The sequence below is a fragment of the Aptenodytes patagonicus genome, chromosome 1 (genome assembly GCF_965638725.1).
Source record: "Aptenodytes patagonicus chromosome 1, bAptPat1.pri.cur, whole genome shotgun sequence".
Taxonomy (NCBI): domain Eukaryota; kingdom Metazoa; phylum Chordata; class Aves; order Sphenisciformes; family Spheniscidae; genus Aptenodytes; species Aptenodytes patagonicus.
Genome location: NC_134949.1, coordinates 81523448 through 82667486, shown reverse-complemented (window position 1 = coordinate 82667486; position 1144039 = coordinate 81523448). Strand labels below are relative to the sequence as shown.

Here is a 1144039-nt window from a genome sequence, read left to right as displayed (position 1 = left end):
CAATTTATGAACAGTGCTCTTACTTCAAGTGGTATTTTCCTACAGTATTTTAGTTTCCCTTATTTAATGTTAAAATAAATAAATATTTGAGTTCATAGAAATTCTAGAGAAAACAATATTGCACAAAGAAATCACCTAGTTAATCACGGAAAACTGCACAAGTGCTGGGAGTTTGGTTAAGCTGTGAGGGAAATGTCCAAGTAGTCCTTTTTAAAGCCATTACAAGCATACTTGCAGCACTTTAAATCAGTCAAACCTCGTCAACAAGAACTAGGGCTGTATTCTTCAGCTGGTAGCTAATGTACACACATTTTGTGGGGATTTGAAAGAGTGGACAAACAAGGTCCATAAATTCTCTCAACACAATGTTCAAGAACTCTGAACTTTACCCAAAACAAATAGTTTCTGAGGACAAAAGCATTGCCATTTGAAAATAATTCTATTTTTCCACTTGGCTTTCTTAGAACTTCAGTATTGAAGACTTCTATGGATCATTCTGAAACATAATTTTATTTCTAACGTAATCAGTACCTTCTCCCCAGTGTTGCCGAAGTACATAAAGTTAAGCATATGTTGGGGGTTAACGCCAGTAGGAGATAAAATTTTCCTAAAACTTTTGGTCCTCTTCCTAAGTTTTTGCTGTGTTGTTGTTTTTCTGTGTTTATTTTAATTTTTAATAAATATATAAAAAGAAAAGGACAGGCTTTGCAGCACTACTGGATTTATCAAATCAACATGGTTTTGTGGAGACTACCTCAAGGAATGAGAGAGCAGTTAAATCATGCCACTTCACTTACTTTTAGTACTTCTACTCAGAGTACCAATATTGGAAAGGTAGAGCTTTATCATAATGATTTTGTTTGTTTACTTATATTTTGCTAAAATTACTGAGAAAATTTATAATAATAAGTTTGCTGTATTAAAAGCAATGACTTGATACAGGCATTAAGTAATCTAGTAAGTCATGCAGTCAGTCCTGAACTTCCGTTAAGCAGGAACTGACACAGTTCTCTCTAAGCTATGGAAATCCAGAGCTGACAGTGTAAACAAATGTGTCCTATGAGGCATCTTGGAAACTTAGTTTCACTTGCAGTTTTACCATAGGTTTAAATTCTGGCCTTAGGACTGAAGAACATGAAAAAATACAGCCTTCAGAATCATTCACATAACATGGTGCAGATATTGCTTTACAATATCAAGCGCTTTCTTAAATGATGTGCGGTAACGTGTGTATCTAGCCTATAATCACTATTGACCTTGGACTCTTTGGCAAGATTTGATATCTCACTGCCCCCTAGCCCAAACTATAGGAACGGTTTGCAAAATTTTAATCGATAGAATCTCAGAAATCTCAGGTGGATGGTCAAGCAACTAAAAGCTAGGTGCAGAATTTTTCACAGAACTTGAGCGAGCAACTGTCCCAATTACTGAGTCAGGGGCTGGGCTGGAAGGCTACAAGTGAGCAAAGACAGGATTCTGTAAACAAGGTCATCATCTGAGCACCAAAGAAGGACAAATACTGTTGTTTTGGAATTGCGTGTCCTATAGTGCAAAGCATGACTCTAGTACAGTAGTTGAACCAGATGCAGTACCACATTAGTCAGTCCTGGAACCTCTCTCACCAGACTTGCTGGAACCAGGTACCACATCAGATTGGTCAGCATATCAGCATATCATTCCTTATGAGTAATTTAATATCCACTCTTAAAAATAGCTTGCAGTAGGACCTAATTGTATTGCAGATGAACTCCAAAAGTTATTCCAAGAAAGTTCCTTACTATCTCACATTAAAAGCTTCAGACCAGCCTCTTCACAATCCTGGAGTTATTTATAATTGACTATGACTCTCTTATGTTTGAGACAGATGTAGGCAAACAGCCAGAAATGTTCTGGAACAAAAGTTCCTCAACTAGTTCTCTTTGTAAAAAGCGTGCATCCTTCTCTGAGTCCTGGACTTTGTCAGCAATGGTGGCTGCACCCGTTATTGTTGGACAGCTATTACATAGGGAATGGCATTCTTTCCACTGGCAGTCAGAGGGGACTGACCATTCCTTTCTTCAGCAGTAATCCAACAGTGTCAGACAATTGCACCAAATGGGAGCCCTGAAGGAATTTCAGTCTGGTTTTATGTATCCATGCCTAGATACAGATATAGTCAAAGACCGAGTTTGAAATTACAATACTAAAAGGAACACAGATTTCTGTTCCACTCCTGTTTCCTGAATTAAGACATATTTTTTCCATCTCTTCACACTAAAGTTGAGGGAGAATGACCTGTCTCTGGAATTAGAAGCAATCAATCATTTTTGCTGGTTGACCACTTGCAAAGTAGGGATTCGTTCATATTAGAGTTCAGAATAATTTATTTAAAAATGCAGAAAGCTGAAACGTAGCAATGGACAATTACATTTCTCTTTCAGTCCTAGGTAAATTAATCTCTATTTGATTAATTAAAGCAGCTTTAATGCTGCTAATTGAAGTGGTTTAGCCAAGAACTTCTGTAACCCATGTAGTTGTATTTCATTATGGAAGGAAGAAAAACTGTGGAATGAACACCTGAAATAATGATTATTTATTATGTTACTGTCTGATACAGAAAAAACATGACATGCACATAGCAAACTTTTTGCATAAATTGCATCTCCTCATTGTGCAACCATGTGATAAGCCCTTACTTGGGATAGCATTGTAGTAATAATCATCAAGCAAATAGGTGATTACTATTCAAATCCTCATTATTTATCCATCTACTGGAGCTTGTTTTTTCATCAGAAGCACTCCCAAGTAATCCAGCTGCTACGCAAAAATTTAATTAAAACCATAAAATGATAGCTTGACTAGATATTTTTATTGAAAATAGGTAAAGCATCAAATGTTTGCTAATGTGAAAATGTAGCAAAGAAACTGCCTGACAAGCAAAGGGATACAAGTAGCACTGAAGACTTCTGACATTCATAAAATACATTATCACCTTGGGGAAATTATTACAAGGAGACATCCCTTATTTTTCTTTAAAAAAAAAAAGTTCATTGAACAAACCTGGAAAGTTGATGAGCAGGTTATAAGTGCTCCCAACTCTTACTGCTTTCAGTGGAACAGCTGGCTGTTAAACACATTAAGACCTGGTATTATCCTGTGTTTAATTTTCTTATATTGATTTGCCCTTTTTTCCTGAAATCATAGAATCATAGAATAGAATCATAGAATGGTTTGGGTTGGAATGGACCTTAAAGACCAACTAGTTCCAACCCCCCTGCCATGGGCAGGGACACCTTCCACTAGACCAGGTTGCTCAAAGTCCCATCCAACCTGGCCTTGAACACTTCCAGGGATGGGGCATTCACAACTTGTCTGCACAACCTGTTCCAGTGCCTCGCCACCCTCATAGTGAGGAATTTCTTTTTTGTATCTAATCTAAATCTACCCTCTTTCAGTCTAAAACCATTACCCCCTGTCCTATTACTACACTCCCTGATAAAGAGTCCCTCTCCAGCTTTTCTGTAGGCCCCCTTCATGTACTGATAGGCTGCTATAAGGTCTCCCCAGAGCCTTCTCTTCTCCAGGCTGAACAACCCCAACTGTCTCAGCCTGTCCTCATAGGGGAGATGCTCCATCCCCCTGATCATCTTCATCGCCCTCCCCTGGACCCGCTCGAGCAGGTCCATGTCTTTCTTATGCTGGGGGCCCCAGAGCTGAATGCAGTACTTCAGGTGGAGCCTCACCAGAGCTGGGTAGAGGGAGAGAATCACCTCCCTCGACTGGCCACGCTTCTTTTGATGCAGCTATCAAGCTGTTGCCACTCCAGAAAAACCCCTGTTGACCATTTAGCAAGTATTTTAATTACAAAGACAAGATAAAATTTTTGTTACACTGTAAACTAAGACTGCTTGCATCTTATCCTCAAAAAATGCCAATATAACATTAGAAATAAACCTCTACTTGTAATCTGCCAATGGTACTTTAAATGGTTGGCAATTATTTTTACCAAAACAAGCAATTAAAAAAATGGACTGTTGGCTTTCGGGTGAGATGTTTCAGTTGGTAAAATTTGATGGCCACTACTGTTGGTGGTTTTCATTAACCAACATTTTCATTTCATTAATAAGCAAAGGAACATTCACACTGCAAATACATCCACAGCACCAGAAAGTTATGACCCAATATTTTGTATTATCATACCCATTAAAATGCCGATATTGGTTGCATAGAATTACTTTGGGCAATCAAGGAACTTACGAGAAAGTACTGAACACCTGGTATGGCCTGAAATGTTACAGACTCTGAGAGATGTTTGTGAAACAACGTATGCATATATACAAAATTTGCATTTCCTGGTTGCACAAACTATTATTAAACCTTTCAAGTAGTGGAAACATCTCTCTCTTGAAAATATGTATTAAGAAATTTGTCCGTATGTTGAAAAAATTAAATGAAGATTCTCAAAATTACTCAGGAGAATTTTGACCTTAATCCATCAATCCACATTTTAGTATGCTATATACATTAAAAGTAACATTTTAGCATATTATAATGCAATATCACAACAGTATATTATTTGCATGAGTGAAGAAAGTGAACATAATTCCAAAACTGAAGATTTTCTGATTTATTGTGAATTACTATGTATGAGGGAGAGTAATTGGTTTTTACACAGATAGCTAGAATAGAAAGTCCTCAACTATGGTCTGGTGATAATTGGCATCATCCAATGCTAAATCAAATCAACCTAATTGTTTTAAAATCAATGAAATCCTTTCCGTGTACTTCAGTGCCCCTGGAATTAACCTTAAACTGGAATAATTTAGATGGAAGATCTTGGAAAGCATTTTTAAATTATATGATAGCCTGTATAGTAGATATATTAAAGGAAGTTGTCATGTACGTTAGGTACAAAAATTGTCCCTTTGCTTGTTTCTGACAAGCTCTCTACAACTACCTAAAAGGAGTGTGCAGCGAGGTGGGTGTCGGTCTCTTCTCCCAAGTAACAAGCAATAGGACAAGAGGAAACGGCCTCAAGCCGCGCCAGAGGGTTTAGATTGGATATTAGGAAAAATTTCTTCACAGAAGGGGTTGTCAAGCCCTGGAACAGGCTGCCCAGGGAAGTGGTTGAGTCACCGTCCCTGGAGGTATTGAAAAGACATGTAGACATGGTGCTTAGGGACGTGGTCTAGTGGTGGACCTGGCAGTGTTCGGTTTATGGTTGGACTTGATGATCTTAAGGATCTTTTCCAACCTAAATGGTTCTATGATTCTATTCTATGACATGGTTTTCAAAGATTAAATAATAAATTGAGGTGAAAAGAGTTTTCTAACTACTTCTTGGCCCAAAAGTAGCAGATTACTATTGGACTGACACCTTTTATGAACAGCTGGAACAAGCACAAAGTATCTAGTAAAATTCTATGTAATCTCTCTCTTGCTGTGTTGAGGAAATTGTTTGGCCAAGACAGCTTCCTATAATGTGGTAGGTACACACTCAAGCTAGCAGTACAAAATTTTTTTAAATGTTTGAGTAATACAATGAATATGTTAACATTTTAGGAGGATGAGTCTCATGTGTTGTCAAAACCTAATTACTGGAAGTATTTTATGAATTTAACATTATAAAATATTTCAAGCAATTATCACATTTTATATTTATCTCAGTAGGGAAACCAAAATAACGTGTGAGTAAGACCAATAAGACAAAAATAAAAGTTTACTCTAATTTCAGTTTAACTGAAATCCAAAGCAATCTAAGTAGTGGCAAGTAATTTAATTCTAAAACATTTTCAGTTTTGATCAATTCAAAGTCCCTGTAGTACAAATAAGGAAGGTTTTTTTGAGACATTATTTTGAGACATATCTTGATAGTGTAATCTTCATTTAATGAGCAAAGACAGACCAACAGTTTCCATAACTGGAAAACCAGACCATTTTATGCATCTGTGGTCCAGTCAAGAGACATTCTTGTCACTGCACAACTTTGTTTGTAGCGAGGCTTATTGTCATCAATATCATAGTCCCACTGGTGTCAATTACATAATTTTACATCTGGCCTCTGTGGTACTATGGGGGGAAAGCTAACTTACAGAGACTTCAGGAATTTTTCCTCAGTTATTATCAGAATAATTGAGGTTGGAGAGGACCTCAGGAGATCACCTAGTCCAACCTCCTGCTCAGGTCAGGATTAACATCAATTTCAGAGCAGGTAGGTCAGAGCTTTATCAAATCTGATCTTGAAAACCTCCAAGGACAGAAATTCCACGACATGTTCCAAGGAGCAGGGAGTTGGACTTGATGATCCTTATGGGTCCCTTCCAACTCGAGATACTCTATGATTCTATGATTCTCTACGCTTATCTGTCCTCTCATTTTCTACTGTTCTGCTATAAAGCATTGGAAAAGTCTTTTATTCTCATCTGTCAGCTTTATAGTCTTGAAAAACAGAAAACCTATTGGAGCAGACAGGCTTTTAAAAAAGATGCACCAGAGAAGATAAAATTTATAAAGCAACCGAGGTAGAGCATTGCTGCGGACATTAGAACATAATGAACTGAGCTGCATTCAGTTTTCTCCTGCTAGTGCAGTCTAAGATCAGTACAAGCCACTCATTACCAAGGAGAACAGAGAGAGTCCAATCTGATATATCCTATGCCAAATCACAGCCTTCTTACAGTAATGCCACATCACCAAAGACTTTTTTCCTCCTGTGAGTACTGTAGAGTGTTCTTCCTACCCAAGAACAGACAGGCAAGAGTAAGGGGAAGTAGCAGGAGGGGAGGCAGGAGTCTGCTGCACAAGAAACAGAGAGGAAGGCAAGTGGAACATTAGGCAGGGATGTCACTCATTTACTGAAACAGCAAAGTTGATTGACCACAAAATTCAAGCAGTCGTCTTCACGCTACACAACAGCATTAATCTGAGGACAAATTTGCTTGCTGTGCATTTTCGCTGCTACATCTCATATATAGGTGCAACAGCCACTCTTCAAATTTCCATTTCCTTTGGGTTTTATATTTCTCTTAGATTCTTTTATTGTTCTCTCAGGATCCTTGCTCTTTTCTATTGTTTGATATTACTGTTATTTAAAATTTTTGATCTCCATAACCAGATATTTCCATAGGAGTGTGCTTCAGTATTGGCAGATTACCTATACATATAAAAAATGTAAGTGTATGAGGCACAGGTAATGGTGACATAGTGACATCCTCAAGACTTCTAGAATGCTGGGGTGGAAGGGCAGGCTAAGAACCTCAGAAGGACTCTCCCAGTATCACCTACGTATTGGTTAAACAGCTGCTGTATCTCATACAAAACCATGTCTAAGACTGCCTGATATTAGTCAGATTGCTTCAAGGGAATCCGTGCTGCTTACTGTAGTGCTAGTTTGTGCAATACGGACTTCCAGAACACTAATGACCCTTCTGTTGACATTGGTTCTGACAACATTTGCAGATTATACATTAAGTGACTGGAAAAAGGGAAACATTGCACCCATTTTTAAAAAGGGTAGAAAGGAGAACCCTGGGAACCAGTGACCTGTCAGCCTCACCTCTGTGCCTGGGAAGATCATGGAACAGATCCTCCTAGAAGCTACCTTATGGCACATGAAGGACAGGGAGGTGATTCGAGGCAGCCAGCATGGCTTCACCAAGGGCAAGTCCTGCCTGACCAGCCTAGTGGCCTTCTATGATGGAGTGACTACATCAGTGGGCAAGGGAAGAGCTACAGATGTTGTCTCTCTGGACCTCTGTAAGGCCTTTGACACGGTCCCCCACAACATCCATCTCTCTACATTGGAGAGATACGGATGTGATGGGTGGACTGTTTGGGGGATAAGGAATTGGTTGGATGGTCACATCAGAGGTCAACAGCTTAATGTCTGGATGGAGATCAATGATGAGTGGTGTCCCTCAAGGGTCTGTATTGGGACCAGTACTGTTTAATATCTTCATCAATGACAGTGGGATCAAGTGCAAATTTGAAGATGACACCAAGCTGAGTGGTGCAGTTGACATACCTGAGGGACAGGATGCCATTCAGAGGGACCTGGACAAGCTGGAGAAGTGGGCCTGTGTGAACCTCATGAGGCTCAACAAGGCCAAGTGCAAGGTCCTGCACCTGGGTTGGGGCAACCCCCACTATCATAGAATCATAGAATCATAGAATCATTGAGGTTGGAAAAGACCTCTAAGATCATCGAGTCTAACCGTCGACCCAACACCACCATGCCCACTAAACCATGTCCCTAAGTGCCTCATCTACACGTCTTTTAAATACCTCCAGGGATGGGGACTCCACCACTTCCCTGGGCAGCCTCTTCCAATGTTTCACCACTCTTTCAGTAAAGAAATTTTTCCTCACATCCAATCTAAACCTCCCCTGGCACAACTTGAGGCCATTTCCTCTCGTCCTATCACTTGTTACTTGGGAGAAGAGACCGACACCCACCTCGCTACAACCTCCTTTCAGGTAGTTGTAGAGAGCGATGAGGTCTCCCCTCAGCCTCCTTTTCTCCAGGCTAAACAACCCCAGTTCCCTCAGCCGCTCCTCATCAGACTTGTTCTCCAGACCCCTCACCAGCCTCGTTGCCCTTCTCTGGACACGCTCCAGCACCTCAACGTCCTTCTTGTAGTGAGGGGCCCAAAACTGAACACAGTATTCGAGGTGCGGCCTCACCAGTGCCGAGTACAGGGGCACGATCACTTCCCTAGTCCTGCTGGCCACACTATTTCTGATACAGGCCAGGATGCCATTGGCCTTCTTGGCCGCCTGGGCACACTGCCGACTCATGTTCAGCTGGCTGTCAACCAGCACCCCCAGGTCCTTTTCCGCCAGGCAGCTTTCCAGCCACTCTTCCCCAAGCCTGTACCGCTGCATGGGGTTGTTGTGGCCGAAGTGCAGGACCCGGCACTTGGCCTTGTTGAACCTCATACAGTTGGCCTTGGCCCATCGATCCAGCCTGTCCAGGTCCCTCTGCAGAGCCTTCCTACCCTCAAGCAGATCAACACTACCGCCTAACTTGGTGTCGTCTGCAAACTTAGAGAGGGTGCACTCGATCCCCTCATCCAGATCATTGATAAAGATATTGAACAAGACCGGCCCCAATACTGAGCCCTGGGGAACACCGCTCGTGACCGGCCGCCAACTGGATGTAACTCCATTCACCACAACTCTCTGGGCATGGCCGTCCAGCCAGTTTTTGACCCAGCGCAGAGTACACCTGTCTAAGCCGTGAGCCGCCAGCTTCTCTAGGAGAATGCTGTGGGAGACAGTGTCAAAGGCCTTGCTGAAGTCCAGGTAGACCACATCCACAGCCTTTCCCTCATCCACTAGGCGGGTCACCTGGTCATAGAAGGAGATCAGGTTGGTCAAGCAGGACCTGCCTCTCATGAATCCGTGCTCGCTAGGCCGGATCCCCTGGTTGTCCCGCTCATGCCTTGTGAGCGCCCTCAAGATGAACCGCTCCATAATCTTCCCCGGCACCAAGGTCAGGCTGACAGGCCTGTAGTTCCCCGGATCCTCCTTCCGGCCCTTCTTGTAGATGGGCGTCACATTGGCAAGCCTCCAGTCATCCGGGACCTCCCCCGTTAACCAGGACTGCTGATAGATGATGGAGAGTGGCTTGGCGAGCTCCTCCGCCAGCTCCCTCAGCACTCTCGGGTGGATCCCATCCGGATACAATACAGGCTGGGGGATGAAGGGACTGAGAGCAGCCCTGCCGAGAAGGACTTGGGGATACTGGTGAATGAAAAACCGGACATGACCCGGCAATGCACGCTCGCAGCCCAGAAAACCAACTGTATCCTGGGCTGCATCAAAAGAAGTGTGGCCAGCAGGTCGAAGGAAGCAATTCTGCTCCTCTACTCCACTCTGGTGAGACCCCACCTGGAGTACTGCATCCAGCTCTGGAGTCCTCAGTACAAGAAAGACACGGACCTGTTGGAGTGGGTCCAGAGAAGGGCCATGAAAATGATCAGAGGGATGGAACACCTCTCCTGTGAAGAAAGGCTGAGAGAGTTGGGGTTGTTTAGCCTGGAGAAGGTAAGGCTCCAGGGAGACCTTATTGCAGCCTTTCAGGACTTAAAGGGGGCTTATAAAAAAGGTGGGGACAGACTTTTTAGTAGGGCCTGTTGTGACAGGACAAGGGGGAATGGCTTTAAACTAAAAGGGGGTAGATTTAGACTAGATAGAAGGAAGAAATTTTTTACACTGAGGGTGGTGAAACACTGGAGCAGGTTGCCCAGAGAGGTGGTGGCTGCCCCATCCCTGGAAACATTCCAGGTCAGGTTGGACGGGGCTCTGAGCAACCATCTAGTTGAAGATGTCCCTGCTTATTGCAGGGAGGTTGGACTAGATGACGTTTAGAGGTCCCTTCCAATCCAAACCATTCTATGCTTTTAAGTACTGATGCTGTTGATATCTTGTGCAAAAGACCATCAGTCATGGTACTTTGAACAACATTAGCGTCACCAGATTCTTATTTAGACCAGCAAGATCCAGAATCTTTTTCTTGCCACTTCTCTGACTTGAATGGAATTTTAGAGTTGTATCATTGCAGAGATAGGTCCTTTGCTAGGGACAAAAATCATTGGGGTCTTCCATACCAACCTCTGAGATCTTATTCATGTTTTTCAGGCCTTACTGAGTCTCATGTAATGTATTTCAAGTTACAGGGTTTGCTTCCAGCACCTGGTCAAGATCACAGAATTTCCATTCCCTCAAGGTTCTGAGAAGGATCCTATAGGTGTGTCCATGTTAGCATTTTAGTTGAGATCAGGAGTGTGATTTTGAAGTGAATCTCTCAATTGTCCCTACTTACAGCACTTCAGGTCACATCGTGGAATAGTCTTGGAACACATGAGCTGAATTCTTTTTGAATGAAACTAAACTGGAAGCTGCCTGTCAGGTAGTGCAGCTAATATCCCCAGCTGTTAATAATTGTTTGGTGTATAAGACCAGATAGAGCTAGTCATAGAATCATAGAATGTCCCTAAGTGCCATGTCTACACTGATACCTCCAGGGACGGTGACTCAACCACTTCCCTGGGCATCCTGTTCCAGGGCTTGACAACCCTTTCGGTGAAGAAATTTTTCCTAATATCCAATCTAAACCCCTCCTGGCGCAGCTTGAGGCCATTTCAGGTAGTTGTAGAGAGCAATAAGGTCTCCCCGAGCCTCCTTTTCTCCAGACTAAACAACCCCAGTTCCCTCAGCTGCTCCTCATAAGACTTTCTCTCTAGACCCTTCACCAGCTTTGTTGCTTTTCTTTGGATGCTTTCCAACACAAAGTAAACACCCTGGTAGTAGTTGTCTGAAAAAAAATCATGGTTTTGCACCTCTTGCCTCTACTCTTAAACAAGAGTCTTACAGAAGCAGTTGTGAGAAAAGGACCTAGGAGTCCTGGTGCACAACAAATTGAACATAAGCCAACAGTAGGCTCTTGTGGGGAAAAAGGCCAACTGCCTACTGGGCTGATTTGCAAGAGTGTTGCCAGTAGATTGAGGAGCACTTTTGCACAAATCTGATTTTATGAATTTGTATTAATGGAATCACTGAGAAGTTTCCTGTAATAGTGAACTCAGACCATGAAAAGACTATGCTATCTGCCACTACTGACATTCAGTAGGTACTTTTCTGTTATGTAGATTATGAGCTATGTATTAGGCCAGCCCTGAAGTTTTCTTCATTGTGACAAAATGGCTCCACTGATTTCATTGCAGCTGTGGATGGAAGATTTCTTCTTCCAATGCCCCTGAGCAAGTAATACAGCATAGTGGTTTTGTGGCCTATAGCTGAGATGAAAACGGGACTTGAGTCTTAAGAACAACAGAATCAGATCTTGTAACACATAATCACCTCAAATATTTAGTTACTATCAAATGTCTGTGTATTGCTAAAGGAAGGGGATTTCTGCTCATTTGTTAGAGAATGAATGAATGACTCTATTGTTAATTAGAATCAGATTGCAAAAAGTGTTTGCATTTGTACGAAGAAACTTCAAATTGAAGTCACTGTTCAGTCTTGCCCACAGTTGTGTGCACATACTTTCTAAAATCAGCAAGTGTTGGCTAGCATTGTAGCAGATAAATGACACATACACGTGTCTAGGGGCAAGATTGACCCCACAGGTTGTAAGACTTGCCACCACCTAACTTTTCACATTCCATAGACATGGTATGGATAAACCTAATTCACACTAATAAGCATGCCTGTACGTTTTAAAATTCTGGTAACATTATTATAAATGTTCTTCTACATAGTTTAAACACCTATTTGTAAAGCAAACTGTGACTTCCATTTCTATGTACGTTTTCTATTCACTCAGGTTTACTCTGGGAGGGTTTTTTATTTAATAATGGTATTCTAACTAGAATTATAGAAAATTAGTTTTCAGGCACATGTCAAGGAAATTAACAAAGGTATGCAAGGTAGGAACTTTCATCAGATAGTTTTTTAAATACCTGTTTTCTATAGTATGATACCTATTCTTTTGTACTTTACCCTTCTAATATGTCTATATTTTTGTGTGTTTCTCAGAGATATGAAAGATCTGCAAAGGTGCAGCCTCTGGAGTTGTGTACAGACTGCCCCGATAGCTTATGTTTAGACTCATCCTAGGCTCTAACAGTTAGAGAATTTTCACAGTAGGAGCTTGGACTTGCCAGTTATTCCATATGTGCTGCACCTTTCATGACAGACCCTCCATCTGTGCTCACCACTGCAAACATCTACATTATGCCTGTGTAGTCAGCCAGATTTGATCTACAAGACTTTCAGTAATGGTCTGCAACTGAAGCATGTATAAGATACACATCTGTGGCAAGGGGATTTCCAAAATCAACCTTCTGGCTGGCAGGTTAGGGGCCGATGCCCTATGGCCTCACACCTTGAATGCATCATGGAGGCTGTGGCCTAACTTGCCTATTTCACTTGCAGTCATGCAAATGAATCACAGGTGCTCAAGAATTACGTCATGTAGATTACATCCAGTCTGCTCATCATGGAACAGGCAAGTGTGTCCCTGCAGGGCTAGTTGAGGTTCCGTATGTACAAGTATAAATTCTTTGGTTTTTAATCTTGTAGTTGTATTCTCGTGTTGCATCCAGACTGGAGTCATATTCCCTTTGTGGCCTTCTTTGTATGCTGGTTAGAGATTTGTTAGAAGAAAACTTTTTCATCCTTTAACTATTTCCAGAAATTTAATTTTTCTCCTAGGCCCATATAGTTCCCTTCTATATTGTTATTTACTAACCCGTTTCATGTAATTATATAAAGGCTCCCCCAAGAAGCAAAAGTCTGTTTCATGCCTAACAGATTTTTAGTAGAACACTGAGATTATGTTGCTATTCAGTCATGGTGGAAGGACAGGGCAAGCCGATACACTTTTGGAGGACTGGAGCCAGGACAACTTAATTCAGCCATGCCCATTACCTTCTGTAACAATAGAGCTGAAGCATAAATCAGATCTCAATCCTTTGTTCTTGTTCCTTCTCCAGCATAGTTTTTCTGCCAGTGAGTAAGCTGGCATATGCTAAAGTTGAGTCTGAACATGCATTAACATGTAGATAATAAAGGTGTTACAGGAGCTAAATTTTAAGCTTGAGATTGTGCAAACATGACAGTGCACATGTATCCCAAGGAACCAGGAAAGTTTATGCTCCAGAACAGAGGCTACTGACAGAAAACATCCTTTATTTAGATGACTCTCATTCTGAAGTCCACCGACACATTTCAGGTCTATTGCTTTGTTACAGCAGGTATTGTAAGAAGCCATGAGAGTAATTATGTGGTACTGATAGAATCTATCCAGCTTCAGGAACACAGGACCAAACCTGTTCTTAGTTTTGGGAAGGGATTCATTTTCAGGGATTCCATTTTGTTTAGGGTGGGTTGGTTTTGGCTTGTCTCCAATAAATATCCTGGGGTTTGACTGAAGTTTCTCTTCAGTCAAAATTTACATTGTAAAAAAAAAAAGCATTCATTAAGCACATTCTTTTGAAACAAATTATGAGACTACATCAACACTGCCAGTTATGATTCTTTGGTGAACCAACAGATGAAATGAGAGAAGAAAACCCTCATGAATCATGTGTAAACGTAGACAGTGTCTGGTTGTGAAAGATTGTCAGTGGCAATCATGGCTTCTCATCAGGGCTTTGAAAGGAGGGGAATTACCAAGTTATGATAGTCATACCATGGACATTCCCAGATAACTGTCGAAGGCATAAGGCAGGTTTTTTTAGTGAAAAATTGCATACGATTTCCAGAAATGTGTAATAATCTTCCTCTACTGAAACTGAAGATTCTTCAAATTACTCATCTTCTGTATTGTTTGCACTACTTATCTACAATTTAACTTTTTTTTTTTTTTAAATATTACAGCACTGGGTAGTTGAAAGAGGCCTTTCCCTTTACAGGAAAGCAAATACCCTGCCCACAATCCTTTAAAAGATGCTCTTCTTCTATGGAAGACTTATAAATAGGATAAGACATTTGTAAGATGGAGAAGTGGTAACTAATGATACTAGAACTGCTGTTTTTCTATAATTAGTTTGTCTTAACAGCATGGAACCCAGATAACATTAATTATGATTAATTAGTGACCAGCTGATTATACTGCCCTGATCGACCTGAACTATCAATGGTTTAACAGCAAATAACATAGTGCTGTAATAATGATTATATCTACCTACACTTTAAAACGTTTATTTACTGTTAGATATGTTTCCTTTACAAATTACTTTAAGGAGTGCTATTCTCGTAGAGAGCTAGAAAAGCAAACATTTGAGGTGTGGGTGTGGGTGTGCCATAATAAAGATATTTTATATTATTAGACCATTCTCTAGCTAAACTCTAGGGTTTTTGAACTTAATTAAAATAGATAATAAAATATGATGCTGCAACACTAGCAAAATAACTTCATTTTTTTCAAAGGGAAGGGAAAGGCTATTATACTAAAGAGGTATACTGTTATTCATAATGCATTTAACATTCATTTGTATGTAATTACTTTCCTTGATTGCTTCTACAAGTCTTTCATGGAACAGTAAAAGAGAAAAACACTATCCAAACATGATTATGAATCATTATATTTAACTACTAGGATTTCAAGTTAATTTTAGAAGCACACTGAATTTCATTGGGTTTTGCATATGGCACATTTAGCTTTTTGTTTCCCCTGGAAAACAAAATAATCAGGCAGTTTATGAAATGCTTTAAGACAAATCTGAATTGCAGTTTCCTTTTCTGAACCTGCTTTATATTTTCAGTGGGTGTGTTATCAAGTTACATTTCATTTTGGATGCATGAAAACAATTTTAGCAACTACTTTCTACCAAAATAAACAGCAGTAGAGCTAATTTGCCATAGAATTATCTACTTAGCCCACCCTGTTATCTGTGTAGAAGATGTGTCTGAATGGCTTCCGTAGAGCTTGAGAATGCAGCATTTGTCTGCAAATAATTTTAGTTGAGGTTTTAATTGAATGTAAACATGAACTGCATGAACTTTGGCACTTGAAGGACTCCTGAGAAAAAGCTATCACTAGTAATATAGGACTGTAAGTACTCATATATTGTAAGGATATTGCATCAAAGCTGTCACTTGGTAAGCATATCAGCCTTTCACTTCTGTCTTAGAAACCAACAGGATGCTATCTAAGTGTGTTTAGCCAGCTGAAAGCTATCAGAGAGTTCCTCCAAACAAACATTGTTTGAATTAATACGTTATTTCCAAATGAGTTACATTGGCAAGGTATAAGGTAGCATGTGGTTTAGAAAAATAAACCTAAAAAAAATGAAAACAGAAGAAGCAGAACCTCTGTTTGAGTCTTGTATGAACTCTATGTGGATTTTATCTCATACGGTAAACGACTGAAAATTAGAAGTAATATTCTAAGGAGAAAAGGTCAAGACACAAAGGAAAAATTTGAATATAGTGGAAGCACCCATTAGGTCTTAGTTAAGTGTGGAAGTGAACATTTGGTAACATGTCAGTGAAATTACTATACCTTATTATTTAGGCATTATTCAGTTCTGGTAGTACTACTGGCATCTGTTTAAACAAATTTCCTTTACATGTGAGACCTGATCCAAAGGTCAACAGTGTCAATGGGCTAGTTATCGATTCTGTGATTTCTAAACGGACACAGGTGAAGATTTGGAGAAGTTGAGAGTTTTCGCTCATGATCAAGAATGACTGACTGAAGAGCTCATGGAAGAAAGCAAGCCAAGCGTTGCTGCAGCCTAGTCACCTGCAGATTCTCCAGTCCTGCCTTTTCCAGTTTTATTTGATACATGGTATTCTCTGATAAAGCACTTGTTGATCGGAGACTACTCATGCTGGTAGTTTTGTGATATGAATAAAATGGGACTGTGATAATAACAGGAAATTGCTTAGGTGCAGATTACAGATTATTTTTTTTTAGAAAGCTCATCACCACGGGATCTGATCATGTTCAAGATCTATTCTCAGAACATTCTGTAAGTTAAGAAAACGCTGCCTGTATTTTTCAAATGAAGGGATAAGGCTCATGAAAAAAGGTGAGGATGCTGATAGGTGAGGTTTAGGCATAACTGGGGAATGAATCTACAAGTCCACATTTCCTTCAAGGTATTTATTCCATGCAAGTACAGCTCATTTAGAAAGACCTTGAGCTCTGATCTTTTGAGCTGCAACTTGCAGAATCAAATCAGTAAGTAGTGCAAGAAGCATGGGAGGTGAAAAATATGGCATATCTCCCTTTCTTATATAAAAGAACATTAATGTGGAAGAGGTTAATGGAATGAGAAGTTTCACTGGACTTAACTGATTTTCTGTTTGCTTGTAAACTCACATTGAAACTAAACATTAATTCATAAAACTTATACAAATACTTAAATTTTAAAAGATTCACTGAAAATCATTTAGGTTCTCTGAAAGTTACTACTCATTTCTTTTTAAGAAAATCATATTATTTTAGTATTTTTCATTTGGTGGAACCTATTGGTCAATGGCTAGACATCTTTAGCATTCAATATACACTCAGCACTCAGTTGCTGGTAAATACATAAAAGCATGTTTGTCAAGAGCAAGACACAGCATGGTCTTCAGGACCTTTTTGGATTTTAATTATATCTAGTAAACCACAAAGTTTTCCTCTTCTCCATTTCTTTATGAATTACATTTTTTATGGCCATGAAAGTAGACAATACAGATACATCATCAAAATGATCTGTAAGGAACCATCTGTTAAAAAAAAATTGTATTTGGTTTTCTTAATTCACAGGCCCATACAGACCAAATGGATATTTGTCCTTTTTTAAAACACCTTTGATCTTCTCCATATAGCATCTCCTACCACAAATAGATGAAACTTAGATACAAAGCTGTTTCCAGAAGTGATTAGGATCCCCGTATAAGAAATTGTGTTCTAACATTCTTAAACTATTAAAATCTATTGTAATCTGTCTAATCTGTTGATGAAAAATTGCTTCTTTCCTCTATCTAGAAATCAAATCAGGGAAAGTATGTTTTATTTTGTTTTGGTTTGCTTTTTAAATAATATTCTTCCTTGTTTAATAATACCACAAACTGGTAAAGGATTAGTCAAAAAAGTTTGAGAGAGCAAGTTAAAATAAACAAAGAAGAAAGAGGTGTAAAGTTGTATAACCCAATTTCCTTAAAGTTGTTTATACACAGTTATGCCTCTGTAGGCCTATTTGAAGTTATACAACAGGTACTAGAGAGGACTGACCCCTCAACTTCTGATTTACACTACCCGTTAATCTAAACTAAAGTCTAGAGGGAGCCCAAGTTTTGTTTAGACATTCCCTTGATTGACCTTACCTGTATTTATCTAAAGAATATCTCATTGTCCAAGTTATAGGCATGCCACTTCCTTTCCCTGCAACATTTTTCCCCCATGAATTCCTAGGAGCTCAAATTCACTGAATAGAACTGTATGCTCACTAAATTTTCAGCAAAACTGTCCCCGGGAACAATCTTAGTATAAATTACTATCAGAGGAATAAGAGAACATGTTTCCACTGTCCCCTTATCCTGCCAGATAGTATTTCCATTATTTTTTATACTTTCAGTCTTAAAATATCTCTCTTGTGTACAGGCTAGATAGCCATGATCCAGCTACTGAAGAAGCCAATTAAATACTTCACAAGCTGAGAAAACCCTATAGTTTCAGGTAATGACAAAGTTGTTCTATGCCAATGCTGTAATTATTTATCCAACCTATATAGACATGATTGTATGTCCATGCAGATTTTACATACCACTATTTTTCATATCATCTGTAATTTAAGAATTCTCTGGTAACTAATTGTAAACAATTTATCAAGCATGGCATGTTTATAAAATCTGCTTCCATTCTGGCTTGTATTTAGTATTCATTCACTTTCATCAGCTGTTAAAAACTAAATTTTGGAGAGATCTAGGTCAACCAGATAAATGCTATTAAAATTTCCAGCATCTTCTCACTCTAGATCATCTCAGTTTAATACTGTTGCACATTATAATCTTCCTTCAGTTACTGTGGAAGGGGAAGCGCATAGGTAATTCCATGGCATCTAGTACATGTACTGTGGTAACAATGGGCATCTAATATTGAAGAAATAAAATTATTAGTCCTTTCCTGCATATGCATGACTCCCCTGAAGATCTCTGGGAACTGGATGTATGTAAGGCAAATTTTGATGTTAAATGCTTATCTCCACATTTAAAGAGGTAAAAATGGCCTCGGAATAAACGACTGGAGTCATTAGAACTGTACTTAGCAACTAAAATTGTAGCCAATCTTTATTTTGCAGTGAAAAATTGTGAAAGCTTCAGTTTGAACGTGATATTTGACTGCTGCAAGTCTTACTCTTCAGAACACTGGTTTGAGTCGTGTCTTTCTTTTTTAGACAAGTTAAAACTTATTGCATATTGGAATCCACATATTTAAGCATATTGCTGCCATCATATGGTTATATACTTATTTGTCAGAATGGTATAATGAAAGCAGTTCTCCATTTTAAAAGAAACATTGTTATGTAAGGAAGTATAAAGTTGCACAGTGAAGTAGTAATGAGTGTAATAAAGTTTCTAATCCTTTTTCATGTTTAGGCTGTAACAGCGCTCCCTGTCTCTGAATATAAAACACACTGTCTCCTGAAGCTAAATGACTAAGATGATGTTCTGTGTGATCCATACAAGACGACATAAAGATAAAGTACTTAAATATTAGTCAGAAAGATACCATGGGAGAGAAGTTAGTGGGAGTTTTGCATGAGTAAGGAGTGAATAAAAACTAGGAAAAGCTGTCAAAATGTATCCCAGGTGGTTACAAAAGTAACCATGTCAGCGTGTTACAGTATGTTAAATCAAATTCAGTCTTACTCCTTTTGTCTCTGGTCATCTATTTTTTGGAGCTCCTCATGCAACCTTCATCAATTAATATGCTGGCTGTCCTTGGCTGATTTTTAAAAAATGACATAAATGCCTTTTCAGTCTCAGGCCTATATTTGTGCTGGCAGGCACAAGTCATGTTGAAGCAAACGCTCTTTCCTTTCTGCTTATTTGTCCCATAGAGATCATAAGCCTAGCCAATCTGACAAACCCACAGTAACAATGTGGATAGTAAGAAAAAAAAATGAAAGGATGGGCTAGGAAAGGAAGAATATACCCATATGAATATACTATTTAAAATCTTTACTTGGATAGAGAAAACTAGTGCTAAAATTAATGCAGTTTTTGAACATTTTTGGAAATAGTAACAATCAGTATGATGAAAACTGTCAGTATTTGAAGACAAAATTGCTTTTTTTCTTTTAACTTTCAGTAGTATAAAATCTCGCATGATCAGACCTGTTCAATTTACCTCAGATCATCCAGCCTGCATTAATTTCTACAACATATTATTTACTTTGAAATAATTCTACATGAAGTGACAAATGTGTACTTACATATTTGTACAAGGTTAACTTAGGGTTAAAATAGCTGATTCATAGTGTTGTAGGAAATATAGCTAAGACAGCTTACTCAGCCACCATAAAATAGATTCTGACCCTATAATCATGATAGAGGAAAACAGCAGAAGAAAAAGGGATAGAAAGGACGATAATTAAATATTCTGGTCAATGAATGTAATGAACTTTATTAAGTTCTAAAAGAAGCGTATCTTCCTCAGCTATAAAACAAGGACATATCATTTCCAGGTGAGCTTCATTGTACTGGTCCAAAATTTCAGAGCAGATCAGCAAAATGGTATATTCAATAGAGATTTTAATCCTAAGTAAAACTGCCAGACTGCACTAGACAACAAAGATAAACCTGGTTCTCATATATATTGGAAACAGATGTTGAAAGTATGTAACAGTTTTATAAACATGAGTTTGGAATTACTACATTGCTCATAAGTGATGAAATAACAAGTGCAGGTTCTCATAACTATGCAGGGGTTTATTGATCCAAAGAAAGAAATGACAGAAGAAAAAAAATCTCTACAGTGGTGTTCTCTCCCTGCAGAAGGATTTCTTTCACCTTTTTTTTAATCCATGGGGTTGCAATATGAAACTGTTTTTGCACCTTTCATTGCCTGAGGATGATCATGTAGTGGCACAGGCCAGAAGTCTTCTGTTTCACAAGTATCTTTAACATTTGTGTTTAATAAGACTTATAGAAAAGCAGAAGAGGAAAACTCTAAAGTCTCTGGCTATCCCTGCCATATATTACACAAATAAAAGTGAAGTCCCAAATCTCCCTCGAAATTCCACTGCTGTGGCAGCCAGCTGCATACTACTTCTAGCATACAATGGAGGTCAGTAGAAAATAGGTCATTTCAAAGCTGAAGCATGCTAACAGAGGATACTCTGTGGCTAGCCTTCTGTCTTTCAAGTCAAGAAGGATTTAGTTAGAGTATTTCCACTGAGGAAACCTTTGGTGACTTGGCACAAAGAGACAATGTGTTTAGTCAGGCCACAAGAACCCAGGCACTCAGGACTCACTACCAATATCTTAGAGCCGAAAGCAATTTCTTGTATTCCAATTAGGAACCATTCCACAGCAAGGAACACCAGGGGCATATATTGCTGCTAACAACAGCAGCTTTTCTTTTGGTATTCTGTGTTTTGTAGGATTTTGGATTGCACCCCGTATAGTTCACTTTGAAATAATCAGTCCTGAAGTATGAAAACAAGGATCCTAACAGCAAATTTCACAGTCAGAGGTAATGTTTCAAGCACAGACAACATAGCATTTTTGGTAACTTCTGCTACATGATCAGAGAGCAGCTGGTATCCAACATTACTGCAGATTTGCAAACATAAGTAAGAAATAGTGAAACAATGAAGGATTTAGTGGTTTTACAATTCAGTTACTATGCCCAACCATGCCATCAGTTTAATCCCAGTTGCACTGGATGAATCAGCAAGATTTCATCCTTCTGCAGTTTCCCCAGACATTTGGCAAGACACTACTGCACTGATTGTTAGAGGAGTGATAAAATTGTGATAACATCCTAGAAACAATACTTAGATCCTATTACTCCCACTCACCCAGCAGTCTCAAATACACATTGAACAGGAAAGATGACAAGGCAGATCTCCAGTGTAGTCCCCCATCACAGCCTTAAGGGGAAGGAAGTGAATTTCACACAAGACATTCTGGGAAAAGCAAATTAGGAGAGAAAACAGTAATTCAAAAGCAGTGTTCATGACTGTTGTGTAATATGAAAGTCAGTGAAACTTGAAAGAGAAGTCTAGCAGTATTACCATAGACATACAGTCATAATTCATTCTCAGGTTGATGGAACCAGTGCAATTTCTGTCCCATACCCATGCAAATAAAGAGACTGAGAAGGATCAAGGAGCTAGCTCTGAGATAAGTAGATCTTTGGGAATTTTCTTTGCCACAGGCTCTGCTGTGATTTTAGTGAAAAATAGAATGCAAATAATAGGTTGATAGTTGATCAAGTCACTCAGCATTAAGTGTCCATTGTTCTTTGTTACAAAACCAGTTATTACATATATCTCACACACATAAAATTGAGTTAAAAGGCTTAAAAGATCATGTAGGATTGCAAAATCATGAAGTACTCAAACGAAGGGACTGTCAGAATTTTGGGTCGCCTTTTGTATATATTGGGTTTTTATTTTCTCCAGGGGAATCTCTGTCTCATTGAGTATGCAGGGTGGACAGTCTTCAATTAATGAACAGGCATGGAGCATCTATAATAGGAGTTTTTTTCAGTATGTGATTTCATGCCCTGTTTATTACAAACTGTTGGATCCATGATGTAAAAACAGAATTGCTCATTTCTGTCTGGCTTTTTGTTTAATATTCATGTCTACAGTTTATGAATGCTTCACAAATATTTGTGGTATTATTTTCACAAGACAATCTCAGGGAACACATTATTATAGGTAGAGAACAGAAGCACAAAGATCTCAAGGTCAAAAGTTTTCACTGATTTTGTGGGTCAGATCTTGCGTGCCTAGGAGTAGATCTTTTCAGAACGTAAAGAATTATCTACTGCTTAATGTGCTCAAAGCACAGGTCCTATACATATCAAATATGATCCTTTAGGCATTTCTATAAACCAGGCCTAAGGCAGACACCTAGAAAATGGTGAATATGCTTACTGATCATCTGGGAAAGACAGATTTAAGTCAGCTGTCTGTTATTACACAGGAAGTAGTAGAATCTGGAAGAGAATCCTCCAGGTCAGTATCTGATAGCCATGAAGACGTTCTTTCTCTTACACTGTGTTCTCTGCCTTATGACTCCCTTTGCCTTGGACTTCTGCTATAGCTAAAGTTTCCTTCATTATACTGAAAAAAAATGGGATCTTGTGTATAAATAACTCCTTGACTATGTAATTAAAGATGATATTATGACTATGTATGTAGTGGCCAAATTAAGGTTGCATAAATAATTCTAGTTTGGGCTTTTCATAAATGTTAACATTTGACTTTATGACCATAATGCATAATTCTCATGTAATGTTTTATTTCTTCATAACTTTTTAAGAAATGAACTGGAAAAAAGTACTGTATTCTGGCAGCATGTGAAATGTCAGCAGGGTTGGAATCTAGATCCACTGTACTGCTTTGTCCTACATAAACTGACAGAGTAATTGATTGCAGGATGACTAACCATTGTCTAGGTGAATCAGCACAACCAGAAATAATACATTTTTCTACCAAAGTAACAACACGATGCCTGGTAATTCCTGGTTCCACTCAGGACTGCATTCTGCAGTTTCCTCTTTCCAGTCCCAGTCTCTTTGCCTTCCCCTGGGATTTTTTTATCCCAGACTTAGTTTCCTTGTATGGCTACTGAAAGACCCAGCTGATATTCACTGGACAGTTGTCCACCTCTTCGTTCTCCCCTCACTCTTGCTTGTCTACATGCAGCAGACTGGGAATGTCTAAGCCCAACTTTCCTGCTAAGCACTTGAGTTGTAGCTTCAGGCAGTTCCAGTTCCAAGTTGATGAGAATGGCTGCTTACCAATTTCTTCTTCTCCTATGCCCAGACCTCACCAATATCTCCAAGCATCTTTCCTTCCTGTCAAAGGACAGTTTAATTCCACTCCCTCCTCCAGGCTCTCACAACTTAACCCCTGTTCTTCTCCTCCCCACGTATTCAAACATCCTCTTTCCCTCTCCCTGCCCTTCCTTGCTAAAGGGACAAAATATTTTCAAGTGTCTCTCCAGATGCCTGAACCTGACCTGTATGACTAGCACAAAATCCTGGCAAATGAAAGAATCTGGCCACTGGTTTTCTTTCCAGTGCATCTCTGTTTCCCACAAGATCTGTAAATAGATAATGTTAGGGTTTCTTTTTTTTTCTCTATGCATTTTGATAAGCTGCTTTCTTGTGTTGCTACAGTTCAGCGCTATTTTGGTTTATCTGTTTTCAGACGTACAGAACACTTACTATGCTGTGAAGTGGATTATATAAGGAATAAAAATGCATTCTCAATTAGATATAATCAAAGTTTGATTTCTGCCTCATGCTGTAAGTTTGAGCAGGGCTGGTTCTATCAATCCTTCTAGTCCCCACCCTGTATCACTTTACTGCAAAGAGAATAAGATTTTACATGTTGAATAATAGTGTGTTAAGTTAGAGGCAATGGAATGTTTTACCATTACAGGATTATGTTTATATAGAGGTGCAAAGAACTCCCACACACAAAACCTGGTGATTAATTGGGTATTGTGGGTGCTTGATGTTTTTAATTTGGGCTTTTAGAGATTAGTAAGCCCTGCCGCCCTGTGGTAAATAAGCTTTCTTCATCACAAAATAGTAAGTATTCCTAGCTTTTGAGCTTATATACTGCTTAATTATGGTTTCGTTTGAGAATTAAAACAAAAGAAATGTTGGACTCTGTAATTGGGAGCATTATCCATTGCATTTAGACCAATTGTCAACACAATTGAACTGGATAACTCTCCTTACATGATTTTTTAAAATTATTTTTAAGTGAATGTAGTGTTATTCATCTGTTTTAAAATGCTGTATGTTGTTAAATGGCTACATTTCAGTGGGCTTGCTTTATGAACTCAGTTTCTTTCCAACAACAAAAGTCTATGAACAGCTGGTTCTCAGCAACAGGAAGGCCTTTTGGAGAAAGCTGGGGCCAGAGAATGGAAAGCGGTGTCAAAGGTACTCAACAGTTTCCTCTCCTCCAGGGAACCAGCCAACTCATCCTAGAAATTGCGCAGCAGAGTGAGAAAGTGTACTGATTCACTGTACATCCTGGGCAGTCTTGGCCAGAGCGGGTTCTGTGGGACCCCACCCCTTTCTTTATTCATGGTTGAATTTCATTCGTTTTTGATTGTCTTTCCACATTAAGCAGATGTTTTTATTAAGCTCTCCAAGGTGATACACAGGTCATTTTCTTGGGTGGTTACTGTTAATTCAAAATCCAACAATGTGTATTAGTAATATCCTTCCAACACACCTTATTTTGAATTTTCCATCATGAACTTCCTCTGCCATTGTGCTGCCTAATTGCCTAGGTTTGTCTTGACTAACTTAAATAACTGCTCAGTTAAATAATTGTTACTTGTTAAAAAAATAGTTCCATGGCAGATCTTGCCACCATGCTGATTAAGCCCTTTTCCAGAACATTAATGAATATAGTGAAGTTCTGTTAGTCTCACAGTGTTCTGCTGCTAACTGCTGCCATATTGAAAACTGACCATTTTATTCTATATTGTTTCCTTTGAGCCATTTTGTGATCAAAAGACAACTGCACCTCCCACCTTACAACTTCTTAGTTTCCTTACTAGCCTCTTGTGAGGTATACTGTCAAAAGCACTTTAAAAATCCAAATAAATTATGTCAGCGAAACAACTCTTGTTCCTCGTCCAACTGAATTCTCTCAAATGTTCTCTGAAAACTCTCAAAATGTACTAATCTAATTCAGAAAAAGAGTCAGGAATGCTAGTAAATTGTGGTTGAGTTATTTGTTTTTAGTAGTTGGCAATAACTGTATTGATGCTGTGTCTGGCCCTGAGCCATTTATATTCATGTCAGAAAAATTAGTAGCGTTAATTGTTGCTCTGGGATTCCACTGAACCCCAAACAGTTTCCGGTACCAAAGGGAGGCAAAAAGCTCTCATTGCACACCTGGTCTGTCTGGGAACTGTGTGTTCAAAAGTTCTGGGCAGTAGTAGCAATGGAGATGCTGGGCTGGAGGTCAAAGAGCACTTTTAGAAACTGGATGAGGTCAAAACTCTGTGTGAAGTGAGTCCCATCACATCCCACAGTGTCTGCCTTCCTGCTGCCAGAAAGCTTTAATTGATTCCATGGAAATCCTCTCATAGCTGACCTAACCTCTTCACTGCCAGTTTTATATGTCTGGGGGACAGGAAATATTTTTGGCAGGGGGAAGACAGAGAACACGCTGAAGGTAGTAGAGAGAAAACACAATCACAAAGGGCTGAAATTATTTTACTGGAGTTTGTAAATTGACAGGGGGGGAAGGGAAGTAACCTGATTCTGCAAAAGATAAGATGCTAGATAAGGATGGTGGTATGGTCTTTATTGCTAAAAGATATAGTAATCTTCATGGAAAATGCCTCTTACTGTCTACAGGATTAAGTTCCATTCAGCCTTTCAGCTTCCTGTATTGAACTGACATTGCACATCATACCTCAAGAATCTGGCCTGGAATACCAGCATTGTATCAAAGTGATCTGAAGAAACAGTCACAGTTCTTTCTTTTAAAATTTCATCGTCACTCATCAGTATGCACATTTGCTCAATAAACTTTCTTAGCAGCACCAAATACATATATTCTAGGCAAACCTCAAAAGGGAGTAACTTAATGTCATGGAAATAATTACCAGCAAGTCATGTTATGCTTCCTGCCAGTTCACAAGAACCCTTTTTTTCCAAAATGTGAATGTTATATTGCTGCTTAATACAGTCTAAACTTCAAAAGAAATGGTGAAAATCTCTCTTTTATCTTGGCAGAGAAGAACAGCAGCACTGCCATACTCCCGAGCTACAATCTAGAAATGCTTTAAACGGAAGCGTATGATCCAAACACTGTTAAAAACTGTAAGGTGAAAATTGGCTAGACTGGGAACCTCTTTTCATACACCTGTAGTTTTGGTGATGTCAGGAAACACCTGCTCTCACATTTCATATGTTTGCAGTTCATATTAAATAAATCTCCCTGCAGATGGAGAATTATCTTTTATTTAATGTAAATTTGGATAATACACTAGTCAAGTTTCATCTCTTTTGGTTTCATCTATCACATCACTGAATGGCTCATGGAAGCAGTTTAAAACGTGAGTTAAAGCCTGGCCTCTCTTATGCTAAGGGGAGTTGCACCATCAATTTCTTTTGAAACAGTATTTTTCAGGGGACCAGACTTTGAGTGATTCTTCTGCAGTGATGTCAGGCAGGAGCAATGCCACTGAAGTTCTTAACATAATGCCAAAGCAAAATAAATGAAAATGACTGCAAAGCACAGCTGTTGACTCAGTGGCATTTCTTTTTTTGACTAAGGCATCTGTAGCTTTGTCAATAAGAAGCAGGATAAATTAGCGTTTGTTGAAATATTTGTTGCCCTATGTTACACATTGCTGGCACAGAAACTGAAGTGCCACTAGTTCTTACAGTTAGGCAGTTTAAAACCAGCTTGGGAACGTCTTATGTCATGCTGCAAGCAATGGCTACAATGGATTGTCGAATGTCCTTTATCTCTTTTATTCTTGTTTTAACACAGACTTATTTCATACAACGCATGGCCCACAGATGGCACCTGAAAGTACAGCATCTGTTCCAAAAGAAATTCCAGGCTCATTTTTTTTCCTCATCTTCTTCCAAGAGAAAAAAGCACACATACTTTTTGTGTGTTATGGCCTTATGTAGGACACCACCCACAACCTCACCCTTTTTTCCCCTTCCATGGATAATCTTTTCACAGGGTGGAGAGGGGATGGGATGGGATGGGATGGGATGGGATGGGATGGGATGGGATGGGAAAAAAAGAGTTGCTTTCATGTTTTCTAGCAATGATTTTGTCTACAACTATTTCCTTCTTGACTTCTTACTCACTGTTTATGAAATTTCCCCGTACTTTAACAATAGTATTGTTGCCACAGCTGCACTGATTATATTTCCCTAACTTCTCTCATTTTGGGGCTTGGAATCAGTGTGGTTTGTTTTCATACATGGTAACTTGGAACAGCCTATAATAACATTACAGAAAGCCTTGATAATATAATTGTAATGTGCACACACACTACTTTCTCTGCTTTTTTGTCTCCATGATCAAATACCTAATTTGTTGGGTTTTTTTTTAATACTCTGTCTACAACAAAAAGTAAAGTGCTGATTCCAGATAGGAACATTACAAAATGTAGATCTTTAATAAGCATATTAATAAAGGGTCAGTGAATGTTTTAGGTATTTGATTGCACAGGCATGTATCCCCATGTGCTTTTTTTTTTTTAATTTGCTATATCCATTCTCTTTAAAATAAAACAAAAAAACCCAAAAAAACAATTCAAAATGTGTAACATATTTTGATTAGTTTTAGTTTAGGCTATCAAAAATCTTGTGCCTTTCTCAGCTGATACTCAAAATAAAGATTTGGTTCCTATTTATGCTAAACCCTGTACGAGCACTTCTGCAAGGCAAAGGATCCTGACAGTGCAAGGTTCGTCGCCACTCTGCTGAAGTTCACCCTTTAAACTTCAGGGCAAGTCCCCCTTTGCTGGAACACCACTTGATATTCTTGGTGTCCTTAAGGATATATATAAGGATGTATATTAAATATGTCAGTTTAAAAAGTCCTTCATGTGCTGGATTATCTCCTGGAGACATATAGGTGTATGTAATGAACAGCTACTGCAATCAGCAGTTCCCCAGCATAAAAATATGGGTTATGGGACATTCATTTAGACGTATTAGGTAATGCAATAGGACTGTCTCACATTTAGATTGCATCAGATACCTGTGCAAGTCTTAACACACTGTATACTTTCCATTGTTTCCAGGGCTGATTAGTGCTGACAAAAGATGGCTCACTGACAATCAGGGACACAAAAATTCCCTTCAACTGCAAAACCCAGACAGGATGAAATGTGGAAGTCAGGACATCACTGCCCTGTCCTGCTTTGCTGCACAGATGCTCTCAGAGAGTTTTAAGGTGTTGGGGCAGAGCATGAGCGATAGCGCACGTGTTCTGGGTTGCCCTGTTGCAAGCCAGCTGCTGAGAGAGGCACTCTGTAACAAAAATCTTGAGTAAGCTGGTCAGGCCCCTTGTTGACTACAAGCAAGACAGAAGAAGATATCTTCTGGTGTTGTCCTCCATTAAAAAGTTCTCTCTACAAAGACCTGTGCACTAATGTCACATAGAAAAGTAAAAGGAATTGGACACTAATGGTATTCCATTGTTACCACCAAATCAACCAGTCTCAAACAAATAACTTAGAAGCAAAGCAGACTGTTTTTTTTTTAATTATTCCATTAATTATTCAATTCCTCATGTTCTACATAATCCATACCAATTACAGTATTTTTCCTAGCATGTGGGATGTAAATAAGGTAGTTATTAAATCCAGAGTCGATGAACAGCCTTGGCTGTTTGCTTGGCAGCATTTGCTTTTATAGATGTTCCTTATATGACGACTTCTAATGAACTAGAATTGCAGCATTCACGGTTTCTTTTTCTGGTATCACTGCATATATTTAACTGATAAGAAGCAGGAGACAGCATGCTCGGATTCCTAATACATTAAAGAAGAAAGTGAATTTAAAATCCAGAAGGCGAGTTTTTTTGCAGCTCCCTAGTAATTGCTTTTTGGCAAATTATGTTTGAAAGGAGAGCCAAAAACCTTTTAGAACCAAGTCTGGGAACCAGATTGTATGTTTCAAGGTTAATCAATGCTCTCATCATCAAATGCTCTCATGCATTGTCTAGCAGATGCAGAAAAACCTTAACACAATTAAAAAGCAGGATTGTCTGCACAGGCCACAATAGATTTTTCTCTCAAATAAGTAGATGGTTAAAAAAAATAAGTGTCTGATGTTGAAAGAAAGTGTTTGCACCAAACAAATTAGAGAGGTCATCAGTCAAGACTGTTTAATACTAGTCAAAATAGCACCCTTGCAATAAACTGGCAATTTGAACATCAGTTTAAGTTATCTTTTGTTGTAAGTATACAAGTTATATATGCCTAAGGGAGTCTGTTGTAACTTGCGTATACTTAAGTCAGTTTCAGATGATGTTTTCATTTTAATTTATGAACAGAGTTTTCTATTTCTCTTCACAGATTATCTTGCCACTTACCTTATCGAACATGTTTGTAAGCTACCAGATGCATGTCTGAAAAGAAAGCCATGCTGGTGACTGCAAGCTAAGACCAAATGATAAACTGCTTACAAAATTGGTGCAATTTTAAGGTATACCTTAAACAAAGTTGCTCAATTTTTATTGAAGTCAAAAGCTTTCTCTTAATATGGCATAAAAATTTACAACTGTCCTTTGAATGCACTACTATTTTTACTCCGGTGGAAAAAATCCCGAGAGCCACACGTTACACTTGTCATTTGAGTATCGACCAATTATCATGAGGTTTGAGCATAGCCTCAGTTCTCCTATGAGCTCTGAGCAAGTAACTTCCATATTTCTCTTATTGATCCCTATTTTCGCAAGCATCTGTGCTTCCTGGTTTCATCTAATATTAGAAGCAGAAATACTGAAACATCTCAGAGGAAATCATACAGATTTGTCTGGAAATACTACTCTCTATATATATATATTTATTTTTTTCCCTAAAATTTCAAAACTGCATGCCCAAGAAATTTGGGAAATGTGTACTTACTTAAGTACTTTCCTGAACCTAAACTACCAAACTCTCTGATACTTACCAGTTGGAATAATATAAGAGAATTCATCCAGTAGCGATGTTCTTGCAGAGGTTAATATTTAGCTCAAGGGGCAGGAAGATCTCATTCCTGTTTCTTCCTCTTCTGATGTGCTGAAGAGAAAGCCATGTGACCTCTCTAGGCTATGTTCTATAACCCTGATGTTGAGAAGTCAGGGGAACTATTGCAAAATAAGGTATGGCTCAGTGTGAATAAAAGGGCATCAGGAAGTTTCTCTTTACCACTACATTTTTAAAGGCATTCCAGCTCTTTGATTCAGTGGAAGTTAGGTACCTTGGTCCCAGTGTGTGTCTCTGAATTTTTGGGTAATTACACCACTTAAAATACTGATATCTTAGACTTTGGGGCTGTAAATATTTCTGCCTATATTCAGCTTTAAGCACATGCATTGATTCATTTATGTTACCTGATCCCAGATCTAGCAACTCAGAGGTTTATGTAAAGATATAAATATTTGCAGGTCAGGATTCTTATTTTCCCAACATCAAATAATATTTAAGGGATTGGGGGGGGGGGGGGGGGGAGTTATGGATTCATTTGAAGCCTTCTTAAAGTGTGATGTGATCCTCACACACAGAAGCAATACCGTTTGGTGTAGCTCTTAGGAACAGGGTTCAAATTTTAATTCAAAGGTTCTACATAAAAAGGTAACAACTCCTGCTATTCTGTGCTGCTGCTTAATGTTAAGCAATTAGTTGTATTAGTTTATATCTGTAACAGGTCACTTCATGAGGAATACCCTGCTTGCTAGTCAGCCTAAAAGGAATATTCTCCATATTTGTCTCTTTTGATAATTGAATGTATTAAAATAGTTACCAGATGATAACAGGATTGCCGGTTTTAGAATGAAAATGGCTGCTACATGGCAAGGAAGAAATGTCTTTTTTAATCCATATTAGTGCTGAGTCAGTCTAACCTATGGCACAAAATGGCTTTTATGTTCATATAAATTATTTGGCTAGGGAAACATCCTCCCCCTCACATTACAAATGTCTATCAACAAGAAAAAAAAAAGGTTACTTAATATGTCATTCGAAGATCAAGTCAAGATGTTCCAAGTATATTGTTTTTTTCCACTGAAAATGGATTCTGAGTTACTAGATCATTATCTCTTCCTACGTTGTTTTGGCACTCTATCCAATATTAAATGTACATTTTGTTTTCTCCAGAAAATACATTAATAAATTTAAAATCTTTTTTCTTTATAGCTGTAAAAATTGCACAACAATTTGGCTTTGCAAAACAGTGAACCAGTGTTTTGCATCTTTTAGTGCTTTACCTCTGTACCTGGAGATATACTTAGGAAAAACAATTGTGCAGTCTACATTCCTGCAGTTACTGTATATTATATTTAATTGGAAAGAAGCAATCTACTGCTTATTTAAAATAGACATAACACACTTTGTCAGATTATTTTGAAGAACAGACACAGAGAAGTTGTAATTTTTTTTGTAAATCGTAAAGAGAGAGAATGGCATTTTTGTTAAAAGACAGGTTTAGATTTCCCAGGAGGACTGTGAAATGTGGAAATTGCTAGCAAAAACTTTAGCCTTAAGAAATAGTCACAATGAGTAACTTATGCCTTTTGCTTTGCAGGTGGGGAAGCAGGTGATGTTCACACAACCTAGCAAAGAGGAATTAAAATGGAACATCCCTCTATGAGAGAGGATAATTGCATTTTAGAGAAGCTTGTGCAGAGAAAAGAAAGAGCTGAACTGACTTCATTGTATGCTTTTGGGAGGATACTATAGCTACTGCTGGCAGCCTATGGGAAGCCTGACAGTCACCTTAATCAACGTTCCTCTGTATTTCACTATTCAGGCATCCAGGCTTCATCAGGAGAATGTTATGACTCCTTTGCTCCATCGTTACCGTTTACCTTTGCCAGACTTTCCTCTATCAAACTATCTGTCTTGTATTTTACACTGAAGGAAGACAAAAGCCAGGGATGAGTCTAGTCACTAGAAATCTATCTTACTAATCTCTAGCTTGTTTGAACAGGAATCTGCTTTCCAATAATGTTACCACTGGGTCTGTTTTTTTCATGTCACTTATCTTGCCTGTAGCAAAGAATATACTAGAATTTAGACATACCACAGGGGTAGGTCTCTCAGAGCAGCTTGCAATACACTAAGTCACAAAATAATCTTGAGTGATTACTTTAGAGCACGCTTCTTTTTGGAGAAAAGCATCATTCATCCGTACTGTCATTATCAAGTTAAGGACTGTAGAGCTCACTGGTATTTTGATAGCTATATTTTTTTCCTTCTTTGTCCAAAACAACATGGTTAAAAGTTCCACCTTTCTCCCATCTTTCCTTCACGGATGATAAAAGAACACTGGGGGATCTAGGGTGGTCAGGCAGGGTAGTGATTATATTTTCATATGCCATCAATAAGCATTAGTTCTTTTTCTGGAAAAAGGAAGATGGTGAAAATTGGAGATGTTAAGAAAACTTAAATATTTTTGTAGTACTGAAAGTCTCAGACATACCCCACATTGGATCTAAAAAACATACAGAGAGAGGGCATTACTCAGCCCGGACATCGCCAGATTATCTGCTGCCTTGCAGAAGGCTAGCTCACCATCAATAAGTCAGGGCTTAGCTTTCTTCTGAAGTTATCAGTTGCCATTACACATGGACATGAATGTAACTTAGTAAATGGGCTTAACTATCTTTTTACCTACCTGAAGAAATACATATTAAGAAGAATAAGTCTCTCTGAGAATTTATGGCACCTTCCCCAAATGGGTCTGACAAGAACCATTGAGAGACCAAAAGTCTTCCACATGCACATCCTTTCTACTCCATATCTGGTAGAGATCTCCCCTTGGCCACATCAGGCAGATATAAGATGAAAGAAGACACAAGACTGTATCTCCTTCACTAATTATTTGTGTTCTAGTCTTACTGGCTGCCCCAATGAAAGGATGACTTGCAGAGGAGCCATGAACATAGGCCTTCTCCAGGTCCTGGCTGTTTTCCAGACACATGGCTACCTCACAGACAGCTGATGTCGGTTGGCAAATTAATGTATTTGTGCATTTGGACATGGGATATAGAGAGGGATCCCACATGCTCTAGAGCACTTGCTTTGGACATACCTAAGGCTGTGATTTCAGGTGGAAACTACCAAATAGGTGATTTTAGTTTGAGGAAGGAGATTGATCTTAATAAGCAATGCAAGCAATGCAGTGCAGTGATTTCAGGGGTTTTTATTTTTAACTCCAGGTCTAGTTCAGATATGTTTATAATAGTGATGGAGTAGGATGATATCTGGGTAAGACTCATCTTTGTTTCCACATCTCCTGGCATGGATCAGGATTTCAAGAGTTCCTGTTCCAGCACTGTCAACATTGGCCTCATCTTCAAGTTTTTTAGTCCTTGTTTTCCCTTCATGATGATCATGGAATATACTACTCCCTCTATCTCAGCTCTGTGGGAAGAAGAGTGAAATCAGAACAATAAAGACTGAAGGAATATAGTAACAGAGAGGTAATGCTAGGATAGAGTCAGGAGAAAAAGTAGAGCAAATGTTGGATGCAAGAAACCTTCACAGTAGAGTGGAAAGGTCTGTGGAATCACAAGAAAGGACTTAAAAAATAGGCAAGTTTGGAATATTCAAAGACATAACAAATTATATTTTAATAATTAGCCTAAGGAAAACAAGCCAAAATGGGGGAAAAAACCCCAACACCAAAACCACCTCCCCCCCCCCCAAAAAAGCAAGGACCAATAACACAGTGAGAGTAGGTTCTTTATAGCTGTCATGTCATGTAAGTCATGCTGCATACCTTAATTTGCATTTAATATTTAAGAAATAGTGCTAGTTTCTAACCCACAACAATTTTCTCCTTTGCTTGGAAGGGGTGGGTGTTGTATGGCCACTCATCACCTAAGATCTGAATACTTTCTGAACAGAATCAAAAGCAATAGTGAAATTCAGAGATTTTCTGACATTTGCTTAGAGTCCTAAGGTGACCTAAAACACCTTTTTGGGTACAAATTTTACTTTTCCCACACAACTTCTAAATTTAAGTGAGGAGAATCAACATTCCTTATAAGACCTTACCTCCTTTTTTGGCTGCAGATATTATTATTATTCATTAGTTATTCTATTACAGCAGCTCTCTGATGGTCCTTTCCATGAGATACTTCACGAACACAGAGCCCTTGTCCTAAACAGCTTCCAATCATTGGATATTTGGACTAACCCCCAGTAACAAGGAAATAAAACCACCACTTAGTACACTGACGAAATTCAGCGTGGGAGCAGTGGTATAGAGTCATTATCAGATTTTGCCCCTAAGCCTGCACACATATCCACAGTTACATTTAAATACTTTTAAATGAGATAAACTTCCATAAAATAAAATCAGACAGAAGCTTTTTTTTCAAATGGAATTAGGAACCATCCAATACTGAGACGTCTAGCATGCCTGTATCTTGGCAAGTCTTCTTTCTTGATTGGTGTACAAAAAAAGAACTTTCATGTTACTCAGAGCATCTTAAACAAGAGGGACATCAGAAAATGAGAGTAGACTTGTTCATATTAGGACAGAATATATAAACCACAGTATCTCTGTGAGGGAATAGGCTTCCTGTCTGCTGTTTTTTGTGTCTAATCAAGTAAAGATTTTTTGGCTACTAAAACATTTTTCCAGAGCTACCAAGAAATAAAACCTAAACAAGTCAAATAAAGCCATGAATGGATAAATACTGTAGTACTCTTTCACGGTAAACCTGGAGACCTCCACATGCAGGTAAGCCCAGCTCTTCTAACACGGCTGTTTTTCAGCCATGCTATTTCTAACAAGCTCTTACTTAGCTGTCCTGGAAAGACTATCTCTAAACAAGTGTTGTTTTCACTTTCACGTGCTAAAGAAAATCGCTGTAAATCACCTTCTGATCTTGCAAATGGCTCCATTTAAAAATAAATGTTGGTACCAAGCAGACGATCATGTAAGTGTTTCCCAAGCCACCTAGCTGCTAAAAAAGGCAGAAGGGATAGAAAGGGGCAGAGAGAATGAATGGAGCAGAGAATTGGGTTCCACAGCACTGAAGATTGAGGTTCTGCCCCCACTTTGTGAATTCCTAGCCAGGGCTCCATGGCAGCGACTACACTCAAGTTTGCTCTCTTTAATTGACTGACATCACATGGTAGGCTGTACTCTATGACTCCTACAAAGAGCTGTGAGGGGCGCAGTGTTGCCTGGTAGATCCACACAAGTTCCTGTGCACTTTTGACAGCAGGACTTTCACTGCACACCACATTCCTGCAGCACTTCTGCACATATATTTTGATCCATAAGTAAGGAGGATCACATAACTTACAGCAGAATTTTCTGCAAGTCTCTTCCTGGGGCTTTGCCTGTGGCCCTCTAGGCACATCTGACTTACAGATGAAGCTGGGGGGTATATGCAGGATTTTCAGTGAAGAGGAAATGGCAATGTTTCTTCATGGAGATGTGGGAAGCAGTGGGGTTTCCAAGAGGGCATGCTATATACTAATAGCTGACATAAATCAAAGGAAACAATTTACACACATTTTAATGGTACTATAAAACTTGGGAACTCTGCTACCAATCCTGACCACCATCTACTGGCAACTTATCTATTCCATTTGTATAGATGTAGGGTACTCATGCAACACACAGGGACTCCCTTTTCTGGCTAGCAAGTAACCACCTTAATTCCCTTCAAAATGTTTGAAATGATTTTTGTACTGTTTTCCTTGCCCTCTCACCATGCAACAAGGACACCGTAAGGTAAGAAAACCTCAGTGAATAGGTCTCCAGAAGCTGATTACCACCACTGGCTGATGGGAGCATTTCTTATGGAAAGAAATGAAGCAGCAAACTGGCTCAGAAAACATCTGAACTGCCCAGTACCTTTTCCAGGAACTCACACAGAACCCAAAGCAAAAAGGCTTAAAATGTTGGAAATGGCAGTAGAAAGCCCAATCTTGGGAGGTTCTCACCAAAGTTTCTGAAAGGAAGAGGCTTACCAATGAGGTTGGGCTTGGTTTTGCAGAGGGATGTGTGAAGCGAAACATACAGAACCTCAGACAGGAGACAGATTTCTTTAATCCAAATGATATAATGACTATTTTGAGAGTTTATGCAAACTGGCAGGTCAGGGAGATACTTAGTGCTTATGTTAAGAAGTCAAAGGATGCTGTCATAAAGAAGGAAATGGTAGCAAGGTCCTTTTCTTGCTAGTTAACCATCTCGCAATGTTCTGGGACATCCTTGCAGACCTTGCTACAGCAGCATAGGCTTTTATCCTGTCACACAGTTTCACAAGGGTCAGTTACTAATGTTGCTCCTTAATAAAATGTAATAAGTAGCTGCTTCTTAACTCTTCCATTTCCAAATCCAATTTCTTTAGAATATGATGTGCTTTAGGATGAGGCAATTTACAGGACTTTCACAACTGGCTAGAGAATAAGTTCTTAGATGAAAGTTTGCCTTGCTTGCTCTATTGATGGACTGAGAACTTCATCACATCTCTAGCTCTCAGTTTTTACAAACGGGAAAACTGTAAAAAAATACTTTATCCTGAAATTTGGAATTTATCTATTCTGCATCCAGAGGACATCAACAGGAGAGTAGTCATAACAGTCAAGCTACTAATTTCATTTTCAGATAGGAGTAAGTTGAGAAGTTGGATACAAAAACATGAGATTTTGAATGTGTGGTTAGTGCAAGAGTGAAATAAGATGAAAGATTCATCTTATTCATCTTAATAAACGCAGGGAAAACCACAAATAGTATTCTCATATTCTTTTATTTTTGAGCCACAGGCCTAAAGGGTCTTTTTAATGCAGAGGAACTAAATCATGCGTGTCCAATGTATTTTCCATCAGCTTGAACTTATATATCACTGTGCACATTTACATGTATTGAATCTTTCTGTAATATCTTTATGGCTGATAGCCGGTGGGATTAGTGGAATGTGTGAAATACCAGAGAAATTGTGTAGGTTGAATCCCTAAAACAAAAGTTAGAAAGCAGGGTGGTCATCTGAGTTCAGTTTTCACTTAATCTACTGAGTCATTTGGTGACCTTGGACAAGCAATCTGACCTTCTGGCACTTTGGTGAGGCCAACTATAAAGCAGCGTAAAACCAAATGTGGAAGATTAATTGCTGCAAAAAGAACTGAGTCATTTTGGTAGGATAGTACCCTCTAAGCACCCCCCCCACACACACTCATCAGAAAAATCCTAGATAAGGCAACACACTAATGTGTGTTTGCTTGTGTCTGTAGTGATCAAACGTGGAAGAATAGTTATTCTTTGAAGATATTTGCCAAGCCTTATTGAGCTACTTCCTCTCTCTGCAGTGTTTCTTTTGTAGACTTCTCCATTGCCAGATTGAGTTATAGGCTCAATGAAAAAAAAATATATCTGCCACCAGGCCTTTTGATGATTCCAATTTTTCTAAGCTTGAGAATCAGAAAAGCTATTTCAGAGGAAGCTAGTTACTAGGTTCTGAGCCTATTCTGAAAGCAAAATTTTGAGGTTTGAAGGGTCCCTCTGGTTTTACTTTTTTCTGTTTTTGTTTTTTAATGTCTGAGTTGAGCCCAAGGCCAGACTGAGGATTGCATCAGGAAAATGGAAAGATGAAGAGAAGAGAGAAAGAATGGCCTCAGCCCTAAAATAGCACTGCAAAGGGCGTTTTACTTGGAACTTTCTTTCAGCTGACATCAGTCAGGGTAAGAAAAAGATTTTAGTTCAAAAGTGTAAAACTAAAACAGAGCATTTAAGGCCGGATGTAACACTCAGATCTATTTGGTGTCTTGAAAAAGAAATGAGGTTCCACCTGGACCAGAAGTTTAATGTTTTTTTCAACTTCAGAAACATTTGATTTGTTTTGATGTCTTTGACCCTGGATAAGACAAAGGCAGCACACAACTCAACAGACGCTCAGAAAAATAAAAGGAACTGAAGTGCAACAGCAGCTACTGGGTTCTTTTATTCCTGGTCAGTTGGAAATTTCAAGAAAAGCCAGTTTAGAACAGTGGGGTTTTAAGCCAGACTTCTGATAATCTCTGATGTCCAAAGCCAACATCACTGGGAATTTTCTAGCAAAGCCAACAACACTGAAATTTTTTAGTATAATGTATAGGAAAGGCACCATTCCCTTTTTGTCCAAAAGCTACAGTTTCATCAGTGGAGCTCCTTCAGCCATGGCTTGTAAACCAAAATAGGTTTTTAGGTGTATTTTCACTAAGCAAGACAACATAGCAAGCCTGAGAGCCACATAACTATGGCTGTGCTCTTCAGTAGGGAATAGGTTTGTCTGAATCAATACTTGCAATGTTGCATCTTAGTTCTACCCCGTGCTCAGAAAATTCAGTGAAACTACCATGTTACCCAGACCAAGTAATCCCCTTCTTCCAGCAAACTGTTTGTCACGGATCCAGACTGTAGTGCATAAAATTGACAGCAAGCAACCTGCAGATGAAATTTCACCTAAACTTCAACAGTCAACATCCTTCCTCCAAATGCAGAAACGGGTGGGGAAAACAATGCCAGCATCAAGTACATAATGGGAAGAATATAAGTAGGATCTTGGGCCAAGTGATGAGACCACTCAGTGATGAGGAATAAGAGGATTTTTTACTTACGCATTCCAGTTCTTTGTGTTTCTCATATGCTTTTATGCAATTAGAGATGTTTTTCAACCCTAAATAATTCTCCATAGACTAACCCCAGCAGTAAAAGGATGCTGAAACAAGTGTTCTCAAAACAATATCAGACATGTACCACAGTTCCTTATTATGAAAATTAATGCTATCTCCAAGAGATTGGCTTCTTTAATTAAAATGACTTGTGTGGATGAAGTGGTCCACTGGCAAGTGAACAGATTGATGATCTGCTAATCACTTTCCCCAATTCATAATTCTAACCACTATGCTACTTAAACTGTGTTTCATCTTTGTACTAACGTTAAATGGAAAAGAAGGGGTGAGGGAAAAGGAAAAACAAGACTTTTCATCAGGCAGGTTTGTACATGCTTAGCCAGCTCTTCTGTTCTGGTTTTAAGGCAGAAGAAAAAAAACACTGAAACATAAAGCAGTGTGGATTGTATGGAAAATTTGACTCAGATCAAGTGCCTGGCCAACACCACAAAATGGACTGGAGACAAATCTGATAATTAGAAAAAGCAGTGAATAACAAAATATTTTTGACTCATGCCATATCAGGCAGACTCTGAAAATTCTCAGAGGCAACAAAACAGGATTTCATTCCCCACAGCTTACTACATTTTTTATGCTAGAGCAATGCCACTGGTTTCGGAGGCATTATACTGGTGTAATACTGAAGTCAGGAATTAAGCCCCAGCTCACCTTATTCTTCTATGACAGTTCATTTTCACAGCTATTTACTTAAATTGCACAAACAACCAGGTAAACCAGGAGTGACCACACTTACGTCAATTTTGCACAACTGACATAAACAAGATTAGAAACACTCCTATTGTATTAATCTGATTTACAGTGCCTGGGGTTTGTTTTTGTTTTCTTTTTAGACCAACTGGCCAGGGTAAACACATATGCTGACCAGTCCACAGCAAGGGTGGGATAAACATCATGACCATCACGTAAAAGATACCATATAGGGGTAAGTATGTCTGATGCCTGTTTTTCATCTGCTGCTGCCACTGCCACTGCCAAGCCAAGCAGGTAGTGGAGGCTGGAAGGCACAGTGATAAGGGCTGGAAAAGAGAAAAGATTTGCCAGAAAGTAATCAAATAAGAGCAAGAGAAGAATAATGCCTGTGAAGGATCCAGAGCACAAAAAAAGGACAATACCAGGTAAAAGAACCCAGGAAATTGCTGGACCAAGCCGTAAAATGCAGAGATGAGGAAAGCCTCCAGAAGAAGCCAGAGCTGAGAAGAGATGAAGCAGGAGGAGGTATGAACGGGGAATACAAGTACCTGAACAAGAATCTGAAACGGGGTAAGAGGATGCACAACAACCTCTTGTCACAGCTGTTGCACAATATATTTAACTCCATTCAGAGAAGCAAGATGACGGTAGTCATAACAAACATAGGTACCTTCAGTATTTTTACCTGGATGCTTTAAATGGCTACAGAAGATTAAGGTCAGTCTTTAGAAAGCAGTTCTGTCTGTTACACCCTTTTTACACATAGCAGGATTGCTGTTTCTGCTTAAAGAGAGTCTGAGGAGTTATCAGAGACATCCAGTGTGGTCTCACGTGGCTCCATTTTTTTTTTTTTGAGGTATATGAGGAAAGTCAGGTGAGCAGAGAGTCAGTTCGTGCTGTCCCTCTCCCCAGAATGTTTGATTCTCGTGGGATTTTCAACTATATTTTCTCACTTTCCTGAATATTAATGAACAGCAAACAGAAGTTTCATGTAACAATTCTGGCTGGAAGTTTCCTGGGCTGTGACAATGTCTAATGACCACCCTCCCAAAGGTCTCTGTTGGCTTATGCCTTCCTGCCTCTCTCCTTCTGGTACTTCACTTGTACAGCAACACATGAGTGATCCAGAGGAATGGGGAAGTGCATTGTGAGGGCAACTTTTAACCACTGGCTTGGAAGGAAGCTTCCCAAGTGTGACTTGCAAGTAGGAAAAACTGGGGCTGAGTGAAGAGCTCCACCTTTTCTAAGCTACAGTGAGCTTTCCTTGCCTTTGTAATTGCATTGGGTTTACATGGCAAGGTTTTGGCAGCAGGGGAGTTGCAGGGGTGGTCTCTGTGGGAAGAGACCAGGTGCTGACCACCACAGGACACAGCTAAGCCCATCAGCCAAGCTGGTGGCACCTCTGGGAAAATATATTTTTAAAAGGCCAAAATTCACTCACGGCAGTGTGAGGAGTGAGGAAAATAAGTGTGAGAAACAACTTATTGAGTTGTTTCTTATTGAGTATTGAGAAACAACCTGTGAATATCAAGGTCAGAGAAGAAGGAGAAGGAGGAGGTGCTCTAGGCACCGATCAGAGATTCCCCTGCGGCCTGTGGAAGAGACCACAGTGGAGCAGATATTCCCCTACAGCCAATGGAGAGGACCATGTCGGAGCAGATATCCACACTGCATCCTATGGAGGACGCCATACTGGTGCAGGTTTATCCTGAAGAACAACAGCATGTGGAGAGGACCCACAGGGGAAAAATGTGAGGAAGAAGGAGCAGCAGAAAGGAACTGTTATGGATTCGCCCCATAACCCCCACTTCCCATCCCCTTGCACTGCCCTGGAAGGTGAGGGGGAGGATGTAGAGGTGTTTGGATTGAAGGAGGGAAGTTGAGCCTTGGAAAAAAAAGGAGAGGGGAGGTGTTTTAATTTTTGTTTTTGTTTCTCACCATCCAACTTGATTTTTATTTGCAATAAATTAAATTAATTTTCTCCAAGTCAAGTCTGGTTTGCCTATTGACAATAACTGGGAAGTGCCCTCCCTGTATTTATCTTGAACCATGAGCTTTTTAATCTTATTTACTCCCCCTGTCTGTTGAGAATGGGTAGTGAGAGAGTGGCTGGATGGGCATCTGGCAGCCAGCCAAGATCAACTCACCACAGAGAAACACATTTTTATTTTGCCACTGCCTTCTTCATCTCATTTCCTTTAACTTCCTCCCTTTCAAGGAATACTGAAGCCTAATAAATAAAGAAAGGTACCTCATGATGTCACCCATGATGACTCTGGACTAAGCAGCAGGTTAGTTGAACCAAGTAGCCCAGTATGTAAAAGGTAATGGAGATTTTGAAGAGGAGGAAGATATCAGAAATAAAACATAAAGCAGAAAAATGACAAACACCAAATAAAACTTTCCCCCTTTGTGATTTGTGTGCTTCAGTTGTTGGATAAAAGGGAAAGCCTTGTTTCCAAATGAGGCATAACTAAACAGTTACCTGCAGAGAGCTAAGTACTTACTACTTGTGTATGCTCATTTGTGTAGCAAATTAAGCAGATGTAGCAATGCTCTCAACTTCCATGTGCTATTCTGCCATCTGCATCACACATAGAAGAAGCAGTGCCAAATTTGAATAGAGTTTTGGCTCAGAATTAAAAAAAAAAACCACCAGAAAACCTTTTATGGAATTCAGCAGCATGAAGTTGGATCCTTTTGAAGCTCCACCTTAGCTGCCAATGCTGAAGTCTTTCTATGACCAGTCTTCTCTTGAAAGCATCAGTAGTGCTGAGAAAGTACCCACAGGAATCACAAAAATCACTCGTTTTAAACCCTTTGGTTGCTGGATTTCTCCATGGCACTTGAAGCTGTTGTCAGAAGCCCAGTCCACTGAAGACATTTAGAGGTTGACTCTAGTATCAACCCTGTGGCAGCTTCATTTGTCCTACATATTCTGATTCTGATCCATGACTCTTTCAAGGTTTCAGTTCAGAGCATGCTATGCCTACAGCCATGTTAGGTTTCTTCTACCTGGACTAACATGAAGTAGGTATTTCTATCAAGTTAACTAATGACTGAATGGCTACCTTTAATAAAATCAACATTTTCCATCAGCTGCCATAAAAGGATATCAGAAATGTATTTTTATTCCTAATTCCTATTATTCTTCATTGAACGACAATGCTGTTGTAAGTATTTTCTAGTGTAGGATCTCTGCTAATATTTTCATAGAATCAAAGAATCATAGAATCATTGAGGTTGGAAAAGACCTCTAAGATCATCGAGTCCAACCGTCAACCCAACACCACCATGCCCACTAAACCATGTCCCTAAGCACCTCATCTACACGTCTTTTAAATACCTCCAGGGATGGGGACTCCACCACTTCCCTGGGCAGCCTCTTCCAATGTTTCACCACTCTTTCAGTAAAGAAATTTTTCCTTACATCCAATCTAAACCTCCCCTGGCACAACTTGAGGCCATTTCCTCTCGTCCTATCACTAGTTACTTGGGAGAAGAGACTGACACCCACCTCGCTACAACCTCCTTTCAGGTAGTTGTAGGGAGCGATGAGGTCTCCCCTCAGCCTCCTTTTCTCCAGGCTAAACAACCCCAGTTCCCTCAGCCGCTCCTCATCAGACTTGTTCTCCAGACCCCTCACCAGCCTCGTTGCCCTTCTCTGGACACGCTCCAGCACCTCGACGTCCTTCTTGTAGTGAGGGGCCCAAAACTGAACACAGTATTCGAGGTGCGGCCTCACCAGGGCCGAGTACAGGGGCACAATCACTTCCCTAGTCCTGCTGGCCACACTATTTCTGATACAGGCCAGGATGCCATTGGCCTTCTTGGCCACCTGAGCACACTGCCAGCTCATGTTCAGCCGGCTGTTGACCAACACCCCCAGGTCCTTCTCTGCTGGGCAGCTTTCCAGCCACTCTTCCCCAAGCCTGTACCGCTGCATGGGGTTGTTATGACGCAAGTGCAGGGCCCGGCACTTGGCCTTGTTGAACCTCATACAGTTGGCCTCAGCCCATCGATCCAGCCTGTCCAGGTCCCTCTGCAGAGCCTTCCTACCCTCGAGCAGATCAACACTCCCACCCAACTTGGTGTCGTCTGCAAACTTACTGAGGGTGCACTCGATCCCCTCATCCAGATCATCAATAAAGATATTGAACAAGACCGGCCCCAATACTGAGCCCTGGGGAACACCGCTCACGACCGGCCGCCAACTGGATGTAACTCCATTCACCACAACTCTCTGGGCATGGCCGTCCAGCCAGTTTTTGACCCAGCGCAGAGTCCACCTGTCTAAGCCGTGAGCCGCCAGCTTCTCTAGGAGAATGCTGTGGGAGACGGTGTCAAAGGCCTTGCTGAAGTCCAGGTAGACCACATCCACAGCCTTTCCCTCATCCACTAGGCGGGTCACCTGGCCATAGAAGGAGATCAGGTTGGTCAAGCAGGACCTGCCTTTCATGAATCTGTGCTGGCTAGGCCGGATCCCCTGGTTGTCCCGCTCATGCCTTGTGAGCGCCCTCAAGATGAACCGCTCCATAATCTTCCCCGGCACTGAGGTCAGGCTGACAGGCCTGTAGTTCCCCGGATCCTCCTTCCGGCCCTTCTTGTGGATGGGCATCACATTGGCAAGCCTCCAGTCGTCCGGGACCTCCCCCGTTAACCAAGACTGCTGATAAATGATGGAGAGTGGCTTGGCGAGCTCCTCCGCCAGCTCCCTCAGCACTCTCGGGTGGATCCCATCCGGCCCCATAGACTTGGAGCGTCCAGGTGGCGTAGCAGGTCATTGACTGCTTCCTCTTGGATTTTAGGTAATGACTGCAGAATACTGAATCATAAATTGAGAGAATTAAAACCATTCAGACCTCCATTTGTGAAGATCATTCCCATTTCTCAGTGATACTATTATCTACTAACTTGCTTATATTGCACAAAGAATTATGGCTGAAAAACTGATTACCAGAATACACCTATGGTTCCTTATTCCTAGAAGGATCTCCTCAAATGTAGTAAACATTTTCTGAAATCTTCAAATTCACTGTCCAGAAGTTGTTCTAATACAGGCACATTCTAAAATAACATTTTTTTCATGCCAGTCTGTGTTAATAGATGGTTCACTTAGAAATGTTTAACAAGCTAGAAGAATCTGCATCTGTAAAAGAGACACGTTTGTTAGAATACCTTTTACAATTAAAACAATTTGAAAACTGTTTAGCAAACAGCTATTCTATTTAACTAAAATCAGTTAACCCCAAAATTAATCTGGAGTTTTCTTCCTCATTTAGGCTACCATGAAATAGTGGAATTCTCGACTCTTGGTGAAGTAAGGAGGGGGGCCAGCAAAACCGCAACCATGGACTTCTGGAGGGCGGACTTTGGCCTGTTCAGGACGCTGGTTGAGAGAGTCCCTTGGGAGACAGTCCTGAAGGGCAAAGGGGTCCAGGAAGGCTGGACGATCTTCAAGAAGGAAGTCTTAAAGGTGCAGGAGCAGGCTGTCCCTGTACGCCGTAAGAAGAATGGGCGGGGAAGACGACCGGCCTGGCTGAACGGGGAGCTCTTGCTGGGACTCAGGAAAAAAAGGAGAGTTTACCGCTTGTGGAAGAAGGGGCAGGCGACTCAAGGAGAGTACAGGGATCTCGTTAGGTCATGCAGAGAGGAAATGAGAAAGGCAAAAGCCCAGCTAGAACGCAATCTGGCCGCTGTCGTTAGAGACAACAAAAAATGTTTTTACAAATGTATTAATGACAAGAAGAGAGCCAAGGAGAATCTCCATCCTTTATTGGATGTGGGGGGCAACATTGTCACCGAGGATGAGGAAAAGGCTGAGGTACTCAATGCCTTCTTTGCCTCAGTCTTTAACAGGCAGAGCAGTTATCCTCAGGGTACTCAGCCCCCCGAGCTGGAAGACAGGGACGGCGAGCAGGATGAATCCCCCATAATCCAAGAGGAAGCAGTCAACGACCTGCTGCGCCACCTGGATGCTCACAAGTCTATGGGGCCAGATGGGATCCACCCGAGAGCGCTGAGGGAGCTCGCGGAGGAGCTCGCCAAGCCACTCTCCATCATCAATCAGCAGTCCTGGTTAACGGGGGAGGACCCGGACGACTGGAGGCTTGCCAATGTGACGCCCATCCACAAGAAGGGCCGGAAGGAGGATCCGGGGAACTACAGGCCTGTCAGCCTGACCTCGGTGCCGGGGAAGATTATGGAGCAGGAGCGGTTCATCTTGAGGGCGCTCACAAGGCATGAGCGGGACAACCAGGGGATCCGGCCCAGCCAGCACGGGTTCATGAGAGGCAGGTCCTGCTTGACCAACCTGATCTCCTTCTATGACCAGGTGACCTGCCTAGTGGATGAGGGAAAGGCTGTGGATGTGGTCTACCTGGACTTCAGCAAGGCCTTTGACACCGTCTCCCACAGCATTCTCCTAGAGAAGCTGGCGGCTCATGGCTCAGACAGGTGGACTCTTCGCTGGCTCAAAAACTGGCTGGACGGCCATGCCCAGAGAGTTGTGGTGAATGGAGTTACATCCAGTTGGCGGCCGGTCGTGAGCGGTGTTCCCCAGGGCTCAGTATTGGGGCCAGTCTTGTTCAATATCTTTATTGATGATCTGGATGAGGGGATTGAGTGCACCCTCAGTAAGTTTGCAGACGACACCAAGTTGGGTGGGAGTGTTGATCTGCTCGAGGGTAGGAAGGCTCTGCAGAGGGACCTGGACAGGCTGGATCGATGGGCTGAGGCCAACTGTATGAGGTTCAACAAGGCCAAGTGCCGGGCCCTGCACTTCGGCCACAACAACCCCATGCAGCGGTACAGGCTTGGGGAAGAGTGGCTGGAAAGCTGCCCAGCAGAGAAGGACCTGGGGGTGCTGGTTGACAGCCGGCTGAACATGAGCCGGCAGTGTGCCCAGGCGGCCAAGAAGGCCAATGGCATCCTGGCCTGTATCAGAAATAGTGTGGCCAGCAGGACTAGGGAAGTGATCGTGCCCCTGTACTCGGCACTGGTGAGGCTGCACCTCGAACACTGTGTTCAGTTTTGGGCCCCTCACTACAAGAAGGACATTGAGGTGCTGGAGCGTGTCCAGAGAAGGGCAACGAGGCTGGTGAGGGGTCTGGAGAACAAGTCTTATGAGGAGCGGCTGAGGGAACCGGGGTTGTTTAGCCTGGAGAAAAGGAGGCTGAGGGGAGACCTCATCGCTCTCTACAACTACCTGAAAGGAGGTTGTAGCGAGGTGGGTGTCGGTCTCTTCTCCCAAGTAACTAGTGATAGGACGAGAGGAAATGGCCTCAAGTTGCGCCAGGGGAGATTTAGATTGGACATGAGGAAAAATTTCTTTACTGAAAGAGTGGTGAAACATTGGAAGAGGCTGCCCAGGGAAGTGGTTGAGTCCCCATCCCTGGAGGTATTTAAAAGACGTGTAGATGAGGTGCTTAGGGACATGGTTTAGTGGGCATGGTGGTGTTGGGTCGATGGTTGGACTTGATGATCTTAGAGGTCTTTTCCAACCTCAATGATTCTATGATTCTATGATTCTATGATTCTGCCCTTTTTTGAATCTCTATTAACTCTTCTGTAATAGATTATAAAAATAAGCAAATTTAAATTAACATTAATGAGTTGAATGATCATGTGCTTGTGTTCTCTATATTTCTGATGTAGTCATTTATATATATATACAAATATTTCCATAGAAGAATTATATATACATAGTATTAAAAAATCTGACTTTCAGCTGTGAGTGAAATGCAATGTCTTACACAAAATAGGGAAACTATGGAGTCATAATTTTAATCTCTCCAGTGCCTGAATTTTGGACTACATTGGTTTCTTGATGTGTATTAGTTCTACACACCAGACATTGACAAATATTATCAGCATCATGAAATTATCAAAGCTGTTTAACTTTATTCTGATTTGGATCAGAAACTAAACATGTGAAAATTCTACATGAAACAGAAACAACTTCAAAAATGATTATTGGAAAGAAGCAGTTTGAAATCTAAAAATGCTCTCTGAATGAAAACTGTCCAGTTTTATGTGATGAACGTTACTCATCTAACATCCAAAACTTGCTGAAGTCACTGAAATGGTGGAAGTTTTTTCACTTATGTCACTAAAATTTGGATGACACCCATAACACTCTATTAGCGTCTATAAAATGCTTTAAAAATAGATGATGTAAGGAAAATGGTCAGTTATGGGGCTTTTCTTCTCATTCTCTGTGTCAGAAACAAAGAACATATTTCTATGTCAAGAAATGTTTTATTAACATATGCGAGGGCTAGACGCAAGCAAAGGTTTTAAAATGCAAAGAGATTGTACTATTCTGGAATCAGGGATCGCAGCACAGAAAGTGGTTTCTTTGTGACTGGATGGGCAAGTTGTACTAAACAGTATAAATATGGTCCAATTCACTGTGAAGAACAGTAGCAAAATTAGGCAACTACCATTTGTGATTTGGCACTATGGTACATTTCAGGACCATAGGAGCTTCTGAAAGAGGAAGCATTTTGCAAATATTACCATACTATTCAGGTTCTTGAAATATTACAGCCTTTTACATGTTAGGTTGTATATTCCCAATGCAAGAATCTACAGCTACTGGTAGGTCAAAGGTAAACCAGAAGGTAGAAAAAGATGGCCTTTGTAGACCTCTTATCTTCAGAAATCCACAGCTTTCTGGTATGCATCTAAATGCTGAAAGGGCAGTCATACCTGCAAAAGAGTTTCTTTGGATTTAAAGGCAGCAAAGAGGCTAGCAGAAATACTGAAGACCTTTCCTTGTCCTATCTTGGCTCCTGATTTCCTCATCTGTCAGCTTTCATCCTCAATACAGCTGCAAATGTCTGTCAGCCAGTGAAGTACTTAATGCAGTCTGTGAGCTGCTTATATCAGCTAATGGCTAGATATACGACAATGGCAGCCCATGTTCTGGGGTAGATAATACTTAATCCTGGTCATATGGTCACCGAAACTGAAAGACAGTGTTTATAATAACCTCTACAGTAACTGCTTTAAATAAACTAAGAAAAAAAAAAAAATCAGTAATCCTGCCCTGAATCTATATTCTACTTAAGTAGAGACAAGACTTTCCAGAAACATTATTCTTGGGGTAGTTTTATGCCATGCAGATTTTCAGTGCTTTTTAGAGATCAGATTTAATCAGGTCAAGAATATTTTGGCTTTTTAAGGTATGTCTAGTATATAAAGAAGCTGCTGAATTCTGATCTGTGACACTTCTGCTATTCTAATCTTTAATCCTCACATGGCTTTGCTAGAGCATCATAATTTTAACGAACAGATACATGAGCTGCCATTGAAGAGTCAGATACCACCCATGGATTCTCAGATGGCTCTTTCTTACATTATAAAGCAAAACCATGCACAAACCATATACATATGCCATTCATGTTACTACTGCTTTTTTCCACACTTTGTTTTTGCTGCTTGCTGCCATTTGGGTTATGACTCAGTGAACTACTTTAAGTGGATGGTTCCATGTGGCCAGCTGTGGCTCAACTAATCTCAGCAGAGCTTTGTGTTGCCATGAAGACCTGTTCATCCAGATCATCTTAGATGACATGGGACTGAGAAGTATGTAATCACTTTGCATGAAGATGTATCTTTTCCTAGAAGTTTGTAAAACACATAGCAAGTTGACATCCTGGTTCTACAGGGCTTCTCTGGAAGCTGCAAAACCCAAGAGTTATGGAAATAGAACCATATATCTGTCCGAATAGTTAAAATTATTGGACATGATTTTTTTTTTTTTAATACTAGTTTGGAAGACAACTTCCTGACACAGCTGGTAAGTGAGCCTACCAGGGGAGGTGCCTCGCTCGACCTGCTGTTTACAAACAGAGAAGGACTGGTGGGAGATGTGGTGGTCAGAGCCCATCTTGGGCTTAGCGACCATGAAATGGCAGAATTCTCCATTCTTGGTGAAGTAAGGAGGGGGGGCAGCAAAACCGCAACCATGGACTTCCGGAGGGCGGACTTTGGCCTGTTCAGGACGCTGGTTGAGAGAGTCCCTTGGGAGACAGTCCTGAAGGGCAAAGGGGTCCAGGAAGGCTGGACGATCTTCAAGAAGGAAGTCTTAAAGGTGCAGGAGCAGGCTGTCCCTGTACGCCGTAAGAAGAATGGGCGGGGAAGACGACCGGCCTGGCTGAACGGGGAGCTCTTGCTGGGACTCAGGAAAAAAAGGAGAGTTTACCGCTTGTGGAAGAAGGGGCAGGCGACTCAAGGAGAGTACAGGGATCTCGTTAGGTCATGCAGAGAGGAAATGAGAAAGGCAAAAGCCCAGCTAGAACGCAATCTGGCCGCTGTCGTTAGAGACAACAAAAAATGTTTTTACAAATGTATTAATGACAAGAAGAGAGCCAAGGAGAATCTCCATCCTTTATTGGATGTGGGGGGCAACATTGTCACCGAGGATGAGGAAAAGGCTGAGGTACTCAATGCCTTCTTTGCCTCAGTCTTTAACAGGCAGAGCAGTTATCCTCAGGGTACTCAGCCCCCCGAGCTGGAAGACGGGGACGGCGAGCAGGATGAATCCCCCATAATCCAAGAGGAAGCAGTCAACGACCTGCTACGCCACCTGGATGCTCACAAGTCTATGGGGCCAGATGGGATCCACCCGAGAGCGCTGAGGGAGCTCGCGGAGGAGCTCGCCAAGCCACTCTCCATCATCAATCAGCAGTCCTGGTTAACGGGGGAGGACCCAGACAACTGGAGGCTTGCCAATGTGATGCCCATCCACAAGAAGGGCCGGAAGGAGGATCCGGGGAACTACAGGCCTGTCAGCCTGACCTCGGTGCCGGGGAAGATTATGGAGCAGGAGCGGTTCATCTTGAGGGCGCTCACAAGGCATGAGCGGGACAACCAGGGGATCCGGCCCAGCCAGCACGGGTTCATGAGAGGCAGGTCCTGCTTGACCAACCTGATCTCCTTCTATGACCAGGTGACCCGCCTAGTGGATGAGGGAAAGGCTGTGGATGTGGTCTACCTGGACTTCAGCAAGGCCTTTGACACTGTCTCCCACAGCATTCTCCTAGAGAAGCTGGTGGCTCACGGCTTAGACAGGTGGACTCTTCGCTGGCTCAAAAACTGGCTGGACGGCCATGCCCAGAGAGTTGTGGTGAATGGAGTTACATCCAGTTGGCGGCCGGTCGTGAGCGGTGTTCCCCAGGGCTCAGTTTTGGGGCCGGTCTTGTTCAATATCTTTATCAATGATCTGGATGAGGGGATTGAGTGCACCCTCAGTAAGTTTGCAGACGACACCAAGCGGGGCGGGAGTGTTGATCTGCTCGAGGGTAGGAAGGCTCTGCAGAGGGACCTGGACAGGCTGGATCAATGGGCCCAGACCAATTGTATGAGGTTCAGCAAGGCCAAGTGCCGGGCCCTGCACTTGGGTCACAACAACCCCATGCAGCGGTACAGGCTTGGGGAAGAGTGGCTGGAAAGCTGCCCAGCAGAGAAGGACCTGGGGGTGCTGGTTGACAGCCGGCTGAACATGAGCCGGCAGTGTGCCCAGGTGGCCAAGAAGGCCAATGGCATCCTGGCCTGTATCAGAAATAGTGTGGCCAGCAGGAGTAGGGAAGTGATGGTCCCCCTCTACTCGGCACTGGTGAGGCCGCACCTCGAACACTGTGTTCAGTTTTGGGCCCCTCACTACAAGAAAGACATTGAGGTGCTGGAGCGTGTCCAGAGAAGGGCAACGAGGCTGGTGAGGGGTCTGGAGAACAAGTCTTATGAGGAGCGGCTGAGGGAACCGGGGTTGTTTAGCCTGGAGAAAAGGAGGCTGAGGGGAGACCTCATCGCTCCCTACAACTACCTGAAAGGAGGTTGTAGTGAGGTGGGTGTCGGTCTCTTCTCCCAAGTAACAAGCGATAGGACGAGAGGAAATGGCCTCAAGTTGCGCCAGGGGAGGTTTAGATTGGATGTAAGGAAAAATTTCTTTACTGAAAGAGTGGTGAAACATTGGAAGAGGCTGCCCAGGGAAGTGGTGGAGTCCCCATCCCTGGAGGTATTTAAAAGACGTGTAGATGAGGTGCTTAGGGACATGGTTTAGTGGGCATGGTGGTGTTGGGTTGACGGTTGGACTTGATGATCTTTAAGGTCTCTTCCAACCTTAATGATTCTATGATTCTATGATTCTATGATTTCAGAAAGTCAAAACAAAACACTTTTCTAAAAAAATTCACAATTGTCAACTTTCAAAAAATTGCCAGAAGGTGGAGAGGTGGAAAAAGTCTCTGAGGTCTGTGTCACCTGAGACAGGGAGATTTATGAGAGTAAGCTAATAGAGTCAAGATGTTCCAAGTTCACCTTCCTCACTCCTTTAGCTACCATTCTATTTCACAAATGCCCAGCATTAACTGAATATGTTAGAAATGTTATCTCATTACATGATACAAAATCTTAACATCGTTTATATTGCATTGTTTACAAATGGTAACTTGACTGGAAAGGACAGTTATGATGATGTATAAAACTAAAGCTAGTAAAGTGAGAAGTGAAAAGCTGAACATTTTTGATACATATTTGCACAACCTCTCTTCCTACCAGTTGTTTCCAAGTTCTGGTTAAAGCACCTATTTTTATTTCAGCTTAAGACTGGCCTTTTTTCTGTACAGAGATTGCCAAATGTGACAAACCATAAACTGTTTGTCAGCAATTTAGAGCACAGTGAACACAGTGCTCCATGCTGAGTTTATGGATGAGTTATGCTGACTGCTCTATTAAAGAAGTCTGTACTCAATCATTTAATCAATTCAAAAGAGAAACACTTTCAATTTCCATGTGATCAAGCCCACAGTTATGTCAGACTGACAGCGATATTTGGCAAGCAACTCTTCTTTCTCTTTGGAGAACTGTAAAGGAAAAATGAAGTAAGTTAAAGAGAAAGGCTTTTTTCATTGTCAGCGAACAATGGAAAAACAAGGGTGAATTCACGTCTGAGATACAAGAATGACCACAAGGGAGCTCTAGCTGAAGATACTCTGCTTGCCTCAGCTGAGATTGTAAATGAATTCTTAAATAATAGATTAAAAACCTATTTCTGGCATAGGGTGTAGAGAGGTCACAGAAGATGCCATCCATAAAGGATCACCCTGAACTTTTATAATGACACTGATAGCACAGGTCTCTAGATGCAGTTTGTGACCACTCGGCACAGACGCTGTCAGTAGCATTTAGACCTCAAACCTTCGTGTGCTGGTTTAAGAAAACTCTCACAACTGGTACCCTGCAAACAGTTTCAGTTCATTTACTGATACAATACTGTAGGCTGCTAAATTGCATAAGTACAGCTGGTTTACTGTAAAGCAAAAAAAAGTCTGGAAAAGTCTTGGAATAAAACACCCTGGAGCTGAAAACTTTTCATTGGTTAGCAGTCATATTTTATACTGGTATTTTTAAAGTATTTTTGTTTACCTATCCTGTTCTTCACATTACTCCAGAATATCCTTACAATTGACTTTCATTTTATGTTTCCAGTTTTACTTTGAGGTCAGAGTCTGATTTATTAGCTTGTCCTAAATATAAATTGAAAACGTTTGGCGGCTGGAGCCTTTCGTATTTATGCTTCACGATTATGGAATCAGCTTCTTATTTATATTCAGAAATCAGAATCTGATTTGGTTTTTGAATCAAAACTGAAGAGGCGTGTGTTTGATGCTGGTTTTAATCAGGTCAGTTCTGTGAAGTTTACTGGGACTTCTTCTGAACGATATTGTAAAAAAACTGTTATGAAAGATCATTACCTTCTTTTAATGATTAGTGCATTGTCAGACCTTTGAAAACATAAAGCAATCCAGAAATCTCAAGCATTTATTTGTATAAAGCTTATTTTATGCAGGAGGATGTAGTGAAATGAGATACAAAAACTCTAATACATAAAAATTGCATGAAATATAGCCCCTTAGTACATAGATGGAACAGTCTCTGTAATTCTGGGTCATTCTGACACAAAATTAGCCTGCCTTTACAAATAAAACCAATATATCAAACCTTAGCAAAACCTTGCCCTAGATTCTTATCTTCTTCTACCTCCACCCCTACTGACTTCTCTCCTCAGAAGATTTCCTGGCCTCTTGTTTTTCTCCTCAACTTTCCTGTTTTTCTGTTGGTACAGAAATTGAGTATAATTTCTCTTGGTACAGAATTGAATAGTATTGAACAGCTAGAAAGTCTTGCGTATGAACCTAATCTGCTCAAGTACCGACTTGCAATTTCAGCATAAAATTTTTATCTTAGAATTTAGTACACATGTCATTACGGTTAACTTTTTATTTTGGAGAATTATTCCATCCTTACTGGCTGATGATCCTCTGTGTGGGAGTCGGTGGGCTTTCAGAGGAACAGAAAAGAGAGAAAGAACAGTGGCACTCATTTGACCCCAATGCTACTTCATGCCATTGGAGAGAAACTGAGTTGTAAAACAGATGTTCAAAGTCTAATTAAAAAGGATCAGGTAATGGTAGTGAATAATTGCTCTTTCTGCTGTGGAAGGGAATCCCCACCCAACTTTGCAACTGCTGCCAGGGACTTGCCTCAAGCTTTCTGCCTTCTTGTAAGAGGGGAAGTGGAGAGGCTAATGACTGATTCCAATAAGGTATTTACCTCCATTTCTGCTACCCCATTTCCAGGCATTAAAGCCAAAACAAAATTTGCTTTCAGGGCAATATACTTATCTCTAGCTCTTTTTCAATGCAGGGTGGTTGGTTTTTTTTAGCCTGGAGAATAAATTCTTTAGCCCCTTTCAGAAAGCAGCCCCCCAAAAGAAAAGAGTGATTAGACCTGACAGAGAGCAATGTTAAATAGAAATGTAACTTATAAAAAACAAATGATGAAAGAAACAGCTGTCACTGGGCTAGACTAACTAAGCCCTTGCAAAACGGCCCCAGGCAGGCCTTACTGGGAGTATATGAGGGTATAAACTGAGCTCACTGAATTCTCTGAATTGCCCTTTCCTTCTCCATGAGAAGCTGTAATTGTCCATTGCAATCATCATCTGATGGCAGCTGGCGGTAGCAGAGGGGAAGAGGCAGAATGGGGAAGGAGCTCCTTCAGAGGGTGCATGATGTACTTGTGCTAAGATCAAGACTTCAGCTTTTCACCCCAGTGCTTTTTTCCAGCTGAAGAGATCAAGCCTCATTGTTCCCAGGCTCTTATTTAGGTTTGGTGTAACTCAAAGACTGAAGTTTGTGTTTTCAAAAGGATATTCGAAATGTATTCTGTAGTCTGTGAAATAAAATAGGACTCTTGAACACTAATGTCCACTCCTTATGCAGAAGACAACTGCTACATACGCAACAGAAGTCTAGCCAGGACTGAAAACGGGGAAGAAGAAAAAAGAAATCTCTTACATCCTACTACAAATTTCCGAGACATCCATTCACCCACCAAAAGTGTGTTTATTTTCACCCTCCTGTCTCAACAAGACCTACAGGAAAAAGCTGAATGAGACCATAGGAATGCTGAAAACGTTTACTCATGGAAGAACATTGTCAGTAACAATTCACAAAGAGAAAAAAAAGAAAAGAGCCCATGGGAAATGCTCTAGAATGAACCATGTTTAATTTTTGCTAAGCTCTACATGCAGCTAGACCCAGCTGATAAGGTCAGAGAACTAAATGGTGTGCAGTGTTGTTCCAAGACGCCAGGAGCAATGGCAAAAGTACATTTTCCTCCTAAGAAGCCATGATAGACGGGTGTTTATGAAAGATTTTTGGGTGCAACGTGCACGCCCTGTTTCTTAATAGCTTAGTGCTGCCAGTTGCTCAAGAACAGCAAAGAGGTCAGTGAAAGGGCAACAATGTCATTTCAGAAAAGTCTACTGAGCTTTGTCTTCCCTGCTATCATTTTGTGACATAAGCTTTTGGGAAGGGAAGAGGCAGCTTTCACCAGCAGCTTACTTGCAACAATGGCAATTCATTCCCTTGCAGTCATATGGTGATGTTCCTTATAACACTGACATATGCAAACAATGTTGAAACCATGGAAGTTAGTATGTATGTATTGTTTATATAAGAGAGTGTGTGTGTATAAATATGTAAGTGTATGTAATACTTATTTAAGTAAATATATATGAAACTACTGACACTGAACTTTTGGACTGGAGTGAGCTGTGGCAAAAAACAGAGATCCGAAAAGCAGGAGGCAGGTCTTTGATTTGGCCTCTTGAGGAAGGAGACAACAGAGTACTTAATCCCTTTGCCCCTTCTTGCCCTGAGCTCACTGCAGTCAGAAGGGTGTGCAGACTCAGGCATGTTATGATTCATTCTGTATGTGTCATTTGGTAGAACTTAGCTGTAAATGCAGCAGTCCAAATTACCACATAGTTTATAACATGGCCTAAAGTGCTGATCTATACTATTCTTGCTCCCTTCTTTTCCCCCTTACGGCATGTTACAGAAGGTCTCAGGAGTCTGAGGAAGACAGACAATCATTAAGCCTACTGGAAGTAGGTAAGCAACTTAAGGTACAGGTATCCCACTCGTGACTACCTGACAAAGGCTCAGTTTGTTTCCCATCGAGGACAACTAGGTTATAAAACCAGATCAAAGATTTCTCAAAGGAACAAATGAATGCCCAGCCCTAATTCATCACAGGAAAATTACCACGTCTAATGCTTACTTCCTTTCATTCAGTTTCTCAAGATCTTTGGAAAACAGCAGTAGTCAGTCTGCCAAAGTAGAGGATGTACCTGTAGGACAAGAAAGAAAATGATTCCTCCTAGATCAGTGCGATATCTTATGATTCTGCTTTTCTTTTACAAAAACTAGCATACATCATGACCTAGAATTCATGATCACCCAACAAACTGAGCTCCTAAAGGCCTCGTGAATCTGATCCAAAGTCCACAGAAAGGAACAAAATCCTTTCCATGACTTGTTGGATGGGGTGTACTGAACTGGTATTCACATTCTCTTCAATATCTGTTTCTTACTGGAGAAACAGAATAGCAAAATACTTGAAGAGCATACAGCACGAAAGCACAGTGCAACTGCCTAGCCATTGACCCAGCCTCTCAAATTCTGCAGTTTCCCTTAAATGCTGGATTAAGCTATGTCCTTAAGCTAGGAGCCTGCTCTACTGTGGCTTGCTTTCAGGTATCTGAGTTTGGCCTCAGTTCTCACGAGCTGGGGTTTGTTAGCCAGGATCAAAGAACTGCTCTTTTCATCTAGAGCTTTGGTAACCACAGCCTAACCACAGGTAACCTTTGGAGCAGCCCACATTGTTCCCTAGCTAGCTGGTGCTTCAAGCCTTCATCTGTAGCTTTTGGCTCTTCCTGTACTTTCAGACTTTGCCTTTTGACACCAGACTTACTTAGGTGCTTTCTGCTTCCTGCTTCATTTGTTCCATTTCCTATTTCTGCCTTGACTCTGACCCTAGATGTTACAAATTAAAGGGTTCTTCTTCCTTTCATGACTTATTTCTGCTGTCTTCCTTTCAGGTAACACCTGTATGCAAGGGTTTTACTATTTCAAATCAGTTCTTCAGTGCTTGCCAGGAGCCTTGGAAAAGCATTCCATTTGCAGTGGTAGAAGTCTTTTCATTAACAATGGGCTGAAGCACTCTGGCACAGCAGTGGCAACAGGCTCGGACTATGTTTTTATTGAGAGATAGATACCCCTTGAACAGAGAAACAGTGGGACTGTGCCTTAGAGTGCCTTAGGGAGAATCTTTCAGCAATACTATCCGCTTTAGGGAACAGAGATTGGCAATTGTACTGATATTTCCATGGTTTTCTCTAAAGAAAAATGAAGCTGATTCCTAGTGAAAGAAGACAATCTGAGAAGTCCCAATAGTGAATATATCTATTTATTCACAGGAGCTGTGTGATACGGGAGCAGAAGCATACACTCCCTCACTATTATTTTGACAACGCACCTGAAATTTGCCGTGACAGACCACATCCAAAGAGTAAAAGGGTCATTTATTCCCCTTGCTCATTAAATCGTTGTTTTCTCTGAGGCTGCCTGTGGAGAAACTAGCTGATTTCAGCATGGATAATTTTATTTATGGTACAGACAACCTTGTACTAGAACTTGAATAACTTCTTGCAGGCTCCCAGATAGTTGTGAAGCAGTGCTTGATACGAGAAAGGAAGTATCAAAACAGAGGTGAAAGGTCTCTGGTCTTTTGATAGACATAATGATCCATCATTTTCTAATAGATGCCTTTAAATGCTGTTTTAGATTCCTTTCCTCCTTGAATTCCTCATCCCACTGCTGGTTTCTGAATTAGATTGACATTCTAAATCGGATTGTCCAAGTCTGAAATACTTCAGATCTCTTCTTTAAGTGTAAAGTACTCAGTGTCTTTGCAATGGTTTCATGAGCTTCTAGAAAACTGATTCGAATCAGATGCCTGCCTGTATTTACCTGCTTTAGGAAAGAAAAGTCAAGTTGTTTACAATGAGTAAGTTACAGACAAGCACTAGTGTAACTGGTCTGCAACTAGTTAGAAGTCAAGATCTGTCTGCACTTGGATGTGACATGAACTTGAGCATTGCCATTTACAAGGTACAGTTCAGAGTTCATAAAAATGCTGGTTCAAAAGGGTAACATTGGAAAATCCTCCTTGCTTTATCTTGAAATGTGATCTTCTAGTCACATGGACTCAGAGAGAAGTGAGGCACACTCATTCCTGAAAAACTGTTGCTTATGTTCATTCCAACAGGGGGAAGTCAGGGCTGACATATATCTCCAGAAGCTGTGGTAAAAGCTTTCAACTGGTAGGACTTTGTAAACAGAAGGTGTTCTTTCCTCTCTCATAAATAACTGATATTCTTCCATTCCCTCTCAAACTGTAGTATATAGCAAACCTAGTATTTCTGGTTGTACACATAAATTTGCCTTTCCCTATTAAATATTTCTATTGACTCTCTTTAGAGATTTTTGTGGCAGTATTTATTATGGATTCTGTATAAAAATAAAATGTATTTTTTTAGTATTCTTAGCTTTAACCTCAAATCATTCTTTAATGATATTATGGGTTAACATGAATAAGCAAGTCTACTTATAATTGTTTCTCCTGTTGACAATAATGTGTAGTTTATACATCCTGAAATAAAATGGTATATATTGCTTCAAGGACTCATGCCAAGCACAAAAGTAAATTGTGTCACCCCTTTAGCAACGGTGGTTCCAAGAAAGCACTTTTATGGATTTAAGTTATGTGTCTAATTACCAGAAAAGAGCCCTGAAGGTCTGTGTGTTTAATAAACCTCAACCATTCTGTTTCAAAACTGAGTACCGTAAAAATGGAACAACATCCCATACCTAGCATAGATTGTACTTAAAAAATGATTTTATTTACACTTATTTCATATTAGTAATCTACCTCATGCAAAATAATTTTTAAAAAAACCACTGATATTTCTTTCAAAATAAAAGTCCTTAAAGGTCTATCCAGCTTCACATACGTTAAAGGTTTATGGATAGGTCCTACTCCTGAAAATCTCTGCCCATGGGTGTTACTACTCAACCACAGAGCTTCAGTGAGGTAAAAGAGTTTAGCCAAGCAGATCCAGCAACAAGTTAAATCATCAACTTCCACATTATAAACACATACATAATTCCTTGAAATTCCCGCAAATGATGACACAGTGAAAGGAAGTGGGGACAATAACAGCAAAAGCTGTTTAGAGGACTCCACTAGGTGCTGCCTTACCAGCCTGGGAGGGGGATTCCTTCCCAAGTTTCCAGGCACACATGGGAATTACAAATGCACTGCTCTGACTGTTCTTTGTGTGCAGCTTGTTTGTCAAACTATAATGGGATTAGCTCCACAAACTGACTCAAAAGATAAGCCCGATCAGAGCCACCTCTCGTCTGACCCTCTCTGGCTTTCCCCCAAGGATATTAACTCCTCACAAAGCAGTCTTGCATTGATTACATCCTTTACAGCAACCTCCTTCCTTCCCCCAAAACAGCAAAGCACAACATGGTCCACGTGACTACTGATTTGAAGGAATTATTTTATGAAAGATCAAAAAAACTACATAGAGTGTAGGACTGGATAAAGTGTTAATGTAGTAACAGTCTATGAATAGTTAGAAATTTTTGAATAAAGAAGTCATACATATAGCTCCCATTTCTAGGATCTGAACAGTGCATGGAATACCTGACTTCTAATCTCTTGAGTCATATTTTCCCTCTCCAAATGTGAGGTTGTTTTAATGGTGAGAGAGGTGAGAGAGGAAGATTCCAAATTTGGGAGCTGTGAAGATAAAGAAGAGGAGGTGAGGAAATTCCCAAAGAACTATGCGGCAGTAACCGAGGGCCAGCTCCAAAGAGTCATAGGACAGTTGAGGTTGGAAGGAAGCTCTGGAAGCCTCTAGACTAACTTGCTGCTCAAAGCAGCGCCTGTTTTGAAGATAGATCTAGTTGCTCAGTGCCTTGTTTGACTGAGTTTTGAAAATTTAGGGAGAGCCAACAGCCTCCCCGGGTACCTTTTCCAGTGTTGTGCCTCTATCAGGTGAATACATTTTCCTTTTGTCTAACCAGAACACCCTTTGCTGCAATCCTTTGCATTTCACTTTGCAAATTTAAGAAGAGTCTAGTTCCGTTTTCTCTCTAATCCTCCTTTGCGTAATTGAAGACAAGAAGAAGATTCCCTCCCATCCTCCACTTAGCCTTTTCTTCTCCAAGGTGAACAAATCCAGCTCTCAGAGCCCCTCTCATACGTCATGTGCTCCCTGGACTCACTGCAGTATGCCAACGTCTTTCTTGCACGTGAAGCCCAGAACAGGACATGGTACTGCAGGAGCAGCCACACAAGGGCTAGGCAGAAGGGAGAAATTGCTTGTGTTGGACCACTGGCAACGCTCTTACTAATACAGCCCTGGATGTGTTTGGCCTTCATCATCAGAAGGACACGCTGCTGACTCAGGTTCAACTATCTCACCACCAGGACATCCCAGACCTTTTCTGCAGAGCAGCTTTCCAGCCATCGAATCCCAGCCTGTACTGACACATGGAGTTATCCCGTCTCACGTGCAAGTCTCTGCATTTGCCTTTGTTGGGCTTCATTGTGTTTCTGTCTGCCATTTTGTCCAGCCTGTTGACATGGTGCTGAGTGGCAGCCCTCCCCTCCAGCACGTTACCCACTCCTCCAGTTTGGTGCCATCTATGGACTTTCTGTGGGCACGCTCCATCCTGTCAGCCTGGTTGTTGATGAAGATGTGAAACAGTATCAGCCCCAGTTACCAGCCACCAGTTGATCTTCAAACCTCTCACCACTGCCCTTCGAGCATAACAGTCCAGGCAGATTTTCACCCACCTTGTAGTCTATATACCCAGTCCCTTCTGCTGCAGTTTACTAACAAGCCTGCTATGGGACGCTGTATGGAAAGCCTCACTGAATTCAAGGTTTCACCTTTTGTTGTTTCATCTCAGTGTTTTCGAGTTCCTTGTGTGAACTCAGCCACAGCGATACCACCCCAAATTTGGTATGGGGGTGGGAGGGAGTGGTTAGACACCTAATAAGAGGTAAACATTTGAGCTATTCTATTGCTTAGAAAATTGGAGACATGAAGACTAACTAACAGCGGGCATTGTTACGGACCTGCCAGCATACCTTTTTCTTGTATGGCAGAAATACCAATTTCTCCAATCAAGCCAAACTGTACAGCAATGAAGACAGATGCCTTCTCTGAACTGGAGACACACAGGCATGTCTTTCTTCTGAGACAGATCTATTTAAGACAAAGGTTCCTCTCCAGTCTCAGGAGGTAACAGTTAAATTCATTAATTCCCTGCATGAGTTCCCTTTCCCCCATCCAGCTGCATATGAATTATTTGTGCCGAGTCTGGTTATTCCATCCAAGTGTAAACCTTAAATTAGAATAACTGAAACTCAGGAAGGATGATTATCTCAGGCCACAAAAATAAACATTTCCAGCTTTTTTGTTTTCAAACTTACTCTAAGCTTTTTAAACACAAACACAATAGCCCTGAGAGGCCATATCTGACCTATAAACTGAAGGCTGTAGTGAATTAAGTGTATTTGCTTTGTTCTGCAGATGTTAGAAGAATTGCCCACAAAATATGACAGATTCAGTTAATTTTATCTTATACAAATGTAATGAGCATCTGTTTTGATTTTTCTCAGTCATTGATACGATTTCCTTTTAAACTTGATACCAGCTGGTTTATACAAGTGTGCAAAAGTTGTAAACAGCCAAAGATTAAGCTATTCCAATGCTGAGGAACATTTATTCATTCCACTGTTATCTTTATACTAATAATACCAAAAAAGTCAGGAGTATTTCAAAACACAGCAGGATATTTATGTATAAACAGGGCCCTATTTACAGAAGTATTTTATGTGTCTATATAAATATTACATACAGCATATGTATAAATATATGGATGGTGTTATCCTCACGGTAAGCTTAGAATCATAAGATAAACTGCAGAACCATGCATTAAATAATATTTATTACATGGCTTCACAATTTATTATGTGCTTCTGAACACCTCATCTGGCCTTTCCCTACTAACCTGCCTCTTCTGGGACTATTTCTACCATTCTGTACTTCTCAGCACCTCCAAACAGCTGTTCTTTTCACTCTGGGCAATGAACCCCAGCAAAAAGGTTTTTCCTCGGAAGATACATCTGTGAAATTCTCATTCTTGCCTCTCAGCTTATTGAGGTGAGATAGGCAGGCAGCACCACTAACCTCTTAAGAGGTTTCTGAGCCCAAGTGCCAGCATAGCCTACTTCCCTCATCACTCTTCCACTCACACACTAAGATGGAAACTCAGTGTCATCTCTACTGCTGAATACTTGTCAGCACTCCGCAGTGCATACGCACAGAAGGAAATGGAGGGGCCGTTTTTCATGTAGCCACAGAGTCTGGACTCTGCTAAGACGGGGATGTGAAACACCACAATAGGGCATGCTTAGTGCTACTGAATGTAGCACAGAAGGGTTTTGACATGTTTCCAATCCCCCCCTAAAAAAACCCCAAACCTCCTATACTATTCAAACTGTGGGCTGAAAAATGCCTGTTCCACAATTATAAATCAACCAAATGTAAACTGACATTTTTGGAACCCACAAAAGGCACCTCCCTAAGTCCAGATTTATCCTTCCAGGAAATTTTCAATCATACTCTGAATGATAGAAATATTAGGATAATAAAAAAAGGATGAGTTTATGTGTGCTTGCATGCATGAAGATGCAACAGTAAATACCACTCTTCTAACAACAAATACAGTGAAAAAAAGCCCTAAATAGCTTCCCAATGACTTGTGATGCAACACCAGCGCTGGCATTAGATACTGCATTTGTTTGCCTAGCATTTCAAAAGCTCCTGGCTAGAAATCCTGACCACATGGCCGTTTTCAAGTTTCTTTGTTCCATATCTTTGGGGTAAGGAAGGCTCATTCAGCTTGCTTGAATGCACTCAGCTGTTGTGAAGAGGTACCATTTTTTTCCCATTTAAATTCCAGTGGATCTTGAGTATAGCTTAGAGGTAAAATAAAAGATAAAGAAAAGACAGGGAGATAGACAAGTAGTCGGAAGATGGACAGAATAGAGAGCTCAAGAGAGCTAAATTTGTAATTTGGCAATGTTGCCTACTAAACTCCTGTATTTTGTAGAAAATATAGATGCCAAAATACTCCTGCTTAACACTAGTGGAAATACATAATAAAGCCACTGGTCTTCAGGGAATGTATCTATCTACACCGATAAAGGTCTTATCATTCTTACTGTGATAAAGCCAAAGAGGACCCTCAATGGATGAAAAACCACTATGCTTGATTTCTACTTATAAAACAATAGAAATAGAGCCAAACTGCATTGCAAACAAAAATTTTCTGATACACTAACAGATGTCTTAAAAGGCCACTCTAAATTGTTTCTTTGTATTTAGTTGTACACTAAACCTCTTTTGTAAAGGTGCTGCTTGCTTTCCTTGCTAAAATGACAACAAGATAACGTAAGGTGTTTTTAAAATTGCCTAGTAATTTGCTTTCTCCTTTGATGCTAATAGGCATAATTGAGACATTATTGATTTAGTGAAAGAGCTTTCAGCATACTCTCAGCTTCCTTCAGTTGAGGTAGGTTTTCTTCCACATATTTATTACATATGGCATGGATTTTGTTTATTTGGGACAAGTACAGTCTCGCATAGGGAGGCAATCTGAATCGGAACTGGGTCAAAGGGAAAAGATTGTGTAGTATTTATTTGTGTGTTTCTTAGGTTGAATTACTTTGGCATTACTTTTCATCTGTATGTTTTTTTCTTTATATTAAACTCAGTGTGTAATAACTGCCATCAATACCAGCCACAATTCAGTCCAGTAATTATGCTTATTGTTATGGAACAAGAAATATATGGATTGAAAGATCAACGGATTGACTGGCACAGATTAACTACCTGAAAAGGCTGTGGTTCTTTCTTCTGCTTTAAGCACATATGGGACAACAGAAATATATAATAGAATCCTATATAATATACAATAGATAATCCTTTCCATATGGTACAACACAAACAGTAACAGTCACAACACTTGATTTTATGTGTCAGCATAACCAATTTAGATTCTCAAGAGGAAAACTAGTATTTGTTTGCGATTATGTTCCAGATGATAATTCCTCAGAAGTTTTAAAGGAATGGTAAAAATATTTCTTTCCTCCCTGCCTACAAAGCTTTTTTTTCTTTAACTGAGGAAGTCTTGTAACTGGTCTGAAGTGATTACAGGCTGATATACCTATTAACTGGTTTTATACTTGACAGGAATTTGAAAACTCTGGAATGTGAAATAATGAACATTCATTTCAGTAAAAATGTAAATGCAAGTAGCTGAACAAAGATCCCAGTCCTGCAATCAGATCTATGCAGGTGGTCAAGTGCTCTTGATATGCCTCCACAGGGAAAAAAAAAAAGTGACTTTGCCATTCAAGTTAACAGGACTCTCCAGACAAAGAAAACTACAATTATGTGATCAGATCTTCTTCTAAGAAGCAAAACAATTTTTCAGTGTGTTTCATGTCACATCTCACTAGTCTGTGGATAAGATATGGACCACCAGAATGTAGCTCGATTCTGCTTGGACCGTTCTTAAGATTAATAAATGTTACTCTGATGGAAAAGCCTATCATGTGTCATCTAGGGGCATAATCCTTCACTGTTACAGAATGCAAGCCTGTTGAAATAGTTCTGACTAATCAAAATTTTCAAGTTACCAATCAGATTAGTGAAAATGATGGCATCAAAAAAGTCTCTGGTTTAATCACTAGCAAATGTTACCTGTAAACATTGTAAAACCTAACAGCTGTTAGAGCAGACCAATGCTACTAGGGCTTTTTATGATTTATAACTGTAACAGTCCCATTCCCAGAAGAGGCAACTTGTTTTAATGAAATGTACCCTTCAGTTTCATACTGTAAAGCAATCAGCCTCTTCTATAAATTATACATTTTTCTGGAGTAGAGACTTAAATTTCCTACAGGGGGTGTACTGAAGGAAACATATCTGGAAAAGGCATTCTCTTCCCATTAGTGGCACTGCTTATGTGAATTTAATAAGAATGTAAGTCTTCAGACAAGTTTAGCAAGCAGATTCCACTTCTTTGTATTGAACTTCAGAGGCTGACAAGAACAAAGATGCTATAATATTGGTATTTCAAATCGCCATGTGAAATGAGGAATGAGAGAGCAATATCCACCTCTCTCTCTCTTTGTAAGGACTTTTGACTGATTGTTATCTGATGATTTACACAATTCCATCCACGGAAATCTTTGATACACTGTTTCCAAAATTCACACTCAATTTCCAGACTGTATTCATATTCAGCTTCATCACATTAAAATGTTATCTTCAGGAGCATGTTCTCTTTATTAGTAAATTTCTTCTCTCCATGTAGGTGCGTATAAGCTGTTAACATGTCTTTCCATATCATTCTCTTTGTTAAACTGAGCAACATGAGACCCTTTCTATTTACTGTTAATCATTCTCCTGGCTCCCCTCTGAACCATCTGATTTATCAGCATAGTTTTCGATTTCTGGCCCAGACATAGCGGCTGTGTCTGGCCTCCTCTGCTGGAATTGCCTTAGTGAATTGTCCTGGTTTTGGCTGGGACAGAGTTAATTTTCTTCATAGTAGCTAGTATGGGGCTATGTTTTGGATTTGTGCTGAAAACAGTGTTGATAACACAGGGATGTTTTCGTTACTGCTGAGCAGTGCTGACACAGAGTCAAGGCCTTTTCTGCTTCTCACACCACCCCACCAGCGAGTAGGCTGGGGGTGCACAAGAAGTTGGGAGGGGACACAGCTGGGACAGCTGACCCCAAGTGACCAAAGGGATATTCCATGCCATATGATGCCATGCTCAGCATATAAAGCTGGGGGAAGAAGGAGGAAGGGAGGGACGTTCAGAGTGATGGAACAAAATGGGAGACCTGGTTACCTGGGATACAGAGAAGGCGGAGGTACTCAATGACTTTTTTGCCTCGGTCTTCACCAGCAAGTGCTCAAGCCTCACCACCCAGACTGCAGAAGGCAAAGGCAGGGACTGGGAGAATGAAGAGCCACCCACTGTGGGAGGACGTCACATTCGAGACCATCTAAGGCACCTGAAGGTGCACAAGTCCATGGGACCCAATGAGATCCATCCGCAGGTCCTGAAGGAACTGGCGGATGAAGTTGCTAAGCCACTATCCATCATATTTGAGAAGTTGCGGCAGTCCGGTGAAGTTCCCACTGACTGGAAAAAGGGAAACATTGCATCCATTTTTAAAAAGGGAAAAAAGGAGGACCTGGGGAACTACAGGCCAGTCAGTCTCACCTCTGTGCCTGGGAAGATCATGGAACAGATCCTCCTGGAAGCTATGCTAAGGCACAGGGAGGACAGGGAGGTGATTCGAGACAGCCAGCATGGCTTCACCAAGGGCAAGTCCTGCCTGACCAGCCTAGTGGCCTTCTATGATGAAGTGACTACATCAGTGGACACGGGAAGGGCTACAGATGTTGTCTATCTGCACCTCTGTAAGGCCTTTGACACGGTCCCCCACAACATCCTTCTCTCTAAACTGGCGAGGTGTGGATTTGATGGGTGGACTGTCCGGTGGGTGAGGAATTGGTTAGATGGTCACATCCAGAGGGTAGTGGTCAACGGCTCAATGTCCCGATGGAGATTGGTGACAAGTGATGTCCCGCAGGGGTCCGTATTGGGACCAGTACTGTTTAATATCTTCATCAATGACATAGACAGTGGGATCGAGTGCACCCTCAGCAAGTTTGCAGGTGACACCAAGCTGAGTGGTGCAGTCGACACGCCAGAGGGACGAGATGCCATCCAGAGGGACCTGGACAAGTTTGAGAAGTGGGCCTGTGTGAACCTCATGAGGTTTAACAAGGCCAAGTGCAAGGTCCTGCAGCTGGGTCGGGGCAACCCCCACTATCAATACAGGCTGGGGGATGAAGGGACCGAGAGCAGCCCTGCCGAGAAGGACTTGGGGATACTGGTGAATGAAAAACTGGACATGACCCGGCAATGCGCGCTCGCAGCCCAGAAAACCAACTGTATCCTCGGCTGCATCAAAAGAATGCTCTGGTGAGACCCCACCTGGAGTACTGCATCCAGCTCTGGAGTCCTCAGTACAAGAAAGACACGGACCTGTTGGAGTGGGTCCAGAGAAGGGCCATGAAAATGATCAGCGGATGGAACACCTCTCCTGTGAAGAAAGGCTGAGAGAGTTGGGGTTGTTTAGCCTGGAGAAGGTAAGGCTCCAGGGAGACCTTATTGCAGCCTTTCAGGACTTAAAGGGGGCTTATAAAAAAGGTGGTGGCAAACTTTTTAGCAGGGTCTGTTGTGACAGGACAAGGGGGAATGGCTTTAAACTAAATTTTTTACGCTGAGGGTGGTGAAACACTGGAGCAGGTTGCCCAGAGAGGTGGTGGCTGCCCCATCCCTGGAAACATTCCAGGTCAGGTTGGACGGGGCTCTGAGCAACCTGATCTAGTTAAAGGTGTCCCTGCCCATGGCAGGGGGGGGTTGGACTAGATGACGTTTAGAGGTCCCGTCCAACGCAAACTATTCTATGATTCTGTGATTATGCGTGATGGAGTCCTGCTTTCCTGGAGATGGCTGAACACCTGCCTGACAATGGGAAGTAGTGAATGAATTCCTTGTTTTGCTCTGCTTGTGCATGCGGCTTTTGCTTTACCTATTAAACTGTCTTTATCTCAACCCACGAGTTTTCTCACTTTTACCCTTCTGATTCTCTCCCCCATCCCACAAGGGGGGGAGTGTGCGAGTGGCTGTGTGGGCTTAGTTGCTGGCTGGGATTAAACCATGACATGAATGTTTCCAACCTGCCTCTGGTGGCCTCTGTACCCCGGCGAGCCTCAGGCATGACAACACCGCACCAAAGCCGAGTTGCCCTTTGGAGTACCTACTGTCCTGTAAGTCCTTGCAATACACTGAACACAGACCTTCTGGCACTCATACCTGGTAGTCTACTTTGTCTTCAGCTGCTGGATCTACTGCATAACCCTTTATAAGAAGTCCCATTCAGTGCTGTCCTTCAGCATTCACAGTGCACTTGTTACCTCAGTATACTGCAACAGGACACTGGCACTGAGAAAGCACACCAAAGAAGTTAGAGGCTTCACAGAAGGTCAAACAGGGGTACAAGCATCTCAAATACTGTGCTGCCCTGGCCTTTTCCAAGGCCACTCTCTCATATGTCAAAAGCGCAACCAGGTTGTTCAAGGTGCTACCACCAAACTGACATTCACTGTGTCCAAGTGGTTGTGGTTAAATATCTAGCATATGTATATAACCCCACAGGCATGTTCATACAGATGAGAGGTATGGCAGCTGGGCATTGCCAGTCCATTTTTCTGTAATCATTATGGAGGCCTTGGTGGTCACATGCTGGCAGGTCTGCCCATGAGTGGCTGCTCTTCAAGAGAGCATCTTGCCATTCAGCACACTCAGCTCTGCAGCAGCCTTAAACAATTCCTATTTGGTGCATGTCAGAAGGGTCCCCAAATTATTCTAACTATTCTAACGATGCCATCTTACTTCAGAGTCAGAGTTTATGCATCTCAACAGTGTATGCTTCTCAGCCACAGCAGGTTGGTTCACCTTTTATATGGCATTTTCCCCCCCAAATCCATATCTATTTTACAAGAAAATCCAGCCCCCACTGTCAGTATCATGTTTTAAATCCTGTGGTTAGAGGTACCTGTATGTCTGCCAGTCCCCTGCTGCTCTTTGTGGGCTTACTGTGACAACCCTGACACCAATATGTAGTGCAGCTTGGTCCTCAACTTCTGTCTATTGACCTCTGAGTACACCTGTGGAATCTTCAAGGATAGCTTCCTACTTAATCAGCTGGACACCAGCATGGAGAGCACTGGTAGGATCACAGTGACCTGTTTATCTTCTCTTTATAATCCGCATGAGGATGCAGCAAACCTTTCCAATTTGAGCAAATACTGAAAGTCTGAGTGCTTTGGAGACCCTCTATTCTACTGGCAGAGCCCCTGGGTATGTTGTCCTCAGTAGATGTAGCTCTGCTCAAGAAAGGGTATTGCAATATGTCCTGTATGTGCTGGTGGGCTTGCCTCCGCCCTTCTGTCATGGCCCCGTAACTTGGCTCTGCCTCACCTCTAGAATCTTTTCTCTCCTCCTTCTCCCTCCCTCCAGCAAATTTCCCTAAGCTTCTCCATACTCCCTCCTCCATTGCTAGGAAGTTGGGAAGCAGGTTAGTTGCACTGCTCATGCCAGAGTTTCATGCTTCCTCCATCAAAATTCTTCCTGGTTTAAAAATGTTTGCCACCTCCTGGACTCTTTATTACTTGAATAAAACTGGAGAAAAAGATTTGCTTCTCATTGCCATCCCCAGCTTAGAGAACGTGCTTGACAACATATCACATTGACACCCACAACATTTGGCTATACCATCAGTGTAATACTTTCAGACATACCTTCCTGCAAGTCCTAACCATGGATAAGGGAAGGAAGAGCTATGGTTTTGCTTTGTGTTCAACATTCCACAAGGTAGGTAGCATCTTACATATCTACCAGATAATAAATCATCCCAGAGGATGCCGTCTTCCTGCTTCGCAGTCACATAGAACTTGAATATTAATTAACTTTACTTCTTATTTGAAAGCAAAGTGGTAAACATGAATATTTTTAATGTATTTTCTATTGTGCAGTTAGACCTACATTTGTGTTTATTGGTTTTTTAAATGAAAACTGGGTTTCCTCAAAATCAACTTATTTCTCCTGAGAGAGAGTGGACAGTCTCCAGTGGCATTCCCTGCCTGGCAGGTCCTTGATTTCACAGGGAACAGCCATGAGTGGCAGGCACACCTACCTCTGCCAGTCCTTAAGCGAGTTTCAAAAGAGCTGGAGGCCGCTCCTGCACCCCTGAGATCCCAGTTTTCATGTGCCTCTCAAATTCAAACCGCAAAGGTGCTCCCCCTTTTCTCAGCTCTACTATCGTGGGCTGGGGGAGAGACTGCATCAGACTTCATACTTACCAATGTGGATGCCCACAGCTTAAATGATATGGGTGAAGAAAGTTTCCTAAGACTTCCAGAATATTTTAATTCTCAGTAGAGGTAGTGTATAGGATTTAGTGAAAAGGACTGCTGTGAACTCAGCAATCCATGTTACCATTCCTTAGTAAGGACATCTCACTGGAGTTCATAAGAAAGCCCACGATATCTCTGTAAATTTAGTTAAGATACATTTAAACAACATTCCCTACATAACACCTGCAGCCTCAGGGATTCACAGGTTTATCTCACTCAGCAGTTGTTAAATACTTTAACAAGTTGCAGTAAGTAATTCCACAAATCAGTGGAACTTCTATATATGGTCTGATGAAACCACCAGCAAGGCAAGGTCACGTGCTCCATAAAAGTCCCTCCTATGAAAACTACTTTTCTAGCTGCTACTAATTGCTTGAAAAGTGGAACAGATGAATTTGCTCCTAGGCCAACCTCATACTGTGTTTCATATATATGAAGTCTTGCTCTCACTTCATATTGCAAGTCACCACCCAATATGGAGGTGTCAAGGGCTCTTTTTATTTACACAGCCATTGTAGACAGCAGCTAAGGAGTTCAGGTTCAGGAATTTCCACTCTGAAGATCTGCTTCATTTATGTGAAACATCCTGTGTGCTTATAGATGAAATTTATATTATTTTACCTTTTTTTTTTTTTAAATTTGAAACAAGGTGTGGTGAAAGTGGCTACATTAAATGTCTTTTGCTACTGTACAATTAAATTTACAAACAATGTGTATATTGTTTTATAATGCATACGATTATGCTCAGTTTTATACACTGATGCTGCACAATAAAGTACTGTTAAGTCTAAGAAATTCTAACAGCTGTGGGACAGATCTTTGTTACAAACCCCTTTCTGGATGACAATATAAACATTTCCAAAGAAAAACACATTTTGTAAGAGTCAATACTATTCAGTTGCCATTAAGCAACACAATAATTATTATAATAAAGAGTGTCTTACACCAAGTGATCTTGTGGTTCTTAGATGTCTCAGTCTTGCTTTAGTAGTTAGGGCCAAATTCTGCTTCCACTCAAATCAATGGGGAATTCTGCAGACTTCAATGAGAAAGAGACTAGATGCTTCATCAGCTGCAAAAGCTACTTCTTTGTGTATGGTAACTCTTCAAGTGCAATCCCTTTCAATTATACAATTGCAAACCTGTAGCTTTCCTAACATTAGTCAAGCAGGAAACACTACCTCAGAGGACTTAAAGATGTCTAGTAATTATCTTCACTGAATTTTTACTCCTGAAGCAAATTTGAACCTCTCCATGGCTCATAATGCAGTTTTGAGACCTTTTATTGTGGGTCAGTGAAAAGCAGCAACATCTAACTTTTGGCTCTTATGTGCTGCACTTTGCCGATTACATTTCTAGCATTCAGTTATTCATTGAAAGAGTTAAACTTTTATAGTCTACCTGATGTAAAACAGAGGAGACTTAATGTCTGGAGAGATGGCCCAAATTCAACTATCTCAATAGCAGCTCCTCTCTGCTGCCCTCCCTAAGGAATGGTGATGAAACGCACTTCTGCTTGTCAGTGTTGAGTTACACAACAGAAGCCCGATAAACCTTTCTACATTCTATGATTTTCATACATTAATGAAGGGGTGATGATAAGGTATTACAACATACGTGTGCAAGACTGGGCACTGTTTGTTACGACAGAAGGACTAACTAGATTCAGTAGAAACAATCTAACCTCTCCCTGTGAGAAGAGCGAGTGCTTAATTAGCACGATGTACCCAAGTATCAGTCACCACCTTGTAGATTTATAGAGCCTGATGCTTGTACAGGTACAGCAGTAATTAAAGAGCCAGGCTTGCAAGTTGGGGGATGTAACAAAGCGATACCACCAGTGTATTGGCCAAAAAAGGAAATATGTAGTACAAAATTACCAGAATTACTTAGAGATCCATTGTTTTCATCATCTGGCAGTGGAGTTTGTCAGTTGATATGCTTGCCTCTTGTCAACCAGAGACAAAAAATGAACAGGAATGTATTTCAGCTTGAATAAGATGTGTGGACAGGCTAGGGAACTTTGTTGTTTCTTACTCTTCACAAGATTCAACAGGGGGTTGGTAGCATCAGACCAACTGTACTGCTGTCCTCAGAGCTGGCTTTTCAAAAACCACTATTTACCAGCAGGTGCTACTTTGGAGGTATATTAGACCTATGATGGTAGTTTGCTCTGTTTTCTCACTATGATTAGCTTTGCCAAACATCTGACTCCTTAATGCCAATCAGCATATTCTACCATTTTCAGAGAGCTGATTAACCCTTTTATGGACATGAAACATGCTTCAAAAGCAGCTGTAGTCATCTGGTAGTCTAGGCAGAGCACTAGTACTTAGCACACTGGAATCTTATAAGGTACCCCAAAGGCTCTTTCTTCTCTGGTAGAGGTGCTGCCATTGGGCCACACGGTCACCTCAGAAAAATTTACGTCTGCTCCTTCTGCAGGTGCATTGGTGGTGTTCATTACGTACAAGCAAAAAGAAATGGAAGCTCTCTCGAGAATAAAAAAATCTTGTGAGGACGAGGGACTAGACTTGTTGCTGAGCCAAGAAGCTTTTGTGTGAAAGAGGAAGCAGGGAGCAATGGAGGGGAGGGGCATCAGATCCAGACATTACCTCAGGCACTAATGCCCTAAGGGCTAGCTAGAGATATGTTAGTATGTTTATAGAGACAGATTAAAATTGGATTTCACACGTAGATATCTAGCACACCAAGGGTTATGAAAATCCTCCTTGACTGGTGAAAGCACAATAGCATAGTCATCAGTTGCCCAGCAAACCTGAGGAAGCTTGGCTCTGGTTCATGCCAACAGACAATAAAGAAACCACACAATGAACAATTGCTTTCGCACCAAACTCAGATCTTTTCCCTCTGAGGAAATCTTCTCAAGTGAAGGAGGACAAGATCTGAAGGGTAAGCTTGTAGTTACACAAATCCACCCTATCTTTTAGGTACACCTCAGTAAACTATTACTCAGACTGTAAAACCATGCGTTCACCTTCTGTGACTTTTCACAGCAAGTGTTAGATACAGTCAGCCACTTCTTTAAGCCTTTGAGCAATCTTTTTTTTTTTTCCTGTGCCCTAGCCTAACATGGTGGGAATGCCGACATGACATTTAGGATGCAGACAAGAGCCAGGATTGCATGTGCCTTGACCAACTGCCAGCCCAGCCTCCTTGCTCTCTGAGCTGCCCAGACCAGAAGCAGTCAGTGACCAGAATGTGGTCAGTGCTGAGCTGGAGCTAACGTTGCTGTGCCAAAGCTAATAACGCTTGTCTCCCAGCTGAGCTAATGGAAGCTTCATGGTGGCTCACAGAGTGGCCCAAGCAGACTCTCGTCAGCCTGGAAAATACCACGTAGATAAACCCAGTGTAGCTTTCAAAGAAGGCAAGAAATGTATGTGCTTATAGGCAGAAGAACAGGGCCTTTACTGCCACCTGTATCTCCAAAGAATTTAGCAAGTGAGATGCAAACCAAGTCACTCTCTGAACACTGTCTTGTTCCAGCAGTTATGCATTTCCTATTATTGACTGCATTTAGCACACTCTAGCATGCAGATCTGGGCACTCAGTGAACCAGTGAATCAGTAACTTTTTTGCAGTCTGGATCTCAGCTATGCAATCTATCTATGCTTGTAACTTCTGATCTGAAAATAATATGGGACTCTGTTAAGACAGAGGAGGACAGGAGGACATTGTCACATTAAAAAATTAGGAAAGAAAGAGGGTTTATTATCTCTCCTTGCTCCCATAGTACAAAAGTTGGAGCTATACACCCTTATTTTTCAATCCTAGAAACCTATTAGCCAAAACTAGCCATTTCAATGCTGTCTCCCAAAGGAACACTTCTAGATGTTTTCCATTAAATAAAATGAAAAGGTAATATTTCTCCTTTATGTCATTCCAGATCAAAGAAGCTCATAGTCATGAGTCTCACTGGGGCCAAAAAGCATGTATGACAATGTCTCAAACTGTAGGGATGATATTCATGTCCCATAGGCAAGAAAAAAGAGCATGTTACTACCAAATCACTGAGTGTTAACAAAACCATGCATGCATGGAGATGTATTTACAGACAGTTGTATCACGAAGCTTAACTCAGCTGAAGCTTAGGGGAGCATCAGCGAAGTCAATGGAACCACTTATGTATGGTTAGATGCACAGGAACACTGTATTATAGCTATAAACTCTCTGACTATACTTTAGCCAAAGTTTTAATATTAAGACAGCATCTTAGCTGACCTTCCCTCCTGTTTTTGTGCTCTGAATAAGTACATTTATTAAACCTGTTCTGTACTGTCTTCAAGTACACTGAATCTTCTGTAAAGAAAATGCAATAGGTCTGTGCATGGAAATTTGCGTAGCTCTGGCATATTAAAAATAGGTCATAAATGAGTGACTCCCTTCCCATAGGCCCCTTTCACTACCTGGGACCAACTCACTATAGAGCACTTCATAGAAAAATTGTCAGGGGATTGCACATCAGAACGTTAGTAAAATCATACAAAAATAATCCTGGAAGAAGCCTCAGGGAGTTATATAGTCTATCCTGCTGCCCAAGACAAGACCAACCAACTTGTCCTTGACTGAGATTTCTCTAATCTCTTCTCATAGACTGTAACCTCTACAAGCAGCCTCTTCGTAATATTAGAAAGATTTTTCCCAGTGTCCAGATTAAACACTCCTCCCTCCAGTTTGGCCTTTTACTTTTAGTCCTATCCATCATAGACATAAGAAAATTATTTCCTTTGTCTTTGCAGCAGCCTTTTTATATATCTAGATGAGCTGCCTCATTTTTTTTTTCCTGTAGACTATTCATCTACAATTCATTCAATTTTTCTTTACATAACATTTTTTCTAAACCTCCAATCATTTTTACTGCTGTCCTGTTGACTTTCTCTGCTTATGCAGAGCCAAAGGGTGCAGGAGATGTAACACACTGGTTCACACAACCTAGTAGGACTTTTGTCTTTTTTGCAATTAGGTTATAATTGTCTTATTTTCAGTCTGTAACCTATTATCTGTAGCTCCTCTATGATCCTTTCAAATGCCAACTTTATTTCATTCTTCAGAAAACATTCTGAAGAATTTTCTCCTCTATTTTGAAAGGTGTTGCAATAGATATACTAATTTAATTTCAGCCACATAATTTGCCCCCAACACACTAATCCATCTTCCTTAATATAGGAGACAGAAACCACAAAAAATTCTGATATTCTTGCAGGAGGCTCAGCTTGGGCAAGGTTATGTCGCAGGCTTTTGTACCTACATATACTTATATATACACATATAAACATTTAATTATCTTAAAGTTTGATAAATTAAAGCCCTCCAGGGTTAGATACGGAAACTTTATATCTTTTGGAAGAGGGAATTTCCCAGCATCCCAGTGAAACACACAACTGTTGCTTCTAGCTATGTAAGGGCCCAAAATAAAACTAATTATAGACTAAAAACAATGTAAGTAAAATTCCTCTAAAAATAATCAAAAATAGCCTAGCCTGAAAGTGCTGTGTTAGTTTATTCTGCTCTTGAGTTTCACGTGTATTTGCAATAGCTAGGGTATTATATGCTCATAATAGAAGAAAAAATATATATTTCAAAGGTTTTTTTAAATTCATTTTCATAATTTGTGCACAAATTTACAAATTTTTGTAATTACTCAGCTGAGATTATCTACACACTTACTGTTGCTTATTCCCCTGATCCAACCTTAGATTTACCCATGTACGTGATCATAGCATATATACAAATACTTTACATAGATATTCATACATACGGTTGATTTACAGGAAACTGATGTGCTATGGGTGAAATTTTCTGAAGTGCTGCAACATGAAACTTTGAGTATTTTGAAAATATAATCCAATAAGTTTCAACATGTGCAAACTCAAGTAGCATCCCTCTGGGGACTGATCCTTCTGGAAACACTACAACTAAGTATATATGCATTTTAATCTGCCTCTTGCCAGACTAGGTATAAAATGTTTCCCCTTTCTTTGGTATGCCATCTTCACAACTGCCATTTGCAAGCCTGTAGTTTAGTATGGTCTGTGTCACTTTTGCATGAGTGCTTCTTATTCATCCAGATAGGAAAATAATTAACAATTGTATTCCAACTTAGTACTGATCTGATCTTTTCCTCAGTGACATTTTATGTCTTTACTTTCTACCTCTCTTTCCTTCCCTGGTAATTTTAGCAATTTATACAGTAGAACTAAGGATTTCCAGCTGCATTGTATTAGTATCAGTTATTAAATTATACTAAAGAACAGAGTTCTTTAAACATCAAAAGTTTTTTTAGAACAGTGCGTCTCCAGCTTTTGGAAGGACAGATTATATGAAAGTATCCAGGTACTGTAATTTCACTTTGCAACTAGTTAGTGCCCACAGATTTCAATATGCAAATGAGCATATTTCACAATCCTGTAAGAAATATTCATAGACTATAACTCATCTTAGGCAACTGGTTAGTTTTTTTTTTCTTTTTACATATGTGTCATAAAGGATGTGAGGGGAAAGCAGAAGAAGTGAGAGTAAAATCAGACCTTCAGCACTAATTGCTTGTAACTTTTGGTAACAAGACAAAGATAAAATAAAACAAAGAGCGGGAGTTTAGCAGATATTCTCTAAGCCCTGATATCTCCACTTTCTCTGTCTGAGGAGCACTGCCAAAGTTATTAGTCTTTCTGTTCAGTACATCCTTTCAGAGATTGGAAAACCTGGCTCTTTTGTTTTGAGATTACTTTCAGAGAAATGTGAAAATAGAAAACAAACCCCAAGCATTAGGACAACCTTGGCAAATACCAGTGATGCAAATCAGCTCTTTTGTCTTTGAAAGTGTTTTAGTACAGTGCTGCTGAGTGAGTTCCATAATGGTTTGCTCTTTTCAGTACAAAGGACATTTAGGGTCAATAAGAGAAAGAGTTAATTATAGTAGATCAAGGTTAGCAAACAGTTGCTCAAAGGCATCTCCAGAAACCTTTCAGATGGAAAGGAAGCGCACAACAGAAATGTACTACCTTACTTTTGTCTATCCTGACATACATTGTGTTTGAGGCGTAGCTTCACTCACTCCTAGAAAAGAGACCTGATCTCAGAAGATGATTTGGAAGGTGAAAGAAGTGGGATTCAAGAAGGTTTACTTCGACAGAGACCTGTCACACTTTATGTCTCCAAGCTTACACCCTTACTGAGACATACTTGAACAGAAAGCAAGTAGGGTAGGAAACATCTAATCAGTCCCGCATATCAATCCATCCTCCTTCTTCCTTCCTTCCTTCATCTCTCCCTTGCTTCCTTTCTTGTCCCAGGTTTCAATACGATAGAGCTGGGACCTTCTCCAATATGTTTTGAAAACAAACTCCTTTGCTCACTGGTAATGAATTTCACACGGAGACTGCAAGATCCAGGAGCAGATCCCTGCTTTGCCTGCTTCAGATCAAGCTCTTGAGCCTGGATTATCTGGCTCTGGTAGGAGCCTCATGATCCAAGGAGTCTCATCCTTCCAATCCCTTTTTCTTTTCCTCTTTCAATTTCTGAGAATTTTTTCCTGATTCAGATTTCCTCACAACTGATGTAGTTTCATGGAAAGATTAACTTCAGCAGGTCAATATTTTCCATAAGCAACAAAAAAAGTAGTGTCAGATAATTCTCCACTAGCTCTGTATGTGTTTCTCCTGAAATCTCTTCTTGGATAAAAGATATTCTCCATTTGACTCCTTGGAGAGAAGCTTTGTGTTTAGTTTGTACAGTTAGTTGGAGTATAGAAGCAGAATTTGGCCCTAGCAGCTGAGTGGAAAGGAAGTCTGCAGCAAAGTACCAGCTTCTCTTGAATAATATGGCTACAGCTCAGAATTAACATAATCTTTATTAACCAACAGGCCAGGCCCTAAAATTTGTCCTTTCTCCTCAGATTTAAACACTACCACAAGGAAACATCCCTTCTTCTGTTCTGCCTGCAAATGACATGCAGAAAGGTGAGGTAGCAAAAAATGGTGAATGTACAGGTGAAGAGAGGTGAAGAGAGATTTTTTTTTTTTTTGATGGACAGGCTGACAAGAGGCAGTGGCAGTGTCTAAGGAGGAAGAAGAGCAGGAAATCTGGGAAGCACACCAAATCCTTGGGAGTGTAATTCATCCAATTCCAAGCAGGACTTACCTAATAGTACAGAAATGTATTATCTAGAAATCCCATTTATTACACAACAAAGTGAAGTTGCATCAGTTATGAAATTTCCCATACCGCTATCCTGTGCTCATTCAGAATAGCAATGACTTCAGCCATGTCTTATGAAATAGCCACCGTCATGTTTAAAAACCAGCAAGGGATTTTTGAAGCCTGCTTTCACAGTGGCAAATTTAAAGGGGAACTGGATTACTTCAAAACATGCTAACCCTTCAATCTGTATTACAGTACAGCCACCTGAGCACTGAGAAAGCTGGAGAACAAAAACAGTTTTCAAGCCTTTATTTTAAAGGGTGCTCTAATGCCTGGCCACAGCATTAGTTATGTTCTCCCACTTATCGATCCCTAGGAAATACCCGTACACATTTTTACTCAGTTCTGTATCTCAGTTACTTAGCTTGCTAAACCATTTACTACAGAAAAAAAAAGGTGCTCTAAGTTTCAGTTCCTACAGCTGGTTTCTTCCTTGATACCACACAGAGATATGCTTAATGAAGCATAGTGTGAAGCATAGATAAACATCATTTTATTCATTCAAGGAAACGGGCAACTCCGTCTGCTCTGACTGAGGTTAAGTGAAACAGTGACAGCAAACCCATATTGCTAGCCGATTTTTTACATGGTGGGAAATGGAAAATGTAAAATACAAAAAGGATAACAAACTTGCAATAAATCAGGACAGTTCTGAACTCTGCCTAATGAAAGTATCCATTAAGCCTTTTTTTTTTCCCTTCCAGTCTTTTAATTTCACCATGTACCAGATTGATGAAGTCTAAGCACTTATTATTACTTTATCAACACATTCTCATAGGGGAAAAATAAAAAGATAGATGGCATGAAACAAAAATAAGTTTTCTACTTTGTTTATTTATACCACACTGTACAGTTAGGATACTTCTTTTATTTTAAGGAATTAAAAGGTTAAGCAACATATTTAATGCATAAGGAAATAACTTACTTGATTGAGCACCCTTGAAATATGATAGATGGCAATTAGATGTATTCTACCCTACAGGATGATATGTTTTATTCATTCTCTACCAAACGAACTCAGGAGTTGAAAAGATATGAAATACATTTCACAAAGCTAGCACAATCCTATGTGAAGCTAATCTTTCCTAACAATGTTATCCAAATTGCCTAAGGTAAAGAATGAATATAAAAGGAGAATGCACATTATGTTTCACTAAAGAGAATAAATGTTAATTTAATTAAATAAAAAGGCTTCATAGTGCTTTCAAAGTAACTACAAATGTAAACACATTTAAACCCTGGGAAAGTGTCTATCATAGTAGATGGTACATCTCAGCTAGTGAGACTGCAATGGAAACATGACCGCAGCCTTCACATGGAAGCAATACTGACTCAAATCCCGTTTTGCAAAATAAGACTTGTTTTGACCCCAGCTTCTGGAGCTTAAAATGACCACACTCATGTCTCTGCCATGACCACAGCGCACTGCCATTGTAATGCTTGACAGGAGCAAAGTCTCCTCTCAGTTATATAAAGCAACACCCATACTTTTAAAAGTTATTTTGAATTAGCCCTTACGTATCTGAAAGCCAAATATGACTGTATATCTGTAACACAGTAATGATAATTTTTTATGTCACAGAGCCAAAATAATACCCACTGGTTCTAGAAATCTGGTAAATGTCCTTCAAATTGTATTCCAGTTTAGCAAAAATGATCCAACAAAACTTGGGTGAAATGCATGCCTGTGCAATGGGCCAACATATTGCATTTACGTTCCATTAAATATTCAAATCCACTATGAACAGAAATGATACCTTTACTTAATGTGCCCTCTATGTAGGGATTTAAACAAGAATTGCTAAGGCAAACCACTGGAGGAAACATAAACTTGACTTGGACAGTCAGCCACAGTTTTTGCTTAAGTGTTCCCTTTCCCTTCTTTTTCCAAAACATTTTTAGTGTGATTAGCAAGGACCAGATTTCATTATCTTTATTACTACTATCTTTAGTTTGGTGGGTCCTACCAATTCTTTCAAATGTAGAAAATAAATATTTCACAAGGTGCTCTGTACACCCCTAGAGTCACAAATGTAACACTATGGCTGTCTACACCCTTGCAGAAAGCCTTCAAAGAAGAGGGTGAAAGTGCACGTGGACTTGTCTATGCACACATGTGTGAACATATAGATGAGTGAACAATGCTTGTTCCCATTGTCATAGCAGGCTATAAGACAAAGAGTTATTTTTCCATCACTTCTTTAAGTTAAATCAGTGAAGTCACATGTGTCTATGGCATCTTAAGAAGAAATACATGGTGTATGAAGAAAAAATATTAAAAAAATATTAATTTTAAATGTTTGAGAATTAAACCAATAAAACTGGTCAACTGACAACAAACAAAGCTCTTTAAGAATGGAAAAAAAATCCATTGAGTTAATTATAATTAATAGTAACAATCATATTGAAATTTCTAGGGTCTTCTGAAATGCAAACAATGAAAGACAGCTGTAAATGACCTTCAGCACTTTCCCTCACACACAGACATGCACATATTTTACTAATGTCCCTTGACTATTATTAAAAGTAAAAAGTTTTCAAAATGAATGCAAACCTTATCTGGTGGACAGCAAAATGTCATTACTAATTTCTGCATTGTATAGCTTACAATAGGCATCTTATGCAGAAGGACACTAAAGGGTAGTGGACAGCCCCCCTTAGCACCCTCAATAAATCTGCTCCTGGTTATACAACAGTGCATGAGGCTATCAAATATACATCCTTTCTAATGCCTTTACTTTCTAATAGAATAGAATCATTTAGGTTGGAAAAGACCCTTAAGATCATCGAGTCTAACCGTTAACCTAACACTACCAAGTCCACCACTAAACCACGTCCCTAAGCGCCACGTCTACACATCTTTTAAATACCTCCAGGGATGGTGACTCAACCACTTCCCTGGGCAGCCTGTTCCAATGTTTGACAACCCTTTCAGTGAAGAATTTTTTCCTAATATCCAATCTAAACCTCCCCTGGCACAACTTGAGGCCATTTCCTCTCGTCCTGTCGCTTATCATTTGGGAGAAGAGACCGACACCCACTTTGCTACAACCTCCTTTCAGGTAGTTGTAGAGGGTGAGAAGGTCTCCCCTCAGCCTCCTTTTCTCCATGCTGAACAACTCCAGTTCCCTGAGCTGCTCCTCATAAGACTTGTTCTCCAGACCCTTCACCAGCTTCGTTGCTCTTCTTTGGATGCTTTCCAGCACCTCAATGTCCTTCTTGTAGTGAGGGGCCCAAAACTGAACACAGTATTTGAGGTGCGGCCTCACCAGTGCCGAGTACAGGGGGACCATCACTTCCCTACTCCTGCTGGCCACACTATTTCTGATACAGGCCAGGATGCCGTTGGCCTTCTTGGCCGCCTGGGCACACTGCCGGCTCATGTTCAGCCGGCTGTCAACCAACACCCCCAGGTCCTTTTCCACCGCGCAGCTTTCCAGCCACTCTTCCCCAAGCCTGTAGCGCTGCATGGGGTTGTTGTGGCCGAAGTGCAGGACCCGGCACTTGGCCTTGTTGAACCTCATACAATTGGCCTGGGCCCATCGATCCAGCCTGTCCAGGTCCCTCTGCAGAGCCTTCCTACCCTCGAGCAGATCAACACTCCCACCCAACTTGGTGTCATCTGCAAACTTAGTGAGGGTCCACTTGATCCCCTCATCCAGATCATTGATAAAGATATTGAACTGGCCCAAACACTGAGCCCTGGGGAACACCGCTCGTGACCGGCCGCCAACTGGATGTAACTCCATTCACCACAACTCTCTGGGCATGGCCGTCCAGCCAGTTTTTGACCCAGCGCAGAGTACACCTGTCTAAGCCGTGAGCCGCCAGCTTCTCTAGGAGAATGCTGTGGGAGACAGTGTCAAAGGCCTTGCTGAAGTCCAGGTAGACCACATCCACAGCCTTTCCCTCATCCACTAGGCGGATCACCTTGTCATATGAGGAGATCAGGTTGGTCAAGCAGGACCTGCCTTTCAGAAACCCATGCTGACTGGGCCTGATCACCTGGTTGTCCTGTAATGGCATGCAAGATTATCTGTTCCATAATGTGGTGTTTTGGACTCTCTCATTGTCATAAGTTGGGTCACATGTACTTATGTACTTTTTCAGCACTACAGATGAACAGCAGTGAAAGTCTTTGCTTAGAAAATTTCTCACTTTATCTTCTAGGCTCAAAATAGGCAAAACCTTTTCACAGAAGATACCTGCTAGTTCTTTTTTATGCCTCTCAGTACTGCTCCATGCTCACTGAAAAGGATGAAGCTCAGCAGTGGCAGACCTTTTCTAGGAACCAAGAAAACTGAGCAGGACACTTTTCTAGCATCCTGAATTTTGCATTTGATCATGCTCTGAACTAAATGAAACACAACTGCTCCATCCTTCCCCTGAAACAGGAAGTTAAATGCTTCCTTTTGTCAAGTTTGCTAATATGTCCATATAAATCAGAGTGGGTGCCATCACCTTGAGAGAAGTATTCACTGCCCACTTCCTTTGAATTCTGACATTTTGCGCTCTGCAGTAAACTCAGTAAAGCATTATTAGCAGAGGGGGGAACTGGGCACATTTTCCTGAGGACTTGAGAGTCCTGAACTGGTCTGAAATCATGCTAAACTTCAAAAAAATGTGAAAAGGAAAAGAAAAAAGGGGATGAAAAAAGGAAAATAATAAATGATAAAAAGAAGAGAAAGTGGAGAAAAGGGAGAGTAAGGTGGGGAAAGGAATGAAGGGTGAAAAAAGGAATGAAAAGGAAAGGAGGAAAGGGAGAGGGGGGAAGCAAGAAAAAGGGAAAAGGAAGAAAAGTGGAAGCGGAAAAGGAAGAAAAGTGGAAGTGGAAAAGAAAGGGAGAGGAGGGAAAAGGGAAGGAGGGAGAAAGACTGGAGAAGCAAATGCATGACTACAGTTCCAGTCAAGATGAGATGTAAATATGTACAGTTTCAGGTCTCACATCTTTTAATGTTTATGTTTATGTATACCTATTTGTAGATCCTGACTGGTCTTTTCTCTAGCACACCAGTATCTTATCCTTTTAAAATCAGTACACATACTAAGGCATTGCACTGTCTGGGATTCAAAATGAAACATAAAGCCCTTATCAGTCACCAAGGAAAGGGGATTCTTCCTGCTGTAAAAAACAAGATACCATTTTGATAGCAGAGCTTCTCCCTAGAATACAAATAGCATGTAGGCACCTTCTTCATTTTTCCTCAGTCAATTAAGTATCACGTATGGTTTTACCGGTGAAGGCCGGTCATGGGGAGGAGTCCTCATTTAGCCTTCCATGGTGTTGTAGAAGAAATCGTTTCTTTCATCACATCTTTCTACATAGTGTTGGCTTAGAATATAACCTGCCAGAAAATTTAGAATGAGTTCTGATTAGCCCAGTACAACTAATTGCAAGCAAGGAAATATCTCTTTATTTGTATGATATATTTATATTGTTAAATCTCACTTAAATTCTACCTTAAGCCTATTTTTGAGACTCAGGTGTTGCATGAGCCTCATTCTGACTTTCAGCGCAAGTATTAATTCCTTTCTCAGTGTTAGCAGTTCAATTCACTGCGTTTTAAATATATTATTTATAAAATGGTTTCCTTCATATATTTATCTTCATATACACATGCAAATGCACACACATTTATAACTTTAGCAAATGCCAAACATTAAAGGAAATATGCATTGATTAATTCTTAAGTGTGGCCACAAAGCAAAGTTTCAAGAGCAATTAGTTGATGCAAAGATTAAGGCTTGAGAAGACAAAAGCAGAATTCAGAAGAGGTGTGGTGAAAAGGAATAAATAAAATAATTTTCCCAGACTTTCATGTGGGTGGACCATGGCCAGAGGCACCCCATTTCCCCCCCCCCTCCAAAAAAAAATCTCTTCTGAAAGCAAATAAATACCTTAACAGAAATCAAGACTCAGCATGTATCCCTTGACCTAGCCATGAAAACTTTAGCAATAGCATGGTTTAACAAGACATCACATACTGTTTTTCCTTTCCTATTAATAAATTGTGTGAATGTTAAAAGAATTTGTAATTGACATTTCAAGAGGATTCTTCACAAATTAACCATATAAAGAAATGGCAGGATGGGAAGGAGGCAGGGAAGTGAGAACTGTACAACTAAGACCTAGGATTTACTATCTCCTGCTACTAATTTTATTTTGTTCAAAGTGTGGGGAACCATGATCATACCAAAAATAAATGAAGCTAGCAACTGGCATGTACTTCTGTGCTGAAATGGTCATGGCAGCATTCACTGGAATCCTGTAATTCCCCATTGTATTGAGAAGGCATAAAATAATAATGCAGACATGGCATAATTACAACAATTGTGTTTCTTCAGTCAAGTATTAATTCTGAGGCTTTTCATAAGGCTTTTTTTTTTTTTTTTTTGCTTTTGAACAGTGAGTAATGCCCCAGACCATACAAATCCTCTGTCTCCATCACCTCTTTAGATCAAGATTTCTGTTAGGACACAGTTTATATTTAGCAATAACAACGTATATAGTCACAGGTATCCATGAATGAACATGGACAGGCAAAGTTTTCCCCTACAATCATGCTTGCCTGGGCAAAGAACCTGGATGTAATAGAGCTACATAAAATTCTTGTGCTACGTGTTGCTTGAAAGGTAGTTTTTTTCAGCATAGAGAAGATGGCATGCATAGATAGGTATTTTCAAACATACCCTCATTAAGACACCAAGTGTTAGTTGGAAATGGTTTCCCTCCCCTTACTCATCATCTGTTATCACAGCATTTCCATAACCTAAAACTCAGCAGACTGAGGAGTACTGCTGGAAAATTCCCCTCCCCTTGAAGGTGTAGATTTCACTCCTTGCCAAATAAAATTTAAAAAAAAAAAAAAATCAGCTTCGGACCTCACCCTGTGCATCTGGATTGAGGATATTGGCAGATACTCCATAGGGATGCAGAGCACTAGTGGCCTACTATTACATTCACAACTGCTGGAATTGCAGACCCTAATTTGGAGTAATAATGTAACACCATAAAGGCAAATGCTTATTTGGGTTTGGTTACAGCACTTCAGCTTTCACAACAGCTGACTCCACCCACACAGAGACAGTTTCATCTTACAAAAATGAGGATAAGCCCTATTACCTGTATAATTGTGTCTTTAGACATCTGCATGGCTTACATTTCCAGATTATGAGAACAGGAAGCCCTGTCTCCTTCAAGGCTTAACTGTAACTTCAGCACCTTGCTTGTCAGCTCTCTTCTTAGACAGTCCACCTTCTTCTCAGACCAGCTCATTTCCTTAGTATCACTCCTTCTCTGTGGACCCAAGCCCCTTTCAATATTTTGCATTGCTACCCTCCCCGATGGCCTCCATCCCTCCTCTATTAACTCATTCCACAGTAACAGCAGACAGCACGGTCCTCCAGCATGGGGATCATGTTTAATATGGCAGAGCGAACCCTTCTGATCTCACCATCACTTTCCTAACAAGGGGCCCTTTAGCACTTGAAAAACACCCTAACATTAAAAGCAAACAAACAAATATCTTCCTTGAAATTTTAATAGCTCACTTAGTGGTGGTGACAGATGTCAGACTGACACCACTGGAGAAGAGAGTTTTCAGTGATGCACACACAGGTTCTGGTTAGGCACTGATACTACTTTTTGCCTCCTATGCCACCCCTCAGACCTCCCCTCATGAATAAAACATAGTGCTGAAGCCATCACCTGGAGAGACCACCTTGAAGAACAGTGTAATCCCCATGCTAAATTAATGCTTAGGTTCCTAGCTGACACTGCCAAGAGAGGTGCCAGTCTTGATGGTCTTTGTAATGTAGATACCTGCCACCCACTGAGAGCCAGACTGAGAGGCCATCAATTCATAAATTTATTCTATTTATTTTATGACATCACATCAATTAAACTTCTATTCTGAAACCTCGGGTTGTAGCTGAAAATACCTCCAGGCAATACCTTCACATTTAAATTAAAAAAATATCTCACTTCATCTGGCTTCTTCTGTTCCTCCTTCCCCCTCATTGTAGCTCGGAAATGACATACAACAGATGAAGGAATATGGAAACAAACTTAAAATCACCATTTTAGACATTATCCCAGCAGGTGTGCATGTTTTACTTGGAATTAATGAGAAGTAGTAAATATTGCTAAATCAGCTCTGCCCATCTTGCCACAAACTCTTTCTGGGCAACTTATATGCAGCATCCCATGGCCACTGGTGGCAGTGGACGTGGTTGTCAGAACCCACTACGGTAGACTCTAAAGAGATAACACTTTCTAGTATTGCCTCCCAGTAATGCTTTAAAGTTGTCATAAATGCTTATATATTTTATCTGTTTGAATGTTTATTAGCAATCAGCAGAGGAAATCTCTCAGTAAATAGTTTGAGCCCCTTTCTGTTCAGATGCAAATCACTTGGCCTAAATAAGCAGCCTGTCACTGCTGAATTTCATTACTCATTTCCTGTCATTAAATTAGATGAGATTAATAAACAGAAACTGAAAGACAGTCAGCTAAACTCAGCTCTCCAGTGAAACTCGTCCCCAAATGAAACTGTGAAGAAAGCCTGGTCATTCACTATATGTACTGTGGGGTCTTTTTTGTTCATTGTAGTCAAGTATAGTGGGATTGCTTTTCCTAACCTCTTTTCTTAACCCCATTCATCCCAGGCAGGTGTCCCAGTCTTTTACCTGATAGGAAGTACTCTGAGACACCAGGCAGGTTTTGAAATAAATGAGAAGAGAATCCAGTCACACAGCAAAAGCAAGACAAATAAATGACATTTCAATGAAACATGATAGTCACCCTCTCCTAATGAGGCCAGAGAGGAGAAAACATTCACAAAGAAGCACCAAGCAGCCTACACAGCCTTCAAATGTGTTTTCTCTGCAAGGGTATCCTGTTCCACATGCCCCACTGGTACCCATTCTTCTGAGGTGCTGACCTGGAACTGTCCCCCACATCCCTTTCTCCCCACTTTCCTCCCCAAGATTAGATCCCTTGGTTAAGCGAAGTGAGCACATGAGAAAAGCTGAAAGAGAAATAAAAATCAGATTGCAATTGACACTTTGCCCTGAATCTGATCCTATAGTGCCTGGGCATGGTGAGACAGAGGAGACTGTTATTGTAGTGGGAGCTGGCACCAGCCCCTGTATGTAAGTTGCCTAATGCTTTCCATTATAAGATAATTGCAATCAATTTTTGAATAACGTTAACACCTCTGTTGTTTGTCTTTCAAATCTGGCAGAAGTGGGGATTGCCTTAGGGCCAGTGTCATGCCTTGTGCTGGTACTGTTAATAAATTCAGATTTGGACAAGTAATAGAGGTGTTGAAAATCACCATTTTTTTACTGTATTTTCCAGAGCCCAGAGTTATTTTGGCAACTAGTTAAAACCCCCAGAGATTTGATGTGTCTGCCTCCATGCTGCACCTACAGCATCTCCATGAATGGCTATGTCTTAGGCTGGTACAGACAAAATGGCTCTGCCAGTCCACCAAGGGGACTCAGTGTAATAGGCAGAGGTTACAAAGGCTGGTGCGGGGATATGGTATGGCGGCAGCTACATCAGGAAACAAGGAAGGAAGCACAAGTCACTGGGATGAGAGATCTGGTGTGTGGGAGCAGCTGACAAAGAAAAGAGCTACCGAGATGAAAGGAAGAAGGAGGCTCATGGACAAAGATGTGATGAAGCCATCACTTCAAAGGAAAATTAACTCAAAGAAATAGAACTTGCTGTACATCTCCCTCAAATCTCCAGTTCACACAGGGAATGGCCTTTTTTTTAATGAACTGAACAAACTACTTCTGTTTGATGATGCTCAATTGGAAATTGCTTGTGTTGTTATGCCTGGAGGTCAAATTTTATCAATGGAGAATGATAAATTAGTGTTAGAGTAGAGCTTTTTCTGTTGTGCTTATTAATTAAAAGCCCGTAACTAATGTGAAATTACATACACAATGATAGAAGGCCCTTATTTTAGTTGCCATCTGAACACTTCCAAAGGTAGAGAAATGACAAATTTACAATTGCCTTGTGTAAACCCATGTATTACAGAACTTAATGACAGGAAAGCATTTATATTTTCTCAATCTGTAAAACAAGTTAGCTCCTAGTCACCCTGAGGAGATGGCAAGTTGAACCTAATACACCAAATGAACTTGGACATAATACACCAAATGCTAACGAAAAAGAACCCAAACTAAAAAAAAAAAGAAAAGAAAAGAAAAGAAAAGAAAAGAAAAGAAAAGAAAAGAAAAGAAAAGAAAAGAAAAAGAAAAGAAAAGAAAAGAAAAGAAAAGAAAAGAAAAGAAAAGAAAAGAAAAGAAAAGAAAAGAAAAGAAAAGAAAAGAAAAGAAAAGAAAAGAAAAGAAAAGAAAAGAAAAGAAAAGAAAAGAAAAGAAAAGAAAAGAAAAGAAAAGAAAAGAAAAGAAAAGAAAAGAAAAGAAAAGAAAAGAAAAGAAAAAAGAAAAGAAAATGGGTTAAGGAAATACAGAAAATACAGCAAATCTCCTTAGGTCACGTATGTGGTCATAGTTCCCTTCATTGGTTTACATTTTTGTGCTTAAAGGTAGACCCCAGAGCAGCAACAGAGAGTGATGGTGAGGGATGGGGGAGCACAAGGTTACTGGAAAGCAGTGAACTGTGAGGCAGTCACATCGCTGATGGAAGGTGGAGGCAAAGGCAAACCCTCAAGGCATCGTGAACTAGGCATAACGCCTACACTTAAGAAAATGGGAAGCAGGGTTGAAATCTGGTCTGGTCTGAACTAGGCAAAACTGCTGCTTTTAGCTCAATTAGCCATGTAGCTGAGCATCCTAGCACAGCCCTGGGGACTCACATCCACCTTCAACCTACATGCAGTTTTCTAGCCTTTGTCTTCCCAACATCCAAACAAGCACTGCGGTTGTGCTTAGAGTGCTCCCAGACCCAGCACTCTGGCACATACTGCTTGTCTGCTACTGTCTTCAAAATTCAGGAGCTCCAGGACTTCAACTGTATGTTTCCAACTGTGGACTCAGTTATGGAGTTGTTATAACAGAAGTTATAGTAATTGAGTGCTACATCTGGCTTAGCTAAGATTTCTAGATATGATGATAGCCTGCAGTAAGATTTTGCAGTTGTTCAGCAGGGGTTGAACACAAAGCATTCCAACAAGGCAGGAGTAACAGTGACCTGCTTTGGCAGGGAGGGGGAAAACTCTATTCCTATAGTTTCCATGTCATCTCTAGACCCATTTTTATAAAAATCTCAAACTCAGCATGCTGTATTAGCACAGATTCAAACAAATCTTGCAGGGCCTTCTGAACTTCCTCCGTCTATCTAACAAAAGGGAAGAATTCTGCAAATAGAGTGCGGAAACTAACAATTCCCATTCCAGCTGAGACTATTAGGATTACCTCTGGGACTACTGTTTACTCATTTCCCAGCAATGCTTACATATTAATTATTTCAAGGCAATGTTCCAAACTTTTTTCCCAAGGGGCCGTGTTAATATAACCTTCCCAAACTACTCTTTACGTCAGTATATGCCAAACAAAGGCTGCACAAAGATTTGACAATGTAGAGGTAAGTTCTTTTGCTATATGAAATTCCACACCATTTGTAAGTAGACTGAGAGAAGATAATGTTCATGTCCCACTCAAACTTCTCTTAAGGTATTGTGTTCTAATTGCACTGCAGCTTTTGCTGGGTGTTACATATACAAATAAAAAATATTTATCTATAATATATATATTAAAAATATGTATTTTATATATATTCTTTTTCTGTGTGTATTTTCTTGAAATATTGCCAAGTACTGCCATGCAGTGTTGAAATGCTTTTCTATTCCACCCTATTTTAACAATGAGTAAAGTTATAGTACCTGAGATAGAGCCATCAAAGCTAATGGAAGTCATTCCTTGGGCTTTAAATCAAACTTGTGTTAAGATTTGCAAGTTATATTTTAAGTCTGCACAGTCTTTTGAAATTTTCTGGAAGAAAGGTGTTCTGGAAAGAGGAAAAATCATTGTAAGGTGTAGCTGTTCCTACAGGATAAATTACTCTTCAAGAATAAAATATATGTTGTAATTCTTATAGAATTGTATACAACAAAATAAAAGAAACCCCAAACCCACCAAATCCAAACCCAAAAGAAACAATTTGTTAAAATACACATTAATCATAGTTTCACAACATAACAAATCAGTCGTTTTTATAATTTTAAATTAATTCTTTCCATTTAGCCATCAGAGCATAGCAGGAGAACTGAATCAATTATGACATGGAAATAATGCTCAAACAAATGTATTTAACTTTAGGGAAAAGGCTTGTTCATCTCTGCATTAAATGTAGAATGATTAATACTTCAGCTATTGTTTTAATACCTAAAGGGCGACGACTACTGTTTTCCCATTAAACGTTAGTACTGACTCAGTGTGCGGTTATATGAGGTGTTCCTCTTTGGATGTGTCAACTGAAAAGGGAGCCTACTGCAATTGCAGCACAACTCTGAAGTCAGAGTAAATGGAAAGAGGCACGTAGTCAGAACCTGATGATGGTGGTAATTTTTTTTTTCCTGTCAGTCTACCTACCCATTAAATGGCAGTTTTGTTTTAAGATTTTATTATTTAATCATACATTATAATCACATCTGTTAATCTTCTCGCTCACCAGTACTATATACTGCTAGGTGTGTGGTATACTGGGAGAAACCAGGAAAACCTCATAACAGATGCTTTCTAGGTGCAGACATGCAGTTCACAGAAGTACAGTTCAGCATTTTGGATAGTAAAAGCTAAAGTTCATTTAAAGTGGATTTACTGAGAGAAAGGAGGGAAGGGGAAAGGACTCTCAGCTCCCTCCAGTACACATTGGTTGGTGTGGTAAATGTTTCCCTACCACAAGATGCAGTCCCAGACATGAGGTTTCATAATCCCTTGCCAACCCTTTCTCACTAACCAGATCAGTCCCGAGTCCTCTCCTTCTATACACATTTTTAATCTTGGACTTTCAGTTGCTTAAACTTTCCCAAACCAGTTCACTTTGGGATGAAACACCCTGTGCCCACTTTCTACCAGCAAGCGATTTCTTCTTTAGCTTAATTTTAGTCTGAGCAGATCTTACTTATGTATATCTGCACTCTCAACTCACATGCTTCCCATATGTTCAAAGTAAAGTCTTGCACTCACATAGCTAAAAATCACAACCAAAGCTGTAACTTTTGCATGTGGATACATGTAAAAGTTCCTGCATCTCCTAGTGACGTGAATAATGCTACCAAATAATGCTACAAATTTCATGGGACTACTCAAGTAAATGTTGTAACTGATATCCACCCTAACAAGCCAGAAGCTAGGAATAAAAGAATACCCTAAATTAGGAAAAAAAAATAGCTAAAAAGAGACAGGAGAGAGAATGAATGTAGTCCAGGACTGTAAGGCACTCAGCACCAAACCACAACTCTGTTGAGCAATATGTGAATTTATCTCAGGTTCTCAAAAGTGGAGTTTTGCATGAACATAAATACTATACCTCAGTTGTTTACCTCAAAGAGGGTCTCCCTAGACAGAAAAGCTTCCTGTTACTCCCCAGACTTACTGCTCTTTGCAGATAGATAGGTCTACATAAACATACATATATAATGTATATATCAAGTATAGGCATATGTACACATATTCATATGTATACTATATACATGTAAAATACATATTAAACATATTTTTCCATTACATATAAAGCACAACCTATCCAGACACATGTATAGGTATATATGAATAATCACATTTTCTTTTTTTACATATTGGTCCCATAAATTCAGAGGATTAGGCCTGAGCAACCTGAAGTATAGCACTTCATTCCATGCCCAGATCTCTCTGTGATAAGTGGACTCCTCAAGAAAGTTGAGCTTTTCCCCAGCAAGAGACAGCTTAAAATGCTGAACATGGCTTTTTTTCTCCAGCCAGACCACAAAACCCTTTCTCAAGAAAGAATGACCTCATATCTTATTATCCCAAGCACAAAGTGAATGAGCTCACACACACACCAGCATACACACACGCACACTCACACACACGTACTAGCACAACATATACACGTGCAACCGAACAGCCAAGCAAAAGCTAAGAGACAGACTTTTAGGAACAGAACTTCCAAGGAAAGGTAACTAAATATGGATTTTGGATTCTAAGTTCTTTTCTAAAGCTAATGCCTGATGATGGCTCTTCAAGAGCTTTGAAAATTACATAAAGAATCTGCAGACTTATTTTATACTTTCTCTTTTTTCTCCTTCTCTTATTTGAATCTAACAGACCAATAAATAAAAAGTCAATATTTGTCATCTCTTTGGGTTGCTTAGAGGGGAAAAGCAGTTTGATATTTTCTTTATAAATACTCCAGTATTTATAAAGATGGCAGAAACCATTCAGGACAAGAAACACTAAAGCTACATATGTAACTGGCCATTACTGTGGAAATTAAATACTATAAATGTATGAGGGAAAAGCAACCTGAGTTCTGCATATTCTTACGTGGTGTGTTTGCACACTTTTGAATAATTTCATAATTCTGATAGTCCTTTGTTGATAATGATACAGTAGAAGTGGAAAAGATACAGAGCATAACTATTCTGAGAAAGACAACTTGAATTAAGGAAAGGCTTGCAGAGGAAAAGAAATGAAATGGACTACAACTTCCCTGCTGGAAAAAGAGATGACAGAGGAGAAATATAATAGGGTCTACAAAATTATGAATGGCAAAGAGAAGATGAGCAGAAAATGACTATTCCCTATTTCTCATAACATAAAGAATTAGGGAGAATTCAGTTCCCTCCGCATTAAAAACAAACAAAAGGAAGTACTTTTTCGCACAACATAATAATTAAACTGTGGAAGTCTGCCACAGGATGTTGTGGAGGCCAGCACTGTAACCGAGGTCAGAAAAGGTTTTAGTAAAACTCGGGAAGAGTAAGTCTATTGGTGGCTATTCAAAATGATGATACAAATGCCTGCTCCAGTCACCCTCTAAATCAGTGATTATTGAGAGATGGGAGAATTTAACTGGAGATGATTCATTTGATATTAGCCTGTGTGTCTGCTGCTGGCCTCTGCCACAAGCAATCCAATGGGCTAGCTGCACCTTGATTCTGACCTAATATGGTTGTTCTTATCCTCTCTGAAACTTTTAGATATCAAGGTCTGTATAAATGTAGGTCCTATGAAATAATACACATAAGCAGAAACTATGACATTTTCCTTTCATTTTCATTGCAATGTAATATCCTCAAATTGATGCAGAGATGAAGCTACCATACATGTTAACATGAATCAGCAAAAGACTTCCCAACGTATGACATGAGGTAATTTTTCCCCTTAATCTTACATAGTTTCACAGTTTCCTTACTTTTGATATTTGTGCATGTTTTAACGTGTGAATGCTGATTTAAAAAGGACTGCTTGCAGGCTTAATGCCAGGCATACGCTTAGGCCAGTTTGTATCACTGATTTCATAGCTAACATCATCAAAGACTTGCCTTTTTCATAAAATAATGAATATATGGTATAGACTGATGCAGGGCATTGCGTGACGTTAATGTCTGTTAAAGAGGCTAATGCTGTCTGAGGCCAGGCATGCACTAGAAGTTTTCCATGTAGTCCCACAATGCGTCTCAATCATGACATAGGTTCCAGCCCTCTTTTAGTATTTTAGCCCCTGTTGTGCTTGGTTCTGAACCAGAAAAGCTCAGCAGCCTTTCCTTGACTTAAGCACTTTGGTAGTCTCCGTGAAGTCAGTTTGGCTATTTGTACTTCCTACGTGCTTTGTTTTCTCATAGGTCTAGTGCACAAATCTGGCTTTCAGCACACTTTCTGTTCCACTTCTCTGGACTACTTCAAAGTACGGATTTTGTAGCAGCTGTATCTTTATTATTCATTAGGTATCAAGATGAAGAAACCAAACTCATGTCAGCTTATTCAGGATGTTAGCCCAACTCTCATGAGATGAAAAGTCAGTCAGGGCATAACTAAAAGGGCACTGTCCCAAATTCATAATTTATTCCTAACAAATCCTACTGCAGTTTTCTTAGGATTGCCATAAATTTTCAAGGATCAACATTACTCCTGGAGTGCAGACTACCTAAGCAAGGATCTTATATGAAAACTGGGAGGGATAAGTGGTAATTTTTAAATTGGTTTCCTTTGAACTTCTGGAAGCACATTATTCTGTTTACGTTCTTCCCATTTGCATTGTTATGTGAAAAGTTAGTAAGTTTTCTGCCAGTCTGTAATCCATAGTAGCTGCTCGTATTTAAACCATGTCACACTCCTGACATGTTGGGAAGTATCACAGCCCAGTATAATATTTGGCTTTCAAATTTTTGTTTTGCAACAAGAGGACCAACAGTCTAGATCGGCAAAAGCAACTCTGGTTATTAGAGTTCGGACATGAACTTGGCTTGCTAACACCAGAGAAATACAAGAACCTCCTTTCATGCTCTTAATGAAATCATTAATTATGTCAGCAGCTCAAACGATACATCTCCAAACACTTTACATTACTTTGCAAACGGGTAGTCACATAGAAGTCTTAGAAAAAATATTCTTAAATTCTAAATTCATAAATTCTAATCATAAATGGATTTCTGGTTGCAGGGATTTGTACAGTCATTTTCTCTCATCCTCTTATTCTGCCGTACTGTGACTAAAGATTCTGTTATTGCTTGTTGAAAAAAAGTAAACTGAACAATATATATATATATTGTCGCCTTGTTGCAACCTAAATGAACTTCCTGAGCCTGAAAATTTGCCATGCTTCTGATTAGCAAGGAAACCATCTCAATAGACTTCTTTCTTTTTAGCTAAGCATTTACTGTACATGTGACCCTTGCTGTATTTCTTATAATTACTAAATAGCTTTGGATTAAATAATCAACCTGTTGTTAATACTATAAATAATAATTAAATTATTTATCTTTCTTGATTTAAGTATGCATAGCTTCATCTTTTAAAACAGCCTCCGTTACAGAAATGAGCTTTTATATATGATAAATAAAACCAGATTTCAACTGTTAAAATCAAAAGTAGTCTTGGGGAAAACTGTTTCTAATCACAGAGCTAGAATAATGCTGTCTGTGCTTTATGCTGTACTACACTTAGGGAGACAGAGAACTTGTGAAGTAAAGCAAGGACCGACATTCAGATTGTTTTTGTTAATCTTTCACATAAAATATATGATCTAATTCTTTATTCCAAGAAAGCCAACCCCACTGTTACTGTTTGTTTCAGTAAACAGCCAGTCATTGCCTTTCCCACATCACTGAAAGATGGAGTTTATCTGTTCTGTGATGGCATAAAAAGAATAAAAAACATAGTAGCATGATGAATAAAGCAAAATAAACAACATGATATAAATAAATCAAAATTAATACATTTTGTTACAAAGTCTGTCATTGTGTTTATGGCCAAGCACTGTATTCACACGCTTTGTCACAACATAATGAAACTTACAATGAAATTTCTGCAGAAGAGACTGGAAAAAAAACCCCAGTATTTCTTCACACAGCAGTGTTTTCATGGAACTGTGTACGTGGAATCTTTGGACTTAAAGGTGTGATTACATAATTTATAAAGTGCTTCCAACAAGACCCTGGAAATGATGACAGAAGTGCAGAAAAGCTTCAGATATGTCCCATGGCCAATATTCTCAGGGAACCTTCCAGTACAGAGGATAGATTAAGCAATCAGCTGTAACTGGGATTTGGGAGAATGGTTTCAGGTCAGTGAACTGGCTGGCTTGGTTTGGTTCTTCGGAGCAACTTGAAAGACTCAGTATCTTCCATATGAATTACTTAAGGAGGTAATGTAAAACTTAAGATGTTTCCAAAATAGCTATGATAGCAGAAGGGTATAATCAAACCATACACAAAAATAAATAAGCCAGGATAGAGAAGCTTGGGGATCAGGGTATAAACCAACTGTCAGAGGCAAACTCATCACAAAAGCGAGACATCCACAAAGAAAAATGATGGACCCGAGGCATTAAAAAAAAGAGAGAGAAGACATCCTTTTCATACTAAGGTAAAAGTTCAGGAACAGGAAGACTGAAATACGCTATGTTGTAACACAACTGAAGTTGATTGAAGTTCCTTAAAAGAATTACAGTATACAAGCAAAATTACATACCTGTGAACTTTGCACTTGGCAAAATATTCCTGTCCTACACTAATGGGACAAAAGAAGACAGAGAAAGCCACAGCATTGTTTTAAACATGCTGTAGTTCTTCCTGTCTTTAAACAACCCATGCTTGACAACATTCCCATTTTCTTTCTCCCCTCAAATGAGAAAGCATGCCTTTTGCAACACCAAAAAAACCCCCTAGAATCCTTCTCACTAATACTATTCACAGCTGTCTTTAGTTTGACTTTGAGCCTCTTCTTTTGACTAATGCAGCTCTCAGATAAGTTTCCAACCTCTTTCACTTGGCGAAGTCCCAAATCTCCTCCTCTATCCACATCCTCATAAACTGTTCAGTTCTTCTGTTCAGCAACACCCTGTTTAAATTCCACATTGCACTGGGCATTGTGCTTCATTACATTTCTTTACTTGGCCAAATAGAACCTTATCCAGATGATCTTTCCTCTTTTTCCCCCTTCCCTTTCTTTGGGCTTTACACTGTGCTTGTCGTTGAACCCTTCCTTTATGATTATTGTGTGTTTGCATTACCATAACAGCTAAGAGCTGAACTGTGGACCAAGACCCACAGTATGAGGCCTCCCTAAACACAGAACCTTTATTCACTCTCAGACTATCTTCAAGATGATGACACATGAAATTGCCTCCATCCAATTCCATCCTTTATTCCATCTCTCACTTGTATAGGCTTGAGCTTAAGCTAAACACGGTTAAGATCTCAGCTGAGCTCTTCTCCAAACCCATGCTCTTTTTTTACTATTTCTCCCTGTTGATAAGTCTCATCAAAAATGCAGTCCCTTGGGCCCATGGTTATGGATTTTGATTGTGGGGGGGGTTTTGAGGCATTTTGATGCTTCCAACACTTGGCTTATACTCAAGTATTTTCCTCTTTCAACATCTCCAGAATGTATCCTGAATACAAAAGCTTTCACCTGGGTGCTTCACCCCCTGTATTTTAACCCTCAGCCATTGCAAGCTGTTTACCACCTGGTCTGCTCAAAGAATTGCCCAAACCATCCTCTTTGCTAGTTATTTCAGTTCTACAATTTATACCATTCATGGCCTTCTGCTACATACCCCCTTCTAAAATGACAAAAAAACCCTCTACCTTTTATCCCTCCCTTTAAATCCTTCACAACTGAACTGCACCTTACCTGGCTGTTCAGTTCTTGCCACATCATCATCTTCACTCTACTAGCACTACCAGCTTTCCCTGCCTGTTCATCCACATCTACCTCACACCCCTCTGTGCTTTGTCTCCTCGTGTCCCTTACACCATTAAGCCACTTCCTTACACACCTTTAAATTCCACCTGAAGCTTTACTGCTGCTTTGATGTCTAGCAGTTACTGCTTTATAGACAGTGGGCTGGACTGATGCAAAGCTAACTGAAATGGATTTGGGTTTATTGTTACCCCATTTGCCCTCTCACTACTTGCTGTTTTCATTTCCCTGTTGCAACTTGTGTTTAAACTAGATTGTTAAGCAGAAGCTGTTTTGATACCACAGGACAGCACAGCACCAAACGCAGCAGAGCGTCCTTATGCTCGTTTGCAGCCTGTAGATGCTATCTATTGTGCAAAAGCTCTGTAGAACACACATGGGATCGCGGAGGCCCCAACACTTGGCAAAACTTAACAAGACTGTCTTAGTTCCGCTTTCGTGTGTTTATGGAAAAAGGCCCTAAAATTTAACAAAGACACTGTTTTGTGCATTCTTACATGCATGTTTTTTTCTTTTTTTTCAGTAAATGCATTTTGAGACATAACAAGTAAACAGCTTACACAAGCCTGGGCCTGAAGCTGAGCACCTGCAACTTAAATAAGATCATCATTGTTTGAGTAGGGTTTAAATAATTTAGTACAAATTGGCTTTCCTATAGGTGTTGACAAGCACATCATCGCTGCTTACTAATGAGTACAGGATTCCAGAGGACTGCACAGATATCACACTCCTCCTCAGACTGCGCATGTGTCCCTCGAAACAAAGTATTTCATAAACAAGCACCTGGAGAACTTGATTAGAAACACCTGCTCTGACTCCGTTGGGAGGACAGATTGCACAGCGTGCAGATGGCCTTCACAGCACGGGTTGCTGAAACTTCTGATATCCGTAGTCACTGAAATAAAATTTGTTTCCCTTCCTCCCCCACACCGACCCAACCCTTGATGCTGGCTGCGCAGCGGTTGGTTTCATGAAAGGAGTTTATGAGTGTGCCCTCAAAGAGGTGGTTGAGGGAGAGTCTGCCACGGTCTGACAGTGACTGCAACCATAGAAATTATGAGTCTAACAAACCCTGCCTTTGTGACAGGACAGGCTGTTGTTGTCACTGATTACCTTTTGGCCTGCTATTGCAAAAATAGTGATATTTGGTGAAAAGAGGATAAAGGCATCTCAGGGGTAATTAGTGATAAGCAACCATCTGATAAGCCTCACCACCTGTTGCACAATTTTTCCCTATTCATGCCTGTGACTCCATGGATTGTTAACAGAAAACCATACAGATTTAATCAGGTCTGACATTCCCCCCTGAGTCCTGCAAGCTTTTTATCTCCACACAAATGGGATCCCTCGATTTTAACGTTAGTTTTTCTGTTCTGCTGGTCCTGGCGCAAGGTTCTTGTAGGAGTTTCAGTGCTGTGCTTTCAAAGATGGAAAATAATAAAGTGAGGAAGAGATCTGTCAGGTCTGGGCACAAGTGAGGAATTTCTGCAATGACTAGGGTCTGAGAGGGTCTCTGAAAAGGACTGGAATAGCCACATGCCCTGAATGACTTAACTCTTTGTGGGAAGCCCGGGAACCTTTTCTGTCTGTGTGTACGCATAATTTCAAAACTGATACATCACTCAGGGCTGGAAGTGAGAAGCTTGTCACATTTCCTTGCTCAGCTACTGACCCTTTCCAGAAAGCAACATCAAGCAGGCACCTTTTGGTTACTTTAGGCATGCTTGTCATACTGCAGGGGCAAGGCTTATTCAAGAGGGCACAGTTAGCCGGACAGCAAGTGCAATACCCTGACAGGACAAAAATGGGAAAACTACTTAAAGATTTTGTTTCTAACCTGGTAGACTCCAAAGCAATTGAGAAAGTGAAATATTTCCAATAAAATAGAAGCCAATCCCTTGCTGCTATTCTGATCTACAGGTTGAAATGATGACTACAGCCTCCTTTTGTCAGGGCTGTGTATTACAACCTTGGATCTCAGTCCTGCCAGCATATCAACATACAGACCCTTCCTAGAGCTGTCCTCAGTCTGCACTAAGTATAGCTTGCTTTGCTTTCACATGTGATATGACTACAGAGGCCACCCTTGAGTCATATGGGCTGCTCTCAAAAACTCGCCCGTGTGTCATTCCCTCATTTGCCAGCTCAAGAACCTGTATAAGACTCAAGCCATCTCAAGGGCTCGGAAGATGGAGTGATTTCAATAAGGGCAGGAGAATCCAGGAACTCTGACTGTCAACGTCCAGTCCTGCTCAGAGCCAAAACTCTAACTACTTTTTGATTTTTAGCAGAAAATTAGACCTTGTCACCTTGGCTTGCTAAAGCCAAATATTGCTTTACCAACTTTTTTACACCTTTACACTTCCATCTCCCACAGCCACTGAAATTGCTTCAAGCATTTGGCAGAAATAAAGTAGTCAGTATTCCTAAGAAACAAAAAACAGCTTTTAGACCAATTAAGAGAGTGCCATTGATAGGTCAGACCAAACACATGGTCTGTAATGGTTCTGTTTTTAAGAGATGAAATCTGAAGATGAAGGAGCAATTAACTTAATCTCAGTGTAAGACAAGGTGTTAGAATGATATAAGAAACAGTTTAATCATCTTGGGATAAACAAATAACAGCTAATATATAACTTTTATAGTTGATCCTTATTTATTTCTTCAGGTTAATTGAATTTCACATTTGATAAGCTAGTAAATTTAGAACCCTAACCTGCAAGGTTTAATTGAAGCTCCTCTAAATATGTGCTTGCTCACATCTCGTGCTCTCCAGGCTGATTATGCAGCGTGTCATGGGCAACTCTACGGGCTACATTTCACTATGCATGCCCTGTTTAAAGCAAGTCAGGTGGTCATTCCACTTTGCTTATTACAGCTTAGGCTTCACACCCTATGGGACATCATGTCTGAAAAAGTAATCACACTGCGAGATCAAAGAACATTCAAAATTTGGTGAAGGGATGGCCATGTAAGATGCTGACCATCATCCAAATGAAGTGAATGAAGAGAATCAGTTTGGCTTCGGTGAGAGCTGGACCAGATCCCATGACTTCTGGGAAAAGTTTAAAGATGCAGTTTGTTCCACTGGGAATTAGGGATATGAAAATGAATGTTTAATGTGGTATGAAAGGAGAGAACACGGGATCATTTTACTTGTATAGGAGCAAAGGAAGGAGCAAAGCATATCTGAGCCAAAGCAGAGGATGCACATAACAGTTCCAGTCATCTCTATGTTTTAAAACAAACGGCAAGAAGCAGCAAAGTCCCTGGAAGGCAGACTGCAGATTACAAAAAATAATTTGATTAATAAAAAACAAAATGCATAAAACAAAGATATGTATTTAAGAAATGCTAGCAAATAAAGGCTATGCTCATGGTAGAGCATGTTACAGTACCTTGCTGTCCAGATTCACAGGCATGACTTCAAGCTTCACACAAACAAGTTATTTCCATCAGCCCAGGTGTGGAAAGGCAGGCTGTCTTCTGAGCTGGGAAGTCAAATGAGGCTAGATATGATCCTAGGTGCAACTTTCTCTTGTGTTCCATTTGCTAAAGAAATAGAAAAAAAATCAAACAAAACTATTTCTAAGGAAAGCATACCTTAACCATACTAGCCCCATGTGCCAATGGGGAAGGACAGAGTCCTCCTTTTTTCAAAATAATCTGCAAACCTAAAGCTAAAGAAAGTATGCCTTAACCATGCTAGCCCTGTGCGCCATTGGAGAAGGAGACTCCTTCCTTTTTCCTAGGACACCACTTCTTTGCACAACTTGCAATTCCCTTCCATTGTTATATGATGGCAGTTTGGACTTCTTGTTTAACCAAAAATCCCAGGCTGCTCAGCATAACTGTTAGATGGGAATTTTTCCTTAACTAAACATTCATTTTTCACTCATTGGAAAATATCCATTCATCACAAATGTCACTGGAAAGGTTTTTAGGTCTGGGATGGAACTGAGAGAAACCAACAGTCCAGGGATTAGGGCTCTGAATCAGAGAAGGGAAGGACTTGAACTCTGGTGTGCCACATCCCAGATGAGTACATTAACCACTAAGCTATTCCAAGGCAGGAGGTGAGTCTGTCTCCTCTCAGAAAAATGTCTAAAGGGCTGGATTTTGTTCCAGCATAGAGCAAAAACAAATTGCAAAGCTTCTCCCCCCCACCCTCCTTCTTTAAATTGAATTCTTGTTCTCCCGCCAGCCCAGCTTGGTAATAGTTTTGTGTAAGTTAAATAGACCAGACACGTTTGTTCCTGTTGGTATTTAATAGATATTCAGTCACAAAAATGGAACAAATAAAACAGCCCAATCTATGTTAAGAGATATTTAAAGCCGAAGTCAAGATCAGTCAGACCTAGAGAGGGGCATCTTAACAGCTTAAGGTTTCAGAGCACTAAATGGAAATACAAGCATCGTTGAAAGCATGGTTACTATTAGCATTTCAAGTGCCATGAACACTCGGAGCGGGTATGTTTGCAAGTCTCCCTTCAACAGGGGTCTAAAACAGCTGCCGGTTTCTTTCAGGTTGCTTACCTACAGATTAGGATTCAAGTGGAGGCTTTATGAGTAGAAACGGTGCAGATCGGCTAGATGGCCGTACCCGCCACCCCCTTAGGAGAGGGCAGGGTCAGGGAGCCGGTAAGACGGGACGTGCCGGCCTGAGCCCCCACTCCTCACCCGGCCGGGGCCGAGGCCGGGGCCGGGGCCGGGGCGGGCGGCGGGGGGCGCCCGGGGGCGGGTGGCCGGCGGCGGGCGGGCGGAGCGGGCGGAGCGGGCGGAGCGGGCGGAGCGGGAAGCCGGGGCCCGGCACCACCATGGACAGCTCACTGGGGCTCGGCGGCCCCGCCGCCGCCCGCTGGAGCCCGCCCGCGCTCCGCCGCCTGCGCCGCCGGCGGCTGCCAGCCGCCTGCACCGCCGGGCTGTAGGTAGTAGGGACAGGCTTTATGAACTAATAACTGACTCCTCGCCCTCAAATTTGAAAATTGTTCCTTTCGGTGTCTACTGGATTCTAGGAACCAGACAGAAGATTTGGCAAAACCCTCTTCAGTTCCACACAGCTGCTTTCCGTCCCGTCCCCCTCCCCGTCCCCCCCCCCCTCCCTCCCCTCCCCCCCCTTTCTGGAGCGCATTAAATTAAATGCATACTATCTAAATAAACGGCGCATTGTGTCAAGAGCGGAACTTGGGGAGCTCCGGCCGCCTCTCGGGTGGGAGAGGCAGCTCTGCTCAGCTACTCTATCATTGTTTAATAAAGGAGATTAGCGTGCGCAGATGGAGTGCCACGAAACGTCTGGGTCTTGCTGATGGGGAGGAAAAAACCGGTTTTCTCTTTCTCCCCAAGCAATCTTTTCACCCAGTTAGAAGATTGCACCACGTCAGACGTGGACTAAGGAGTTTCTCATCCCTGACAGCCACAGGCGAGTCAGAGGGGAGGAAGGCAACCTTTATGGGAGTTGGGGCAGCAGAGCGCAACAGGGCTAGGTTGCGGGCAAGAATGAGTATGTGCCAGAAAGTCTGCCTCAATCTGCAAGCAATTGCGTTTGCTACTAGCTGCATAACAGCCTTGCCCTCAAGACCACCCTGGGAGCTTTGAAAAAAGCACTGCTACTTCGCACCTCGCCTGCAGAGCTGCGCTCGCTGGCTTTGAACCTTGCTAGATCACAGGGGTTGTGCAAGTCCCAGGAGATTTCTGGTCCTCGCAGGACGAGCCCAGCAATCGCTGTTCTGCCGCTCCCTTCCCTTCCCCGCCAGACTCTCAAGCAGTCAGCACGCCTGTGTTTTTTTGCTGAACACCGTTTTTTCCACCCTGGGAAGACTGGGGAGGTTAAACTCCCCGTCTGAACCGAAGCCCTGGACGAGTGCAACTGAGGTTATAGAAATCCGGGAGGGGAAATGACGAAAACGCTTTATTGTGAATAAAACAAGAGGGAGGAGGGAGAGGCGGAACTTCACAAAGGTGAAGGATGGGAAGTTTGCAGAGCTGAGGATTTAGCCTGTCCCTGAGCACCGGGCGGGGGGTTAGTCATTATTTCCTTCTGTCTCTCTGAGGCTGCAGTGGCACCTCCTCCCCAATCAGCTGAACCTGTCCCACTTGTCGGCTTTTGGTTCAGGGGAAGGTTTCGCTCCTGAGCGGCTTTTGGGGGGGGAGCCCGGTCACCCACCCGCCCGCAGCCCCTGGCCCTATTCCCCGCTCGGGATTTACGTGCCAAACCTGGAACAGGGACTTATCTTCCTAGCCAAGCTCCCAGGTCAACTTCCTCGTAGGAAAGCTGATTTATGCCTGTTTATACGTATGGAAAAAGAAGGCAGAAGCCAAGCGCGGCATCCCTCCAAAATCTCATTGTCTTTGAGGCGGGAAGGGGAAAGAAAGGGGAGGCAGAAAACCTAAAATGATAAGGTTTGCCTTGTCGCGGCAGGGAGGACTTGACCAGAAAGGCAAGCACAGGGTTTTGCCTCACCTCCCCGCGGCTGAAGCCTTTTCCAGGTCCGACAAAAAGACCGGTCCCTCCGTGCGCCCCGGCTGGGAAAACAACCAGCCGCCGCAAGAGCCTCGCCTTGGCGGGGAGCCCTGCCGTAACCGAGGCCCCGGCAGGTGAAACCCGAACAAAATCGTGCCTTTTCCCCGCTCCTAGACACGGGACCAGCCGTGCCCGGGGGTACCCCGTGCGCGGAGCGATGCTTTGGCACAGGTGTGGGGACGGGAATCGCGCCGGACGGCGCGATTCCCGTCCCCACACCTGTGCCAAAGCATCCCTCCGCCGGTCCTTCTTCTCGTCCAGCCTCATCCTCTCTCTCACACACACACACACACACCCCGAGGCCAGGGGACACCCGGAGCTGGCAGGGAGGAGCGGCCGGAGCCGGCGGGGCGAGATGCTGCAGGTAGCGGCGGGTCCCTCCCGGGAGCCGCTTCCCCGGCTGCGCATCCCCCGCTCCGCGCAGCCGGCCGGGCTCTATCCGGCGGGGAGGGTTTAAACCCTAGTAGATGGGATTTTTCGCCCCGTCCTGCCACGGAGGAGAGCTCAGGCTTGCGGTGAGGCTAGGTACCAGGAGGAGTTTGCTCACGGGTTAAACATTTGTGTAGGTGGCAGGAGAAAAAGCGCCGCGCCGGTTGTTGCAGAAGGCAAACAGGCTTCAGCGGGGGGGGCGGGGGAAAAGGGCATGGTATCGTGGTATGATACTAAGCCTCCTAAACGGGTTTGGCACTGCTCAGTTCCTGACATATTAGCAAAGCCATAGTTGGGTTGTATTTTTTTTTTCCTCTTCCCCTCCCCCCCCCCCCCAAGCCCACTGAGGCAGAGATGAGGCAAACTCAGCCATAGGAAGGTGGTTAGTGATGTCACAAGTTTAGTCTTTTCAATAAAAGCAATAGAGAAGGGTCTCCCTCACTATATATATTAGGAGAAGCTTCTGTTCTTCATAATAAAAAGAGCAGCAAGGGAGAGAAGCACCTGCTTTTAACACCCTTTATTTAGCACTCATCTGTTGCAGGCAGAATAAAAACTCTGTAGGGCTGGATTTCTTTTGAAAAGTATTACTTTTTTGATTTATTTCACTTCTTTTTTTTTTCTTTTTCTTAAGGATAGAACATAGTTTTGGAAGCGATTGCTGAGAAGATCAACCACTGTTGGCCAGGGTGATCTCTGAGAGGCACAGAGGGCTGTAACTCAAGGAAAAGGTGAAGTAATAAATTGTGAAGAAACTTCAGTATTCCAAGTTTATAAAGGCTATTTATTTTTCCTGAGTCTGTAAGGGCTGGTTGGTTTTTTTTTTTTTATTTCTGGGGGAGAGGAAATTCTGAAAATATTTGATGGACGTTTTACCTTTAACATGAGCAATAGATCTATGAGTGCGTGGGGGCTGTTTTCAGGGGATGACACAGTTATTTTTAATTAGTCGAAAGGGCAGTGTAAATCAAAGAAGCGTATTAGCTATGCATTTTAATTTATAGCCTACCAGGTGTTCAGGGAATTTATTTACAGCATAAACGATTTAATGTTTTCAGCATGATTTCTATTTCAGCTCTCATGTTTTCGGTTTTATTTGCCTATGTGGTACGAAATTTGGCTAAGGAGCTGGGCTTTTAAATTGTGGCGGCAAGTGTCGTTTAACGCAAAGTAACCTGCAGGTAGAAAAATGGTTTGCTTTGCACCTGAACTTTCCGCAGAAAGCGTTCCTTAATACGGGGAGAGGATGAGAAGGAGCAGCCAGCCGGCGCACCTCAGTGTTCTGTTGCGGCTTGTGAGGGTGTTGGGAAAGCATTTGCTGTAAATCAGGCTGTCAGTGGCAGAAACCAGCGACCCCTCCGTACCTGGGGGCAGCGGGCAGGTCGCTCCGGGGAGGTTTCGGCGGGGCGCGGAGCGGAGCCCCGCGGTGGGTGCGCGGCCGCGGAGGGGTGAGGGGTCCCGGGATGCTACCGGGACGGAGCCGGCGTCCCCAGGTGTTCGTCGCCGCCCGCCTGGGCAGGGCCACAGCGTGCGGGAGAGCCCATCCTCTGCCGCCAAAGAGGAGATCGGCTTGCGGAGTACTTCCCTCTCGAAGAGCCGCCGGGGGGTAGAGGCAAGGGGCGCACCAAACCCCCCCAGGCTTTCTCCCTGTACCTCACTTCGTAATAGCCGGGGGCCGTTTCTTGCGCAAGCAGGCTGCATAAAGGGGCGGATTGTGTTACCTTTGGGTTTTACATAAGTGTTTTCCTGTGATGGAAAAATTTGGTCCCCCCGTCGGGGGGGGGGGGGGGCGGGGGGGCGGGGTGTGCGGGGCTGCCGGCGGGGCGCGGGGGCGGCGGTCGGTCCCCGGCGGGGCGCAGGGGGCCGGCCGCGCTCCGGGCGCTGCCGCCGGTGCCGCCGCCGCTGCCCGCCTCGCACGGCAGCGCAACCTGACACAGATATTTGCAGCTCCCTGGCTAGATTGACGGAGGGCGAAGTGGAAGGCGAAAGAGGGAGAGGAGGAGAAAACTTTCCACTAATTTACTTTTTTGGCCAGGAGCGCCTGTGCTCATAGACTGCGAGTCCTTCCCCCAACCCTCCCCCTTAGCCCCCCCTCCCCTTTACTGGCGTACAATTAACATCATTAGGAATCAACCCTCCAGCTAATAGGGGAACTGCGACTAACAACGGTAGGTGTGTGAAAGGAAAGGTGGCAACGATCCCAGGCTGGGCTTTTGGGCTTGATCTAAAAAGTACCCCCACTGATGGGGGGGGTCGCCCTTTCCACTGTGCTACGGCAGGGGAGGCGCTGACCTGGGGGTAAACGCAAAAAGGGAGAGGTGGGGGCAGAGAGGGAGAGGAGCCCGGCTGCAGAAGATGCGAAGAGCTTGGCCGGAGTCCTTAGGGTCTGCTGAGTGCATGTGCTGTCGGGTGTTTCCCTTTCTTCGCTCCTTTTTGATTCCGGTCCCGGGAAGCGCTGATTTCTAGTCTCCTCTTTGGCTGTGGGTATCCCGCCCGGGCTCTGGCTCTCTCCGCACATGTTCCTAGGGCGCCATCTCTTTGCAAAACCCTCCGTCCTCCCGCAGGTCTCCCAGAGGCTGCTTCGGAGCGTGTGAACATCGCAGGCTCCAGCCCAATCCAACCTGGGGAGCCAAGCATGCTTCCCAGCCCCTGAGCCTCCCCGGGCTACCGCTCCTCTTAGACCTCTCGGGCTCTCCAGCTAGGCAGCGCTCTTTGCTTGAGTTCCCTTTCCTTGTCACAGTTGTGGACCCAACTTTCCGGAAGCAGAGGACGTGAACCTGACTTTTTTTTCCAGAGGTATACTTAAAGACAGATATATAGATGCATTCCCCCCCGCCCCCCGCCCCCCCCCCCCCCCCCCGCCCCCGAATCTCTGTCTGTGTGTGTGTCCGCGCGTGTGTTTACAGAGAAGAGGGTAGCTGAGCTGACTTTTGGGAATCTTTCCTTATCTGCAAAGAGGGCTTCTCCTGTAACGTAAAGCCCTGAGACAGCGCCTTAGCGGACTAGAATTGAACAGGGCTCAGGGAGACAAATGGACGCGCTCTCTAACCCGATTCAAATATGAGCTAGATGATTTTTTTTTAACTAATATTGAGAGAGATCTTGCCTCCGGGCAGCGAGAGACAGAGAGAGAGGGAGGGAGGGAAGGAGGGAGGGAGGGAAGGAGGGAGAGGCAGACAGCAAGGAAGGGAGAGAGACGGAGCAAAGTTTGGAAGAAGTGAGCCGCTGCCGAGAGCTCAGAAAGTTTGTTTTTCCTTCACAACCTCGGAGCTGGTAGAGCCGAAAGCAGGGACTGCTTGAGGACGGCGCTGGCGCATGTGTCCCTTGGGACTGATCTCCCTTTCCTTGCAGGTTTTAAGACCCGGAGGATACAATGTTCACTAAACTCTTCCAGCAGTGGAGTTTCGCAGTGTTTCTGCTGAGTTATTCCGTGCCCTCTTACGGGAGATCAGTAGAGGGGATCAGCCGCAGACTGTGAGTTTCTCTTTTTTTTTTTTTTTCCCCCCTCGTTTCGGTCACGGTGCGGGTGGGGAGGGAGGTGGCCGCCCCCGCCCCCCCCCCCCCCCCCCTCCCCAGGCCGGCAGCGCCGGTGCCGGCGGCGGGAGCAGCCCGGGGGGGGTTGCAGCCTCCAGCAGCGCTCCCGGCGCGGCTCTGCAGCGAAGCGGCTCCGGGTTACCTGCCCCAGGTGCTCACTGGTGGTGTCTAAGCGATAGGCAGAGGGCGTTAGGGGCAGGGTAAGGGCGCTTTTCGGCTGTCTGAACTTATAAAACTTTTGGGAAGGAGATGTTAAAGCTGTCTCTTCTTCCGAGGGGAGCAGCAGTGCAGCCGTGTGCTTGTCCAGCATGCGGCTACTGCCCGTGCGCCTTCCCGCGTCCTGGGAGGGTCCTAGTAGGGAGCATCCCGTTTTATCAAACTGCTGTGTGTTACACTAAGTACCGCATACTTCGGCACTGGCGTGGAGCCAGTGTTGATAAGGGTAGGGGAAACACACAGTAGTGAGGGCCATCATGAAGCTGAAGTACTGAACAATTTCTTTGGATTTCTGCCGCTTCAGCAAAAAAAGAATTTCCAAAGGGAGTCCAGTATCTGACTTGCAGGCAGAAGCATATTTTTTTGATAAATGACAATGTAATTTAAGAGAGTCTGTTCAGGAAATGACCTTTTTGCTCCTTCCAAAATAATCCGCATGGTTTATACTAATATCCCCTACGCAAAGTGCAGAAGAGAAGCCACTGGGCTGATGTAGGAGCAGCTGTCTCACACATCTAACTCACTGGCTTTCACTGGACTTGCATCAGATTCTCTAAGGAAGAAACACTTCAGTCATACTGTGGAGGGCTGTATTGTTACTAAGTTCAAAAGGAAGTCAGGTTGGAGAAAGAGGGTTGGAAAATCCAGTCACAACTTACAGGGAAACATGACACAGCAAACAATTTCACATGGGTTTCCTTGTAACTGTTTTATCACATACATAAGGACAAGATCTCCAAATAGCGCTTCCTCTGCCATTTAAGCAACAAAAAAAATCCCCCAGGTGAAGTGACTTCAGACACACCTAAACTTTGGCACCAGGCAGACAGCTATTACAAATCTCCTACAGCAAATTGTGTAGAACATGTTATTGCTGATAATGCTACAGTGTATTCTTCCCAGTCCATTACTGCTTAGCTGTTTCCTACTCCTGCAAACTATCATTGAGCTATTTCTTTCATTTGAGACCATTTTCTTCTCCTGGGATATAGCGGAACGAAACTTCAGTTTCAGAAATTAAAAAATGAAAATAATTGAAGTACATTCAAATGCTGTATTTCCTTGGCTAAGAAACTCTGACCTGGATCTAAGCCAAATTTGTTTTTTTTTTTTAAAAAGTTAGATTTGCTAAGAAATACTCTTTCACTTTTTGAAACTAGGGTTGTTCTAACACTTGTTTTTAAAGGTCAGAATTAGAGGTCTTCCCAACATCCCCATTCCATCCTGACAGGGGGGGAAAAAAGTGGAAGCTAAACAGTCAAAATGCATTTCTCAGCTCCCTCTTTGCTATGGCATGTAAAACACACACAAGAAACCAGTTAGCTGTCAGTCAGTGGCATTCACGTAGTTTTGTTTGTGGGTACAGCACAAACACAGACACCACACTCAAACATGTGTCCTGTTTTAATATCACCACAAACCATTCCTAGAGTTAATGGTTAATAACTCACTTAAGCCTAGAGATATTTTTTTTTAGTCAAAGGCTTAAACCAGTAACGGATGAAAATACTGAAGCACATTATTATAGCCATGCAAAAATAATCAAAATGCCATAGGCCTGGTTCTACAGACCTTACTGAGGCAAATCTCCCATGGAAAGCAATAGCAAATTGTCCCAAGAAAAGATTGCCAGACATATTATTTGTTATAGAAATGCTTTAGCTGCTAAAGAATCTCTGAGAAACCCAGTAATACCTCAAAGTGAAATTAGATATTTTTATCAGCGTGCCCAGACACTGCAGCATCATGTCCCCAGATCTGTTCAAAATATTTTTCCTAACCCTGAGATAGGTCGAGCAGCTTTCACTCGCTTTGGAGCCAGGGGCAAGGGCACTCGGTCTTGCAAAATCCAGGCAGAGAGCTGACTGAATTCTTTCCAGTTATTTTGCTGAACTTACGATCAGACCCAACATGAGTAGTCAAGGATAATAACGGTTAAATAAGAGCAACTCTGAGACAGAAAGTTGTCAGTTGAAGAATGTTGCCTCTCAGTGACGCTAGATAGCCAGTGAAAAAAATGAAGATAGAATGTGCCTGAAAAGAACAGCTTATCTAGAAGTACATGAAGTCAGAATAGTCACAAGTCATGGATTTCTCGTGTTTTCTCTGTAATGAGACATTAAGTCTCATATGTGCGTAGTATACTTGGATACAGTAATTAGTTTGGACACTCCGGTCAAATACAAACCATCAACATCCTTCTCTCAAAAGTGCCTACCACATGTAAGCTTAGCATTTACTGCACTTGGTTTGGGGTCAGACTCTTTTTCCTTGAATGAGAGGTGCATTTTATAGAAGGATGGAAGGGACCTCTAGTGGGTCATCTTAACCCTAACAGCCTAATATTTTTTTACACACCGTACCCAATATATGAATGCAATCATTCCAGTTTCCATTGCCTTCCTGCTCTGTGTGTGTGGGTGAGATATTGTTGATATCTCCATTATGAAGCACTTCTTACATCAGCCTTCCTAGGCAAGTATTTTTCCCTGATTTACAAACACAGGAGTTGTTTGAATAACTGAGCCAGAAGGAGGCAGAAGGTCAAAGAGATATGTATCTACCACATCTTCTTTGTTTTAAGAAGATTTTTGATCTAGAGCATACAAAGGAAATTGGTAGGCAAAATGTAATCCTTAAGTCTGGCTGAGTAATAAAAGTCATGTGAAATGTAACACTACGTAATGTTATACAATCATCTGGAATAGCAGAATGTTATTTGGGGCCAGACTTAATGCTAAATATCATACAGACATTTAAACAGAAACCCACCCTCTTTGGCACACTAACCCCTCACACGTCAATCCCTGCATTATTTTGGAAATGTATGCTCACACAAGATGTAGATCTTGTGATGTTCTTTGACTGCCTTGTGTGTACTGGAACCAAATCTTTAGGTTTCAGCTCTGTAAAATGGAATAGCTTTTCAATCAAGAGGACTTTAATAACAGGCTTTAGAGATTCAAGATTTTGTCACAGTGGGTAAATTGGCCAAATACACATTACAGGATTAAGGCAGCTTTAGGTTGTCTGTGATAAAAGGAATTATCCTTGGTAGTTTACAAGAGGCAGTAGGAAAGCTTTGCTCATCACATGAGACATACTGTTTTAAACTCAGTAAAGCACTAAGATTTTGTATGCTTTTTATAAACTAGAAGAGTGAAAGGAGAACTGCATTTCCCATGCAAATATCCTGGGAAAATAGATTACTGAAGCTAGGAACGTAACGTGAGCCACAATGGACAGCTTGACAAGCAGCACAGAAGTATGCCACTCAGAGGAGTCCAAGGTGCTAGTTTTATTAGCATACTCACAAATCAGACTGGCCTTAACGAGAAGGTTGTTAGAGATGGCTATTGGAGAGCTTCAGGGAGTGCACTGGTCAAAAAAATTCTCCTGGGGGAGATCTTGAGCTTGCGTTAATGGTCACAGCTGCACTGAAGAGAATGAAACAATATGGGTTCAGCTCAGTATTATCACACTGCATTTTTGCTTAGGGACATTGAGTTGAAGGGCATAAAATACTTGCCCTAAAGCCTGAAATCATCCAGAACTGATTTTGGGACACTTAAAACATAGGCAATGTTTGGTCAAATGTGTGGTCACAAACCTGGGTATAACTAGGCCTGATTTTGAGCAAGTATCCCTACTGTATCACTTCATGCAAAAACAACAGTCATCTTTCAGTCTCATTGTGGAATGGGGGAAAGCTGCTGTTTGAATTTTGCACTGAGCAATAGAGATGTAATATCACTTGAACCCATCACTTGAACCCAATACTCAAAAAGTGCAGCTCTACAGAGACAAAAAGTGAAGGGGATGCTCTTGAACCAATGCTACTTGAAGTTGCCAATTTCAAGTAGCTCTATTGTTGATCAAATCACAAATCTAAAGAGTTTGGCTGAAGGGACTGAGAAAGATAAATTGCAGAACACTCCCAATCATTTAGCATACTATCTTTGTCCACCACATTTTGAAACCTGGTAACGTAGCAGAATAATTAGGGATGGGACGGACGGAAGGAAGGAATATTCACTCACAGTTATGTATCTTCTCCCATTTCACCCACATGCAGAAACAACCTCTTATCCAGCTAACTGACCAAATGATTATACGACAGGCAAGGAAGTGAATTCATTTTCTTTGGCCGGTAAGAATCCAGTCACATGCAGTACCCTGATGCAAGATGAGAGGATACATAGCCAATCTCAGCACACTGAAGTAGGGCAATTGGAAGGATAAACTGTATTATAGCATTCATGGGAACATAGCTAAAATCCCAGCTTGCGCTCTTTCTGTGGTTCACAGCGCAGCTGTGCGTCTATCCCACACCAAGGAAAAAGCATGTATTTTCTCACGGTTATTTATTATCCAGGTGCCACTTGTATCTTCTTTCCTCGGACGTTTCATACCTTCTTTGCCAGTACAACATCTCTAAAAGACAGATAGCTAACCATCTCCCAGTTCCTCGAAAACAAGACAGAGGTTAGTGAACCAAAAGGTCATGAACTCTGGAAAAGTACCAGAGACCCACTCAAACAAACCAGGATGCTCTTGAAGAAGATCCAGTGAAGAAGGCTAGCATAAAACTCAGAGAGCACAGCGGACAAGAAATTTGGCCCCAAAAGTTCACATTTACAGGAATAATAGAAAGGCATCTAAAACCATAGACAGACACAAGTGGCTAAGCAGTAAAATCAACAGGAGCGGCTGAGGCTCATCTCTGCTGATGCTCAGAATGCTGCCTCTCTGGATAGCTCATTATGGACTGAAGTGCCTACATTTTAGGCACCCAAATTCGAACATTTTTCCATTACGCTCCTGCAATTGCATTTATTTAAATTTAGAAATGAAATGCACTTTTATGCATTTATTTATGTTTTTGAAGTGCATGACTGAGCAGAAGAAAATTTTTAGAATGATGCTGTATAAACACTGCTTCCGGCTTCAGTACAAGTACTTGTTATTCTCTCTCTTGCTTGACTGCAGTGCTCCATTATCTGACCCTTTAGTTTTCCTATCTCTGACAACTGCCTTCCTGCTTTTACTGCCTGAAGTGTGATATATTAAGAGTTATAGTGCTTTCCTAGAACAGAGCAGTGACTAATCCAACTCCAGGTCCAGTGGTGTGTGATCGGTCAGCTGAGAATTATTACCCGCTTAGGTCTTTCCCTCCTCTGTAGGGAGCAGCTACTCTGAGAAGCAGGACTTGCTCCAGCAGTCTGATTTAACTGGATGTCTCCAAGCCTGAGAGCTGGTACACAGTCACTGTGGCCACCACTGCCAGAGGAGAGAGGAGCTCTGCCGAGTACTGGGCAGTAACCAAATCCTAAATGTTTTTTTCCCCCTCCTCTCTTCCCTTTCTTTAGCAAACGGGCTGTATCAGAGCACCAGCTATTGCATGACAAGGGCAAGTCAATCCAAGACTTACGAAGAAGAATATTCCTTCAAAATTTAATTGAAGGTGTCAACACTGCAGAAATCCGTGCAACTTCGGAGGTTTCACCTAACCCTAAGCCTGCTACCAATACGAAGAACTACCCTGTCCGATTTGGTAGTGAAGATGAGGGCAGATACCTAACTCAGGAGACAAACAAATCACAGACCTACAAAGAGCAGCCCCTGAAGGTATCGGGGAAGAAAAAGAAAGCAAAGCCTGGAAAACGTAAGGAACAAGAGAAGAAAAAGAGGCGAGCCCGCTCGGCTTGGCTAAATTCTGGCGTGTATGGAAGCAGAGTGACCGAGAGCCCACTCTTGGAAAACTCTGTTACAACACATAATCACACTTTAAGGTAATTCTGCTATATCCTTTTGTGGGGCATACCATATATTTACTGAAATTGTTATCCTTCAGTGTGAGAGGCCCAGGCCTCACTCAAACCTGGAGTAATAGCACACCTTTATGCTCATAACTGGGCAGTGGCTTTTCAAGCAGTGCACAGTCTCAGGGTGCTTTCTGGAGGTAAGTAAGTACCCTTTCCACTTTGCACTAGTGACAAAGTCTTTCCTTCCTATGACAAACAATTCAAGCAAACCACTTATTGCCAAAATGAGCTTCCTGAAGCTGCGTGAGTAGTAAGTAAAGTTATTTCTGCAAAAAGAAAGCACATCATAGGCATTAAAATTTCCTTTCCTGTTTTAACTGTAGTGTCTCTCACGTCAGATCTTGGTCCCACACTTGGGCCTCAGCAGATTGAAAGCTTTGAGTTTTATTTAAGGCTCTGCATCTATAAAATGGCGAAGTTTTCTTTCCTCCCTCTCAACGCCTCCCCTTTTTGGCAACTTTCCTACCCTTACTTTACAGTTTTTCATTTTACTGTTTAACCTTAGGGGAGAACCCGGAAAATTTCTCTCTTAGTAATATCTGCAAACAACGCAGACCAGCCTTTTGCCATAAAATTTTCCCTGCCATTAGGACTTTTTAATTCAGCTCCATCTTTTTGCCAGCTCGTGAAACAATTACGTTGCTGCTGAAAAATGTTGAACATTGCTTTTGGAGAGAGACGTGCTTCCCTCATGTATGACAATGAAGGGTTTTCAGGGCAGTGGCGGGCTGAAGACTTCAGCCTAGGTGCCCCAAGCAACTCATCTGCTTGCAGTGATCTCAGCTTGAGAAGAAGTCTGCAGACTTGCAGACAAAGCCAAGGAGTCCACTCCTCAGTTCTCCTCAAATGTTTGCATTTTCAACAGCAAAAACCCCTCCCTTTTCTCTCCTCTTCCCCTTCACTTTGGCAGAATAGAGACATAAGAGAAGTGCCACTTGCTCACAGTAAATCCCTTAGAAAGACATGCCAGCTGTGGGATTTTCTAAAATCCAGTCTTGGGTTAAGCTTTACAGGCCCCAGTTTGCAATGTGCTCCATCACCTCAACTTCTGCTGGCATCTACAGGAGTTACCGGCATTCAGGGCTAGGCATTCGGTGTCCCGGACCATAAACCAGTTAGCATGGCTGTAGCACTTAGTAGCAAAGCATGAGAGGCTGGTTTGTCTCAGCGCCTTAGGAAAGGCACGCCCCGGGACTCTGGTCAAGAGTCGCCTGATGTTTCAACGGGTGTTAAGGAACTGTGGTGGCCAATAAATAGCACCTGTCTTTGGCACATAGAAATCTTGAACGTAGGGAAAAAACATCGTAGGGCATTTTGAGTGTTGTTTCTTTTTCTTGCTACTCTGTCTTTGGTTGTATATCCAATGGGATATGTAAAAGAATGACAGGTACAACCCTGCTGATTTTCCTAGTTCAGCCTTTCTGTTTCAAGTATGGTTGGATGGCTGAAGGCAGTCAGCTTTACTGTGGAGGCCAGACTGCTGAAGGCAGTCCAGCTTTACCTTCCCAATATTATCGCCCAAGATGCAGTATCTCTCCAGGGCGAGAAACAGAGTCCTAAAGAGGACCTATATTTTAGATACTTAATTGAGGATGATTAAACAAAGAGAAGCCATAAAACAGGAGAATGAAATTCCTTCTTCACAAGTACAGAGCATAATGTGCTGGTTCAGCTTCTAAGAAACTGCTCGTATATGAGCAGTTATCCCCGTAGGCTGGCAAAAGATATAATTTCTAAACTTTAAATGAAAGCAAGTCCCAACTCCCTGACATGTACTTTAGATAAGGGGAGTCAGGTTCAATGCAGTTGTCTGTGCAGTTGTTGGCACAAGGTAGGCAAGCGCATTTTAGATGGAGGGATGACCACATCTGAGTGAGGTTGACTCCTCAGCTGTACTGAGCTGAATCAGGAACTTCTATTCTATCTGCTGGTGGGGGACAAGGAAGGTGTGTGCAGGCAGGATTTCCATATGCTACACCAGTAGAAGCTGCTTTTGTAGCACCCCTAAGGCTAGCTGCAGCTTAGGAGAAGCATCATTACTTTACAGTGAAGAAGTAGATATGAATAATGCAGCAGGGCAAATGTCAAGGAAGTGCAAAGATAAACTTTAAGCATGCTTTTCACTGTATCTCTGTGCTTGTTTTCTGCTCAACACACTGAACTAAAATCCCCGTGCCAATTCCCTCCGTCCAATCTCGATCCCAAAATTTTGGGTTTAGGTCAGAAAAAAGACCAAAAATAATGTGCTTTCTAGATCTTTTGACTTACTATAGGAAATATCTCATAAAAGAAGCCAATCTTTCAAAATCTGGGACTAAATCACAGAAAGCAGCTTGCAAGTAGTCATTAGTAAAGAGCCCATTGTCAAGATGTGGCTTAGCTCAAACTCTAAAACAAAGCCTAAAATCTAAGCCAAATTGAAATGTCACCCTCTTAAAAATAGGCCTGTGTACTGCAGACACACGTATACAGTCATGCTGTATGAATTGTGTGCCATTATTATATATATTGTAGCATAGCCTGAATACACCCTAATATTACTAGTTAATTATTAAGGAGCTTCATGCTAGCATTTCCATGCCAGACACTTACTTAAAAAATTCTTTCTTGTGGACATTCCAGCTATATTCCCATTCCAATTCAATTAAGCTGTTATTACCTAATTTCCTAAGAAACCTTTCAAATGAGTAGACTTCCTAATGTTAAATGTAGTCTCACTTTCAATGTGCACATAAAAAAACCCCCTCCTAAACTCTCAAGGATTTGCTTTTTTTTGTGTCTCACACCCACACACGTCTGCCATGTGGAACGCTACCCGCAGCTTCGGCGATCAGTCCAGCAACAGAGCAAATCCTGCTCCATCCTATAGCTTCACATTCCATCCTATAGCTGTTTCCCAGGGAACCAACGCGCATTACAGAAATGTGCTGTTCACAGGGACAGAAGGGAAAAAGCCCAACCCTTCAGCATTTTCTGCAGCACTGCTAAGAAGTAACTTAAAATAGTATTGCAGTATAAGTAATATACTGACAGGATAGGAGCAGGCTCTGCTTTTGTTCTCATGCCTTCACAAGGAAGGGAGGAGTACAGAAGACACACCAGGCTGCCAGCATCCCTCAGAAAACTCCCAAATCTTAGGACTGTATACAGCTGACTGTTTCAGCCTTGATTGAACGCAACAGGAGTCAGAGCTTAACACGGTGTGATGCTCGTTTTCTTTCAGGACCAAGCTCTTTGGCTCACAGAGGGAAAATTTCAGGATTATAGTCTTTTCATTCATTCAAGCACTTAAAGAGACATGCTATCAAGGATCTGTTCACTTCAAGACCTGAGCAGCCTTTACTGCATAAGAACTGCATGTACTCGTGTACACAACAGCATAGAAACATGTATCTCTAAGATAAACAGACCCTTGTCTAACAGGTGGTCTATCAGTGGGAAAGATAGACCAAATAAGCCCCGTGGGACTGTTTTAATCAGAAGCCTGGCATCATACCCAAGCAGTTAACACAGCAGGGGCATGATTGCCACAGTGTTCTATAAGGACTTCCTTTTTCTTATCTTCAAAACAAATTTCTCATTTCTCCAACGCTATTTTTTTCTTTTAAGCACTTGGCATATTTATTATAGGTTGATACAATTTTTCTACCTGTAGCACTCAGGAATCTTCTTGCATAAGGCTCTAAAGAAAACTAAAGCCCCTTCCTATTTCTCTGAGTGTACAATATAGTGGAATAGATGGCCTCAGTGTCGTGACAAACTGCAGGTCTTCTTACCGCTAGCTGAGTTGCATTGAAGGAAATATAGTTGAGGTCTTGAAAAGATGTCTAAAACTGTAGCATTTTTAAACTGGTCCTATTATTGCAAATGTTTACTAGCAAGGCACACCCATTATAGTCCGTGGCACTCGCCATTAATTTTGTGTCTATGTATTTGAAGTGAAAATTAATTTTTCTATTTTTTCTGTCCTTTTTTTCTTTGCAGGAGGCGCTGACATTTTCAGCAAGAGATTTTTGGAAGACATATTGCAGTATTCTGTAATAGTGAACATATGGGAAGTATTAAAATATTTATTAACTGTAAATATTGTAAATGCTCAGAATAAAACCTTTTTTCCCCCATTGCTCTCTGAAACTGCACATTTGGTTATTGTGAATTTTCCTTTTTTTTTTTTTTTTTTTTTTTGCTAAGGCTGAGACAATTATTATTGTCACATTTACCATAATTTATTTTGTTGACTGGTGTATTTATTTTGTGAACGTATCTTGGTGCTGCTGACATTCTATATTTTTTGTAACATAATGCACTTTAGATATACATATCGAGTACATTGATAACTGACATAAAATGTTCCTGTTTTGTGGTTGACTTCAATGAATGCCTACATACAATTGTTCAAACTGATTTTCCTTTGTGCATGTATAATAGCAGTATTTTAAAATTTGTAAAGAATGTCTAATAAAATATAATCTAATTAAATCATGACTCAGAAGGAAAAATGTGTCCTTTAGGAATTTCAAGAGCAGGAACATGTTTTTTTTTCTTTACTACATTTGAAAATCGTTTTAAATTTAATGTGTTTACATTGGTTCAAACTCCCACATTTTCACATTAGCTTTTACTTAAAAATCACTCAGAACGTATTTTGTTCCAGTGCTCTATTTCAAGCCAGCTAAGTTGCTGAACAACCTGGGGGTACTGTCATATAGTTCAGACCCCGCTGCAGGGAAAGCATGGTTCCCTTTCCAGTCCCCAGCCCTGCAAAGGCTGAAACATTACATTCTCCAAATGAGAGGATGTGAAAAGCAGCCCCATGGGATGCATCACTTACTACACTCTTGGAAGGTGCTCACATGTCACACCCTGTAGTCTTGTTAAAAAATAGACAGATGCTCAGTGTCCTCGGCTCCCACCAACTTTACTCAAAGATGAAAATGTCTACCACATAAGTAGAGTCTCAGCTCTTTGTACTTTGGGACCACCTTATGTTAATATGAGGGGGGAAAAAAAGATTGTTTCTTGGGTGAATATATAAAGGAAAGAAAAAATGGAAACAACAGTAGGAGCAGCCCTGCTGAGAAGGATTTGGGGGTACTGGTGGATGAAAAGCTGGACATGAGCCAGCAATGTGCGCTCGCAGCCCAGAAAGCCAACCGTATCTTGGGCTGCATCAAAAGAAGCGTGGCCAGCAGGTCGCGGGAGGTGATTCTGCCCCTCCACTCTGCTCTGGTGAGACCCCACCTGGAGTACTGTGTCCAGCTCTGGAGCCCTCAGCATAAGAAAGACACGGACCTGTTGGAGCGGGTCCAGAGAAGGGCCATGAAAATGATCAGGGGGATGGAACACCTCTCCTGTGAAGAAAGGCTGAGAGCGTTGGGGTTGTTCAGCCTGGAGAAGAGAAGGCTTTGGGGACACCTTATTGCAGCCTATCAGTACTTAAAGGGGGCTTACAAAAAAGATGGCGGCAAACTTCTTAGCAGGGCCTGTTGTGACAGGACAAGGGGGAATGGCTTTAGACTAAAGGGGGTAGATTTAGACTAGATAGAAGGGAGAAATTTTTTATGCTGAGGGTGGTGAGGCACTGGAACAGGTTGCCCAGAGAAGTTGTGGATGCCCCATCCCTGGAAGTGTTCAAGGCCAAGTTGGACAGGGCTCTGACCAACCTGATGTAGCTGAAGATGTCCCTGCCCACGGCAGGGGGGTTGGACTAGATGACCGTTAGAAGTCCCTTCCAACCCAAACTATTCTATGATTCTATGACACGTCACTAGGTACTGTTGCATTGCTTGAATAACTTTTCCCCCCTCCCACCACAAAGATGCCTCACATGGCTCTGTTTCCAAAAAACATCTGCATTAATTTTACTTCTGCCTTATACCCATAGATAATTGCAGTGAAAGGGGAGACCACCTTCATTACTTCATGGCCACTGGCTGAAGAAATCTACAGAAAAAAGCCATGGTCTATCGCTTTTTTTAAAGTGAACTTATGAGTCCTGCTTCCTATCCCTTTTGCTACCACCCACACATTAATCACAGCAGCTGCTATGGGGGCAACCTGAATAAAGGAGATTGTTTCACGGAGATATCTGTACTTTGTAAAATCCTACTGAATTTCCTCTGTCTCACTCCTTTAGCATCAGCAACATCAGAAAAATGCAAGCGTGGAAAAATAAATTACAAATCCTGGGAATTTTAAGATAGTTCTTATAATTGTTGCTCCATTCTGTAGTTGCCAAGCTTTTCTTTTTTATTCTTCTTTCCTTTTTTTTAAGTGCCATCTTTTTCCATTGCCAAAGTACAGCCATCATATAATATAAAACAGATGTATTTCTGCTCTCTACCCAATCTTGCAGAAAACTACCTCCAAGAAAGCACTAAAAGCAAGAAAACTTGAGAAAAACTTACCTATCCTCCCCCGTCAACTTCTCTGAAGTGTGAAATTCAGTGCTTCATTATGTCCAGTTAATTACTACAGCCACAAAGCACACGCATATTATTTCATATTATACGTGATGAAATGTAGCACAACTTCAGGGTTGCATTAAAGAAAAAAGGCATGGTTCCTGCACATTTTAAACTTGGCCTCCTTGCACATCCTGCCTATTTATAGTATCCAGCTAATGCTTGGATTTATACAACCAAAGTTAACTGCAATATATTCAGAAGACGATTTTGTATCTCATGATTACTGGCATATCCCAGTGGAACTAAAACCTAAAGCTACGGTGGGCAGAGGCAATTTATCTTTGTCAGAAAGGATGATCCTGGGCAGACAGGGGGCCCAAAGAGCATAAAACAAAACCATACACCCAAATGCTAAACCTTGGCTCCATAGAACTGGCCACTTCATAAGAGGAGGCCTGATTTTGAAGTGCTTCTGGTCTCCCCCATATCTTTACACTGTCCATTAAGGACTTACAATTTTTTCCTAGTTTCTATATGTAAAATTTGCGATTGTAGCAAATTTAAGCAAAAGTCCTGTTTTTCTTAAAGACCTTTACACAGGCCTTATAAAAGCTGTCTATGGATCCTGTGGTTCACAGACTATGGTTTGAAGTCACTGCTGCAGACCATTGGATTTAACTCTGCAAAGCTGAATGCAAGTTTTTTTGAGCTCTTGGTTTTGCAGGAAAATAAATCCTGAAGACCCCTATTTCTGAGACAAGCTACAGCAGCTTTGCCTTCTTAGCTGTGGGGGGCTAAAATCTTCCAGAGATTTCAGTTTCTCAGATGGTTCAACCTCAATGATTCAACTTGCCTCAGAGACCCTGCAGTAATCAGGACTTACCCTGATATCTTCTGATCTACAAATGTAAGGTCTGATTATTTCAGAGGAGGAAAAAAATTGTGATAGAACTTCAACCTTTGCATTGTATGACCTCTTGGAAGACTGCACTTTTACATTCATGTATGTCTGCCCACTTGATGTTCTACGTGGCACATGTGCACACCTAAAGACACCTAAAATGGACAGCATTATGGGTACAGAGGCACTCCAAGAGTTTGGAAGTACCAGAGGGAAGGTTGCTCACACAACTTTCATTTGGCCTCTTTGCTCCCACATTACAGCCAGGGCTAGGATTACACGATCAGATGTTACAGTTCTTACTTCTGCCACCTATTTTCTCTTCCCTCGCTCTCCCCCTACCTCTGCTTCCCCATCGGTGCCTCATTCCTTTTCCTCTGCTAAAGCCAAAACCCAGCTCCTGTCTTTTCATCTGGCGCCAGCTGCCCTGTGCTCTCCTTGGCTCACTGTTTCTGCTCCCACCATTCCTGTCACCGTCCTTCTCCTCACTCCTCCTTCCCTCTCCACACCCCACGTCCTTTCAGCTCTGTTTCTCCTGGTCCCCACCATCCCCAGCCACACTGCATCTTCCATCCTCTTTGGACAGCTAATCTCAGACCTCACCTCACCCACGTCAGCTTCCTTCACCAGTCTCCTGGCTCAGCAAGTCCCTCTTCTGCTCACAGTCACCGATCTTGTGTTTCTCCAAGTTCTTCGTCCCAGCTTTTCTCCTGGTGGGTTATGCTCTCCCCTCAGCAGCCACATCAACTTCCTCCTGCTCTCAACTCACCTGCCAGCAGGAAAACCAACCAGAGCAGAGTGGGGAGGCTTCCTCCTCACTGTTGCTTTACATCACCCTATCCCAGTGCATTTCCCAATCTCCTGGCTAAGCAGGTGTTGTAGGGATAGTCTGCCTTTGCGCTCATAGCCTCTGAGCATGAGCCTGCTCAGACGGCAGGGTCTGCGCTCCTGGTGGAACATGGGAGCTGGAGGGTGACAGGGTACCTTTGGTTGTCCAGGAAGGGATGTGCACTCAAAGTCTAGTCATGCACAGGAGTTGGACCATGCTCAGTGATGAAGGCTTTTGCTGGTAAAGGAGCCTTTATTCAATGAGTGTGATTTTTCAGAGGGTTACCACATAGCCAGGTGTTCTTTAAGGTGATGAAAGAGTATTCCTAATGCAGAGGAGGCACTTCCAAATTTCCATTTTTTCCCCTGAGCCACAAAGGTGCTAGGGCTTCTCAGAAGAAATTCCAGAATATTTTTAACATGGATAATACAATGAGTTTTCCTTGTGCTGCATTTAAAAATGGTATGACTATTTTGGCTGAAATTTTCTAAAAGACCTTTTACAAGTTTTCAGCTTGAGAGGTCAAAGATGAGTCAGAATTACAAAGAAATGAAGCCAGGGTGTCATACTAGGAGATGGTGGACTACCTCAGAAGTGCACTGAACAGCTGTCCCGCCCCTCAGATCCAGCTAACACATTCAGAAATGTTGTTATTGCCCAAGATCTCCAAAGGGAACCTACATTTGGCACCCCACTGCTGCTCTGGTTTTAAAGTAGTCACCATGTTTACTACAGAACTTAAAAGCTGTTAAGAGACATCAAATGATGACAGTTCTTCACAGCAGCTACCCTGTGCTGGACCTCAAAAACAGACCTTTTTAGGCTCTGTGCACTTGGCAGTGGTAGCTCACCAACAGTGGAGTTCCACTCACAGAGTTTGTTTCGTGGTCCTTCGTAAATACAGACATTCATTTGGCTTTCAAGACACATGAAAAAAAAGCCAATGTAGTTTACGCCTATACTATGCAATGACTCTATGCTCTCAAGGAAGGGATTTCAGGCACAGGAACTATTTGGCTTACTTTTAGGCATTCACCATCTCAACATGCGGACAGCGCTATTCCCAATACAATGCACCTACAGTGTAGTAAGCATGCATGTTCACTTATGAGTAAGTGCCCTCGATCTCCTGAGCCACCACAGAGAATTTGGCTCTCTTGCAGTAATTCAGAAAGTAGGGGAATGCTGGCTGTATTTAGTTACGGTCTTTGAGAGTTTAAAACATTTTGTTATTTGATCATAATTTACTGCAGAGAAAAGGTGCTGGAATAGTTTCTCTGAAGTCTGAAGGTCTTTATTTAATTAAAAAATAGATACAAGTAGAGGAAGCACAAACTACCTTTTAAGCACCACACCATGATACCTCCCATAATAAAATGGAAACCATCAGCATGAGGAGTCAGGTCATGTAAGCAACAAACTCATTAAAAAGTATACATTTTTGTGCTCTACTCAGACCACCACCAGTTTCTCTAAGGGCTTCAAGAGCAAAGCAGGGAAAGAGGCACTTTCATTCGCCCCCGATTTTAACAACAGGAGCACTGGAACTCCTTGGAGAAGTCATTTTACTTCTTTATGCCAGTTATTATTCAAAATGGGGTCAGGCTTGCCCACTTTTCCAAAATGTTCTGAGCTTTAATGAAAGCTTGGTGCAGAAGGGCAAAACATTATTGTATAGCCTGCCCTCCCCCCCACCCCTGGTTTTTGTTGTGTTGGGTTTTTTTTTTCATGGTTGGTTATCCCAGTTCTTTCACTCAGGCTATGAATACAGTCATCAGATAGTAAGTCATAGGTTTCAGTATTCACACAGATAAAGGTGACCACGCTTAAAGACAGTTTCTCACCACCAGTCCACCACAATGCCCCTCTAGACATTGACTTCAGTGGAAGTTATGCACACAACTTCCCACACAATTCCTTGAATATATACCCCCTAGAGTCCTCTCTTTTAATTGGTTTCCTGGACTCTTCTCCTTACAAATATTTTTTTCCTATAGTTAATGTTAACTAATTTACTGTGGAAAATATCTATGATTTAACACTCTCTATGCCTCTCCTTCCGAATGAGTTAGTGATCCGAGTGGTTTGCAATGCATATGCCATGGACTGTCCTTTTCCAACAGCTGGATCCTGTTCTCTGACAACGCAGGTGAGCATCCTCTGCACCTTACTGGGTGCACTGCTACACTAAAGTACATGTTTGTACTTTAGAGAGCATGTTTAAGACCACTCTATGTATTGTGGACAAGCTTCCCTTAAGGAAAATTTCAGAAAATTTGAAGAGTTTTTTTTTCCCAGTGGAACTACAGGGTAAGCTCTACATATGCACTAATGAAAATCCTTCATTAGCAGCAAGACATTGGAACGGCCTTTCTTGCCATGACTGTGCATGTACAAGCATGTTAGAGGTGGGAGGGATTTGTGTGGATTAATGCCATTAGAACTACATTTTATAAGATCTGGATCACTCAAACAGAAAATTAGGGCATGACAAAAGGAAAAAGTATCCCACCTTGTAACCTGAGTTTTCCAGTATGTATCCAAATTTTCCATTTTGTCGCTACACTGGAGGAGTGAAGAAGACCTACTCTGATACATTTCAAGTTTTCACACTGTTAGTCGATCTACCTATGTTCAGAAACTTATTCTTGCTCTCTTTCACCCTCTAGTAGGACATGGAAACACACAAACATGTCAAGGTAAATCACTGAGTGCAGCTAAACTCTAGTCCAAATAAGACCAATCCTTTTCCCAATAAGAAGAAAAAGTGGTTGTATACCACTTTGTCAATCATAGAATCATAGAATCATAGAATCATTGAGGTTGGAAAAGACCTCTAAGATCATCGAGTCCAACCATCGACCCAACACCACCATGCCCACTAAACCATGTCCCTAAGCACCTCATCTACACGTCTTTTAAATACCTCCAGGGATGGTGACTCCACCACTTCCCTGGGCAGCCTCTTCCAATGTTTCACCACTCTTTCAGTAGAGAAATTTTTCCTTACATCCAATCTAAACCTCCCCTGCCACAACTTGAGGCCATTTCCTCTCGTCCTATCACTTGTTACTTCGGAGAAAAGACCAACACCCACCTCGCTACAACCTCCTTTCAGGTAGTTGTAGAGAGCAATGAGGTCTCCCCTCAGCCTCCTTTTCTCCAAGCTGAACAACTCCAGTTCCCTCAGCCGCTCCTCATAAGACTTGTGCTCTAGACCCCTCACCAGCCTCGTTGCCCTTCTCTGGACACGCTCCAGCACCTCAACGTCCTTCTTGTAGTGAGGGGCCCAAAACTGAACACAGTATTCGAGGTGCGGCCTCACCAGTGCCGAGTACAGGGGCACGATCGCTTCCCTACTCCTGCTGGCCACACTAGTTCTGATACAGGCCAGGATGCCATTGGCCTTCTTGGCCACCTGGGCACACTGCCGGCTCATGTTCAGCCGGCTGTCAGCCAGCACCCCCAGGTCCTTCTCTGCTGGGCAGCTTTCCAGCCACTCTTCCCCAAGCCTGTAGCGCTGCATGGGGTTGTTGTGGCCAAAGTGCAGGACCCGGCACTTGGCCTTGTTGAACCTCATACAGTTGGCCTGGGCCCATCGATCCAGCCTGTCCAGGTCCCTCTGCAGAGCCTTCCTACCCTCGAGCAGATCAACACTCCCACCCAACTTGGTGTCATCTGCAAACTTACTGAGGGTGCACTCAATCCCCTCATCCAGATCATCAATAAAGATATTAAACAAGACCGGCCCCAGTACTGAGCCCTGGGGAACACCGCTCGTGACCGGCCGCCAACTGGATGTAACTCCATTCACCACAACTCTCTGGGCATGGCCGTCCAGCCAGTTTTTGACCCAGCGCAGAGTACACCTGTCTAAGCCGTGAGCCGCCAGCTTCTCTAGGAGAATGCTGTGGGAGACAGTGTCAAAGGCCTTGCTGAAGTCCAGGTAGACCACATCCACAGCCTTTCCCTCATCCACTAGGCGGGTCACCTGGTCATAGAAGGAGATCAGGTTGGTCAAGCAGGACCTGCCTCTCATGAACCCGTGCTGGCTAGGCCGGATCCCCTGGTTGTCCCGCTCATGCCTTGTGAGCGCCCTCAAGATGAACCGCTCCATCATCTTCCCTGGCACCGAGGTCAGGCTGACAGGCCTGTAGTTCCCTGGATCCTCCTTCCGGCCCTTCTTGTAGATGGGCGTCACATTGGCAAGCCTCCAGTCGTCCGGGACCTCCCCCGTTAACCAGGACTGCTGATAAATGATGGAGAGTGGCTTGGCGAGCACCTCTGCCAGCTCCCTCAGCACTCTCGGGTGGATCCCATCTGACCCCATAGACTTGTGAGTGTCCAGGTGGCATAGCAGGTCATTGACTGCTTCCTCTTGGATTATGGGGGGTTCATCCTGCTCGCCGTCCCCGTCTTCCAGCTCGGGGGGCCGAGTACCCTGAGGATAACTGCTCTGCCTGTTAAAGACTGAGGCAAAGAAGGCATTGAGTACCTCAGCCTTTTCCTCATCCTCAGTGACAATGTTTCCCCCCTGCATCCAATAAAGGATGGAGATTCTCCTTGGCTCTCTTCTTGTCATTAATACATTTGTAAAAACTTTTTTTGTTGTCTTTAATGACAGCGGCCAGATTGCGTTCTAGCTGGGCTTTTGCCTTTCTCATTTCTTCTCTGCACGACCTAACGAGATCCCTGTACTCTCCTTGAGTCGCCTGCCCCTTCTTCCACAAGCGGTAAACTCTCCTTTTTTTCCTGAGTCCCAGCAAGAGCTCCCCGTTCAGCCAGGCCAGTCGTCTCCCCCGCCCATTCTTCTTACGGCGTACAGGGACAGCCTGCTCCTGCGCCTTTAAGACTTCCTTCTTGAAGATCGACCAGCCTTCCTGGACCCCTTTGCCCTTCAGGACTGTCTCCCAAGGGACTCTCTCAACCAATGTCCTGAACAGACCAAAGTCTGCCCTCCGGAAGTCCATGGTTGTGGTTTTGCTGCCCCCCCTCCTTACTTCACCAAGAATTGAGAATTCTACCGTTTCATGGTCGCTAAGCCCAAGACGGCCTCCGACCACCACATCTCCCACCAGTCCTTCTCTGTTTGTAAACAGCAGGTCGAGCGAGGCACCTCCCCTGGTAGGCTCACTTACCAGCTGTGTCAGGAAGTTGTCTTCCACACACTCCAGGAACCTCCTAGACTGCTTCCTCTCTGCCGTGTTGTATTTCCAGCAGATGTCCGGGAAGTTGAAGTCCCCCACGAGAACAAGGGCTAGCGATTGAGAGACTTCTGCCAGCCGCTTATAGAACACTTCATCTGCCTCTTCTTCCTGGTTGGGTGGCCTATAACAGACTCCCAGCAAGATATCTGCCTCATTGGCCTTCCCCCTCATCCTTACCCATAGACACTCAACCGTACCATCATCACAATCGTTGAGCTCTATACAATCAAAACACTCCCTAACATACAGGGCCACCCCACCGCCTCTCCTTCCTCGCCTGTCCCTTCTGAAGAGTCTATAGCCATCCATTGCAGCACTCCAGTCATGAGAGTCACCCCACCATGTTTCTGTGATGGCGACTAAGTCATACCTCTCCCGCTGCACAATGGCTTCCAGCTCCTCCTGCTTGCCGCCCATGCTGCGTGCATTGGTGTAGATGCACTTGAGCTGGGCTATCGATTTCGCCCCCGGCATCAGCACGCCACCCCTCGGCTCATCTCTAGCGAGCCTGGTTTTATCCCCTTCCCCCTTCGAACCTAGTTTAAAGCTCTCTCAATGAGCCCTGCCAATTCATGAGCCATGATCCTTTTTCCCTTGTGAGACAGCTGGACTCCGGTTCAGTCCTGCAACCAGATCAACCCTCGGTGTGAAATGTGAGCTGCCCCAAGGCTCTTCTCATCCAGGCTGGGGCTCATAGGGGTGGTGACCCATCAACATGAGAACTAGGGGTATTAGTAACCAATTCCTCAGTCAGGCTTTTAGGCCAGTCTGCTTTTGCAATTCTGAGACAAAACAGGGAAGATTTAGTGCTTTGCTGTACCCACTTAAAATGTCTACAGTTTTCAATGCCAGCAGGCAAGAAGTGTCTGTAAATAGATTCTTTTCCTTTCTACCTTTTGCATCGCTCCAGTTCCCATTCCAATAATAACCAAGAGAAATTTACCAGGAAAGCGCATAGACCTAATACATTTTTCATAAGACAAAATGGGCTTATCATGCTTTTGGGGATAACGATGAGTCTTCTCATTGTGTAGTGATGACATTCCACTCACACATATGAAATCACAAGAGATGAAGGACAAATCTCCTTGTAACTCACTAACTATACTGAGAAGTTAGCTTAAATGTACCGTGGGTTGACAGGCTTGCTTTACAGCCTCAAGCAGTTTGGGTCTCATACACCAATATGAGCCCCACATGATTGCTCACCATCAGTCAGTAAGCAAGGATTGCATGGTCTCCTTGACCACAGAGGGGTTGTTCACATACATGAGTGCTTGCAAGCACGGATCACAGAGAAGAAGCCCTACATGTTTGCTGGATATAGAATCTATCAGTTGCACACAGCAAAAGCATGACAACGCACAGACTCTACAAAGCCGAGGTACTCCTCGGAAGAACAGGGGCAGAACCACCAGCAGCAGCTGGGAAGATCTGAAAGTTCACCACTCAGTACAACTGGGCAGCACAGGACAGCATTACTGACAATCCCTTGGGTGACAGTCAGTGAGGAATTGGCACCAGTATAAAAACTTGACAAAACTTTGGGTTTTTTTAAGTGTGAAAGATACAGAGAGGCTGTTCTTTAGAAGGCCTCTTCTCAAATAGCCTAGCTGTTGTGCAATGGCTACAGGAAGTTCCTTACAGGAAACACCAGATCATGAAATAAGATACAGAAAATGCTATCTACGTTAATGAAATGCAGCTGACATCCACTGATTTTTTTATTTCTTTTTTACATTGTACTTACTCTCACGTCAGGACTCCATAGGGCTAAGCAGATCCAGAGCTCTCAGCTTTGCTCAGTTTCAGAGGCTCAATATTGGCAGGAGAATGAAAACTTTAAATAAATATGTCACAATCACTATGACTGTATTCGAGTTATTCAGATAATGATAAGATGACATGGGGCAAATACTTGGAGTTAAGAGCAGCTCTAAGGACAGATGATCCGTCATTTATATTTAATCCATTTAAGAGACGTTTTTATCAGACAAAGATCAACCCACTGGGACCATTAATAGTTACACTTATAAAAAAAGCCAGCAGCCAGAGACCAACAGAGACAGACATAACAAGAGTTAGTCTCACAGTCCAAAGTCACCAGTAAATTTAGAACACACTTACATGAACAATTTGCTGTGCATGTTATTATTTAAACAGCATTGTAGTAAGAACGTATGCATGCATAATGAAAAACAACTACAAGGATCTAATTAAAATTGTCTGAAAAAAAGACCTCAGGAAAATGTGTGGCTCATCCTAGGTGATTTTAACACATTAAGAGGAAAGAGAGCACACTGGCAAGTCGCCTGAAGCTGGGAAAGAGCGATCGGTGATGTGGTCTTATTTGTCAGAGCCTAGGTAGGATTATATGGAACAAGCTACAGTGGTATATACAATGTCTGTTAGGTATTGTGAAAGGAATGCTTGCCTGGGTGCACTATAAACACCCCGCAGAGCTTTTGTTGATGTTAGCAGGAGCTATCCCTGGGACCAGTGCACACACATCAGACATTGTGCTGCAGGCTGCGCTCACCCACTCATCATCTGCCTCATGTGCACAGGCGGACTCAGCTTGTCCGAGGGCAGGCTTTTCATCCAACTGGAAGAAAAATATCAGTAACTAGCACATAATCCAGAGGTTGATCTCACACTGGATTCTTGGGAGTCATCCTGCACTTCCCTTCTGCCGCTAGGCAGGGCTAGCAAGAATGAGGAAGATGTCACAGCAGATGAGATGCATAGCTATCTCAGAACAAAAGTGAACATCGCAGGCACTTCCAAGCAATGAAATGTATGTGTAAATTTTTCCTGATACTGTCTTCAGTAACAGACTAGGAATTCATTCATGGTCATTTTCTTTAACACCCAGACTTCTGGGTTTTTTTGTTGGGCTTGGGCAGGCGGGTGGAGGGATGCTCTAGGGATATATTCAACTGCCCTTAAGCAGGCAAACCTTCCATTGAGTTCACTGGTAGTTTTGCCTGCATAAAAAAATATTCCCAAAGGCCCCTCAGAGTTTGACAGTATTTGCCTGGTTTTCAACACAATTCCTCTTCTAGTCTATAATCATCTGTCTCTTCTTTGCATACAGAGGTGTCTCAGTCCTAGCCTCTGATGTCCTTCCCTTTCATTCCTGTCCCCCAGGACTGTACCATCGGCCCTCTTTAGAGTACAGATTTATATGCTGTACATATAAGGTGAGCAGGCTTATAGCTTTAGAGCCTCTGGCACAAGGTACAAAGTAATAGCAACAAAAACACTGACATATGCAGCTGTTTCTTTAAATAAGGGAAGGCCAAGCAAGGTGACCGCTGCCAGCCAAGTCTGAATGTATAAAGAGAACCACTTCCAGAAAAAGGGCTCACAAAGTTCTTGAAAGTGGGACCACCTCAGAGATGAAGTTAGTCCTTTCCCCTCCCCCAATCTTCCCTGACCTGCTTCAAACTTGAGCAAATCAGTTTTTCCAAGCCTCTCACCCCCTCCTTCCCCTTGAGCAGTCTGATTTTTCTATGTGGCAGAGCTCAGAACAGTTTTACCTATTCATATAATAGTCACAAATAATGATTCTGTTTCACCAGCTAATTATTTCACCAGTCTTACAGATACATGCCTTTCCTGCACATTCGTCAATGAGGGATCCAGTGCCCACATGAGCAACAACAATAATCTGATTAAAAACTGATGCGTTCTCGTTTCTTCCCTTCAACAGGTTTTGCTCTGTGGATGTTTAAAAGAAAAAAAAAAAAGGAAAGAAATAGCCCAGTTTCTTTAGAAGGACACAGCATGCAGGACATAAATGAAGAGAACCACTGGAGGTCACTGTGACAGAAAAGGAGAATGAGTCAGATGAAAGCAGGACCTCCAATGCACCAGCCACCCGTTTGAGGTGGTGGTGGTGGCAGCTGGGGCTGAAAGGGCGAGAGAAGAGACTGCATCTCCAGTCTGACTTTACTGGAACTTGGAGGCACTGGCTGCAGAAGCAAGGCAGGAGACGAGGCTTGTGTCCACATCAAAAGCTTGAATTCTGACCAGGTTTCCCTCCAAAGAATCTCAAACTTTTATCTCCTGTATGTGTTTACCGTCTTCAATCTGACTGTGAAGTGCCCTGCCCTGCTCAGAGCCTCCCAGCTCCACACCGTGCTGAATAGGAGCTTTTGTAAAAAACAAAGTTACGTTATATCTTACATATATAATACCATTTTGCTTTCAGAAATACTGTTTTTCCCAGCACCGAGGGAACTTTAACCAAAGGCTGCAAATGCTTCGCCTCTGCCCCGGCTGGCAGTGAGGCTTTTGCGCCCCAGCCCTGTACACAGCACATGGGACTCATTCCTAAAAGGAGAATCACACATCAGTTACAGCGCCGCTGGCTCTCCAACCTACTTCCAAGAAATGCATAGCTTGAAATCCTTATTCACTTTATTAATGCATGTGTAGGAGGGAGGGAAGGAAGCACGGTGGGAGCAAGGGGGACAAGGCAAGAAACATCACGCCTTTCAAATGTAGGGGGTCATTTTCTGCTTTTTCCACCCTTCCCCCCACCAGCTGTTAAATCCCACATTTCTCCAGCGATGCCTACTGCCTCTGCGACGGAGGTATGCGCAGCAATCATCACTTGCAATGGCTGAAATCACTTGGCTGGACCCACAGGAGAAGAGGTTTGCAAGTTCATTTGGAATAAGAATCCAAAAAGCTATACAAGCTTTTTTTTTTGCCCTTCAGAGGCCCCCTCTTTAGCCTGCAGCTTCCTTTCCAGCCCATAGTCTCTCTCTCAGACCAATTTCTGTTGTGCCCTTAATCCACCCTGTTGCCCTCCACAAGTTTCTGGTAACTTCATATTCAGCACAGAATACCTTATAAAAGCAGGAGAAAAGTGAGATATCTGCTATCAAATAAAAGAATGAAAATGAAGCTGTAAATGCTACGTATTGCGAATGCTGCTCCCTTCAAGAGCAGCTTTCCTTTCTGCCTCGTTTTTTGTGTATGTCTGCATGTATTTTTGACTAATAACTATGCATACATGCACATGCACGTACGAGTGTGTGTGGGAGTGAGAGCCAGAGAGCATATAAAGGGTATTTGGGGATTCTTTGGTTTTGGACCCTCACACACAGTTGGGGGAGGCAAGTTATAAACATATAGGTAGATCCAAGAATGAATACTTTAATATTTGCAGATCTTGATGGCTGCCAAATGCTAGCATTTCAGGGATGCATATTCACATGCAGCTGGCGACACACATTGGAAGACACTCAATGTTTTGCCAGTTAGGTTCCAGACTTGAAATATCTCAGCAGACCCATATGTGTATCTTAACACCAAGTAGGGAACGTTTCCCCTTATTCTCCATACTCATTAACTAATAAGCAAGCAAAATGGTTTGCTGAGAATAGGAGAATGGAAATAAATTCTTTACTAGAAATCCTGGCCTTTTAGAAAGAACAAGTCAACCTGTTAGCTCCCTAACCTGGAGAAAGACACCAAAGCTTATTAGGCTGAATAAAAGTCAACCTGCGGTCATCCCCCTTTGGGATGCCTCACCTTCATGATACTTTCTAGGCATTTGTGCTAAATGGTTCATTGCAGCTGGACTTTTTATTTAATTTCATTTTCTTAAGGCTATCACACAGCTCCAGCATTCCCCAGCTTATTTACTGCTAGTCTCACCAGTAAGCCGGGTGCCAGCTTTATTTAATTTGTTTTTCCAGTGGCAGCAACAATCTGTGTGGAAAGCATAAACAGAGGGAAAGAATCTGGAATCAGCAAATGGTGTGCACAGCTGCACACCATAATTTCTGCTAGTGAAAGTTTTAATTCAGTTCATCAGAAGAAGAGCAGAAGAGTTGGAGGCAAAGAAGAGGTGGAGTAGTGGAAGAAATATAGCAAGAGGAAATAGTAAAATCCAAGGCAGCTGGAGAATCTTGGAGTCATTATAATTAAGGCCCAACAGGTTACGATTTCTCCAAAAAAGAAGTCAAAACCAGAAACTAGCCAACAGGTCTTTAGGAAGGATTGCTCAAAGATGTGATTCTAAAATACATTGTAATGGAAATAGGAAAATTGCATTCTGCCTTCCTTTCTCTTGCAGATAAGAACACTTCACCAAGACACAAAATGAGGGGGAAAAAAGTCTTAAGAGGAAGAAGACAACAGCAATCCAAAAAAGGCAGTAAATAAATTTAAAAAACAGAAGTTAAGAAACTTTACTATTGGAGGTGAAATGTCCAAAATGACATTTCAAACCCCTCTTTAATAAAAATATGACAAGTAAATGGTAAAGTTGGAAATCATGGCAAAAAGCAAGTGTAAATGTAAAAATGACAAGAAAACATACCCATCACCTGTTCCTTGAAGGCATCACACAGCAGCCATTATTGGTTGTAGAAGCAAGTTAGCTAATGAACAGACTGAATTACTAATATCTATACTTTGAAGTAATTAGGAGAAGTAATGGAAAAAAGTATAAAATCAATAGTGCCATTTAAACAGAGAGGAAGGAAGGAAGAATGTCACCAATTAACAGTCAGGAAATACAACTTCAGCCTGTAATTAGAACAAAACTGCAAATGCTCAGAAAGGCATCCTCAGCATTAAGAGGCTGGTAGGTGAGTCAGGAGTAAGAAGTATGGCTCCTAGTTTGTTTCTGGCTAAGTATCTTCTGATGTCAAGTCTTTCCCTTTAAAAGGAAAGCAGTTTTCATACTTTCTAGACCATCACATTTTAATCTATCCATTCATCCACACGGGTTCTGTCACTTGCCTTGATGAATGCTTGTTGTAGACCATGTTCATGCCTCCACGGTCATAACTGCCTTTTATGCCTCTACTCGTGAGATACTATTAACTGGCCCATGTTCAGAGGCAGGGGATGATCATGACTATTGTTATTATTGTTAAGACTGAGCTCAATGGAGTAATTTAATCCTCCATGAGCTTGGATGATTCCTACCCCCCCCCCCCCAAGCAGATGTATTTCACAGGAGCATGTAGGCTTTCATTTGACCACCCATCTTGTAATTTTTTTAATGTATGTGTTTGTGTGAGCTTAGGGAGGCTTCTACAATGCTTTGGGCTGCATTTGAATGCCCAGTACATCTAACCATTGTTTCTGGGTAAGATCTAGTCGTGTCACTGCTTCCACATGAGGAGTGCAAAACAAAAGCTGTTAGACCAAGCTGGAGATGACACAGGTGGAAAGATTCGGAGTTACCACCAGGAGCCATGTTTCATCCTTCCTTTGCGAGAGACACCACTTTGGTTCGAGGAGCCGACAGCGGCAGCAGTCCTGCTCTTCTCCTGCTGGGTCCTGAATTAGCACCGGTGTCTGGACAGGCTTCCTCTTCCTCACAGTCCTTCCTTTCCTGTGGCTGATAAACCTGCCAAGAAGTCGCCACTCCTTTCTCTTCCCTGGTGAGCATTTATTAACAGTTAGCAGAAGTCAGGGAGAAGAGAAGAGAAGAGAGAAGGCGATGGCCCACAGCTATAACCTCCCAGTACAGCATGTACTAGGAGGCCTTCACTTTCTGCCCTCATCCCCTTTCCAGATAGCAGCTGCAACTGGCCTTGTCAGGCTCAGATTATTGTCCAAATAATGCTCCATGTCAGCCATTTAAATGCTTAATTCACTGCAGATATGAGCAAATTGCTTGTTTTGGTGATGGCATTTGTGCAGAAGCGCAGTATGCTTGCGCTGCATGTACTCCACAGCTACTTGCTGTCTGGGGGGGCAACTGGAGACTTCAGCTTAACCTCGGCTTAGGGCAGGTACTATAAGGCTGGTTCCCATTCATATTTTAAAGTCTGCCTCCTCCCCTGTATAACCTTCCTCAGCTGAAACAGAAACAACCCAGATAGATAAACCGTTCAGTACATAATACTTGATGGAAGAGCCAAGGACCAGGGCCATGGTCACATGCCCACTTCAGTTAGACACTGGTTTGTGCTGCGTCGGATGAACAGTCCTGCCCACACTCATCCTTGTTCCACTGCCAGAGTTTATGCAGCCATGTGGCAGAAAGGTCAGGCTGAAGAATAGTGCTAGTGCCAGCACAGGAGAGGCAGAAAAAAGCGGTAGCCAAGGGTGCGATGGAGGGGAGGACGGCAGAGGTACCCCTTTTGGCTACATAGGTTTATGCCAAATTAAAGTGACCATTCAATAACTGGGTGAGATCTAAAAACTTGTGATTGTTGAATTTGTTCATGAACTGACATATTCTCAAGCTTTTCGCAAATGTTGACAGCCCTTGCAATTTTCTTTTAATCCACCATCACACGATTGATCAAAGACTTCTCCTTTTTAGCAATGGCTGACATTCATATTAATGTATTTAAAAGAAAGAGTGTTAAAATATATACATATAAATGGCTATAGTACAAGATGTGCAAAAAGAACTTTTAAAAACACAAATAAATACAATAAATACAGAAATAAAGTTTTTTCAGGCAAACAATATATTTTTCTTTTTATTCTGTACTTTAAAAGAGCTACAGATGAAGTGAACACAGTGAAAATTACATCTGAGTTTTAGCAAAGATTTCAAGGTATTGCTATTGAACTTTGCTCATTTATTTGAAAATTGTCTTGAATGTCTATACTCTCAGACTAGAAACTGGCTGAAAGACCATAAACAAAAGGGCAATAAGAAAGACTGCATTTTTGTCACAGCTGTCATGTGAGTCATGGATTTTCATGTGCTTTCAAAGTATCCATGACTTTTGATATTTAGGGATTTTGCATGTGGGCTGGTAAACGTGATGGTTAAAGAGCTGAACCAATTTCTCTGAAAACCTTGAGTTCTGCCAAGTTAAACCCTAGACTGCACAGGAGGCTAATAGAGAGCAGGAGCTCAGCAACAACACTGTGGTTACACAAAGGATCAGACCAGTGAATTCTCAGTGAGAGCTTTAATTCCTCCAGGGATAGAGAGACTTCTCTTTCCCCACAACACTTGCAGTTAGGCTGAATTTGCAAAGGCCAGCTCTGGCAAAGCAATGACTGAAGCTAAATGGCTTCTTACAGCAAAACATAGCATATTAATTACTTGGGGAAAAAAACAACCCAAACCAAAAACAAAAGAAAGAAAAGGAAAAAAAAAGATGTTACCCATAACAAAAAAAGCACTTCTTCACCTGCATCCCTGCGTCTGTCACATCTCTCTCATGAAACTTCTGTAAAATTGTAACAGTACTAAGTCATACCAAAGATCCGTCTGGCTCAGTACCCTGTCTCCAACGCTGGCCAAAAAGCAGATGCCCAGGGAAAATTATAAGCAAAAGATACAGTGATACTTCCTTGGAACACTCTTCCAACTTCCAACAATTTGCAGTTTAAGGACTTTCTGGTTTTGTATTTAATAGTCTTGGTAGATTTTTCTGCCATGAATTTGCCCACACACTTATTGAAGCTGTGTAATTTTTTCTTGAAGTTACTGTCACTGAAGATTAATCAGAGAATTCAGTACTAAACAATGATACTAAATAAATATTCAGAAAGCACAGGCAAACTTGCCAAAGGAGTTGCCCTTGGTCCTGTGGTGAACATTCCTTAAAAAAAAAGGAATGGGGAGAAAGAAATCTTTCTATTGCTCCATCAGTTGCTTGGTCACATAACCAGTACGAAAAAGTGGTTGAGTATCTCAGGATACACTAGAGCTAATTATACACCAGAACTTCTATATATACAAAATATACGAACAAGAAATAAAGATGGAAAAATAGCGTTTACAGTAAGAGATGCTGTTAATAGCTATTACAGCATGGAAAGAGATTTCAGACAGACAGATGATGGTTTCCTTAAAAAGCAATGATCAGTCTATTAAATCTTTTCCAACTGCACTTGTTCAAATAGAAGATGAGTTTTGCAAAGGGACACTGAGTCTTCTTCCCTGCATTTTTTTTTTTTTTTTTTTAAATTCAGCCGGGGCACCCAATGCTTAATTGATCCAGCCAAAAATCTTAGGACCTGTTGCTCTTCCTTTACCTTCCGTGTTATAAACAAAATAGCAGGAGCTGGAGTACACTTCATCAACCGTACACTTTTGAAAACTCCAACTCTGAAAGGCCTTACCACAATAATTCATTAATTTGTCATAAGACTGATAAAAAAGGCCCTGTATCTTCCTCGTAAAGCTCCCCCATTTTGTCAGAAGTGGAATCCTGTGCATATGCATCTGTACATAAAAGTGTCATGTTGTCTGCTCTGACAGGCCAAGTTCCTTGCGGTAGAGATTATGTTTTCCACTAGCAAACATATCAACTCTGATGTCAAACCATTTAGAAACAAAATAAGATTACTTTTTTTTAAGGTGACATTTTATTTTCATAAACACAGGTAAGGAAAATATCATGGCAATCAAAAAATCAAGCTGCAGAGAAGATTCTTATGGATATTGCAGGAAATCTGTTGTATAAGTTTTTAAAACCAGATTGATTACACTGAGCAAATTAAAATTCTGCATTGAAACTTAGTTTTTGAAAATGCCGGGGCAATTACTTGTCCTTGATTTGCATGGACAATTATAGCATTCATGCATACAAAGGAGGGGAATTATTGCAATGACATATCAAAATAAGGCACGGTAGGGCATTGGGTATTATGAAAAAGCCAGCCTTACACAGCTTCCTTGTTCCCCGTATCTACTAGTCACTGTGGATACAATAAAACTCAGAAATAATCATGTGCATTGAGCCAGACCTGTGGTGTGGAAGATGTCAATTGAAATTCTTGCAATTCAATAAATTCAAAGTCCACTAAAAGTGGGGTCTTACACCAACAGGTAGTGCTGCCAGCTCTGTCTCAGCTATCTAAATTGTACTTTTCATACTAGACTTTGGAAAGCCCTATTGTCTTGCAGATGGTGTTTCCTTGGGCTCCAGAACCCCACAGGCCCGAGACTGCAGCGTTGTGGCCCAGTTGGAAACCCATCATGGAGTAGTTTTGCCCAGCTTTGCCTGCCTCTGCCATTCAAAAATCATTAGTCAAAATAAAGAAAGGATCTTCTTTTTTTTATGCTGCTTTCTGAATCCATTATTTATCTTATCTGAATTACAATACATTAGTTTTCTGTTCCATATACAAATTGCTGAGACCCATATAGTGTCTTTAGTGCCTATATGATAGACAAACAAAACCTGCTTTCCATTCAGTTTCTGCTTTTAAGGCTACTTCCCTTTAAATGTTTTCTGGGGTTGAGGAAGGGGGATAAAGTACACATTTTCTAGCTTATTTTCTATCAATTCTTATTAGGTTAATTTTTACTTCTAATGTCCTTGATCACATCCCTTGAAGAGGAAAAGAAAGATTTTTCAATTACTCCTGCTTCAGTCTCATAAACCATAGTGGCCCATGGGAATTCCACAGTGCCATCTACTGCAAGGGACTAGAATAACTGATAATGCAGCACATTTTTTTCCAGTTGATCATACCTTCCTGACTTGTTCCAAGGTCTCTTTTCCTTCTGTGCAGATCCCAGCACATTTTGTTACCATGCCAGTTTCTCTGGCTCTCTTTTGTGCTCTGCTTGTGGTCATAGTATTGCACTACTTATTTCCAACTCTAATTTTACCTTTTCTTTTTTTTTTTTTTTTTTGTGGGTAGGTGTGGTAGAGCCATGTTGGTTTCTGAGGCATGACTATCCCCCTTTGCCAGATCACTGGCATCATCTTTCCTTCAAGAAGACGTTGAGAAAATTCCTTTCAGAGTCTGCCCATGATGATTGTTCATTGGCTAGAGGGTGAGGTGAAAGATTCAAACCAAACAAAGCACTAACATCCTTCCGGAGGGACCCAAATGTGCTGCCTCTGCAGCTTCTGCTGGCCTTGGAAGCAAGAGATCAGGAGAGAGAAATATACTGCTGCTCAGTTTGAGAGCAATAGAGCAGAGCCTGTGTTGACTGACAATTCAAGCGTGGCCTGGCACAGCTCATTGCTTAGCAAGGATCAAAGCAACTAAGGTTCACAAGACTGATGCTTTTTCCTTTGACACTGTGAGTTGTTCCATAAAGGTTAGATTTGGAAGCCCAATGCTTAAGTGGGATATAAGTGGGCTGTAGAGGCCTTGGGTTAACACTCTGCAATGGTCTGATTTTCAGGCTTTGTTTTTGTTTTAGGGTAACTTTAGGGTGCAGTGAGACACAGTAAGAAATGTTTATCAGTTAACATGATCACCAGCTGACAATGTAAACCCATATTTGGAATAAAAGTTTCTTCAGTATCTCAACAGCTTATTAGCTTTAATATGTGTTAGAATAAAAACAATATTAAAAAAAAGAATATTTTATATCAAGAGACTCCACTACACTCAGGCAATTATTCTATCCTGCATAGTTCTGCTGATGGGTAGATCAAGGGAGATTAATCTTTCACCATGGAGTACGTAGCCAGAGAGGCATTTACCTAGCACTTGCCTACAATCTGGCTAGATCGTATTAAACTGAATGCTCTTCACTGCAGCTGCCAGTGACTGTAGTCTAAAAATCCCTGTAGAATAACAAAAAGGAAAAGGAATGGAACAGAATGGGGAAAATATTAGGCTGCAAATCACAATATCCCTCCAAGCCAAAGTAAGGCATGTTTATTCCCCAGACCAGTTCTCACCTCAGATTTGATTGATTACCGTCACATTCTGACCGGATTTGAAAGATAATAATGAATTACGCATATTATGCAAACACAGAAAAGAGAATGAAGTATGGTTATCAATTTATGTGTTTCTTTAAATTATAGGCTTTTATGTACACTGGTCATATACAAATGTTTGAACATTAGTGTATGTTCGACAACTCCAGGCAGGAAGATTTCCTTCATTACTATAAATAGATCTGTAGCCTGTTAAGCACTAGCAGAGTCATTAACAAGTTATGTTTATTCTCTGATCAGAAAATAGATCTACCTAGCCATGCCAAAGAGACATCGATATTTCTAAAATTAGGCAGGGGAGGTCAGTAATCTTTTAATGGCACTGTTAAAAATTGGCATCCTAATTAAGTAACAAATTACAAAAGGCTTTTCAAGCTGGAGCTACTTGCTCAAGGACCAAATAGATATATAAGGAGAAGTTCCTCATCGAGTCTCAATTCCTTTCTATATAAGTAATGCCCAGGAATCTTGAGTAAGGATTGATCCCAGCTACGTAAGTGTCTTGAGAGCTGGTTAGCTGGTTAATAGGTGATCTAAGGAAAGGGTAATTGTAAGTGGTTTTATTTTATTTCTCTGTATCTGTTTTGTTGATCTTGGAGTAAGAAGAAATTCATTCTTTACTTTCGCTTGGGGTTTTTTTGTTTGTTCCATGGAAAGGGCAGTTGGCAAACCACTGAGGAATTTCAGCAGAATTAGAGTATTCCTCAACAGGGGGACAGGACCATGGCTGTAATGACCAACATTTCCAAGGAATAGCCGAGGTTACTGAGGAGGTAGCAAGGTGGTTCCTTGCTAAGCAGTATGGAGACAAGTCTGGCAGTGCCGTTATTAGGAATTGCCGTGGAAGTGGGGGCCTTACCAAGATGTCCACACGGTCGGACAGTGGCTTCAGCACCTGAGAGTTGACGGTCACTCACAGTTTTCTAGCATGCACAGAGGAAACTGGATGGTGTGACCCTGTTTACCACAGTCCTAAAATGTTTTTTTAGAATATTAAATTACAGCTCTCCCACCCCAAAACAAATTATCCCCTTGGAGTGCTGATGGTCCACCCCTGCAATTCACTCTAAATGACCAGAAAGGCCACTCAACCTCCCCCCTCTGCAGAGGAGTGCAACTTTTCATTGGGTTGGGGGCTATTTTCCCATGCAGGAACGACCCCCTGGGCATTATAACATATGCTCAGTTCATATTTACCTGATCTATTAGAGGCAAAAGCAGTTCTGACAAGAACAGTAATTACAAGAATGTAATGTTCATTTCTACAGAAGGCACGGTGTCTGCATGCCTGGGAAGGGCCCAAGATGCTTACAGCATTTCTGTTTTCCATGCTGTGGTGAATTTGGAACCTTTACACAGCTTAAGACAGAATAAATTTCACTCCAGCACAAATCTCTTGATCATTTCTCCTTCAAATGTGGGAAAACAACACTGAGAATGTGGAAAGTGTAGAGCACATCATAAATCCATGGACACAGGAACTCAGAAAGCTGCATAAGGCACATAAGGTCTGCTATAAAAGAAGCACTGTGCTTTCATATTATTTTCTGTTTAAAATCTACATGTGTGGTTTGGGACAAAGGTCTTTTAGTGTGGAAGAAAGAAGGTTCAGTGTTTTTCTTCTTTTTTTTTTTTTTTTTTTTTTTTTTTCCTAAAGAGAGGTATGTCTCTGGAGAGACAGTGGAGAGATGTGCTCCAGTCTCTAGCACACACTACTGCAGGAAAGGTGAAATTTTTGAAACCACAGAAATAATACTGAGGAGAACTCAGCACCCAGGATGTAGTTCATGTCTGACTAACCAACAGGTGTTTAAGCAAAGACAAAGGTTTGCATGCTGGTTGTCATTTGGTGAGTTTCATTACGGATTTCTGATCCTAAAATTGTCTTGAGGCAGTCTTCCTCCCCCACCTGATCCTATCAGAAAGCATACATGTTCTTTCCCTCTCTCTTCTCAGGAAGGCAGAGTGATCCCAACAGACTCACTCTGTAGCTGCTTCTGTCTCAGTAACAGTGATAGAAAAGCCACCTGCATATTCCTACTGCTGCTTTAGAAAACAGATCCCTGACACCAAAGAAGAGTTTCTATATCTGTGTTGCCTGGTTTCTTAGGGCATCTGACTGTGTTTCACAGAGCCTGGGAAACCTTCAGGTTTCCTTTTTGCATCTTCATATGCTCAACATGCCTGCCCTTTTCCTTGTCACAGATGATATGCAGAATTAAAATCCCCAAAGGACTTTAAGTACACATAATCTGGACAATCTAAAAACAAATTGTAGATGAGTCATCTATTTAATGGAAGAAGTCAAATCATCAACATCAGCTGTCACAATAAATGCTATCAACTCTATTTTTGCTAGCATATGCTCTATATTAGGGAGAGACATAGAAGCTTAATTTTGCAATTCACATTCACTGTGCCTATCAATGGCAGCAGAGTTTAGGTGGGGCTCTACACAGTAGATTTCATTCTATAGCCAAATGAGTCACTCCGAGATCCCTTGATAAATAGTGAAGAGAAAGTGGCACTTTTAGGGACCCATTTTAGTTGTCTAGCTTCAGATGGGATAGATTATGCTCTAGGCATCACTAATTATACTGATTGGATCCTGACTGTAAATGGAGCCCAGTGTGACCAGTTCAGATATGGTCTTCGATACTGTAGCCGGGTACACCTGAATGAGCTCACCCTTTCGTACTTGAAGCAAGGGAGATGTAGTTCTCACAGCGCTGCTGGCTGCAGACTCACACAACTTCTGCTAACTTTGTTGTAAAGTTAAATGAGAGATAACTGGAGTTTCACGCATGATGAAGCCCAAGTTTTGCCCTCATTCACACCGATCAAACCTCAGAGATGGTTCCCAACGCAACCATGGAACAACCACCAATGGAAAAAAAATGGTCATGCAGTGGAAATGCAGTGGGACAACATTATGCTAATAGGTTTCTAGCACCTTTCCTGAAAACATACCTCAGGATATATTCTCACCTACCCTGTGAAACTGCCAAAGGAGTATCAGTAGGACAGTTATAACCACAGTGTGGGGTGACTGAGCTGGAACATCTGAGACCCCACGGACCTCCACAAGGACAAAACAGCCTGAAGCTCATGGTGTTTTAGGAGGAATATGGCCTGACTTCTTTGAAAGAAATCATAAGCTTCATATTATCTGTGGCGTCTTAAAACGTTTTTTTCCTAATTCAGCCTAACTTTCATGATATTACATTTTCCTCCTTTCCTTGTATAAATGCACTTTTTGCTCATTCAAAAAAGTATTTTAAAAACTACGTGCCAAAAAAGCAAGATTTCTAATCCAAATAAATCTGTATAGTATACAGTATACATACTTGTTTGTAAGTCTTTGTTAAATTGTGTGGTGCAAAGGAAAAGTAAGATAATATTTTCCTCAAGGGAGGCTTGTTTAGGCACAATGAGTTTCAAAAGTTATTATTATTGCTTTAGGAAAAAATGATTTTTGCTTGTGGCACAAACATGCAGAAATGCCAGTGTGCAACTAAAACTAAAGTGACGTGAAAGATTAATCAAATTCATGGAAATCACAAAGACTGTTTCACTGTTCTTTATGTGGATATTCTACAGCACTGCGAATTGCAGAGCAGTGAGGTAGCTTGTATTTGGCTACCGCTGCTCCCGTGGGCTGTCGTGGGAGAACAATTGCTCTTCTCTGCTCCATAAATGTGGGTTTTGACAAACTGTAGAAAATCAAGGTTCCCTATTCAAAGAGATTTGTCTGTGTTGTCTTTCATGCCTGACCATTTATGATTCAGAGTTACAGCCACCCCAACTGCATCTCCCATTGCGAGAAGCAAAGTCCTCAGTAGGCTCCACAGAGGATAGATGAGAAGCCCTCACATACATGGGATTTTGATACCAGTAGCAGCTATTGTACTACCTGATCCCAGGCACCCAGTTCCCCTGGGGTCCTTCTACAGGTGCTGCTGGAGGTAGTTAATGTCCCCCTTGCATCAACCTCAGGAGAATCCCGTCACCCTTGTCTATACAAGGCATCCAGGGACACAGCTAACTTAGACAGCTCAGCTCAGTTCCTAAAACTGGATGCTAAAACTGGACTCTCCTAAATAATTTCATTTGACTTCTCAGCAAGGAGAGGGATAAAACCTGTTGCACAGCTGTGAGGCACCAATTTTCTGGCTATCTACAAGGATCTGGCTGTCCACCATAGTGCCATTTCATCTCTGTTTCAAGAGGTTTGTAGCAGAGAGTGATCCAGGAAGGCAAGATCTCACCCCAAATTTCTACATGTCTCTGGATTCTGAAAAAAAGTGCAGTGGTAGTGCAGATACCAGGATTAAAAGGATTTATTCATCCTTGCTGATATTGGATTGGAAAGCACTTGTAGAAACCTTAAGATTCACCATTAAGATGATGATGATGATGTTCAATTACAGGTAAAAAGCTATAGCCACAGAGCAGATAATGAAAGCAGTAAGAGTACTAGGGATATCAATCTCTTTATAATACCCATGCCTACACATAGACATTTGCCTACACATGTACAGTACCTTCTGTGGCAAAGTATCTTTAATTCTGCAGAAAGTCAACACGGGAGTCTGTGTCAAACAAATGTCATGGTCTCTCACACATGCAGAATTTTCTAAATGCTAATGCAAGCTTTTATTGCAGTGTGTGTAAAGAGGGAAACAAACAGATAGCGTATTTAAAATCCTGACTTAAAATCCAGGCAGATTCCAGTGGGCACCACAAACCTGTGTTAGCACTGCAAGCTGCAGGAGACAGGGGGTTGTATTGAAAAATTTTGTTCTACCATACCATGTAATAAACAGCTCTTAAAAAAACCTCTTCTGGTTACTGGCAGTGTAGGTAGGAGAGCTAACCTCCCACCTACTGGAACTCTCTCAAATCCATGGAAAGAATATCAGTGATTTTACTTTGGAACTGGCTTTAAAAGCGTGCATATCTTACATAAAATCAAGGAAGTTGCTTTTCTATGAAACAAGAGTATATATATTGTCAAACTTTTCCAAATAGAGCTGGCTTATTTGTCATTGAAATCATGCCGATCAAATATCTGAAGACATTTGTTCCTGTGATGAACTTCGTTATCCCTAGAATCCACAGTTAACCCCTACTGAGAATTGCTATATTTCATATAAATTCTCAAAAGGTAATATATTTTTTCCTAAAACTGTTACCAGGTTATCATAGTTGACTGTCCTCTGCAGTTTTCCAAGGAATCTTTGGGATCCTGTATGGAAAAGTACGGTGTGTTACATATGGAAACATGTTTGCAGTACGTACTGGGCTTGGAAACTTCCATGGCTTGGAAACTTCGTGACACTGACGGATTTATTCTATCATCAATAGAAATATTAGATCCTTCTGAGAATCTTTCATGGATGTAGGCTCTTTAGATCTATAAAGAGGGTGGATTTTCAGCTTAAACAAGTGCCCAGCATTAAAATCTCCATCTTGAAAGGACAGAGTGAGTTTTAATAGGCATTTCAGTGCCAAGACATGTCAGTCAAATTATTATTGGCTTTAGCTGCACTCTCACAAACTGTTACATTCTTTACCTGCAGCAGAGTGGCACTCAAAAAGGTGCAAAATTCTTCTTTGCTTTTGAAAACACCAATGAAAGTTAAAAAAAAAAAACCCAAAACAAACCAACAACCCAAACCCTCCAATCTAATTCACACAACTGAAAACCTCTGATCTAAGTACAAGAAGGGTAGACCTACAAACTTCAATAGGAACTGTCCTTTGAGAGATAGAAGTAAGTCCACAAAGCCAAAATATTTAATAATTAATGTGAAATCCATAAAAATATCTGATTCCTGACATAAACTGAAATGGGCATGAATTCTAGCCTTATTACTCTCCTGTTACCAAACATGCATGCGTGTGCATGTACGTACAGTATTACATCAAGTTGCACAAGTCACAATAGTCTCAGGCTTGCTCTTATCCCCATTCCCAGTTTTTTAAATCATAACTGTGTCTTGCAAATAAAATCAATCTCACTGAAGCGTTACATGGTTCATATATTCCCAGGATGGGAATTTTCTTTAGAAAAAATTAATTACATTGAGAAGAAGGGGAAGGGGGAGAGAAAGAGAGGGAAGGAGAAATCAGAATTGTTATTTTTAGATCACAATGTTTTGAAATGTGATCTGCCCTCTAGTCTAAGATTTCCCAGCTGCCCTGTCTTCTTTTTTTTTTCTCCACTCCTTTTTCTCTTTTGTGAGGGGAGGGTTGAGACGGGAGGGAAAATCATATCTGCACAAAATAGCTTTGTCTAGAAACTCTAAAAGTGTGTTTGGCCTTGCAGAAAAGAAGTCCTATATGAATTTGGGGAGTGGATGCTAGGGGGTGTTTTGTGGGGAATCACACTGCTATGTAATTACAGATCTTGTATACGTATAAACAAACTCCACCTTAAGATCAGCAGAGAAAAGACTTGCTTACTTGTCTGATGGCCAAGAAAAATTAAACTAGAGCAGGCTATAAATAGAATGAAGAAGAAAACTGAGAAAAAAAGCCCTGATGGCTGAGAGAAAATGTTCTTCTTTGCAAAAGGGTTAGAGTTCTGCTCACAAACTTTGCTAGATCTGGTATAAGCCTCTTTTTTTTCAGGCTTCGTAAGAGCTATTATGACACAGATCTTTTCTGTAGAGCTTTTAGACCATCCCTTGGGCATGCCTCCAAATGAATGTCAAAATGTTTCATTTCAAGACAAGGCTCAAAGTGCATTTCAGATAAATGGGAGGACAACAGCAAGAAATTCCACAAACAAAAACCTGCAACCATTCCTTGCCTGTGTCCTTTTTTTCCAGGTAAGAAAAGTACAGCCTGTTATAGTTCCCAGTCTTCCACAGCTTTGGACTCGGCTCACTGTGCTGATCCATGCTTGCTGTGACAGTCTCCAAGGGGTGATCTGCCACCTGAGAACTTCCAGACACAACTACATCATCTGCTCACAGCTCTCCTGCGTCCCGACATAAGAGCTGGAGCTGGAGCCAGGCGGCAGGAAGCACCTGTAAGTATTTTACATCCACCAGGGACAACACCTCCCAACTTGCAGACTTCTCATCTGGCCGAATACAGTCAGGGACCTACCCCCTCCTCCTCAGGTAGCCAGAACCCTGGCCAGGGCGCTCATAAGCGGCCACAGCTCATGGGATGAAGGCATTTCCTCTCTGCCATAAAATGCATCATTTACTATCACAGCCTTTTTCTCCATCGGGAACGGCTGGCAATGGATATTTGCTCCTCTCACCCTTCCTCCTCTTCTCCCTCCCTTTTTCCACCACCCCCGCACATGTTAAGCCCCAGGAGGTTTCACAGGAAGGAAGAAGGAGGTTGTATGTTGTCTGAGAAGGGTTTATAAGCTGCCCTTCTGGCACAGAGCTAGAATCAGGACATTGTTTAGCTACATGTCTGAACTAGAGGAATAGGCACAATGAAGCTGGATGCCATAGGGTGGTTCACAACGAGTAAATTAGTCTACAGTACATTAACCAGCACATCACCACAGCTGCAATTCTCTCTCCCTTCCTCTCTGACTTTGACTATGCCAGGTAATATCCTCACAGCTACATTGCAATGCCAATTGTACTTTGGATTATTCCATGTTTACTGCATAACTCAACAGTCTCTGGAGACAGAGCTGGAGACAAGGCTACCTACACGGTCTGGGGTCCATCCGGGAAGTCAAGTCATCTAGTCAAGATAGGATGAGACAGAACCAGAGACAAGGCTACCAACGTTGTAGCTCAGACCCAGAGACAAGATCAGAAACAGGGCTACAACACAGGCCTGGTGTCCATCCTGGAAATCCAGTGGAAATCCACTCAGGACAGCAAAGAGACAGGCACATCCACAACATCACTCAGGCACTCTGGGGGCCCAGGACTGAGCTTAATGGAGCTCGTGGACCAATGGGCAGGGGCTGCATGGATGGAGGCCCTGGGTAAGGCTGGTCAGGGCAACTAAGGGCTTTTGGTGGACTCAAGGCCCTGACCGCTGGAACTTGGCAACAGAGCTTGTAACACGAGGGAATTACTGTCCTTTAGTAATCTAGTAGTGGTCTGCCCCATTGCTCAACTCACTTCAGCACACAGAGTCTTAAAGGGATGGTCCCTCAAGGGATTGGTAAGGTCAGTAGATCCATATATTAAATTTCCAGATAGTAGTTGTCAGGCAGATAGCTAGTGCTTGTCCAGCTACCTCCACCCAAGAATCCAGTAGTGCACATGAAAGAACTTAGCTTCCCTACATAGACACCCAGATCAATAGGAGAGATACAGCATATTTCATGGCATCTACAACACTTTACCCTCTTTAAGAATAAAGCTGTGAATGGAGCACAGAAATTTGCAGAAGTCTGGAAATAAAAGAAGCATTTAAATTGGGTTCCCCAATCCTATCCTGGTCTTTGAGATCAGCGTATCTAACACCTTGACTGGCTCCTTAAAGCCAACTGGAGGAAAAGCATCACTTGCTTTTGTTTGGGTTCAGCTAGACCTCTTAGTAACACTCGTGGTTACATTAATCATTCAAAGCAGTCAGAATGTTCTCCTTTTTTAAAAACTCTGTGAGATAAGACCATCAGATGCTCCTGCAAGCCTATCTGAAGACACCGTATCTCTGCCTGAAAAGAGCCACTCTTAACCCTGTTTTCTAATGTAACATCTTTACCAACAGTACTGTCTCTCTGCTCTCCTGCAGTCTAAACATAGTTTTGCAGTCTAAATCCAAAGTTCCACTTTGGTACGACCAGGAATTTAAAGTTTTAATCTTAATCTTCAAGTCTGAGAACAAAAACCCTCATCTAACTGGTGCCATTTCCAGTCAGAACCACCCTTGCTGTGAAGTGTTCCATTTTATAAACCCCAGTCCTTGAGGGCAAACAGCTAATTGTTTAAATGGTGTTGTGCAAATATTCTAGAGGTGAACAATCCCCCAAACACCTGCTGCTGTAGTTAATGCCTGTGCATTTACTTCTAGCCATAACACGCATATGTATAATCTCTGTCTGTGAAGAGACATTGCGGAAAAAGTTTTTAAAAGGCAGGAATGTTCAAGCCACCTTCTTCTAGCTTTTCTTTACCAAAAAGAGAGAAAGAGAATGTGCAGTTAAGTGTGATCTCAGACCAAATGGTGAAAGGATTTAATTCCTTTTAATATATTCATGTGTCAGAAGACACACATACATAATGGAGGGCTTCTATTTTGTATGGAAAAGAGGCCATGCAGTGACTGGAAGATAAATCACTTCCCAGCCTTGACAATTTTCTGTGAACAAGATTTAATATAAGGCAGCCCACTGGCTGCGCTGCTTGCCTCCCACATGGGCTGTGGAATCCCTCAGAAGCGGGGGGATCAAAACCAGCGCGGCAGCCCCTGCTCCACAGAAGGGCTATTGACCATTCCGGTGTGCTGTCCTCCCCTCCGGCACCAACTTACTCGGGTGCCCCACACCCTGTGAAAGCATCCCACAAACGGCTCAGAACAATAAGCGAGAGCAGAAACGAGTTCTTTCACAAGCTGAGATGGCAGTTTATGCCCAGAAGCAAAAGAACTGATAAACCTCATAATACTTTAACCTCACAAGTTAACTGCAGGTATTATTCCTATTCAAGTGCTTAATCCTACCCTGACTCTCAAACTCTTTGCCTCCATGTCCCACAGCAACAAATTCCACAGGTTGATTAGACGCCACTTTAAAGTTTACTGCCTTTCAAGTGCTTTAAACACGTAGTCTTCATTTTACCATGTTGATCCAGCATGAAGAGATAAATGGAAGTGTCCAGTTAATTACAACCTAGTCAGCTCTCATCCTAGTAGAATGAGAGCTGGCCAGGTAACCAAGAGCTCCTAATGGCAAGGATGTTCTTAAACTAAGCAGGTAAGGGTTGAGGTTCCAGCCATCTTGGATGGATGTGAGAAATGACAAGGAATGTGAGGCTGGGTTTTCTGAAGTGGCCTACCCTTGTTCCCAGAGAAATTTTGTAACTTAGTTTAGTGGGAGCACAGTGATATATTGGAAGAATCCTCACTTTAACTAACACCTGAAATCCAGAAGTTTATTCCCTCTGTCAAAAACAAGTTAGGATACTATCATAAATGTATTTTTCTTTCAGAGGCAAATCAGCACCCACAGTAATCAATATAGCTGGACCTATTTGGCTAAGGAGGAGCATTGCAATGGTGATTTAAAAACTCAGCATCGGTATGTCAAGTTCTTCAGCACAACAACTCCTGCTCCTTCTTTGCTCAGGTCAGGGTGTTCACCTTGTGAGTCTGCAGAAAAACACAAACATCCATTAGTATTCTTTTTTACCATACATTTTAATGTCAAAAATACCAGTTCCATAAAACCAGAACCCTTAATGGTTAATTTAGAATAACCTTGTATCACGAAACTGCTTCTAAATTTTGAATGGAATTTTCTGTAAAGTTTAGTTTCAGTAATTTGACACTCATCTGGAATATAGGTAAAAACGTTATTTCACTGAAAAAATACTTATTTATTTAAATAAGTGGGCTGCTCTGAGATGACAGAAAGACTAAGTTACAGATCTTCCAATAGACCCACAGCCAGCAATCATCCAAAATAAACTGTAAGTATCTAAGTCTCAATAAAGCAGAAAAAAGAAGTTCAGTGGAGTGTTAGGCCTAGCCAGCCACTGTATAGTCAGGACCTGGGGGGAGCCTAAAACAGATTAGAATTACTCTGTTTTAAAGTTTGGTAGAACTTCTTTTTTCTTTGTGCAAAAAAATTAACATGGAAATCTTCTTACCGTGTGTCAGAGATTAGACTGCCTGGGAAGGAGGAAAACCAAGGACCACATTGATATGAGACAGAAGAGACACACACAAGAGGCTAACCAAATAACTTCAGTGCAGATGATAGCTTACTGATTGGGGCTGTCAGCTGGGATATTTAAAAAATTGAATTTAAACTTCTGCTAAGTCATTCTCTGCCAACCCACACAAGTGCCCTAAGTAGACAGCTCTTAGCTGTCCCAATGTGTCTTTGCACATGTGTGTGAAAATATTTTACAAGGTCTTTTAGTTTTCCTTGGCCTCACCAGTCTACAAGTAAAGAACCTTTCTTGAACCTCAAACACTTTCATGGGAAGAAGCACTCATCTTTCTGCTGTTGAAAGCTGTGCGCTTTTAAAGCTCAACCTCCTGAAAATTTTGACACAAGGAACTGGCTGTGTTAGTTCTGTAGAGGATTCTGCTATGCAAATGGGCACTGAAGTAATAAAATCATCAAAGCAATGCTAGCGATTCAACAATGAGCTGCCATTTGTTGCCAGAGAAACACTGTGTTGAATGAAATGCATTTAGAGAAACATTACTACAAAGGGAAAATATGAGTAATCAACCTAAAGCAATGAGCCATGGAAGCTTGTTTTATGAAATGTCTTCCGGACTGTCTCAAAACATCAGACATGCTGACAGAGATATCAGAGAGTTTTTCTGTTATTTCTTATAGAAGTGGTTTCAATTTTAGATTCATCACCCCAAACCTATATCATCTTGGTCTACCTGTCATGTTAAGTTTTTGAATGGAGGAGACTGAAAGTCTGAATGTCATGAGAGAACCTGAAGGAACTTAATTCCAACCAATGTGCTCATGGTTATGCCTTTTTTTTGTCTTTTTTGTGTGTGGGTGTGAATGTCCTTCTCTAGTTCTTCCATATGACTTCCTCCCCCTTCCTTGAAGACAGAGAATCAAATCCTACTCCTTGCACCATATAATACAGGCAAAGAAATTCTCATATGAGTAGAGAAGGAAAACTACATTTCAGGAACTTAAGCTGAGCTCTCCAGAAGGATTGCCAACCTTGAAGACTCTTGTTTTTTTAAATCCATAGACTTGAAATATAACATAGCCTAACTGACTTATGATGAGCCAAAAATTCAGTTTGCACATAAGCTGCTTTCTTTACGGCATGCCATATTCTGCACAAAGGGTTGCAAAGTAATCTGCTGATAGTGTGGGCTAGTACAAAAATAATACTTTCTCTACCAGGAGCAAGAAGACAGCACAAAAGAACTGTGCCTCTTTAAAACACGCTTTTTTTTTCCCTCAGGTGCTCCTGCAGTTACACAACTTTGGTTTTGCTTAGGTTGAGAAAATATACTAGGAATCACATAGAAACACACTGTAGGCCTCATTAGCCTGCTGGGTGATTTTAATAACCTGCAAATATTTGATTAGGAAAAAATTATCTCCTTACAAATGAAATTAAGGAGGTATTCAAGCAAGTCTGGTCATATCAGCATTCCATATATCGGCACACAGATGTGATTTTGGTCATCTGCATGGAATAAATAAGTGTATTGGCATATTCTCTATCCTGTACAGATAAGCAATGTCTACAATATCAACACCAAGAGGCCAAGAGACAGGGAAGCTTGAATCCATTGCATTTGCCTTTTTTGTTTCAAGGATATAGGATGACTTGAGAGTTTAACAAAGTACATTTTCAAGTAAAACATGGAGGCAAAGAGAAATCACCAGTGGGTATGTACTCCCACCTGGGCCTGGAGCCTTCTTGATTAGCCAGTCAACAGACCGGGAAAGTAGAATAAAACAAACAAGACCTAATCCTCTTACCCTTTGTATCTTAATTGGCTGTGAAAACACAGACTGTAAAACACTCATCAAATAATAAAAACACTGACTCATAGCAAATCTTTTTCTTTCCTTTTCATTTTAATTTTTTTCCATCTTGTTTCAAGCCTTCTTAGCTAATTTAGGTGTCAACCTACCTTGTAGAAATGCTGTCAACTTTATGACATTGTTTCCATTAGAGTGTGCACTTTTCCATTTTGGCGACTCTCCTTAATAAGAAGTGCCATCAGAATTAAAACACCTGAGGGTAGGATTATGTCTAAGTATATCCATTACTTTTGCTCGAGGAAAATAAACTGCTGTTGTCACTTGATAGGTACTTAATCTGTTACAACAGGACCTTTTTTTTTTCTGTAATTCTGCTTTTACTGACTGATGCATATTCTCCTATGACACTTTCCTGGAGAATTTTTCCTCTGGCCATGGTGTATTGGTCATCAGCAAAGAAAATAACATTCCAGGCATGCAGGTGGTACTAACACATTACAGGCACAACATCTGAGCCCTTACCATGCCATCATGTCTGTTCTGTAGTGCCATCATACCTCAAGGACCTGCTCTACCTCCTCTGAAGTAACCCAGATGCTAATCCAGATAGCTCTGAGGACAGATGAGTAGCCTATCAAAACAAAGTGAAACAGACATGTTCATCTGACCAGATCTTATTGTCTAAATACTCTTGGTAGAGAGCACACAAAAAGTCAAGCAATTCTAGATGTGATCTTTCTCCTACACTTGGAGCGCATCTGAAAAAAAGGCTTTAGTATGACCTTGCCATTACTACCCACCTAGTTGAATGCTACAGCCCAGGGAAATGTTGTTGATAATATAGACATATTTGACAATGCCCAGAAGGGGGATGATAGAATCACGAACCAAAGGACAGCAGCAGGGCTAGATGGAGATCCACTATTCAGATCTCTCATTGCTTTTACCTCACTCTCCAAAACCCTTCGTCAGTGTTACCTTTGTGCTTACCAATGACGTGGGAAGTTTGCTTATATCCCAACAGTCCACTGAAAGCACTCCACTTCTTGTTCCTGTATCAAGTGGAGCCCAGCCCAAAATTCAGTTATGCCAGATGAAGTATTGTCTCCCAAGCATCTCTTAATAGATTTAGGCAGTTGAGGGAGAGGGATTATTCCAATATTCTCATTACACTCATGCATATTCAGTGTCACATGGTCAGCCTCAGGCATCCAAGAACTATGAGTAAGCACTCTGCTGCCACACAAAATGATGAGATTTAGTTTCTTTGAAAACAGAAAACAATAACAGCGGGTTTTGTCCATGTTCAGTTTTTAACTCCCACTAGCTCGCTTGTGACATTTAGTTTTGTCAACTCCTGCAAATTTGTATAAAGTGATCTTTGGCCCCAGGATCCCCACATGAATTAATTATGCACTCCTTCAGCCCTATGACAATTCCTTAGTGCCCAAAGAAATCTGCCCTTTGTGTCCACTACACATCTGCTGCTTCTGCATCTGCAACAGAACTTCATCTTCTGACCAAACCTGGGAATGGTAGTTTCCAGAAGATTTCTCTACACCTCACTCAATGCCAAGGCAGAAGTAATTACTTGAGAGGTATTTTGTCCCATTTATTTCCTGAAATGGAAATTAAAGGAGGATGGTGAGGAGGGAAGAGAGAACCAGAGTGTAAACTGACTCTTTTTCTTTGTATAGTGATGGAGCCAGCTCAACTGTCCTAAAATGACGGGTAGTTTCTGTTCCACTCCCATCCCAGGAAAATAACATCAGATGCTGTCTCTCCTTTAGATTCTCTGGTAGCCTGAGCAAAATGAATAGAGGAAGGGATGGTTTAGCCTCCTGCAGAAACCCTCACTGACTGCTCTTCCCCACAAGGCAGCCAGTCAGAAGCGTCCTGTGAAAAAGCCAGCTGTAGACTGCAGCTTGGCACAGCTACCTGACTGCTAGCAGCAGGGGTCAAAGACATATGATTAAGGTGAGAGGTTCACCAGCTGGCGCTGCTGCTAGAATGAGCTCAGAGATCAGGGTGGCTCCAGATTGAAGTAGTTGCTGATGCTATTAATAAATCCTGTGCTTTCTGTCCAAACCTCCAGCTCCATTCTACTCTCCAAATATCCAACTAGACTAAAAGGTAGATTCAGGCTTCTTTGCACAACTCCAGCGACAGAAAGCGAGAGGAGCCAACCCTGCAGAGTATTCTTGGCCTAAGGAACTTTCCTGAATGGCCAAGGGAGGGCATAATGACCCAAGGCTCTCCCAGCCTTGGCATGACAGGCATGGCTGAGGATTAGGCAAGTGCCTTGGGCTGAGGCAAATTAGTTTAGCCTTGTGGCTGTTCCAGTTCACCATGAGCCAAGCGGGGGTCTGGCCTAACTTGGGAGTATCAGCGTGTGGCATAAAGCCAGCTGTGCCATCCCCTTCCGTAGGGCTCCAAAGTTGGAATTCAGATTTTATTTAGCTGGGTTGCTGTGCTCCAGCATTGCTAGGCCGGACATCTTTTTTAGATATTACATTTTACATGTATGTTTTAAATAAATAGCCTGTATTTTAGGAGCACTTAGCCATAAGTATATAAACTGCTCTGAGGTTTACCCCATTGGAATTAGAATGAACCTAATTCATAATTCAGACATCAGGCTAGAAACAGCTCAGCTTCGCTCCACGGACCTATAGCTTGATGTCTGAACTGCCCACGAGACGCCCTCTAATCCCAATAGCTGTAACCTAACCTCAGAGTGGTTTCTAAACTTACTAAATAAATATACTTTTTAAAGAGGAATGCACCGTATTTATTAGGGTTTTTGCTCCGTTCAGGCAGACTATCATTTTAGAGCTGTTCCTGTGAGAGAGGTTGTGGAGAGACACAACTATATTCAAGAAAAATTTCAGAGCATACTACTTTTTTTTTTTAGAAAGGAAAAATCTAGCCTACTGTATTTAACTGAATACAGAAAGTATCTGAAGATACAAAGTCTTAAGCTATAGAGGGCTACCTCCCATAAGCACTTACCCATGCAAAAACTCTTCTTGCATGGGTAGTCATACTGAATTCACTATGACTGCCCACTTCGGAAGGTTACCAAAGCATGGGCCTAAGCTGCCTACTCTTGTGTTCATTTTTCAATCAATATCTTTTTTTGCATGCTCACATGCGGTACTCAGGTAAATAAAAAATTACCTTCCCAGTTAAACTGGAGTGACTGCATTTGGTTTTTCATTGAAGTGTGCATTCAACCTTCACTCCCACTTTGTATCAAAATCTTGTTCATTACCAAGAATTATTTTATAAGCATCAATGTATGAAAACAGAAAAGCTGAATTTTCAAAATAGCATTTTTGTAAGAGGAAGGAATACATTAATAGCATGAAAGTCTGGCTGCCTGATCAGATCATGGCTTTCAGATTTGATCTTCATTGATAATTTTTCAACTTCACTCAACACTTCATATACTGGAAAAGGGCTGTGCAGCAGGGACTTTTCTGAATGCCTTAATACCACAAACTGTATCTGGTCAGTCTGTCTGCTCTCCATGTGTGCCTGGCTTCACAGCAAATAAATGCCAGAAATAGCATTCCTACAGGATTTCCAGTTCAAAAGCCACAAGAATGCTCTTTCTCATGGTATGGCACCGTGCAATAAAATGGTGTCATCTGGAAAATTACAGTCTTGGAAACAAATGTTTTTCCCTCTTCACTGATTTAAATCATCTAAAAATAGATGGGTTGTCACATAACTTTTATATTTGTCGGGGGAGCCCCTCATTTCATCTTGTGACAGTACAAGAAACGTATCCCGTAACAAGACAGACATATCTTCCTAGGGAATCCCCTAGGAATATCTTTTTTCTTTAATTGTGCAAACTCCTCAGAAATAAACCCTGAAAGCAATTCATCAAAGGTTGAGAACCCATTCGAGGTCACTCCGAGCAATGATTTCAGGGAGTATTTATATAGTATAAATTTAGGGGGAGAAGGAAGGAAATGTCACGGACTAAACTTCTCTTCAGTTCTTCTTTCTGTTTTCTTAAGTAAGACTTCTTAAAATTGACTCCATATAAAAACAGACTGTCACATTTGTTGGTTGAGAGAAACATAATCTTAATCCATCTCCCTGATCAGCACAGCTGAGCCACTCTTGAATGGTGCTTATCTCTTGAATTCAAAAAACAGGAAAACCTCACAGGTGAGAAGTCATGGAAGAATTTAATATAAGAAACCAAGACTTGTCAATGTTCAACTGATCAAGGAAGAATCCCTTTGGTTTTTAACTAGGATAACAGCTCAAAATTATTAGGACGGATTATTTATTGTTTAAGAAAGGTCACCAAACTATCAAATCCACTGGTATGTTCTTCCCTATCCATTATTTCTGACTTCCCTCCTCAAACTTCCCATAAAAACAGCTTCTCAACACTTTTGTCACCATTTGAAGCCAGTGTAATCACAAATGTTTTGAAGTGGTTTCAAAACATCACCTGCTCTCCCTAAAATCAAGCAGTCATGGACCAGCAATAGTTCCAATCTCCATGTACTTGCTGACGTTTGCAGAAGCTCAAAGAAAAAGCATGATCCCCATTTTGAGAGTGTCTTATTCCTATCTTTTTTTGACCATTTTTGCATGATCAGCAAAAATCTTGAAATATAAACTACCTCATTACAAGTCTAGCTCTTTATTCCCTCTGACAGGATTCATGCTTTCACTATTAAGAGTTCAAGGGTTCAGGCCACACTGAATAATAATTAGTAATAGTATACACTACAAATTGCCCTATAAACTCTAGAACCGAAAGACATATTAAAAATTGATTTTTCAAAGTGGGAAAACCCGCCATTACTCAGAGCAAAAGTCCTTTGCTGAAAGTACTTCCTTGCCCAGCCCCAATAATTAACATCTCCTGGACTGAAAAGAAAACACCTCTATTTGGCACACATAGAAGAGAGATTTGCATGCAAGCTTTCTTCCACATACTTTTGCTCAACAGCTGTATACAAGATCAGCCAGGACAGGCACATGACATGCTTTCACATGAAATACACATGTGAGCCATAAGCCTGCTAGAAATTCCCAGAATCACAACATTTCACTTGTCATATTACTTGGCTTCATTCCTACACCAATGGAGTATCAGCTGCAGAGCGTCACTAGGAAAAAACAGGCATCTTACATTTTGGTTTCAGGCATTTGGTCACCCAAAATAACAGCAATATTGTAGCCATGTTTTAACCATATATCATTACATCTTTACTTATGCTTTCTGAAAGATTATCTGGCAGTTATGAACAGCAGACATATCCTTCTCTTGCAGGTGACAGCAAAACAATGGCCGGTGACAGTTCCAACACAGGAAAAATTGCCCCTAAATCTGTATGGAAAGAAAGCTCTGATGACCAGATTTTAAAAAGTAATTAAGCACCTGAATAAGCAGGCAGTCACCTATCAGGATTTTTAAATGACTAGATTTTTAATCATCTAAAAGCTTTTAAAAATCTGGTCCCTTTTAAGAAATGGAGGATATAATTAAATAAGCCTAAGAGCTTGGTTACTTTTTGTGAATATTCTTTCTGTTTGACTGTGTTCCTTCTCTGCAGATCATCTCTAATTGTGTCTTGGGGCATGTCCACTCATCTGGGAAAGATTGAGGGCAATGAAGGAATGAGCAAAAACTGTGTTGCTAAAAGCTTGTGAAGGTCAAAGCACTGTCACCACAGCTTCCCACCCTCCCAAGCCAAAACTCGAGAGTATTCATGCAGGAGGACACCACTCTTTGCAAAAGCAGTAGGCTCAACTTCTCTGCCTCTCAGAGCACCATAGGTTTGGAGTAGAGGGCTATGAATGACAAGGAGAAAAAGAAGAGACATTGAGCCATTCCCTGCTCCTTGACCTACAGCACAGAGACCAGCCACAGCTTACAAACTTGAAACCATCCATAGAGTTTCATTGCCAGATCCCACCTCATTCCTGAGTTCCTGCAAGGTCACCTCTTTCCTTTCTGCCTTTCAGTCACTGTGACACAAGGGCTCACCATCTGCACGAGGCTGAAGTAGCAGCAGGACTGGTAACTAACTGATGGATGGATGAACCTCCAAGCTGACAGACAACATCAGCATCTCCTAGAGGGCAAAAAGGAAGAAATTGTGAGAAAGAAAAGAAGCTTTCTGCCGCTCTGAGCTATTTTCATCACCAGAAGGAAATATCCGCAGTGGAGTAACCATATCAGGTTGCATAAATCAGCACCGAAGAAGCTGTGTGTCAGGTGGACCTCAAAGTGGATGGAGTACCTTTGTGAGGGGCCCTTCCATGAAGATCAAGAGTTGGATTCAGCTGGGATTTTTCTGGTCAGAGCATGGAAATATCTCAAATGTAGATGTTACATAGTGCCAGTCACAGAACGATATTGTGCTAGCTGGAATTTGTGAGCATTTCTGAGAGTAGCCACACACACGGCATTTCTCCCAGTTGCAAACAGCTCCCTGCTAACAAACATTAGCCTGAGGGCTTCCTGCAGGGAAAAAAGGAACATAAGGTTTGTATCAGCATCAGGAAGGGAGTTGCTATTGTCCATATAAGTGTCTAAGCATTAAATGGTTAGACTGAGCTTGTATCTTTATTTTTATTCCAGGTCCACCATAATCAGCACAAGTCTCACAGCACTGAATTGCCACTTCATTTCCTAATACAGGTTACTTTAACCATCATGACATGCTGTGATAGCACTGAGCATGCTCAAGCAGTTACTATTACTTGGAAAAAAATACATCAAATATGTATTTTAATTATGGGGTTTTTGCATCTGCTTCACAAGAGAGGCTGTAGTCTGAGTTGTACATTCTGTACAAACTAAGTGTTCATAACAGAAGTATTGCTACTTCAGAAAATGCTGTACCCTATTTATTTGAAAGCAGGCCCCAGTCTACTCAAGAAAGTCAGTAACTACCTTATCATAAGTCCCTACTGGGCTGACATAATTTTGTCTTCATGCAGGCATTGTTGTTCAATAACTTAGTGCTTGTTACTGAATTTAAGATTAAATATATATTCAGCTCATGACCACACACATCCTGCCAATGTGAAAAACCGTGTACTCTAGAAAAAAGCAGAAGGAAAGAGCATTAAGCAGCAGGAAGAATCCTGTACCAAAATAAATGTTTTGCTCATTAGATTGTATTTTTGTCCATGTTACTGAAAAATGGAAACAGCAAAATGCAGCTTGTTACAACACTTTCAAGATTTCTGCATAATTAAATCTCCTCGAAGAGAGGTATGCTATTGAAGAGATGGCTGACATTTTCAGAGCATTTTCAGAAATCTAGAAATATGTTTAACCAGTGGTGGAGTTGTCTGTCTAAAGAATCTGAATTTATCAGAAATGTCAATCAATAGCTTATGGTTTTGTAAATTTTAACTAATAATAACTGTTGCTATGGACAGACCAGAGTCCACTTCAGCTTTCAGTGATGACAGTGAAGGATTTGCTATCATTTAGTGAGAACATGACTAGGCCCTGAGGACCACATTCAGATGGTCTATAACCTTCTTAAGTCCCTATGCTTACTCAGTGGAGAAAGCCAAGCACCTCTGAAGGCCTCTGAAGTATGGTTCAGAGGACTGAAGTAAGCTAAGGATGGAGACATTGAAAAACAGCCAATAGAAAAAAGTGGGCACACGCACTCATGGGATTTAGGCTGCTTGATTACGGCCTTAATGTGTAGGCATCTTGCCATTTAGTTTGCATGCATGTTTCTTCAGACTGTCAGTGCTTGACAGCAGTCTTCTTTTAATTGTCTTCTTTTAAGTGTGCAGGGACCTCTGTTTCAGAGCTGCAGTACCAGAGTTGTAGCCCTGCTCTTCCAAGTGCCTGGGTTGTCAGTTGCTTACTTACAGTTACAGAAAAGTTAATAATTTTCATAACTTAAAAATAAGAGAAGTGCGCACTCCCACATTCAGTGCAATAACACTGATCACTTGAATGTTGTCTGAATATTTGCAATAGGCACTTTTAAAATTAAGAGTTCTTATAATTGCTTTTAATACATATTTGGATCCCTTCTGTATATCTAATAAAGATCTTTTGGACTAAAAAGTTGGGAACAAAGACAGACAAGGAAGGATTTTAAAAGTAGAAAGCATAAAATGTAAACAAAATTTACATCACTGGAAAAGAGACAATTCTCTTAAGAACTGCAATGGAGACATTCATTGTTGGTCTCAGAACTGAATTGGCTAACCTTCAAGAAGCAAAAGAGACTCCAAATCTGGTAAAGCGACTCCTCATCCTGCATTCCCCCAACAAAATGCCCCCCTGAATTCAGAGGAATTTTCCAAAGGAAGGAGCAGAGGAAGAGAAAGTTTGCCAGAGGTTACGTAGGGAATTTGCAGCAGAGCCAGGAATGGAGTTAGCTGCTTGCTAAGGAGTTAGATGCAGGTCCTATCCATTAGACCATAGCAATCTCCATATTTAGTTAGACCAAGAGTAAAAGCAGTCAAATAGCATCCATCTCCTTGTTTCCTAAAGGTGCTGAGATTTCCAGATGAAAAGTATGACGTGCTCAAAACATCACTTGCCATCATTTTCAGAGATGAAACTGTGCAGGTTTCTGCCCCAGCTAAGGATTAAAAACACAGTGCGCCATTGTTTCGGCTGCATTGTATTTTACTGAGTTTTATGCATACCTTTTCGCTGTGTTAGGTAGACCTCCTGTCTTCTCCTTGCACTGCCACAGATCTGTAATGGAAACCAGAAGACATAATCCGACAGCCTAAGGCCCGCCTTAGCCTAATGATCCCCACTGGCTTGTGCCACTAAATATTTAGAGCCAGCCAATAGTAAATGCTAGGGAGAGGGATTTAGGTGGAATTTAAGGCTATGTGAACATGGTCTCAAGCGATGATCTGAAAGAAAAAGTTAAAAAGTATGTCTCCTGCTGTGGTGAAGATAGCTATTGAGTCCTGAACCCATGCCATCACTTTGAAACAAAACTAAGTCAATGACAGCAATAAAAAAGGGGTTAAAAAGAGCTAAGCTCTTCCAAACCTGTATGTAACTTTAAACCAAATATTAACAGAAAAAAAACATGGCATTTAAGTTGGCGCTTAAGTCTAGTTAATGAGGAGTTCAGATTTCCATTCTAACCCTCTTTTTCTGTTGCTTGTAATTTTCTCAAATAAACTCCATTTTGGGCTGAAATTTTCCATGCTCGAGATTTTTTTTGGAAAGTTTATACAAAATCAGTTAAACAGTTTATTTATGTTAGCACTGAAAACAAAAAAAGCCACACAAAAAATTTCCATGTATGTTCTGATCAGACATTTTCTACTCAAAGAACTCAAAATCAGCCATAGTAAGGAATTTCCAAATTTTGCTTGTATGTATCATTGATCTCAAGAAGTTTAGGAAAAAAACCAACAACAAACAAACACAAAAACCTCAAGCCAAATCTGGACATTAACAAACTTAGTGTCATAAGTCTTTTAAATTTAATTTTCAGGATGTAACTTAAGTACTTTCTATCTTTCAAGATGTAGTTTGAAAATTTATAAATACTTAGAGTGGAATCATCACCATTAGCCTAACGATGCTCATTGGATACGTTCACACAGCTCTGAAAGGCAGTTTTAAAAGTGTCTATTAGCCTTCTATCTTCTATCCTGCCTCTGTGGCTATATCATGGACTGCATATTTGTTTTTAACCAATTGAGTTAAACTTACCTGAGAGTGTGCCAACCAGCCTTGTGGACCTAGGCAAACTGAATTCCATTGGTAGGGGCTGTGCTTTGGCTGCACCAGTCTGCGAGCTGTCTTATAAGTCCATAAATCTAGTTTTAATTATCTTAAAGCCACTGATTTCAATGGGAAAAGATAAGGTCCAGTAGTGTAAGTTCTCTGAAGTCCTACTCTCAGAGCAGCAAGTATTCCCATGTGTCATCCTTGAAGATTGTATACAAAGTCAGTGTATACACACTTCAGTGTGGCCCTTTTTGGAGAAGCAAGTAAGTTTTTTGGTCTAATTCATCAAAATATCTAAACACATGCATAACTATATATATATATTTATATGTATGTATACATATTTATAAAGTATATAAGTTAATTGGCTAAACATACTTCATTGAAAGTAGTTGTTTCTTTGCTGACGTGAGGTCAAGAAAAAGATGCCAAAAGGTAGTCTAGCAGAGATTTTGGTATGGCAAAACACAAGACACTAGCTATGCAAAACACTTTGAATATGTGTGACATTTCTTAATGCAGACAACCAAGGAAAGCAAGATAAATCAATTTCCCTACTGGCAATATATAATATCCTTTGTTTTATTCACGACTAAAAATTTTGTTATTAATGGCTGGGTATGTTCAGCATGCTTGTGAAGAATGTATTTCAATCCCCCTGATGAACGATCTATACATAGACTAAATAGCTTATTTCCACTGAGAAATCTTGCTAGTTGGTAACAACAAAAAAAAGAAGAAAAGAGGGGGAAAAAAAATGAAGAGGTCATTACTTGCAACCTCCAGCTGTCAGGAAGAGTTCACTTCCTTTGTATTGTACTTTCTTACCTCAGGCATTTCATTCCTGGGAGAAAAAAATCACAAACATTATTCTCATGAATGAAAATTCTGTAATTCATTGTAGACTAGTCTGTATGAAGCTTCTCTCCTTCTCTCATATGCACCGTGATTAAAGCCTCATTTTACCAGTAGGAATATTGAATGGAAATATCACACCAGACACAATTCACAAATGAAGTTACTGGGTCACAGGTACACAGAGCACATCAGTGGCAGTATTTTTGCTGTATAAACTCACAACCTTGACACTAGTTCAGCTAAATACTTAAGCATACATGCGGCATAAACACAGGCATTTTTGCTCAACTTTTCTACTCATGCTGATACTCTGTTGTTTTTAACTAGGAGTCTTAGTACGGCATGTCTCTGAGCAGTTTGGAAGAAGAGAAAATCATAGAATCACAGAATGGTTTGGGTTGGAAGGGACCTTAAAGATCATCTAGTTCCACCCCCCCTGCCATGGGCAGGGACACCTTCCACTAGATCAGGTTGCTCAAAGCTCCATCCAACCTGGCCTTGAACACTTCCAGGGATGGGGCATCCACAACTTCTCTGGGCAACCTGTTCCAGTGCCTCACCACCCTCAAAGTGAAGAATTTCTTCCTTCTATCTGATCTAAATCTACCCTCTTTCAGTTTAAAGCCATTACCCCGTGTCCTATCACTACATGCCCTTGTAAAAAGTCCCTCTCCAGTTTTCCTGTAGGCCCCCTTCAGGTACTGATAGGCTGCTATAAGGTCTCCCTGGAGCCTCCTGTTCTCCAGGCTGAACAACCCCAACTCTCTCAGCCTGTCTTCATAGGAGAGGTGCTCCAGCCCTCTGATCATCTTTGTGGCCCTCCCCTGGACTTGCTCCAACAGGTCCATGTCCTTCTTATGTTGGGGGCCCCAGAGCTGAATGCAGTACTCCAGGTGAGGTCTTATGAGAGCCGAGTAGAGGGGGAGAATCACCTGCCTCAACCTGATGGTCATGCTTCCTTTGATGCAGCCCAGGATACGGTTGGCTTTGTGGGCTGCAAGCCCACATTACTGGGTCACGTTGAGCTTCTCATCAACCAACACCCCCAAGCCCTTCTCCTCAGCTGCTCTCAATCCATTCTCTGCCCAGCCTGTATTTGTGCTTGGGATTGCCCTGACCCATGTGCAGGACCTTGTACTTGTCCTTGTTGAACTTCATGAGGTTCACATGGGCCCACCTCTCAAGCCTGTCAAGGTCTCTCTGAATGGCATCCCTTCTCTCCAGCGTGTCAACCACACCACACAGCTTGGTGTCATTGGCAAACTTACTGAGGGTGCACTCAATCCCACTGTCCCTGTTGCTGACAAAGATGTTAAACAGTGCCAGTCCCAATACTGACCCCTGAGGAACACCACTCATCACTGGTCTCCGCTTGGACATCGAGCCGTTGACCGCAACTCTTTGAGTGTGACCATCCAGCCAATTCCTTATCCACTGAGTGATCCATTCATCAAATCCATGTCTCTCCAATTTAGAGACAAGGATGTCATATGGGAGAGTGTCAAATGCTTTGCACAAGTCCAGGTAAAACAACGGGGAATGGTGCTGCCTTTGGGTAACCTGCTTTCACAGTAATAGTAAGCAAATGATGTCTGGCAAGATCTGATGTGAGGGAAATGTATTAACTCAACACAAAAAGCTCCTGTAAAAAAATCCATATCAACATATTTTGCTGCCTTCAGAATAAAAAAAGAAAAAAACAGGCAGACTGTCTGAACCACAGACTCCCCTCAGTCTCTGAAGCCCAGACACACACTTTGTACAAATATATGATCTTACATACAGACACACAGATACTCTCCCCCTTCCCCTACTGCATTGCTGCCATACTTACTCACAAAAGCGGTATGTAGGCTGTACATAGTAAATACAGACACTATAACGTATCTTGGCACACACAATATTGAGTGTTGGCACAGACACACATGAGGATGTGCACATTATTCCTGAAGCCAAGAAGTGAATAACACATTAACAGGAAGCAAAAAACCACCATGTTCTCTTTACATTAATACTACTTGACACTTCCAATGGGACCTCGAATCCAAGAAACTAAAGCTTTCTCCAAACACAACGAAGACTACAAGTCACTCATGTTTTCTTGATAAGCACCACTAGCTCCATTGTACAGACAGGAAAGCTGAGGAGCATGGAAGTCAGAGTAACTGGTTTCCCTCTCAGTGCAAGCAAGTCAATGGCAGGGCTGGAAATAGAAGATTAGACTCCTAATTCTTCATTAAATCTCATCCCTACAAGGCAGTCTCACATCACTAGCTGATTGCAGATCTGAAGCGGTGTAATGCACAATGGTTACCTTCTTGCAGTCACAGGGCATACCCAAACAGGTGGCAAACACACCATGGGCAGCGGCCTGAGTAGTGAGTAGGAGGCCATAGGAATTTTGCCAATGAATTGGCCAGTCCCGGATCCACAAAGCTTCCTTTATTCTGCAGTTCCTCCCACTCTGTATCTGCCTCTACCATGGTCTGAATTAGAAGAGGAAACACCTCTTAAAGGGTTGGGAGAAGCTCAAAGGATCAGGGAGGGGGATGGGGAAGGAATGCACCCTACATGCAAAGACCATTTTGCTCAACTCCGCCCATCTAAACTGCACAGCTGGGGACCTTGCTGACAGTTCACAATCAACTGTACTCTGCTCTCTCCCCTCACACTGCACTGGAAGCACCAGCTTCTGTTCATCCACTTTTCTTCTCACATGTCCTTACGTAAATCTTACATGGTAGAAGATGTGGCATTTTTGGTACCTAGGAGAAATACATATGACTATGAAAAGATCAGGTATTAGCAACAGCACCAAGACTTCTAATAAATAGCATTTTCCAGCAACAAAATAGGAACAATTTTCTTTCTCTCGATCAGTTTTATTCTGTATCACAATTTATGGGTTGTAAAATATAGTAATATATCTAAATAGGTGTTTAAAATTCTTTATTGACCTACTCCAGTTGATATCAGCAACTTCCTTCTTTACTTCACCTCCTTTCCTGCCAAAGATTCTCCGCACTGCAGCCTGAATCAGGGACAGGAGAGGTAAAACTGCCAGCTCAGCATTTACTGCAATGGCAGAAACAGTGTGCTGGTAACAAAGGTGATATTAGAAAATCAGGAGTTCAGGTGGAAGAGGGTTAATATTCTTCATGGTGGATAATTGCCTTGAGTTTCTCTGCACAATATTGAAAAGTAATAAATTTCAGTAGATAGTACTTATTTACAAGTCATTCTGCTTTCAGAAGAGGAAAACTTTTTTCCATCCCATCCTTTTTAGGGATATATTTCTATGCACATACCAGCAAGATGGCTGTACATCTAGTGGTGGCGGTGGTGGGGTGTTATCAAAATGGGGTGCCTGTACACCTAGTGATATGTAAATTACTTCATTCTGGAGGTGAGGAATGGCTGCTTAACTCTAAGCATGTGAATGGTCCAGCATGGAACAGGTGCTGCTGGTGGGCCACCATGCTACAACACCATGCTACAACACAATCCCCTTTGTACTGTGGTGGTTCCACAGAAACTAAGATTTCTCCCCACCCCTGGTATAATATCTAGTCTACTTGAAAGGATTACATGTCTGTTTGGGTGTGAGACAAACCATAAATTGGGTACTGAAGCACCAGTTCTCTTAACCAAAAAGAAATCTGCTGCTGAAGTCACTTTATATTGGTGGGTTTCTACAGTACTTAAAAACTAAAACTGAGTAAGCCAGATATCATCTAAAGCTCCAAACATGATAAACAAACAGTATATGGATGCCAAACTTTATGAGTGGTTAGTTTATTAAAGTTAACATGCTTGTTCACAAGACGTGAAGTCAAGCACATGCCTAGGTCTCTGCAGGACCAGGACTAAGCTGCTGCATTTCGATCAAAGCTGAGGGGTCAGCATGGGCCACAGTAGAGTTACTGAGATCCAAGAACAATAAAGAGATCTCCTGTTACTTGGGGATCCTTGCTGAGGTCAGCACTCTGATGCCGTCAGATGCAGATTTAGCCCAGAAGAACACTGCCACTGGGATAAGACTATGACTACTCAGACCCACACAGAAGAATGCCTATTAAGTTGATGTTGTTTTTAATTTTTTCAGGGATGGAAATCTACAGTGTCACAGAGAGCCCTGATGTCCCTTGGTGGAACAGGCGGTTAATTCCACATTACAAGAGGTCTGCTTGGAAACTTGAGGTCAAAAGGGCTCCTAAAAGGATTTTGAAATTTTCTCATAAATGCTGAATGTTTAAGTTATGATTAAGTCATGTTTACCCGTTAATTGTGCAGTAAATAAAGCTGTGGCTTTAACCTTCCAGTCATAGCATGGCAGCGTGTTAATTAGGACTGAGAGACTGGCAGCCTGCCAAAGTTACGCTGTATGGGAGGTTGAGAGGTACAATTTGGTTATCAGTTATGTTGACATGTGCTGAGCGTTATGTGGTCACACTGCATACCCAACAGATCTAGCGCTAGCCCTCCTGGTTATGAAAGGGCTGCTGTTTGAAATATTTGGCTCTCAGTCAAAGTCTCTGAGTCTGAAGATCAAGAGTTGGTTGGGTTTTTTTTTTCCTCTCGTTTCTATTAGTTTTTATAGATCCACTTTCCCACTTAGAGGGGGGTTGCAGAGGGAGAAACAGACTGACTCATATAACAACAGTGCATGAGGCAAGGTTGTGGGGAGAGGGAAAAGAAAGGGTGTAAAGATTTGACTTGCAGCTCTGCATCTATTTATTCTTTCCCCACTATTTCTAACCTCAGCCATTTAACAATACTTGGAGCTTGGTCTTAAGATGGGACTTGAAACTTTCCCACGGGTTGAACCTCCCTGGGTTCAGAAATCTGCACATGAGCCATTGCTAAACCAAAGCTGTCTACTTTCAAGCTCCCAAGATGTTTCTAGGGCATTATGCAGAGATACAGGATGAAGAGATGGAAGGGACAGATAATCAGGAAGTGTGAGGAGGAGAAAGGTGAGAAAAATAAAGATGGTTGTTCATAGAAACACTCTTGCAAAAACGCTTCCTAGATAGAAAACAGAAATCTAAAGCTTCTCATGTGAACTCTGCCATTTGCATCTGCATTTCAAATTTCTGCCACTCATGTAAGTACCTCTTCTTTGCACCTCTATTCCTTCTCCACAGCACATTGCTTATGAACTTGTCAGAATACTAACACATAAAAATCCTATGATCTGTTACAGCAGTAAGTCAGTTCTTCAGTCCTGATTCACCAACGCAACTCACAAACAAACTGCACAATCAAAATCCAAGGAAATTCTGAAAGAAAAAGGAAGAGATGTCAGTGGCTGAGAAATTATTATCTGGTGGGGAAAAGTGGCTGGATCTTGAAACAATTCAATATTTCAGTTTTGATTTTTTTTCTGATACTGTAGAATTTTTTTTAAACTAAAAATAGTACCTGTGATATTACAGTCCTGCAAACACAGTTCTAGACTAGGACCCAGGAAATATAGATTTTGTTGTCTCCTCTGATCCATTACATCACTTTCTGCCTGTTGTCCCCCATTTTTTTCTCTCAGCAATATTTGTTACAATAACAATCAATATTTTATTATAAGCCCATTCAAGAACAGATTATCTCTTGCTATTTTATTTGCAGAATAGGCACAATGAAAACATTAAATCCTAGTATAGCAGACTGATTTTTCCACGACCACATGGTCTCTGTCAGAAAACACAGCTCATCTAATGTTTATTCTCTACTTACATGAAAATAATAGATTTGCTTTCTCATTCCTCCAATGACAGATTATCATTATATGCCCACTGTTTGCAGAGTAATGAATGGGATTCCATCCAGATGATCCTCAAGCAACAAAAAATGTGGATGTAACTTGTTCCATTATGAAAGTCATCATGTTACTTATAAGGAGTTTCTACCCGAGCTGATTCTCCAAAAACCTACAAAATTCACTCAAAAATGCTCACTGTGCCATTCAGATGAGAACATCCACATTAGGTATGTGGTAATATCAGCAACCCCAGAACAACACAGACATATTTCCAACTCATTCAAAGTGGAAATCAACCAAAGGGAGGTTAAGCACCTTGCCTAGTCAAACAGCAGGTTATTGGCATAGATTAAATTAGAATAGAAAATTCTCCATTCCTCATATTTGTCCTTAATCCATTCGGTTCTGTTGGCCCAGAAAGTGCAAACTGGATGCAAAGCAATTACTTTTATGTTTCTCACTTTTTAATCAGCCATAATAGGGGCATTTTGGTCTCTTTCAAGATAAAGCTTGAACTCAAGGACAATCTCTCTTGCTACTGTTTGTCTGTCAAGGATATAATTTTTGGAAGACAAATTCCATGGACCATCTTGACAGTGCAAATTACTGTAGGATCTATGCAAAGAACAAAAATCAATTTCTCATTCCCCAAGGGTGTCTCCACACATGGGCATATTAAATTAAAAGGCTTGAAGCAAAAGTTCCCTTTTACATCATCTTCGTACAACTCTTATTACTTGAAAGAGATATTTTGAAATACCTCACGCTTACATGCAGTTATGCATGAGGGTTGCAGACACAACTTTAATTGGTCCCCAGGACCTTGCTTTGAAGTGATGACTCACAAAGAGTATTTTGTCAAGCCAACTGTGCCGTAAAAATATTAAGTGTGGCTTAAAACAGTAAAGGTTTTATTATCCTGTTCACTTCCTGTCATGAAGCATTGCATTAAATTTTACTTTTAAGGGATTAATGACCTATTTGCTTCATTCCATGCTGCATTTGTGGTTATTAAAGCTATTAAAAGCCATGTTATCAACACCAGTGTTAATGAAGATATTGGAAAATCAGTCAAGCACAAATACATTTTAATCCATAGCATTAATCCAATTGCCTCTCCCTAGGAGATTTTTTAGTGTTCCCTGGTAACCTTGCAGCATTGTCGCCATTTTGTGGGCACAGTCAAGAAGGTTAAACACTTGAGAAAGAGAAAACAGGGAAGCAAAACCTGAACCTATGTTATATAAGTCTAAAGACCTCTCACTTAGGAAGGACCGTACAGAAGCGTAGAAAATGTCCACATCAACTCAGAAAACAAATAGCATGACATGTCATTACCACAGCTGAAAACAAATTCAAAACTATGAGAAACATTCAGGATTTTTGGCTTTGTTATTTTGAACAGACACACTACAAGATTGAAAATTAATCCAATTTATTCAGTAAGAGACAGATCTGCAAAATAAGCTTTGTAAAACAATGATGAATTCTTAAAGTTTTTGTTTATAAATACAACCGAGTAGATTGATTTCTTTGCTTTTTGGCAAATAGCTTATTCACAGAACTACGTAGTTCTGGGAAGGCTGAAACCATTCATGAAGTTTGCTGAATTTCACAAATACTTTTGACTAAAAAAGATTAAAATATAGGAAAGCTGAAATGTTTTGCACTGACACAATTGAAACATTTCAAGGTTTTATTTCAAAACAATCTTTTTCACTTTAAAAAAGCCAGAATTTTATAAAAAGAAGTTAAAAGTAAAACATTTCAGGCAGTCCTAAAACTGGATCACATTTGCAGAATCACAGCAAACCAAAAAATAAACATTATTTGTATAGCTTAACACACACATACCTTTTTTTTTTTTAGCTATCAAAATGTCAACCATAACAAAACAGCAACAGAATGCTTCATACTGGTATACTGATTGTCATCTCAGTGGATCTCACACCAAGGAACCACCACCCACAGTAACAAGGACACTAGGAAATTAGTACAGTACACTTATAAACCAGTACACTGATGACACACCATTGAAAAACACTCGTGCGTTCAACGTCAGCAGAAACTGCATAGCAGAGGAAAGGAGAGTCGGGGGGGGGGGGGGGGGGGAGAGAAAAGTAGAAACCAAAAAAAACCCCAAAATTTTCTTGTACAGTGATACAGGAGGATAGGTCACTCAGTCATTGACACCCTCCGTATGTGGTGACTTTTACCTCTACACCCTCAAGTGCTTTACTGGGAGAGAGGCTGTCACAAATGGGGGCTCCAAGGCTCTGCAACTTTCTTAACCCCACACAGCCACTCAGAGAGAGAACCTACAAGAGAACCCAGCTCAGCCAATTCCAAGTCTGGTCCCTCATCAATGGACCTATTATCTACACAATGCAGTTTTTAACATCTTATATGAAAGACCCATACATATTAAGACGCATGGCACTCAATTTATTTACCTCAGAAAGGTGAAGAGATTCAAAAATTCTGACTAGTGAGTAATTTGTGCCAAAGTAAGGAAATAAATGTGAGCTTTTCTTCCTTCTAGGTTATCTTGTTATTTTTACTGACAGCATGCACAGTTACTGACGGAAGAAAATTTGAATGTGACTCTGCAAAATATTCAAAACCATTTGGAGACACTGCTCTCACAAGCTGAATTGTAAAAGGGGCCATCTGTAACACAAAGTGTATATTTAGTAGATCATTGCTTATGCATTGTAAATTAAGTGAATTCTTTCTTTACTTCACCGTTTCATCGTAAAAGCACTGGAGTTGCAGAGAAACTCATGACAAGCTTTCCTTCGCGTCTGTGTTGAGAAAGCAAGCGGGTGCTATGCTCACCTGACTCTCTCTTGTGAATGAGTAGGGCATGTGTGCGTGAGCACCCACGGGGGGGAATCCTCTCCCCTTTGGGACACCGAAAGCTCAGAGAAACAGGGGTTTCTCTGTCCCCATTTTGGCTGCGATCATCCTCGCACACAACCCAGCTATCCCAACGTGGGTAAAAGCGGACCTAGAAGACGCAGCGGGCAATGAAAGCCTCTGCTCCTCTGCTATGATTTCTTCTATTCTTCACTCTTTCCTTTTGGGAGGTTTCCATAAGATCTATTATCTTTCAGCATAAGTGACACTCCTCTCTCACAAGAGAAGAACACCATGTAAACGCAGGTCACCCCAACAATCCTGTTATTTTATCAGAGTGGCTCCATCAGACATAAGATCTAGTAGCCAAATTCATTGCAGTGAACCAGGAAAGGCTTGCAAACTCTTGGCTCTGTGTAGGTGTTTGACTGGTTTTACTCTACAAGTATTGGGCATAGGCTACTTAAGAATGCCTGCACAGGCTCAAAACTTTGTTTAATATTCCATTAGCACCAAAAAAAAAAAGTGAGGAGCATTTTTGAAACTATTTCCAAGGTTAACATTTCCAAGGTGGTGCAATTTGCTATCAGCTGCGTGTGGCTTAAGAACGGGTTGATAACTGAATGGTATTAGAAGCATAAGTACGCAAACTGAACTGTTTACTAGCTTTTTGTACTTCCCTTTTATTTCTCTGATTCTTCCTCTCTTTTTTCCTCCTTTTTTATTCCTTCCTCCCTCCCTCCCTCCCTCCCTCCCTCTCTCCTTCCTCTGATTACCTTGGTAATCAAAGACCACTGCTCATCTGTTTCTCCCTCCTTTCTGGACAGTCATTGTGCCCTCTTACTGCACATTTCAGAACACAGAAGAAATCTATAGTTTACTTGGACCAAGAAGTTTGGGGTATGCAGGTTGTCCATCATGCAATCATATCCTTAGGAAGCACTGACTGCCAAAGAGGAGCAGCCTTCAGTAGACAGCACGGTTAACAGCACATTGAACACACAGACGCCATACACATTTCCAAAGCTTGGATGTAGACCATCCATCAAGCGATACCAAATGTTATTGATGCAAATGTTGATACAGGTTGACAGTAATTTGCCAGAAGTTTTGGCTCTGTATAATTTGAGTTGACTGTACACAACTCTGAAAACTATTGGAAACAGAAATCTATATATACATTACAGGTTTTAAAAAAAGCCACCAGTTTATGAGGGAATGCTCCGCATTAAGGAGTTTTCAGAGACGTTAAAGAAAGGCTTTTGTCTCAAATTTCTAAGGAGAAGCTAGGGGGATTTTTTTATAAGTTGTTTTCTATAAATTCTGTATGCTATATCCCTAAAAATCCCAAATGACCATGAACTTCTAAAGCTTTCAATCAAGACAGAGGTGGGGAGAGAGACAAAAAATACATGCCATGCACACACTTTGGGAAATGCATATAGAGCATAAGCACTAAAAAATCCATACCAGATCAGCTCATCTAGTGTCAATGAAACTAAAGCACATCAAGATTTATTATTTGATTAAAAGCACTCGGGGAGCAAATGCTTGTATCTAATATTACATTTCTCAATTACTCTGATATATTTGATATTTATAAAAATGAAATAATTCCACATACAGGGAGAATAGAGGTAAATATAGGCTGAGATAATACTGGCTGTTGATTCTGATTGACAGCTGTGAAGTAAGGCCACATATGGTGGTTGAAGTTTAAAAGGATTTTAAAATTAGAAGTAGAGTTTCTGAGCCTAGCGCTGAAAAACCCTGACATTTGCAGTGCTGGGAGCAGGCTGTGAGAGGGATTTCTATCCTGGTTTCCCACCCAGAAGAATATATTTACTGTTCAAACATTTTGAGGCAGGCACCCATGGAAATCAACGGGAACTCTGCCATTGGTTTTAATGGGAGCAGAATCTGTCCCTATGTGTAAATATGCAGCAATATTTTTTTTCCTCTGACTGTTAAAAACCACCATCACAACTGGATGGAACCTGGTTTTAAACACTCAGACATGGGGCCTCTTTACCGCAGGAGTCTCCAACGATGTCCATCCTTAACACCACACCAGCTGCCAGCTGAAGGCTCTGAAATGCTGATTTTAATCAAAATCTTTCCTTTCAAATCTAGCTTACAGTTTACTCATAGCGCAAAAGTGCTTCTCAGCACTGGAATTTTCAGGATGCGATGCTGAGCCAAATACTGCAGGCACAGCTTGCTCATAAGACAGCAATCTTGTGGCCCACCTTGGAGGCTGTAATAGGGCTACTGTACTCAGCCTCCCACCCTTGGTGAAGCCCACTAATAACATCTGTTTTATAGCATTCACTCCTGCAACCTGCTAGTTCCTTGGCTCTACTGCTGTCATAGAGAGGATGTGCTTTACTATGCTGCAGGTCTGGTGGAAAGTTGTCAGACTTCAAGCCAAATGTAAAAGCAGCCAGTGCTGAATAAATGACTTGAAGTGCTTTCTCCAGGGACCCCTTCCAGGTCCCAGATAGGCAGATTTGGCCAGTGTTTGTAGACAGTCTTGCTCAGAGGCAAATTAAAAATCAAAATACAGACACCGTTTGAAAAACATCGAAAGCTAGACTCAAACATCCACCATGTATTAAGACATTCTTATATAAAAATAACCACAAGGTTGCAAATTCATACTTTCCTACTTGGTGAGACCAACTGCAACCAGGAATAAACCTGGAAATGTGTGGGGCAGACTGCGGCACTGCCTTCAGAGAAAGCATAAAACTGGAGGCGGAAAGCTGAAGCGAGAAAAACAAGACACTCTGAACCGGGCAATTGAATCAAGCAGTGGGTGGCACAAGGGGTAGGACCCTCACCTGTACCAGCGCTGCCTGTGGGAGCTGCCCCACTCAAGTCAATGGAAGCAAAGCAGGACACTCACCAACTAAACACCCAAGCTTTACCTGAGTAAGTCCGTGGTATACTCAATGCCTGACTCACAAACACTAACGAAGCACGCTCCTCACCTATTGCACTGGCTCTGCTGTGACTGAAGCCCCAACTGCAGTTTAGGAATCTGGATACGGGCCCTCGGTACCATGACAGCAGCAAGCCACCCTGCTTCTGCTGTGCAGGGGTGAGAAATGGGAGGGGAAGGTTTGCCAGCAGACTGGCAGGATCCTGAGACTCTGGTCAGGAGCAGACACAAGGTAGGTCTTCTCCGCACAGTCCAAAATGATAGGAAAAAGATCTCCAATTGTCATGTGTTTGACAGGAGAGACCAATGTCTTTTGTTCCAATGGGGAGCCATTAACAAATGTCAACTCTCTCATTTCATTATTGTTTTTTTGTACATCCAGAGCATTAAGAAAGCCTCCGCTCCAGCTGGCAGGCTTGGCTGCATAAATGGCTATGCTGACACAACCGAGGGGACAGGGCACCACAGAACGAGTACGGAAGAGTTGTAAGGTGGGAAAAGTGGAGAGGTGAAAAACTTCAAGCCAGTTTTTCTGCCAAACTTTATCTCAGAGAGCTACAACCTCAGACAAAACTAGCTAGCCATCTTTCAAATCATCAAACCCTTCACATGCCCCTTTTTCTTTGCAGTTTCTTTTTAAGATTCTCTGACCGGGTTTATAGCGTGGCTATGCAAGTGATTTATTGGCACTACCAAGTGGGTAGTGTGCTGTGGCACAGAGGCAGGAACGTGTGGTGAGGGCTGTAAGCCACGACTGCCACCAAAATCTTGATACTGTCAGACCACAGGCTGTGGTTGCATGCATACGATTTTGGCAGCAACCCTGGCTTCTGCAGACCACACTCTCGAGCACCCAGTCATGCCCCAGCATCACACCCTTTCCCGTGCTGGCAGCCTGGCACTTTCCAGATCTGAACTGTCTCATGATGACATGAGAATGGTGGCAGTCAGGGATGACTTCGAAGCAACCATGCAATCCTCACAGCAGAAGCATATATATAGCTATCACTTTCCACAACACAGAAAGAGTAAGCTCAGCATATATCTCCATGAACCTCCTTTTACATCCTTCTGTTCTCCCTCACCAGTCATCCTGCCCTATAGCAGGATCATATATCACAAGTCCTCTCCCTTCTCACAAACCCTGTTATCATTGCAAATCTTTAGATAGCCAGGAATTGATAGTTCTGCATTTTCATGTTACTCCTCTTGCTATATGTGACTCCTCTTGCTATCTGGGACAGCCAGAATCATTCTGAAACCTTACAGAGCTCCCAAAAGTGCCACTTATGACAGTACCACTGTCTTGATGCTGACTGTGGTTTGGGCATAGCTTGGTCATCAGCTTATCATTGTGAATCCATGCCACAATTGAAACAGAACATCCTGCCAGTCAGCGCTCTATCAGCAACACCTCCCGATTCTTCTTACGCAGCTTATTCTCTATTTGATCCCAGTCATGGTGATTACTGTCAGCTACATCTGGCTAGTTCTTTTCCTGCACAAAAGTCCCGTGATGTCCCTGCTGAGTTACAGAAACACCCAAAGAGCCTCTCTAATGAAGCTGCTGCTACCTTGTCAGTGTGCTGGCTTCCACTGTATATCCTAGGGCTACGTATCTACTTGAGACTCTACTATCATGATGACGCTTGGGATACCTTTCATTTTGTCTGCACTGTTCTTCAATGTTTTCATCTGTTCATCAATCTTTTTTTGTATGTGTTACTGTCCCAATGATACAGAAGCAGCAAAACAAAGAGAAGTCTATACTTCCATTAAAATAAAGTCCATCCTTACTTCCATATCTTAACAGAATCTCTAAAACACTTTATACTTCAAGGTTAAAATCTTAAATAGGTTATTGCAGGATGTACCGTTTGTACAGTTATCATAAATGTTCTCATATTATCTGGATTTGGGAATAATTTGAAATGTGTTAAAAATGCCAGTGAGGAAAAAAAGATCCCCTAAGCAATAAGGAGATCAGAATTTGGGGCATGTTTCCAAATTGATATTTAACATAATCTTCAGCCAACTCACACTCCCCTGTGAGACAATATTTGCCTGCTTTAAAATGTTTGCTTATGCACCAAAAGTTAAATTCTGCCAAACAACATCACAGCTTCACTACAATGTAGTGGTGGCAGGAGATGTTGTTCGCAGCAACATATTTTAATTATCGTCTTCACAAGAAAATTGTGAAAACATGAGTTAGGAGGCAAAAGGAATAGCCTGGAATTAACCACATTCTCCAGCTGTTTAAGCACCACAGGGTTTTCTAGGGTAGGCAAGTTCTTTTAGCTGTTTAAGAGCCCAAATTTCTACTTTAAAAAATAATATCAGTCCTGTTTCATTTATATTCGTCAGGCATTGATAGTGCTCTTCAAACTGTATCTGAGTGTTTTTGTCAGTGGGTAACTTAACAGTAAATTTCTGTAACCATTGGACAGGGAGATGGAAAGAAATAATCTCTTTCAAAATTGAAGCAAGAAAGTGAAGATACTTTTCCTGTGCTGCCCTGGTTACTAGACATCAAATAATTAGTCAAAGTGGTGGTATTTTTATCTTTCTTGAAAGTTTTTCTAAATTTGAAAAAAATAAAGCAAAGCTTCTCAATCCCTTTAATGCATAAAAGAGTCTGAGAGCCCTGGAAGATGCAAGGAGTTTCTTAATGTGCTCACTCATGGACAAATTGCTTTAAAAGGTTATACAGGAAAGTCCTTTCTTCAAGAAACTGATAGGATCTCGTGTCAGTTCTGGGGTACCTTTATTATTGAAAAGAGCTGCCAATGTTTATTATTTCACATCCAATTTGTTCCCATAAACAGTTCAAAATAACGTGATTAACTTCACATTAAAGAGACTCCACCAGCGAGGCAGTAAGGGAACACAGAGCACCAGGGATGCCAGAGCCCGGGGCTTTGCTCTTGGCCCGTTGGGAATGCTTTCAAATCATACAGCATCAGACAGAAGAAATGCTGGAGGCAAAAGCAGAATAAACTTAAAAGTTAAACAGAGTGTGACCACATGTATGTGTGTTATTATTGTGTCTTACTGGAGCATTGTTATCACAAGCCTATAATGACATCATGATAAAGCCGCAGGCAAACGCATCGTATTTTTGTAAGTGATCTCTAGTTTCTGGGATATTTTGACTAGAGGGGAAAGCAAAGTCGATCTCCCATCTTCCACAGCTAACAAGAACTGACCTTCTCTGAATTTCCTTTGAAGACTGTACAGTCCAGCAATAAACATGTTTCATGCGATATGTGTATCTAGTTGAGGAAAATCAAAGTCCTACCTTTAAATATAAGAGGTGAAATGGAAGCGTAGGACAGGAAGAACAGACATACAGTTAAACCCAGGATACAGTCACAACAGTGCTAACACAAGTGCCAAAAGTGCCAATAACATATTGCCCTGGGAACATGGGACTTGAGAGGCCAGGTCATACTCTGTTCAGCAAATCCGCGCCTTCCAACCCTGCTGGTGTGTTTTAGTGCAGTTTGGCTCTCTCCTTAAACAGGGAATTATTACTGTTACTGAAAAACCTAAGAAAAGAGATTTCCATCATGATCAAGAGCTGCATAAACATACAATTAAAATAAGCCTCCACTCATTGAAGCTTTTTATTTCATACAAATAATCTTTTAACAGAGTCAAAACCATGTATTTATTCTAGATAACAGATGCACCACAATTGCAAAAGCAGGTTGTGCACTTGGTATAGCACTTAGTATAGCAACACCTAGCAACATCTTCTTCTCCCCCCAACCATGGGGAAGTCTACATCTGTGTTGGAATAGGTTACATAGCTACTTAAATATTTACTAAAGGAAATGTATTATATGATAAATGTTTATAGAATGCATGGTATGCTTCTCAAAAGCAGTACTCTCAAACTGTGGAATAAATGTGTCAAGTTTATCCTAGGTGTATAAGATTTACTTTTTGAAATGCTCTTAAACAATGCAAAGTATGACATTTTTATAACATTTGACAAATAGGAGTTTGTATCAAAAACACATTTGGAATTGTAAGTTTGTGTGGGGCAGAGTACATGCATCATTAAGAAGTCATTAAATCCATCTTACCTGGGGTGTAGATCCATATAAAATTTGAGAATTTAAAAGTTTTTATATTTCAAATGATAAGCTTATTTTAGCTTCTCTGTATTTTTATGTGCTGGAAGTGTTAAGTTTGTAATTAGGCATTCAAAATCAGCTCGAGTGAGAGCGACTATGTGGAAACAGATCACTTTTAGATTAAACTTCCCATAAAGTTGAAGGAAAAGCTTTGCAGAGATAACAGTGTAAGAAAGATTTTTGGAGCAAGGGCCTGGATGAACGTGTACACAGACTCATTTATACACATACACAGAGACAAAATGCAATAAACCCACAACATTCCTACAGGCTCTCACCCGCTGGACAGCTGAAGGTATCAGAGACTCTGACACAAAAGGTACCCTGGTGCCATGGCCAAGCAGACCTGGTTGAAACGCATGCAGAAAAGGGAGCTTTCACTCCTAACTTCACTGGGCTGCTTCCACCAAGGCAGATTAATTCCTATCTGAGCTTGCTGAGTAACATTTCTTCATACCAAAAAACCCTGAACGCTATGCAACCCATTTGACCCAGCACAGATTAAACTGTCAACTATCTGGAACAAGTTTGCTGTAAAACACTTACAGGGTTATAAGAAAGGAAATACATCTTTGCCTTCCTCATCCAGCCACCACTTACTGCTTTAAAAAAAATTCTGTGGTGCAAATCAATATGGTTCAGCCTGAGACTTCTGCTGTGGGTACTCTGTACTGGCTCGTTATTCATATAGCTCATCTGCAAACCATGGAGACCTGTGATGGCAAAGCCTGGGAAATGGCTTTTCTGAGGTCACCAAAAAAAAAATACTCTTCAATATTCTACAAGCCTGCCGGGTCTTGGTAGCAAACTATCAGCTAAATAATTTTTACCACTGTTGGCAATTCTGGGATTCCATCAGCGTCATAAGACATGACATCAAAACTGATATTTGTTCTGCAGATTTGAGTCACAAATTAATAGATTATTCCTTCCAACGGAATGGCAGTTTTAAGTGAACAATGCTAAAAAGTGCAGTAAAGCACTTTGGGTCCTAAATATTCCCTAGTGGCTACTGCTGTCAGAAAATAATGGAGAGAGAGAAGTGCAAGGCTGCCCCCTCTTCCCAAAATCATTTATAACATGCAAGGAATTTCCCTGCCACAAAAAACACAGGAGATGGGAGAGGAAAATGAAGGGTGAAAAAAGACAAGACATCTCTCAGAATTTGATAAAACAAACTCTGGCTTAAAGGAAGTTCAAAAATGGGTGGACAGGTAGACAGACACCTGCACAAAAGCAGCGTGCATCCAAAACCAAAAGTCCGTTTATCACTTTGTTGTACAGATATAGACCCTTTATTTCCAGGTACTTTTGTTTCTCTGTCTGTCTCTTCCTTTGAGTACCCACTCCCTCCCTGTTGCTTAGCTTAATGCTTAACTAAATCCACGCTGAGTGGTTTTCCTGCGTCATGCTATTCTTGTTTACTGATCACTGTTCAATAGCTCTTAATGGACAGTACAAATATAATAGATTTTGCAATCTCTTATCTAGAATACAAAAGCTGTGGAGATGTGAACGGGAAGAACTGCACTTCCACACTGGAAGTGACGCAAGTGCCTCACTATTTCTGTCCAGATAACATGGCTTGAGGGAAGCCTACCCAATTTAATTTGTTCCATTGAGCAAACAGTGCTTTCAAAGTTGCAAGTGCTTGCAGAGTTGCAAAGCATTCAGAAGAGGAAGATACAGACAGCTGCTTAGTAAAATTTACAGGAACGGCTCAGAGCGATTGACTGTATCTTCTAGATGCCTATTTAGAAACACTTTCAGAAAAGCATTTAAACGCTGAACATCAGAGTCCATGCTGAAGTGCCTGAAATTTAATGCCCCAATGCTTAAGGCACTGTAGGCCATGCTGAAAAACCTTTGCCTCTTTTTTCTAAGTCTATGTCTGTGTCAACTGAGCTGCCATTGCTGTACATACCTGTAAACACTGCAATTACCAGTGTACTCTGTACCCCAATTCACATTTTCATCGCACCAGAACATTTTCTTGACCTTTGCCTTCATTTACTTCTAAAGCACAGGTGCACTTTAATTCTGATAAAAAGACAGGTAGATTTTAGTATTACTACGCACGGTCCATGCTTGCTACAGAGGGTGGAACTCAAATCCCAAACTTGCTGCCTCTGAAGAAAATCTGGAACTTCTGTTAAGACCTCCCACAGAAATCAGGAAAGAATTAATGGGCTGCTGAGTTCCTAATACGTCCCACCCTATGGCACCTGAAGGAAGTAGGTGTTAGACTGGCAGGGAAGAGCTTGACAGGGTGAGTATCCAGCTATTAATGGTGACTGAGAGGCCTGAAGCCAGGGGAGACTGTTCCCAATTAAAACCTCCCTTTGGTGAAGAAGGCCTGGCAGAAAATGAGTGATTTTTCTGGCTGCCAGTGACTTAGGGGTCCCTGATCCCAGGTGGGATGGAAGTGTTTGCTTTTTTTTTTTTTTTTTGACTTCTATTGACCATTGGAGGGGTGAGGAGTCCGCTGAGTGCTGGGCCCAGAAGGGGTGAAAGAGTTTATGTTCCTGTATGTTTATTTTGGACTTCAGGGGCCATATAAAGAGTGGAACTTTTTATGCAACACAGCTGGCAGAAGAAGATCACTCTGATTTGAAGGTGTTGGAGGGTAGATGGATCAACCAAAAATCCAGAAGGAAACAATGTCAGAGTTACTATTACATTATGCTACTTGGAAAGGGGATTTTCTAGGGGCATCACGGCCACACTGGTCAACAACAGTCACTCCTCAAAATTGCAGACAGTCTTTACAACTAATCTGGAACAGCAGGTTCAAGACACTCTGACCAACTGCCCTAATGAAACCAGAGTGCCAGTAAAGCCCACGCCCAATTCCCCATAGATAGGTACAATTATACCAGGTTGATGGACAGAGAGACACTCTTGTTTCATGAGCTGCTTTGCAAATACTCAGAGGACACAGCATTAACAGGATTCATTTGAATACTCTAGGAGCTGAAACGGATTTAGAAAAAAACAAGGGAATTAATACATAGGTAATGCAAGCTTGAACATCCTAATTTGGGGGTGTTATATGTAGATAGCTTTGGGTATGTATTTTATTTTCTGAAAAAAACCCACAGTTTAATTATCCCGAATAAAGCCTGCAAAAAATTTTGGCTTAGGCAAATAACAAAAAACAGTTACATATACCAACTGAAGAGAGAAGGAACTATGTTTACCTGGAAATTTGCCAAGACATAAGAGATTTGGGTTCAAGTCCATCCTCTTCTTCAAGGATTTCAACTCACTACTTGGGACACACCCTTATCCTTCCTATAAAGGTGTAGCCTTGAGGTGGTTTGCTCTCAAACAGTTCCTGGAGCTGTTTCACCTTGATGGAATATCAGCGAAAGTTCCAATCCTTGTGCAAATAAATCTTTTGTATCTGTATATATTGACAATGTAAAACAGGAATGATGCCTGTCTGTTCCACATGACCATACTCCGCAGTTTTTGGGGTATGGCGTTATTATAGCATGTGAGAGAAGGATCCAAATGCCTATATATTTTTTTTTTTTTTTGAGGGGACATTGTGTAAAGAAAGAAAGAAACAAACAAAATCTCATAGCACCATGATCTAAAATAAAACATGTCAATCCCCCATACCACATTTCTTGGTACAAGAAAACGTAGACCAGGACACACAACAGTGCTTTGCTGTTCAGAGTCATGGAGCATCAGCGATGTTTTCTCAGTGACTCCCCAACAGTATAATTGCAGAGATGTTCACCTTTCCCCAGATATTCTTAGGAAAACAACATTCTCCTGACTACTTTAAAGCCACTATATTTGAAAGACTTGTGCTAACAGAGATGGCCAACTTCACATTGAAATTCAACACAAAAAACACAGGTGGGACATATCAGAGATCACACTGTAACAAGGTTCTCCACGTCTTCAGTCTATGCCTCTTCTTTCATCAGCCAATTGTACAGTTAACATCTCTTCAGATTCTTTCAGAATTAACTAATTCACTGAAATATGTGCCTAATTTCAAAGCTAGTTCTTTTTATTAATATCAAAAGGCTTTGGATCAGGCCCTATTAAAAAAAAGTCTCTCTACAAGCCTATTGTGCATTTGCTATTAGGTACACAATAGGACTTCTGTGATTCCTCTCTCCCTGCCTCACCTATCATTATACATAAGTTAGCAGATAACATGTCATTAAAGAGTCATAAGTGTCAGTCAGAGAGTCATCCAGAAAAGCTGAAGGAAGGTTTCTTGGTCTGCCAAGTAGCAGTTCTGATAAGGGATCACCTGCCCAAGCAGTGCGTTCCTACCTCACTGCTAACATTTTGTTCCAAATGCACAGATGCCTTGCCACAAATTATTGTGGTTGAAAGGGTTTGAGTTGCAGGGGGAGAGATGGGAATAGGGAGAAAGGAGTTGTTATTTTAAAACCATTTAAAACTTCTTCTGCCCGCTTCTGCATTTAAAAGTTGTTTATGCCTGGAGGTTAGAGAATGGCTGTTCCTAAGCATCTGTTTTCTGACTTTATCTCTACCTCTACCACCCAAAATCATGTTTTTATGGGCTTCAGAGCAGTTATCATCAATCGATAATTTACAACTGCAAAATACACATTCTCAAATGACACAGCTCTGCTCTTCACAGTAAATCAAGGCCCTACCTGTAAAAGGGCAAAATTTCCCTTACAACCAACTAAAAAGGCAATACAATGTGATATCAGACATAGACAATATCCTTAGTAGAAAAAGAAAATTGTAATAACAATATTCAAAGGTGAAAACAGAGCCCTTCTAACATCACCTCCCAAAACACTGTTCAGTTACAAGTTTTTTAACCTCAGTGAATAGTGTAAATCTTGAAATTAGTCTAAGTTCCAAAGGAGACTAAGCAATGCCACTTTTTACATTTCAAGACTTGCATAGCTGAAGTTGCATCCTTGAAGATCTACAGATAAGATTTCCCTACCCTTAGACTGCGTAAATCCCTTATATTGTGAATACTCGCTAAGTACAAGAAAGTACTCAAAATTCTACAGAATAATTTTTCAAAGCATGACCAATAAAAGAAAACCAGGAAATTTATAGGCTAAGTCATTTTGAAGATGCGAGAACTTAATATTAGGAAGATTCTTGGAAAAAGGATTTTAGGTTTTTCTAATTATAGAAGGTGGATGGAGAAAAAAGATTTCTTTAATTGGAAAACATTATCAGAGGGAAAAACAGCACACAGAAGACATGGATGGACCTATGTATCCTTGGATAAGTTGATGGGGTATTACAAAGGGGAGGAATGGGAAGATCAAAACCTACATAGCAGTTAATTTTCATTTTGAAGGGTAATATTGCCAGGAATTCCCTACAGTAGGGGTCTTTATCACTTGACTTGTACTTGTTTACAGGAATCTTGAACAAGAAGGGTTGGGTATAACTCCAAAAGAGACAGGCAGCTTCCAGCATACACGAGGTTGACAGCTGCATCAGAAATCTGATTTCTGCAGTGATTTGTGGACTGACAGCATCTCATAAGTCAAAGTTGAGTTACTGTACAGCAGAAGCAGTGCGTTAAAGGATTTTTCTGGGAAAGGAATTTGGGACTTGCAGTACAACACAAGCTATTATACGATCAGTTTAGCCTCATCCAAGAGTGCTACCAGTTCGGGGTGCTCATAGAGGATAATATAGTGATCAGGGCAAATATGGGGCAACATTAGAGCAGCATGCTGGCAGAAAAATGATAGCGCTGTGGCTGGGTAAAATCTTTATAGGCAAAAGACGGTGAGTCAGAGTAAACTACTTTAATTTCTGAAGACTATTTATAAAGGGTGTCTTATCACAAGGCACACCCTTAAAAACATCTGGAAAATATCAGAGTGGAAAATCAACAACAGATCACATAATCATAAATTTCAACTGAAAAACGGAGTGAGGGAAGGAGGATTCAGAGTTTGCATTCACTGCTGAATCTTAAATGATGGTACGAGTACTAACAAACAGGAAATATCTTTGCTTAGGTGCTGAACATCTTTCTCTCCTGCTGAAGCATATATGAGTTGAAGATATGCAGCACATCATATAACTGGACACTCTAAAACCAGACACTGTCTAATCTGCCTTCGACTAGAAAAATACAGTAATTGCAGTGACCAATTTTCTTTTATAAGAGACAGTTTGTATTTCAGAAATGAAACGTTTCACTCTTCTAATTACAATAAAGAAACTGAAACTTACTTTAGAAAATACTGATATTCATAGGACATAACAACATATGTTTACTGATAATGTCAATGCTTTTAGAAAAAATCCACATACCGTATATAATTGGGATAGCAATTTTAAAGCTGTGAATGCATGATCCCTATCAGTTCACAAAATCCAGACTCCTTTTCCAAACACCACTCTCCTTTCTGGGAAAAAAAAGACAGAGATTGCACTGAAATAGGCTCTAAGTTGATTAGATAGAAAACATACTCCAAGAATGGCAGTGTTAAGATTGTAGAGAAAGACGGTTAAACTTTCTGTATCTTACAGCGTTGTTCTGGTTCCTAAGACTTACTGTGGGGATGGGGAGCCACCCTTTGGTCATTACTGTAAATGCAAAATCAATATAACGTACCGTGGATGCTGATGGTTTCTGCCCTCTGAGGAGGACTCCAAGTAACCACTTATAAATTCATTGGTAATACTGACAGATACTCCAAGGATTGTCTCTCCTTTACACCATTTACAGTATATATCTTACCTTTCAGGGACGAGAGGGATGAGTAATCTCTGCTTGTGTAGGGCTTTGAGCATGTTACGTGCTAAATGTCATCACACTCTGTGCCTTCCGTTCTCTATCACATTACTGACGCAGATCAATTTCCACAAACTGAATGTCTATAGCATCATTTCTCACTAAAATGAGGATTAAATGAAACAAAACATTTGTAGCTTCGTTGACTTCTCTTCCAAGAGCCCAAAATTGAATAAATGAAAAGGTTCAACCTGAATTACAAATTACTTTACTTTTTCATCATGGTGATTGACAGACACAGATCTGTGTGAAAAGCAGACTAACAAATAGAAAAGACCAACAGACTGCTACCATATAATTTCAGCAAAACAGGCTGGACACTAATGTGGAAAGGCAAAATCCTCAAAGAATGGAAAACACAGATATTAAGCCCAAGAAAGGTCAGCCGACAGGGCAGAAAGGGAAACCTATGGAAACTGGCTAGGGAGATTAAACTTAAGCCCCACACAACTCTTATTTCACATTGAAAACCACAAACCATTCCCAGAAAGGAAGAAACTATTATGCTCTCTCTTAGCCTTGATGTGAGCAACCTTCTTAAACACTTCTCTATTTTATGAGAAGAGACTAAAGTTCCCAGAGTTTTCCATTTACTCCTCCCTCAGGACTTTGGAGGCTGTTGTTCTCTCTGTTCTTTCTTTCAACTTGGGATCATCCTCTACCATGGTCAGCTTTTGCTGGTCAGTATCAAGCGGAACTGGTCCACAAGACAGAGAAGATGAATAGTGGATATGTAAGCACTGGATAACCCAGACACAGCAGGAAAGCAGCAGTTTTGAATTTGGATACAGACTTAAGAACACCAAGACTAAGAAACTTAGAAGAACTACAGGCTATTAGGTACTGAAAAAAAAAGAAACAAAGAAACAGACTGGAAATAGCCATCAGTTCAAAATAAAGGTAATTAGCAGAGACCAAAATTAGATTACTGGCTGCCTTCTACCCTGCCACTTGCCATGAAGCAGTTTTAATAACCAAGTAAATAGTTACAACAATGAGAATATACATACTTCTTGACATGATCAAGATGTCTTACAAACACTACACTACTACACCAGACAAACCATTTGTGTTCCCACACAATGAACATTTCTACTCATGTGTTACATTTGGGGATGCAAGAAGGTGGAGTGATCTCTGCAAGCCCACACAGTAAGTTAGAAGCAGTATCAGGATAACACCAGAATTTCCAGTTGATCAGACTGCAAGGCCCCTTGGTCTACGTTTGTATCGTTGTGATTCAAAAGAAGCTTATTTGTCCTTAAGTTAAGGATCTTTTTCCTCCCACCACCAAAGAAAAGAGAGCAGATGGAATCACTGAACATTTCCATTGGCTAAAAAGCAGCTTTTTAATTATTCTGTTAGTGACTCTCAACCAGTTTTCCTTGCCCCAAAGGGCAGAAGCTGCCCAACAGTGCCTTATGCGAAATATTAGTTGTAGAAAAAAAATGAAAGGGCGTGGGACAGTCATTACAGTGTTTGGGTTTTTTCCTGAGGTATGAGGGCCACCCATATAGCATACTTTTCTGTAATGAATTTTGTCTGAGAAAATTGTATTTATTTCAGCCTGTAGTAATACAGTCCATTTAGATTATTACAGTCTGGTGCTCCCACTAAATTCAACACCAGTTTTGATTTGTGATTCTAGTACTGTTAGATGTCAGTATATAAGGAATTTGCACTGTGGATTGACAAAAGGGTCTGATTATTTACAGTCTGAGCTGTCTTTCTTTTTTACATTTGAGCAGGTTCTCCAGATTTTCCACTTGATCACTGGAAGCTGAAACCAAAACATAGATAAACCCAGTATGGAAAGGCCTCATGTGAAAAAGAGTGATCACACCTAAAAGATGATGTCATAGCTTTTGGAACGATGACTGCACTAAGAAATGAATGGGTTTGAAAGGACTCGATTAGATATACCACACTTGCAAATCTGGGAGTGATGGGTTTTCAGAGCTGATTTGCTAGGCAAGAGAATGCCGCAACTCAGATGTGCCTCCCTCCACCAGTATTGATCTGAGTTGACTTATGGATGACTGTAGGGTACTGAATCTGGAACTAAAAAGAAATTAAGGACAGCAGGTAAAATAATGTGACTGAGATGATTTATCACCAGACACTGACACACTGCGTATATTTATTCTAAAACACTTCTGAAAGTAGAATCTTATGAAAGTCACCTTGTTTCTTCATTGCAGAAGAGCCATTGTTTGGTCTGATACTGCTGTCAGAAGAGAACAGCTGCCTAGCATATTGTGTTTTCAAAGGAATAATCACAGGATTAACTCATGAAATTCATGTGTACAGCTGAATGGTAGACACTAGTTTGGGCCTAAGCATAACATACTTTGCCAGGCTGCAAAAATTCCACCCAAAAGGTAAATCTTGGATATCCAAAATACCTGTATCCTAAAAGTGTTCAAACCCAAATGCCCTCATTCTGGACCAAAGAGTTTCCTGGAATTTTCTGTTTGGGTTGCTATGCATGATCAGAAGCACCAAAATTATGCACCTAAGCACTGAATGTGTGGGAGGTAATTGGCAAGGCACTTCAAGTCTGATAGCTCAGTCAGCACTGATTTCACGCAAATCCATGGAGAAGCAGGGAGTTAAAAGAACCTTGAGGGAAACATTGCTGCCTCCTCCTTTGCTGTACAGCGGGCACGTATCTTCAAAAGAAGATTCAGATTCCTGAATTCCAAGTTAAAAAAAAGAAGACAACTCCACATACTAGGAAACTGTTCAGGTGAATTAAATCTCTTGTCTTCTCATGTGGAGAAACAGCTGGTGCAGAACCAGAATCCCTGCAATGTGTTCAGCACATGTCTAATTTGGTTACCTCTTCCCTAAAGGCAGCCACAGTGAAACCTTCCCATGGTGACCAAGATCACCTCCTTTTCCTGTCGCGAGGACACACATTCCACACCTGGGCAGGTGCCTTCAGAAGACGCTTCTTTTTGTAGCTAAGTTCTTAAAAGGGGGCAATCATTATTATAATTCTCTCAGGCAATAGGCAGGAACTGGGAGAAGCTCCCAGAGTATCTATTCCTGAATCCCCACAAAGGAGTATTCATGGTGACCATCTTACCATGCTCTTTGTAGAAACTAACAACTTTGGGTGGCAAACTTGAGGTAATCTCTGTCAAGCTCCTGGTAACACAAGAAAGAGCCAACATTCATGTGCACCTGCTTTGGGTGGTGTTGGCAGGAAGTCATTTACACGAATCAACCCTTCCATACCAAGTGATGGATGTCCTGGGTGGCTGTTACCAAGCAGGATGTGCCTGGTGCAGAATCACCCTCGCATGTGCTCATGCACATTTTCCTAACATGCACCTTGTTGCCAACTATAATTTGATCTTTAACACTCAGTACTACGGAATACAAGGTAACTAAAGCTTACAACCTTTCTGAAGATGAGCAAACTTCCCCATTTGAATTTACGGTCTTTTTACCTCTATCTTAATGGGTAGCAATAAATGCTGCCAACTTCCATTAACGGAGCATCTAGTATCCAACCAGCAACCATTAGCGTTTAGGCAATTACTCCCAGTCCCTGGCAAAGCATTTAATTACAAATAATTCAGAGGAAGATTTATTTCTTTATGGTACCCCGATTGCTGGCACCTTTGAGAATCTCACTTGTTACCATAAAAGAGATAAAAATGTGATAGTATAAACAACTTTAAACATTGTACATTTGACAGGACACAGTTTGAGTAAAAACTGCATTTTAAAAGAAATCATTCTCTCTGTGATTTTCCTTCGACTTATTATTTACTTTATTGAATTATTTCCATTTTTATCATGTATACTCCTGGTATCCAATACCTGTCAAAATTTAAATCCAAAGCAATAAAATTTTTAAACTGAAATCCTAAAACTGTTTCTGGAAGCATTTCTCTTAATATTGGATTTTGCAACTTTTTTAAAGAACAGAATCAGTATTTTATGCCTACATTATGCAACCACATTACATTCTGAAACTGGAATTATTTAGAGGGAGAAATATTTCTTCAAAGAATGATTAATGAGCTGAAAAGAAAAACCTGATGCTGTCACACTTCTCGCGCATCAGGCAAATACATAGAACAGATCAGCATGTTTTGCCCAAAGGCTGGAAAGCGTCTTAGTGACTCCCAACTGTCCGTAAATATATTATACTTAAGAAAAACACGGTGCTCCAAGCTTGTAGATAAAGTAATATCCCTACTCAATATATAGACTCCATCATTGTGGAGAGTGCAAGTCAAGTTAAGACCCGATTTTGATGTGTTCTCTTTGAGGTAGAGCCATTCTTTGGTAGCAATGTTGTAAGACTGCACAGTTAACACGTCCTCACTTTGGCTGGATTTTTGGTTTGGTCCAAGTTCATGAATACAACCCCCTACCAGATATATAGTTTCTTCAACAGAGAGCATCTGTTGTTTGCGAACATGGACATCACAAAGTTCAAAGTTGGTCCAGGAATCAGAAGTGGGACAGTACTGCAAAATGTTCATATTCCTGTCTGAAACAGAGGAGAGATATTTACAAATAAATAAATATATTAGAAGGTACTCATGGAGGAGGATTATTCCTCCCTACAAACTGTATCCGCCATTATTACAGATTGCTAATGTATTACAGTGCAAAAGCATAGTAGACCAGGGAAGAAATATTGATTATTGAGAACTGCAAGTCTTTGCCCTTGACAATAAAATTTGAGCATTCTGTTCCTTTGCAGAGGGAAAAATTAAGCTGCTTCTGGCACATTACATGATGCAAATGGTCTGGGGATGCAGATTTTAGTAGAGTAATCCCCACCTTTTAACTTACGCCTTTAATTTTGTCTCTGATTGTTATGCAAGAATTTTTTATGAAAAGGGAAATGGAGCAATATTCTGCTCTCCAACAGTGGTCACAGATGAATCAAATTATCATGAACACAGTATGCTTCATTAATGGATGTCAAGTGATGATTTATCATCCAAGCTTAACTTTGATACTCTGCATTTCATTCCATAAATCAAAGTTTTATGGAATAAAATTCATAAAGCTAGCTACATTTCAGCAAGTGGCATGGATGACCTAAGGGCACATGTTCAGTACCTCATAAAGAGAGAAATACACATTGTCAAAATCATTTAAGAACCAGGAACTCCATGCTCCGGCATCAGACAGAGGCACAGAAAAAAGCTGAAGCCCTGGCTACACTTCAGTTACAATTCAGTGGATGCATGTGTTTGCAGTACTGTTATTCTACAAAATTGTTACAATACCACCCTGATTTATGGTGCAGTGGAGAGCCTGGCTGTGTCCAAGGCTTCACTAAATTAGCACAGAATGCACAGGACTCGTTAGCTAGTAAATTCAGTTTCAATCTCTGGAGACCTGAGCTTAAATCCAAACTCAAGTGACAAGCAGCAACCGGTTTGCAGACTCCAGCCTGGTCTTTTAATAAAATCTGCTCCATATTACAAGTCTATCCTGCATGACGATCTCCAGATGAGCTCCCAAGTGGAACAGCGGACAGTGACATACTGACAAGTTATGTAAGGGCACAGGTATAAATAGCCATAAATATGAATGAAGTGCATTAGTAGCATGATTAGGGAGGTGCTGCTATAGCATTTGCTTGCACTCTGATGACTTTCAGTCATTGCTTATTACTGTACATTGCCTTCCTGAACACCTAATCCATGTGAAATAAAGGAAAAAAGAGGAAAAATATCATGGCAGTGCTTCATGAAATTGCTGATCAAAGCTCTACATATAGATGATCTTTGTCTACAATGTATCTTTCTCTGACTCATTGGGGGGGGGGCGAAATCCCAGCATCTCTAGTAATTTTCTATGCCTATCTACAGCAGTAATCTTCCCAGGTAAAAAGTGCTATGGTTTAAGAGGGTGCATATGAAATGGAAGTCTATTGCGATATGGCCCTCATTTGCTCAGTCCAGAGCCTGGGTCTTTTATATCCACTGAAACAAAAAAAACCACAATAAAAACATGAACATTACAGTACCTAACATGGAGTTTCTATTAGGATCTAGGTTCACAAGTGAGAGCTGAGAACTGGAAGGAGGCTTTTTATTCAAGAAGTGTCATTATAATTTACAGTGGGAAATTCCAGATCCTACTATCTTTTGGAAAGTGTAGTCTCAGGAGAAGGCTCTACACAGATCAAAAAAATAATCCACAAAACCTACCAAAACTAAACTACAGTCTTACTGAGGTATATGCAGAAATACTAAAAAAAAATTACATATTAATTGCTGCATGTGTTTTATTTAGTGAATGTAGTGAAAGAGCAAATGAACCTCAGCACCTCTCAGACAGTTATGCCTTAACACCCTCCAACAACTGCATAACTTGGAAGGTAAATCACCAGTGTGATTGCAGCAATTCTGGTTTCTAAGTCCGATAGCTGTCCTAAGCCAAGGTGTCACAGAAAAACTGATTCTAGACCCTCATTGAGGAAAGGATCTTTATTTACAACAAGCACAGGCATTTGTTGTCCTGAAAGGTCTTGGATTTAAACATGAGCCTAAATGTGCTACTTATCCACTGCTTACAACTTTATACTGTTTTACTAGCCCGTTTCCAGTAAAAACGGCCTTTAGGAAAAGACCTAAGAAAAGATCTAGGAAAAGACAGAGGCCTGAAGGTCAGTGGCAATCCCCTGAGGTGTGGAATAAGCAAGAGGTAACTCACTGACTATCCTTCTGCAACTGAAACCACAGGTAATAAGTACTGAATAAGGAGCTTGACACAGGGCAGCAATCCTGACTACTTAAGCTTTGTTAATGAATTTTAAGGGAACAGGACCTGCATCAGCAACATGCTGATCTTCCTATCCATGACACCAGGAGTAGGCAGCCTGAAGAAAGAACAGCACAAGCACCAGAAAAGGAACTTGCAAAGTGCAGGGGATGTAGGAGAAAAGCTGCCACTCCCGTAATCTAGTAGCACTATTAACCAAACCAGAGCTTTTTCTTCTTACCACTTCTTTCTCTTTCTCTAGATAAAAACGACAAAAACTCTAACTCCGATCTCCAGAGACAAGTTTTCCCACTACTCTCTGTTTCAGCCCCTTCTCTTTGTTCTCTTGTCTCAAAGGATGTTTCCCCTTGGGTCTGACTTTTCAGCACAGCAAGTGTTGTGTGCCAGACATCCTTCAGCCCTAGTGCTGGACATCAGGGAGCACAATGCACCCCAACAGATCCTTTAGTGGGGATGACCAGAGGACTGGGACTGCAGAGCACACCACAGCATGGCCCCCCATATGGACACAAGCACTCCGGTATCTTTTGTTTTGCTCAGTGAAGCCACCAGGTTCTGGGTCAGAATGGACTGACGAAATGCTTTGGAAAAAAGTTTAAAACTACTGTGGTCAAATGAAGTGGACAAAGGCCTAGTAATAGGAATTTAAATTTAGGAAATCCTGGTAAATACTAAACATTTGACATGAAAAAAAATTGACTTCTAGAACTCTGAGAAAATGGTATTCCGTAAGACTGAATATCTTACCTATAGCTTGAATTTGCCTGTGAAACACTGAAATGTGAAAGGATCGTGACATCTATTAATACATGAGAAATACTAATGCAGGCAGATATTTTCTTCATATTTTTCCTTCTGACAGTCTAAACCAGGTATTTAAAAATTAAACAAAGTGTATCTGTTGAGACCTCTCTTTCTACTGTATGATCAAAATCTAAAAAAAGGAGGGCTAAGCTGGGTGCTGAAGTACCCATCAGTCTGTTCCCTCAGAATAGCAGAGCCCCAAGTCCATGTAAGCCCTGAAAAAAAAAAAAATCTGATTCCTGTATGACAGGGCTATTTTTTTTTTTTCATTTGACAATTATTTTCTGCCAGTGATTTATTTCTACATGTTTTAATGAGTATTATGCAGCTTTCTATATCAGTTCAAAAGGTTTCCTGAAAAAGAGAAGAAAATGGTCTGGGCCTTAGAAGCAATCAGGTTGGGGGGGGCGGGGGGGGAAGTAAAAGCAAGCTTTCTACCTCGTGTAGTGTATCCTCCGATAACATAGATCTTGCCCTTGCACTCGCAAGCTGAGAATTCTGCAAGAGGGTTTGGCATGGATGCTACGAAATTCCACCAGTCATTTTCTGGGTTATAGCACTCCACGTTGGAAAGGGATTGACCACCGATGGCATAGAGCTTTCCACTTACAGCCAAAAGCTTAAAATTGGACCTGAAAGAAAAGATTGCAGCATTGAAATAGGTTAAATAGATGTACAGAAAAATATAGCAGAGAAAGTTCTTCCTATCCAGGCTACAACATACTCATCATCACTTACAACTTGCACCATCACTTCATATATTACAGCATCTAAACCCTCTGTGCAAGGCCAAAATTCTGTAATTACACTGTAATTACTTAGGACAGTAACCAGTGACATTCTGGATGTTAATGATATTGATGCTGAGGCTGATGAATATTTTATTTTGGATCTCAATCTGTCACAGTTTGAGCTCTAAATGTTTAGTTAACTAATGTGTTCAGTAGATGTCTCATTTTTACTAGGCTTTTAGTAAAGTACCTTTAGTAGAGAAAAACGTATTATATATACACACAGTCAAGGATATTATTTTAGTTAAAATCGCAGAAATTTCAAACAGGATTTGATGAATGCCTAAGAATGTGTACTCATCTTAGTCTGTAATATAGAATCTCTTTAATAACCCTAATAAATAGAAATTTAAAGCGGTACACATTGAATCATGTTCTGCAAAAGAAGGAAGAGAAAAACCCGTGTACCTTATTCAGCATTAAACTACTAAATACATCGTCCGTCCCACTGAAGCAAGATATATCTGTAAATTAATGTTCCACTCATGGTTGAACAAAATGCATTGCACTCCACAGGTAATGCCCTGTTCTTTTATTTCTTATTCTGTTCCATTGTGCTGTTATATTTCACGCATGGCAAAGGGCAACTTTCTAATTATTGAAGCGCAAGAAGCCTTACAGCTTACACTTTTAAGATAATATAGGCAGAAACAAATGGTCTATGGATGTTAAAGGCGCAAGTCTGTAGGAGGAAATTGGAGGGCTTGAAGTCGGAGGGCTTGCATGCTCAGCTATGCCTTCCAGCTATAGAAGCTGGTCTAATAAGAGATGAGCTCTTCCTCTCTTCAGAAACAGTCTCATTGCCTAGAAAGACTGTTCCTTCTCTACTGCTGAGCCAAATCGAGATCTTTCCATGCAGTATCCCAATTAACTAAATGTGTGAAAGTCATTGGAGTGCACCAGCTCAGCATAAAGCCAAATGGGGAACTGTGTTATGTCTGTAAAACTGAAGTGGTGCTTTAGACTTGCATTGGCCTGCTGAGCAGTAAAGCGAGTTTCGCTCTGCATGAATCCAAGGTTCAAAACTTACCGCTAAGTAGTTTTGCAGGATTTTGTCTGGACAAAATGAACCCTGCCTAGCAGCAGACTGCCCTGCAATTTATTTTTATTAAATATATTTGGAAAAAGAATTTGTTTCCAGATGGAATCATTTTGTTCTTGTCATCCTGATATAGCTTTGGAAACTAAAATGCTCCTTTGAAGGAATTAATTGCTTTTTATTCATTTTTTTTTTGCTGACATTTACGATTAGGTCACTCTGTTCATCTCCTCTCTACAGCAATTATGTTTTCCATCTTAGGGAATCCAGAATAACATGGCAATCAATAGTGGGTATGAAATGAGGATAATTACTTACAAAACATTATGATTTTCAAAGCAATGTACCTGTTCTAAAAGTTACAGTGGGGAAAAAAAAATCCACAAATTAACAGAGGGACAAAACCACAAAATATAAATGCATTTTCCAAGCAATTCTTTAAAATCTAAAGTATGTTAGAAAGCCTGTAACTCTGTGACTATGATGGAGATGGCGCAGGGTTTTTTGCTTATAAAATGAGTTCACATGCACACAGATAGCTTTTCCCTAATCTAAGATCTTCTGGCCACTTTATAAACATGCTAAAAGTTCTGCCACAGAGGACATGAATTAACTAAACAAGTGTGTAGTGTCTGAACATTAAAGAATTCAGGTTTCCTAAGTCACACGTGCTTCTCTAGTTACCTTCTAATTGTAGCCTTTTACTATTTTATCTGAATGGAGGTAATTTATACAGTTCTTGCTTGATGGCCTTCGTATCACTGAACTGCTTCTTGCAGCACAGGGAAAACTATCCGGTGAAAGATGTACGGCAAAACTTTCAACTTCAATTCTTCTAGAAGGAGGCCACGTACATTTGTGTCAGTCATTTAACCACTTCCAACACTTGTTAAAATGGATGACGTGCAGTGGAAGTACCTCAGATTTATGGAACACGTTAACTATAAGGTTCATTTTACTCAAAAGTAGCCCCTAAGTACCCATCAGCACACTTCATATGAAAGTTTGGACAATGGCTCAATATGTTATGAAAAACTTCTGCCATTCACCTTTCCATGCCAATAAGAGCAGGTGTTTTTATGGAGAGTGAACACTAGGAAATATTTAGTGTATTTTTATACTCTTTTAATGTGTTGGAGCAGCTGGAAACAAGGAAAGCAAACACTGAGCAACCAGCCAGCTCTCCACAACTGACAACTGTTCCATGGACTACAGCTTGGAAACAACAGAGCTGAACAGTCCATCAGATTCAACTGCAATACAACTCCACTCACATCAGTGAGTTATCTAAACTTGGGGGATCAAAAGTGCTTTCCAAATGCCAGGCCTAGTGCATACCCTTCTTGTTGGGACAAGACCGGGTATGATCTGTCTTCTGATGTCCCTCGTTTCCTCTGAAAGGAACCCCCGGAACACAAGCAAGAGTAAGCTGTGGGGTTTTATCATAGTTCAGAATACAACATTTTTCATTCAATAAAGACAAGTGCAAAGCACTATATGCAGGAAGGAAGAAAAATTAATGCACAAATGCATAGGATCTGGGGGTCAGAGCGCATAGCTTTCCGAATACAAGACAACATTCAACAACTTGCAGAAAAAACCTACATTGTTCTGGATTGCATTAACAGCCATAGATGTATCTGTAGGAGACCACTATGAAAGTGGCTATAAAGAGGACAGCAAGCATTCTTCTCGTTCACTGACAAGTATCGTTCATTTAGTATACAACAAGAAAAAGTTAGCATAGATATTAGAGAGGACTTCCTGATCAGAGGGGTAGGTAAACATGGGAAAAAAGTTACCTGGGAGGAAGGAGAGCAAATCTACATTGCTGGAGGATTTCAAGAACAAGTTAGACACATATTTGCAAGGTAAGCTCGGTCCTGCTGTAGAGCAGGAGGGTTGGACTAACGAACCTGTGGTTCCCTCCTGCCAAATGATCAACTTTAACCGTAACATTTCTCACAAATCACATGACTTCTTTATTCTAGAGTTAAAGCATTTACAACAGATACGAAGAATCATGAAAGCACCGTTACGAAGGCAATTCCAAAGCTTTTTACACTTTTTGCATGAACCACTTTTTTTTTTTTTTACATTCCTTATATGAGTCTGCAGAGCACACTGCATCCAACCTTTAGCTTTGGAAGCGTGTGATACATTTGTGATAAATGTGACGTGAATATTTCTAACTTAAAAATTTTTGAAAAGTATATTTTCCCCCAACACAGAGGAATTTTGAGTGGGGGAAAAAAAAAAAATTAAAAAATGTAGAAAGAGAAGGTCTCATAAACCACTACCGTTCCCCAGGAGCTTCCTCTCCTATATTCCTGCAAGAGTGCTCAGAGTGGCAGCAGTTCAGGCACAGATTGCTCACAAAAACTATGTTCCACGTGCATGTGTGTAATCCCAGCCAGGGGCTTATAAGGGTCTTCCAAGCCTGGATGATTTACCTGCCATGAGTGTTCTGAAGGAAAATAAAAGTGGAATATACAGCTGTAACTGGCACATGCAGTAGAAATCCTATGAGTATATTATTTTTAAATAGCAAATTTCAACTGACAGCATCAATTTAAAGAAAAGGATGGAAATGTATTGAAGGGCATTACTTGAACAGTCCCCAATGCGCCTTGTTACCTTCCTGTCCCCAAAGACCACAAGTGGCCTTGGGCAACATTTACATTAAGTTTCTTCCACAAAAAAAGCCCAGGTAGTTCTCTGAAGACACTATTCCAAGTACAGCAATATCTCTAGAATTAAAAGATCTAGAAACTGTGATCTTTTATGGACTATTTGTGACCAGCACCGGATTTAGCCCGCAGATGATGAGAAATTCCAGACTCAGTCACAGGCTTCCTATATGAGCCTGAGGAAATTATTTTATCTCCCTTGTGTATGTATAAATAGGGAATAACACTTTCTCAAGCTTATGTGGGCATCACAAGAATAATATACAGGAGTTACCTATTGTGAAGAAATGTGAAACTACAGTAATAAGACCTCTACATCTAGAAAGAAAGCTAACAGCTATAACCTAAACCGGAATACTGCTAAGTATTCAGTATACATCTGATGGCTTTTGTCTTCTACTTAGAAGTAAGTTGGGACTATTTCATCTACGCATGTGTAGAGAATCCCAGCATCCTGGGATTCTATATTATAGTAATGGAAATAATTAAAGATAAAAATATCATAGCATTTACAAGGTTTGTTGAGGACAGAGAGCTTCTTATATTAACAGCAAATCAGCGCAATTATTTCCATAACTCCTCAGAATTCTCTTGAGGCCAACATATGCATCCATTCATACAGGCCAGATCCAGATACTCTTAAAATGTTGTCTGAAGTCAAACCAACTTCAGTGGGAACTAGAACCCTCCCTCAAGGTTTGCAAAAAATTCATCCATGGGTTGTAATTATATCAGCTGACATAAATTCATTTGGCAGACAGTCACATGACTGTAATTCCTAAGCAGCACGTTGGGCAACTGCTCTGCTTCTTTTACTACAGCATAACAAACTAAAAATACAATGCCGAGCAAAGTGCAGATCTAATTGCAGCACATCTGTGCGGCAGACAGGCATCAGTGCCGTTCCTGTTGAATGCAAACTCCCTGATCCTAAAAATCTCCCTGCTCTTGGCTCCTATGGCACAGGCCATCCCTTCCCGTGTTCTGGCCACTAAATGTCAAACTGGTCATCAAAGAGCTGAAATGTTATGTCAGATAGAAAAAAAATAATAATTAATAACTTCAGAGTCGAGACTCCATGAAGATGTTAAAGTCAAAAGCATCTTTTATGAAGGGGTCAGCAGAGCTTCCATGAAAAAAAACTTCCCCTGTTTACGATTCAGAGAGCAACATACTCACTTGCAACCTTGCAATCTAGAGACATTTTTGACCTGAAATAACTACCATGAAATGTAAGAATAGAGACTATTCCAAAAATAACCATTCACATACTACTTTTCTGCTATAAATGGCCAATGTGAAATTCTGTGCTAAGGGATACCTTGCTGTCACCTGTGATGGGCTTCAAGATTAAGTTGGTATGGCAGTGCAGTTGAAAATAGCAGTATAAGGAGAAAATATCCACGTGTTTATTTCAGATATGATGATTGTATATCCTAGAATAAAGGGAAAGTGTGGAGGGAAAAAGGCTGATCTAGAGTTTGAACAGTCAGGTCATAAGGTGAAAAAAGGGCCTCGAGAAAGCATTTTTTAAAAAGCCCTCATTCGCCATGCTGCAGAATCATTGCACATAATAACATCTCTTTTGCTATACACATCACACAAACCAATGCCAAAACCTCGTAACTTGATCAATGTGGGACTTCTATGTTTAAGTTAATTTCCATAGGAGACGCTGTGTGGGCTGACCCCATCATCCTTTCCTACCGAGGCCAATGTGCTCTCAATCATGCTCACGTAGGCAAGACTGCCCAAGCAAGGCCTCCTAAAACTTCTCAGTTCCCACAGGCACCTTGGTGAAGACTGCTTATAGGCTCAGACTCTAAGAAATATGTCTGCAAGAAAAGGAGTTTGCAGTGTTTAAAAGCTAAACACTCATTTTACAGATGAAATTTTTCGCCACACCGTTTCAAGAAGCCAGAAATAATGAAAAAAATTGTTTCCAATCAATTCTGATGACTGATTATAGAGGCAATCATTTAAGTGAAATTCTCACAATGCCACAAGAAGTGGAAAAAAAGAAAAAAAGAGTGAAATGGGAAAGAACTAATTTTAGGTCAAACCCCTGTTTTGAGGTGTTTTAGCTGGCAACAGCTAAACAGAGACTGGAACAGAGACTGCAGTTTTATTACCCAGATACAAAGCATTTATGCCAATGGTTGGGTCTCTGGGTGCTCCTTGAATTTACTGGATGGAGAGGAGAATTTCCATTCTACAGTGAATTTCTGCCTCCTTGCTTCTTACAGAGAAGATAAAAATTTAAACACTTTTTCTAAAATGGAAACAATGAGGAAGTTCACTTTGGATAACAGAAACATTTTGTTTCAGTGAAGTGAAAGGCTTTGTTTTGATAACCCTGCAGTGTGATTAAGGTAGAGCAGCCACAACCTTGACCAGGGATATGGCCTCTCGGGTCTCCCTGAAGGCTAGCTCCCTATTATTCTTTCAAACATAAATTATACAAGTGTTTCTGAATGCTAACTTAAACATAAATGTCAAACAAACAATTCAAAAGGATAGAGGGAAAAGCAAAATTGTCAAAATGATGACCGTTTCCCAGATCAAAACATTCTCACAAAGTGAGAAAGTTCTCACAATCTTCCTGATGTTTTTCTGGTTAATATTTCCCTGAGATGCAGGCCTACAAAACATTCAGATTTTTATGAAAGTACAAACCAATGAAAAACTGCTCCAACTGAAATTTTTCAGCCACCTCTAGCTCTGATAGACTGTACACCTCCATTAAGAGCAGAAAAATTCTTGTCACGTACAGTACTGGAGTTAAAATACACCACAAAGAAAGTAAGAGAAGATTTTTTTTTTTTTTTTTTTTTTTAGTCTTTGTTATTTTAGGGAGAATTTCTACTACCAGCAAGACAGCTGTTTGGAGAGACTGGCTCCTTGTATACTGCAATTTAAATGAAAAGCGGGAGCCCACCACCGTTTCACACCAAGGTGAATGATCACACATGGCAGAGAGCTGTAGCACAGTCCTCCTCTGCTGACGCCTAGCTCATGTTCTCCCACAGCTGAGGCCTTAACCACCAGCATTTAGGCAACAAAGTCCCGTCCTCCTCACCCTCCCCTTGCCACAGCAGCTCCCCGCGCCATGCAGAGGGGGCCCCTAAGCAGGAGAGAGGCAGCAGCGTTGTGCTGCGGTGGGATGACTGTTGCCGGTAAAGACAAGGTTTGCCAGGCCTATCCGGTGGCATGCTGCCAAGCCATCGCCAAATGCTGCGGTCCTTCCCACCACATGATGCAAGAGCCATGGGTGATTCACGGCACAGAGACAGGTCTGAATCACTTCTCGTAACGTTGAGTCCAGCCAACACCACGTGACTCAACAGGGTCTATTTTGACAATATACATGGACACACGTGTATTTCAGGGAGCAGGGGTTACCTCTTCTGGTTCATTGAAGCCAGCTGACTCCATTCGTTTAGGCAAGGGTTGTAACAATGAGCAGCCGAAATCTCCTGGCTGGTGATCCTGTAGCCCCCGACGATGAACAGGTAGTTGTCCAGCATCGCCGACCCGTAGCCTCGGACGTTCACCAGATCAGGGGGCAGGTTGTTGGCCAGGGGCAGCCACCTCTGTGCTTCCTCATCATACCTCAGCATAGACCAGGGGGCTTCCACCTGAGGGTGACAGCCCGGAGGCAGGCCCAGGGAGGAGGCACCCATGAAGTCCCCGATGGCCACGAGGGTGGCGGTGCCCCGCATCCGCCTCTCCTTCAAGTGCTGCTGGAGAGCATGGGGCAGGAGGAGATGTGGCCGGGCATCGGGCCTCCGCAGCACCTGATGGTAATGGGTGGCCATGAAGTCTAGACAGGCATCGTGCAAGTCCTGGAGACCGTAGACCTGAGCCAGGCGGTGCAGCTCGAAGCAGTTGCCCAGCCTCACCTGGGACAGGAGCAGGCGGAGCAAGGGGGTGACCTGCAGGTAGGAAGCGGCCTCCACCAGCTCCTCCAGCAAAGGGGGCTCCTCATCGCCCCCCTCCTCCTGCTCCAGCCTGGCCAGGCAGGAGGTGTTGATGAAGTCCAGCACCAGCTCCAGCCCCAGAGCGCTCAGGCCCCCGCGCAGCAGCTGCTCCTCCTGGCCCTGCCCCGCCTCCCGCATGCCCGAGCGGTAGAGGGCTCGGAAATAGTCACTCTGCTCGATCAGCTTCCTCTTGCACACCGGGTAGCACTTGTCCCCCAGCCGGATCTGCACCACCTCCTCCCCCGCACCGGCCCCATCCCCTTCTTCCCCTTCCTCCTCCTCTTCCTCCTGCCGCCGCCGCTCCGCCAGGGACATCGCTCACCCCCTCCCCTGGCTGCACTTCAGCCCGGCCGCTGCCGGCTGCGGGCAGGCTCCTCCTCCGCCCCGGCGGCCGCTGCCGCGCTGGGAGGAGCGGAGCGGCGCCGGGCCGCGCCGCGCCGGTCCGGGCCCCGCCGGGGGAGGCGGGCCGGGAGGGAGGCAGGGAGGGATGAGGGGAGGCGCTGCCGCGGCCCCGCCGGCCCCCGCCGCCGCTCCGTCCCTGCAAGGAGAGGAGAAGGGGAAGGGAAAAAAAAACCTCGGAGAGGAAAGGAAAAAAAAGCCCTAAAAAGGCAATGTTGAGCGCTCAGGCGACGGCCGGGCCCCTCCGCGCTGCCCGGCTGCCCCGTCAGCGCCAAACGGCGCGGCGGGGCACCCACCCCCCCAGCCCGCCCGGCCCCTGTGCCGTGGGGGGGATTTTCGAGCTCATGTGCGCGTCAGGGACGCGGTCGGAAAGGCCAAGCGCTCGGCTCCAGGGCGCGGTAACAGCCCAAACGTGCGGCGAGTCCCCCGCCACCCCCTCTGGCGCTGCCGGAACTGGGCCGGGACCGCAGCTCCGGCCGGCAGCGCTAAACCTCTTGCCATAAATGTACTGCTGCATCCCTGGAGCGGGGGGAATATTCTCGAACCACACGGGCAGGAAAAAAAATACGGTACGTGTACATGTATTGGTGCGCAGGCAGAGAGGATGCGGGAGCGCTGCGGTCAGTCAGCGTGGTGCCACGGCACCCTGACACTGTGGCGTCCGCCGACAGAGGCAGCAAAAAGGATCATCTTGCGCGTCTGGTGCAGCTGTGGGATTTAGGAACGGCAAGCACGATACGTAATTCTGCTATGACCTCCCTGATTCCTCCTGCACGAGTCACTCAGCGTCTCAGCTCCTGGTTTGGCGTATAGAGATACTATCTAACCTGTTCTGCTACTCGTATCTTTTCTATTTAAACTAGGTTCCTGGAATAGGGCATCTACGTTACTCATGAGAGTGATCTACATACCAGGGCCCTGAGTTTGTTTGACATGAACAAGGGAAGAGCAAATTAACAACTGAGCATCTTGGGCATGGATAAAGTGACTGTTCTGCTGTCTGCCTTGTCACGTTCTTGAAACATAATGACAGTCCTTTTTTTTTTTTTTTTTAAACTGCTGAAACAGATGAGGAAGTCTGCCATCCTGTGTATTCTTAATATGCTTAATAGAAAGACTTTAGAAATATATTTTATACTTTTTATCTTTATAAGGATATTTCTTTCACCCCGTGTATTGCAGACCATAGAAAATCTTTCCCTTTACCAGTAATGTGACTCATCTCCAGTTACTGCAGATTGCTTAGTTTTAAGACAACTCCCTGTTTTGACTACTCAGAAGGGATCATTAAACTATTAAAACTCTTCAGAGTGGTATTAGGCTGTTTCTTGTCTTTCTTTTTTTTCTTTTTTTTTTTTTTTCCCAAGGAAGACCGGGTTGTTTGCTTTTTAGCATTTCCTCTATGAAATGATCCTCACTCACTGTTTTGTTGAGCTTCAGCTTCTTAACTCTAGCCCATACAGATGATATGAATGTCAATCTCAAAGTTACAGGTGTTCTTTTCTGCTGACTTTTATAAAAGCATTTGTTGAGGTGGGGTAGGTTTCTATGCATTTTTGTTTTCCACTCACTTCAAAACATTTTCATCATCTTGTTTTTGAAGGGCCCATTTCATGTTCTGAAATCCTTTTATATAGGATTCCAAACCAGTTCCAAAGAGCTCTCTTCAGCAGCCTCAGTCCCTAGCTAGGTCACTATCACCTCTTGTTTTCTCTTTCCTACTAATGAGTTTCACTGCTTGCTTGTTCTGCATTCCTCTCTCATTCTCCCTCAGTATTTAATCAGTTTTCAAATTCCACTTTCCTGTCTTCTGTTCTTGATGAAGCTCTGCATCATTTGGCGTTTTGACTTTCTTACACCTAGCTGAAGCTTGAGTCTGAGCACTGGCTGTTTTTTTCTCTGCCTCAGGTTCAGCCTTGAAAAGATCATCACACACGACAAGTGTCTTACCACTTCAGTAGGAGTCCAACCCATATTTCCTTCTTGTACTTTAATTCCCATAGGCAGACGTTTCAAGCAATTGTAATCATTCATACTTCAGAGGTAAACAGAGAACTCTTGTTTGTCATGGCCATTAAGCTCCCCTGTTGGAATACAGTGTGATTGCCAACACAGTGGTATGATTGCCATCTTTAGACATCTGTTTTGGAGTCTCGTATGCTTGATGGGTTGGTAAGTTAGCTCCTAACTGGTGAGTGATTTTTTCCATGTAGTCAGTTATGATAAATTCTGTTTCCTCAAAGTGTTAACACCGCAGACTGGATAGATGGAATATTTCTTCTGTGGCCTATGTGCCTGCACCTGCCACTCTGCCAAGGATTTCAAGTCCATCTCCCTTGCAGTCCATGAGGTTTTTAATAAACTAGATCAGTTCTGTCAGGTACTAGCAAGTATTTTCTTCCTGCCAGCAAACTATTGAGAGCACTGCCTCCTATAGCTTTCATCAGGAGCTGTCATACGCACAAGGGGTCAGCAGTACTCTTTGTTGAATGGCCACTTTTGCAAAAAGCCTAAATCTGTTTCCTTAACCAATTATTTTTACTAGGCTGATTGTCAGCTATCTGTGCTTTATCCAGGCTTAGCACTGGGCAATTGCGTTAAGTCAGAGCATGCTGACAGGGCAGTTCCCTTGTTTTTTTACTACGCTAATTAGTCAGTCTGTATGGTGTGCTTATATAGTACTTACACTGCAAATGCACCAAGGCAAGGACTACCTTTTTGTTCCGTATTTGTACAGATAATTTCATCTGTCTCCCAGTCTACAGCTGCACTGTTTTATGCTAAGCTCAATAATACATATTATTATACTGGAATCAAAGAAAAGGTCTTGCTCTTTCACCAGCAATCATCTTGGTTGATCTTAAGAGAATAAGAAATGTATTTTCCAGAGTTAAAAACGGAACTTTAGTGCTAGGGCTACAAAGTCAAAATCTGTAGTTAAGAGCCAAAAAAGACTTGCATGATCTTTGAAACAAATATGAAAGACCATCTATCACTCTTTAAGAACATGCTGAAGCATGAAACAACATGAAAACAAGTTTGCATCGTGGTAGATACTAAATGAGTGCATGATAAAAGAACGTACCCTGAAGAAAAAGACACTTAGAGAGGAAGACAAGGGTCACTATGCTCAGCTTTTCAATACCTAGCTTTTAGAGTTTGGCTTCTGGAGCGAAATCTTCAAGCCCGTTTTAGATACTTCAGGTCTCTCTCTACAGTCTCTGAGAGACAAATTTATCTCAAGGAAAAGGATTCTCAAGTGCCAGCAAATGGAGCAGGAAGGCACCAGAGAGTGTCAATAAGGGCTCTCTAGAGTTGAGATGGCCATTTCTGCTTGGGATTCACAGTCTAGACACTTTTTCCTGTGCTTGGTGCCTGAACTATTTTCTTGTAGTTAATGACTGAATTATTTCCAAGGCTGAAGAGAAGTCACTCTTTTCTTTTAGAAAGACTTGGAAATGGGAGAAGCTCTTTTATACAGCAGCTACATTGTAATAGACCATTCAACCATGATACGGAAAACCTAAGCTTCTGACCCTTTCTCTGCCTGGGCATACATGTCTATAGCCCTCTGACTTCTCTAGCTTAGCAAAAGCAAGGAAACACAGAGAGTCAGGAGGAGCTACTGCTACAAAGATAGGAAAAGCAAAGCCAGAGATAACTAGAGAGAAGTAGCACTCTCTCTGTTTTGCGTGGAGCTTGGCTCACGCTTCCTGACTGGCAAGGCACGTGCATAGGGCTGGTGCAAGCCTGCTCTGTGCGCTAGGACTGAAGCCTGCTTACATTTTAGATTCACTTCAAGTATTTAACGCTGCTTAGATTTACTTAGAAAACCATGGCCACTTGGTTTTCCTCTGTGAACCACTCAATGGCTTTGTGTGGTAAGCTGGATGGGTCTCCAGTCTGGTAAGGTCACAAGACACAGCAAAGGGGGGGTAACAGAAGTACCAGTGACTGGGAATCAGAATGACAAATGCTTTTCTTGGCAGGAAACCTGGTTTACATATACATAAAATACAGCCTGAATTCCTTTGTGGGTCTAACCCAAGATCACACAAAAAATCTGCAGCAGAGGAGAACCAAACCCTTAAGCACCAGTACAGTGCCTAAAGGAAGACTACAGTGGTTTTGTGTTTGTTTTAGACAAACCTTCTCTTCATTCAATGCAGAGACACTGGATAATACATGAGAACCAGAAAGTAACACCAACCTGATTGCTCTAAGGAGAGGACCACATAGAGGGCAAAAAACAAGGGAAAAATTGAATTCCTTTCAGCCTTATTAGTCTAAAATGTGAACTGGAACTGAATCAGGGGATATTTAAAATACACATGCTATCTAATATAAAATATAAAGTGCCACATTCTTCCCTCTGAGACGCCAGGGAATTGTACTGTACTGCCAGGGAACTGTGTATTGAGTAATAGTGGAATTACTCAAGAGATGAATTAGTCTTTTGGAAATGATTCACCAACTGCTGCCATTGTTTAGTATTTTCCTTGTCACAGGATACAAAGTAAGCATCTGTGGAACATAGGAAATATCCTGCAGTATTTCAGCATTAAAAATATCAGTGCTCTAAAGGATCTTGGCATTTCTGAGAGGAACTGACAGGAGCATAATTTTATTTCAACTGAACTCTCTATCATTTGTGAAGGATGAGCTGCTAAATAAAGGTAATTTCTTTTTTCAGATTCACAGCCAAACAAAGCACTTCTTACCCAATGCCATTAGCGATGCTATTCCAAAAAAAGCACTCCTATTTCTAATAGCACTTGTTTAGACTTTATTCCCTATTATTTTCTGTTTAATTTTTCTGCTTTTGATATACTATTTAATATTTACTCCTGGCAACAAATGTATGTTGTAACACTACTGAAAAAATACTTGGAGTGTATTTTTTTTGAATACTGATTATTTATTATCAAGTACTTAACTTCCTCCTGCTTTAGTAAAATCTAACGAGTGATTAATACTAAAGTGTGTGCTACTGGGCTCTCTCTGGGCAGCAAAAAGGCTGTTCCAATAGTCTGTGTGCTAGTGGGCATTCTCTGTGGATCATGAGAAAGTTCAGTCACCAGACAGCGGAATGGAGGCATGAGCGTGTAAATTGTTACAATGGCGTTCAATCTGTTCTGTTTTTTACACCAAAGACCCAGTAGGGAATTTCCTTGAAACTCTCTCAGGTGAAATAAGTGTTCCCTGACAAAACCTGAATGAGGGTCAGGCTGCTGGAGTGCTCTGCCTGCTGCTGAATCTCCTGTTAGGGATGTTTGTTCTGCACAAATGCATTGTGCATCCCCAGCCAGAAGTTTCTTGTATAGATCTGTCTAGATGAGAGTAAACCCGGTGCTTTTATAACAGTGTATATTTTTAAATCCTGGTGCAGACAGGCAGAGCTGAATTTTAGTACATAATAACTAGGTAAGATGAATGGTAACCCACATGGAAGACTTTCACTAAGCATCCAGCTGTATAAAATTCATCACAATACTGAAACTCCATCCCCTTTGCCTAGTTTCAAGTTCTGTCATAAATCAGCATTCATTCATTAGAGTGTTTGCTAAACATTGTGCCTTTTGTCATAAACCTTGGCTCAAGTTTATATGTATGCCAGTAGATTTATATTTGTATAAATCTAATCTGGCTAAGACTTCTGATGCTCTTTGTTTGAACACACAGATTCCAGCCTTCGTGCAGCGGTTTTACCAGAATTAGTTTGAAGCCAAGCTCCGAGAGAATCTCGGGGCCTGGCAGCCCCTTTGAAACGAGGGTTTAAAAAATGGTTTGCACAAAGTCCCAGGAACAGAAACTGTAATATTTCACCTCTTTTTACCATGTTGCTGGGATGAGGCTGAAACCAGAATCTTGGACCCAACTGTCCCAAACCTTGGAGAAGGTCAGATTCATTAAAAACTTGATATATTGCTCCAAACCAAAATCTGACCACTAATAGCTGTTTTTGACAAAACAGTTCTCTCAAAAAATGCTGTTTTGTTGGACTTAGGACATTTTGCAAGAATGTTTTGATTTCAAGGAAATTTTAAAGGAGAAAGTGAGCACAGTATTTCAGTAATGTCAAAAAGATTTGCTTTGATTTTTTTCCAAAGTACTTACATTTCATTATTTCATGATTCATTACATTAGTATTTCATAACTTTTATACTATAATAGACTTACAGTGACATATTCTAGCATTATCAGAATACTTAGCTTAGGTAAAATTTTGACCTTAACACTGCTGTAATAAAGGGAAAATACATGTACATATCTAAGAAAAACGAGATAAAGACAATTTCAACACAGGCCTGCAATTCAATTTATTCACATGGAGTGCAACACAGGCACAGAGCTCCACTGGCTTCAGCAGAGATTATTAGGGCTGACATCGCATGGGATTATGCCGTACATTTGATTAAGTAAGCTTACTGATGTTCAAATGAGGACATAGGCAGGTTCATAACTCACACGGGAAACTGCAGGCTGCTGCTTCTCAGCCGGTAGTTGTCATCTTTCAACTGCTCTGTCAGAGACAATCTAAAACACAGATGATTTAAGCTAACGTGTTCGACTAAATGTAGCAGAGAAGTGCTTTACACAGTTGGCACTGGTCTCTTCCCGCACCTGAGACAGGCTGGGTCTGTGCTAGCAGCAGTCGTTCGCTGCGTACTTCTGCATCACCATGGCAGCACCAAGGAGCGTTGCTTGGCCACATCTGGGCCTCGGGGAGCATCTCTCCCTTCTCTCCTATAGTCTACTTGGGAAAGGGAATATGCAGACAGGGGTCCCAACCGTCCCCTCTTGCCTAGTCTGCATTTACACGAGGGACGTGTCCCTCTCTGATCATACTGGCTTAACCACCACTGACAGAGCAGAAGAAACTATCAAAGGCAGGCACTAGCCTTGGCTGGGACATAGCAACTAACACCGCTGTCTCCCATAGCTGTTCAAACAGCATAAATGCCTAAACTTCAGCTTGACCCAGGACATTGACTGCCCTCCCCACTCAGGGCTGACAGGGGACTTCAGGACATTCAGCAGAGAAGCACGGGACGATAACAGTGTGGACAACAGATGACCCATGAACAAAGCCAATGTGCAGTGTAGTTTTAGGCAGGCTGATCCGACTACAGAATCAAAGCCTTGGCATTTTTAGTCCTCTTCGGGAATGCTTTCCTGTACTATATAGATATTTCTGGTCTTTACATATTCCGAGTACTAGAACCATATATTCCATATAAGCTAAATATAGTTCCAAATATCAATATATATCTGTTACTTTATACGGAAAAGGTGTCTGCTTTTGTTTATATTTGGCAAAAAAAGAGTTAATGCCCGATGATGAATCCTTTGTGCTAGGAAGCTCTTGGATTGCGCCATTATCACTGCCAGCCCAGGTGGAAAACTTCAGGTACTGTTTCTGTTCATAACAAGAATCATTAAAAAGATCATTCTCTTCCTTTGTGGCAGGTACGTTTATATCTCTTTTACCAAAAGGTCTGCAAAGACATCCATGTTCTCACAGAAAACAGGCAACTGCCTTTTTGTTTTCCAGGAAGACCGATGAAAAGAATTACTAAACAACATGAAGTGCTGGTCTGGTACTGGCCAGAGACTCCTTACTAACAGTAAAAGGCTCTTGATCCCTCCTTGCAGAGCACATGGAACAGTCGGTCACTGGCTTGCAGGTAAGATTCGGGTATTCCCTTCTTGCAAAACGTTTGTGATTTAAAACTTCAGCATTAAATTATATATATGCATTTCCCATAGAAAAGGCAAAGTGAAATTATGGGGAAGCTGGCAGAAGACTCTGAAATTTAAGAGAGAGAACTTTTCGGTTTTTAAAGGAAATTGCGTAAAGCAGCCATTTATTTATTTATTTCAATCTCTTTATATTTCATTAAATAAAAAGTTTCCCTGCAGCTATTCCTGCTTTTGTAATTTACTCAGAAACAGAGAAGGGGGAAAGAATGACAAGTAATGAAAAGGAAAAAAGGTTGCTTGGTTGAAGCACACAGCAGAAGAACAGAATAAAAACATGAACGTGCTAAGAAAGACTAGCAACATGTCTATTAACAAACAGTGGCAAACAGGAAAAGAGATTTAAAATATACATTGAAAACATATAGATCTGTACAAAACATGACTGGTTACCCAAGCCCAATTTTGCAAATACATAATTAAACATTATGCACAGTGAGCACTCACTGTGTTTGGTGACTGCCTCAATGGAAGTAACGTACTTAAGAATTTGTTACTTTATTCAAAACAGAGAAAGACTTATTGAATGGTCTGAAAGATGCTTAGATGCTCAGGTGTGTTCACATCCAGTCTCGCACTTTATCTTAATGTCTGGACAGAGCCCCACTGAAATTGAAAAACAGGTATGGTATTTCAGGTCCGTCTAACGGAAGTAGGTCACAGGCCTAGTCCTTTATTTTTTTTTCCCTGGAAGGGAAGAAGTAAACGTATTTGTAATTTACACATACATTTTGCAAGGCATCAAACGTATAAAAACAGAGGAGCTGAGACAGTGTAATCTTTATGTAACTACAAATACATATACTATTAAAGCCACCTATTATATCTAATTTTTTGTTCATGCAAATAATCCTATTTATTTCAATAGACTAAAGACATATTCAGCTTTATCCAATATAAATACTTGTTTTGTATCAGTTTAATCTTCTTGTTCCATGCTTCCCCGAGTTATTCAGAATCTTCTAGATTTTTCTTCTTGGAGATATGGGAAGAGTAGGAGTGAGGAAAGCAATCAGGAATCAACATTTTTGCATGCAAGTCTTACAGAACAAAATAGATCCAAAATTCATACTAAATGCTGGAAGTAATGCCAAAATACAGGCATATCTTTCAAAATTCTGAGTGTGTCCCATATCAAGTGATGCCTTGGAATATTTGGAAAGCTGAAACAAAAAAATTAGAAAAATAGACTGTCAATAGTGCTTGTGGCAATGGTAGATAACTGCCTAAAAACATCCCTGTGCAGTCCACTGAATGCAAACTAACAGGTGTATTGAAACATACTTAAGGTTTTAAGTAGTGATTTTCACACAGAGATGAAAATAAAGCGCATCAAACAACCAAAACTAAATAAAAGAACACAAGTACCAAGAGCTGGTTTTCAGGACAGAGGCTTAAAGAATTACCCACTTACGCTCTTTCTTACAATTTAATTCATGTATTCCCCACAACAGACATGCAATCTGTGTAAAAACAGACATTTATTTGGAATCTTCCTAATTATAGCCAGTAGTTCCACGGAATAAATAAATGCCTTGGTCTTGCTATTGGATCAACAGGAGTCAACCCGCTCTGAGCTCTACTTCCTTCTAAGGAGCTCTGTAAGGAACAAAATTGTATACATGTCGGCTCATTTCCAAACTGGGGGCCTCGTTTTGCAAAACAAACACCAGCTATAATGAGTAAAGAATTAAAACGAGTTTGAGGCTTCCTGCCCTGCACCGTCACTGATCTATACTTCATGTAGGACTGGGAAAATTCCTTGATTCTAATCTTGAGGGAAAAAAATGCCTTCTCAAATATTTTTGTACATTCAACACAATTTTTATTGCAGACAACCGTGTTTCTACCTAATTCTCTCAACCTCACTGTATAGTCCGTTGAGTTTAAATGAACTCATGTATTGTAATATTTTAGAGCCTTTCTGTATGAAAGGCATATAGAAGTGGGAATCAGGGATCAGACTGGGTCCTTTTAAGAAACAAAACACTTGGGAGTTTCAGGTTTCAGACCAGGTGCTTGAAAAATTGCCTCCCTATATGCCAACTATATTTTCTTTCTTGCACTCTCACAGGCCTTTTCCAAGCTTAAACATAAGCAGAAGAACCCATACAGACTGTTCAATATTCCTAAAACGATGGAAGATTAGGGGCAGGACTTTTGATTACCCACCTAGTCCGGAGATGAATGTAGGTCACAGCCTTCTCCAGTAATACTCATCTATTCCGAGATCTTTGCAAATGAAATCGTATTATTCTTGCAACCAAAACAGAGTAAGGAAGAGGAACAAATTTCCACCTCTGGCTGGCAGACAGAATTAGATAGTTCAGTTCGTTAGTAAAGAAGGAAACTATATTTGCAGCCACCAGATAATTCAAAAAGCGTTACGAAACTAAACTGACCTCTTTCTCCTGTGTTGAGTGTAATAGTGTGCCTGAACAAAGTGACAGACCTACCTGCTCTCAAGTGACTGTACCGCATACTTTCAGGGCTGAGGTGAAACAATATGCTGAGCTTACCATTATTCATCACGTATTAAGGCTGTCTGCCTAGTTTGGTCTTAGAAGGACAAGAAACACAAACTTGGGACCACGGAAACAAGTTCACTGAATGACTAAAAGCAACCTGTGCCTGTTGTCTCCCAAAAACTGTCTCCAAAAAATTAAGTTAGAGAACAACAATAGTAACTATTATAATCATATGTAGCTCATAAAATGGCTGCTTCCTTCCAGCAGCTGCCCAAACAGCATCATGGGAATTGTTTGGAAAAAATAATCCCCTGGCTCATGTCCCTGGCAGAATTGGCAGTATCCTCACCACCCAAGAAATTGTCTCTTAAAATGCTGGTCCAAACTTTAGTGCATCCGTGGAGGAGAAAGCGCACTGACTAAGCCCATTACATTGAAGAGATGGTTCTGCTGGTGGCAATAGCAGAAGTGCTGTTGGTCCTGGGTTTGGCTGTGGAGTCAGACTCTCTCTGCTTACCCACTACGTTTTACAAAAACTGCTGGATCCGACGTTTCCCGGGTCTTCTGATTGACCTGCAGGAATCGCAGAAGAGGGGAGCCCAGGTGCTGAAGATTTATGCAGAAGTCTCACCCCAACAGTGCAGCAGAACCTGCTGCCTTCTGAGGAATGGTGAGTGTTTATTATCAAGATTGTGGCATACATTAAAATTTGCATCATGATGTATGAGGAAAAACATTTTGGGTAATTTTTATATAAACATTCCTTTATATGAAGAAGAAATAATGCAAAAAAATGGGATATATCTATTTTTTGAGGCAGGAAAGCAGAGGCACATTGTAACTGTTCCCCCATCTTCAGTCCTATAGAAAGGAACTTGATAATATGAATTTTTTAGAAGACCACGCTGGAAACACATGAAAATCTTAGGGTCTGCTTTGAAATTTTAGATCTCTGTTACAAAGCTTGTGGGCAATGCTAACACTGAAACAATAACTCCTCAGTATCCATCACCATCTACTCCTGCAGAGAAAAATCAGTGACACTGATTTCAACAGGACCCTTCTTCATGGAGTATAGTACTAGACTAGGACATGGTGAAGGGGAAAGGGGAGCGAAGGACAATATGTCCTTCTCTGAAATACAAGAATATTAATTTTCTTGGAGAGAGCACTCTCTTGTTCGGTGTTTACACCATGTTTCTGGTGCAACCCAGGTATAACGTTAATATGAACAATAAAGTTATAGCAATAAATAATAGCAGTTATTCAGACAGCAGCCCCTTTTCCCTAGCCTTGTAAACTCAGACTCAGAATAAAAATAAGAAAAATCATTGCTTTTCCTAAGCCCAAGACTATACTTTCTCTGTATCACACTGCACTGGTACACTATAGGAGTATATTTCAGGAGTGTACGTGAAGTGCGTGTCCGTGGTGCCTAAATTTGACTGCAAAACTCACAAGATTTGAAAGGTTTTTGGATATAGAGGATGAAAGTGAGGTGCCAGTTACTAAAAACAGTCAATATAAATTTTGATGAAATTTTGAATTATGAGCAAAAATATGACCTTGACAACCTGAGACTGATGTAACTAATGTAACTGCCAGCAGCATTCCCAGGAAGAGTCAACTTCTGTCTTAAATATTGTGAGGAAAGAACAGTTATATACATTTCAATGTATATATAGCAATGTTTTTCCTATTTGGACAACAAACTTTTTCTCACAGAACATGGGACTGGATACCTTACAGAGATAAGTAATGGTAACTTGGAATCTCATTTTTATAATGTTACATAGTCAAGCACAAATTTATTACAATCTTAACTAAAATAGCGACATTAGATGGCATTTCGAAGATACGCTTTAAATCAGCTTGTGGTTTCCTTATAATCCCGAAGAGACAGATGTAGTCACTACCACAAATACTATTGCCAATAAATGTCCTAATTAAGATTTCAAGAAATGTTGATAAGAAGGTTGGTAAGAGAAATTTCTTTGCTGGATTCTCAGTAGTAGCACAGTTACTGAAAGCTAATCTTACAAGATAAAAAGAAATTTTGAAATAATTTAAAAACAGGCAATAAAATATTTGTTTATATCTCCTCAAACCAATGCAAAATACCTTATAGCATGCTTTTAAAGTATTCTTCCTGACCAAAGAACTATCCTTCCTTACAAAAAAACAGGTTTGTGACTTATTTTTCTTACCCGATGTTATGCAATAAAATCCATCACGGATCCCAAAGAGAATATATCCACAGAAGCCAAGTTCTTCAGATGAGATACTTTTTTCTACTACTTAATGATATTTTCATAAAGCTTGCAAAGTAATCATTAGAATGAAAAACATTTATAATTATGTTGTGCTAAACCCCAGAGTTTCTAATGACAACAGAAATCTGCACAAACTTGGAAGATTTCACTCCTCCCTTCAAAAAAACACATGTATTTTCAGGTGTCATATATTCTTAAATAAGATAGTCTCTATACCAGAAACTTGCATAGTACTCATGTATCACACTGAAAAACAAACATAAAGTATACTATTAGCACAAAGCATCCATTCTTTGACAAAATCCAGAACATTGTATACCTGGGTCTAAAGGCAAGGGTACATACTGCTACATGTGATGCAAGTGAATAACAGTTTCCTGTTGAAAGAAAAATTACCAATTTGAACAAACATCTGAAAATTGTGATTTTTCAAACAATGACTTCAATAATACCACATTGTTAGTGTTTGCAGAGTGTTTAAGAATCCTTGAACAAAAGATATCCCAGAAAAGCAAGTACTACATAGATATTTCACAGCAATATTTGAAGGGCTTTGTCTTTTAAACTGTTAACTTATGCTAAAAATGATGCAAAATGTTTACTGATGCCTAGAACTATTTCTATATTCAGAATTATTTTCTTAAAAATAGTCACTGGATTTTAAATTCCTTTGTCTGTAGAAGCCAATGTTTTTTATATGTCACCTGTAGAAATGCCTGTAGTCCTCAGGAAATACATCAAAATAGTTACATACTGGCTAAATGTAGTGATAGGACAAGGGGTAACAGATTTAAACTGAAAGAGGGTAGGTTTAGATTGGACATAAGGAAGAAATTTTTTACCATGAGGGTGGTGAGGCACTGGAACAGGTTGCCCAGAGAAGTTGTGGATGCCCCATCCCTGGAAGTGTTCAAGGCCAGGTTGGACGGGGCTCTGAGCAACCTGATCTAGTGGAAGGTGTCCCTGCCCACGGCAGGGGGGTTGGAGCTAGATGATGTTTAAGGTCCCTTCCAACCCAAACCATTCTGTGATTCTATGAGTCTATGAAATGTTTATAATCTTTCAAAGAAAAATGTAAACCAATTGGTAAATAATAAAGCCAGAGCTTTGTATAATCCCTGTAAGATTATAATTTTGTCTCCCACAAACTATGTTCTTCTATTGTTTTGATAATCATAAGCATCTTTGTACCAGTCTTACTTTCATAAATATCTACTCTAAGCTCGAGTTCCTATGACAAATAACTCAAAACTGATAAAGCCTAACTAGAGGTAGATATAGGACATGAAAATTATATCAGTGAAAGAAAACTTGGTGATTATCACCTTTGATTTAGCTTTACCTTGCTATCATTACTGTTTAGGATCTCAGTTTTACTTGCAAATATTGCTGTTTTCGTTTCAGCTAGGCAGACAACCTTGATCTTTGTATGTAAGTAGCTAAAAAACACAAGACAATTCTGTAACAGAACTTCTGCCATGATTTTTTCTTCCATAGAGCTGCTGAATTTGTATTGTTCAGACAGACAGAGTGCATTTTCATTGCACATTTTTATTTAATTAATTGTATACATTTTTTGAAAATAATGTTACTCTCTTAGGGCAGGTAAGTTCATTATGACGGAAAAAACTATTTTCAAGGTGCATGTTTACTGTGTTAATATATGATGCAGTACTGAGGCTACTGACTGAAAATATACAAGTAATACAGAAAAGACAGTAAGCATGGGTTTAGTGTATTTTCTTCCTTTTCTCATTTGTAGATAGGTTAGGGATTTTATTGGTTTTTTAACTACATATAAGGTAGGAAGAGTTGCACAATTTTTTTCTGTTGTTCATTGCAGAAGTATTACAAATGATTTTCATTACTTGCAAATATGAGGAAAATGTTTGGAATAAATACCTAAGTAAATAGAATACCTTTATAAAGCTAGGTAGTTTCCTAACAATTTATGTAAAATAAAGCTTTTTCGTAAGGGTGTTATACGAATATACTGTAACTAAAATGCTTTTCCAATATTTAAAAAAAAAAAAATCACAGAATTATTTTAGAATTGTTTGCCTGAAGCAACTCTTCAGCCCTATTAATTCACATGTTCTAGACAGTTACATTAACAAATACAGATCTTATCTTAAAAGCTTATTTCATACACAAACTGTCCAATTTAGAGTCAGAAGGTATGCTACAACTTTCTGAAGTGCAAAGCTTGAGAGTCAGAATCAGTATCAGAAAAGTTCTCCTTAGCTGTTTTAATAATTTACAGTATTTTCTGCTATTGAATGTGTCCCCTGCCCTGCCAATACTTTTTTTAATTGCAGATAGCTGTATTAGCTCAGGTATGGAGATTACATTCAAGACAGGTAAAATAGAATAAATAAAACCTCCAAAACTTCGTACCACTAAAACAAAACCTAACATTGAACCTGCTCCAAGCACATTGATATAAAATAAAATTAACTTTTGACTTGATATTTTGACTTGCGATTTTGATGTCCTGTAAAACTCTGAAAGAAGAATCTTTCTTGCTTTTTATATAGTGTCACTCTAAGCATAAGTAATCATCATATATTTTCTATCTAAATCTTAAACCATTAGGATTCAGGCTTCTATATACTTTTGAAAATTGGGTTTCAGTGACAAGTTGTTCAGGCATTTTTTCATTATTACTTTCGCCCTGATTTCTGATGTGAGAAGATAGAACTGAACCTCCAAACATAAATAAAGAACTGTCTAAACTACTGTATTCACAGAAATACAATAGCCCAAAGGCAAACAAGGAAAACGCTTGAGAACTGGCAGCGGGGCAGGATGTCACTTACTTCTTGTAGTTCAGGATGATTTTTTTTTAATAGTCTGGGTGGAATGAATGGTTGCAGTCCAGTTTCAAGTAGACAGGTATATTACAATAGAGCAAACATCTCAAAGTTGTCTTCCTTGATAACTTTACTTTTAGAAATGGTCCACTCACTGAAGCTGAGACGTGAAGGAAGGCAACTGGTAGGAGGACTACAAGCTAAAGCATATGATTTCATTTTATCAGAGACACGTTTAGAATTCAGATGGCTATTCTGTTCCTTCTTCTTAAAATAAGAATATAGTTGTAAGTAGTTCTACTTTACTGACTACGTGCTTAATTAGTTTGCACGATAATGAGAGAACCACAGATTTAAAGTTCTATGGAGCTGCCCAGTATTAATGATCTTCTGATGTTAAATAATGTAATAACATGCAAAATGCAATGTTCATTATGCTGATAAGCTCAACTTTATTCTTTTTGTATTACAGTTTCCTGCAATCTGGCAGTGTTCTACCACGGAGCTATTCATGAGAATACGAATTGCCTGCACGTGTCTTGCCCAGCATTGGAAAGTTGCATACTAAAGGCTAGAATCAATGTCATTTTGTACAACATCACATCAGGTAAATCGGCATTTCATTTATAAAGGCTGAAAACATAGCAACTATAGGAAATGCTAAAATTATACTAGGTCATTTGCTATGGTAAAAAATCTTCTGAAGTAACATGCAATGCTAAAAAAGCATAAGACACACTTCCTTTTTCATTAATGCACCTACTTCTAAGAATACTTCCCCCCTTTCTTCCATTCAATATTTGAGAAAGGACCTTGAAGATACACCCTGCTTTCAAGATTCATGCTCTGAGTACCTAATCAATACTATGTTTGGGGAAAATACCATACCAGATCTGAGAGACTGAGAGGTGAGGCTGCCCACTGCTCCATGTCCCCAGATCCAACCAGTAGCAAGGCTGAAAATGCATTCCCACTAGGCACGTGCACAAAGAGCACACGTACATACCACAAGTATACATATATACACAGCCAGCCACACAGGTTACACAGACATATGCATAAAGGAGACACGTGAACACAGGCAGCACCAAGAGCCGCATCCTGCTTTCTCTGGCTGCACAGGATGGAGACCTGCTAGTGAAGATACATATATACACATATGTGCAATGCGGATCCCCCCAGCAGCTGGGCTCAGATGCTCATTCTGCCCAGTAGCTGCCCCTGGACCCCAGTCTCCCCGTTGCTGGCACCCAGACGTACGAACCCCCAAGGGTGCAGCCCCCCTCCAGTTGCTGGTGCAGACTGTCACACATGCACACAGAGCTGGCCGGGACTCCCCTACTCTCCAGTAGCCTAGATCCCTCCCTTTCCTCACCTTTGGTTCCTTCCCTAAGCATCCCATAGTAAGTCCTGTGCAATCCAAAAATGCACTTCCCTTGCATCCCATAAGGTGTCCCATAACCCTAGGCAGTGACACCCCCAGTCCAGAAGGTGTTGATGGGTATTATTTGGGCTCCCTGACCTGCCATTGTCTCCGTGTACTCCTTTTGTGGGTGTGCAGATGAGCTTTTATCACATAAACTAACATTGTTTATGATTTAATAGGCATTGATCCAGATCTTCTTATTTTTGAAAAACTGACATCCAAAGAGCCAAATACTCACTCCTCACTGAATAAGTATGGAAGGCAAAACAGCACAAAGGCCACTGAGTGGGAAAGGTGCCAGCATCATAATGCCACGTCAAGTTCTCTTCTGCTCCAAGCTCCATCTTCTACCACTAGCCACGGCTTAACAGCAAACACTTATACCTCCAGTACAAGCCTGATGGTCAAAAAACCTGAAGTTACCCCTTATTCCAGGGCAGAAACTTTTCCACTGGATGATCATTTTGCTAAGAGGACAAGCATAACTTCAGTAAACACTAAGTCAATCACCAGCTCGGACAAAAAGACCGTACCCTCACCTTCGATATCCAAGTCTGCCGAGGTATTATCCCACATGCCCACTCCTCCTCGTCTGAACAGCAGTAAACAACACTTAAATGAAACCAAAGGCTACAGTGGTAAGAATTATACTTCGGATAATGAGGCACCTGCTTGGGAAGCTGCAGCTTTGGGTGTCTGGTTGATTCCTGTTGTTCTTTGCTCTTCTCTCATCTTCCTTTGCTGTTGTACTGTTGCTTTCACAGCAGGGCGTTGCAGAAATAGGAGAGGTCAGTATAAGCCCATAAGGAGAAGAAGAATAATGTCGAGACAATTCATAAAATACACTACTGTCAAAGGTAATTTGTAAAATACTGTCATCATCTTTATTTTGGAACAACCAGCTTTTAAAAACTGAACCATATATACCAGCTTATTTCTCTTAAAGAATCAAAGATAATTTTTTCACTGATGGTTTCAGAATCTTGCGATTGTAATTTAATTCTTGACAGATGAAACACAATTCCCCCACCTCTTTAGGTAAGAAGTACACACTTATAGCTCCCACTATATGCTTAGAGGTGTTAGAGCACATTTGGTTCATAATCTGACCCAGACTAATGCCTAACAAACAGTATACCCTAACTTAAGAGAGCAGATTCACTGCAGCTGTACGTATTCCTTCCACTGACTTTGAACTAACCTGAGAAAATTAAGTGTAGAGTGCAATCAGTAAAACTGACTGAAGCTTTATAGTATCATAAAATCATTTAACTCTAATCATCCTTTAATTGCCTCAGATCTAGTTTTTTCTATAAAAACTGTCCATTTTTCTGCAACTAAGTTCTAGATTCACCTTTTTTCCCCATTTATCCCTAATATTGAGACAAAACAATTCAGCCAGCACTCTTTACTTCTTCGAAGAAAAACACCAAAAACAACCCAAGTCCCCAAAACTACTGAATTCCATTAACTCATACCCAAACATCTGATCATTCAATCTTTATGCTTTACTTCCTCCCCACTTCTCACTTCACTCTTCTGGTAACAATGACTTCAAATGTTTTTCAAGCCCCTCCAGAAGACTTCAACTGCCTTTGTAAACTTACTTGCTCTGCAGTGCATTGACAAATCCATTCTGTTACTGGCGCAGGAAAACACAAAGGTGGCTAACATTTGTTCATGCCTTGCAACCAGCATCAATCTGTGTTGTCCACCTTGACTTGCTTTTTCTTGCCTACTCATATTTATCCTTTATGTCATTAGCTTTTTAAAATAGGAATAGTCACTTAATGTATGTTGCACGGGAATAGACAAAATGTTTTGAAAGCTCTAGAAGTCAGCTTTATAATAAAAAATCCTTTTTTTGTTTCCTCGTCCTGTATACTCTATTCATAAAAGTGCTCCTCCTGAACATAAATCAAGTGACTAGATCAACAACGTAGCAAGGTATTTCCTTGCCTTACCTTACTCAGGAAGTTTGCTTAGCAAAGCAAACATTTTCAACAGTAACCAGGATTGTTCTTCTTCTTGTTGACGTCTCAGAGTTTCTCACTTTCTTCACTTGCTGTAAGAAGTTTCTATTTCCCAGACAAATGTAAATGTTAAAAAAGGAAACAATAAAAATAAAACTTATTGTCACATGTCTATGTGGCAGAAAATTATTTTAAAACTGGTAAGATTCATGCAATGTTCAAAGACTACAGTGATGAGGTTCTAAGGCCACATGAATACCTAATTACAGTTGAGCAGGTTGGTTTCAGAGGAAAAGACCTCTCAAATTATATTTTAACCCACACTGATCAGCACCGTAGCTTAAAAAACTGAAATGTAAAAAACCTCTCGTTTATAGTATTTGATGGGCCTTGTATGCTAATTTATACGTAACGGAAGAGAGACTGACACAGGATAAGAACATTTTAAAGGAGTGGGGTTATTTAATCAGTTGAAATAACACAGAAGAAATTCCTTCTATTTTAGCTAGAAAAATTAGAATTAGGTATGATTTGTTTTTAAGGGCAGTTCTATGCTTATATGTAAAGTGATACAAACTCTAGAGATGTACCTACTGCATGATGTACTTTAAATTTCAACAAGCTTTTATCATCAAATTGCACTTTTCTAATTCATCACATGGCTGAATCTAGCACATAGTTTAACTATCACTAAAAATTTCAGCTAAGAATGATGAGACCCCAAGGGGTCTTCTGAGTTAGAGGAAGTTGACATGTATTCTTTTCCAGGTTTTTAACACCAAAAGGGAAGGAACTAGGAGAAAGGAACCAAGATACCCTATATTGTATCAAGGGATGAATGCGGTGATACTGTAAATAAAGAACATATTTCTCATGTGCTCATCGTCTTAGGGTAATCTTCATGGATCTGACCCCAAAATGGAAAAGTCTCAGGTCTGATTCATTTCATTAGGAAACAAAGGCACATGTATGTCAGAGGAGGAACTCGGTTTCTCAACCTGTAGATTACTGGGATGTGCTTTATATCCTTTCGCCACATCTTGCACTGGAAATGGTGATGTGCGCTGAGACCGGCAGTATGACCTTTTTTAGGCTAGGAGCTGCAGACCCAGTGGTTCAGGTTCCTCTTTGTACAGTGCTCTACCAACCAAATTCTGAAGGAAATGTTCATGGCTCAGTGAAGTACCTTTCTGTTAAAGACACAAGCAGGTGTAACTGATTTCCATCTACAAAGTCTTAATCAGAAAATGAAAATTTGCAACGTTCACATTTTGATCTCTACCACAGATAACATTCAGATACTTCACACATCATGACAACCTGATCAAATATATTAAGTAAACAAACTGATTAACGACATGCTCCAAGTCAAGTTGTGGTACTTTTCATCTCGCTCAGTACTGATGACAAGCACATTTTGTCATAGGATTCTCCCACAAAACACTTCAGCCAGCATTGTCACATCAATTTGCAATGAAAGTGCTTTTTAAATTATTTTTTTCTCCCCATAATTTTTAAAATCACGTAACCAGGGAAAACACATTTTAAAACCAACTTACATCTAAAATGTAAAGATATATCAAAAACAGATCTAAAATCCGGCTAGTTACCTTTCTGCTTGTCTGTTAGCTACCACATGAATAAACATCCAATGTAATGCAGCAATACATAAATGTCGTATGAAATTGTCTCTTTGTTTGAAATGGTCAAAACAATCAAAACGGTGAAGCGTATGTTTGCTGCCAAAGAAGGGCTCAGCAAAAACCGCACTTTGAAGAACTTCGCATTTTCCTATGAGTAAGAGTTAAAAAGCCTAAACCTAGACTCAGAAAAATACTTTGTAAGAGAACTAGATCTGCACTCTGTGATGCCTTTCTTCAGGCTGAATGGAGCCATTAAAATTCTGCTCATGTTCACATTATAGTCTCAATAGCTCCCAGACAAAGAGAAGATGTTACTTGAGAAATTAAGGCACTTCAAACTGCACAAACTTTGTTTTCAAGACCTTGCAACACTGAATTCCAAATATAATTTATCCTGGAAATCAGGGAACATACTAAAATTATTATTACTACATAATTGTATGTAATTTTTAGGATACAGAATTCACATGCAGGCAGCTTAGTCCAATTCAGGCAGAAAAATTACATTCTGTTTACCTAAAAATTCCCCCATAGTTTCAGCTGGATAACATGTTTCATTTTTCTTAGCCTAGAGTTTTGCCAAGTGTTGCTGCGTATTAGTTATCTTCAGTTACAGAGACATATGCATTTTGTGTTAGTTATTTCATACTTTGGATTTTTTTAAAATTTGAATATAAATATTTTATTTTTTCCATTTTCCACGTTTTAAGGAAAAGAGAGTGCACAACACCTCTTTCTCCATGCCTCACATAATAAGATTTGCAGAACTGTTTAACAGTTTGAGGCAGCAGTATTATAACACAGTGCCCTTTACCCATTAATTTATCGTACTGAGAAGAACGTGTTTCTGATTCAACTCACTATTTAATCATGCATATAAAACAAGGGAAGATGCTTAAATCCATAACATATATTTATAATATATTGCTGAACTGGAAGCCACATAAGCAGGATCATTGCATGTCTAAGGCAACATAGTTCTTGCAGTATTGGTATCTTGCAGTACCCGTATGATAATGGGCAACATTCAAGACAGAAAACATCAGAAGCAGAAGTGAACATGGGACATCCCCTCTCTCTTCTTCCTGTACAATTAAGGTATTGCTGATTTCAGATAAATATTATGCAATTTAATTGAAAACTGAGACAGGTTCTAACATATTGCAATACCTTTATTATATGAGACTTGCACTATTTTCATCCCCCAAATCCTTAATATCTATTCTTATCCTGACTCTTCCTATTCAGGCTGGGCTGCTACCTAAATGCCCCATGAAACATCTGCTAACAGTCTGGAGTGCTGCAAAGTCAATAGTGCTAGGCTTCTTCCAGCCTGTTTAACTCTTCCTTTGCTATAAATGATCCTCTATAGCAGGTTGAATCAAGAAAAAAGGAGAAAAGCTAGTCGTAAGGGATGGATACTACCAGCAGAATAGATTTTTTTAAAAAGGAAATAAACTACTGAAAAAGTGAGAACTTGTTATTCTTACATCAGGGATGTTGTATACCTGCAAATGAAAAGACTAGCAAAGAAATCCTTTCACTGGACATGATACACTCCAACATGCCAGAAACACAAATCTCCGCAAGAAGACAGTATTATTTATTTTAAAACAGGTGTTTTTTCACCTCCTTTTCCTCTCAGAAAAGTAACTTCTATCTGATCTATCAGCTGTGTGATCTGCAGCAAGTCACAGTCATCTTTGGTGTCCATGGTTTCTTTTCATCTTCAGATTAGTGACTGTACAATACACTTAATAGCACCTTGATGCTCCTGTGATACTCACCCTTAAGTTGTGTAAAATCATGTAATGAAACTAAGACCCCAATACTCACCAGAAAAAGCAAATGAGAGAGAAGTGGAAATTTGTATGTCCCAATGCACAAACACTTCTGGGGCAGGATGGAACGACTAGAATATATAAGGTCATGTTCTGCAGAGTATTCTTGATTTTTTGGCATATAGAGAAAAAAATAGGCAGGAAAAAGGTTATGTAAAGCACAGTAGCAGAACTATTTTATTACAGACTAGGAGAGTCACAAGAAAATAAATACATACATTTTAAGTATGAGGGAAAACAAGAAATGGGTAGAAAGATGGTTTGTCCAGACATCCCTTTTTAGGCAACTGTCCCTTTATCCCTTACTTGTGCTTGTAGCAATGCTATGCATAAAAACAGGGCAAAAAGCATCAACTCCAGTCAGGGGTATAAATTAGTTCCCTGAAGACCATGAGATAATTGTAGGGGTTTACCAACTCCTCACGCACAGCCAGTCACATTCAGGTCTTAGGGCTTGGTGAAGCTACAAGTAGTTGTAACATCTACTCTCCTTGCCAAAGACTGAATTATGTCTCTGTACAGGCCTTCTTGTCTAATCTGAGCAAGAGATTACGCTTAGTGTCCAACAGCCCTTCTTTAAAGGGCAAAAGTGCAATAGAACACAGACAAACAACCTCAAGAAACTATCTAGCAACACTTTGAACATTTCACTTCACAACTCTTAGCACACTGTTTACTAAAGACATCTTATGCCAGTGATTACAGTAGTTTCTAGATGCAAAAAATTAGCCAGAATACTGACAAAGCAAGTTATTTTCCAGTTTGACCAAGCACTAGATCTCAACCTTTCTTTGGAATGTTTATATGGGAGATAAAAGAAAGGTTAGTCTCCTCAACAGCACCAGCGAAACTATGCATCACAACTATTCCAGATGGCCAAGAACTTAATTCGTGTGAATTTTTTTTCCATTGGAGACAGCTAATTTTTCCTTGCCATAAGGAAGTTACTTTTCCATTTTGCGGGGGCAAGTGTTTGGATTTGAAATGAGACATCTGCTGCTTGGAGGTTAGAACAGTGACCGCAAAGAAGCACATATAGTAGCCTTCCTGCTCAAGTTTCAATCTATAATGGACAGGGTTGCCTGAGGTCAGGGCTGTCATAAACTAGCTCCATGTTCCTCTTGGCCAGTAAATACCAGTAAAAGAATTACCTATGGAGACAGCCAATACCTCTAGATATTGTGTGTGGTTTTTTGCTCCTCATTCCTTCCTTCCTTCCGAATTTATGCACTGGGGGGCCTAGCCTGCTTCTTGATTTAAGTGTTATCTATCTACATTTCTATTTCAAAGTAACACGAGCACTTCCATGTAACAGAAGAATGTACATACATACAGATATGTATAGAGGGATACACACCTTAGAGTCATGCATTTACATTATAATGTACATGATACATTAATAAGTGACCATTGCTAAGGATGTACTTATTACTGTGCTGTAGAGTTGCTTAACCTGTAAGTCTATTACTCTTTAACTCTTCACAGTTTTTAAACTTCAGTGCAGGTTTCCAATGAGATGGTCTGCAAGAGTATTATATAGGAAAATAAAGATGTGTAGTTTAGTTCACAAAAACATGCGCTACATTACACATCATCAAGGTTGGGAAGACTCCCACTGGAGTTAAGATCGCAGTGTTCTAGGTATTGTAGATAATCACAGAGAAATACTGCCACCCTCAAACACAAACTGTTTGGAGGGAGAAGCAGAAAAATAGAAAAAGAAACATCCAAGGTGACAAAGAGCTCAAAATATAATCCAGGCTACCTTTGATCCAGTCCACTGCATTACACAAGTTCTGTACTGTAACATATAAAATATTAGTAAAAATCACAACTGTAACTCTGAATTTTATATCGCCTTTGATTCTAGCAGCTTGATTGGGCACTTACAGGATTATAAAGGTGTTTAATTTTTCTCCTGTGTTTCTTAGCAAGGAGAGGAAGTGAAGTCAACATTGAAAAACAAGGTTGGAGGTCAATCTTGCAGATTTCTAAGGCCAGCTGGCCAAGTGTTATATAGCCATAGGGTCATTAAGCCAGATATTACTGGAAAACTGTTATCTTTGACAATTAATTTCTGATGGAAGCGTTGGATGTGGTTAGGGACCACAGTGAATTTAGTCCCAACATTGTTCTTGGCCAGTAGGTATAATCTATTGTTGGTAGAGACATTTGATTGTCCTGGTACTCAGGAGACAGCCACCTTTTATCCTGCCTGTATTTCTTGAAACATTTATAGAACGTATATAAGCTAGGCTTGAACACTTCAGAGGGAACTCTGGAAGCCTGTGCATTTTAGGTTTTTCCATGAATTAGCTGTGAAGCTAATGAAATGCTAATGTAATAAAATGAAAAAATCAATTTCCCTTGCCGTGCTGTTCTTTCTACCAGCCATTATTATTAGTAAAGCCAAACTGTTATTTTAACAACTTTCATACAGAGTTCTGCTTAGGTCCATTTAAAGTCTGTGAAGAGCAAAGGAAAACTGAATTGTCCTCTGTTGCAGGGACGATTTTATCAGGTGCTCATATGTCCCGAGTACGCAAAGACAACTTTATGGAGAAAAGCAAGCTTATGGGGTTTTAGGTTTTTTAAAACATTTAAGGGCATTACTCAGAACAGTCTGCTACAAGACACGCCACTGCAAAACAGAAGTTAGTTACATATCCTTGCTAGTACGCCAGTCCTTATGCAAGCACCGACAAAGCTAATTAAGGAAACAAATTTCTCTTGTGTATATACTAGAACCAAACCACCTTTGGAATAAAGCCAGGCACGACTCCACCATCCATACCATTGTCTGAGTCAAACTGCAGTTACTTCCTCAGTAATTTTGGTTTCATGGCTGTTCAAAAAAGATTAGGAATTACACAGATGTACTATTTCAAATGAGAATTTTAAACATTACCCCCATTGTTCCTTTATTCAGGGATAACCTGATAACAGCCAAAACTTTCCCCATATTAAGCTTCTGCTAAAACTTCACATTAATACAAATCTAAGAGGAAGGACCACTAAATAACCAAGCTGGTAAGTGCAAAATTTGGATTACAGGACAAGCATTTTCAATCTTAGCTGCAGCTCTGGCAAATTCTCACAGGGAGTAAAAAGCTGCATTAAACTCAGTCTCTTGCCATATGAAAACAATCGCTACCTAAGAAGAATCCTTCCAAAACTGACAATGGTTTGGAAATGGGAATACATACACTCTTTAGCTGCATGTAAACACAAAACAAACAATGAGAAATCCTAGCAGTGAGTGAGCTGAGCCACATACAACACTCTGCAGAAATCAATTCCTCTTCAGTTTTCAATGTCCTTATTCTTATGCTGTTTCCTCTCAATGAGTTGCTGGCAGGGCCACATGCTAGGTTCTTTTATAGGTATGCAGAATCCTTAAGTCTGATGAATAAAAACTCCCTCTGCCCCTTCCAGAAAATGAGGACATTCGCTCTAAGATGAAATCTTAGTAAGCCAGGAAGGTACAATAAAAGCAAGAATAGTTATTTATGTCCTTTCCAGCTGATATTTTTAAGTGTTTTTTTTCTTTCTTAACCATGAGAAGGCAATAAAAGTTGCCTGTGATTCCAGTGTTTCAAATCAATTCCTTTCAAATACAAATTACCAAATATAAGATAAACATCCATATAATTTCTTTCTCTGTGCTTCACAGCAGTAAGCTGGATGCTAGAAACTTTTTTTTTCCTTGAAGAGCCTGGGTACATTCAAGAGACAACTCCGCAGGCCTCAGTGTACCAAGACTCAGTCCATTCCTATTTAAGCTATATACTCGCCTCACTACTCACCAGCTCTCACTTTCAGCAACTCTCATCATTCTTCTTTCCCATGTACTTTGGCATCCTGTAAATAACTCCTAGTTCACCTTCCCACGACCATCCCGTTTTCTACCTTATTTTATTCCATCATTTTAGAGACAGGTATTTTTACTTAGGGTATTTGTTAGCCCTCATGATGACGACTGAGAACCTCACACTGCTTAGTGTGCTTCAACACCTCTCTGAAAGTTAAACTACTTAGGCAACATTATCTTTGTTTTACAGATAGGGAGTACAGACAGAGAAAAGTCTGAGTGACATTTGAAAAGCATTTAGAAAGTTTAGAGCTCTTAACTTTCAGACTCTGAATTAATGGAACTGGGACCCTAGGTAATTTCATTGTTTTTGACATTGTTGCTCTAAGTTATATGCCAAAAGAAGTTGTGTGAGAAGTCAGAATGTGATTAAGCAGAGAACTGAACCAGGATCTCCCAAGCTAAGAAAGCACAGAATAGAACCAATATGACTCAAAACATACTTTATTCAAAGAGTAAGATTCATGGACAGGAAAATTATGTTTACAAGAAAATCCAGCAGTAAAGAAAAATCTGATTACTATTAACTCATCATCAAGCTTCATATTTTTGGTTAAGGTTCTGAATAATTATATATCCATCTCATATAGAAGTATTCACATAGTATTTTAATATTTCCATAATAATCAGATGTACCTGCAGAGTCTGCTCTCACGGTAGTGCTTGTATATTCAATAGTTTCTTCACTGATTCCTTATACTGAGACATGTTACCTTCTGTTTCACCTTCATTTTTAAGTGCAATTACAGAGTTTCTGTAATTCTTAACCACTTCAGATGCAAGAAGCTCTTCCTTAGTTACATTACTGACATTCTCCGAGGCTTTTATTCGAAGTAGTGTATCCAAGGCATTTTTCTGAGAGCAGCTATTTTCCCAGATATACTCTTCCATGTCTTCCTCAGTCTTCTCACTCTCCCACATCTCAGTTTTCTGAAAGAAAATATACACCATTTAAAAACTACTCAAGACTGAAACAAAGCTACAATAATTTGAAGAAACTTCTCCCCCATACCAATTCGCTTTAAAAATTTTATTGTGAAAGATATTTCCCCTCCTCTAAAGTCCAAGGCTTCTAACTCAAGCCTCAAACAGAGTTCAAAAGGTGCCTGTATGCCATACATTCTGTGCAGAATGAGTTTCTTTCCTCCCACTTATCAAGTTCTTTATGTATCTGGCAGATATAACTAGACGAGTCAGAATGAGAAGAAAAGCTTATGGACTCTACAAAATGAATAACAAAAAACCTTGCAAAAGTAATAATTTTAAATAACCCTAAATGCTCAAGCTTTGGAAGTAGTCACCTAGCTATTATGTCCCTAGCATATGATTTTGGTATGTTTACATTGGCTATAAGACACGAAGTGAGACAGCTCATACCCAGTAACCTATGATGAGAGACAGCAATCCTTCACCATTTGGGAAATGTTTTAATTGTGACTCATAAGGAAAAGCACCACCAATTAATCCATTTCCTCTTCCTGCAAAAGAAATTGCTCCTCAAAAGAATCTCTATCTACAAGGTGCTAATTTTTACCCAATTGGTGTTGCAAGATTAGACAGGATCAAAAGTTGAACACAGACAGAAGACATCATCCCAGTGCCTGTAAATACTTGGCTTGTGCAGTTGTTCTTTGTAAATTTTGTACTTTAGTTTTTCTCTGATTCAGCAGGCCTTCCTCTAGCTTCACAGACTATTTAAGGGATATTTCAAATGTTATAACCTGCTATTTTTGTATATTTAATTTTATTGTACTTTTGTAAATATATATGTTTTGTAGATATATTTGTATTTTTATATATTGTAGATTGTATATTTATTTGTATATTTACAATTATTTAGTACTTTACTGATGTAAGTAATACATAGCATCCTTATATTATTTCAACTATATAAGAATCACAATTTCAATTATTTTTGGTTTCTTTTTGGTGGTCATGTTTTTCTTGCAATTGTAGAAATCATGTCTAAATAAAACTTATATTTCTCTGGGAGTAAAAGTTCAAAGAAACATTCCAGTAAAGCATTTACATCATATGGATTTTTTTTTTTTTTTTTAAATTTTAAATCCCTTGCCAGAAAGGGGTCTTCAGTAAATTTTTAGCTATGCTATGCAGAATCCAAATAAACCTAGCAATCACAGGAGGGTTGGGGTTTTTTTTGTTTGGTTTGGCTTTTTTTTTTTTGGGTGTTGTTGGTTTTTAATTTTATTATTTTACAGTATTCTGTCCACTAGTCCACAAGGTTGCTGCAGTCAAACGATAATATTTAATAACCTTTAATTAAGACCCAAAATTTTTTTTCCCCCCTACAATCCTGTGTGCTTGGGTCTGTCTATCTGAATTTAAAAATACTTTAACAAATGCTGCATCCTGCACCTGGTAAATGGAATCTCTTGTCTTTTAAATCTCCGAGTCCAAATGTTTAGTCAGAAACAGTGATTAACACTGCTAAAAGGCTCCTATGACTGACATTAAAACCTGGACACAATACAACACAGAAGTAAAAGAACCTCATTCAATTTCTAGAGGGGAAAAAAAAAAGGACGTACTGTAGACTGTACTGCTAGAACAGTAGCGGAACGAGTGAGTATAGTAGAGTATTCCTTGGATGTCTGAAAATATTGCAATTCAATGTGGAGATTTACATAGTTTTAAATTAACGACATCATCCTGTTTTAAATATCCCTTGTTTATCTGCATAATGGCTATCCAAGACATTTTTTTCCTAAACTCCAAGAGAATTTCAAAGCAAAAGCTTCTCTCACAGGGATAAGGTTTCTCAAGAGTAAGGGAATATGGGTATCGCCCCGGTCATTCCCTGGCCAAACCCATGTTTGAAGTTCAAACAAAAGATCACTGTGAGGCTTTTGAACACCTTTAAGTTATAGCAGAGACAACAAGAACTAATTACAGTTATTACATTTATCTCTTCAGGAAAATCATTCTCTGCACACATTAACTTACAGGATTTTGGAGATGCACGCTGATAAACAGATTAAGATTCCCCTATCTCTTTCGAGCTATACAGGGTAAGGAGATTTTAAAGGAGGCCAAAGAAGCTGTTAAGTATTTCTTTCTTGCAATCCTTCCCAGCTGAATGGTGTGTCAAAATGGATTTTAAAATAAAATCTGACTTCTGTGGGGGAGGGAGGCAGGAAAGGATTTGACAGTAGGGGGAGATTTCAAAATCCATTCCTCAGCCCTGCTACAAGAAGCCAGTATCCATCGCTGCAATGTTGGTGGCCGTGCCTCAAAATGAAAAGTTATCCTACTGTACACAGGTCCAGACATACATCATAAACAGGAAACTAAACAGAAACCAGATTTTTGCAAACTGACTGTATTGAGTGAAACTTAAAATACCTTTCCAGCCAGATTTATTGCAAGAGAAAAAGTGAATCTGGAATTATATTTTCATTTTAAAAAGCACCCTAGGTAAACAAGCACCCATGGCCTCTGAATAGTGGAAATGTTACAAGTACTGTAGCCTCAATTCAAAGTGTTATGAAGAAAACTAATGAGACAATGAAAGAAACTTCAAAAGTCAGGTCTTCATCACTCAGAGTTTTGTTAGTTTATTATTTTTGTCCCCTGCAAATTTAAAATGTTAGTAAACACTGCAGGAAGAGTCTTACAAATGAGAATAAGACTGTGAAAACCGGAATACAAGTGTGGCATTGTGTAACATTTTTCTAGAATCCCCACTTAGTGAATGAGGTTAAAAATCAAGAATGTATGTTTCTTCAATGAATTCACTAAAAATGATTGCTTCATTCTATCACACATAAGACAGAATCTCAGTAAGTATTAACCAGCCTGGCTGAAGATGCACTCAGTTGATAGTTTCAACTGTTTCTCTTACCAAAACTTCCAATAAGAACCATGAAAAAAATTTAAAATAAAATAAAAAAAAAAATCACTAGAAAACAACTTTTCATATAAAGTCAAAGGACATAAACCTATTACTAAAGAAGAGGCACAAAAGCGTGATTTTTTTTTTTTTACACCTCCTAATGCAAATATATAGAATTATTTTTTTTATGCTATAAACAGAGTAAGGATTTGTTTCTAAGCAAATCTTTTATGTGACAGTTTAAGTCAGTATTTTGGGAGGTTTACAAGCCTTTACAGTGCTTAATCTGAAGTGCTGACACAGTATAAATACTAAAATAGTACTCTGGCCAGTGAAATTGCTTTTTACATAAAAGTCATTAACAAAAAGCTTCAATATATATTGTACCCCTAAGTACAGAAAAAAGGAAAGCATTTCACCATCATTTTTCTTGGTTTTTTTGCCAGTTTAACTTTCATAATTTCGTTGTCACAGCCAGGATTAGAATTGTCAGTTCTCCGATGTTTCTTTTGGGGAAGACATTTTAACTAAAATTTGTAAGTGGCACACAGAAATCTTCGAGGCAACTAAAAACACAACTCATGTTAGTAAATTTTCTTGTCAATGGTTTGAACAGTTAAAAATTTATTGCTGTTTAGCAAAGACCAAATATTTTAGTGGGATTTTTTTTGGTTTTTTTGAGTGGAAGGAAAGTTCTTTTAGTTGCAAATCAATTTTCAAACTCTATAGCCTGGAATAAATAGACCTATTTCTTAGTACTGCATTGAAATAAGAGATACTCTATGTGGTACAATAATCACAGATTTTCAGGTAATAAATGACAGCTATGCTAGCATTTTTCCAAATTACTGGGTATCCTCAAGCCAAAGAGGAGTTGCCAAAACAATTACGTACTTATCTCTTTGGATATACTACGCATTTGAACTCTATTATTTAGGTAGCAACTTAAAAAGAAATATCAACATAAATTTGTAAATAGGCAAAGCTGTATGTGATGAGATTGGATACAAAAAAATTTTAATTGCTTGGTGATGCAGCATAGGTTAAAATACATTCTTCTGAATGAGCAGAACATTATTTTCTAGGACACAGCAATGGCACAGGGCAGATAAGACCTCTAGAGCGTCAAGGAAAATCAGGAGAAAGACTGTGAGGACTAAGCATTCCAGCAAGGTACAAATGTAAAACAGAAAAGAACAAGCAGAGAAGAAAGAACAGAACTTTGCCTCAAAAAATAATATTGAATGTAAGAGATGCTTCTCATACTTAATGATACTCACAGGTTTAATTTCTGGTTCTGTCACTAACTTAAGAGTCCTCAGCAGTCACCATCATCTAGATAGCCTCTTTCAAAAATGAGGACAACACCTAATTTCTCTGGGCTGAAGTGGCTGCATGTATTTTCTGGAAAATCCAAGCTTCTGAAAGGGTCATTTGAAAGGTATTTATCTAACTCAGTTTGTTTTCTAAATGCTGATCAGATAAGATTCTGATCTCATCAAGAAAGATCAGTGATATTAAGGGTCCAAATCTTTGATGATTTTCTGTTCATATCTATGCCCCATAACACTTCACTCCAACATTTAGACTGAAAATCGAACAGCTGTAAAAATTATATTTATGCTTTAAAAAGGAGCCTTGTTTCTCCAGGAACTAGAAACATCAGGCTTAAACACAAGGTAATTGCAAAAAGCCTCCTCAGTCTGAAACAGTACAAAAACAGTTTTTAATTCAGCCTTTTGCCTGAATGTTCATCCTTTGTGGTTCCAAGCAAGAGGTACAAAAAAAGTTTAACCTTCTTTCACTGCAATACACATTTCCTGTCAGCAAACCTCTTTCCTTTGATTTTAAATGTTTGAATTCAGATCTTCAGAGAAAGTTTATTAAATTTAACATCTACTATGCCACTTAGCTTGCTCTTTTCTGATTCACATTAATGATGAAGACTCTTTCAAGTGGTTAGATTTTGAGCACTGGTGAGTGCACAATGAAATGTAATACGTACTTCAAAACAAAGTATATATTACAACATTTAGAGACCACCAACTCAGCCTCAGTTTGAGTTACTTAAACCATATATAATGACATACTGAGAAAGAACACTGTTGTAGGAAGGGCACAATTATATGATACTTCATTATTCTAAGATCTCAAAGTCAGGAGATTTACACTAAGCAGTCTTCAGTTATACTAAATGGTGCCCAGAGGTCTAAATCTGTCTCTCCCAGGTGCATGCTCTAATCACTAGGCTATGGCCCTCCTTTCAGTTCGTTCAATCTTGAATTTTCTTCTGCCCAGGGAGAGTTTCAGCAAGACTTAAGTGTGTCTCCCTCCACCTCCCATTTTAATCCTACAACCCATGTGTCATAACATCCTGAGTGTTCAGAACATGAAGTTAAAGTATACTTTTGAAACCTAACTAGCCAGAGACCTTCTTAAGTTTCAAAAGTGGACTCATATCCTTTCACATATTTTAGGCTGAATTAGAAGGTAAACTCCTACTATGAAAACTGCAAAATCCTACTGTTACTAAATTCTACTGGCACAACCTGAAGTGATAAAAATTACGCTTAACTTGTAATGGCTTAAAATGACTGCAGATGAAAAAAAAGACAACACAATTTAAGTGCTAACTGAAGTCTACAGAAAAGCTATACAATGCATTTTAGGATTATCACCAATGGTTATGTAAAAATATCCATTCGGCTGCATGCATACGCAGACTCCCCACCCCACCAGTGCCTTGCAGCTGAATGCTCTGCTTAAAAAGGAATGCAAAAGCAATGTGGGACACTTTCCTCAAATTCATTCGAACTACACAGCTTTGAGGTTCATAGATAAATTTTAGTTAAGCCTCTAGTGTCACTCTGTCCGTTCTTCAGTTCTTTTCCTTCCCTCACCTTTCTGCTTCAACTTCTGTCCTTTCATTTCAAGTACTATTAACATTTACAATGCAAGCACAATGCAGAGAGATGCACCCAGAAGACCCTTTGACTATTACTGTACACATTCAGTAGCCACTTTCCACTTATCCCTACTTCTATATTCCTTCTTCCTTACTGTTCAAGTCTTGAATCTTTTTTATCAGACTCCCGTAACTATACTACTAGAAGAAGCAAGACAGAGTTCAGAAGTATGTACAGCATTACTCTACTGTTATTCTTAGTATGCCAGATTTGACCTTTAAGAAATACACTGGAGAATAGAAAATGCAAGGGCAACTTTACACTAATCTTTCGAGATCTCAGCTGTGTAATGCAGAATGATATCCTCCACTCTCCATCATCTTGTATTTGTGTATGTTGAAAATCATGTGGAACTGAAACAAGGAAAATTGCTGCACCTTTTTGTAGTCTTGACTGGTCTAAAACAACTCTAAGTTATTTCCCCCTCACCCTATCTTTTTCAGATTCCTCCCCTTTGTAATGACTATGAATGTTTTTCCTTACTGGAAAATTAACTTCCTGCTCCACTTGTTTCTCCTTCCTGCTTTCAACTCATAACAGAACTTTACTTTTTAGTGAGAAACTATTAATCTGAGCTGAATGTGAAGAAGTAAGTTTATGATCTTTTTAACCACTTGAGGGCAGCAAACACTTATTCTTTAAAAACCACTTAGTACCATAAAAATACATTCAGGTTTAGAGAGATGTTATAGCATTCAAGAAGTACCATCGTCTAAAGGTAGCAGAAATACAACTGACTGAGCTGCTGTTTAACAATCTACCTAATATATCTCACCCTTTCATTGATCAATTCAATCCAGGCACAATCCTGGGGGATAATTTGAAAGGAATCACAGAAAAAGTCCAAAGAAGGTAAGTTCAATTCTTACCAGATGGTGCAAGTCAGATATCTACTGAATACATTCTAAAAGCTAAAAAGACACAAATATTTGATTAATAACCTGAGAACTATTAAACAGGAAGCAAAAGATCTCCAAATATTTTAAAATAAGAAAATAAATGAACATTCTTATCTTTAAAACATTCTGATTTTAAAACTTAACTGAACTCATGGGCCTGATACCTATCTGCATTTATCAAAAATAAGGTGCCAAATGCATCAGCCTGGGATCTTAAGGTACACTTCTTGCTTCTTATGCATCTCTAAGTAACAAATACTAAAACTAAATTGAGCTCTCCATTAGATTTAGGCAGCCTCATTAGCCAACCTGTAATTCAAATAGGTTGAACCAAGAACACAATATGTAGACCCCTAATTAATACCACTCCCACTGTTCAGATCCATCTCAAGAAACAGCATGCTGTCTTACCAAGCAAGTACTACCCACCAATATGCTGCCAATATTCTGAACAGCTTCCCATAGTTGTTCTGCTTTACAGTGTATTTCATTTGAACCTGTGATAACAGAGGATGGATCAAGAACCAGAGGATGAATTAATGTTTTTCCTCCTCTCTTCCTTCACTTCCTCTATTAAAATAAACAAGCAAGATTTTTTTTTCCTGCCACAAAATAACAAGCACTATAGATTCCCTTTGCCAAAAGCAAGGGTAGCATTATCCAGTACAGGAATGCATTCTAGAGAATGAAAGAAAACCGTCGCATTTCTTTCTTCAAAATAAAGGGGGTTTATTTGTTTAAATACAGATCAAATACCAACTGGTAACACTGCACTGTGTTTTGCTAAATTCTAACACAACCCTGAAAGGTCCTGAGCGCCCTCAGCTTTTGCAGGATTTTGCATGGTCAAGTCTCCATTGATGGCATTTCTGAGTGAACATGAGAAGACAGGAAAGACAGTACAGTTTCAAATGCAATACTACTTTTAACTACCAATTTGCAGTGGTTATGTAGCCCAAAAGGCTATCCAGTAGTATCCCTTCTACAAATAATCAAATAGCTTCCCCTACACTCTCCATTCCCAAGTCATGAATGTAGCTTTTTGAACTCCTGCCACCTTTGTCAGCTTCTTCATCTTAACTCTTTACTCTGACCATCTATCAACAGTCTGACAATTCTTTTCCCCTGTCCCCCCCTCCCACAGTGTAGAAACTATGCTTCCTCTAACACTCACAAAACCAAAACAAAACAGACATTCATTTATTCCTTCTACAAAAAAAAAAAAAAAATTAGAAAAGTAAAGTTGTTCCTTCCTTTCAATTCCTTCCTTTTTCTTATTTCCCCATGCATTCAAAAAAGGGAGCTCTTACACACATGGTTATAAAAAACACCTGAACTTCTCTGAAAGCTTCTCTATACCAGGTTCAATCCTCCAACATATCTTCAAAGCCTTTCACAATTTGGCTAGTGTGCCTTCCTGCATCATCCATTGATTGCTAGCAGGTTAGAGACAAAAATGCTAGTCAGTGCATTAACCTATCAACATGCTTCCTTCGCTTTGGCTGTGGTACCTCTCAGAAACCAGTTTGCCAAATTTGATTTGGATAAACTTTTATTCATTTATTTAAATGCAAACAAACCCTCTTCCCCACATCGCAATCCAAGAAAGAAATCCATTCTTAACAACATATTCAGAGCCTTGAGGTAGAGCAATACCTGTATCAACTGTTGGTAATCCTCCCTCTTTCCTTTCTATTTTGTCTGCACACACTTGTTGCACATTTCAACTGTAACTCCATTACAACAAGGATTCTTGCAAACTAATTCCACCTGAGCCGTCTAATTGCAATAGAATTAGTGAGCAGTGGATGCCCTGGGTTTTTATTGAAGCCAAGACTGGAAAAGTATACAAGAAAATTTGTAATACAGAGGCTACTGTTGACACAGTGGTAAATTTTGTCTTCTAAGCATGCATAGACAGACGAACCAGAATTAAACTCTTCATACCCATTACTTTAAGAATAACCTTCTGCTGGAAATGCATCTCTTCACAACAGAGCTTCATAGCACATAGTTCACTACATACCCAACAAAACCACAAAGAACAGTCATTCTTTTAAAAAGGTTTCAGATTCCTAAACTACTTGGATGCTCTAATTCGTAACTGTAATAAAAGAATTATGCATCACTGGCAATTAAAATATAATTACGTTTGAAATTACATTTCCCGGTGTATATCTGCACACAATTTTTCCTTTTATATATATTCACATGCTTGCTGGTTCACAAAATTCAGTAATCCAGTTATTAACATAAATTATAGAGTTATGCCATGTTTAGAGAGATAGTAGGCAAAGTTTTCAGGATTGAGGGCAAAATTTACATGCAGCCAGCTTTCCCTTCACTTAGCAAGAATGGAACACTGCCCTCATCTTTTTATTGAATTCCATCACGCACATGCATGAAAACACAGTGTGGCACTACTCTGCTGGGAAAGTCATCAAATCTTGCAATTAGTTCTGTAAACAGGATTGATGTTACTGTCTACATGGAAGGCCAGTTCCCGTCCATCCCCCTCCAATATTAAAGTTAGTACAAATTAAAATAAACCACACATTGTTTGCTTATGGTTTACAAAATGTGTCCAAAATATCTTTCAGCAAGTTATTAAAAGGCATTACCACTGATCATGGGAAACAAAACACAAAACAAAACATGTCACACAAAATAAAAAAACATGTCTCAGGAGACCATTAATTTTTCATGGAAATCAAAGACAATTACAACTTATTGACAAACTCATCAAATATTAACATGGAAGTTGAAAGGTAGTAAAAGGGCAAGAGACTTGTGCATATTCAATACACACTGAACACTCACATAGCAGTATTGTATAGCCCTGTCTTCCATCACTAAGTAATGCTAGAGCAAAGGACAGATGTAGTGTTCGTCTGGAATTAATGGAGTAGTGTCTAGCTCTCGTCATTGCTTAATACTGGAAACTGACCTGTCATTAATTTAAGATTTGTAATGCAATGTAATGCTGTTGGGGACAAAAATATCCATGTGTACAAAGCACTTGAAATCTAAAGTAAATGTATCTTTTAAGATATTAGTATAAGATGAATTTAATTTGATGCACTCTACAATCACAAAACATATCCTTCAAGGCAACTTCCAGTGAAAGGGAAATATAGCTCATCCTCCTTATTATGTTTTTTATGTCATCTCTGCAACGATCAAAATCAAGAACACTGAAATTCATAAAAGTGCTAAATATAGAGATTTAATGTAAATACTATAGAACAATTGAAAACAATAAACGTGAATTTTGGTAGCTACTCATCTACAACTTATTTAAAAGAGTACATCTGTGGAAATATACTGATGATGAAGGCTTTCACTGTCTGTCTCAAGCAATGTGACTAATAACATATTACATTTAAACAAAGTTAAGTTATCCAAAACATAACTATGGGTTTTCAACAATAATTTCATTTCAGACTGCTAACTTGTTTTCTGTAAAAAATGGCTGTAAAATTGTTGAAGGCGATACTTATAACCAACACGATTAACCACAAAAATAGGGGAGACAAGTCTGAAGAATTCACTGTCAAAGAAAGATCTGAGGTCTAAAGAGATCTTCTTATATTTAGAGGACTATTTAAGAATTGTAGTCAATTATCAATAAATTGGAATAGTATCTTTAATACATTTACACTGGGTATTTCACATGTATAACCATTTAACAAAACAAACTACTGGGAAAAATTCCAAATACGCCATATCCTGAATGATTATAGAAAAGTTTACATTACACTTGCTTTGGTAGAAATATTTATCTAAAGAGTTACAATAATTTTATATATTTTTCAGGACACTAACTCTGATGCAATGAAATCCTAAAACTAACAGAAGGTGGGGAGGATGTCCCTTTTCTGAGCAAAAGGGAGCTCAGAAAAGCAGCCTAAGTCCTCACTCCTTCCAGCTTGAGGAAAGATTTGTGAGAGAGCATTTAAGAAGCAGAGTACTTCCAAATTACAGCCATGGTTTACCGCAGCCCAGGAAGAGCCCAAGAAAAGACAATTTCTAAGTAACAGGTAAGAGTTTGGAATCAGGCAAAATGTAGATACTGTGTTGTATGTTAGTTTTCATAGCTTTAAAGCCAGTAACACGCCCCTCTGCTTTTTTGGAATAGACTTGTTTTCATCTTTAAACATGGTCACTGTTAAAAATGCATCAATAATAGGTGATAATCACAGAGTACACCATTTCTCTGGATGCTCTCAGTTCATATTTGAATACTGTGCCTAGGCAGCCCAGCATGCCAGCATGCTACCAAACTAAAGGTACGTTTAGGAATCCTGAGAATTAAGGTGTTTTCTGCTAGGCTCAGGGTCAGTTTTAGGCTCATTGTTGTGAGAAAAAGTATTGGGAAAGAATCTCTTATTAAGGTCAAAAACTAGAGAACTTCTGAAAAGGGGCAAACTATGTATACAAACAACAGAATAGCACTTGTGAAGTTAAAGAAATGCACTCTTAAGTTGACTGGGGAATAAGACTCAAACATAAGCAACTTATCTTGGCTGAATTTGAAGAAAAGTGAGGTGGAAGAGGAAAAGATTCCAAGATAATTTACTTTAAGCTGCACACAGTCATGGAACTTCTTGTAAGTTACAAGAGAGTGTGAGTTATTCACAATTGCTTACCCAAGATTCATGGTACAAAACTGTGAGGAGGTGTATGCCATAATCGTAGTTCTGTCTTCTTAGTGGACACCTGAAAATTCATAAACAAAGCTAGTCTTTTTGAAATCAAGCCACTGTAATATCCTTTTGAATAAAATGTTAAGCTTACCATCGATGTAATGGTAACTTACCATTACTTGTAATGTAGGGAATCTTAGGGAAATGTGTGTTTGATTCACATGCGTTTCTGAATTACACACAATCAAGAACAACATCATGAAAGCATAAGTATTAAGGACATGGAAGAACGGGCATCTGCAGGTCAGCAGGAAAATGTACATAATGCAAGAATTTACAGAACTTCAGGAAACATTAAAAACTTCTTTGTCCTCTGTGCCAAAGTGGAATCAAACATACTTTAGTCTGAACTCCCTTAAAATCTTAATTTTTGGTTTTTTCCTCCAGACCTGAAGGGAGGAGGATGACTGGTGAAAACGGCCATGAAATACAGTTCAGAACAGAAGATCTAGCCAACAATTCAACACGAAAAGTTTAAGTCAATGTAGCTGTAAGTCCAAACAGGATCACCAGTAAAATTTGTTGTGATAAGACACAGTCCTGCAAATTAATCTCTTCCTCATGCTGATCACCCATAACCTCCTGTCTCTTTCTCACACTCACCTCTTCCTGCAGGCTCCTTCACCCCCCGCTTTTTGATGCGGAACAAATTGAATCGTGCGAGACTGCATCTGAGGCACTCTAAAAACACTCATCTGAATGACTACGGACTATGACTATTCTAGCAAATAAATTTAAAAAGGACTCAAGCTTTTGACTCTTACTTCTTTCCTAGTGAAACAGCCTGGAAAATCCTGTATTAAAGAAATGGATACCGCTCAGAGCTTAGGCCTTAGAATTTACTAAAAATAAAGTGAAATATCAGCAGGCACATTAAGAGTTTCTTCTGGAACACAGCATGAGACCATTCACAGATGCCTTAGAGGGTAAGCTCCTTTCAGCTATACTGATGTTTTAGCCACAGAATAAGTCTTGCCAGGGAAATGAAAACTGTTGGTAGCACAAGTGGTCCCAGTAAACTACCCAGATTTCCAAGTCTTGTCGAAAAAGATATGCACAATTTTATCCAATTTGTACTTACTTTATGTAGAAATAAAACAGTATTTCCTACCAAAGGACAGGAAATTTAAGAGGGGAAAATGAATTCTAATAAAAACATGCAAACAGAAAAGACTACCAATAATGTTTTTCCTACCACTGAAAGCAGCTGTGAATTAAAGTGTATTGTGAATTTAGGAATACATATGTATTCTCTTACAGTCTTCAGAATTGAACACAGAGAACACATTTCTCCCATGCAGCCTTCTGAACATAACTGTAAATAACTAGTGATTTGTTTATATCTAGAACACCAAAACATTGAGAAATGTCTGGTCACCGATATCCCCATTTTTCTTGCCTGAAACTCTTCAGACCATTGTTAAAACTAACAGAACCCATTTGGGAAACATGACAACTACTTTAAAATAACAAATGAGACTTCTAAATACAGAGCTTCAATAACTAGCAATATTTAACATATATTAGGTTTGACCTTATGTGATTTGTCCATTACAATTTTAACAGTTAATAACAGGAGTATCTTATCTATTTTTCTCAAGTCATATTTTAGCCTTAAAAATATAATAATTTACTAAGACAATAATTGATATTACTGGAAGACACCCAGCCCTTTCTATACTGTGACCATTGCTACAGGCATTTTTTTCCTTCTTGTAACCGTACCTGTCCATTGTAATTGTGAGCATATCTGTATCCTTACAGTACCGTTCTCCTACAAGTTTAATGAGCTTCTTCTTTGCATGGTCATCCAAATTCAGGTGAGAAAGTTTAACCTTCAAGTACAAGAGAAAACACCTTTAATTACTTGGATAAATCAAATCTCTGCACCCTGAAAATATTTTGAGATAGTTAGGCACATCTTTTATCAAGAATTAAAAGGATAGCTATTAAGTATGCATTTGCAGAATTTCTTCTGATTGTATCACGTCAGAAGTCTTAACACAAGGCAAGTATAATCTGAATATTCAAACAATAAATTTCTTTATCCAAATACCAGAGGGGCTGGGGGAGAATATTTCTACTCAAACTTTTTTTCAGAGGAAAAAAGAGCTGTCAGTTTAGTTTGTAGCTGTATTTCATATTCACGTGTACTTCATACGGAAAAATAAATCTTTAAGATTTTTTTTTTTTCAAATACAGATCAGTAAGTTTAATACCAAGATATATCAAAGATATTTATGACAAGCATCCAAAAGAGGAGGAAAGATGTCAGTTCAAGAGACATCAAATCAGTATTCTTAAAGTCATTACTGGGAGATTAATAGAAGTATGCAAAGATGCGCACAGATAACAATATAATGGACCAGAACTGTCCGATCTCACATAATTCATCAAACAATAGTGTGAATGGCTTGTCTTCTGTTTCAATACCAGAAAACCCACAAACATAAGATATACAACAAATAACTAGTACTTATTTAAAAAAAACCTCTACAAAGTTAGTCTGAAGCTAGTTTCTATATGCAATAAAGAAGTATGAAAAGTAAAGCAAGCTGGTTTTAGCTATCTGTTTACACAATAGCAAATAAGGCGGCTGTGAACCTTAACAGTCTAAAGATATATGGTGTTGGAAACATAAGTTTCTATTAAGTGGGAGTTGCTGAGGAATATTAAAAAGATGAAGACATAATAGCAGTCTCTTACTCGTTTGCCCACTGTTTGTTTTTCCTCTGTGTTCTTTCTACTGTGTCATTGCTGTACTAAAGAACTGTTCAAAAATCAAGAAACCTGCATCAGAAAAACTAACAAAAGTTGAAAGACTAAAAGAAATTAGAAGCTCAAATAAATATCAGGGAAAAAAGTACTACCTGAAAAGAAAAAACCCTACTACTAAAAATAGAAAACTGAAGAACTAAACCTAAATGTGACAAGGGAGGAGACAACAGTGTTTCAATACTGGAACTTCTAATCTTGAAAAAAACCCCTAATATTCACTACTCCACAGATTATATGAAAAATGTCTCCTTTTTAAGGAATTACATGCTCATTACTATGCATGCCTGTAATATTGGTAAGCAGGAGCTCACCTAGCTTTGCTCCCTAGCTCACATTTTGTCAAGTCTAATTCTAGCAGACCTATTAGGTGCATCCAGTCTTTAAGGCAATGGTCAAGCTGAAAAAAAAAAGCTCCCTACGCACACAGCAACCCCTTCTAAGGGTCAAGGCTTCCTTACATACAGTGCCCTTCCATACAGTGCAGCCACATAGCCTTCAATCAGTGGTGACAAAAAAAAACGAGCTATGAGAAGATGGGCCTGCCCCAGCTTTACTGAGAAGCTGCATCTAAGCTGAGGCACTCAGCCTTGGTCTCTGCCTGAGCCACAACGCAGCTATGTCTGTGCCTAGCCATGGCCCACACTGACCCAACCCCGACATACATCCTTGACTTCCCGGCTTGACCTCACCTACTGCATCGCTATGGACTGGCTTGACAATCACCAGACCATTGACTGATCCTAGTTACTGTCACCAGACCTGATCCTGATCCACTGACTTCTCTTCCCGCTTTGACCTCAAACTCGCCTTATCATTATGAACTTTTCAGGTGATTACTGGGCTGTTGGATGGACAAGGTTACCGTTACCAGGCCTGTCCTGCTCACCTTGCTCAGGTAGTAGCTGCACCCTTTTTGGGGAGGTCACTGCCCCTGCCTGCCTTACTGCCCCCGGATCACCTTCCCTTACAGAACGGCCTACCCTCACTGCTGCCTGGCAATGCTCACCCAAATTGATGAGAAACACCTTTTTGTAAAACACATTTTCTTAACACTGTCCTTCTCTAACACTCACAGAAAGAAAGAATGCTCCAAACTCTAAAGGGTTTTGGACACAACTCTCTGGCAAGCATACAACTGCTAGTGCATGTAAGCACTTTATAACCATGACTGTCTGAACTTAATGGGATACTCCAGCCCAGGTGTCCAGCATTAGCTTGCTTTAACCAACAATGCAAAACAATTTCATTGTACTTTTTGCACTGTCTTAAAAGGATGGCATTATCATAGTTGTATCATGCTGCCTTCATACAGTGTGGTCATTCAAAATTTACTGTTAGAGAGCTATGATTTTATTCCACATGACTTGCTTTTCCTATAGAAACTAAAAAGCTATCTGGTCTGTTTCCTATATTACAGGATCACAATAAAGATGTTCTTATTAATCCAAAGTCACTTTAAAGTGACAAATATTTAATGGCTACTTGCTTCAAAATGGGATAGCAATTGGACAGCTTATAATTGTTAGCTGGAATGCTGCAGACTATTTTATGTTGAATTTTAGAAAAGTTAGAGCTCCACAAAGAACAGCAGTTGATTTAAAAAAAGAAAAATCTCATTTTACATCCTGTGGTACTATGTTGTCTGGCACAATGTGGACAATTCCACTTGGGAATAGACTAGGATAAATTTAGTGACAAGAAACACTGGCATTAGGCTACAAGAGATGAAAAATTAGCATCTCCAGTATGATACCTGGTAGAAGAAAGGCATAATTTTTTAATTAAGATTAGAAAGGTTTAACTTTTAAGCAATATTTAAAAAAGGAAATCTTATCATGAAGATCCACCAGAGAGTTTATCATCGTCTGTAACACAACGCACAGTAAATGCTCTCTCACTGATACAAACTTAACCGCTATCTGACCCAGTGCCATCTGTTTTCACCTTTAAATCTTCTCTTCCCCCTCCCTAGGCAGATTTTGTTGTCAGAGGATTAATCAGAGAAAGCATTTATTAATGAAGTCTGGGATCAGAACACCAGTAACTGAAAAAGCATGTGGATAATTGTTCTATTTTTGTACCATTTTGAATTATCCTCTCCACTGCAGCATAGCTGACCCCTAGTCTAACAGCTTGTATCTCAACAGCCACATCTAAGAGAAGACATTTATATCTCAATGTTTTACATGATTTAGAAAGCAGGAAATTTACATACACTCACCACCTGCTGTTTTTACTGGGAGGAGACTCAAGGCTGTTTGAGCAGCTGTGCTCTTCCCCCTACCCGTGACACCATGCTCAGTACTGACCTGCAAATGTCAGTATTACTCCATCCGAGACAAGTGAATATGGGAGCAAGGGGGGTCCAATGTGTGCCTCCTCCTGCACACAGTCGCAACCCAGCATGAAGTCAGAGGCTTCTATTCTCATAGATACCCTCTATATCCTTTTATTTCTAATGCATACAAATTTGTGAAAACTTGCTCTTGACCACGTATCTGAATTAGGAGACAAAAGGCTAAACTCTAGTATGTAATGACTACAAGGGGATGGTGAAGTTACTGCTAACAGTGGTGTGAAATGCATATTTACATCAATGACAGACTGTCTACCCCAGCCAAAACCGGCACACAGACCAAATTAAATTTCAACCCAAAAGGTTTTACAACATAAAGGGAAAGTGGAGACTCCTACAGACAAAATGAACTACTACTGTTCAAAGTTGCCATGATTAGATATTGTATAGGTGTTATGAGCATGTGGTACCATGCAGTATTTTAACTTCTATACTGACAGAGTAAGAACACAACTATCACTGACCCCATCACTGCTGCTGCTCTTCAGATAGGCTCAAATCTCATCTCAAAAGGCATGTTCAAAAGCCACAGCACAATCTTAACTTCACTACCATGAAGACAGGCAAGCAGGAACGGGTTGACCATAGAGGTTGTGCTATCTCCAGCCCTGAAGGTTTTCAAGACCCAACTGGATAAAGTTCCAAGTAACCTCGTCTGATCTCATACCTACCTTACTTTGAGCAGAAGGTCAGACTGGAAAACTCCTGAGCTCCCTTTCAACCTCAAGTAACGCATGACCCTATGATCAGAAGGCTGCTGCCCCTACTGCATACACACTGATACCTGGAGGTCTGCCAACTCAATACTTACTAATAGTGCCGCATTCATATGACCTAGCTTTCAACACTTGTGCACTTCTAGGGTCTATAAATTAGCAATGAGAGAGTCTAAGCAAGACACTGAGTACAAAGGCACTTACTGCCTTTTCTATAAGTAGATTCTTCAGAAGGTACACTATTTTGTTTATATCGGAGCTTAGTCTTCATTTATAACTACATATCCATAACCTCACAACCTCAGTTCTAACATGCTGCAATATACTTAAGGAAATCCACTGCTTTTTATTCAGACATTCAGTAAACCACTTCTCTCATTTCCTTACAACATATCATACCTGCACATGTTTTTAAAAGAAAGCCAAACATTTGAATTTTTGAAACAAAGGCTGTTTACCAAAAATACTACTTACTCTTAAAGTCACCACTCTTGCTTTGGGATTACGAATAGATGTCCCTGCAGAAACATAATCTACTGTTTCAATTTCAATAGGAAAATGCCGTTCACATTTCTCATCACTGTCCAAAGCACTTGGCCATTCAGTGCAGAAATCTGTATAATAAAGAGAAAACAATCCAAGTAATACCTGTTGGTTGGGTTTTTTTTCCAAATTTATTGCAATATACCTTTTTAAAAGTACTATTTATAGAAACCATACTCATTTAGATAACGGCAGGGTCTCTGTTAGACTTGCTCCAGTATTTCAATATCTTTCTTTGTACTGAGTTCCCCAAAACAGGATACAATACTCCAGATGTAGTCTCACAACTGCCAAATAGAGTCATAGAATGGTTTGGGTTGGAAGCGACCTTCAAAGATCACCTCGTCCAACCACCCTGCCACGGGCAGGGACATCTTTCACTAGATTGGGCTGCTCAAAGGCCCATCCAACCTGACCCTGAATACTTCCAATGATGGGGCATCCACAGCTCCTCTGGGCAAGCTCTTACAGTGTCTCACCACCCTCATCATAAAAAAATGTTTTCCTTATGTCCAATCTAATTATCTAGCCTCCTCCAGTTTAAAACCGTTGCCCCTTGTCCTGTCACTACAGGCCCTGGTGAAAAGTCTCTCCTCATCTTTCATATAAGCCCCCTTTATATATTGAAAGGTGAATAAGGTCCCCTAAGAGCCTTCTCTTCTCCAGGCTGAACAATCCCAACTTTCTCAGCCCTTCTTCACAGGAGAGGTATTCCAGCCCTCTGGTCACTTGTGTGGCCCTCCTCTAACAGGTCCACGTCCTTCTTGTACTGGGGACCCCAGAACTGGATGCAACACTCAATAAAGGGGCAAGAATTAATTTCCTGAACGTGGTGGCTACACTCTCATCAATACAACCCAGTATGCGGTTAGCCTTCCTTGCCACAAGGGCACACTGATGACTCATGTTCAACTTTCAAATAACCACCAGTCTCCAAATGGCCTTTTCTGCATAGCTTCTTTCTAGCTGTTTGCCACCCCCCCATCCCACCCACCTGTACTGCTGCATGGGTTATTCCATCCCAGATGCAGGACTTTGCAGTTGCCTTTGTTTAACTTCATGAGGGTCCTTGCAGAGGATTTTTTCATGTGCGTTGACATCCCTCTGAATGACAGCTCTGCTCTCCAGTGTACCACTTGTTCCCCCCCAATTCATTACTATCTGAAGACCTGCTGAGGTTGTGCTCCCTACCATTATCCAGGTTGTTATAAAGCATGTTTTCACATGCTTGGAAATGGCTTCCAGGAAGGTTTGCCTCAATCTTCCAGGGAATGTGGTGAGGCTGGCTGACCTGCAGTTCCCTGCATCTTCTTTCTTGCCATTCTTGAAGATGGTCAGGCAAAAATCTCCTGTTCCTCCCGGTAGTCTTTACCTGCTTCCACTTTCTGTGTACTTCCTTTTGCATTTCAGGTCACTCAAGAGTTCCATGCATACCCATGCTGTCCTTCTGCCATACTTGCTCAAATTTCTGTACACTGGAATGGACCATTCTTGCTCTTTTAAGGAGGCTGAACTTAAACATCCACCAGCTCTCGTGGACCACTTTGCTCCCCAGGAGAGTACCCTGTGAGATCTGCCAAGCAGATTCCCAAATAAACCAAAATCACTCTCCTGAAGTCCAGGCTCTAGTTCCCCTGTCTGTCTTGCTCACTTCTCTCAGGATTTTAACCACCACAGTTTCATGGACACTGTTAGCAAGGATGCCCCTAACCGTCACATACTTGACGAGTTCTTCCTCGTTTCTGAACAACAAATCTAAGAGAGCATGCCTCCTAGTCAACTCATCGATCGTCTGCAGCGAGAAATTGCCTTCAATACACTACTTGCATTCCTCACTTCTCTCAAGATCTTAAACTCCACAATCTTCTTTTCACAACCAAGGCTGCCAGCAACCTTGACATCTCCAACCAGTTCTTGCATACTTGCAAGTAGCACATGCAACACAGCACCTTCCCATAGACAGTTTGTCCAGCATCTGATGTCTTCATCACGAAATTATCTGCAACGCACTCCAGAAATCTCCTAAACTGCTTCCATCCCATCCTGTCACCTGTCAAGCAGATGTTGATGACTGCAGTTCCCCATGAAAACCAAAGCTTGCAGTTGTGAGGCTTTTTTCAGCTGTTCATCCACTTCCTCTTCTTCACCAGGTAGTCTGTGGCAGATGTCCACCAACACAACCTTCTCAGCTTCTCCTCTGATCCCTACTCTTAAACTCTCAACCAGCTTGCTACACATCTCATAGCAAAGCTCTGCATCTGAGCTGTTCTTTTGGGTACAGGTCAGCTCCTCCTCTGCATCATCCCTGCCTGCACCTCAGTCATGTAAGCTTTCTCTCTGCATTTCTGTGACTCCTCAGACTTCTAATTCCTCCTGTTTCCTATGCTGCATGCATTTGTATACAGGCAACTCAAGACAGGCCTCTTACCTCTTATCATACAGACTGAGGGGAGACTTTATCGCTCTCTACAACTACCTGAAAGGAGGTTGTAATGAAGTGGGTGTCGATCTCTGTTCCCGAGTAACAAGCGACAGGACGAGAGGAAATGGCTTCAAGTTGCACCAGGGAAGGTTCAGATTGGATATTAGGAAAAATTTCTTCACCGAAAGGGTTGTCAAGCATTGGAACAGGCTGCCCAGGGAAGCGGCTGAGTCACCATCCCTGGAGGTATTTAAAAGACACGTAGACGTGGTGCTTAGGGACATGGTTTAGTGGTGGACTTGGCAGTGTTCGGTTAACATTTGGACTCGATGATCTTAAGAGTCTTTTCCAACCTAAATGATTCTATGATTCTATCTCCTCACTGTCCCCTTGTGCCTCCACTTCTTTTTGGGCTAACCTCCTCATTAGGTTCTCTTTATTGGCTTGCTGGCTGGCAGAGACGCTCTTGGTCTTCATTAGATCCTTTATCTCCCCAGCAGACTTTGCTCTTACAGAGGGTTTCATTTATTAATAGCAGTTTTTTAAAATGCATGCCAGAACGGCTGCTGATTAAACCCTCGTTTAATCACAGATAATCTTCTGAGAACTGAATCACATTCATCACTCATCTTCCTTAAGACACTAAACTATAAATTTACAAGCAGGGCCTAATGGAAAGGTAAAATTAAAGTCTTACTGGTGTGCTGAAAACCTCTTAAGACATATCTGCCTACTACCTGTACGACTCAATGCAGCAACAAGAAAGCATACAATACTAGCCAAACCCTGACAAATAACCAGCTTCAGAGGTGGACCATGTCTCACCTACTTCAAACACAGTTACATTTTGCATCGTCTTAAAACTCCGAGAGATGTTTTTTAAAAACAGAAAAAAGAAAAAAAAAAAAACAACAAAACAAAAAAACCCCTCACCTTTAAGAGCTGCACAGTGTTTCTTAATTGCAGGAGGAGTAAGATGTAAAAAATTGGGAATCTGAAACAGACATATTAAGAGTTACTAAAATAATAGCTTTTTGTTTGTTCATAAATAAAGGGGCATTACTGAAATCCGATTACACTTTTAACATTTGTTAAGGTAGTACAATATGCTTAATAAAATATTCAGATAAGAAGACTCTTCTCAAGTCTGATTTAGTGCAAGACTTAAGTTAAGCCCCATTAGAAAAGTCACAGGCATGATAATCCTAAAAATGTCTCCTGATTTGGTTCATTTGTATTTGTTACCATTTAATTTAGAAATGAAATAGAATATTATCCTATTTAATAACAGAAAACAGTATCCAATACAAATATTGCAATCAAAGCAGTGCAGTCTTAGTGAATAATGATTTCAAAAGTTATCACACACTAATGGAATGCATCTTACCTTTATAAGTTCTAAGTTGCCTTCTTTTGGCGGAGGTACTCCTCTCTTCACTGGGTAACCCATTCGAATTGGGAGAGGCACAGAGGCAGGTTTAAATGCAGCTGCTGTTGGATAAACACTGCTCCAGTCCTGATCAACAGTCATCCTCTCAGTTCTGGGAGGTGCATGCTAATAAATTGAAAATTATAAAAGTTTGATGGAAGATACACTGTTTTGTGAAACAAAGCAGGAGCAACACACACAACAAGTTATTTCAGGAATAAATTCCCACAGCTAGAAATTTCAAGACAGCTTTACATCAAAAGTTAGTACTCATTTGTATAGGAATTTTTAAAAGATAGCCCCTCAAAGCTTGGGTAGCAGGCCTTTCCCAATCTTCAACTGCATTTTATTTCAAAAATGTTTAGAAAGAAGAACTTACTATCTTCTTGCATTGTGATAAATCAGCAGGGGGAGGAAGGGGAATGAAATCAGTATTTAATTGCAAACTCTATTTCCTAAAGTGCCTAAGCATTTGGTGGGGGGCAAGAAAATGAGTTTTAAAATTCTGGAATTCTGAAAGTCTGAACAAGTTCATATTAAAAAAAATAGGTATTAATAACTCTGAAATTACTTGCTATAGAAATTCCAGTATAGGAGCTATGTATTACTATATTGCAGAAATAGCTTATATCCTCCAATAACTGACCAAGGTTTCAGACAAATGGTCTTAAAAAAAAAAATCAAGTCACTGTTTCTTTCCCCAAAACCTTAATTTTTAATTTAGAAGGGTAAAAGACAAATGGACATATGCAGTCAGCTGATCTGACTGCTTTGGTGTATCATTAAATCTGCTCTTGGAAGTTAAACAAAAATTTAATACATGCCAGGTCCACCTTTACTATTTGCCTTTAAAAATCATAACACATAACATACTACTTTTGAAATTTATGTGTGAAATAAGTAAGAAAATTCTCAGTGATTAGGTGTTCAGATATCAGTTTTAATTCTACTGTGCAAGAACAATTTCTCTTATGCACAGTATCAGATTTTTTAATTACGCCAGAAAGCAACCACTACGAATCCTGTAAACTCTTAATGAAAACAACATTAAAATGTCTGCTTTTATTTTAAATGCAACTTTTAAGACCTGCAGCACATGGTGTCAATACAAGCTAACTGTTAGCTTGTTGTTGTTAAAGTTTTTGCCTTTATGACAACACAGACTGAAAATAGCTGGGAGATTAAAGAAGCTAGGTGCAGGTTCTGGAATAGTCACAGTGGATTGTTTCACCAGGTTTTGAACGCAGAAGGGGTTCCTGTTAAGACATATAGCTTTGAAAACTTTTTCAAACACCTCGGAGTTAACTGCAAACAGTTTCAGTACTTACTGATCTTATAAAAGGCGGTGTCCTGCCTCTTCTCCTTGTTGAAACTGAAAGAAAAAGAAACATTTTTCAATACAAACTATTATATGGTTTTGTGGGGGAAAAAAAAAAAAGCAGCATAATCCTGTATGCCTTTTTTCCCTTTACAAAGACAATACACACTTGTATTTCCCAGTCTTTACATGGAAGAAGGGGAAGATCACATACTCATGCTGCAGATTGCTCCTTTAGTTTTTGAAACTTAAGATAAAAAAAAAGCTTGGAAGCCATTTCATCTGGGTCTATCCTAGAAACATGTTAACAATAATTTAGTGTTTACATGCCTAAACGCATTTTTGCTAGCACCATTTATTCCAGCTTGATGCAGGAGGAAAGAAAAATTAGATGAGTGAAAGTACACTTTTGCCTTCATAACTGTGCTTCCTTTTCTCTTTCCCTCACAACTGTTAAGTCACAAATCACTCTCCACCAGCAGTACAAGACAGCTAAACCTAACAGTTCACTACTACTAAAAGGAGCATCCCATGGCTCCATCCCTTCCTTCTGACAGCACATCACACCCCGTTCTGTGCTACTCTCAAGCTCATCTAACCTCTGTATAAACAGTTAGCACATCGAACTGTTTTTCTTCCTGAGCTGGGGATGAGAAACAAACTGATGGGTTTGTTTTCTGCCATTTTACCATGCTGATCTGGCTTATTGATAAGTCCCAGAGAAGATGCAACAGAAAGAGTTTACTCCCTTTTAGCAGTCCTGAGCCACCATTTGGCTCAACTTTTTAGCCAACTGACTTCAGGGCTAAAGTCCTGGGATGCATGAAGATACCAAATACCACTAGATTTTCAATCTAAACAGAGATCTTCACTTTCTTGTCTTCATTTCCTCTCCCTCCTCAAACTCTAATTTAATTACTTTCAACTCTCCCCCCCCCCCGAAAAAAAAACCAACACCAAACCAACGTGGCCTTTATAACAGTCAGACAAATGAAGGTGAACCTGATGACATTTATTTTTCAAGTGTCCTGTTTGAGCTTGGGGTTTGTTTGTTTTTTAATTGTTGCCACATTACGATACAGTGTACATTTAGCAAAAAAACACTGAATGGGACTTAGAAGTGGATGTTTGGGTTCTGTTTGCCTCATTCATCTTACAACCTTACCCCACATAAGCCTCGGGAAAACTTGTGAATTTCACAGTTCTTTTGTCTTATCTACATATTTTATGGACCTAATTCTGTTCTTTCTCTTCTTGCTATATAAAAATTTAAACTGAAGAATACATATGGGGCTCTGCAACAGCTAATATACAGCATTCTTTTATCCCCTGATCTGCCATTTTTGCGGTGCTTTCACAGACAGACACGCTTCATTCATACCAATCTTATTATTTCTGTTACAAACATCTACAATTTCGGGTCAGGACACCTTTTACTCCTGCCATGGGCTGCAATATCAGACATCACTTGAAGGCCCTTTCAGCAACCTAGCCTGCTCCTGAATCTGTAGATGACAAATGCCCACCCAGCCTTGTTGGCACAACCCTGACCAAGTGTTCCATTTGCACTCGGAACAGCCTGAACAGCTCAGCTTGAGGCCAGGCAGGACATCAAATGTTTAACATGAGCACACATCCCTTAGGAAACAGTGATTCTCATTTGGAATACCTAAAACCAGGCAATGCACTGCAAGTCCACTGTACCACTATAATCCTGAGCTGAAAATCTGTCTAGCAAGCACCAATTTGCTCACTTCTTTCTTCAGACTCTTCACAGTATTTACACTGCTAAAATCTGTATCCTACGCCGTAAAGTTTTTTTTATTATTATTATTTTTACCAAAAGCTCTCCAGCAAACAGTTGCAAAACAAAGTCTCTTTTTCAGAGCCACTTGGAGCCGGGAAGGGAGGAGGGACACGGGCCTGAGCCCCCCGCCCGCTCGCAGGCCACCCCAGCCCGGAGCCGGGCGCAGCCCGAGTCCCCCGCCCCCGGACGGCTGCACGCCTGCCCCCGCCACCACCTCAGAGCGGGCCGGACCGCTCTCACCTTGCCTCTGCTGGCCTTCCCTGCTGTCCACCGCAGGCACGGAGGAGTAAGCCGCGCCCCCGAAGAGACGCGCCACCACGACCCTCCCGCAGCACCGGGAAAGCACGGCCCAGTGACCCGCACCGGCCACCACCGCCACACTGACGGGCGCCATCTTCGAGACCTACCGCGCGCAGTCCCCCCCCTAACCTCCCGGCAGGACGGAAGCCGCGCGGGCCAAGCCAGTTGGAAAGGCGAATAGTCGCGGTTCCCCGCCCACAAGCGGGGAGCGGGGAGCGCCAGGGCCGTCGAGGGGAGGTGCGGAGCCGACTGAGGCGCCCGGGGCGGGAGAAAGCGCCGGCAGTGATCTTACTGCCCTTGGGAGGGGGCCGGAGGGCGAGGGAGGAGTGGGGAGTGGCGAGGGATAGTGCTCAGAAAGTGCCCTGCTCCTGCGTCGTGCCTCCGCCATCTTAGCGTCTGTAACTCCGAGGCGGGCCTTTGGAGCGCAGCCGGCCTCCGGGCCTGGCCGGGGCTGTGGCCGTGGGATAGGGATTTCTGCCGGTGGCTTTTTCCCGAAGTCAGTTTCTTCCTCTCACATGTAAAAATGTAACTTCTCAGTCCCCGCGTGCTCTTTGTATCCCCAAAACAGGGACAGGCTCTTTCAGCGACCCCTGTAAGCGAAGCTCTGTGGATTTCTTCAGCAAAACGCAAATGGGTTCCTGTCATACCGAAACAAAATGTTAGTGCTGTCATGCGTGTAAATCTAGACTAGATAGTGCTGCTTTTCTTACAATTTCGGCTTCTTACCGCTGCTCGGAACCTGTTAGGTGCAGATCTGGTAGGGGGGTTTGTAGTAAGATACTTGTATCCCGGGCCATAGTCAGAGTTCCTGGCTTTCATCTATTTGTCTCAAATTCCAACGTACTCGAAATGCAGTTTACCTTTTCATTATCAATATAGCATCTCACAATGACTTAATCCATTTCAACACAATTGTTGGTCAGAATGCGCTCTTACAAATGATGGATAGTGCTTAATTGCTAATGCTAATTACAATATATACCTTTCACTTACAGACTTCCCATAAGATTTTTGTTAATTTTACAAATTTTGAATTGTGGAATATGCATCCCATTCTTAACACCGGGTGGAAAAAAGGTCAAAACAAGATGTGCTGAAATTCTTCATAGCAGTGTCTGATACTTGCTCCAAACTAAGATTAATTAGTTGAATTCTATAAATCTTCAAAGTCTCAATAAGTTAATTCTGAAGCTAAAATGTCCAGAGATCAAAGAGAGCTAGGCATCCAAGTGAGGATTTGGGCTTGAGTGCCCGGAGAGGTTGAATCTATCCTGAAATACAAAATTGAATGTTACTAGTAGTAAGATGCCTGGACACACCTATGGAGACAGCAAGTATATATTCTTCATGCTATATACATGGGATATACAAAATTGCTCTGAATATCATGTTCAGAAATATCCCTTATAAATAATAACTGCTTTTCCATTTAAAAAAAAACCTGCATCTTCATTTTCAGAATATGTCAGACACACCCTGTTGCCTTCACAGTGATGTGTCATTGTCAAGATTGAGAGAAACGCTCTATGTTTATGCACGCCTATGCTCCTATCTATATCCTCATGACAGAAATCTTGCAAGTCAGTTCATGCACATGAACACGAAATGGAGAACGGTGTTAATAAGTAAAGTTTAATAAATCTTAATGCTTAATATATTTAGTGAATTTTACAAATACTAAACGATGACTCAGGCAGCCTTACTGACTTTCTGAAGTCCTGATGTATATTCTCACTAGAACGTTCTTACTTGGAAGACACTCTGAATTTTATCTTATTTTCCACATTAGGTTAACTGTAGTGGTTTAACCCCAGCCAACAACTGAGCCCCACACAGCCGCTCACTCACTCCCCCCTGGTGGGATGGGGGACAGAATCGGAAGAGTAAAAGTGAGAAAACTCGTGGGTTGAGATAAAGACAGTTCAATAAGTAAAGCAAAAGCTGTGCACACAAGTGAAGGAAAATAAGGAATTAATTCACTGCTTCCCATCGGCAGGCAGGTGTTCAGCCATCTCCAGGACAGCAGGGCTCCATCACGCATAACGGTTACTTGGGAAGACAAACGCCATCACTCCGAACGTCCCCCCCATTCCTCCTTCTTCCCCCAGCTTTATATGCTGAGCATGACATCGTATGGCATGGAATACCCCTTTGGTCAGTTGGGGTCAGCTGCCCCAGCTGTGTCCCCTCCCAGCTTCTTGTGCACCCCCAGCCTACTCGCTGGTGGGGTGGTGTGAGAAGCAGAAAAGGCCTTGACTCTGTGTCAGCACTGCTCAGCAGCGACGAAAACATCCCTGTGTTATCAACACTGTTTTCAGCACAAATCCAAAACATAGCCCCATACTAGCTACTATGAAGAAAATTAACTCTATCCCAGCCAAAACCAGCACATTCTCCACCCCTTATTCCATACCATTTCCGTCATGCTCAGGTCCCACACTATCCAATGCATCCTCATTAACCACCACCACCCTTCCCTCCTTTGATATAATACACAGATATCATTCCCCTAGTCTGCGGGCCACTCCTGTAAAATGTCCACAAATGTCTGCAAAATGTCCACTGAGTTCATTCAGTCCATGACTTTGAGCTCCATCTGTTATGGTGGTCACTCAGGACAGGAGAGGTGGTGTGTTGCCTGCAGTTACTGGGCACGAAAGGCAGCTCAGGTCGGGTCACTGCTGCACTTGCACTGCTTCTTGTAAGGCTTGTCCTCCACTGGTTCAGGTGGTTCCTGCTATAGTAATTCCTACAACATGCAACTCATACTAGCTACTATGAAGAAAATGAACTCTATCCCAGCCAAAACCAGCACAGTAACATAAGAAGAGATGTCTTGTTGAAAGCATGTAGTGTCGGTAACAGAACAAAATCCAGCTGCAGGTGTTATATGTTAGCTAGGAGTTCCTGTTTCATGACTTCAGCGTGGGCCACTTGCACATGTTGGGTTGCAGTATGAAAAGTGACCAATTTATTTTAAAATCCTCTTCAAATTTTTCATGCTTCTCCTACAAAGAATCCAGTTAGTCACAATTACTGTTTAAATTTCAGCTTTCAGTAGAATGGTCCATGTTCAACACACTGCTGCTCGTGTTAGATTTTACTTGAGAAAGTGAACATGCAGTTGTCTACTTCAGAAGGGTTTTTTTTAAGAAACATTTATGGGATGTTCTAGTTGCTAGAGAAAACAGCTCTCAAGAATCGCAACCTCCTTCAGAATACTTACTGTCGAGGCAGCCTCTTTTCTACAGCTACTTTTAAATTGATCAAATTGTGTCTTATCACAGATTTCTTTGCTTAGATTTCTTTGACTCAACCAAGCTAAACACAGTCCCAGATTTCCAAAAGGTGGACAAAACTGGACTGAAGTGCCTCAGATCCAGAGTGTCTTTGCTGAACTCATCATATTCAGCTGATTCATCACCATGTGTTATCACTTGTTTGTAAACCACTGATGCTACAGGAATAGAGAATAATATGAATGGGCTAGGAAATGCACTAGAATGAGAAGGATCTCTGCAGCCACCAAGGTTTGCTCAAAATCTTCCATCAGGACTCTTTCTCCATTCCATCTTGTCTGGCTTCTCCAACAGATGTATACCTAAAAAAATCCAGTCCACATAGTCAGAGCTGAGTTCTTACAAAAGAAAAGCAGAGAAAAACCTGCCAGCACTATTATTAGTAGGTGCAAAGGAAACTGTTTAAAATAACATATTTCTTATTCTTTCCTGGGTTTGAATTATATGGTGTTTGCATGACATATTTTAGTTCTTCAGTATTTCCTCTATTCTTTTTGCTTATTTCTCTGTGAGGACATAAGTCCATTTTTCTCGTTATTAGCTCCATAATACTTGAGAAAATAATGTTATTTTGAAAATTGAAAAGTGAAAGAAAAAAAGGAGAAATAGATGCAGATAATAAAGATCCAGTTTTCCTACAAGTGACCATGAGGCAAACCCAAGAATGCAATACAAATACAGTATTTTTCAGTTTTTTATGCACCATCACTAGTTACTAAAATTGCTACACAGATAAAATATTTTGTTTCTTTTTATTATAGATGTCACTTACAACTATTTTTGGCAGTGTTACTGTTCAATTAATACATGTCTGTGGTCTTTTTTTATTTAATCATTTTTCATCCCAGCAAGCTTTTCCAGAAATCTAAAAAAAAAAATAAAAATAGTGTAATCTGTCTTTTTATAATTAAACACTTCATCTGAATGGCTTTTTCAGCAGCACTAGCTTAATTCTATCACAGAGAAACTAGTTCAGATTAAACATATTCATAACACTACTGCTATGGCGATCCACTTACAAGTATATTCACTTTAAATCAACAGACCTATAGAATGGCCTTACAAATTTACCTCAGGACACATTCTTTGTATACTTGTGTAGCATACAAGTGTTATTCCTTTATTTTGAGATGTGCACATATTTTGAAAAGCATTTCCAGTTACAGTACAACTGAAGCCACTTCATTTTTATTCAAAACTACGATTTTGCATAAAAATGGTATATGGGGAAGAAGAACAGACATGTTATTTAGCAACTCAGATAAGCAGAAAGGTATTGGAGAAGTTAGATAAATGCATGTTCACTGTATATAGTTAAATCATAGATTATGTTACTACTGTTTTCCTTCCTCTTTCCATTTTTGTGATTTCTTTTCCCGTCCTTTTAGTGAAGAAGCCAACATTTACAAGGGCTTTGTCTTCTTTGTCAATTGTAGCTAAAAGATTATGGTTCCTCTGTAATTTTCCCAGTCAGATTCAATTTCACATTGATCTTTCAATAAGCAAAAATTTATTGGTGAAAGAGCGAATTTGCTTCTATGACCGAATGCCACCCCTGGTTAACATTCTGAGTGCACAGAGCAGTGGCACGGTAATTACCACGTAGCTATATACCTTTCTGCCTGTACTAAAGCTAAGTCAGCCTGGGTGAATTTAATTGCTTGGAAGACAGTGGGAAGGCACTTGGCCAGTCTCTCGGTGATTGTGCTCTTTAAATCTATGCAGAATAGATTGTGAATACCGAAGCCTGACTTTCTGGTCATGTTGCACATGTGCACTGCATGTTACATACTCTAGAAGCAGTAAAGAATTTAGAACTACCAGAGAGAGTAATAGTTGTCTTAAAAAATTACAGGAGGTGGAAGTAAGAAATAGGAGATTTCTCGATGAGGATATTCTCCGTTTTGGGAATGAGGTGTATCATTTCAGAAGAATTACTGCCTCAGACTCCAGATTAGTACAGAAAGAGAAGGTAACGTGGACCCGTTACATTAAGAATTTCAAGTTTAGTTTACTTCTCTTTAATATCAGCTTGATAATCAATTATATGTTGTATAAAAGAGCCTACAACCTACAGAAAAAAGCTTTATGGTAATCTTTAACTAAAATTAACAGAATGTCTTAATTGACTTTTTAAACTCATACATGTAGATGTAAAAATGTACAACTGCACTTATCCTTAAAGGATCATTGTCATCTTTCCAAACTCTTTCTTCAGTTATAACACACAGCTCCTGTGTAAAAAGTCTCTCCTGAAGCAATACTTATATTTTGGTCAATCTTTTCAAATATACTTGTAATAAGCATCCACTTCTAATGGTATTCTGTTACAACCTCAGTACCAATAGCAGTATCTTTCTCCTCCAATGCATCACTAATGATTTAAACAAACCCAATAAAACAATGCTAGGACACTTAATATAATTGAAGATAGGAATCAAGTAACAGTTGAGGTTCACTGTACAAGAACTTACATTGTCTCTTATTATTTGAAGGCTCTCCATGACTGCTATCTGATACCTCTTCATCAATTAGAATAGGTACGATATTTCAAGCAGTAATTTTGCCTTCCTTTTATGCAACATAAGCATATCAACAGATACTTTGCCCTATGTGGTAGCAGTTTATTTTAGTTCGTACAATTTATTTAGTGTTTTTATTCTTATTTATCCAGGTATTAAAAATACTATGGGTTTCTATGAATGTATACTATGATTATAATTAGTTTAAGAATTCTGCTGACCTAGTAAAGAGCACTAAACTTAAAAGACCAAGCACACCTTAAACCGCACACCAAGCTGTTCTCCAGTGTCGAGGTAGAATAACATGAGATCAGCAGAATTTGGCTTCAGCATTGTAAAAAATAACTCTCATGGAAAGCATTATAATTATTGCTTGATTTACAATAGCGCCTAAAATGGCAAACAGGATCAGGACCCTATGACGCTGGCTTTCAATAAACAAAATTTTCTTAATCGGCATATAATGCCACGTTAGACGTTAGAAAATGCACTCTCATTATATAAACTTCTCCTTATTCTCAATATTTCAATTCAACAATTCCTTTCTTTCCAAAAGCCTGCTGAAATGACGGTATAATTAGCAAGGTTGCATACTTTGTCACATTTGTTTCATCACAGTGCATGGTTATTGCTGTGCCCAATGAGGTCAAGAACAATGATGCCTGAAGCCATGACATCCCAGAGTTACTTCCTTTCTGCTATGGATCTCTCGAACTCCTGAATATCAGATCTTGTTTTGCTGGGCCCAACGTTGTCTTTACTAAACAACTATTAACCAAACAGATCACTGCTCTGTGCAAATAAGAGTGAGGTACGCTTCCGTAGCACGTACAGCCCACAATGGCATTGACACAGCATCTGTCTAATAGAAATTAGTGCACTTGAAACTTGGCTGAACTATGGTGCAGAAGTCATGGAACTGAATACTTTTCATAGTTCCTTCCTACAGAGGAAAACATACTCCTTTGTCAACTCTTTCCCCTGATTCTCCAGCTTTTATCGCCCTGCTCCTTGTAGCGGGAGACAACATAAAGTAGCCACAAGATACCAAGCTAAGAGACTGAGGCACAGAATATGTATTCTTCATGGAAAAGTGAAATTTATCCTGAAAGACTGTGGAACGATAGTTAAGCCACGCAAGTAATTTGCTTATGTGAGATTTTTCCACACAAAAACCAAAAAAAAGATAAGCTGAACACATGACATCCTTGCTGAAAGTGAAGTAGAAAAAAATGAAAATGTGTGCTTTTATTAAGAGATGAGCATTGGACTGCTGTTGACCCAGCAGAACTCATAAAAATGAGAGAAAGACTCAGAAATAAAGATTCTGAAAATTCTGATGTTTTGCGTGAGAACAGATGGACAGCTAGATTCATTCCTACCACAGCATTCCTCCTTTCAGGTATGAGGAATATGAAATCTTGCCTAGAAATAATATGCTCGTCTAAGGGTAATTAATATCTAAGGTCTTTAAGGTAATTAATAAATAAGGTCTTTTGTGAAATAAGGACAGTGTTGACTTAGAAACAGATGTTTTACTTAACTGGTGACATACAAGAGAAATTGCACAAAAGCAAAGGGTTAACAATGAATAAAAATAATTATTTCTGTTGCTCATCTCTGCTCATCCTGAACCATACAGCAATTACAAATTTAGCAAGATAAAGAGGTAAAATGTATAATCTTAGGAGGCATTCACTCTTCTCATATCTTCATAATGTAAGGATTTATCTGCTGTTTATAACCAATGACCTCTAAAGTTTTTAAGTCTGCTTTGGAAATGTTCCCTTAAAAGACAAGTTGTTCATAATACTAGTCCAAAGGGAGACAGGCGACATTTTGTTCCTGCGTTTCATCTCGGTGGGTGGAAAGCTTAACTGTTTGTATCTGTTCTCCCTGGACAGAGAGCTTGTAAGGCATCGTGCACTGCTATTGTAGGTGCCCCAGCTGGCCTTTGAATGGATTTATTGTTACTAAATTTGGTTGAAAGCTAAGTGGAACAGGGAGTTGCCTGTTGTGGCCGATTGTGGAGGGCAGGTAGCAGACTGTCTGATACTGCTTGAAGAGATGGGGGGGTCTCCCCTGATCGGAATGGCTCATGTCCATCTTCTGCCTGACCTCTCTGACAAAGTGATGATTTCACACATAGCCCTGAATGACCACCAGATAGCACCAATTTAAAGAACAAGTTTTTGGAATTTCCATTTCAGTTTTTAGTATTCATAAATGGTGCCATCTTTTGAAATAATGAATTGCACAAAACATTTAAGCATTTTACAGGGTCAACATTTGGGAGCACTGTTCTCCTTTACTCACAGTGCTGCTACCTGTACCGTCCCGTGCTGTCTTGGTACGCACTTCACACGCGCATTTCTTTGCGTCAGAGATGCTTCCCATAGCGACATTCAACATCCCACAGATGCACTCACCTCGTATAAAGACATGCTAGCCCATAGCTCTTTAATGATGTAAATCACTGATTTGAGAGTAAATAGAAATAAGGACAGGAGCTCACAAGTGTTAGTCCAGATGCTGGCCCGGTTTTCCCACCAACCTAGTCTGAAGAACCGTTTTGAAAACAAGAGTTCCCTTCTTTTACCAGGACTAACTGAAGAAAACCTCATACATGCACCTTGCTCGCTTGTGGGGGGCGTGATCTGGGAGCTTTTCTGCACATCAAATGCTTTGTACATTTCTGTGGGAGTTTAACACGATTAAGGTTCCCTCGTAGTTAACTGCTGGTGGTTATACGTAATTTTCAGGGCGTGCCGGGCTGGGAGGCGAGGTGGGGGCTCGCTGGGCGGGGTCTCTGTGCACTCTCCAGGGTGCTGAATCCAGTGCTTGCCATTGAACGCGCTCTGGAAGGGGATAAATCGAAGTGTGCTTTCAATATACAAGCCGTTGCACTTTCCCCCTCTTGTCATTCCTATAAGCTGAGGACAGCCACAGGAACCGCAGCTGTGGGCAATACCATTGGGTGTATACAGTGCTTTTATTATTTCCAGGCTGAAAACCGCATCCTTCAAACGAAGGCACTCTTTTCATCAACAGATACTTTACATCGATATCCTTCTCACCCTTCCCTTTGGGTTGCATCTTTGCCATGTTGCCCAGTGCTTTAGCATGGAACATTTAATAGCATTATTGTATCTGCCACTGCAACCAGCACTTCTTCCCTTTTCATTGCATGGAACAGCAGAGTTTGCCTGGATACAGTGGATGGTTGGGGTGACAGAAGAGATTAATGAAACGGAATAAGCAAAAGGTGAAATAACATATAGTTGGTTTCAGTTTGGGATTGCTATATGTCTGTTGCCAGTGTTTTTTATTTTAAAAGAGCTAGCTATTTTTTCCTGTCTTTATGGTCGAAGGTTGCTGAACAGCTTTTTAACCAGTCAAAAGCAGAATTAGACAGAGACTTCCAAAAGAAAATTTCAGTCTGTATGCTTGCAATTTTGATGAAATTTCAAAGAATTAAAAGGATGGGTTTGGTGGGTACAGACAAACCGATCTGGAAGTTGCTACTAGTTCCCTCTATAATGATAATGTAAATTAATTCATTACTATTTCCACCAGGTGGATAGAATTTGTTTAATTAGAGTCAGCATAACAACCATGTCTTGAAGTATAAAATCTAGCTTAGTTTATAGGAGACTGACATTTTATTCACATCACAGCTGTTACTAAGTTCAGGCATTTCTTGGAAGAAATTGCATTTTCTGTCCAGTAACACATTTTATTTTCAGTTTGAACACAGAGGAAAAATCTGCATAACTGAAGGAATTAATCTTAATTTTCTACAGCAGTTCCATCATGGAATTGAGAGATTTACAGAATTGTTAGGTGCTACCTTGGGTAAAGCAGTCAACCTTGTAGACTATCTATATTAATACTAAAATAATGGATCAGTGCCTACATGCATAAAAGGCAATTAGCACTTCAGCTCATTCCCCATGTGATAAAATGCTACAATGTATTTTACATGTCAAGCTTTTGGGAGTGAGTGGAAGCCCAGTGTCACACTCTGCTAACCAATATCATAGTCCAGAAGTCCTGATAATCTTAATTTATCTTCAGCATGTCCTTGCGAGGAAGAATAATGGTATTCACAGTGCACTTTACATGGATTGCAAAGTGCGCTACAGTCAACTGAACTATAACATATTTGCTAGAAAGGACATCTTCAGTCAGCAGCTCAAAAATAAAAAGTGCAGAGAGTACTGTTAGTGTGAACTTGGGGCTCAAGCCTATACCCTGTTCCAAGATCCCTGATTACCCACAGTAAGCTTTGGTTTACAGTCCATTGTAAGACCATTGGCTCACCACACTGGGAAGGTCAAGCAAAAAGCAGGGATTGGCATTTTCCCCTTACAGGCAGCCTCGGCACAACCAGTTCAAGCCACACAGCATGGTGAATTTGTGCCCCAGCATGATTATTGCTAAAAAAAGACTCAGTAGCTAAGCCAGAATGGTACATGGCACTCAGCAAGGTCTAATTTTTAGGGACCCGGTTCTGGAAGTGGAATTCACAAACCCAAAGTGGATGTTTCAGAGCACTGCATGCAGAAAGCTTAGGTCCTGAGAATGGAATTTGAAATGAACAGAGGAGTGCAGGAATGTTTCTCAAGTCTCATCTGTTATTTACCATCCAAAATCTTTTCTAGCGTGTGGGTTCCATATTATTCCTTTATGTTTCTTGCATGACTGATTAATGCCTTTCTTCTAAAATACAACCCCTGGAGGAGTCAGTGATGGTGCTATCAATGGAAAATGGGTTTAGTCCTGTTTTTAGGGTAGCCTCCTGAGAAGTGTCTCCTTGTCAAAAAGGGTTCAAATCTCCATCTCAAACCCAGACATTTCCCTGTGCCTCCCCATCCTGGCCTTTCGGTTATAAATTATCCTGTTTGCTGTGCCTAGTGCTAAATACAGCGCTGTCAGTGTGGGGTAGACATGCTCTGAGCATGTGGGCTGCATCAGGCACTCCAGGATTAAACATGAGATGAGAAGTGAGCCCAGTCATAAAAGCCATACTTTTGTATATATGCAGTTGCAGGGCATTATATGCATATGTAATTTTACCAGTGAAAACTTCAGCAGTTAGACATTCCTGAAATCATGCATTTCCATTTCACATAAGTCATAAATTAGTTAGGTGACTAATTGCCTTTTGAGGGTTAGGCCCCAAGATGTGATATACTATGTTTGGGGGTGTGTGAAGGACATGTTTTCCACAGTTCAGTCTAATAAAATCTTAACATTAAATTATTGTGTTTTCCCTGATCAAGAAATAGGAGTCAGATGCTATGAGTTCTATTTCTGCAGTGGCTTCAGACCTGCTGCTATTATGTTGCATTTCTATGTTTGCAATAAAGCTGGGTGCTACTTTTCCCTCAAAGTAAGCAGATTTTAAACCTTAAAATATCCAAGATAATTATAGTTAAATTTTTTTGGAAATGCTTTTTTCCTACATACTTTGGCTAGTTATTTAGAGCTTGAACAATTATATTCAGGAGAGGTCAGATGGGAGAACAGTCAACAATTTTTGCATTTAGAAAATTACTGCCTGGAAAAGTTAATACAGCGGAGAAGGTATTAATTGATGCAGAAGGCATTTCAAGGAAGAAGCATGAACAAAATCCTGGAGAAGGAGTTCTGTGGCTCCAACCAGGTATTATTCCTTCTCAACGGTTCACCTACAGCACTGTCTGGGATACTGTATTCAATTCTGTGTACAGTGTAAACAGAGAGCCACACAGCATCCAAGGACAACGTTCTGGCGGAGCTGATTTTTAGAGAATTAAAAATGTACGACTGATCAGAGTATATTTATCAGAAAAATAAAGGAACTAAGAATGCTTTTTTTCAGTGGTATGGAAATATAACTGGGAAACTAAGAAAGTAACTTTCTGCGATAATCTTTCCAAGGAATGAGAGGACTCAGCCCCATGAACAATTATGATAAAAGTTGAAGACCATGTAAAATGGCAACATCCCCCCACTGCCAGAAAATGGTTACCTCTGTTTCATTCTCGGCCACATGACTGTGGAAAAGTGGGAAACAGTTCATGTTCGTAATGCTGGCATTTCAGACAATAGTCTATTTTCTGTTACAAAAGGGAAAAAAAGAGAGAAATAGCAGTAGTCACTTTCTCCTTCCTGATTAGAAAGTTCAACAATAAAATGAGGAATTTGATGCCGGAATGGTTATGTTTGGGATTCTCTTTCTCCCAAATTAGTTAAAAAAAAAAAAAAAAGAGCAGTAGTTCAGAAAGGCAACAACAATAGAGAACTCTGATTTTCCATTACTTAATGTAACATAATGAAGTGCTGCTTTTGGTTTTGCCAAAACTTCAATGGAAAAAAAACAAACAACTGAAGCTGCCTGTTTAGACTTACTCAATATGAAAGGCTGCTGCAGAGCCTCCAGCTAGCTACAAGCAACACCTAATTCACATTTTTAAAAGATGTGAAGTAAGGAAATGCCACTCTTAACCCATTGCAATTAAGTGTATGCAGATAAGAAAAGGACTGGGAGGGAAAGGAGGATGATCCTCAGCAAAATTAAGCTGTTGCTTGTGATTGCTAGTTTTGACAACAGGAAGAAGCACAAGTAACTCCTCTCTGAAATCGTCAAAACTGCTCCCCAGTTCTTTCTCTGCCTTTTGCAAGGGCAGCCATATAAGGCAGATAAAAGGGAGGGACCCTGCCTTGCTCAGGGTGGGACTTGATAAGCTGGGGGCAGAGTCAGGCAGCAGCTCCTTCCCCTGCACCTATCCAGGGAGTCTGCTGTGTGGAGCTGAGGGAGCAGCAACGAGAAGGAGTAGAAGGACATGTGATGAGAGAAGGTAGGTACTGTTTGCCAGCTGGTTTCAGGTTTTTCTGTGCTTTGTGTCTGGCTGTGTGGGATCTCCTGTTTTGATTAAGCAGGCTAGCAAGTGTGTTTCAGGTGGCTCTCTTTGCAACTGCTGGGTAGCCAGCCTTTGCTACAAGCACTTGTCTAGGTAGCCTCAGCCCCCTAAAATGAATGATACGGAGGGAGTGTACTTCTGATAGGTGTTTCTTATGTTCTTGTAGATTGGCTGGGATGAAAGTCTTTGTGTTTTAACTTTATTGTTTGGTCCCTACAGCTTTTCAGTGTTAAGAGAACTGATGAGGGAAAGGAAGTATTTCTCTATCTGCTATAGGACTAATGTAGAAATGCATCAGTCTGCCTTACCATGAACAGTGTTAAGCAATGAGCATGTTGTAACAAGTCCAGTACTGCGTGTAAATATTTTGTGGAATAACTTAGAGGGCTCTGTTCAGGTGTACTACAATGGTAGTTCATCCACTACACATGAGGATCTTTAAGCAACACCAAAAAATAAGCTTTATTTAGAAAGAGGGGGTAAAGGCTGAAATTCTCTCTCTAAATTACTCTATTCTGCTGAGGCTAAAGTAACTCAAAATGTGGGTGTGAGCCTCTTCTGACAGCGGAGCAGTCAGCTGCAACTCCTAGGTGTGTGGGATTTATATTGCGAATAACAGTACATTACAATATGACATTACAGACATAATTTTGACATTAACATTAGCAGTGCTTTGAAGTTAAAGTCACCTCTTATGATACTTTTAATATTCTCATATTTTCATCATATTTTCATTTTTTCATTTTAGCTAAGCATTTTAAATAAGGAAGCTCTTCATGGTAGCATGTAAGAAATGAGGCAGCACAAAAAATGACACTTCAGAAAGCTGCTCTCAGTCTCACAAAATGATTAATATTGCTGCTAAGTATCTATGTATTAGCAGCAATTTAAGTCTGCCCCATGAAATATATATTGATCTATAAGAGTCTTATTTTTAATTCTGTTTTCTCTAGGTACTTGCTTGAGAGTAGCAAAGTTATCAGCAAACATTAAATGGCTTGAAGAAAATCAAGAATCAGGCCAGGAGTCTTTGATCTTCTCCCTTCTAACAATATTAACCTCCTAGTGACAGTTATCATTAATGACATCCTCATTTTTAGACTTGAGAAAAATTGTTCCTGAGTACTGTGGACTGCAAGATCAGATCCCATGAGGTGACTGAAATAATTTATTCAAGTCTTAAAATCTTTCTGTAGCACTGACAGCCTAGATAAGATCTCTTGAGGTGTAGATGTTGAAGTTCAAAACCTCAATCTAGTGTGTTTCAGGCAACAGCAAGTTTATAACTTCCAGGAAATTTTCACAGTTCCCCTTCTAATCGGGACACTTCAAGAACTGCTCAGCTTAAAATAATATCATAGGATCATCTCTCAAGACAACTCTGCTGCTGTTGCACGATTTAAATAGTTTTAGGCTTCCTTCTTAACAAATGTAACTTTGAATTGTAATTTTCTTCCTTCCTACAGAAGTCTTAACATCTTTCCTTTCCCGGCCTCCTGTTACTTCTGGTGCCTAGCATGTGTCATTGTCCAATACATTTTTTTCTGATTTAATTTCAGAGGCTGTGGGTGACAGCAGGTGACAGGCTGACAGCTCACACTTGTGTCACAGAGAAGCTCCGTGATAACCGCAGAAAGTCATCTTATCAGCTGCTGGAGAACACCCTGGGCAGGCAGGACATACTGTACCTTCTTCATGATTTTAAATATTGATCAGGGTTAGTAATACTTGTGCGTTGTTACAGAATGTCCTGTGATAGCGGAGAAACTGTTGGGCACCAGATGTATAACCACTGTGGACAGGTTCAAGGCTCCTCTTCCCAGCTTAGCAGTCTGAATGGAAATAGGAAATCTGCAGCGTTGCTGGAAGTCAGGGGGAACCTAAGCAATATGCAGTATTCTTCTGTGGCGCTGGATCCAGAAACCCTGGTGAATAATGGATCCGGGATTCCCCGTAACCCTGAGGAAGGCACAAAGGCTGCAGCCTTGACAGAAAGTGAAGTCCGCAGGGCCTGTACAACAAAGTGTTTCCATAGCCATTATTTAACTAAAACTAGTACGCAGAGAGATGTCTACAACTTCCTGGAGAGGCCCAGTGGATGGAAGTGTTTTATCTATCATTTTACTGTGTAAGTACCTACATTTTCACATAATCTTTGGTGTAAGAAAAATCTGAAACTGTCCACTTAATCAGCCAGAAATCATAGTACTTGAGCTCCTGGGCTGAAAACCTGTTGCATGAGTAATCCCATTGAAAGCAATGGAGAAGCCAGTTTCTCAAAGGATCAGCCGCTATATCCATTAACACTTCCAGAGGAGGGCTTTTTATTCTTCACTTGATATTTGTCTTTGAAGATGCACACTGTATATTTGATATTTCTGAGGGGAAGTCCTATATGCTCATGGCAGTTTTTATTGCTGCCTTAGCTGCTTTACATTGCTCCAGCTTCAGACACTGCAGTTTTTAGCATGAGATGTGGAAGGTTCAGCTGTGATCAGATATGTCACATTTTTATAAGTCCATTTTGCACATGCTGAAGTGCCAAAACAAGTAATTTGTTGGACAAACATATAGTCATAACATTACTAATTTGAATTAATTTACAGTTGTGAACACATGAGTACAAAGTCTCTCATTATGCCATGTGTGTAGTACATGCAAGGAGGAAATTAAGGCTTCCATTTACCCTTGTAAAACAGTGGTTAATATATTAATACAGCTGCTACTGTTTTCTTTTAGCTGCTTATGGTATCTGTCAGGTTTAGCAGGACCTCAATTACTATTTTGAATGCTGCTTAAAAGAATGATGATTTGTCATCTTAGCTGTAGAAAAGGCCCAATTGTGCTCTCACAGAGGCAAGAGGAAGTTTTACTGGCTATAGTGAATGTAAACTGAGCCAAAAGTCCTTGCTTTTATTATAGAATTAGCATATATCCTGAAGAAATGCAGAGTTTTGCAATTATTCTGTTTGTCTCAGATGAACTTTTCTATGGCCTGACTGCATTTTGGAAAAACTATTATCAGTTACTGCAGTCAGGAACTGCCCAGAGAAAGATATGGTAATTATAAGAATGAATCATAATGCTTCTATCTGACATAAAATAGATGGTCTTATTACTATTTGCTTCCTTTCACCCCTCAAAATCATATATGGATTTTTTAAAAGGTTTTTTTCATTCATGAAATTTTACCAAGTAAAAGGATAGGGCCTCTTTCAAGGACTATGCTTATAGTATATAATAATTCCTAAGGCTTAAACAGATGTAATTTGTGTAGATTTAAATATGTGAATAGTCATGATTTAAGCCTATTTCAGGTTAGGACTTACTAATTTTGCTAAAATGCATTTGTTTCATCATCTGTGTTGCTTTTACCTCAGACTAAGTTTGACCTTTAATGTGTACTTACATTCAGCAGTGGGCATTTAAATAAAAAAAAAAAAAAATTAAAAATCTATATATATACACACACACCTGCCATACTAGAAAATTGGACTAAATATTGGTATTACTAACAGAAAACTCTTCTTTTTTTTTTAACAGTACAAGTGTTCCTAACTTAAATGAAAGAATATGTGAATTGACCTCTTTTTAAAAGCTTTTCCTTTGAGATTGCCTGAAAGCAAAACTTTTAAACGTAGTTTTTGGCCAGCATTTTGTCCTAAGTATATTTGTACTAATAATTATCACAATAACTACATGGTGTGTTCACTTATGTAACAAGTTTCTGGTTTGGAAAGAACATACTATACAACATTAAGTATCATTAAAGTTAAACATTGTTAAAGCAATAAAGTTCTAATCTAAAATATAATTAATTTTATAATGAGAATAAGCTGTAATTTATTTTAAAAAAAGTTTCTCATGTTAGATCTGTGGGTTTGGGGTAACTTATGTAGAGTTGATCAGATGATGATGACTATTTTCATAACAAATCCAATCTTCCAAGTATGTAGCTGATATCTGTGTAGCCTGGGGGACCTGGATATGCAGCGTCCCTTCATTGTCCTTCATATGCCGCAAAGACCACATAACTCATGTACAAACTTGTGGGAAGTTTCTATCCAAGAGGGACTGGAGTCTGTTCTGATCTGGAGCCAGTTCTGCTAGAAAGAACATAACTTTCCAGAAAACAGGCAAAATGAGGGAACAGTAAGTGTTCCAGGAGGTAACCTTCCTCCTGCATTCTGAAATTACCAAGATAATCTCATCTTGTGTAACATCTGTAGTGTGCCTGATACTTCAAGTTTCTTTTAAGGGAGTAAACTTAAGGAACTTTATAATGTGTGTTAGGCAAAAATAATTCCCTTTTCTAATTAAATCTGGAATTAGTGTTATTTTAGTGGAGTTATTTGAAGCTAAAATCGTGGTTTCAAAATAAAATGTTTGAAGGTGTGAGTGGGTTTGCTTGAGAATTCCCCCTCCCAGTCCTGAAAACCTTCTCGCTTAGGTAATTTTCAGCTTCACTGGAAGTCCCATGAAATACTTAACTCCTGAAATCCCCAAGAACAGGGTAGAGGACAAGTTAGAGGTGAGGGATTGAGAAACAGCTGTGACACGCAATACCAATACATTGATCCCAACCAACCAGTTATTGTGGCTATGTAAGAGCCTCAGGGTACTGGGTATCAATATATGTTAGGGTCCAGCTGTTTGCCATATGGTCCTCAGTCCAGAAAAAGAAGTGCGTGCCTGTCTTGAATTTGATTTCTAAGCTCAACTATGCCCTTGTTTAAATCACACCCACATGTCAAGATATTAGGGTATAATCCTCATATTTTATCTTTTGAATGAGTACTACAATATGTATTGGTGATGAGTTATGTATGGTAATGAAGTTACTTGGCAAATCCACACATTTAAATCATTTAGTTGTGAGTGGAGCCTTATTCATGTGATGAGTTTACATTTCTGAAACATATATATTTAATTACAACTGGAATGGCTCAATTATAGTCTAGACTATTGTGTTCATTTAGATAAAATATTGTGTTCACATACATGTGAACTGAGCGGGGAGGGGTGAAGCCAGACAGTTTTCCTGATAAGATTATTGACCCCCATTTAGTCACTAGGTAGCAATGATAACAAACCAAAAACAGGATCCAATGTCTGTGCTCGAAGTGCTAAAATGTAATTTTGGTGGGGAATGTTCCACTGCCAAGTCTTTGCAGGCCACCTTTGCCATAGGCAAAGGGTGGAGGTGGTTGGGCTTTTCTGCCATGTTTGTAGAGGCACAAAACCAGAAGTAGGAAGGTGCAACTCAAGCCTATTGAAAGAAAAGGATCACTATATGTGCACCCATACACACAAGTGGTGACTGATAACAGGAGAGCAGTATGGTTTCACCTGTTTTCAGGGAGAAGAGGTAACTGCTTGCTGTTGGATGTTCATTTGTTCTGAGTGTGAGTGATAGAGGCCACCTTGTGTCAGCCTAAGGCTGTGTCTACGTCAGTTGAGCCCTGTGCTGCACAGCTGCACCAGCTCAGGTCCCAGCAAAAAAACAACTGAGTTTTTGCTGAGGCTAACTGGCCATATACCTCAGCAAGCAAGGTGGATCCATCGTACCTTTTACCCTTGGATACACCCTGTTGTTTTTACTCACTGTAGTCCAACCTCCTTGTCCTATCTTTTCCATTTCTCTGGAGCATCCAGTGACTTCTAATTTTCGTCTCTTCAGCTGCTGTTGGCTGGGTAGCTGATTTATTTTTAGTTAAAAGCCAGAAGCTTAGAGGGAACCTAGGTGGGTAGCACTTGGACTAAGAAGTGAGGAAGCAGAACAAATGGCTACGCTGAGTCTGGTGAAACAGGGCCAGAGGAAAACCTGGGACCAAGAGACAGAAAGCTAGATTGGATTGTTGTAGAAACTGAGACTGCTGAAACTGGAGGAAAAGCAATACAAGAGCAGGCTAGCTTGAGACAAAGAGAAGCAGACTTAAGCAGGAAGGACAAAGAAACAAGGACTAGCAGCTTTTGGAGATCAGAAGGCTGGATAGGCACAAGGAGCTGGAACTGCGGGACAGCTGAAAATGGTCAAGAAGCTCAGAGAGAGCCACTGGGAGGAAAAAAGGGTAGGAGATGACAGCTGGAAGCTAGGGGGAAGAGGGAGCGTGGAATTCATGACAGGAGAAGGAACCTTTCACCCGTAGGCAACTGGTTTGAATCTTGTCCAAGTCAATAGTGAAGAAGTAATGACTGTGGGGAGATACAAAAGGAGCTGTTGGTCTCAGTCCAGTTCTTAGCAAACGGATGTCAGCATCACTGCTGGAGTTAGCACAGCTGGAAGGCTCGCTGGCAGTCAGTAGAGAAACCACAGGCTGGTTGAAAAGGGAGGCAAGTCTAAGGCGAGAGGGAGGCCCATGAGAGGGACTGTTAGATTGTGTTCTCAGGCCTGCCACTTTCTTGTCGTGTAACACTGTGAAAGTTTAAGTGAGAACTTGCAGCTGTTCCAGGTTACTTTGTGCTGGTTTGGCCACTTGTTAAATGAGTGTTGGACCTTGTTCTCATTTAAAAGTTAGACCAATCTTTATATCCCATAACTTCCCATGGGATGGGGTGAGCCGATCTAACAGCCCATTGCTAACAGACCACCTCCAGTTCTGCTCCCCTTATCTGCCCCATCCATTCAGTTTGCTCCTGCCAGCTCCTTGGATATCCTTGGATCACTGAGCCAGTTCAACTTATTAATCCAGCAGAAACGTAGCCCAGCAGGAATAAGTGGATGGTCTTCTGTCAAGTTAGTAATACACATTCAGCGTCTTGAAGTACTGTCCACTATTGTTCTCTTAGTGCTCCTAGTGGATTATAATCACCTGTTAAATTTCATATAAAATTGTATGAAATAATTGCAAAGTAACACTGCAAATTATCTGGCAAGTACTGCAGACCACCTGGTTTGACTGCGAAACATTTCACAAATGCAGAGTTTGCCTAGCAACAAAGTCTGCTCTCCAGGCTCCCTTATGATTTATGGGGAAATAACTCCTCCAAACGGTGACTCAGAGAGAATAATGGCTATTTCTTTGAATCATTCCTAGGGGATGCTGTCTGTCTTTCTCTTGACTGCATGGGAAAGATAGGAGAACATCCTCCCTAGAGTATGGTTTCACAAGAGCTGACATAATGGTTTACCAATACCAAAAGGGTAAGGTTCACTCTCTCACCTTCCCTTCTTCTCTCCTGGCCACACATTTCTCCTGCATAATGCGTGCTGCTTCTGGCACTCACTGTAGCCCTCCTAAGCTAAGTCAACTCACTGTAATGGCAGAAATCTAGCCCAGCAAGAAAGTGAGTAGCTTTTGATACCTTAAGGGGTTACAGCATGTCAACAAATGGTCTGATGGTGCTGGAACCAGTATTAACCAGTTGGCCAAGACTGGAATGGGATGAGGGAGAGCTTTCCTTTTTGCTACCAGGGAACTGTGGTGTTGGCTCAGTTGCATACGAAAACATGCCCTAATTTTGCTTTGTTACACCTCTTCTCCTTCATACTGACTCCCACAGCTTCTTTGTAGAGGCACACATGCACACACACATACTTGTTCCTGGCAGCTTGTTGAAAAGAACTCATCTAAGGAATTACTGTTGAGTAATTTAAAAGTGTGTGCTCCTTACAAAAATATGGCAATATCAATAAAGTTGCTAACTTATAACTTTGGGAGGAAAGTACAGAAGATCAAGAACATGTTTGTAAAATGGTGGCTGGCCAGCTAAAATTTTTTTTCCTTTAGAAAATATTCTATGTACCAAAGGCTGTGTCACCATAAGTAATACAAAAAGAGAGTTCAGATTATTGGAACAGATTAAAAATTGCAATTTTCTTTTATTATTGTTGCTCTTCAAACTTTTACTTCCCTCAGCTTCATGTAAGAAATGCTGTAATCATGCTCTGTTAATGCAACTGAAGAAGTTAAGAGCCACCATTCTGGCTGATACTCCATTTTTGTTTGGCATACAACTGCTGCTGATGTAAAGAACATTAAAAGGCAAAAATATAAGGGTCTAGTGGTTCCTTTTAATGACTGTGGGGCACGTGCCTGCATATCTTTTGGTTCTTCAGGTGTAGCAGCTCTCAGTTAGTGAAACTAAATATACATAGCAAGTAAGTTAGCATAGTATTCTCCTGTGTCTGTTTTTATCTGTAAATGGAGCCTATAGCCCATTATTTATAACTCCCCCTCAAAGGGACCATCAAATTCCCATTTCTGTCCTTCCCACAATTATCTCTAGAATGCAAGAAGATATTTTGCTTTTTCCAATGATGTGATTGTAATATGACCAACATGAGCAACAACTAAAGTTCAGAGTAATTATAAGCATATGACTACTTTTGAGATTCTGGCTTTGACCTTGATGTCAAAGCTTAGGTCTGGACATGATGTACTTGCATAAGGGTAAGTTAGGGCTTTTTATTATTATTATTGGGTTCAGGGTGTTTCTTGCCAGCATAATAGTTACTTATTTGGACATTTTATACAGAAATTGAACTGACAAGTTTTCCAATTTAGAACTGCAGTAGCTACTTTTTGTCTATATACTAGCTACACAGAGGTACTAAGCTGATGTCTCGTCTATGATGATGAACTTCAGGTACCAGAAGATGAGCAATATTAAAGGGAAGAAACTCAAGAACTATGAATTTTACTGAAGTGGAACGTTCTTCTTACTGCTTAGGGTTGCATGTTCAACTGGATGATATGGTGGAATGGCTTAAGTTGCTAATGGAAGTGCACTAATATTAAACAGAATTATCTTTAGGATTCGGTAAAGTCCCAAGATTGGGCTGTTCTAAAAATACATGGGGACAGTTATAAATTTTTTTAGCCTCTTTTCCTAAGGAAATGAGGTTTATGCAACCACGCTGTCTGAGTGCATCTGTCTGAAAGTGCCTTACCGAAAACTTTTGAGCCAGTTGGCAAGTTTCAACTAATATTGACAGAGGATGAGACATGTCAGAGATATTAAGTTTCTTCACGTTTTGTTAAAATAAGCATTTGGGTAGAGGAGAAATAAATTAATAACCCCAAAAATGAAAACACTTCACTTCGAGCTCAATTAGATTGTTTGGCACCAAAGAGTCTTTTCAGGAGAGAGATGTTACAAAAGTTCCTAAGGAAGAACTTTGATCTGAGTGTACTTTGCTTTAGGCACAGAATAACCTAACCACAGGGCACAAAGCCACAGGCTACGTAAATTTTATTTTCATTTTTTGAAGTTATTGATGACTTTTTCCATCATTTATGTAAGAAATTCAATCTGTCTTATTCTAGAAGCTCAATTTTGTAATAGACTGTGCAATGAATATGCATTAATGTCCCCACAGGCTAATGTTGTTTCTATAGTGAAACCATTTGTTTCTATAGTGAAAACAAATACTGTAGTGTGGTGTTGATATGGTGCTATTGATGGAATTTGGTTACGCCTTTGTGGAAAAATGCTCTGTTCTTACAGAAACCAGCAAAATAAAAAGATATTCCTTGATGTCAACATTACAATTGCTCACTAACTTGTGGGCTCCACATGGTATCAAATTCAAGAAGAAAAGCGTTTCAGATGTCTTCATGATAATCAAGCTGGCATTAACTTAATTATTGGATGTATCTGCGCAGCATCATTATATACATTTATTCTTTCCTTTTTTTTTTTGATACTGAACCTAAGAAACATTAATTAATGTGAGTACTTCAAAGAGGTTGGTGTTACTTTGTAAATGGTGGTAGCAATTTCCTGTCCCTGTGGAGATGTGTCATAGTTCACATGCCGAAACCTACTGATTTTTTTGTCTCACAGTCAAGGTCGATGGTAAATGTATCGGAACCATGAACACTGATCATGAAGTCATGATAATGAACTGTTTCTGTCAATGTTTAAAGAACTGATTAGGTCTCTTCTAGAAAGTCTTAGTGATACAGAATCAAAATGGAAGCTTGATTCCTGTGCCCAGGGAAGGAGAGGACATCCAGACATTCTGGTAACAAGACGTATGGAGGTAAGAGCAAAAAAGACAAACATAGCAGCACAGATGTTAGTGGAAGATACATGCACTCAACTGAATCAGGGAGCTTAAATCCTAGGAATGGCAGGGCTCTGAAAAAAGGTTTCTGTAAGATCAGTGCGTCTGGCAATTGTAATGGATGTATGAATGTAATTTGTAAGTTCTGGACTAGCACCAGCTAAACTCAGAGAAAAAGCAAAATCCAAATCTTAGTGCTCTTTAAAGAGCAGCAAATATGTCAGGTTGTTAAATACTTTGAAAATGTGAAGTGCTCATATAGGAGCTCAATAGGAGCTGTGGATGTTTTAAAAATAACATATGTTTGGGCAGTTGATTCAGAAAGCTGGTTTGAAGTGGGAGATCTTGTATGATGCGTGGCTCGTGCTGTGATTTGAACAGCATTGGTATTAGCTATTGATTCAAACTGGTTTGTGATAATTTAGACATATGCAGGTGAAAGGTCTCAAGAAAAATACAGAATAGTAGTGTGTGTATTTGTAAATTACTTTTTAAATTTTCTAGGTGTTGTAGAAATACTAGCTAGTTACTTCTGATTGGAGCCAGCTGGACAGCTTCATGTTACATGCAATTGGGCTATCGGGCATTTCTGGATGCAACCTAGAATGAGCTGAAAAAACACCTGAAAACAGATATCTTGAGTTATACCCATGCTATAGGTGGAATTTTCCTTTGGTTGAAGGCTTCAAATCCCTGAAAATATTTTATTCGGAGGCAAAGCAGAAAGTCAGATATGCCCAAACTCCCTGCCAGGCAGGCTGCCTGTGAGTCCAAAGCTAGGCAAGCTTCCATTAAAACCTGTCTGATCTTTACCAGTTCTGCTGAAACCAACACATTCCCAGACTACCTTCTAATTTTAACGTATTGGTATTTTCAACAGAAAAAATTGTTCCTTTACCAAAATTTCCAACCAACTCCAATTTGTGTATGAACACATGTGTACAAGCACAAGACCTTTTGAGAAAACATCAAGCCTCAGGAGCCTGGAAATAGATCTATGAGAGAACTGAGGGTCATCAAACTTGCCTACAAAGGCACCTGGACAACCTTCTCTTTGACTTGGTCAGAAACTTCTTTGGATAATAAAAATATGTAAGCACCAGGAATGAGATTTTATTCAGACCAGCAGGAATGTTTTATAGAAGCACATGGCTATTCAACATAAGACAGTACAATCCCATTTAGAAGAAAGTGAAGTGTTTCATGCACTTAGGAATGAGAATCCCTTGTACTTTTATAGCATGAAAAAATGGAAATGCTCTCCTTAATTTTCCTGCCACAAAATAACCACTTAAAATAAAGAGCAGCCCATGCCTCTGGAGCCCCTCAGAGAACTTTCTGTTGGCTAAACTCATTTATTCTCCCTAACAACAGGCTGTCTTAAAGCTACCGGTCTCCGCTGGACAACTTTATCATCAAGAAAAAAGCTGAAGCTCCATTGGGTGTAGTTGTGCACTGATTGACTTGGACATATTGCCCTCAATGCAATCTCTCTTTCTTGTAATTTAACTCCAGCTGAAGCAACTGGATTTCTTCTGTCCTAGTGTGTTAGTAGAACAGAACAGTTTGGCTTCACATCTTGTTGGAGCAAACAGTAGATAGGATAAAAAAATTATCTAAGAAATAAAAAAGAAAAGGTTTTGGGTATAATTTAAACTGGAGACCTATATAAGCCATTTGCAATTATCTAGCTGAAGGGTTTTCATATAGTGAAGTCAGTCACAGCAGCTCAGTTTTGAGGAAGGAGCACAGCAGGGGAAAGACATGTCTGGTTGTGTTAAACACATCAGTGACCCATGATCAAGCCATCTAAATACTACAGAGCATAGGATTCAATAGCTTTTCTATATTTTTGTTGATTTTCTTTCACTATAGAGCTCGCATTTTTCTAAAAATGTTTTCACAACTTTGCAGAGTCAATTAAGTTTGGCAAGACCAAAAGGCCACAAAGCTACTACATTGTATTTGGTTGCCAAGGAGTATATCTCTGTCTACCAGTTTATAAGTTTTTCCCCTCCTCACCCATCCCTTTTTGTTGTTCAAGAGATAACATTCCCACAAGCATCTCATGTATCAACACTTCAAGTACACTTATCTGCAGTACTGTCCTGGTTTCGGCTGGGATAGAGTTAATTTTCTTCCTAGTAGCTGGTGCAGTGCTGTGTTTCGGATTTAGTACGAGAGTAATGTTGATAACACACCAATGTTTTAGTAGTTGCTAAGTAGTGCTTGCACTAAGTCAAGGACTTTTCAGCTTCCCATGCTCTGCCGACTGAGAGGGCTGGAGGTGCACAAGAAGCTGGGAGGGGGCACAGCCAGGACAGCTGACCCAAACTGGCCAAAGGGACATTCCATACCGTGTGACATCATGCTCAGTATATAAACTAGGGGAAAGCTGGCCAGGGGGGGCTGCTGCTCAGGGACTGGCTGGGCATCGGTCAGTTAGCGGTGAGCAATTGTTTTTCATTTGCATCACTTGTCTTTCTTGGGTTTTATTTCTCTCTCTTTTTGTTATTTTCCTTTTCATCACAATTTATTATTACTATTATATTTTGTTTCAATTATTAAACTGTTTTTATCTCAACCCATAAGTGTTCTCACTTTTACTCTTCTGATTCTCTCCCCCATCCCACCGGGGGTGTAGTGAAAGCGGCTGTGTGGTGCTTAGTTGCCAGCTGGGGTTAAACCACAACAAGGAAATAAACACAAAAAACCACATGAACAGATAGTCTTTGCTAGAAATGGCATTATTTGATGCAAAACTTAAAAGGAGGAATGATTAATACTTCTCCTTTAAGAGCTTTCATTAAGTTTGTCTTCCATGGAAAATGAGATTGTTATAGCACGACCTTGAAAGAGTTCACCCTTGATAAAGTACTTGACATCATTTTGCTCTCAGTGTTGTAGTTAACCTACTAGTGTCAAGTGTTTGTAGGCTTCAGTAGAGCATGCTCATGGCCAATTAATCTGTTAAACAGAGTTTGTCCCTGACTACAATAACAACAGAAACATGTTTACAGTTGCACTAGCTACTCTCCAAAATGAAGCAATGTTTAGGAAGATCAGGGCACAGAGAGGCACTCATTTGTAACCTTTAACCCCAGTTGATCAACTGCCCAATGCACCAGTACTGCCTATTTAAATTTGTTAATGCATGAAACAGATTTAAGGATGATGGTTTAAAAACATTGATGAAAAAGCAGTTGTATTTTTTTGTATGCATGAGGCTTAAGGAATTTAGGAGAAATCAAGAAATACTAAAATTTAGTGTATGTTAGCAAGACCTCTCTTGGGAAAGCATGGCACCTCCATCTTCTGTTGATGTGAACTGCGTTAAGTGAGAATCCAAAACCAAATGAGAAATTCTCAGATAATCCTCTTTCCTCTGATAAGTAAAACCTTTTTTTTCTTTTTTCTTTTTAAAGAGAGAGTGAGGAAAAGTCTGCAAATAGATGATTGGGGGTAAGTTTCTGTCTTCAAAACAGTAAAAAATTGAAGGAAAAGAAAGCCAGGTGTTTTGAGAGGAAATACTCTGTTTTTAGCAGCTATATGGTAGAAAAGGAAAACAGTATTTGTTGAAGTAATAGCTCAAACCATGGCTTGACATCCTTGGGAATCACAGGAAAACTCAGAGAGGACTACAAAATACCAGAAAGCAGCTCCTCAGTTCTTTTCGTATAGGAAAGAGTAGACCAACTCTACTAGTCGGTAATTTTTTATGTCTCCTCCTTATCACCTCCTTCCCTTTAGGAACTGAACAGCCGCCAACAAATGAGACTGTTCTCTGTTGATGTAAATAGCTACTTGGAAGCAAGTAAACAATCACAACCTGTTTTCACCCCCTTGCAGCACAGAGAACTGCCCTTTGCAGGAGAGAATATGGATAACAGAGAACATGCGAAAGCCAAACTGGCAGCTGGTGGGGAAAGGGAAATTGTCATATGACAAGCTTTAAATACTTTCACCCCAAGCCAACAACATAAAACTCACACCCATCCACTTACCCTACCTATAAGTATCCCAGAAATCTAATCAGAAATATTTAGGGAGACCCAGGATCTGGTTGTCACTTGTTGACAAGTTAACACTGGTAGACTTTGCTATTGCATTTTGAGGAACAGCTTGTTTCTCAAACCAAAACGTGAAGTGAGACCTAAAGACAAACCAGTGGTATTTAGTGGTGAGTCTTGCTAAAGGTTTGTATGTAGTACCACATATTCAACTATTGTTCTGCTCTTTATAGGGAGTTTGGCACTCACCCAAGGTTTTTTCCTCCAGTATGTTTAAAAAGGTCATTGGTTAGAGCTGTATCTACCATCCCAGAGGCTGTTAGGAGCAATCCACAGGGAGGTTTCCTGATTGCCCAAGAGGCAACAGAGCTGTAGCTTGTTGGATTCTGCAGATCAGTTGGCAATTAATTAAGCCATTTATGTTTAAGGTTAGACTTGTCAAAACTAACCTGCATTCTGGTGCATGGCTCAATGACAGAGATAGTAACCTTAAAAAAATACAAAGGCAGTATGCGCTCAGTGCTGGTTTAAAGATATCAGAGGGAGAAGGAAATGCTGTTCCACTGCATTAGAGAAAAAAGTGCAAAAAGATTGTTTGTTTCTATGAGAGTGGATTTACCTGGGGTGCAGGGAGGACTTGAGCTTTGTTTCCCCTACTTGTCTCCAGCACTTTTGTCATAACACAGATACCACTTACTCACCCAGCTCAACCCCATGGCTTCTTTCCAACAGCTTGTGGTGTGCACTGAGAGTATGAACAGCTCCACTGCTATGGCAGGGGCATCGCCAGCAATGGCTAAAACCTGTCTCTGGGGCTGCTATGTAAACCATGGGTCCTGAGTGGCACCTCAAGGGTCTCAGCTCCAGCCCTTTCCTGCTTCCCCCTGCAGGACACACATACCCAGTGAGAAGGGAGAGCAGTCACAACTTCTTCACACTGAGGTTGTGTCCACCCATGAACTGCTACCTGTGCTAAGTGAAAGGGAAATTATGTAGTGCAAGATCACTCTCTGGAACAGTACCATTTTGTTTTTTGCATATGTTTTTATATCTACCTTAAAATGCTCCTGTTATTTTTGCCATCTTCAGTCTATCTGACTCTGGCTGATAGTACCAGAAACTATCCCTTATCTGTTTCAAGTTCAATTTCTAAACACTTCAAGTAAAGAATGGGAAGATCTACTTTCATGTTGGTTGTGAGGAGTAGTAATTAGGTACTTGCCATTCCCACTCACTTCAGCAGGCTTTTCCGTCCTCACGGAGTGGCGGTGTGCCCCCCCCTGCCCTGCGTAAGCAATGACCCCCCGTGGGGGTTGTTGTGGCTGCACCCAGGTTACCTGGACTTTGGGGACGGATGGCAACACAGTAGCCAAGGGCTGCCTGGAGCAGTGAGTCAAACGACTGGCTGATATGCAAATATGACTATAAGTCAATCACCTTACTCTATAAATAGTGGACAGCCCAGGGCCCCTCGAGCTCTCCTGCAGGGCAGCGGGCTGCACAGGGGGATCTCCTCTTGAGTAGGGACGACTCTCAAGGTTACTCCTCGAGGTTGAGAGATTCCTTGCCGCAACAGATCCTCGGTAAGTGACTAATAGCATGCTAAACTTTGAAATCTTAGCTAAGTGATATAAAGGATTGATTGCGCATATATAATCCTTTAGACATAAACCATTGACCAAGTCTGGGACTAGGATTGGATCCAGCCGCACCTAGACCCCTCTCTGAGAAGGAGTTTAGAAAGCAGGGGGGTCCTTTCTGAACCTCATGACTCAACGGGAGGGTCTCCCTGACAGTTTTGTCTGACCCTGTCCTCTATGCAGTAAATAATCAAGTGTACCTTGCCATTGAATCTTGTTAAACCACTGTTGCATTTACCATTGAACTTTAACTCACTGGTTTCTATCAAGGAAGTGTATTGTTGCTTTTCTCTTACGAGTGAAGTGCAGTCTTGCTCCATCCGCAACACACAAGAGATGGCAGACTGCAGCAGCCCACAGGCTGTACAGGAAGATTATTAGAGCGTCTCAGGTCTAGGTCCTCTGTTTGGGATTACTTGGAAAAAGGAAGAACAGATGTGTTTGAAATGTAAAGTATCGCTACTGGGGGAGGTTTCCAGCATCTTGGGGAGTTGTGATCAAAAAGGAGCTCTTGGTATTGGGAAGGCCTTGGTTCGAGGCACCTCTTGCACTCAGAGGAACCTGTCTTCTGACAGGTTCTGACTCAAAACTGGATGGTATAAAACTGTCACAGAGCCTGGAGGAAGCCAACAGAAAATTACCACGTTAAGTGTATGCCTGAGCAGTAGAACTGAGTCTTGTTTGTTCACCACTTTCAGCTGATAGATAGTACTGGAAAGAGCTTTTTATTGAGATTATGCACACTAGAAAAAATACTTGTTTCTGTATTCTAGATCTTCTGTGTAATAAGAAATGCTGTATATGCCTGCTGAACAATTTTTTTCCCTTTATGTTATTCATGGAAAGAATGAAATGTAGATAATTTTGTACAGTATTTTCCCAGTGATACCTGAAATGTAATGGACCATAAAATACAGTTTTTGTCAATGCATAGTGGTTTGTTCCACATAAAAAGGACTGTAGAACACTGCTGCAAAAATGGCACTGTTGCTGAAGCTGTTCATATCCATAGTTAGGGATTATTTTTCAGGCTTGTATCCTGCTTTTCTCCTTTTCTCAAGCTACTATCACTGAGCTCATGTAAGTCATCCTGCTGTTGTCTGAGTGCTGGCTGAGAATCTCACTTTGCTCTGCACAGAGCAAGGAGAAAGCTTGTACTCCCGCATCAGTCCATGGTCTTGTGGGCTCCCTTAGCCTTCACTGTTGCTCTGTTCTGCCAGCTTTCCCTGCAACCTGGCGTGTAGCTCTGGCTCCTCTATATGGTTCTGTGGGACAGCACAGGGAATATAGAGTGCAAGAAACGTGCTGGTCAGTTGGTGGTAGGGAAGGGTGGTATTATTTTTAAGGTTATGTCTTCAAGCGGGAGGTTACGGAGCAGAGCTGAAGTCAGGAGCAAATTCTGCTGTCAAGGAATCAGCAGGTTTTACAACTTCTGAAATAGTCATTGCAACACACAGGCAAAAGACATTTTAATTTTTAATTCTTTTTTTAACACATCAGGAATTACAACAGGTAATTCTCGCTTTTCTCTTTTATGGTATGTAAAAATACAGAGCATTTAATTTGAGTATGAGCTCTCATGAGCACGAAAATTGACCTTTGGATACAGAAAGCAATAAACGCCATCTGCTTCTCAAGATGCCTTTGCCTTTGCTAGTAGGAAGCTTAACTTTATTTTGATATATTTGAGTGTGTTTGTGTTCATCATCCACATTGTTTACAATTAATACCGCTTTCAATGGTTCTATTTTGGGATTTTTACCTTTATTTTATCTCGATATTCAAGATAAAAATCTGAATCTGTTTTACGTCTTTCTTAGTTGTACTGATTCCTAGAATCAATATGATATTAACAGTACAGCTGTTTAAATTTGATTATATATATTTTTAGCTTTCACTGTTTTAACTCTAAAAACTAAAAAATAAGAAGATAAAGAACCCTCCAAGTGTTGTTAATGTTTATGATATTTTAGTCTCAATAAAAAATTAAATATATCAAAATATGTTACTATTTGCAATATTAAATGTAATAATTTATCCTATAATCTTAATTTTTAGAAGTGATGACCATTTATGGTTATAACAGAAATTAAAGTGAGCTGCAGGTATTACCTGCAAAACGGGTTACTGTTGTCTCCTGTTTGGCATCTAAAATGGTGTCCAGAATTCACTGTCTCTGTAGAGAATAGCCGTTTTAGCTGCAAAAACTGTGGAAGGAAATGAGATGAGAAAAACACACCATGAACAGAAAAGAATCTTTATCATCAAAACAAGATGACAGAAGCACAAGAAATTATCAAGTGAGCAAAATCCCAATTGACAGCTTGAGGCACTTCAGTCAGAGATTTTATTTTGCCACGGCCATTTTACACATTAGCTTCCCCCTGTAATCCTCCATCATAGCCCTTTGCCAGGAATTACTCTCCCTTCATATAGAGGAAAATACAGTGCTCCAATCCTTTGACCAAGTGCGTATTACATGCTTAGAAAGCTGTAAAAAGCATCAAATAATAGTTCTGAATGGAAATTCATCATGGTGGGAACCCTTTTCTTGTATATAAGCAGACCATCTTAAGCAGGTTACAAAAACTAAAACTGGCATATCTCTTCTTTTCCTTTTTGCCCTTTTTCCCTTCATAATGAACTGAGATCTGAACAGTCCCAAGCTGCTTTCTTCAGTCTGAGCCCCACTCTTAATTTCTTAAGAATCTTCTTAAGTCAGGCTTGATTTATAACATATTTGTCTGTCTCATACTCCCCAAAATATTCTCATTTTGAATGAATAATCACGTTAGCAGTCATGCAGTATTGGCAAAACTGCGTCAGATCATGGGATTTGTGCTTTCTCTCACTAATACATCAGGAAGCAAAATGGTATTCAGCAGTCTAGGTGATATGCTGGTAATATGTTCCGTAATTCAGCTCAAGAGGTAGATGCGCTGCAGTCACTCAGGTTTTGTGTGTGAAGGAAAACACATTCCTGCTGTGGGCTACAACCTATTTTAGAAATGCCTTAATCCAGCGGTAGCTAAAGAAGCAGTATTTTTATAAAGGCTTCCATAAGATTGCTATGTAAGGCTTTTCTCTCCTGTGTGTGCATGGTAGTTTCTATTTTTTTTTATTAGAAAGGGTTGCATGTACTCTTCAGATGTTTTTTTAAAATACTAAATCCTTAGGTACCAGTACAGTTGGTGTAGTCAACAATTAAAACAGCTGTTCAGCAAGAAAAACCTTAGACTAACCTACATTATGGTAAAATCACAGCTGTGAAAAGTGATTTCTAGGTTCTGGTATCTAATAGTACCGATTCTGCCAGGCAACCTAGGAAAAGGCTCCTCATTAATCCATGAGATATTTTGGAACTAGGAGGACACGATCAACCCCAGATCACGCCTTCACTTCCGTAGCATTTTGTTGTTACTCACTTCGGAAAACTCAGTTCACCTTTGGTGTAATAAATAGCAGCTGCAGCCTAAAACAGCAGGTGAGCATTCAGTAAGCACAGTTTCATAGCTCACCGAAAGGCTTCAGTATAGGACAGTGGATTTAAAAACAATTCTACAAAAGTACCTGTTTCAGTGCAATTTGAAAGCTTCACATGGAAGCAGTAACAGAGTGTTACAGTGCAGAAAGGGGATCAGTAGGAGCAGTTAGTCCTCTCCTGCCTGGCGAGGAATGGGTGGATGCTGTCAGGGCTCTGCGGGGGCCGGAGGCTTCCCCAGGGCTTGGGAAGCATCAGGCGCTCCCCAGGGCCAGCAGGGCAGGACCTTGCAGCCAGAACCCATCACACAACACCAGCCAGGGAGCAGGGCAGGACAGGGGGACAGCCAGGGCAGTCCCAGCCCCAGGCATTGGGCCTCTCCTCGGGGACTGGGACAGGCTGAGATCAGTGCCCTGACATGGGCCTCACATGGCCTTGACAATTGTCTGGGTAATTATTAGCAGTTTTAATGTCTATTAACACTTTTTTTCTCCCCACATAAATTGCCTAACTGGAAAGTAAGTATGGTCTTCCCATCACATAAAATGGAAAAATCACTGAGATTGGTTTAGGATTTACAACTGAGGACACTTGACGGCTGTATCTTTCAGCCAAGGTGGGTTCAATAAGAAGAGAACAGCTTTCTCCGGTGACAAACTACTTGCAAGGATGCTGCCACTGCAGTTTGCTGCTGAGCAGTGCAACAGACCGATACCTGCAGCACGTGTCTCTAATTCCAGACAAATTATTGTAGTCTTCTTTTCTAAACCTTCTGTGCCAGAGCTTTGCTGTGATTAGAGATTGCTGGAACAACATCCTTACTGTCAGTTCATGGCTTGCTGGTTGACTAGGTGAACTGCCTTTGAACTGAGCTTACTTGCTTTTTGTTTGTTTGTTTGTTTTTTTTTGTTGCTGTTCTTGCTGTTGGTAATTGTGAGGAACCTGCTGCCCTTACTCAGTCGTTAGTCTGCAGTTATCTTTGACTTTGTCCTCACTGCAACTTAATCTGTACTCGCCTCGTGTGAGCTGCCCTCATGCTTATGGTTCAGTTGCTTTTGCCACTGCTTAGCATGGCTTTTTATCACTTGGACAAAGAAACCACTCATTTCCCCATCATGATGTTAGTTGCTAAAGTCTCCTTGTGCTTTCTGGCATTCAAGCTGAATATCAGGCTTTCTGACATTACCTAACATTTCTATGCCAGGCTTGTTATTCTTCCAGGTTCCAGTAAACAGGCTGTAATAATTTATCATTTTTTGGAATCAAGGTCAAGTCTCGAGCCCATCCATCCCTACTTTGAGCTGTCTTGGAATAACACAGTATGGTAGTCTAGTACTGCTTAGAGCTGATACCATCCTTGCCTGCCTTGCTCTGAATGCCAGTCTCAAGCGTGTCTTCACCGATAGCTTTAACTTTCATACGCTTTGTAGGTATCATTTTGTTGTGTCATGCAGTTGACAGAAGTGACAAACACGGTCACTAGATGTGGGCACTTCAGTGCTTGAAGTTGTTAATAGTGTAGTGTACAAAGAAAAAAACTTGCTGCTTGACATTACCAGGAGGGTTTTACATTACGATTTGAATTTGGGAAAGGAGATTATTGAGACGGGAATATATCCAGGTGCTCTGAAGCTAACCCTCCCCCTCTTGCAAAAAGCAAGTCTTGATCTTTTATGACCAAAAGTGATCAGCAGTGATTCTACCTTTCAAATAAATGCATTTTATGTGAGGACATGATACTTTATCCGTAGAATGTCTAGCCTATCCTGTGCTAGCAAAATGATGCCTTTGTTATTCACTGGGAAGGAGTGACACTCACTGGCAAGAACATATAGTGCTATAAATTAAGTGAATTTAATGTGTGTTTTGGAAATGGAAAAAGAGAGAGAGAGAGTGAGTCTCAACACATAAATACAAGAGGGATGCAACAATTAGCTGGAAGTTACAAAACTTGCAGGCTGTATTAGCAGCCTTTGGACAGTTCTGGATCCCTTAGTAAATAAATGGCACCGATTGTCCTCCCTTATACATCCTTATGCACATACATCTTGGCACTTTGCATCACCTTTTTCTCAGCTTTTTTGTAAACCTCTTTTTGTAAACCTCTTGTTTGAGGTTTACAAATTTGGTTACTTTTTCAGAGGCCTAACAGGAGATGTGGTTGAAGATGTAGTGATAATATCTGCAGGTTATGTAAGAATATCCAGTTCTTTTCTCTGTTTAACTTAGAGTGGAAAAGGAGAAAAGGTGTGAAGTGCACTGTCATCCTCAGTATCTTGATAGGCAATATTTAGAATGTGAATTACCCCTGGCTTTTTATTTATTACTAGTGAGGGCAGTAAAAGAAGACAAAGAGATTTTGAAAGGAGGTAACTGGCAGGGATCTGGAAGAAATTAAGGGGCTGTACTCAGAGGAAGCTTTCCATACCTTTATACATGCATTTTGCCTAGCAATAAGATCTGTAATAGCGGTAGGAGTGGAACACCAGTCTCATAAAAAAGATGAGAATCAACAGACAGACTAGTTTCAAGAAGTGCTTGGTAAATTTATGCTTGAGTTGTTTGATGTGGTTATTTCAGGGACCAGCAAAGTTCCTGTGTGCCCATGACTATTGACTGGAGGATGGTCTGAGCTTCAAGAGATCCAAGTTCTGTATGCTTTTGACACTGTCCTGATCTCACTGCAGTACTGGGATTGCTAATTGGAAGTAAAAGCTGTCTGGATAAACTGCCTGATGGAGCACAGCATCCAACCGAGTGGGGCATTCAGTGCCTGTGAGGGCTTCTGTGTACTAATATACTCCTCTCATATTAAACGTAAGAAGAAAAGGGGAATCTTACAACCCTGGTTACCTTACTTTTATATCTGCATTTTCTTTACATGGAAAGCAGTGCTACTGCGTTAAGGAAGGGCTAAAGATTTGCATATTCCCATGCCTATACTCTTCTAGTGTTGGACGCTGGCAATACACTTACGCTGTAAACTCCTTATCAACTTGCTCTTTTCCATTTGACAAAGGCTGGCTTGTGTTTCAGTGTCTCAACGCTTTGCTCTGGTTTTCTTTTTTTTGGAGTATCACTCTCCAGTAATACTGCTTATGGGAAGAAAGTGGGACTTTTGCCCCCTCTGCTGGCTGGCTTATCTTTGGTCAGCGTAGCGGCTCATTAAAGCAATAGATCAGTTTTATTATGACTTGGACAGATCTCTCTCTTGAACAGGTATGTACCCCTTATACATACCACCATTTTCAAAGAGATAAACATTTGGGGCTGGAAGTAAAACTGCTGAATAATATGCTCGGCCACTTGTGTATGTTGAAGTGAAAGAATTAGCAGGATTGGGTGACAGGCTGTGTAACTGAGTAAATAATAAGAACGTGGCTAAGATCTGTCCTGTGCTAAAAGCGCTGCTAGCCTTGACTAGGATGTGTTATCTGGATCTCTTTTCCCTTTCAGCCTTATTTTTTCTAAAGCCATTTCAGCCCCGGGTATTTGCCATTAATGAAGAACTAGAAATCATTAAGATGCCCACCACAAACCTATTTTTCTTCGTTAACACCATCAAAAGTGGTGAAACAGCTTCCCGAATACGAGAGATTCACAGAAATCAGAATTTATTTTTCAGTAAGCATGATAAACGTGTTTCCCCATTGGCTCCTTCTTGCCTTTACTCCTGGCAGCACACGTTTGGCTTGTTCTTTTACAGTGCTGCTGAATCTTAGGCCTTTACCAGCTGGCTCTCAGTTAAGACAAGGCCAATGCAGGGCATACTCAGGAACAGAGTTCAAGAGAACCACATAGTGGCTGGGTGTCAGGAGAGGTTTACTGAAGGCATCCGGAAGATTGAGGGGTTAGGTAGCAATCTCAAAAAGCTTGCTTCTGTAGGTGACTTAGTCTCCTTTGAGCAGTTTTCAGAAAAAAACCTGAACTGTTTTGGAAACAGTTGGAACCTTTGGAAATCAATGCAGTATAATTTTTATTTATTTATTAATTCTACCAGTAGATCAAGATGTCAGACCCTTGGGATAGAACCAACAGCCTTGAACTGTATGCCTAGGTAAGAAGAGGTTTTACAGTCTGAAGCCACCTTCTTACAACTAGGTGCCTAAAATCATTCCCCTATGTTTGGCCCAGTCTTTCTACTTGATGCTAATGACTAGCTCCTGCTGCTTCTGCTTCGGAGCTAAAGCATGTGCTTGGGCTTAACACCCTTCTGAGGCTGAGGAGATTCATACCCACATCTTCCACCTCCCAGGACAACACCCCAACAATCTGGCTAGGAGCCTGAAGTCACAGGCAGAACAGTCTTGAGCCAGGGAATTCTGAGGAATTTGTTGCCAAACAACACAAACTTCTCATCACCGATTCAGTTATTGAAAAAAGAGACCACCACAATCAATCAAACACATTAAACCCCCATCCTCCCCCATCTCTGGTTTCAACTTTTTGTATATTCAGCACAGGTTACACTCAATCCATCAAAATTCTTCCATAAAGATGATGGGCATTGTGGGGGGTTGGGGTGGTATGTGATGACCGTTTCTTCCTGTGACTCTGCATAACAATCTCTTTCTGCTGCTCTTTCCTATGGGTTTGTCAGGGTGCAGCAAGGTCAGGGCTACTCCATGAGAGGGAGTGAACCAGGAGCAGAGACTGACCCCACCATAAGCAGGGACAGTGTCCTCACCAACAGGGTGCCTGTTTTAATCCACAGCACCCAAATAGAGTGGGCAGAGCAGGGTGCTGATAACAGGGTCCATTGGCAGCTCCAGATAAGTTGGACTGGGAATTGACCACGTATTTACTGTGATTTGTAGTAGCAACTGAGCACTGGAAAAAAAGCTACCTGCAAGAAGAGCTCACAAACATTGCAATTTATGAGACTGGTTTTCTTAATCATTCTTCTATTATCATAGAATCATAGAATCATAGAATCATAGAATCATAGAATCATTAAGGTTGGAAAAGACCTCTAAGATCATCAAGTCCAACCGTCAACCCAACACCACCAGGCCCACTAAACCATGTCCCTAAGCACCTCATCTACACGTCTTTTAAATACCTCCAGGGATGGGGACTCAACCACTTCCCTGGGCAGCCTGTTCCAATGTTTAACCACTCTTTCAGTAAAGAAATTTTTCCTCATGTCCAATCTAAATCTCCCCTGGCGCAACTTGAGGCTGTTTCCTCTCGTCCTATTGCTAGTTACTTGGGAGAAGAGACTGACACCCACCTCACTACAACCTCCTTTCAGGCAGTTAGAGAGAGCGATGAGGTCTCCCCTCAGCCTCCTTTTCTGCAGGCTAAACAACCCCAGTTCCCTCAGCCGCTCCTCATCAGACTTGTTCTCCAGACCCCTCACCAGCTTCATTGCCCTTCTCTGGACACGCTCCAGCACCCTGACGTCCTTCTTGTAGTGAGGGGCCCAAAACTGAACACAGTGTTCGAGGTGCGGCCTCACCAGTGCCAAGTACAGGGGGACGATCACTTCCCTACTCCTGCTGGCCACAGTATTTCTGATACAGGCCAGGGTGCCATTGGCCTTCTTGGCCACCTGGGCACACTGCCGGCTCATGTTCAGCCGGCTGTCAACCAGCACCCCCAGGTCCGTTTCCGCCAGGCAGCTTTCCAGCCACTCTTCCCCAAGCCTGTAGCGCTGCATGGGGTTGTTGTGGCCGAAGTGCAGGGCCCGGCACTTGGCCTTGTTGAACCTCATACAATTGGCCTCGGCCCATCAATCCAGCCTGTCCAGGTCCCTCTGCAGAGCCTTCCTACCCTCGAGCAGATCAACACTCCCACCCAACTTGGTGTCGTCTGCAAACTTAGTGAGGGTGCACTCGATCCCCTCATCCAGATCATCGATAAAGATATTGAACAAGACCGGCCCCAATACTGAGCCCTGGGGAACACCGCTCATGACCGGCTGCCAACTGGATTTAACTCCATTCACCACAACTCTCTGGGCCCGGCCGTCCAGCCAGTTTTTCACCCAGCGAAGAGTCCACCTGTCTAAGCCGTGAGCTTAGAATCCAGACCAGCTTCTCTAGGAGAATGCTGTGGGAGACAGTGTCAAAGGCCTTGCTGAAGTCCAGGTAGACCACATCCACAGCCTTTCCCTCATCCACTAGGTGGGTCACCTGGTCATAGAAGGAGACCTATAGAAGCAGGACCGGCCTGTCATGAACCCGTGCTGGCTGAGCCTGATCCCCTGGTTGTCCTGCTCATGCCTTGTGAGTGCCCTCAAGATGAACCGCTCCATCATCTTCCCCGGCACCGAGGTCAGGCTGACAGGCCTGTAGTTCCCCGGATCCTCCTTCCGGCCCTTCTTGTAGATGGGCGTCACATTGGCAAGCCTCCAGTCGTCCGGGACCTCCCCCGTTAACCAGGACTGCTGATAAATGATGGAGAGCGGCTTGGCGAGCTCCTCCGCCAGCTCCCTCAGCACTCTCGGGTGGATCCCATCTGGCCCTATAGACCTGTGAGCGTCCAGGTGGCGTAGCAGGTCGTTGACTGCTTCCTCTTGGATTATGGGGGGTTCATCCTGCTCGCCGTCCCTGTCTTCCAGCTCGGGGGGCCGAGTACCCTGAGGATAACTGGTCTGCCTGTTAAAGACTGAGGCAAAGAAGGCATTGAGTACCTCAGCCTTTTCCTCATCCTCAGTGACAGTGTTCCCCCCCACATCCAATAAAGGATGGAGATTCTCCTTGGCTCTCTTCTTGTCATTAATATATTTGTAAAAACATTTTTTGTTGTCTTTAATGACAGCAGCCAGATTGCGTTCTAGCTGGGCTTTTGCCTTTCTCATTTCCTCTGCATGACCTAACGAGATCCCTGTACTCTTCTTGAGTTGCCTGCCCCTTCTTCCACAAGTGGTGAACTCTCCTTTTTTTCCTGAGTCCCAGCAAAAGCTCCCCGTTCAGCCAGGCCGGTCGTCTTCCCTGCCCATTCTTCTTATGGCGTATGGGGACAGCCTGCTCCTGCGCCTTTAAGACTTCCTTCTTGAAGATCGTCCAGCCTTCCTGGACCCCTTTGCCCTTCAGGACTGTCTCCCAAGGGACTCTCTCAACCAGCGTCCTGAACAGGCCAAAGTCCGCCCTCCGGAAGTCCATGGTTGCAGTTTTGCTGGCCCCCCTCCTTACTTCACCAAGAATGGAGAATTCTACCATTTCATGGTCGCTAAGCCCAAGACGGCCTCCGACCACCACATCTCCCACCAGTCCTTCTCTGTTTGTAAACAGCAGGTCGAGCGAGGCACCTCCCCTGGTAGGCTCACTTACCAGCTGTGTCAGGAAGTTGTCTTCCACACACTCCAGGAACCTCCTAGACCGTTTCCTCTCTGCCGTGTTGTATTTCCAGCAGACGTCCGGGAAGTTGAAGTCCCCCACGAGAACAAGGGCTAGCGATTGTGAGACTTCTGCCAGCCGCTTGTAGAATGCTTCATCCGCCCGTTCATCCTGGTTGGGTGGTCTATAACAGACTCCCAGCAGGATATCTGCCTTGTTGGCCTTCCCCCTCATCCTTACCCATAAACACTCAATCGTATCATCATCACAATCATTGAGCTCTAGACAATCGAAACACTCCCTAACATACAGGGCCACCCCACCGCCTCTCCTTCCTCGCCTGTCCCTTCTGAAGAGTTTATAGCCATCTATTGCAGCACTCCAATCGTGAGAGTCACCCCACCATGTTTCTGTGGTGGCGACTAAGTCATACCTCTCCCGCTGCACAATGGCTTCCAGCTCCTCCTGCTTGCCGCCCATGCTGCGTGCATTGGTGTAGATGCACTTGAGCTGGGCTATTGATTTTGCCACCCATTATATGGCATGGTAAGTCATCCTTCACATGGACTTTACTTAATTATTACTTAATTATTATTATTACTTAATTTATACAGTTCCTTTTCTATTATATTCCCATTATATTTTTAAAAGAAAAAAAGGAAGACCATTTTCTGTTTTGTGTTAGATAGGAGTAATGTTTTAAATCCTAAATTTTGATTTGTACTGAAATAAATTGGCTAGATAGAGATAATGAAAACAATTTAAAATGTTTATTAAGGTGATGAAAACAAAAAAGTACTATAGAGAATTACCTTTAAGCATTATAATAAACATCAGCTTTCTGTCTAATTCCTTGTGAGTTATCATTTACAAAGCTGGAAAGAATGGCATTTATTATTGCTTCCTGTTTCCTGTAGCATGCATAGTGGAATTGCATGTCTGATTTTCAAGGGTTCTGTTTCTGAATCCCTAAGTTTTGCCAATCAAATAATTTAGACTGGTTAGACTTTTACTTCTGTAGAAACCTCAAACTTATATGATAAGCATTAGTGCTATTTTCTTTTTAGTTATCATCTTACAATATTAAGGTACCACACTTACCTGAAAGCATCTGAAAACCTACTTTACAGTAATACCTGAAGCAAAATACGTAGCGGTGGATAGCTGTTCTTATCCCAGCAGAGCTCACAGTTCAGAGTAAACAGAGAGGAGCCATTATCTTTGCAAGCTCATCCCCCAAAAAATTTTAAAAATACATCTATCTAGATGATCTTTTTCCCTTCCATTTCACAGTACTGATTTACAAAAAGCCCACAGCTTTAATTGTTTCTGTAGTAACTAAACTTACACATGAAGTGCCTGGGCTGCCGCTGTAAACTCTCTCACCAAGGTAGCTACTGTTTCAGCGTATTAGAGATGTACCATTTGCTACCCATCACTTAAACAAGGTCTGAAGGGAGACTAAGAGTTCAACTAAATAACTTCCATACCTGTAGCTGACAGAAATAGTTAAAAATAACCTAAGAACAGAATGTAATCACACAAATTCCTGAGATGAGCATAACACAGAATTGCCCTGTGCAGATTTGGTTTTCTGCTTTATAGAAAACAACAACTATAAAGTATGTGTACTTTGACTAACTCCAGTAACTACGCAGTAATTATACTGTAACCGTAAGTAATTGGTAGAGAACTTTTAAAAGTGCTAATAGGTGTCAGAAACCTATGCAGGGGGAGGATGCTAAAGAAATGGAGTTGTCATTAAGTGATGGAGAGAAATGGAGAAATTAGCTAGAGGTGGTGGTGAAGGAAAGTCAGGTGAGATGATCATGGTTTCCAGTGAATGTCCAAGGCCTGTGCTAGGTGCATTGTCCTCCCTGAATGACCCCTAAAGGGATGCAAGAGGAGTAGGAGCAATAGCTGTCATCCAGGTGATATCCCTGTCCCAGTTCTGGCAGTGGACAAGAGCCATCGGAGAGCCTTTGCCACTGCTGCACAGTATGCTCAGCCTTGCAAGTAGATACTGACTGAGCCATGGTGGGCTTGCTGAGGGAGCTGTGCCCAGGCTGGTGCGGAGGAGAGGTGATGGCCGTCTTGCAGGGTCATCTGTTGCTTCCTCTTCTTGGGGGGACCTCAGCCATGGTGACATGTCGTGACAGTGGCTACCCCTCCAGCTCATCCAAAACCAGCAGCTTGTCTTGGGGTGAGTTGTCTTAGATGGGCTGCAGGGCTGCTGCTGTTTGGAGGAGGGAAGCTCGTTTGTCCCTTGTGGTTTTCCCCACCTTGCTCCTCCTCCTCTGTGTGTCCTTTCTCCTCTCCCACAGTCACCCCATCTGACTCATAGCTGCCAGAAACCCTTGCTGAGCAGGAAGGGACACCAAGATCCCTGTGGCGGTCTCCCACCACCACTGGAGGCCTTTCTTGTAACAGTCTGGAAATGGCTTCAGTTAGACCACTGGTGACATCAGGAGACCATTACAATTTCATGCATGGCTTGGTCCCCACCCCGAGGGGCGGGACATAGCTGGTTCTACCGCAAGCGAGGTTGTGGAGTGGAGGTTGCCCCACTATGGAAGGGCAGGGGGCTGATGGGCTGAGGGCTGCTTTCCTGGGGACTGTTCCTGTGGGCCATATTCCTTGCCAGAGAGAAAGGCTGCTCCTGTGTCACGGGAAGTGCTGTTGGCCTTCCCATGCAGGTCATCTGCTCCAGGCCTGGCCTCATCCTGGGGACCCTCTAACAGAGTCACTCCTTGCTGTTGCTGCCTGTAGACACTGGGGAGCCCAAACTGGGGCCCAGCCCTCCCAGCACAGTCTCACTAGTGCTGAGCAGAGGAGAGGGCTTACTTCCCTCAACCTGCTGGCCATGCTTGAATGCCTTGGCAAGCATTGAAATATTAACTATAAACATGCTAACTTAGCTGCTTGATATTGTTGAAGTAAAGACTCCTATTCTTTTGTCTGCAAAAGTGTATAGATTTTTGCGTTATGTAATGTTTGATTATCCAGTTTTATTAAAAAGGGTCATATGCTGAATTTGGACTCTATGTTGTTTTCAAGAAACAACCACAAAAAAAGGTGGGGATTTTATCCTTTTTTTTAAAAAAAAACCCTAACCTTTCTGGTAAGAAGTTTGTTTGCTTCAGTTTCTCTTGCATCATGCTTTCCCTTTGACTTCAGATATTAAGCAGGATTTTTTTGTATCTTCAAATCCAATTTTAGGCTTGAACAAAGTCAGCTGTTGTCTGTGTGGCAGCTGAGAAACAACTGTCTCTCTTTGCCTGTGTTAGCATGTACATGCAGTTGACTTGCAGTATGTGAATGACTGGACCAAGCATATCAGTTATGTGAATGAGAATTGTTTTCAGTGTTCATTATCCTCTGTTCAGTGTTCCTGGGGATCCTGAGGCAGTCTAAAAATCTGAAGCATTCCTACGAGAGGAAAAGGAAAGCTGAAGGACCCTTGTGTGTCCATTGATATTAGCATTCTCCAGTTTTCCCTGGTTCTAGTTGTGGTTTGAATGTGCTGCATAAAGAATATTGGCTCAGTCTACCTTCCATCTGAGACAAACAGGTATTCTGGGTATTTCCATACACAAGTAGTTCTTTGCAAGTGCTAAACCTGAATCTGTGTTGTAGGTAGCTTTGTCTCCAGTCTTGTACCAGTCCCTGTCTCTTGGACAGACCTTGGACCTATGTTACAGTCATGTCCCTTGCTGTTCTTGCCTGGGCTTCTTGAATGGATGCTGGACCTGCCTCCCTATCTCACCTTGTGTGACAAATCACTGAAGGGCTGATGGAGTTGGTTGCTCTTGCCACCTCAGCCCTCCTTAGGTATTGCAAATCTGCATCCTGGTGAGTTAGGGGATGGCCTTGCCTGTGCTGTTGTTACCCTTGCTGCCTGACGTTAATGGAGCAGTGTCACTCTCACTGCTCCCTGACAGCCAATTACTTTGTTAGGAAGCATAAAATATCAGTTACCTTAATGACTCTGGTAACTTTCAGCTTTTTATTAGTAAAAGGTGAATCCCATTTGGAATTCAAAACTGGCACCATTTTATTTAGGCTACTAAAAATTTAGTGTTAATGGATATTGTATGTAAATAATTAATCAGTATGATTATACTGACTTCTAAGTAGTGAATTTGGCCCGAAGAGCATGCTTCATTTCTTATATCTGCTGTACCTGATCTAGACTTACTGTTCTGGCCTTTGGGGCTTGGATGTGAGGAACTAATTCATGTCCTATTTCTATTCACAGAAGTTTTAGTCACTAGTGTTTATTGTTGTGATGGTTTGTAGAGTGAATGCCGCAAAGCTCCTCAACACGAGTCACTATGTTATCAGGAACTTTGGGGATAAATCTGTCTTTCTCTCTCTTTCTACTTATTGGAGCAGAAAATGTTCACAGAGGAGTTGATCCAGTGGTAATTAAACTGAATCCCATAATCAAGAGAATTGGAGCATTATTCAGCTTTGCTGGAGGAGAAAAACATACTTTCTTGCCTTTTGGAAAACCCAAAGTAATATTCTAGGACGGGCAAAATCAAAGTTCATCCTTCCTATACCATCAACACTGCAAGCTGTTTGCAAGATTTGCATTGCATCATTGTGATTGGGTTTCATTTGTAACGGATGTTGAAGGACATTGTGGCATACATAAAGTATGATGTCCTGTGTCATGAGACCCGGCCCCATTCGGTTAGGGGTTCCCATTTTCACAGTCAGCATTGCCCAAGCCACGCAGCGCCGTGCCGAGCCCAGCAACTGCCCCAATTACATGGGGTGGCCACGGCCATCCTGGCTGTCTGGGGCTGGACACGGGGGTCTCTTGGTGCAGCTCACAGGACAGGTCTCTGCTTTCCACACAGAGGGGGCTGCGCAGGGGGCAGTCCTTAGGCATCCTCCAACTTGTTCCTGTCCCCCCAGTGTGCTGGTGCCCCCCACCCTTGTGGAATTCCCCCAGACCATACATGTTTGTGCTTGTTCAGCTACCTTGTAAAGCGGGGGGCGCTGAACCTGCCTTTTACTTGTGTTAATGAACTTTCTATTCACATTTAAATATTAATTATTCATTTCATTAGCTCTTAGCATGTTTTATACACTGTATGCCTATGCTTTTTCTGATATATGTTATATATAATTTATTTATCTACATGTGTGTATATATGCTATATAAACAGATATAAATATATATACTCTATAGTGTGTGTATATATATAAAGTGCATCTATGAGTAAGTAAGTAACATATTACGCCTATTTGTATCTTCCCTTATATCTATATTTATATGTATATTTATATTTAGTTTCTATGTTCTATATTCCATATTTTATAGTGTTGTATCGGGTTTTGGTGTCCAGGTGCTGGCAGGGGTGACTGCAGGGGTGGTCTCTGTGGGGAGAGGCTGGGGCTGCCCCATGCCAGACACAGCTGGTTCCAGCCAGCTCCAATGGACCGGCTGCAGGGCACAACTGAGCCCCTCAGCCACGGGTGGGGTGCCTCTGGGAAAACACATTTAGGAAAGGCTGAAAACACATTTAGGAAAGGCCAAAAGCACAGCATAGGCTGTGAGGCAAGAGGGGGAAAAAAGTGTGAGAAACAAGCCCTGCAAGCACCAAGGTGAGAGGAGCAGGAAGAGGGGGACGAGGTGCTCCAAGTTCCAGAGCAGAAATTCCCCTGCAGCCTCTGGAGAGATCACGCTGGAGCAGGTTTATTCTGAAGGACTGCAGCCTGTGGAAGGACCCACACTGGAGCAGGGGAACAGTGTGAGGAGGAGGAAGGCGGGGCAGAGACAAAGTGTTGTGGACTGATGACAACCCCCCCATTCCCCATCCCCCTGCACTGCTCGGGGCACGTGTGAGGGAGGAAGGTAGAGGAGCTGGGAATGAAGGAGAGGAGTTGAGCCTGGGAAAGGAAGGGGGGGGGGAGGTGTTTTAGTTTTCTTTTTTCCTCACTATCCAAATCTATTTTAACTGCCAATAATTTAAGTTAATTTTCCCCAAGTATATCATAGGCAGGAGCGTCCTGCTTTGGTGCCTTTCTGATGTAGACAGGAAGGGGCAAGTGGTCCTATCAGCCAGTCACAGGGCAGTCTGTGAAAAAGCGGTGTACGGTGTTTTACAAAACAGCAACCCCTGGGGGCAGAAATAGGTGAAGGGAACAGACGAGGTGACTGGAAGATGTACAGGATTTTGGGGCAAGTGGAACACATGGTGGGCAGTAGGGGCAGGGCTTCCCCCGCCATTAGGGCAGTGGCATCTGTCCCAGCTCATGCTGGGTCAGGGTTGTCCTCATGCTGCTTTTGCCCTCTGCCAAGCTCCCTCCGGTCTGTCACCTCTGTGCTGTGCCCTGGGGACCCATCTGTGTGCACCACCCCAGGTGTAGTCTGGCAAAAGGAAACCATCACTGCCCTTCACATGCTGTCAGGGCTACAGGGGAGGCAGCCCAAGATACGGGCAGTCTTCATCCGATGTGGGTTTGGGCCTGCCCCACACTATGTGCAGGACTTGACATTTGTTCATGTTGTGTTTTGTGAGATTCCTGCAGGCTTGTTCCTTAGCCTGTCCAGGCACCTCTAACCAGTGGCTCTGCCCTCAGGTTTATTGACTGAACCCCTGGTTTGGTGTCATGTGTGGACTCGATGAGGTACATTTCATTTCCTCTTCTGGAACACTGATAAAAATGTTGACCAGGGCAAGTCCCTGAACAGAATCCTAAGGAATTCATCTTGTCACTGGTCTCTAGGTTGAACATGAATTTTTCCCCTTCCTGATAAGCTCTTCCTCCTATATTTTTCATGTAAAAGCTACCAAAAGCACACTAGGTGTAGTTAGTTTGTTTATTTCTGTTTGCTGAAATCTCACAATTTTAATAGTACAGCCACCAGGGCTGTTAGTCTGTCATTTGCTTTGAAGTTCTTGAACTAGCCTTGTCAGTAGTGTTTATCTTCTTCAGAAGGGTTTCTCATTGGAAAAATGTCTCGTCATATGCAGGACTGTTAAGGTTTTAATTGATGGTTTGGGAGCTCAGGAGTTTAGATACAGCCTCTTGGCATGGAATCAGAGGAAAGGACAGCTGGAAGAGCTGGTACACAAGAGGGAATGTTTCTGGCTGTTAGTGGAAGAAATTTCAGTTTTCTTACTTTTCTCTTGTTTTCTGCATGACCTTAAGAGGTGGTGAAAACTGTAGTGCAAACATATCAGAAGTCTGTCTTTCTGGTCTGTCCATCAGAGTTCTTCATACATCATTTATTTTCACCAGTTGTTTAAATGTTTAACATGTTACCAGTGGTGGAAAGATGGCCGAGACATTGTACACGTCAAAGTAATGGGTATTCTGCCAGCATTTAAGCATTTAATCAACTAGGATTCAACTGTACATTTTGTTTTCCAATTCTTATGACTTTTCAATTTTGCTTTTTTAAACTATTTTTTGGGGCAGGAGTATATATTTTGAGACTTCCGAATTTTTTTCTTGATCTGAATGGTGATACTAGAAATACTGTGGTAGTAGCCATTTCTTCTGTATTTATGTATGCTTTGAATTTATGGAATGCATTTAATGGAACATTTTTCATTAAAGTTACTGTTCCTCACTCCAGTCGTATGTCTAATTCTGCTTTAATTAATGCATTATCAATTATGATACCTTTCTACTGCAGCACATAAGCTATATAGCAATCAGTGGAACATGAAACATTCACTATGACAAGCTTCTGTGGGAAATTATGCTTGATAATGTGAGTTTTACCTATTGATTTAACTGTGTTCAGCCTTCCTGTCATTTTTATTCCATGTTTCTTAAAAGTTACTGAATGCAGAATGATGATATTCACTTGACTAGGAAGAATTAACTGATTAAACACAACGTACTGGTGATGCAAAAAGTTCTGTGAATGAGAGAGCTAAAACTAGATTTAGATTTACAGTTCAACTTGATGAGTCACTAAACACTGTTTTCTTTTTACAGATTTCTCTTGGTGCTGATTTGTTTAATATTCAGTGTACTATCTACTATAGAACATTATTCTGAATTTGCCACTGGAACCCTTTTCTGGATGGTAAGTGAACTTTTTTGGGAAAGACTCTAATCAGTTTGACTAAATTGCTTTAGGTGAACAGGGAAGATAACTGTTAAAAATCCTCATGCGAAGCATGCTACCAGGTTATTTAAAATAGTACCTGCTTTCATTAAAGGAAGGTCATAGTTCAATGGGGATGATTATTTTCTAGATCTGTAAACTATGAGGGTACTTGATAGATTAACAGTTTTTATAAATTTGCTTTTCATAAGATATGAAACTGTACCCTGTAGCTCTTATAGTGGACAACTGGTGTTCATCAGTCTTATGCAGTGTGGAACAGGATATTCTACAGGCAGGAATGCATTTTTAAAACAAATCTCTTCTAAGTCTTATAGTAAAAAATTGGCCAAGAACCATGCTCTTCAGAAGTATCTGAATCTTGGGGGTAGGTGATTTCTGTCAGACTAGTCTGCCAGTATATAGAACAGGAAGGAAGAGCTTCTATCACACTTCTATGCATCAATGATTTGGCTTTGAAGTTGGTGCTTTTTAACTGTTGCGGCTGTTAGCAATCCACTAGGGTGTCAGGTTCTTGAGCATACATTAAGTTTCGTACTTGGTGTTTTGCAAAAGCATAAAGACATTGTGTTGCTTATCTAATATCCTTTTCTTGGTATTAGGATCTTCAGTCGTAATTTAAACAACAGGTGCTGTGATAGAAAAATCTGCTCACTTGGAGGTGTACAGAGGTTGCTTATTGTTTTCACAGCAGCCAGGAAACAATTTTTTAATCGCTGGACTGAGTGGCTAATTTACAGATGAAATGTACCTGAACTGTGTTACCAGTCCTGAGCTATTAAGTCTCTTAAAAATGTGAAATCACATCCAGCAACCATGTATAAACTGTTGCAACATACATACAATATTTTTAAGTGTTAATTTGAAGTAGGTGGGAAATAAAAATACAAATAATTTGCATGAGGACTCCAGACAATGCTCCTCCTCTGTTCCCCCCTGCCCCTCTTCACCTGTAGAAAGTTAAGAATGGAGATGAAACATTCTTGATACAAATGGAGTAAATCACTTTTAAACAGCTGCTCACAATATCTGTATTTTAGCCACTCAAATCCTTTGATGTCAATGTGTGATAATCTCAGTATTCTTATTGTAAATTTTTTTTTTGCTAAGTGGTGACTTTTAATGTGATGGATTTTGGTTTTCCATCTGGTTTGAAAATAAAAATCAGTTACTTGTTTTCCTATGGGTTAGACTACATTAGTGTATGCAGCCTTTGCATGCAATTGACTAAGCCATCATTAGGATCCCTGAGTTATTTTGGGATTTTGATTAATGTTAATCCTGTAACAAATGTTGCTTGGCCTTTAAGCCATATTGAGTGTCAAACAAAGTGCAGCATTCTGCCAATCATATGTAGCCTTCTCATACTCACTGAAAGATGTAGAGTGATTATAGGTCAGTGTAACTACCCAAAACAGTAATACTGGCAAGGATTCAATGCTTAGCTGATTGTTTTTGTGTAGATGGTATGTGCATGTGCAGACACATATTGTTGAACAAAAAATGACTAGATGAAGACAGATGTGTGGTTCACATAGTGCCCACATAGCATTGCTAGCTATTTTTAAGTGATGTTATCATCTAACAAATGAATCGTGCATAGTCAGTGGCAGGGCTGGAACAAGTTCTTGGCCACCTTGTGTTACAACCGTACCCCGGAGGATACCTCTTTGAGTTTATTTTCCTCCCTGCTGTTTCCTCAGCCTGCTTCCTAGAAATGGCCAGCACAGAGGTTAGCTGTTCTGCTGGCTACTGTAGATTCACTTGCCTAGAAAGCATTTGTCTTAAAACTGTGAGTCTTAGAGTTTGCTCTGAAATAAATTCACTTTAATTACAACACTTGAAAGATTGCTTTTGGAGCTAATTAAATTAGTTCTTTTTCATAGAGTTGTGAGGTTTCTTGTTTCTAGTAGCTAAATGGTTAGACGCCTGCTTGGAGTACTTCTCCCCACCTTTACCTGAAGGAATTTCAAACTGCATCTCCCATTTTACCCAGGAGAGTGCTAACCCCACAGAAGCCTGGAGATCATTGCTCTCTACTCTGTTGTAGGTCATTACTCTGATCTACTTCATATCATAGGTGACTGTTCGTGTAACCAGAGAGAGTTTCTCTCACCAAAATATGAAAACACATGCCTATGTATTCTGCCTTCCGTGCTGCTCTGCTCTCTTGTGAAGGTGTTTGAGAACAGTGGAGACTGCCAGTATGATGAGAAACAAAATTGGACCAAAGCATCTATTGGATCAAGTTCAAAATGAAATTGATTTGTTTCTCTCCCGATCAAAGGAACCTGTAGTTCTTTGTATAGCCCTGTTAGTCAGTAGCAAATAAGTACTAATATGTGATGCTTGTGGTATTTTCCCAATTGTGGAAAAACTGCTTTTCATTATATTGAGGTAGATTAACAGTTGGGAAGGATCAGCTTCAAAATGGTAATGTTGAAAGTTGGTAAGGCCTGACAAGAAGGATAGCATCTGATACTTGTAGACACTTAAATGTTTTTGTATTTTCTTAGAGAGGGTGAGATGATGTGCCAAATACAATTTTAGATAATATGTGTCACTGGGGTAGATATGGCACATTAGTAACAGATGTAACTGCAGATGTGTCCTAAGCCACTAAAGTCTTGTGTTTTAAAGACTTAATTTTGTAACGTTTTTAATACATCTGGGTGGTGTAAGATAATTTCTTGTCAAGTGTGAAACCTATCATCATTCAGACAAGCTATGTGAATATACCAAGGAGGGAATACCATATCAAGAAGGCCCTCCAAAGCAGTGTTTGTAGTTTGAATGGAAAAAGGGGGCTGAAGAAGCAGTTGCTGGAACTTAAAGTAGAAAAAGCCCCAAACCATTACTCTCCTCCCTCCGCCCCACAAGCATATGTTTTCAAGTCTCTGAAAATTCAGGTGAATTCTGGAGGAAGGAAATATGACTCTTTGGCCCTGCATTTGAATGTTAAGACCAATCTGTCATCTTTGAGACTATTGAAGATGTTGCATAGCTACAGCTTCCGATACAGGCTGACGCTATGCCTCCCCAAATGCTGTAAATTGCTGTATTTGATGGCCTTGCTTGGGCGTAAAAGGAAACTTCTGTTCTTTGCATTTATGAAGAAAAGACAATATGTAAATCTCCATCTGATCATCATTGTGGTAAAATTGGTTTACTTCCGTGGTAGTAGGACTGGTGAAATTGCTTGTATTGAACTTGGCAAATGCTGTCATTTGAAGGAGGTTTTTGTTCTCGTACTACCAAATATTTTGTGTATTCACTGCCACTCTTGGGAGGGTTTTTGCCAGCTCTGTCTGAGATAATCTAATTTAATTTTTCCATATGCATACATTGTATGATCTTTGTTAATTCCTGGTTGTTTTTTTTTTCTCCTCTGACTATTTAGCAAGCCAGCAAATGAGGGCAGTGACAGTGGCATTGGTACAATGAATCATGCTGATAAACACCAACAGAATAGATAGTGAAGAACATAATTCCTCCTGAATTTTTTTTATACTTGCAGAGAGAAGCTTAGAGTTTCAAATAGTGTTTAAAATGGATCACAAGACTCCTAGATAGAACAACAATGTATATGTTATTTCAGAATCCACAAAGCTTACATGCACTTGCAGGTTTTTTTATTCAGATTGCTACATGTAGTGTGGTATGAAAAGGAATCTCTAGTTTCCCCTGCTTTCCTTGGTCCTGGATCTGTACTGTTGGGAGCTTTTTCACTTGTCTATTCATCAGTATTTAGGATCTGTTGCATGAGGAAGTTCTTGTACAATGTCTGGGGAAACAAGCACAATGGAACAGGCCACAGTTGTGAATAAAGTGTTTGCAACACTTAAGGCCATACTACATTACTATCTGCCTTCTAAACGTGCACTGCCTGCCCCTCTCTTCAGCTCCTGCAGACGTTGGAATTTTCCAAGCAGGAAGGGCAAATAGGGTTTTCCAAAATAATTGAGGCCACTCTAGTTACAGATCGCGTAATGGGAGGGAATAGCATCTCCACTTGTCATAGTATGCAAATGCTGGATCACACAGAACTCTGGAACCATGTGCCTTGGTGGTTTCTTTATTTCATACAGTCAGAGAATAATTCATGTTGGAGGGGACCTCAGGAGGTCTCTAGTGCAACCTCCTGCTCAAAACAGGGTCAGGGATGAGATCAGACCAGGTTGCTCAGGGCATTACCCCATCGGGTCTTGAAAACCTCCCAGGATGGAGACTGTGTAGCTTTTCAGGGCAGCCTGTTCCAATGCCTGACCATCCCTCATGGTGAAGAAGGTTTTCCTTATACCCAGTATGAACCTCCCTTGTTTCAATTCTAGTTTGTTGTCTTTCATCCTTCTGCCGTGGTCTGTTTTCTTTCATCTTCCTGCCATGCACTGCTGTTAAGAACATGGCTCCATCTTCTCAATAACTTCCTTGTATGTATTGAGAGGCAGCTCAGAGGTCCCCCATGCATTCATTTCTCCAGGCTGAACAAGTCCAGTTCCCTCAGCCTCTCCTCATAGGGCATGTGGTCCAACACCCTGACAACCTTGATGGCCCTACGCGGAACTTGCTCTGGTTTATCAAAGTCTTTCTTGTAGTGGTAGAATAAAACAGGTGCAGTATTCTAGGTGCAATCTAATGAGTGCTAAGTAAAGGGCGATAATCACTTCCCTTGTTCTCCTGTTGTTAGCTTTCATCACTTCCTGGCATGTGGAGGAGGTTGTCTTTAAAGACCTGCTAGCTATCCTGAGCTTGTTGACCCTTCAGAGCTGTCTCCCATGGGATCCCACCTATCAGTTCCCTGAATAACTGGAAGTTTGCTCTCCTGAAGTGTAGGGTCTGTACTGCATTCAGGAGCTTGAATTACATTATTTCTTGGATGCTACATCCAAGGCATTGTCATTGATTATTATATCCCCAACTAATTTTTCCTTGTATATCTGAACAGCAGATCCAGCTGTGTTTCATTCCCAATTGCCAACTCAATACCTGTATCTAAAAGTTACTCCTGAAACACTCCAGAAATTTCTCAGATTGCTTGCATCTTACTGTGTTGCTCTTCGAACAGGTGCTAGCTGAATTAAAGTCCTCTAAGAACCAGGGCATGATCTAGTAACTTTCTTGAGTTGTTTAAAGAAGACTTTGTCTGCCTTCTTATCCTGATCACGTGGTCTGTGACAAACTTTCACCATGATGTCACCTTTAGTGGCCTGTTGTCAGATCTGATTTGGTGCACTAAGTGCTTAACATCTGATTTCTGGGAGAAGTCTGTCATGCCTCTTTTAAGTCCCCTGTCTGATGTCCCTGTGCATTTCTTCCAGTATCTCATGCCCTAAATATTGGAGCAGGTACACTCTTAAGAAATCCTCCATTTCAATCATCAGAACAAATGGGTAAAACTGAGCAGCATACTTAGCCAGAAGAGCAGTGTGAGGGATGACTATGGGCAGTTCTGTAGCTGGGACTGCTGAAAAGAGAGAACTTACTCTATTGTATTCTAAAAACAGGTTTCTGAAATAATCCTGCCCAGGATGGTGTTTATGAACTTGAGATACAGCCTCACAAATTATCATGCCATGCCTGAGTACCAGCAGGTGGGTAACCAGGGTGTATGATATGTTCTAAGAGTAACAATTTGAGGGTAGGGGAGAGAATGTGGCTTTCTTGCCTTTTTGTGGACTACATGGTAAAGCCTGTTCCCAACAGGCATATGAGCATCAGAATTTTGGAACTAGTTTAAAATTCCTTTTAAAAAATAGATTAATAGTTTCAGTAAAAACAGGGAAGAAAAAACCTATTAAATAGCTGTCTCTTTTCCCCCCCCCTACTTAATTACTCTCTAGACACTTTTGGCGCTCATGGAGATACTTGTCAGGGTTCACTTGCCTTTTTAATAGCTTCTTCCAAATACAAGTCAAGAACAGTGATTATGGGATTTCCTGCAGTCAATACTTAATCTTGAGTCAACACTGTTCACTTTCTGTCTTTGATAGAATTGACTCCTAATTATCACTTGTGTTTATCTGCTACCTTCCCAATGGTTTTCATAAGTGCTTCTTAAATACCGTGTGACTGAGTGTAGAATGAGTTTGTGATTCCTGCCTAATCTGCAGAGCTGCATCCGCATGCACTTTTCTGACACAAACCTGGCTTTTGAAGTGTTCATCCTGAAGAAGGCAAAAACTGACAGCTGTCGTCTTGTTCCATCATTCTTACCTGTTGCTTGTTATTCTTTTTTTAACATAAAATTCTTTCAAAATGCATATTCTGAGAAATTAAGAGAACAGGCATAGTATTGTTTCTTTTTAATTGGAAACCCTACCTGCTTGAAGTAATTTCACACTTCAGATCTTCACTGATATATTTACAGATGGTTAAATAATTAATAAATAATTAAAAGAAGAAAAAGTTAGTCTTTAAATACTAGAGTTGGTTTTAACCTACTTGTTCTTAAAATAAATATATGCACTTTTATCATTACCTTGGATTGCTGTCACAGGTCAACTCTATTTCCATTGACCATATTTCTCAGAGTTCTAACCACTTTACTTCTTTTTGCTTGCACTTGTTGAAATTTTCCCTGTGAGTTTCACAGATCAATCAAATCGGTGCTGATTGCTTATGATGTCTTTCATTACAAAAATTCTGCTTGCTTAACTGTTCTTTTTGACTTTCAATATTTGTAAATTGTATGTAAGTCTTCCTTTTATACTCCTTGTTCTAAGAATGATCCTCTAAAATCTTATTTACTGTAGTGTTTAAAGTTATGCTTCTTCTTCAGCCACTTTCTTCTCTGGGAGGTCATCAAACTTACATGGACATGTCTGCTTCCTGATGTATAAAGCTTTCTTTCAGGTGTGTGCATGTTATACAACAAATTTATATATTTTCACTAGTTAGTATTGTTGGGTGGTTGTTAAAAGCAAAGAATGTCTTGAGCTATTCTCAAAGAGTTGCTGATGTGTTAGCACGGACTTTTTGCATGACCATAGGCAAACCTTGAAGTTGTCTGAGTCCAAGATCACAGTAGCTAAGTGACTGAGATTAAAAATAAAAAAGTGTTTAGGAGTATTTTTACTTAAAGTTCCCATGGAAAATATTGGTTTTATTTAAAATTATGCCAGAAAGGCATAAAACCCTTCACATGCTTATGTCCATCTGTTTTTTCAGGCTTCATTCATTCTGTCACTTTTAGGTAACTTTTTATCTTTCCACTTTGTCTCAAATTTTAATTCCCTAATCTATACAGTTATAATTTTATCTTACTCTAAGATTATTCTATTGAAAAATTATTTTTAAAAAGTTGCCGAAGCCTTTGATATAGGCTTTTGCCTATACAGCAGGAGGCTGTAATGTTTTCTTAATGATCTAGTAGTTTGTGTGTCAGTTTTGATTTGTAAATGGCATCTAGATCTTTAAGAATATGGCATTAAAAAACAAACTATAAAATGGGCCAGGTGTAATTCTTCCTTTGAGGATTAATCTGATTGTTTTCATGGTTAGAGGTCATATATTTTTCTACCAGGAGAGGTCACCATGGTAGTTTACAAAAGACAGATTTTTATTTTTTTATTGTAAAAGACCTTGCAAAAAGAAAGTTTCTTAGGTCATGGGAGTAATTTCACTAATTGTGCTGTTCTAAAAACAAGAACAAAATATTACTTTTCTCATACACATGAGGTTTTTACACACTATGAGTAACAGAACACAATAAATCATCAATTTTTATAATGACAGTGTTGTAGGTGAAGGGGAAGTTTTTCACTGTTTCAATATCTTGATGTTAATTACTTTTTTAATTTAAGAATACCAAGAGTACCAAGAGTGTTCTTGACTTTGAGAAAATAGAATGTTTTTTCTATAAAGCATATTGATTCAACTTTGTTAATTTAATTTCTACTTGTATGCCATGATGTATTTAATGTCGTGGTCATTGCAATTGGAATGAAGGAGGGATAGGAAATACTGTTTATCTTAATGTGCTTTCCAGTTCAGACCACATAATCCAAATGTGAAATCACTGCAACATTTTCAGGCTACGTGGTAACGGCAAAACTGCATAGGAATTGATATACTGGATTGGACCAAAAGCTTAGTTATTTCAGCATTGTGTCTCTGATAGTGGTCTGTTTTCAATGCAAAAAAAGAAGACTTTGTTACAAAACTATTATATATTAAAATAGGTAAAGCGCTTCTGAGTCTTTTCTTTTGCTTTCACCAGGGGTCACTAGATTCTAGTCATATTCTCCTGATGGGTGGTTTCCTACTGTAGTTTTCTCAGGCTTATGGGATAAGACTTTAAAGAGCATGTGCTGTTCCAGAAGCTTTCTGCAGCAGAGCCACAAACAAGGTGGATAGTCTTAGTGTTTCAGCTGGGATCACCTTCCCTGTTTCAGCAGGGCTGGATCCTGGATTTCAGTGGTTTTTCTAGATGAGCTCAGCTCCCGTGGTACCTCTTCCTTTGGGAGACAGACTTTACGCATTCGCTTTCCTCTGACGTGTTTCTTTGCTGGAAAAAGCAACAGCATATCTTCCAAACACATTAACACCTGTAGTTCATAGTGGTACAGTACTAGAGGGTACACAATACCCTTAAAGACTCTGTTTTCAGGGTTCTCACTTGTTGTCTCTATTGTAGGCCTTCACTGCCCTCTCACATTGCTTGGGTTGCTAGCAATCCTCATGTAGTGACTACATTTAGCATGTAGCTTTTATTAACATCCCTCTGTTTGCAAATTCTGTTGGCAAAAAGGCTGAGATGTAAGATTAGGAGCTCCCACATCAGCTGCTGCTTAAGCTTTTCGGGAGAGAGGCTCATGCTCTGGCTGTATTTAGGAATCGGGGCTTAAGGGGAGGATCTCATGAAAGAGTTCCAGGCTGCAGATGGGTCATATTGTTCTGTGTCTTTCCTGAAGTCACTGCTCAGTTTTGGCTTTATGTAATGATTTCTTCTGCATCATATGACATGAACACATCCTCCTGCTGTATATATAAGCTAGGCTTCTCGGAGTGAGCAAACTTCAGAGTACCAAGTTATACTTGGCTTACTTAAGCCAGCTAAGGCATGTGTGTATTTAACTGCTCTGTTTCTGAACTGGACCTCAGGATGGCTTTTCTTTTTTGAAAGTAGTGAGTTGATGACACCATTTTCAAAGTGTGTGTTTTTAAAAGAGGACACACTCTTCCTGTCTACATTGGAGGAACTCTCCCATTCCTTTATTTTTGTCTCTGCTTTTGTCCCTTCTCCCATTTAAGCTGTGTAGTCATGTCATAAAATTCTGTGTCATCTTTAATCTGTTAGCAGAGTAGAAGCAAGGCTGCATGGAATATAAGCTTAATTTAGTCTTCTCTATAATTTATGGTGAAGTGTATGTATTTTAATAAGTTTGAGGGCATTTTCTCCATCCCATCAAAGCAATCAGCATTAGAAAGTAAAAATGTTGGCATTTTTATCCATTTCCTGTTTTTGTGCCAATTTATAACTCTAAATCTGTGCTTCGCCGCATGGCATTAGCACTTAGGGCCTTCTCCAGGTCTGTTTAATAAAGTGATATGTTGATAGTCTAATACATGAAGTTCACAGGTACTCCTCCTGCTGGCCTCACCAGATCATTTCTTACAGATGATAATGGATTTCTTACAGATTATGGCATGCAGAGTAGGTCCCATAATATTTAGTGGCATTTTGTGATATTTGTGTAGTGTATATTGCCTGTGTAACAGTAGTTGTTAATGAGGTGTCCAATCCCTTAAAGGCACTGACAGGTAAACTGCTTCAGTAGAAAAATACACTATGTTTTTTATACTATGAAAGAGTCAGACTATGTTAGTGTAGAATACATCTGAATAAAAATAACCACATGACTCAAAAGCTTTGCTCTGTTCTTCTATTCCTTGTAAACCTGTAAGAAAGAAAACAAGAGGGAGAATCCCTGTTTCTTTCTGAGCTTCTTGTTGGTCTGTGGGAAGATGAAAAAATAGATCAGGAATATTATATTATTACAATATAAAACATTATTAAAATAGATATGGAATATTGTTTCATACGTTAAACATATTAGGAAAAAATTGAGTCCACTAGTCTTTCAACACATTCCATAGGCTTAAGTTGTCTGCTAAGTGATCTTGCTGAGTTGCCATAGTCTTTCTGGAATCAAATGTAACTGTCAAGCTTCTCGATGTGAATTATAATACAATTATTCTTGTGGGTTATATTACCTTGTGGGTTGCCCTAATGCAGTACAGAACATGTTCTGTTGGATGATTGCTGTGTGCTTTTCAACTGTCTAAAATAGACATCATTGTGCAGTAAGTATGGCTGAGATGAATTAACAAAGGGCCAACTCATAATGCCCTTAGTTGAATTTTACTCACTTCTTACTCTAGCTCGATAGAGTTTTCTGTGCAAAGTGATTTCAGAATGTGGCCCAAGAGACTAGAGAAACATTTCTTACTTGGGAGTGAGAGGAAGGTGGAGAGGTACATGCAGGATTTTTCCAATTCCTCTCCTTGAAATTTGGAGACCCTCCCAAATCAAAAGGTTAAGAAACATGGATATGATTATTTACAATTCCGAAGTGGATATTCACATTGGATAGATTCCACTCCAGTAGCAAAGCTAAATCCTTCCCCTCCTACCAGAGGTGGTCCCTTCAGGTCACACTTCAAGACATGCTGTTGGGGAACTGGTAGGCTCCTGTGGGGTACTGGCGGATCTATAGAGAAATGAAGAACTTCAGGCACTAACTTCTTGAATCTTCTTGATTCATTATTTGATTGTGTTTGCCTTAGCGGTATCTTTCTGAATTAAGCAATTCTAGAAAAAAGTCCTGCTCAAAAATAATAGGGACTGTAGTTAATTTTCTTTGTAGAAAAATTGTTGCCTGCCTAAATAGAATTAAAAAGTAAATCTTCCTCTCCGACTCACCCAACTCACTTGAATGGTAGTTGTCACAGGTAATGTGACTAGAGCACCATGTGCTCCCGTCATTAGCATGCAACTTCATTCTGTACAGGAAATAGCAATTGTCGATAAACTGAAAGATAAAGATATTCCTGGTGTGAAGTCAGCAAATTCAGCATATTTATCAGGCGTGCATGGAAACACTTTTTAAACAAATCTATTTGTATCCAAACTACAGACTTTTAAACATTAAGTGCATTGGTTTCATCTAAGAGATGTAAGTCTGAATAAGCTAATGACACCATAGGGCACTTAGCAGCGTTTGGCATCTTTTCTTCTGTATATCGGATATTATACTTTCACATATGATGTCTGTCATCTTTATAAGAGCAAGCATGATGGTAGGAAGTAAGTATTTTCAGTATCAGTAGGTTTTCATAGCATTTGAGTAACTATTAAGCTAAACAAGTTACTAAATTGACATTTTCAACTCTAAGGACTGGAAAACCTTGAAGACAGGTTATCAGATTAAATTTTGGACATAAGTACACGTGTGCAAACATTTGGACTATTAAACCTCTATGCCTGCTTCTGAGGCTTCATTGTTCTGAGCTGCCATTCCTTGATTGAATCTTCGTGAGCACACACTATTCATTTAGCCATCCCACTTCCTCCTTTTACCCGAGCACCTAAATATTCCAATAAAAAAAGTGAAGAGAGCCTTGTGTGTGCTCTCCACCTAAAACACAGCTGCAGCTGAGAAAATACTCGTCTTTTTCATGTGTGCACTTTAATCACTCCAGCCGACCTCCTTCCCTTCTCCTGCTTCCCCCGCACCGTTATCCATAACGGTACTGGAACATATTGTAAATTCCAGGCTGTATATTTCATTTACACACGCTCCTGTATAAAATGTTGATTTTCTGTGCTAATGTGAGCATTTTTTTATTTGGTCATCAGTGACATTCTTGGGTAAAAGTTGATGGCTTTTCCACAAGAGTTTCTTATTTGGCTGATTTGAATTAGATACGGATGGAAGTTATTTGCGTGCATATACTTTGCATTCACTTTAAGCTTGTTTTTTTAATATTCTTCATAAAATTAATAAAATGGAGTTACACTAAGAATAGCATAAACATGATTATGTATTATTTTATAATTTATTTTTTTGGGGGAAAAGACTGACTTATGCAGTGGCTGGACTTAAGAAAAAGAAAAAAATACAAAGATGAAATTAGTTTAAGGGCTTCCACCTGACTGGGCAAAGAACATTATAGGTGTGTGTTTTGTTTTTTTTTCCTCAGACAACAGGGACAAGCACAGAATAATGGAACGCTGCTACTGACTTTAGCAGAGATATTAGATAGTACAAGCCCAGTTTAAAATCTGTAGTTATATTATATGTCAGTTCTTTACAGTGGATAGGCAGTTACTGCATGTTAAATGCTTTCCCTAGTATTACTGTGGCAATTCAAATTGCCAAGAGTATCCTTTACCACTAACAAAACAGGAGGAGGCTAACATGTGAGTGTGAAGAATCTGGTCTGTGCTGTTGTTTCCTTACTCTCTGCTCTAATTCCTGGGAGATAATTTGAGTTGCAGCGCTGCCTGAAGACCCTCTCCACTGGTACATTTGTCAATACAGTGTGCCTCTGGCTGTGCCTCGGGAGCAGGTTCAGTGCCCCAGACAAAGGGCGGTGCTCTGTGTTTTTCCACACCTGTCTCGTGATCCTTCAATGGGTCGTGGCAAATGTCCTGGCAGTTTATGGCAGCTGTTCTGTTCAAAGGATATGCAGCTTTGCTTTCCCTTTCTTTCCTCATAGGAGTTCAGAGAAGGGTTGCTGAAAAAAATGGAAGGCTGACTCAAAGCTGATTGCTAGATAGAGTAGCCAAGGGTATTTATTAGCTCTATTTTGATCAAGCCTGGTGTGGCTTTTATTTTTTGAGGTAATGGTTTGTTCCTACTTGTTATTTTTGGTTTTGATTTCATTAGAGGAGTTCATCCCTGGCTTTCTGTTGATGCCAAATGGCTTTCCAGGTTTATGAAATCTGCTGAGAATCCTCCATCATGTATTTCATCCTTCACTACTTGCAGGAGAAGGGGAAAAAATACTGCTGGGAGCCTAAATAAAAATGTGTTGTGGGATCCTTGTGAGCATAATCCCATTTTGAAAGCAAGGGTTCTGGAGAATTTCAGAAAGCTGGAGAAAGATCTCAAACTGATATACAGATGGAGGTCAATCATCAGGAGCATATTTGGCATACTATTTAATTTGCAGACTTTTTTTGCAGATTTTTTCCAGTTCATGTTTTGCCCACAACAACTCCTCACCATCTTTTGTTGCCATTTCGGTGAGAAAAGCATTTTTTCTGACTTTTCAGAAAATTGCTGAGTTTTTTTTTCTTTACCAGAAGGTAAATATGAGGCAATAAATTTAAGGTTCTGAAAAGTGTTTATGTGTATAGGAGGAAAAGCAGGCAGGTTAGGGCTTTTTTGAAGGTGAATTTAGTGGGGTGAAGCTTGATCAGCCTTGACAGCCCTGGAAATGGATGTCTTCTATCTTTCATTAGAAGTATACAAAACAACAGTGTAAGTTTCATAATCTTCCTCCTTCTTTTTTTTTTTTTTTTTTTTTTTTTTTCCTGGAGGGACCACCTATAGAGCTGTGATATTTGTCCAGTTTCCATGCTCTTTTGGTCTTTGGCCTGTCTGAGTCTGCCAACAAATGTGTTAATTGCTGTGGTTTTGGTAATGTGGACACCTGTCCAGGACAAAATGAACTGAGATCAGTAATTAATTTCAAATTTATTAAATATGTAGGTTCCTCCTTCTTCCTCCTTCCTGTCAACAATTTATTTTTCCTTTCCATAGACTGTGCAACCTTGTTGACTTCAGCAGCGTTTCCTGGACTTAACCAAGATGGCTTCTTGTTGGTAGCTGAAATAAAATCATAGGTTCTGGAATTTGCCTTGAGAATAAAATACCCTTAGGCCAGATATAGTTTTAATTTCAGCTTTTAAAAGTATCCTCAGAGGATCATCAAGGAGTAACCTAAATCTAAGAAATTTTTGCTTCCTCAGCACCTATCTGCTTGTCTCCTTTCTACGCATTTTTTTACCTAACTGACCCAGTGATTCTAATATGCAGTTTCTGTAGAAATGATTCTTCCACTGCCATCAGTGTTGTCTGTTAGGACTGACATTGAATAAACTGCTACTGAGTGGCAGAAGCATGCCTTTGATGCAGTGGGATGGCACGTTTGGTTTCAATTGAATTGCTATGGATATCTTCCCTTGTCAAAGGGCAAGTTACCAACATTGTCGACAAAATCATATAAGCTATGCTTTCCAATTGTGTTTCTTCCTCTAAGACTGCGAACACATGTATTTCTGAGGTGGATCTGAGCCATTTTAGTCTGCAGATAAGGATGTGGAAGTGTTTGCTTTAGAAATGCTCCTTCAGCTCAAGCTTTGGTACTAGCTTTCTGCCTAATTACAGAAAGAAGTGTTCATGACTTCATGGTCTACTGCAAAGCTTCAGTGCTATTCCTCCAGCAGGTCTATTAGGTCCATATAGACAGTGTTCTGCTTCCTTTGGTGGAAATAAGAGATCTTTAATAAGAGACTTGAAAACAAATGGTACTGAGTGATGATACCAGGAACCTGCTAAAAATATAGACAATTTAATAAGTGAGAGAGCATTTTGCGAGATTCCTGAAATGCAAGAATTGTTTTCCTTTGAAGATTGTTCTTGAATTTTGTTTTGACTATTATGTTTGAATAAATGTTTGCATTTAGATTTCCGACAGAGCACAAACTTAGAAGCATTACTTGTAGAAGCTCTAGATAATACGTTAATTAAAAAAATCAAACTTGTGGAGCTAATTTGCTGTGTATTTTCTTGTGCTTCTTCCTTGAAACTGTGCTGTAGACTTCCTTAGCTTTCTACTAATCCTTGGTTTTAGTCAGGCTGAAGGTGCCATGAAAACAGAGGAAGACTGTACATATTTTCTTGGTTCTCATTCCAGGCAAAACAAGGAGGTAGAAGTGAATACAGAAATGTTAACCTAACTTTGTTAAAAATCAAAATTAATGTGAAGTTTTGCATATTAGTGTAGAGTTTTTCTTATCTGTTTTTCAGCTTTGAAATATTTTGTTCTCTTTTCAACCATTCGAATGTCAGTTTTAAAGACATGTTGGTATTGTTATTCAGTGAAAATTGTGATTTAAGTGTGTTCACTATTTGGGTGCTTTAGAATTCCCCAGGTGCAGATTGCAAGCATGTTTAAGTTAAAATACAAATATTTTCCAAAGCTGTAATTTATGTAGTAGGTGTTTGGTGACTGAGTTACTGGATACAGTTTGGGTTGGAACAAAGCCTAGAAGCTGTATTTTGGTTGTGCTAGCATATTGCAATGGCGGAGGAAAACAAGGAAGGAAGGAACAAAGATCTCAACAAATCTGTCCATGTTATGATCTTTACTAATCTGCTTTCTTTAGAAGTATCTCAAAGTATACTGATCCTTGGTTATGCACGAGTGCTTTACAATATAGTGCTATAGAGGGAAGCAATATTAAAATATAGATCATTCATTTATTTTATATACTGTATATATACTGCTTGCGTCAGTCGCCGAGGCAAGCAGCTCCGGTACTGGCACAATCTGCAGCAGAGCGCTCTAGCGTGGTGCACAGCAGGGGTCCTGAACCAGGGGAACCTCAGGGGGAGCCAAGAGACCTGCCAGGAGCCCGCAGCTCGTGTGACAGTGGCTGATGGGACCTGGGCAGCGCTGAGCCGTGTCTGTCGTGTCATTCCCCCCCCCCCGCCCCGAAAGAAACCCCTAGGGAGCACTAGCGACCAGGGCGGGCAAACAGGGCATGGCGCGGCAGTTTGCATGCAGGAAGGGTGCTGTAGCTCTGCTGGCTCAACTGGGGAGCAATGGTACCCACCTGGCAGAAGACTGTGTCCTCTCTAAACTCTGCACCTGCCACGACTGATGCAGCTTCCCACACAGAGCTCCGATGGGAACATGCTGCCACCCAAGTGTCAGGCTGCAGGGTGTGCCCAATATGCAGACCGGACCCACTTCTTAGGGAAGTCTGCTGCCTCCCTGGAGCCTGGGTTAAAGATGTGAAGAGAAAGCTTCCTTCCCTGGTACAGCCCTCAGATTATTATCCATTATTGATTTTTCATGTAGGCAACGATGAAGTTGCAACGAGAAGTCCAAGGGCTATCAAGAGACACTTCAGGGCCCTGGGACGACTGGTTAAGAGATCAGGAGCACAAGTATTGTTCTCCTCTATCCTTCCAGTTGCAGGGAATGATGAAGGAAGAAACAGGAAGAGCCACCAGATCGATACCTGGCTTTGAGTCTGGTGTCACTGGCAAAATTTTGGGTTTTTTGATCATGGGTCTGTCTACACAACACCAGGCTTGCTGGCAATAGATGGCGTACACCTGTCTCAAAGGGGGAAAACGATCTTTACACAGGAGTTAGCAGGGCTCATCGAAAGAGCTTTAAGCTAGATTTGAAGGGGGAAAGGGATAAAACCAGGCTTGGTAGAGATAAGCCTGGGGGTGGCACGCCAATGTTTGAGGGACGGTGTGCTAGCGAGGTCCTTCAGTCTGCTCCACAATGTGCTGAGTACACTGGAACACATTTGAAAGGTGTGCATACTAATGTGCGCAGCATGAGGAATAAACAGGAGGACCTAGAAGCTTTGGCCCAGTCCCAGAGCTACAACATCATTGGCATAAGCGAAACGTGGTGGGATGAGTTGTGTGACTGGGGTGTCATCATGGACGGTTATAGGATCTTCAGGAGGGATAGGCAGGGCAGGCGAGGTGCGGGGTGGTGATGTATGTAAGGGAGGGGTTGGATTGTATGCCGCTTGCAGTTGGTGATGACACAGTTGAGAGCCTCTGGGTAAGGATGAAGGGGAAAGCAAATAAAGCGGGTGTTGCTGTGGAAGTCTACTATTGACCACCCAGCCAGGATGATGACATCAATGAATTATTCTACAAGAAATTAAGGGATATCTGTAGATCAGCTGCCCTTGTGATTTTAACTTCCCAGACATCGACTGGGAATATCATACAGTGGACACAAACAGGTCAAGGAAATTTCTGAAGCATGTTGAAGATAAGATAAATTCTTGGTGCAGGTAGCTGACTAGGAAATGTGCCCTCCTAGCTTTGTTTTTTGTAAACGGAGAGGGACTTGTGGGCGAAGTGGTGATCGGTGGCTGTCTTGGTCACAGTGAACACAAAGTAGTTGAGTTTCAAAAGTTAGTGATAGGAGAAAAACTGCCAGCAAAACTTCGATCCTAGATATGGGGAGAACAGACTTCGGGCTGCTGAAGGAGCTGGTTAGTAAGGTCCCCTGGGAATCTGCTTTTGAAGGTATTGGGATCCATGAATGCTGGTCACTTTTGAAGAGCCATCTCTTAAGAGCACAGGAGCAGGCAATTCCAAAGTGTCGGAAGTTAAGCAAGTGGGACAGAAGGCTGGCTTGGCTGAGCAGGGATCTTCTAGAACTTAGGTGGAAAAGGAAAGTGTATGGACATTGGAAGCAAGGACAGGCGACACGGGAGGACTACAGAGATGCTGTTTGCCACAGTAGGGAGAAAATTCTTGTGGCCAGAGCTCCATTAGAATTCAAGCTGGCCAACACTGTGAAGGACAACAAAAGAGCTTTTTTAAATATGTTAATAGCAAAAGGAGAATCAGAGATAGCATTGGGCTGTTGCTTGATGAGGTCGGTCACCTCACAAATAGGGATGTAGACAAAGTGGAGACATTTAATGTGGCCTTCACCTCTGTCTTCAACACCGATGATGGGCCCTGGGAACCCCTGAGCCCTGTGTTGGAAGATCGTGACTGGGGGGATGAAAAACTCCCAGCCAACCCTGAACTTGTTCAAGACTTGCTGCTTCAGCTGAATGCGCATAAATCTATGAGGCCTGATGGGATTCATCCCAGAGTACTGAAAGAGCTGGCCGATGTCATCGCAGGACCTCTCTCCATTATTTTTCAATGGTCTTGGGCGTCTGAAGAGGTCTCAGTCGACTGGAAGCCAGCAAATGTTGTTGCAATTTTCAAGAAAGGTAAGAAGGAAGACCCTGGTAACTACAGGCCTGTCAGTCTCACTTCAGTGCCTGGTAAAATTATGGAGAAGGTTATTCTGGGAGTTACCGAAAAACACTTGAGAGACAACGCAGTCATTGGTCATAGCTAGCATGGGTTCACGAGGGGAAAGTCCTGCTTAACCAACTTAATTTCCTTTTATGACAAGGTCACCCATAGTTGACCAAGGGAAGTCAGTAGTTGTGGTGGTTCTGGATTTTAGCAAAGCTTTTGATACTGTCTCTCATAGTATCCTTCTGGATAAGCTGTCCAGCACACAGCTAGACAAGTTCATAATAGGTTGGGTGAGCAATTGGCTGATGGGTCAGGCTCAAAGGGTTATAGTAAATGGGGGTTACATCAGGCTGGCGGCCAGTCACCAGTGGGAGTTCCCCAGGGCTCAGTTTTAGGGCCAGTGCTCTTTAATGTTTTTATAAATGATCTGGACGCAGGAATCGAATGTACATTAAGTAAGTTTGCCAATGATACTAAACTAGGAGGAGCTGTGGACTCCTTTGAGGGGAGAGGGTCCTTACAGAGAGATCTGGATAGACTAGAGAGCTGGGCGATCACCAACTGTATGAAATTTAACAAGAGCTAGTGCTGGATTCTCCACCTGGGACAGGGCAATCCTGGTTATACATACAAATTGGGGTACAAGAGGCTGGAGAGCAGCCCCGCAGAAAGAGATCTGGGGGTTTGGGTTGATGGCAAGTTGAATATGAGTCAACAGTGTGCCCTGGCAGCCAAAAGGGCCAACTGTGTCCTGGGGTATATCAACCATCAGCATAGCTAGCCAGTTGAGGGAGGTGATTGTCCCACTCTACACTGCACTGGTGCGGCCCCACCTCGAGCAGTTTAGGTTGCCTCAATATAAGAAGGACATCAGACTATTACAATGTGTCCAGAGGAGGGTGACCAAGATGGTGAAAGGCCTCGAGGGCAAGACTTACGAGGAGCGGCTGAGGTAATTTGGTTTCTTCAGCTTGGAGAAGAGAAGGCTGAGGGGTGACCTCATTGCAGTCTACAGTATCCTCAAGAGGGGCAGTGGAACAGGAGGTGCTGATCTCTCTCTGGTGAGCAGCGATAGGACACGAGGAAATGGAACGAAGCTGCATCAGGGGAAGTTGAGATTGGACATGAGGAAAAGGTTCTTCACTGAGAGGGTGGTCGGTCACTGGAACGGGCTCCCCAGGGAGCACCAAGCCTGACAGACTTCAAGGAGCATCTGGACAATGCTCTTAGTCATATGGTTTAGTTTTAGGTAGTCCTGTGAGGAGCAGGGAGTTGGACTTGATGATCCTTATGTGTCCCTTCCAACTTGAGATGTTCTATGATTCTGTGATTCTATTTTGAACATACAAAAGTTGACATTACACTTTCTGGTTTTATATTTATAAATTCTGTTTCATGATCTAGAAATGTTTCATATACTTGTTAGTTTTAGGAATGATATGCTTGTAGCCTCCCTCCATTCCTTATTCTTAAAAATTTTAAGAAAAGAAGAATATTGTGTTTTTCCTTAAGATATACTGATGGAATGGAGCTTAAATCATCCTTTTATTCATGCAGATCACATTCATGAACAGATTATATCTCCCTTTTACGTACTGGCTGGCATATGCATAAAAAGTGAACAGATTGGCACAATCCTTTTTATTGCATCTTTCATCTCAACAAGCTTATTTGTATTAGTCATAGGAATAAATTAGATGTGCAAACTGTAGTTTGTCTTTTAATGAAAAAAACTGATATTTTGTCCTTTTAATTCTGATAGGAAATAATTCTGGTTGTGTTTTTTGGTGCTGAATATGTGGTCCGATTGTGGTCTGCAGGCTGCAGGAGTAAGTATGTTGGTTTCCAGGGAAGAATACGGTTTGCCAGAAAGCCAATATCAGTTATCGGTAAGATTTAAACTTTTTTTCCTTAACTTTGCTATTATCATCCGTTTTAAAGTAAAGATGTCAACTACTGCAGAGACCATAATGCATATTGCTCAAATATGAGCTATGTCTATTACTCAAGCATTTATCTGCTTTGTGAACCTGTGCAATTATTTCTTCTTTTGGATTGCTAGAACTGAACATTTAAAATATGGCTGTGAGACACAGGCAGACATCAGCTTAAAGGCAAAATTGTAAAGTGAAGAAATCTTTACTAAATCTACTTAGGTAATTGGAGAAAATTGACAAGATTTTGAACACAAAATCCTTCTTTAGGTCTGCTGTAGAAAGCAAACACAAAGGTGAGTATAAATTGGAAAACATGGAAATATGCAAAGTATAACTCAGGAAATATTCCCCTGGGTAGTACTAAAGCAGTTTTAGATGTTTGAAGGACTATTGTGGGTAGCATCTCTGGAGTAGGAGAGAGTTTAGGGGGAGAGGTGACTAACAGAACCTGTGGAACAGTGAGGGATTAATAAAAGGTGACGTTCGGACAAAATTATAGTAGACCATAAAATCAGTGTTTCTGTTTTAAGCCTGTGATTTTTATATAGACTCCAGTAGAGCTGTGAATTTTACGTTACTCGAACATCAACTCATTGAGTTTTAAATAGAGCAAAGTGGGAGAGGTGAAAAGGGGAGAGAATGAGCTGATAGTTCCTTAACCATCTGTGACTTTATGAAACTTAGTACAAAAACTCAGGAAACAACATATTCTATTATACGTCTAGATGCGGGTAGTGAATAATGTGACGAGATACTGTACACTGATCTAGTTTCATGATCTAACCATGAAGCCTATAGGTAACTTTTTTCCTCCTAATCATGTTCTTGACTTCTCTTTCAATTAATAAATGCTTCTTAGGTAGGTATATTAGACAGGTATATTAGAGTACACAGGTGCAGGATAAAATGTGGCAGTCCCATTAAACTGTGATTTCAACTTGATAGTGGTATTGTGCATCTACCACAGTAAAAATTGTTTGTATAGCCCTTGGAGAAGATACAGTGGTTTTTGTTAAGAAAAGTTAAGAATAACTACAGCTGGTTGTGCATTCAAAGGTATCAGTACTGTTTTTACATTTAAAATTCCCTTAATAATACAATACATTTAAAGTCAAGATTTGTTTTTACATATCAAATGCAGATGGAACTGTGTCTATACTAATGTAAATAGCTAAACTTGGGAAATACATTTGCTGTGAATGATCTCATTCATGTCAATGACTCATCATTTTCAAATCAACAAGAATAAAATACAAACATTAGAAAAATTAAAGGATTAGAACAGAATGTAAAAAATATGGTATTCATTTTACTTTTGCATTAATATGAAAGTCTTTATTTTAAAATCAGAAAATATCATTGAAATGTCTTTGATATCGGAGAGATTTCTTCTATGGATTTTTCTCCACACTAAAATTTGGATTAATTCTTAGAAGTTCAACTTGGGTAGCAATTTTGAACTTCTTTAATTTCTCCCATTCTCTTTCCTTTTTTTTTCCTCTCTAATTGTAAATAAAAATTATTTTGGTGCTTATTACCAGAAAGAGATTTAGTAGTCAAGCCTAGTTGTTACTTTCTTTTATAAACTTGTTTAATACTATTGCATTCTGTGCTGCATAGAATAGTATGTTAACATGCAACTTCTATAAGTGGGGAAGGAAAATGTTAAGCTAGGACACACTATTTCTTGAATGGTCTTTTAAAATTTTATCTAAAATGGAAAATGATGCAATTTCTCTACCTTGTAAATCAGAACTTTTTATTTCTTAGGTAGATTTTCTAAAGTTAGCCTAATTTTTCTCTTCTTTGCAGACGCATTATAGGTGATTACATGTAAGTGAGAAAAGAAATTCTATAATTAAAGAACCTGTCAGGAGACATAGATTGAATTCATTCCCAGCATAGCAAGAATCCCTAGAAAAATCACTTTGTCTCTCCATGCTTCTTCATTCCCTAGTTCACAAAATGAGCATGTTTAAAGAGTGTGCAGTGTTCATGTACTATGGCAGCAGCAGTAATAGTGATACCTTTCCTAAATATTGATTTAACACTTCCATTACTTACTGTTTCAGTAGGGTTAGTTTAGGAGCTAAATGCTTCTGAAAATCCCAGCCTAATTAGGGTTTTATGAAAGGCAGGTACCAAGCACAGGCAAAAGCAAGAGAATGTCCTTTCACAACCTCTTTTATCCTTTTGTTGTTGTTGCAGAAAATGTCACAAAGAACCAATTTATGAATTAACTTTTGTTTCTCCTGGTTTTGACAGTATGCAGTTTGAAAGACATAAGGGGGACATAAGTTATTGGTGTAAAGACCTGAGTCCGCATATGTGTGTCCATCTCATATTGTCCTTAAGTAAAGGACAATAGAACTTTATTTATGAGCACCTTTAATTGGTTATGTATACAGCTCTGAAAAAGCATCAGCACCTGGTATGTAAAGCTCCAGTTACCTTGTATAAACCTAATTTATGAAGTGCCGATAGAACACAAAAGTTCAGCAAAAAAGCATGTGATGTAAATCAAATTCAAATATGTGCATATAATCTGTTTAATTTAAGTCCTTATGGATGTCATGTTCTCTCCAGACTACTAAGAACACACCTGCAAGCTGAGGGCTATTTACATTCTGTAAAATACTATGGCAACTAAAAATTAAAATACAAATGCAAATATTTTTAAATTTAAAACAGTAAAAAGGATTAATTGCTCTTAGTCAAAAAGCTGAGAATTGCATACTAGAAAGTGAACTTGTGAGAACATTAGAAACAAGTCAGCAATTTGCTCAAAAAAAGCAGTACTCAGGTAAGCTGCATTATAGGTGTTGCTATGTGCTGTGCTGAAGTTTATGCATAACTAATATTTCACTGACAAGCTGAATTTTTAGATAAAAATGGCAGCTGTTTGGAATTTCTCAAGGATTCAGAACATAAGAGTAAGCCACGGGAACAGTGGACTAGCAGTGGACGAGGTTTTTCAAAGCTGTGTACTACACATGCTAAATTGCAGGGAATATGACTTCCATAGGTCTGTCGTCTACATATGTAGTGCACGTATTATATAGAAGATGCTATGTCATTTTTGTCTCTGTATACCTCATGTGTATGTACAGACATGTTTGCAAACGTGTAAGTCGGTAGAATGTTTGAGAAGGATATCCACATATTGCTGTTTATAAATTACTGGAATTCAATTTTTAAAATTACCGAGGCTTCCTGACACTTTCTTTTTTAAAAACTAACATAAATACTAATGTAATGCTAATCTAAATACTAATGCTTGTTAGAGTTGAAAAAGTTATTTAAACAAATGTTGGCTCTTTATCCTGATATTTTCCATGCCAAGTGTCTGCTTCAGTTTGAGTCTTGTGGAGACATTTCATGCAAAACATTTAAGCTGTTCCTGAAAAAGGCAATTCTGGCGATTTCTTGTGGAGAAGCACTAGCGCATCCACACTTTAAAGCAGATACTTGAAGCTTAATGAGAAAATAGCTTTTTGATTGTCACTGAAAATCAACTCGAAGCTGACTAACAAGCCTCTGAAAAATTGGTAGCTTGCTTATGCTTAAAACGCCCTGCTAGAGAATGCTCTTATATTCTTCAAAGATTCAGTCTGCACTGAGCTTCACAGTTCAAATTTCAGGTTTCTCTGAGCAGCAGTGCTGGGGCTTGAAGTGGAAAATCTGTTGGTTTTGTTCTTATAGTGGTGCTCTTCCTGAAACTGCCCAGGGCACATGGAAAGGGAAAATACCAGGCTTGAATGCTGAGTTGAAGTGACGTGGTAGGAGGAATGGACTGGGACATACAGGCTCAGTGAAATGACAGAATGATGGATGCTGATGTAAGAAGGCTGAATTAAAAGACTGACAAGCAAGCAGGAGGTTGAAGGGAAAAACGTAGGGACTGAAAATACGTGGGATTGAAAGGTGGCAGTGTAAGGGCAGAAGGATATGCTGAAGACCTAGAGTGTGAAATAGGACTGTTTGAACCAGTAAACTAGGATTAGTATGAGAAGCCTGAAGATTGGAAACTGTCATGAAAACTAGGAGCAGGGAAGAAGCAGAGATAGAAGAACAGGTTTTTTGGGGAAAAAATGAAATAGCTCTACCATGTAGAACACACTTTCAGAAAACTGGAAGGTACAAATGAAAAATCTATGTTGCTGTCACTACCCGATTGTAACTAATTTCGTGTTAGTCTTTTCCTCCTTCAGTGCTGGTCATCGGATGGATATGTATATGTCTGATAACTTAGTAAGGACATCGGGTACATCATTTGCTTAATGGCAAAGATCTTTATTATGATGTGATGGGAAGAAAACTCTCCCTAAATTCTGAGTGTTTACAAATGTATGTTCACGCACATACATGATAAAGGAACAACATAAAAAATGTGGAAGGTCAGGTACTCAAAAGTTAAGATTATCCCAAAGTGGAAGCTCTTTCTGTAGCCTTAACTTATCCCTCTCTATATTTATTTTCAATTTCATAAATGTACAATTATTGTAGTACAGTCGTTAAACTGATTGAGTGCTATCCCTTGGGGAGGAATCCTGCTTTTACAGCAAAAATCAGACTGATACTGGATATTAATCCAAGTCAGAGAGTGAAGGATACTGTTGGTTGTAGAACTGCTGCAGTATTTGTTGCAGCAACTACATGGTTGTGAATGAGGCAGCAGTATGTTTAAAGGAGAGGGGAAAAAAGTTACCCTTGTTGAAGGCAACTGTTGTTGCCTCTGAAGTTGGATTCTATCCTGCATCTTGCCTAGGCATCGCACGGAAACTCTGTGGCAGTCATTTAAATCAGTTTTCACAAGTGTGCCTCATTTTCTGGATGTCCAAATGAAGACTTTGAAGTCAGGTTACAGAGGTTCTGAGCTCTCACAGCTGCAAGTGAAGTCAGCAGGCACTGGTTTTTTTTAAGTGCTATATAACGTTAAGTGCTCTGAAGAATAAAGTACTGCCTGTTTAAAACTGGCAAGGAAAATTAGCAAAACTTTTCCTCATTCTGTCTACATTTGCTACCCATTTATAATACTATCCTTTATTTTCTGGTTAGAATTTGAAAGTGAAGCATTTAGATGCTCTAACAAGGATTACCACAGAAATGCCCATGAGGAAATTAGAAAAACGTCTTCTCAGAATGATGTTAGATATTCTAATGTTAGATATAATGTTCAATAATTAAAAGCAATAGACCTGTTCACTGAACTAGGATAAGAGAAAATAAGGGATGCTGGCACTGTGAACACAATCCATCATTTGCATTGTATAATGCTGGAACTGTGTAAACTGTGGAGTTGTGGAAAAAAAATGGAACTCTGGAAACAATTATTTTTTCATACAATTAAAGACTGTATCACAAAGTAAACCAACAACTCTGATTCTTTTTAGGCAACCTTTGTTCTGACAGTTCCCTAAACGTTGAAAGCTTGGCTTTACAGCTTTGATACAATTTTTAAACTAAGTATATGTATGTGTATATGTGTATGATACTTGACTTTATGCATTTCATTATTGATCGAAGCAAACGCTTACTTTTCCTCTTAAATCAAGAGCCTTGAGCCAAAATGTGGATTCATTTCTAGGGTGTACACATGCCTTTGCCTTTGTTGTTTTTGTGGCAAGCTGCCTGATCTGTCAGAATCTTTAAAATTTCCATTATTAAATTCATCATGGAAGAAACTGTATACTGAAACAAGTCATTGTTTTTCTCATGTGAAACAATTACATTAACTTACTGCCCACCAAATTTCTGCTAACTTAATTTCTTTTTTTAAAGTGCTTTCCTCAGTCTGTATTTGTTCTGTGTTTCAGTGCTGAGAGCTAACATTCAATACATTCTTTCTTTTTTTTTTAACAGATCTAATTGTGGTAGTAGCCTCAATTATTGTTCTGAGCATAGGATCGAATGGACAGGTGTTTGCCACCTCTGCAATAAGGTATGTTCTTCTAGTGACTGTAGCTCTTCACAACCGCAGAGCTATATTAGATGTATATCTAATTTCCCAATTTCCAAATTAGATGTATATGTAATTTTCCTAATATAGGAAAAGTTATTATATTGAAATACTGGACAGTGGAGGACTGTGTGTTACTGTGCTTGGTCACTGGTTGGGAAATGAGTGCAGAAACAAGGCATATGAAGAATGGTGGGAATGCTGAAGCCAAGAGGAGAAAACTAAAGAAACGTTATGTCCTATAAAAGACATCAAACAGCTCTCTTTCTGAGACAAGAGAGTATTACAGAACATCAGTTTGTTGAAGAAGTAATCCCGTCAGCACTTAACTTGGTACTTTTTGAGTACGAGTAATTACTTTGTTTAAAGAGTAATTATGCTTTGGTGGATTTGTTTGGCACAAGTAACTCATACCATACATGAATCAGAAACATTTGATGTCTACAGTGTTTGTTCAGCTTGCATCAAGTACTGCAAGCTTGTTTTGGGAAGTAAAGTCGGTAAATAGAAGAAAGGAATGATATCAGAGTAGGTGTACTTCCCACTCCTTCTAACTTAACTTGCAAGATGTGCTGCATGTTCTGTTACAAGCAGCTGATTTCCAGTGCAGTGTAACCACTGGGAAGTGAGAATGTACAGCACTGTCTAAACTGTCTAGCTGTGTAGACAAACACTGGAGGGAACTAGATGTATAAAGTATTTTTAAGGTAACTATTACCATAGAACATTAATCCTTACATGATGATAAAGACTCACACAGGCAGCATGAATGTGATTTATCAGCGCATATAGGAGAAGAGGAGGGTGAATGTGAAAATTCCAAAGATTTTGTTTAATTTAACTAGAAGTGTAGGAAGGACTGTAATGAAAAGGCTTGCTGTGTGTTTATATGTGGACCCAGGTGGCTTTGGGCTCAGTGCAGCCTTTCCCAGATGTTAAATTATACAGTCACTGTCCTACAACTCAGAATGCTTTCTGCCAGAGAAGCTTAACCCACGTTTCTGCAGTGTTGTTATTGCCCCATTGAAAAACCATCTGGGTTAGGCAAGTCTTAGTCCCATCAGGTTTCCTCAGAAGTGTGATGTGAGTGGCTGTTTTTGAATTAAGAACGAATGAATCTCATATCCTTGCCTTTGCTTTTGTTGCTTTTAAGGTATACTCTTATGGTCCTCTTTGGACTTCCCTAAAATCCCAGGAATCCCAGAAAGCATGGGTGCATGCATGTTAGGTTGTTTTCTTGTAGAGTGAAGTTGCAAGCTCCAGACACACCAGGTATGACAGGTTGACGTTTTGATCCCTGCAGCAACCAGTGAGACTGAAACCTAGTAGCACTGCAGAGTTCACAGCAGAGCCCTATAGCCTTCTGTCCTTACTGATTTAAGTTCACCAAATTGATAAAAATGTTCTTCTTTCCAACCAATTTCTTTTCTCTTTTCAGAGGAAATGGGTTGTACATGTTCAGAGGCTGTGTATCTGGAGTTTCTTGTTCACTATCTTGTTTTTTAAATCTTTATTTGTAAAATTGCCAGCTTATAACATGCATGTCAGCACTTGGCAGTAACGTAGCCGTAACCATCTCAGATACAGCAGAGACAGGAAAATCAAGAACTGCCATTAGGTCAAGGCATCAAGAGGTGTGTCTAATAATTGTACAGGGGAGCTACATGTAGATCTCTCCCCTCCTGACATGAGCAACCAATGAGCTATTACATTACGTAAGTCTATTGGTGCTCACCTATTTGGTAGTCTTGTAATTCTTCTTGGACTCATGTTTTAATTAACAGGTTTCAAGTGCATATTTTAAAGTTTCCAGCTAATTAAAATTATTATTCCAATGGCATATCAAAGAACTAACAAATCATGGTGTTCATATAGGCAGTCACTGATATGTGATTTGATATTATTGGATTATTGCGTGCTTTCCAAAAAAATGACAAGCATTTGATCATTTGACTGTCAACTGTGAAAGCTCAGAAAACCTGCTTTCTGAATAAAGGAAAAGTTGGGTCTTTCAGAAGACAGTATGCCTTTCCAGTCTGAGTAACTCCAGTGACTGAAGGATGGCACCATGCTGAGTTTCCTGCCTGTTGGTGTAACCCAGAAAAATGCAGCCACAGTGGAATTGAAGTAAGAAGATTGAATTAAAAAACAAAAACAACAATAACAAAATTTTAAGGATAGCTAGAAAGAGCTAAAAATACTTTTAGTGAAAAATTTTCGGATAGATGAATTCAACATTCATCCTTTCCTGCTCTTCACTGTTTTGTTTCAGTGATAAGACAGTAAGATGAGTGTAGGCAAAGTTCATTGTCGAAAGGGTGACTAGAATGAAATATTTCCATTGAATAAAATTCTGCTGCAGAACCATATGGATAATTATTTTTCTTTAGTTGAAAATATTTATGATTTCGTTATTGTTCTAAAATCACATAGGACTCTATCTATTTCCAATCAGATGATTTCTATAACTTACACAAAAAGGACTTCAGTAATACCACGTTTGATTCACATTCTACTTTTGGCAAATAGAGAAAACAGTTTGCTCTTGCTATTTATGTTGGCAAAGCTTGAAGCACTGGTTTTGCTTGGAAAGGAAGCATTTGAGAATCATAATCAGGTAAAATATGCAAGTTTGCTCTGAGTTTGAAAGCATCTATTTTAGACTTTTTTCATTGTTTTTCTTTTAACTAGTTGTTGTCCTAGTCAGTATTTCTGAATATATTTGAATATAATGAAATGTGATCTAAACATACTGTCTACTGAGATGCCTCAAGTCTAAGATGCAACCCTAGCCAGGAGCAATGGTATCACAGTTCTCTAATATGGCAGTATGTTAGTGAACATAGTCAACTATGTATAGATAGAGCAGTATTGTTCTCAATCATTAGTTTTATTTACTGTCCTATTTTTCTTACAGGGGGATCCGATTTCTCCAGATACTTCGCATGCTTCATGTAGATCGACAGGGTGGCACCTGGAGACTATTAGGATCAGTTGTTTTCATACATCGTCAGGTACTAGCTCTTTAAAGATGCCCATCATTTTGTTTTCTTTAGTATATTCTTTTCATGGACTTCAAATCGTAGTCTTGTTTAAATGAACAGTTACTGTTGCAAGAGAAAAAATACTTTGAAAGTCCATCATGTGTTTCTTTCTACTTTTAAAATGGGAACACTATTCTTTACTTCAGGTCAGTGGCTAACAGGGTATCAGCATCAGTATTTTTTTGGAAATTAACTGTTGTACTCTTTGATGTTATCCTTCAATATAATTTATTAAATGCAGTTACGTGGGCTGCCTTTCATATTGCAAATACTGTCCACTGTCTTCACAGAAGATGTGTTCCTAGCTTTTTTTTCCTTTTCCTAGGAAAAACAAATCGTAGTGGAAAAGCCTTGATAGAACAAGTCAATTATTTAAATCATCCTATTTTCTCTGCCTGAATAAGGAGTTTTCTAATCCATTCTATAAATAAAAACACTATGTTATGATAATATGCAAGAAAAGTTACTTTTTCAAGGGTGTAGTCAGAGGTGAACATGGCTGTAAATAGTTATATGTCTGTTAAAGCTTTGAAACAGTTATTCTGTATAAAAGTTCATTAAGCAGGAAAAGCTTAAATGTTTTAGTGGAGGCTTTTAAAAATTTCTAGCTGAAGGCTTCTTTCTGGGGCTTCATGGAATCTCTTGATGAAAAGCTGACTTAGCTTTATGAACATAATAATAAACTTTTATCATTAGCCTTTAAATCTTGCATATAATACCATACTGTGGAGGGCTAATACTGTGCTATGAATCTTTACATCAGACTTGTAAGGGTGGTTCTTTAACCTGCTCTTTATGAGTGTAGATTTGTTCTCCAGATATTGACAAATAGTTATAGATTTCCACACAGACATTGTTTCATTTGCTATTTAGAAAACTTGTTCTGGGACAGAGAATGGGAGGTACTTAATTCAAAAGATTAATTTAATATTAAAAGTTACTTTTCTTCTCGTTATTTTTTCTTTTTCCCCCAGTACTGTAGGAAATTTTATGTAACGATGGCTGTGCAGCATCGATGCACACCAAAGTGCTCTAGTATAAAGCCTATTTTCATCCTGTACAACAGGATGACTTTTAATGCTTCAAGTCTGTGTGGTCTTCATTTATTATGGTCACATTGCCTGGATATCTAGCTAGGGAGGAGCTGATATCCAAATACACTTTCTCAACATTTGCTAACCTTACTGACAGAGGTGTTTGAGAGAATTTTTTCCTGTGGGTGTTCAGAGTTTTAGTCAAGAATCTGGAAATACTGTCTCCAAAATATAACACTTAAGTCTTAAATGTCACAAACATAAATAAGTTCAATGATTTAAAATGAAAAAAAATACCCTTGGAGAAGTGAATTTATGAATAAACGCACCTGAAGTTCTGCTAATCCAAAGAAGTGATTATGATGATATATAAAACTCCACAGATCTGTAGTACTTGTCAAAGCAGATCACCCACTAACACATTAATAAAAAAAAAAATCAAACACACATTTCTGTATTGACATTGGACAAGTGTAGCTGAAACCCTAGCATGGTACCCAACGGAAGGGAAAATGGAACCTTTATTCCTGTCCAGTCTCTTAAAGAAATTTTTGTTTAAAAAAAACAAACAAACAAAACAAAAACACCTCAGCTGCTTTTTCTTTACAGGCAGAGTACAAGGTCCTCATTTATTTGTTGAGTTTGGTACTCTTTCAGAAAAAATGGGACCCTAAACCCTTAAACAATGTGAGAAAATAAATTCACATCTTTGTGACCTGTGAAAATAACAAGCACTTGGACCTCTGTGGGCCCAGAAGAGCTTACTAAAGTTGTCACCAATGATTTCCATGTGTTTTGGAATTTTACATATAGCTGTATTAGGTCACTCAGGCCCGATTTGGCTAGGATGCTCTTCTATTTTCAGCAGGTTGAGCTTATACAAGCATTTCTTGCCAAAAGCAACAAAACATGAGTCAGTATCACACGTGGTGATGGAAAGACATGGAAAAATCATGCAGCTTACTGAAAAACTGAGTTAGCCAATCCAGCTCCAGCTTGTAAGCCTCTCAATTAGTTGTACTTATTCCTCACCTTGCTTTGTGAGGTCTTCTACTGCTTTGAGGAGGGAGTTACTGATGAGTTGCGGATTTGGGCTTTTCTTGTATTTTTCCTAAGTGTTGAATTTTATATTAGAATAATAGAATGGTTTGGATTGGAAGGGACCTCTAAAGGTCATCTAGTCCAACCCCCCTGCCATGGGCAGGGACATCTTTCACTAGGTCAGGTTGCTCAGAGCCCCGTCCAACCTGACCTTCAATGTTTCCAGGGATGGGGCATCTACCACCTCTCTGGGCAACCTGTTCCAGTGCTTCACCACCCTCAGCGTAAAAAATTTCTTTCTTATATCTAGTCTAAATCTACCCTCTTTCAGTTTAAAACCATTCCCCCTTGTCCTGTCACAACAGGCCCTGCTAAGAAGTTTGCCGCCATCTTTTTTATAAGCCCCCTTTAAGTACTGATAGGCTGCAATAAGGTCTCCCCAAAGCCTTCTCCTCTCCAGGCTGAACAACCCCAACTCTCTCAGCCTTTCTTCACAGGAGAGGTGTTCCATCCCCCTGATCGTTTTCGTGGTCCTTCTCTGGACCCGCTCCAACAGGTCCGTGTCTTTCTTATGCTGAGGGCTCCAGAGCTGGACGCAGTACTCCAGGTGGGGTCTCACCAGAGCAGAGTGGAGGGGCAGAATCACCTCCCGCGACCTGCTGGCCACGCTGCTTTTGATGCAGCCCAGGATACGATTGGCCTTCTGGGCTGCGAGCACACATTGCTGGCTCATGTCCAGCTTTTCATCCGCCAGTACCCCCAAGTCCTTCTCGGCAGGGCTGCTCTCAATCCCTTCATCCCCCAGCCTGTATTGATGCTGGGGGTTGCCCCAACCCAGGTGCAGGACCTTGCACTTGGCCTTGTTAAACCTCATGAGGTTCACACAGGCCCACTTCTCCAGCTTGTCCAGGTCCCTCTGGATGGCATCTCGTCCCTCAGGTGTGTCAAGCGCACCACTCAGCTTGTGTGGTCCTTATTGTAACTGAAAATATAAATCTGTCTAAGTTAAAAAAATGTGTTGACTCAAGTCTTTCAATATTCAAATTTACCTTTGTGCATATTTGTTTTTTGTTCTTGCTGTTTCCTTTGCATATATGTATCTGAAAGTCCTCGCTGAAAACAGTCATTTGTATTAGGCAGCACTCTTCATTCTTAAGCTCTTATCTATTTAAAAAAATCATGTAAATGTGAAGCTTTAAGGCCTGATTTCTGCAAAATGCTCTTTGCTTTGAGATCATGTATGAATTCATACTATATGACATTGGTAGACACCAATCCATATTTCTTGAAGCATGTATTATTATAAAATCTTGTGCGTTCTCTTGTGCGCTTCCTCTTAAATGCAGTATGTATTAGATTGCTGCCATTGTTCTTAATAATTAAATATAGGCACGTAGTATTTTGTCTCTCTATACATATGTAACATGGAGTGACATTTAGAATAAGTCTAAGGCAATTACATTTTCATCCAGGTTTTACTTAAAAATTTGAGTTCAGTCTTTAAATGAACAGGACTGGAGCTGAGAGGTGCCAATGGTGAAATAAGCTGTGTAGTTCTGTTGATATTTCAGCCACTTTGAAAGGATCTCATAAGACTACGCATAGCACTTCTGAAAAGCATATTTTTCTGTCCGCTTCTCGAAAGGCCAACACTTAACACAGAAGTATTCCGATTATCATCCACTCTCTAACTCTGTCCTCCGAGACAAAATTAAAAGAAAGCAGTGATGGCTATTCCTCGATAACATGTAAAATCTATTAATATCTGAGATGTAAGCAGCATGCCAAGTGTAACTAAAAGATTTCTGTTGATGTGGAAGGAAGTCACAAATCTACTAGAGAAGAAAGCGGAGTGTTTTCTTTGTAAGCAACAAGAATTAGTTTTCATTTCTGTTGTAGTTTTCTATGGATCACTGAACTTACTTACAGTCTCAGGTGTTAAACAGTTTTGTCTTGCATTGAAAAAATATTGTGTAGGCAAACCAAAAAGTTGTGAAAAATTAGAGAAATGCAAATAGTAAAGTAGAAATGTAAACACAAGGAACTTTTCAGAGCAATGAAGTCATATCTACAATACATAGTGTGCCATTATCATTAGAGAAAAAGATGAGAAAAGAATGGTGACCAGCACAGAAATCTGAACTACTGAAAACCCAAGTTTTATTTCCTCTTTCAGCTGCTTTGTTTAGCAAAGAGGCCTGCAAGAAGTTAATGCTTAGATTAAAAGACTTGCCCATGGCCAAAACTGAATACTATCAAAATTCATTATTTAGGTCATTATTAAATGATTAGAGAAAAAACACCTACTTCACTTTGTGCCAAGATTGCTTAAAAACTTGCTGAACCTAGATTTTAATTAGTGCTATAGCAGAAGGAAGAGTATATCTAGTTCTTGCTGCTGAATGCAGTTACTAGCTACCAGGGCTACATGTTCCCAGAAAGCTCTTATAAGGAAATGAAAAGAAAGAAATAAAAAAAATCTGAAGGAAGTTTGATGATAAAACCTGAACCTTCCCTCAAAATGGTTTAAGAAATGTGGGTAGAGTGTTACAGATGATCTGTGAAAACCTGACATAGTTTATAAGTAGAGGCAATCCTTCTCAGACAGGTATTAATTTTAAATTTATCTTATGGGAATATTTTAATTCCCATATTGGTTTGGATCCAAGGAAAGAAAAATAACTCTGTCAAGAATTTAAGGAAGATGCCAATGAAGATGTAGTACTACAATGTTTCATAATAAAGATGGCTAAATATGTGCAAAGAAAATAAAGGAATAATATATGTTAACTATTGAAGCATTGTAAACTTTGAGTACTTAAAATAAGCTGTTTTCCCTCATAACTAGGTATTGGATTTTCCTGAGGGGTAGGTGAATATCTGATTTGATTATGATGTAGCACTGCTTTTATAAGCTTTACACATTTTTGCATCTGTGACATCACACTTTTTGGCTTGTTTAAATGCACAAGCACGTTTTTCCTGAAGACTGTAACAATCCTGTATGTAAAACATACGAGTTCTGATAAAACCTTCCTATCCAAAAATCTATAGAGAAACTGGTACATTCACAAGCACTGTATCATGCCCTAGCAAAAGTCCCTTCTAATAAACTGGCCTAGCCTCAAACAGTCTTTGTTTTTCAGGGCTGAAGTAGAGGTTACACCTACCTAACGTATTTTATCTTAAGATTTTATTTTATCGTAACATGAAACTGTTAAGGCATCAATATTCAGTCTTAAGCAATCTAAATATCAGATACACAAGTTCATTGCTTAGATATGGTCATAATCACAAGACATGGTTGTTATTTCTTAACTGTTATTTTAGCGTACTGTTCATAAAGTGCATTTCTAAAGCTGTTTTACTATTTTTAAAATGTATTCACACTTGGTATTTTGAGTGGACATTTAAACGGAATGATTCCTATTCACAAGACATAAAACAGGAGAGATGTCTCACCCTATATTTAGCTGTCCAAATGATCTTGTATAAATGATGGCTTCTTGAATTCTTTAGTCTGATAAGAATAGAAAACAAGTCACTGAACTACCTGTTTTACTGGAAGCAAATTTCATACCTGAATGTAACATTAATTTTTCTACTGTGATGCAAAAAAACCCCAAATACTTACAGTGTTTTACAATGACAGAATATATATGATGTAAACTTTATGCGCTTCTTTGCTTTCTCTTTTAATAGGAACTCATAACCACGTTATACATTGGATTCTTGGGATTAATTTTTTCATCCTATTTTGTTTATCTTGCTGAGAAGGATGCAGTTAATGAGGATGGAAAGACAGGTTTCTCCAGCTATGCTGATGCCCTTTGGTGGGGTGTGGTAAGTCTTTACCAACAAAACGCGTGTGCAAACCTAGTGCGCAAGATTTTCTGTTGAAGTTGTGATCTTTTTAAAAAATCTGGCATTTCTTTCTTTGCAGAACGTATCTCTGTAGGGAAGCTCAACAACCTTCTGAAAAGGATACAAGAAAAAATATAATAAATACAATTAAATTATTTTAGTAATACACTTTATTGTGAAAGCATGATAGCAAGTCCTTAGCAAAGGACATGGAATGTTTACAGATACAAGAAGTCCACATTGAAATCCGCATTTCAAAAAGAGTATAAATACCCTCCACAACCTATACCACTTCTTTTAAACTCTACTTAGTTATCTGCAAAAGGTGTATAACTTTAAAAGTATATTCTATTTTTGAAAGTTGGGTTAATGACTCTATTTTTTCGGATCTTTTTGTCTAAAGCTCACCCTCTCAATAATAATGCAGACCTTGATGCAGGTTACAAGTTCCTGGGTTTTTTTAATAATTCCATGATGCAGTGTAAAGGTAAATAGCTCCATCAAAAGCAACTGGCAAAGCTTCACAGATTCATCAATTACTTCAGATATCAATCATCAGTCAGGGTCAGTGCAAATCTTTGGTGAAATAAAGAAAAAAATATCATTAAGGGGGAACTGGCATTTTGAGAGCATTGTGGTAATTATTGTGTGCATGCCCAGAATCAGTTGAAAAGAAATAGATAGCTATGAACAGAATAAGAGACCAGATTGTTTCTACACTCCCTTCATATATATGGCTCTTCTCATTATGTTTCTCACTGTTTTCCTTCCTTATTAGCTGTTGCATGATCCATCTCTTTTCTTGTGGTCCCTTTTCCCCACTAGAGATCCTCATATATTTTATGAGTTGGCTGTCTCGTTATAACAAACCCAAGGATCCATCGCATCAGTGTTAGTGACAGAGAAAAATGAGAGGACTAGAACAGATGCAGAGCCACCAACTTCCAGAGAGAGAAGGATATATTTCAAGAGTGATTTGAAAAACAATAAACTGGATTTGTTGTTAGATGATAGACTTGAAAAATGCCACTATAGTTATTGGGCCATAAACCAATTGTTTACCTGCATCCAAATAAACTGGTGAGAAAGTCTGGGAAGACAGACAAAAAGTTCCTAATAGATATATGTTTCTAATCCTTAACATGGATGCTGTGTAAGCCTCTACCTCAAGAAATACAGATTATATTACATGTAGCCCGAGTTGCTACTTTTTAAATGGTTCAGTATAAAAATCTTTTAGACATTAAATTCCTGACATTAGGTTGTCAGGTATTCCTTTCATTTGCAGAGTATCACCTATGGCTGTGCAAAACAGTACAAACCAAGAAGAATCTAGTGAAAAAGAAAAATCCACTAAATTCCCAGGTGGACCTGATTATCTAATGTGCTGGGAAGAAACGAAACCATGAACTAGCCCATACAACAATCACTTGTTAAAGTCCTCAATAGACATATGATAAAATTTTCAGAACATAAAACCTCATGGTTATAGACATGAGAGAACCTCTAGCTAGTGGAGGAAAAGAATAGATGTCCCAGAAGCACAGATTGTGCTGTATTTTAAAAGCAAAAGTAAAACAATTAGGGTGTAATTGACATTATGAAAGCTACCCCATGTCTACTTTAAGAAAACAAACCAGTACACAGTCTCACTTATTCTGCTGTTATTTGAGCAGTTCAGCTCAAGTACCTGTGTTCAAATGACTGAATGCAGCGGAACGCAGCTACTGTTTCTGTTTTTACTAATGGTCTAGCTGAATAGTCTGTGAAGTACATCTAATTAAAAGTGGGGCTGCTTGTGGGAAGTTCAGCAGCATCAGGGGCTCCTGTAAAAGTTTGTGCTAGTTCAGCTAAATTTATGAGAAATATCTCAAATTTTTCTAGCATAGTGAAGTTCCAAAGAGGTTTGCAGCACCATGTGAATTAGAATGACACCAGTGAAAGAAATGGAAAGCATATAGTTTATTAATAAGGAGGTCTTAAATTAATATGTAATCATTGAAGGATGGTGATTCATGTGTGCTCTGCACAATGTCTTTGGTGTTTCATAAAATAATTCCTAGGCCTGTAACTACAAAAGGCCAGAAATGTCCAAGTTCAGACCTGAATGGGAGGGAAGAAGAACGACTTATCAAACTAAGGGGAGCAAGGTACAGTGGAAAACAAAAAGGGATTTTCAGCAATCAGTTTGGGAACTAGCTATGGTTTTTAGCATCCAGTTCTGCCCATGTATATTCATGCATGGGTATTCCTGCATGTAATAAAACTTCCATGTGAAGCCAGTGTACTTTTTCTACCTTTCCTTCTTTTTATGTTTTTAGTTCTAGTTATCCAGAGCTTGCTTTATGAGTTGCATTGAATGTTTAGATATGGATTACAAAATATTTTTAAATGCTAGAAGCTACAGCCTTGATTTGAGTAAAGAGTAAAAAATCAAGGTCAAAAAAGTCAGGATGTGTTTATACAAGCATATTTTGTTAATATTTTGAACTTAAGGAATTTAAAAGGAGTTCAGTTATGAAGACCAACAGATAAGTTTAAAATGTGCATTACTTTACCTTGTTGAGATAGATGACTTGGAATCTGCATTTCAAAGTGTATGTATATGCTTTGCAAAGTGTTCAATGGGTTTTGTTGTTGTTTCCCAAAACTTGACTTGTTTTGTGTAATAGCAAGATAAAATCAGCTTTGTCTTTCTCTAGCTGTGTGAGGCACATGAAGAACACTGTTTAAATTGTTGTTTAAGCTTTTCAGACGTCTAGGCCTCCTCAGCATTAGTGAGTCACGGTGCAGGTGCAGTTCACAGCTGGGAACAGTGACAAAGGACAAAGTGAATCAGTTTCTTTTTCTTTTCAAATCTTCTGTAACATAGAAACACAGATGTGGAGTTACTAGGGAGTGAATTTGATTTCACTTTTGCCTTTCAAAACTGAACCATAGGAAAAAAAATCTTGGTAGCAAGTATTTGAAAGTCTTATGTGTCTGACAAAAACCACAGAGTGTATTATGGGTAACATTTTGCTTTGAGTAGAAAGTGCAAGCTTGCTGAACTTGATACAAATGACCTGAAAGGTTTAAATATGAAGAAAAGGGAAAATAAAGAATGAATGAGAGTTGGAGTTAAATGCTAAGTACATTCACCCGCTCCAGTTAAATGCAAGGTTGTTTCACCTAGATTTGGCAGGCACACAGATTAAACTGCAAAGACATATCGAAGGCTTGTGTTATTTTATATGAAGCCACTTTCAGAAGTTAGAGCATGTTAGAACACATGCAAAAGCATTTCCAACAGCACTGTCAGTCTGCTAAAATTGTAACCCATGTCACAGCAGTTTTTCTGTCCTTTCTGGGTATTTTTTCTTGAGGAAAGAAGAAGGGCATGTAGGAGGCTTCTCTTCTGTTGGCTATTCCATGCTCGTCTCTTGCTGTTGGTAATGCTTATTGTTTTTGCTGCAAAATGGACTGTTCTATACCATTGATCTTGAGTTAAATAATCGCTCCAGTACATTGGTGTTAACTGGCAGATCAATTAACTTGGGATCAACTGCTCAGAACTTCCAGTAGTAAATTTCCATGCCAGAGGTAGCAGTTTGAACCCCTTTATATTTAATATGTTTTTTGAGGTGTGCAGTTCTGACTCCTCAAACTTCAGGACACCTGCCTATCTTAAAGCATGTGAGAAGCTCTGTTGACTTCTACTAAATTAGAGTTCCTCCTTTTTTGAAGTGTACGTACATGTTTTCAGAGCCTGTGTTAGAGCATGTGCATACCAGCTGGAATGTGCCACAGTAAATCTGTGTTACGAAGGAGGTGTCATTTTCCAAAGCCTAGTTATTAAACATTCTCTGAGCAGATAACTAATAACTTTTGGATATATAAGCAGAAAAAGATTCTGGTTGTGATTAAGAAAGCCAGAGAATTACATTATTTATAATCCTTTCCACATACTTCAATGCACTAATTAGATTACCAAGAAGGAACCCTCTTAAGGTAGCCAAAAAGAAATTTTCTGAGACACATTCAGGCACCTGCAGGAATCTGCCAGCCAAATGCCTGCTGTAGAAATGGAAAATCATCTTTTCTGTGGTTACAGCTTTCATGCTGTCTTCCATAGTAACGCTAAGGCAGCTCAACATTACTGCAGTTTGTTTTTAAGTCCTGAGTGCTGGAGAACTCAAAAAAAAAAAAAAAAAAAAAAAAAAACCAACAAACCACACACACAAAAAAACAAGAAGCCTTTCATAAGAAAAAAGAGAGGAAAAGGAAGGAAAAATCCCAGACTTTAAGGGTTCATCTGGGTGCACTGAGGAGCTGAAGTGCCATTGAAGAAACACTGCTTTAACTTCCTCCACTCCCCACTAACACATACTGCATTTCAAAGTTGAATTTTGGGGAGTCTTGTTTAATTTTGGGGGCTGGCAAACTCATCTGTTTGTACTGCTGGTAGTACACAGCACCTGAGTCACTTCACAGGCAAGCCATATTAAATCTGGACAAACACCTGGCAAGACAGAGCTCCAGCTAAGAGCAGTTTGCAGTTCAAAATAACAATATTCATTAGAGGATATAGATACTACAAAGTTGACTTCATCAACTGAGAAATTAATGATGAATAAACACAAGCCTAATTTTTTTTGAACTTGGAAAAACTCAGTTTGATAGTAGTTCATAATTTTTCCCTGCAAATCTTCCTTCTAGCTCTCCGTAGAACTGCTCTGAGAAGAGGATGAAATATTTTCTTCCCATGCCTTTATTGCTGATAGTTTCTTCTGAGAAGCCTATTTTTGCATAATATCTAAGTATTTGTCAGCAACTTTTCCCATAAAAGGCACTATTTCCACATCTTCTTTGGTAGTCAGTATAAATTTACATATTCTTTTAAGTCTGTTTTGGCTGTATTTCTGCTACCATTCAAGGCAAAGTGAAGGGAGTGGGACTGGGTTTAGGGCTGGTGCTCCCAAATAGAAGTACATTTTTTCTATTTAAAGCTCTCCCCAGCAGTTGGTATTGGCAACAGAATTCTTCATTTCTTCACCAGAAGCTTTCCACTTCTCAGGGGTGCAAGTCATCTTTCTCATACCATTTTATGGCAGTTTCAGGGCTTTCAATATGCTAAAAAGCCTTAATGGCTCTGACCAGCCACACCTGGGGCCACTCCAACACTCACGGCCCAGGGCCTCTAGGCTCAGCCTTGGGTACTTATTTCCTGCCTGAGGTGTGCTGGAGGAGAGCTGGTCTCCAACTCAGCCATGGTCTGGTGATCCGGAGCTCAACCTATGGGCTACCTTCCATGCTCGACCTCAGACTTACCTCATCACCTTGATACTGCTGTACGATTTAGACTCTTTGTTGGACATGGCCACTGTCTGTGAGTCTATCCTGCTGTGGGGCTGGGCCCAGGGTGGTGAGGCTCCTGTCTGGCCAGCTGTGGGATTCCCTTGGCTTGCCTTGAGATCCCTCCTTGGGATCACCTTCTGTTGGGGACCAGCTGGCCCTTGTTACATTACAAACCCTTCTGATGGACTGGCCTTCATCTGGACTCTGATTCCCCCACAGCAGCAACCATTTACTGACCACTGGGCTCCTAATGAATTCTCTTTCAGCCTGCTGGGGCTCATCAGGAACAGCCCAAAACCTCTGTCCCACTCAGGCCCTCCTTGCATCTGTGGCTTTTCAGGGGTGGCCTGACACCCCCACAGTGATTTAGTCCCTCTACAGTAAATCCCTACTGATCCTAGACCTGTGTGAGGACATGCCTTGCTGAGGGGGGAGGCTGTTGTCATGGCCTTGAGGGCACTAATTGGCCTAATGACCCTGACCAGCATCATCTGTGGCCTCTATCCACACCCAGGGGCTCTATTTAAGTTCAGCACTCTGCTGGAGGAGAGGTGGTCTCTAGCTCAATTGCAGCTGTGTCTGGTTATGGAGTTGCTTGATCCTGACTGCAGCCTGTGGGCTGATATCTTGGTTTTGCCTCATCTCTGTAGGCTCACATGTTGACCACTGGCCCTGATCCTAACCCTGACCTGTTAGTGGACTTCCTGGCTTGATGTTGAACCTGCCTCATTGCTGTGATATTGCCTTATAACCTGGACTCTTGGTTGGACCTGGCTGTTCTTTCTGCACGTGCTTTGTTTGGGTGCTGCAGGACTGGGTCCTGACTGGGGAGGCACTGCCTTGCTGGTTATGTTATCTTTCTTGACTCTGGGCTTCCCGTCCCTTAGGGAGTACTTGGCCCTTGCTGCACCCTGATAAGCAATGAGCAGATCCAGGTACAGTAATATGATGTATCCTGTGGCTTAAACACAATTTTGAGCAGCAAAGAACTGTATTTGTGGGGGGAGGAAAAGAAGCTGAGCATGGGGCTCAGCTGTATGTAGCTCTTGGTCTACTGGCATAGATACTCACTTTGGGAGATAACATGTCTTAGAATGGTTGTGTGTTCCTCCTCTTGCTATAAAGATTCAGCTGCGATGGTGTTAGTTTTGTCCCTTTTCCTTCCTGCCAGCACAGGGCATAGCTTACCCTGCTGCAGCTACTGTCTCTGCCTGACTACAGAGTTTGGCAGATGTATGTGCATTGGTTGTGTGCAAGTCAGCACTTTCAAGGCTTTCTTCTCAACCCTGTGGAACTACATTTTAAAAGCAGAAAAACTGCAAGCCTATAGTTTCAAGCCCACAGGGCCAACAATCCTTGCAGCTTTTGGAAGGTGGAAGCAGCCAGCTACAAACTGTGAGAACAGCCATCCTGGGTCCAGGCTACTGTTGCATCCAAACCAGTGGCCAGCTGTGAGTGTCTGCTGAAGAATGTAAAAGCAGGATAAATCTGCAGTGATGTTTAGCGTACTCCTGTGGTTTCCTTATGCACAAATCCAAACACTGTTGATCCATATATATCTCCTGATACTTCCCTACTTTTTTTCTTTCTCTTTTCCTGCTTTTGGGGGAAAAAGGTACTGCATTGCAGTGAATCAAGTGTTTGTTTCTGGCCTAGGTAACGGTCACAACAATTGGTTATGGAGACAAAGTTCCCCAGACATGGATTGGGAAGACAGTAGCTTCCTGTTTTTCAGTATTTGCTATATCTTTCTTTGCTCTGCCAGCGGTAAGTAGAACTTGGACCACTTTATTAAAGTGTCTGTCTGACTTGGGCTCACAATTAGGTAGTTTTAAATTGGTGCCTTTGATAGGAAATAACGGGGTTGGGTGTTGCTTCAGAATGTGCACGTACACATCCTCAAGTGTATGTTTGTGTGTTTGCACACATGCACAAATGCATGAAACTGCTGTATCTTTACTGCAGTCATTTTAGAGAGATGCGGCCTAGAAAGGAGGTAAGAATAATTTTCACTACTCGGAGAACTGAAGTTATTCTGTGAAGTAAAGAGAAAGAGAGGATTTTTTAATCAGCATGTCAGTGCCAGAGGTGAAACTTCCTTCTTTTCTGCTGTTTTGTGATTACATAAGAACAATTTGGGGTCCTGCGAGGAGAGGAACACTGCCATGAAGCAGAGGTCTAGGAAACTGCATCTGCTTTCCTACATGGTACTATAAAGCATCTTTGGGCTTTTTGGATCTTCAAATAAGTGAATGGGGGGAAAATAAAGACGACAACATCAAATCAATTAGAAAAGACAAGGTATTTCTTCAGTAACTATCAGTTTTAACAGAAATGCTGAAATTATAAAGCATATCTTTGGCTTCTTTTCTCAATTTGCCTGGAAAATTCAAACTGGGTTCTGGCTTTAGTTGTGGGTTTTTTTGTGGCAAGGAATTAAAAACATGTGCAAAGAATAGCTGTAGATCAGTCATATGACATTGGCATTTGCTTCTCCCACTGTTGTGTAGGGTTGGCTTTGGAACCTGACCACCTCTGTGAATGCCTCTGACTAATGTTACCTGTAGATCACAGCAATAAACACATGCTGTTTATTGAAGTTACATGATGCCAATATCAATGTGCTCAATTTCAGATTTATTTGTTGGAATAAATTGAATTCTGTCACTGTGGACATTTGAAAATTCAGAATTTTTCTAGGAAAGTCTTTTATAAAATGTTTATTTCATATGCTAAGTATTTGGTTTAGGCATGTGAAGCCATATTGGAGTCTAACTAGTAGTTTTGATTATATTTAGGGGATTCTGGGGTCTGGTTTTGCCCTGAAAGTACAGCAGAAGCAACGGCAGAAGCATTTCAACAGACAAATCCCAGCTGCAGCTTCTCTAATTCAGGTAAGACCCCTAACAGTAAAATGCTTAGGAGAGTATTGGAGAAGGGAGTGTGGCCTGGTAGTTAAAGTACTGAGAATCACAGTTACTAGACTTTATAAATCTATAACTTGTGTTTAACCACTTTGTCTTTTTGATCCATTTCAGTCACTAGGGAGAATTAGCTAATTGCCTGTCCCCCCTCCTCTGAGTGAGCACAGGAGGCTCGTATCACCTGATACTCACAGGCATAATGACACTAACTGGATGCAACAAGTCTATTTGGTGAAATAGTAAAAAAATCTTTGTTATCATCTTTAATTCTAACTTCCTTTTTATATTCCCTTAGGTCCTGTGCATCTGCCAAATCCTGAGGTGATGAATGTGTATATGTGTACATGTATACACACACCTCAGTTAGAAAAAAGTCCCAGCATAACATTCTATATGATAATATAAAGAATGCAATAGCATGGTGTACAAATACTAAAATGTGGCACACTGCAGAAAAAGGGAGACAGCAGTATTCTGTGATGGGGGAATTCACTTTTATGAGGATTGTTTGTTTTTTACTGTGGGCAGGATTAGACCCCAGCTCCTAGGGAGAACGCTACAAAGAACATACTTAAGATCACTGTGTGCTGAGTGTATATTTCCTGGTGCAAATTACACTCGCCACAGTTATATACAGGGAAAAGTGTATTTTATTAGGCATGGTGGTGTGTGGTATAGCATAGTGATTGCAGTCAAAACCCTTTGCAATATGTCTACATTGATTGAAGATTTTGCTGTCAGTTTGGTTTGCAGCAAAATCTGACTTACCTGTTCTGCAGGACAACGGTGACTACTTATTCACTGAGACTATTGGTTTTGGGTTTTATTATAGACTCTGTGGCGGTGCTATGCAGCAGAGAAATCCTGCAGTTCTACCGCAACGTGGAAGATCTACGTTACATCAGCGGTGCAAAATCCCAAAAAACCACCAGCGCCATCTAGCCCTAGTCTGAGAAAGCAGGTAATGGAGAGTTGGCACAGCTCTATTCTGTTTTTGCTTTTAATTTCATTGGGATAACTTGCCAAAACCCTTAGGAAGTAACCAAAAAATTTGAAGAGCTGAAAGGCATTTGTAACGGGATATCTGATTGTTTTCCTCATGCCACAGCACAATTAGTTTAGTTTTCCTTAAAATATTCCTAAGGGACAAATGTATTCTAATTTTAAATTTGCCCTGGTGGTCAGACAGGTGCCAGTTCTCTTTTTTTTTTTTTAATGCCCTTTGAAGTTTCCTCTACCTTCTCAAAGGGTAGTGTAAGCCAATGATGACACTTTCCTATTTTGCATTCATTTTGCATAGTAGTTCATACAGGAAGAAAGGAGAAAACTAGTTTAAAAATTTATGTTCACATTCAACATGTGGCTGACAGTATCTACGCTTTTCTTGCTCAAGTACTTCTCTCTACGGTACTTTTATTTGGGGCTGTGTGTAGAAATTTGGGCAAATTCCTGAAGTGTGGCTGCAGTAAAGTGGAATAGTGTTTGTCTACACAGGTGGGATTGCCTAAACATAGTTATGTAGTTTCATTGGCAAGTTTGCCTAGCCTTCAGCACCCCTTCTGGAAAGGCCCAGGTCTGTGGCAGGTCTAGCTCAGATACCCAGGGTTTCTAAAGTGATGTTAGAGGCCTGGTTTTAGGCAGTGAAACCCCACTGATGCCTGTTGCCCAGCGGAGAATTGCAGTACGATTTCCCCACAGCATGTGTAGAAAGCTGTATCAGCATGATCTGTGTGCATGTATATGTTTTGGTGATACAGCAGTGTGATCTACTCAGTGTTGAGCAGTGTAACTTTGCCATGAGACTAGCCTCTTCGTAATTAGAGGCAGAAAAACCAGGAGGAAAGGGGTAAAGCTGAAGTAAGGCTGGGTAGTATGTGTTGCTGAACAGCAAGCAATCCATGGTGGGAGAGGTGGAAAAAATAGACAGTTTTTAATGCCCTTAGTGTTTTCTCTAGTGAGAGGGATTTCCCTAATATATTATTAAACCTGAACTTCCCTGTGAAAAGCTAACCCTAATTCAAGAACATAGTAATGGTTCTTTCATCTCTTACCAATGGATAATCTTCTCTTGTCAAAGGAGACTAGTTCTTTCTTTCTCTACCTAGCCTCTTATTTTAAAGACTTAAATGTATACTGATCATCTTGTGCATGTTGTAGCATTTTGCTCTCCAGAGAATTCCTGGTTTCTTTTCCTGCTATGAGAGCCCATAATCTTTGCCTTTAGAAGCATTTTGATGCATGGTAGTGCATCCACTGTATACAGTAAATGCCCATTTCTACCATTTTTTCATGCCCAGTTTGATTAATTTCAAGTATGCTTTTGTTTAATTGCTGCAGAGCTGAACAGAAGAATGAATTCCAAAAGGCTGAATGCAGACCGTAATAAAATAAGAATTGGTTTACTTAGAGCAAGTAGCATAGTTGCATTTGTGAATATATCGAACCTGCAGCTGTTTGTGTTGGTATGTGCGAATACTAGTTCTCCCTGATGTTTATCTCTGCTAACTGCTTAGTGGTCACATCAGAGGCCAGAGTATTTTGCAGAATTGAGTGCAGTGGCCCTAGATCTCAGCTCCTTGTCAGAAGGTTACTGGAGCATCAGGCAAATTAAGCATGCCTCTTACCTCTGGTTTGAGGTGTGTGAGTAGTAGAACCAGGTGTGACTAGAGCCAAAGGGTAGATAGTCACGAGGCCTGGAAATGAATGCTATGTTGTGAGAAGTAGTATTTATATAGCTAGGTGGTGGCAGCATCCAGGAGCTAGACAGCACAGGTCATGTAGTCAGTATATGAGTGGCTGTTATGTTGGTCACTTCTAGTCACAAAGGCAGGTGGAGACCAGCCTTGCTTGGAACCAGTTAAATCCAAACCTTCATTTTTCGCTCTTATGTACCAGTTGTAGGGTGTTTATTAGGTTGCCTCTTAGGCTTCTAAAATTAGGAGAACTTCAATGTTGGAGGCAGGAGGAAGGATTTATCTTCTGATGTGCCTGATTCAGCCTTTTTGGTAAAAGGTGAAATTTTCTTTAGTTGAAAAGTCTGCACAGTGCCTAGCTCATAATTCAAAGTCTATGGTTATGTTTAATTAGAGCGTTAGAAAGATGTTACAGCCAAGCTGTTATATACTCAAGTGATTAATATTTTGGGTGCCTTGAGTTTTGGACCCAATTTGAGAAATTTTACTTGAGACCTGACTTTCAGAATGTGCTAGGCATCTTCTGAGAATCACATTCTCACTAGATTTAAGTTGATAATACAGAATCGGCCACTTTGAAAACATTAACCAAGGTTGTAACACTTTCACTGAATTTCAGTTGTGTTCTTTAAAAAAATAAATAAATTGCAACCTCAAATGAATTTACTGTATAGCGAAGCTCACATGTTTACTTTTCTGTTTTTGATATTATCTTCTGATATCATTCCATTTCTACTACCACAGGCTAGAAGATACAAAAGAAAAGGGAAACTAGGCTGTGGTAATGGTTCTGCACCTGTAATAAACCCAGGAGAGAATGCCTTGTCTATTCCACAGATCACTTATGATCACATTGATGAACAAGAAGACAAAAAAGATGTGTCTTTCTACATTGATGAACCAGGAGGTAATTTACTTTCACTTATGTTCAGGTTACCGTTTTTTAAGAGACAATGTTAAAGTGAATTGAACTGATGAAGGGAAAATTTCCGTGAAAAAATAATCAGTAAAGCAAGATGCCTCAAACCAAAGACGGTTGCATAACAAAAACAGCGGGACACAAATTAAAGGAAGTCTTTAGGTTCATGTGGTATGAACATCAAAAGAGCTTTCTTTGTTTACCAAAGTTAATTCAATTAAGATGTTGGATATATTGTTAATTCTACTTTTTTGAACTATCTCAGAGGTGGATGGAAAGCTTCCTCAGATCTACCCTGCCTTTAAACTTTACCTCACATAGACCCTGAAGAAAGGAAAATGAAACAGGAAAAATATCTCTACTTTTTTACAGTACCCTCTTAAACATTGTGCAAATAAATTGTGATAGGAACAGCTAAATATTTTTATGCCTACGTCAGTCAAGAGGTTTTGATAAGTGGGATTTTTTTCTTGCTTCACTTAAAATATTGTGTGTTGCTATAAGTGGCTGTTGTATCTCAACCTGGAAACTGGCTGAATTTCATTGGTGAGCTAAGATACTGCTTTGTTCGTAAAATCCTTTTTTTAATTGTTTGTAATGGAAATGTGGGTATGAAATAGTATTGTTTACTATAAAGTGAGGGTTTTTTGGAAAGCTAATTTTTCCATCTTTGTATTGATTTCCTTTGTCTGATGGGGTTGGGGAAACTTGTGCTAGTTCTGGATCTGCTGAATCTTTAGCTCAAGCGGGGAGAGTGTTTCCTCATAGTCTGAGGAGTTATGTTCCATGCCTAGAGGGGCATGCAAAGCCTTGCCAAGTTAACTGAGGTGTCCAGAGATGCTGGCCCTAGTCAAAGGTGTGTTATCATGTGGTGCTTTTACTTAAGTTTTCATCTGTCTTTTATAGAGAGTTGATGTTCACGTTTATCAAATTGCTACTTTTATGTGACATTGAAGTTGACACACAATTTCAGCCTGGAGAGAGTATGGCTGTAGTCTTGACATGATTTTTTTTTAATAAAAAGTACTTTACTTTAAATATTTTTGCCCCCAGAGGGAATACGTAGTGTCTTCTGTATTGAACGCAATCAAAGGGTAGGAGTTTCACTGGGTTGCTCTGACTTTACAGAGTTGCTAGATTGTATTGTCAATGCAACCTATGTCATCCATACTACAGCAGTCAGTCAGATGTGGAATAGCAGGGATCTGAGAGCTGTGGCATACTGAGGCACATCTGTAAGGGGTAGGAGCATCTGGCTCCCACAGGGATTAAGAAAGACCTTCAAGCCCCTGCTTCATGCAACTGATAGCCATGAACTGCCATTGTGGGAGGAATGATGGAGGTTTTCATTACCCCTCATGTTCTTCCTTCTGCTTTATAATCTTATATAAATCTTGCATCTGTCACTTTGAGGTCAGAATGCTTTTCAGCAATGGTGGTATTTTAATTGTTGTTTGGCATTTCCAGTGCTTTCATAGGATTCTGGGAAAGGGGATGAAGGGTGTGATTTTATAAATAAAGTTGCTGCTTTAACTATGTGTCTCTTAACAGAATACTATGTTCATTCTCAGCATGTTTATTAGAGCTGTGCAGCTTCCCTTGCTGACCATGTAATAGTAGATTTTGCCAAGTGTGTTTTGATCGTGTGGTATCAGTCGTTGATGGACAGAAGCAGCAAAGTGTTGTGTAACTTGTAACAGTATTGAAGGCAGTTAAGATGTTGAGGACTATGTTGTCTGTATTCATGACTCTGCCAGTGCACACTTACTCATTTAAGATATGTTCCTTAAATGTTCATAGTTGGTCTGAGCAAACCTCTGTGCATCAGAGGAAAGATTGAAAAGACAAGCCTGTATCTTTTTCTGCCTGACAGCTTGGTAACAGAGGAAAATGAAAGAATTTTTTCCACTCTTTCTGAAAACGTTTTCTTGTACTTTTATTATAGCTGGTCTAATTTAGTCTTGTTCTGTGAGACAGCCATGCATATTGTTCCCTTACCAATTAAGTTTTATCTATTTTTCATTTTCTTTCACATTTGCTTTAGCCAGTGTCAGGAGTAAATCACACTTCATTTGATTTTTCTGATTCATTCCTTCTGTTGCAAAGCTTCCAGGAATGTAGTTGGCTAACTCGATTGCTCAATTGACTGAACATTCTTGACACCTCTCAGAAGTTTAAACCTGATTTCTCTCAGTGAAGTTCTTGCCAGAATTAATAGGCTTCTATTCTTAGGAAGTGGAAGTACTAAGCTTTAGCCTGTAAATGGGGGTATTTTTTCCTCTCTTAAAAAGCTGAAAGTAGGAAAGGCAGAGAAAATGTTAATTAAAAAAGGCAATTGAAAAGGGCCATGCCAGCTTCTATTTCAGTGTTGCTGTAGTGGAATATTTTATTAATTGGTTGTGGGGGCTGGATGTTTTACAGATTATGGCAAACTTCAAGGTTGACTTAGATCACTTTTATAGGCCTGACCTAGGAGGAGCAGAGCTGTTGCTTTAAAACAGCTCTTCTAGCCTGCTGCTCTGGTCAGATGTGAGAGAGACTGTAGGGAGACCTGAAACAAATGCCTGGCAAGGGCAGGCAACAGAATAACAGTCCCACTAAGAAAATTCCTTGTTCTGGGCAGAAATAGACTGAAATTAAGTTAAAATTTCCTTGATAAAGGGGAGATTTACCTTAATTCAGGAACTGCATTGTGTGAGCGTACCTTTTTTCATGAAAATAAGGTTTTTCTTAGCATACACTGTTCATATATCCATGTCTACCCAGCATCCTCTTGACTTCCTCAAAACTTGGTTAGGAGGCATATCTTTCAAAGCTAGGCAAAAATGATTTCCTCTTCTATATGAAGAAGTTTTGAGAAAAGGGAAGCCTTATAAAGCCTATTGATATGATCAACATTAAGGTTTGAGATACTTGTGTATGTAATAAAAAACATGTATTGGATAGTACATAATGTAGAAACTAAACCTTTACATACCATAAATGATAGAATCTTGAAACAAACACTTGATAACCTAAAAGGAAAACAGTTCCTGACTTAGTTCTCAACCATGCATGGGGTTTCAGGTGTGACTAAAGTAGAGTGCTCTGTAACCCTAAGCACTTGACCATCCTTGCAGGAATGGAAAGGCCAAAAGTCTTCCACAATAATAGTTTCCTTGTTTGAAGTCAAACCTCTCAAAATGAGGAAGCTATTTGGAAAGAAATTAAAAAGGAACAGCTAAAACAAACATTAATTTAAGAAAAACAATTCTGGAAAATAACTGTGATGCCAAAGATACTCTAGTGCAGTATATTCTTTTCACAGGTATCTATTGCTTCTACTGAGGAACTCTTTCATACCAGGGTGTATTGTTTAATTTTTTTCATGTAGTGATTTAAAACCTTCAGTGACTTCATCCTCACCTGAGATCATAGCCATAATTGTTCTCTATAGTCTTGAAATTGATCTTTACCTGTACTTCTGTCAACCATTGTGTACATATTCCCCTGCAGCAGGGTGTTACCAGGTTGACAAGACATGTATGAACTCTCTGGCATCTTTAATGTTCCTGTAAGATTTAAAGAAGGCACTTAAGTAACTACCATCTTGATACTTGTGATAGTAAGAGTGAGTGGCAGTTCATAGAGACTGATCCAAATAGAAGAAAAACAAATAACATTTGAGTGTAACTGAAATCTCTTACATGCACTTGAGTTTCATCTTCAAATAACAGCTATTCACTGCAATGTATGCTTCTCAAAATGAACTGAATAGCTGTTTCATAATGCTTTTTATTAGGGAAGAAAAAAAATACTATAAAAATGTGAAAGTTTTTGGACCTTGAAGGTCAGCCTCCTGGGACATCTCCAGCAGATGGAATGTATTATTCTCTGTCAGTTGTTGTAGGTTGTATACACAACTCATTATTGTAAAATTTGTCAAAGTCACAAGACTCTCACAGTGATAAATCTCCGCTGGGGTAAAAACAAAATTCCCTATTTATCACTGTGCTTTTCTGTTTGCTTTTTGGAGTTTCTTGCATGCTGACATATTCCACCCCCACCCCCCCGCCCTCATATTTAAAGGAAAACTGCACAAGAGTAACTTTTCACCAGGAGGGGGGAGAGAACTGTAACTTTCAATGATCCCCAGAATACCTTTGTAAGCCCTCTTATATAAAGTGTGTAATAGTGTTAATGTTGATTTATTCTGTCTGTAATGCTAGTTTAGATGCTGACATTCCAGAATTCACCTATCTAGTAATGGGTTGGTTTTTCCTGGAAACTGGTTGCATTTCCATTGGGAAAAAGGGCTACTTTCCCTCAGTGGTGTAGATGGATTACAATCTGCAGTACATATAAAGAAGCAAACATTTTAAATGAAGTGGATTCATAGATTCCAGTGCTGACAAGCTGAGTGAAAGGTGAGAAAAAACATGTGGCTAAAATTAATAGAATAAAGCACACCCCAAAGCTTTTGAGGGTCTGCATAACTGTCAGTAAATCAGAAAAGCATAAAATGCTCCAAATTAGCAAGAGAGTATCTAGATACCATGCTTCTGAAAAAGTCATGCTCTTAAGAAGGTGAGTTTAGCAGATGCTGGTGGTTTTGCAGTGAGAATCTATATTCACATAGGGCTGTTCAACATCTAAATTTGTCAGTCAGTTCAGGACTTGTAGGTACTAATGGTACTTGTCTGTGAGTAGGAATTGTGGAAACATACCTGTATGCTTCTACCAGAAAGTTTTCAGTCTTTACTGTTTCAGCCCTGACCATTGTGAGTGAGAACTTTCAGTGTATTCTGTGGTTTATCTTGCATGACCAAAGTGGATGGTAGAACTGGGGGTGGTGGGTGGTGTAAGGGGAGATGGAGGCTGAGAGGAAGAGAACAGTTGCCTCTGCCAAACTCACTCTTACTTCTGATTAAATCTGGCAGCTTTTGAGGTTTTAAAATTTATTTTTGTTCTGCATTTATTCAACTCCCTGTTCAGCCTGATTTAGGACCAGAGTTTAGATCACTGGTCACACTGGACTTGAGCAGGGCCTTTGTACCAGATGGTCCCAGAGACCACGGGAGTGCAAAGTGAGAGAAGGTATTTGCAGCTCCTTCAAACTTTTTCTGATTAGTAATATCAGCAAAACTGAGTTTAGACTTTTTTATCCAGAAAACATTTTTGCTTCATCAAAGACAGTACATTTAGATGAAACTTCATTTAGCTGAATATGTTCCAACTAATTTCAGTTGTGATGTAAGACTGAATTTAGCTGTTCAGTAGCAAAAGAAAACTTTACTGCATAGTAGGGAGGCTTTATGATGACGTTGGCTTAGGATAAGCACATAGTGAATGACAAGTTTGTGTTATAGAGTTAAATACAAATGAACAATAGAAGTCCTGTCCACCATGGACTAGTGGCAGTGGTGTTTCTGGTAGAGTTGACTATTAGAACTGGAAAAAAAAGACACTATCAGCACAGCAGTGGGAAAAAAATAATTGAGTTGCAGAGGAGGGCATACCCCAGAATAGGATGTTTTGCCAAAAATTAGTATTTCAGATAACTGTTAAAACCTTAAATGTAGAAAACTAGAGAAGCAAATAAATGAGTCAACATGTTGCCTAATAATAAAACAAAGACAGCTTTTTAAAGTGAGATTAAATTGACCTAATAAATTGTATAGTTTTTGGTAAGCTGTTTCATGGTAGTGATGTGGCCCTGATAATTTTTGCTCTTGGATCCAGAATATACACTGTGATAGTCTTGCTGTGTAAGTTTCTGGGCAAAAGAAGGAAGGAAGAAAATCCAAGACCCTGTCATAGGGGTGTCAAGGGAGAATTAAACTGTTGACCATAAAGACAGGAAATCAGTTTTTCTTTTGTTATGTTTGAGCAACCAGAAGAATCTTCTCACAGTACAGGACCTTGTGGGGTTTTCCTGACACCTGTGTCTGAAGGAATGTATTGGAAAAAACTATTATTCAGCTAGGCCTTCAGTAGCCTTGGTACAGAAGGTGGAGAGTGGAAGTAGAGACTGTTCTACCTTTGAGTGATACTGCTAGATATTTGATTAAAAATATGAAGGGTGTGTTGGAGAGTAGCCATAAAATGATAGACTTAGCCAGCCTTGGGAAGAAGAGAGAAGTGAAATAGTTATTGGACTTCAAGAATTGAAACTCAGAGTTAATAGATAAGGTATGGTAGGAAGCAAGACTAAGAATTATTATGCTCAAAGCTGTCTTTATAAGCAAGAGGAAGCACACTTTATAAAAGTAAAACTAGAATTTAGTGCTAGTATAACTGAAATCTTGAGATCTAATCACTGTTAGTCCAAATCTAATTGTTACAAAAAAGAATCAAATGCAATATGTTTTTTGCATATTTAAAAAGTTGCAATAATAGTAAAAATACAATTAAAACTGTAACATACTTCTTAATTTCTACTTATTTTCCTAGCATTTATGCTTCTCTGGGTCCTAAGGTTTCATTTGCTGCAGGGGGAGAAGGGGAAGTGGTACAATGAGTTGCTGAAATCTGGTGTCCTTCACAGAGAGGAATATGATGTTTGTGGTGATAGTTTCTTCCTCTCCCGGGATCCAGTTGGGGTCACTTATAAATGTTTCCTAACACGCTTTTATGTATTTCTTCAGCTCCAGGTTTCATCTGAATTTAGTGTATATGTTTCCCTTTATGTATGTGAGATAGTATTTCTTTGTTCTCTGTTACCCTTAAAACCAGTTTTGTCCTGCTCCAGGACTGCATTTTTCTTTAACTGACCATTAGTGAATTGTTTATAGCTGTGGGGTCTCCAGTGCCAAGCCTGTGCCCCATCGCTTATCTTGTGCCTGTACTCCTATACACTGCATCCTGTGTTTCCACTTCTCAAGGCCTCTGATACACTACCCAGCCTGTATTTCTATAAACCATGTCATTATTTAGTTGTAAATATCTCATTCTACTAGAATAACTGCTGTTACTACTGTAGATACAAAACTATGGTTGTACAACAAAGATAAACAAAAGTAAAACAAGTTAGATACAGACACCTGGTCAATTAGAAAAATTGCTGGCACAGCTAAATTACTTAAAGTCAGGCCAGGAAAAGTTTGGACAGAGCAGGCCTGAGAAGCCTCATTCCTTAGGTCTTGAAAACTCAGTACAAAAGCTTAGGCCCTGTTACTAGAAGTGCTAATACAGGACAACACAGAAGAATTCGGGAGACATAGGAGCTTCTTGATGAATTCATATGAATATCCCAAGCTGTCACTTCTCCAAAACGTAGGAAAGATAGGGACAATCTGGGTAAATTGTGAGCTTTTTTTAATGACCTAAACTTGAGATGAAAATCTATGCAGAATGGAAGTTTGGCCCAATTATTAAACATAAAGCATAAAGACATTAAAGATGTCAGGAAATAGTTAATGCTTTTTTCTTTTCACTGAAAATTAACACTGAATTTGCTAAAATTGATGCTACAAATTGTGTCACTTGCTATTCTTTGGCTAATGATTCAGTGAGGAGCAAGTCAAGTCAGAACAGAAAATAAAGGATTGGGAAAGATACACTGAAGTCGGGTTGCTTTTAGTTATCTGGGCTTGCAAAGTAAATAGCTGAGGAGTAAGGGAGTGATCAGAAACAACCCAAGAGCCACAAACAGGACTGATAGGAGGCTGGTGAGATGCATGGGTCTATAAAAGGGCACACAATGCACGCTTTGAAAGGGAGGGAAGGAGGAATTTCCGTTTCTAGCAAAGTCCATTTCCTAGAAGAATGCTGGAGTGGCCAAACTATTTGTGTTTAAAAAAAAAAAAAAACAACAACCAAACAACAAAACAAAAAACCCCAAAAGCCAAACCACCAGACAGTAGGAAGGAAGGAAGTAACAGTGAACACGAATTGGTCAAAAGCAATCATGTCAGATCATGTGGGGTATTTTTCTGTGATGTGGCAATGTGTGTTGTAGATAGGAGAGAGGCAGAAGACAGTTTACATACTGATTTTAGTCACTCTTTCCTGTCTCATCCTTATATGTGCATAGACACAGGATCTGGATTATGGCCTAGAAAATTAGCTTAGGCTACTGTAAGAGGGATGAAAACTTGAAAACTTGGAATATGATACTTAAAATACTTACCAGTGGTTCACTCTTCAGCTAAGAAATGTGGTTAGAGAGGTTTCTGAACCTGGTGCTATCAAATAAGCCCATCAGTGGGTCAGATCATGGACTAGAGTGGAATTTTTATCCAATACGCAGTTGGTATCAACTCAGACGTGGCTGAGAGTACTTTGGAAGACAGCCTGTGAGCCTCCCACAGAGGCAGCAGTGCTCATGCAATTGGCTCCTGTCTCTTGTTCCCTGCTAATCCTGTATCTCACTAATTCACTGCAGTGATCTGTCTCCACACTTCTGATATCAAGTACAAAGGCAGCTGCTTGACCTGATCTCTGGTCTATTAACCAGCTGTTTATGGTACATGATGCCACAGTGTGGAAAAGATAACCCCTTTACTGCATAGCAGTGGGGGATGCCTTGTGCTCAAATGAGCCCTTGTAGGCAGTGCCTTTTCCAGTCCAGCGCTGCAGCACCTGCCCTTCTTGAGGTCATATGATGCAAATTATTTTGGGGAAGTGAGGGCAACCTTTGGAGGGGAGGGGGTGGGGAGAAGGCAATTTGGGATTAAAGGTTTCCCATTTTATGGAGGACTTGAACTCTAGTTAAGACCATGATTTTCTAATTCCGTTCTAATTAGTCAAGTAACTTAATATTAAAAATTATAATGCAGGGTGTGCATGAGGGAATGGGAAACATATATAAATGGAGGTTGCCTGGGGAAACAGTCTATGAAACTTACCTTTAAAAACACAGATAAGTATGTGGTACACAACTTGGATTTTTCTCTCCACTACTGCTTTAGAATCTCATCTTTTGTTAAATGTTTCAGGGAGGTAGCAACAGTCTCACTCCAGTGCAGCCCAGAAAACAGAATATATGGTCTAACATGCCAAAGACCAAACTTCAAACAACAGTAATTTAATTTCAAAATGCAAGGTACAACTCTGTGCAATCCAATGGATGAGAAAAGGGAAAGGGGGGGGAAAACCCAACCAGCATTTAGGGCAGTAGTGACATACAGAGCAGTTGCAGTACTGTAGACTGTGAGGTTTTCCATTGCAGTTCACTAGTGACTGTATGGAAGTGAAGGCCTTTTTGAGCCACCTCAGAGCCTTCTCACTGAAGGTGAGAAGCAGGTACTTCACCTTATAAATGAGAATAAGGGCAACTTCTTGCATTTCCTGCATTTTTTTTTTTCTGTGTGTGTACTGGTTTTGTAAAAAGCCAAGGATTATCAGCTTTTTCCTCAAACTCTTTTCCACAAAAGAAGCAGAGGCAGCTAGAGACTGTTAAAATGAGAATGGAAGACAATGACAAAACTCCAGCATGTAGTAGTGGGCTGTTAGACTGCAATGGAGTGTTGAGGCTGTATGTATAAAGGCTTGTCTCCTGTTGAGGAGGGAGCGCTGCATGAGTCAGTGTTCCTGGATTCTGTTCCTAGCTCTGTTACTGATTTGCTATGTGACCTTGGGCAGACAATTAACTCACTGTGCTTCAGTTGCGTCATCTGTTAAATGAATATAAGTCTTGTCTCTGTCACAGAGATATTGTGAGTCTTAATTGTTTATGAAGTGTTTTTAGACTGACACAGCATTACAGAAGTGAAGAATGCTATTAGTCAATGCAGGATTAAACATAGGCCTACGCGATTATTTATTGTTAGCATAAACAAGGAGGAGTGGTAATCAGGAATGTCAGCTTTTGCAAGAAGAGAAGCTGATTTTTGCAGAAAATGTAGAGCATGCTCTGTGGGCAAAATAAGATGTGATTTAATCCAGAATGTAAAGCTACTTTTTAACCACAAAAATTTGTTCTTTCTGATGGGAATGACAAAACATTGTGGGAGATTGGGGCATCATGTTAAAAAAAACAAAACAAAAACCAAACACACCAAAACCTAAACCCCCCCAAAAAACAAAACAAAAAAACCAATGGCTTTTTTAACTGGTTCTACTTAAATGGCTGAGCAGTAAATATACTTTTACTACTCTTTTAAATATACTTTTCGTCTTGAATATGTGAGTTAATATGGCTTGAAAAGCATGTATTTTACATATTTTACCTTGTATGTCAGCTGGGAAAGCTGAAAAGATTCCAGAATTAGAAGTAAAAAAACCTCTGGTTCTTTGGGGGGGTGGTGTTTATGTGTGTATATACATATGCAACACTGACCATTACTTAAAAAATGGAGAAGAAGGAATTCTAAGTGTGGGTTTTTTTTGTTTTGCTCCCTGTTTAGATACCCAGTTGTTAGCCACTTCCTAAACAATTTCAGTTTGCTTGATATGTCTCTTTACATAGCATGCTGTATGCAGTCTCACAGACGATGGTTGGAAGATAACTTTGATATACAGGGATGCATGGTGTTCTTTCCAAATTCTCCCAACCACAAATCCATGGGAATCTTTGCTTTTACTTCTGTGCTTTGGAAATGCTTCCATGCACCACCCAGAATAAGTGCTGTGATGGAAAATCTGACCTGTCAACTTGCCTAAAGATACATGCACAAGGGACTCTTACCTTTCTGTCAGTTTAATCCTATCAGGTGTTAAAAAAACTCTGTATGTCTGAGTATAAATAGAAGGAGAGAAGTCTAAGAAATAAAGCTATGTTTCAACCTCCGTAGATGGTAAAAACTGACACATCCCAGTCAATGATCTTTGTTTTTTGCAACTAAAGGTTCAAGAACTCTTCAGAGGGCTAGCTAGACATAGCTAGGCAATTCCCACATTTAAAGTGGTCTTGTTTGCTATTACATTGTGAATCTTCACACTTGAAAAATTTTGAATTTATACCTGCTGCATCTGTTGCTGGCTAAGATTTTTTTTTTTCTGCTGTTCTCATGAGTGTTATGCCTGAGAACCTGAAACCAATGCACTTTGCTGTCCTGTTTGAAATGGAGTGATGGGTCATTAGGGTGATGCCAGTATTGCACTGAGCCATGGATCTGGCCTAGTGATACTTTAACATTTTCCTGTTTTATTTCTACTTACTCCAGTAGAAAGTAGTATATGCAATGACAGAGGCTGTCTTAGGGATGTACATACTTGAGGCATTCCAAAGAGAGATGGGTTTCTTTATATTTTTGAGCTTCTTCCTGTTAATTCTGATCTGCATAAGATCTGACAGACTGGAGGTGCAAAGAACTAGTTGCTCTGAAGACTGTCCACAGTCTCTGTTAATCATGAAAACCTAAGAAAATAGGTGCTGCACCATGTGTCTGCCAGTTAGAAGTAGTCAGAACTCTAAAAGTATTTTTCATGACTATTGCAAAAAAGAAAAGCAGCTGCTTGTCATTTACTTAACCTTGCTTGGGCTGAATTTAATCAGTGGAAAACATCTGGAACTGATTCCCCTTCAATTTGGAGTGTCCTGTAATCTGCTGTGTACATACAACTGGTGCACCTTTAGCATTAGAATACTTGGCTAAACAATCTTTTGCAATATTGTTATCTTTTGGAAAGAAAAGAGGAAGCAACAGTAATTTCCTAATGAGCAAACATTTGCAATGTTCTGTATAGGTTGCGTTGTTCATTGATTTTGTGCAGCTGTTGTATGAAATCTGTTGATCAGAGTTAATAAATTTCTAAGTGAGTAAGACTGTTTATTTGTATTGATTAAAATTGGGCCAAATTCTGAACTTTTTAGCATTGCTTGACTACAACTGTGAAACAATTTGACCTTGTTACTTTTTTGATAGAATATGATGCTGAATTTTGAGCAAGCTTTGAGGATGTAAAAAGCTTCTGCCTATGATCTATGAGTGGTTTTGCTTAAAATTCTTAGTCTTTCTTGCAGAGTTAGGGTGTTGGACTCTTATAGTAAGCTATTGATATCTGTTTTTCAGCTGACTTTTCTGTTAAATAATACTAAAGGAATCACTGAATTGGATAGTAATACTGGATAAAATGCTAACTATTGTTAAAAAGCCACTCAGTGGGAGATACATGGAAAAATAAAACTAAAGGAATAGCTGAATTGGATACTAATACTAACCATTGTTAAAAAGCTACTCAGTGGGAGATACATGGAAAAATAACCGATGCATTTAAGCAATGTTTTGTGTGGACAATACATTCCTTCTTTACAAGGGAAGTTGGCAAAACTGGAATATATACTCTTTTTCAATATAAATCCTGTTCACTTGCAGGAGAACATTTATGTTTAAATGAACCTCTTCGGAAACCATAAGTGAGTAAATGTATCTCTGGGAAAAGCTCTTCCTTCTTAGTGTTCTCCTGCAGAGAAATTTGCAGTGAATATCCCAGCTGACTTGGCAATAATTTCTATGGGAATTCCTCTGGGGTAAGGCCCACAGAGGTGGGGGGAAAGGGTGATGAATTACTTTGGACATCCCTTCCTCTCTGCTTTCTGCCCTCTATTAGGGAGTTCTCTTTTCCTTCCATGCTAATGTGGGTAAGACTCCTATATGCACCCTCCTGTTTTGTATTATGAAAAAATACAGATGTGATCAGTGCTACCCAATGCAGCAGAAAAGTACCCAGCTTGGAAATATAAAGCAACACTGATGGCTTTTTAAATTATGTATTATTTTGATAATGCATTATTTTTGTATTAAGCATCTTCCAGCAGTGGCAATCCACCACCAAGGAAAACATCTCCTGGGTTTCCTCTTTTTCATTCTTGCTATGGTCTGTAGCATGTGGTCTCACCAACAAGAGAATTGTGGCATGGACTTCAAAACTCCTCTGTAAAAGGAGAAGAATATTTTTTTTCATCTTTGAATAAGGTGAATTATGGGGAGAGCATCTGTAAGGCAATTCTGATAACTAATTCCAGGAATTCTGGCTTGCATACAACCTGGTCCTGAATCTGCCTCATGGGTACGTAAACTGCGACCGTGTTCTGACCCTTTGGATCCATTTGTGTTCCTTTAAGTATTACATTATGCTGAGTTCTCAGAACTTGATTCCAGTTTTCAAAAAAAATCTTAAGCAGCATAATGCCAGTATTTGTTGCTAGTGGCTTTTTATTCTGTTTTTAATGGGGTGAATCAGACCATGGCAATGGGATACTGTAGACCTGGTTGTACTAACTCAATTAAGATCCATTTCAGGTCAGGTTGACCTGAATCTATCCTAGATTAGTTTGTGCTGAGTGAGCCATCATGAAGCAAGTGTGTGCCAGCAGTCCTAGATAGAAGTCTACAAGTTTATTTTGCTGTTTATTTGAAGGGCTCAGATTGGCTGCTGTTTCTGTAACCTTGTAAAAGAGAGAGAGCGTGCATTAGACTTTGGTGTACACGGGGGCCCAGCAGCTTAAGGTTTACAGGGATGAACTTAGCCTGATGAGCAGAAAGTATATGCAAAAGTACACACAAACTTGCCTTAGCATAATAAAATATCAGTGTTAAATAGGATTTTTTCCTTTTCTTGCTGGAGGAATGGTATCTCTGGAAGTTCTGTGGTTGCACTGTTTCTAATAAGGTAAAATCACATTCATAAAACAGTAGGCCTATTTATGTCATATGAATGTCATCAATTTTAGCTGATAGAGATCTACTTGGGTAAGATAGTGACGGTTTTTATGGGGAATTACTTTGCTTGGTAAAGATCCTCAATTTACATTTACAGACTCCTTAAGACTCCTTAAAGGGGTAAAGATGTTCTTTGCTAGATAAATAAATGCATTAGCATATGCCAAACTCAGACATGGACTGTCTGGAGTGGAAACAGTCTGAGGGGAAAATACTTCTTGAACCTCTCTTACAAATGGAGAGCAAGGCAGTTTAGGTTGGGGTCCATAAAGTCTGCGTCAGTAGCAATTTCTAAAAACAGGTTAATTTGAACAAGGTTGTTTACTATTTTAAAGCATTTACTTAAGAATAAGGCTTATTAAGGAGACCCCTGATGCTCTCCTCTTGTACCTCCTTCATCTCTATATCTCCCCTCCCCAGCATTGCATGTACCTTAGTGTGTTCCCACTTCATAGGATACAATCCCATATTGACAGTCTTCTATCTCCCTCCCTTCATTTAGATGCTGCTGCAACTGGGTCATGCGATTCTTATCTACATGAAATAGAATTGTCCGAGAGATTTTTTCCAATGTTTATCTTGTTAGCTTCTCTGCCAACCGTCTGAAGAAACTATGCTGCAGGGCAATAAGACTTCTTAGCTTTGCACATCCTCCCTTGTGCAGTGTAGACGTGTCCCATCTCAAATGCTGAAATGTGACTTTTTTTTCCTATGTGACTATCTCCAAAGGAATTGAGGTCTTAGCCATGAAAAAATGAAGGAATTATTGTAGAAAGGCTCTCTTTGATTTCAGTAATCTTATCTAAGCAGTTGCTTTTGCAACTGAACAACTACTTCAGGGTAAATAATACTGCTGAATTGTCTCTGTGCTACCAGCTTTCATTTAACCTGTTGAACTGCAAGTAACTGAGTATGTTGTGCTGACTGCCAATCTATAACGACCTTGGAGTGGAACAGGAGAGAGCTAAGGTTTCAGTTGTGAATCCCTTGTAATATCAGATGAGACTGATGGTTAGATCTGGGCATAAGAGAAGCAGGTCCTTGTCAAGGAGATGCTTCTATGCCATGCTAGCATACATCATTGTTATAATAACCTTTGCAAAGCTGGAAATGGCCAGTACTTTGAACCAAGCAGCAAGATCTTCCTTTCACTTGTGACTTCAACCTAATTCAAATTTGTTCTCAGATAGAAAAAGGACCATATCCAAATTGGATAAGAGAACACTAAAGCATTTATAGCTTGAAAGTCAATTAGTAAGGCATGGGTTTGGGGGGGGTTTCCCCAATAGAAAAACATAGTCAATGCTCAGAATGAGGAAGTAACCGCACAAGAGCATCGAGGGGGGGCGGCGGCAAGGGAAGATGAGGAACAAGGAGTTAATTCCTCCCTACTGGTCTGAAAGCAAATCTCCAAAAGCCTTGTGTATAATAGTCAGTAGCCTTTATGATGCCAAGAGTCCAAATGGCAGTGAAAATCTTGGGTCTTAATGCTTTAGAATTGTAATAAGAGTTTTCACATTATCCTCTCGAAAGAAGTAATTTGCCTCTTGGGCTACGCCTTTGTTATTTCCAGAGCCTGTAATACCTTCCTCTGAAGATTTATTGGAATAAAATTTATTTTACTTATATCCTACCTTTTCTAGGGCTTTGACATGGTGCTTCACTAGTGTTGCATTTTTTTCCCCATAGCAATATTAACAGTGTTTGAGGCCGCTGCATGAATTTTCCATTCACTGGGGAAGAGGCCGCTGCATGAATTTTCCATTCACTGGGGAAGTGCACATTCAGATCTGTACTAAAATCAGTGTAAACAAATTTTGATGTATTCTTAACTCCATGTGAATTAATTTACTGAATAAGAAAACCCATCAAGAATTCTTGGATACCACCTCAGACTTTGAAAGTCCCACAGCTGCAGACCTCAGGAAGTTCTCCGTGAAGCTAGCACTGTCTGTTTGTCCTGTCCTTCTGCATCTGTTCTTCACCTCTGTCAGAGACAAGGCAGTGCATAATACAGTTCTTTGTCCTGATCTGTTGTTATCTGATATTAGGATTATCTGATATTAGGAAAATCCAGCTGTTTTGTCTGTTTCAGCAGTTACTTAAAAGTGCAGACCATTCCAGGATGGTATGTATATGTTTGCATTTGAATGACCATGGAATCCTGCTACCCCTCCACTTACACTTACTGAAAATATATATAGTGAATCATCCATTTTGTCCACATTTAATGGATGAAGCAAAATGGCTATCACTTCAAACCATTGCTGAATGAACACTTGAAGGCTTAAATATTCTTGATGTAGCCTGTATATCTGGTGTTTGCCTAAGGCAAAGGTAGAGGCAGGATTACCTGTTCTATTCTAACCTAGTGTTCGAATGCAATAGAAATGGTTTTGGAACAAAATGCCTTTAATTGTCTTCAAAACCCAGCCTCCCTATGGCAATGAGCTAGTAGCCATGCTCAGAATACAGGCTCAAGTCAGGTGTGCTCTTGGTTCTATCCACTGGACACAGGCATAGTAATACAGTGCTTTCCTCAAAGGTCCTTCTTAGCACTTAGGCAACAGCAAAGGCTTGTGAAATCTACTGTGAGGAAAATCAAGCTGAAGTGATTCAGGCAGAGCCCTTCAAGGTAGTGATGAAACTGTCAAGTATTTGACAGTCTTTCAAAAGGAAACAGTATTCCTTAGCTGTCTAAAATGTCTTACAAAACAGGGTTTGTGATGAAAATGTTTGCCAGGGCTGAATTTTTTTTTTTCCACAAGAGAAGTTCAGTTTTGAGCAATCTCTTCTTATTTCAGCTAAGAATGTATTTGCCAATTTACTTAAAAAAATCAAATTAACAATTTTCTGTGAGGTTTCTACTAGCTGAAAAAATTTACCTAAGGGCTCTAACAAAGTTATTCTAGAGACACTTTTATTCCAGTTATCATAAGATCCTAGCATGTATTCTAAGACACAGGATGGAAGTTGGGAATCACTGTTTGGATTCTTCAACTGAGTTAAGACACTGAGTGGTATCTGAATCTTTCGTGCCACAGAAAACTGAAGCGAATATTCACAAGGGTAGTCTGTGGTTTGCCTGCCAACAAATAGCAGAACTTCTTTAGTCAGTCAGTGGCACAAAGAAGGTTGTCCTACTCACATTTGCAGTTGTTGTCCTCTTGACAACGTGTCTGAAACCATCAGTGACGTTTAGAAAACAAATTGCACTTGCATTTTTTTTTTTTAGTTTAAAAAAAATATATATTTGGTTGCAAAGACAGTAGCATGGAAGTTTTTTCCCTTGCTGCCTCTGTTAGGGTTCAACATCTGTAGCTCTGTGTATACATAAAAATGTTGACTCTGACAAATCATGAGATTAATGGCAGTAAGACTGATAGAGCCATGTCACTTTCACACATGGCAAAGATGAATTTGTGTCTCAGTCCTCAGTAACATGGCAAAGATCAACAGCTTAAAGAAGCACAGATGGAACCAAAGCCTTGTGATGGGACTGATAGGGTAAGAAAATAAATATATGTTGTGATTTGTATAATATCTACTTTCTCTGACGATGCTGATCACAGTCAAGTCACTCCTCAAATTCAGCATTCATCCAGATTTCTCTTTGGGATTGGCAGAATCTACAGTCTGTTCATAATGTACTGACTTATATTCATCAATCTCGGCACTAGCAGTGATCTCTGTTCTCTGCTTTTCAGGGCTTCGTTGCACATCTCTTAAAGTGGAACACTCTTTGTTCCATGGAGATGTGTTTCATGGGGACAGTGGGTCAGTCAAACTGAGGAGTACAAGGTGTGCTTAAGAGTGAGCTTTTTCACCCTCTTACATGCAGGTCCTTTGGTGGAGGGAAGGGCGAGACATACGGTAGAGCTGTATGTCTCATTACGTTTGTCAGTGGCTCTCACTGTCACCGTGATTTTTTCCAAGCAAAATCACGGCCTGCTGCCAGAGGAGAATCAAGGTCACCTTAAGCCTCAAGAGCTACAGGACACATTCAAATGTTGTTTCTACAATGTCATCAGTAAAGAAAGACTTTGGCCTTTGACTGAGGGCATGTGTCAGCTTAGAGTTGTATCTCCATTATAAACATCATTGTTCCCTTGTCATGTACAATTTTTGGTTGCTATTGGGAGTGTAGAATACTAACTATGCTGGGTCATCTAAAGCTAATAATTTGAGTCTCAAAAAATTGGATTAAAGTCATGTTTTAGTTGTAGCAGCAAAAGCTCAGCAGCTTCTTTGTAATTAAAATGCATTTAAGAGGAACTTAGGAAATAGAATATTTCGAAATGGAAATTCTGAAGAAGCAATATGAGAAAGTGGGAATGTAGCATTAGTAGTGAATGCACATACTGATTGAGCTGTGAAGTACATGAAGACCCCATGAATTAAATTTTAAATAAAACATGATCGGTTGGTTTGCAGCATTTTTAAGAAGATAACTTGGGGTGGGGCTTGTGCTTATAAGAAGTTACAGTTCATAATGTATTCTGTTGTCAGAATACAGTCTCACCTCTGTGCCTGGGAAGATCATGGAACAGATCCTCCTGGAAGCTATGCTAAGGCACGTGGAAGACAGGGAGGTGATTCGAGACAGCCAGCATGGCTTCACCAAGGGCAAGTCCTGCCTGACCAGCCTAGTGGCCTTCTGTGATGGAGTGACTACATCAGTGGACACGGGAGGGGCTATAGATGTTGTCTCTCTGGACCTCTGTAAGGCCTTTGACACGGTCCCCCACAACATCCTTCTCTCTAAACTGGAGAGGTATGGATTTGATGGGTGGACTGTCCGGTGGGTGAGGAATTGGTTAGATGGTCACATGCAGAGGGTAGTGGTCAACGGCTCAACATCCAGATGGAGATTGGTGACGAGTGGTGTCCCGCAGGGGTCTGTATTGGGACCGGTACTGTTTAATATCTTCATCATTGACATAGACAGTGGGATCGAGTGCACTCACAGCAATTTTGCAGGTGACACCAAGCTGAGTGGTGCAGTCGACACGCCAGGGGGACGGGATGCCATCCAGAGGGACCTGGACAAGTTTGAGAAGTGGGCCTGTGTGAACCTCATGAGGTTTAACAAGGCCAAGTGCAAGGTCCTGCAGCTGGGTCGGGGCAACCCCCAGTATCAATACAGGCTGGGGGATGAAGGCATTGAGAGCAGCCCTGCTGAGAAGGACTTGGGGGTACTGGTGGATGAAAAGCTGGACATGACCCAGCAATGTGTGCTCGCAGCCCAGAAAGCCAATCATATCCTGGGCTGCATCAAAAGCAGCGTGGCCAGCAGGTCACGGGAGGTGATTCTGCCCCTCTACTCTGCTCTGGTGAGACCCCACCTGGAGTACTGCGTCCAGCTCTGGAGCCCTCAGCACAAGAAAGACATGGACCTGTTGGAGTGGGTCCAGAGAAGGGCCATGAAAACGATCAGGGGGATGGAACACCTCTCCTGTGAAGAAAGGCTGAGAGCGTTGGGGTTGTTCAGCCTGGAGAAGAGAAGGCTTTGGGGAGACCTTATTGCAGCCTATCAGTACTTAAAGGGGGCTTATAAAAAAGACAGCGGCAAACTTTTTAGCAGGGCCTGTTGTGACAGGACAAGGGGGAATGGCTTTAAACTAAAGGGGGGTTGATTTAGACTAGATAATAAGGAAGAAATTTTTTACACTGAGGGTGGTGAAACACTGGCACAGGTTGCCCAGAGAGGTGGTAGATGCCCCATCCCTGGAAACCTTCAAGGTCAGGTTGGACGGGGCTCTGAGCAACCTGATTTAGTTGAAGATGTCCCTGCCCATGGCAGGGGGGTTGGACTAGATGACCTTTAGAGGTCCCTTCCAACCCAAACTATTCTATGATTCTATGAAATTCTATGATCTGAAGATCTGTCATTCAAAATTTGTGTAGTATTGGGTACACATAACAATGGCTATTTTGAATTCCTTTTTTAATAGTTGTAACTTAGACTTTTACTCAAATTACTGCCCTGCCTAAAAATATTCATATTCAACGTTTAGCAAATAAGTATTCAGAGCAAATGTACTTGAAATAGGAAGGGAATACTCCCATAAATTTTTGTTTCTTTTCGCCTGGAATGTACAAGATAATAACAGCTGGAGCTTTAGGTGGGAATAGTTTTGATTTAGTGCAGTCAATAGCTACAGATAATTTTGCTGAACTTGCTTTGTGTTTTAGGACAAATATGGCAATTATTTCCTCTAGTATTAAGATTTACTTTAATTTAGAGCATTTTTCCAGTCAGTACAGAATAAGTGGATTGGTAACAATGTTTTATGTCTTGAATTCACGATTAACTGCTAGTCAGTGGGAAATTGTTCTACAGAGGTTCAGTTGTGTGATGCAAAGAACTGCGTTAGACCAGCAAATAACTGTGGCGTATTTCACTGTAGTTACAATAATTGGGTTTTGTGTCCTTGTGAGTCAAAACATTGACAACAATTCGGAAGATGTTTCTAATTTTACTGTCATTGCAATTTGTATGCTTTGACCATTAACAGTCATGAAAAATAAAAACGTTTTCAGACTGGTTTATTTTCTTTAATAGCCACACTAAAACTGTACTTCCTTTTTAAAATAAACATTTTTACTATAATGGCAGTTCTGAATCCCATAATGGAAAGTAACTCTATATATTTATATTACACGATACATTCCCTATGTGTAATTCTAAGAGTTTGTATGTGTTAAGAGCTCTCCCTGCAGAGCTAACAAGCTGCCAAATTACATTTCACTGACTATTAATTGTTTCATTTTAAGGTCAAGTTCTTCTTGTCCTTTAAGAAAACCAAAAAAACAAGCAGTGGAGAAGGATCACTTTCGAAGCTATTTTTGTCTTATTTTTCTTGACTGTTCTTAACTGTATGTTTTGTTCTTCAGAATAGCTGAACTAACAGTCAAGTATTGCTAGCCTTAAAAAGTCAAATGCATTAGTATTGGTAACTTGAATTTAGTCATGGAGAGCTGATCTCTGAACATATTCACAAGCTGTAGATGGTATCTCCAACTCTGAAAACATGTTCAAAATATCCGTGGGCACAAGGATTATCTCAGATAAGCAAAAGAAACAGAATGAGGCTTCAGTTAAGAGAAAAAGAGATACTTTTCAAAGTTGAAATGAGTCAAAATATTTTGCTGTAAAATATTGAGAAACACTGTTTTCTTGACATCATTTGAATACAGCTTGTCTTGTTAGATGCTTTCCCAAAGGTGTCCACTTCCTATTCCTCTTGGACTAGTTGTGGCAGCATTTGGGCCTAATGTATGCAGGAAAAGTAGCTTACTGCTGACAGTATACATCAGCAACTTATTCTGTGCTGTTTCAGCTGAGTGTTAATGGCAAACGTAAACTACTGCAGCAGAATGGGAGCTACTCTGCAGAAAGCTGTGACTGCAGATTTGCCCAGTTATTGAAATGTTTAATGCAAGACTATGTAGTATTAAGCTAGTAAACCTGCAAAGAAAGAGAAACAAGAGAGGAAGGAGATATAGGGATTTCTTGTTGATCATGAAGTTGAGTTGGCAACATAAACATGTTAAAATATGTCCCAAGACAGATTTTTTTGCTAGGAGATGTTTGAGGAGATGAGGTACCTGCTCTCCTCACTTGAAGAGGGATAACCTCAAGGGCTGGGAAGTGTTTAGGTAAAATAGGTAGGTAGATACTTTGCTTTGGTCAAATGTTCTTTTTCCTATTGATGTCACTTACTGTATTTTTCCTGCTGTCACAATCCTCCTGCTGCTGCCATGTGGCACAACTTAATAGCTGAACTGTATCTTCTGTGCAATTCACTCTGTGGGTTTCTCTGAATGCTCCTCTTCCCCAACCAACCACGAAAATCTGTTTTCCAGCCTCTTTGCCAGACCTTACCCCTTATTACTGTCCATGTCAACCACATACATTTGACTGAGTTTGAAAGCCTGCTTTTTTTTTGTGTGTTTAGTAGAAATAGCTTTCATAAGAAAAAAGGCGTTACTTTTTTTTCTGGAACAGAGCCCAAGAGAGAAGAAATGTTAAAACAAAGACGTCAGTGTTCTTTTCTATATCCATATAGAAACCTGGGAAGGGCTAGCTACCTGACATACACACGTATAGACCCTGTATCTTAAGAGATGAGAGATTTCTATGGACGATTCAGGTTGAGAATGAGAAACCCCTCTAGGGTTCAGTTATAGGCCTTCTGTTTCTCTGGCTTCCTTGTCTTTGGGGTCTTCTAGTCTGTTTGGCTCAGTAAGATGGAGGATGAAAGTCCATAAAGGTAAATTTTGTTGTAATAAGTAGAGGCTCTAAGGGCATGTTATGCATGTCCATGGAAAAAGTTATCTGGCTGACAGTTGTATGTACTCCTGAAATGCTGTTTCCTTTCTCCTGTGAAAGGCAGGAAGCCAGAGTGAAGCGTCCAGGCCATTGGACCACTTACCTAGCCATGTATAAATATTCATGTTATTGTCTAACGTGGTATGACTATAGTCCACTCACAACTAGCTGCATTTAGCACTGTTTAAAAAAAAAAAAAAATCATATCTGTCATTTTTTTGGAACAAATTTTAGCTTGCTATTCTGACAAGGAACTGAAAACAGCTTCCTCTAGCTTTCTATTGTGGGTCATTCCCATGAGGAAAACTGAAAAACAATCCTGGGCATAATGCAACCAGAAATGTAAGTGTTAAAATAGCTAGATTAGTAGCTGCTCTTTGTCACTTAGTTCCATGTTTTTAGTTAATCATTAATGCTTTTATCACGGCTCAATCAATAGACATTTAAAAAATAATTAATCTTCTCAGATTAAATTGGCCAAGGAAAATCCCTTCTTAACTTAATGCTTTTGAAAAAGGACTGAACTGAGCGCAATGGAAATCATAGCTTGCTATCTGAGCAGATAGTGAGTGGCACCAACACTGCATGCTTCTCTACTATGCTACATTAATCTCCAGTTCTCTTCTGACAGGTCATATCTGTGTATGAGGAGGTACTTACAACTCTTTGTGCAATTGGTCCCTGACCACTTTTCTGAATCTATCAACAAACCTGCTTGTCAGTTAATGCCAAACATTACACAGGTTCAGTGGTATGGACGTTTGCTTACTCTGCAAGTTATTTCACACAAAATACTCAGCTAAATATTCTAAGCCAATACGTTTAATTTAAAGAAAAGAAGTTGATTTTGTGCTGAATATACTTTTTCTTAAGTAGACCTATATTTATGATGCTGTAGAAAATTTTTGGTGGGTTGTTTTTTTGTCAATATGTTGCATCCTTCTTGTTGCTAGGTCTTACAAGGATGTTCAGGCATTCTGGTAGGTAACAGCATCTTCATGTGCATTCAAAAGTATGTTTCACTGTTTTCTCTCTGCATGTTTTCCAGTACTACATGCCTTTGTGATTTTGAATTATGTGTTAGTATTCATCTACATCTCTGTGCTGTCCTATTAGACATGTAATGAATGATTATGGTTCCATAGGGTGTAAGTCTATGTAATTTGGCCTGCAGGCTTATCTAAACAAAAGAATGTACAACAAATAAAGTCAGCATTAGTGCATTTTGAGTGCTGATTGTTTCAAATCAGATACACAGGAAACCAGATGTTGAAGTTTATCTAAAACACTTGCAGCCAAACATGTAACTTAAGTACAGCAGCAATAGTGCATGGCGCTTTTTGCATATACTTAGCAATACGTTTGCAGCGAATACAAATTTATTCTTATTCCTGAATTCACTTTTTCAGATGCTTTTTTATTTCTGTTCTGCTAGCAAACTACTGTTTAATTCATTGTGGTCTGATTCTGCAGGTCTTCTGGGAGCAAAATCAAATTTGGGGAGAACGTACAAGAATTGCAGTATCAGCCATGTCTCTAATGATAATAAATTTAGATGCCTAAAATTAGGTACATAAAGTGGCTTGGCTTTAACTGTACTGAGCACTTGTAGCTCTTAGAGTTGTGTGTGGGACAATCTGAGTATTTGGCATTTGCAGATGGCTTACATTTGAGTACCTAGTAAGGATTTAAAATCCCAGCTTCAGATGCTCAGATTTTTAACATTTTTACAGAAAACTAAAATAAAAATAGCTCTTCCTTATTTAGACTAGTACTGAGTACACTCCTGAAACTTTAGTTCCACAATAGTAATGAAGAAAAGCTCTCATAATATAACTTTAATAAAGAAGTTATTCAGTCTATGCTAGTGATATGTTTTGACGTATTCCTCCAACATGACTGCTCAGATAAACTTGAATACCATTTGGCTGCTGAGATGAATAATAATAGCAAATTTGAAGAGGTTTTTAAAGGCAGGCTGGTCATCAGGTGTCAGACACTTATAGGCGCCTTGGCTTTCATAAGCCATTAAGTTTCCTTTTTTCCTGAGGAAAGTAAGGATTTGGAAATGTCTCAGTCTAGGCCCCAAACCAGTTTGCCTCTCTGTACAGCTTTAAAAATCCTGCGTTTCAGGCAGTGAGGTGATACGAGTTCCTGCCACAAGAAAGAAGACAAGAAATCATGCTGTGGTCTTACAGGTACTTCCTCCCTGTGGATAAAGGAAGCATAGTCATCCCACCATCTGTCAAGGTGCAGCCTTACGTATAAAGTTAAACAAATCATATGTTTACTTCATGGACATTTGTTACATTGAGTAGTGGAGCCTGGTGTTATGAAAGAGTGTGTTTTAACAACTTCTGATCTAAAGGTCGGTAACCAGTCAACTGATAGTGTCAACTTCTAGGCTGGATTGATCCCACCTACCTTGCACATGGAATCAAGATATGTACGTTATAAGTATAATGCTGTTGTCTGAGGTTGGACTGACAGTCACTCTTCAGAGATGTCTACTTTTCCCTTTTTCCATTGACTGTAAAGAAAGCAGAGGTTTTTGGCTTAGACGCGTCGCAGAGTGGGAATGAACAAAAAATTAAGAGGTTTTCCTTTTTTCCTAGTGCTATGTCACTTGTAGTGCATATTGTGCACATACAGTCTTTTAAAGTGATAATTGCTATGGAAATAGTTTAACCAAACAATGAAATGTTCTGTCAATGAAGTGTGCAGAGCAGATTTTTTTTTTTTTTCCCCAAATGCATATGGAATTTAGGAAATTTTACTGAATGTCTCTCGTACTGGAAAATTGTGTTTAGGCACCTTTAAAAAAAAATCTAGTCAATTGGTCTTGCTGTAAATAAGCTGATAAACTTGCTTTGTTTCCCATTGTTAAACATGTTAAATTTACAGATTAAATTGGTTCTTTATTTTAATATTTAGTGTGATTTTTCTTAACAAAGAAAAGCTTTAGTGTAACTTAAAGTGAGCTAGGTGTCCATAATATTGATGATGTGCCCATTCCAAATGAATTCAGTAAAAAAAACAAAAATTGGGAGTATATTTCCATTTTAACTGTGTTTATTATCAAGAAGCCAGTTACGGATTTACTGTTACTGTTGTCAGCTTACTGTTCATACTAAGTTCTTGCTTTGCATATAATAGTGATAAAAACACATCTCGCAAAATGCTATCTTGTTACTTTCCTCTCACGGATTATTTCATTTAAGAGTTATTCTATATAGGATAACTTCTCTAGCACTAATAAGTTGTTTTCCTAAGAAAGAAAAAGAATAATTTAAATGGATGAAAGTGGTTAAAAGACAGTGGCACTGAAGGAACAGGTTGGAATTTACTTTTGGTCTCTTAAGCCTGTTTTTTATAATGTTCTGTTTTCAAAACAGCCAACCAAACAAGCAAAACCCCCAGACAAACAGAAAAGCCCCCACCCTTACTTTCATCTGGTAGAGGAGACCTTATCCTCATCAGTGTTCTCTACATGTTAATCTTTCTACTGCTTTGGTTGGAGGCTGGTTTAGTTTACCCTTTATGTCCCATTTGGCCCTCCTCCAGCCTGCATTTTTACGTGCCAGCTCTACAGCTTTCCTGGTCGTCTTTCTCCATCTGCTCTGTGAGCTCTCCCCTGTCACCAGGTACTTGGCATTGTCTTCATACAATCTATTACTTGGCAATTGGAGGAATAAATACTCATACGACAGGAGCTGTTTTATGTTAAACTGTCTCAAATTTGCTGTCCGTTTCTATCCACGTGCCTGTGATTTCCCAGTTTTATTTGCCAAATACCTCCTTTCATTCAAGTTCTTTGGTGTTTGTATTCCTAGGAGCAGCAACTGCAGGTACCTTTCTATATAATGTAAGCAGCCACTGCAATTCTCTGCAGACTTTTATAAAGTAGACTGTGTGGGAATGGTATGAATTATCTTTAAACTTGTGTTTGAGGGTTTTTTGGTGAATATGAAAAAACCTCCTAATAAAAACAGTAAGTTGGAATTACTTGCAATAGAAGAGACCTGCTTTTTCTTTTTTTCACCTTCTTTATGTGAGAAGAGAATAGTGCAAAATCTTCCTCGTTATTTCATCCTGGTATTGGTAGGCATTGCCTATTTGAGGATGACCATGGTAATGGGAATCATGTGCAATCATATTTTCTACTGCAGTTGTAAATTGGAAGTTCACTTTTCCCCCATACTGCAAAGACAGAAGTTAGTGTAATACAGATAAAGAATCTAAGGTTAGACAAAGCTAAGCAGCATTACAAAAATATCTCTGAGTTACGTTTGGGTGTGTTTATTATATGTTCTCACCGTTTTAGAAACTCACACTGAAGGGATAAAATAGAGGTATATGAAACTTAGCTTTCCTTTTGCTGTTTCATTTAATGAGTTGATCTGTTTCATGGATTTCTAGGTCTATGGCATTCACTGGTATTTGTTGTACTGTGGTAGATACTATTCTGTATTTTCAACTTGCTGCTTCCAACTGTTCATGCTCAGAAAATACTACATATTTTATAACCAAATAGGTACAGCTTCTTCATGTTGTGAGTAGTAGCACATGGAAAGGAAGGATGGCTTCTTTCCTTTTCGTATTTCTTTGCCTCCCCTCCTTGCTACTCTGCAACAACAAAAATTAGGCATTCGTTCCCATAAAGTTGGTTTGGAAAAGGAAAGCTTATTAGAACAAATAGAGAGAGGGAAGATACAGTTGTTCTGGCTTGAGCTGCAGCTGTTACAAACTTACCATATGTAGTAGCTGGACCTTACAACTTTATTTCTGGAAAGCATCACTGCCATGTGTTGAATGTATTTTAATGCTCCACATTTCCTCAAAATGAAAGCATTATCATGAATGATTATTATGAATTACTTCATTGCTCAGAAGCTTATGGGTTCTTGACATTCAAAAAATATTTTTGTTCCTTTTTGTGTGATTTTGGGAATTTTGATTTATGACTGAACATTGCTCTCTAAATGAGTTTTTGGAAGTTCACTCAGGGAAAGTGACAGTTAACTTCAGAAACTGAGTTGGTTCCAGAAAGAGTGTTTCAAATAAGAAGACAACTGCTCACGACTCTGACAGTCACCTTAAGGACAGAAAATATTTAGAACATAGGACATGTTACTTGCATTTACCATTGACATTAATGTTCGGATGTGTGGACCAGAAAACATTATTAACGGGTTAATGTTTTACAGTAGGACACACGGAATTAATGAGTGATAAAAGCATAAAGGGATTTAGTATTAAATAGCTTTTATTATTAGGGTTACAAGGATAAAACAGGTATTCTCTTGTGGTGGCTTAATACTTCACAAAACACGAACCTGAACTGACTCTAAATTGAGTCAAGTGGCTCTGAGAGTAGTAGGGAATCTGATAATATCACGACCCAAATATTACGAGCCTCAGAGCTGTGATTTCTGCTTTAACTTGATGCTTAAGAGCAGCACTTCTAGGAGCAGCTCTTCTTTCTCTTAATGCTTGTGTATGCTAGAGGCAGGTTTTTGAGATAAATCTGGTCTGTAACCAAACTGGCAAAAATTGTTCTGTCCACAGATCTGACCATGTGGGAAGCATGGGAGGGGAGAGGGGAAGCAGGGAGGCAATCTTTGAGACATGGCCCAAATACTTAGTTTTATGGAGCAAAGTGCACATCTTCAATTCAACTAATAAAGTGAACTATGGAGTATATGTTACAGAACTCCTGTTTGTATAAAGGACATAATCACATCACTGTCTTTTTCAAAATGCTTGTAGGAATGAAATGTATGCGTACTACTTGTGGGATAAGACTGTCACAGATAATCATAGCAAAGTCTTCACCAAACAGGAAACTCGCATGCTTTTACGCTACATAAAGAGGGAGCAGAAGCTTGCCATGCTTATGTAGGTAACCAAGCACCAGTTGAGGCCATTAAGCCCAGGATTATATTCTACATGTCTTGGCAGAAGGTCCGTGGTCAGAGAAGCAGGAGTTCTAGACACATCCTGGAGTAACAGCAGAGCTCCTCTGCAGCGCTCAGCACAGCACCCACAAATGGGAATAATGAGAAAGTGAAGGTTTCACAACTGGCATGGTACTGTTGTCTCTCTTTTCTCATAACTAGCATGTTATAACAGAGCAAAGAGCCATTGTAGTAGTGAACACTTCTCAGAAAAGGAATTAGCAAGCAAATGTAAACAGTTAGGTGGTTTTTTTTTTTAAAAAACCCATGGATGCAGATTGCAAACAGCAGTGTGATGAGACAGAGAGAAGTTTGATAAGGCAATATGGACCAAACCTTTAAAATGACAGAAATAAAATGTAATCCTACTTCTTATCATTACAAATGCATTGTAGTAATTTTAATATCTATCTTGTGCTATAAAGGAGGCAAACCCCCATTTCAGCAGTCCATTGTGTAGTAGGAATTGCTAGCAATACAATGTTTTCCTTTTAATTTGATTATGCCTTACATGGGCACAGTGACTTAACTTGGCCTTTGGCCGACTCTATGTTCAGTTATGCCATTTTATAATTATATTCCATCAACTTCATTTTCACTCCTTGCCATTTACGCTATGGCTCTTCCAATAGTAAGTTCTGATGTTGTATGCTTTTTAGTATTTAGCTTGAATGTAGTCCACCCAAAGTGGTGCTGTAGAATTAGCTTGAGACTTCAACAATTTAGGGTTTTAGGAGGCAAGCTTTCTTTTTGTCTTGTGGGTTGTTTTTTTCTTCCTACCTGTCACAGCATATGCAAGTGACACTACTTAGTCTTTTACTTGTTTTGTTTGACACTTAATTTTAGTGATTCCCAGCCCCCTGCAAACATTTATCTTTTTTTCTCCCTTGAATTTATATGTGTCATCCTATCCATTTTCCAAGTTAGACTCTGCCAGCTCAAAACTATGTGCCAAGCTTTCAAGAATGATCAGAACTAAAATAGATAGGGAACTTCCTTAGAAACTGTTAGGATCACTAGTAGTCATGAAAAAAATTGCTATTTCAGATCACAGCAAGTTAAGCTAGATGTACTTCATAGCTTTTGAACAAAACAAATAGGGGAAAAGATATTGAAAAGACCTTAAAGCAGAAATTGCTTATGAATAATTGATGCAACTGAACATGGAAAGGCAGGTACATGTATGCTTCACATTTACAGTGGAAGAAGTCAGCCCTACACATGATGGAAAGGAGTATTAGGGCTAGAGCTTTTTAAAGCACAATCAATCTGTTTTCATCAGTTACAGGGCTAGCTGCACTTCCGTTTTTTGCAGTCTGTGACTGAACTCCTTCATTCATTGGCCATCATACGTCTTCCCAATCTGTAATGAAATTTGTAGCTTTCTTATGCTTGGAACATAAGCTGAGCTACAGTACGGCTTTGTATCCATCATGGTTACCCTGCTGAGCTGACTGCATTCAAACACCTGAGGCTCTTCCCTGGTCCGTGGGAGAATTTTTGAACACTGGTGAATATAGTGACCAAATAGAATACTTGAAACAAAAGTGCTGTTTATATGATAATAGCAATAAAATTTTAAAGAAGGGTTTTAAAGAAATTAAAGTGTACATATCAAATAGCATTAACTGAGGAAATGAAAGTCAAATTGTGGATATGGTGAATTTCTGCTTACGGGGCGACTGTTCTCAGGAAGACAAACCTTTCTTCTAAGAGGTTCCTGTGTATTTGAACTATGTATATGCACATATATATTTTTGTATGGCGTATGTTATAATCATCAACTTCACTGATTCTGACAAAAAAGGAAGCCATGTCTCATATTAGAACCATTTCTTTATTCTACTGCACAATATCTTAAGTAAGGGAAAGAGCTTGTATATGTTGTCTCCCTAATGTATTATGATTTCTTTGAATTATTTGTGCAGTGAAAAGACATTTAGAAGGGAATACCGAAGAAATGTCACGGGCCAACAGCTTCACTGATGATATTGACCTTATTTCAGAAGAGTTGCCGCTGCCAGCTGTATCTGACATGGCACAGTAAGTGGAACAACAGCTTTTTAATTGATAATATAAATGCTCGTTAATGGTGAGGGAGACTTGTCACTGAATAAAAGTATTATTCTTTGGCTGGCTGCACTTGAAGTGATTATGAGTTTGATCTTATTTAACCATTTGTGAACGTTTCTACAAAATGCAGGTTGAGCTTTAAGTTTAATGGAAGTAGTCAGACACTTGGGAAGAGAAGCATTGCTCTGTGACGGGTGGCTTGCAGTCTCGGTGTCTTTGTTTTACTTTTTAAGGCAGCTGACACAGCTCCTGAGATTTAGTTTTACAGGTAGGTTTATGCTTTGTAGAATTCTGAATCAGTTTGAGCTCTAAAGCACTGCTAATATGAATACTGTATGAATTGATTGGAAACATGACTGAAATAGTCATTTATAGATACAGCCTGAAAATAGAAGGGCTACATTATGTGTAATATTTTGATAAAGTAGGCACACTTGTAAGGAAGTGATGGTCCAAAAGTATGAAAGCAAAATTATTAGATGCTAAAGGTGCCTGGATTGACCAGGACAGAAAGTCTCCGTTATCAGTGAGTTCACTGCAATTGTTGAATGATCTCTCACGTTGCTTGTATTTGGTTTAGCAAATGCCTATTTCTTGAAATAAGCATAGTAGTATCTTCATGCAGGACACCTCCATTTTGTGTTTTGACAGGATCTTTGAGTAACCTTCATGCTTTTGTCCTATAATGCATAATTCCAGGGGGATGGGGAATCTGGAGTAAATTTCAAGTGTGAAGTAGAGCATTAAAGCATACAGCAAGGCCTGGATGGGCCAGAGCATCCAGGTATCCATACTAAGGCTTTATGTTACATTCAGAAACTGATACAAACAACGCTGGTGAATAGAACTCTTGAGTTAGCAGTGATATATGACCTAAAGGTATGGTACAGCTGGCACAAGCTCATGAAGGTCTAACTAGTCATTTGGATGTTACGTTAATGTTGGTGAAAAACTCGCCTGAGTTCACGCTTGCAAGAGAAAATATGGAATTGTCATTGGAAAAACCCTTTGGTAAATATCTGAGATTGAAAAGAACAACAAAAATTGTTGCTTGCCTTCAGATAGGGAAAAATATAGACAGTGGTGTTCAGGATGAATTTGAAAGCAATGTGATTCCAATCTATAGTGTGATTGCTTTTTGGATGTTTTATTTCACATCATATGGTTACTTTCTGTCCAGGTAACTCATACAGATGATATGTCTGCTAAATCTACAATAACTATACTATGCTTTTATACAGAATACCCTGGTGCTTGTATTTTCCCAACATGCTATATTTTTGACCTTGTTTCAAATCAGAGAATTATAAATTGTTCCATTCAAAATCAGCACAGTGCAAGCACAGGATTTTGCATTTGGAAAGGAACAGTTCTAATCTTATTTGTACTATTTAGTGCATGAAAAATGGTATTGTATGTTATTCTGTATAGTGCACCTTGCAAAAACTGTACCTGAGTTTGCAGCTCATATCAGAGTTTAAATGCATTCCTCTCTTGTGTGGAAAGTAAGAAAAGGAATAGTAGAAAGCTAACCAAATACACAAATGAAAAAAATTTAAAATATGGAGAGTATTGGAAGTAATATGCTACAGGGTTTAAAGTAATATACTATCAATTCATTAAGTCCTCTTGATGTGGATGTCAGGTGCATATAAACAGAATGATCTTGCAACTTAATATTGCTAAATTAGTGATTATTAAATTCTAAGACCCACTATATATAATGTCTGTATAAATTTTAGCTTCTGAATATTTGTAATGAACTTCAAATGTACAGAAAACATAAGGTCAAAAGTTATAAATGTAATATAAAGATATAAAGGTACTGTGAAAAACAAAGCCAAAACACCATTTCATGTAGTTTTATGCTTCTAAAGACAAGCATGCCAGTTTTCACCTTTATCACTGGTAATCTCAGTTTATATGTGTGTAATTCTACATAGCAGGATGCATTCATTTAAGAGTTGTCCTGATTCTTGAGTAGAAATGTAGTATCTCATTATTCAAATTGTGAACTTTGTTGGACAAGCACAGAACGTGATGTATTTATGTATCTTGGTTTTAAACTGCCATTTCTAATGCAAACAATAAGATATTAACACTGTATTTGCCTGATATGCATATGCTTTCTACATGAATATTAGATATACTTAGCGTGATTATTTGTCTTGTCTTTTAGCAGAAGTATAAGCAGGTAAGTCTTCATGTGTGCTGTACTTGCTTTGGTGTATGAGCTTTCCAAAACAGCATGGCTTTTGCTTTGCACTTAGTAATGTACCCCCTACACTAGTGTGCCTTGGAATTTGTGATGGGGAAATATATTTTTTTTTTTCCTGTTAAAAGTTCCACTTTTATTCTGCTTGTTTACCTGGTTAGAATAAAGACTTATTCTGTTCGTTCATGTAGATGTTGTTTCATGCTGTGGAATTACGTACCAGTTAGATTCCGCCCCCACCCTTTGGAGTGAACTGCATAATGGAAAGTGGTTTTACCTCATTTGGGAATAACATGCGTTTGATAACCAGTGCGACAAACCTTCATCCTAGAGTCACAATGCAGTCAATGAATTAGACAAAAATTCTTCCAAGAGTAAAATTCAGCCAAAGGTGTGTGTATATGTATGCAATGAACCTTCTCAGTTTGCAAAGTAAGTGAAAACGTGGCTTTCATGTAACAGTTAATGATAGTATGCTACGATGATGACAGTTTCACGTGGAGCACTTCTTTGTGAAGTCAAGCTTGACTTTGTCAAGCTGCCAAAAGGCAAAGTTTTCCTTGCCTTCAACAAGTGTTATGAGTTACAAAATCAATCTCACAGTATACCTTTATTCCAAAGCCAGTAACTGGTCATTTTTTAAACTTTGTAAGCTGCTATGTTGATTATTAAACATGAAATGTCAGGTCTACAACTGTAATGTTTTGGGGTTTTTTTTTTCTGTAATGTGAACAGTAGATTCTCCTGAAATCCTCTCTGCTAGACGGATGATAGGAGGGATGTTCTCTGATGACAGTAACCTTTACTTTTGGCCATACTGTCTTCAAGACTCCATTGTGTGGGAAGGCAGATACTGTCCCAGGAGAATCGAGTTCCTACCCTTGAGCCATGCTACCTTGGACAAACATCTGTTGCACAGTCTGCACATGTGCATTAGTCTCACAGTAACTAAAGCGGTTGCTTGGCAAAACCTCATCAGGTTGGTTGGAAACTGGCAATACTACTATTTAAGAATGCGTCTTGAGTGAAAGCAAACCAGTTCAGTGGGTTGCAGCGCTGCCCAGGTTTCAGTGGTTAATACATCCAGTATTGGATTTCAGATGTTAGTGATCCATGCAAGCTTAGAGAAGGTATGCTCTCCTGGTAGAAGGTGGAAGGTGTCAATAAAACCAAAACCAAATAGCAAGCTTGCAAATTGAGCTTAAGATACCTTTCTGTAGAAATACAGCTTCTTTGGGTCCTTTAGATAGTTGGGATGATGCTTGTTTCCAGTGATCTGGGCAAAAATGTGGAAAAATGCAACCTCCTGAGCTAGGGAACAAAAGCATCATATTCAAGATATAATTCTGTGGTTGTCTGAAGTTCTTGCTGAATATCTCTGGCCCAGGCTCTCAGGAGTAAAAATTTCATGTGGTTGCTGACATGAGTGGAGCTATGTTGTTTCATACTGGCTATTTCTGAGGTGTCCAAAGTTGAGTAAGAATGATGATGTTAGAGATTAATCAAATCTGACAGATGAAATAAATATGTTAATTTCAATGGGTTGATGGGTAGTTCTGTTTTTAACAATAAATGTTTAGACTACCTTATTGCCTGATGTACCACCCAATTTTTCAGATTCTCTGCTGAGCAGTCGGAAGATGACTCCACCAGTGCATAGAGAGACTGCAAAATGATGTTTTGTCTGTGCTTTGAAACCTAGAAAAACAGTGATTACATTTGACTTATTACAGCATATTTGCTTGGTCCTTAGGGTTACTCTTCTACGTATATTGGTAACAGTATCTAAATTAAGCTATACATTAGGGAAGGTCTAAATCTTGAGAATGTTACTTCTAGAGCTGGAAAGTTCATTTTCATCACTTTGCTCTTTCTTGCTAACCACTCAGCACTTTCTTTATATCACCTGATTTTTTAGTGGAAGATGTAAAAATCAAACAATTGAAGATGGATCCTTCACCCAACTTGTGCCACTTCTTTCTCCATGATGTTATGCCTTGAAGCCCCTCTTTCTTCCTAGTTTCCTACTGTATGCACACACAGATGTTGTGACAGAAGGACAGAGGACCTGGTATAGAATTAGGCCTGCTTGTAAAAATAATACATGTCAAATTCCTGTATCTCTGTAACAGATTGTTTACTAATGAAAGAGGCAAGAGATTACTCCAAATGGCACTGATTAATCAAGTGGCAGGCTGTGATTTCTGCTTTCGTTTGTTAAGTCTTGTCTCCTATCCATTGTTGGCAGGACTGTTTTATCTGTCTGATGCAGCCTATCGTGTGAATCTCAAGGTCTTTGAGGAACGAGCTGATGCTATTTAGGTCTGTAAAATGAGTAAGCTGTAAGCTTGCTAATTCTTGATCTGTGTCCATAAGCAATAAAAATGCAAATAAAACCTCTCAAAGTCTGTATGAATTTGGTAAGTGACAAAAGGAAGAAAGGAGGAGAAATACACATTGTAATGAGAGCAGGGACAAACCTTAGCAGATTTTTGATCCTTCTTCCTAGTCTGAACATGTAAGGCCAGCCACTCCCAACAGTTGGTTCAAACCGGAAATTATAATTGAGATGTGCTTTACCTGTGTTAAGTGACACAGCCTTTGGGGATGGGTATGTGGCTTGATTGACAAGAAAGATAGTCAACTACAAGTCCTGTAGACCTGCACTAACATACTCTTGCAGTATCAAAAACCCACTCTTGTGGAAGAAGAAATAATAGCAGTTAAAATGATGGGCACAAGTGAGCAGCTTGCTTGAGGTCCCGTGTAAATTGAAACAAACATTTGTATGAACTGAATACAGTGTAGCATGGAGGATCTTGGAAGGGAGAGAGCTGCCTACAGGGAATGGTTACAGGACTAGGGAAGCCCTGTAAGTTACCTCTGATTAAGAAACATGCAGCTGTAAGGCTGCAGCCTGTGGCAATTGAGAGTTCATTTGGCGGGGAAGGAACCCTCCCCAGCATGTAGGGAGACTTGTGATGTGAGGTTTTGGAGTTGGTGTGGAAGTTGCTGACGCATCCTATTTCAGATGGCCTCGAGTCGTCTACTTGTTCCTTTGCTTGCTCCTTTTCATTTTTTTTGGTATGCTCCTGTCTTCACATAAGAGTCATATCTGTTGGCCCTTGATTTCGTGTTTTGAACCACAACAACCTGGAGGAGGCAGGGGGTATTAACTTGTACACCCTGCCACTAACTGTAGTTGTCACATGCATTAAATCCAGTGTCTGTTGATCATCCAAGGGGGAAAAGAGATTCTGGAAAGGAAGGAGCAAAGGTTCTGCTACCTTCAGAGACTTGGTATGCTTTACTAAGGAGCAGTGAGCATCTTCTGTGAGGGGGGAGATTATCTACTATATGTGATTTGCTTTTTTGCTATCATTGTTCCCATGTTGAATTGTGCAAATGGTGTTTGTCTCTTTCTGGATTCTTCCTGGCTGCCCTGGAGCTTTGCAAGAGTAAAGGAGACCACTGAACATAACATTAAGCCTTAATTTTTTTAATCTCCAGCTGGTCCTATTGTTATGCAGATTGTGATGACAACAACCCTTGGCCATGAAAATATTTTCTGTCATACACACCAGAGTTAACCTTAGAGCAGGAAAGAGAGAATTTGGCCAATAGATTGTATTGAAAGATTACACCAACCTGGTCCCAGATAGCACAGTCTCAGGAAAAATATACACAGCACCAGCTTTAGAAGCAGACATCCTGTTTTTGTTTTTCAGAGTTCTGTGGTTTAAAGCTGTGGTGTTTAAAGCTCTTTACACTGTGAGGAAAAGCAAAAGTTAGAAATTCTATATGTCAGCATGGTTAAGCAACTGTGGTTGAGAATGCATTTTGTAGCTCACTAGGGTCATGTAAAGGTAAATGTCAGTTGGTCTCTTAGCAGAAAGCAGTGTAATGCTGCAGTTCAGCAGTCATCACGTCAGCTCTCTTGGGAGGAAACCTTTAGAAGGTGAGATCCACATACAATGACCATCGTCAGTGGTAATTGCCGTCAGCTGAACAGCTGTAGTAATAACTCTTCAGCTGGAACAGACTGCCAGGGAAGTGATAGCTACACCTGTTCCCCACAGGAAAGTGGGGTCTTAATTACTTTTCATGGGTTGAGAGCGAGACCAGCAGTTGCTCTTCTTTCTGAGGCCCTGTCCACAACAGAGTCAAATCATGTTAAGGAACTGTGTGTTTAATACAATTCTGGCTAAAACAATTCTATGCAAAAGTTCAGAAAGCATTTATGTACTTCTGCTACCTTCCTATGTATTTGTGTGTAACGTGGCTGTGAAAATGGCTGACTACTTCACTTTGAGATCTTAAAATAGTGCAATAGAAGCATGGAAATCTGAATGTGGAAGCAACCAGATATCCACCATTCCCACATCCTTTTTTTTTCTTTCAAGCTCGTAGTATGAAAAACAGCTCTTAGACTGTAGGAGGGAGATCTTATCTGCAAAATTATTAGCAGAACAACCCAACATTAGTATGTGGTTATTGCACAATGAAAGGAAGTGGGAATATCTGCTTTAAAAAAAAAAAAAAAAAGGAAATGGCTGATTGCCATAAGCTATATAAGAACCCTGAGGAGGGGTGAAAAGATAGATCTGAGGTAAGGCAATGGCTGCAAAACCTCAAGGCCTACAACGTAGCACTTCCTTCTAACAGGGGAAACTGAGACTCCGAGGGTGAGAATGACTGAATGCCTTGCTCTGTGTCATCATTGGTGAATCCTGATACAAAAGGAGTATCATAAATTAATCTTCAATGAGGAACAGAACCTTCTGTGAGGATTGAGGCTTAATAAGGCAAAGAAGTTATTCTTGTTTGTTGGTGTTTGTGCTCACTCCAGGCTGCCTGGAAGAACAGACCACCAAAGCTGCTCCCCACTTCGCCAGAACCGGGGACTACAGAGACTGGGGGGGACACACTTAGCACTGCTGTTCACTGGAGTGGAAAATCCCACCGTTGTTAGTAATCCATGCAACTATAGTCAAAGGAAGATGCTTCATTATTAGTCTCGGCATCTAGCTTTTCTCCTTAAAAACAAGTTTAGAAACAGTGTTGGGTTTTTTCCTAGTGGAAGTATTTTATCATAGGATTGGCAGGCAAGAAATATGACTAGTTTCCTCTATTGCCCACTAACACAGAAATTTTATACAAAGTGAATGGAACAAACTGTAAAAGTTATGCTAGGTCTTAAAGCTTACATTAGATGTACTCAAATAAAATGGTGCTGTATGCCCCTTTTTAAGTTATTGGTCAGCACTTGAAGAAAGCGATGTTAAATCCATCTTTCAGTTTTATTTCAGCCTCCCAGTTGTTCCCTCCATCTGTAGATGACAGTGAAGGTTTTATCAGGGATTTCAGAATATCTTCTTTGCCTCTGCTTGAAAATACAACAGTGTGCAACTCTTGACACAAAGCATATTTTCAGTCTTTCTATGGTTTTGGTCTATCTGTGCAAACACCATTTATCTTTGTATTTTTATCATAACTTCCTCCTATAGCTTATTGCTTTTAGCCTTATTAAAGAAACAGTTCACCTTATCACCAGCAAATCTATCACATTGCATATCATTAGATCTAGCAATTAGATAGTAATCTTGTGTAGGATAATTGAATCTACTGAAAGCTCATTAATAACGCTTTTATTACTAAGATTGGGACAGCTAGGGTCCTTAATCATCAGCTAGATCTATTGTACCACCTGTTGTCCTTTTGCGCATGTTCGTGGATTATTTTAAAATACTGTTATTCCTAAGTTTTGAAAGCATGATAAGGCACTTGATGTATCATGTAAATATTGCCCATATTATCACTGAGCTAATACAGGTATTGGAGAAAGTTGTGAAGCAATACTGGCCATCAACCAGCTAGTGAAGGGAATGGTATTCTAAGAGGTAACATCACCCAAGAGGAGTGGGTTGGCCAAATGACAGCAGCAAGGTTGGTCGGAGTACAGAATATTCCTGAAGATGTTGCAGTTTGCCTACCATCACCGCATTTCATCCATATTTTTGAAACAAACATAAAATGAAGTGAGAGGGAGAGATGAAAAGCTAGTAAGTGGGCAACCCACAGTAACGTGAAGGGAGGGCATTTGTATATATCGTTTCCAGTTTTCTCATTGTGCTGTTGGCTCTGGATGCTTATTAATCCTCATTCTCAGGTACATCTAATATAGGTAGTACTGATGCAATTAGTTCTGTCCACTGCACTCAAAAGCATTATTAATTGCTTCAAAGAGAAATTTAGATGAGAGTCTGTCATTTCTGAACTGAAAAAGGTAAAACAGTGAAAATTCAACAGACAGTAGTAATTGCTGATCTGGTTCTATGCTTTTTACCATTTTAAGGCCTCATGTGAAGTTACACTTTTTAGTACCACTTATTTTTGTATTGTCACCTCTAATTTTGAACTCTTTAAACAGGCTGCTTCAGGATTTATTTCAGCACCCGAAGTATTTTTATTACCATGTAATATGAAAGCAAGGCTGCTGGCATTCGTATAAATTGGTGCCATTACGTAGTAACCTTTTCTAAGAATTTGACACTGCTTCTGAGGTATTTTGGAGGTCTTTTTGGGTTTTAGTCTGAAGAGTAATTTTTCAGAGAATTTTTTCTCTTTTATTTTTAAGTAAGGATATTTGGCCAGTGGAGGGCACTGCACTATAACGCAATGAGACACAGAAACTCCCATTTCAGTTTTTGAAATCTGATTTATCATTTCAACAAACTTACTTATAAACTTAATTTATAAGCATCTGAATTTCCCCACTGTTAAATTGGCAAGTTGCCACACTAAGGAAAAATGCTACATGTACTTGAACATCAGTTTAATGAGAAACTTAACCAACCCCCAAAGGCTCAACTTGGTATTATAGAATCATAGCATCGTTTAGGTTGGAAAAGACCCTTAAGATCATCAAGTCCAACCATTAACCTAGCACTGCCAAGTCCACCACTAAACCATGTCCCTAAGCACCACGTCTACACATCTTTTTAAATACCTCCAGGGATGGGGACTCAACCACTTCCCTGGGCAGCCTGTTCCAATGCTTGACAACCCTTTCGGTGAAGAAATTTTTCCTCATGTCCAATCTAAACCTCCCCTGGCGCAACTTGAGGCCATTTCCTCTTGTCCTATCGCTAGTTACTTGGGAGAAGAGACCGACACCCACCTCGCTACAACCTCCTTTCAGGTAGTTGTCGAGAGCAATGAGGTCTCCCCTCGGCCTCCTTTTCTCCAAGCTGAACAACTCCAGTTCCCTCAGCCGCTCCTCATAAGACTTGTGCTCCAGACCCTTCACCAGCTTCGTTGCTCTTCTTTGGATGCTTTCCAGCACCTCAATGTCCTTCTTGTAGTGAGGGGCCCAAAACTGAACACAGTATTCGAGGTGCGACCCCACCAGTGCTGAGTAGAGGGGCACGATCACTTCCCTACTCCTGCTGGCCACACTATTTCTGATACAGGCCAGGATGCCATTGGCCTTCTTGGCCACCTGGGCACGCTGCCAGACTGCCGGCTCATGTTCAGCTGGCTGTCGACCAACACCCCGAGGTCCTTTTCTGCCAGGCAGCTTTCCAGCCACTCTTCCCCAAGCCTGTAGCGCTGCATGGGGTTGTTGTGGCCAAAGTGCAGGACCCGGCACTTAGCCCTGTTGAACCTCATACAGTTGGCCTCGGCCCATTGATCCAGCCTGTCCAGGTCCCTCTGTAGAGCCTTCCTACCCTCAAGCAGATCAGCACTCCTGCCCAACTTGGTGTCATCTGCAAACTTAGTGAGGGTGCACTCGATCCCCTCATCCAGATAAAGATATTAAACAGAACTGGCCCCAATACTGAGCCCTGGGGAACACCGCTTGTGACCATTCACCAACTGGATTTAACTCCATTCACCACAACTCTTTGGGCCCAGCCATCCAGCCAGTTTTTTACCCAGCTAAGAGTACACCCGTCCAAGCCATGAGCAGCCAGTTTCTCCAGGAGAATGTTGTGGGAAATGGTGTCAAAGGCTTTACTAAAGTCTAGGTAGACGACATCCACAGCCTTTACCTCATCCACTAAGCTGGTCACCTTGTCATGTGAGGAGATCAGGTTAGTCAAGCAGGACCTGCCTTTCAGAAACCCATGCTGACTGGGCCTGATCACCTGGTTGTCCCGTATGTGCCGCATGATGGCACTCAAGATGATCTGCTCCATAACCTTCCCCTGCACCGAGGTCAGGCTGACAGGCCTGTAGTTCCCCAGATCCTCCTTCTGGCCCTTCTTGTAGCTGGGCATCGCATTTTCTAACCTCCAGCCAACTGGGACCTCCCCGGTTAGCCAGGACTGCTGATAAAGGATTGAAAGTGGCTTGGTGAGCACTTCCGCCAGCTCCCTCAGTACCCTTGGGTGGATCCCATCCGGCCCCATAGACTTGTGTGTGTCTTAGTGGTGTAGGAGGTCATTAACCATTTCCCTGTGGATTATGGGGGCTTCATTCTGCTCCCCGTCCCTGTCTTCCAGCTGAGGGGGCTGGGTACCCAGAGAACAACTGGTCTTACTATTAAAGACTGAGGCAAAGAACGCATGAAGTACCTCAGCCTTTTCCTCATCCTTTGTCACTATGTTTCCCCCCGCATCCAATAAAGGATGGACATTCTCCTTAGCCCTCCTTTTGTTGCTAATGTATTTATAGAAACATTTTTTTATTGTCTTTTACGACAGTAGCCAGGTTAAGTTCTAGTTGTGCTTTGGACTTCTAATTTTCTCCCTGCGTAACCTCATGACATCCTTGTAGTCCTCCTGAGTTGCCTGACCCTTCTTCCAAAGGTCATAAACTCTCCTTTTTTCCCTGAGCTCCAGCCAAAGCTCTCTGTTCAGCCAGGCCAGTTGACTTCCCTGCCAGCTCGTCTTTCGGTACATGGGGACGGCCTGCTCCTGTGCCTTTAAGATTTCCTTCTTGAAGAATGTCCAGCCTTCCTGGACTCCTTTGCCCTTCAGGACTGTCTCCCAAGGGACTCTCTCAACCAGCGTCCTAAACAGGCTGAAGTCTGCCCTCTGGAAGTCCAAGGCAGCAGTCCTGCTGACCCCCTCCTTACTTCTCCAAGAATCAAAAACTCTATCATTTTGTGATCGCTATGCCCAAGACAGCCTCCAACCATCACATCACCCACAAGTCCTTCTCTGTTCACAAACAACAGGTCCAGTGGGGCGCCTTCCCTACTTGGCTCCCTCACCAGCTGTGTCAGGAAGTTATCTTTCGCACACTCCAGGAACCTCCTAGACTGTTTCCTCTCTGCTGTATTGTATTTCCAGCAGACATCTGGTAAGTTGAAGTCCCCCACGAGAACAAGGGCTAGCCATTGTGAGACTTCTCCCAGCTGCTTATAGAATATTTCGTCTGCCTCTTCATCCTGGTTGGGTGGTCTATAACGGACTCCCACCATGTTATCTGCCTTGTTGGCCTTTCCCCTTGATTCTTACCCATAAACACTCAACCTTATGGTCACCATCATGATGCTCTAGACAATCAAAACACTCCCTAACGTACAGGGCTACCCCACCGCCTCTCCTTCCTTGCCTATCCCTTCTGAAGAGTTTATAGCCATCCGTTGCAGCACTCCAGTTGTGCGAGTCATCCCACCACGTTTCTGTGATGGCAACTGTATCATAGTTTTCCTGCTGCACAATGGCTTCCAGCTCCTCCTGTTTGTTGCCCATGCTGCGTGCATTGGCATAGATGCACTTCAGTTGGGCTATTGATCCTGCCACCTTTTTGGGGGGAGAAACCCTAATTGCTATGTGACCGTTCTTGGGTGCTTCCGTGGTTTCTAACGCACCCATAGCCCTTGCATCTTTGCTGCCACATGGATCTCCATTCCCTACCTCCACTGAGACGGCAGACTGAAGGACCTCGCTAGCACAGCATTCCTTGAACATTGGTGTGCCACCCCCAGGCTTATCTCTAGCAAGCCTGGTTTTATCCCTTTCCCCCTTCAAATCTAGTTTAAAGCGCTTTCAATGAGCCCTGCTAACTCCTCTGCAAAGATCCTTTTCCCACTTTGAGACAGGTGTACCCTGTCTGTTGCCAGCAGGCCTGGTGTCATGTAGACGAGCCATGATCAAAAAACCCAAAATTCTGCCGGTGACAAATTCTGTGGTTATATTTTCTTTTCTGGAAAACAGACTATTGTGACAGCTCACTGAAGGTTGTCAAAATATAACTAAGTGCATGTATCATGTAAGCCTCTGTGCAACAAATGGTTCAGATCTGATGGAAAAGTCTGAAATAAAAAGTGGGTTTGGAAACAGAAGCTTCTACAAAAACATGATATTTCATATAAGTAAATTTTTCTTAATGAGTTTTCTAATCATTTCACAGAATTTTAGGGTAGGGATAGTATTTTTCATGAAGGGAGAGAGATGACTCTGGGATATGGCTCAGGCAGGGAGTCCCTGAGCCTGTCAGCTGTACCGGAGGGTAGCAGAGACACCACCTGTGTGCGGTGTGACCAGGTGGATGGTCTGCTCGGCCTGGTGGCAGAGCTGAAGGAGGAAGTGGAAAGGTTAAGGAGTATCCGGGAGTGTGAGAGGGAGATAGATTGGTGGAGCCGCACCCTACCATCCCTGAGGCAAAGGCAGCAGATGGAGGCTCCGCGAGAAGCAGAGGATCCCCTGCCTTCTTGCCACCAGGTAGAAAGAGGGGACCTAAGCGACGGGGGGGAATGGAAACAGGTCCCTGCTCGGGGTGCCAGGCAAACCCCCACCCGGCCTCCCTCACCTTCCCGGTTGCCTTTATACAACAGATATGGGGCCCTGGAACTTGAGGGCCAGGCAAACGAGGATGTAGACGAAGGTCCATCCAGGAGGTTGCCTAGGGTTAGGCAGTCCGCCCCACGCATTATGACTGCCTCTGCTAAGAAAAAAAGGAGGGTAATTGTCATAGGCGATTCCCTTCTGAGGGGAAAGAGGGCCCTATATGCCGACCGGACCCGTCCCACAGGGAAGTCTGCTGCCTCCCTGGGGCCCGGGTCAGAGACATCACTAGGAAGCTCCCTGGTCTGGTATGGTCTTCCGACTACTACCCGCTGCTGGTTATACAGGCTGGCAGTGATGAGGTTGCAGAGAGAAGTCCTGCAGTGATCAAAAGGGACTTCAGGGCACTGGGGCGACTGGTTGAAGGATCGGGAGCACAGGTAGTGTTTTCCTCTATCCCTACAGTGGCAGGGAAGGATACTGAAAGGAGCAGGAAAACACACCTGATCAACGCGTGGCTCAGGGGCTGGTGCCATCGGAGGAATTTTGGCTTTTTTGATCACAGGGAGGTTTACACGGCACCGGGCCTGCTAGTGGCAGATGGAGTCCAGCTGTCTCACAGGGGGAAAAGAATAATTGCTCATGAATTGGTGGGGCTCATTGAGAGGGCTTTAAACTAGGTTTGAAGGGGGAAGGGGATAAAACCAGGCTCCCTAGAGATGAGCCTAGGGGTGGCATGCCGATACCAGGGGTGAAATCGATAGCCCAGCTCAAGTGCATCTACACCAATGCACGCAGCACGGGCGGCAAACAGGAGGAGCTGGAAGCCATTGTGCAGTGGGATAGATATGACTTAGTCGCCCTCACAGAAACATGGTGGGGTGACTCTCATGATTGGAGTGCTGCAATGGATGGCTATAGACTCCAGAAGGGACAGGCGAGGAAGGAGAGGCGGTGGGGTGGCCCTGTATGTTAGGGAGTGTTTCGATTGTCTAGAGCTCAACGATTGTGATGATGATACGATTGAGTGTTTATGGGTAAGGATGAGGGGGAAGGCCAACAAGGCAGATATCCTGCTGGGAGTCTGTTATAGACCACCCAACCAGGATGAAGGGGCGGATGAAGCGTTCCACAAGCGGCTGGCAGAAGTCTCACAATGGCTAGCCCTTGTTCTCGTGGGGGACTTCAACTTCCCGGACGTCTGCTGGAAATACATCATGGCAGAGAGGAAGCAGTCTAGGAGGTTCCTGGAGTGTGTGGAAGACAACTTCCTGACACAGCTGGTAAGTGAGCCTACCAGGGGAGGTGCCTCGCTCGACCTGCTGTTTACAAACAGAGAAGGACTGGTGGGAGATGTGGTGGTCGGAGGCCGTCTTGGGCTTAGCGACCATGAAATGGTAGAATTCTCCATTCTTGGTGAAGTAAGGAGGGGGGCCAGCAAAACCACAACCATGGACTTCTGGAGGGCAGACTTTGGCCTGTTCAGGACGCTGGTTGAGAGAGTCCCTTGGGAGACAGTCCTGAAGGGCAAAGGGGTCCAGGAAGGCTGGACGATCTTCAAGAAGGAAGTCTTAAAGGTGCAGGAGCAGGCTGTCCCCGTACGCCATAAGAAGAATGGGTGGGGAAGACGACCGGCCTGGCTGAACGGGGAGCTCTTGCTGGGACTCAGGAAAAAAAAGGAGAGTTTACTGCTTGTGGAAGAAGGGGCAGGCGACTCAAGGAGAGTACAGGGATCTCGTTAGGTCGTGCAGAGAGGAAATGAGAAAGGCAAAAGCCCAGCTGGAACGCAATCTGGCCGCTGTCATTAAAGACAACAAAAAATGTTTTTACAAATATATTAATGACAAGAAGAGAGCCAAGGAGAATCTCCATCTTTTATTGGATGTGGGGGGCAACATTGTCACCGAGGATGAGGAAAAGGCTGAGGTACTCAATGCCTTCTTTGCCTCAGTCTTTAACAGGCAGAGCAGTTATCCTCAGGGTACTCGGCCCCCCGAGCTGGAAGACAGGGACGGCGAGGAGGATGAACCCCCCATAATCCAAGAGGAAGCAGTCAACGACCTGCTACGCCACCTGGACACTCACAAGTCTATGGGGCCAGATGGGATCCACCCGAGAGTGCTGAGGGAGCTGGCGGAGGAGCTCGCCAAGCCACTCTCCATCATCAATCAGCAGTCCTGGTTAACGGGGGAGGACCCAGACGACTGGAGGCTTGCCAATGTGATGCCCATCTACAAGAAGGGCCGGAAGGAGGATCCGGGGAACTACAGGCCTGTCAGCCTGACCTCGGTGCCGGGGAAGATGATGGAGCGGTTCATCTTGAGGGCGCTCACAAGGCATGTGCGGGACAACCAGGGGATCAGGCCCAGCCAGCACGGATTCATGACAGGCAGGTCCTGCTTGACCAACCTGATCTCCTTCTATGACCAGGTGACCCGCCTAGTGGATGAGGGAAAGGCTGTGGATGTGGTCTACCTGGACTTCAGCAAGGCCTTTGACACTGTCTCCCACAGCATTCTCCTAGAGAAGCTGGTGGCTCACGGCTTAGACAGGTGGACTCTTCTCTGGGTAGAAAACTGGCTGGATGGCCATGCCCAGAGAGTTGTGGTGAATGGAGTTACATCCAGTTGGCGGCCGGTCGCAAGCGGTGTTCCCCAGGGCTCAGTATTGGGGCCGGTCTTGTTCAATATCTTTACCAATGATCTGGACGAGGGGATCGAGTGCACCCTCAGTCAGTTTGCAGACGACACCAAGTTGGGTGGGAGTGTTGATCTGCTCGAGGGTAGGAAGGCTCTGCAGAGGGACCTGGACAGGCTGGATCGATGGGCCAAGGCCAATTGTATGAGGTTCAACAAGGCCAAGTGCCGGGTCTTGCATTTTGGCCACAACAACCCCATGCAGCGCTACAGGCTTGGGGAAGAGTGGCTGGAAAGCTGCCTGGCAGAAAAGGACCTGGGGGTGCTGGTTGACAGCCGGCTGAATATGAGCCGGCAGTGTGCCCAGGCGGCCAAGAAGGCCAATGGCATCCTGGCCTGTATCAGAACTAGTGTGGCCAGCAGGAGTAGGGAAGCGATCGTGCCCCTCTACTCAGCACTGGTGAGGCCGCACCTCGAATACTGTGTTCAGTTTTGGGCCCCTCACTACAAGAAGGACGTTGAGGTGCTGGAGCGTGTCCAGAGAAGGGCAACGAGGCTGGTGAGGGGTCTGGAGCACAAGTCTTATGAGGAGCGGCTGAGGGAACTGGAGTTGTTCAGCTTGGAGAAAAGGAGGCCGAGGGGAGACCTCATCGCTCTCGACAACTACCTGAAAGGAGGTTGTAGCGAGGTGGGTGTCGGTCTCTTCTCCCAAGTAACTAGCGATAGGACGAGAGGAAATGGCCTCAAGTTGCGCCAGGGGAGGTTTAGAATGGACATGAGGAAAAATTTCTTTACTGAAAGAGTGGTTAAACATTGGAAGAGGCTGCCCAGGGAAGTGGTTGAGTCCCCATCCCTGGAGGTATTTAAAAGACGTGTAGATGAGGTGCTTAGGGACATGGTTTAGTGGGCATGGTGGTGTTGGGTCGACGGTTGGACTCGATGATCTTAGAGGCCTTTTCCAACCTCAATGATTCTATGATTCTATGATTCTATATGGCTGCAAATATCTGTCTTGTATAAGAAATGGTTTACAAAGAATGTCTCTTTTAAGATCAAAGTAAAAGACATTTGTGGCTTTGTTTTACGCAGAAATTATTTTTTATCTCAGTAGCAAGTTAGAGAATGGAAATAAGGCAACTCTTTCATTTGTTGTTGAAAAGGGTGCAAAGAGGTAGGCTGGATTCATAGTCTTCAATATTGGCATGTTTTGTATGTGTGGGGATGACACTAGTAAAGGGAGGAATCATTTTATAAAGGCTTTGTTTGGGCTTTTTGTTGAGGTTTTCCGTTAAAGACTCATATTACACTTCACATAATTGTGCCCTTTGAGCTCCATGACACTTGACGATATTAATAACTGCATTTATATGCATCTGTGAGGTAGGTTTGAAAGATGTAACATTAAAATATATTCCTTGCTGCAGATGACAGTACAACACTTCTCATCAGATCACTTCAGTCTCTCATTGTTAACACAAAATAAAATAAAGTGCCAAGCACAGTACTCATTTCTCTAAAAAAAAAAAAAAAAAAAAAAAAGGAAAAACATGATTGATTGCAAGGTACAGAGAAGTGTGAGTTTGTCCTTTACCGTGGCATAGGTAGAAATAAATGAGCATACATTTTCTTTTGACCTTGATCTTGTGGTTTTGCAATAGTTTCAACTTTAATGTTTTTTATGTGGGACTAAATTTGATGTATATGAATCATATGCATATACCTATTCCAGTAACAGGCACTTCATTGTGTTTATTGTATCCATTTGCATGAAGTATATTCAGGGAAAGGAAAAGCACATGGTGTCTGCAACTAGAATACATAGGTCATTCCTGATTTGATCTAGCTCCATCCACAAGCCATGTCGCAGTGTGTGTTTTGTATTGGCAGTATTCAACAGAAAAAATACTTTAGAAATTGCATATACCAGTTATCCTTCCTTTTTCCTTCTGCAGTTGCTTCCCTGGGCTGCTCCTGTGACAGAAAGTAAGGCAGCCCACCTATCAAATCAAACCAAAAGCCCACCCCTGCTGGTGGTGGGGGGGAAGACAGAAGGAAAGCTTGAAGGCATGAAGACACCATTTACTTCCTAGGAGTTCAAGTTGTGGCAGTAGAGGGGAGGGCTGGGATAAAAAAATCCTAACGTTCTCTCTAAGGCAGGGGGTATAAATTTTACCTTACTAATATCTGAGCGTTATACTGCTATACTTCTGAGCATTGTGCTGACAGCGTATCGCTGCAAGCCAGAATCCTGCCTTCTAGTTGAAAGAGTGACTTTTCATCTCCATAGCCCACTTTCTTAAGAAGTGATGTTGGCTGTCTAATGTGTTCCTCCTACAGACATTATTTCTGGGGCGGTATCAGACAGAGAAAACCACAGAAACTGGAAGTGAAAGTTAAGGGAGCTTAGTGTTGTTAATTGATAGGTTGTGACAAATGGATTAGAGGAAGAAAAGAGATAGGAAATAAATTTTTATTACAGATCTGGAAAACAGTTGTGTAATTAGGGAATGCTATTTATAGCTGATTTCTTTGGTGTTACATAATTAACAATATTATGAAATTCTACTTTTAAAAACTTTCAAAATAACCTGTAAAATAATATATCAATCATAAATTAAAATGACATAATTTGATTATGATGTTTCATAGTGGAGTTTGAACCAAAACAAAAATTGGAATTTCTAATTTATTTCTACCCAGAAAGCAGGTAGACTGTCCACTTACCCTAAGATGAAAGAATGAAGACTTTTCTGTGTTTTTAAGTGTCAATTTGATGTTTAGCAAGGGGTGTTGCAGTCTTGCTAATCTCTGTACAATCTTATTCTAGAATTACTAGTAAAATGCTTTGCCTTATTGAAATACAAATAATTGTTCATTTCATTCAGGTGGCTTTTATAGACTTTTGTGTACTACAACGTAGTACACATTGGAGCAAGACATATGCTTACTTTCAATGCATTAAATTACATTGGAGTTCAAATGATGTGGCTGAGTTATTGAAGCTGCTTCTGTTGTATGGGATGGAGTTAAGACTATGGATCATTTATGACAGCTCCAAAAACACCTCTTTTATAAATGTTTGAATTATGTATCTTTCAAAATGTCTATTGATTTTTTGTTAATATATTTCAAAGAAAAATCTTACAAGGAAAAATAAGTTCTTCAGTAAAAAAAATTGCTGTATGCATCTTCATTTCATTACGTGTTTAAAAACAATACCAATTTCATTCCTTAGGTGAACACTATGAGACCACTGGTCATTCAGCTGCACTAAAAGACAATGCACTAAAAGACAATCTCCTCCATATTGCAAATTTTTCACTAAAATCAAATTTAGATATTTTGCAATGAGCAGGCATCTCCATCTAATTAAAACTGTCTTATTGCGTACAACAAGAGTTTTCACAACAACAAAAATTAGTGTTAATTTGAGAGATTATTTTATATCTGCTATGGCTATTTTCTTGGGTAACCCTACCCAAATTGAAGGAATGTATTCTAGGCCTGATGTTTCACTTATTTGTAAATGTATATAGTACTTTGTTTTTACATAGATAACATTTTGCGCAAAGTTTTAAAACAATAATCAAATGCTTGTTGCTAAATCAACACACAATTTAGGTTAAATACTAGTTACCTCTATTTCTGCGCCTGGGGGGTAATAGACGTTTTTGCAGCCAATGTTCTGCATTGCAACTAATGTACATCTGTGTTTAGGGCTGATATGTAGAAGCTGATAGATAAAGTTATAGCTTTGGTCATTTGACTACTGTGTTAACCTCAGTGCTTAGAAACTTTATTTTAATAAGTTACTTTAAGGAAATTTAAGTGATAGGAATACTTTAGAACCTGGTCGTTCTTCATGGATTTCTCAGCTCTGACACTTTCATAGCTGTATATGTAAAATCTTTCTTTTTATAGGCAAAACTTGATTAACTCCAAATGGGACAATGAAAGTTACTTTTCAGGTTGGATACACTGAAATAGATGCCAGACAAATACCAGTGCCAGTTGCTTGTCTGCTTTTTTTTAGTGCATTGTAATTTGGAGAAGCAATTATACTCTCTCTTTTACTTCAGATTAAACCCCCTATCTCCAGGGCTGTTTTTCCCCATCACCCAACAATGCTTTTAGATGTTATCACTGTGTTCTCCAAAAACTTTGCCCTAATTGCTTAGCTGTTTGTTTGTATTGCTAAGACAATTTATCCCTGGTCTCTGGGTCAAAATGAATGTATCAGACCATTACAGTACAGAAAGCTTAGTATGTGGGCACTGAAGCTTACAGTCATTGCACGCTATATTGAGTTCTGTTCCTCTCATTTCACATGGCTATTTTGCTTCTAGCGTGCTGTAATGGCATTTTTCATAAGTTACTGATGCTTATCTCTTCTGGTTTATGTTAGTTAGACTGCCTACACCTAAGGACTAGCAAGAATAGATAATCTTGATGGCCTTTTTTATTTAGTCAGCTGTCTACAATATATATGGTGCTCATTAGTATTAAAATAAGTTTGAAAACAAAGCTCAAAGAGCTAATAAAGCTGTTCGTATCCTGATTTCTCTTACTTCAGCAGTTGCTACTGAAGGATCCCTTCCAATGGGTTCTATGACTTGTCCCTGTAGTAATGCATGTCCAATAATACAATGTAATTGGTATTTGTTTTCTTGGACACAACTTTGCTAGAGGTTTCCACATATTCCTGTGCTTACTTAGCTATTTTGTTATTTTAAAAAAATTACTTCTAAACTGAAATGTGTGGAATTTGCAGCATTTACCAAGCACTTCAGATAAACAAAGCGTGTACTTTTCCTGTATTTAGTTCTTTTCTTACTCTTTCTAGGCTGTGCCTGCAGTAAATTTTAGACATCTTTATCTCAGAATTTCCTAATTTGTGGAAGTTCACGTTTTCTCATCTTGACAAACAATTAAGGTTTTTTTTTTTTTAACGTAGGAACAGTTTCAATTTGATTTGTATGCATAATCTTTTATGTCTAACTTTGAGTGAAAGGCTTCTCTTAATCTCATGTTATCCACCTGCCAAGCTCTGCTTAAATTTTAATTTAGAAAGCGAGCCTGTTAATGTTAAGTTTAAACAAGCGCTGGGCAAGGAGAACTTTCTAGCCAAGGAACTGCTATGGTACTTTGAGGGTTTTGACTGCAAGCTCTTTGTTTGGCCCTTCTTGTAGGGAAACCCAAGGTCAGCTCTAAATAAAATAAGGTACAATTAAGCTAGTTATCCCTGCTGCTTCTATACAGCACTGCTGTTGTCAGTGAGGGAGAATTGCTTTGTGACATGAACTTTGATGTCTCAGCAGCAGGAATGGGCTGAGCCTGTGCCCTCTTCTCCTGTTTCCCCCTTTTCCCCTAGCAACACTGGAGGCACAGGAATAATGGCTGTTCCTGAGGATGGGGATCCAGTTAGGTGCAGTGTTAGGTGATGAGTGTGGGTTCTGTCAATTGTGGTAGAGAGGTGGGCAGAAGATGGGGAGCTCGTGCCTGAAAAGAGAGGAGAATAGATGCAGGGAATACAGCAGTAGTCTGGATGAAGATTAAAGGGACCCTCACTCTTACCCAGAGCTCCCTTGCACATCTTGCTGACCACTTCAGAGCTTGCTCTGGCTCCTCTCGGCTCCCTTCGTCATCCATAACTACCTCAACATCTCATTAATCCCTCCAGCTTGCCTCTTCTTCTTTGTGGGGTGGGAGTAGTGTGTATGCGTATATCTGGGAAAAGCCCTGGACAACAAAATTTGATTTTGCTCACTCTGGTGAGAAGAAGTCTTGTCTGAGCTCTGACTTCTATTTAAATGACCAAGCATCTGAGTTTGGTCTCTCTGGCTGGTCAAGAATCTGAGTTTATGCATCCTCAGAGGACCTTAAACTTTTCCCAGGAAGAATGTCTTGCATCTGGAAAACTGGGAGAAAAGTCTTTCTCTTTCGTTATCAACACATCTCTTCAGCAACATCGCAGCAGGTCCCTGTTGTGCAGATGTAATCAATAAGCTAGGATGTGGTGGGTATCCCCATTTCCTTCAGATTTACTCATTTGCTACAATGAGCAGCCAGCCCTGTATGTAGTTGATTAAACATAGGTTTTGAGGCATAATCATGTAGGTAGCTATTGGATTTCTGTGAAACAGAGTCTATGACTCTGTCTTACAGAGGCCTCTCTTTTCTATGATATTATGTTACACCTTTTTAGATTTCTTTTGTTGTTTGTTTGCCTAGTTGTGAAGGCTCTTAACCAACCTGTGTGCTTGAACCCCTGCATATTTACTTGGAGTCTAAATTTAATTTTATCACTCATGCATAGTATAAAAACCTGAAAATTAAGTCAGAATTATCCTCCTGCTTACTTTACAGCAAGTCTGTGTGTGTGATGAGTAAACACACTGTGGGTGGCCTAGGGTAAAATAAAATTTAAGTGCTTGTTTGCAAGGGCAGCTTTCTTCACCTTCAATAGATAAACACCTAGCTGTGGTTTAGCAGATTTTACTAGTTGGTTTATTTGACATGAGAAACAAATATCCCAACAGATGAATGCAAAACTTTTAAAAATTATTTTGATATTTTCATAGGCACATTGTAAAGTTTTCTGAGTCCTCTAGTGCTCAAAGCGTGAGTCTTATTTTTGATGTTTGGATTAAAGACTTTGCCACAGCCTATATCTCAGACCTCTGTAAATAAATTGGAAATAACAAAACCAAAATATAATGCCCTTACCTTACCCATTCAGTCTTTATCTCAGATAAGCATTATACAATGAAATGATAGCAATTGAGAAATAAAAAATCCTCATAGTATCACAAAGTTATCCTCTTTTTGAATTGTATCATTTGAGCACCAGTGATGAACATTTTTAATATCTCTGATTTCGGCAGAGGAATTGTGTTGCTTTAATGCATGAGCTAATGAAGAACTGGAGCTGTGACCAAGGTTATTTAATCTTATCTTTGCCTGTTCCTTGTTCAGTAAGTGCTTATCTCTTGCACAAACAGAAGAGGCATGAGCTCATTATAGAATTTTCTATTCAAGACATCACCATTCCCCTCGGTACTTCTTGTCTGAGATGGTTTTTCTTCTTCTAGCACTATCTGAGCAAGGTTAATGTAAGTATCAAAGTTTGACAACAGTTATACTTCTCCCTGGGTAAGGGGTTTCTGCTTGTTCATTGGTTTCAGTATCCTTGTTCGGTAACAAAGAAATAGCATAGAATTGTCTGACAATTCAGGTGGATGACTTCACCTTTATTTCAGAAATATCCTTCACAGTAGTAGCCACAGCCTCCTTATCTACCTGTTTCAAAATGCCTCAGTTTATTGGAGGGTAGGAAAGTGAAGGAAGCAATTTAAGTTCAAGGTCTTTTGGTTTACACTGTTAGTTCTCATTTGAGTTCTTTTATTTAAACACAGCTGGCCTGTCTTGGACTAGCAACCAGCTGTGCTCTGGCAGGTGAAATCTGTAGTCATGCTGCCGAAGCCAGCAATGAAAGTCTATGGAGTGAGGGAGAAATCTGAGGAACTCCTTGACATGGGATATTAGATTGACTCCTTCTCAGAGTGCAATGGAGTAACTTCTCCATGCAGGCTCTGGACCCAAATTATTAAATGGGTTGTAAACCATGGTGTTTACTTATGAGCTTGTGCTGACTGGCTGTGAACTACAGTCCATTAGCTACCTGGTTGCAGTTCCTACATAGGCAGGCTCTGAGGGTCATCTGTTAGCCTGTATCTGCTACAAAAGTATGGCTTCAAAGAGGACTCACTGTGCAAAGGGATTGGGACTACTGCACAACAACCTGTGGAAAGACACCTTTTGTACAAATACAATCCACAAAGTCCAAATCACAAATGGGAAACGGGTTTTCGGTCGTGTAGTTTCTCCTTTGATATTATTGGAGTATATAAATTTTGTAATCCCCAGTGATACTGAGTATGAGACCTGTGAATATATATTTTTCCACCAAGGAGATATTTTGATAGTCAACTTTAATCTTCCCTGTCTTAAAATTCATCTGTTAGTTTTGAATAACAAACTAACAGACCTTATCTTCATTTCCTTCAAATGATTATGGACATATAAACACAGTGCTTGATCACTGCTTAGCCAAGGAATACTTACCATGTTTGTTGTAATGTTCTGTCAGCTTGCATTTTCTGCATATCCCATGTTTTTTCCTCATGCCATTTTGCATAATACCTATGGAGCAAAGCGAAAGGGAATTTCTGTCTTTAACAGCAAAGGACAGTGAAAATTGTTCTGGTATTAATCATAGCTATAGGGCCCTTAGCATTTTATTTTTTAACTTTAATCACCTGACTTATGTTCCTTGATGGCAATCATCTACAAAAATGTTTGACATATAAAGCAAGGTTAAATTTTGGCTAAAGGAATTATTAGTTTGAGACAACAAGAAAAGAAGAAAACTCTGGCATAAGAGAGCATTATAAAAATAGTTTTTCTACTTTTCTGTTTTTAGGTCAAAGTCAAGAGAACTTTCAAACAGTGGTGTATTAAGACGTTTTTGGGGGCTGGGAGTTACAAGGCTAGATGACTGTGGGTTTACCCAGACTGGTACCTATATACAGTAAAATGTTTTATGATTATAAAGACAAGAAATGAACATTATCTTAAGGAAGGTTCTTGTTTATGTCTGTCTGTTCTTAGTCAGTAGCACGTATTTAAAACAGTATCTCTCTGGCATGAAAAAGCTTTTATTGTCTAACTGCTACAGAGAATGATGTTTTCCAAAAGCACAGTTGTCAAAAGTATGCATGTAATGTTGTGCTGTAAAGTATTTTTAGGGGGAGTAGTAAATGATGCTGGTGATATGTTTTCTTTTGGGGAAAAAATGCTTTAACACATTGGCAAAAATTCAAGTGAATGACGGTAGAAGGGTAGAAGTTTGTTGTTGATTTGCCAACAAAAATGAGATCTGAACTTTGTGAACTAAATGAACATATGGCCACCCGACTGAAAAGTTAAGTCTGATTTTGTCTCTGCTTTTCTCCTTTTCCTATACCAAGAAATGCCCTGTAGGCATTCTGTATCTTTGCTTAGTTCTGAAAGTTCCTTAAAGAAAAACAATAAGCTAATTAGAGAGATTCTCAGCTATACTATGTAGTTACCTTAGCCATGCTAAAGGAAGAATATCAATTCTTAAAATCCGTCACAGTGGTTAATGTTTCTTTTCCACTTATGTCCAACCTTACTATGCTCATTTAGACAAACCCTATCATATGATCATGTAAAATACCTTTAGAAGTGCAACAATTGCTGTAGCGCTTGTAAAAGAGTAGCATACTTTCTGATCTTCATTTAATATACTACTGAGCTTGATTATTCCATGGTTGGGAAGTTCAGTCTCGGCTTCATTTTACCCATTCATAAAAGTACAGAGTATATACCTCAGAATTGCAAGGAGGTTGCTGCAAGCTCCCAGAGTCCTGCAACATACTCTGAGGTTTTCAGATGAAAAATTACACTTTAAAAAAATCACTAGGTAATACTCCTGAGAAAATGCAAACAAGCACTTTTTTACCAGTCATATACAAATGGCCATTTATCTGTGTGAAGGTGAATTCTTTCCATTGCAAAGGAAGATTGATAATGCAAACTGCTCTATCCTTTGGAGCAGAAGCTTACTCTTCGTCTGGAATTTTTTAATTAACAATGATAACTTGAAATAAAACACAGGCCAGTGTAGCTTCCAAATACTTTTTAATATTGCTACTTTCTGTTTAGAACTGAATTAAGAAACATGATGCAAGAGGACTAAAACGGGAATAGAGAAAGGAAGTAAAATGACCTGTTAAAAATCAGCTGTTTAGTAACTGGTAACAAAACAGGTTTTTAAGAAAATTCTACTGAGTCTCAATAAACAAAAAGAGTAGGGAGTGCAATTACAGGTGAATTATAGTAGAGATAATTGAAAGGTAGGACACTTTGGACGAAGAATAATAAAAAGCCATAGGTGTGCTTTTATTTGTTGGGTTTTGGTTTTTTACAGGTTTCTTACAGAACTCACATGAGAAGTATGAATCAGAAGCAGTTTTTCTCTTTCCTTTTTATCCTTCAGAAGAAAAAATGATATGTGAAGCTTTCTCTAGGTGTAGTTTTGTGGAAGGTGTGGCTCAAGAAAACTAATTCCTCTGGGTAAGAGAGCTGTCTTGTTGGGGAGTCTCCAAAAGCACTTGAATAACTTAAGGCAGCAAATTGTTGGGAACTTTGATGTAGTTATTAAAAAAAAAAAAATTACATCAAAAAGTAGAAGCAATGTTTAAACCAAGAACCTACAATCAAGACTCTCTCTCAAAGTTGTGAGTAGATTCCTCTGGTTCTCACCAAGTACTTCATTTTCTTTCACTAGCTCCTTTCCAGATCTTCTTACTGATACATTACAGAAATCCTGACTGTTTCTCACTTTCATGGCTGTGGTTTCACAAGCGATTTAAAGTGATCTAAGACTGTGCTGCCTCCAAAAAGGTTTGTCTGGCTCTTCCCTCTGCACTCCTGCCTCTCTGCTTCCACTTTTTCCCTTTTCTCAGCACTAGATATTATACAGGTCACTTATCTGGTTAAATACGTGCAAAAGACCCAGTAGAAGAGGCTGAGAATATAAAAGGAGGAAAGAAATCCTTCATTAGCTTGGGACAATTCCTTACTTTGAGAATATAATGAAGACAGATTTTTTTCCGTGTGGGCTTGCAAAGTTTATGGAGCTATTCTTCTTAACTTCAACTTTTAAAACTCTTGGCCCTCTTCTTTCACTTTACATATGGGCACGTTAATGGTACGGTCAGCCTTTTATTTGCCTATGTCTGTAGCTGAACCAGGTTCAGTAATACATTATCAGTAATACACTGATTAATGGATGCTACTGAGATGACCTACAAAAGTATGTGAAATTCAGGCTGATATATTCTCCTATTCCTTATTTACAAAGTTCTTGTTTAAGGATAGTAATGTGAAAATAAGCAGTTGCATTTGAAGCATGTACCCTAAAGCATCTTGTTGTATTTTCACTTAAACATCAGCAGATGTTTAAGTACAGTGCATGCTTTAAGAGAAATAACTTTATATCTGCTGAGGGAGTGAGAGACAAAGAAACAACAAAATAATACATTCAGCTGCATCAGATTTATCTGCATTCAAGAACAATAAGACCATTTTATAAATTCACCAACTAGGGTATTTTAAAGAGAAAAATCCAGAATAAAAAAGTTCCATTTCAGAGACTTAAATCAGACATTTGGCCAAAATGGAAACACTGTTCAAAAGAGAGAGTGGACGAATAGGGATGTGCCAGGATTGACTGAACAAGGAGCCTAGGCTAAGGAATAGTATGTGTGCAGGAGGAGGGCCAGGGGTTAGGAAGAAGACCCATTCAACAACGCACTGAGTGACAAGGAGTAATCTGCATATTTATTAGACTTAAAATATCCCTCTTTCCCCACATCCCTTCTATTTAAGCAGCAGTGGGAGAGAAGCTGTTTTCTGGGGCAATCTCAAGGTACTTCAGTCCTGCCTCAGAAAGTATTAACTTTCTTCTCGAATTCCTGTTTATTTTCTACACAGCTTTAAGATGGAGTTTTGCTCTGCCACAGTTTTTTTTTATCTTAAAAGGCCTGGGCAGTTCCACACTTCTTCACAGCCTGCTTGGACTTGCCACCTGGCCCTATTAATACTTTCTTTGTGCCAGCTGCTTCCCACTATGATAGAGGCTGCAGTATAACAAGCATTCATTTTTAGGATGCTGGTGATTTCAGGACTGGAAGAAGGAGACGCTACTCTTGCAGTAAACAAGTATTTTTAAAGGTCAGGTTGAATTAAAAACTCTTATTTTCCTCCTGTACCTTCCTACTATACCTCAGCAATAGTAAATTCTCCAGTCTCACCTATGGCTCTCTCCAGGGATGAAAAAGAACATTTGGATTTTTTAAAGACATCATATGGCATTGGCCATGACCAGTGCAACAAAGGAAAATCCTCTGTTTCCTCTGGCAGCAGAGGAAAATCATGCATGTTTACTGATAATATCATGCACTTCCCATATCTGCAGATAGTTGTTGGCATGGAGGCGTGTCACTGAGTTGTGTCAGGCTTTGTTATTTTTGCTTCTAATTATAATCTGCTTGCATGTTAGTGCATAGACACATTTTTAATTTTGAAAACTGAATACAATGCTAGTATTGGAGAATTGTGTTTCCCATGTTATGACTGTGGTAGAACCTGCTGTGTTTGTTTCAAATCCTACACTGTGGATAGATACCTATACCTCCTCCATAGAGCTTCCATAAAAGTTCTCCAGCTAAAATATGGGTGCATGCTGAAAAACGACAGGAAAATAGTGTCACATTAAAGGAGCTTGCAGATCAGGTATGAGTGTTTTGAAAGAAAACTTCAGAGTATCAGCCTTTCTAACTTAACTAGGCTTTTGGAAGTAAAAATGAGTGATTCCTTCTTTCAGTAGCTGTATACAAATTTTGCAGAGTAAGTTTGTAGATCATTCTTGTAAATGATTCATAAGGGAAAAGTCAGTAAGAGCATATTTTGCCTAGTTATACTCAGTGATGCAACAGCAAATCCTTTCTGAACCCAAAATAGGTATATCTGAACGAATGGAATAGGAAATTGCATATAATTTTTTTGTGTTGTTAAACAAGTACACTTTAAATGTACTTGCCTTGTAAATGCAATGGACTTGGATATGGTGATAAAATCATATATTTCATCAATATTTTGCTACTGCTGTCTCTACAAGGTAACACTTTGTTCTTCCTTTTCCTCTGCTATTCATTTTGATCTTGAAATACAAGGTTGTTCGGCTTGCAGCTGAACAACCACAACAACCACAACTCAGTGAAGCTGTAGTCACTGCATCCCCACTATACTCATATTCAATGAAACATCTAAAAAGCTGCTGCTTCATATATCGTAACGTGTAATACAGAGAAGAGCAATCACATTACTGGGAGATGGCAGGAAGAACAAGCTATTCCTTCCCAAGGAGAAGCAAACATTTACTTCAAGGTTAGGTGTGGAACATTCTGAAAAGCACATTGTGGCCCCAGTTAGAATAACTGTACTAGGAGTGGCTATGAGAGGCTGGAGTTCATGAACTTAAATGCTTCCAGCTCAGTCAGTGTAAGAAGCCTGGAATGTGGTGATATCATGGGCAGTTTTGCCAAGTGACTTACAGAAGTAACTTTTTGTTGTTTGATGAATATTGTTTTCAGAAATCCTGTCATACTTCATGACATCGCCTTTAGATGTATTCAGCGCAGAGAGCTCTTAAGATTTCATTTGCAGAATGTGCAAATGCTGCCATCCCGGTACTCTTTCCTAAGGTCTAAGCTGGTATGCTTGATTTGCCGTGGTCCATTGCCTATGACTTTCAGTCTGAATTTTTTGAAAGATGTGGAAACAGAGGAAAAACAAATAAATCTGACAACTGCTAGTAGTATCATAATTGAAGTAATAATTTTCAAAACCACCTTATTTTTTTTAAATGCCACCTTTTAATGATCCCTAAAGACATACTTCTTACCTGTGGACCGTTTTGGTGCTAGGCAATCTGTGTTTCTTGCTGGATTCCTTAGAGCTTATCTGCTTTCTTTTGGCAAGTGACTGTGTATGTGTCAGTCACTAATCTTGTTAAACTTTGAAATAGAAAATTAGACTCTCATTTTAAATGTAGCACCATTTTTTTCCTGGTACATCTTTCTACTGCATTCCCCAAATATGTTTAAAAATCTACAGATATATTTTTTATATATTCAGTCACGCTGATGCTTCATTTCTCTTTTACAGCAAGCTAGCCAACAACTGTGATTTGGATCACGTTGAGGTAACTTGAAACCAGAAGTCTGTGTACTGCCAGCAGTGCTTCAGTAGTACCATAAAAGTCAGTGTAGCTACCTGCCCAAGTGTCCTCATGTTCCTGAGCTGAGTTTGCAGGCTCTAAAGAGGTTTATTCTGCCTGCACCACTGCCTCTACCCTAAGCAAATGCAAAGGGTGCTTGGGATGAGCATTTAGCATGGAACAGACAAAACTAGGATAAAAGGTCAGCTAAAAGGTCAGTCGCCTGATACGCTGGGGCTAAGCTCCTGGTACCATTACTCATCTTGTCTCTCTGTACATCTCAATCATGCTCCGATGACTCATGCTAGCATACATAAACCACCTGAAAATACTGTTAATAGTTCTTTGTTCTTTTTGCTTTAACCACCACATTTTCTTTAAGATATGGTAGAAGAATACAACCTTTCCTGGTGCATGCAATGTGTATTTCATTTTGAAAGTATATTTTTCAGGCTAAAGACTGAACTTGGTTTTCAGGAACCTAACTTTTCAGGGCACTTGCATTGAGAGAAAACAGCCTGAAGTGCTCATCCCTAATCACGCCAGTTGGCTGTGAGATTTCTGAAAATCTGAGTTTTGGTTATAACTAGTGTGAGTTCTTCCGAAAATCTGTCTTGAACCCAGTTGCTGCATAAGCAGGTAACCCAATGATTAACGTCTTATTTATATGATTAGAATTACATGGATGAAATTAATGAAATGCAGTACTGATGTGAACTTTCCTTCTGCACACATACTAGACTTAGCCTAAAACCTTTCCACTGCCCAGAAATAGATACACCCACTGCACTTCATAGAGTAAGCCACAGACATCAAAATGCTTCTTCTGTGGCTGTCTTCATAGTGAAGCTAGTCAAGTATGTCTAACACAAATGGGAGAAGAAAGCACTGGAGATCATAGAAATAAATGTTCCTGCAAGATTTCCAGCCTAGCCCAGACAAAGCGTCTTTCACTGAATGAGACTGATTATTGGTTGCAATGATACTTTAAATTTGGGGACTATTTTTACACGGTTAGAATCTTTCAAAGTAGAAAAAAACTTTTAAGCACAAATACTGCAGCCTGATAGAACCTGTGTATTTCATAGTTGTTCATTACAAGAAATGGCAAAGCACTTTTGGGAAAAAAGCTCCCACTTGCAAATAAAATACTCTAGTATTAACTTGTACATTAAGAAAGTTTTTTTTCTGTTTCATTTGCCACAGATGTTGTTAAATTTTAGCCAACTTGGAGTTTTATGGACAGCAAAAAGCTTTCTTTTTTTCTTTTTCTAACATGGTACTAGTTAAATCAACCCTGGCAAAGATAAAGCAAAACATTGACACACAAGCTTGGAATGAACATATTCAGTCCCTTCTCGTGCAAAACCCAGCAGAAACCCCAAAAGAGTTATTTTTAGCTTTTGTTTTCTCCCAGGATAGATAAATGGAATCAGCTGTGACAGAGACATGATTCACCAGCATGAAAAAGAGACTGATAAAATCCAGAACAAACAAACAAAAGCAGAAAAGGGTTTCAGGGAAAAGGGAGAAATGGGTTTATTTTTAGTTTGAATCCATAGGTTTTGCAGAGGTAGGATTCTTCTTTCTCCCACCTCTGCCCTGAAAGTTGAACAACTTTTAGACTAATAAGCAATAGGCAGGAGCAAGCTCTGTTTATGCTAGTAGAAGTCTGAAATGTACCAGAACCCTTGTTATTTCTTTCTTTTAGCCCTTGCAAATATAAATTAAGGCACAGCAGGTTTTCAAAGGTACCTTTGAAGGTATATTTTCTAATGTGACTGCAGAAAATTGTTTCCTTCTTTGCATCAGCAATCAAAATGTTACAGTTTGGGTATCATTCCAGTAACAGAAACTTGTGTTTCATATAAGGCAGAAAGGACATTGGGCTGGTGACCAGTAGTTACATAATTCATTTTTTTTCTGTATCTTAAAGATATGCAGCTCTGATACGTTTTGAGTTTAGTACAGATGGTTGGTATTAAAACCAGAGATATTGCATGAGTCTTGAACCAGAAGCTATTAGAAAACAATGTGCAGTGTTAACTTCTCTTTAAAGTACAAATCCTTCCAGCTCCCATATTTCACCAGACATTCAACCACCATCACTACTGGTTTCTGTTTACTGTAGTTCAGTGTGTCTATGTGTAAGTTCAAATTGTTGCTTTGTTTTGAAGTTCATGTGTGTGCATATTTCTTATTTATTCATTTTTTTTTCCTGTGGATAGGATTTTTCTTGTGTTAGGGTATGATGAATTTCAAGTGAACTCAAGCACATTAAGGTGTTTGCATGGAACTTTGCAGAATATATTGGTGTCTGAAAATTTGTAAAGCTTTCATGGCAAAACTGTGTTTAAGTTAATTCTGAATCTGCTGCCTTTGTGTGAAAGCATAGTGTTACCAGACAAGTTTCCCATGTCAGGTTTTGCAGAATTTGTCCATTTTGCAGTTTTCTGCGGCTGTGAGACAAATGCCTTTTCCTTTTTCCTCTCTATTTTCTCTCCCTCTCTATTTCCCCCTGTTTTCCTCTCTTTTTCTTGCTTGAACGTAGCAATATGGAATTGGTGCTGGTGCGTGGTTTGATAAAGCCTAGCCCTTTGTAGGCACGAGTCTCACAGGAAAGCCACTTTGAGTACTTCTCTGAGGGAGAGGCTACAATGCTTTATGAGCTGGGGGAACAGGAGAGATTTCCACAGACAATGCAGAGAGGTACTGAGCTTGTGTGCGGAGAAGGCAGTTTGACTCTGTAGACCCACAATGGTAACAAATAATTCTAGTCATGACTTCCTTGCATTTTCTCCAGAAAGAGTAGAGTGAACTTCCCAGCAAAAATAGTCAGTTACTGGCTACCGGTCTATTCAAAAAGCAGGGAGCCAAACAATAAGTGAAGTAAATTATGCTCTGTATTTAGCGATCGTAGAAACTATAGGCATTTGAAGGCTTTAGAATAAGGAGTGTTCATATCAAAGGAGAATATTCCTCCCTAAAGACTATATTGTTAGAATTTGTACACATTTTCCTGACAGACTTTATGTAGTGATTGTGGGCCTTGTTATGTACTGTAAAACTGTCAGTACTGTTGTGCTTCCTAAACACTAGGCACTGGTTTAATGAGAGCTTACCTGTATGCATGTTTCAGGAGTCTGTGGGTGGTAAGTGCAGCATCTGCAGATTTATGTTGCTTGATGCTTGTAATAAATGAAAGGCTTGTTTTCTCTTGAGTAGGTGACACTCAAGTTAACTGTAACTTTATAAACAAAAAATGGAACAAAATGTGGAGTTTCTTGTGGGAATCAGAATACTACAGGAGCATTGTGTGTAGAATCTCTATTTCTGGTTTCTTGCTAGTGGCAAATAAGCATAGGGAAGTTTCTTTTATGCATTCATTTTACCTCTTCAAATTGTCTGGTTGTGAGGTTTTTTCTCTTTCAAGCTTATGTGAATTTTGGAAAAAAAATATACTAGTTCAGAAACTTGAGAATTTTCACAGTGAAGCTCTGTGTTCAGTGAGCGTGTAGGTAGGGAAAAGAGATGTAACCAGGATGGTGTGTCTGTCTTAGCCAGGGTGCAAGCATAGTCTTCCTTATGTCATAAAACTAGGTGTACTAAATATGAGTAATCTATTGGTCTTTTATCCTCTCTCAATATTGGTAGGGTTTACATACCATAGACTAGGAAAAATGGAATAAAGCTTTTTTACAGAGTGATGAAAGAAAGTTCAGAGCTCAGTTAATGCAGTAAATTGACTGTCATCATGTTCAAATGTATTAGTTATTCGTATATGTGAGTCTTGATTTCTTATAAACTGTTTTGTGTTTTCCTTATTCGTGGCTTCATGTCTTAAATGTGATTTGATGGGTCTTTCTTTGGCTAGTTGGAGCTGTAGAGTGTTAACAACTGATACTTGACAGAGACCTGAATCCATGCTTACTGCCGTGTCTGGAGGATATGGTCTTCTTGGGAGCATTCCTATGGGAAGACAATTTTATACTGAGGCCATTTCCTTCTCTATCCCTCCATGCAAGTATCTGTTAAAGATCCCTTGGAATTTTTTTGCTTTCTCGAGCATGAACTTGGTAGTCTGGTCTATAAAGGCTTTAAAAAATGTGTATCACCAATGCGATCATATGAATAGATTATTCAGAGCATTTATTTTTATTTATGTAGCATTTTTAGTAAGCACGTAGTAGCATATTTAAGAACTCTATTAAAAATAGACTGTGAAATGTGTTCTGTGATACTCAGATGCCATTCTGTGTACAGTCAGCCTATGTAATAATCTTCATATCAACTTTGTTAGGTAAAGAAAATTTCTGTTGAAGACTTGTAACAAATCCTATTCAATGTGTACTCTGCAAGAAGTCTTATGTCAGAAGATTTTGAGATTTTCTATGATCCATGTGTAACTAAATCTTTGGTCTGTATCAGCTATCTTTTCCTCTTACATTGATACTTACTCATTTCTGACATAGTGTGACTGTGTCTTTCCTTACATGAAATTCTGACACTTTCTGTTTTGGTTTCTTGAGTTGAATTCTAGAAAGTTTTCCTCCTCCCTCCTATTCTTCTCCCCTCTGCAAATAAAATTATTTTTCAGAATTTAATGCTTATAGGGCAAATCATTATATTTCATCACAAAATTTGCTTTTAGCAAACTCATGCAACTTGACAGGTTTTTTTTATCTACATTCCCCTACTTTTTCTCCTCATAGCTTGTAACTTGATTGTTGCAGTTTATTTAAAATTTGTCCCTGAAATGTCTTTTTGCCAGTAGATGGCTGTACCCCCTGGCCAAGAGCCCATTTTGAAAAAAATAGCTGTTTCATTTATAAATATGCATATTCTGACTTAAAGTCAAAGCAGTAAAAAAGCACACTGAAATCTGTCTTATGATCTAGTCCACTTGGCATCCATGCTGTCCATGAAATCCTTTTTCAATAAGATGAGCGCGTAAAAGTTCTACTCTCACTGCTATTGTAATTTAAAAACATAGAAAAGTCCTACTACAGATTGTCACAGTTCTTGCAAGATAACAAATACCATATGAGTTTCCATTCTGCTCAGCTGAATAAAATGGATCAAGTTTAAGGCAGGACTTTAAGGCATAAAGTAGATCACAGGTTGTTATATAATGGTCCTAGTAATTAAACGTTGAGATTATTCCTTTTTAAAACCATAAATGACAATCATTTGAAAGGCCCATAATAATATTTGTTTAAAAATCTATGAAGGCAGTAATACTCAAAGGGTTTTATTAATCCAGTGATCATACCAACTAAACCCCCTTTTTGGTAAAAATCTTTCTATCATGTAGATCACAACATCTGCTGCCACAAATCAGAGAGACTTTTCTGAAATAAGAAGAGAAGACAAAATAAACACAGGAAATTGCTGTTTTTTCAAGAAAGCTTTAAAAAGAAGCTGCATTATGTCACTTCAGAAACTGCGAGTAAAATTAGCAGACTGAATACGTTTGTTTTGGTGACTTTTCACTTCCTTCAGTAATTAGAACCGTTACAATATTACTCAATAAACCAACTCATTTTGTGGGATATGATTCTGTAAAAACTGATAAAGAGCCTCTAGCAGAAAATAAAATGGGTGGAGGAAGGGAAGATTTTTATCCTATACATTTTCTGTATTTTTCTTGATCACTGTAGTGAAGTGACAGTGGCAGAGAAGTATGCAAGAAAAACGACACCTCAGTTTTTCTTTCTTGTTTCTAGAGGCTGTATAGATCAGAATGTATGCCTTTGGAATGAATGATATTGTAAGCCTTCTGTACCGGATGGATTCACCTGCACACATTTAAAATCTGTACACTGATTCATGCAATAGATCACTCAAATGCTCTATACAGATCATTGCATTTCATCTTTAGGAAATGTCCTCATTGGAAAGTTAACTTGTGTTTTCACCTTGGGTTTATTCTTAATGTGCCCTACTCTGTGTAGGTACTAGGTAATAACTCTCTTCACCCATTTAAATTTCAGTTTGTTTTTCTACTTCCTTCTCTATTATGCTGTTGTGGATACAGATATTGCATTTAAAATTCAACAAACAATAAAAGCAATATAGGACATGGTGTTGAGTATTACCTTTTTATAGACCTGTTGCAGCTAGCAAATACTGCCGTAAAACTGGCTTGGAGCAGTAAAAAGTTCCCATGGCCAAACACAAGCCTGTTTTACTGCCTTGATTCCTAAAGGGGAGTAGGGGAAAAATCATGCTAATTTTCAATTTGAGAAATATTTCCTCTTCTGGTTAGAGCACAAAAAAGGCCGCTCAGTTCCTGGGTTCTGTTCCTGACTTTGACATTGATTTGTTGCTTAGCCTGAGCTTTCTGTTTACTCAAAGGTGAGGGCAGTATGAAAAGAGTCTGTAATGGAAATAACATCAACTGTCTCTTCTGTAACGTTTTGAGATCTATTGGTGAAAAAATCAGAAAAGTTGTGCGAAAAAACTTGGTTTTATTTCAGTTCACCTTGCCCAGGTAGAATAATAATATTGTAAACAACTACAAAGAGTGTTCAGGATGACACTGACACAAAGTTTACAAGCACTGTTCTCATGAAACTCAAATGAAGAAACTAATTTTTTATGTTGTTCCCCCCCCCCCCAGTAGATCTCAAAGCACTTTACAGAAGAGACTGCTGATGTTATTTCCATTTTGCAGGTGGAATCTGGTGCACAAAGAAGGGGATGTGTCCTGTATAATTCACCCAGTGGAAGGACTAGAAAGGGAATGCCATCCTTCTGGCCTTCCCAGCTCACAGAGGCTGTGATACAGGGCCATATTCACTCACCATGCACAGTTTCCCTTGTGTTCATTCTTTCTATTTTTCTCCCCCCTGTTCCCCCTGCTCTGAGGAGACAGCCATTCAGCAGTGGAAAAAAATTGTAAGGGAGCTTCCTTCCTTTCTAATTTTCTAAAGTAGTCCTGTATCTTTTCCTTTCGCTTGTAAATTGATCTAAAACTGCTGGCAATAAGATAACTAGACTTGTACAATGTCATAGAATCTCAGAATGGTTTGGGTTGGAAGGGACCTTTAAAGGTCATCTAGTCCAACCCCCTGCAATGAGCAGGGACATCTTTCACTAGATCAGGTTGCTCAGAGCCTGTTCCAGTGTGTCACCACCCTCATAGTAAAAAATTTGTTCCTTATATCTAGTCTGAATACACCCTCTTTTAGTTTAAAACCATTACCCCTTGTCCTATCCCAATAGGCCCTACTAAAAAGTCTGTCCCCAATCATCTACATATTATCTTGGTCTCTATTTGTCCTACATCGTCCATCGTCCAAGTAACATTCTTACCAGATAGGGTCATACCACCACATGAAGAGCAATTATTTTCTTTCCACATGGCCCTTCAGACTCCTTAAGTAGTCCTGTGGGAAATTCAAAATTCATTTATAAAAACAATGGACCAGATTCCCTGGAGATGCTGCCTTCACTGTCCACAGCATTTACTTTTTTTCCATTTTGTTTTCTTCGATGAAATCTGCCAATACTTGTATAAATGTAAGCAGTACCAAACAGTACTTCCAAATTCTTCACAGAGAATAATGCTGTGGTGTTACGGCATCATGGTACTGGCCCTCTGCCAAAAATCTGGCCCTGTTGGCGCACAGTTCAGCTGCACTGTAGCCCTACCTGTTTTTCCTGTTGCTTACCTAGCCTCTCCATGTCAGCAGCAGGGAGGAGGAGTGCAGCTGCAGATGCAAGGCCAGCAAGAATCTGTCACATCTGGGAAGGGGCTGTACTGGACACCAGGGTAGGATAGGGAAGAGAAGGTGGTACCAAACCGAGTACCTTTTTGCACTACAGGAACCTCCAAACAGTAAAGCATTCTGGGACCTGTTTTGGTTCCTTAGCAATAGAAAGTGTGCTGACAAGTGGCATTAACTGGAAAAAGAGTTGCCCCATCTTGAACTTTTTGGAAGTCCTACGTGCTCCTTTTCCAAAAGTGCAAGGTCTATGGTACTTGGTGATATTGTAGTGCTTTTTTTAGTTGGAACGTGAAAAATTTCATATCCCTCAGCATAAGCTTCTCCAGAAATTTACAATCAGAATTCAGGATAAGTAGCGTTATCCACTCAAACCATCAGTGTTGATGAATGCACAATGCTGCCACCTTTCCAACACACAGTGCTGTGTACATATGGTAGAAGAACAGGCACCAATAGCATCAGTAATATGTCCTGGATCTACAGCCAGGCAACAGGAGAGAAGTCTTTGTATGGCCTGTAGATTGTCTCCTAAGAAGTGATGTTTGAGGTGGAGCTCTGATAAATATGCACCCTGGTTGCAGTGCAACACCACAATGTCACGTTTAGACTGTGACCCAGGTAGCTTGATGCAGGTGGTTGTGCTGTGGATGTGCATTATATTGATTTTGTTGAAGGAAGCCATGAGAAATCTTATTTATAATACATGAGATGCACTCAGCCTGAACACGGGCCAGCGTGTTTCATCTGTAATTATTGCTGAGGAGTTGCTTGCTGTTGTGTATTCAGTGGTCCAAAAATCTGTCCCAGATTCTCAACTGGTGTAAATTAATACATCTCTATTAAGTTTGGGAGTGCTGCATTAATTTACACCAGCTGGTTCAGCATGTGAATGAGTGACAGCTTACATCCATAGCACTCTGTTAGCAGTAGCAGTGATTGCTGCTGCTTTGTACCTCAGTCTTTGCAATCGAGTTGCTTCTGCTTTTTTTCTCCTTGCTTTGCTCAAGGGAGCAATATTTTAGACATGTATGTCCTAAATGCAATTAATATGAGAATGATAAATATAGAAGAAAATCACTATGGTAAAAAACCTAATTGAATCTGATGAGAGAATAGCCCAGTTTCTTTTCATTTCTAGAGAGATAGTCTCTGGTGTAAAATATGGAAAGAAAATTAACCTTCTTACATGTTTTCTATTTCCTTCTAAGTTTGAGAGTATAATTGCTAGTACAACTACAATGTCTTAATTATTTGTAAGTTTTCAGAATAACGTTTGACATAAGTACAAATAATTTTGGAAACATTGTGATTTTACATTTTTACTGAAATGGAAAATATTCTGGGAATATATTACATTTGGCTACCAGAATAATTTATAAAAGGTTGTATAATTTTTGTAAGGGTGAATAGTGAGACAGGGAGGCTAAGACCATAGTGTTTATGTAGTAAGTCAATTAAAGAAAAAATGAAATACAAAAGAAGCAGCCATTTGAGCAAAGACCACCATGCTGAACAACAAGTATCCACACTGGCTGTTCTTTGAAGTCAGACACTTAATGCCTTTTATGTCAACAGAAATCAAAGGGAAAACTGAAGAACTGAGCTAGAAAGGTTAAGTTGCACATTGGTCATGGCATAGTCCAGTATACATTGCACAAAAAATGCAGAAAAGTTTTGAAGCTTTTTTTCTTAATTAAACACTTTTGCTGAGTGGCTGCATGAGCAGAGATTCTTAGCAAGAGCAGGCTACAACTTAACGCTTCCTTTTTCATTTCCGATTGAATGTCAGAGAAACTGATCCCCAGGGTCAGGAACTATTCACAGGCTAATGTATAACTCTGTGTGATTAAGGGAGGCACAGATTTTCTTAAATCTGTTAAGTGAAAAGCAGTGGAAGACCCAGAGGTAGAGATGTGCTCTCCTGAAACGAAGTCATTGTCATTCTCCTACACTTCAGAGTCATCAGTACTGTTTGCATTCAAAATACATGCTGATGCAGCCATTATTCGCCCATATTCTTTGCTTAAAATGCAAGCTTTCTTTTCTTGACAAGAGTAACACAGGATGTTCGTGATGCTACCACATGCCATATAACAAATGACAGAACTCTAAATAGGAAAAGAAAACCAGAAAATTGGCTAGCTGAGATTTTAAATTTGCTATCTTGCAGCCTGTCTACATGTCTTCTAGATAGAATTTTGAAAGCATATATATTTCAGAGAGGGAGGGGGGAAGTACCATAGTTAGTCTTGCCTGTAAATTAAACCAAGGTGATGAAATTATGAAACAAGTTAAAAATGTAGAATTTTTATGATTTACAATGGATATAAAAAGACATAGCATTTAACATTCTTAATGATTTTTTTTAAACAATTGCTGTCTGTCCACTCATAAATTATGTTTTCATATGCTTCATTCCTGCATAACACAGAGCTGGAAATAAAAACTGGTTTCTTTCAGAAATGTATTTACGTGGTTAATTTGACTGCTTGTTTTGTTGGCAATGAAATTTTGTGCTTTAAGCATTCAGTTGTTAAAAAAAGAAACATAGCGTGCAGCCAGCATAAGGTGTGTAGTTAAAGCTTGCTTTAGTTTTTCCCAAGCTATCATAAACAATCATTAATGAAGAGAAATAGATCATACTTGATAACTGAATAAAGTTTTGTAAATGCACACACTTATTGACGCACACATGCGTGAGTGCAAGCATTTAGAATTTGATAGTATTTAAAAACTTAACCAAGCTGTCTCTTGCTTTTGAAAAGAACCTAAACAATACATTTGTGCCAGAATTAAGGTATCAGTTTCAACGATATTTGTGTTGAATCAGCTCCATTTGTTAAATGTCAGCTCAGCGGTTATTGACAAGAGAATCATCACAGGACCCACTTTCCTGGACACAAAGTGTCAGCCTGAAAGTGTTAAATAACATCTGGCAGTGACCTGCACTTTGTAAGCCATATTTTTGAAATCAGCTTAACATATTTTGTCTAAACAAACCAAGAAATTAACATGCAGAGGAAAGAAAAACATTCCAGCTGCAGATAAAAATAATTGCTGAAGTACTATCAGGAGACACCGAGTAATTGCAGAAGTGTGATTGAGTGGAGGCAGCAAGTATTTTGTATTTTAACTGTAAAACAGGACATCAGAAGAGAAAACAGAAGGTCTTTAATATGGTACTATCATTAAAAAAAGGTTTGGTTAAGCAAGTATATTGTACACAGAGAAGTGCTATGTTTGTTAGAATGTGTATGGAAGGAACTGAGTATAATTAGACTTATAATAGGAGTTTTTGGCTCTGGTTCTGCTCTGTTTCAAAGCCTCAACTGTTCTTGAATCCTTAATAAGTTAAGGAATGAGTACAGCAAAGGAGAGGGCAGGCAGAATCTGTTGTAGCAGCTTGCCCACACCAGTTTGCCAAGATCTAAGTAGCCCTTTAAAAAAGGCTTATTTTTTGCTGATGACATCATTCCTGCCACTGTCAACGTGTGACAAGTCTTGGCTTGCCTAAAGAAGAAGAAAAAACCTTTCTAAAATTGACACTGCACAGATTTAAAACACATACAAGGACTACTATAAATGTAAGATATTTATACCCTCGTTCCATGCTATGAGTTTTCATTCAAGGATAGTTTTCTCTCAAGCATTTTGACTTTGTAAATCTTTGGACAATGCATTTTAAGCATCCAGTTTGTTCTTTGTGATTTTTGTTACGGCTGCTTTAGCTTAGATATTGGACTGTTTTGATACCAGTGGCCACAACCTGCCTTTTTTTCCATTGTAGTTAATTTTGAGATAACCGAAAATGTCTGTGTAAAGACAGGAAAGCCACAGGTGTTTCTGTAGGTGATCGTAATGCATGCTTTCCATAGTACCATACTAATCTTTTCTCCTTTTTTCTTCTGATTTCTTATTTCTTCTGATCTGAAGCTTTATGGAGAAGATGCTTTATGAGCGTATTTTTGAACGTGCATATTTTTTGCCATTTTAAGCATCATCACCAGCTGTGAATTGTACAATGAATAATTAATGTTGAATGGCGACCTTGAACCTCATAAAGCTGATTAGTAAGACAATGCATCTGGGAGAACAACTTTAAGACTGTGCTTGTAAAAGAATATCAAAACAGCTTAACACAGTAGGGAAAAGCCCCCTGGAGCCCTTTTAAAACCAATTGCCTACAAACACTTCTAAAAAGAACAACTCCGCAGTGGAAAAAAAGCATGTCTAAAAATCCTATGAAGTTCAGAAAATAAAACAGCCTTTATGTTTAATTGTAACAGAGATATTTGCAGTTAAACGCTGCATAACATTATATAGAGGGTATGGTCACCCAGAATAGAGCATATTTGTCTTCTTTCTAGTTCAGATTGTTACGGCACAGTTGTTTTCTAGTTCACTGGATTCTAAACTCATTCATAAACAGGGACAGTGCATGTCTTCACTGATATTTCATAGCAGAAAATATTTGCCCTGGTTCCCTGTTGCAGAGGCTGTTGACAAACTGCTTATAAACCCGGCAAAACTCTGTGTTATTATTGCACACTGGCAAAGCTAAGTATGATGGGAATTTCAGAAATAACTAATCATTTTTTTCTAAAAAAATTAATGTGCAATTTTGAGAAATTGATATTTTTTTTTTTTATTTTTGCACATTCACTAAATGGCATTCGTTGCTGTTAGTTCTAGTGCTGTGGCTGGGATAGAGGAGTGAGTCCTTTCCTCAGTTTGTCTGAAAGGACTAGTTAGTTATAAAAGATTGGAGAAAGGAAGCACTCTCTCTTTGAAAAGCAAGAGAGATGCAGTTCAAAGTCTGAGATGCAAAGATATTAAGGAGCTTGCCTGAGATTATGAAGGAGCTGTGTGACAACAGGTCTGAATTTACCCAGAACTGAAGGATTTAAGCTTCTGAATTAGACCAGCTGGCACGGAATGGGCCCCTGTGTTACATGAGAGAGGAGTGGGTATGTGCAACTCCTTTAGTTGACCAGGAGTACATCTGTCCATGTGTGACAAAGCTGGACCGGTCTCAGGCAAAATGGTTTTAATCACAAGATCGGTCCTTCATCTGTGTATCTGTACTGAGTCAGTGAATGGAGGGAGAATATTGGTTTTATGGTTGAATTTAATCTGTAATGGTATTTATGAAAACATGGCATGGTTCAGTTGTGACTTACAGCAGCTTTAAATCAAGCAAATCTACTCTTTTATTTTGCTTTTCTAAACCATGTTATAAGCTCTAAAATATAGACTACATAATTCATACATTAACTTTGTTTTTCTTCGCAGATTGTTAAATCTGTTAATATTTAAAAGAATTAAGGAACATCTTTTTGTTAAGTGGTTTGCTTTACTTCAAGAACTAAATTCCAGTTTTTATTTGATGATTTTTGATTTAAACATTTTAAAAGATTGTAAACAAATTTAAATGAAGAAAAAAGTCAACATATAGAGAAAAAATTGTGATTTTTTTCCACTTATGGTATACAACACTTTTGGAGATTTTATTCCCATTTTGGATTATTTCAAAATAAAAATCTTGAAAAATTTCACACTTTTGGAAAAACATCCACTGCTTAACTTTAGCAATCCTAATCTGGACTGCTTTCTTAGAAAACTGAAAAAAAACCCCCCTACACCTTCAGTGCAACCGAAAGGATGCCCAAATTTGGCCTGGATTTGGCAAGTAGTTTGTCAGTGATGAGTATTAATTCCATGGCATCATTTAAAATTAGTAATATTCATTTATTCATTTTAAAAATCACTACAAAAATAGTTAATCTGAAAATGATGCAAAATTTAGATTGGGATCAATCTAATTAAAATTATTTTTATACTATAGTGTATAACACAGTGTCATGTTGAATCACTTTCAGGTAGACTTCCTTATTTTTACTGAATTGGTCTCATTATGGAGGTAAAAGCAGGTTATGTTCACTAAAACCATATGAGTTCTGCACTGCCGATCTGACAAGTTTTAAAATCTTTGTACGATTTTAAAACATGCTGGGTAATGTTGCCAGTATAGAGAAACTTTCAGTGGTTCAATTTAATACACTCACTAATCATATACAGTTATACTATATAAAATAACAATTTGCTGAAGTTACTATGGATTATCCACAAATGGATTGAATGTTTTTTGTCTGAACTTATTTTCTATAAATAGATTAAGATAAAACACTTTTAATCCTAATTTAAATACAAAGCACAAATAATTATGAATCTGTCATCAAATCTAAACTGAATTTTTAAAGGTATTTAACTTTTGGACTGTTTTAGTTTTATACTTCCAGGGCAAAGCCATTCAAAATTTTTTTAATCAGTCTCTGAAACATGTGCAGATTCAGCTCACCATATATTTGAATGTAAATTAAATTAAATTACATTAAAGCTATTTAATTATGAATAGAAGAATCGATAGAAGGATTCACAAGGAATTGTGTCCTCTTAAATAAATCTTTGTAGTGTGGAACTATAAATGACCCTCAGATTTGTGCAAGTTGTGCTGGTACTTTTATGCCTCACATCTCTGGACAAAATCTGAGCAGTTTTCTAGGACTTAATCCTGTTGGCTTTCTGTGACACAGCACAGGGAGTACAAGATGTTGAAGACTTGCACCTGTATGTTTGGCACTTGCCAAACCCCCAAAATCTTAATATATTGTATTCTGAATATGGGAGAAATAAATTGGTAATAGGTAGGATGAAATCCCTATGTGCTGCTCCAATTTTGCTTTGAAGGCTTGGGTGAGGCTTAGAGGAGATTGGTGGCCCTCTTACCCCACAAGGGTAAGTTTCATTCTGCTTGAATGTTAGCTAGCTTAACTGCACACCTCTTTTTATTGTGTTGTTTTTTGGTTTGTTCCTCCTCCTCCCCCCCCTCCCCCCCCCCAAATACTGTACTATCAGCCAAGAATAACTTGAGGCTGAATTCAGGACTGCTTTTTAATGCTTTCAAAACATTACAGGAATGCATCTGATGCTTTTTCATACTAGCTTCAATTTTTTTTTTTTTTAAGGCATTTAGTAAAACCAACAACTCCCTGAAAGCAGCAGCGTGCTCGTGCTGAAGCTGCACAGAACAAAGGTTCTGAACCCAAAACCGAAATGCTGGGCTACAGGAGAGGCTGCCTGACAACTCTCTGGCTTCAGGCCTGTCGCCATCTAGAAAGTTCATTGTGTTAATGTAGACAAGTTTTGTTCCACTTGTATTGCCAAAAATCGTATAAATACCAGAGTCCTTTGGCTTCTCCTGCCCTGAGCTTTCTGTGTATTTATCAGAGCTCTCTGCCACCATTTTCTTATTATTTGACTCCTTTTCTGACACTTTTATGGATTTCTTATGAATGACTACATCTTCTTTGCATGTGCGAGAATGGGTAACAGTTTTCTCTTGTCATTTAATGGATATTTAACGCTTCTGCATTAAGCAATATTTTATGAGCAGGTTTCACGTGGAGTGAGAGAGGAAAGGGATAGCTACTAGGCTAATATCTCAATTGCATCCTGGCTCTGAGGCTTACACTGTTGCCACAGAAGGCCATAGCATGGGCTGAGAGGAGTCCTGTTTGGGCACTCATTGGGTTACAGAGACATTAAAGGATATTAATGGCCTTACAGATCTCATGATTAATATCTATTATGAAGCAGCAGACACAGAGGATTCCCCACGTGAACTTTATGACACTGAGTACCTCTCCTTAGTAAGTTTATTAGGGGTGAATACGGGGAAGCTTTTACATTCAGTGCACAGCCCAGATAGGTCTGTGCATGATTTCAAATTCTCCCTTGTGTGGTGCAATTTGATCATTGTGCTGTGCCACCAACTGCTTGTCCAGCTGGTAAAAGATATTGTCCTGAAGGCTTTCAGCATCTCGGATATCTACTGGTTGGAGCTGAAGTGTAGGAGAAATGTGTTACACTTTGCGGCCTATTCTGTGCCCTCTGCATTGCCTCACCTCATGCCAGTTCCTCTTCCTTGTGGGGCCAAGCCCTGTATGAAGAGCTTTATCTAAGACTGTGAATAGCCACACTCTAAAATGACAAAAAACATTTTGAAATCTGACTGTGTATTTGCCGAGGGATGTCTGTGCACATTCTTTGCCACGTACCTTAGTGCAGCCAAACACCAAAATGTACTTGGCAAGTGGGAGAGCATGAAAGCTTACCTCCTCTCATCCAGCCTGGCAAGGTACTGCTCAAAACTCCATCAGTTCTCTTATTCTTCAGTCCCTCAGCTTGAACCAGAAGTCATCTTGGTTATGTATGGCTAGTGTAAACAGATAGGTGCGCTCTTGGGGAAAAGTTGTAGGAAATCTGACTGTAAAATTATTGAGCAAGGGACTAACCTAGGTATGTCAGACTTCATGAAATTTTAGAACCTGTATTGTTTGACAGCGTGATACAAGCATGGCCCTTTATAATGGTGTTTTATTGTGAATTATCTGTTGAGAGCTGATACATGATCACGCTGCTTGTTTTACACAGATCATTAAGCAACTGTGAGATCAGCAGTAGCCTTGCACTGGAATAGTTTCCTATTTTAATTATCACAGCTGCATGTTTATTCTGAAATATTCAGATTCTGAAAATTAAGCTGGCAGCTTAGATCTACCACTTGTCACCTTAGTGAAGTAGGAAATTCTGTGCTTTTGGACTCTGCGTTGTGACTTGTATTTTATTTTTTACATTAATTGATTGCCATCACAACTCACATGGGTCATTTACGGTAGCTGGTTGTGTGACATTACTATCAGTTTTTGTTTGGTGTCTTGGAAAAGTCATCAGAGTTTGGTTTGGGATGAGTCACATGTCTGAGTCAACAGTATCTATATATATATTCTTGCATTATTTCCAAAGAGAAAGAAATGGAAATCAATATTTGAAAGTTATTAGATAATAGCTGTACTATTTAATGTTAGAATGAATGCAATCTTTCATACCAGATTGTTTGATTTACTAAGATAGAAGATAAAAATCACTTTAATTTCATAGAGAAATTTCTTAAAACAAGTATGTATCATACACTTCAGTAGTTAAATCACAAAATTTGTATAACTCTCCTAGATGAAAGATTATAAATTATCCTTGTACAGTGATATTCTACAAATCTGGGAAGAACTGTGGAGTATAAAACAAGAGTAGAAAAAATTGTTTAAATTTAACGTGAACTCATTAAGTTACAAGACTTGTGCAACTTAAAAACTGAAATAAAAGATGGCATGCTGGGTTTTTTTCTGTCCCCAGAATATCATTTTCCTTATAAATTATATTATGACTTTAACAATATTGAAAAAACCCACATTTATATTTTTTCTGTCTGCATGAAGATTTCTCACCTTTTTTATTCTCTTACCTTCTATGTGTTCAGATTTCATCTCCAGTTAACTGTAGTATCCTTTGAAATATAATGGAGTTATATAATTTAGATGTATTTTATGGACAAGTGTTTGCTTGTTTATAGTTTTATAGAGTAATTGCAAAGCAGTTTCTCAGAAGCCTTTATCATGGAGTTACAAGGAGGAGCTAGGACACAGTGGTGATGATTTGCCAAGTAGACGTATTATATACTGTTGAATGCAGAGATAAAAACGCTCATCTTTGCTGAGAGTTAATGAAATGGACTTTCAGATGAATATTGTTTTGACAAGGCAAATATTCAATGTATTTCTCTGCTGAAAGTCCCAGTCTTTCCCCTCAGCAATGCAAAGTGCAGAGGTGACAGAGAAGTATCCAGGCAATGGGAGGTACTGAAACTACAGAACAGCTTTTGTACTCCAAATAAAAATAAAAGTGGGTTCTTTTCACAGTCCAGCCAGTCCAGCCTGATGCATATGCTAGCAAAATAAATCAAGTTCTGGCCAGCTCCATTTACCAGTAGTTCTGTAACTATCCAGACTATCAAAAGAGGGGTTTCCTATGAAACTGCATGTGACACGGAAAGCAAATTAACGTATGGTTTTATTAACAATGATTATCTGATACTATATATTATCATTATTGTTATTCTAAAAATTACTACCCACTAAGTGAAAAATGTCAGAACAGATTGGCAAGGAATGTCTTGCGAGTATGAATGAACTTAGCATGTGCCAGCCACGGGTAGGTGGAATGTGCCACTTAACAAATTCTTCTATTTTTAGCACCCTAACCTTCTTCATATGCTTTCAATCAGGAGACGAGCCTTATGTATGTGAGGCGGCCAAAACAAGCTGCCAGTTGTGGCCTTTCCGTTAGCTTTCCATGGTTTTAGCTTGCAGACCAAACGCCGAAAAATCCTGCAGCAGCTGGCTGCGGAGTGCTGGCCCGTTTGCTGTAGCCATGGTGTGGAATTTCTCTGTGTTGAGTATATTTAGACAGCAGCACACTTACAAATGTGTTGTAAAATTGGACGCCTGCCGGGGGAGGCTTGGGCCTCCTTGGTTTACTTACTAAGCCTATGTTTCAATGGAGAAGCAAATTTGATTTTTCTCCCCCCTCCCTCTCTTTTTCTTTCTCTTTTCCCTCCTCCCCCACCTCTCCTTTGCTAAAGAGGCATCAGTGACTGGTGAGAAGAACTGACCAACTTGACCTCCTCTCCCACTGGTGGTCATGAGAATAATACGGGAGAAGGTCAAAGGTTAGCTTTTGAATACTCTTAGGAGCTAATTTATTACAAGGAGGGAGTTTCACATTGGCTGAATTATTTTCTTGACGAGAAGACCACACTTGAGTTTGTTTATGCCTTGTGTTCATTGGGAGTTCTCTTTAGGAGCCTTTCTATGCACCTGTGCGGAGCACAATAACAGCTCTTTTCTGCAGGGCGGAATAGCCGACAGCCGGAGAAAAAAATGGGCTGGCCTGGAGCAGAACCTGGAGGCTATTTGATTACAGAATGTAGTCCGGAGGGTTTTTTTTCATTGTAACTCCTTTTTTTCCCCCCCTCTTTTGCCCTTATCCTGTTGCTGGATATTTTTTGGCTGGTGGAACATGGGGAAGCTGGGATGGGGGAGGAGTGAAGGAAGGAGAGCACGTTTGCACAAGTATCTTGCTGAGAAATAAAGGCACGGATCCTTCAGGAAATAAGGATCTGGCTTACTTGGAAGTCAGCAAAAGTAAGAGCTGCCGTTCTCTCAGTTACCACTTCCATTTGCTGTTGGGATGCAAGAAAATGATATATTCTGCTTGCATTTCTAGTTGCCTTAGCTGCCTAGAACACTGTGATACCTTATGAGTTCGGAAATTATTTGCCTAGATTTAAGTTTCCTGGCTACACTTAGTCTCTCTGCTGCTCAGCTACAGCCCAGCAACCTACTCTCTCAGTCATTCCTCCTGGTTTTGTACAGTGTCTAGTGATACCTCAAACATCACTTACAGGCAGACAAGGCAGCTGTGGCTGCATATTCTATTGAGACTCCCATTATCCAGCAAATCTTGACCTATTGCAGTGATTTTTCTTTTTACAGAACAACCCCTAGCCTTTGTTTGCAGATTAAAGAACGTCTGTTGTGTGTTAGGAGATGCTGTACGTTAGGCTTTCTGTGCACTGAAATCTGTAACTTTGCCTGAATGTTCTACTGATTTAAATTTGTCCAGATTGTTGGTGAAAAACTCTGAAAGCCAAAATTATGTAAACAAAGCAACTTTCTTTTGAATGCAGTGGGATTAGCTGAGCCTGCTCAGCACTGGAACCTGGGTTTGTTGGGGGAGTTTTACATATTCCACATTTCCAAGCACCAGGACTAGGTAAGGCTCAAGCTTTAAATGTGCTCATTAGTTTTGTCTGTTTAGGCGAGGGGGCTGAAGCCACTTTGGGGGGCTCGAGAAGGGATTATGTAGTTCCTGGAGCTGTAGTCAAATCTAAGGAAAGCAGACTTTCTGCCCATAACATTTCTCCCACCCTCTGCAGTTTACATTTTGTCTTAAATATTAAGACACTTGCCTGTTACAATTTTGGAGAGAGATTTACAGCCATTTAGCAGATACTGCTGGTAAACATTTATACCTGTTAGGTTATGTGATAAAAGGCTCATCTCCACACAGATACAACAGCAGGCAGGGGCACCCCTATAACACAGACAGAGGAAGGAGCCCCCACCATAGGCCCTGCCAGGGCTGTCACAGGGGAGCGTCAGCCCCGCGGTCCAGCATGACCCATCAAGGTGAGTCTATGGGTACATCTCTCCAGGTAACCTCACAGACTGAGGGTGTCACTGCCTGGGGGTATGGAACTCATTATGGGGTGCAGGGGAAGAGCATCTTGGGATTCTACAAAATTTACTGTGGGATATTTAGTGGAGGAAATGGAGGTGGAGAAAGGGAGAGCTCAAGGTGGTTTGGGGAGGAAGTGTGGAAAATAGAGGGAAAAGGAGAGAAAAGGGGCTGGTCACATGTAAACAGTTGATTGTCAGTATTTGTCTAGCCATGCCTTCTGCCTGATCAGCACAGCCTGTCCTGTCTTCTTAAACTCCACTCTTTTTTGAGGGACTCTATTCTGTGTGCAAGTGTGCGTATAGAGGTCAGCAACTGGAGTCAGACCACGAGTTGCAGGGGCTGTACATCTGTAGAGCCCGCAACTGGTGTGAATGAGGGTTTGCAGGTCAGTGTGTGATCGCTAGCCAATGTGAAGCAGACTAGCTGGTGAGTAGGCTTGGCAAGCCAGGTAGAGGCCAGAGGGTCTGTGAGTTGGCAACTGTAGGGATCAAGCCATTTATGAGGGAGATGGCAGGGCTTGAAGGTCAAGCGAGTGTGTACATATGCGCCTCTGTGAGACAGCTGGAGATGAGAGGGTCTAAGGCCCGATTACTGAGTAGACTGAGTGTCTAACACCAGTTACTGGAGGAATCTATAGTGTGTTTGTCTGTGCATCTGTTGGTGTGTGCAAGGGTGACCTCTACCAGCAGCTGGAGTGGGCTGTGGGCCTCAAGGGCTTGTATGTCCAGGCCAGCTACTGGAGAGATCCATATTGTATACATATGTACATGCTTTCCTGTAATGGACCTTCATCCTGATCAGCTAGCGAGAGGAACAAGATAAGGCCATTGGTGCTGTTTGCATGAGTGCTGAGTGTTTCTGTCTGGTGTTCTGTGTGGCTGGCCGTGTGTATATGTCTGTATTTGTGGTATATATGTGTGTGCCTGCCTACTGGGAATACACCCCTACCAGTTGAACCTGCTGGCATGGAGCTGCAGCAGCCTTGACTGTCTCAGGCTTCTGGATTCGGCAACTGAGGAGTTTGTTTAATATCACCTGAAGGGGGAGTGAATTGCACTGCTGGGTGCCTGGTGCTGACGGTAGTAAAAAGTCTTATTTTAGGCAGAACATTATCACAGTCTGAGCTGTGATGATAAACCCACAGACCATAGTGATGAAACTGAAAGGAAATACGTATATTTTTCTGTAGATCTGGAGGGAAGGAAAAAAAAAAAAGACATTTTTCCATGCTCTTTGAACATGTGGAGTCAGTGATGAGTCCCGCAGACTTCAGAAGACAGGCATCATCCTGGCAAAGGGGTGGACCCGGTGGTGGTCTAGTAACAGGAGAAGTTAGATCTCATTTCCGCCAGTGCGTCTGACCAGCATCCTGAGCCAACTGCTTTTCATTCTAGATACATTGTCCTGTGTAATAGGAAGACATCTGAGAAATGATGCTGTCTGTGCTTAATGAAAGGTTGTAACTGAGCATGTGCTAACCATTGCCCTGGCGCTGCTCATTCCACATTGTAACACTTAGGCCTGCCCTTTGTTCTCCCTCTTTTGTCCTTCAAGTTGTAAGATCTGCAGGCCAGAAACTGTCATCTCTTCCACTTGGACTGTGTCCACATCTCTTACAGCAGTATAAATTATAGTATCTATCTGTCAGCTGAGGTTACCGTTCTGTGACACCAGTTGAGACTTTGTAGGGCACTACTAGAGTGTAAAAGGGAGAACTGGAACTGCATTGTTGTTGTGGGCAGCAGCCTGTTACCGACACCCAAGCCTGTATTAAAAGTGTGGCTCTGCTTTATTATGTATTTGCTCTGCTGTTTCACATGCTGTTGGTTTTGCTATGCAAAGTGCTGTCTTTTGTGAACAGAACAATCATCGCTGGTTCGTTGGGGTTCAGAAACACGTTGATAAACATAATCAATGTAAGCAAAGCTGAGCAAACCTGTTCTAAGTGCAAACTGGCGTTAAGCAAACAGGTTCAACATAGTGCCCACATCACTGCTGTTGGGGAGTTGGGGCTTGGCATAGCTTAAGGTTTTGACTTCAGGATAACTTCTCTCTATTGGATTGCATGAAGTTTACTACATGCCGAACTTGCTTCCGTTTTCTTCACAGAGGAAGGAATTTTTATGCCAATCCAATTCAACAGCCAAAATAATACCATGATAATAGATTATGTTGATACATAAATTTTGTGGAGCGAAGCAGCACTTTCATTACTGCTTACACTAAGTGGAGCCTGGCCTGTTTCAAAGTGTTCATGTGTAGGAGGTAAAATGATATCTAAAGTTTCAGCTGCTTCCTCAGAGAGTTGTCAAACAAGGATCCTACAGTGTTCTCCAATATTTCCTTTCTGATCAGCAAGGACATGTGTACAAATGTACTCCCTGCACTTGATTTCCTCAGAGATATAAAGCGCAGGCTCAGTAAACCCAGAAGTTTGAAATTAAATTGGTTGCAATTTATATATGTGTTTAATATATAAAAGCTCTAGTTCTATACAGAATTAAATCTGGTTTCTAATTTAATTAACTAACCAGCAAATAATTACATACATCATCTCATAAGCTTACTTAACATTTTTCTTGTTCATGTGTAACTGCAGTTTGCTTTATTCCCTCCTGGGAAGATTTTCTTTCTTTTTCTTCCCTTTCAAAATACAACTTAGCTGAACTAAGTGATAATGAATATCAAGTAAAGATGATAATCTGTGGTTTTTTTCCACTTACATGTTAGTGACATTGAGAGTCTGTATAGACTGCTCACATCACTTTTCTCTTCTTTTTCTATTTCCCTTGTATTCCACTTGAGGAAATCTTGATTTCTAGGAATGAACTTACAGCTTATGATTGATAGTAACTTTTAAAATGTTTCAGTGTTACAATGTTTTGCAGAAACATTGTGAAGCCTGGTAGACAGTCTTCATGTCTATTCTACTTTGAAAAGTCACATTCTTCATTTTGATTTATAATCTCTTACCTATTTTTAGAATAAGCAACCTGCCAGACTGAAAATTGTGAGCAATGAAAGTCAAGATAGATTTTATGATGGCTAAAAGCTGTGTAAAAAGAGTGAACATGGTCATTTTATAGTGGGTGATCTACCCTATATAACCAAAAGCTTTAACTTGTGTAGTTACAACTGTAATCCAGAAGCCGATAATAAAATTATTCTTCCTGGAATTTTGTTCCTTCACAAATAAGCTATGTCACACCACCTTATTCTCAAACTAAGTGCTCATAATATTTGACAACCTAGGGAAAAATAACTGTTGCTACATTTATTTATGTTTGGTTTTATTCTTAATTCTTGTAAAGACTGCTTATTGTAAATTTATAAAGAAAAAGAAGCAGCTTATTGAGCAGATTTTAGTTATTTATTTACTACTTCTAAAGCTTTTAGAAGAGAGGGCTCTACATGAGTAAACACAGTGTATACACGCACACAATCACCAACCCTGTAAAAAAAAAAATTTTTACCCTCTTCTAAGGGAAGAAGATGCATTTCTGCAATAGTCAGTCAGTGAAGTGGAAGAGATTGAAAATTGTGTCTTCTCTATAGAGCTACTAGTTGCTTAGCTGATGTGTCCCTCGATTGTATGCTGAAAATATCATACTACTAGCAGCCCCCTTTGGTCTGGCAGGGATAGCTGAAATTAAGGCTTTGAGTGGGTGAAGGCTATTTGCAAGATCTCCTGCTGAGCCTGCTAAGACATATATTGTGGGGCAATTTCTGGAGTTTTGCCAGTTGCAAACAGGAGGCCCCCAACAAGCCTATTAAGGTAGGAATGAGGTTGGAATGCCACACTTTGCTGCACTCTGTTTTCCCCTGTCCCTGCTCTGCTGACCACCAGAGTAAAAATAAACCAGAGGAATTTTTTTTCACTGTAATGTCTGCCATCCCTTATTACATTTTGTAATTTATAAATAGTTCATCTGATTAACTGTGATTTTTTTTGTTTTGTTTTTAATACTTATGAATAAGAAATATTTTCCCATTGACCTCCCTCCTTGTCTCTGCAAGTAGCAGGACAAGATGACATACATCTACTTTATTTTATTATGAAGCTGTAAATCTTTATTGGCCTTTTGTTGATGTAGTTTAGGAGGATCAGAATTAAAATGCAGTTTTTACATACCATTTTAATGTTTTTAAGAATGTTGTCATTGGAAAGTCCTGTCAAACTCATTTATGGTTCAGTAAAGTGTTGTATCTTGGTTCCCAGGCCTCAGCTACCCATTGTGAGACTGATTTTTATGTGCTACTGTATGGTGGAAAGCGTGGCTTATGACAGGAACAGAGTTGTTGCCTTAAAATTGGGAAAGGCTACTGACTTGCCGTAATACATACTGACAGTAAGGGATTTTAGAGGTTGGATGTGGGTGTCCAATAAGGAGGTTTTCTAAAGAGAAATGTTCTTGGATTTATTAAAACAATAACTTTATAGGTCTGGAGCAGGATCCTTGCAATGTGGTATAAAGCATGAGATGCAGAAGTTTGGAAAGTTTTTTTTTTTTGTACAGGTTGTTCATCTTGGAATCATTTAGCATTAAAGTACTCTACTGTATGTTGCACACAGATGTGGTTTAACGCACAAACTGAATAGCCTCTTGCTCTTTTCTTCAAGGTTTCAGAACTAGATTTTATAGGTTTTGGCAGTCTGTACGTAGAAGTTTCAAAATTGTTCTATAAGCAATATCTTGTGGTCATAAATTATCACAACCATTTTAGGTTTGTAAAAGCCCTACATAAATCTCCATGTAAGCACAACAATAAAAATTGCAAATGTGTTTAGTAATGTTTCTTGGGTCACCATTGCTCTGAGTTCTGTGTAACAGTACCCTAAAAACTACAACTGGAAACCTATCTTATTACCTATTTGTTAACTCCCACCATAACATACTGCAGTAGTAAAATCACTAAGCTTTGCTGTTTATTGCCCTTTTGATATGTGGCAACATAAGTGGACCACAGGCACTCCAAGATAAAACAGGAGGAGGCATTTTTCAATATTAATAGTGCAGATGTCAGATCTTTGCCTCCTCGGAGCCAACAAACCAAATTTGATTGTTGTGGGCTTTCTGGGAAGTTGACTTCATGCAACCTCTGGATTCCTTATTTACTGGTAGAGAAAGCATTGCTCAACACATGGCTGGCATCACTCTCAGTCATTTTGGAAGAATATTATCTAAATGACTGAACTGTTATTGGAAACATCCCTGCAAGTTCAGCTGTACTATGTGCTTTATGAACTTATAGGAAAACATGGTTCTTGCTTCAAAGAGCTTATAATGAGGTTCAAAATGAGGCCCACCACATCAAAAGAGAGATATAGTATAGGAGGGAAGGAAGACAGAAGGAACTGAGGTGCTTTTGTCCAGTGGGACATAGCAGAGCCATGCCTTTAGTTCCCAAGTGGTTTAAGTAGAGAGTTTTAATTGTGGTTGCTCCAGCCAGTCCCCCTTTCCATGTGTGTGCCTCAGTCCGCAACAGAACTTGATCTGAATCCAAAACCTGCTCTGCTTTCCTTAGCAGAACCGTGACCCAGATACATTAGCAGCTGAACAGCTGCAGAGCACCAGACTCTGCTGGTGAAGGAAGGCTCTAAAGCAACCAATCTGGAAGTGCAGGCAGCTGGATAAGATTTCTGTTGTGCACCTGATCTACTGTTGCAATTACATTTCATATTGTAGCTGCAAATAAGTTAATAATAATCTCCCCACGTGCATTTTTTCACACAGTTCTCTAGTCACCTTTTAACTTTACATAAATGTTATAATCTGAGGAGCATGGCAAGGCTTACCCAAAGGATTCTCATTTTCCAAGTAGTTAGTGAAACAAAATGTAAAACTCTGTTCTTCAGTTAATGATAATGCCAGGATCTCCTTGCAATAAATGGACTATGATCTGCAGAGTAGGTAGGCCCGATGATTGACAGGATATGCTGCAGGAAAGAGTGACTCTTTAATGTATCTTGGCTTTTAAGATCGATAAGAAATATAGAAAACAGATTGACTCAAATGGAAGGAGAACTTTGGATGACTGAAAAAGGTGCAGTAGGACTGTTGGTTAGAAAAATGTCTATGTGTGATTTTTTTTTCTGAACAAGGAATATTATTCTATACGACTGTGGGAAACTGAGTTCCAAGTTCCTCCACCATTGTCAGCAGGGCATGCAGCTGAACCTGAGTCTCCCATTATATACTCAGTAAATGACATAGCAGGTAAGGTATTAGAGTGGACACGTTCTCGTTTTCATCAGAGATTTCTTCCTGAGGCTGAGAAACTTCCCGTATCACAACTGCTGTGAACATACCCTTTGGAGTCTTTTGGTTTCAGCTCATGATGGTTTCTCACAAAACCACCGCAAAACATATTTTTTGAAGCTGTATTCCAGAGGTGATGGTTGTGGTGATGGCTGTGGAGGGTAGGTCAGTATATATATACTACAGCTGCATCTCAGAATAGAAAGAATTGGTGCATCATCCTAAGCAGCTCGGAGTAACTATTTCTTTTCCTCAATCTCTAGAATTAGAGGCTGCACGTCCTAGAATAAATGACGTAGTTAGAAATTGGTGTAAAGTAAAATTCACTGAAACATAGATCAAAATCATCCCAGCTGTCCATTTTGTTCTACCGTTGACAGTAGGCAACCCTCTTGCTCTATGATCCCAACACCCTCATATTTCTTATTCCTTAAACTTTGGTGAAACCCTGCGTGCTCAAAGCCTCACATTATCAGTAGCCCTTTAAGGCTAGCTAAAACCCGTTTAAGAACAACTGAGCCTGTTCCTATTGGATTTACTGTGTCCTCACTGGCAGATGATCTTTCATCCTTGTCTGTGTGTCGGTGCTTCTGAAACTGCAGTTGCTGCAATACTGTTTAGTAAAAGCAGGCCTAGAGGCACAAAAAAAACCCCCAAAACCCCCTTGTGTAAACAGTTCACTGACTGCTGAAATATTTTGCAAGCAATGTATATTGCAGGTAGATTTCTGCTCTTCCAACTATTTCTAATGTAGAGAATTACTCAATGTAGATAGTTGTCTTGCAAAAAATAAAATAAAATTGCCAAACCTTCCAGCTAATACTAGCTAGTAGTTGTTCTCTCGCACAATTTGGTTTGAAACAGGACCCAGGAGATAAAAGCAGCCAGCAACTTGGCTGCATGGACAGCTTCTGTTCGTGTGTTGAGGTGAAAGCTCTGGCTGTCCTGTACCTCTGTCCTGCCCAGTTCTAGTCTTGGCCGTTCAGTGTGAGAGTTTGTGGGTTAAGTTCAGCCATTGCCATATAATAGTGTCACAACCCCCCGCCAGGTCACTTTACAGACGTCATTCTGTAAGGAAGGGCTAAGGAGAAAAGAAAAACTCACCCTTCCATTCTTTTGCCCCGTGCACTGACTGACCTCTTTCATTCCCAGGTAAAGCAAGCAGATGCATTCCCTGCTTTCCACTGCCCCTCAAAAGAGATAAAGAAAAATTATATCTGGGAGTGGCTGGCAAGAAGAAAAATAGTCGTTTGGAGTGTATTTAAAGCAGAAATTTAAACCAAAATGCATGTCAAAAGATGCAGAGGGCGCTCAGACACCAAAAGAATATATGCTGCATTGAACTTCTCTTTTTTAATTTGTGTCCATGACATTCTGTAAACTGTCTTTTATTTTATATTTAAAATTACTAAACAAATGATTACACCTTCACTTGAAGTTGTATGTCCGATCAAGTGAAAATCCTTTTTTCTTATGTTGCATAAACTCCAGACAGGATGCAAACTGTGCTTCTAGGGTTTGTTTGCATTTTGGGAGGGGGGAGGGTGTTTTTTGTTGTTTTTACAAGAATGAAAGCTACTCAAAGGAATATGTAAGGTAATGTGCGTTCCTGAACTCTAGAAACGGCAATAATAGTTGAATGGTATTTTAAGGATGAAAGCCAACACACACTGTATACAAAATATTCCATTCTTTCTTAGATATACCATATCTAGAATTATGACAGTGTTATGCTTGGAAATGTAAATTGTTCCTTTGATAAAATATTTAAAAGTAGGTAAGTTTGTTCACTTGGATATATAAAGCCAAAACTCAGCTCTAGTATTAATACTTGGCCTAAGATTTCCTGACAACTGTCTGCAGTACCTCAACATCCCCATGTAATAATCAAAACTGTCTTTTTTCTTTCTTCTCTTAAATTTAGGCTTCATAACCTAGCTTGATCAAAATAGAGGTACCTTCGCTTTCTTACTTCTTTCTCTCATATATTTAAGACACATTTTCAGATGTGATCAGCATCCAGCACTAAGAAATCTGTTGTTTTCTGTTCACTAGGCATTGAAGTGTAAGATTTGACTTTTTCCAACTCCAATTATCTGTGCTGAGTTTCTTATTGTTGTTTGCCAGCTTTTTTGAAAATCTGTCTTTGAATATGCCTGCATAATTAGAGATAGTATATGGAGCAATACCTAGAGCGAAGGGGGATTCAATTCTCACTCTCATTTTCATTTTTTAAAATGTTTATAGCTTTGCAAAATGTTTTCATTTAGGCTGAAACTACCCACTTCTATTGTTGTGGAAGAAGCATTTTCCCAAAACTTAAGCCTGTTTAAATTTGCTTTTCTGGCTCAGAAAAGTACTTTGTCATAGTATGCATACATAGAAATACACATACATAGTATATTTTAAGTTGCTAGCTTTTTTTTTTTTTTAATTTATTTTGAATCTCTTTTACCTCACAGGATTTTGGTGCTTTGGAAGGGTCATAATCCCAAGTCATACATCTTAAGAAAATCTGTTTTGATATGACTACATTATAGGGGTTTGATGAAAACAGTTTGTGCATGTACACCGGCCTTTCTTATACTTTTACCCTCTTTGATCTTTGTCTTTGCAAAGATCACTCACCGTTCCATTGATCCTGTGCATATAAGTATAAGTAAGCTGAGTTGATTTTCATTTGTGTTTGTTGAGCTGACAGATATGGTCTGCAAGGTGAGAGTAGACTGCTTTTGTGCTCTGCAGCCCATATGTATATATTCTAGTTACTAACGTTTATTTCATAGTTTTTCCAGAAGCTATAATAAGGATTTTGTTTAAATGAATATTCCATATTTGTGGCATGTGAAAGAATGAGAAAAAGGCATTAGTCTAATCCAGCTTTTATGTATCACGGTTGAACTGTACCAATCATACTTTTATGGTTTCCCGAGGAGACAAGGTTTATGAGATCATCCTCTCTGTGTCTCTGTTTTTGTCAGTCTCCTCTTCCCTCCCTCTCCCTCTTTCTCCCTCAGTCCTCACCAATAACCTTTGAACCTACTGGCCAAGTTCAGTCACATTTGCTCGAGGAGGAGAAGTCTGAAATATATTAAATTCCTAGAGGTATCGTGAATACTGGCAGTCAGGTAGTGGAGAGAAACTCAAAGGAGTTGCCCTCCAAGGAGGAAAAGGCTTACAATGTAAATGTAATCCGTGCTAAAGTGCAGATAATCCACACAGGGGCAGCTCTAAACAAAGACATTGTTTCATGAGTTCTACTGTTCGTAGATATTTTTGGTTTTAGAGTACTAAATGTTGTACTTAGCATCAGGATTAATCACATAAGTGCTATTGTATGGGAAATTTATGGGAACATTTTGCAGTCAGACATTAATTTATTTTCTTTACTTATTTGCAGACTTCCTGTGTATGTGACACCCAGCCAGCTGGTGGATGCATACACACACACTCATCATCAGCCGTTCAGGCTGAGCTTTGAGAGGTCAGCTCTCGACTGTCTTGGCTTCCTTCTGTTTCTACTTATAAACAAACAGTAAGGTGTATTAACATGAAAAGTAGATACTTTTTACAAAGCTGTAGAGTAGGATGTGTTGAAAAGGTGAAACAGTTTCATTATGAATGCCTCTTACTCCTTGGAATATAACTGTGGTACTGAACTCTCCTGCAATCCAAACCCATCTTCCACAGATATAATATCATAGAATCATAGAATCATTAAGGTTGGAAAAGGCCTCTAAGATCATCGAGTCCAACCGTCAACCCAACACCACCACGCCCACTAAACCCTGTCCCTAAGCACCTCATCTACACGTCTTTTAAGTACTTCCAGGGATGGTGACTCAACCACTTCCCTGGGCAGCCTCTTCCAATGTTTAACCACTCTTTCAGTAAAGAAATTTTTGTTACTAGAAATACGTTACTAGTGCGCTACATTTTCCTCTTTTCTCTCAGATGGGAGGAAAACTTGCCTCTTCTCCTATGTAAGTCATTGATAATACTCCAGGTGATTCTGTGATGGCAAGCACAGGCCCTGGCTGAGGGTGAACTGTTTTCCCACTTGCCAATGTCATCAGCTCTGGGAATCAGTGGATGCATCCAGGGTGGCTCCACAGACACCACTGCAGAGTAGAGTCACTCAGGCTGTATGCAGTAGCCATTTGCCCAGAGTTTTTGAATATCCTGCAACATGGGCTGCTAGACATCCAGAACTAGTAAGGATGGTGATAGTATGTAAAGCAATGCAGGAGAAATGATAGACTTGAAAGAGGAAAAAATTGGACACATTTACATGGTTTTCAAAGGCCCACATTTAGGGTTATCTTCTCAGGTAGGATTAAACAATAACAACAACTGTATGTATGTACACACACACACACGCGGTTATATGCATATATATTTTTTATTTTAATGAACAAGCTATGTAGGATACTCTAATTGTCACCGTCCAGTGTTAAAGTTTTCTCTTTTCTCATGTTGTCTGTACATCACCAAACTGTAATAAAAAGGCCTGGCTGTGTGGTCATGACTCACTAGCAGCTGATCTCAGCAACTATGCAGTGTTTTTTATCTCAGAGTAAAAGGAGGATTTTTATGCACAGAGCTGTACTTTTTGATATTTAATATTTCAGGTCTCATTCCCACTGACAGTCTGGAGTAGACAGGGGTCATGACTTAACTTGTCCGTGAAATAAATAGAACACTATTGATGCTATAAAGATAAGTAATATTCATTACAAAGACCACATTAAAGTCACGTACTTGAAGAGGCAAGTGTTTGGAAACCAGGGCATGCCAGATTTATAATTGTCTTTGTGATATTAATTCAGTCACTACACACATAAGCATAATGATCAGAGCTGGTTGATAATTCAGTAACAGATGTTTTGTTTATGCTTCAGAATGCATTAAATACTTTAGAATTCTGTAGTGACATATTTAATGAAATATAAAATACCTTAGCAAAAATAAAAAAAAGACATCTGTTTTCCTGTCAAAGTGATACCTTGGCAAGACTGAAACCACACTATTTGTTTCAGTTAGCTGCTTATTTCAAATTGGTAGCAATTAGGAATGCATTCTTTAATTGTCTGGCTACAGTTTCATTAATGTGTATGGAGTAGATGCAGAAGAAATCTGTTTGCATGTTGAACTTCTGTAGTTCTCTCATTCAGGGTGGGATTTGGTTACCTAAACATAAGTATCTGTTGTTATTTGAGACACTAAGGTATCCCACCTGGCTCCCGGCTGCTATTTCTGAAGGGTGCAAGTCCCTAATCGATCTTTTCTCCTGTCTGTAAGCCCTGTGCAAACATTTCAGATGCCTTATAATGTCTCAAATGGCACTAGTGCTTACACATAAACAGTTAACAACACACTTAACTGACTTTGCAAGCTGGAAAGTATTTTTGAAGTGGAGTTGTATGTATAATAATGCTCATATGCAGATTTTCTCACATTAATGTTAATCCAAATAAGAACAGATCACTTGTATATCAGATGTCAACATCTTTAAGTAGTCTAGCACTGCAAAATTTTGTTAAATGGAACAAGACGTGCAGCAGAAAGAGGAAAACACAGTACATAAATGTATGTAACTGGACTCTGTGTTCCTAGGGAGGTGTGTGGGCTCATACATAGCAAAATAATGTAGGGCAACATTCTTGTGAACAGAACAGTGGCAATACTGATACAAACCAAAGGCCTATCCAGCTTCTGTCTCCATCTGTGGTCAGCAGCAGATGCTTAGAGAAGATCATAATCAAAACAGGATAGGTGTACAGTGCTTTGTACTTAAAAGCCCTCACTAGGATTCTGAATCCTTCAGGAATATGTCTAGTTACTTTGAATTCATGCAGTCACTTTTTAAATCACTATCCAATTTACTCACCCAAGACCACTGTCGACTTTGCAATCAAATATATAGGCATCCCTGATTTACTAATGAACTTCTCAGGAGGATAACGGAATATTATTCATGTTTCTGGTTTCATCTTTTGGTTTTGGACCTACAAAGAATTCATAATAATTTGCCCAAAAACTTTTGGTACAGTATTTCTCGATTTACCATCAGACATGCAGCTAGTCTAATTTTTCAACACTAAAAAAAGTACAATACTTTTTTGGTGAAATGAGAAGTCTCTTTAAAAAGCTGTGAAAAGATTTCAAAACTTTCTTTTCACTCTTTTTTTTTTTTTCTCTATTCACCATTTTATGCCCAAGCAATGGGCTAATTGGAGATCAAGGAACAACAGACCTCACAGAAACCTTGCCCAGAAGGATGAAGGTGATGAACTGGTGTAAAGTTCTGAGATGTGTTTATTGCAGAGTGATATACAAAACACAGATTTTCTTGAAATCTGTGAATCGTAATTATTAATCTGTTGGATAAAGTATGAGTTGAGTTTGCATGTTTGTATTCTTCTCAGAACTACCCTTCTAATTTGAAGGCAAGGAGTTATAGCATCTCTAACTTGCTTATCTGGTATTTGGGAGATGAGAGTTTTACACCAGTTCATCACCTTCATCCTTCTGGGCAAGGTTTCTGAGGTCTGTTGTTCCTTGATCTCTAAACTTCTTATTTTTGAAAGCACTGGGCTTCGGGAGTTGACTAATCAGGAGATTGTAGAAGACGACTATAGCAGGCCTCAGACCTTTGCGAGGTCTTCAGCTCATGAGCATTATGTTGGATTTGATTTCAAATCTCAAGGCCTCTTTGAAGTCATTAATGCAGCAGCACTAGCGTGCAGCAGTGAGGTCAAGGCATGGAAAACTCTTCATTACTGGCTACAGACTTTTTTCTTCCCTGCAGGGACACGTTGCTCTGAGCTAGCTAGTTACACGACCTTATCTCTTTGGCCTTCTGGTACAGATGTCTGTGCGTGCTGGTCTGAAGCTGAGCTGCTAAACTGGTTCGTTCAGCTAATGAGTTATCAATACTTGAAATAGGTTCAACAGCAGAGAGAATATACAGGAGGGGTGAGAGCTCATCTTGTTAGGTATGAGATCATGTTATTATTCAATAAAATTGTTATTTTGCAACCCTGCCTGCCTCAGGTCACTGAATGAGAGAAGAAAATAATTTGCAAAATTCAGTGCCTCTAAAGAGGGTCATAGATAATCCATGAAGTTCTTAAATGAGTTTTTATATGTACCCAGAGAGGGGAAAAAAAACCAACACAAAAACAGGGAACATGAACCATGTACAGGTTTCTACAAAAGAACGTATGTAGGATGGGGATTCTGTGCTTGGTAATTCAGCTGTTGTTATGTTGTTGTAATTTCAGCAGATGGGGTTTTGCCTACTTCAGATGTTTTCAATTTAAAACCTTCCACCTAATGTGTTTTTTTTTCCCCATCCTTGTTTGACATGAGAGAAGGGAAAGGGTAGGGGAGCTTTCCATCTATTTAGCTTTCACCATTTCTAATAGATAAACTATCAACAAATGCAGTTTTGTTTTAGTACTTGATTAACCCCCCTGATTTTACACAGCAAAACATACTGAGGTCTCTGGTAATCTTTTGAGTAATTGCTTATCATTATCAGAGTAAAAAATTACTCTTGGACTATAGTTTGTACTTATGTACAAACAAGTTTTAGCCTTATTTTGCACTCCTTTGACATTCTGAGCAATAAAGGCCTTTGCATAAGTACAATTGCACTGTACCTTCTTTCCCACTTATTCTGAATGAACCACAGGTTAATGTAAATGCCATGATTTCATACTCGGGTAATAGCTTTTTTGCCCCCAAACCAGATTCCATAGAGGGGTTTTTGGTTTGGTTTTGTTGTTTGTTTTTTTCTTTAGAGATCCTGTCTTTGAATTGTTGATGTTTTCCATTCTTTTCTGAAATAAGATACTGTATGCATTAAATGACAGAATAAAAAATAGGATGCTTTGAAACTCTGCTCTTTTCTAAGCCAGCATATCAGTATTTGCTTGTATGTGTTCAGGATTTACATTGACGTTTTCCATCATCTAAATGTAGATCCAATGTATTCCTTAATTCTTGCAATAAAATGTAAGACCTTTGATAAAGTAGAGGCCTTCTGCATTCTTCTCAGATGATTGGCATACATGTTCCTATTCTAGGAACACAGTATTCTATTATTTTAAATACTAGTGTTCATCTCAAACAATTCTTAACCCTCAGACCTATCCTTGGGGTGGGTGAAGGGCAACAGAAAGTATAGATATGCACATAACTTAATGACTGAGCAGAGGAAAGGTTTTTGGGGGCAAGTATACAAGAAAAAGAGTGCTCCTTTTATGGTTTGTTGCTAAGACCGACATACAATTTATTTGGTTAGTTTAGTTTTCTCTGTTAAAAAATTATTGACAAAAGGTCAATGTGTAACTTTTCCCATTAAATTTTAGGAAGAGTTTACCTAAGCATGCCACAGTATTTAGTAATCAAATAGTCGTTAATAATAATTCTTTTTTGGAATTCATGGAATTCTGACCCAATAGATTTTATACAGCTTTTGTTATCCATGTTTAGATGACTTCAAAATAAAATATTTAAATAATTAAAAACCAATTTTAATTGAAAGCAATTGGTTAAGATTTAGTAGGAAATATTTTAACTAACATCAGTTGTTGTCCATAGGCATGAATGTGTAGCTTCCCTGCAAGGAAATCCAAGCAGGCAACTGTAGAGATGGCTCTCCCTCTTGCCTTTTCCTCTCCTTTCCTTTCTCCTCATTCCATGTTGTTGAGGAGCAGGATTCTTCAAAGCTGTTTTAAATTCCAGATTGTGTGATTATGGAAGTTTGAACAAATTCAGGGTTGTGGCTAGATGATTCAGCTTTTGCTTCTGTGCTATCCAGCAGAGGTTGTTGCTCTGCGCAGGAATGATAGGGTTGGAAATAGAAGACATTAGGAAAGTTGAGTTTTGTGACTGCTTTGTTAGGGAAGTGTTTGATTTTTAGATGTTCCTGGGTCTGTGCTACTTCTTGGACTCCCCATATCTTCATTACTGACTCCCAGTCTTCATTTAGTTAAGCAGCAAATCTTAATGACTAGCTAATAGTTAAAATGTTTTGTCACAACCAGAGCTGTGTATCTGTAATCTCCTGGCTAGATGACTACATTGTATTCTACGAATGGAAGACTTTGGAGAGTGCAACAGGAATACGTAAAAGCCATTTTCCAGTGGCTACCCGAGCTATCCACTGCTTGTGGGTAGCTTGTTTTCTGTACCGCTTGTTTTATAAATCCTTCTGCATCCTTGCAGAATTCCTGCATCTGAAAGGATAACCTCAAAAAGCAACAACAACAAAAACCAACAAAAAAACCCAGATAAAGTCGGAACAGCTGAGCTATACAAAGCTTGATAAGCCAAGTAGACTCTGCTCACAGTGTTTATGCTTATTTAGAGAGTAGGTGGTTCAAGTGACCAGTGACCATAGGTTGACATATTGTTTGCTTTCCTCCAGAAAGCAATATCTTGTCCTAGTATTTAAGATCAGCTGTTAGCAGAACTTGGATTAAGACATGCGAGTTTAGGATTGGCCTAACTCTTGCTTCCATCTGTGTATATTCAGTCAACATTTCTAAAATCCCTCCCTAATGCAGCATACTTATTTCTATAGCCTTAATTGAGGGCAGGGAAAGAGTTCATTTATATGGAGTACACACACTATTGAAGTTGTGATTAAGAGACTACCCAAGGCGAGCTTTGTAAGGGAAGGGTAGTTTCTTTGCTTCGGCTAACTCATACAATTAAAACATAGGGCAAAAAGTCCCCAAAACTTTCCAGTACAGCAGCATCATCTGTTCCCAGTATTTCTGTTGGTCAAATCAAAAGGTGAAATCTCTGTAAATCCTTGTCTTGTTTATACGGAAGCAAATTGTGCGTGCTATTTTCATCCAACAGCTTGCAGTACTTAATAGGTGAGCAGTAAGGAAAATAATTTTTTTCCATTCAGCTGTCCATTGGCTTCTTTCAAGTTTTGTTTTTATTCACAGGAAGCAAATCAGAAACATGTAATTTTTTTGTGAGTACAGTAGTGTTTCTCTGTATTGAGCAGTTAATCAAAACTTGTCTGAACACACTGACTTTTTCGAGGCACACAGAGAGCATTTTACTCTTAGTACTGGGAGGTGCGTATCAGTTGGTTTTATTTGACCTCATTGACAGTAAGAAGAAACAAAAATTCTTAATTGAATATAATGCTTGGACATTATTAAATAGTTTTATACTCTAGAAGTTTAATTAGTTAAAACCACTGTGTAAAATGTTGGGTTTTTAATCTTACTTGCAGATTTATTTCTTCAGAGTTCCCTCCAGACTCTCCCCCAAACTCTCATACAGTCTTTGCCCAACTCCACCCTGACCAATTTTTTGCACGACTCAAAACCAAACTCTTATCCAAACTCAGCAAACCCTGTCAATGTTGGTTGTTTAGATCTTAAAAGTTTCCATTTGAAAATTTTCAGCTATGTGCAGATGGTTCACAAAATGTCCAGAGGAGACTCTAGAAAAGTAAAATTCTTCTCCACTGATTTTGTAAATGTGTATACAGTTAGAAACAGAGTTTTGATTTAGTAGGCCTTTAAAAATACAATAACATGCCTTCTACAAAATTAAGTCCCAGTACAGTATTCATACTGGGCATTTGCTGTTCCCTACAGATCAGTGCCCGCTAGGATACACTGCTCAGTGTGTTTATAAAAGAAAAAACATTGCTAGTTGTGAAAGAGAAATGATGTCTCAAGAATTAGACAAATCACTGCATAATTTGCCTTCTGAAGGTACAAAGGTAACTTACACATTGCAAGAACAGAGAAGCAGCAGTGGTCTATTTTTGCACGAGCTCTGTAGGTGACCACAGCGTGTGTATTAGAGAAGAAGAAAGGATGGGGTTTTGATTGGAGCTGTGGCTGCATTTCTCAGCTCTGCTACAGACTTCCTAATATCAAGTCACCTGTAACTCTGCTGAGATTACATGGTATCTTACTTCAAGTCCATGGCCCACAGCTGCCCTGGGCTTGAATCTTTTATATGGTCAATCAAGAGAAGTAATCAAGGCCTTAGACCACTCCTTTTCATCAGCCATGTAAGTGCTTTTGAGTCTGGACAGCATGCTGTGTTGATTATTGCTTTCCTATGCTTATGCACACCAGAAGAGTCTATAAATATTGGAATTAATATGTATAATATATCTGAACTCATGATTTCATTGTTCAGTATGAACAGAGTTGCTGTAGGGCTTATTTTTGTCCTTTTCAACCTTGCATATGTAGCAGGATTGGACAAGGCATGCTTTGATTTAGCTTGCATGCACATCAAACCACAGGCTTGGTCCAGAGGGCTTTTGTTTGTTTGTTTGATGGGGGGAGGCTTATTCTTTTAGATTTCTGTGTACATTTTTTTTAAAGGCTGGAATCTTTATTTTTCTGTAACGCAGCAAACAGGGAGACATTAAATCCCAACCTATGTATAAATTGGCATGGGTGTGAACCATTAAGACATTGGGCTTAGACCTACATGGGGAATTATTTTGTAAACAAACTTGAAAAATAGAAAGGTAAATTCTACTGGGAAAGGTAAAAATAAAATAATATAATGTTATTTTGCCTCAGTTTTCCTGAAACAGAATATGTGTCTGTGTGGTATTACTTTCTAAACCTAGTTTCAAGTGTAATGCCATAGAGAATGTTCATAGACATTGTTCTGAAGTGATTTATCCTTTAAATCACAGCTGCCTTACTGCCTGCCTTCATCTGATCCTAAAAGTATAAATGAACTCCAAGGCTTTGATCTGGAAGGTTCAAAACTCAAAGGAGATTTTCAAGGGCTTTGAAGTTGAGCTCTAGAAGGGACAATGCACTGTGCACTTATTCACTGGGGGAGTGCTGTCATCGTACAACCAAGCCTTTGCCAGTGTAAATTCATCACAGTGTTTGATGTAGCACTATTACATTAGTATTCATTTTGGTTTAGAGTTAGAATACAGAAGAAAAGGAGCTTTTTTTGCTGTTTGACTCCATTTGTTAATTGAGATAAATATACATTAATTTTCTTTTGACAGAATTTTTCAGAATTAAAAAGAAGTGTCTCCTAGTATCACCCTTTCCACTGTTAAATAAAGTTCTGAGAAACTGTTCAGAGAGATTCTTACAGAGATCAGCAGTTTTCACTAAATGACAGCAGACAAGAAAAATTGGTGTAGACTTTAAAAAAATGCCTTGTGAAGGCCTCTTCCAAATTTAGAAAATGCCCTGTGCCCTTCGCTTGTGATCACATAGGCAAAATCCTGTGCTTGCAAAAGTTGTGATTAAAGTTACAGAGGCTGCGTGTTTACATGGTGTTGCAGGGTGACATTTGTAGAGTCCAATGAGCAATTGATGCCTAAAATGTCAATCAGAATTCTATTACTTTCTTCTGACATAAACTTCTGAATTAGAAATGTGGATTACAGCCCATGGAGATACAAAGTGACTCATGTGGCTGAGCACACCTTCACCATTAAATCAGCAGGCACTGAAGGTATCTCTGGATCTGAAACTACTATCAGAAGAACAGAGTAGGATAGAGAAAACACTATGTGAGTTTCCCCAGATAACTTGAAAAACACATTTTGGTTATTCTGTCAAAAACTTTGGTGTTTTAGTTTTTGGTCTATGCCTTTTAGATGGAGCTGCATGGTACCTCATTGATATGAACATTTGATTGAAACCACTAAGCTCGTAACTTTCATGACCTGAACCAGATTAAAATAGAAGCTTTTACAGATAAAAGGCTTGTAGGTTTATCTTTTCTCCTACCTACCCCGAAAGAGCTGCAAACTTCTTTCTGTAATTTCATGGTCCTTTTGTTGGAAATGAGTATCATGAGACTGGGGATAATGGCATGCTGTGACTCGCTGTTTCAATAAAGACAGGATTATGATGATGAGGCTTCCCCCCCCCCCCCGTCTTTGTCAATTGGTATGATAAATAAATAAAAGTCAGCTGGCATGTTCCTCTTGATATTTCAAGTTGATACTGCCTTTTTCTCACTCCTTGTTCATAACTTAGCTGTTCTCCAGCATTTGTAGCTGGGAAGTACTCATTTTATGAAAATCATAGATTTTGTTCTCAGTTCATCAAACAATTCAAAAATTTGCCTAGGCTAACTCAATGATCACTATTCCTTATTATGGAACAATTTCCTGGTCTTTGCATGCAATTGTTTCCTAGGCTTTTATAGTCTTCCTTTCAGAATTTCTGCTTGCTCACAGGTACATTATAGCTCAAAGGGTTAATTTAATCATGTAGTTCCCGTTGCATAAAGACTTGTATCATAGCCACCATCTTCCCACCTGATAAGTGGGCTGGATCCTTAGCTTGCTCCTCTGTTACTGAACTTACTTGGAGCAACGGGTTGTCAGCCCTCATCAGAAAATATAAGTGCTTTTGGGAGCGTCTGTGGTGCATTATCCTGTCATTTCAGGGAGACATGAAAGTCTAGGAGGAAGAAGAATATTTCATATCTGGTATTTCATTCCCCTTTTGCAGCTTTGCTTACCTGTCACACAGAGTGAATGAACTTAAAGCTTATTGGCAACTGCCTTAACTGCAATTCCCTATACATCTTATGACAATAACCCAGTTAGTGTACATGGATGTGATCTATGTAACCAGATTAATGAATTAGCTACTAGTCAACAGGTGCTTAAGAATGATAATTCTTAAAAAATATGATATCATTGTTTGGAGGCCTAAGAAACATGCTGACCCAGAGAGAGTGCAATCAATAATACTGCAGATTTAACCAGTCCCATGGCTCATAGGTCTGTGGGACCCTCTGCCTGTAAGAAAAGGTGTCTCTGAATTAGCATTTAAATTCAGCTTAGGAGTCCAATTTGAACTGCCCCCATTTACTGCACTTTAGTATGTATTGTATAGCACTGTCCAAGCATGCAAATGGATTTATTTTGATGAAGTTAAACAAGAAGATGCATCCTAGCTGTAAACAGACCTTTAGTACACAAATCTAGACTAGGTCTAGTCAGAGGTAAAAACCCGACATGCATATAGTACACGTCAGTTCCCTAGCAGAAAATCTTGTTACAGAGCTAATCCTTTTTTGCCGCTCTACTTGCTAATGTAAATATAGCCAAAGTGTAGCAGGGTAGCATACTTTTCCTAACATATTCATCACTGGAAGTGATTGAATTTTCAGTTTAAACCATTTGTGGCCAGAAGTTTAGCTGAATGTTTGTAATGCTGAAGGAGACCCTACAGAAATGTTTACCTCAGCATTTCTCAGGACATTAATGCTGCTTGGAACGCAAAACAGGACATTGTGCCAGATGCAGAACATTAGTGTAAAAGTTTATATTCCTTCAAAAATGTTACTTGAGGCATACTATATTATTTTAGCAGTGGTTAATTAAGCCTGGGAAAGGTCTGTCTATGCTAATCCACACACTTTGTGTCCTGAATGGTGTTGGTCACCCTATTTTTACATGGTTGATGACAATCTAATGATCAGTGGTGTCTCATGGATGGAAATTTTGTTTTGCTTCAGTCCACCTGATTTTCTCCAAGTTTAATGATGTCTCAGGGTTTATACTACATTCCATCACCACTGCAACTAGACCTTCTAGTCTAATACTAGTCTTGATAAGTAGCAAAAAATAGCTGCCTGAAAGTCCTGCCTCCTTGTGCTAGTTTGGTAACTAAGAAAAATGTAACTGTGTGAATAAACATCTAGAATGTTATTATCACATGGGATTGTTATGTGATATTTAATGTATGATGCTTACACATATTAGTGCCTGTGTGTATTTCAAAATGAAGCTTACATGTCCTCCTACATCACACTACAAGCCCTTTTTTTTCCTTCTAAGGCAGATTTTGAGTTTCTAAACTTGATAACTTTCCTATCAATACCAGAGTTTACCAATAGGAAAATTATTTCCTGTTCATCTGGAATGCTGGAAATACATCAAAGCAGATGTCCCTCATTTGTCATTTTGTCTAAGTGCAGATTATTTTGATGCAGGATGGATGAAAAGAGTGTTTAGGCTCATTTTCTGGGGCACTGGCTGAACTTAGCCTTCCAGCTGCTATGGAGCTCTACAGTTTCTCTCTGGCTCTTCCCAAACCAAGGAAGGGCTGCAGAGAGGAGATGTAATCAGGCTGCATGTGGATGATGAGCTACGATGTCTCTTCTCCATCCAGGCAGCTCCACACTGTGGGAACAGTCCCACATCACGAGATCTGACATAGGGATGCTTAAACCAGAGTGGATAGGAGAGGGCTTATCCCTCCCTGTGCTGCCCCTCCTATCAATGCTATACCCAAATCCTAGCTGCATTATGAACCTGCAGGGGTGATGTTGCCACAAAAAGCTTTTATTCTGCATGATCCTAGGACCCACGGACTGGATGGATATGCTGGCTGCAGACACTTCCATGTTGGAAAGAAAGACATGGAAGAAGAAAAGCCATAACTTCCCTGAAGATTTTTTTCCAAAAAAAATTTTATTGTCACCTCTGTTATGCTTCTACATTTTATCTTTACCTATGTTTCTTTTTTGCATTATAAATTTTCCTATATAATTTCATCTCTTAATTAATATTAGTATTTTTGTTACTCTGATCTGAATACATTCTTTATAAAGATTTTATCTGTCTTCTATATGCGTAGTGGCCAAGAAGTAGGGATGCTTATAATGTTAGATTTTATTCTCCTCAGGGTGTAGCAGTTGTGAGTAAAAGAAGTTAGAACTGTCTTTAAACCATAAATAGATCACTACAGGTCATCACTATGGTTTAAAGTAGATATACTGTAATCCTCTGCCAGATTATTCATTTGTCCTTCATGAGGAAAAGAAAAACAATTTGAGAAAAAAAGAAGTTTTGTATTGTACCCAAGGAAGCTGACTGGTGATTTGGGAATGAATATAGTGAATTGGAAGGAAATTAGATAAAGGGTTAACTGTGCAGTTGTCTAATCCATATGAAAATAGGTAGAAAGTGGTGTGTTGGTGGGGGTGGATTGGTGTGCAGTGTTTGCCTAAAGTGTGCATCTCTGGTGTACTATCAGTGTGTATTGGTAATCAGACTATAATATTTGTGATTATGAAAGCCTAAAATGTGTATTAGAACATACAATGAAACCTTTGAGTATATTTCCTAAAGTTAATTGAAGTTTGTATGGTTGTTCTGTTCAGAGGCTGCTGTGTGTGTAAGCTGTATAGAAAAAGAAGGTAAGGGCTTGTAGAAATAAGCGTTCATGTTAAAGTGGGATTTTTCTTTTGGATTGCAAATGTTCTGTGCTTGCATATTAGTTTGCCAAAGGTTGAGTCCTAAAGGCTGGAAAGACTGTTATAACATTTAGTTTTGTGTAAAAGGTAGCCTTTAAAGCCACTGCTCATATTTTCTGAAGTAAATTGCACAGAATTTTCTGCATAGCAGTGATTAATGTGGTTTATTTTGCAATAATGCTCAGCTATCTCAACCAAAGATTGGGTGCAATTGCATTGGAACATTTCTTCCCCCCCAACTCCATAATGATCTTCCCTGGATAGTGCCTGCATGTGGAGTTAATTATACTGATGTTAAGTAATTATATTATTGACATTCTCCTTGAAACACAGAGAATTATTTCCAAACTTTCCAATTTTTTCATACTTAGAGGCACAAATCACATCTACAGAGTTGTACTCGTGATTTCCATCAAATTTCAGTATCTGTTAATCACTACCTCAGGGTAGAGTTTAATTCTCAGTATCTTCCAAAAGACATTTCAGTCAGATTCCATAACTCTCTAGGTTTCATATAACAGCAGGACAATCTGCGTGAGTAAACAGATGCCTGGGAGATTCCTATCTGTGCATGAAATGATTCTTAATAAACTACTCCTGAATAAGCTCCCTATGCAGGCACTCTTATTTTCAGCTTCTACTACTTTTCTTCTGTGAGTGAATTCAGGAGAGCTTGACCATTTTACTGTAAAATTAGAAATAAATTGAAGTGCAAAACAGATTCCTCTATGCTAAACTTAGCATTCCTTAATAAGTGTTCGTAATGATTTGATGTTCCACTCCTCGCTCAGGCAATACACTACGGTTCCTGAATGTGAAAGGCTGAGCTAGATTTTTAATTTACTAGTTGAACTTGGAAGTCACTTTCCAACATGAAGTGTGGAAGTGTTTCCATATGTAACTCACCAGCTTTTAGATATCAATGGAACATTTTTCACTAACTTACATGAAAAAATCCAGAAAGAAGCAAATAAAATATTAGTATTAAAATAAAGGATTTATTTTTCTAATCCATTTCAATAGTAGTTGTACAACAATGTGTTGTATAAGATTCTTGAAGTTAATTCCTGAAGCAAAAGTAAATAAACTAAAGCCAACACAAACTTTAGTGTATTTTACTAAAGAAGTAGTTATGCAGAACCTCTCTCTCTCCCTCTCTCTTTCTTTCTCCCCTTCCTCCCTTCCTCCCTTCCTCTCTTTCTTTCTTCCTCTCTTCCTTTCTTTCCTTTCTTTCCTTTCTTTCTTTCTTTCAATAGAATCTGCTCTCCATTAAACCAGAAACTCATTTTTGCATGAGTTTTAAAATGAGTGTTGTCAAAAACTTGTTTTGATAATATGATTTAGGTCTCTATCCTGATTAGGTCCCAATTCAGAAATGGGATTTATGCATTTAAATGTTAGCCTTTCTTTGAGTTAGGGTAAGAAAAGATGTTTTCCTGAGTTGAGCTTTCTCACATGGTCAAATTATTTTCACAAATGGCCCGCTAATGTACATGTGATTTAACATGTTCTTCTGACTAAAGGTTGCACACTTAGGCTCTTACATAGCAAAAACTTCTTCCAATTTTTGAATCAGCTACTTGAGAAGGAAGTTGGGGAACACCAGGAAACTCTGGAAGTTTTCCTTCTGGGATGATCTGTTTTCTCCCTCTCATCCCCATCTACTTCAGGGTAATAGATTTTCTGAAGTAACAATAGATGGGTTGTTACAGAAAATATTTCAGAAACCAACAAGTCAAGCTTGAAATAGCTTATTGAGAGTTTACAATGTGAGCAAGTTACTTACAAGTGGCTAAATATAAATGTCCTGTAGTAACCTAATTCTCTTACATTGTTTTTCATGCACTGCGTGTGGTTGAAGGGTTGAACTTACACTATTTTATGATAAGCAAATAAAGTGACAAAAATTTAGGGTAAGTAAAGCAAAATTGTTGTCTGTTTAAGCCAAGACAGACGCAAATGTTTAAATATTTTGGTTGCTTTAGTTATAGGATTTTTAACTTGAGGTGCGTATTAACAGTCTTGTTTTCAGAAAACTGTGGATGTCCATGCTTTGAAAATTATAAGCTTTTTCAAAATTAGTTTGCCAAAAATTGCATGCAAGACCAGAATCACCGTGCTGTTGTGAATGTTGTCATTAGTACGCTGAAGCGTGTGAAGTTTTGACAAAGAATGTGTTTCAAACCATTCAACATGTCACCTGTGTTTACAAGGCACCTCATGCTTTGTATTGCCAAGCTTAAAGTAGGCTCTTTTTTAGGTTGAGATTGCTGGTGGCTGGCAGGGAGCTAGAGACTGGCTCATTTTTTTCTGCGCCAAACTAAGTCTGCTTTAGAATTTTTGAGTTTTCTTGGAAATTTTCAGATTTCCACTTAGGCATGTCATCAACATTTGCCTGTTCTGCTAGATTAGTTGAGCTTATTCCTTTTCAGTTCTACTTGGCTAAAGTGAAATCAGTTGCTACAGCTAGTTTTGTTTTTACACAAGTTGTAATTTTCAAGTAACATGAGTACATGTGAACATACACACATGCAAAAGGCTTGAGTTGTAAAGCACTGTTAGAGACTGTTCAAGCTATCCTTCCTGGACTTCCACTATACTGCTGTGTCAGATCACAGCTTCAGTGCCTGTGTGAGCTAAGATTTCTCAGTCTTGATAGGTTATGTTAGTGATTGTGCCCACAGCCCTTTGAGCAAGTTTCCTGGAGTTAGGCACTCCATGTGTTACACCTTTCAAAAGGCAGCCCAACAGCTTGAAGTTTCTTTGGTTCTTTGGGATCAATGCAGAACCTCAAGATAATGCACAACTTTTCTGAGAAGTTTCTGCATGGGATATTAGCCTTCCAGCTTGCAGTTTGCTAGTTCAGAAAATAGGTAATGGAAAGCAGCATATTGCATACTTTCTCCCACAAATATGTGTACTTCCCATAGATTCAAAACCAACCTTGTTCTTGACTCAATGGAAATGTCTAAATCTAGACAAACAATAACAAATCTTATGTGTTCTTCCCTTTAGTGGTTTCGTCACCAGTCTAGAGACTTCTTTAGGTGGATTCAAGGATTTTTGAGGTTTTCCAGGATTGTTGTCCTGAAGGCTATAGCTTGTCTGCTGCATTGTTGAATCTTCCCAGTTTACCTTGTATTCTCACAGTTGGAGTGGCTCTGCAGCCACACCAGTAACTGGTACACCAAAACCTGGTTGTTTCTTCCCCTCTCCTCTCCTGAGGTTCTTATGTGACCCAAGGAATTTATTTTTGAATCCATTCCCTGCCCCCTGCCCACCCCTTTGAAAAAGTTTTGTCTCCTGTTGATACCTGTCATTGATATCTAATTTAGGATCCTTGTTGCTACAGGCCAAAATATGCTAGGCTGCTACTGAGAGAAGTGATCTTGTCCTGGCCCTATCTATTAGTTCCTATTCTTTTCACTAAGTTGTCTGTAATACTCATGCAGCCATCCAGTGAACCCAGACCACAGAACTGACACAACTGAAAACTCACTCAACAAAAAAATAAGCTGATCAGTTTTCTGTCTCATTTATATAATAACTTTGTATTATTAACCAATATGTATAAATGGTACAGAGGCAGATTCCATAGCTCATCAGAAATGGACACAAAATGGACATTTTTATAGTAAAAGTAGGATTTATTTTTCTCCCATTACAACAGGAATTAAAGGTACTAAGGGAATCCAAACACTAATTTCCTTTCTACTTTGCAGTGAGCTAACGCTTTGATGTTACAGTTATTTGGCTAATAGGGGAATTTAGCCATTTGGCTGTTAGGGCCAATAAGAATCAATAAGAAACTTAAAATTTATCTTGTTTTCACGTTATTTTACTCTCACATGAATGATACATGTGTGGATCTTTTCATTGTTAGTATTTGTATTATAGCTAACAGAGCTATTGCTATATACGCTATTGAAGAGGTGTGGAAAATAACATTATTCAGTGACTCAGTTGAAAAGTGCATAGGTTTTTTTTATGACTGACTTATGCTAGTAAAACAGAGTTGAAAAAATGTGTATGCAACTTCTCTTTTGATGTGCAGCTCTTCCTTAATTTCTTCTACTTGTTTTTCTGTTCACTATTTGTGTAACCTACGCTTCTTAACTTCACAAGGGTTTGTACTTCTACCTTTTCATATGAGTACAGTCATTTAAATAAAAATAGAAACATTCAAAGCATAAACTTGTAAACAAAACAATATCACCATTTTCAACCAATTCTGTGAAAGACAAGTACTTGCTTGAACTTTTATATTAAATATGTGCTATCTTGAAATGCTACATATTTCACTATGATAATAGATATGTCTTTTAAACCAAAATGTTAGGGTCCTGAATTTTCATGTGTAAGAATATATTTCCATGGAAGCCCTGCTTACGGTTGCTTTTCAGTAGGATACTATCATAGTTTATAATAGAGCAACAAATTCTCTATTCCCATCACTGCCAAATTTGCCAAAATGCAGGTTCATCTAACAATCTGCAAAAAAGTGAAAATGTGTTAACATCAACGTGAAATGAAATGTCTTGGTTTTCTATTACTATCATTTTTATTTTTATGATAGTATTTAAAAAACTTGATTTCAGGTTTCAGTTTCTCTCAGTAAAGTAGTTAATTACCTCTTTTATCTAACCTAAGTTTAGCATCTATAAATTAGTTAACAAATAAGTATTGTTGTAATTTTTTTTTTAGATAGATGGCAATAGGAAAATGCTGCCTCCTACAAAGATATAGTATTAGTTGATAAGGCATTATCTACGGTAGCCTTAATATAAAAGGTTAAAACATTGACTGGTAAGTTGTTAAACAATTCAAGCATTGTCCTCTTTGGAGTACTTTTAGTCCATTACATTTCATGTATAGTTAATTTATCCCATTCAGCCTATATTAAAATGTCAGTTTTACGCTGAGTTCTGAGGTCATGGTTATGTGTGACCTTCTCAGAAAACAACAATGGAAGTGATTCAGGATAAACAAGTGTGGAAAATGCTGTTCAGTGGATTTTCAGTAGTCTGTATTTTCAGTAAGTTTTATGACTTTATGAATGTATAGTGCTGTCCATTTAAAAGAACTTTTATTAAGTCTGCGAGACCACAAATTTGATATGGTATTCCTGGCATCACATTGTTTGGCGATTCCTTGACATTTCTGATGAGTTTTTCAAAGGATTGAGTTGTAAAGTGTTTTTGGAAAGTGTGAAAAGTTCCTCGCGCGTTGTCATTCTGTTTGGATGTGAATCACTAGCCATGCCAAACTATTCTTCTCCCACTTGGAAGCTGAATACAGAATGCCTAAGACATAAAAATGATATGCGTGTTTTGGTGAGTGCCTGCTCCTGTAATGCAAAAAGAGGGCATTAAAGTTTGCTATCAATCAAATGTGTTGTGCTGTAGAGGAAAAATGAATCTCCTAGAATATTTTAAAACTAGGCTACAGCAAGTGATGTGGTGCACAGGGGATGGGAGGAGATCGTGGGGCAAGAAGCTAAAACCAAGAGCCATTAATCATGCACTGGACTTCAGAGAAATTTTTTTGCAAGTAAAGCTAGCTCTACAGTAAACCAGCTGTAGAAACGAGTTTAAAGTCCGTGAAGACCGAAATCTACAAATCTGCCTCTGTCCCATAGGGTCAAAGGGCACTTCTCCTGCAGGCAGAGCTGCAGACAGTCCCATAAATGCAGGACTGTTGCCATGACACAGAAAGATTGTCATACAGAGCAGGACGGCAAATGAGTGAAACTTTCTTCAAGCCTACACAAGGGCGTAGGGAAGAAAAGCTTGAAGTGGATAAGCGTTCTCTCTGAAAGCATATGCATCTAAGATACTTGTTCACAGTAATTTTTCAAAGCAGTATCTCAGATTGTTTTATCTGGCCTGCTAAATGATGTGACTTGAAGAATTTAACGAATTGGACTGGGATTCTGCTATTGGCCTGTGGAGAGAGGCACAGAAGTTTGGTTGCATGAGTCCAATTTTATTTTCAAGAACAGAGAACAAATTAGTTGCCAATAAGACTAGCAGATAGATATTTGATTATATTTATATTTATGATTTTTTGCATTGAATTTTCATTAATAATTGTGCTAAGCCACATTCCAGTGGTCCTATCTAAATGAGTAGCGATACTCTCTGTAGGCAATGATTGAAACATACCTGATTTTCTTTATATTTTAAGCAGAATGTAACAAGCACTTGTTTCATGTTATCATTTTTGGTTGTGATAATAGATTGTAGAGTTGATTCTCAAATTTTTTGAGTAATCACTTAGGAACTCATAAATGAAATGTTATAACAAATGTAGATATATAGACTCTCTTCCCCCCACTCAGTACCAGGCATATTTTAGATTAGATTGAGAAAAACTAAAAATAGTTAGGCAACAGATAAACTAGCTATGCTCACAGCAGGAACCATCAACAGTGATGGTGTGTGTGTGAACCAACACATGAAACACATTAGGGAAGAATGGTTTATGGACAGTTGTATCAGTCTTGCCTAAATGTGTTATACAGAGATAGATTAAATAACCCATTAGAGGGCCAAGCCTTCCAAATATGTCTAATGAAATATGAACATGTTTTAGCAGGTTGTCAGTTGATTGAGATTTCATTCCAATGAAACAGTTGCATGTGGAGCAAAGATCAGCCAATGTTTGAGCTAAATGCTCTTTCTGCTACTGGTATATCCGAATGAGTCCGTTCTTCAGGAAAATGACACAGTGGAAGGCTCGGCTGGCTAGCATGTTGCACCATGGCATTCCTGTGTCACCCATAGCTTGGTGTTCTCTCTATCAAGGTATGCACTTGATTTGCCAATGGATGATACGGGAAGTGGAAAGCATATTCCTCTTCTTTGAGTTTCAAAATAGCCTTTTGTTGTGGGCTCAAACTTATTAAGAACCTTGTTATTTAAGAACCTAGGTATGGTCCTAACGGATCAGACTGAAGGCCTCACTAGCCCAGTATGCTGTCTCCAAATGTGACCACGAACTGGACCCTAGGAAAACAAAGAAGAAGCAGGGGGAGTAAAAAGTTATCCTTCCCCCCATACTGCTTCTGGCATCATCGATTTATGGCTCACTGCCTGAGCCAGAGTTTATATCTGGGTAATAACGCTTGATGTTACTAATGGAGCTCTTTTCTAAAATTTGCCCTTTTTGTTCCATTTCTATTTGGGCCTCCCTGAAAATATTTATGGCAATGACTTCCACAATCCTGTTGAACCATTGCTTGACAATTTCACTGACTGCTCCTTGATCCTGTCATGTACGTAACACTGAATAATTGTTGCTGCTCTGCTTTCTCAAGACTGTCTATGATTTTATATACACCTATCATATCCCCCTCATAATCTTTCTTTCCAGGTAAGGAAGCGCATGGTTTTCTAGTCTCTGTTTTTACTTTTTGTACACAAACAATTTCCATTACCTGTTATCATCCTTATCTTGCCACTCAATTCCTTTTCTAGTTCTCCTACATTCTTTTGACATTATTTGGAATTACATATCAGTTTACTAAAGATCTTTTGACAGGATCACAAGATCTCTTGTTTAAATACTGTCTCAAAATATTCAGTCTATTTCCTTCAGCACCTTTATTTCCTGTACTTTTATTTAAGAAATAAAAAGCCATGTAGATTATTATGCCCCCACTGCAACATTCAATGATGTTCCTTTCCTTAGATGTTGAAAGTGTAGCTTTCTGTGTGATCCACAGTCAGGGTAGGAAGGAAAGTTTTAGTTGCAAGTGAGCGTACACCCCTGTGTCATGTTCCCATAAATTCAAAAATTCTCTCATGAAAAAAGTATAGTGCCTGTTGCCATCATTATTTATGCTTTGTAGCAGATGTAATTCAAATCAGACTTCTGTGAATGAAGTGGAGAAGGTGTCAGGTGGATTCAGCAAGACAGGGATGTGCTACTTTGTTTTGTATCATGTATGATACAAAAAAAAAAAAGCCCAAAATATACCGATGTGAGAAGATTTAAAGAGTAATACATAATCTTGGAGGGAACAGGGTTTTAAGGTTAGCATAAGAATAATATATTTTTCTGGAAACTGAGTGGAAGACTGCTTTATATTTTAATTTTATTTTTTAATGTTTCTTTCAACTCGAAACAAAAGATCTCAAAAGATGAGAGCCCTTCTAAACTGTGTGACTTTCCAAGGGTAGGTGGATAACAAGGATGTGTGTTCTCAGTATTGAGCAGTGCTTCATTTGCAGTGTTGTGGCCTAAATTTCACAGTCGCGCTTTTTGATTTCTAAAATATGTGGTTTTCTGATATAGAGGTTCTGTCTGATTTCTGCTAGCTCACCTAAAGCAAGTAGTGAAATACTAGTTTCTCACTTCGCAGCAGAGAGAAAACAATCTTAAAATCCCACTTTGGGGAGACAGAATGTACCGGATCAAAAATCTCTAAATTTGCCATCTGCTAAATACTTTGAATCTAAAGGAATAAAACGCACACAGCTTTGTTTCTTAGCGTACTATAGACGGTGTTTAGAACTAAAAGGCGAGTATAAACATGACAAATGTATTAGATGAAAGAGGTATATGCTCAGACAAATCAACTTACTTTCACTTCAGGAATTACCAACCAGTAATTCCTTCTGTGTTTTAAGAGGTTTTCCTTGTGCAACAGTTCTCGAGTACCAAATCTATTTTAAACTGCTATCCCTGAATGCAAGCAAATGGGAAAATCTGACTCAAGAAGAAAACTCAACAAAAAGAGGAAATGGCTTTTGATGCATTTACTGGCAGTTCAGTGTATGTCCTAGTGAGAAAGCAGAAAACATAAACAAATCTTTTACTTGGTCTGATCAGGTTTGGGAATACTATGGAGGCATTTATTTGGAACAAAAATACAATACAGTGGAATGTAATGTTTTAGTTGTGTTTTTGAAAGTCTAACTCCTCCTAACCACCTGGTTGTCATGTATATGTTTCTAAAATAGTAATAACCAGGAATAAGACGTAACTGCAGTTTTGCAAGTGCTTAAGCGTTAAGATTTAATTCCCATGTCACCTGATGATCTCTATTAATTGATAACATTACTGCATCAGAGTTATACCACCTGTTGAGATTAGTTAAAGCTGAAGCCTGTGGCCTCTGTCATTGTAGCAGGGCTTATGATGCTGGACTTTTGGGGGTTTTTTTTGTTCTGTTTTTGGTGGAAATTCTTATCTTTCTTACCAATTTTTTTTAATAAATTCATCTTAAGGTTATAGGGGCTTTTTTCCCTTTCCTTTTGTGTTTTTAAAGAAGCTGGGGCATGTGGCTCTTAGTCCTTCTTAACACTTGCGTTTGAAAGCCTAATAGACTAGGTCAGGAGGGAATGAGTACAGAGGACTACTGAAGGTTTGAAGAACTGAAAATTTGCTCAAAATGTAATAACTTTGGGTGGTCTTCTCTGGATGGCACGTGGGAATAAGCATTTGAAATGTGACTCATTTTCAAACCAATAAAAGGGAAAAGAAGATGGCTTCACTTTATAAGTATTCTCGAGTTTTTCATTTTCAAAAGCAGCAGACAAGATTTTAATTTGTAGCAGATTCCTCTTCATAAGAGCACCAGTCCAACACAGTATGTTCTGAGCTAAGGTTAAGCAGCTTGAAATAGTTAAATTTACAAAACAGTGCAGTAATAATACTTTTCCCTATCCTTTGCCATGTTCTTCTTCCTTCTTTTTCATCTACTGAATAATGAATGAGGGCTCTCAGAGATTTCCACATATATGGAATAGAATATTTTCTATCAATTTATATACATTCTTTTTTGTATTTTGAGACATGAGTCTTTACTTTTTTAACCGCATTTAGATGCAAGAAAAACAAATAATTTGATTTATCTAAACAATTCTATTTTATTTTATTGCTCATTTCACTTAGAATATGAAAAATATGTTAGTAATGAGATTATATAATGCAGAAATTCAGTTTCCAGTGAACTAAGTATATGTTGTATACATAACACCGGAGAACAGAATATATTGCAAATAGAGTATCTCCCCTGGAGGACAGCGTCATTGCATTGGTGAAAAAAGTGCTGCTTTTTCCTTGTGGAGAAAACTCGTCCTTTGAAAAATAGTGCTTGGTTTCAAAAAATGCAAAGGAGGAATTTCATGCTGTGGATAAATAAGTGAGTTTTGACTGAATTCCCCTTTGAAATGGTTGGGGAGGAAAGCAGTGGCAGTATTGAGGGCAGTAACTTCTGCCACGGAAGTCCCTTCTGGCAAATTGTCCAAGCTTTGGTCTCTAGAGGAAATAGCTGGTGCTTTAGGGCTGATGGCCAGCTCAACCACCACAGGAGAAGAGGAAGAGTTTAGTGGCTCAGAATAAGATTCACAACGTCCAGCCACTTCGAATGAAGATATGACTGAGCAAGGCAAGGCCTAAACTTGTATCCTAAGGCCCTGTTGGGCCTAACTCTCATGTACAAGAATATATTTCTTTTCAGCCAGACACAGTCTGGAATAATCTTTTAGAATCAAATGCTAAAAGATAACTTTTCAGAAGGATAGACAGCCTACTCATTTTCCTATTGAAAGAGAAAAAAATGGTACCCAATTTTTATATGACAGATTATTGATTAAAACGTTCATGAAGTAGGAGGCCTGGTTTCAGTTCCTTTATCAGACAGAAGAGGTTGGAAGCCAGAACTTTCACCTACTGGGAGAGCACGCTAAAAGAAATACTAATAAATACTTAAAATCAATCATGAGAAAAGAAAATAGTGAGGAGTTGGGAGGGGAGTGTTTTTTTCTTTTTGAAAATGTTGAAAATCTGTTTATGGGGAGGGTGAGCTATTTAAAGGCTTTGCACACAAGTGATACATGTATTTTTTAGTCAAATGGGCAGTAAAGCTAACTCAGAAACATTCGGAAGTGAATCATTATATTAGAAATTTCACGAATGCTGAAGCATGTCAGGTCACTCAGAGAACACTAATCAGGGCTGTAAGCATATTACAAAACAGTAGGAGTGAAATTAGATTACATTCAGTTCATAGTGGTCATACCAAAAGCAACACTTGACACGTTCTGCAATTACTCACTTATGTCACTGCTTACAAATGTTTGTGATCTGATATAATATAATATATATTTGTGGGTACAGTAAGGAGGCCTTTCTTGATGCTATTGCAATAATTTCCTAGGGTAAGCGTGCCTTGAATACATAACTTTAAATTTGATGCAACAGTGTTGTTGGAAGCTGTTTTCCAACAGACCATTCTGGATTGACTCTCTCATCCAGCTGGTAATCATATGGTACAGGTTGTCGTCCCCTCCCCCGCCCCCATTCTTTCTTTATTTTATTGCAAATAAGATTGCACATTCTTATGATAGTTATAGAGTTGCTATTTTCTTGGCTTCCTCTGCAAGCATTTTTTATTGCTTAGCCTTACCCTATCCCCATATCCAGCTCAAATAAAGAAGAAACATTTGCTGGAACTGCAGGAGTAAATGATGACCTGCTGGAGGCAGAAAAAAAGTAAGTGAATGTGTGCATGACAGATCAGAGATAATCTGTGCACAAATATGTCCTCTTGAATTGTTGATAGGGACATTTACTGTGCTTAATCCTTAAAAATTATTTTGGTTTGTTCATCATTAGGTTTAGAAAGTCATGGTGGGGAGCAGTAGCTAGGAGTCAGTGAACAAAGAAAATTCAGGAGTTGCAATTCAGAACATCAAGAAAAGGCTCAAAGAACAAGAGGTTTCCAGAACTACCTTTTCCAAAAGTGTGTGCAATGGTGTCTCTTGAGGCTTTATCTTCCAACAAAGCAGGGCAAGGTCCAGGTACATGCAATTGGCTGAAGTCAGAAATTTGGTGGATTTGTCAGGTGTGATTTCCCACTCAAAAGCTTCTACAGTAGGGAAAAAGACACCTCCTGATACCAAGTCCTTCCCCTTTTCCACCTCAGCCTTACTACATCCTGTTGGTGAGGGGAAGGAGAGGTGAATGGAATTAAGAATGCTCTTTAGATGCTCTTTCCAAATCCCTAATAACACTTTTGCCTCTTCTGCTGTAACCTCTTCCATCATCTACTACCCCAGTAGATCACTAAAAATTTTCATCCTTTAGTGAGGGTGTGGACCCATCCTTCCAACATTAGGATCTGTAGCTGCCCAGCTTTCTCCCATCTAGCTAAACTGGATGACTTGCTGGTGGGGCCACTAGGGTTGCTCAACTTCATTTACCCCATTGTTGATTCACAGCTGGAGTAAAGACACCAATGTTTCTGAAGGCTAGTATCGAGAGACAATGGAAGAATGGATAATTTTGTAGCAATTCATGTTCAGTGCAGATAAAAGGTAAAGGCCATGTTGTCATTGGCGATTCAGCCTTGGTCCTCTAAGGAGAAAGAGAAACCTGAAGTCTCCAAGGTGCCCTTCAGTATTCTGCTCCTCTCCCACGAAGGATGCCAGTAAGGAGTATGTAACGTTAGAAATTCCCTAGTAGGTCAGACCATCCAGCCTAGCATTGCATCTCCTGAGAAGGGCAAGAGCAACAGCAAGAGATGCTGTTTAGATAGCACACAAGTATCTTGGCCACTTTCTGTGTCCTTTGCCTTTGTGCTGCCCCACCATTCAGAACTGCTGAATTAAAAATGTTAGAAAAGTATATCCTGCCTTTTTAGTGTGTGTGGGGGTTAAGTATCTTTTGTATCTGTTTATGAACAATTTCTCTATTTTATGTAATATATTTTTGAACCTGCTGATACTTTGGACCTCCAGAGCCTCATGTAGCAGCAAGTTTCAGGAGTTCACCTTCCTCTAGTAATGAAGATTTTTAAAATTTCTTTTAAACTGATCTTCTACTCATTTCTATGGTTGGCCTCCAGTTTTAGCATTGCAGGAATCCAGGCAGTTGAACTCTGTTATGAGTTTGGAGTTCTGTAAGCCTTCTTTGGGCTAAATCAAATACATGGCATTTAAGACAGGACATGTATATATCCTGCCCCAGCCAAATATTAACAAATTGAAACCTGTCTGTTACAGGCCCTTCATGTAAGTCCTGACTCATTTATTATGGAACTATATGCCTGGATCTCAAAAGCCTGGTAGGTAAAATGGGAAAGAATCTCAGAATTCACGGAAAAATAAGCTTTACCACTGCATGTTTGTAGTGCATTGTACAGTTCATAAGGTGAATATGCTCCAAGTTGATGATATATTTATTTTTAGCATTAAATTCCCTTTGGATATTTGCATCTCTGAGGACTAGTTCTTATAACTTGTGCTGTTGATTACAGAAAATTTCCTTGTTACTAGAATTTGGATAGAAGATGTTCTTAAAGCTGCTGTACATGCATGCAGCAATTTATACATTCACAGTAACGTACCAGCAGATTGCTTCCTCTCATCACCATCCTGTATTAATATAACGCCATCAGTCATGTAACACTTTTTAGGCGTCTTTATTTCATGCCACATCCATTTTCTGTTTGGCATAAGTTTGTAATTTAGCATCTGTCATAATTAGCAGTCCTAAATCCTTTAGGAAAACAAAAAAGTCAAAAATCAATCTGTATATCCATGCAACTAGGCCAAGAAAGGAAAAGCACTTCTTTTTTTTTTTGGAAAAAAAAAATTCCAACATGTTGCATTTATGATACATGACTGTGAAATTAAGACTGCCTCGTACTCCATATGCACAAAAAGAGAGTTAGGATGGTGTGATGAACTTAACTGTGATGTTTCCTAAATTTTTTGTGTTAAATTCTCTAGTAGAATTACATGTTTGCAAAAAGGGGAATAGAGTAAGAGCCTGAACAAAGAGACTGAACTCCACCTTCAAAGTTCTGCTGCAATTTGGAAATTTGAAAATTAAGTATGCAAATCAAAATTAATTCCCAAAGATCGAGGCCATGGACTGCTCCTTCAGTTAAGGCTATTTTCGTACTAGATTACTAATTTCAAACATCTGCTGTTTAAGTCAAAATAGGCCAGAGATTTAAGTTCATTGGTGGTGCAGAAAATATTGAATTGAGTTTTTTTGAACTGCATCTGTCTGGAATCTAATTGTGATTTCATCCAGCTCTCAACTGTAGCAGTATGATGTTAAATTAATATGTGGTACAGTTAAGTCAGATATCAATGTATGAATGTAGTCAGCATGCCAGCTGGATGAAAGAGGGACCTATGTCTAGAAAGAAAAGTTATTGGGTTTTTTTTTTCCTGCTATATCTGTTTAAATTTTACAGATTTTTTTTTTCTGAAAAGGACAAATTGAATTTTCCTTTTTATTTTAAGCTGATTCAAATAGGCATCTAAGCTTTTACCAACTTGCACACTAAGTTGATGCAATTGAAAAATAGGTAACTCTGGATTTGAGCTTGCAAATAACAACTTAAATGGTTTTATTTTTACTTTTGCATTTTAAATGTGTGTTCAAGGTTTTTAAAATTTCATTTAATTAACTTTTCTTAAAACAATGCACTATGCAATGCAATTTTGGTGGTCATGATTTGAAGTTTAAACTAATTTTTAATACCAATGCCTTCAGTTTTGAACTCTCTTTTTTCCTTGCATTTATGATGCACAAAATGCTGATTAATACAATGGATTTTAGGGGGAGATGTTGGGAATAATTAAACCCTCTTTTTCTTCAGCTTGCTTAGGTTTTTCACTTTACTTGTATCTTTTGTCTAGCTCCTGGACAAGCATTAGCAATGCATCATTTTCAGTTTGGCTGTGGTACACTGTGGTTTTCTGCCTTGCAAAAATATCAGGTCTCACAAAACAAAAGTGTGTCTTAGCATATTTTTTAACCAATGTGTACAATGATTTCATTTTTACTTTCACCAAAATGAAAGGTCTTTGTGGCCAGTTGTATGCAAGTGACAGCTCTGTCATTAAAATGGAATAACCCTGGAGAGGTAGCAAAGGGGAAGATGTTTGAAAACTGAAACTTTATGGTCAAATACTATTTGACCCAGGAACACTCTGTCTAGGGATTCTTCGTGCTACATATGGAGATACAGATTTCTATCTTCAGAAATGAAGCTGTCTGCTAGATTTCAGGTTTTGTCATCAAAGGTGACTTTTTATTACAGCTTTCTTGCTACTGTATAATTTTCATTCCAAGCACGATTACATGGCACTAGTGAATGGTGGGTTTACCTTTCATACCCATACTTCTTTATTTAACTAGAAAAATGGTAATATTTCCTGGGTAGTGAATGTTTTATTTAAGTATGGAATGCAGAAATATATCCCCACAGTTGCAGTTACTTTACAATAGCACATTTGACTTCTTTTAAAAAACTGACTTTTACTTTCATAAATTTTTAATTCTGAAAGGTTTTGACTGCTGAAAATGGGCAAAGGAATGCAGAGCACTTAGGCTATGTCAGTGTGTGAATACTCAAACATTTGTCATTCTCCTTAAAAGTTCTCATTTTTATTGCAAATACTTTAGAAAAGGCTTCCAGCGGATATGTATATATTCATTTGTGTGACCATATATATGAAGAGAGAGTGACCTCTTTAAAATTCTAGTGTTAGCAGTGGAATAATAAATTACCTATTTATTTTACCTCCTGAAAAATAAATACATCATTTTCTTATGTCTACCCTAGGCCTCTGCTGAGTAAAAGCAGTGTGATGTGAATCCCATCCAATTTTCTACCAACAATTACGTACTCTTTTGTTACATTTCCATCAGGTCTTAAATAAGCCTACCAGGTCTTTACATAGGTTCTTTGAAATTCAGGCCACTTTAATTTAGTGTTGTATATGACATCAGGAGTTTAATTGAGGCAATGCAGTTAGAAATGTGTGTCAGTGATAACGAAACCATTGTTCATCATTGTCAGTGCTAATTAGTTTTAGTGGTGGAAAAAACTTTCATTCAAAGCTGAATTGCAATTTTTCAAAAGCAACAGTGGACAAATAGCAAATAAGCATTCAGCAAAGTGAGTTACGACTTTGTCAAAATGGCACTTCTCCTGGTGGCCAATGCAAATGTGCAAAGAAGAGCAATGGTGCATGGCTTTTACATCAGTGAGGGCAAATAGCTGTCTGAGATGCAAACTATTTCAAAGTCATCAAGGGAAGAGCACACGTCTTCAGAAAAAGACCCAGTGGTTTGCTTTCGACAGAAGGAAAAATGCAACCTTCTCCTGATCTTAGCCACACTTTCACATGACATCATCTCTTGTGACGTAGATAAGCTGAGGAAATGTGATCCACAGGAGGGTACTGTTGTGTAGATCTGCAAAACTGCTTGGGAAATCATACTCTGAGAGTAGGTTGCTGTGGGTAGGGCAGACTATGAGTTAAGATCAAATTATCTTGTGAAATGGGGAAAATTATTGAGAAAAAAACAAGATAAAAATTATTAGGGACAAGTTCACAGCAGTACACTTGGGCTCAAATGCAAGAATGGTAAAGTGCACAAGTAAAGGATGGGGAACAGGAGCAGCTTTATAGAAAAGGGTACAGATGTTATTTCAGCACACAAGCAGAGCATTAGTCAGCAATGTCACGCTATTGCAAGAAAGCAAATACCATCTTGGGATGTATAAACAGGAATGTAACTTTCAAGACTCATAAAGTAATCCCATAAAGCCTCAGTGGGAGTACTGTGTCCAGTATTGGGCAACATGTTTCAAGAGCAAAACGAACAGACTAGTAAAGACTCTAATGGAGAGCAATGAAAATGATCAGCAAGCTAGACAATATGACCTGTGAGAAACCTATTCTTCTACCTAGAGAAGGGAAGCTTGACAATGACTATGACGTTTTTAGAATTGTTGTGGTTTAACCCGGCAGGCAGCTAAACACCACACAGCCGTTTGCTCACTACCCCCGCAGTGGGATGGGGGAGAGAATCAGGGAAAAAAAAAAGTAAAATTCATGCATTGAGATAAAGACAGTTTAATAGGACAGAAAAGGAAGGCAAAATAATAATAATAATAATAGTAATGGTAAAAAAATATACAAAATAAGTGATGCACAGTGCAATTGCTCACCACCTGCCAACCGATGCCCAGCCAGTTCCCCAGCAGTGGTCACCACCCCCCAGCCAACTCCCCCCAGTTTATATACTGAGCATGACGTCACGTGGTATGGAACATCCGCCTGGCCAGTTTGGGTCAGCTGTCCTGGCTGTGCCCCCTCCCAGCTTCTCGCTGGTAGGCCATGAGAAGCTGAAAAGCCCTTGACTAGTGCAAGCACTACTCAGCAACAACTAAAACATCGGTGTGTTATCAACATCATTCTCGTACTGAATCCAAAACACAGCACTGCACCAGCTACTAGGAAGAAAATTAACTCTATCCCAGCTGAAACCAGGACAAGAGTATACACAAAACATGTAAGGAGAAAGGAACTGATATACACTCCATTTCCTTGACAGACAGGATTTAAAATATGGCATATACTATAGCAAGATAGATTTAGTAGAAATCTCATGAGAAACTTTCTGATTGTAGGAGATGCTCTAAAACAGACTGTATTGAAGGTCTTTGAGAGGAGGTTGAGAGAGGCTATATATCAGAAATGCCGTTTGTATAAAGCCTTCTGCCTTAGGAAAAGGGTTTGATTAGATATGTTTCTGAAGCCCTAACCAGGTCCAGGATGGGATGACACTAGTGCAAAAAATATTGTTAATTGGGATTTTGGGTGGCTTTTGCATAGATTTTTGAAATGTAAAGGGTTTTTTTCTCTGCTTTTTTTCAGATACCTTCTGTTCTGTTTAGAAATTATCAATCATCTAAACATGAATGTTTTGAAATCTAATTCTATGCAATTTTATCAAAAAATGAAGTCTGTTAAACATGGCATTTGAGCTGCCCTTGCCAGTTGTGTTTAAGACCTCCCTATTTTTAACTGCTATGAGCACAAAAAGAGTAAAGGGGAAATTTAGGATTTGAGAGAGTTCATTTTCCTCGTATGATTACTAAATCTTATTCTTTCCTGGGGCAACAGAGCCAAAAGTAGCTGTAGATGCTCATGGCTTTATTGAAGACATAGTTGTTACATTTAGTGAGTTCACGAATGCTTTATTTCCAGTGCTAGACTAGGTTTGTTTTATTCCAGCAACTGGGAGCCCTTTGGTGAGACACCCACCCACCCACAGGAGCACATCAGTGTTACCCTAACACAACAGAGGCAGACACAGACCACCCAGCAATATCTGCATTTCAGGGTGGGGCCACTCTTAGGCTGATTCTTTCCCTTCAGTGCTCATTTTTAAAATGCTACCAAATAACATGTTGGAGGAATCTCATCATGATGAGCCAGAAGAAGGTAAATGGTCCAGTTCTGAAGCCACATGGGAGTTTGTCTAGTAGAAATGGTTGAAATAAATCAGTCTGAACTGGGGGGTTTTGCCTGTTTTAAAGAAAAAAATTTAGCCGTGTATTTTCTCCGCTCTCCCATTCTGGACTCTAATCTATTCCTGAACAGCTCCTCCTTTTTATGTTCAGCTGTCACCTAACCTTTTATTCCTGAGTTTTTTGATTCATTTTGACACTTTTTCATTGCATCCTAGGACACCTGGTAAATTCTTGACTGGTGCTCTCTGTTAAAGACTTAGCAAGTGCTAGTATCATCTTCCCAGAAATCTGTAGCGTTACACTCCAGGGAGCTGGTCCAAAAAGGAAAAAAGGTGTCTAATAGAGAAATATAAATAGAATACTTATGGTATATGGTACACTTTCAGGACTGCCTTTTATTCTCTTTCATTGTGTGTGCTGCATTCTCTGCAATGGCAGTGATGGCTATATTGGTTTCAGACCATTGTAATGGAAATGCCTAAACATTTGCCACTTGCTATTTTTCTACCACATTCTTTCTTCTGTTGTGAAGTGTTTCTTTATTGGAAGCAATCCCATTGCTACCTGTTGTCTCCTGTGTGACATATTACTTTATCCCAATGGTAGCCAATCTTCATGGGACTACAAGCACATGTTCTTTGTATAGCTGAGAACCATGAGGTGCACTCCATGTACCTTGGAAGTGTTGAAAAGCATTTCATGGATGAGAACTTACATTTGCCACCCCAGGATTTCACTGCTCCACTGTAGGCCTGGGCTGGCTGGGTGTGCACCCAGGAGGTCAGTCTTAGCTTACAGTGGTGGCTCACCTCTGAACACACAAGGGTTGTGGGTCACCCAGGAGCCAGCACAGCTCCATTACAGGAGGGTTGGTTCAACTGCTCAACACCTTATGTGGCTCAAGAGTCAGAGGCTGGCTGCCACTGCAGTGGATCAAGTTGCTGTGCTGCGGGTTTAGACAAGGACGTAACAGGCTAAATCAAAGGAAAACGTAGCCATTCTGTCCTGAGGAGGTATCTACTTCCTGATTGGACAACAGGTAATTAGGGAGAGAGATCTGGTGTATTTGATATTTGTATAGATGCGGTAGCTGAGATTTTGGAGGTTTCACAGCAATTAAAACCACACAAAAAGAAACCATTTTTAAGTAACACTGAAGCAAGCTCACACTGCAGCTGAGAAAACTTTGGTAGAAGCCAACAGCAGCTTGATTTTTCACCAATAGGTGTGTACGGATTTAAATCTCAAGCTAACTACTAGTCTTTTAGGTTTGTTGTGTCATCAGGCTTCATTACACCACTTGATGTAATACATACTGCATGCCAAATTGTTGGCTCTCTGCAGAACAGCTGAAAAACTTTCAACCAGTTTTCTACCATGATGAATCTGTTTGTACAGTATTGTTTCTTCCTGAAATGTGCACAAAAATATCCACAAAGAAAATATTAATGCCAGAAAATTTCCTGCCTCTTGTGGCTAAGCAGGGGCAAACTAGAACAGTTCAAGGTCAGACAAATAAGTATCTTGAAGTACGTGGGAATACACATTTCATTACCTACACAGTTTCCATACCTATATATATGTATTATTTTTCCTTTGTTTTAGGAAGTCATTTTTTCTTCCTCTCTTGGAGTCCAAAACATGTAGTCTATCCGGTCTCATTTTCTTGTGGGTGAGAATGTTGTTGTCAGCTCTTTTAACCTTCCTTTTCTCCACTCGCTTCAGTAAATAGGTGTCAGATGTTTTTTCACTGGTGCCCACCCTCCTCACTGTGCTGTAAGTTAAGAACATGTGTCCTGGTAGAGAAATCATTAGATTCACTAGTTTTTAATGTAGAAGTCCGTTTATATAGTACGATGATTTCCATGCCATATGTTAATAATAAGTTTTGGGTTGTTGTTTTTTTTAAAAAAAAGGGGAACAGGATTAAAGAAAAGCTAAGACTTTTTTAAAAAGAAACTGATGGTTTTAGTTGACCAATATTCTTTATGTTATTGATGCTCTGTGGGTCATTTTTGGTTCATTTCAGCTTAGAAGATGGAATTAGCCTAGTCAGCTTCATATTTCTTTGTTGTCTTTTGCTTGCTGAAAATCATGACTTAGCAAGAAAGTATTGTTTTAGCTGCCAGGACGTGAAGTAAACTTTAGAAATAAAATATCTCAATCTAAGATTTTGGGGGCTTTTTTGGATTTGCCATTAGAACACTTCTGTCTGTATTTCAATTTATGATCCTTCTCTGTTTTATGGAACTAGATATAGTTTCTTTTGAGTGTTTTATATGTAATAGCTTACCACTTAATCGGTAACCAGCATAGTCTTCTATGTCTTTTGTAACAATTAAGTCAGTTTTTATGTCACTGCGATTATTTGACTTTCTGTGCAGACTCAGTAACCTTAGTTTGGCCTCCTTTGGGGAGACAGATGATAAATCTCTTTTGTCTTCTGAACATATGGTTAACTTGCTTCAAATCTCCCTTTCTGACAATCAGTCAATCATTCTCCAGAGCTCCAGATAATGAGTTACTCCAAATAACAGTATCCAATCACAGTTGTCTAGGATGAAAGGCAAACTATTTTTTCCTCATGGAAGAAAAAACAGAGTAAGCAGTCATTTCATACCTCTACACAAAAGGACCACATCCTCTCCCCTGCTCTGTGTCGCTGCATACCCATACATAGGTGACTGGTGAATCCTTTCATCAGCCATCAACTCTGATGCCAGATGTAGTCCTGGAGCAGAGGAGAGATGATGAGCTGGGACTGCAGTGGGTGCTGTTATTGAGTCCTCAGCTCAAAGAAGTTGCAACTTGCTGCAACCCATTGCCATGTACTGGGTTTAAAGCTGAAACAAGCTGACTTGCATGTAGCTTGCAATATGAAAAAGATGTCTTTGACAACTTGGAATCTGTCCTCTAATTCTTAGGGTTGCCAGAACAGAATATGACCACGTGGCTGGCCAGGTCTGCATATTGTATATAATGTCTCATGGCATGTCTGTTATTCTCCTGATTTTCTTCTTGCTTCAGTTCATCTGTGGCATTACCTCAAGCTTGCTTGTTTGGGGAAAAAAAAAAACTTCTAGTAATCTGCTTATTGAGTTCTAAGATGAAATATTTTAGTGGTGTATTTAAACTCACGTTACTCCTCTTACGTATCGTGGCTATTTGTAAGTCATACACTATTTGGGCAAGCTATTCAATATATTACATTTGTTTCCTGTCTAGTTTTGTAACGTCTAATAAATAGGGGAAAGATCTATTTTGCACAGTCTGAATTATGTTCTGAATCTCAATATAAGATAGCAATCACAAAATACATTTTATTTTAAATTGTACTTAAAAATATGGTAGATCGTTGGGAGCGTCTGTGGCCATTGTGAAGTATCATCATGTGTTGTGGACAGTGGTGCTACAAAACCTCCACTAAGATTTCAATGTGTGAAAAGATTATTGTTGTGTATTCTTGGTTTATAAAAGGGAACCTTGGTTCCTAAAGGAGAGCCTTATTCTTTTTAATCCAATTAAATCATATTCCACAACAAAAAGATGTTGAACTTGTATGTTAGCAAGCAAAGGACTTAGTTGTTTATAAAATTCTGGCCCCAAACCAACATTAATAAGTAAGCCAGCCTCTAGTCAAACTGTTAATATTAATAATTTGCAAAAGTAACAAATAGGTGTTTAAACGTCCAAAAGCAAGGGAATAGAAAGTTAAGTTTGAAACCTTAGCTTCAGTCCATTGCAAAATGCTTAAGACTGTAACACACACATAGTCATATGTTGTACTGGGAGAGGTATTCTTCTCTTTATACGTATATACATAACTATACTATTGTACATTCCCTTTACTGATAGGAAAAAATGTTTAAAATTATTGCTTTTTCTCAATCAGAATCTGAACCCAAATTCTTAAGATTGAGAAAGAGAACCATGACCCTCCGCAAAACCTGCCTTCCTTTCATTTATTAACACTTTTTGCCATCTCCCATCTCATCCCTCCCCAAGGTGTTTCTGCTCTGACATTTAGCAAGTGTAGTCCAGCATTTCATAAGAGAATCTTTTACTGAGACATCTTTAAACACCAAATGTGTGGACAGATCAAGAAAGCTCATAGCTTTTTTGGGTTTTTTTTGAGCCAGCCTCCAGAGTTTCTACTGCCACAGAGTCTATGGGTTGATACCTTGTCTTTGGAAGTAAAGTTCCAAGGTAAATCCATGAAGGGCTGCAAATGTGATATGTAATTACTGAATCAGACTAAATCCATTTTTATTCAGTGTAATGAAAACTTACTCAAGCTTAGTTAATACATTTGTTAATATTGCTACATTAATTTCCTAGCATTGATATGAAATGAAGGCTTCAGTTATTTACACCAAGAACTAACTACCCATCTTGTAGCAAATGATCTTATTATCCAGCCATGGGTAATTTTTCATTTGCCACTTTCTGATTTACATTACAGTGTGATGATTTTTCTCTCTAAAGCATTTTATTGAGGTTGTTCCTTAAGCATTATCTCTCATTCTAGACTTTTTTATGTTGGGATTAGTTCTCTCTTAATCCTGAGTTGCTTCCAGCCCATTGCGCTGACATCCTGGAAGACTTTAAAGTTATCACTGAAACCAAGTTTGTCTTAGCATGACTAGGTCTCTCTCTGCTTTCTAGGCAACATCCTTCCACTCCAAACAGCAACACCCTGGATTTATCTATGCATTTTAGGTTTTTTCTTCATTTTCTTCAATACCTCCACATCTCAGCTGATGCCTCCAGTGATATCTTACTGGGTATTAATTTCTTGTTTCTTCCACCTCCTAAGGCCACCAAATGCTATACTAAGATGTTCTGGGAAAAGCAGGATACTATTCTTCTTTTTCAGCTGCAGATTTTTTTCCCCATACACTTGATTAAAGAGGGGGGTATTTTTAAGCATCAGTTTAATGGTGAACAATGTGCAAGGTAATCCTAAACTACAACTCACTGCGAAATGACCTGAGTTCCATTTTCTCAGTCAAAAAGGCCTCACCTTCACTGTAAATGCTGGATGCGGGTATATTGTGAAGATCTACCTCTGACCTCATCCTTCAGAAGCGTAGACACCTTATTCAGTGATCTCATTTTGGCTTCTTGCTAGAGAACAGCAAGGCATATTTGGCACATTGAATGTGGTTGTCTCATTCACACAGAGCAGCAGAAACTTTAGTTTTGTTTTGAAGTCCATTAAGATAATACCATAGAGAAGCGTCAAGCTGACAAAATGGAGCTGTTTAGTAGAAGGTAGCTGGAAGTCTTGGACCTCTTGGGATAAAAGTATATTGTTTGGAACATAATCGGCAATTTGTATTTCTCCCCATATCCCAGCTCTCAGGGTGGAATATCAATCTTGATGACACTATGTTGAATCTGATGGCCCTGGTTTATCAACTTGTGCAGACTTACGAACATCTTGGTTGAGACTTTCATATAGCCAACTAATGCCTTTGGTCAAGGTTATCTTTGACTTGAAACTTTTGCTGTATCTAGTAGAGAGATGAATAAAGAGCAAGGAAGGGAAGAAGGAAAATGGCAAGGAAGGGAAGAAGGAAAACATTTTCAGTCTCTGGATTATAAACTGTAAAAAAAAAAAAAAAAAAAAGCAAAGCTTCCCACTCTTCAGTTTTTAGAGATTTTTTAGACTGCACTGGCCAAATTGGTCTGTTGGCAGAAAAAGGCAGGAAAAATAATCATCTGCCACTTCTGATTTTGGAATAAATCCTACATATCAGAGGTTTGGGGAATAGCTGTCCCAGAGGTCACTTCTACTTTAAAACATAGTCTCATCAAGCCTCAGAAATCTTCATACTTAGAAATAATGGAGCCAAGATCACTTTTGGAAAAATCATACTTGTTAAAAATGAGGCAGGTTATGTATTTTGTGATGAGTCTGCAATGTCAAGCAGTCTGTATTCCTCTGCCTTCAAAGTACACTGAATGATTGTAGTAGAAACAAGGTCCTGCCAAGCATCTTGTAAAGAAATCCCTGCTTAACTTTCCAGAAAGTGCAACGCAGGTCTATTAATTTGCATGTGCTGCACTATACATTAGAGAGGCACCTGTATCTTGAAATTCAGTACCACCCTCATGGAGTAGCTTAGAGCTAATCAGAGAGCGGTAAAAACAGCACTTTGTAAAACTCAACTGGACATGCCCAGAAGTTGATTTAGTGCACACTGTTACATGTGAGTCCATCGAGAGGGAAGAGGAGTTGCATAGGTGTTGTTTGGTTTGGAGTTGTTTTTTCTGTAAAGAAGAAGAGGATGGCAAAGCCTGCAGCAAATCACAGTAATTTTCCTTACATGAATGCAACAACTCCTTTCCCCAGAGCTCTGCTTTTAACTAGCCACTAGAGTTTGCTGTAGCAGTGGCACAAACCTCACAAATCTTTTATGAATAGAGAGTGCTGTGTACCATCACTGCCTTTGAATGAAAAACAGAGTTTAGGGTAAAATGTGGATCAGTCAAACGGCATCACTTCATGCCAAGTTTCAGTCCAGTGTGAATGTTTATGGCCTCTGAAAATTCTGTTGTAACATAAAGGCTGCCAGATTCTTAAGTTCAGCGGTGGTATTGGGCTCCTAGTATAATAAAAATGTTTTCTTCCTTCATATGATTTATGGGCCTGTCTCTATATCTTTTATTTTTCTGGGATCTTGGGCAGTGAAGCAGAGTCTTATGTATGCCAAACCTCTAACTGACAGCTATCTCACTGGTACTAGAAGGGAGATTTGTTGGTCAGAGTACCCAGCTGACCAAAGAAAATAGCTTACAGTTGGCATTGAAAAAGAAAAGTGCAGTAAAAATATCACGAGTCCAAATATGCAAACCACAGACAGTTGAATCCAAACCTGGGACACATAAATGGTGCAACAGTTTGGACCAGCACTTTTTCCAAGCAGATAAAAGAATTTATATAAGGTAGAGTTGTTAATTTAATTTTCATGCTCCGTAAAAATAAGCAGATCTTGGAAAGCTAAGATTTTTTTTTTTTTAAAGTGAAGTCATTGACAAAATGAAGTGCTTATTACTAAAGAAACGTGTGCCAGGATTCCTTAACCAGTGCCATTAGTAAGGCAGGGATGATTACCCTGCTGATACAACCAAGACATAAATATATTGAAGACATTAGGTAAGTTAGGAATTTGTAATACTATAACTTAATGTGTGTGCCAGGATACTGGAAGCAGTCTGCTGTTTGTGTTCTTAACTTATAAACTGTGAAATGCAATTTTGCTTTAACACTTGCAATCCTGAGGAAGAACTATTTTTTTAAACACATGCTGCGTATCCAAGATACTTTTCATTGCTTGTTAATACAGAGTAATTTCACGCTGTGGTCAATGGATATATTAGTTTTTTGTCCAACTGGTCGTTTTCAGCTTTTATTCTTGAAGAAAGCACTTTTAGATGTTGTACAACTTCTCCTTCATATTTTCATGCCAGCTTAAACCTAGCTTGACCTGGCACCATTTCAGGACACACATTTTTATTCTCTGAGTTCTCACTGCTGGAGCTGTTCAAGACTGCAGTTGCCAATTTAGTGTCTGTTCACTATCACTTTGAGCCAAGTCAGACCCAGATGGTAGTTTTCTTTCCCCTCAGAAATAAAACTAAATTTGTTGAGGAATAAGAGCTGTGTCAGGTTTATAATGATGTATGATGGTGTCATCAGGGTCTTTGCAACCTTGTAAAAAGGTATCCACCATCCATAGATCTTCTGAACACAGAGCAGTTTGCAAAACCATGAGTCATGCTTTTACATGTCACAATACAAAACGTGTGAAACCACTGCGCTTTGAGTATCAGGTATGAGCAGAGTGGAATATAGTTGGCACTTTAAACAAAACAAGGCAGAAATGCAGCTTCCATTCTTCACGAGGTGTGTAACAGAACAGAAAGTATCTATTTTCATGCCAAATACTGTAATATTTGGATAGAAGGAATCATTCTGAAAAGTCGTTTTACATTTAAAACTTTAATTTAAGGGAGATGTAATGTTACCATCAAAAATTACAGGTTTGTTCTGAATCTAATTATGTGCCTCTTTTAGCTTACGGTATATTTAAGTGACATCATAATAGCATCTTTAATTTGATTTCAGTCCTTGAATGTTATTTAGAAAAAAGTCGATTGCAAGATGCTAGTGACAAAAAAAGCTTCGTTTCAGGCTTTTAGTTGTGAATTTTTCACAGATGTTCTTGGTTGCATACTTAGGTGAGTGGAAGGCAGCAATTTGTAGCACGCCTGAGTGGAACGGAGAAATACGACTGTGTAACATGATCCACTATCCCTGACCAGCTTGACAGTCCTTTTCTGTTCTGTGAGGACTGCTCCAGTGAAGAATGAGTGCTTTCTGGTGTTTTTCAAGCTTCTGCTTCCCCTGCATCTTGTCCACGTTTCCACTGTTTGTGCGGAGGTTGGTGTGGGAAAGCACAGAGCAATTTCAAGTCCAAAATTTTGGGAGAGAATAAGCAGTGCAAGCCAAAATGACTGCAAACATGTGGATCTAGTCTTCAAAAGATCAACCCTGAGATCAGTAAGCAAAAGTCTTGTCCCTCTACACCATTGATTCCCGAATCAAGCTCTTAGAGCTTTCTCTTGGCGATGGACTTCTACAACCAAAGTCAGTGACTGGTGGTGGACTTTTCTGATGTCTTCTGAGAAATTTCTTTTCAAAGAAAAATGCCATGGCCATTGAGAAAAACCAAGTCCCCTGTCAGTGCTGAACCTGACGTCAGTGCTAGTAGCTTTCTCAACTTTCTAGGTCCTGACTACTACGAAGACTTCAGATTGATCTTGTGGCTGGTTTAGTATACTTCACTGGCTTTAAATGTTTTTTCTCTGAGGTCTGTTTACTGATCATTACCTGTGTTTTTGCCCAAAATGCTGATGCAGCATTAAGAGGTATTTCCTTTATATGGACATATAAATAGGGAATCCTGCTTTTTCCTTGGCTCACTCCTTCCCCTGACTGAAAAGAGCAGTCAACAAATCAGAATGCTAATACTTCTTTACAGAGAAAAATATTCATTAAACAACAGATTGTTTTAAATAAACCTAATTTGAAACAGAAGGAAATAATACAGCATCCTGCATACCACTAGCAATTACTGTACGTCTAAATCACTCCTGCTTATTTACATATCTATGCTTTCTGTTGAATGTTTTACTTATATAATGTAAATAAAGTTTAAATATATGTTTAAAAGTGTGTGTATTTTTAATTTAAATATGTATAGTTATGTAAATACTTCATTTACATTACGGGATAAATCTCCATTTGTTTTGAAACTCTATACTGTGGTTTACTATCATGCTTACCAGGCTGTTTTGCTTTTAAAGTAGAGTAGATCTATGCCACTACAACATTAATGTGCATTTTAAATATTGTAGTTTTATGAAATTCTGTAGCTAAGGAGTAGCATAAACAGATAGTTGGAATTTAGTAAAGGTAGGAGTAAAACCGAACTCTACTCATTCCCATCCCTCTATCTTTAACCATGAAATCCATACTCTCCCCAAAATGGAAGAATAGTGAGAGAGAGGCTGAAAAATAGGATGTGCTGATGGATTTCCTGTGACTTTGGTTGGAACTTGGGTGTTTATTTTTGTAAATTCCATTTAAGCGATAGTTACAAAGGTAAAACAATTGAGTAGATCTGATTTATAGGACTTTCAGAAGAGCCTGTGAATTGCAAATGCTGCTTCCTACTTCTTCTTTCATGAAATTGAATTGCTACTTTTGAGCCTGGAAACTTTGACTGTGTTTTATTTGTACTGCCAGCAGGTTTTTCAAAAATTGGTTTGCATTCCTCTTTGTTCAGTATTTCCCAGGCATGTGGAGGAGTAGGCCTGCAGCAGTAGTACTGTGGAAGAAAACTAGTTGTGGAAGTTTTGAATATTTGGGAGAGGGATAAGGGGCTGGGAAAGTGTGGGAGATTCCGGCCTGGGTAGCACTCATTTTATTCAGTGTGGTATGGGAAAGTGTGAAAAGGAAGAGGAAGAGAAAAACCAAAAATACATATTCTGCAATGCGCTTAGTGGAAATTTTCAAAATAAAGCCAAGCTTTTCTACTCTGAACCTCATAATTGGGATATGGACAACTAATAGACTAGTATTCACTTTTCAATGAGTGCTGGTAATAATCCATTTATTCCTATAATAGCTGCTGTGTTTTGATATTCAGTAGCTCTTCTGGGGTTCTTCAATCTATTTCAAAACAATCTACTGTGACTTTTTTAGGGTTTAATATTTACTTTTTTATTGTTATATTTTATTTATACTAAATTTACTCAGAGTTTAATTTCATTTTTTTAATTTGTTCAGTTTTCAAAAAATAATTTTGAAAAACGCTTTTGAGGTTTCTGTATAATGAGAACATGATTCATATATTATACTCCCATCAAAGTCAGAAATTACTGAAACACGCAGTAAAAGAAAAATCTACCCCAAATGGCTTACAGTTGAAGAAGAAAAGGAAAGTGCATAACAATGTGATCAGAAGAAGAATTGGCAAAGTTTTTTTATAGCAGTTGTTTCTTTCCTATTTGATGTCTTCCTTTGTAGTGGGGTCTGCTGTGCAAATTACATCACATTTTATTTATTTATTTATTTATTTCTCTCTTAATTCCATGCTTTAAATAACTCTCTTCTCACCAAGCTTTCTCCTCTCTATTTAAAACAACTGATGGTTGTTTTTAATCTCATGTCTAGCTGTACTATTGTATTTATGTCAATGGAAAGGCTTTAGAAAAAATACTGATAGTGCAGATCCAAAGTGATTGTTGTGAAATTAAGACCATGTGGTTGCTGTAAGGAGCAGACTCATCCTCTTTTGACTCTGCATCCTTTCTCTTCCCTCAGTCTTATGCTAAGACTGATGCGGTGAGTTGAATCTGTGCTGTGATCCAGTTGAAAACTACTTGCGGGTTTTTTTTCCCTTTTCTTTTGTACAGCTAGTTTTCTTATTGAGCCAAAAATGCTGTCATGCATGCTCTTTAGCTGACTGCATGTCATCAAGCTCCATTTTAAAAACAGCAGGTAGGAATCAGTTACAGGCATCAAGCTGAAGGTGATACTACCCAAATCCTGTCCAAATTAGTCTTTTTCTCTCCTTCTGGTTTATAGCCATCTAGAAGGGAGGGAATACTGGGCAGGAGATAGAAGTAGGAGACATATGCTAAAGTTATTTTTCTTTCAGGTGTTTCAAAATGCTGAAAGGCTTGTGCTGGACATCTTCATGTATCTTTGGATTCTCATAGTCCAGTTTAGGCTTTGATTGGCTTTGGATGGTTCTTTAATTAGCTTTAGTTAGGTGCCAGTTTGGTTACCTAAAATCCTTGGATACTCTACTCCTTCCAAACCACTACATTTCTGTGAAGTACACAAATGAAAAAGATGCAAGTCAATTCATCTCGTGCAGCAACAAATTGTTACCGTGTGCAGCGAACACAATGGGCTGCAATAAAACAGTAAGTGTACTGAATGGGAGAGACAAAGTGTAATATTTCTTTCAGGGGGAGACAGAATTCCACAGACTGATGGATTTTATGGATACATTGATCTTAAATAAATGTTCTTGATTGCTGCCCCCAGGAATTATTGTGAATATGCCTTTGATACCGGGCATTCTGCTGTGTTAGATCTGAATAACAGTACAAACAGTTCGGTATTCAACTCACAGCTTATTCAAATTCCCTTGTCTTATGCTAGGACTCTGGTACAGAGTTGCATGGGCCAGTTTCTCTTTAAGCATGGCCAGTTTCACCCCTCACAAAATCAGAGGAAGATCTCTCTTAGAGCTCGAACTTTCAGACCTCTGTAACCTAGTGTACAAGTCTCAAAGGCCAAGCGTAGCAAATGCCACATGGCAGGCGATGGACAGGACTTTCCTTGCTAGGCCCTGGTACCTATTTGAGTATCTCAGGATCATGTTTTCTATCCACAGTGCAGCAACGCAGCTTCTCTCCCTTTTTATAATTCCCTGGGGCAGAGTCGGCTGGTTGGTAGATCACACCAGAGTTTGCAAGATGATTTCACAGAAAAGACCAGTGAAAAGTAATTGAGGGACTGAGCAAGTCTCACAGTCGGGGCTCAAGACTTTGCAGACCTGGAGTCTTGGCTAGTGAAAAATAGTTATGCCTTCTTGTCCATTCTGACTTACCTTCTTTGGGGAGAGCAGAAGTCTGGGGCCAAATAGTAGTGCAGCTGCTACTTCCATTACAGTGAGAAACGTCTGAGTCTTTGTCACTCTATTGCAACTTTGGTTAAGCTTCCTAAGTCTGGCAAAGAGGATACTTTGAGGGATGTCCTCAAAGTCTGGCTGAGAGAATCTGTCCATCCATTTTAATTTTAATGACAAATTTCTAAGGTGCAGTGTGCCAGGGAGTAATCTTTTTTTTTCACCTGCATGATTCAATTTTGCCACATTTCTAGAAGTGGAAAAAAAAGAGACCGCAAAGAAGATTGTTCATTTTCAGATTAGGCAGGATAGAGAAGGAAGGAGGTGCTAAACTATGTGGAGTTCCTCTTTTGCTAAGAAATGCCTAGAGAATGGGAAAACTAGTTCATGCTGTGCACTCCATCAAACCAGTATCGAGTGATTTTGATGCATTCCTGGCTTTCCTCTCTAATATGATACACCAGCAACATGCACATGAATGCTGCAAACTGCTATACTATTATTGTGCATGTGTATTAATCCATACGTGTGCTTTCTAGTGAATTCTTTAAGGCAGTGCCCATTTTCTCGTGTTTTCTTTTATCCATAACATCTACATTAAAGCTGGACAAAATGAAAACTAAAATTCTTGGTCAAAGCAAGATAGGAAGTCCCCTTTGAGTTTAGTCATGCAACAAGCCTGCTGCATTAAGGAATGTGGAGGAGATTCTCTGAACATACCACTGTAGCATGGAAAAAGCCCACAATAAAAGCAATAACCTGTTCATTAGTTTCTACTGTGCATGAAACTCTCTTTCTTGCCAGTTCTTTTTCCACTGTCTAATTGTATTAACAAAGCACAGAATGTTGAAGGGACCAGAGTACATGTCCTGGATGCAATGTGCAGCATCCCTAACAGTTTTCATCATCATTTTATTCTGTGTATGAGCCCTGCCATAAAGTGCAGCACCACTGGCATAAATTGAGCAGTCACATTGTGTGCTGCCAGCAGAGGAAGGCAGTTAATACCTGTGAACACTCATATAGCACTTCTCTCATTGCCCCTTTTACTAATGTGAAAAAAGGAATCAGTGCAGTGTCTGTAGCTCATCGTTCATCCTACATGGATCATGTAGCTATTAACCCTGAATATACAATATAGTCAGTTCCTGTTTGCTCGGAATAAAGATAGCAAAAACAGCAGCCAAACTTCCCAGGGACAATTCTGCTGTCAGTGCTCTGGCTAAAACAGCAGTGGCTCAGCACTTTTTTTCCCTCATCAGCGGCCTCTCTGTTTCCCATGCATGCCCTGACTTCATTTCTAGTGTGAGACTTCGTCTGCATCCACATGGCAGAATTTAAGTGGCAAAATTTCCCACTGTTGCTTCTGCTGGTTCAGCAAAAGAGATCCTTTGTGAGGTAGTTTCCAGCATTCCTGCTGCTTTTGGTTGTATCACTTTGCCCACCACGAATGTAAACATTTCAAAGTCCTTTTATACTGGGACAGACACTTAGAGATCACAGCTTCAAGTCAGCTTCACTGTCTTCTTCTGTATGCTATGTATTTTGTTCTCTCATCTATGTACCTGCATGGTTACGTTGCACAGACAGTAGGAATCATTTCATGTTTTTTGCCTCCTGGTTGTGTTTCTTCTTGTTCTTTTCCTTTTTAAGATGCAAAGCAATAGTCAAACATGCTACATTATTTTTGCTAACTTCTTTATGTGATATCTTGCCCCATGGAATTCAGTGGCAATCAAGTCATTGGATTCAGCAGGCAGCCCTTCTATGCGATCTGATAACTCCTTGTAACTTTTATATATTCCAGCAGGAAGTTTTCCTCTAAAAATATTATATCTGTAAGCAAAAAGGTCTTATTACTATTCTTTGCTTTTAATGCACTATAAAAGTATGGAAGTCTGCATACTAGGCAAGGAAGAGCTCATTATATTAAACCTGCACAGATATGAAAAATTATGTTTTGCTCTGAAACTCAAACCCACAAGAATTATGATATATCAGTGACACATATATCAAATACTCATTGAATTGTTCACAGGAAGGTTGTATATATAGTATAGCCTGTATAGCCACTAATACATACTAATTGTTTTTGCTAATGTTATGTTTAGTGACTGATACTGCGTATTGCACAACAAAGTTAGACTATCTCGGCCCAGAAATGATTAGCCATGCAAACAAGGCAGAGACCAGAGAAAGGGTTCTGACATATAAGCAATGTGACTGGTGTGACGGTTCTAAAAGTCTTATATTTATACTTTGGTTAACTAAAATTTCCTGGTGATCCAGACACTGGTTCCCAGTATCTTTTAATATATACTCAGATTAACATCTTGCAGTGCCCAAAAGTATGCTAGTGGCTGAGCAGTCCAAATAAATAGCACAAAGTTGCTGCCATAAAATGCTCATTATCCAAGCCCCTGATCTTGCAGGCACCCAACCACATATATAGATTTGCTCCTGTGAATGGCTTCACTGATTTCATTGGAACCTCTTGGCTAGATAAAATTATACACTACTTAAATGTTTAAAAGTTCAGGACGTAAGACTGAACATGGTATGACTTAGTGGGTAGAGGGAAAAAAAAATACTGGGAACAGCAGTGATACGGCTGTTACATATCAACTTGTTAATTCTATTATTAATAAGATATGGAATTGAGATACCTGGATACCTGAACGTTTTTATCTCTTTATAGTTTAAGCTTTTTCTCTTAGTTTAGAAGAGGCTTTAGTCTGATAGATTTTCTTTTGTCTTCTGAAAGTTTTTTGATAAAACTATTAATAAACCTAGTATCAAGGGATTTATTTTATTTGTGTATATATTAAAATTAAACATTTTCTGTAACTTTCTTTATGAAAGCTAGCAGAAAACATTAGGGAGGAAAGAATACACACACCTAGGTAATATATCCTGGGCCACTATTAATATAATTATTTTCTAGCCTGCCTTCCTAGGGCAGTGAGTCTTAGGTGAGATCACTCTCTTTTGTCTGTTAGTATTTTCTCCTCAAAACTTTGAAGCCATGGTAAATTTCAAACAAGACTGAGGGACTTACAACTATGGTCTTGCATGTTTTGTGCAGATCTGCCACTGGTGGAAAAAGGACCTTGAAGTTCAGGCCACTACTGAACAAAAAACGAAATGTGGCTATTAAACAGTCTGTTTGATAGGAGCCAGCCAGTCAAGTCAATACAGGCATATGGTCCCCAAGAAACATACGTAGATCCAGACCAGCCACAATGGTAGTGTCTCTTGGCTGACGGAAGGCCCCTGAAGGTAAGAAATCGTTACAATGGAAAGGAGAACGCAGGGGACAGAAGACAGGAATCAAGCCTTTATTAGAGACGCTGTCCATAGACTGGGGGTTTTCATGTAGTTGTATGCAAGCTCCAATTTAAGGGGAGTAGGTTACCTGCTTTACAAATAGATCATATATGGAGAGGTCGTTTGTTTGTTCCTCTGTTCACCTTCAATGATCTCAGGCCAGATGCAGCACCTTACCGTGCCTCTTCAGTGAAAACAGGTGCTCTACACACACAAAAGGAAATGGAGAAATGCAGTGGTGATTGAATTCTAATCATTCACTCTGACGCAGCAATCTTTAGTCAGGTAGAAGTTTTGTAGTGGCAGCTGAGAGAAGGGCATAGGATTCAGTCCTTTAGTTTGATCCTTTAAACACTAACCCATGTATTTTGATCCTTTCTCTGCTCACACTCTGCAAATCAAATGCAAGCAGAATAATGTAACGGAGTCTATTAAATTCTGGTGATACAAGCAGCTGGAGAAATGGTAGCTGCAGTGTGAGATAGGTGAATCAATTTTACTCCTAGTGCAAGTGAATGGGGGAAGAGGAGGGAAAGTAATTTAATACTACAGCAGCAGAGTAAGTCATTCAGGTTCAACAGATTACTTTTATCAGGGCCACATTCATAGGGATACCATATGGTGAGTTGCTCAAGAATGACTCCACCCAGCTCTGCATATGGTACCCACCATTTATAATAGATGTTGCTAAATGTTTATTAAGTATTATTAAACAGCTAACGTTACAGCATCCCTTCAGAGACACCAAAAGCCAGGGTAAGATTACAGAAATGGCAATATCCAGCTTTCAGCTGTTCTTTTGGTAAGCATTTATATAGTGTTATTTCTGTAATAACGTAAAAAGATTGAACTTGTGTCAGTATACATAAACGAAGATTTTTGTACTAACTTAGGAATGCTGGCAGCAGTACAGACATTAACAGGTGACATTTATCATTTTGAATGCCTTTATCAGAAAAATGCTTTTCTTTCTTTCATATTCTTTCCTTTGTGAATGAAGATTGTTTGATTTCAGCACATGCTAGCTGAGATAATAACTAGCTTACAGTGTTAAGAGGGGGGATGTGAATGATAGTCTTTGTTACTGTAAAAAAATAGCATAGCTCACTGAAACGTTTGGGCCAGTTTTTTGTTGGGTTTTTTTTAATGTTGAAATGTGCAATAGTACTCAGCCTTGAAAAAATTGAGAACTGGCTGTGTTGATTAAAAATGCTGAGTGCCACAAAGTGGTCATGGTCAGTCTGGCATCCTGATAATCAGGTTGCAGTGTTTTCATTGTGGTGGTGTCTTGAGTAGATACAATGTGCTGACATTGCCATTTAAAACACGTCATGATGAGTCCAAAGGACTGGCTCTCCAAGAGAAGGAGAATCCACCTGAGCTCTGAGCTACATATGAATTTTGGTCTCTGGACTTCAACTGAGCTTCATTTCTGACTCCTAAGAACAAGAGGAGGAACTCTGTGCATGCAAGGAGGAAGCAAATTTTTTTTAATCTCTTATCCTGCCTTGTTCCTTATGCTCCTCCCAGGCCTTTCGAGGAAAAGAAATGCCCTTCTGAAACAGCGTTCTCACTTTCCAAGAGCTGGTTACCACCAGACTTCCAGAAAATGGTGACATGAGTAGTGGTTTTTCAACATCTTCTAGTTTACAGATCCTAAACATTTTCCAGTGGGTATGCAAACCTCTTTAGAAATTTCACAAATACGCACAGTGTAGATGAATTTGCTTTCCTTTACGATATTTCCTAGCCTCTTATAAATAGTCTACAGACTCCAGGTTTCTGCAGGCAACAGCTGGTAAACCAAGGAGCCATTATAATACCTCTGTGTTTCATCTTGCACAAGAACAGCTATGGATTTGAGTGTTCTGCTTGATTGAACTAAATCACCTTTCTCTTAAAACAGTGGCTTCTTAGAAATGGTTGTTCAAATCGTCTTATAACTGGTAATCATTAGTTAAATTCTGTTAAATTTAAGTAATTTCAGGTCTTCCTTGATATCTGAAAGCACATTTTTGTCATCATGTTGAGGATGGAGACTGAAACCAGCTGGTTAGGGCAGAACAGTGGAAGTAATGATCTAGCAAGGGAGGCATCTTATGAAAATCAGGATACTGCTCTAAATGACTACAATATCACCATTTGTGTATCTTGAAATGTGAAAAAAGACCAGTTTTATAACTTGGTAGAGAAGAGCACCTGTGTTCTCGAAGGATACAGTTGATGCTGGGATGAACATTTTTTAATGAGATGTAGTTTTGAAAGGTAAGGTATAGGCTAATATAAGTAATCTCTTAGACTTTTAATTAAGATAAAAATCCAAATAGCTCACTCATTGCCTACCCTTTGAAGTGCTTTTTAATGTTAACTGTATTTTTATCATCTTTTTGGCACACATGAAATAGTGTTTACATAAACATTTAAACAAATGATCTTTTGTTATTTTTTACTAATTAATGCAGCTGGTTTGTTTTAGTTAGATGAGCATGGTTTGTTATTTTAGGGAGAGTACCATATTTCTTGTGTATGGGAAAGGCTGGCTTTTCTCATTTGATGAGCAAGCCCAGGTCCATGCATTTTCAACAGCAGAAAAGAGGAAAAATCGAGTACCCAGAAGTCTTCTCTGTTATGTGTTTCTACAGGATGTGTGTGCCTATACCCAGCTGTGACTCAAGGTCCTAGTTAAATGTGTCGGTTTGAAGAGGTGGCCCTTAGTAGTCCCAGTTCATTCTCACCTTGAGCCTTATACATCATACATCTGCTGCCCTTTTTCTTCCAGTTACTTGTCCCACAGCTTGCCAGAAGTCTGCTCCCACTGAAGTTTTCCGTTCAGTCTCCCACATCAACTGCAGCTGCTAAGTACTTCTGCATCTTCCTGCTCAGTACCTGCTCCTGACATTTCTCCAACACCACACATCTGCCAGCTACTGATACTCACACCTTCCCTTTGGTCACTACAGTCAGCCTCCCACGCACCTTTTGGTCAGCTTTTTCTTGAAGAAACTAGGTTCTAAGCATCCACTTCTGGTAATGACGTAAGGACTTTGGGCAGGAGGTCTAATCCCTTGAATTCTTCTCAAATGACACCTTCTCCCTGCCCCCCATCTAAGTGACCCTCTGTTGAACTAACTCAAGTTTATCAAAGTTTTCCTTTTGGGGGGGCCCAAAAAATAGATGCAGTACACATTCATACCTTTGGCTTCAAATCCCTATCTAGTATCATCCCCTTCCATGAGTCTCCTGATGCAGTTCCCACCCCCCCACCCCATCTTCATAGGTCACTTTCAGAGGGATCAAAGTCAATTGAAGCCAAAACAGTTCTTGCCCTTAAATTTAGCAGACTTTGTACCTTGCTTTCAGTGAAGACTGTTCAGCTGGGGAACACTGGTGATTCATCACGTCAGCCTTCTTCACAGTATTACTTCATTTAGCACGTGGCTCAACAAAGATTCTTGATTCTTGAAAGACTTGAGGAAATCCTGAAATGCCCTCTGAAAAAGATTCATCAATGGTCTTGCAAACTGTTAGCCCTGTGTGAAACCTGTTTGAGATTTAGTAAACATTCAAGGCTCTGAAAAAATCCAAAAAATATTAGACCCCACTTCAAGTCTCATCTGCCTAGTTGGAATGTTGTTGTTACATAAAGATTTCCTTCAAATCTGTGAAAGTTCTGACTACAACACATCTGCTGACATAGGTCTTCTTGACATGGTCTTACCTTACTATTTTATTAAATGTTTTCCTGTTTTTCTTTGGTGTGGGGCTTTGAAGGACTGGAGATGAAAGAGATCTCTGGGAATTCTTTTTTTTTTTTTTTTTTAATATTATCAACTGAAGCAAAAGTCAATAGCAGCTTTCAAATTTTGCTTCCCAAAAGTATGTTTGGAAACCAAGCTTTAAAACTACCAATTTTCCATGGCTACAGCTAAAAAATCCCTTATCAGTTCTACTTCAGGGCTGTCATTTTGTAGCAGCAATCTAGGAGGTAGGTTTTGACACTCTTAAATTTTAAAAAATGTTCTGTAAACTTGCTCAGTTTACAGAACAAATGCTTCTTTTAGCATACAGAAATAAAAATGCATGCTATCATTATTCACTTTACTCATGACATCCTGAGATAGATAAGTTCTAAACTGTTCTAAAGGAGTTGTGCTGTATTTAAATAGGAGATAACTGTTAAAGACTTGCTCTGCTGTATATTTCCAGAGTTTCTGTTGTGGAAGAGGCAGAAATACTTGATGGTCTGATTTGGGATTTGAATATTTTAGCCCATGACATTAGAAGCAAAGGTGAAGGTATTAGTGAACAGAGGGCAAAGGGCAACATATCAAGACATTACCTAACAAATAAAAATGGAATCTTTCACCTTATTTGTAAAAGAAAATGGTGAAGATTTACTTTTTAGAATGATTGTAACACACATGTAGTGCTGTTTTATGTCTCCAGCAAAGTATAACAGATGGACTGTGGGTTTATTGGAAAAAAAAAATGTGCTGAAAGATTTTTATTATGTGAGAAAGAGAGAACAAAACCCAAGGAAACATCTGGACAATTAATCTCTCAAATCTTTGTATATAACATGAAGAAAATTACTCAAATATTTCAGAAGTCTTGCTCAGAAACAAATTAACTATTGTTAGCAAAGCACAATAATTTACCATCCTACATGTAAAAAGATCTTTGTAATTAATAATTAATTGATGCACTTTGTTCTTCACCCATGGAAAAATAAAGAACAGGGAGAGCAGCGTGTTCCTCATGAGGTTTCTACTTTGTCATTATAAAGTGATGAATCACTTTCACCAAAGCTGAACTGATCTGTCGTCTTTCAAGGAAGCATATGTCATTATGGGGAAAATGGTTCTTTACCTATTATTCAAGTCTGCATGGTGTCTGATTACTAAGATGGACCTAAACATCTGGTAATCATGCCACCTTTTCCTGACATGTGTACGCAATATGCAATTCTGCTTTGTGGGTTTCTGTGTGTGGAGGGTTTTGGTTTTTATTTTAAAGCTACGCAGTGACAGGTGAGCAAAGAAATAGGTACTTTTTGTCTGGGCTGGTGAAACATTATCTTTTTTGAGAGAGTAGATTATTGTTTAAACTCATGTTTCTCAAAGTTGTTGTGCCATTAAGCTGTTCTAAATGAAGAAGTTGAGGCCTACCATCAACGCCTGCTGGCTGTTTCTCCACATGTTCTTCTCATGCGGTGCCTTTTCTGTGACAGCTGCAGTGGTACACTGTAGAGAACAGTCATAGATTAAACAATTCATATGCTCACTTTTGTGCTCTTAGTTGTGCTCTTAGTATGTTAATTTCCTCTCCTTCAGCTTTACATATTTTAGGAAATGGGAAAGAGTTCCTTTCACTGGTTTACCCGCCTATACCCTTTGAACTCTGGTTTTGGCTTCCGCTCCTAGCAACCTCACTGTGGGTTTTCTAGTAGATATTCATTCAAACACTAATAAAAATGTATACTTTGGCCTTTCTCCTCTTCTCCCAGCCAAATAAGAATATGAATATTTTGCCACACAAGTTGAAAACAGTGGTCTCTCTGGGCTAGTGTCCCATTTCTGACAGTAACCATGTGACTTCCAAAGCAGAAACACTAAGGAAGGCAGTCAGCGATAATCAAACCCCAAGAACAAATCATTCTCAGTGTGCAGTCTGACTCATGACCGAAGCTGGAAAATCAATATCCTTTCTGAAACTTTGGCTCATTATTTGTGTCTAACCCACGCTACTGTATGTCTGGATGTTTAGTTGCATGTATTATTTGTCTTTAAATCTCCTTTGAAACTCATTAAACTCCTGAATTTACTTTTATCATGATGAATGAAGAAAACTGTCTACTTACAGGTTGAAGGAGGAATGTAGGATTTATTTTTTTTCTTTTTAGTCAATCTAACAGATAGGAAAACCTCTAAATACACAGGCTTTTATAATAGTATGGTTCAATCCAGGCTCTTAAAAAATGTAAGTATTTCTGATATCCAGAGTTTAAGTGCCCAGTATTTATATGGATCTTCCCCATCCAGTATCTCTGTTGCCAAATACTGTCAAAAGATATTGAAAATTGAGTGCCTTGGTGGCAAAGTATTTTTAGTCAGACAGTTTAAAATCTAGCTTTGGTACAACACCTATTTCATGTCAACGCCAATACTACTAGACATGGCATTGCTGATTGGGGCTTCTTGAAATGAAATGATGACAGTTATATATTAGCATAACATCCAGAGTCTGGTGCCAGCAAAAAGGTTGAAACTTAATTAAAGGGTAACAGTTTTCAAAACGTCTTGGAAAAAAATCTGTCATCATATTTAGCAATATATTTTACTTTGTTATTGTCTTATATGAAGACACAAAACAAAATGCAAAACTCATGTAGAAAGAAGTGCAGGGGAGCTTCCTTCTGGGAATGATTTGTTACTTTTTGAGTACTACTGTGAGTGATGGTTTCAAAAGAATCAGAGGGTTTCTGATGTTCTCACTAGTGATTTAGAAAAAAAACAAGAAAGTGCCTTAACTACTTTTATTGATTCAATGTGTGTGTGTTTGTTTGTTTTTCTTTCATGAGTCATATTTGAAATGGCATTAGTAAATATATTTAAACAGACAGTGTCTTTTGACTGTTTTCTGTATTTTGGTATTTAATTTTTCAGTGTGTACTTATCAGATATATCTGACAAATTAAATATCAGCCACCAAAGAATAAAGATTTCAGGCTCTAGATATTTGCACTGACATCGCCTTCTGTGCCTAACAGATCTGCAATTTAACTGAGATTAACATAAGAGTTTTCAATCAAGATAAATTTGTTCAATAGCATTGTACCGTACTGAATGTTATCCTCTGCAATGAACTATTTAATGGTTACTTCAGTTGCTCTTCACTGAAATATTCTGAACTTCACCAGGAGTATATCTGTGGCTTTAAACTAAAGGGGGGTAGATTTAGACTAGATATAAGGAAGAAATTTTTTATGCTGAGGGTGGTGAAGCACTGGAGCAGGTTGCCCAGAGAGGTGGTGGCTGCCCCATCCCTGGAAACATTCCAGGTCAGGTTGGACGGGGCTCTGAGCAACCTGATCTAGTTGAAGATGTCCCTGCCCACGGCAGAGGGGTTGGACTAGATGACCTTTAGAGGTCCCTTCCAACTCAAACTATTCTATGATTCTATCATCAGTGTTTCACCAATTCATGCCTCCCCTGGAATAATACTATAGATTAATTTTTAATATCAATTTTATAAATTAATGGCATAGCATCAAGATAACTACTTTCCCTTACAGATCTTGATTTAAGGAGTGTCAGGCCTCAGAGACAGAAGGGTTTGTTTGGGTTTTTTTCCCCTTGAATGATACTTGAGTTGTTAGCTGAATCATGGTGGTGCTTGTGGTATTTTACCAAGGAACTGTGGCAAAAAGAATTTTCATGGCCTGGAAGCACCAGAAGAAAAGACCTTGTTTTGGAAGAAGGAAAGTGATTATGGTCTTCTGGGTTTGGGGTGTGTGTTTGTTTTTTAATTACTTAGGGACTGATAATGATGTCATTAATTAAAAGAAGCAACAGGAAAATTGTGGACAGGTTTTTTAAAAAATAACTTATTCAGAGAACAACCAGCCTTCTCTCAAAACATAATAAAAAATGTAATAGAACTTAAGTCCAACCTTCCTGTTTTCTAAAGGATCAGTTCAATCCAGTTATTATATGTGAACCTAGAATGTTTGCATGCCATAGCCATGGCCAACCATAATCAGCTTGGAAAACTACAGGACCAAATTGCTTCACTTAGATCATTCTTAATCTAAATAAAATTACATGTATTTGAATGCAAAATAGATTCCACAGATTAAGAGGTAAACTCTTTTTCTGCTTATATTTGCCTAATCCACGTATGCTCTCATTGATGGTCAATTCAGTGAAAACCAAGAAGGGTAGGAATACAAGCAAAACCAAAATGACATGGCCAGTTGAGGGTCTCCAGGAATTGGGCATGGCAATTGCTTTTGTCAGTACCGTCTCAAAACCCATTTTCTCCTTTAAAGTGTAAGGATGTTGGAGTCTCATTTATGGCACCAGTATTACACTTTGAAAACAGATGTTTCTGCTCCCCACCTAAGTTATTTACTCTGTTGCAATAAAAAGGAAATTTAATCATTTATACTGTACACGAATTCCAGCTGGCAGCTTCCAGACTGCAGGTTCATTCCATCTGACCTAACAGTAAGGAGACAAATACTTTCTACTTATCTCAGTCAAGAGAACAAAGCTCAGCAGGAGGTGCTACTATCTCAGAAGGAATGGGTGGTCATGGTAGCTCAACAGTGTAGTTACTGCAAAGTGATGTTCGTGGCAGCTCCAGCAGCTAAAACCCCTTCCAGCCAGAGCCTTTCAAACAATGTTTCTTGGGTAGCTACTGCTCACGGTGCTGGGACGCTTGAGGGTGGTCATACACCAAGAAGCTGCCATTGCCTCCAGTGTGTCCTGCCACAGTCCCTTTGGTCACACTCCCAAGCAAGTCCAGCAGTGAAGACTTACAGAACCTGACACACCTCCCCACGTCGGTCAGCCATATGGCAAAGGAATTTGGACAATTGATCCTCCTGCCCCCAATGTGCATCACCCTGGCCCAAGTAGGTGCCCTCAAACATGATCTTTCCAAAGGCATTGAAAAGGTTGAATTGTTATAGGAGAGTTTTTCTTTCACTTGAGTGTTGTTTGGTTTTGGCTAAATATGAGAATAAAAGAAAATGGTGGGTCCTTTTCAAAGCTTCATGTTTGTATTTTTGTAATAACTTGGGCTTTTACCGTTGAATGCACAGTAAATGGAATGCACATGACCTTCTTGTATGACTGTCCCTCTTGTATGGCTGGCTGTTCCTTTTCAAGGTGATAAAGGTACAGGTATCCAGATAAAGGATAAAGAGAGGCAAAGGCCTTGGAAAGGTCACATGTTAAGTCACTAATAGAGCCTGTTGTCACTGAGGAACAGTGGCTTTTTTTTTTTCCCCTCGCAATTTAGATGATGTCTTCCTTCTGAATTGAATTCCCCTTTATGTAATGTATTATTTTCTTGACTTGTTAGGGACATACATGAAACCTGGTGATACGCTTTTAGTACCATGAGCGCAGAATCAGGCACTTTTTTATTCACCGGTAGTAAACTCAGCCTCTTAGCCTGACAGTACTTCTAAGTCAAAACTGCTTATTTCACTGCCACATTCATGTTGTATCGTCTAGGTTACAGGCATCTAGATGTAACATTATCTAACACGTCAGTATAGTTCTTTTGAAAACACGATAGACCCTTTGTTGTTACACACATTTTGTTTAATAAAAGGGTGTTCAGTTCCCTATATTAAGTAATGGCAGGGCTAAAGCTGCTATCACTGAACAGAAGTTTCTTTTGATGCTCAGTGAAACAATACAGTCCTGTCACAAGGACCTGACATCTGCAGCCTGTGTCACGCCTTTTGTCCAAGTCCCTGAGAATTGCGCTTGCAGACTGGGAGCAAAAACAAATGAAGAATTCTGAAGGAATTTCTATATATTCCACTTTAGTACTTCCAAGTCATTCTTCCAGTATGCCACCTACTAATTTTCTCAGTTTCACTAAGTATTTTTGATGTTGTCCTTATTATAATTTCTTTTTCATACAAGTTACTTGTATGAGAAGTATCTCCTGAACCCATTTTTGGCTCTGTTTTCAGATAAGCTTTCGCATTGTAGAAGCTCTGCAGAGCCTCAAATGAGAGAAATCAATTGTCTGTACTTGATTCTTTTTTGTAGTGGCAGAGTGTGTCCTCCCAGGATTCTCAGCTTGTTCTCACAATTGCCATGGGATCTGATAGCAATTTTTATAATGTAGTTATGTGCTTATAAATGCTGTGCATTTCTTTTCAGCATATTGCCCAGAAATGCTATATTTGAAGTGAAAACATTGTACCTCTTGAGTACCTTGTGTAATACAAAACATATTAAAGTCAGATATGATTTATTGTTTATGTTATGTTCTATTGTTTCTGTAATTCCTATTTGCTCTAACATTGGTGCACTGTACTCCAGTATCCATTGTAGTCAGAACTGTACAAATATATAAAAATGCTACCTTTCTGAAAGAGCCTTTTTCCGTACACCTCATTTTGCAGAAACCCATTCTCTTGCATGAAGTGAACAAATTCTTTTAGTTTGAAATTCTTCCAGATATCTCTTTACTGCATGGACGTTAACTTTTTATTGGTGCAGTAAATCTGGGCAGCTGCATCAAACTAATGTTATTTGTGTGCGTTTTACAAATGTTTTCAGACACACGTAGATGGAAAATGCATAATTATTACATATCAAAACTGGTATTAAAAGGACATCAGTGGTTCAAATGTAATAATTCAGAACTTGGAGTTTCACATTATGTCCAACCTTATGTGTGTAACCTGGTCTTTAACTGCAGGATCACTTAATATTTTTCAATAGGATGTTTGCCTCAGGTTGTATTACAACGCATATTCTTAAGGAGTGTTTACTCATTTCTGAAAGGCTTGGCTTTGACACCACAGTATTCCCTTGACAGAGATGCTTTTATATATGTGTGTGCTTTAAAATGTAATTCCCAGTAACTACGATGTCCCAATCAATCTTCTTTGAAGCTCTTGGTCAAATTCCCATTTATTTCAATGCTGCAGTTTCAGGTTCCTAGAAAGTGTTGGTAACTGGACAAGTTTAAAAAAACCACACTCCCCCAAAAAACAAAACAAAACAACAAACCCAACAGAGAAGTTGTCTACTCATAACACGTTCAACCTGAATGCCTTGGGGTACTGAGTATAACCTGCCTGCTTGTCTGTTTGTCGGTGTTGCCCAGGTGGCAAACAGGGAGGTCCCCAGTCTCGCAAAGCAGGTGTGTGTGTGGAAGCACACTTGAAGGAGGGGTATATTCATAACTCCAGCCAATGCAGTCCTGGCACCTTTGCATTCAAGTTGGCCTCAAAAACTGATTTATTTGCATGACGCAGAAATACGATGTTTCAACTCTCGTTGAAGCTCTTCTTCCATTAAATGAAACGAAGAAGGATGAGAGAGAGAGAATAGATGGTAAAGAGATTTCCTTCCTATTGTAATGCACTCTGGCTGAATAGGAACATGTGGTTTGAATTGCCAGAGGGGAGGTTTCTTCCTGTTTCACACAGCTGAAGTCTGGAGTCATTTGAATCCTCTCTTGTGTTCCAGAAAGATAAAGACTGACTGGTGGGTGCAAGCTGTAGTTTACTTCTCTAGTGGCAAACAGGAATTGTTTGGTTTGTGTTGTGTTTCTTCAAGCTAATGAGTATGTTGAAGTCTGAGAGCTCATGGGACATGACAAGGGGGAGTTGTAGCAAGAGAGACTGGTCTGTGCTTGGAGATGGATTGTGATGAGGAGCAAGAAGCAGACACTCACTGTAGTGACCAATATCCCTAGTAATCAGAGGGGACTGGGTAGAGTTTTCTGCCACTCAGTCACCAATTTCATTAAAGCGAGAATGGAGCAAGAATACAGTAGAAGCGGGAGAATCTTTTTTGCTTCTCTCTCTGTGGCTTAACTATTTTGTGTTTCTATTTCACAAGTATTCAGGTTTTGTTCCAATGGATGTTAGGTTTTTTTTTTTTTATTTTAAAGCCTGTCAGACATTTGGTGGGGAATTCACTATGAGGGGAAGGTGTTGGCAGAACCATCTCAACACTCTGCTGTCTATCCTTTGTGTGGGGGATTTTTTTTAGCATAGCCATCCTGTACCCAAAAAAGATACAAACTACAAAGAAATATTTCTTTGCCACGTTACAGAGTATTAATTGCTAGGCAGGACTGTGCTTGAAGGCAAGTTACTTCAGAAGCATACATCTGCGTCATAATGTGCCCTTGTTGTGAAGCTTCACAACCTTTAGGAATATGCAGATTTCAGATGCCATGCCATGTTTTGGGAGTATCCAGATGGGCACTCAGTAACCAAAATACCTCAAATCAGTGACATTTTTAGAGCCCTTGGGCATCATTTTCTCCTTTTCTCTGCCCATGGGCACCAACATGCCGTAACTGCTTGTTTCTATGTGTACTGGCGTCAGTGGGACACCACCAGGTGTACTCCACTCAGAGGAGTATCTGAAAGCCTTTGAAATAACCTAAGCTGTTTACTTTGTGTTGCAGTGTCTTGAGACAGAAGATAATCTTCCATTCTCCCTTTTTAACGTGAAACATCTCACTCACAGAAATTATCCTGTAAATGGCTTGTTTGCAAGCTCTACTGGTATAATGTGCTGTTTCCACTTACATGACCAGCGCTTCCTCAGACAATTAAATCTGTTTTATAATTCCAGGCATAAGGGGTTTTTGGCACAATAAAGCCTAATTTTGTTATTAAAATTTCCAAAAATCACAACTACTACTGCCAATTTATATCACTGAGAAACTGGGCTACTCAACCATAATATTTTCATATAAATGCATTAGCTTAGGACATTTCTCCCTTGGGTTGGGCAAGCTGGATATAAAGTCTAGTAAGGGTATTGAAGAAAAAGAAGTTTAAAAGGATGTTTAAAGTTCATTTGAGATGAAGCCTGAACCTCACTTTAGAGGAAGTAAAAAATTATTTAAAGGATTTTATGTTTCACTTCTGCCTGGAAGATTGGCATAATAACTAAATCTTAGGTGTTTGTTGTTATGCTCTATTTCCCACCAAGCTGAAACTTCGGCTTCCAGCCCCTTCCAAGTTATTGTGCTGGAAAGAGTCAGCTGCCACATAATGGACATCTGGGTAAAGCTCGAGGATTTTACTGGTAAGGAGATGCTAGTTGGTGCTTTGAACAGCCTACATGATAGGTGAGGCTGTTTTGATTTTGTTATTTCTTAATTTTTTCTATTGATAGATTTTTGGTAATGTCAATGAGGTGAACGTTCTTTTTCTCTGCTGTTTTGGGGCAAAAGTTACTTTAAACCTCTGTGTGGAAGTGGAGAAAGTGGAGACACAGGGAAAGAGAAGTATAATTTCTTTTTTCTTTACCTTAGCCCATGTGGCAGATTGCTCCCATCCTTCCACCTGCAACCAGAGTTATGTGTGGGCAGTGAAACAGTTAATTTCACTGCTACAGATTGTCAGCGGGATTTAGAGCCAGTTGGATAGTTACTTACACAGATTTCATGTAATCAATGGATGCAAGAACTAAACCTTGCAGTTACATTTGCTTCATATTCTGAAGGCTGTCTTACTGATTGTGAGGCTGAGCTTCTGATGCCCCATTACGCTGCAAATTAAAAGAATTAATAGTCTAGAGATATGTAACCATGTGTGTACTGTCATATTGGTGTTTTCTGTGGGGTATTACGTATATTAATGAGATGGAATCAGTTTAGTTAACACTTTATGAGCTGGTCAAGGCCAGATCCACTCAACTCCCTTCAAGCAAAGGTTAATAGTAAACTGACACTGATTAGCTCATCAGTCATGTTTCTTCACGGCCAACAGTATTTCCAGTTTTCAGGCTAACCTGTGATATAGGGCTGTCCTTTGTGAGATGTCCAGAAAAAGGAGAACATTTCCAGAAGAAGAATAGATTCTGTATGGGTGTCTGGCTAATTTCCTTGGAGCCACAGCCTGATGTGATGAATGATTGTTTAGGACCAGTCATTGTCTGTGTCTACGAGGTAACTGAAGGAAGAAATTGTGGGGGACCTTGAAAATAGAACTGAGAAATCCAAGGGAGCCATGTGATACCTGGTGTAATTTACATGCCTCTTACCCTTACCATTTGTCAGTATTGCTTTTTTTGCCCTTTTTTTTTTTGGGGGGGGGGGCGGCGGGGAAGTCAGGGAGGAGGAAGTGTATTGTATACACTGAAATACTGAATACATTTCAGTTACTGACAGGACCTGTTGGAGAATCATTGTCTGGTGGAAAATCCAATGTCTACAAAGTCTGCTTCTTCCACGCGAAAGTCTGAAATATTGCCAAATCACAGCAGGAAACCCAAGTTGCAGTATATTGTTTCAGGTCAGTTTGGTGCACATCGGAATTTAGTTGAATGGATTGCAAACATTTAATTTTAAAACAACTTACTATACCTGCATTTTCCAACCAGCACATTTTCCTCTGAGGCCTGAAATTCAAGCTCCTTATGTCTCCTGAAGTCTGAGCTGACCAAAGGACTATTTCTGCCATAAAATAACAGTTTCCCCTTTAACCAGTCTTCTTTGTAGTGCATCATGGGCTTACACAACTGGAATTTATTATGGGAGATGTAGAAAGCCTAACATAAACAGGATCTGAACGGCACCTCCTCTATGGCAATGGGAAATGCATCTTTAATGTTGAGATTAAGTCATCTGAAGTGTTTTGTGTCAGCTCAATAAATTGAAATGAGATGCTTTTGTTTAAAAATTATTGAAATATATGAATATTGATAGTGATAGAAATGCAAGTAAAACTGCCTTTGGTCTCCAGAAACTGTTCATGCAAAATTTTAATTCTTTCTGCTCTTCTTGGTATCCAAGATCACCTTAAAAGTGTGAGATAAAAGAAATAGATAAGCTTTACCTGACATAAGCAGCAATCTCCTTAAGGTATATTGATGTAGGTTTGAAATATCAAAACTTCTCAATGCAGAAAGGAAGTTTGAATAATGACAATGGATATTAAAATTTTGGTACAGCATGGTTAGCATAGCTCTGATATAGGGAGTCAGCTGAGGTTTTTCCTTCAGCCAACAATCCACCACTTACCTTATAGCCTACTATTGCACTCCTCCAATGCAATTCCAATTCCTGTATTGTACACGTGCTTAGTAGTTATGGTACTGCCACAAAAACTGCAGTGTTTAGATTGTGACGCCTGGGAGAACACATGTAGTGAATCCAGATGAGGAAGTAATCTGAATTAGCTCATTAAGTCATATCAGATAAAAATTAATTACATGTGGTTGTCAAAGCAGCAGCTTTTGTGAAGAAAAACATAGCTGGATAAGAGGGAGATGAAATGTTAGTTTGTAAGCATTTCTGCACTACGTTTATTTCCACACAGATGATCTCATATTGATACAGAAATCTGGAGACCTTCCGGAAAAGAAGGGCAAAACAGTGTATCTCTCTAATCATGTTGTGGAAATTTAACACCATCTTGTTCCTCTCATCTTTCATCTTTTAGCATGTTTCCCTCAGTTCACTCATTTTGTATTAAAGTTCAATTGCTTTAGTAACATAATATTGGTGTCTGACTGCCAAAGCAAATGTAGGGCACAGATTTTCATTAGCTAAAGCTCTGGAACCTTTTATTTGATTAATTATTCTAAGGCAATGGAAGAGTTGTGTGAAAAAAACTTTGCATGCTCCTTTTACCGCATGTGCTTACCAGAGGAACTTGGGGGGGTTATTTATATATTGTGGTAAAAAATTACATTAGCACTTGCTGCCCCAGCAGACTTCTTGGGTTTTGCTAAAATTCTCCTCTGATTATCTGTTGGCCCTGTGCAGTAAAATATAATGAAGGGCTTTGGGAATGTTTCAACACATCAATTATCAGTTTTATACAAAGAGCTATCAGTGGGCAGGGTGCTTACCCATTACATTGGAAAGACTGTGGCTTTTGTTCACACGGTAATGATAGGCAATTCATGAATTGCCAACAATACAAAATCATAACATTAGCCTGGAGTTGGGCAGATATATTACCACTGCCAGAAAGAATAATTTTGATGAACTGTTAAAGTCATTATTCAGTTCCATTACTCTGTCATAACATCTATTCAGCCTGTGTCTAGGTTATGTTTGGTTTGTTGTTATAACTTCTGTAGTGGAAGTCAGCTGCAGTGTAACCTTTGTCAATAAAAGACCAACACAAACAGTTGGGTTTTGTATGTTATTAGCTGTGTTGTCATGGACTTTTTGTTTTCCTCTCTGGTGGCTGCTGAGGTCAGACGTCAGTCTCAGGGCAAACAGAAAAGCGCTATGATGGTGTAGAGATTACCTCATTAAATGACTATGCGCTATATTAATAGTGGCTTTGCCAATGTTACTTTAGGTAAACCCTTGCTTTTTCTGTCATAGTCATAACACTGAAACACTTCCTGTTAATTATGAGCTTCCATCGACGGTGCCTGTAGAACAGGCAGACAAAGTGGACGTGCCACTAAGCCTATTTCCTGGCTTCTTGTTTGGTGTAGGTTATAAATTGGTGTTATGATGATAGTGGAACGGTACAGAATTGTGCAAGAAAGAGGTGGGGTTTGAAAGGACAGAAGGGAAATAGGACCGAGTCGGCTGGTTTTCTCTTCCTGCCTCTTCCCACTTTTTGAAAGGGTTATGCTGAGAAGCAGTGAGCTAACTTAAGAAACATGGTGTTATCCTTGACCACACCCTTTCCATGGAAAACCGTGTGTGAATGCTGCAGAAATCCCTTTTTCAGCTCTGCAGTTTGCACAGACTTCACCCATGTGTATCCTGGGATGACCTCTCAAAGGCAGTACATATGCCCTGGTGACCACAAGACTCCCTTATTGTAATTCTTTCTTAGTTGGGCTTGCAGCTCGGCTCCACCACTGCGCTGGAGAGAGCTGAGAATGCACGCCTACCTCACTGGGTTGAATAGCTGTGATCAAATTACCCCTCTGCCTTCTTTATGTTGGCTCCCTGAAAAAAACCTAGTGGTTTGATTTTAAAATTGGCCTTTAAGAAAGAAGTCTTTAACACAAAGAAATCTTTTAAGATATCCAAGACCTACTTTTTTAGAGTTTTGAGATGGCATTCATTTTAAAAGGGTTTGAGTCTCGCAGCTTTGATTGGCAGGGTAAAACCTTTGCTTTAGTGATTCTTGAGATGTAGAATTTATTCCTCTTGGACAGCTGCCTCGGCAGATCCTTTAAGAAAACAATTCTGAAAATACTTTTTTTTTTTAAACAGAGTTATTTTCATCTGGCTCTTGTATAATTTTCTGCCCTTATAGTAAAAGCTGTCTATGTGGCTTTTAATATGTTGTTAGACTTTAATAGTCTGTTAAACTGCATTGCATTTTAATTGGGTAGGTCTCCTCACTGGGGTTGGAAAGATTGGTATAGAAAGGCATTCCAGACATAAAATGATTTAGCTTTGTAAAAATCCTGTTGTCACATTATGACTTTTGAAAGGATCACTTGCCAAAAACTTAAATATACTCCCTGCTGTAATTCCCTTGCCTTACCTGGAGATACTCCAGAGAAGAGTTTTGCCTACAGCTTTAACAAAAGAACAAGAAAAAAATGCAGTTGCAAAAACAAAGGTTTATCTTGTAACTTATCCTTTTGCCAGTCTGTTTAAAAATAATACTGTCGTAATATTACTAGTTTAATGGTTCTTTATAATTACCCTTTGGTAGTTTGAGAACAATATTTATTGAACTCTGTTTTCCTTCTATTCTTTGACCTGGATTATTTGTTCTTGTGTTGGTCATACAAGTTGCAAGATGCAGGCATTTTAAAATAATTTCCTTCTTTAATAATAAGAGTCTTCATTACGTAAAAATTGTGCAGCATTACATTTGTTAACAAGTGCAACAAAAGACACAATTTTAAATGTTCATCTTGCCAGTACTCACAGCAAAAATAGAAAATAAATTGCATATTTCTACTATCAAGTATTATCTAAACATTAAAACTCAGTATGTTCTCAGAGTGAACACAGAATCATTTATTTCACTCCAAAGTCCATCGTCATTTGATTTTTATGAAGAACTCTTCTTGTCACTTGAAGCAACATGAGCCAGCATGTCTTAAGGCATGAGCCAGTGAAGCGCAATCCCTCGGTTGAAACAGGAGTATTGGTAACAGCCTTACAACACAGTGGGCAGACATTGGATGTGATAGGTCTACTGTGTTGTGCATTGTACAGCTAATCCCACGTGGAGTGAGTCCACGTTCGCGGCACATTAATGTCTCCACGTTTGTGCACATACTCTGGTTGTGCCTGCATTCTCCCCAAGTTTTTCAGGATAGTGTTTTGTGAGAAGAGGAAAAGGAGAATTAATTTTATCACTAATTAAAAAATGAACGTGACCCCCTTATTTCTGCTTTTACCCATCTGTATAGTGGTGCCAAGGCCCAATAACTGAAATTAAGTCCATATGGCATTTCAAACTCTAAAGACTTTCTTCCTCACAGTGAGTTCTTCCCAATAATTGACTGTGATGAAAGAAGGATAAAGAAAGGACATTTTGATAAATTGCCCTCACCAAGGAGAGTCTGAAAGTTCTTTTTGCCAGTTGCATTGCCTTTAATTTTTGAACTAAACTTTGCTTGCATTTCAGTTACTCATTTGATCATTAAACTCCCAACTAAGGTAGGCCTTGGAAGACTTGAATTATAGCAATACTGTTAAGAATCCAGAGATAATCTCTTTTTTAAAAAAAATCTATAAATCTTTGGCAAAGGAGTTAAGCTTTTGTTTTAGATCCACAGCACATTTTGTAAGGAAGTAATGAACTCCACATAACAGATCTAATTTGAAAATAAAATTATCTACTTGCCTTTCCAACTTTCTTATTTTCCTTTAATCTTCTAGTTCACTGCACCAACATTTGCATCCTTTCTTTTGTTTGTAAGGATTTTTTGTAACATATACGTGACTCGGAACTAAGGAGAGGCCTGAAACATCATTCCATCCCATAATATTCTCTGTTTCTAAGTTAAACTCCACTATTCTATTATAAATATGCAGTGGCACCAAGTATGATTCAGTTTAGCTGCTGTAGTTTGGAGAGCATTGTTGAAGAGCAATTGATAGTTCAAGTCAAAACACTGAAAACACTGTATGCTTTCTTTTGCAAGCTGACTCCTGTGTCATTTAAAACATGACTTGACTGACTAGGTAATGTAGGGGTCGCATGATGTATCCTTCAAATAATAACACTCTTCTGGTGCATTCACCCTGACCTTTGCCTTTTAGCACAGACAATAAATTTGCTTCCGATAACCTTTCTAGCTGGGCATAGCATGGTATACCGAAAGTATGTCAAATAAAGTGAGTCCTTTCTCAGTCTGGAAACCAAAATGGGAAGTTCCGTAGTTTGATAAATCAATTCTTTCATATACCTAGAAGGGGAAAAAAAGGACCAGGATTTTTCTGCATTCTGGGGATGTGTGAGAAGTCATTTAATGTGCATCCTTCTTTACTTTCATATAGGAGAGAGTTACAGGATGGGGAGAGTTGGCACCTTTCATTTATTTCAGCTATTGCTGGAAAGAAGTGTGCCAGAAGTACAAGTTTTAGGCTTAGTGTGGCTTTGTGTCCACTAGACACCTCTTAAAATTTTCAGCTAGTGCTTTTGGTCATGGCAGCAAAGGCAGCAGTCCTGGTTAAACAAGCTGCTGGTATCTAAACTCATTTAAACTGCTGTTTTGTCAGAATATGCTAGTTTAAAAGCTACCATTTTATCTAGGAGGGGAGCCTCTGGCTGCCCACTAGTCCGCATGTACAAATCCTCAGCTTCCATTATCTGGCTGTGTACAAGGCAGGACCAACTGCCCTGGTGACTGTCAGGAACTAAATGCCTCCCCAGATGCAGGAAGGATGCCAGTGGCCACTGTGAGGCTGCTGCACACCCCCATAGAGATGTTGTGGCTGTTGAGGATGGAAATGATGCCCAGAAGAAGCTGCATCCTATCCCTGTCTAGTAACGGTGGCTCTTTTGGTGTGCTGGACTGGCTTTTCAAATAGCAGGGACAGCTGAGACTGGAGGAGGAGGAAGAAGAAGGGGGAGGAAAGGAACTGGGTGGGAATGAGGGAAATACAAGGGACTCCCAGGCTGGGAGAGGTCAAACAGGGAGTCAAGAAGTGCATGGTCTGGGGAGACCGGGCCTTGAGGCACTGAGAAGGGCTGAGGGATAGAGGGAGTCTGGACTTGCAGGATGTGAACTAGCGGAGGCTAGTGCACATGCAGCTGGTGGACATAAAGCAGTGGTGGACAAAGCTGGGTAGGAAAGATCTTGGGATTCAAATATTCTGGCATAGAGGTCAACCAAGGGGAAACCCGAGAGGAGCAGACTTGAGTGGGAGAAAGGTTTTGTTGTTGTTGTTGTTGTTTTGGGTTTTGTTTGCTTGTTTTTGTTATTGTTTTGTTCTGTATTTGAGAGGGGCCTTCTATAGCTGAAGAAGTTAAGTTACTGTAGAAATAACACTGAATGTTGTCGTACAGACATCTGAGAGTCAGGTGTGTTTGGTAGGAAAATGAGCAACGTCATATTAGCAGCACTCCCAAACTTCCTCTCTTTCATAGAGCACCTTTTAGCTGGGAATCAGAAACTACTGTATAAACATAAACATATATGGATAAAGGAAGCCTGACCCATGGGAATGTTTGATTTTTTCCTGAGATCACACATTGAAGCCTGGTGAAAGAACCAGGAAGAGTGCCAAATTTTCCTAATTTGTAGTGCTTTGTTCTTGCAAACAGACAGTATCTCCTGCAGGCTGTGTGCGTGCTGATTGTATTTATTGACATTTGCATGTACACATGAGTAGGAATAAAATACAATTAAATCTCTGATAAATCTCTATTTATTAACATATTTGTGAGCAGTGAAACTAATGAAGCCTGGTTTCCTATGGATTTGAGTTTCATGGTTGGACCCTCTGATGTCCAGTAAAATCTAAGTTCCAATTGAAGCTTTTCCCACAGCTGGGATATTTACAGAGCCTCTTGTGTGCCTGGATTCTCTAGTGTCTAATAAAAAGGGAGCTTATATTGCAGTCTTGCCCGTTCATGGGGTACCACTAATGGGGGCTCTTTTCTTTATCTTCTTTGCCTCTTACTTTCATTAAGTTTATTAGAACAAAACATAATTGTGATCATTACTCCTCTGTCAAATTGGTTTTAAAAGTCCATCTCAGACATACTAAGATGGAAAGCCAACAAAGATGTAAAATTATGCAGAGTGTACGATCACTTTGATTTCCTTAGGGGACAGGACTAAAAACTGGATTAGCCTTTCAAGCATCATATTGTTTTCTTTCTAAGTAAAACATGAATAAGCACTGGTATTTACATGATGGTGTATGAAATGAAGATAATACTTTAATATGATAATATAGGTTGCCATCAAAGCCATAAAAAAATGATTAGGCTGACTGACAATAATGGATACAAGTGCCTCAGGACTTCTAAGGAGAAGAACAAATCCAGTACCAGCAGGGTCTGCGAAGATGGGCAGAAATACTGGAAATGAGAGGGTTGATATTATCCAGAAGTAAAAGCGATTGAACAGTCAATTACTTCTAGAAGTTGTTTGTTTAAACATTTAACCACTGCTAGCATTTAGAGTAAGTGCTCTAGCTATCCATCTGTGAACAAATAACAATGCTGCTGTATGTCCCTCAGCCATTAACTACAAACCCTTAGGACCAATTCCATTTTTACCCTCTTGAATCCACGTATTTTTGACAAAATAGCAGTAATAATGTGGGTTGTAAATTGCACTTAGTTTAAAAAAAAATTAAACTGCAATTTAGCACAGCCAATGAAAACATTTGTTTCACAAGTTTAAACTTTCCCATGGGAATGCTGGAGCAGCCTTTCTGATCTCTCAGTGTGTGTATTCAAAGGAAACATCTTTACAATACCGATGCTTGGGAAAACATACTGCAACGTAGACGTTGTTTCTCAGGATAATCACAGAAACACGACAAACTTGCTGGTGTTTGTTTGTAGTTAAAGGTTTAAAAAAATAGAACAGCAGATTATTTTTTTTGTCCGTGGTTTTTATGCTAAGGGTCTCATTTTTTTCTAAACATGAGTAGGCATAAACAATTCTTTGTATACCAGAAGTAAAATAAAGAGGTGAGATTGGTGTCTGCAATGGCAGTGGATGTGGCTGCTGCTAAGTCACTGCTGGATGTGGGCCAGTTAGATCAATGTCACCTCCCACAGGTCTTATATGAGTAGCTCCAAAGAGACAGTGGAGGAAACTTCTGTCCGCTTGGTGCTTAGGTAATACGTCAGTACTTAAGACATGACAAATCCATAAGAATTCTACTCCTGCATCTGTGCTGGACATGATTTTGTGTCTTTCCGTTGTAAAACCTTCCCTTCCAAGATGGATGGATAATACTTGACAAAAAACAGGTGTCTTTCCCTTCAGGGCTTGGTCACTGCTGGATCGTATCTCTGCAATGAATGAGCTACAGTGGCTCTATTGAGTAGATTGTGGTCCACTTCACATACATCTAAGCACCAATCTGTCCTGCGTATTGGGGGAACTGGCAGGGGGACAGAGCTTTCATGTGGTATTCCTAGACAGACTGGTAGAACTAGCTGGCGGAAGTACCAATAATGATCATCTTCAGAACTTGCTGAAACTCTGGCATCGGCTCTCCTACCAGAATCAAATGGCTTTATGTCATTTTAAGAACTCATGAGAATCATCAGGTGTTTGAAGTAGGTGTTTGTCATACAGGAAAGCATAGTAATCAGTTCAAGAATATCCTGTTCAGTATCAAGTGAGCTGCTAGACTCAGCCCCTGTGGCAAATGACTGGATGCTATCTGTCAAAGATGATGAAATGTCTCCAGACTGTTTTGAGCATTTCTTTGAAATATCTTGCTGGGGCTGAGTGCCTAAATCTTGGTTGCTGTGATACCTCAGTTAATCACCTACACAAGGTGACATGAATGTAGTCTAAAGTTTATTTTTTGTGATTCAGTCTTGAATTATGATGGCCATATCATGGTATTATGGTGCTGACATTTCTCAATGGCCAACAGTTCAGACCTGTCTTTTACAATGGCTCTCAGGATTGTCCTGCTAAAATTCCTAACACTTCCAGGAAACTGCATTTTGCATTGCTGAATAAAGCAAGTGGGCTTTGATACTGTTTTCCTTCTGCTCTGACCTCACTGTGGATTCTCAGTGAGTTCAGTGTCATGACTTCCTTTGGAAAAGGTCATGTTGAAATCACATTGCACATCCATCCTAATGGCAATCTCAGAACATAACCTAATTAAACTGCTAGCTTTCTTCCTACATATTGTGTGTGTGGTTTTGATATTTGATCTGTGACTATGATAGGACAAAATTTTAGACCATCTTAAGTCCTTAAGTGGATCATAAAGTGGTTTTCTACAAAAGAGTGTGATCTTTCTCTCTCAAAATGTCAAAGCAAATTTTATCTATGGCACAAAGCAGTAATTTAGTACAGTACCTTAACCACAGTTAAATACTGTGGTCTTGACATAAGAGTAGACCTTGATGCTGACTTTAGAAAGATGTTCAGTTCATGACTAGAGTAGTGAAGCTGAATACACTGATTTCCACTGCCAAGTTCATCCCAGAGAGAGTCACATAATTGCATATTTGAAGAAGAATACACTTGCATTAATGGTTTGATCTTTGGGATGATGTAATCAAAATGGACCTTCAACATAGCTTTTGGTAGGCTTTAGGAATAGAGACTTAGACTTATAACTCTGAGAGTTATGATGGAAATGTGCAAAACAACTTTTGGACCTTTATACAGGAAAAAGAAGGTATGTGTATGATCCCTGTTAGCACTGCAGATCAGGAGACTACAATCTTGCCTGCTTTCTGTGCTCTTAGGATAAGATATGTTGTGGCTATAGTGTTTCAAGTAAGACAATTACTATATATAAATGGTGTCTTTATTTTTGTTACTGCTGATTGGGTACCTGATTTATAATTCTCTGGAAAACATCTGGTGTTCAAAACTAAATATAAATCTAAATTCCTAAGAAAATTGCATCTGCTGTAGGAGACAGCAAGATAGCTTGATTCCCCAGAAAACTTACTTGGATAGAATCAGAAAGAATACAATGTTCTTTTCTTTTTTGCTTCTAGGGTAACTAAGCATTTCTGAAGATAAACTGTGCTTTAACCATTCATCATAGCCAGTACTTGCTTAATCAAATTAACTATCACAGTTTATTATAATTTTGATTTTTTTAACATTGGCAGAAACCATTGTTTATTTAAAAAAAAAATGAAGCAAATCTGGCATAGACTAGCTAAAAAGACTGAAATGTCTGACTCAAATAGCTGTCCACAGGCACGTGTCTTCTCCAAATACCAGCTGCTTCCATTAATCCTCTTGCCAGCACACCTACATTGCAACAGCCTAATCACAGCTTGTAAGAGTAGCTATCCATGTAAATTGATAAAAACATTACTATACCGCTCTCTTCCAGTAATAGTTCAGTTGAAAAGTTCCAGCTGTTGGAGGCAAAAATATTCTGATTAGGACAATGTGGTGTTTTTCTAGTTCCCCTCACTTAGCAGTTAAGGGTATGTTGCCTTTAGCAATATTTGCCTTTGTTCAAGGCCTCCTGACCTGAGGGTTCTGTTTTATAGTGCACTCACGACCTCTCATTACTACGTATACAAAACAAGACATGGATGGAATGATAGAAATAATCTGTTAAATGAAAAATCTAAAGGACATCTTACTGAAGACTTACATATCCTAAAAATAAGCAAATATCAATGGAAGGGACTGAAGATCAGCAAAACTGAAGCTGGCAGTGGGTCTGGCATCCCTTACTCTGAATGAAGTTTTAGTCTTCAGACTGGTACACTGGCAGTTCCTTTTGTGAGGCATGCAAAAGCCACGTTGCTGTATCTGTCTACCCAGTTGATGTTCATAGTAAATAGCTATGTCAGTCTTCAATTACTGTGGAAACTCCTATACCTTACTGTTCACACCCCTCGAGCACACACAGGTTTAGAAAGAGAGATCTATATATGACCTCCACATACTCCTGTGTCAAAGGAAGTTATATTTAAGCAGAGTTACTTTTTTACTGAGCTAATTTCACAGAATTGTTTTATTAAAAAATAGCCTTTTGAAAAACTTCATTTAAAGGGAATGAGCTTTCAGTCCAAGTAGTGTCTGTATCCAGTGAAATAATCAGCATAACCTCATGGGTTGCAGCATCTATGCTTCATGGCTATAGTGCAAATATCACTGAATGTCACATTTTATAGCATACACGTGTGGACTGTCTTGGTAGTAACTTAAACAGCATTAGATATGAAATGGCCATTTTTACTCCTGACCAGCAGTTGTTCAGGACACTAAGAGAAATTACTGTGTGTGTAGAGTCAAACACTTCTTGGAGGTGCACAACAAAAAAACAAGACGCAGCAGACACAACTTGCAGCCAAGGGAATTTCCAAATATGTGGAAGGAGAAAGCTCTTCACATTGAGGGTGATTAAGCACTGGGACAGGTGTCCAAAGAAGATGTGTAATCTCCATCCCTAGAGATATTCATATCTCAAGTGAGCAAGGCCCCGAGCAACTTGAAGTAATTTGAATGAGAGGTTGGACTGGGAAACCTCCAGAGGTCTCCTCTCTTCCAGCCTTCGGGGTGATTCTGCATATTGCAGCTTGGTGTGGCTGCTTGCCCACCGTTTTGGCTGTGTGGCAGGTATAGGTTGCCTAATCTAGAGGACTTGCTCTATTGCAATGCTGGAACCACACTATTAACAGAAGGTGTGTCCTTGTATGTAACAGTGGAACAGGCCCCTAGAATTAACACATTGTTTACATCACACTTTCTTTTTGAAAACTCACTGCTTTCCAGCAGGGAAACTAGAGATTCTTATCACACTTCTAGGGGCAAGAAACCCCCAGAAACTTCACATTCCATTCCCTAGGAAATCTGCAGTCTATGAAAACTAGATGCATTAGGAGTTGTATGGCTGGACTATCTTTGATAAAGAGAAAAAAATGCAAGAAAGATACTGAATTGTGACCCCTATCAGGAAAAATGGAATTTGCAGTTCAACAGGCTTAAAGGGTTTTTCATTAAGAGCATGGTATCACTACACGCATTAAAACTGCATGAAATAATTGACAAAATACTGAATTGTGAAAGACTGAGCTATTAAGCATTTAAGCTTCTTAAATGCATAACATTTTTCTACTCTATAGCTCGGAAATTAACAGTAATATGAGCTAGCTCCTAATGGCCTAGATAAAGTCATTGAAATGTATGGCCAAAACTATTTGTATAAAAGTAGCTGTTGGAAGTATTTTGTGTCCATGTTATGTGTAGCTAGAGAAAAAAAATTCTGTTTGAATTTCTATAGGAAGCAATACACAGTCTTTTGACCTCAACATTTTAAAGCTGTAATTCTGAATCATTGGTAATGAATAAATAAATGGCCCTGACATTTTCATTAAAATATGTATTCAGAGGAGAATTTTAAAATCAAATATTGATACCATTGAGTCTGTCTTATAATGCTGACCTGATTGTGACATTTGTCATGCTGTAGCTGACAAATTACACCAGGTTGGAGGTGATCTTAAAAGGTTCAGCATACTATTAAAATGCATAAATACTGATCAAGCTTTTTCTAAAATCTGAGACTAATTAAGCAACTGTGATAATTTTCTTAGAATCTTAAGATCAATTACCTAGGAGGAAGAGAGGAATATAATAATGATGATTTTAGATATCTAAAAGGCTCCAGACTTTATCAAAGTACAGAAACACTTGGAAATGATCCAAGTCTCTCTGAGTGTCCCACTGTTAATTATTCATGTCCTGGGGAGATACTGGTAACATCAAAACAAGTGACCAAACTGCTAATACGCACCATTTTGTCTCCATTCCATGTAAACTAAAATCTGGTTTAAATTTCAGAACTGCATTCATATTTTAGAATAAAACAAGGATGGTTTCTCCAATGGGGTTTTTTTGTTGTTTGGTTTTTTTTTTAAATGGGGAGCTCAATATGTGGAACTCCTAAGATCTTCAGCAACACAGCTGCTAAATATGAATAATTTAAGGGGAAGTTTGCTTGTTTATGAGATTTTATAGGAAGGTTAATATATTAATTTCTATCTACAAAACAAATTAGATAATTATTAATGGTAACATAATAGATAAGTTGTATTGTTGTGACTGAGTGCACTACCTGGGCCATTAGTAGGTAGCTCACGTTGCTGTTAATTTCTGTGATATGGTGCAGGGAATGGTTGCTTATTTAGGAAGCTTTGATGTGATTGAGCTGTGTGATTGTGTGTGATTAAGCTGCATTAATGAAGGTTAGGTTTGTGAGAGAAAGAGTACAAGCAATAGCAAATAATTGGGTTTTTATAGACTCTCTGCATGTTTCTAAAATGATTCTTGTATACCTGTATATCTATTGCTGCATCTATATACATCCCTATTCTGTATCCAAAACAGCATAGTGTACCATAAAAGATAAGTTTCTGCTGGGTTAGGACGTTACCCTTAAGTTACTTATGGATTCTCCATTTGCAGCTAATGCTGTTTTTGTCGTCTCATGCTGGATGAAGATTCACCTGCATGATCTGTGTGCCTCAGTTGCCTGCTCAAATGTAGGATGTGTATGTTTTTTGTGAGTTCATTATTCTAAGTATTACAGCTTGTAATTTCTACTGTGTAACACTGAAGGATGATGCCTTTTGAAAGGTGTTTCTAAGATCCAGATATGCCACTAAGACATGCCACAGAAACACTTGTGATACACAAGTCATTTTGTAAGATATGAGACCATTGAGGTATGATGGGCCCTTTTCCTCTGTGAAATAACTTCTCTGTTCTTAGTACTTTGAAACTTTTACTTACTTTATACTGAATGAGATTCTACTACATTTTTTCATTTGACATTTTAATCTGCAACTATTCCCTCTGACTTCAGTTGTTGAACTGGCAGAGTACCACCAAGATGTTTAAGGGACTGGAGTACATGACATATAGGAAGACACTGGGAGAACTGGGTTTGTTCAGCCTTAAGAAGAGAAGGCTCAGGGGAAACCTTACTGCTGTCTGCAACCACCTGATGGGAGGGTGTAGAGAAGACTTAATCTCAGAGGCATAGAATGACAGAACAGGAAGCAATAGATCCAAGATGGACAATGGGAAATGCTGGCTAGATATAGAGAAATGTTTTTTCATCATGAGGGTGATCAGACACTGGGACAGCTGATCATAGAGAGTGTGGAATCTCCATCTTCAGACATAAGCAAAACTTGATCGGACAAAACCCTGAGCTATCTGGTCTAAGCTGTCCTTGCTTTGAACCGGAGGCTGGATTAGTTGACCTCTGTGCGTCCCTTTCAAATATTAATTATTCTGTGATTCACTGGAGGATTTCTGAAGCAGTGATCTTTTATGACACAAAGAAAATCAGCAGTTAGCTTAATATGAGCCATTTGAACTTACTGAGGTGCTGTGGAATAGGTAGTGCATATTTTGGAAAGTGATTGTGTAGCCACTGTGAACTGGTACCATCTTTGACCAGGAGAAGTTCTTGCAACAAAAGTCATGGATGGCTCTCCTGTAGCCATCATAAGAGCCCTATAGTTTCCTTAATGTTACAATAACTAGAGCATTATCTAGAAGCAAATTAATGTATTTTTAATCATAAAAAATATCCAGTAGAATATTCTCCTGATGTATCTTTATTTTGGGGGTAACATGGAGGTATTTAGCATATAAAATTGCCACGTTAATGTAAAAGCATTTGGCTATGGAATATCATTTAACTCATATTTCTGTCTCATGCTGCAACACAGAATCATAGAATCATTAAGGTTGGAAAAGACCTCTAAGATCATCAAGTCCAATCATCAACCCAACACCACCACCCACTAAACCATGTCCCTAAGCGCCTCATCTACACGTCTTTTAAAAACCTCCAGGGATGGGGACTCCACCACTTCCCTGGGCAGCCTGTTCCAATGTTTAACCACTCTTTCAGTAAAGAAATTTTTCCTCACGTCCAATCTAAACCTCCCCTGCCGCAACTTGAGGCCATTTCCTCTCGTCCTATCGCTAGTTACTTGGGAGAAGAGACTGACACCCACCTCGCTACAACCTCCTTTCAGGTAGTTGTAGAGAGCAATGAGGTCTCCCCTCAGCCTCCTTTTCTCCAGGCTAAACAACCCCAGTTCCCTCAGCCGCTCCTCATAAGACTTGTTCTCCAGACCCCTCACCAGCTTCATTGCCCTTCTCTGGACACGCTCCAGCACCCTGACGTCCTTCTTGTAGTGAGGGGCCCAAAACTGAACACAGTATTCGAGGTGTGGCCTCACCAGCGCCGAGTACAGGGGCACGATCACTTCCCTACTCCTGCTGGCCACACTATTTCTGATACAGGCCAGGATGCCATTGGCCTTCTTGGCCGCCTGGGCACACTGCCGGCTCATATTCAGCCGGCTGTCAACCAGCACCCCCAGGTCCTTTTCTGCCAGGCAGCTTTCCAGCCACTCTTCCCCAAGCCTGTAGCGCTGCATGGGGTTGTTATGACCCAAGTGCAGGACCCGGCACTTGGCCTTGTTGAACCTCATACAGTTGGCCTCAGCCCATCGATCCAGCCTGTCCAGGTCCCTCTGCAGAGCCTTCCTACCCTCGAGCAGATCAACACTCCCACCCAACTTGGTGTCATCTGCAAACTTACTGAGGGTGCACTCAATCCCCTCATCCAGATCATCGATAAAGATATTAAACAAGACCGGCCCCAAAACTGAGCCCTGGGGAACACCATTTGTGACCGGCTGCCAACTGGATTTAACTCCATTCACCACAACTCTCTGGGCCCGGCCATCCAGCCAGTTTTTTACTCAGCGAAGAGTCCACCTGTCTAAGCCATGAGCCGCCACCTTTTCTAGGAGAATGCTGTGGGAGACGGTGTCAAAAGCCTTGCTGAAGTCCAGGTAGACCACATCCACAGCCTTTCCCTCATCCACTAGGCGGGTCACCTGGTCATAGAAGGAGATCAGGTTGGTCAAGCAGGACCTGCCTCTCATGAATCCGTGCTGGCTGGGCCGGATCCCCTGGTTGTCCCGCTCATGCCTTGTGAGCGCCCTCAAGATGAACCGCTCCATCATCTTCCCCGGCACCGAGGTCAGGCTGACAGGCCTGTAGTTCCCCGGATCCTCCTTCCGGCCCTTCTTGTAGATGGGCGTCACATTGGCAAGCCTCCAGTCGTCCGGGACCTCCCCCGTTAACCAGGACTGCTGATAGATGATGGAGAGTGGCTTGGCGAGCTCCTCCGCCAGCTCCCTCGGCACTCTCGGGTGGATCCCATCTGGCCCCATAGACTTGTGAGCATCCAGGTGGCGTAGCAGGTCGTTGACTGCTTCCTCTTGGATTATGGGGGGTTCATCCTGCTCGCCGTCCCTGTCTTCCAGCTCAGGGGGCCGAGTACCCTGAGGATAACTGGTCTGCCTGTTAAAGACTGAGGCAAAGAAGGCATTGAGTACCTCAGCCTTTTCCTCATCCTCAGTGACAATGTTGCCCCCCACATCCAATAAAGGATGGAGATTCTCCTTGGCTCTCTTCTTGTCATTAATATATTTGTAAAAACATTTTTTGTTGTCTCTAACGACAGCGGCCAGATTGCGTTCTAGCTGGGCTTTTGCCTTTCTCATTTCCTCTCTGCACAACCTAACGAGATCCCTGTACTCTCCTTGAGTCGCCTGCCCCTTCTTCCACAAGTGGTGAACTCTCCTTTTTTTCCTGAGTTCCAGCAAGAGCTCCCCGTTCAGCCAGGCCGGTCGTCTTCCCCGCCCATTCTTCTTATGGCGTACAGGGACAGCCTGCTCCTGCGCCTTTAAGACTTCCTTCTTGAAGATCGTCCAGCCTTCCTGGACCCCTTTGCCCTTCAGGACCGTCTCCCAAGGGACTCTCTCAACCAGCATCCTGAACAGGCCAAAGTCCGCCCTCCGGAAGCCCATGGTTGCGGTTTTGCTGCCCCCCTCCTTACTTCACCAAGAATTGAGAATTCTGCCATTTCATGGTCGCTAAGCCCAAGACGGCCTCCGACCACCACATCTCCCACCAGTCCTTCTCTGTTTGTAAACAGCAGGTCGAGCGAGGCACCTCCCCTGGTAGGCTCACTTACCAGCTGTGTCAGGAAGTTGTCTTCCACACACTCCAGGAACCTCCCAGACTGCTTCCTCTCTGCCATGATGTATTTCCAGCAGACGTCCGGGAAGTTGAAGTCCCCCATGAGAACAAGGGCTAGCCATTGTGAGACTTCTGCCAGCCGCTTGTGGAACGCTTCATCCGCCCCTTCATCCTGGTTGGGTGGTCTATAACAGACTCCCAGCAGGATATCTGCCTTGTTGGCCTTCCCCCTCATCCTTACCCATAAACACTCAATCGTACCATCATCACAATCGTTGAGCTCTAGACAATCGAAACACTCCCTAACATACCGAGCCACCCCACCGCCTCTCCTTCCTCGCCTGTCCCTTCTGAAGAGTTTATAGCCATCCATTGCAGCACTCCAATCGTGAGAGTCACCCCACCATGTTTCTGTGATGGCGACTAAGTCATGTCTCTCCCGCTGCACAATGGCTTCCAGCTCCTCCTGTTTGCCGCCCGTGCTGTGTGCATTGGTGTAGATGCACTTGAGCTGGGCTATCGATTTCGCCCCCAGCATTGGCATGCCACCCCTAGGCTCATCTCTAGTGAGCCTGGTTTTATCCCCTTCCCCCTTCGAACCTAGTTTAAAGCCCTCTCAATGAGCCCTGCCAATTCATGAGCGATGATCCTTTTCCCCCTGTGAGATAGCTGGACTCCATCTGCCACCAGCAGGCCCGGTGCTGTGTAAACCTCCCCGTGATCAAAAAAGCCAAAATTCCTCCGATGGCACCAGCCCCTGAGCCACGTGTTGATCAGGTGTGTTTTCCTGTTCCTCAGGTGTGTTCATTACATGTCCATGTAATTATAACAGTGTTACTGCACCCATGTTCCTCCATGTTAGTTATTGTACGATTTAGTCATCTTTGTAAAGGCTGGATCTTCTAACAGTACTTGCAGATCATTCTGTGCTCTTATTGCTGATTCCCAATATTTCAGCGCTTGCAATTAACTGTAAGGAGCAATTGCAAAGAAACTCCTATTTCCACTTGCATTCCTCAGCCTGAGCGTGTCCTGTGTCTGTAGAGACGTCATGTAAAGGCTCTGTCTGCTTGGTAAAAATGGAATCATTAGATCATTGAGCTGTTGAGCTGTAAGAAATTTTTGCTGAGCAACTGTAAACTCAGGTCTTTCAGAGACTTACAGTTGGGTCAAATTTGGGTGATTTCTTGGGAACAGCAAAAAGCACATTTCTGACAGAATTGTGCTTTAAAGCAGAGTACTATTAGATCTTTTGACTGACACTTACTAACTGGACAGGGGGATCTTTTTTTAAGTACTTTTGTTTGTTACATGGACATAAATGCTTGTTTTCTCCTGAAAGTCTCAGAAACTATTGTATAATTTTTGCAAAGTTGGCAAAGTTGCAAGGAAATAAAATTAGGATATTTTAATGGTAAATACCAGGCAATATTATTCATAAATTTTCTATCCATATGCCAATTTTTATGCCAATCATTTTGTGTTCTTTCTCATGATTATAGATAATTCTCTTTTTAATTAAAATATGTTTCTGCAAGAAATAATCTGCTTGGTTATAATTGCAAAGACATTTCCTAAATTTGAACAAGTGTTTATATATTATAGTTAATCCAAATACATGTTTTGAAAGGACAGCTTAAAATAGCAAAATCATAATATCAAAACTCACAAATTAGAACAGTCATAAGGAAATACCATAATCACAAGATTAGCTTGCAGATTTAAGTGAGGTCAGAGACTTGACTCACCAGCTGTACTCTGACTTTTTTCTGAATTAGATGAGAACTGTGTATGGTAGCACAGAGGCAAATAAGCTGCAGTTTTTATCCCATTCTCATTTTTTGTGTGTGCTACTTTTTAGCATTTCTGGTTTACAATAACAGTAGTCACTATCTCTTACTATTAGTGCTATTGTGCATTTATTACAAACCTGGTTGTTGTTGGTATATAACTTTTCCAGAACAGTATGCTAGAGGTTAAGAGTTTCCATTCTCACTCAGCTGTAAAACACTTTTTGTTGCTTTTCTTTGCTCTTTTCTTATGTAGCCATTGATAAATTAAAGGAAAGGAAATCATTGCATAAAAAAACGTATGAAGAGAGAAAGAGAGTTCCCTTATCTAACAACACTACTGTGCCATTGGCTGGGGCTTATCAGGTATCATAAGCTAAGTAAGGCTAAGCCTGATCATTACTTGACTGAGAAATCATGAGGGAAATACTAATTGCTTCAGGAAGTAGCGCCGATTTTTTGGTTGAAACATCATTCTTCTGAGTTGTGCTTGTTCCATTATGGTGGTTGAGTGTTAGAAGTGCATGCTGGCACTGGAAGTGTTCAGATGAGGTTTTAAATAGAGATCCAGTAAAAAGATCAGCTAAGCATGGTAAAAATCTGGTGTTGGTTCCTGGCACTAAAAAATCCAGACATCTTTGCAAATGTGTTAAGTGTCTTTGTAGTGCAGCTGGCATCTCTTTTACCCAAAAAAGAAGTGTCACAGTCCAAAATGCAAAAGAACACACCTACAGTTTGGCACTGATTTTTCTAAATCAAAGGTTTGATTTCCGTTACTCATTCTTACCATATCTTTCACAAGAAATGTGAAAGGTCTTAAATTGACTGTGTTTTAAATGCTATCAATCATGGGAATTAACAAGTTTTATAAATAGATTTGTACAAACCTTGGTATAATTTCTTAGTGACAGATGAAATCAACATTTAATATGAGTCTCAGATGAAGACTTTATATAGGCCTAGATGTTTCCTGAAATGAAAAGTTGTTCTCCATCATTATATAAACAGCTAGCCACAGGAAAATGAAAACTTAGGCTTATAGATTACAAAAAATAGTCTTTCATGTTAGGAATGGTGTCTTTAGTAAGCATCCTCATTTAGCTTAATGTCCTTAATATGAATGGTTGATTTCCAGTATCTGGCAGTGTTGGAAACAAAAGTATTTTGCCTAATATTCAGCACACATGTTTCTAATGGAAGCACATATTCTTGCAGTCTCACTGCTCTGAAACTTTTGATCCATAAAACCAGGCTCTTCAGTTATTTCTACTCACCTGCTTATTTAAAGATCTATTTTATCCCACTCATAACTCAAATTGAAACCGTGGCCTTCACTGAAAGGGAAAGAGAGGAACACCACTTTTCCCTTTGGAAAGGAAAACTCTGAAGAGCAATTAGTAGGGATCTGCAAAGGAAAACTTTATACTCTGCTCCCCTGTGCTTTCTAACCAAACCAGTCCTTCCAGTTGGCAATAATTAAGGTCCTTGTGGACAGATGCAGGACAGACAAAAAGGACTGAATGGGTCACAATGATCACACTTCCATCTTCCCTGTCATGGTGGACATGCAGGTGGAGTCCAGTTCCTGTGGCAGGGCAGTACTTATCCTCACATAAACAGCCCTAAGCTCAGCATGGCATGGAGGTCTGCCTCCTCGAGTTTCTCTTTATTTAGGCAAGAGTAAGAATTCGGTCCTAGTATTGCCTGAGTGTTCAGAGGTCACCTAAGCCTTGGCACTTCAGAATTTTGCATGATCGTTACTCTACCAAAATCACAATGTGATCTGAGCACTCATCACTGTAAATAGTGGTAAAAAGTAGGGCAGATTCTACATGCAATACACTGGATTGCAAGAACAGTGTTGAGCCCAGCCTGTGAGGCCTACCATGTTGCCGGGATTGTGCAGTCCTGTTCAGCATTACATTAGTCAAAGAGCTTTTCGATCAGAGCTGACTTGCACCCTAACAGCTGAGAGGCTGGGCAGAATTAACTAGTATCCGTGGGCATCCCCTCTGTGTGGCACGCACTTCGCTGGCATGTATATTATTTGATCTTCAGCCTTTTTTAGTATTTCATGAAGGCAATTATATGGTCTCAAGAACTGAAGTTTCAAGAAGAAACCAGACATGCAATAAAGTAGTGAGATCTGGAAACAGAAATAATACTGTAAGTTAAAAAAGATTTTAATACCATTTGGTTTGTTACATCTGTACCATTGAATGTATTCTCTGCTCTGTGCTGGGCAACCTTTTAAAAACAGTTATCCAAACCCACAAATAAGATAGCAGGTCAAATAACCCAGAAATTTTGTTACTATTTTTGTTTAACTTCCTCCCTTGATAACTACCCATCACTTCTCTGTTCAAAGTTCATGGACAAAAATTTTCATCCCTGCAGGGGCTCCATCAAGTGCAGCTTCTACGATAAGAAGCAACCATGCAGTTGCACGTGGCTCACACGTCAGCATATCTCAGAAAACCTCTTGGTGCTCTCAGGCAAGCCTGAGGCCCACACTTCAGTTCCTGTGGTGCGATGGGTTGGAGTTTGTATGCAACAAGGGCCGTGTGGTTCCAGATCGGGATCTGTGTATTCTCAGCCCTTTGTGTGAAATCTGTGAGTGCTGCTTGGATTTAAAAACTCTCAGTGTGCAAGTGAATTATACTTCAGAATGTGCAGAGTATCAAACATTTGAAGCCAGGAAGATTGAACTTTTTTTTTCCCTTTTAGAACAGGCACTTAAATACATTTTTTTTCGTGAAGGTTTGGCAGGCACAATCTGTATAATGTAGGCCTCTGGTGAAATCAAAGTCAGCTGATCAAACTGTATCTTTGAAAATGCAGTAAAGGAACTTTTTGGAAGGGCAAGATATTTAATTTGATTTAACATGCATATAGCAAATTAAGTTAGAGAGCCCCAGGGCAAATCATTTGTTCATTCGTACATACCTCATGTTTATGACAACATAGAAAACTGGCATTCAATCCTCTACCTAGAGAGCTTTTCTAGCACTTTTCTGTCACAGCTGGAACTCTTTGAAACCATAACCTCCGACCTCTGGCAGAGCAGCAGAAGCTCAGCCAGGTAGCGTACTGGCTGCTCGCATGAGGAGAGTTGCTTTTGGCCTCCAAGCACCCTTTTTTTCTGTATTTGAGGAAGACCATCTCCATCTTCAGAACAAGGTGATATCCTGAAAAATTCCTGTGTCCAAGAAACCAGCTACGTTTTCAGCTGAGTACTTTATTTGTGACTTTGTGACAGCATGGTAACAGAGTGATTGTTAAAGTATTTTGCATGGAAAAGGTAAAGTAAATTTAACAGATATACTAGGGGAAAGGGGAAAGCCTTGATTTTTGCATGTCAGCTAGGAAGTGAGGATGATGAAGGCAGCATTACTTCAATTTGGGAAGGAGGGGGTGTGGGTTTGGGGTTTCTTTCTTTTTTTTTTTTTCCCCCCTTTCATTTTCCTGGATTCATTACAAGTTCTCTGTGGCAGACTAATAACTTCTCTGACCTCAGGTTGTCTCTCTCCAATTTAAGCTTATTACAGATAACTATCAAGCCTTTCCTCCACATATATAAATCCATAATTAACTCTGGTTGCAGCACAGACTGTTAGAGGACTTCTGCCTTATAGACCCATCAAAGAATTTGAAATCCCTTAGAAGACATTGTCCATTTAGTCCTTAACTTCTTATCAGTGGCATTTCCTGTTAGCCCAAATACATCCCCAATTAAATCACATGCCTCAGCCTTGAGCCTGTTTTACTTAGGTAGTTTGTTTCTACTGCTCAGTGAGCTTTCTTTCTCCCTCCTTTTTGTTCGTTCTTTTTAAAGAAGGATTTTCATACCCGAGAAAGCTTTCAGGCATGCCAGACATAAATCCTGGCTGCCATGGGGTGATGCAGATCTGAGTGAAACTGCCTTAATTCCACAGAGAAGGGGTTGGAGGGATCCGGAGGAGGGACTCTGCCTTTTCCATCCTATCTTTTGAGCCTGTTACAAAAAGACTTGACCACCAAAAAGAATAGTGAGTAAAAGGGTGCCTCAGGTGCAAAGGGCAGTAGGTCTGTGAAGTGCATGTTCCTGTGGAAATAAACCTTAAAGAAAGCAGAAGGATGAGTGTAGTGATTACTTCTAGGCAGCCCCAGCAATGGTGACTCCCCAGTTCTTGACTAGAAAGAAAAAATCTCTCCTGCCCCTTACACACGATTAGTTTCTTGAAGGTCTGTTAACAAGGTGACAGCATCATTCTTTAGACAGAAACTATTTTGTTTGTTTTTCAAGATGTAGCTTTCTGTTGATCTAATTATTGAAAACATCAGTGGAAACTTGGAGCTGTCTTGCTTTTTCTGCTTGTGCTTTCCCACTTGATCTAATTGTGGCAATTCTGAATTGGATCACTCTCATTAGTACAGTTGTTTTATGGGTAACAGATTCCCGTGTCTCAAATCCAGGACTGTTACTCAATGGCAGGATCAGGCAGAAATAGGACTTTGTAAATTGTAGGACTCAGCTGTCAACTGAGACTTAAGAAAAAAAGTAGGGGAAAGCATGATTTCCCTATTTTTATGTGTGTTTTTTCTTTTTTCTTTTTTTTGAAAATCTGCTCAGTGTCCAAAAGATTCAAAAGAGACCTGGGAAACATCCTGGCAGACCATGTGCTATGCATATATCTAGCTATATTTCCTATTTACATACAGCATCACTTGGCATTCAAAATATTTTAGGTGAAATGTTATGCCTTCCTGCTTTCTTTAGACTGCTGGAGTATACATCACTCAACTCTAACAGGTGATGATAATATTTTTTAAAAATGGCATAGTTTTGAGAGTATATTTTTCTTAGTATGAGAAAAAACACCAGCACTCCAAAAAGGTACATTTAAAAAGACACTGACAATTTTGTCTCAGAGGATGCTCGAGTTGTCTGTGGCAGTGGATAGACATCCCAACCGTAGACCTCTACATGTAGTATTCTTTCTGGGATGTCTGTCCTCTCTCCGCTATGAGTACAGGAAGAATACTTTTATTTAGAAGGATCCTCTTGACTGCCTGCTCATGAGAGCAGAACACAGGGGTATGGATGACGTGATGTCTATTTTTCAGGTCTACAGTACCCGCTTTGACGTTGTCCTTTTAAATTTTTTTGAAATCTTAACAGACAGAATTCAAATGAACCTTTTGTTAGGTTTTGTTAGGACAGGATTGTCCATCTGGCTCTTTCCATATGACCACTATTAAAATGCTGGGGTCAAGACACCCTGTTGTTCTCATCTTTCTTCTCCTGCGTTTGAGTGATGATCTCTTTTATACCAGGATTGTTTGTGAAGGTCTGTAATTCTCAGGAGCCTTTTTCTTTATCTTGCTTTTCCTGAATTAAGGACACTCCATATGTTTTATCATCAAGAATAGATGCCATTCACATAACCATATCCTCCCATGAAACGAAAGGGAAATTTCCAGCCATACAGAAGTTATTTACAACTTATTACATATCTATTTGAAAAAAAACTTTCCTCATTCGGTATTTTATTACAATTTTTACCATGGAACTGTAGTGAATTAGAATTCCCCAATGCTGGCCCACACCAGTGGGAGTATGGCTGACCTATAATAGCTTGCTCCGTGATCTGCGGTTGTCTATATGTTTTTTCCCCAATAGACTTGTACTACAGTGATAAAAATGAGATTTATTGCAATTAATGAAACATACCTCTGCAATTTGTATCATTATAAAGGAATGATTTTTAATTTCAGATATACATTTGGAATTTCTCTTACTGTTGTAATTTTCTTACTCATCTCTTATTTACTCTTGGAATTTTCTTATTATTGTAGACTTTTTAGGTTATAAACTGAAGCTAGAAGCTCTTTGCTTTTTTGGTCCTAGAATATATTATCTGTGCTATTTAAAGTTTCCCACAGTCATTCATTTTCTTCAGTGCCTTTCTTTGCATCTTGTGCACAAATATGGCCCCTCATTTGGGCCTTGAAATATTAAATTATACATGGATAGGAGGAAGAAATGGGATTTTTTCCTGGATTTCAGTTTAAGACAGCTGGCAGGTCTACCTCTTCTCTTAAAACATAATATTTACTGTCCTAGCATTTCATCCTCCAGGGATGTTTTTATTTAGGGGAGAACCCAATATTACCCTCAGCGAGGACACATAAAGCCCAGAGCAATTTATTATGCTAACTGTTTTTCTTACTGAATTTCAAATTGCAACATTGTTGGCGTTTTTCATTGCGGAGAGGGAATGCTAGAGATTTAGTTACAGGTTTTTGTTTGTTTTTTGCCCCTTAGGAAAATTCTGGGCTGAAACAGTCATTGCTTTCATATAGCAAGCCTAATAGGTGTTGCTTAAAAAAATCCTCTTATGTCAGTGTGTCTAAGATGAATTGGTAAATTTTCATAAGAACCTCCATTACCGCAATATGTTTCCTATTTGACTAGTGTAGTATGTGTAGATGGACAACTCAACACTTAAAGGAGGCAGACTCTTTAATGTTGAAAAGCATTACCATTCACAGTTTGGAAAAAAACAGAGTAAGCCTAACTTTTTGCAAGCTTTGGCTTTCAAGAGCAAACATATACTCTTCATAAACACTCTATTTGCACCGCAGGGTGGCTGAGACAGCAATAGTCGCAGGGATCAGAGCCTCACGCAGCTTAGACTAGTGGCATGCAATTTATGCAGTCTGCTCTGCCGGCTCACTTCGCTTTCTTTATCTCACATCTTTATTCTGCCTACAAAGATGTACAGTAGGTGGAATCTGTCAGGCATGAAGCCAGCAGGCAATGTGAAAGTGGAGACTGCTGGCGTCAGATTGATTAAGCCTGTGCGCGTGTCTGTAGAAAGGAGACATCAGGTTTAATCACTCTGCCTGAATTTCTTTCTGTTCCTTTCTCTTGTAGATAAATGTCTTGTGAAATGTCTTGTGCAGATCACAGTGGGAGCGCTCCACTAAAGCAGAAAAGTAATCAAGGATAAAAACTTATTATCTTACCCCTATTGTTTTGTTATCAACAGAGGTGTATGAAGTGTGTACATCTTAAAATAAGAATTTCTGACACATTTGCTGAACTCCTCCTTATACAGCATTCATAGGGAATAATAAATGTTACATATGTACTTACGAAATATTCAATAGCAAATTTTTGGAAACATCAGTCTCAGCATTTTTCAGTTTATAACTTTGATCTTTGTTTTGTTTACTGGAGAGTATAAAGCAGGAAAGTATTTTGGTTATAAGCACTTCTGAGAGCAACTGGATCCATTTTTAAATAGATGTATATTTATTTTTATTGGTTTGCAAATGCAGAGTGATTCCCAAGTCTGCAAAGCCTTGAGGTTGCAGTAGAAAACACAGCGTATATTCATTGTGCAAACTGACAAGGAACTGCCAGATACTGAATTTGCTACACATTTTATTGTTTAAAACATTTGGCTGTCTTGTTTGAATAGAAATGTGAGGGGGAAAGAAGATGAAGGTAAGAAAAAGCCTAAAAGAAGGAAAGGAATGTAAATAAAAAAGTGAAGGAAAAATTCGCAGTTGATCTGTGATTGAAATTACTGCCTCTAATGTCTTTCAGAGTTGTCCTCAGTAGTTAGAGTCCATATAAGTATTTTTTTGTAAGTGCTGGCCTATGCTACATAACATAAATTGTTTCCTTTCCATGTAGTAAAAATAACATACAAACACAGCAGTTGTTCATTATTTATAATCCCTCGGTTGAACAGGTATCAGAATCCCCTACATTTGTTATTTGAAGTAAGGGACTGAAATATCTTAAACATAAAAAAAATTTCTAAATTGGACCTTTCAGCCCTATGCTTTCTCTAAGGTGCTTTTTACTGTATTCAGGCATACAGTATGTAATGTCTTCCATGTATCTCCAAGGCTCTGTCTCTATGTGTGCTTGTGCATTGTCTCTTTTTTGCTTCTAAGGTCCTGAACAAAAGTTCTTTGGAGACATAAAAGAATATATAACTATTCCCAAATAGTTATACTATAGTCCAGATAGTTATACTATAGTATGTTTTGGTCTTTGCTAAGTAGGGGTTGCCACAAGTTAAAGGAGACCAGAGACATAATACAGGCTCTGGATACAGCAGTAATAATGGAGTGTTTTACCCAAAGAGGAAGTGTGGGATAAGAACTGAAACAGACAGGCATGCAGGATTTTAATTTTAACTTGCAGATCCTATTAAGTCACAACTATTTGGCTGAATGCCAAAGGTTGCAAATTAAAAGGATTGAACTGAACTGAAACTCCTTTGATAACATCTAGGATTAACTATTGCCACTCTTGTTTATTGGTCTTCTAGAAGACAGTAGAGGTAAACTTGATTTATTCAAAACTCTGCTGTTGACTCACAAAGTAGGATGTTTGCCCAAGAGATGAAAACAAAGCACTGAGCACTTGTGGTTCTTAAAGTTCCCATGATGTATTTGCAGAAGCTGAAGGTGTTAATCCTGGTGGCCTGGCCAAACTGCTGCTTGAATGATTGCATTGTAGATTTTCCTTCACCACTGGTGCAACTGCATTTGGCTCTGAAATTCATTCCTAGCCTTAATAATTGTGTAATGTTGCTGAGTTTTGTAAAATACTGCATTGCTTTGCTCATTGTTCTCCATGTATTCAAGGCTCAGATACTCCAGCTTGGAACTGTACGTGTGGCATAGTAACAGTTCCTCCATACTTTCCTACACCAGTGGAGCTAAAGCAGGACTTGTTCGCTGGGCTTGCTTTCCATTCTTAGAGCTGATCTTCATGTGCAAAGTCTAAATCATTTATATATCAAATATCAGAAACTGTATTTCAGTTATGTGTAGATAGACCGTCCAGTCACAGAGAATCTCTCCTGTGCCCAGATAGTTCCTCACTGCATGGGACTTCATGCTGAAGAAGTATTTTCCTCTCTTGTAGGTTGGGAATTTACAGTCCCACTTAGCTAGGCAAATCAGTGTCCTTTGCTTAAAATGTAGTCATTGAACTTGATTACATTTTTTCAACTCTGTTTCCGAGAATCTGTCGTAGCACTGAGTTACATCAGTACATAACTGGAATAACAAAGAACAAATAGTTTTGCCCATATGAAAGGAGCAGTTGTATTGTATTTTATTCATCACAAGGAACATCTTTGGCAACTAGATGTGGTTCCTTGTTATTACAGGTACAAGGTCAGATACTTTTATGAAATTATTTGTGAAAGTAACTTTTTTCCTCCTCTGCGTATCTCTCTGCCTAAAAAATGTACTTTCTTTGTGGAATATGTTTCCATACATTAACAAATACAATATTTTGGACAAACCTAAAACTATTTAATGATCCAATGATTGCTGCTCATGGTAAAACTCTTCCTCTCCCTTTTTTTGAAAGTGCCCAATTCCACTTACATTTTATTTGATTGACTTCTTTGACCTGCACTGTCTACATTTGACATCTTGCTGTGCTGGAATTTAAATAACCTGTGCTGTCCTATGAAATTAAATCAAGACTTGCATTGGCAGGCACTCTCACTGAAGTAAACCTTTTCCCTGGTTGTCTTCCATTGCTCTGCTACATGGGCCTAAAAGGCAGCCTGAAATAATAAGAGCTAATCATCAGTTGCAGGAGGAATCTGCCCAATTGTTTGTTCTCCCTTGGGCTAATTAAGCTCTGATTTTAAGGCAAGAAATTATTCCGTTTCAGCTTGGCATTTATAAGCCTCCATTTATTTTGAGGTGTGATGCAATAGAAGATGCTATAGGTTAAGCATGACTGTTTTCATTAAGTAAAACAATCTTTTTTTTTTCCCCTTCTTTTTTTTTAGTGCTGACCTAGTGGAATGCATTTTTTGCATTTTTCTTTTATGGTTTTTTTTAGACTTTAATGTCTTAAGTACAAAGTGTAAGACTTGATTAACCAAGACACCACACAGTTTTTATTAGGGAGTTGGGCTACTCTAGTTAATGAAGGTAGTTTACAGATATAACTGAAGGTTTTAGTAGCAGCAGCCAAATGACCATCCACCACGGTAGTAATTTTAGGTTGGAATGATTAGTAAGAGGACTATATCATTGAAAGCAACTGGAAAGTGTTTACATTGCAATGTTAAGCACTTTGGGAATTACACACTTGTGTGTACAGTTACTCAGGGATATGGAGAGAGTATTTTTTTCTCTGTGTCATTGTTAGAACCATTTGCACTCCATGTCAGCTATTCTTAGTTTGTCTGTTAGGCACAGTCCAAGGGGAGGAATTTTTGATATGTCACCACTGCCTTCTTGCGGATAGGTTTTTGGGAAGCAAGGTTACTATTGATTGCAAGTGCATAATAAAAAATGAAATAAAGCATCATAATTCTGGTAAAGAAGCTTTCTGACAGCAATGTATTCTAGTAATTTCTGTTATCTTCTTTTTTCCTTCAGAGAGTATGAATTAGGATTCAAGGCAAAGATTTGTTTAATGTAATAATTGCACTTTCATAAAAATCAAGTGGAATCTTCATTTCAAAGTTAATGACAAAGGTGGTCCCAGTTCAGCTGGATTCAGGGAAACTGTTGGAAGAAGCTGGGTGAATGGCAACTCAGAAAGTCAGCACTGACTCAGTGGCCTCAAAAAGTAAGCTTAAATTAGAAATGTGAAAATATTAGAAAATAATGCCTTTTATAAAGAACCTTAGTGAGATTTTTCATGACAGTGTTCAGTTTTTAGAGAGGCAGGAAGACTGAATTATTTACTTTATTATTGTGTCATTGTTTTCTACATTTATGCGTGCTCCTTTATTGAAAAGTTATTCCTTCTTTGCTTTGATTTGAATGATTGGTAAATGTCAAGCGGCAATGGACTCCACAGAGGCCATAGAATAGAATCATAGAACCATAGAATCACAGAATGGTTTGGGTTGGAAGGGACCTTAAAGATCATCTAGTTCCACCCCCCCTGCCATGGGCAGGGACACCTTCCACTAGATCAGGTTGCTCAAAGCTCCATCCAACCTGGCCTTGAACACTTCCAGGGATGGGGCATCCACAACTTCTCTGGGCAACCTGTTCCAGTGCCTCACCACCCTCACAGTAAAGAATTTCTTCCTAATGTCTAATCTAAATCTGCCCTCTTTCGGTCTAAAACCGTCACCCCCCGTCCTATCACTACACTCCCTGATAAAGAGTCCCTCCCCATCTTTCCTGTAGGCCCCCTTTAAGTACTGGAAGGCTGCTAAAAGGTCTCCCCAGAGCCTGCTCTTCTCTAGGCCAAACAACCCCAACTCTCTCAGCCTGTCCTCACAGGGGAGATGCTCCAGCCCCCTGATCATCTTCGTGGCCCTCTTCTGGACCCGCTCGAGCAGGCCTATGTCGGGGGCCACAGAGGGTTACAAGGTGACTATCTCATAATGTTAACAAGGCTAGGTCCTGGATACACAGGCTTTGGAGAGAAGAGCAGTGCTGTGGAAACTGGGGGTTGAATGAGGTGGAATACTTTCTTTTGGTCAGGCAGCCCCCATTCAGTAGGGTACTGGATGAAACAACCTGCTTCAGATGCTCCTGTTGGATAGCTTCTGAATGGAGTCCTTGACTTTGTAGGGTACCTAAAAATTCCATGATCCTCCTGATTGAAACATCAAATTCAGCTGTCTCATCAGACTCCTCATTAAATAGTTACCTCAGATTTGCATTTCATTCGGAGATCACAAAATCATTGTGGCTGGAAGAAACCTCAGAAGATAATTTAGTCCAACCCCCATTCAAAGCAGAGTCAGCTAGGGAGGCTGGTCAGGGCCTTCTCCAGTTGGGTTGTGAATATCACCAAGGATGGAGACTCCACAACCTCTCCAGACAACCTGTGCCAGTGTTCAACCAGCCTCACAGTAAAAAAACTTTTCCTTGTTTTGAAATGGTCTATCCTGTATTTCGGTTTGGGCCCATTGCCTCTGATCCCTTCACTGGAAACCACTGGGAAGGGTATGGCTCCATTTTCTTTATACCTGATGGGAGGGTATGTATACACATTGATAAGATTCCCCCAAGCCTTTCCTTCTCAAGGCAAATTCCTTTTCAAATTTTCCCATGCTCTTTTACTAGTGTTGCAATGCAGTTACAGCGTGGGCATTTTAGTACAAAACGTGTGTTCTGTACCTGGTTTTCACTGCCCATGGGGTTCTAAAACCATCCCAAATTAAAATGTAGAGTACCGTTACCCTCTACATACTGCTGGATTAACTTCACCAATACTTCCAAAATGTCTGTTAGATGTGCATCTACCAGATACTCTACTGAAACTTTTCTGTTCTTGCTGGCCTTTGATAAATTATTTCTGGCCATCTGCCTCCCTTCCCCTGAACACACATTACGATGTGCCCAACATGCTTCATCCTTTGGTTTATCTGTTCCTTCAGTGAGTCTGCATAGACCTCTACACTGAAGGATAATCTCTCTTTCCAGTTCACATTTGTAGCAATATTTCTTCCAGCACAAATTACTTCAAGTGTTCATCAGACTCTTATGAAATTGCATGTTTTTATAATTCTTCTAGCTTTTTGCATGTGCTTTATATGCAAGAGCTTATTTCTGGCGTACGTCCTTCTAATCATATGTGTTCCTTAGGCCTTCTAAGTATAACATATTTAGTCCTTCTTCCTGCTTGCTGTTTTTGGCTTTTACAATTAGGTACATCACTTTATTTAAAAAAAAAAAGAAAAAAGTATTCATTGTTTTCAGTAGTTTGTTTAACGTATTGTTTGAGGAAAATTAAAATATTTCTCATTTGGATAGGTTCTCAGAAAATAGTTCCTATAAAATATAATTGGTTTTCAGTCTTTTAACCACTTCATAATCTGACTTGTCACGGTGCAGATCTATAAGTAGAGGTACTAATGGCATCATTAGTCATCTTTGCCTGCATAGGCGTTCCTTGGTGGGAAAGTTTAAAAAGAAAATATGTCTCATAGATCAGGGAGTCACGGCTCCTCCTGTGATGAGTTTTTTCAGACACATGTGAATTGCTGTTGTACTTAATACTGTTCTGAGTTTTATACATTCTTGACAGTATACATATTGCTGTATCTTTAGAAAATAGCATTACTGTGGTCAAGAGGTTATATCACATGTAGACAGCTTACTTCTACATTTGACCTTGTTCTATCCCTGTTCTAGGAAAAGTTTTGTAACCTCTTTTTTTCCACCTACAAATTGAGATAATAACGCTTACCAATTTTGTAAAGTTCCTTAATGTCTGCAGATAAATATGATCATTGTTAGCTAGAACTAGAACTGGAAGCTGTGTACTTTTTAAAGGAAACTGAATGATAGTGGTTTTATTTTGGCAGATTAGAATAGAACTGTAACTAAAAGTATAAATAAAAAGAAAATTATCTTGAAAGATGTTGGCCACAATGTAGGGTCAAGAATCAGTACATTGAACCCCATATTAAGTGCAGTAACTTTATTTGCAATTTTTACATATTTGTGAACAGTGCTATATGTAATCACCGTGAGTTGTGTAACACTTTACAGTTAATGGGACTGATAGCACCCAGGCCAGACTGGGTTATGCTGATGGAGGTGCTCTCTGCTCACCCCAGTCCACCCTGCAGTAACCCCAAACTTGTTTTCAGCCACACAAGTTCACCTTCTGCTCTCTGTCGCTGGACTTTAATGAAGTTCTCACTGCAGTTAATACACACACACACTCCCCTTTGGCAGCAGACAGACCATAGGTAATATAAATCACTGAGAACACAAGAACTGACTGAAATTCCACAACTAAAGGGATGATGTGGGCAGCTGAAATGCAAATTACTTGTTTGCTTTATTGCTTGTATTGCCATAACACTCCAGCCTTATTCTGGCAATTCCTCTATGCTGGCTCTCACTTAGGGTAGCCAAGCTCCAGGTGTCACAGTCAGATGGCCCGATCTGCCATCTTTGCAGGGGGAGTGCCTGTCGCATGGAGTATCTCCAAAAGTAAACACCAGTTCTATGGAAGGTAAATAATCTGATCTTTCTGAAGGAGGACAGTAGATACATTTGCATTACCATATTCCCTTAGATTTTTAACTTGCCCTTGGGTTGTTCTCCAGCACATAAGCGTCTAAGAGAAAGGGAGAGAAATTTATCAGTTTAACATGGAGCTATCAATACTGGAGTGGTTCGTTAGATGGCCTGCTAGAAATTCAAATATGAAGAAACACAAAGGATGCAAAATAAGGTCATAAAATCATGAGCAGCATTGAATGAGCCAGTAGTTCTAGAAACTTTGTTTTACAGGCAAGTCAACTACACTTAATCACTGTATCACAAACTGAAACTGAGGAATGATATTCTGACATTGTAGTCTGGTAAGAGAGCATGCGCTGGCTAACAGAAACCCTGACTCAGAAAGGTATGGGATTCCTAGGCCAGCCAAGTGTTCATTTTCTAGGAGAAGAGGAATTTTCATTTTGGGACCTGTATTGCTTCAGCTCCCAGCACGAGCAAGATATGCTACTTATTTGTCTCCCTTCTGAAAATGCTCCTTCCTGTGTCCATATTCAAAGGTAGAAGACTGCCACTGAAGATATAATTCAGAAAGGCACAATTAGGATATATCAGTAGCATTTCTGAGATTAAAAGAGAGAAAGGGATTGGCTGGCCAGTGGTAGTGGGTTATTATATTTTCATTGATAGCGTCCTGGTCTAAGTCTATCTCATGTTACCAGTTTACAATACACCTCCAGTTTACTTGAACAGATTATGATGATTCCAGTCCCAGTCTTTGTTTTTGGATCTTATTCTCAGGGCCAGGCTCCTGTGACAGTCAGCCTTGGGGGCACTCTCAAGGGGAGATCAAGGACCAAAGTCAACCGTATGGAGACAAAATTATCCTATCACCACCTGCCTTATGTGTGGTTCCTTCCAGTCTGAGCAGAGATTTTATGGGGAGGACTCCAATCTCCAGCGTTATCAACACAGCACATTTTAGGAACAGGAAATCCCCGCTCTTGCTGACACACTCAGTTTTATCCATGTCTGTGTCACCATACGTTCCCGAATCTTCTGTATGCCTTCCCTTAGGATCATGCAGAGTGGGTAGTGATGGCATTTTCTAAGGCTTGTTTGAAGCTTGTGAAATCCGTGCCCGTTAGCCAGGGATCTAGTTAGCTCAGAGGTGGGATTTTGTTCTTTATAATTATGCCACACGCAAGACTTGAAACAATTGCTTTAAGTTTTGTCATGCTCATTAGCAGGCCCTGTGTTTCAAAGATGTTAACAGGTCGTATGACATCTGTAATTACTCCATAATATCAGCCTCTGCAGCCCTGATTTTGATTTTTTTTTTTCCTCCCTCACTCAGTCAGCTTTCTGGCTGTGCCACATTGTGCCACAAACAGCCTGTTGTTATAAACGCTGCAGAAATAGTCCTGCACACAGACAGCCTATTGACAACTGAGAGGCGACCCAGAAGATAATTACTAACATTGCTTGGACAAAAAAAAAGCGTAGCCAGACAAGGAAGGATATGTTTTTATGAAAGCAGACAGTCTTAATTCCAAAATTAATTGTGTCTCCAGCCACTGATAATTAAAGCGGGGAGGGAGGGCTGAAGCAGTGCATTTCCCTTTGTTCTGTAATTTACCTTATCAGAAAAATGTGCTCACATGTAACAAGACAGGTTTGGAGGATGGATCATCTGGCTTTGTTTTGGAGATGTAAGCAACAATGAAGGAATGGTTCAGAACCAAGTGACTGCAAGGAGATTTGTATCCGCCAAGCTTTAAATGGCTTTAGGTGACAAAGAAGTATCTTCCTGCATTCATTCTGAGTAACATTAAATGTGGTCATATCTCCAGAATAGCACAGCTAAGTGCACGAAACCAGCTGCCTGCTGCATCAGCAGACAGGGCAAACCGTAACTTGTTAAGTCTGTCAGCACCTAACCTCCAGACTGTGAAACAGATTACGGAGACAAAGAGACCATGCTATTTAAAGTGCAAAGCAGACTGCCAAAAGGTTTCTCGTTTTGCTGAACCAAGTCAAAAGAAGGTGGTACTCAGGTGTAGAGCTGATAGTCTGAGGGTACATGGTTTTGAGTTTGCTCTTTGGCACATTGGGAGAATACATCCTTTAGGATAAGGAACTAAGCCGGAAAGATTCTGTAGTCAGTTTTGGAGAGCAGAATTACATACCCACTGTATCCCTTGCTTCACTGTTGCATCCATCCTTGTCTTCACACCAAAGGGCAACTGGTACATGCTGCTGTGGAACAACACTTAGCGCTACATGGGGAGTTTATATGACTCCTGCAAGTTTCTAAACTAATACCCCCAAACAGCTCTTGCTGTTCCTCAGTTCAGAGACACAGCATGAGTTCCAGCTGCATTTCAAACCATGCACAAACATAAAATAGAGCTGGCAAAAGATTCAATCTGCACATATATAATTGCTGTATTTAAAAACAGAAAATCGTTACCAATAAAAAAATTCCCAACTATTTGCTACATTTAAAATAGCAGTTCACTACTACTGTGTGTGGACAGCATTAAAAGAATGCAACATGCTAATTGTAATTTCTGATACAATACAGCTCTAAAAATTATTATTGCACAGTTAGCTGAGAAAAAGGGTCTAGAAGTGTTGGGAAAAGAAGAACAAGAAAAAAAAAAAGCCTATCGTTCCACGTCTTTGTGTTCCTGTTAGCTGTTTCCTCAGCTGGACTTTCCTATAGTTGCAAAATACAAAGTTCAGTTTTCCATTCTGTACAGGTTCTCATACCACATTCACTGTCAGATCTGCACTATGCGATATGACTAACTTCTGTCACATGTTTGTTAGCTTGGCATGTTAGCCCTGGCAATATTCATGTCCATAGCTCTGTAAATTGAATTTAGTACAATAACACTAGTGCTTAAAGTCTGAAAGGAAAAGCAGCCCAGTATCAGGAAGGTGTATTCAGTGCAGTACCACACATGTAAAAATAATCAGGGTGGAGGGGTAGTGCTCAGAACAGTCACTGAGAAGTTACATATGAATTAATTCTCTCACGCTCGTGACTATTTAGTTTGATACCATGGAATTGGAGGTAACAATGGTCCCAATTCATACAGTCAAGTAGTTTAACTTGGCTTATATAGTAATTTAGTATAAACAATCCTCATGTAGATTTAGAGAGATGTGCACGTTCATAGACGTGTAAGGGAATTACCACTTTAACAGTACAAGGAACCTTTACAGTGGTACCATTATGCTTATGTGAAGGCTTATATGCATGTAGGTATTCCAGTAAAAATATTAGATCCTTAGCCAGATTAGTTACAGTGTGAAAAGTAGTAAGAACTAATCTTTCTTGATATTCATCCCCAACAGAAATAAAGGCCAGAATTACACAAGTGTTTTTTGCATTTTCAAAAAAAAAGATTACAATCAGAGTTAGGAATAAATCAAAAGCAATAAAAGGAAAGTGATATTTTACAACCATACCCTTTCTGTTTCCCATTTTTAATGCCTTCATTTTGGTATGAATTTCTATATTGAATTATTTTAAACAGTAGCTTACATCTGCCATAATGCAATAGTACAGTATTTTTCCTAGAAGTAATACTTGAAATTGAACTACCTCCTTTCCACAAAAAAACCCACTGCAAAGTTTCAGTCATTTTAAACATGAAAAAGAGAAAGCAGTAACAATGATTACAGCATTTGAATCAGGTATGTTGATTATTTCATTGGAAGGATGCATCCTTACGATGCATGAATGCTATCCTTGGCAAAGCCAAAAAAACTTGTCTCGCATCACGAAATCTGCTTTTCTTTTGTTGCAAGTAACGTTGTCATGCAATCCAGTTCATAGTGTTACCTCTATAAACTCTGTGAAGTAGAAACTGTGTGTTTTTCAGCATGCATGGCATTCTCTCTTTTCTAGAGGCTGCAATATACAATCACATAGAAAATGCAACAGTTTTCTTCAAATCTTTTTCTTTAAATGCTAGATGACAGAAATGTCTCTTGGTTGGCTAATAAGAAATTATGATTCCTGAGGGGAAGGAAGGTCAAAGCATTACATTTTACTAAATGGATAAGCATTTGTTACATTTAGGAAGGTCAGTCCAGTATTCAATGTCATTACTGCAGAAAGAGGGTGTATTTAATTTAAACAGGGAATCAGATTTCTTCCTGGGTGGACTCATCTACATCCAGTGCCACAGAGAAAAGGACTAACATTTTTAAAAATGACTAACGATGTTGGGTACCTAAGCTGACGTCTTAAAGAAACTTGATGTCTGGAAGCTGTGGGTCATCTGTCATTAGAAAAAATATCCTACTTCAAGTTTCCAAGGCATGGAAAGAACAAACATGTGTCACTGGGTTTTGGGAGAAGTGCTGTTTCAACTGTGCATGGGTACTCACGTGTTCACTTCTGAACAAACTCTGCTATATAACCAGTGAAAAAATTAATATAATAAATACATGCCCTTCAATAGGGATCATATTAGATTGTTTATCATTTGGGTTACTAGGCACCAAGGTGTCATTGTGCTAGGCATAATGGAAAACCAAAGCGTGTAAGTCAGATAAATGACACAAGAGAGTAAATATTAACTCTGTTTCTCAGCAAAGGAATTGACTCATGAGGATATTGCAATCCCGGAGCTGCCCACTCTTATGACGTTAATTGCCTATCCAACTTACGCCAATCCAGACCAGACTCTGATAGAATTAAGGTGTTCGAGGCATCACAGAACTGAACCTTTTCCTATCGAGATTTTGTTGACATTGCAGTATTTGAACAAGATAAAATAACGCCGCCTCTGTTGTAGAACTCTCAGCTCTGCTGTAGAGCATGCAGGACACGCGTTACCATGTTGTCACGGCAAATTGCACATGTGTGATTATGCTCTTTTACCATGGCTGTGTTATTATTTTCATTCCTTTTCCTCAGTAGTGAGATAGAGAATTTACACATCCTTTGGATCATTGTCAGGCTTTAAATTATTTGTAACAGCAGTGGAAAGTTAATATTTTACATATTTTGAAAGAATGTTTAGTAACAGCTGTTTAGTAACAAATACCTTCCTAATAGACATGTTTAAAGTATACTCTGCTTCTGTTCTAAGCTGTGTTCAATGTTCTTTTCAAAAACCTGTCCTGGTTTACTTCCTGAAACTAAAGACACTTTTCTGAATCAGCATTTTAATCTCATGTTGCTTTGCAGTAGATTTTTAGTTTGTAATGAATTTGCTTTGACTGTATAGACAGGTGTTTTGAGTTTGCAGGACTGAAACACTAGTTTTTTTAGTAAATATTTTGAACAAGTACTGCAACGTGTATCTATCAGAACTAATCCTTGGGGACTGGTGGCTCAGAAGAGTATGAAAGTTACATTATCTAAGCAGAACTAATTGAAACATTTGCAGTCATTCTTCAGTTGTTTGCACCCTATTTCATTATTGTTTTATCATTAAAAAAGAAGTATTTGATACTGAGCTCAACAATCGTTTATGGATTACTTACTCCAAGATATACAGAAAAATCTCACCACGCACCCCATAAGAATAGCAGGATCTTTTCTTATGGAGGACTGGCCAAATCCTGCAAACGTTACTTCCATGCTGTGTGCTAGTAAAATAATGTAATTTGCTTCTGTGACTGAGGTTTGACTTAGGGCAACTGAAGATACTACTCTTCTAAAATAGGAAATCTACTTATAAGATGTCCAAATAATTTGTTTTAAAGATATTTGTCTTAATGGATTATATTTACAGTCGCCAGAGGAAGGTGAAGAGTGCAAAGCCATGCATTGGTTTTCATTTCAGATCCAGATCTAATCTGGCACAGTAGATTTCATTCCCAATGGTTTTGCAGACACTAGAGAGTGTGGGGTTTTGTTTGCTTGGTAGTTTGTTTTAGTGGAGAGGCAGAGCTCTGCATAGTGAATTCAAATTTACTGATAATAGGCTTTCTTTCCTTTACAGATTCCTTAGTAGTAGTTCAGGGACAGTGAAGTATTTGTGTATCACAGGCTGAAAATTACTGATTTAAAAGGCTCCACAGGTTAGGCTGTGTTGCACTGTGGTGCATGATTGTTTTGTAATTTTATTATGACCTGGCCAATATTTGATATTCTACTAAGGGAATACATGGGTAGAAATTGGGAACACTGGAGATAAATAGGTTAGATTGTAGCTTCAGCTTTTGTTGTCTTTTCAAATATATTTCAGGTAAAATGACTGTAGGGAAAAAAATCCTGAAAAATGTGGCATCAACTCAACAAGCCTAAAAGTAGAAGGCACAAAAATTCTAAACTGGTTCATTTAAGAACCTCTGACAGTGTCTATGTTCTGATCCTGGGAAGGTTGGTTTGTAAGGCTTTGGATTGCCGATGATGTGTGTATCACTAGGAGGAATAAAGATTCATGGGCTGGCATCCCAAACTATCTTTTAAATAAAATAGCTATCCAAAGTATCGTAATATAATGCAAGTTAAAGAATCAGTGTATTAAAATATAGTTCCAGGTATAGTAATATAAAAGATGATGAATGCAAAGACTGTGACTGAATAGATTTCCAGTGCAGTTGCCTAGCATACATATATCAGCTCATTTCTAATTAAGTCCTCTATGTAAAATCACCTTACTCCTCCTCAAAGCACATTTCGCAGCATTCTTACATTATTTTGTAGGTGATGGAACATGTCTGTGTCGTTGATAATTGCTATTCCTAACAACTGGATTGAAATACATTTCAGATGTGACCTCTCAGTCTGCTTTTGAGCACAAACCACTGACAGCACAAATGGGGCTAAAGTGAATAATTGTTTAGGGTTATTTTTAAACGTAATTTGGATGGATTTGGTTGTCTGCTCATTAACCGTTTTTACTCACTGGTCAAAATGGGTCAATATAAAACAGTATGACATGTGGACATTTCTCAGAACATCAAGCATGGAGTAATAAGTTTTCTACATGCTGATATAGATTAAAAATCTAAAGGCTAAGAATCTAATCTTATAGTATGATTTCTACATTGACATTTTAACTATACCCTTTAATGAAATATGACATGGTGGGGCTGTTTTTCAGTTTGCATTCTAAATATGATTTGAAGTTGATGCACAGAAACAGTAGATAAGTAAATAATTGCAGCTCTTCTGCCTCTCATAATTTACTTATAGACCTCTTATTTTATCTAGTGAGCAGCACAGCCAGAAGTTCAGCCAGTATTGCCATTCCAAGACATGCCAAAACTGCAAGCCAGAAACCTCAAAAATCACAAAACGTTACATTATTATGATTAGTTTTAAATTCTTCCACATTTCATTCCAAGTTTTGAATCTCAGACATCATGCCTGCAAGTTTTTCTGGAGCCCTGGGAACTGGACGTTTCCCCTAATGAAAGCATTAGTTCTTACATAATCCCTTGCTGCCAGTGGCATGGGGTTCTGAGAAGAAAGTCATGAAGTATCATGTGACTCTTCATGAAGTCACAAGAGTAAATGTTCGTTAGTCACTTCAGAGGTCTAATCTCATGCCTGTAAACAAACATGTTCAGAATGAGTGCCCGAATTTGCTTTTTATCTGCAATATTTTATACACTTCTCTATGTCATGGGTAGCATACAGACTGCTTTTAAAATTTGGTGCCTTCACCTCCCAGGAATTCTCTGAGGCATAATTCCTGTTTGAAAAAGGGTTTCACATCTCAGCAAAACATTTTCTGAGCAGAAAATATGATTCTGACCATCAATGCTGTGGTCCAAAATAATTTGTCCCATCTTTTGAATTAGTGTTTGTTGCCAGATAGCATGAATATATTTTTATGACCTTATTTTTATTATTTGTTGCTGGGTAACCTATTGTTTTGGAACCTAGCAAGAATCCAGTCAAATCCAAGTATTAAACTGCTGCTAATGACCTTTTTGTTAGATTTTTGACCCCCCTCTGTTTTGTCTCTGCCTGTACTAATGACCAATTTTCAAGAGATTGGTTTTTAATTAATTCTGCCACATGATGATTAGCAGTGTCAAATATTTAATATCTGCTTTCAAATTGTGAGAAGAACTAAACTTGCAGTTTTTTGTGCCATAAGTCCAGTGAGTTCCTGAGTTGACGGTAGTTCAGTTCTTTTTGTGGAGACCATGAGAATGTAATCACTTTCTGCAGGTGCCGCTTAAAAAAAGTACATGCATAAAATTTACTCTGTTCTTTGGAGGATTTTTTAATATGTTTTCCCATTCCTTTACGTAGAAAGGGAAATTACGTAAGTATCCATTGCAGTTGGCACTCTGTTCTGCAAGCAGAATATGTATCAATAGTTACATGTTGAGAACACCTCAGTCCAGTAAATGAGCTTGTGACAAAGATTTTAAAGATTGTTGTTATTTCCTATTAGCCAATTTTTCCTTCTGTAAATAGACTCTTGTTTCGTCTACTAGGAAGAATAGAAAGCAGATTTTCACTTTCTGCATATTATATTTATAATTCAGTGTTCAACAGAAAGTCATCCCAATTTAGGCACCTAGTTTTCCAGTTTCTTCAGTAATAATGGGATTGCCATAAGGAAAACGGTCATTCTGTGGCTCACAGCAGAGCTCTAGGTTTTCGCGAGCAAAGTGATCATGCTACTGGGGCTTATTTTCTGGGTTAAAATTACCTAGAGCTGTGCATTATGCAACCTCTGCAGATTTCCAGAAGAATTCTTTAAATTAATTGGTGGTATAGTTTGGCCATCTGAGTTTCTGGAGAGAAAGGATTTCATTTTTTAAACCACCTTAAATGTTTTAAATTCAGAAAGACTGTAATACTGGTTTAATTAAGCTACATTTCAGATTCCCAAGCAATAATCTGTCTTTCAGCTTCTCTTCCCTGACCTGAGCCCTTTCCTGACACGAACTGCTATTTCATGCACGTGCTTTAGAATGAACGCTGCTGGGAAAAGTCCCACTTTCTCTGCACATGCCTTTTGCTCTGAAACCTTAGCTTGGATGTGCTGATAGTTTTGTTTCCACATTTGCCCACAGAAGTAAACAACTGCATGAAAACCATAGAATATTAAGAAAGTAAAAAGTAAGAAAGCTGTACAGCTTTTTTGTTTTGCCTTTTTTTTTTTTTTTTAAAGAGAGGAGCAGGAAGGAACAAAATAATAACGTCTGTAACAGGAAATCCCATCCTAAGTGTAACTGAAAAACAACTTCTTCCTCCCCCCAACCACTTTGCAAGAGAGGTTTCAGTCCCTTGCCATGTCAGTGGCAGACATCATTGGAGAAAGCACAGTCAGCACTTTAGCATAAAACCCCTGAAACAAACCATTAAGTCACAGAGCATGCTGTCCCAAAGACTTGGAGGGCTGAGGTCACTGAGGTCATGGTCCTAATAAGGGAGTGTTTTAATTGGTTTCTACTTTTTCTCCCCTGACATCCCATCTTTCCCTCCCTCCTCCCCTCCACCAACCTTCACACCTTTGATCCTTCAACTGCTGTGATTCTGAAACTGTATGGAGAAAACTGCAATTACACAAATATCACCATTACTGTGACACATTACAGATAGGGGGAGCACAGGGCCTCCACTACTAAGTAATCCTGTAAATTGCTTGAAATAACAACGAAGAGCACTATACACTTTTCTCATCCATTGTCAGACTGAAATAAATAGGTCTTTCTTTAACATGCCTAATCCTGCTAAATAGTACAAAATCCTATTACTCAATGAATTATAAATCCTGCTTCAGCACCTCATTTGTCCTGGAGTGTTTCATTGTGAAAACCAGAAATTCAATACCTTATTTTAGTCACACAATCCCTAGCACGACTGATTTTCCCCCTCCCTTCCCCCATCCTCTCCTCCCATGCTGATTGTGCTCAATAAGGTTTATGTTACGGCCACTACAAACCCTGTTGAGGAAAGTAAAGACAGCATTAGCCTGTTTAAAAACCAGCCTGCACATTTCTGTACCTGCATTCTCACTGTGCACTTTTAGAAGGTAATGCAAGACAGATTTAAGACGTCGTTAAGTAAATGTTGTGATGAACATCTGTCAAGGCACATTTCTTCTTCAGGTGCACCTATAAGAGTAGTATATCTTTATTGTTTTCCCCTTACTTGTGTTGTGAAACGTAAGTCTCGAGATGCTCACATTTTTCACCATTGAAGCCCTACATTCACCAAATTTCTGGGACCTTTGAAATGCATCAAATCCGCATCAAGCAGATTAAGTTACTTAGGGACCTGTCTTTGGTACTGTGATAGTGCAGACTGCAGAAACCGCAGCTTCCAGTGGGCAGTGCCTCTCTCCAGTCCCTGCTGTGATTTGTGGATTTGTTCCTTCTCCTGCAGCAGAAATGGGGTAGAGCTGTGTCAGACAGTGTTGTGCAAATCAACAGTCAGTGTCAAGCTCGTGAGACCACCATGAGAAGATTGCTGTAGTGCTGAAGGTGAACTGGGGCACAGCAGAAGAGTTTTCTAGCAAATAAAACCCTCATGAAAACCAGCTGAGTAAGAGCAGGGTTAAGTTTTATCCATTTTCTTTGGTTTGCAAACTGTGGGTCAGGCAGTACCTGACGATACAGGAGGAAGGGAGGAGGGAACGTGCGAAACCATACTTCTTTGCCTCACACTGCAAGGATTTGATACAACCCAGGGTCCAGCTCCCTGAAACTGCCTCAGAAAGTTGATTAAATGTGCCTGGAGTTGCTGGTCGTGTTGTGGTGAGGGACAGCATACAAGACATCAGCAGCCAGGTCACTGGGGCTAGAAATCATCCATGCCTTCTGGATGTACATTAGCTGCCTTTACTAGAGTTCCTTCTGGGCTCTCCTGCTGTAGCTTAGATCCTTGTTACCCTGTCCTGGCTGGGCATCTGGTTGTAAAATGAAAATCTAAACCTGGGAATTTCAAGGATTGTGTTTCCGAATATATGCCATAAATATCTCCTATCTAGTCTGAGATCTGTTTTGTTTTCTTGCCATCTCTCTTGCCATCTCCAAATACTGTTTAAGATGTGGTAAGTATATTTAATTTATCTAGGCCTTTTTAATGGAATTCATTTATAATGCATGACCACATTTGTGTCATGCCCGTCTCTGCATTTTTTTTTAGGGCTTTATGCAATAAAGAATTCCATTTCTTTTAATGAATGTATTTTTCCCTACCTACAATACGTTTAAAAAATAATCTTTCTGTGTCAGTTCTGTTTTCCTTACAAAACCCAATACAAGCTGCTCAGGGATATATTTTGCTCACCCACCCCCCCACCCCCCCTTTGTCATATATGGTAGTTGAAAATGAAACATGGAGGTTAGAATCGATCAAGCTACAGTCAGAAAGTCTCAGAAATTTTGCATCTAGAAAATAGTCTTTTCCTGTTACGTTTTATTTTTCTGGCATTGCCCTTTCCCACCAGGGTTCAAAACAGTTGCAGCACCATGAATTTATTAAGTTTCCTCTTCTGAATATGGCTGAGCATACATGTTTATATAGCTGCCGGTCAAGATTGGCTCTCCTATGAACATCTCTCTTCTGCTTCTTCCTTGGGACAGACTGGAGGCTTCTCAGGTGCCACTGGATCATCATGGGTCTGATCACATTAGGAAAGACAATTTGAGGTGTGGAGCAGATGGGGGAAATGAATGCCTGCTTTCCCCAAGCAACCACTGCAGAGCAGGATTTGAGGGTGGAACAAATTAGTGTTCAGTAATGACTGGCAGGGGCCATTTTTTTCAGTGATGATTTATGTGGGACCCTGAGGTTTCAATGGGGATGACCTGTGAACTCAAAGTGAACCTAAGCCAAAGCTAGAATTATGGTCTAAGTACTGGGAAGATCACCTGTAGCCATGTCTGATTAAATATTTCAGATTACATGTCTTTTAGGTTGGACTTAAATTGTTCCTGAAATCAGGCTGAATTTATTTCTTTTGGCCAAATTAAAACCAAATAAGATTATTTCTTTAAGGTTTTTATTAATTAATTTATCAGTACTAACATGAACATTTTGACTTAAATTTTGAACAGGTTCCTATTTAGAAAGATATGTAAATTCTATTTTTAAAAGTAATTTCACAGAAATGTGAAACATTTTTCTTTTTTTTGCTCAGCCCAGCAATATTCATACATGTCTAAAATGACTTTCCACCCAATGCATCATGTTGTAGACTCTAGAGTTATCCTAAAAATCCTTGAAATTTCTGAATAAACATTTTTGTCTCTAATGATTTGTAGCTGTTATCTAAACTATGAGATGATGCTTCCAGCGAGTCATCAAATAGACCAGTCAGTAAATGTATCATAGTAATCTGAATCTACGGTCTTGACATAAATCCGGGAAGTACAAACATTTAATGAATTCTGAAATAACTCAAAACAAGTTACAACTTTCATCTCTCTTCCTAAATGTACACCGTTAAAGATTTAAAAAAAAAAAAACCCAAACAAAAAAACAACTATCAGCAAACAAATTTTCCTGTTGATGTGAAGAAACCAAAAGCATTGAGCATGTTGGAGGGAAGGGGGGGGAAGAGCGAGGGTGTGCAAAAACTACAATGTTTCAGAAACAAGAAGAGGATGCTACAGCTGTAAGAAATGAACACAAAGTAAGTATTCTACATGCTGATACTGATCAGAGGGGAAAAAAATCCAGATTGAGAGAGCTAATATTTTAAGATTATAGGGCAAGTATTTACAAAAGACTTAGGGAAAAAAAAAAGCCATGTCTGCATTCAAACTATGGAGTAACAAGAGTTATCTTATTACTAAAAGTAGATTTATGCATTTGAAGTTTCACATCTTGTACATTAATACAGTTCAAGACAGTATTACTGTTGATGTGTCTTTTTGTATAAAGTTCTACAGGCAAAACTTACAAATTTCTATCTATCTCAAACACTTCATGGTTTGAGTCCTCAAAATTTGCCGCTCCTTTCACTCATGACAAATGTTAGATATGAGAACCAGTCCCCTTGAACCCAGTGAGACTCAGCACATATCAGCTTTTGCTGGGTTATGGCTCACGCGAGCAAGGGTACGAAAAGATGGGGGAGTGTAAAAATGCTGAATACAGGAAATCGGCAGTGAATGCTACAAGGAAGCAGAGGTGAGCTGTGCAGGGCTGCACCTCCAATTACACACAAAGGAATTTACTTTTTTCTTTTGTCTATCAGGATCTTTGATTGTTTCTGACTAATCCTTTCCTATGTGCTCTTTCCTTCTATTTCAGTCCACGTTGTGTTCCCACAAGTAGAAAAGTGTCATTTCATGTGCTTTTGCTGCAGTGAACCAGAGCAAAGCCTTTGTTTTCATAACATGTTAAACTGTATTCTTTAAATTCTTCATTGATTCTATTAAGCTTTAAAAACAGCCCTCTCCCTCTCTCTCTCCTCCCTGCCCCCCCCACCAAAAAAAGGAAGAAAAATCCCCCCAGTCCCCCTAGGCACTGGTAGGGAATGATTGGCAGGCTCTACTCAGAAGAGACCCCTGGATCCTAATAGCAAGGGTTGCTGCGGGTCAGGATGGAGGCTTATTTACAGAGCTACGGAGGGGCCCAGGACTGCAAAGATAGCAGGAGGTACTGCAGGGCACCGGAGCGGCCTTCGCACAAAGTTGCGCGGTGGCTCGGGGAGAGAAATAGCAGGGAGCTCGGTGCAGGTCAGAAAGGAGGTCTTGGCAGAACCTTTTGGGAGCCCCAGAACTGGAATAGCAAAGGGCGTCACAGGTCAGGACTGAGGTGTTTTGGCAGAGTTACGCAGAGGCCCAGGACTGCAATAACAGGAGGTGAAACAGGTCATTGGCATTGGCAGGGATGCGTGGGAGAAAGTTGTGCAGAAGAGAGCCTGCCTTGCTTTAGCTGAAATGCTATTACTCCTACTCTTCGACGAGTGCTGCGTTTACTCCTAAATGCAGGAAATAATTCTTTCTAAAGCCTGCTCCTCTACAGTCTTAAAATGGCATTTTACGTATGGGGGAGGTGTGATATCACAAACTACAACAGCGATCAGATTTTGTGTTGTTACGTAATTACTGATTTAGAAACAAAGGAAAACTGAGTTTTCAAAGGATCTTGGGAGGTTTGGGTTTACCAAACTCCCAGGCTAAAGAGACTCCACAAAGTCTGCAGACGACAGGAGAAGAAGTCACTGTGTAGATTCCCTCGGGGCTCAGAGCAATAGCTAATAAACAGACTCAGGTCTTGGGTATCAGGCTGTAATCTGCTAACTCTTACAATAATGCGTTTGCACTATTTATGAGGTTACCCACATCTACTTAAATGAGGTCACTGTACTTTCCAGTAATACATGTTAAAGAGAGCATAAAGTTTACCTCTTCTTGCAGGAAGTTTTTCTTCCAGCAATACCAGGAGTTTGTGAATATTTGTCTGAGCTGCTCATCAAAATAAAATGAGAAATTTGCTTCGGGGGAGAATGTAATTAAAAAGAAATAAAGTTAAGAATTGTATGGCTAGGTCTAGAGCTGGTTAAATCATTTCCCCCCCTCTTCTCTTTCCTCCTTTTTCCCCCTTCCCCTGAGAAAAACAGTTTGGGAAATACTCAAGTTTTGTAGTAAACTCTCCTAGATTGTATTGATTCCATCTTTGTTCAGTAGCAAACATTTACCTCCAGGAACATTTAATTTCATGTGAATAATAAGGAATAAAAAGGAAAAAGAACTGCAACTTCACAGTTGGTATATGTTGGTATATAAGTCTACTGAAAACTATGTATTTTACTATGTATCAGGTATTTACTTATCCATTAAGGGGTTAAAAGCATGCTGTTGTATCCTGTCATACTTAAAATAGTGAAATCCAAGTTTCATGAGCAGTAGGCACATTAAATATTTTGTGAACAATCTGCTATAAGAATGATAGCATAAATACAAAATAGTAATGACATCATTAGACCAGTGAGAGGATACATTTGAGATTACTCTTCTGTTGGAATAGGTAATGTAAAATATTCTCTGCCCATCTGTGGGCAAATCTAAATGCAGTATTTTATCTCAAGTTACTAAGTTGGTGTCCTTAGCACAAGGAATAAATTATTTCCCCAAATTTAGATTAAAAAAAAAAAAAGTTACAGAGAAAAGACTAGATTAATGTGATCTTTTGTCCTGTTTCAGGGATGTATCTGAGTTTTCATTCCATAAATTTTCTGGTTTGCATTGTGCACGGGGTGGAATTGTTTCCCTCCCTTCCTCTCCTACTCACTGCCATCAACAATAAACCCTTGCACTGCAAATGTCAGTGTGTGCATGTAAATGCATTGCTAGAGACCACAAATTCCTCCAGTCTAGTGGCTGAAATGCATCGCTGGACCTTAGCACAGAGGCCCCATTTTGTGACTGAGGGCTCCAGGTCCTGTAACAATATCCAATATAACAATATACAGGGTCCCACTGAAATATTTCATTGAGGTGTCAACTGAAGAAACGTGGTAGTTGATGCACTCCAAACAATCCTTTCCATCTAGAAATGTGAGGGGCTCTAGGAGTAGGCTTTTTTTTAGGCACAGTCATATCTCAAAAGTAGACTACTTGTTTTAGAAGTACTCCCACTGCAGTTGTCTAATATGGTGACATATTCTTTGTAATTCACTTTGTTCCTTGCTCATCAAAATGCTTACAGTCCCCTCGTCTCTCATGGCTTGAACCATGTGATAAATGCTTGGAGCTCTTGTTTCTGCTTTCCTGCACACTTCAGTGCAAATTCCTTCACCTTCAAGAGAAAGACACCTAAACAACATGTCTTCTGGCTTTTCTTGCCTTTCCTATCCTTGCTTATTTCTCTTTACAAAACCAACTCTTTTTTGCATGAACTGCTACTTTCCAGGCTGCGTACCTCCTCTCTGTTCCATCGTGCTCCCATCCTCCTCTCTTCACTTACATCCATCCAGATCCCTTTGCTTCTCAGAATCCCTCTGGTGATAACTCACAGCAATAAAAATGTCATATCCCTTTTGCTCATTAGTGGATCTACTCTGAAGAGGCATGAGCCATACGGATTTATCCTGGAGGGTATTTGGTATTTGAGCCCTGTCTTCACATGGGGCTCTTTCTCTCTTGCCCATGAACAATCCTGTCCTCGCAATAGGAATGCTTAGGCATAGCTTGACTGATCTCTCTTAAACAAGCATGGCTTAAGACTGTATACAGCAGGTGAGATTGGATCCCAATAAACCTGTACAGAATCCCTCACAGAGTGCAAATGTTGGTGAGCTGTGGTATTGGAAACTTCTCCCACACCCAGAAGACTGAGTGCCTGGGTTGACATGTAGGATGGCAAAAACAACTATGTGACAGAAGAAACAGTGAAAATGGAAAGTCACTTGACTGCTCACCTTTCTCTCGAAGACAGACCTGTGCTCAGAAGACTGTAAGAGCAAGCGGAGAGGCAATCTGTGATGGAAATAAATTTTAACAATACTGAAAGAGGAACGTCAGCATAGTTCTAATGCATTCACATTTTTACTGGGATGTGCAATGAAATACAAGGATTCTATTTTTGAATATTTGTTGTTAATGAGGGAGTGATTTAACTAAGCTAAATATGCATTTATAATCACCAGGTTCACTACAAATGCTGTAAAATGCCAGTTTATAAACACAGCTGAAACATTAAGTGTGTCTCTGCATTTGAACACACAAAATGGTGTACTGGGTTACAAACACATTTTCCTTCAATTGTTTGTGTCTGCCATCGCAGCACAGTTTATTGTGCTCACCACTCAGAAGAAAATAAGGCTGAGAAAACTCCTCTGTTTTCTTTGCAATTTTTCACCAACAGTTTTACCTATAGCTAAAGCTACGGGGTCATCCTTTAATTCCCTGATTACCTAGGCAAGAAATACAATTAAACACAGTTTTAGCACCAAGTAATAATCATTCCATCCGTTTTCAGCATACTGCTCAACTGCATACTTAAATAAATTGCTTTGCTGGGTAACAAAGAGGTTATTCTTGTCCTTAAGTGCTTTGCTGAACTACAGACTATATCCCTGGGCTATAGGTAGTCCCCGCAGCACAGATATCAACAGATTCTGCACTTTTTTAGCAGATCTGAGATGAAAACAGTAGAGTGCAAACATACATATAACAGGAAATAGTATAGAGCATAGATAACTCATGCGAACTAAAACAAAGACATGGCAACTGTGTGTCACTGCACGGTCAATTATAAACATTTTTTCTGTGGTTCCATGGTGAAAAGAAACAAAATACAGACAGCGTTACTGCACAGTTGTCAGATTGGTATAGAACCACAACTCTGACAGATTGAGGTTTTAAATAAGTAATAATAAAAAAAGAGTAGATATGCAGTAAAATAAGGCCACATATTGTACATGGCTTTTTTAAAAAATTATAAGATAATTTGTAAATATTTTATATCCTTTTCAAAATTTAACAAGCATGTTTTATAACAGAACTAGTTACACCCATTGGAATGATGCTTCTCAGTACAGTATTAATCATCAGGGCTATTCCACAGTTAAGACATTCATATCAAAAAAAGTATGTCTTAAAAAAGGAAAAAATTTATGCGTATACAGGATCCTTTTATTTATTTATTTATTTATTTTAGCTCAGAAGACTTATTCATATGAATAGGGATTTATAGTTACGAGGCTTAGGCCTCTATCCATCAAACATCAGTCTAGGTTTGCAAGAAGTGCCACTGAAGGCAGTAATGTTATTCATGTGCATGAAACTGGGAGTGAGCAGGTCTGGGTCTGAACAAGTGACTCCACATGATATATTTGTCTCTAGGAGCCGTCTTTTTCCCTTTTTCCTTTGTAGGTACATTTTTACACTATGTAAAAGTTCAGTGAAGTAGTTCAAACATGGGATGGGAAAGAAAAATCTCTGCAAACATGAATCAAAATTTCATTGCTTACTAAGAGGTATGCAAGTGCTTAATATTGGCAAAATACTAAGCCTCAGTGCTTTATTTTAAGTAGCCAGAGCTTGTCATGACTTGCATGGACAAGCTCTGCAGAGCATAAACCTAGGTCCAGTTTCACAGCAGGTTAAATGGCTCTTCTTTCTTTTGTCCAGCAATAGCGTATGTGGCATTGGTCATGTACTGTGGAAGATACCCACCTGTGAAGGTCGCACCAATATTGTGCTTATTTTCTGATGTACGCTGACGTGTACATTGCTGGCAACTTCTGGCAGAAAGGGACTCCTGGGCAACCTGAATTAGTAAAGATCTCTACTACCTTCAGCTTTAAGATTGCTTAATAATAAAGTCCTAAGTAGGTGCTTAAATTTGACTGTTAAAAGTTTGATATATTTAAAAAATCTCAAGTCTCGGTTTTCCTCTTTGTTGGCATTCAAGAACTGACAACCCAAAGTAGCCAGTTCTCCTTTTCTTTACTCTCACTGAATTTCAATTTCTATTCTCAAGCATAATGAAGCACAGCCAGCTGCTTATTTCCACTCCTTTGCAGAGGAATGTTTATTTACATCTATTCACTGAATTTAAAAATTGCAAACTAAATTTCATGGTATAGGTGATGACATCCTTCCAACTGATACTGTTTCTTTACACCTCACATGTTTGGCCCCAATTCAGTAAAATGTGGTAATAAGGACTGACGATCACTAGGAACAAAAAAGTCTTCATTTCTACCTGGAAAAAACCTCTTCTCTCTCTTCATTAATGGCAGATGGAAACTATCCAACCATTACAACGTATCACTCGCTGCCTCCCCGATATGGTATAAACCCTCAGAAAAGTGTCTGTTTCTTTTTCATTCCAGAAGTCAGAAATCTGGTATGTGAACAAAAAGGTAGTTAATATTGACCAATATAACTGTGAGACCAGGTGGGCCTACTCAGAATACTTGCAGTCTTTAATATTTTATCTAATGATGCAAAAATATTGTCCTAAATACCACATGAATTCTAAGATTCCATATGGAATATTTGACAGTTGTTACTTGAGGAGAGAATTTCAGCCATCTATAAATTGTGCTTTATTCTTTCCCCTTTTTCCTCCCCTTTCCACCCCAGCCCAAGTATATTGGCACAAGAGATCCTCCAGCATCTGCACCTTTTCCTGGATCTTCAATGCCACAGAGATCCTGATTATCATTATGCTTCCAAGTGTATTATTTCTTTTTTTTCCACACACTACACAAATGGTACATGACTGTCCTTTGTAGAATACTTCATTCTATATCAAATGGAAGTGGGTTTCAGCACCTCCCTTGTTTAGGAGCATCTTAAAAACTAATTTATGCCTTTTGACTTTTTTGGTATTGGGCTCAGGTCTGGGAAGAACAACATGTGGGCATGCTATTCTTGTAATTAATTGTTTGCTTTCTCTGGCTGCTCTGAGAATCTGTTCTTTGTCCTGCATATCTGATAATGTCATGACTCTAAGGTTCTTTACAGCCATAGTAGCTAATGTACCTTAATGCATTTATATTTCAGAGCCTTCAGATGGGTTCCAAGCTGTGGTCTTATTAACAGAAACCAGAGCAGGGTGGAAGCAGCCTTCCTGATAACCACACATTCGAGGCCTCTCATTCTGACTCTTCTCTCTTGCTTTTTCCATGACCTCTCCCATTCCACTCACAACCCAGCCACAGTCTAATCATCCTTATTACAGTAACAAACATCTTGCATTCTCTAATCTATTGTTTCTAATCTTAAAATTTGCACTTGTCCAGAACGTCACATTTATAAACACAGAGAGAGTCCAGCTCCTTCTGTTCCCAAAGCACAGGCATCCACCATGCGAGTGAATGAGGAATCCTCTTAACTCTCTAGGAGATTTAAGGTTCGTGATTAAGATAACAGTAACTTCCAGGTGTGAGGTGCTGGCTTTATATGTGGAGCAAGGGAGCGTTAAACTTAAAAGGTAGTACACAAATAGCAACATTAGATGAAGTCACTGTTATTTTTGCCCTTTTGAAATGCTTGGTTTAAAATCAAATAGCAATAGGCTCATTGTAGTAGAATCACAGCTAACAAAAAGTACCACACAGACTGGCTGAAATGCTAGATATCAGGGGGACCTAAGAGGATTTAGCCCTGCTATCATGATCTCTCACCAGCATGATTCACACCAACAGGACTGCTGAAGCCCTGAGAACATACTAGATCAGAAGTCCATCCAGCCTAGTCACCTGCCAGTGATGTGGATACTTTGAGAAAAACAAAAGAGACACCCAGTGATACTTGCTCAGCTTCCCAGCACCTGCGGCTTAGAAGTTCCTCAGATCCCAAGCAAATATTCTTTCTATAGGTGCAGTGAGTCAGATGCATCCAAATACACATGATGTGTAGTTAGTCTAGGCATGTTCAATTAAGTCTTTTGAGACCTGGAGGTATCAGGTTCCCTGTATGTGCGCTGGTGTTCCTTGTAATGCTTACAAGTTAAATACTGCAGGTCTGCTGCATATGAAGATCAGCGTGACTGGCACATGCACCAATATTTCTTTCTAGGAGTCTGGTACAGATAACAAACAAGAGAAATGGAAAAAGAGAACAGAAGATATCTCTGCTTGAGGGAAGAACAAAGGTATTAACAAACAGCCATGTTCACTCCTGTCAAAGCAGGACTGTCAAAAGTTCACTCCTATCAAAATTACTCTCGGCACTGTAGGCAGCTGTTCAGTCTACGGATGTCACTTTAGATACCTGGTCATCAACCATTACCAGAGGCGTACCATAAACTAGGGCTTGTCTTAGGCTATTGTGATGTGTGCATCTGAGGTCAAAGAGGTCAAACGACTATGACCACAATCATCTTACCATCCTCTGTACAATCTAACCCAAAGTGAGAAGATCTAATTTTAACCAATAATTGGCAAAATCATCCATGCTCACTGAAAAGTCCTCATTGTTGGCTTCTTCCAGTTTAAGCAGATGAGAAGGACAGTAAGAAAGGGAAAGACACATGGCAAACATGCCAAATGGACAAGGTGAGGGTGCAGGAATAGTGATTTTCATTGAAGACTTACAGTGCAATTTCACAGAACTAATTAATGAGAAACGTCAAAATAATACTAGCGGGCTGTAAAAGGTAGTCGGGGAAAAAGTAAGATGATGAAGAAGAGAATCATGCAGGGCAGGCGAAAGTGAACAGGTGATGGGATGGAAGCGGAGGGGGGTTTAAGCAAGTGATCTTTTGTCAGCAAAAGCAGAGAACATAAAACTAGAGAATATCATGGGATCATCAGAATGGCAGCTGGATGTCCTTATCACTCATAACTGTAACAGCTTTTTAAAGGGTGGAAAAATCCTAACTGAATAACCATTCCTCTTTTTTAATAAAGCATCTGACTTTCACATTCAGAAGTTTCATAATGACCTCTGGCAAATAATTGCTAATGGGTTCAGTTTTCATGTCTGCACTTCAGAGTGAAAAAAGGGTCAGAAATGAGTTGCATTTTTCCTCTTCTCATTTAAAAGAAGTGATATTTTGACTTGTAAGGAGCCAAGTGCAGTTCACGTGCTTAGTTTCCTCTGTGCCGCACATAAAAACAGGAAAAGCCAGTCTTTGGCTGTGCTTCTTTTTATTGTTGGTTGTTTGACATGTTTTTCTATTACAATTCACAGCAGGGAGCATTTATCTCCGTTATGAAAACCAGTTGGCCCATTGTTAGGAAAGAAAGCTGCACTTCCCCAATAGGAAGTCAAGTGTCTCTACAGTGTCGTAGAAAGGCATTCTGCAGTTGAAGTCAACATATGTCAGTGCTGGGAGACTATGTGCACGCAGCACTAGTGCTCCTGTCTTTGATTAGAACAAGCAAGTTTCCCCTTGCACACGTCGGGAAACAGTGGCGTGCACAGCGGGCAATGGCAAATCCAGTAGTAGTCCCACTTCCCGCCCGTTAGACATGGGGGGAGGTTTTGGTAACAGTGCCTTTTGTGCAACATTAGCTAGCAGAAGCTGTGAGGTTTCTTTCTTTTCCTGATGTCAGTTATTTTGAAGGAGGTGCTCAGCTACTCTCTGAGAAACGTTGGCTCTGTTCACTTAAAAAATGCAAATATTGCACCTTAAGTTTTTTCTTTCTCTTTTTTTCCAAAACAGTAAGAAATACAATATTGCTTTCTGGTTTAGTCATATTCTTTTTTTTACAGTCCTAACATTGAGAGCTCACTTTGCCCTTTTTTTTTTCCCCAAACGCAAATTCCTTAAACATTCATGTCTGAGAGTGCTCACTTATTCGTGCGGGCATTTCTTAGAATTTACCTTCCTGTTCAGCAAACATGGTAAATATGGTGTTTAGGTTAAAGGTGTTAAGTGTGACAATTCAAATTTAAGCCATGAGCTGGTTTGCTTCTACCAGTTAGTCTTCTGGCCATTGCTTGGGTGACATTACATTTTGAGAAGACCTATTAGTTACATTCAGTCCAGGTTGAATAAATGTGACTTCATCTGTCTAGATCAAATAATAAAATGTATTTTAAATATAATCCAAATCATTCATCAAGGATAGAAAGCTCAGTCTGTGTGATTTATCAAAATGGGCTTCAGTCAGAACTCCGTATCTATTCTTTTCATCAAAATTCAGATCTGAAGTCAAACTTTGTGTTTGCATAATGCAATTGTCAAAATCTGAATCAAGAACAGGGAAAGTTAGATCTTCATTTTGATGTATGTTGTATGACTTGGTCATATATCCAGTAATGTTTAAAATACATAATTTAATTACTCTACTTTCTTTTTAAGTCATTATACACAGTGTATTGGATAGTTATAGTTTGTTTATTCATTGGATTAATCAAATTATTGTGTAATCCTGTATTTATTATTATTAATATTTCTCTTGGAGGAGTATTTGTTATTATACATGGGTTACAAGCTAATAACAATAGCTTTAAGACTAGAAAGCAAAACATAACTGATTTCTCACCTTTTAAACTGCTAGTACAATGCTTTGTTTTGTGCACTTGCCTTTTGGGCTCAGTTTGACCTTTGTAAACTATATAAAAGTAGGAGACCAGACTCAAGAGTTCATATTCTAGCATCTGCCTTGTGGGCTGTAATTTTTTTAATACAGTCTCATTTTCACTGGCTCTTCAATGGATACGAAGCAAGTGTTTTAGCGCAAAGTATTTAATGTGCTGTCAATTGCCTTTGAAATTTGCTTGTTACTTACTGCTTTTGTTCTTTTATTAAGTCCTTAAAAAATCAGCGTACTAGATTAAATCTGTGGGAAAAATATTTATACCAACAGATCTTAGAAAGATAAAAAGCTCATTGAATATAGCTCTTCAGTTCTGGCTTGTGTAAATATAGGCAAAACAGCAGTACAAGAAAAATAATTGGTTCTAATGAAAAAATACAAAGCAAACAAATTCCAAATAGTGGGGTATTTTTGAGTTTGTTTCCCTAAGATTTTAGAATTCCATATAGCAAGGAATATAAACTTCCTCATTAAACTGTATTAAAAGTCCAAATTATTTCAGACTTGAATTCCTCTGTGTTCTAGTTATTTTTATCTGAAATTATGCAGAACTTTGTCCATGGGTAAATCATCTAATAGTATTAAAAGCTACAGATATCCAGCATTTCAATTATCCACTCACATACACTCCATTGTACAAAAATAAAAAAAAATTTGATAACTTTTGAAATGATATACAGTATTTTGTAAAATTTTATGCCCTGTTAATTGTGCAGTTTCTGCACAGTTTCTTGTTTATAAAACTTATATTGAGATAGAAGTGACTAATGTCAGGGACTGAAGTACTGTTGATAACTCTCTGAATTAAAATACAATAGAAAATGACCTAGAAATCTTTGGAATATGTAGATGGTAAAGGCATATTTGGCGACTGTATCAATACAAATCATACTGTAAGTCTAAAATGTTAAGATTTAGCTTTGTTTATCAAGGTGTATAATCAATACAAGGGTTCAGCGCTTTCCAGGAGAAGAAACTCATTCCCTGGCAATGGATAAATTCCAAAAACATTTTGAAAGGGAGATCAAAGTGATTTTGCTGCCTTGCATCCATTAGCAGAGGTTACTTCTAAAGAGCAAATACTTGCCTTTGAAATGGAGTAGACTGTCCCAGGTATAAGGTGTCTCCAAAAACGTTCCCCATAGAGAAATACCAAAGATATCATCCTTTACCTCTCATTTCAAGTTATATTCGTTTGTATCCTAAATCATATCATCCTAAAATGTATTTTAGGAAGAAAGTATAAATATTTCCAGCAAGGCCACTTAATCTGTTTGCTTACTATCTGCTACCTCCTTCTGAGACTGCTTTTTTCCTTGACATGAAAAAATAAATGAATGGTTCTCCAGGCATCAGTAGATTCTTCTTTCTTCTTAGAAGCATCCCTGGGAAGGAGCTAAAAATTCTGCTGGAGTCAACAATAAAATTCTCATGGACTTCAGCAGATGGGTAGTTCATACAGGATTGAAATGGGAACCCCTTTTGAAAAGAAATCCAGGATAATGGTGAAAAGTCATTACACATTTCACTAGAGCTTGAAAAATAAAGAGGATCCTCTTGAAGATAGGGTTAATTAAAAAAAAGTTATTGGTGTCATTATGAGGGACAACTGGGTGAAATTTCCCTAACAGACGCAATCACTGATAACTGTTTTCTGCCTCTCAAATCTGTTAAACAACTTCCTATTTTGAAAACAATAAAAAAAATCTGCTATATCACATATAACAAAAATCAGCTATAACAGGCTAACTATAGGTCCCTTTAACAGACCCGGAGTTAATCTTCAGCCTTCAGTTTGTGTAATTGTTCACCTACATACATTTTCGTTGTTGGTTTTGCCTGCTGTATTAACTGTGCGTTAAAATTGACTGTCCTAATAGACTCTTTAATAAAAGATCCAGTAAAGCTTCTCACGAGTAAATCTAATCCCTCTCATATTTGTCTAATTTGGTTACATCTTTGTTGTTACTACTGTTATTTTTTGTAATGCAATAGCATCTATAGATCTCGTGCAAGATCAGGGGCTCGCTGTGCTAGACACTGTGTAAATAGAAAGTGAGAGACAGTCCCTATCCCTAAAGCACTCCTAGTCTAAATAGACTCAGTAGGAAAGGAAGCAGAAGCATGGAGCACTGAAGTGATTTCGCCTGAGGTCACACAACAGTTCATTAGTAGTTTTTGGGAAAGAAGCTGGTCTTTCTGCTGCCCTTCCAAAATCTTTTACATACACCTCTCATATGGTGTTTGAAATTTTCTTAAACATTTACAGTTGTAATGTTGCCCTTACTTGGATTTGTGTGTAGTGGGCTGGTGATTTGCTTGCCACAAAGCGGATCCCTGCTTTTATATATTAATGTTAACAAACTGTAAAAGTGACATTAGTTTTGTCATAAAAATCCAGCTGTATCAAAAGGGAAGCCTTTCTTTTGTAAATTACTGTTTCTTACAGATAATGTTTTGCCACTGCTGCTGCCTGTTGCACAGTTTCCAGATAATGCTGCCGACTGAGCTCTTCCTCCTTCTATCCTTGTTCTAAACTCACTGCATACAAATGTGGCCGGTGGTACTGTTTTGGTCAGGTAGAAGAGCTAATTGTTTTAGGATGTCCTGAACTGTGATAGACCTGAATGCATTGAACTTGCAGTGCTAATTGTGGTCACATATTATCCGATTTTGAACCATCTTCAATATCCCTTAGCATCCCCAGTAAGATTATGTTGTTCGCAGGTACAATCTCATTCGCTATTTTGTTGGTTCTCTAAAAGAGTTCTAATTGGGAATTAAGGAGAGTATTTTTTTTACTGGGATCATGTAGTGTGTTGCTATCATATTGCGCAGACTGTAGGTAATTTTGCATGTGTCTATTTAATGATGATTTTCAGCTCGTTTATGTGATATTGAAATACAGCTTGCCAGCCTGCTGGGCCTCTGGTATTATTATTACCTGATAACTGCACATTCTGTACCAAAGATTTTCAAAACTTGAGCACCCTGACCTGACTTTGACATTATCCCTGTAGTAACAAGGGATTGAACTGTACTTCCAACCTGGATGAATGTATGATTCTGTTTTTAGTGGTGACTAAACCACTTCATTCTCACACTTTTTTTATAGCTTTGGCAGAACGTTGTCTAATCCTGAGGGAGTTTGATGTTACCAACACAGCATCTACAAGCAGCTTAAGCCATGTTTTTACTTTGCCCTTTTTGTCTATAAAGAATGTCTGAGAGATAGCTGCAAACTCAAGGCAAGTCTTTCAGCTTCACTTGCTGGGTAGATCCACAACTTTTTTTCTTTGGCAACTTAGAGAAGGCACTGACACTGCTCACATTTCTGAGTTCTGGTAGGCTTACCAATGTTTCTCACCTTGTCTTCAGGGACCTGAAAACCTGTTGCATAAGAGGTGCCATACCTATGTAGCAGATTTATAAGCCTGACATAGAGGGAGAAGGGTATGCTGTCTACCAATTGCAGTCCTCCCCATTTGCTCACTTATGAGATGTCGCTGGCATGGCAGCTTCCCACGTAAGCAGGAAGTTTTCTGATGAAAAACTTCAGAAGAACATTTTCTTTAGAAACACTTCTGTCATTGCCATGTATTCTGTTCTCTTTTTTTTCCTCTCTCATTCTTTATTATCAAGAAAGTTTGCGTGAAAAGGAGACCTTTTTTATCTGAAGAGGTCATCTTACTCTGGTAACCGTTCCCCACCTGAAGCTCTTAATTGTGTCCACAATAGCCATTTTGTGAAGTCTCACACAGAGGATTATGGCTTCAGGTGAGCAACAAGCAGTGGGAGCAGATGGAATCACAGGAAACAAAGATACCATTCTCATGCAAATCCTTCTCCAAAAAGAAGGAAAAGAAAGTATATTCAACGCAAACACTCCTTTAGTGAAACCTTATGATCAAGAAGTCAAAGGCACAAAAGTCAGAAGTTTCAGCATTAGGGTTTCCACAGCAACTCTAAACTTGTCTGTCTTGTTGCATTTTTCATGACTCTTTTAGCTTTTGTGTCTATCTCCTATCCTGATTTGCTACTGTGGATCTGACCCTTAATATCTGAGAAAGTTAAAAGTTTATATTCTAAATTTCTGACACAAATCCATCTCCATTTAGCACAATGGCTTAACTTTGCAAACTATGAGCATGTGTAAGTAAAAAAAAAACCCTGAAGTTAAATTTCTCTGGGAACTCTGAGTTGAGCTATCTGACGTCTGCAGGTCTAAAAACCATCTACAAATATGTTGCATGAATAGAAAGCTTTTGTACTAAGTTTCTTCTTCAGTGCTTTTGGCTTTTTATATAGTGGGAAAGTATATCATCTGTAGTTCATTGCAACTTCTTTTGTTGTTCATTTACTTTGCGTTCAGCTTCTTGGACAAAAGTAAGGCCTTTGAGGGCAGAGGAAACATAAAGTAGCCAAGATCACTGGGAAGGTTGCACAAACATTTACCTAAATTGCTAGCCTAACTGTCATTTTGGTACGAAGTTTACTCTTACATTGAATTTCCCATATGCACATTAGTTCAGACTTTTAAAAAATAAAGTTTTCAATTTTCTTGGAGCTGACTCTGCAATGTACTACCGTGTGCAAAGAAAGGCATACCCTTGGTTGCTTCAGGTTTTCCTTCAGAGTTGTAGCTGGTTAGTAGTTGAACTATGTGGCTAGTCCATCTTTAAGTGTTTCAGTCTCCCACCTTTGTTAGTTCAACCCAGGCAGTTAATTTTCCCACCACCTTTCTGCAGCTGTAAGAATGGGCAGTCTATTTGGTTTAGGATTATTTTAATGGCTGTGCAGTGACCCAGATTTTAAATGAATAAAATAACTGAAGCTTCCCTACTGTGATGCTATTTTACTGCACTGTATTTTCTTTACATAAAAAAACATAAAAATTGCAGTCACCTAAAATTTATTGCAAAAGGCAAACTAAATCAGGTAAAGGAGACTGTATTAATGAATACATTGTGACATGTTAACTTTCTCCATTCTCTGCTGAATATAGTGCAGTAGGTAATATCTGAATATATTTTCACTCATTCTGAAAACTCAAGCAATCCTATTATAATGCACATGCACAGAGGCTTAAATTGAGTTTGTGAAGGTACCTAACATAGGGCATTTCCTAATCTTTCTTGATTGATGCTACCACACTAATACTATTTTTAAAAATGTTATCAATAATTTTTATTTCTGGAATATGTTTGCTGCTGTTCAATAAACAAAAAAATATACCCTAACAGTAATGACACAGTGGCGTCTTATCCTTGATTTAAGACTTCAATTGTAAAACTGTTATGTGGGCCAACACCAGAAGAGGTCCAGACACAAACATACAACAAATTTTTCTACCAGATGTTTTCACTCCCCTTCCCCAGCTTCTGCCCCTGGATTTTCCCCAAACATTTTTTGCATCTTCCCCATTGCTGGTTCTTCATCCCAGTCTATGCTCTCTGCCTCAGACTTGGTCTAATTTACTTTGTCAGATGGCTCTAGCCCCTCCTTCCTAACCCTACATCTCTCTCTCTTTATGCCTCCACAGTCTCCTGACAGAGACGCATCTCCACTCTATTTCCCAGGAGCATAAATATAACAAAACAAATGGATGAACAAATAAAATCCCCTAACATCTATTGGGGGGGTGTGTGCAGGAAATAGGTAGGCTTCATATAGCCCAAATCAGATGTGGATAAACATTTATTGCTGAACACGTCATGGTCTTTTCTCTTTCCTGGCTTACCAGGCTCCATTGTATTGGAAAACAGGGAACTTTATGTAGAGGTCTGTCTCAAAATTGGGCAATATAAGTGTGGTTGCTGGTGTTCTTGATTCTTTTGTTTTGAGGAACTACTGAGATGACCCTTAGATTGCTGTGTTTAGAGGTGACACATGAACTACAAGAAATAGTGTTAAATCTGAAAAGAAGAACAAAAATATGCCTCCCCACCCAAAAAAAAAAGATGTTGTAAAATTGACATGTGCCCAATATGCATTGAGTCGTTGCTTGCTGCTGACATGTGAATGAGAGGAAGAAAAACTATTTCCATCTGCTGGGCAACATGCTAATGCTGTGAGGGGAAAAATATTTGGGCACATCTAAAAGATTCATGGGGATTAGTAAATTGCTGGTGTAAATTCCTAAACTTGAGTCTATGCCCACATACCATGAATTTCTCTGTGCTGGCACCCCTGGCACCCATTATCTGAAACATCCACTCGCCGCTGGGCAGCTACTTAGCGTCTGCACCACTGACACCTTTGAAGGGAGATTAGCAACCAGATGTGAGGAATTTCTGCGGAGCAGACCTGCAGAGAAGATGAGGGAACAAGCTTTGGCAACTGGCATTTGGAGGCGGTCGAGGCCAGCCAACGTGAACAGGGTAGGGAGCAGGAGCTGCAGACGTACGGTGAGGAGCGAACTCTCGCGGGAGCTGGGATCCAGCCAAGCGGAACAAAATGCTGAGAGTTAGGTGTGAGGTTTGCTAAAGAGGTGTCTGCAGGTATGCTGAGCATGTGGTAAAACTAAGTGTGAGCTGGTAGGGATTCAAGCTCACCTGACTGTAGGTCTTTTGGTGGGGATTTAGAGAAGGAAGGCGGGGGGGGGAAACAGCTTTTCATGAAGACACACAGGCTCTCCTCCTGTGCACCGACTAGGAAAACTGTTGATACTGTGCATATGATTTGGGGGCTGTTTGGAACCTTCCTGAGGCAAAATTACTGACATTAAAGGGACTTTTGTGCAAGCAGAAATGGTGGTGAAGAACAGGGCTCTTACTCAGCTATCCAGGAGGCTTCCACGGTGGGTGGTAAGCCATTGGGAGTCGCCAGATGGCTGCTGAGCTTGTGATGAAGGTGTTGGGACACCCGAAGGAGTATGTTCGAAAATATATCTCGGACCACACATCATTCTGAATACAGCATTAATCTTCTGTTTTGTGAGGAGTCAGATTTATTAACAATTTGTATACTTGAAACTTTGTGTGCTGGGCAACACACCCTGCTCTCATTATTCTTAATGGCAATAGGAAATATGCACATAACCCCCCGTGTACCGCCTAGGCAATTTGCCTCTCACAGTATAAGTTTCTAGAAAACAAAATTAAATCATATATGTAAGAAAAGAAAATGCTTACATCTTGACTTTATTTCACCTTAAACCTCAGTGTTTAAAAAAATGTTAAACTACTTGGTATTAATCAAATCAAGCTGGTTAAATTTGCCTTTTAGATATCTGAAATGGAACTCTGTTTTATAGCTTGAAATATTGTTTTTTAGGAAGATAAAGTTGTGAGAACCTTTGACTGATCTGTAGTAAAATATTTTACTGCAATTTCATTTGCCTGAACAAATATTTTTAGAACATTAACAGAAATGTATGGCATAAATTTCAAAGCCTATCGTATAATTTCATGTACAAATATTTATATACATGGTCCCAGGGAAGTTAAAAATGTAATGTTTTTATAGAAAATATACAATACAGCGTATACTCTCCATACAGTATATAGTATCTAAAATGGGAGAAGAGACAAGTTTCAGTATGTCCAAGAATATAGCTTTCATTTAAAATGCAGCTGATAAATGTTAGCAAACAGAAATTTTATTTTGTAGTACTGATAAGCTAAGAAACCCAGATATAGGACTATATATAGTGCTGGAGGTGCTGGAGCGTGCCCAGAGAAGGGCAACGAGGCTGGTGAGGGGTCTGGAGAACAAGTCTTGAGGAGCGGCTGAGGGAACTGGGGTTGTTTAGCCTGGAGAAAAGGAGGCTGAGGGGAGACCTCATCGCTCTCTACAACTACCTGAAAGGAGGTTGTAGCGAGGTGGGTGTCGGTCTCTTCTCCCAAGTAACTAGTGATAGGACGAGAGGAAATGGCCTCAAGTTGCGCCAGGGGAGGTTTAGATTAGACATGAGGAAAAATTTCTTTACTGAAAGAGTGGTTAAACATTGGAACAGGCTGCCCAGGGAAGTGGTTGAGTCCCCATCCCTGGAGGTATTTAAAAGACGAGTAGATGAGGCACTTAGGGACATGGTTTAGTGGGCATGGTGGTGTTGGGTTGACGGTTGGACTCGATGATCTTAGAGGTCTTTTCAACCTTAATGATTCTGATTCTGACTAAGGAGATGCTTTTGGTGGAGATTAGATAATGTCACAGTAACTGCAACTGTAGGAACTCTGTGTGTTACAGGGGATAGCCTTTACCTTTACTCACTAAATCTTCTGTCCCATGCATAATCCATTAAAAGCTATTGCTTTTCACAGTGAACATAGGCTGCTACTCACTGGGTGTTTGAGGGGAGGTTTGCAATGCAAGTTAAACCCAGCTCTGAGTCCTTGATTCAAGCCTTCGCCCACCTCCTGCTGATGTTGTTAAACCTAAACCTAAGTTTAAGCCCCTCTGACCCTCAACTAGAAACTTGCCAGCAGCCCTGAGTTCAGCACAGGGAGATGAGTCTTACCTTACATTTATATGTGATGTAAATAATACTTAGATAAGTGAGCTTACAGACAGCCAATTCAAGTACCCTCATTCTCAAATCAGTGCAGGCTGTTTTCACTGTTAATTTGCCCTCCTACCCTGCCAGATGCAATTACAAGACAACACTTGGTTCTCAAACCTGCCAAGCTTCACCTGTTTTTTCACAAGCTGTCAAGTGCCTGTTGTAGCATGCAGAGTCAACAAGTTGAAGTAATAAGTCAGTCGGAGGCTGAGCCAACATAACAGCTCACCACTACTGACAGGGGCAGGTCCTGCTCCAGCTGCACACCCCTTTCCTCCCTCCTCTACCGATCATTGTGTGATACTGTTCTGAGCCAATTCAGATAGCTACATCAGCCCAAGAGCAGTCTGACAAAACCTATGAACTGTTTCTGCCAGGTCAGTGCAGTGAATTGGCTTAATGAGGATGAGGAGGGGAGAGGCAACTGCCTTTCTTAAAGGAAAAAAAGTAGTTTTGGTAGAGTGTTAACATAACTCTAGTACATAGCTAGTAGATGACTGAGAATGACCAGGACCATGGCTATATGCAAAAAGAGTAAGAACAATGTGTTAACAAAGCCAAGCATTAAAATTTGCTGTCCTTCCATCTTACGACCCAGTTAGGTTGTACTAGTATAGTGTGTCAGAGAGCAGCAAGGTCTGGCTGCTCCCTAAGGGAGGGCAAGCTGGGATCCGCGGGTGACTCCAGCCTGAGCCGTGCCCTCACTGGCAGGGTGTAGACCCTCAGGGTCCAAACAGTGGGCAGATCTGGGGGCTAATGATGGGTCTATTGACAGCCATAGGCAAGGAGAGAGCCAGGTCCAGGATCCAAAGGAAAACGGGGTCAGAGACAGGACTGGGGACGGGGCTACGATGTGGGTCCAAGGTCCATCCAGGAGACAGGACCAGAGACAAATGCACCTACAGCATAGCTCTGACAGGGTCTGGGCTGAAATGGGGCCCCAGCGCCCATGGGCAGGGGTGAGGGGAGGCCCAGGTGAGGCTGATCAGGGCCACTAAGGCCTCTTAGTGTCCTCAAGGCCCTGAAACAATGATGGCCTTCATAAAGTGATGCTGATTAGGGCTAGTCAGTCAGTCAGGAGGGTTTTGCTATGTGCTAGCATTCTTTTTGTTTAATTACCCAGTCTGGAAATGCACATTTGGACACAAAAAACCTTTGTCACCAAACATGGCAGGTGGACCCTGAGCGCTAGGACAGTGGGTACATGTCTTGGCAGCTTGAACTGGTCTACATCTGAGCTACTGCAAACCACCTCTTCCTCCTTCTCCTCTCTGTCCCCCACCATCCGCTGCTGTGACCTGCCCTGCAAAGGTGATTTTGCTCAGGGCACTTATCCAATGGAAAATGCTCTTTTTTCCTCCCCTTCAGGGTTAGTTTTCTGACAAACCGATGGCCTGACCTGAGTCAGTGTGCAGCTGTGAGGTCCCGGGTGCAAGCAGGCAGTGAGATCTGCTGACCACGCAGGGAGTGAGACTGCCTCCTCTCAGGAGGCATGGTCAAAGCTTGATCTAAGCTGATCATGAAACACCATCTGAATTTTGGCTTGTATTTTTAATATCCATTAAAAACCTGTTCAAAGGTCCCTTGAAGTTGCAAGAGAAAGGCTACTTTAATGTATTTGGTGACATTCAATGGTCTTTGGGTATGCTCCTGTGTTGTGTTATTTACCAAGCAGCTATGATTCCTTTTTTGCAAATTGGTTCCTACTGTGTGACCAGGTCAAATGCTGTCATCCATTGCGGTAAGAGCTGTTGCAGTTTTAATTCTGATGCTGATATTTCTTTAACCTTGGTGTGTGTTTATTGATCATTAATCTAACCAACTGTTGGATTTTTATACAGGAATTACTGTAAATGTAAAAGCATACAGCGAAGTTAGTGCTTTTGCTAGGAATTTGAAAGCAGTGGAAGGATATAGCCAAGGTCTGTCCAGGACAAACATCTCCTGGTACTCCATAAATAGCAGGAGATACTCACATTCACATGAAATCTACAGCCTTGGAGGTGGGGGGAACCTACGTCTAATTTTTCACAGAACTGCTCGAGGGTAACACTAGGTTATTCCTAACGATTTCAAGATTTCAGATTGTGATTAATGTTGAGTTTCTTTTAAATCAGAACTGAACAGGCTAATCTGAATATACCTCTTACTAATGAGTTCAGGACTGTGACGTTGGGCAAAAGAAATAACCCTAAACACTTTGAGGACCATTAACTTTAATGTTTGCCTGGTGATGAAAGAATAGGCCAGGCCGTGTGTCTGGGCTTTACAGTGTATTTTTTTTTAGTAGTGTGATGACTTTCATTTGGAAACATTAAAAGGTTCAAAATTAGTAAGTGCTGCTGTAATGCACACTTAACTCTTGTATGGAAAACATCTCAGTTTACTTCCCATCTCAGTTTTTCAATGGCAAGTGTTAGGGGACAGAGCAAAGCCTGCATTAAACGAGCAGTTGCTGATTTTTTTATGTATTTATGCTTCTTACATGGTCTGCCAGAGTAGTTGCTGGGTTTTTTTATTTTCCCCCCACATAAGATATCAAGGTAATAGGTTTTGCTTCACAAACCCAGGATTATCCCAAATAACGTTCATGATGCAGTGTGATTTTGTTCCTGAAGTCAGATATCTACACCTTTTTACATTTGTGTTATTTTTTCAATACGCTGTAGAAACTTGGCTTCTCACAGATATATCTGATTTTTCTGTCCCTCATTTAAAAATCCTGCATTTGAGCATACTCTTCTTTGAAAGGGTTAATTTCACCTCTGCTAATATTATATGACTCTATTAGTTATTAATGCAGTCAACTCATAAACACAGTTTAGGGGGTACTGGCCTTGGAAGAACTTTCCAGGAGACCAATATATCAAATCAATTCTGAAGTCCCTTGACCTCAGGATAGAATTACAGGTTTATAATTTACTCAACACTTACATGACCCAGAGAACAAAGGATTGCCAAATCAGTCAAAACTAAATTACTCTTGACCTTAAATTAGTCATTTTCATGCTATTAAAACTATAGCTAAATCACTGTTGAAGTTATTTTGAGCTTATAAATCAGGTTTGTATTTTTCCGTATTTATGCTCACAACCTATAACTATACATATACTTTAATGCATATTTAATTATTTTCTGAAAGTTACCAAACAGTTCAGCTCAATTCATGGAAGTATATTGTGTGTTTGTTCATACACATACATGTGTGTCTCCAAAATGTCCAGTTTTCTTGTGAATAAAATGAATATATGTAATATAGATCAGCAAGTTATAGCTGATAAGGTGGAGCAGTAAAATCCTGTAGGATGATGCCAGCTGCCTATTACTGCTTGAGAGATCCTGCGGTCCTTACTCGGGTACTGGATCAGCTCTTATGTTCGGCAGCTGAGGCATGACAGAGTGGCATGTGTTGCTGACAACATACATTGTTGACAATATCTGTCCCACTTTGCAGACATGCAAAAATAGTGAGGATAAATAATTGAACATTCCCTCAACACCACTTTTAATTGCATAATTAGGATACCATTTTGCAAACCTTAATTTTGAACATAGCTTGATACCTGTCTGCAGCCCATGTAGTTCAGTGAAATAACTCATGTACAGAATTACTTAGATGTGGGTTTGCAGAATCAAACCCTTCATTAATTCTGATCAGATCTTAGCCTATGCAGGTATTTCTCATCAGTCATTTGGAAAGTTAGCTAGTTCCTCCTTCTCTAGGCACCTCCATTAAAAAGCTATTTTTGAAGGTATAGGAGAGGTGTGTAGGTGCGTAAACACTTTCAGGGTTTAATGCTATGGCTGCCAGGAATGGAGAACTGCAGTTCCACAATGTGACCTGAGATACTTGAAACACAATATGCAGAGATATTATATTTTTTAAAACTTCCTGTGCATTTTCAGTACCTCGGTAATGCAAAAAGAGTTTTCAAGAGTCTATAATAGCTGTGTCCCCAAGATGCCTCATATAGAAACACAACTTGATTGGAGTTGCTTTGAACAGAAATAACGTCTTCACTGCAGCTTTGTGAAAACTTCCATTTCTGAAAACTTCCATCACGTCAGGCAGACATGAACTCTTTCAGAGTCTCTAAGCCAGAAGGAAGCATCTCCACACTGTGTTCATAAGCTCAATGTTTGAATACATTTTATTTTTTTAGACCATCTTAGGTCTTGACGTAACATAGACTGGAGTTGCACTCTGGTCAGCCAGGAATACAGTCTTCAACAGGATGCTGCAGTCTTGATTTAAACTGTCACAGACAATTTATCACATAATTTAATGCTTAATTTGCATTTGCTTAGTAGAAACTGGTTTTGGTGATAGTCATTGACTTATGTCCACCAGAGCTCAGCTGAAAGTTGATTTTTTTTTCTCCATTGCAGCTTCTGATCCAAATATTTGAAAAAAATATTCTGTTCTGTTTGAACAAAAAGGAACATTTTTTCAATTTTTTCACAAAACTAAAAATGTGTTTCCTGTTGGATTAAATTCTTTATTTGACTCAAAAAGAAACCTTTTTCTCCTGCAGACATGCAAAAATAGCAGAGGATTAGGATTATGAAGCTCCTAGAAAAGAAGGTGTCCTTCTATCATTTAATATCATGAAGGATCCACATTGTGAGAGGCTTAGGTTCAATTCTTTCCTCTGTTTGAAGGGATCTGAGCATGTTGTTCCCCAGAAGTATGCCCCGCCACCAGACCACAGAATATTCTGGGTTTGGAGGCCAAGACCCAGCGTCCCATTCATGCTCTTCCACTCTGAAAGGAAACACCCACAGAGACAGGGACTTAAACAGCCTTCTCCCATCGGCCAGTGAATGCCTTAACCACAAGGCTGGAGAGTTGCTTATGTTCTTTGGCTTGGTGAATATTTAGTTATTCCATGCAAAGTGGGGCAAGCCTAGCTGAGAGGAGAATGGCAGAGCCTCAGGTGCCACAGCTCTCTTCCCTGTAAGTGAGGAAGAAATAGGAGAAAGAGGAAGGTGTTAGAAATAAGAGATCTAAAGAAGGACATTAAACAAATCCTAGGTGGATGGGTATTTTATGTGCTGGTTTGTTAGATAAAAATCATCTTTCACAGTTCTGTGAATATTTTCCCTGCTATATCCCAGTTCCTTGCATTCTGAATTTGCAAATAATTGTGTGCTCACCCATGTTATTTTATAAAATTCATGATGCGTTAAAAGTATGTAATTCAATTCTAATAAATGTCCTGAGCAGAATATTGCTCATTCTGTTATGAATGGTTTTTACGGTAAGAATGCATAGAAGCTAATAACAGATGTAGCATAAATATATCTTAATGTACAAATATGTATGGATGCCGGTTTTGAAGAGCTATTTTCTTATTTTCCATTAATCTTTAAGAATACTAAAAATTAGTTCTTTATTCTGTCCTTAGCTCTCTGCGTCGTCTGTACGAGTTAAGAGGCCTGAGCAGTGTATGGTATTGAGGTGTACCTGGCCAGTTTTGGTAGCCAGGAATGGAGTGGACTGTATTGCGCTGTGGATCAAACTGAACGTTTCCCCCGATGTGCTGGGGAGACAAGCACTCTCTCTGTTTCTAACAGAGAAAGAGCTGCTTTACAGACTCTGTGCTTGAAACTGTTCATCTCTTTGACCAAAAATTGCCACATAAAAAAAGAAGAAAAAACCCCACCCGGGTATTTATGAACTATTTCCTGGACCTGTTCCCTTGAAGAAAGGTATTTTGCTTCAGATAAGTGATAGTATCAGGTTAAGTTGATTATCACTTGTGACACTATATAATTCAGGGAAATTATCAGCTACCACTCAGACTCAACTGGTTCACCAGGTTGTTAGACACGTGATTATTCTACTGAGAACAAATTTAAAGATGTTTTTGGGTAGTATAAAATGGCTTTATTTGCCCTATAGTTCTCAAAGTATGAGGCTTGAAAATTTGAGAAAGTTTGAAGTGATGATAATATGAATTTTAAGATGGGGAGAGGAGCTTAAAACTTGAGATTAGTGGGGCTTCATGGCTGAGAAGGCTGGTAATAGGAGGGATGAACTGTTGTTTTGTTAAATGCAAACAAAGTAGATTGTGTTCAGAAAATTTTCCTGTCTGATTCCTGGTTTGTCAGCCTCTGCTTCATGTCATGTGAAGTTAAGTATCTTTGATTCATGGAGTGTTGTGTAAACATTTGTTGATTTCTATCTGTTCTGGTTTACACTTCTGCCCTGAGGTTTGCTTTGAGTTTCAGGTTTGGGCAAACTGAAATTGTCAAAGTAAATTCACTTTAAATTGCAGTGTTTCAAGTGGTTTTGTTTCGAATCCATGCCAAACCTCTGATTTTGCATAATTTCCAAGCAAAAAGATAAATTGTGTCAGGCTCCTTTGGAATGGGGTTGAAGTTTATAGGTTTATGAACTTTTAGAAAACTAAGCCTGTAATTCATTATCAAACCAGTTCAATATTGTGAGGACTTGTTGGAGGATGGGAGGATACTGGGAAACTTCTGTATAACAGAAGTATATTGGAAGAGAAGAAACATGTCCTCATTTCAGCTTCAAATGGACACATGGTCATGACCTGTTTCACATTTTTGAGCACTGAAATTTTGGCCTTGAGTACGTGAAAATTTGAGCTGCTGCCGCCTCATCTGTGCAGTAAGTTCCTTCAGATCCAGAATAAAGCGAATTGCTTAAGGACAAGATAAAGCTAATTTAAGGCAACATCTATACGTCTGTTCCTTGGATAAAAAAATAAATTCCACTTCAGTGGGAGTCTTGATAGCATTGTCCCCGGTTTTTATTTCATTCTTACACAGAACTTCCAAGAGGAATTCTCAGATTGTTGTCAAAGAACAAGCAGTGGAAATGTGTCAAATGAAATAAAGATCCCTTTGTTTTTTGGGGTTTTTTGTTTGAACATATTTACATATCTAGATCTCAAAAACAGCCTTCAGCATTGCTGACATAATTAATTGCTTGTATTAAGTGTTCTAATTGCAGCAATTCAGGTGGTTAGCCACCTAAATGAGTGCATAATTATTTAGAAACACTTTTGATTGCAGTACTGGCATCCTCAAGGCCCAATTAAAAAAACCCAAATAAAACACATAAAAAAATCAAAACCCAAAAGGTTGAGACTTTGAAGCACTGATACTAATAGCTATTATCCTGTTAATTAGATCACCTCATATGTACTCAATACTATATGGATATCCCTTGCTTCTGTCAGATCTTCATTTGCTAATAACTTTCAGTGAACACAGAACTGATGATCCTTCAAATGGAAAAAAAAATCTTTAAAATTGAGTTTTTCCATGAGAAAACTATGAGGGGGAGAGGGAGTTTTATTAATTTGATTTTATAACAGAAAGAGTTAAAACAAAATCCATTTGATGCAGGCACAGTTCAGAATACTGTGATTAGTGGAAAATTGTCAAAGTTAAGTCTGTACCAATATTTGAACTGGATCTGCCCAGCATGGTCTGCTGTTCCATAGGTTTCATAGCATGGATGTGTCATTCTTTAGTAGTACCCTCTAAACCAGTTTACATCTTCTCTAAGGCATGTGGTCTTCATTCTGCACCAGATGATGCAGTGTAGAGTATATGTCTTCAGGGTAGTGTCCCAGTTACTGGGAGGAGAAAGGGCATAAACCAGATAAAATGCATTAATTTTATAAGAGGATAAAGTATTTCCTTTTTGGAAACAAATATGTATTAAAATGGGTCAAAATGAAACATATTATCATTTCAGGCTCAAATGCTTTCAGAATCTTTTGTTTCATAATGACTTTTAAAATATTTTTCCTGTGAGTTAGTATGGAAACAAAGACAGGAAAATCAGAATTCCCCAGAGCATGAAGACACAGATTTCCTCACTTACTTTGAAAAAAGAATTTTTCCTGTTCTTTAATAGTAAGTCATGAGCAATTGGTATATGAACACTTTCCTTCTGTTCATCCACTGGCTGAGCTAAAGGTCTGCCAGAAAAAAAAATGCCAAGAGATAGCATCTTTTCCTGAAGGTAAAGAAGAAACACACAATCTTTGAACAGAAAGTAGTTTCTCAATGAGCAAGTGAAATCTCTTGAAATAAGTAGCTCAGCAAAACTTCTGGTTTCCGTGATAGTTTTGCACATGTGCTGCTTGCAACTTTTAGCAACATATTTATTTCTGTAGTAAACTATTGATAAGCACTGCATATTTTCAGTATTAGGCAAGTGAGGCCTGTAAGATTTTTATGCATGTTCTTACATGAAATGCAGGGTGGAAAAATAAGTGTCTGTGGCCACACAAAGTTCCCTGTGAGGAATAGTTTATGGACACTAAAATTTAAAAAAAAAGGAAGATCATGATTTTTGTGTGGTTTTGAAATGCCAGTTCCTCTAATGGCAAAGCGATATTCTTTCTTGGCACATGGGTTTGTAGAAACTGGTGTTTGAGCTCAAAAGTGGGCTGTGACTCGGTGATGGGAGTTCACAAGGCCATTGTGAGAATACATGTGTTTTTGACAAGACCTTTGAAAGGCAAATTTGAAGGTGATCAGATAGTAAGTCAATTTTAGAGCTAGCTTTCGAGAACCTTTTCTGCTTGTATAAACTGGTTGTTGTGTACCAAAACTTCATACAAGACATTAGGGGAGGGCAAGGCGATTTTATTTTAAAATGGCTAGTTTCAGTGATTCCACTGTCATAAGCATGTACTCATAAATACAAAGATGTGTGTACCCATCAGTCTCTCCACCATGCCTGTATCCCAGCTGCACGTATCCAGATGGGCTGCTCAGGATTTCTTGCAATTGCGCGGAGGGCCAAGTAATGCTCTATTGAGTCTTCATCGTGTCTGCTGGGATCTCCTCAGGATGGCAACCAGGTGCCACTGAACCTTTTTTGCCTTTGGGAGCTGACAGTGATCAGGATCTTTTACCTCTCCGTGCTCTCCCAGCTCTGGGAATCATTAGGATTTGTTCTCTGTACTCTGTCTCCTTTCTAGGGTGTCTTAAGACTCCAGCCCTGTTCTGTATTTTCCCACCATCACCTCTTAGTGGCTGGAGTCCTTTTTCAGTCTAGGCGGAGGCAGTTCCTAACTGTACCTGTTCCTTTGTGTTCCTGAATTGGGTATCTTCAAAAGCTGCTCATAAACGTGCTGTGAAGATGGTCTAGGTCCCACAAGCACCTGCCATCCTCACAGGGCTTATTGTGCTGTTTTTCCCTTTCTGACACTTCCACGCGCAGACCTTCCCATTCATTCTCCATTCCTGCCAGTCAAAGCATTTCCATTATGAATCTCTATAATTACTGTTAGCATGACTTAAACCCAGGCAGAAAAATAATTATAAAAATGTTTCAGGATTTCAGTCTCTGCTTGTAATTCCTCAGAGAGCAGTACTCTCTCTTCACTACACCAAAGCCTGGTCTCCCTGCCAGGCCAGAGGCAGTGCATCGGGCACCGCTGAAGGTCCCTGGGAGAAAGACAGGGCTGGAAAAGGCTAAAATTGCTGCTACTCCAGCTGGAGAGAGGAGCCCAGAAGCTGAATAGTGACAAATTTAAATAAAAAATAAGACACTTTTTAACAGTATATAAGGGTCTTTATAACAAGGCCAGATGCCTTTCTGGAAAGTTACTTTAGTCCTACACAAGGTTTTTGGCTCAGGGCAAGGGCAGCTGTGTGAAATGCAATCCCCTGCACTGTTGAGCAGGTCACGTTTGTGATCTAATGGTCCTGTTTGGCTTCAAAAGCTGTGGATGTCTTGCATTGCTGAGTATCTGGTGAATGGGGAACTAATTCCCAGTTTGCTCAGGCGCTCAGGAAAGGAGGAGCAGAGGTTGTGAAGGTGGAGAGGGGAGAATGCTTTGGAAAATAGCCTCTGCTTGGGGGCAGTGACATGGCAGTTTACCCTAAGCCTGCAGATCAGTCTCCCTTGTTCCTTATCATCATTAAGGGAAAAACATATTGCCGCTACTCTTTTTTCTGCTGAGTCATTCTATAAATAAAATACGTCTTCATTTGGGACTGCTAATTGCCTTAGAATCCTCAGTGAAGTAAGCCTCATGACACCTCCACGACTTAGACAGGTTTTACACTTACTTTATAGACATATAAACTAGAGCATAGCCAGGTAAAAGGACTTGCACAAGATCACCCAGAGAGACAGAGGCCAGTTAAATCAATCAATTCAAGAACCCAGGAGTTGTGTTTCCATAGCCCCTGCTGTAACTACTAAATCATAAGAGCTACTAAGGAAAGATCCTGCCAAAAGCCACTGTTTTTTGTTTTTTAAAACCACAAAAAGCATTTTGCTCAATTCCACAGGGTCTCTCCCTAGTATTTGGTGCAGATTAATTAATTACTTATTTTTTAAAAGAAACGTAAAGCCTTGGGCAGCCCAAAAGCCATTGAAGTTTTAATTCTCAGAACTATTCCCTGACTTGACTGTTATCCAGTTCCTATTCAGGCAAGATAGGAATTAAGATTAATGACCCCAAACAAACTGGTATTTCAGAGAATCAGTCTTTGCCAGGCATTATATTCTCATGACAGAAAATCATTGAGGCATAAATACAGCACTCAGTCATTGCTGTATATTAACAACACCACGTTGTTCCCATAAATGCTGAATACAGTGAAGAGGAAAATGAAGTCTTAAAGTTCATTAATTTGGGTTGTGGCATTTTTTAAATTGAGCAAACCAGGGCCCATCGAATGAGGCTGTACCATTCTAGTTCCCCCTGCACCGCTGTGAAGGCTATTCGGATTCTAGAAAGGCATCTCCTCTGCTGGGAGGTTCTTTGGGCTTGGTGATGGCTGTCTCTGCGGTGCTTTTTCTTAGCTAGGCATTCAGTTCTGTTGGCATTTTTTAAAAGGCGAATTGATGAAGGCCAAGTCTTAAGGAGAGAGAAGTGAAAAAATACCTTTATCTGCTAGGATCAGCAACTGTTGTAATATGTGGGGTAAAAATGTGTCACTGTCTGTTGGCGTTTGTCCACCTCCCAAGAAGGTGGTATGTGGCTAGAGTCTGTTTTCTAAGCAAATGAGAATTGGCATGGAGACAAGAGCGTTTCACCTATCCAGGGACCAGAAGTAGTCATGGTACAGCGCTAATACAGGAAGTTATTGTGGCAATTTCTAGAAGCTGTTTGCTCAGAAAAAAAAAAAGAAAATCTTTCTGTGTTTGTATTTCCACACTGAAAAGACATCCCTATGACATCATCTTGTTTGTTCTGACACTGCAGGAAGAATGGAAGAAATAAAATGGCAGAAAAGAGACCAGGCACTTTTATTTTGCTGCCAACAAAACATAGAGGAAAGATGTAACCAAAATATCCAATGGTTACTTTAGTTCTCAGAGACAGTTCAGCAGATGAATTGTTGTTCAAGGGCAGTTGGGCTCCCAAACACAAGAGCATTCTGTAGTAAGCTTAATTACTCATTTTAATTATGCATTTTAATTAGCAAGGGACTAACACAGAGCTTTTCTCCCACTTTCTCAATAAACCCACTTTGTAATATTACAGAACAAACTTGTAACTGAAAAATCCAACTGTCTAGGGTTGAGAAAAACAACTCAAGGTTCAAGGGGTTTTCTTCTTCATTAAATCCCATTCAGTGAGCAGGTTACATCTACCTCTGATTATTTTCAGGAGCTTTCTACATTTTTATTCTGTTCATGGACAACATCAAGAAAACACCCTGCACTGCTGCTTCTCCCAGTGGTGTTTCCTCTGCCAATATATTGTCTTGTCAGTTGCTCCCTATAACCGATGGCCTAGTTCTTTCTCTTCTGACAGTTTCAGCTCAGAGCTGTTCTTCTGTCCCTGCACTATCTGTCTTCCCTGCCCCAGTCCCTAGGAGCACTGCTGTAGGAAATCTGCTTTCTTTCTCGTTCACTTCAGGGAAGGCCAGGTTAGAGCAGCAAGTAGAAGCAGAGGCAATTGCATTCTGGAATGAATTCAAAGAAGCAGCAGTGTATATGGTGAGGGATGGAGATAGCAAACGCCACAAAATCTTCAGCAAAATAACCAGATGCCAGAATGCAGCCCCCCATGAACATGTCACTTCTGTACTCTTTCCTACTTTGCCTGGGACTGTACCTGCTGAGGAGGGATTTGCAGACTCTGCAGCATTCTTTCATAAATTGAGGCTGTCAGCAGAGCTTGGTGAAGCCAAATAGGCCTCCAGGCTGCTCTGTTTTGAGAGAAGCCAATCCTAATTTATTTATAGTTTTGAGCCAAACATGGGCTTGAAAAGAAAAGGTTCAGATAAGGATATGGTTAGAATAGAGATGAGGTAGGTTTAAGGTGGGATTGTGATTAGGAATAAAGGGAAAAATAAAGTTGTGCCAACATTTTCTGAAATGTTCTCTCAGGTTTCAGTACAAATGGCATCTTATAAAATTTCCATCATGTAAGTGGTGGAAATTCTCCATAAGTATCTGTTCTTCGCAAGGTTTTGACGAAATGTTACTAGACTGGAAACCTCTTCTGTTATATTTATGTTGTACTTCTCTGCTGCTCCTGGCTTGGGTTGAGCTCTGGAATCAGAATCATTGCCTGACATTTCCAGGTGTTTGCATGTCAGATTCAAGCTGCAACCTTCTCTTAACTTAAGTGGTTTAAAAGGCTCAAGGCATTTTGTCTGGCTTTGCTTAGCTGAAGGCAATATTAATTTTATTTTCATTTATTGGTAGGAAGATTTTTTTTTTCATTTGGACATTGTAACTTCCCTTGGTATTTAAAACACATTATGTAAGCTTCTTTTCTTTACAGTTCTTGTGATGAGAACCATCTCTCTCCACCACTTGCCTCCATCAATAGAAGGTCCACGTAGTGCGTGTGACTGCATATGGACTAACTGCTGCGCCTGTCTGTAATAAATTCTCTAATTTTATGTCCTTTATGATTTCTGTTTTCCCACCCTTCTTCTCCCCCAACAACTTATTGGTGCATGTTATCCATATGATGGGATAACTACACAGTTTAGCTACATTTGAATATAGGTGGTATTCATCTCTGCTAAATATTGCCCTTCGGTAACAGCGGGCATCTGCAGTTTAATGAAAAATCTCGCCTCTGAAAGTGAGCGGCCTGTGCTATGTGCATCTGGAGACAAAAACTACCCTGTGATGCCAACATTTCATGTTTTGTATTGATTCTGGTAAAGCTTTCAGTGCAAATAAGGCTTGCTTTATATTTTACCTAATAAAATATCAGCCTGTTTGAGATAATTGTACATGAGAAAAATTACAGTTATGACTGAGAATCAAAGTTCTTTCCCAGAAACAGAGATGGAAAGTGAATACTCTTAATCAAATGTGATGGGAAAACAAAAAGGCAGATGGAGGGCTGAGCTTCTCAAATAACTTCTTTACATTTCAGTTGCCATCACTGACCTAGTCACTGTTTGTGCTGGCTTAGAAACTAATGTCAAGTGAACAACTCCAGAATAGATGATGCTGTATGTTACTCTGGGCAGGAGTTACAACATTATCCAATGATCAGTATTAAAACAGAGTTAGTGTGACTTTATATGTGTTTTCCTGCTAAGCAATCAAAACGTAACAAATGAATGAAGCTCAGCAGTAATCCAAATACTGTAAGCATGTATCCTCAAACCAGTTTTGCAAATTGGGACAGAGAGCTATAATTGACCTTGCTGAAGTGGCCTTTATTTTCCACAGTTCATGATCAAAGTAGTTACGTTACACTGAATAACTCTTCTAATTCATGACACCTGAATAAACAGCTGGAAAACCAGCCTGGAATGCGTGTTCCACTATCTGCAGCCATCCTGCAGCACAGCCTGAATAAAGTCCTTCCCCTTGTCTCTACACTGAAGTGAATTCTAATGATTAAAAAACGCTTCTGGACTGAAAGGTGCATCACACTGGTAACAGGCTTGTTTGGAGACTTGAGCTGTGCCTCAGCATGGCCTGGAACAGTTGTAACTTTGCCTGGGTTTAGGGTCCATTTCCATATCTGTTTTTCACTTAAAATATTCCCTGGCTGTTCCAAAGCACATTAAGCTGAACGTTACCGGACTCCATACAAAAGAAGAAGAAAAAGAGTAGGTCTGAACTGGCCAACACAAGCTTTTAACAGAGTGGTATATAAAAATAAAAGAAAAAAAATCCCTGTGGATAGTTTCCAGAGTTGCTTTGGATTTGATCATCTCTCTTTCCTCCTCTGGTTCAATTATTTTCAACTGAAAATGTTTGGCTTCTTTGGCTTAGGCTACCGCCTAGGTTAAAAAAAAAAAGAAAAAGTCTTAAATGCATCCAAGTGTTTTAAGCTAAAAGTAGTGACTTTTCACAGTGCTCTCTGAGCCACGAGCAAAGGACCAAACCTGGGGCTGCAGTGTCTCCTTGGCACACAGCCGTTCCGCCAGGCTCTGCAGCCACATAGGCATACTCAAAACCTGCAGAGGGAAAGGTCAAGTCAGCCAGCAAAGAGGGGCCCCTTTCCCCCTCACCCTCTAGAATAGTTGCCGGAGAGTTGCTCAACACTGGATCAGGGTGGAGACTGCGTCTGAACATACATGTACCAGGCCCTCCACCCGCTCCTCTTTTTCCCTGCCCTGCCACAGTGATATGACAGCCCAGGAGTCCATATGCCAAACTAGGGAAGACTCATTGTCATTAAGGGTAGTTTTTACTGCTTTTAAAATTGAGCATCCTGCTGATCGATCAGTTAACAGAGAGGTAAGGAACACATGCTGTTTTGCAAACGGGTCCAAGGCTTGGGTCTTACTTGAAGACATAGCTATAGAAGGTGTCAGTATCATTTATGGATCCAAGTATATGTTATTTCAGTAGACATTTCATGGTATCCATTATAGTTACAGATGTTGCAAGCTTCCATTATTAATTTTTTTACGTGCTCATAGCTTTCCAAAACCCTGATCACTTCTGTTCAAATGTCATTTTGCTCTCCTTTACAGTCTTTTGGGGGAAGGTTTTAACAAAACCTTCCTACCTGTTGTTTAGGTTAAAAGGTGGGAAAGTACGCCATTGTCTGTCAATAAAACTCTAATTATATTCTTTTGAGCAAAACATACACAAAAACCAACCCACCCAATAGTAACACCTCCCCTCAGCAGGGGCACCATCCTTATGAGGTCTAGCGTTTATACTTGGTTTTATGGGTAAAGCTTTTAAACAATTTAAATAGTTTTTTAATGTATTGTAAAGCACCTCCTAGTGCGTGTGTGCCACTGCCCTCTGCAGCACAGAGGCAGGAGAGCTTGGCTGCTTTCATAGGGGCAGAGGTGTGGTCACTCACCCACCCATATTCCTACTTAGAGCAAGTGCTCAGGTGCTACTGACTTCATTTGGGTGCTAGAGCTATGGAAGTATTTAAATCTTCACCTCCGTGGGAGTTAGGCACCATAATACCTGTGAAGATCTGCCTGTTTCTGTCTTCTGTCAGTAGAAAATGCCACACGGAAAGAGTGTGCAAGTGTGGTATCCACCACAACCCCCCTGGGTTGTTGTTTCGTGAGTTGCATATCTCAAAATATCTAGGAGATTCACTGCAAGCAGTGTTGTGTTTCTATTGAGCATTACTAAAGCATCTCTGGCCTTTTGTTCTCTCCTGTTGTATGCTTCTGTAACAGACTGACGCCCTCAAGGCTGTAAGGGTTTTGCCTAATCCAAGGTTTTGGGTTAAAATATAAGGCTTAGCAGGATAAATGTATTGGGCCAAATACAGGGATAAATGTAACCTGGCCAGTAATAGCTATAATTATCCATTCTGGACATCAGTGCTAGAAAACTTATGAAAATCAGCTAAAATCTCAAAAAATGTTTAGGATCACAGTCAGCCACACTGCCAAAACCCGCCGTCAGGAGGATCACTCTGCTTAATATACAGAGCAGGGAGTTTAACTCATCTAGAGCTGCCCTCTGTCATCTGGAGCTGCTGTGCTCCTTATGGATTTATTGAGGCAATTAAGATAACACATCCACATATCTCAGTCTATGGATTTGCACCTTTTCACGCTGCCTTTTTTCCATTAAAGCCAGGTTTCATGTATTTCTGTCCCTCAGTTTAATACTAGTGACCATCAAATCTGAACAGTAACTTCCTCCTTTTTCAAAATTTGCTCCCAATGAGATTGGTGTGAATTTTGCCAGTTGGAACAGGCCAATATCAAGTGCTTTTGAATTATAGTCAGGTGATTTTCTTTGCTGTATTTCACCAATAAATAACTTTTCTCTCTAAAAATGAGGCCTGTTCAACTGTGCATCAGGTTCCAAGAGTCAGCCTCATGGTTTTGGACACTTAAACTTGATAACGCATTGGAAAAAGTTCTGTAGCCTTGATTTCTGCTGAAGGAGGGGAATTAGGAGGAAATTACTGCCTTGGTTTGTTTCCATCTCTTTAAGCTTATCTATTTGAGGCTGTTTAAACAATGCATGAACCATCTCATATGGATTACCCTAAAAAAAACCCTCAAATATATATATATGAAGTCTCACATCATTTAGAACTAGGGGATAACGTCAAGCTTTTATCTTAACTGGTACACAAAGGAGGAAGGCTAAACCCTAAATCTTAAATTGTGATTCCGTTCTGGTTATAAAAATATATACATATTACTCGTACGGGCTGACAGACAAAGATTTCTCTATCAAGTATGTGCCATTTACAAGCTGAACGTTGTCTCCATTCTAGTCATCAGCCACAGGAGCTCAGCTGGGGCCCCGAGTGCCATGCTGAGAGCTTTTCTTTTACCATAATAAAGATCCTGTAGGCTAAACTGCTGGTAGTCTGTCAGTGACACTTCTGAAATCCCTTTGATGCGCTTACACAAATGCAAAGATTCGTACTTAGCAATGCTCTTGATGGTATACAACAATGATGGTTCTTGAATCGTGCTCACCCTGCATTGCCTTCTGTGTGTTTGCATGTGTGAGTGAATGTGCATGAATATACAGAGATACATGAACTGTGAGGATATATGTAGTATAGACACCTGAGTTTCACACATATTTGTGCATGTATTTAATATTACACTGGGACTTGAAATGAAAAGACAAAGAAAAAGCTACTGCAAGCTTATTTTAAAAACCCTGTTCCTGTGGCTCACCCAATCAGAAGCACTAATTTTATCAAAGAGAAATTATAAAAATGAAAAATGATGCTAGTTCTTAAATACAGTCCCTGTTTGTTTAGCTTTTATTTACTTCACTTTGAAATAATACACTGTAATCTTTCCACTTTTTAAAGACTTGATTTCTAAACTGTGGCATCCAAGTAGGTGGCCTAACCAATACTTCCTTTTCCCCAGTCAGATACACTGGGAAGAGGCTGCAGATTGTGTTTTCAGGAGACTTGAGAAACTTGCTGGCAAGCTTTCCTAGGGTTATCATCACATGTCAAAGATGATGTCTGTATAGAACATAGATTTCCTAACAATGCAGCTTCCTTGGAAGGAAAATTTTGTTTTCTTTAATTCACTCATTTTGAATGAATGAATAAGTCCATGGGGAAGGAGTCAGTACTTAAATAAAATACTTGTTCTTATAATTACCATATTCCTGCTTCCTTTTTACCCCTCCAAAATTCACCATAAATAAGAGAGTGTGGTAATTAATCGCCAGCCAAGTGGCACAATTAATGTTCTTCAAATGCAGTGTCCTCTGGGTGAAGTGATATTGCTAAGTTATAATATGTCCAGTTCTGTGTTTGAATACCAATACAGACAGCCACATGCACACACACACGTGTGCCGAGAGGGTGTGTTATGTTTATTTTTTTTAGATGTAATACTTCAATTTTTCTTTCCTTCCTAGAGAATTCGAAGTACTTTTTAAAGGACTTAATTTCTGTGCAATAGAGCTCATGGGCAAACACTCAAAAAATGCAAAATAAGGAATGCAGTCATGGTTTAAAAACATTTCACATTCTTCAAACTGATGCCAGTTGTATGCATTGACAGTAATCCTGTCTAATACTCCCCACATGTATTATCTTTGTACACCTGCTTTCATTGTCTCACTTATCATTTTTTTATACTTAGAACCACAATATACAAGAGGGTAAAGCAACAGAACAAAATACACATGCACACTCAGTGTGTTATGCTACAATTTTGCATTGTAGACATAAAACATATTTGTAGATCTTGGTGCTTAGAGTCAACATCTTCCATTAAGATATTTTTCCTGCTTTTTTTTTCCCCACTGGTGTATGTCTGTGTTTGTCTTTCTTGGCAGATTAACTGATGCACATCGAACAGCTGTAAAAGTCATCAGGAGAATGCAGTATTTTGTAGCCAGAAGAAAATTTCAGGTAAGCAGCACCATTAACCATAAGTACAATTTGTAAGCTTAAGTATATGACATTGAAAATGCTCTGAGAGTGAACTTGTCTTTGTGCATGCAGTTGGAATAAGTCAAAGGTACTGCTTAGGCTCTCGGCCTCATACTTACTCTATGTGGATTTTTTCATAGTGTGGGCAAAACTATCAACTATCCATGGATATAGTATGATACGAAAACCTTCTGAATTTGTGGAGTCAGCATAGTTATTTTTCGCTTTTCTTTTTTACTGCATTTGTTTTGTTAGGGTTCTGTTTGTTTGTTTTACTATACTGACCAATATATAAACTACTTACCCATCTACTAGAAGAAGTGAGGAAAAGACTCTGTCGGAGTGTCTGCTAAAATACTGTTACTGTGTATACTGATCATCTAAGGACTGGTTAGAGAATGTTCAACTAATTGCATGCTATGTATGGCTGACAGGTCAATAGACCTTACTGATGAGTACTATGCTGTGTAAAGTTGCTTTCACATTTGTGGCCTACATTTCCAAATTTCTTTCCCAGAATAGGATATAGTAGAGAGGCCGTTTTTTATAAAATTGTGAAGCATCTGCCCTCTGGAAATTTGCTGTCTTTATGAAGTCTTAAGTTAAATTTCTCAATCAGGTTACAAAGAGCTCAAACTAAATGTGCTGCATTGGAAAAACTGTCTTATTTTGCCTGTTTACTAAGGCCCATTATGATAAAACTTGTTTGGAATGTGATTCTGGTATCATCATTCTCATCACCCATGTGCTGGTGATGCCATGGAAATGAATAATTAACTTCTGGCCTAATTTTCAAAGCCCCTGTTATTTCCATCTGGAGGTTCATGCTTTTTTGTCCAAGAGGGTCCACTGCAAGTTAATCAACTTCCATAATCCTTTTGAAGAGGTTTTAAAAAGATAAAGCAAGAACCTAAATTTCAAGCAAGTTCGATTACAGCTGAGCACTTAATTGCAAGGGATAGAAGTCTGAGATAAGCTCACAGCACTCAGAAGACTCTGAATTAGGTCAGACAGAACAGCACGTACATTTCCCAAGCTCATGCAGAAATGTGTCTTCAGATGACCTTGACTTATGAAAGAAGACTAGGAGAAGTCAGTTTGTTTAATTCAGCAAACAACAGGAGAGCAGGATTATATTGTAAATACACCAGAGAGATAAACACTATGGGAAATTTAAAAAAAAAAAAAAAAGGAAAGAAAATTAAAGACACCATTCCTGGAAAATAAAATCAGTATATAAATGAGTTAGGATAAAAATTAGGATATTTCAAACCACCAGAGACCTAATGTTCTGGAGCTGTCAGCCAATAGCAGTCATGCCAAACCTTAAAAACTGAACTTGATCAGTCTATGGAGAGGATTCTGTGAGTTGGTGTTAGTAATAGGGAAGAAGAAGAAGAAGGAATTATTTTACATTTTTTTCTTTCTTGGGACTGTGAAATAAAGCTTATAGGACTCCCCATGATAATTAGATTTTGGAAGTTCAAAGCCGGGTAATATTATTTTGAGTTTTGCATTAGGAGCTCTAAGCATGCTGGATGTAGAATGCTGAGCCCAAATGGCCAGGATTTGGGATTATGGACAGAATGGACAGAATGAAAGTTAAAGAAGTTCTTCAAGTTCTGCATTTACCAAACCTCCCTGGAAGCCCATAACCTCCCGCCTTAAGTTGTATTGTACTAGCATTTCCTAATAAAAACATGACAAGAGATTGTGCCAAAGTTTGGCAGGACATAAGATGCTCAGATCTAAAGCTTCATGGGAAAAGAGGAGAGAAAAATGGTGAAAGTTGGAAGGATATTTTTACTATGCTTTAGAGAGGACTCAGGCAGACTGCACTGTACAGGACTTTGCAACTATAGGATTCAGAGCTGATGATTTGGTAAAAGGGATGCAGATAGAGGACTTCTTTTGAGGGAGAAAAGAAATTTCATTGGGAATGAGTAGAATTAATTATGCACATAGTAGCCCATGGGGGAGAGGGGAGGGAGGTGGGGAAAAATCCCCAGCACATCTAGGCTCTGCGCCATGCATCGTGTTTAAATAAAGAGTGTCCAAAGGAAAGGACAGAGGATTTAGCCAAAATGCTCTCAAAGCACCCCCGCTAGTCAATCTAAAGAGTGATACTGGCACTGTTTCTCTGGGTGAAGACAATAGGCTGCTTTTCTGGCCAGAAATAGTGATGTGTCAGCGTCTGCAAAATGTGAAGCTGGGGAAGGCAAAAAAAAAAAAAAGGTGATAAACTGAAAGCTGAAACCTCCCTCCCCCGCAAAGTATCTCTTCTCACAAATGCACACAAATGTACACACACACTACCAAAGCCATGAACTCTTCTGAAAGTAATAATGCAGGTAAGTGCTGACGGCTGAGTGCAAGGAAGGCATTTTATCACGAAGAGCTTTTGCTTCTTCATTCATTTCACAGGATTTGTTTCCATTCCAGTTCCATGCTTTCATTTGAAATTTCTAGGATCCTGTGGCTGCCTTCCAAGCATGACTCCAGCACATACTGTAGGTGTTCAATGCATGTGTGCAGTGGTGCATGCTAATGGCTCTGGCTGAAGCTGTGACAGAGTGGAAACAGACAACAAGATGACTAATGAGCTGTTTTCAGTAATTTCCAATTACTAGATTTGCAGTTTACCTTTCTTTTTTTTCTTCTTTTCTTGAGTCAGAGCCAAAAAGGAGACATCTTGCCCCACATTTCCCATAGGGGTTGGTATGGCTCTGAAAATGGTGGTATTTTCGAAAGGACATCATTTGCATTTATTCCAACACACACTCACACAAATTAATTTTACTTGGTAAAATTTTACCATGCTGCGCTTTTTATAATCACATCACTTTATGCAAATTCTCTAGACTTGTTTCAAAATTCTGCCTTAGTAGTTATAGCAAGAAACCAGAGCTTGGCAGAAGCATCTGGATTCTCATTAGAGTGGGAATAAAGGTGGGCAGATGGCAGTTTTTTAGCTCTCTTGCATTTTTATCTGTCCTTTTTTATTTATTTGAATAGCACCTTTTTTTCTGACCTCGTAGGTATCATTAAAGACAAAGAAGCGCAAACAAAATCTACGTGCAGTCTTCAGACTTATGCAAAGCATCTGTCTTCCCAGTTACTTCAGCAATAATATTTCTGTCACCAGCCATCTTTAGTCTTTAGAGGCATTTGATTCTGGGTCCAAGTGTTATGAATTGGGCCTATTTCTATAGTTCAGTCCTCTGACATTCTGATTAGCATATGGTTTTGGAATGAGCCAAGAGATATCGCACATGATCGTCTTAGATAAATTATATATCTTGGTTTTGTGTTTTTTAAATACACTGTGAAGGTCTAATATTTTGCTCAGTATGAAGTAACATAAAGACATGACTAACTGACAGTAATGGGAATCAGTTGGCTCCATCCCCACAATAAATATGCACTCCTACAATGCCTACATATTTTTTATTCATTGCAACAACCATTGCAAAATGGCAAGCAAATAACTTCTCGAAGATGAAAAATAGAATGAAGGCCTGTCTGAAATAAAAATAAAGTTTAAACTATACTTACCTTTCAATCTCATGTATGACTCCTTTCACAGCAAGCTCGGAAACCGTATGACGTGCGCGATGTGATTGAACAGTACTCACAAGGACACCTTAATATGATGGTTCGGATAAAAGAACTTCAAAGAAGGTAGGCCCTGTCTACCTCGTGAAATATTTGATTTCTCTGGTGCCAGCTGGCTTTAGGAGAGATGTGTACTTAATGAACAGTAATTGTCCAAAATTGCAAGCACAACAGGGAGCACAATATCTAGAGGATTTAACTTGGAGTCATTTTTAACCCTTTTTATGACCAAGTTTACAATTATCCTTTATCCTCCTCTCCTCCTCCAAGTGAAATTAAAAGAAATTAAGGTGCATGCTGTGAAGTTTATAGTATGAAGTGAGTTTTTCTGCCCTCTTCTTAGAAAACTGTTCAAATAATGATTTACCTTTCTGTCCCCTCTCTGTGGTTCTCCACAATTGAGAGAAATCTGGTTCGCTTCTGCTCCCCTCTCTATCTGGAATTTTTCCCTTCCCACATTCCTCCATGCACATGCTTTCTCTGACTTTGGGGATCACAGCTGAAATATTTTGCCACAAAACTACTCTCTTCTGTTTCAGCACAAAGTGCTTTTCTCTTTACAAATTAACACTGCAGACTGGAACACCAGACTGAACTCCTCTGGCCCTTAAATGAAATGAAGAAAAAAAAAAAAATCCTGTTGAATGGAATCTACTGTGTCAACATATATAGATATTAAATCTGCCTGCATGAGATTCAAGGAATAGTTGCAAATGTTATTAAGAAGGCATTCTGTTTGTATAATCTTTGTTATTAGATTACATATGACACAGGAGAACTATGTTTTAGTTACAACATGAAAGTCTAAGAAATAAAATATTAGTACTCACAAAAATAACAATAATAATATGGTTTGATTTTGGAAAAAAACCCTAAAGAACTGAACTGCTGACTGTATGTGCAGAAAATCATGCTAGTCTCATGTTTTTACTTGCTTTGTTTTAGGTTTAAAGCTACTGTAAATTCTCATGTAAATTATGCTCCTATGCTTTTCCTAGCAACAGTTTAACTTGCTTGGTAATTGCACTGCTGGTAATTCTGTTTGCTTTTCAGATTGGACCATTCCTTGGGAAAGCCAGGCCTTTTCCTCCCAGGTATAGTGACTGCATTTTATGAAAAATTATTAGCTTCATAACTTTGTGAAAATACCCATGGCTACAGTAATATGGATTTGTAATCCAGCCAACTATGCATGAATATATAATTCCGTTAATAAGCCCTGGAACGACTGTCAAAAGGTAAATACCTTGCATTCAGGTGGTAGTGGAGTAAATGGAAATTAAGAATAAGTGCTAAAAATGTGTATCAGTGCACGATGAGTTGGATACATATTGCTGGAAATTTTTCCACAAAAATACTCTTTCTAAATCTTCTGTGCTGGGGTTAGAATATATGTTGGTTCCACTTTAAAAGATTTCTTCCTTTCTGAACAACCTATGGATTTAAGTTTTGGAAAGCTCAAAGGAAGATCAAGGGTATCATTCAGGAAGAAGTGGGGTAGCCTTGAAAGCTAGAGTAATAGAAGTGGTATGAAATTCAATCATAAAAAATGCAAGATCAAGCATAGGAAAACTAATTAAAAAAATCTCCTACATGCTAATAGTGGTGAACAGTCTGGCATGTCTGAGAAAAAGAAAGGTCTGGTCTGCTAATTAATTGTAAGCAAATGCCAACTGAACGTAAGAAAATGCTGTGATATATCCATGAAAAAATTAGTCTGATCCTAGGATCAAGAGGGAGATTTTCAAGACATACAGGGAAGTATGCATGTCTTTGCACACAACTCAGGTAAGGCTTTATGTGGTATCTTGTGCAAAAATTTGATTCCACATCTTTAGGAAAGACTAACTGCAACAAAAATAGGGACAATATACTAGGCTGACTAGGGAAAAGGAGAACCTATTCTATTAGTGGGAAACAGAAGTTTGCTCTTTTTAATCTAGCAAAACAAAGGGCTGGAAAGGGCTGTCTGTTAATTCTGCAAGGGGAGTAATTACCTGTGAAGCAAAAAAAATATGTAAGGGAAAGGCCAGTGCAAGCAGAAGAACAAATGTTTGTGAACTGGCCATAAATACATTTAAGCTGAAAACATACGGCCAGGAGGGAAGTCCCTGGCCATGCACAGCGGTGAGATTCTGTGAAAACCTTGTGGTTTTCCCATGGAGATCAGAAGCTTGAGTGCTTGTATGGGAAGGACGGAAGGAAGTGTTTATTTTCTATCAGAAGAGATTGACTTCAAATTTCCAGTCTCATTCTCTGTCCCTACAAGCTCAAAAGTGACTTAGGAACTGAAGTCCCATATCCCCAAGTGACTTTGAGCACTAATGGGCGTAAGTGTAACTGAGGGTGCCAAAGTTATTTCCGAGCCTTTAAAAAATGCCATATTATCAGTGGTTAAAATGATTTATACTATCAGAATGAGGAGCATCTCTCAAAAGACATTTTTAACGTCTGATTGCTGCAGAAGACTCAGTAGTACAATTCTCTTTCCCTGTAGCTGAGCTGGTTTTGGACCACACGAAAATAATCCGTCATCTTGAATACATCTATAAATATTTATGCTTGGGAATTCATTCCACAATGTGCGAGCTAAATTTATGGAAAAAACTTTGCTTACCTCCAAGAATGTATTATTTTATTTCAAATGTAACATTACCAAACTAGAACTGTAATTTGTGCTCAAAAAGACTAGTATTAGAGGCATTTTTTATGAAACAGCTTCTTGTTTCAGAGGTGAGGAATAATTAGAAGTGTTGGCTGCAAAGACACTAATTGTGAAATAATGTTCTGAGAAGTTTGGGAAGCTGAAGATGTTCAGGAAGTTTACTCTCACCAAATCTTGGGTCAAAAGGGTCACAGCAACCATTGGGAGGATCTTAGGTGGGTCTGTGGATTTGAACAAGTGTTTGAAATGTTCAAGTGTTGAAAAGAGTCTGAAGTACTGAGGAAGAGCCATGGGTTTGTGTCCATGATTGATTCAGTCCTGGGCAACTCCTATGCAAAGCCTACACTAGAACACTGGACAATAGAAACAATGTGAATGATCTACCTGTAGGCCTAAGGTTACACAGCAACTTGCTGTACCAGCCACATCCTGGAGAGATAACCTGCAAATACCACCCCAGATGATTGGGGGGGGGGGGGAAGTTCAAGTCAAAATCTGCCACTCATTTTTTTATCATTCATTATCACTTTTTATCAAAAATTCTTGCTTTGACTTAATATGTGGAAAAAAACACTGGTAAGGTAAGTTGGATTAGGCTCATCTTCAGAATTCATGATGGATAGTCTTACTGTGGAGAGCATCATAGGACTTCAGAGATATTTGGGAAAGCCATAATCTGTGCTCTGGAGAAGCTTATGGCATCCCTGTCCCTGCAACTAGCTTCCCTTGTTAGTCTTTTCTTGCAACATTACTGCTGAATAGCTGCTTTGAGACAGCTCTCTTAGATGCAAAAGCATGGTGGCTCTGCTAAGAATGATGTCTGCCTCCACAGCATGCCGACTCTACAAAGCCATACCTCTTGCAAAGACATATGGCTCTGCCCTCAAATGGACTAAATAAATACTGACTGGGAAAGGTAAAATGCTTGTTAAGGATGCAAAACCTGGTAAGCTCAGTTACGGGTTTGCAAGACCAAAACCAAAAGTTATTTGATCTAGTAGTTATTTTATCTAAACCCTCCACAAATCCAAAAATAAGATAAGTGGTTCCAGATAAATAAATGGTCTGCAGAACTAAAACTAGGGTTAGTTAGTCCCAGCATTATGCAACCCGCCAATAATGAAGTGACGAACAGTAATGAATGGTTATAGTATTGGTCTGTTTTGGGTGGAAACAGACTCTTGCACTGCCCTCCTCCTCTGGAAAAAGAGTTCTTCCTGAGTTTTCCTCAGAATAGATGGCTTATTCTACATTGAAAATGTATTTTCAATATGATATTTTTCCAGTTCAAAGGCATTGCTAAAAACCTCATTTGTAAACAATATGGGTGTTTCCTCCAGACTGTGTTATTTTTGTATTGATGGCAGGCAAAAGAGAAATGACAATGCAAAGAAAATTAAACCGCCAAGGAGAAAAACATCAGAAGAATTTTCCTTTCCAGCTCCTTTTTTTTCCTGTTTTATTATACTCCCATTCAAAGAATCTTAAGGTCTGATTCCAAGCCCGTTAAAATGAATGGGAGTCTTTCCAGTGACCTCAATGGGTTTTGGATAAGGCTGTTACTGAAACCCTGTTGTCAACTGTGATAATATTATATGAAGTAATTGCAGTGTGTCTATAGTATTATTACCTTTCAAAAGTGAATGATGTCATAAAAGATCCAGAATCTGAATCCACTGGAAGCAATTATTGTTATTTTTCAAGTTAGTTTCTCAAAGATAAAAAGCACTAAAAGCTGTGTTAAAACAAGATAAGGATACAAGAACAGAATAAAAGCCGTGCTGGGTCAGACCAGTCCTGACTCCAACGGAGCTAAAAGCAAGGTGCTTTGGGAAATGTATAAAAAACGGGCTTGCAAAAGCCTCTAACCTTCCTGTAAGCTTTCAGCCATTTGCAGATCAGAGACTTCCTGACATGGTTTTTGTGTATTTAGTAGTCCTAACTGGTTTGTCCTCAACAAGCTTGCCTAGTTTCTCCTGTAAACTTTTAACATCTGTGATATTTTGTGACAAGAATTTTCATGATTTAAGTTTCACATACACATACTGTGAGGAATCCTCCCTCTTTGTTTGTTTTGGTCTTGGCATCTACTAGCTTTCTTTGAAACTCCTAGTGTCAGGAGTGGATTTAAAAACATCAAGATAATGAATAGATTTTCCAAATACTTGAATCCTATTTTTATCAGTATACCCAGAAGACTATGTCTTAGTTTCATTGAAAGCCCATCTCAGTGTTCCAGGTAATGCAATTTTGTAAGATGAAACAAAGGTTCCTGTAATAGTAAACAAACCCCTTAATAAATGAAAGTGTTGATATAGAGGCAAAGCACATGTTAATAAAAATTGAATTAACAAAGCAGACACGTAATGATACAAATAAGAAGAGTGTAATACTTGACCTTCACTACACATGATGGAGTTAATTGCTTTTGAATGCAATTTCTGAGACTTACTATAGCTTTTCAGGGGCAAAGGTGAAGAATAATGCCAAGATAAAACAAAAGATCCAGTGTTTGGGTTCAGAAAAGTACGCAAAAGTCTGATGTTTATCTGCAGTTCATCTGGACCTCTTGGGTCTGCATAATACAGGTGGGAATCCCTGGAGAAAAAGGATTTCTTGTAAAATTTTGACAGTTCCATTGTTTGCTTTTTTTTCCATTAAATGCCACCTAAGCTTTCTGATGCTATTTCCTTCCCAGCTGTTAAGAAGAAATTAGGTCACAATATCTTTTAAAGCATAATAAATACGCTTAGTTTAATTTTTGTCTTTTTAAGTCAATTAGTATTTGAAATGAGAGATACCCATATTTCTGCAGGAACTGATTTATCCCACCCCTCCTGGAGACAAAATCCATGGGAACTTGGTCAAAAATAAAACCACTTAGGGCATTTTCTCTAGCTGTCAGGTGTTCACAATCTTGTCTCTGAAAGTTCATTTCATTACTGGGGTTGATCTACCTCAATGCAAAGAGCCAGCAGAAATATCACATATCTCCTACTTCGAGGGCTTGGAAACTGCAGCTAAGTTATTGTTCATCCAGGTCCTCCAAACAGTGTTGAATTGCATTCTTAATAAAAAGCTAATAGAGAAGCTTGCATTTAATTTTGAATTTGGTATATTAATTGTTTCATACATAGTATAATGATAGCGTGTCTAAATCCTGCCATCAGCACCTTCTGGAGGAAGGGCAGAAATGTGATGTAGTTCATACCAGATTCAGTGTATATGACTTCTCTCTAATAAATTAATTATATTGTTCCTCGTGAGCCACTTGAGAAAATTGTGTCATCTCAGAGGCTGGATAAATGAAGCAGGTAGGCAGACGGACCTTTTGTTTAGGGCTGGTTTATTAGTTGAAAGGTGATTGCGCGTCTTTAACCTGGCAAGTTACTCACTGCAGCTAGATTTTTGCAACTTGAAAAAGCTAGAAATTTCTACTTTCAGTGTATACTGTTGAACCTTCATCATGGAACAGTTAACTTTATCACAAAGTTTTCTGTGTTGCAGTACAGCCTTCTAAACTAAAATATTTTGGTAGTTTACTTTTTTAATTTTCTTTAGGCTGTCCAAGGGAAATCACAAGTGCCTGAACTAGGACTATGTCTTACCTCTTTTTAATTTCTTCTACCTATAAGTTGTAAAAGGCTCTGGCTGGCAAGAAAAGAGACTCAAGTCAAAAGCCATGATGCCTAATGCAAATTTGTAATTTGCTATTTTATGGATCCAGGGTTTAAAAGGGAAATCCTGACTTGCATTTTCAGAAGCACACCTGGTTTATAAACCTAAGAATCTAGATCTTGTCATAAGCTCATCACAATTCACCCAACACAGAGCTTTTACAGAACTGAACAAATACAGATCCAGAAGGCTGTAGTTGCCTTGAGTTAGACAAAGGAAGGTAGCGGTATCTCTTGCGCTATCCTGCTTTCTGTAGTCCAAGTACTGAACTTGTTCTAATTTGCCAAGTTTTTGAGATGTCTTTAGCAATCTGGAGTATCCTAGATTGTGACTAGTATCCTAGTCACAATGCTCAAATTCCTCATTTTCTGCTTAAAAAAATGAATGGCTTTCAAATAAATTTTAAAATTTTTGAGTTAGCTCCCTTCTAGCTGTATACACCATAAAAGTAAACATCAAGGAAGGACTCTTACTCTGTAAAAGCAGAGTAGATCATTTCCAGCTTTTATCATTTTCAGACCATCTGTCTGCAATTCATTCACTGGCCTAATGCTCCCCATAAGTATTTTTTCTAACCAAAGAAAAAAATCTATTTTCTTAAAAGTTTGGTATATTCTGATGAGATGGAGCACACTAATTGAGTAAAAAATTAAGATTATGTTGCTGTCCCTCATTTGATTTGCTCTTTTCCTTTTACTCATTTCAGATGGTAATTGCTGGTTTTTTTAAAAGAAAACAAACTTGAATAATGAGTAATATGCCATTTATATCATGTGCTTGCATTTGGGGAAAGAGTTGGGGATGGCCTTTCTTGTTTTCTCAACTGGTGTGGGGAACACCTAAAAATTTTTAATTTTTTTTACAAGAGGCATCTCTTGTTGTTCACTAGAAAAAGAGATGGGCCATCTTTGTGAAAATACTAGGAAATAAATGCAGGATCATGTTGTTTTGAAAGTAGTATAGTATGTATACTCAGGAAGGCAAAGACTTTCAGGGAAGAAGTTTATATATTGATAAAAATGAGAAATGGACTAGATGACCCAAGAACTATTCAGTCTTCTGAAGTATAATGCCTATTCCTTATATACTAGTATTTTATCTGATACAAGTCTAAGTATATAAAATGATGGTTTTGTATCATACCAACCATGTGACACAAGCTTGTTTCGACATTTTTTTTTTCTTCTGATCTAAAACTTGTCCATATGTATTTTCATCCAGTTATAAGTAATTGTGCCTCCTTTCATGATGATCATGCATGTTTCCTTTGTGTCTGTGCCTTTCACATATATGTACACAGTTACTGGATTGCTTAGCTGGTCTGTCTAATTGCAGATCAACACAAAGAACAGACAAAAGTCAATATGAAAAGAAAGTTATTTTGGATTACAAAGCAAAGAATGTAAAAATTAAGACATTTCAGATTTATACTTAGCCATGCAATCTTTTCAACTATGTAAAACAAATAATCTAATGTAGGAAATCTAAATCATTTATCTTGAAAAGACTCGAGAGAGAAAGCATAAACATGAGATAGAAATCAAATGTACTAGACCAATGTTATCTGAACTTCTGCCCACCCTGCTTACCACAATGCTCTGCACGTTGTATACACACACCATTTACTTCTAAAGATGGTCTCTATTAGAGGAAAATGCTTGTAAATTAGAGCTGAATGCTGATTTACATGGAGGCTAATAAGAAATGGGAAGGACCACAGCCTTTTGTGACTTATACAGGCTGCATGCCAATAAAGGGGTGGACATGACACAGCTACATGCATGTATATCATTCTTTTCACTTCATCTGATAGGAGTGCCACATGCCACGAAATAGCTTCTTGCTGCTTATCTGCTTCCTATTTTCTTGTTTTCTCTTCCACACCACATTTGAGAATAACGAAAATAGGAAACATTATTAACTTGGTTTGCTTGTTTTGGGATGTCTTGGTGATTCTACGAGGGATGTAATTAGAGCTGATGAGGAAATTATTCTTTTTTTTTTAAAAAAAAAAAAGCTTATTGGAATATTTCTTCAGGTTTGGGGGCCTTTTTGGTTTTAGACCTAAACAAAAACACTACCTATCCACTGTTGTTCAAATCACATCCCAAGTTAGAAAACCTTAAAGGCATGTTTTTTCTGGTACATTCTTTGAAAGGTGGTAAGTGTCTGCAGGTTTACTAACTAGAAAGTAGACTGCATAGTCAATTATTTCATTTTAAGCAGAGATGAATACATAGACAAACTTGAGCCTCAGCCACTTATATTTTAAGAGGTTTCCGTGGCTGTGAACTAATGAATGATGAACAGCACACATATATGAGCCAAGCTGTGTCTTTTATTTTCTGTCCCCACACAGTGTCCTTGAACAATCTTTGAATATTCTCTCCTTATGGTATTTATTCCTGCAGGTTCTCTGATGAAACACTTCTCCTTTCTAATGCCTGCACAGAGCTGCCAAGGGTCCATGATCTTTTTAATATTCTAGGTGGTCTGTAGAGGAGAAGGAAAGCAAGAAGAGTACTCTTGCCAGCATTGCTTTTCGCTAAAGTCTTCCTCTAAGGTTGTGGTGCATACAGTGCAAGTTACCTTGAGATGAACTTTGGTGCAAATATATCACTAAACATATCACATTAGCAAACGTATACACTGCTAATGGTAGTGGTAAAGCAAGTACCATTCATTGAGAAATGCAAGAATCTGAGTTCCCTGCAGAATGCGCACACATACAGGCAGTTACAGTGGATGCTGATGCACTGTAAATTCACATCTCAGCCTGCCTTCCAGTAAGCCCTTCACGTTATGCTCATGCCCTAAGCAAAATGGACTTAAATAGCTTTAAAAACCAAAGCTCAACCACTCATAAAAGTTCCATAATTTATGGAACAAACAAGGAGTAATTACTCCAGCCCAGTATTGGAAATATAGTTTAATAGAGAAAAATGTGTCCAAGTTCCATTGACATAGGCTTCTAGGTTACTTTAATATCAGAGTGTGGTTTTTTTCTTGTGAATATTTTCTCCCAGCTCAGAATATATGTGTTTTTGTGCTTCATTCCCTGTGAAATAACACCCCCAAACTATGGCATTCCTTTGTGATTGGCCACGTAAACACAAAGACTAGACCCCACTTTACACAGTTTTCAATCTTGGCTCCCAATCCCACCATTTGCAGTGTGCAAGTGAAACAAATTGCACAACTGGGCTTTAATAACCAGGTCTCATGAAGTCTAGGAGGGAAAATGAGGATGGAGATGCAAGGGCTTTTCCCAGTGTCACTCATTTGCAGAGAGGAGATAGATCTCTGCCACTTCAGCCCTTGAACCCCAGGGTAGTGCTGCCTCCTACATCTACAACCTCAGTTGAAAATTGTTCTGGTTTCTTTATGTGTAGGAAGTGTACATTGCTCATGTCAATGATATTCAAAATGGGGGGTATGCCTAGGAAGCATGCCTATTCCATCTAACTACATGCAGTTAATTGAGATAATTAAACAAGGAATCAAGTTACCTCAGACACTATCTATAGTCCTTCACGTCTACAGACTACCTCTACCAAAGTCCAGGTTGCCCTTCAGACTAACTTAATCTTGTCAGTTAGACAAACTAATTCCCTTCTCTCCAACTACCCTCTTTCACTTCTATACGCCATGAAGAAAATCTTTCTTATTATGTTCATGTTATTTATACTACCCTACTATTACCAGCTTCTTTTTTGCTTTAAGTACCATAGGTATAATTCTTAGTTTGAGTTTATTCTCCACCTAATGAATGTCCCATTTTTATTCTTCTTTATTTAGAAAAAGGGTTAGACAAAGGATACTGTACTGTAGGAGCCAGACTGATCCGGCTAGAGGATAAGGTAAGTGCATGAAAGCTTTTTTTTTTTTCCTGAGTAATGATATCTGATCTACAGACGCGCAAGATAGTATCTTGGCATGATTTACTTTAGAATTACAGGGCACCATAATAAAGAATAATATCCTAATTTTTGTAAGGGAGTTGATGAAGTATCGTGTGCATGTTGTTCAGCATTAACCATTTACCTGCCACACAGATTTGGTGCTTGATTTTAAAAGGGACTACTTTCATGTTGAAGCCAAATCACACATCTTGTAGATAAGTACTGTGAACTGACAAAGTGTTTGTCATACAAGAATTAGTGAGTTAAACAGAAAGGCGAGTATCAGGAGTCTTTGTAAATAGCAACGGTTGATATCTCAGTTAATAATCTTGAGGTTCTTTAATGTTTACTGCATTTTTACCCGGTGCAGTTATCTTTGCATCAATTCTGCCCCTCCCCCAGTGTCTTCTCTCCAAGAATATGTTCATCTTTGTTATTAATTAGAGTTACTTAGAAGTATGCCTAAAGGCCAGGGCTCAGTGAGGCTCTATTGTTTTATACCTATTCCAAACATCCTCAAGAGCTTTTCCCACTCAAGTGATAACAAAAATACGAGTTTGCTTAAAACTAGGAATCTATTTCTCTAATAGTTTTCTGGTCAGCTCTCTTACCTACCCCTAAAAACTGGTATCCCTAGAACAGTGTGCTTCCTGTGGACAGTAGCAGTGCAGTAGCTTTGGTATGTGGTATGATGTAACAGCTGAGACAAAAGTCCGTTTGAATTTAACATATCCATTGCCTGTTTGTATCCTTGTCTTACTCAAATTTGTCATGCAAATTTTCTTTTCACTTTTTTCTGGGGAAGTGAGGCGAGAAGGAAAGAGGAAGGAAACTTTTCATTATTCTTAAGAAAAACTGTGCATCTTGCCAAAAAGCAGAAATTGAAATTAAACAAATACAATTCCTCCCTCTCTTGCCTAATATCTAATGATCATTGCTATGACAACATTGGAAATACGTGATGCTGCAATGTCAAAGGACAGATTTTTCTTTAACTTTTAGCTTTATTGGGCAGTGTCAGAGAATCAGCTTCACATATAAAGACAAATTATCTGAGTTAACATTTAAAGTGAATTGGTCCCTTGTGCAGACACACTCATTCAAAGTGAAAATAGCTTTCGTTCAGATTACCTTAATTCACTTCAAAAGAGGTATATTGGTCTCTAGCCTCTGTATATTCTGTAAATTCACACCACTAGTTCAGTCAGATTTCTTGAATATGCATATATAAAGAAACCCACAATACAGATTTGAAAATTTAGCAATAAAAATATCTGTGTTAACAGTTATAATACTTTGTGTGAGAAATATTGCTAGTATTGTAAGTACTTCTGGAAGCAGTTGTTCATGGTCTCCTGACTGCTCCATATTTATGAAGAATATGAGGTCAGAAAGTTATTAATGTGTCTGGCATTGGTCCAGCTTTAGCACAATATGCTGTAGATTTGATAACTTTTTATTTCAAAGCCTTAATTAGAGTACTGCAGAGGTGTCTTGGTGTTGGAAGAGGAACATTACGGAAGATGCCAGTGTATGCTGTAAATGCTGCAGTGAATGATCTCTGTTGCAGATAACCTGCTCATGCTCTACCTTTACAGCTTAAACCTGCTAGAAAACTGAACTCTAGCTGATTCAAAAAGGTTATCATTTTCATCAATACTGCCTTGATGTAAATGCTTAGAGATGATGAAGCCACATGGTTTCGCCTTCTCATGTTAAATGTCTATTGTAAGCATGTGGTAACCAATCTGTAGCAGGGGTTCGCAACAATGTTCTCGGAACAAGTCATGCAAGTTAAGAAAACCCCAATGGTATAGCCATCTTAACTTCATTTAAGCATGATCTAAATATAGTTGGTGCAAGCTAAAGCCATTAGTGTGGGCAAGACCTAGCTGCTATTTTGTTTGAAGAATTAACCTGTAGTGCTTTAACTGGCCGCATATTGTATGGGAACTGGTGATTTCTATCTCTCTACTTATTGTTCTGGAGAAAACAAATAGAAGGGAATAAAAATATGTCAAGATATTTTCATAAGATGACTCTATAAAAGACATTCAATCGCTGTAGTTTCCTTTTGGTTCTCAGACGAAACTATAAATGTAAAATAAAATGCCAGAGTCTGATGGAACCCAGGGCATTTGTTCTTTCAGTACAAATTAACCTTCTTTTAGGTGTACAGGGCTTCATTCTCATATTCCTGCTAAGAAAGTAGACACAGTGCACAAAAAGGGCAAACATTTGTTGTGTTGGTTTGTTCGGGGCCTTGGTGGTGTGGGTTTGGTTGGGCTTTTTTGTATTTGCATCTTTTTGGCACATTAGGCTAAAATACATTTGTTTACATAGTGAAAACAAAGTTAAGCTTCCCAGATATCTCTATTTTAATAGGACAATAGAAATGACCGCATCCTGCTGTCAAACAGCTTCCCCTAAACTATTTTCCCATGTCTCATGGGCTCTCCTGCTTTAATAGTTCACTGTGTAGTAGCTGCTATGTGCCCAAGTGTGAAACAATATTGGAGTCAGGAAGGACAAGCTGGGTTTCAACCTCTGAGGAGAATAAAAGAAGCAAGGGCATGTCTGACATCAGGCTCCAGCTGGTGGTGAAAAATGATCTCCCCCTTGGAACTAGAAAACCTTCGGGATCAGCCTCTTCCCCCTGGAGAAATTATTTTAACATTCAGTCACCCAGTATAGTCATGGCAGCTTCCCAACTGAGTGACGCATCTGATAAAATGACACATTTTTGGGCAAAGGCCAGTTGGTGTAGACTGATAAAAATGCAGTGCGGATTTGAACATTTCATCTGCTTAAAAATCTGTATCAATAAGCTATTAGTACACCTCTAGCCCAGACTGATCTTTCTCACCAGCATTTTCCAGTTCATTTGTTTTAGTTGTTTCTCCAAAAGGGAATTGGAATGTAATTCACCCATTCAGAGCTGTTGCGTTGTTCTGCATAAAGCCATAATTACTCTTTTCATAAATTTTGAGAGAGAGAGAAGTGTACATTTCTGATGGTTAAGATGAACTTCATTCCCTTGAGAGGTTTGCTACTATTTGAGTTAAAATGGAGGATTTGCTGTGTAGAAGGGCATAGGCATAGATCTCTGAAGTGGTTGCTTAGTGATAGATAAAAGCTTTGAGGCAAAAATGTTTCAAAGTTTCAAAGATAACAGCCTTCCATTCATGTGGCATGAGCAGCGTTGGCTGCAGCCTCTCTTTTGTGACCATCCGGGCTCCGTATGTAAGTTTAAGGCAACAAGGAAGAGGTAAGAACAAGTTTGTGTAGGATGAAGCACCATGCGAGTCTAGCATAAAGCAGAGTTGAAATACACTTCTGTCACTTTGCTTTTAAGCATTGCAAAGCTGACTCAAAAGGGATAAAATGCATGGTGGTAGTTTCCAGACAATATGTAAAACCCTTTTTGGCAACATCAGTGCTGTGTAAGGCCTTACTCCTTTCATTAACATGGCATGTTGCATAGTGCAAGTTTACCCATAACACTTTTCAACCTGTTTTTGCCTGAGTAGGGTATAAAAATCTTATTTTGTTGTGGTCAGTATAATAACCTGGTGTGGTTCTTTTCATAAAAACACTGAGATGTTTAGAGAAAGAATGGGGCTTCTTTCTCAACACATGATGTGTGCCATTTGGCCGACCCTTTCTTTAGTTCGATGGCAGGGTTTAATTTTAAATTGCGGTATGTAGCCATTGACGGATTCTTTTGAAATGTATTAAGAGGGAGATTGGCTCCAAGATGATGTTCTAGAGCTGGCGTTAGTTTCTTTTCAAAATTGTAAACTAATGCTCCTTTATGATGAAATGAGTATTCTTTCTTTTTCGTTTCTTTCAAAATTAGAAACAAAAATCGTGGTGTGCTATGTCAAACTGCACGGCAACCTATAAATAAAAACAGGAGAGAAAAGAATCTACAAATGAAAGGTTAGAAGGGACAGCTGTGTTGTCTTTGAAAAAGAAATCTATTAGGTATTTTTATAATTATGTGGCAGTCTTCTTTATGTGGTATTCACAGTTATGATTTACGTCCATATTACCATAACTATTTCCATACTTATAGACAACATGTGATAATGCTGGGAGCCAAAAGCAACCATTTGGTAGCATTTAGAAAATGCAGAAACACTAAGAGAAAACAGGGCAGTAAAGCAGAACCCTTCTGAGCTTTATCCATCTGACTAATGGGAGCCAGAACAAAAGTGTCGTCCAACATAAACAAATGTAGAGGTTGGATTGTGGTGGTAAACTCTCTCTTTACCAATTTAAATACTCGTTTTAAAGTTGGGAGCTAAAAAGATGGGCTCAGACAAGAGTGGTATTTCCCTACCATCCTATTCCTCCTGGATAACAATGGAGAGATGGATGTTAGTGAATCTGACTCCTGCTGTGATTACATCAGGAGTCATTAAATAGTAAATTATTTATTATGACAGTGCCTGCAAGCACCGCCATAGTGAAGGCCCTGTCAGAATTTCCATTATAAACCCCTAATTTGTGGGTGGGGTGATGGGCATAACTGAACTGCATTTAAAAAAAAACAAGGGAAAAAGCTGAAAATTGGTGCACAATGAGTCAGTTGCAAAATGAGCGTGCTACATTTTTGAGGTTTCAAGAATATGTCTGAAATAAACCCAACAAATGCATTTGTTAACAAAAACATATTTTGGCACTAAGGTGTTTGTGGGTTGTTTGCCCCCAGTTCCTTAAAGATTGAGTCATTCCATAATATAAAGCTTTTCAGAAGGCTTTTTGCAAATGGGCGTTATGTGGATTTTCTTAGCTACTAGAACAGGCTGATAGTTCTTGAAAGTAGCTATCTGAGTTGCACTGCCATTCCTTCTTCTAAACAGAACATACATTTCATCCTGGCCCTCTGTGTTTTGCAAACATGCATGAACACAAATGTGTGTGAGTCAATAATTAACATAGCTAATGTGACTTGCAGTTACTAGTATATCTCGTGAAGGAGGTGTATTGCTTGTTGTACGTGTCCTTGGAGCATGCCTGTTCAGTTCAAGGAGATGGACAGGAGGTTCACAGGGAGAGATGCTATGAATGTGTATTTGGAATGGAATGCCAGTAAACACAGTCGAAGCCTGATCTCATTTACTCCAGAGCAGTCCAGCACAAATCCATTGATTCTGCACCGTATCTATGAAGTCATTAGATTTTTATTTTTAAGCTGTTGCCTAATTAAAAAACAAATGCCTGATGCTTCAAGCCAAATTGCGCTTCCATTTATGCCAGTGGAGTTACTCAGGATTTACACAGGTGTAAATTGCAGCAAATTTCTTACATGGCTTTAAACAAGATTCCAGCTCATGTCTTCACATCCTGCTCAACAGGAGCGAATTGACAGAGATGAGGTGAAAGCAGAAATGGGGACTCAAAAAGTTCAGAATTAGTCTGAGTGAAATTATGTTTTTCATCTATTATGTCTAAGTGAATCTTTGGGGTATGCTGGGGATTTAAGGTACCATAGAACTGAAGTTGTGCATGCGTTCTTGTACCGAAACATCAAGATGGGGTTTTAATCTGAAAACCAAGTAATGCTAATTTAACAGCTTAGATCTCAGCCGCACAGCTTTTCTGCTTTGCTAGCTGACTTCTCAATGCAGAGAGGAACTATCACAGCTTGGACTTATTTTGACTGTCTGGGATGGTTCTAAGCTTCTCAGATAAACCTTGTTTAATACGGTTGAGAGGGAAAGGCTGGTTTTGAGCTGCCTGGTTTTGATGGGAATGTCTGAAGGATCAGACAAAAATAAGAGTTAACTGATACGCCTTTCAAGCAAAAGGAACGAAGAGATAGATCATATATTCTGAAGCGTATCTGAAAGAATCCTGCTTGAATTCTTCCCTTATGGTTCTTGTTATGGAGCCTTATCATATGTGGTACTTGGTAGCACCCTCCATTTATTAAGGTTGTACACCACTTTCCATTACAGAGCTCTATTTTCAGTTGCTTACATCTTTGCCAAACTTTAGCCATCTGGGCTGAAATTCTCCAAGGCAGATGTCTGCCTCAGGCTGAGGTTTTTTGGAAAATTTATATGTCAGTGTGGGTCATCCTTTCTATATCACAGTAACCTGACCCACTGTGAAGATTCTCCCAAAAGTAAACATAAAAATGTTGATGGAAAACACTTGAGCTTCTTCTAAATTTAAGCAAGAAAATTGGACAGAAATGGAATATTATCTGCCAGTCTTGAGACCCAGAGGCCTGATCCAAAACATAGTGAACTCAGCAGGAGGCTTTCACATGGATCAGGCCCTGATTTTTAACGGGTGAGGGAGCAAAGAGTTTTGCATAGTGAACGTTTGCCAGGACGCAATTCACCACCATAAATCAAACGTTAAATAATTCCAAAGCCCAATAAATGAGCATGCAGATGGCAGTGTCTGCTCCCCAGTGATTGCACTGACTGTTGATTAGGATCCAGCTTGAATAGTTTGATCTCATTTATAGCAGTCTCAAGGACTGCTGTGATTAGGCAATTGGTGCAATCTAGTTGCTCTTCTGCTCTCTTGGCTGAAACTCTTCTGGTGGAACCAAAACCACCCGGCAAACACTGCCCATGACACCTTGGAGCATGCTGGGGCTGGGGGAGGCAGGGGCTCACAGCCATATGCTGCATAGCAGCCTGAAATCAGTTTGCAGCTACCTTACATTTAATAAGAAACAAGGAGAGTCGCTTGCAGAAGATGTACTACCCTGCACTAATGCTCCTTGAGGAGAGCACACAGATTAACTGTGAATAACAAGGAAGATAGAAGCAGTAAAGTGATTTAGGGCTGCTGGTAAATAACGGAGCCTTTGGGGAAGGGAATCTTTCACAGGCTGTTACGATGTTGGAAATCTAATCCATATTGATGCGCCCGGGCTGTTTAACCTGCACGGAAAAGGTCCTGGAAATAGCAGTGTTGACCACAAAGGCTGTGGTTGAGGGAGCCTGTCCGTCGCTTCCTGTTCTCCACCAAAACCTTCTAAGCATTACAAATGGTTTTAACCGAAATTGAGAAGGGGGTCATGAGCTTAGAGATGTTGATTTCCTGTAAGTTTAAGAGAAAATAAGTGCCTGGGTAGAGGACAGACACTCTGTTAATCCCCCTGCTCCCAGAAGAAAAGACTGCAGTGTGAGCATGGCTCTTCTCAGGTGCCAGAGAGTCCAGCCACAAATGTATAGGAAACAAAGCTCTGTTAGTTCTGTTGCTTATGAAGCAATGAAGCAATTTATTTACTGTTGCTGGGTGAAAAAATATATTTTTACCTTAAGAGTATTTTGGAGATCTTGACAATTTTTTTTTTTTGGATAAAAAGTCAAATCCTCCCACAAAGAGCTTTGACCTGAACCTCCAAAGAATAACAGAAATCAGATCGGCTATAAGTATTTTGTTTCTACCTTTCCTAATTTTTAATAGGTTATTCTAAATTAACATAAAGTTCTAAATGATCAGTCATCCTGGTCCCCAAAACAAAATGCTTTCATTTAGAAATGTGAAAATGGAGTATTTCAACAATTCTTCTATTCTGTTCAAATAATTAAAAAAAAAAAAAAGAAATTCATTAAACCTGTCTTTTCTTATGAACAGCTTTTTAAAAATTGTTATTTTCTGATGGAAATAAATTTCATTTGAACAGTTTTTATGACCTCCAATTGTTGCTGATTCTAACCAATTTAATTTAAAAACCTATTTTCAAAAATAGATTTTGTAGCTGTTTTTAGTTGGCTATGGCTGTATGCTGCAAGTGCTGCCCTCCCTACAGACAAGTTGAGAATTTTCCTTTGGAATGTTTCTCCATCTGAAAATGACAGTTTGTTTCCAATGGAACATTTTTTGAAAAGGTGTCACATTCTATGGAACTGTATTTTAAGTCATATACTGAAAGAAAGTATTTCCAATTTTCTACTTCAGAGCGACTTTCTGAAAATCAGAATTGGGGTGAAATACTCTTGATTTTTCTGAGCGTTTCGGTTGAACTGATTTATTTCTAATTCATTTGTTTAAAATTGTTGTTATTTCATTCTGTTTCTGAATGAAAGACATTCCAGCGTCATGAAGAATTCACAGAGAACACAGAAATTTTCCTATAGGAAAAAGAGTAATTTTCCTCTAGTACTCCTTACTTCAGAATTACTGTGATTATTTCACCTACCACATTTTTCAGATCAGTAATTTAAAGGGCAGTTTTAATATTATTTGAATGCCGTGTAATATTGACCTCTAAGTACTCTTGATCAGGGAAAGTACACTGGAAAACCCCAGATTTTTATGATTCAAATAGTTACCGGACTAGCACTTGGATTTATATTTCATGCAAGAACTGCGATGCTGAGTCAGAGCAAACATCTGTTTAGTCCTGGAGCTATCCTGTTGCAGCTGATGGCCAGTATCGGATGTTAAGGGATGGACTAGAAGAATAGATTGAGTCTAAATTACTATAACTAGTCTCTGGGTGTTTGCAATGGATTATATATAATAAGCAGTATGAAGAATACTGCTGTACAAGGCGAGTTACAGGATGACACAGCTCTGTAAAAGAAAAAAAAAATATGAAAAAACCCACCAAGATACACTGGAGTACTGTGGAGACCTGCCCTGACATGTTGGCTGTATCTAAGGAAGAAAATTTTCACTCAACAGTAAATTCATATAAAGGACTTCATATATAAAGGCTTATGAGGTAAGGGAGAGAGATATAAAATGTCAAGAAACTGAGAAACTCTTTTCTCCCTATAGTTACCACCAGGTTGTTATTTGCAACACATAGCTTTGAATTATATGTAGCAGGAAAATAGTGAGCAGATCAGTAATACATACTCACTTCTACAACGTAATTACTTTTCCTACTAGTAAATAATGTTGATAAATTATATTCATATTTTTCTTGTTTAGAAGTTTGATTGTGATTTCAGTGCTGTGTTCTGGGGTGTTTTAGTAAAATACACGTTATTCCATGTGTCTGTTACACACTGCAGTCCTTTGAGACCAGGAGAAGGGGACTGGGTTCTGAGTCTGAGGAGGTGAGGTGGTGTAGGGTACCTCAGATCTCTTCTGATCGTGCCGGTACAGTGCTTAGTTTATTACAAGCTTGATCCTCGAGTGCGTTTTTATGCAATGTCAGAATACAATTAAATAATACTAAATCACTAAGCAGTTTATCTAGGGATTTATTCATGGTCTTGTAATTGAAGAACTGCTTTTTTCATTGTCGGCAAGCGTTTCTCTGCAGGTTAAAACGGCTTTGTGTAGAACAGTTATGACTGTGAATGCACTGAAAGCAAGGAAGCACGGTCTGTTGTCTCACGCACGGAGCTCCAGCTTCAGAAACCCAGGGTGCTCTGCCAGAGAACCTCAGCGCAAATGCAAACAAAACACAGTCTCCCCCTCTATAAAACAATACTTTGCTACTTCAGTTACTGTGAGGTACTCGGATACTATCGTACAGAGAGACATATAAATACCTTATCTAGAAGTATATCGCTCAGCATCTAGAGGTATTCCTCACAGTCTCAAATACTGCTTTCTTAAGAGTCCAATGCCCTTCTGTGGACTAAGCAATCCTAAACATCTCTCCTTTAATCTTTCTGTGAACTTAAAACGCCTGTCTCTGCCCGTGAAGTAAACTATCTGCTGTCTCATCAGGCCATAGCCAGTGTTTTCAATTCTGTGGTTGTGGTGCCATAAAATATCTTCTGATCCCAGGATAATTCAGCTTGGAGGGGACCTCAGGAGGTTGTTTAGTCACTGCAGCACCCCACCATCTCTACTGTGCATCTAGCACACTTCTCTAGTAGTTTTGTGTAGCATGTAGATGAAGGAATATTCGCTAAAAATGTGCTGGCAGGCTTTGCTCATGTTTAAGGGGCATTAAGTACCGAATTGGCAGGTCTGGGTTTGTTTCTGAGACCTGCAGCCCACAGTTAAAGTGGACATATGGAACATGGCAGTGCCTTGGGCCTCAGTGTTTTCAAAACCTGACAACTAGAAGTACTGAAAATTCTGTCATATTTTCTCCTCTGAAAATTGCTAACAAAAATAGGAGGCTATAACTGACATAAAAAGGACTTTTTTTTCAAGAGGTGAAGCATACAGCAATGGCATGTAAAGCAAGTTTAACAGGTATGGAAAGCAGCCAAAACAGTGTCATTTAAAATGTGGGCTAGTACAGGGCCATGCTGTCTGCTGCCAGGTCAGGTTAAATGTCTGATCAGATCTCCATCTGGACTCAGGATCTAGCTCTTACAGCTTCCCTGCCTCTTCAGGAGTAGAAAGTGCAGGCCATCAGCTCTGCGATAATATCACAAGTCTCCTACTACTCTACATGTTTCTTAAGGCTTTGGTACCTGGAGACATGCAATTATGTGAGAATTCTTAAAATTGCTCGCTTCTAGCCCTCGCTGTGGAGATACACATGAAAAGCAGGAATCCTGAAGCCGCAAAACGCAGAAGAGAAATAGGATGAACATAAAATATATAGTGTGTATTTAAAATGTCAGGCTTTTTAAGACAGTACAGTCGTACTGATTGTAAATAGCTGTAGCAGACACTGATACATATTGCTACACACTGTCCGGGGAGGCAGAAAAGCCAGCTGAAAGGCCAAGTAAATATTCAAAACTGGAGCACCCTGGCCTCTCTGCCACCGTAAGTACATTGCCAGCTGCACTGCAGTTAGGAAGTTTAACATGAGTTCAGGTATCTCCCAAGCAGCAGGCACTGCCATGAGGACATACCCTAGGAGGCAGCAGAAGCCCATGTTCTTTCGCAGCAACTCAAAACACATCAACCGTCTCTAAATTTCCTACTCTGCTTTCCCATGAGCTGCCTATTAATGTTAGTTTTGTTACTGACTTTCAAGGTGCTTAGCAGCCACAGCCTTTACATGCTTTGCACAACTTGTCGTTGTATGTATCTGGAGAGTTTCTAAAGCCACAAGCAGCAAGTCTTTTTGCCTGTGAAAGGCTAAGCCTGTAACCTATAACAAGATTGAGTGGGTGCCATGCAAAGAGCGTTAACATCTTTGTGCAGTGTTCAGTCTGCCCCAGTATTTGCAATCAAACAAGATATAGCTGCTTTCTCTGCTCTTGTTTCAAAAATCTGTAGTACCATAGAAGGAGGATGGTCCTTGATGAGTACCCAGAAACTGAAGCACAGCAGTCTTTTCCCAGCACCACCACACATACCTTAAATTAGTCTGTGCAAGCCACTTAGAAACCATTTTTTGAAGGGCAGAAGGATTATATCCAAAGAGTATGCTCACCATAAAGCCAAATTTATGATTACCATATAAATGGGATATCCGTCTTCAGAAATGAGTGGCTAGGTAGACAAGACCACACTAATGCTCTGAGCATATTCATTTCTGGGCCGCCTTTAGCTCTGATCTGTCCATTCACCCTCATCATTAAATTAATACAGTGGGCAACTGCCCCAGGGCAACAGCGTGTGTGCAGTGTGGGGGAAGGCAGCTGTGAGGCTGGGGAGATGGCTGGAAGATGAGGTCCAGGCAGGAACATGAGGTTGGGGAAATGGTACTTTGACAGGGAAGGATGGAGGTGAAACATGGAGTCACTCTTGCTGGATTTAGAAACTGCAAACAAATTAGATTTTCTTAGAGAATTTTGGAGCCTGACTTCCAAATCATGCTTCAGGCCAGATTTCATTTGAGCCTGGTCCTGTAGCCTTACAGGACTCTACCTTAGTCAAGCTTTTTTTGGTGTAGTTATTGTATATGTTAACTGGGTGTGCAGTTGTATGGATGTGTATACCTATATATAGCTCTGATTTATATTTTGTATTTTTGCATCTACATCTTTTTTTCTGGCTATCTTTTACATTTTAGGCATTTCAGCCTCCATTTTTTAGAGTCTAAAAAGCACTTTCAGCACTCCCTGAATGCTGAATATTTTTTTTGACTGGAGCTTTTGCTAGGTACTCTCAGCTCTCCTTTTTTAGCACATTCTGAACTCACTATCCAGAGGAAAAAAACAAAACAAAACAAAACAGTGTTTCCGATGTTGAAAGCAACATTTATTTTCAGCCCCAGCTACAGGGTAACTGTTACCGTAGGGGTCACTGCAAGTGGGTTAGATCCTAGAGTCCCAGTGAAGTTTTATCCTGAGTTGGGATTGCAGACATAGACTTCTGATCCTGTGGTAAAACATATCCGCTTGGGGGGTAAGATACTGAATGGTGACAGGAACTGCTGTAAAGCTAACACAACCTTAATACGTAGGGAATAGAGTACTCCATATGCTGCTGTGTGATTTCCTTCTTTGGCTTGGAAGGCAAAAATAAACTGCTTCTATTTGGAAGGTAATTTTCAATCCCCAAAATATCTTTTCTGCATTTACTTAATTTTGCTAGATGGTTGGGCAGGCTGACCATAGCTCAGGCTGACGGGAGTAACGGTTATGTCATTCAGCAGAAAACTCCCTTGTGTGAGCAGAATTTTGTTTATTTTTTTTTTTCTCCTCTCTCCTTCTCCTCCAAGGCTATACATACAGAGGGAGGTCACAAAACAGAAGTAAGCTGTAGCCAGCAAAGTTCAGATTTTGAAATAAAAAAACCCCTATGAATACTTATTAGAATTTCTTGTTAATGAGGTCATTTATGTCAGGGCAGGAAATGTACAAAATAGCACAGGATAGAAAAATCTAGACACTGTAAAACACACCAACAAATTTGGCGCACGCATTGCTCCCTTAATATGCCCCCAATGTAATCTATAGATCCCACAAGTGACCACATTCTGTTTATGTATGTAAAAACTCCTATATATATAACACTCATAAGAGTAGCGATTTTACTAGTGGGAAAAGATTATTGTGGTCTTTTTATATAGCATATAGGTTTACTTAGAATGAGTCCTCGTAGAAGAATGCAGAACCATGAAAACCTGTTAAAATGCCATGATTATATTAATTTCATATTTAAAGGAATACTTCACTTTAAGTTATGACTCCAAAATTACACTGCTCATTCATGATTTTTTTAATGTATAATTGGCTGCCTCCAAAAATGTCACAGTAGGAGGAAAAAAACGTTCATTTTCCTTGGCGTGTGTACTGTTGCTATTCCTGTGTTCATTTGGCTTGGCTTGGGTAATGAAATGCTGCAGTCTGAAATAACTTTTTATATGTTGACATGTGCATTTAACTAGAATAAGCAGGCAGAGTGGACCAAGTTGGATTCAGCAATGAACAAAATATATCTTGTATTGCACCTTTTAATATATCAGCCTACATTTATGATTCTTTTTCATTTCTTCATTGTAACGGCGTACATGCACCTCCTAGCTGCACACAGCCCCAGCACAAAGACATGAAAGATGCTAGGCAGCAAGTTAAGATTAATGGGGGGAGGAGGGGAGGGTAAGAAGAAAGGAAGGAAACTGAGAGACACGATTTTATCTCTTGAAGATAAAGTTGAGAGGGGATTACTATTGATCTGTTGAAATTTGTTTAGCCAAAAAAAGCCTGTTGTTTTCCAGAGCAAATAGATCTTTGCTCTTTTGTTGACTGTCCCTTGGTCTGGACTAGGGAGAGACCTCTCAAGTCTCACACATGTTGAGCTGGACTCTTGAAACCTCACCTCATGTCCCCCCCCTAGCCTGGCCTGAGTCTTGTCCATTTATGGGACTGTGTTGAGGCTTCTGCTGAGCTCCAGGTACCAGATTGGACCTGCCAGTCTGATCTCTAAATAACTGGCCACTGACATCTGTATTTGACATCAAGCAGCAGGAGAAAGGCCGTAGTCCTGCGGTGCAGGTGTGGGTATGCTGCTGTGTGGGACCATACTGGGCAGCACTGTCCCCGCCATGTCATACCTGCTCCCCATTTTGTCCCCAGCACATAGCTTGGCACGCAGGTCTCACCTGCCAGGAGGCACCTGCAGGTAGCCAGAACTCACCAGCGGCAGCTCTGAAATACGGATGGTGCTGGTGTTCAAAAGCATGTGGCTGGTGTCTTCCCATGGCCAGCGTCTGTGAGTGCTGGGTGTGGGGAGATGAGAGCTTTGCTGCAAAGCCTTCCACTCTGGGCCTGCAGGTAGACGGCGCAGAATAGTTTACTGGTTCATTGCACATCTCCTCAGCTGGGGCTTTCCTCCGAGCCCAGCTCAGAGGGTTGTCCCATAGTCTGATTTGTGGTTACATTACAGCGTCTAGACCTTAAGCAGAGAAAATCCTGAATGCTCACAGGGGTTTAGCACAAGTGCTTAAAGGCAAGGAGTCAAATAAGAAGAATCCCAGTGAAATTTTGTAGGCAGTCCCATGATTCTGAATGTCTCTTTTGCTGCCTTAGCCACTGTGGTCTCATGCTTTGCTTTGCTTTCTGCATTTTCACTGGTCATTATTTCTGGGGAGAAAAAATAATTTGCTGTACCCAGCTCCTTACACTCACATGGCACTGACAAATAACCACAGAAGAGCAGATAGCTGTGCAGTGTGAGAAGTGTGACTGGGAAGTGCACATTAAAGATCAGCAGTGGGTAGTTCTGTGCTTGTTTTGCAAACTAGGCAAAAGACACCTTATTCGGTTATAAACAGGAAACCTGGGCCAAGTTTGTAGACATTCATGCCCAGGGCCACTCCCTAGAGGAGCTAAGGCTTGATGTACTTGTTGAGATGAAAATCATGACACACCCCGTGATCGGCACATTGTTGGGACCTGCTCCTAACCACATCTCAGCAGGGCTTCCTAGTTTTTGTATGTTAAAATTTTGTGCACAAAGAACTAGGGGTCCGTAAAAAAAAAAAAAAAAAAAATCCAGGTCAAAAATGAAGCATAAAGGAATCTTAAAAACATGTTGTTTAAAGTCTACTGCACTGAAGTCTACTGCACCGGTCTAACAGCCTATGACAGAACTACCAAAGGGGCTAGAGTTTGTGGGCTTTTTGTATCATTGTGTCGGTCTTATGCCTCTGCAGCATTGTCACAATGGAGTTGGAATAAAGCAAACGTGATGTAAGAGGGAAAGAATAGAATTCAGCATCCACTTTACAGGTACTTTCTTTCTCGTCCAGCTTTCTTTAGATGTAATCTTTTAGGTATATATTATTGAGGACTGTACACATACCAAATTTGGTGGTTTAAAAAGAAAGTTTTTACATGTCATTCAAAGAGCCACTCAAATTATTTTATTTTGCTTCTTTTCTCTGTATTCAACCATCTTGCTCTCATAAAGAATCCTAAGGAGAATTTTACTGAATGTATCTTTAAAAGTTATTATTCAACTGAAAACTAAGAATCTCAACCTGCATGGCTTAAGTGCATGAGATACCTACAGTGAAAGCTTGGAATGAACACATAAGCATTCACAGTAATTGCTAGGCTAGTACTGTGGAATAGCATTTATACAAAATAATGCAGATTTTATGGGGAGATACTGTAATGCAGAATAATGCAGTATAGGAAGTGAACTAATAAATTATATGTAAATCAAATGAAGCACAAATGGAGTGACCTAATAAGTATATTTGTAGTTTCAGTGAGTTGATGTTTGGAAATATATGTTCTACATGACATCTGTTGATCTTACAAATGATGGTTTCTGTGTTTAAATCCCAAGGAGATATTTGTGTTTGTGCCACAGTTACTACTTTTATCTTTTTCTTGAGTGGGAATAAAGATGAAGATATAAGCTGTTTTCCAATATTTTTTGTTTCTCTTTTTTTTTTTTGCTAAGTTTTTATCTGTCCTGTGGCAGAGGACAAATATCTCATCACCAGCATGAGCCATCTTTTAAAACAGCTTTACAGTTTACAGCAAAATAGATTTTGGCTTCTGTGCCATTTGGGAGAATTGTTCAAGTGCAGTATTTATTAGCATTTAAATCATTTGAATTTTACACATTTGTCTTCACACATGCATTTTACTTCTAAACCCTCCTCACCCTCCACCACCATTAATGAAGTTTGTTGTTCTTAAAATAGCAGTTCTGTTTGGAATGCCTAATTGCTGGGTTTCTGTTGTCGTTCCTGCCTCGGTACATTGGTCAAAAAAAAGAAATGTAAAGAGCAGGCCATGCCTCCCTATGTTCAATAGGTACCTGTGTTCCCCTCTGGTAGTCTCGCAGCCTTCACCGTCCTGTGGCTGAGGAATTCAGCTCCCTGTTTCAGCCACACTGCATTTAGACCTCTCCGTTACAAGCAGCAGAGACTCAATTGATGGGGACTGTAAAATGACTGCATTTCTTTTTAGGCTGAATGATTTATTTTTTTATTGCTTCTATATTTATTTATTGCCAGTGTCAAAGAAAAGACTGTACTTATGTCCTTTTCATCTTCTCCCAAGTGTTGCCTGCACACTTTGCTGGCCCCGCACAGAAATATTTCCCTCCTCTAAGTGCACTTGCTGATTGGAACTAAATCCTCACAGGCAAACTGCAATGCTACTGGTACAATGTCATAATATTTCATAGGTCATTTATAAATATTATTGCCAGGGCAAATAAATTTCTCCAGAGTACTTAGTCTACCTCTAATAAATAGTTTATTTAAGCTTGTAAGAATGGTGACATTTCACTTTGAATATCTTTGGCCTCTTAAAAACTGTTAGTGCAGAGAGGAAAAAGGGAAAAATAAACTGGAAAAAATATGCAGCAGATCTTTTGATTTTTTTTTTCCTACATTTTGGCTTGCTTAAATGGGCCCTCTTGTCAGACTGCTTGTCTCTGTGTGAAGCTGGTTACAGTGTTTAATGTGTATTATTTAACATCTCATTTAGTGTATCATTCCCTCTTTTTTTCTCTTCCATAGCTGCATACAGCTGAAATAGTGTTTGAGCAGGTTGCCTCTAATATCAATGGTGGTAATTAAATCCCCTTTTGCCACTTTTCCCTTTTGGGGTAGGAACTATGGAGGTGGTAGTGGTGTTTTGTTTGTTCATTTTTTGATGTTTTGGGGTTGGTTTAGATTTATCATTATTATTTGTCTTGCTTTTCAGTTAAAAAGGTTGGTGTTCAGTTGGATTTCTTTAATAGTGATATGGAGACAGAGACCAGAAGGAGGAAAGGATTTTCTAGCATCCTTGTAACAATGTTAAACTTTTGTGAGAAACGCTAAATAATAGAGGCACTGTACATATCTTTTGGAAAAAATGCTACCCACTAACAATGACTGGCAGGGGCACGTGGCTGCCAGCGCTGCATTTTGGACAATAGACAATGGTTTCTTGGCTGAGTTTTTGCGGTGGGAGTTGTTGGGGGTTTTTTTTGACAGCTCAGCAAAGGTGTTAACTCTCAGCTCTTTTCATACAACAACTGAATTCATGTCAAGAATAAATGCCAAAATATTCTTTCATGTGCTTCCCATAAGATGTGTCATTTCATGGGGGCTCAGGAGGAGGTATGAGGCAGATGATTTTATTTGAGCATGTGTGGGAACATTATATTTCTATTGCAATCATCCATTATGGAAAAAAAATAATGTTCCAACAAAAATATCCAGTGATTTTGGAAAAAAATCCCATTTAAAAATGACAGTCTCTGCAACTCTAAAGATGGTTGATACCTCTTCTGGCAGATGACTCCATACCAGTCTCTGCCAGATGACAAGCCATGACCAGGCACTCTCCAGAAACTCTGGGAACAGGCAGGGAAAAACCTCAGCAAACTCCGAACAGATACAGGAGGGGAAGCATTTTAAACGAAGGGAGTCAGCTGGAACTTGGTCAAAGACTTCTGGTGTAAAGAGCCTGGAAAATTTTGTAGATACCTCAACCAAATCCCACATAACACTAGAGGGAAGGGAAACAAGCCTCCCACGTGCTCTTTAGATGACAAATGACGGGGTTTCCAAGAGCAAAGCAGGAAATTCTCTGCACTTACTTACAAGTTCATGACAACACAGGTGTACTCTCCTGCAGAATTTGACTTGCACATGATTTTGTCATTTAAAGAGATTGGGAGGAGGGGATAGCTCTTCTGGCTTGGATTTCTTCGTTATGATGATGCTTGTGCTAAAAGATGGACTTCCCCTCCATTCATGGTTTTTACCTCAGAATACCATGAGCTTGTCTTTGTAGTTTCCTGTGTATGAGATCTCTTTTTTTTTTGTCTCTTGGAAAATATCAATTGATTCTCTGAGCGGTGGTTCATTCATTTCCTTCCTGGAGGCATTTATTCTGAGGTTCCTAGTTTGTTTAGGCTGTGGTGTCTGCCCATGGCCCCTCTAGAACATTAATCTTGATCCCCAACAAACTACAAAGATGACATCAAAAGGCAAAATAGGATGTTTCACTGGTCTGTCAGAGTAAGTGCCTGAATTAAAAGACAATAAAAGAAGGGAACTAAATCCATTTTCAACCAGATTGATACAGATGGGTAAGAAAAATATGGTCTTCAGGTCCAGTAGTTAGTAGGGCTGTGTCAATATAATCTGTCTGAATCACTTTAGGAGAACTTATACTCACATTGGTTGCAAACTTACTAGATAGATGGCTATACTTTTTGATCTTCCATCTCTGGGATGGCGTACAGGAGAGGGGGAAATGTCTCCAAAGCATCAACACTGAAATAGCTTCGGTGGTAAAGCTTTAGGATGGTTTTGCTGTGCAAAGGCATGGGCTAGCCTGCATCCCTGGGCTCCAAGGACAGATCGCAGGGTAACTGAGTGTCCAACCTGAGAAGCCTCTGTGCTGATTCCTGGCCATCCCACTAACATTTTCCTCTGAAAATTTAAATCTTTGTTCCTCATTCTTAAATGACCCCACAGCTTCTGGAGGTGCCACAGTTCAGCCAACGCTTCTGCTGCAACTGTATTCTTCATTCTCCAAGGAGGGGGGAGACAGGGAGCATAAACAACTACTGCAAACAGCAGAATTACCTTCCAACAATATCTTCCATGTTTTCTAGGGGACTTATTAAAACATCACCTTAGTCCCTTTCCTGACCATGCTTATGTAGGATGGAGAGCCTTGCAAGGGAGGCAGAATGCCTTACAGCTGTTGATTTTTAACTTCTCCATGGTCTTCACGGCATGCAGCAGGCAGCATAAGGCTTTACGTGTGTTTAATATCAAAGGAATATCTTAGTTTGGACTCCTTCCTTTATGGGCTGCATAAAGGCTCATTTTGTGAGATTCTAATTGCACTCATAAAACCCTTTGCTAGTAGTAAGCTGCATTCTGCTCAGTAAAGCTGTCAAAATTGTCAGTTTCAGCTTGATCATAGTAACAAATCTGTTTGACCCCAAATTTTCAGAAGTGTCCCTTATACATAGAGGAAGAATTGTTGCCCTTTCCAAAGGCAGACTCCAAAGCTTGGGGAAAATTATGCAGCTGCATGTGAACATTTTGACTATTACTGACCTTTGCCGAAAGAAGTAGCTTGAAATTTAACTGATCAGTGAATATGACAGCCCCTGGAAAATAACTTTTGTGTTTGCAAAGGGTGTAAGGAGATCAGTTGTATTTGCAAAATTACTGTTTAGCCTTTTTGCATGCATAGAGCTAACTCTTTAGATTTCAGTGATGTAACTGAAAAAAGTTAGATTTTGGGATAAGTAGGTGTTACATCTTGTGTGTATGATAGATATTATCAGTCTGAAAAATTACAGATATTTAAAACTGCTGAATACCACTTCCAGATATTTAAATGTGCTTCAGGGAAATGACCAACATTGAGCAGTTTACATCTGTGTGAGCCCAAATGGGGGTTGGAGCCTGGCTCTCGCCTGGGTGAGGTCAGAGCCGAGAAGCCTGGCTGGTCTGTGGAGGCTCCTGTCCACGGCTGAGAGAGCTGAGCTCCTGCGAGCGGCTGTTAAAGGCTTCACAGCAAACTGTCAGAAGTCTCAGTTAAACCGGTTGATTGAGCAGGAGAGTTTCCTTGGAAATGCTGTTCAGCCTATCCAGAAGTGGGTAAGGTGGCTCTCCCTTTGGGGTACCTCTCTTTCTATTAACTGCAGAAAAAGCCCAGATGACTGGTTTAAATTAGACACCCAGCTTTCATAGAGCTGACATCAAATGGGACGCATCCTAACCACCTTGTCTGTAACCAAGCTCCAAACAGTGTTTGATGCCTTATTTCTACGTGTGTCCTAGCATGATGTCATTTTCTGGCAGAGACAAGTCCTGGGAAAAATACGACTGCGTGTTTCCCCCCAGTGCAAGTCTGGTAGCACGCATGGTGTGCAGTGTTGTGTAACACAACTCTTCACCTTCTTGGGTTTCAGATTCCATTACTGCTGCACAGTGGAGCTGTACCAGTGCTGAAAAGTATTAGGAGTTTTTCCTACTGAGGAAAAGAAATAGGACTGAGGCAGTACAGGGTCATGGGCAGGAACTGCAAAGAAAGTACACTCGGCTCTCCTTAACAGTCTGCAGGAAAAAACAAAAATGATATGTTAAGATTTGATGAGAACTGGGTGGAGGTAAAGTTCCCAAACTCTCTTTTTTTTTTTTTTTTTTTTTGCTAATTGTCTGTACATGTGGCCGGTGTAAGTGAAAAATATTCTGATTCACCCAGAGAAGAGTAACATTTTTCATGATAGTAAACCAACACTCTATAAATACCTATAATCCCAGGATCTTAACCTCAGGGACAGCATGGCAAAAGCAGTTTAGAAATCTTATGCTCAGTACTTCGTCGGAACAGTGCTTTCTTTCTCTCTCTCTGAGTTTTTAATAGACATCTCAAGTTGAGATGACTGTCAGCACTTTCTTCTGGTAAGACACAATTTCACTAAATATATATTCTATGTGTGTAGCTATAAATATATACAGACATAGAGTATATACTTTCTGTAGTATATATATATATAGTAAGTCAAGTTCCATTTCTAGTTCATTTTCTGTTTTATTCGGTGTGTATATTGCTGTAAATGTTGCTTTGTTTTCATTTGCAGTTGTGAGACATTTTGTGACATAATTTTACACATGAGTACTTTTTCAGTTCCGATGCCTCTATAGCTGAAGAGTTCATTTCTGTAACTTGGATCTCTAGCTTGGTTAGGGCACAGCAGGAAGACTGAGTTTTGTGTTTTTGAGAAGCAGACTCTTGTGCCTGGAAGCATAATTAAATGATCTTAAAAAAAAATCAAACAAATAATACCCCATTTAGATAATTAATTGTATGCTTTTCTAGATTGAAGGGGTTATGCAATGAAATGAAATAAGAAATAAAGGCAGTTTAAGGATATTCTTTATTTCCCCAAATAAACGTACTCGTATCTGTGGAAGTCAGTGCCACATAGATTATCAAGTGGAAGAGTTTTGCAGGATTAGATACTTTATGGGTAGCTAGAACACGTTATTTAGCATTTTCTCAAAATCAGACATATGCCTCATGCCTCTCCATGCCTCAAAGCACCAGCCTAACCACTACATGATGGATTTAGAAAGAAATTTCTGCTATAGCCAGGTCATCCCTTATAACTGTCCACTAACAATGCCATCACGTCTCTGTGAGACATCTTTTTATCCGACCCAGATGCTAGACCCTGTTTTCCTTTGAAAAAAATGCCCCACAAGACAAACAAGAACCCTTTAAATGCCACGAGACTAAAATTTCTCATAAGTTCAGGATAAGCCTGTCAAAGACAAGGTACCCCATCTTTACACTCTGTAACTGAAAGCTGTCTCTGAACAACAGAACAATGAATGTAAAAACGTGGCGAAGGGTGAAGGAGCTCCAGTCGAGTTAGTATGCTAACTCGACTAGTAAGCTCAGCAGCTTAAGGAACTCCCTAAAGTAGAACCAGACCAGCATAATCAAAACAGCTCTTTGTGTTTTTTGTCACGCAGAAGACTGTCTGAAACAAAACAAAACAAAACAAAACAAAACAAAAAGATTCTGTTTAAAAAGATATTGCTGGCTTGGACTTTTTATATTAGAGGACAATGCCCTAATCAAAAAGACAACTGACTTTAAGCCATTTTAACAAAATCGTTAACCAGGTTGCTGATATGTTTAGCCGATGATTCTTCATGCTTCTCTAAAGAATCAGATGACGTACTCATGTGCAGCTTATGGGGATTTTGGGGATATAATATCTGTAAATATCCTGTTCAGAAAACATGCAGCTATCCTGAGTTCACAGTGAATATCTAAGATTTCGATGTATAAAACTGCGGTCCAGACAGTGCTGAGATCCTCTCTACCCATGGATTTCTCCTCCTCCAGAAAAAGGAATGGAAGGGTGGATGGACAGGTACAGAAACCTGCAGCTACATACTGAACTCTTCTGTGTATTATCTTTATCACACAGTTCAATCTCTAGTATTCTGCAGGGTGCTTCAGCCTGAGAGAGTTTCCCTCAGAAATGCATAGTTTCCCCTCTGCAACTCCTCTCCAACACACACTCTGACACAGTTAAAGCAAATCCACTATAAGCTAATTCAATGACCAAAAAAATCTTTGTTAATACAGAGTTAAAATTGCCCAGTGGTTTCTCATGCCTTTCCAAAATGCCTTGCTCAGCAAAACTCAAACCTCTGAAAAAACAGAAAATGAGGAGTCCTAGCATATACCAACAGAACCTTAACTGTGACCCCCTGGAAAGTCACAGTCCCTGGGAATTACTGGCATGCTCACCAGATGAGTTCTCTGCAGTAGGTTTTACTGAGCTTGATGCTCCAGAACTGCATGCGCTATCAGCAGGCAAGCTTGAATCTGCATTTGTTTTTGTTTTGCTTTAGGTTTTTGACAGTACATTTCCTGTATTTTAAACAAGGTCAGAGGATTATTTTGATAGAATCTAGAAAAAGATGTTTCAGCCATCCCTTCCCTTTCATTGCAGTCAGCTCTCTGCCTGATGCAGGAGCAATGTATCTCTTATCTCGGCATTTCTGGGAGTTCGGACAGTTCCCCTTTTCCCTGTCATCTCTCTTAGATCTTAGCACACTTAAAAGGGAAGAATACACCACTGGCAGGCTTCTTGCACTTGCTGACTTTGCCAGCCACTTTGTCTTCCTCCAGTTTCTGTCCCACCACCTCTTTTTGCATTCCTTTCCAACCCCAACAATCCCTCCCTAGGGCTACTTTCTTCTGTATTTTTACACCACTCTGTACCCTGCCTCCTCTCAACTCCCCCACCCCAACAGCCTTCTGGTGAGCATTCACATATGTACTTTACTTTCCTCTTCCAAATGTATTACATCTCCCCAGCAAAACCCCAGCTTCCTGAGCAGGAGTTGGTTGTAGATATCTGCCTGAGGTTCATCACTTATGTCTTTTGTTGAGCCTTCTGGGACTGGCTACAGCTCGCCTTCCAAGGCCATGGTATCTACACTTGAACCATGCAGGATCTGTCGCAAAAGGCTGGCTGGAAATCTTACCCCAATGCTGTGTTTATATACATTGTAATCTGATTTAGACTGAGAGTGTTCACACACTAAGTGTCTCCCATAATAGCTTTATCATTACTTTTCCAACAGCTGGAATCAATGAGGTCAGGTAAGGAACAGTCGAGCTATGATTTGAATCCCAGGAACATTCAGAATAATCCCAACACAAATCAATCTGCCCCTTTGAAGAAAGGACAAGAGGGAAATTGATTTGGAGTGAAGACTGGATTTTGGGAGCACCCTGCTCAGATTATTTTGACCTTGTCCATGATGCCAGCAAATTGCAGTGTAAGCTAAATAAGTCTCGAGCTTTTTTAGGCACTTAAAAATCAGCCCAATTTCAGCCTGAATTTTAGGGCTTTCCCACTTTAATTATAGCAAAACCAGAGCTCTGCTACAATCAACATTTTGCCTGCAGTCTGCCTGTGTTAAAACATGAAGCAAGAAAGCGATACTGTTATTGTTATATTTTCTTCAAAATATTCAATTGTTCATATACTATGGTGAAGGAGGGCTTTAAAGTAACCTCAGTACATACCTCGGTGGGAACAGAGGTGCGAAATGCTTTGCAAAATCAGGCCTTGTGTTTGAGAATACTCAATTTCTCACAAGCCCAAAACAATATCATGCATGAAAAAGTAAAAAGCTTTAAGAAATCTCTATTTGATTTTAACTTCTTGTAATTGGAGTTATACAAGGAGCAGTATTCTCAGACATAGTTGTGATGTTTCTTAAAGTAAGCATACAGCATCAGCTCTTTAATTCCAAGATGGAGCATTGCCAGATCCTTGAGTTTTAATGCTGATGTTGGTAAATAATGTACAGTTTTTGGCTAACCATACAGGTACAAATTTGTGGGGTAGACCAAAAAAGCAAGCACAGCACACTGACAGAAATTAATTCAAAGGTAGATTCTCTAATAGTTGTGCTCTTGTTCCAGCCTTTCAGTCACACAGAAATGAAAGCTCTGTGCCCTTTTTGTTTGAAGCAGAGATTTATGGTTAATTATAGCATTTCCCGTGATTGCATGTTTGTGCTTCAGTAACTGCTAGATGAGGGGGAAAGTTGAAACAACTTTAGGGCTAGTATGTTGCTCTACCAGAAGATACACATTCAGATATCTCAGCATGGACCCTTCCTTATTTCCTTATGAAGGAGAATACGTTACAAAAGCTACACACCACTAGTCGTTCAGAAAGCTGGCAGCAGGAGACAACGATTTCCTCCACTGCTTCTGTCCCTCACCTTTTCTTCTGTAGGCAAGTCATTCAACATCCCCGTCTAAAAAATGACAACAATGGTCTAGGGTTAACAGTGAGTTCAACTCATCCAGACCATGAGTTCTGCAGAGGTAAGTGGATAACCTGATAGGGCAGACAAAATATTTTACCGCCAAGAGCACCTAGATTTGATTATGAAAATGTACTCAGATGCCCAAAATTCTGCTACTGTGTATTGTTGACAGCAGTGCTGCCTTGGCCAGGCTGAACGTCTAGGTATCTCTCTAGTGCCTAAAATCACTTGGGATTCATGGAGGAAGCGGCTTCCCCATCCCTCAAGCCCCTGTGGTCTGTACCAGCGGAGTCCTTGGAGAATACCTCCCACACAGTAACAACTCTGAGCTCAATATGAAACAGCCAGGGCCATTTTCTTTCAAGGCATAACTGGGGGAGGCAACGCTCACATTTTGCAGATAACTTCAGGGCTTAGAGTACTCAGGGAGAAGGTGGGAGACCCCTGGACTCTGGTCTAGGGAGAGGAAACCTGAATCTGATTGATACCCTAATAAGTGAGCTGGTGTGGAGGGATGCAGGAGTAATGGACTCCAAAGAGAGGCAAGATGAGCCTCTGACTCTCTGGCTCACTGGTTATGACACCCAGACAGAAAGATGGGAGGTCTGAGCTGCAGGCCCAGCTCTGTGTGTCATTTCTTCTTTTCGAGCTAATGAAAGTGCATTAAAAAAGCATATTTCCAACAGATATATTGTAAGATTTTGTATCAGTAAAGTACTAATGAGTAAAATAGTGGAGAGCCTCCAACAGAGCGTATCTAGTGTTCATTCTAAGTTTTTCTTTCAGAAATCTAAAATCCATTGCAATTATTTTCATGCTTTATTCTCCTTCAGTTCTTATCTTTCCATGCTACATTTAGTGTCTTGGATAGCAAAAGTCTGTGTCTGTTCGTACAAAATATAAAGGAAATTTGAATGAAGTTCAGGGCAGGCCAACATGTCACATAGAACTGATCAGTCTTGGCTAAGAAGGGTAATGGTTTGTTTCTAAACAGATTTCTTCAGATTTTCTGTTTTGGGGTGAAAATTCATATAAAATGGCTCCTTGACGTTTTGTATTTTACAGCCACAGCATGCAGTAGTTGAAACCGGTGTTATTTCCAAAATATTTTCAGCATTCGGGGAAAGTCTGAGTGACAGACCATGACACCAGGCATCCCATAAAGGCACTGATCTTGGTTTTTACGGTAATTCTGCTGTTTATTCAAAATGTATGATTTCCCATTGCACAGTAAGTATAACGTTAGTATGTTCCCATCCTTGTTTCGTAATCTGCATTATAGTTGCCTGAGGAGCTATATTTAAAAGAAGCTTTGTTTACTTTCTTAGCTGAAGGCTCCTATAAACAGTATATTTTTCTTTTAAATTTACGCACAAGGAGAATATTAAAAAACAAACTACTGTGCCAAATGTTCAAAGGCTTTTTCTCCCCCCAGCTACTACTTTTATGACCATGGAAACTGCTTTTGTTTCAGTAGAAAAGCTAAAGTGAACCTTAATGAACTGAAAACTAAAGAACACATCAGATTTTAGATACGGGGTAACTAAGTATAGCTATAGCTGTACTGGAGATACAGCAATGAAATACAAGTATACTTTGGAGATACTCAGTAACTAAATTAGTAGATTAGGATCACAGAATCCCTTGTTGTGGTGGAATGCCTGCTAAGTCAAAATGAAAAGGAAACTCTTGTCAAAATCACAGAATTTAAAAACAAAAAAAGCAACAACTTCAAAGTGAAAGGAAAATGAGAACAACTTATGCCAAACCTTTGAAACATATAGGATGTCTTATTAAATGTACTTACTAATATATGTTCTAAAGTAGCTAAATTTTTCAAAAGCATATATTAACCTGCACTTTATAGTAATTCTCCTAGTCTTGAAGATGGCTGGAGATTGCCCAGCCTGTTGAGGAAAAAACAGCATTCATTCTTCTGGGGATCGCCATCTACGACTGAAAGCAGGGGGTAGCAGGATGCAAAGAAAGGAATACTTTCAAGAGCGCACAAGTAATGTTCCTTTAAGCCACTGACACCAGAAGAGAGGTGCGGAAACTGAGTTCTCTATTATAACTAACCAGAAGCTAGATTTCGGGGGCTGTTGCAAGCGTGTGACCAGTTGCCTTAAGAGAGGAGCAGTTTCTCCCTCACCACCAAAGCTGAAGGAGCAAGGTGAGGTGTGTTTCAGGTCCACACCCAGAAGAGCCAGTGCAGTGACTGGGTTAGGCTTCCACAATTAATACAGAACAGGTGTTGATTTCATACATGCTCTGAACACCTAGTTAATCCAGATTATAGTGACTTTGCAGATGGCATCCTCTATTGGAGCAAGGCAGGGCATTAGCCAACCTAGGATAGAATTTATCAAATGTAAATTTAAGCATGAGCTGGCTCCCTGTATTATCAGTGTAGAAAAAAATCCATTTTTGAGGTATAATTCATCCTAAAGCACGTGTCTGACACAGGTCAGATGAGTCTTTCTCTGGAAGTAGTTGTTTCTCTCCATTGACTGCTAAGGGAGTCTAGATGTCTAGCTCAAGTATAAAGGAGATGAGATCAGTCCCATTCCTCATACCTGGTGTAGAGAGAGATACAGTTTCTCGCTCTTATTAGCAGAAGGTGATGTCTTCCCAGTGATAGCTGAGACCTGAAGGGAAAGGGTGCCTGGGGGATGGCAGTCTTTAGCCAAATGGAAATGATTCAGAATACGGTCACAGCCTGTCCTGGACAAATTATTGGTGAGATTAATTAAAGAACATTGCAGTCTAATTAATCCTTATCATTTCTGTCTTGGTTGCTCAGGACATTAAAGTTAGTATTTTTCTGTTCCCAGATACATTTGGTGCATCAAGATCTCGCTATGAGATGTAGGAACTCCTCGCAGGCTGGAATTTTGCTCTTGAGATGTGGTCCTCACTTGATACTCCTATGATCTTCTCTATTTGCATTAGGCTCCACACCAGGCTGCGGAATAAGACCTTAGTCATTTTTATTGCTGGTAAAAGATTGCTCGGCACCTTCATACGAAACTGCAAAACAGGATACAAAAAGCAAAGAGAATTATTTTAAGCTGACTTTAAAAAGAACCAAGTACTATTTTTGGTGTGTTTACTACTTGTCAAAGGGATTTTCTGTTGTCTGAAACCCAGACCACTGAGGTTTACCACTGCTTGTATAACATTTTTTCAATAATGCTGTTCCTTTTTAAATAATTGGTATGGCTTCATATGGCTTTAGAAGCCCTCCTCAATCTGTGCAGCCTGGAAGGGAGGATTTACCCCACGGTGGGGGTGAGAAGAGGGTACAGTTTCTGGGTCTGGCTTTGAGCTCAGCGAGGCGGGTGGAGCTCCTATTGACTTCATCCATCTTGCTGGTGACAGTTAGGCCTAGGACTGTTTTGGCTTCACTGAAGCCTACTTAGTTTCCTGGTAAGGATACATTTCTAAATATAGGTCCTTACATTGGATGCAGGAATGTTTACCCATGCAAAGTCAGGCAAGGTAAACACTTTTTTTTTTTTTTGTCAGTGTCTTTTTAATGGCAACGAGTCTCGAAGTATATTTGGCATCATCTTGGCATGCTGGAGCTAAATACAGGGACTGTCTTCCTTTTTTGGTATCAGTTATTTCTAATTTTATTTTCACTTGGAAAGGGGTGATTTAGTGATCCTTCATTATAGATGTGTCAGTCAGAGTGGACGTTGCAAGCTCTGTGAGTTTTGCATTCACCTTTTAAGTAACACAGCCCTGAATGAATCTGTTGACAGAAGCTGAGCAATTTAAAAATACATTTAAAAGTATGCAATGGGATTATGACAGAGAGCTGTGCCAGAAAAAATACAAGCTCTTACTATGCTGTTACAGTTGCTTAAGCACATATTAAATGCATAGTTTGCACTCTCTTTCTCTCTTTCTCTCTCTTTCAAAGAACAATGTATTGTGAAGTACATTTCTTTAGGACTGTGCCATCATGTTAATTCAGCTTTGATTCTACTGATGGATTTTTTTTAATTCCTCCTGTTTATTTGTGATGAGCTCTGACCTGAGATTTGACATAAACTTGTCATTTTGTTAACATAAATGTGATTTAAAAGCTATTTATGAGAGTGGTTTACTTGAATTCTTTAAACAGGAGGATAAATTTCGGACCAGGCTGTTATTTTCTTGTAGGTTACAATCATCTCATCAGCTGGTACTACTGTAGCTTTGAAAGGCAGTAAAGACTACTCTTTGCCAGTCATACTGAAAAGGTTGTTGTGCCTTATCACTCTTTGTGGTATTTTCTACTTACTTTTGTGTAGGGAAACAATCAATTTTCGGTACAAAGGTGGAGGAAAAAAGAAAACCTATGAAATAGATTGTTGGCTTTCTAAAAATCAGTGTCCCTTCAGCAAGCTCTCTACGCAGGACACACTAGTGAAAAGAAAACACTTGAACATTACCCAAAGAAAGAATACAACCATCTTGGGGACACTGTGCCTCACTTACATCTTCTATCTGCACTGAGACGTGGGTTTCAGGAGAGTCCCCGAGAAATGTGAATTGACAATACTGCTTTTTTGCTCATGACAATTTAATGACTGGTTTTCTGCTGTAGAATCAGGGAGATTCAGTAAATTTCAGCACAGAGGACTCCTGGCCCAATATTTAGTCTTTTTTTCAGGGCTTGCATTTCTCCACGGTTACAGGTAGGCAGAGATTTTATTGAGTCTGGCCCTAAATTATGAGATTCAAGAAGAGCAACGCCAGTGGGAAAGGGAGGACCAAAGCACCACTCACCAAAGCAACAAGTTGTGCTTGGCAAAGAGCAAGGTAAAAATATTGCAAAGAAGATGGAGCTCTCCCTCCCTAGAGAACACCACGTGCCTCTCTGCCATGGTGGGCTGGAGCTGCCAGTAGGGTTTTCCCAGCAAGGCCATGAGCACTGTGGGCAGCAGAGCAGCAGCTACTGGTGCCTCGAACGGAGAAGAAAGGCAACTCCCCGCCTGCAGCTGACTCAGAACAGTTTTGCTGTTCCTCCCCAGCAGGAAACACACAGCCTTGGGCTTCCTCTCAGAGTCCCACCTCGCAGGTGTCCTGCCCCACCACAAGGAGCCTCAGTCCAAGGGATGGGTGTGCCAGGAAACACCACCAGAGACAGCCAGGGCTGTGGTGTGAACATGTACCCGCACCCTTTATTGTAGCTCTAAGCACCCTCACAAGAGATGGTGAGGTACGGGATTACTCTGATCCCCATTTTCTAGCAAGCCCAAGTGACTGGCCCACAGGCAAACGGGGTGTCGGCACTGGAGCCGTGATTAGGACCCACACTCTCCTAGTCCTTGACAGCAGTGCCCTGATCCACACGCCATCCTATGACCTTGCACTGGCTTATTTATCTTCCTTTGAATAATGCATAGTAATTCCTCTGAATTAGTATCATAAGAGAAAATTAATGTCTTTTGGTAAAAGCAGGTGAATTATGACTAGAGAGAGATCTAGAGAGAGAAGGATTCCGTGAGCAGGTCTGTTAATTTCTCCATACCCCAGTGCCATATCTATAAAGTGAGGGTCCCTTCCTTTAACTGCTGCAGGCATGGCACAGGTGAAATTCTCAGTGCTTACAAAGCATGTGTTCTTTGCAGTGACGATAACCCTATACTACAAACTCCATGTAATTTGGTGTGACAGTTGCTTTTGCTCTTTTTTTTTTGTTTTGTTCTTTTCATAATAAATGTTTCCATTCATAAGGGGTTTCCAGTTGCTGAAGCAGTGAACATCACTGGAATTCAGCTCCTGGGAAGACAAATTGAAATGTAATGAGGGAGGAAAAGAATCAGTTAAGGTACAATTTTGTAGTTCAAGCTTTCCAGATAGACTGAGAGATTAAAAATTCTTGTACGTATGATCAGTGTATATCCCTCACTAATAATGTATACCTCCAGGTGAGTTAAATGCAAGCAGGATGCTCCTTCAAGAGCAGACTTCAGCCTTAAATAATATAGTAGTGTCCGTGGTCTGATACCATATACGAAAATTGACTGTTGCAGCAAGTTTTGTTTTGCTTTTGTTGTCCGTAATGTCAATATCTCCCTTACACAGAGGTCAGAAGCAACTTAGTATTTACTCTAGCAGATTGCTTCATTGTGCAGCAGTAGTATGTCAGAGCACCAGTTATGCAGCAAGGCACTCTCCTAACACATGGCAAAATGCAAAAAGAAGTAGGGTCTTCTTGTGCCGTCCTTACTCATGCTGAAGTTTCCCATGTTCTCTGAGGAGTCCCACAGAGGGACCTTCTGCTCCCATGAAGAGCTGAGGAGCTGAGCAGCTGGATGAGGCTGTGGGCAATGTGTATCTGAGACTTTGTCTGGTGCTCTAGAAAGTCATGTTAATGGTAGATCCCGAAAGAAATTTGGCATTTGACTCATGCTGCTCACATACGGTGAGTCACGGGGCTGGGAAGTCACAGACGGATGAACTTTGCCAAGTGTAGGCAGAGTCGGGGAGCCCTGGACTCCCTGGGAAACACAGGCCAGCTCTAGTTTACGTGTGTGGTAGGCTCAGTGCTCCCTGCATCCATAAGCCACAAATTCTCCTGGGCTCATTTGTGTGACATCCCACATGGTCAGCTGCACAGACATTACTCCAGTTTGGTTGATATCCGATCTCGCAAATAAATGCTCTACACCAGCAGTCCTAATGGTGAGAGGGGAGAGGGCTAACACTGCTTGAACTCCTGCTACTCTCTCCACTTTCCTGCTAATCCTGGGCCCAGTGAGGGAGTTCTCAAGAGAACTAGGCAAGAGTTGGTGCCAAAATGCACGGCATCGTCCTACGAGCACTCTGGAAGGAAGTGTAATATTGGAAATAAAAATAGAACAATTGATTTGTGAGCTGAGCTCTGCATTGACACAAAAAGGGTCATTGAAAGGGCTTTGCAAAAAGTAAAGGAGGATATTTGAGAAAGTGCCCAAGTTGCAGAAATCCTAAACAATGGGGGTTTTACTGTAAAATACTTAAGCGAGCCTCTTGAATCATACACAGCATCGTGACAATGTATGTCATCTGTTGACATACAGAGAAAAATCAAAACACATTCAGACTGGAGCTATTTTAGGCTATTTGTTATAAGCCCTCTGCTTGGCTGAGGCTATGTGTTTGAATCACTGTAGACTGCCTTCTTCCCCAGTCAAGTAGCCGTGGGTTTGGCAATGACCTCCCTCCCACAGGGAGATAAGGCAGTTTGTACCATGTCAATGACCAGAGGCAGCCACAAAACATTAGGCAGGCTCCTGACTGTCGAGAAGTTGAAACTGCTTGAAAACAGCAGGGTCAGTCTGCTCTCAAACACACTGATATTATCTCATTAGTGGTGGCATTTACTGCACAGCACAAGGAGCAGAAAAGGGAGTTGTTAAAAAGAAAAAAAAAAAGGCAAACAAATAGTTACAGTATTTGGAATCCTTAGGCAGAGGGAATGTTACTCACATGTGGGTTTTTCCTTTGTTAAAGAAAGTAGTCTTTCGTGGATTTTATACAAGCAGCAGATTATCACTTCCTTATCTTACCTTCGAATAACATTCTCCTTCCAGCTGGCAGGGAACAAAGGCGTTTTACCTGAAGCTCAGTCCAGGTTTGCAAAACCTTTTTTTGACAGGCCAAGAAATACAGTGTTGCTTACGAGGTTCGGGTTTGGGAATGAGAGGCAAGCCCTACTGTGCAGCTCTTCTCCCCTCTCTCCATATTCACCTTCTCCTTCCTCCCGTCAGACAGTTTTGCTGTCTGCTCCTCTACTGCCTATTGTAATGTCATGAATTTAGCATTGATTTTACTGTGGCATTACAGTATAAAGATTCAAGAGGAGACTGGCCAGGAGGATAAAAATACTAGACAATTAACTCTTGAGATTAAGAAATAGCCTTTTAGTCCTTTATCTGTACAGCACCTATCCCAATGGGTGCAGGACCGGTGCCCGCCCAGCCACAACCACGCACATGAGTAATAACCAGGCAATCCCCAGGAGCCAGCAGGAGTGGCGAGGGATGTGAGAAGTGCACAGGAAGCTGTTTTCTCCAGCAGCACACTGATATGTCCGGCAGATATATTTCCACCAGCCTGTAAACACGGTTACAAACATATGAATGTTTGAGATGTTTTCACGACAGGACCCCAAAATAGAGCTGCTTAACACCATCCCTGCTAAGTACTTCAGGATGGACTTTGACTTGCAGCGATCCCAAGCTGGTAGCAGCCACATGCGCGCCCGGCCCTGCGAGCTGTTCGCACACACGGTTCTCACAGGCTTTGGGGGGCGCTTGTCACATGAAGGCTTTGCAGGGTCAGAATTTTTCATTTCCACCAAGCGTGTATTGGGATAGCTTCCACAGAAATGAATCCTTCTTTTAGTCATTGATAAGTACTCTCTGCTGTCATAGTTGTGACCGGCGAATCAGTAGTTCACACAAATAATCTGCTAGGAAAGTCATCAAAGGTACCCTTCTGTAATAAATAAGTCCATGTGATATCAGAGACAGAGGCAGAGGAGCCTTCGAGAGAGAAGAGAGCAGCTTATAGGAAATCAGAGACCAGGAGTGTATAGAGGAAGAGGAAGCTGGGGAAGGGGCACTAAACTTCCCTTTGTAGACATGCCTTGCAGACATACCGTAGGGGATTTTCTTCTAACAAATAAGCGATAGACATGAAGATACGGTTTTTAAAAAACAGAAGAAACTCCTCGGGTTTCCAGAACACAAAATAGTTCTTAATTGTGGTTTCCTAAGATGTATGTGTTATTTGGCAGATAACCTAAAATCTGTGCATTCACTCTGAAGCATTTTCTGTCTGAGCTGTGTCAGTGAATTGTACTTTCTCAGGCAGACTAAATTTTATGATTTAGTTTCTTGCTTGTGTACAGGTGCAGTTCTGGCTCACATAAATTCATCTGTACAAGTGCTAAAATTACAGTTTCCAAAAAATGTAAGGGGAAAAAACCCTGCTCTTAAATTCTTTACTGTTTTGCTGAGGTAGTTTTCAGAAAACAAACCCAGAGAGGAGTATGTGGAGAACTAAAAAGAATGTGTTGAAAGTGCAAATGCACACAGATACAAAACTATTCTGGGACTTGCTCACCCATATGGGAATCTATAAAAAGATACTGAGTTAATGCTTTGCACCTGTTAGAGTGGGATTTGATACAACTAAATTGTCCAGACAACTTTTTTTTTGTCATTTGCCATTGCCAATTTCATATGTTTTCTAGATGGACTTTTCATATAATGCATAACAGTGACTTTAGAGGTTGTTATGTTAAAAAAACTTTCAAATAGTAGGGCCCTTACTGTATTTGTTGTCATATATAGGAACACTGCTTTATAGCACTAGAGGATTTGGTTTCAGAGAAACCAAAAGTGCTTCTAATTTAATAGAAACAGTACAGACCAAGTTGTGAGCAAAGAAATGTATATTGAGAAAAGAACAGGACAGGAACTACACTAAATAACACAGTTGCAATTCAGTACCAACAGAAAAGGGTTTGCAGTATTTTTTGAGTAAGGAGTGCACTTGGTCGTAACCTGGTCATAACCTGGTAGGGCAAAAGTGACCTTTCAAATTTTTGTCCTGAAAACCAGGAGATAGGTATATGGTAAAAAAATATAATGCACGTTACAGCCTGTAATGCATTTAAAAAACTATTATGCACTTTGTCTCAGAGATGCTATTGGTAAAATATAAATTGTTTATGTTTGGCTTCTGTTCCTTACAATGGACTATATTTGAATAGGTGTATATAGTATAGATAAGGTCTTTTTCTTTTGCACAAGGTCACAAATATAAGTGTACAGAAATTTGAGTATGAACTTACTGGGAAAATAACTTCTTAAATGCTTTCAGAACTGATATCCTTACAAAGCATATTGTTATTCTGGCCTCTGCACAAATTAATTTTTCTTTCCTTTTTTCTTTATTTATTTATCTATTTATTTTCTGTGCCCGGGACATCTTTACACTAGGTAGCTATTCTTGGATCCATAAACTAAGTGAATGCAAAGAGGCTTTTTTAAAAGTCACTACTCAAGAAACTCCCTGGAATATAATCAGCTGTATATCAGATCTTGATAATTAGAGATGTCTGCAGTTAGTTTGCAAGAATGTTTGTTTGTTGTGTTGCATGTTTGTTGTTCTCATGTATTCCTATGCATACCTAGTGGTATGCCACCTGTAAAAAACAGTAAGACTTGCTTGTGAAGGCATACAAAAGGGTATGAGGAATGGGTTTTTCTCCTATTCTTGAGTAGTTATTTCTTCTTTTTATAGGTTAGTTTTATTTGTTATCATATGCCATATTTAGCTCACTGATAAATTCATTCACTCTACCCCAGTTTTCCTTTATGATTTCTTTGTGAATGAAAGTGCAGCCTGACACAGGTATCAGTATAGCTCACTACATGTGTCTGTGTATTAAGCTGCCTCCAAACGGACCTGTAAAGACGGTTAAAATACATTGTTTGTAGGTGAAACTAAGAGTGATTTTGACTGATCTTTCTTGACAATAGTGCAAAGGGATGCTTAGAGTGGTGAAAGAGTCTCAGCCTGTCTGGCAAATATCCTGCAATTTTAATTGTACTCAGACAGGAAAAAATACAAGGCATTTGCTGGAGCTAAGTGAACAATCCAAAGTGGACAATGTATTTAACACGTTAAGGTTAGGAGTCTGGGCTGCATCATGCCTTAAGAGCTCTACTCAGGACAGCTCCAAGAACAGAGACAAAAGTAGTATTAAGCAACCCTCACCAGTCCTTCCCTCAGCACTTATGCAATCTTTGGCACAGCCTTTTTTCGCACTGAACATCAGTGTGGGTGTGCTTTTTGCACAAGTAACATGATGGAGGTACAGAGACAGGCATGTAGCATTCAGGCTACCTAGGAATTCTCCCAAAAGCCTCCAGAGACTGAGTCTTGTAGCCTGTAGCATTGCAATGAACTTCTCTGATCTTTTTTTACTTGTGTAGTTTAGCTGAGTAAACAGTGATTTCTTTATATATATATATCCAGTCTTCTGATTTATCCTATAGTTAGCTTTTAGAACTGTTTACTGTGTGGGTTGATCCCAAATAGCCATTTTTTAAGTTGGCATTTATTACCTGAATCATCTGGCACTGTTTCCATTTTTCAGTTGGGTGAGAGTAGAAGCACTCACAGAAAAGATTCTCAAATGCATTTCAAAGTTGTTTTTCTGTCATTCGTGGGGTTAGTGCAACACTCCCTGGAAATGAAGGAAAAAGAAGCACAAGCATTTTTTGTACAAATGTTGTTACATTTATGTTCTTTTGCCTTGCTGACGCAAATCCAACAATTGAAGACGTGCAAGGGGAAAGGCAAGCCTAGAAGAAGCCTGAAAGAGAGGCAGGAGTCAGCTGGTCTTTGGGAAGAGCAAGGTGTAGGTTGTTGTTACGCTGCTGTTGTTTGACTTCCACTGTTACTGATCCACTCCAAGAGCAGAATTAAAACCAGAAAAAGGATATGTCAATGACCAAGATCATGTCCTTGAAAATACCATGTACAGTATTCATTTTCTTTCCCATTCACCCACACTTCAAGAAGACAGAGGAGCCATGAAGACTGAAATTATTCAAAAGCAACTATTTGATTTTTGCTACCTTTTATTTTGACATTTCTATGTTGGAACTCCTTGACAGGAAAAAACATGTTCTAAAAATCAGATGTCATACAGATACCTCAGAAGGAGAGGCACCAAAACTGCTGCTCACTTTTAAAACTAAACTCTTGAGCACCTCTGAAAGAGCAGTTAGTTCAGAACCAGACTTTAATGTGATATTGGAAATCAGGCTGCTTTCTACTATGCCTCCTGACATGAAGATAGTTCTAGATACTCACTAGTGAAATACTGTTGGTAAATAATAAAATGATACAGTTTGTCTGATCACATTTCCCACTATATCCATAATATCCAGAGTACTTCTTTTTTTGTGTTCAGAGAACAGATTTTTTGCTTGAAGCTTATTATTCTTTTATTATAAATCACAAGGAATTAGGGAAGATTCTGGTTGTCTGAAATACATATGTATACATAAGCAGTGGAGGGCGAATTGCCCTATTTTTTTTTTTAATTTGCCATATATTGCCATATATTACAGAGGAGGTGAGGCAAGGTAATGCTCTTCTGCAACATATATCATTTAAACTTTGTTGATAGGTGTATATACACAGAATAGAAATAACAGAAAAATCTACCCTGGCATCAGGCATAAGCTGGATATAATATACAGTGTTGTGTGCCATTAATAATACTAATGTTTCAGAGTTAGAAAAGGTACAAAACAGAATGGCCAAAACAGCCTGTGATAGGGAGATGGGAAATGAGTTATCAAGAAAGATTAGCCAGAATTAGGCAGTATTGATAATAGGAGACTCTCAAGAGATATGCCGAAGACAATACTGAAATGAAAGAAACAAAGAGAATGAATCACATCAATCTTTTTAAGATAGTCACTAATTTGAAGAGTCTGGGATCTAGGATAGCAAGGGACTCAGAAATGATAAGTATTTCCGGCACATTTATTTAGTGTTGTTGAAATATTGAGCAAATAGCTGAAGTCAAGAGCAACAAGTCAGGGGTTTAAAAGGAGCTGGTTTGTTTTCTTTTTGTGAAGGATTTTTGAGATTACAACATTAGCTACATATTTGAAGTTACAATGATAAGTTCTAGGGTGATTTGTATTTATTGGGGTTATAAGGGCAGGCCTCAGTGGACCATATGGTATTTTTACAGGGCTGTTTCCATAACAAAAATGGCACAAAATTGTATTAACTTTTCACAGATTGATAGAGAAACAAACTGTCTAAATAGACATGTTTGTTTACAGAAGGGTTTAAAAAGGACTTGGGGTGAGGGGAATCCTTGCATGTTTTCTAATCAAATGTGTATCTATAGGTTTGAAGTTTTAATTTGGGTTTGTGTTTCCATTCTCATAAGAAATAGCTGAGAAAAGAGACAGTGGGAATAAAAAATACAATTAATAACAAGGAGCAAGAAGGAAGGAGAATAATGAAAGAATGTGAAACAACCCAGAGAGACCCCCAGGGGAAAAAAAGAAAAAAAAGAAAAGAAGAGAGAAAATTCTAACGTCCAGATAGTTTCTATAGGGCAGGGTGGGAGCAAATTCACAGCTTCCCCCACCTTGACAGATTGGGTCATGTCTTTAGTTAAGGATTCTTTTCAAGCTGTAACCGTCTGTCTTCTTCCTGGGTACTGTAATTTCAGTGGAGTATTTCCAGCTTAATTCTCTGGAACAGGCATAAAGATGTACATTTGCTTCTAAAAATTAAACAAAATTTTGAAAAGCAGATACTGTGGTAAAATCAGATTGACTGACTTAATGTAAGTGGACAGCAATTTAGTTTTGATTTATTGGAAGCATTACATTTCTGTTATTACAACACAACATTTTGGGTCTGTAAACCACCGATTACTAGAAGGTGGGAGGGTACAGCAGGGGAAAAGATCATTTTTATCTTCTTCTATACTTTCCGCTATTGATCATGGTAACAGACAGGATACTGGGTTACATGGAGCATGTAACCGACCAGAATGGCCGGTTTTATGATGTATGGTTTTATGAAGTGATGTATTCTAGAATGAAAGTTCCAGGGTGTTTATTTGTAATAACTGGTTTTTAACATGCTTTTTCAGTTACAGTAATGATTCCAATTCAGAAAATTGAATAAATGAAAAAGAGAAATGCAGAAAGTTGGTTTTACATGAAAAAGGGCTAAGCTGAATTTCATATTGGGAGTTAACGTTAAGTCCTGTCTGTATTAAAGAAAAGACTTGCTTAATTTTCATGACCTGAGGTTTTTTAACTAATATGATCTAAATTCATAACTCAGACAAAGCATACTGTGGTTTTTGGTTAGCTCATCAAAGTGAACACGAGGGGATGGAGGGGAACTCTTACAACTCGTACGTATTTTACTGGTTTTTAAACACATCTCTTAATATGTGAGTATGTCCAAGCCAGGGAAGGCATAAAGTAGTAATTGACACCACCTATGGCATACTGACATCATTAGTCTTAAAATTTCGGGACCTGTATTCTAAGACATATGTTAGAAAAAGAAGACAAATGGCAATGAAAATATCTTGCAGGCATTTATCTGTGGCTGCACAGTGCCTTGGAAATAGATGCCCGTGATGTGGTGGCAAGCATTTCCCACCGAATAAGGATAACCTGAATTCAAAATACCCACAGACTTTATCCATCCTTGTGACAGGTCCTAGCAGAGCCTCTGTGGTCACCCAGTGCTATGGCCTCTCAGTGGCCCCAGTAGCTCATTCCCTTTCTGTCTTCAGTATGCCATCAAGCTCACCCTATGGCTGTGCTTCACCACCAGCTCGTGTCCTTGGGTGAAGTTGGACTCAAACACAGATGTGGGTCTGCCCTTAATAAAGAATATGGACATCAGTCTCCACAGGCAGTGTAATAGGAGACTCTGCACCTTCAGTGAGAGTAGATTAGTTTTCTGGTCCACCCATCATGAGTATTAAGATGCGTGCCCCTACATTACCCCATGGGAGTTCAGCTGCTTGAAACCCACCCTCTGTTGTGCCAGCTGTCCTTGGTTGTGTTAACTGAGTTTGTTATCTAGAGTTTTTGGTCGCAGTTATTAAAGGCAAAGGTATAGGTAAGCATTTCTGTGGAATGTCTGTACTGCAGGCAGCGGGCAGGATAGTGAAGCACCAGGCCAAAGGCCCTGTGACTAATCATGGCCCAGAAATACGGTGCTGAGAGAGGAAAGAAGTCATAAAAATGCAGGGCCCTGCTCTGAGCCTTTCCCAATTATTATTGATAAAGTGTAATATCAAGTAGCCACCAATGAGAATGCTCTATTTGTGACTCAGGAGCTGAGATCATCGTATTCATGACATAGCCATCACTGCCCACCAAAGACCAGCCTTACACAAGGCTTACACAAGCTGCTATCTGGACCTTTTTGGTCTGATCGTGCAATGTGCTTCAAAGTGATTTGGATTAGGATTTACAGTCCATGTTTCTCAGAGGGGGTTTTTGGCACCAACTTTCCAACAAAATAAATGAGCCCCCATTGATATTCCTAAATAGGCACATAAAAAGTGTCCCCCTGTTGTAAACCTTCATGCATGTTCTAAAGTGCCTATGAAAATGGGACAGATGAAATTCAGACCAGACTCTGGGGGAGCAGGTTACTTACTGCAGGTCAGCTTTGTACCTTAGATGTACAGCAAAACGCAGAGTGCCTATCTTCACTAACCAAAGCAGTAGCCTTTACCTCCAGGTCATTCTGACCAGATGCACATTAGTTTCCAAAGGGCCTAAGCACCTAAACAGCCTTGACAATCTCAGTCTAAATCTGTGTGAGCCTGAGGAGAAGAACTTTGCTTTAAGGAAAAGCAGTCATCTGATTAAGGCACTGAATAGATTAAGGTACTGAGTAGAAATTAGTTCGGTTTCCACATGTGGACTTTTGGTCCACCTCTAACAGGCTGCTTATTCTCTCTGCACATCGAATCCACATTAGTAATTTTGGGAATAATGCATCCTTTCTCCCATCCACGGTCTCTGATTTTTAAATCTACTGTAAGCTTTTTGAGTCAGGGTCTAGCCCTTACTAGATGCATTCATGTAATCCACTGAGCGTGAGCAGAATTTCTAGGCCATAGAAATTGTCCCAAAACATCTTCATAGACAGAGAAGGAAGCTGAACCCTTACACACACTCACACTCCAGCACATCCATCTCCGGCTGCGGCTCCTGTATGCTGCCTTGCCTTAGCTTTGAGCAAAGTAAAGGGTGACCCCAGGTAAGTACTGGGTGGCATTAATCCATTCACCATCCCTATCCAGTCAGCAAAGTGATTTTTAACATCTGACCCGCTCAGTAGTTGTTCCAGTTTACATCAAGAAAGGTTTGAATTCTTCCTGTGGGCAAAGCTGACTTCATCTGGGCATCTCCACTCTGCTCCCGGAGGGGAACCAGGGCTGCCCTCAGGCAGCGCAGTCGCTAGCATGGGGCGGTCCGGTTTTGCATCAGGGCCACGCGTTTTCAAGAGGAGACCTTTCCAGGCTTGCCTTTTCAGCACAAGGTACTTCGCTGATATGGCAAGCAGGTGGCTGTTTCTTCCTGTGCTTGTGTGACTGAAACCAGGCAGCAGGCTGGGTGACCACAGGGCAGAGCAAATTCTTGTGCCCGAGAATAACCAGAAGGCAAACTGCAGAGAGGAAGGGGGGCTGAGGGAAGAGCAGGCTTTCTGGCAGCAGCAATTCATCCAAAATGCCTTCATAGATGTGAAAGAAACAGGCCTGTCCCCACTCCACCTCCTAATAATTCGATGTCTGTGTTTGTTGGCAGCTAGGAGGCTATTTTTTAACTTTCCAAGAAAAGGAAGGTAGGATTTTAGCAGAATCCTATTGCAAAGCATGTATTTCTTCTTTTTCTTTCCTTCTCCCCGCCACCCCCCCAACAAATCCCTGAGGTCAACATTGTAATAAACAGCAGGAAGGGCCCAATTTTCTGCACCTGTGGCCTTGTTTGTCTATATATTTCTATAGGTGAATGGGCACAGGGGATGCAGAAAGGAAGTGAATTCAATGGATTGGTTTAAAAAACTCAGCGTGCTAATCAGCAGGCACTCAGGTGAAATAGCTTTAAAACCCTGTTAAATAGACCCGGAGTGAAACAGGGTGTGTAGCTACAGTGCATGCAGCTTGGGGTTTTTTGAATATAAGAACGTGGCATTGTTAAAAATCAGCCTCTAGTCAAGTAGCTTGTTATTCGGGACACAAACCCCTGCACCTGAAATCTCTTACACAGAGCAGAAGAATGATTTTGGTTTTAATCTTTTTTTTCATCCCATGAAAGTTTAGTGCTGACAAAAGGTACTAGACCAGCAGCCGCAGAAAATGAGGTGCTTTTTTTTTCGGAAATAGGACTGGTTCGGGCACTGGGAGCTTCCCCCCACACTCTGTTCTCTGGGAAGGCTGCATGGGAAGTGTCCAGTGCCTGGCCTTGGTGGTGAGACAGCCAGCAAGGGTACCGTGCTGGTACCAGTGGTACTAACAGTGTTAGTGATACCCACAGGGTAGGAAACGTCAGTAGAACTGACCCACTGCCCTCTAGGCAGACTGCTGTCCTGCAGCACAGGAAACCCACCCTCTGTCCCTGACCAGCTCCTGCTGTAGTCCAAAGCCATAATACGCAGTAGGAGGTACGTTTTGGTGCTAACTCCGGAGTGACACTAGTCAAACCAGGAGGGCAAAAGCTTTCCAAGTAGACTACGTAAAAATCTACCAGAAGGAAGTAAATATCGGTGGCTAACAACCTAGACTGGACCCCAAGTGGTGTCAGGAGACTGTGAAGGAGGTGCAGGCACAGAAGTCTGCAAGGGCTGTTTGCTCACTGCCTGGCAGATGTAGGCAGAAGGCAGGTGGGCATTTCCTCTTCACACTACGTCTGCCTTTACCACAAAGTCATTGGAGTTTGGGAATCTGGATTAGCCTACTGGAGCATCTGCCCTGCTAACCCCCACGTGACCTGAGTCATGTATCTCTCTGAGGGCAGATGGAAAAGAATAAAAACATTTTCTAGTGCAATGTTGCTCCAAGTTCCCTAACTGTGTAATACACTTTTTTTTTTCCAAACAAGATACTGCTTTATGTGTAAAAGCTTCATATGCCAAGAGGTGCACAAATTCTCTCACATTTGGACTGATTTATTTTCAGAGTCTTTTTTAAAAGTCTAAGGGGAGTGATTTGTAAAGCCCAAATACTGCAAGAATTGATCTTCTCCTGGTATTTCAGTTCCTGGATGGTGGATGTACTGTGAAAAGACCAGATCTCAGGTTGTTATAGCTCCCTGAGGTTTTGAAGAAGCCAGTTAAAAAAGGTAAACACAAATGCAAAAGCCAAACTGTTTGCCTTTATTTGGGTTTACCACTGGGTTATTTCTGGTTCTGTTGTTTATTCAAGTCCCTACTGAAAAGTTGTAGTATCCGCCCATCCGAATACATGCTCACTTGCACTCACTGCAAGTTTGCTGCAGAGGAGCAAATTCAGCCCCTGAAGCACTTCTGGTGTTAAATTTATTTGCAGTATGAAAAGTTATGCCTGAAATAGAAAAGGGCCTCACTGAATTTTTTCCTGATGCTACTCTCCTGAGGTCAAGTGGAGCTCCAGCAAGGATGTATACTGTCTATTTCCTTGTTTTCCCAGGGGCATGGGGGTGTGGGGAGGGAACCTTTGCTATCGAACTACTCCTTTCAAAGGATACTAAGGCTTTAGACAAGATACCATTGGTAGAGGGGAAAGAATTTAAAATGGAGAAACCAAAAGCAACTCATTAAAAAATGATTGGATCAAAGCTCAATATAAAGTAGTGACAAGAGTCCCAAATAAGTGTTTAGATTAGACTCAAGGAGATGAGGACAAATATGAGTTAGTTGCACGAATAGTTTGTTTGCTTTTTGTCCAAAATGTCATTTAATGCACAGTCTGATGTCTCTTCATAATTGGCCTCAATAGTTTGACTGAACACATGCGTTCACAGTCGTATATGTGTACTTAATCTCAAATACAAATACTCAACCACGGATATGTTTGTTCAACGCTTTGTTGACTCTGGTGATCAATTTTGAAGCCTAAATACTGGTTAACAGCACTGTAAATAACTCAGAGGCAGCTGTTTATTTACTCATGATATTTGTCAAGTATTTTTATAAAAACAGAGGCATAGGATTAGCTTTGTATTGCTTCCTTGATACCAGAAAGAGATACCACTCACCTGAGTTCATGTTTAGCAGGAACTATCCTGTCTGCTCTAACTGGTTATTCAAACATTCTTCTCAGATTGAAAAGCACCTGTGTCCTGACTAAGGCTCTTTCCCAGACTTAACATGTAGCCTTGAACAAATTGCTTCATCTAAAGATGAAGCAATGGTCAGTTGGTCAACATCTTAGTTTGCCTATCTGTAGATCGAGGATGACTCTTCGTTACAGCTAGACATGGATACTAGCTTTAAACTTGTGAAACACATAACTACATACATACTAACAGTTTTGGTGTGTGTGATCAGACTGAGTAGGTTGGAGTCATTTAACTGATCAGCAAAAATAAGATAAAAAACAACCAACCAGCTAACAGAGATCTTGGTTGATGAGAAGCTCAAAATGACCCAGCTGCGCTTGCAGCCCAGAAAGCCAACCATATCCTGGGCTACATCAAAAGAAGCGTGGCCAGCAGGTCGAGGGGAGGTGATTCTCCCCCTCTGTCCTGCTCTGGTGAGACCCCACCTGGAGTACTGCATTCAGCTCTGGGGCCCCCAACATAAGAAGGACATGGACCTGTTGGAGCGAGTCCAGAGGAGGGCCACGAAGATGATCAGAGGGCTGGAACACCTTTCCTGTGAAGACATGGCAGGGGGGTTGGAACTAGATGATCTTTAAGATCCCTTCCAACTCAAACCATTCTATGATTCTATGATATGATCTCTATTTATAGATCATCCTCTCTGTTTAACTAGGAGGAGCCTGATAAAATAGTCCTCTATTAATTTTGAAGTGGACCAAAAAGAAGCCTATCTGACATTTTTCTCCGTACCATCTGACTGCTTGTTCTCACTCACCAAAGCAGACATATCCTCACCCCGTGCTTATCCCAGATTTCTCTCTAGCACAGTCAGCTCTAACAGCACAGAACACCTGTATTATCTCCAGTACTTCAGCAACAGCCAACAATAACAGTAAGCAGCTGGATGTCAGAAAAGCCCAAATCTATCATGGTATGACACACTGCATCGCCTTTGCAGCAATAAAATTACTGGTGGGTCAGCAGAAACAGCATCCAGAGTTGGTTAGTTCTCCTGTGGAAGACACTTGAGATGACTTTTGAATTGCAACATTTTATTGTTGTTCTTTATGACTTTGGTTGTTAATTAATAATTCTACTGGTAAATTCAGTTCACAGCGCATGGTGTGACTGTTATGTCACTGTGTTCCTAGAGCATTCTTAACAAGCCTCTCACCGTGCTTTGCAGGCATTAACTATTTAAGTCTATGCAATAGTTAAGGGAAACTGTAGGGACCACTTCACTCATTGCAGATAAATAGCTGCCAGTGAAGTGACTCTACACAGCTGTTTGGCAGTGCATAGCAACACTAATCAATATCTGAAGACAGGACATTGGTGTATTTCTTCCACCTGCTGAAAAGATAAAGTGCTGTTCTTTAGCCTGGCGTTATTATACACATTCATTGATATGGGGGAGGGGGGATTTTTTTTGTCACCATGCTTTAGAAAGAGCTGTGTTTATCCTACCAAAAAAAAAAAAAAAAAGAGAGAGATTAAAAGGTAACCTCAGCTTTTTAAGTCAGGATTTTTAAAGCCATCTCCAGTCCCTATAGCAACTAATTTCACATTTGTAGTTCAAGGCTATTGGTCCAAGACTAAATAAGTTAGTCTGGAAGAAAAGCACAAAGTGAACTTGCTCCCACTAGAATAATTTTGCATTTCTTCGTGTAAATAGAATCAGAGCAGATCTAACATTCTGATCTAGCTTCAAAGTCTCCCTAGGCTTAAAGACACCCTCATACCAAGGTTTCATTTCTCAAATTAATAGCTTTATAATAATAGTTTGATGGTAGTCTGTTGCTTGGTTTGGGGGGTTTGGGGGGTTGGGTTTGTGGTTTTTTTGCAACGCCATTTTCGGTTCCTGAAATAATTAGGGAGGAAGAGGAGCTATTTAATATGATGGATACCATATTGATGCTGCAGTATCTTTAGACCTTAGCTGAAAAGAGCCTAGGTCAAGAAATTAGAGTGCTAAAAATAATTACTTCAGTAGGTGGCACTATTCCCTCTGTGTCACCCCTGAGTCAATACCCTTACATGGTGCGCTGCAGCTAAAGAGTTGTAAAGTGAAGAACCATGTCGGTTGTGATTATTGAAGACCACTCGTTATCCCTCCCAGCAGTGGTAGTTGCTGGTTCTTATACTCAGATCATAAGACAAAAATGCAGCCTACCTTCCCTCTCTCTTTAAATGGATGAGGTGTTTTTGCTTGGTAGGTTGGGTTTAGTTTTTTGGGGGGAGGGGGGGAGTCCTGGGATTCTGCCCTCAAAGTATCATGTATTCATGTGGTGCTATTTTAATAGCTGCTCTGTTCCAGCCCAGAAAGGCTGCAAAATGATAGGTCAAGTATCTCCCTAATACAAAGACTGAGTAATTCTCCATCTCTAGCTTGCAAAAGGCATTGCTTAACTTAGTGCAGTGGTAATTACAATGATTTAAAAGCAAGTTCAGGAAAGGCTCATTCTTACTGTGAAACAAATAATATTCTGGTAGAAATATACAGTCTGGTAGTCACAAAGCTCTACAACAGCGCATAAATACCTGCCATCTGTTCCCAAAATACATTCATATGCAATTGCAGTTTAGTCACTTCTCATCACTGTTAAGCAATATAAATTAATATATGGTTGTAGTAATTATTTACATGTGGCTTCACTTTACACTGTAATGTAACATTGGATTAGTTTTTTAGGATAGCTGTAGAAGTCTTTTTTTTTCTTTTTTTTTTTTTTCCCCACTAAATAGTGTATTTGTTTTGCTTGGCTAAGCTTCTCTCTTGCTTTGGTGATAACAAGCAAGCACAACTGTAGGACAAGATTTTTAGAGAATTCCTGTGTTCACTGAGCATATTTAAACAGAGAATCCTCGAAGTCAGATGTCTGTATAATATGGCTGCAGTTCTGAAGCATCTTTGTGGCATCCAGTGGTAATTGTGCCAGCCACAAGTAGCACTTGGACCAGGTATGTTGCATTTCCTATAAAGCAATTAAAGAGGAAGGATATTGTTTATGAAGTGGCTAGAAGAGTTTCTCAGAGCCAGGGAATTCCCAACTAAAGAGATCCAGCCTGGTTTTAAACCTGGCCAGATCCTGGGCTTGAATCTAGTTCCATAGGCTTTATCTCAAATCCCTTTTGCTTTTCATTCCCTGTCATTCATCTGGAATGCAAGTTTAATGCTAATTTTGTATGTTGGGGCAGCATCAGAAGGCAGTAGTTAGGAGTCAACAGCATTGAAGCAAATATTCTGTAAATCCCATCTCCCTTTGCCAAGCGCTGTTAGGGCCATCTTCTGTCCTTAATATTCTGCCCATGAGCATTCCTGGGTATTCACCACATAAGTCTAAGAATAGTTCAACCATTTAAGGGCCTAAGCTTACACACAGAGCCTGTATGAGTAAAGGATTGTTGGGCTAGATCACTGTTAAAATGTTCTAGCAGTCCATGTTTATCAATAATAAGGTAATTATGCTGGTTTTGGCTGGGGTAGAGTTAATTTTCTTCATAGTAGCTAGTACGGGGCTATGTTTTGGATTTGTGCTGGGAACAGTGTTGATGATAACACAGGGATGTTTTCATTACTGCTGAGCAGTGCTGACACAGAGTCAAGGCCTTTTCTGCTTCTCACACCACCCCACCAGCGAGTAGGCTGGGGGTGCACAAGAAGCTGGGAGGGGACACAGGCGGGACAGCTGACCCCAACTGACCAAAGGGGTATTCCACACCATATGACGTCATGCTCAGCATATAAAGCTGGGGGAAGAAGAATCATAGAATCATAGAAGGAATGGGGGGGACGTTCAGAGTGATGGCGTTTGTCTTCCCAAGTAACCGTTACGCGTGATGGAGCCCTGCTTTCCTGGAGATCACTGAACACCTGCCTGCCAATGGGAAGCAGTGAATGAATTCCTTATTTTCCTTCACTTGCACGCACAGCTTTTGCTTTACCTATTAAACTGTCTTTATCTCAACCCACGAGTTTTCTCACTTTTACTCTTCCGATTCTGTCCCCCATCCCACTGCGGGGGAGTGAGCAAGTGGCTGTGTGGGGCTTAGTTGCCAGCTGGGGTTAAACCATGACAGTAATAAAACAACACTATCTGATTTCAGCTTTCTTACCTTAGCAAAATATTCGTTCTTTGTCAAACTGAGGCTCTGTTCCTATGCACAAGGAAACACAGGTTTGTGTAATTACCTGCTTTCTGTTAGGCTCAGTGATGATACTTAACCATAAGTCAAATATTTGTGTATTTTCCTAACCTAGCTTATCCATCTTCATATGATGCATGAACATACAGTACAATATGATATAACCAAAAAATTCAATAAAATGAGAAATGAATTCAGCAAAAAGCCCCAAATCTCTAAAGGGAATTTTGAAATCCATTTGTAAGTCCAAGCCTCTACTAACATATTCATGTATCCTTTAAGATAGTAAATCAATCTTCAGTGTTTTTCTGCCAGATGTCTGGATTCTTGACAGGAAGTACTTGAAGAATTGATGTCTGCCTGCACTATCACCAGGGCTGTGTCTTTTCATTGCCACCATGTAGCTTCAGTCTCATTTTCCAGTAGATGACAGACCATTTGCAATATCCTGATGGTGATGATGACACTGAAACTTTTTTCTCCTTTCTCCTTTGCTACTCCAGTATTGTGAAGCCTAACCCACTCCAAAAGCATGAGATTTAAAAATGAACACACTTAGAGGAGGCTGGATGAGGGGAAAGGGGAGAGGAATTACTCTGCTTTTTACAAAGTCTTCTGGTGTTGAAGTGTGCAGAGTTCATGTTGGAAACGTTCCTTAGCACTCATAAGAGCTTTCTCTTATGTTTATTTTAAGGAAAACAGATTCTTGTACTGACACCATGGTTCAGGAACAGAGATGTTGAAAATCGTGGATATTTGTAACATTGCAGCCTGATTATCTATGTTTTCCTAGATAAATACCATTTTCATAGTATTGACATAAGTATCTAAGTACCGCAGAATGGTCGTTTTCAGCTTGTGATCTGTGGCTCCATAGATGACTTCTACGGTGGTCACAGAAGCTAGTGGTGAATACTAAGTATGTAGTCAGGAGGCTTAAATTACTTACACTGAAGTCCACACCCATACCAAAAAAAAAATAGTGGTCCCTATGTTGGCAAAGTTTGAAAACCTTTATCCAAAGAAAGACATGGACATAAAAGAGAAGCGAGGCACATTCAAGCAGATTGCAAGAGACTCAGTGGTGAAGAGACCGTGAGTGTGTCTCTTGGCAGACTGACATACAACGCAAGTGGCTTTAAATGAGCAAGCCCAAATACTGGATGCTTTCTAAGGAACAGCCACATGGAGATTTGCGTGGGCTCATTGGTGCTGCTAAAAAAGTCAGCGCCTTGGACAGGGCTTTGCCACGGCTGAACTGCTTCTGCTACAAATGGAAATTAACTTCAGGCTTGCCGTGTAGAGTTCCCTCAAAAGGGAAGCTGGAATAAACTGGTAATCTGTACAGAGTCCAGATGAGGTAAATGTAAGGAAAGGAAGGGCATACCAGGGTGAAAGGACTTTTAAAGAGTTCCAACACAGGTACGAAGCAGAGTGGGAAGCAGGGAGTGAGGCAAAATGAAATTGTGCATTAAAATGTATCAGTGGACATCATCTGACCGGTTCCCCCCACCCCAAAGCTGTACTTTGATCTATGTCTCGAGCCTATTTGTTACATCAAATGGGTCAAGAAAAGGAGGCAAGATGTTTTCCTCAGCATTACATGCTAAAGATTACTTCAGAAAAAAAGCCTTAAAATAAACTTGTTTAACTATTTTAATGACATGTTATCAGTACATTATTCCTACTGTGTCATGAAAGAATAAAAAATAAGAAAAATCAAAACCCAGATGGTAAAAAATTACTTTCATTTCAATGAAAAAAAAAGATTTAAAAAACATATCTTACTATTTTTTTTTAACTCGGCAAATTTTTAAGTTTTTATTTGGGTGAGAACAGAGCTTTTCATATGACAAGTTGTCCAGCTCAACTTTTCCAGCAGACTGTGCTGCTTATTATGCAGTATTTCCACAGTGAAGAAGCTCCCAGTTCCTTTCCCAGTGCAGAGAGGAAAGCAGGCACTCTCTATGTATCTATCTTCAACAGAGTTCAAGCTGGGTTAGCAAGGGGCACCTGCTGCAGGCAGTTCAGGCTGTATATGACAGGAATGACCCTCCTGCCTTCTCTCCTCACTGAAAACAAAGCAAATTAGGCACCTAAGTGCTTCAAGTTATGCAGGATTAATCAGTGTTGGGATGCCTTCATAGTCCTTAAACTAACACCCCCAACACGTGTGCATGTGGGAGGTTCACAGTGATATGAAATAGTTCTACAGTACTCCCATGGATCTGCGTTTGGTCCAGCAAGCAGCGCTACAGTAACCGATTACCTCATTTCTTCACAGCAGTGTCTGATACCCACTTAAAGCTGGTGGGACAGTGTCCTCACATGGGCTGCAGTCCACAGAGATGCCCCCTGACAGGAGTCCCAGCAGGATGGGACTGTGCCACGGGGCCCTGTCAGGAGCAGGAGGAGTCACCTCGTGCTGGACAGTCTCCAGGGTTGCTCTGAAAGGAGTGACCCAAAACACTCCTAGAGGACTCTGCTGGCTCCCTACCCCGAGGGCAGCCGTACCAACAGTATCGAAAGATCAAACACGAGAAGTAAGTGATCTGCCCCCTTTCTATGTCCCTCTGTGCATCAAAGCTCACCATTTCTGCTGAAGCTAAGTAGGTGAGTGGAGTGGAACTCGGGAATTTCAGCAGAAATTATGTGCTGTCACAGCCACCCTGCCCGAGTGTGTGTATGTATATTTAAAAAAAAAAAAAAAAAAAAAAAAAGACATTTGAGATGAGCTCACAGGAGCACTGGTCTCCAATATTGTTTTTCTTGAAAAGAGGCTGTGGTATATCAGCTTCCTTAGGGGTTAAAGGAAGAGCTTCCTAAGAGCAGAAAGCTTGTTTCCAAGTTTCTGGCCATCCAGAGTTTCAATATAGAGGAAACACTATATGTTTCTCTCTTTAGCATGATGGGAATGAAATGTAAAGAGAGGTTGCACAAGGTCTGATGGAATTGTCTAAAGGAGACTGCCGTCAGGCAGCTGGACAGCAGACCTGAAGGCTGAGGGCTTATGCTGCTGAGCTGGTCCATCACTAGGAAGGAGCTGGCCTTCCCACACATGGGGTCAGGCTGCACAGCTGGGACACCAGGCTGGGGAGAAGTACCAAGAAATGTGTAGTGACTGCTTGGTGGCACCAATGTCCTGCCTGTGCTCTGGCACGGGGGACTTTGTGGGTGTCTCCCCATTTTCGTCCTCACCTCAGATTGCCTGGTGTGCAAAAGTGTTTCTTCCAGTCCCACCGTAAGCCTCTTGCAGTCCCTCTCCTTCACCTGCCTTTCACCCCATGGCATCCCCTGCCGGAGGGAGATGCGGGTGAGGTGGGTTTGTGGCAGGACAGGGCAGTGTTTGCAAGAGATGACAGTTTCTGTGATAGGCGCTGTAAGGGGGGGTGCCCCTACAGGGGGCTGTTTACAACGTGATACCTCAGCAGCTGCTTCAGTTGCAGCCGTGAGCTGTCAGTGCTTACGGTTTTATGGCACTTTCATCACCATCTGTCACTCCTTTAATGGCATGGTGTGCGCGTCTTGCCACCTTCCCCCTGCCACCCCCATGCCCCCCTGCCACACGCACGCACATGCACGTTGAGGAGCTCAGCCATATGGTGCTGAGTAAGCCGCGCTGCACGTCCTCATCTTCTGGATCCATCTTGAGGGACTGCAGGGGACAGTAGCTAGATAGGGTGGCCCAGGTAGCCCAGAGTTATGGCCTAAGAGTAGAAAACATAATATTATCGTACTAACATGGGAACTGCGGTCTGTCCCCAGTTCCGTCTTTATGGATGTGCCTGCCATCCTAATGTAGGCTGTTGGGCAGTGGTGGATGTTTGGCCTAGTCTTCTGCAAGGGCAAGTAGCCTAAAGGTTACTCTTTGTTTATACTTTATGCTAAACTGAAAAAGAATAAAACACACACATACATATTTTTAAATAAAAGTATTTGTTTATGTATACATAGACACACCCCAAGGCTTAATATCACGCCCTTGCCAAGGAACATATGTTATTTCAGCTTGACACATTTTAATTGCAAAATCCAGGATGTTCTTTTCATTCGTTCAAAACAAGAGAAAACTCAAAGTGAGCTGTAGCAATCGCAATCCCCGTGGCTGTCTTCCATCACTAATCTGTGTCCATGCCGTGAGCACACGTGGTTTGAAATCAAAGCCTTCTTGAGGCTCGGAGAAGCACCCCCAGAAAGTAACAAGATCTGGTTTGCCATGCCTTAACTTTCAACTCATGGAGTTTTTAATGCCTGTAAGCTTAGTGCTGTGCATTATACTGTTATCTGCGTTACCTGGGGGGTTTTGAGGGAGAGTTTGTGGCTGAGAGTAAACTTCACTGTAGCAATTTTTTTTTTTCCCCTCTTATGTGTTCCTCTGATTGGTCATTTGATTATAGTGAATCCCAAAAGGCTCATGGATTAAAAACAAAGGCTGGTTTGTAAGTGAACTTGCTGTTGATGGATTAGGGCAGTGTGCCGGCTGTAACCAGATCCACAATACAAGTTCATTCATTTGGAGTGCAGCTCTCGACTCGCATTACACTCTCTCTGACTCGGCTCTTTACCATCCAGCCAGTGAAACTTTACACCTCTACGATTTTATCGCAGCCTCAGCTCACCAACAATGTGTGTCATGCTGTGAAAAATATAACTATAAATCAAAGTCCTACATATGGTAGAGTGGTAACCTTTTCAAAGACCTTGTTTTGGAGGCCGTCGCTAAACAGATTTGTTTGTGTGTGAGTGTGTGTGTGATGCATATACACATATGACAATCAAAGGCTACCACAACAGAGCGCTCTTATTTTCTAAGCTGACATTTCACAGTATGAGCCAAAAAAGTTCATTTTGGAGCACAGTGCAATGTTTGTGATATTAATATCAATAGATGCCTTTTAGATTTTCACTCTAAGCCAAATACGTTCAAGGATGATACATTTTTATATCGTTAGTTGGGAGGCAAAGCAAAGCATACCCACATTTCTGTGATACGCAGAAGGGAACTTTCACCCCTGATTTTTTTTTATCTCACTCACTCTCTTTGGCTCACGTGCCACTCTGAGCATTCCCAATCCTTGGAGAGTGCGATCTTTAAGAGCTGTCATTACACTTCTCAAGTTTGACAGAAGATAAGAAAGAGAACAACTGGTTTTAATCATGACAGATTCCAAGTCCTGGAAGTCTTTCCAGAAGTTACTCCCAAGAGCTGACATTTTCTGAAGCCCCTTCTCCTTTCGGCGCATGTGTGCATATTCGCACAATCCAGAGATCCTCACCTCCAGATCTTTTTGCTTGCCAAACGCTGTTCCTAGTAGACAGGAAGACTAAACCACAATGTACTTTTGCAAATTATGCATGATCAACTATTTCTATTATGGAAGATAGCCAGGACTAGGAATGCAAAGCCCCAAGCAATGTGAAGCCCCAAAGAAAAGTAGTCAAGCCAAGACTGCTGTGCAAATGGCAGTTCTGCCTGAAGAAGAAAGCCCCTCCAAGGCCCATTTCTAGTCAGTGATCCTACCGATGATTTATGCAAGTCTCATCTGCTTCTCTTGCCTAGAATTAGGTAGTGTCAGAAATCTTACAGATAGCTTTTCCTGGTTTTACTTCTAGGAGCTAAAGCTATCCTTTGCATATTTCAAAGGGAAAACCAAGGTACAGAAAGATTAGTTGACTTAGAAAACCAGAAATCCACTGTGGCAGAATGAGTTGTGAAACCAGCTTTATACAAATTTCACTTTGCTCTGCTGCAAGAGCTTGACTCTGCCATGAGGCTAAAGTACACTGTGATACTTGCTCTTCCCCTGAGGAAGTGTTTTACACCAGCTATGGGTTTAGCCATGCGAGAAAAAATAGCGAAATTCAGGGAAGCTCTTAAGTTCTGTATAACTTCAACTTCTAGGCTTTCCCCAGCACTGCCCCAGTTTCCTCTTCTGTTATGCGTCGGTTCTGTCTTGGACAAAACGTGACAGACCATGCACTACCTGCACAGTTATCACACGGCCTTAGCTGTCATTAGGGCTTTCTTGCTTTAATTCTCTGAACTTTACAGCACTTTCTTCCTCATTCCTTTTTAAGTTTCTAACAGACACGGAAATGAGACACAAACAAGGTCTGAAGAACAGCTTATGAAGCATTTTTAGTGAACAACCAGCTCTTCTGTGTTTTATTGCCTTTTCTTTACAAGAATAGATATTTTTGTATTAACTGTTGTTGATGTTTGTCAAAATTCTGTGGAAAAACCTTTTTCTGGTTTTGTCATCCACAAATTTGACAGTTGGGATGTTGACTGTTGGAAAATGGACTTGATTTTTTAATTAAAAAACTGGGATTCTTTTTCATTTTGATCATTAGTTTTTCACAGAAAAATAATTTCTTGCCCTGCTGCTAGCTCCACTGAAAAATTTTTAAACAGATACAGTTGTGCTAAGACAGCAGTTTGAACCAGAGTTTCTTGTGCTGCCTCATGGCTGGATTTGCTAGTATTAAAGGTTCACTTGTGTTTTCTCCATAAGAAAAAAAAAAAAGACCTACTGGAGTAAAGACATAGGGAGTGAAATATGTTCCCTTTATCTGCCTTGATAGTACAACTGTGGAACAGTTTATGGAGGAGAGAGAGGAATCTCCCTTCTCTCTGTTTTGAGCTTAGTTTTAGGTTACTCAAATTAAACAACATTTTATTACTTGGCTTAGAATTTTTTATTAGTAACTTCAAGCATTCACAATGGAACCAGTTTTAACATTACAGCAATCTGCAATATTTGGGCTTGTCTCCGCTAACAAATTAACTGTAACCATGGGTCATATAGTAAGAAGGAAAACAAGGGGGAGAGAGAGAAAGCATAGTGCATGTTTAGAGTTTTTGAAAACGAATGGACAAACCTTCAAGCATCAATGCCTTTTAGTTGTCAAATTAAGCCTGTGGAAATGCAATGAGCTAGAGGAGCCTATCTGAAATGAATTATTAAGCAGTCACAGCCTCGCTCAAGTTCCTGTTGGACCCGCGTCTGCAGGACGGTATGAAAACCACCTTCACACCTGGTACCCTTGTTGCCATTTCCAGCAGCAGGGTTCAACAACTGAGTGACTGCAGACCAAAACAAGAGTCACTGAAATCAGGGGTAGACTTCTCCTGAGGCTTTGGTGAGCGCTGGACATTGTCATTTCCAGAGATGGTGCGGATTAGACTGTGGACGAATGCTACCTATATCTCTTCACTCCCTGTTCAGTGGATGAATAGAGGCGAGGTGTCAATCGAATGTCTCTCGCCAGAGCCACGTTCATTACTGAGAGAGACACTGTTGACAAGAACTACCTGACTTGGTCAATGCCTTTTGATAGCTGTGCTATCGCAATGATGCTTACTAGTATGCTTTACAGTACAAGACATAGGACCAGCTCAGACCAATCCAAGGGCAGAGCTGAGAAGACAGAGATAATTTTAGGTTTAAAATAGTTTTACTTTCTGTAATGCAAAACCTGTGTTTGAAAAGGCTTAGAGTTGTTGATAGATGTGCTGGTGTGGGTAAGTGCACAGCTGCCAGCTGCTTCAGATAAAATACTGCATGAAATTGTGCCATTTATATAACTCTTGTTTACAGACTTGGAGCACAAGGATAATCACGGTTTTATATGAAATCATACAGTCAACATATTGGGCATGCCTATGTTTATGAGAATTCTGCTGACGTGAGGAAACTGAGCAATTTTAAATCACCATACCTGGCACTGAGCTCTTTGGAATTAGGAATCAGGAATGTTTATGCAATATGCATTTCATATGACCTTCAAAAAACTTGTGATTCCCAGGAGAAATGATTTAGATTTGTCACTGTTTTCAACCCTGCCTAGGGAATATACCACAGTTTAGTTCCTCATAGTACTTGAAGATGATCTCATTCTGTTCATCTTTCTCTTGTTTGTTAATTTTTGAGCATTAATTAGCTCCAGACATCATTTTTCTGTTCCTTCTATGAGTTCTATCACAGATTTGTAATTAACGTTTTTGTTATTTATTTATTGCCTAGATCCAGATAATTACTGGTTGAGTCTAACACCCATTGTAATGCATTTTAAACATGTGGCTTTGGCTAGAACAATTTGAGAGGCCTTTTTTTCGGTGTTTATAATTGTATTAGCTCTGCTCTTTGCAGAAATGAGCCTGTCAGACCTTTCAAAAAAACCCCCCATCTTCTGTCAAGTGGGTACATCTACTCTTTATTTCTTCCATTTACAGCTGTATGAAGTCAGACTTCACAACATACTTGAGTTTGGAGATCCTTTCACTGTTCAAACAATTTGAGATTACCTTTGATATCTCCACCTTATAAAACTTTTGCCCTGATTTCACTGGGGCCAGGATTTCATCAGGATCCTGCTTCTTGGTGCAGTTCCTCTGAGTGTAACAGGTAGGTAGGGAACACAGAAAACCACTAGCCCATCTGGAAAATTGATCATTCATCTTTTTAGATCCTGTTTAGACTCCAGCAAAGATAGTTGAGCTGCCCTTTCCTTCCAGATGAAGGAAAATAAAGAAGTGCTGAGCCAAGATCTCTGTCCAAATATGATTTTGCTTAGAAACTAAAGAAAACCTGAAGTAATTCCACTCACTACTCCATCTAGAAATCCTGAAGTCTTATGTATTTTATCCAGTTCATGGCTCCCTACAACCACATGGTTGTTACCATGTTGTGTATCATGCAGCATTAGGAGTGGTCTTCAAGCTGCTTCTGTATCTCAGAAGGTAGTGATCTGCACCTCTGGAGTCTCCTTTTGCTCTGGCTGCAAATTTCTGAAGCCCAGTGGTGTGCAGCTGAGTAACAATGGAGATTTCATACATAGTCACAGAGGAGAGAGTGGTGTGAGCTGAAAGTGTTACTTCTTTTAGTCCCTGCCATCTCTATATTTCTGTACTGTACTTTTCCCTGTCTTGACTACCTAGGTATGATATTTAACAGAAACTTTGAGCTTGTGCTTACCCATACTCCCCCTTCTAGAAGAGGAGTGCAACTCAGCTGATTCTGCTGATGAACTGCCACATTAAAATATATGTAATGTGTATATATAAATACATCAAAATATATAGTTATATACATATATATATGTTACTAGTACCTTCCGGAACAAACAATTAGCTACAACTCAACATTAAGTCGTTTTCAAACACCTAGCTCTTGATATTACACATTCTAAACAAACTTTCACATTTAAAAAAATCCAGATCTTGGAAAATGAACAGTTAAGAGGTCCGGTGAGTTTCTCTATTGCCAGGCAAGCCTGTGTTACTTGCCATCAATTTTCTTCAAGCTGCTGCTGCTGTGCAATGCCCTAATGTTGTTTATAAATGTACACAAACACAAGTACCTACAATGATGAAATGAAGAGCCATAATATTTTTCATTCTGTTATTAAAAAAAGGAAAAAAAAAATCCCCAGGAAAAATATATGTGGGATTTGGTTACCACAGAAACAACGGTTTGTAGTGCCATTTAAGATGCCCTAGGACACCTAGCTGGCCTCTAGCCTCTTTTCCAGAAGGGCACAGGTCTTTGATGCAACCTGTGTCACGTCTACCAGGGTAAGAGATCTTAGATACCAAGGGACTCTAGAGTGTCTCTAGGCAGGTATTTTTAAGCATCTTTATCACTGTATTTGTCTAGGCAATGAAAAGTGATTTTGCTTCTAGCAGGTGAAAATTTTACAGATATTTTGATGGGACTTAATAATTGTCATACACAAAGAAACCTTGCAAAATAGCCCAGTGGAGTGTAAGAGATCTATGAGATCAAGCTTTCGTCAACCTATTAACAGTTTTCTAAGAGCTCTGGAATCAAAATGTTCCCAGTCTGTACCAATTCCTACTCCACCCCACTCAGTATATGCATAATTTTTTTTTTTTAAAGTCCCAGGCTTCCCAACCTTCCCCTGCAGAAACAAAGGTGATGATTGTAAACAGATAAGCTTCCCAAACTCAAGGGGGAAAACAATGGGAGAATCTGTTAGTTTGTAACAGGCTTATTCTTACATACAAAGATACTTGCAAGTTTCATTTCATCACTAGAAAATGGCACAAAGAAAATTACTACAAGTTTTCACTTTTTAAAATATTTTAAATTAAATAAGGAAATATTTAAAGTAAGTAGGAAAGTATATAGAATGCAGATATCAAGAAAATACTGAAAGCAGAAAACTATCAACTATTAGATTGCACAGCCAGTTTATCCAAGGATAACTAAAGCAATGATGTGAAAGCAATAAATGATCTTTTCCCAGCTAACAAATCAGTCTGTAATGGGTGAGGCCAAGTTCTTATCTGCACAAGAAAACAGAATTGTGCCAGCAGCTGGGTTGATGAACCAGTGCCAAATATCAGCTAACTGAAAGTATCTTGACTTGTAAAACATCATCAGTGCAGGCTCATTCTGGTGCTGGTTAGTCCCTGCTCCAAGGAGTTGTGGTCATGGTGAGCTGATCCTGTATGGGTAAGTCTTGCTGCCATTGCAGTTTACTCAAGTTCAGAAATGCTGTTGAGGTTTTGTCTTCCCGTAGACAAGGTCTGTGCTACACATCTTGCTCTGGGTTGCACACACAAGGAAGTGTGTGCCGGAGCTGCTCACAAACCCCGCTTGGCTTCACTGCTGTAAGACGGCTCCCCAACATGGCCTGTTGTCCCACACCACATCAGTTCCCACATTTCAATCTATCTAAGGTTAGCAAAAGCGATAGCAACCAGCTAAGGGGCTGCAGGGTGGCCCACGTAAGGAAGACCTTTGGCAATTTCCCTACCATTGCTATTAGTAGGAACCATAATGTCTGTAATGACATCGCTTGTTTGACTGCCATTCTACTCCTGAAGGACAAAAAGCAGCCACTGAATTTGATCTTTATAATCAAGTGTGGGCAAGATTTTACAGGTATTCCCTTTAGGGATGAAATCATATTGGCAAATCACTATCTATGGCTGTATCTGTATTATTTGTGTAAGATCAAAAAAATTCAGTCATTGGATTAAACCCTCTCACACCTTCCATGACCTCGAGGTCTGTTGCAATGCTCCTGTAATTGCCAAATTCTAATTACATAGGTGCTGGTGATATCCATATGATTGAAAACGCATTTTTTCGGGACTCTGAGCACAGAATAGTCCTGCGGCGAGGGCATTAACTTAATTAAGGGTTTGGTTTTGGACTCAGCTCTCAACTCTGCCACAGAACTTTTGCATGACATAGAGCAAGTCACCTAGCCAGGTTCTCCTCTGTAAAATGTGGATAATGAAAACCTCCTTTTCCTCTACTGGAAGTATAAATGCTTTCACTGTTGAGAACCCTTTGAAAATCTTCTGATGAAAGCCAGGTACTATTACTAGGATGCTCATGCTGATGTCTCTTGTATTTGTTTGCTAGTCTGTCTTCTAAGGCTACTGAAACCTTTCCAGACTTCTGGGTAGTTTCAAACTAATACATTTCAAAAATAAAATAAAGAAAAAAAAAAGTGCATAGACAAAGCATTCCCCCTGCACACGAGCCACAGAACCATTTTATTTCTCTCAAGTGTGGAATTCCCAATATTTCAAGTCAGGATTTCTGAAAAAATCGGCCTCCTTGGATCATCTGTTTGCATGCAGCTCCACTCCTTCCCTTCCCCCCACCAACTGGGAGAAAACCGAACAGAAATCCTTAAGCTTAAATATTTCTTTAGCTTTTTCTAACACTTTGTGACCCCATGTGAACCCTGTCTCGACCCCAGCCCATGTGGGGTCATGACCCCCAGTTGGAAAACACTGGCCTAAATCTAAGACATTAGCTGGGCTGCTTCTCAGAGGTGACTTGACAGCTGTCCACTTCTGTGGGTGTGGTGCACTCTTGGAGAGGATGCTCTGACCTGCCAGTCATGAGATGCTGTGTTTTATCCACATCCGGGAGTATGCCCCATGGGGTTTAAGGAGGAACAAAGAGCACACAGCGCAAAAATGAGGCTTCTATTTAAGCTCTTGGCCTGCTATGACTTCTGGAACCTCAAGCTGTTTTCTTCCTTATTTCATTTTTATCCTGAAATGGCTTAGAGTCTAAGATGAGATAATTTTTTAACATGACAGTCATTTTGCATTGATTAGACATAACACCCCAGAAAAAAGAGGACTAGATGTCAGAAAAAGGCCCAAATGAAAAGAGAGCATAACATTTAAAAGAGGGCTGTATGTATTTTGGATGTTCTCTGAAAAAAACATCTGCAGCGCTGGCAGTAGCAGTGACAGGTTGAGTCAGGAAGAGCAGAATGCAACAAAGGCAATCAGCAACTGGGAAAATGAGGAGTGGATGGTGGTAGAAAAGGAAAGCACTGGAGAGTATATAAAAGAAGCACCAAATAGAGCAGAAGCATTGAAAAACATATTAACGTTGCCATCGAAGGGGAGAAGAGACATAGGAAGGAAATAATTTGGAACGTGTGGCTCAAGAGGGGGGGAGGCAGTGACAGTTGATTTATTTTTGCTGAAGAGCAAGTGAGAGAATGTTGATGCAGAGCTGACATAGCTTCCTTTCTTGGCCACTCGCTACACTGTTGAGTCTCAAGCCTCCATACTCTAAGCTGGGAGTGACTGACCTGTCAAGGATGGGTATGCCAGGTTATATTTTTCATTCTCAGATTGGAGATTATTGGTGCAGGTAGGCAGTCAGCTAGAATCTGGCAGTGGCTAGTGTCTCTCAAATAGACAACATATTGTCTGCCACCTATGAAGCCATTTCTTGCCGCTGGGGTAGGCAAGAAATCCTCAGGTCTACTGGCATCAAAATCAAATAAATGAGAACTTCTGCTTCTCCCAAATACATATCTTGAGGTATCACTGCTCATAGCTCCGCAACTGCCTTGGCCTCACTGCTTGCAATTCAAAATCCTTGCTCTTTGGCCCCAGTGCTACCAAGGACAGACCTGTGCCATCAGTTCCCCTGAAGCACATTAGGTTGTTAGCACTGGTTCTTTACATGGCTTTTCAGGCATATTTCCTTGGCAGAGTGTCCTTTGTGTTATTGCTTCCTGGAAATAGGCATTTGCAACCAAGGACAGTTTGTCTTAGATCCCCAGACTGATTTGGACTCCAAGTATCTCCAGGAGCTTAAACACGTCCTGTTCCAGAAGTGCAGGTGTATGGCTGCTCTGGCTAATATCCCTCTTCAGGGACACCTGACTGGCCATAGCTGATGATGAGCAGACAGGCTGTGCCCCAGGCTCTGAAATATTATTGTTCTCTCGCTGTGGCATAGAAATAACAAAGTATAGAGGATGCTTACTTCATTTTTCTCACTGCTCAACAGCACTATTTGGATAAATATTGCCCATGATCTTTATTCTGCAGCGCTCTCTTGACTTCTGAACTACGGATATGTTCTGGCTAAGCTTAACTTTGGCAGGTACTTCACGTAATCCAAGCCTCTCTGCCCTCCTCACAGAAAACCCCTGTGCTTCTCGCCCTGTTTCTTCCCTCACCCATAGCCTCCTGTCTAGTTATTTAGTGTCTAGGAATTTTCCATTTGCTAAACATCTGCCTGATGAAGAGACATTTGGAGAAGGAGTTATCTTAAGCTTTAGTCAACTTCCCCATCAAACCTATTGTTTAGTCACAGTTCAATTGTTAACTCTTAATACCTTCCACTGTCTTTGATTTGGTGCGTACATGCTAGGGGTGCTGTCAGCAGAAATGGCTACAGCAAGACACATTCTCTGCTACACCCGTTTTCATAGCTTACTTTCTTATATTAGTCTAAGTGTATTAGTGCCATAAACAGGTTTCTCCAAATAACCACTTCAATTACTGTGTCTTTTTTCATTTTGTACAAAAGAACATGTTTTTTGGGATATAGTGGTCCTAGCATCAGGCACAGGGTGTCTGTTCTGAGAGAAAAAAACTGTTTTCGGGCATGGTTTATCTTGAAAAATACAGTGATGTGTGATTGTTCTTTTTTCCTTTGAAAATTAGTAGCACTAAAATAGACCAGAATTTCTGGAAAAAAGAGTTACTTTTTGCTTGTCACACATTCTTGATTCTGATATCACCTGACAGGGAAACTGATATGAATCTAATTTAATATAATATGTAGAGAGAGAAACAAGATGCGCTTGGCTAGCAAACTTTATTGTAACAAGATAAAGGTCAAGACCTTAGCAAGACCCATGAAGGTTCAAGGGAATGTTCAAACGGTCTCTGCCTGTTCCATAGGATTAAGCATCACCATTTGATGCCATTAATGTCACAGACTGAGTTTCACATCTCCATTGTACACAGGACACAAATTCAAAAGTGGCCCTAACAGATGCATTTTAGCTTCAGTTTTGCCTGCAAAGGCACTTGTTTTTCTATGAGGTTACAATTCCAGGATTCATACAGTCTTCACCTGGTAGAAGCACTAGAAAAAAAAATTTCTGAAATACCTCTCTGTAAGTGTCCCCAGCCATTGCCAACTTTACTCTTGTTGGCTTGATGAGGAGTCCATCTTAGCCACTTCTCCAGGGAACTTTAAGAACCACTAGACTGTTAATAACTTTGATTTTAAAAATATCTTTTTACAATCTTGGTCTTCTGCCTATTCCCACTACTTTCCTTGAGACAACGTGTCATTTTCATTATTTGCCTGCTCTTGTAAATCCATGCGCAAAGATGTGGGTAACATAAAGAAAACTGGAAAAAATTAGAGAGAATATAATTTGAAAGAAAAATAAAGCCCAGGCAGCTTTCAGGATTACCAGGATTTGTGTATACATTAACAGGTTGAAATATTCTATCAGGAAAGAAATGAAAAAATGAAATCCGTATATGTTTGCATATCATGAGAGTGTCAAATAGAGGGAATTCAGTAAGAAACCCAATACCCTTTGTTAGGTGAGGGTATTTGGTAAATCGTGTTTTATAGTTGAATGTGGATTAGACAAGTCATAACTAATTTGTCAGATTTTGACTGAATGCCAATATTTTTGTTACATATATGACATTTTAATCAACTTCATCTTTGAACTGAAGGCCTATTGGAGAAGGAATTTCCATCTGACCTGTCACTGGTTTTTAACGGTGAGCAAAAAAGGAAGAATGAAATGGTCTAGAAGCAAATTGCTAAGTTAGACAAAGTGTGGTGAAACATAATGAGATAATCAAATTGGATGTTGAGAAGGAAATAAAAACATTTCTCATGTAACTGATTGGGTTCCCTCTGATATACTGTGACTTTCATACACTGTGGGGTAAGTAAACTGCTTAATCAACTTCCCCTTATTGCTGCAAAACACATGACATGAATGGTCTGCTCATGATTCATTAAGTCCTCTGAAAAAGTAAGGGTTGATGCAAATGCTTCAGCTCTGCCTTGTTAACCTCGTTAGTACTCAGCAAATGGCAATGAGCTGAGAAAGAGCAGAGCTCATTTTGCAAGCACCCTGATTTACAGATCCCTCATGCAAGGACACTATCTTTGGAACATTTATTACAGATGTCGGAATCCTAAGTCTTTAATCACTGTGTTGTTAATTAATACCCTATTTGTTACTGTCACTGGTAGAATACTGGATGTGCAAAATTCCACATGTGAAAGTACTTAATGTAATCAGGTAATACATTAGTGAGGTGCTGCTCAGCTGTCAGTCTGGTGGAATGTCAGGGGGTGCCAAGAAAAGCATTGCAAGTACAAAAAAAAAAAAGAAAAAGGAAGGTGGGAGGGAGAAGGGTGAGATTATGGGTAAGATTTTCTTTAGGTCTGGCCAATAAGGGGCTACCTCTCCAGCTAGAAATGCTCAGGCTCGCTCCTTGAAATTGCACTGCACTGCCTTCTGTCACTGATGGGGTGTGACTTCTCTCTGAAGCAGCAACCAACTGCACAAGTGTACTACGTGATGCTGACTGCACAAAGAGCTTCTATAGAATAAATAAGAAACAACACAAAAGCATGCATGAAGGAGAAATGTCTTCCAAACAGATGACAGGCTGTTTCTGGCTTGAGGAACAGCTGTCGGTTTCTATGGTTGTTGTTACAAAGAGAAGGATATGCTGAAATGTTAAATGTTGGTGTGCAATATTAAGGAAAGGATTCTGAATAATTCAGGGGTAGGTAGGTTTCCTCTCAAAGAAACAATTTCATATTCAGAATTAAGAGGGGGTGGGTTTACCTGTAAGAATCCCCTATCTTTCAAAATGATGCAAGATGACCATGTGCCCCATGTTCTTTACAGTGTGGCCCCACGCATCCCACTTCCTCTTGAAAAAGGCATGCTGTGCGAACAGAGAGTGTGTATGAGTTAGGAACCAAGACTCCTGCCAGAGACCAAGGAGAGGGAGTCCCTTCTCAGAGTCATTCTGAGCAGGAACCTAAGCTGAGTGCTCTAAATCGTTCCCTGAAGAAAGCCATTTCTTTCCCTTGAGAGTACATACGGAGAAGCCCGACAGTTAGGGTCAGTGCATGAATTAGTGCAGAGGAAAGGAAGAGTGAATGCTGTTTCATCCCAGCAATACTCTTTTGCTTTGGTGGTTCTGATTTCTGGATGTATTATTCCAAAAAGTAAATAAAGGTAAAATAAGATTCTTTGCAATGAAAAGCTAAGGTTGTATTGCAATATTCTTAACAGGACTATGGCTGCAGGTCTCTGGTAACACAATGATGGCCCAGTTCACCGCATTACTTACCCTTGAAAGGGATGCAATTTTTTATATGACTTCTATCATATATTAATGGTAAGCCAGTGAATCTTTTAAAGGCATCCAAGAGGGAGCTGGTCTGTGCAATGGAAAGTCTTTTGCCTCACTTCTAGAATCAAGCAATCACATAATCTGAGTAACATATTTATCCAAAGCCTGAAAAGCTTATTTCTACTGACAAGTTCCTACTACAAAAAGGTAGGTGAAAAGGAAATTTTCCTCTGTGTATGTGTTTGAATCTATGTGTGCCTGTGCACACATGTCCACATGTAATTCCATAGTACCAAAGCAGATAACTCTCTTCTATGTTTCATTGTTAATGACGGACTGAGAAAAAGAACAAGGCAATATAAACTGTCTTGATAGAGGAATTAAATATTATTGAAAATATTTAACTGAATTTTCTAAACTCTTAACTGTGGTCTTCAGATGGAGGGTAAAAATCGTATAAGATAAATTCATATGGGATGTAAACAAGTGCCGTGATGGTCCATTTAGTAATACCAAAGCTGGTTTTTGCACTCTGGTTTTGTGGGGCTTGGGGGCTTAAATTTTGTTGGTTTTCAAAGCTGTAAAGTTGTCAAAAGATTAAACTTCCCAGCTGTCATGATATGGTCAGTAATTTTCAGGCAGTAAGAATAGCTGTGCACAAAATATACCTGAATAATATAACAGTTGCTTTGCATTATACTAATTAGACATAGTTAAACTGCATCTAAAAACTTACATTGCTTATGACTGCTTTAGCCTCATCTTATGTTTCACCCATGCAGCTCTATGGCATTTATTTCTTCCATTTCACTGCCTTTTCATTTTTTAAAATCTGATGAACAAAAAAAAAAGTGACAAGGTGTAGTCTAGACATCGATGGACACAGTGCTATACATTTTAATGAAAAGAAGTTAAAAAAAAAGATGATAAAGAAAGTGTGAATGGGGTCAGGTGAAGAGCCCCTGGCAAAAAAATCAGAATGAGGACCCTGGTATGAAGGAAAAGAGGAAAGAATGGGCAAAGGTCCAGGGATAAGAGGAGCAAGAAATAAACCAGCTTCCTGACAGGGGGAAAAGATGGAAGCTTCTGGTAAAGGCAGGTGGGAGAAATAATGACTGGATGTCTTTCCTTTTCTTTTCAGTTACCATCACCATCTGTTACTGATAATTTCTCTGTTTTTGAAGGAGAGCTGGTACAGTAAGTGAGCCAGCCCACCAACATAGCCAGCAAAGGAAAAAGAAGAGAACAGGTTAGAAGAAAGGAAAATGCAGGGGGTTTTATATCTGATGGTAAACACTTTCATCCTTCCCTGCTGCTTGAATAATGCATCCTAATTTGACATGACTATACTGGTCACCAAGTTCATGCTAGGGTTATATAATCACAATCTGATCATTTTTCTTAAGTGCTGCTCAGCACAGAATCCTTTTATGTGGATAAAGGAAAGCAGCTATTCTTTTTCTTGTGATTTTTGGCTTGGGTTGATAGAAGTGTCAGCCAAGAATAAAAATACCTTTATAATCTTTAGCCTTTTTCCCTACAACACTTGTGAGTCGTACTATTATTTCTTCATTGTCCTTCTATTAGCTGCAACAGAACTTGGTGTTTATGCCTCTGTTGGTTTAATAGTATATGGCTTTCGTTCAAGTTTATTGAAGCATTCTCCAGAAAATGAGTGTGGTCTTCAGGTTGTGCCTGGTCATACGTGAATGTCTTCGGGTTTTTTATTTGACCCCTCTCTACTCGGAGGCACTAAGCTGGAACGCAGCCCCATCTCATTGCTCCACCTCTGTATCATGTGTCCTCTATGACTGACAAGGTCTAGATTTTCTGGGAAAATGGAAAATGTCTGCAGACTGTGTGCAAAATGCCTGAACTTCAGTGACAGCTTTTCTGACAAAATTAGGAACACTGCCTGCCAGTTACCCATCTACTCTTCCCTTTCCAGCTCCCAAGTTGTCTCTGTGGAAGAGGCTGTAGGAATCCTTAGAGATTGTGTGTGTTGAGGGAAGGGGTTATGGCATTGAGGGATTTTATTCCTGTGTAGGGTAATCCTTTCTCAATATTGTATTAGATTTTTTTTGTTTTGTGGCCACCCTTGTGGCAAGGAAAGACTCAGTTACTCAGAAAGTCCTTGCCAGTCCTTTTTTTGCTACAAATGAAATAAGGTGGTAGTGCAGCCACCATGCTTCAAAATGCACTTGCAACCTCATCTCAGGATTTAAATGTGCCTGGCTCTGCATTTGATGGGAGACTTTAAAGGTAAATGATGATGCAGCGAATAGCCTTGGTTGTGTCACCATCTTTGTGAATGGAATTGCTTTGGTAGGAGAGCTGAGCTCTTCTGGGTTATATGCAATGCAGGCACTCACTATTCTGTAGTTTTAAAAAAGCCAGCAAACACTTTTCGGATCCTAATTCAATTGTCTGTAGTCAGCTTGTACAGACTGTGTTTCATGCAGTTTGGCTGGTTGTGGTATAGCCTGCATTTAAGCTAGAACAGGTGGGATGAAGCATTCCTGGGAAGCTCCCATGCCCACTGATGATGGAGGGAATCTGGAAGGATAAAGTTAGCTAGACACCTATCTTCCAGAAGACTGAGATTACATGGGATGGGTCCCATGCGTATTGTTTTCAACTGTGGTGAAATATTGGTTGTGCTTTGGGTGCTACTCATGAATGACTGGCCACAGAAATCTTGTCTGTCTCTCTTCCTTGAAAGTGTACTACCTGTCTTCTGCACATGTCCGTCCAAAGAACAGAACCAGGTTTATGTGAATTTTACACACAGGATTAGTAGTTTTCATAAGAAGTTGCTGTTACCTGACTGTTGCTTTAGCAAAAGAAAGAGGTGTACAGTAAGTACTCATACAGCTGTAGAGCTGTTGATATAAAAATACAGTATCAGCTTTATTTTGCTTGGGTTTTACACTTATGTTGTATTTAAATGCTTGCTGCAGAGACCGCTGTTGATTTTCATTGTGTGCTTCCTTGGTGGGGATTTTTTGCATTTTAAATTTTGTAACCAGTAGCAATGCACTAACTAGACTCTCCTTTTCTGACAACAGTGTAACTACCTGTGCATCATTTCCTTTCCTGTAAAACAGAGAAAATGAGTGCACTGCATGGAGGGCCTCTGTGTTTCTGCCTAGGGTCAGATATGTCTGAAAAGGGCTGGTTTGTATCTGTGTGCTAGGCAGGTGGTTTGCTCACACACTGCAAACTCAACACATGCAAGTTATACTGGACTTTGTGCAATGTGCAATTTTGTACAGTTCAGCTGTACAGTGCATGCACAATGGATCCATCACTTCCAGAAAATATTGGCTTTACTTCATGGATGGAGGGGAAAAAGGGTAAATCCTGGAAAACTGGGACCTGTAATAACACTAGTTTCATTTTTCAAGGGTGTCTTTTGCAGATAAATTCAAGAACGTTTGTGGAGCAGTCTGACGCTAGGTCAATGCATTATTTGAGGAAAAAAAACCCCACTCATGAGGAAATGAATAATTTTCTATTTAGTGCTGGCTTTGGATGATACGTAGTAAATAAAGGCACTGAGTAATTTGTATAATAGGAATTGTAAATAGATTTCCCTGCACTGAGCCCCATTGAACTTTTGCACTAAATGAGGCAGGGTTCCTGTGGAAAAAAAGAGTGTATGATCATGTAATTAAAGACTCTCTCATAATTAATACCCACAAGGAAGCTGAATTAAGGCTGTGGTCAACATTAACTCTGGCACTTCCGAACTTTTGAGTGTCTGACTTTGTGTCCTTAAGCTTTTCAGGATTTGTTTGAGTTTTTCAGTGTAATAGATGTTTAAAACTAATGATCCAGTGATCTTAGCCTGGTAGGGTAGAAAAGGTGGCTGGGATTAATATACTATGTTACTTTTGAAAGATTTAGGATATATGGTAATTTCAGGGAGATTTACTACATAATTGTAAATGGATATACTGTAAGATGACCAAAATTGTTTAGCCTTTAATAAGAGTTAAACCAGAGAGTAGCCTAAAGCCTCAGGTAAGAGTTTGGTTAACTCTTTTACAATATTTTAGTTCCTAGCGTCTAAAATGCCTGACCCTTTATGATGCCTGTTTTCTTTAATGTGTGGTCTGGGACAAGACTGGAAGAGAAAGTCATGCTGTCTCTGAAGCTGAGAATGGCTACTTAGCATCCAAATATATAATTAGGGAGCTTTTCATGCCTTTTTAATAAGTTGTAGTCATTAGTAAATTGCCAGTCTCATACCCCTCAAATGATTCAGAGTCTTTAAACTTGACTAGACTGGCCCAATTCCATGCAGAGCAGATGCTTTTTTGTCTCGTTTCATTCTTTCCCTTTTGTTAGGGGCTTCAGCTGCAAGGAGAAAAAAATGCTAGTTGCAAATAAAAGGCAGGACAGTGAAAACATAGCTCCTCTTCTATGCCAAAACCAGACACAGAGATCTCCCTCCTCTGCCTTTCTCCGACTTGAGAGTAAGTGCTCTGATACTGCATCACCCCCCAACTCCTCTAGGGAAAACTGAGATAAATTATAGATCCTGCATAAATACCTTTAGAATTGTATTTAGGGTTTACCTACATGGACCCTGAGGAAAAATAATGCAAATTAACAATAAGTGTGAAAGTGGATTAAAATGCATTAAAGCTAAACTGCATGATGCCATATAGATGCTGTCACTCAAAATTACAATTACTTTAATTTCATCAGAATTAATTGACCTCTAACGTAAATTCAGGCAAACAAAATAGAAACATGTTGGCTCTGAGTTAGAATGCCTATAAATCAGTAATTGCATTTAAATCAATTTCTTAATTAAAAAAAATTGATTAATTACGAAGTTATTACAAATGGACTTTTAAATTAGGTTGGTTATATGGCGTTAGGCTGGCATTTTAAGTTTTAAACTGGATTATTTATAGGGCATAATTTATTGAACCAGAAAGTCACCAGGTAGATACCTACAAACCTCTACAATTCTGAAATTGTCCCCAGTGTTTTAAAACACTCTGGGTAGAACCTTTTGAGTCCATCAAATTCATTTTGTTTTGACTTTGGCTTATGGTCTACAGTAAGGAGGAAGAGTCACAGGGTTTATGCCTTATTGATTTCTGAACCATATATGCTCAAAATGCAGCAAACTATGCAGCTGTGTCTAAGCTTACCATTTCCCTTCAGGTACGTTTTTTGTTTCTCATGGGATTCTCACAAGCAGATGAAATGCTGCACAAGCACAAAATCTTGTCAAGTCTTAAGGTAGTTACAAGAAGTGATTCACTCATAATTCTGTCTTATTTTTTTCTGTATCCATATATACGTTTGCACTGAGAAAGTACTGCCGACTTTAAATTAATGGACTTCCAAGACCTTTTGTCATCCTCTCAGGACGTTCTAGATGGATAAACGGAAGTAATAATCTTGCTGTACAATGTTTTAATTTACTTCTGCAGATTTTTTCCCTGTCTCATCCCGAAAGTGTAGCTAAGTCAGGAACTATTGTACTTGTGAGATGAGGGAAAACAATTAGCTGTCGTTCTGAAGACAAATGTAAGAACCGTCTTCAAAAAAGTATAATCTGAAACCACAGAAGTCTATGGATTGACATAGGCACAATGGAAGGGAAACTTTGTGTTTTCACTTCTGATATTTTCCAGGTTTTGAGACAACTATTTTGAGATTTATATGAAAAAAAGAAAAATATTCTTGAGATAATGCAGAAACCAGCAAAAACTATTGGTGCAGCATCACAGGACATTGCGCTGGAGACCTGAAGTGTGGATACCTTAAAACAGATGCTTTAACAACAACCAGCCTGTGGAAAGTAGATGTTGTCTTTTAATGACACTCTCACTGCGTCTGATAGATCCTATAGAGTTCATTCAGTTTTTTTCAGGCATGCATCAAATTCACACTCTGTTCAGCAGACCACAGGATGCATTTCAAGATCAAAGCTGGGCTGTGTTGCCGGTGTTGTGTGCCATACCTCATCAGCTGTGGTGTGTTTCCAGGGACTGTTACTTCTACATTAGAAGAGGGTTCGCCCTCAGTATTTGCAGTGTGAAAGGAAGCTACAGAGAGGCATGAGAGAATGCAGAAGAGTTAGTAAACTCTCTGGGTTTTGGATGCGCAGGTACTAAAGGAAAAGCAAAGTAACTTCCAACCCGTTGAAAACTAGTCAGATGTAATATCCATAGGCCAAAGAAATATGCACAAAATGCCAAAACCATGAAGAAACAGTTAAATGGGACAATAATTTGGCTAATAGTGCATATAGGCATTTTTTAGTGTCAAACAGATGAATTATCACTATATCCCTGTCCAGCGAGCCCAACTATCGCATCCAAGGGATGAGTATGCTCTCATAGGTTAGCTAGGGCTGCCAAAGATGTGGTTAAACTGGAGGCTGCCACACATGCATAACTGAGAAAATATACTTTTCTGATACTTGGAACTTCTGGCCAAAACATAGCTTTCCTTTTAGATTCTACAGGATCTTCTCCTTTTACTTTAACAAAAGCTTTTTTAAGGGAATTAACCTTATAACCCTGGGTTTATTCAAGGAAGCTCTAGGAAGTCAGTCTGTTAGAGGGACATGTGCATGTTGAAGTGAATATGTATTATGATGGCTCTTTATTCTTGGGAGAATTTTGCCCAAAACCTGAGATGGTATCCGAGTGCTGGATGTTACTTGGTTGTCTTTCCTGGCCTTTCTTGAGTCACAAAATACTTGTTCAGCCATTGCAAAAATCTAGAAATCATTTAAACGCTTAAGATCCTTCCAGCTATGTTATTTTCTGCGATAACCCACAGAGTTTTTCACATGCTGTCTCTTTTGGGTCTGCCTGGAACCACTCTCTACAACCCCTGCAGCCCCATCTATGTTGCTGTGGGGAGCCTTCAGTCCACACAATTCAAATCAGGCAACCTTTTGTGGTCCTGATGCAACTCTAGACCAGACAGCTGACATAAATCCCAACTGTCTAGCACAGACCCAGATGCCTGGCTTCAGCCACAGGCTCTCCCAGTCGGGCTGATTAACTGGTATAGGTTACTCATTGTTTTTAATGTTCATCCCTATCTAAACCATTCTGGCATGAAGCTTTCCAGAAGGGAAAAGAAAAAGAAAAGAATTACAAATTTCCTTTCACATTACTGGAGTAAAAAAATTGTACAGTACCACTATTTCTACCCTTCCCACTTATCAACGGTCGCTTTTTCATCATGCTATGTGCAAGGTGTATGGCACATCATAAATTCAGAAATTACCTACAGTAAGGCCCAAGCACTTTTCCTTTTTCTGCATCCAGTCCAATTTCTGTCATGTTAAATAAGGGGGTGAATTCAGGTGGGTCTGTGGTGGCTTGACCCCCCACCACACGGTTGACCCCCATCCCATTGAGTACATCAGAGAAGCTTTCTGAAGATACTGTCCCCAGTGTGTTGGCCCATTGCCACTTGGGTAGCTGGGTCATGCTTTTTTCCTTTTTTTTTTCTTTTTAACTTTCAAAGTGTGAACATTAATTTTTCATTTAAGTCACCTTAGAAAACAATATTGTGGTCACTGTCACTGATTTCGAGGTGCTAAGGCAGGCCTCACTAGAGAGGTGCACAGGCTTCTCCAATGGATGTGAGGCTTCCATGGAAGGAAATAGATATGAAGCAGTGATGATTTTCTTGGCTTATTAGTTGTGCACAGTGGGTAGTGGGACAAGGAGGAGGAGCAATCCAGGGAACGATAAGGAGGTTTAAACAAATGTCTCAGGGTGGCAGGTGAGGAGACAGTTGCTTAACTATGTAAGTCACACAGGAGGAAAAAGTTGTGACAGCAAAGGTTTGGAACCAGCGGTCTACATGAGAGACCAGGAGATGTGGATAAAGTCACTGAATGAACATGGCAGTGCAGACAGAAATGTCAGTTCATGGAGTATGTGATTCAATTGCTCTGCAAAGCGGTTGAAGTCTGATTCTAGCACAACTGTAGTTTAATTAGCTGCACTCGTGAAACTAGAAGGGGAAAGTAGGAGAAGCGAGCTGGTGTCAGGAAGCATCAGGAGTGGGGATAGCTGCAGCACCGCAGTAAAGCCACAGCACAGCTCAGGGAAAGACTCTAAGGGCAAGTGCAGCTCATGGGCGAAGGGGGCCAGGCGCTTTCTCCTCACAGGCTGATCCAAGGCTGCACGGCCGTACCGTACCATGCCTGCCTTGTGCCCAGGTGGACAGGCCCCTTGGTGGGTGTTGCGTTCAGGGCCCCCATTCTTGAAAGCAAGGAAGCTCGATGAAGTGCCTGCATCCTAAAATCAGTATAATGAGAAGATGCACGTTTTCTGCTGTCTATTTCAAAAGCTGATAAGGGGCAGCTCAGAAGGCCTCATATTTAGAAAGAAAACAGACTACACAAATTATATTAAACCTTTCCTACTTGAACCAGAGCGGGTAAATTGAGTGCTTATACATGGGTTCCTTGACTCATTTTAAGCACAGTTTCAACTTTTAGTGGTATAGAGAGACACACCTGGAAGTTTACTAAGAAAGTATATTAATGTCTACTGAGGTCACAGCTTTACTAGCACTCTATTGATCCATACCAGCTGGATTTTAGTTTCTGTTGCTCAAAAACAGGTACTGCTAGAAAATGCACAGGAAGAATCATTGTGAAGTGTTACAACGAAGGCAGTCTGTATAGGATCCACAGTCCCACTCTCTGCTATCTCTGGGGACAAGCCCCTCAGAAGAACAAGATCTCTTTCTAATTCTTTTGTTTGCTGATGACTCACAAACCTGTTGAAAAAGACTGCCTGTCACCAGGGCTGTAATCCAAGTGGAGATCAGCAGTCTAGGCAGCCCTGTTTCTCAATAACCACTTCCTCTCTAGTCCCATTGATCACTGATAAATATCAAATGGTGGGTGTAGAACATCCTGTCCCACTCGCTACTGGAGCTTTTATGGTGACTTTGTATTTTCAGATCCCAGGAAAATGTGGGCACCATATGACAGAACTGCCAGTACAAACATGAGATTGTTGGAGAGCCAACCTAGAAAGCATAGTTCAAGGACGTTACATAAAGCACTAGTCTATAAATCCTGTATCCTTGACTGATCTAGTTGTCTCATTTTGCTAGCATTGTGCTATTATTACACATTTAATGATAGCTTCTTGTAAGCTGCTTATGAATCATATCCACACACACCTGCTTAGTTATTCCTGCCAGGTCCCAATACATTATTGACCGAAGCAAAATTGATCTTCTCCTGCAGACACACATTTTTCTCTTAGCTCTGAGCTTCTGCAAAAATGGAAAGGGCCAGAAGCAGTGTTCCAGCTAAAGCCAAGTGAAGTGAATTGAAGCTGGGGACACAAACTGCTATTTTCTAAAATCTGGCAACTTCCGATCAACACAAAGAGTTTTGTCTTCTAGTTACTTTTATGGCTCTTGTTTTGCCTTTGAAAGGGACAATTTGGGAAAATCTGGAGGTTTTCAGGAGAAAGGTTTTGGTGGGCTCAGGAGCATGCAGTGGAATCAGATCATAGCATACTTTTCAGGCTGTCTTGACTCATCTCTGTCTTTCTCTGTGTTCCAGTAACAGCAGTGGCAAATGTGTTTAGTTCTTATAGGTCTGCGATTATCAGAAAGACAATGCGTGTGTACCGGTCACAAAGTTAGTGCAGTGGTGACTCTTAGTTACCAAAAAGGCAAGGTAAATTTTAGACACCGGTTTTCTGTCTCCTGAGCAGAAGGACCCTGCTTTCTCCTGCAAAGAAGTTAAGGATGAAAGGCTAACAATTTCAGGCCTTTCAAAAATCAGACTTTTTGTTGCATTTCTTAGAAGCTTTGAGAATGAATTGGGGCTCCTCATTCTGTTTTTTCAGGGTTTTTTTCCCCTCACATGTTACTGACCAGTGAAATCTTTTGACGGATCTTGCCTTGTACTTCCTTTGAAATAGGGAATTATTAAGACATACAGTTCATCCCTAACTTGCAGAATCATATATTCTGCCTTCTCACACCTCTCATTAGTGAGACTTCATACGCTCAAAAGAGAGCAATTGCAAGACCCTCCAACCCATCCATGTCAAAGTCTCAATGCCTTTCCTTCAGACTCCTCTGGATGTCATCTTGGCAACTACAAAACGAATGGAGAGGCCTGCACGGAAGTGTGTTTGTTTTTATAACCCACCTAAACCTGCCAAAAGATTGAGCAAAGCTATTTTTCTGTTGTGTATTTGTCTGGCATATATTTGTCCATGAAATTCATATCCAGGCATATGAAAATAGAGTTGTTACTATATGTAACAGTTTGTGCAATTCAAGATAAAATATGGTTTTGTTGGCTTGTTTCTCTTGAGATGATTTTAAATACAATGGACAACTGAGAGAGGAAAATCCAGTGATTGCACCCATGGGCTGGATAGCAGAGTTCTGCCACTTTGGCAGTTTACAGTAATTCAGTAGTGTTTATGACGATAAGAAAGCAATTTGGTGAAAGTGAGGTAAAACAGCTAATACAGAGCAAGATAAAACTGCAGTTAATTCAACCATCAGGAAACTGACCACTGAAAAATGGTCCTGATATGTCATTTTGAGTCAGTCCAGGTTGTGATTTTACTCAATCCACTCCTTGTTTAAGTTTCAGTGCTAAAAAGACCATTTGTCAGACTGTCACTCAAACAAACTTTATGCAACAGATACAAAGCAACCATAGTACATTGCTCTGGTGTAGCAAGACACAGAGGCCCTTGCCAGTAAAGTTTTTCTTATACTGTTTGTATTTCATCAACCTTCCCAAAAGATAAAGATGTGATGTTGGTGGGAATCAAAATCCAGTAGTCCAATGGTGTTTATCAACTGCTTAGAGCCAGAATTGTATGAGAAGTCGAACTGAAAGTGAGTAAAGACAATAAACAGAATGATAGATGTACTGGCACCTATTTGCATGTTATTTCAAGTTGTTGACAGGCTGGGATATAGCCTGTGCATACACAAATGTGCTTTTGCCCTCACAGTTTTGCCAGGCATTCTCTCTGCAAGCAGCAGTGTAACTCTGGCGCCTACATTCAACAAAAAAAGCAGCTCATGAGAATACTGTGTACCAGAATACTGCTTACAAGCCTTATTACTTTTCATAATACATTGTCAGCAAATAGAGGGTATTAATCTAAAAAATTAGTAGAGCCAGTCATCAAGCAAATGCTTCCATTTTAGATGAGAAATTGAATAGGAGACCTACAACAGTCCTTTAAAAACAACATGTCTTCAAGATTAAATTGTGGGTTTTTTTCCACATTACAAGTATCCATACTACCACCACTAAAACTATTACATAAACATTCACCGCTGTGAATAAGTGTTTTGAAACATGATTCCTAACTGGCATTTAAAAAAGTGATCATTTTGGAAAGCAAGGCACTATATGCAAAAGTCCACTGGTAACAAAACAGTATCTCATCTCCTTTTCCACCAGCCAAAGACTGAAACTGACAGAGAAATAACTCTCTGTTACTGGAAATGGATATCTGATGTTCTGAGAAGAGAGAAAAAAACATACTATGATGTCAGGTAATTTCTCAGTAGAGAGGAGGAGGACAGCTAAAACCTGGGCTGTAAGCCTGTCAAGTTTTTGGAATTTAAGTCAAGTAACTATGGGGCTAATCCAGGTAATAGTGATATTAGTACAAAGGCTCCCTTAAGCAGCCTGTAGATTAAGAGTTGAATTTTTCCATTACTTCATAAGCACACTCAGATCATGAGGTTTCTGCCGCTTGGTATCCCCCATTGTCCAGTAGGAGAAGCTCTGATGATAGATGGAGAAGGTTGCTTTTTCACATTTTTAAGAACATACGCCATCTTATACATACTCCTCCAAAGCTGCTCAGCAATGGGCTTTCTATTTAAACTTCCTCTTTGATTTTCAGATTCTTCTAGTTTTGCATCTGCTGACTACATCAAGGGTCGAGAAGGGGATATTGTTGTTTTTTTAAAGGCACAGAATGTAACGCAATTGAACAAGCAAGTATCTCAAAGATACTGTCAGATGCATACTACTTGAGACATGAAATCAACCCAGTGGATTTCTAATAAGTAGACCAATTTAGGATGATCTGAGTATGAACTGTTGAAGGAATACAAAACCACAAGCCAAGATTCCTTCTAAAATCCCAGGTCTGACATCAGCTGCGCAGTGGAAAGCCATCGTGCGTTACAGTGGGATTCCTTTTGCTTAACTTTTGATGTCTAAATATCCAAGTGAAATTTGTCAACGGGGCTTCCTCTGTAGCATCATAACACAGATGGTAGGCTAGGCAAAAGGAACTGCTCTTTGGAAGTGGTATGAGAGCTATGGAAGTGCCCTGAGCTCACTGCTATGAGAGACAAGCCTTACGAACATGAGGCAGGTGGCTTCAACACTTACTTCGGGTTAGAAACCTCCCTTCACACGATATTTTCAAAGCTGAATCCTACCCCTTGAGGTGTAGCCATGCTGCTGTTGCAAGTAATGGCAGCTGGAGACGGTCTGTAAAATTTAGGGTAAGTCCACACTTAAAGCTTTTAATGATAGATTAATATTCTTTAGAGGCATGAGGTTATTTTTGACAGCACTTACCCTGGCAAAAGTCCTAATGTAAACAAAAATTGCCTGGCATAAAAAGTGGGAGTTTGTTGTTGCTTTTTTCTGTTTTACTCAGGAAGCAGGTGTAGGTTGTTTGAGCACCCCTTCCAGGTAAATGTCTCTTTAGTGCAGGAGAAAGTGGCACCTTCATTGATGTGATAGGAAACCCAGCAGCATGCAAATCATGTCCTGGAGGAAATGTTGTTCTGGGCTGCGGGGTAGGGAAATGACCATACCTAGCACTGGGGTAGGCTCTCTTTTGCGCAGGATTTCCTTGGCCTCATACTCTCTTGACACCGTTCAGGCCACGCTCTCTTCCCTGATCCATGAAATTGCAACCAAGATGCATCTGGTCAGTGGTTTCTAAATCAGGGCAGGCTGCTATATCTGGCGTATGGGTCAGAGAGGAGAGTGGCGGTCACTCTGTCCTGCAAACTGGTGAGACATCTAGCAAGAGAGGAGTGCCGACACTCATTAAATAAGTGTCATGCTTAGTGCAGGGGTTTTGACAGGCCTGCTGCAAAAGCGATCTTCGCCTGATATATCCTAAATGGTATAAAAATGTCATCACCCTCTCTCACAAACACAAAGAAACACACAAAATCATTTTAGCCTACAGCCAGGAGTTTTAAATATGGAAGTGGACAAGCTACACCAGCCCATCATCTGTAGACTAGGCCTTCCTTTTGGTCTCAGTATCTCCATCTCCCTTCTGTGCATGGTAGTACTTTAATTCACAGAGGCACTGCAAAGACTTAGTTTATTATTGTTTACTAAATGTTTGCAAGATTAAATGCAATGTGTAAGAGAGACATATTGTGACCTGACACATGTGTGGCTTGGTTATGCAAGGTGGGCCTATCTGTGTTCTTCTGTAAAGAACAAAAACCCTTTGATATTAGAAATTGCTCATTACGAATTATGATTTTATTTTTTTTTATAAAACAGTTCTAGAGTAATGTGAAAAGTGTAACCTCTCCGTGTTCTCTGTTTCTCCTTAGTCCTGATACATCAAAGCAGCAGCCACGGGGAGACATCTGTCACTAGTTAATGTCATGGTTATGGAGGTAGAACCTCCTCTTCTGTTTGGGCCAATGTGGTCAGCCCTTTGATGGATGTGTTCTGCCTTCATCCAGTTTGATCACCCCGTGCAGCCCCTTGTTCAGATCTGCGTGTGAACAAGAATGTCCTGACCTGAGATCCTTTTTAATACAGCAGGGATCCATGATATAAACCATCAAAGGAAACCTTTGATCTTTTGACTATCTCTTAGTCATCTGCTGCACAATGCAAATAATAATGAAAACAAAGCTAAGGAGCAGAGCAGCTACATTAAAGAATCAGGCTTGTTGCCGGCAACGAAGCTAATCACTGAGGTTTTATCCTATCGTCAGACTCAAAAAGAAAGAGGGGGGAGGGAAGAGAAAAAAGAGGAGGAAAAAAAGCTGCGCTCAGCAGTGAAACCTCTTTACTAAACTGAAATATTCCAGGAACACTAGTTATTTTATGTCAGAGGAGTTTATGAGAGACACAAATGTGCAGCCACTGTTCACAGTAGAATTTAACAAATAATCCTTATTCCAGTGTATTTACTGTTTCTTTTTTGGTCTAATTTGCACAGAAATATGTATGAACATCACAATTTGAGTATCACTCAGTTTCAAATTAAGTCAGTAGTACTGGAGTCTTCATTGCCTTTTCTCTACTTTTTTTTTTTCCTCCCTTTCCTTCCCCCCCTCATAATAGGCCCTTGGGATGGAAAGCATGTTGATTCAGAAAGTGAATATATCACTTTAGGAAAATAATATCTGAAAAATGTGAATGTCTTTGCTGTATTCTCATTTGATTTTGTAGCATTTTCTGAGACCCATAAAACCTCAAATAAATGTGCGTGACAGTTGGAGCCTGAAGAAGTGTGTGCGTGCATATGCACGTATGTCTGCACGTGCGCATGTTTTTCTGTCTGCATGTGCTTTTTTGAGCATACTGAAGGATTCTTTCAAGCTCTGATGCCAGGCATGTCTGTTTATATACATTCTTTCTCTTATATTCCTCTTGCACGTAATTATTTAGCTTAGGTGAAATTTTGATCTGACAAAAAGCCTTGAAGTTTTAAATCATTAATTTAGTAAGTGAACAGAAACAGCCTAGAAACACCCGTAATTTTCCCCTTCTGCGTGTGCTGTTAGTATCTCAGCTCTGCTCAAACTGTCAAACTGTCTCGGAGGTTGAAGATGTTATACAACTTCTACAGCCCATTTGCAGTGCCAAAACAGGTCGCTGTTCTGACAAGGTAACCAAGCTGGCACAGTGGGCCAGGTAAATAACTTACAGCTCTTGGGCCAAATAATCCCAATCCCTTTTGTGGTGGTCTAAGTGAAACCTTAACTCAAATACCAGAACCTGTGTAAGAAGAAAAATTTCATAGGTAAAGAGGCCAAATTAATTCAGAATATTGACTTCAGTGGACAGATATTATGACAGTGTTGTTAAGTTCAAAATCTTAATTTCAGTTATTCTGAACCCTAGAGGTTCAGGAAGAATCTACACCTCTGCTAAGTACTGAAGTTAAGTGAAGTATGGGGTATTCTGGGGACAGAGAATTTTGAAATAAAATTGAAGCTGGAAAGCTCCAAGGATAAACCGTGATATGGGACCACAAGCATGTTAAGGTCGATGCAAAGAAACTTTCAAACAAGGTCAAAAGTAGAGTGGTGCAGACAGGTTCATGTCAGGGGAAAGGAAATAACTTTTTTGGGGAGGAAAAATTGCTGCAGGTCATAACAGAAATTAGAAAATGCTAACTTTTCTTGAATAGAAATTTAAGAACAACCTCCAAGAAGAGAGGTACCAAATGACGCAACAGATTTGGCCAGAAGGAGAGTAACTGTAGACAGGCACCCTTGACAGGGTGTCAAGCCAACAGGTAAACAAGTTGGTCAAAAAGCCTGCCTGGATTTTTCAAAAGTTTATCTGGAGCCACCATACCCCCGCAAACTGTCTCCATCTTAACAAACCAAACTTCTTCCGTAAAAAACCTACTCCATAGGAAAATGTGTTATCAGCACTGGTCTAAACTGATGAATGTTGCCTAGTTTCTTTAGAGAAACTCTTACGCCTACGTGTGTGATGCCAGTGAGCTTAGTTTGCTCAGCCCATGAAGCTGGAGTTTCGCATCAGGCAGCAGTGCTCCCTCAAACTGACCTCCAAAAAGGACTGCTAGGCTCTGAGCAAATTTGAGCATCCTTCAGCCAGGAGGATGGAGGATCCCTGGAGAATGGGAGCTATGGAGAAGAAGGAAGATGTAGGAGAAAGAAGTTGATAAAAATATCCAGGGCTCTATCATGCTCAGGAAGTAGTGCATTAGAGAGGAAGGCAAACAGACTTGTTACAAAAAGCAGCTCTAAACCTTTGATTTATAAGACCTTTCCTGACACTCTAAAGAAGACAACAAGTGAGGGACACTACCTACTATTTTCTGCTCTGTTTTACACAGGAGACTCAGCACAGCAAAAATAACTGGCACTGCGGACACTGGTATTTGCTGTAATGTAACTCACTGTTGCCATACATTAGCATTGGAACAAACTAGCCCTTTTACCTGCTAATTATTCACAGACAAGCCCAGACTAGCCCTGTGTGAGGGTTAGCAACTAACATGAAAAAAAGAGTCGCTAGGTGCCATTTCTAAAAGGTGTCTCCCTTAAATTATTGTTTTCCTTTCTTAGAGGATACAAGGGAGACAGTGCACAGAGAATAACTCTTGGATTTGCTAGATTTGTCAGTGCAACCATGTTAGAAGGGACACGAGCAAGTTTACTTTTACAGCTGGATGAACCTGAGCAGACACTGAAAGTGTAGGTGCTTTGAATTTTTATGGTGGCCCATCTCACAAAAGCCAGAGCAGTACACAGGGGTTGGCAACATCATCATTTTTCTTAACTGTAGTTGAATTGGGAGGCCTTCAAAAGACTTATTGTTGTACCAGCGTTGAACCCTCAGACTGTATCCAGAGGACTTTAGATTGGTTTTCTTTTCATACATGCATGCCTTCCTGATTTTGTTCTCCTGTCTTTTTTTAGCACTGTAGTTTTTAAGTAGTTATTGGCAAGGGAGTGGAAATTTTACTTAAATATGTCATTGGTGGTATTTGAAAGGAAAAAATAAAGATATTTTAAAAGACCTGCTTGAAAAACAAAAGGATTTTCCCTTTTTTTTTTATTACCATCCATGACCTTTTTGTTGTCTCATTCGTTTCTTTTTGGACTTAGACGAAGAGATTTTTGTTGTGTTTACTCTTACTAGCTTTTGTGCCACTTTGCTTTAGTTTCTCTGTGTATTTTTAGCAAATCACTATCTGTACAATTAATAGAAAATCCCATTTTTACAGAGTTTTTTTAAAGTTATTGTTTCAATTGTGTTACAACACAAAGATAGCCCCTGTCCCAGGGAGCTTCCAGTGTGAGACTTAAACAAAATACAGCCACTAACTAAACAGACTCTGAATCTTTCACAAAAATAAAACATGGTTGTCAGAAATAATATATAGAACTCTTTAATATGAAAAATTGCAAATCTTCAACTGACCACATATCCTGCAGGAGTAATTATGTCATTTCAGAAGAAAATAAAACAGACATGTTTTGTCAAATATAAGACATTTCACACACTATCAATTTTACAGATATAAATACCTAGGGGCATGCACAAACCCTATGATCACCAATGGCAAATTGCCAAGTGAGGACAGATTCATTAAACATTAGCAGTATCAGGCACCCACCCAAATCCATAAATTAAAATTTTAAGCCTTGAACATTATGCCACTGCATACAAGTTAAATTTGTTTGGAGACATTTTTATGCAGCCTAATTAGAACTGAATGGAAATCCCAGTTAATGTATGATGTAGCTCTTCCTTAGCGTAGTTTTCTTGGCTAAAAACAGTCTTAAAAGAGTCGTATTCCTTTCTGCAACTTGTTGCAGCTAAAGGAAGCTGGTGGTAAATTGGGTCCAGAAGACATTAGGAAACTGCTGCAACTGGATGGTTAAAACAACCCCAGTCTGTTTAGGTTAGCGGGACTGCCGGTAAACCTTTGTAATCTGCGGGCAGAAAGAGTGAGTTCTCAATGAATATTCTCAATAGCAGTGACTAATCTTCTTTGAAACTAGCTCCTGACACCAGATGAAATTGTCAGCAGGCTTCTGCAGCTACTGTTTGAGCAGACAGTCTCTATTTACAGTTTTAAAAAGCTATGTGCATCTCGGCAACCAGATACAATTAAGCTTGGAGTTTAAACAGCACGGCAAGCCCGAGCCTCTTTTTCTCATCTTGCTTACTAGGTTACACCCACCCACAGCAGCTACCAGGAAAGACCTTTGTGCACTGGACACGGAAAAGAGAATAGCTTGAAACATGAGCTGCTTAATTTGCCATCTAAGGAAAGATTGTGCAGTTTGGTCTATAATCTTAGTTACATTAGGGAGTTAAAGATGAAAAGCAGTAACGGACTGTTGTGCTCTTGTAGTGGGAGAGATGTTCATTCCCTTCAACTGAGCTCAGGCATTATCCATGCGATACTTGGTATTTCATCCAGCTCCAGATTTCTTACTCATCCTCAGTTACCACTTTGCTGGGTGCCATTTCATAAGGAGCTTGCAAATGGTTGCCCTCAGTGTGGTCTTTTTCTCCTTTTAATCGGGGAATTGGTGTAACTGACAAAGGTTCTGTAGTGTCAAATTGCTTCTTAGATTTAAAATTACAGAAATATACACATTTTTCTTTCTGTTTTTTAATAAAATTCAATCTGAATGTTAGGTTCTGGCCAACACATCTCAGTGCTCTAAACTTTAAGGCATAAAAAAAAAAATCTGGTCTCCATAATTGTGAAATATTATGGAGGATGTTCTCCATTCTGTACCATATTCCATATTCCTTCCTGTACCACTGTGTTTCTTCACATGCAAACAATGAGTTTCACAAGAAGGCTTCCTCTTGTTTATAGCTAGCAGGTAACTATGCAGTCATGCAAACCAAAGCATGGGCAGTGATAGGAATAAAGTTAGACCAAGCAGACCTGTCATGATTCAGTTATGGATAGCAGCTTCTACGTGGTGGAGGGCCGATTCCCTGCTCCCCTAAATCACAGCTGTTCCCAGAGGAAGGTCCCTAGTCCAGACAGGAGATGGCAGAGGAGCTAGATGGGGTGCCAGTATAAGTGGGGTGCTGGACAACAGCATGACCAAGACTCACAATCTTGGAGCTTTTTTGCCAGCACCAGTGCTCGTGTTGGTGTTAAACCCAGGTGCCCCCCCATTATTTTCTCTCCTCTCCTGGTAAGCCTGAACTTTAACCGAGCAAGTACTAGGTAGTAATAATATTTTAGAAGGTACAAATGGTCTGAGCAATCCAGTGAAGTGCTCTTTTGGTCAAGGGAGTCACAGAAGAGAACGACAGTTATGAAGTAATGAATTTGCAGCAATTATGTTTCTCGTCTTGATTCCCTCTTCAGAGATAATGATGAAAGGCCGTGGAGGTAGAGGACACAGGGAGAATAATTGATTGTAAAGCATATTCACAAGTAAGAAACAGCAACGAAAAATCTCCACTGACTGTTGCAAAGATCCTGCAGGGAATGCTGATTGTGGATCATTTCTGTGAAGGACTGGATATCAGTGCCTTTCATGGTAAATTAAGGTTGGGTTACTTGGCATTAGCTCTGTTTGAAGTTCAAACAAAAGATAAAGGTCCCTTTAAAAATAACACAAGGAATTATTTTTCTTTTCATGTTTTGTTTCGTTTTATCAAATTAATAATGCTCATGTACTCCCCATTCGCCCTGTGGCTATGATTCATATGTGTGTAGATGCATAAATGAGAGATACAGGCTCTCAGAATTTACCACAAAAATTAAAACAGGAAGGCAGATGGCAGTCTTTTATTCCATCTGTATTTCACTTAATCAGCCACTCTTATCAGAACTGCTGCTTTGGAAATCAGTGGTTCTTATTTGTTCTTTGCAAACTAGAGACAGACAAGCTGCCCTTTTGTGAATGTTCTGCTGGCTGACACATATGCAATACCTATCTATATGTAAGAAAAGTGAAAGAAAGTTAAATTACCTAAAAACATTTAGCATATATTAGCTAGGTTTAACAGAAATACTTTGCCTAAAGATAGACAAGTCTGGGGCCTTAATTTTCCTCTATTTGAGCTATTGTAAAGGAAAATGTCAGTGGAGTCACCCTGATGTAGAGAGCAAAGAACCAAATCTCTTTTGCATGAATTAGTAAAGTCTCAAATTAAATGAAGCTGGGGGGGAAGAGAGAGAGAGAGAGAGAGAGCGCGGCACTTATGTATCCATTCTTACCAGTCTGGTAGCTCGCTACTAAAAGAAAGAAAAGAAAGAAAGAGAAAAGAAAAACAAAACAAAAAAAGAATGGCTGGCAGGCTGGACACTGTCACAGCAGATTTGTGGAGTTAATTTACCTATTTTGCAGGCATGTATTTTAATAAGATTTAATGAGCTGCTGAAAAGAGGAGTGCTGCTTTTTTTCAACTGATGGCAGTAAGATGAAAACAAGCGGCTTTTTAGAATGACGTTAACTGGCACTTTAAAAGTTAATAGAGCTCCTATGAATCTGTGTTGGCAGCACCTGGAAGAAGCAGGTGGGAATTCCACTGAGATAAATGGCAAGCCAGGGGCAGAACAAAATAATAAAGTCTTATTTGCAAGATCTGGATATGGCATCAGTCCTTCTGGCAAAATCTTTATCAAAATCAGTAGAAGTCTTGTCTGCAGTGAAAGGTAAAAAAAAATATTTTGACGAAAATCTGGGACTAGTGAAATGTTTATAGTATTGCAAACACAGTTCTTTTAGAATAGTATTTTTTAATTTTTGTAACAAAACTTCAAATCACAAGTGTGATAGGTGAAGGAACATGTAAGCCAACCACAAGAAACATCCTTGTTCCACAACAATTGGAGCTCAGTGGCCCCGGATGTTGGATAATAAGTTTTTCAGAATCATACCAGTTCTCTGCATCATAGAGATCAAGAGAAAGAAAACGTGCATAAGCAACATGACCAAATTCAGACCTGAAATACTTGCATACTTCTCCCCTCCAATGACAGCGGGAAATGCACACCACTGTCCACTGAGGGCTGAATTTTGGCCTCTTGCTTGCAATCCAAAACCAGCATAAAGGTAGAAACTGCTTTGATTTCCTATGTTCCTTCTGAGACTTGTTTTGCAGTGTGCTGAAACACAAAGGCTCTGCTTTTCTGGTTTGGCTGAGCTCCTTAAAGGACAGCATCCAAAGAGAGTGATAGCAGCAGCGGTGGTTTTCAGTCTCGTGTGTTAACTCATGGGGCCTGATGCCAGCTTCGACACTGTACGCCCGGAGGACAAGTAGCCGATAAGCAAGTCTTTTGACTCTGTCCCGCAGGTTGTTCTCATCAACATGGCAAAGGTAATGTGGCCTGGAGATGTCTACGAAAGAGTGGCTGGAAATCTAGGTGAAAAACTGTATTCAGCAGAAAATTATTATATATATAGGACCTCCAAAGAGGTCCTATACCATGCAGTGTTTACATTAATGATCTTGGTGACAGAGGAGGAGAGCACACTTCTCGAATTTGCAAAGGACAATTTGGGAGGGACTGCAAGTGTGCTGAAGGACAGGATTAGAATTGAAATTGATCATGACAAAATACAGAAATGAGCTGAAAAAATAGGATGCATGTCAACAACAACAAGTGCCAGAAACTACACTTAGTAATCAACTGCACGCATGAGAAATGGGAATGAATTAGCAAGACAGCAATTCCGCAGAGAAAAGCTTGCAAGTGGTATACTGGAACCAGGCTGAACACAATGACAGCAATATCATGGTTTTCAACACAGACAAATGCCAGCCTGGGATGTGTAACCAGGAGTAGAGATTGATTGACATGTGAAATAATTCTTCCACTCTAGTTCTTCTAGCACTCGTAAATCCTTAGATCAGGGTTTGAGTGTTGTGCTGGGTACTGTAGTTTGGGGTATTGGAGAAAGCAGAGGAGAGCAGAGGGTATGATCAAAGGTTTTAGAGAAGTGGCCTACAAAAAATGTGACTCATCTCTGGTAATTTAGTCTGAAAAGGGGAATACTGAAAGAGGAGCATGATGCCATAAGTACATAAAAGACAGCTAAAAGGAGGGATAGGGTGGTCTGTTCGCCATCTGCATGCTAGGTAAGATAAACTGGGGCAAGTAATATGCAGCTAAAATACTCTTCACTTTCTAATGACAGAGAAAATGAAGACCTGGACTAGATTACCTGGAAGGCTGTAGAGATCTTTAAGAATAGGCTTGATAAACATGCACCAGGAAGAACAGGGATGCAGCCGACCAGCCTTGGGCAAGGGATGAGCTGGATGACCTTCCAGCTCACCGGTCCTGCCATGCAGTTACACTCTGTGATTCACAGCCCACTGCCAACAGCTTGGAGGGGCTGTTACAGAGCACAGCCCCGCTCCAGCCCTTGCCCAGCCCTACAAGGGCTGATAGAGATTTACTTGGCAGGCGAATGTGTGTCATGAGGCAGGTTGTGGCTTCTCGGAGCTGCCAGGAAATGGACGGGAGTCAGCCTAAAATGCCAGTAACGTAACAAAAAGGCTGAAAGTAGAATTCAGATGACTGTCTGTAGGGTGAGGTGCCAGATCCAGATGTTGGGCAAAGCTTTGCTCCGTCTCTTTCAGTCTGCCTTATCTTCATCTTCTTTCAGTTTGCTCTCTCTGCCTCTTTTATCCCTTAGGAGAAATTAATTTTGAATGTTTTTGTGAACAAATAAAGATCAGTGGCTTGTGGTTTTCATAACGCATCGCTTTGTGGTATGTCTTTGTCTACACATCACAAATTCCAGTAGATAAGAAAACTGAATAAATATTTCACATAAAAAAAAATACCACAGAAAAGAGCTAATTAGTTGGATTGATATAAGTTGTTCTGTGACCCATGAAAACATGTTAGTCATAATGCTGTTCTTGATAAACTCCACACAAACTTATTCAGACATGCTGTCAAGCTAGGAAAGGGAAACATGAAAAGCAAGGAGAGGCACTCAAGGTAATACTAAAAGAGAAGTCATAAAAAAGATTTTTGTCTTAAAGCTATCCCACAATGTCTAACTCGGTTCTCCTGAAAGCTGCTGATGGCACCATAGCCAAAGTGGGTAAATAGCCTCGCAGAGTTATGAAACTGGAGTGGTGTGATTTGCTCTGCAGAGGGTGGAGTAAAAATGAGGGCAAGGCTTGAGGTGTGGTTTTTAAATGGTGCACTTAAGGTCACGGACCGACTGGCTCCAGTCAGATTATTGCCCTTGTGTCTGCAGACAAGCCTCTTAATACTATACTCCGCCTTTAGAAACTGTGCAGAGGAAAAACAGTCCATCTCCAGGATGGTGTATAAGATTCAGCTACCCCACCACCACCACCAGAGAGGACTCAGCATTTTGGTCTTGGAATATAATTCTTTACTGAGGTCACAGAAAAGAGAACGTTTCCATAATTGAAAGGTGAAGAGTGGAAATGTGTTTTTAGAAGAGAGAAGAGGGGTGTGTAAAGGTTCCCTTAAGAACATCTGTGTGAGCATGCCTGCCTATTTGTATATTCCCCTTCATTTAGCAACCAGCAAAGTTGGGCTATGCAAAACATTTCCACACTGGAAATCTCCTTTTAAGGCCAGGCAATCTGCCCTCCTGTAGCTCCTTCTTTCCTCCTCCTGTGAAGTCAGGCTTCGAGGCAGAGCAGGGAGCAGCGACAAACTACACTCCCTTGGAAGGCTTCTGGTGGGTCGCCTCTCTGTGGCGTGCCCTGCAGAGTACAAACCTGCTTCTGTCATGAGCCTCTCCTGGGGAACTGAAATGCCTTAAAGAAGCAACAGTGTCCCAAATTTGAAAGTAAGCAAAATAAGCCACCATCTTCTCCCTTTATTATCTCAAGCAGAGACTGTGTCTTGGCAATGAGATCCCTGTAATGGGAGCCCTGTCCATGCTCCTGTCCATCTCTTCAAAAGCGTATCTGGCTCCGGCAGAGTTGGGCTCAGTTTCTCCTCTACAGTTTGACAGATCCCATAAGTGTAGTGGGCTGACTGCAACCACAAGACTCCTTCAACCTTCTTGACTATTGAATTATATCCCCCACATCTCATTTCTATGAAAAACGGTATTTTACTGTGCATTTTAAAGTAATTTGAGTAAATTGGTGATGTCTTGAGATTGTAATGGATTAGAGGTCTTGCTTCTGTTGTCAGAGTGACAGATGGAGTAACATCACGTGCCAATAATAAATGTAGTTTCTGAATGTCATTTGCTTTAAAACATTCGTTTGAACAGGCATATACACAAGTACACATGCAAAAATCTCTTTTACACTTTTGGACTAGAGCTTCCCCTGTTTATTTCAGTAAAAAGGTGACAATTGTTGAGGAAAAGGTTTTGAGCAAGTAGAGCTGGAATGAAATACTCAAATTTTTTTCTGTGATATCTACTAGAGTTTTGTCTTCTGTAAGGTTAGGTTTTTCAGTTTGTTTTAGGTCCAGTGTCTCTATAAAGCATACAGTGTTAAAAACAAAGTTGGTCTTATAAGGAAGAATAAAACTGGCTGCTTCTAATGGAAAGAAAAAACCCTTTAAAAATATTAGAATCCAGTTTTAAGGTGCTTTTCAGTATGTAGAGGAGTTTCTGTCCTGCCTAGGCAGTCAAGTTCAACGGCAAGCCAGGCCAGATTCACACATCTGGCTCCTGCTTCATGCGCTTTGGTGCACAAAGCCATGCCTTGCACCTGCACCGCAGCGTCTTCCCCTCCCCGTGGCCTGACGCAGCGGGTGTAGCCACTTTGCTTTGCTGGCCCGCTTTGCCTACCTCCCTGGTGGATGCTGTCATCCCCAGGCACACCCGGTGCTATAGTCATCCACGCCATCTGACTCACCCAGAAGTGCCTCACTCACTCGTCGGGTTGGAGTCCTGCCTTGCAGGGACCTAGAAACCTGCTGAGGCCTGCCTGAGCAGCAGAGGACCAGGAAAGAACAGCTCTCCCAGCTCAGCTGAGCTATACCAAATGGGAGGTAAAGCGTGCCAGAGGGAGAGGGTGCAGCAGGCAGGAAGGTGAGACCAGCGCTGTGGCTCCCAGTTAGACTGCAGCACACCTCCCTGGGAGAGCCTACTCCCCACTGGTGGGGCTCAGGGCGCCTCTGGGTCCTAGCCTGAAGATGCTCTTCTCGGATGCTACCGAAATCACCTCAAAGTTGGGATTCAGAGTTGCTAGGGACACAGAGTTGATGTTTGTAACAAATTTCAGAATGATTCCAGGCTGAGATTTTTAAATACTTTGTATGGCTCTGGGCAGTGAGTTCATTTTTTCAGCAAAGACATGCTTCAGGCTCCTTGGCAAATCCTGGCTGTAAGAGCAAGTGCAGTAACCTGCAGATGGCTGGAAACTGTGTCTTGGCCATGCCACATGTTTTATTTCCATTTGAATTTCCTCTGTCCCAATATTCCTATAATTTCACCCTGTCTTTTGAGCACATGCAAAAAAAACCCCAAACCCAGAACTAAAACACGATGTTGCTCCAAGGAAAGCATTGATTAGACTGTGACTGATTTGAGGGGAAGTAGATCCAAGAGAGTAGGGTTTTATTTTCAATTTAATTTGATATTCACATTCACCAGCACACAAAATTTCCCCAAAAACGTACCTTCAGAGGAAACACTAGTCAGCATTTCCCTAATTCAGGGAAGAGCTTAGTTTAATGTACATAACAGTTTTCCACTCACTGCTGGTTCTGGATAGCGTCATGTTTGAGAAGGCACCTCGTACCATTTGCTTGTCCTCTAAAGAGTGTTATTCAAATGAAAGTGAAGTCCAAAGAACACTTAATTAATAACAATAATTGACTAATGAATACAAATGAATAACAAATGATGCAATAAATGGATTTAATTACAGTCACAGTTAAATACAATGTCAGCACCTTTCTGTGGAACATGACCAACCCACGAGAGTTTTGAAATCACAAACTCCAGGCCAAGATTTTCACACTGCTTATTTCAGATGCCTTTTTGGGGGGGACCCAAGCTCAAGATGAAGTAGTGCAGAACACTTTTTTTCAGAACAAGGGTGCTCTGGGCTTTCTAAGTCAGGTACCAGTATGGTATCCTGAATTTTGCATTCCAGAATGAAGGGTCACCAGTTCACCTTTGGGAATCCCAGGCATATGTTGAAGCAGGTGCCCAGCCTACTGGACTGTGAGTGTGGGGTTTTTTTTTAAACAGACATAGACATGTTGAGAGTCCACTTTATGTTTGTAAGAAAGACACATCCATGCCATTTTAAGCAGCTGCAAAGTTACAAAGAATGATTGCCTGTGTTTGGTAGGTTAAAAACTCTGCCTGTGGTTAATTCATGCCTCAGAGCTCAAAGTTCTAAAAGTGCTGGGTGGATCGTTGTGGTTTTTCAAAATTAAGGTGTTTCATTCCCCATAGTTTCTCCTTCTTTGTGTGTCATCATTTTCAAAGCTTTTATGGCAGGCTTAAATTTAGAGTCCTTGTGGCTTTGTTGGGGCACCACCTTTACCCTATGTGGTCACAATTTTGTGCTTCCTGTCTTGAAAAGAGGGTGCCGAGATGGGTGGGGAGCTTCTCAGTGAGGTAACCAAGGATGGGCAAAATAGCATCACATATCATTTATTTTCCAATTTCAAGGCAAGTAGATAGGCAAGAAGTATGCTTAGGTAGCTAACTTCATTCAGAAAGAATAGATGTATGTATACATAGATAGATGTATGTATAACATACCAGTTATTTCCTTGGAACTTTAATTGCGCTGTCTGACATGTAATCATATTTACAGGCCACCAAGATTTTCCAACCCGGGTATCTAAAGTTAGCTTTCTAATTTTATATCAAGGTTGCTAAATGAAGGAGGCCTGAGCTTTTAAAAAATCAGTAGGAACTGCTGCCTGGTCAGCCTGTCAGGAAAGCAAACCATTTTCACAAGCAAACAACTATGAGTATTTAATTTAGGAATCCAGATTTTAAATTCTGTGCTTTTTCTGCTGTGAAGAATAATAGCTGGCTTTCCTGTAGACAGATGATCTGTCAGTGCACATAATACATTTCTATGTAGTTCTAGCCCTGAAAACATGTTTCCTAGTAAAGTATTAGGGAGAGAATTGTTCTGTGAAGCAGCAGATCACTTTTCGAGCATAATGATCACACAGTTTTTTTCATGATACAGAACAGTTTCTGCTTAAACTGCAAAATACTCTTTTTTCAATGGTTGTGTGCTCCCTTAAATGTTGTATTGTGCAGAGTGAAGATCTGAAAAGTATCTGTAAGAAGATTTGTTTCTTTGATTTTCTTTGGGGTGTCATCTCTTCCTTTATTTCCAACATTAGAAATGCCAGGGATCTCCAGCATGATCAGCATGTGTTTACTCTGGAGGCCTGTCATGGCCTCTGGAAGACCAGGATGGGCACTGTGAAACCCTTTTACAGATAAGAGGGAATTTAGAGTTCTCCTCTAAATAGCTCTCTCCTTAATTATCCATTTGGTTTTGGAGTTTACAAGATTTTTAAAACAAGGAAAGAAAAAATGTGATTAAAAATGGCCTAAAACGGTCCCTTACGTTGTTTTAAGTCCAGTGGTTTTTCAGTTGTCATGCAGGACAGGAGAGTCACATCTCCCTTGTAAAGGAATAGATATGACATGTTTGTACAACCCCTGAGGGTTGAAAGCACAAAAAGTGATTTGTATTATTGCTGCTTTTGTAGAGCAAAGCTCTGCCTGCATTAGTCATGCAAAACTATGGAAGGAATGGGTTTTTTACACATAAGATTTTGTCCACAGTACAAATTAATTAAATTAAAAACAGAAGGAAGATAGACGGTATTGTCTTTCCAGATACAATTACGTGAATACAATTCAGGAAGGTGCATTATTAATAAAAACCTACCATGAATATGAAGCAGATGTCCTAATCTGATACAACCATAACCTGGAAAGAGAGGTTGCACTGAAGTGATTCAGTGGTAAATGAGGTAAGAGGTAGAATAAAATATATAGCAGAAAAGAGGCAAGCCCAGTGGCTCAGGCTTTAAGATCTGTACTGTTACCCAAATATAAAACCCTAGTCTCATGATTGATAAGATCATATTATTCTCCTCTCTGGATCTCTCTGTTGGTGTGCTCTTGTGTTCTGTAGCAAGTCCCTTTTTATTGGACTCTTTGGCCATTGCCAAAGTCGTCTTCAAACTCAGAGGTGAAAAAAACCCAAAACTGTAAACCTTTTTAGCATCGACTTTTGGGTTGAGAGGAAGCTAATTTGTAATAAAAACTGCTTCTGGATAAAGCCTGTGTCTTTTGAGAGCTCCACAGATATCAGCCCATATAATAAAAGTACTATGGACACCTATTATTGAAATGGCAAATGAAGCTCAAAATATGTACAAAGAAATACAAAATTCCAATATCAAGCTTTTAAAAGTGATCAAGTATTTGGGGCACATTTGTTTTTAGTGGTTCTGCTCAAGACTTCTTATATGCACCTAATTTTCAGCACCTGCCAGTCATCCCCTCCCCACCCCCTGAAAATGACCAAACACAATACAGACCTTTTTTTAAATCAAATACACAGAAGTCTAAGTTACTTTGGAAGCTGTGGCCATAATTTCCAGCATTTTATGGGCTGTGGTATTTGTTTTTGCTCTTTGCCTGTCTGCTTAGACTGCAAGACCTTTGAAGAAAATAGCATGTTCTCCTTTGTGCTTTATACAATACCTTGCACAATATTAGTTAATAAACAAGCGTGCAAACAAAAGAATAAATTCCATTTAAAACATGCAGAATATTTGAAGCTCTAAATATCTTTTTAATGGGGTAGTGGTTATGGAAGAGTCTGTTTTACAATGCATGTGGGTCAGCTGCAAAATAAGAAAACAAAGGCCGTATTTGGAATCATTTTGTGGCTCTGATCCATGCTCCCTTCATTAAAGCTCCTTCCCTCCCCAGCCATCTCTTGCATGAGAAAGAGACAGGGCAACCTGGAGGATTACAGAATAACAAAATCTGAAGGGGGTTTGGGAGACGGTGGAAAGAATAAACAGACTCGACTGTCAGGTTCTGCCAAGAAAGCACCTGGAACAAATGTATTTTTCTATTATTGTATGCTAAGTGGGTTCGCCCAAAGAATTGCTTGGAATTTCCTGAGGAACAGGTTTGAAATTAGCTTAATCACAACCAAGTGATACTTTGCTAATTTTGAAAAGGCAGATAATTATTGGACATTTCCGTGGGCATTTGGAGGGGTGGGGTTTTGGAGGGACTTGGGGTTGGGGTTTTTTTCAGTTTAGAAAAGAATGAGCGAAAGCTTGTGAACCAGATGTTTCTTCTCAGATTACAGCAGCCTGCTTGGTCTACATGTACAGAATGGGAATAGGCCTGTTGCAGTACCAGGTGTTATATCTAACATATAGCATTACTGTTACCATTGTTTATACAGTAGTCCTCTAGCTGAGTCTCAGGCATGCCGTAGGCTTACACTACCATGCTTAATATCTACAGGAGTGACTATGAGAGGGCTCTGAAACAAAGTTCTCTCTGTTAGAGAAAACCCTGCTTTAAGCTACACCAGCAGGGAGGCACTTAGGCTATGGTATCACGATGTAGTCCAGCACCTGGAACTTTTGCCAGCTTGGATCGCAGTTGTTATGTAGAAGTCTCCATTAAGTACTACAATAAATGGTTTAAGGTAAAGAGACTGCATGGGTCAGCAAACGTGGGGTAACTTTACTGTGACTCAACATACATATTTCAGAGCTGTCTAATGTTTAAAAGTTACAGTCTGAAAGTAGGAAAAACACAAACAAGGGAGTAAAAAATCCAACAGAGCATCTACGAGCAAGCCAGACTGGTTTTCTTTATTCTTTACACCCCCATCATTGCACCTACAAAATGTCTCTGAAGAGAAAGACATTCTGGATGTTCACATACTAATATTCATATACAGAACTACCATTCCAAGTGTTTAAAACCCATAAATTGGACTGCATTTGCATATGATCTCTGCTTATCTTTTAAGCTGCAGCCAGACTTTCAAAAGTTACCTAACAGCTGGCATCTCCTGCTTGTTTTCAGCATTTGCAAAGAGCTCAGCATTTACTCAAGTGCTTACACTGGAGTTGCACTGTCTTGAAAAATTCAGTCATCAACATGGGTGCTTAATCGTGGTCTTGAAAGTGCATCTGGCGCTGCTTCAGAAAGTCTGTGTCCAGTGCTGTGACAATAGGTAGCTTTTAAATTCAGAAGCAGATTTTCCCAGGCCAAACATTTTTATGGACACTTGTTTTATCTTGTCAGTGCTTGTTCGCATGGTACGCTATTTATGAAGCATAAGATAACATCAACCCTATAAACATATATTTCATTTGTAGGAGTGGTTTATTTTCCATGAATACATTCACATACGCAATCTGGCTAAAGAAAGCAAGTTGTACACAACTAATCAGTGTTAAAGCAACAGGTTTATTCCATAACTTGAGAAGAAAACAGCTGAGTCATTATCAGCTTTGAGTTACCTAACTTTTTTCTGCAGTATAACTAACATCCATCTTTTTTTTTTCTCCTTGCTAATCCTCCATCTCCAGGTTAGAAGGTATTCTCCAGACTTTTAAATCTCTAGGTTCTCCAATTCTGAGGAACGTAAACCATTCTTTTAACTATGGGATATCCTTAAGGGGGCAAGAATCATCCAGACTTTACTAGTATAGACCAGACTTTTTTAATACAGATTGCAACTGACCAGTTACTGGGCAGAAGAAATGGAGAAAATAGAAACAGTTGGGTTCTTGCTGCCTCTGAATAAAAGACAATGCTTAAATATGGAATTAGGAGCCTACATGTAGGAACCTACTTTTAGGGGGGGAAAATCTGTCTAAGTTTTTGCAGGTGTTTATCTCCTTGAAGAAGTTAGAAGTCATTATAAGTGACTGTTCTACTCATATGAATTTTTATTAGAAGTTTCCCATTAACGTGTTGATGTTATTGGTTGTCTGCAGTTCATATTCGTCCATACAGCCTAATTTTTTCTAGGAAGGAAGAGGGGTTTATCTCTGAATAGCTAGGAGAAAGAGACACTTTTTACTGTTTTCTTTGTGATAAGTTAGCTTAATTATGCTCCAAAGGAACATGAGAATGGCAGTTCTAGATCAGACCAAAAGTCCAACTAGGCCACTACCCTGTCTCCAACAGGGCCCAGTAGCAGATGCCTGGAGAAGAGTGCCAGTGCATGGCAAATGTGTAGTGCTGTTCCCCACAGTATTTTCCCAGCCTCCAGCAATCTGTCCCAGGGAGCTTCCCAAGAAAGACAGGCTATCTTTGTATTAAATGCAAAGCTCTTGCTGGGCCTCTCTTCCATGTGTTTGTCCAGTCACCTTTTGAACCTCTGCTAACTTTTGGCATCAAGAGTGGCTTGTGGCAATGAGTCTGACAGTCTAACTGTGTGCCACCTGGAGTGCTCTTTCTGTGCTGCAAACCGATTATTTCATTTCATGCCCCCTTGCTCTTGCATGGTGTGAGGCAGCGGAAAATCCTTCTCAAAGGGAGCAGATTGAAGGGGTACCGATCACAGACCTGCCAATTCTTGCCCAACTCTTCAACCACCATCACATCTCATAAAAGAAGGAGTCTCCCAAACCTGATTTGTGTTTGCAAAGATAGCAATGACTCCTGCTCAGTTTTTGAGGTGCTCTTCATGAGGAGGCAGATCTGGAGTACAAATTCTGCCAGAATTGTCCCTGACTTGACAGTTTGGGCAATTTTGAATGGCATCCTAGCACCAGGGCCCTTGTGGCCTCCATTCAGGCAAGGAGTGCCCAGGGGATAGGGACTGTGCTCAGAGGAGTAGGATTGGTATTCTTCATCAGTACACTGAGCTGTAACCCAATATGTTCTGCATATGCTGTAGGGAGCATAAGCACCCAGTTCGCACCCATACTGCTAATCAAAGGACTTGGAATGCTTAAGTTCCTACATGGATCTGGGCATTAACCTTTTTACACTATTTCTTAATGCAATGTAAATATCCTGGGCAGAAATCCTTGCCATTCTTCTGTGTGGACAGGATTTTACTGAGCTGTTCTCTTCTGTAGTGCTACAGTATTCAGCCTCACTGATGTATATCACTTATTTGCGTACATGTTACTGTATGTCATATGAAGACAGACATCATGTGAGCCCTGCTAAAGGACTACTGATGCTTTTGTTAACCCAGACAATCCATTAAAGCACCAAATTTTCATAAGAAATCAGCATCCAGGAGTTCCCATGCAGGCTGTTGTAGTAATGAAGGGTCAGATTTTCATAAAGGCACACAACACAGCCGTCTAAAGTGGCCAGAGTGTCAGAGATTGTCTCTACTCAGCTCTTTCCAGTGCTCCATCTGCATCTGAAGAGAAAACCTGGGAGGTACAGGGCACTTCTGGAAACCCAACTGTTTTCAGTTCCTTGGTGGAAGTTCAGCTCTTTGACAGTTTGCCCATGGTTTTAACTGCTGAGCAGGTCTGGAAAAATGGCAGTTAAGGTGCTTTTTTAGTATTTTGAACACTTGAAGTTCTTACTAAAATAATGGGAGCCAAATATCCCTAAAAATCCATTTATATATTTAAATTCTTAAAAAAGAAATTAAATAGCATGACTTTAAGTATTACGTGTTCTACAAGATCTACATCCTCAAATCTTATAAGGGTAATCTCTGCCTCGAAAATTTTTTCCTCTCTTGTTGTGGTTCACCACACAGTTGCGTGAACACAAGAAAGGGTGTGAGACCAAGTGGGACTCAGCTCAGCTCACCATGACATGGAAACTGCATCATTAATGAGTCTGTGTGTTTGTCCCACTTTGAATTCCTCCCTTTTAAGCATGGGTGATTAGAACAGTACAAGGTTTTCCAGAAAAAGTTACCCCTGCCCTCTACAGCGATACTAACACTTTCCTGTTTTGAGTGGAAATAGTTATCGTAGGATTACAGCAATCTTTTTCATAGCTGCCTCACACCGTGGCTCCCCGTCATGCTGTATTGACCAGCTTCAAGCTTTCCTGAGCTGTTTCCAACTGGAGAGTTCCCAGCTTTTTCCAGAAATTGTTATCATTAGTTCATAAGTGCATGACCTACTACGCTTCTTTTATTGTAATAGTTAGTTCAGTTCTTCATGTATGACAGTTTGATCCTTTGCTGTACTGGCAATATCCCAAATTCTCATCAAAAAGTTTGATGAATGCGTTCCTGTGCATTCCTATCATTGTGCCAAGACCATTCATGAAAATAGTTGAAGAGATCAGTCCAAAAGCTAATCCTTTCACTAGAGCACGGGAATGTTTTTGCTTCCACCTCCGATGTGGTAATCCCTATTGTGCATTTGTGACAAAGATGCATCTTTCTCTTGACCCCAGCCCTGAAGCAACCTCCTCACATAACTCTTGAAGTTGGATGCAGCTTTCAGTACTTATGAGCCTGGCTGACAACTTCTGCTGTGATTGTCACAGCATGCTATTTCCATGGCCCCATCAGAGAGAGACCCAAACTGACGCAGGCCTCTCAGGACAGATCAGCAGTCAGAATGACTTTGCAGCTAGGCCAGATAACTTTTCTGCCATAGATTTACGTTCGTTGGTCATCTGGTAAAGATGCAGAGTTCTCAAGTGAGAAACCATCTTAGCAAGGTCTTTGTCTGTCAGAGAACAACTGTTCATGGGCCTTGAAAACCCCCACAAAACAAGTGGTGGCATCTGTCTCCAGCAGACTCCAGCCTAGCCAGCATCCTATGCGTGCGTGCCCCTCTGCCTGTGCTTGTCTAGCTCTTCTCACTCTCTCCTGAAGTAACTTGTCTTTCACTCCTTTTATCCATACTCTAGCAATACACTGTTGAAAGTTAATGTCAAATGGATGGTGCTGCCATTGTCCCTGAAGAAAAGTGTTTTCTATTGGGTAGTGTGCTATTCAGTCCTGAAGGTCTGTCCAACTCCAAGTAAAACAAGGAGATTCAAATATCTCCAGACTTCTTGTCTCTCAGCACAAGACAAGACTTTAACCCATTCCTGTATCCAATACACCACACTGAAAGGCAGAAACACAGCAAGCATGCAAAGTCAGAAAATACTTCCATGTTCCTTATGCTGTCCAAATCTGTGCTCCATTTCCACTCCTGCCTTTGGCATTGCGGCCGATGCCGTTATACTTACTGAAAAATCTGGCAAAGTTTTTGTTCTGTTTTATCGTATACCTACTTTATTTTTAAGCACAGGAGTTTTATACTTATTTTCCCTTTTCTCTTTTCTATTTATATGGGTGAGGAGCCCTTTGCCATTTGTTTTAAGGCAGTTGAATTTTCTGAAAAAAGTGGACTGGGAAGTTTTCACAATAGCCCTACAATTCTCCAGTTGTAAGACGCAGTTTTTCTTTGACAGATCTTTTCTGAAAATGGATCCTTTTCTCCATATTAGGAGGATGTCTTATTATTTCTGCTAACCTGTTCTGAGATAGGGTTAGCTATGAAATCTTTCTCCAAGCACCAGTCTGACACATATTCCAGATTGCTTCTTGATTTATAATATAACGCTTTTATTTTCCATTGTCACAGATGGTCAATTCCTCTTTCTTGTCCCCCTTTCCTGTACAGTCTCTTAAGAAACCCATCTTGAAAAAAGGGGATTTTTTGTCTCTCATAATCCCAGGAGTAGTCCATCCAGACCTGAGCCTGTCTTTGCTGGGTCAAAAAGGGAAGTAGGTATCAAAGGAAGTAGTAGTAGTAGTAGTGTACTTGAATGAGCATAACTTGTTATTTAAAAGAAATTTCTTTGAAAGAAGTTACATTGAATTAAGATATGATCCTTTTTTGTTGTTTGTAAACAAGCTGTTTAGATCATTTTACAAATCCATCGTGGCTGCTGATTCTGTATAAAGGATTATTCAGTTCATCTTTGTTTTTTGGAAAAGTCCTTCACTTAATTAGACTGATCTTCAGTAATTTGAGGTATGGACAGCTAAACAAGCTGCCACATGTGCACAACAGTTACTGTACTGCTGCAAGTTCACACCTGAATTTACCTTACAGTAACAAGCTTATCCATCTTAACTCTTAGTGTAATATTGGACACATTTCAATGCACATCCCAGAAGGATATCAAATAGTCTTGGACTCTTGGGAGCTATCAGAATACGGCTAGATAAATAGTCATGATAATTTTTAAATAGAATTATGTAGTAAGTTGGCTAAGCTCCATTGGTGTCTCATTGAGATGTGCCCTTAATACTTCAATATAGGGTTTTAACAGATTATGTCACAGCTAAAATGGTAACAAGCTCATTTGGAGACCTGAGGAAGTTTTAGTGTCAAATCTCTTTGCCCTGTCCTTCCTTGGAGACGTAAGATCTATGATTCTTACTTAAAACTGCAGGTCTTCTGCCAACTATTGTTGATGAAACCTGTTGCGTTTTAACAAAAACCCTGTATTACACATAGGAATTACAGTGGCCTTTGGGAAATTTTGGAGATCACATTGCCCAGAATTCAGAACCAGCTTTGCCTAATAATTTGTAGTGATACCAGGAAGTAAATTTTCCAGGCTTTAATTCTTCCTTAAAAACAAACCAAAAAACCCCAACTTCTTAGCAGCAGCCCAGTCCAAAGAAAGCTTGCACTGCCAGGCTGAATACTCGTCAAACAGAAATCAGTATTTCTGCAGTGGCCAGATTATAAAGTCCTTCAGCAGCAAGCCTCAGTTCTAGCGACAGAGATGTCTTGGATTATAATAGCAAAATACATAACGGTAGCACAACTGGCTCAACTAGTCACAGTATGTTTATTTTTATGACAGTGAATGCAGAGTATTCATAATATTTTTCATGAGTAATGCTAGATGTCATTCACAATAAACTTAATTATGCTGTGTGGCCGTTGCACAAGCTTCACACATTTTGAGTTATGGGCCTGTCACGATGTTTACTAACCTCTGGTTTGACTTTATCAGTTCTATATAGGAAGGGAGAAGTGAGAAGGAAGGTGACATTTCTGAAACCGTGCATCTGTTCTGTGGGTAGTTTTTATTGCCGCTTTACCTAGCCCAGAGAGCTCAATGGAACCAGAAGGACAGCGTAACTGTCCGCCTCAGGGTGGCCCAGAGCCCGCAGAGAGGTCCTTTGTCACCCCCATCCACCCACGATTTTCTAACCTAGCAAAAGGTGGGATGGACAGAAGGGATAAGCAACCAGGGGCTGCTGCCTTTCAGCTCCAGCGACAACTAGCCGGAGCCAAATGTGGCCATGCAAGGCCCAAAGTAGGGCTAAAGCTGTGCTGCAAGGCTGCCCGGCATCAGGAAGAGCTGCCGGTAAGAAATAACCCGGCTGGGCAGCCGCTTGGCCATGCGAACGTGGGGCTGGTGCAGCTGGAACTGCATATGCTGAGTGACTTGAGGCTTGACAGAATCAAAGCTTTCAGTATATGAAAAGCTTATTTCTCTGGCTGTTTCTGATCCAAAACTTGCAAATTCATGTGTTTTTTTCACCACCAATCTAGCTAGGAGTCTTCACTGTATGAATGCCAAAGAGACTCTCAAGTATTTGCGGTATGTGTATAAACCAGAAGATTACAGATAAGTGGCTAGAAGTGAGATCAGTCCATCCCATATCAGGTACCTGTTTCTACTCTGTTCAGTTAGCCAAGTACTGAACTAAAAAAAAACCCCTCTTACATAGTCCAGATTGTGTGAGCACAAGTCGCCCAGCAGACGCTGCCAGAACAACCCAAAATTCAATTTTGATCTTACCGCTTAAAATGCCAAGAAAGCCCCAGAGGAGAAAGAGGGAAATCTTTCTTTGGTCTGTGTATATATTGTTAGTGAAGAGCTGATTTGGGGCTTTTAAGTTATTTGCTCAGAATGGGATTCTGTCTAAAAATACTAGAAAAAGGAGACAATGAAACAGAAAAGCAGCATATTCAAAACTGGTAAAAGGAAACACTTTCTCACAGGGTGTGTAATTAGACTACGGGATTCCTGGCTGCAGGAAGCTGTTGAGGTAAGAATTTAGCACTATTCAAATAAGGGATTAGTGTGTGTATGTGGCTAATCATAATTTCTGTAGAGAGAACTAAGAAGTGAAAGGAACAGAAAACCCAGAGCACGGTGGCCTTCTGCAGCATTTCTGGAGCTCTCCTCAGAAAACTTTGATGCTGACTAGTGTCAAAGACAGACTAGGAGTAGCAGGACCTGTATGGACCAGTCTGGCTCTGCAAGGTGGACCTTACAGGGAAAACCCAAATGCACAGTCTTGTACATGTGGAGAAGAAGGAGGGATCAAGTCCAGCAGAGTTTGTGATTAGTGAAGTACAACAAAGAAAGAAAGAAATAGTATCCATACTAAATTGTAAGTTTGATTTAGAAATTATTTTTGTTTCAATACCCTGTAGTGACAAAGGGGTTGTATTTAGAGGCAAAAGCAGAGATAAGAGGTGGCTTCATCAGCATGAGCGTCTTCCTTAGCCATGGGGCACACCCATAGCGAGCAAAGATAGCAAGAGGCCTGGAAGCAATCCCCTGCTGCTTGACTGCTAGATACTGCAGAACTTCATAGGTTTGGACACAGATTTAGGTCCCATCTGCTTTTCCTTCCCATTCTGCAGTCTTCCCTGCTCCCGTTCCTCACATGTAGTTTAAAACTCTTTCTGGTAAAATTGCTTTCTTTGGACCTGATCTTGCAAACTTTTGCTGGTGGACATAGTGCTCTCCTGCGTTAAACGTTTAGTCTAGTGGGCTGCAGAGTTGGGGGTTGGATCCTGGACTTGGCTGTGCACAGTCAGCTTCAGAGGTGCTCCACAAGGGTGCAGCAGCCTGCCTGCACTCTGCTAATTGTAGGACCTTAAAGGCCTGACAGCTCTCAGTTTACTGGGAGGGGGCTAAGAGGGGCTTTGTTCTTCCTTCTCCCCAGTTAGTTTCTTCCTTCTGCTTCCCATGTGCTTCACATTTTTCCCCCACAGCACTATGGCTTTTCTCCAGCGCCTCCATCCTACATGCCAGATGCAACGAGCCAGAACGAAGCATCAGTGCTGGTGGGAGCCACGTGTACCTCTCCCCAGCTGCAGCCCCCCCCCCCCCCCCCCCCAGGGTGCCCCATATCTCCCTCCTCGTCTGCCTGCTGCTTAGATAGAGATTGTGCACAGCTCTGGGCCTGGCCCTGTGTCCTTTTCTCCCAAAGGCATCCGTCAGCTGTTCTACAAACAGGAATACTTGGGAGGGAAGGGCTTTCTCGCTGCGGGTAAGGGTGGACAATACCTGGCCCTGCACTCGTTCATGTGAGAGAGAGGGAAAAGTAGGAACAGTGAGCTGTACAGTATCGGGAGCCACCTGACATAAACTGTGATTTCAACAGACTGCTATAAAGTCAAAAGAGTAGTTTAAGTGGAAAAAAGAGTCAATGCAATGGAACATCCCAAGAATAGAATGTGAGGTTTTTATATTTTATAGTCCTAAGTAACTCTGTGTCACAGCTACAGGACTTCGAGGAAAACAAGACTTTTTCTTTCTTTTCTTTTTTTTTTTTTTTTTTTAAATCTTGCTTGAATATTGCAGCCAATAGCTTTCAATTAACTTCTTTTACTGCTCCCATCAGTTGCTGGCACCTAAACAGAAGGATATTTAATTTTGCTGAAATGTGAATGGCAATTTGGTAGGAATAAAAAGTCAAAGTGAAGCAAAGGCTTTTCAGCCTCTGGCAATACTTTATTGACTCAAGGGGTCTCTGCATTCAGCTGTCAAAATGGTACAATGACTATTATGATATTTCTTAGACAAACAAACACTGAGGGCAATTTGCAGGGCTTTGGAACATGCAGTGAGCAGGTAGGCTGACATGCCCACTGGATATATGCAGGCTTCTTAAAAGCCCTGCTGTGCACCAGAGGGTTTGTGAGTTTTTTAAATGAAAGGAATGCCTTGAAATTTTCTTCTACAGATGGTATTAAAGGACTTGATCATAAGTTCACTGCAGTCAGTAGAGAGACTCCTACTGATTTCAGCATGCTCCGAATCAGCCCTGCTCCCAGTATCAAAAGCCCATTTTAAATGATGTCATCCCTTACAATAAAAAAGTTAGTGGATTATATGGGGTGAGCTCAATTCAGCCTATGACTACCTTCAAATACACGGCATATCTCCTACTATGTCTTGAAACAAAAACCTCCACATGTACAGGCATGCTTCTTGGACCTGATCTATCCCTATGAAAATAATAGTTTGAAAAATCTTCATGAGCTTTCATTAAGAGAGATTCTCATGTTAAGGGAATGTACACTTGCAACAGCCAAGAAAAGGCAGAGCCGGGGGGGGGGGGGGGGGGAGGCAGAGAATGGAGCAGAAGGCAGAGAAATACAAGATGCTTGTGAAAATTGGACAGAAAAGCAGCATTACTCTGTTTTGAATATCTCCCTTTTTTAATCTGTAGTAAAGTTTTAAAATAAAATACTAGTGCAGTGTTCAAGTAGAAAAATACCTTACATGGGATGAAATTATTTTATTTACAAGAATCTATATATATCATTACATTAAACATTATTTCCCCGTGTTTTTTCCAATTGTTAGGAAAGGCAAGAGAGTAACTGATACTCTGGTCAACTGAAACCAGGTGTGGGAGGGTCACGGGTAATGAGAAGGTGTTTGGATTAACTTTGCAACTACACTACTAACTAAAAGACTGCCCTTAAAAAACCTACACTTTCTGAAGGAGAAATATCTTGCCTTTATTCTGAAAAGTCTTTTAAAAACCTTATCTTTACCTGCGAGAAATATGATTAAATAGTGAATTATAAAGTGAATCACTATCATTGAGAACTCTTTTTTTTTTGCAAGGCTGCAAAAGTCGATAGCATTCCTGCATATACACTTCAGAAAGAACCTGTTTTAAGTAACTTAATTTGCACTATATCACTCTTCAGGTTTTCTTTCATGTAGTATAAAAATTATTAAAAATAATAGGAGTGGCCAAAATCATTCTTTTTATTATTCCCTTGGTTTCTGTGGAATTTTACCAAGAATAGAGTTCTTCTTGGAAAACCCCAAAACTTGATTAGGAGAGATTATAATTAAATTAATAATAATAGTATAATGATACGTAGAGAAAACCTCTGATACTGTTACAAAAAATGCCCCTTCATACCTCTTTGAATGTAAAGAGACTTTAAAATTGGGTGTAAATGAAGCTGTAGTGTAAATGAGAATCAAAATTACAGTTTATAATACCTCATGTCCCACTTGAGCTTTCCGAGTAACTTTGTGAATTGCCTGGAAACATTGACTCAGCTGTGCAAATAACAGGAAGAATCATCAGAATAAGAAGAATAACAGAGAGAATATTAAGCCAGACACTTGTGAAGAACTGAAGTTCTATTTTTAGCTTTTTAGCTGTAAAGTTTTATTTCACGAGCCACTTCCTTTGAATGGGCTTGGCACACCTTTGCAAGTGATGGCTGAGTGCGCAGCCCCCCACCTTTTGAGAGCAATGAATGAGGTAGGTAGTCAGGATCTATTTTTAGTAGCCAAGCACTCAGAGACAAGAATGTGTTGGGTTTTTTTACCTTTGGCAGATTCAAAACCTCTTCTTTTATCCCAAAACGTGGGAAGTCAGATTAAACTTGCAACATTTATTGTGCTGTATTTTGCTGCCGAAAGGTCCGTCTTCTCTAAGGTAAAAATGTGAAATAAAGCTTTTGAAAGTCTTCAGAAATATTCACTGAACACAGTATAAATAGGCCTGTGATCTGTGTTGCGCCTTTCTAAAATCCCAAGGGGTTTTTTTGTTGTTGGAACAGCTCTTGTTTTTCCCCAGGAAACCATTAACATCTCCTCTTGCTTTAGGGAAGTGTCTTCAACATCTTCCCCTTCCATTGCTCCCAGTGCTTCACGTCACAGTGGCCACAGTCTCAGTGTGGAGGCATGGGTGTCACGGTCTACTTCAGAAGTACTAAAACCAGTGCTGGATGGTTCCTCTCACTCCAGACTGGTGCAGGCTTTTTCCTGAGTGTAGCAATTCAGCAATCCTTCTACTGTCTAAATGTACTGACATGGAGGAGTCAGCGAGACACTGAAATGTAGATGTGGTACACAGTAGTACCAGGCACTCCTGCTTGCCTGGAAGAAATACTGGCTCTTCTCCAGGAGCTGGAGAATTTGCACTTAGCCTCCAGGAAAAGACCTGCTTGCAACCATTCTCATGTTTAATATGAAGAAGCGTTTCCACGTGTTACAGTCAGACATAATGCACTACAGCTCCTAGCATCTCGGTGTTTTCTTCATTTTAAACACCCACCACATAGATCAGCAAGGAGACCTAACCTTAACTGTAGTCATGGTGAAGAGCTGCACTGCACAGTCTGTTCCCAGTTGGTTCCCACAGTGACAGCTTACAGTGTGATGTGCAGGTCAGTTTGGGCTACCTGTGTACGTGGCCATCAAGTTTTGCTGCTGTTTGCAACAAGTGGAAATCTCAGCTGCTACTAATTTTTCAGCCAAGCTTCCAGAGACTTCACTGCTCTTTGGAATTTGGCCCCTCCTCCGCAATTCGGCTGTAAATTAATTTTTCTATCCAAACGACTAGCCAAGCAGGGCATTGTTCAGGTCTTGAACTTGGTCCCTGGCACAGGTCCCTAGGCTGTGAGAAGGAGCGCTGCACACTGATCCTCTCGAGCTTCCTCCGAACTTCAGAGCGTTTCCAGATGGATGGAGGGCTGCCACAGTGCAGCACGGAGATATTACATGTGGGAGGGGGACTCTGGAGTCCTCCCCGCCACCCCAAAAGACACTGCTGGCTTTAGCCTTGACTATTCCAGCTTTTCAAGAAGGGCAGCCTTACACGAGGCTTAATTATGGGGGTTTATTGTATTTGATTTATGATTTGTTCTGTGTCAAATCAAATAGACCTGTCCTCCAAAGCTGGGCTAGCAGCTCTTCAAGACTTTCTAATGGTCTGGCACGGCAATTGTTAACAAGAGGCTGTGATTTACTGCATGTGTTGCTGCCTTCTCTGCCTGCTGTGATAAACTCGAGGACTGTGTAATTCAAACATGAAGGCTTAGGAAAAGTTGGGTGACCTGTGTTGAATGTGTAGATGCAGTGGGCAAATCCCGGTCTGCCTTCAGATATTCCCTGTTGTACCTGGACGCATCCAGAACCCCAGGCTTCACATTTGGATCTTCTTGGGCATCCTCAGGATCCACCCTGAGTGTATGAACACCAAGCTTTCTAAACTATAACGAGTCTTATTGGATAGCATTTATAGAATGGTGGGCCTTAGCAGGGTTCTTGCTGAATTTTTCTGGCAGCCAGCTAAATCACATTTAATTAATGAGTTCTAGCTCCTCTATAAAGTAAATTTCCTGGTTTTTATTTCTTTAATGTAACAAAATGGGATAGATCCTCAATTGCTAGAAATCATTTCAGCTCCAATCCCTTTAGTGGAGCTTGACTGGCTTACCCCAGCTGAAAACCTGGCTTGCTGTTCTCTGACTTGTACATATTTCGCTGAATTTCCTCTTTCCTTTCCACTTCTACACTTTTTCCTTCTAGACACTTTTTCCAGCACTTTGCGTCCTTCTCTCTTTTAGTTTTTTAAAACAACCTTCAGCATTTTCTTGTTTTCTCTTCCAGTCCTCCCCACAGCTCTCTTTATTTTTTCCCTCCCTCCCATTGCTTGTGGAGGGAGCCCAAAGTCTCTGTGGTGCATAGAAAAATATCAAGAGAGAGTTTGGTGCAAAAGGGGCTGCATGAATCACATTTTATGTGCAGGTGATATCATTACACAAGAAAACTTGGTTTATACTTATATCCAGAATCTTGTCAAATCTTCAGTTTATGCTGGCATTTTCTGGTGTTCTTGTTTCTTCTCTTTCTTTTTTTTCCTCTTTTTTTTAATAATAAGGGCTTTTGTTCCTTGTAGTTATTCAGATTACAAGAGTTAGTTGATGATGGTGTCCACAAGAGTGTATTTTCCCTGAAGTTAATGCAGCCAAAGAGAAATATGTTAGATAGACAATGACAGGAGATAGTTCTGTTCTTTACATCCACGATACTCAGAAAATAGCCAGAAGGGGAAACTTGGAAATATCGGATGAAAAAACATTCAGGGCTAGTGGATATACTGATCGGTGGGACTTGCCTCCCTAGCACGTGACTCTCTTCAGACACCTGTATGAACCAGCCACCCAACATTATACTCTTCAGTCCTTTGAATATACTTACCCGATAAACCCCATATACAGTGGTTTTGCTTCTTGAAGTCCCCCTTGATTCAGATTCAATAGTATGACGTAGATAAACTGAAGGAAGCACAAAGCAAATGCAAAGGAAAGACAGACAGACTCCCTCTTGCTCTCTGCAAAGGCAAAGCCGTAATTTGAATCTGAAAAAAAAAAAAAAAATGCAGAAAAAAAATCTGCATACCTAAGTATGCATGCAATTTTACTTGCTTGAGAAATCCCATTAAAATCAGTAAAATTAGTTGCACAAGTGAAGTCACACCATGCTGTTTGGCAGCAACAGACAGTGCTGCTGGGACACCTGGCCTTTTAATATGAAAATGGAAGAATAAAATTGGCAGGAAGGTGATTGCTGAGAATTTTGACCTGTTAAAAAAACATAATATTTCACCTAATAAATCCACGGAAGACACTGTTTGTATGTTTTCTCCCTAAAACTGTTACACAGTTGAAAGAAACAAGATGCTAAAGTCCACTAAATATTGCTTTAATCTTTGTATTTGCTTGCAGTGTTTGTGTCTTGTCCCATTCTTAGTTTGTTAAAAACTATGGAGATTGGACTGGCTTTTCTCCAGTGATGCTTTTGCCCTGATGGAATAAAACCAACAAAACAAAACTATTATTCCCCCCTCCCCCGACAGTGAGTTAATTCCATGCATGATCCTTGTTAGTCAGTTTTTTCCTAGTCAGGAAAGTCGGGGCTCAAGAGAGCTGCCCTAGTGTCATGACTTGTTCCGAGGATTGGTTTTCCCCACACTTTAGCTTCTCATCTTGAAATGACATTACACTCATCACTTCTCAGCATCACATGCCCAATGTCTCTGGGTGTCCTTATAAAGCTTTATAAAAAACAATTCTAACATTAGCCATGCAAGGCAGCCTTTTTCCTTTTTTTTTTTCCTTTGGCCTTCCTCAGAAGCTTGAAGGGAGAAGGAAGAGAAGGGCGATCTTGCAATGGCAGAGAGTTTTATTTCCTATATTCCTGCTGCTGTTCCTTCTTATCATATCCAGGGCTCTGCTGATCACCATATCTGGACTTAAGATACGATTTTCCCCCAGATCAAGTTGGCAGAAGTTTTTGGCTGCTGTTTTGCTCTCACTTTTGATTTTCTTGCTTCGTTGTTTTTGATATGGGGACTCTTCCCCTCTTTCTACATGACAGAGTTGGGTTTGTCTGCTGGTATCAGTTGAACTTCTCTCAACTCTCTTCTTCTTTGAGACTGCAGAGGTCTTGAGCAGCGGTGGCTTTTCATTTCTCCTGTTTTCCCTCTGTGGCACATAGTTTAATCTGCTCTGTACTTAAAGTGCTGTAGTCTCACTTTCGTCTTTAAGCTTAATATACTGGTGTCTGGGTGAAACTTAATGGGCTGTGCTTCACAGGAGGTCAGAGTAGATGATCTGGTTGTCCCTTCTGGCCTCCAACTTTATGAAGCCTGCCTAACTGATATTATATAATAAATCAGGAGAAACAACTGAAATGAGAGACCACAGTCTCTCCTACACACACACCTGCTGACCGTAAAAACTGAGGACAGAGGGGTTGAGTGATGAAGGGATACAGCAGCTTTTACACATGGGTTGCCAGTTCAAATCCAGCCGTGGATGACTGAAAGTTTTTACTGACTGGAGGATTTGTAGCAGCCTTTGTGAAATGAGTTTGGTGGCCTCTGTCCGTTTCCCAGTAAGCGTAAAAAACTCAACACCCTTTTAATAGCTCCCATAAGCTGGTGTAGGATCTCCATTTTAGGGGTTTTATTCATATCAGCATAGGGGTACGTTGGCTGAATAGTGATTTTCCTTATGCTGTTGACTGGTTTGTGGGACAAACAAGGACTGGTTTTCAAAAGTGCCAGCTTCCCAGAAGTCAGAAATGCCACCCTGCCATGCGGAGAACATAATAAACACAGACACTCCAAAGCATCTTGTCATGTTAAGTTCAAGTTCTTAATTTCTTTTGTTTTGAATATATGAAACTTTCACCATGAAAAACAGCTTTACAGACATTTTCTCCTGAAAAAAAAATTTAAAAAGATAATTAAACAAACCCACAACATTTATTTTCATTTTCCTACGAACTTAAAAATTTAGAAGTCCCACAGTCAATTTCCCACCAGGAAAAAAAGTATAGCTGTGCTCATGCTTCTGCCCTGGAGCAGTCAGCTAGTCCATGCAATTTATTTAAGTGTCTGAAGTAACAGTACAAAAACAGACAGTCCCACACTGTCCAGTCAACATTCATGGGACACATGTAGTCACCAAGACAATTCATCCATCCCGTGCCTTGTCTCTGGCATTTTTCTGTGGCCTAAGGGCCCCTGACTTTTCGTATACCCAGCAAGACATCACAGGGTCCATAGGAATGCTGGCAGGCCTCCAGCCTATTCCCTGGATATTTCCAAGCATCCCTAAGAATGAAGGCTGACAGAATAAACTGTTCTGCAGGTGACAACCTGTTTTGACTGTCCTCTTCCTAAGGACTCTTCGGAAGAACTGGGAACACCGAGCACGTCTCTAGAAGCAATGAGACATATGTGCAAATATCTTGGTACCCCTGGTAACATGGGTGAAAGAGTTTCTGAAGGGCCTTCACCTACAATTAAAAGAAGCTCTGAGGCCAAAGTGCTTAGCCAGTCAGGTTGGACCACACATCTCACGAATAGGTCATTTTTAGGGATACAAATATGCTGGAATTAAATTTTCAGCATGCAGCCGCTGCTATCCTCATTTCTTAATTCAAGAGCTCATCCTCCAACTTTCTGCCTGAGCTGAAATCTCCAAGGGGGATTTCTGGATGGTGGTGTTTTCTCAGAGCAGCTTCAAATAAATGTCAATAAAGTATATCCATGTCAATATAGTATATCCATGATAACAAATTATAACAATTTAGTATTTCAAATTTGGAAAAGGCCACTTCTTGATTTGCAAAAGCTTGTATAACCTTGGGTAGGAAGAATGGTCTAAACAGATCTATATGGTTCATGAACAAAAGCAACTCCACGAAATACCTGCCCACAAGATTCTGCATTACACTCACTTGCTGTGGCCAATAATAGGTATATGTTATTTTACGTATTCAGGGAACAGTACAGAAATTAATTCACAAAGAAGCAACTCAGTGATTCCCTAGGTACTTTCTGTATCTATTCAGTAATAGAATAGGCCATTACATGAATTAATTGTTCTTGTGAATCACTGTCTGTGAATCACAGAGATAACACAAAAACTGAATGCAACAACACTGCAAACTATGGCCAAGTGCGTCCTCAGCAGCCATTTAATTCTTCAAGCATATAGTCTGATTAGTGCTCTAAGCGGTTTCATCCATACATTGTGCAGCTCTAAAAAACACCCTCTGCCACAGAAAGACTTTTGGGGGCACTTGAGTAAAAGCGGATAACTGGGTTCTGGTGGAACCTCTCTTTCCCCCACCCCCAATGGCTCCGTCTTTGAACTTGCGTCATTTCACTGGCGCTCACAGGCAGCACGTGCACAGCTTGCACAATAGATAGTTCAGCCCTGGCACGCTGCAGCTGTGCATATTTGGTCCACAGGTGTTCAGTTTTATGTCGGCTCGCCAGCCAGCTGCAGCCAAATCTGTCCTATTGTCTCCGAACGGGGCTGGCTGGCAGGGGTGAGGAGAGAAGCGTATCGCTGGCAGTTGTTGCCCCGAGAAGGGGAGAGAGTAATTCTGTCATTAATCCTTCCCAACCGACTCGAAGGAGCCCAACCCCTGACCGTGCAGCGGTGCCTGAACAAGAGAGGCTCTGCAACCCGCGGCGCTTCTGCGCCCGTCTCGGGTGGTAGGTGATGACTTTATGGGCACAGGTGCCATTGTGGTGCCGAGCGTTTCCCCACAGAACACCTGCTGCAGGACCCCTGCTCAGTGATATATATGCAAACATGAATCTCATTGACCAAGAGTTGAACTCTAGTAAAAATCACTTTATGGCCTTCTTTGTGACCATTGCAATGAATCCGTTTCTTCTGGCTTTTTTTTTTTTGCTCAGGCGAATAGGTCCCAAACAGCAAAACAAACACTTTTCTCTCTTCCTGAAACCCAGCTCTCAGCTCACGCAGTGTGCAAGACCACACTAAGGAAAATCATGAAGTGGGCGACCACCTGTCTTCCCTGTCAGTTTAATAGGCCTGTATTTAAGAAGAGCATATTGTAGTAATAGGCACTGAAGACATGCATTGGAAAGAGCTCATAAAGTCTGAACGTAAACTTGAGACAGGGAAAAACAATTTAAAAATTATTATTTCTAGTACACCTGAATTTCCACTTTCATCCCTAATACTTATCACAAGCCTCATTTAAGCTAGGGAACATATCTTAAATAGATTTTCTTTTTTTTTTTTTTCTTTTTTTTTAAGAGAACAAATCATAGGAATAAAAATTTTTGTAAACTAGTTTCTCAAAACAACTTGACTGATTTGCAAACCCTAGTCACCTATTACTTCATCCCTCTAATTAAAACCAAATGAACTTTGCCAGCCTTTCTTCCTGGAAGAATTAAAGTGTTAATGGAATTAGGAGAAATATTAAATACTGTTACCAGTAAGATGGCTTTGTTGTTATACATGTCTTTCCCCATCAAAACATGTTTTATAAAGACACCAAAGTTCCCACAGTTTTTTGATGGGTCTTTTGCCTCCACGCAATACTACTTATCTGTGAGTTATATTTCTTTCTTGCAGTACAGCGTCTGCCGTGGAAAGCACACCGTTCTTGCTGCATCCATGAATAAACAGGCAGGCACACACTTGTAAAGTCACTATGACAAGTTAATGCACAAACAACCCTCAGGCTTGCACCTCCCATTTGCAAAACGCACAGTACTTGCTTATTTTTATTGTTCACGTGCAGACGATTCCTTAGCATTCGGAGTCCCTTATTTCTACTTACCCTTTTCTCTCAATTCTTTCTGGACTTAAAAAATTACACTTTGTAAGACAGTGTGGTCCACTCCTATGTCAGAGTAGAGATGCTTCATTTGTTATATTCATTTTATGAGTGGAGAGTTTGTGAAATTTTCAGTGAGAACTGGCTGCTTGTGAAAAGTTAACAGCCTGAAAACTGAATTCATCTCCTTATTTACAGAACTGGTCAGACAGATGCAGTGTCAGCAAAGATAACAAGTGTCTGTACAGGTGTCTGACCCAGGAGGGTTTCTTATGGATGACAGTTTCACAGGGACTGTTCACAAAGGCATTTATTTTATGAACTCACTCTCTTCTCAAGCACCCTAGCACTCCTGTATATACATGGGATACATCCTCCAAGGATCCTTTCTTAAATGCTTTCTAGGAAACTCCACTTAAAAATTCACATCTTAAGGGTTTTTATGGCAGCATGGGAGCTTAGTGTTTTGTATGGGCAGTGCCATTACCTTGCTGCTTGTAAAGCACAGTAAAGAGAATAGAAGTTGGTGAAGGCACAGGTAGTATGGAGGGAATTGCACCTCTATAAGCCTCTCTGCTTCTCCAGCCCTCTTCTGTGCTGGAGAAGGATGCGGCTATGTGTGGCCATACAGTAACCTGCAGGCTGGGGTTGCAGCCAGAGCAGAGAAGGGAATTCGTTGCATACCCGTTCCTGCCTCCGCAGAGACAGAGGACTGTAGGGCTGGGCAGTGACGAGGCAGGAGGGGGTAAAGAATTTTTCAGCAAAAGATGCTTTGCTCGACAAAACACTGACTTACCACAAACATGATCTTTTGTTGGAATTTATCACTAGCAGCAACTTTAATGGGGAAGATTTCACCAAGTCCAGGGAAGGATTTCTGCTCAAGAGAGCAAGATCTGCCCACAGAGATGGCATAAGCATCTCTGGGTTACCCCCTGCTCCGGCATGAGCCTTACGCCAGGGGAGGGAGAAACTGGTACAGCATCTCCCCGAGGTGTGGAAGACTACATTCTAGTTCTTGCTTTAAGAAAGATGTGATTTCATTCACAAGGATGGGAACTTTTACCATCTTGGTTACTATCATTGAACAAAAAAATTATTAAGAGGTCTTAACAATGAAGATAATTCATAAGTGAGTATAACTGATTCAACAAGGGAGTTTTGCATGAAGAGAGTATGCATTTTATCAGCTCTGAAAAGTCCTGCTGTTCAGAGCTCAGCCATATTAATCATCTCTTCACATCCTTTAATTTGTAATTCCCAGGAACTGCAAAGGAGGCTCAGTACCAATATAGAAGTCAGGCTATCACTTTGGACAATGAATTCATGTAATCTGTATATAAGGTAGTGTATGTGTATAGTAATATATATGTGTACAATGCTTTAAACAACACAGGGAGTCAGTAAAGCGCATGCAGTTATGTCTAAAGTATAATCTCGAGATGTGATTACAGCATCTGAGATAACTTTAAGCTAAATTTGTGACCTTGTCCAAGACCCAGTGCCTCTTCCTCCAGCACACCTTTGCAGTTAGTGCTCCCTAAACTTCATGCCACTGCCGCTCCACTTGCAGTGGTGAGTGGGGCAGCTTTACGATAGCTTGGATGTGTCTGTACCTGTGGTCATATCTCTGATTGATTGCAATGGGAGCATACCAACAGGGCAGTTCCTGCTCTGAGGAGCTCACAGCCTGTTACAGAGTGTGGAATATCACCAAGACCCAAAATGCAAGGTCAGAAAAGAGAAAAAAATAATTTTGGTATCGTGTGACGGTCTCTTCCCTGTACTGCTGCTGAGTGTGATCCTGAACAAATGTCTCTTTTGACACTTTCCTCACCTTCCCCATCTGTATGGTGACAGTGAAAGTGCCTTCCCTCAGAGCAACCATGATCTTTAATTTTCAGGGTATAAAAAGACAATCCCAGAACCATCTGGATATAAGTAGTTGTTCCAATGGGTTAATTATTTGTGCCACAGGGTGACCCAGGAGTACAGTATCTCAGGGAGAATGAGGAGAATTTGGCTGGAATTAAGATTGCCAGTGCTCTCACAAGCAGGTCTCAACCCAGGGAGGCTTACAGAAACCTCACTCTGGTGGTTTGGCCTTTCCTTAGCTCTGCTTTGTGTTCATTTCCCCAAAACATTTCTGAATTATGTAATACCTTCCGCAGCTCAATGTTTTTTCTATGTTATCATCTTAATTAGTGCGCTGGGTTGCCAGTTTGCCATGTAGCAACTAATTGTAATGAGCTGATCAGGGACCGGTTAGAATTGCCTCTTATTGATCTGGGTGCCAGATCTGGAGTCCAGCAGCTCCCCTGGGTGACCTGTTTGTGTGGTTTTGCATGCTGAATATAGCATAACACAACGCAGCAAAGAAGTGCAAGGGAAGCTATATCATCCTACATCATCCCAGGGTTTTCACTGGCTGTAGTTATCAGGAAATGATCTCAGTCTGTGTATTAGATGCCTAGCCTATTTTGGCACCTTTAAAAAAAAAACCAAACTGCCAAAATACCTTTAAGAATTTGGCCTTGGGTAAAGGCCAACATGAAGTCAGTTGGCAGAGTCAGAAGCTGTACCCAGGCCTCCTGAGTCCCAGGGTGATGGCTTAGCCATGAGACTGCTCTTCTACACAAGGTCTGTTGGCACCATATGGCTCCTGTGTTCAACAGATAGTAAATCCAACCACAAACAGAGTTTTGGAGAAATTAAAACTATTCATGAATCCACTTAAATTTAGGAATCTGTCCCAGCAAAAGTAATGAGGGAAGGGTTTTGAAAATATCAAGAAAAAGCAATTCAACATTTTAAAAAATGGAAATGTGTTGCTTATGGAAAGCTGAAATGTTGTTTCATCAATCCTGAAATGAAACTTTCTTTTACTCCAAGATGACCTTTAAAAAAAATCAAGCCATATTTCGTTAAAAAGAAGGGAAGGAGGGCTTTAAAGGGATAAACATCCCAAGCAAAATGACACATTTCAAGGAAAACCAAAAGAAAATTTTAAAGTTCCTCTATTTCACTATAAAATTCATAAAATCTCAATACCTTGCAGATTGCACTCCCCACCTCAGGCCGCTCCCTGTGATGTATCTTTGGATTTTGCCAGGATATTTTTCAAGACTCTTCTCCCCCCTTTTGCACCACTTCCCTCACGAATCCAGTCCTTCGCTCACCACCGTACCAACTCCCCTGTGCTGACATTCAGTTTGTTCGGTTACGTATTTAAAAGCAGAGCAAGCTGCCAGTTTGCTGCAGCTCTGAGCTGGAGCTCTTTGAAGAGACCCGCAGACAGAGGCTGACTGAATCAACTCCCCGGGGGTGCTGCAAGTCAGCAGACTTAGCCATTAAGCTGCCGGGAGGTTCAAGTGAGGCTGCCCATGGAAAAAAAATAAGAAAGAAAGAAAGAAAGAAAGAAAGAAAGAAAGAAAGAAAGAAAGAAAGAAAGAAAGAAAGAAAGAAAGAAAGAAAGAAAGAAAGAAAGAAAGAAAGAAAGAAAGAAAGAGAGAGAAAGAGAGAGAGAGAAAGAAAGAAAGAAAGAAAGAAAGAAAGAAAGAAAGAAAGAAAGAAAGAGAAAGAGAGAGAGAGAGAGAGAGAGAGAAAGAGAGAAAGAGAGAAAGAGAGAAAGAGAGAAAGAAAGAAAGAAAGAAAGAAAGAAAGAAAGAAAGAAAGAAAGAAAGAAAGAAAGAAAGAAAGAAAGAAAGAGAGAAAGAAAGAAAGAAAGAAAGAAAGAAAGAAAGAAAGAAAGAAAGAAAGAAAGAAAGAAAGAAAGAAAGAAAGAAAGATCAGAACTGAAGCTGGGTAAAGTCAGACTGGAAACACTTCAGAGAATTCCTGGAAAGTAAACAAAGAAAAAAGAAGGAAAGAGAAAAAAGATATAGGGAGAGTCTCACTGTTGGAAGCTACACACGGGGCACTCAGCCATGGTCCTGATGGATGTGTGCAGATCATACTGTAGGCTGATTACCTGGCATAAAAGATACTGAACTTTTCAGGTGTTTCCCACTGAGAGACAGACACTGGAGGCCAGCAATACTCAGCTGTTGGATAAAGTACATTTTTCTGAGGGCAGGGGAGTGTCGGGGTGCAAAGCTGCTGCAAAGTTTTAGCTGTACCGGGGGGCCTGCGGTCTTTGAGAGGAGCTCTCTCCACAGGCATGGAAAATGACTGCTGTCTGCTCAGTGAGGACATGAAACAGCAGAGGAGCAGCCCGAGCAGCCCAAGCAGCCCAACGAATGTGGTGGCTATGCCCCTGTGCAGCTTTGTCCATGAGATTTTGTGCAGAGCCTGCACACCCTGGTGAATGGAAGAGCTATTGCTACATGCAGATGCTACACATCTGCTACGTGTGCTCATGGCTCTAAAGGGCTCTTGGACCAGGTTATTCCTCATAATGCTGCTATGATAATTTTAAATGTCACCAAACACTGGCTTGGAAACAAAAAGTATTCCTTAAGAACAATTCATAAAAATCCCTGTGTATGGATCATGAAAGTAATATTTCAGCTGCAAGCTGAAATTTCCCAGATAAACTAGGTCTCTAAAAATAACACTTCTTTCCACAGTATCCTCTTATAAAAATTAAGACTGCAGTTCCACAGGAACTGCTCTTTAGCCTTACCTCTGCCTAGCTGCCTTCATCAGGGTAGGAGCTTCGTGTTTAAAAACAGCAATATGCAGTAGCAATCATAATATTCTTTCTGGGTCATTGCTTGTCTGTGCAAATATGGCCTATTCAGAGAGAGAAATTAAAAAAAAAAAAAAACCCACATATTTTCTGCTTTTGATTCAGGAGCTTCTCTGTGGCAGGAGCAAGTCCAGCTTTAGCTCCTATGAAACCTTCATATCTAGCACTTACAGATCTGCTATCATTGGTGGGCAGACTGCAAAAAGAGAGAAAGGTAGCCTGCATGTAGGAAAGTCAATCCCCCATGGCTGTGGCAGGGAAGGTGCTCCAGAAGTCCCAGGGAGGACTGTCAGTGGTAGGACGGAGGCTCAGAGGGGAAACAGTGCAGGGACTGAAACGTCAGGATGGTGTGTACCCTGGTGCCCTGTGTTACGAAGCTGATAAATAGCTCCGTCTTGTCATAAACAGATCTTTCAATGCTGTTTGGCTTCCTTCCCAGATAATGTGAGGAGTTTCAGGAAAAAGCAGAGCCAACGCTGAAACCAAGAGCAAGGTGCTTAGCTAATAGTGAAACTGGCTGAGTTATCGTTGTTATGGCTATTTGGTCATGAAGTAAAACATTTGATATCATGGAGATAGAATCGTAGAATCACAGAATGGTTTGGGTGGGAAGGGACCTTTAAAGGTCATCTAGTCCAACCTCCCTGCCATGGGCAGGGACATCTTTCACTAGATCAGGTTGCTCAAAGCCCCATCCAACCTGACTTCGAACACTTCCAAGTATGGGGCATCCACAAGTTCTCTGGGCAACCTGTTCCAGTGTCCCACCACCCTCATCATAAAAAAAAATTTCTTCCTTATATCCAATCTAAATCTACCCTCTTTCAGTTTAAAACCATTGTCTCTTGTCCTGTCACTACAGGCCCTACTAAAAAGTTTGTCCCCATCTTTCTTATAAGCCCCCTTTATATATTGAAATGCCACAAGAAGGTCTCTCCAGAGCCTTCTGTTCTCCAGGCTGAACAACCCTAACTCCTCCAGCCTTTCCTCATAGGAGAGGTGTTCCAGCCCTCTGATTGTTTTTGTGGCCCTCCTCTGGAACCATTCTAACAGGTCCATGTCTTTCCTGTGCTGGGGACCCCAGAGCTGGATGCAATACTCCAGGTGGGGTCTCACAAGAGTGGAATAGAGGGGGTGAATCACCTCCCTCAACCTGCTGGCCACGCTTCCCAGGATTTCTGGGCTGCAAGCACACATTGCTGTCTCATATCCAATTTTACATACACCAGTATTCTCAAGTCCTTCTCTACATGGCTGCTCTCAATAAATTTATCACCCAGTCTGTACTAACACTGGGGTTTGCCCCAACCCAGGTGCAGGACCTTGCACTTGGCCTTCAAATTTTGTCATCAGCAGCTGGCCTTTATACTTGGCCTGATATCTGGTCATCAGCAGTGGAGAAGGTAGGATGTCCAGCATGGGTCTGCTTCCCTCCTCTATGGAGAGAGACAGAGGTCCTCCTCTGGAGCAGCTACTGCCACCTGTCATTCAATACCAGCCTAAAATGTTCCTACATGTTGTCAGCTTGTGAGTGGCACTGGAGAGCATTTTTCATGACATTTCATTCATCTGTGGTGTATTTGGAGCATATTGAGTTGTAAGGATCAATGCTTCAGTGAAAGAATACCCAGAATGCAGTTTGCAAAATATGTGATGCAGCACTATAATACAGGATCACAGAATCACAGAATGGCTGAGGTTGGCAGGGACCTCTGGAGGTCATCTGGTCCATCTCCCTGCTCAAGCAGGGCCACCTTGAGGTGGTTGCCCAGGACCATGTCCAGATGGCTTTTGAATATTTCCAAGAAAGGAGACTTCACCACCTCTCTGGGCCAGTGCTTGGTCACCCTCACAGTAAAAAAATGTTTCCTGATGTTCAGATGGACTGCCCTGTGTTTCAGGTTGTGCCCATTGCCTCTGGTCCTGTCACTGGGCACCTCTGAAAAGAGCCTGGCTCCATCCTCTTTACCCCCCTCCTTTAGGTATTCATATACATTGATAAGATCCTCTTGAACCTTCCCTTCTCTAGGCTAAACAGTCCCAGCTCTCTCAGCCTTTCCTCATTGGAGAGATGTTCCAGTCCTTTCATCATTTTAGTGGCCCTTTGCTGGACTGTTTCCAGCATGTTCATGTCTTTCTTGTACTGGGGAGCCCAGAGCTGGACACAGCACTCCTGGTGTGGCCTCATCAGGGCTGAATAAAGGGAAAGGATCACCTCCCTCAACCTGCTGGCAACACTCCTCCTAATGTAGCCCAAGGTACCATTGGCCCTCTTAGCTGCTAAAGGCACACTGTTGGCTCACATTCATCTTGTTGTCCACCAGGACCCCCAGGTCCTTTTCCACAAAGCTGCATTCCAGCTGTGCAGCTCCCAGCATCTACGGGTGCATGGAGTTGTTCCTCCCTAGGTGAAGGACTTTGCACTGCCCCTTGTTGAACTTCACGAGGTTCCTGCCAGCCCATTTCTCCAGCCTGTTGAGGTCCCTCTGAATGGCAGCACAACCCTCTGGCGTAACAACCATTCCTCCCAGTTTGGTGTCATCTGCAAACTTGCTGAGGATCAGCTGAAATGGCTCCCCTAAAGCAACTGCTTTCCCACCCAGCAATGTAAGGGTCAGGGCACAGCATCAGATGCTCAGACCTGGGTAGGCTCATGCATAGCTTATTGATTCACAAATGTAGGTGAATTAAACTCAGAGGGTCTTCAGCTGCTTAAACCACGGCAGTTGATGTGTGGATCATACACTCCTACCACAGGTAGTGACAGACTCAAAGAGAAGAGCAGAAGCTCATCTATCTATCTGAGCTTAACCTGTTAGATAGAAATCAAAACTCTCACACAACTGACATTTTTCTTATGTCCCGCCATGGATAGGTGTAATTCTATCCATGTGCAGCTCTGTACAATAGCTCGCCATCCCAATCAGTGCCTTCTGTACCAGGCTGATGGTTGGCCTCTGCAACAATTCAGTCACTGTCTGGATCTAGTATATGGTTTGTATAGGTGTATATACATATGTACGTATTAGGGACAATGACCCTGTGGCATTACAACTGACAGGCCTGACACCTGGTGGGACCACAGACTCAGGAGTCCCAGGAAGCAATGTGCTCTCTCCTTCCAGCTGCAGCACCTCTTTCCTGATGGCACACAACCTGCCGCCTCCCCTGTTACACGGCCCTGGGTAGCAGCCACATCACCTGTCTCATGATATTGTATCTTGCACAAGATTTGAGAGTCTGACACTCATTTGGTTCACTTCTCCTTGGGCATTTGGAGTACCCATAGCTGAGGTAGAGGCACAAAACCCCAGGGTGGCAGAAACTCTGCCATGCTGCACTCCTTGCCAAGCTGTCAAACTACAGCCCTTGCTGTTGTAGATATTGGCAGTGATCCCTATGCTAGTGCTTGCCAGAGGCTTGTGAATGATTGTCAAAGAATGAGGATGCCCCTCAAGATCAGCAGATTTATGATCTGGGAAGTCAAGTCAGATAAAACTTGTGCATTTCTCTGCCACAGCTGCACTGCCTCCTTTCCCTCCCAACAGGTTTGCAACTGCAGCCCAAACGCAGTATCATCCTTTCCTCTCTATGGCAGACGTTTCCATTTGGTACTCTTGAGGGGCACAGTAAGTGTGGAGCAACTTTTTTCTTGGGGATTGCGGTTTTTGAGTGCAAAGTGGAGAATGTCCCCATGGAAATTTATCTTGGAGCTCAGTTACTTTGGAGAATTTGCTCCCAGATAGCCTCTGATTCAAAAAGTATAAAGAATGCATACAGGTTTTGGAAACAAGGCTTTAGGGTTTTTTTATGGTACTATTAACTTCCAGCTTTCAGTATCATCAACTACAGAATGGAAAAGATACTAGCTTTCAGTGCTATAAATTAAAACCTAGAAAAACCTTATGTTTATTGAAAAAGTAAGGATGCCTACCAAAAGGGCTTTCTCTCTTGAGAATACTGAAGGTCTTAAAGTACATCTGTATGTTATCCTCACTGGGTCTGACAAGGGATGGACCATTATGTTCCAATCATGGAACATAAATACCTTTGCTTTGTCATATCATGTCAAGCTCTGAGAGATCTTTGGACCATTTTCACATTTAAGAATAGAGGCTGGCAACTTAAAGACCGGTATGTCTTCCAGCCTGGAGACAAGCTAGGTTTTCTACAACGGCAGCGTGAAGATCCCTCTTGGCTGAAGCACTGGTAGCAAGTGCTGTAAAATAGGACATCCTACTTTAAGACTGCTAGGAACCCTAGCAAAGCAGGGTAGACTAAGGTAAGAGTACTCTGCACTTGAAAACCAGTTTGGCATTTTGTCTGAACAACGCTGTTCCAGAAACAAATAAATTCCAGATTGTGCAGAGAATGTTTTCTATGCTTTCCTAACTAAGGAAGAGGCATTTCTGCATGTGATAGGGAGAGGGAGAGTTACTTCCATACACCAGCATTCCCTGCTGGCTAGAAAGAAAACAGCAAGTGCAATGGCCAGCCAAAGGAGTTTCCAAGAAACAGACAGCTGTAAATCCTGTCTGCAAGGCAGGTAACAAGAATGACTGAATATAAAAACAATCTCACTGCATATAAGGGAAGTTAAGAAATTATTCTCTTGGTGTCGTGATTTATTTATCCACCCCAGATGCAAGATGTGCTCAACGCCCAGCAGCAGATTTGGAAGCAGAACTTGAGTGTCCAAAGATCCCGAGTGGTTTGAGCTGGGATTTGTACCACTTGCTAAACTCACATCTAGATTTTGGCTTTGCTCGTTCCTCACCAGTCTTCCAAATTTTCAAATACAGAATATGGATCTGAGCACATTCCTTTCTAGAGTTTCTGATTTCCTTCCTGTATCAGGGTTAAAATGGGTGTAGCTCCATCAACTTTTAGCTAATATTGTTGGTGTCAGAGAATGGACTCCTGGTTTTGGACTCATGCCCTTGCTTTTAAGCAAGATGCATAAGAACTCTGAAATGTGTACAAGTCAGAATATATACTCATTTACCGTGATAGACATAGGCTAGTATTTAGCTTTTAAAGAAGAGAAGCATGTGTACTAAACAGAAACTTTCAGGTTTAATATATGACCTCAAGGAGCCCAAGCTGAGCATCTGCCCTTTCCCATTCATTTCATCCCTTGAACATCTTACCTGAATAAGACTTTAAGGATGCAGTCTGTCCAGCGCAGTGTGCCCATATGCTTTAACACTCGGCCTTCAGATTGAAAAGGGGGGAGTGTCCTGTCCTAATTTTGAAATTATACTGTCTAATGTCTTCAGAAAACACACATCACCTCTAACACTTTATCCATTCACTGAGTCCTTGGCAGGATTTTTGCACCTTCATTCCGCTCTGACTGGGTGTTCTGTGAAACGCATTAAAGCTCAAAGCCTTCTGAAGAGTCTTTCTTCCATTTAATAATATTTTTTTAATAGCCAAGTGAAGGAGCATTTAAACATTTTGATAAATTATAAAATAACAGGCTATAAAAAGGGCTCTGGGTATTGTATTTGGGTTACCCTAGCAGCTGTTCGGTACTACTGAATTTTTACATCCCCAAAGAAGTCTTGTTAGGGTTGGAGGCAAAGAAGTATTTCTGAGTAGTTTCCTTTTTTTTATTTTACTGCATATGGTGTCCACCAGGTGCACAGGTCTGAAGGTCCCTTTTTTGGAAAAAGTAAGCAGCAAAACCAAGAAACTTGTGTATGTTTCACAGGTGGTTTCCAAATATTGTCATGGCGGTTGGGAAGTAACAAAGGTTGAGACTGTTTTCGGTTTGTTCAATGTTGTATATTCATTTTTCTAGCTGTTGAGGAAATTTGCTCTGAAGAAATTGCTCCTTTGCTGCTTTAGCTGTATCATTATTTCATATCCAGGTCAATGTCCTAACATCAGCAGACAAAAGTTCTCTTTATTTGGCAGCTATTACACATGCACACAGAGGTTCATGTATACACGTATGTGTTATCTACTGTTATGCTCAAATCTACATGTGTCTTTGTGTGTGTGTACATTATATATGTATGGATGTGATATATAAAATTATAAAATATGATTCAGACTGAAAAGAATAGAAGTGGATTTCATGGTTGATCAAGTTTGGTTTAATTCATGCTTCAGGTGTGTTATCCACTGCATTTTCATGAAGGCAATCTCCTCTAACCCTGGATTGTCCTCTCCCTAAAAATAAATATTTGGAAGGCACTTTATAGCACTAATGTTCTAGTTCAGAGTGTCTCACACAATTTAAGTATAGGTTTGCTTCAGAAAACTCACCAAGTCATACCTGTGTTTGGATAACAAAACTTTTACCGGATCTCTTAAGGATTTGATCTAATCATTTTACTTTCTGTAAAGGATATTGATTGTAGGCAGTCTCCAGAAATTTTTTTTTTTTTTTTTTTTACTCAGTACAATGCTGGTAGGATCTGAGAACCTGGTAGCTTGGCCTTGCAAAAAAAAGGACTTTTTTTCACTGAGATGTAAGTGCAGACTAAGGAGAAAAGGACTAAACAAGAGGAGTGGGATGATATTTTGGGAGTCAAGGATATCTTTTGTTGAAAGAAAATTTCTATGAGTTCATACCTGAAGCCTGATTCTTTTTCACTTTGATAGTGTCGTCAGATGAGGAACTCCACAATATGAAGATGTTGTCGGTCAGAGGAGATTCACGGTCACTCTTTCATTTGGTCCCTTGAGCATTTCTCACATGAAACTGGGAGGTGAGACTATGTGACAGTAGTAAAATAACAAGAGTCCTCCTTCTTCTGGGTTGCTGGACCATCATGTGAAGAGACAATCACCAGTCATTTCATTTGAGAAATGTAGCCATAGCATCATGGACCATAAATTATACAAGGTTCAGAAATCTGAAAGCATCTTCTCTTCCAGCCTTGCTTAAACAACTCCCTTCAATTATTCTTTCTTCCTATATAGGCAATAGTTGAATTTTCCTGGTGTTTGGGCTTATGTAATAACAAAACAAAAAGCAACTAAGATGGCAGGCAAACATCTCCTTCCAGCTACAACTGTTCCAAGCCAAAGAGTTTACCACCTTTGGCTACTTTTCATTGCTCCCATTACCATAAATCTTGGCCCATTCCCATATGCAGCTAAGCTGCTCTGATGAGCACTTTCCAGCTAGCTGCAGATTGAGATATGCTGCAGTGGGGCAGTGATGAGGAGTTAGGGGAATGCAGAATTTAATACCCTGCATCCAAAGGAAGATGCAGGGTATCTCTGAGCATAGCTAAGCCTTTTGCTTTTTTCCTCCACTAAGTAACTTCTAGCTTCTTTGGGCTGCTACAGAAGAATTGTGCAGTGGATACCAATGTGTATACTCATTTTCAGATGTGTATATTAATTTTCACTAGCCTGCTAGCAAGAATCAAAACTTCTAGTATAAATGCTTTCAAGTGATCACCACGTGTTCTGAATTTTTTTCATAATGTCATCAATTGATGAACTAAGCAAGCTGGCATAAAAGATCTAAGCTGGTGTCATGACTGAGGACAGGGCAAATGGAAAGGCCTGGAAACTAAAGACCCCTGCTCCTGGAAAAGGCCTTAACCAAGGCTCTGCCATTGGTCATAAACTGGATTCTGCATGTTGTGTGCATGTGTAAGAAGAGATGGTCTCTGTCCCACATAGTTTACAGCTTGGCAGTCTTCTTCAGTAGTTTCTACCAAACAGCCTATTTAACACCACAGAAGAGAAAACCCATTGTGTGGTTGCCAGGGGTCTCCTCCCTCAAGAAACACTATTATTATTTTTTTCAAATGTCATTTAATGCACTCCAAAACCAAATATTTGTTCTTTGAATGCATCCTCATGAGCCAGGAGTAAACATCCCAGAGTGATTAATGGCAGTCCGTGTGGGTGTGGATTTGCTGTGGGCATGCACATGCACACCCACAGGCTTACACACCCACACATTCGCACAAGCCTGCTAATTGTTTGCATATTTAGTTGTAGAATTTTTGGCATTTGGACGTTCTGCCGATTTTTTAAACTGCAGATACATTTGGGTCAGATTAGCAGAAGCAGCCAAGGAGCCATATCACTCTCTCAGCCCTGAGACATCTGTTCTTACATTTACTTGGAGCAGAAGTGAAACAGAGTTACAGGCTTCTGTTAGTGAACATCCAACATAAAATCATCTTACCAGCAAGCCTACAGTTAACCTAGCAGGGACAGCTCAGGTCAAGAGACAGATGGATTACTAGACCTGGGTCTGAGAAGCTCAGAGTGCTGGGGAGTGAATCCAGGGAGTAGAGATTGCTTGTTAGTCCCTCATTTTCTTGGGCATTAAATTCACTTGCAAACACATAAGTATGCTCTATTCACATTGCAAAATGAGTCATTTGCAAAATGACTAGAATTTCCAGTCATTTTGCAAAATGATTGTTTCAGCCAGTCGTTTAGGAAAATTACCATTTCATTAATTTCTCAAAATTTGGCATTGTTTTTCTACACGTGTATTTCTGCAGAACCATACAGTCACTTACTTCCACACTTGAGACTATTTTGGAAAATTATTTAAATTGTCAGTCATTTCACAAAATAGACACATATCTCACATTATAACTGGTGCTGCACTGAACTGCACTTATAACTTGGTGCTGCACTGAACACCTGAGGGTGGTGGGTTTTTCTTACGGACTTGATTTGACTTCTACAGGCATGTGGACACTTTCCATCGACTTCAGTGGGATTTTAATATTTAATTTTATATTATGGGACCTTTAAGGCTATTAGGAGGATTATTACGTAGTTATTATGGACACATCGATGGCGTATTTCAGAGTATTCTAGTTACTGGAAAATAAACCTTTTCTCTGGATTCTTGTCCATAAGCACAAGCAATACTTCCTTTTTAGTTTTAGGTGCACAGCAGCTTCCTGAACCGGTCTGCCACATATGGCATCCCGTCAAAACGCTTTGCAGTGCTGTAGAGCTTGGATCCCTGGGGACACTGGAAAGGGAAGTTCAGACCTGCATGAATGGGTCAGATGATCCCCATGCCCCCCGCTTGTTGTCATAGACCCAAACATGTTCTCCAGAGAAGAGAAGACTGTTACCCTACTCAGGATCTCCTTGACATGGTCTCTCACAGATGATTTTACTGCTCCTAGCAGTACTGCGCTGTCATGCCAAGTGTCACAAGAAGACTCCAGCAGTAATACTAGCTTTTTCATAAATGTTCTAAATCTTGTAGGTGTAATGTGGTTGTGGCTAGGATAACTTCAGCTTTGTAGCATTTCAGGTAATGCTGGGGACACTTCTGGTGCCTCAGATTGCCCATGATACTAGTCAGTCACAAAGGCCTGAAACTTTTAGTCACTAATTTCATTATATGATTATACCTTTATTTATGTGTATATACATATAAGTATACACAGGGTTTTCACAGCCACCCAGATTACAAGTCTGAGCAGAAATCTGCCCTGGCCAAGTACTGAGCAAGTCTCCCTTACAGTCAATTAACAAAATGGGCAAGTGAAGTAATTTAATATCCAAGATATTTAATTCAACTAGTAATATTTTCATTTTGTGCTTGTGCTTCTTTTTAATTCTTCAGAGTGTTGGAGGGAAGGGGAGGAGGAGGAATTATTTTATACCTACTAAGCAACCATAATTATTAGCAGCTTTGCTTCTTCTTTACAGCATAAGTTTTCAGCACGATGTTGTGAGTTGCAGTGTTTTTTCCTTATGTGGGTTTTGCCTGTAAGAAGGGAAGATTGTCTAGAGCTGTACATATGTGTCAATCTGAAAAAGGGAAAATCCTGATCTTTAAAGATCAATGTAGAGGCAAATGTGTATTGCAGATCGCTTTGTAATGGGAGAGATATCCAAGTTACCTTTGCAAATGCAAACTTGGGTCAAAGTTGGATGCCGCCACGATGGGCAGCCTCTTCCCTTTCACCTCTCAAAGTAAGGGCCCCGCAGCGACTCAGTTGTGATGGGTGGTTTGGTCTCCCCTTCTTTCTTCCCACATCACAACGCCCCCACCAGCCTGTTTGTAGGCAGATGACCTCTCTACATTGCATCACACACCCAGCATTAGTTATTCAGACCCAGTGTGGAAATATTTATACTGGATTACAGGCTCTAGATAGCCCTGCCTGAGCACCATCAACCACACATTTGTCCAAACAGGACAACCCAAAGAACTTGGTGCTGCACTGAACACCTGAGGGTGGTGGGTTTTTCTTATGGACTTGATTTGACTTCTACAGGCATGTGGACACTTTCCATCGACTTCAGTGGGATTTTAATCAAGCCTTAGGTGAAAAAATGTCATCTTCTGTGAAAACTTGTGCATTAACACCCAGATCGTGCAAACATTTCCATATAAAGATGTGCTTCAGGCATGTAACCTCTGTCAGTCGCAGTTTTTTCAATAGGCGGTCCCAGAACTTGCCACATAAATGCGTGCAGGACTGGGGCTCTTGTGATGCTCAACAGTAATTACTTGCTTGTATTTGTGCTTTTAATTGCTATTTTTCACAGTATTTAATGAGCTGCTTTCAAAAATTAAAAAAAATAAATAAATTGTGCATTGAATTTTCTTTCAGTTTGGAAGTGAAGCAAGTTGCCCTTCCTTTGTTTTTTCAACGCTAAGTAGGCATTAAAACAGAACTGTCCCTAAACATACAAGTATTAAAAAAACCCCAAAACAAAAAACCCCTGAAGGAAATACATCTTTCTGCAGTTGTCAGCAGATACATTAGGCTTTCTGTAGCAGCAGAATGACCATCTATCCCCATCAGCTGAAATTCCGTTGTCTTATCCTTTTCCTTCTTTTGACAAGATCTGTTCCCATTGAAACAATTGGAAAATTTTCATTTTACTTTCCTGAGCCCTGTATCTGTCAGTGTTGTCCCCCTGTGACTATGAGGACTTTCTGAAGTCTGTCAGAGAGATATACTGCAGGTTGAAATGAGAAAGATGCCATATGTTATTTGGGTAGACTAGCTTATTGTCTTACAATAGTTAAAAAGAGTTATGATGGGGTTTTCCCCTGATGTTATTTAAAGAAGAAACAGCGTTTGTTAGAGACAAGCCTTTGCCAACATATACTTTCTAGACCATAAAAAAGTCACATGGTTTTATCTTATTCCCATTGAACATATTTTTTCAAAGCCAAGACAAGAGCATCTTGACAATGGAGTACATCGCTCAGAGTAATTGTCCTAGCGCTCTTTGTGTCTTGGTGCACTCCTAAATAAGCATTGACAGATGTTGCAAGTAGTTGTCAGGAAGATAAGAAAGGGGGGCTGGTTCAACAACTGAGAATAAATCTTGTGTATTTTAACTACATAAAAGAATCAGAGGCAAACACCGTACACAGCTTCTCTTACATATTTTCTGAGTGGGATCACTGAAGGATTGCCACAGTTACGTGGTTAAAGGCTTATCTTCTGACACAATGGATAATACACGTGAAGAGTCCAGCAACTAGGCTTACAAATGAAAGAGGATTATTATATTGGTGGTGATAAATCCTCAGTAACTTCAGTTTGGGACAGCAGTTCTGTATGCGTGGACCAAAGCAATGCCCTGGGGGCTGTAGAGACATCAGGCTCCTCCGAACATCCATGGCAGGCAGAGAAAGAGATCCCTGGCATTCGCTAATACTTGCTGATATAATTGACTTGCACCATTGGCTCTTTTACATTTTTGATATCATTTCACACAGACTTGAGCTGCAATAGGTAAATCCCTTCTGTAGTAGAGACATGTTCTTCTGTCAGCATGTCTGGTTTTCTGTTTATCTGTTCCTTCTCTGCATTATATAAAGGATAGATTGATTGACTATACCCTTAATATGATAGACACGTAAGATCAAAGTGTTAATGAGACTTGTTCTCTCTTGTGAGCAGTGGCAACAAAAGCCAGTAACTTAGGATTACTTAGCATTTTATGGGTGGCAGTCTTCTGTTGCTACAAAATTATTCAAGGTACCCAGAACTATAATGACTGTGTAGAGCTTCAGCTGACGGTAATAAAATACTAGACTGAGTTCAGAGTCAGAAAATGCAAAATAACACATAATAAGAGGAGAAAGAACCTGTTGAAAGAACCCCAGCTTTTATGCTGAGCATGACATCATATGGTATGGAATATCCCTTTGGCCAGTTTGGGTCCTGGCTATGCTCCCTCCCAGCTTCTTGTGCACCTCCTCTCTGGCAGAGCATGGGAAGCTGAAAAGTCCTTGACTTAGTATAAACACTGCTTAGCAATAACTAAAACATCAGTGTGTTATCACATTATTCTCATGCTAAATCCAAAACACAGCACTGTACCAGCTACTAGGAAGAAAATTAACTCTATCCCTGCCGAAACCAGGACAGAACCCTAAGAATTTCTGTACTGGGAAGTCCCTGCGTGAGCAGCTAGCACTCACGAAGGAGACCTTGGAGTCCTTTTCTACAGTTCTCTAAAAACTCTCTGAGGCCAGCAGTGAAAAAGGCATTTGGGAATTACTGGGAGAGAAATGAAAAGTGAAGAGAAGATACATTGCATTATACTGCGGTATAAATCCCTGGTGACCCCACACTGTGGATCTTGCATGCAGTTCTAGAAAGACGATGATAGAAGTAGAAAGAAAGTACACCTGGGGAGCAGGAATGGTCAAAAGCATGGGATGCTTCTGTACAACTTTAGATTGAGCAGACTAGGACTCTTCAACCTGGAAAAGAGGCATTGGAGAGGGTCCCTCAGTTCAAACATAACAAATGGAAGAAGAAGGAGCAATGGCCATTCCCTCCTTCCAAGTGTACAAGAAATAAATGACAGCAAATAAGACAGCAGTTATCAACTTAATCAAAGGAAATACCATGTTTGTGACTAACACGTTGAACTCACCGTTGCAAGATAGTTTAGATATGCATAAACAGGTTCAAAATGGTAATGTAGACAAATTAACAAAAGCAAGGTGTATCAAGTGCCCTGACAACGTGGTTACAACCTTTGGCCACAGTTTGCTGGGAAAATAAAATAGGGAAAGCAAACTCTTTCATTGTCTCTTCCTGGATGCTGTCAGATACAGGATGTATGTATAGATGGACCTGGGATATTCTTATACATAACAGACAATGTGCTGTTGTATTTTCTTTCTCAAGTTTATCTCCTGCACTAAGATCTCTGGCAACTCTCATGGGCATCTTTATCAGCAGTTCTAGGATTTGCTTCAGGCTTGCAATTTGAATGCTTGTTGAGTGGGCTGTGTTAGTTTCTATACCAGACATATTTTTCTTTCTTCCTCCTTAAGCATATCTTGACCCTCATTAATTAACAATATTTTACTCACATGCACTATTTGACTGATAAAGTACCTCTAGGCTACTCTAGACTTAGCATTTTCTTCTTCTTTTTGTTTCACATTTTTTATATTGTATATCCTACACAAGATATCAGCTCTCCTAACTTCAAATATATTCTGCAGTCTGTTCTATCCATCTGGCATCCTCTTCTCCAAATTAGCATGGTAATAGTACTTTTTCCCCTGAGATCATAAGTAAAACATGGGCCTTCGTAGATGTTTTGTTGCATGGAAACATTCACAGCTCGATTTAAGATAAAGCCCAACAAGACATGGGGAGACGGGCGGGGGGGATTCTGTGCGTTTCATTAAATGTGACTCATTTTCAAGATATATTCACTTATCTTTTGTGGGTATAGCGTTGGTCAGGACATATAAGAGATATTAAATGAATTTTCCTATCATTTCCTTTCTGCATCAAAGGTTTCAGAGTAGAGAGTGTTCAGCAGCAACACGGCTTCAGGTTTTCCAGTGTAACACTTCTAATTCCTACCTCTAGAAGAATAAATTACCTTATTTTAAAATTTAAAAAAAAAAATGTTTTGGGGAGGATCTACCAAATTCCCTGACCTCCTTCACAGCCGGGTCTCAGTAAGAGTTTTGCTGGTACAGTTCAGGGGGTAGAAACAAGCAGGGTGCAGGCTTGAAATATCTTGCGTTACTGCTGCCACCGAATCATGTCTCCTGAGATTACCACTTCACTATATGCTTCTAAAAGGGTTATCAAATCAAAGTTACCAAAATATACTTATAAAATTATAAGATCTGCATCCTTTTCTAGCACATCTAACAAGAAAATTGATTTAGTTATATCATTCAGACTGGAATCTTCTGGTAGTGACCTGTGCTGGAGAAGAAGACACCATGTTTAAAGATTTACTAAGAGAAGGATAGTTTTGGTGACTAGAGCGTGGGTCTGACATTAAGGGAGCTGGAGCTGTGACATGGGCCTCCTGCCTGAACTTGGGAAAAGCTCTAAATAACTCTTCATTTTTTATTTCCTATTGATAATAAGTGTGTTCATGTTTCCTCTTACACTTCACTAATCTTGGCTCTGTAAAACATTTGGGACAAGTGACTGTTTCCGCAGCAGCCAGCACAGTGTTTATGGATCACCGGTTGTTACCATAAGGAAAACACTAATACCATGACTTGCTATGCCACTTGTTATAAGACAGCATTATGCATACTGACTAGAAACTAATAGGATGTGGCTGAAAACTTAGAAAAAAATACATTTCTTCTCTACTCCAAAAACTCCAGTATGAAGCCTTACATTCAGATAGAAATTTAAATACCTTGTAAGTGCAAAGTGAGGTGTCTGGGGGAATCAAGAATAGATAAACCCTCCAGGTAAGGCACCTCATGAGGAAAATGGGGTGAACCCAGCTAAGGCCAAAAGGTGAGAAAGCGTAGTAGGCACAGAGCGGCAAACAAACCAGTTCAGAAATATATTGACTGACTGGATGAAACAGTGTCCTGGGATCCAGTTGCAATACCTGGAGGTGTTTCTTTCACTCCAGGTCCCACACTAAGAAAGCGTGTGGCCTATTTCTAGGCAAGCCCCCAACCAGTCCTAGTGCCAGGCGAGAACATCAGCAAACAGCTGCTTTCACCGCTTGCTTTCTTCCACTTCTTCTAACCCTTCTGTAACTAGTTGTGGATACACAGGCAGCATGCCTATTCAGGTCTTCGCAGAGGCAAATTGGTCTATGAAAATGATCCTGTTCATTCAAGTTGGGCTCTGCTTTATGCATCATTGTGTGGCTTTATTGCTTTCCCTTAAGCTAGCCAAAATAGTGAAAGGGACTTAACTGTATAGCTCTAGCCTGCCCTGTAGCTACTGCATATTGTCCTGGTACCACATCTTTCTGGAGCAGAGGTGGCAACTGGTACCTATGTTAGGTTAAAAAAAAGCAATCAAGTGGAACTAAGTGGAAATTGAAGAATTTGGGTACAGTACAATATTTGGCCCTACAAAGATTCATGTTTCACCAACGCAAGCTTCCCCTTCTGTATCTCAGCCTCGAGCTGAAACATAATTTATTTTTCATTCAGTCTGGTAATCTGCACTGGTATATGACTTTGAAACCATCCCAACATTAAGGCCTTATCAATATATCTTGTTACAAATACATAGTGAATTGAAGACATTGAGGCAATTTTTAATTGAAGGGGTTGAGGCAATATTACAGTTGCCCTAAAATGTCAGCATAAAAACTTTAATCATTTTGTAGGGAGAAAAGAACTTACGGCAAAAATATTTTCAACTTCTGTATTGTTTTAATTTGTCTTCTGTGAGCCACCTTTTAAATTGGCCCATTATGTGAATCAGCTGCCTTTAGTGACACCTAAAGCAGGCATATCTACTTGTAACGAATGCAGCTGGTAAGGTATGCAGTAAGCAACCATGTCCTTGAGGAGGAGATTGACTGAGCATTTTTCGGCACAAACAAATGTTATTCTACCTCCTGCGGGAAGTTTGTTTACTTACAGTGATGCACGCAAATGCATTTGCAGTTTGGGCAAATGCATCTAGAGGCCAGAGAAACTTCACCCCTGAACAAAAGCAGAGAAATACTTGATTTTTTTTTTTCTCTGCCAAAACTGATTTACCAAAAATGGTGTCTTTGTTGTCCCAGAACTATGGCCAACTTTGACCCAAATCTGTGGAAATAAATGCTGCTGGAAAGAAGTACAAAGAAAGAACACGGATATAGATTTACAAAGCTGGAAAAAGAACACGTGAAGCTTATCAAATAGCTTAGCTGTTAGAGCATTCGTTTGCTGTAGGCAAGACATGCTGATGGTCCTTGTGTGGTGAGGCTCATAGGCAGCACCTCCCTCCATAGACTGCAGCTGGCAAAGAGAAGGGGGAGTTGGTGACAATGACAATGATACACAAATGGAGATGGTTTAAGACAGCTGCATCAATCTCTAAGCTCTAGACCGTTCGGTTTTTTTGTTGTTTTCACAAGTTTAGGGAAAGATGGAAGCCCTCCTCCTCCTGTTTTGCAAGATCAACTGCAGAAGAACTGTTATTTTTATTATGAACATATTCTTTTGGACTTAAAATGGTAAATGCACCTATAGCAAGGCCAGAGGTATCTAGTTTTATTTCTCAAGGACTCTCAGACAGTAGCAAAGCCTTCTGCCTTCCTTGTGCATGCCAGCAGGAAAGTGTCTGTGAGCCCAGCACTGTAGGAAACCCATGAGCCAAATCAGCTGCAAACAGTGGCCTCACGAGCATTTGTTTGGGAGCCCTTCTCTGGGTGCCCAACAATCAGTTAGCCTTGCAGTCTCAAGCAACAAGGATAAGTATCTGTGGCAGTGAATTACCAAAACTAGTTCCTGGGTGCTGAGAACATGGCCTCTTTCACCCCACAGGGGACATGTCAAACAGCAAAATACCTAGGCACTGAGTTCAGAAGGTCCTCGAGTTTGGATCACAAAAAGCCTCATGACCTCCTCATTAAATTCAGTAAAAATAGTACTCAAGTTCCTGGTTTTATGATTACGCTGAATTTTAGAGAGAAACCTCTAGGGAAGTGTCACAAAAAGAGAGTCTTGGCACCACAGGAGGGTGTGCCTTGGGTTTCGTTATCTTCATTTGACATTGCAAAGAGTTGCAGGCAGAAAAAGAATATGTGGGAACAAAATCACTGCAAATTTGTGCATTGATTAAACCTGTCTCTAGAGCTACCTAGGTCTTTCTATAACTAAAGGTGTTTTAATCATTTAACTGCTGTTGGGTTTCAAGGCGTCCCTAACACCCTTATACAATAAAGTCAAAACAGCAGAAGGAAGATTATTTTATTCTTCCAGTAAAGGAGCTAGAGGGTTACTTGAATTCAGAAAGAAATACATTGTAATTCTGAATATAAATTACATATTGTGAGAACACTTCCTACATTAGATTAGTCCTTTCTTAAGACAGAGGGCAGAGTTTGGTTTCCTTGGGTTTCTTCTTTGGAAAGGGTTTCTGCCAAGTCAGATTTGCAAAGGCACACAACAGGGCTATTGCATCTTTTTATAAATCATGCTAAGTTCATATCAGGCAAATGTACAAATCTACTGCTTGGCATTGTACTCTGTACTTTGAGTGAGCCACGTGCCATGGGTGTGTTCAAGTGAAAAATACTGTGTTGATTTTGGACACTTTATGCTTATATAGATGCATTTTGGCCTGTGTGGGCCGGAAGAGAAAGCAATGACCTGAATAGTCAAGCATGAATCTCAGTTAAAACATTTACACAGCTGAGACCAGGAATCTCTCCTGTGCATAAAAAAAACAGTTGAAGCTGTGAAATGCTTTCCAACGTATCGCTGCCTGAAAGAGCAGCGTGAGGGAAGGCTGGTCTGGAGATTACATTTGGAAGGAACAGAGAGATGTTTCCATTCCCATCACTGGCTGGTGCACAGCTCTGGTTTTTCTTCCTCCCTTTCATTGAAGTTGCTGTCTATCAAAGCAGAGCAAAAATAATAATAAATTTGTCATGGTTTAACCCCAGCCGGCAACTAAACCCCACACAGCCGCTCGCTCGCTTCCCCCCGGTGGGATGGGGGAGAGAATCAGAAGGGTAAAAGTGAGAAAACTTGTGCGTTGAGATAAAGACAGTTTAATAGGTAAAGCAAAAGCCGTGCGTGCAAGCAAAGAAAAATAAGGAATTCATTCACTGCTTCCCATCGGCAGGCAGGTGTTCAGCCATCTCCAGGGAAGCAGGGCTCCATCACGCCTAATGGTTACTTGGGAAGACAAACACCATCACTCTGAACGTCCCTCCCCTTCCTTCTTCTTCCCCCAGCTTTATATGCTGAGCATGACGTCACATGGTGTGGAATATGCCTTTGGTCAGTTTGGGTCAGCTGTCCCGGCTGTGTCCCCTCCCAACTTCTTGTGCACCCCCAGCCTACTCGCTGGTGGGGTGGGGTGAGAAGCAGAAAAGGTCTTGACTCTGTGTCAGCACTGCTCAGCAGTAACGAAAACATCCCTGTGTTATCAACACTGTTTCCAGCACAAATCCAAAACACAGCCCCGTACTAGCTACTATGAAGAAAATTAACTCTATCCCAGCCAAAACCAGCACAAAAATATTCTGAATAAGCCACTAAATTTTCATTTTCATACAGTGATAGAATTGCTTCTATAATTAACAACTTGACCCTCCTTTTTTGCCAGAAAAGTTTGTGTACATGTTTATGTTTATGTATACATACATATATGTACATACATGTATGCACAGATACACACATACTGTGATGACAAGTATTAGGTTCAGACTTTCCCCTAGAAATTAACCCACAGGAGGAAAAAGCCTCTCTGTAGACAGTTCCTGTGCATCACACAGCATTTGGGGAGCCCTACATGTTTTGAAAAAATGAGGTGGCAACCTGAATACTCACATTGCGACCAGGGCCTCACGTACTCTCTGCGGAGCCCTTAGAGAGGCTGCAGGAGTTTTTAAGAGAGCTCTTTACTCTCAGTGGATTTGGATTCTGTGGAAACAAAGGCAGTTGAAAACTTTAGATCTTTTATTTTGTGGAAGGCCATCACCCTTTGCATGGAAGATAAACGAATCCCTGTCACTCATTCTCTCAGCAGCCATCCTTTGAGGGGATGTGACAGCTCATGGAAATAACCCTGCACAGAAAGGCCTGGGACAGGATGAGCAGAATGTCTTCTCAAAACTAAACCACCGAGCGATTGCAAGGTACCGCTTTAGCAGTCACCTGAGACTGTTTGAGGGTGGCCAGTAGAACAGCCCTGCCTTGCTCCCAGCCATGGGTCCCCACCACATCCCTTGTGCTGGCATCATTAAATCACGGACCTGCATCACCTCATTGATCCATCTGGTAATTTCTGCATTACCTCTGTGTTTTGTAGGGTTGCCTTTCAGCTAGAGCGGGCCAGAGTAAGGAGTACGTGCCTGGAAGTGGTGGAGGAGAGCAGGTCCACTCCTGTCACAGTAGCGATGTGGTTTTAGCTTGACTCAAACCCTGTGTGAAACTGCACTCATGGGCAGAAAGAACCCAAGCAGAGGCTTGGCCAAGAACACTACAGTTAAACCCCCTCTATACTTACAACTAGCAAAAGTGCATTTTTAGTGCTAAAACACTCACTCTTATCTCCTGGATCTGACTTTTCTTTTTTATGCTGAAGTAAAGACTGAAGTAGTTGAAAATACAGCCGCTTCTCTCTTGCAATATTCTATCCCTATGAACATGCTAAACACTGAGACAGCACCAATTCAAAGTGCCAGCTACAAAGTCACTAATGCAACTTTCTGAAATAAATCTTAATGCTGTCTGGAGATCTCCCATCCAAGTATTAATGAGGCCCAGCCTTTCTTAGCTTGTGAGCTTCCACAGCGCGGCTGTTGCAAGCCAACCAAAATGTTATCTTAAACATACTTTGAACCAGGGTAACTTACTGCCCTCCTGTCTGTGCACTGTAGTTCAGTGTGTTGCATTACTTCAGATGTCACCAGTTTCTGCTCCAAGTATAAAGAGGTGCTCTTCTTCTGCTCTTCTTTCACTAATAGAAATTTGCAGTGCAATGTACACATGCACACAAAAAAAAAAAAAAGGAAGAAATTATTGCTTCACAGGCTTCTACCTGTGAGAGATGGAGAAACAAGGAAAAACAGAAAATGGAGAGACAAGTTAAAGAAGAAACTACCTCTCAGACAGTATTCATAAACTTCTGAAAGTCTTTGAGATACGCTACATTGAGGGGATTGGTCTGAAGAGCCAGTACAGAAAATTGTGACAAAAATATGTTAAAATACATTGTGTGATTCTCTAACTCAAATATAAGTATTTTGCAAATTCTGTTGAAATGCATGAAGTTAAACTTATATAACTGTTCTCAAAATATTGTACATAAGAATTTAGCTACTCCCATGTTTTCAAAATTAAAAGTAATACTGTGTTATTTTTCTAGCAAATTCACATAAGATACTGGCATTATAGAGAAAGTCAGTACCATGTATCTTAAACAGCTGTCATGAAGGATTGTCTGTATAGCAGTGAGGAGTGGGGAAACGGTATTTCTGTCATGAGGCATTGTATAATTTTATTTGGGTTTTCTAACAGCTAGCATGTGTTACTGACAACACAAATTAAGTGTTCACTGATGAAAAGGAAGGCAGTAAGAAAAATACAGATATAGTAGAACATCATAGTTTTGTTATTTTGAATAACAATCATAACAGGAAAGTCAAAGAAACTTTACAAAGGAAAAGTGACCTTCAGTCTTTCCTAGAAACATACACCAGAGAAAAACACCTAGAAATGACCTCTCTATATCAACTTAATAGTCAAGATACATTCAATTATGGGTTCTAAATGTGCATCAGGCCTTGTAGTCTATCTAATAAACCCCGTCATCTACACAATAAGCACAGATAGCTGTACCCGGCAAGAAATTTATCATCACTATAGTGTGACATTACTGTAGTTGCAAAGTATGCAAAATATGCTTAGGATACGGTGACATAGTATTACTAGAGAATATAGGAAGGCAAACACATGAAATATCTGCAGTATCTCTGACAGTGCTCAGATTCTTCCCATCTGCAGTGGACGTCATGTCAGTGCCGGACTCAGAGTCGATATGGCCGTTGCCGTCCCCTGTTTGGCACGTTTCCGCCTACCTGGGGAGATCCTATTAAGGAAGAAATAGTCGTGGCCGATGAGTCAGCTCTGCTGCTATTGTGGCTGGTAGGATCAAAGGAACAGATGAGCTCCAGGAAGTTCGCACGCTGCGTATGACACAACACAACGCAAAGGCTCTTCGACTTAATATAATGAACCACTAAAAATATACTAGTGTTGTAACAACTCCAGAAAATAGCTAGTGTACACAAATCTAAAAATATTGGTCCTATTCTCTCACCACAGGATACCAATAACGTCAGTGGGAGCCCACTTAAAGATAGTGGGAAGTCTATGGGAGTTACTCACATCCTGCATGAGTCCATGTCTCCTTGAAATCCGCAGCCATTCCTTTAGGACCGCTACTTGTTGTTATTTACCAGGCTGTGACATTCGACTTGTTTATGCTTTCCCATTCTCTTTTAACTCGTGCTTTTCCTTAAGAGAAATCATCTGAGAGTGATTTAAGCTTTAGTTAAAGTAGACTTAAAAGTTTGGGACCTCACAGAAGTAAAGCCCTAGGAGTGATGAACTTTCTAATTTCTCCCCAATACCCTTTTATCTCAAGGCAGTGCTGTTATTTAACACGTGACCAAGACTGGTTTTCACTGCATTTTCTTTGTTCAGGGGTGTTTTCCTTTTTTTCTTGAGAGGTCTCAAGAGCTTGGTCCTGAAACAGCTGACCTCTAAAGGAGTTTGGGTTTGAGCTGACATCTTTTGTCTTCTCTCTTTTAAGAAATCCTCAGTGTTAAAAACAGCTGTATATAGAGTATTGCCTTACTTGCTTCTGTGTGTGTGTGTATTGCCTCTTATATTTCCCATGTTCAGACACACAATACCTTTTTTCCTCTGCTTTGCTTTCTGCAATCCCAGATGGCAAAACCAGTCTCTGTTCTCAATGCTGAAAGCATGCTAGTTTGCTTTCTAGGTAAGAAGCAGTATACCAGAAGCTGGAAAATTAAATCACAAAACATATATCCCCCATTTGGCATGCCAAAAAATTATAGCAACTGTAAAAGAACCATTATAGCAATATGTAAAGGTACTATGTCATAGTACCATTGCTCCTGTTCAGAAATAAACACACTGTCTTTGCTTCACTCTAAGGGAGCACTTACGTACAGAGGTTGTTCTGTTGACTTCAGCAGAGTCACTTCTGGCTATCACCAAGACACAACAGGCCACAGTCAGGACTTAATGGAACAGCAAGAAGCCATCCAGTTAATGGTACATCATTTCATTACGGAAAATAGTCCCCTTATAAATCATTTGCGTGGACTTAGTGTCCTACCATATTATGTTTCTTTGGCACTCTCCATTTTTAGGTGATGTGCATTGCCACACAGTTGCATAACCTTAAATTTGGGAGATACTATTCTTTTCCATTAACATTGGCTCAGTTTCTGCCCTGCATTATTTTTCATGCAACTGTTGCTGAAGTCAGTAAGGTTACATTGCTGCACGAAATGAGACAGGATCTCATTTATCACATTGTCAAGATACCAGCAATAGCCTTAAAATTATAGTGCTTTTATTATACCACATCAATGTGTCTACTGATTTAATCTGGATATTATAAATATCATGCCAGTAGAATTTGCCTTGGATGATTTGCATATTGCCAGGACTTTCTGTTTCAGATAAGGTTAGGAGGTAATAAGCCTTCTGCTCAGTGTTTTCTATTGGTCTGAAATGATAAACAGTGAGTAAAAAATTGTATAATGCTGACAAAATTCTGGGTAACAATGAACGAAGCTTTGTTTCCAGTGCTCTTCTCTCTTTGTTTTTGTGGGAAACTAAACAAACAGCTTCGAAAAAGCACCTGAGAACTAATCTCCCCATGTGGATGTGACTCAGGTAGCTGACTTATGTTGAAATAAATGCCACAAATACCAGGTCTGCTACTCACCAACTCGCAATATGGCTGTGTCCTTCATCAGGGCAGCCGTATGCTCAGTTAAAACACGTAATTAAAACTGGTCACAACAGAGAAAGTATTATATGCCATCATAGCCCCTGAGGAGAGGTAAACTCATTGAGACCTGGCTACCGTTAGGAGGTAGGAGGGAAAGGATGGTGGGACAGATTAATATATCAGTGTGGCAAGAAAAGGATACCAGCCTCAGTAGACTACATCAGCTTTTGCTCATTCACTGAGTATCCTGTGTTCTTCTGCCACTATGGGATGGATAGTGCCAGGTTTCTGTGCTTTACTCCTGCAGAGCTCTTCTACAGCTTATCAAACCTTTCAGCAAAATTCAGATTGCATCAGATGTAACACTGGATTGCCTTTTTCTTTTGTTTTAATCTTTATTTCTGTGAAGAATGATTTGATTTCCAGAAACGCACATCTTCTTGATCAGTTTTATCATAAGCACAGCAGAATGTGTATAAATATAGAAGCCTGTTTGTTTCAAGATATTTTTTCCACACTGCATCCGGTCAATGGTTTAGATTAGAATTTAGGGAGTTGAATGAAAACAGGGCTGGGGCACTGGATCAGCTGTGAAGGGTGGGGAAGGAGCGGTCTTCCCATTATTTGAATTGTCTGCCTTCTTTACGTAAATTAATAGCTATGCTCCAAACAGTGAAAAAGTCATGAGTGTTTAGCAGCCAGTGGATTATTTTTAAATACCTAATTTGAAAATTATTTCCTCCTTATTTTTTTAAGAATGTATGTCTTATAGGTCTTTCCACAATCACCCAAAGATTGAATTTGGGATTTTCAAATATATGTGCTATGATTTTCCTTAGGTGATTTTTATCTCCAGGTCACATGGACACTTACTTTCTTGAAGAAACCAGAAATAGGTTTGGGCTCAAGGGGCCTTAATTGTACCTGTTCATCCTTGGGAACATAATTTGAGTTACAGAGAAAGGAAAGAATTTACCATAAATAAAGTTTATCAGGATGATCTATTTCTTATCTTACTGGTGTTTTGAGCAAAATTACATAGACTTCACAACTCCAGCTGAAATGGAAAAAGTCAGTAAAAAGAAAGGAAAAGTCACAAGAGATTTAGAATATGCCTTAACTCTTTCTTTAGCAGCTACCCTTAGGCACAGAATCAGAGGAGTGAAGAACAGGAGAGGAGTCCTTTAACACCACCTGAAACATTGTGTGTGTTCCAGGATCACACATACGAATTTGAGAATGACACAGTTTTCATCCTTATTCTGCTCTACACGGCATCTCCAGGGAGACAAATCCTTGTGTTTTAGGCTTTTTTGGGCAGGGCTCCCTTTTATATTATTTTGCACCTTGGTCAAGGAGGTCTAGGGTCTCCGAGCAAATTTTTTCCCCAAAAAGAAATTTCCAGCCTGAGAAACTGCCAAGTGCTTCCTCCAAATTTCTAGATGTGCTAGTCAGGCAACTGTAAACTAACCGTCCAGGTTCTGCCATCTTAGCCATCAGATCGCTGCCAGCATCCCCAGATTCATCAATAGCCAAAAAAACCTTTCCGAAAGTATGACTAGAATACGCAGGTCTGATCCCCACCCGTTTCAGGAGGCTGGAGAACTAGAGAAGGCCCAGCAAAGGACAGCAAGGATGAGCAAAGGTGTGTGTGCTTCCACCACACAAGTAGCATAGACTAGAAGCCCTCCATCCAGAAAAGGCATGATTGAGGGGAGATATGGGAGAAGCCTCTAAATTCATAAATGGGAAGAGAGAGACAGCAGTTAACCATTAGTCACTAAGTTTTACAACACAAGCGACAGGGCACAAAAAATGACATTAGCAGGTTGGGGGGGGAAAAAGCTCTGTTTTATTGGGCATCATATAGTAACTTTGCAGAGCTTATTGCCATGGGACAGTGAGGAGAATGATATTCGAATAGGTTCAAAGAGACACTGGACAAATTCACGCCGGAAAGCTGTATCAGTAGGACATGACTGTCCGTATTGAACAGCCAGCTCAGGAAGTCCCTGAAGAGCTGATTACCCAAAATGGGAGGCCAAACAAGGAAATGAATAATGTTGCACATCCTCAGTTTTATACTCTCCCATAAACATCTGCTGCTGGCCGCTGCTGGAAACAGAAGACGCGCTAGGTGGCCATTTGATTTTCTGTACTGCATTCTACCTCCTCCTCCTTTTCTTGTGGCATATTCTCCATCTTTAAAAGGATCATCTTTAAAATTTGTAAAAGGCCTGTGATGCATTATTCTTTTCTGAAAACCAACATAAAGGCTGTACAGATCTGGGTAAATTAAGACACACTTCTTACACTCTGCTGCTCTTTCCTCATTGTTGGCTAGGGTTCCTTGTGTATTACACCAGTGTCTTCTAAAGATTTCAGGTCACCTCAGATTTACATGGCTTACATTGTCTACCTTTGAGTCTTGCAATGAGATTCTTGCAGCTTTAGCATGATCCTCCCCTAAAGGCATATGCCCCTTTCCCCTTCCATCTTCCCTAAGACTTCTGTCTCTGCAGGTCCTTCTGAGGTTTACATGCTGACTCAAACACCTGGCTCCTTCTCCTCCCTCCTGGGAGGCATCTGCTTCCTCGAGCCCTTGTTCTTCACAGACAAGTTTCAGAAAAATGGATCTAACCAGGGAGCAACTGCTCCTTTGTTCTTCCTGAGCCCGGTACAACCTAAACACAGGCACCCATTAATGCCGAGTCTATTCCTAGGCAGAGGCACTAGTGGCATTCACTCCTCCCTTAACCTATAGAGTGTCAGCTTGGAGCCTAGTAAAAGGTTATCATAACACTTAAAGATAAAAGCAGTTCTGAAAAACAAAGAATATATATCTGTTCCCCATATAAAATTTAAAATATAAGCATCATCATACAAACCTAAAGCTTGCCCCTACTTGCAGCAGCAATACATTGTATTTGGGCATAAGCAGTTGCTATGGGGCCTGATCCAACTCCCACGTAAGTCAGTGGGAGCCTTTAAATTCACTTCAGTGGGAGTGAAGCCTCAGCACTTTGTTATTTTGTGAACATTGACATTATATGCTATGAAAATGATGTTTTAGTTTTCAATATAAAACCAAGCAATGTCAGTGACAGACTGATTCTTGAACAGGGGCCCTCAGTGCTACCTGAGTAGTATTGAAAATAATAAGTACAATTCATTGCAAATCTGTTTGTTATTCCTAGTGTAAAAATAGATCAGTCCAGCCAATGGGATTAACCACTCCATTATTTCTTGGCTGGTTTCTTTATTGTTGTTGTTGTTTTTAAATAGTTTTCCTGTTCTGTTGTTACAGATGAATTCTGGTAAATATTTATTCTTACACTTGCCGTAAACATATTCCTTTCCTGGTGGGGCACTGCACAGCTCCAGATGTGCAGAACTGAACCTTTTCAAAAACAAAGGGTGTCCCAAGTGTAGCCACACAACAGAGAGGGGGCAAAAGGCTTGTTGCATCTTTAAGAAGTTGCTGCGTGCGGCTTTGCTGAATGCAGCCGTCTTGGATCTTAGGGATGTTTGACTTGGCCGCAGCTGAAAAGAGTTAGGATGAAGAATTGCAGACAGGAAAAGGGTAAAATCTTGCCTCTCAAAAAGTCTTGATTAAGTTTGAGTGCATTTCTCCTTACACTTACTAAGATCGGACTCTCTGAGCTGAAACTGCCACAGTTCATAGCCGGGCCTGTCACTGTCCTTTGGAGGGGTGGTGGGAGTGTGCCGTGAGTGTCATCTGCGTGGGGAGCTCTCCCAGCCCCTTGTCCCTGACATTAGGACAACCTGCTGAGTTGAGCAGGAGGGACCCAGGGCGCAGGGCAGGAGCTGTGAGCATCCTGAGGCATGCATGGAAAGAGCTGTGGGCATCCTGGGGCACGCAGGGCAGGAGCTGTGAGCATCCTGGGGCAGGCAGAGCACGGAACTGGCATTGCCCCTGGGGTGCTGACGCCAGCCCTTCCCGCAGCAGCCCTGGGCAGGTGCAGCCGGTGTGCGCACACCGAGTCCCTGCATGAAGTGACTTGTGTCATTAGCCTTGCCACCAGATCTGATGCCCCAAACTGCTTCACCCTCCCTCCTCTCCCCATCTACTGCTGTTCATCTGAGGGCCTGCCTTCTTCCCTGGCTAGGGCCATTCCTGCTTATTACAGCTCTGCTCCCTTCAGCAGTCCCGTTTCTGGCACTGGGGGGGGATCACTTGTCCCGCAGAGCTTACTGGCTGCAAGAACAGCAACTGAAGGAGCAAGAGCTATGTTACCCAAGCAAGTCATCCTGCACAGTATCCAGCCATGTGCTGGTGACACAGTATGCGAACAAGTGCAGTACCGCTGGGGTACCCACAACTTCATTTTCATCAGCGCACCTGGCTTGTCCTATCTTGACGATGTGCCTAGTCTTCTTGAAGGGAAAGGGACCAGCGTCCCACCGGAGAAATGCGTGCTGAGTTACATGCACCCAACTGTGAGAGGATTTGGGCTGAAATTGTGTTTAACTCACTGAAGAAGATAAATTCTTCCTTTTGCCTTTTTGTGACAAATGAGTGGCACATTGACCATTTGCAGCCAGAACAGACTTCCAGGGCCTTTTGGGTGCCTTGAACATAACTACCAGTAGAATTTGAGTAGCAGCAGATCAGAGCTAGCATTATCTTATGGAGGTCAGGCCCGAGATGTAGCCACCTGCCCCCTCCAGACCTGGCTGAGCAGGACTGGCCTCACTCCGCTGGCCTGAACATGAAGGACTTAATCCCTCGTGAGTGTCCTCTGCAAAACACAGGGACCTAAGGAAGCAACCCACAGAGATATGTAAAGAAGCGTTTGTTCTTGACATGACCATGCATATTCACGAGAAGAAAAAAAAATTTCTCTGCTTTCATTATTAATACGCATGACTTGGCTGCAGAAACCTAATTTTTTGCCTAAAAAGGGGAGCAAGGTCATTGCCTTCTCTCAGTGGTATTTCTCCATATTTTCTGGTGCCTTGAAAAACAGCAAAAGCCAGGTGGAGTCATACCCCCGCCTAGGCAAATATTATACAACTGTTTGTTACATGAACAAAGTGGCTGACAGATGACCTTCTAAACATACCTAAGTTACTGTTTCCTAGTGCACATACACATTGAAGCAGGAAACAGACTTCCAGAACATGAAAGCAAGATTTGCTTGCTTATCTCATTGTATTCTAATGTGATTTGAGTTAAACAAAAGACAACTATGGGCTTTGTTATCTTAATTATTCTGTACAGCCAATATAGAGCAGGATCGCACTGCATGATTAAACATAAATCTTTGTCGTGGTTTAACCCCAGCCGGCAACTAAACCCCACACAGACACTCGCTCACTCCCCCCTGGTGGGATGGGGGACAGAATCAGAAGGGTAAAAGTAAGAAAACTCGTGGGTTGAGATAAAGACAGTTTAATAGGTAAAGCAAAAGCTGTGCATGTAAGCAAAGCAAAACAAGGAATTCATTCACTGCTTCCCATCGGCAGGCAGGTGTTCAGCCATCCCCAGGAAAGCAGGGCTCCATCACGCGTAACGGTTACTTGGGAAGACAAACGCCATCACTCCGAACGTCCCCCCCTTCCTTCTTCTTCCCCCAGCTTTATATGCTGAGCATGACGTCACATGGTGTGGAATATGCCTTTGGTCAGTTGGGGTCAGCTGTCCTGGCTGTGTCCCCTCCCACCTTCTTGTGCACCCCCAGCCTACTCGCTGGTGGGGTGGTGTGAGAAGCAGAAAAGGCCTTGACTCTGTGTCAGCACTGCTCAGCAGTAACGAAAACATCCCTGTGTTATCAACACTGTTTCCAGCACAAATCCAAAACACAGCCCCGTACTAGCTACTATGAAGAAAATTAACTCTATCCCAGCCAAAACCAGCACACTCTTATTGGCTTGCAAATTAGTAACATAATTCCATAAATCGCACAGAATACAGGAAATATTTTTCCTAACGGCCTGTCCTGACTAAGGACAGCTTTGTTCAGACCTATGTCGCATAATGGGATAAGAAGAGATCCACAGATAATATTCACCTGGTATTCAGGTGCTGCCTGTCAGTTCTGCACGTATTTTCTGCATATCTCTTAGCTGGGGGTTTTGGAACTGATCTGACTGTATAAATAGTTGTATTTTATGATATGCAGTGAAATTAGGGTTCAGTGCAAAGCATGTGGGAGTCCTTCTACAAGTCTGGATTTGTCCTGTGTACTTACTCTCTTAACACTTTTTAGAGAAGCTAGCAATGAAATACTGTGATACTCACTGAATAACTGTGGGGTTTAGGAGGAGAACAGTTTGTGCCTTGTCAGGCTGGAGTGTTTTAAGATATTTTATTTGCAGGTATTGAGAGTTAGAGTCTTTCAAGTATTAGTTATGGGTCAACTAGAGCTTAATTTCAGCTAAGATGGAGGAAGATGGGTGATAAGTGGAGAAAAACTGAAAAAAGCTGGATTTTTAAAAATGTGAGAAATTTCAAATTAATCTGAGAAGATCTGCAAAGGAGAGATTAAATTCTGCCAGCTCCGGTCCTAGAAATAATCCTCTGTAAATGTACCAAACTAGTCACATGAGCCAAATTTTACTTGCAGACTCTTTCCTCAGATGTGTTCCCACCCGTCCGGTAGTTTTCTTTTTAAATATTATTTCCACTAAAAAGGCTAAAACACATTTGGCTTTTCTGATTACACATATGTGATGGTGTGATGCTTTTTTATGATGTTTTTTCAATATTCATGACAGACAGTCCCACCCTCTAGGCTGTAACTCCCTTTGATTTCAGGTGAGATTTCTGCGTAATGATCAGGCCCTGGGGTGTTTGGCTCATCAGTTGCAACGTAATCAGCTAAGAAAATTTTGAATTGATAAGAAGCAGGAATAATGGCACAGACTGCTGGCATAGCAAATACATTTCAGGGTGTATGTGTAAGAAAAATCGCTCCCTCAAAAAAAACAAATAGAAAGGTAATTAATGTTGTGTATGCTACTGTGTCATCCAGTCACAATAAAAGACTCAAGGAGAGATTCAGACAATGTTGTCAAATGTCAAACCAGTCCAGCAACTGTTTCAAGTTGCTGGGAGAAAGTTAATGAGAGAAAGTAAATTCCCAACATTCTATGGGACTGAATCCTCAAAGAGTTTGTGTCCATGGAGGAAGTCCTACAGATCTAGCACAGAGCTTTGAAATCAGCTCCCTGTGCCTGGACATCGGCATCCCAACATCTCCGGCCACCTGAAGGCACCCCAGTGATGTCAGGTAGATGCCGCATGGGCTTAAGGATAGGCCAGTAGGGAAACCGCTGTAGCGGTGGTTCACAGGTAATGGACCACTTATGATACTCAAAGTTGTAGACCAGATGATCCAAAACTGGCCCACAGAACTATATGAAACAACTATGTAATAGTTCTAAGGTTTGATGAGAAAGGAGCACCATGGTATGAAAGAATTTTGTAAGATGCCATTAACTCATCCAAGTAGCTGAAGTCCCCTGTTTTGGGCAAAGCATCCCCTGACTGAATGTCTAGACTTAACTGTTGTGAACCAGTGAGCCTCATCCCAGTACTTACACTGCATCTCTTAAGTTTGAGCAAGGTTTCTCAGCAAAGTCATTTTGGATGGCTTCTAAATTCAAGTCAAAGGCCTAGAGGAGAAGTCTTCCCAGGGAATAGCAACAAGTAATCTTAATGAAGCCAGATGACATAACATATAGCTTCCCTTCTGTTACAGAAATCTTACACAGCATCAAAGACTGTTTCTCACTTTTGTAATAAAATGTTTTCTGTCCAAATGCTGGACAAAAAGCATCCAGTCTCTGAGGCTGTTTTAAGGTGGCTTTTAGCCACCAAAGCTCCTGGTGTTTCTTTAGAGCATTTTCGTTTTCTGAACAGGATAAATGATGTCACTTATCGATTGCCAAACCTATTTCATAATTTCAATAACCTCCAGGGACCTGATTAAATCTGAAATACTTTGGCCTATTTTAAAGGAAGTCTAATCGTGTTTTTAAGTCAGCCTTGGAACACATGATTCTTTATTAACCTAATAAGCCTCCATTATCCCATTCCCAAAGTTCTATTCAAGCCCTGTATTTAGTGTAAAGTACCGTGCACTGGTTAATTAGAGCATATTATCTTGGATGAAAATGCTGAATCTTATTCTGCAGAGTCAGTGCTTGGAGAATTTGTTAATACGCTGCGTGTACCCAGATTGGTTCTTATCTGAGCCTTGGCATGTGTTAGCAGTGCAATTACCTACTTGCAATTGCTGCCTGCTACTTGGCAAAGGGGAATGCTGAACAGAGGGTTATTTCACTAAAGATAGAAAGTGACTCATTTTGATTACTCAGTCATGTCCTCTCCTACTTATGTATGCACAATGGGAAAGTCTGATGGTACCAGAGAAAAGAGAAGCAGCATGTGTTCAAGTCACTTCTCTTATTCACCATTTAGTTGTAGCAAAACTAAAAAGCCAATAATTATAATATAACAAGAGCGAGTAATAAGACATTTCACCTTTGCACTTTTAGAAGGCGAATCTGAATTTAAAGGGAAATGGCAAGTTAAATATGGCAAGAAGTAAAGGATGTAGATAACTCAATTTCATTTTTGTTTACCACAGTTTCCAGTCAGCTTGGCTTTCTGGTCTTTGTCTTTCTGTTAGTGTTGCAAAAAGGAGAAGTGTTTTTGTCCAAACAGCATCCTGCTTTAAATTAGTGTAATACATTTTACGTTAAAAGTGCATTTATAAAATACACTCTTCCTAATCTAGTCTGGGAAGGTTAACATTTGTAAAGCCTTCTACTGACTTGGTAGCCCCAGTCCCACATTTAAGTGACCCAGGCCTATGGAACTCTACTGAGACTCACAGACTTTCAAAACTATCCCTTACAGACATATTCCATTATTTTAAAAGATCTTTCATGAAACTGCTCACCAACTATGTCCCATTTTCCTACTGAAAAAAGTATTATTAAACTCAAAATTTTGCAGCACTAAAAACTATGTCACTAAAAAGTCAGAAGTAAACTGTTTGCCTCTACAATAATCTATTCTGATTGGTGGTCTGTTCATTAAAACATTGTTATGCATTTTCAATGTTAATTAATTTAGTAATGCTCCCTTAATCTAATGCAACCTTATTTCAAAAATTGGGAAACTATTTCCATTAAATGTTTCATTTCCTCCCCGTAAGGTTTAGACTAATGGTGTCATTCGAAATGCATGCGTATTTGTGGTTATACATCTGACAAACTTCTGACAATGGCACATTAATGTAACAGCAACATTTAAAACGAACATTGAGACAACGCATTTCGTGCCCTCCTATCACACAGCATACACAGTAGACATTTTAGTCTGGGAAAGAAAATAATAAATCTCTATGCCCTTCGTGATTTTAAAATAAAATAGTCTATTTCAGCTCTCGTGACATCAGTAGTAGTACATCAAGTAAAACAACGGCAGTTTCAAAACCATAAAGTGAAAACCTTCAAATGATTTTCTAGAACTTTTTGAAATAAAACACTTCCTTAAAAAAAACCACGTCAACCCTGAGTTACCAGGAAAGCCCCCTCAGATAGTGACTACACTGATGGTACACGCTTCTTGACCTTTCACTAATGCGCGGTGGCTATTCCAAAACCTTCTACGGTAAAGTTCACGCCTCCCACTGCTGAGACTGCTTTCCTCACTGAGTCCCGACTCCCAAGTCATTTCATGGGTCATTTGTCCCTGCCCCTTGCAAAGAACGTAGGATCACTCTCTTCACCCTTGCCTCCCATAAGACTTCCCGCTCTGAACGGTGTTCGAGATGAGGGATGAGACCGACTGACAGGACACGGAGCAGCTTCGAAACCAGGGAGTGTGAATGAGGCTTGGAGCGAGGGCTGAGGGTTGTAGCCAGCTCCACTACTTAGGGTGACAGTCAGGCTGTGGTGACGAAGGCTGAGGACCCGTGCCTGTAACGTTTCAGCAGCAGACCTTTCCTAACGCAGTTTACTTTGGCCACGGTGCATCGAAGCGCGCTCACAAAAGCAGCGCAGCTCACGTAGCGAAGGGGACCATGACTCCCAACCGGAGAGGCAGTGCTGAGGGGCAGGAGGCAGTAATCCTCCTGGCAGCTTAGCTGACACCACCAGAGCACAGGGGCTGAAAAGCTTTGGGCAGAAAGAAGAACGTAAGACACTACTGATAATAATCAGAAAAGCTCGACATTTTCTTATTTCAATTGAAAACAATCTTCTTTTACGGAACAAAAATTGTTGACCAACAAATTGCCCACATTGTTACATTTTCCATTAAACAAAACCTCTGATCACTGTGTTAATGAGACTTTAAATTTACAAGGCTTTGAATTTCCTTTTAGTACTCTTTCTTTATCTAAAAGCTAGTTCTCAGTGGAAAAGTGTAATGGTTCTCTGCAAATGAGAACATTAAAACATGATTTTGATAAAAAGGATGCATAAAACTCTGCCCAAATGGATACATTTGAACCTTTCAGAATGAAAATAACTTCAATAATTCTATTTTTTTTTCCACAAAATGATTTCCCCATTTTTCAGCCATCTCTAATTATAACAATAACTTGCAGGTGTTTCCTGTTAAGTTGGTAATAACTGTGTCCTGGGATAATAGAACTCTTGGGTTTGGCCCATTTATCATATTTAAATTATAACTTAAAGGTGCATCCTGTTTACAAGGTAATAATTATATATGGGACTAAACAAACTCCTCTGGAGCCAGTCCAGTCTATTGTGTTATGTCGGACTGGAGCATGGGCTTGAAGAAACCTTAGATGGATAATGCCATAGGTAGTAAAAGTTGACTCTCCCCTCTTCACAAAAAATGCAAAAAAAATTGGGGAAAAAAAATTAAAAAGTTCATTAGGAAATGAACTTCGAAAAATTAAACAGCCTCCAAAATGAGTGATCAAATGATCTTAAAACCTTAGCTGATGGCCAGACGACTCAGTCAAAACACACCCATCCAAATTCTTTAGGGTGGACGTCAGCACGAGTTGTAAATGCGCAGGCATGCGCCCCCCCTGTTTTGTCTTCTGTGTCCTTCCAGCGGGTCTCATGCCCCTCTTTGAACGTGGTCCCCTGGCTGTGAGGCAGCAATGCGATAGCCCCGTTCGAAGGCCGCTGAACTCAGCCTCCCATGTTCCTCCTTGCTCTGTGTGGTGGCCGGGATTTTAAAATATGCCCTTTTTTGTCAGGAGTGAAAACCTAGAAGGTTTAAAAAAAAACCCAAACCCTGGGGAAGGAGGTCAGCTATTGAACTTGCAAGTCCTCTGCTAGACAATTGCATTACCGTGAGATTTGTTTTTTTCATGCAAAGCTCTCCACCTGGCCCCAATCCCTTACACTGATGCAGGCCCAAATTTCCAGCTCCTTCCCCAGCGCCAGCTCCCTTCGGCCGGCCGGTGCTTTCCACCTCAGTTGCTTAACAGCCTGCAGAACCTTGTGCAGTGGGACAACAGTCATTCCTTTGTCGAGGTCAGGACTTAGGGGGCTGGGGAAGGAATTTGGCTTGTCCTGCGTACGTAGGAAAGTAACAACTTCAGCGTGAAGCACAGAAAGATATACTAGCATTCAAAAAAAACACTAGAAAAATAAACTCCAGAAGCGACCAGTGCATTCGCTTGCATTGTAGCTTTGCTTCAGTGTTTCACTGTTATTTCTTAAAAGCAAAATAAGCCCCAAACTTTTTTTTTTTTTTTTTTTTTTTTGCTACATACTGCACAGTATGAGTAATTCAAGAAGAGAATAAAGGCCGGCATTGTATAGCACACTTTCTCATGCGCACACAAACCTCCTTCCAGCTTACTGAAGGAATCAAAGGATGGAGGGAGTGTCTCCAGCGTTTCATGTAAATGACATCTTTTTTTCTCCAGTTTTAATGCCACCATAAACTCAGTGTGATGAAGCATTGATGAATAATGAGCCCATGACACATCGTACTTTTAGAACAGCTCATATATTTGGCATACGCCAGGCCCCATTTGTGTCAACTTTCCCCCCCTCTACTCAGGCATAGATTTGTAAACACTTTTACCATAACGAAGAAATGCGGTTTTATTTTCAGTCCTCGGGGAAGCCACACGGATCATCCACACAACTCGCACCAGTTGCCCTCCTTCTTCAGGATGCTGTAAAGCAGTGAGGTTAGCTCTCACCATCCGAGCAGGTGTCGTGCGCTTGCAGAAGTCTCTGCCCTGACAGGCCAGTGGCCACCGTCCATTGGGAGCTGCCGGTGGGGCTGATGCATTGCTCTTAACCTCACCTCACCAAGCATGTAGCTGTCATCTTCCCTGAAGTAGAGTCGTGATTGCACTGAGTAGAGAAATCAAGACACCCTTGTGAAAAAATGCAGCTTCTTGCTTATCAGATGACTTGGAGAAAGTTGGGGTTTTAACTTGCATTTTATTGAGAAGAATGCCCTTTTTCGGTATAGAGTTGTCCTGGAATTCTTGGTAACAACTGAACCTTTACCTTCTGGATTTAAGACTGCCTAGGAAAGAAGCAGTAGATAAGTCATAAGTCACCAAGCGTGACCTGAATGTGAGAGGGGGACAGGGAGCTACACTGTCATATGGGAAATTAAAAGCCCCGGTTGTGGATCTCCTGCGGCAGAGGTGTTTCCATCCACATCTGCCAGTCCTACCCCTGCAGCAAGGTCTGTTGTTTAAGGTGATTTCAGCTTTCCCTGACAAAAGGGAAGATCAGAGATGATCTCCTGGCACAAACGTACTGGAGACCTTGGTCTTAACTTCTGGTCTGGCCTCCAAAGGATTTGTGTTCAGCTGGCGATGTAGATTTCACCAGGTGAAGCCACCCCGAATGGGGAGGCAGAAGAAAACTTAACAGTGCTAGAGGCATAGTATGGGTAAGATGTTTTCCCAGGGAAGGAGGAGGCTGGACATAGTCAGCAGTTTTCAAGTTTGGCAAAAAAGCCCATCATGTAGATGAAAAGGCCTGCTTTCTTATTCTTCAGTGTAAGAGTACTAGCAGCATAAAGTTTTGTCTTACAGAAATCATCTGTAGTGACTAGACCAGTGTACAAACTTTTCTTTCATTTCTCATTTGCCTTTATCACTTTGCCTATGTTGAGATACGGGACAATATTTTTTTTAAACCTAATTTTTTCCAATAAATGCTTATAAGTTTTCAAATATGAAGAAGGACTTCTCCCTGCTCTCCAGAAAGGTCCTTAATTTCTGTAGTTGAGGTTTCAAAGTAACATAAGGGAATAGGGCATAAGGAAACTACTTGAATCTCTATTGCTTTGAAAAAACATGCAAACATACCAGTTTAAAATCAGACCACTTTTTCCCCATGGTTGCAAAGAATCCTATAATGGTTTCCGCAAGGCTGTTTAAGCTGAAAGAGGTGACATCAGATATCCAGGCTGTCAAGAAGATCATAAGGAAACCTGGATATTGCTGACAAGCCATGGGCGTTCCCTTCATTTCCAAAGTTATCAGCGACCCACATTTAGGACCACACATAACACTAGCACAAACGAATGCCATTTCTCAATTACATTACGCTTACTTCCCTGGGTGACAGTCTCTCCGTGGGTGAGATAAGCCCCGGCTACGCAGCACACGTTTCACAGCACTCGTGCTGGGAGCCAGTCGGCTGTGCTCCGGTCGGGGTTTTTGAGTCACGTGCAATTCAGAAACCAGGATGAATCAACCCACTTTATCTCCTAAAAAAAAGCCATTACCAGCAATTTTCTCAGTTTCATAACAAAGCTCCAGAAGGTAAATGAGCCAGTTTCTGACGTCAGAACTCTCTCTTTTTTCCCCTTTTTCTTCTGGCGGGTTACACTGAGGATTTGAAATAAGGAACTGAATCAGTTTCTTGAAATTGGCTTTTTCTGGCAAAAATGTAGCAGTGCTACGGAAACCACATTGATTGAAATTAATTCCTCTGGGAATTAATTTCTTGTGGCAGAAATAACAGTTCCTATAACTTTTATCAGTCTTTTCACACCAATAATTTATATTTTAAAACTTATTTAAAGCTGAGGTTGTGTCTGAGGCTAATTATTTGCTTCTAGAAACAGATAAAGCTAAAAGCATGCTGATAATCTGCTTCTAATCTCTCTGTACCAACCTCCTTTGGCCCCATACAAATCTTCTGGTCAATGATAAATTTGGCAGCTCTGTTTTCAGTATTGGCTCAAACTCAGCTGATCTGAATGCTCTTTTTAAAACAAAAACAAAACCAGCTCCTCCTTTACAAAATACACGGTCACTATTCACTCCAGGCTGCAACTGGTTAGGCTGAAAAAGGGTTAAATCCCAGTTTTGCATGATCACATTAAGTGCTCCTATTTTATTTGCCTCCTTGATTTTATGTCAGACACATGCCCGTGCTGAAACTACAATACAGTCAGTGTATGGATCTCTGACAAAGATTAGGCTTTCATCCCTGGTATTTGTGTTCCTCCTCAGAGTTTTTAAATGATTTTTAGCACAGAAAAATAACAGTAGTGGCTTGGGAGTGCTTCAGAACGACCCAGCTCTTACCATCATACAGCCTTTTGAGGGATATTTTGGGATCCAGGTTCTGGCTATTGCTCCACGGGGATCTATGTCTTTTCAGGCAGGTTTCCAGTGACTGGCACGGGAAATATAATAATCTGTAATAATAATGGGCAAAATTCTACATTCACCCCAGAGACTGTGGCTTGATACTTTCAGAGAAGCAGCAATCGAGTGGACGAAACATTCATTTGATCACATCAGCCAGAGCATGTAAGATTTCAGCTCAGCATGGTGACAGGATGGTGACACCATTCCATGTCACCTGCAAAGCTCTGCCAGAGGAGTTGTCTTTATTCACCACAGACCTTAAGCTTTGTCTGGATCTGAATCCAGACTAGAGCAGTTACTTCTGCACCTTTTTTCTTAAAACCTTTTTTGCAAGGAGCTCCTTCCAGAGCTCTCTTCAAGTCTTAGAGAGCATGCAGAGAGATTTATATCTCCTCCTGTGCTCCACCCCTGCAGCACTACTTGTCCTAAACAGCTTAAATAAGGGGAACCTTGAACTTCTTTTCAACATGTGGTATGTTAGCACTAGACATTGAAGTAACAGTTTTTCCATCTCTGAGTATCCTTTGCCTTAGTCTTTAGCCATCATCCTCTGCCAGACAACATTTTACATGTTTTTTTCTTATGAAAGTGTCTATTAGAAGTCACTGTTTGCCAATGGCTACCTAACATTACACACAGCGTCACACACAACCTACTTTTCCTCATATTAGCAGTTTGGCAAGGAAACACGTCAGATGGTTGATAAACGATCATTTTATAGGGGTGACAGAAGTAGCCTCAGAACTTACCGTTAGGTCTTTGGTTTACAATGTAAACTTAAAATTTTCCCAGAAGATTAAGGAATTCACACACACTTGCCATTGTCATTTGCATAAAGATTTGAAGACGAATTAGTAACTGTCTGATCCAGAGTCCACTGAAGCCAGTAAAGGCCGTAAAGAATCAAAGACAATAAAGATACAAAAGAGTACTGACAGCCAAGATATTATTATCCTTTTTTTTCATAAAACAGTTCAATCGACTCTTTCATTTATGCTCCACAGCATACAAATAAACATACCATGACACATTTTTCTGTCTTTGCAAAAACAGTTTAACAGAATAACATCAAATCATCAGTATCAATCAATCCATTAATTTCAACTGAGTTATGCAAGGAATTAATTTTGTACTCAAAGACTTAGTAATCTGAGACTGCAAAACAGTACCCTGTTACTAAATCACAGCTGCAGAGGGAGAGACTGGGCTTATGATGGGCAAAGTAAGAATTAGCAACTTTCAACTGTCCAACGTATTATGAACTTACTTGGATTTAACGTACTTACATTGCCTCTACACAAGCTGTAAAGTACTCTGACAGCAATTATATATGCAGCTCAGACAAGATTATCAGGCAGCCACCAGCACACGAGAGCAAGTGGTATTTAATCAACAGGAGGTTCAGTAGACCCCCCTCCTGCTTCCCCCATGTCTGATTACAGTTTTTCTGTCCAGAAATCTTGCTCGGCTGAAAAAAACAATTTTGGCCATTTGTATGGGATAAGATTGTAAGTCTTATAGCCAAGTCAGAGCTACTGCTACAGCCCATACAGGGACATCTACAAACCCCAGAGAAGTCTAGCCATGCATTTGCAAATCACTGGTGCAGTACATGCACAGGGTAAAGTCACTGCATAAGTCACGCATGCTTACGTCTCTCTAGGAAATCCCAGAGAGAGAGAGATGGGAGTCCTGCCCTCAACCCTGTCCAAAACAGCTTGATTTTAGCTCTCCTCCAAAGCCTAACAAATAGATGGCCTTTGTCTGATGCCCTGGAGGGCAAATGCAAGCTAATAAAAACTTGAGTCCACACAGATAACATATAATTGTAACTGGTTTTTAGGTAATGGTCTTCCAGGGTATCTCATTATTCTCTTTGAACAGGCTTTGAATTACGCTTTTTCAATTTTAGATAAAAGTGAACCAGTGGTTTTGCAGCATTAGCAAACTAAGTTAAAGTGAATAGTTAGAATTAATGGGCGCTTTGATTTTATCATTTCTCTTTAACCTTGAAACCAGCAGTCAGGCAGCAAAATAATTTTTTTCCCTCCTCATGTTTTCTTTCTCCAGTTGCCTTTCACCATTCTGCTCCCTCAGCCACTTGCTTCTGGTTTGTCCCTGAATGACTAGTTACGCCAGGCTTTGACCGTACTGCATTTCCTTGACTTCTAATTCATGGGTGCTCTCTAGAACATCAGTCCCCACATCATAGTATTTTCAGTATTTAAGTGTGAGTATTTGTAATCAGGATGAAGTCAAAATATTTCTGTTGGTGGTGACACACCCAAACAGTTGTTCTGCCTGTACTTTTTTTTATCTTATTCTGAATCCATTTTAATGGCCATTAGTGAAACTGCTCTGTTGTGGAGTCTGAATGAATCATAACAATCTCCATTTACCTCCTGAAGGCAGAAACACTCACTTGCCAACTTGCTTTTGCTCCAGTGGCTTATATGAAGCAGAAGCAATCTCTGAGGAGCTCTTACACACGTTCTCCCTTACCCTCAAGCAGATATGGCACCCCAAGCAAGCCTAAATCAGCCATTCCCAACCATGATGGACCAATGGGCCTTTGGCAGTCCTGAAATGAACTTAGCCTCACATAAAACTAACGAGTCTGCAAGTCCTTGGTTAATATGGCTATCAAAGACAACTGTAGATCATGCACCCAGCTTCACCAAGCAGTCTGAAAACCACTGACCTACAACAGCAGGATACATAAGTTTCCACTGTAGAAGCCACAGATCTTCTTCTGGTGGAGGGGAGGACCATACATCACAGCTCCACCAGACCTACTGTGCAAGCATAATACAGACAACTTAAATGAGCACGCAGTCTGATGCCAACATTACTGCAAATAAAATATGTGCAATAAATGCATAGGTGATATGTTCAACAATCTGGGTTATACAAGTATAGTATATAGGCTAGATGTGTCTTTTCATTCATTTATCGCATAGTTCATACGTCCTAGTCCACCTCTCAGTCCCCTCTCTGCTTTGGACCAAAGAGGACACACAAATGATAACAGTGGTAGAAGTTGCCACAAGAGCAACATATGGTCCCAATGCTATCTTTTGCAAGGGCCCCACAATCCCTCTACTTCTTTGTGAATCTCACGCATTCTTCACAAGATGTGGGAGGAATCACAGTTCACCGGGACAACTCATATCTGGTGTCAGGTGAATTGTCACATAGGAAAGCCCTTTCTGTGGCCAAACTCATTGGCCAAGAGGATTCTGTCAGACAGCTGCACACCAGTGATAGTCATTGAACTACCTCAGCCTGGTACCCACCTCTAGGATGCTCTTCCAGGCCATCCTTGTGCCAAGCGCTGGAGAGCAGCTGCAGGGACTTGTGGGGCTCATGCCTAACCTGCGGCTATGTCTGCAGGGCTGCGCAGGCACAAGTCTTGAGGCTGGGCTGGTGCATCAACACATCACTCATCTGTGTTACTCACCTGATAGCAGGCCCACAGGGCTGCCTCCAGTGCACTCCAACCGATGGTCTTGCAGAGAAAGACTCAGCAACCGTAAGACCACACTCCAAGCTGTGCTTGCCTGCCAGAGGAAGAGTGCCCGTCCTTTTGTGCTTGACCCATTGGCCTTCCTCTAGCCTAGCTGCCTTTGCTGAAGGATAGAAAACTGCTGTTGGACAGGCGAGGCAAATCCAGGGTTCACACAGCCCCAGCCTGTCGTTCAGTAAGGGCAGGTGGGATGCGTAGCCAGCCCTTGTTTAGATGATAAGCAGAAAAAGTACAAATGGCAAGAGGCATGTCTAAGGGAATTCAAAGCCTACACGAAGGCTCAGGTGTAGGAAAGGTGAAACCAGCATGGCTTTGTTCTTCTCACCAGCACCGTTTTTCCTCCCCACTGTTTATGATTATTTACTAACTTCCATCACCTAGGGGAGTGTTTGGGGCAATAGTCAGTGACCCCTGAAAGGGCTGAAATCTTGGGGCTGTTTATCAGATTTCAGCTTGGCTTCCCTTTACTCCTCTTTTTATTTTTCCTCCCCAACATTTATTTGAAAAAGTGTTTTGGCAGGATTTACAATCCCCAAAGACCTACAGACTTGGAGAGAAAAAAAAAAATCTCAGGTGCTACTTAAGAAATTCCTCATTTCTAAACCTCAGTGGATTAAACTTTCTGCCCTAATGATCTGTGTGAGTGCTTTCGTGTAAAACTTTGAATAACTTTATTGATTACATTCTGTATAGTACAAGTCTCTGGACCCTTATTCCTATTTTTCTTTTCTAAAAAATCTTCTATAAAGACATACAGTACCAGAATGGATTAGTGCATTAGCCCTTGCCTTTGCAGACTTACTTGCAATCCAGACAGGATTTGGATGAAGAGAGTTCTACCAGGCAGGATCATGCTTCTCAATGGAAAATATTTCCATACTGAAAAATGGAAAACATAACATTTAGCACAATTCAGCCTATTTGATAGCCTTTTCTGTGCTGAAGCACAGGGGTGGCTACAGAAACAGCACCACCAGTCAGCACTAAGATGCTTCAACAGAGCTGTCTCAGAACTAGGATAGTTTTCATAAACAGCTTTCTCAGAAGAAGAGAAAAGAAAGCACTTTGGTAAAGCTGAATGGGAGACTCCAGCTGGCATAACAGAAGTTACAGGTGAAAAATTAAGTTTATTGGCAGAACGCTCGGGTCTGACTGAAACAGCAGCAGAGTGCCCACAATTTTCTCTTTCCTCTGACAGTGTCTCCATAACTGTTTTCTTCCTGATGTCTCCCAACACAAGGCTCTTTCACATATAGATGAGAATGGGAATACAAGTTTTAGTTTTAAAATAACCTACAGGACCTTCACTCCGTTTTTAGAAAGGAAACAGGATTTCTGTCTAAAACCAGACTCGCCACCCTCCCTTTCTACCCTCCCTTGTCCTTTCCACCTGTTTAGATGTTTTCACAGTGGGATAACACATTCATTCCCTCCACACCAGGGCTCAGCTGTTAGGAATGGAAAATAAAACCAAGGTTTGCAGAGTATTTTTAGCCCAGAGAAAATAAAGCGGTTGCAAATACCGTACACCCACCAGCTTCTCCGGCTTGTGGAGATCCATGCCCAGAAAGAAAGGAAACCGCAAGACCAGGCTGAACCCATTGATTTGATATCGATGCCAAGTATTCTGGAGTGACTCACCCAACAGTCCCACCCTTCTTTTTCTGTCTGTTTAAAGGTGCCCTCCCCAGAAGTCACATCATCTGGTCTTTCCCATCTTTGTGGCACTGGTGCTTTCACTACCATATATGCACTTAGCTGGCCTCAGCCCATTACCCTCATCCTTTTGTACAAGATAATCTGTTGATGACTGGCTAATCAGCAGGTTGCAGATGGGTCTCCTGTTTCCCTCTGATCTCACAAATCTCGAGGGACTGGCCTTCTGAGAAGAGACAGTGCGTAAGGGGATACAACACTAAACAGATGACACATATTTTAGATCCACCTAATGGCTGCTCCTGGTTTTCAGACTCCCCAAATGCCATTTGTTTTTAACAAATGGCCACACAAGCTGTGGAGATGATATTTTAAAAATGTCTTTGAAAGGGCTGACTTGCCTGCAATGGCATTTGCAGCATGTGTGCCCCTGACAGTAGTCCTCTGTGCTGTCAAGCTGCTCCCACTGCAGGTAAAAATTAAGTATTCTGAAAAATAAATTATAAACTGACAACAAAATGGGTTTAGAGAAAGCGCGTCCTGAATGGGAGAGGTGGTTTAAGAGCCAAAAAGAGGAGGGTCTCACTAGCATCTATGGTTATGTCTGAGCGTCCTTGGACTGTGAGCTGAAAATAGAGTTTATGCTTAAGTTGTAGCAAAGCAGTGATTTCTTCATTGCTGCATTGACTGTGCAGTATCTTGTATGCAAGAGCAACATAGGATGCTGGCAAAACTGTCATAAAAAACTGCTGAAAGGAAGTTATATATCCTGAAATATCCTTTATGCCAATTCTTCCAATTTTCTGTTTCTGTCCCAGGAAAATCTGAAGATTTTGTACAGCTCTCTAGGACATCCCCCACATCTCAGACAGGCCCCCTGTAGAGCAGCAAAAGGCATCCTAGCTCAGCTTTGCAGCCTGTACACAGTGGTCATATTTTTAATATGAAGCAAAACAGCACAGGGCCCGTTCTCCTGCATTTATGCCGATGGGCTCAGCACAGTTCCCACCCATCCTATTTTACCTTCCAACACAGGGAAGTGTTTCCATACCCACGTATTGTCTGGGAGGGCAACAGTTGACCCAAACAGAGCCAGCACCGTGGTAGCAATTTAACAGTACGGATGATCAGGTGACAGGGCTTAGCCCTGTGTTGTGAGTACAGGTGCAGCCACCGAGCCTGAGGTGCGCCAAGTGTGTTGGACCTATTGCACACACCGAAACATTGGAGCAGTGAACGCATGCTAGGGCTCACAAGGACCATACTCATTATGAAGGCATCACAAACAGCTCAGACATATACTTATGTCCAAGAAATCCTGGAAAGAAATATAGCAATTCCTTTGGGAGCCATTGAACTCTCCTCCTCCATCTCCATTTACTTAGTCATCAGCAGCACGCTGTTATAGGTTCACTTAGTTGTAGAAGTATTCCCAACAGACCTCCTTAAAAAGCACTTTCTATTTAAGACTGAAAAGCAGCTGCTGATAATGCTGCCTTAAGCTGGCTATTTTGCTTCTGGCTTCTATAGGTTCCACATTTTTCCTATCCAGCCAGCACAATAAGCATTTTAGCTTCCATTGTCTGGGATTTCCAAAAATGCTCAGCACTGACCTAACTGATCTCACTGTAACCAACACTAAATGTGTTTTGTTTTCCTCTTCTTTTTATTCTTGAAAAGATGGAGCATCCGCAAATAAAAGATCATCTGCAAAGTTAAAGCCAGCACGCAGTTATTCCAGTAGCTGACACACTGCTACATGAATGCTATTTACAGCAGATGTAATCCAAGTTTATTTTCTACGAAATCTTTAGCACATTATTTCTGGAAGTTCAAGTTATAACTGCTATGATTTGCAAGTAAGTCATTCAAGGAAACAGTTCTATTAATCCATCCAGTTTGGTGGGGTGGGGGGACAGAGAAATTATATTCCTCAAGCTTTCAGTCTTTCTGCAGGGAAGTGAGTAACATATGCCTGGAATTATCTATTAGCAAGTGTTTTAACCCTCCCACATCTGGCAATATTGCTGCTAATATATAGCATAAATTCCTTGGGAATTAGGCTTTTTTTCTTTTAGTAAGTCTCAGATGAGGCACCCCCACCAAACTGACCAGGTTTACCAGCTTGGATCCAGTGTGTCAGTAAAGAGCCATCTAGACAACTCTATTTCAGGACTGCTAGCTTATCCTTAGAAATTACCAGAGGAAAAAAGAAATCACAACAAAAATGAAAATGTTAACAACATGAGCCAGATTTTTAAATGGCAAAATGTCTGTTTATCAAAAGATATCTTTTAAGCAAAGGCAGTCTAAAACACCAGCTTTCAGTCCTTTTCCAATTCTATGAACCCAGGGAGGCAGTATCCACTGAAGACTATGCTACAGCAAATTCAAGCATACAAGCCTAAAACAAGAAGTCTTGGTTTTCTCTTTTTAAGCTCCAGGGAGCCCAATAGGAAATTGGCAGACCTCAAGTGAGTCTACCAACCATAGCAGAACATAACTAGTGTGAAGTAACATTAGCAAAAATCTGCCTAACAGGTCATGAGAGAGGAAAGCACAAGTTCCTTCAAGAGTGACTTTTTTCCCAGATGGTCATTCTGAGCAGTCTCACAAAACCTTTGGTACAGTTTCCTGTTATTTACAGGATGGAAGGGAAAAAAAATGGGCATTTTAGTCAAGGCACACATAGCCAAAGCCCCCTATTCAGAGTCTACTTCCACTGAAATTATTGTTAAACTCATAGTGACTCCGAGAGGACCAGGCTTCAGCAGACACCAAGTTCTTCTGAAGAGTACAGTCTTGATGCCAGGAAAACTGGAGAAGCAGTGAATTTTGTAACTTATGACAAGAGCACTCTGGATGCTGACTGGAGCTTAGACGTTAGCATTTTTGTTACACAACATGAGGAGGATACACTTTATAGATGAGCATGAACAATCTCCATCCATCTATTCAGCAAGATGTGCACTTAAATACTTACGTACAGCTGCTAGAAATCTCATTTTCCAAGAGCTCCCAAAAGAAGCTTAAGGGCTACTCAGCCATGACTTGGGTGTCAAAAATGGTATTTGGAGGAATCTCAGTTGCTCTCTGACGGAGAACAGATTTTTATTGACTTACCCTAGATAGACGGTTGAATCAGACTGCAATTGGATTTCTGCTTTCTTGGAAGCTGGGCATTTGCCTTGGCTTGCAGTAACAGCTTCTGGGTACCTGGTCCCACATGTAAGCAGGTAAATAATTGACAGATGGTTTTCTTTATGCAGCTAAGTAATAACTTTCAACTTTATGTCAGGAGAGATTAGGAAGCAGGGGAAAAATGCATTGAAGAAAGTTTGGGCTTAAGCTGCCGCGCTGTTGTTACCCAGCATCCCCACCACACCAACTGCAGCAGGCGGATTCCACCAGCGCCTAAAGGTGCTCGTTATAGAGGGTGTTTACAGGTGTGCCATTATCAAGTACTGATATAAAATACTACTGTGGAAAATCGTGTTTAATAAGCTCCAGCTGCCTGCTAAATTAAAACAAAATTCCTGCAGCAAATAGTCAATTTGAAAAACAAGCAGTAGTAAGACTGAAACAAAGGAGCTGAGCATGAAAAGAACCTTGACTGGATCAAGCTGCAGTTTGGAAAGTATATCAAATGGATGTTTTCCTAGTTTTGCTTTTATGCAGATACTTGCTCCTGCCAGCACAAGTAGCTGCTGAGACCACAGCCTATCTTCTTTTGCCTTTGTATTCCTACATGTGCCCGTAGACTTTGTTTCTGCAAGATTGTAGGCTGTATCGCAGGGCTGGCTTATAAAAGTCGGTAGTTTGCAGAGGTGTAATAATGTGTTTTATTTCAAAACAGAACTTAAAACAGTAATACAAACACAAACAGCAAGGCCTGGCAGACTCTTTCCCCTCCCACTCTGAAGAGCTGGTTGTCTTGTTTCCCCTCCCAATTTTCTGTTGGCTCAGCGCCTCCCCAGCTGGCAAAAACTGGGGCAATTAACCCTTTCTTCCTAAGGCCAAATGCTAACAAGACCTAGCTGGCTTTCCTTGACGAAACAAAAGAGTGTCGATCACCAGAGCTGCAAGGCTGTGCACTGCCCCATCACCCTGCGGCAGGCACCAGTGCCTTTCTCCTCTGCTTTCCCAGCACCTACTCCAACAGCCCCCGCTCCGTGCTAGTGCTCCTTCTCGCTACAGCTACAGCAATGCAAAATAAATACAGCCTACGTGACCTGAACGGCTCTTAACTTTCTCCTCGTGGAAGGGAAATCTGGATTGAGAACCTACAGGCTCATTTTCTCATTCATTTAAGGAAGACCCAAAGGGACTATCCGTTGCAGAAGAGGGCAGAGAGACCCACGCTGGCTTTAAGTGAACTGGTTTGGGTACCAGAAGCAGCACAGCTCTGTACTGGATAATTCATTGTTGTTGTTTCCTGCCTAAAGGAAACAGAACCTGCCTTCTCTCTCATTTTCTTTTCAGGATGCCTGGCACATCTGGGGCTACCATAAGCCCGGACTTCATTTGATTTATGACAGGACTTCTGTAACTGCTGCCCATAGATAGTGAGCTTTCTCAAAATGCTTTCCCAGGGCAGGTTAGGATTTTTGACCATGCACCTTCATTTCCATTATTTTCCATGGTTGCATAAAAGATTTTAGACTAGAGGTGTGTTTAGTTTAAAGGGCCAGTGCTGTTCAGAAAGGATACTGGAGACCCTTTCACATCTGAGACAAAGGCTTTTTGTTATTCCCACAGACTCCATTGGAGTAACAGACTTGCATCTTCCATTAAAGCTGATTGAAGATGTTTTATTATGGCTGTGCACCAGCAAATCACAGCAATGAAGACAGAATGCAATTTCCATTCTATCATCTATGAACACAGCTTTTTAGTTGCTCATAACTCTCTCAGTCAAATTTTATTGGATCAAAAGTGTCCATTCTGTTCATTTTTGAGTATCAGGAAAACTGGCGTAGCTTACTTGTGCTTCAAAACGCAAACAAGCAAATGCATAATTGTGCCTTAGATGCCAACACAAACACTGCATGTTTATTGCAATGGTTGTACTGGCAATATATTTTGAGTATACTAGTGAAATGTAAAAAGCAGATTAAGTATGCAGAAAACTGGTTGAGTAGCTTTGAAGTTGTGACAATAACCGTTTTCATACACAGTAAAAATTTCCATTACATTCCTTAGCTTGGTCCAAATTCAGGAGGCTGGATGCTGCACACTTGGTAGAACTTGCTAATCAGTTTTTCTGTTTAATCTGACGTACTTTTCACTTTGGGGGCGATTGTGAAGCAAAATAGAAACAAAGAACAGCACACTCTAAAGACATTTAAGGTAGTCAGGAACAGTGTACTCTTGGAGGCAAGACTATCCTGAGACATGAGCAGAGCTGCCTTTTTTGTTTCCATGTTTGTCTTCACCGAGGCTTAATACTTTCTAAAATCTCTTAGGACTTCATAAACTTGTTAAGTCTCAGGATGATCCTCTCATCATCAAATCCAACCTGATGGGAATTTTAGGTATTTGCTGAGTCTGTGTAATATGTTCCAGCTAATCATCTTTCAGAAGATTGCATAAAAAATTTCCTTATGCCATTCAGTAGCATTACATCTTCTTCCTCTTTTCCCCTGGCAGCAGGAACGCAGATGGAATCACCAGCAGTGGTGAGGCTCTGCTCTCAGGGTTAAAAAGACCCTTTACAGAATGCACAGAGTCAAGGGGGGCATGGACTATATTTGTCCACATATTTTTTTTGCTGTTTACTTTCACAGTTTGCAAATTGATAGAGCTGAGGGCTTCTAGAAACTTGTCCTGAACTGAGTCCCTCCAAGTTATTTCTTAGTCCTGAGTCCGGCCCTATGTTTTCTTTTAGTAGTTGGGCATTCCCTTCCAGCCAAGATGGTAAAAAAAAAAAGAGGTGAACCTTCAAGCACCTTTCCCTTTTTAGTGGGTAGGAGAGAAAGAGTGCAAGTCCCCAGCAGCAGCAGCACGTGACCTCCCAAATCCTCCGGTCCCTGTGATGGTGCAGCTGATGAGGTTGACAGAGGCAGAAGCAATGCCACCCGAACTCATGGGTCCGTGGACCTCATGCTCCTTTGCTGGGTTTGATAGCAGAATGGCTTAAAAGGCCCCACATGCCACCTCCCCAGACAGCTTGGCCAAAGGGCAGGTCAGACTGAGATAGTTCATTCCTTTCTCCTTGATCTTTCCCTTTTCCTTGATCTTCAAGGCTTCACAGGAAGCCTTTGAAGCAGTGCATATAAGGGCAAGAGCTGCTGCCTTAGGTTTAGATCCTCACAAATTACATCCATCTTTTACCCAGCTCAAGATGTTCTGTTGAACAATAGACGCAGATACCAAAGACTCATTAAGGCCCTTTTCTCCAAACACCAAGTTGGAGTATATCCAGGTTTTCAAAGGCTGGACATCATTTAGCGAGTCTGCATCCTCTAGAGCATCTCAGAGGCAGACATTTAGCCTGTTAGCCTTAATATTCCTTGAAGAATTTAGACATATGGCTCCTGACCATTTTTCAAATGTGCTTCAGATTCAATCTGCAGAAAAAAATCCAAATTATTCCTTTCTCCAGGAAAATATGTTACAATACTAGTTGCCCTTCCAGAGCCGTTTATTATTTCTTTGAACTTTTTTGTTAAAAGTAGGAGAAATAGACTGTAAAGGAACAGGGCTACATTTGATTTCCATTCATCTGAAAGGGTATATTTCAAATGCTGCATAGCATTTTCTAACACAATCAATAGAACAAACTAATACTTCTTTCTGCATTCATCTTAAGAATTTATTACAAGTGCCAAGTGATAATTTGAACACAGATTAGACCATCAGCATCAGAAAAGAAATTCAAAAGTCTGGGTGGGAGATTTTGAAGGACAATTATGATTTATAATCTGTGATTTATAAATTGTGATTTATAATCTGTGATTTATAAACTGTGATTTATAATCTGTGACTATTTTTTTATTGTGTACTTTGTTTTGCTCTGGTATCTTCATCTTGCTCAGTTTGAATTTAATACATGTCATGAAGCCATTTGTTTGTTTGCAAAATTTGCTGAAAATCTCTAAGTTAAGTGGAAACAGCATTATGGTACTTTTGGAGAATTATGACATTAGATCTTCAGAGCTCATGTAATAGATGTACTAAATGAACTTAAAAGAGGACTTGCAAAGATATTTCCCGATTGCTCATTTTTTATAAGAGCTGCTCATATTAGGGGTCTTACAATATTTGTTTTATTATCTCCAGTTTCTTGTAACCACTTTCAGCTGGGATTCCGTTTGAGACTTTGATCATTCTTGGAGCTTATATGGCAGAATGAAAAGGAAATATGGCCCCTAAGAAAGAAAATGCTTCAATAAAAGAAAATTCATTCTATAGTTGGAGGTGTTTGGGCGGATCATAGAAAGTCATATCTTTCAATTAAGTTTGGGTTTGGACAAAATGTTACTGCCTGAAAATCATTCCCACTTGATTAGAGACCTGTGAGCAATAGGTTAATGCATCGAGTCCAGCTACTAAAAGACAAACAGCTTCAACACTTTAAAGTATTTCCACTGTTAATGCCTGCATTGGTTTCAGCAGACAGAAGGTAACTCTCCCATGTATGCAATAGTGGCTTCAATAATTTTGAGCAGCATGACTGTGGTCTAAGGGAGTGACGGCCATCTTCTGTTTTGCAATGGGGACTGCAGGGGACAGGACATTCAACATCAGTCTGCACGAAAGTAAGATAGTTGGTAAGTATTGGGGGGAACATTACTCAGAGAACAGCTCCTCAGGTTCAACTGGGCTAGACACGGAGACATTTACTGTGTTACTGGGTCTGCCATCCTGTTCACCAAGGCTCCCATCCTGCAATCAGACTGACCTTGGAGGACATGACATTATTGAGGATGCTGTGTCATGGTCTAAGGCAGGGCAGCCTCCTTCTGTTTTGTCACAGTTTTAGATCAGCATAAGCTGACTATGAATCCCCACCTTCAGGTGCAGGGGGGTTGCTGAGTCTTTACAAGATGCTTCAGATCCCAGTGCTAGCAATCTGGCAGATCTCACCAGCCCAAAGCCACTTCCAAATCATATGTTTGAGCACTGCATTAAATAATTGGCTTTCAGTTAGCAACAGCATAAGCAGAGCTCTCTCTGTGCCGAGTTTCAATTTTGCACTTTCCCTGTAGCCCTTGAAACTGATCTTGCACCAGCCCACCAGCCGAGTGGTGAGACTGAATTTTATCCTGTGCGTGAGCTCCTAACTGCCCACTCACTTTTCGATCAATCAAAAGACTGTTCTTGGGACACTGTGGGAATAGAAGAGACTCCTTAAAAGATTTTACAGCATAGAGAGAGGATCACTGCAGCAGAGCTCACCTCTCCCTTCATCTGACCTGCACTAACTGGGGTAAGGTGGGAAGGGGGAGGCAGATGCTGAGAGACCACAGTGTGTCCCTGTGCTTGCTCACAGGAGAAGCATCTCCTCGCAGGCCAGCCCCAGCCTCGTCCACCACCTGAGGAACACAGGAGGGAATCCAGCCCCTTCATAGCCATTACGCGCATGCTAAATAAAACAGCAACTTGTGACATGAAACTTGTCTCCCTAAATGATTTTGTTTGGATATATTAACACAGCGCTGGCCAGAGTGCAACCACTGCCAAGCCCCTGCCCTCCCCTTCCACCATTCAGCCTCCGACAAAACTAATGTTAGTGCTGTTGTAAATAGGATATCTTAATGCAACACACATATACACAGGATCCCTTTAGATTCTGGTTTATATCTTCAGTGAGAACCTTGGCAGCTGTGAAAATATATTTTGGTCTGGTCACTAGGCTAAAGATTTTTTTCCCTCTAATTTCATACGCAGTTATTAAAAGAGCCGGGACTTTTGGCAGTGACATTGCACAGTTCTGTCAGCTAATCCCTCCCCCCATACACAAGTTAAAAAATGATTAATTAAAATCCATTCCGGCTTGTATGATTAATATACTTAAACAATTTGAAAATGGACATGCTTTTCATTGTTGTCTGCTTTACAATGTGATGCTTCATCAGAATGAAAGAAAGTGGAATGTTAACAGGGCTAGGATGTTAATTACTTACATCTGAGCCCCCCAAGCTCAGTAACTAGCTACAAACACAAGCATCTGGAAGTGACAAACAGATTTTCACAAGGCATTACACTGAATTTATCCAGTATTAGTGGCTGGATATATCAGCGTGTCTACATCAGCTCTTTAATTTCAGTTGAACACAGTGCTCTTCATTTGCTGCCTTGCACTCCTGGACGAGTGTTGCTGGGCACTGTTGGACAGCTGGTGCCATTTGATCCTGGGGGCAATTTCATCATTAGCACTGGGAGTCTCATCCCATGATTGCCATCTCACTAATGAGTACATAAACCACTTCGTAGGACTGGGTTAGGGAAGGGTAGCAAACGCTTCCAACTCTGATGGTTTGCAAGTTTTAAGGGAACACACAAATATAAAATGTTTTCTGGCATCTGAGCACCTATCATCTGGTTTGCTGCTGCAAATGCTAGTGCTGCTCTTTCCAAGAGCGACAATATGAACCCTTGTCCAAGAGGCAGGACCGGAGCAGAGGTTTGGGAGGTGCCACATGCTTTAGGTGTGTGAGAACATGGTTGGAGTGAGCAATGAGATACTTGTGGTTGCAGAGATAAGGGTGTGCATTTAGAGCTCTAGTTTGCAGGGGGTTGTGCAGAAGGAAGGTTACATGGGCTAGCTGGAAATGGGGTAATGAAGGTAGGAGGGTGAATGGACATCCTAGAAATCAAAGGGGGCTGCTGCTGCCATCGCTGGTGGTGGTGCAGACACTGTGTTTGAACTCCTGCATTTGTCTAAGTACTTCTTCCTTGATATAGAGCACCCTGGCCGTACTAGTCGTGGTCAGTGTAGCACTAGCAGCCTGACCTTGTCATTAACAAAGGTATTTCTGTGGATTTAAATGGGCTTTTTGTAGGCATGTCTAGAACTATAAAAGGCTTTAGGCACCCAAATAAGACTTTAGCACCTCCCACTCAAAACTTAGACCCAGCACCCACAGCTTTGTACACAGAAATGTAAAAATGTACTTACATCTGTGCTTCGGGGTGTGCCCAGCAGTGCCTCTGTCTTGACAGGACTGTGCTGCTCAGTGCCTGCCTCATAGTTAAGCCCTATCATGACCACAGATGTTGCATTTTTCTATGTATTTCACACAAACGACTCGATTCATTCAGCAATCTCTGAGCAAGCCCATTGAATGATGCTCTGTATGAAATGCTGCGGTCAGTGTGGCTTTCCTTCAGAGCCCAGAGGGTGACAGCGGTGGCATGACTCCTGCTTTAACAATGACTATATTCCTCCGGGTACAGGGGATCTGACTTCAGCTCCTGTGAGGGGGTCAGGCATATATTTCTCCCCTCCAAGGGTCACACTCGCTGGGCTATCCTGAGAGGGTAAGGTCACTCCTGGCCTTTCTGCTCAGCCTACTCCACATGACTACCAGCAATGAAAGATGCATTTAGCTGGAGTCAGTGAGGGCACAACTTCTTTCTCAGCTGAGTGCAGTCACCACCAGAGATGTGATTTTCCATCCGTCGGGCAAAGGAGAAAACTGATCCCTTCTCAGTGGTTGACTTAACCACTGGGTGCTTGCACAATCAGGAGCTCCTGTGCAGCCAGTTCTGATTAAAGAGGTGCCCCTAGTGAGGTCCTTCAGAAGAAAAGGGATTGCCACCTGATTTCAGAAGAGTTCCAGGTTGTTAAATAAATAAAGAAAAAATAGAAAAGAAAAAAAAAAGACTAGTGCTTAACTTTTTTAATCTGACTTTTTTTTTATTAGATGTGTGTAACATAGCCATATTAAGCTGCATAACTCAAAGTCTCCCTTTCCTGACTTCTTGTGGTTTGAACTACAAGATAGCAGAGGGATGGCAGGGGTTTTAAGGAAGTTTTTGGTTTTAACTCTATTTATTAAAGAAAGAACATTAATATGTTAATGTAGCATTAAGGATATGAGCACTCAGAAGTCATGCATTGTTTCTGTGCAATTAAATCTGCTATGTCATAGCAGAAACCTTTTCTTCCTCCTCTTGCCTCCCTGATTTACATTAGTTGTCAACTTTAATTTGGTGGCACTCTTAAAAAAACCTACAGTACAGACAAGTATGATAATTTGTACGTACCAGGAAAAGAAACTGAATAGCTGAATCAAGGGCAACAAATATTGCCACTATTTTTATTAACTTGTGTTGGGTACTTTTGAGTAATCTGAAGAATCAGCATTGAAATGAACGAGGTTGTTTGTAATGCCAGTGTGTGAATGCATGGGAATGTTGGGATGTTGGCTACAGGAAGGATGGCTGTTCTGCAGCTCAGGACAGCTAGTCTACTAGACAGCTAGAGGCTGTAGGTCAACATTTAGTTCTGTTTGTTGTTCTTCAGAAAAGACGAATGTCTCTTCCACTAGTATTTTTCCCTTTTAATATCCAGCCGTTCAGTACCACAAAAAAGAAAGTACTATTCAGAACAGTATCTTTGCAAACGAGATAAAACAAATGCCAAGCCAAGATGCTTTAGCGATGCCGACATCTTCAGATCAGAAAGAGAGGACTAGGCCAGAGGCAAGAAAATCTGTCTCGTCTTTCCACCGCATGACATTCAGAGAAGTAAATTAATCTGGGCATTTTAATGTCATCAGGTTTTTAGGTTTTGAGCATTTGCTGCAAGATGTGTTCTCAGGGAATGAAGAAAACTGAAAAATAGCCCCACAAGATGAAGCTATCTCTAGACTCTCAGAAATAAGTGTGCTAGTAAATCAAAACGTCCTTGTCTTTAGAAATGGACTTGTAGGGAACACAGCAGTTGCAGTCATTATTGCAAACAACATGTATCATTTAAAAGCAAGAGGTGGGGTTTTGATAAAATTCATTTGTTCTCAGTTGGCTTACCTGAAATCAAATTGATCACAAGTAAACTGTCTAAGGTGGGGACTCTGAAGAATGGTGCCGGATTGCTCATTCTGACAAGGACTTTGGTGTTACAATGAGTTCTTAATATTCAGCATTTAAGGACTCTCTGGAATTTGTAAATGAACATACATTGCACTCCAAAAATTTCAAACCCTTGCTTACCTTGGGCTAGATACAAAACTCATATCTACAGTGTTTCCCACTAGTGTGTGTGCACACACATGCACTAGAAAAGTCTTCTCATTTTGTGGCTGTAGGGTGAAAGTCACTTGAACTTTCTTTTAATTGAAGATGAAGTTTGAAGTTATGAATATGGATAAATTTATCAGTCAGTCCTGTTCCAAGTGAAGCCTGAGGGACACCTGCTTCTCAGTTCCCTGGAGCTGGATCAGACTCTCAAGTGTTTGTACTCAATACCTTGCCTACGGACCTCCTCATATGGGTACCGAAGGGCCCTTGCCGCCAGCAGCAGAGAGTTTAATCTTGGTTTACCAGGTTCGATCTTGGCACTGTGGGATGGCACAGTACAAGAAATGAGATCAGTCATATACTAGAACAGATTTTGTACTTTGCTTTGTGGTCTGTCTACAGACACCCGGCTTTCTGACATTGCTCATAGTTTGGCCTGACCTGAGAAGACATGTAGCTGTGGTAGTGACCTCTTTTGCGTGGGCTAGAGGATGGCACATCCACTTTGATTTTTGTAATTACTTACTTTATTTGGTATTAATGCCAAACCATACAGCACATGCCTATGGAGCATACCAGGAAGCAAGCATACAGCTTTCATTTGCATGAGACAGTGGGGCCCCTGTTAAAAATACAAAGAAGCTGCATCAGAATAAAAATGAAAAGTTCACCTAGCAATCCTCTGAACACCAAGATTCTGGTGCAGAGCAGCCAGACAGGTAAGGTATAGGGTTCAGGGGATCTGGTTAGGGGGCTCCCATCTCTTGTATGCTTTGAGGGATTGCAGGGGAGAGGCTGCAGAGGGTGGACTATATAGATGAGTTTTGTAATTAAACTCTAAGACTTTAGATTAGCCTCCACATAGGATTTATTTTTTATAAATGCTGTTAGCAATTCCCCTCTATCATCACAGAAGATGTTAGTGATATCAGAGCTGCAGGTTCTGGAGATGTCTCCTGGGAGTGCTGGACTCCACAGCCAGTTCCCTTGCTCAAAATGGGCCTGGGATTTGTGGTAAGCAATGACAGTGACAGTGGCACTTGTTGGTGGCTTTATCAATAGATGGTTCCACTGGCTTAAATCCTTAGGCTGCAGGCAAAGGTAGCAAGGCAGCACTTTTAGCGTGTAGCATCTTTGCTCTAGTGAGGTTCTAAGCTCTCCTACAGGAAATATGCTTAATTAGGTACTTCATCCAAATGAGAAGAAAGCACAATAAGGAAAGCACAGGAATAAAGAAAAGCAGCAGCCATACCCCATTGACCTGTAGTGGCTGTGACAGAACCTGCAGAAGTTCACATCACTGTCTGAAGGGTGTATTTTTGTGGCAAAGAGAAAGATACACTCTGTGTTATAGATCAACATAAACCTGTAACTCTTCCTGCCACCTTTCTGGAGAGGCACAGCCAACTGCTCGCACCATTTGCATCCAGCCCAACACACTATGCCAAATGCCAGTCAATGGTAAAGTCAAGTGATACTGTTGAACAACTACAAGGAGCCCATTGTCCCCTTGGCCACTTCCCCTTCAGCAACTGAGCAGGGTCTTAAATGTCTAGGAGTCATTAGCAAAGAAAAACCCAGGCGGGAGGGCTTTGCAGCAGGTGGTGCCACCTGTGGTTGCCTAATCCTATCCCAAGCAGACAGCCATCACCCAGTTGTAGAGGCAGTCAGGCACTGCGTGATGGTGAGTCAGAGCTGCGAATGAAGTGAGTTGGAGCCCTGGCTCAAAGCAGAGAGTTTACACACTGGAGTTGTGCCTCTCTGACAGTTGTATTAATGTCAGGGTAAAACAGATGCGAAGCTCCCATCCTGTTAGTTCTTCTCTTTTTGGGAAATACAATTGAGATGTTTGCTGGCAGGCTGGTTAGCTAGCAAGTAGCTGAAGTTTGTTTGTACGGATGTGATATACACAGTTGTGGGTGCTCTCTACTGAGTCATCTGCAGCGAGGACTCCATGCCAGCTTCCATACATAGACTGGGCTTGGAAAGAGGCTTCCTTCGAGAAAGTTCACACTGCAAACTATCTAACACACAGTGGCACCGGACACAAGTACTTTCGAGAGGAAGTACTTTTTAGCAGCGTTATCTGTGTGTGTATCCAGTTCAAACTAACTCTCTAATAGCTTCCTGCACTGTGACCTGACCACTGAAAAATATGTAGTAGGGCCTAATTGCCAAATGGCTTGGGCAGCACTACACTCTTTGGTGAATCGTATGATTAGAAATCGATGGAAAAGATGTTCTTATTTAGCAGCTAGTACGAACCGGTAGGAGTCTGGACATAAGCATCTCAAATAATGAGGCTCTGAAATGGTGCTACAGATCCTCCAGGTAGTGGTAGGTGCATTTATTCATTAAGGCCAAAATAAGAAAAGGTGTAGTTAAATATCTGACAATAACTTCATCTAGACACTTGAAGAGCACAGTAAAAGAGTCCCTCTGGGAGGAGCTGAACATAGGAGTCCCCATACTGGATATTAGCATTTGTCCCTCTCGTTCAACAGTATCCAACGCAGGGAGGTCTGTGTACAACTTCTGAAGTCTCAACAAAAGATAACTGAGAAAAGCAAGCTATTCTCATGACTTTACTGTGCAGGAGTCTCCACTTCCACTGGGAAAAATTTAGAGAAGCTTGAAAACCTTTACTCTCATCCAGGAGAAAACAGAAGACGTTAGATGGGTGAGAAAGAGCTTTTCCATCCTGCCAAGTTTTTTCAAGCTTCCACAAATTTCCCTCATTCATGTTGAGTTGAAACTGAGACCTTTTGAAATGTTGCATGTCAAAAAAGAAAGCCAGACCCCAGAATAATCAACAGGTCTGAAATTAAGGCTGTCAGCTGGGACGTGGGAGGCCCAATTCAGCTCCCCATGTTCCCACCCCATTTGGGAGTCGAGGTTCCCCAGTAGTTCTTGGCTGGCAACCTAGGGGGGAGCTTGGTTTTTCAAAGCAATGAATGCTCCCTCAGAGCTGGCCTTTAGGTTCCCAGCTCCCCTGCAAACTGCCAAAAAGCTTGGGATTTCAGGGCATCTGGCTCTGCCAATGGAGCTGCAAGGAGATGGTAGCCTTTGCACCCAATTGTCTTTAAGAAATGTCGTTATAAATGAAGTCGGCTTTTAGACCTGAATCCATCTCTGATTTCTGGAGTAGAAAAGGTCATACTGTATCAAAAAGAAAAGTCAGCAAAACGTTCTGATCATTTGGAAACAATTTCTGTCTTTAAGACATAGTAGGTTTGAAAGGATTGGTTATTCAGTGGCTTTATTGCTTGCCTTTCACTTCATGCTAGAAAATATTGATGGGGTCCAAGTGAGTACAGGGTAAGTAGTAGAGCCTAAATTTATGTGACAGTGAGAAAAGAAAAGGAAAAAAAGCATGCAGCCCATTTGTTTAATGGGATTTCAGCAAGCAAAGTGAACATCTGAATTAGAAGTGTGCATTTTACTCTGTACGAGGACATGCACCTGCAAGAAGCATTCTCAGGGATGCAGATGTCACAGATGGGGGTATGGTCTATTTTTTCCCAATGGTTTGGCACATCTTCACATTCAAGGCCACCGCCTATGCCTTTTAATTTCATTGTGAATGAAAGCACAGATATTCTCCAGGGCCACGTAGGCTCAGAAGGAGGATAGAGGAAATCCTTTGATATTCAAAGTATTCAAGAATAAATAAAATAGATTTTGCTAAATTAACGATGACTTATGAATAGAAATTATAACAGTTAGCTTCTCTGGAGGCCTGTCGTAGTAGTAAAACCAGTATCACGAAAGCATAAAAATTAAAAAGGGCCAACTTGCTCCTCCAAGACGTTACAAGGTTGAAAGGGGCCATTAACATGGACTGCAAGCACAGACTGTGCTGCCAAGTGTCATAATGAAACCAGCAAATACACTAATCAAGGAGAGTATTTGTTTAACAAATGATCATGCAAAGTGAGTTGCTTTATTTGGGATTTTGTTCCTTGCTAATTCTCCCCCCACTGCCCTGCCTGCCCTCTGAGCACCACAAGCCAATTCAGGCTGAGTGTGAGCAGAGGTGACTCTGTTGGCTTGGGTAGGTTGTCCTGCCGTTAGCCCTCGCTTGAGTTTGGGAGGCTGGACCAGGCCGTCCACCGGTGTGAGCCATGGCAGTGCCACAGGATAGGAAACTTCCAGACACCTCTGGCATTGCCGCTTTCCATTTTCCTCCCTCTGACTTGTCGAGGCATCGAAGCTGAAGCCTCAGCTACTCCAGAGCTTCATGATTTTAAGACATCGACGTTTAGACACGCAGTCCACCCTTCCCAAACTGTGACCAGCACCCTCTGGCGTAGGTTGGCTAGTCACCAGCTCCTTCTCCTCAACCGCGCAGAAGTCCCAGGGAAGTGGGCACCCATCATCGAGTTCAAGGAAAGTGCATCCCGTTTGATTCTTCCCCTATTCCACGTCCTGTCAGCGAGTTCGGGCTTCATTTAGTCCTAATCCATCCCAGCCGCACACATGGCTAGGAGGTTTTTTAGATTTCAACGTCTGGGTTTCAACGTTGCCGCATGACTTTCCCATTAAGGAGTCGGGGGAGAAAGTCCAGCTCGTCTGCTGGGAGTGCTCAGCCCTTTGCTGGCCGCTCCCCGGCAGAGCGGGGCATGCTGTGGCTTGTCTTCTTTGGAAACCCCAGCCATCCTCAGGCGCAATGGGGTGAAATAAGGACAGTTTGCTTTATCTTTAAATTTCCTTGTTTTCTTGGGCACCAGCCAGACCCTTTGTTTTTTGAATATAGTTGTTTGTGGTTTAATTTCCTTTGGGTTTATTTTTTTTTAGTATTATTATACCAGCAAAAACTCAGCTTCTCACTGGAATTGTATAAGAGGAGGGACAAGATGGAGTGCAAAAGCTCGATGAAACTAAATGGTTTTCCCATGAGATCTTGCAAGGTTGTGCAGTAGATCTCACACAGCAACTGGGAAATTGTGTGCCACCACTACAGGACAACCTGTCCTTAATGGCATTGGTGGTCTAACTTGTACAAGCAAGAGCCAGAGGAAACAGGCTGCCACGAGGTCTTCATCTCCCTTGTTCTGCCAGACTCTGTTGAGGGCCCAGAACAGGGCATCATCCTGAGGACTGCCTGAGCTGCAGCCCTCGGACATAGGTCTAGGTGTGTCTAGAATGCTTGCTTCTGATATTCTGTTAAGTCATTGATAGTGAGATCTTTCCTTGGAAAAGACCTTGCAAACAGACTGTCAGAAATAAATCATGGGAACATCCGAGAAGCAACTCAGGCTGTGTTTTCCTAGGCAGCAGCAGAGAAAGCCTTGGCCACCTTGTCCCACCCTTGCACCATCTTCTGCACTGTGCCAGCACAGCTGTTCTTGGGACTGTGTGATGAACCAGGTCAGGGAACTGATCCTGCTGAAAAATAACCGTTTTTGTTTTCTGAATTCTCTGTCACTTGCATCAGTTTCCTCTACCAGTTTCCTGTGTAGCCACACAGACAGCTACTCGGGCCCACAGTGTGGCAAGCAGAAGTAAGTGCCCACAGGTGCAGGAGTTGGGGCAAAGACCTGCTGAAGTTGGTTTATGAAGTTTGCATGCTGAATGTTAGCTTCAGCCTTGGAAAGGATCTGATTTTACATTGCACCCTGTGGCGCACCTAATTAGCAGTCAAAGTCATTATCAATTACACAAGAAAATCATCATGAAATAACCATTTGCACATGCAAATGTATAAAAAAATGTACATCAGTGGTGTAACTGTACAAGTGAGTCGTGTCCCACTGAGCACAGCTCATTTTGAAAAAGATTCAAGTGTGAGATGCAAAAGTCAACTCTGATTATCTCAAGGGAAACCAAACATAAGGACAAAAAAATTCTCTGACAAACAAACCTCATTATAGCATTCCTCTCAGTCATTCTTTTAGTGCTTTACAAACTGATGGCCCTGCGCTGCAGGCCTAGAGAAGGCAAAACTCCCATGGATCTCAAAGAGAAGTGTTACAGAAGTTCAGTTTACAAGAACCATGCCAGAACAGTATGAAAACCACTTTTCCCACCACTGAAATGCAGCCACCTCTAGCATGGGATCTGCCAGATTTTTAACAGCTCACAACTTGGGCCAGAGAAGACATTTCCATTCCGCAGCTGAGATTACTGAGATTGCAAACAAGACATTATACAGAGAAGGAACACTACGCCCTCTGCATAGGTGCAGATGTGAAATAGAGAGGGAGCCCAAATCCTTCAGCTATGGGAGTGGAAGCTCCTCCAGTGACACTGGCTTGCCAAACATCACAATTATATTGCCAACAGACTTAATTGCAAGTCTCAAGGTACTTGGTGGACTGGGGTTGGGATTGGGGGTGGGGGCTAGGGCACAAGCTCCTGGGGGGGAAGCGGTTGTGCAAGAATCTCAGCTTTCTTTCGAAATAAGAAGGACCTTCCTTGTCCATATGATTGCAGAGAATAGTCTAAACGCTCTACAGCTCGAGTGCTCCAAAACCAGGAGGGGCACCAGGAGGGGCTTTTTTGTTATGCTCCTGAAAAGCAAGCAAAAAATTAAACTAAAATCCCTCTAGGTTTCAGAGACCTTAATGAAAATCTGTTAACCTTTGGGTTGCAAGCTGACTAGTGCGGTTTCAGTGACAGTAAACTGTTTATTCATTCCCAATACAGAGTTTTCATTGTCTCCCCTGCAATGGGTGACGGCTGAGCTTGCCCAACATCTTCATACAATCCCCTTCCTGTGTAATGGCAAATGCCCGTCACCCTGGCGTTTGGGCTTGAAAAGGTTTGCAGGTTTGTTCTCCATGCCGAACCAAGGCGTTGCCACTGTGCAACCCCTTTCCCATAGCCCCGCTCCTTCTAGGAAGGAAGCCAAGTTACATTTAGAGGTGTTAAGATTTGAATCCTAGGGGGAAACTTGAGAGCGGAGAAGGGGGCCAGCCTTTGTGGATGGACAGCATCCGGACAAAAAAAATTGCCAGGTATTGCTGAGAAAGAAAAAGCCACAGTTTGGCAAGCCTCTCTGTCCTCTGGATGTCTGTGCCTCTTGTTAAATAAAGCTGTATTTCTGCACCCAGGGCAGCAAGTTACCTTTGCCTTTGTTTCCGATTACTATCAAACGGTTCCTGTGTCGGAGATGGGTCCGTGCCTCTGAGCTCTGAGGATCCCACAGTTCTCCAGGAGACATGTTCCCATTGCCACCCCCCTGGCTGACAAACCCAGGCTGCCTACACCTTACCGGGCCAGTGGGGCTGCCAGGCAGTGACACAACACCCCCCCTGCTCACCTGGGACTGATCTCTGCTCACTCAGTCTTTGCCATCCCCTCCCTGATGGTGGGAGCAGAGAATTTCCAGTTCTAGCAAAATAACACCAAGTCCCCCTGCTAAGATTTCACTGGCAGATAATGCCCATCCTCCTTTTCTCCTTTCTTTGTTCTTCTGCTTCTCCTCGCCTCTTCCTCCTCCTCTTTCCTCCTCAACTCTCAGATGCTGCTGCTCTTTTTACTGGAAAGCAGCGAAGGAATAAAATGCCTGTGAGTTTCAGCAGGCAGCGTCTCATGAATCATCTATCCCAAGAGATAAAAGCTCCACCGGACTCATCCAGCGACCAGGCATTTTCTCAATCCACCCATGTGTATATCTGTGGTGATGTGCATTTCCTGATAACTGCCTGCAAATAGGCAGACACCCTTTAGGAGCCTAACCCTCAGTGCCGTTATTCTAATTGGATAGTAAAGAAGCCTGATGAATCTGCATGTTCTTCACCGGAGCTATTGAAACTGCCTGCGAACCCACGAGATACCAAGAGTGTTTTTCGGTGGAAAAACACATGCTTTCGAAGTCTCCCAGCCCAGATACCTAGAAAATCCCCTGGCCACTGGGAGAGTTGCTCAGAGCACTGCAAAGTCATCCCCTTGCAGGAAATACGCTTTTTTCTTGCTGGGGGAGGGGAAAGGGGAAGTGTGTGCTGTGGTCAGGATTAACCCTGCCCGCTCTGCCCCGGGCTCTGCTGGATGGCGGGGTTGGCAGGTCCCCTGGGCTGTGCATGCACGATGCCTCCCAGAGCCACTGGGGTTGCCCTCCCCTCCTGCTCCCCACAACCCTCTCCCCCCGCTGTGGTGCGGCAGCAGGACGGATAATCTGAGTCTCAGAAAAGCTCCATTTTCAGGGAACGGGACAGCGTTTTCCCAAGCGATGCTGCGTCCGCGACTCTCCGTCCCAGCCAGCGTGCGTGGGCATGGCAGGGCACAGCTGCTTGCCTGTTGCTAGTGATTCGCTTTTAACCAAACCTGCTAAGTTTAACAGAGGCGCTGCCCTGAGGTAGATGCAACACCCACACTGTTTCCCTGCCTTGCAGTTTGGAAGAGAAAAGGCGTATTCAGAAAAGCCCTGATGCTGCAGACCAAGATGGATAGAGGCTGCTTGCAGTTATTCGGTTTCTGTTCTTACGGTCTCTAAGTGCAAATATAAAGCAGGGGATTGCTCTGAGGCAAAAAGCACATGGCAGCATAGTGCATATGACTTTGCAGTGTCGTTAGCACAGGCGAATTCACCTCCACGGTTGACGGTATCTTTTTCGGCAGTCAGGCTCACTGATGGGGTAAATAGCTGGAACTGAGCCTCTTCTCCCAATGTTTGCTTACCCACACCTCCCAGGTTTCTTTGTTTTAAACCAAAGCTTCAGATGAGTCAAAGTTAATATTTGCCCAGCACTTCCACTATGTGAAGTGCCCATATAAAGCACATAAGTATGATAATTAAAAGGCGGCATGCTCTTGCATTGTTTGAACACCATATAACTTCTCACTAGGAAGGTGGGAGAAGAAAGGTGACAGCTGGGGATATTTCTCGATTTCTTAGGGATTTCTCCGGACTCCCTGACATTTTTTAACCTCTTTTTCACAAGCTATATATTTATTTCATCCCTTCACATTCTATCTACCTTTTTTTCTTCTCCCCTATCCCTTAAATATACCAGTAAACACTGGGTCAACTGCAAAGCTATCGGGAAAGGTGGAAACTAGATGACTAACTTGTTAATTGACTCCACGGGGTTTAGCTGTACCCTGTGGAAAGCCGTTGCTTCTGCTTAGAAAGCTGGCAAGCGGAGACCCGATTTCAGGTTTTCAGAGACGTTCAATTTCCTTCGGGAGGAAATAGCCAGTAGGAAACCAGGAGAGATGAGTTCTTGCTTGAATTTAATTATCGAGGAAACCATATTCCATCACTGGCATTCGGGAGGCTGTTTGTTTTTTTCTCATCTCCGCAATACTGACTAAGCCGTGCTTTGTGGGCAGCCTCCCCGCATTGGATTTGTTTTCTTTTGGCAGTCCCGATCCTGCTGGCTGACTAGGGAGCCTGGGCCCCTTTATTTGTACTAAAATGGCAGAGGGGGGAAAGGGAGGGGAGGGAATTTGCATCAATGGTAAATCACGATAAACCCTCCCTGATACTGCTTACTATTCTTGCCTTACGCGCATTGTCCTGCAAAACCTTATAAGAGGAGGGGGGGAAACCAAACCCCATGAAGCCGCCAGGCTTTAGAAAGCCCTGAGCAGACCGGGCTTTGCAAAGCCACCGTCCCTGAGCCCTGCCTGCTCCCGCAGGTAGCTGCTAGCGATTTTAGCTCAATCTAGGAGACGGCCAGGCAGCTCGGAGGATCTGGCAGAGCTGCAAGCGCTAAACATCCCCCAACATTTTTGTTACAGGACTCAGTTGTTTCAGTCTTAAATCCGAACCCATTCACTGAAGCTGAGTGCCCGGCAGAATCAGGCCTACCTTTAAAAAAGCAATGTGTTTTGCCAGCGTTTCATGGTCAGTGTATACAGAGAAAAAAAGGGAAATCCTGCAGTGGGGTAAAATGCAAAGAGAGGCTATTACTATAACGTGTAGTAACGAGTTTTTTGGGGGTTTTGATTTTTGTTTTGAATGTTGAAGAAATAGACTGAGCAAGCTGTTTACCACATGAAACAAAGCCGGACCAGGATATTTTCAGGCCACTAAACTTGGATTTCAGACAGCCAACTTGGATTGACATACTGGATAAGCTACAGCCGATTGGCATGGAGAAGTGAGCAAAATATGCATCTGTCCTGGTGCCAACTTAGGCTAGGCTGCCGTTTTGTTTGGTGTCTAGAGAGCTGGTTTTCGTAATTAAACCAGCCTTCAAACCCTTTTTAAATAAAGCTGAAGAAAAGAGGAACTGAAAGGGATTCCTCTTGAGCGTATGCACACTGCTCTAGCAACTCTTGCGCCGTTTTCTGTGCAGTCCCTGAAAATGTTTCCTTTTTTTTTTTTTTTTTTTAATACTTCCCTAGTAATACACACACACACACACACAAACCCCAGCGTGCACTGACGTACACCACCACCGCGGGTCGGGGGCAGAGAGGAGCCATCCCGCTGGGCTGAGCTGGGGAGAGGCATCCATCCACTCTTCTCAGGGGAGCGTCATCCCCAAAATCGCTGGGGCTCCCCCAAATTGTTTAGCAGCAGCAGGTTGCTGTACCTGCACACAAAATGCTGCAGCCAAACTGGCTGAACGGAGTACGAAATGCTCTGTTCTGTCCCAGGAAAGGGCTGGGGGGGGGGGCTTGTTTGGGGTTTTTCCACTTTGTTTTTGGAGTTTTTCCCTCCCCGGCATCAGAGCCTGCAGTGACTTTGATTATATTCGCCTGGTGGAGTATGAACTGAATCCTAAACATTATTTGTGTTACAGAGAACGCAGGTCAGGGGTGGGGAGGATTAAGCCGCATTCAGAACTTTGTTGGGCAAATAAAAATATCATTTTAAATCATAAAGAAAAATGTGAAAACTGTAGCCAGTTGCATTGTTAAACCAGGCAAATGAGAAAGCTACATATATATATAGGTGCCATAAGTATTAAAAGCACAAGTGGAATGGCAGGGCGAGTAACTTGAGCCTGCACCCATGGAGGTGGGTGGGTGGTTGGGCAGACCCCCAGCAGTCACCTCGAGGTGTCCACAGACCCCTCTCCTACCTTGTAAGACGTGGCAAGCGGCCAAGAGTTTTTGCCTGTTTAAAAAGTGTGCAAATCTAGTGTAATTGCACACTTCGTCATGCCATGTTGTTGGTTTAAGTCACAGATGCTTGGGATTCAGGCTTTTATTTGTCATTGTTGCTGAGCTGATTTAAAAAAAGAGGCAATTATGAATGGGACAGCAGAGTGGAGAGGGATGCCTTATTTTTATCAATTTTCTATTAACTTTCTTCCTTTTTAATAAAAACTTGAAACTAACTTTTTAATTCCTTAGAAGAGCCTTTGGTTAAAATAAACACACTTTCAGTAAAAGGCTTTAAAAAAATCAAAGGCTGGAAATTTAGGGTGTTAACTGCACTTTGTTTTTAAAAGGAAAGTAGAAAATTCTGAATACCTTTTACATCACTAAAAACAAATCAGTAAGCAGTATAATTCAGTCAAAACCATTTACAGAAAAATTTTTCAACCCTTCTGTTATTTCAGTATTGCATATCCAGAGCTGGGTAATTTACCATTTCAAATGACTAGCACACATGAAAAAAATTGTGCAGCAAAATAAAATCTCATTAAGTCCCTTGCAAAGACATTATTCGCATAGGACACAGTTTTGTGAAAATCACTGGCTGAATTTCTCCATGGTGTTGATTTCCCAGGAATTCCATGGGAAAATGAGGAATGCAGGTTGACTCACCGAGGATGAAATACAGTTAAAATCAGTTTTGAGGGTCAGCGTGCACAGCAATCTGCAAAACTGCATACTCTGCTTTGGAAGCTGGGATTTGCTTCATGCCATTTACAAAACTCTCTGCCATGCCTAAAAGCAGTGACCTCCATGAACTGGCTTTCACACCACGCAGTCTAACTTCCCAGCAAATCATCTGCCTTTACCTTACTCTTGTAAAGGGCGGACATTTGAAAAGGGCTTGCCCCCTTGCTTTCATAAATTTTGCACCGCCACTTTCTCAGTACACTGTAATTTTCCTACTGGCGTGTTTCCACCTTGGGATTTTTTTTCACTCCCTACTCACACAGATCTCCTGCCAAACTCCAGCTCCTATCTCAACAGCCTGAGCTTCCTACCGCTGCAGCAAAATGGCAGCACTCTTTGTGACAGATGACAGAAACATTTGCATTTAAGAGGATGATGGGGCAGCTATGGCAGAGGAGCTTTGCAAAAATAATAACTCGTCAAATTTTTGGCAATGCTTCAAGTAAGCGTTGCCCATTGTCAGAGCTGAGCTTTTCTGAAATCTCCTCTCTTCTGAAGTGAGATGGGCTGCAGCCTCACTAAGGACATTGTTTCTATGGGAGCATGACCTTTAAGTGACAGGTTTTGAATGTTGGGACTGCCGGTATTTTGTCTGGGACATATTTAAGGTGGGTTGTGCCGGGTGGTGGCTCAGAAGCTCAGCATGCTCAAAGCAGTTGGGGGGACGGATCCTTCTCGGTGGCTGGGCCAACTGCGCTGGGAGCAGCCTTCCTGTGGGCTTGCCCCGTGCAGCTGCCCTGGGGCTTGCTCACGCCCAGCTGCGGCAGTGCAGAAGTCCAAACAGCCGTCTAGCGTCAGCACTTCCAGCTCAGGAGGGATGAGGACCAGGACTAAGGTCTGTGGGGAGCAAACAGAAGGGTAACAGGCACCCTGCAGTGGCAATGAGTTTGCTGCAGAGTTAGCGCAGGTGTTATGGTTACTCCAGCAGCTCTGCAAAGTCACGTGCAAGTATGAGCCTCCATATGGTGTTTCATTAACATCTGTGTATTGCCAAGACAGCATTTGTTTTGCGCTGCTGGGAACTGAGGTGCTCCCCTGATGACTTGTGGGAGGGTCAGAGGGAAGGGGGTGGATTGTGAGAGGTAGTGGGAAGGACCTGCAGCCTTTCTGGCTGGGGGATTATCAGCATTCAAGTGACCGCTTTGGTCATCTCAGAGAAGTAGACACACTGCTAGCCTGTGTGAAGGGCAGATATGGACCATAAATTGTCTGAGCTTGGATGGCAAGGCTGTGCATGAAGAGGGAAGTGGCCTTAGAGCATCATCTGAGTTAAATCCTAAACTGACATCAAGGAAGATTTGCCAAAATACCTGTGCTTGTCCTCCCAGAGACACCGTGTTTCTCACCGGCAGGAGCACTGTTCAGCAGAGAGCCCTCTCGAGCCCTCCTGCACAGCCCTGGCCGTGGCTGATGGTTTCCCAGCCACAGCTTGACCTCATGACTGTCTAGGAGATCTGAAGCATTTGCAGCTGACCTTCCAAATGAAGGTTTAATTTAGAGCCAGAAGACTCCTTCCTGCTTTTGGCTTCTTTTCTTTGAATCTCCACTCAGTTTGAAACCCCAGCTCCCAGCCCAGCATGCATGACGGCTACAGGCAAGCCAGCGGGGCCTTTGCATTTGTCCCTCGCTGCTGGTGACTCAGCACGGGGAGCAGAGCTGCTCCCCTGCAGCTGTCCCTTGGCCGCTGCTGCTCAATCAGCCCTTTGTCATTGGCCTGGGGACAGCAGAGCGAGAGGGGCAGGAGATGGGAACAGAGAGAAGAAAAGAGAGAGAGAACCCACGTATCCAGACATCAATGCCACAGGAAAGCTGGCTTCCTTAGGTCCACACTTCCCACAACCGCTGCTGCCATAAGCTCTGGTTAGCTCCACTGATACGGGCATAAACACAGTTTCGCCATTATTTTCCTCATCAACTTGGCAGAAGCTAAATCAGCGAAAGCACTGCATTTTTGGTAAATCATGCATTTCTACTCAGAGTGTTTACTAGGATAGCTAGAAATTTAGATTCATCCAGTGGCACAGTTCATGTTGTGGAAGCTTCAGTCATACAGACATATAGAGTAGGGCTTTTTTTTCTGCATTTGTATGTGGCACAGGAAGACCATGTCCCGTGACTTCAGCTCCTCTGCTTTACGGTATTACAAATGAGAGATGATAAGACTGGCTCCTGGATCCCTTCACAGCTAAGCCACGAATTATCTCTGCCACTGAATCTCTCATTGCTTCAGAGGAAGATATTTCCCTACCTAAAAAAGTGTGAAAATAAACCATTGTGATGTGTTCATGGTAAGCACAGTAGAAATTAATGGACTCATGTACTTTTAGGAATTAGACATTAGTTTTTTTCACAGGACATATAGTTATGCTCACTTTTTGTGTGCATGGTGGGACGTGCAAATAGAAGCTTCTGTGTGCACAATAGGTGCCTGCATTGGGCACACCACTAAACATTTTGCTCACAGAAAGACCAGTTTATGCATAAAATAGCCCAGAGATAACACATTTCACATAGGAAGGACCATTTATGTTCCCTCAGCAGTCCTTTGGCTGGCATACTTGAAAATACCAGGCATCTCAGAATCAATAACACCTCTTGGCACTAAAAAGTCCCCAACCCAACCAAAACTCTTTTCTTTGATGATCAGTTGGACAACTATAAACTTGTGGGAAATGTTTTGATGTCTTGCCAGGAACAGATAGTTTTTCTTTACTGGCTGATGTCTTTGATATTGTATTGGGATCTCAAGAACTTTTTTCTCTGGAGGGCTTTGAGAAAAATAGGTCTTGTTCTTGGACTCTCACAATATGTCCTGCAGGGATTAAAATAAAACTTGTTTATAATCTATTGCTTCCTGCATTGAAGGGGCTTGCAGAGTCTGCCAGAAAACACTGTACTTTGTTGCTATTGCCACTGTGGTTTTTTTACATAGCAACTTCACCTAAGGCCAGGCACCAGAATCAATAGCCACGGTTAATAGCAAATTATTAAGAGAGTTATCTCAGGATTAACTCGTTCCTGTATACATGACTGGTTCTCATTAGGAACATTTAAGACATGCTGGTTGTTGACCAACAGTGTATTTTGCTGCTCTGATTTTCATGAAGTTCTCACTTTCCCTATATGCACAAACCCCAAAAACTAGAACTACTCAATTTTAGAAATCTGAAGTAAGTCAGCTGATGGTAGCAGACAGCAAACTTGTTTGCAGGCTCAATGGTCCGTTATCTGAAAGGATAACAAGAGTAATCCAAACCCATTAGATGACTCAGCAATATGAAATCAACTTTGCTAGAACCAGCAACAAAGCAGCAATTCACAACAGATCAGTGTGGACTGTGGATGTGCCCAGAGGCTTTGAACTTAAATAAATAACAGCAGCTGTAAAATAATTTTTTTTAATTAAAAATCCCCCATTTTTCCCAACACACCAGCATGTCCACCTTCATTTTTCCCTTTTCTGTGAATGAGTAGTCCTGGAATCAATTTTGGATGATGTGAACCATAGCCCTTAAAATCCTTAAATCACTGCTCACATCTGTGTGACTTCCCTTCACTTGAAAGGGCTAGAAATGCAAATGAATTAATTTGCAGGATGAGCTTGATGCAGAAAAATGTTGTTTACTTCATTATGTTTTGAACAGTCCATGGTTACCCCCTGCTTTGAAAAAAAGGCAAAAGCCATATGACACCAGAAAAAATTTCAAGACCTTTTAGCAACTACTGAAATTAACCTGATGAACTCAACTCTTGCCACAGGCAAGGTAAACAAATTGACCCTATGACTTACACATAGCTTTGCTTTCCATGTAAGTGGAGGATCACTGGCGTCAGGAGTTTCGACAAGAAAACTGAAGCTCTGTTTGCTTGCACAACAGTTCTCTTCAAAAGTGAAGGACAAAATAAAATGGCATAAGTAATCAGTACAGTGAGGGCATTTCCATTTTGATCTACAGATCTGCCTAAGTCACTTTGACTTTGTCTTTACAGCAGAATTTGTCTGGGCACGTCATTCTTGAGTTTAAGCCTCCAAAGTCTTAAGTGGTGCTTAACAATTGCATGGTTGTGCCAACAACAGGGCTGCATTAGGTGATGGGCTTTTCTGTGAGGGCACATCCCACAGACTTGAGCATTGTGCTGAAGTATTTTCCAAGTTATTGTGGGGTACTTGCCTTTTTCCCTTGATCCATCTGCAGAAGAGTAATAAACCAGAAAGCTCTGGTTTGACATGTCCTTCCTTCCAGCGGGTACCCAGTTGTTCAAGCTGTTTACCTTCATACATCTATCTCTCTGGACACGAGCACTGGGTATGTGATGATTTGGCTGAAGGCCACTTTAGCCCTACCTTGTCACTGGAAGAAGACAATGGTGGGCCTGCCTAGCAGCTCACGCAATCTGAGACATGGCAGAGCAAAGACACTTGATGTAGGTTTTACCAGTTGCGGACACCCCAGTGCTGACTTGTTCTGGACCAGAACAGCAAGCACAAAACAGTAGGACTGCATCAGCCTGCACCCTTGGTTTGATCGGCTGTGGCTCCAGAAGAATGGGAAGCATGCCTTAACCCTTCAGCCTCAGGACACCCCAGTGGGAGAAGGCATCAGTTCAGGAGGGGCTGCCATGGCCCATGAGAATTTTGCTATCCCAGAGCGTCCATGATTGGTGGCTAAGTTGTCTGGTGTTGGCGAGCAGCCTGCTCTTCTGTAGTCATGATGACCTGTGAGGCAGCTATTGCTATGGTTTATTGGCAGGGTATGTTGCTGAATTAACAGCAGGAATAGAAAGAATGACGTTCCTGAAGTGTACTGGGGCAGCTGACGGCACTAGCGTATCCAACATTTGTCTTCCACCAGCTCACGAAGTATGTGTGAAACAGAAAGGACAATACCGGTTCATTATTGCATGCCTAACCCTAGCCCCAGTAGAGATCCACAGACATTCATAATGCAAGGTTCTCTGGTAAGTAGCAGGATTTCAGGGTATTCTGGCATTTATTCACTCATGCAAGAGGAGATTTCTCTCTCCTCTAAGCTGTAACTGTCTGCATCTGTTGCTGGTCTATAACTGTCCTGATCCCTGAAGCCACACCTTGAACTAGAACTCAGGTTTAACTGCACCCTAAAGAGAGGTGTGAATTGTACCCATGTAAATGAATAAATGTAGACCACATAAATTGCAACATGGCTATAGACCGTACATTCAGCCAGCTGAAAAGACCACGTTCCTCCCTACTGCCTCTTCTGGGATCCACCCTGCCTTTGGTGTACAGAGGTTATTGCCATGTGCTACAGATAGCGTCCATGGTGGCAAGGGAAGGAGAACATCCAGCAGCAATAAGCTGAATATTATGCTGGTTTGCAGGCCTATTGCAGGCATCTGGCAAGTGCACTGTCTGCAGCAAGGACCCCTTCAAGGGGAGAGGGGAAGTCAAGGGTGATTTGTTCTTTCCTCTGCTTTCTTTGAGCAGCACAATTCACCTGTGACTACAGTCATGAGGTTTTGTGTAAAGCTTTGGTATCATCTTCCCATCCTTTCCTTCCTCCCAAGCACCCAAGCAGGCACTTCATTCAGAACCAATGCCAGTATGTCCAGCCCAGATTCCACCACGTGGAGAAGAAACTGGGTAGAAAACACCCATGGCATTACCTTGGGTGTCATCAGGACCTTTCCTCAGGGCTGTAATAGTGAGAAAGCAGAGGGGGGATTGCTCTCCGTGCTCACTTCCCTGCCTGCAGGCATGGGTGGGCGCAGGGTCCAGCCAGAGCTGGCTACGGACCCCTGCTTGCGTCCCCAGCTCCCATCCATAGTTTGGTGAACAATGCACGCCAGGCCTGCATGTGAAGACATGTCTTAAACCGCAACCTTGTATAGCTATTTTTCCACACACAAACATTCTCATTTTTCTCCTGCTTGTGTTTTTGTTGTGCTCTTCACATTGGTTTTCCGTTATTAATGTCCTTTAGTTACACTGGTAATAGCTAGGTTCCTTCACTGCAGACGTATTTTTCTCCTCTCCCCAGAGGGTTTGTGGGCACGGCGAGGCGGGGAGCGGAGCAGTGAGAAGTACAGCCTTCATAAATCAGGAGGCTGAATGAGCTTTTCCCAAGGTAAAGGCGATGCCTCAGTTGCTGTTTCATTTAAAATAGATATTTTAGACTGTGATATGTAGGGGTGTGTTTCATACGCTGGAGCTACCTTCAGGAACGAATCTTCCCATTGTATATAAAGCCCATCTAACTGCTGAGAAAAGAGGGCTTTTTAAAAAAATGCATTTCATCATATAATGTTTACATTTGTTTTACATTGTTATAGACTTACTGACTATTTGGCAGCTGAGACTTTTTAATAGTTCTGTTTTTCTTCTTTTTTTGAAAGCTAAAGGGATCTTGTCAGATTTGGGAGGGCCAGAAATTGACCTATTGTCTCTATTTGCCAAGTCCATGTAATTCCTTGCGCAGGATATTTTCATAAACGAATGCCTCAGTAAGGTCGTTTTAAAAGGAAAAAAGTGGCAGGAGCCCAACACCCGGTGATAACAAACACGTGCAGCTCAGCAGAGGGGTGAGCAGCCCCTCGGTGAGAAACCTCGGGGCAGCTATAAGGCGATGAGTAACCCCCACCATGGCCATGCTTTGGCAGTCAGAAGACATGAGTCAGCCCCCCCCCCTTCCAAATTATAAGGGGGAGGTTGGCTTAAGAGTCCTTAGGCTTTAAAAATAATAATACATGTGGGGTTTTCTTTTTTGCCCGCCTTTCTGATGTTTGGACCCTTGACTATACATTCTGCTCATGTTTTCCTGTTTCTCTCACCAGCCCTGTGGTCCAGCGCAAAGTTACATCATTTTTTAACTGCAAACTGAGGTTCTCATCTAATCACTTCTCTCCAGGAGCTGGGGCTTAACAAACAGTAAATATCACAAGCCTGGCAAGGAGCTCTGAGAGCTCGCGCTGGTGATTGCTGCAATAACAAACTTGGATGTTTATGCAGTGTAGAAAATAGACGCAGTGAGAAAACAGGCTTCAGTTTCAAGATATAAATCTTCCCCGTTGTGAGAAATAGCTTCAGAGAGCTGTTTGCTTTAATTAATAGTTGCAGAATGGTGAATAATTGGGATAAAATAACCGGCCCAAACCTTCACCTAAATCCTAGAAGAAAAAAAAAAAAACCAAACCAGACATTACAAACTCCTTTTAAGATATGAAATTTCCAGCTAGCTTGTGGCTAAACATTTTCAAGTAAGAACTTACAGTTAGACTCCTGAACCCAGTTTTAAAGAAGTAACTGTCCTGATTTTAAATCTGGCTGTTCATTTACGTTCCTATATATAGATTTAGGAAATCTAACTTAAGGCTTCATTTCTAAAAAATGTACCTTGGCCTCTTTCATAAATGTATTTTATATTCATATATATATATATATATATATGTAGTGAGAGAGATATATGCATCTTTAAAATTCCTGGCTTCAGGCCTTGACTTGGCAGTGAAAAGAATATGTGAGGAGGTTTATGAAAAATAAATCTTTGCATTCGTCTAGCACCTTTCACCTGAGTATCTCAAAGCAGTTTACATCGAGGAAGAATTATGCCATATAGGGAAATATTTTTAGCCCTGCTCAACCCTAGAGGAAACTGCAGCACATAGCGGCCCGGTGACTTGTCCCAGGTCGTCATGGTGCATGCGATGGGTTTTCTGACCTGACCCAAGCTAGGGAGTGCCATCTGTCTCCTCCACCCCTGCCCCCCCCGCTGGTCCCCCCATCGCCTGCCTTCCACTGCCGCCCTCACTGCCCGAAATCTGGCGGTGCTGCCCTAGGGGCTGCCGATCCCGCTGCCGCCCCCCAGCACCTCCGTTTCTCCACTAATTTCTTGCATCCCATCTCCCTCCACATTTTCGAAAATGCCACCCTGACCCCAAGAGTTTATGGGGTAAATAGGCACAATTTTATGTGGGTGAGAGAGATGCTAAGAAAAAGCAGTTGTCTTGCCAACACCCCCTAATCACTTTGCTTACGTGTTGTATGTCTTTCTCTCATTCTTTATCTATTTTGTTTATTTAGATTATAAACTCTTCAGGCCGGGGATCCTGCCTCCTTCTTCTGCCTTTACAACACCTACCACAGCGCGGCCCCGAAGCTGGTTGGAGCCCCGCGCTGCTACCACAGTACAAATAATAATAAATAAAACCAGGACTGTGAAGAGATTATAATTAGAGCTGTGCAAAACTCAGCAGTTTTGGTTTGCATCGGTTCCTCCCTGCTGAGTCTACATTGTGTTTTTGATTTGTATGCAAAAAACCCAAAGCAAAACTCCCGAAGTGCCAAGTGTGGCCGGGTCTGGGCTCAAAACCGTGCACAAACCAGGGTGTTTTTAACGGTTCCTCCTTGAAATTATAAATCTGCCAAGGCTCAATCCAGGTTTACTGAAAGGTTCTTGAACCTTTGCAGATTTTGGGGGGCCAGCCAAGTTTTCGGTTTCATTACAAAAGTCTCTCTCAGCTCTGCTTAACATACTAATTGCCACAACACGCTGCCCTGTGGCTAACAAGAGGATTTCATCTTCCCCGGCTGCCCGTGCAGATCCACTTATGAGTGCCACGGCTGGCTTTAAAATCATATTTCAGATTGCTGCATTCGCCAGCGATGCCCGACTGCTGCGGGTAAACCGAACCACGTCCGAAATCCTGTACAGAGGCTTTTTCTCTGCCCCAGGGTATAGCACCACAACCACCTTCAGCTGAGTAATCCCTCACCTTGCTCGCCTGAGTCCCCGGGGAAGGCCATGGGGAGGGAAACAATGAGCAGGAGGCTGGGGGGAGGCACGGTATTTTGGCTGGCAGCACAGACGTGCAAGTCTTCACTGGTACCCCCTTGCGCGCATGGTTCCTGCTCCCCTCTGCCTCTCTTGTAAGGGCTGGGGCTAGAGGTGAAGGGCACCAGCCCCAAAATAGTGATGACGCTTATGCAGCCAAACAGCCCAAGGGTGGTAAGTGGGGCAACACCATGCACCAGGACCGAAATCAGAGAGGCAGGGGAAGTAACAGCCTCCTCAGACTGGGGGAAACCCTGCACCCAGGGTATGTAGACGGGGCTCCACCTGGGACTAGCAGGGTATAGGAGAGCTTTTTAAATATCTGGCTGCCAATAAATGCATCATACAAAATTATTTTGAATCAAGCCACTTCCACCCCCTGCCTGTGATAAAGAGCAGCAGGCAGGTAGTGCAACGCACATCAGCTGCTCTGGCCAGGAGAGAGGAGGTGCGGACATCTCCTCCCATCACCAGGAGAGGAGGGGAGTACCAAAACGAACCTGCCCGTTACAGGGCTCAGCACAGTGCCAGCTATGGCCTGGTGCCCCTACCAGAGCATCCAATATCTCACGGGAGTAGAGACCTCCTGGCTTGCAGGTCTGCCAGACTTCTCCCTAGGCTGTGCAAGTGAGGCTGGCTCCTGGGGCTCCTGCGCTGTCCATCTGTGCAAGGCCACGTGCGCTTTTGGCGTATGCTAAGTCACAAGTGTTTGAACTAGAGCTGGCAGGAGATTTTACATCGAAACGCTTCTTCCCTGGCAAAATTTGCAGGACCTGCTGTATTACAGAAAATCATATTGACTTTGATGAATTTTTTAGGAACAACAAGTAAAAACAAGTGCAGACTTGAATGGAGGTATTTCAGTGTTTTTAAAAATGAAAAGTTGTGGGGGCATGTATTTCACAGTGATTTTGTCTTCTGCAAATTATTAGCAAATAATAAAGGGAAAAATTTAGATTTCATGGCAAAGAAATTATTTGCTTTTGCCCAGGTTTGGCATGGTCTGGGGGTCTGGGAGATTTTTTTTATTTTGAATCGTCTTGCAGAATAGCAAATCCACTTCCTTATTAACAGTAATTAAAACCTTAGCTCAAATTCCTAGAAAAGAAGCAGTTGTGTGCCTTACAATGGACATTTCAGCTGACTATACCACAGGTAAGGGAAAGCAGGGCAAAGAACCCCAGCTTTTTTGATGGGGTACACAGTGCCTCAGCTGGAGCACAGCATGTGACCCCAGTTCACTTAGGGCTTTTGCTTTTCCTTCTGTTTCTGTGTAACCTGCAAGCTGTAAAAGAGTCATATAAGCACGGAGGAGGAGGCATCCGTAGCCCTGGGATCCAGGCTGGAGGCAGCTCTCCTACATGGGTAGTCTTTGCTGTGCTGCACAGCTCTCCTGGGCTTGCTCCTGAGTCCAGCCAAGGCTGGACCGTGGACCTGTATAGCACAGGGAGGGCAGGAGGGTGCAGCTGGGGTGGGCAGGGCCATGCCTTTCAGCAGCAGCAGGGCTTAACCATGCTCTTTCATCCTGGTTTCAGGGCTGGGCATGCAGTGAAGGAAGCCAAGCACAGCGGTCAGGCAGCCAAAACCAGAGCCTCTATGTCATGGATTCATGGTGATGGTCATTTTTCGTTTACACTATACTGGTGCAGAAAGACAAGCACTCAGTCACAACTGGGATTTTTAATATGCATCAAAACATGAAAGTGAAAGCTTTCTAAAGTATTAATTAGCGAAAAGATAGATATCTTATTTTCCTTCTCACTGATAACTAGTTCCATATGGAGTTAAACAAGTTTGCTCTAAAGGGATGAGAAACATTGCAGACAACAAATAACCCAGGCATTTTTATATACAGCTTAGACTTATTGTAGATTATATTGAGTTAGTAGATCAAAGTCATAGTTCATGGTGAGTAGAAGTAATATAGAGCAAATAGATGTGAAGCTAGGCAATTAAATCCGTGGGGTTCTCGGTAGTCCCAACCGGTACCTATTTTATTAATGAATTTTAGCTTATTGACCTGAAGAAGGTCTGTTTTTCCCCCACGGCAGAAAGTTGTGTTAAGACCTCCATGGCTTCCCAGTTCTACCTCTAGAACCTCAAAAAAGCCAGTAACCCAAAATTTTAATTAAACTGCAGCACCGGTTTAAATTATTTTACTAAATGCTGCGACAGTGAAATCTCACCAGGCCTTTCTTATATTCCTACACCTCAATGTTCATGTTAATACATGTCCCTTTTTATTGCTGTGCTTTTTCTCTGCAAGATATATGAAAAAGAAGAGACATGCAAGAGAAAAATGATTGTTTCTCTGGGCAAGATCTATAATATTCTTCTCCCCAGCAGTATTCCCTGCAGTATAAGGCTAAACAGCTGTAAGAGCAATGGTAGGTATAACTGAATTTTTTTTCCTTAATTAACAGTGCAGTGCCTTGCAACAGAAAACTGAAGCAGGTTTCTGCTGACTTAGCATATGCCTCATGAGGAATAAATCTATCTGGCAATTATGGCTTTGCGTCTCCTGCCCTGTCTCCTGTTGTTTGTATAAGACACCGGTACTTCTGCCACAGGCTTCTTCATACAGCTGTCCTGTCAATGCCAGCTTTCATAGGTAATCCATCTAGCTCAGCAGAGTTCAAATAAGACACCTCCCTTTCTTTACTTTAATTAATGCTTTATTTGAGTCTCCCCTGGGGATGTAGTCATGCTGATTTTTCAAATTTCTCTGTTATTTTTCAAGCACAAAAGAAATGGAAAATGTCTACCATTGAGATTCTGGATTTGGAAAAGCTGCTTTACTCAGTTTCCTATTCTCAGTCAGTGTTTTAAATGTCCGTGGACATCTCTTTAGCTACAGAATGTATTATGCAATTAATTCTCTAGCTTGGGAAGGAGAAAAAAGACAAATCCAGTCAAATTCATTCTCCCTGCAATCTCTTCTGATATTCTGCATCCACAGTTACTATAGCTACAGCCAGTTTATGCACTGATTTATGCTGTCACACCCCACGTATTGCTCAGACCCTTCCAGGTGCTGAGCAATCTCAGCTCAAGTCACGAACAGTTTCTTGCTGCGTAGTTGCTTTTCCTGCACAGTTTATGCTTGTGGCTTTTGCTGTTCTGGGACTGAATGCTGTGGCTTGGTATGGCTGAACAGACAGACAGACACCCTCAAACGTCGGGTCACTGCGGCTGCAAAACCGGACCAGACAGTCCTGAGTCCACCCACTCGCCGTGACTTTTTCAAGGATTCATTAAAAATATGTGTGTGGCAGTGCTGTTAATCAGGCCTGGTATACACAAGCAAGCTAGTAAAATCCATCAAATGACAGATAAGCCAGACAGGCTAAAACCAAAGGGTTCAGCAAAGCATGTTGGAATCAGTAAGAATCAAGAACTGCTACACCCTCAGTCAGCACTGTCTGATAGTATTTTACTTGCTTTGGGTTTCTGTGTTTTAATGGGCAAACAATGGTGTTTTGTAATCCTCAGGATTTAAATACGTAACACCACACTGTGCTTCTGTAGCTTCTTCCTCAAATTGTGTTGCATGCGTTAAGCAAGTCTTGCGGCATCCTTCAAAGGGTGTGAGAGTTTCAGTGAACTTGTTGCATAAAGGTGACCCTAGAGACTTGTCCCATGCAGAGTACAGAAGAAATAAGGGCAGAAGTTTTCATTCACCCTTTTCAACAGCGCATAGTACAAAGGTACAGTTTTCACTTGCCAAGACCCTTATGAGTTAGCTCCTATCGAGCTTACTTCATCTCTTTCACTGAAATAGGGGACACCAAAATGAGTGTCCAGGCACAGGTTTCCCTGGAACAATGAAAGGCATATGGTAGGCTTGATTTCCTGACATCAGCACAAATCTGCTCACAGAGCAGCCCTTAGTTTTGCTACAGGGTTTGGCTAAAATGGTATGACGATTCTTTCGCAGAGCTGAAAATAGAAGCTCAGACGGTGGCCTCCCAGTGACACCCTCTGATCCCTAGACAATCAATCTTTTGCTTCCCGATTAAATTTTTTTTCCTGGCATGACCACCATGCCACACTTCAAGCCTTGCTCTGCCGTGTCCATTTCAATCCTCACAGAGCCAATGGTAGGAAAGACAAAGGAGCACCACCATCTTCTCTCCTCCTGTCCTCTTCCAACAGGGACTGATCTTTTTTCCAGTGCAACTTCCTTCCTTCCTACAGCCAACGTTTCAGCCAACTTTTTAGATTACTCTTACCTTTTGTAGGTCTGTGTCTTCTGCTTTGTACCAAGACTGAAACCTACCCAATTGCATGTGATTTCATGTCAGAAAGATAAGAAATGGCAGATTGTTTGATTCATGTGGTTAACAAATATTGATGAGGCTTATCCAGAAAGTGACTTGTCCTCAATGCAAGAAGGCTGTGCTGGGGAGTAGACTGGAGCTTGGGTTTATGAAGTCCTGGTCTAGTCCTGCAAGAACTGCCTGGAACTTTTCTAGTACCTACATGTCTTACTATCTAGATCGCCATCACCATAATGCCTGTGCTCCTCCCAATAATAACACTCCCTCTCTCCCTCTCTCTTTGCCTTTCTTGCCAACCTATAAGAAAAGATGGACTGATAATTTGAAATAAAGCTTTTTATGTGTGTGAGTGTTGATGGAGGGCAGCTGTGTATCAAAACTTGTGATAAGGCATATAAATGTTACCTTGTCATACACAGTTCATCATCTGTGCTAACTAGATGTTAGCTTAGCTAGATGTCAGGTCAGTAGACCTGGATTAAGTGAATTTGCCCGCTGATCAATAAGTAATCCTTGCAACTAAGCTGAAAGAAACAAACCAGCTGCAGCACAGCCCAAAATGTCCTCCCCATTGCAGGAACTGGTCAAGCCTATCTAGCCATGAGGCTGGTGGGGTTAGATTTTGTTCTCATGGAGGATATTTAATAGAGCTCAAAAAAGCAAAAGTAAAGGCAAAACGATCAGAGCATAGAAGACTTGGTACCATCTCTTCAAAGGTTTAGGTGAGGCACAAATACTGAGTTCATCACACCCATCTAAAATGCTGAGCTTCCACATCCATCTAGTGAAAGGCTAAGGTAATTTCTTTCTCAGTGCTCCTTTGGCAACATTTAAATACTCAGTGCTGCGTTTTCTTTTCCTTGTTTCTCTCTGTCCAGTATTGTTTAGAGATTTAAAAATTAAATTAATCAGCATCTTGGAGCATAAGTTCCAAGGTTGCTTTATTGTGAAATTAAGGTGTGACTCACAGTAGCTGCATATCCACCTTTGAGGCTGGACTAGCTTTGTTATTTTTGCGTGTTGTTTCTTTCCACGCTGGTTTTGCAGCAGGACTTGTAGCCACACAATATAATGAGCTGAGAAATGGTAGTACGTCATCCAGGGTGTGGCTGAAGAGCGATGTCGCAAAGAGAGATGGCAAGATTACAGGGAGGATCTGAGCAGGATCTGGAGGAGGGTGAAGAATGAAACGTCCTGCAACAACAAAAATAACCATTTATGTATGTAAATCAAGAGAAAGGGAGTTCTGCAAAGACTGATTTACCTACCAGGAGAAAATTAGGGAAAACCCAAACATTTCAAAGCACTGGCTGCAAACAGACACACAGGTGCATGTGCATATAGCTAAAATGAGACAAACTCCCTCAGTAGTTACAACACACCCAGCAGCCAAGTGCTGCTGCATAATGGCGGCTGTGGAAAGTTATGGTTGTGTCCATTCAGAGAGTGGCACCGCTTGAATTTCTTCAGCTAGAAACAAGTACTTCTGGGAGCAGTAGAAATTATGCGGCCTGGTTTCCTGTGGCTCTGTATTTTGTGGTTGATTATCCGAGGCTAATAAGGGGCAAGAGCTGAATAAAGCTTTTCCTGTGGTCAGGGCATCCTGTGTGGATTCTCCGGGGTCTAATAATACAGTTCACCTTCCTCTTCTGTCCTTCCTTCAATGAGGGACTAATTTGGATGTCTGTCTTCTGCACAAGTGCCAGACTTTCAGAAATCTGTCCAAACTTTTTATCTGTAAGGACTCTGTCTCTCTGGCAAACATGTCTGAAGCTGGTCAGCTTACTCCAAAGCTTCTGTGGCAACATATACACAGATACATCATCAGCTAAACCTCATTTACTTAGGAAGCCAGGATTCATTTAAAAAAAAAAAAATCACACCTTCCCCAAAGCAGTAACACTGCTAACATAATCTGCGTGCTGACCAGGCCTGCTTTAGAAAGCCAGGGCTGAACTCTTGACAGTTACTTAGCGATTAAGCAAATGGCATCTTACACCAGAATCAGCAACCACAAACACAGGTCTTGCTGCAGAGGTTCATCAGTGCAACTGTGGCATAGGAAATATAAAAATATAATGCTCACCAAAAGGCTACCAACAGGAAATACCCCAGGAACAAAGTGCAGAGGGATAGACCTTTGTGTTTTCATTTAAACAGGAAAGGTAGATGGAAACCAAAACAAATGAAGCTATACTTAAAATAAAGATTACTATATTCTAGGCCGCCAAAGGTTATAACACCTGACCTAAGAATGGGTGGGGATGTTTGGAATAAAGGAAGGGAGGCCTGGAAAATTGTGGACTTATCTAGATAAGTTTCATGGAATGAAAATAAACAACCGATATCTGCTAAGGGGTACACGGAATAAGTCAAACAAGACAGTCTGGTGGTTTATATATTTTTTGGTGTTCGTGGAGAATTGGGTCTGCCAGAACAACAGGCTGTCATGGAAGTGCGTTTTGTGTAGCTTCTACTCATTTACCTGTTTACCTGACCTCTGAGGTTAGTGACAAAAGCTCCCATTGATTGAAGCTGGTCTTTCCGTGCTATTTGCACCCTCAGCAGAATGAAGCGAGGAGCTGCACGGCTCAGTGTTGGGGCAGGGAGTGCTGGCAGTTGGCTAGGAGACATTGACATACCACAGTGAGATGTTTCCCTGTGTACGTGCCACCTGGCAACCTTGCTTTGGGATACAGCATCGTTTTAGGAATCAGGCCAATTCCAAATCTGTTACAACTCATCCCAAAAACAGTCAGTTAATGGGAGCCTGTTCATCAAAGCCCTCTTGTTGTTGTTGTTGTTGTTTTAAGAGGAGATACAAGCTGCCAGTTCTCTGCTAATATTAATGCCAAAGTCATTTCATGAAGGATGCCACGGTAGATGCCATTTATCCTTCCTCAGAGACTTAAAAAATGGTGGTGTAGATATATGTCTGTGCATATGTGTGTATGAGTACTTTAGGAGACTCCGAAAGCTTATCCTAAAGGTGTAGTCTTGCAAACTGTTGACCATTCTGGCTCCAGTCCAGCAAAGCACTTAAATATTTGGTGAACTCAGCAAGACTCTTCACATGCTTCAAGCTAACACATCCATAAGCACTTTGTTGGACCAGGCTCACAGAGGCTGCACTACAGCCGCACCTTGCACAAGAGAAATCTCCCCAAGCTAGTTGTGGTCTCTATGGCTGGCATGTCCATTTGCTTCCTCACAGACAGCTACCAACAGGCTACATCAACATTCACATTGTCTGGCCATGCTAAAAAGAAGAAGAAAATGTTTTGGTGGCTTCAGCACTTCACCTCAGTGAAATTTCTCTAACAGGGGACACACAAGGTGAGAGGGAGGCAGTTTTGTATGCAGTGCTGTAAAGAAAAGATTTCCCTTCCCAGAATCAGCAGTCTCTGGACAGCAATAAATCCACTCACGGACATGATAAAAAATAAAGCGATTCCTAAAATAAACAATTCAGACTTCAAACCGTACGATAGGCAATTAGTATGTTTGAATAATTGGGTGTAACTGTAGGCAGAGAGAAGCTACAAGACCAGATGTGCATATAAAGCTAAACATAGGCTTTACAGGATCTAATCAAATCAGTCCACCATCTGCTATGAGAAGAAAAATCGTGTGACAGACCTGGTCAACATGAGAAAATGGCACGAATTTCTGGATAATGAGCTTAAGCTAAATCAATATGTTACACGAGTCAGAAATGGAAGCATCCATAAAATGGATTGCACTAGTTCAACTAAATCACATCTGATTTTACTAAATACCATTTTCTCCTATGAACTAGACCTTAGGTGACCTATCACAGATAACAAGCTGGGAATATTCAGAAATAAGTGCATGCAGGTAGAATAGCTCATGGCAGACAAAGGTTCACATACACTTTTCTCTCCATACAAAATAAATCCTACCCATCAGACAACTCTTTTCCAAGCAGTTGGTGTTAAAGCCCTCAAATGAAGTGTTTGAAAGTCAGAGCTGCAGCAGGTGGATCCAGCTTCATTTTGGCTACCTCGGGAGCCAGGAGCTGCAGCAAAGGCTGGAGACAGAGGAAATGGTAGGGTCTTGGGGGGGGGCATGTCTAGGTGGTGGTAAGCCTGTGAGCCCAGAGGTGGGCCACTGCTAGAGAAGGGGTGTTCAGTGGGCTGGCTGAGGACTCTGGTGGTTTGGAAACCCTGGGCTAGGATGTTGTGTTTGCATGCACTGGGGCAGCTGCCATGGCAGCTCTGGCCCCAGAGGTGGTTGACTTTGCAGTGGCAGCTGGAAAATACCACATAACACCTTGCAGACACTCTGGGAATGCCCTTGCTCGCCTCCTGTGGCCTACTGTGCTTGGTGCCTCTTGGTCATCTGTGCTTAGGTTTGCAGTTTGTTGTGGGATGAGGGCTGCATGTCAGGGAGAGGAAGCTTGGATGTCTTGTGGGGCTTCCAGAACCAAAGCACCAATACAGTACAGCGGCTCCAATAGCAGGGGATGGGGCTCAACAGTGCAGTAGCTCTTACAGTCCTCCACCCCTGCCACGACACCTTGGGCTGTCCTGTGGGCACAGTTTCATAGTTTTCCCGACTTGAGTGAGGCAAACAGGAAGCCAAAGTCAATCCAGCTTAACCAAAAGCAGAACTTATTGTTGCTCTATGACATTTTGATTGGTAACACAAATTTGGGCTGCCTTCTCTCGCTCCTCCATTTCGTGCTGCATCCCCGGTACCAGCAGCCCAGACGTTGCAGATAACTGCACGAAGGCTGTACAGCTCAGCCATTTTGATCAGTTCATGTAGGACTGCTACAGACAGGGAGAGAGCAGAGCCTTAAGGAGGCGACAGCAACTTTATTTGATTTATGATGTTTAGCTTTTGATACAAAGCTCCACCTACTTAGCAACATATGAGTGTGTTTGTGGGTTTACAGATTTACTTCAGTGCTCCAGCAGACCATCTTCCCCTTCTGCTACTCCTCTGGAAATAGTTCAAGTCAGTGTGTTGTGCACATAATTGATACTGGCTTTCCCAGCCTCCAGAAATCATATTAAAAAGATAGGCACAACCTGTGGGGAGGGATTTTTCCAGCTTAAAGTGAGAGGATTTGGGGGAGACCATGTGGCTACTCCAACTGAGTTTTCCACACATGCATTTTGTTTATGTTGTGCATGTGCAAAACATGTCAGAAAAAAGCTCTCAGGGGAGTTAGGAATCTGTCCAGCATGTGGCAAATCCCCAGCACAATCCAGTCCTCCTTCTCCATGCTGCTGCCATTCCTAGGGTCTCCTTCTCCACAAGGCGTTTCTGCAGCAGGAGCCCACCGAGGTAAAATGGGGTATTTAGATAAGGGGTCAAGACACCAGCTGTCACAAACAGAGGCTCAAAAGCAACCTCAAATAGCACATAGGTATTGAAAGTCAACGTGGTGCTCAAGGTGAAGGGCAGGGACACCCTGCGTCCCACAGGTTGACTGACCCAGTTCCCTTTCAGGGCTTGCTGTGACTCCCTGGAGCTGGTTGGAAGACATTTTCTTTGTCTACCAGTCCTGCATGTCACCATGGAATTCAGCCCCTTTTCACAGGGGGATGTTAAAATGAATATACATTTCAACACTCCTTCAGCTCACCTCATAGCCCCAATAACAACGGTGTAATATTTTAAACTGCTTTTGCAAGTCTCCTTTCTACAGGGCAGTTGAAAGGATATAAAAGCATTTTAACAATTCTATAGATCATCTCCGGAGCGCTTTTGTGATGTGGGAGAACAGAAGTTTTGTTGCCATTTGCCCGTGGACAGCTGCCAAACTCACCTGTCTCCACCGAGCCTGCGAGGGGCATATCACATCTCTCTGGAAACTCTGCGGCCAGCCCCGGATGGCTTCTCACTTTACTCAGCCGAAAAACATGTTACACAATTTAACCCTTTGCCCGTGCACTTGCCTGTGTGTGTTACTCAAAACTGGCAACTCGTTCTGTTTGGGCTTAAGGAAAGTAATAGCTGCTAGGTGGTTTTGGAGAAACCTAAAACCAGGACTTTCTTGTGAAAAACCTTCACGCATGTGAAAAGTCTTCTAACCCTGCAAGTCATCCTACTGACTTCAGTCAAGCCTTGAAGTGTCCACAGCTCTCCTTTTGCCACTCCTTAATCACAGTTAACCAGCTCCAAATTTGACCCCTTTTTAATAGGCTCCAATTCGACAAGGTACTTAAGAATTTGTCTTTCTGACTAAAGTTTTACCAGCCTAGTTGCATGTTCAAAGTAAGGCATATTTTGGAGCATCTGAAGCCAGAAAGTGGTGGCTTGATCCTGTGTATAAAATACAAAGCTAAGGATTAGAAGAGATCTGCCACTGACTACATCTTCTTACGGGTCGCTTAATTTTGCAGGGTCCTGCTTCTAATCTCAAAAATGGCCATTAAAACCCTCCCATGCATATGGTTGACACAGAAGAACTGAGCAGCTTCGTTTGTTAATGTTCAGGAAATATTTGCAGATCCTTGTGTGGAAGGTGTGACAGAAGTATACTGTAATCTACTCCCTTATGTATGAATTTCTCTTTTTCCCTCCCTACAAATGAATATTTACGTTCTCCACCCTCCTCCTCTCCTGGAAAGAAAAGTGCATAAAATTATTCCCCATCACATTCTTTCACTGAGTTGGCAAAATACAGAGAAACACAGCAAGTTTAAATGATATGGAATATGCAGGCATAGCTTATCTAAGATCAAGTGTGCAGATCAAAATCAACAAAGACTCACAAAAGAAAGACCCAAAAGATCTTTCATCTGCCTGATCCCATTTCCCTGCCTACACCTCTTTTTACCCTACTGTAATGTATTAGTTCTGCTTTAGTTTCTGCTCTGCGCAACATTTCTGCTTAAGAAAGATTCTGTTGAGTCATTACCAGCATCAGCCAAACAGGCTTTTCAAGAATGGAGGAGAAAATAAAGGCTGTGGTTTTTAAATTAATTCCATGCTGCTTAACCCTTAAACCTCTAGTGACTTCCAGACTTCCAACCAATTTAATGCTGAGCAGAATATGTAGCTGTTGTGCCCAAGATGAGAGCACTGTCAGTGCTTCTCTTGGTGACCACACCAGAGAGAGAGACCTGCCACAGCAGCATCGACAACTTTCTCCTAGCAGCTCATTAGATACGGGAAAAGGCAGAGATGCTACTGGTGGTGTGGGGTCAGGCAGGTCAGACACAGCCTCTGCCAGGGTCCCTTCCCCTCAACCAAAGAGCATCAATATCTACTGGAGTTGCTGGTGGACAGTGACTCATCCCACGCCAAGCTTGGCACCAGCTGCCCTGCACCCAGGGGGGGCTGCAGTGAGCAGCCCCCATCCTCCCATGCCCACACACCTTGCCCTGCCCGCCCTGGTCACTGCTCAGGCAGTGCCAGCCATGCGCCTGAAAGCACTCAGGCAGAAATTGTAGTGAAAGGCTATACTATCTAACCCATACTCTAAATACTGCCTCCTTGCTGCTTGAAAATACTGCCTCAGATAACCCGCACCCACACAGAAGAAGAGACAGGGAGAGGGAATTTTGCTACTAGAAGACAGTAGTCATGAAAGTAGAAATGAAAGAGAGAGGAGCACATCTCTCCCTTCATGAGGTAGAAGAGATACTCCAGTCCTCCTTCCTCCAGCAGGTTGTATATAGGAGAGAATAGTGGTTGCCAAAATGATATAACTTGAATAAGCTCCTGGTACCTTGAGGTTTGAGGGGCCCCCAGGGGAGCAGACACTTGGAGTGAGAAAAGGCAGAGGAGGGGAAAGCGGATAAGGTGGTTTTCTTTGCCTTGGTTTTTAAAGCAATCTCAGCCTGCTAAACTTTCAGTCCATGCTGCCAATGGCTATTTCCAAAGTTATCTTTGCACAGGAAAAGGCTGGAATCCTTCTCTCTCTCTCTCCCCCCCCCACTTATTGTCTCTGTCTCCCTTTTTAATGAAAGCTCAGTTTAGATCTGATATCACTTTAAAAGGTTTGCTATCAAAGTTTATTAGACCCACTGGGACAGATCACAGTTTTCAGAGGCTCAGAGTTTCACGGCAGATAACTGTAAAGTGAACCATCCAATGTTCTTCAAAATGCTCATTTTTCTTGGACTCATCTATTACACAAAGCTGCACTGTATTCAAGCACCCTTAGAAGTGATCCCAGTTGCTTACAGGATGCTGGCCACAGTTTTGCCTTTAGAGCAAACTAGAGCAGTCAACAGTCCTCAGCCTGTCCCACTGGCTGATGCTAAGGTGAGCGGGATGCCATTTGCAGTGAAGGCAAGCCCTACCAGCACAACAGGATAATGCCTGCTTTGGGCTCCTAGATAAAGACCAGGATTTCAAAAAGCAGTAGAAAGTATGAGAGCAGTGTCCCTTTAAAAATCCAGGTTTGCCTTTCCCTGCTTAAAAGTAATAATAACTAGAAAAGCCTCCTCTGCCTAGGGACTATGCCTGAGAAATTTCAGCTGTAGAGGAAAGACATGAGAGGAGGGATTAGCATGTCAAGCTTCCTATAGAATGGTTGTTCTTTTTTTAATGAAGTCATTGGTATTATTATGTGGTTTTTAGTAGTTTATCCTCCTAACAATGCATGGGAATAAACACCGTATCTGGTAGGATCTCTGACTGTAACATGTATCACAGAGGCATCTATTTACAGTGTGAAGGGAGGGGAGCTCTTTCATTTCCCAAGTCAGTAATGGAAAGCATGATGTCCTACAACTAAGGGTGGTGAAGCACTGGGAGAGGTAGTGGGAAAAAACACTCACGATAAACCGAAGAGCAAAAGAGAGTTTCGGGGCAGATATTTGCAGGATGCATCATCACCGAGAGAAGTTGGCAACCCTGGGAATAGACTGAGAGACAAAATGGCTGACTCAAGCGGCCAAATGCTCGGGCCACCAATGTCCTGTCCTTCTGCTGCCACTTCACATGGCTTTACACCCTCCCCTGTGACTTCGTAGCGTCATTCAACCTTTCTACAGCAACAGGCTAGACAAAACTCGGAGGAACTGGTGGTTCTCAGATGCCAACGCTTCCTGCCAGGCTTTATCCTCCCAGAGCTTTTGGCTAGTGAGTGCCTCTCACCAGAAGCATGTGCAACCATTTGACAGCTCATCTGCTTTCTGATTCCTTAACAGGTCATGCAGATGGACCAGAAGCTAGATGACATCCTGAACACGCTCCAGGCTCAGTTCGGGGATCAGCCACAGGCACAGATGTCAGGGCCAGCCACCCCATCTGTCAGACAGCTACAGACAACCTCAGATTCCCCCCCAGTGAACCGGAAAATTTGAAAGCCGGAGGACAGCCACATGCCACCCTCTCATTCTTTTACGTCCAGTTATTTTTAAGTCTTGGTGTCTCAGGATTCGGCTGTGTCGTGGGTGAAATGAAATATTCTGCTGTAGTAGATTAAATAAAAAAATGAGAAGCAGCAAGAAGCCAGTCACGACCCTAAGAGAGCACATAAGTTTTGCACCTGGTTTATTAGCCATCATTAGCTAACCTCTGTCAGCCTATGGTGGTCCCATGCAGCTAGCCCCATTTAGGCTGACTGCACACGCACAGGGCACGCTGTTGAGGTAAGCATCCAAGCGAGGGTTAGGATGACCCATTTGTGGGTGCGGAAGGGGAAAAGGACTGGTTTTTTGGCATTTAATCACTAAGTTTAATGCTCACAGCATGCCCAAAAGGGGGAAAAGAGCCAGCATTTGAACATGAAACAAATGGAAATCAGTGAACAGGAAAATTAAACAGCATGTTTTGACTTCTACCAAGCAGTGAGGATCATAAGAAGGGCAGATTTATATGCTAGTGCGAATGACAAAGTAAAAACAACAGGCTACTGATTAAAAATATGGAAGTGTACACAGGCTGGTTGACATATGAAAAACTGAAGCAAAGACTTCAGCTAATTAAAGCAAAGGGTTGCAAATGAGATGAGATGCATGTTGGAACAGACAGGCAAGAGAGATAGTATCTGCGTAGGCTTACTGCACAAGAACACTGTAATAGCTATCAGCTACGCTGATGACTGTTATGCAAAATGTTCTCAAGCTTTTACCTTCATTCAGCAGTGGTTGTTGACTCCGGTTGCCTTAATTTTAACATAAGAAACCTGTATGGTAATTGGCTGTGAAATATCTGTAAAGCTCGGTTCAAGTCACTGAGTAACAGGGTGCTGCAGGAGGGCTGCAGCTGTGGTTGAGAATGGCAGGGTTTCTTAAAACAAAAATGCACATACTGTTGATGAAAGTTAATCGCTGTTTAAATAAACTGCTGTATATAATTTTAAATGCTAGATTTTTTTTTTCTTTATAATCTGGTTGTAAATCAAGTGCATATCTGGCTGATATACTGTCACTGTGAAATGGATCTTACCTGGCACTCCAGAAAAGGGATGATACAACACTGTTGCTAAATATGTAAATAATAAACCAAGCTAAAAAGGGTGCAGTGTTATTTACTCAAGTCTTTTTAATGTATTTGCATAACTAACCATTTGAATGAGCAGAAGTCTGCAGAGCAAAGGCCTGATTCCTGGGAAATCCTAAATATATTCTATTCCCACTCATATCTATGGAAGCAAAGCCGGCACTGCATTTAAAAGCAACCTGAAAGACTGGTCCCTTAATAAGCATTTATTTGGACCAATGACTGGTCCATTTCAATGTAATCAAATTAGCTTCTAACTATTACCTGTCCCTTTAAAACTCTTTCCCAGGTTTGTGTGTCTGGGAATTCAAGCTTGGAAAGAGCACAATGAGACTGATTCCAATCTTTAGATTGCAGGCGTGTCTTAGACAGAATATTAATGATGTGTGAGAGGCAATAAAAAAAAAAGCAATGTGGTTTTAATTAAATCAGCTGACAAGCTGCCATTCCATCTTGTCTGATTACTACGGAGTTACTGAACATGACCAAATACAGCATGTAACATGGGAAAATGGTAAATAATCATTGTCAGAGCATTGAGTTGCTCCTGACTTTGAGTCAGAGTCATGAGCTTCTGCAGTGGTCCTTCATATAACCTCACTGGCCACTCGGAGCTAAATGGGCAACTGGACACCAAAGGTAGGTACTGTTTCATCAGCCACAGGTAAAAAAATCTCCCAGAGATCCCTTTGCCACAGAGGTTCAGAAGACAAGCAATGCAGCTTTCAGCAGAAGGGCTCAGGGACTTCTATGGCCAATACAAGGTGAAACTTCCTTCTGGTACACTACAGATATTTGTGTGAGGGGTATGTGTGGTCACTGTTTTGTGGACCGAGGAATGCAACAGTATTTTACTTACTAATGAGTCTCAGTAGAAATGTTAAGGCACTATACATACAGTAACACTACTCTGAAGTGCCTGGAAAACACACTGAAGGCCCTTCCCCGGAAAATTCAGTTAAACAAAATAAAAGTGGTCTCAGCTACAGAGAGTGTCAGAAGGGATGAGTGGGTGGGAGGAAAGGATAAAGAGGCCCACAGTGGTCCCTTCAGAAAAAAAGAATGTGTGCAAGTGTGTGTGCATGTGTGTGCACGTGTCTTTTTTTTTTAACCACAAGCCAAAGTTTCCCCAGAGCCTGAGCCTTCAAGGGTTTGAAAATCCAGCAGTGCTGGCCAGCCATCCGCTTTATGGCTGGCCACTGCGAACACTGCCGTGTGGCATAACATGTTCAGACAGCACCATCAACATGTGACCGCAAGGATCACTATTGCCACGAAGGAGAGATAAGGGTGTGGCCTGAACAAATTGCAGTGAGGAAGGAAGGCGGCTGGTGGGAGACACCCATTTTCACACCATATGATGAGATTAATGGTAAAAACATAAAAGCAACATAGCTTAGCCTTACTTAAGCAAATCTCCACACCCACAGCTAAGACAAGGGTTGCCATCTAGCAAAACTTTTCTGATTTCCCAGGGGCAAAAGTATCCAGGAGTAGCACTGATGCGACCATCTGGTAATACTACCTGACCCTTCTTCTGAGCAGAGATGGTTTTGCACAGTGAACAGACTGCATATTAATACATTTGCATGTCATGAGTATTTTGAGTGCCCCTCTACCAAGATGTGCTATCAGCAAACATTCAGCAGCAAGCTATGATTTCCCAAGGCAAGAACTGACTTCTACTCAATGTGTTTTTGTCAGGCCTCACCATCCACTAAGCAGCTAGTAACAGCATCAGATCTAGGTCATTGTGAATGTAGCGACAACGAATTGGAAAGAGCAGGGAAGAAGCATAGGGATGAGCTTCAGGAAACTCCAAAAACTTGAGGAGTCTTCTTGCAGTCACAAGTCCCATGAAGTCATGAGATGATCTAGTCCATCAAGGAACACTATCAGAAGACTGTCAGGTGCAGCATGGCAGGATTTGCAAACTGCTAACTTTGCTAACTGCAGCATGGATTTCTTGGAGAAACACCACCAAAAGTATCTTCTAGAAGAGTTCCTTCTAAGGGAAACATGTCATAATTTGTCTTGCATGTGATTGGAAAGAAATTAAATTCTTCATGAAGATTATATGCTCCCACAGTTGACTGCCTTGATCCAGCTGTCTGACTTGCCTGAGATTCCTGTTACATGCTGGAGTCCTTCAGGGAATAAATATGCAGCATAGCTGCAGAGGAAAGTTTGACTGCTACGTATGCCATTATTTAAGTAGTTATGTGAAATCCTGGTTGGAAGATTATTAGTAGAGGCCTTGTCCAAAACTCTAACTTCTCTACAGGTTCGTTAAAAGGAAGAGAGCAAAGGTGGACTTACAAGAAGAATTCTGCCTGTGCATTATCTTTTTTGAAAATCATGAGTATCATAGAATCATAGAATCACAGAATGGTTTGGGTTGGAAGGGACCTTTAAAGAACATCTAGTCCAACCCCCCTGCCGTGGGCAGGGACATCTTTCACTAGATCAGGTTGCTCAAAACTGCATCCAACCTGTCTTTGAACACTTCCAAGGATGGGGCATCCACAAGTTCTCTGGGCAACCTCTTCAGTGTCTCACCACCCTCGTCATAAAAAAAAAATCTTCCTTATATCCAAACTGACACTACCATCTTTCAATTTAAAACCATTGCCGCTTATCCCGTCACTACAGTCCCTGGCAAAAAGTCTTTCTCCATCTGTTTTATAAGCCCCCTTTAAGTATTGAAAGGCCTCAAGAAGGTCTCCCCAGAGCCTTCTCTTCTTCAGGCTGAACAACCCCAACTCTCTCAGCCTTGCTTCACAGGAGAAGTGTTCCAGCCCTCTGATAATTTTCACAGCCCTCCTCTGGAACCACTCTACCAGATCCATGTCTTTCTTGTGCTGGGGGCCCCAGAATTGGATGCAGTACTCCAAGTGGGGTCTCATGAGAGCGGAGTAGAGGGACAGAATCACCTCCCTTGACCTGCTGGCCACACTTCTTTTGATGCAGCCCAGGATACGATTGGCTTTCTGGGCTGCAAGCACACATTGCTGGCTCATATCCAATTTTCCATCCACCAGTATCCCCAAGTCATTGTCCACAGTTCTGCTCTCAATCAATTCATCCTCCAGTCTGTATTGATACTGGGCATTTCCCTGACCCAGGTGCAGGACCTTGCACTTGGCCGTGTTGAAATTCATGAGGTTCACATGGGCCCACTCCTCAAGCCTGTCAAGGTCCCTCTGGATGGCATCCCATCCCTCAAGTGTATCAACTGCACCACTCATCTTGTCATCCACAAACTTGCTGAGGGTGCACTTGATCCCACTGTCTATGTCATTAATGAAGATGTTAAATAGTATTGGTCCCAGTACAGACCCTTGAGGGACACCACTTGTCACTGGTTTCCATTTCAACATTGAGCTGTTAACAGAAACTCTTTGGATGCAACCATCCAGCCAATTCCTTATCCATCTAATAGTCCATCCACCAAACCCATATTTCTCCAATTTAGAGATAAGAATGTTGTGGGGGACCATATCAAAGGCCTTACAGAAGTCCAGGTAGATTACATCAGTTGCTCTCCCCTTATCGACTGATGCAGTCACTCCAATGTAGAAGGCCACTGGATTTAGTCAGGCACAATTTGCCCTTGTGAAGCCATGTTGGCTGTCTCTAATCACCTCTTTTTCTTCCGTATGCTTCAACATAACTTCCAGGAGGATGTGTTGCATGATCTTACTGGGCACTGAGGTGAGGCTGACTGGTCAGTAGTTCCCAGGATCCTCCTTATTACCCTTTTTAAAAATGGGTGATATCAAATGTTTCCTCTCAGCAGTGGTTCTAACACAAGGCAAAATTACAGAAAGTATTCCTAGGGAAGTCCATTTGTGTGTTTTCATCTCCATTTCTACTAACATTAGTGCACTGAGTAGGCTATAATGCTTCAGCAGTGATCTGATGTTCATCCTATTCATTTCTCCATGATGGGAGTCCAGCACACACACCACACACCCAGCTGCTGACCAAAGAGTACATTCAGCAAGCTCATTCCTACAGCAACTCTTCTCACATCAGTAAAATAGTAATAATACCATGAACTAACATGGTCCAATGAAGTTATCTGCACCATGCAGCCAGGTCTGCAATGGTCCCACATTGTCTTTTGATTCAGAACAGAGGCATAGACCAGGCGGCCAAGGTCTCTCAAGGCCACAGTATCAGCAGGGGTGGCTTGTCAGGAATGCAGTTTATGGATGCATCAAAAGACAAGAGTACAGGAGATCAAGTAAAGATTAGCTATTTATTTTCAAAAAGGTCACATGTTTTTCTACCTGATCCAATTTCACTGTGAAGATACATGGAGTCCTCCCTTACTAGAGACACCGACACCAACCAAAACAAGATTTTCCACATTCCTTTTAATAATGCATGGCATCCTGAAGCCTGCTGTCTGCCTATGATGATGCAAGATGCTCAGATGTCATTACAACAAAGCCTGAGGGGATTATTTTCTCATTTCCATAATTACACAGTCAGTAATATTATCATGATCCAATCTTATCTCAAAATGTATACCCAGATCTTTAATGACAATATTTCTGAAGTGATGTGTGGGATTAAAATCCCGTGTATGATAAGGCTGCAGCAGGACATGAAAAGTTCAGCTTTCATCAACTGGGGGCTTTCATTCCTGAGAAAAGGTAACTGTGCCCCCAAAACTGCCGATATGGGTCACAGATCAGAAGTCTGCTGCCACATCTGGAACACTCTCTCCATCTCTGAAGTGTAAAAAGTGAGAAAAGACTCTCCAGCCACAGCTGTCCATTTCAGAAGTGGGTCCATTTAGTGGCCCTGGAGGTTTTCCATCCACCTGCCTTGCCCTGGCATCACCAGAGGAGCCTGTGCTGGAAGTCCCTTTCACCGCTGTAGGGCCATGATTTAGCTCCCAGCTCAGTAGCTATGGAGAATGAGCAGGATTATTTTGGTGCCTCTTTTCAGTACTTCACTTGGTTTTCTCTTCTCCATAATGTTTCAAACATAAGCCCTGAAGGGTTTGCACTCATAAATACATTCAGGATGTCTATTAGGATGTGCCCTAAATGGCAGGGCTCGTTCAACACTCTTCCAAACAGCCTGAACAACTGTGTCTAAAAACAAAAGCATGTTTTAGGGAATAAAATGCCATAGGGTGAAGAATCTCAACCAGCAAAATTGCATTATTTAGTATTCTGAAGGAGTACATGCTAAAATCATCATAATGGCCTAGGAAAAGCATGGTGAAGGGCTAGGGTGCAGACCTCTCTCAGGCATGATTTCTAGCTCAAGCAGAGCCCAGCCAGTAAAACTAAACAAGATGGTACCGTTCTATCTCAGTGGTAGGAAAAGGTTTGCATTCCTCTCAGCCTGTCTGAAGAGCAACCTCTTTTCTTAGTCAAAGCAACCTCTTTTCTTAGTAAAGGGACCGCCAAAGGTAGCTGGAAATATTAAACACTGAAAGAGAGAGAAAAGTCTAACTAACTTTTTGAATCTCCTGTTAATGGTCATTATCCTGTTTCCCACTGCACACCACACGCTTTCCTAACCTCCAGAGAAGCCCGAGCTCTGGATTATGTTGATGTTATTGGTGCTGGGGATGTGCATGTGCTGTCTCCTGCACCCTCCCAGTCATATGGTAAACAGTGTCTGTCAGACACGAAAGAGTAAAACAGCAAAGAGCATCTTCCCTACAACTAGCTGTTTTGCCAAAATACTTACTATGTTGTGTTTAGCCCTTATTATGGTTAACAGTGGCTCCCGAATGACTCCGTAAAAGTACAATGTCTCTGCTTAGATTCCTGGCTGAGCACCCGTTCGTCTCGGGGTTTGGATTTGGTACATGTGGGTTTGTGAACAGAATTTTAACTCATCTTTGTGATGTTATTTGATCTCCCCCTGGGGTGGACGGAGCTGCGTGGAAGGGACAGACTCAACGTGAGCGCTAAAGGGAAGGGGATTTTTGAACTCTGTGATTAATGTAACTGCTGTAGCTTGTCTGTCCAATCAGACTGGCAAAGCTTGTTCCTTGTTTAACCAAAGAACCATAATTTTCAAGAACAATGCCTGCTAAGCATTTGCCTGAGACTTACCTCAGCCATAAAGGGGAAAGAAAATTCACATTTCAAAAATACCTGTCAAGCATTTCTTATGCATAGCTAAAATGTAGCTTTTCTTTATTGCTACGTACTTCAGGTTGTCACCTCTGTTGTTAGGAGAGCCTAAACATAGTCAAGTAGCCTGGTAGCATTTTACACCTACTTTACTTAAGGACCAAGCTACAGAGAAGCAAAGTCCCTGGTGTTTCAAATGAAGCAGCCTCTGGCTGACTCACAGGTTATAGACAACCCTGACCAAAAAGGTCTAAAGAGGCCATTTTCTTTGCCAAAAGACAAAAGAAATGCTCAATAAAGCATGCCTTGAGAGATGGAAATGCTTACACCAGGATGAGCACAGCACTGGATGTCCATGAATACCACTTACTGCCAAGATGTTCAGAGTTGCTGAGCAGCAGATGGGACAGGAGTGGGCTCTTGCCACATCTCCTGACCTCTGCTTTGTCAAATGAGCAATGATTTGCTTAAAGCTAGCCCAGCTCGTAGTTCACTCATCTCTGACACCACGGGTGATGTGACAGCAGGCAAAGGCAGTGTGTTGGTTCCTCTCTGCCTACAGCTTGCCCTTTGTCATCGTCCTACAGTGTAACATGAAGCTACTCCACTCTAAGTTTGGTGACTTGGGAGACTTTGCAAGTAGCTTCTGAGTTTTGATCCAAATGACCGCAGTCCTCCTTATGGAGAGAAACTCTTACCATTTCTGATGCAGAGAGAGATCCATCCCATGCCTAGTCAGTAGGGCCCTTCAAGTAGCTTAGTGTTTGTGGTGGAGGGGCTGTGTTTTATATCATCAAGGTGTGGGGGAAGGGGAAGCACCCATGCACTATTCCTGCAGCAGAAGAGCAATTGCCTGATGCAGTGTCCTAATTCTTTTTGTTTTCTTTGCTGAGAATTTTCCCCTTTCTGAAGCACTAAACAGCTCATTTCTTCCAAGCTAAACAAATGATTCTGCCAACTACTGATTTTTTTTTCTCCTTTCTACTTCTAATGGTTGGTACTGTAAGTACAAGTTTCCCTTTGTTTGATAGCAGGTCAGGAGGCTAAGAAGAGCTAGAGACAGCTCCTGTGACACATCAATACTGCGCCAAATTCTTCAGTTTGGCTACACCATGAGTGTCATCACTCTTGGATTCCACCAACCCCATTGGCCAACTTCCAGGAGGCTACTGCGTTGGTCAGAGACTGTCAGAGTGCAGTAAGAGACCAACGAAGTCTCCATCCTCAGAGCCACGTATGTCCCTTTTACTGTCTTGATGCTTCCTCTCCTCTCTGTTATCATGTTATTCCCCACACAACAGTCCAGTTAAGCCAGTCTTCCAGATTAGGAAGGCTATTGCATTAGGAAAGCAATAGCAATAAACTTCAACATCAACCCAGATCGAGTCCAAACGGCTGCAGCTGACAGCCTACAGTCATTCCTCTCCACAGAGTTTACAAGGAAGAGCATTAGGGACAAGAATGAATATTGCTGCAGAGACACAGACCACTGAAAGGTTATGCACGTGATGGGTCTGTGGTCAAAGCAGGCTAAATTAAATGCAAGTATCAGTCTAGTGGAGTCAATGGACTTACACCACAGATTAATTTGGCTTGATTTCTCTTACCATGTGTCTGAATAAACAGTCGGTAGGTTAAAAGAAGACCTAGTTTCACTAACCTTACTGGAGCTCTGAATTAGAGTCAAAATATTCCAGTGGCCTGCAAAACCCATATATTGCAATGGCAGATAGTAGTTTTTATTCCACAGAAAATGCATGTGTTTGAAAACAGAGACAGACATGATGGAGGTGCCCAATGACTGTGATCAGTTTTGCAAACGGCATTGCTTTGTGTGGGTTCTCAGATCCCTAAGCTTCCCTTTAATACATGAATGAACCCAAAGCAAAAAAAATTGAAATTGCATCAGAACCTGCACATTCTGCCTGACTTAGGATCAAAGTCTGAGAAGGTTGCTGCGTGTTTAGTGCTGAATTAAAATGGTAAATTATTGAAAATATGTCAGTAATTATCAGGTGGAAAAAAAAGCTCCCAAATTATCTGGGCCTTGCCCATGTACCCCTTTCGTAAAAATAACATCATTTTCACTGACAATATGTTTTGCGTGAAACTGAAAATTAAGGTGACAGTGGAACTGTTGAATAAGCATAAACCCACCTTATCACTTCAAGCATAAATAGCTGAAGGAGTGGTTTGTGGTAAGGAGCCACCTATGACAATCATGCTCTTTCATGTCCTGGGGCAGAGCTACTCCATATACTGCCCCCTCCACCCAACCCACTCTCCAATTTGAGGGAAGTCATGTGTTTGGCCTTCAATAGGCAGTCCTTATCTACATCTACTGTGGCCCTGGAGCCACGGATCACTGGAAATGAAACAGCAGGCTGAGGTTGCACAGCTTCTTCTGGCTTCTCCTAAAGTAACCTGGAGCAGGGAGTGAGGGGGTATGAGGGCTGGCTGCTCTCTGTGAGGAGGGGAGATGCCCGGGGTGATAACAAGGCCAGAAGAGGCCATGGTCTCACCAATGAGGACCTGGTCCCACAGGACTCAAGCAAGACCAGCAGAGCAGGTTCAACCAAGAGTCCCGATCGCCTGCCAAGTCCATGATGGTGAAGAAGGTCAAGGTGGGAAGTCAAGGCATGGGATCAGACTCCAGGTCAATGGGTTACATGGCACGGGCATGGCTGCAATGCAGCTGCAGCATAGCTCAGGTTGGCACCAACAGGGAGAGCCCCTCAGCTTAAAAGCAGCTCCCAAGTAAAATGGGGGACATGGGGGCATCCTCCAGTCAGCAAGATGGCCTTGAGCACAGCCGGCCAAACCCCGGGAAGAGGGGAAATGTGCTCTGCGTCCTTCCCACCACCGCTGTTCTGCACACCCAGCCACATTGTGGCGTGGCACCAGATGCCAGGGGGCAGGGGAGTGGGGACGGGGGCACCGGGGCAGGGGATCCCCTGCTCCCCCCGACCCAAGCAGCATCACCCGCTCCCGCAGGGGGTTGTGCGCAGCTCTTGGGGACTCAGCAGTGCTGCTGAAGCGGGATTCCCCTGCAGGAAAGAAAAGCTTAAAACAAAAGGATTATAGAAGTAGCTGGAAACTTGGAAAAATGTATACAAAAGAGTAGGAGGAATTGGATGAATAAAAGCCCCCCTCCCCGCCCCCCTCAGGTGTCAGCAAGGTAAACAGTGGAAAGGTTGGACGCAGAGCACTCAAATGGCTTTGCTTTCATAAAGTGCTTCTTTTTTTTTTAGACTTTTGGTTCTGTTTTTCTTCTTTATCTCTCCCCAGCAGCCGCTGACAGATGACCTTTAAAGCCCCAGAGAGCCGCACCAGCAGGTGATTTACTAACAGCTGTGCCAGTCAACAAAATGGAGGGGGGCAGAGGTCACCGCCGGACAGGGCTGCCCAGCGAATTCAAGGGTGGGATTTAATTAAAGAAAGATGCATTACACTTTTTATTGATTTGTGTGCGTGCGTGCGTGAGCCTTTTCTTTTTTTCTTCTTTTTTTCTTCTTATTTTTTTGTTCCCGCTCCCTGCACCTGGACATTTCATCCTGGATGTGTCAGCCTGGCCGGCCGTGCGCTGCTTCCCACCCCCCCCACCCGCCGGCTCGCCCCCCCAGGATGCCGCTCGCTGAAATCCCATCTCACACTTGCAGAGGGGCCTGGGAACAGGTGGGGAGGAGGCAAGCGGAGGGGAACCCAGCAGCTGACGGTGCACGGCGTCCCTGCTTGTCCCTCGATATTCACGGGGTGCTGGATGGGTATTCTGGGGGATGCTGGGTTTTTTCCCCCCTCTCACCCTGCAGTAAACCTTTGCCCTTCTTCTATCTTCCAGATGATCCACTGGGGGGGAAAGGCATTAAAAGGGCAAGTTTCAGTCTTTTCATTTTGTATAGGATCGAGGGCTCATCCGCTAAAGACAGTGGGCATTTTTGGAGCTGCGAAATGCACAGTAAAATGGAAATTCAGTGGCTCTGTATTCACAAGCCAGTGTAATTCATTACTTTCACTCATATGCATCTGATCCCCTTTTTGGCTAACTCAGACTTTTGTTGTTATTATTATTATGCTGTTATTTTTATCTGATTTTTTAAAATATAATATTCACATATAAACAAACTTCCGTTCAAGCTAGAACTAGAAATGAGTGAGTTTTTAAAGACCTAGAGCTTCAAATGTAGAAATTCAAGTAAGAGCAAGCTCAGTAGTGTCTGACTTAATTCACAACACTTTTGCTAACAGCTGAATCCCGTTGGGAAAGAGCACCTGCATATCATGGGACCATTTTTTAAGGGCTTAGGACCAGGAATGAGACCACCTTTCCCAAAGAGCACAGCACAGGGGATGCTGACCTGTGCTGGGACACCAATAGCACAAGAGGGATGGCCACACACTAAGTTCTTTTGAAAATTGGGCCCCGCAGTGACCTCGAATACATTAGACAATCCTGTCTGGGGCCCCTCCAGATCTCATCCAAAGTTAGGAGAGAGCCCGCATTCTTAATTTGATTATATTTAAGTATGCGTTGTATCCATTACGTTGACTGACTTCATTAGCCTGAAATGGCTGGCTAATAAATTTGCAGGACACTGCAAGAGCTCCAATCCAAGAAGTCTTTTGTATGAGGATGAGAAATATGCAACCTTAAAAGAAATACTACAGGCATTTTTTAGGCAGTATCAGTAAAATTCCTTTTCTATTTGACTTTCTCAGCTCGTAAGTTTAAAAAGTGCAGTGACCATCTTGCCTCACTCTTACACAGCATTGTCCTTTGCTCCACACAAAGTAACACCTGGATCAGACTGAACACTTCTGCCTGGCTAAGGCCACAACTTTGAGAAAAGTTTCAAGTTTGCTATCAAATTGTTCAGTAATGGAGAATTCACTGCAGATCCCTTCGTTGTTCTAGTGGCAGAATTAAGCTTTCTCAAAATAAATAAGATTTTGTGTCCTATTCCTAGCCCAAATTTGTCCAGGGGCACTTTTCAGTCACAGGATCTTACAGGGAGGGGTCAGATAAATTAAGAAAAAATCACCTTGCTTCTTTTCAAAAGTCACTGCCCATACAGACATTTCTACTAAATCACTTTGCTGTCTTTCCTTGAGTAAAACACATGGAGCATCTGATGATTCTCAACGTAAGGCAGGTTTCCTAAGCTTCAGATCACTTGGTGAGCTTTTTTCTGAACCCTTTCCAATTTTCCAAACCCTTTTCTCTGCCTTGTTGGTCCCTTTCCAAAACATGGTGGTTGTCATTGGCCTGGAAATTCCTGTGACAGGTTAGGTTTCTATGGACCTAAATGCTCCAGACACAGCTGCCAAATTTCACTTAAAAGCGTTCTCTACAGCTAACCAGCCTGGGCTTAGGTGTCCAGCTGCGATGCAGTCAAGTCTTGGTGGGTTTCAGGTAGCTTCTGCAAAAGGCAAGAAGAGGCAGCCACATGCATCAAAGACAAAGGAGGTTTCAGAGTAATCAAGGTTCTGTGGGCTTCCATTTCCTTCTCACTCTGTTTTCTACCTATTTGTTTTTATATCCATACATTGACGGCAGCCATTGTCCATAGGTTGGAATTCTGCAGCCCTATCTTGAGGCAAACTCTCTCCAAAAATGGATGTTCTTGGCGTAGCAGACTGGCCTGGAATGTCTAGATCTAAACTAATTACACATCCGTCACAGACTTCCCGTCATCCCGCCAAAACTGGGATGCCTGTGTTTGGCTGAGCCTTTCAACACAACCAAGGCATCTGTACGTCCAGGTCCCTTTAAAATGCATGGGAAATAAATATCCAACATCACTATATGGCTTTGAAAATCCCCCTGCAATCTCTAACCCTCACTCCCCATCTGTAAAACAGGAATAACAGCAATTCCTACCCCATATCTGCTTTATCAGTCTTGTCTATGCAGACCACAAGTTCTATGAGACATGAACTGGCTGCTACTAAATATAGGTACAATGTCTAGCACAGTTTTTATTAGAGCCCCTAGGCACTACAGCTCCATAAATAACCATGTTGACTTTTTCCAGATTAAGAACACATCAATGGGAGCTTTGCTTGAGCAAGAACTGCAGGATCTGGCACTAGTGCTTTTAAACCCTAATAGGAATGAGAGAGTCTGAAGCCTCTTCCAGCCTCATTCACTGGTATCAATGCTTTTAATACCAAGTCGGCTGTTGTGACACAAAGGGTATGTTTCTCTTGGTGCTGTTTCTTGGAACTGAAGAGCCCTCCTGAAGTTTTCATTTTCTTTACTGAAAAGCCCTGCTATGGTAAATCATCAACTCACCAAATTTATAGGAGGCACAGCACTTGGTATGTCACGTCTCTGAGCCCAGCCTAATGATTCACTTACTTATGCTTTTGTTCCTTTACTTTGTAGTTCTCTTGATTTCAGCAACTGTCTATCATTTTCATGTGGCTTGCTGGCTAGAATGCCCCCTACTATTCCAATAATCATTGCCCTGCTAGAGTGTTTATTACTGACTGAACGGCTGCACAGACTGGTAAAATGACCTGAGCTGTATGAATTTTCCCTGAAGTCTCTGGGGCCTCACAATTCTTGAAAGAATGTAAAGGAAGAAAAAAAAAGAAGCTTAGTTATGGGGAAAGGTCAAAGTCAAGTTTTTCTGCTATAGCAAATTTCTTCGCTGGCTTCGGTGTCTCTGTTACTGAGCACTCACCACATTACCTTCAATATTCAAAGAGCAGTTGTGAACTTGCCATGCGATGCGAACTGAGCCAGGTAAAGTTTGACAGCCTGTTGTGCATCTGTGCATCAAGAGACTGTTGCTTAAATTGTATGTGCTCATCCTCTACAAAACGTGCACCCTGGATAGGGTCCCAACATGCTGGTGACTGCCTGGTTGTTCGGGTTGTATTTGAATTGAGGTTTGTGGTAGGTGCACTGTAAAAAAAAACCAACAAACAAACCACACATACACATACAAGAACCAGTGACCAATACAAAATAATACACAGATGTGTAAATAACTGTGGGAAGATTTCCAAAACACAGACTCTGTCTAACTTTTATCAGTGGTTTGTTTTCCCTCTGGCTAAGATTCTCAAAAGTGGGTGCCTAAAGTTAGACTCTCCTGGGTAAAAGCTTCAAAAGCATCTTAATAACACAGGAATCCAAGTGCCTAGTAGAACACTTCTTAAAGGCTCTGGAAAATCTCAGCCCTCCATCCACATCTTTAGTGATATGATTTTTAAACGCTTGGAGCTCACAGTAGCTGCTATTGCAGCCGAGGGCAAGGATTCTTCCAAGGAGCCCGAGGAAGTGGGGCATCCATCACACTTTGTCTCCTGGCTCGACACTTTCCAAAAAAATCACACCTAATATGGATTTCCATGTTCAACACGAGCCTAACTTTAAGCCTCAATTTTTGAAAATCCCAGAGTCAGTTTCTATGCCATGGATGCCACACCATGGCATTTATATTTACGAATCAGACACTGTGGCATTTGTATTTACAAATCAGACCACAAGTACTGTCGTTTTGGGGAAGATTTCACAGCACTGTTATTCCCATATCCACAGCCCATCATTGCTGTCAGATGTGCTAGCTCTAGGCAATAGGGGGTATAAAGGGCACCAAATAAACAAGCACAAATTCTTCTGTCATGCAAATTTTATTACAGCTTTATGAGGGGACTGTAAAAGATTTCTGTGTTTAGCTGCTTCTTATGGAAAGAGGATTTTTTCCATAGTACTAAAACAAAAACAAAAACAAATTTCACCCTGGGAAGAAGGGCAGAAGGACTCCTGGCACAGCTATTTCGGAGTAAGCTGTTCCACGCTCCTTATTCTACAAGAGCTCCCCATGGAAAACAGAGCAAAAGGCATTTTTTCCTTCTAGGAGAATTTCACTTACTGAACAGGCTAGCCCGTGGAGCAGAAATCAATTAGCACAGGAACATCAAGGCCTGGATATATTACATGTAACTCTAGGTATGCGGTGTGTCTAGCGCAGGAGGTTGGATCTCTAGGTTCTGATTGCACCTAGGGGAGAACATCGGCTCCCAAAGGCAATGCGTGCCTTCCTGGAATAGGTACTTCAGAAACAGAGGATGAAGCAGCCTTTGCCATTGCCTAGCTGTCTCTCCCATGAGGACAGAGGAGGCAGCTACTAGGTGCTAGAGACAGCTGAAGTAAACCCAGACCAAGGACGGGAAGGGACCAACACAGCTACAGAAACCCTGGCAGATGCCAAGGGAGAAGTGTCTTCAGAAGCACGCTCCAACCATGCTCCCAAATCACTGCTGGTGATGGGAACAGTAGCTGCACTGCTGACAAGGAAATCAAAGAGAAGCAGTAAAAAAACCAAAGGCAAAAATTAAATCAATGCAAAACCTCTTCATTTCGGCTAGACCTAAGTAAGCGTTTTACTCATTGAATTTAGCCTTGCTCTTATTTCCATATGGGTCACCTCGAGGTTATGGCTTCCTAATCTTATATATCGATCTCATGTCTGAGCTGTTTTCAGGATGGATTGTATGTCTCTGCACTGCTTGTCAGTCATTCATTATGATATCAAAATTCATGTAATACCAGTCAGCTTCACTATATACAAGGTCACACAGTATATAATTTTTGGTCCCCAAATGAAGTTTTCTGATGCAAAAAAAAATATTTATTCACAAGATGTAATTTCTCCATGCAAGTAGTCTCTATTTTTAACTTAACATTTTCTGTTACTATTAATATTATTGCCAGTAAGCCAATACATTCATTGAATGTATTCTTCAATGAAGAAAAGGCACTTGAAGGTCAGAAGGAATCAATATTAATGAAAAGTAAACATACAAGTCAGGGAGGAATCACAAACCCAGCTTGAAGCTAATTTGGTTTTTTATTCCAGCAAATACGCATGGTCGCTGTTGCATTGTATTCACAAAGTTCTTGTTCGGAAGTGTTGTTAGGAACTTTTGAACCCGCCTTCAGTTTCTAAGCCACTGTATCGTCAGCCAAACATCTCTTGTTCACCGGGGCCCCAACGCAGTCCTAATTCAAGAAAATGGCAAATTTTCTTTTGCTGTCAATAGGGGAGCTCCTAACGTCCAGTTTCCTAAGGACCCTAGAAAAGACACCAGCCATGTTACCTGTGGCCTCCACAGAGTCATAAGCCCTTTTCCGAGCTATCGTTCTGCTTAGCTGTAGACCATATCTTCCACGTACTGACGTGCTTCATGCTAAATATGGAACAGCAATCAACATCTGTGGAGAGTTCGTATTTGGCATGTTTACATGAGTATTTATTCCTCCTTTGTCTTCAAGCAACAACTACTACATAATGTATTTGGTATGATTAATTGTGGGAATGTTGCTCATCCCAGCATAGCATGACATCTCCAATTACATGACATCTTTCTCTCATTTGTAAGGGAAGAACTGATTTTTGTATCCTGACATGTTTATCATTGTGAGGTTGAGCTAGTTATCTTATATGGGCCTGCTCCCTGGTTCTCAGGGTTGACAGATTATGGTGTCACATTAAAATCACATATGCCTTGTTATTGCAGCTGCATCTTGAAAAGAAAGCAAATAGAGGAATCTCCACCACACAAGAGCTGTAAGATGTTTTGTTCAATGAGCCAGTGGTTTGCAAGGTTGTTTTAGGCTATTATAATTTATACAGTTATTTGGTATTTGATTTTCCCAATACTTTTTTAAATCCCAATAATGGAAAATTTAACACACATTTCCATAGTCCTGCAGGAGCTTCAACTGATCAGAAAATTTCCTTCTGGGTGGGATTTGCCTCACCTAATTTGAGCCATCTTTTTAAAAGTTGGGCATCTGCTCTAAATTAAGCACTCAGTCTTAGTCACCAGTGACAGACAGATGCTTCTTGAGAGATGACTTATCCCACCTGTTTTCGACTGGAAGTTTAGAATAGGGAGTCTAGCACCCTTGCACGTGGATGCAGGGCGAAGCAAAAAGAGGAGCTGTTTTTCCCAGGCAAGGCCATTATTACAACCCCATCAGGACTGCTCTACTCAGTAATGGTCATTCCAAGTGAGGGGTACATTACAGGGGAGACACCAAGGAGCAGGTAAAAACTCAGAGATGAGGAAAGTCTAAGGATTCAATATTTTTGCCCAATTTGTAGTGAAAAATGCATCTTTGTAGCTCTGCTTCAAAACTTGCAACATTTTTGTCTTTAGGATTTTTCAAATGCATTAATGCAAAGATGTATTCAAAAAAGCTCTCAAAAGAGCTGTGAGATCCAGGCTAAAATTCTCGTCCTGGTGGACTCCGCAGAACGTTACACAAAGTTCAAGACACCATGCAGCACGGGAAAACTGTTTTGAAGCACTTCTCTAGACTTTATGGTTTGGGGTGGCCAACTTAGCTACTGAAGCACATGCGGTGCAGTTTAGCTGGGGCTCTCATGTCAGAAGGACCTAGAAGCCCAGCTGTACAGTCATGAAAAGAGGGAAATAAGACTCAACCATCGGATGAACGAAGCGTCCCTTTCACTTCCTCACAGCAGGACTCCAGACAGTGTAGCTATTTAAAGCAAGGTGCTGCTTGCCTGCCCTGTAGTTTGCAAACTAACTCGGAGTATGCAAAGGTCCACATGCAGTTTAGTTCATACACTGATGAAAATCTGCCCAGCAGCTTGGATGGGAACCTAAAACTGTATTTGTTTCTGAAGTATAAAACTTATTGTTTTAGAGAAAACTTAGGAATCTGAGATTTGGGAAAACACAGATGGCCAACAAGATGGTCTGAGATAATTTTCACCAACATACAAGAGGGCTTCTGGTGTCCTGATAATGTTTCTGTTTGTTGTAGGTGTTTTATGGTCTCTGAGCAGAAGTGACCCTTTGCACATATTCATTCAGATTTACCATACTTTGAAAAACTATTATTTTCAGGAGGTGCTTACAGTCCAAGACACAAACATGTGAAGGTTTCTTCTAGATGCACTTGAACAGAAAAACAGCTCCACATAGAAATTGAGGAGGCCGGTGTTCTTATTTGCAAGCACATGGGCGTTTTCCCTCGCCCAACTCATTCCACAGTTGCTTTTATTGGTGAAGGCAGAGCTGCAGAGGCCAAGATCAAGTGAACGTTCAGTTCAGTAGTTGCTGAATTCCACAGCCTAGAAACTATATTCTCACAGGCAGGGCAATGGGCTGAATGAAACCTCTTTCCATCTCTGCAAAGCATAATCTTCTGGAAACACTACCTTGTGTTTTTCATTATGTTATTGGTATGATAATTATTTGGTTATTAATACTTAAGGCTTAGCTCTTGCAAACAGTTTTGGCTCCAGTGCTGCTGCTTTATTTCTGCTGCTGTGGGAATCAGAGGGAAGAATTGGTAGTCTTTCCTTTCAGAAAATGCACCTGCATAAATTCTATCCCAGTACATCATTCTTTGGTGAACTACCCACAGGATAGTTGGAAGACCAAGTCTCTAATTTTTCATTAACCTGCACTTGCCACTGGCAAGTGTGCAGTTTCTTAAGTTGATTATTTGTGTATAGACACAAAAATGCGAGACACACACACACACACACACACACACACACACAGGAGTAATGCTCAAGGCAGCAGCAGCAATACAGATAAGTTGTCTCTTCCATAACTTATAATTAAGGGTTATCATTAATGGACCTGGACAACTTCCCAAAAGGACTAATTAGTGCTTTAATTGGTTCTCTCATCATCATATTTTTGTTTATCCATGCCCATAGGATCTCCAGCTGTGTTAAGCAGTTTTCCAATTAATAATGCATTTGAACTTAATACTCCACTTTTTCTGACTCAGCCATTCTTCCTCCTTGTTTATTTAGCTGACTTACAGCATGTAATTTCCACATATTTCTCAGCAGCTGGAACCCGCTGAATGCTGCCACTGTCCCTGGGCAAGAGCTGCCTGGTACCCACCGTGTCCTCTGTGGGAGCCATTGTAGCCTTCTCTCCGCAGATGGAGAGGGACTGCCTTTGTAAACGTCCACTGCCACATTTGTGGTTTCTCTTGAAGTTTCATGGCCAGCCCCTTCCCGTCCTCCCCTTTCCTGAAGGTTTGATTTTTTAGCAGTAATGACTCAGCTGTTTATTTTCCTCTTCCTGCTTCTTCTTTCAGTCTGTGAGCAAGTCTCTTCCACCCGCTGTGCAGTAAGAGGAAGGTGAGGGACTCTTCGTTTTCTCTCATGCAAGCAGGAGGGGACAGGGAATGACTGAGAGCATTAGAGAAAGAAAGGAGAGCAAATAGCTGTACCCCCAGGCTTCTTCCTTCTAGCCCTCAGAAGAGTCCCTTAGGTGAGTTCATCTCACTGGCCTTGCCGGATTGCCTTCTCGTTCAGTGTGCCTTGTGCATCTCCTGTTCTCAGCTTATGGTGGAAGAAGAAAACAAAAATACCATGAGGGAGACTAGTCTCGTGGCCGAAACCAGAAAGTATGCATCCCAAATTAGAGGCTCAAACTGCTCAGATACACTCCTGAACCAACTACCAACCCTACTGTCAAACCAGTCCTTCCCCAGTTATTTGGAAGAAGCCACTGGGGATCTTCCACCAACTGTTTCGTATGTCCTGAGGAGAGGAAGGTTACCCCCAACATGAAATAAGGAGTGTCATAAAATAAAATAATGCATGGGAACACAAACCACAAAAAAGACAAAAATGCAATGAGTACAGTGGCTCCAGCACACCTGTTTCAACTTCCACTGGAGTAGAATAGCAAAGAGACAAGTTTTGCAAATCCCTGCACAAAAGCTGCTCTGTCCAGTTCCATCACCTGGATCAAAATAACATGTGAGGGAGCCTTGCTAGCAAGCACCAGGCGGATGGGCAGGTCTCAGCTTAGAGCCCGCTGCCAGCCCCAGGAAAGCACAGTTAAGAGACACCCTGTTTTCTTCTCTCCGCAGTAGCTCTTGGCACGCCTAGTAAAAGAAGATGCTTTAACACAGCAGCAACAGTAGCACTAAAAAGAACACTTGTGCGTTAAATCATCAGGAGAAAAACAATGATTATCCTTTTCTTCTTTGCGTTCTTTTTGTTTTCCTGCCAAATACCAGAGAGAACAAAATAGCAGGGTTTTTTGCTGTGCAAGGCAAACTTGTAAAGTCAGAGGGAAAACAAATCCTGAGCAAATAACTCAAAGCAAATAGCTGGAGGAAGTGAGGGTGGGGAGGTAGGCAGCGGGAAGACCAACTGATACATTTTCAGCATTTGCTGTATTAGGCCTTGAAGTAGGAAGATAAATGAAGAATGGACATCTCCATAATCAAGAAATGCCCTGCTTTCTCTGGTGAACAACAAAATGCTTAAAGTTACATCCCAAGCCTAAAACTGCCACTAACAATCCACAGTGCAGCTCCAGACACTCAGGGGGGCTCTCACAAAAACATCCACGGGACTGGATCTGACTGGGGAGGAAAGCTTGTGCTTAGAGCTAGCTCTAGCTAACCTAAAACAGTGATGGATCAACTCAAAATACTGGCTTTACACAAATGTCTACAATTCAAGATTTTGTGTTATAAACTTTCAAGACAGAGAAGTATGTGCATCCACATAGCCAGAAGAGTCTACATTTTTTGGGGGGGACTATGGTTCTGCCTAAAGCTACCTCCAAGGCCTGGGGATGCTCCTGAAGACCCATCTCCAGTGGGCGGTCAAAAAAAGGTGAAGAGATCTTACCAGACCACTCTGGACTGGCAGGAAGGTCTCAGCCTGGCACCCTAGAGACAGGACCCGGTCTGATCGAGTGTGACCATGGACACCTCAATGGACTTACAGTCTGGTGGCCAAGCTCAGCAGTGTGTTGGGAGTACGGTAAGAAAAATACCATCTTACTATATTCACCAAGGGCCAGACTAGGACACACGTTTCTGTTTTGGGTAATAAGCTCCCCCCTGGGCTGACATTGCTAGGGTTACCAGATGCCACTGATTTCTGAATAGTAAAGCTGAGGGATTCTCTGCAGGACTGGGGCCACACTAAGGGTGATGGAGGGTAAGCGTGGGCAGCCGGCCCTTTCGGCATCAGTGCTTCACCCCCTCTGGGCCGGGACACTGACTGCTCTGGGCAGTTCTCCGGACCTTGGAGCCATGCTGGGAGCAGAGGCGTGCTTTGTTTTCCATCCCTGCACACATTCCTCTGCAGGAACAACTCCTTGAGGCCGAGCCAAGCCAGCATCTCTTGTTCTTGGACTCTCCCACCATATTGGACTCTTCATCAGGGTATTGCTTTCTCTTCTTAGTTACTCTTAATTTGAAAAATGAGCTCCAATCCCCACCTATTGGCACACAAAGGAACCTTCCTCTTTCTCCTTAACCCTGCTGTGACCACAACAGCTGCTACAATGCAGAAGTAACAATGCGCACGTACCACGTAAGTCAGTTTTCCCCCTTCTTCCTTAAAAAAGAAAGGTGTCTTCCATGCAGCAAGCTGAAAATCCTGCCTGTTTAAAATACAAAACAGCAGCAAACCAAAAGAGACCTGGAGAGGCCACTGCCTGCTGTAATAGGATTAAGGGCTATATCTCAGGCAATGCTTCTGGAATCAGCTGTTTCCTATCTGGGCTTCTTTGTAGAAGCTACCATCTCTTTGTACCAGATTCTGTTACTGGGCTACCTAACAAATGCTAATTTTGGCTCACCGTACAAATGTCATATATAAAACCTGAGTTTCTAGGACTGAAGCTACTTTGTGACTGAATAGCCAAAATGCAGGTGCTTTAACTGGTGAAACAAATGCAACTCTCCTTCCCCAGCATTTGCTAAGGAGGCTGTCTCAAAGAGCAGATCACACTTTCTCCCAGCTCCTCCATACCATGCACTGAAGATTACTTTTTTTTACCACAATTAAGTCTCTGAACTATTTTGAAATCCCATACAAAGACAGTCTGGTACAACAGGCATTATGCACACATGTTTCCACACGCCTCCTGTTTACTACCAGGCACACCAGTATAACCCATGCTATGTAAACTTGTTCCCCGATGGTCTCCCAGACACATCTCCTGTTTCTCATCATCAGAAAATGACAGCTCTTATGGAAATAAGCAAGTGGGCTAAAAAAAGTGGCATAAAAATGACTTCTTGGTGCCCTCCTCTCTTGTTCTCCCAGAACAGCCATTTCTCCTCCACCTAATAAAACACCCAGACAGCTAATTAGCTCCTTCTCATCCCTGCAGTCAACACATTTTGCTCTGCTGAGAGGCTGCTGGTTTCCAGGAGGAACAGTGGAGAGGAGGACTACAGGAGACATCCCTGCCTCTCCCACTCCCCAGAGCTGAGCGTGCTCCTGTTTTACACAGCCATCAGTCCCTGGAGCCCAGGCCCAGTGCAGAGCAGAAGAGATAAGGATAAGAAAGTGCCAAGATTTTCAGTCCCCCTTTTCTCTTCCTGCACTCCGTGCTTAACCTCATTTTATGAAATGAGCTGGATGACTTTCATAGGCAAAAGCTGCCTGCACAATGATTTCTATTCCACTCACTCCCAGCCCTTTTCCTCCACAAGTAAGAGCCGATAACCATCTCTTGCAATTCAATAGGCTTCATATCGTCTCCAGGAAATAATTGAACCCTTTGTGGCTTTCAGAGCAACATTTTGGTATTTTCCCTGGCATCAAAATACTGCTGGATTCTGTTTAAATGGAAGAGATGACCAGTCCGCATTAGCTGGGGGAAGAGAGAAAGCCAAGAAGACGACAAGTCAGCTGCCTGTGAATAAACAGGGTGAGCAGGGCAAAACCAAGGGTTCCCAATGGGAAGAACCAGTTCTTTCACCGTGTGTTAACTGGCCTCCCTCTTTGCCTCACCCTAAAAAATAGAAGAACTGGGAATCTGAGCCAAAATCCATTATTTCAATGGGACCAGTCTCCCACTTCACCCCATACCAAAATAACCTAAGATGTTTCTGTTCTGGCACGGGTTTCCCCCTTTCCCCTTTCCGCTACAGAGCATCATCACCATCACACTCCTGCAAAATAAGTCATTCCAGCTGATATAGAAATCCCAGGTGACATGCACTTTGTAAGAAAAAGCTAGAGGAAGGAACTGGCCAGGCTTACCAAAGCCCAGGCCCAAAGTAAAATTAGCTATTTATATATCATTGTGCACTTGTCTGGTGCTCTCCAGTGACAGTTTTTTGGGTACAGGAGATCTCTGGATACTGTCAGCCTGGAGTTGGAGTCCCACCATGTAAAACTTTCCAAGCGGACACAGCCTCCTTACTTTAGGTGAAATACCTTCATCTGAACAGTCAACCCACAGTAGCTAATGGGATAGCCCCCATGATGGCTGTGTACCACTACAACCTTTGCAAAACCTCCGAAACCTTTTCTATGGTGATATTCAAATACATTCCTGCAGGGCTTTCACATGCCACATCCTTCTGCCTGCCCACCATTGATTTCATGCCCTGTCTCCTCACTTTAGTGCCCACAGACTTCTGCTGGAAGCATTAATGAGAGCAATGTGCAAACAAATGTGGAAAATAATCTCTAATGCTGCAGGCTCAGAGGCCAGCGGAAACCAGAGGATGTTTTCTGGCAAAACAGCAGCAATAAGAGCTGTTCTCTAAATAAATAATGTCTCAGCGCATACAAGCTTAGCACTAGCGAAGAGACCTTGGGCTGAAGGCTCTAACTAGTGTTTCTTACCCGCCTCCAGTGAAGCACTGACACATAAGCCCCTACCATTAAGCCATACACCCAGGTGGGCATGGTGGCCAAAGTTCACTCAACAGGCAAAATTTCAGGAGTACTCACCTTTCCCGTTGCCTTTATAAAGATGCTTCATCTGGCTATAAACTAATTAAATACTGTCATCTTCATTTTACACAGGAGGAAACAGCACCTCAGAAAGGTTACAGCTTAGAGACTCCTCACTGGGCACTCAGAAAAACAGAAGTATAACAAAGCTAAGGGCTTGACACAACTCTCAACATGAGCAAAACCATGTAAGTGCTTGACCCTCAGACCATCTCCCTGGATTACAGCTCTTGGGGGGCAGACCATAGGAATGCCCTCCCGCTACCAACCGCTCACACACCAGCGGCTCTGCCCTACCAGGAAGGACCAACAGTGGCCACCAGTGTCCTGCTCCGTAGGGCCAGCTCCTGCCCGCTCCCTGTGCACGCTGTGCCCCGTGGGCAGCCCGAAGCCTGCCCGCACAGGGGCATCTCACCCCGTAGGCTTCTCCCTTTGCTCCAGCCACTCGGCTCTGCGCAGCAGATGATCAAGAGCTCATTATGAAGCACAGGGGCCGCTCGGTGGCTACCACACCTTGCGCAGAAATGTTATGACAGTTGTCTAGGGGGTTGTTACCACTGTATATCACATGCACTGGGGCTGGTGAGGCGGAGGAAGCCAAGACCAGTGGCCCATTTGTTGCCTGCCCTGATAGACATCCTATTGATAGCTCCATCTCACACTGGCAAAGCCCTTTGTACCACTCTGGGACAGCTGCTCCGATGCCAAGAATTCCTTGCAGGCCAGCCAGCCCTCGTGGTGCTACCAGGGAAGCTCCAGTTTCAGCAAAGAATTTGATGGTTGTCTGGCAAGTGTATAAATCATAAAAGTAGCTTTGTTCTGCAACACTTCAAACCTTTCGGGCTTTCTCATATGGCTGCAGTTTGCTGGCACTTGCTGTTCAATTTATATAAGCTAAGCTGTGCAAACTCATACCTTTCCAGCAGTCTGTTACACCACACAGAGATGCTGCCCCGCTACTCCGAACTGCATTTTGCTGACAGCAGGGCCTTTTTGGAAAAGGTGCAGCCACTTTTTTTTTGAGATTTCATTTCACAGGAAACCAGTCCAGGCTTTTAAAACCGATTCACTTAAATAAAATTAGGAGGCTGCATCCAGGCAAGCCCTGTGCCCGGGAAAGGAGACCCGGAGAGCAAAGCTCTCAGTTTTCCTCAAAACAACTGCAGCCCCGCCAGCAGCAGAACGAGTCACCTTACGCCGGGAGATTGTGAGGATGCAAGGCAGCCAGGGACTGGGGCTGCAGGAATTTTCTGACCTGCAGGTTAAAAAATGGGCCTGAACAAAGAGGAATTCAGACACTTCATGCTGGATTCCCACGAAACTGTAGGCAAAGTGCTGCTGACCAAAAAGTCCCTGAAAAAGTGCACTTTTTCAGGGGTGCAGAAACAGACCCCGCTATGCCTGTCCGCAGTACGTGGCATTTATTGCTCAGACAGCCCCCAGCAGAGACGGCATCGGCAGGAGCGACGGCAGCCAAGCACGCCTGTGCCTCTGCACCCATGGCAGCATCAGCAGCTGCTGCCTGCAAAGGAGAAGGCGGCAAGTGAAATTCCCTTTGTAGACACGGCCCGGGGCGAAGGCAGCGTTTGAGTCTCTGGGTGCCTCCAGCAGAGAGGGAATGGGGGCAGAGGCTTCCATGCTGAGCAATGGTCCCACCCTACCTCCTACCCCACAGCCGGCCAGGTGGGAAAGCAGCAGTAAGTGGGCAGAGAATGGGTGTATCCCAAGAGGGGTGGGCCAGGCTTTTATCTGGTGTGAATCTATGCAGTGCCTTTGATGTTGGTGGGTCTGACTGGTAGGTTGGAGCAGGAGCCCTGTGATAATAAGGTGAAGCCAGTGGAACCTGCTCAGACACTCGGCTCATTTGAAAATCAGGCTTTTTATGGGGCTGCTGAGCATGGGGAGCATCTGTGCAACACAATGTGGGCTGTGCAGGTACCCAAGCCAGAGGCAGCTAATAAATAAGCAAGGAAGAACTAGAAAGACAAAGAAAAGCTTTGGTTTTCAGCAAACCCTCCAAATTTCTTCCCAATGCAAAGCACTGAGTTCTGTGAACAGTTAGAAATCTCAGCCATTTAAGCCTTTTACTCAACCTAGGCCAGGTGTTTCCAAACTGTTCTTAAAAAACCCCAGCTAAATACATGGGACGTCAGGATGAGGACTGCATAAAAAAACAGAGTTAACATCAGTCCAGGCTCAACACACGTTGCCCTTCTCAACTCCTCAGTAGCTGCACTGCTGGACTCTCCCATCCCTGCAGGTTGCCAGAGCTGCTTGCTGGGCTGCGTTTTCCTTTTCTGCCACTCCCCAGCGGTGCAGGCTGTAGCACAGACCTGCCACAGTTTCTCACCGCTATGCCGGGGTGATCTGGGGGAATCAATCAGGATAGCTGGGGGGGTCAGTGTCAGGGCTCTGATGGACAGATCAAGACTCCTGAGCACCCACATGCTCGGCTCTCTGGCAGCTGGAAAGGACCCTGCGGGCAGGAGGACATGTATTGAAGATGGCCATGATTACACATTCTCTTTACAAGTGATGTTTAAAGGCCCTGTGGACCACGAGAGTCCTGGGGAAGGATGATTTTATGAAGTCCTACCCTACATCCTAAGGGCCAAGGGAATCTGCGGGCTGGAGTGAAATGAAAAAAGAATATCATTTGGGATCCCAGATGGAAAAATTTGGGTGGAGAAGAGATGTATTTCAAAGCTCAAGCTATGTATATATATTTATAGATGTGTCTCTATGTATGTGTATACATATGCCTCTCTTTTAATCACTGAGCTATACAAACATGCAGTGCACACCCATATATGCACATGCCCATGTGTCCGTCCATTGCCCCTTTGGTAAGTGCAGCCCAGTGACATGTTACAGCTTGCTGCCCCTGACCCCCCTGGAAGGTCAAGCCTTGGCCTGTTGGGGAAATTGACCGTCCAAACCAATTAAAAGACTGCGAGCACGGGGATGATGTGAAAGCAGAGACTGCAAAATGCCAAAGAGTCATTTTTACAGCTAGCTTCTACTCCTGTTGATCCCCGAGCCTCCAGGCTTGGTGCAAAGCTGAGAGACCACAATCCCAGAGTGCTGTCGCCCCTCTTGTTTTCATGTCCATCCTGCCCTGCTGATGGCCGGCAGCAGCACCACTGCCATGTGTGCATCCCTGCCTGTGTCATCTGTGACACAGGTGGCACAAGCCATAGCCTATTTTGTCCTTCAGCAGGAGATAATAATTTAGAAGTTTTCACTGGCCAGACCATTTCACCTCCCTCCCTTCGTCCAGTACCAGTTAAATGCACTACTATATGCAAGGATGCACTGGTACTGAATGTTTCCCAATTGCAAATATCAACATGGACAGGCTGTTTTACACTTACCAAAGAAAACACAGCAAACGGACTCTTGGTTTTCATCTCATTTATCCAAGATGTGAATGAGCACTAACACCACTGAAACCAGTCAAGTTACATCCCAGAGTAAATGAAATCCAAAGGGGCTCAGGATTTCAAAAGGGGCAGTTAGGGGCATAGAAAAGCTCTAAAGCTAAGGAAAGACCTAATGGGGGAGGCAAGGAAGGGGAGGAAAAATAACAAAGCACCTACCTGCAGGCCATAAGAAATGTTTCCCACAGGAAATTAAAACTCGTAAGTCATGCATGCCCACCTAAGCCCATGCCAGGAAGAAGAAATAAAAGACTGGGGAAGGGGAGGGAGTAACAGCTGTAGCAGGAATAACCAATAACCAATGGTTTGGACTCGGATTTCAAAGCTTCAGGACATTAGCTGATGTGGAAGGGGATGGGAAGACAGCGTTGTGGCAAGTCTTTGGCGCCAGAGCTCATGCCAGCACTGTGGATCCATGCAAACCCTCCAGATGGGTGATGTCCCGGCTCAGTGTCCCCTCATTCACTTGGGCACCCTGGGCCACATCTTGCACACAGAGTGATGGGGAACGCTACCACCCCACAAATCCCAGGGCAGAGGAGGGGAAGAAAGGGCCATTGGTTTGCAGATGCTCCTGGCTGTGGCTACGGGCCCTCCTGCAAAGAGAGAGGGGAGGAGGTGGCAGTAGCAATCAGCAGAAGGAGAGGTTTACGGGTAAAGAGCAGAAAGGACAGTGGCCAAAACCATGCGGAAGACTCGCTGTGCATGAGTGGGGGGACTGCAGGTGGGCAGGGAAGGGTCTGTGAGGGCTGCGAGGAGGACAGACACATTGCACTGCAGGAGAAGGCATTTTCTGCAGTCAGTCAATGGGCTACAGCAGAGGAAACACGCTCACATGCCTTATAAACTACAAAGGCCAAAGCAAGTTTCCCCAGGGGAAGCCCCTGCTTCTTCCTACAACCTTTCCCACTAGGGTTTTTAGTTGTTTTCTCCATTTTTTTTAATTTTTTTTTAACATCTCCTTCCTAAAAGCCTCCCATTTCTAACCAACGCCATGTTAGCACCAGCTCACAGGACGAGGCCTTCAGTGCCGACCTCTGCCCGAGGCTGACAAAAGGCAGAAATGCCTTTGCCCAGCTGCTGCTGCTTCTCCACGCTGGTGGGGAAAACCAAGCCTTGCAAGGAGCAGCCCTGTTAGGATGAGCGGTCGCTCTGTGGGACGGGTACATCAGGTCTGCACCTCTTTCATCCATCTTTTTGGAGGCAGCCGCTGGAGGCAGCCCTGGACTGGCTGCAGGGGGGATGGATGTCCTCCCTGGGTGGCCTGGCCCAGCCATGCCTGATTGCCCTGTCTGGGGACCATCTTTTCTCCAATCCCTTTGAAATCTTATAGGCTGCAGAGGATATTTCTAGGCTTTCTCACTGATGGCTGTCTTTTCGTCTCAAATGTGACGCCTGCTGCTGAAGCTCTCACGGAGGAGGTCACACTGCTGTGGGGAAGGAAAGGAGAGATACTGACACAGCTGTTGTAAAGAAGGAGGAAAAAATGCTCCAATTGCTTTTGGGTTTTCTATTTTTCTATCTTTCTGGTCACTTAATTAATCTCCTGTTCACTTTCCAATTTCTCCATGTATTTTTCCTCTGTAATTGTTTGGGGTTTTTTCCCCTCACAGACCTCCTCATCCTCACAGCACACCTGCTCCCTTGGGTCTCATCCGGAGAAAAGCGAATTACATGCAGCTTTGCTTTGTTTCTGGCAGTGTTCACACCTACACAGCACCTCTCCAGATTAGGAGTGAAATCTCTGCCCTAATCACAGCAACTGTTAAAGCTCAAAAGGGGACAGGGGGAGCAGCATTTCTGCTGGTCCTGGAACAGCCAACTTCATCAGACTGCTCACAGAGAGTCCTTTTCTTTTTTTCCTCTAAACTTAAAACAGGGAAGTTGGTACACTAGAGCCCCTCGAGGCTGATGTTTATTCCTCTGCCAGAGCAGGCTGGAGTCAGACCGTGGCAGACACAAGTGCATGGGCTGATTCTGGCCTGGCACCACTGCTGTCTTCTGCACCAGAAAGGACATCCCTAAAGACGGTCTGCCTCCACGTGTCAGCCCAACCCTGATTTAGGCAGGACAGCAAAGCTTGGCTCTCAGGCCCAGCCAGAACCCAAACTGTGCTAAACACTGCTATTACTGACTGTGGCTTTCACAGTGTGGAAACCTGAATCTACGGAAAACAACCTGTGGAAGAACCAAGCTATTTCACACAGGCTTGCAAAGCTTGCCATCAGGTGGAAACAAGCTCTGATTGCTGTCCGGCTGGACTGCCCTGGCCCCAGCACCTTCCAAGCAAAACACTCTCCCATCTGGAGACCTCAGACCATCCCAGCTCTCTGCGTGATTATCTGTATGAGGGGGTGCCTGGAGGCACTGCTCAGGAAATACAGTCACTTTTAATGAAAAGGGAGTCTTTGAATTTAACAGTGACAGGAAAAATCTAGCCAGCAGAAGATTTTTAAATATTTTTTTTTCTGAATATTTGATCTTTTTTTTCTGGCTCACCTGCAAGGGAGCATATGTCTTGTTCACAGTGACAAGGAGCATCTACATGCAGCACTCATGTTGAGTGCAAGTATCTGACATGACACTGGCCTTGAGCTCCTCTATCAGCATGACACTCATGCACACCAGAGAACTAAGAAAAAAATAGAAAAGATTGTTTTGCTTGTGCTTTGGAAAATGCTTGAATAAAAAAGAATAATAATTTTTTTAAAAATTAAGAAAAAAAGAGACCACAACACATCAGCACATCCCACGGACTCCTAGACAATATTCTACAGGGCCTCAAGAAGAAATAAGGTCTTCGTTCTTAAGCTGGTGAGCTGGACTCAGCGAGGTGGGCCAGGTTCACGAGGCAGGCCAGCACACTCCAGCAAACTGCAAAACTTAGCAGCAAGTTTGCTGACTGATGGGATTCACAGCACTGAGTTATGGACTTCACCGCATCCACGTGATGGAGAAAGAGAGGAGAAAGTGGGAGGAGAAGAAAGCTAGTGCCAACAGCAATCTCGTATGTCGGGCACTCATCTGGGACTGAGACAACTGGCATCCAGTTCCCAGTCTGCAGACTAGCTAAGGCTGATACACAAGTGCTTCGATTTCTGGGGCTGAGAAAACCCAGGCTTGAGCGCCCAAAAGCCCAGGTGTCACCACATTCACGTGGCAGAGACAGGCCAAGGTCCCCTGAGGCAGAAGTAGGACTTGACACTGGATTTCTGACAGCCTCCATGAACACCCTCCCAGTGAGGCTATGGGATAAAACTCAAGAGGGCACTTCATGTTGGCAAAAACAAGGTCTGAGATGTCCTGAAAGCCAAGTCACAGCAAGCAAGACGGGACAAAGCTGATTTAGTAGAAATGGGTAGGAATGCTCACAGCCCTGTGCTGCGAGTATTGCACATACCTAGCTGTAGGACATCTGGGATGTTACCAGCACAAACCTACTGTGGGTCTCCAAGCAAAACAGAAGTGTGGGGTTAACATGCATGAGCGTTTGGGTCCTCCTGCATTCACTATGTCCTCCTAGCAAACACCCAGCAAAACAGATAGAAGAACAGTAAAACCAAGGGTGGTATATCACATGCATTTATTTTTAAACATGGGAAAAGATGTACATCTCCTCCTAAAGTAATATTTTAAAAATAAAGCATCCTCTGACTTCATCATCACAGCTATATATTTTAGGCAGGATTTGCCACAGTGGGAAAGATTCAAGCTCCATCCTGTTCAATATCCAGAGGTTTCATTATGTGCACATTATGAGTATTTGTCTAGTCTTGGCTCTGATGTGTTACCTTCACAGCTTTCTGCATGGAGAACACCTTAAAATTTCTGATTTTCCCAGGGTGGAGGTAATTTTCTGTATTCTGTGGGATTTACCTTCATCATGGCTCAGAGTCTTGAGGTTTTTTACCTTACTATATCTCAGCTTAGCTTTAGCCAGAACCCATCTGAGTACAAGCTGTATTTTATTATGCATTTTTGTTGCTAACTAATTAGGAGTGCAGCTGTAAATAAGAGATACAGGGCTCACTCTCTGCCAGATTAGCAGTAAGCCAAATAGCACTTTGTCAGCAGCCTGAAGCTTGTGTCTAAAAGGCTGAAAAGAAGATGCAATAAACCTCTGCCCTCTTCTTCAGTAGGAGAGCGAGGCCTAAAGAGGTGGCAGATCTCTCCGTTCAGCTTGGATGTTTTGACCTGAGCACCCTTCTGTTCTCGGGAAAACAGAAACTGGCCCCTGGGAATCAAAATGTCTGGGGCTGTCAGGGGCTTGGGCATGAGCAGGCTGGGCTAGTAACCTGTGATGGGCCCAAAAAGCTGGAGCTGGGGCTGGAGAAGAGACTTCTGCATCCAGACTGGAGCAGGCGGGTGGAGCAGAGGGACCGTTTGCCAAGAGAAGAAAATGTGGTCCATCTCTCTGGTGAAAAAGCAGCAGACAACCTCGGAGCCAGCTATAATTTTTAATAACCAATTTTATTGAACCAGGCCAACACGCTCATAAATAAATAAGTAAATAACTAACAGCTGCTCTGAAGTTGTACGTGAGGTTTTTGTGCTAAGGATGGAAGATGGCGACAGGATCTGTCAGGACCAGCTCGAACTCATGCAATGAACTTCACAAGTAGGGAGGCAATCATCAGGGGAACAAGTAGTCTTCAGCCAAGCAAGAAAGCCTACTCCCACTGAAGTCAATGAATACTTCTTTTCACTTAGTCCTCTTTTCCCTTTACCCCTTCACCCATAAACCCAGTGAAAGGCCAAGCATTGAATGAGGCCCTGTTCAAATCATGCTTGAATGAGATGGGAGTTTGCACTGCACCCCGTACAGGTGCAAGACTAAAATCTTTGTGTGAACAAGAGCTGCAGGATCGAGCTCTCAGACCCCAGCTGGCACACCCCATTTCTGGGTTTCAGGAGCAGAAGCCTTAAGCCTTGCAGGAGTATCTTGCTGAACATGTGTTTTCTAAGAACCAGAGCAAAATGCTCAGGGACCAGATTTTGAAATAATTAGGAAACACTACTGAGAAGGAGAGGATATTTACTTTTTTTTCCTAGAGTTATTTATTTTTTAACAACACAAATAGTCAGGACTAGGGACATGTTTTAAAGACTATTTCTTCCCCTATGTGATGCCACGACATGCTCCACTGCCTGCATCAGAGTGCTGCACTCTTCTGTAAAGGGGCACTATGTCAGAAAATTACGAATACGCTCCAAGTGAATAATTATTTGCACCTGTGGCAAAATGAGATGTGTAAACCACCTGCATTAAACTAGAGTGGAATAAACCAGGAGACAACTCTGAAGGGCTTTGAACGGCTCAGCAGAGAGTGCTTACAATGTCTTTGGCAGGTGCTGTCTCTGGAGGGTGAGTGGGAGGGCTCTTAGTCCCAGAACACTAAACGCAGGCAAAATATCGGGAAAGACAACACTGCCTCACACTTTCACACCTCTTACCAGGCCCAGGTAAATGCTAGACCAAAGCAGTGCATTTATCTTGATTTGCCAAAATGAGGTTGTTACTACAAATGGCCTTTGCTCTTCCTTGCTCCATCACTGGAAGGTGGAATAAGGCTTTGGGCACCAGGACAAAGTAAGCTGCAAGCCACAAGAAGCAGAGGACACCTAGCATAAATCCAGACCTGCCTTGTGGCTCAGCCAGACCACATCTCACACCTGAGGCAACAAGCAGGCCACCAGCCATGGTGAAGTTCAGGAAGTCTCTGCAAAAGCTCTAGTGGCCCTGAAACAGGGCAACAGCTTCCCTCAGGTATCAGAGACCTTCCTGCCCCAACTCTCTTAGTACAAGCAGCAACCTAAAGCAACTCCTGCTGCAATTGGCACAAATTATCACACACAAGAACTGAAAGTCCTGTGGCTTGGAAATCTTACACATATGTCTGTGTGTTGATGGCTTGAGTATCATGACAGAATAACATGAAGTTTCTACTGCTGCTACTCAGGCTATATTTGCACCAAAAGGTACTAGTTCAGAAGTGACTTGTCCTCTGGAAACCTACAGATAAATGCTGGCTTGTACTGAAAAGGGGAAGGAAATCCAGAAATTGAGACTTCCATGCAAATTGACCTTTCTTCTGCCCTTTAAACACTCCTACCCAAGATGAGGTGCCTGCCACACTATAAAGACTATCCAGCCTGGCATGGCTGGATCCAACAGAAAATGTTATTTCTGTAGCATGGCCAGCCACTCCTCCCAAACACTCATTCTGGATGGATCCACTCTCAAACCTGCAAACTAATTTTTAGGTATATGTGGGTTTTTAAACATCATTTTCAACTCTGTTTAGGAGAAGGGGGAAAGCAAGGATGGAGGTCTTCTTCCCCCTTGCCTTTGCCCTGTAGCAGAACCACACTGTAGTGGTGGCACTCTCATTACAATATCTCATTATCAGGCAACTGGAAGCTTAGAAGACAAATGGCCAGCTGTTGACAGGCCAAATGTGAGCCTCCTGTGAACTCTATTATCCCCACCTTCAGGACAGAATTGGCATCTGAATCTGACTTCTCCAAACCATAGCTGTGCTTGGGGGAAGGGCAGCTTCAGTGGCCGCACAGGGGTGAGGGAGGAAATTGCAAGCCTGCACTGATTGCAGAGAACAGCCTTACAGGCTAGTTCATTTACAGGTTTGGTGGCTAAACACACAGTGACATGTCTTTGCAATGGCTTTCCATGCTCTGGAAATGTGTTGCCCTCTTCAGTGCACTTTGCAAGGGGGTATCCATGCCTGGAAATCCCTATTGTGGTGTTAGAATTTCATCTGCAGCAACAGCAGCTGTGTGAATTTTATTAGCAAAGGCTTTCAGTCTTTAATAGTTTCCACTGAGAGAAGAAAAAAAAAGAGGCAAAAGAAAACAACAAAGCTGTGAAGTGGTTTGCTGCATTCATGTTCTGCAGACCATATGCACACACACTGGCAGGCAGCATGGCAGGCGGGACTTTACTCGTGACGTGAGTTGTGGTCAGCAGAGGAAGCTAAAAAAGGAACTCGGGGTTTCTATTAATCGAATGGGGGGGTATGAGCTTACAGGAATCTAGGATGTATTGCTGCAGATTTACATACAGCACAGGAGATGTGTGCCTCAGAGATATGTAGCAGATCACCAAGAACAAGCAGTCCTGGAAACTGAAAGCAGCTTCCAAGAAATATTGAAGGTCCAAGCTGCTATTGCTCAGCATTTTCTAGACAAACATGGAAGAACTGCACTTGCTTTCTTGCCCCTCTGGGATGTTTCAGGTATCAGACATGGTTCCCCCAAGAGGGAACAAAGATAAAATAAACCAGTTGTGAGCTGACAGCACAGAGCAATGGGGCCATGTCTTTACACGTGGCAGGGATCCTGCACCCCAACTCCCTGGCTGAGGGGTTTCCTGATGCCCCCTACTCACCTGACCCTTGAAGGTCTCAAGAGCTGGAAGAAAGAAAATGGACCAAACCTGGCGGCTCATCCCTGGTTTAAGGAATGCTTTTGACCTCCCCCCAGCAGAATTAGACTTTTCTTTAGGTACTAAGAAGACAGTCCATGGGGTTTTCCTGTTTGTAAACATTTCATCATAAGAACTTCCTCTTATCCTTCTTGTTGGGGTTAATAATTATCTCACTAATAGCTGGGAGAAAATAGCACAATTTCTCTTGAGGATCACTGTGTTTGGAGATTGATTTATCTGTTTGGAACAGCCACCATTCTTTACAGCTGCAATTCTCCTCTTTGGAAATCCCCCTGAATTTTCCTGAATTTGTTGGGGAAAAAAGCCAGTAGTGCTGTTTCCAAGAACTAGTGCTGCTTTCTGTAGCATCCTCATGCCCTCTGAGTAACACAGCACTTCCTCCTCCATAAGAAAAAGTCAGTCGCTCATTCTCACAGCAATTCTGTGGCCCAGTCCGAAAGCTAATTGCTTTCTTAGTGATGGCAGTGAGCCTGGAGGAGCTTTTCTTCCTTCTTTTTTTTACTTATTAATAGATCATTTAATGCTATTGTTCACCTTGAGAAGGAGTCCAGCTCCAAGAATGAATGCTGTCAGGCAAAGCTAATCCTGAAGCTGATCAAAATGATGTCAAATTTGGCATCAGTATCAGTTACACTCATTTATCATTTGTACTGTGATATGAGTCACATCCATATGAATTTGGTAGATCTCACCAGCTCTCAGGCTGGCCACTGCGAAAACACAACATGAAAATTATTTTTTTTCTTCTCTGATGAGCTTATAATCTTTATCTCTAAGGGATCTTGAAATAACTGTGAAGGGCCAAAGATGGTCAACAAGGCAAAATTCTCAGTTGAGTTTGGGACTGCTTAAGGGCTAGGAATGATACAAAACAACAGAGAAACCAAAAAAGCTGTTCTCATGACTTCAGCCTCAGGTTGGCCAGGGGACCAGCTCGTCTCACACCACATCCACTAGAACCTCAGGATCTTGAGCCCAAACTCAAAACCCAAACTCAGCCCCTTACATTCTAGGGTCTCAGCTGGGGCAGGCTGGAAAAGAGCCAGTCCTAGTGAAGAAACCATTATTCCTCCATCCCTAGTGTTTCAGCCTGTACAGATCCAAGATTCCAGTTTTGCTTTTTTCTCTGATTGTATGTGAAACCAAAGCCCAGGAAACCAGAGTTATTTCAGGAGAACTTACCAACAGCTTCCCCAGGGGCCCTACAAAATTAGAGTAGACCACTACCTCTTTCTATGAGTGCCTGTTAAGGGAAATGTTTGGCTCATGTAATTGTTATGTACGAAGAATTAAAACCCCATTCCCTACGGATGGAGAGGGCAGAACATAACTCATGACGCTGCACATCCAGAAGAGTAACCTACCGAACGCTGACTGCTTTACTGTGTATGCTTTGCTTTGCTGCAAATTATTATCTCACAGCACGTGTCACAAGAGTACAGGTGTTTTATCCCAATGTCCTGGCCAAACTCCAATAATTGCATTCCCCCTACCTAAATTCCCTCTGCAGATTCAGTCAAGCACAATCATTAGGTCTCCTTTGCCAAAGTGTTCTCCTGTGCAGTGTAAAGCAGCTGCCATACTTCGCACCAGAAGCAGCTGCATTTAAGTGCAAGGAAACTGAATTGCCTTACAGGAGTGTGAGAGTCCGTAAAGCGGGATCAGATACTTCAAAGCAAGAGGTGATTTTGAAATGCAAGACTTTTTGAGATTTGCACCCCTTCCACTGTGCTCCATCCCCACTCAATGTACCAAAATGATGAGCATTGAACCCAGGCAGGCTGAGCTGCCAGCTGGGTCAGGGCCAGGGCCAGGAAGCATGAGGGATAGGGCCAGGATGGAGAACTAGCAAGGGCTGGGCCCTCCACTGATGAGGACAGAGATTTTTAGGTCTGAGCCGGCGTGGGTGGGAGGAGGAGTCATGCACAGAGCCCAGCCTGGGAGCCTGGGTACCAGGAGAGACGGCAGCAGCTGCAGGGAGCCGAGCTTGCTGAAGGTGATTTTTTTTTACGGCCAGCTCAGGAAACTGTTATGATTTTAACAGCCAATTCTAGAAAATGGGTCTGAAGTGCCTTTAGCACAGACCTAGGCCTAACAGCATCCGAGCTGTCCCTGAAGCCTCCCCTGACCCTGCTCTGCATGTAAAATGAATTCCAGGGAGCATTATAATCTGGACAAAGCGGAACAGAATTAGATTTAGGAGGGAGCAACTAAGGTGACTGCCCAGGGCCCGAAACTGGAGGGGAGCCCCACTAATCCACATTAGACAGCAGCAAAAGTCAGCCGCCCCAAGGGGGGCAGGCGAGAAGTGACCAAGCCCTGCCTTTGCCCTGTGCCCCCAGAGTTTAATGCTGGCTGTGCGGCGAGAGAAGCGGGGCTAGGTCAACATAAGCGGGAGAGGCGAGGAACAAAGACCCCACACAGGATAACAGTGAGGTGACTTAAACATTTACAGGCTCACTGCAAGCAGGGGGTGAGGAGAAGTCAAGTTTTGTGCAAGAAGGCAGTAAATTTCCTGTTCAAATCTGTACACCGTGTTTCCCATAAGTAAAGCCGCTATTTTCAAAGCCATCCGGACTGGTGTACAGGGCAGTGTCTCGGTGATTGCAATCTGGTGCTGTGGGGCTGGTTTCTACGTTTACAGGCGCCGCAGACAATGTCAGCCTAATTTTAGTGTGAGCAACTCTGATTGAATGAAACCAGTTTTCAAAACTTCATAGCATCATAGCACACGCATGTGCTCCTGGGCACATCCCACCAGCCCTTTCTGGAGAAGAAAAGCCGTTTGGCGCAAAAAAAGCCACCAGAGAGGAGGAAAGGAGCACGGCGACTGCCTGGCTGACTAAGGTCAGTGATGTGCTCCACCAAACGGCACCTCTCTAGAGACACGGAAGAAGCCCCGTCACAAAACAAGCTCTGGGATCGCAGCGAGAGAGGAGAGCATTGAGAGCTGTGAGCAAAAGTGAAGACATCCTGGTTTCAGTTCTAGCCACAAGAACTGGGTGAACCTGAACCTGACCCAAATTACAAGAAGATATTTGCATCACAATGAAAACACGTTGCTGCTGCAACAGGGCGGCTGGTGTCCTGCCTCCCCCACCCCACCCCCTTCCCCGGTTTTCTGGAAAAAAGATTTCTATAGTGCAAGGTTTTTGCTCAACCCACCGCTTCCTCATTTGTCCCTGGCTACTTCTCCATCCAGGGCCGTAGAGGCTCAGCCCGAGCTCACAGGTCCAGCATCCCAGCCCCAAGAAGAAAGGAAGGACTCCAGCGCCTTACTTCCACCCTCGCTGCAAGCGCGTAGGGAGGGGAAACTAAGGAGGAAACTACTTCTCTTCCCAATTAGCCAGCTATGTAAACTGGCCAGCCGGCGAGGGAGAGCATGAACTGCCCACAGGGGAAGGGCATCATCCCTTCTGTACCCAGGCTGTCTCCGAGCCGGAGGCACGGCTGCGATGGGATCACTGGCTAACCCCAAAAGGCTTCCCGGGAAGTTTAGCACCTTGTTCAGAACAGCTTGTAAATGCACCAGCCACCCCCGGGCTTCCTCCCTCCCTCCAGACAATCTTCTGGTCCTGCTAATTTGTTACTTCCTATGTAAAAGCCTTTTCTTCCTGTATTCTCCCCTTTCTCCAGAAAAGGCTTCTGGGTTAGGTTTCCCAAACCTGGTCTCCTGGGTTCCCTTGGCATGCAGTTACTTCTGCGTCCTTCAAGGACTTGTCACCAGGACCTTCTGGGGGAAAAAAAAGTAACTACATTATGTTTTTTTTCCACATATAACGCTTCACGCCCTTGCCCCCACCGAAGAGAGAAAGGAAATATTCAGAAACATGCTCAGCTAGCTGTGTTTTCAGCAGTATATGAAACAAAATTGTCCCGCAAAACTTATCTCAGCAAATGTACATTCATTGTGAAACTTCAGTTTTAAGAGAAAGATTTCCTTGCTAAGAGGGAAATGAAGTGGAAGCTGAAACAAGTGTCGTGCCAGCCATGCTGCTCGCAGGTGTCTGCGGTCCTCACATGGGGAGGCGATGGCTTCCAGCGATGGCTGGAAGGATGTCAAAAGTGTGTCCTACAGGGTGGCTGCTTCCCAGGGTGGACTTTGAGCTGCTGTAAGCCAGCACGGCTCATATCAGTTACATGGGCCTTGATTTACACCACTGCACAGGTGGTCTGCACTGCTGTGTGCTACCCTAGTGCGGCAGGGACAGCGATCCCAAGCCCCTCAGTGACACTTTTGTGGCAGTCACCGTCTAGCACTGCCACCTCATTTTCCGTGGAAAATGGCAAGTGTTTTTCCCACCAGGTGGGTCACTGGACCTCAAGGTGAAATTCGCCTGCTGCCCCTGCTGAGCCTGGCGTGCAGGGAGCATCTTCTGAGGAAAGCCAGGTCCCATGGGCAGAGCAGAAGGAAAGTGAGATAAAACAACAGCTGGTTCTCTTTGCTTTCCTGCTTTCAGGTGTGGCAGTGGTGGAGTTACTAAATCAGACTACACCAAATCATGTCTCTGAGACATGTGCTTATATCCCCCTTTCTGTCACACCCTACTGCATGCAGAGTCTTCTTGCTTGTAAGAAAGAAGGAAGAATAGGCTATAGATGAAACACCAGCCTAGGGCAGGTGAGACTGGCCCTCAAATCCTTGTCCAGTAACACAGTTCTTCCACAGCCTCGAAAATAACCTACAGGCAACAGGTCTTTGGCCCTCAGAGCTGGTCCCACACCACTGTGGCAGTTGCCTGCCTTCCCCGTCACCATACAGGGCCACAAAGCATCATGGAATGGAGGTCACACAGAGAACATGATATATGGAGACACCTTAAATGCCTACACAGCTCTTGATGTGGGTTTCAGAGCCCCACGCAGACTTGGAGACCCATGACATTAGGCCATAATGCCAAGTGCAGGTACGTACCTCCTGCCCCAGCCTCCCCACCCAGTCGTCTTCTACAGTCACACTTCAGCAGTGGCACTGGACCAGGACAAGGAAAGAGGCCATGTCGTCCTAGGCAGGGCTGATGGGACCAACCTGGGCAGCTGTGGGGAGGCCACGCTGCAGAGCACTCTCTGACCATGGTGAGGGAAGGGGACGATCCTCCTCTCCAGACCAGGCAGTTTTGCAGGCAACTGGCTCCCAACTGCCTGGGGCAAATGGTTGTTTTGCGGTACTCCTGCATTATAAATAAAGACCTCAAAGGACTATCATGAGGATGAGCACATGAAGCGAAGCGACGCCTCTTGCAAAATCACAGCAAGTGAATGCCTCAAGCACCAAAAAGGTCTGATCTGTCTGTCACTACTGATGTGCCTGTCCCTCACTATCATGGGCTAACACCGAGAGATCCAGTTCCTGCTACGATCGACTTTCTTACATATCCTTTGTGTCGGTGCCTGCTCAGCGCTGCCCCATGTAATGCTGCCACAGCCCACTGAGCACTGGCAGAGAGGTGTGGGAGCCCATCAGCCCCGATGCCCAGATGGGGAAGCAAGCGGGCATAAATTGGGAAATGAGAGCAACCCTTCCTGTGTTGTTGTGTTTCTGCTTGTGCAAAGACGAGGAAATGTTTGTAAAGCCCATTTCCCAGAATGACTTGCCCCTGACTGCAGGAGGCCCTGCCAAACCTCCCGCGGGGACCTTCTCCCTGTGCACATGCAGTGCAAGGGTCACCTGTGGTGCCTTTGCTGAGCACCATTTATCTAGAAAAAGGACACAGACAGTTTTTAACTGTGTGCCAACACTGATAGTGGATCGCAGTGGTTTTGCTCTCTTGACTTTTGCACAAACAGCAAAACGTCCCATCCTCGTGGCATAGCCACCAGCTTCACAGGCTTTGCTGGCCATCATTCCCACAGCATTTGCTCCTTCCACTCTTCTTTCAAGGAAACTATAACAGAGGGTAGATTTCTTACAGGGCTTGGCACGGACTGTTGGACATACGGTCTCAGTAAAGGTTTTGAAAAATAACTTCCAGTGAGTCACAGCCACATGACTTTGCCTGGTCTCCCATCCCCGCCCCGGTGTCGTCCTCCAGCCTTGTGTGCCACAGTGTCAGAGCAAGTCATCTCCCAGGCCACAAGAAATGTCTAAAGAAACCGTAGTGGTGGCGACGGCAGCTATTTCCTAGCTCAGGAAGCACAAACTTATGGGCTTTTTTCATGGTAAACAGCTGCTTCCTCACTTGTGCTGAAGAAAGTCCTTCCAAAGCTTTTCTTTTTAACTTCTGTAGCAAAACAAAATGAAAAACAGAGACAAATGTGTGAGGCTGCCTTTGATTTTCTGCAGTGGCAGCAACCAACCAGGGGGAAAAAAAAAGAAAAAAAAAAAAAGAAAAAAAAGAGGGGGAAAAAAAAGATAAAAAAACAGTCTTGGACTATACCGCTATACCGTTCACCCGGGCAGAGAAGAATGCTGGAGGTGGTATATGCCAGGATGACATCAGGGGAGTGATGCAACTGATCTGCGGCCAGGAATCCTGCATAGCGGGGAGCTATGCAGCATGTATATAGAGAAGGGTGTATAGTTTTATACGTAAAATTTGCTGTTCGGAGTACACACGCCCAAGCTGACAAGCGTAGATGGTAAGCTGCATACTTTGCCTATGTGTCTCAGCTAGGTGGAGCGGGGAACTCTGCCTATCAGAGGTCACCCAACACTTTTCCATGAGAAGAATGTGTTTCAGTTTGTGCTCAACTTTGCCAAATTTCAGCTGTTTGGGCTGGATTTTTTCCATGCATGCTGTCTGCCCCAGGCTAAGTGGTTTTTGGGAAAGCTTCAGCAAAATGGTTCAGTCGCTTCTCAGCACAAGGCTAGGGGAAAAACACATTTTGCTCCTGTTACAGACTATACATATGAAAAGAGCTGTTTTGGGGATCCTGTAATGGCTCCAGACACCGGAAAAGGAATATGGCATTTGTGCAGTCAAAACCAGGCCTCCTGCTGCCCATGTGTGATTTTGTCCAAATCAGCCACGTTATAAGGTTCCCAGAAACCTCAGTCTGTGCAGGCTCAGGGGAGACTTTTTAGGGTTTGAAAACTCCACCTCTGTGGTTCATCCATAAGCCTGGACCATGACAGAAAGAAGGGAGAAGTCTCATTTGAGTCAGGGGATGGGGGGGAACGATGGACAGACTATGAGGGGACTGCCTTCCCAAGCTCTGGGCTCTCCAAAAGCTTCTAGCTCACAAAAGGTCAGTTGCTGAGCCAGTGCTAGAGAAGCAATGCCTCCAAGCCCACTAACCTCCTTCCTACTCATATGCTTAGCCTCTGCTTTTGTCAAGCATTGTGCAGCATATTTTCCATTAACAGTGGTCAACCATTGCTACAAGGACACAAAAGGAATGGGACTATTCCTTAAGAGTACATGTCCCTCTGGAACAAGAACTGGTTCCTTAAGTCTCATCTCCGCTGACAGCAAAACCTACCGGGGTGTAGGTTTCCTTTAAGGGATTGCTCCAGAGAGAGGCTAGCCCGGAGAAATCTGCCCCTGATGCCTCCTGGCTGCCTTAGGAAATATGTTCTGGGAAACTGGCTGACGAATCAGCTTGGGACTCGGGAATGTCCTTCACATAACACAAACCCAGAAATGGTTCGCTTCGGGGAGTTTGGTTTCTCTTTCGCTTTTTCTAATTTAAGAACATTAACTATAAATCCAAGAAATCCTAAGCAGAAAGTGAAGGTGACAAAGCCAAGCCTGCAACAGTTAAGAAATCCAGAATGAAAACGAGCTTGTGCTTGACTCTCTTTCCTATGCACTTTTAAAAATGAGTTTTCATGTGATGTGATCAGGTATCATGAAATACTGCTTATGCTGCTCTGGGTATTTATTGCAAGCAAACAGAAATCAAGCCAAGCTGGACTGATAAGCCCCTATTCAAGTAAGTATGCCTACTGGTTCAATGGGACTATCCTTACAAGTCACCACTGAGTTTCACAATTCAGCCCAAAATACCTATACTTTAGTAAGTAAATAGATAGGAAGAATAATTAGTGTAAAGAGCTGAGCCAGGCACAAACTCCTGTTACCTTGACAAAGAAATACCTAATTTATACAAAAACATCGTGGTAAGAGCAGGAAATATCCCATCAACTGACATAAATCACTCACTATCTCATCCTCTGGCCCTAATCCCATTCAAAATTAGAAGAATGCTCTAATCAGAATCTGCAAGAAGAACGGAGGAGGTAAAGGATAATGAGATGGTTTTATGAGAAGTACGTTGGCACAGAAACATGTTACAAATCTGAGATGAAGTGAAGAAAAAAAAAAGCTGGAATATCTTCTAGTAGTACCTACATTCATTTTTCTAAAGAATTAATAAAATTGTCAGAAGGCATGAAGCAGCACTGGAAGTACAGATGATGCTCCTGTGCACTTGCTGAACGCTGCGTAAGAAAGAATTGATCTGAACGTCTTAAACACCAGCCTTCTACTGATTATTTGAAAACTGTTTTTTTGCTTAATCCTCCTTCTGACAGGTTTCCCCGTCCAACATGATTGGAACAATGTAAGCCAAGCTCTCTACTTTAAAAATCCATTAATTGGTAAAGAAAGGAGGAAAACATGTGCTATTGATTATGTAATTTATGCGTTATGATATCCTGGTGGGCTGACATGTTTGGTGGTGACCTTAGCCTTTGAAATGGTGGATTATGTAGTATAAATCTGCCTCTAGGAGTAGGGGACATTTTATAGAGAAAATCTTTCTATTAATATGCCACAACTTCTGACTGCTGAATGTATTTTTGGTCCAACCTTGAAAGAGGAAAAAATGGGAGGACTTCTGCAATTTTCTACCTAAAACAACAAGCCAAAATCCCTCAGTGGCATTTCTGCAGATGTTCCAGGCAGAGAAAATTTGGCTATTTTATCTTCACTCGAATTAAAGTAAGTAAGCGTCTGGATTCCTTTCTGGAAGAAAAGATTTACACATTTGCCGCTATGAAAGGCGCGTAAGGTGGAGAAGGCTGAGTGTTTTATATATCCAAGCGAGACGCTGTTTTTCTCCGACAGAAAAATACCTCAGTTTTTCCTTACCAGTTAACTGTTTCTCTGGCCATGGCACTGCTGTTATCTACTCTTCCCTGCCTTTTGGGAACATCTGGGTAAGCATTGCCAGCATGCTGCATTAGTAAGATCAGAATAACAAATCTCCTACAAACGGGTCCAATCCTCTGCAAAATTTCAGGCTAGTTTCCTGCAGAAATGAGCCTTATGCAACCATACAGCGTGTGGGTGGGTCCATATGTCTCCGGTTATCTGCCCTTCCCTTTCGCCCTCCCAGGAGCTTTTCAACTGCTTAGGAAATTTCCATCAAATGTGACAGAGGGGCAGTTGTATCCAAGTTAGCACGAACCCTCACACTTTGTGCAAGCGGGTGGCAAAGGAGAGAAAAGAAACTTTAATGATGCCCCCAGTGATGGACTTGCTAAAACAGCAAAAAAAATCTCACCCCTAATTAGACATTGGAGATTCTACACGACAGAGGGCAAGCAGGCTTATTGCCACCTACGGCAGAACAACTTGCTGAGTGGGACATTTCTGTTTTTATTTTCATGTAAGGGGACCTGCAGTGAACGTTTTGATGGACATAGGGACAGATCAAGGAAAAAAAAAATATCATCAAAACTGTGTGTGCTCCTTCTGCAACGCCTGCACAGTTATCTAAGAAGCAACAACCTTTTTACTCTTCATTCCATCCTCACCTCGACTAATTTTGTTCTTTAATTATGACTCCTGGCAACCTTCAGTACAAATGAGGATTTTCCTCCTTTAGGTAATGCATGTTCTTGGCTCTGAGGAGGAGGCTTGTCTGTCAAAACATTAGCTGCCTCTTTTATATGTTAAGTATTAATTCTATTTATCTTCGAATTATTTTCAAATACTGGAGGCATTCTTCCCTGTATTGGAATGCAACAAGTGTTTAATTTCAGGTTTTCATGTCATTCTTGCTCAGATATGAGGCCAAAAACGAGTAATTAAATTCTCATTTAAACCCCATTTCCTTAAATACACCTATTCTCTTACCACACACAGCCTCTTTACTAGCCCCATGCTCTTTCACAGGAGGCAGGAGCCTGCAGCCCATGGGGACAGGTACAGCCCACAACTTCATTTCAGATGGCCTGTAACCGCATTCTTATTATTCCACCATTTACTGGGTAACACTAAGGCGTGTGTTAATGTGCAGCAGACCAAAGGTGCTCAAAAGACTTATTTGTCCCTCAGCAAGGAAAGAATTTCTTGTCCCTGATGTGAAGGAAAGAGTTAATGGCTTACCACCACCTAACACAGAGGTCCTTCTCCCCTGCTAGGTATGCCCCGTGACAGTCTTTACCCACGCTCGCGTCTGGAGCCATCACAGGTCTATGCTTCCAGCAGAAAGAAAATGAAGGGTTAAATCTGGAGTGGTCTGAGGAAGACTGAGAGACAAAGGTGGTTTGTGTGCTCTGTGCATTCAGGGCCAAAATCAGTACTAGTGTCCTGGCAGTGTAGGTCCACGCTGACCTGCGTGCTAGCCCTCCAGTGCCTCTGACGGCTATTGGCATTATTCTTCTCTTCTACCGAGGACTTCTCTGTGTGAGCCAAAGAAAGGGAGCTGCAACATCTCTCACTGACAAAGGCATCACTCCTCTATAAACTGAATGAAACCACCACCTGGTTTCGTTCTGCCAAAGGAAGAGGCAGCGGAGGGAACTCCGTCACGACCAGCCTGCTCTAAACTCCCTCTGAGACCACAGAAGATGTGACTTCAATGCTTTAAGCTACCCAGGACCCCAAATCCTAAAAATGCATTTAAGGTACTGCAAGATGCAGGCAAAACTTAGGCAAGAGGCACAAAAATAGAGCCCTGTATCCACAGCAACACAAGCACACGAGAAGTCAAGAACTCCAGCGTGCCACTTTGTCAAGGCTCCAGCAAAGCTCTCCCCAGAACCAAGGATGGATGCCTGAAGAGCAAAACACACTTCAGAAACACTTTCCTACACTCTTTGGAGGGGAAGGCCTCCACGCTTCCCGCCTTGTGCCACCTTCCTGTTTTCCCAAGGGGCAGCCTGCCCTGCCGTGTGCCTAAGCAAGGAACGCAGCACCACGGTGATGAATCCGTGTTTTCCATTGCGAGGAGGAGCATGACTCACAGTCCCCGTCATGACCCAGTGACTTGTGGTATCCAAAGCAAACACAGCTAGCGAGGCTTTTCAACAAACAATCAACAATCTCCTGCTAGCTGCAACAGTCCACCCCATGAAATGCAGCAGTTTAAGGTTTTTTCTCACTTTGTCCTTTGCTTTTCCCCATTCATTCTCAAAGAGGACAGTCATGAGCAAAGCCTGCCACACATAACCTCACCTTCCCACGCAAGCTAGGCCTGGAAGAGTCTGTGGAGGCCCGAACAACATCATTCTTGGTTTTCATCACATGTCCCAATGCCTGTTGGATAATGCTGCTAGGAATATTCAGAAGGGCCTGAACATCCTTCTTGGTTTTCATCATGTCCCAATGCCTGTTGGATAACGCTGCTAGGAATATTCAGAAGGAAACTAAATCCTCACCTCCTTCAGGAAACTGCTTTGATTTTAGTAACCCCATCTCCCCTTTAGAGGTGCAGAGGGAAACAGCTTTGCACAGGGACCATGGTGAGCGATACAGGAGCTCCCTGCTGTACCAAAGAGGAGACTTAGAGCCTGAGCTCCAGCATCTGGGCCATGTTCACAGCCACCAGTTTCATCCTGTAGCCTGACAGGCTCCATTGTCACTTGTCCTGAGTCGGGAGGCTGGGAGGAGGAGAAGGAGGAGGAAGAGGAGGAGGAGGAGGAGGAGAAGGAGGAGGAGGAGGAGGAGGAGGAGGAGGAGGAGGAGGAGGAGGAGGAGGAGGGGGAGGAGGGGGAGGAGGCAGAGAGCAGGAGAGCAGGAAGTCCTCTGGGCTGCAACAGCAGGGATGGAAGCCAGCCGAGTTCAGCATCCTCGGCCATCATCAGGGAGGGCACTAACACACCACCTTCATCATCAACGTGAGAGTACTTCAGGCCTTTGCCTCATCCCCAACAGCTCAACCACATGCCCAGTGGTCCGCTGCACATACAGATTGCAGATAGCTGTATCAGCAAAGAATCTGGGTATGATTTTACACAATTTGCAATGAGTTTTTAATCTTTGCTGATACGATCTTCAAGAGTAGCAATTGGCTTTGCAGTATCTGACAGTAAGGACTGGGTATGAAACTGCTTCATTCCGGCCATCAAATAGCAATCATATGTTAACGACTTTCAGTTTATTCCCTGTGGTACCTGGTTCAGATTTGTGAAAGCAGGAAAACTTGCTAATATGTTTTCAGATTAAATGGACCTTTTCTTCTCTTAATGTATGTGCCTAAAAATAACAGGAGTTGCACAGTCATGTCAAGAGATTAAATTACCCTAAAGTCTGCAGAGGGATTACGGCTGTCTGAAAACAATACGTATATACTTTATTCAGCAATGGTGTGCTTAGTCAAGACAAATTTGAGTGGTCATGAAGACTGCTTTGTTTCTCTGTTAGTCCAGTGCTTGTGAAACGCTGCATAAAAGCACAGTAGTGTGAACCACCTGACATCCACAAACAAGTCTGTTTTAGCAATCACCCTGTACAAAGCAAACCCAAAAATCAGTAAAGCCACCCGGCAGTTTCCAGGTTTCACTTTCCAAAGGGATGTCATACACAGCAAAGTGTACGATATACAGCCATATACATCCATACACAAACCTGCCTGAAAGTTTCTATTATAGAGCCATTTTTTCAGTAATTTATGATCCTACCAAACTAAATAATAGAGTGACATTTTCCCTGCCCGAGACTCTGAATTCTCATTCTTTGCCCCCCTAGTAGTATTTGCAATGTCTGAACCAGGTACCTAGACTCTCACGTTAATTCATAAGGGGAATTACATGCCTACAATGGCAGCTGGAAAGCCCAAATACAGGGAGGATGAAGCTGCCTGACCCGGGCAAAAGAGAAATCCTCATGAGAAAGGTATGCCTGTCACCCTGCCTGCTTCAGCATTTAGGCCTGTAGAAAGACATCTCCTTGCAGGCAGGCAGCCAGCCCTGCATGCTCTCTTTCAGGAGGAGGCCAGCAGTGGCAGCACCCTACAAGTCTCCAATAGCTCGAGGCAGACAGCGTGTCTACCTGGTCCAGCATCTCCCAGGAGTGACACAGAGGGATGCCTACAGGACGATCTCATGGAGCAAGTCAGCCGTGCTCAGTACTTCTGGGCAGACCTTGACACCTCAGCACCATCACATGTAAAGTAGATACTGATGAACTTGAGGCACCTTCGGATATGGGTGACAGATGACCCAGAGTTTTAAGGACAGACATTTGGGATTTAGGCACCTAACATGACAAGTCTGGCTCTGGCTCCCAGTCTCTAGTAGATTTACCCGCAGTGATGGTGCCACCTCCCTCCCAGGCAGAGGCAGACACTCAGGTGCAGGAGGGACACATGCTAGATCCTCAGGAATGACAGGGAATAGCTCTGAATGTTAGCACAAACCGCCAGCAAGAGTGATTTTGGATTCAGAGGTCAGTTGCAGGTAGAGGAAATAAGGACATATGGTAGAGAATAAAAAGACTTACTGGATGAGGAAAAAAAAAGACTAGGAACAAAAGGTTGTAGAAGGGTAATACAAAGACGTCTGAGCATTTTCAGGACTCGGTGCTTCTCTGGAATGACTCAGCCCTGCCTAATAAGCTCGCTTTAACACAGACAAAACCTACGCAACACACCACCCCATCCTATGCTGGAGGCAGATTAGCCTGGACTTGAAACTCTGCCTTTACCTGAGCTCCAGATCAGCCCAGAGAGGTAGCAAAAAGATTGAGGGGTTGGTGCCAGGCAGGGCAGCAAGGTTGACCCTTCCCAAGGACTTCAGGCCAGGAAGAGGTTAACACAGAGCAGCTCTGTTATGCCTCTGCTTCATCCCCACTTGTTGTGTATTTTCAGTGAGAAGTGGCTGGTGGAGCAGCTGAACCTCCGTCTTGCAAGCCTTCTGCCAGCAGAGTCCCCTCTGTGAAGGGAATTTGCTGCTGCCTGTCTGCAGCCAAAATCTCACCCTATCCGTTGATACTCATTTGCCCAGAAAAGTTCACTTCAAAGGCAACAGCTGCTCTTCAAAGACGCAACAAATTGCAGTGAAGTGGAGAATCAGTGGCCTCCCCAGCCTTGGCCAGAGCTCCTGCAAGTCTTCAGAGGGGCCCTGGCCCGGATTGCAGAGATAAGCAACCCAAATTTGAGGGGGGCGGGGGGGGCAGGTTGTTTGTGAATTTTCTTACAGAAGGAAAACCTTTACACTTTCTTTGGAAAAGCCCATTTGTCATTTCTAATCCATTTCAGTGTAGATTAAAAATGGAGTGTTATCTACCTCCACTATGATCCCACAGAAAATGCCAATGGCCATCTGTCAATTCTGAGCATCCCTGTAAAATTACAGGCATCCAGCCTCTGGTGGGGTACTAATGAAAAAGTGAAAACTGTTTTTTTGCCCATCATCTGACCCAAGAAATGTTGTAATTCTTTGTGGCTGGTGTAAAAAAGCAGAAAACGATGTTCAGATTCTTCAGCATAATTCAGGTGTCCTCAGTTTCTTTTGGTCTTTTGAGATTGCCACCCTGGGTTACTATCATGTATTACTGAAAGGTCATATGTGACAATAAAGTATCTATCTCCAGACAGAGAGACACTCTGGCAGCCTGGAAAAACTCCACCATCCCATGTGCTGTCTTACATGACTGAAAAAGGGTTTGTCATATATGAGAAAAATTTACATTTATCAGACTTCAAAAACAATTAAAAACAAGAAAAAAAAAATTACATTTTATATGTTTTTTGTAACTTCCCTGCCCTGGTTTTGTTCACTGTCCAAAAAACAAAAATGCATTTAATCAAAGACTTCAAATTCATATGGTCCCACCATCTCTCTCCCTGTACTCTCCTACCCTTTCTTACAGTGTACCTAAACCAGCGACTGCATTCCTGTATGGTTACTTAGGACCTGTGTTCTGCAAATAAATGCCCTAACGAAGAGCCTCATTGCCACAGAGGTTCACAGACTCAGTTCAAGGCACTCTGATCAGGCTCTCAATAGGCCAAGGGGAACAGAGACCATTTTTGGTTTACAGAGCTTTCCCAGAGACCATCACAGCATCCTCAGCACTGAGATTGTACCAGGGAAGGCCTAACAGCCAAGGGATTTCCAGAACATCACAGTTTTTCATCTCATCAGACAAAATACTAATTTGTGTACCAGTTTTATCCTCCATAATTTCTCCACAGTTACAAAATGTTGATTCACCTTTTTTTTTAAAAAAGGCACAGAGTCTACAGAAACAGGAATTCAGTGCACCGAACTGTTTAGCAGATGAAGAGACAAACTGAAAGGCAAGCACAAAGCACTGTTACTCAAAGTCACAACACTCATTCGGGGCTCCACGCAAAGCCCATGCAGGACATCCAGGGACTGGGGAAAAAACCCCACTCTGGCTGTTGAGTCAGGTGTATCTGTATCTGGCTGTTCAGTTAAAAGCAGGTGGTTGTGGTAGTAGTACCCAGTTTGTACTCTGAAGTAGAGCAGTTGTGTCTTTCACGTGCCTGTTTCCCGACTCAGTAGAGCTGCCACGAGCACATCTTGTCCTTCTTAACTCTGAAGTGATGAGGCACTTGCACCACGACACCACAGCTTCACCTCAAAAAGCATTTCCCCAATCGGCAGTTCTCTGCTGCATGTTTATTACCCCTCAGTGCTTTTTCTACCAGATATGTTTCATTTACTAGAAAAATGTTTCTCTTTTCTAGCCCATATAGGTTTGTAACACCACCCACCTGACCACAGCATCTGAGCAGCTTCCAGAATTGCATTCAGCAACATGCCTAACATCTGTCACATGTGGTTTGCTTGCTCGCTCTCATCCTCTTGCCCAGGGAAAGGTCCGTGTGTTCAGTGGCTTGTTTCACTTTGGTGTTTTATTTTTAAGGTGCTTCTGAATGTTTGCTAGAGAAATCAGCACTACGAAGCATACCTTAAATGGAGAGCAGAAGGAAGTAAGTCTGTGATTCTCCTTGGAGGAATTTCTGCCATTTGGCCTTGGACCGGCCCTTGAGAAACCCTCTGTCTCCTGGACAGACAAGCTTACAAGTTCCTCTGGATCTGAAAATTTTTACGCTGAGGGTGGTGAAACACTGAAACAGGTTGCCCAGAGAGGTGGTGGATGCCCCATCCAATGCCCCATCCCTGGAAACATTCAAGGTCAGGTTGGACAGGGCTCTGAGCAACCTGATCTAGTTGAAGATGTCCCTGCCCACGGCAGGGGGGTTGGACTAGATGACCTTTAAAGGTCCTTTCCAACCCAAACCATTCTGTGATTCTATGATTCTATCTGAAAAGCAGGGGGGTTGACTATGATCCTCAGACTGGAATTCAGATTTTTTATAGATAGGAGATGTTCAAGCCACCAAGCACCTGGAACATAAAGACAAAAGCCATGAGCTTGATGCAGCTCTCCTATTCCAAGCCATTCAGATCAGAAACACAAGGCAGAAGTAGCAGTGATTCCTTAAATCCCATTAAACCACCCATATGACCTGGTCAGCCAGCAAAGCCCTCTGCAACACCCTCGCTAACCACGGGGTATGAATGAGGGACATGCAAACTGCTCCATTGCTGCCCAAGAAAAGAACCCAGAGACCCCCTTTCTTATTTGTGCTGAACAGATTAGCTAAGTAAAATACCATCAGTATTGTCGTTTTCAGACCAGAGCCACACTTTAAGGTGAGAGTGACAGGTAAGACATGATGTGGTGGCACGAGAGCTATTTCAAATAAATGAGGCAATACAAATGCAGATTAAACAGGGCAGTAAATGGCATCAGGAGGGAGTGATGTGCAGCAAGCTCTAGAAAGCAGGGGCATGCTTTTAGGTTAGATTTTAAATGAGCATAGCAGAGGCTTTAACTTGCTACTGTGAGGTTAGCTGGGCTTGGAGCCTTCCACCTCCTAGGACCTGAACTGATCAGGTCTGTCAAGCTTCTGTTTCCACTGGGACCTCAAAGATCTGGAAAGAGAGAGGAAGGATGAAAGGAAAGAAAGAAAAAAACCAACAGCTTCTGTACTTAGCATCTGGGACACTCATCTCAGAACAAGGAGCCCCATGTTCCAGCTCCTGCCCAAAAGACTTCTGGACAACACACAGTGAATCTTTCGCTCTTTTTTGGAGGATGGAGCTGCTCACAAGGACAGCAGGACCCAGGCAAGCCAAGAATCCAGTACCCAGAACACTCTCCAGAGAGAAAAGAAACTGTGGTCCCCCCAGACAGAAGAGGTAATTGATGTCTGCAAAATAGTGGGTGCTCTCACCACTCAGTGACTGGTAAAAGGGGAACAGACAAGGAGGATGGAAGGAAAGGGCATAAAAGGTGGCCGCGGAGCAACTTCTTCTTCCACTGTCTTTTGAAAGAAAGCAAGTGCTTTTGCTACAGAGATCTGTCGGGAAAGGTACCGTGAGAGCACCTACTACACCAAGCTGTCCAAGAAATGCAGGGGGAAGGGCTGTCCACCAGGTGACAGTTAGAGCTTGTACCTTCTCACAGGTCCCATCAGCTCAGGGGCCTCTAAAAGGCTGCCTGGCTGCGGTGCGCTCTCCCCTTTACCATGATCCTACACCATTGCACAGAGCACAGACCAGGGCAACAGCTGGAGACAGACTGACAGCGATCCGTGGGGTATGCAAGCAAGGCATGGACCTGGCCATGGGACAGGAGCAATCACAGGAGCTTCTCACTGCAGGTTAGAATTTCACAGGGATGGCAATGAAGAACGCAGGGCCTGCAGCTCCACAAGCCACTGTTGCACCTTTCTCTGCCTTTGCATCCAGCGTGCCAGGTTACTTTCCTACAAAAAATGAAGAAATGTGACTCAGCAGATCTCTCTATAATACCTCCATGATGGAGATCCCCTGGCAGACAATCCAGAAACTTCAGGCCATCGGCACTAACCTCTAGTTCCCTAGCTAAGCAGCTCTCAGGTCATTTGTGGAGCAGATTTCGATGGCTGGAGATGTGAGATGAAAGCTGGAAGGCAGAGCCCTGGGCTGCAGTACCAGAGATTGCCCAGCACCTTCTAGCAAGCCTCATCACTGTAGGACGGACAGCAGCTGTCCCACACAAGGCTTTAGTTTCTGCTTTACTGCAAAGCACAAGGAAGACACTACCAGCTCGCAGGCTGCGATTTCATGGTAGTGCTGTCAGCTTGCTCATTCCCACCCACTGTGCTGGTCGGGTTGTTAGTGCAGCCGTGTGATGAACTAGACCAGAAGGCCAATCGTATCCTGGGCTGCATCAACAGAAGTGTGGCCAGCAGGTCACGGGAGGTGATTCTGCCCCTCTACTCTGCTCTGGTGAGACCCCACCTGGAGTACTGCGCCCAGCTCTGGAGCCCTCAGCATAAGAAAGACACAGACCTGTTGGAGCGGGTCCAGAGAAGGGCCACGAAAATGATCAGGGGGATGGAACACCTCTCCTGTGAAGAAAGGCTGAGAGAGTTGGGGTTGTTCAGCCTGGAGAAGAGAAGGCTTTGGGGGGACCTTATTGCAGCCTATCAGTACTTAAAGGGGGCTTATAAAAAAGATAGTGGCAAACTTTTTAGCAGGGCCTGTTGCGACAGGACAAGGGGGAATGGCTTTAAACTAAAGGGGGGTAGATTTAGACTAGATAGAAGGAAGAAATTTTTTACGCTGAGGGTGGTGAAACACTGGCACAGGTTGCCCAGAGAGGTGGTAGATGCCCCATCCCTGGAAACATTCAAGGTCAGGCTGGACAGGGCTCTGAGCAACCTGATTTAGTCGAAGATGTCCCTGCCCACGGCAGGGGGGTTGGACTAGATGACCTTTAGAGGTCCCTTCCAACCCAAACTATTCTATGATTCTATAATTCTATGAAATGGATCCAACTGGAAAAAAAAAACAACAACAAAGAAGGGCAGGTGGGAAATCTCTGCCTGATCCATTCGCTGATGCAGTTCCTCATGTAACTTCACCAGCAATGCCAGGGGCAGGAATGAGTGGGCTGGGTGAGGAAGGAAGGGGATGCCCACGCCAGCGCTGGAGCAGTACAGACTCAGCTGTGAAACTACTGCCTCCATCGCTTTCAGCCAGACTGGCAACTCAGGACTTAAAGGCCTTACACTCCATGAACAACCATGGCTCACCCAGCTCCACCTGTTTGCAAACACCAAGACCTCTTTTGCATTAATTGCGCTCAGATAAAGATAGCTTTGCTAGAAAAAAAATCTATATATTAACTTCTCCCCAAGCCAGGAAGATAAGCATCCACTGATTATTGACCCCAGATATGGCCCAGGTAAGAGTCAACATCTATCCAACTACCTGACAGCAGAGGCAAGATGCTAAACAGCACCGACCCAAGAGAGATGGTTTCTGAAGCCATCCTCATTGCAGTACTGCACAACCAGCTGGGAGAAAGAACAGAAAGAGAATAAAAGGCAACTGAAATCAACAGTGTGGATGAAAACACCCTGCTGCCTCGTCCTCCAGTACTGATAAGCCTCTAATTCTCTGCAATGCTTCAGTGCCCAAGGTTCATCCCCTCCTAAAGGAAATAAGCTACTTTACTTACTACATTGAGCACTGTCACAAATTCATTTGTTAGCAACTGAGTGACTCCCTACGTGCTGGATTTTTTTAAAAGAAGGGAAAACATGAAAGGTTGTTTCTCAGCTTCCCTTGGCAAATGCCTGTGACCCAGGAGGAAATTTCCAAAGTAGGTGAAGTGAAGGCGAGCGAGAAATCCCACCGGCAGCAGACCTCGGCTGTGGCCGGCCGTGCAGCCGAGGCACGTCAGCAGCTCTTCGAGCTGAGCCAGTAGAGGTCTCTCTTCCACTAATCCACTAATAAAAATAAATAAATATCTATCTGTATTTGTCTGCGTGCGCATGTGCCTTCCCTTCTGATCCCTGGTCCCTAACTAGAATAAAATAAATACAGCAGGAAGCCGGCGGCTCGGATGGGAACAATTTATCACTTTGCTCCAGGAAAAAAAGAAGTTAGTTTGTGGTCTACCAGGTTACCAAGCTTACGGCATCGACTCCAGGCTTCGCATCTGGCAGGAAAAATTTACGGTATGGTCAGTCCCAGACTTCCAGCTTCTCTCCCCAAGGAAAGTGAGGACCACAGCTGTGACTGTGCTTACTGGGGCACAGCCGTCTGCTTGCAGAGCTCTTCCAGCCTGCCTAAGTAGTAAGGATGATACGGAGCCCTTTCTGCACTTGTAGGTCCTTGGTTTCAGTCTGGGTAGAGCCAGCCATGACAGCAAGGCTTTATCAGGCAACGGTTGTTTTTTTGGCCTCCATGTAAAGGACTGCTTGGTCTTTGTGGGAGTAGCGTCTGAAGCACACAAAATGGGGTGTCTGCCCACGACTGGAATCCTTGCTTGAAGTCTCAGATGTGTGGCCAAGGATAAAATTGGAATGAAACTAATGTTCCTGCCTGCTGGCTCCTCCAAACAGCTGCAGGCGCAGTAGGATGGCCAGGTATAAAAGCCTGAACTGGCACAGCCTGTCTTGTGGATAGGGAATGCTAAACCACAAGGTGTGTTGTGCCGCGCTTCCACCCAGAGCCGGCTGGCAGGTGCCAAGCTGCCGAGAGGCGGCGGGGCACCCCCCTGCCAGCGCAGCCTGCCACGAGCACCCGCTCAGGTCAGCTTGGCTTAGCTGGGCCACGAACTGGCATCTTCTGCTGCAGCGGCACCAGTACTGGTGTCACCGGCTGCGGCAGCCCGCCACGTAATGTGTTAGCTGCAGCTGCAGCGCTCCCTTCTCCAAAACCCAGAGCCAGAGAACTCCCCCCGGAGACCGGGGAGGTGACCCCCGTGGGTATAGCACCTCAACAGCAAACAAACTGCTTGTGGCCTTTGCTTGCGGAGAACCTGTGGATTAGCAAGGTTTATTAAGGCGGGGAGGCTGCACGCAGCCAGGCCCAGGTGGGGAACGGGGGGAGTCCAGAGGGGTTACCCCAAACCCCGCTCCCCAGTGACAGCAGAGTGCAGGAGCAGCGGGGAAGAGGCAGGAGGCGGAGCTGTCCCCTCTCCAGTGGCAATGCACAGGGCAACCGCACTCCACTGATGGACAGCTGCACCCCTGGGTTGGGCGGGGGGGGGCAAATAAAAAGGCAAACCAGCTGTATCTGTTTAGCTTGAGTGTATCTCAGTTGGAGACAGACTTACGTGAACATGTGTCTGCTCCTTGAGAAAGAAGGCAAGTTCAGTTAGACCACATCTTGACTGCGGATTAGGCCTAGAGAAGCTGAAGGCGCCCTGCAAAAGGAAAGCCACTTTGGGAAGCGTGCCGGCTGCCGGGCAACATCGCTCTATTTCACCCTGGTCCTCTCCACCCGCCCATTCCTTTGAATCTATCACGCTTCCACACTGCTGCTCCCACGCAGGGAGCTGCAGGCTATAAACCCTCTGAGGCCGGGATGCGGTTCACATGCTGCAGTGGCAGCTTGGGGCTGGAAGTTGACCCTGTAACAAGTGACAAAGGTCCCCGTCTATCACAGAGCACCCTGCAACGGGAGACCCGGGAGCAGGTCAGCTCCCAGCTTTGTTTTCACCTCAGCAATATTTTTTGTCCACGTTGCCGGACCGAGACCTTTTCCTCTTGCTTTCATCTCCCCGGGAGTGCCGGGGGACGCCCAGGCACCTCGCCATGCCTGGGCTGCTGCCCCTGTGCCACCGCAGCCGAGGAGCAGGGAGAGGGCGATGAGAGGGGAGCGGGGGCGAAGCTCCGCAGCGAGCAGGGCTCCGTCACCTGTCATTTGTTAGTGCTTGTTTTGCACGGCTAGTAACCTTCTTTGGGGGGATTTTTGTAGCTGCCGTCAGTTTAACCAAAACTGTTACCAAAACTGCCTGTTTTCTTCAGGCAGAAGCAGACGAAGAGTGGATAGTCTGATGCTGGCTTATTTTTAGGCGGCTGCACTTTTTATATTATCATTATATATTATCGTAGTATTTTTATATTTATGTTATCATTATTAATTTTATATTATAGGAAAAATATATATTTGCTTGCCTTTTAAGTCAATTAAGAATTTCTTTTTTTTTAATGAAAAAGAAAAATGAAAAAAAAACCTTAAGAAAAACACGTTTTCCTCTATTTTTTGCCTAATTTTGAGTCTTGCAATGACTGATGTGGGCAAGGCAGAGAGCAGGCGGGGAGAGGAAAGGCACACAGGCTCCCTGGACGGAGGAGGTGGCCGAGCCTGGGTGAAACACGGCAAACCACAAGGGCAGATACTACCCGCCCGGTGTGAAAAATGCCTTTTTTTTTCAGCTCAGTAAGTAAACAAAACATCAGAGGTGGGGGGAAAGCTCAATATTAAAAAAGAACAGAGAGTCTTCAAGGTTTTTCCAGTAAAATCAAAGCAGAAAAGATCTCATTTGGGGACGGGGCAAAACAATTCGTATGATATAATCTATTTTACTGCAGATCAGACATTTTGTCAAAGCCATCACACTGTGAACATTTTCTGTTGGCGAGTATTTAAAAAAAAAAAAGTAACAAACAACAAAATAGTAGATTACTTTTTAAATGCAAAAAACCCCAAAGTCATTTTAAAACAAAAAGTTGAAAATATCAAAATACCGTAACAAGATGCTGAAACAAAACATTTTGACATTTCTGAAGTGGAATGCCTTCTTTTGCAAATGATGAAATTCAGTGTTTCTCCAGGTTTTTCCAGCTGAAGCCACTCAGATGTACAGGTGGGTACGGATGTCGGAAAACTTCGTTTTCCAGTTAATTTCCCCATTTGAGGAACAGTAGGCTAGTTCTAGATCTGAAAAGCGGCGGGTGTCAGTATCGACTTTGAGGACACATTGTTAGTGCTTTCTCTTCCAGCCAAACGTCTCCAGTGAAAAATGGTCAGATCCACGTCCAAAATATTCCTGCTGAGGAACCGGTCATATCCTTCTCCTCTGGCACGGGAACACGCAGCCTTACGTAAGGGAAAGCAAACCCTTTCTGCGGCAGGCCTCGCGGGCTGCGGCACAGCCTGGCATGTGCCCCCTACGTCCCACCTCCCGCTTCCCCGGGGGGGGGGGTGTCCCCTTCCCCGGGGGGCGCAGCGGGCCTGCAGCGGCGGATGGCCGTGCCCCCCCACCCACCCCATCCCCCCGCCTGGCGCGCGCCCAGGGGGGAAGCCGAGCTCCCGACGTGAAATTGAGCAGGAGGAAATAAATGTGGAACTTCAACATTAGCGAGGCAGCGAGGCGGGGTCCGCAAGGGGAACACCTGCGGGTTTGCCCGCCTGCCCCCCACCCCCGGCACCCACTGCCGGCGGGGCCCTGCAGCCGCCTCCGCGCCCGGGCGGACACCAGCCCGCCAGGCCCGCGCGGCCCAGGACGCGTCCCCGGCCTCTGCCCCTGCCCCGGAGGCGTCCTTCCCCCACGGGCGGGCCGGGGTCCCCCAGCCGAGGGCTACAAGCCGTCCCCCATCCTGCTTCCAGCGCGGCGCACGGGGACGCTGGGGCCGAAGACCCCTGTGCCGCGGTCCCCGTCTCACCGCGTTGGACGCCCCCTGGGGTCGTGCCCCGCGGTGGGGTGGGGGCGTGCCCCCGCCCAGCCCCACGGCCCCCCACGAGTGGGAGGGACGCGCTCCCCTGCCTGCTCCTCACCGCCGTGCACGCGGGTGTGCGCGGGGTGCCTGCGTGCGGGCGGGCGGGCGTGCAGCCATGCGGGCGCACACACGCCTGGGTAAGTGCACGCGTGCGGAGGGGCGCGCGTGCCAGCGCCTGTGCGCGCCCGGCGGTGCGCGCGTGCCTGCGCACGTCCGCGCGGCGGGACAGCGCGTCCACCCCTGCGCGTGAGCGCGCACGTCCGCGCGCCCGCTGGCGGGGGGGGGTGGGGGGTGGGGAGGGTGCGCGCGCGCAAGCGTGCGCACAGCTGCGTGTACGTGTGACCGGAGGGAGGCACCGCGCGCGCTCCCGCGGCCGCCCGCGCGCCCCGCGGAGCAGCCGGGGCGGCCGCGCCTATTGCATCAGTCGGGGCGGGCCCCGCCGTGCAGCGCCGGGGCGGGGCGGGGCGGGGCCCAACCCACACAAGCCGTTCGCCGCGCACGCAGTGCGGCCGGCCGGCCCCCCCCCCCCCCCCCCCTTCTTCCCCGTCCCCGCCGGGCGCGGGGAGCGGCGCCAGGCGGAGGGAAGCAGCGAGGCAAGGTTGCCTCCAGCCGCCCGAGGAGGAAACGCTGCGACGGCGGGGGGGGTGGGGGGTAAAATTTAAAAAATTCATCCCGCCGCGCAGGCCGGAGGCGCGGCCCGGCGCAGCCCCGCGCCCAGCGCCACCTTAAATCTCCCCCACGGCCGCGGCGCTGCGGGCCGCTTCCTCCCGCGGAGGGTCGCTGGGCTCCGCCGACGCCAGGCCCCGCCGCAACAACAAGCCCGGACCCCGGGCGGGGGGGTGGATAACGCACCGCCCCGGGGAAGGGAGCGCGGGGCGGGTTTGAGCGTGCCCCCCCCCCCCCCGCCCCGGGGAGGGGCGGCGGGGGGGTGTTTCTCCCCCGTCTCTGCTGCCGGCTCCGCGTATCCCCCCGGGGATCACCCGAGGGAGGAGGCGGGGAGCTGGGGGGGGGGGAGGCGGGCGGCCGGCGCCGCTCCCCGGGGGTGGCGCGATCGGGGCGGGTGCGGCCCCAGGTGAAAGCGGCCGGCGGCTGGGACGGCCCTCGCCTGCAGAGCGAGGTGAAAAGCCCCATCGGTAGCGACAAAAAAGAATATATATTGAAAATAATAACGTGGTTGATTTTGCAGCCGCGGGGCGGGGCGGGGGGGGGGGGGGCGCTCAGAGGGCAAATCCAAACTCTGCATGATGGAGCGAGCGGGCTGTACCCCGGCCGCCGCCCTCACCCCTCATCTCCCGGCCCGGGGGCTCCAGCGCCGGCACTGACCTTGCCCCGGACGGCCCCCCTCTCCCCGGCCGGCTTCCCCCGCTCCCTTCCCACGTCCCCCCGCCCGGCGGCGGCTGCACAAGGGGAGGTTTCGCTTGCGCCGGCCGCGGGGATAGGCCGGCTCGGGGAGGCGCCGCTGTTTATTTTCCATCATGATCACTTTGTTCGTGCTGGGGGGGGGAACAAACCCAACTTTTCTTTTTTTTTTTTAATTTTCGCGAGGGTTTTCCACGTTTACCGGCCTGAATTGCACACACCTCCCGCACCCCCCCACCTCCCCCCATGGGGCGGCCTGGAGTCAAACTGGGGGAGGGGGGGGCGGGATACCGGAGCGTACTGGGGGAGGGCGGAGGGCACGGTGCTCAGCGATCCTTTGCAGCCGGAGGAGGAAAAGTCCATTGCAAACGCTGGCCGTGCCCGTTCCCTCTCCTCGGCCCCGGGACAAGCCCGGGGTGCCATCTGCCCGAGTCGGGGGGCCGAGATTGAGGCGGGGCGGCGGGGCGGGTGGGTCGCTCCCCTTTCCCCGTCTCTCCCCAGAGCAAGGCCAGCACAAACCCGTGTTTTCGGGGAGGTTTCAGAGGGAGGGCGAACCCAGGCGCGGTCGGGATAAACAACAGGATCGCGTTGCACCGGGGAGGTGGGGGGGGAGGACCCGGGCGAGCGCTGGGTGAGACTCGCACAGAGTTGTGTGTCCCCCCCCTCCGCCCCCGTTTTATTCATTTACGTATTTATTTATTTCTCGTCAGCCCTAGGGATGAAAACGCCTCTCCTCCGCATCGCCCCGGGTGAGGGGGCGGAGGGCAGCGGCTCCGGGGGGGGGACGCCCGCACCTTGCCGGCCGAGGGCAGCGGCAGCGGCCCCGGGGCGCGGCGACGGAGAGGCTGCGGGGCCGGGCAGCCCCCCGCCCTCCCCCCCGTCTCTCCGCAGCACGGGGATCCGCGCCCTCCCCCCCCCCCCCACCGGTGCCATCCCCTCACTCCGGCGGTGACCGGCCCCCCGCGCATCCCCGTCCGGCTGCTGCCCACCGCGCTGCTCCGCGGGGCGGGGTGGGGTGGGGGGATAACGCGACGGTGCGGTCCCTCCCGGGACGCCGGTGGCGGGGCCGGACGGAGCAGCCGGGCCGGGGAGGGGGGGCGCTGCCGGGGCTGCCGCGCCGGTGCCTGCACCAGCATCTGCTGGGACGGGGGTGTGCGAGGCGCCATCTTTGTTAGCAATAAACGCTGTCGTGGGAGAAGATACACCGGGTTTCCATGCAAAGGTGTCGGATGGGGGGAAGATTACCGGCACCTTCCCCGAGCAGTCCGGGGGGGGGGGGGGTGGGGGCAAACCCGGAGGTTTGGTGGCTCTCTGGTCTAGAACTGGCAGCGGTCCGGCCCAGGAAGGTGCTAATTTGGGCTCGGGTTTTAAGCCTCACGAGTCAAACGACCAAGTGCCAGAAGTACCTCGAGCTACGTATTTTTCTCCAAAAGAAAAAAAAAAAAAATTGTGACAGAGGAAATTCCACTCTTTTGCGTTAAGAGGGCACATCATTCCCAATAATCACAGAGGAGAAATGATAGCATGGCACTAAGGGTGAAGAGAGCGAGCTGCATTCCTTACTTTCACCTGCACTGGAGACACAGGAAGAGATACCCAAAGGAAACTTGCTGTATTTCTTGAAGGAGCCTTATTTCCTCCTGTGCCAAGCTGAGGGAGGTTGAAACACACACTAATGAAGAACATGTATCTTATATATGGCAGTTTTCTTTATTGATTGCTTGATGTGAAACAGTATCAATCTGGATTTTTTTTTCCCACACATTACAAAAAAAAATATTAAATTGGCTCAGTCTGCAATCCTTTAAGCACAGCCATATTATCAGAAAAAGGAAAAAAAAAAAAACCAAAAAAAAAACCCCCAAACAAAAAAAAAACCCTAAAAAGTCTACCAAATAGAGCATTTACAAATGCACAAAAACATGCCACTTTGGCTTTATGGGGAAAAATATTGTCTTCTAGATTAAAAAAAATCTTTTAACATAAATAAGTTAGTATAATTTCTCAGTGTCTTTACAGAGTTATGTACACAGGTACACTTCAAACTTTTTTTTTTATTTTTACATACAGGTACACAGGCAATGTAGAAATACTGTTTAAAGATGTAGTATCCCTTTTCTCTCACACACAAACACTTTGGGAAGTGGGTCAGATCAGAAAACAACAATATTCGAGATTCAGAGCAAAAGCCCTCCAGATTAGGTTAAAAAAAAAAAAAAAGGAAATCGGGCAATGTAACAACAGGATGATTTTACACAACTTTTAAAGGCATTCAAATTTGCTATATGGATTTGAGGTCGGGGGGCAGGGGGGAACTTTTGCTACTACATAACGGAATCATCACAGCTCCCACCTCTTCAGCTTAATGCAGGAGGAAGAAATTTCACCAGCGGCCTGTTAATAATCTGCTCTGAGCAGGGTTACCACGATGGTACATAAAAAGGAAAAAAAAAAAAAAAAAAGGAGAAAAACACGGCGGACCCACTTAAAGGGACAATACATCTTTAAGTAATAAAAAACCTACACTGCTTCTCTTCATACATTTCTTTGCTTGCTAGATTGTGAAAGCAAGTTCCAATAGGTCACCCTCTTCCACTCCCTCCCCCCTCCCAACAAGGTTTATGTGCTACATAAAGTAAAAACTATATACACAGGTAGTACAATGAAGCAAATAAGGAAACACCTAATTGCACAATGCTACATCCAATGCTTTTAGAGGCAGGTCTTTAAGAGTGCCTAAAATTTTAGTGTTATTGTTTGCTCTTTTTTTTTGTTTTGTTTTGTTGCTGTTGTTTTTTCAGTGCTTGTACAGGACCTCCATCCCACGGAGATCGGCGATATGTATTGTCGTTTCCACTACAACTTTACATCTTCCTCGCTTCATCGCCCCCCGCCGCACCCGATGAACGAGGACACGCACATCCTCCGCTCTGCAACGGGAGGGGGGGGGGAGGGGGAGGGAGAAGACGGGGAGGGAGGCGGCGATTAGAAAACGTCGAAAAGAAACGCGATCCGCGGCGCAACCGGTTCAAACCGACACCGCATCCCCGGGGCGGGCGGGCCCTGCCCGGGCGGGGCCCCTGCGCTGCCCGCCGCCGCCCAGCGCCCCGCCGGGGCCGCCCCGCACGCCCGGGGGGGGGGACGCGCCGCTGGCGCCCCTGCCTGCCGGCCCTCGGCCCCCTTTTACCCCTCGGCGGGGAGAATGAGGGCGGCGGGATCCCTCCGCTGCGGCCCGGGGCTCGGCCCGCTCTCCCCCCCCCCCGCCCGGCGGCTCCCCCCACCCAAACAAGCGGGCGGTAGTAGCGGCATTTGCATAGCCACGCATGCTGACGTGCTCCTCCACGGCTCACCCCAGCGGGACTAATTTGTTGCAACTTCTGCTTTACAGCTTAATCTCTTTCTGCACAATCGCAAATCGTGTTTGTAAACCTCGCTCCTAACCCCGGCTCCGAAACCGCCGGCGCAATTTACCAACTCCCCCCGCCCCAGCCCTCGCCTTAAAACAAAACAACAACAAGAAGGGGGGGTGTGGGGTGTGGGTTAAAAAAAAAAAAGCACAACCCAGCTCCCATTAACCCGCTCTCTTCCCTTTGCCAGCGTCTAAAACCAAACCAAAACAACCGGGGGGGTGAGGAACTCAGAAAAACAAAAAACCATAACCTTGCCTAGCTCGGATTTTAAAGAAAGTGCCCGGATTCCCCTTAGACCCAGCTTCTTATTTCTCCAGGGGTGGGAGGTCGCCGCGACGTGCGACGGCAACGCCGACATTGTAGGTGAAAAAGCGTCGGAGGGGGAAGACACGGGAAGCCCCCCGAAATCCCTTGTCATCTGACATCATGCACCAGCCGCGTTTGAAACTCCGTCCCTCCACCCGCACGGCCCTCGGGAAAGGGCCCTCCCTGCCTCCGGTCCCGAAGGAGGGAGGGAAGGCAGGGTCGGTCCCACGGCGGCCGGGGCTCCCGCCGCCGCCCCAGCCCCAGTCCCTGCCCGGGCGACGCCGCGGAGCCCGGCGCTGCGCTTCGCCCTTGTTTTGTTCTTTCCAAGCCCTGCGCGTCCCACCCCCACCCTCCACCACACCCCCGTCCCCGAGCGCTTGGGGAAAGCCACCCTTCCTCGGAGAAAAGACCCCGCAGGGAGCCCAGAGGGGCCCGAAGTGTGTGTCCCCCCCCCCGCCCCCCATACAGAAGTAGGATACCCGCTCGGTCACCCTTTCTTTCCCTTATTTACATCCTAACGCCAGGCCCTAAAGGGAACCTACCTAAACGGTTTACGTTTGATGTCTTCTTGGGCTTGATTTCTTGGGTGTTTGCTCCACTGAACTGGCACTGGGGGAGTCTTCTGAAACCTCTTCTTCTGTTGTGTTGGCTCTTTTATTTTGAGGAGAGGAATCTAAGAGGGGAAAATTAAAAACGGGGGGGGGGGGGGGGGAGAGTGGTTATTAAAATATTTTCCTTCCAGATGTTTGCTCGGCATCCAGGGTGTGTAGATGGGGCCGGGGGGGAATATTCCCGGATCCCCATGTCAGCTATCGGCTACGTGAAAGCGAGCAGGGGGAGGGGACATGGGCTTCTCTCTAGGTAAGAGATCCAAGTTTTCTGTTTTCGGCTAAAACCCCCGTCCGTCTTTTGCTTCGCCTGGGCGTTATGAACCTCCTCCCACCTGGGCAGGAGGCCGGGACCCCGCAGAGGGGCGGCGAGGGGACGGGGGGGATGATCGGCGGATCGGCGTCTAAGGGCTTTTCCTTGCCTCATCTACCGGCTCCCATTTAACGCGGGACCCCCCTGGGACTGCAAACAGCACCTGGGTTTTTTTAGGCGGAAGGAGGCGGGGGGGGGGGGGGGGGGTGTTATACCGAGCCGGTGCCCAGCGGGGCACAGCCCACCGCGGTCAGGCCACGCGTGGCACGGGTGAGGGAGCCGAGAGCCCCGGCGCTGACACCAGCAGGGCAGGCGGAGAAAAGCGCTGTCGCTTTCGCAAGGGTACGTTACCATCGGTGGCAGGTCTTTTCCTCTGCCCAGTGCACTGCTCTGCAAAGTCCGTCTGATTTTCAGAAACATCAGTCTTTTGATCTACACAGTGAGTGTCCTCTGAGATTCCCTGAGAACCGACAAAAACCACGGTTTGGCAATTCCCGTTTACATCCAAGCTCTGGCGGCCGGCGGACTTGCAGACAGCTTTCAGTAGCCTGGGGGGTCTGAAGTAGAAGTCGGGCGAGCTCCCCTTCTCCACGGCTTGCCACTCGTACCTGCCTTCCAGCGGCTTGTGATTCTGGAAATCGAAATTCCACTTCCTCTGGCATGCCTCCTCCATCTCCTGGCGGTGCTTCTTCAAGTCCCTGTTTAACTCTTCGTGATTCACCGGCCCGAAGAGGTTCCTGCAAGCTGACGGCTTCGGGTACTCCGACTGCCTGGCTTCCATGCGCTCCAGGGTAGGGCTCCCATTAGAAATACGGACGTTTGACATCTCCCCCCACCCTCTTTCTTCTGGCGGCGCTTGTTTTGCTCGCTGCTCTCCCCCCCCCGCCAGCCGCCGCCTCCTCCTCTCCGCCTTTTATTTCTCGGCGCTCGGCGGCTTCGCTCCGCGCCTCCTCTCCGCGCTGCCCCGCTCTCCGGCCCCGCCTCGGCTCCGCTCGCCCTCGGCCCGCGGAGAAGGGGCGAGGAGGCGCCCTTGCATAAGCGCCGGCCCGGGGATGAGCCCCGAGAGCCGCCGCCGCCGGGGAGCCCCGGGCGGGTGGAGGAGCGGTGCGCGGGGGGAGCGCGCAGGCGGGGAGCGGCGCTGCCCTCCGCGGCCCCGGCTCCGCGCTGCCCCGCCGGTGATGGTGATGCCCCCGCCGCTCGCACCGCCGCCGCGTAGTAAAAGCGAGACGGAAAAAAACAAGTGGAGACGAGCCCTTTTCTCGGTTGCCCAATATGGCGATTGAAGGGAGGCTGACGAAGAAGAAAATGATTGACAGGACGAGTCTATTTAAACAGCCCGGCCGAGCCATTGGTTACGGCGGCGGGCGCCGCCCCGTCGGCCCGGCCCTACCTCGCCGCCGCCGCCGGCTCTAAAGGTGGCCCCGGCCGGGCCGGGCTGGGCCGGGCCGGGCCGGGCCGCCGTGCCGTGCCGTGCCGTGCCGTGCCGTGCCGTGCCGTGCCGTGCCGTGCCGTGCCGTGCCGTGCCGTGCCGGAGGCGGGGGACAGGGAGCGGGAGCGATGGAGGCGAGAGGGGTGGGAACGTACCGCGCTCCCCTCTCGCCGTCTCCCTCCGCAAAGCCCGGGCCCGGCGGGATTTTTGCCCACCACCCCCCAAAAAAACCCACCCCATCCCGTTGCTTGCCCGAGAGGCCTAGGTAATGGTGGCGGCTGCTTAAATTTTGACTCATTCCTGTGACAGGAGTCTCTCACCGCTCTGATTTTCCCCGGTTGGGCTGTGGCGACACAGCCCCCCGAGGTCCGGGGCTGGGGGCAAGCTCGGGGCTAGTGGGGGGGCTGTCCCCCCGGGACATGCAGGGGAGACCGGCACCCTGACCCCACAGCACCCCGACCCCACTGGCTGCAGAGCTGGGCTGGTGGCTCCCAGGGGAGGGGAGGATCACCTCTTGCTGCCTTCTCGGCAGAGAAAGGACTCGGTGAAGAAATGGCTTTAAAAAAACTTCTGCAGGGATTTCAGATCTCAGCAAGCAGGGGAAAGAAGACAAAAGCATTCGGGTTTGTCCTGTTTGTGTGCTTGGAAGATTAGATGAGCCAAGAGTCACAGCCAGGGATTTTCTAAGCAACTTCCTCGGATAGCCACAGCAGGTATGGTGGAGATAAGAGCAATGCAGTGTCCTCCTCTCTGCCCTCCTTGTCTGCAGCCCCTTCCACAGCCATCTTCCCTCACTAGGCAGGGCAGCCCCCTCGATGCATTGCAGGACACTGCGGGTGCTCTCAGGTGCTGAAGGTTTTGACTTTTCCAGGGGCCCAGATCCAGGGCCTGAATCTTTGGAGGGCTGGAGGCTCTTCACACCAATCCATCTGGCCAGGTCTCCTCTGCAAGCAGAGCAACCCTCTCCAAATTTTGCTTCTGGGGGGGCCGCACCAGTGACAAGCTATCTCAACAAGGCAGGGGTCAACACAACTGGGTTTAACCGGCTGAGAGAAGAGTCAACTGATTTGGCCTTGGAGACATGTAGCTTTTACCCTGTGCTGTACTTTTACACACACGGACTCACTCTGGTTTGGGGTCTACAGTTTTGATGGGCCACTGAAACCTTTGCTGCAGTTGCTCTTGTGAACTCATATGCTGAACTCTGTGCACACTGGAGAGGGGACAAAACCATTATACAGTGCTCAAGCCCAGGCCACAGCAGTCTGCTTGCTTTCATCAGCCCCAAGGTAGTAGCCCCTGGCCTCTGCTCATACCACTCACCTGAGTAATCTCAGTATCGCCAGACCCGAGTTCAAAAAAATGATGTGCACAGGCAAAAAAAAGAAGAATACAAATGAGATTGGTTTAAAAACCACAAGGTTGAAATAAAATATTAGCCATGTTATTTTTATTTGTTTGCCAGGTTTTTCAGCACTTGGAAGTTGTTTTCCAGCTCCTCTCAGCAACTGCAAGTTCTAGCAATTCACTTACAGAAAATTAAAGCTGACATTCTCATGTCTGCAGGAGCTGAGATTTTTTTTGAAGTTGCAAGTCCACGATAAAACTGCTCAGCTGACAAAGTGGGGCCTCTTCATCTGCTTTATTTGCAGGATTTCATCTTCGTTTCTCCAGGCTTTCCTGTCTTTGAGTTCCATAGCCACCAGCAAGGAAGGGCCATTTCAAACTTCTCTTCACTTTCTCTGTCAGGTGTGGGACACTTGGCTTGTTTTGTTGATTTACACAAGAGAGTCATTGTAGGTTAAGAAAGTGATCTGCAAAATATGTCCGGGGGCTCCCTGAAGATGCCCCAGGCTCACCCTGCCGATGGGGGCCTGCTTTCTGGTAACCTGCTGAATGTCCCTCTGGTGACTCCTTAGATGAGGAGTTCCCAGTCTCTGCTCCCTGGGAGTCCCTGCTTGTCTCCCAAGTCCACAAAAGAAAGGCAAACCCCTTGTCGGTAGGATTACGACATTGTAGCAGAATAGAAACACATACCAGGAAAAAAAAAAATAATGGGGTCCAAATATTGGAAAAAACTGCGTGCCCCACAGGTAAACAGCCAGGAACACGACTGCAGTGGCAAAGAGCACTGATTTATCTGCAGCCTTTGGAAAGGAAGAACCAAGCTACTGTAGGACAAGAACCTTCTTTTTTTTTGTCGTTCTCTTTATACCTCCCCTAGCACAAGGGCTTGGGACTAACCCCCTGGATGTCGGGAGTGTGAGGGAGCATCCGCATCCCTGGAGCATCCGCAGCCCCGGAGCATCCGCGGCCCCGGAGCATCCGCGGCCCTTTTCGGCTTCCCCCCCACACCCTCCCCGGCGGTGCGGTCTCGGCAATCCACCTTAAATCGCTGCGGCTGCAAAGGAGAAAAAGGCTGTGTCTGCAGCGACCTTGCCATGATCTAAAGTGTTTTGTTTACAGTCAGGCACCCCCGATGGCTGCAGCAAATCGTGAGAGAGGCAGGCGCCCGCCCGTAGTAGCAGCGAAGCGTGGAAAAAAAAAAAAAAAAAAAACCAACCAAAAAACCGACAGAAAAAAAAATACTAGAGAGCTCCGGAGTGAGGATCTGGAAAGATCAGAGCGCCATCGTCTTGCAAAAGAGGGGCACAGCAGGCGGGGCTGCGGAGGGGAGGCGGTGCGCGGGTTTGCGCGGCCGCGCAGCGGGGTGGGGATGAGGAGGGGGGCGAGCTCTGAGAGCGACCCCAAAGCCCTTGCCTGCACCTAGCCAGTTTTTCCTCTCTCTGTTGCCATTTAAACTGAAGATGCAGCCAGTCAAAGATCGGAAGAGAGGATTAGAGAAAGAAAGGGAAACAAACAACAACAACACAACCCCAAAACCCCAACCAAAACTTGGAGGAGTGAACCGGGAAGGAGAGAGGAGTGTTTATAGGGAGGTCTGTGCGAGGAATGTCCTGGCACCTCTAATAGCCTCTGAACACCCTGTCCCCTCTCTTCCCAGTACCCTGCTCCTCTCTCTTGTTTGGGCTTTTCCACTGGCAGAGCTGCTCACTGTTTTTCTTTCCTCCAGAACCACTTAGGCAAGCTTCCCGTCCTTATTTTGGCCACCCTCCTTCCCCAGCACTTTATAAGGTTGTCAAGTGAACCAGCAAAGCACATCTGAACCGTACACATAAAGGGGCTGGGTTGTTTGGGATTTTCAATATTCCCTTGCAAATAGCAGGGAAATTGGGAATAATATCTGAGCTGCTCCACAGGATGCGTCTTCCAGAGTTGGGGATGAAGGAGGCAGGGGCACGGTGTGACCCATTTGAAAGCCGGAGGCTTGAGGAAGTTTGCTTTTCACACACCTCGGCTGTTACTGAGCTCATTCTGTTTCCCCACACCTCCACTTTTTCAGGCAAAAGAGATGTGGGGTGAGACCGCCATGAGATTTGAGGCACAGGCCCTGAGAATTCCCCTGAGTGTACTGGGGACATTCATAATGTGCTTAACAGGAGCCCTTCCCTTCTGGGCAGGATTAGGGCCTGGGGAGGTTCAGCAGCAGAGGCCATCAGGGAGGAGAGAGGCCTGTGCCATTTTAGCTTACGAAGGCCCTGGGATATCATCCAGGAGTGCCCAGCACCGGAGCAGGGCCGAGGGGCGGCTAGGAGATGCCAGCCCCCCTCTGCATGCCTCGCTGTAGGGGCAGGGTGCAGCAGCTCAGCAGGCAGCATCCCTGCCACGGAGCCGCTCCTGCTGCCTGCCCTGCCTGCAACCCCCTTGCTGCAGGCAGGAGGGCTCAGCGTGGGCAGGAGGCAGGTGTGCTGCCCACGCCGCGGAGAGAGGGTACAGCCAAGCGGAGTTTAAGACTTTCTGCTCATTTGATGTAAACTCTAGAGGGAGCCTAAGGACAGAGATCAGGCCAGCGCCAGGACCCGGCCTCCCTCCTGACAGCATCCCCCCCCCCCGCCCCGGGCTGCCCCCCGCCAGGCAGGGTCCCTGCTCTCATCCCTGCTGCCCTGCACTTTTGGGGGGCTCTGCCCTCTGTTTCCCTTGCTGCAGGTGGAGAGCAGTTGTGCCCAGGGATGTGGGCCCCATCACACACCTGCAGAAGCCGCGGATGGGATGAGGGTGAGAGGACCGGTTCAGGGGATTTTGAGCCCTTGAGAGGGTGCTGGCTGGGGGTACAGCTTAGGGGTGTCCTTAATGGGATTTGTTTTAAAAAGCAGGTATAATCTGTCAGAACTGCCTTCTCTGCACTAGTGCAAGGCATTGGACCATCTCACCGTGCCATAGGGCAGGTTATACAAACAGTTACGTCTGCAGAAGATGCAGGTTAAATTATTAGCACTCAAAGTTACCCATTCTCCTCTCTCTGGAGCTTGTCACCACCTTGACTTGCTAAAGGAGCAGTCCTAAATGACCCTGATTTTATCTCAGGGAAGAATCTCCTGGTATGGCTCAGACCACTTTTTTTTCATTTTGCCTGAAGTGCAAAATGAGAGAGTGTTTAAACTGCTCTTGAATCAGGTGAGGCTGGGAGTGTCCTACAGCCAGCAGTGATTCACCCTTCTGGGTAATCAACTTCCATTTTCACACCAGGGACAAGGAAGAGGATGTTCATATGCAGTCCTAAAAAATAAACACACACGCTTATGTTGAGCTATCCCAGCAAACAACACTATTGTGGAGATGAGGCTTAAATGAGTAAAAGGATTACTTGCTGTAAACCGGCCTAAGTTCCCCAAACAAAACACACCATATGAACAAAAGCATTTTCAAGCCAGTATAACTCTATCTGTGTAACACTTCCCATTTAATACATCACATATCCCTTGCCACTTTGTTAGAATAGCAAATTTTTCACGAGAATCTTAACTAGATGCTTCTCGTGGCAGCTAAACAGCCTCCCTTTCCTTTCCTTTCCTTTCCTTTCCTTTCCTTTCCTTTCCTTTCCTTTCCTTTCCTTTCCTTTCCTTTCCTTTCCTTTCCTTTCCTTTCCTTTCCTTTCCTTTCCTTTCCTCTCCTCTCCTCTCCTCTCCTCTCCTCTCCCTTTTTTTCCTTTTTTTTTCCCCAATCGCAATGGAAACAAATAAAATATTTTTAGGTACAAATAAATTGGACAAAGCCCTCTAGTTCACTGCCTGGTTGACCTTTACGGTAAAACGAAAGGTCCTTGCCTCAGTGGCAGCTGTACCTCAGGCTGAAGACAAGCCCCGCTCAGGTGAAATACTTCAGGGAGGTCCAGCTCCAGGAGTGCACCTCTGCACAGACCCTGTAAAGCGTTCAACAACACTTTACACCCTCCCCAGGGTACGGTGAGGATTAACTGCTTCGTGTTTGTAAAGTCCGCTGAGTATAGAAAGTGCGATGCAAGAGCTAAGTGGTAATAATAATGATGAACTATTATTGTTACTACAAGATTAAACAGTTTTCCAGCCACTTGCTCCGCAACCTACGCCTTTAAGAAAGTTTCTGAACAGATGAATTATATTCAGTGGAAATGAGTTGTTCTGTTTTTCTACAAAGCCTGAAGTGAACCTTTCTGGGAAGGGGATGATATTTTGTAGCAATGTTTTCTCAAATACAATTCTTTAGGTTCCCAAGTGATGACACATTGTACAGCAACGCTCTTGGCACAAGATGTTCATCTGTGAGAAGGGACACTGGCCCCATTTCTTAAAGCCATTCATTAAATAAAAACACCCTCTGAAATGTTTAAAGTTTTTAGTGCATGAAATCATATGGTGCCTGGATTTTTTTTTTTTTTCCAGAATGCAGCACTAACCTCTAACTCAGTTACTGAACATTGTTGGAAGAGCTTGTTATTTTTCGTTAGCGTTGTGTTTTGTTTTCATTTGGTAGGATCCCAACTTTATGCAATAGGCTTTTTCAGAAATACAGAACTATGTAAATGTGATGCTTACAACCAACCACAAAGAGGCCGCTCATCAAAAAAATAACCCGACACAGAAACATCTGCATCTGTAACAAACCCAGGCATTCTGGGTGCCATTTACATGAGAATCTAGCCCAGCTTTCCCCCCCCCCCCCCCCCCCCCCCCCCCCCCCCCCCCGCCATGGGCTATATTAATTGCCTTAGGATCAAGAGGTCTACAAACATCTTCCTTATATAAACAGAGGAACTGGTCTGGCTACTTTCTAAACCCTTTAGGGGAGATGACCCATCTCACATAGCAAAATGATGGCATTTAGTAACTGATTACTATCAGGGCGCGAGACCTGAGTTCTGGTTCTGGCTTCCCTGGGTCATGTTATGCACATTGCTGCAACTCTTGGCACCTATGGTTCTCCCCTCACGCTTTTCCTATCTGTTTAGACTTTAAGCTGTTGGAAACGCTCTGTTTGTACAGTACTGGGTACAGTGGGACTTCAATCTCAGTCAAGGTCTCTAGGTGCCAGGGTGATTACAAATATAACAGTACCCATTACATTTCAACCTTACCACATCTTGTTCGTGTTAATCAACCCAGTAAGGGAATTGTACAGCTCCAGGATGCAAAAGCCAGGGCATTAACCTACAGTAATGTGATGTTATTACAGAGAAAAATTGAAAGTGGATTCTGCAAGCATCTGGCAACAAGAAAATCGTTATGAGGTAGGTGACAGGTACTTCAAGACAAAAGAAACCTTGTCATCCCAGTGACCCCACACTGGAACCAAACATGGTCTTTTGGGGGATACCACTTAGGAAAAAAAAAACCACCCAAGAACTGTCTTTAAGTTGATCTTCTCGTAAGCAACCTGCATATCAGGTTCAAAAGGATCCCAGCCTTTTCTCAGCCCTCTAAGAATTTGCAGCCCAGTTGCCAGTAGCCAAACTTACAACTCCTTGCTCCTCCCCAGAAGTGCTCTACCACCATCCATCCCCACCAGTGGTAGTCCTGCCAGGGCAAGAGCCTGCTGAGCCCGATTACCAACAGGCTGCCATCACCGCTCCTAACCCTGCTCATGGCTGATCTAAACCAGCCATGCCTAAAATAGCGGAGTAAGCTGGTAAGCCAAAAGGCAAAAATTATTTCACTGAAGCCAATCTACTGCAAAACGCACTGGGGCCATGATTTCAGTTGCTTATGAGAAAGATGGAAAAAGAGAGCCCTTGTATTTACCAGCACATGTTCTGGGTTTCCCTCAGAAGGAGTTAAACATTTCTCGGAGCAGAGGCCTAATCTGCTGTGGTTTTTGACTCCAACAAGCTGCCTGGTTACTCCCTTTGTTCTGGCTGCCAGCAGCTAAACCGGGACATCTATTCAAAGACAAGTACCTGAAAGCATCACTTTAAAGGATTTGTCACCTTGTTATCTCTAGTTTGAAAGGCTTTTTGAGAACAACTTCCACTCAAAACGTTTGCAAAGGACAAAGTTAGCATTGCAAATACTGTAGTTTATATTTAATAGCTTACTTGAATGACAACGACAAAACATAGCTGATACTATGAGCGGCCCAGGCAATTCTCCTTTTCTGCTGTTGCCCCCTACCCCAAATCTGCAACAGACAGGTGGGAAATCACAGAAGCAGCAAAAGCTATGGTCTGATTCAATAACTGCTCTTCAGACCTCTATAATGAGGTCCTAAAATAAGTTATTCTGTTCCTGGTGGTCTCCGGTACTCACAAGCCACGTGCAACCTCTCAGAACTCCTTTGCCCTTCCAAAACAACCAAAACAACCAAAAAATAATCCAAGCCCTCATCTGGCCTTGTGGGTGTCTGAACACTTTTTGAGCCTACAGCACCCTGTTGTTTCAAGAGAGCCTTAAGAACCTGAGAGCAGCCAAAGCTTCTCAGGCCAGTGGGGAGCCCTTTCTAACATGCTCCTTGCGAGTCTTCAGAGCAAACTATTAGACCTTGCTAGACCCTTCCTTTGGGTTGCCTCACTCCGCTGTGGTTGGTTTGCTCAGCCCCAGAGTTAGAAACAAAAACACCAACTCTCAGCACTCGGCAATCAAAAGAGGCTAGTCAGCCACCCACCAGGCCAAATTAAGCCTGCTGAGAACTCAGGGCCAACTCCTCAAAGGCATTCAGGTGTCTAAATACCTTTGAAAACCTGTCTCTAATGCTCTAGAAGATGGTTGGCAATAAGCCTTCTCAGGGTGCCTGGTGGGAAGGTGGAGGTTGGGCTCTAATGAGTACACGGCTCTGAGGGTGCAAGGTCGCTTCAGGGTTTTACTAATGATGAGGTTTCCAAAAGAGTAAGTGTTGGGGTTCTTTTTAATGTCTTCTGGTTTTTGAGACTTCCTCCTTATCCACAGGTACCAGGAACTCATTCTACTGGGAAGGAAAGATCCAAAACTCTCTAGCAGTAGCATGGCTTCAGGACCACGAGCTTTAAGACAAAAAACCAATCAACACAGCAAAATAGTGAGAAGTGCTCACACTGGGAACCGAGGTCCACTTTGGCTACACAAGTGAAGGGTTGACCAGCTCTGAACATATGATCTGGAGAAGCATTTGGGAAGACTTTACAAAGCCAACTAGCTTTGGTTCAAAGCTGCTGAAGTCCTATTTTTGAGAGTGACTTTAGCACTAGGGCACCTCAACTTCATTACGATAGTGCAGACTTCCAAGATCACGTTCTTAATAATAATTACAGCAAGATCATGTTGTTACATCATTTTTGTACCTGTGAAAATAATTGAATTGTTTTTAGGTTGGTACTACCCCTTCTGTGGATGCTCCTAACAACATTTTACAATAGCCATTTATTTCTTCTTTCAAATTGTTTATTTTTGCAAGGGTGATTTAGTGAAATCTTTCAGTGAAAACAGCAGTATCTACTACAGCTTTTTTGTCTCCTTGCAAATTATTGGTAGAAAAGCTGATGATAATGCTAATAAACTGTTTTTCTTTTGTACATTCAAATATCGGGCATCTGTAGCTTGGGCCCTGGGGGCTGGTTATTTCTGAACAATTTTACAGTTCAGAACAATTTTATTATTTAATTAATAAGTAATTTGATTCTTTTCCTTTTCAGCTTCTAACAAGCGATAACAGCCTACACTTCAGAAAGTCAAGTACGATGCTTTCTTTTCCCCAGTAAGTACTTAGCTCTAGGCCTGGAAAAGGGCCAGAGCACACAGGGACACTGTTCCACAGTAACATTTTGTACCTTATTAAAAAAAAAACAACAACAACAACAACAGCTGACTCTCACATGAAATAAAATGTCTTTCTTTTCCTCCTTCCCTTAACGCACAAATATTCATTTATTCCTTATACTATCTGTATAAATGCCTGCACACATACACATTCACACTGGATTTTTCTGCTGAACGAATGATGTGTTAAGATGTCTTGTATTATTTTTATGAATTTAGTTTGGCTTACATCAAGCTACTATGAAAGATTCCCCATCTCAAGGACTCTGGGGCAAGGGGTTTCTGGGTGATTGATGGTTTTGGATTACTTCAGTTTGGGGGTGCTTCTCTTAAAAAAATCTGGAAATCCCTCACTTCTAAGGCGTCTCATATTAGGCACCTTAAAGCTGAGAGACTGCTAAGTCACTCTGGAAAATATTGGCCTGGAAGAATTCACCCATCTGTGCAAATACACCACAATCCAATTAAACCGGCAGACTTCGCAATTATTTGCAGATTTCCACAATCTGGCAGCAGCAAGCAGATACAGCCTATATTGCATAAGCAAGTTGTCACAAGCCAGCATGCCCCACAGCCTGACAGAGCTCCCCAAAAAAACTGGAGGAGAAGTGGACGGCATGGTGTGGTCTGAAGATGGGCACACACCGCTCCTCAGCTTCAGGGGGACTGCAAAGGGATGGTCTCCAGCCCCAAATACCTGGCGACCCACAGCTGAGCTCCTGGCCCCAGCCGGGCATGGTTAAACATTACAATTTTCTGCACGATCCCCTTCACAACTTCACTACAATATCACGAAGTCGATTTAAGACTTTTCTGCCCTTTGCTGCCCTTGACCACTCGTTCCCAATTCAACTTCAAGCAAGGTCTTTAAAATGAAACTGAAAAGTAAGAAAAGAAAAAAAGAAGATTGCAGGGGAGGAATAATCCAGATGATTTTGCAGCTCTGCTCTAAACAGTTGCACTTTCACAACTGAGGAAGAGGGAAACGGAGGCCAAAAAGTGGTCTTTCCTATGGAAGGAAAGAAGATACTAAACTCAGGAGTATCCCCAGGACTATTTCCCCAACCTGTCTCAGCATACAGCCGCGCTAATGCTTGTGATAGGGAAGGGGAATGAGGGTTTGGAGAAAAGGGAAGACAAGCAGGATGATTTCTGTGGCAGTGCCCCATCAGAGTGTTTGTAGGGGCCCGATTCCCGCTGCAGGACAGACCGAAGTACTCAAAGGCTCAAAAGTACTTAGAGTACTCAAAGATACTTTAAATTCAAAGAAGCAAGACGTCAGCCCCTAACAGCTGATTTGAAACAAATCAGATGAGTTCAAGCTTCAGGCTAACTTCTTAAAAGCTAGGCCTAAGCTATTAAAAAAAACCCAAAACTCTCAGGATCTGCTTCAATGTTATATTTTCTCCACCATCACCATTTCCAGCTGTGCATTTTCACCCTGATTTCACCTTCTCCCTCAGCAGAGTGGATGCTTCTGTTTGGCAAGCCGCGGTTTGAGCTAGGTCACTGAAGTTCCCCTAGGTGAAACTAGCAATAAAGGAGGGATAGAGAGGGTTTTTTTAATACTCAGTGTAGCTCCCAGGTCTGGTTCACAGCCCAACCCCACCAACAACTGTGTTGGCAGGACCCACAGGTTAATAGATGGTAGAGTAGGGGAAGGCACCGACTCTTTTGGCCACTGTAGCATCCACGCATGGCCCTAGGTGCCCAGCCATGGAGCAGATTCCCAGTCCCCGGCTGGCCTTGATGGGTCCCTGCCCCACAGACCGCGTTGCAGACAGTGGTCAAGCTGGTATTTCCATGCAACACGAGAGGGAGATACCCCAAAGCAAATGAGATGTTTTCACTAGCTGCGAGGTTGCTGGATCCCACTGCCCTCCACAATTTGGGTGGATGTGTAAGGAGGAGGTCCGCTGAAGCCAGCACTCTGAGCAAGGATGCAACCAGGTAATTAATAGGAAAGGCTGAAATGAAAAGCTCTGGCCTGAGACCCGCCGCTCTCAAGGCCTGCGATAGTCACCACCCGTGGCTGCTGCAGGCTCTCCTGGAATCCATGAAACTGCAACAAACACCAAGCTCTGCACAAGCCTCAAAACCCACTGGAGAAGGAGATGAGGGAGGTGAAACCTCACTACATTGCCGTAGCCAGCCTGTTCGGGATACCCAGCTCGGTTGGGTGAGTCTGCACCATTTTGGCAGCCGGCTCTGGGCTGCAGGGGAGATAGATGCTTGTTTCCTCTCAAGACCCACAGCCATGAAGGTACTCAAACTCTTCCTTTCCAGAAATTAGGAGGAATCAATCCTTTCAAATCACAGCTGTATCCTCTCCCACAGCATGGAGCTCATACAGCATCCCCATTTCAGTTCCCACCTGCACCCCATCCAACAAGCTCTCCTGGGTCACCCAGCCTGGGGCTTCCTCATTGTCTTTTGGGGTTGTTTCATGTTCAGGGCCTAAAATTTACGTATTTTTTAAATGGCTATAAATGTTATTAATTCTCTCTATTTCTTTGTTCTCATATTTAATTATGTCATGCAAAATGAAAATATTTCACCAGAGGAGAACTAACAGACTCTAAGATAAGCAGTTCAGTAGTCTTGACTAAACTTCCATTTAAAAATGGATTCAAGGAGGATGATGTTCTAGCCATGTGGTGTAGGCATCTCCATAGAAACAAGTGAGAAAATGGGCAAGAAACTGAATGAAAAAGCAGAAAAGTTAAAACAAATAGCTCCTAGAGCATCCTTCTCTACTTGGTTTACACAGCTAAGGCTTTTAATCTGAAGGCTGGAGTTTGTCTCTATTACTGCTGATACACCCCCTTTCCTGCAGAGTATCTTCTTGCCAGCTCCTGCATCACTTTCTGGGAATAAGCTGAACTCTTCTGGCAAGCAAAAGATCTCACAGTTTGTCAGCTAACAGTCCATGGAGGTGCAATTAGTGTTGGCTCATCATTTCAGGGGCAGTTTCCAGTGGTCTGTGAAAATCACAATGGTCACAGAGGACAGGATTCAAGCCACCTAATTTTAGCTGCCTAATATGGGATTGCTAGTCTAAACTACGCACTTACCCAGAAAATGGAGCACCATCAGAGGACAAGTCATCCCTCTTCCCTTGGACACCAACTCAGGATAGGTGAATCACCCTCTGGATATGCCTGTGTCTGTTCACTGTCTACAGAGAGTACCTATATGTCTAGTTCAGACTGGATGTGAACTTCTAGTCAGTCAAAGTTAAGCAAGTTGAGTCCTACCCATAGTGCTGGCATCTCCCCGTGGTTTCCATTTGCAGCAGTAGTGTAACAGATGCTGAGAATACATTAAATGCTTTCCTAATGTCACATTCCCATGTCTGCAATCATGGTAATTGCCTCAGTGAAGTTTTGCAATTGCAAACGAGCAGGAAGCCATCTGCAAAGGGATCTGTCTATTACGATGTGGCCCCCTACTCTGAAAGTGCTTGAAAAGCCCCAGCACATTTCTTGGGCTAAAGATAAAAAAAATAAAGGTCAGACTCCTGCAGCAATATGGAAAATATCCAGAATGCACTCCAGTGATCCAAGGAATAGACTAACTTTTGCTTCAGGACTGTGCTAATTAAATACTGCTAACTACATCTGAATAGAATTAAGTCTAATTTAAGGCCCTTTCTGAGCTCCAGGGCAATGCAGGCTTGTCCTAAAAAAAGAAATTACCGACTGCTGACAACAGGTGTCAGCAACAGAAGCGGCTGAACCAGGGCTGAATGTGAATTAGCTGCAAGTGTAGACAAGGACAAACTAAGTTCAGCACTGTTTCTGCAGCCACGATGAAGACCTCACTGGAAGCATGGAGGAACGTGGGGAGCAGAACAGATATGAACCAGAACAGTTCCGAGTACAGCTACCCTTGTCAATGTGTGCAGATAACTAGCACAGCTCTAATTTTTGTGGTGTAGATAAGGTTTGTTTTAGCACCACACATGCCAAAAGTACCTTAGGTTCTCATAGGAGTTCTTGGGTGGCAGCCAAGGGGAATATTTTGCAGAGTACTCGCTCCCTTCCTCTTACTTCTTCCTCCTGCCCTGCAGTCCACAGGGATTCCCTGTATGAGGGACTGGGCATCTTGCTTCTCTTTTCCATTTTCCCAACCTCATGTCCTCCATGCTTCTCCTTCCCTGTGTCTTCAGGCGCGTATGCCCTGCACACCGCACTGTGCCTCCGTGTTAAATCCAGCAGGAAAGGTACTACAAAGGTCTTCAACAAACAAGAGGAGCAAAACGCCATCGGCCCCACCGGCCCTTTTGCTGGCAGCTATTTTGCTACCATTTCCTGCTGGCTCCTACGCCGTCTCTCTCATCATGTTTCTTTAGCAACATCCCTTGTCTCTTCTTCTCCCCCTTGCTCTTTTGCTTTTAAATATATATTTAAGATGTTTTGTTTCCATGCCCTTTCTCAGTAATTTATCCCATATGTGTGCATGACTCTTTATGTGAAATGCTTTTGCCCAAGTCCGTCTTTGCAGCCAGTTTTTTATGTTTTGGTTTTATTTTTAATATATTTTTGCCGTCATGATCCTTTTCTCCACTGCTTTCAAAAACAGGCCTGTTTAACCCTTCCAACCGCCCTTCCCCACCTCTACAAGTGCAAACATCAATTTGATGTGGCCCCTCATGTTCGGTTCCCTGTCTATTTACTGTCTTTCCCTCTCCATCAAGAGAGCAAGAAAAACAGGTTTGCAGTCAGTATTTGGTAACAGAACAAAAACAGCAGGTTTAAATTCCTCTGGGCTTGTTTTTGTTTTGGTAAAAAGAAAGGGTAAGGGTAGGACTGACAGCCAAGGACACACACCCAGGCACCCAGCCTGAATTGAGCAGGGCACCTGCTCTTCCACAGGCCTCCGCGGGGAGGGAGAAGGGAGCAAATCCAGACTTGGTGAAAGGGAGGGCAGTTTCATCCATTTCAAAAGAGTCACACCCATTTCCACCCACTCCAAATTAACTTCCCTATTTTAATTTACCTTTGTACCTCCTATAGAGTAATTTCTCCCCCGAGTCCCATTACAAAATAAAAGTTTTGCCGGGGGTTAAGGGTGTTGGACCAAGCTCACAGGCTTTCTCCATTTATAAGTATTCAGCACTTTCACATAGGTTAGATTTCCTGTAAAGGAAGGAAAGTAAATTTCTGCTCCTGATTTGTGACGAGGCTGTATAATGGGCTATGATCCATACCTGAGCCCAGAATAAAAGCCTTCAATTCTGTATCAAGGGAAACAATTGTACATATGCTCAACTTTCCACTGACAGCAAGTAGACTTATAGTATTTTATAATTTGAAGGATGCATGCGCTTAACACTGCCTTCAGAAATCTTAAAAGAGTAAAAGAGAAATGGTGGCAATGGGCAGAAATTGGGACCATCGTTGGTGTCAGTGTGGAACTGATGCAGCCATCTTCTTGGACGTCTCGCATGAGGAAGACTTAACTCACTTATTAGATCTTTTCCATCTCCACTTTTAGGAGCTAGGGGTATCTAGCTAAGGAGCGGTCAGAAAGATTCACTGAGGGAACGAAGCTGTTGCTACAAGGCCACTAGATTCCCCTGCTTTCCAATAGGATTTGCCAGGGCAGATGAAAAGCCCTCACTTGGAAAGAAGGAGTCTGAACTCATTTGGGTCTGAACTCACTCAAATTGACCAAATGTGTTGACTATAAGTCTAATAGCAGAAAATTTTCTAAGAGAAGATGATTCACTTGGATCTGAGAGATCACCTTCCATGCCATATTTTACTCTATGTGTTGGTTTGTTTTTTTTTTTAATACAGTACCTCAGATAAATCAGGGTGTTTATCAGAGCAAATTCCACTGGGAACATGTAAGTTTGGGTACTGAGATCATACCACCAAGCCCTACTGTATGCTAAAAGGAACCGGTTAAACAAACACCTAAATGTGCAAAGGAGTAATTGTTCATTTGTTTCAATACCCAACCGCCAACTCTGCCACTTACCTTCTGCCATAATTCCATTTAGGTTAAACACTTGCATGCGCTCTACCCTCCTGATGCGGGGTGGTGAAGGCTGCAGAGACCATCTACACCAATTTCACAGGGCACTCTGGTTTTTAAAGGCTGGTGGAGTTTTCTATAATGAATGTTCCTATTCCTAACATACGTTTATACACTGGCATGCTGATGATGACTGTAGGGAGGCTAAGAGCGTACCAGTCAGTCGAAAGGTCCATCCAGCCCAATTTCCTGTCTCTGACACTGGCTAAAAGCAAATGCCTCGTGAATAATGTATGAACAGAGCAAGCGTATAACGGTATTTCCCAAGAGTGTTCTCCCAGACTCTAATGGTTTGAGACTCAGGAATTTCCTGGTGTTTTTGTGTTTAATAACCCAGGATGGATTTCCTTTCTGCAAACTTGTTCAATCACCACTTGAGCCTGTGTAAACTCTTAACACCCACATCTGCTGGCGAGGAGTCCCCGGGCTTCACTACACCTGATGGGAAGAACCGCTCAGCCCTGTTTATTCTGAACTTTCCCCTTGACAACTTCTTTGCTTTGTACTGGAAGAGACAGTGAACAATCACCCCCTCCAAGACATACTTGAGTTTATAGGCTTCTATCATAGATGTCCTCAATCAATCCTCTCCCAGGCTGAAGAATTAGGGAAGCTTAAAAAACCTGGCTTAATTAATTGTTGCTTACAAGTAAGCTGTCCTATGCCTTGCATCACCTTTGTTATCCTTCTCCGAACATCTTCCAGTTCCGCACGTCTTTTCTGAGGTGGGGAGAGCAGAACTGCTCATGGACGTGGGCACACCACAGATTTGTACAGGGGCAGAGCGAAGATTTCTGACTTGCTCCCTAAAACGAGGGGAGGTCTTTGACCTCTGCTGATCCCCGAGGTGGTTTCCTGTATTACAGCCCATGACTGGGTTGTTCCTCCGTAATAGCGGCGAGTGCTTAGCCCGTTGTTTTCTGCGTGAGGCAAGACTGCTTTTTCCTATATGTTATCACTCTGTGTTTATCCACAGTGAAACTAATAATGTATCCACGCTGCACGTTCAGCCTAAGCTGCTCCTTGCTGCTCTTCAGCTTTTACATACCCTCTTCTCGGCCTGGTGCTCCTGCGCAACTCACTCTTACTTTGGCCACAGAGCATGCGATTGAGTTGCAACTTGAAGGGCTGGCTTTCATCTAGGTATCGAGCCAGAGGCGAGAAGGGAATATGCCCAGTCCTGGGTGGGTAACAGCGGCAATAACTGGCAAGGACAGGCAGACACCCGCTTACCTGACCCTTTACACATATCCTTGCTCCTCACAGCCAAGCCAAAATGAACCACTTCTGACCACAGCCTGTACGCTTAATCGTAAAAGCAATCGATAGCTCATGGACTCTTCCCTCCTCTCTGACACATGCTGTAAGAAACAAATGGCAGCGTTTAGAAACCTAACATTTCAACCTTTGTCCCATTACTCTGCCTATTTGGGCCACCAATTTACTTAAATGGTTCTTATTACACACTAATAATTTTTCTTGCCATTTGCACTGCTTCTTGTGTCCTTTGGTCAAATGGCAAATCCATCAAAATCAGACTGACCGCACAAGAGACCGCCCACCTCCCGGGTGGGCTCCTGTAACCCCTGCTCAGCACCGCTCAGCTACTGCTATACTCTTTAAGCGCACGTACAGCCCCAGGATCAGTGACTCCAGTTGAAAGATGGAGCCGTTTTTCCTTCCCCTGCTCCTGAGCGTTAGAGCTGGGGGATACCTCTGGTCACCTGTGAAGAGGGCAGGTGCACAGCGCAGCTCTGAGGATGGAGGGGAAGACCCAGGAAGGGCATGGCACGGCATTGTCTAGCCTTTGCCTCTCCAAATCTGGGGGCTGAGGAGCCAAAGAGACCTTGCAGTGCCTTGCTGGGAGTGCATGAATTCCTCCTGTCACGGGGACCGGGCAGATGAGGAAGGAGATCGTGAACCCCCTGTGGCTGGGACTCTTGCCCTTCCTCTTGAATCTGCACCTGCCTCTCTTCACAACAGAGCAAAGTAAGATACAGCTACCTTGAGTATCTTTCCTGACTGCTTTGTACTCAGACTGCAGTATACCTTACATTCATTTTAATATTTTGCATTTACAGGTCTTGTGCTGATTCTGAAGCATGATCTCCCCCCCGCCAACCCATTTAGACAGCAAGGCTTCTATAGAGAAACCAGAACTATAACCAGACATATGGCAAATCTAACATGTTTAAAAAGACTTTCATGATTAGGCACGCCAAAAAAAGATACTAAGATAGGACCTGATATATCTGGGATTTGTTTTTAATTTGTGTCATAGGCACACACTTTATTTATGTGTAGAGTGACTACTCAGTTAATTTTACAGTGCACATAAACATGAACTACTTGGTACAAGATCCATTTTTATGTGAATGTAAAACATGATTAATGAAAGAAAACCCAGATATTGTAAGATATTTCATCTGTACCATTTCAAAGTGAATCTGATAAAAGCCAAACAGAACACAAATCTGTATTAAATTAAAGCACCCCCACCACTCCTTCCACCCCTACTCATGAAGTTGTTAAAGTGGTTTGGGGGAAAAAATGTAAGCTTGGAAAATCAGTTTATTGCTAAACTGCAGGATAAAAAAATGCAGTTGCAAAGAGCAAACTCTCATTGACTTCACTGGGACCAAGTATCACTCTTGTTTCTTAAAGCCTTGTAGGTTAATGCCAAGGAATTTAGGATAGGAACATAAATCATTTTATGCCTGCATGTCATGGACTGTGTCATCTAAAGTCCTCTCTCTACCAACCTACAATACATACAAAAAAATTAGGAGCAAAATAAGCTAACCTAATTTTTGTCTATTTGTATTACTAGAATCTATACTTCACCATGCATTTATTGTCAGTCTGAAGGAGGGGGATTAACAGTAAGGTGATAAAATTTGGCTGTTCATAAAGATTCTTAAATTGCCTTCCTTATACAAGTTCAGATGTGCTTTACTATGAGAAATTGCATACAGGATGAGAAACCGGTAAGAAAAAAGGTAGCAGAATGTCTTGCAATAATTTAGGCTTGTCGAGCTCTGTGCAGAGCCAGAAGTCATGAGCAGTGGTCTTGTGGCTGATTGCTAGCCTGATGCTGACAATATCCCTTGAAGGCACTCATGTAACAGAGTGCTAAATGTGTTCAAATGACAGAAAACTAATCTAAGAAACCAAGAAACACTCCGTGGCCCAGAAACGTAACCACACGCATCAGTAAATGACTGTGAACGGTTGGGTCAGAAGCCCTTAGGAAGAGGTGAAGCCCTCCAGAGGCTCACTGGTCGCTCTGGGTGGCCACTGAAGACCCTGCCCAGAGGACAGCATGAAGCAGAGCGGTGTCCAACACATGGCACATACTGCAAGTGAGGAAAACATGGAAAATAATTGTTGTTGCAATGATAGAAACAGACCCAGGAAAGAAATGGAAAGAAATGAGGCACTGAGAGGAGTGTGCAGTGAGGAGAACAAATGGCCCAACACTGTCAGAAAAAAGACACCTTTGGTATATCTGTCCTCCCACAGCACTGTGCCAGTGGGGCTGATCAGGTCATTGCAGACAGGAACTGGTGGTTGCTGTCCTTACCAGCTTTCCACAGGGACATCTTTCCAAAGGGATGCCTCCTGTCTTCCAACTGTGGGCCCTTCCCAGCACTGCATCTATCTCACTCAGCAAGGTTTGACCAATAATTTTCAAGTATACCTGTGTTTATTACTATTCTCCCTGCTCACAAGAAACCTGTAGAGCCCCTGTATGGGAAGGACAACTGAGATCTTTCCACTGTCTTTAATTCTTTCTTCGGCCAAGGGGGAGTACTTGTGGCATGAAAAGAGGCAGCCTCACAACATGAACAAGTCCTGTGAGGAGCAGCTGAGGGAACTGGGGTTGTTTAGTCTGGAGAAAAGGAGGGGAGACCTTATTGCGCTCCACAACTACCTGAAAGGAGGTTGTGGCGAGGTGGGTGTCGCTCTCTTCTCCCAAGTAACAAGCAATAGGACAAGAGGAAACGGCCTCAAGTTGCGCCAGGGGAGGTTTGGGTTGGATATTAGGAAAAATTTCTTCACTGAAAGGGTTGTCAAGCCCTGGAACAGGCTGCCCAGGGAAGTGGTTGAGTCACCACCCCTGGAGGTATTTAAAAGACGTGTAGATGTGGCACTTAGGGACATGGTTTAGTGGTGGACTTGGCAGTATTAGGTTAATGGTTGGACTCCATGATCTTAAAGGTCTTTTCGAACCTAAATGATTCTATGAGTCTATGACTCTGTAAACTCTTAACTGTTCTTTGAAGACCCCTTTGCAAGATCCCTTGATGTGAGGATGGCCATTAGAAGAACAAATGAGGCATAGGGCCCTAGCGCACAGCACTTTTGAGAATTTTGGAGATTAAAGTCATAAACAACAGCAGTCTCTAAACAACTCTCCCTGCCCCCTCTGCCCATACAAAAAGGGCTTTTTTCTTTGTTTCTTTTTAAATTAATTAGCGTACATGAAGAATGCAAAATAGCCCCTTCCTGAAAAATCGATGCTAATTTCTGGAATTCACAGATAAAGGTAATTGAACATTAATTTCAGAATTTACCCAAGAGATTTAGCGATAGCGTGTTTTAAAAGTTATTATGATACCAAATGCAAGGCTAGAAACGTACCTTAGTTAAATTATAGGGCAGGTTTCAAGATATTTCAGACCACGTCAGCAAGAAAGCAGAAGAGATCAGAACCAAGTTCCCAGGGAGGGCACAAAAACAATGACTCAGAAAGGAAGTTTGTGAAATGTGGGGAAATACTCGATAATTACTTCTTGGTTTTGTTTTGCTTTATTCAAAACAACTTAACAAGGGAACATGAGAAATACAGCAAACAGCAATAATGAACTTAGCCCGGACTAAGTTCGTTATTTATGAACACCTACCACCTCCACAAAATGAAACAGACAGATTTCACTCCAGAAAACCTCTCTGGTGAAATGCAGGAAGATGTACCTTGAAAATTATGACCAAAAGGGAGAGGAAATCATATTTTATTTAAGCACTAGCCTGACTCGCATTAAAATCAGGGAAAGCTCTCCATCAACTTCAAAGGGAGCTGGATGTAGGACAGTAGATGAGAATGAGCTGCAAGCTAAGATCCTCCTTCAGCCTCTCTTGACAAATTCCTCCAACCCAAGGCCGTGCCCTGTCCAGGTACTACATTTCTGGGTCAAAACATGGCACTTCTTTATACAAAACATGTGCCTGTGGCATAAGACAGGAGGAAAGGAGCAAAGCCCTGCAGGAGTTGTCCCACGCACTAGGTGTCACTCTGAACTGTGGGGGAACGGGAAAGAAAATGTAAGGAGGAAAATGAAGACCACGAAGATGACATTTCCCGTTGTAAAGGTGGGACAGAGGTGAGCAGCGACCCTCCACATCAGGAGCCTTATGACTGGGTGTGCAGGTGCGATTATAAAACCAGAGATGCTGAGTGGCAACTCAAACCAGGAAAAAAAGTGATTTTAGGAAACAGAGAAGAAGAGAGAGGTTACGGAGACCAATGCAGTCTGAAGCACCAGGCAGGAACCGGCCCAGCCAGCTTTTCCCTTCAGTGGGGCTGAGGGGAAGACCTCAGCTGATGGCAAAGTGCAAACCAGTCTTTGAACACGGATGTCAGCAGCAATGCTCTTGAGATGGTGCAGGATAAAAGTCAATAGTTGTTTCCTTGCTTAAGCCAAGCCAGAGAACTGAATGAAAATACATTTTCCAATTTATTTTCCACCTCCCTCCCCATTTCTCCCCAAACAGTAGCAGGAGGATCTTGCCACCCGCATTTGCACTGTCCTTAGGAATGCGTGAGCCTATTTTTGGATAATTTGGAAACCTTTGGGAACATTCCTTATTAATAAACACACTTTCTATTTTTTTTCCTGTCTTCCCCTGTGAATTTCCTCATCTTCCTTTGCCAGCTATTGTGTATTGAGCCATTCATGACCCAACAGCAAGGCAATCCCTGGAACTCCAGGAATCCTAACCTGGCAAAACACTTAGCACCCGAGGGGGAAATTATTCCCTCGACCTAAAGAGCAGTTGTCTCTTCAGTCAGCTCTAGGCCTGCAGTGTTATAGTCAAGCTGTTTTGTCTGGAAGGCAGAAATAGGAGAATCTCAAAAGGTTCTGCTCAGAAAACTCTCCAATCTGTTGTATGTACAGGGGACAAGGACAAGGAGAAGGAGGAACAAGTTCACATGAGTCTCTTGCTGTTTACTAAAAATATTGCCAATATGACGCTTCTGATAATTTTGTTTGTAGTACTGGTCCAGAAGGAGGAAGTGCAGATGGGTGAGGAGATATAAAAAGCGTTTGTTTTTCTTATCCTTGTGACATGTTGTGTAACTGCAACCCTGGAGAGAGCTGCCAGTGAGGACCATCATTAGGGTCTGCTCTGCCTTTCCCAGGTGGGTACCCAGGGAGAACGCAATGTGGCTCACCTCGCCATCCAACTGCCATCCTCTCTGAGGGGCTTGAGTCTAGGATGAAGTTATAATTTGTTTTCCCTGCCCATTCAGTCCATGGATTGTCAACCTACCCAGTCAGTTATCCACTGGAGACCAGGTTAAGCCAAACAACATTCACTCAGTAGCCTCCTAACAGCTGTCAGATATCAAAACTATTTTGCCCACTATCATCCTGTGCTGAATTTAAATTAAGATAGGGATTCATTGCAAAAGTAGCTCGAGTAAACCGATTTAGTTTTGCTCAAGCATGAAAGTTTAAACTTAAAACAGTCAAAAGTCTGTATCCTTTTGAGATATTCAAAAGCCAACTGGATGTGACCCTGAACAACCTGTTCTAGCTGACCCTGCTCTAGCCGGGACCTCCAGAGATGTCTTCCATCCTCATCAGTCCTCAGATTCTGTGTTTCTGTGGTAGCGCATGGACTCTCCCAGGATCATGTTCCCTCTAACAGCCTTTCAAGGCTTGCGGGTCCCCAAATTTTCCTTCTCCTATATGGGTCAATTGGATTCTATGGGTTTGGCCCATGGTTCTTCATGCTACAATACACTAAGCCATTCTGTTATATTTTACAAGGCATTTGGGAGGGGAATATGCCTGCTTTTCTGCACATGCAGCAGAAAACTGAAGGAAGACACTGTGGGACTATAAGGATTTTAGTAATTAAGCCTTCATCTTCCATATATGTAGGATATATACAAATGAGAATAACAACCCAGCCTCTCTGAACCTGCCAGCCAGGGCTGAAGGTACTGTCACACTTGATAGGGGACCTCATGTGTGGAAACCTTGGGGTTAGGGACAACATCTAGATTTGAGCCTGAGATAGCTCTGCAGTAAAGTTCTAAAGGTGGAAAACTGTACTGTCCTTTACAAAATAGTTGAGCCTAACCCTTCTACCCAGGCTGTTTCCCCTCTCCTCAAAAAAGAAACAAAACACCAAAGAGTTTGAAGCTTAAGAAAGGCAATTCCTGGGTTTAAGGGACAGCACCGAGAGTCAGGAAAACTGAATCCACTCCTGCTTTCTTCGGAAAGTCACTGCCCTGCTATTATCTTCATTACACAAGGGGCCTAATAACAAACAGAAATATTTTGAAGGTTAAAGTAAGTGATGCCTGGTAGGTCATTTGGAATTTACACAAGAAAGATGCTGTAGGAGAACTAAGCACTGTCATGCACTCAGGGGTTGTGTGGCAACTGGATTTTAGGCCTTTCTACAGCATGCTGTGCCACCCCCACATCTCTGCCATATTTATCCTGACAACACTCCTGTGAGGCAGGGCAGTCCTGTTTACCCATTAACTCGTGGGGAACAGAAACTCAGATGTCTAGGTGACTTGTCCAAGGTCACCCAGTGACTCTCCAGATCTAATGCTCTTGCAACTAAGCCTTCCTTCCTCTTGCCTGCACAAGAGATTTGCCTCCCCCCATCCACTGCAGCTGCATTAGGGCAAGTTTCAAATGCAGACAAGCAGAGAGGCTTCTCTTGTATAACCATACAAGCAATAGGACCTCAGTGACTCTACCAGTGGAAATTCCCAGTGTAGATACTGACTTTTTACATCAACCAGTTCGTACAGGACTGTAGGCTGGCTCTGTTATCTCCCTGCATCTCATTCAGGTTTTAGGCTTCTGTTCTACACCAAGTAGGTGGTAACAGGGGCAAAGTACAGTGCTGTGTGCGGGCTGAGGCACTCACCAGCATAAAGCCAATCTTCCTGAACAGAGATGACTTGTCTGAGAACTTGTGCCTTGCCGAAAGGTTCTTCTGGATTTGAAGTTATTATTTGCTACTCCTAAAGGATCACCAGTGGACTGACAGGATCACAAAATAGGAGGTATAAGGCAAGTGCCATAGCAAAGGTCTTTGGCAACAGGAGAGATCTCGTTTCTGCCTGGAGCAGCTACTAGCCACAGGCAACCCAGGGGGAAGACGTTTTGCTAGAGCTGTCATCTCACACCAGAAAATCAACCATTATTTCCTAATCCATCAGTACTAAGCAGGTCCAACACACCGGCTGCCTTAAGACCCTTTGCTCATGATCCCCTAAGCCATACTGCTGCATGTTGGCAGCACAGCTGTGCACAGCTCCACACTGGCCATCCAAGAGCAGCTCGTTGCAGGCAGGTCTCAGGGGCTGCAGGTGCTGGGGGCTACCTGCAGACAGCTCAGAGGTTGGGCCGAACCTTCCTCTTGTGTTCCTAAAACACCCCGTAACAAGCATGTAAAAAGGTCGACTGTAATCCATCAGCTGAAAACAAGAAACAGTTAAGCAATCCTGAGTATATTATCAGCTACCGCAGAGGCATTCTGCTCAATCCTGAATTATTTAACCGGTGAAATTAGTAACGCATCTTTCAACATGGAACCAATATCGCATCACTGGGTAAAGCTGAGCAGTGGAAAGTGGTCCGTAGCGTTCAACTTCTTCAGGACAGGAAGACTCGTAAAGCACTGTGACCCCCAAGGTCAGGAATACTGGTAGGATTTCTGGAGGAAACATCAATGGGGTCTGAGGGGGCTCCAAAAGGGGTGGTCAGTCTTTCCCCCTCCCTCAGTTAGTTAGGCCTCTGCTCCCCACTTAGTCCGCTCTCCGTAAGGCCATTATCTGTCCCTGGGAGACTTCATTTCATGGTGGAAGCTGCACCTTGAAGTGTAAGCGGGGACCTCAAATCATCTCTCAGACAAACCGGTACTTCGCCAGCCCCACAACATCCCCTACTCCAGCCCCCAGCACTTTGGCCCGACAACTCTGCCCTGCTTTGGCACCTCATTAGGGGGAGAGAGGGAGAGAAGAATATTGCCAGGCAGGGGGATAGCAAGGGGAGCGTGGCCTGCCTCCAGGCTTAGCCCCCCGGCACTGACACGGAGAAGACCTGTAGAGAGCTGGGACCCGCAGTGAAGGGGCAGGGCTGGAGGAAAAGGTGCAGAAGAGTTGGGCAGCACACTGCCCTGACGTGCGCCTTGCAGAACACAGCCCTGTTCCTTATCAGGGATACTGCAGCTGTACCAGCAGCTGCTCATATTGCTATCACTTTCGCTTCAAGTCAAGGTACTCCCACATACACTGCTACCTCTAGCTAAAGGTCCTCCACCTTCCACTGTACCCGGAATGGTTGGCATGGCTTAGCAGTGGCACAGCAGTGCAGTCTTGGTTGAAGCTCCTGAGCCATCACACCCGCGTGCTGTCACAACAGTGCGTCACGACCAGGTCATGGTTTGAAGAGGGAGCTCTAGTTCAGATATTTAGGTCCGTTGTATACGTGCCTGATAACCACGCTTTGCTTTTGCTGTGCAGGAGTGTAGGTACTCACATACCAGTGAAACAAGGGCAGGGAGTCCTGCATCAACTGAGTCGAATAATTTCTTTTCCACTACCGACGCAACTCGGTCAGGGAGTCCCCATCCTCCTGACTCCTCACACAGCACGTGTTGTGGGGTCTTCTCCGGAAAGCCTGAAAGCAGGGGCAAGACTGCAGCCTACCTACCAGCCATGCCTCAAGAGAAGAGCAGAGCAGAGATCCAGGGAGAATCCCAAGGCACATGGGCTGCCCGCAGAGGACTCTTATTTACTGAAAGCACATGGTGGGTGACAGATGGCTGCTTATCTGAAAGAACTGATCATCAGCTGATACTGAATTGCAACCATGTTTTAGTAAGCTCGCTGAGTAAACGGACTTTTCTTTGTTTGATTTCAAACCACCTGTAGCTGCTCTGAATTTCCATTGTAAACTCTGCCTGACACAATAATGCCATTATTCACACAGGCATTGAATATTGAATCTGGCCAGGTGGGGCTTATACCATTAGCTTTTGTGTTTGCTTGGATATTACACATGGTCATGCAAACTTTAAATCCAATGGAGATACAAATGCAACTGAAGGACAAAACCCTAATATGGTTACGTGCTCCATGGGAGCAGGCCACAGGTTATTGATTGCTGGGGTGAAAAATGCAGGACACTTTCCAGGGAAATTGTGTTTGGCAGCGTGCAGGGAATTTCTGTTGTCAGAAAGCTGAGTCTCCAGCTGAGGAGATCCCCAGCATTCAGTCTGCACTGATCAGCCACTGATGAGTAATAAAAGATTCAACCTAAATCGGTAACTCCCAGTTATTCCTGTATATGTATACGTGCATGTATATGTATACATGCATGTGTGTTTGCACTAATGTACATGCAAATATACATATATACATGTGTTTGCACTAATGTACATGCAAAAATATATATATGCATGGGTCTATGCATCCTTGTACATGCATATGTATATACATGCTTAGACAATGCATTTGATAAATATAAATAGCATGATCACCTAGAACCGATAATTAGAAGGACAAGTACTTTGAAAAGACATACAATAATTCGTACAGGAAATATTCTATATAGCCTAAGCTATGGTATAATCTTTATACTAGAAAAGACAGGGTAGGCCAAAATGCTTACAGAATTTAGGCACCGAGATCTTAAACCACTGAACCCCCTCTTTCCCCTACCCTGCTATCGACCAGCCGAACTCCTCAGTGATCTACATTTCTGGCTCTGGCCAGGACGCGGAGATCCCAGGCCTTGACAGGCAGCTGAGCAGCCCCAGGTGCCTGCCTGAAGTCCAGCCAAGTTCCCGAGCCTAGGCTGGGAGGCTGAGCTGCTGCATCTGCTCAGCAGGGACATGATGCCCGTACACCAGCTCAGGATCTCCACTCAGTGCGGCATCTGCCACCACTGCCTTTTCTAACGAGGAGGACAGTAGACCCTAACGTGAGTGGTAGGAGCACATCCCAGATATGATGCCTAGGTTGTCTTCATGGCAGCATTAAAACTATTGCACCTTCAGAAATGCTCTAATTACCAGCCTCTGTAGGCTTTTCTGGACATGCATCTTTTCCTCTCTGAAACAGCTGTGTCAACACAAAACATTCATTTAACCATCAAAGAGCTGAGAACTGAAATAGCGCTTTGGGGTAGTGACTGGTGAATCCTATGCTCTTTGTCCCAGCCCCAAGATTATCACTGATTTTTATCCACCAAAAATGTATTGGGAAGTACATCGGGGCAGAGTAGAAGTAATACACAGGAGCAGAGACCAGATCAAGGGCTTTCCCTCCCCTGCAACTAACCTAAGGATTAGGATACAGAAACCAGCTCTACCTGCTCTTCTTCCGTCTGCAGGAATCTGGCATCCTCTGGTGCACAGTAGCATAGCTCTAACAAGAGATGTCCTCCTGAAACTTAACGTTTCTCCAGACTTAGGACAAATCTGAACCATTTTGGTGTCCAGTGTGCTAATCACTGAACTATCAGAGGAGGCTCCCATTGGTGATGGGTTTGAAAACAAGGTGTACTGTATCTTGTGAGATATCCATGCCCCTCTGCTTCATTTTTTGGATCTGCTGGACCTCAGGCAGGAGTTAGCCATTAAGCAGCTCAGATTAAGGCAAGCGCGTAGGGACCTTTTGGACATTTGTGCTGAGAGATATGTGTGCACGTACTGTGAGCAGCACACCCAAAAGATCTCTGACACACTGAACTTACTGAATATGCACCACACAAATGACAAGCGTATGTGCAGCAAACAACTGCTCCAACCAAGCTCAGAGGCATCTGGAGATCTTAGTCCAAAGTCCTCAGATTTCACCTGGTGTCCTGGTTTCGGCAGGGATAGAGTTAATTTTCTTCCTAGTAGCTGGTACAGTGCTGTGTTTTGGATTTAGGATGAGAACAAAGTTGATAACGCACCCATGTTTTAGTTGTTGCTAGGTAGTGCTTACACCAGTCAAGGACTTTTCAGCTTCCCATGTTCTACTGACTGAGAAGGCTGGAGGTGCACAAGAAGCTGGGAAGGGGCACAGCCAAACTGGCCAAAGAAACATTCCATACCATGTGACGTCATGCTCAGTATGTAAACTGGGGAAAGCTGGCCGGGGGGGCCGCTGCTCAGGGACTGGCTGGGCATCGGTCGGTGGGTGGCGAGCAACTGCATTGTGCATCACTTGCTTTGTGTATTATTATTATTATTATTATTACATTATTATTATTATCATTTTATTTCAATTATTAAACTGTTTTTATCTCAACCCACGAGTTTTTCTCACTTGTGCTCTTCCAATTCTCTCCCCCATCCCACCGTGGGGGGGGGAGTGAGCGAGCGGCTGGGTGGTGCTCAGTTGCCGACTGAGGTTAAACCACAACACCTGGGTAAGTGTTTCAGCTAGAAAAAGAGGGCATTTCTGGGGAAAACTGGACAGGCAATAGCTGTATTTGCAGGTCAAATAAAGATGCTTGCATCCAGGACAAGATGGCTACAGGGTGGAGCAGTTTAGATCAAAATCTAAGATTTAAGAAACTGAATTGTATTCATGAACAATCTCCTAAATCATTTGGGGCTCTGGCACATATTTCCTTTCTCAGTTTTGTAATCCGCTCCATGCAAACTTTTCATCTGGGGGAAGGAATCAATTCATTTCATTTAAAGCCCTCGGTAAGGGTTTATACGTATGACAAAAAATGAAATTTGTTTTCTTAGCTAGACCAGCCAAATGGTTAATTCTTTTGTAACAAGACTTCTTTACAAGACTAACATGGCTTTTTAAATGGATGTCCTAGGTTGCATCAGACTTATTGCTAAGGACCTGGTTAACTAGGAACCCATCCCATGTGATTATAGAACAGCAGCAGAATCTGCTTTGATTATTTACCGTATGTACCATGCTCCATATATACATATTGCAAGTGAAGGCCACATCCCGGTCCTATGGTGCTCTAACTCCAGCATCGTGGTACACACCCAACAGGAGCAGCAAGAGAAAGAAGAGAGTTAACCTTCCAGACATGAGCAGCACCTCACTGAAGTCAGCTGAAGAGGGCCTATTTGCAAACTATCTGAAACTAAGGCTCATTTTCAAGTGAGTCAGCCGCCTCCGGCACAGGTGCCAAAGGCAGTACGTGGCAGATCCTGAAGAGCAGCAGAAAGACCTGGGGCAGACCAGATGCAGGAGATGGGGAAGGTGTGCTGGGCTGCATCTCCTGGCTCATGGTTTCGGCAGTTATACATCCAGCCGGAGCCACAGCCTCTCCCAGGGTGAACACAGTGTCTTGGCTGCCCTCATGCCCCACGTCCCAGCTTCTACTCGCTTTTTCATATGAGAAGGAAAGATGCAGTTGGGCATCTTTGTAAGGTGGCTCACCCCACTTTGGAACCTCTCAGGCATTACCACTGAAGTGACCCACCCATGGAAGAGAAGCTGAGGAAGGCAAGAAAAGCTCAATGGAGGCATTGAATGGGTTGCTGTACACAAGACCTAGAGGTCTGTGTGCCCCAGGAAGCTCTCAAGACTTTCTGTATGTCAAGTGGATGAACAAAATCATCAGTATTTCTGTGATCCTTAGCTTCCCAAGGCCACCGGTGTGCTCAAGGAAATGGCTAGCTTCAGTCTGCTCCTAATGAAGACTTTTCTCAATACGAGACACAGAAGGGATGGATCGGCCAGGGAGGATATTTTTTCACCAGCAGAAAAGTTTGTAGTTTGACAGGCTTGTAGTAAACATAAATAACAAGCAGGTCATGGTTCAGATCCTGACACTTTGCAGCAGTGTCAGCACTAAAGAGTAATGGTGGGGATTTCCCTTGTATGATGAACTGTAGCTATAATTAGACCATTTAGATACTATCTTCCTAAAAGAGAAAATTGCTCAGCTTCACAATGCCCGCTACTGCTGATTCTGGAAGTTCCCCCATATATTTATTTACACAAAATCAAAGATCTGAACTTTGTTTTCTTTGCTGAAGCAAAACTCCCCCTTGCTTCATGGGATCCCTACCCCAAGTAGTTCAGGATTAGCCTTCTAGATACTGGGAATAAGAAGATACTTAGTTATTTACATTGTTCTCCTCTTTCCTTCCCCCTCTACTTCCACCCCTCAGGGACTTGCTCTCTTTTGAGTGATGAGCTGTAAACAATGCAATATACATTACAAATTGTGAGTGCAAAGAGGATGGGTAATTGTTTCGAAAACATGAAATACCATGTAATCGCTCCCTTCACCAGTACCAAGAAATCCCTTCAACTCCCAAACAAGCTGCCAATTACTGAATTTACACATAACATGGAAGGGCCAGATCTTCCTCCAAGCTCCTTTAGGCAAACAGAGAACAGCTGAGGTCTAGTCCAAAGACTCATTTCCCAGCTGGGTTCCCCACCCCTCTCCCAGCTTTCCTGGGCACTAGCATCTTTGCTGGGGACATCCTTTCATCACCTTACTGTCCCACTCTCCATGAAATGGCATTGGCCTGTTTCCCATAGGACAGTAGTGAAAAATCTCATGCATAACAGCCTGAACTCAATTCCAAGGAAAATCTGGTTTGCGTGGCATTTATGCACCATCCTGTCAGCTACACTCTCAACCTGTTATTCTACCTGCCAGCAGAGAAAAAACAGATGCCCATTTTTTGCTAATTTTCATACTAATGAGAAATATTAGACCCAGGAGGTTCTAATATTGTTGCCTTATAAAGGAAAAATGTCAAAATTGTTTAAAGTGGCTGTTAATGAACACCTTGCATACCCGCTGATACCATCACAGTAACATGAAAGGAGACTTTACCCCACCTTCCTAGATAGAAATGCAAGCTGAAGTCATGCAGATTGCTTCAGGCCATTCTCACCTAAGTTGCAGCCCTGTTCCACTGCAGGCAGCTGGGTCTGTATCTTCTCGGCAAGCTCACTCCTTTCAGAGTTGGGAAAATAGAAGGAAAGAAAGAAATACCTTGTCTGAGAGCTGATGTTAAGTGAATTTGAGTTCTTGTGTCTTGCTGTTGTCAAAAAAAGGAGTGTTTGTAGAGACATACTCTTTACAAGGTCAATCTTGAGCCCATTGCAGGATGAGAAGCCTAAAATAAGTATTTTTTCTTACATCACTGTTACCACTGTTGAGGGTGTAATTGTTTGCTTTGCATCCTGTGCTAACAGACTTTCAATCCCTTTTTCAGCTGCTGATTAGAACCCCAGGAGCTCCTAGCGGGGAAATACTCAGCACTGACCAAAACAGAACAATCCAACTGAGGTCAATGCAGAGAAAAGTAAAGAAGGATGGCACCACTGGACAGTGGCTGCTGGTTTCTAACATCCGAGCATTCATGGATGCCAGGAGGCAGCTGCTGTCACACACCTCACATTATCTGCTCGCTTTAGCTGTGCAACAAGCTAAAGTTGTTGCAAGTGTTTAGCAAGTGCAACACTGCTGCAAGTGCTGCGCAGTCTGGAGGGGAGCAAAGACAGGAGAAGGAGGAGTGCAAGGTGTTATAACAGGATACTTTTATATCTTTCCCACGGCATGGCATTGCTGATTCTGCAGACTTGGGACTCACATTAGCCTAAGAAGCATGTGTGCGCCCCTCCAAGCTCTGCAAAGGTGGCATGAAGGCATGAAGCCACTTTCATTAACCTTTACCCCAAGGAGGGGGGAGCAGGACAGAGCCAACCCATGGTGACAGGGTTCCTGGGGAAGCCAGGAAGGGAAGGGCATGGACAGCCCCAGAAAACTGTAAAAAGGATCAGGATATTCCTACTATGGAACAATTCATGCGTGGATCAGTTAGGAAAGAGTTGAGATTTAAGGTCTAACAGACGGTTTCAGCAGAGGTTTAAGAGAAAGGGTATGCCCAGCTGGACAGAGAGGGAGGCTGTGGGCTGCTGCTTTGAGGAAGAAGTATTATTGTGAGTTTTCCTCCGTACTAAAAGGCAAAAAAGCAGAGAGAAGTGGGCTCCCTCTTGACTCTCCCTCAGCCTGGTGAGAGCAGCTCATGGCTGCAGCATCACCCTCTGGCTTAGCTTTTGGTTCCCCATGACCTCTTGGTGAAGGCTACAAACTACCATGTTGCAAACCACAGAAGTTCCTCCTCACTTGACATCTTCTGCCCTCTCACAAACACCTCTCGAGGAGTCTAACTGTGTGTCTGCAGAAATCAGCATGACTTGCACCTTACCTATGGATGTCAGGAGTAATTTCAGACCACTTTTCTGACATTATTTAGTCATCTGAAGAGGCCAACTAGATGTATAGCAATGCTGCCATCTACATATTTGGATACTTAAATAACTGCAGCCCTTAGGCTGCATACACACATTCTCTTGTAGCTGCAGCCATGCTTGTTAAAGAGATTACGACAGCCTGTCCACAGCTGCTCTTCAGTCCCCTGCCAAAGCTGCCAGCCCCCCAGGTCTGCCTGATTATCTGTCGGCATGAGCAGTTCCAAATGCATTCCTGCCTAAAGGAGAGGGACCAGGAAAGACTCGCTGCTTAGACCATTTCAATTAACCTGGTTTATGTCAAATCAACCCAAAGCTTTGTTCAGGACTCCGACCAAACCTGAATTTCTTTGGCATTTGGAAAAAAGTTACCACTTCTACAGTTACCTCAGCACTTGGTGTAAAATAGCAGACCTCTGATCTAAACTCTGCTAAACGAAGCTGGTTTTAAACCCAAGAGGTTAGAGCCATTTGCACTGATAAACTGGAAACTTGCTTTATAAACATGAGAATGCTATAGGAAAGTTTGTATCATGGTGTTTCCAGGCTGACTGCAATTACCATGTTTTCTTAAAATTTTCAGCCATTAGATGAGCGAACCAGTTCTTCACCCTTTTACAGCAGTATAAATCAGTATTTACTACACTTGAAGGATATGAGGTTAGGTTCAGTGTACAGGATCCCAGACATGACATTCACCCGTTGGCACACATTCCCAAAAAGCCAGGGACACGGCTCGTGCATTTAGGCAGTGCAGCACAACATGGGCTTTCCATACCATCATACCGTGTATGAACTGCAGATGACGATGGCACTACATATAGGTGGTACTATAGATAACGCTGGAAAGAGCCATACCAGCAGGTAGGATTCCCAGCTACCGACGCATCACTGCTTGTATCACACAGCTGGAGGCACCAGACATCCCCTGCCACGTGATCTTACGGTATTTCCTCGCTGCTCTTGAAGATACATGAGAAGCCTGATTTAGTGAAACACAGGAAAATCAAGCCAACTTGATTCTCCACAGCTTTGCATTGTAGGACTCTTCTACCTTTGTATGAAGCAGATGTAAAGTAGCTGTTCCTTGTTATTAATTCTGGTTTGAATGCGATTCCTCTGACCAGTTTCATTCCTTATGGTAAATGACTAGGGTCCAAGCTTGCCAACACTTACATACATTTGTGGTTAATTTATAAGCACATGATTGGTTCCACTGAAATTCATAAGACACTTGGGTAAAATTAAGAGTTCAAAATCAGACCTTTCAGGATGATCTGCCAATAAAGTGGTTGGAGTATCACGACAGTCCAGCCTCGATGCAACACCATCATTTCACACTCAGCATTGGAAGATACAGGTATTAGCAGATGAATATACAAATGCATATGCACACCACCAAACTACTTGGTGACCATGGCTTCAATGTTAATGTATTTTTAGGATATTCAGATAATACTGTTGAGGATTTTTTCCCCCCATATTGCCTTTAGCTTCTTCAGTGTTTAAGAATCCGCATTTCTTTTCTCCATGATATTTCTGCTTGTTATGCTTTTTAATGCAAAGCCAGGTGCTCAAAGCAAATTGATGCAGGCTTGGACGTTCACTCCATTTTACCTCAGCTTTACACCCGTATCAGTCCATCACCTTCAGGTCACTTTTCCCCCTGACTTGCAAAACAGACTTGAGAGGAGAATCAGGTCTGCATATCTCAGGACAGATTCATTTAGCCACAGACTCCTAACAAAGACCACAAGTAAACATTTCCAAATAATCTCTCAGTGATTTAGGTGCCTGTGTCCCACTTTCAGAAGTGATTTGGGTCCACATTTTGAAGGGATTTAGTTATGTAAGGATGCAACTAGGAGTAAAAGCTCTGCTTGAGCTCTTGAGACTTGGTATTTGGGACAGCTAGTCCAAAACATCTGTCAATAACCTCCACAGCCACAGCTGCCTTTGCTCCTGGCTCAGGAGGAACCAGGAGCAAAGGAACCAGGCTGCTGGTTCAGGATCCTGAGTGGGATACAACTGAACCTTTTAAAAGCTCCAAGACTGGCAAAAATACTACTTCATCATTCCTAGCGCTGGGAACTACCGGTCAACCGAAGAGTGGGAAAGCCCAGGTAACAGCGCCAGCAGCTCTAGGTGGAGCACATTGGCTAGTCCCCTCCCGGGAAAACACTCTTCATCTGAATGCTACCTGGTTCCTTACCCCACAAAACTCTGCCAGGGAGGCAAACTATAGTGTCATCGTGTCGACCTAACCAAGAGGCAGGAACAGCAGACGGGACATGAATTGTGCTGAACAAGTCATGGGGGCAGCCCCAATGGGAACAGCAAGGAAGATGTCATGCAGGTGAGGGCTGAGGGGTGCTAGCAGAGGTGTGTAGGGGTTCGAAACAGGGAGTGCAAGAGGGCTGCAGGGTCACACGGAGCTCTGTGGGGGTTCGGAACTGGGAGAGTGCAGGAAGGAGAGCAGCACAGGTCGCAGCTTGGGGGATATGGACCAGCCTGTGTGAAGCACCCAGGACTGGGACGGCTGGGAAAAAGAGTAGGAAGGAGAGAGGAGAGCATGCAAAGCCCAGGAAAGGGGGGACAGGGGGGCTACAGGGCAGAGCTGGGAGTGTTGCAGGGAAGCTCAGAGATGATAGTAAGGTATGGATGGGGAGGAAGATCTAGGATAAGAACAGCACCACAGCTAAATTGCAGGACTGAGGGTACTTTGGGGAGGTCAGCTGTGCTGGCGTGGGATGGCAAGGAGCTGAGGGTCAGGAGCCAGGCTCATGGGAAGAGTCAAGAGACTGTCATGCATAGTCCAGCCGTTATGACTGTGTCTACACTGCAGCACAGATGCTTGCTGTTTTGCAGTCCTGGTCCTTCAGGTGTCCAGATAGCCTGGACCTGCTGGAGGAGGCGGCAGCACCCTCCCAGCCCAGGCATCCTTTGCCTGGATAGCAAGAAGCACTGACAGGCGTTCCCAGGTCCTGCCCTGAAATGAAGGCAGGCTGCAGCCTGGGGTTTACCTTGTTTAACCAGCTACAATGGCATAGACAATTGAATTCCTTCCTCCATATGAATTCAAATTCCTTCAAGTGGCAGAAAAGAATGAAGCAACCAGAAAATGTCCGAACAGAGCTGCAGCCAGTGCTTTCCCGTTTCTGTCTAAACTAGGTATATTCCTCTGCTCAGGTGACAGTAACACAACCATGACCAGGGAAGCCAAGTGCTGTACCTGTCAGGGACTAATTTACTGTAAGCAATGCTCACCAGAGAGAGGGCTCTAGAAAGGTCTGTGCCAGTGTGTAACTGCCCTTTCCCAGCACAGCGTGAGATATCCCTCATCAGATCCCTTAATTAAAAATGAATTAGAAAGGAACCCACTGTACACAGTCTGCAGTGAGGCTTGAGGAGAGACATGTTCTGATTAACACCCAAGGAGATGTTCTTCCCATTCACATAGTGAAGACATGCAGGTGACTCCTGTTAGAGTTAACGAGATTTAAATATGCCAATAGCCTTTGCTTGCCACCTATCCTGGGAAAAGGATACTAGAAAATAAGGCTCTGGACTGTTGGACAGAAAGAGCAGGCAGAGGGATGTGGCAGGACATAGGCACCTCTTGTCCCTCATCAGCATCTGCTACGAAACATGCTAATGAAGTACTGACTGAGAGACATGAAAACCCAACTGGAACTGGGAAAGAGCCTTGTGTTTTATACCAAACAGCTTTAATGCTCTCCTGCCTAAAGGAAGCCCAGCCCATACCGTGAGGGAATGCACTGAGGCTGAGCCAGACTAAAAGCATCCCTCCTGCTCCTCCCTTCTCCTGCTCAGATATCAGACTTGGCAGCACAAGGGACGGGACTCCAGTAAAGCTCCAGCAAAAAACCCTCTCTTTATAAAATACTGCATGGTCTGGAGATGAGGAGAGAAGCTCGTCTGCCTCGGTGGTTGGCAAGTCCTCTTCTCCCCCAAATCTTTCTTTACCCCACCCTTCATAAATACTTTTTTTTAAGGGAATAAGGGGGAAAACACATTTTTTTAAAAAAAGCCCTCTTATTTCCCTCAATTTCCAAATAAAACCAAAGACAGGCAAACACGAGCTGGGACACCAAACTTCATAAGCAATCTCTTTGCTCCCAAACATGCCTTCAGCTAAGCCTACCGTGAAATCACAAAGCAGACTTCCCCTACATGCACACACACATGCACAACCCTGTTTATAAAAATCCTCTACTCCAGGAGCTCCTGAGAGCAGCAGCAGAAACAGTGACATAAGAACAACCACCATCTTCCCCTTTCTAACATTTTTGGTGTGTTCCTCCCACTCTTCCCCCGTTCCTTCAAAGACAACTGTGGTGTTGTTGAAAACCGGTGGCTTTGCTGCTCCCCTCCCAGCTCTCCAGACATGGTTGTGCCTGCTGAGCCGCCGCTATCAATCCTCTCTTTCCAGCTGCAAGCCTTGTGACTCAGATTCTCCAGAAAAACCCTTGGCTCAGCATCATAAGCAGGAGGGATTAAAACTCATGAAAAATGAGCTTGTACCAGCCCTTTTTATAAGTCTCTAACGGAGGGTCATATGAGCTGGTCAGACCCCCTGCCCTCCCCTTCTCCCCCCCTTCCCCTTCTCTGATCCTCCTGTTATTCTTGGCTGCAAACTGCTGGGCGTCCCAGCCGGGGCACTTGGATTGGGAGAGGATATCCCATTCAAAAGCCCAATTCCCAGCGTGGCCTTTTCCTGCTGGAAGCAGTTGTAAAATTTCTTTTTTTTTTCTTTTCTTGGTACAGTTTGCCTGACCTACATATTCCAGTGTGCTGTGACTTACACTCTATCACTGACCTATATTTTCAAACTGAAAAATAAAAACTCTGGGAAGACATGCTAGTAGATGCGTATGGGAAGCAGGAACCCAGCCCTGCGGGGAGATGTCTAAGCAGTTGCCCAAAAGTAAGGCTGATTAAGCAGCTTCTTTTTATTCCCCCCCATCCCTTTGCCCCAGCTGTTTCTACTTAAGAACCAAAACAAAACACAGATCTCCTGCTAATTCAATTTCAGATTGGGAGAGATTTTGAACAAATCACTCAGGCTGCTCTAGACTGTTCCCCTTTACCCATAGCCCATCCAAAAGGGGAGGCCCACCACCCCCAAAGGGATTTGAGCTCCTGCAACCCCCCGGGAATTAGACGCCTGGCCGCTTTCAGGATCTGAACCCTCAAGTGGTGGCAGAGCCCCCTGAAAAGCATCACTGCCTGCTGGGCAAACGCCTCCAGCCCCATCGGTGGTGGGGAGGGAAGCAGACAGAGGTGGTGGAGACCCAACCAAATGCTGCAGAGAGGGCATCAGGAGTGATCCCCCTGGGCTGGAGGGGATGGACACAGGGGTAGAAAGAGGGCGGCTGGAGGAAGACAACTGGAGGAGCACAGCCCTGCCATCGGCCTCTCACCGTCCCTCACGGTCACCCCCCTTGCTCTCCCAGCTTTAACTGCCCTCCTGGTGCTGATGGGCCACAGATGCACAGGTCTTCCCATCCCATCTCCATCTCTCAGTGCCAGCCCCATGCCTCCACCTGCCCTTCGTACACTTCTCCTTGACAAATCAGGTTTAATATAGCTAAGACCAAACGTGTTTTCCTTCCTCCAAAACCCTCCTGTGTTTACTCACCTCTCTCCCTCCTCTCTCTGTTGCGGCTGACTACCCCAACCCCTTCTCTGTCATGCAAACTCATCATCCAGGAGCTAACAGATCCCTCCTCCCTGCTTTTCTTCCATTTATCAGATGTTTTTTCCATAGCACATACAAAATTCAGCCTTCTCCCTGTTGTTACAACAGCAGAAGAGCTATGCCCAAACCATCATCTTCTGTGACAATATGGGGAGCACGTTGATCTGGCACCTACACATCGCTCCCTCCAGCATCACTAACATGGCTGCCGATTTGGTCCCTTTTCTTTAGATCTGAGAGGATATAACCCACAGTGGCTTCCTCCACGGGCTCCCCACCAACCACTGCAGCAACTTCAGACCTTCTGTCCCTCCCTGCAGAGCTCACTGTTTATGCAGCAGAACTTAAAAGACAAACTCAGACTACTAAAAAATAGGGCTCAGATAGAACTAAATTGTTAAATGATAAGCACAGGTCAGCCCTTAGCACAGAAAAGTTACCAGGCACTATGAAACAATCTGATATACCAAATGAGACAGTCTAATTTCCAGAAGAAATTAGATTTTCTCAAAATCAGGAATGAAGAGGAAAGCAGCCCATGCATCTGTCCACTGCAGTCTCCTCTCTTTTTCCACTGAGCGTGAGGAAATCCTGCCATGTCACATAAAAAGTCAATTCCTGCAACTTCAAAGCTCCACAGTGCATTTTGAAGTCATGGACACAATCGTGAACAAGATGCCAAAACCCCCATTAGGTTCTGTCATCCATCGGGTAACTCCAGAGCGGCATTTGGTACGCTCTTGCTTCAGCTGCGACGGCCTCATGCGGAGCGAAGCCTTCGGTACCCCATATGATGATGGGTGGCTGGACACGGGTGCACAGGAGTGTTTTCCCTTTGGTGGGATTTTCAGCAGCAGTCAGCACTGGCTGAAAGCTGCTCTCTCCCATGTCCAGGAAAACAGTCTCTGGACTTCAGTGGAAAAGAGTTATGCCAATATACCTTTCTTTTTTTAAAATCCCCATAGCATTAAAATATTACATCCATGTATAATGTGTCTCTAGTGAACAATATGCACTTATCTTTGCAGATCTATTAAATTGCTCACCATTGCTATTATTGTACTTGCTGCTGGCCATTAAAGTGTAGTCCCTAGAATTCAAATGCTGTTATAGCTGCGCTACATAACACATGAAATATTTAAAGTCTACAAAGCCAGAGAGCCGGGGGCACAGACCCCACCGAATTACAGCTGAGTGCCTAACTCTCAAAAACCTTGTTGGCAACCACAGCTGCCATACCAATTTCAGGCAATGGGGTCTGGTTCTAGGCCACTTTCCACCGCAGACTTCTAACCATAATTATAGTTGAATATCCGCTTAAGTATTCTAATGTATTGTTATTATTTAATCATGTGCTAGTGAATTTAGACGGTCAGAAGGTCAGCAGATGTAAGTGTTCAACTCAATGGACTTCCACATAGGAAAGATGATTTCTGCCGGCTGAACATCTGTACCATGGGCTCTGTAACTCATTCTCCTTTTTTCTTTAAAGCTATTTCTAAGCAGCTATGTGCTACAGTAGTACCCAGTAGTACCATTTAATATGATAATAAATACAATTCTAGCCTGAAGATGGCTGTTAATAAAAAGTTAGCTTTCTTTTCAGACTTAAAATTGTCTTCCTTCTTTTCCCAAGGTGTCAGATCATAAATGTTCAACCACTGAGTCATGTAAAGGCTTTAGCTTATCATAATGTATCCCCAGTGGATGGTATAGTAATCGGTGCTTAGAGCCAGAATACGTAGGGGCTTCCCATTGCTTCGTAGACCCTGGCCATGAGTCCCCATTGTGTTGCTCCAGCTAGGCTGGATGGTCACTGCGGTGTGAGCCTACGGGCTTCAGGGAAGTGGAAGCGGGTCTGAACAGGGTCTCTCAAGTGAACCCAGCAGTGGGGAAGCAACCTCTAGACTTTCCACAGGAAAAGAGACCTCGTCCTCCAGAGCACTAAGCTCCCTCAAATGCCCCTGGCTCCAGTGGGAGTCACGACCGCATAGCATCCTGCAGGACACAGCTTACTGTTTGGGCCCCAAAGCCGTCCGGCACGTTAGCAGTTTGCCTGTGTTTAAACACACAACAGTCTCCTCAAAGTCAGGGGGACTACCCACGTACTCCAATTGACATATTTTTGCAAGGTTGGGGCTTTGCTAGATGTGATGGCATAGTCAGGCGGTCGGGGCACTAGACCTCTCAGAGCTGAATGCCATGGGGTGCATGGCAGGCGCTCGTCCTCAGGGACCCATCTCAGCAAAACCAGCAGTCTCCCTTCTCCTTCCCATTCCCCCCTAAAGGGGCAGAGGGAAGGCCTTGCCAAAAAACAAGCCCAGAGGCATTTGTATGAATTCCTAGTGCTCACCCGTTGGGAGCTGGGGGAGGAAGAGGGCTGCTTTATTGTTTTTTGCTACACAAAAGGGAGAGAAAAGCCAGCTGCTGTTGCATTGCTGGTACGCTGTAGAAGTCAGATGTCTTTCTAGGGAAGCCACATGGGCTACAAAGAAAATACATTCCTTCAGGAGCAAGTCCTAAACTAGCAGCAAATTTAATGCAGGCTTACGGCCAAAGCAATGTGACGTTCGGAAGCCCCCATTTATTTCTCAAGAGGTTAATTGCTTTTTATCTTGACTAATTTTGTGTTCACAATGAGGGGTCATATGGGCCTCTGGAGATGCAGGTAATTTCTGTTCATATGCATATTCGTATCCCAGTTTCTAATGCACACACAGAGCAACCTGGCACCAAGTCTTGTCCTGGGTTAGGAGGACAGGAGATGAGGGGATCCAGCAGTGGTTCGGCATCACTGGTGAGGAATTGGTTAACCGCAGGAAGGATCCAGAGCTGGCACACGGCAGCAGGCATGCAGGCTGGCACACCAGCTAGCTGTGTGCTGCCACACACTTGCCTGCTCTGCTTGGCATAACGTGGACAGGGTCCAGGCACAGCTCCCTGTCTGCCTGGGCTGTGCCTCCAAAGCACTCCAGTACCTGCAGCAGCCTGAAACAACCTCTCCCAGGTCAGGGAAAGGGGAATTTTTGCATGGCCAAGCAGACAAGCCTGTCTTTCGGCAGTTACAAGTGGAAAGGGCTCTACCCCAGGACTTGCGGAGATACCTTCAGTGCATGCCGGGCACAGAGAGGTACTCCAGGCACCACAGGCACAGCCAAACAGCAGATCAGAGGGGAGCCAGGATGGGGCAAAGCCATACGTGCAGGGATGTAGAAATCTGAATTTCTAAAAATAGCTTTAAAATGCCTTAAAATTTTTAAAAAATACCTTATTGAATTGGGGTATTGAATTACCTCTCCTTCCACCCCTGCCCTTTATGGTCTCAGACTGTAGGCAGAAAGAAGATAATTTTTTGCATGGGTGTTCAGGGATGGATTTCAGAGCCTAACACAAGAGACTTGGTTTGGAAATACTGACTGTGCTCGAACATACTGTGATTGCTAAGCAGTCACCTCAAAGGAGGAGAAAGGAATTTTCCTACAGCAAAAAAGCTGTGCCATGGGGATGGCTGGTTTTCCCTCCTAGACATATTTCTAAGGAGAAATTGGTGAGGGCTGAGACTCCTCTTTGCGTTCTGTCCTTACATTACACCAACCGGGCAGGTCTCCTGCTGAGACACGCTCACCTGCCATTCATTTCCTGCACCAACTACATAAATCCCTGCATGATTGCAAGTGTTTAATGGGGAATTTCCTGGTGAGTGTTTTGTGGTGCCATGCCTTAGCAGGGCGAGGAGGTAAGTACTGCTGATTTACTTTCCCTCTTTCCCCTTACAAATATGCCCCATTTTAAGAGACAATGAGCACCTTCATCCCCAGGACACAGTCCCCACTCAATCATACGGGCAATGAGAGGGTATGGTGGGGCTAATGTGGTGCAGTGGTGAGGCTGAAGCTGAAGGGAAATACCTTCACAGTGGGGCCACCATCCTCCTATCATAAATAGCATGTATCACCCAAAGAGGGGATAAAGGCAAGGGTTGAGCCACTTTATGAAATCTTTCCCTAAATAAAAACTTGAAACAAGGAAAGCCATGATTATACCAAGCCTATGTGAGCTGCAAACATCCAGGGAGGGGGCAATGAAAAACCAAAATGACACAGACACCCCAGCAGTGGTCTGCAGGGATTTCATGAGCTAACACCAGGCCAAGCAAGCCGTCCCAGGGGCACAGTGCAGCGTGATCACTGCTATATGGCTTCCATACCCCAAACACAGCCAGGCTAGTGTCAGGGGAGCACAGGCATGAAAACAGACAGGACTTGGCTCCCCTAATCCACTGCTACCCCTTGGACTGGCTGAGCAAGCAGCACCAGGTCTCAGCACCCTCCTCTCCCCTGACCCACTCCTGCCCAGCTTCCATCCTGCTGCCACAACTGGGTGGCACCACCTGCTCAGACCTTGGTGACGGAAGGGAGGCCGGGGAGGGCATAAAATATGAGAAAATGAGGGAGGATGCAGAGAAGGGAGAAACCTGGCAATGTGGGGGGAAGCCTGGAAATCTGTGGTGGTGCTAACCAGCAGCATGGCTGACCTGTTCCAAGATAACCAAAACCCAATGGCAAATTTTGCCCCTCAGAGATTAACTCCCTCCTTTTGCCGTTTATTTTGAAACCTCAGCAGCTTTGAGTATGGTGTTTGTGAAGCCAAGACCAAGTCAGGGGAGATCCCAACCAGACAGGAGGGTTTTAAGAGGGGCTGAAGAGTAACATGTAAGGAATGACAGGAAAACAGAGACACAGAGTACCTTTGGTGAAAAAGTAGGATCACAACAGCAAGAAGAACAAAATTCCCCTTAGTTCTGGCTACAGAGTTGAACCTCTGTGTTGTGACACCCAAGTGAGAGTCATCTAAGGAAGCTGTGAATCTGCTTTCTTTGCTTGATCCCAGACCTGTGCCCCCACAAACTGTGGTATCAATTCCCCAGCACCTCTCTGGAAGTCCCTGTGGGAAACCAAGCCACCTCCAAGGGCCATGCCAGCCAACTGCTAGGACTCAGACGTGAGCTGATCACCTTGTGGGATGGCCACAGCACCAATAATAGCAATAACCAGAATAGCCTAATATCACAGCAAGTGAAAACAGGACCTTATATGGTTAAGGATCTCCAGCTGCTTCGAGCTCCACGGCTGGGACTACCAAAAGGAGCCTAAGTGAGTTGGACACCCATACTCTACTGAGCCAGGGACTATCAAGGGCCTGATTTGCCCAGCCCAACCTCCTCTTATGCACTACACTTAATATTTCTAATGACCAGCCACCTCTAAAGGTCTGGAATCAGCCCACTGGAGAGATGAACAAGGATCTGGGCAGACTTTAGGACCTACCCCAGGGCTGGATGTCTCTATCCTTGTACATCTACTTGTCCAGCAAAATGGCTGCTGATGGCCTGGGAGGAAAACTGGTGGTCTTTGACTAACAATGCCATGTCAAGCCCCAACTCTTAAGATAGCGTTAAGGGATCATAAAAGTAAATGCAGAATAGCATGGAGATTAATCTTCCACTGTTTCATGCAAAAGACCACTTAAGGATCCCTTTGAGAGAGATAAGAAGAACTCAGTTTAGACACCCTGGATTTTCCAAAGAACCTCAAGGGGACCTCCAGGTTTTTACCCTATTCTTATGATTTTGCTACAAATGGCAGGGACTGTTTGGTGTCAGATGCCCTGCACAAAAAACAAAAAGGCCTTCTTTAAAGTTAGAGGGTTAGAAATCAGGAATCTAAATCTGTTTCTTGATCCCCTAACAGTAAGTGACACAAGTTTCCAGAAGTGCTGAGCAGCCATGGCTCACACAGCGGAGCTGAGATAGAGTGCTACGCAGTCTGCCAGCAAAATGAAGTGAGCCATAAACCTGGAAGCCCAAATGACCCATTTTTTTACAAATCATGGTTTCCTGACCTGGTCGTTCATGACTGCAAAAAATTCAAGTGTGGATCCAAAGCTTGTGTCTTAAAAAAAATCCAGGCTGGAAAATTCACCATGAGAATATGAATAGAGAAGGTTGAGGGCTTTCCCCCCCCCCCAGATGACTAAGGAAAAACTTTCAGGACACCGAAGGGAAGAACTAAGAAACCAACTATGACATGTGATGCAGCAGTGACATTGCACAAAACTGATGCATAGCAGTAACACACAATCCTCTTTTATAGGTTGGGAGGGAGCAGGTGGCAAATGGGCCAATGTTTTGATGCTGTAAAGGCTCTCAAGTGGAGCAACAGTCATCAGGCTCCAAGAATGTCAGCAGGCTCAAGCCTCCCTTCAGCACAGCACTGAGTGGGTGAGGTCTCTTGCCTGCAGGCTATTGAAGCACAACGGGTTTAAGATCCCCAAGATAAGTAAACCTGACATTGCCTTGTTTTGACTGGAAAGAAGCCTCCAGCATTAGAAGCAGAAGTGGTGAAAAAATGTATTTTCTTCTTCCACCTCCTTCCCCATCCTGGAATCTGTACAAATTTTGGGAGCCCCATATAAATTTTCAGTACTTTGGTACACTGCAAAATAACACATCAGGACTAGCAAAAAACTGAACTAATGAGAAATGAGAAAAAAGCTTGTTTCAAATCAAATAAGGGAGAAATCACAATACCATTTCTGGGAAGATCAAAGGAATATTTATGTCACACTTATGATAACAAAAAATGTGCACTTAGAAGCCCTTTGGGAAGCCCTTGTTAGTCAACCTTGGCTGGCTGACTGGTTGATTAATGTTTTTCCAGATATGCCCCTTAACAGGATTGGATGCTGTTTTATCCGTCAACACAGAAGTAAAACGTGCCTTTCCAGAAACACTGCTGACCACACAAAGAAACAACTGGAAACATTCACTTGTACTTGCTGGTGCTCGACTGTCTGCACTACACACCTCTCAAGAGTCTTCCTCAATACTTAGGGCCTCTCAAGTACTTCAGTCTGCCACATCCAGCTATGGGAAAGGAGGGAGGAGAGGACCAGCTGGTATAACAGGTCATGCTACAGAAAGAGGCCATGAAACTAAAGTGCAGGAGGGGAGCGTGCAGGGAGAGCCCCAGGAACCACAGAATCACAGACTGCTTGAGGTCAGAAGGGACCTCTGGAGGTCATCTGGTCCAACCCCCCTGCTCAAACAGGGCCACCTAGAGCCGGTTGCCCAGGACCATGTCCAGAGGGCTTTTGAATATTTCCAAGAAGGGTGACTCCACAACCCTTCTGGGCAACCTGTGCCAATGCTCGGTCACCCTCACAGTAAAACAGTGTTTCCTTACATTCAGATGGATCCTCCTGTGTTGCAGGTTGTGCCCATTGCCTCTGGTCCTGGATGGAGCCAGGCTCCTCTTTGCGCCTTCCCTTCAGGTGTTTATATACATTGATAAGATCCCCCCTGAGCCTTCTCTTCCCCAGGCTAAACAGTCCCAGCTCTCTCAGCCTTTCCTCATTGGAGAGATGTTCCAGTCCTTTCATCATTTTAGTGGCCCTTTGCTGGACTCTCTCCAGCACGTTCATGTCTTGTACTGGGGAGCCCAGAACTAGACGCAGCACTCCAGGTGTGACCTCACCAGGGCTGAATAAAGGGAAAGGATCACCTCCCTCAACCTGCTGGCAACACTCCTCCTAATGTAGCTCAAGGTACCATTGACCCTCTTAGCTGCTAAAGGCACACTGTTGGCTCACATTCATCTTGTTGTCCACCAGGACCCCCAGGTCCTTTTCCACAAAGCTGCATTCCAGCTGCGCAGCTCCCAGCATCTACGGGTGCATGGAGTTGTTCCTCCCTAGGTGAAGGACTTTGCACTTCCCCTTGTTGAACTTCACGAGGTTCCTGCCAGCCCATTTCTCCAGCCTGTCCAGGTCCCTCTGGGTGGCAGCACAACCCTCTGGCGTAACAACCATTCCTCCCAGTTTGGTGTCATCTGCAAACTTGCTGAGGGTACACTCTGCCCCATCATCCTGATCATTAACTATGTTGAATAGTACTGGGCCCAGTACTGACCCCTGGGGTACTCCACTAGTTACTGGCCTCTAACTAGACTTCTTGTGACTGATCACCACCCTGTGGGCCTGGCCATTCAGCCAGTTTTCAATCCACCTCACTGTCTGCTCACCCAGCCCACACCTCAACAGCTTCTCTGTGAGTATCTTATGGAAGGCAGTGTCAAAAGCCTTCCTGAAGTCAAGGTAGACAATATCCACTGCAAAGACAGGAACACACCTGCAGGTAGCAACCAACACCTCAGCTGTGGTGCAGTGCTGCAGCCACTGTCTGGTACATCCCATCACAGGACGCACTGCTGATCACTGGTCCCAGCAATCCATGTTTATGGGTTCACATATGCACGCTACATGGATGGGGTCACAGCAGATGCTACATGGGGTTGTGCAACAGGAGAGAACCTGCAGTGCTGAACTCTCTGAGATGCACTCTGAGCTGTGGAGAAGTGTGAGATGAGAACCAGCTACATAAGCCAATGCACAGTGTCATTGCACAAGGACAATGCACATTGTTAAAAGCAGCATTAAGCACTAGATGCGTAAACACCATGGCTAACAAAGTTAAGAGGTGAGTGACAGTCTAAAGTGGCAAGTAGGATAGGGTTGGGCAAAACCATACTGGCTCATCAGCAAGACTGATGCCCAGGACACCTCTGTCACCTGAGCTAAGCATCAGGTAGTTGAAAAGATGTCCCTGTACTGCAGCCAGATGGGGCATGCTGCCCTGGGGTTTCTCAGAGACTTCTCAGCAGGGGAGAATCTGAAACTCTGGTTCCCTTCCAGGTTTGAGGGGGCTGTGCTCCTTGGACAGGTATTTCTTGCAAACCATTACAAATGAGCCCTTTCCTGTACTGTCCTGTTTTATCTCTTCCATATTTCTGGTTCCCTGTTCCAGGCCTTTTTTTCCCAGCTAGCTAAGGCACACCTCTCATCTCTCTGTTTCCCAGCAAGACAACCAGATCTCTTATCTCTACTCCCACTCTCCCTCTGTGCTTCCGCTTTCACTGGTCCTCCTCCAGTCTGCCTTCTTCCCCAGCCTAGCCACCAGTCAGCTTTCCACTGACTCAGCTTCATTTTTAACAACCTGCTCATATTCACCACCACGGCCCCTTTGTGCTGCTTGATCTGTGCTCTGACAGTGCAGCACTGATGCACAAAAGCCGGATCCCACATGAGAAGCTGTGGGTGTCCCCTCACCTGTCCCTCAGCATCTGTTTCTTGGTAGGGATTGCCACCACATGCCAAGGAAGAAACCCCGGAGCACACTCTGTACAGCAATGGAGCAGCAGCCATGGGATGAATATGGAAACCTAAGCCCACAATGAAATATGGGCTTAGAGGTGGTGTGTGCGGCCATCCCGACCCGAATGGTCAGTACTGGAGCAGCTTCACTGTGAGGTACGGTGGCAGAGATGCAGTGCTCACACAGCAGAGGCAGTGTATCATGCAACACTAAAAATATCAAACCCACAACAATTTTGCATTCAGACATCCCCCCACTCTCCCCACAAATTAGTCAAGTGCATCAGGAGACAATAGATGTCAAAAATCCCGCTCCCTTCTCCAGTCTTTTTTTCTGCATCCCCTACGTCTGTAACAACAACAGCCTGACTTCCCTTCCTCTGCATGAGAAACAGTGCATTATTCATCCAGCAAAGGATAAATTAAGACCGTCACAGAAATACTCTGCCTGCCCATAGGGCTAAGCTTTCTGCCAGATCTCAGTGCCACTGGCAAAGCATGACAACATCCCAATAAAGATAATAATTAATTAACGATCTTTCACACTCTGAACCTTTGAATTTGCTTAGCTTTCTGACTCCGGGAAGCCAGGATTTTAGCAATGCCCACACCATCTGTCTTTTGTCTGCGGAGGAATTTTTCCCTGTTTTCAGACGCCAGCAGGGAAACCGGGTCTGTTTAGCATTCTCACCTAGTTACAGTCAGTACGCTGTGTGCTGCTACTGGAAATAAATGTGTGCCTCTTGCCTAGACTTAAGAGAAAATGCTGCATGCCAATTTTTTTTTTTTTTTATATTCCTTTGAAAAACATGATTACTTCAAATCTGGGGAATGTTTTATGGAGACTTCCTTACTTGGTAAATAATGCTACATCTGCCTTGTTTATTTGTTGAAAGAAATGGTAACAATGATTTAAATGCTTAATCCAGAGGGAAGTGGGAAGTTTTCAGCATCACACCTAAGTCTAATCTCCCTCTGTATCATGTTTTTTCCTCTGTACTGCCTAACAAGCTGGGAGCGCTCTCACATTACAGACTTTCCTGACGGGTAGGTCAGACAGGAGTGCGGGAACTGCGGGCCGGTGGAAAGGATTTGGGATGGGATACCAGAGAACTGAGTCAGCCCATGCCTGGCCTGAGCATGCCACTTCAAGTAAACCTCTTCTCTTGGCCGCCTCTCAGCTTCCTCATATAAGCAAAATGTGGATAACAGTCTTCCCCGCTCTTAGCCAGGTGCATGGAGCTGTAGGGATGAAAAACCGTGTCTCCTGAATAGTGACCCACTAGTGTGGGAACACAGCACACCACAGTCCTCCACAATAAGAAACTCACAAAAATTTGGGGGAAAGATGGAACCAGAAGCAGGAGGAGACCCAGCTCGGTCCCTGGGGACAGGCAGCAGGCTGGGAGAGGACAAGAGAGCAAGCATAGGAAGGAGAATAGAGAGTACAGAGCAGGAGGAAAGCGCGACAAGTGGGAGAGGGCATGTCAGGTTAACAGGCATCCGAGACACTGTGCCTGTTCATATAAACAAGGGTTAGTGCGGAGGAATTTGCTGGGGAGCAAGAACCACAGAGGGCAGAAAAGAAGGGAAGGGACCTTGGTTGCTCATGCAGGGGCTAGTTTGGGACCGGTTTTGTTTGTGAATTTTCTTTGCCCTGTTTGGTTTTAAAAAATCCTGTCCTCATGATTTCCCCTGGGAAACTAGTCAACAATTTAACAGCTGACAGAACATCTTTCCTGAAACTGAGACTAAACTTTCCTTTTGTATATCCTATATCCCAGTCTTTGGCTCCTCGTTACTCACTATGTGCCATGTGAAACACTCCTCCCTTTGCCTCTGCCTTAATACGCTTGAAATGCTAGCAGGCTAGTCTAACTTCCCCTTACTCCCTTCTCCCACCCGTCATCTTTTAACCAAACGATGCTGATGTCATTTTCCATCCATCTCTTCTGCTCAGTCGGACAGGGAGCTCAGGGACAACACTGAGAAAAGCATCGGTATGGTATTTCCATCGCATACCTGGGCTAATATACTGATACCACCACTGCTGCCATCACCTTTTCTAGCCTGAACAGTTAGCTGAATGTTGTGCCTTTTTTTTCTGTTACAGGAAGAATTGGCTTATGCTTCTCTCTTTTACTACAGAGCATGTATACCCAGCCTGTAACCTCCAGACACTGTAGGAATGAAAAGGCAGCAGACCGTGTCTTCGCCCACAGTTTCTAACCTCCTTCTACCTAGCACCGAGACAAAAAGCTCCCCTCCTAGCATTTTCTGGGGGTTAGTCTAAGAGTCAAACTTCTGTGCCTGTTTTTAATCTTCCTTGACACTTCTGCAGCAATGCACATGCCCCCAAGACTTAACTTATTCCAGCTGAGCTGTTTCAGAGCGTATAATGTGAAAACAGGATAAAAAAATCTGCCGTCTCCCTTGATGGTACGGGCTCACTTCAGCCCCTGATGAAAGCATAAGCTGCATGAAGAGATGTCCAGCCAACTGGCTAACTGCTTCGGCTGGGGACTAACCAGAACTAGGAGTAAACATTTGGGCTGGAGACTAGAAAATCGACCCTGTTGTGCTGGCAACCTGTGAAGGATGTTACAGGCCATTGTCTGGGCTATCGCCCCTGGTGTTCAGGAGAAATGAGGTAAGTAACTGAAACGGGGAAACTGAAGTAAAAATAAAGAAGTCCCAAGAGAAGTCCTAATCTGATTAATGTTGTGTTTGGCTCCTGACTCTTTTCTTCTCTTTCAACATGTCAGGCGATGGGTTAAGGGATGGGAAACTGATCCTGAGAGCTCTTTTTGCAGATGAAGCCATTAGGGTGGTTTTTTGTTGAGCATATTCTGTGCGGCATAAACGTTCGTTTGTGTTCCCCCAAGGAGGAGAAGAAGGGAAAAGAGGGAGGGCTTGTGCCCTGGTCAGCCTTCACCAAGCTCCTGTCCTCCCTCTGCTCTTGCATGCTCTGCCACCCTCGCGGGGAGAGAGAAAGATAGTGGGAGAGAGACAGCTTGTTTCCGTCACTTGTTTCATTCAAATGGCTTTATTTTTGGTAATGCTACACCAAGGCTGCAAGCAGCTCGAGTGGTGGATGGTGCTAAAACTCTGTCCTGGGCACGTTACCAGCTGGAAGGATATCACAGGATGTTAGCCCACCAGGGAGACAGCAACTTCAGCATTGCAACACCAGGGCAGACGGATGCTTCATTCAGCCCAGCGTCCCGTCTCAGACAGTGACCAGTGCCGGATGCTCCAGGGGAAGGCATAAAACACCCACCGCGCACCTAATTGCGTAACATTACGCAGGGAGGAAAGCTCTGCTCTTTCACCTGCTGGCCATCAGGCACTGTGCCGAGGCACACAGACTTCAAGCCCTTGTGATCTCCCCCTAGCCAGCGTAGCCGCAGAACCAGCTTGGTGACTGCAAGCAGCCCCCCCTGGTCCTGAGCATGAGCAAAATTGCTGGAAAAGGGACAAAATTGAAGGTGGGGTTTTTCAAAACTGAGCAGAGCTAGCCCAAAGCCTCTCCCAGTGACGTCGGTACCGGCCCCAATGCAAGCCCCAGTGCATCTCTGATTATCAGGTCTTTCTTCAAAGACTTGACAGACCTGGGGCAACTTTGATGGTAGGGAGGTTACAGAAGCCTTTGCTCTTCCGATTGAGCAAAAATGCATGTCTTCACCAGGAAAAAAATAAATAAATCACAAAACAGAATGAAGTTCTGCACTGTGAGCTCCCTCCCTCACTATCAGGCCCCAGGTGACGCCAGGTGGCCATCCAGGCTGGCCCCTGTGGTCCCCAGCTAGAGGCACCAGGCAGACCACCACATTGGAAAGGTTGGTCTGTCATATTGCATCTCTTCTGTCTCTCGCAGTCCCTAGATTGTAAGAAACGGCAGGTCACCTCTTCACCATGTACGTCTCCCCCTCCAGTCCCGTTTATGCTGACCCATCCCATCCACGCTGGCTTTGGGGAATTCAGTTTCATTCCCAAGTCACTCAAAGGCCTAATCCAAGTCATGGTTGAACAACAGAGTGCAGTACAGTCTCTGAACTACGGCCTTTCTTGGGTTTAGGCTGTGTCCTATGTTGATATGGCACATTTTGCTCCATCCCACATAGTAAACAGCCCTTTTAGCAGAAACTCAGTATGTGAGAGAGACCACGTCTACTCTGCTAAAATATGACCAGCTATTAACTGTAGACATAATGAAAAACAGAGGTGTGAACAGAGCTACAAACACTGACCAACAACTTTGAACCCAGATCCCATGCTGGGGAAGACATCATATTTTTAACGAATGTTTTCTACAGTGTAACAAACACTGATCCTTGCCTTTTTGGCACTATGTGTAGTAAGTAGGAAAACATGTAATTACTGGATAATAACTACAATGATAAAATTTCCCAGAGTTTTAGGTCAGAGGAGAGGTGGGAGGAGGCCAGGTTCCCCGCTCCATGTCAAGTTCATTTCTTCCTCAGGAAGCTGCACCATACTTAAAAACTCAAGTTGTTCTCTGTAGTTTTCAGACAGCCGTGAAAGACCTCCGGTGCCAGGCCACCCTGTACAAGCCCTGCTGCAAGACAGGGTCCACCACCTCTGGTTTGCACCATACCATGCTAACAACGATGCAAAGCGCATGTTTGACTTGGAGCCCACACAAGGCTCTCTCATGTAGGCCTACCATGGAGTCCTACCCGAGTAAATGCCTTTCCAGAGGCAACTTGCAGGCCAGCACACCTTCCTCACGATGAGTCAACTTCTCCCCAAAGGGCACTGGCAGCATGTGCACCAAGCACCCTTATCGCCGAGGGTTTAAAACCTCATTCAAAGAATTAGTGCTGTCCTAAATCGCCCTATGCAGCATCTTCATTATGATTTAACTGAAAAATTATTTAGCTGCTGAGATTGCCAAAAAAAAAATTCTGATTAACGTTTAGATAGGCTTTTTGTGCTATTACAGGTAACTCTTTGCTGAACCATGCTTTGGTCTTACAAATCCATGATCATAGTCGAACAGCCTCATTTTGCTTTGAATGAAGTTTGGAGTATGTGCAGCCCATCTTTATTGCTAACAAAACAGAGGTGGGGAGACACAGGCAACATCTACAACGCTAAGTGAAACAGGGTCAGGGACCATTGTCTGATTGCGAAGCTAAGTGGCTACTTACATCCCCGCAGTGTAGTGTTTGGCCCCAGGTACCCATTGAGCCCTGTATGGTACTCTTAAGATCTGATTTATTTATTTTTCAGTTCAAAGTGGCAACTGCTGCACATCCTGGAGCATAGCATGAGAGCACGTACAGGTGTTTGAGGGTGCAAAGCCCTGTAGGTAGGGCTGAAGAACTGTGTTGCATGGAGGGCACCAAACTTCATGCACTCCTATCCACAGTGCTGATTGGAAATGGCCCTTGGCACGTGGTCCTCCAAACTACAGCAGGGCACCACCTCAGAGCGTGCAGTCTGGCCCACGCTAAAGCCAAGACAGGGAACAAGCTAACACTTATGGACTAGAGGTGACCAGGAACGAGTGATACACTAGAAGTTCGTACCCCAGTTTGTGAGAGTAAGCAGTAGAAGATCTAGGATAACCATGACCACTTGTGTCACCTGTAGGGAGACCTTGGCCACCTTGTGCTCCTCAGATCTCACAGGCCTCCCAGATAAACATAAGAGACACTGAGACGCTCTAACTTACATCCTATTTTTCATGGCTTCATGCCCATATATACATATATACAGAATGAATCAAAAAAAGGAGGCATGGGGAGCAGATAACAGCCATAACAGGCTGCATTTGTCACATTCTTAATCAGCTGCCATTTTTGTCTGCTCTCCAAAGCGAATGAGATTTATCCTCATCCACCCTGCTGTCAAACCTCCCCTCACAGCTTCGGTATCTGTTGGCACATTTGGTAGAAGGGAAGAAATATCAGAGAAAATTATGTTTTCACAAGTTTTGTGAAAACTGGCAGCTGAATAAAGGAAATGCACCCAAATTAAAGTGCCAGTGCAGAAGGCAAACAGAGCTCGGTCATGTACTCTAATCTGGCAGCATCCAGCTGGTCAGGCAAGGCATGCATAGTTTTAGCCTCGCCACAGAACATGTGTGTCTTGGCTCGCTGGGCAAGAGAGTGGGCAAATGACTCAAATCCTTAAGAAGCAGGTTCATCGCTTCTGACACTTACGGAGCACTGGTGTCCATCTGAGAGAAAATGACTGAAACCCTTTGGTCTTCCGACATCCTTAAGGCTCCTACCAGCTTTGGGAGAGTGGAAAAAAAGGGCAAAAAAATACTGTCAAATTTAGAATCACAGAAGTGATTGAGTTGGAAGGGGCCTTTGAAGATCATCTAGTTCAACCACCCTGCCATGGGCAGGGACACCTTTCACTAGATCAGGTTGCTCAAAGCCCCGGCCAACCTCACCTTGAACACTTCCAGGGATAGGGCATCCACAACTTCTCTGGGCAAATTTGGCTGTCGGACTGGAAACAGACAGAAGCTGTGGACCGCCTCTCACTGCAGGACAAGTATGGGACAAAGCCTGCCTGGCAAAATTTCCCTCCTTCTACCACTTGATGCTATTGGTCCCAAAGTGACCTTTGCAGCTTAGTGAGAAACACGCTGACTCTTTGGATCTCCATAATGCAGACACCCCAAAAGCTTTCTTTACGAAACCAATTTATATAAATTCATTTTCTCTGTATCTGCTGGGTCTGTGAGATTCTCCAGAACTCACTGGGAACATCACACAGTAGCTTCCACCCTAAATAATGGGTTAAATTCTGGACTACAACATTGAAAATACAGGTAAAAGTAAGAGCATTTTTAAGAAGGAACAAAAAATGCAAACTACAGCTGACATCATTCCCCTGTTCCCATTTTATCCTGGTTTCCTGAGGAAACGAGGCCTAAGCGATCAGGCCATTTGTCTGGCAGTTCACCCCTAATCGCTTTTAAGCATGCAGCTCAGTATCCACCAGCTCTGAGGAGCAAAGGGTCATATCGGCACCCACGCCTCCTTGGGTACTGTGTATATTCCTGATGCACGTGCTCTTTGGTCTGACAATGGCTAAGACGTTGCATACTCCTTTACACGGTATACCTAACAGGTAATGCCTAGATTCAGATGAGTTATAGCACCCGCTGCCCAAAAAGGGAAAGAGAAGAAAAGCAAAGACTCAGGAGCACTGTTTCTCCATCTCCTGCTTACACCTTTGACACCTCTGCATGGGCGTGAATGAAGGCAGATGACATTACAGCATATAGCTCAAGAACTCCCCTCCAGAAGTACGCTACTAATTTACGGAGCTTCGTTTCGTAGTCTTGCTGCTTGTCACTTGAGAAAAAACTGACCAAAAGGCAGGCATAACTGAGTTTTGCTGCCCAAAGACTGAGTGCCAAAATTTCATTCAGGGGTGGCACAGGGCAGCTCCAAGCATCCTCTTCAAACACTCACAGTCACAGGGAAGCCCTGTGCCCACAGCCAGAAGTGAACAGCAAATTCTCCCACACCTTTGCCTTCATTTGCCTGATTCTCAGCTGTCCTGCCAGAGAGCGCTGGGGAGAGCAGGGCAGGTTCGTGATGGGCAGCGCTCTCTGCCTGCCTTTCCTGTTGGTGTATCAACTCTCCTCTCTGGCTCTCCCAACCTGCAAGACCATATGGGAGGGCACCAGGGAGCACCAAGCACAGCACCAGCAGAGAAGCATAGGAGGGAAGGAGATGTCAATTTGGGTTGACATCTTTCACTTAGGTTCTGCTTTGCCATGTCCTGCCACTGCCCAGCAAACCTGCCCTGGAGGGTCAGCAGCTCTGGCATGGTAGCGCATTGTCCTTAACTTCTTGCAGACGGACCAACCCAGTCCTTCTCCAGCTCCTCTCCACCAACGTGGAGGGGTGGGCACGGACATCATCACTCCCCTGAGCTGCTACACTGGCAGGGTGGGAGTGCTGAGCTGACAAAGCAACCAGCCAACTGATACCACACTTCTCTATAGGAAACCCATCCTTTCTGTTTCTCCTGCTCTTCCACCCCTCCTCATCCTCCATCATGCAATACTGAATCCAGCTAGAGCACAGGGTTGTCTCACCTATGCAGCTCTGGGCACCTGCAATTTGGGTGTCCTGACTGTCTCATGAGCAGTCACTCCCTCCCAAGCTGAAGCTACCTACACCACCACTTCTCTTCACAAAGAGCACCCACAGCAACCATCCTCTTTTTCCTCCCTGCAGAGAAGGCTCTCACACCTCCCTCCCGAAACAGAGGCTCCTAGCTATGCTTTTGCATTTAACACCTCTTCATAAAACCAACCATTTTTCCTTTCCTCCATACAGTATAGGCTTTCCCCGCACTAGCATCTATGTTACATCTGCATAAGTATTTTTGATATTTATAGCAGTAACCTTCCTCTTTGTCTTATACATATGCTTTCTTTTTCAATATTTGTTCTTGATCTCCCTGCTCAGGGATATATCAACAGGCAAAAGGCCATGTAACTGCTCCATCTCTAGTACGGGGTATACTTGCTAAGGAATATATTAGCTATATCATAGAATCATAGAATAGTTTGGGTTGGAAGGGACCTCTAAAGGTCATCTAGTCCAACCCCCCTGCTGTGGGCAGGGACATCTTCAACTAAATCAGGTTGCTCAGAGCCCCAGCCAACCTGACCTTGAATGTTTCCAGGGATGGGGCATCCACCACCTCTCTGGGCAACCTGTTCCAGTGTTTCACCACCCTCAGCGTAAAAAATTTCTTCCTTATATCTAGTCTAAATCTACCCCCCTTTAGTTTAAAGCCATTAAAGCCATTCCCCCTTGTCCTGCTGAAAAGTTTGCCACTATCTTTTTTATAAGCCCCCTTTAAGTACTGATAGGCTGCAAGAAGGTGTCCCCAAAGCCCTCTCTTCTCTAGGCTGAACAAGCCCAACTCTTTCAGCCTTTCTTCACAGGAGAGGTGTTCCATCCCCCTGATCATTTTTGTGGCCCTCCTCTGGACCCGCTCCAACAGGTCTGTGTCTTTCTTATGCTGAGGGCTCCAGAGCTGGACGCAGTACTCCAGGTGGGGTCTCACCAGAGCAGAGTAGAGGGGGAGAATCACCTCCCGTGACCTGCTGGCCACACTTCTGTTGATGCAGCCCAGGATACGATTGGCCTTCTGGGCTGCGAGCGCACATTGCTGGCTCATGTCCAGCTTTTCATCCACCAGTACTCCCAAGTGCTGCTCGGCAGGGCTGCTCTCAATCCCTTCATCCCCCAGCCTGTCCGGGGGTTGCCCCGACTCAGCTGCAGGACCCTGCACTTCACCTTGTTAAACCTCATGAGGTTCACACAGGCTCACTTCTCCAGCTTGTCCAGGTCCCTCTGGATGGCATCCCATCCCTCTGGCATGTCGACTGCACCACTCAGCTTGGTGTCACCTGCAAACTTGCTGAGGGTGCACTCGATCCCACTGTCTATGTCATTGATGAAGATATTAAACAGTACCGGTCCCAACACGGACCCCTGCGGGACGCCACTCATCAGCAATCTCCATCTGGACATTCAGCCATTGACCACTACCCTCTGGATGCGACCATCTAACCAATTCCTCATCCACTGGACAGTCTACCCATCAAATCCACACCTCTCCAGTTTAGAGAGAAGGATGTTGTGGGGGACTGTGTCAAAGGCCTTACAGAAGTCCAGATAGACAACATCTGTAGCCCTTCCTGTGTCCACTGATGTAGTCACTCCATCATAGAAGGCCACTAGGTTAATCAGGCAGGACTTGCCCTTGGTGATGCCATGCTGGCTGTCTCGAATCACCTCCCTGTCCTCCATGTGCCTTAGCATCACTTCCAGAAGGATCTGTTCCATGATTTTTCCAGGCACAGAGGTGAGACTGACTGGCCTGTAGTTCCCTGGGTCTTCCTTTTTTCCCTTTTTAAAAATGGGGATTATGTTTCCCCTTTTTCCAGTCCAGTTTCCGGGAACTTCACCGGACTGCCGCAACTTCTCAAATACGATGGATAGTGGCTTAGCAACTTCATGCACCAGTTCCTTCAGGACCCGTGGATGGATCTCATCAGGTCCCATGGACTTGTGCACCTTCAGGTGTCTTAGATGGTCTCGAACCTGACCTTCTCCCACAGTGGGCAGCTCTTCATTCTCCCAGTCCCTGCCTTTGCCTTCTGCGGCTTGGGCGGTGAGGCTCGAGCACTTGCCGGTGAAGACTGAGGCAAAAAAGTCATTGAGTACCTCCGCCTTCTCCGTGTCCCAGGTAACCAGGTCTCCCGTTTCATTCCAGAGAGGGCCCACATTTTTCCCCATCTTCCTTTTATCCCCGGCGTACCTATAGAATCTTTTCTTGTTGCCCTTGACGTCCCTGGCCAGATTTAATTCTATCAGGGCTTTAGCTTTCCTAACCTGATCTCTGGCTGCTCGGACAATTTCTCTGTTTTCCTCCCAGGCTACCTGTCCTTGCTTCCACCCTCTGTAGGCGTCCTTTTTGTGTTTGAGTTTGTCCAGGAGCTCCTTGTTCATCCATGCAGGCCTCCTGGCATTTTTGCCTGACTTCCTCTCAGTTGGGATGCATCGCTCCTGAGCTTGAAGGAGGTGATCCTTGAATATTACCCAGCTTTCTTGGGCCCCTCTTCCCTCCAGGGCTTTGTCCCATGGCACTCTACCAAGCAGATCCCTGAAGAGGCCAAAGTCTGCTCCCCTGAAGTCCAGGGTAGTGAGCTTGCTGTGCGCCCTCCTTGGTGCCCTAAGGATCTTGAACTCCACCATTTCATGGTCACTGCAGCCCAGGCTGCCCTTGAGCTTCACATTCCCCACCAGCCCCTCCTTGTTGGTGAGAACAAGGTCCAGCATAGCACCTCTCCTCGTTGGCTCCTCTACCACTTGGAGAAGGAAGTTATCATCGACGCATTCCAGGAACCTCCCGGATTGCTTATGCCCTGCCGTGTTGTCCCTCCAACAGGTATCGGGGTGGCTGAAGTCCCCCATGAGGACCAGGGCTTGTGAGCGTGAGGCTGCTCCTATCTGTCTACAGAGGGCCTCATCCGCTCGGTCTTCCTGGTCAGGTGGCCTGTAGCAGACCCCCACCGTAATGTCACCTGTCCCTGCCTTCCCTTTAATTAATAGCTATATTTTCTATACACTAACTAAATTACACAGAATATCTTTCTCACTCTTCAGAAAGTAAAAGTAGCTTTGTTTCAGCAGGTGAGGAACATTGCAGATATGAAAACTAATGGAAAACCTGTTTTCTGGGGTGGAGGGGGAGGAAAAAGTCTGGAGTTTTCCTATGCCCTCAAAATCTTACAGGGTCTAGTTTCTGTGACTGAATTTTAATGCAGTGTAAGAGGATAAATGGAGTGTGAAAGATTGTCTAGCCCTCAATTTTTCCTGTGTTTATGTCTGGGTTTTATGTTATAGTCAATACTCCTAAGCCTATTTGAAAATTAATCTCCAGTGAACAGGTGAATAGATAATGGAGCAGTGGTTCTTCTGCCTCCATTTATCTTTTCACTTATAGAGTTAATTGAAAATAAGAACTTACTCAGTTACATTTTTCAAGGCACACACTATTAGAGAGCACCGGCGTCGTGCAGCAATTTGTCTTTTGGTTCACTGGCACTTCATAAAGGCTGCAAGTTACAGAAAATACAAGCCCTTAGCTTTGCACAGAAACCAGAACTGATATAATAATAACGTAGCTGTCACTCTTCACATTTATCACACTTGCCTTAAGTTAACAATCCTTTCCCACCAAACCCACCATCATCCTTCACTTTAATTCAGTTTTTGGTTTGACCTGTCACACAATGTCCAGGAATACAAACACTGAATTTTTTTATTATTATTTAATTCTTATTTGTATGCACCAAAATAGGAAGTTGCAAAACTCTACACAACCACAATTGAGAAAAAAATATCTTTGTAAAGATCTACTGTGTCGGTGTTCCTGCCTTGCTTAACCTACTTTTCCCATCTAGAACTATAAAGGCAGCATCATATCTCAAAGTGCCAATCCCGATGGACCAAAGGATATGGAGGATGCAACCAGTACATGACTGGAAGAGAGACACATACATATGGCCTTCTTTCTGCTGCAAGTCCTTGCGTCATCCTGTTGTCTTCTCCTGCTATCAATGAATTGTAAGGCAGTAGCTGTGTATCAAGTTGAGAGTGAGAGACTTCAAAGCATGAGTGATCTCAGAAATTCAGAATGTATGGCAAACCTAACTCGGAGAATAATCCTTCGGGGAGTAATCCGCTGTAAAAAGCACGTTGCAAACCAAAAGCAGAACCTTGAGGATGAGGTGATGCTTAAACATGAATTGCCTTTATAATCTTATGAAACCTCAGATCGTGATTGGAAATGGCTAAAAAGATGATTCACAGCATTTGGCACAAATATATCCACGTGCCTAAGATAAGGCACATGATTACACACAGCTATGCCAGAAACTGTATTATTAATTTGAGCTTCCCCCCCCAAAAAAAATCCAGTAAGGAAAACCGGAATTCTGTTTCCAGAGAGTTCATTTTTCTCTGAAACAAACTGAGCCTTAACATAAATGGCATTGCTACTTCCGTAGGAAATTACTCTACCTAGACTACAATAAAAACAAATGTTGCCAGCAAAACACACGGTTTCATAGTTTGTGATTTGACAAAGGAACAATCTCAAGAAAAAAGTGCCTAAAACACGAGGCTTTCTTAAAAGATGAAGGACAACAAAAAAACACTTTGCAAGATGTAACAACATAGATAGAGGCGGGTTTTCTTAACATCCGAAACTGCCATTAAACCTTAAAAAAGAAAGCTCTCCTTTTGCAGCCTCGACACTGAAATGCTGGACTAGCGCAGGAGCACCTGCAGTGAAAATGGAGCAAGAAGGGTCTCCCCATTCCATGGGTGGGAGGGCTGAGGGGGAGATTTCAGCCCTCCACCGGCCCCCGACGCTTGATCTCCCACCGCACAGTCCCAGCAGAGCTGTTCCCTGTGTTGGGTACAATGGTTCGCCGTCGGTGGGTTTGGGTGTGCGGCAAGGGCATGCGGGGCAGCGGGTGGGGGCACGTAAGGATGCTGTGAGGGGCTTGAGGGAGGGTTATGCAAAGGCTGGAAAAAGCTGTGGGCTCCTCTGATGGGAAAGGCTCAACATTGTCCCCGCACCACATGGTTAAGCACGCCAGCTTCTCCAGCCGAAGGCAGACAAGGTGATGACATGGCCAGTGCTACCTGCGGGCTGCATCCCACCCTTGGCGGGGAGATGTGAAGGAACATCACCAGGCTCTGCTCTGCCCCTCTACTCCCTGCTGGGTTTGGCTGCAAGAGCTCTCCCACCCTGGAGATGGTCACGATTCACGTGGAAATGCAAAATGCCGTGTCCAGTTTCCCCTGCAAGAGTTTAAAGATGGTTTTGAAGGGGGAGATATAAAGCAAAGTTTTGCAGGGGTAATGCTCAGGGGTGGAATATGAAAGTACGGTGGAATTCTTATACGTTGGGGGTGGAGGAAGATGGGGAAAAAGGGCCCTGCTGCCTGAATTTAACAACAGTCATGTTCTCATAGAATTAATATTTTTATCCCTTTCTCAGCCCAAATCTTCATCTTTCTGATCGTTAATGACATTTTTCTTCCTGGTTTGTAAATAAACTAAAGAAAACCGTAGCCTTTCTCCAGTTCTTCCCTCTCTTCCTGCTCTTGAGCATCAGTATAGAAACCCAGAGGAATAAAACCAGGCAGGTCTTTCAAATTCAGAAATGGAAACTCCAAAGATGGAGTTCCCCCAGCACTAACAAAACCCCTGCCCGCTTCTGCCCGTGTATCATAACCTGAAAAATGGAGTAAATAATACAGACCTACCTTCCCACAAAGGGATTATTCAGCCTGCCTCACTAGTCTTCTGAGAGCAACTGGGAAATTAAAACATGAAAACACTTCTGTAGAAATGCTAAAGATTACTAAAACTCAGGAAAATATAGTGTTGATTATGACAATATGTAAACATATGTGACCAAATCTGGCCATGACTGTCAAGGATCTATTCATCACAGTGGTACCTTCTTCATACTGATGTAGAACATGAACTCTCCCCATGCACACACGGCAACAGTCATCACCAACATCTACAGGCGCCCAAGCTTTCGCGTAGACACCCACACCTGGAGGGGCTCAGGTCCCCCCGTAGCACCTCAGCCTGCCCAGACCCTCAAGAGCCCCCGGCTCAGCTGCCACCGAAATCCAGGAAAATACTCTCAGCACCTTTCCACCTGCAACAGAGGGGATGCTGTTAGGCTGCTCAACATCGATCCCCCGCCAAGCGGCCCGTGCTGCCGCCTTACCACAAACACCTCACTGGGGGCTGTCCTTTGGACACCCGTCCGTCCCCCCCCGCCCCCCCCCCGACCGACCGTCCCTCCTCCGCCAGGCGTGAGCCCAGCGCTCCCTCAGCGCTGAGGACTGCCCGTGGCGGGGCGCCCCCCCTCCTAACCTGCGCGGCTGCTGCTCTGCACGGGAAACAACCCCCTGCCAGCCCCGCGACCCCAGCGCGGGTCTCCCGGGGCAGGGCCCGGGGGCCCGAGCTCCGCTCTCTGCGCCCACCCCCAAAGGCGAGGGCCTCGAAGCACCGCTCCGCTCCGCGCCGCGCAGGCGGGACTGGGCCCCCCCCCACCCCGCGGGCAGAGCCGCCCGCGCCGTCGGTGAGCGCGGGGGGGCGGCGGCGGCGGCGGCATCACGTTGCGGCGCCACGTGCGCCGCCGCCTGGACGGGCGCCCGCCCCGCCCCGCCCGGCCCCGCCCTGGCGGCACGTGAGGCGGAGGCGGGGGCGGGGCCGCGCTATGGGCCCGGCGGCGCCGCACGGCTCCGGCCCCGGCCGCCTCCCCTCGCTCCCCGCTGCCGGCAGGGAGGTGGTACTCGGGACGCCCCGCATGTAAGTGAGCTCCGGCCGGGAGCCCCGCCGCCGCCAGCCCCCGGGGCCGGGAGGGAGCGGGGGGAGCGGGACAGCCCCGGCGGCGGGGCGGCGGCGGTCCCGCTCGGTGTTGGGTGCGCGCCGCCCGTTGCACGCTCACGCCCGCCGTGGGTGTAAGCAAGAGGCGGGGCGCGGCCGCACGGCGGCCGGAGGGCTTCCTCGAGGGGCAGGGCACCGTCTCCGCCGCCGCCGCCGCCCGTCCCCGCAGCCTCCCGGCGGCGCATCGCGGGAGGCTCGCCCGGCAGTGCCAACCACCACCGGCGCGGCGGGGGCCTTGCCAGCCCCGTCCCCGGGGGGGGACCCCGCTGCTGGGGACGGCTCCCCCGTCTCCCCCGGTCCCTTCCGCCGTGCGCGGGGCGAGCTCGCCCGGGACCGATCCCCGCCGGGGGTAGCAGCGGCGATGAACGCCGCCCAGGCACTCAGTACCTGTCGTTGAAGGTTATGACAAACGAATCCCGTTCTTGCACACACACCCCCATCCCTTTCACCTCCGCACAAAGGGGATGCGTGCTGGGGACAGATGGTGGCACTCGGCTGTGCTGCCAGGGCAGCCAGCACCAGGAGAGGCAGGGAAGAGGTGCAAGGATTTAAAGGCAGGGACAAGGGCTGTGGCTGCCTCTGCACCCCGAAGGGACGGGGAGACCTTTTCTCCACCTATAGTTTTAGAAAAGGATGAGTTAGAGATACCTGAGCGCCTGCCACAGGCAAGCGGTGTGTCTGAAAATAAGATTTAGAGCTAGCAACTTTCAGTAGCAAAATTATGTAGGCAACAGACGTTCACTGAAAGAATGAAAATGAAATATACACAGCATTAATTCCCTTGCTTGTTGTCATCTTTTTTTATTATTTTTTTTAACTCATGCATACACTGGAAATTCAGAAATGTGAGATAACATTCCTCTGATGCTCTGAAAGTTTGATGCAAGGAGCAAGCACTGAACTGCCTAGGAAGTTTGTGTTTCTTTTCAACCCATTCAAGCTAGCGCAGAACTGGAGAGAAAACAGAAGTGGCCACTGCTAGTGCAGAGCTCCAGCCTTCAGTGTTTGTCCTGCATCTTGGCTCAGTAAGGATGCATGTATGGATAGGTATGAGCTTGACAGAATGGGGCTCACAACTTGTTCTTAGTGACACAGAAATCATGGGTGTAAGAAAGAAAGGACCCTACCAATAATGTTTTTGCATTTCAGAAACATTTTGGTCTTGTTTTATGGGTGTTTTAATACACCCACGCAACTCAGACTAAGCTGTGGGAATAGTGACGGTGCAGCTTTGGAGCCAAGACCTGGAAAGAGTCCTCAAAAAAGCGAGGGCCCACATCCTGGTTCTGCTGCGGTAGGGCCAGGGTTTCACCGTGGATGCGACCATAAATAATGGAGATGGCAACAGGCAGTATATACACATGATGTAAGTTTAGAAGAGTTAGAAGCATTTGTGATTCATGACATAATTAAGAGCATTAGGAGGAAACTTTCCATAGGGAAAGGTTATTCTATAATTATCCTCTCTGCTGGCTTTTTATCTTCCTTTGAAACACCTGGAATTAGACAGTCTTAAAGAGAAGGCACTGGATTTGCAGGCTGCACTGGAATAGCCATAATCATTAATAGAGCAAGGCAGTCTCTTTTCTAGTTTATTCCTGTGTGATATTAAAATATGCTATTAGGAAAGGCCATAGTTGTTTGATAAATACCTTTTTTCTTTCTAACTCCGGTTCACTGATATCAAACAGGCAGTTCCTAATACGTATGAGGAAGGTTTCTAAGAAAGAGGAATATTCCTGCAAAGCACTGCGTGTCCTTTCCTAAGACCTTTTGCCTTTTCCTAAGACCCAATTGCCTTTGAATGAACTCAGTTTAAGCAGCCGAGGGCTTGGCACCAGATGAAGAAGCAACGGAGGTGTGATTGTTATTAGCTATAGCGACAGCCGGCACCGCCGAGTATCCCGACGGCTAAGGGCAAGGCTGTGTGCAACCTCGAGAAAGTTTTGTGTGAAGTTTGGGGATTCTGGATGCCACCTAGAGGATTATCCTTGTCGTTGTGCTCTCGGCTGCTTTTCCTCAGGAAAAGAGCTTTCCTACCTTTCCTAGGCCCTGCGGGGAGCGAGGAGCATCTGGTGGGCAACTGTCAGCTTTGCTCCCGTTGGCAGCTGAGTGCTGACGGCTCACACCAAACGAGCTGGTGTAACCACACGGCACGGTGTGGTACCACCGGAGGGACTGGCTGGGGCCCAGGAGGCACTGTAGTCTCATCAGACCTAATGATCAGCCCCAGATGGTGTCCCAGACCGAATAGGACTACTCTGTTTCCCATCCTGGAGCTCCATGGGAGACATCAGCCTCCAGAGAGCCACACCCAACATTTGGAAATCAATCCGTGCACCAGAAGGGCAACCTGGACCTGGCACTTTCTGGTTCACTTAACTGTGGCTGTGGGCCATGCGTTTGTGGGACCCTGGTTCAGAGCTGCTGCGGGCAGGGAGTAAGATTTACGAACGGATGCAGGAGCTGGTCTACCTCTTTGGACTTCCACTGCTCAGGTGCGTTATCAGCTGCAGAACTGACAATCAGCTTCTACCTAGGAGGAGGTAGCCACATCCCTCAGTATCTGAGTTTTCTGTGGCAGACTGTGCAGAACCATCTAAGTGCCAACACCGCCCTGTTGCTGACAAGGTCTTGATACCGGAGCCACCAAGTGACATTTTCAGAGTAGGCACTTGGGGTGTGATTGCAAGGGGATGCTCAGAGTTCACGTGGATTAGATACAATGCTGCAAAGATAATACGGGGGGGGTGTGTGTGTGTGTGTGTGTGATTATACCAGTCACATCTGGGTTTGTGTCTGCTGTGGCTGAAGCACCCTTTGGGATGTTGGAGACCAAGCCCAAAGCTTGAGGTTCTGCAGGAGCTCTGCTGCTCTGACTATCTGGACAGTCTGTAGACAAATCACCAGCTGACCTCTCGCAGCTCTGTTCCCTAACTCTCTGTACCCTTCAGAATTCAGTAGCGCAACAAATCCAGAATTTGGCTGTTTGTTAATGTTTCTCTGAGGTTTCTTTTTAGCCTGTCCACTGCTTCGCATCACAGCTTGTGAGAGGGGCTGAGTTTTGTGGATCCAGAGAGAGAAAGAATTGAATGACCTTTAAGATATATTTTCAAGCTCTTCCACAAATTAAAGACCTGGTGCAGGAATTAGTGGGTGAATGTATTTGGTATGTTTATGCCCTTCTGGCCTATGAAATCTGCAAAATGCCTCATTTCTCTTCTCCACCTTGCTGTGTCCCCACCTTACCTGCCAGAGGAGGGTGCAAACCCCATCTCTTCTGTCCTACCAAATGGGAAGTCCACCTACTGATGCTTGATTAGGATTTGCCATTGTAGGAAAGACTGTTTTCATTTGTGACTGGGACTATTTCTCATGCAATTTCTTCAAGAAAAGGGAATGAAAATGTCAGGCAAGAAACAGGTGATTGCTCTGATCATCTTTAGCTTCCAACTTGGCTGACACTGCAAAACAAATGGTAAGAGTAGTCAGGAAAGAGATACCACCTTCACTGTAAAATTAAACATGTCTTCTGTACTTTACTGATTGCTATCACCCTTTGTTGTCTTGGAAATTCTCCTTCTCAGGCTCTTTCCCTTGTTTAAAGTGATACACGTGGCTGTTTTCCCCAAGTACTACTTCTGTTTTTTCTGTCTTTTGCTGCACTACCTCAAGGGATGTTGTCCAGTTCCTCGTGGGTCTCTGTCCCCTTAGGGCAAGCCCTCACTCAGTGTACACTGAAATAAGGGTGCACAAAAGAGGTGAGGGCTTTTCACCCTTCCCCATCCTTCTGTAGACATACCCTATAGGTGGGAATTCTCACTCTGGACTGGAGATTGGGATAAATTTCCTTCAAAGTAAGCCAAGATTTCCTGTAGCAGGATCAAAAGTATCTAGATTTACTGCCACACTCCCCTGAAAGAGTATGCAGTGCCCACTAAACTGAATGTGCAAAGGGTGGCTGATGGTCTTCTGTCCTTGGCAGGGAGTCACTGCTGTATACACTCGCCAGAGAGCGGCACCAGGGAGAGAAGATGGAGCAGAAGCCAGGGAAGACAACCCGCGCCCGGAGGAACCTCTTTGGCCCCGTAGACCACGAGCAGCTGCGGCAGGACTTCCAGCACATGCTGCGCCACAGTGTTGAGGGGGCCCAGCAGAAGTGGAACTTCGATTTCCTCCGGGATGTGCCGACGGAGGGGCTTCTGCAGTGGGAAGAGCTTGAGGGCCACGAGGTGCCCACCTTCTACCACAGCTGCATGGTGGGAGATGCTCGGAGACCACTGCAGCACTTGAACTGGTCACTGAGGAGGGAGGACAAGAGTCACCACTTTGCCCAGGTGGCACTGACTGAGAAACCCAAAACTTCTGAGAAAACAGGGGGCAAGAGGATCTCGGAAGGGAAGGAAAGAAGACAGACAGCTTTGACAGGTGTGTGAGACCCTGGTGTGGCTCAGATGATCAAACCTGGTCCCAGCAGCTGCTTAGAAATTATCTGGTGGGCCCATAAACCAGTCTTGCTTTAAGAAAGTGCAAAACCTTCAAAGAAGCATCAGCAAGAGGAGGAAGGCACGCTCTAAATCGATGGGCACGGGGCTTGTGTTCTTCAAAGGTGCTGTGACACAACCCCCCTCCTGGCCCTGGGGTCTGTTTAGGGCTTGTCACAGAGCAATAAGATAACGACCATTTCTTGCGGGAGGGTAGTTGGGATGGTTAGTAGGGTTAGATGTTTAAAAAGGCAGTCTAAGAAAAGTAGTGAGGTGATTCCTCAAGCAGGAACCCAACAGGAAAACAGGGTTGCCCATCAGATGGGAGTTTTTGGTTTTTTGCTTGCTCATACGTTTGGCTGTGTGCACCCTTTCCCGAGTGCAATACGCCAGCTAAGCCCTAGGAGGAAGACCAGAAACCAGAGAAAGCAGCCAGGTCTCCTGCTAACTTCAGCTTGGATATTATACTCAGTGAAGGCATCCAGGAATTTTAAGGGCAAATCGATCTTAAACTTGGCCAGGCGGCAGAAGGGGCTAGGTTTTCAAATGCCTCTCGCCAGGACTTGCTGCCAGATGTACAAAGGAGTGGGTTTCAGCACCCATAAAAAAGCATCAGGTTTTTGAAAGTCCTCAGCATCCTGCATGCTAAGCTCTTCTGAACATCTGGCCCCGCATTTTCTCTTCTCAACGGGATTTGAGTTTGTTTGAAAAATCTGATCCCATATATTAGATTTCCCTTGTCTGTATTGGGGTTTTCGTTTATCCAAGACTGAGGTTTTCAAGATGTAGACCAAGGATTTTCTTTTGGGAATTTGATGTGAGACACCAGCTTGAAATTGCCTAGAAGATAATTGAAGCTAAGGTTTCAGGAAACACTTTCTGAACAGTGATGTTGATCTCAGTTAAGTCAGACAATAGACTAATTTGCTATTTGAGGGTATGAAACTTAATTGCTAGCGAGAGGTTCAGGAAGAGGTTGGAGATTAATGAAGAGTGGAACATTGCACACTGGAGTACAGAACAATGATATTTAATGAGTGCTCTTTTCTTCTCCAAAGCACTTTACAGCCATTAACTAATTAACAGTATAATTTACAGGTAGGAGTACAGAAATGTAATTCAGAGCACAATGTTGTGATGGTTTGAGGGAACTGCTGTTCAACTGTAAATCTCTCACTAGGTATGTGGGAGTAAATTATGCAGATATTTCCAGGGGATATTTTTCTTCTGTTTTGTTTTCCCCAGGCAAGAAACATTTCATCAGGGGATGTGGAAACCAAGATACCACGCTGCACAGTTTAACACTTTCCCACGTGTTTTCATAAAACACTTTAGTCTAACAACAGTACCCTTCTCCCCAAGGAATCTGGGTGTGCAAGGTGGGCCAGGAAAACCGTTTGCAGTCTTCTCTTTTGGTGAGGCTTGGAGATCAGTCCGTCTCTCAATCCTTCTCTCACAGGCGCGCGCGCACGCACACACACACACACACACATCCTTCTTACGGCCAGCTGAAGGATGCATTAGAAGTTTCCCTCTAGCTGCAGGAACCTTGTCCCTCTGGGCACGACTGAAGTAATTCAGGCAAAACTGAGCCAGGGAGAGTGACACATACTGATACGGTCTGTCCCCATGCTTCCACCCCTTTGCTCATCTTCTGCCATCCTGTAATGAAAGGTTAGTTTAGGATTAGGATCTGAGGTTGGATTTGAACTCAGTTATCTGCGTTCTGCTTTGGTCAACAAGAACACTGTAATGCTTTACATTAAGATCCAACAATGTGCATTTAATTTAGACTTTCAAAGACAGCTGTGGCCCATTAAATAAATATCGATATATTAAAAACCAACCATGGGGTTTTGTGGGCATTGGCGCCGCCAGAGTGGAAGGAGCAGAGGTTTTCCTGCTGCATTTGACTCCTCAGACATGCAGAGAGCTAACCAGTACAAAAGTAGATTTTCCCTTCTATCTCCCAACCCTTTTATGTAGATTTACTCCATCTCCATTCTCTCTTTTTCATTGCGGACCCAGTGTGGTTCTGCTCTGTTTTCTGGGAGAGCCTCAAATTCAAAAGCAGCTCAGATATAGGCTATAAGCCTTTTTCACTTTTTACTTTCTTTTTTTTTTCCCCCCTACTAATCAAGGTTGGCAAACCATGCCAGCTCTTCACTCCTCTTCTTCTCTTCCAGACTTTTTGGTTTGGCTCAGTCTGATACACTTAGGCCTTGGCTCTCCTGGGAGACATTCGTACATCCTTGCCTCCTTTGCAAAAGGTCAAAGAGAGAAAATTGGTAACAACCCTATGTTTTCACTAGCTGGTCTTACTTCTGAAGCGGATAGTTCATGCAAGATGGCTGGGGAGAAAATGGGGAGGAAAGGAAAGCAGGTATTTAGGTAGGTATATTTAAACAACAGAAATCTTTCCCTCCTAGCTCCCTGTGGCCAGGCTTTCCTACTGACAGGCTGCAGGCAGCATCCTCCTCAGTACCTTACTTATGCCGGTACAAGTGCTGTTTAGGGTCCCTTAGGCAAGCCAGCCAATTTCCATGGACTCTGTTTAGCATCCTAGATGGAGGCTAGGTCATCTGAATATGGCTCTGGGGAAGCTGCATCCCCCTGGCTTAATTTTAAATGCCTCTATCAATTTTGAAACTAGGCTCCGTTATGTGGGCATCTGAGCAGTTGGGCTTTTGCTAAAATTCTTCACAGGCAGAAATGGGAATACCAGCTATTTAAGTCTTTTCTGAATTTCATCTACTAAGCATAATTCCTAATGCATTTCTTTTCCCAAAATAAAATGGAGGATAGCTATATAGAAGTCTTTTAAATAGGAGAAATAAGTAGTAAGGATTACATTTGGTAATGTAAGTTTGTTTTTCTTACTGCTATTCCTTTCCTCTGCTGCTTCACAGAGAGAATACAGCAGGTTAGAGTAATGGCGGGATTTGCTTTTCTACTGAGTTAGCAGTGCACGCTCCTGCCCGGGAGAATATACTCTCCTTGGGATTACGTCCTGCTCCAGAAGTTTAACTTAGGGCTAGCTCAGGGACGGCTGCACTCCATTGCACTGTGCCATGCAGACGTATCCTTAAGGAGGTTGGCTGCAGGAATTTCCTTGCACAAGCTTGGCTGTGAAAGCCTACAGAACATTAGCCATCCTGCCAATAATGTTCTGCGTTGAAATTAATGCAAGACTTCGTGCTGCTAGGACTCAATAGGTGTTGCCAATTTGACTATACAGAAAGCTCAGGTTTAAATATCATAGAGCCCACATCCTCAACTGAAATTGGAGCGAATTCATTATTACGAATACAGACAATTTTTACCAGGTAAACCCCATGAACTCTAAATATAAATAAGCATCTACCTTCCATTTCAGCTCATTCTGCCTTATTTACCTGAAAAAAGTATGTATTTTTTGTGCGAGGCTGGGAGGCAGAGAAAGAACTCATAGGGAAACTCCTGTGTCATAATTACAGTTCTGTAGTTAAGGTTGATTTATGTTTGCACCTGAAACAAAGATTCAGCCACACGTATGTATGAAAACGTAATGGGTGTTCTCCTCATCAGCCACAGTGCTTACTCTCTGAGCAAAGAATTAGTTATAATTCAGTGATAGTACAAGGTTTTATGCAGTCCTCCTTGAATCTGCAGTTTGATCTAATAAGCAGAAATAAAGCACCCCATATATATAGTTCTTCTGATGTTATTTTGCAGAGTATTTTTTGTTATTTTTAAGGAGGAAAAAAAACCTATGTCTGGAAAGCACTGCAGCCGTGGATCTAAAAGTTGGAGTGAAATGTCACATTGCTCAGCTTGCATAAGAGCGTCCAAAGTCTTTTGATCTCAACTGGATAAAAGCCAGCACATTTCCTTTGTTTTGCTTGGTATTACATAGCTTTATGTGGAACATTCTAAAGGTATTAGTTTTGTTCATTCACGAGCCATAGAGAAGTCTAAATGACTTCTTCAACACGAAAACGAGATTTGAGAGATTTCTTGAAAAGCAGCAGTTATCAGTGTCATAGCGTTAATTCTGTTAATGTGTTGTTCTCCAGATTACTACTCGGCAAAGAAGCAAGTCAAAATGAATATGCACGCTGCTGCGAAGAAGTCAGCTTCTTGAAAGCAAGGAGATGATTGCTCTGCACTGGAGAGGTTGGAAACATCTGCCAAGTTTCCTCAACCTTCAAAAACCAGGTGTGCAGGCTGCGGACACTTAGGGGCATCCCACAAAGACGTATTCGTGACAGCAGCAGTGAAAACAGAAAATACTTTCCTTGCGATGGGGTCAGGCCAAATCAACTGGAATCACTTTGATGAGAAATTACTGGCCTTAAAAACCACTGGTAAGCAAGTTTGGACACTACAGAAATTGGCTAGCAGTTTAACATGCATTAAAAGTCACCGTACGTGAGAAAGTGGTAAACAGTTAAAACAACTGTATACGTGTAATAATGTGCTTGGACAAGTCACTGTACAGTTGGGGTCTTTGATGTTGTCACATCTTTACATACCCTCTTTTTTGGTTTTAGCAGGGATGGCTTACTAAGTTTCACCATCTCAGCTTTACAGGTCTGACACACTAAAAAAAATTCCCAGCCCTTTCTGTGATTTTTTTTTCAGGTACAGAATTTTGTGCTTGCAACTATTCAGGGCATAAGTAACAGCGCTTGGGTGCCAAACGTATATATTGCTGGGCTGTAAATGGAGACAGCTGAAATTATTTGGGAAAGTTTCCATTTATATCAGCAGCCATTTTAGCCCTGTATGTCTGCCCCCTCTGCAAGAATTAGGTGGTTAAACTTATATGTTATGGGGAGAAATTTTCAGATATATTCTTGTATCTTTCAAGTCATTCCTGTTACCAGCTGGGCCAAATCCAGCCTGTATTTTGGGTTGTGCTGTTCCATCTAGGTCTATGAGTTTGCAGGGTGAAAAGGAAGGTAAAATTTGCTGTGCTTTTGTCCACAGTGTTTTAAAATGCCTGCTGGTTGTAAGAACATAGTAAGAATGAGGGAGACTGTTTAGTTGCCATTTTGTGCTTTTTATTCATACTACTAATCCTTCTATAAGAAGAGAAAGGGCATTAATAACACTGAAACGTTACACGTGCAACAGTCTTGGTGTTGCATGGACTGCTTTTCCATGGCATTTGTTAACATATACTTTTCCATTACCTACTTTTTAGTTCCCTTTCTTATTCCCCTGACTAGTTGGGATAATTGAGGTTTTACAGCACATAATAATCAGTGGGTAAACCAGAAAAAGAAACCTATAAAATATATGCTCTAAATTACACTGCTGCATATGGCCTTAAGATGCACGCAGTGTTTAATGAACTCGTTTGGAAAGACCTCTGTAAATGTCAGGGGTTTAGAACGACATGAGATGATGGACTGCTGCTTTTTATGTCGAATCCAAACAAACTAAGGTTTCTCTTGCATAGTAAAAATCAGCATGCTCGTGTGTGTGTGTCAGGTGTACACACGAGAAGTGGTGTAAGCAAGTCATACACCCTGCATTACATGCAACATCAGGAGAGTTTAGTGCATTTCTTTTTTCCCATTAAGAGCTACAAGTGTTTAGACATAAATAATAGTTGATTTTCCCCAAAATGGCACAAGGCAGTGATTTCAGTCTGTTTCTGTATGCTGAGATAAAGATGCTCAGCAAATTGCAGGGTCAGAGCCTGTTTCCAGCTACATACAAGAGTCACAAGGTACGATTGTCCCTCTTGAATTTTTTATTTAGTTAGGAACAAACCTTGCTCCAGCTGATGTCAAGGGGAGTTTTACCCAAATGAAGCAGGATGAGGGCCAACCTGGCAACTGCTGCTCGCAGAGCCTTCAGTGTGTTTGTGGGCCAGGCAAGTCTGTTACACGCTTTTCAGCCCGTTGTGTTGTAGCATAAAGGTGTGGGACTGGGCTTTTTGTATGTTTGGTTTTATTTTTAAACTTTGCTTGTGATTAGAACAGTCTATTCTCTTTTTTAAAGTGTGGTGATTTTCTCTAATTAAGAAAAATTGTGCAACTGTCTCTCCATGTGTTAGTAATTTTAAAGCAGACCAATGACACCGTGCACCTTTTTGGTTTGTAGCAAGGTTACTTGCAGAATTACTTTCTGACCAGGATGGCACGAGCTGTGCATAAAAGCCCTAAAGTCTGCCATGCATGAGGTTATCGTGAAGTAGCTGAGTCGTCTTCTTTCAAGGGGAAAAGGGATGCTTCTCTTTATTAGGAGAAAGAATGACTGTCAATGTACTGCTGTCCCAAAGAAACAAGGAAGGATCTTTTTTTTTTTTTCATACTAATTCCAAAACAGCTTAGTGCTTAAGTGTACATTTAAAAGGAAGTATCTGCCTTAAATGCTTTGTGATTAGGACACTATAATGTCATAGGAATTCATAAAACAATTGTTTAAATTATCAATAACAGGTTTTGGATACCAATGCAGATACTGGCCTTAGAGTGGAACTTCGATACATTCAGACTGAAAGGTGGAGACTGTGGTGGAACATTTGGCCTGTCCGTGTTTATAGCATCTTAATTAGCTGTGATTGTGACTGGGAGCTCAACGCTAGGGTAGAAAAGAGTTTTCTGCTGATTAGACAATGTGGTATCTTTCTGCTTGCTGATTATACATTTGTCAATGTTTTTTGAAATGATGGAATATTGGAGATGAAGATAACACAGTAACACAGAAGAAGGTGGAGGAGAGGGAAATACTGTTTTCATACTGGTGTTTGAAATGGGAAATTTACATACTTGTAGCAGAGGGCCTAATCCTCCCCTGGTGTACACTGTATTACAGCTCCACTGATCTATGGTGGAACCACCTTTATTTACACCAGAGGAGAAGTGAGGCTGGATGTTTTGTACTAGGCCTTTTACTCTACAGAATAAATGGACAAGCAGCTAACTGTGTAAAGCCATTGCCTCCTTTCTACAGGAGTTTTAAAAGATAAAGAAAAATGGTTTCTGCTATATTTTTGTGTGTGTGACAGCCAAAACTAACAACAAACCTCTGATTAGTGTCTGAGCTTCATCATCACCAGGGTAGATAAAGCATATCTGTGTTTCATTACCATGCTGATGAGGAAACAGTGACACATGGAATATTGCAATATTTTGCTCAACTTGTGAATTGTACTTTCTTGTTTAACACAGTATGCACAAGGGTATATGTCAGTATGTAGCAAAGCTGTAATAATAATATTTTTTTAATAGTAGGTGGGTCGAAAATATTCCCATTCTTTAAATGAGGCAGCAGACCTGATTGAAAAAGCAATACACTGAAGCTTTGGTCTGCTTCGTTCCTTGGGCATAAACAGTGTGTTGAACGTACGAGATTTAATCCTGTAACAAAGCTGTTAAGGGCTTATTTGCTGACCTGTGAGTTTGATGGGCTGCAGGGGTCTGCGGCCACCCACCAAACCCCAAAGTGGCACTTTCTCATGATGAGAAGCAGGAGGATGCGTTCAGACTTTGGGCATTAAAGACAGGGTAGCAGCACTGGTTTAAGGTCTTGTGTGGCTGTGTAAGCAGTACAAGGCAGAAGGGAGGCTGCATCAGGAACCCACAGCATATTGTAACTTTGGTATGCTGATAAGTAGGTACAATTAACGTCTACCTGAGCCCTCCTCCTTCCTCTTTTTTGAATATAAGCTGCATGCGTGACTCAGGGCTATATACTACTCAACAGCCACAACCTAGTTTCCGCTGATACCATGGTGTGACCAGCGTACACGTTAGGGAAATCAGTAGTTCAGACTTTTTCCATCCGAGATAAATGTGTCCCATGTGCAACACAACCTGAGCTGAAAATGGGACAGAGCAAGTCCCAGAACACTTGTTTTATGTTTTGTACAAACGTGGAAATAATCTCTCAGGTATGGATTATTTCATTAAATTCCTTTCAGCAGCAATTGGAGAAGGTTGTTTCACTTGGGCAAAAAAGCCAGGAAAAGAGATTCTCCACGTGCTTCCAGTTATCTTCAGGGTGATGCAAGTACAGCTTTCTTCTACTTAAAGCAACTCCTCTGGAATCTATTCTGAAGTATCCTTCTATAGGGTAGTATTGGTTTCCTGGAGAAGCTATCAACTTGCTACAGTAGATGCTTTACTATTTTACCATTATCTTTTGGATCCTTGTTAATAGGCTTTGGGGGTGGGCCTTAATATCACAGAAATGTTTGGTTGGAAGGAAGCCTGGGAAGTCACCTACTCCATCCCGCTGCACTAAAGCAGGATCAGGACTTGCTTATTCCAAAGCTTGCGAACTGCTGTGAGAAACGATTTGCTCTGTTCACATGACAAATCTCAGGGGTAGCCAAGGTCAACAACGTTTCTCCTGAGGTTCAGAGGGTCTCTGTTATACAAGGTGCTTTCTTTCAGGTATTCATTTTGTTCTGCTTGTTTTGTTGCAATGCCGTAGACACAGTTGAATTCCACATAAGCAAGCTGGTGTGTTGAACCATTTGGTTGTCGGATGTGGATATTTGCAATGTCATCAATAAATGCTGGTGCGTAAATATGTTTTAATAGCAAAAGAAGTTGAATTTTCTTCTTTTTAGGCAGGTTCTTCTTGTTTTGTTTCTGCACTGCTCTGACCTGGCCTCCCTGCACTGATCCCCCTGTGCTGTTCCACTTTCTACAATTCATCACTTCCACTCACAAAACATTGTCTCGGGCTGTGGGGTAGTATAAGCTGAGCTGACCTACAGCCCAGAAAATGTGTTTCTGCAGTGGCTATTTCATGGTTTCCCACTGAGGTGTCACAAACCATATAGGAGGAAACTTTTTTTTTCCTTTCTTCATTTCTGAGACTTTTTTTGATTAGGAAATGCTGCCTCTTACTTTCAGCAATCTGTTCCCTTGGCAAGAAATACGACTATCAGGTGTTTAAAATTAAAGTTGTTAAAATCAAATTTGCAAAGGCAGGAGGGTTTGCCCCAGTGTCCTGGACATAGTCCAACTTTGGTAATTACGTCTCGCCTAACTAAATCCTTCTTGCAGTTTCATGGCATTCTTCCTGTCCCGCTGAAATCTGCTACAGAGAGCTGCTGTGACATGACATGTTAAACATCTGCCGTGTTTTTACCCAGAAGTGGCTGTGCTTCAATAGGAGACAAAGTGATTTATAATATATGGCATGCATACACACAGATTTTTTTATTACAATGACTTCTACTGAACTGGAGGAGTTACTTAGGAGCAGCAGTTCTGAAAAACAATCAGGAACTAAATACGGATTTAAAGGTCTGATTCTCTAGGTCCCTCTTTCAAATGATCTTTTCCAAACCCATATCTTTGTCTTCTAAGGAGGCACTGAGAAGTGGCGGGTTCATGTGATCAGCTGTGTTTGTAGGATAATAACCTTCACTCTGCCCATTAATCCTCTCCGTAAAGGCAAGGAGCATTCCAAAGCGCTGAGCAGCTTCAGCGGGTGGGGGGGTAAAACCAACATGTACGCACCTGCTAAATAAATATTTTTTCTAGCTTGGTATGAACCTGACATTTCTTCCTGCACAATTACATCGTCGAGAGGCCAAAGACAGTAGTTCATCCCGCTGCAACGCTGATGGGCCAAGGTAAACTGGTGATTGGAAAGGAGTGCCCCGGGCAAATGTTTTGCAGCACTGGCTGGGGACCTCTACTGGTCCCTGAAACTTTAGGAGAGGATCCACGTACCAATTAAAACTATTTTCAAAAATAGAAACGATGCACATTCTCACAGCACAGCAGCAAGGAGGCAAAATGGAGAAAATACACAGATGTGCAAAGATCAGCCCAGTGTTTTGCTGCTGTAAATGAAACTGTTGTGGCAGCGGTAATACAACTGGTCTGCTGACTCATTTTCCTAAAAATTTAGGTGGTCCTTGGCATGAAGAAAGTGGAGAAACACTCTCATGATCCCATTGGAAAAGGGAAACTCACAGGATCAGGGTGGCGCATAGCACTTACTTCTGGTTTTAAAGAGTCAAGCCATTTTACACTTTAAAATCACAACTTTATACTGAGCAGAAAAACTTTATTATGAGTATTTTTAAATCCCTGTCTCAGATATGTCCTTGGAGCTGGAGCTGTGCCACTAAGTATGTGATGAATGAAATCTCTTTAAAACTCTGTGATAGGAAAACACCCATTCTAATTGTTTCGGATCATCTGCATCCTGCGTTTGGTTACGTGAGGTAATAGAGACCATCTGTCTCCCTTCTTTCCAATATGTGGATGTATATCTGTGTGTGGAGCTGTTTTCACTGACGCAGTGCATAGAGCCTCCCAAACGTGTGTTAAGAAAATGTGTGTACCCAGGAACGGCCAACCTTTCTGACCTTACAAGCCACGTATCAAATGCTTCATACAGCCAAGAACCACAAGATGCACGTTTTGGCGTGTCAAGGAAAGCAAGGAGCTCCAGGAATGGATGGGAAACGCCGGCGACTCTGCTTTACCCCCACCAGTCTGTCGGGGCACCGGGCTGGGTCCCAGAGCAGCACAGGGATGCTGTTATCGGCAGCAGCATCTGGCGCTGTCTCCCCTAAAGGGAAACGAGAGATACTATCTGAATCTCTATCCTTTTATAGGGTTTTATACAACCTTTTATACAACCCACTCATACACGGTTGTCGTGCCTGTGCAGATGTGTGCACACAAAATCTCACTAGCAATATCGGGACCCTGTGAAACAGAGTATGTTGGGCTAAGAGTGGAAGGATAGATGTGGAAACGAAGGGTGGAGAGGCTCATGTCAGGCACTTGAACCATGTAAAAAGAGCATCAAGATGTCACCAGCCCTTGGGGAGTAAAAGTTCATTTCTGTTCAAGAAAAATTTGTGCGGTTCAGTGCATTTCCCCTTGGTTTCAGAGTAAAAAGCTGCAGTGACATTTCCCTTTTCTTAAAACACAGGTTATTTAAAAACGTACATCAGTTATCAGCTGGCTTTTTGGCTGCGGGATGGTGGGGACAGTGCCGCTCGGACCAGGGCAGCACCGGGGGGAGCCGTGTCCCTCCATGGCAGGCACCACCTCTGAAGGTTTCTCAGCCAAAAAGATGGCAAGGGGGTTATTGAGAACTGTAAATCAAGCGCAGTGGAGATAAATAGGCTTTACGGCGCAGCTACATTAAGCTACAGCTCCCCGTTCTACAAATGCACCTTTTGCTGAGATACTGCAATAGTGGACTTTAAAGGCAGTCAAGCAGTACAAGCACATTTCTTCACTCAGATTAAAAGCATTGTTTAAATTCTTGCGGCTAGACAGTTTGTCTTGTCCTTTAAAAAAAAAGAAGCCCTACTAAACAGCGAAGCAGCATAAGGAGGCTGGGACGTAGGACTGAGACCGCAGGGAATTTTTAGCTTGCATGCTGCAAATCACCATCAGCCTTTTTACCTTTCCACAATCTTTCTGCCTTTGTTATTTGTTGTTACCACGAAATCTTATTCTAAGAGTTTCTCAGATGTTAGAATTAGATGATGTCTCTGGAAAATGGTGCCACGGTCTGGATAACATAGCCATGAATAAAATATTTTATGTTACAACACCTTTCATCCAGCAAGACTCCAGGGAAAAAAAAAACCCACACATTTATTATTTAATAATTAATAAAATATTTATACATGTTATTTATTATGTATATGTATCCATATATCTATATGTAAATATATAGGGATACATATGTATTTGCATCTTATACACAAGGACTTTCTTGCCTGATACAAAGCAGTCCTGTTCCAGGGATAAACTGGAGCAGCAGACGGGTAACATGTAATACTAGCGTTGCCTTTTATATACCAAGAAAGAGACACAAAGCTCTTCCTGAGAGAGGGGCCTTGCAAAGGATGCGTCACAAGCTTCCCCGGGACTGCCAAGGACCAGGAGGGCATCCATCACAGAACGCGATTTGGGAAACACCTGAGGTAACGTGGGATTTTCTGGTGGCCAGCGGCATTTGTTTGCATCCCGTCCCAAACACATCAGGCCATGCTCAGCAGAGGTTACCACGGAGAATACCTGTGATGTTTTAGGGCCATGCTGTGATTTCCTTATCTTACTGCACACTATCTGTCAGGAAAAGGACTGGCTAAAAAACATGGGCTGAAGGAAAAACAGAATGAGGATGTTCACAACTAAATTGTCCTACCTGGAGCAGAATAGGGTTGTCCCCCAGCACCAAAAAGCCTGGTGATGTCAACCTCAAAAACATGTCTCCCATGGCTGTTGTACCCTAGGCAGTGGAGCAGGGGATGGGTAGATTTCAATAGACAGTACATGTTTATGGGCAAAAGAATACCTGAATAAAAAAAGGAAGAAGCCACTTGTCTACAGCCACAGGAACATCAGTCTCACCAGTGAAGAGAAGCACCTGCCATGAATCCCTGAACTCCACGTGTTCACCCAGCCATGCACTTCCCATGGTGTCAAAAAGAAGAATATAACATGATTTTCCTGATAACAAATTGTTTACTGTCTCCATGTCAGTCTGTAACTATTTTGCTGTAATTTGACATGGGAAGAAACCATAATTTGCATTGCTGAGGTATTAACCTCCTTTCATCTGCAACCTGTTTTATGAAGGAGATCCACACTAATGACTCAATAATATATGTGTAAACTTTGGCATCTTACAGGTCAGAATAAGCAGATACATCCATGCAGCCACAGAACTCATTTAATAACATCAATTGTATAAAATGCAAATCTTACTCATGCCATTTTTCAGTCCCCACCGGGGTGTTCCAGCAGCGTGACCAGTGCTCAGCAGGGCTGTAGGATCCAGCAGCAACTTTGCAATTCCAGATGCCACAATTTGCTTCAGCCCACTTTCAGCTGTTTGGTTTTTTTTTAAACTTCTCCTCTTAGGGAACAATAATGAGATCGTTTGATAGTTTCATGAAGGTGAGTGACTGATTGGTGTCTGAAAGAGAGGAAATGACAAAGCACCCAAGTTCTTGTTCTCACAGAGCAAACCTTTGCAGTGAGTATGCTGGTGCGTTTTTCGCTAGAAAAACCTCAAACTCAGGGTTTCATACTAAGTGCAAATGAGCAGACTGCTCTGCCTTGCATTTTGTACATGAATCCAGCCCAGCGAAAAAAAAAAAAAGACGACTATTGAAGGCATTGAAAAAAAAATAAAATCAGTGCGTGGAAAGGGGCTTAATACATTCACAACGTTATTTAGCTCTAACAAAGAGCAGCAACCCCAGATGACCTTCTGGCTCCTGTCTCCACCCAAGTTCCTGGCCTCTGTTCAACATCCTGGCAAAAGTTGCAGACATCCGCAACACAATGCCAAGTAGCTGTTTTGTCTGTAGATATGTAATAGAGATTAGCCGAGTGGTGGTGGGGAGCTGCAACACATAAACCAGCACCTCCAAACAGGGAGCTGGCATCCAATTCCCATCAAAGAGCCTTTTTCCTGGCGGTGCCAAGCACCTCCTCAAGACTTTGGTGGCTGGGTAAGAGAGAAAAATTTCCACCGCTTCAGCTCAGGGGGGGTTACACGCTCCCCTCCCGAGCCCCCTCCCGCGTCAGTGCCCAGGCGATTCTTTCATGTCAATGATTAACTCGATGGGACGGGGCTCCGCTGCTCCGCGTGAAGGATGGATTGAGCGCAGGGCCCATTACATCATACCTTTCTGATCTGCTCAGCCATGGATCACTGATTTGCCTCCGATTGCAAGCTAGCAAAGCTGACACTTGAATGGAAAAGAGAATGTAACCCCGTGCACATTTCTTGTTAACACCTCCCGTGTGTGATCGCTTTTAGAGAGATGCCTGAACTGTGCCCATAATGGAAATGGCTTTTGTTTTCCCGTAGTAGGTTTTAAAAGAAAAATTTCATTTTGACTTTAAATACTTTTTTTTCCCTCTCTTCTTCCACCAGAGACAGGAAACAGCTCTTTCATGCATTCAGAAATACAAATTATGATTGGCAGAACATTAGAGTGCAGAAAAAGAGCTTTTGAAAGAGATCCTGGAGGAGCGATCAAGGCAGATTAAAGGTTAGGTCCTGCACCTAGCCAGCCAATCTCCTCGAGTCACACACCCCCAGCTCTCAGGAGTTTGTTTGTATTTTTATCACAGAACTGGCTAGACCTGCAATTTCAGTAAAATGCAAAGTGGGAAGGGAAAAATGCTGGGCTCTCCTTCTCCTTCTCCTTCTCCTTCTCCTTCTCCTTCTCCTTCTCCTTCTCCTTCTCCTTCTTCTCCTTACTTCTATATGAGGTATAAAGAAAACATCAACTATTAAATGTTTTGCTTCAGCATGTGTTCGTTATTACCATTTCATCCTTTTACCAAGACCACTGTGAGTGGGGAATGACAGCAAAGAAAGCTGCTCTAAAACGTGTTAATTCTGTATAAAGTAATATGTCCATTTATATTGTATTTTATAGAATATGTAATAATTATGTAATATGTTATTAAATTCTCATTGTGCTAATATGTTGGATGAATTTAATAGGGGGCTGTCATGAGAAATCAAGCAAGAGAGCATGAGGTCTCAGTTAAGCACACAGATTCAGTAAACACTTTGGGTTTGTTAGGAGAGGCATCCCAGGCTGCCTGCCATGAGACTTTGCTCATGGCCTAGCCAAGTTGCAAAACTTGTCACTCAGGACCATCGCTGAGGAGCAGAAGAGCCAGAAGACAGTAGCACTTTGAAGAACATTTTTTTGCCCTCTCCAAAAGGGGCTCCACGACTGATGACTGGATCCGATCAGGGCATGAGAAGGGGCACTCTCTGGAGTGCCTCAAAAATGCTTGGCAGAAACCTTGCTGTAATCATTTATGCTTTGTTCCTGTCACTAAATAAACAATATCTTATAAGAAGAGGATAAAAAATAAATAAAATATATCCAGCATTGGCCCCTGTTTCGTAAATGGTAGAGTGACAGATGCCAAACTCACTTGGCTCTTCAGCCTAAAAGCGTAAGTAAACAGAGAGTCGTAGTTCAGGGTCTGATCTAAGAATGGGGGAAACCAAGATGATAAACGAGGGGGTCGTTCAGAGAGAGCAGCAAGTGGGCAGAGCTGCTCTCCCTGCCCCCAGGCTCCTTTTCCTCCACCTCTGGAACAGGTTGGAATTCACCTGGCAGCACAGCTTCCTGTGGGAGGATGCTGTGCCTATACGTTCCCTCTGGGAATAATTAACCAAGGTCAACATCGCTGGATCCTTGGATGGGAAACTGTCAAAGAAAACACAAGCGCTGCAGAAAGCGGTGCTGGTAACTCCGTATGTGGGAAACCATCCCTGAGTCAGAGATGAACCGAGCCCTTTACATAGCACTAAGCACCTTCATGTCGGTATCGTTCCTGGTCATTAGCCTTAATCTCACACTACACTGCAAGCCTCTGACGGCAGCTCCAGACCCTGGAAGCTCTGCTGAGGTTTTGTGTCTGAAGCCAGCCGCTTCACCTGCCCTCTTCCCTGCCTCCCCCCTCTGCGTATTTGGTGTTTATTCAAGCAGGGGAAGTCCAGCACCGCCACCCTCAAATGCTCTGTTTCTGACCTCCAGGCACTCCAGCATCTCCCTGTCTGCTTGCACTGCCCCTAGATAGGAACATGGCAGGCTGGTTAAGCAGACCGACCCCACAGCGTGTGCAGCTTTAGTGCGGGTTACTGGGTGTTATCCAAGGTGGACACAGCAGCTGTGATGTGATGTGATGTGATGTGATGTGATGTGATGTGATGTGGGGTGGGGTGGGGTGGGGTGGGGTGGGGTGAGGTGAGGTGAAAGCATGGGCAATTCCAGCTTTTTTCTGCAGCAAATCAGCACATGGTAGTACGTATGGGGAAAAGCTGCTTGCTTCACTTTGGCTGCTTGAGAGCAACTTCCAGCCTATCCCAAACAGCACAGCAAGGACAGAAAATGGAGATCCTAACAAGCACGTGCCACTGCACTTTTCACAGAAACAGGCTTTTGAAACTCTGAACCAATGGTGGACTGTAATCCTGCCTGCTCAGCCCTCCCCTGCTGAACTGCTCTTTGGGGTAGTATCCACCATACACATTGCATTGTATACCAGGAGAGCAAGCTCAGCTACTGTAGTTTTGCCCAAGAGATAGCAGCATTTTGTTTTTTTTGGAGACGTGATCTGTATCCAGTTTGTAAAATGCTTCTGAATCCTTTGAGAAGGAGGATGTCGAGAAATGATTTCTATCCCACCATTGTAATTCCTCTCCTCCTCATTTTTTCTCCAGTTCCCTGTACAATTGAAAACCCTTCTTCCTTTCCTCTTCTGAACAGGGCTTGCCTGATTTTTTTCAGCTAATAATGAAAATAACAAATGCATACTGGAGACTTGAAGAGAGCTGTGCTTCAGAGCACTGATATGTTGTGAAGATGAGAGGGTGAGAGAAGAGACCTTTGGCTGTGATGAGACCCAGATGTCCCATTCTGGATGTGTCCAGCAAAGTTACTATGTCAAGTCTTTGTTTAAATTGGGTCCCACTACACAAGCGTATTTATTAGCATAACAAAGTTGCAATGGCCAAGGAAAGGAAAAAATGACTTGCCTAATGGAAATGAATTGTGCAGCATAACCTGGTGGTACATAGGACTCTATCATGGTATTTAATGTCTCTCCCCACACTGAAAGAAAGAGTCTTGACACAGGCGCCAGTAGGTCTGTAGAGCCATTGGTAGACAGCCAGGGCATACCATTTAATGGAAGGACATCATTAAATATGCCTTTATTTTTATTACTTTGTAATATTATTATGCAGCTGAAATAAATCACAAGTTGTTTTTAGTGGGATTCAGTCACAAGCCACAAAAGCAGTGAGCTGGGGGGCTTGCTTCTCGATCTCGCTGTGAGCAAACTTCTGTACTCTCTGCAAAGAGCAAAACTTTCGCATGAGCGTCAGCCCATGACCTTTTGCTCTTTCAATATTTATTAAATGCATTAATAAATAAGTACAACTTCTTGAACTCCCAGGACCAAGTTCTAGGCTCCTGCAGCCCAAGTCTGCAGGCAAACATGGGCTGCAGAGCACCCAGACCAAACTGGATGGCTCACTACTGATTCTACATCACCACCTCACTGGCCCAGGGCTAACATGTGCCAAAGGAGGAACAGGAGAGGTCTGGTGGACACCAAAGGTGGTTCAGCTATCTTGCATGGTTCCTGCACAGCTCCCAGGTCCCCTCCAAAATCAGGAAGGTGCAAAGGTGCTGCATGTTCACCTTCATAGTTAGCTGCAGTGCAGCATCAGTGACCTGGAGAGGGAATTTGGCTTAGCCTCCTGCAACCAGATGGGCAAAACATGAAGTCTTCAGGCATGCAGCAGAGAAGTTAAAAAGGAGACATAAAAATCTGTGCTTGGATCTTCACCAAACTGACTGTGAAAAAATATTTCAGAGGACTGATTGTCCCAAGAACCTACTCCTCACTTCTGTACATCAGCGAGGATGCAGCACGTTGTTTGGCTTTAAATAGGATGGACACCCAAAGCTTTTCTACACAGTCACATATTTTCTTCTCTCTCATGGAAGTAAGAACTTTGTGGTGCAAAACATTCTGTAGAAAAACTTAATATGCCAGCAGGATGGTATTACCCGTCATGTGATAATTTTAGCTTAACACATTTTGTGTTTACTCTGCTCCCAGTCCCCTCTGAAAGGGCTGCTAGGTGTGCAAGCTCTCCCTTGAACATTTCTTTTTTTTTTTTTTAGTTTATACATGCTCAGATTATTTCAGAGGGAGGAAGAACGGCAGACTGTGATTTAGAGAGTACTGCTGAAATACTGGCATTATTTGTGTAAAACACCCATTAGTTCCTTCTTGTCACCTTTAAGATACCTTTTTATTTCTTTTTGTCAGGTAAATGTTAACAGGAGGTTTATCATTAATCACCTTTGGGTTTTTGAAAGAGTTTATATTATTCACATGAACACTGTGTTTTGCAAGACTCCTTTTTTCTCTATTTAGATACAAATTATTCAGAGCTTGAGTTTTGGCTAAGCTGAAGCCAAACTGGAATAGATAAGCTCTGCTTATCAAAAGGGAACCTCAAAGGGCTTCAGTTTAAGTCCAGTTAAGATACAAGTATCACCTACTTGGATAATGAAATGTGTGCAGATGAGAGAGGTGAGTTATTGTGCTTCAGGGTCAAGGAGAAACATTAACAGTATGATGTTGAATTTGAGGAGATCATTCAATTCATCCATTGCGTAAGTTCAAAAAAATCCTTATGGCTTGCTCTTTTCTGCAGTAAATTTGTATCGCAGTCAAGCTTATTCTTACTGTGGCAAGGAGCAAAAGGTGGGCTCAAAAGTAGGTCTTATCATCTGATGCACAAATGTCAGAAAGAAGACAAATGACTGCTCTTCCAAAATTTCAGCTGATACTTTGACACTCCTGTGAAAAGCACTTCTGTTTGTGACCAGAAACAAACTGGAAGAAGAGCTCTGCTGTTTTGTAATCAAAGACTGGTTAATATCTTGATTTCTACAGAAGTGACATCCCCAATGACTTCCATGTATTTCTCTGTCAGCAGCACATAGCTCATGTTCACCATGTAGGGTATAAGCAGCAGCAACAGCCGCAGAAAAGACAGGATCTGCTCAGGATATTTTCTTTCTAAATGAAAAGGGGTTGCGGAAGAGACAACTCCGAGTAACGTGTGAAAGAAAGACATTAAATCCAGGCCCTGCTGCTGACTGGTTCTGCTACAGATCTCCCAAATCATCTTATCTCAGTGTGCTTCAGAGCACACATCTAAGATGATCACTCCTTCGTACACTCACAGCAGGAGGAAGCCGTGAAGGGGAGGGAGGAAAGCTGGGGTACAGATGCAACCACTCCAACAGCTCCCAAACATCAACACCATGAGAGAGCCTCCAAAAGGACAGGTCTGTAGGCAGAAATATTCAGCATCGCCTGCCAGCATTGGTTTCATAATTAGGCCTTGGCATCTTTCTGGGGAAGAGGAAGGTTCCTTCTATATTTCTGATTATCCTTCAGCTCCTGTTCCTGAACTGGAGGAATGCTTCCTTACCACGTCTTCTTTATATCCCTCCGCTATGCACGCACACAGACACACACGCACACACAAACTTATTTGCATTTGGGACGTGGATTACAGAGGGATTCTGCTTATAAACCTAGAGGGACCTGTGCTCCCAGGCCTGTCTCTTCAGAGCACTAATTCCCCCCTCCCTCTTTTTCTATGTTTGCCAGTGGAAAAAATTAGCAAACCCTATTTACAAATATTTTTGCCTCTTGGCCCTCTGCCTAATGCTGTGCTATTAAGGCTGTCGTTGTTCCACTAAACAATTGCCAAATGTTTTTGCATGCATGCATTGGCTTGCTTTTGAGTTCAGATATTCTTATTCCACCAACTGCCACCCTTTGCTTAATTCAAGGTGAATGCTCTAGACTTCGAGCTTGTCAGAAAATTTCCCCTTTATTACACCACTAAAATATACTATCCCAGCAACAATGGGGGAAGAACAAAATTCTTCCACTGAGATGTTTTCCTGCAAACAGTTTTTCTGTCCCAGCCTCTCCTTTCATGATAGAAAATGCGCTGCTCACATTGGAGCAGCATGCCCCAAAGCCTTACACTTACATCAGACGAGGTCAAAGAGGCTGTAGCCAGTGAGACCTCGGTGGAATTCAGGTACCCAATTCCAAAAACTGTGTCCTGGAGAAACGTTTTCTCAGCTGGAGCCTGATCCCAGAGACAAGTAATCTCCATTTCTGCATGCCCAAAGACGTCTGAGCAGCTTAGTGTCTAAGCCGAGTTACTATCAAGGAACAAAATATTTCTCCTCCTCTTTTCCCTGAGGCTCTTGACCTAGTAATCGTTCTCAGAGCGTATTTTCAGGATTCTCCTCCCTCCAAAAGGCCATGGTGGCCAACACTTTCTTCTAAAGTACAGAATGAAGTAGTGGTCCACATTCACCTTCCTGCCCTCTTCCTTTTTCTTAATGCGCTGGCCTAGAAAGATGGGTACCCGCTTTCCCTTCTCTCCATCTGCAGAGGCTCAATCTCTTGGGATGCCCTTAAGGAGGATCTGCCATCCAGCTGGGGACCAGATGTCCAGCTAGCCTCATTCCTCACCACTCCTGCTGAACCTGGGCCAGTGTTGCTCAAATGACTATATTACATATGCCCTGTTTGAAGGATCACTGCCATAATGAATTACTTCTTTCTGCCTTTTCTAGTCAGTGGAGAAGTCTCTCAGGTCTACTCTGTGCCTGTACAGGCCATTTTGATTAGGGATTGACGCATTAGTGTCTGGTGAGCAAATAGCAAGGGTGATGGTAATGCTACATGCTTCAACACGTGCCATCAACATACACAGCCCATGGATGGCCTCACCTTTCTGTTGTACAGCAGTTTGGTACTCGGACAAAATACAGACTATATGCACAAATTATAGCAACTCTATCAATAAAAGGAAACTTCACACATGCTCATTCACTCTTTTAATTTCTGTGCAAGTACGTTCATGCTTCTGTGCATGGTGTTTAGTCCCAAATGTAAGGGTGATACAGTTTACTAGCATTTCAACAGCAGCTGAAATAGCCAGTGATAAATGAATGTTGAAGAGCAGTCAAAGAAAGCAAGTTTCATATCAGTAATTGCAAATGGTAGCATGGGAAATGGGATTCTGAAATGACAAAAGAAAGATTTATGTCTCTAATGAAAACAGCTCCAATGTCAGATACCGCATAACTTCCCAGACAAGATAAAAACACAAGAATTATCTCCAGAAATTACTCAGTGAAAAATTCTGAATAACAAATGCAGTTAAGAAAATTGCTCGGACAGTTTGCAAATAGGAAAAAAGGAAGACATAACAGATTTATTAATCATTATGATTTATGCATCTAGCTTTACTAGCAATGCAAGACAATAAATTAAAGCACAGCCAAGATTTCCTCCACACTATTTGGTCAGGGAACCTTCATCCTGGCCTGAGGCACTGCTGGTTTTAGGCCAGTTCTGCCAAGCTCAACTGTGCTTCTAGGATCATGAAGTGCCAACATACAAGATCCAGATGGTCTTCAGGAAGAGCATTCCAGCACTTGATTTCTTGTCTCTGCAGTTGAAAACTGATGGTATAGGAGATATGACTGCAGACACATAAAATCCTGTCTGTATAGCCTAACCTAGCTAGTTTATGGTTAACCCTAAGAGTGAAGGTGAGCCATGCAGCTTTTAGTTCAGGCAACTGCACAGAGCACAATATTTTGAAGGACTGCTGACTCTCATCCCAACCACACACCAAAGCCCAATGCCCATCCCTTCCCTGATCTCGTTGCTCAGGCTGGCACATGTGGAAATCGCACCTCTTCCTTTGCTGTGTAAACATGTCTTATATCATCGACGCCTTCTTGTCCCTCTGGTTTGTCATCACATCCAACTGTACTGATTTAACCCTACATCTGCCCTCAGGAGGGAGGGGACAAGTTAAAACGTACTCCTCCTTTTATTTGGCTGTTCAGTAATAACAAACACTGAGCAACCGATCACACTTATCTAGACAAAGCCTTGACTTTTGGCGTTGGACAAAGATGTTTTTTTCTCCTGAATTCCCTCACTATCACTTGTCAGACACTATTGTGAATACTCATCTTGACCAGAAGGATAATAAAGCTTGTTGTCCAGGTGTAAATACATCTGGTGGGAAGATTGCAACATGAGCAATTAAGCCGGATTCTTCCCATGCTGGGCAGTTCCTAAGTGCCCACTTGATGAACAACCATGCTGGGACAGGCTGTGAAGAGAAAGTCTGGAGACAGAGCCATGAGGACTATTGAGCATCTTGGTCTTGACCATCCTGTCCACCTGTTCAAACTCTGCTCCAGGACTGTGTTTCTAACTAATCAGTGACAACTTAAGACACAAGTTTGTGATTTTTAGATTTATATTAAGAAAGTTTATGATGTTGCAAGAGTCAGTGACAGTACACTGGAATCGGGTACGGTTTAAATGCTGCTTCAGAGTCACAGGAGCACAAAGCTGCCCAGAGCCTCTTTTTATTATATTTTCAGATCACGCCACAAAACCCTAAGATTACAAGGATGGAGAACATTTTCAGAATACATGCAAAATCTCCTTGGGTCCTGTATACCCACTGTGAAAGAAACACAGTCAGTCTTAGCGGGGATTAGAGTCAAACCTTATTCTGTATCTAACTCTCCTAGCCTGGCCTCAGTTGCCCCACTGTGACCAACTGCCCTTAATTAATGAAAAGGAAGCAAGCAGATATCCACTTTGCCAGCTCCACCATTAACTCCTTTTTATGGGTGCTGCCAGACCCTGCACACATCTCGGGCCAAGTCTCTGTCACGCCCAAAAAGTGGAATTTAACCTTCCTGGTGACCTAATTGTGGCATCATCACAAATGAAGTCTTATAACTTAGTGCCGTAGGGCACTAAAGCCAACCAGCCGGCTCAGCCTTTGCATTTCATTTCTTAATAAGAATGACACTGGCGTAATTGTCCTCACTGGAAATGGAGGTGACTTAATGCCTTAAGAACTGGGTAAAGCTCTGTAACCTCTCTCCAGCTCCATTCAAGCACTCTTCCTAACCCATGGGGTAAAGAGGACAGTGCTGGAGGCAGTTCAGTCCAGTTCAACAAAACTACTGTTAAATATCACCGGCTGTTAAGAACATGCCGCTAGGGAGATCTTGCTCCATCGTCTCTGCATCCTTGTGCTTCCCAGACTCGGGCCGTGCACCACTTCAAGCCTCCCTTCCCAAATCCCTTAGGGTTACAGCCAAGAAAGCTGCATCTCACCTTCTCCAGAACCAATGTCCTTTATCTTTCTTGAGGAACATGCATCTACCTCTGTCTCTGAGGTAGAGCCCAGAGACCCAAATCAGGCTAGGCATGAGCACACGGCCTACGGGAGTCTGCCCAGCACAGCTTGCGATGTGATGAAGCAAGGCAGAGACAGATGGACTGTACACCGGCAGCATGTCTTAAGGTGCAAGTCAATGCTGCTTTTAAATAAATCTTCCCCCCTGCCCTGCAAACGCTGTGTCCAAGGCTCCTCTGCAGCCCTTTTCAACAACTTCATGAGAGACATCCCACTACCACATCCCTTTACAGTGTTTGCTTTTAAACATGGCCCCAAGCCCTTTTATAACTTAAAAAACAGAACATGAGCTTTTGTAAGTAAGTGACATTAATTAATTAATTTCCTTTGCAGGAGGGGAAGGAGTGAAGTCTGGGGAACCTGCCCACAGCTTAAGCACTGGTTTTGTGGTCCAGGATGTCGCTACCACCCTTTCACTCTATTTTTTTTCAGACCTAAATCAATCCCAACCCTCCATTACCCTCCACACACACATATTATATAGAGCCCAAAACGACAGCTGGTCATTCAGACTAACTGGCTGGGAACAATTTTGAAAGATTTTTTCCTCCGCCATCCCAGATCACGCAGTAGCTGTATACATGAACCTCCACCATCAGCTATTAGCTGGCTGTGAAATGGGGTGACCACACGATGTATCCCGGCTAGTTACAGCTCAGTGATACAGCACAGCATTAAAGGAGAATGTGGAGTGCCTGGGATACTTTAGCATATAAAACACTTTCCACCAAACGCAGCTCAAAAAAGGTAAAACGAAATGAAAAAGGTACAAACAGCCAAGAGTGAAGCATTAAATCAGCCGGTTCTGGACTCCTTTTTTAACGTTATTGCAATGCAGCTTCTGAAACAAAAAGATTATATTGAGTTAGTGCAAGTGGAAAATTGGTTCTTTGACCAAAAAAAAGCAAGGGGAGGGGGGAGCTGTGTGGGAAAGATTCTTTTATATAATCTTTTTTTTTTCCTTAATTGGAGAATTGAAAGAATAAATTAGAGGTTGGCAAATTTTCGTCAAAACATTTCAATAGCCAAAGCCTAAATTCTGGCTTTAGTTCACTCTACCAATGACAATACCCTCTTTTAAAAATGTCAATAATATGAGAAAAAGTTATTTTTGTTTTCATTTTCCACAAAAAAGCCTCATCTTCAGTGCAACTCTCATTTCAGCCTGTACCGGTCACAAGCTCCATGGGCAGATATTCTCTCCCTCAGACAACTCCCCTCCACTAAAACCTTCCTGGGGAAGGGAAAACAAGACAAAGGAATGGGAGGAAGAGGGGGGCAGTAAAGGAGTTCCAATGAGGGGTAGGACAGAAGGGGATGCTGGACAAAGAAAGAGGAGGAAAGGGCCCAGCAAAATGCTGGGGAGGGAGCAGGAAGGGTGAAAGAAAGAACAGGGTTATTTTTTCTCCCCCCTCCCATTACAATAAGCTTAATTTTCTTTTCTTCATCTGTTGTAGGAAACCGAACAGGTTTATGCTTTAAGTGGTAAAGACAAAGGCTGGGAAAGGAAACAGGGTAAAGTGAGTTGTACAAGGTCACAGCCTGTTTCACCTCCTGAATCCAAGTCCGCACCTTTGTCCACACTACTTTAGATTTAACTGCCATTTGCTGATCTCCTGCTGTCTGTTAGCTTCCTAAGCAGCCCGTAGATAATGAGATGGCAAGGAAAATTTTAAGTGAGACTGATTTAACATTGCAGCATTTGAGAAAGTTATAAGATATCAGAAAGTATCACTTTAAAATGCTACAAAATCCATTGGTCTGAGGACATCTGGCATGCAAGACAGAGGACAGCCTCGGTTCTTAGAAGTGATGTGCCTAGTGTTTTCATGACACATACAGAAAGCTGGCAGTCCACACTGCTCTTTGACATGCCAAGAGAGATCTAGTATTTTGAAAATGCCTACCCTCATACAGTAGTTCAGAGAAGAGCTGTTTGGAAACAGAGGGTTCTAGAACTGGGAAATATTTGCAGAAAAAATCATTTTCTGTAGTACATTTCTTTCAGAATACAATGGGTAAACAACAAGCCTGTATTAAAGCAACTGAAGCAGAAAATTTTTCAGAGATCTAAAATGGATTCATGCACTGTTTTGTTTGCAAAATATTACTTCTTCCCTTGAAAATAAATGTCAAATTGGGGTGGAGGAGCTTAGCCTGTACACACAATACTGTGTACCGTATTGACTATTTCTTCTTCACTATGCCTATGCAATTTATCCTTCAAGGTGTCGTTATCACAAAACCATCTAACCATACAAGGTAACCGAAGGGCTATGGATGAAAACAAACACAAGAGCTATTCCTAGCCCATCCCCTTCTCTGTAAGCTCCCTTAGTCCTGCCTGAGCAGATGGGTAGCAGTCCGACACTGCTGCCACAGAAACTCCTCGCAGAGCTGCTAGCAGAGCTTGTTGGCTGTCAAAGACCTGGCTTGGATGCTACTGGCCAAGTGGCTGCAACAGGGCAGAGCTTGGGGCGCTCTAGGCACTGAGTACGTACCAATGTTTTGGAGGGCAAGGAGGTTACAAAACCCCACCGCCTCTTGGTTGCCCAGCTGATCTGGGTACATCCCCACAAGCTCTGGTGCCTTGTGGGGCATGTGGGTGAGATGTTTGCTTTGTCTTTGCCTTGGCCCCATGAGCATATGGCGAACGTCCCTGGTACACTGGGTTCCTCCTGGAAAGGGTACACTCCCTTCTCTTGAACGCATGGCAAGAAGCAGCAGTGAGCTGCGGTCATTTGTGCTGAGCTGAGCTAAGTGACATGCCAGTGGTGCTGGTGCCCACACCGGTGGCTAGGGGAAGAAAAGAGGCAGCAGGCTCTGCTGAGGACACCATCACCCCCACAGCCAGGGTGATCCTTTATGCCAGGAAGAGCCCTGCTCAGAAACCAGATGGTGAGCTCTTCTTTTCACCTTTGAACAGTCCTTCGGCAGTTGGAGACCTGAGTATTTCAGTATATAACTTCTGGAGTCCGGAGGTGGTTCAGATCTGGACTACAGTACGCAGACTCCCTTTTGGAGCCGTAGGGCTAGGGGACTGCATCTGGCTCAAGTAGAAATCTTCTAAGCAAACTTACTTCTGATTGAGTGGTTCCAGACTGCAAACCATAAAAACTTAAATCATCCATTTAGCCGTAGAAAAAATCATAGGGAATACTTTTTAATGCTTTACAAAGAACTGTTATTTAACTGCATTTGCCCCCTTCTTCTTTTTTTTTCCACGAAAATTGCAGATGAACATACACTTCCCAAAAAGATTTCAGTACGTTTTTACAGAAAGTGAATTTACCACTGCTGACTGTGGGTACTCGTGGTGGAAATCTCAGGGTTGCACTCATGTAACCATGGAACAGAAATGACATTTTGACTATCTAAATGCTTGTAGGCAAGCTACAAATAAATGATTATTCACAGAAATTATGGGCAGTATTATTTCAAACAACAAACACATTCAAGAACATCCAGGCAGGCTCACAGATAGTTTGCAAACAGAAAAAAGGCCAAACACTTCCATTCAGTTACTTGCTGTAGATTATTCACGCAGCTCTAATAACAGTCCCCTGTCTCCATGAGCCTGCATCAGATGCAGTCCAAAACTGGGATGGTGGTGAAAGCTCCCGCTCTATCATTATGAAAACCCATAGTTCAAGCTTTTTTTGCCCATTCATTTCTACAAAACAAAAGCAAAGGATGGGATTTTCTTCATAGGTGTTCGTTTGGAGTTGCTTCATTTCAGTGGTATGCAGATATTTTCACTGTGGTTTTGCAGGGTGAGCAGGAACACCTGTTAACTTTAAAAGAAAAGCACAAAATCCCTGCAAAGCCATTTTTTTTTCATCCTATAACTATCTGGTTTTTATGTTATGACAGTAAACACAGCTTGCAACTAACATTGTTTGGAAGCTGTAAAAAATAGTGATCGGTGGCTGGTTGCACAGTCTATGATAAACGGTCTACCAACGGCTACACTTAACGCAACCACCAGGCTCTTGGCCAAACACCCTCAACGGTTCACAGCTTCCAACCACCACTCCTCAGAAGTAGCATCCACCTCTCAGCGGTTCCCCCTTCCCTTGCTGATGCCACGAAATACTCCCACACCATACTCGGGCCTCAGCCAGCTGGGATGCACACCACGAATATCCTTCAAGCAAAAGCATTAGGCCCTCTCTCCCAAGGTAGGGAGCTGACAAAGGGCCCTGCCAGCCTTCAGGGGCGTCCAGTGGGGCTGCTCTCGCTGCAGGCAGCTGAGGATATTGATTTCCCTGGCTCAAGCCCATCCTCTCCACCCTTGGTAGCCAGTGTGGCTCAAGAAACTAATTTGGGCTGGTGGTATGCACTGCTATTCACCTTGAAATGCTCCTGTCTTTCTCCTAGAAATGTTGGCCACTTCTTCACACTTTCCGTGAACTAGAGAGTGGTTTGATCTCCTTCAGCTCAGGGTTTTTCAACAGCAACTCATCTACATGACTGTCATTTATGGGTCAGTTTGGGAGCTGTACTTGTCAGTTTGGGAGCTGGATGCCCTGGACCCAAACTCGCTTTACTTGATGTGCTTTTCACACCAAAGCAGTAGGGCTATACAGCTTCTGCGCCAGCTCTGGTTAAAGCCTGGCCCACTCGGAGATGCTGAGCACCGTCTGTCGCAGGCATCGCTTGTAGGGGCCTTCTTTGCTTGAAGGATTTGCTAGTGTGCCTTAATTAAATGCTACACAGGTCTGTGGTTGTTTGCTACAAGAAATAAACTATGATGCATCTGCACCGAGCTGTTAAACAGAGGCCTCTGTGCTGCCAACTAGCATGCCAACAGTGCCCTGGGGGGTCTGCCCATCAGTGCAGGCATATGAGGGGATATGTAAGTCACTGGGGATCAAGTCAAGGGTGCACATTTGTCCAAGTCAGTCATACAGAACTTTAATTTATGTTTTGGATTTGCATGGGTGAAATTCAAAGGCATCCCTGTGCTGCACGTCAGCTGGTTTGGTAGAAGAGCAGGAGAAGCGCGGGTGCGTGAAGGGCTGATGGAGATGTGCCCTGCCTCAGCCAGCTCCTCTGCTGAAGGAGCACGGCACCTGGGAGGCACTTTGGAAAAATGCTGTTCACTCCTGTTTATCTAAACAACCCCTCCGTATTTCTTCTGTTTCTCATACAGCCTGACTCAGTGTGCCGACTTTACATGTTATATGGGAGAAATCCATGGTAGTTCTCCATGTTCAGAAAGGAACACCATGAAGTTGTATCTGTCTGGGGGATGAGCCGCCTGCCAGCCCAGGTAAGAGTGTCCATGCAGGTTTTAGCCCATAGGCTTGGCCAGTTCAAGTTCAGAGAGCTGCCATGGTCGGGTGAGGAGATACGGTGTGCCTGTGGGGAAGATCAAATTGGATTACTCTAGAGGGATGTGTTAAAAACCAGGCAGGGGCCTCAAGGTCCCTCTTTCCTCCCAGCTGCATTTTGGAGTACTTACTGTCCTCCCAGGACAGCAATTGCCCGAGATGGTCATGCCTGTAACTTGCTCTGATCAAGGGTGAAACCTCTGCAAGAAGATCTATCCATCAAAACAGCCACACTTGCATGGATGCTGTTACTTAAGGATGGAAGCTCTGCCCTATTCAATTAGGCCATTATCTGTACATGAGACAGAGGCTCGCAAGCTCTTCCTTGGGCTTATTACTCGGTGTTTCTGCAAGAGGGGATGGTGACAGAGACTGGGAAGTGCCCCATGTGCTCCAGCAGACTGGGCAGCACCATTAGAGAGCACAATTGCTTGTTCTCCAACAGGTCTTTATAAAAGGTGGAGCAGGATGTGTTAAAAACATGTTAGCTTGCTGAGATGCATCTCAAGTCCCTGTTAGAGCTAGTCTTTTACCAGCTGGCGTGTTTTAAAGAGAATCAAATTACATGCCAAATTGTGTTTAAAATCATAGGCAGGCTAATACATTTTCTAATAGGGCTTGTTTTCTTCGCTCTTACTTGCTGGAACAGGCAAACCAGTTTTAGCTCAAGTTGCAAGGTTACCGCATCAAAACTCAATTTGGGACCCTGTAGGGGACAGGCTCCTCATTCACTGCAAAAAGAAAAAGAGGTAAGAAGTGAGGAAAACAGAAAGGAAGCTCACAGGAATGTCATGTCTGGTGCCTTGGGCTGAGGCTTCACCTCCTGCCCACTGCTGACACAGCTTTTTAATAACTGCTTCATCTCAGTTAAGTCATGGACACATAAATGAAAAAAAAAACCTCAAACCCTCCCTGAAAATATTTCAGACCTTGAAGGTCTGGGATGAAGAAGCAGGAAAGGTTTTTCACAACATATGTCACCAAAAAAAATGGTTCTTCGCTGTTTTTGTCTTAAAGCCATCTTTGCTTAACAGTTACTATCCTGAACAATGAGCAGCCACAAAGGCACCACTGCTATCCATCTTCTCCTCTGCCTCTTGGCCTGGCACATGAACAGCTTTTGTTGAACCAGGGCTGGGCACATGGGCTGCTCAAACACAAAACTCTTTGGAAAACAGGAAGTTTCTGAAATAAAACCCTAATTGTTGTTGAAAAAAAAACCTGTTAACTTGAGGAGCAAATGTTTTCACACAATGACTGTCACAAAAATGAAAGCCTTTCAGATGAAAGTTAAGAAATGTTAGGTTTTGACCGAAAATATTTTATGAGGAAAGCAGGCGTTTTCTAAAAATACTCATTTAGCCAAAAGCTTGAGTTTTCAAACAAAAAACTAACAGTGAAACAGCCAGGCATAGAAAATTCACATTACGCTCCAAATATTCTCCTTGTGTGTCAAGAGAGCTGGAGTTACAGTAAAATGACCTGTAAGATCAGCAACAATAAGTTAATATTTAACACAGAGAGGCCGTTCAGGAGCCGCCATATAAAAGAAACACCTCCCTTCCCAGCCAGCACGCACCAGCTCTTTGGTGGTGAAGCCAATGCCAGGCAGCAGGATGTTTGGACAGTTTCAAAGTACTATAACTACACTGAATAGCAAACAAGTTTGGACAACGCAGACTGTCTCTACATGGAGCTCTCCTCCTCCATCGCTTCCTTTTGCCAGAAGAATGACAGCTACCCCAGGGATGTGGTGGGAGAGCTGAGTTTTGGAGGACAACGTCACAGGGGCAGGCTCTAAGTGCTTCATAAACTGCATGCGCAACAAAACATTCAGACACGCACACACACACACACACATACAGGGGAACCGTGTGATGTTGCCTAGCCATTCCCAGGCCGAGCCGCAAGGCTAGGGTTCTAGATGAGGGAGGAAAAGGAAAGCAACCTTTGCTTTCTGAACTGCATTAAGTCTGCTCCCTTCCTCAGCTCCAGGAATGAACCCAAGGCTCCCTCTGCTGAGCCTGCCACACAACTGATGTCTGCTGGATCCAGCGTACAGAGGTGGTTTCCAAAATCTCCCCACCTCCTGCACCTTCATCTCACCCTCTAGGCAGGTGGCAGGCCATGGAGGAGCCAGAGGAGGACCTCTCGCCCTGCTTCACCATTGGGGAAGAAGGAGATGGAGGTGCAGAACAAGACAGCACTGACTCCAGGGGAAAATTTTCCTCAGATAAATGTGTATGTGTGTATGTATATACTATACCATGAACACTTACACATCTCCAAACTGTTATTAAAGATCATTGCTGCAGTTTCACTGAAGGACGCTAGCTCAGTCAGCCTCAGTGTCTGGGCTGAAGAACTGCCAGCAACTGCACAAACACTCCTCCGGTTAACTTGCAGAGATGCTATTACCAAGACAGGGATAAAACAATCCCTCAGTTTCAAAGCAGATTTTGGAGGCTTCTGTATCAGATGCAGAACAAAACAAGTGTTGTCCCAGCTGGAAGCTGAAACATGGTATGAACTGGCAATTTTATTTTGAACCACCTTTGTGATTTTTCCATGTTATCCCAGGAAAATGTTAAATAAAAAGTAAGAATCACCTGTTGTACATGCAGAGATCTTTTTTCTCACCGCTACATTACTCCTCACTTGGCTACACATCTTCTTCATAATTGTACTCTCCTGGTCTCAGAGCCTTTTATTTCTACATATCCTCCATTTCCATCCCTCTCATATCACGGCTTTTCAAAGCACAGTCCTTTTTCTTCACTAAAAAAAATTTGTCTGCCTTCCACCTCCCAAAATACATTCTTATCTTCCCACATCCCATGAAAAAACTTGCAGTTACACCATCTCTTCTCTGTTTCCTCCTTCAACCATGCCCGGGTCTTCTGATTTCTGTTTCTACCAAGTAATCTAACTAATCTCTGTAAGAAAAATCTCATGCCTAGGGTTGCCAGGAAATCCACTTGAGGTGTTAAGACGCATATTAGATCCTTTCTCTCCTTAAGTCAAGCATTTGGTGCCCACAAGTTAAGTGGATTAATCACATGCCTTCTAGAGGATACGGTACAGTACAGTACAGTAAAGCTCCAAAGTGCTGTTGCCTGTAAGAGCACTGCTGCAGGACCCCAAAGTTTCTGTGATCTGTACTCATCCCTCGTGCTCAGAAATGTCAAGATACATCTCCAGAAGATGCTGCGATTTTTTGTTATTTTATGAAGGCTATTTGAGCAGATGACGGATTCCTGGTATTTTTTGACAGGCTTCCTGATACCTCTGTTCCTCAGCTCCAGACCTTCAGAGCTCGGTGCAGTATCAGCGGCCTGTCTGTAAGCCGGACAGGTTTCCCCCCAAAATCCATCAACACGGCTCCATAACCAGTGAGGCAGATTGGGAGCAGCCTCTTTGCCCATTCCCTGCCCCACAGCCGGGCTGAGCAAGTCCCCTCTGTCTCTAGCCCTCCCTCACTCTGTTTCCAAAACATACAATCTTGTTTAAAAAGCCAGCTCTGGAAATTTAATACTAAATAGTAATGTTCTGCCTATATGTTTTGCCACCACAGTAACAAGATATCAGAAAATGTCACAGTCCCTGAGATATTTATACTGCCAGCATGGCTGCAAAATATCCCTATCTGTATCTTAAAAAAGAGGGAGCTGAGGCACAGAAGGATTAAAAGCTATAGTTAGACCACCTACCATGGCATCTGTAAGAGACTTTTATTTCTTTGGTGCCTAATTCGAAAGACTGAAGGAGTGTTTAGACCTCCTGTTCCCAGGGCTGCCAGACCTTGGCTCCCTGCAAGTCATTAAAAAGAAGTAGAGTTGTATTCAGTTCCCTTCTCTGGGTAACTAGCTTGAATGTTGTATCAGAACACAACACACCATCTCACTCACCGTACAAAAAAGTTGTCTCCTGCCTGGAGAGCAGGAGCTGAGAACCTCCCATTGCTCCTTTTAGCCCAGACCCCAGAGCTCATCTCCTGACGGCCAGAGCTGTGCACGATTCCCCATAGGTAACATGGAGAGCACCGGCAGGGCTACATACAAAATCCTGTCTACTTCTAACTCGATCTGTCACTGCCGCTGACATTTCATTAATTCACCACCTCAGAAACAGGGTTTTGCACAACTGAATCACGTCGATCACCCTGCTGCATGCAGCCGCCTCCAGCACAGAGCAGAGCAGCTGTGCAAGGCAATTTGATTATACCTGCACCCATTCAATTACTTAGTCTAGATCTCGAAAGATAGTCACCATGGGCTTCACAGCTCGTTTATAAAAAGCAGCATTGTTCCCTAACTATGCTTATCATCTGTCTTTACAAGCTGGCAAAGTTGTCATTTTTGCGAGTCAATCCAAAGAGGGTGAGAACACAGATGCTGGACAAACGTCCACATCCCAGGGCATAATATCTCTGTTCCTACTGCATTTTAATTGTTTGAGTCAGGTGTGAAACAAGTAACTTGTGCCGTAGCCCTGGGACACCAGTGGGTGATTATTATCAGCTTCGTTTTACAGACAGGCAAACCAAGGCCCGTGAGGTGAAGCCATCTGCCCAAGACATCACTGTATCAGCAAAGTCAGGATGGGGTGAATTTGTCTAAAACACCGGGGGGGGGGGGGGGGGGGGGCTTGTCTATAGTACTAAAAAAGTTAGGAGCTCAGTATGTTTTAACCAGTCACAAAACTCCCTCCTGCAGCTTTTCATGGTGCAGAGCCAATGTTGATGAGGTTACTCTGACTCACCGAGGAGAAATTCCCCAAACACTCCATCTCTCTGTCACGTTACTGTCCTTGCACTCCATCCTCCACTCATTTGTTTGCCACATATTTCCTCTGGATTTCAGCAGGGTTTTCTCCGCGCACGATGCCCGGGAGACAGGCTGGTGGCCCTGGGAGCATTGGCTGGAGCTCGGTGACACCTACTGACTGAAGCAAGGAGTGCACAGGGGCTGGGGAAGGAGGGGAGGAGGCAACACCAGGCTGCCCGGGGAGGTTCTGGAGTCTCCATCCTTGGAGATACGGAAAACCTGACTGGACACAGCCCTGGGCAGCCCGCTCGAGGTGGCCCTGCTTGAGCAGAGGGGTTGGACCAGACGACCTCCAGAGGTCCCTTCCAACCTCAACCATTCTATGACTGTATGAAGAAAGGAGGGAAGAAAGGAGGGAGAGAAGAAGGGAAGGAGAGGAAGGACTTCTGGCTGCCAAGGGACCAAGCACAGCCAAACGCTGGCAATGAGGCACTTCCCACCTCTGAACTGATGAGCACCTCACACGTTCAGCCTCACAGGGTCCAAATTAAAACAGTCATGAAAGGCTGACATGCTGATGTACACGCAGAGCCTTGCCCTTCTGTAACCACTGGGCCTCCACACCTGTCCTCCTCCTCCTGAAGTCCCCCGTAGGCACCTGTTACAGTCTTGTCACCTTCACACCACTGTCCCACCACCAGTTACTTAAGCCACAAGAGCCATGCCCTGCTCTCAGGCACTGCAGGCCAAAGACATTGTCCACAAGCCACTGGCAGTGGGTGAGTACGTGGGCCTGATTCAGCATCCCTGTAAGACAGAAGTGCTGTTATACTTTATACGTAATGACTGACACACAGATTGTTTAAGTAGCATCTGGTGTTACAAAGACCATGTCTTTACATTAGCACCCAGGAACCCATCTCTCCTTGAGTCCCAACATTTTGGTAGCCCAACTGTTTGGTGTCTTGGGACCAATCTATGTCATGTCAGAAGCACTAGAGACAAAACATTTTCAGTCAAACCCTTCCAATAAAATTACTCATCATTCCCATCTACGGACGCTTGTATCTAACAGACCACGTGCATCTACACTGATTTCAGGCACGTCGCCTTACAGAAAAATACACCATCCAGTGTAAGTGGAAAGGTAGGATTTAACCTTAAACGAGCAGAACTCTCACTCAGGTATAAGCACTACAACCCAGAGGCAACTCTCACAAAAGGTAACCCCTTTTCATCCCAAGAGACAGCTGTGCACCAATATGTGCCATAGCCAGGCGTGCTTTTGCTAGCAAGCCAGCGCCCCACATGCGAGAGGACAGCTTTGCCAGCTCTTACTGTGTTAACTCGGGTCTCACAATACCTGGTGGTTTTCCTATCGCCCCGCTACTGATATCCCATGGCTACTTTCATTTTAAAAGGTAGGAAGAGAGCTTTTAGCGCTCTCAAGGTTGCAGTAAAAGCCTTACCCAGGCATTTAGACTATGCTGAGGGAAAGGAAAAAAGGTATAAATTGATACCTACCTTTTAATCCTTTCAAAGACAAATTCACAGTTTAAGGGAGGGCTAAACACTTTAAGAGAATAAAGTCTGCAGTGTTAAATCTACAGCCTTCTACAGCAAAAAAACAGTCACCTAATCTACCTCATTTCATGAAAGAGCCCATTAAGGATACTTCCTTCCTCTCCTCTTCCCTGAAGTGCTCACATGCAAAATCACACTCAGGAGAAAGTACAGGAAAAAAGGTCAGACAGTATTAACAACAACAGGGGAGTCGTCTGACTCAATTTTCCTTTCCTGAGAATTTTAAAATTCCCATAACTTCATTGCTACAGAGCACCAGCTAGCACAAACCAGCGCAGCACCACTGATTTCGGTGAAACTTTGGTTCATTTGCAAACCAAGGCTGGGGACGCTGATATCAGCAGATGTTTTTCTGAACCATGCTGGTCTGGAAGAAGAGAAATAGCATCATCATCATGAAACACACACTGAATCTCGCCAGAATATGTAGATCCTGGAGGAAGGGGTAGCATGCGACCTGGCTTGCTGAGGTGAGGCAAGTAATTCATTTCGTGGCCCCAGCACAAGGTTGCTAGCAGCGAGCTGGGGCGTTACAGATTTGTCCATTGCTCTTAAAGCCAGTACACACATACAGAGCATGCACACTGGCCATGTGGCTAACATGCCATTTTTATTTCAAAGGTGGCAACTCTAAACCAGCCTTGACTATAATCCTAACTATATATAATACATTTTAATCTGCTACAAGTATGGTCCCTCAGCACCAACATACTTACATGCCCAGCCATTTCTCAGCATAAGTAATACCTTGCTTGGGCTCCATTATTCCTCCTATGAACTTCACATCTGATAAGCATTAAAATCCAGTCAAAAAATAGAAAACCCGTCTTGCCCTCTGTAGAGATTCCTCGTGACTCTTGGCTCCCCTTCCCAACTACAAAGCTGGGGGAGGGAAGAGGCGAGAGATGCCAAATTCTGCCCTCAGATGTGCATTCCCACGATCCGTTGATGTTAGCAGGATTTGCTTATGAGGACAGAAGCCAGCCCCCCTGTCTTTCTGTTCACAGCGTTCAAGGTATCTGTTGAAACAGGCATGCCTCTTGGTTCACCTGATGCTCAGCTACGATAAGCCTAGTTGTGATTTTTTTTTGTCTTGCTTATGTAAGATCAAGTAGAGCTGAACTACATTGAAACAGGCAGGCATACGACGGTGTAAATGAGAGCAGAATCTGGGCATCTTTTATAAAAGCAAATCTATAAACACTTCTAAAAATAGAGAAATGTGGTGTAAGAAGCCAGCCCCAGAAATGCTACTAAAAAAGAGGAGAAAGGGTTGATTGGAGCTGTTGGATTTCACTCTGTCTTGATTGAACTTTTCCTGAAACTCTTCATCTGCTGCACTTTTTCACATAATCACAAGGCCAGCTTCTGCTCTCCAATACAATGGAGTCAGTCCGAAGTTACTTTACTTATTTCAGGGCGGTTACTCCAGACTTAAACTTAGTACAGAATTTAGCCCTGTTTAATGCATCACCATCTCCCCAGCTTGCCAGCTGTCACCCAGCATAGCACATTTGTTTAATCTACAACTGCTGCTGTCTCAACATTCCTCCACTAAAAATCCTCGCTAACTGAGGTCTCGTTATAGCAGTGGAGGCATCTCTGGCCCTTGGTGCCCAGCAGACACAGGTCATCAGCAGTGGCCTGGAGATTTTTAGTGCAAGGAATGGGTGTATTTGTGTGAAAGAAGGAAGATAAATCAGACAGCAAGGCCTCTTGAAGAGCTACCACCTTCTACATCCAGTCACTGAGAAGTCCTAAATAGGCACTGCGGATAAAAAATGGGATTCAGGGAAGCCTGATTGTGGTCAGCGCTGTCATTGCCCAGAAGACGTGCTGGCACCGATGGCTATTCAGGCTCCTGCCTCTGCATTGACAGTCTTGAGTTCACCACCTACTCAAGGGAAGAAGGCAAGTTCCTCCAAAGGGAGATGATGGACAGCTCAGTTAAGCTGTTATCATTCGTTGATTTACTAGATGGGGCTTCAAACTCAGGCACCTCATTTAGGTGTGAGAATGGGAGGAGGTGTGAATAACCCCAGTGTGGAAATCCCACTGCCTAGTGGCTCTTCCTTCTCCCTCCAGAGCAGAAAAAACAGCCGGAGAGGCTGATGGACAGTTGCAGCTTCCTCTTGGCATGGAGAGCCCGAGGCCGCAGGAGGGCAGCATTGATTTTCTTCCCGAAGCGCCGTGTATGGGCTCTCAGATAAGTTCATTCTTTAGGGAGGGAGCGTTTTTAAAGAGTAATGATGCAAAACTGTTGTGGGTTTTTGTCTTGGTGAAAGCGTAAAAAGTTACAATGGAGTGTCACTAAGAAAGTGTAAGTGCAGCCTTGGCAGGTTTCCGGTGCACGGAGTGAGCATCTGGTTTAAAAAAAGTTCTGGTTTATAAACCACTCCGGTCAAATTCATCATGGTGCAGCCTTTTCAGCCAGAAGGCTGGGACAAGGAACAGGTCCCTTTGAACATCACTGCCCCAAAAGCATGCTGACTATAGATAGTAAATAAAAATAACACCTACGGCCACTGTTTTCTGTGTCTCTTCGGAGTACATTTCTCTCTCGTACAGCTTTATGCATATGAGAATTTTCTCTCCCACGACCGTGACAATCTTTTGGGGAGATAGGGGGGAGGTGGAAGTCCCTGTGATGTGCACCCTTCTCCATCCTTCCTCAAGGCAAGCTAAGAGCTGCCAGGGCACTGCTAGAGACGTTCCTGAGCCACACACTTCTGTGAGCTCTCCCAGTTCCTAGCAGCCTTCAGAAAGTGGCTCAAGGAGTAAAACCTGAACCTGTCCCAGGAAGGATTAATGAACTGGGCACTGAGCTGATGCTCAAGAGAGGGATTTTCATCCTGATACAAGTGCCTCTCCGACAAATCCATCTCATGTGCTCCGCAAGCAGAAGGGGTCATCCTGGTTATCACCACTTCCCAAAGCCTCGCTGTCCCCAGCTTGGCGCAGAGTCAGAGCCAGTGTCCTCACGGTCACCCCCGGCATCCTGCATCAGCAGCGTCCCCATTCTCCCTTTGACACTGGGATTTGGTATGCAGCCACTGCTTCGCCCAGGGAAGACAAAGGGCCTGAGTCCAGCAGCACCGCTGCCAACACTTCAAAGGGGTGACTCCATTTAGGCTCTTCCCAGCGAGATAGGATTCAAGCTAAGGGCTGGAGTGCTTCACAAATAACCTCGGAGTTTATTGCACAGCAGGGGGAAAGAAATTACCATATCTGTTCAAGTAAGAAAATCTGGTGTCCCTAGTGAGTGACAGATGATGGCTACTTTTATAATAGACATACATAATAACCTCATTCTCATTTTTAAGAGCAAATTCAGAGGTGGGGGGCAACAACAGCCAATATGTGGCAAAACCTGGTGTCTGTTCTCAGGGCTTGTACGTCATTTGTTACATTTTTGTTTGAAATCAGTTCCCCTTTTTTTTTTTTTACAATGGTAAAGCTAAGCCAGAAAAGACGTTGGCTTTCTAATGACACGTTATGCTCCAGCCACAAGGCTTCCTATCTCATATTCTTCCAGAAATACATTTCACAACTGAAGTAACATTCCATCCACCAACCAAGTGTTCTGCAGAAGTCAAAAGTGACTTGACTTTCCAAACTTTGTGCACAGCTTTCTGACACAGAAGTTACTTGTTTTGCTAGTCAAGGTTTATAATGATACGGTGTTTATAAGTAGTTCATAAAAGACTGATGGATAAGTGTGATACGCCTATCAGCAGCATTTATCATGGGTGCTGTGAGGACATCAGTCAAGGGTGTTTTATCAGTTGTTGTAAGCAACCCTTTGACCTTTTGGGCTCTGTAAGAATTGAGTCATCAGTTATTAACCCTGTAATAAGTTATTTATATAAGTAACTTTAAGATAAAGCCTGACCTTGCTTCCTTTGCATAACTCAAGCAGACAATTCCAGAGTAAGAAATTATTTCCCTATTGAAGTCAGTGGGAGGCTTTTTATTGATTTTAATGAGACTGCTATCAGGCTGAAAGAAAGCATGCCTGTAGCACTTCTTGGGTGCATTTTCCTTGCTAAAGCCGTTTGATTGCATTTTTTGGAGGGAACAGGTGGACCTGATTTTCCAGCCATCATCAGCAGCCAGGCTTGACCAGAGGGGTGTGAACAAGGATAATTAGAGCATACAGAACTCCTAAACCATACACCAGATTTGCTGAACGAACTCCATCATAGCACAGGCAAGTGTCTACATGTTTAAAAAGGAAGCATGAGAAAGAAGTATGTAAGGTGAGAAGGTCACTGGGGCCTCATGCGGGTTCAAGCTGTGTAAGGAAGTCCCTGGCCCTCCTTCGCTGAAGCAGAGACAAGCCACTGACTATAACAAGGCAAGGATTTTACAAAAAATATCTGAAAATAGCCAATGCATTAAATGTGAACATGTAAAAATGTTTATGGCAGTCTTTTTATGAGGAATCTTTCCAGTTTAGATTTTCTTCCTGGGAAAACTCAAGAAGTCCATGTTAGTAATTATTCAAAAAAGTAAAATGTCCTATTTCTTTATTTGCCTAGGCCAGGTGAGAAGCATGCTTTTTATGTTGACCAGGCTGATAAGGGCTCAATTCACAGCTCTACCAACATCTAGTATTTCACTTCCTTTTGCTTCTGTTTCCCCAAACATAAGATAGAGCTCATCAGAATTTGGCCCAGATTTTGGAAATATATTTAAGCATTACTCTCTTCAACATAGCAAGCCTATGTTGGAAGGAAAGCTACAATCCCATTTTCAGGAGACGCTTCAGCACTGAAGGGACTAATTACCTTCATTGCCTGCCCATAAGGCTTGGTCTCCTGAATGCCTAGTTCATTTTTGGCTTACTGGGTAAAAGCTTATGCAAAAGTCTTAGCTGGGTGAAAGATGTTGATGACTAAGCGCTACAGTTTAGCAGGATGTGGCAGGTTACTTTTGTGGCTACAGTGGGTCTGCGCATTGTAAGAGACAGCTCTGTAGTAAAATTATTTGTTTAAATACCTGTCCTCCTTGGGCACCTGCCCACGGCACTGAACCGAGCAGGCCCCTGTGCTGCTGTGCCAATCTGTAGCACACATTCAGGGTTGGACACGACCCCGATCTGACTAAGGGGGTGTGCAGCTAGGGCATGCGCCACAGCAGCTAAAGACCACCTCCTCCTCACCCCTCCCCCCATATCCCTGTAAAATTAGGCTTGCTCTCAGGAGGAGTGTTACATTTTACAGTGTTGGTATATAGCCAGTTCACATTTCTGCAGCCCAGCAGAGTGACGCTGCTATAAAGCTGGGTTAACACTGTGGGAAACCAGTCCTGCCTATTGATAAGCATGTTAAACTTATAGTGGGGATAGGTCTTCTAAGAAGAGCCTTGGAAGCCTTCTGTGGCCCACTCTTCTTACCTGAAGGTAGGCAGATCAAAGCAATTCGTAGATTTGGGGCTCAGTGGGGGCTGCTTTGTTTGATTTGGTTTGGCTTAAGGCAAGCTCATATCACCAGTTCTGGTCCACACAAGGCCCCCAAACTAAGCTCTCATTCTTTGACTCACTGTATCTACAATAGATCATTTCTGTCACCTCTTTTTCGCTAATTCAAAGGAAAAAAAAGATTGCTCTGCAGCAGCAAAGTAAAACCTCTTTTTTTGCTCTGCTAAGTAGAGAACGTAGGTACCCAAACAATCCAAAAAAGATATCCCATTCAGTCTCAGGGGAAAAAAAAATCATGTTCAAATTCAGGAGTGTGTATCAGATTAAAATAATAAATTGTGACTCTGTTTTCCTTCTCACTGGATTATTCACGCTTCCTGTGCTTGCCATAGCATCCTTTACAGTGCTCCCCCTTGTTTAAGGATTCCCTGACTGGCATTGCCAGAAATCCTTTCTGTCTTGATCCTGCGGACCTGACTTTGACATCACCGTGTGATTGGAAACTGTTGCTGAGTAAGAGGCACAGGATCAGTGTCTCCAGGGAAATGAGTTCCTCTTTAAACCAGGTACAAATCTTACTGCTGCTTCTGAATGAATGCTTCAGCATCACTCCTCCCACCATTTCAAATATATGCATTAATTTAAGAATGCAGCAGATGTGGCAGCCACAGACACAGAAATCTGACTCATCCCAGCTGCACTCTGTGCATGTAGGTCATATGAAATGTCAGCTATTAGAATGCGTAATACGGTATATTAACTTCAAGGGCCAGTGAATGCTCCTTTGCATGCAATGCTTGGGGAGCCGACAAAGAAAACTAGTTCATATTAAGCTTTGATTAAATAGAAACCTAGGCATTCCCCCACTTTTCTGAACACAAATAAGAGTGAGTCATATTTCCTCCAGGCAACTTACTATTTCCCACACCAAGCAGAGATAAGGTGTCCCCAGGGCTTGTTATCCCAGAATTTCACTTTCTTTTCACGGGTCTGTGCTCAGGAGCCTTGCAGGGGCCTGAGCACAGCTAAGCAAAGCTATGACTTTAGCTCAGCTGTGGGACATTTCTCACTACTCTCTGAACCACTGTTGCGATTTAAACAGGTGAAAACAACAAACAAAACCAAAAAAAACCCAACCCTTGATGGGCTGCCCTTTAGGGGCACAATTCACACCAGAACTAAAAGCCCTGAGGGATCCTGTCTGAGGTATACCAAGTCACCCGTCCATTCCTCAAACAAAACCAGGCTGAAATGCAGCGTTGTTGGAGAACATGGAGTCATTCATGCACTGGACTGAGTTCTCAAATCCCTGAGCCAAGTTCAGCCCTAGGACAGCCAGTGGAGACATGTTTAACTGGTAACAGGTTGGGGTGACTCCCACAGGATGACTCCACGTGGCTTCAGTGGAGTCAATCTGAATTTACTGGGCAGTATTTGGCCCAGAGAGGTTAAATGATGTATCCCCAGCTGCCGGTCTGAGTCATCAACTGAGGCAGGAATTAAAGACTGACTTTTTCTTGTGCAACCTCAGCTGCCTTCAGCCCCCCAGGGCTAGCGACCCTTGTCTACTGAGCTCCAGAGCTTGGTCCTGCTGAGCGAAATGGAAAGGCTCAGGATGGATCAGCGTTTGGCCCCATGCATAAATCGCAATTGCTTTCCCACTGCCTGACCCTACAAACACAGACTCCGTATGCACCACGTGGAGTACCTCAGGTATAATGGTCCCAATACACAGAAGGCACAACATGCCATGTATTTTGATTTGCACCTATTACCTCATATCTCTTTGTATGGTTTATTTTCCTGCCTCCCCCACTCACTAAAGCAAACTTTCTAGCACTGAGTGCACAGAGTGCCTTTTTGTCCCCAGTCAGGTGTCAGTTGGGGGACCTGACGTCTCTGTCCGGGTTTGTCGCTGGAGCCATTGACAGGAATAAAAGATTCTTTAATAACAGGAATGTGACAGGTGTCAAAAAACAAATCTGAGATTTACTTCCAGCTTTGGTCAAACAAACGCACAATTCAAAACAGATCGACACTGGGCAAAAATTTCTTTGCCTTGTGAAAGCAGTTCCAAAATAATCAACAGCAGCTGTGGCTCTGGCAACCATTGACATCAGATTTGGGATAACCTGGGTCACTCAGGAAAAACTTGAGAAAACACTTAGGTCTTGTCAGAGAAACAAGTCTCCAAATAATAAGAACAACTGATGTTTCAGGCTCTCTGGAAATGCTGAATGAGGTGTACATCCTCACTCCTCTTCCCATTTATCAATACTGAAATGATGTACCTGGATTTTATAAAGGCTTGATTAATTCAGCAGCCACTACAGTAGATAATGTGAGCTAAGCTCATGAGAAACTAATATCACTATGTATTTCAAGCCTTGATCCTTATGTCTACATGGCAAGAAAGGGAAAGTGAACTCCCAAAACAACTGTCAGGTTTTCATGCCCTCTTCCAAAACATTGTGCATTTACCACTGCCAAAGGCTGCATCCCTAAACTAGAGGAACGATTGTGTGAGTCAGGCCAGCGGTTTCCATGTCCCTGTGCAACACTCCATCAACACAGGTGTGAGGTAACCTTCCTTCACCCTCCTTCACTGTCAGTGAAACCAAGTTTGAAAGAAGGTGAAAAGTAAGATTATCTTTCCCTGACACAGATAATCACAGGGAGGAAAACAGAAAAAAAGGAAACTTGCTGGGAAAAATCAGCAAAGTTTGAAATACGAAGTGTGAAATACCTGGAAATGAAGCTGGTGTACGGTCAAGCTGCCATTACCATTGCCGTCCTCTACCTGGGCAAGGATATATTGCAGATGTATCTAGAAAATCACACTCCCACCCCAAATTTTATAAAGTTATTGTCTTGGTTATAAAGATACCTTTCACTGAACCCCAGCGCAATATTTTCTCCAAGAGTTCTCCCAACCTCCAACTGTTCTGAGTTCAGATGATTTTCTGAAAGTGATGTGGCTTATTGGTTTAGGACAGGTTAGATCTGTTTAGCACTTTTCCAAACATTTGTTCAATCTCCCCTCAAATTCACATGAAATTCTGCACCCACAACATCCTTTGGCAAGAAGCCCCATAGAGCTACACCCACACTTGGAGGAACCCCCCCCTTCTGCGTGTTCTGAACCAGGTTCCTTCATCTGATGCCCCCTTCCAAGTTCTTCTACTGGAAGATGAACAGACAGTCCCTATTCACACTCTCCATGTCCTTCACTCTATCAAATCTGCCCACACCTTACCCATTTCTAACTGGGCAAAACAGTCCTAGTCTATTCGAACCATTCTTTGTATACAAGGTATTCCATATTTCTGACTTGATTCCCAGGATACCTGCTCCACTGCATGTAATGTAGCTTGAAAATATAAAATATAGGAAATGAAACTATACTGCAGTCATTGCTCGGAAAAAACATTGTTTATTTCAATGTTCTTCCTTGAAAGTAGCTTTCAATAAGCAACTGTACTTTTCCTCCACTGCCCTAAAGACATCTAGTAAAAAATTATAAAAACATACTTGGAGTTCTCCACTGAAAAATGAGGGGAAACAAAGGAAAATACCCAGCCTTTGAGTCCGCCTTTGTTGGTTCAGCTTGCCCATGCACCTAATGAGAAATCCTGAAATAGCAGAAATCCATGCACCAAACAATTTTCTCAGTTAGTTCACAGGCAGAAAGTCTGTCAGGACTAAAATGATACATTCTTTCCTTAAACGTACAGCGTAATGCAATTTATGGAGTCGTCGTACTTCTGTGGGACAAACATTTGTGAGTGACTGCTCACTGAGATTTGGGGAGGGTTGTTATTACTCTGCCTTGCTTAATAAAGTGTATGTGGCAGAGAACATAAGGAAATGGTGTCAGTGCCATTCCCCATAAAATAAAAAAAAAAACGTGCTCAATGCCAAATGGAGGGACCAGACAGTCTGCTTTCTCTCTTTTTCTTAACGAGTTTCAGCATCTACATGGGAATTAAAAAAAAAAAAAGAGAACACAAATTCCCAGAGGAAGCTCATTAAGTATTCTCTCCACCTCCTTCTCCTTATTCATGCGCCCCGTCTCTTTCAGTCGGCAGGGTCCCATGGCGACCATCGCGGAAGAAAAGCATCCTCTGTAGCAGCCGCACCTCGCCATAGCAACCGGGACGTCAGCGCCGGCAGCCAAACCCCGCAGCGGGCCGAGGGGCGGCACTGCCCCCGGGGCTGCCGTCCCCCGCCCCCTGGGGCCTTGCGGCGGGCCGGGGAGGGGGGAGTCCCGCCGCGGCGGGGCGGGGGGGGGGGGGGGGGGCGGGCAGCCCGGTGCCCGCCCCGTCGGGGCGCCGGGGCGCGGGCGGGCGCCGCGCCGCTGTCCGTGGTGCTGACGGGCCCCGCGCCGGCGAGCCCCGACGGTGCGGGGGAACGGGCACCCCGCAGGGCGCGGGGAGGCGGGGGGCGGAAAGGAGGGCCCGGGGCGCGGGGAGGCGGGGGGCGGAAAGGAGGGCCCGGGGCGGCTGGGTCCTGGGGAGGGACAGCCACATGATCCGCATCCCACATGACACAGAAAGAAACTGGTGGCAGCAGCCAGCCCTGCGAAACGTCATTTTTTCCTCCGTCGAAGAAGAGGGGTAGCATACCCCATCCCTCCCCCTCAGCCAGATTTACAGATATCCGGGCAGAGGCAGCTACAGATGTGAGCATACTCCGCGGTTTCCAGTATGACTGGCGCCTTCCTAGGGGTGCCTTCACTTGGGATTACAAACAGAGAAAGGACGAGACCGGCGCCTCCGGGATTATGCTTTGCAGCAGGTACGTGGATGGACAGGTGCTGTGCTGAACAGTGCGGTGGCTAAAGGGATAGTTCTCTTTGCAGAGACAAGCAACATGATATTTTCCAGTAAATTACCTTCTGCGTATTTACTTCTGTGCATTTAAAATCCTTGGGTTTTAGCAGGGAGGACTCATCCCTCAGGATCCAATGCTCTGCGGGGCTTGAATTTTAAGCTGATTCTGCTGAAAGCAGAGAGGTGTGTAGAATTACTGCAGAATAACTATCTATACTTTCTGCACAAATCTGCATTCTGTCTATCTATATTCATTATTTTTAAATTATGCCACTTATTTGTCTTAAAACAATCCCCTGACGTGATCAGTTCGATGAAAGCAGAAAATTACTTTTACTGAGACGGAGCAGACCAGTCTGCCCATCTGTTTTTTTTTCTCTACAGATACATTCAAACAGCATCTTCCTTCCTCGTGTTATTGCCCTAAAACAGCTGCTTTTGTATTTTTCAGTCATTAATTTGAAATCATCCTTTCTGAAAGCGTTGTCTCCCTTTTTCTGTGTGGGTGCCTGGATGCAGATACTTAGGGAAACACCACAGGCATAGTAATCTTTGCTTATCTGTAGCCAGCAGAGGCAAGAAGGCTATCCTGGTTTTGCTAATTCAGGCACATGCTCTCTAAGAATGCATAGGAATATTTTTCATTTATCCAGCTGGCTTCCAGCATGTCAAACAGCATGTTGGCTCCACCGAGTAGTGGAGAAGTAAAACTGCCTTCTGCTTTCAAAAGGCCATTTGTGTGTATGAGGCAGGATTCATAGCCAATTCTTTCTGGCAAAGATTTTCAAATGTGGTTCTTGAAGATTTGTTGCTAAAGCCACTGTTAATCACTTAAACAAGTGGCTTGGTTTGCAGAAAAATTGGATGCCAACCCAGAGGCATCCTTAAAAGCTAATCTTTATTTGGGTGTCTAAATATGGATTTTTGGAAGCTTGATTTATGAGTTTATTTTAAACATCCTGGTCTCAGATGAGTCAGTAAGGGGAGGAATTTCCATACCTTAGACATGTTTGGGGAGCTCTTCTCCTTAGCTTAAAGTAAGAGCTTGCAGACTCTTACTCCCCCGCAGTTCTCCTGTGAAGCCTCTGTTTGCAAAGCTGTGCAGTGCAATTCCCCCATCTGGGTCACACCATATAATCTCCATCTGCATTTTCCTTTGCAGCCCCACCAGGCGTCCTCCCTCAGGTGTTTAACAATTTAGAGACCAATTTCAATCAGACAATGCAGAATAATCCCCTAACATCCTCAAGTAGAGTCTGCTCCCCCTCCCCATCACAAACACAGTTCTCCCAGCACCAAAACATGACGCAGCGCTTGTGTGTTTGGGACTTCTCCATTCCAGCAGCTTCCATTATTCCCTAGACTTTCCCTCTGACAGGCAGCCAACACAGTTCTTGCAACTGGCACCCTGCCCATAAGACATCTCCAGTTCAGTGGTTATCAGCAGGCCAGCATCTTGCCTCAGTGGCTTCCTCTAGCCTGCTTTTGTCCTCGCTGAGCCTAGCTCAGCTGAGGTATCCCTTCCAACAATCATCTCTGCATCAGGCATTTCCAACCTAACTATGGGCTTTGCATGGCCTTCAGCCCTCCCAGCTTCTCCAGCGAAGTTAGTATAGGAAGACTATGAAATGCTCTCACTACTGGACATATCCTCTGATGGAGGCCCATGGGAACGTTCTCCTACTGCTCATTCAGGTCTACTCCTCTCATTCCTATCAGATAAGTCCTCCTGGAAGCATCTTCCGATCTCTGGCAACTCTATCGCTGGCATGATTATTAGCCACCAGTGCCACGCCACTCTCTGTCACTATGGCTGGTACAGGTGACCTGTGTTGTGTGAGCACTAGATCCACATTACTGAAAAGGGTCAAGAGCCATATGACAGGCACTCTCACATCCCAGTGCAAAAATCCTGTTACCATATTAACTTCTTGTGTGCTGAGAAAGTAGCTTTTACAAGATTTAATATCAGGAATTCATTTCTATATGACCTTTTCATATAGACAAAACAAAAAAATCTCTCAGGTTCTCCTAGGAGTAGAACTTGTGCTCACTGCTAGTGAGAGGGTGAGCTAAGCTGCCAGAGTCCTCACTGAAGCTGTTGGCACATTTTCCCTGCGGGGGAGAGGACACTCGGCAGGGAGAGGGTGAGAATTTCCAAGAGATGGGCAGAGAAATCAGCCAAGCGTGAAATTCACCACAGCTTATCTGTCAACACCCACCATGGCAAACCAGACCTGGTAAGCACTGTGTTCCTGATGTCAAACAGAAGAGCATGCTGTGTTGTGGGCAGGGTCTGGTGTTGCCAAATTAATGTGTGTGGGAGAGAGTATCTATTTTTTTACCTCTGAATCAGGAAAAGGTCCAGCCTAGCCATGTCCAAGGACAGAGTCAGTCCCCATTAAGGAAGGCAAGCAGCCTGCAAAGGTATATTTCAAGCTTTTCCACACTCTTCTTGGACAACTCCAGTATGTGGAACCTGTTTTGACAGCAGAGTTGGAAATGAGGACAGTCCCTCTTCTCCTTGCTCCCACTTTTTCATGCCCCCACAGTCACATTGGGCACAGATCTGGGTTCTGCCATCATTTTTAGATCAGTGCTAATCTAGATTTTTGCCTACTAGTCACAGCAGTAGGAGGATAAAATAAAGCTCTGAGATCCTTAAAACTCTGAGGGTCTTTCATTTGGGGAAGAAGAGTTACATCTATAACAGGAGACTCATAACCACTGTGTACCTGTTTGTAAACTGCGTTGCACTCATTACGCTCATGAGGTAGCAGCCAGAGCACCGTGCTGTGCGTGTCTCCTATGATTAGCTAGACCAGGCCATGGGCAAGAAGAGAGGAGACAGATGGAAGAATCAGGCTGTCAAAAGGTCATGGCAAACCCAACAATTCATTTGGCACAGCCCAGGTCTGTGGAAGGAAGGCTGTGTCCTCCCTGGGCCTTACAGATCGCACAGCCACTGGAGGATTAATTTCTCACTGTAGGTGACCCTGCCTATCTCTTCAGAAATGTCATCCTCTCTACAGGTCTGAGGGTTGCAAACTCCATATGTGATTCAGCATAGCCCTGGTTGAAGAGAGTTACACCTGTTCCCTCAGTCTGCAGATGCTGATGAGGGGAAGGTGTCTATCTGTCTATCTGAGCACAAATCTGGCTCATATTTTACCACTATCTGTCCCTGAACCAGAGCATGATGTTGGATATAAGTCAAATCCGCAGTTACTGTAAGGCTCCTTCCCGCACCAACCGAGAATAAACGCACTCTTAGGGCTTAGATGCATGAATAAACTACTGGGTCTTAGCAACTCACCTCAGGTTAATAGACCTACAGTGACTGCCTACATGTCGGTCTTAACCCATGGTAAATACATGAGAAAAATTCATTGACTTCAGATGCAGGAAAAAGCCATTGCTCCCAGAACCTTTAACACCACCATGAGCTTCAAGAGATGGCACCATCTCTTGAGGAGACCCAGCCAATATGCAGTAACTTGTGACTTATGTATGGTTTTGAATCCTGAATGTTCACCAAAATCATGCCCCATGGATTTGCCCTGGGCCAGGCCTCAGACCCAGTGCTACAGGTCTGCTGTCAGAGTAGTTGCTCCAGATGGGAGCTGATAGACCCAGAAGCAACAAATGGACCCTGTTCTTGGTCTAGTTAGTTACTGCATGGCTCACCACTTACTAAGCCCAGTTAAAAGGATAAAGCTGAAAAAGGATTCTTCCACAGGCGACCAGTGCAAGAAATATAAATTGGCCCCAACCCCAGCAAGTGTTGCGGTATTATATCCTTGTTCTCAGCTTTAATACCTTGTTAAAATAGTCAGGAAAGAACATGAAGAGTCAACGAAGGTTGATGGCAAAGAGACTGTCTAGCTGCCCTTACTTTCCTCAAGCACACAGCAGAAAAATCTTGTTTAGATTCACGCTCATGCAGTAGCTGAGTATAACATATATTCTTTAAATGTGCTGGAAATTAAGAACATTTCCTTCCTTTATTTGATTCCATCCATATTTCCTGCTCCCATGACCTCACCCTGCAATACAGGCTAGGTTCTCAGATGCTGATATAAGATGCAATAACGTATATCGACTTACATCATCAGTTCAGTTCAGAAGCTTTTACTGTAAGTTGAGCTGAGACCACACTGGCACTGGAAGATTCATCCATGAAACAGCCTATCCACACTTCTAGTCATGTCATCTTTAGCTACCCATGTTGCAGAACAGGAATCTCCACCAGCTGGGTAGAGCCAGGGAGCAGGCAGCAACGTATGAGATATGGGTATGGATCTCAAAAGTTTTATTGCATTCAAAACGTTTCATTCTCCTGATAAAAGAGGGGCAGATGTTTTCTATCCCCATGCACTGGAAAGCAGAGAGTGAGGATGAACACACTTCACCTCAAGAGATTTTCAGGCTTTGCTCAGAAGAGCTGCCCAGAGAATAGAAAACCCTTCGTAAGAGGAACAGCGCAAATAGCTGAGCATTTTTATGGGCACTAGACCAGAGAAAAGAACTGCCAGGGAATCTGTGTGCTTACAAAAGCATGTGTATCCGCATTCCTCCCCTGGAAGCAGAAGTACTAAATGGCCTCAATATGCACACAGATATCTCTGCATAGCAAGAAACAGAGAGAGGTTAAAAGACTCTGTGTTCTTCTATAAAAGGATTATTACATTGAGACGATACACGCACAGGGTAGTTAGTTTGAATTCAGGCAGAGATGAATGTCACCTTCTAGCATCTTACACCCAGACAAAAGCCCCCCCCCCCCCCCCCCCCCCTTCTGATTCAATTTACTCCCACTTCTAATATTGATTAAACTCAGTTAGATGAAGCGTTCCTCTCCCAGTGTGGCAGCTATTCCCAAGCTATTCTTCAGAGGGAAGTTTATGGAGTAAATGACCAGCTTAATGCTTTTGAAATAATTTGCTAGGCCAAAGCTTGCCTTACTGTTTTGCAGTTACGATGCAGAGAGGTAAAATATGTTGAATAAAAAAGCTCCTCTGCTAGTGCTAGGTTAAGCAATGTACAATGATCTGTTTCTTTAGCTACCTTTTTAATCCTGAAAAACAGTGGTTGGGGAAAAAAAAATATTCTTTTGATTAAACATTTAAAAAGCCATTTATTGCATTCCTTTGCGAATCTTACTAGGTTTTACTCTTCCAAATTGCAATGGACGCTATATTTCTCGACAGGACAGTAAATATGCAAACACATAGTAACTATGGGTTTTATGCAACAGCAAAGTAGATGTGGCAGTGATTTTATGAAGTTCTTTTGGCTCAAATACTGCTTCTCTAAGTAACAGATCTGTTTCAGAGAGTTAGCAAGAATATGTTTCCTTTGCTATCAACCCAAAGGAATAACCCTGAAAATTGAGTGTTTGGGCCTTCAAACTGCAAATTAAGGTCCATAAAATAGGAACTGTGGCACCAGAAAATCCCTCTTTGATGATTAGGAGTCATTTCACATGCTCTTTTTTTCCCCAAGCAAATGCACAGAATTTAGGGTTTTAAACAGAAATACAGGAAGTCCTTATACCAGTTTTAAAAGGATTCCCACTCTAAAATGTTCAAAAGAAAAAGTGAGATTTCTGGCACTGCTGCATCCATGGAGACTCACAATTACTAGAAAGTATCCTTTCACTCAGCTCGGTGTTATATAGGTTTAAAGGGAAAATCAAACAAAAGCATTTTTGTTAAATAAAAATGTCATTAGGCCTCATGTATTTGGTATATGTAATTTTTACTTTTTGTGTTTCTAATACCTGCTTATTGACCTGCAAGGCAGAGGGAGGCTAAAGAGCTCATCACTATTTTCTTATGGATCTAATATTTGCTAGTTAAACAGTTCAGCAACACTTAAATCATATTTCAGTAAACGATGCAGCAAACGGGGACGTGGGAATTGGAGAGTCATAATGTCGCAAGATACAGAATCTCTAGTTATTTGCATCCTAGACCCATACAGAGTGGTATGTATGCTGAGCTTTTTACACTCACGTTGCCATTAGGAGCATTACTCATTATGCAGAAGTTTAAGTCTCCACTATAAAAAACAGACTTACCCACAGAAGAAAAAGATATGCTGGGCCATAGACACTAAGCTGCTTAGTGCTAAATCAAGGCACGATTCTGATCTCAGTGCCACCTAGGAAAAATAGGGTTGAATAGAGATCCTTTAATATTAAAGATCATCTTCTGGTCCATTAGAAGGAAAAATTATCTGTGACTAAGAATGCAGGAATCTCAGAGCACATTGGTTAATCAGGTAACATTCACTTTTAAAAAAAGTAAAACAAGTAATTGCTGTTCAACCAGAGCAATCCTATGCTCAGGGTAGTTCAAGTCCCTATTATTGCACTTATATTTTCACCTGGATCTTGTGGGCAGTGTGCTGAATGTCTTTGGATTTTTCCAGTGAAGAAAGAATCACAAAATACAGTATTACTTGCACCTGTGTTTGGTGCCTCTTCTGTTCTACCATCCCTGGACATATTTAAAAACATGTAGACATGACGCTTAGGGACATGGTTTAGTGGTGGACTTGGCAGTGTTAGGTTTACAGTTGGACTCGATGATCTTAAGGGTCTTTTCCAACCTAAATGATTCTACAATTCTATGTTTGCAGGTTACCTGCGTTCTCCAGTAAACAGCGGTTGGGCTGACTTCTAGGCAAAATGCAACAGAAAAAAGTACTATTTGAGTGCTACAACCCTGTAACTATTTTTGGTTTACCCACCTGCATAACTAAATGTCTCAGGTCTGAAAAGACATGGATAGCAGATTTGTCTCACCAGGAGAAATATCATGAGAACAGTGTTGGCAAGTCTGCATATTTTAAAGGCTTAGGAAGGTCCTTTCATTCTTGTACCTGACTTCCACTACTCCTCAATATCGGTCAAGAAATTTCATCTGGTTATTCTTCTACTGAGCTTAATTTGTGCAGCGGGCTATTTTTAAATGGCACATACTGCTGCACGGCAAGAAGGGAAATTAAGGAAGAAAATTAGCCCATAATAATCTTTTCTATCTGGTTAATAGGCTCCACATGTATTATTCTATTACAGGTAATTCTAACATGTAATTTAGTGGGTTGTACTGTCAATGCATCCTGCCACTCTGCCAGAGATAGCAGCCCAAATACCCTGCAGACAGCTGATGATGGCAGGATATCTCCAGGAGAACAGATCCACCCAACGGAGGGTGGGGAAAGGCAAACGGGAATTGTTTGAGAAACCAGGAATCATCTGCCAGGCAAAGCTACCAAGAAAACAAAGAAGGCAGGCAGCTAAGGGTGAGGGGAAAGCAAAGGCCAGGCTGGGCAGCACTGCACAGCCCTCCGGCAGAAGACGGGATGAGGGGCAGGGTCTGCAGACAGTGCCCCTTGCAGGTGGTTAGCAACCCAACCACCATGACACCTACTTCTGGGTCTCACTACTGATGTCTCTGAGTGTTATTTTGACAGGACGGTGCCATGCAAAATTCCTTGTTTAACACGCTCCACTGAAACACACCCAGTTGTTACTAGCCTCAAACTGCTTCAGCTACGAGTCCAACTTAAACCTGAGGCGTGTTTTCCACTCCCAGACACTACCTGCATGCGAAAGCTGCTAAACAAAGCCAGCTGCTTTGGGAGCAGCGTTAGTGACTCACGCATTGACCCACTTTCTAATGATGCAGAGTCAGCTGTCGGGCATAGCACGAGGTGAGGAGGAGAGGCGCAGCAGGGTCCTGCGGCAGCCCAGCTGCGGCTACGCAGACTGCCTGTGTCCGTGCAGCTGTGCCGCGCTGCTCTGAAACACACTCTGCATTTTCAAGCTAAACTTATGCCTGTGCTGTGCAACTGATTGTACATCAAGCCTGTTCATGTGAAAAATGCAATGTTGTATTAACCACAGCTGATGAATACAGGGTCTAAAAAGCTAGAGGACAAAAACCTTCTCTAACCACATCACGAAATTAATATATCTTTGTTTCTTCCATATATAATTTTTTTTTTTGCATTGCATTATTGAAGATGACATGCAAAAAAGTGCAAGGAGCAAGATCCCAAATTCATCCAGTGGCTTTGCGCTTTTAGGCTCCGCTCTGAGTAGGCAGACAGGAGGAAATATTTCGTGATAGATGCAGAGCTAGAGTAGGCCGAGCAAAAAGCATCTCAATAAGCAAAGCTGGGAATTTCGATCACTTTGAAAGCTGGGGAGGATGGTGGTGCTTTTTGAACTTGTCCACCGGGATTCTGGGGCGAGCATTTTGATCTGCTGGTCATTGATTCCATCCTGGTTCATCTTGCACAGTATCAAGGCTCTGGAGTTAAGCATTCACACATTATACCCACACAAACAGACTTTATAGTTCTAATGAGCAACAGGCTTTGCGTGTCAACACAGTGATTGGAAGGACACTTTTTGGAACACCAGACCCCGGCACGGAGTTTGTAAATGCATAGGCACCAATATTAAGTATTCTTCCATGTTATCCCTGTGATACGCTAGGACCAACCCAAACAGCTGGCCAAACCGAAGCTTGGAAACTGCCTAGCAATATACCCCTTCTTGTCTCACTCAGCCTTAAAACAGGAGGTCACGGCTATCACGTACCGTGGTGTGTACCATAACTACCAGAAAGGACCAGCTACAGTTTCATCCCAGAAGCTGTATTTCAGTGCTTGCTCAGAAACAGAGAGGTCACTCGAGCGTCCCGGCAGGTGAAAAACACCGCCTGAAAAGTAGACCGATTACTGACTGTGTTAGCATTCGGGCTGGTGGGGTGCTCAGCAAGGAGAGTCCACGTTGGATGACTGCTCGGTGCGGCTTTAGAGAGGTAAACGCTGAGGGCCCCCCAGTTCAGCCACTACCCATCTGTAACAGTGAGCTGTTGGGCAGCTAACAGAGCCATAACCCCCTTTAAACCCAGTTCCAACCTCTTTTTTTGCCTCGTGCCCTCCGATTTGGTGCCGTTCGCTACCCGGCCTCAGAGCCGTGAAGGCTAGGTTATCAGTGCCCAGGCGAGGCAACCTCTGTACAGGGGCTGGCAAGAGGGAGGAAGGACTGCAAGGGTCTGGCAAGCAAAGAAGGGGACCTACTTGAATGGCAAAAGGAGACAGGGGGGACTGTAAGCCGAGCCATTCACGTTTAAAAAGAACAGGGGCTGGACTCCTCTGGCAACCCCCGCAGCCCTGCAAACCCCCAGGTCCTGTCAACAGAGGACTCCTGAGCTCAGAAAGTCGGCACATCCCAAGGCCAGGACAAGGCCACTGGGTCCCTCCCCAGAGCTGAGCAAGGGCCTCCCCGTGGCACAGCTGGCGCCAGAGGTTCCGTGGTGTGTGTTGGTGTCAGTTGCTCAGGGCAACCCTTCAGTTGCCCCTTGGGTCCTGCAGGTCGGTGGAGGACGGGCTGCGCTCCACAGCCGGGCTCGACAGGGTGAGCTGGGAGGAGTCAGACTTGCTGCTTGGGAGGTCCCTGAGCAAGGTAAGGACATCGACCCTCTCCCGGGCTTTTCTCCACAGCATAGAGAGCCTCAACAGCTGACTGCAGTCGCATCTAGCGACCGTGCAAGCCACACCACCCACCCGAGGCTCCGCTGCCGGAAAGCAAAAGGCTCCCCCCACATCTCAGCTGCGTGAGGACATTTACCTCCTCCCCCAGAGTTTTCCTTCTCAATCAAGACCCTGCCGTTGGCAAAAAAGCCGCTTCTGCAGGTTTGGGGGGGAGCTTGTCGTGCCACCTTGTTCGCCGGGTGGCAGAGGGAAACGCTGCCCTTGATGGGGCCGGTGACTAAGGAGGCAAGGACGTGCGGGGACAGCGTCGGTGCTCAGGACAGGCTCTTTAAGGTACGCAACGTCCAGCTCTTGAGGAACATTTCCTCACTGTGGAAGGGCTGAGGAGGATTCACGGGGAGGAGCGCCCCCCCAGCTCGGTGCCAGCCCTTCCGCTGTGCTGACCTTTCCTTTGCCTCCCAATCCAGACCTCGCTGACCTTCCAAAATTACGCCCAGAAACAAGGAGGCTCAGGGGTATTCGGGCTATTAACACCCATGTTGCTAACGATTGGCTGGGAGCAGGCTTTGGCTGCTAGGGCCCTCATCAATGAAGACGCTAGGATGGTGGGAAATGTTGCTTCCCAGCCCACCTCTCGCTGTAAGAAACACCTCCTTTGCCTGTCGACTTGATGGATTCATGGCAAGCCAAGTGAGCGGGGACACTGCTGGTCTGCTTTTTTGCAACTTCCACGGACACCGGGAAGTGCAGCTCCTGTCTGGGATCAGTGGGGCATATTGCGCTCACCCAGCCTGCAGGTCACCAGCGCTGGTGAACCTGCACCTCAGCCTCTACCTGTGAAAGGGACACTTGTCTGTCAGAGGACAGAAATGCCTGTCCTAAAATAGTCAGGCCAGTAATAAAAATCGGCATGAGGCTTAACGGCCTCTGCTGTACCAGCTACTCTCACCGCAGATTTCTGACCGTTTCTCTGAAATCTGCCACTTCAAGTAGTACGTATACTACCGAGAATTATCTTTCGCTGGTCAAGGCAGGTTTTTCACACGCGCTTGTTAAATAGAACCTTTTCTCTTCTCCCTTCATGCAGCCTGAGCAAAAGACGTGGCCACGTTTGCCCACAGCATGGATAACAGCAGCGGTCCTTTTGTTCTCCCCACCTTATTGCTCCTGCTGCAGAACAAGAGCTACCCTGAAACCTCCATCCCTCCTGCCGGCTACGAGGTGGCGGGGTCACCCCTGGGACCCAGCTCAAGCAGGAACCACACTGGCTCGCACTATGAGCTGAGGCCGGGGGAAATGGCAGCAGCCAGCACAGTTTGGGGAGCACTGTGGCTGGTTTCCGTCTTTGGAAACTCCCTCGTTTGCTTAGTGATCCACAGGAGCAGGAGGACGCAATCCACCACCAACTATTTTGTGGTCTCCATGGCTTGTGCAGACCTCCTCGCCAGTGTCGCAAGCGCGCCCTTCGTGCTGCTCCAGTTGACCTTCGGCAGGTGGACGCTGGGGAACGTGATGTGCAAGCTGGTAAGGTACATACAGTACCTCACCCCTGGCGTCCAGATATACGTGCTCCTCTCTATATGCGTGGATCGATTCTACACTATCGTCTACCCCCTGAGCTTCAAGGTGTCGCGGGAGAAAGCCAAGAAAATGATTCTGGCCTCTTGGCTATTTGACGCTGTACTTGCATCACCGGCTTTCTTTTTCTATGGCTCCAACAGCGACGACCACTGCAACTTTTTTCTCCCCGATTCTTGGGAAGGAGCCGCCTACGGAATCATCCACCTCTTGGTGGTGGTTCTGGTCCCATCCGTCCTCATTATGCTCTTCTACCAGAAGGTCATCAAGTACATTTGGAGAATAGGCACCGATGGCAGGACCGTCAGGAGGACAATGAATATCGTCCCAAGAACAAAAGTGAAAACCATCAAGATGTTCTTAATGTTAAACTCGGTGTTTCTCCTGTCCTGGCTCCCTTTTCACGTGGTGCAGCTCTGGCACCCGCAGGAAACAGACTACAGAAAGAGCTCCCTGCTTTTCCTGGCCATCACCTGGATCTCTTTCAGTTCTGCAGCCTCTAAGCCAACCCTCTACTCCGTCTATAACGCAAACTTCAGAAGAGGGATGAAAGAAACTTTCTGCATGTCCGCCATGAAATGCTACAGGAGCAACGCGTACACCATCACCACCAGTTCCAGGATAGCCAAAAAAAATCACGTTGGCATTGCAGAAATCACAGCTCCGGCCAAAACGGTCACCAAAGAGTCCATCTATGAGGCTTTTAACAGAGAAGCAAAGGAAAAAAGGCTTGCCTGGCCTATTCAGTCCAATCCCCCAAATACGTTTGTCTAGTTGGCTTCAGTGCTTTGAGAAATTACAACCTACCCCCAGAACAAGGAGCTTTCGCTCCGTTTTGAACCACTGCATATTTACATATTTTAATGTAGCTTTTAGGGAAGAAAATAAGATGTTTTATTTTATTAAATGCCTTGATTTTTGATGTGTCCAGTCTGTTTCCTTGCAGTGACATTCTGCATTTTGGAGCTACGCTCCCTGACTCACGAGCATTACTTTTTCACAAAACAGACAAGCTCTCACGCTCTCTGTGGGTCGGGGAAAAGGGGAAGAAAAAACACTGCCTGTTTTAATCCCTCTACATTGGCCACCATGTATAAATGCATAAGTCCACCCAAAGCCATCTACGCTTCCTTTCGTTCTATCCCTCGGAATCCTTTTGCCCTGGGGTTTTCCTTCTTGTTCAGACCCCACGGGTAAGACGTCCAGGCGTGGGCAGCGCTGGCATCACTCTGAGCCCACTGACGTCAGTGCTAAAATTCCCACTGCCCCGGGAGGGTCAGCATCAGGCCAGCGCTGAATGCTTTTGCATCTTCGTCGCTGCGCCTCTCCAGAGGTCCCGTGGTCCAAACCGCCTGAGAAAAGTCCTCCCCTCGCTCTTGGCCTCCCCGCCTCCTCTCCAGCTGCTTCTCCACCCAGCCTGCTGCACACACCCAGAAGCCAGGGGTGGGCACCGCCTGGGAGAGGACCTGCTGATCCTGGTGGGGCCACGGCCCTACCAGACTGTGGCAGGTGCACGCACCCTGACAAGGACTGGGGGCATTAAGACCGCTGCGTCCTTACTTTTCGCACCCTTAATTTTGTGCCTTTAAGGTGGCAAGTGCTGACCGTCACGTACACACCTTGGGCCAGTCATGATGGTCATGTATACACCTCGGGCGAGGAATAAGCAAGTCAAGGCCCTCAGCCAATTAGAAAGTGACCACAGGTCAGCTTCGACTAGGGTATAAATGGAGCCCCGCCAAAGGGCAAGTTGAGCCAGTCCTCCTCGGAGCAGCGGGCCTGCAGTCGGGGACGCACCCCTAGGGTTGGGACACCTCCCAAGGAAAGTGCTTGAGGTTAAGAGCCCTCATCTCACAGGTGAGTGACTGTGTACATTTTGGATCCTCATTTCTAAAGCCAGCTGTGCAGAATTATTCCCTCGTACACCATCCTAGACATGTGGTTTACTGATGTTGTCAGACTGCTGATGCCTCATTTCTAGTTAGTTTTCTCATAAACAATTTTGGTCAAAATAAAGTTTATTTTTGAATCTATCACCGGCTTAATTTGATTACATGAGCCTCCGTGACATTAAATTGGCATAGTCGGCTGGATGGTTTCAGTAGTGTACTTATTACGGAGGCACAGATGTAGCCCTTCTCCCCAGGTATAAAATGGGCGAAGGAGAAGTGGTTCGACCCAGCAGCAGTCGCAGAGAGATTAGAACAATGCCACGGGAATAATCGAAACGGTAAAGGTGAAGGGACCATGTGTGCCGTCCTAGATGCCTGTGTAATTCAAGCGCGAGATCATTACAATTATTCCGGAATATTAGAACAGAGCAATTTAAAGAAGCAGTTAGAAACCCATTGTTTAAAAGGAGAATTGGAAAGAGAAAGAGAGCGGACGCATCTGTTAGAACAAAAAATGGAGCTCATGCTAGCACAAGCGAAAAGACCCCCCAGTGTTGTCCAAATCCGAAAAGTAATTGTGGGCGCAGATCCTGAGGATTGGGATGGGGACATCTGGGGAGACCCTGAGGAAAATAGTCTGAGGAAACAGAGGAATTGGAGGGAAAAGCAGTGCGACCTCTTATTAAAACAGAGAGGCATACGGGTCCGTGGGGCAGGAACCCCCAAACCACTGTCTGTACCTCCCCCTGGACGGGACCTGAGCTCAGTGAATTACAAGCCAGGTTTTCGCATAGACCAGGAGAAATGGAAACTGCGTATCTGTGGCGTGTCTCTTTAACGGGGGGGCGGATATCGGATACTGTTGAGTGAGGACGAGGCTAGGGGATTTTGGGGCCCCAGAGTGTTTCTGGGTGAGGGGCCAGCAGGCAACCAGTCGATCACGTCCCGAGTGGCTTATTGGGCTGGGGGTGTGGACCCCAAAGAGCGAGGGGAGCCTGTTGCCATCCGAGTAAAAGGACTGTTGGAGTTAGCGGAAGGAGTACCAAAGGCTGCTTGTATCCAGGCAATGTATGAGAGGGGGCGGCAAAGGGTACCAATGGCTGCACCGGTGGACACCAGCCACCTTAGACCTCTCATTAGAGGGCTACCGGACGCCTTAAAAATACGTGTTCAGTCTCTTGGAGAAAGGATCCAGAGGACCATAGAACACAATCAGCAAAACCCTCAGAATCCGCCCGCACATGTGCTGACCTGGGCGGAGATGTTACACGATGTAGTCACTGACGGGTGTGAGATGGGATGGACTGATCCAGGCAGTGGCACGGACGGGAATAGGAGGGTTCAACAAGCCAGCCAAAACCCCCACCCCAGATGGCCTCCCCACATGGAGCCCGCACCTTCCCGAGATAGACCGGATTGAGCCCACGATCTGGGAGGGAACGACCTTTGGCAAAAAGCATTAGCGCTGGGAGTACCCCGGGCGATGCTGCACAGGCAGCCCACCGACCACATCCAGAAACTGGTGGAATTGCTCGAGGGGAAAACCAAAGATCAAGGGAAAACAAGGGCAACCACCCTCCCTCACAACAGCACAGACACAATTAACCTTTTCGCGTCCCTGTGAGGGGAACTGGATGAGTTAAAAAACTAGAAGACGCAGTTTGGGGTTCGGGCCGCCCACTCCGCATGGTGAATTCCTGCCAATGGTCCGCTGACAAGGAACCTTACATACAGATCCACGTGGGTCCGAAGCGACTAAGTTTAGAGTTCTTAATTGATACAGGGGCCCAAATTACTGTTCTAAATAAGCAACAAGCCGATGAGTTAGGAATTAAACCATCGAGAAAGACTATAAACATAATAGCGGTGACGGGTGCAGCAGAAAAATGTCCCATAGCTCGGACTCAACTTTGGCTACCTGGAGAAAAGCGGATGACAGCAGTGGAGGTGGCTCTAAGCCCTTATAAGGGAAATATATTGGGATTTGATGGATTAGCGGGCAAGCAGTGGTATTTACCTAACGGCAAGGTGTGGAGTTTTGGAGGCAGAGGAGCAGAAGCTGTCCATGTTAGGACCCTGCAGCTTGCTCCCGCACTACCGCAATCTAAAGTAACCTGCATTTCTCAATATCTGCTACCAACCGCAGCTAAACAGGGCATTTCAGAGGTAATTAGCGACCTCGAGAAGAGACAGATCGTAAGTCGCACACACTCCCCCTATAATTCTCCAGTCTGGCCAGTTCGTAAGCCAGATGGGCAGTGGCACCTAACGATTGACTACTGAAGATTAAACAATAATACCCCGCAGCTAATGGCTGCCGTCCCGAGTCTAACCTCAGTAGTAACAGGAATACAGGCAGCCGCCCACCCCGTGGATGGCCACCCTGGATGTCAAGGACATGTTTTTCATTATTCCATTAAGAGAAGAGGATAAGCCTCACTTTGCCTTTACTTGGGCAAACACTCCCCCACTATTGCTCACAATGCCTTGGCCAAACTCCTTGACACAGTGGAGGTGCCGTCAGGCGTCCACATACATCAGTACATACACGACATCCTAGTTGGTGGAGATAATAAAGAACAGGTAAGGCAAGTAGCCGAAGCCAACTGGAACCAGTTGACTAAAAACAGGCTAGACATTCTGCCTTCCAAATGTCAAGGTCCTGGAGAAGAAATTAAATTCCTAGGAGCTTGGTGGATAGCTGGAGCAGTTGCGGTGCCCAGTGACACTCTATCAGCTATTGAGAAAGGGCGAACTCCAGGCAATAAGACAGAATTACAGCAGTTATTAGGTGTAATGGGCTGTTGGAGAAAATATATACTGGGGTTTTCGGTGATTGCTCGCCCTTTATGTGACTTGCTCCGAAAGAATTAAGGAATGGGATTAGAATCCATGACACAGAGGCCCTTAATGTCCTGAAGGATGAACTTAAGACCTATCAGAGGCTAGGCCCACTACACTCATGAGACCCGCTGAGGGTAGAATGGGGGTTCACAGAACATGCCTCCTATTGTGGTATATTCCAAAAGGAACTGAGGGGGCCAGCTAGACCTTTATTATTCTCTTCTACCTCATTCAAGGAAGCTGAACAATGGTACTCAGTGTGGGAAAAGGGACTCCTCTCACTTACCAGGGCAGTTAAGAAGGCAGAGAGGTTACATACTTCACAAGACATTATAGTACAAGGCCCTTTTCCTCTGCTAAATTTGATCCTCAAGGGATCACCCCCTCCTGAGGGAGTGGCCCAGAAGGCCACGATACAGAAGTGGTATGCCTATCTAGAGGGAGTTAGTCAGTTACTGTCATTAAGAGAGGGCCCGATCAAAGCCTCTAAGCTCCAACAACCTGTGAATCCAGATCCGGTTTTGCTGGGACAACCCTATAAACCTTCCCCGGTCAAAGAGGTGCACGAACTGACCACAGGCTCAGGTACACAATGAGTGTGGTTCACAGATGCATCTGCCCGCCGAGTGGCATCCAGGTGGCAATATAAAGCAGCGGCATTGGAAATTGGTATGGGGAAAATGATTACAGAGGAGGGGGGAGGTAGCGCACACGTATGGGAGTTGCATGCCCTCCTGCTGGCAGCAATGGCGCTGCCATAATTTACACTGATTCCTACGCAACCTATAAGGGTGCCACATAGGATATGCCAATGGGAATCCAGTCAGTGGGAAGCAGGCCGTACAAAAGTCTGGAGAGCTGGAGACTGGCAGCGATTGTTAGAAATAGGCAGATCACGACCCCTAAAGGTCGGGTGGTTAAAAGGCCATGCAAGAAATGGGACTTCTGCTGCAAAATGGAATCAACAGGTAGATCACCTAGCCCAAATTAAGGTAGTAGGTAGCGAAAAGGAAGATTGGGGACTGTTGGCTGAGTGGCTGCACATTAAGTGAGGCCACTCGGAGAAAGCAGACCTCTATTACGAGTGTCGGTCCCGGGGATGGCCAGTGTCCATGAGAATATGTGAAGCAGTCCTTACGGCTTGCCCACAATGTCAGATAAGGCTTAAGGCCAACCATCCAAATCAAGCTCCAGCCCAGCATATCGAACAAGGCAAGGCTCTTTGGAGCACCTGGCAAATCAATTATATTGGTCCTTTGTGGCCATCCCATGGGAAGAAATATATCTTGGTAGGAGTAGAGGTGGTGTCAGGACTGACCATGGCTACAGCTGTTAGCACCGCCACCGGAGATCAGACGGTCCAAGCGTTAAGAAAGTGGTTTAGTATTTTACCCACCCCCGCGTGCATTCAAAGTGATAATGGGTCACATTTTATGGCCGCAGTGGTGCAAGACTGCGCTCGAGGGGAAGACATCAAATGGGTGTTCCATACACCATATTATCCTCCAGCTAACGGTATAGTCGAATGAACCAGTGGTTTGATTGGTTGATCATGCTGATCATGCTGATGTCTCATGCCACAACTGGGACATATGATTACCACAGGCAGTCTTTATTGCTCACAGCTGCTGGGGAAGCTATGGAAACCCCAAAATTCGAGCGTTTTGCCCTACGAGACCACTGATGGGCGATGACCCTACACTGAGCGATACAAAGGACCAGTTCCCACTATGGATGTACGTGGGCCAAACTGTAATGGTGAAGCTACCCTCTATTGGCATTGTACCCATGACCCTGGCAAAACCCAGAGGCCTATATGCCTGGGAAGCTCTGGACAGGAGTGGAAAAACCCACCGTATTAGTGCTTGGTGGATAATCCCTGACTTCTAACCCTGAAGCCCAGTTTCAAGCCCAAGGCCCAGCTCTGTGTTTTCTTACAGGACAATGGAAAAGTGGACTGCTTTGGTGCTCATACTGGCAATGGTGACAGTGACCAGCGGAAACAACCAGGACCTTGACAGCAATATGGTAGTAAAAATGATAGTAGGATTTGCCCGAACGATAGTAACGGTTTGCCTGCCCACACCCAAGTCAGCAGAAGACCTTTCACCAATTTTTGTGCAGGACATTAACATATCACTAGCCCTCGAGCTCACATGGGAGCAATATACTAATTATAGTTGGAGATTTAGGGAGATTGAGGGAAGAGGCTATACTTACATTGTCTACAGCTGGTTGCTGGGCAAGGTAAATGCTAGTTTGGTATGGGATGCCAGATGTGACTATATTCTTCAACCTACCCATGAGGCCATGGGGTGGAGCTGGAATGGCACTACACCATGCCCTGAAATTCCATGGGGAGCTACCGAATATAGTGCTTGCTGGAGCACTGATGACCTCTCCCTACAATATACAAAACCATTAAATGCCTCATGGTGCATCAAACACCCTGAAAAGGATAATAATGAATGTCCCAGTGTGTGTAATCGAAATTCGTGGGACTGCCCCCTCAGCTGCACGTGGGCTAGATACACTCAGCTGGTACGGGGAAAAAGATAAGGTATTCCAGGTAGGGAAATCTCCACTCTGGAACTGTCAGGCAGAGATCGGGTGTAAAGACATAGATGAAATGCCACTCTTATTGCTATATCCTCCTGCTCAGGACGCTTTAATGCAGGGCTGCCTATGTAGCAATACCGGTTACTTACGGCCCTTTGCCCTAGATTGTTTTAAGAAAGATTACTGTCATCCCCTTACTACCATGCCAGGTTCATGCCAAACATCCTTTGTCCCTGCAGCTCCTAACTTAGTGTGGGCATGTTCTGACGGCCGCTTATATTCCCAATTATACCCAACCATCCAGGGACTAGCCTGCACATTAGCCGTGTTCTCTCTCTGTCCCATTTATCGGGAAGGATCCATGCCACATAAGTGGTGGGATTGCAGCCCAAGGGACTTGCGGGGGGAATGGCAGGAATCCTCCACATGAGTAGGATGGTGGCTGGAATCAATTTTGGGATGGGAGTTGCTGCGGTACAGAACCAGCAGGCTATTCTGGAACTGGGCCTGCAGCTGTCAGCCTTGGCCACCGCCACGTCTGATAGTTTGGGGCTATTAGATAATCAACTACAACATACCAGTAGAATGACTGTTCAAAACTGAGCCGTATTAGATCTGATGCTGTTAAAGGAGAAAGGTGTATGTGGAGTCCTGAGCCTATCAGAAGATGAGTGCTGTGTCCACATCCCAAATGTCTCAGTACACCTTCAAGACCAGATCAACAAAATGAAAAAAGTAGCAAATGAATCAGAAGCAATTGTTGCTGCACTAGGGACTAATTGGTTGGGGAAAATTTTCGATATGTTTGGGTTTTCTTTGTCAGGATGGCTAACCAATCATCTTTGCCAGTCTCTGATAATGGCTGTAGTTGTGATTGTTGTGATTTGTATCGTTATAGATTGTGTTAAGCACACAATAACAAACTGTATTAACCATGGAGTATGCTCCATCAAAATCTGTTCCTATAACTGATGTTCCAGTACGACCTTAAACAACTGAGAAATGATGATTCACAGTGAGCACCGAAGTCACCAAGACTGCACACCCTTTTAACTTTGGAGGTAAGAGGAGACTGTACCACTGCTCCAAGGAAACCAGTCGAATCGTGTCTATGGTCACGATGGATTTTCTGGCAGGTGCACGCGCCCTGACAAGGACTGGGGGCATTAAGACCGCTGCGTCCTTACTTTTCGCACCCTTAATTTTGTGCCTTTAAGGTGGCAAGTGCTGACCATCACGTACACACCTTGGGCCAGTCATGATGGTCATGTATACACCTCGGGCGAGGAATAAGCAAGTCAAGGCCCTCAGCCAATTAGAAAGTGACCACAGGTCAGCTTCGACTAGGGTATAAATGGAGCCCCGCCAAAGGGCAAGTTGAGCCAGTCCTCCTCGGAGCAGCGGGCCTGCAGTCGGGGACGCACCCCTAGGGTTGGGACACCTCCCAAGGAAAGTGCTTGAGGTTAAGAGCCCTCATCTCACAGGTGAGTGACTGTGTACATTTTGGATCCTCATTTCTAAAGCCAGCTGTGCAGAATTATTCCCTCGTACACCATCCTGGACATGTGGTTTACTGATGTTGTCGGACTGCTGATGCCTCATATCTAGTTAGTTTTCTCATAAACAATTTTGGTCAAAATAAAGTTTATTTTTGAAACTATCACCGGCCTAATTTGATTCCATGAGCCTCCACCACACAGGCACCCGGGGACTCCTCACGTCTTAAATTTCGTGTGTCTCCTGGCCGCAGTCCCTCCTTCTGAGGTACGGCTCTGGCACCTGCAGCAAATAGCGGGTTTTCCCAAACGGGAGCAGGAAAACCAGCTCTGCAGTCACACGCTCGCCTGACGGCATCCTCCGCGGGTGCATGTGTTAATAGGTCCCTAACCGGCGTCCCAGAGGAGACAAGCTGGCAGGGAGCTGTGGCTGCAGGTGGAGCCGGCTCCTGCTGCTATTCCTCTGCCAGCGCAGTGAGAAAACAACCCAACGGGACCGGCCGGGGCTTCGGTCCTGGTGGGAAGGGGAACGGCACCGGCTGTGCCGGCCGGGGAACAGCGGGGAGAGGCAGGGGCTCCTCTGCACCCCCCTGCGCCCCATGACGGTGACGTGCTCGTGAGAAGCGGGCACTGGCGCCTGTGCGTGGGGGACAGGGGCACCCACACGCGGGCCCTGCAGAGGCTGGCCTTCGGCTCCGCCGGCACGGGGCGCGAGGCTGCGGGGCAGGGGAGGGTGGTGGGAGGTGTTCGGCTGATAGGGCAGCTGGGCCAGCCCCACAGCCCAGCTGAACAAGGCGGGAGGCACCTATGCCTTGCGGGCATGCATCCCTTGGGTCCACCAGCTGGAAGCCTTTACTCTGCAGGCAAATTTGGCTTGCTCCAGCGGGGATGCACATCTACTCCTGTCGCGAGGATGAGGTCACAACACTGTTAGGTCCCAGGAGCTGTACGTCAGTGCTTGCTCAGAAATAGAGAGGTCACTCGAGATAGACAGAGATAGATGCAGAGCTAGAGTAGGCCGAGCAAAAAGCATCTCAATAAGCAAAGCTGGGAATTTCGATCACTTTGAAAGCTGGGGAGGATGGTGGTGCTTTTTGAACTTGTCCACCGGGATTCTGGGGCGAGCATTTTGATCTGCTGGTCATTGATTCCATCCTGGTTCATCTTGCACAGTATCAAGGCTCTGGAGTTAAGCATTCACACATTATACCCACACAAACAGACTTTATAGTTCTAATGAGCAACAGGCTTTGCGTGTCAACACAGTGATTGGAAGGACACTTTTTGGAACACCAGACCCCGGCACGGAGTTTGTAAATGCATAGGCACCAATATTAAGTATTCTTCCATGTTATCCCTGTGATACGCTAGGACCAACCCAAACAGCTGGCCAAACCGAAGCTTGGAAACTGCCTAGCAATATACCCCTTCTTGTCTCACTCAGCCTTAAAACAGGAGGTCACGGCTATCACGTACCGTGGTGTGTACCATAACTACCAGAAAGGACCAGCTACAGTTTCATCCCAGAAGCTGTATTTCCGTGCTTGCTCAGAAACAGAGAGGTCACTCGAGCGTCCCGGCAGGTGAAAAACACCGCCTGAAAAGTAGACCGATTACTGACTGTGTTAGCATTCGGGCTGGTGGGGTGCTCAGCAAGGAGAGTCCACGTTGGATGACTGCTCGGTGCGGCTTTAGAGAGGTAAACGCTGAGGGCCCCCCAGTTCAGCCACTACCCATCTGTAACAGTGAGCTGTTGGGCAGCTAACAGAGCCATAACCCCCTTTAAACCCAGTTCCAACCTCTTTTTTTGCCTCGTGCCCTCCGATTTGGTGCCGTTCGCTACCCGGCCTCAGAGCCGTGAAGGCTAGGTTATCAGTGCCCAGGCGAGGCAACCTCTGTACAGGGGCTGGCAAGAGGGAGGAAGGACTGCAAGGGTCTGGCAAGCAAAGAAGGGGACCTACTTGAATGGCAAAAGGAGACAGGGGGGACTGTAAGCCGAGCCATTCACGTTTAAAAAGAACAGGGGCTGGACTCCTCTGGCAACCCCCGCAGCCCTGCAAACCCCCAGGTCCTGTCAACAGAGGACTCCTGAGCTCAGAAAGTCGGCACATCCCAAGGCCAGGACAAGGCCACTGGGTCCCTCCCCAGAGCTGAGCAAGGGCCTCCCCGTGGCACAGCTGGCGCCAGAGGTTCCGTGGTGTGTGTTGGTGTCAGTTGCTCAGGGCAACCCTTCAGTTGCCCCTTGGGTCCTGCAGGTCGGTGGAGGACGGGCTGCGCTCCACAGCCGGGCTCGACAGGGTGAGCTGGGAGGAGTCAGACTTGCTGCTTGGGAGGTCCCTGAGCAAGGTAAGGACATCGACCCTCTCCCGGGCTTTTCTCCACAGCATAGAGAGCCTCAACAGCTGACTGCAGTCGCATCTAGCGACCGTGCAAGCCACACCACCCACCCGAGGCTCCGCTGCCGGAAAGCAAAAGGCTCCCCCCACATCTCAGCTGCGTGAGGGCATTTACCTCCTCCCCCAGAGTTTTCCTTCTCAATCAAGACCCTGCCGTTGGCAAAAAAGCCGCTTCTGCAGGTTTGGGGGGGAGCTTGTCGTGCCACCTTGTTCGCCGGGTGGCAGAGGGAAACGCTGCCCTTGATGGGGCCGGTGACTAAGGAGGCAAGGACGTGCGGGGACAGCGTCGGTGCTCAGGACAGGCTCTTTAAGGTACGCAACGTCCAGCTCTTGAGGAACATTTCCTCACTGTGGAAGGGCTGAGGAGGATTCACGGGGAGGAGCGCCCCCCCAGCTCGGTGCCAGCCCTTCCGCTGTGCTGACCTTTCCTTTGCCTCCCAATCCAGACCTCGCTGACCTTCCAAAATTACGCCCAGAAACAAGGAGGCTCAGGGGTATTCGGGCTATTAACACCCATGTTGCTAACGATTGGCTGGGAGCAGGCTTTGGCTGCTAGGGCCCTCATCAATGAAGACGCTAGGATGGTGGGAAATGTTGCTTCCCAGTCCACCTCTCGCTGTAAGAAACACCTCCTTTGCCTGTCGACTTGATGGATTCATGGCAAGCCAAGTGAGCGGGGACACTGCTGGTCTGCTTTTTTGCAACTTCCACGGACACCGGGAAGTGCAGCTCCTGTCTGGGATCAGTGGGGCATATTGCGCTCACCCAGCCTGCAGGTCACCAGCGCTGGTGAACCTGCACCTCAGCCTCTACCTGTGAAAGGGACACTTGTCTGTCAGAGGACAGAAATGCCTGTCCTAAAATAGTCAGGCCAGTAATAAAAATCGGCATGAGGCTTAACGGCCTCTGCTGTACCAGCTACTCTCACCGCAGATTTCTGACCGTTTCTCTGAAATCTGCCACTTCAAGTAGTACGTATACTACCGAGAATTATCTTTCGCTGGTCAAGGCAGGTTTTTCACACGCGCTTGTTAAATAGAACCTTTTCTCTTCTCCCTTCATGCAGCCTGAGCAAAAGACGTGGCCACGTTTGCCCACAGCATGGATAACAGCAGCGGTCCTTTTGTTCTCCCCACCTTATTGCTCCTGCTGCAGAACAAGAGCTACCCCGAAACCTCCATCCCTCCTGCCGGCTACGAGGTGGCGGGGTCACCCCTGGGACCCAGCTCAAGCAGGAACCACACTGGCTCGCACTATGAGCTGAGGCCGGGGGAAATGGCAGCAGCCAGCACGGTTCGGGGAGCGTTGTGGCTGGTTTCCGTCTTTGGAAACTCCCTCGTTTGCTTAGTGATCCACAGGAGCAGGAGGACGCAATCCACCACCAACTATTTTGTGGTCTCCATGGCTTGTGCAGACCTCCTCGCCAGTGTCGCAAGCGCGCCCTTCGTGCTGCTCCAGTTGACCTTCGGCAGGTGGACGCTGGGGAACGTGATGTGCAAGCTGGTAAGGTACATACAGTACCTCACCCCTGGCGTCCAGATATACGTGCTCCTCTCTGTATGCGTGGATCGATTCTACACTATCGTCTACCCCCTGAGCTTCAAGGTGTCGCGGGAGAAAGCCAAGAAAATGATTCTGGCCTCTTGGCTATTTGACGCTGTACTTGCATCACCGGCTTTCTTTTTCTATGGCTCCAACAGCGACGACCACTGCAACTTTTTTCTCCCCGATTCTCGGGAAGGAGCCGCCTACGGAATCATCCACCTCTTGGTGGTGGCTCTGGTCCCATCCGTCCTCATTATGCTCTTCTACCAGAAGGTCGTCGAGCACATTTGGAGAGCAGGCACCGATGGCAGGACCGTCAGGAGGACAGTGAATATCGTCCCAAGAACAAAAGTGAAAACCATCAAGATGTTCTTAATGTCAAACTCGGTGTTTCTCCTGTCCTGGCTCCCTTTTCACGTGGTGCAGCTCTGGCACCCGCAGGAAACAGACTACAGAAAGAGCTCCCTGCTTTTCCTGGCCATCACCTGGATCTCTTTCAGTTCTGCAGCCTCTAAGCCAACCCTCTACTCCGTCTATAACGCAAACTTCAGAAGAGGGGTGAAAGAAACTTTCTGCATGTCCGCCATGAAAGGCTACAGGAGCAACGCGTACACCATCACCACCAGTTCCAGGATAGCCAAAAGAAATCACGTTGGCATCGCAGAAATCACAGCTCCGGCCAAAACGCTCACCAAAGAGTCCATCTATGAGGCTTTTAACAGAGAAGCAAAGGAAAAAAGGCTTGCCTGGCCTACTCAGTCCAATCCCCCAAATACGTTTGTCTAGTTGGCTTCAGTGCTTTGAGAAATTACAACCTACCCCCAGAACAAGGAGCTTTCGCTCCGTTTTGAACCACTGCATATTTACATATTTTAACGTAGCTTTTAGGGAAGAAAATAAGATGTTTTGTTTCATTAAATGCCTTGATTTTTGATGTGTCCTTGCAGTCTGTTTCCTTGCAGTGACATTCTGCATTTTGGAGCTACGCTCCCTGACTCACGAGCATTACTTTTTCACAAGACAGACAAGCTCTCACGCTCTCTGTGGGTCGGGGAAAAGGGGAAGAAAAAACACTGCCTGTTTTAATCCCTCTACATTGGCCACCATGTATAAATGCATAAGTCCACCCAAAGCCATCTACGCTTCCTTTCGTTCTATCCCTCGGAATCCTTTTGCCCTGGGGTTTTCCTTCTTGTTCAGACCCCACGGGTAAGACGTCCAGGCGTGGGCAGCGCTGGCATCACTCTGAGCCCACTGACGTCAGTGCTAAAATTCCCACTGCCCCGGGAGGGTCAGCATCAGGCCAGCGCTGAATGCTTTTGCATCTTCGTCGCTGCGCCTCTCCAGAGGTCCCGTGGTCCAAACCGCCTGAGAAGTCCTCCCCTCGCTCTTGGCCTCCCCGCCTCCTCTCCAGCTGCTTCTCCACCCAGCCTGCTGCACACACCCAGAAGCCAGGGGTGGGCACCGCCTGGGAGAGGACCTGCTGATCCTGGTGGGGCCACGGCCCTACCAGGCACCCGGGGACTCCTCATGTCTTAAATTTCGTGTGTCTCCTGGCCGCAGTCCCTCCTTCTGAGGTACGGCTCTGGCACCTGCAGCAAATAGCGGGTTTTCCCAAACGGGAGCAGGAAAACCAGCTCTGCAGTCACACGCTCGCCTGACGGCATCCTCCGCGGGTGCATGTGTTAATAGGTCCCTAACCGGCGTCCCAGAGGAGACAAGCTGGCAGGGAGCTGTGGCTGCAGGTGGAGCCGGCTCCTGCTGCTATTCCTCTGCCAGCGCAGTGAGAAAACAACCCAACGGGACCGGCCGGGGCTTCGGTCCTGGTGGGAAGGGGAACGGCACCGGCTGTGCCGGCCGGGGAACAGCGGGGAGAGGCAGGGGCTCCTCTGCACCCCCCTGCGCCCCATGACGGTGACGTGCTCGTGAGAAGCGGGCACTGGCGCCTGTGCGTGGGGGACAGGGGCACCCACACGCGGGCCCTGCAGAGGCTGGCCTTCGGCTCCGCCGGCACGGGGCGCGAGGCTGCGGGGCAGGGGAGGGTGGTGGGAGGTGTTCGGCTGATAGGGCAGCTGGGCCAGCCCCACAGCCCAGCTGAACAAGGCGGGAGGCACCTGTGCCTTGCGGGCATGCATCCCTTGGGTCCACCGGCTGGAAGCCTTTACTCTGCAGGCAAATTTGGCTTGCTCCAGCGGGGATGCACGTCTACTCCTGTCGCGAGGATGAGGTCACAACACTGTTAGGTCCCAGGAGCTGTACGTCAGTGCTTGCTCAGAAATAGAGAGGTCACTCGAGATAGACAGAGATAGATGCAGAGCTAGAGTAGGCCGAGCAAAAAGCATCTCAATAAGCAAAGCTGGGAATTTCGATCACTTTGAAAGCTGGGGAGGATGGTGGTGCTTTTTGAACTTGTCCACCGGGATTCTGGGGCGAGCATTTTGATCTGCTGGTCATTGATTCCATCCTGGTTCATCTTGCACAGTATCAAGGCTCTGGAGTTAAGCATTCACACATTATACCCACACAAACAGACTTTATAGTTCTAATGAGCAACAGGCTTTGCGTGTCAACACAGTGATTGGAAGGACACTTTTTGGAACACCAGACCCCGGCACGGAGTTTGTAAATGCATAGGCACCAATATTAAGTATTCTTCCATGTTATCCCTGTGATACGCTAGGACCAACCCAAACAGCTGGCCAAATCGAAGCTTGGAAACTGCCTAGCAATATACCCCTTCTTGTCTCACTCAGCCTTAAAACAGGAGGTCACGGCTATCACGTACCGTGGTGTGTAGAATCATAGAATCATAGAATCATTGAGGTTGGAAAAGACCTCTAAGATCATCGAGTCCAACCGTCAACCCAACACCACCATGCCCACTAAACCATGTCCCTAAGCGCCTCATCTACACGTCTTTTAAATACCTCCAGGGATGGGGACTCCACCACTTCCCTGGGCAGCCTGTTCCAATGTTTCACCACTCTTTCAGTACAGAAATTTTTCCTTACATCCAATCTAAACCTCCCCTGCCGCAACTTGAGGCCATTTCCTCTCGTCCTATCGCTTGTTACTTCGGAGAAAAGACCAACACCCACCTCGCTACAACCTCCTTTCAGGTAGTTGTAGAGAGCGATGAGGTCTCCCCTCAGCCTCCTTTTCTCCAGGCTAAACAACCCCAGTTCCCTCAGCCGCTCCTCATAAGACTTGTTCTCCAGACCCCTCACCAGCCTCGTTGCCCTTCTCTGGACACGCTCCAGCACCTCAACGTCCTTCTTGTAGTGAGGGGCCCAAAACTGAACACAGTATTCGAGGTGCGGCCTCACCAGTGCCGAGTACAGGGGCACGATCACTTCCCTACTCCTACTGGCCACGCTATTTCTGATACAGGCCAGGATGCCATTGGCCTTCTTGGCCGCCTGGGCACACTGCCGGCTCATGTTCAGCCGGCTGTCGACCAACACCCCCAGGTCCTTCTCTGCTGGGCAGCTTTCCAGCCACTCTTCCCCAAGCCTGTAGCGCTGCATGGGGTTGTTGTGGCCGAAGTGCAGGACCCGGCACTTGTCCTTGTTGAACCTCATACAGTTGGCCTGGGCCCATCCATCCAGCCTGTCCAGGTCCCTCTGCAGAGCCTTCCTACCCTCGAGCAGATCAACACTCCCACCCAACTTGGTGTCGTCTGCAAACTTACTGAGGGTGCACTCAATCCCCTCATCCAGATCATCAATAAAGATATTAAACAAGACCGGCCCCAGTACTGAGCCCTGGGGAACACCGCTTGTGACCGGCCGCCAACTGGATGTAACTCCATTTACCACAACTCTCTGGGCCCGGCCATCCAGCCAGTTTTTGACCCAGCGCAGAGTCCACCTGTCTAAGCCGTGAGCCGCCAGCTTCTCTAGGAGAATGCTGTGGGAGACAGTGTCAAAGGCCTTGCTGAAGTCCAGGTAGACCACATCCACAGCCTTTCCCTCATCCACTAGGCGGGTCACCTGGTCATAGAAGGAGATCAGGTTGGTCAAGCAGGACCTGCCTCTAATGAATCCATGCTGGCTACGCCGGATCCCCTGGTTGTCCTGCTCATGCCTTGTGAGCACCCTCAAGATGAGCCGCTCCATAATCTTCCCCGGCACCGAGGTCAGGCTGACAGGCCTGTAGTTCCCCGGATCCTCCTTCCGGCCCTTCTTGTGGATGGGCGTCACATTGGCAAGCCTCCAGTCGTCCGGGACCTCCCCCGTTAACCAGGACTGCTGATAAATGATGGAGAGTGGCTTGGCGAGCACCTCCGCCAGCTCCCTCAGCACTCTCGGGTGGATCCCATCTGGCCCCATAGACTTGTGAGTGTCCAGGTGGCATAGCAGGTCATTGACTGCTTCCTCCTGGATTACGGGGGGTTCATCCTGCTCGCCGTCCCCGTCTTCCAGCTCGGGGGGCCGAGTACCCTGAGGATAACTGGTCTGCCTGTTAAAGACTGAGGCAAAGAAGGCATTGAGTACCTCAGCCTTTTCCTCATCCTCAGTGACAATGTTCCCCCTTGCATCCAATAAAAGATGGAGATTCTCCTTGGCTCTCTTCTTGTCATTAATATATTTGTAAAAACTTTTTTTGTTGTCTTTAACGACAGCGGCCTACCATAACTACCAGAAAGGACCAGCTACAGTTTCATCCCAGAAGCTGTATTTCAGTGCTTGCTCAGAAACAGAGAGGTCACTCGAGCGTCCCGGCAGGTGAAAAACACCGCCTGAAAAGTAGACCGATTACTGACTGTGTTAGCATTCGGGCTGGTGGGGTGCTCAGCAAGGAGAGTCCACGTTGGATGACTGCTCGGTGCGGCTTTAGAGAGGTAAACGCTGAGGGCCCCCCAGTTCAGCCACTACCCATCTGTAACAGTGAGCTGTTGGGCAGCTAACAGAGCCATAACCCCCTTTAAACCCAGTTCCAACCTCTTTTTTTGCCTCGTGCCCTCCGATTTGGTGCCGTTCGCTACCCGGCCTCAGAGCCGTGAAGGCTAGGTTATCAGTGCCCAGGCGAGGCAACCTCTGTACAGGGGCTGGCAAGAGGGAGGAAGGACTGCAAGGGTCTGGCAAGCAAAGAAGGGGACCTACTTGAATGGCAAAAGGAGACAGGGGGGACTGTAAGCCGAGCCATTCACGTTTAAAAAGAACAGGGGCTGGACTCCTCTGGCAACCCCCGCAGCCCTGCAAACCCCCAGGTCCTGTCAACAGAGGACTCCTGAGCTCAGAAAGTCGGCACATCCCAAGGCCAGGACAAGGCCACTGGGTCCCTCCCCAGAGCTGAGCAAGGGCCTCCCCGTGGCACAGCTGGCGCCAGAGGTTCCGTGGTGTGTGTTGGTGTCAGTTGCTCAGGGCAACCCTTCAGTTGCCCCTTGGGTCCTGCAGGTCGGTGGAGGACGGGCTGCGCTCCACAGCCGGGCTCGACAGGGTGAGCTGGGAGGAGTCAGACTTGCTGCTTGGGAGGTCCCTGAGCAAGGTAAGGACATCGACCCTCTCCCGGGCTTTTCTCCACAGCATAGAGAGCCTCAACAGCTGACTGCAGTCGCATCTAGCGACCGTGCAAGCCACACCACCCACCCGAGGCTCCGCTGCCGGAAAGCAAAAGGCTCCCCCCACATCTCAGCTGCGTGAGGGCATTTACCTCCTCCCCCAGAGTTTTCCTTCTCAATCAAGACCCTGCCGTTGGCAAAAAAGCCGCTTCTGCAGGTTTGGGGGGGAGCTTGTCGTGCCACCTTGTTCGCCGGGTGGCAGAGGGAAACGCTGCCCTTGATGGGGCCGGTGACTAAGGAGGCAAGGACGTGCGGGGACAGCGTCGGTGCTCAGGACAGGCTCTTTAAGGTACGCAACGTCCAGCTCTTGAGGAACATTTCCTCACTGTGGAAGGGCTGAGGAGGATTCACGGGGAGGAGCGCCCCCCCAGCTCGGTGCCAGCCCTTCCGCTGTGCTGACCTTTCCTTTGCCTCCCAATCCAGACCTCGCTGACCTTCCAAAATTACGCCCAGAAACAAGGAGGCTCAGGGGTATTCGGGCTATTAACACCCATGTTGCTAACGATTGGCTGGGAGCAGGCTTTGGCTGCTAGGGCCCTCATCAATGAAGACGCTAGGATGGTGGGAAATGTTGCTTCCCAGTCCACCTCTCGCTGTAAGAAACACCTCCTTTGCCTGTCGACTTGATGGATTCATGGCAAGCCAAGTGAGCGGGGACACTGCTGGTCTGCTTTTTTGCAACTTCCACGGACACCGGGAAGTGCAGCTCCTGTCTGGGATCAGTGGGGCATATTGCGCTCACCCAGCCTGCAGGTCACCAGCGCTGGTGAACCTGCACCTCAGCCTCTACCTGTGAAAGGGACACTTGTCTGTCAGAGGACAGAAATGCCTGTCCTAAAATAGTCAGGCCAGTAATAAAAATCGGCATGAGGCTTAACGGCCTCTGCTGTACCAGCTACTCTCACCGCAGATTTCTGACCGTTTCTCTGAAATCTGCCACTTCAAGTAGTACGTATACTACCGAGAATTATCTTTCGCTGGTCAAGGCAGGTTTTTCACACGCGCTTGTTAAATAGAACCTTTTCTCTTCTCCCTTCATGCAGCCTGAGCAAAAGACGTGGCCACGTTTGCCCACAGCATGGATAACAGCAGCGGTCCTTTTGTTCTCCCCACCTTATTGCTCCTGCTGCAGAACAAGAGCTACCCCGAAACCTCCATCCCTCCTGCCGGCTACGAGGTGGCGGGGTCACCCCTGGGACCCAGCTCAAGCAGGAACCACACTGGCTCGCACTATGAGCTGAGGCCGGGGGAAATGGCAGCAGCCAGCACGGTTCGGGGAGCGTTGTGGCTGGTTTCCGTCTTTGGAAACTCCCTCGTTTGCTTAGTGATCCACAGGAGCAGGAGGATGCAATCCACCACCAACTATTTTGTGGTCTCCATGGCTTGTGCAGACCTCCTCGTCAGTGTCGCAAGCGCGCCCTTCGTGCTGCTCCAGTTGACCTTCGGCAGGTGGACGCTGGGGAACGTGATGTGCAAGCTGGTAAGGTACATACAGTACCTCACCCCTGGCGTCCAGATATACGTGCTCCTCTCTGTATGCGTGGATCGATTCTACACTATCGTCTACCCCCTGAGCTTCAAGGTGTCGCGGGAGAAAGCCAAGAAAATGATTCTGGCCTCTTGGCTATTTGACGCTGTACTTGCATCACCGGCTTTCTTTTTCTATGGCTCCAACAGCGACGACCACTGCAACTTTTTTCTCCCCGATTCTCGGGAAGGAGCCGCCTACGGAATCATCCACCTCTTGGTGGTGGCTCTGGTCCCATCCGTCCTCATTATGCTCTTCTACCAGAAGGTCGTCGAGCACATTTGGAGAGCAGGCACCGATGGCAGGACCGTCAGGAGGACAGTGAATATCGTCCCAAGAACAAAAGTGAAAACCATCAAGATGTTCTTAATGTTAAACTCGGTGTTTCTCCTGTCCTGGCTCCCTTTTCACGTGGTGCAGCTCTGGCACCCGCAGGAAACAGACTACAGAAAGAGCTCCCTGCTTTTCCTGGCCATCACCTGGATCTCTTTCAGTTCTGCAGCCTCTAAGCCAACCCTCTACTCCGTCTATAACGCAAACTTCAGAAGAGGGGTGAAAGAAACTTTCTGCATGTCCGCCATGAAAGGCTACAGGAGCAACGCGTACACCATCACCACCAGTTCCAGGATAGCCAAAAGAAATCACGTTGGCATCGCAGAAATCACAGCTCCGGCCAAAACGCTCACCAAAGAGTCCATCTATGAGGCTTTTAACAGAGAAGCAAAGGAAAAAAGGCTTGCCTGGCCTACTCAGTCCAATCCCCCAAATACGTTTGTCTAGTTGGCTTCAGTGCTTTGAGAAATTACAACCTACCCCCAGAACAAGGAGCTTTCGCTCCGTTTTGAACCACTGCATATTTACATATTTTAACGTAGCTTTTAGGGAAGAAAATAAGATGTTTTGTTTCATTAAATGCCTTGATTTTTGATGTGTCCTTGCAGTCTGTTTCCTTGCAGTGACATTCTGCATTTTGGAGCTACGCTCCCTGACTCACGAGCATTACTTTTTCACAAGACAGACAAGCTCTCACGCTCTCTGTGGGTCGGGGAAAAGGGGAAGAAAAAACACTGCCTGTTTTAATCCCTCTACATTGGCCACCATGTATAAATGCATAAGTCCACCCAAAGCCATCTACGCTTCCTTTCGTTCTATCCCTCGGAATCCTTTTGCCCTGGGGTTTTCCTTCTTGTTCAGACCCCACGGGTAAGACGTCCAGGCGTGGGCAGCGCTGGCATCACTCTGAGCCCACTGACGTCAGTGCTAAAATTCCCACTGCCCCGGGAGGGTCAGCATCAGGCCAGCGCTGAATGCTTTTGCATCTTCGTCGCTGCGCCTCTCCAGAGGTCCCGTGGTCCAAACCGCCTGAGAAAAGTCCTCCCCTCGCTCTTGGCCTCCCCGCCTCCTCTCCAGCTGCTTCTCCACCCAGCCTGCTGCACACACCCAGAAGCCAGGGGTGGGCACCGCCTGGGAGAGGACCTGCTGATCCTGGTGGGGCCACGGCCCTACCAGGCACCCGGGGACTCCTCACGTCTTAAATTTCGTGTGTCTCCTGGCCGCAGTCCCTCCTTCTGAGGTACGGCTCTGGCACCTGCAGCAAATAGCGGGTTTTCCCAAACGGGAGCAGGAAAACCAGCTCTGCAGTCACACGCTCGCCTGACGGCATCCTCCGCGGGTGCATGTGTTAATAGGTCCCTAACCGGCGTCCCAGAGGAGACAAGCTGGCAGGGAGCTGTGGCTGCAGGTGGAGCCGGCTCCTGCTGCTATTCCTCTGCCAGCGCAGTGAGAAAACAACCCAACGGGACCGGCCGGGGCTTCGGTCCTGGTGGGAAGGGGAACGGCACCGGCTGTGCCGGCCGGGGAACAGCGGGGAGAGGCAGGGGCTCCTCTGCACCCCCCTGCGCCCCATGACGGTGACGTGCTCGTGAGAAGCGGGCACTGGCGCCTGTGCGTGGGGGACAGGGGCACCCACACGCGGGCCCTGCAGAGGCTGGCCTTCGGCTCCGCCGGCACGGGGCGCGAGGCTGCGGGGCAGGGGAGGGTGGTGGGAGGTGTTCGGCTGATAGGGCAGCTGGGCCAGCCCCACAGCCCAGCTGAACAAGGCGGGAGGCACCTGTGCCTTGCGGGCATGCATCCCTTGGGTCCACCGGCTGGAAGCCTTTACTCTGCAGGCAAATTTGGCTTGCTCCAGCGGGGATGCACGTCTACTCCTGTCGCGAGGATGAGGTCACAACACTGTTAGGTCCCAGGAGCTGTACGTCAGTGCTTGCTCAGAAATAGAGAGGTCACTCGAGATAGACAGAGATAGATGCAGAGCTAGAGTAGGCCGAGCAAAAAGCATCTCAATAAGCAAAGCTGGGAATTTCGATCACTTTGAAAGCTGGGGAGGATGGTGGTGCTTTTTGAACTTGTCCACCGGGATTCTGGGGCGAGCATTTTGATCTGCTGGTCATTGATTCCATCCTGGTTCATCTTGCACAGTATCAAGGCTCTGGAGTTAAGCATTCACACATTATACCCACACAAACAGACTTTATAGTTCTAATGAGCAACAGGCTTTGCGTGTCAACACAGTGATTGGAAGGACACTTTTTGGAACACCAGACCCCGGCACGGAGTTTGTAAATGCATAGGCACCAATATTAAGTATTCTTCCATGTTATCCCTGTGATACGCTAGGACCAACCCAAACAGCTGGCCAAACCGAAGCTTGGAAACTGCCTAGCAATATACCCCTTCTTGTCTCACTCAGCCTTAAAACAGGAGGTCACGGCTATCACGTACCGTGGTGTGTACCATAACTACCAGAAAGGACCAGCTACAGTTTCATCCCAGAAGCTGTATTTCCGTGCTTGCTCAGAAACAGAGAGGTCACTCGAGCGTCCCGGCAGGTGAAAAACACCGCCTGAAAAGTAGACCGATTACTGACTGTGTTAGCATTCGGGCTGGTGGGGTGCTCAGCAAGGAGAGTCCACGTTGGATGACTGCTCGGTGCGGCTTTAGAGAGGTAAACGCTGAGGGCCCCCCAGTTCAGCCACTACCCATCTGTAACAGTGAGCTGTTGGGCAGCTAACAGAGCCATAACCCCCTTTAAACCCAGTTCCAACCTCTTTTTTTGCCTCGTGCCCTCCGATTTGGTGCCGTTCGCTACCCGGCCTCAGAGCCGTGAAGGCTAGGTTATCAGTGCCCAGGCGAGGCAACCTCTGTACAGGGGCTGGCAAGAGGGAGGAAGGACTGCAAGGGTCTGGCAAGCAAAGAAGGGGACCTACTTGAATGGCAAAAGGAGACAGGGGGGACTGTAAGCCGAGCCATTCACGTTTAAAAAGAACAGGGGCTGGACTCCTCTGGCAACCCCCGCAGCCCTGCAAACCCCCAGGTCCTGTCAACAGAGGACTCCTGAGCTCAGAAAGTCGGCACATCCCAAGGCCAGGACAAGGCCACTGGGTCCCTCCCCAGAGCTGAGCAAGGGCCTCCCCGTGGCACAGCTGGCGCCAGAGGTTCCGTGGTGTGTGTTGGTGTCAGTTGCTCAGGGCAACCCTTCAGTTGCCCCTTGGGTCCTGCAGGTCGGTGGAGGACGGGCTGCGCTCCACAGCCGGGCTCGACAGGGTGAGCTGGGAGGAGTCAGACTTGCTGCTTGGGAGGTCCCTGAGCAAGGTAAGGACATCGACCCTCTCCCGGGCTTTTCTCCACAGCATAGAGAGCCTCAACAGCTGACTGCAGTCGCATCTAGCGACCGTGCAAGCCACACCACCCACCCGAGGCTCCGCTGCCGGAAAGCAAAAGGCTCCCCCCACATCTCAGCTGCGTGAGGACATTTACCTCCTCCCCCAGAGTTTTCCTTCTCAATCAAGACCCTGCCGTTGGCAAAAAAGCCGCTTCTGCAGGTTTGGGGGGGAGCTTGTCGTGCCACCTTGTTCGCCGGGTGGCAGAGGGAAACGCTGCCCTTGATGGGGCCGGTGACTAAGGAGGCAAGGACGTGCGGGGACAGCGTCGGTGCTCAGGACAGGCTCTTTAAGGTACGCAACGTCCAGCTCTTGAGGAACATTTCCTCACTGTGGAAGGGCTGAGGAGGATTCACGGGGAGGAGCGCCCCCCCAGCTCGGTGCCAGCCCTTCCGCTGTGCTGACCTTTCCTTTGCCTCCCAATCCAGACCTCGCTGACCTTCCAAAATTACGCCCAGAAACAAGGAGGCTCAGGGGTATTCGGGCTATTAACACCCATGTTGCTAACGATTGGCTGGGAGCAGGCTTTGGCTGCTAGGGCCCTCATCAATGAAGACGCTAGGATGGTGGGAAATGTTGCTTCCCAGTCCACCTCTCGCTGTAAGAAACACCTCCTTTGCCTGTCGACTTGATGGATTCATGGCAAGCCAAGTGAGCGGGGACACTGCTGGTCTGCTTTTTTGCAACTTCCACGGACACCGGGAAGTGCAGCTCCTGTCTGGGATCAGTGGGGCATATTGCGCTCACCCAGCCTGCAGGTCACCAGCGCTGGTGAACCTGCACCTCAGCCTCTACCTGTGAAAGGGACACTTGTCTGTCAGAGGACAGAAATGCCTGTCCTAAAATAGTCAGGCCAGTAATAAAAATCGGCATGAGGCTTAACGGCCTCTGCTGTACCAGCTACTCTCACCGCAGATTTCTGACCGTTTCTCTGAAATCTGCCACTTCAAGTAGTACGTATACTACCGAGAATTATCTTTCGCTGGTCAAGGCAGGTTTTTCACACGCGCTTGTTAAATAGAACCTTTTCTCTTCTCCCTTCATGCAGCCTGAGCAAAAGACGTGGCCACGTTTGCCCACAGCATGGATAACAGCAGCGGTCCTTTTGTTCTCCCCACCTTATTGCTCCTGCTGCAGAACAAGAGCTACCCCGAAACCTCCATCCCTCCTGCCGGCTACGAGGTGGCGGGGTCACCCCTGGGACCCAGCTCAAGCAGGAACCACACTGGCTCGCACTATGAGCTGAGGCCGGGGGAAATGGCAGCAGCCAGCACGGTTCGGGGAGCGTTGTGGCTGGTTTCCGTCTTTGGAAACTCCCTCGTTTGCTTAGTGATCCACAGGAGCAGGAGGACGCAATCCACCACCAACTATTTTGTGGTCTCCATGGCTTGTGCAGACCTCCTCGCCAGTGTCGCAAGCGCGCCCTTCGTGCTGCTCCAGTTGACCTTCGGCAGGTGGACGCTGGGGAACGTGATGTGCAAGCTGGTAAGGTACATACAGTACCTCACCCCTGGCGTCCAGATATACGTGCTCCTCTCTGTATGCGTGGATCGATTCTACACTATCGTCTACCCCCTGAGCTTCAAGGTGTCGCGGGAGAAAGCCAAGAAAATGATTCTGGCCTCTTGGCTATTTGACGCTGTACTTGCATCACCGGCTTTCTTTTTCTATGGCTCCAACAGCGACGACCACTGCAACTTTTTTCTCCCCGATTCTCGGGAAGGAGCCGCCTACGGAATCATCCACCTCTTGGTGGTGGCTCTGGTCCCATCCGTCCTCATTATGCTCTTCTACCAGAAGGTCGTCGAGCACATTTGGAGAGCAGGCACCGATGGCAGGACCGTCAGGAGGACAGTGAATATCGTCCCAAGAACAAAAGTGAAAACCATCAAGATGTTCTTAATGTTAAACTCGGTGTTTCTCCTGTCCTGGCTCCCTTTTCACGTGGTGCAGCTCTGGCACCCGCAGGAAACAGACTACAGAAAGAGCTCCCTGCTTTTCCTGGCCATCACCTGGATCTCTTTCAGTTCTGCAGCCTCTAAGCCAACCCTCTACTCCGTCTATAACGCAAACTTCAGAAGAGGGGTGAAAGAAACTTTCTGCATGTCCGCCATGAAAGGCTACAGGAGCAACGCGTACACCATCACCACCAGTTCCAGGATAGCCAAAAGAAATCACGTTGGCATCGCAGAAATCACAGCTCCGGCCAAAACGCTCACCAAAGAGTCCATCTATGAGGCTTTTAACAGAGAAGCAAAGGAAAAAAGGCTTGCCTGGCCTACTCAGTCCAATCCCCCAAATACGTTTGTCTAGTTGGCTTCAGTGCTTTGAGAAATTACAACCTACCCCCAGAACAAGGAGCTTTCGCTCCGTTTTGAACCACTGCATATTTACATATTTTAACGTAGCTTTTAGGGAAGAAAATAAGATGTTTTGTTTCATTAAATGCCTTGATTTTTGATGTGTCCTTGCAGTCTGTTTCCTTGCAGTGACATTCTGCATTTTGGAGCTACGCTCCCTGACTCACGAGCATTACTTTTTCACAAGACAGACAAGCTCTCACGCTCTCTGTGGGTCGGGGAAAAGGGGAAGAAAAAACACTGCCTGTTTTAATCCCTCTACATTGGCCACCATGTATAAATGCATAAGTCCACCCAAAGCCATCTACGCTTCCTTTCGTTCTATCCCTCGGAATCCTTTTGCCCTGGGGTTTTCCTTCTTGTTCAGACCCCACGGGTAAGACGTCCAGGCGTGGGCAGCGCTGGCATCACTCTGAGCCCACTGACGTCAGTGCTAAAATTCCCACTGCCCCGGGAGGGTCAGCATCAGGCCAGCGCTGAATGCTTTTGCATCTTCGTCGCTGCGCCTCTCCAGAGGTCCCGTGGTCCAAACCGCCTGAGAAAAGTCCTCCCCTCGCTCTTGGCCTCCCCGCCTCCTCTCCAGCTGCTTCTCCACCCAGCCTGCTGCACACACCCAGAAGCCAGGGGTGGGCACCGCCTGGGAGAGGACCTGCTGATCCTGGTGGGGCCACGGCCCTACCAGGCACCCGGGGACTCCTCACGTCTTAAATTTCGTGTGTCTCCTGGCCGCAGTCCCTCCTTCTGAGGTACGGCTCTGGCACCTGCAGCAAATAGCGGGTTTTCCCAAACGGGAGCAGGAAAACCAGCTCTGCAGTCACACGCTCGCCTGACGGCATCCTCCGCGGGTGCATGTGTTAATAGGTCCCTAACCGGCGTCCCAGAGGAGACAAGCTGGCAGGGAGCTGTGGCTGCAGGTGGAGCCGGCTCCTGCTGCTATTCCTCTGCCAGCGCAGTGAGAAAACAACCCAACGGGACCGGCCGGGGCTTCGGTCCTGGTGGGAAGGGGAACGGCACCGGCTGTGCCGGCCGGGGAACAGCGGGGAGAGGCAGGGGCTCCTCTGCACCCCCCTGCGCCCCATGACGGTGACGTGCTCGTGAGAAGCGGGCACTGGCGCCTGTGCGTGGGGGACAGGGGCACCCACACGCGGGCCCTGCAGAGGCTGGCCTTCGGCTCCGCCGGCACGGGGCGCGAGGCTGCGGGGCAGGGGAGGGTGGTGGGAGGTGTTCGGCTGATAGGGCAGCTGGGCCAGCCCCACAGCCCAGCTGAACAAGGCGGGAGGCACCTGTGCCTTGCGGGCATGCATCCCTTGGGTCCACCGGCTGGAAGCCTTTACTCTGCAGGCAAATTTGGCTTGCTCCAGCGGGGATGCACGTCTACTCCTGTCGCGAGGATGAGGTCACAACACTGTTAGGTCCCAGGAGCTGTACGTCAGTGCTTGCTCAGAAATAGAGAGGTCACTCGAGATAGACAGAGATAGATGCAGAGCTAGAGTAGGCCGAGCAAAAAGCATCTCAATAAGCAAAGCTGGGAATTTCGATCACTTTGAAAGCTGGGGAGGATGGTGGTGCTTTTTGAACTTGTCCACCGGGATTCTGGGGCGAGCATTTTGATCTGCTGGTCATTGATTCCATCCTGGTTCATCTTGCACAGTATCAAGGCTCTGGAGTTAAGCATTCACACATTATACCCACACAAACAGACTTTATAGTTCTAATGAGCAACAGGCTTTGCGTGTCAACACAGTGATTGGAAGGACACTTTTTGGAACACCAGACCCCGGCACGGAGTTTGTAAATGCATAGGCACCAATATTAAGTATTCTTCCATGTTATCCCTGTGATACGCTAGGACCAACCCAAACAGCTGGCCAAACCGAAGCTTGGAAACTGCCTAGCAATATACCCCTTCTTGTCTCACTCAGCCTTAAAACAGGAGGTCACGGCTATCACGTACCGTGGTGTGTACCATAACTACCAGAAAGGACCAGCTACAGTTTCATCCCAGAAGCTGTATTTCCGTGCTTGCTCAGAAACAGAGAGGTCACTCGAGCGTCCCGGCAGGTGAAAAACACCGCCTGAAAAGTAGACCGATTACTGACTGTGTTAGCATTCGGGCTGGTGGGGTGCTCAGCAAGGAGAGTCCACGTTGGATGACTGCTCGGTGCGGCTTTAGAGAGGTAAACGCTGAGGGCCCCCCAGTTCAGCCACTACCCATCTGTAACAGTGAGCTGTTGGGCAGCTAACAGAGCCATAACCCCCTTTAAACCCAGTTCCAACCTCTTTTTTTGCCTCGTGCCCTCCGATTTGGTGCCGTTCGCTACCCGGCCTCAGAGCCGTGAAGGCTAGGTTATCAGTGCCCAGGCGAGGCAACCTCTGTACAGGGGCTGGCAAGAGGGAGGAAGGACTGCAAGGGTCTGGCAAGCAAAGAAGGGGACCTACTTGAATGGCAAAAGGAGACAGGGGGGACTGTAAGCCGAGCCATTCACGTTTAAAAAGAACAGGGGCTGGACTCCTCTGGCAACCCCCGCAGCCCTGCAAACCCCCAGGTCCTGTCAACAGAGGACTCCTGAGCTCAGAAAGTCGGCACATCCCAAGGCCAGGACAAGGCCACTGGGTCCCTCCCCAGAGCTGAGCAAGGGCCTCCCCGTGGCACAGCTGGCGCCAGAGGTTCCGTGGTGTGTGTTGGTGTCAGTTGCTCAGGGCAACCCTTCAGTTGCCCCTTGGGTCCTGCAGGTCGGTGGAGGACGGGCTGCGCTCCACAGCCGGGCTCGACAGGGTGAGCTGGGAGGAGTCAGACTTGCTGCTTGGGAGGTCCCTGAGCAAGGTAAGGACATCGACCCTCTCCCGGGCTTTTCTCCACAGCATAGAGAGCCTCAACAGCTGACTGCAGTCGCATCTAGCGACCGTGCAAGCCACACCACCCACCCAAGGCTCCGCTGCCGGAAAGCAAAAGGCTCCCCCCACATCTCAGCTGCGTGAGGGCATTTACCTCCTCCCCCAGAGTTTTCCTTCTCAATCAAGACCCTGCCGTTGGCAAAAAAGCCGCTTCTGCAGGTTTGGGGGGGAGCTTGTCGTGCCACCTTGTTCGACGGGTGGCAGAGGGAAACGCTGCCCTTGATGGGGCCGGTGACTAAGGAGGCAAGGACATGCGGGGACAGCGTCGGTGCTCAGGACAGGCTCTTTAAGGTACGCAACGTCCAGCTCTTGAGGAACATTTCCTCACTGTGGAAGGGCTGAGGAGGATTCACGGGGAGGAGCGCCCCCCCAGCTCGGTGCCAGCCCTTCCGCTGTGCTGACCTTTCCTTTGCCTCCCAATCCAGACCTCGCTGACCTTCCAAAATTACGCCCAGAAACAAGGAGGCTCAGGGGTATTCGGGCTATTAACACCCATGTTGCTAACGATTGGCTGGGAGCAGGCTTTGGCTGCTAGGGCCCTCATCAATGAAGACGCTAGGATGGTGGGAAATGTTGCTTCCCAGTCCACCTCTCGCTGTAAGAAACACCTCCTTTGCCTGTCGACTTGATGGATTCATGGCAAGCCAAGTGAGCGGGGACACTGCTGGTCTGCTTTTTTGCAACTTCCACGGACACCGGGAAGTGCAGCTCCTGTCTGGGATCAGTGGGGCATATTGCGCTCACCCAGCCTGCAGGTCACCAGCGCTGGTGAACCTGCACCTCAGCCTCTACCTGTGAAAGGGACACTTGTCTGTCAGAGGACAGAAATGCCTGTCCTAAAATAGTCAGGCCAGTAATAAAAATCGGCATGAGGCTTAACGGCCTCTGCTGTACCAGCTACTCTCACCGCAGATTTCTGACCGTTTCTCTGAAATCTGCCACTTCAAGTAGTACGTATACTACCGAGAATTATCTTTCGCTGGTCAAGGCAGGTTTTTCACACGCGCTTGTTAAATAGAACCTTTTCTCTTCTCCCTTCATGCAGCCTGAGCAAAAGACGTGGCCACGTTTGCCCACAGCATGGATAACAGCAGCGGTCCTTTTGTTCTCCCCACCTTATTGCTCCTGCTGCAGAACAAGAGCTACCCCGAAACCTCCATCCCTCCTGCCGGCTACGAGGTGGCGGGGTCACCCCTGGGACCCAGCTCAAGCAGGAACCACACTGGCTCGCACTATGAGCTGAGGCCGGGGGAAATGGCAGCAGCCAGCACGGTTCGGGGAGCGTTGTGGCTGGTTTCCGTCTTTGGAAACTCCCTCGTTTGCTTAGTGATCCACAGGAGCAGGAGGACGCAATCCACCACCAACTATTTTGTGGTCTCCATGGCTTGTGCAGACCTCCTCGCCAGTGTCGCAAGCGCGCCCTTCGTGCTGCTCCAGTTGACCTTCGGCAGGTGGACGCTGGGGAACGTGATGTGCAAGCTGGTAAGGTACATACAGTACCTCACCCCTGGCGTCCAGATATACGTGCTCCTCTCTGTATGCGTGGATCGATTCTACACTATCGTCTACCCCCTGAGCTTCAAGGTGTCGCGGGAGAAAGCCAAGAAAATGATTCTGGCCTCTTGGCTATTTGACGCTGTACTTGCATCACCGGCTTTCTTTTTCTATGGCTCCAACAGCGACGACCACTGCAACTTTTTTCTCCCCGATTCTCGGGAAGGAGCCGCCTACGGAATCATCCACCTCTTGGTGGTGGCTCTGGTCCCATCCGTCCTCATTATGCTCTTCTACCAGAAGGTCGTCGAGCACTGAATGCTTTTGCATCTTCGTCGCTGCGCCTCTCCAGAGGTCCCGTGGTCCAAACCGCCTGAGAAAAGTCCTCCCCTCGCTCTTGGCCTCCCCGCCTCCTCTCCAGCTGCTTCTCCACCCAGCCTGCTGCACACACCCAGAAGCCAGGGGTGGGCACCGCCTGGGAGAGGACCTGCTGATCCTGGTGGGGCCACGGCCCTACCAGGCACCCGGGGACTCCTCACGTCTTAAATTTCGTGTGTCTCCTGGCCGCAGTCCCTCCTTCTGAGGTACGGCTCTGGCACCTGCAGCAAATAGCGGGTTTTCCCAAACGGGAGCAGGAAAACCAGCTCTGCAGTCACACGCTCGCCTGACGGCATCCTCCGCGGGTGCATGTGTTAATAGGTCCCTAACCGGCGTCCCAGAGGAGACAAGCTGGCAGGGAGCTGTGGCTGCAGGTGGAGCCGGCTCCTGCTGCTATTCCTCTGCCAGCGCAGTGAGAAAACAACCCAACGGGACCGGCCGGGGCTTCGGTCCTGGTGGGAAGGGGAACGGCACCGGCTGTGCCGGCCGGGGAACAGCGGGGAGAGGCAGGGGCTCCTCTGCACCCCCCTGCGCCCCATGACGGTGACGTGCTCGTGAGAAGCGGGCACTGGCGCCTGTGCGTGGGGGACAGGGGCACCCACACGCGGGCCCTGCAGAGGCTGGCCTTCGGCTCCGCCGGCACGGGGCGCGAGGCTGCGGGGCAGGGGAGGGTGGTGGGAGGTGTTCGGCTGATAGGGCAGCTGGGCCAGCCCCACAGCCCAGCTGAACAAGGCGGGAGGCACCTGTGCCTTGCGGGCATGCATCCCTTGGGTCCACCGGCTGGAAGCCTTTACTCTGCAGGCAAATTTGGCTTGCTCCAGCGGGGATGCACGTCTACTCCTGTCGCGAGGATGAGGTCACAACACTGTTAGGTCCCAGGAGCTGTACGTCAGTGCTTGCTCAGAAATAGAGAGGTCACTCGAGATAGACAGAGATAGATGCAGAGCTAGAGTAGGCCGAGCAAAAAGCATCTCAATAAGCAAAGCTGGGAATTTCGATCACTTTGAAAGCTGGGGAGGATGGTGGTGCTTTTTGAACTTGTCCACCGGGATTCTGGGGCGAGCATTTTGATCTGCTGGTCATTGATTCCATCCTGGTTCATCTTGCACAGTATCAAGGCTCTGGAGTTAAGCATTCACACATTATACCCACACAAACAGACTTTATAGTTCTAATGAGCAACAGGCTTTGCGTGTCAACACAGTGATTGGAAGGACACTTTTTGGAACACCAGACCCCGGCACGGAGTTTGTAAATGCATAGGCACCAATATTAAGTATTCTTCCATGTTATCCCTGTGATACGCTAGGACCAACCCAAACAGCTGGCCAAACCGAAGCTTGGAAACTGCCTAGCAATATACCCCTTCTTGTCTCACTCAGCCTTAAAACAGGAGGTCACGGCTATCACGTACCGTGGTGTGTACCATAACTACCAGAAAGGACCAGCTACAGTTTCATCCCAGAAGCTGTATTTCCGTGCTTGCTCAGAAACAGAGAGGTCACTCGAGCGTCCCGGCAGGTGAAAAACACCGCCTGAAAAGTAGACCGATTACTGACTGTGTTAGCATTCGGGCTGGTGGGGTGCTCAGCAAGGAGAGTCCACGTTGGATGACTGCTCGGTGCGGCTTTAGAGAGGTAAACGCTGAGGGCCCCCCAGTTCAGCCACTACCCATCTGTAACAGTGAGCTGTTGGGCAGCTAACAGAGCCATAACCCCCTTTAAACCCAGTTCCAACCTCTTTTTTTGCCTCGTGCCCTCCGATTTGGTGCCGTTCGCTACCCGGCCTCAGAGCCGTGAAGGCTAGGTTATCAGTGCCCAGGCGAGGCAACCTCTGTACAGGGGCTGGCAAGAGGGAGGAAGGACTGCAAGGGTCTGGCAAGCAAAGAAGGGGACCTACTTGAATGGCAAAAGGAGACAGGGGGGACTGTAAGCCGAGCCATTCACGTTTAAAAAGAACAGGGGCTGGACTCCTCTGGCAACCCCCGCAGCCCTGCAAACCCCCAGGTCCTGTCAACAGAGGACTCCTGAGCTCAGAAAGTCGGCACATCCCAAGGCCAGGACAAGGCCACTGGGTCCCTCCCCAGAGCTGAGCAAGGGCCTCCCCGTGGCACAGCTGGCGCCAGAGGTTCCGTGGTGTGTGTTGGTGTCAGTTGCTCAGGGCAACCCTTCAGTTGCCCCTTGGGTCCTGCAGGTCGGTGGAGGACGGGCTGCGCTCCACAGCCGGGCTCGACAGGGTGAGCTGGGAGGAGTCAGACTTGCTGCTTGGGAGGTCCCTGAGCAAGGTAAGGACATCGACCCTCTCCCGGGCTTTTCTCCACAGCATAGAGAGCCTCAACAGCTGACTGCAGTCGCATCTAGCGACCGTGCAAGCCACACCACCCACCCAAGGCTCCGCTGCCGGAAAGCAAAAGGCTCCCCCCACATCTCAGCTGCGTGAGGGCATTTACCTCCTCCCCCAGAGTTTTCCTTCTCAATCAAGACCCTGCCGTTGGCAAAAAAGCCGCTTCTGCAGGTTTGGGGGGGAGCTTGTCGTGCCACCTTGTTCGACGGGTGGCAGAGGGAAACGCTGCCCTTGATGGGGCCGGTGACTAAGGAGGCAAGGACATGCGGGGACAGCGTCGGTGCTCAGGACAGGCTCTTTAAGGTACGCAACGTCCAGCTCTTGAGGAACATTTCCTCACTGTGGAAGGGCTGAGGAGGATTCACGGGGAGGAGCGCCCCCCCAGCTCGGTGCCAGCCCTTCCGCTGTGCTGACCTTTCCTTTGCCTCCCAATCCAGACCTCGCTGACCTTCCAAAATTACGCCCAGAAACAAGGAGGCTCAGGGGTATTCGGGCTATTAACACCCATGTTGCTAACGATTGGCTGGGAGCAGGCTTTGGCTGCTAGGGCCCTCATCAATGAAGACGCTAGGATGGTGGGAAATGTTGCTTCCCAGTCCACCTCTCGCTGTAAGAAACACCTCCTTTGCCTGTCGACTTGATGGATTCATGGCAAGCCAAGTGAGCGGGGACACTGCTGGTCTGCTTTTTTGCAACTTCCACGGACACCGGGAAGTGCAGCTCCTGTCTGGGATCAGTGGGGCATATTGCGCTCACCCAGCCTGCAGGTCACCAGCGCTGGTGAACCTGCACCTCAGCCTCTACCTGTGAAAGGGACACTTGTCTGTCAGAGGACAGAAATGCCTGTCCTAAAATAGTCAGGCCAGTAATAAAAATCGGCATGAGGCTTAACGGCCTCTGCTGTACCAGCTACTCTCACCGCAGATTTCTGACCGTTTCTCTGAAATCTGCCACTTCAAGTAGTACGTATACTACCGAGAATTATCTTTCGCTGGTCAAGGCAGGTTTTTCACACGCGCTTGTTAAATAGAACCTTTTCTCTTCTCCCTTCATGCAGCCTGAGCAAAAGACGTGGCCACGTTTGCCCACAGCATGGATAACAGCAGCGGTCCTTTTGTTCTCCCCACCTTATTGCTCCTGCTGCAGAACAAGAGCTACCCCGAAACCTCCATCCCTCCTGCCGGCTACGAGGTGGCGGGGTCACCCCTGGGACCCAGCTCAAGCAGGAACCACACTGGCTCGCACTATGAGCTGAGGCCGGGGGAAATGGCAGCAGCCAGCACGGTTCGGGGAGCGTTGTGGCTGGTTTCCGTCTTTGGAAACTCCCTCGTTTGCTTAGTGATCCACAGGAGCAGGAGGACGCAATCCACCACCAACTATTTTGTGGTCTCCATGGCTTGTGCAGACCTCCTCGCCAGTGTCGCAAGCGCGCCCTTCGTGCTGCTCCAGTTGACCTTCGGCAGGTGGACGCTGGGGAACGTGATGTGCAAGCTGGTAAGGTACATACAGTACCTCACCCCTGGCGTCCAGATATACGTGCTCCTCTCTGTATGCGTGGATCGATTCTACACTATCGTCTACCCCCTGAGCTTCAAGGTGTCGCGGGAGAAAGCCAAGAAAATGATTCTGGCCTCTTGGCTATTTGACGCTGTACTTGCATCACCGGCTTTCTTTTTCTATGGCTCCAACAGCGACGACCACTGCAACTTTTTTCTCCCCGATTCTCGGGAAGGAGCCGCCTACGGAATCATCCACCTCTTGGTGGTGGCTCTGGTCCCATCCGTCCTCATTATGCTCTTCTACCAGAAGGTCGTCGAGCACATTTGGAGAGCAGGCACCGATGGCAGGACCGTCAGGAGGACAGTGAATATCGTCCCAAGAACAAAAGTGAAAACCATCAAGATGTTCTTAATGTCAAACTCGGTGTTTCTCCTGTCCTGGCTCCCTTTTCACGTGGTGCAGCTCTGGCACCCGCAGGAAACAGACTACAGAAAGAGCTCCCTGCTTTTCCTGGCCATCACCTGGATCTCTTTCAGTTCTGCAGCCTCTAAGCCAACCCTCTACTCCGTCTATAACGCAAACTTCAGAAGAGGGGTGAAAGAAACTTTCTGCATGTCCGCCATGAAAGGCTACAGGAGCAACGCGTACACCATCACCACCAGTTCCAGGATAGCCAAAAGAAATCACGTTGGCATCGCAGAAATCACAGCTCCGGCCAAAACGCTCACCAAAGAGTCCATCTATGAGGCTTTTAACAGAGAAGCAAAGGAAAAAAGGCTTGCCTGGCCTACTCAGTCCAATCCCCCAAATACGTTTGTCTAGTTGGCTTCAGTGCTTTGAGAAATTACAACCTACCCCCAGAACAAGGAGCTTTCGCTCCGTTTTGAACCACTGCATATTTACATATTTTAACGTAGCTTTTAGGGAAGAAAATAAGATGTTTTGTTTCATTAAATGCCTTGATTTTTGATGTGTCCTTGCAGTCTGTTTCCTTGCAGTGACATTCTGCATTTTGGAGCTACGCTCCCTGACTCACGAGCATTACTTTTTCACAAAACAGACAAGCTCTCACGCTCTCTGTGGGTCGGGGAAAAGGGGAAGAAAAAACACTGCTTTTTTATATCGCTGTATTTTGGCCACAATATACAAGTTCATAAATCCACACAAAGCTATCAATACTTCCTGAAACAGGTAGCCTTTTTTATTTTTTTTTTTTGCATTCATCGACCTCATTAATGTGAACTGGACTGAGTCTGTGTGTTGATTATTGATTTATTTTCTTAGTTCCCATATTATTGCCCAGAACTACAATAGCATGCCCTTAGAAATCGCATGTCACTATTTATCCACAAAATGGCGTCAGCACTAGCATCCGGTTGGTGAATTCCCCTCACTCTGCTGGATCAATATGCTCCCATGACCTGGAGCAGTGGAAGGTCCAGCCCATGTTCTGCACCCCTTGCCCGGGAAGGTTTCCATTTTGTCTTCTTACAACATGGACAGTAGTGTCCCGCAGGGTTCAGACTAGAGGTCTGTACATCCCAGTATCCTATCGCTGACCATAGCCACCAGCGGGTGCTTGAGGACAGAGCGTAGGAAGCAGGGAATCTACAGAATTGTCTCCTGACACATCCTTCCAGCCTGCGGCAGTTGCTGTTAACACCATGCACATGGTAGCTGCCAAAAAGTGGTACCATTCAGTAAATCCGGAGCAGGTCCAGAATGGGCCTAGTCAGAAAGTCCCAAAGATGGGACAAGCAGCCCCGCTTGCTCAGGCCCCATCTGAGTGGATTTCAGGAGAGTTTTACTTGACAATCAAGGATTTGTCCTCTTTTCAGCTGAGGATCTCAAGCATTTTCTTCCTATTCTCTATTTTCTTCTCAACTAGCTCTGACAAAGTCAGTAGATGGTGAACAGTTGATCCCCACCCACGCTCTCTGTGCCAGTCTCTCCGTGCCTCTGTACTGAAGAGTCTCATCCTACTCAGTCATTTCTTGTACAGAAACGGCTCCAGGCCAGGCTCTTCTTGGAGCACCCTAATGTAGCAGCCAGAGCGTGGCCAAGCATCCTCAAGTCCAGACTACCAGCAGGCATTTCACACTCAAGTCATCCTAAAAGCGCTGTGGATACTTTGATCCCAGGCATTACACTAGGCAACAGAAGACAGTGTGCAGGTGTCAGCTATCCCTCCACATACTCCTGTTTCAAAATCTCAAGCTCCCCGCTGTATGTTTGAAAGAGACATCCTCAGCCACGACCTCCTCAAAGAAGGATTATCTTTTTCTTCTGCTTTCAGAGCAAATGTGGCACAGCTGGGTTCCTGTTCATGCCTGGGGCCTAAAAGTGCTGCAGTAATGAAAGTTAATAGAACAAGAGCAGCAAGTACTACAGGGTGTATTAAACGCACTTGAGTATCTCCCTTTCCTGTCAGCAGGGAGCAGAAGCACACATGTGGGGGAGCCCCAAGCTGACATCTGAAGAGACTCTCATGCTGGCAATGTGGGTAGGGAAACTCCTTTGTTGAGACATATTCCTGCATGTGTGGCAGAAAACTTCCTTTCTCCTCCTCTACCACACGAAGTATGATTGTAAGAACCCTTACTGACTGCAGGAACAGTATGTTCCAGTATGTATTTCACAAATTCAGAAATCCCCATTTAATAAGGGTCAGATATTTCTCATTAAAGCCATTAGCAAAAATTCCCATTAATTGGGAGAAGAGAGAACATTGAAAATGAGACAAGACCAATATTTTCTGTGGTTCATGTTCCAAGCAGGTTGTTTCTCCCTGAAACATCACTGTATGCTTAGTTTTTCTTTGCCACTTAATTACTTCTGACACAGTAAAATCAGATCTAGGGTAAGCAGGCCAGGTCAACTTTGCACCATTATTTTTAACATTGGGTTGCAAGACTGAAACCCAACAGTTGTTCTTTTGGTTAGTAGTTTTATTAAAGAAACAGGACTGAACAAAATGAACCCTGAGGTTGCAGAGGACCACAGGGTCATGGTTACCCGCCTCCTGCCATGTCTGAGTCCAGAGGGACCCAGGACACTTGTTCCTTCAAGTTTACGTGAATGGGAGTGCATGAGGCAGCCTCATTATCTGGGCATCACAGACAGGACAGGCCATAACAGTCACTGTCCTGTCGAGGCGTATCCAGAGAGGCTGTAGGCAGTGAGTCCTTGTACAGTCGGACCCCAAAGATGTTCCAGTGGATGTTGCCTGTGCACAGCCAGCTTCCAGACCTCAGGTGAGGAGCAGGTCTCAGACCATTACAGATCACGAAGGAAAATACTGCTGCAACCACCACATGTGGGGGCTGCTGCTTTCAGGCTTGCTTCACGGCTGAAAAGGGAGAGAGGGAGAGAGGCAGTCCATCCCTAAGGCACTAGTGCCACGTTGCAGACCCACAGTCTGCCAGACATTTCACATACAAAACCCAAAAAACACACCAGCAGGTGTGAAACCACAGACTTCTGTGCAACTTTCCCTCTTGTGAACTCAACCACGTTTCCCCACCTCCCAGAAGCTGTAAAACTACACAAGCTGGCCAGGAAAAGCCAGGACTTCCATGACACAACAGCTAGGGACACAATGTCCCCGGATTGAAACAGTTGGCAGTTCTGCCCTGGAATCACAGGCCTAACCGGCCCTGCGACAGTGAGTGAAGTCTGGAGGTTGGCTTTCTTAAACAACCTTTCCATATCAGTAAAAGCCCAGTCACAGCTGTATCAGAGTAAGCATGATTCTGCTTGTATAGCTTCTTTTAGCCAGAACTATACTGGTAAAAACACATTCTCACTAACATAAGCTGCATTTGAACTTGGAGGAATTTGCCCGTGCAGCTGTCCATTTATGCAGTTATACTGATAAACCTTCCTGATTTCTACTTCCATATGATGCAGCTTTTAGTATGGTTAAAAAAGTTTTCCAGAACAATCAAACAAAACCCGCTGCTTAAATTGCTAGCTAGCTGACAGATAGCCCTTGGTCTCAAAAGCCGGACTTCACTATGCTGCACAAGTGAAAGGAGCAGTGATATACCTGTACATCAGGTGCCCATGCTCACTCCTACCTCCTTCCTTTCCCTTTTTCCCAAATCCAGCAAATCCTCTCTGGCCCTTATCCTGTCGGCTGTGACCAGGGTCATGTCTTGGTGAACACCGTGCTTCTGGGAGAAGTGCCTGAGGAAAGGTTGCCCCCATGCTCCCCAAGCCGCCCTGGCAGCTCCAGCCCTTCAGATGACCCCAGCCACTAGCAGTTTGGTGCTTCTGCTGTAAGAGCTGAAGAAGACACCATGGTACAACAGTGCTGAAAATGGAAAATACCTGGCAGCTTGACAGTTGAAATGGCAGCTGCTCCCTGCTTAGAGTTGACTTCAGAAACCTGTAATGAAATGGATGGAGACTGACAAGCGCTGACCTGGCACCAGAGCAAGGAGAAATCTTTTCCACTCTTTCCATCATTTTACAAGAAGTGATGGATGGGTTTGATAGCACCAACCACCAGGTACCTCCTGGTCTGCCAAGGCCACAGAGGTGCCAGAGACTCAGGAGGAAGATCATTCGTTATGCAAGCAAGAAATGGAAAACGCTGCGGGATTTGCCTGATCAATATAAACAAATCTCTGCACACTCCCTCACAACTCCTCATTGCCAACAGATCATTTTAGTTGTTAGATATATCTAACGCAACAATAAAGTGAATGAGGGGTGAGAGAATTTTAGGCCTAAACGAAGCAATGCTACTCGGATAAAGGCACCTTGAAGAAACACAATTTAATGTGGGAATAGCCAGTGACTGCCCCTGGAGTTTCATACAGCTCTCGAGGCAGACACCCCTGGACCCCAGAAAGGCTGGTTAGGTGCCCGGGATGCCAACCACTGCTCCTGTGTATGTATGTGTGCATGCCCGTGAGTGCATGTGTAATGAGGAGGAAACCAGCCTGCAGACGCAGGCTGAAGCTGGCAGAAGTTATTAAGGCAAGGTTGGCACTAAGCAAACAAAAACTTCCCGTTCATAAACATATCTCAACCCCATCTGCAAAGGAGCAGTTCTGGGAGAGGGGACTCCTGGATCTCTAGCCCACCTGCTCCTTAGTCTCAAATGTTTTCTGTGTAAGAACATGACACCTTGCCAACCATTAAACATTTTTTTTCCGTTAAGCAGACACCCAATAAGTGGAAATTCCATCACTGCTGTTTACTTTTAGTATTAAGTGGCTTGCACTTGGGAATTGTATTACAAATTGTCAAATTATGTTCCCCCCCTTTTTATTTCAGCAGGAAGTTAGATTTTTGGTTAAAGATATTTTTAAAATTTCCAGTTGAGGGGTGGGGGATAGTGAGAAGCAGAGACACACACTGCTTGAACCTATTTTCCAGCCAGCCTCCTGGAGGTGATAGCGAGGTGGCTATCACCCATAATTGGACTTCAGAATTTCCATATGCCCAGTTAAGAATCCTCAGAGTTTTTCCAGTCTCCTCAACTCAACCAGTTTGACTTCAGAATTAATTGACAGTGATTTAGGAGTTGGTTTTCCAAGGTGTTGAATGCACACCATCGATTTTAGGCTGAGCACTCAATTTCAGCTTTCTCAGCATCAGATCCTTCCTGTTTAAAAGAACAAAAAGCAGATTTAAAGTTTATTAAAGCCAGACCCATATGCTCAAAGGAAGGGTTATTAGCCCCCTAAGTGATTCTATAAGTTAATATGTCTTTATTAGTTGGCTCTTTTCAACCTAGCAAGTGTTGTGGAATAGGCCATTATAAATTACATAAGCTTTATTTGAACTGGCTTCTAGTAAAACATAACACACCTATTGGAAAATTGTTATATAAATGTCACCTTCTGGTGAGCAGTCTGAACTAAAACACAGATTTATTCTACACTACTGCTAACACACACAAAGTCTTCTTTCAGTTTTCTCATGAAACCGGTCTCCGGATAAAATTCAGAAGTGGCGTAGACAGGAGTAATTTCTTTGTGTTCAGTATCTCAACCATTTTAGACCAGCTCTTGATTTGGTCCTACGTTTGCAGGGCAATAGAAAAAAAATGTAGTATTACATCACCAAATAACTTAATTTGTCCTCATCTCATGCCTGGCTAGACACTAGCTTTTTCACTGCATGTACAAGTAAGAGCAAGAAATGCTTTCGTTTCCATGGTTTGGAGAGGAGGGACTGATCAAGGACTTCCATTTTTTTTGAGGGACATTTTTTTTGAGACAGCAGAGGCCACATATGGATGGGTGTAACTACCCATCTTATTTCCAAAGGCACTACAGCACTTCTCTTCAGCCCTAGAGATTTACCATCTCCACTGCAATATGTACTCTCCAGAGTCCCTCTCCGTATTGATCCAAACACAGGAAGGAAAATGATTAAGTGACATCCAGAGTTAGCAAGATTTCAGATTATTTACCAGTTACCTGTAAATGCAGCAGGAGTAGCCCTGGGTTTCTCATTAACTCCCAGCACTGCTGGGAGCTGATCTGTGTCAGGCTTTCTGCAGACTCTGAAACAGCTCTTGCCACATTATTGAATTGGTCTTTCTTATTAATCCAGGGCATCTTTCTCAGAATGAAGGCTTGAGGCTGTAAATTTTTTTCCTTAAGAAGTGGGATGTTGGGGATGTGGCCCTTGGCCCTCATACCAGGAGTTGCGCTGCCAGCACCAGACTATGGCAGAAAGCACTGAGTTTTCAAGCTAAACCATGCATAATCTTAGGACACCAGCAGAAGGCAGCCACCACTTCAGTACAGGCCAGAAACCAGTCAGATCGACATATAAAGAGCTATTCCAAAATACTTCAATGGAGGGTGATATGGCAAAGGCTCTCCACAAATTGCTCGTGAACCTACAACAGCACCTCTGTAAATCCCACCAGAGAGCTCCAGTCCCGGGTGCGATGACAGACACGTTGCCTTTCCACCACCACTCCACACCACTGTTCATCGCCCCCGCACAGGGGCTGACACCCACAAATCCTAACACTATTACTAGCCAGCTTCTGACAGCCAAACGTTGTTTTTGATGGCCAAGTTACCTAGTTGTGTCTTCAAAGACCATTTCCTGCTTGTTGATCATGTCAGCTGTCACAAGAAATTCCTGTCAAGGTAACAAAGCATTTGGGGTTTTGTCTTCAAGGGAAATAATTACCTCTTTCCTCCATTAAAAAAATCTCTTCATACTAGTAAACACTTTTAAAATATATTTGAGCATTGTATTTCAGGTATTTGATGTCATCGTGGAAGTTTAGCTTGTGAAAGGACAAAGGAGGAACGCTTTCATTCAAAAATGACCCTTTCAGTAGTCTACCAAAGCTCTCCACAGATTTAGCACAGTTGCGAGAGTGTAAGGGATGTATTTATTGCAGTGACTTCTGTAGTATGAGCGGAGTGTGCACGGGATGTACGATACCACCAACCTTGCACGGTTCCAGCTTGCACTGTACGTATGCAGAAGGATATGTTGCACATATCCAGTGCAACCTCATCATTAGCACACAGAAAGCTTCTTGGGAGGTGGTACCTCTTTTTAGTCTTCCCAGCTTAACTTCTGCTTGGTGAAGGGAGATACAATGATCTGTACAGAGAAAAACTCCCCGCAGAGCCCAACTATCTGCCTGCCACACTGATCTAGAAATAAGAGTGTTCCTTACCCTTTACAGAACACTCACTGTAACTCATTCCTTACATCCAGTATTTTTCCCTATGATTTCCTCATGATTACAAGACCAGCAGCATTCTCACCTTAGTTCTCAGGATGACTTTCTTCTAAATTTCCCTAAAAACACACTTTATTTCTCTAAGGCTTTTAAATGTAACCAGGGGCAAGACAGCAGCACACTATATACGAAGAGACAAACAAGGAAAACAAACACACACAAAATCATTTTAACATAACATAAAAACCCTTTGGCTTAAAAGAAACATAGAGCATAACTTAGATTAGGACATTTTATTCACAAATACCTCATAGGAGGCACCTGTAAAACACCTCCACACTGCCAAACCTTCTGCTGTACACTTGCAGCACAAGAGCTTATGTAAAGAGGCTGCAGTTGTCATTTCATTTATATACAATCTTCAGCTAGGAAAAAGCTGGCCTTTAAAACTGATAGCACATGAGAAAGTTTTCCAAACATTATAGAGGCAGAGGCTTTAGAAGCATTGCCACTCATTTCTTACATTTCCAAACCAAAGACATCACAATTGAGTATTAGGGTTTCAAGCTCACCTAGCTAGACTTTTACCATTCAAATATTCAGTTTTAATAAATACCACTTTCAAAAACCACTTTTTCAGTTTAGGTATTTTACAGAATATCTCAGAAGTGCTAGTTGAGAAAATAATCTATTTTCCATTTGTTGAGAAATTTATCACATGCCATACATTTATAAAACTCCTTGAAGGAAAACGTTTTTCATCCACCAACATAATACAGATGTAAATTTTGAAATCCCAGCATAAGTGAGCTGTTGATTTCAGCTTTACAGAGCAATCTCCAGACTCTTCAACCACTCTGGTTACACAGAAGTCTTCTCTCTTAGATGGACTCTGGTCAAAATGGATCCAAAATGTAGAACTGGAACCAAGAATCTCTCAGACTTCTGGGCACACACAAGCTCATTTTGCGACTTATTTATCACCCGCCTGGTTTGCTGGGGAACCAGGGCTTATGCAGTTGTGTTTGCAGTCAGTCTGCACCAGCAACTTGTGAGTCCCTTTGCCAACTCCAACTCAATTTGAAAGGGCAGTCATAAAGTTAATGCAGTTTGGAGAACTAACAAATCTAGGGCTGATCAGACTAACCTATCCACCTGCAGGGGAAAGCAAAAGAGACCTCCATCAGCCTTTTTGTTCTCTGAGAGCAGCGCACCAGCCAGCTGGCGTGTGCCCTTGCTCACCAGTCAATTTGCAAGCATCCCTGAAGGTCAGCCACAGCCCGGCTCCCTCCTACTCATCAGCAGCACTCAGGGAGTCAAAAGCGGGGCAGCTGCAGTTACTGAGCAAAGAAAAAGGAAAAGTAAGGCAAAGATCACAAAACTCAAAGGAAATCAGACTGTAGGGACTTTACCAATGGAACAACTTGCTTTACAGCAACAGTCAAAATCCCTTCCCATGAGATTTTACCATGCAAACATTTTTGTAATTTCAGTGTATGAAAACAGCACAAGTATAACAGAGTATATTAGCATTATTAAAGCTGAGATAAAAGCAAAAAACCAAGCATGCTATATATTCATTCTCCATCCAAACGTTGGAGGAAAATAAAAGGATGCTAGTGATGCTAGCTATGAGCTTCTGTATCATTTAAGTTACAGTTACAAGTGATCAGGTTGGAGCAGTTTAAGAACTTTCTGCCTTTCAGATGAGAAACAAAAACTGACTCTAAATAGGCCCAGTCCCATCAAAGCCAAAGGAAAATGAGTTTGTGAAAACAGTCTATCAGTGGCCCCGGCAATATCAGAAATACTCTCTGACACAGGTAACTATTTTAATCTTTAAAGGAGGGAGCTAAAGTGACAATTCTCTACAAGAAAACTTTGAATGGAAAAGAAAAGCTGGTGTACAGGTAGGAGAGCTTGAAACTGTAGATTAATTGTTTAATGAAAAGCAACTCAAGTTCCATTTTTCTTTGGAGGGCAGAAGAGGAGTTTGCAGGGGTCCAGGCTTCCAAGTGTCAGCTACCCACAGGACAAATGACTGCTGCCAAGCATAGGCCCCACCCCTGATTCTTTCTTGTAGCCTGATCACTGCAGGAGAAACACTACTAGCTGAGTTTTCCCTGCTCCTTACTATAGTAAAGTTGTGACCTCAAAAGCTCCCAATCCTCCTTGGAAGCCTAGCGGTCAGCTCCCCGCAACAGAAAAGAAACTGGAGCGCATCAGTATTGATCCTCCATTCTACTCTTACCATCTCCACGTAGAGCTTCAAATCAAGCATAATAGAAAAATGGCATAGGTGGAAGAAATTCTGCTCAGAAGTGTCCTTGACAATCCCTGCACCTTAGAATTAGAAAGGATCCCCCATCCTTTCTAATTAATTTGAAATTGCTACATTATAAAATTCTCACTGATGTCCGAAAACAGTTATATACTAATGAAGATGGGGAAAATGAGGTTTTACGTAACAAAGAAAATAATTTTAATCTATGTTAACAGGCGATATTTAAGGTTACAGCTGGTGATAGTATTTCTGACAGATGAAGGCAAAGCTGTGTTAATAACAGGCACATTTGTTTATATGACTTATTTCATGCAAAGAGCATGATTCAGAAGAAAATGCAGGGTGAAGACAAGCAATCACAAGAGGCCATTCATCATTCTGCCTACGTTTTTTGTTAATGCATCCACAGAACTGCAACTGTGCTAATTCCACAAGAGAGAAGTTCACGGCAGAGGGATTAAAACAGACAACCTTTGTCATCGTTCTCCAGCTGTCAGTCAGCCTTTTCTATCTGCCAGCATGTGTAGACAATATCAGCTCCATAAACAATGCCACTCCTTTAGTGGCATTCCATTGAAACGATAACATTAAGCAGCTACTGCAAAAAGACACAAGGTTACGTAAATCCAGAAGCTGAAGTAGTTAATTGGCTGTTTCTCAAACACCCGCAGCAATCCACTTTGGTTCCATTGCTATACTAGTAATTAAAAAGCTAATTGCTATTTTATTTAGGAAGGCAAGAAACCCTAAGAATAAAGTCATGAGACATGCAGCTTGCTGAAGTGAGAATGGTAACGCTCTCTGTTCTCACGAACAGGTCCCTGCAGTATAAGTGAGCTATCACCTTGTGAAGGTTTACGCAAATACTTGTCACAAGAGTAATTAGCTAATCAGAAATCTAGACAATACCTCCTTCCCCTTTCTCTGTCTGAGAAGGTTTAAATGGAAAACTAACGCTGTTGTATTTATTTTGATGAAACCTATTCTGGCTGATGTTCATGAGATAAAGGCCCTTGGGCCAAAATTTTCTCTCTCACAAATGAATTCCCCCCTAACTCCATAGAGTGTTTCAGGTACGTAAACCTAAGCTGAACGTACCCTTTTGTTTGAAAACAGTGTCACTGGTGAAAATGCTGGGCAACCTGGAATTTTAAAGAAACGCAAGGAACAGACTAATCTGAATCTCAATGTTTCAAGTGAAAGACGACTTACAACTTTGTGAGCGGCAGAACTGTTTCAAAACATGCCCAACATCTACAACTGAAGAACGCCGTCATTGCTGTCTGCTGCCGCTGTCTGCTTACAGTGCTGCTTTCCTCCTTGTCATGCACCATATAGTACCAAAAGAAGGGGGGGGGAAACGACCACTACTCAGACTCCACAGTCAGGCGGGTACTATATGGTGACAGTTTATTATGAGAGCCAGAATCCTTAAGCAAGCATATAGGTTCATGAAACAGTAACACATAACACGACAACTACATACACAGGGAGGGTAATACAACCTGTTGAAAAGGATCAAGCCGGTGGTCACAGATGGTTTGGGGATCTCAGCCCAGCTGAGAGGGAGCTCCGAAGAGCCTCCTCCAGTCCGCGTCCTTTATGCTTTTGTTGCCGCACGGTCTCGGTAGATAAGCCCTTGGTTGGGTCTTATCTTTTACCCAAATGCACCGTCTTCTCCCCTTCCCTCTTATTTTAATAATGAGGAGCCGTAACTGTTATATCACTAAACTAAGTGCTCAGTATCACAAGTTGGTTTTACTTTTAACTTTATGCGGGCGAGGTTCTCCTTTTACTTCCCCGCCTTAGGTTTTCTCTCTCAGTGGGTTCAAATATGTTTCAGAGCCTGGGTCTTTAGGCCCTTGACATAAGTTTAGGCCTCAGAACTGCGAGAGGTGTGGCAGAGGCGGACTTATCAAGCGAGCACATACTCAAGGATGACAGTGTCCAAACAGGCGAGAGCTATGGGGCTTTCGCTCCATCCTGTCCCCCGTTTCTGCACAGCCATTGCTCCCTTGTGTCCAGCTACATGAGGGCATGGGCATCACACTCCTGATCACACAGCTAAACAGAAGAACGACTGAACAAGCGAAAAACCACTCTGGGGTGAGCTGATATCAGCACTGCTTCCACTAGGCTATGCAGAGAAACAAGAAGTGGGTCCTGAGCTACAAAGGGTGACGATATTATTAAGAGCTTGCAATGCAGAAGGGGTATTTATTCTGATGTTACTGAGAGCTGAAAACGCAGAAGGGGTATTCAGTGTGAGTTGGTGGGTATGGTACAGGATGTGTGCAGAGGCAGAGAGAAACAGCAGAATAATTCATGTTTTAACATAGTCCTCTGGAAAAGGAACCCTTGACAGCTTTTGAAAATAGCTGCCAGACCACTTAGGGAAGAAAGGAGATTCACAGAAGACTTTCTGTAGGGAAAAAGGATGCACACCAAAAAGTGGGAGATTTCAAAGTACTGCTTAGGGGAGAGGAAAGAAAGAGCCCAGAAATGCAAAACAGCAAACACTGACCTAGCAACACGGCAGGATCTATGTTCGATAAGGTGTAGGAAAGAATTGTTCTTGCATCAGCAGGCATTCAGAGCATGCCACATAAAGAGATGGTGAAGTTAGTACACTGGTATGCTTTACCACAGGAATATGCAGCATTGCTGTCACCAGCACTGTATAACTTGATCAAAATGTATTTTGAATGCTGCCATGAGAAAGGTGTGGAAAAAGTTACCTTTCATAGCACGCTATTTCTATTCACATTGAACACCCTGTCTCCTGAAAACACAGTTTTATAATGCACTTGTAGTCTTTTACTCACAAATTTCTTTCATCATCAGAATACCTATCAGCTGCAACATAGTTAAGAATGTCACCATTACCCACCTTAATATATAGAGACCATACACAAGAATTGCTTGAAGCAGCAGTTAATGTTAGTAGTATTGATTTAAGCCAGTTGAGAGTTACAGGCAGACACACAAAAAAGCAGGGCTAATCTTGCACTAGTTATGGAAGAAAAACTTCTACCTCCCACGTGATTTGTCTGGAGGAAAAAGAGAAACCAAAAGTCAGTTGTTCAAGTTTTTAAATTCTTTTTTTTTTTTTTTTTTTTTTTTTTAAATGAAGTGTTGCTGGAAATCATTAGCGGAATAATGACAGCATTTTCTAGTTACAATTTAAAGTGGGTAAGATAAAGAAAATACAAATAATGGTATAAATAATATCAAGCAACAGCCTTTGCAGAAATTGCTTAAGGCAATGGCTATAACTGACATTACAAATTCTACTTATATATCTGCATGTACAAATCTATACATTCCATAAATATAGCATCAGCTGAATTTTAGTCCACTGCTTCGCTACCTAGTATGGGATACCTCAGACTTTACTGTGGATTAGAAGCTTCTGTTTTCTAATACAAATCCACAACATCATGCAACAGTCATACAAGAAATTCAGTTATCGACATAACTTAAAGAAATTAATGCTCAGTGGCACTAACAGCAGGAAACTCACAAGCTGGCGTTTTGCCTTCCTTACCTACAACAGGGATTTCTGTATCAGCCGATCCTCTGTCACTCATGCTGTAACTCTTAAGCATAATGAGAAGGACTAGGGTTCTTACTTCAGCTTTCCCTCTGATTCCTCTACAGACTAGTCTCAGACATTTGGTCCTTACATTAAGAGTAATTTTATAGCTAGTTATAGAGATTATAATTTCTTGGAATGTAGCACATGGAGCTATGATGCCAAATCTTCTCCATCTCTTCATGGGATGCCGGGAAGAACTAGATTCATTATTGATGTAGATTAATCTTCACCCTAAAATGTAAAAGGGAAAAAAAGGAAAAACAAGTCAGTCACAGGCACTCTTCCAAAGCTAGTAATGGTTTTAGCTGTCAAGAAAGGGAAAAGCTTTTTGAAATTTATCTAGTACATTAAAAAAAAACTACAACCAAACACCTCTGATATAAGTTATAATAGTCTTTTGAAAAGCACTTAATAGAATGCAGGTTCTTTGGCAAACCCTTATTATTATCAGATTATGAAAGCAGACCATGATTTTTTTTTTTAACACATGTAATTACAAAATGTTCTCAGTTGAGTGACAAGTCTATTAAATGCATCCACTTCATTTTTCAGGATTCTATGCCTCAAGCATATATATTTGGGATTAAAAAGACAAGACTCACTACATCTTTTTCTTATCAAGTTTTCACTATCTGGTAAATCCTTGGGTTAAATTCTCCAAAAAGATTAGAGCAACTGTACTGTGCTTACTCCATCAGAATCAACTGAGTTCAATTTCACACCATACCACAACAGATTCCTAGCATTGTTATAAACACCAAATACTACAGACAGCATTTTTGAAAGGCTGTGGATAGTTTCCAAAAGGTACCCACCTTCACCTGGGCAAATGGTTCTAGCTGACCATTAGATTTCCATGGCAAGTGGGAAAATGAAGCATTTCCAGGCTTATTTCCTTCCTTCAATGTTTGTGAGAGAGAACCAGCTGCACACACTCACTGCAGAAGAAATGGGTGGAAGGCTGTACCCATCTTACACAAAGAGAGGATAAGACATCCTCCATTATTTAGGGTACTATATGAGACTCCTAGTCAGAGGACCTAGTTGTATCACTTCCAGGAGCCACCTCAATGGGGACGAAGACTGTAAGCATTATAGTACCAAATGAGCACGAACCATAAATATTTCTGTTAGTTTTCAAGGGGAACTGCTAAACTTCAAACTCCAAAATAAAGGACTCCTGGAGATCCATCTAAAGCTAGAACATTTATATGATCTACCACGTGATGGAAGTCACAGAACTTTACCTAATTAGTGATTGTTGCTGGGAATCCTACATTTTGCAATGAACTACAGCATCTACAGCAGGCTGGAAGATTGCAGTTAAAGCCTCTAACTCTGTGTCACACATATTTTGGCTTGCAGGGCAAACAAGGAAACAGTTTAAGATGATGTAGGCTGTAACATGCCTCCCGTCCCATCTGCATGAAGCACAAAAAACCTGTTAGAACATGGATGCCACTTTGTGCCACAGAGCTGGGCCCAGGCTTGCCAAACACAATCCTGTAATACCAACTGCTGGCTAAGCCAGGAAGCAGGAGCCACTGTGATGAGGAACAGATGAAAACTGTTGGAATTTGCTCATCACAATGAGAAATTCCAACTCCTCATTTCCTCCATAAAAGAAAACTTAACTCCTGAGAAGTTTCTTGTTTGGTATCACAGAAAGTAAAACAAAGAAAGAGTGGAGGGAAGAGAGCAAGTGGGTATTTCTGGTGAGATCAGAACTGCATTTGTCACATAACCTAGTGCAGAGTGAAGCTGTTCTGGTCATGCATACTGTAAGTCCTCTGCATGTTTTCTACATCTCCAATTCAGAAAAACACTTAAGTATACACATAACCTTTGAAATATGTTTAATTACAATACATAGTTTACATTAGAATTAGACTTACACAGTCTAGTTTCAAACCAAAAATAATATATTACACTTCTGACATGATCATGTTACAAAATCCAACTGCAAGGTTCACAGAGTATAGTTCTGGACATCTGGCCTAGGTTTTTTTCCCTCCAGAGAACTCAGAAAAAGGACAGGCAAGCATTCAACATAGACAAGAATCCCAAAACGTATGGGTTGGCTTTATTGCTATCTTTCAGGACAAACTGCAGTTCAGAGCCTAAAACACAGGGTGGGGGAGAACCCTGATATCCTCCCCATCTCTGCTTCAGTGTTACTTAACCTTTCATAATAGTTTTCCATGTCTATGCAACATTTCTAGCAATTGCTAACTAAGTACATGTGTGGAGGGTCTAGAAAATAAATTTAAAACCATGCCTTAAGGATTAATATATGAGTGCTCAGAATGGAATTCTGAAAACAACTGTGCTGTACACTGCAATATGGCACCTTATTATTTTCAGTGCTTTTGACTAATCCTGAGTTGAGATAATGCTAAACAGACCCAATTAGTTCAATAAAAAGAAGGCAACATTCAGTCTAGCAAAGTCATTCATTATAATATTTATTCTACGAAACAAAGAAAACGTAAAACTAAAAAATGTTCCATGCATTTCATAAAATACAGAGAAAGACACTGTCACAAACAAAACAGAGAATAAGCAAGCAAAACCCCCACTGAAAATCCCGAGAGCTCCACTCTCCACATTGCATCATATAAACGCAAAAAGCATATATAGAAGAAAGAGCAGTCTGAGGAAAGCGGCAGGTTATCTGTCAATATCTTGGATGAGTAAATCAGCCCACAAGACTTTTGCCACCACCTCTCTTACCATAAAACCAAACTGACGCAACTTGTTTTCCTTGCTACCAGTTCTTGGCATTGTCTTTGGCTGGGAAACCAGGATAGCACAGCAGAATTCATAATAAGTTGCAGGCTAGAAAGATACTAGGGCCCAAAGCGTAGGTAGATACAGAAAGATAGCAGGACACGATGGGTGGGAGGAGATGGCAGTTGGTCCACTGCTGGAAGCAAGGTGGAGGGACATGCTTTGACTATCTTAGCAGGAGCATGGATGGTGGGAAACACATCCTGTAAAAGAAGTATGGGCAGAAGCAGGGAATATATCTAGTACCTCTCTAAGAGTCCCAGTAACATAAAAGACATGCTGCATTATAAAAGGATGCTGAAAGCAACACCTTTATTTAGGTTACAAATTACATTACTATAAACCTTCTTAATGAAAGCTTTTGATCCAGTTCCTTCTCCTTCACCTACAGTACTCCATTTGGCTTTAGCAAAGCTGTTATGAGATCCTCCTCTTGCCTTTTTTTTCCCCCCCCAGAACCTCTCAGACTCCCACAACAGTTACCAACCACATAACTACTGACCACAAAGGCAGTCTAATTCTGGGCTCTGACACAAAAGCAGCCCCCATCTCTTATTGGGAATGCCCAAAAGCTGCCATAGCTGTATTTGGGGAGGGTGGTGTAGAGAAAGGAAGAACAAGGCTCTGCGTACACAAACGCCTATTACCCCCAAAACCCCACTCCATGCAGGCTTAGAAACACCACAATCAAAAAGAGTTTCATGTGGGGAGGAGCAAAGAGAAGACAGCAGATTGGGATCCTTCCCCCTGCACCCAGGGATGCATCCACTTCTCTGACAAGAGCTTTCTTCTGCTAGCTACCAAGCTATCTCTGCTGCAGTGCAGAAAGTTCTGCATTGGCCTCCTGTAAATGATGCACCATGGGGGAAGATTGTTACAGTTACAAATATGGTTTTCACGTTGTTTTTTAAAAACATAAAGCTAGGAATTCATATTTTTCAAAAATTTACAGTAAAGTATAATTTAACCTGTAGCATGAAATATTTCAAAATTAGAAGATGTGATATACAGAATTGCCCATGCTACACCTTAACTCTGTTCCTTTGCCTGTACGTATCAGGAATATGACTTTACATCACATGATCTTTTCACCTTTCAATCCCCAGAAGAACCTTATTTCATTCCCTGGACAAGCACAAATGAGGCGGAAAGAAGACTCCATAGGAAATCCCAAGTCCAGCATTTCTCACTTTTGTGTGCTTGCAGCTAGAATAATGTTTTCTTGATGGAGTTTTTAAAATTCAATTATGTTTTATGTGCTCCCATTTACCTTGCATGAGGAAAACAGAAAATGCTGTAAAAGATTAAGGTCTCAGGTCTTCACAGGTCTCCACAGGCCTTGGTAAAACACAAAGATTGAGTCTTCTTTTAAAATAACTGCCCAGCTTCCTAGCTAGTGTAATTTGTGTTGTCCATGTAAACATTACACAGAGTCTTTGTACCACCCACTAAGCTCTTTGCTTCAATCAACTATTTGTGCCCAAAAGCACATCCTTATGTTTCTGCCTACACCACAGCCATCCTCCTACGCCACAAAAGATGTAACAAAATAGGAATTAATCATAGGCTGGATACTCACAGGGATTGCTGCTGTTTGCGTCTGTCTTCCCAGCCTTGGCAAGTTTGCTTGAGTTCTGCTGTGCTTTGCCCTGCTCCTCTCCAGTTAGCAGGGCTTTTATTTCAGAGGGGATTTTCCCTTGGTCCATCGCCATGCACCACTGCTTGTACTGAAATATGCAAACACATTAGGCATTAGCAAACTGCCAGGATCACATTAGCAAACAAAACAGAGCTGTAATCTTTCCCTTCCGGTATATTCATTTAAGGTTTGAATTTACTGGGCTGAAGCCTCTTACAAAACTGCAGAGCACTAATGAGCTAAGCACGTGTCCATGGTTGCATACCTGGCCTCAGTAAATCCTGTTTCAGTCAATAAACTGCTACTCAGTGGCAGTACTAGACACAATACTGTAATTATTAAACAACATGGAACACTTTGTGCATTTTCTCACTGCTGGCATGCCAGAATACCGTTCCAGTTCATGGCCTATTAAAAACAAATATTTCACATGACTCTGGGGCTGATTGACTATTAAGAGGTCCTTTCTGATTGTGCAAGGCACGGTTACGGCACATGTGCCTTATTCCTAGTTCCCTCATTTTAAATTCTTCATTGGCAAACCCTGAAGCACACCAAAAAAACCTGTGGTCAGTTGGCTGACTTTCCACCCAATCCTAACCCTATTCACTTGTGGTGAGTAGCTCTGCCTATTCAAACAAACTTAATGCAAGGTCAGGACAATATACTCAGCTCCAGTGAAATTTCAATGGCATCTCAAGATCACTGAGGAGCTGACTCTGTATTTCCAGATGAAACATTCTCTTTGGTTAATGCAGCTTCTTTGGCCAAGACACCCATTTATACATGCTGTGCAACCATCTACACAGAGAGTATCCTGCAAGAATCAACCTCCCCCACAGAGACAAAGGTCTGTGGGAAGCAATGACACACTGTGGATGTAGTATGTCCCCCTTCATATTTTAACACATCTTTTTCCACCCTCTACCTCTGTCAGAGGTTTTCCAAAACAAACATTTCATATACAACAGACTCATAAGCAGTGGCACTTTCTTTGCTTGCTTCCAGTTCAAAACCAGCAGATAACTTGCAGCATGGGGTTCATGTTCAACACACAAAGTAGGCAAACAGCTGAGTGCATCTGTTACTGATGTTCTGATACCTTATGGCTAGCCAAATCCCACTCTCAGTTACAGTGATTTCAAGAACAAAAGTCCACGAGGGCAGGTCCAAATAATACTGAGGGTTAGGTTAAGTGATAGTTTCTTACCATTTCAAGCTCTTCTCTAAGAGCGCAGATGGCTCGCTCTCTGCTTGAAACCAGCTCTTCCAGGTACTGGTACCTCAGCTTCTTCCTGGCTCTGCACTCTCTTGCACTCTGACGACTTCTTTCAAGCTTTGCCTTCAAGTCTATTTTGGCTGGTTTACGACCTCGCTTGCCTGGTTTCTTTACCTTGCCTCCGACCACCTGGAAAGGAAGGTTACATTAAAGATCCTGCTCTGCAGAGGGAATGCTGCAGCCATGTCATTGTGCCTACTAGGCGTCTCAAGTAGAAAATTTTGCATGTACTTTCACTGATTCTAAGCAACAGAGGAAAGATGTAGCTTGTTTAGGGGGCTGATGTATGAAGTTTTCAGTGACAGCATCAAAAACAAAAGGGAGGGATATGACTTCATATTGAAGTCAGTGCTTAAGCAGTCCTATTGTAAGTGCTACTAATCTGATTTGAAGGAACAGCATCACAGAGCAGTTGAGATTGGCAGGGATCTCTGGAGGTCATCTGGTCCAATCCCCCCTGCTGAAACAGGGCCACCTAGAGCCAGTTGCCCAGGACCATGTCCAGATGGCTTCTGAATATCTCCAAGGAGGGAGACTCCACCACCCCTCTGGGCAACCTGTGCCAGTGCTCGGTCACCCTCACGGTAAAAAAAAAAAAAAAAAAAAAAAAAAAAAAAAAGTTCCCTGATATTCAGAGGGACCCTCCTGTGTTTCAGTTTGTGCCCACTGCCTCTGGTCCTGGCACTGGGTACCACTGAAGAAAGCTGGGCCCTGTCCTCTTTACACCCTCCCCTGCAGGTATTTGTACACACTGATGAGGTCCCCTGAGCCTTCTCTTCTCCAGGCTAGATAGTCCCAGCCCTCTCAGCCTTTCCACACAGGAGAGGTGCTCCTTCATCATCTTAGTGGCCCTTTGCTGGACTCTCTCCAGCAGCTCCATTTCTCTCTTGTACTGGGGAGCCCAGAACTGGACACACTACTCCAGATATCTATGAGGATACCTGGGACACCTTGGAGACAGAGACGATCAGTCAAATTCGTAGTAAAACCATTTTATTATTACCAACAACTCCTGCCCTAATATAGTGTTTCTAGAGTTGGCAAATATTATGGAGTTTAACACTTTAATTTGGAAGAAAAAAATATTTATTTAAATCGACATAGTCCAAAACTTAGCTTTGCTGCAGTAAAATGACCATAGTTTCAGCCTACTCGAAAGATTAAATTTGTCAGAATTACTCATTAGCCATCTGAGCTTCCTCGGTCCTAATTTCTTTCAAAGGAATCTTGTGAGGATTTTTACTAAACAGGGAACTCAGTTACACTGAGTCCTACCTCTGCTGCCTCTATTCCAGTTGTACCTAACCACTCTAGCCATGTTTACCTTCGAAACAATACTACACAGCCTGGAAAATTGTCTCCTCACACTTCCTCATGCAACCTATGCCAATGTTCAACTCTCCCAGCACCTAATTTAGATCCCCCTTCCAGAACTGTAACGCTCTAGTTTCTTATTCTACAGACTGCAGGTTTTGCAATCATTTTCCCCTCTTCTTTGTGGCTCCTTTTCTACAGGTCAGAAAGCTTCTCTTGCTACAAATAAAAAATGTTTACTCTACACTTCCGCACCCAAATATTTTACTCTTAACATGAGAGCATGGCACATGGAAGTCTTAAATATGGTCTGAAATTCAGTACACTGACCATCAGGTAGTATCGCCCTGTAAGCATTACGTCAGCCACACACCCCACCTCCCCTCTGAAGTGAGAATTTCTCTTTATTTGCATTCTGACCACACTGTTTGAATGGATGGGGTGTGGAGAAACACACCTAACACACACACCTACATACAAGAATTTCACTACCGGCTTAGTGTTTCACCATACTGTGTATAGATGGTACTTTTTCTAATAGGCAGTGTTCAAAATATCAGAGTTCATAATAAAAAAAGGCACTTTTTTACTGTGTGATGCTACAAAATAAGTCAGCTTTGACATTCAGAGAAGTGACTTGTTCTACAAACTTAGCAGGCTGCAACAAAAACAATAGCATAGTGAACTGATGTGCTAGAATGAAGGGAAAAAAAGGATTATACAATTGAGCCTATTCTTTCTTTGGCAAGTGAGTCAACAATCACATGCCAACATAATCCTACCCTCTCTATATTGCCTCTCCTAATTTATTCAGGTGTAGCTGCCTACCTTAAGCAAATAGAGGAACAGAAAGTACTTAATGGACATCTAGTGACAATGAAACAAAAATAATACATTCAGAAAAGCAAAGGAAAAAAAAAAATCAATCTCTTTTACATTTGAACTGCTGAATACAGTTTGAATAATTCATTCACTCTACCAAGGTGTCTCCTTAAGATCTTCTAGTTCAGATACTATATTCACCGAAATAGTATAAAACTAACCAGCCATGGCCAAGGGAGAAAGAAGCTCCAAAGAAAGGAAAGTGACTGTCCTCTTTCGGGCATGACAAGCGCAGCTCTGTCCTCTCATGGAACCACACTCATATTTCTGCGTGGTGTGATTTATACTCCTAGCTCAGCAGGAGTTAGGCATACACAGTCTTCCCAGGAGGGGCTCTAGGCACTCACAATTTGCTATCTATTATTACTCGTACTTGAAAGATTTCTGGATATTACATTATACACTACAGCCAAAGTACTTCAGTTCTCAAAGACTTTTAGCGCCTGAGGGTTTTTTGTGCCAATGCAAGGTAGTTTAAAGTAAATCTTTGAATTCAAGAGCTAGATAAGGTCTTGTAGAGACATACACTCCAGCTCTCTTAAAAAAAAAAAAAACCACCTTTGCCACTCTTTGAGCTCTGACCCTCTAGAAGAGTGGGCTAGCACTCGAGGTTGGAGTCCCAGCACACCACATACTGCTGTATGAACAAAATAATAACTGGAGTCTTAGTCCTGTGCATGTCACAGCCATGCCCTTTCACCAGAACATCAGGCAGGTGAATAGTTGCTACCACGCTGCTTCTCACAACCAGCAAGTTAAAACTACTTGGAAATAGCACCCAACTTTTCCACAGCCAGTGTCTTGGGCAGGCACCAGCACTGAAAAGCTCTTGCAAGCAGCACACCTTCACAGCAGTTAAATCCACCCAACACCACGATCTCATAAAATAATTTCTTTTTAAGGACCTGTTATTTTAAAGCATCTTGTGCATGCTTATATGTAGCTGATGCCTTTTTCAAGGGAGAGGTCATATCAACACAGAAAACATACAAAGGGCAAGGGAGAGTGGATAGTTACGCCAGTAAGATACCAAGTGAGCTCATACAAACTCCGAGTTTAAAGACATGTTTTTACAGACAGATTAGAGATGTGGACATAAAACAGTTAAAGGTACTTTGTAGTCTGCAAGGAAATTAGACACTGGTGTAGACTGCTTTGCACATTGCAACGGCATCCTGGATCCACCATTATCAATTAACTGCTTTCCCTTTAGTCACTTTAGAGAGCTTTCTACAGATAAGTGTACTAATCGCTCGCTCTCCCCCAAGATCTTTTACCACTGCAGCAGCCCTACACACTTTTCTCTTATGGCAGGAAAAAGGCTTGTACCTCTTGGGTCGTTGCTTGCCAATGCTCTAACCACCAGGACTATGGAAATAATGAAAAGCTTCCTTCCCTTTTAACCCTGACTTGTAAGCAGCAAGACCCTAATAATCTGCCTTCACACCATCCCAAAAGACCCATACTGTCTTCATGGATCCTGAACTGGAGTTCACCATACAATTAGGCATCACCCTGAACAGCTAGTTTGGTAAGTGATTTAATCAAACCCTGCATCCTGAACAGTTTTTCCTCACCAGTATTTAGAAACTCCTGCTGTAACCTTAAGCAACCCAGCTGGGGAAAAAAAAGGCCTGATAAATCCCTTGCCACCATCCCACATTACCATATCTCCCTGGCTTCTAGTCATGTTTGCCTACTCAGTTGCTATGCTGATGTGACAGAAAGAAGACAAAGCAGAAGTGCTAGTTGATGTTGAACATGGCAGCAGACCAAGAAAAAACAAGCAAGCAAACATTTTTTTATTCCCTTTGCATTCCTTGGGAGTTTATAAAGGGATGGGATCTATTAGCATTCAGCAGTAGGGATTTGGTTTTTTTCAGGAAGTCATATGTAATCAAGACCCAGAACAATATTAATCATAAAAACTGTCATAGAAATATTAATGACATGCATTTGTCAGAAATCTGATCAAGCTCCTATTTCAGTTCACTCAGACTTCAGAAAATAGAAGAACACAACTCCCTCCCTTTTTAATACAGTACTTAGATCATGTTGTGGTTTAACCCAGCAGGCAGCTAAACACCACACAGCCGTTCATTCACTCCTCTCCCCTCCTCCCTGCCCCCACAGTGGGATGGGGGAGAGAATCGGGGAAAAAAAAAAGTAAAATTTGTGGGTTGAGATAAAGACAGTTTAATAGGACAGAAAAGGAAGGGAAAATAGTAATAATGATAAAAGAATATACAAAATAAGTGATGCACAATGCAATTGCTCACCACCTGCCGACTGATGCCCAGCCAGTTCCCAAGCAGCCATCGCCACCCCCCAGCCACCTCCCTCCAGTTTATATACTGAGCATGATGTCACATGGTATGGAATATCCCTTTGGCCAGTTTGGGTCAGCTGTCTCGGCTGTGCCCCCTTCCCAGCTTCTCGCTGGCAGGGCTTGAGAAACTGAAGAGTCCTTGGCTAGTGCAAGCACTACTTAGTAACAACTAAAACATCGGTGTGTTATCAACATTATTCTCATCCTAGATCCAAAACACAGCACTGTACCAGCTACTAGGAAGGAAATTAACTCTATCCCAGCCGAAACCAGGACAGATCATAACATCATTCTTGCCTGGCATCAGCGTTCAGGTAGAAAATTATTTGACCTGGAATTGGAAATAGCTGCAATTACTTGCCCTGATATAGAAAAAGCCCTCAGATTTCTGGATTTTTTATTAGAGGGATTGAGCAGATCTCTACAGAAGCACTGCCAGATTGCGTGATGGAGAGGTCCCCCTTTGGAAGGAGATACAAACATAACATGGCCACCAGCATTCATACCCCCAAAGGAACTGAGCCACTCGGACAGAAAATTGTGATAAAGCTGGCCTCACCGTGACATCTGCAGGTTTTGAATAATTTGGCAGATTAAAACACTATCTGAAGCACTGTTCAGCACTACTGATGACATTGACCAATTCGGCATCCTCCAGCAGCTCTCAGTTCAGATAAACAAGTAGCTTTTAAGTGCTCCATCAACCAGTACTTTGGATCCAGCTCAAGGAATCGTCTTAAGCAGACTCTTGGTTGCATTAGTGGCTGAAGGTACAGGTCTGCAGAGTTTAACTTAGCATGGAGCTGATGATCATCTACAGAATTTATATAAAACTATAAAAATGATTAGCAAGAAATAAAACCTAAGCACTACATTCATTACAGTAGAGGGGGGAGGAATCTATTCACGCTCGCAAATATTTTCTCAAAATCAGTAATAAAATTAAGGTAGTCACAAGTCTAATAAAGATGAAGTTATCTGATCTGCCAAGTCACAGCATACCATTCACAGTAGCAGTATATAACTCAGCTAGAAAATATGCTGGTTATTCTTCCATTGCATGACATTTTATATGCTTTACACAGACTATTTATTTAACTTTCACTGGCAGACAAAATGCATCCGATAATGATCCAAAAATGTAAGATATTATTTTGTGAGCAAACACTTGAAGTCTTAGGCAGATATGTCAATAGAAATTAATCCTAAAAATCTAATCATACAAAGTGATTAATGTACTAAGGTGGTTATCTTTAGCACAGAAGTGTAAAGACAACTATCTTTGCTGAAATGTCCATCTTTTGAAAAGCATAAGCTAGGAATAAAGATCAAGTTCTCAAAGTGTTACGCAGGTGTCCACAAGTCAAGATGGGTAATCATTAAGGTTCAGGGTAGGAATCGCTACTTAGACTCTGCAGCAATCAGCCAGATGCCACCTTACTGCTCAACAGATGAGAGTCCTCCTCTTCCCCCAGGAAGGACTTACAGCCTCACACGTTGGAAGCGCGTCCACCAACACGCCATACGCATTCCCCCAGTTTATACTAACAGAACCCAGGCACTTCTTTAAACCTCTCTCTATTGGAGCTTGAAACAGGGAACAAGGATGGTCAACTAACACTATACTACATATATCCTCCTAGCCCACTGCAAACATGAAATAAAACTGTTCTATGGGGTTTAAGCTCATCCATTTTACTCACCCATTGCAAATGTGAGAAAATGGACACGTCATCTGAGTGATGCTGAGCAGCGACTTGTTAAAACATTTGACAATTCAAAATTGCCCATCTCAAATTATAATCAAAGCTATTCAGGTTTTATACTTCCGAGCAAGCAGCAATGAGAACACTTTATGTTTGGACACGATCCTGGATGGAAGAAGTCTCCGGCGCTTTGCAAACCTGTGTGCCCCGAAAAAGTCCTGAAGGATAAAAACATAGTAACCCACCTCATTAACAACTGAGGTTATTATGAAAACAGATCCTGTGCTTTGCTCTCCGCACTAGCTCTCAGTCCCTGCTGTGGCATTCAAAGCATTCCTCAGAGTCAATTCCAGGATCACCTGGGAGAACGCCCCTCTCTTTGTGATCCCAGTCACCCACAACAGCGAGGGTCACAGGCAGTGATGTGCTAGAGGACCTCTCATGAATGAAGACCCATCAAGCCCTCTATTTTAAGCACAAGAGTTCACATCTGACTTGCTCCCACACTCCCTCCAAGGGCCATCTGCATCCCCATAAATTATGACTTAGAGCAAAATTCCCCCCGGGATCACACACGACCGGGTATTTGATGTTTCAAAGCTAGGCAGTGTGGAAAGCGGCGCAAGTCCTCATGCGCAGCATTTTGCTGTGGCCTTCCGCTGCCTTACCGCCAAGTGCTCCCCCAAAATGGAAGGCTGTATGAACACCAGAGCAAGACATCAACAGATGCTCGATCCATAAATATAAATGTCCCATACAAACAGTTTATCTGAGGGCTTGCTTTCTCAAACTCAGTTAACACCTGAAAACACTCTGACCGTACCTATTTAAAAGCTTTCCTTTCACTTCACACACTGCAAGTTTGTGGAAGTTTAGAAATAGTCAGACCTCAAGGCCAACGTCCTTGCCCAAGGCCCTGGGACCAGCCTGATGGAGAGCAAACAATCTGAGCTGGAGACCCGGCTTCCAACAGCCACAGCCCCTTTTACAGGTATAAAGGAATTTGCTTCTTCATTTAAAGGATGCAGCAATTTATTTACAAGCAAAAGAAAGCCAACAACCAAGAACCAGTCTGTTCAAAGTTGAGAAACTAACCCGGAATTAACACAAGTGCAAGAGATTGAGATCTACTCTTTTAAAAATCTCAAGAGTGGACTGTTTTATTATCATCAGAACTGGATAACAAAAGGTTTTCCTAAGCCTGCTTTTTTACCTCCTTTTGTATATCCAACACATATAAATAGCTGCCTTGAACTAGCAAGGCATTTTAAAAAGCTGTTGGGTGCATTTCACTAAATTTTCATTCCCATTCAAAAAAAGTAATCAGTTACTGCATTCCACTGCTAAGATTAAGAATGATGCACTGTACTTTTTTTTTAAATCCCACTTCAAGTTTAAAAATACCATTTTAAATATAATATTTGTCTCCAAAATGCACTTTTTCTTAAAACTGAATCTACTCATTCATGTTTTGGCTCAGTTAAGCATATTTTTGAAGAAAAATACATTTCATCTAAACTTTTTGAAAACTAAAGCTATCTTTTCCTTACAGGACAAGAATATTTGTAATAAAAGTGGGCAACCCCAAACTTTGTTGTTGGTTTGGGTTTTGTTTACTTGGCTTTAATGTCACTGGAATAACAAAAAACTTACCTAATGTGAAGAGGGTTTTATATTTCTCATTTCTACCCATAATCTGAGAAGTTAATTACTCACATAAGTATTGCCAGTGTACCCTATAAAAACGTCTATAATTAATACAAAAGATTGCAGTTAGCTATGTAGAACTGTATTTTAACGGTTACCAACAAGAGTTATTTATCAACTAACACAAATGTGAAAAATAACTCTTACCCTAACACAACCCCCCTGCTTCCCAATGTATGTAAGAAGTTATATGTAGTCTTGTAAACTAACCAAGTAATTTCACCTATAAAGGCCGAAATCACAATGACAGAATTTCTCCTTTTTCCTGTGTCTAAATACTTCAGAGATACATAAGTGTTATTTTGACAGAGATTAATTGCCAAGGAACAGCTGCATCACTAAGCTCTTTCCCTTACACAACCAATAGCTCAAACCACAGTTTGAGAAGTGAGACCAGTACCGAACAAGCCCTAGTTTCAGAGCAGCTCTATAGGAGAAAGAGGAGAAGGTCGTATTTTGGTTTCGGTTGGGGTTTTTTATGTGTATAATTTAAGAACATCCTTTAAAACTGGAACATGAAAGTTTTCTAGATCTGGCGTTCGGATATTCTACCTCTCCCTTTATTTCTTACTATTTCCTTCCCATTTTGAGGAATATGTTAAGATGAACCATTTTTCAATTGTTCTCTTAAACCGGGTACAGCTAAATTATAGTGCACTAAGAATTAGGGAAAACATTACAGCCTGCAAGCCCAACTCTAAATTCTTTATGTCGTGTAGATGAAGGAAAAGGCTGAATTTGGGTGGATGCAGCTATAGAACGGTTACTTCACTACTAATGTAATTTAGTTATCTCAGTTTTTACAGGGAAATTCCTTTCACAGTCACACTCGTCCTATTCACAGATAAGACTCTTCGACCACACAGGCTAACCCTCTCAATAAGGAGGAAAACATGACTCAGTGGAACTTTTAGAAGACTTCAAGGAGACACTGGCTCAAGCTGTAAGACCGCACCAGCTATAAAATGAAGTATAAATAGTGCTTGCCTCATCCTGACACAGCAACATGCAACAGGAAGAGCCCTCCCAAGAGAAATGGGATCTCGAATGGAGGCACCAAACCCTTAGGGCAACCTGCAGCCTCATGAACTTGTTCTGAAAGGAACCACAGCCCTTCAAAACAACTACAGTGAAGCCTTTCAGAGTAGCAGACACTCACTGACAAGTATCAGCTATTTTCAGTAGAAGACGTGAGGATCTGCTATCACCCGAAGGAATTACCTAACGAAAAACCTGCTGAGGTAACAAAGACTTTCAAAGTTTTCCTTAGGTACAGCCACACCCAGTAGTTCTGGGCAGGACCCTTTTCAATGCCATTGTCCTCGCAGGTATCTCAGTGGCAAGTATTAAATAAAAACATCATACTAGGGAACTGTACTTGAGGTTGAATATAGGAAGAGTAAATATTCCACTCTGCTTTTTTTTTTCTGCTCAACATCAATTTTTCTAAGGAAAAAAAGAGCAAAGACCTGTCTTACTGACTTGATGAAAAGATTTAGTTTATTTTGTAAATGTATCTGAAAGTGTTTCAGAAAAAAGCAAATTATCAGGACTTTACAAAACACAACAATAGATCAAAAATTATTTTTTAAATGAAAAATCTGCAAGTTATCTGTTACAAATAAGTTAATTCTGATACAGGAGAAATGAAGTGTTCTTAACACTAAAAGAAATAAAAATCAGCTAATACTCATGAGCTATATATGCCTCCAGAATTAAATCTTCTGGATCTTCTAAACTACTGCCCTGATTACATAAACTTTTATGCAGTTCTCACAGTTGTGAGCATTTTGTTGACTTCAGTGATGCAGATTCCCCCAACCCTCCTTTGCAGCTTTCAGACAAGGCCTCAATAAAACCAAATAGTATAGATACGTTAATCTGGCAAATCATCATGAACCTTACCTATACTTACAATCCACTCTGTGGATCCTTTGTACTGCGAAATTATTGATCGCTTCTAAGTTTCTTAGATTTATTCCCTAAGAAATTACATCAAGTATTTTTTCCCCTTCGAATTAAGGCGGATCAGCACAGGCAGTGCGATTTTGTTTTAGTAAAATTCAAGTGGGAAGAAAACCAGGTGGCTTGAGAACAGACAAGGTACCGCAAGCCTGTGACTACCACACGACCAGTTTTAATACTCAAGCCAAGCTCAGAATTTATTATGAGTCAGAAGACAGCTGCCTCACAGCCTACCTCAAGTGTGGTTTCACCTGGCTGCCTCCTGGGGACTTAAGCTATCTCCGGCACAAAACCCAGAATAATACCATAACCACCACTCTAGTGAGCTGAAATACCCAAACTCAACTGGGAGTTTCAGTTGCGAAACACTGCACTGAGTGGACACAGCAGTTATTTTCTTAGTCCTCACACGGGCCCTGTAGGTCCTGCTTTAGGGGCACCCTGGTGCAAGCAGGCAGAGGAGGCGTTCCTCGTGCATCTTCTGATGTTTCGCTCTGCTTAAGTGGAAGACCTGTACCTTCAGGGATGCCACTGTGCTGTTCTCACAAGAAGACACAGGAAGAATCGAAGCACCAGCACCCATTACAAGGCTGCAACCCAAGCTCCTACCCTAAGTACCTTACCATTTGTCCACAGTTGCTCTTTATCCAAGAGATCCAGGGTGCTATAGGAACATGATCCACCGCACCAGATCAGACCACTGGTCTGTATCCAGCCTTTGGCCCATGCCTGGAGCTTTAAGGAAAAGCCAGAAGCAGCATCCAAATGCTGTGCTCCATTGCGGGCAGCAAGCGAGGAGAGTAAAGGGGACAACCCCTCCTTCCTACCGGCAGCGACCAGAGGCCTTCAGGAGAAGATTACAGAGAAGTTTCCTTCAGAAGCCGTCAGCAGGAGCACTCACCTCACTCGCAGTTCCCCGTCTGCTAACAGTTATGAGGCTTTGTGGGAGTTTACATCACACACTTGCACACCGCTTGGAGCTTGAACCCGTCGGGCTCAGGCGCAGGAGGGCTACCCCGGCTCCCTGCACCAACGCACCGCCTCACCGGCTGCCCTCAGCTCCAAACTGGCCCTGGCCCTGGCCCTGGCCCTGGCCCCGGCCCCCGAGCGGGCCCCGCAGCCCCTTACCTTGCTGTCATCCATGTGTGCCGCCAGCCCCGGCCCCGCACCGCCACAGCCCCTGCACGGGGAGCGCACCGGAGCCGCCCGCCCCGGCGGATACCGGCACTCACAGCCCCCCAGCGCGGCCCGCAGCCGCCGCCATCGCCCGCCGCCCTGTTTGTTTACAGTCGCCCGCCCCGCCCCGCGCTGGGCGGGCGGGGGAGCGGCGGCGGTGCGGTGCTCGCCGGGAAAAGCAGTCTTGCCCGGCCCCGCCGCCATTGGCCGCTGCCGAGGTGGGAGGCGGGAAGAACTACAACTCCCAGCAGGCCCCGCCGCCGTGAGGCGGGGAGCGGCGCGGCGATTGGTCCTCGCCCCGCTGGGAGGGAGAACCACATTTCCCAGAAGGCTCCCGGCGCCTGCCCGCCTCGCCGCGGCCGGTCTGCTCCCGTTCCTCTCTCCAGCAGAGACGGGCGCCTTCCTCAGCCCCAGCGGGGGCAGCGGCGGGGGCTCGGGGGGTCGGCCGGCCCAAGGTATCTGGTGCCGCCGCCAGTCCTCTCCTATCTCCAGCCCTCCGTGAGGGCGATTGTCGGTTCTGACCCTGCGCACGGGCTCTCTCGAGCTCCGAGCCCTAATTTTAACCCCAGTCTTCCCTGCTGCTGATGTGACAGCCGCCAGTGCCTCCTTCTCCTCCGTGTCCAAGCTAGCCGGCGTGCCTGACTGCAGCCCTGCCCCGCAGCAGCCTCTGGTGATTGTTAGAGAGCCATTAAGGTTCCAGCTGAGCAGCCGTGTAATGGCTTGAGCATTAAAGAAAGAAACAAATTAAGTTTTCTGCTATTGTTTGCATTGCTTTGCCCTTCGAGTTCCTGAAGACAGAACTGAGTCTTCCTGCTCGCTTGGACACTGCGTGGTGTACTAGGCCTGAGATCCCAAGCCACCCCAAGTCTAAAGAAGCAGCCCCTGTAATCCTTTGAGAATACTAGGTTTCCCCTCTTTTTCATGTCGACACATACCAGAAAAGGTTAATGTTGAATGCTTTTGATGCAAAGCCAAGCTGTCCCCCACCCCCAGCAGGTCCCTTGAAATTAGGGCCCTGCTTGCGCAAAAGACACGTGCACCCCAGCGAACAACTCTGTAAACATGGTCCGTGTTTCAAGTTCGTAGCGAAACCTGAAGCTAGGCATGTTTCATGTTGCTGCATGTTTTTTTTTATTCATGCAACTCTATTCACAGGAGTTTCCCATGACTTAATCTCTCTTACATGCAATTGTTAGGGCTAAAGGCTTTGTCATGGGATTTTCCCCCTGAATCACAGACCTTCCTCTTGGAGGGATATGCTTTCTGGATGGCAGAGACAAAGCACTTTTAGAAGCTTTTTTTTCTATAAGCTTATATGCTTTTCAGTTGTTGAAGACAAGGCAGTTTGCACACTGCTTCCTATTTGCTTGTCCAAAAACGATGAATCAGTTCTTGCATCTCTGCCCCTGAAATAGTAATAATAAAAAAGCAGGGATGATCAGTATGTTAAGCAAGAGGCATCAGCTAATAAAGTGGAAGGAATAGCTCTCTATGAGCTTGCCTAGGTTGTCTCCTATGATCCCCTCCCCCATCTTTGCCTTCAAATTCTTGAATAAGGTGGTGAGGCGCCTCGTACCACCTTTGGCCCTATCCTGGGGCCATAAAGCTGGCTTTAAAACCAGTTGGGGGTTTCCCTGGTGAAGGGAAATATTGAGTGGCAAAGAGCCAACATAGCTCACTTAGGCAACCCTCTGTTGCAACATGAGTGGAGGAAGGAGATTAGACAGAGCCCTGATGCTGATTCAGAAAGGCCAGAATCCTTTTAACCAGCAAATTAAAGTTACAGCTGCATCTTTTCCTTCCACTAGATTACCCCACACTACCCATTCTGCTTTATATCACTTAAGAAGCAGAGCTCTCAGCTTCTGACCAGAATAAGCACAAGTTCCCTGCCTAAACACTTAAGAGCTTCCATATTTTAGCATGGAACAACTCAAAATACGCATTTTGGTCTGCTTTTCCACTATGGCTATGCTGTCCTCCTGGATGAATACAAACATGCAAATTAAATGGGAGTCTGTCAGAAAGAACAGTTGTGAATGGAATTGAATATTTTATATATATGGACATATATAATGCACAAGCTTATGATGTTTTAAACTGATTTAACAGCTAGAAGAAAGTACTTTACAGAGCAAATAGTGAACTCCTGGAGTTTACTGCTACAGGACACTGTAAGGCAGAGACTTCAGCAGGTTCAAAAGAGGATTAGGCAGATTTATGTTTCATAAGGAGGTACTAAAGGGATGTATTCTCCACCATCCCTAATCTAACAGTTTGGGATACTGGGGATGTATGAAAGGAGCAGAGCACAAAAAAAGGCCACGTTCACATATTCTCCCTGAAAAGCACCTCCTCCTGCCACTCCAAAAGACAGAATACTGAATTAAATGGACCCATGCTCTGACCCAGCAGGGCTTTTCTTTTTTTTTCATGTTGTCTAACAGGTCACCATTTTGACCCCCAAAGACTCACAAGTGAATTAAGATTTTTAATAAAACTTCCTTGGTTAAAGTAAAGGCAGATGATCTGTGTACTAGACCAACTCATCCTCACTAACTGCAGGTTACTGTTTTTCCTAGTAAGTGATCTAAGCGATTCTCTGAGACATCCTGGTGGTTTTATTGCTAAACCATAGTGATGCACGCCAAGGAAACACTACCTTGTATTAAACCCAATGTCACAAACTGTCTTATGCAATAACTATTGGCAGTTCCCTGCTCAAATGAATTATATTTATTAAAACAAGGGTTGTGCTTCTGAGATCCAGAGAGACTTTGAGGTATATAAATAAACTGGGTTCGGTGATCAGGCAATAGTTTAAAAATCATTGCTTATGTCAGTGTGACTGAAAAAGAGATCTAACTCAGGGGGTGATTTTGCACCATGTGCTCCTATTTGCAGTGATGTCAACACATCCCAAAAAGATGTTTATTCTCTCTTTCTAGAACTGTAAATGTTTTAATTTGGGCAAATGGAAATCTGTTCCTCTGAAAGCCTGCCTGAAATAAGAATAAATCTTGCAACCTGTTGGTATCAAGACTCAGCATTTTGCTGAAATTGCTCCACTGTCCATTTGTGGAGTCTTTGCAGATTCAGAGCCTTTGAGATCAGTTCATTCATGGATGGGAAAACAAGGATGCAGTTAAGATACTTTCTTGTTTGTTTTCCAAATGTACCAAGATGCCAATTGCTTTAATAGAGATGCTAACTCATTTGCCATGTGGGGAAAGATTGTGCAAGAACAGCACATCTTTCAGTCCCTTGGGTTTTTTTGTAGAACCAATACAGAAATTGCATCGTCCTATACCCTTTAATCTGATACCCAAGAAACACTTCTGGAAATACAAGAAGAAAGTCCCTGTCTTTCAGTTTTTAGACTCTGTTGATACTGAGACAGAGATCACCCTTAACTTGTCATTTATATCCATCAGTTAAATTATTTGTCACTGGGGAGTGACAAAAATGTTTATTTACATAAGATTCTATATCTTATTGTCACTTATATAACTGTGATAAAAGTATACCAGATATTTTTTTTTTGCATGAGAGAAATAAGCTATTATGCTAAAGCTCTGAAAGACCTGGTAAACACATGAACAGCACGTGCTAACAAGTACAGTGATTGATCACCTCGTTGGTATGATTAAAAGAAAATTCTATTTAAAACACAAGCTCTTTGAAAGCTGATTTTTAAAATCTAATCAGTGTTTAAACAAAGCACATTGGGAGCCTGATCTGTGACTACTTGCTATACACTGTATAATTAAATGTTGATAAGGAGTTTGCTGTCCTATTTGCTAAATGTTGTTCTTTGTGACAAGATGAGCACCTTCTGTAGTTACAAATGCTTGAAGTCACATCTACAAGGGGAGTTCTTCCTGTTTAGCTATTGGAAATTAACTTCTCAAGTAAAATGGACTCAAAATAAGTTAATTTGGAATAATCAGCTCTTGTCCTGTGCATACACACACACGGAAAAGTTACAGCTTTATCTAGCCAAACTAACTTTCCCATGTAAGCAAAATCTTGAAACACTGCTCATGAAGCTTTTATATTGCTGAATGGATAGGCTATTTGTAAATTTTATTGCATGAAAATGTTCATGCTGCAGCTGGAAATGACATACTTCTATTTTCTAACTAGCTAGTAGAAGGGAGGAAAAAAGTCAGATGCTCCTATACTTCACGCATGTGATTGATAGTTCCAAGTGAGATAGAGTGGAAAACTAGGAATGGTTCAAAAAGGCATTTGAATAACATGGACTTCATGTAGAATTTAAACTAAATATAAAAAACTGAGAACTAAAGAGCAAGACAAACAAATCACTGATTAAGAAGATGACGAAGAGTGGGTTAAAGTTCAGTGCGGTGCGCAAGTGAATAAAATTTAATCTTGTTCCGAAACAACAAACAAACAGAGCAGCACAATATGCCACGTTCAGGAATGTGAAAGCCATGTTGTATCTGGCACTTGAACAACAGAGAATTATTGCTGCTGATATGGTAATTGCAGAGGTACAGAAAAAAGTGGGTGGATCATGTGAAATTCATGAAATATTTGAGGTGAACTTACAGCAGGATTAGTCTTTTTCTTTTAATTGTGTACATTGATCTCTATGCACAACTGGTTTAGTAAAAAAGCATATTGTTCATTCTCAAGAAGTTTAAAAATCCACTTCAGCTCAGTGTCATTTTTTGTTCTTAAGATATTTTGCAATGTACTTCTCCCCTTTGGCCTACGCAAACAAATATGCCTGCATACGCATACCTATTAGAGCCAGCCAAGAACTGCTGCCTGTAGCTGGCCATTCTGGTAAGAGTATTTCTGGTTGCTTTCCACAACACTTAAAATAATTTTTAAACAGTTTTGTCCAGACCCAGATTCTATGGCATGGGCTGTGGTCACACTCAAAACATTTACTAATCTAAGTCCGATACTGTTGGCTTGTTCAAGGGCACAAACAACGTTTCTGCACAGCTTGAGCATAAAATGAAGGACTCATATGGCAAGCTGGATCTGTGTTGTAACTGGGTCAGAGGACTTCCATGGTGACCTGGACTACTTTATGAAATGTCATTGTGTTTCATGTGAAGGGTCAGGTCATCAAATACAGTGCTTTGCCCTGGTCTGCACCGCTCCCTCCATCTTAAGTCTGCATCATATCAGCTAACTTCTGTTTTGCAACTGTGTTTAAGCATATTGGATTTCCTAGTATTGTTGTAACTGCTGATGAGACTCGTATTTGCATTTAACGGGATTTGTGTTTAATGAGACTGCTTATGTGAACAAAAGTTACTTACAGGATCAAAGGCTGCACCACGAAAAGTGTTCTAGTAACTGGATGTAAATCAAGAACACACTCCTGGATAACACACTCATTCGCAGGGCTATTTCAAGGCAACAGGCAAAATAAGCAGCAGGTTATTGGGAGCTGGCAGGCTGCCTGCCTTGCCCATCCATACAGGGGAAATAGAAATGTGCTGTTTCAGAAGGATCTAGAGCAAGGCATAGAGACCCTTAACCTGTCATCAGCTCCCTTCTCCCCAGCTCTCAAAATCTTCCTGACATGTCCCAGAGCTCCCACTACACCGGTATTTCCTGAAACCACCACCAAGTTTTCTCTTCCCTTGCCTACATTGCCCCTCCTGCCCTTCCCCTCAGCCAACACTCCACTCCACTTCTCTGAACGAGCCTTTGCTTGAATTGGCAGAGCTGACTGACCTTTGCCGACAAACGTGTCCGTGATGGCACCTGGCAGTAGTTACAGATGGACACGATCATGCTCAGCAAGCGCGGGTCAGGTGAAAGGGGCAGAACAATACCAGGTAACACTTTTCTGACATGGCTGGAGCTACCATGGTTTGATTCACCTGAGTAGGTTGGTTTTAGAGCAAATTACTTTTAAGGGTGTATTTACAAAAATAGGCTGATCAAATTTCGCATTTCACTTCAGTGAGGTTGCAAAATGAGTGGACCAGGTGTGACCCAGCAAAGAAGTGCAGATACTCTTGAACTTCTCTTTCTAGTTTCACACAACCTGATGCTCTGTCACCTTCCTTGGGTAGTACTGCTGACACCTAAAAATGCATGTAAATACTCCCATGCTTCTCTCTTGGTAACTCACAGCAAATTGGAACGGCTTCTCAGGCGTTTGGAGTAATTTAGGTAACAACTAAAATGACAGACACAGAAGCTCTGTTAAGCTCCTCAGTCAGGCATATAAGCTGATCGCATCCAGTATCTAGGTGAGACCTAGGGAAGAGCCAGCTCCTTTCTCTCCTCTCCAGTTTCTGTGCAAAGGGAACCTGAATGCATGCTCCTGACAGAAGCTCTGTCATATTCAGGTGCCCTGCTTTGTGATGGGGGACCAGGATTTGCCCAAGTGTGACACCAGCTTAGTGTAGACATGGGCACGCCCCCAGGGGTACGGCACAATACGGATGTTTTGGAGGATCTTGTGCACTTTTAGCCTTTTGCTACTCTGACTCTGCTCACTTCAGTCTTGACTTCACTGGAAGAAATGGCATTTAAATTTGCAAGTCAGACTGCTAGTCCTCAAACTATCATATGAAAAATGTAACAATCAAGAAAATGGACTACAAATGCACATAAATATCTATGAATTTTCTCCTTCTCATTCACATATAAATATATGTATAATAATTGTAAGCTCCAGACTATCTCTGACTTGAAAGCATAATTGATCTGTGGCAACTGTTTGAAGATTTGGAGGATTAACTGTAATAATAAGATCGAAATTAGAAAATATTGCCTACTTTGCCAAAAGCATTGAAGTACAAGATCTGGGGGGTTTCCCCTGTGTCTAAAAGGACCGTATTTTAAATCAAAAAACACACTGTGGACTTTCATTTTTTCTTTTTAATGTTACAATAGTGTTAAACAAATTTCAGACAAGACTGATCCAAGGGAAGAGAGAAATGGGCTCCATGAAACACTAGTATATACTGAAACCAAGCTACCTGTTTTTTAAGCAGATGGTCTTTTTTTAACTTCTACCTCAGGATTTCCCTTAAGAATTTGGGCCTGGGGACTATATTGTCCCCCAGAATTGGGGACTGACACTAGAGTTTCAGAAAACTATATAAAATAGCTTACTCCATTTATGTCTCCGCTGTCTTGTGTTACAAACCATTCATGGTCAGACTGTGCAGAGTGGTTCTACATGCAACAGAAGCTCTCTGTGGCACTGTGCCCCTTTCCTGCACGTTTTCCGACAGTTTTGCTGCCAGACACAGGAGCAGCGTACGTTAAAGCTTTATTGATTCCTGAATGGCTCCCCCTCTATAGCACTTCACAAGGGACCATTAGTGGTTCCTGTCTAACAGGGCATATCTCTAGAAAAGAGCTAGATGATGCTGTGAGGTAATTCAAGGGCAGTAAACCTATAGCAAGAGGAGCTATCATCCTCCCCAGGATCCCTTGAGATCTGTTTCCAAATATGACATCGATGAGTTTTCTCCATGCATTTTCCATGATTTTAAGGCCCAGGCTAAGCTGCAGGAGAAAGCCTGACATAAGTGTGTAGTGTAGTGTTGATGCCCACATTAGGTGTTAGTCTGCTTGGTTTCAAAGGCATCTCCCGAGGCTGATTTAAAGCATTTACATCAGTCCGCTGCACGAAATCACTGAAACTTGGAGGTAAGTAGCTAATTATAGATGCTGCAAATAGACCTGTCAGTGGTCATTTCACAGGACCAAGTGATGTCATTCTACAGAATAGCTTTGCCATCAGTTTGACTGGTATTTCACAAAAAGAAACGCAGGTGGGGGATTTGCGTGTGTTTGTTACAGATTTTTTTTGTTTTTTACCATCTCCAGTTCTTCACGCAAATGAGCTATTTATTAACCAACTGTTAGAATGTCAGGTATAAACATTAACCAAGGAAGCGATGAATCTATACACAGATCGACAGCTGTTTGCTAAATGTTCACTTTGATTGCATATATATAGTCCTTAGCTGTCTAGTGACTTGTCTTATTGAAAGAAGTGTTAGCCCCAGAGCACTGTAAACTTGCTTCAGTGAAATCATTCCCTTCCCTCTACCTCCATCTTTCTTAACGACCTTTAAATGTCTAGCTATGTCAGGGAGAAAAGGCCCTATTGCTGAATCTGTGTTGAGACTGCTATGGAAAATTTTCCCCTGACAGTGTCAGAAATGTTATTGAGAGTCCCTCAGATAGCTACAGCATTCTTACATGGAATACAACTCACTCTTTTCCCCCTTTAATGTGTTCAGCAGACAGGTGGCGACCCAACTGGTGGCAAATTCCTAAGTATTTATATCCTTTAACTCTCAAATGATATGAACAAGTAATAGGAAATGTCATGCACTGAGTATATGAGTAATGTTCCCATTAATCAATCGTCCAAAATAAACTGGATTATTATGTCTGTTTGTACTATACTGTAGCTATTTGCAGATAGATGTGCTGAAAGAGCAAGCCTGATTCTTATCGTCTCTGCTCCATGTGGAGATTTAGGGGCAGAATCTCTTACAAGTTCACTCCTCTTCCACGTGTGCTTTGGCCAGGCACAAGAGAGATTCACAAATGTAGAATACCACCAAGCTGCAATTGTCTACTTTCTGCTGTCAGCATTTGACTCCCACTTGGACATAATTTTCAACTGCATATAGAAGCTACGGGGCAGTGCAGATACACTCCTGAAGAATGAGATCTTTAGCTGCTCTAAACTAGCAATCAGACCCAGCATGTTTTGGAGACAATTGAGATTTTGAAAATGAAGTCCAAACAAAACAAACAATTTTTGAATTCCTAGTTTCAAGAAAGAATGGTTGATTTACCACTTAAGTTGGTGACTGGTGTCCTACACATCAATTCAAAGAATGAAACTGGAATCTGAGTTACACTGGAGGTCTCGTCTGTCTCAATTCCTGATTTTCTTGCATTAGTTTTGGCAGCATACTACTACTTTTAATGCGTGTGTCACAGGGCATCCAGGAATCCTATAAAAGTGCTGCTGTGTATGTACCTGGAGCAACTCACTTAATGTCTGGTAGAGAAAAAAAATCTCTGCAAAGCACATGGAGTTCCAGACAGGTTGCAGTCGTTGCCAATGTAGTACAGATTCTCAACGTGTAGGAATGATCTGCACAGGCAAGCACCCTGAGGCAAATTTATCTGCAACACATTTATTTGGTGGGCACTGTAGGGCAACACATGCATGATCTGTTCAGCACATCTCAGGTCCAAACCCCCTAGTGCCTGACAATTTGCAGTGTGGTTGCATTTGTGCTTGCACTCCTCTCTGAACACAATGTGGAGTCTATGGCCGTGTTCCCACCAAAATACGTTAAAGTGCCATAGGAAGCACAGACCTATTTAAAAGTCTGTTTGAAAGACTAGAGTCTCAAACCACTTAAGCATACCTGTGTAAAACTGAAAACAAGATAGGTGCCTTACTGATCAGGATAGGGTTTTACCGATTTGTCCTCAAATCCAGAAAAGACAGATGTCCCTGAATCCGTAGTGCCGACAGTCTGTATAAAATGGAGATAATTTCAAAAAATTATAAGGCTCCTTGGCATGATAATAATTCATAAAAGATTTAGATGGCTTTGTTGCTTTGTCTTTGTATGTTTTTGGCTTATAAAGTTATCACGATCTGGCTGCACAACTGAGAAGAAACGAGAATGGTACAATACAGCCCTTTTGCTCCACTCTAGAAGTGTTCAGGAACACTTAACTGGAAGTAAATATACCCTATGCAGCTACACTATCATCCTGTGGACAACTATGGAGAGGGAGATGTGTGACTGAGAATAAAGCTCTGGGATTTTTTAAAGATATTTTTGCATATGCATTTGTTACTAGGGATTTTGTTGTTGTTGTTGAAGGATTTCATACCTCCATTCCTTCAATTACTTATATACAGCCTTGACTCATTTTATTCCAGGGTCTTTTTTCACACCCCTACCAATGTGAAAGGGTCTCTAAATGGATGTAAATGTAATTTGCTGCCATAAAAAAGTCCAGCTGCTAAGCACAACAACTTTTATTGGTCCAATAAAATCCAGAAGCCATGCTGCATCACAGGCAAGCCACAGAGAGACAAAGTAGAGACAGAATCTGAGTAGGTTGAGATTTTCTGAGATTAATCTGGACGGGTTAAAATACATTATGTATTATCATATGACTACTGTAGAGTCTCTCCAACATAAATTTAAGCTTGTTTGTAAACTTTAACTGTGTACATGTTACTTTAGTAATTTTTACAGTATAAATTCATATTTAATAACCTGGCTTTATAATATATAAACATAATAATGTTTGGCTTAGCAATAATGAGATCAACCTTACAATATCTATATTTTTAAAGTACTGACTTATACCATCCAAACAAACTTCCTCCTGAAATAGCTTTGCTCATAGAAATTTATACATAGAAATTTATACACTGAAATTTCATAATAATGACAGGACTACCTTAATGTTTGACAGACTGAGATTTCTCAGTGTAAAATAAGGATACAAGATACAGGAATCATGACTGCCCCCTCTATACCATACCATAATTTAGGTTGGAAGGGACCTCTGGAGGCCAGCTGGTCTAACTCCCTGTACACAGCAGAGCCAACTTCAACATTAAATCCAGCTCCAAAGTTAGATCAGATTGCTCAGGGCCTTGTCCATTCCAGCACTGACCATCTCCAAGGATGGAGGAGGCACAGCTTCTCTAGGCACCTGTTCCAGTGTTTGACCACCCTCATTGTAAAGAGCTCTTTTCTACTATCGTTGGACGGCAAACGTCAACCTAATGACCGTCAAAAAGAGTAACTCACTCTACTTCTGCTGGATTAGCAAGCTGAATTGACTCACGTTGCATTATAACAATGCCAGATCCACAGCAAGGAAAGTGCTCACAGTCAGAAGCAGAGGGTAGGAAACCGTGAGCTGCAGCAACTCCTTTTGGCATTGGCAACCTGTTAGATGGGCTCAACGAAGTCATCTGCCTGCATCTTCTCAAGCTCTGTACACTCCTCTGTAAGAAGGGACTGCCACTGACACACGTTGGTTCACTCTTTCCCTACCGATTGCTGTGCATCCTTGTTCCCATGTTGCCTTCTCCTCTGCAGTGGTTCAAGCCTTTGTTCATTCACATGCTGTAAACCAAACGGGGAACCAAGCTCTTCTTTCAGTGACATCCAGCTTACAGTGTTTGTGCAACTGCATCCTGATCTCCTGCTGGCACTATATGGTAAGAAGGCATTTAAAATGAATCATTGGTTATAATAACCATTTTTCTTAACCTGTAGTTGACATCATTTAATTGTAAGTCCTCGTACAAAATAACAGATGAATAAACATACAATTTCTGCTACTTAGTAATTAGACAGGCCCTTCTAACAGGGAGTTCTTTTTCCTTTTATATTCTGGAACTCAAATTGCATCTACCATTTTCCCATAAATGTCTCCACTGACTGGCTCACAAAAGAGTCTGTCCTCATATGTTCCTGCCTAGGAAATTCTTCCGAGCTTACACAGTCGCCAAGAAATAATGTCTTGGAAAGTCATGTCCTCTACTTGAAATTCCCCGTCTTAAAAAATCTTCTGCCCCATTTGATTTCATAATATCCCATTTAGATTTTAAATGGTCATGAAGATGCACATTCTTCAGCATAAGTTTATCTGGAACTCATCATCATTTGATCGGTGGCTTGAAACAATTTTTTAATGACCGGAGAGTCAACAAGCCAAATTTATGTCTGAGGTAAGTGGGTGCAGCTTCAAATAAGTCATGAGAAGTCTGAGGCAGACCTTCACATAGAAATCAAAACACTGGATTTGCAGCCCTGTGCTTTACCCTCACTGATCTTCTCCCCTTCTTTTTGCAGGCTGAACGTAAACCAAGGGTTTAAACATTTTTAATATGTTAATGATTCTTCCCTTGGCTACAAGGAGAACAAGCGGCAAACTGCTTTGAAGCAGAAATGTTAGTGAGAGATTTTCAACCCTCCTGTAGAGCTAAAAGAGTTGTTCCCATACCTAACACACAGAAGCCAGCTTGTTCCTGAGCATCGGTAGAGTAGTCAAGAAGGCAATATAAAAATAAACAAGCAGTCCTTCACTTCACCTCCACCTTAGAGTTTTGAACTCAGATTGCTACTAAAATAGGCATATTCTAACCTTGCATCCTAAAAAAAAAAAAAAAATGACATGCTCTGAAATTTTCACATGCTTCTTTTCCGTGTAACCTGATATTTTCACCTGTCCTCGACAAACTCTGCTGTCTGTTGTTGACAATTGGGTTAGTACCAGACTGACAATTTTCTGACCAGTGCATTCAACAAAACAAGACACTCTTCAGAGTTAACAGTCTTTTTTTTCTTATGAATGTTTTTACTGTGAGGCCAAAATATTGATGTTCTGGGTGTTATCCACTTAAAGGTTTATATGAATGAAAGCTTATAAATGCAGGTCATTGTGGTGATCATGCCTTTCTTTCCCACAGCAGCAACAAACAGTTATTAACTCAGTTTTCTTTTCCCTTTCAGAACTCAAGTATTTTTCCTTACCATTATGGGTTTGTCTGTCTTTTCTGATATGAGGCTCTTTTTACCTATTAAGTACATTTTAATGATTCCAGGGAAGAGAAATCCATCTCTTTCACAATCTATTTGAATAACAATATAGTTTCGCTTGCATATTATTGCAACACCCAAATTGCACCTTAGAAATAGAAATAAAATAAAAAGCAACCTATCAAATCCATAAGGCTTAGGATATCCGTAGGTGTCAGGAGCTGTTAAAGGTAGGCAGAAACGACAAAATGGATTAGGAGAAATAGTGAAAACTAAAACTGTCAGAAAATTTCCTCTCCTGTGTACGTCTTGAAAATAAAAGTATTTTAAAATAAATATAAATATAAATAAAAATAAAAATAATACCACAGGTTATTCATTCACTTTCTACATTCAGACTTTTAAACGAGTTTCCTGATTGTGAGCTTACTTTAGCATGCTATCAAGACAGTAACTTTGTACTTAATGGTTTATATTGACCCAGATTATGTTTCACATAACACAACTTTAAAGCATTTTATGGATGCTGTCCTTTTTCATTGTATCCTTGGTACTCTTAAGAAAAGATTTCATTGCAAGAAAAAAAAAAAGTCTAAAATGTATTTAAGGTTGGTAATTACTATACTCTCACATCATTTAAAGTATTCAAGTAGTTAAAAAGAAGGATATGAATAGTCAAAGACCTCATACATTTTATGTTGCCATCATAATAAACACAAATACATTTTAGTTCTGATTCATCATTGGCCACAAACAAAACATGAACATACAAAGCTACTCTCCAGATAGTATAAATTGGCATAGCAACTTAAGTGTTAGTTGAGCAATGATGATTTACACCATCTGTGCTTACAGCCCATTACAAGTTGATTTCAGTACAAGTACACCAGCCTACAGACAAGTGACTAGCAGTGAGTAAGAGCTAAAAGAAAGAAGGTGAGAGGGGTGTTTACTGTGACAATTATCTTAATTTCTGGAATGTGTTTGTGATTTTTTTTTTTAATGTATCAATTTTTTGTTGTTATTTAAATATTTTCTCTTTAGATATACAGAAAAGTGAGAAATGTTTCTAGTTTAGTTTCTCAGTTGCTGTAGATTTGTCTGAACTTGCTGTTTCTTGAGAACAGTATTTCATTATTCTGTTTCCTGATGACAACATGTTATTATGCTCCTCTCCTGTAAATAATATTTATGATCTCCAATTTCAAATGACTTATCAAAACTTAATCTTGCTGTTTCACACAGAAGTGGCTTAACCATCAAAATAGCTGCTTTTTTTCTGTTTAAAAGGATCAGGATTGATCAAAAGCCCCTAAGCTTTATAAGCCCATCCATAGAATCAGAAATTATTATTACTTTTTCCTTTGTCTTTTCTCATTGTCTTCTCTCATTGTCTTCTGTTGTCTATCTCACTTATAGCCTTTTTTTGTGTCTGTGTGTGTCTCTAATTGCAAACTAAGCCAACTTCTGTGCGAGTGCTGAATTTTACTAAATGTGCCTGTTCAGTTAAGTAAAAAAGTTACTGTTTCTTTTGAGAGAGGGAAGAGAGGAGATGGAGAAGGACGAGTTAGTGGTTAGATTTAGCATTTAAGAGAACTTCGTTCAGTTCTCTGATCTGCAACCGGCTTGCTATACTACCTTGAATGAGTTACTTTATCTCAGTAACTCATTCTTATATCCATAAAACATGGTATCATGATACTCCTCTGTCCCACAAAAGACTTTTAGGAAAATAAAGGGTACTCAGAAACCATAGAGATAGGGATCATGTAAATTCCTATTGAATAATGGATATAGGATTTATGAAGTAAGGAGATACGGGGAAGCAGACAGCTGATGCTCTCCTTCCTTTTTCTCTGTACTTTCTACTGCTCTGGTTTCTGTAATTCTCCGTTTCTCTTTCACTGCTCCAAATCGTCCACTGTTGTCATACAGAGAACAAGAATATTGCTCCATCTTGTCTTACATTCATCCCAGCTCAAAAACACGTATCCCAACCTAGACCTCTCCACTTGCATACTAACCCCAGCTTGTTTGACATGCTATGAATCTGGCAGTCCTGGAGAAGCTACAGGGAAGTAGAGGTATGAAAACTACCTGCAGTGTCAGAATAGTGAGGCTATACTTACTTAAGCATTTTCCAGAGAGGTAGAGCTTCCCAAGGTCTGATGCACATATGGAAGGGAAGAACAGGGAGATACTGTTTGTTCTCAACCCACTGTTTTCCCCTGAGCATTGCTACTCTGCGCCCTACATTTCCGATGCCTGCATTTCTCACACTACTCAAATTCCTCCTCTCTAGACAGCTCTGTGATCTCCCATTGATCTCCACCTGCAAACTTTTCTCTCCTGCTCTTTCCCCACCCTCAGCCCTACATCTTCTATTCCTACCGGTTTCCAAATCCTCACGTTCCCATTGCTGCTCTCCCACAACCCTGTGCTGCTCCGACTGCCGTACCCTGCTCTCTATGCCAACAAAGCTAGTAGTATCTAAAAACGCTATGAACATTTCAATGTGGGTATCTCGGCAACCCTTCTATTTTTAAATACCCTGAAGAGCTGTTGGTAGCAGTTATGTCTGGTACAGCAGTCTGCTCTGAAAGCAGATTAGGCCAAACTACCCAGTGCCCCTGAAGCTGTCCATGAAAAGGTCATCACCTCACTTCCCGTCTGCTGACTTGGGTTTCCCCTAATCCATTTCAGCCAAAACAAACCAGTTCAGCTGACATCTATTTAAACTGCTTAAGCTACTTGGGTTGACTTTGGCCGAAACAAGTTTGGGAGGGATTGCGTGAGCAGCTTGCAGGTAGGTAGGAGAGGCGGTAACCTTTGGCAGAAGACAGCTGTGATGGCAACGGGGAGCTGTCTGGGAATAGTAACCTCTTCAGCAACGCCACTTCAGCCTGTGGAGGAAATGAGCACCCAAAAGGGGATTTTAAAGCATGGTAAATTCTGTGCTTTAAGTTCCATTCTCACTTATTTCGCAAGAGGTTCCTTTGGCAAACCACTCCTTTCCACTGCGTAGAAAACATGATGACGTTACTCAGGCTGTCATTTATCTTTCCCCTGTTTAATCACTGCTAACTGATTAACTAAGTGAAGTGCCACAAAATCCATTAGCTGGAAAAGGAGCAAGAAGCTATGCTAGCTTTTACGAATAAATAAAGAGAAACCTTTGTAAACAAGGTGTATAACCTCCAGCTCTTGAAAGTACCCACCTATTCCCCCTCCCTGGCCCCGCAGCAATAGCGGCAGTGAGGGGTGATACAGTTACAGCTGCTCCTGCCAGAAGCAGGACATAAACTGGTAGGACATGGGGGAGTGTCAAAGTTCGAGTGCTGTTGCATAGTCTGCTGGATAGCCACCATGTCTTTTGCCTTTGTTTTACCCCATATAGACACTTCAGGTCTTCTTATCTCATGAGCTTGATAAGGAGGCACAAGAAAGGGACGCTAACATTAACTCTTCCAGTACTGTTTTGCCAAAAAGGGGCGGTGAGCGCTGAGGCCAAAAAAATCCATTGCCAGAAACGCAGCAAAATACATTTCATAGAATTGATGGTCCTTTGAAAACCTGGGGAGGGAAGGTCAGCAGCCAGGGACACCAGCAAAGCCAGGCAGTCCCTCTCCCACATGGTTCAGGTGTTTACCAGACTAAGGCCCGACTCTCTCCCTGGTTTGCGCCTGCAGTTCAGATCGTTTCCAGGAGCCTGCTGTGCAAGTGGTAGGGAGGAACGAAAGGCTTTCAAGGGGAAAAAAAAAAAGTTAAGCTGGAGTTAGACTCTGACATGCAAGGAATTACTGCTCCTTCACAAGTGAGCACGTCAGCTGCCAACATGTGCACGCTTTGCCCATTGCGAACAGGAGGTAAAGGACGCAGCCACTAATCTCAATGAAGCGAGGTCAGATGCTGCTGTGTTTGAGTCCTCCAGGCTCCTTCCATTTGTGTCTTCAGGTTAGCAACAAACTTGTACAGTTTCACCCTGCAATGCTCTCAGCTCAAGCTGAGATCAGACTCTCAGCTCAAGCTCAGCTGAAAATAAAAAGTTATTCTTAGTAATAACTTCAACCTGCAGGAGTTAATTGTGATATCACTGTGGTTTAGTCACACTTTTTAATACATTAGGAAAAAAAAATATCCTGACTCTGCATTGAAAAAGCTTTAATTTGCTGTCCTGGACTTTTCTGTATGCATCCTTTTCTTCAGCTAAAAATAAAAATATTCCAAAAAGATCACAAGTATTTTTTATTCTTACAGTTTTATAGTGAGGAAACTCTTTCAGTCTCCCAATTAAAAAAACAAAAGAACAGTTATGTAAGGTGTTACTGAGTTGAGACGACAAAAGGGAAGAGAGAATTGAAATGTCTTTCCTCCTCACCACGTGCCCCTCTCTGCTGCTCCCCACTTCTCTTTGTGAGGATAACTGTGCTGGAACTATTTGTTCCTGCACTTCTCTGGTCTGAATAAGCTGGGGTACTGGCTGTCGCCTCGAGTTTCCCTGGCACGCTCTCTGATCCCCTTTGTCGAAATGGGTCAGTTCTAGCTCCGTTAACCAGCAGTTAACTGTGCAGACTTTCAATACCGTGCGCACTTTGGGGGTTTGCAAAAGGTATCTTCAGGGCGACTGGTTAATTGAGACAAAAAGGCAAAACTGCTCTTCAGCTACTACAAGGCAGACACGTGCAAAATAGTGAATATAAATTGCTTTACCACAATTTCTTCACTGCTTTTGATCTTCCTTTTGTCACTGCCTTATGGAGACTGGGCTTCTCTTAGGACTTCTCTCTCCCCCGCATGCTCTGCACTCCCTTGTAGAGGATGTGACTGTTCAGTATGAGTGCCAACAAGGCCTCCTCATGAGAGACAGCACACAACTCCTTAACACCGGGCCCTTTGTCAAGGTGGTTCTTGGTCAATTTTGCCAGGACAGAGCCCACCACCATATAATTTGTTTGGAGTTGCCTGCTTCCTGAAACACCAACCACACAAACCGTTTTACCGTGGCTGATAGCTGTGCGCCTTTCACAAGGCACTTCGTTTGAAGAGACAGCAACCAAGAGCATAAGGACCCATGCAGTTAATCCTCTTTCTCATGCCATCTACCAAGGGTTTGTGGCACAGGGATCTGAAAGCCAGCAGAGGTGACTGACCAGAGTTTGAATTCTGCCGGGTAAGACATCTTGCGTACCCAGTGGCGCTGGCAGGCTCTCCTTAGTGACGATGCATCTGAGGGTGATGCCTCTGAGGGAGAAAGAGGGCTGCAGAATATTCTGATGTACCTGGAAGAGGGATGAGTAAGACAGACAGGACCCATCAAACCCCTGAAGGAGGTACCTGGCTAGTTAACATTGGTACTAGCCAGAACAGATACGTGTTAGACAAAAATAACTGTATTTCTGTGTATCTGTTTAAACTTAACTTTCACTTTCCTCAAGTTATTGGGTTTAGATTTTTTTTTTTTTAGTATTTTTTTATTTAACAAGGTTATTTAAAGGGTGATGGCCCTCAACGCGCCATGTAGCCAACAGGGCGCTCTGCCCACATCAACACTACCACAGGAGGATTTGACGCTTTAACACTTTAATGGTTCTGCATCATACCCCACAGCATTACTTTTTAAAAGATAAGACCAGTATTTACGGAGCCACCTGGAGTGCTCGCTGTAGTACTGAAGGCCCTTTAGCTGGTGGCACCGAGCACAAAGCAGCTCCACCGCAGACTGCGGGAGCGGCGAGGGGAGGCCGCTGAGGGACAGGGCTCGCCACGGCGTCGTGCTGCGCCACATGCCCGGCGAGGCCCACGGCGACGGGCCCGCCTCGGTGTGGGGACGAGCGCAGGGCCCGACGGCGCGGACGGAGGGGGACGCTGAGGGGGGACGGCCCGTATCGAGAGGGGACGGGAGAGGCGAGGGCCACTGCTGCGGAGCGAGGGCAGGGCGGGCAGAGCCTGCCTCCCCGGCCGGGCGAGGGGCGGGGAAGGGCCGCGGCGGCGGCTCTGTTGAATCGCTCCGCGGCCCCGGCTCCTCCCAGGGGCCGGCCCGGCGGCTCCAGCGGGAGGCCGGGGGCAGCGGACGCGTGTCCCCCCCCCGGTGACAGCATGGTAGAGCGTTAGCCGCCCCTCCGCCTCCCGCTGCCGGGGGCTGCGCGGCGGCGGCTGCCTGCGTCTCCCCGCAGGGATCCTCTCTCCCCGCTCCTCCTCTTTCTCCTTCTCCCTCTCCCCCCACCTTCACCCCCCGGCTGAGTTCATTCACTGGGATTGGTTTCAAATGACGCCATCGCTTTATTTTTACACCAATGACCTCATCCCAGCAGCTTGAAGTTTACTGACCAGCAAAACTCTTTTCTCTCGCTCGGTTCCCTCCTTGTGCCTGCCTGCTCTGCCCGTTTGTTTGTAATCGTTTGGGTCTTTCTGGGAACCGAAGGCTTAAAAAAAAAAACAACACAAACCTCCCAAACCCCCAAACTTTCTCCCTCCTCCCGAACTCTGCAGTGTTCCCCCCCCCATCACTGTCCCCTTTTAATTTTCTCAAGCCATCTTGGGGGGGGGGGGGAGAGGGGAAGAAGAAGGAGAGGGGGAAAAAGCTCCAAACGTTTCCTTTTTTTTCTCCTCTCCCCTCCCACCGTCACACTTCTCCCTCTTAAAAAAGAGCCGAATAGAATTTTTCTTTTTTTTTTTTTTTCTGTTATTATTTGTTTTATTGAAGAAGAAGGAAAAAGAGCTTTCCCAGCGGCTGGAAGGAGACAAAGTTGTTTCAGGCGGCAGCGGCGAGGCTGGTGGCAACAACTTTTATCCCTGCCGAGGGGACAGGCAGACAGACAGACAGACAGGCAGGGGGTGAAACAGTAAGTGCCGGGAGGAGCGCAGGGACCCCTCGCCCGGGGCCGCCCCGTGGAAGCCAGCCCGGGAGGGGGGCGAGGGGCGCGGGGGGGGCCGCGGCGGGGCCGGGCCGGGCTGGGCTGGGCGGGGAGGAGGAGGAGGAGGGAGGTGAGGGAGAGGCGGGCGGCGGGAGCCCTCCCTCCCTCCTCCCGCATGCCCTTCCCCGCCGCCCCCTCACCTCGGGAGGAGAGCGCCCGCAGCGGACAGGTCGCTGCCCCGGCCCGGGCACGCTCCGGCCGCCTCCGCAGGTGGTAAGGAACGGGGGTGAGAGGGAGGGGGGTACGGTACCGGTACCGGCGGGCCGCCCCGCGCTCCCCCTACCTGCTGCGGGGCGGCCGGCACCCTGCTGCCCGCGGCGGCTCCTGCCTCCTCCTCGTCCCTTCGTTTCTCACCTCCCGATATCCACCTGCCTCTCCTCGTAAAGGCGGGGGAGAAGTGGGGGGAAGCCGGGCGCCTTTTGTGCGGGGAAGGGGAGGCAGCTCGCCGCTGGAAAGGATGAGCAAGAGACCGCTGACTTCTTCAGCGCGCCCCGAAACCGTCGGCAGGGGATGTTTGGGGAGCTCCTTGATAAGCTTTGGCGTGTGCGTCTGCATTTCTAAACTTAGCAAACAGTGCTGGCTCCGAATAGGCTTTCCACTGCTTAAAATGGTCGAGGATGCTTTAAAGCCCCGAAGGGCTCCCGAAGAAATGTTGGAAGTTCTGCCTTCAACTTGGAAAACGTTTAAATTGAGGCAGTTGACAAAATGGAGGGCTGCCGTGGAGTCCAGGAGTGAAGCAAATTGCAAATTGTTAACCTGGTATTGCGCTCGCGTAAACTCATAACTCCATGGCTGGTGCCTGGATGCGGCCTGACAGATACCCTCTCCTGACTTCATTTTTTTTTTTCCCCCCCGTAGAAGCTGCGGGGATGAGGAGTTGAGCGCACATCAGTGCGTGCCGAACAAGGTGTATGGGATGTGCCTATTGCAAAGCCTGACCAATGGTAGGATTTTTCAGCGGCCAAAAAACATTTGGTTAGATGTCAGATGGGAAGCTGGTTTTTTAGGAAAGAAAAGCCAGGAGAATTTGCTTTCTTTGTTGTCGTTTCAGCTAGTTGAAATAGAAAATCGATCTTTCAGTTTTCCTTCAAGTGAAGGGTGTAGTCATAGCGAGCTGTATTGTCTGACCTATGACTAACTTTTTTTTGTTCAAACATTCGGTGTATACCCAGCAGAATAAATAGATCTGTGCTAGTTTTGAAAGCTAAAAGCAGATTGAACTGTTTCTCGTTGTAAGGATGTGTGTTGGGGTTCTTAAAAGAAAAAACCCCAACCAAAACCCCAAAATGATTTTGTAATCCTTGCTTTGAGATTTATGCTATTCCTGGCAGCATGTGGTTTGGTAGATACAGAGTTTACGAAGTCACAACTGACCAAACAGGAGTTGGTTTAGACTCTTGTGTTTTGAGGGGAGGTGGAAAAAGAGTAAGTCTTAATTTCTCTTTATGGTGTTCATCCCACTGCCCATTGGAGATTGAAGCATTCATCACAGTTGTTTATGCTGGTTGTCTGGGGGTTTCTATTTGAATGTGGAGCAAGTATGCAACGGGGGGGTGTACACGTATTTTTAACTTTAATTTTTAATGACAAAAGTTACAAAGAACAGTGATACTCAAAAGTAAATCCTGCATTTACTGAGTATGCTTATTAATATTTTTAGGAAGGAATCTATAAAACAATGTCAGAAGTGTAATAAATTCTGGTCATTATGCTTGTTTAATACAATAGTGCTTCAGTATATCTTAATAGACAATTTCAAAGTCTCTTTTTAAATGAAGAAATAAGTAAAAACAGCAGAGAAGGTGCCGGTTCCTGTGCTGTTTAGAGGTGGTAGCTGCAAAATGCTGTATGGTTTAATACATGTGCAAAGGTTCAGAAAGCCCAACCAAGCATTTAAAAACACAACGTTGTATAAAGATACATAAATATATTCCTGCTCCAGTAGCTCTGGTTTTGTTAGCTACCTAAGCAGATATAATGGAACCAAATCACCAGCAGAACTTCCGTAGAAGAAAGTGAGCTCAGTTTATCTTTGTTTCTGTAAAATGCATGCTCTTCTTTCAGCGAAGGCAACTAGCCTGGCAAGGATGTTTGCTTTTAGCTAGAATAGCTTCAACTGTCCATAGGAACGGTATCAGCAGAAGCTGTGCAGGAATGTGTTAAACGGATTTCACTAGGAGCTCTCTCTTCCAAGCCAGCCCCGGCTCCTCTGGGGTCCGCGCCAGCCCTCAGCCCATGGGAGGAGTTGTGGTTGTATCTGCCATGTGCCTGTACACCTTCCTTGGCAAAATGACTCTGCCCTGGGAGTCCTGTGCCTCTGTATTCTCAGCCAGCAGCTGGAGACAGGGTGAGTGAAGTTGCATGGAGTTACTAGAGTCTGGATGGTGGGACGGGTCAGCCGCGCTTCTGCCTTTAAGATAAGTGATTTGTGTAGGCCTTAAGAAGCCCTCGGAGGGCAAATTCAGGCTCTCTTCTAGACCTCCGTAAGAAATGCCGAATAGGCAAATTAGCCGTTGATTTCTGTTACTTGCATTGGTCTTCGAGTGAGCTCCGCTCCAATGCGTTGTGCGGTAAGAGCTGTGTGCAGGGTGAGGGCCTTGCTCAGTCACCTGTCTTTTCAGAGTTCGACGCCTTAATGCCCAGACCTATTCAGGAATATTCACTGTTTTCAAAATACAAATTTTCTAAGAAATACCGTAAGCACAGGTGAAGCATTTTTTCCCTCAAGAAGAAGGAGTCAGGGTGAAGCTTTCACTTTATAGTATGTCTGTTGAATTTTCTAGGACTTTTTTTTTGTTCTTTTTTTTTTTCCTTTTCTTGTAAAAGCAGTCAGGAAAGCATCATGGATATTCTTCAAGTGCTGACGATCCTTAATAGCCAGATGGTATAGAGTAGTTACTGTCAAAGGATGAGGTGTGGAAGGATTGGCACATCCCTTCCTTTTTCTTTTTCACTTTTGTTTCACTCCTCAGAAGAAACATGGGTTTGGCCTGTGAATCTGTCTCTACAGATTTGTCGTTACGCTGATCAAATGACTAAATGTTTCTTGCAATCTTGTATTTTATGCATGGTTGTGTAATGGTCTGTCCATGATTATTTAAGAAGAATTATGAAGAAGCTGTTTTTCTGGGTAATAGGGAAGTAGCCGTGTCCCTGATGCGTTGAATGGTACGTTCACTTTCTGTACAGTTCTTTAGGGATTGCTTCCAGATTTAGCGTAGTCACATGGAGGGTTTCTCTAGAATATTTTAAATATCAGTAACTATATATCATATCAGTATCGGTAATATTTTTCTGATTTGTTTGGTGTCCCCCTTCATAAACAAGGGGTAATGCATCATTCTGTGGGGCTGTCGCTTGCATACGTGGCCTTTATTTTCTGCATGAATCAAAAGCCATAGGTGATGGGTGGCCTGGTGGCGTGTATCAGGATGTCGGCCTGGACTAAAGCCAGCAATTAACTGAAGACCAGGAGTCATTTGCGTGAAGGTAAAGTGAACACTCTAACTTCAGGCTACTTCCTAGTCGTTACCTGGGGGACCCTATCCTCAGGGTTTTCTTTATCACTGGTATAATAGTATCACCACCCTGATACCAAAGCTAATTGAGATGAAACTGGCTCTGGAGCAAGGCTAGAGGCTGAGATGCCCTGTGCTACTGCAGTGTTGCTGCTGTCTGAAGACGGCCGTGGGAACAGGGAAGTTCGTGTCGCCACTTCTCTCCTTTGCCGGACCTTATCTTTAGATTGGTATTAGCTTGGCAGCTTCAAATGAGAAATCTCTGTTACAGTTACTCTGTAACTTCCCATAACACCTGAAGGAAGCCAAAAATACACGTTAATGGTAGAGTTTGGCATCTTAACTTCTCGGTTTGCATAGTTTAAATCTGAGCAGTTCTCAGTTTGCTTATGGATAGGGCGTGTTGGCAGCTATCATGGTCTCCAGTAGAGATGATGTTGGCCACCAGTGAATTACTATTCCTCAGCGATCAAAGAAAATCTGTGTCTAGGGTGTGTGTATGGAGGACAAGAGGGAAGATGGGCGTGAGTTCAAGGCCTTGTGTTTCCTTTTTCTGCGCTATGTGGTCTGCTGCTGAGCCAAGACTGACCTACTCGGAGTTGGCTCTGGGAAGGCTGGCAGCTTTCCATGTTGTGTCCCTACGAAATGCTCCGGCAGCTGAAAAAAACCCCCAAAATTAATAATTGCACAGCCTAGGAAAGAGGGGAAAGAGTGTTGTCTCAGTGATGGGAGGTTTCCTGTGGGGATGCAGAATGATCTCTTTTGCCATGGACCTTCCTGAGCTCCCCTGCTGCTGCTTTTCTGAGCTTGCACTGTCCGAAGCTGTAACGTTTGTGCTGCGTGAATATATGAAAAGAACTGCTGAAACAAGGTCCTTTTTTGAGAGGAAGTCAGTTATCTCTGTTCTTTCTTGGTCACAATATGAGCCATACGTCGCCAGTAACTTATACAGCTTCTCTTTAGTGTGTTCTTGGAACTAATTTTGCCCTGTGTAGTACAAGTTTTCACCCTGTTTCTCAGAAACTAGGATCAGTTCCTTGCACGGACCTCCTCAGGTAAATTTGCACTCTCGTTTGGTTTCAAGCTTAAGTTACAAACTTCTGTCAGTTGTTTAGCAAATAAAGATACACAGGTGGAGGTGTGCAGAGGCTTCCATTAGTTGAGAATAAATGTAATTTTTTTCTTCCGTAAGATCTTTTTACATGCTATCCAGAGTGATAGTCTGCTAAAATAATATGGCAATTTTTCTTCATAAAATCATAACTGTGTTCCATTACATTAGTTTGGCAGAAAACTTTGACACACAGTTTCTAATATTGAGACTAAAACAGTGTTACCCGTTTTCATTGTGCTTCACTTGATTTTGCTTTACTATAATAATCTATGAATTGAGCCTGTTTGACTAAATGATAGATCAGTGGCTTGTACAAATACTCTTTTTTTAGACATCCTTGCCTGCTTGTCTAATGTTTTTTATATTACTGAAGGCATCGTGGGAGGCAAAAAGATGTGTCTGAGTGTGTAATGTAGCAACATTGGAATGAGAACTTTACAGAGAGCATAAACCGAGGAGGACAACAGAGACTAATTGTATGAAATTCCTTTTATGCACACGTTCTTGAGTTTGAATAACTAGTATGTATTCAGCCTGCTGGATTAGAAGGCTTTGGCTCTGCATGTGTAGCATAGATGCTGCTCTCAAAATAGGAAAGCAACTCTCCCTCCCCCCACACTATTCTGGATAAAATTGATTTGGTACTGCGTTTAGCGCCTACTGAACCCCTAGTAAAGCATGTTTAAAAGATGAATAATTCATAATGTTAGGGATATAAACACCACACTTTTAATAGCCCGAGTGTTGTTTTTGCTTCTTGATTGCTAGGTGTAAGAATCATTCACCCCAGACTTTAAAGACTCGGATCTCATGTCAGGACTTGGGTTTCTACCTGCAAGATGGTGCTTGCAGGGGAGTGACTTTCTCGATAGTGCGTATTTCACTAAGTTTATACAGTCCCTTAAGCATGGAAGCCATCCATCTTCTAAATACCATCTACCAAATATTTGCAAAGAGGCTGAACTACACTTCAGAGGGCTTCTCAGCATGCCACTCCGCTACTGAAACTAGCCTTAATTTCAAAGGTGGGTCGTAAGCACCAAGAACATTTGCCTAAAGAACAGGCATGAGATTACTTTCCACTCATTGTATTAATGCTATCTGGAATAAGTATAGCACCTATCATCTATACAGTTCCCACAAGTATTTTGTTACAGGTGGGAACCTGCTTAGGTGTTGGGATTTCATACCTTCTTTCTTTAAAAATTATGCTTGGGACTCAGTGTTTTCTCTTGCTTTCCAGCTCTGTTGTCCCTGACAGCTTCATGGGAGTCTGAACTCAGGAAAACTGGGAGGGAAGAGAGCTGGAGGGGGAAGAAACTTTGTGTTACATGTCTCTCTTCTAACCCCATCATACTCAGAAATGCCTTTCTAAAATAAGAGAATTTAGGTAGAGGTCTCTTACAGGAACACTTGGGGAGCAAGCAGAGTAAACTTCATCTTGGCTTCAACAAAGATTCATAAAGCTTTGCAGTTTTTAAGCAAGGACAAAGAATATTCCAGCAAAAAAGTACAGCTGTAATCTTAGTGCATTGGGCTGACATTGTTAGGTCCAAATAAGTCTGAAAGTACGCACTAGGTTGAATCCAGATTAGCAGAAGGCAAATGGTGTCACCACTTCAGTAGGGCTCCCTCTGCCTGTCCCAAGACCCTGGGTACAAGGCAGGTGTGCTCCAAATTGAGGACAGGCTGTGAAAATCTCCCTTCCCATAGTCTGTTTGGAGTTCTGCATTGATGGCAAGTCTCTTCTCATAACAACAGGACCCAGTAACTTCTTCCCCTTTCTCCCAGGCTACTCCCACGTCATTTCAATTTCCTAAAAGCTCTCAAGCTTTACACAGCGAGTGCTCCAAGGCCTTACTGAAGAGAGGTGATCAACAATGACTGGTCTATAGGTTCATAGCCTCGTATCTCAGGAAGACATGGCAGCTGAAGGCAAACAGGCACCATCCTTATGAGAGCTGGCAAACTTCATGTTCTCTTAGCTAGTAGAAGACTTATTTAGGTCATATTTAGACAAACTAATAAAGCTGCTTGTACTTGTACTTTCCTCTGTTACCTTGTTTGTTTCTCACTATCTCCCTTTTTTGTTTTGGTTTGGTTTTTCTTGCATGTAATTTTTCATCTGAATATGTATGATGATACATTTTTCCTGGTCAGTGCAGTGAGCTCTCTTGTCCAGCTGGTGAAAATCCCTGACTTCTCATGGTTGACATGTGAGCATGCTGCCAGCTTCTCAGTCCTCCATTCTGCTTGTTAGGTGATCCATGTTTGGATACCATCCAGTTGACAAAGCCCGCTTCCTCAGTGTGGCTCACTTTGCTGTGATTTCCAGGTGGACCTATTTGAAGATGCCTGAAAAATCTGTTTATCCAGCCCAGACATGATTGTATGAGCAGCCCATTTGTTGCCTATGTCCTCTCAAAATATTACTGAAAGAAAGTTAACTCCTTCAAGCATAAAATGGATGAAAAAGAATAGTAATACAACTGCAAATCTCCAAGATACTAGTCAGGACAGCAAAAGAAAGTGTCGAAATACTAACTAACTAATACTATCATTGCACATTTTCCCAAGATACTCCTTCCATGAAGAGACCCACATGTTTCTGTCCCCTCAAATTTACAGGACTCGAATCTTTTTCTCCAACTGAGGTTTGCATGACTTGCCAGCCCTCCTGCAGGTGTGACCTGTTCTGGAATGAGGAAACGTGTAGCGTCTTTTCCCCTGCTGCCTCATGTATGGTTAAACCTATAGAAAACTGTGGAGGAAGCTCAGGCATGCTGTTCCTCTGACAGCCTTCTGCAAATACAAGCTATTAATGACCATTGCCTTTCATGGGCAAAAACAGTACTGGCAATTCCTTTGTGCACTTTATTTAATGGCGTAACAAGCAAGCACATTAGCTATTTTTATTCAAACGCCCAGACATAAGCCAGTATGGCAAAGGGGCTATGAAATGTCTGCATAGCTAAGTGAAAATACAGCTGCTGTTTAAGACTAAATCTTTTTCTTTTAGTTACAGGATTTTGAGAGGGTTCAACCAATGATCATCTAATCTTTCTAATTCAGCTGTGGTGAGGATTTTCAAGATTTTGCATTAAAATAGGAAGAATGTGCTTTTCAGTCATGACTTTGTCTACTGTTTCAGTCGACAATAAGGAGGTAATGCAATAGGGGAGGTGGGTGGGTGGGGAACGGGGGATTGATTCAGGTTAAAGGTTCAGGTCTTGTCCTTTCAGGAAGCTTTGGGACTATCTGTTCTTACGTGCTGCTTAGTGGCAGGCACACAAAAAAAGCTGAGTACAGTGACACTGTTAGCAAATGCTAGCTTAGAGAGACACAGTGTTTGTTTTGGGAATTTTTAAAGGCTGCCACGTCCTCCAATGGTGGTTTTTCCTCTTTTTTTCTTTTTTCTTTTTCTTCCCCCTTTTCCTCAAAGAGGCTGTCTACTTTGGCAGAAAAATGGCTTTCATGGCTTGATGAATAATTAAAAAAAAAAAAAAAATTCAAGACAGTGTTGATGATTTAAGTCTCCAAATATTTCAAAGCCAAGAGTTTATGATATGGATTAACTTGGGAGAGATGTTGAGCATTTAACTTTTTTTTGTGTGTACATGCTCAGCAAATAGTTATACCTCAGTATTGACATGCGTGGTCTTCAGTTCAATTTTGGTTTAAAAAGAAAAGAAAGAAAACAAAACTTTAAGCATATGATAGATGTTAGAGGTCCTAAAGAAAAAAAAAAAATCACTTAATACTATGTTTTCCCTGACCTGGAACCTGCCTGATACTGGAGTAGATATCTAGTAGTAGCACATTTTTATATATCTTTGCCTAGCTAAATTATAAAGTACACTTACAAAAATCTTCTTGTTATATCCGCCAAAGTAAGGCATTTCTACTGAGTGCTTAATATTTGGCCCAGGTGGTGATACTGCCTTTCAGTACAGTCAAGCATTATTCTTACTTAGCTATTTGTCACTTATTTACCTGCTTTTTCCATTTATGTTGGCAAAGTGAGAATCTGAAAGTGTAACTTCCTCCTTGAAAGGTCTCTCCCTTTCAGATGTCAATTGTTATACATCAAAGCACAGCTGGAGAAGTCTACCTGTTGGTAGGAAATAGCATTACTTTTTTGGACAGGTGGAGTGGGACGGGCATCAAGTAGATCAGCTGCTTTGGGACGTGATGAAGGTAAATTAAACCACCAACATATAACCACGTCAGCCAGCAGTAAAATAGGCTTTCTTGAATTCAGGATTCTGCAGAATTAGTTCTGATTTATGTTTAAATGGTTAACTTGAAATGCAGTACTGTCTTCTGATGTCTGTGGACAGAGCTGTGACCCTTCTGCTTTTACTCAAAATGCGGTTAAATTGCACTACAGTGGAAAAATACTTGGGCTTATCACTTTCTGGATAGTTTCTGAAGTTTCAAACGGTATTCCCAGTTTCACAAGCTGTGTGATATTAAGGTCAACTTTTGTCATTGTGAAAATACTTGAAAAGGGAGATGTGCGTAAGGAACAGGACTAGAGAGAAAGAAGAAATAGGGAATAATGGAAAAAAAGAGGTATTGATCAGATGCTAGAAAAATATACCATATGGGCTAATAAAGGGGAAAAAAGAAGAAAGTAGAGTCAACAGAGATGAAAAATATTTTTAAAAAGGAAGAAAAAGGTTCTGTGTTAGTTGCACATGAAAATGAGCCTTTTAAATCACAGAAAACGTAGTTCTAATGTGACAACAGGATAGGATTGCTCCACTTTGGCTAGTAGTACTAAGCTTGTAGTAGTAGATAACGAGTTATTTTCTGTGTGTATGCGGAAAAGCTATTTGACAGGCTGTCTAAATGAAGTCTAATGACAAGTTATAAGAAGTACAGGGAAAGGTGTAGCTTCCAGTGGGTTCATAGTAGTAAATACTATTTGTGCATCTAGAAAATATCTTCTAAAGATTGCTAAACACTAATGAGTTGTGTGTTTTGTCTTTCTGAGTCTGTATTTTAGTTTATAATTCATGTAACTGAAAATACATACTGAAAACTAGAAATGCTGGATTAGAGTATGTGGTGGCTGTTGGGAGAATAATATTGCATGGGTTTGTGTATTTGGTCTTTATTGCTAGGCATTTGTAAATATTTAAGAATGAGTTGATTTTAAAACGTTGCACTATAGACAGTATCTTCATGTTGGAAATTGTAAGATTCAGAGATTTAGGCTTCAAATAGCATGCTCCCAAATACATGTAAAGACGTGTCTTTCAGTGCAACTGAGAGGGTGGGAAGGAGTGGGGAAAATGATCTGTCTAAACACTTCTGTTGTGAGTTGCTATTTTTCTTCATGCTATTAGTAATTTATTGTTGCCTATTTTTGAACTGGGTATGTACATAGCTATTCTAGATGGAAGAGAAGCTTTTATCTTTAAAAATAATAAAAAAAAAGCCTTGGCAAATTTTGTGTTTGCTTCTAGAACGTGTCCGGTTCAAGAGGCTGATGTCCTCTAACAAAGTTGCAGGTACAAATGTACCAGCTTCCCCAGGCCCCTGCTGTTTGTCTTCTAACATTTTTGGGTTATGTTATGTGCTGCCACTGGTCTGAGTGCTTTGTAAACACAACTGGTCAGTGCCACAAGGAGCTTTAATCTAACTACAGAAAGCAGAAGAACAGTAGTCTAAAGGCTATTGACAAAGTGTCTTTTTCCAGCTGTGTGAGTAGAAAAGGTTACTGAGTCCATCTGCTTGACACAGCCCCTCTGCCTCTAGCTGCTGCCCTGAGTCTGCTGCTTAGAGTAGTTTTTATGACTGCTTATACTTCACTTGAGGCCAAGTCAGAGAATGAACTCAAAAGTAGCCTGTTATGCTGTTTGAGCTAACCTGTTCGTGTTTTGCTTGAAGCAGACCAGAAATCCATCACACTGTTTGCTCCGTAGGCTCTAGGTGGTCATTCGCTCCATGCCACACCTTAAATTACCTGCCTTTTTGACACATAGACAAAGCCTAGAAGTAAAATACTCTGTAGACCATTCTCTCCTTTCTTCTGCATTCTGCCCAACTTGCTATTACCCTTGTTGACCAAAAGAAATAGGTTCAGTAGCAGTAAAAGTGAAATGGGAGAACAATAGCGTGGATCCACTGAATCTGGTGGAGCGCTCTCAAGTTGGTGCAACGTAGCGTGTGTTTCTATGGCAGGTAACACCAAACACTCACAGTTACCGTGATTCTTTTCTTGGCTTCCCAGCCACTGTCATTGCAAACTCACTCTTTTAATGACTCTCAGGATTCCACAGTGACCCGGGAACCAGAAATGGCTGAAAATTGATTGGATGTGGTTTATTTATGTGTGTGTTTATTCTGCTTGCTTGTACAGTTAGTTTGTGACTGATTTAGCTCTTTGAGTCAGCTCACTGAATTAACATGTGAGCTGGCATAAGGGTTGCTCTCAGGTAGCCCTGACTTAGCTTGTTTTAAGCTGCTGTGGAGCGTCTCCCCACAGTCTGCCCTTTCAGCTGGGCGCATGTGTGCGTGTGATGCTCTGAAACAGCAGTTCTTGGAGCAGCCAAAGGTATGATGGGCTCTGCCTCCTGTTGACGTGTCTGCCTGTTGAGGGGGTAGGAAAGGGCTTAGTGGTTTACTAGCCAGGCGTGCTCCAGAAAAAGAATTTCCTCTTGTTCCAGAGACCCGTCTTTTGCCCTTTTTTGGGGGCTTCCTGTGCGCTTGGCCCACAAGACAAGTCATGCGGGTATCGACAGGAGTTACCTGTCTCCTGCAGTGCAGGTAAGCCTGTTGCACCCTTGGCAGTCTGGAGGGAATTGTTGAAACTCAGAGGAATTCCTTTCCAAGCTTGTCTTTCTGCAGAGGCAGCAAGAAGTGTATTCATTATGTGGATTTGCCCACTGGAAACTAAGACTGGAGCCATCGATTCAAGCTAAAAACCTGATAGCCGTTTGTTGCTGTGCATTCAAGTTGACTTGGCTTGGCTTCCCAGAGCTCCGAGAGCTTTGTACTCCATTGGCAACTCTTGCCACCTGACAAGTTTAGAACTTGAGCTCTGTAAGGATGCTTTGCCTTTAAAACAGTGACAGGACGTATATATATGTGTGTGTGTTTTTATATACATACACCCATATACAAACTATGTATCTATATATACCTGAACACATGCATATATGTGTACATATATAGGAACACTCTGTCCAGAGCAGCTTATATCTTATAAAGCTTTCATTCAAAGTGATTTCTCAATGTTTTATATGATAAGAAAAGCAATTAATTAGCTAGCAAAGCAAAACAGCCTTGCAGATAAGCCTTCTTAGGCTGTGTCTACATATAATGAGTTGAGAAGATCTGGATACATGGTCTTCATGGAACACTTAGTATGTAGTTTTAGTGGCTACAGCGATCTGAAGTAGGCAGATAAATTTTGCACATTCATTAGCTTATGATGTATTTGTTTGAATATGCTTGTGATTTCTGATCATTACTTGATCTTTCAAAGGAAACTGAAATGAAAGCCTAATCCCTTTTTACTGAAAACTTGGAAGCATTTCATTGATATCATACTTATATGGTAAAATGAAAAGTCTCTTTTCTGCTTTGAGAATGGATGGCTAGTAATGCCTATTAATTTTTTACCCTGTCTGATTTTTTTTTTTTCCTTTTCACCTCATATTAATTTAAATGGTACCAGTGTCTTCAGAGTTGTCATATGGAACTTTCATTTTCCTCACTTGTTAATTCCTTGTGTTATCTCTGCCAACTGCTCTGGGGGAGGTGTTGATTAAACCTAGAATTTGATTTAGTACTGCCATTCCTCTTTGGGGGGGGTGGGGAGTTCTGACTTCTTTTTAATCATAACATCGTATTTTTTGTATACTTTCAATCTCAAAATCATTTGGGTTTTTTGAGTGTTCTTTACATTTACTTTGAGTAATAGTATTCTGATACGAGGATCATCTTCTTGGGGTCCTGCCTAGAGTAACAAGGTTCTGCTGGTTCAACTGGAGCTCTGCAGAGCTCCTGTCGCTGTGTGGCTGCTTGCATTGCTGTAATGCAATGGCATCCACACTGGAAGAGATGGTGTTGCAGAAGATCATGTACAGGGCAGATAGGAATCCAGAGCATCCTACTGATGAAACCACTGTCCCTACAGCGTGTCGATACTAGTGTTGTTCTTGGTGGCATTTTGGCAACTGAGGGCTTTTTTCATTTAGGGAAGAAACTGCACCCCCGCTCCACCAGACCGTGCAGACTGAGTTTTGCTGACTTGTATCAAATTTGTATGTGGGTTTGTACAAACTGAAGTAGCTTGTCTGTTGACGCAGCTCTGCCGTTCAGCCAGGTGCAAAGCTAAAGAATTAACCTAAAAAGTGGTTCATTTCCAAAAACTTTGTGCAGTATTATTCTATCAAGAGAGACATCAATTTGCCTTTTTTTTTTTCTTTCTCTCTACTACTTCTCTGAGTTTTTTTCCACCTCCTCAGTGGTAGGGAATGGCTGTGTGCATATGGTTGTAAATATTATGTTTATCTTAAAATTTAGATTCTTTCGAACTTTTTGTTATAGACTACAAAATGGACTTTCTAGTAAGTCTACATAAAGTTCCTTTAAACAATTGAGTTGACAGGCTCAAAGACACATGGGCAATTTTAATGGTGGGTTTGGGTCAGATGGAGAAGGGTGGTTCTGTGTCCTCCCTCATTTCTTGCCTTATGCTCCTTTATACCTATCATCAGGTCTGCCAAAGGTTCTGTGTGGCTACTTTTAAATCACTTTTTCTAGTACTGAAGTTCATTGATTTTTTTTTTTCTTTTTCTTTTTTCTGTCACCTATAGCATGTTTTACAAACACTTCATACCTATGCTGGAATAGCTCGCTTTAATGAGCATTACATATTTCTGTTATCTGCTCAGCCCTTACATTCTTTAATTCCCTCATAAATCTTGAGGACATGGTGACTTACTGTTAGTTAATATATATTTTTTTTTTTCTTCTCTTCTTTTGACATGTTGATCCTGACAGTAGATCATCTTAGTCTATCTCGAACTTATCTTTTGCCAGCATCCTGTGTGGGAGAGGCTCTTCCAAAGAAACCTATTTTTGCTCTCTCAGCTATTATTATCTAGTTGCTAGTATCAAATTTAATTACACCCTTCCATTTTTGTGCAGGAGCTCTTATGATTTTTCTTATTATTTTGATACGTTTTTCCGATCTGATACTCTCTGCTCTCCTAAAGTTTTTTTGTTTTTTTTTAAATCTGCTGTCATTTATTCTGCTTTCTGTTTCTTTACCCAGGCTTGGATTCACATTTTTCTGGGATATGCTCATTTGGCCTGTGTAACCTCACGAAAATGTTACCATTTAAACATAATGGCTCTTTTCTTCCCTGGCTTCCTGTTCCCTTTCCTTGCAAAGTGGTATGTATACCTTCCGCAGCTTCAGACTCAGCTGGGAGCTAAACATGCAGCTTTTAATTTCCTCTCTCTCCTTGAATTGAGGATCTTTTGGACCAGCGGTGTCTTAATCACCGTTTCTGAAACGTAACGGCGTGGTACTAGTTTTGGTAGGGTTCCTTCCATGAGTGTGGTGAACTCGGTTGTGTTATGGCCACTGTCGTTTAGCAGTGATCTAACGCAAACAGTAAACTGACTTTCCAACATAGTACTAAGATCACTCTAGTGAGGAGCAGGGGAAAAGCTTAGTCTCTTATTTCCAGGTAAAGAACAAACACGGAATGAAAAGTGTCCCTTGGCATGTCCTGCCGCATTTCAAAGGCTAAAATGAAATGTAGATTCTCCTTTGTCAAATTAAATTCCTCTTGCGTTTGGCATGGTATTCCCCTTACTTCCTTCTCTAAACAGAATTGGCTTGACTCTTCCCCCTTTTCCACAGTAACTGTGTGATTCCTTGTTTAGTTTGTGGGAATTGCAAGAGTTCTGATTTTTCCTGAATTAAAGATGCCAGATTCATAGTGATTTCTTCTCCTTCCTGTTGTTCCTCCCCTCCTCCCAACAACCACATACGAACTTTTCGGGGGGGTTGTTTGTTTTTATTTTCCCCTAGGAAAAGACTTTTCCTCATCAATCTTCATGGCAACTTATGGTTCCTCATATACAGAGTGCTTCAGCTGACTTCAAATGTAATGCCAGTGCCATTTTACCAACTAAAGGAGTAAGGAAGGCTGGACCCATAGTATAGTGTGCTCTTCACTTCTGTATCAGCTGTCTTCCCTTCATTTGGGGAGCATGACTCTCTAAATTCCTTCCTGATAGGTTTCCATTTTGAAATACACTCTGTCTGGAATGACATGGCATCTCTGCGAGCATAACATTGTTATGAAACACTAAGCACAGAGAACTGGTTATCAAAATACTTGTTTCTTCATTTTTTTTTTTTTAAGGTCACTGTTGTGAAATGGAATGATTAAGAAGTGTTACTCCAGAAGTAGAGAAAAGGTATTGTAGATTGCATCTTTTTTCTGCAAAAAACAGTGCTGTCTTGAGACCCAGTTACTCAAAAACAAGTTGTAATGAAAATATACTAAAATCCTCTGCTTTAGCTTGGTTGTATCAAATAGTTGGTAGAACTCCAGAGTGGTAAATAACTCAGTTACTTTATGGACCACTAATCTTGTTTGCTTTGGCATCTAAAACCAAAGTCGCAGCTTATTTTTACTTAATACACGCTTTTTTTAGAGTATCCCTTCCATGCAGTAATACAGATGTTTATTACAGAACCCAGGAGGCCAGTCACAGACGATGGACTCTGCTGTGTTTGGTGGTCCCAGAAGCAGAGAGGAGTGGTGTTCACCTAGGCAATTCTGGTCAACATAATAGTACTGATGCCAAAGTCCTTGTAGACATTGTGGCAAAGTAGTGGTTTTGAGGCAGTGTTTGGAAGGCGTGTGAGATAGGTGAGGGTCTCATGTTGTCTCATCTGGCTTAAGAAGAAAATAAAGATGCATCTGGTTAAAGGAACAGGTCTGGAAAATTTGCTGCAGTGTTCTGTGTAGGTGTTAGCAGTGTAGTCAAGGCCGAACGAAATGTTACTGTGCTACTAGCAAAAAGAGATCCTGTGCCTAGGTGAGCGTTTTTCATCCATCTGTGTTGTTTAAATTGTCTTAATACCAAGTGGAAAAATAGGCAGGATACAACTCTAGCTTTGATGTAGAAGTCTAGGGGGAAATCCATCATGAGATGAAGTAAGTTGATGGGAAAGGGGAATGCAAAAAGGGGAGCCCCTCAGCTGTAGCAGATTTTTTATTTCCTTCAGGAGGGTGCTAGAGATGAGTGAAACATGCAGTGACTTGATTTGTAAGTGAAGCCATTAGCTAGTGACACGTTTCTCTAGATTGGCCATTAGTTAATCATGTTTTCTTTCTGTCACCGTTTTTATTGCAATGTGTGGTGGTTAAAATCCAGAAGAAAGTGTAGTAACATCTTAAGTTGCCTGTCTTTTCAGTTACTTCTGTTAACAGCAAGAATTTATTTTTGTTGATGACTGCCAACAGTTGGCGTGCACAACATGACATCTTCAAAGTAAGTCTTAAACAAACAAAACCACCTTTCTTCTGTAACTTCTGGTGTTAATTCCTGTCTTTCTATTTTTTTTTCTCTTGAGACTGTGTTACAAGCAGCGGTTGTTTCCTTAATGGATGATTAGGTTTGCTGTGGAGGTTTTAACAGATTGACACCTCGCCTCGTCTTGGACTGCTGTCTCAAAATTTCAAAGTGATGGGAGGTGGTTCCTGACAGTACCCAAAACATAGTTCATGTAAACTTGTTTCTGCTCCAGCAGGACACATCCCTTTGACTGCTGTTGTTACTGTGTTCTCTGGGAACTTGGTGAAGTAGTGCACATGTGTGTATTAAACTGAGATTTGCTTTCAGAGCTTTTGGGGTGGTATTTTAGGAAACTCAAAAGCTACAACAAATTGGCAAGTTTTCTGATTGAATTTTCAGATCTGACTGTGTCTTTAAAAGGCCCATCAGGTGCTAATAGGTAATGCTGGGGTTTCACTGAACTGTTTGTGTAGGATGCCACAAATTCATTTATCTCTTAGTGTGGCTGTCAACCTGTTTAGCTATGTTTATAGTTTTATAACGGATTAAGTAACTCTCATCTGGATTCGGAAATTAAAATCAAAATGCAATTGATCATGATAATACTATAAATAAGGTAACAAAATTACCAGACCTTCCAGGAGGCTGTCTTGTTCTTTATGTTTAGTTGAAACCTGTGAAGCATAAAAGGTGGCCCAGAGTTGCTTTTCTCCTTCCTAATTATTCAACTTTAAGGTTTTCTTAATTGTTGTGAGACAATCAAAGGATGCCTATCTCAGTAAACCTGATGGAAGTGTTACCTCCAGGCTCTTTGCACGTTGGCTGCTCTCCTTGTAAAGTTCTGAATGCTTCTGCCATGGTGGATGCAACACACTATTCCTGCTTGGGACATCAGTAGTCTAGAGATGGATTTTGCAAGTTTGTCTGTGTCTGAAACTATTGGTAATCTAATTGCTGGGTTCAGACATGGAACTTGCTCATTAGAAAAGCCTTCTCGTGGATAAACCTGATTCCATTTAAATGTCTGAAAAGAGCAGGGTTGGGTGGAGTACCATGGGAATTGCCTTTAGCCTTGCTGGATGGATAGACAGTCTGTGACAGGCCCCAGGAGGATCTGACAGTGCCTTAAAAATACTAAAAGAAGGTAGCCATATTTAGATTCTTAGTCTGGTCCTCTGTGATCATTTATCCCTAAAAAGAAGTGTGAATTCTAAGTCAGTAAATCATTTACTTGGCGTCAGTTGTCCACCAAAAGAGTTTTGGATACGATTATGGTTTTGTCAAAATAGAAATGTGCTAAAAGATACTTACCTAGACTATTCAGCATCCTGTGTGGGAGCCACTGCTTTAAGTCATGGGAGTTACATACAGTAGTAGGTGCAAAATGTAGTGAAGGAGTGGGCTGTTTTATTGCACATCTCTCTCTGCTGAGTGGTGACAGTGCGAGTGTTTTTTCAGATGTTCTTGGAGCTGGTGAGCTTTGTCTGTTTACTCCTTTCAGAAGAATCACCTCAAATGCCTTTAAGTAGCTAATGTGGAACAGGATCGTGCTTTTCTGTGGTTATAAGCTCAGGTGCCGGTAGTAAAGGTATTTCCCATGGGTAGGCAGAAAGAGAAGCTGATGTTCCTGGGTAGATCTGTACCAGTTGAATTGCTGTCTGGGGCAGTTTCCCTTGGGAGTCCTTTTTGTGTTTGAGGGGCTAAAGTACAGCAAGAGAAATTTTCTTCCCCGCTGTTTTCCTCATTCCGGTCTACCTGAAGCAGAGAAACCATGGCTCCAAAACTGTCATTAAGCTTCCTAAGAATACTTTTATTAATTGTAATTGTCTGTACAGTATAGTTTGACAAGATTAGTGAAGCATGGAGAGCACTTCCTACTGTTAGGCTTAAAGTTTTTCTTTTAATGACAAAGTTCTTCGGATTTGGCACGGTCTGTCTGCTGCAAACTTCTGAAGTACAAACAGCGATGACCTGGCAAGCAGCACAGCACTGGTAAGAGGATATTTTGGCCAAGGACTCGCAGCTAAGCTCTTACGTTTTTGCATAAGATTTTCTTTAACAGGAGTGCAAAGCAGATGTGATCGTGGTTAAATAATTATTCCTTAATTGAGCAAGTACTGCCCCAAGGAAGGTGCTTATGTGAGGAACGTCCCTATCATGCTGTGCAAGAACAAGAGTGGTGTGCTGAGACTGTGTGAGCAATCATCATGCTGGTGCTTTCTCATACTTGACTCTACAGACTTGTGCTGAAAGGAGTTATTAACTTTGAGTTTTACCTTAAACACACCAAAAAACTACAGCGATCGGGCATAAGGGGCAATGGGGCACTTCAAACTGTGCCGTGGGGCTTTGTATCTTTAGACCCAGGCAGCAGGCACCATTCGTTTGTACCATCGGAGCAGAAATTCTTTGTGGACAAGTCCCCCTTTCCCATCCAAGCAGTGCATGCTTTGTTTAAAGCCAAAGTGTATCAACTCCTGGGGACAACAGTAGATTTTGTGGATTAATATCTGATGGCCAGGTTCATCTTTTTGGGGCACTAGTGTATTTTTCCTCTCCTTCAGTTATTCCAGCATACTTCTCACTCAACTCCATAAACAGACCACCACTACTGTCTGCAGCAACTTCTGTGTGCTCGTGGTAAGATTATTTTCCATTCCTTATGCTGTCAGTGTGTTTGAGCAGAAGTAATAACTCAAGCTTAAGAGATCATCTGCTTTCTCTGGTGTTTGGTACTGTAATGGCACACAGCAGCAATTGCAGAACCAATCATTCTGGATGTGGCAGTGAGGGGGATAGTGCAGATTGAGATGCTCAGCCTAGTCCATCTGCCCTATGCTGTGAAGTGCCATGGAGAAAGTGTTTAGCCAGGGTATAGAAAGCTCTGTAGCCATGCCATGGGGTGAGCCTGCATGAATAAATCCACCTTTCTATCAAAGCTAATTTGAGCACCAAGTTGGTGGTTTGGTTCAGAGCTAGCTGGTGAGTCTTAGATATAAGCATCTCCTCTGCACTCTGTCCCTGCACTGAAGCATGCTCAATGCCCATGGAATATCAGGAGAATTTAGCTGCCAAACACATTTAAAAAAAAAATAAATCCCTGCAGCTTCTTGCTTTTTGACTAAAATTCAAGTATATGGTCATAGGCATACCAAAAGGCATACCTTTGATGCCAGGTGGTCTCCCTGCCAAACCTAAAGCTGGTTCTCAAGAAGATTTTATGTGGTTATGCTTTCAATAGAGTGCCAGAAAGCTGAACCTGGGCAAAACTATGCTTTAAACTGATGGTGAGAACAAGATTAGGAGGAATGTTTTAGTCTTGGATAGGCATTGTAGCTACAGGTAGACAAGATACATTCTCTTTTAGATCTAAGTCATAGGTTTTTTTATTTTGCCTGTTCCAAAGCAGTCTAAGCTAAATTAAAATTTGGATGTTCCAAAAAATTATTTGGATTTGTGCTTGACTTTGCCCAGCTCCCAGGTTATGGACTATTTGATTTCAGAAGTGTGTGCCTAGGCATTTACTGCTCTAGCTTGAGCCTGCTGGTGCGGCTGCAGAGGAAGAAGCCTGAAGGGGGTGGGAGGAGTGCTTCTCCTTCCCCTCTTTCCTGGTGACCTCTGCTTCTGTGGTTGCGTTAAACTCTTTTCCTGCACATTTTGACCTGTGCTATAATCCTATCAGAGAGGGCAATTGCAGTCAGGGATGAAGTCTTTTCTGGAAAAGATTTCTCGCCTAAGTCTGTGCATCTGAAATGCTTTTGGCATTCATTGGTAGTAACCGGCTTCTCTCAGGTGTCTTTTTGCCATGACTCCTTGTGCTCTGTGGTTCAAGCCACCAGGGTCAGCCTTTTCATGCTACTCAGAGTTCCTGTGGAGAAGCTAAATTGCATACACCACTCTAGGTGGCAAACTAGCTAGCTAACATTTCTTTGCAATCCAAATAGAATTAAAAACCAAGAAAACAAAAAACCCATGTAACAAACACATTGACTATATCTATCACTGTCATGACTTTGTAAAGGCAAGTGTGTCTAATCTCACCTACGATCTTTGTCACTGATACCCTTAAGTCAACTTGGAACTGAAGGAAAAGAAAATTGGTTTGAAAGTAAAAAACAGTTCTATCATTTTTAGTAATGTGGTACATTTTTATTGTAGCTGGAAATGGTCAAAGTTTTTCAGTAGCCTGAAAAATAGTTTTAAGGAAACTGTCATTTTTGTATGGGTTTTTTGTATGTGTGGTTTTTGTTTTGTTTTGTGGCTGTTGTTTGTTTTTTGTTGTTCTTTCCCCAGAAAATACAAACATTTTTTCAGACAGGTTATAAGAAAAGTTCGTAAGGAGAGGGATATTTTTTTTTTTTCTGTTTAAACTGACTAGTTTGGGGAAGACAAGCAAGGCTTCAGGAACACAAAGCCTACTTGAAGCCTGAAACAAAAGCAGTGAATATAAAGCTAAATCTAGGTCAAGTTTGAGTTAATAATAATAAAAAACAACTTGATAATCCAGAGAAAAGTTTGTTTATGGGAAAAATGTACCACAAATCTAGTAACTCTGTGATGACTCCAGGATTTTCTTGTTTTGGTATTAACTCCAAGGGTTCGGAGAGAGGGGAGTGTTCTTTCTTTGAGGGTATCTTTTAGGTTTCTTTCTGTCTTGTGTTGTGTATTTTCAGTGGTGTGGCTTCAGCCAGAGAGTTTCCATGAGGAATGTGATTCATTGGGTAATTTATGACATACTTCGGGATGTGCTTTGGACTTCTTCTTTTCCTGTTTGGGAAGAGGGACAGGCTGGGTGTTGAGATGTTTTGGAAGCCTTGGCTTTTGTTTCTGTGTCATGGTTTGGTTCTGTTTCACATCCGTGTGTGTGAGGAAGGGCTCGTGCATTCTGGAGTTCATGCCCTCCCTTCTCCTTATCGCTCCATATTAACTGGTCTCATAAGAGATGTCACTTCTCCCTGCGAGACTTGCCTTTCCTGTATCCTTGGGCAGTTGCAGATACAGCAGTAATAGTGAAGATCTGTTGGATATGTAGTTCTTGTGAACCACGTCTGTATGTTTTCTTCCATAGAGTAGCTGGAATTTAATGTGGTGCTGGAAATGACCGTGAGATAACGTGTCTTTTCCTGAGACAGAGTGGGATGCTTTTCTAACCATGTTAAGTATTTATGCGATAGCATTGTTCCATGGATGTATAATATAGGTTTGAACATGCTGACATGATAGTTTAAAACAAACAAACAAAAACCAAATAAAAATAGCTGTACCAGCTGGGAAACACAGCATCATGAACAAGAGAGTGGGAGAGTCTGGGCTAGTATTATATCTCTCATAGTGTAGTCCCAAGAGAAATGCTTTAGCGGCATATAAATGGTCACCCTTTTTTTCTTCTTTTGCTTCTGCTCCAGCTGAGTTTTTGCGAGGTAGAGTTTCTGTGACGGCTGCTGCAGTAGGAAACATAGATTGACTGCAGTTAAGATGCACACAATGTTAAGTATAGATATTTAGCGACGGGCATAAACATAAGTTAAATGGTAAGAATTAGGATTGCTAAGAACAAGCTGGCAGATGGCCATTTTCAAAGTCACCTGTTGTGGGGGTTTTTTACCTACTGCTGTATTTTTAGATGGTTTTCCTTTATTCCTACCTGAGTTTTTTTTATGCCTTCAAGTTAGAGAGGAGCCACACAAAATGCTGATTGGGCCCATTTGAGAGGATGAAAAACAGTGGAGGGAGAGGTAGGGACCCACCTCAGAGTGGGTCTCCCGCTGGCAGGTGAGAAGTGGAAAGGACTAATTACTGCTTTTAAGATCTCTCCTTTATCTCTTTCAGTTTAATTTTGCCATTCAAGCAAAACAAGCAGCAGTGGTGGTTCAAACAGCTGCTTCGCTTGGGTCTGGTTAAAGATGTTTGCAAAAGCTTACTGCTGGGTCCAAGGCTCATCTGAAATTTTGTAGCTGGACACACTTAAAATATCCTTGTGCTTCACAAGCTGTCGTCTTTGCTAGCATGCCTAAAAACCCCACAGCAAGTTTTGTGTCAGAAATAATAACAAAAAGATAACTTTTGATGTTCAAGGAAGGTATGCAGACAGATTAGCTTCTCTATGTGAGTGTGCTTTGGTTTTTTGGGGTGGCTGCATAAGAAGCATTTCTGTAGTAAGTCTCAATTCAGTGGGATGATATGCATCCTCAAGAGTTAGCTGAATTTGGGTAGAATACAGGGACATTTAGGATTTCTTTGGATCGGGTAAGGATGGGGAAAGATCATGGAGTCATAGAATGGTTTGTGTTGGAAGGGACCTTTGAAGATCACTTAGTCCAACCCCCCTGCCGTGGGCAGGGGACATCTTCCACTAGATCAGGTTGCTCAAAGCCCCATCCAACCTGGCCTTGAACACTTCCAGGGATGGGGCATCCACAACTTCTCTGGGCAACCTGTTCCAGTGTCCCACCACGCTCATTGTAAAAAAAATTCTTCCTTATGTCCAGTCTAAACCTACCCTCTTTCAGTTTAAAACCATTGCCCCTTGTCCTGTCACTACAGGCCCTGGTAAAAAGTCTCTCTCCATCTGTCTTATAAGCCCCCTTTAAGTATTGAAAGGTGGATTGAATTAGTTCAAAGCATCTGTTTCCCACACCTTTTAATGGGCAGTTCTCTTCTGGATGTTGTCTAAAGGAGGTGAGGCCTAAGATGGTAACCTGAATATGGCCACATGTTCTTAAACTATTAGTCAGTAAAGTTTGTTTTTTAAAAGAACAAAACAAAACAAAAAAACCACCCAAAACACCCAAACTGTGCAGTATTTGACGGGAAGCCAGTGTAACTCCCTTGAAACTGGAGTGGCATGCCTGAGTCAGTGAAGTATGAGCTAAGAATCTGGCAGAAGCTTTTTGCACAAAGGAAGGCTGAGAGAGTCTCTCAGGAAGCCTGTACGCTGCTAAATGTGGCATGTTTCAACATGAGACTGACATCATTGTGAGTTCATAGTAGTGAAAGAACAAAGTATCAGCCACAAATTAGACTGACCTAATTTTTAAGTCACTTCGAAAAAGTTAATAGCACAGTGTGTTGCTTGTGCAAGCTGTTTATTTCTATCCCAACCTCTGACTACTTAATTTAAAGTACAAGTTAACCCTCTAAACTGTTGAAGGAGTTGTTCAGGAAGGTGTGTATGTGTGTTTGAGGGGTGCTGCAGATTTCCTTCCTTGGCTCTTTTTCCACTCTGACCTCAATCTTCACATAAAGGAAGTGATTAAGGACCACCCATCGTATACCTTTATCCTTCAGGATCAGTTTCCTGGAGGTAAAAACCTCAGGATTGCGTACCAAAACCTAACTCGTTTCTATGGGCTGCTCACATGCAGACTGGAAGTCTGTCTGAAAATGATCAGAACACTTGCCAGCAGTATCAACAGGAATTTATGTATAATCAGTAAGTTATTATAAAACTAATCAGTATTATTTATTGATGTATCCATGATCGTTGACAAATAACTGGTGCTTCTCCCATTGCTGAATACCTAAGTAATACCAGGATCTTGCAGTTTGCAGATGATACACTTCTTTTCAAATATTTTAGTTGGCTCCGCATGCACTGAATGAAGTTGATCCATTCTGTTGATACATTACCTCAGTTATTGCAGAAGTATATTGAACTCTCCTAGCTTGGGATTACTTTGACAACAATCAATGCCTTTCTGGTTGTTTTTTAAAGGACTGTGTAAAACAGAGCACTTCTACAAATTCTGGAGAAATGCAAAATCTTGTTTATAGATTTGTACAGAGCTGTGCATACATGTAAGCACACTTCAAACAGGATAATACAAATGTAATTTAAGGGAATACGTTTTGTTTCTCTTTGCTATTCAAAATCCTGTTAGAAGCCCAGCGAGGTTGCTACAAAGCATTTCTTGTTGACCCTGGTCTTTGACTAAGGCGCATATCAGATAATAACAGAATTTACTCCCTCGGTTTGGTATTCCACGCTTTTGCTCTTCAAAATTTAAAAAGTCCTGGTCCCTTTTAATTCTTGCAAACTAGATGTAATGGCAGTCACATTTTGTCAGTTGTTCTTAAGGGGGATTAATATATTTTGTGGTTATGTCACTCTTCTTCCTATACTTAAATGGTAATGTTTATAGTGATGTAAGAGGCACAGCTGGGGAACATAAGTCACCCTCTGCTCTCTCCTTCCGTTGTAAAGATATATATGGCTTCTCTTTTCAGCCGTGTAGTTACCATGCTAGAAATGTGGCTTTGGCACCGCTGCAGGTCTTGTATAACATGATTCAAATTCAAAGAAACATTTGGGATCCTTTGGGAAAGATGTACCAGGGTATGTTACCTGGAGCGTAGCTCAGTGAGATACCATGACTTCTGCTTTTGTTCCTAAACCGTCTTGTCAATTAAATTAAAATTTGAAAGCAATTGTAATAAGCAGGCCATCAGTATTACCTTTGTGGGTACAAATTAGGTATGAAAATATGTTCTGTTCCCAGTGTGTGAGCTATCAGGAGTCTTACACCATGGTGAGAGATTCAGGTCCTAATTGTCTGGATCTAGGAGTTTGTTAATTTAATTTTCTGGGCTTCATCGGCAATTCAGCAGTCACTCCATGTCATAGCCCAAACCCCTTCCTACTCTGCACAGCCCAGAACGAGAAACCTCTTAACAGGATTACCGAAACTGTTTAATTTCCGGGAGCACCTAACAACTTGAATTATTCCACCACGTTAGTTGGGAGCCATTGCTGTATACCATACACCTCTACGTTTCCTTCTCTACCCCACTTCAAGATAGTTGGGCTGTACCGTGTTTGTGGACTCACTGTTTTCCACCATCTATTCTGTTTCCCTGCCATATAAATGTCATTTAAGGAGAAACCCAATTAAACTTAACTGCTTTACTGAGTAGGACTGAGCTTACATATGTGTAATGCAGGTATTTTATTGGGCACAGCATCCCTTCTGAAGAAGCTTCTGTGTGCTTTTGTCGCTATGTAGCATACATTGCTTACAATATTAATTTTGTTTTGAGCGTGCAGAGGGTTTTTTAAATAAGTCTGACAACAGATTTAATTAATGCTTAGTAGGTATTTTTTTAAAAAACTTCTAGATGTTTCTCTGTACAGCTGACAGGACATGCATGCAGCGCAGTGCAGCGCTGTATTTTCAGACACAAGCAGGAAGAAACAAAGTATTAATGTTGACAGTTAAAAAAAAAAAAAAAAATAAAAGAAATTCCTTCCAAACTTTCTCATGCCCTGATGTGAAGGGGTTGAATGTGCATGTTGCCTTCCGGGAGAACTAGTGTCATTTCCTCAAATGGGTGAAAGACCAGAACATTTTAACCCACAGCGTACTGTGGAAGCAGTTTACATGTCTCTGTTCTTAAAGGAGATTGACTCACTGTGATCTTTAGTCATTCAATTTAATTTAAGAGAAGAGTCATTAAAAAGCCTGTTGCAAGAAATTCACCCCTGCCTTGCCCAGAAGCTATTCTGATTTATTTCCCTAATAAAATTACCATCATTATCCTCTGCCTTTAATCCATCCTTGTTCTTGTATGAAGGCTTCAGATCCACCTTCTGTTTTCATCAGTGACCACAAAGCAGATCAGAATTGCATTTTTTTTATTAATTTTTGGCTCCTTATTTGCAGGCCCATATTATTTGAACATCTCCCCCTTAAAGTCTCTCACTAGGCAAAAGGCCTTAAACTTGAAGGCTAACCATTATCTGAAGGCTCTGAGGTCCCATCTTATCTTCTTTAATGGGAAGCTTTTTAAAGAAGTAGCATGGACTATTACAACTGCTGTGCTTGATGTTTATTTAGCACTACTCTTCAGAGCATTCCTCCTCCTCTTAATCTGATTCGGGATGTGCAGATTGTGTAGTAGATGAAAACCTTGGTGTCATGAAAGGGGCTGCTGTAAAGCAGTCTTGTGCTACAAAGAGTAAGGAGATGCTGGAATTTCAACAGCTTGAGGATTTATAAAGTAGTTCAACCTTTTAAGGTTTTCCCTTTTTGCACTTTGTGTCTTTGAATCAAATGCTAAAATACAGTTGCCGATAGAGACTGGCAGGCGTGGACTTTGCCAGTTGTTAGGACTAAATGACGAATCTTCACCATTCGGTGTACAGGACCCAAATAGCGCTCGTGATGTGTTTTGTAAGGATAGGCAGCTGTCCTCTGGTTTTAATTCAGTTTGTGAATTCTTACGTTAGATGCTGTGGCTTTGGGTTGGATCTCTTCAGACTCAGATTACATGGATAAATAACTTGTATAACTTATTATAACATTGTAAATTTTATAAATTTTATGCCAGATACTTCATACAAGATTACATTTTTTAGGAAAGGACAGGATTAAACTTTTAGGAAAGGAGAGGTGGGTACTGAGGTCCTTAGAAGGATGCTGTCATGCTTGAGTGTTCAGTCTCTCCCTGGCTTCTAGCTTGCTTGATGCACCACAACTCTGTAGCTGTGGGAGGAACGTTCCGTGTGACCTGACTGGTTGGGTTCATTTAGCTGCAGTTTAGGGAAGGCCCTGAGCAAGAGAGGAGAAAAAAAGGCTTCCATTTCTGATTCTGGAAAACAGAAAAAGGTATTTAAATAAGGCCTGGAGGACTTCTTATTTGCCAGAAGTAAGTAAAAAGCCAAGTTTATATCCTTTTGTAATTCACCCTAATTGAAAGGATGTATATTTCTTTTCCTAAAGTCAGCAGAAAAATCCTGGCCTTTTAATGATGAAAGACTTTTTTTTTTTTTTTTTTTTTTTTAATTTCTCCTAAGCACAAATAGCTGAAGTTTCCACTTTAAACTTGGGTGGCTCATTCATATTTCACTTAATGGTAATATGGTATCCTCTCTCTCTCTCTCCCCTTTCTTACCACCAAGGCTAAAAAGAAGGAGGGGAGATATAAAATGTTTCTGAAAATTACAGGAAATGTCTGTTCCTTTAACAGCATTGCCAGGGAATTTCCAAATGCACTTAATGCTTATGGCTGAACTTGCAGCAGCTCGGTCTTCGATCATGAATGGATCCTGTTCTAAAAATGTGACAACTCCTTCCAGTAAACTATGTTGAAATTGAGTATGTGCTTTGTTTCTCATCTGCTCTTCAGCATGATTAATTGCGCCCAGTGGTGAAATGAGGGCTCTTGGGTGCTGCTTTAAACTCCTGATTTACTTCTATTCATTACAGTGGGAAAAATAGTATATATTTTCCTGAGCTAGTTTATTTGTAAGGACTTTGGAGAGGCATGAATGGCAGGCACTAGTGAATGTGAAGATTACCTGCCAGTTTTCAGAGAGACTTCAGAAACTGCACATGAAGCACAAAGGAACAAAAAGGGAGATGCTTTTTGTCCCAGTACTTTGTTTCCTTGGACTGTCACAAGGTGGTCTCTGATCATAGGGTCTTGTATCTAGGCAGAGCCTAATCAGTGTTAAGCACTAGGTTAGTTTTTAATTTCCAGGGATGAGATTAGAAAAGGGGGTAGCAACAAATACGATGAATAGGATGAGCTTTCTCTTCGTTCTCCATTGCCTTCTGTCGGGCTTCTGCTGCTGGACTGGGGGAAGGAGCAAGAGAGATCTTCAGAGCCTCTTCCTAGGGCTTGAGAGGGTACCTGCCAGCCAGAGCAGGCAGGGGGAGAAACGGAGCTGGCACAGTCTTCAACAGATCTTCTCGTCCACCTCTCTCTGCCTTGCTGCTCTCACGTACGTATGCCGATGTGCTAAAGATGGACAAGTGAGAGGATCTCCAGCCTGGGACCTCCTAGGGACAAACATGCAGGTCCCAGTCAAGGTGTCCATCCCAGTGAGCAGAGCATGGTCTGGATAGCAAACTCTTTATGTGTCTGGAGGGCTCTAGATCCATGTTCTGCTGTTGACGTTTGCAAGGTATTTAGAGCAGTTGCCTAAGGACGGCAAGGTGATTCTTGTAGCTCCTTTCCTCGCAAGATGATGTGGGTTTTGAATCTGTTCACCGACTCATAATGGGCTCAGCCCTCTGCTGCGGTGGCTCTTCATGGTATCATTTACTATGTGGTTCGGAGCCACTCCTGGATTTCCTAACAAGGCAGTGCTTGGCAATAATTTATTGTCATGGTTTATGTTACAGTGATTAAGTGGAGCTGTCATCTCTTGATAGCAATGATTTGAATCTTGTTTTTAGCTGCCCAGGAAACGGTCTGGAACTGACACAGTGTTTATTTTTACTTCCTCGTGTGAAGGTTATAATTTAATTTGTTCATGTAGAAACAGCAGGTGCTTTGTATAGAGGTTGTACGGGTATGACTATACGTAATGATTGGTGATGCCAGTGTAACCAGTTTCCAGTGTTGGCTTTTTTAGCGTGTGGGGAGGTGGGATTAATTACTCAAGATGTTCTGTCTCGTTAGTCTTTGTCCATGCAAAATACATCTGTAATCAGAGTGACTTATGGCAATTGCCTATATTAATAGATACTAAACAAGAATTTGTGAATTTGCTCGAATTCATGCAAATGCATCACCCATGAATGCTAGTTACAGATTAGTTTTCTAGCAGGGACATGCGTCAAATTGTTTGGAAGGCTACTGTTGGTTGGGTTTTTTTGTTTGTTTGTTGTTGTTTTAAGAATCTCCAACTTTTTTCTTTTTAAAGATAGTGGAGAGATTTGCTGTGGGGTTTTTTCTTTTCTTTTAGAAAATCAGTATAACATAACTTTCTATTTCAGACCCTTTCCATTTAAATGAACGCTAGCATTTATAGATCTCTTCTCACCTAGGTTTTCATGTGTTTAGGGAATTTTACAGCAAATCACTACACTGAAAGTGTGAAATTCCTTTTCTGTTTTTTTTTTTTTTTTTACTTGTAATAAGGATTTTTATTTTTTTAATTTATGTTCCTGTGTTTAGGTATTTCCCTCTGCTGGCCTTTGTATGTGGACTACCCTCTGTCATCCTGTTCAGCCCATTTAGATTTTGACTTAAATGTAGGTGAGTAATTGCTTTCGACGTGAAACAATAATGAATTAATATAAAAGTACTCCAGAATTTTCAGTTGCTTTGACTTGGAAGTCATACAGGGAGAATCATCTTTTAAAAATCCAATGAAACTTTTACTGGTTGCCTAGTGTCCCAGGCAATAGGAAATTAAAAATGTTATGTATTATAGTATTTGTTTGGAGTGGATTAGGTAAGCTTTCATTCTGGGTGTCACAAAACTATATGTGGTGAACCTACAGTGAAAAAGAATTTTGAAATGGAAAGAGCTTCTTGCTTCTATGGGTGGAGAAGGGAGTCCCCAAATAAAGTTTCTGAGCTGTTGAATAGAGTGATGTAACATATCTACAGCATGTGCTGACACTTCCTATGAGCTCACATTCTATCAGTCAGGTTTCCCTGCTATAACATGTAATAAATGTTTATTATTCTACAGTGAATGTCAAAGAGGTTGGCTTCTTGGTAAATGCAAGTGATAATAATCTGGCTTATTGCTTAGAGTGGGTGATGGTGCATGGATGATCTTTGCAAGAACATTGCACATATTTGGGGGCTATGTTGAGTAGGTCAGCAATATATAGTGTTTTGGTGGTCTGTTTTTTGGGTTTGTTTTGGTAGTAGAACACATTATATTATTTCAAATACCACTATTTGTATGAAAAGCAATATCTTACTGTTATCTAAATGGAAGGTCCATTCATCTTGCTTAGCCCAGCTATCTTAGAGTGCTGGTGGTAAAAATGTCACTGAGCAGTAGGTGTAGAAATAGAGCGAGCTTAACAATCTAAACTGGAGGTGTTTTATGCAGCTTATTCATGGGAAGTTGATCTCCTTTCTGGCTTTATCTCTCCACGTCTCAGTTTTCAGATTGGTGAGCACAATCACAAGTGGGGTTACTTTTCTTTAGAACTAGTAATCAAAACTGAGTAATTAATCAAGTAGGATGAAGGACAATAGAGTACTGAACAGAAAATTCTCCTTCATCTGTTTTTTTCCAATGGATTGTAGTTGCCTTTCTCATGAACTTACAGTGTGTAATCTAAAATGCATGTGGCTGCTGTTTCTACAAGGAAGAGAAAATTAACACTATTCCATTTTGACTGTGTATATAGATCTAAAGTACAGATGTGCTGAAAGTAGGAGAGGAGGGAGCAGCCATTCTGATCATACAGATAAGCAGAGGAAAGCAGGGTGAAATTCTTAAAAACTGCTTCTCTTTTATGAACATGGTACGTAAGTGACATTTAAAAAAAAAAAAAATAGTTTGTGTTTCTATTTGAGTGACTTCCTTGCTGCTCTCCACTCTTGCACCAAAGTAGAGTGTGCTTGGGAGGGTGGGGGAAAGTCTGTGTTCTTCCACCCCCCAATGAATGTGAGGAAGTGATGTGCTTATGAGGTGATGACACTTGCCTGAGTCATCTGAAAAGCCAAAAGACACCCTCATTCCCCTCAGCTGAGGAACATGAGCCCTTGTTAATACATCTCTTCTTTTAAATCACAAGTATTTGTAATCTCACTCCTGTGTGGTCTGCACAATGGCAGGCAAGATGTAGGCTTCTTGTGACCTCATTTACATTCCCCCCCGCCCTCCCGACTTTACAGTTTATTACACAGTTGTCGATCTCTGGAATTTATTGGCTTGCTTGCTGAATTCAGAAGTAGTATAGCCATTCCTCGCTTTCACTAGAAATCTTACTTCTCTTGTGCTCCATAGACGCTTTGTGTTTCTTGCCACTGATGAGTAGCAACTTGAGCAACGATCGTCCCTCTCTCTCCTTGATTGTCACTCAGTCTCTAGTAGCATAGGTTACAAGCATCTGTCCAGAACGACTTTTATTTCCATCTTTCTGAGGCTGGTGAGGGAATGCTGTGGCTGTCATATATGTTGGGGGGGAAAAAACATCTCGCAGGAGTGGGAATTCACCCTGTGATCCTAGATCAGGAGTTCCTCTCTGATGCAGGAGTTTGTGTAGGCTTGTTTGTTGAGTATCATGTGTGGCTGTGGTGGTAGGGGCTGGCGCTGATGGTATTGGCACCAGCTATTGAACCACTGGCAGCTCCCAGCTCAGTAACGCTGAAGCCAAATACTCCTTTGAAAACAGCTGATGTGCCAGCAGTGGCATGTGTCCTGCAGTTTAGGAACTCCTGCCTCTGTGTTTTGATTCAGCTTTTGGATTTCTTTTTTGTGCTAGTGTCCATCCTGAGAAACATGAAAGAGAATTTGTAGTGGAAGATAGTGTTTTCCTCATACGTGCATGTGTTTGCCTCTAGAAAGTGGAAAAATACATGGTTTTAAAAATCATGTGTCTCAGGCCGAGTATGCAAAAGCTGCCCTTCAGGACCTTTTAATGTTCAGATGCTGTAAAGTTATTTTGTTGGCGTTTTGCCATGCAGCAGTAATGTATGTGGGAGCATTGCTGTAGTCACCTGACAAGGCAGGCATTAGTGATGTCAGGAACAAAATTGCTGAGCATTTATGACACCAAGGTTCAACTTCAAGGTTACCTTCTTATGTAAGGTAGAAGTCTTTCAGAGATTGTAGCAAGGCTTCTAGAAGCTCTCTGCCAGTTCCTTAACTGAGGTAAAATTAGAGTGTTGTTCTGAGAGGTTTTTAAAATATATTCTTGCTGCATCTGCCTCTTTAAAAATAGTTGCTATCATGTGAGACAAAGCCTGAGATAACTCCAACAAGTGTCCTGCTATGATGTAAGGGAATTGCTTTGAGTTGAAGTCGTAGAAGTAGAAATTAGGAGTGCATACAAAATGTGAGTTAGTTTGACTGAAGAATCAAACATACAACTTAAGTGCCAGGTTTCCAGTTCTGTGGTTGCCTGCTTCACTCCATCTGAGCCATTTGGGATGGGGACAGGAATCCCTGAGGCGAAGAGGGATCCTGTAGTTCTGTGGCAGCATTACACGTACATATTAGAGATCCACTGTTGTTTGTATGGAAAGTAGTAGGGTTTTTGTTGTTTTGGTTCTTTAAACAATATGGAGAAACTGTAAAGATACCGGGCAGGTGTGGAACAGATCTTTTTAGTTTTACAGTGAGTTAAAAGTTTAATTTTCTTCTTTAAAAGAAGAAGTAACAAGCAGTGACACGTGTTGCAGTCCATCTACAAGGAGGAAGAAGAAGCCATGCAGCGTGTATGTGAGTGACTTCATGCAGTATTCTCATAGCTCGATTACAGCTCACTTTTCCATAATCCTGATTTCAGTGTAGAACATCCTGTGACTAGATGGTTTCCTACCTTGAAGTTCAGCAACATAATGGCCTATTTAGGGCAAAGCATTATATTGCATCATTTTATGAGACACTAAGGTGTCAATACAGACCATTGCGATCTAAGTCACAAGTAGCACAGCAGAAAGAGAACAGTCAAGAAATTGAATTTTGCCTTTTTACAAACTATGATTAGAAATGAAACAGATATTTCAACACCTCATAGTAGCTGAATGGTAAGAGCAGTCACCAGGAAGGGGAGGAGAGCTCTAGTCTCTAAAGCAGGAGTCTGCCAGTTTCTCTTGCTAAGATAGGTCACAAGGAAGAGTCCCAAAGTCTGACAGTACCAGAAGCAGAGAGAATTAAAACAAAATAAAAACCTGTAATTGATAAAAACGATGTTCCTCCCCTGCCCAGTGGAGCTGTTCCTGTCAAAATGGGATTTCAGTCACAATAACTTGAGGTGACATTACTGTTAAGTTTATTACTTTCAAGCCATGGGCAGAATGCTTTCAGAAACTTAACACATAGCTATAAGTTAAGGTAATAGCGTTATTTAAAAGGATTCTTGACTGGTAGCCCACTTGCCTTATGTTCTTTACATGCTCTTTACCCAGTCACCATATATGACTGGTTTGAGTTCTTTTTAAGGTTCTTCTGAAACAAACTTCTATCATATGAGAGTGAAGGCTGAGACAGCGAGCAGTAAGCATTTAGAAGATAAGAAATATACCCAAACTGAAAGTTGCAAATTAAAGATTATGCATTTTTAACAGCCTCCGTTTTAGAGTTCTATAGTTTCTCAGCTGCTTTATTTTCCTGTTATTACTTGGACTTTAAGTGAGCAATTTACTCATCAAAACAAACTGTCTCGTTCACGAACAAACTGTCTAGCTCACAAAAGAGCTAGAGCCAATTCCCATTAGAGCCAGTGGAAAAGTTTTCATTGAGTTCAGTGGGTTTGGTATCTGGCAGCCTTTGATACGAATAAGAGAATCAAAATTCGTGACAGGACATGTTAAGAGAAATAAAAAAATTGCAGAATACTCTTTTCTCTCTGAAAAAAAAATGGACACAACTATCAAGTTTCACTATTTTCCCCCCTTGCGTAATGGCATAATCTTTTGATACCTTCCAGCCTATCTACAGAGAGCCTGAGGCCAGTATATAATGACTGCTCTTTGAGGGGGAGCACACCTGCCAGCCAGGTTGCAAAGATAGGGTGGGTTTTTTTAATAGGCTTAATTAAGGCTTGGTATAGTAACTTTTCCAATAATTTTTCTAGTTTAGAGCAATATGCGTTTCACTGCTATATGCTTCCATCTATCTGGGCAAGCTTAAAAGCACTGGCTGTATAGCAGTAGAGTCAGGGCAAATAGAAAATCACATTTTGTTAACCTAATGGCTGTTCATGGGAAACCTGGTGTTTTTACTGTATTGCTACATGAAACTCTCATAAAATAAGTTTCTTTCAGTTTTCTTTTTTGGGTTGTTAAAGTGAAGTTTGTACTTTTTTCAGAATTTTATTTATTTAAGATTTTGTATATTTAGATTTGTGTAATATATCTAACGAGCAAAACATCTGCTGACCTGGGATTTCCCATTGCTAAACACAACTGACCTGTTGCTGTAACAGGACTTTTAATAAACTATATAAATTAGTTAGAATTCATGACTTCTCTTGCAATTAAGATATACAACAAACATTTCAAACTGAAGCATGTAAAATTATTTTATAAGTAAAATGCAAGTTTTGCAGCTGAACCTGGTTAAACTGAGGATGTAAATTTTTTTTGAATATATAAAATCTTCATCCCCATATGTAGCTGTATGTGCATTAAGAATCTGGCAAAACTTATAACTTGCTTCTGTTTAGAAATGTTTCGCTGTCTCAAAACTGTCAATCAATTGAATTTTTTTTTTTTTTTTTTTTCATCTGGCCACTTCAGTTTTGTGACAGTTGTGTTACTTTGCTTTGTCCCAGCCAGCAGAAAGCAGAGGTAGAAAGGCTGCTTGGGTCACAGGCTCGGTGGCATGGGCCAGAACTGATACAAGACTCGCTTGAAGGTACACTTTGCCCTGTGCAAGAGGTGTTGCATAGTTTTGTGACCTAAAATCGCTTCCCCAAACAGGAAAAGGGAATGTGATGGTGTGAGACATGCAAACTGGAGAAATGTGGTTTCTTGCTGAGCCAGCTTTACCCTGCACCGATTTGAGCCCAGATTGCTCATTTCCAAACAGTCTGCCATACTAACGAGGTGAGGAACTCTTGTCAGGCTTGTCCTTTCATGTATGGCTCTAACCTGTGAGCTCCGCCACCTCGGTTGAAGAAGTCACCACCCTCAGCTGTCTCCTCTTGCTGGAGTTGATTACCGAGGCAGCTGAACATGTGGCTTGTGTTTCCTCTGGAGTTGTTGTTTGCAGCCTTATGTAGACGGCTATCTCTGTAAATATCCACGATTGCACTAAGAGACCAAGTTTTGAACTGTGGGAGCAAAGCAAGTTGACTCATGTTTTCTGTTGGATCTATAGCTGCAGCACTATATGCACTAAAGTGCAGCTAAATTCCTTATGGATGAAGCTCCATGGTGGCTCCTTTCTGAGGAGTGTTCCTACAGGGACTTGTTCCATCAAAGTATATTTTGGGAGACTCTGAAAAGCCTGAGGACAACTGTGGGCAGTAATACAAATAGGTGGTGAAACATGTCAGGTGTTTTTACTGCTCTGCTGCTGCCGCCGTTTTGGCTGATGTGGTTCAGATACTGTCAGGATCTAATTTTACAAAAGTATGGTTTGCTTCAGATATTATTTATCATGTGTGAAAAGTGTAATGTACCTCATGTAACTGTCCCACCTGCTCCAGAAGGGCCAGAGACAGTGCTCACTGCTTTACCTTTCAGTAGTGTATTCACGAGGCCTCTGTTTCATGTCTGGTGATTAATTCAAATAAAATGCTTGTGTCCTGATGTAGCATCTTGTTCTGCTGGTTTCTTTTCAACCATGTTCTTAGAGAGGTGGATGTCCTTTCTTTTGTACAGTTTCAGTTCCCCGACTTGCAGTGCTGGTTTGTGAAATGCTTTCCAAGGCATTAAACTTTAAAAATGTATCTTAACTAATTTTACAACTTCTTACTAAGTGGTGAAGTGCTGAAACGCATCTAATTAGTTTTGCTATTGAAAGGAATACCATGATTTAGGGCAGTATCTCTTAATTATATTCTAACAAAGTCTTGTGAAGAGGCAGAGCTAGTGGCAACAAAAGTCTGCAATTAAGACAGGGTACGTTGCCTGAAATACAAGATAATTGTCCAGGCAAGATCGTTGGAAGAGATTCAGAGACTATAGTTGCAAATACTCTCTCTAGGTGTTTGGCATATACAGCAGAGAGGGGAACTTCTCAGGAGTGTATTTATTATATGGTACAGACCAGTGTGCAGTTAGCCTCAAAGTTGAATGTTTTGTTCTGCAAACTTTCATGGCCTCATCTGGTTTATGTTTTTTTTTTTTATCTTCTCCTTCTTACAGGCTCTTAGTCCGGTGTAAAGCTGATGGGTGGGAGCAAAGGTAAAGAATGATGTAATGCAGCAGCAGCCAGAAAGCATCTTTTGTTTGAATTGTGAAATGGCTACTCCATAGTCATCTCCTGATGAATCAGATGTGAGGGGCTGCTTTGTGGAATGAACCCTTTGTAACGGCACATCAACTGGAAGCAGGAGGAGACATTCAGTTGAAGAGCTCTTTCTGAAAATGGGTTTAACTTTTCTTTTGCCAGTCACTACCAGCATGACCTCATACACTTCTAGTACAATGGTGTGGCTAAGCCTTTGAGTACACAGCCATTACATCATCGCAGCAAATTAGAGAGGGAGGTGGTGAAAGAGGCCTTATTGTTGTCATGGCCGATGAGATGATCAGGACTCAACTCATTGTCGCCGAGAAGTTGGTGGCTTTGCTGGAGAGTGGTACAGAAAAATTGTTGCTGATTGATAGCCGCCCCTTTGTGGAATACAATACGTCCCACATCTTGGATGCCATCAACATCAACTGCTCCAAGCTTATGAAGCGGAGGCTGCAGCAGGACAAAGTTTTGATTACAGAGCTCATTCAGCATTCAGCAAAACACAAGGTAGGAGTCATTTTCCTGTTATTCCTTGTATTTGTTTAAAAGGGTGCCTGGAAAGCAACTTGTAATAATTTTCCCTTAGGTATTTTGTTTTAAAAAATTAAAAATTAAAATTTAAAAAATTTTTGTTTTTAAAAAAAAGCAAAATTGGGGGACTGAGTTTTGCCGAGCTCTGACCTGGTTTAAGAGGCTATTGGTTACTACTGAGTTGATCTTTGGGATTGTTTGTAGCCTGCTCTCCCCTAAGTGACAGAGTGATGGGGAGGGATTTAGAAATTACTCAGAAAGAACGCTCTCAGGGTTCTTGTATGTCTTGCAAAGCACAGTCCCTTAAATGTGTGTAATTAAGCCAGGAAACATGCTCATTCTAAACTTCGAAGGATTCTTTGGGGTCTGTGGTGGTGGGGATTGCTTAGCAAGTGGTCGTACTGTTTGCAAGGAAACTGTAGCTCTGTCAATCCTGGCTCCTACTTGCTGTTTAAAGGACTTTTCGTGTGAGTAGTTTGATGGGTTTTTGGTTGTTGTTTTTTTTTTTTGGGGGGGGGGGGGGTTAGTGTTACTAGTGAAAAGAAAATAGCTAAGCTGTTTAAACTTAATGTGTATCTATGTGTGTTTTGTTTTTTAATCCATTGGTATTTGTTTCAAATGTTTCGGTTACTAAAGTAATCTATTACATTCTTACTTTGACATGTTAAAAATGGAAGCCTATTATTATTACTACTGCTACTATCTAAAGCATATTTTATACATAAAGTTCTACAGATGGCTAAAATGTATGTAGTTTTAGGCGGTTCAAATTCTCTTTACTGTTTATACACAAAAAACCCAGAAGCAGAAACTGAGGTAGGGCCTTCTTTTAAAAAAGCTTAGTTTTTAAACAAACCAACCAACCTAGCTGAAGGTAAAGCATTTTACAAGTGACATATAATTACCTAATAGTAGAAACTTAGGGAATATACTTCAACTTGGAGCAAATAATCAATTTACAAACTCTCAAAGGAATTAGATCTGATCAGGCATATTAAGTATAAAATAAAAACTGCTTTGCATACAGCTACAGAAATCTATGTATCTGAACTGCTGCATAGCAAATATGTGGGAACCCTGATGCAGGTGATAATGTGGTGCTTTTTATCATCTTCCTCCTTCCTATCTTACTCTGAATTACTTGTGTTTCAGATTGAAATTGATTGCAAGCAGGAAGTGGTGGTGTATGACCAAAGCTCTAAAGATGTGACCTCTCTCTCATCTGACTGCTTTCTTACTGTGCTCCTGGGCAAACTGGAGAAGAATTTCAGCTCTGTGTATCTGCTTTCAGGTATGACATACCAAGAGAAAAACCAAAACACTTGAATAAGGAGAAGAAAGGAAATGCTGTCGTTACAGCTGACACGAACACAATTTTGCAACAGTGCTGGTATAAACTTCAGTTATAGCATAGCTTTTTCTGTAGTTCTTTATGCAGATAGTGACGCTCATAATACATATAATGCTTCAAAACTGCATCTTACAGGGGATATATTACACCATTAGTGCTGTGTAAATGGAAATTGGTCAATACAGGGTTTTTTAGATGTGTATGTCTGCTATTTTAGGGTCAAAAATAGTAAAAGAAATGTGCTTCCCTGGTCTTCTAAGTATTGTACGTGCTAGGAGGAAAACCTCTTCCTTGCTGAATTGGTAATACTACAATAAGAACAAGAGAAACCATCTCCCAGAGTTACGGAGATTATTTTGTATGACTTTTTAAACTTCAGCTCCTTAAGCGGTAGTACTCTATTAGGTCTTCTCCCTCATCCCCACCTTTTTTCTTTCTCTCTCCTTTTTTTTTTTCTTTTTCTTTCCCAGATCCCAGGTCAAAGCATCCATAGAAATTCAAGTCCCTATAATACAGGATTTGTTGGTTTTAACGTGTGCTTGTGTTGTTTTTTCTGTCATGGAACAGTAGACACAGTGTTCACAAAAAGGAACAAGGAGGGGCATGAAGTAGATCCAGGGCTGAAAGAAGAGGGGATGACAAATACAAGTAGGAAATCCATTGCAGTGACTCGATCAGTGATGTATTGAAGTGTATCTGTAGTCTCTGAAATGTTAAAACTACAGTCAGAGACTGAATAATGCTGAGGAAAATGGAAAGAACTCCAGAGAGATGCTTTCTCTTAGCAAGAAGGTTTCACCGAGGTTTGTAGTGACTTCAGATGAAAGTGATAGGGAGGTGGTTGTGTTACTGAGAGAACTTTTCCCAAACTATTTTGAAAGTGAATACAGAGAAAATTAATAATTTCTGTGCTTGGGCAGGTCATTTGGTGCTCATGTGAGCTGTACTTACAGAAAACTAAGTAGGGTTTTGCTTTAGCTATGTTTGGTGCTTCCATTTTCTTTGCTCTCTTGGTAAGAATTACATGTGTGGGTTGTGGACTACAATATTAGATTAAATAACTCTTCTTCCATATGAGCCACCAAGTAAATGTATGGTGTCTAGGCACAGTAAATGCTTAATGAAAGATCGCTGAAATATGTGGTTAATACTCCCTTAAATTTAAAACTGTTATTTAAAAAATAGACCAGTCTAGAAGCAGTTCATGCCTCTTAAGAAATCCTTTTATTGTTTGAATACCCAACTCTGCTCATCTGTCCTGAGATTTTTTTTTGATAACCGGAAGCATATTACAGCTGCATGCAGCAATACAGACTATTCGCAACTTGATTTCCATGGTGGAAAGAGAGACAGCTATCTAATAACTAAGAATTAGACCTCATGGCAGGGAGGAGTTGGGGGGGTGGAAATCCTTAATAAGGTCAAGCAAAGGAGAGTGTCACAAAACTTCCCTTCCTTCTACTGTCCCTTTATAGATTAGTTGCATGAGACATGGCTTTGATCTTCTTTTTCCTCTGCTGGACCCTGTGAGGGAGGTGGTCACAGTGTCGCCATCCTCAGACTTCCCTGTGGCTCCTGTAGGAATGGACAGTACCAGGAAGGGAGTGTTCCCCAGCTCCTCAGTGCATAGTCTGGGCAAACACCAGTTGCGTGTATCTTAATGATACTGTGAGAAATTGCTTTGTTTTGGTGTGGTGTTTTTTTTTTTTTTTTTCCTAGCGTGTGGTGGTTGTCTGTTCAAGCTGAAAATACAACTTAAACCACATGCAAGATACTAGTGCACATTAGCTAGCTGAGGTGAACTTAGCCACGTGCAGCTGGTAAGGATTAGTTTGGGTGAGAAAAGGAATCTAATGTGTTAAAACCCTCCTTATGGAAAGCAGGATTTTTATTTTAGCATGTCAAATGCATTTCCCTTAGCAAAGATTAGATTTGAGAATTTCATCTTCTTTTTGGTTAAATAGCTAGTGATGGTGATATTTATGAATGCAGAAACAACTGATAGCTTTAAAACCAGTGGTAGAGGAGTATAAGAAGAAAAGGGAAATGTAAAGAAAGTGTTTACTACTGATTTATTACAGGTAAGTGCTTATTTCAGGAAATATACCCAACTAAGATGAATTTGTAGTAAATTAACATCAACTCTATTCCTTCAGCTCTCTAGCATTTCCTCCTCTTACAATGAGTTTGCTCTGATTTTAATCCTTACATAAGAAAACACCTTTCACAGTCCTGTTGTTTTCTTACATCTATTAAAAAGCTAGCTACTTAACAAACAACACACGAAACCTTTTGGGATGTGGGGTGAAGGAGAAGGTGCTAGATTCAGTCTTATAGAAAGTTCCTTGGAGGCTATTGATACATGGCTCTAGGAAACTAGATAAAATGTGATGTCTCAGCACGCCGATGACGAACTCTCGTAAACGTTTATGGCCCATAATGAGAGTAGGGGTCAGTGCACTGTGTAAAAAGAACAACCTTTGGACTTGAGTTTTCCCTATGCCACTCAGTCTGGTTTATTTAAAATAGTGACCTTAAACAAACATTTTGGGGTAGGAAAATATTTTTTTGTTGGGATAGAATAAGGAGCAATTAACAAATGTCTGAAATTCCTGCATCTGTTCTTCCTGCCTCCCCCCATTACTGAGCACTCAGTGAGGTGGTTTTTTATTTAGGTTGTGCATAAAGGTATGCTCTACCCTGGAGGTTGTTTTTCATTGAAGTAACTAATGTAAAGACCTCAAAGGAACCCTTACCAATTAGTTTAAGCTCTTGATCTAACCTCATAAAAATATTTATAATCTGGTGGGGAATGTTCTCAGGAATTTAAATATTTGTTTTGGTTCTTAATTTTTAACAGTGCGCAAAATACTGAGATGCGGGTACTGAAGGCTTAACCCCACTCCTATCACTGCATCTACTTCGCAGAGTTAAATAAGATTTAAACACAGGGATGTGACTTGATTCCTTCTTTTCCCATATTTTGAGAACTGGGTTTACTTTTATGGAGTCCTTTTCCTAGTTACAGTATTTTTATGATGTTTCTGCTTGCTCTGTAGAAACAGTTAAGAGATACTACTGATTCTTGCTTGATGAATTAGCATTAAACGCTAATTTAATTAGCAGTAAATGCCAAGAGACTTGCTTAAATTCTATTCCACTATGCCAATGGAAATCATTCATGTTTTACTTGCTCTTCCCTACTTCTCTTAATCTGGCTTACTCCTACTTGTGCAAGCACAGATGTCTTTGTGATGGTTACCTTTCAAATGTTGCCTGTGATGAAGATGAAGCACAGCTTTTTATTTTGTGGGTTTTTTTAATTTTCTTTTTTGTACAGAAGACACATGCTAAACAGAAGCGTTTCTGAAAAAACAGAAATGCCTACCTTTCTGTATTTCTAACCTGAAATTAAAAATTGTAATAGCCTAACACAGAAACGCTGTACTGGCTCTGAACTGAAACCAAAAGCAAGAATTCGTATACTCAGGTGGATGTGGAGCAACAGTAAATGTTCAAGAAGGACTAGATAAACTTCAGAGTACTGTAATACAGGATCATAAACAGTTTCACTGAACTCTCTAAGAATTTGTAGTGCTGCAAGACCAGAGTGTATTTTGCCAGCAAACCATGAAGGACATATTTTTCTGTGAGTCACTGAATTGCCACTTAGACTTGATGTACTGTGATATTCAGTGCCACTGAGAACAACCAATATGGAAAACTTACATAATGTACCAGATTATAAAGTGTACGGGCAGAAGAGGAGTTAAATATACTGGAAGCCTTTTGTGAGCTTCTAGAATTGCCTGTACAGTTTCACCCCCCGAGTGCCTGTATGCTAGATTTGTATGTGACTGTATTCCACTGGGACCATGCCTTTCATTAAACAGCATCGACCTGATCTGTAGATGTAATCAAGGTTGTGCATACTTAAATCTCATCTGTAGAAAACTTGCTTCACGGTTGGAGATGAAGCTGCCATCCTTCAGTCAGATGACAGCTGTCTTGAAAAGGGGTCCATAAACTTCTACGTGCCACTTACTACACAGGTTGTCTGTATAATTCAGAGAATTACTAGTAGAGAATTACAGACTTTCTAGGTGCCCAGCATGAAGCCCGCATCTGACTTGCAGAGACACCGAGCACCGAGCCAGGGAGCTGTACGCCTCCCTCCCAAAACCACGGTTGGACTGTGGGTACAGTCACCATGTAAAAAAGTGGTGTTGACAGGTAATCGAGGCCCAAGCGGTGAATTGCCTACTAATCTCTGCTACCCTTCTGCCTATGAAAAACGTCAGCAGTAATGTGATTTAGTGGATTTTGCTTTCACAAGAGCTCTCTGATAAGCTTCTACAAAGCACAAAGCTACCATGATAAGCAGAAAGACATAAATTATTAATTTTCTATTCAGTGATGAATGCAGGTGACATATGCAGTGGACAGTGAATGAAGTCATTCATAAGCTGAGTGAGTATGTAAAGAAGCAGCAAACAGAATGAGTTCAGTGAGATTGGGCAAAGGTCCTGGAAACAAAAAAGTGAGTGATTAGCCAGGGACTGTTGCAAAAGGTATGTTTTTGCTGAAACTTCCCAAATCATTGTTTCTCCCTGACCTGTCCCTCACCTAACAAAGTGTGTGTACAAAATGGAAGACTTGCATGGAGGGTGCAAAGAGAAGGAAATAAGTCAGGAACTCTTCTACAGTCTTGTTTATGCTGGCATTTTCCTTAAAAATATTTGAAATTGGAAGCCCATTTAAAGGAATCCTAGTATAAAAATGCCAGTATCTCTACGGTAAATTTACCATTGTGTTGTCTCTACTTGCCTAAAGCAAAGCTGGACGGAAAAAAAGCCTAGTGCTCTCTGCCCGCTTTGTCACCAGAAGAACCATGCCTTGTGGCAGAGGAGCAGGAGATCCTAAGAATATTCTTTTATAGGTAGAGCTGGTCATTTCTGTCTCCTGAAGTGACCAGGGCTGCGAGACTGAGCTTTCTTCCTTGCTTCTGCAGTCCCATATGCCAAGTAGGAGGATACCCAGTATGGACTGAAAGATTGCATGAGGTAGCTGTGGTTTGTGCTGTTAAATTCCTGTCTAACACCCTAACACCTTTTAACATTTGGATTTGGAGCTTAATAACTTTTGGTTGTTGCCAACTGAAGTTCTGAGCGTTCCTTGTAAGTAAGTCTTTGCAGAGTACCTCAAGGAGAAGAGCACACCTTCAAATGGTGGTCATCGATTAAAATAATCGAGTTATCTGCAAGTTGAAATAATCATAGCAAGAACAAGCTGTTAAATATCCTGCCAGTGTTTAGAGAAGGAAGGATAGTTGCACAATGATGCCGGCCTTCCTGATACTCTGACTGGTTGATGCCATTAGAAGCAAGTCTCTAAAGAAAGAGGTGAAAGCCTTGCAGAGGGAGTGCAGTACTCCCTAAGTGGTCCCGTAACCCATGGAGTACGGCCAGTGTCGGTGGGGAGGAGATGAGAGCAAGAGAGGAGCTTAGCTCTGAATCGTCCTGTTTGAAAGTCTCCCTCCATCAATTTTTAATGAGAGCGTAGAAAAACTAGTACCCTTGGCTACAGCCAGTCCTCTGCGAATATCCTCCCACCCTTTGTACTTAAAACGCAGTTTTGAGTGTTCATTTAGTGCCATGATTGTTTTAAGCACTTGAAGAATGGGAGTAAGGTTTATTACTTTCATATGTGTATCCACTTGCTGTCTTTTGAGAGAGACGAAAGTTTCACTAGCGTGGAGCTCTCATAACATTTCTCAAACCCAAGAATAACTTGTGAAGTTTGCTTTTGTTTTGGATACCTCTGGATGCTTGTGAAACTTAATTGACTGAAATTAGGAGGGTGGGTTTTTTGTTTGTGTTTTAAGGCAGAAAGGGCAAGCGTGAGTGTCCAATATGCTCTCTTGTCGTTAGTCTGACTATTCTATATGCCACTTGGGTGGGAGAGGGGGCTTGACGCCATTCTCTCCCCCCCGCCCCAGCCTTGTTTGCTTAACCTGCCTATTAACCTTGTCTTACCAAAGGCAGAAACCCTCCAGGGCAAAGAACTTCCCTTGCTACTGTGCTTGTAAAACACCTGGCATAACGGGGCCACTCTCTGAACGCCGCCGTAATAAAAACACCCCTAGCTTTCCCAAACCGTGAAACCTTGAATCTGGTGGAAGGACTCCCTGTGGCTGATGAGAGGGGGGCGGGAAGGGGAGGGCGGGCGCGGGGATGGCAGCGCTCCTAACGGGGCTCTCTAGCCTGAGCTTATGTAATGGAAAAATGGCAAGCATCCCTGCGGAGCTGAGCTGGAATGCGTGAATTGTAATGGCCTGTGGAGGTCTGCAGCTCGTTTAAACAGAGTGGAAACATTGTAGATTCATAAAACTTTTGAGTCAGAAAGTTTACAACTTTCCTTCCTCGCGGCAAGGGAAAAATCTATACTGCAGCTTTTAGATAAACATTTTAATGTTCGATGGGAATGTGACCGTGAAAGTGCTGTTAAGTCACAGCATTAAGAGCCTCTGATCTGACTGGAGGCAAAGTAAACGTTAAAGTTAGGGGTTTGTATATTTTTGTCTTTCCTATAGTGCTGTTTAAATTTGATTTTTTTTTTTTTTTTTTTACCATAGTTTTCAGTAATGTTACGTTATGTGCCTGGCACTAATCAGTATTTACAGTAACAAATTCTAAATTGCTATTAGGAGAAGAGGAAAAAAAGAAAGCTAAACATGAATGTACTCCACTGCATACCTTTGAATACAGAAGTTTGGTAAGGCTTACTTAAAATTGCAAAGTCTAAGTATTATGTTGTAGAGGCAGTTGCAAATTTTGCTGCTTTCTTATTCTTCTTTTCCTTTAAAAAGGGATAGCAATATAATGGTGATACAAAATTTATGAATAATTAGTGCCATTAATGAAGATGCAAATTCTGGATTTAACCAAGGTGGAGGAATCTTCTGCCAAATCCACAAGCTTCAAAGTCTCCTCCTTGCAATCCTTTCCTAGTACATGCATGTAGTCTTTGCTTTTTGACTCATCACTTGGGTTTTAGACCTTTTCCACTCCCTGCTTTAAAATAATTGTGTTTGACGGTGAGTTAACACTGATGAACTGGCAGACAGTTAGGTCTTGTGGGAAAAGGAGGGAAGTTGCTTCTAGTCTGTTTTCAAGAATTCATTGAAGAAAGCTAATTTCTCCCTTTGGCCTTTTCTGAACGGTCAGAATCCAAAGGGTGGGGGGGAAGAAGCCGCATCTGATTTGAATGGCACTTAAGAGAAACGCCAAAGTTTGCTCTCTTACCAGGGTGCATTGTCCTTGGGCTTTTCCAGCAGACTCCATGACCTGTGAAAACCAGACACATTCACTGTCTCTTATTTCTCCATCAGGAGCACAAGACGGGATCTTTCTGTGCATCCCGTGTGAAGCATGCAGAGCTGCAGGGTCAGCTGGATCTGCAGCGATGTTGTATAAAACACTTCACAGGCTTTTCTTAGCCTGAAGTTTTAGGGAAGCCAAGCTCATAGGAGTTGCCATGTTGTCTGTCTCTCTGCTGTTACCCACAAAAGATGTTTAAGCTTGTTGGTCAACTTCAATAAAGTTTGACAAAAGGAGTAACTAAATGAAAAAAAAAAAAAAAAAAAGGAAGGTCTTGTAAGCCCTATGGAAATGAGCACCGGTATAGTGCAGAGCCTCAAATTAGTGTCTCCCCTGAAAAGTAGTTTCAGGTTGAGCTGAGCTGGTTGTGGATTTGCTGGTGTGACCAAGCAGCAGTGCCACATGGGCTCCAGCAATGCAAGAAGGACCCTTGGAAGCTCAGGCTGTAATAGCCGCCCGAGGATTCACCACGAGATGGGCACCGGTGGCAGGTGGGATTCTTCAGTCTCTACAGCCCCTCGAATTACTTGGTTGAAAAACATGTTTGCTTAGTGTGAAAGTGGAAAGCTGCTCTTCTGGTCTTTAGGATCAGTCTCCGTTAGTTGGAGAAGCTGGCCAGCACCTTCATCTCGGTTACCAACCTCTTCTCTAGCTGAATTTCTTCTGTTCTCCCCTCTGCCTTGGCTTTGCTGCCAGGCTCTGGGCATGAAAAGCAATTGCTGGCGTTATCCTTCAAGCTTTAGCTGATGGGCTTATAGGAAACATATGAAGTGATGTGAACACCTATTTTCTCATCTTTCTTTCATTCCAAGTTATGTTTCATGACTGCCTTTACAAAGAAGTAGTAAGAAATCCTCCCAGAACAAATGCAGTGTAAGCTTGTTGGTTAAGTTTTTTTTACTGTTACAATTTGTATATGCATGGAGCTCTCGTCTTTGTAGGAGTTGTCTCCATACTTGGACAGTTATATAGGAAAAGCAAGTTACACCTAACGGGAAGGTCCCCTATTTTCACGTTTCCCTTTCACCGCAGAGTTGTGGGCATGTCAGCTGTTGCACTTTAATTTCACACCCAACCTTAATCCACCTCCTCTCTGAAGTGTAGTCAGGTCTCTGTTCCTTTCTACACTTTGTCAGTATGCACTTGCCTGATTAGCAAGAGCAGCTATCTCTAGATGATTAAGGATAAAACTGCTGATGCAGATCTCTGCAAACACTTGAGAATGGTAAGGAATTACAGAATTGGCTGTTTCAACAGTAATTTTAAAAGCAACTTTAAAGAGAGATTAGGATTGCCTCATGATTGATTTTTCTGTACTTTAGAAATACATGCAAGTTGAGACATAGGATGAACGTATGAGGGAACATCTGTGCTATATTCAACATGCATGTGAAGGAAAGACTTACTAAATACGTGTGGATGGTGGAGATGCCACTGAAGCAGGCCTGTTCGGCTAACGTAACCATTGGTAATTACAACCAGCCAACAGCCTGGTTACTGTAGTATGTCATCTAAGCATTGGTGAGCTGCTCTAGGTGGACTTTGGAAGCTGGTAGGAGGAGAAAATGGCATTCTCCTCTCTTTCCAGCACTCTGCAGAAAAGGAAAGGTATTTGGGGGAGGTGGAGGGCAGGAGAGCAAAGGGGGTACTGGGCTGGTGGATGGGGGAAGTGTGCAGGGTAGATGCAGATGTTGATCTGCTCAATAACAGATGAGATTTCACTGGACCAGCCATGATATCCTAAAGCTGAAGCTGAGTAACCTGTGTTTGTGTGAGGAAGATATGTGTTGATGTGAAAGAAGAATAAAACTTGCTTTTTGAAAACTGAATTTTTAGTAGATTGGTGTTTCTGCTTAACTTTTTTGCTCTTCCCCATGCCAAATCTGTGTCACAAGTACTTTGCTTTCTGTAAGCAAAGAAAAATGCTTTTAGTTTTTAATTCAGAATTATGATGTTTCCCGTGAAATTGTCTTGTCTAATTTTGATTGGTTACATCTCTTTGAGTGGCTTGACCCATTTGAAGGAAATACAAAGACAGGGAGGAGAAAGAGAAACCAGCATAACATGGAATGAACATAGGAAACATTACCATTTCCCCCCCAGTTTTATGTCCTGTTATGGTGTCATTTAACTGGAATGGTTTTATTGACTGTTGGCTAAAACCAGTAAAATGTTATCTGCACTTCACAACTCTGTATTAAGTGTTCAATCAAGACCTTGGGGCTTAACTGGCCTTTCATTTGCAAACCTCTATAGTGGTTTACAGAGCTACTGTCCCTGCAACTACAGCCTGGCAACAGGCAGCACTGTGGAACACTCCTGCTCTGTTTCCATATAACGTAACAGAGATGAGCTGATGTAAATGCTTGTGGTTCTCAGTAGTTATTCCTCTGTATTAATTTAGGATTTGTCTCTGACAGTAGTTAAGCTAAGTAGTCATACGGATCTGGATGGATTCCATTCCCTTAATGAAAGGTAGCTATTCCCAAATCAATAGCATTTATGTGGCTATCATTTGTTGCCACCTGATCCCATCTTCTCTCCTTCTCCTCTTCTTGCTGCTGGCAAAGTTAGCTGGGAGTTTTATTTATATGAGGATTTATGCAGTGACTCTATAAGAAAGAATAACTTTTACTGTGGAATTTTGCTGAAGCGTTTTTATCCCTTCTGGGTTTGGCCCTATTTTGTTTCCTGAGTTGGCTGAGAAGGGAGCTGAAACTTTTGATACCAAGATTCCTTTAACAATCATACCTTTACAATCATAATTGTAGTTAGGAAATCAAAGGAAAGTCTATAGTCACCACTTTGCGGAACCATAGCAACAGGGTAATTGAGTCGGTTGCTGGATCGTGCCAAAATTTCTGCTAATGGATGTGGAGGCTTGTAAGCAAGAAACGTGGCTGTACTCTAAAGACCTAGGAGGTGTTGGGTTGTCTGCCACACACACAAGGGCTTAGGCTGCAAAACCACTGACAGCTTTTGGCGCCTTAACGTGGTTTCGTAGAAACTGTTGTGTGAGTCGCAGCCACAAGAAGTGAACAGAACAAGTCAGCACTGGAATGCGGTACGGTACTGCTGTTCGTTAAACGTGCTGCAGCCGGGGGATGCTTGCCACTCGGTCAAAACTGAAATCATTTCATTAGTCTGTTCATTTTAACAAGCTACTTAAGCAAGAGCTGAGTTACCTTGGGGCAGCTACAGAACTTTGCAGTCTTCTGATGGATCATCTAAAATTTAATTAATTGATTTTTGTCTCAGAAACATAAAGGACAACCAGCTGAGTATCACAATTTACCACTGCTACTTTGATATCTTTTGCTTTCATATTAGAAAATATATTGGATGATAAAGTCTGAAATCACTTCTGCCTCATATTGCTTTAATTTGCTCCCATAATGATGGAAGTCATCATCCCCAAAGATTTTTTCCTTCAAACTTGGGTAGGGCCTATTACTCAAGACAGACAGACTTACGAGTACTGTTAGCTACTTGCTACCAGCCAAAGTATACAATGACTTACGTATGTGCAGTCATGACAGAAGCAACTGCCTATTTAAAACTGAAGAAGGAGATGCATTGTGCTGCTTATCCTGTTTGACCATCAAGGTTTTCAGATGTAATGGAACTATTGCATGAGTGGTGATGAAAGAGTCTTCCATTTAATTCATCGATATTGGAAAAAGTAGAGCGAAAAACTTCAAAAGCCTCCGGAGGGGCGGGGGGGAATCTTTTTAAACAGAAGCAAAATTTTATAGATATATGTATAATACACAAAAGTTACTCTGTTTCCTCCTTCCTCTGTCCATAACATTCAAATAGACAAGAAGTGGTTTCATGCCGTTGAATGTCAAGAGAGCTGTTTCAGCTCAACTTCACCATCAAGAATACAGAAAACTTGTATGGTTCGTAAGCTATTTAGGAGAGAATATTTTGGAGTTATTTGTCAGTCATCTATTTCCAGGGCCCAGTTACATTTATCAAAGACTTCAGTGAAATTTGATTAACCCAGTAGCTCTGTTAATGACCTGTAAATTTTTTTCCCCACAGTTTCAACGTGCTTTTGTGATTGATTTATTATTTGCAGAGGCTGGAGTAGTGGTGGGAGAAAGGGTGTTATTTAGAAACTAGCTCCAGAAGAAAAGTGTATTTTCTCTTATTAAAACAAACTGCACAGTGCTGCCAATAACCCTATTCCAACTGAGGTAGGTAAGGAGATTTAAAGATGAAATTTCCTTTGATGCAAAGGTCATCCTCAAATTACAGTATTTGAAACTAAACCAGTCCCATCTTTCTGTCAAGGCTCAGTTTTCTATTCTGCATTCCCACCTGTACACTAAATTCATTTTCTGAATGTTTAAAGTTTGTTTTTTGAGGATGATCTGCTTCATTTACAGCAGAAGCGTACAGGTAGTCTGAGTGCCTAAAGCACCTTTCTCATAAGAGGCTCCTCATGTAGACTGTGCATAGACTTCAGCTTTGGGGACTCATGGGGGCCATAATCTGTGTTAGAAAACAGACGCGTGAAATAAATACCTTTTTTTTTTTTTTTTTCCTACACATCTTTAGGTGGTGGTGTTTTTTTTTTTTAATATATCTAGCTATATAGTTAAAAAAAAAAATCTATTTTGTAAGTCAGTGCAAGCAAATAGTGATGAGTGCATTTCCTTAGAATAGAAGTTAGTCTCATAATGACACGACAGCTCAGTGATTGTATGCATGGATACTCTTGCTCCAGACCCCTGATAATATTTCTTGCACTAGAAGAAATCAGTAGTTTAGCACGATGCACACAAGAGTGTGTTTTGTTGGTGCGGGTTTTGTTTGTGCTTTTTTTCAACATACGCTGATCTAGAACGTGGTTTTCCTATTGTGAGTGCCATAAATCAAAGACAGATTTGTTGAAAAGCTACTAACTTTTTGAAATGGTTATAGAAGATGGCAGGGAAGGTAGATTAATATTTAAAACAAGTCACTGATAGCATGCTATTTGAAGTCAGTTCACTACTGGTACTAATAATAGGTTAAAATAAAGGAAAGGAGAGCTCACTTGGGAGTATGTGTAAAGATAGGTAATACAATGTCAGAGATATCTGATTTGAGTTTTGTGGTTGTAACTCATGTTGTAAAGATACTGAAGCAACATGTTACAAGGAAAGTGTGAGTAGAAAGAAGAAACATGACTTTGAAGGGATGAATGTCCCAGAGGAAGTGTTGAAGCATCTAATCTTGAATCGCTTCAAGCTTGCCTTGACAGAGCCCTAGAATAAAAATAAAATTAAAAATTGCTCTTTACATTTATGATGATAGAGCATGGGTTCCATCTCCCAAAATCTCAGGTTTTTTGCATATTAGCTTCTGGCTTAATTTCTTGTTGCAGTGTTCACACAGAAGTGAGACCAATACGTAGGTAGTTGGGAAAATTCTTTTTTTGTTGTTGAACGTTACCCATGTAGTCTTTTAGAAGAAGCACCGATGTAAAATCTTTTCTTTGCTTGTGCTGCTGCTTTCTGAGGAAGAAGAGTCGCTTCTCTATTTCCAGCTGTGTCAGAGAAAGGCTCCAGAAAGCAGCCAACAAGCTTCCCAAGAAATAAAGAATGAGCAAATGAAACCAAAGACCGATATTTGATTTCCCCTTCTTCCCCCAAGCTCTTAAGGAAGTTCTGTGCACACCATATCTTACATTAAGTTTAATCTGAGAGGCAAATAATGCCTATAAATTGATAGGATTGCTTCCTATAACAGAGGGGAAAACATTATGCCATACAGAAGAAAATCTAGCAAGTGTGTGAGAGAATTGTTTTGCAAACTCCTTCTGTCATTCAGTTGATACGTTGAACAAGCAGCATCTGTGCTCCTGAACAGGGAGGTTGTAAAGCAAGGAGGAGGAAACCTAACTAATAGGAATAGAATGTGTCAGAGCCAGACCTTTACCGTGTCTCTAACCTAGGTACTTCAGTTTAGGGGTATGGCTCTGTGATGGGCAGTGCCTTAGCTTGGCATCCCCCGCCCATCCCATGCAGTCCAACCTCACCCTCGTATTCTCATGATGAGCATTGTCATGGTTGTCTAAAATCACTTACCTAACAAAATACACAAGTGATTTTTTTTTTTTTTTTTTTTGGTAAGTCAGGAGACTGAACAGGAATCGCTGTTCATAAAACTTTTGTTCTGAAATCTGCTTGCTGGCTTTTTTTGTTTATCAGATAAAATGGGCTGTTACACACATGGCTATTACCTTGGGTTTTTATACATTTACTAAAGATACAGATTTTTAAATCCAAAGAATAGGCATAATTCAGGCAATGGTAATCCAAGCCTTGACAAAACAGTCCATTATTTTATTCCTGAATAATTTTAATTGACGTCTTCAAACTGTAATAATAGTGAACATAGCATTTGGTAGATTTAGCACATTAATACTTCACTTCCTTGATGATAAAAAGGTGCTTTGTTCTGAACAGGTTATAATTACTCTTCCTTCACTTAAAATTCCACTTGTCTCTGTGCTTTAATGTGAGGAAATAGCTGGGGACTTTCACTGTGGTTTGCACCTTTCACCCTTACTGGTTGGCTGTTAAATGGTGAAAACAGTCAAGAAAAGCTTGTGACGTACTGATTTAAGCAGCTGCCTCCGGTTCTTCTTCGGACTAGTTTGTGAATATGAAGTATGAGAATGAGCTGAGCTTGGGGTTTAGCTAGGCTTGGAAAAAGCTAGCTAGCTTTTGTGAGAATGTGTTTTGTCGAAGTATAAGTTCGTTGCTGGAGGTTTCTTTGGTTTTGTTTTCTAACTGTGGGTAAGGCCAGTTGGACCACAGTTGGTAGCGCAGATTTGTAATGCAGCCCTTGTGATGGGAGGGAAGCAGTGAACTAGCTGAGCAAGAAAAAGAAATGGAGCTTGAGCTGCGTTGTATGTACTTGTGTCTAGAGCAGTCTCAGCCTCGCTTTTTATTCCCTTCATGTTCCACAGCAGCTGTGCCACGCTGAAGGTGAAACAGCCTAGGAGCATTTTTGATGGCCACTGGGATTTTAGGTGGATTTAAATGTGTTATCAGTCATTCCACTCTAGTTTTCCCAAGTGGTTTAATGCAGTGGTGGGAAATGGTAATGAAAATGTTTTGGAGCCATAATATGGATAGGGCCTAATAACTGGAGCAGATGAAGAACGACCTAGCAGTAAAGGGAGTAGAGGCTTGTGGAGATTTGCTAGGGGAGTCCATGGCTGGGCAAAGTCTTCCCTTGTAGTCCCTCCTCTGCCTCTCCTCCCCCACTTGGAATGAAAAAGCCTTGGCTTGGTGTGGTTTTAAAAGATGAAACCTCTTCCAGTGTGTTGGATGAAATATATTAATTATGGAGCAGCGTAGAAAATAAGAATGTAGGATTTTAAAAGCAAACATTAATAACCACATATTGATGCTTTTACCAAATTGAGTAAACATTACTTTTTCTTAATGAAGTCTAATTATAGACCTAATACAGGAGAAGGAGGTGTTTAGAAAACAGCTTGCTGGGGCAGAGAGGAAAAAGTGTGTGCGCTTTTGGTGTGGTGGGTGTTGTGGCTGGTTTTTTTAAAGTCTCATTTCCACATATCATTAAGAATGGGAAGAAGCATCAGAAACTTTTGAGGAATGGAGAGAGAGAGAAATAAACGTTCCAGGCAGAGTGGGAATACACAGCCAGGCCTTGCCTGCTGACGGATGGTTCTGCACAGTCATGGTACCTCTGGAAGAGGCACACGTACAGTTCCTCTGTTAAGGCTTTCGTGCTGCCCCTTAACACCTCCCCATCTCATGCAACAAACGCTGCTTTCTGAGAATTGGTATGGGCACTGATGCCTACAACACTGCATGTAAATTAAATACATATTGTATACATATTAAATACATAATGTTCCTCTCACAGGTGGATTTGCTGAGTTCTCCAGCTCTTTCCCCGGTCTCTGTGAAGGAAAATCCACGCTCGTCCCTACTTGCATTTCTCAACCCTGCCTACCTGTCTCCAACATTGGCCCAACCAGAATCCTGCCTCATCTCTATCTTGGGTGTCAGCGGGATGTCCTCAACAAGGTGAGCGTTCTGGGTGTCACATTGTTTACATGGATGAGTATATAATCTCCATGTGTCTTCGTCCATGCTTCTATCATACTGCGTCGTTACAGCTATAAAACGTCTAAAGTAGATACAGATAATAGCTGTCTGTGCATAAGCCATGGAAGGCTATGTGAGAACTAATGACATACAGACCATGTAATTAATCCACGTGTCATGTAATATGAAACTTGGTTTCCTGTCTCCTTCATCTCAGAGAAGATGATACGGTACCTTTCTCAGTAACCTATCAGCCAACAGCAAACTATCAAATCTGCCATTATAGCAGTGTCGTGGTTTAACCTCAGCCGGCAACTGAGCACCACACAGCTGCTCGCTGACTCTCCCCCCGGTGGGGTGGGGGAGAGAATCAGAAGAGTAAAAGTGAGAAAACTCGTGGGTCGAGATAAGAACAGTTTAATAATTGAAATAAAATAAAGTAGTCATAATAATAATAATAGAAGAATATACAAAGCAAGTGAGGCACAATGCAATTGCTCACCACCTGCCAACCGATACCCAGCCAGTCCCTGAGCAGCAGTCGCTGACCCCAGCCAACTCCCCCCAGCTTATATACTGAGCATGACATCACATGGTATGGAACAGCCCTTTGGCCAGTTTGGGTCAGCTGTCCTGGCTGTGCCCCCTCCCAGCTTCTTGTGCACCTCCTCGCTGGCAGAGTATGGGAAGCTGAAAAGTCCTTGATTTATTATAAACACTGCTTAGCAACAACTAAAACATCAGTGTGTTATCACATTATTCTCATGCTAAATCCAAAACACAGCACTATGCCAGCTACTAGGAAGAATATTAACTCTATCCCAGCCGAAACCAGGACAAGTAGGTGAGGTAGTTTCCTGTGTATAGCTCTGAGTGGTTTGTTTTGACAAGTTTTGGATGTTAATATATTAATGGTTACAGTAGGAGAAAGGAAGATGTCTGGTTTTTAGTATTTCCTTCAAGTGCTGGAAAAAATAACACTTAAATACCATGAATTGTATAATGAGGGACTACTGCAAGCAAATCTTTGTACATCTAATAAAATGTTCAGACTTGGACAATCAGTGGGGTCATTTAAAATGAGTTTTTATGGTAGCACTGCGCTAAAACTTTTACTGTTTCTAAATACATGTGCATTTAATAATTTCTGTTCCTAAAGCATAGCCCAGGACATTTTGGTATACTTAAAATAGTCAGCAAAGTCATCAAATATAGCACTTGCAGGGTGCTGGACTATCAGATGTCTAAAAGAGTTTGTCTCAAATTGCTACAGGTCTGTATTCCTATGTATATCCACAGATATTTGCCTCCATGAGGAGACCAACTCATATTGCTTACAGTCTACATCCTGGCTCCCTTCACAAAGAAATTTTTATTACTTCTGCTGCCTGTGCCTTCTTGCCTCCCATATTATCTGACAGTCCTATTTATTAGTTGAATCTCCAACAGCCTTCCTAAGCTGGCATTAAATACATGGATGGGGGAGAGGAGAGGAGTGCTTCACCCTAACATGTTGCCTTCATTATGTGCAAGGCTTATATGTATGCTTTTTATCCACGTATAAAGCTTAAGACAGGAATTATCCTAATAATGTCCTGTTCATGATGATCAATGATCCTGCATCAAATTCATATACTTTGACCATTATCATACTTTTCACTGGTTTCTTCTACTTTCACTCCATCCCAGTCTGGCCATTAATATGCTATTTTTGATTTTTCACAATTGTTTTAAGGAGATCTTTGACATGCAAGCAATCATATAGAAGGTAATTGTGCTTTAATAGAGCACACAGAAAAATCTTTCATATGGAGGATAGTCAGCAGTCACTGGATTTACTTTGTTCTTCAAAATCTTCTGTGTCTTTACCGCCAGGTAGCAAGTCAGCAATTCAAACTTGATTCACTTATTAGTCAAAGCAGCTTATTACTTTTCCTACCGCAAAAGTAACTTGTGGTCCCCAGACAAAAGACAGCAGGGACTAAGTAATTAAAAAAAAAAAAAAAATTTCCTTGCTTTAAATGGTAGAGTATTAGAAAGATGCTTTTATGCTGTTTGTTTCAACGTATGAATGGCAAGTGCTATCCTAGGTCACGGTGGGAGTGAGGGGGCAATTTGTTCTCCTCCAGGGCCAGAGATGTGCTACTTCATTTGGGATGTGACTGGAACTCCAGTGCTGTGGCTCTTAAGTAGTGAAAAATCCCAGAGGGATGAAAGAGGCTGTTCCCTTTCCTTGGCAGTAAATTGGTGCCTGTGAATAGGTGTTGGGCACAGACACAGTGTGTGTGCCTCACCAGGAAAGGAATCCAAGTGGCAGCAGTGGTCAGGAATTTCATTATAGGGCCGGAGGAGGCTAAAACCTCAACTACTACTGGTGAGCCCTGAGTGTGGCAGAGCTGTCTACAGGTGTATTGGGTTTGCAGGGCAAGGTTTTGGTAGCGGGGGGGGCTACAGGGGTGGCTTCTGCGAGAAGCTGCTAGAAGCTTCCCCCATGTCCAATAGAGCCAGTGCCAGCCAGCCCCAAGACAGACCTGCCGCTGGCCAAAGCTGAGCCCATCAGCGACGGTGGTAGCGCCTTTGTAATAACATTTAAGAAAGGGTAAAAAATACTGCGCAACAGCAGCCAGAAGAGAGGAGTGAGAGTATGTGAGAGAAACAGCTCTGCAGACAGCAAGGTCAGCGAAGAAGGAGGGGGAGGAGGTGCTCCAGGTGCCAGAGCAGAGATTCCCCTGCAGCCCATGGTGAAGACCATGGTGAGGCAGGCTGTCCCCCTGCAGCCCATGGAGGTTAACGGTAGAGCAGATATCCACCTGCAGCCCATGGAGGACCCCCCATGCCGGAGCAAGTGGATGCCCAAAGGAGGCTGTGACCCTGTGAGAAGCCTGCACTGGAGCATGCTCCTGGCAGGACCTGCGGCCCCATGGAGAGAGGAGCCCACGCTGGAGCAGGTTTGCCGGCAGGACTTGTGACCCCATGGGGGACCCACACTGGAGCAGTCTGTTCCTGAAGGACTGCACCCCATGGAAGGGACTCACATTGGAGGAGTTTGTGGAGGACTGCCTCCCGTGGGAGGGACCCCATGCTGGAGCAGGGGAAGAGTGTGAGGAGTCCTTCTGCTAAGGAGGAAGGAGCAACAGAGACAACGTGTGATGAACTGACCAAAACCCCCATTCCCTGTCCCCCTGCGCTGCTCGGGGGAAGGAGGAGGTAGAGAACTTGGGAGTAAAGTTGAGCCTGGGAAGAAGGGAGGGGTGGGGGGAAGGTGTTTTAAGACTTGGTTTTGTTTCTCATTACCCTACTCTGATTAGATTGGTAATAAATCAAATTAATTTCTCAAGTCAAGTCTGTTTTGCCCGTGACGGTAATTGGTTAGTGATCTCCCTGTCCTTATCTCGACCCACAAGCCTTTCATCATATTTTTCTTCCCCTGTCCAGTTGAGGAGGGGACGTGATAGAGCGGCTTGGTGGGCACCTGGCGTCTAGCCAAGGTCAACCCACCACAACAGGAAGAGCTTAGACCTGGTGCTGGCTCTCTTGCCTGTTAATCTACAATCTTGATATTTTGGCATGTGTCCATCAGACATCAGGAAGCACTGCAGATACTTTAGAATTAATGTAGGACCCCAGGAGTTTGTCAGATTTGTACTTCCTCACATATTCTGGGGAGTTATGATCAACAATTGCTGTGTTTCCCACTTTTTACGGAGAATCACAAAAACGACAGCATACAATCCACAGAAAGTTCAGTAAGTTCTTATCACCTGGCGTTATCCTTGACAGTCAGTCTTACAGAAATTCTTCCATCGATGACTATGGTACCTCTTAGGTTTCTTACCCATTTTAGGACAAATACATATCTTATGATTTCAGATCTGCGTGTTGCTTATACCTTTTTCCTCTTACTTTGAAGAAATAGTAGGCAGTGCTTTATTCCAAGCATGTCACTTGTTCGCTGCACTGAAGTAGACCTTAGTGTCTTGGTAGCTTATCTTACCTCTTCAGTTTCGGTGACTGCCTGTGGAAAATCTGAAACGGCTTCCGTATTTAATATTGGTACCTTTACTAACCTGAAGAAGTGTGGGAACAAAGTAAGATTTCTGCCTCTTAGTTTTCCCAACTATTGGCAACTCCCAGTTTCCTGGGTTTAATCAGTTTCTTGATTGAACTCAAAGTTAGCGGTAGCTAAAGATCAGCATGCTAGAAACACAATCGGCAGATCTCTGCTGCTCGCTTTGCTTCTGGGGAAGCCTGGATCCTATGCAGGGGTGTTGGGGGAGAGCAAGGAGGATGTCTCTGACTACACTGAGTGCCCAGAAATACCAGTACATGGTAAGAAAGCTGGGAAGCGAGGAACGTTCAAAAGGGGAGGGTGAAAGACAAAAACCAGGGATAAGGAGCAAAGTTCTCTCTCTGTTAGAACAGTCTATTGAGCTGATAAGTGGTTACATTTGCATGCTCTGGTTTAATGGCCTTGCTGGTTTGTTGGCTACTGGGGACAAGAAATCAGCCTTCTGTTAAGATTAGAATAGGTTTTTTTAAATTCAAGTCCAGATTTTTTAAAAATAATTTTCTGAAAAATTCTAGTAAGATTCCCAAAACCATTAAGATGTAGTTGTACACTTTGACCTTATTTTTGCCTTCAAATGCTATCTGTGAGTTCCCCTGATTTCTTCCATTGACCAGACATATTGATTTCTCTAAAATTTAAATATCTGCAAAAAGAACTCTTAATCTGCACTGCTGTTCAACCTGACTATTTAAAGATGTGACTTTTCAACATGTTTTATCAAGATGAGCTTATCTTTTCAGGATCTTTCTAAGTTTATCTCTGAGAGCACGGGTAGGGAAATGTTTGTCTTGTTGCAGGACAATCTGTATTCATGACCTTTTAAGAATACTAACGCTATTTGCCATTCATACCTCTGCTGTTAACACTTCATTTGTGAAAGATATGCAAACACAAATGCTTGGTTTGTGTCCTTTAGCAAAATTAATGATTAATGAGCAGAAAAGTCTCAGAAGATTCTTTATATTTTTGCTTTACAGATTTCTTTCTAAATGCTTAATTCTGAAAATGTTCATAATTTTTTTTTCCAGGGTTGAAATACTAAAAATCTTGTAAAAGTTCTTACCTGGCACTTCCACATGTTCTTTAGTAATTTGGTGATCAGTGCTGCTGCTTTACCTAAATGCACATATTTACAAAATGCGACTTTTTTCACGATTAACAGCTTTACTTTGGCTAACAGAAAAGTTAATTTCACTTTTTGGGTCTCAGTGTGATATATTGGTGGCATCGCCAAGAGGATACATATTTTGACAGGAGACCTTTGTTGATCTTTGTGAAAGAAAGACAAACTAAATTCTAACCTACACAGGACAGGAGTGACAGTGTTCTTTCTGAAAGTTAGTATAACAGAGAAAAATTCATGTTGTGGTTATGGGCCTGAATGAGCCTCCTACTTAGATCTCACGTTTTGTACCAGCATTTAAACTGTAAAACTTTCTGCTTTGCTACTTACATAACTATTCTCTTTCTTTTCTTCCAGACCTGGATTTTATTTCCTGGAACAAAATAACATTTTAGGGTGCCATTAATTTTCAGATTAAACGAGTCATAAAAAAGCTGACAAAAGAGCATTTACCTTCTTTTCACGAAGTTGTTAGCATTAGGATTTCTGGATCTTCCTCCCACCCTAATTCACTTCTTCCTCTTGGGTGCCTTACAATGAAGGCACTGTTACGGTTATTATATTGGAGCATGTTGCACAGGGAATGATTGATACTTTAGAACAGAAGGAAGCATAACTTCTTTCTTTAGCCTTAGTCTCAAAGACAAGCACTAACACGTTTTTGGGTGCTTTTTTGGCTCAAAGATTTCAGTCTTGGCATCTGCAGCCTTCTCGTTCCCGTTTGAATAATCAATTCCACATCAAAACCTTGCATAACTGTGGAATCGTGATGGCTGGACTGTGCGGCCCACCAGCGCTTATGCTTTAAAAGAAATAATAAGGTTTTCTATTCTTCTTCTAAATTCATCAGCCTCCCCTTAGCTATATTCTGAACAAACATGCATCATGGCAGTCCATTTGTTAGTGATACCTTCATCGCCTCCCTCCTTTATACATGATAATGTTCATGACCCTGCAGGTACTTTTGTACCTGCTATTCCAGTTGGTCCTTGCTCACCTTGAAGCAGCGACAACAGCAGGTGAGGTGGTTTGGGGGCAGTATTTCAACGTAGTGCTCTAAAGCAGATACTTATTTTACGGAAGTTGATGATGAAGAGCTTGGGATCCTAGAAGGGGAAAGCTGTGTAGCCCAGGACAGTGAGGCAGGAGATGCTGGGGACTGGGAATCTCCCTTGCACACGTGAGATACCGCAGGTCTAGCGATAGCTAGTCCCCTGTGCCAAGAACCCCATTCCCAATACCTTTCCTCTCTGGATAATTTCAAATATTCCCCTACTTCCTTACAGCGCTCCTGCTAAACTTTTAGGTCTATCGGTGTGTGAGAGCTAAATATAGTAAAGGCAGGTACGACAGAGTAGGCTATGAAAGGCATGCAGGGCTGAAGGGAGCTTGCTGGTTGAGTTGGGGAGACGTGAAGGAAGGGAGAGGGGGAAATCAGTGACATATTGGAATTTGTTGTCATTGATGAGAAGCTGAGCTTTACTGGGAGCGTGACCTAGCAGGGTAAGAAGCAGTAAGGCTGAGAACTTATTTTGACACATCCAGCCCTTTTCTTTTTTTCTTTTTTTTCTTTTTTTTTTTTTTGACCATTGCTGCAAATTATATTTCTGATGATTGCTTTGCAAGTAACTGGTCATCTCCTGTTCCCCTTGGATGGGTATGTTTATGATATAATGTATGTTCATTAGTTTAAGGTGCCCACACCTTCAGGCACCTCTGAATGTGCTGATGTGAGGGACTTTGGGTGAAAGTTTGGAGGAGCTGCTCGTTTTGCTCCAGGCAACAAAATTCAGCTTGCTAGCAGAGATTCGTGTAAATTCCCTGTTTAAAATGCAGCCAGTAGCAGTTGTATACGCTTCCCTCTGTAAATGACTGAGGTAGATTCCCTTCTTCTCTGCAGTCCTTTGTTCTCACTGAACGTTTAATCTATGCATGCGTATACGTGTGTCTGTGAGTATTCATCCCTTCTACATACACACTGTAACATGCATGTGGTGTACCTGTATACGAAATATCACACATTATTTAAACTGCTCTGATTCGAACTAGAGTGAGTTCTGGCTCTTCAGCTAAATAGCTATATCCCTGTTTCTCTTCACCAAAACATCTTTATGCTTGCAGAAAAAATACATATGGGGAAGAAGCAACCGTTTGGCTTCATGGCTGTATTTTCATACTGGTAGTCCTCCAGTTGAAACCTGCAGTGTAAGAATTCTTTCTTGCCATTGCTCCCATGGATTGACATAACTTTTCTTTTTTATATAATTGCTATAAAAGCAACAGGATTAAAATCGGATTTTTTTTGGCTTTTTTTCTGTTTCAGTTTAGTTTCAGACATTAGTTTTCATAGAAATCTGGCCAAAAGCTCCCCAATGTTTGTATTCAGTGCAACTACTGTCCAAGCATAGTATTGCATGTAACTTACTGCCAAATCATATCTGAACCAGAAAAGTTGTTTGATCAGTATTACTCCAACCTGCTTAATTGCTTTTCTGTGTCAAGATGCTTACTTGCAGGAGACTGGATGGTTTTGGTAGAGCCATCTCTAGTTATCTAGAACTTGTTTCACATGTTTTGGCACTAAGGTACCTACTGCATCAGATGCTACTTTGCACAACTCTAAATACAAAAAGTATGGCAAGGTGCAGAAAAGAGGTCTCTTTTGGGTTTTTTTTTTTTATTTGCAATCTTGAAAATTGACTTATTTTAAAAGCCCAGTTGACTCTTATGCTTTGAATCTTTTTGTTGCTGTGATAATCTCTGAGATGCTGCAAGAGCACTAAAGACTGAAAACTGAAATATGAGCAACTAAATCGTAACCCACAAAGCGGAACTCCTGTAAAACTGCAGTTAGTGCTGTGTGAAAATGGTCTAATTCAAGGCCTTCAGCTCTTACTCAGCTCTTTATCTCAAGGTTTTGAGTGAGTTTTGCACGTTGCCTTAGAAACAAGGAAGTCCCAGACACTTTAAGAGGTGACTGCAGGAGGCAGCAGTTTCATTTCATATTTCTCATCAATATCTGTGGTGGGGCAACCTCAGTCTTAGATACGTGATCCAGAAAACATGTATTCGGGTCAGCAAACTACGTATGGGAAGTGCTTGGTTATGTTGTCAGCTTGCACTGTGAGAATTTAAACCAAAGTAGCAAACAATTCATTCTCTTGGGAGTGATGCTGCATAGTAGCAGAAGGTATTCTACCATTATTTCTGTTCTTTGTTAACTTTGTATGTGCTTTGCAGTCCATATGTTATTTGGACACACTGGATGACTCATTAAAAGATGTTTGAAGAATTAAAAGCTGAGGAAGTGCCTTCTCCCCCCCCCCCCCAAAAAAAAAGAATGCCCCTAATACAGCTAGAGCAATTCCAGCATGAATTCCAGTTTGGGTTTTAGCTTTATGATGTGCTTTGGGTTCATAGTTTCTTTGTAATGTGCCAAAGGTACCATTTGACTTCTCGAGGCTTAATCTTTCTCTTTCCTAGGAGCTGATGCAGCAGAATGATATTGGCTACGTACTAAATGCCAGCAATACTTGTCCAAAGCCTGATTTTATTCCGGAATCCCATTTCCTGAGAGTGCCTGTGAACGACAGCTTTTGTGAGAAAATTTTACCTTGGTTGGATAAATCAGTCGATTTTATAGGTGAGAAGAAAATTTAAATTCTCTCTCTAGAACAGTTTCTGGATTCATTTGTGTGTGTCTGCCTTGCTGTTTTGGCTGGAGAAGACCTGAACGCTTTCTGGGTGGTATGAAAATACCCTAAGGATCTACGTACATGATCACCATTACTTTAGAAGCACAGAAGCAAAATAACGTACGGAGATTCTGCCCCTGTGTGTTCCAGCACTTATGGAACAAAGACACTTTTTAAGAGCACAGCTCTGCTTTCTGGCAACCTAGTAGATGCCTGATATATGCCTGCAGAGAGCGAATTAGAAAATGGGATATACAGATCCTGTCTTCAGCTCTGAGAAGTGAGCTAGCCAAATTTGAACTGGCCAAATTGTTCCATCATGAATGCTTGCTTTTTACTTGCATATAAAATTAGAAACAATCACCTTTCCCAGACATTTAAATAGGGTTGTTTATGTGCACGTTAAAATGCGGTATGCTGTAACTGCAGTATGTTTCCTGTGTGTAGTCGCATGCTTTTTCTATACTCAGTGCTATACAGTACTAGAGAAAATAAGTAACTTTTGTTTAAAGCTTCCATGAGATTTGCAATTAGCAGTTCATTTGGAAGTTTTGAACAATTTTACATAACATTACTTTCTTTGCGAACTTTTCATGGTGGTATAATGATGCTGAGTGTGACACTTGCCAATTTCTTTGCTATGCAGAAAAAGCAAAAGCATCAAATGGCTGTGTGTTAGTGCACTGTTTAGCTGGAATATCTCGCTCTGCCACAATTGCTATTGCATATATCATGAAGAGAATGGATATGTCCTTAGACGAAGCTTACAGGTAAGGAGAAAACTTCCCTTCATATTAATTCTTCTGCCTGTTGGCTTGTTTTTCAGGTGAAGAATAAAAGGTTATATGACCAAGGGTAGAAGCAGACATGTTATTTTATCCGGTAGTTCACTAGCCTCTGCACACTCCGGTTTTAAAAGTAGGCTTCCTCCATAAACAAATTAGTGGTGTTGTGTAGACATCACACACCTAATACTAATTCCCCACCTGCAAAATGCTGGTGTTGGTCTTTGCTCTGAGTAGGCAAATACATGGAATTTAAACTGCTTATTAAATGTGTGTGTATGTACATACATATACACACACAGCTATAGCACGCATAAAACAATATCTTGCAAGTCAGAGAGAGAATGGAGTGGATAGAGTTAAGGAAAGAGAACTGAGGATATTTATAATCACGCTTATGACACATGCTAGGCTGGAGCTGTTGATTTCAGTTTGGTATTTGGTAATGCTCTCGAAGAACTGCCTGCAGGTGAAATGTCTAGGAATTAAGAAAGCTTCTTTGTTGCTATTAAACTCAACCGGAAAGTATTGGTTCTTTGTGGCATCAGGGAATTTTTGTGGGACCACCTTCCCACCCCCACCCCCCCTTTTTTAACCTTTCAAATCCCACGTTTCTGTACTTCGATTGTGAACACTTCACTAGATTCCAGGTGGCTTGGTTGCAGTTTACCATGACTTCTCTATTTCATTGAACAACCTGCTTTGTTGTCTTGTACAGAAAATGATGGTTTTCTTTTTGATGGGCTTTATATGCTAGTTGGCACAGCTGACGCATCGCTATAACGTGAACATTTGATATTCCCTTGTGGAGCGTGATTTCCATGGGGCATTTTCTTTTAAGCTGATGAACATAATTATGTATGCAGCGAAAAAAGTGCATGTAAGAGGTGCCTGAACTACAACCATCTCCCATTGCCTTTAGAAATTTTCCACCGTTTCTTACTAGAGCCTGCTGACAGTTCAGTGTTGTGCAGTAATTTCAACATGTATGGTGAAACAGGTTTGGTTAAGAGGCATAGATGAAAACTCACAGTTATACAGGTATAGATAATACGGATGAATTAGTGGATGTGGATGGATACTGTGCAAGTTATGAGCTTGATTCACTAAAAAAACCTGTCTGGTCTCAGGCTGTAGTGGTCTGGAGGTTAAGCTGTAGAGTACTAAACACTTCTAAAATGCACATGCTTCAGGGAACTTCTAAAGTGCTGCTTCTAAATTCCTCTGGGAAATCTCTGCATTAAATTCTAGTTTGTTTCTTAACCAGAAGCGTCAATTGAGTGCAAAGGATTAATCATCCTAGGCCTTTTTTTACTTTGCACTGTTAATACCGAACAGCTACTGTGAAATACAGATTATGTTTTGCTATATTTCCTTTGATACGGCTTAGTGAGGACAGTCTGCAGCACATTTCACTCATTGGTTTGGGATCTCTTGTTGGCTAAGCTTGAAAGAAAAATACTTTTCTCTGAGTTAATGAAAGTCATTAGATAAAACCTTCATCTGACACTATTACAAAAATAAAAAGGTGACACTGTTACTTGAAGTGAAAGATCTGAGGAAAGAAATGTTTTTAATATTTTCTTTTGTATAATGGAAAATCCAAGGGAAACAAACATAAAAATTAAATGTTATGCATGTTTTCCAATTGGAAAAAAGAGTGTGCATTTTGAAATGAGAAAGTTTGCAAAGCCTTAAAACTTGTTGGGGGGAATCCAGCAGACTTTCTTTGAACCCTTTTCATTTTTTAAAAAGCTAGTTTTAAATTTAGGACTGCCCAATATTTTGGGGTGAGACGAGGAGAAAGTGGAAGGGAGAGGCTACCGGAACACAGGCCAGAAATTGCAGTGTTGTCCAGAAGGATCTTGCTTTAAACAACAAATCCAATAACAAGTACAACTAGCTTTGACTGGAAAAGAATGAATTAAGACTAATGAATTCTTGTGAGTGAATTGCTTACAGTGGAATAAAAGCCCCCAGGTTCAATGCTAGGAGATCGACCTAAAAGATCTCTTCTGAGATGACTTTTACTAGTTTTCTCCATTTGCCAGTGTTGGCACTTCATGGTGGAAGTTTCCACTATCACTTTGCGCAATCTGATCTTCCAGGTCATCATGTCAGCTCCACTATTCCTGCTATTGATTGTTGTTTGGCAACTTAAAAAAAAAATAAAATGCAAGTTTTGTTTGGTATTTTTCATGTGCTTGCTTGCATTTGTGCTAGTGTATGCATATATGCACAAGTACACCTTCGAATTTTTTTCATGCTGTTTTTAATGACTGGACACTCACCTTCTGTACACATCCCCAGAGAGATTTTTTTGCTTCTAATAATAATTAATTTTCCCAGTGATATGTTATATGTGTGTTTGTACTAGATTTAGCTCTTCAAGGTTTCTTCCCTTGTTAGTTCCCTTGTCATCTGGTACCTTCACAGTTCCAGGAATGCTTTTTTTAAAAAAAAAAAAAGAGGAGGAAGGATTTGGGCAGCTTTCTGTTTTACAGCCTGTAAAAAGCAAAGAGTACTTATTTAGCTATATTGCAAATCAGACAGGTAGGAAGTATTGCTTTTGTATTTAACTTTGAAGTATATAACGTGACTTCTAATACTTAAGTCTTTCATACATTTAGAGTCCTGGTTCAGGAAAACATTTTAAGTATGCATTGCACCTCGTCCATATTCAACCGAGTATTTAAGTGCATGCTTAGATTGGCACGTGTATGCGAGTCAGGCTGCTTCCTACAGGACTCGAAAATACGTTAACTCTTCCAGTGATTTGGTAATACTGTTGCCCTTTACTGCTGAACACCTACAGAGCTGGAGAGAATGTTTTTGTTTTAATGCTGCGTTTGCTCTTTTCTGGTTTTGTTTTTGATGATCGTATCAGTGGTCAGTAATACCAGTGGTCAGTAATATCAGTATATGGTAGAAATCACTGGCATTTGCTGTATAAGGTCAGCATCTATCAGAGCTCTGCGTCTTCCCTGATACAGATAAACAGGGTAGGAAGCACTCACTGCAATAACAACAGCATGAGAGAGGTGAAAGGAACACGGGGTTTCATCCCTTTGAATAGTGGGGAAGGTGGTCTGCTTTCTGCAGTGCAGGGGAGGCTGAGGTCTCTTGGCTAGACCTCTGATGCTGTTCATGCAGAACTTGAGGAGCTCTTAACTCTGGTCAGAAACCAAGGTAGCAGAGATCCCACTGGTGAAGTAAAATAAAGAAAATGATTCCCTCAAACCTTGTTGTGGACATCATAAAGAGATAAAAAGAATGCTTCCTTTTACCTTTTTTTAGCCACCTTTTAAGTAAGCTACAGAGAGAATTGAGAGCATCCAGCATTATCTGGCTTAAAAGCTGCCTTTTTTTTTTTCCACATCCATGTTTCCTGTGCTTGACTGAACCTCAGTCCAGGCATCCTGACAAGTTAAGGTTAGGCTGTTGGCATTCGCAACAATCGCTCTAGGGTTATCTCAGGTCTGAGCAGCAGGTCCTTAAATTAATTCTTGTTTTGTTTGTCCCCTCTTTCCAGATTTGTGAAAGAAAAAAGGCCAACCATTTCTCCCAACTTCAACTTTCTGGGCCAGCTTTTGGACTTTGAGAAAAAGATCAAGAACCAGAGTGGTCAGCCTGCACATATTAGTAAGCTGAAACTTCTGCATTTGGAAAAAAGCAGCGAGCACGTGCTGGTCCCAGAAGGTGGGCAGAGCAGCCTCTCCACTAACCAGCTCTGCATTACTGCTACCTCCGAGATCGTGGAACAGAAGCCGACGGACTGCGGCAGTGCACCACGCGGGCACTTGTCCCCTCTGGAAGATGGCCCACTGGTACAGGGCATAAACGGACTGCACGTCTCCCTAGATAAGGTGGAGGACAGCAACCGGCTGAAGCGCTCCTTTTCTTTGGATATCAAATCTGTATCCTACTCGGCAAGTAACAACTGTGTGACTGCATCGGTTCAGGGCTTTGCCTCCTCCGAAGACACCCTGGAATACTACAAACACGCGACTGCTTTAGAGGGCAGCAGCAAGTTGTGTCAGTTCTCCCCTGTCCAGGAGGTCTCGGAGCAGACCCCAGAAACTAGCCCTGACAAAGAGGAAGCAAACCCTCCCAAGAAACCCCAGAACACCTGGCAGCTGGATAGCCAGAGCAAACGGCAACACCTGGGGAGAGCCAGCAGCAGTGCCACCACTCAGCGGTCACTCCTGTACCCCCTCCACCGGAGCGGGAGCATGGAAGACAACTACCGAACAAACTTCTTGTTTGGTCTCTCCACCAGCCAGCAGCATTTGGCGAAGTCTGCTGCTGGGCTGGGCCTCAAAGGCTGGCACTCGGACATCTTGGCTCCTCAGACATCGGCTACGTCCCTTACCAACAGCTGGTATTTTGCAACTGAGTCCTCACATTTCTACTCTGCCTCCGCCATCTATGGGAACAGCGCTGCTTACTCTGCCTACAGCTGTAGTCAGCTGCCCACAGGCTGTGACCAAGCCTGTGCTGTGCGCAGGAGGCCAAAGCAGGGTGATCGAGGTGACTCCAGGCGCAGCTGGCATGAGGAAAGCTCTTTTGAAAAGCAGTTTAAGCGCAGAAGCTGCCAGATGGAGTTTGGGGAGAGCATCATGTCAGACAACAGATCCAGAGAAGAACTGGGGAAAGTAGGCAGTCAGTCGAGCTTTTCAGGCAGCATGGAAATCATTGAAGTGTCTTGAGGGGCAGCAAGCTTGTGTGACTCTATTGGAGCTGCTTCCTCCTCCAGGCCGCTCCCCCAGCATTTGAGAGGTCCCTGCAAATCTGAAAAGAACGAACTTTGTGCAAAAAGGTGGGGGGGAAGGGAAGAAATGTGAGGCTTCAGTGTGAACACAGTGAGTAGATTAATACAGCACAGAAATGACAAGTGAGCATCTGCCTGAGGAGACCGAGCGTACCGCTTGGTTTTTCTCCTCCCCTTCCCTGGAGAAGGGCAGAACATTTCAAAGATCTTTCCCTGACAGAGGAAGCAATTATATGCAATGGATTGCACATCCTTTCAGTGGTTTTTAAAAAGGAAGCTCTCTTGGTATCAAACCCTTTCTCTGGTTCCACTGAAACACGCTCCTACCCATCGAAGCTAGTTTTGTTCTCCCCTCCTTGCGCCCCTCGTCTTCACCAGTGCACCTTAGCCCTGACACTGAGCCAACCTCTGGAGGGAGACCTTTTTCCCGTAAGAAGGGAGACCGGGAGCGATTCCAAAGGATGTAGGGACTGGTTACAGCAAGGCTGGTCTGAACACACAGTTCAGACAAATGTAAATACTGGTGTAACTATTGTTCTAATGGATAGGCTTTAGGCGATTCGCTAGAGAGCTGCTTCAGAGAAAAAAACCCCAGTACCTCAAAAATATAAAAATAAACTTGGGCTTTATGGCTGCCAGATGCTGGTAGTCAGTTCATAAGCAATGTGAACAAGTAACGATTAGCCACATTTGATTATTTTTTTTTTTTTAAAGCTGTCTACGCACAAGTGTTTCAGTTGGCTCAGCAGCAGTTCTTAAAAAGACAAACGAACCATACTTATGACTGTTTCCCCCAGTCTTTTGAACATAAAATAAGCAGTATTTGTATTTTTTATATTAAGCTGGCTTCTGGGAGAGGGGTAGCTGCTTTGGCTTCTAAGCTATAATCGAGTGGTTAATACTTAGGGTTACGTGCAAGAGAAGTGGCTGGTACAGTACCACAACATCCTGTTCTTGCCAATTGACAATTCAATAGATGGCTCTTGAAGGCTTTTTTGTTTTTTAAAGCTAAAAATGGGCTTTTGTGCTTAACTGAGCAGTACCATTAAGGAACTGCTCTTCATATATGGTTCCAGTCACCTGTGGGGTAGGGGCAACTCAGGTGGCTGGGTTTTTTCCATCCCAACATCCTCACTCAAACTGGGGGGACTTACGGAGATAGAAGCTTCTCATTAGGTTTGCTGACTTCATCTGAGAAAGAGTAGTCTGGCTGGCTGTCCAAGGAAAACAGAAGGGGACCTCCAGCGTCCCAGCTCATAGTGTGGTGTGAACGAAAGGGGGTTTGAGAAGAGGCAGCTTTAATGGGAAGCCTGCTCACCTCCTGCACTCGCGGCTCCAAAGGAACTTGATCCTGGCCCTTGTCCTCTGTCCCAGGATAGGGTCTTAGTTTCCCAGCGTGCTGATGCGTGATTTGGCTGCAGACGCTTCTAGCTGTGCTGCTGCTGGCCAGTACCGCGTTCTCACCCTCACCACCCCAGGGAACGCGCCAGCTCAAGGAGGTGTCACTTCCCTGCTGCCAGCGGGGTGTTCCATGGGAGATTAGGCACAGCCCTTCTTGTGTTGTTTTTGACAGCGAACCAGCTGCTTCTCCTCCAGCTCGCCGTTCTTGCGGTACCTTGGCTGTTGCTGCTCAAATTGTTTTGTGTGCACGTGTTGCTGCAAAAGGTTTACGATCAGCGAGGGGTGGTACCAGAGGCACAGCGTAAAGCTTCATCCTTCCTGCTCCGATGGGAGCTGCACATGTGTTATCTCAGTCTTCCCCAGCACCCCTCAGAACGTGCGTATGGGGGGGAACTATATTGTTTTGTCCCATTTCAGTGCAGGCAGCTGAAAATTGTAAATCATATGTAACAAATACCCTTGGCCAACAGCTTTAAAAAAGATTTGTCAGCAGCAGACTGAAGCCCTAATTCAAGTCAGCAGCTTGGGTTATGTTTTGTTTGGTTTGGTGTTTTTTTTACTGTAAGTTTAGCTAGTTTGTGACTCAAATCTCAGGTTTTACTATATTGAAAAGTGGAGAAGATTTTGTCATTGTTTTGTTTTGTGGCTAGGATGTGACTTTAATTTCCTACAGTGGACTGTTGAAAATAGCACTGAAAGCTACAGTATTGATTCACTTGATCCTAAAAAGTGCAAAAGACACAGAGAGAGAGGCAGCACCAGGAATAACTGAATCCAGAGGCTGTGTTTGTGCCGTATGTGTGAGACCCTGGAAGAAGGGATAGTCTGGGCAAGGGATAGGTCGACACTGCATGGGAAAGCATATCAGGTCTTGGCTATTCATGAAACATACTGCCACTTGTCTCTGTTTACATATCAGGTGAAAGCAATTACATTACAACTATTTTCAGCATATATGCATGCTCTGTGTGTGTATATATGTATGCAAATAGTTTAGCAGTGCTCCGCTCAGCCAGATACCAGTAAAAGCCTGTGTCTTTGATTTAAATCAGTTAATGGGGGTTAACACAAATCAAGCCCTAGAGGCAGAAACAGAATCTTCCTGTCTTTTGTGCTCCTTCACATGTGTGTTCTCCCCTTCTCCCTTTACATACAGATATGTACATTTGGGTTTTGTTCGGTTAATCACCTTCTGAGGAACTGAAATCTGATCTTCTGTCTCCTTGTGATTTCCAATACGCTGTAGTCACTGAATGAATCAAAGCTGTAGGCTCAGTATTTTTAGGGGACGGGTTCCTGTAGGAGGAAGCCTTAACCCCATGTCCTGCGCAGGGTGATGCCCTGTCTCCTGTCTGAACTAGTGTCCTGTGCCTGAACAATGCTGGAAATGGTTTTTAGAAGTTTGGAAAGCAAAGTGGATGATGCGAGAGGGGAAATGTGTATATGTTCAATATGAATATAATGTTCTTTGGTGTATGGCAAGCTGTTTAAATGGTTCAGAGAGATGTGAGTTTCTCATCTTGTTGTGTCATGAGCATTACCTGTATGTTATGATGAAATAAAATCAGAAATGGTACCTGTTTATATAGAACGGCTGAGGAAGGAGCCTGTCTGCCTCTGGCTGTGGAGCGTGTGTTACCTGCCTGCAGTATGACCTGCTCCCCAGCACCCAGGACTAGCAGGGAGCTCGTCCTTATCCTGTGTATCCTTTGCAGATGCGTGCCTGTTAATGAATGACACAGATTGGGTAGCTTTGGACGGCTCGTCGCAAGCAGCGGTGACTTTACAGCACCAGTAACAGTTTCAGCCTCTTACCTGTTCCTGTTTACCCCACCTCTTCTGCTCCCTTGAATAGCAGCAGTGGCACTTCTCTGCATTAACGTCTTACAATGTCTAATGCAGTTGTGAGTAAACTGTTCCCAAGGCAGCTGTGCTACTCTTTCTGTGGCA

At 42.1% G+C, this 1144039-nt stretch overlaps 15 protein-coding genes across 34 annotated transcripts; 11 read left to right on the top strand and 4 right to left on the bottom strand.

Annotated features, from left to right (window-relative positions):
• The first annotated feature begins 105532 nt into the window (after positions 1-105532).
• On the top strand, positions 105533-118607 carry PTHLH (parathyroid hormone like hormone). The gene is made up of 4 exons (XM_076328785.1): positions 105533-105638; positions 108259-108381; positions 114027-114449; positions 118467-118607. The coding sequence occupies exons 2-4, from the start codon at positions 108281-108283 to the stop codon at positions 118474-118476; spliced, it is 534 nt and encodes a 177-aa protein (XP_076184900.1). The 5' UTR covers positions 105533-105638; positions 108259-108280; the 3' UTR covers positions 118477-118607.
• Positions 118608-189767: 71160 nt separating this feature from the next.
• On the bottom strand, positions 189768-202572 carry KLHL42 (kelch like family member 42). The gene is made up of 3 exons (XM_076328784.1): positions 201680-202572; positions 194196-194389; positions 189768-190698 (listed from the first exon to the last, which is right to left on the bottom strand). Exons 1-3 carry the CDS (start codon positions 202570-202572, stop codon positions 190247-190249), a joined length of 1539 nt encoding a protein of 512 aa, XP_076184899.1. The 3' UTR covers positions 189768-190246.
• A 7547-nt stretch (positions 202573-210119) lies between these two features.
• On the top strand, positions 210120-221266 carry MANSC4 (MANSC domain containing 4). Its single transcript, XM_076344966.1, has 4 exons — positions 210120-210344; positions 212492-213555; positions 218444-218578; positions 219577-221266. The coding sequence occupies exons 2-4, from the start codon at positions 213327-213329 to the stop codon at positions 220263-220265; spliced, it is 1053 nt and encodes a 350-aa protein (XP_076201081.1). The 5' UTR covers positions 210120-210344; positions 212492-213326; the 3' UTR covers positions 220266-221266.
• Positions 221267-229151: 7885 nt separating this feature from the next.
• On the bottom strand, positions 229152-254933 carry MRPS35 (mitochondrial ribosomal protein S35). Its single transcript, XM_076344953.1, has 8 exons — positions 254759-254933; positions 252722-252765; positions 251352-251519; positions 250898-250958; positions 247474-247613; positions 242875-242984; positions 241093-241162; positions 229152-229655 (listed from the first exon to the last, which is right to left on the bottom strand). The coding sequence occupies exons 1-8, from the start codon at positions 254910-254912 to the stop codon at positions 229377-229379; spliced, it is 1026 nt and encodes a 341-aa protein (XP_076201068.1). The 5' UTR covers positions 254913-254933; the 3' UTR covers positions 229152-229376.
• Positions 254934-269292: 14359 nt separating this feature from the next.
• On the top strand, positions 269293-800687 carry LOC143155806 (potassium voltage-gated channel subfamily KQT member 1-like). The gene is made up of 17 exons (XM_076328783.1): positions 269293-269675; positions 301942-302032; positions 321878-322004; positions 327915-327993; positions 330929-331025; positions 336833-336973; positions 343988-344098; positions 345130-345225; positions 346088-346216; positions 348693-348855; positions 378674-378788; positions 381001-381012; positions 580821-580896; positions 584504-584598; positions 585586-585626; positions 594674-594735; positions 800453-800687. The coding sequence occupies exons 1-17, from the start codon at positions 269293-269295 to the stop codon at positions 800606-800608; spliced, it is 1974 nt and encodes a 657-aa protein (XP_076184898.1). The 3' UTR covers positions 800609-800687.
• Positions 800688-862211: 61524 nt separating this feature from the next.
• CDKN1B (cyclin dependent kinase inhibitor 1B) lies at positions 862212-866432 on the bottom strand. The gene is made up of 3 exons (XM_076344943.1): positions 865509-866432; positions 864779-864909; positions 862212-863450 (listed from the first exon to the last, which is right to left on the bottom strand). The coding sequence occupies exons 1-2, from the start codon at positions 865981-865983 to the stop codon at positions 864788-864790; spliced, it is 597 nt and encodes a 198-aa protein (XP_076201058.1). The 5' UTR covers positions 865984-866432; the 3' UTR covers positions 862212-863450; positions 864779-864787.
• Positions 866433-928023: 61591 nt separating this feature from the next.
• Positions 928024-944202, top strand: LOC143163483 (cyclin-dependent kinase inhibitor 1-like). Of its 3 annotated transcripts, none has more exons than XR_012995914.1 (4): positions 928024-928101; positions 932165-932607; positions 936719-937009; positions 940585-944202. XR_012995914.1 is itself a non-coding variant. In XM_076344923.1 (3 exons), coding segments are annotated over exons 1-3 (513 nt in total). In that variant the 5' UTR covers positions 928024-928099; the 3' UTR covers positions 936787-944202. The 3 variants fall into 3 exon arrangements, 1 of the variants encoding a protein (XP_076201038.1); XR_012995913.1 differs by having other exon boundaries at positions 939098-944202; XM_076344923.1 differs by having other exon boundaries at positions 936719-944202.
• Positions 944203-977120: 32918 nt separating this feature from the next.
• Positions 977121-989461, top strand: LOC143163472 (putative G-protein coupled receptor 19). 2 transcript variants are annotated; one of them, XM_076344912.1, is made up of 3 exons: positions 977121-977410; positions 986842-986932; positions 988049-989461. In XM_076344912.1, the coding sequence occupies exon 3, from the start codon at positions 988084-988086 to the stop codon at positions 989311-989313; it is 1230 nt and encodes a 409-aa protein (XP_076201027.1). In that variant the 5' UTR covers positions 977121-977410; positions 986842-986932; positions 988049-988083; the 3' UTR covers positions 989314-989461. The 2 variants fall into 2 exon arrangements, with proteins under 2 accessions (XP_076201027.1, XP_076201017.1); XM_076344902.1 differs by lacking the exon at positions 986842-986932.
• A 10470-nt stretch (positions 989462-999931) lies between these two features.
• Positions 999932-1002203, top strand: LOC143155805 (putative G-protein coupled receptor 19). Its single transcript, XM_076328781.1, has one exon. It carries the CDS (start codon positions 1000828-1000830, stop codon positions 1002055-1002057), a length of 1230 nt encoding a protein of 409 aa, XP_076184896.1. The 5' UTR covers positions 999932-1000827; the 3' UTR covers positions 1002058-1002203.
• A 4813-nt stretch (positions 1002204-1007016) lies between these two features.
• LOC143155804 (putative G-protein coupled receptor 19) lies at positions 1007017-1009288 on the top strand. The gene has a single exon (XM_076328780.1). It carries the CDS (start codon positions 1007913-1007915, stop codon positions 1009140-1009142), a length of 1230 nt encoding a protein of 409 aa, XP_076184895.1. The 5' UTR covers positions 1007017-1007912; the 3' UTR covers positions 1009143-1009288.
• Positions 1009289-1012268: 2980 nt separating this feature from the next.
• LOC143155803 (putative G-protein coupled receptor 19) lies at positions 1012269-1014540 on the top strand. The gene has a single exon (XM_076328779.1). It carries the CDS (start codon positions 1013165-1013167, stop codon positions 1014392-1014394), a length of 1230 nt encoding a protein of 409 aa, XP_076184894.1. The 5' UTR covers positions 1012269-1013164; the 3' UTR covers positions 1014395-1014540.
• Positions 1014541-1017650: 3110 nt separating this feature from the next.
• Positions 1017651-1019148, top strand: LOC143155801 (putative G-protein coupled receptor 19). The gene has a single exon (XM_076328778.1). The coding sequence runs from the start codon at positions 1018417-1018419 to the stop codon at positions 1019146-1019148; it is 732 nt and encodes a 243-aa protein (XP_076184893.1). The 5' UTR covers positions 1017651-1018416.
• A 2729-nt stretch (positions 1019149-1021877) lies between these two features.
• LOC143155800 (putative G-protein coupled receptor 19) lies at positions 1021878-1023958 on the top strand. The gene has a single exon (XM_076328777.1). The coding sequence runs from the start codon at positions 1022644-1022646 to the stop codon at positions 1023871-1023873; it is 1230 nt and encodes a 409-aa protein (XP_076184892.1). The 5' UTR covers positions 1021878-1022643; the 3' UTR covers positions 1023874-1023958.
• A 1992-nt stretch (positions 1023959-1025950) lies between these two features.
• On the bottom strand, positions 1025951-1053491 carry CREBL2 (cAMP responsive element binding protein like 2). 10 transcript variants are annotated; one of them, XM_076344859.1, is made up of 9 exons: positions 1053348-1053491; positions 1042248-1042445; positions 1040978-1041125; positions 1037424-1037546; positions 1036558-1036839; positions 1035901-1036060; positions 1028420-1028668; positions 1027384-1027441; positions 1025951-1026400 (listed from the first exon to the last, which is right to left on the bottom strand). In XM_076344859.1, the coding sequence occupies exons 1-4, from the start codon at positions 1053360-1053362 to the stop codon at positions 1037497-1037499; spliced, it is 411 nt and encodes a 136-aa protein (XP_076200974.1). In that variant the 5' UTR covers positions 1053363-1053491; the 3' UTR covers positions 1025951-1026400; positions 1027384-1027441; positions 1028420-1028668; positions 1035901-1036060; positions 1036558-1036839; positions 1037424-1037496. The 10 variants fall into 10 exon arrangements, with proteins under 10 accessions (XP_076200974.1, XP_076200956.1, XP_076200985.1 ...); XM_076344841.1 differs by lacking the exons at positions 1025951-1026400; positions 1027384-1027441 and having other exon boundaries at positions 1027819-1028668; XM_076344814.1 differs by lacking the exons at positions 1025951-1026400; positions 1027384-1027441; positions 1028420-1028668 and adding an exon at positions 1031005-1031881 and having other exon boundaries at positions 1031969-1036060.
• A 13297-nt stretch (positions 1053492-1066788) lies between these two features.
• DUSP16 (dual specificity phosphatase 16) lies at positions 1066789-1143680 on the top strand. Of its 8 annotated transcripts, XM_076344735.1 has the most exons (10): positions 1073026-1073088; positions 1087908-1087962; positions 1088969-1089045; positions 1101973-1102053; positions 1108807-1109407; positions 1110584-1110722; positions 1126061-1126224; positions 1134921-1135080; positions 1135779-1135902; positions 1139450-1143680. In XM_076344735.1, the coding sequence occupies exons 5-10, from the start codon at positions 1109177-1109179 to the stop codon at positions 1140624-1140626; spliced, it is 1995 nt and encodes a 664-aa protein (XP_076200850.1). In that variant the 5' UTR covers positions 1073026-1073088; positions 1087908-1087962; positions 1088969-1089045; positions 1101973-1102053; positions 1108807-1109176; the 3' UTR covers positions 1140627-1143680. The 8 variants fall into 8 exon arrangements, with proteins under 8 accessions (XP_076200859.1, XP_076200887.1, XP_076200850.1 ...); XM_076344753.1 differs by lacking the exons at positions 1087908-1087962; positions 1088969-1089045 and adding an exon at positions 1107415-1107540; XM_076344744.1 differs by lacking the exons at positions 1073026-1073088; positions 1087908-1087962; positions 1088969-1089045 and adding an exon at positions 1066789-1066897.
• The last annotated feature ends 359 nt before the right edge of the window (positions 1143681-1144039 follow it).

What these genes read in the sequence shown, in the direction of transcription:
- PTHLH (XM_076328785.1), top strand. Translation starts at nt 108,281, where the DNA reads ATGTTCACTAAACTCTTCCAGCAGTGGAGTTTCGCAGTGTTTCTGCTG. An exon ending in GAGGGGATCAGCCGCAGACT is followed by an intron (nt 108,382 to 114,026) that starts GTGAGTTTCTCT and finishes CCCTTTCTTTAG; the next exon opens with CAAACGGGCTGTATCAGAGC.
- KLHL42 (XM_076328784.1), bottom strand. Translation starts at nt 202,572, where the DNA reads ATGTCCCTGGCGGAGCGGCGGCGGCAGGAGGAAGAGGAGGAGGAAGGG. An exon ending in GCTTCAATGAACCAGAAGAG is followed by an intron (nt 194,390 to 201,679) that starts GTAACCCCTGCT and finishes CTTTTCTTTCAG; the next exon opens with GTCCAATTTTAAGCTTTTGG. An exon ending in CGGAGGATACACTACACGAG is followed by an intron (nt 190,699 to 194,195) that starts GTAGAAAGCTTG and finishes CCTCTGTTTCAG; the next exon opens with ACAGGAATATGAACATTTTG.
- MANSC4 (XM_076344966.1), top strand. Translation starts at nt 213,327, where the DNA reads ATGGTTCTGCTGGTGGCAATAGCAGAAGTGCTGTTGGTCCTGGGTTTG. An exon ending in CTGCTGCCTTCTGAGGAATG is followed by an intron (nt 213,556 to 218,443) that starts GTGAGTGTTTAT and finishes TTTGTATTACAG; the next exon opens with TTTCCTGCAATCTGGCAGTG. An exon ending in TTTGTACAACATCACATCAG is followed by an intron (nt 218,579 to 219,576) that starts GTAAATCGGCAT and finishes ATGATTTAATAG; the next exon opens with GCATTGATCCAGATCTTCTT.
- MRPS35 (XM_076344953.1), bottom strand. Translation starts at nt 254,912, where the DNA reads ATGGCGCCCGTCAGTGTGGCGGTGGTGGCCGGTGCGGGTCACTGGGCC. An exon ending in GCAACTTAGAACTTATAAAG is followed by an intron (nt 250,959 to 251,351) that starts GTAAGATGCATT and finishes TGTCTGTTTCAG; the next exon opens with ATTCCCAATTTTTTACATCT. An exon ending in TTTTGTACCATGAATCTTGG is followed by an intron (nt 229,656 to 241,092) that starts GTAAGCAATTGT and finishes ATTTTCTTTCAG; the next exon opens with AAAACTGAGATGTGGGAGAG.
- LOC143155806 (XM_076328783.1), top strand. Translation starts at nt 269,293, where the DNA reads ATGTCCTGTGATAGCGGAGAAACTGTTGGGCACCAGATGTATAACCAC. An exon ending in TTGTTTTCATACATCGTCAG is followed by an intron (nt 331,026 to 336,832) that starts GTACTAGCTCTT and finishes CTCTTTTAATAG; the next exon opens with GAACTCATAACCACGTTATA. An exon ending in CTGCAGCTTCTCTAATTCAG is followed by an intron (nt 345,226 to 346,087) that starts GTAAGACCCCTA and finishes GTTTTATTATAG; the next exon opens with ACTCTGTGGCGGTGCTATGC.
- CDKN1B (XM_076344943.1), bottom strand. Translation starts at nt 865,983, where the DNA reads ATGTCAAACGTCCGTATTTCTAATGGGAGCCCTACCCTGGAGCGCATG. An exon ending in GAAAAGACCTGCCACCGATG is followed by an intron (nt 864,910 to 865,508) that starts GTAACGTACCCT and finishes TTCCCCTCTTAG; the next exon opens with ATTCCTCTCCTCAAAATAAA.
- LOC143163483 (XM_076344923.1), top strand. An exon ending in AAGACAGACAGCTTTGACAG is followed by an intron (nt 932,608 to 936,718) that starts GTGTGTGAGACC and finishes GTTGTTCTCCAG; the next exon opens with ATTACTACTCGGCAAAGAAG.
- LOC143163472 (XM_076344902.1), top strand. Translation starts at nt 988,084, where the DNA reads ATGGATAACAGCAGCGGTCCTTTTGTTCTCCCCACCTTATTGCTCCTG.
- LOC143155805 (XM_076328781.1), top strand. Translation starts at nt 1,000,828, where the DNA reads ATGGATAACAGCAGCGGTCCTTTTGTTCTCCCCACCTTATTGCTCCTG.
- LOC143155804 (XM_076328780.1), top strand. Translation starts at nt 1,007,913, where the DNA reads ATGGATAACAGCAGCGGTCCTTTTGTTCTCCCCACCTTATTGCTCCTG.
- LOC143155803 (XM_076328779.1), top strand. Translation starts at nt 1,013,165, where the DNA reads ATGGATAACAGCAGCGGTCCTTTTGTTCTCCCCACCTTATTGCTCCTG.
- LOC143155801 (XM_076328778.1), top strand. Translation starts at nt 1,018,417, where the DNA reads ATGGATAACAGCAGCGGTCCTTTTGTTCTCCCCACCTTATTGCTCCTG.
- LOC143155800 (XM_076328777.1), top strand. Translation starts at nt 1,022,644, where the DNA reads ATGGATAACAGCAGCGGTCCTTTTGTTCTCCCCACCTTATTGCTCCTG.
- CREBL2 (XM_076344859.1), bottom strand. An exon ending in TTAGAGAAGAGCTTGAAATG is followed by an intron (nt 1,041,126 to 1,042,247) that starts GTAAGAAACTAT and finishes TGCATATTTCAG; the next exon opens with TACAAGCAGTGGTGCATGGC. An exon ending in CGCAAACAGCAGCAATCCCT is followed by an intron (nt 1,037,547 to 1,040,977) that starts GTGAGTATCCAG and finishes TTTCTTCTGCAG; the next exon opens with TGAGTGTGTGCAGCTGGTTC.
- DUSP16 (XM_076344744.1), top strand. Translation starts at nt 1,109,177, where the DNA reads ATGGCCGATGAGATGATCAGGACTCAACTCATTGTCGCCGAGAAGTTG. An exon ending in AGCATTCAGCAAAACACAAG is followed by an intron (nt 1,109,408 to 1,110,583) that starts GTAGGAGTCATT and finishes CTTGTGTTTCAG; the next exon opens with ATTGAAATTGATTGCAAGCA. An exon ending in AGCGGGATGTCCTCAACAAG is followed by an intron (nt 1,126,225 to 1,134,920) that starts GTGAGCGTTCTG and finishes TCTCTTTCCTAG; the next exon opens with GAGCTGATGCAGCAGAATGA.